General features: G+C 46.7%; 2 protein-coding genes across 5 annotated transcripts; one reads left to right on the top strand and one right to left on the bottom strand.

Annotated features, from left to right (window-relative positions):
• Positions 1–189,879: 189,879 nt before the first annotated feature.
• Positions 189,880–312,539, bottom strand: DTYMK (deoxythymidylate kinase). Of its 2 annotated transcripts, XM_086944001.1 has the most exons (5): positions 312,228–312,539; positions 263,406–263,514; positions 195,473–195,563; positions 194,820–195,017; positions 189,880–191,318 (listed from the first exon to the last, which is right to left on the bottom strand). In XM_086944001.1, exons 1-5 carry the CDS (start codon positions 312,361–312,363, stop codon positions 191,208–191,210), a joined length of 645 nt encoding a protein of 214 aa, XP_086800127.1. In that variant the 5' UTR covers positions 312,364–312,539; the 3' UTR covers positions 189,880–191,207. The 2 variants fall into 2 exon arrangements, with proteins under 2 accessions (XP_086800127.1, XP_086800128.1); XM_086944002.1 differs by lacking the exon at positions 263,406–263,514 and having other exon boundaries at positions 312,228–312,482.
• D2HGDH (D-2-hydroxyglutarate dehydrogenase) lies at positions 312,480–1,133,566 on the top strand. Of its 3 annotated transcripts, none has more exons than XM_086943998.1 (10): positions 312,480–312,608; positions 392,871–393,280; positions 565,087–565,144; positions 652,961–653,100; positions 654,139–654,332; positions 743,761–743,929; positions 794,718–794,861; positions 926,530–926,672; positions 1,070,908–1,071,073; positions 1,131,512–1,133,566. In XM_086943998.1, exons 2-10 carry the CDS (start codon positions 392,878–392,880, stop codon positions 1,131,772–1,131,774), a joined length of 1,680 nt encoding a protein of 559 aa, XP_086800124.1. In that variant the 5' UTR covers positions 312,480–312,608; positions 392,871–392,877; the 3' UTR covers positions 1,131,775–1,133,566. The 3 variants fall into 3 exon arrangements, with proteins under 3 accessions (XP_086800124.1, XP_086800125.1, XP_086800126.1); XM_086943999.1 differs by lacking the exon at positions 312,480–312,608 and adding an exon at positions 386,573–386,672; XM_086944000.1 differs by lacking the exons at positions 312,480–312,608; positions 392,871–393,280 and adding an exon at positions 564,511–564,582.
• The last annotated feature ends 19,867 nt before the right edge of the window (positions 1,133,567–1,153,433 follow it).

Here is a 1,153,433-nt window from a genome sequence, read left to right as displayed (position 1 = left end):
CCCCCCGTAGCGTCATAAACAACCCAACCACACCCGCATTCACATCAGATCCACCGCTACCACCACTGAGCCCAGTCCAAAACAGCCCCCCCCAAACCAAAAGAGCCCCAAGACGTTAAGTAGAAAAAACAGTTCTAGAACCGGAAAGAGAACAAGTACACCAAGAAAAGAAGCAGCCGGACATGACCATAAGGGTCGGGGGTAGAAGACCCGGGTAATGCCCCCCTCGAGTTCAGGGTCGGGGTAACCCTCCAGTGGAGCACGGTCCCTTAATGTACCTGAGGTGATAGAGCCCCTCCGGCCCCACGGGCCACCGTTGGGGGAGCCTAGGCTGCAGAAGAGCTGTCTATCCGGCCCGAATCAGTCACCAAAGCCACCGAGGCAAGGACCTCTCCCCTCTCATTTTGGCTCGCCGAGGGAGTCGGACCCTCCGCCACTCCAAGGCGGCCCACTCTCTGCCATGCCGGGGAACGGGAACGGCGTCGTCTTCTTGGGGAAGCGCTGGCGCCAGCCGACGCGGCCTCCTCTTCCATGCCCAGAAGTTCCCTGGCAGCCGCCAGGGATCGTATTTGCACCAGTCTGTTCTGCCATCTAAAGATGAGCCGAAAGGGGTGGCCCCAGGAGTATGACACCCCGTCGTCCCGCAGGAAAGCTGTTACCGGGCGGAAGTCCTGCCGCTTCTGCAATGTGGAGGCCGCCAAGTCCTGAAAGAGCTGGGGACTATGTCCCCGAAACTGCAGGTTGTTAATATCCCTGGCCTTTCGTAGGATCCTCTCTTTTAATTGAAAGTCGTGGACACAAACTAAGATGTCCGGCGGCGGCGAGCGCGCGCCACGTGGCAGCCCAACTCAATGCACTCTGTCCATGCGGATCTCCGAGAGGTCCGTTTCTGCTAGAATCTGCAGGAAAAGGGCCTGCACATACTCCCGCAAGCTTTCACCTTCTCCTTTCCAGGGTATAGCTCGGATTTGAATGTTATTGCGGCGGGACCGATTTTCCAAATCTTCGCAGTGGGTCTGAAGGTCTAAGTTCTGCTCTTGGAGCCTGAGCATATCCTGCTGTAACTGGTGGAAGTCGTCTGTAAGGCCTAGATCGTGCTCCTCCAGGGTCACCACCCGTTCTCCAATGCCATCCACATCTCGGCGGACGTCGCGCAGATCGGAGGCCAGCTGTGACTTCAGCTCCGTGATGTCGTCCTTAATGGATGCAAAAAGTTCGATCAGGAAGGCCTTTGTGACCGGGCCATCCCCGTCTTCCTTCGCAAGGGATTTGCTGGAGCTGGGGGGCGATACGGATGAACCCTTCCCAGGGCCGTCCTTCCCAGGCCTGTTCATGCGGTTCCTCGTCATCATGATGAGGAGCCTCGGCGAGTCCCCGCGCGCTCCGCGATCACTGGGGCGCCCCGGGATAGCAGGTCACGCTCCCTCGCACCCCCCGGGACCTCCGCTCCGCTGTCACCGGGAGGCCGGAGCTATCAGAGGGCAGCAGTCGCCGTGCACACTCAATGTCCGCTGAGTCGCCCCAGGGCTATAAGGGGTAGGATCGGATCAGCACCTTCACTCCCCCCGTCTCTCTGCGCTGTCCAGCAGCCGCCAGACAGGTCGGCGCCTCCTCGCCACCTCCGTCCAGGCGATGGGAGCCAAGATGAGCCACAGGGGGTTAGAGTAAGTTTGTGACGGCCCCAGTCAGGGGATCCTGCAGTGCGATTACTCCTCTCCGCACGTCGCTATGGCCCAGGGTCGCCCGGGTAATGGCAGCCGATGCTCTCCGTGCGATGCAGTGTAGGCCGCACTAGCGCATGTGCGTCGCCGCCTCAACACCTCGGCCAAGTCCGCCGGTCTTGGTCGTAGCTCGTCGGGAAAAGGCTCAAAAGCATTCGGGGCACCTCAGTAACCCCAATAAAGTGCGGAGAGAGGCTCACAGGCTGCCAAATGGTGTGTGATGTGCACACGCCCGCACAAATGCACTGTAGGCAATCTGCCTGGAAAAGCCTTTGGGAGCATTTTTGAAAGCCCCTACTTTATATCTCGCCAAAGCATTGCTAACGCAATGGCTTAATGCGAGACCTAAAAAACATAAAAAGGGTTTAAAGCCCACTTAATATTTAACATCGGTGGGCTTCACCTGTTCACTACAACATGGCAAAAAAAAAAAAAAGATTGACAAAGCCAATAGATCTTACTTTGGCAAGACCTGTTGGCTTTGCTAATGGTTGCTGGTTATGGCTTGCACTCTTTAGAGAGTGCATGCATCGACCATTCTTCTACTTCGTGCGCCCTTCTCTGCTCACCGTGGTTTCACCAACACTCCCCTCCCACTCTTCCAATGTCTTTCTTACCCACTCCTCCATGTTGCTTTACCTCCCTCGGCCCCTGCACTGTTTTCTTAGGTCTCGGGCCTAGCCTACACTGCTTAAGCAGTGTGGGCATAGCTCAGAGACCTTTTCTCAGGGATTTTGAAAATGGACCTTGGATTCCACAACGCTCGTTCTTGTGGATTCCCAAGGTCCATTCTCATTGGCCTTTGCGTGCGTTTAGTTTTAAAACAGAACACGCAATAGGCCATGGGTAGACGTGTAGCTCCGCCCATGGCCTATTGCTGTCTGTTACGTGCACTCAAGGCCATATATCTTGAATTATCGCGGCCGTGAAGAGAATCGCGAAAGCGATCGCTTGTTATTAAATGTTCGAAACAACGTGGTATGAGTCTGCATTTCCCTTTTTGGCATCTGTGTTTAAGTGGAAACTTCTAACGTTGTACTGCGAGTGATGCTCGTGTCGAGTAAAACATCAGCTTTCCCTGGCAGAGCAAACCTGGCACAGCTCGGGGAACCCGCGCTCCGGCAGGCCGTCTCTACACGCTGTTCCTAACAGTGCTTTTCGGGCGCCATGATGTGTGTGGGGAGGGGGCTGCGAGAGGGGAGAATATGCTATCCAGACTGTTTTTTTAAAGGTACTAAAGTTCTGCAGGGCGAGGGGCCTCAGGAAGTGAGAGTGTGCTTGCTTTTGGAGCAGGGTTGGTTGGGAGGGGTCCGGGGGCATGTTGATTAATATAATAAACAAGTGCTGATGAGGAGGGTGATGGGTGCGTGTGGGGTTGTCAGTGCAGTGACACAACCCTGGGCATGTTTCAGGGCTTAGGGACGAGTTAAGGCAGTGATGGAAGCAGGGGCATGGACTCCCTACCTCCTGGTTGTGAGTGCGGAGTGAGTGCAGAGTGTGAGTGCAGAGTGAGAGTGAGTGTAGAGTGAGTGCAGACAGTGAGTGCAGAGTGAGAGTGAGTGCAGAGTGAGGGCAGAGAGTGAGCGCAGAGTGAGAATGAATGCAGAGTGAGTGCAGAGTGTGAGTGCAGAGTGAGTGCAGAGTGTGTGCAGAGTGAGTACAGAGTGAATGCAGAGTGAGTGCAGAGTGCAGAGTGAGTGCAGAGTGCAGAGTGAGAGTGAGTGCAGGGTGAGTGCAGAGTGTGTGCAGAGTGAATACAGAGTGAGTGCAGAGTGAGTGTAGAGTGCAGAGTGAGTGCATAGTGCAGAGTGAGTGCAGAGTGAGAGTGAGTGCATAGTGAGTGCAGAGTGTGTGACTGCAGTGTGAGTGCAGAGTGAGTGCAGCGTGTGAGTGCAGAGTGAGTGCAGAGTGAGTGCAGAGTGAGAGCAGAGTGAGTGAAGAGTGAGTGTGACTGCAGTGTGAGTGCAGAGGGAATGCAGAGTGTGTGCAGAGTGAGTGCAGAGTGCGAGTGAGTGCAGAGTGAGAGTGAGTGCAGAGTGAGAGTGAGTGCAGAGTGAGTGAAGAGTGCATGCATAGTGAGATTGAGTGCAGAGTGAGTGCAGAGTGAGTGCAAGTGCAGAGTGAGTGAAGAGTGAGTGCAGAGTAAGAGTGAGTGCAGAGTGAGAGTGAGTGTGAGTGCAGAGTGTGTGCAGAGTGAGAGTGAGTGCAGAGTGAAAGTGAGTGCAGAGTGACAGTGAGTGCAGAGTGAGAGTGTGCGCAGAGTGAGTGCAGAGTGTGAGTGCAGAGTGTGAGTGCAGAGTGCAGTGTGAGTGCAGGGTGAGTGCAGGGTGAGTGCAGGGTGAGAGTGAGTGCAGAGTGAGAGTGAGTGCAGAGTAAGAGTGAGTGCAGAGTGAGAGTGAGTGCAGAGTGAGTGCAGAGTGAAGAGTGAGTGCAGAGTGAGTGCAGAGGGAGAGCAGAGTGAGTGCAGTGTGAGTGAGTGCAGAGTGAGAGTGAGTGCAGAGTGAAGAGTGAGAGCAGAGTGAGTGCAGATTGAGAGCAGAGTGAGTGCAGAGTGTGAGTGAGTGCAGAGTGAGTTCAGAGTGAGAGTGGGTGTAGAGTGAGTGCAGAGTGAGTGCAGAGTGAGTGCAGAGTGAGAGTGAGTGCAGAGTGAGTGCTGAGTGTGAGTGCAGAGTGTGAGTGCAGAGTGAGTGCAGAGTGATAGTGAGTGCAGAGTGAGAGTGAGTGCAGAGTGAGAGTGAGTGCAGAGTGAGTGAAGAGTGCATGCAGAGTGTGAGTGAGTGCAAAGTGAGTGCAGTGTGAGTGCAGAGTGTGAGTGCAGAGTTTGAGTGCAGAATGAGTGCAGAGTGTGAGTGCAGAGTGAGAGTGAGTGCAGAGTGTGAGTGCAGAGTGTGAGTGAGTGCAGAGTGAGAGTGAGTATGAGTGAGTGTAGAGTGAGTGCAGAGTGTGTGCAGAGTATGTGCAGAGTGAGAGTGAGTGCAGAGTGAGTGCAGAGTGTGAGTGCAGATTGCAGTGTGAGTGCAGCATGAGTGCAGAGTGAGTGCAGAGTGTGTACAGGATGAGCGCAGAGAGAGTGAGCTCAGAGTGAGAGTGAGTGCAGAGTGAAAAGTGAGTGCAGTGAGTGCAGAGTGAGGCAGAGTGAGTGCAGAGTGTGAGTGGGTGCAGAGTGAGTGCAGAGTAAGTCCAGAGTGAGAGTGAGTGCAGAGTGAGTGCAGAGTGAGTGCAGAGTGAGAGCAGAGTGAGTGCAGAGTGTGAGTGCAGAGTGAGTGCAGAGTGAGTGCAGAGTGAGAATGAGTGCAGAGTGAGAGTGAGTGCAGAGTGAGAGTGAGTGGAGAGTGAGTGCAGAGTGAGAGTGGGTGTGAGTGCAGAGTGAGTGCAGAGTGAAGAGTGAGTGCAGAGCAAGTGCAGAGTGAGTGCAGAGTGAGTGTGAGTGCAGAGTGAGTGCAGAGTGAGTGCAGAGTGAGTGCAGAGTGAGAGTGAGTGCAGAGTGAGAGTGAGTGCAGAGTGAGAGTGAGTGAAGAGTGAGTGCAGATTGAAGAGTGAGTGCAGAGTGAGTGCTGAGTGAGAGTAGAGTGAGTGCAGAGTGAGAGTGAGTATGAATGAGTGTAGAGTGAGTGCAGAGTGTGTGCAGAGTGAGAGTGAGTGCAGAGTGAGTGCAGAGTGTGAGTGCAGATTGCAGTGTGAGTGCAGAGTGAGTGCAGCATGAGTGCAGAGTGAGTACAGGATGAGCGCAGAGAGAGTGAGTTCAGAGTGAGAGTGAGTGCAGAGTGAAAAGTGAGTGCAGTGAGTGCAGAGTGAGAGCAGAGTGAGTGCAGAGTGTGAGTGAGTGCAGAGTGAGTGCAGAGTAAGTGCAGAGTGATAGTGAGTGCAGAGTGTGAGTGAGTGCAGAGTGAGTGCAGAGTGAGAGTGAGTGCAGAGTGAGAGTGAGTGCAGAGTGAGAGTGAGTGGAGAGTGAGTGCAGAGTGAGAGTGAGTGTGAGTGCAGAGTGAGTGCAGAGTGAAGAGTGAGTGCAGAGCGAGTGCAGAGTGAGTGCAGAGTGAGAGTGAGTGCAGAGTGAGAGTGAGTGAAGAGTGAGTGCAGATTGAAGAGTGAGTGCAGAGTGAGTGCTGATTGAGAGCAGAGTGAGTGCAGAGAGTGAGTGCAGAGTGTGAATGAGTGCAGAGTGAGTGCAGAGTGAGTGCAGAGTTAGAGTGAGAGTGAGTGCAGAGTGAGAGTGTTAGAAATGGGATCCCTGGCTGGCCAGGGCTTGCGCCAAAGTCAGTCAGAGACCACCACTCCTAAGTCAGGGCAAGGGAGTTATACGCCAAGATAACCCCTGCTCACCCTCTAGGTAACGTGGCGCGAGCAGCAAGGCTAAACTTGGAGGCTATGTGAGTTAAGTATTTGCGCACGCACCCCAGCAACAACACCCAAGGCCCACCACAAAGGAAACTCCACACAAGTTTATATATAAAAATAACCTTTGTATTATACCAAAACACATTAGATAAAACACACACTTTACAATGTGCCAACAGGCACGGGCCGAATTTACAGGGGATATGTACAAGACAGGGCCACATGGACCACTGTCAGGAATCAGCACTTTTAGAACTTAGCACTAGGTAGAATTAGTACTTAGAACATGGAATATAAATCACTGTAGCACAAAATAGAACACAAAGCACACAACCAGTAACTACTGGTAACCAGGTAAGTACCACCTACGCAACCCTAGCCACCCTAGGAACAGGTCACACAGGGAACCAGGACCTCACTAGCACCACCTGTACTAGCAAGAACAACCACCTAAGTATCACAATACATGTAGGGGTATAAGCACATAACACATGATGCATAACATACATTCAGAGGTGTAAGGAAGGAAAACACATGATGTCTAAAAACATTCAGAGGTGTATCAAAGAACACAATTGCACCAAATCACATAAAAGTCACCACCTGTGACTGTCCCTAGGCCAGCTGGCCTCGCCAGGGCTCGGACGCCCTGTGTCCCAGTGTCAGGGGTGCCTAAACGTGGCAGCTGCCCACGAAGTGCTGGGCAGCTGGGGAAAATGATGGGGCCAACGTGGGAGCTGTTGGACAGGCCACGTGACGGGCTTGCCTCCTCCCCACATGACAGGACCCGGGCCCCGGTCCTCCCGATGTTACCCACAAAAGCAACCCGCACCCCGTCCCATGCGGGACTCCTGCCGCGGACCTCCCTGTATCATGGGGCCGAATTCCTTCCCGCTCCCTCAGCCGGCCCGGCCGCCATCTTGGACTCTGCACCTCGAGGCCGCGTGGCCTCAGATCGACCCTAACCCTGGGCCTGGCCAGGCACCGACATCCCGGCACCACCATCCCCCCAGGAGGTGAACGGCCCACTTGGCAGGTTAATGGGAGAAAGAAGTATCGATGGCTCTCCCCCGCCAGGTGCCGATCGCGCCCAGCTCCCCCGGGCGCTGGCTCCACCCCCCTGCTGGGTGTCTGGACTCCCTCATCCCGGACCTCCCGACCACCAAGTGCGAGAGTCCGGACATCAAAGGGCGCCAGACCTATAACTGGGGCAGCTCCATAGCAGGAAGGCAGTTGTATCCTGGAGTCGAGAGACGCAGTGAAGAACTCATCCTTGACGGACTACTGGCGCTGCCGTAGTCCTGCCTTGCGAACTATCGTCCTGCTTGCTGGCGCTGCCGCAACCTTTCTGCAACCTTCCTCGTCGTCGGGCCCTGCTGGCGTGGCCGCGGACCGTTTGTAACCACCACCTTCATCGGGACCTGCTGGCTCCGCCGCGGACCGTCGCTACCTTCCACCATCCCGGGACCTGCTGGCTCCGCCGCGGCCCGATCATCTAGAACGCCGAGCTCGAGGATTGTGAGCTATTTCATCTACTAGATTGGTAACAAGACTGTCCCGCTACCCTTTTCCCAATCAAGAGACTAGAACCGAGGGGACCCCTGAGTCCAGACCTCCTTGTACCATTCTACCGTACTTAAAGAATTGCTTATAAAGAACGTTGAACCTTATCCTTGTGTGGTGTACATCTGTGGGGGGGAAGTTACTCGTCTGTGCGATCGTTGGAGACGGCTCTCCCCGGAGACCTCTCCCCTTATTCTCGGCCGACTCTCCCGGTCCGTCTAACATTGGTGGCCAGCGGCGCGATCCGAATCAACGCGTAATCGTACAGAGAGTAGCTCACCCCACGACAAAACCACGATGACAACCAAAGAGAGCGGATCCACCGAGAAGTTCCAGATGGAGAAATTGGAAGAGTACAGCCATCGTGAGTTGAAGCAATTCTGCATTGAACTAGGTATCGCTACCACCGGTCTGAGTACTAAGGACGATTTCAAGCACGCCATTGAGTCATGGGCAGAAACCGGGGCCGTCAGACCCCCGGACCAAAACATCACAGCAACAGAGAAAAACGCCACGGCTCCCGAGGAGCGAAGAACGGGTCTTTCGCAAAACGAAATCCAAGAGCGAGAGAAAAACAGACTACATGAACTAGAAATGGCCCGGCTCAAAATTGGATGGCGAACTCAAATTAGCCGAACAAAAACTGAACCTAGAACATCTACGGCTCCGAGAAGAAAGAGAAGAAAAACAGAGACAAAGAGAGCTCGAAGAGAAGAGACTGGCGTATGAACACGAGCGCAACCTAGCAGAGATCGAATTACGTAAGCAGAACAAAGAATTAGGGGTGCCCGAGCAACCGCGCACCCCGGGAGCAACAGAAAAAAAAGTACACATCCCCAAGGATGTCGTGCGAGAATATTTCCGAGATGACGACATACAGCAGTGGTTCAAGGCCTACGAGATCGCTATGACCTCCCACCGGATCGATAGAAGCGACTGGGGAGCCGGTCTTTGGGGGAGGTTCGTCAATGAGGGCCGCGATGCCCTGTTACAGCTCCCCGACCATCTAATGACCTCCTATGACCACATGAAAGCTACCCTCCTCACCCGCTATGGGCTCACACCCGAAATGTACCGCCAGAGGTTCCGAGACTGCACCAGGATCCCGGGTACAACTTGGGTGGAGTACGTGAACTATTTCAGCCGAGCCTTCGAGGGTTGGATCAAGGGGAGCAATGTAACGACCTATGAGCAACTCTTCAATCTCATGGTATGGGAGCATCTATCTAACAACTGCTTCGTCGAGCTCAGGCAGCACCTCCTCGACAGTAAATTGACCGATCCACGACAGCTCGCCGCCGAGGCTGACCGGTGGGAAATCACCCGAGTGGGCCGAAATGGGTCACATGAACAGCACCGGAACCCCCCAGGTCAGCACCGTCCCCGAGGAGGAGGAGGGGGCCAGGGACGAGGAAGAGACCACGCCCCGGCCACTCCCGCTGCCAACGTGCCACCCCCGGCCAACCGGGGCAACACCCCGGCGCGCCCGGGGTACAGAGCCAATGTCACGTGTCACCGATGCCAGCGAGTCGGCCACTACGCAAATGACCCGAATTGTCCACAGAGCCAGACCCCGAGACCCCGCCAGATGGCTGCCGCCGCCCTGGGGGAAGAACAAATCTCCGAAGAACAAGAGGAACGTGAGCAAGAACACCAAGAATGGGAACCAGCCGCCATGGTTCTAGCGTGCCTAGGGGGAAAAGACATGGTCCCGCGGGCCCCCCTACCCGCCAACACCCGGAAGTACAGTCAGTGGGTGAGCATTAATGGACGCCGGGCCGAAGCCCTACGTGACACCGGGGCCAGTGTGACAGCCGTCCGCTGTCACCTGGTGACCCCAGAACAGATCCTGCCGAACGTTCTCTGCCCTGTCCGTTCAGCCGACAATTCGGAGAGTCTCTGTCGGATGGCCTGCGTCCCCTTCGAGTGGGGAGGAGTCTCCGGCATGTTGAAGGTGACGGTCCGAGATGATGCCCCCGTAGACTGCCTCCTGGGAAATGATCTGGAGAGTTCCCCGTGGGCCGCCGTAGAGAGGAGAGAGCACCTGGGGATGTTGGGCCTCCCGGACTGGGCGTGCGTAACCACCCGGTCCATGGCCGCCCGTGCCATCCCCCGACCCGAAGAACCTGAATGGCCGGCACCTTCTCCCCCGGTCGCTCCAGTAGAAGACACCGTCCGTGCCGACCCTCCAGAGCAAACCCCCGAAGGTCTCACCCAGCTCCAGGACCTTCCCGACCTGGCTCAGTGGCGTCAAGAAGGGGGGCCCACCCAAGAACAGTTTTGTCAAGAGCAGAAGACCTGTCCCTCCCTCGAGGGACTCCGCCAACAAGCCCTCGCCCAGAGCGCAGGGGATACCGCCGGAACCCATTGGGTCTATTGGGACAATGACCTGTTGTACAGCGAACAGAGAATCGCGGAGTTAGGGGCCAGTCGAGTGCTAGTGGTGCCCCTCCGCTTCAGAGACTTTTTGCTAAACCTGGCCCACGATGTCCCCCTGGCTGGTCACCTGGGTCAGGACAAAACCTACAGTCGCCTGGTGACCCACTTTTTCTGGCCCAAGATGAGGAACGACGTACTCCAGCACTGCCGGTCTTGCCCCACGTGCCAGGCCAGCGGGAAGAGCGGCCGCACACTTAAAGCACCTCTGCAACCCTTCCCAGTTGTCACCACCCCGTTCGAGAGGGTGGGAATAGACATTGTGGGGCCCCTGGACCCCCGTACAGCACAAGGACATCGGTTCATCCTCGTACTGGTGGACCACGCCACCCGCTACCCCGAGGCTGTTCCCCTGCGAACCATGACAGCCCCGGTGGTTGGCCGGGCCTTGATGGGAATCTTCTCCCGGGTGGGCTTCCCCCGAGAAGTCGTCAGCGACAGAGGCACGAACTTTATTTCAAAATACATGAAATCCCTCTGGCAACAGTGTGGGGTCACCTACCGATTCACGACCCCCTATCACCCTCAAGGAAACGGCCTAGTTGAGCGGTTCAACCGCACGCTCAAAGGGATGATTGGGGGGTTGGAAGAACCCCTCCGTCGCCATTGGGATGTGCTACTGCCGTGCCTCCTCTTTGCCTATCGAGAAGTTCCCCAGAAATCCCTCGGCTTCAGCCCGTTTGAACTCTTATATGGACACCCGGTGCGAGGGCCGCTCAGCCTAGTCAGAGAAGGTTGGGAAATGCCCCCTCTGAAGAACCCTCCAGATGTTTTCAAGTACCTCCTGACCCTACACAACCAGACCAGACGGTTCAGAGAAATGGCTAAAGCGAACTTGGAGGCCAGCCAGGAGGACATGAAAAGGTGGTACGATCAAAATGCCTCCTCCATCGAATTTGAACCCGGCCAACAGGTATGGGTGATGTCTCCCACCGAACCCTGCGCCCTGCAAGACAAATGGACAGGGCCCTTCAAAGTGGTCGAGCGCAAGAGCCCTGTCACCTACCTCATCGATATGGAATCTTCACGGAACCCCCTCCGGGTCCTCCACGCCAATAGACTAAAGCCCCACTTTGTGCGCTCGGAGCTCAGCCTCCTGATGGCAACAGACAGCGGAACCGAAGAGGACTCCGAGCCACTCCCTGATCTCCTACGGACTCGAGAGAAGGACGGCTCCGTGGACGGGGTCCGACTCTCGGAGGCCCTCACCCAGGAACAGCGTCAAGGCTGCCGAGACCTCCTACTGCAGTTTGCCGCTCTGTTCTCCCTCACCCCCGGGGTCACCCCCTGGTGCTCCCACGATGTAGACACGGGAGACAGTCCCCCTGTCCGACATCGGGCCTACCGCGTACCAGATCGGGTACGGGCCTGCATCCAAGAGGAGGTGTCCAAGATGCTCACGCTCGGGGTCATCGAGCCCTCAGACAGCCCCTGGGCCAGCCCAGTGGTACTGGTCCCCAAAGCAGCCGCCCCCGGCGTCACTCCGGAGCTCCGGTTCTGCGTCGACTACCGGGGCCTCAATGCGGTCACCAGAACCGACGCACATCCCATTCCCCGAGCAGATGAACTAATCGACCGTATGGGAGCTGCCCGCTACCTCAGCATCTTCGACCTGACAGCGGGCTACTGGCAGATCGGTCTCACACCCCGAGCCCAAGAGCGATCTGCCTTCTCCACCCCTGATGCCCACTACCACTTCAAGGTCATGCCATTCGGCATGAAGAATGCTCCAGCAACATTCCAGCGGCTAGTAAATCAGGTCCTGGCGGGACTCGAAGAGTTCAGCGCCGCCTATCTGGACGATATCGCTGTGTACAGCCGCCACTGGTCCGACCACCTCAACCACCTCCGAGAGGTTCTGCAGGCCCTCCAACGAGCCGGCCTCACGATCAAGGCCAGCAAGTGTCAAATTGGCCAGGGGTCCGTGACCTACCTCGGGCACCAGGTGGGAAGCGGTCTGGTGGCCCCGCTGCAACTCAAAATCGCTGCCATCCAGTCCTGGCAGCCCCCCATCATCCAGACCGAGGTCCGCGCCATCTTGGGGCTCACAGGCTACTACAGGCGGTTCGTGAGGGACTATGGCAGCATTGTGGGGCCCCTCACGGAGCTCACCTCCAAAAACCACCCAAAGAAGGTCAACTGGACCCCAGACTGTCAAGCGGCCTTCGAGAAGCTGAAGGCCGCTATGTGCACTGCCCCTGTGCTCCAGGCCCCCGACTACAGTCGGGAATTCATCGTCCAAACGAATGCCTCCGACCATGGCATTGGGGCAGTCCTCTCCCAGTTGAACCCCGAAGGACTTGACCAACCAGTGGCCTTCATCAGCAGACGTCTCCTGGCCCGAGAACAACGCTGGAGCACCATCGAGAGGGAGGCCTTCGCCGTAGTGTGGGCCCTCAAGAAGCTCCGGCCCTATCTCTTCGGTACCCACTTCCGGGTGCAAACAGATCATCGGCCCCTGCAGTGGCTAATGCAGATGCGGGGGGAAAACCCAAAACTGTTGCGTTGGTCCATCTCCCTGCAGGGGATGGACTTCACCGTGGAACATCGACCTGGCCAAGACCACGCCAACGCAGATGGCCTGTCAAGATTTTTCCGCCTCGACGAGGAGAGTCCCCAAGAGGATGGGTGACTCTCCCCGCCTTCAGCTGGGGGGGACGCATGTTGGACAGGCCACGTGACGGGCTTGCCTCCTCCCCACATGACAGGACCCGGGCCCCGGTCCTCCCGATGTTACCCACAAAAGCAACCCGCAACCCGTCCCATGCGGGACTCCTGCCGCGGACCTCCCTGTATCATGGGGCCGAATTCCTTCCCGCTCCCTCGGCCGGCCCGGCCGCCATCTTGGACCCTGCACCACGAGGCCGCGTGGCCTCAGATCGAACCTAACCCTGGGCCTGGCCAGGCCCCGACATCCCGGCACCACCATCCCCCCAGGAGGTGAACGGCCCACTTGGCAGGTTAATGGGAGAAAGAAGTATCAATGGCTCTCCCCCGCCAGGTGCTGATCGCGCCCAGCTCCCCCGGGCGCTGGCTCCACCCCCCTGCTGGGTGTCTGGACTCCCTCATCCCGGACCTCCCGACCACCAAGTGCGAGGGTCCGGACATCAAAGGGCGCCAGACCTATAACTGGGGCAGCTCCAGAGCAGGAAGGCAGTTGTATCCTGGAGTTGAGAGACGCATTGAAGAACTCATCCTTGAAGGACTACTGGCGCTGCCGTAGTCCTGCCTTGCGAACTATCGTCCTGCTTGCTGGCGCTGCCGCAACCTTTCTGCAACCTTCCTCGTCGTCGGGACCTGCTGGCGTGGCCGCGGACCGTTTGTAACCCCCACCTTCATCGGGACCTGCTGGCTCCGCCGCGGACCGTCGCTACCTTCCACCATCCCGGGACCTGCTGGCTCCGCCGCGGCCCGATCATCTAGAACGCCGAGCTCGAGGATTGTGAGCTATTTCATCTACTAGATTGGTAACAAGACTGTCCCGCTACCCTTTTCCCAATCAAGAGACTAGAACCGAGGGGACCCCTGAGTCCAGACCTCCTTGTACCATTCCACCGTACTTAAAGAATTGCTTATAAAGAACGTTGAACCTTATCCTTGTGTGGTGTACATCTGTGGGGGGGAAGTTACTCGTCTGTACGATCGTTGGAGACGGCTCTCCCCGGAGACCTCTCCCCTTATTCTCGGCCGACCCTCCCGGTCCGTCTAACAGGAGCCTCGCAGGCTCTGTAGAAATAAAATGTCCCCCTGAGCCTCTCAGGGCTCTAAACAAATGACTGGCCCCTTTGAGCCTCGCTGGGCTCTTCGCAAACAATTGCGGGCTGTGAGCCTCGTGAGCTCTGCACAAAAAATGCCCTCAAGAGCCTCTCAACACACTGTGGGCAAGGTGGGAGCGGCCCCGGTACTGTAGGAGTCCCTCCCGGGGGACTCGCAACTGCAACAAATGCCCCCTGAGCCCCTCGTGGGCTTGAAAAGAAATAGGGCCGGTCGTGGGAGTCCTTCGTGGACTTGAAAAGTAATGCCCCTGAGCAACGTGGGAGCCCCGCTCAGAGGGCTCGAACACCAGATATGCCCCTGGGCCTCTCGGGCTCTCAATTCAAAGAAATGGCGCCACGAGCCTCTCGGGCTCTGAAAACGAATGCGGTGCCTGCCTTGAGCCTCTCGGGGCTCTACGTAAAGAAAATTGCTCCCGTGATGCTAGAGCCTCGTGGGCTCTCAAGAAGAATGTGCCCCGCCGTTGGGGCCCCCCTCTGGGGGCTCGAGAACAAGTGAGGCCCCACGGGTCTCCCAACACTCCGGACCTTGTACTAGAGGGGAGGGGCGGGCACCGGCAATGTGCCCCGACGCCCCCCTCTCTTCACTGGCACCGGGTCTCTGCTCTGGTCGCGCTGTGCTGTGGAGGCGGGGTGGGCTCCCGTCCTCCTTCCGGCTTTGGGCTTCGCTTCTGGCGCCTCTCTGGCTCAGTCTTATGCCGGACTCCTCTGCCCGACACAGGGCTCTTCACTCGAGCCCCGGCCACGCTAGTCTCTCGGCTCCATTTCGGACTTCCGGCCCTGGCCCCTAGAGCTTCCAGGTCGCCGCGAGCAGCGCAGCGGCCCTTCTCAGGCAGGCAGGCGATGACTCAACCGAGGGGTTGGCTCCCTTGAGTTGACCAGCAAACGGGGCAAATCAATGCCGGGTGGGCACCAGCCAAAGCAATCAAGGCGCCCCCAGAGCACAAATAAAGCGCTACCAGTGCTAAAAGGACATGAAAGCGCTCCCAGGCGCCTAGAAGGAAAATAGAGCGCTCTCAAGCGCTATAAGTAAAATAGAGTGCTCCCAGGCGCTGTGAGCACAGGTAAAGCGCTTCCAGGCGCTTCAGAGGCCAAAAAGTCCAGCAACAAGTCTTTGGAATGCAGGCAGGGCAGGGCAGGGGGGGGCAAGGCTGGGCAAGGGGCTGTCGTATTTTGACGATGGCTGGGTTAGCGCTTAGCTTTGCTACACGTTTCTCGCTTAAATTGGCTATACATAGAAACGCCATTTTATATGTAGCGGCGGCCATTTTAGATCATGAGCGGCCTCGTGGCCAGCGTGCCCTTTAGTCCTTTGTCCGTTCCACTGACCACTCGAGTCTGCCCAGCAACAGGCTATTTTTAGTATTGGTCAAGCTCACACATGCGCAGTTCACACTGACCAGTCACTCCTTAGGAATGTGCCGCAAACTGACCAGTGGGTTTGAAACCCTCCAATGAGCTGGCAGTGTTCCAAAACATGCCCTTATATGTACATAATGCTCTGTAACTTTGTGCCGCTTGTTCGTTTTATTACCTGTAGAATTGTATAAAAGAGGGGGTCACACCGATGTTCGGTGTGATACCTCTTGCATTACCGAAGGGTGCTGTATGAGTGTACCACCACCCCATGGGGTCTTAATAAACTTGTTCTTTGACTTTTACAGTTTCCGTGCCAACAGTTCTTCCAATGTATGTGGGTTATCGTCGGAACATGTAGGCCTTGGGAACCCGATACAACAAATTGGCGACCACGAAGGGACTCATCGGCGACTCGGATGCCCGAAGGAGAGGTCGTGACGAAGGTTTGGACACTCGCCATGGACGCGCGCTGCCACTAAGTGACCCGAGTCTTGGCACCCACAGTGTTTTTTTCCTTTCCTTCCGATCTGACCTTCCAGGTGGCGCCGGTCTCCGACTGAGTTTCGATCGTCTGTGTTGCTGGATAAAGTGCCGTTTGGCTGATTCGATTAAAAGACCTTGGCAGTTGGAATCTGGACCTTTGAGACTTTGGGTAAGATTTGTGATCGGTAAGGTAGTCTGCGGACGCTTACTGGAGTTCTATGATTTGTGATCGGTGAGGTAGTCCTCGGACGGTTGCCGAAATTCTGTGACCTATGACTTTGATTTGAGTTAGCTAACATTTGTGAACTTGTGAATTTGTGAATTTGTGAACTTTGAATCTATATGTGTAGTGCACTTCACATAGGCAGGCATGTAGAGATGTTTCTCTAACTTTGTTTTTTTTTCCTCTGAGCGGCACATTTGTGTGAAGTACTGTAAGTGCCATTTTATACGGTGTCACGCTTTCGTGATACTCTTTGAACATGCCTGTTTTCAGCACGCTTCGAGGGATGTGCTGTCTTGGAAATGGTACCACAATTAGGTTAGTGGAATCACAGCCGGCTCCCCCAGAGGGAACACCAAATCGCGAAATGTACATTAAACATGGCCTTCCCCCTATAATGTACAGTAAACTCTGGCATAAGTATACCAAGTCGGATCCTGAATTGCAATGGCCACTACATGGGTCGTTCGATTTGCAAAAAGTTCAGTTTGTGGAGCAATGTCTGTTTCAACGCAGGTCTAGACAAAACATGTTTGATTGTGTGCGAATGTGGGAGAAAGCGGTGCGTGAGCGAATGAAACGTGAAGTTGCCTTGGCGGACAAAGAGCAGCGCAAGGCTGCTCGGGATAAGGCTTTACAGCTTGAGGAAAAAGAGGCTCAGGAGAAAAGAGAGAGGGAGGAACGGGAACGTAAATTGCAAACGACGGGTCAATTCCCTATTCGTCGACCGCTTTATCCTGTCCTTAATAATGAAATTGATGATTTTTCATTGCTAGATCGGTCACCGCCTCCGTATGTTTCGCCGACGGCTCCAGCTGAAGATTCGGGTGATGATGGGCAGGATAAGTCGGAAAAGAAGGGTATAACTGCTCTCAGGTTTACCACGGAGAGGTCTGCGCATTTACGTAGTTGGGCTCGTAAAGTGAATAAGAATTGTGTTTCTCAGGCTGAGGTGGTTGCGGAGAGGAGTAGGTGGACGGATCATGAATTACTGTATTTTCTGTCTAATTTGGCGGATGAAGTTGTTGCCGCGTATCGTCAACTTTCAGATACGTTTGAACCTAAAGCTGTGTCAGTATGTCGTGAGAATTTGGATAAAGGTGTATTTGATCTTGCAGATGTTGATGACCTTTTCAAGCAACTGATCCAGCTGCGAGATGAAACAACCAGATTGCGGGAGGAGCGGAAAAGGAAGCAAAAGGAGTCCGAGTCGGAGAATAGCGAGCAGATTAAGGAGTGTTCTCTCCGGGGTTCAGATAAGAATTCTGCAATGCATGTTATGCCTATGCGTGAAGCTGCGCCTTTGTATGTTCCACCGAAAGGGGAAGGTACAGATGATGATAGAAGGTCAAAAGATGCGAAGGGGTATTTTGTATATAATTGGGTGTATACGCCTTGGAATAGAGCGGATGTTATGGCACTGAAAAATTCTTTACCTGATCTTCGTAAGAATCCGGCAGCATTCTACGAGGGGGTGGAAGGGGCTATTTCATCTTGTGTGATGACTCTGGTTGATATAGATTTGTTCTTTGGGTTAATACTTCCGCCTGATATGTGGAGACAAATTCGTAAGAATAATGATGAAACAGTGCTAGGGGGTACATGGAAAGAGATTAATGAAGCTGATTTAGAAAGGAAACCAGCATGCAAGCCTTGTCAGTTGATTTTAGACCTTCCAGCGGCTATTTTGACTAAATTAAAAACGCTCGTTCCTTCTAAAAAGATCGATTGGACTATGTTAGCTTCGTGCAAACAAAAGCCTGATGAAACGGTTTCAGATTTCTTTACACGCTTCGAGGAGGCATTCCATGATTATAGTGGTCAATCTTTAACAGACGATACGGGTCGGCATTTGTTTGTAGATAAGTATGTGACTAATCTCCTACCGGAGATTGCAAAACGATTGAAAACGAGTGAAAGTTCCTGGGCCACGGCGACCCCTGTGTCTTTGTTAACGATGGCTCAGTATTATGAGCGGCAGGAGATAGAGGCTAAAGAAAGTGTTGATAAGAAAGCGAAAGAATTGAAGACGAAGGTGATGTTGGCACAGGTCCGTGGGACTCAGTATAGAGGGAGTGATAGAGGAAGACGAGGTGGAGGTACTACGTCGTATGGTCGTACGGATATAGCGGAGGATCAGTGTGCCTACTGTAAGGAGTTTGGGCATTGGGCTGATGATTGTCCGGTACTTCGTGAGCAGCGTAGTCAGCGTGGTCGAGGAGGTGGTAGGTCGAGAGGAGGTTATACGGGAGCAAGAGGTGGCGGAAGTGATCGTGGAAGGGTTGAGGGCAGGGGCCGTGGCCAGGATGAACGGAACACGTTTGATAGACGGAATCAATATCAGATATCGGAAGGCGAGAATGTGGAACACCAGGATTATGTACATGCATAGGACTGCGTAGGATGGGGTGCGGAACCAATTGAAGTGCCTGTAGATCAGGAGGGTCCTTATGTAACAGCGGGTATTTTGGGTTCTACTGATCAATTCCTAGTTGACACCGGAGCTACCCGTAGCGCTTTGTCTAAAAGGTTGGTTCCGAGGGCTCCCCTGTCTGGCGAAATGATTACATGTGTAGGGTTTGATGGCACACCCTCCCCTAGCCCATTATCAAAACCCCTAGCGCTTTGTCTCGACAATTTTTTTTAGTTTTGGCCAATTTTTGTTATCGCCCTACACCCCAGATAATATCTTGGGCATTGATTTGCTTAAATATTTTCGAGCAACGATACGGTGCGCTCCGGAGGGAGTGCGTGTCATTCTCAATGACAATTATCCTGACCCAAATAGGTTTTATACTATACAAGACATTTCAGCTTTGGCCTCTCTCCCGCACACGTTATGGGCGACCTCAGACACGGATGTGGGAGAGATGCGTATTCCACCTATTCACATTACTGTTAAGGAAGGAGCTTCTCTGCCACGTGTGCCACAGTATAAGATTTCGAAGGAAGGAGAAATTGCCCTGACACATATTGTCCAAGATCTGATTGCGGCTGGGGTGGTAGAAGAGGTTCCTTACAATGTTTGTAATAGTCCTATTCTGCCGATTCTGAAGAGAGATACTGACGACAAAATTTATCGGTTTATTATTGACTTGAGAGAGATCAACAAAATTGTCGTTCCCCAATACCCGGTGGTGTCCGATATTACAACCTTGCTTACGATGGTACCACCAACGGCTACGACCTTTAGTGTAATTGATTTGAAGAATGCCTTCTTTTCTATTCCTGTCCATCCCGATAGTAGATACCTGTTTGGCTTTACGTTAAATAATAAATCGTATAGATTTTGTCGTGTTCCTCAAGGGTACACTGAGAGCCCGAGTATCTACAGCCAGGCTTTGAAAAGACAGCTTGACTCTTTTGAGTTGCAGTCGGGGGTTGTCCTTATCCAATATGTGGATGACCTCCTGCTTGCCGCTGATTCTTATACACAATGTGAAGAAAGTACGATTGCGCTGCTTTCTTTTCTGGCACAGAATAATCATAAAGTTTCCAAGAAAAAGCTTCAATATTGTAGACCCAAGGTGACCTACCTCGGTCATCTTTTGTCTAAGGAGGGGCGTGCATTGACATCAGATCGAATTCAGGCAATTTTAGACACACCAGTCCCCCGCACACAGAGAGATGTACGTGCCTTCATAGGGTTGACGTCCTTTTGTAGACAATGGATCATGGGTTTTTCACACATTATAAAGCCCTTGCTAGCGTTACTGTCCAAAGCTACACCAATGCCCCTTGAATGGACAGATGAATGTCAGAATGCTTTTGAACAGTTGAGACAGGCCCTTTGTTCTGCACCCGTGTTAGGCACACCAGACTACACGAAACTTTTTACATTGTACGTGCACGAGAATGATGGGTGCGCGTTGTCAGTGTTAGTGCAAATACACGGGGACAAGCAGAGACCATGTGCGTATTTCTCTGCTATTCTTGATCCTGTAGCATGAGGATTGCCTGGGTGTTTCCGAGCGGTAGCAGCAACAGCAGTAGCCATACGGCAGAGTGAGGGAATAGTGTTATCACATAAACTGCTGGTGTTAGTTCCTCACGCAGTAGATGCCCTGCTAAACCAAACAAAAACCCAATATCTCACGAGTGCACGTTTAACAGGATATGAGCTTACACTGTTGGCGCCACATATTACACTGAAAAGATGTGCTACTCTGAACCCTGCCACTTTATTGCCCTATCCGGTCGAGGAGGGTCAGGAAGAAAAACATCACGACTGTGTTTTCCTGACCGAGGAACAGACAAAGGGTCGTATCGATTTACAGGATATGCCACTTCCAGATGTGGATGGGGAACTGTGGGTCGATGGGTCGTGTTTAAGGCTGCCAGATGGCACGACTTCCGCAGCTTATGCGATCACGACACTTAAGACAGTGGTGGAAACAGCTAGAATACCACAGAAATCGGCTCAGGCAGCAGAGCTGATAGCCTTAACAAGAGCCTGCGAATTGAGCGCTGGTTTATGTGTGAACATATACACAGACAGCCGGTATGCCTTCGGAGTAGCGCATGACTTTGGGCTACTCTGGAGAGAACGTGGGTTTCTGACTTCTCATGGAGAACACATTATGCACGGAGAACTGGTGCGTGATCTCCTAAATGCGTTGCTTTGTCCAAAGAAGGTAGCGATCATAAAATGTAGCGTCCACAAGAAGATCACTTATAAAGTGGGTCAGGGAAATGCCTTTGCGGATAGCATAGCAAGACAAACGGCTATGTTTCGAACTGACTCCCCCATGTACGTGACAAAGTCCCAAGCTGAACGATGGAATGATGCTAGAGCTGAGATATTAGATATTCAGAAATCAGCTACTGAAGCTGAACTTGCGGCATGGGCAGCAGATGGGGTGCTAGACGATGAAGGGTGTTGGAGAAGCAAGGACATGGAGAAATGGAAGTTGCCTACAGCTTACTTGCATGTGATGGTCCAAATGGCACATGGGTTGGCACACGTGGGGGCTCTTGCAATCACTCGACTGTTGACACGAGTTTGGGAGCATCCGGAGATTGCTAATACTGCTAAGAGAGTAGTGCAGACCTGCTTGATATGCTTGCAGCACAACCCTGGAAAGGGGACCCATACTCCGAAAGGAGGGTTCATTCCACCTTCTGCACCATTCGAGGTACTCCACATGGATTATATCCAGCTTGAGCGCTGCAATAACCTGAAGTATGTTTTAGTGGTGGTATGTGCTTTTAGCAAATGGGTTGAGGCTTTCCCCACGAAAGACAATACTGCTTTGACAACAGCTAAGGTTTTGCTTAAAGAGTACTTCCCTCGATTTGGAATTTGCAAATATCTGTGGAGCGACAATGGGCCTCATTTTGTCGGGAAAATTGTGGAATATGTGTTGAAGGGGTTAGGGATTCAGCAGAAGTTTCATGCTGTGTTCCACCCTCAATCTGCAGGTCTTGTTGAGCGGTACAATGCCACGTTGAAATTAAAACTGGCCAAGATCGTGGCGTCCACGTCATTAAAATGGCCGGATGCCTTACCGCTAGCATTGCTCTCCCTCAGATCAATACCCCATTCTCGAACGGGCCTCACACCATATGAAGTGGTGTTCGGAAGGCCGATGAATATCTGGGGGGTGCCTAAGCCGCGATTGATACATGATGTGCCTTGTGTAATGATGAATGACTATTTGGCACGATTAACAAATGATTTGCTTTCTATTCATCAACAGGTTCGAGAAGCGCTCCCTGACAACTCTACTGGAGAGGGCCATGATCTTCGTCCTGGGGATTTTGTGATGATTCGGTCGTTTGAGAGGACGAATAGCTTGGAACCGAGGTGGCGTGGCCCCGAGCAAGTCCTCCTCGCTACTCGGACAGCTGTACGAGTGACCAACAGGAAGCGGTGGATACACTCAACCCACTGCCGTCATGTCTCTCCTGATCTGGCAAATCCTGTTGTGTTGACCGATTATAAAGAGATTTTGGAAAAGGAAAAGAGCCCAGCTGTGACGTCGGCCGAAGTTGAGGGAGCCTTCCCGGACCACACTGCTTCTGGACGAGAGCGCTACAATCTACGGCCACGATAAAGAAGAGTTTCTTTTTGTGTTTTTATGACTGGTTGGTTACCGCTCCAGGTTTGTGAAATGGAAACCGGGAATTCCAAGGGGGGGGATCAGTTCTGCCAGTGTAGCGACACCCGTCTTGGCCCGGAGAAGAAAACAACGGCTACCTCGGAGTTCAGCACCATATTTTTATTTTTTTAGGTATACACGCATGTGTATTTGAGACTTTGTGACCAATTTGAACTATTTGAGACTCTGCAAGAACTTTTCTGAACTATGGCATCATCAGCATCACGAGATAAGCGACTCTTGGGTGCCATTCTCTTTGTTTTGACTATTGTAGTGATCGCTGTAATAGCCTGGGTAGTTGAACTTGTGGTACCTGCACGCGAACATTTGCTGCCGACTACCCCGGCCCCATCTGAACATTTTCATTTCACCCTGCCCTATCACGAAGAACGGCACCGACAGACTTATCTGAACAATAGTTTTATTCAGATCCTACATCATACGCACAATATGACAAATACCTCAAATTGCTGGGTGTGTGGGATGTTGCCTGGGCACCAGAAGAAAGGGGGTACTCCACTCATTCCTCTCCCGTTTTCGCATAATGGATCTTGCAATGCATTGTACACTCTCCTCTTTACTTTGAGATGGCCCACAAAAGGGGGAGTGCTTTTCCGTTTGAATAAATTGTGTCACCATGACCGGGATGGGTATCCACAAGCTGAGGGTACTCGATTCGAATGGGAGGAATACCGTCCTGATAATGTGTCTGCTTCACGAATTTACAGCAATCAGCGAAGTATCAATGTATCGAATGCACATGTCATTAATGTTATTGCTACTAAAGCGGATCTATGTATACGCAATAAAGGTGTAATTTCTGTTGGGAAAAGTGAATGCAACACCACACTCACATTTGACAGTCCTAATGGTATATCGTTTGTGACATCCCGCAATACTTACTTCATCTGTGGAACGAAGGGTTATCATCAGCTTCCATTGGGATGGTCAGGCACTTGCTACGTGTCTTTTGTATTACCTCCTGTATTCATTGCCCCACCAATGTATCACAATAACTACATTTTATATCATGACTTTGTTTTAAACCGTGCCAAACGCTCTGTTGTTTTGGATGATATAGATCAAACTGACACTACTTTGCAGCAGTATGTGGACTTTAATTTGGGCCTGTTTTCCTTCGTTGGGGCAGCTTTGAACAGTCGAAAGATCCGACGACTGACCCGTGTTGTTGAGGCTGTGGCTAATGATACTGCAATAGCACTTGGAAATATCACTGAAGAAGTACAGATTTCTAGAATTGTTGCGCTCCAGAACCGGATGGTTCTAGATGTAGTGTTAGCTGACCGTGGGGGGGCATGTAGAATTATCGGAAGTAGCTGCTGTGTCTATATACCTGACAATTCACCATCTGTATACGATGCTATCACAAAGCTACATAAGATAGCCGCTGAAATACATCCGGATAATGGTACTTGGACTCTGTCAGGATGGTTCTGGTCAATACTCACCACCTGGGGATGGAAACTGTTAACGATTCTATGTATCATTGTGGGGATTCTGTTCTTTGTATGCTTATGTATCCAATGTGGCCCAGCTTTATGTTCTATGTGCTTATCAGTCTGTGTACCATCGAGACGAGCTCTTGCTCATGACAAAATGATGCTTCATAAAGAAGTAACACAAATAATGTTAATTGATATAGAAGATGAACACCCTGACTATGTCCACTATGAGGTAGCTTCAGCTAAACGCTAAAAGGGTCGTCTGTCGTATTTTGACGATGGCTGGGTTAGCGCTTAGCTTTGCTACACGTTTCTCGCTTAAATTGGCTATACATAGAAACGCCATTTTATATGTAGCGGCGGCCATTTTAGATCATGAGCGGCCTCGTGGCCAGCGTGCCCTTTAGTCCTTTGTCCGTTCCACTGACCACTCGAGTCTGCCCAGCAACAGGCTATTTTTAGTATTGGTCAAGCTCACACATGCGCAGTTCACACTGACCAGTCACTCCTTAGGAATGTGCCGCAAACTGACCAGTGGGTTTGAAACCCTCCAATGAGCTGGCAGTGTTCCAAAACATGCCCTTATATGTACATAATGCTCTGTAACTTTGTGCCGCTTGTTCGTTTTATTACCTGTAGAATTGTATAAAAGAGGGGGTCACACCGATGTTCGGTGTGATACCTCTTGCATTACCGAAGGGTGCTGTATGAGTGTACCACCACCCCATGGGGTCTTAATAAACTTGTTCTTTGACTTTTACAGTTTCCGTGCCAACAGTTCTTCCAATGTATGTGGGTTATCTTCGGAACATGTAGGCCTTGGGAACCCGATACAACAGGGCCAGCTCACTGGGCCCTCCAGGCAGGAAGGCAGTCCCAAGTGGTGGTTCCTCCTTGCCTCCAGCAGTAGCAGCAGCCCCCCTCAGAAGGATCCTGGAAGAGAACATTTTGTTAGGGGACACAGCCCCTTCTTATACTGTAAATTCCTTTGTCTGTAGGTGCAGGGTGGGGGAGAAACCAGTCGCAGCTGGTTTTGGAGCACCCTTGATGGCTCAACCACCCCTTTCATTCACTAGGGAGGCTAGGGTCTTAGACGCACCACAGGGGGCGGAGCCAGTATTGTGTGGGGAAAGCCCAGCCCCATTCAGAAACCAGGTGCAGCCCCTCCCTCACATCAGCCTGCTAATTTCTCCATTCACCACCGGGGCAGACCCACACAGACTTCCTGGAGCCAGGCTTACCAGCCAGCTCCAGCCAATCACACTCCAGCACTCCCACAGCACACGTACACCCATGTCTAGAAGTGGCACTTGCCTACTAGACACATACACGCCGCACATACCATTGCGCAGCATTCCCTCTCACGACTTTGCACATACCAAACTCGAGCATGCACGCCTCACGCATCAGGAACTACCAGGGACACAGACATTCCCCATGCATTCCTATGGGAGGGCAGGCCAACCTCACTCCACGCACTCAGAGTGTGCACGCACTTTCCACTGGGACACAGTGAAAGTGCGCAGAAACCAAAAATCACTACCACTGGGTCACAAACACAAAGCAAAACGTTTAGGGGTGAACCTGCCAGAAGGGCCAAGTCCAACAGAGAGTGAGTGCAGAGTGAGAGAGTGCAGAGTGAGAGTGAGTGCAGAGTGAGTGCAGAGTGAGAGTGCAGAGTGAGTGCAGTGTGTGAGTGCAGAGTGCAGAGTGTGAGTGCAGTGTGAGTGAAGAGTGAGTGCAGAGTGCAGAGTGAGTGCAGAGTGAGAGTGAGTGAGTGCAGAGTGCAGAGTGAGTGCAGAGTGAGTGCAGAGTGTGAGTGAGTACAGAGTGAGTGCAGAAAGTGAGTGCAATGAGAGCAGAGTGAGTGCAGAGTGAGAGTGAGTGCAGAGTGAGAGTGAGTGCAGAGGGAGAGTGAGAGCAGAGTGAGAGTGAGAGTGAGTGCAGAGTGAGAGTGAGTGTAAAGTGAATGCAGAGCGTGAGTGCAGAATGAGTGCAGAGTGTGAGTGCAGAGTGTGAGTGCAGAGTGAGTGCAGAGTGAGTGCAGGGTGAGTGCAGAGTGAGAGTGAGTGCAGAGTGAGAGTGAGAGTGAGTGCAGTGAGAGCAGAGTGAGTGCAGAGTGAGTGCAGAGTGCAGAGTGAGAGTGAGTGCAGAGTGAGTGCAGAGTGAGAGTGAGTGCAGAGTGAGTGCAGAGTGAGAGTGAGAGTGAGTGCAGAGTGAAGAGTGAGTGAAGAGTGAGTGAAGAGTGAGTGCAGAGTGAGAGCAGACTGAGTGCAGAGTGTGAGTGAGTGCAGAGTGAGTGCAGAGTTAGAGTGAGTGCAGAGTGAAAGTGAGTGCAGAGTGAGAGTGAGTGCAGAGTGAGTGAGAGTGAGTGTGAGTGCAGAGTGAGTGCAGAGTGTGAGTGCAGAGTGTGAGTGCAGAGTGTGAGTGCAGAGTGTGAGTGCAGAGTGTGAGTGCAGAGTGTGAGTGCAGAGTGAGTGCAGAGTGTGAGTGTAGAGTGAGTGCAGAGTGAGAGTGAGTGCAGAGTGAGTGCAGGGTGAGTGCAGAATAAGTGCAGAGTGTGAGTGCAGAGTGAGTGCAGAGTAAGTGCAGAGTGTGAGTGCAGTGAGTGAAGAGTGAGTGCAGAGTGAGTGCAGAGTGATAGTGAGTGCAGTGAGTGCAGAGTTAGTGCAGAGTGAGAGTGAGTGCAGAGTGAGAGTGAGTGCAAAGTGAGTGCAGAGTGAGAGTGAGTGTGAGTGCAGAGTGAGTGCAGAGTGAGTGAGTGTGAGTGCAGAGTGATTGCAGAGTGCATGCAGTGAGTGTGAATGCAGAGTGAGAGCAGAGTGAGTGTGAGAGCAGAGTGAGGGCAGAGTGAGTGTGAGTGCAGAGTGAGAGCAGAGTGAGTGTGAGTGCAGAGTGAGTGCAGAGTGAGAGTGACTGCAGAATGAGAGTGACTGCAGAGTGAGTGCAAAGTGAGAGTGACTGCAGAGTGAGAGCCGAGTGTGAGTGTGTGCAGAATGACTGCAGAGTGAGAGTGAGTGCAGAGTGAGTGCAGAGTGAGAGTGAGTGCAGAGTGAGAGTGAGTGCAGAGTGAGAGTGACTGCATAGTGACTGCAGAGTGACAGTGACTGCAGTGTGTGAGTGTGCAGGGTGAACAGTGTGTGAGTGTGCAGGGTTAACAGTGTGTGAGTGTGCAGGGTGAACAGTGTGTGAGTGTGTAGGGTGAGCAGTGTGTGAGTGTGTAGGGGCAGTGTGTGAGTGTGCAGGGTACGAACACTCAAACTAAGTCCACCACACACACACACATAAGACCACACACATAAGACCACACACACACACCACACACACACACCACTCTCACCACCACACTCTCACCACCACACACCACCACACACTCACCACCACACACGCAACCACACACACAACCACATACACAACCACACACATACCAGCCGTCAGTGCACGCTTTCACCAGGTATAAACACCAACAGCCGTCAGTGCACACTATCACCGGGCACTAACACCACCAGCCGTCAGTGCAGGCTTCCACCAGGCACACAACACCAGACGTCAGTGCACGCTTCCACCAAACAAACACACACCACCAACCATTAGTGCACACTTTCACCAGGCGCACACAACACCAGCCGTCAGTGCATGCTTTCACCAGGCGCACTCATTACCAGCCGTCAGTGCAGGCTTTCACCAGGCACACACACCACCAGCCGTCAGTGCACGCTTTCACCAGGCATACACACCACCAGCCGTCAGTGCAAGCTTCCACCAGGCACGCACACCTCCAACAGGCAGTGCACGCTTCCACCAAGCACACACACCACCAGCCATCAGTGAACAATTTCTACAGGCACACACACCACCAGCCATCAGTGCACACATCAATTGTTAACGCATCCACAATTAACTATTGTAGCAATCGCAGTATGGTGCACTTTACTTTTAGCTTATTTATGTTGGGTATGTTGGCCCAACGAACCATGCACTGTTCACTTGGTGCTATGCACCTAAACTTATTTTACTTGTTCAACAAAACATAAACCTGTTGTGATTTCAGTATCTTCTTTTTTATTTTTTTAAACCTCTTTTATATCTTTTGTCATATGTGTGCTTTACCACATGTTGATCTTTCAATTTTCATTAACAGTCAAAAATAACAGCCAAAATAATCTTAACATTTCTTATTCATGTTTATGATTTACAATGCCATATAATGTACATTTTATGAAAGAGCCCAATGCATTTCGGCACTACCACAGTGCCTTCATCAGGGGAGAACCTGTAAAAATAAACAGAGTAACCTTGTAAGTGATTTTATTGGGTGCCCATGTGTGTTGTTGAGTGTATATTGTAATTGTTTTACCTTGGTATGATGTACTCAATGCTCTAACCTGCGTAAACAAAATTATAATATTTATGAAAACCTGTTTCCCATTTGATCACACATCAATAATCCGTACCAATGTCAAGTCCAACTCATAAGAATCCAAAACAGTCAGCTTACCGCTAATATTGTTGCTGCAACAACTACCTGAGTAATAAACAATAGACATTGATCAAATTTAGTGACCTACTCGTTACTTATGGCAATACTTTACTGCAAACGCTTCAAGAGCGTATGGTAATATGCCTACATGATTCTCCAAAAACTCTGGCTTTCTGTAAAACAAAAACGGACAATACCGCATATTCGGTGTTTAAAATCAAACCTTATGAGCGGCTAATCAGACCTTCCCGTCTTCGGTAATAAGTATCCACATACCTGTTCAGTTCTAATCTCACGCTCTCTCTATGGAGAATAAACAAACAAAAGAAAACCATTCTCAGTATCTTGCCTTACTGTCAGTTACGAGTTCAATGCTATATTGCTCTCAATACCGCTAACTGCCAGCTTACCTGGTACAAAACTCATCCATGCCGCCTTGCTCTGACTCGCTGTTACTCCCAAGTGAAATCATGTCGCTACCCGCGTTCCCGGTTCATTAATGTATTCACCCGCCGGTCAACAACTATCAATGCCACTAAAGACAGACTTCACTATCCCTGACGCCAACTATACGAGCGCCATCTTTGAAAGGCTATCTCCACTCGAGTTATCACCCTCGACAATAAAACTCGTATCAAAACCGATGTTAAATGTATGCTTGAGGTGTGTGAATTGTGTTTGGTGCTACGTTATTTTATGGTGTTTAAGCATAGCGTCAATAATACATGTTAGGAATTGTAATTCAACCTCTTACTGTGTTTCTTCTTGTATCGTCGTTATAGAGAAGACAAAATAGTACAGTCTTTCATTGTCATACTCAATCAATTTACTGTGTTTCATGATTACAACTTCCTTATCTAATAGGATGCATTGTCATAAATATCAATTTTATATTATCCCATTACTTATTGATATTGCTCTATATTGTCACTTGTGCTTGGTATCTACGGCTTGTTCTATGTGCTATGGACAGATTGCTTCAAACCATAATTTTACCATCTAGTCGCATTGATGTGCTAAGGGATCTCCTGTTCCTGGTTTTTTATTCCTCCATACACATATGGTTAGATACAGTGTTGTATATTATCTGGTTGAATTGTTAAATGAGTTGGTGCCTTAATGTCATCTCTTTAGTGTATGTTCTTTGTTGCATACTTATAAGTAGCACAATAGGTCGTATTTATCATTAAGACCACTTGGAATTAATGTATGTAGATGTTTTATCCAGAATAATTCTCGTTGCAATAGTCTTTGTTGGTTGTTTATTCCTTGCTTCAACTGTACTTGTTCAATGATGGTAAATCGTAACTGGGAGATAGTGTGCAGATTGTCCTTCCAATGAACTGCTAAGGGTGATGTCATATTCCGGTTTCGAATTCTGCTCTTGTGTTCTGTGATTCTAACCTTTATTTTGCGTTCCGTCTTACCCACATAAAGTTTGCCGCATGGACACTTTATACCATACACTACGTTTGCTGTGTTGCAGTCACTGTTATGTCTCAAGTTTATGATTTTTCCTACGAAACCAGAATATGACATCACCCTTAGCAGTTCATTGGCAGGACAATCTGCACACTATCTCCCAGTTACGATTTACCATCATTGAACAAGTACAGTTGAAGCAAGGAATAAACAACCAACAAAGACTATTGCAACGAGAATTATTCTGGATAAAACATCTACATACATTAATTCCAAGTGGTCTTAATGATAAATACGACCTATCGTGTTACTTATAAGTATGCAACAAAGAACATACACTAAAGAGATGACATTAAGGCACCAACTCATTTAACAATTCAACCAGATAATATACAACACTGTATCTAACCATATGTGTATGGAGGAATAAAAAACCAGGTGCAGGAGATCCCTTAGCACATCAATGCGACTAGATGGTAAAATTATGGTTTGAGGCAATCTGTCCATAGCACATAGAACAAGCCGTAGATACCAAGCACAAGTGACAATATAGAGCAATATCAATAAGTAATGGGATAATATAAAATTAATATTTATGACAATGCATCCTATTAGATAAGGAAGTTGTAATCATGAAACACAGTAAATTGATTGAGTATGACAATGAAAGACTGTACTATTTTGTCTTCTCTATAACGACGATACAAGAAGAAACACAGTAAGAGGTTGAATTACAATTCCTAACATGTATTATTGACGCTATGCTTAAACACCATAAAATAACGTAGCACCAAACACAATTCACACACCTCAAGCATACATTTACCATCGGTTTTGATACGAGTTTTTATTGTCGAGGGTGATAACTCGAGTGGAGATAGCCTTTCAAAGATGGCGCTCGTATAGTTGGCGTCAGGGATAGTGAAGTCCGTCTTTAGTGGCATTGATAGTTGTTGACCGGTGGGTGAATACATTAATGAACCGGGAACGCGGGTAGCGACATGATTTCACTTGGGAGTAACAGCGAGTCAGAGCAAGGCGGCGTGGATGAGTTTTGTACCAGGTAAGCTGGCAGTTAAGCGGTATTGAGAGCAATATAGCATTGAACTCGTAACTGACAGTAAGGCAAGATACTGAGAATAGTTTTCTTTTGTTTGTTTATTCTCCATAGAGAGAGCGTGAGATTAGAACTGAACAGGTATGTGGATACTTATTACCGAAGACGGGAAGGTCTGATTAGCCACTCATAACGTTTGATTTTAAACACCGAATATGCGGTATTGTCCGTTTTTGTTTTACAGAAAGCCAGAGTTTTTGGAGAATCAGGAAGGCATATTACCATACGCTCTTGAAGCGTTTGCAGTAAAGTATTGCCATAAGTAACGAGTAGGTCACTAAATTTGATCAATGTCTATTGTTTATTACGCAGGTAGTTGTTACAGCAACAATATTAGCGGTAAGCTGACTGTTTTGGATTCTTATGAGTTGGACTTGACATTGGTACTGATTATTGATGTGTGATCAAATGGGAAACAGGTTTTCATAAATATTATAATTTTGTTTACGCAGGTTAGAGCATTGAGTACATCATACCAAGGTAAAACAATTACAATATACACTCAACAACACACATGGGCACCCAATAAAATCACTTACAAGGTTACTCTGTTTATTTTTACAGGTTCGCCCCTGATGAAGGCACTGTGGTAGTGCCGAAATGCATTGGGCTCTTTCATAAAATGTACATTATATGGCATTGTAAATCATAAACATGAATAAGAAATGTTAAGATTATTTTGGCTGTTATTTTTGACTGTTAATGAAAATTGAAAGATCAACATGTGGTAAAGCACACATATGACAAAAGATATAAAAGAGGTTTAAAAAAATAAAAAAGAAGATACTGAAATCACAACAGGTTTATGTTTTGTTGAACAAGTAAAATAAGTTTAGGTGCATAGCACCAAGTGAACAGTGCATGGTTCGTTGGGCCAACATACCCAACATAAATAAGCTATAACCACAAGGGACTGACAAACCCAGTAACCATAGCACCATAGATAAGCATAGAACAATAGGGTGAACGGAGTGCTCCCTTATCCAATAAAATAGCACTTTACTTTTAAACATATTCATCTAAAGCGCAGCATGCCACCATTGCTACAATTCTAATCCAACCCACATAATTCCACTGCACACCACATGCATACACTCCATAACACATGGCTAAAAGAATTTGATTGCCATTTACAATGCCATTAGCTCTAACTCAAATAAATCCGAGACCTTTTGCATTTCCAATGCTTGTTTAATGCACATCACCCTCCCTGTTGTTTCAGCGCTATCCTCCTTGTGGTTACACAAACCCTACCCTCTAACCCTCAATGTCTTTTACACCGTCCTCTCTCGTGTTGCTTCAACCCCCACCTTCTGGGAGAGCAGGTTTCTAGCGAGAAATGAACCGCCAGAACTCATCTGCTTTTAGCGACATGCTCCAGAAGAAAATAAAAGCTGAAAACAGGCTCACTAAATAAATCCAAATGATTAAGCAAACCGCTTTTAAATCACCAGAAGAGCCCACACTGTAACTTCAGAGCGGTGATAAATCCACTGCCCGAAGCATGTCATCTCAATACTGGTATAAACAGCTGCTGGATGGCATTCACATTATCTCCCCTCCCATAAAGCCCACTGCAGTAGATATACTGCCTGCGTTCCGAGGAAACAGCAAATCTAAGCCCTGCAGACATCACTGGACAATATAGCCAACCAATACAGACTGTGCCCCGCACTCAACTGGGCCGTGAAGTAAACAAGCATTGAACGCCCCATAATTCAACACAATGCTACACAATTCAACAACACACAAATCCACACTGCATAATTCCACTACTCACAACAAATTTCACCATCTCATAATTCTATGCCACACAATTACAGATCATTCCACTCCATGCCACATTCTTACCCTACACATACCACTCCATGCAACATAATTCCAATCCACGCAATTCCACTCCACACCATGCCACACCGTGCAACATAATTACAATCCACTTCATACCACATAAATCAAATCACTCCACACATATCCACATAGCAACACTCTACATAAATACACTCCACACCATGTCACATAATTCCACTCAACATAATTTAACTCTGTGCCACACAATTTCACACCACAGAATTCAACCCCACACAATTCCATTCCACACTACATATTTCCAAACTAAACCACATAATTCCACTACCCAACACACAATTCCACTACACACCACATATATCCAATCCATACCATGGAATTCCACATCATGCCACATAATTGACCACACCACATAATTTCACTACATGCCACTCCAAGACACAATGCCACTACACATAATTAGACTGCATGACAATTCCACTCCACATAAGTCCACTATGCTGAATACCACATAATTACTATCCACATAAGGCCACTGCACGCCATGCCACGTAATTCCACTACACATAACTGCACTCAACACCACACAATTTCACAAACAGTTCCACTGCAAACCACGCAATTCCACTCCACATAATTACAATCCCCACAATATAATTCAACATCGTAATTCCACTCCACTACATGGTACTCAATACCACTCCGCCTAAATCCACGCTATACAAGATAATTACACTCCGCACCATGCCACATATTTCAACTCCACACCACATACATCCACTCTAATTCATACTACACAACTAAAGACAACACTGATAACGCCAATAAATGGCAATAACCATAACATTTACAAAAGCCTGAAAGAAATGTAAATTACTGAGGTGCAGTGCTCCCAGATACATTTTCAATGTTGTATTTCAGCTCATGTCTCTGCTCTCCTTTACATAAAAACATGCTGCAACAGAGGAATCTTTATGCTGTTGAGTGAACCAGGTAATGGTGCCTTCAAGGGGTTCTTTTTTGGAATCAATATCATAACAAAATTTAACAAAATAAATTAACTTTAAGCCCCATGCAGTGACTTAATGCAAACAAAAATGTAGAAATGAATTAGTCCATTAATCTATGAGTCGCTCAGCAAGCTGAAATGTATTCAGTAAAGAAAACAATGATACAAAGGTGTACATTTAAAAAAAAAACTTTATAATTAAAGTTATATTATCTAAAAGGGTACAGACTAGAGTTCACAAAATGACAAAAGTAACTGAGATGAACATTTTTCTATCATGAATACTTTTGCCATAACCCATTTCACATGTTGGGAAGGAAACACTGCATAAACTTTACAATGAACTTATCCTAAAACACAAATGACAGAGAAAATGGGTTAGATTGTCAACGCTTCGGCTCATAACACACAATCCCACGCCATATAATTCCTGTTAACTCAATCCCATATTTACTATCCATATAATTCCACTACACATATCCACTCCACACAATACCACCCCTCAAAATTCTACAACTAACAATTCGAATTCCAATCCAACCCACATAATTCCACTACACATACATAATGTATTTTATTAATGGGGGACTGTATTTGATTCTCAATAGACAACCTTAACCATGAAGCTGCATTGTCCAGGACTCTTCCTTTTTTAGAACAGCCCCTGAAATGTACTTCACAGTTCATAAACAATTGAAAAAGTGGGAAAGGATTAGAATTGGGGAACCAAACTGTGGGACTCGAAGTACAGGCAGCAAGATAGAAGCCATAATTGGAGGACGAACCTACAGAATGTGGGACTGTTGGCTACCCATGATGAAGGAGCAGCTTTAGATAATGAAGTATTGTTCCACAGATTTTGTCAGTCATTAATCTACAGTAGTAAGGAGTTATCTACCCATTTTGGAGGCATTTTAATTGTTTTGTCAGTTAACTAATCTCATTTCCTAAATGCCATTGATGTCAGAGGTCGGATGACATCAGTATATGTGACAATATCAAATATGCTAATTAGTTCTTATTGATGGAGTAGTTTCTGTCCTGTAACTCCAGTTCTGTAGTAGGGGTATCTCTGTTATAGTCATAATCTAGTGAATAGTCCCGCCCATGTGCGTGGACCCCGGCAATCAAAAATAATCTCTTAAATTGTCAAAATAATGCAGAAACTGCAAAGACACTTAAGAGAGAATTTAAAGACAAATAATGCAGCCTATATCCACAGGCTACACTGTCCAGTACTTCAACTAGAAATTCCACCAAAAAACACCACATACAACACAGCCTGCCAGTTTCTACCATAGAGAAACTTGCCTCCCCAGTCAAAGACTCTGAAATGATAGAGAGGAAGGTAGGGACAGACAAGCCCCATAGGCTGCCATTATGTGGCTTAAATAGGATACTGTGCCTTTAAGAGAACTTTCCAGAACTTCTCCCAGTATCCCAGAATGCATAGCAGGTCCCTCTACTTTCAGTTCTTTTTGAAGGCGAAGCACGCCAGACCTGTCGCATTCTTGTCATGAAGAAATATCTCCACCGGGGAGGAGGACGGGCGCTTATGACTATAACAGAGATACCCCTACTACAGAACTGGAGTTACAGGACAAAAACTACTCCTTCTGCAGTAGGGGATCTCTGTGTATGGTCATAATCTAGTGAATAGAATGGCAAGCCCATCCCCACACCAAGCGGCGGTGGAGAATAAACACATAACGCCACTACTGTGCGAACAAATTCCGCAGCGAAGCCTGCCCAACCTGAGTGTCTGCCCTGGCGTCAGTATCCAGGCAGTAATGCTTAGCAAAGGTATGAACCGACTTCCAAGTGGCTGCCTTGCAGATTTCAGCAATCGGCACGTTACGGAGCAGAGCCGTCGTGGCAGATTTGCCCCTGGTGGAATGAGCCTTAGGCTTACCTCCTAAGGTCTTATTAGCCTTTTGGTAACACAATTGTATGCAGGACACAATCCACCTAGAGATGGACTGCTTAGAGGTCGCAAGACCCGTCCTGACTGATCCATAATTGATGAACAACTGGTCAGACCTACGAATATCTTTGGTTTTATCCAGATAAAATTTCAACACCCTCCTAACATCCAGGGAATGGAGAGACCTCTCCGCTGGGGATGAAGGGTTCTGAAAAAACGTAGGCAAAGTTATGGTCTGGTTGACATGAAAATCAGAAATAACCTTGGGAAGAAATTTAGGGTGAGTACGCATAACAACCTTAGCAGCATGAAATACAGTATAAGGTTCATTACAACACAACGCCTGAATTTCACTCACCCTGCGGGCCGATGTAATGGCCACGAGGAACGCCGCCTTCCAGGACAGGTGCTGCAATGAAGCCTTATGAATAGGTTCAAAAGGTTCCTTCATCAACCTGGACAGCACCACATTCAATTCCCATGAAGGCGAGGGAAGCCTGACAGGAGGGAATACTTTCTTCAATCCTTCCAGAAAGTCTTTGATCACAGGGATCTGGAAAAAGGAAGTCTGTGAAGGGCATTTCCTGTAGGCAGTCAATGCAGCCAGATGAACCTTAATGGAATGCACATTAAGGCCAGACTGCGCCAAATGTAAAAGGTAAGGAAGGATGACATCTTCCTTACAAGTCGTAGGATCATGGTTCTTAGACTGGCACCAGATACAAAACCTCTTCCACTTGTAAGCATATGAAGTCCGAGTGGAAGGTCTCTTAGACTCCTTCAGTATGTCCATGCAATCATCGGGCAGATTCAGATGGCCATATTGCACTATCTCAGGAGCCATGCCGCCAAACTCAAAGACGAGAGGTTGGGGTGTAACATCCGTCCCCCGAACTTCGTGAGAAGGTCCGGCCTGCACGGCAACCGAATATGAGGAAGGAGAGACCGGTGAAGTAGGTCCGTGAACCACCACTGCCTGGGCCACTCCGGGGCGATGAGTATCATCCGAGCCCTGGACCGGGCCAGCTTGATGAGCACCGCCGGAATCAGGGGAATGGGAGGAAAGGCGTACAGAAAGCTGTTCGTCCAGTTGATCCATAACGCATTCCCCAGCGTCCCTTGCTGGAAGTACCTGGAGGCGAAGTTTCTGCACTTGCTGTTTTCGGCGGTGGCAAACAAATCTACGTCTGGAATTCCCCACCTTGCGAAGACTTCTCCTAGTACTTCGTCGTTTATGACCCATTTGTGGTTTTCCTGAACCAGTCTGCTCAGTGCGTCTGCCTGAACATTCTGCACACCTGGTAGATGGGTGGCCGTTATCGTCGTCCTCTGGCTAGGAACCAGTGCCAGATCGTCTGCGCCTCCTGTGACAGAGTGCGTGATCTCGAGCCCCCCTGCTTGTTGAGGTAATACATTGTGGTGGTATTGTCCGTCTGTACAAGCAGAGAGTTGGTCTGGAAGGACGGAAGAAAGGCCTTCAGTGCCAAGTGAACAGCCCTGAGTTCCAGGAAATTGATGTGATACGTGGCCTCCATCGGCAACCACGTTCCTTGAATCTGTAGAGTCCCGGAGTGCGCTCCCCGTCCCAGGAGAGAAGCATCCATCACGACAGTCTGCGTGGGAATGTCCTTGTGAAAGGGAACCCCCCTGAGGAGATTCTCCGCCGAACACCACCACTTCAGAAACTGAAGCGCATGCAGCGACAGTCGAATCTTGTCGTCCCAAGATCCTTTCCTCTGATCCCACTGGTCCTCCAAGCACTCCTGCAGCGGTCTCATGTGCAGCCGTGCGTGTGGCGTCAGGAAGATACAAGAGGCCATCGATCCCAGTAGAGAAGACACCGTCCTCACTGTTGTAGATGGAGTTGTCATAAGAGCCTGAGCCTTCCGAAGGAGTGATAATCGTCGCTCTTCCGAAGGAGACACGCTTGCTGACAGCGTATTGATGGAGGCTCCCAAGTACTGTATGCATTGGACCGGAGTCGGAACAGACTTGGCCATGTTGATGTGCAGCCCCAGCTTGTTCAAGAGAACGCACGTCTTCTGGAAGTGTGCTCGCGCTTCCGAGAAGGAGGATGCCTTGATCAACCAATCGTCCAAGTACGGGTAGACGAACACCTTGTTCTTCCTCAGGTGTGCGGCTACCACCGCCATGCACTTCGAGAATGTTCTCGGCGCAGACTTCAGCCCGAATGGGAGTACTTATTGATAGTGATTGGTGCCGACTTGGAACCGCAGGAACTTCCGGTGTTTGTGTGCAATGGGCACATGGAAGTAAGCATCCTGTAGGTCTATAGCGCATAGCCAGTCTCCCCGTTGCAACTGAGGGTAAATCTGATGCAACGACAGCATGCAAAACTTTTCCCTGCGAATCCATTTGTTTGCCTGCCGCAAGTCCAGAATGGGCTGAACTCGTTCTTGTCCTTCTTGCGAACCAGAAAGAACCTGGAGTACAGTCCTCTTCCTCTCTGAGACAGAGGTACGTCTTCTATCGCCCTTTTCTTCAACAGGACATCCGCTTCCGCCTGAAGCTCGTGCAGCTGAAACTGCGAGCTGACCGGGGGAATTGCTGGAGGAGGGCTGGTGAACCGCAGACTGTATCCATTGCAAACAATATTCAGCACCCACTTGTCCTGAGTAATTTTTCTCCACTCTGCCAGAAAAAATTGAATGCTTCCCCCTACCGGAGTGGGTAACAGATCCGGGGGAAGTAGGTTCCTAGGGCCTAGACCCAGCCTGGCCCTTGGGCGCTGGGGCCGACTGCTGGCCTCCTCCGCCCTTCTGGCGCTTCTGGAACGGCTTACGGAACTGGTGTTGCTGTTGCGATTGCCCCGAAGCCTGGCCCCGTCCTCGGCCTTGCCCGCCGAACCGCCGTTGGAAAGGGTGGTACGTCTTCTTGGTCTCTTTAGGCTTCTCCAAGCCCACAGCCGTTAGCATCTCGGCCTCCGCCTTCATGCGGGCCATCTCATCGTCCGCATGCTTCCCGAAGAGGGTCTCACCGGAGAATGGTAGGTTGGCCACCCTCTGCTGTGCGTCCGGTTTCAGGGACGTAAGCCGGAGCCATGCGTGGCGTCGTTGGTTGACTCTGTGGCAAAGTCCGTGAGCAGCCAACAGGGAAGAGTCCGCTGCAGCGCTGATAATCTGGTTCGCCACCAGCATCCCCTCACTCAGCACTTCCATGAAGTCCTCACGCTTCTCCCGAGGTAAATGTTCTGCAAACCGCTCGAGGGAGTCCCAGAGGGCGCGGTCGTATCGGCCCAACAGCGCCGTGGCACTCGCAGCTTTCATGGAGGTAGCGGAGGTTCAACAGACTTTCCTCCCCGCCGAATCCATCCACCTGGACTCCTTATCCGGGGGAACCGTGGAGGACGGAGTGGTGGCATGCTGCTTGCGGGCCGCCGTCACAATGACAGAGTCAGGAGGGGGTTCCGTTCTCAGGAAGGCCGGATCCGAATCGAGAGCCCGGTACTTCTTCAGCAACCTCGATGGAGCCGCCCTCGTCACCGCAGGGGTGAGAAACAGGGCCATAGCCGGTTCCTCCAGGCCCGGCACCAGAGGCAGGAGAGGACGAGACAGGTGTTTTTGATGTAAAGTCTCAAAAATGACTGACGTCTTCGGAGTAGGCACCGTCAGGGATATGCCCAACTTCGCAGCGCCCCTTAAAAGGACGTCATGGAACGCCACCAGGTCATCTATCGGGGACACTCTCGTGTCCGGTGACCCTGATAGGGTAGGAGAATAGTCCCTGGTCCCAGAGGACCTCGTGTGTGAGCGAGATTCGCGCCTCCTATGGCGGCGTCTCGACCTCGTGGATAATCTGCGTCGCGATCTCTCCCTTCGCCTAGAGCGAGAGCGAGACCTGCCCGCCCGTGGCCGCTCCGCCGGTTTTCGTGGCGGGGTCTTCCTTGGCTCCTCACGGGGTTTCGGTTTTGGGGTCCCCTTAGGAGGAACAGGCAAAGACGGCAGGGAAGTGGACCTCGGTGGAGGAACCTTCGGCTGCGGGGCGGGCCCATGCGGAGGGACCGGAGGTGGTGGAGGGTCGCCTGAAGGAAGTGGAGGTTTGGGTGGAGGATCCTCCTTAGGAACAGGAGGAGGAGTCGGAGTCCGAGGCCGAGATGGTGTGTACACCTCTGAGTACACCGAGCCCGGTGACCCCTTAGGCGAAGGGTGCGGAGATCCAGCCCCATCAGCAGGTGACCGTTTCCTCTTGCGTCCTCCACTAGAAGCAGCGTGACTTCTGGGACTAGAATCCCTCTTACGCCTTTTTGGAGAGGCTGAACGACTCCTGGACGCCGACCGCTTACTGCTCGACGCAGAGCGTCGCTTTTCTGGCGTCGAACGACGCTTCCTGGACTCCGGCGTCAATCGCCGCCTCCGCGACGTCGACCCTCTCTTCCTCGGCGTCGAGCGTCGACTGCTCGACGTCGACCTCTTCTTCCGCGACGTCGTACGCCGCCTCCGCAACGTCGAGCGTTCCGTCTTCGACGACGAGCGTCGCCGTCTTCTTGATGCTCTCGACGTCGAGGAGCCCCTCGACGTCGACCGGTACTTCGACGGCGATCGACGGTGTCGCCTCGACGGCGATCGACGGTATCGCCTCGACGGCGAGCCTCGATGCTTGTCACTCCGCCTTCGGCGTCGATAGGAAGACCTCGACGTCGACGAAGACGATGACGTCGACGGTGGCTTCGACAGCGACTTCTCCTTGATCTTCGACGTCGAGCCGTCGCGCCGTCTCGACCCGGAGCCCTGGGGAGAAGGGGAGCACACCGCCGTCATCCCTCTCGACGTCGTCGTCAATGCAATCGACGTCGACGGAGACCGGGACCGTTTGCTGGACTTCCTGCCCCTGGGGAGCCCCCCAGAGGCCTCAGCAGAGGCAGAGGGAACCTTCCCAGCCTGCCCAGACCCACCTGCAGACGCCTCTCCTCAAGGCCAGAAAGCCTGATCTTCAGTCTGTCCCTCAGAGTCCGAGCAGAAAACTGCTGGCAGATAACACAATCCTCAGGGACATGATCCTCAGGGAGGCAGACGATGCAGACATCATGGGAATCACTCTTGGCCTTCTTCCTCCCACATGTTGGGCACTTATCAAAAAGGCCAGGCATTTTAGAGCCCTAAAACGCCTAAAACAGCACAAAAACAGAGAAAGAGAACACCAAGAAGTAAACTGAAACACTTTTAGAACTCAAAAAGTGCCAAAATATCTAATAAACCCTTGAAACAAGGGAGAGCTCAATGCCAGGGTCCTGTAAGCAGGAGCCGGAAAAAAGAACTGAAAGTAGAGGGACCTGCTATGCATTCTGGGATACTGGGAGAAGTTCTGGAAAGTTCTCTTAAAGGCACAGTATCCTATTTAAGCCGCATAATGGCAGCCTATGGGGCTTGTCTGTCCCTACCTTCCTCTCTATCATTCCAGAGTCTTTGACTGGGGGAGGCAAGTTTCTCTATGGTAGAAACTGGCAGGCTGTGTTGTATGTGGTGTTTTTTTGGTGGAATTTCTAGTTGCAGTACTGGACAGTGTAGCCTGTGGATATAGGCTGCATTATTTGTCTTTTAATTCTCTCTTAAGTGTCTTTGCAGTTTCTGCATTATTTTGACAACTTAAGAGATTATTTTTGATTGCCGGGGTCCACGCACATGGGCCGGACTATTCACTAGATTATGACTATACACAGAGATCCCCTACTACAGAAATGAATTATCACAACCTGTGATCTCTGGGCAAGTGCAGCATAGGCAGCTGCCCATGTCAACACGCCCGGTGCGGCTCTTCATCTTTTGTAGCACTCTCTTTTGGGTTGTAAGCCCATATCTGGCGCCTCCTCCCCCATATAATGTTGTTTAGACATTATTCTTAGAGAGTTATGTTATATTTTGGGGGCATGGCATGATTTCAAGGGGAGCGTGCTTTGGCAACATTATTGGCCACAAGGTTAGGGGAAGGGCAGTGCTTGTATTAAATACAGGGTAAGCTGTGTGAAGATCAGTGAGTTAATTTAGGACTCTCATTCCTTGGTTTTAACTCCAAGTGGTACCATAGCATTGGCACAGGGGAAGGGCAAGGTGCAGGGGCTGTTCTTTATTTTTAGAAGTCACACAGGGCTTAATTAGGGCAACACATTAATGGCCTGGACAGTGCCACCTACCCATATCCTTTAGGCGGTCGTAGGGAGGGCGCTTCCAAAAGAATACATACCGTTTGAAAATACAAGAGAGCAGTTTTAGCGAGGATGAGTTTAGAGCAGACAGGCCTCGAGAAATCTATTCACCCTTTTGCTATTGCGAGTGATATTTTATCAGTGCAAGCTCTTTTTAGGACCAGTCCCAATCTGGCGAGAGCTTCAGCTGGGGAAAAACAGGTGTTCTGTTAGAAAAAAAACTGATGAGCAAAAAAGACAGCCTCCAAATGTTTATCTGGTCACGTTTGCTCTTCATTCAAATACAAACTGTCAGCTTATGTTTTTCTTATATATTAAGGTTTACTTTTCTTTCTTGGGCAGCAAAGTTAGTTTTGTAAAGTGAACTGTTTGACAGCCGGGCAAGCACACAACATTTAAATAGCTTGTGAATGATATGTACAAATATTTTAACTCATATTATTAGGAAAGCACTTTTTAGAAAGTCTGAAGTGAGATGGAAACTAGTTTCAATAGGATTAAACCAAATCGGCATACTTCACTTTTAAAACATTTACTGAAGCCTGATGTCCACACATTATCATTTGTACCGTATGTAGTAGAATCAGTAAAACTGCATGTCAGTGGGAAAGTTTGTGGCAGACATGCTGAACTCATATTTTACCAAGTGCTCTTCTGTGTCACAATGAAGAACACGCATTTGCAATGCAATAGGTCTCGCATTAGGAAAGTTTGAGCTATTCGTATTGTAAATGAAACATTTTGTATTTATGTGTTGGTTTTGAAAATAGCAAAATTAATAGCATTGTCATTTACAATGCCAATAGTTTTAAGTTTCGCAAACGTGACACCTATAGCATTTGTAATGCAATGTGTGTTGTATTTACTTGGCTCAGATGTATTGATATTACAAATAACAATGGCTTTTAATTTTTTTTAATTAATACTTAAATAAAAGTTATTTTAATTTATAATGGCAATAGCTTAAACTTTTGTAAATAACTTTTGTGAAGATTATGTTCAGTTTATTTTATTGTGACGAAAATCAAAGAACAGAAGTGAAATATTAACATCTTTTTGTGACATTTGGAATACAGCTTGAAACATTGAGAGAACATATTTGAACCAGTTGTTGTTGAATGGTTGCACAGAGTGATGCTGTTGCGTTCAGTGGTGCTGATTGATGCTGTGGCGTTCAGTGGTGCTGATTGATGGTGTGGCGTTCAATGGTGCTGTGGATTTGAGCGGTGCTGAGTGAAGCTGTGGCGTTGAATGGTGCTGTAGCATTGAGTGGTGCCGTGGTGTTGAGTGGTGCTGTGGCGTTGAGTGGTGCTGTGGCGTTGAGGGGTGCTGTGGTGTTGAGGGGTGCCGTGGTGGTGAGGGGTGCTGTGGTGTTGAAGGGTGCTGTGGTGTTCAGTGGTGCTGACTGATGCTGTGGCATTGAGTGATGCTGTGGCATTGAGTGGTGTTGTGGCATTGAGTGGTGTTGTGGCATTGAGTGGTGTTGTGGCGTTGAGTGGTGCTGTGGCGTTCAGTGGTGCTGTCGCATTCAGTGGTGCTGTGGTGTTCAGTGGTGCTGTGGCGTAGAGAGGTGCTGAGTGATGCAGTGGCATTGAGTGGTGCTGTGGTGTTGAGTGGTGCTGAGTGATGCTGTGGTGTTGAGTGATGCTGTGGTGTGGAGTGATGCTGTGGCGTTCAGTGATGCTGTGGCGTAGAGTGGTGCTGAGTGATGCTGTGGCATTGAGTGGTGCTGTGGCATTGAGTGGTGCTGAGTGATGCTGTGGTGTTGAGTGATGCTGTGGTGCTGAGTGATGCTGTGTCGCTGAGTGGTGCTGTGGCGTTGAGTGGTGCTGTGGCGTTGAGTGGTGCTGTTGCGTTGAGTGGTGCTGTGGCGTTCAGTGGTGCTGAGTGATGCAGTGGTGTTGAGTGATGCAGTGGTGTTGAGTGATGCAGTGGTGTTGAGTGATCCAGTGGCGTTGAGTGATGCAGTGGTGTTGAGTGATGCTGTGGCATTGAGTGATGCTGTGGCATTGAGTGATGCTGTGGCGTTCAGTGGTGCTGATTGATGCTGTAGCTTTAAGTGGTGCTGTGGCATTGAGAGGTGCGGAGTGATGCTGTGGCGTTGAGTGGTGCTGTGGCATTGAGTGGTGCTGTGGCGTTGACTGGTGCTGTGGTGTTGAGGGGTGCCATGGCATTGAGGGGTGCCATGGCATTGAGGAGTGCTGTGGCGTTGAGGGGTGCTGTGGTGTTGAGGGGTGCTGTGGTGTTGAGGGGTGCTGTGGTGTTCAGTGGTGCTGACTGATGCTGTGGCATTGAGTGATGCTGCGCAATTGAGTAGTGTTGTGGCGTTGAGTGGTGTTGTGGCGTTGAGTGGTGCTGTGGGGTTGAGTGGTGCTGTGGCGTTGAGTGGTGCTGTGGCGTTCAGTCGTGCTGTGGCGCTCAGTGGTGCTGTGGCATTCAGTGGTGCTGTGGCATTCAGTAGTGCTGAGTGATGCTGTGGCGTTGAGTGATGCTGTGGCGTTGAGTGATTAATTGCAGGTTTATATAGCGCTAGGATCGACTCCCGGAGGAGTATCTCCGCGCTTCGACCGCTGCGAAACCCTTCCTGGCTTCCCTGAGAGATGGTCCCTTAGTGGGTATCTCCAGGGTGAGATCAGGCATCCCCGGCGGTCTGGTGGGGCCGTTAGTGAAGATGAGGCAAGCTAATGCCCAGAGTTGCCGAGTGTGATCGCTGATCAAAGTGGGCACCGAGGCGAGAGAATTATCGAGTCCGCTGACCCTGGTCCAGAAACCTGCCGCGTCGGGAATCGAACCCTGGTCCCGGGCCGTCCTCTGCTCTCGGGTCTGCCGCCTCTAACCAGTGAGCCACACTACTTCACATGTTATGGCATAGAGTGGTGCTGAGTGATGCTGTGGCGTTCAGTGGTGCTGTGGCATTGAGTAGTGCTGAGTGATGCTGTGGTGCTGAGTGATGCTGTGTTGCTGAGTGGTGCTGTAGCGTTGAGTGGTGCTGTGGCATTGAGTGGTGCTGTGGCGTTGAGTGGTGCTGTTGCGTTGAGTGGTGCTGTGGCGTTCAGTGGTGCTGAGTGATGCAGTGGCATTGAGTGATGCAGTGGTGTTGAGTGATGCAGTGGTGTTGAGTGATGCAGTGGCGGTGAGTGATGCTGTGGCGTTGAGTGGTACTGAGTGATGCTGTGGTATTCAGTGGTGCTGATTGATGCTGTATCTTTAAGTGATGCTGTGGCATTGAGTGGTGCTGTGGTGTTGAGTGGTGCTGTGGCGTTGAGTGGTGCTGTGGCATTGAGTGGTGCCGTGGCATTGAGGGGTGCTGTTGCGTTGAGGGGTGCTGTGGCATTGAGGGGTGCTGTGGTGTTCAGTGGTGCTGAGTGATGCTGTGGCATTGAGTGGTGTGGCATTGAGTGGTGTTGTGCCGTTAAGTGGTGCTGTGGCGTTGAGTGGTGCTGTGGTGTTGAGTGGCGCTGTGGCATTGAGTGACGCCACGGCGTTGAGTGGTGCCGTGGCGTTGAGGGGTGCTGTTGCGTTGAGGGGTGCTGTGGTGTTCAGTTGGGCTGAGTGATGCTGTGGCATTGAGAGATGCTGTGGCATTGAGTGGTGTTGTGGTGTTGAGTGGTGTTGTGGCGTTTAGTGGTTCTGTGGCATTGAGTGGTGCTGTGGCGTTCAGTGGTGCTGGGGCGTTCAGTGGTACTGTGGCATTCATTAGTGCTTAGTGATGCTGTGGCGTGAGTGATGCTGTGGCGTTCAGTGATGCGGTTTAGCATTGCTGTTTTTGTTCACTCGCTGCAAGGTGTCCACTTTACTGCATAATCTATGTACACAGTGTAAACGTTAAGATTCAATAGCTCTACCTATTTTGCATACCACAGACCTAGTTCTGAAGAGCAACAGAGAGATTCACAAATAGGTATAACCGATGTAGAAAGTTTTCAAACAAAAGGTGGTATTCACCGACAAGCATGGTTGATAGAGACTGCGAGTGTGAGGGGTTGGGGGGTACTCAACTTTAACTATCAAAAAAGAACTCTCCGCGAACTCGTGTCATATTTCAACACAGCTGACTCACATGTGCACAGTACACCGCACTTAATGCGCAAAATACTGCCACAAAAATGATATGGCCAATGCTTGCATTGATGCCCTCTTCTGTATACATGTCGCAACAATTACCTATGTGCCGCATTAATCTTGCATTACAGCCAAACACACTAGTGCGGAGCCTCCGTGAATCTGCCAGACGCTGGCCTCATCATCATTCCTGACCTTCAGGATGTTCCCTCGTATAACACCCACACGTCTTAACTCCTTGGCTGCTCGGCATTTTCCCCTGCTGTGCTGAGAAATCGAAAATCCCCCTTATCATGACGAGCTGGGCTCGGCATGAGCGTGTGAGCGCCCTGCTTCATGATGAGCCCAGCTCGTCATGAGCCTGGAAGGGGTTAAGGTAAATCCTCTCCATGTAGAGGCACACATATCACCTCCACCCTTTCGGGGCTCACCTGCTGCAGTTGGCTCCAGGCCCTTTGTAGCACCTTTTCGTAGCCCTCCCGGCGCAGCTCGCTGAGGCTCTCATAGTACTCCTCGGGGTCGCTGCTCTCGCTGAACAGCACCCTGGAGAGGATCATCCAACCGCAGGTGTCCAGGCCATGCCCCAGGTAGAGCTGCAGCTGGTGGCAGAGGCCCTCTACGGGCGGTGCCGACGGCTTGGGAGCCCCAAAGAGTACTGTCCACTGTCATTATCCTGCTCACCGTCGCGACGCTTCCATCAACCGCCCTCCTGTACCCACAGCGCTTCCCACCGGGCCTCCGCAGATCACCCCCAGCTGCCCCCGGGTGCGATTGCTCCGCTGGCTCCTCCTCCTGCCCTCTGTCACCAGCATCGGCCTCATTCTGAAAAACGAGGCCTGGAACGCAGGCGAGAGAGGCGGGCTCTGCTTTCATAGGCAGGAAAGTTCCTTGGAGCCTGCGAGGTTCTGAGAGATGCCCGCCTCTGTGGCAGGCTCGCAGTGACGTAGCTCGTCCGGAGCGCGGCACCTTGGAGGTAGAGGGGTGTGGGTAGTGGAGAGCCCAGAAGAAAGCAGGGATTCCGGGAGTGCTGGGGTTCCCATGGGAGAGCTGGCAAAGAGCCCAGTGAGTAGGGGGGAGTGGGTGGTGTGTGTATATGTGTGGCTGTGTGTCTGTGTGCGTGCGCGCTCGCGTCCTGATCCATGGTGACTGAAGAGCATGCCGGAATCGGAGCGCGTGCCCATCTCTTGTCTCCTTGTAAGCAGAGCCGCCCACCATAGGTCTCGCTGCGACAGGGCTTCGCCCTGTATCGCAGGTGTGAGACCTAAGAATGAGACTCGTTGAAATAAAATATTTGCCTAGGATCACACAATTTAAGACAACGTTTATTTGTCAAGCTCATTCGGTCGGCTAAATTATTCAAGGACTGGTGGAGCCTTGCAGCAGGAGCATGAACCACACTGCACTGTTGTTGGGATTTCTGTAGCTTGTCACGGCATTCTTTATAAGAATGTTCCCTGCGTGGAACACATGTTATGATTCTGTTCTCGGCAGTTACTGCCGGGGAGACGCTGTGGCTGGAAGCTCATAAACGCCTCCTACTTACTTCATGTCTGAGCTCCCATCTTTTCATTGGCGACAATCGGTGTTGGACAGGCCACGTGAGGGGCTTGCCTCCTCCCCGCATGACAGGGCCCGAGCCCCGGTCCTCCCGATGTTACCCACAGAAGCAACCCGTCCCAGGCGGGACTCCTGCCCTCGGACATCTCTGTGTCATCTGGTCGAATCCCTTCCAGCTCCCTCGGCCGGCCCGGCCGCCATCTTGGACACTGCACCACGAGGCCGCGTGGCCTCAGATCGACCCTAACCCTGGGCCTGGCCAGGCCCCGACATCCCGGCACCACCATCCACCCAGGAGATGAACGGCCCACTTGACAGGTCAATGGGAGACAGAAGTGTCGATGGCTCTCCCCCGCCAGGTGCCGATCGCACCCAGCTCCCCCGGGCGCTGGCTCCACCCCCCTGCTGGGTGTCTGGACTCCCTCATCCCGGACCCCCCGACCTCCAAGTGCGAGGGTCCGGACATCAAAGGGCGCCAGACCTATAACTGGGGCAGCTCCAGAGCAGGAAGGCAGTTGTATCCTGGAGTCGAGAGACACCGCGACGAACTCATCCCTGACGGACTACTGGCGCTGCCGTAGTCCTGCCTTGCGAACGATTATCCTGCCTGCTGGCGCTGCCGCAACCTTCTGAATCCTTCAACCTCGTCGGGACCTGCTGGCACTGCCGCGGACCGTTGTAACGACCATCTTCACCGGGACCTGCTGGCACCGCCGCGGACCGTCGTCACCTTCGATCATCTCGGGACCTGCTGGCTCCGCCGCGGCCCGACCATCTAGAACGCCGAGCTCGAGGATTGTGAGCTATCCATCGTATCATCCCATCTACCAGATTGGTAACAAGACTGTCCCGCTACCCCCTTCCCATCCAAGAGACTAAGATTCGAGGGGACCCCTGAGTCCAGACCTCCTTGTACCATTCTACCGTACTTAAAGATTGCTTATAAAGAACGTTAAATCTTATCATTGTGTGGTGTACGTCTGTGGGGGGGAAGTTACTTGTCTGTACGATCGCTGGAGACGGCTCTCCCCGGAGACCTCTCCCCTTGTCCTCGGCCGACCTTCCCGGTCCGTCTAACATTGGTGGCCAGCGGCGCGATCCGAATCAACGCATAATCGTACAGAGAGTAGCTCACCCCACGACAAAACCACAATGACAACCAAAGAAAGCGGATCCACCGAGAAATTCCAGATGGAGAAATTGGAAGAATACAGCCATCGTGAGCTGAAACAATTCTGCATTGAATTAGGCATTGCTACCACCGGTCTGAGTACTAAAGACGATTTCAAACACGCCATTGAGTCATGGGCAGAAACCGGGGCCGTCAGACCCCCGGACCAAGATGTTGCAGCATCAGAGAGGAACACCACGGCTCCCGAGGAGCGAAGAACGGGTCTCTCGCAGGAAGAGATCCAAGAGAGAGAAAAAAACAGACTTCATGAGTTAGAAATGGCCCGGCTCAAAATGGAAGGTGAACTCAAATTAGCCGAACAAAAACTGAACCTAGAACATCTGCGGCTCCGAGAAGAACGGGAAGAAAAACAGAGACAGCGAGAACTCGAAGAAAAGAGACTAGCGTATGACCACAAGCGCAAACTAGCAGAAATAGACTTACGAAAGCAGAACAAAGAACTGGGGGTGCCCGAGCAACCGCGCACCCCAGGAGCGACAGAAAAGAAAGTACACATCCCCAAGGATGTCGTTCGAGAGTATTTCCGAGATGACGACATACAACAGTGGTTCAAGGCCTACGAGATCGCCATGACCTCCCACCGGATCGATCGAAGTGACTGGGGAGCCGGTCTATGGGGGAGGTTCGTCAATGAAGGCCGCGATGCCCTGTTACAGCTTCCAGACCATCTGATGACCTCCTATGACCACATGAAGGCTGCCCTCCTCACCCGATATGGACTCACACCCGAAATGTACCGCCAGCGGTTCCAAGACTGCACCCGGATCCCGGGTACAACTTGGGTGGAATATGTAAACTATTTCAGCCGAGCCTTCGAGGGGTGGATCAAGGGAAGCCATGTAACAACATACGAGCAACTGTTTAATCTCATGGTGTGGGAACATCTCTCTAACAACTGCTTCGTCGAGCTCAGGCAGCACCTCCTCGGCAGTAAATTGACGGACCCACGGCAGCTCGCCGCCGAGGCTGACCGGTGGGAGATCACCCGAGTAGGCCGGAGCGGGCCGCACGAACAGCACCGGAACAACCAAGGTCAGCACCGTCCCCGAGGAGGAGGAGGAGGCCAGGGACGGGGAAGAGACACCGCCCCGGCCGCCCCCGCTGCCAACACACCGCCCCCGGCCAACCGGGGCAACCCCCCAGTGCGCCCGGGGTACCAAGATATGTCACGTGTCACCGATGCCAGCGAGTCGGCCACTACGCAAGTGACCCGAACTGTCCACAGTACCAGACTCCGAGACCCCGCCAGGTAGCGGCCGCCGCCCTGGGGGAAGAACAGATCTCCGAAGAACAAGAGGAATGCGAGCAAGAACAACAAGAATGGGAACCGGCCGCCATGGTGCTAGCGTGCCTAGGGGGAAGAGACATGGTCCTGCAGGTTCCCCTACCCGCCAACACCCGAAAATACAGCCAGTGGGTGAACATTAATGGGCGCAGGGCCGAAGCCCTACGTGACACAGGAGCCAGTGTGACGGCCGTCCGCTGTCACCTGGTGACACCAGAACAGATCCTGCCGAACATTCTCTGCCCCGTCCGTTCAGCCGACAATTCGGAAAGTCTCTGTCGAATGGCCTGCGTCCCCTTCGAATGGGGAGGAGTCTCCGGCATGTTGAAGGTGACGGTCCGAGATGACGCCCCCGTGGACTGTCTCCTGGGGAATGATCTTGAGAGTTCCCCGTGGGCCGCCGTAGAGAGAAGAGAGCACCTGGGGATGTTGGGCCTCCCGGACTGGGCGTGCGTAACCACCCGGACCATGGCGGCCCGTACCATCCCCCAACCCGAAGAACCCGAATGGCCAGCATCTCCTCCCCCGGTCGCTCCAGTAGAAGACACCGACCCGACCGATCCCCCAGGGCCAACTCCCGAAGAGCTTGCTCAGCCCCAGGACCTGCCCAGCCTGGCTCAGTGGCGACAGGAAGGGGGGCCCACCCAGGAACAGTTCCGTCAAGAGCAGAAGACCTGTCCCTCCCTCGAGGGACTCCGCCAGCAAGCCCTCGCCCAGAGTGCAGGGGACACCTCCGGGGCCCATTGGATCTATTGGGACAACGACCTGTTGTACAGCGAACAGAGAATCGCGGAGTTAGGGGCCAGTCGAGTACTAGTGGTGCCCCTCCGTTTTAGAGACTTCTTGCTAAACCTGGCCCACGATGTCCCCCTGGCTGGACACCTGGGTCAAGACAAAACCTACAGTCGCCTGGTGACCCACTTTTTCTGGCCCAAGATGAGAAACGACGTCCTTAACCACTGCCGTTCCTGCCCCACGTGCCAGGCCAGCGGGAAGAGCGGCCGCAAACTCAAAGCACCTCTGCAACCCTTCCCAGTTGTCACCACCCCGTTCGAGAGGGTGGGAATAGACATTGTGGGGCCCCTGGACCCCCGTACAGCACAAGGACATCGGTTCATCCTGGTACTGGTGGACCACGCCACCCGCTACCCCGAGGCTGTTCCCCTGCGAACTGTGACAGCCCCGGTGGTCGGCCGGGCCTTGATGGGGATCTTCTCCCGGGTGGGCTTCCCCCGAGAAGTCGTCAGCGACCGAGGCACAAACTTTATTTCAAAATATATGAAATCCCTCTGGCAACAGTGCGGGGTCACCTACCGATTCACGACCCCCTATCACCCTCAAGGAAACGGACTAGTTGAGCGGTTCAACCGCACGCTCAAAGGGATGATCGGGGGGTTGGAAGAGCCCCTCCGTCGCCAGTGGGACGTGCTACTACCGTGCCTCCTCTTCGCGTATCGAGAAGTCCCCCAGAAGTCCCTCGGCTTCAGCCCGTTCGAGCTCTTATACGGACACCCTGTGCGAGGGCCCCTCAGCCTAGTCAAAGAAGGTTGGGAGATGCCCCCACTAAAAACCCCTCCAGATGTCTTCAAGTACCTCCTAACCCTACGCAATCAGACCAGGCGATTCAGAGAAATGGCGAAAGCGAACCTTGAGGCCAGTCAGGAGGATATGAAGAAGTGGTACGATCAAAATGCCTCCTCCATCGAATTCGAACCTGGCCAACAAGTGTGGGTGATGTCCCCCACTGAACCCTGTGCCTTACAGGACAAGTGGACGGGGCCCTTCAAAGTGGTCGAGCGCAAGAGCCCCGTCACCTATCTCATCGATATGGAATCTGCACGGAACCCCCTCCGGGTCCTCCACGCCAATGGACTCAAACCCCACTTTGTGCGCTCGGAGCTCAGCCTCCTGATGGCTACAGACAGCGGAGCAGAAGAAGACTCTGAGCCCCTCCCTGATCTCCTAAAGACCCGGGAGAAAGATGGTTCCGTGGACGGGGTCCGACTCTCAGAAGCCCTCACCCCGGAACAGCGCCAAGGCTGCCGGGACCTCCTGCGGCAGTTTGCGACCCTGTTTTCCCTCACCCCAGGGGTCACCTCCTGGTGCCTGCACGACGTGGACACTGGGGACAGTCCCCCTATCCGACATCGGGCATACCGCGTACCAGATCGGGTACGGGCCTGCATCCAAGAGGAGGTGTCCAAGATGCTCACGCTCGGAGTCATCGAGCCCTCAAACAGCCCCTGGGCCAGCCCAGTGGTGCTGGTCCCCAAAGCTGCTGCACCCGGCACCACGCCTGAGCTCCGGTTCTGTGTGGACTACCGGGGCTTGAACGCTGTCACCAGAACCGACGCCCATCCCATCCCCGGAGCGGACAAACTGATCGACCGCATGGGAGCTGCCCGCTACCTCAGCATCTTCGACCTGACAGCGGGCTACTGGCAGATCGGTCTCACACCCCGGGCTCAAGAACGATCCGTCTTTTCCACCCCTGATGGCCACTACCACTTCAAGGTCATGCCATTCGGCATGAAGAATGCCCCAGCTACTTTTCAGCGTCTGGTGAACCAGGTCTTGGCGGGATTCGAGGAATTCAGCGCCGCCTACCTGGACGATATCACTGTGTACAGCCGCCACTGGCCCGACCACCTCCACCACCTCCGAGAGGTCCTGCAGGCCCTCCAACGGGCTGGCCTCACGATCAAGGCCAGCAAATGCCAAATTGGTCAGGGGTCCGTGACCTATCTCGGGCACCAGGTGGGAAGCGGTCTGGTGGCCCCTCTTCAGCTCAAGATCGCTGCCATCCAGTCCTGGCAGCCCCCCATCACACAGACCGAGGTCCGCGCCTTCTTGGGGCTCACAGGCTACTACCGGCGGTTCGTGAGGGACTATGGCAGCATTGTGGGGCCCCTCACGGAACTCACATCCAAAAACCACCCAAAGAAGGTCAACTGGACCCCAGACTGTCAAGCGGCCTTCGAGAAGCTGAAGGCCGCCATGTGCACTGCCCCTGTGCTCCAGGCCCCCGACTACAGTCGGGAATTCATCGTCCAAACGGATGCCTCCGACCATGGCATTGGGGCAGTCCTCTCCCAGTTGAACCCCGAAGGACTTGACCAACCAGTGGCCTTCATCAGCAGACGTCTCCTGGCCCGAGAACAACGCTGGAGCACCATCGAGAGGGAGGCCTTCGCAGTGGTGTGGGCCCTCAAAAAGCTCCGGCCTTACCTCTTCGGTACCCACTTCCGGGTGCAGACAGATCATCGGCCCCTGCAGTGGCTAATGCAGATGCGGGGGGAAAATCCAAAACTACTACGTTGGTCCATCTCCCTGCAGGGGATGGACTTCACTGTGGAACATCGACCTTGCCAAGACCACGCCAACGCAGATGGCCTGTCACGCTTTTTCCGCCTCGACGAGGAGAGTCCCCAAGAGGATGGGTGACTCTCCCCGCCTTCAGCTGGGGGGGACGCATGTTGGACAGGCCACGTGAGGGGCTTGCCTCCTCCCCGCATGACAGGGCCCGAGCCCCGGTCCTCCCGATGTTACCCACAGAAGCAACCCGCAACCCGTCCCAGGCGGGACTCCTGCCCCCGGACATCTCTGTGTCATCTGGTCGAATCCCTTCCAGCTCCCTCGGCCGGCCCGGCCGCCATCTTGGACACTGCACCACGAGGCCGCGTGGCCTCAGATCGACCCTAACCCTGGGCCTGGCCAGGCCCCGACATCCCGGCACCACCATCCACCCAGGAGATGAACGGCCCACTTGACAGGTCAATGGGAGACAGAAGTGTCGATGGCTCTCCCCCGCCAGGTGCCGATCGCACCCAGCTCCCCCGGGCGCTGGCTCCACCCCCCTGCTGGGTGTCTGGACTCCCTCATCCCGGACCCCCCGACCTCCAAGTGCGAGGGTCCGAACATCAAAGGGCGCCAGACCTATAACTGGGGCAGCTCCAGAGCAGGAAGGCAGTTGTATCCTGGAGTCGAGAGACACCGCGACGAACTCATCCCTGACGGACTACTGGCGCTGCCGTAGTCCTGCCTTGCGAACGATTATCCTGCCTGCTGGCGCTGCCGCAACCTTCTGAATCCTTCAACCTCGTCGGGACCTGCTGGCACTGCCGCGGACCGTTGTAACGACCATCTTCACCGGGACCTGCTGGCACCGCCGCGGACCGTCGTCACCTTCGATCATCTCGGGACCTGCTGGCTCCGCCGCGGCCCGACCATCTAGAACGCCGAGCTTGAGGATTGTGAGCTATCCATCGTATCATCCCATCTACCAGATTGGTAACAAGACTGTCCCGCTACCCCCTTCCCATCCAAGAGACTAAGATTCGAGGGGACCCCTGAGTCCAGACCTCCTTGTACCATTCTACTGTACTTAAAGATTGCTTATAAAGAACGTTAAATCTTATCATTGTGTGGTGTACGTCTGTGGGGGGGAAGTTACTTGTCTGTACGATCGCTGGAGACGGCTCTCCCCGGAGACCTCTCCCCTTGTCCTCGGCCGACCCTCCCGGTCCGTCTAACAATCGGTGTTCCAGCCTCCAGCCTCCCCATCATCGGAGTGATGTCCTGTTCTTCTTCCAGCGTGTACTTCCAGCCTCGGAGCCATGATCTCTCAGAAGCTGTTGATCCGTGCCGCTGGTGCTTCTTGGATTACTGCCGTTGTGTCGGAGCCATTTCCGTGCTCTGCGAGGTACTTTTGTGGTGCTGTACCTCGCATCATGGGGTGTGTTAACCCTGTTGTGTCCATGCATGCGCTGTATGGCCCACAGTCCCTGGTGATGTCACATGCTACACTCCTGCCTGCCTATGCCTGACTCGCTTCACGCAACGTAAGGACGTTGCGTGCGGCCATTTTGTGGATTCCTCGATGCCTTGGTTTCTACATACCGTGCTGATGCGCACAGCTTTACTTTAGTGCACCCGCCTCATTTATTTCGCTGGTGTGCACAGCAATATAATTCTTTGTCATTTATTCATGTGCATCACAGTAACGCTAGTTTTGTTGGCAGCGCTATTTCTTCACTGATTTGCACAGTAAATTTTTGTCTTTTATGGAATTCTGGATTCTGTCAGTAAGTGCAATTCTTATATATAGGATTTCAGTTTTCATATTCTTGTGTTTTCTTCACTATGACTGACAACTTGTTGAATCTATATAGTGGAAATTTTTCTTTTGTCTGCATACTGATTTAACTACTCTTTGAACACTTTGGTATTGTGTGGCAGCAACTCACCAACGCAATGGATCATATTTTTGCCCCTCCTCCCTTCCTGCAGACTCCTAGTACACCGCCTGTACCATGGGAACAGTGGAAGGACATTTTTGGGGCATATTTAGAAGCCATTGATGATGACACTTTCACCAACAAAAAGAAAAAAGCTCTGCTCATTTATAATCTTGGCACTGAAGGTAGGAACATTTTGAAAACCTTGACTCTTGAGGTGGTCAGCACTACTGTTAGTGGTGGCGATGCTGGTGATTCGCTTCTAATTGATGAATATGCCTCGTTGATAAAGACACTTGACAAAAGGTTTTCTCCTTAGAGGAATGTGGTGCTTGAACGTCATAAGTTTCTTCAACATGCTCAAACTCCTGGTGAATCTATTACCGATTTTGTAGCAGCTCTTCGCATACTTGCTATCAACTGTAATTATAAGGAATCTAGGGATGAAATCATACGGGATCAACCTATCGAGAGAACTTCTAATAAGATTCAAGAAAACTTCTTGCTTCTGGTGATCCTGACTTGGAGACTGCTCTTACTCTGGCCAAAAGTATAGAGCATTCTCAGTTTTGTGTTAAGGAAATGAGTTCATCCTCTTCATCTACATCTTCTTCCACGGTGGAGGTTAAACTTTTGAACTCCAAACCTCCTCCAAAATCTAAAGCAAGTATACCCTCGCCTATTGTTACTCGTCCTGCTTCTACTAATGTTTCTCCTAGAACTAGGTCTGTGCAAAATGAATTGGTATGTTTTCGTTGTGGTAGTAAGTCGCATCTGGGTTCTGCAAAGTTTTGTTTTGCCCTCAACCCAACCTGCTACAAGTGTGGGAACAAAGGTCATTATTCCCGGATGTGCAAAGCTACTTCTGCAAAAACCCCATTCACTCTGTAAAAAATATTTCTGGAGATTCTGATGAGGAGTGTTATGAATTATTGATGTTGTCTTCTTCTCAGGAGGCAGGAGTAGTTGAACTGTTTTCCTTGTCTGATCTCCGGAAAAGGAAATCTACTTCGTGTTTGATAACTGTGAATGGGGTTGTCTGCAAGTTTTTAGCAGATTCTGGTTCTCCGTTCACCTTGTTGAACTTTGCTGATTTTAGTAAACTTTCTGGTGTGCCTTTAGAACTCTCCAACATTAAGATTTTTGCTTATGGTGGAAAAAGGGTTGAAGTTTTGGGAAAATGTTCTGCAAATCTGGGTTTTCATGCTGACCATACCGCTGCTCTGGTATTCGTAGTCAAGGACGGTGGCAATTTGTTGGGGTGGGACGAGCAGGGTGATTTGAACATCATTCTGGATCCCAACCACCCTGATATGGTAATATCCTGCAGTGCACTAGGCAAATTTTATTCTTCTTCTGCAACACCAAGGGCACTGACTGTGTCCCAGGTATCAAACACCAAGTGGGCACTTATGTTTCCTGAAGTATTTAGCGGGGAGTTAGGAAAACTCAAGGGTTTTCAACACCGTATAATTTTAAAAGAAAATGCCATGCCCGTTGCTCACAAGGTACGCAAGGTGCCTCTAAGTTTACGGGCAGAGTTGAGGAAGGAATTAGTGCGTTTATGTGCTGCTGGAGTGATCGAGCCAATTGAGTGTTCTGAGTGGCTCGCTCCCATAGTTTTGGCGAGGAAATCCGACAAATGTTTGAGGATGTGTGTTGACCTGCGCGATCTCAATGCTAACATTTGGATTGATCGGCAACCACTTCCAAATATCAACGAGATGTTAGCTACTCTCGAGGGTGCTAAATTTTTCACTTCCCTCGATATTTCATCCGCATATCACCAGATTGAGCTGTGTCCAAATTCTAAGCATCTTACCTCTTTTGTAACCCCGGAGGGAGCTTATCGTTACATCCGCATGCCATTTGGTTTGGCTTCAGCCTCAGCTGTTTTTCAGAGGCTGATGAACAACCTGTTCAAGAACATTCCTGGTGTTGTCTTTTTCCAGGACGACATACTGGTCCACGGCAAGACCGAACTTGAGCATGATGAGCGTGTTAAACTAGTTTTGAGCATTTTAAGGTCCAGTTGTAGTGTAGTTCCTATTTTCCCAATAGGCCCTGCGCATTGGAATAACATAAACAGTAGTATGGACGTAGAAGTGCGGATCTTCCAGGTCTCCACTGACTATGCTAAACTTAATTGGGTTTGTTACCAACTAGCTCAGAGGTCACTGGAAGCTTTCTTGACTGAATAGGAAGTGATCAGCTTCCATGGTACAGACAAGAAGGGATTCAGTTTTCCAACAACCGCATAAACATGACAACTTTGCTCCTTAGAATAAGAGTCAATCTCTAGAATTGTGTGAAACAATAGACAGTTATTTTACTCAGTCAGTTTTGTGCAGATTACTTTCACCAATATGCAGAGAATAGAGAGGCGGGTGTTTTCAATAAAAAGGTATTAATTATTGAACAGTCTTTCTTCTCATACAAGAGAAATGAATTGCCACAATTGCAAGACTAGTTATTATAAAAAGTGCGTACAGTAAAATGAGGATTGCGAAATAATACTGTAAAAGCATTGATATGGTTTCTTAGCCATACAATGGTTAAAATGAATAAAATATATACATTCATATAAACATTAGGCTAACATACTCAACTGGTGCTTCTAACTACGCCTACGCCAGTGTACCTGACCTAAGCCTAATACTTGGGAGGGAGTAAGTAAGTAGCTTTAGTTAAGTTGGTTTTGCCAAGGTTTGCTTCAAGAATTCTCTCTAAGGGTTTAGTCAACACCATACCTATGAAATAGAATGTTGGAGGTCTTGTATCTCCTTCCAGGACTCGATATCCCAGTCACTCGCAATAGTAGGCTGGAAACGCCGGAGCTGGATTTTCTCGGCAGGAGAAAAGACAGCGTCTTTCTCAGCGCGTCGAGGAGGAGGAGGGGCAGCGTCCGTGGGCAGCTTGCATCTGCTGGGCTCTGCAGGGGACACCTGTTCTGCTCCTATGTTCACCACACCATCGCTATCATTGTTGTCGTTGAGACAGCAGCAGCGACAGTAGTAACATCAGCGTTTGCTTAAGGCAACGTCGGTAATATTTATACCTGAAAGGTGCCTTGTTTGACATAAGTTTTTGGACATAAGACGTCAATAAAGATGACACTAGGAAGTGATCGTCTCTCAGTGCTCATTAGAGTTCTATTACTAATCAAAACATAGCAAGCGGGGCTTTCCCAGGTTGCTGAGTTTTTATCTTGTTGAAGAACTCGGAGTGTAATCTAGGAATCTTAGATAGTGGCTTCTGCTGTGTCATTTGCTCTAATGAGCTTCAGAGGAAGCTGCAGAGGAAGAGATTCTGAAATGTGGCTCTGATCGTGTGAGGCCAGAGACGAGTTTCTGAAATATCACTCTTGATCGTTTATGCCATTATAGGTGAATAAATGGATTATAGCCGTATAGGGGCATAAGGTCACAGTATTGATCGGGGTCCTAGATTAGAACGCGACACCCACTCCACGAATTTATGTCCATCAATTTACTAAAAACTATAGCAAAAGATGCATGTGTAACATTACCCACCCCAAAATACATATATGCATTTGAAATGGCGTATCTGAAATACGTGGTAATTTTGGTACTGTACGTCTTTAAGCATAGAAATCATTCAAAATTATAGCATATGTAATAAATGAACGATTTTGCGAAAAAATTACACATGATTATCTCTTAATACAGAAAAGAAGGGCGAGATAATTTCATCACATATAAATGCATTCATTATAAAATGTGCTAGAGGCTAATGTAAAGTTATTATGTCTCTAGATTTATCTAAAAAATAGAAGCTTCTGTTCTTTATGAATAGGTCTACTTTAAGCAAAGAATTTTGTGCCAGAAAAAGGTAAATATTTTTTAAAAAGTGTTCAATCCCAAAAAATTCTTGTTGAACGGGGGAATAGAGTTCTAACGCTTTTCAGCAGTTTTTGTTGATCAAAACTGAAGGCCGAATTCAGAGTTCATGGGAACGCTGTGTGTCGGAATTCTTTTCAAAAGTTATTGTTTCTGTTGAGGGGAGAACATCATATCAGACAGGCTCTCAAAGAATTGGTCTACAAAATCAGGTGACAGTTCGACCAAGTTCGATAGTGCTGTAACTTGGCAGGTGTGAGAATGATTGCTATCATCAAAGTCTGGATCAGCAATGCTCACAGATGGTCGTACCTGGGTGATGTTGCTTTTGTTTCTCGCTCCACTGTCACCACCTACTCGTAGCACAGGAGTCTCAACGAATGCCGTCATCAGGATTGGTAGCCGCTGGGGACAACACAATGCGTGAGCCGTTACAGGACTTAGGAAAGTATCGATATCCATTGGTACTGCTGATGGAAGTGCAAGACAGATGTCCAACACGCACTCATCTCCGCATAGCATACATCGAAGCACAGGTAAGATGCAGGATTGCCATATAGGTCTGAATGAAAGAAACCAGGTCATGTTCAGATCTCTCAGTCTGGCCAATCCAAGGACTCTAGTTATTCTGTCCAGGTAGCGCACTGCTAGGATTGTTTCTTCCATTCCTGCCGGAGTCATGCTGAGTTTTGGCTTGCCATATCGGAGCAGGAGGGTCAAAAATAAAATACCTGCTATAAGTCCCAAAAATAGGGGTATGCCGCCAAAGACTGAATGGACAAAATTGGGAATGATTCCCAGGATTGCTTTGAATGGTGTTAGCAGTCCCGTAAAAATCGTCTTAAATATGCCTGGGATGCCTGTGGCACTAGACATGTTAAGGAGTTGGCTAAGCATTTCTGTGAAATGCACGGGGCAATTTGTTAATAAAAAGTCATGAATCTCTGATGTTGTCCTTGCAACTTGGAGTTCATACGTCTCTTTTGATGACGTGATGGGCACTGTTGTCTGTAAAAGCACAGACTTCATTTTGCTTAAAGTATCAATTCGTATAGAAGAGAAATTCAGACGAGGCCATATGGGAGTCTCTGTGTCATTGGAAACAATGCTTGCATACAACAAGTGACCATGGAAGTCACGTGTACGAGATATGTTTTCCCTGGCAAAAGGCCACAACAGCTGTAATCCGTTATCAGAATGTAACTCCCATTCGAGAGTTGCATAAAGAAAGGCTCTATCTGCGTTGCAGGTGTGACATGTTGGTGGCATGAAAGGTTGTTTGAATTTCCTTCACAGGCTCCGTGTAAATTAATACCCTGGCACAAAAGTATACCGCTTAGTGAATGTCTACAGTTTTTTCCACTAAGAAATACATTTTTGTCGCTGTCACTATAGCATGTGTGTGTTTATGGTAATTTCCAAGCTGACTTAATGTATCCTTTACCCAATCGTTCATACTGGCCAGTAGGTATGTATTCAAGGCAATGTTTAAATCGGAAAGTTGTTATCGGAATAGTGATAATTCTGTGTATTATCCATTCAATGACAGGACTTTCTGACATTGTCAAAGGTAATCTCTCAAGTTTTTTGATGCTCAGGATTGTATAGTCTGCTCCTTTCTATGCCAAGCTGATTTGTTTATTAGTAAGGTTAAAGATGGAAAACAATGACGTTGTGTTGATTACACGCCAAGGCACATAGCCTGAACGAAGATTTTGCAGCGTCCAGCCTAACTGTACAATAGAACGCAATTGCGACTGGCCATGCTGTAACATTAGCAAGTCTTTGTCTATTATATCTATGGCAGATGGTACAATATTGTTCAACGAATATATTCTGGAGGACAGAGTCGTTAACCCATTGTCCACTACAGAAAGTGATTTTTCCAAATTAATACGATCAATTTCTCGTATTTTTTCAGCCTTTTCAATTTGTGTTATTTTCCAAGCCTCGTTGTAAGCCGCATATATACTGGTCGCTATGAAAAGCTTTTGACGCTGTTTGCGTGGTCCCAGAATGAAATCGTGCAAATCAGCACCATCTTTAAGTAAAGACAAGTGTTGCTTAATTTCAGCCAGTGTGGATGAGTCTAGCCATTCAAGGCACAGCTTCCCTACACTGTATGTTGTTACTATCCCTGGATGTTGTCTCTGGGAGTATCTAGGGTCTGGTCTGGTCATTGTGAACCCCTGTGTTTTATTCAGGAATCTATCTTGACAGTTATTCGTGTCAGTAGGCCAGATTAACCACCTTTTCCAATCAGGTTTTGTTCTGTTTAGATGTAAAATTTTAGATACGTCTATCTCAATATCTGTTGTTGCATTATCAGGTATTGGCTTTGGAATAGACGGTTTGTTAAGGTCTTTGATCTTAGCTAGGCCAAGACAGGATGTTTGATGAATTGTGTCATTTAAGAACAATATTTGCTCTGGGATCATGCAGGCTCGAAATAATGCTTCTAGGCCTTGTACCTGCCACTCTTTTGTACCCCAGATGGTTTTTGTTTCAATGTTCAGTTCAAAGAAACTTTATTTCGATTGAATTATACAATCATAAAAAGTGCATAGTAAAAAACAGTTACATCAAAATTGTAAAAAAGTTATCACATGAGCAATATTAACTGAAATAACGACAAAACAATAAGGTTAGTCTTTAAAAAGAATGTCGCCTATGCAGTGTGACACGGGTTGTCAATTGGATGTAAATTGCATATAAAAGTTACAAAGCAGGGTCAGTCAGTTGTAAACGGGTTTTTAGACATGCTTTTAAAAAACAGGCTATACACTTAGCAGCAAATTGTGTGTCTAAAAACTGTAGTGCCAAGAGAACAGGTCTGCATCTTCTCAAGCCCATTTGGCGGAGAAGAGGAACTAGCCAGCGTTTACGCGGGGTCTCATAAAAGCTACAAAATAGAATTACATGCAGGGTAGACTGAGGTGCATTACCATCACAGGGGCAACTAATTAATTCACGTGACCAGTCTGAAACCCCGGGGAACGAAACGAGGCGATAAAAGGAATCAAAACGAAATCTAGTTAAAACATATCTATCGTAGTTTAACAAATAGAAGGACAGATACGGCTGCATGCCGGGTGTGGTTTGAATCGTCATTAAATGACTGTTTGTATGTTTACCAATCTCTGAACACATGCGAAGATCTCTTAGGTGGTTAACACACAAATTCTTCAGAGCCTTCCTGGATATGTCCACTAGTGAGGGAGGGTCAATAAAAAATGTTAAACAGTTCAAATCGTTCAGATAATTAAACACATAAAGTAGCCATGGTATCTTTTTCCAGTGAGTCAGGGATAGGCAATCGGTTATCAGTGACCGAGTAAGATGACATTGCTCTTTGGTCCATATTCGGTGCCAGAGGAGGATCGGTTGGTATCTAATGGTGTCAGTTAGATAATCCAAACCGAGCTCAATGTGACTGCCGTAATTTGGAGCGCTTCGAGGGAGGGCTAGTACATATTTCAAGAAGCCATTTTCGGTTGTTTGGAGCTCTCCGGCAGGAGCGTAGCCCCATACGCCCGCTCCATAAGTTGCCACACTGAGACATTTAGCTTGATAGATTTTGAGCAACTCATCGGGAGCGGGCTTGCCCAACTTCCTGGAGAAAGAGATCAGCGCCGCGGTTGTACGCTGGAATTGCATTTTTTTACTAGTGGTGGCAGGTTTCCAGGTTGTTTGATCATCTATAAGAATGCCTAGGTAAGGGTATTCCCTAGCATTTTCCAGTCTGAACTTTTCTATAAAAAGAGTTTTCTGTTTCTTAACTTTCTTGCCTATATGCATCACAAAAGTCTTGGTCTTATTTACTTTTAAACACAGGGTAAGCATGAATTGGCAGTACTTGTCCAGTTGGAGTTGAAGCTGATTTAGGGTTCTCGCCAATATGACGGAGTCATCAGCGTATAATAGGGCTGGAATGGGCCGGGCGTTTATGCAGGGGAGATCCTGGCTGCCTTCCAGCATCGCTTGCTCCAGCCCGTTTGTATAGATATTGAATAAAAACGGGGCGAGGACGCACCCCTGTCCGACGCCTTTTGCTACTCTGAATGAGTCCGATAGTTCCCCGTTAGTGCCATACCTCACACATGCTTTGGCATCAGTGTAGAGTTCTCGGAGGAATTTAAGAAGTGGAGGGCCTACCCCCAGATTACTCAGGATCTCCCACAGCTTGGAGTGTAATACGCAATCGAATGCGGAACGTAGGTCAACATACACTAAGTAGAGGTTTCCGCCTTTTGCCCTAGCATATTTGCCCATTAGGAGTGTCAGATTAAGGGCCTGTTCTACAGTGCCCAATCCCTCTCGAAACCCAAACTGGAGGTCAGTTAAGATCCTCTTCTCTGTGGCCCAATTCTGGAGACGCTCCAGAATTAATCTCCCGGCAACCTTTCCCAGTGAGTCCAAGAGGGAAATGGGTCTGTAGCAGGCTGGGTTATCGCGTTCACCCTTTTTAAAAATGGGTAAAAGCACTGATGAAGACCAAGATTCAATTAGGCCGGCCTGAGAAACTGCGGACATAACTTGTGTGACAATTGGGGACCATAAATCTAGGTTACTCACAAAAATATCGAGAGGAACTCCATAGGGGCCAGGAGCTTTCCCGGTCTTCGAGGAAGTCAGTGCAGCTGTGACCTCCACAAGATCGAAATGGAGGTCAATCGGATAAATATTATCCGTAGTAAAGACCTCCTCTACGGTCTGGGAAATTAAGGCTGCAGCGGAGGAGTCACCGAAAATCTGTGAGTAATGCGCCACCCATTTTTCAGCAGGGACCGCCACATCTAGGTGACGGACAGCTGAAGGATCTACTAAGAAGGGAGACGTAACTGTTCGCCAAAATAGCGAGCTATCCTTGCTCCTTGTACTCTCATGTAGTTTGGCCCAAAGATTATTTTTTATTTCCCGTTTCCGGGTTTGTTGGGCCAATTTGTACTTCCTTCTTAGTGTGACTATTAAAGCCATGTCCCTGTCTTGGCTATGGAGTGCACTTTTTAGCGCTGAGAGGGCTTTGCGGCAATGGGCATCGAACCACCCCCGTGAATCCTTGTCATGGGCCTTATGTTGGCGAATGAGCTCCTGCTGGATAGCTTTTAGTATATTAGCGAAGCTAGAGAGGATCATGTGAGGAGATGAGGTCTCCGCTAGACAGATGTTTATTAGGGGAAGAGTTTTTTGGATAATCTTCTTGGTAACATCGTGGGGGTTTATCTTGGACCATTTTACTGTGAAGCCGTTTGTTTTATCCATAGCCAGGGATTGCTGGTTTAGCAAACTAGTCTTGCTATGGGCTAGTGAAGCTGAATTAAGTATAAGGGTAATACTGTTAGAATAGTGATCGCTTGAAATGTCTGTACCAGTTATGAAATGTTTCAAGCGGTTTTTTAGAATTTGTGAACACAGGATGTAATCAATGGTGGTAGAAAGGCCTCTGCCGTGGAAGGTCGGCTTGAACTCAACAGGAGGATACACTGTTTCATTAGCGAACTCAAGTTCTAAAGAAAAAAGACATTCGTTCAAAGTAGTACCAATGCTAGAGTGGGTAAAGTGTGTCATAGGGGAGTCATATTCATCTTGGAGCCCACAGATACCTTTTTTATAGTTACTACACAAATAAACATTAAAATCTCCACCCCACACAACGTAACATAGTAGCTGCAGGTATTTTGCCTTCTGTTCATGAATGAATAGGGAGATTTCAGTCAGTGTCTTTGCACAATCAGCGGGGGAAGTGTTGTTATACATATTAATAATGTAGTAGATGGAACTTTTTTCGAAGGCTAACTTTAGGATTTGAACGGTTGGAGACGCAAAAGATACCTCTATGGTCGTAGGCGAAATTTTATTTGAGAAAAAAATTGCTAAGCCTCCCTTTGGTCTTCCATGCATAGACGGACTGGCAGGGACATGGAATGTTTTATAGCCCTGGATGTGGATGGGGTCGATGGCCCAGGTTTCCTGGAAGCAAACTAATTGGTGCGTGTTAATCACATCAATCCATGACTGGAGGTGGACCTTAGATCGAAGGCCCGCTACATTCCAGTAAATAACTGGGAGCTCCCATGTTAGAGGTAGGGTGGTGTTTGATTTTTGCAAGTTAGCAGAAGATGGTAAGTCTTGAGGCTGGGTATTTGGGAGGGAGGTAAGAGAAGAAGAATGTGTTACTCGTAAAGCTGATTTATTAAGTGGGTGATGGGATGAATTTGAAGTTGAAGGTTGCCTCTTGGGTAACTCTCCAGGGAGGGTTGGGTGTTCACGTTTGCGTTCTTGATCCGGAAGAACTGCCGGGTCGGGAAATAATTCCACCGGGGGGGTTGAGGGCTCTACAAGAGAGCCAGGGAAGGGTGAAGGAACTACAACTGCCGTTAATATTCCTCTGGAGATATGAGTAGTTTGAGTTTGGATAGTGTTTCTACCTTTAGGATTAGTGGAGAGAGTTGATGGTCAGTCAACCATATCAAGACATTCATATCTGTTGGTTAGGGGTTGGCCTCTCCAATTTATGGAAGGACCAGGAACTGGATTACTGTATCCATACCCTGACCAATGGCCCCGGTCTCTGCTTCCATCCCAATTCCCCACTCTTGTCCAGCTCCAAGGGGGACCGGCATTGTACCATGGAGCCGGAGGATAGAAATATGACAATCTGTGCGTGGCTATCCCTTCGGTGGATGTGTGGTCGCCCCAGGAGCAAATGTGCTCTACTGTGTTTGGATCCGCGAAATTCACTATAACGCAATCGCCCTGGATATTTTTGGGCTCAGTGCCCAGCCAGGGGACCCTGCGCACAGTGGTGACTCTGTTGTCCAGAAAAGATGGTAATGGTCTATTGGTGGAAAGCCAGTAGATTACTTTGTTTTTTAGTGACCAGACCGGTTCATCCAAATTGGGAGAGAGTTCTGGAACACCAGTCATAATCACTACATAAGGAGTGGCTTCAGGGGGAAGATGGATAGGATGGCCCCTCCTCTTTCTATTTCTCGGGATGGTATTAAAACCATCGGAGGGTTTTGGAAGGGTAGGGGCCGGGGTAGGTAGGGCGGAGGGTACTTTTGGTCGTGTTAAAGCCTGTGGCTTTGGTTGAGTGGGCAGTGGAGTGGATAGGGGCTTGAGTGGTTTAGGTGGTGCTTGAACCTTAGTTGCTATTAGTGGTGGCTGTTTTAGTTGTTTTTTCTGTGGTACCTTTAAGGTCGTAGTGGAGGGATTTGGTACAGTCGGGCCTGTCTTAGATGTTTTTACATTATGATTGAGTGACCTCCCTTGAGCTGGGTTGATATCTTTGTTGATATCTTTGTTTAACTTCAGAGCTGAGGACAGTTGAGTTAGTTGGATTTCAACCTGATGAAGTGACTGTTCTATTGGTTTTAGGTAGGTTCTAATTAAATCCCAGATTTTGCTAAGAAGTAAGTTGTTAATGCTGCAGGTGTTACTACTTGGGTTACCCTCATTAACCATACTACCTTCGCAGTCGTAGCTACTAGAGCTGAGATTTATATTGTCGGTAGTGAGGTTAGTTACTTGTGCGAGTGGGGAGGTAGGTAGCTGGTGTGCCGTTAGGATGGGGTCAATGGGCTGTATAGGGAGGGGGGAGGTGGGAAGGGTTATGGGGGCGGTTTTGGAGGGAGAGTTAGCAGATTGATGAGATTTGTTAGTTTTCCTCTTCTTTTTGGGAATTGCTCCCTCACCTAAACCCCTATCTACAGGTGGAGTGGCAGCCACACTGGTTTGGCTAGCAAAAATTGCCGGTGATTTTTCCAGTGACTGCAGCAGATGGGATTCGGAGAGGTCTAGGGATGCGGACAGATCCACTGTACATGGAACAGTGTGGATCTCCGCGAGCTCTAGCAGTGGTGGGGGTAAATCTGAGGGACGCTGAGGAGTTTTTGCAGCAGCCAGCAAGCCCATGGAGGAGCGTCTGGCAATGGCCAGGTCCTGTGAAACTCTACGTTCCAACAGGGTAATACCCTGCTCAATGGTCTCATTAGCTTTGGTAATAAATTGGTCTATCGGGCCAATAACTTGAGCGGCAGCTTGGCCCTGTTTTTTAACAATGCTTCTGGTGCTTCTGGGGGACATGATACAATTTGAATGAATACAAGAATTGCAGGTTAGATGTAATTGTTACAGGCTATGAGCAACTTTTAAAAAATACAAACAGTGACTGCAGTAAAGATGTAGAAAAAAGCAGAAGCAAATAAGGTGGCCCAGTCCAGTCTTGCCCGGTCTTGAACGGGCTTAAACGGGGCCGCCCTTGGCCCGGGCTTCGCCCCCCGCTTTGTCCCGCGCGCGTCCCGCGACGCGGGAAAGACCAGATGATATATGAGCTTACAAACGAGGGGGCGTGTCCGCCGGGGGAAGAGGCACCAGCTGTCAGCAGTGAAGGCTGCTGGGCCTCGCAGTCCCCCGGACAAGCGCCTGGTAGTTTAGGGTCTAGCGCACACTGGGAGCGTGCAGGCAATCCGCCGGGTGCGGAAATGCTCCCACCAGCGGCGCGACCACTGAAGCAAGCTGTCCCAATGGAACCCCTCCTGGGGAGCTGGAACCCTCCTAGTCAGGCAAACGGAATCAGGGCAAATGCAAAGTGAGCGGCACCCGCGGAGCGGGTGTCGCGAAAAGTAAATAGGGTCAGCGGGGGGGCGTGTCCGCCGGGGGAAGAGGCACCAGCTGTTGGCAGTGAAGGCTGCTGGGCCTCGCAGTCCCCCGGTCAAGCGCCTGGTAGTTTAGGGTCTAGCGCACACTGGGAGCGTGCAGGCAATCCGCCGGGTGCGGAAATGCTCCCACCAGCGGCGCGACCACTGAAGCAAGCTGTCCCAATGGAACCCCTCCTGAGGAGCTGGAAACCTCCTAGTCAGGCAAACGGAATCAGGGCAAATGCAAAGTGAGCGGCACCCGCCGAGCGGGTGTTGCGAAAAGTAAATAGGGTCAGCGGGGGGCGTGTCCGCCGGGGGAAGAGGCACCAGCTGTCGGCAGTGAAGGCTGCTGGGCCTCGCAGTCCCCCGGTCAAGCGCCTGGTAGTTTAGGGTCTAGCGCACACTGGGAGCGTGCAGGCAATCCGCCGAGTGCGGAAATGCTCCCACCAGCGGCGCGACCACTGAAGCAAGCTGTCCCAATGGAACCCCTCCTGGGCAGCTGGAAACCTCCTAGTCAGGCAAACGGAATCAGGGCAAATGCAAAGTGAGCGGCATTGTTTCAATGTTATTTCTCCAATAATCAAAACCAAATGTCATCATTTTTTCATAAAATGCTTCTGAATATATCAATTTAGTGTTTGTCAGCATGGTTTTCAATCCTGTTTTATCTAACAGTTTATAATAAAACGTTTCTGCATCACTGGTGTTAAACCCCGAGAAGTACTTGAATGTCTCAAAGAATGTTTTAGAACTGCTTTTAGGTGGTGTAGCACAATGTTCCCATTGGTTATACTTAAAAACATTTCTAGGTTGTGCAGATTTATGTAAGTAATGGTCTCCATAATGTGAGAAGCAATACATATTTTCATAATTAGACGAACCTTGTAAATAATCATGTTCTGTGAATTTAGCTGACATCACTAAATCAGACATCATATTATTAATACTTTCAAAATCCCAATCATCAGAAAATGTACTTGGTTTTACAAAGTCACTTAATGAAACCTTGAATTGATGAGGATACTTCAGGATTTCGACCGGACCATATATTTCATAGTCAGTTTTGTCCCATACCACCCCGCCGGGTATTGGAATGGCTGTGACATTTACTGTTGACAGTTCTCTTTTCTTCACGTGGGATGATTTGTGTGGTTTTAGGACTAAGTTGATGTTCTGACTTGCTGTGTCCATTGTACTATATTTTCCCTCAATGAATTTTCCCAAACAAAGTACCATGATGAGCCAAAGCAGGAGGAAAAATACACCTAGTCCAACCCAGAACTCTAACCATGGAGAGATAAGGTAAATTTCCTTGAGTTGATGAAAGAGTTCTGTTGCTTTTTCTTTAAAAGTCTTTTTTGTTTCTGGCATCACTTCGGGGTTGCTTTGATCCTCAGAAAAGTTATCGAAGTTGATGAAGTAGCCAGTGGCAGTTCTGTCAATAGTTGGGATTGTTCTTTCAATTTGTCTTTCGGTAGCACATTCTGATGCCACATCATTGTAGACTGGTGTTTCTTGACGAACTGTTTCAATCTGTGTTTCAAGAGGTACGAATTCCATGGCATTATTGCATAGTCCCTCTCTGTGCACTGCAGGCTTTTCGAATGTGATTAGTCTTTCAGTTTGAACCTCTTGAATTGTTGCAAGTTTGAGTATTCTGTTGTTTATCGGGAGTCCACTGGGCCTACTGTTGATTATAGGCCACATGCTTGTGGTTTTACCAGGTCGATTGATACAACTCTGTTATCCTTTTTACCAGCAAGGGGCGGTAGTACTACTGATCTTGTTCCGTTGATTGCTAAGACATGTACTGCTTTTCTGTAAGAAGGCCCAAATTCCTTCTTCACCGCTATTTTTTCTCTGACTAGATCCCCAATCTTTGGAATCCAGACAGGCCTTGCTGGGGCTGGTGGTGCCTTGTCAGTGGTAGTTGGCTGTTGCCTTAACTTTATGTTGCTTAAGGATTTTCTTGTTTCATTCAAGTCCTGTAAAACAGCCAAACGATCTTTGATGTCAAAGTCTGTTTTCTTATCTTTTACCACTGATACCTGACTATCTAAGTCCTGAATTCGCATTCTAGTCCCGAACAATAGTTCGTATGGGCTGAAACCTTTTAGAGAATTTCTTGGCAAATTGTTTAGGCTTAACTGGACACTTATTAAATGTTTGACCCACCCAGCACCTGAACCTAATACCTTCGCTGTTATAGATTGCTTTATGTCCCGGTTTTTTCTTTCTACCACACTGTTCCCTTCGGGGTGTGATGGACAAGAATCCTGCAAGCCAACGCCCATGCTGGCCATGGCCTCCTTATAAGCTCGAGAGCTGAAAGCAGGACCCTGGTCATAATGGAACATGGCAATTGCGTATGTGCCGATAAAGACTCGCAGATCTTTTATAACCGTTGTGGCGTCAGCCGAGCGCTGGGGACACATTTTTTAAGTGGATTTAGCCTTAAAAATTAATAGGACGCTGGATGGCATGTAGACAGCATTACGCTGTTTCTAATTGGTAGCCGGGCAACAGACTGGACCAGTTCACTACTGCGATCCCTGTCACAGTCGGGACAGTTCTTTACATATATTTGATGTTGCACGCTCATTCCCGGCCACCAGTATACTGATTCTAATTCAGTCAGAGGTTCCTTGATCTTTTTGTGCCTAGGACCTTCACCCATGTGTGCGTCTGCTATTAATAACTTTCTCCGGTTCATGTTTGGAATTACCCTATCCCCCACTCCAGGGATTTGAGCAAAAGGAACGGAGTTTGCATCAATTACGTTTGCATAATTGAGTGGATAGTTCACGGGTAGTGCTGCACAGTCGCCTTTTAAGGACGCTTTTACTGTCAGCATGGTTTCCCCGTCTATGTGTTTTTCTGAATGCTTTTTTGTGTCTACGGAAGCCGGTTTAGTGGCCTCCGCTGTGGCTGTATTAGCCAATGAATTCCCTGCAACGTGAACGCCATCACGTTGATGACTCAGAGTGTGTATCACGTGAGTCTTTTGTAGTTCTTTCTGTAAAAGAGCTACCTGTTTCCAAAGCATTTTATGCTTTATTGTGGCACTTGTGTCATCTTTGAAATCATTTTCAATCCAGCTCTGTAACTTGTTATTGTAAGAGTTGACGCAAAAATGCGAATCGCATACGATTAGTGTCGGGAATTCACGTTCTGCATTTTCAAGCGCCATCTGTAAACATCTGATTTCAGCTCTCGGAGCCGAACAGTTTCTAACTGATTCAGTTTTTAATATTTTCGGTCTGAATTTACCGCACAGCCAGCGACCTTTAACAATCGCGCAGGGTGCATCGTAGGATTTGTTCTCTACGTTGAAATGCTGTACAAATCTATCTGTATAGATTATACAGGCGTACTGTGGGAGAGGCAGAAGTTCGATTGGCAGAGGATATTCTTCTTCACATGTCAAATCATTCAGTTTTTCGAACTGCGGGCGAAATAGTATTTCACGTCTTCCGCTCCAAGAGAATCTATACACTGTATCTATTTCGGATCCAGTGACACTGTGGGCAGATTTACTGGGCTGAATAGCGCCTCGAAGGCGGATTCCGCTGTGAGGATATTAATCCTTTTGCCATGTGCTAGTTCCCTTTCATTAGCTAGTGCAGTTTGTACTGCTTTCACAGTATTTTCTGTGAGACTGAATGTTTTTTCTGCTTTTGTGTACAAGTGAGATTTAATTGAAATTGGTACCTTTTCTCCCTCATTAGAGGTCAGGTACGTGAATCCGCATCTTCCTGGGATGACTCGGATTACAAGATTGCGTGTGTTGTCACGTGTATCTAATTTTGTTTTTGCTAACATGTCTGTTTGCAGTGATCTCAAAATTTCTGTGTGTTTTTGAGTCCAAGTGATTGGTTTAAAATTAGGTTTAATTAGTTCGTAGAGAGGTTTAACCCTCTCCGCATAATTTAGAATGTAAGTTCTTCCGAAATTCAGGAAACCTAGAATCGATTGTAAATTCTTCAGCGTTTTTGGAGCTTGGAGTACAGCGCACTTCTCTAAGAAGTTGTCCGCTAGGCTTTTTCCTTCACTTGAAAATTCGTATCCTAAAAATAATACTGTCAGATGGGCAATTCGAGACTTTTTAAAGTTGAATTTGTAACCCTCTGCTGCGAACCCAAGTATAATGGTGTTCACTCTTTTCAAGTGAGTCTCCAAATCGTCGTCTGTGAGATAGATATCATCTACGTAAGATAATGCCCCATCATCATACATTTGTAGTAACTCTGTTACTCTGGCTGAGAATAGTCCTGGGCTGTTCTTTAATCCCTGTGGGAGCCTACAGAAATTTTTCGGTGACCCCATTACTGAGAAAGCGGTCAAGTATCTGCTTTCTGGTGCAATGTTTTGACAAAAGAAACCATTAGATATGTCTAATGTTGTTTTATATTTTTTCCTAACTATGTTATTCATTAGTGCAGCACTATGCGAATTCTGTACTGCAAATGTTTTGCAACATGCGTTAAGGTGTCTGTAGTCCAAAACTAGACGATAGGAATTGTCTGGTTTGGAGACAGGAAACAAAGGATTGTTCATTTGAGAGGTGCATGTTTCAATCACCCCCTGGTATTCAAGTTGATCTAAAATCTCCCTGACTTGTTTTTTAGCTTCTTGCTTAATGGGATACTGCCTTTGTGCAGTCGGTTGACTTTTTAACTGGATTTTGTGAGGAGGAGAGTCCTCATCCCATCCTACATGATTTTTATATAATGCTGGTGCCTGGGCTACTGCCCATTTCCTTGCATATGTATATTTTTTGTGAATCTGAATGTGATTCGAGAAGGCAGGCATAATCATTTCTTCGCCACAAGGGCACTCCCTGACAAACTCTGGGGGCCAATCTTTTTCAGCTAACAGAATGTCATAGCCTTTTGAGAGTTTATCCAAAAATAGACCCCTTATTTTCCTAGTCTTATCACCCTTTATACGCAGTGTTATTTCGTATATCTTATGGGGCTCGCTAAGTCTGGTGTCGGCAGTTTCAACCTGAATGTATTCATTCGTTTCCACTGTCTCCAGATGACTCATCAGGATCTTGCGAGCTATGGTGATTTCTGCTACACTGTCTAGCATTGTCTGTGCCCACTCCCCGTTTTTCAACTGTGTCCTCAGTATTCTCGGCATGTTAGATTACTCTAATACTGGCTACCTTCTTTTTTGGAAATTGTAACTTTTTACTTCGAGCAGGTTCCTTGTCTTTGGACTTGGTGTGCTCTCCTGGGTCTGACCGTCCTCTTCTTTCCGATTTCTGCGAAAAAGATCGAGAGGGACGTGTATCAATACTTTGATATCTATCAGGCATCTTCAAATTATCCCTATTTCTAAGGTTATATCTTTTCTCAGAGGGCTCCCTCTGGGGAGACTGGTGTTCTCGAGTCGGAGTTCTGTCTCTCCGTCATGGTGACCTTCCTCTGGACTGGAAAACTTTTTCTTTGGGAGTGGATTGTTTATTTCCATCCCAGCTCTTTTTAGGAGTGTTTGAATTATTTTTAATTAATAATTTTCAGGATTTTCGAGCAGTTGGGGCTTCACTGGTTTTCCACCCAAGCTGTCTCTACCTAGTTCTTCATAACATTTTTCTATAATTCTGGCAAGCTCAATTGGTTGATCTGTTATATCGGTTTCCTTCAACTTCTGGCGGATCGTTTTATCCTCCATTGTCAATTGAACTAACTCTCTATATGCCTTAGTTAATTCTCTTATTTTAACTAAGAGTTCTTCACTTGACATTTTATTAATGTCTGGATGTGGTGTGTAGTTGGCTAGAACCGGCCACGTTGCTCCTGGTCTACCTAGTGGACCGAGCCTGGTAATATGATCATTATGTTTTAGGGTGCCTTTAAACCAGAGCAGGTGCTCTTGGAATTTTAATGGGATTTCAATCTCCTCGAAAGGAGCGTACCCTTCCGGTGGATCCCCTATTTTGTAATAGTGGAACTCGTGTGTTGCAGCGTTTGCTGCTGGAAATTTTATCCATGAATAGAATACCTCTGTCTGCCGATATTCATGTGCCTCTATCACGAAGACGACTGTGCCACCTTGGGTGGTCAGTCCATTGTCTATAAGTTTTGACGCTATAGATTTTCTTAAATGTGCCAGGATGATTATTGCACCCGGTTCAGTAGTACCGTCGGGACCCTGCTCAGTCGCGTTTACTGCGGGTGCAGCGGTTCCGTTTTCTCCTGCCATTGTATAAATGCAAGGTTTGCAGACCAGGTCTCCAAGGAGACAAAGATTAGGTGAACAATATTTTGGAACACTGTATCCTTCAACGTTGAATAAACCAGAGCTTTACATAGGAATCTCTTTCTACTAAGGTCGGGCGTTTTCACCCACTCCAGACGTCTATTGGAGTATTTACGGGAGAAAGGGGTCTGTGTGAAAAATGCACGACTGAGTTACTCTAACGGCTTGCGTTAGTTTTATCGCCTTACCAAACGTTGGGCGCCATGTAGTGTAGTTCCTATTTTCCCAATAGGCCCTGCGCATTGGAATAACATAAACAGTAGTATGGACGTAGAAGTGCGGATCTTCCAGGTCTCCACTGACTATGCTAAACTTAATTGGGTTTGTTACCAACTAGCTCAGAGGTCACTGGAAACTTTCTTGACTGAATAGGAAGTGATCAGCTTTCCTGGTACAGACAAGAAGGGATTCAGTTTTCCAACAACCGCATAAACATGACAACTTTGCTCCTTAGAATAAGAGTCAATCTCTAGAGTTGTGTGAAACAATAGACAGTTATTTTACTCAGTCAGTTTTGTGCAGATTACTTTCACCAATATGCAGAGAATAGAGAGACGGGCGTTTTCAATTAAAAGGTATTATTTATTGAACAGTCTTTCTTCTCATACAAGAGAAATGAATTGCCACAATTGCAAGACTAGTTATTATAAAAAGTGCGTACAGTAAAATGAGGATTGCGAAAGAATACTGTAAAAGCATTGATATGGTTTCTTAGCCATACAATGGTTTAAAATGAATAAAACATATATACATTCATATATACATTAGGCTAACGTACTCAACTGGTGCTTCTAACTACGCCTACCCCAGTGTACCTGACCTAAGCCTAATACTTGGGAGGGAGTAAGTAAGTAGCTTTAGTTAAGTTGGTTTTGCCAAGGTTTGCTTCATGAATTCTCTCTAAGGGTTTAGTCAACATCATACCTATGAAATAGAATGTTGGAGGTCTTGTATCTCCTTCCAGGACTCGATATCCCAGTCACTCGCAAGAGAAGGCTGGAAACGCCGGAGCTGGATTTTCTCGGCAGGAGAAAAGACAGAGTCTTTCTCAGCGCATCGAGGAGGAGGAGGGGCAGCGTCCGTGGGCAGCTTGCATCTGCTGGGCTCTGCAGGGGACAGCTGTTCTGCTCCTATGTTCACCACACCATGGCTATCATTGTTGTCGTTGAGACAGCAGCAGCGACAGTAGTAACATCAGCGTTTGCTTAAGGCAACGTTGGTAATATTTATACCTGAAAGGTGCCTTGTTTGACGTAAGTTTTTGGACATAAGACGTCAATAAAGATGTCACTAGGAAGTGATCGTCTCTCAGTGCTCATTAGAGTTCTATTACTAATCAAAACATAGCAAGCAGGGCTTTCCCAGGTTGCTGAGTTTTTATCTTGTTGAAGAACTCGGTATGTAATCTAGGAATCTTAGATAGTGGCTTCTGCTGTGTCATTTGCTCTAATGAGCTGCAGAGGAAGCTGCAGAGGAAGAGATTCTGAAATGTGGCTCTGATCGTGTGAGGCCAGAGACGAGTTTCTGAAATATCACTTTTGATCGTTTATGCCATTATAGGGGAATAAATGGATTATAGTCGTATAGGGGCATAAGGTCACAGTATTGATCGGGGTCCTAGATTAGAACGCGACTAGTGGGCTAACTCTGAGGGAGGACAAGTGCAAATTCCTTCAAGTTGGGGTGGACTATCTTAGTCACCATATTTCCCACAATGGTGTTGAACCAAAGGTCAAAATTATTGATGCCATTCAAAATGCTCCTATTCCTGCGAACAAGGATCAGTTACGTTCATATCTTGGTCTGGTGGAGTATTACTCCAAATTTGTTAAAAACTTCTCTTCCAAAACTGCTGCTATGCGTAGCCTACTTAAAAAGAATGCTAAGTTTGTTTGGGATGATGATTGCAGTAGCAATTTCAATGTTATTAAGCAAGAAATATTGGTGCTCGCCCACTGAAATTGTTTAACATCAATGACTTATGTATTCTTTCCACCAATGCCAGTAATGTGGGTTTGGGGGCTGTTCTCATGCAGAGAAGGAGTGATGGATGTGAGGAAACCATTGCTTTTGCCTCCAGAACTTTGAGGGGTGCTGAGAGAACATATTCTACCATCAAAAAAGGAGGCTTTAGCAATGTGGTGGGGGGTATTGCATTTTAAGAATTTTCTCTGGGGCAACAGATTTATCTTGAGGACTGACCACAAGCCTTTATTTGATTTATTCACGACTAATGAGGGTGGCAGGGCAACCCCACGGATCTCCAAATGGCAGTTCAGGTTGCAAGAGTTCCAGTATCAGCTTGAGTATGTGGCTGGGGCGAAGAATTTGGTTGCTGATTGCTTATCCAGGCTACCCCTTTCCAATTGTGACGACAGTTTTGTGTGTGATGACTTGGAGGTGGTTGTGCTGTTGGTTCTTTGTGTGACTCTGTTGATTGTGCTCTTTCTGAGTGTGAGTGGTTAGAGGGGATTGCTTCAGATGCTGATATGCAGGTTGTTATTGACCTTCTCTGCAAGCCTTGGCCGTGTGAAAAAGATTGTCCTCCTGCAATTGTTCCTTACATGAGAGTTAAGGATGAATTATCCCTTGTGGATGGAATATTGAGAAGAGGGAGTTTATTGGTTGTTCCTCTTTCGATCCGTGGTAAAATTCTATGTCTCGCTCATGAAGGTCATCCCGGTATTCGTTCCATGAAACGTAGAGTGAGGCAAGACTTTTGGTGGACGTCTGTGGACTAGGATGTTGAACAATTTGTTGGCGATTACTGTGAATGTATTGTTAGCCATAAGTCACAGGTCACCCATCCTTTGCCTGTTCAACCTATCTTTGTGAAGAATGTTCCTTGGTCCAAGCTGGCTTTGGACATTGCTGGACCCTATGGTCTCGTTGGCTCAACTCCCAAGTTTATTCTGGTGTTGGTTGACTACATGACCAAGTGGCCTGAGGTTAGGTTTGTTGATTCTATCATTTCTTCTGCGGTGATTACATTTTTACGTGACACTTTCTCCAGGGAGTGTTTTCCTGAACAGATAGTTTCTGATAATGGTACGCAGTTGGTTTCGGCTGAGAGGTCTTCATTTTTCAAGGAGGTTGGTATCAAACATATTTGCACGTCACTCTATCATCCTCGTAGCAACGGTTTGGTTGAGCGTTTCAACCGGGTAGTCAAGGAGCACCTTCAACTGGCCTTGATGAATGGTTTGCATTGGCGTCAAGCGGTTAGCGACATGTTATGGGCTGTAAGGACCACTACGCACGTTTCGACTGGTGTTGCTCCTTTTACATTGTTGCGTGGAAGGGTTGCTGGTACCAAGTTAAACAAAGAATGGATGTCTAGGAAAGTTGTGGATGCCGCATGTTTAGCTGCTGTAGCTGATGTTAGAGCTTCGGTTCAGAGAAAGTATGACACTAGATCGAATGTTTTGTCTCCTTCCAAGGTGAAGGATGGTGACTGGGTGAGGATAAAGAAACCCGGTTTTCTCCGTAAGGGTGAGTCGCGGTTTTCTTCTCCCAAGAAGGTGTCTAAAGTGAAGGATTGTTTTGTGGTGTTGGAGGATGGAAGGGTTTGGAATAAGAGTAAGGTTTCTGTTGTGCCTGGTTTCATGGTTGAGAGTGTCATCAAGCGGTTAGGGGTTAGTGCTTTCCCCGCTTCTCCCAGTGTTGGTGGTAAGAGTGTTGAGCGTTCTCCTGTTTATGTCTCTAATCCACAGAGGGAAACTTCCTCCAGAGTCAGATCTGTTCCTGCGAGATTTCAGGACTATATGGTGGGGTAAACTTCCTCCAGAGTCAGATCTGTTCCTGCAAGATTTCAGGACTATATGATGGGGTAATGCAATGCTGGTTTTATATGGAGGGAGGATGATGTGTTTTTTTTTTGCTACTGTCTTTTATCTCCTTGGTTTCTTTCTTTTTCTCCTTCTATCTTTTTCTCTTTTGTTTTCTTTATGAAGAAAGGGAGGTGTGTTGGGAGTTCTGTAGCTTGTCACGGCATTCTTTATAGGAATGTTCCCTGCGTGGAACACATGTTATGATTCTGTTCTCTGCAGTTGCTGCCGTGGAGACGCTGTGGGTGGAAGCTAATAAACACCTCCTACTTACTTCATGTCTGAGCTCCCATCTTTTCAACTGTCTTCTCAGCTGACCAGAGCACATTGGACGTGAGAGAAGAGAGCTTGTGGCGGTCAAGCGGGACTTCAGTGAAAAACAACCCAATGTCCACCACGACTGTCCTGACTACTTGGGGTTTTGCAGAATTGAGATGTGGGCCATATGCAAATGCTTGTTCTTCATTCTTAGGAGGTAAAGGGGAGGTGGTGGGGGGTCGCTTAAGGTTTTGTATCCATCAAACAATGCAACTGTGGCCCTTCTCAGACACAGACTATGAGGCTCACTGGCATGAGGGGAAAACCAATGCAAATTACAAAAAAAGTATCAATAGCTGCTTTTGCAGCAGCCAAAATGATAAAAGCTTTACTTGCAGAAAGGCCAGCTTATAACAACTTTTCGTGTGGGAATAAAAAAAAATGCAAAGCATATTATTTTTATATACACTATTAGACCCACACCACTCACTTTCTATCTTTATAGTTTCTTATCATTTCATTTTGTGGTTTGGCCGTGACAGGAAGTAAGCTTTAAGATCGCACTCTACCTAAGCAAGGGATCTGTACTTCACAACCTTCTCCGAACTCACAGCTCCTGTAACCACGTCAATGACGATGACACCATCAAAATCATGAACACCATACTCTCCGGCTCACCATATTACCCCTGACCTCACCACATCTTCAACAAAGCGAGCTCCATCATCGCATCGCAACTCCGGAAGATCCTCAACACCACTAACCGCCACCTTCCCGGAGAGCTGGAAACATGCCGAGATCAACGCCCTACTCAAGAAACCCAAGGCGGACCCAAAGGACCTCAACAACTTCTGGCCCCTCTCCCTGCTCCCGTTTCCGGTGAAGGTCATCAAGAAGATTGTCAACAGGCAACTGACCTGCTTCCTCAAAGAGAACAACACCCTGGACTCGTCCCAATCCAGATTCCGCAGCAACCACAGCACCGAAACCCTCCTCATCGCCTCCACCGACGACATCAGGACCCTTCTGGACAACAGCAAAACCACGGCCCTTATTCTCCTGGACCTCTCGGCTGCCTTCAACATAGTCTGCCACCACACCCTGGCCACACGCCTCCACGACGCAGGGCCCTGGACTGGATCACCTCCTTCCTCACTGGCAGAACCCAGAGAGTCCGCCTCCCTTCATGCCGATCCGAATCACCCAAGATCACATGTGGCATACCCCAATGATCATCCCTCAGCCCAACCCTTTATAACGTCTACGTGGCACCGCTTGCCATCATCGTCCGATCACACTACCTCAACATCATCTCATAGGTCGATGACACCCAGCTGATCCTCTCCCTCACCAAAGACTCCACCACCACCAAAACCAACCTCCACGAAGGAATGAAGGCCGTTACCGAATGGATGAAGAACAGTCGCCTGAAACTGAACTCTGACAAGACGGAGGTCCTCATCCTTGGCTCCACCCCCTCCGACTGGGACGACTCCTGGTGGCCGGCCTCGCTGGGAGCCGCACCGACACCCACAGATCACGCACGTAACCTGTGGTTCATCCTGGGCTCATCACTATCAATGATCAAGCAAGTCAACACCGACTCCTCCTCTTGCTTCAACACCCTCCGCATGATCTACAGATGGATCCCCATCGGTACCAGAAGGACGGTCACCCAAGCTCTCATCAGCAGCAGGCTAGACTACAGCAACGCCCTCTACGCGGGAACCACGGACAAACGCCAGAAAAGACTTCAACGCATACAGAACGCCTCCACACGCCTCATCCTAGACATCCCCCGCCACAGCCACATCCCTGCCCACTTGAGAGACTTGCACTGGCTCCCCTTCAGCAAGAGGATCACCTTCAAGCTCCTTACCCACGCTCACAAAGCACTCCACAACGCCGGACCAACGTACCTCGACAAACGACTCACCTTCTACACCCTGAATCGCCATCTTCGCTCCACTGAGCTTGCCCTCGCCACCGTTCCACGCATCCACAGAACAACCACCGGGGGCAGATCTGTCTCCCACCTCGCCGCCAAGACATGGAATACCCTCCCCATCCACCTGTGACAGACCCAGGAACTGCTGACCTTCATGAGACTTCTCAAGACCTGGCTGTTCGATCAGTAGCAGCACCCCCCCCCCCACCCCCAGCACCTTGAGACCCTCACGGGTGAGTAGTGAGCTCTATAAATGTTTGATTGAGTGATTGGACTTGACAGACATAGACTCCCTTTCAATAACATCTTGTAGTGCGTGAAAATGTTAAAAACATCTGTTCTATGTGGCATCTTGCTCTTTTTAGATTTTGGTTTTGTGACCAGACTTGCAAAGAGTCTGTGACTAGTGAACCATGAGAAAAACAGCGTTTGTATATACCTTTCCAAGTTAATTTTCAATCTGATATTCTCTGCCTTGTCCTTTCCCACTCCCCTACAATTAACTCGGCGTCAGCTCCAGCAAGTAGCATTTGATCCAAAACACTATTATTATTATTATGTTTGCACTTGTAAAGCGCGCTGCTACCCGGACGTTTCCTGGCGCTGTGCAACGCTGGGGAACCCGTCCTGGCTTTCCCTGTGGGATGGTCCCTGCTGGGAGTCCCCAGGGTGGAGCCAGGCATCCCCGGCGTTGGGGGGGCGTTGTGGAGATTAGGCAAGCTAATGCCCAGAGTTGCCGAGTGAGACCCCAGATTAGAGTAGGCACCGAAGCGAGAATTATCGAGTCCGCTGACCCAAGTCCACGACCCTGCCGCGTCGGGAATTGAACCCTGGTCCCGGCCGACTTCTGCTCCCGGGTGTGCCGCCTCTAACTGGTGAGCCCTAGTAGACAATGGGTGTTGTTTCCTTTTGTAGACAGCTTCAAAATGATCCTCTATAAATGATGATTTCAGCCAAGAACTCTGGCCTTGGGGCCCTAGAGGCACATTAAGGTAAAATATTAAACCACCCTCTTCGACTTCAGGGCAGGTTCCCGAACTAACCTTTCTGAATCCTGATTAATTGAAGCTCTCACCTGCACCCTGCTTTTACTTGCATCAAAGGGTAAAGCATTTCTGTTGGGGTGGGAATGTCTCCTGCACTGTAACAGGGACATGTAAACCCTGCCATGATAACCCAGCTGTAATTCTGGTATCTTTACAATTTTCTTTTGGTCTAGCCTATCATATATGCACACGATGGCCCAGGCGATCCTGTAAGTTTTAAGACCTAGGGCGTGCCTCTGTGGTCTGAAAGGGTACCTCAAACATACCCTAAGCTGACATGAGACTGCTGTCCATGTCCTGGGACATGTAATGTAAGTAGGGGGAAGGTTTTTGAATCAATCCTTCACATACATTCATGATCTCATAGTAAGATAAAACATCCACATATAAGACATAAATGTTGATGAGTGTGACACGAGTATCATATAGTATACCTTGCACAATAAAGAACCAACCATCAGGATATGAGGTATTATGAGTATGTCTGAACTACAAACCTCACTCAAACGAAAAAAGCAATTCCCTCCCCTCGCATTGGGGTTACAGATTACTAAAATATGTGTGACGCTGCCTGAGGGTCAGTATAAAAGTGTTGTCTTTAAATTTGGATCATAGCTAAGCAGAGTACAGCATTATTTATTTAATGTATTCGCTGCAGTATTTGTTTTGCTGGGGTAAAAGCCCATCTTGCCTCCTGTAATGCTGAAGTGAAGTCAGGGGTAAAATGAGATGAGCATTCCTTTGATCTGCAGTTGTCTTTTTCCCCTGGATATTTTGACAATCTAATCACTGTCCTAAATTCATAATGCAAGTGATACTAGAGTGTGACAGGCCCCTAGGAGAGTATCGTGGCATCAGCATGCTCTACAATAAAGACTAGGGAAAGGTAGGTGTGATCAAAAATAGACTTTACAAGCCCTTCAACATGGTCTTCAAGCTGCTCAGTATCTGATCTGTAGATCCCAATATGCATATGAAGTTCAGATTGCTGGGCCAAGAGTACACTTCTAAATCCTCATTTATTGCTTTTACAATGTGTAGTATTTTCTCTTGTTTTGGTGTTTCTGGCAGTTGCATCATCTTCAACACCTGAGATCCATCTTTCCATTGTATGAATGCGTTCAGTAGGCTTGTCTGGCATTCCTTTCATGTGACCGAGTCTTGGTGTAAGATTGTCAAGAGTGTCTCTTTTACTGTCAATTGTGGAAAGGCCCTGCTTCATGTCAGTGTCTGAGAAGGTGATGTCTAAAGCCACTGAGTTTACAGATGGCTGTTCCAATGCTGTCTGCCCAGATTGTGTTGTCCAGTGGGCTTCAAACGCGTTTCAAATGTAGTTGTCATATCTGCTCTTGAGCCCCCCCCCGCTCCCCCATCAGGAAAGGTGGACAGTGGATGAAACACATATCTAGGATTGTACAAAGTAATCCCATGGAGACAGTGGTATCAGAACCAGGAGGTGACAGGACCGGGAGAGGTCATAGGAGGTCCCAGTACTGGGAGGGGACAAAGGCCCCAGAACCTGAAGGAGACAAAGGTCTCAGAACCACTACCGGGAGAGGAAAAAGGTGGTCCCAGGACCAAGAGGGAACAAAGGCCCCAGAACCAGGAGGTGACAGGACCAGGAGAGGACAAAGGAGGTCCCAGTACCGGGAGGGGACAAAGGCCCCAGAACCTGAAGGGGACAAAGGTTACAGAACCAGTACCGGGAGATGACAAAGGAGGTCCCAGGACCGCGAAGGGACATAGGCCCTAGAACCAGGCGGTGACAAATGTCCCAGAACCAAGAGGGGAAAAATGTCCCAGAACCAGGAGGGGAGGTCTCAGTGAGTCATGAACCGGGAAGGTGACCCCGCAATGGGATCTGAGAGCCCATAGAACTGGGACAAAGAGTCCAGAACCAGAAAATAAAATAAAATTAAAATTGGGATTGAGGGTCCAGAACCGAAAAAACAGAGGCCCACAACCAGAGCAAAAGGCCCAAGACTGAAGAAGAAGTCTAGAACTGGAGAAAGAGAACCAAAAATAACCTGTACCAGAGGGCTCAAAGGTCTCAGAACCGCAGAACCTGAGAAAGTGAACCAGATTCGACACAAAGTGAATCTCAACCAGGACTAATTGTCCATCTTTTGAAGAAAGAAAACTTCAAGATAGAATAAAAACTCCTAACATCACATGCAGTACTGCACTTGGAAATCTCGAAGAGTACCCAGGACTGTAGTACCTGTAAAGCATGGAGACATCTGTTGAACTGTTCATCTTCAACTTTGAGTGGAAAGTAATGGTGGACATGAACAGATTGAAGGAAGTGAACTTTCTCTTCCTGTTTTTTGCTGGTCAAGGACAGATTGGAGAAAGTGGACTGTCTTTTCCTATTTTTGTCAGTCTAAGGGGAGTAGGTGGTGGTGATATCTATTAGTTGTTTGGGTGATGTGTCTCACCTCACATTTCACTCTTAACACTCTTTGCCCCTAAACGCTCTTTTGCCTTCTCGAACTAAAAATAATTCAAGACGTCGTAGACCTCCTATTTGTCTTAATTATTATTGTTGTTGTCTCCCATACATTAAGCTTCATTTTTTGTGATTTGTTTATTTATTTCATTTTTCCTTACAGGAGGAAGATGTGTTGTAAATTAGTTATTCTTGTAATGTGGCTGACAGTGGTCGTTAGCCCTTCCTTTGTGTTCTTACCTCCTTTGCCTCACAGAATACTTATGTGTGATCTAACTTATTCCAGAGTATTCTACTCTTGTCAGTTGATGGTCTGGTCAGCTGGCGAGGTGTGCACTCAGCTGTGTCTTACAATAAATCTACAGGTAACTAACTAGAAGTGTATTGAGATCAATCCTCAACATATATCCTTCAGCTCGGACTGCCTGTGTGCAGAAGGCATAATTGCAACCGTTGAGGCTTCACAATGTGTGGCACCTGTGGTAGTTACAAAAAAAAAATTATAAGGTGAGATCAGACTTTGTGCAGACCTTAGAAATCACAATAGGGATGTGATTGAGGATAAACTCCCTCTGCCCAACATCACTGAGCACTGAGATGATTCGCTTGTTAGGAGATGCTAAATTCTGCACCACCTTAGACTTGACTTTGGCTTATCACCAGGATCGACTGTGAAACAAGTCTAAAGATGTAACTGCTTTTATAACACCTTTCAGTGTTTTGTGTGCTTTTTTGTTTTAACAGAACACCTTTTGATCTGGGTCATGAGTCTTTGAAAAACAGATGTTGCATTACAGACATTTTCGGGAAAGTTTCAGGTGTAAAGTTTTCCTGTTTTTTTAGGATAATGTGTGGATATTCACCAACTATTTGGAATTGCAACTAGGCAAACTCAGGGCGGTAATAATGATTTTAAGTCCCAAGGGTATTACTTTGAAAGTGTGCAAGTTTAGTCAACTAGAAATTACCTACCTAGGCCATGTAATTACAGCATGGGGCATTTAATCCATGGATGACCGTATCAGGATGATAGTTGATTTGCCTCATCCCCAAAAAAGAGCTATTCAAGTATTTTTAGGAGTGGCTGAGTTCTATAGTAGGCTTATTCCCACTTAAACATGTGTCATTCGCAGTTTACTCAGGAAGGGGGGTTCAGTTTAACTGGAATGAGTAACATCAAAAGGAATTTTCTAATACTCAGTCAAGTCTAGTCACAGCATAGTGTTTGAAAAGTTTTTTTTCTTTGTGGTTACAGATGCTAGCGATAAAGGTTTGGGGGCTATCTTGAAGCAAAGGCAAACCAATGAAGAGGCAACCATTGCATTTGCTTCAAAGTCATTGAAGGGAACAGAGATTCGCCATTCCATGGTTGAGAAAGAAGCTTTGACTGTTTATGGGGCCATACAAAAGTGCAAACAATTCTGTGGGGTGTAAGGTTCGTCATGCAAACTGATCACACGCCTCTCAGAGAAGTTTTAGCAAAAAAAAGTTAGTAAACATTTGTTCCTGCATCTGCAAGCGGTCGGTCGCTTTGCAGGGTTATCATTTTGTACTGTCATACATTTCATTAGTTGACAGTAAGTTACTAGATTGTTTATCAAGATTGGTTACAAATTGCTTATAGACAGGATAAAGATGCGTGGAGGAAAGAAGATGAGGTCAAAGTGTGTGCACTTTTTGGTAGTTGTGCATTTGAGGATGAATGGTTGGAGGAAATAGAGAAAGACAATGATCTCAAGAGAGTCAGAGAAGCCATTGATAATGGTTCTAAACATTTTGAAGGTGTTGTGGACCGGAAGAGTTTTGAATGTGTGTGGAATGATTTGCCAGTTAGCAACAACTTGCTATCAAGGGGAGGAAGGTTTGTTCCTGTGCTTGGAGTGTAGAATCTGTTGGTGCAGCTCGCACATGAGGGTCATTTGTGTATCTGCAAAACTCAGGAGTTTCTGACTGAATAACGACGTCCTCTGTTCTTGCCAGGGGTAGACTTTGTTCTGAGGCTCCACTGACAGGCGAGGCAATCAGATCACAGGATGGAATATGATAATGCCAGCGCTGGAGCCTGACCCGTATGGCAGCCTCCCTGAGAGGCTGACGATTGGGAACTGCCCCCAGGATTGCCTGGGTGGACAGCACACACCATCCTGTGAAGTAGTGTGGCTCACTGGTTAGAGGCGGCAGACCCGAGAGCAGAGGACGGCCCGGGACCAGGGTTCGATTCCCGGCGCGGCAGGTTTCTGGACCAGGGTCAGCGGACTCGATAATTCTCTCGCCTCGGTGCCCACTCTGATCAGCGATCACACTCGGCAACTCTGGGCATTAGCTTGCCTCATCTTCACTAACGGCCCCAGCAGACCGCCGGGGATGCCTGGTCTCACTCTGGAGATACCCATTAAGGGACCATCTCTCAGGGAAGCCAGGAAGGGTTTCGCAGCGGTCGAAGCGCCTTGGGACCCTACGGGTAAGTAGTGCGCTATATAAATGCCAATACATACACATACATACATACACACAGAGGAAAGGGGGGTGGAAATCTGGCCTTCCGGGGTCTCATAGGGGTACACTGACAATGCCCGGATCTGCAACGGTCCTTCCATTAGACCATCTTAGGGCAACACTTGTGGGGAGTTATGATGGTACGGGCAGCTGTCTTGCATGTTGTTTGGGCAGCTCACTAACACCCCACATTTATAAACATTGATAACCGCATACCTAACCCAGTATATACTTCATGTCGAAAAATTAAATGCTTGGGTGTTGCATAAGACTAATAAATGATGCAGGATTTTGTCTTCATATGTTACAATTTCAAATAAGAGCAATTTAAAAAAAAGTAATGGGACTCAGAAACTAAGGTCAACTTCTATAATGTGTCGTGAAATTCCTGCAGCGGTATGGTATGGGAGGAAATAGCTGTGGATATTGTGGGCATTTGAGTTCTGGTGATTTGTTTAAGTATTTGCTGATGTTATGGATATGCTATCAAGGTGACCTGAAGTAGGAGTAGTACATGAAATGACAACATTGTATGTTATCAAGTTTTTGACTGAGATGTTTTCTAGAGAAGGAAATACTCAGAGTATCCTAACTGATAATGGAGTAGCCAACTTTAAAATAAATGGAAAGATTTGAGTGAGAGGTATTCTGAACAAAAAGGTTTTCTTTGTATCAATCAAAAACCCACAGGATGGTTGAGAGGTTCAACAGAACATTGAAGAAGACAATACAAATTGCATGGTTTGGAGGGAATGATTATATTAAAAGGGTGAAGGTTACGGTGGAGGCATGTAGGTGTACTTCTCGCACCACAACAGGTGTCAGCTCTTTTGAATGGTTTAGGAAGTGTAATCCATATACAATGGTGTCTCCTCCTTGGGTTAATACCTAAAGCACGAACACCACCAATTTAGACAAATTGGCAGAAAAGAAAGATAAAGGGAACTTTGAGTGTAAGGGGAAAGGAAAAGACAATTTGACATTAGAAAGGCAATTATCCTTTAAAGGTTGGACACATAGTGAAAGTGAAATTACCAAAAGGAAACATGTAGTTCCTCTCGTTTTGGTATGCTTCGCAGTAAGGTCAAAGTGTTTAAGGTAGCTGTGAAACTTGAAGATGATAGGATTTGGAACTTGAACAGAAGTGTACATCTGTAAACCAAAAGCATAAAAAATGTGGCAGTGAACTCTAGCATTCATAAAACACTATACCATGGGGACTTCGTTTACAACAGATTTGCAAGGACATCACATGATTCACATATGCAGGGACATCACATGATTCACAAGGACGTGGCATCTGTTTACCTGCGCACCTAGTAACTAAGTAGCAGCAACACCCAGAACTAACAAATTAAAGCTGCATTGCAACTGGAACCTCAAGGTGCAAGAAAACAACACAAGCAACTAGTATGGCAGGTAAAAAAAAAATGAGCAGAGGGATAAGGAATAGCAATACGTTTACTTGACCATGAGCAAGCACAATCAAGCCGACTCATGGAAACATATCAAAAACAAAATACACCAGGATGCTACTGGGTGTAGTGTCATCGATGAAGCTATGTGGACCTTGCACGCAAACAAGCTATATGTAGTCGAAAAACCAAGAGCTTTCTCACCTGAAATCTTAGACCCCGTCGATGACCCGAAGGGCTGTGTCCCTAAGTACAAGACCAATAACATCCAAAAAGCGGTACGCAAAACAAGAACGTCAGGTGCAACTGGCCCAAATGAGCTCCCAGACAAACTGTTCAAAGAAGATTCAGCATTATGGCCTGCAATACTTTCTCCACTGTTAAGCACATGCTTCAAGTTCCCGACAGCTGGAAAGGATCAACACGGCATCCAATTTTTAAAATGGTCGACAGACAGAACCCCACCAACTATCGCCCAATTGCCTTATTGGACACTGAGGCTAAGGTCTACCCCTCAGCTATTTTAAAAGACCTTTTGTCATGGGCAACAACAAACACAATAATTCCATTTGGCCAAACAGGCTTAAGGCCTAACACCTTCACACTGGATTACATAGTTACTCCATCCTACCTCATCCACCAGGCAAACAGCCAGAAATCTTCAGCTCTTTAGGCATGCTTTGTGGATTATTTGTCGGTGTTCGACCTGGTGACAGGGGCATTCTATGGAGCAAACTCCATCTGTGTGGCATCCCAAGCAATCTGCTTAATTCCATCATACCATTGTATTCATCAAGTTGGGTGAGGGTCAAGCTGTCAGACACCGCGTCAACCAGGAAGATCAACACCTACCAAGGGCTAAAGCAAGGGTGCGTCCTAACTCCAATGCTGTTTAAGCTATACACAGTGGACAAGTCGCTGGCATTAAACAACACCAATCTTATTTCCCCCCCAAAACAGGGACAACCATCATCATGATATTGCAGTATGCAGATGAGAACGTTCTGCTTGACAACTCAAAAATAGGAATTCAGAGAGCCTTAAATGCTCTTCACACATACAAGACGGCATGATAATAGTAAACACCTCAAAAACAAATGTGATCTAATTCGGAAGGAAGCACAAGCAAACACATTCTAACTGATCTCTTGGCCCCTTAAAAGGAACAGGAGCAAATTCTTATACTATATGGGCATATGGTTATCAGCAAACGGTGCACCAGAAACACATTTGCGTCACCCAAAGGATAAGTGTTAGAAGGACCGGGAGGGTCGGCCGAGAATAAGGGGAGAGGTCTCCGGGGAGAGCCGTCTCCAGCGATCGTACAGACAAGTAACTTCCCCCCCACAGATGTACACCACACAAAGATAAGGTTTAACGTTCTTTATAAGCAATTCTTTAAGTACGGTGAAATGGTACAAGGAGGTCTGGACTCAGGGGTCCCCTCGGTTCTAGTCTCTTGATTGGGAAAAGGGTAGCGGGACAGTCTTGTTACCAATCTGGTAGATGGAATAGCTCACAATCCTCGAGCTCGGCGTTCTAGATGATCGGGCCGCGGCGGAGCCAGCAGGTCCCGGGATGGTTGAAGGTAGCGACGGTCCGCGGCGGAGCCAGCAGGTCCCGATGAAGGTGGTGGTTACAAACGGTCCGCGGCCACGCCAGCAGGTCCTGACGACGATAAAGGTTTCAGAAGGTTGCGGCAGCGCCAGCAGGCAGGACAATAGTTCGCAAGGCAGGACTACGGAAGCGCCAGTAGTCCGTCAAGGATGAGTTCTTCACTGCGTCTCTCGACTCCAGGATACAACTGTCTTCCTGCTCTGGAGCTGCCCCAGTTATAGGTCTGGCCCCCTTTGATGTCCGGACCCTCGCACTTAGAGGTCGGGAGGTCCGGGATGAGGGAGTCCAGACACCCAGCAGGGGGGTGGAGCCAGTGCCCGGGGGAGCTGGGGCGATCGGCACCTGGCGGGGGAGAGCCATCGACACCTCTTTCTCCCATTGACCTGCCAAGTAGTCCGCTCACCTCCTGGGTGGATGGTGGTGCCGGGATGTCGGGGCCTGGCCAGGCCCAGGGTTAGGGTCGATCGGAGGCCACGCGGCCTCGTGGTGCTGTGTCCAAGATGGCGCCCAAGCCGGGCGAGGGGGCCGGTAGTGATTCGGGTCCATGATGTGGAGATGTCCAGGGGCAGGGGTCCCATATGAGACGGGAAACGGGTGGTTGTTGCGTGTCACACCTGAAGAGCCGGGCTCGGGCCCGGTCGTGCGGGGAGGGAGCAAGCCCTTCACGTGGCCTGTCCAACAATAAGGCTGCACTAATTACACCAGACTTTGCGAACTGCACTCTGCCCTCCAAAGCCCCACTTCAGCCCCAATCTAACCTAATCTGCCTCAAAGCTAACTAATGCAGATCCAGACCCTACGTTTTATCACCTTTTTATTTTACTTATTTGCATTTATTAACATATCCAAACAAAAGGCCAACGGAGATCAGGTTACAGTATGAGCAGAATGAGGTTGTATCTCCGTACAAGGCCTCTAACTTCAAAGCGTAAAATTAGAAAAAAGAAACAAAGAAACATAGAAAACACTAAAGGCACTGAACAATGGCAGATAGTCTCCAGGTGGTATTCATGAGCTGATCACATCCTACTTCCCTTCAGGGTCCCTAGCAGGTTGAGTACGTCTTGAATTTTGCAACAGCTCCTTTTATGTATACATGGGAGGAGTCTGTATCCCCTTAACTATTGGCTCAAACTTGTTAGCTATGCCTGACTTGTACCGGACAGGGTATTGATCGAATGGTGGACTAGCGCGAGGAACTTAATCTTAATTATTGTGACTGTCTTGGATGGCAGGGTTGATTCATTTGGGTCTCCTTTAGAAATTCACGCAAGGGTTCCCAGATGTCATTAGGGGAAGATTTAGGCAGCACCATGTCCCAATAATCAGACAGTTGGTCGCCACCAGTTTAATTCTGGCGGGAGGCACCTCTTTCACATATCCAGGGAGGCCTGGACTCTGCGTTTTATCCCTTGATATTATCTGTCAGTTATGTCAGAGGGTATTACAAGGACTTATCCACTTTTCTTTTATTGTTCTTTGTATAACACGACTTTTAAATGTTCTATATTGCCAAGGTTTCAATTAGCCATACAATAAAAAATGTCTGATCTGACTAAGTAACCCAGCTAAATTCTGAAATATTTAAAGAAGCGAAGGCCACCTGAGGTATTCCCTTTGTGGGACAAAGCAGACAGTCATAGGCTAAATAACCAGGGCCAGCTTCAGGGAAAAGTGAGCTAATACTTCTAGACTCTAATGCAATACTTTGGCTACATGCATACAATACTGATATTACAGCAAACATACACTACAAAGCTCATAGAAATGTGCGGTCTCATCCTTAACGCAATTTAAGCATTCCAAAGGTGCACCAGAATAACCAATACGAGGCCCCCAAAGTAGACTGAACACAAAACACCATTTCTGCTGTCAATTTAATGCATGGCACATATACACTGGTTTGAATTTGGTTACCTGTTAAATCTCTCCCGTCTCACCCGACCTGTGGCTTTAGGATTTAGGACACAATGAACAGCAGGTGATTACCACGTGCAACTCTAGAAATATTGTTATTTTGTTTATGCCTTCTGGTTTTCAACTAAATCTGTCTACATGGATGTAATGACTGATTTTTCTGCTTCTTCCGGTGTTTCAGTTGATTATACAAGCAGCCATTACTTATCTAGGTCTCTTCTCAGACTTCTCTTAAGACACCTCACTTCAGAATACTCACCTGAGGAACTGACTACTAAAGATGAAAGAATTCATAGCTCTGAGGATATGTATAGCAACGTCTCCCGACGAACAACGCAAATCTACGCGAGCAACGCACCCTGGTGCGAAAATCAGCAACGTCTCCCGACTAACAACGCAAATCTACGCAAGCAACGCACCCTGGTGCGAAAATCAGCAACGTCTCCCGACGAACAACGCAAGTCTACACGAGCAATGCACCCTAGTGCGAAATCAGCAACATCTCCCGACGAACAACGCGCATCTGCACGAGCAACACACCCTGGTGTGAATCAGCAACGTCTTACGACGAACAACGCAAATCTACGTGAGCAACGCACCCTGGTGCGGAAACAGCAACGTCTCCCGACGAACAACGCGCATCTGCACGAGCAACACCTTTCGGTGAAAAATCAGTACATACCTCATACGCTATGTTGGGTTGATCTACTTATACTTTTAGCATTCTTGCTCAGGAGCCGATTTCCCTCCTGTATCAACAACTACTCGTTAGAGGGGAAATAGCCCATCCCTCTGTAAGTACTTGGTAAAAAAGGGGCCCGACCTTCCTTTACAAAGAATAAGAACCAAATTCACATTCAAAGGGTCTTTATTATATAATAATAGTGGTGGCAAGAAAGAAATAATGGTTAAACATCAACACGCATATACATATAAAACCTAAAAATGAAATGCAAAATTAGATAGAATTACATATACATGGAACATCTCACCATAATGGTGTTCATCTGTGTCTTGAAGAAGGGTCCAACTCTCTCTCTATGTCCCTCTCTGGTTAGGCAAAGACTCTCTCCTCTAGGCCCGAAAAAGAGCAAAAACATAAAGTTGTCAAAGCCTATCGGTAAGCTCTGCAAATAGGTGGAATAAGAGTCAAAACTACATCATATACTGAGATAGTGGTGGGCAATGGTGATAACCACGTCACTCAAAACCGGTATCTCAGTCACTACACTCCACCCTTGACCAATGTACAACACTGGTCATGATATGTTTGCCCATGCGATGATATGTCGCCACAGTCCTGTATGCATACAATACTGTTTTGTAAATTTTTTCACACTCACAGAAAAATTTGGCTACTCCCACTGCTAAAGCGCTGGGGTTTCAGACAATGCCGTCCTGCCATGTTATCTTTACAGATGTTAGACTCTGAATGTACTTGTTATCATGTACTCAACTTCCTAAAATGTATTATGAGGCACAGGAACAATCTTTGAAAACTGAACTATTTTAACGGACTTAATCTTTTTAACATCCTGGAATTTTGCTAAAATATTTTCATGACATACCTGACAGTTTTAGATATGTAAATGTATGAATCTTGTTGCTGCTTTTATGGTTTTGTAATCCTAAAAACCGAATAAAGAATTATTATTATTATTACAACACCACCAAAAGTATAAGGGAATCAGGTGGACGTACATCAATAGTAGAATAATATGAAGCATAGCTAACAGATCTAGTCATAACACGTGGACGAAACATAGCTAAAAGAGATGGAATACATTGTATAAAACAACAAATAATAATGAAAAAACAAATCACAAGAAATAAACCACCCAATATTGGACGAAGTAAATGCAAATTTGGTAACCACCCAAAAAGCCAATCAAACCACCCTTGATCCAAATGTTGTCGTATTTCTTGGGACAAATCATAAAATACACTAATATGGTGCTGGATGAACTTAGAGTGGTCAGAAAGATTAAAGCAGCAAAGCCCTTCAAAATCAGAACATCCATGATCATGCTTTAAAAGTAAATAATCGAGGGGCGTGGCCAAGATGGCGGGCTGAGAGGTCGCACTTGCCGAGAGCTCCCGGGCCCCTGAAACCCTGCACCGCTCGTAACCGCTGATTCCCCCCCGGATCAAGCGGTGACTGAGCCTGGAGACCCCGGTGGTGGTGCGGAGTGATCGTTGAGCCTTGATTGCCCCGCCGGAGGTGCGATTCTGACCGAGATAGCCTGGGGCGGAGCCGGCTGGGCGGCTTGTGTGCGATCCGGAGGCCGCAAGACCTCCGGGCTTGGGATCTCGACGGTGTGCTCTGCTGCCTGTGAGTGACCCGCTGAAGTGCCTGTGCCGCGGTGTCAGAGTGGGTGCCGAAGGGGACTTCGCTAGCGGAGCGGAGCCGACCGGAGGAGGTCGATGAGAACGGAGCTGAACGGAGGAGATCGACGGAGGCGGAGCCGGCATCAGGCTGCTACGCAAGTCCGGGGCTTGAGAGTACTCGCCTCGTGCGGCCGTTTCGGCCCAACCCCGGTTGTGGAGGAGTGGTGTTGCGCCCCCGGAGCAGATATTCCCCCAGGAGTGCCGGCCCCGGCTGCCCCTGCCCCGCGAGCCTGCCCTCCGGCTGTGTTTCTCGCCACTGGACTTGCGATGGGGTAGGCCTCACTCCCTGGGCGTTGGCCCATTGACTGTAACGGGTGGCCATTTTGTGAACTCCGGCCCGGCTGCTCGGCCTTGCTCGGGATCTCTGTGTGGCGGTGCTTCCTGGCCGGTGTATAGCTGCCCTGGCCCTGGTGATCTCTTCGCCGAGCGACGGCCATCGTTGCCTCCTGTGCCGCCAGGATGTCGAACGCTAGGGGACAAAGGAGGGGCGATCGGACTTTGCCGGATATGTTGGGGCGCGGTGCCCTACGCAGCGGAGGGAATCAAACCGCCACGACCTCCCCGGCCCCGTCCAGGGGCGCTGATGGAGGAGAGCCCCCGGTGACACGATCATTCCTCGAGTCGCTGTTCAGCTCCTTGCGGGAGGATTTTCAAACTTTGAAACAGGAGGTGGCCGGGGAGGTCCGCGAGGTACGGAGAGAGGTGGACTCCCTGGGGGAGCGGGTCAACACCGTGGAGGAAGCTGGTCACTCCAGAGACGAGGAGATCACCCACCTGCAGCAAGAGGTCCTGCGGCTGCGGGAGCAACAGATTGAGCTGCAGGCCCACGCCGAGGACCTCGAAAATCGGTCCAGGCGGAATAACATCAGGGTCCGTGGCGTCCCGTCCGGCGAGGAGGGTGAAGACGTGACCGCATACCTGGAGGCCCTCTTCCGTGCAATTTTAGGGGAGTCAGAAGACTTTCAAGTCCGCATCGACAGGGCGCACCGGGTGGGCCGCCCCCGCAGGGCTACAGCACCCCCCCAGACATCCTGGCCTTCTTGCCGGACTTCCCCCTGAAGGAGCGGATCCTCCGCGAGGTGCGGAGGCAGCAGCCTTTCCGATTCCGAGACCGCCCGGTGGCCCTATATCAGGATTTATCTACGGTCACACATCCTTTAAAATCGCCACAGACTTCCTCCGGGAGCAGGGGACGCAGTACTCTTGGGGGCACCCTTTCCGCCTGATTTTTAGGTGGAACGGAACATTGCACCAGCTCCGGTCCCTCCAGGATGTCTGCGCGGTGTTGGGCATCACTGCATCTGATACGGACACTCCGGCGCCGCGCCGCAGACGAAGCACTCGGGACGGTTGGCAGCAAGCTGGGGAGAGGCGATCCCCACCGCCGGAGCGACCGGACTCGCCCACGATTCGGGCGGACATGTCGGCCGCCATTCAGGAGGCCTCCAGAGCGGCGGCGACTGGTGAAGTGGCCCTGACGGCCTGAACTTACTCCGGGGGGAGTCTGCACTAGCCTTTTCTTATTGCAGGTGCGGGGGTTCTGGGGGTGGGTGGGGCAGGATGGCGAGTGCAGGTGGTGGTGGCTGGACATCCACTAGATTGACTTTCCGCGGCCTTGCCCGATAAGGACCGGACTGGGACAATGACCTCTTTGCACAGTCTGAGAAGCGGGGAGCGGGAATGGGAACAGCAGGGGGGTGTTTTGAGTTTGGGGGTTTGTAGGGGGGCTGGAAGTTGGGAGTGGTGCGGAGTCGGGTGTGTGAAGTTCCAAGGGGAGGGGGGGGTTCCTCTAGTTGTGGGGGTTTTGGGGTTTGGGGACTGTACTGTGCCGTAGGGATGTCTGTGTTTGCTGTGCACTGAGGTTTCGTGAGATGGCCTCCATGTTCGCTTGCTGGGCCCTGCCTATCTGTGTGCGTTTCAATGATTCCCCTCCTTGATGGCTCTTAAAGTTATTACTCTGAATGTGAAAGGGTTGAATAATCCGGTTAAAAGGCGGGCGGTATTGTCTCTGTTGGAGAACTCCCAGGCTGATGTATGCCTGCTACAAGAGACCCATCTGCTGGCTAAAGACTGTCCCAGAATGTGTACCCCCAAATTCCCCACGCAGCTTTTCTCCTCCAGCGCTTCTAAAACGGCAGGGGTGGCACTTCTGTTCTCCAAGGGGTTCAGGGGGGAGATCTTACATAAAGTGGCGGAACAGAAAGGGAGGCTCTTAGCATACAGGATTAGGGTAGGAGGCTTGGTGCTGACTGTAGGCTCTATCTACGGCCCCAATTACCACCAGGATCAATTCTTGCACAGGGCACTGGAGGACGTGGCGTCCACCTCTGATAGGCACATAGTGTTGGGGGGAGATTTGAATCTAGTTTTCGACGCGGCTCTGGACAGGTCTGTGCAATGGCGCCACCAGTTGGGTGAGCTCTCGGGCTCGGTTCGCTGGAGCTGGACTTGCATGACATGTGGCGCCACCTCCACCCTACCACCCGCGCATACTCCTACTTCTCACACGCACACAAGTCCTATGCGCGACTGGACCATCTACTTGTGTCGGGTCCGATGCTTGTTTTAGCCTCGAACGCTGACATGGGGGTCCTCTCTCTTTCCGATCATGCGCCGGTGGAGGGTACTTTCAATCTGCCCCCGGTGGCTCGGCCGAGGGGGGTCTGGCAGCTCCGGGACACGCTATTGCACAGACGGTCGACGGTGGACCAGATTCGCGCGGCCATTGCGGAATTCCAACACGTAAACGACAATGACGACACCTCTCGCGCGACGCAGTGGGCAGCCCTGAAGGCTGTGCTCCGGGGCAAATTTATTGCTATCTCCTCGGCGGAGAACAAGATTCGCCAGCTCAAAAGGGACGAGCTTACCCGGCAGGTGCGGGAGCTGGAGCAGGTTCATCATAGAACGGGAGCCCCCAGAGTCTGGAGGCAGCTGAAAGCCGCCAGGAAACTCTTGTCTGCCCTGGACACGGACCGGGCGGAGTACGCGATGCTTCGTCTGAAGCACAAGTATTACACCGGTGGCGACCGATGCGGGCGGCTCCTGGCCAACAAGCTCAGGGTGCAGCACCAACAGCACAGAGTGAAGGAACTGGTTGACCCGGCTGGAGGTTCTGTCACGGCAGATGAGCAAATAGCGGACGTTTTCCGTGGCTTCTACGCAGACCTCTACACTGGCGAGGCCCCCTCCGCCCAAGCGGAGGCGGAATATCTGGAGTCGGTGCCGCTCCCGTCGTTAACGCCGGATCAGGCTCAGTATCTGGAACGAGAGATCCGTATCGAGGAGGTGGTCACGGCGATCTCCCGGCTCAAACCGGGCAAGGCCCCGGGACCGGATGGCTTCATCCCTCTGTTTTATAAGACCTTCTGTCAGGAGCTGGCGCCTCTGCTGACCCGCCTTTTCAACACATTCGCGGAACCGGGTGCCATTCCCCCCGAATTTCTTCAGGCCACGGTCTCAGTGATCCCGAAACCGGGCAAGGACAGGACTGCCTGTGGGTCCTATCGTCCTATCTCGCTGCTGAACACGGACTTGAAAGTGTTCACCAGCATACTAGCAGCACGCTTGGCACTTCATCTCCCGGGCATGGTCGATTCGGATCAAGCGGGCTTTGTGCCTGGCAGGCAGACAGTGGACAACACGAAGAGAGTGACTCATATTCTTGAGAAGGCCTCCAGGATCCCCGGGGAAAGGATGCTCCTCTCCATAGACGCGGAGAAGGCGTTTGACAGGGTGCACTGGCCCTACCTAGAGAGGGTCTTGTGCAAGTTCGGGATAGGCGAGAAGTTCCGTCATCTGATTTTCAACTGCTACCGGTTCCCGTCCGCGGTGGTCCGAGTGAACGGAGGCAGCTCCCGGCCCTTTCCCATAGAACGGGGTACGCGACAAGGGTGCCCACTGTCCCCTCTGCTCTTTGCTCTTTACATGGAGCCGTTTGCTCAAAGGGTTCGGCAGAACCCCGATATCGTCGGAGTCAAGATGGGTGAATTTCATCACGCGATTAGCCTGTATGCAGATGACTTCATTCTGACGCTCGATGACCCGCGGAGGTGAAGCCGGCTTGCATTGCGGAATTGGACCTCTTCGCCGCGGTGGCGTGCTTTAAGGTGAACCTCGGGAAATCAGCTGCCCTCGACATTTCGCTCACCAGCGCCACCAGGGCGGAACTGCAGAGACTTTACCCTCTGAGCTGGTCCAGGGACCGGATTCCGTATTTAGGGATCCTGTTGGCGCCCTCCCTTCCGGCGATGGTCACGGCCAATTATGCGGCTTTGAGCACGAAAATCAGAGAGGAACTGGGTCGGTGGGATAAGGGCACGTTGTCGCTGCTAGGTAGGGTGGCCGCAGTGAAGATGACCCTCCTGCCTCAGGTATTATACCTGTTTAGGGCGTTGCCGCTCCAGCCCCCCACAGGGTGGCTCGCGGAGACTCAATCGGCCATTGCGCGGTTTGTGTGGCAGGGCCGTAGACCGCGGATTAAGAGGAACATCGCTACGCTGGCGCCCGAATCTGGGGGGCTAGGGATACCAGATTTACGGAAATACTTCCAGGCCGCCCAACTCCGCTATCTGGTGGAATGGAGCCGGTGGGAGTCAGACAAACACTGGCTGTTCCAGGACCAGGCGGTGGCGGGCAGGACGCTACAGGAGGTCCCATTCTTGAAGCGGGCTCATCGACCCCCTAACCTTTACGCATCTCTCGTGACGCGTGTCCCGCTTCGGGCGTGGGACTCAGTGGCCGCTAGGCATGAGCTTACTACTTTTCCCTCTCCCTTTACGCCGTTCATTGGCAATCCCGACTTCGGTCCGGGAACGGAGCCTGGTGCTTACGAGCGCTGGCGGGCAGCCCGCTGTTGCACTTTGTATCACCTATACGGCCCTGAGGGTGTCATCCCCTTCCAGGACTTGCATCGGGACTATGGCTTCCCAGAGACGGAGCGTATGAGGTACATGCAGGCGCGCCACTGGGCATTACAACCCCAAGTGCGCGAAAAGGCGGACCGGGAGATCACGGTGTATGAGCGTTGGTTAATCACTCGCACGTCGGACGCTAAACTAATCTCAGATTTGTATAAAATGCTGCAGCCCCCCCCCCTTTCACATTCACAACCCCGGTCGGGAGCGTTGGGAACGGGAGCTCGGACGAGTGTTGAGCCACACTGAATGGGACCATATCTCCTATCGCTCACGCCACTCGGCCTATCACACGGGGCTCACGGAGACCTTCACAAAAATTTCGACCTACTGGTACCGCACTCCGGAGAAATTACATGAGATGGATAGGTCACTACCGGGGACGTGCTGGCGTAACTGTGGCCAAACTGGCACGCTTACACACATACTGTGGGACTGCCCCCTTTTGGCTTCTTATTGGGAGGAGGTCCTGGGTGAGGTGGACAAATGTTTTGAGATAGAGCTGCCGCGGTTCCCTGCCTATGTTCTACTGGGTTTGCCGAATGGGTTGATGTATCCCCTCAGGTCTAGAAGGGGTAGACAGATTGCGATAGCTCTAGGGTCAGCGGTGCAAAACATTCTTATACACTGGCGCTCCACCACACTCCCCACGGTTGTCGGCTGGCTGCATAGATTGTGGCATGTCCTTGGCATGGAAAAGATGTCCTTAGTGGCCCTGGGGGATACAGATGCTTTTGAGGAGCTGTGGGCGCCCTTCCATAGCCTGTTGTGTTCTGAGTTTAGGGAGATCACCTGTGCTAGATATCTCAGGTTGTTACGGCTGACGCCGCCACCGGATCCGCCTGTTTGATTGGTCGGAGTTGGCATTGAGTAGCGGAGTCAACTGGAGGGTCGATATGAGGGGAGGGCAGATGGTCATTGGCACAGTACAGGGGGTGGGTTGGGGTGCGGTAGTTTGGGGGTTTTGTTGGTTAAGTAGGTTGTGGAGCAGGGTTGTTTCCCCACCCCTTTCCCCTCCCCCCCCTTCTTTTCCCCCTTTTTCCCCTCCCTTCCCCCCCTTCCCTCTTCCCCTCCCCCCCCCCTTCCTCCCCCCTCTTTTTTATCTTTAACCACAGGCGCACAAGCTGTGTTCCCAAGCCGAATGGGGCCTACTGAAGAGACGTAACTGCTTTGATGTATCTACTGTATTGTACGCATTGATTGTGGGGCACCTGTGGTTTTTCTTTTTCTTGCCCTGTTGTTTCCTACCTTACCCTGCTTCAATAAAATACTTTAAACCTAAAAGTAAATAATCAATGGCAGCTCTATTTTGCAGAATAGCGCGACGCTCATCCTGCGCATCTAAAAGAAATTCAGATAAAACAGTTGAAGTATGGTTGAGAGACTTGACCATCAGACAGGCAAGCTTACTAATAGCTCGGGAATTGTAAATTGATAGTCCAGGGATACCCACAAGGGAGGCAGCTAAAGTAATGTATTCAGTCTTGGACAAAAGATGAAGTTCAGAATCACATGTTTCAGTCAATGGGGGTGCTTCACGTACAGTCCAGGAATGCATGAAAGAGGTCGAAGAAAATACTGGTATACTTAATCGGGATAAAGCACATGGACCATCAGAAATGTTTGCAGGAATATAGGACCTCGATATGTTACCACATGAAAGCAGCCATTCAGGGGGCAGTAACACATTATAATAATGACTGGGGGTCAGAACAATACGTTTACATTTCATAGAATTTCGGACTGAAAAGCACATATCAGGGGTACGACTGAAACAAAGTATTTTTTCATGTTGAGTAAAAGTCGAAACGTTCTCCATTTTGGTCTGCACATATTTTCCAATGAGTTTGGGGCTACAAGTAAAATTGTAGCAAACATCTCCTTCAGAAACATTAATGGTAGAAATGACAAAGGTGAATGGGGAATCCGGTTCAGTTAGCACTTGGCACGAAATGCAATAGTCATAAATGCTGAAATCACTGGAAATGAAGTTGGGATTAGTATCGGTATTGTTGAAAATATGCAATAAAACAGCTGTCGGAGCAGGGACTGATACAAAGCAAGTTGATAAGAGGTCAGAAACAGACCTCATCGGCGACATGCAGAAAGCAGAGGAGTTTGTCAGTCGATGTGCCAAAGATGCCCAAATGTTGACATTAGTATCCAGCGCTGACAAGGTGCTGCGTTCTCGGACGGTCAGTTCAGTCTGGAATTTCATCATTTCTCCTAGGCCTCCGATGTACCAGGCCGACAGGAGTCCAGCGACAACACATCCTGCAGCAGCAGTCCATATAATGATCTACAAAAAAAAGGAATCAGAAACAGGCATTATTCATTCACGGAGATAACATTTATCAGCTGGGACACAGTCCCATTTGTTTTGACCAGGTCTCATGACCAGTAGGGTATTATCATTGCCAACTGCTATAATTTCGGCCTGTTCAGGGGGTTGATTGGGCGATTGCACCCACACTCTGGCTCCTGGATTTTTATCAGTTGAGCCAAAACCTCCTTCTCCACGTACAGTTAACAGTGTTGGGGCAGTTCCTTTTTGCAACACACCACTGAAGATAGGCATGATAACTAATTGAGCAATACGATCAGCAGTTCGTATAGGCAAATCTGAGTCACCGCTGTTCAGGAGAATCACCTTAATCTATCCTTGATAATCATGGTCAATTACACCTCCCAGAATCTGGAAGCCCTTTAAGGCCAAACTAGAATGGGGAGCAATCCATCCAAAATGTCCAGATGGCATTTGAATACCCAATCCGGTCTCAATGACACAAATGTCGTGGCATTTCAGTAAAACAGGTTTCAAGACATGTAAATCAAGTCCAGCAGATCCAGGTGTAGCTCTATGAGTAGCCAAAGCACCAGGAGTAATTTCCCAATACATAACAGTACTTTCAGTTGTGTGAGATTGAACATTTACAGGGGGTGAAAACATTCTCATCAAGGGAGTCTCAGAATTCAAAAGGGGCCTAATTTTCAAAATCAACAAAGCATCATTCAAATAGTCTTTCCAGTTGCGCAAGGAGCCATCCGACAGTTCGCGTAATTGTTCTTTCAGCAATCCATTCATCCGCTCAATCAGACCTGATGCCTGTGGGTAATAGGGTACATGAAAAATCCATTCAATGTTATGCTGAGCACAATATTCTTGCATCAATCTACCTTTAAAATGTGAACCGTTGTCCGATTGGACTTGTAACGGTCTTCCATAGTATAATGTAAGCAAATCTAGGGTTTTAATTGTGTTCAATTGGGTAGCACGTTTGTAAGGAGCAGCAAGTAAATAGCCTGAAAAGGTGTCCACTATTGTACAAATATATTGACAATTATCACTCATGGGCAAAGAACCTACATAATCTATTTGCCAAATCTGTGCTGGTAACTTACCTCGGTGTAACTGACCTCTCACTATTTGGGGAACTTCTCGCTGCCGAGAATGCTGGCAAATGGGGCATTGCAAAATAACAGTTTTAATAAAATCTAACGGAATACATATTCCTCTATCTGCAGCCCACCTGCTAGTAATTTTCTCTCCAAGGTGTCCTGCTTTTTGATGTGCCCACCTCGCCAGACGCATGATATTGGAATCTTGCGCATCCACCTCCGCCTCAGAGATTTTAGATTTTTCATCAGCAATAACGTTAAAAAGTCTATCAATGGAATCTATGGAAGTGTGAGCATCAATATGAAAGACTGTAACAATACTTTGAGATAGCAAACTCCAAATTTCCTTCGATAACTCCTTTCCCCACAACTCTTTCGAGTTAATTTTCCAATCATGATTATGCCATGTAGAGAGCCATACTGCCAAACCGTTTGCAATTGACCAAGAATCAGTGTAAAGATGACAAATACCTGGTAGTTCCTGTTTCAAAGCTTGATAAACAGCATATAATTCTGCAAATTGGCTACTCTTTCCTTCGCCAGTGGTACTCAACAACTTCTTTGTGACAGGGTTGTACGAGACTGCCTTCCAATGCCTCTTTGCTCCTATGTACCTCTCTGAACCATCCGTAAACCATACGTGCATTTTATCCTCCACAGAGAGATCACTAAATGGCTTACCCCACTGTACAGGAGATTCTCGTACTACAGTTAGAAAGCAATCATTTTCTGCCTCTTCGATTGGCGCCTGCGCCACCTGTTCATGTAACATCGCAGTCCCCTTAGGACCCGCGCGAGCCCGGTCCTGAATGTACCACTTCCACTTGATGATACTAGCTTCTTGTGCGTGTCCAATGCTATGAGTCTTATGGGAGCTTACCACCCACTGCATGATAGGAATCTCACATCTTAAAGCTACATCGTGCCCTAGTGTTAGCTGTTCTGCATCCACCAAAGCCCAATAACATGCAAGTAGCTGTTTCTCAAAAGGTGTATAACGCTCACCAGCATCAGGTATTTTTTTAGTCCAAAAACCCAAAGGTACTTTCATGCTGCCCTGTTTTTGTCACAAGCTCCAATTTGCATAAGAACCTTGCACAGTCACGTTCAAATCAACAGCGCCATCACGCACTGGCCACAAATCTAAAGCATGTTGAATCGCCTCTTTCGCCAGCTCAAATGCAGTCTGCTGCGCCTCACCCCTCTCAAACGCATACTTTTTACTTGTAACTTTGTACAAGGGGGCCAAAATCTGACTCAAATGGGGAACATGTTGTCTCCAAAATCCTAACGAACCAATAAACTTCTGAGTTTCTTTCTTATTCCGTGGTACAGCAAACTCTTTAATTTTTTCCTTCACTTGTGGAATCACTTCTCCGTTTCCCTCATGCCATTTATACCTAGGAATTTCACACTCTGCGATGGGCCTTGCAATTTGTCAGGATTAATTTCCCATCCTCTACTCTGCAAATGAGTGACAATTTGATCTAGCTGACATTGGACCTATTCTTGTGTTTCACCTTGAATCATATCATCAATATAATGACAAATCTGTACACCTGAGCTCAAAGGTACTTCATCTAAATGCTCCGCCACCAGCCGGTGACAGATTGTAGGACTATGTAAATAGCCCTGGAGCAAACTTCGAAATGTCATTTGTCTACCATTCCATGTAAAACTGAATTATTCCTTGCATTCGGGGGCAATAGGAATAGAAAAGAAAGCATTAGCAATGTCAATAGTTGTATACCATGTTCCTGGGTGCTTTTGAACCTTCTCTATTAAAGTAACAATGTCTGGCACAGCAACAGTCAAAGAAGGTGTGTGTTTGTTCAATTTGCGATAATCAACTGTCATACGCCAAGAATTATCACTCTTACACACGGGCAATACGGGATTGTTAAAAGCAGAAGTAATCAGAATTCCAACCCCAGCATCCATTAGATCTTGAATAGTAGCACTAATTTCATCATGTCCACCTGGGATTCAATACTGGTTCATTGAAATGACTTTGGTCACTTGGGGCAATTTCACAGGAGGAATTTTTAAATGTCCTACTCTCACAGGTTTAGTTGAAATATAATTCTGCAAGCCAAACTGATAATAACCATCACTCAAATGTAAGGTCATTCCTTTCAAAATGTCAATACCTATTATGAATTCAGAAAGGGGCACCACCAACACAGTATATTCTCGTTTTGGTATTTTCCCTATTCTCAAATGGAGATTCGTTCGCACTGCTGGGGTCTCTTTACCACCCAATCCGGTGATAGTAAAATACTGTCCTCTAAACTTCTTGGGATTTCCATATATCAAAATGGCTTCCTCTCCTGTATCTACCAATGCCCGGGCCCGTTGCACATTATGATGCTTCCAAAAAATTTCTATATCTACATATGGTCTGCAATCTTTGCGAGCCCAATTCTGTACTGGAGCTTGACCTATTTCCTAGTCAGCTTTGTTTTTGTCAGATGCCCAAGACAAATCAAGATAAAGACTCATATCGTTTGGGTAAAATCTCTTGCTCGTAAACTCTTTCATTATAAAATGGATTCTTTCCACTTCGATAGGACTGTGACCCACGATCGGGATATTTTTCTCGTTAATCTCTCATCCTTCGATCAGGAGAGTTACCTCTCTCGTCTCTGTCTCTGCATTCAATATATTCCTCTCTCTCTCTCTCTCTGTCTCGAGATGTTCTAAACCTGGGAGATGTTTCCCTCTCTCGTCTATCATGATAATCCCAGACATCATCTTTCCTCCCTCTACGGCGGCCCTCGTCACCACTCCCATCAGAATCTCTTCGATCATGGTCTTGTTTGTTAACTCTCCTACTCCCTTCCTTCCTGTCTAACCCTCGCTTTCGGAACATTTCCCATAATTTAGCAGTAGCCAACCCATCAATCTCTGCTGGATTCACCCCATCCTTCAATAGGGCAAGGAACATGTCTCGTATATTTAGTCGATTATTGTCTGTACGAACTTCAGGTCTAGATGGTTTTTCTGCCTTCATCCATTCTCCCAGCTCACCTAACTCGCGAACCGCTTCAATCACATCAGCTAATTTGTTTCCCGTTTGATTAATTAACAATGTCATCATCACCTGCTTATAAGCAGGGGGAGCAGTACGAATGATCTAATTTCTCACAGAAGTATTAAGCACTCCCTCCATTAATCGGTGTGCCATATCTAAAACAATAGAGGTTTTCATCACCTCCTCTTTCAATCTCTGTGTTGCATCTCTCAATGTATACCATGGTTTCTCATTTACCGGCCAGTCTGATTCAGTTGGATATTTATGACGACAGCCATTCACAGCCAGTTGCTACAAACTAATTTGTTCGTCATTCTCATAACGTCTGAAATGTTCTTGAACAGTTGGGTCTGTGCTTAACGTGCATAATTTCACTGCATCGCTATGATCTAACATTATGCCTGCAGCACCCAAATTAAAAATTCAAACCATCCAGGTAAGTAAACTCTCACCAGATTTCTGCCGAAATCCGTCTAAAATGTCATTGATCTCTTGTTGCGTAAAGTCCTCTATGCTATCAAGATGTACCCCATGAGGATGGTTAGGACCACCCTGCAATTTTCTTTGATGAATCGGTTGCGCCTGCACTTCCCTGCGCACTTCTGTTTTGTCTTCTCTTTGAACCTTAGCTGGCTCTGCCCTGTTATTTTCTTCCTCACCTGATCCTGAAAACTCCGAAGAGTCCCAAATGTTTCCATCCCACTCTTCAGGATTCCAATTGAGTCCTGCCTTTGCAATAGCTAGACGTACTTTTCTGGTTATAACTCTGCCTCGTCTATGTCTGTACTTGTATTTAGCGATACGCACTGCAGCTTTTTCCGCAACACTCTGGTACGTTTCCAATTTATCTGAGAGCAGTTTGTTCTGACATCTCAACAATGTATTCGCATTTTTCACTTCTACATACTGCTCTTCAAATTCTTTACACTCACGTATTTTTACATATTTTTCATGCACTATACTATAAGCATTTAACAAAATCCATCCTCTTCGTCCTAATATAGGAAGCTCGTCTCCCCTCTCTACTGGCACTTTCTGTAAACATGATACTACATGAGCCGGTTCAGCCTCGAGCAAACACGAGTTCCAATTTTTACTCAAACCCGACAAATTAGCCCACTCATGAGCCAATACTCCATATGGAGTCGATTCCCATCCAGGAATCTCTACAGGTAATTGAAATTCAGTCTTTGTTTTCCTAGAAAACATCTTGTATCTTTTCTTTAAGATTCACTCAACCTCAATTCCGCAATTGTCATGACGCCAAGATATTATCGATTTTCCCTGCACACTCTCCACCCGACGATCCTGTGAGTCACGACGCCAAGATGTAATGAATGATTTTTCTGCTTCTTCGGGTGTTTCAGTTGATTATACAAGCAGCCATTACTTATCCAGGTCTCTTCTCAGCCTTCTCTTGAGACACCTCACTTCAGAATACTCACCTGAGGAACTAACTACTAAAGATGAAAGAAATCATAGCTCTGAGGATATGTATAGCAACGTATCCCGACGAACAACGCAAATCTACGCGAGCAACGCACCCTGGTGTGAAAATCAGTATCGTCTCCCGACGAACAACGCAAATCTACGCGAGCAACGCACCCTGGTGCGAAAATCAGCAACGTCTACCGACGAACAACGCAAATCTACGTGAGCAACACACCCTAGTGCGAAATCAGCAGCATCTCCTGACGAACAACGCGCATCTGCACGAGCAACACACCCTGGTGTGAATCAGCAACGCCGTACGACGAACAACATGAATCTACGCGAGCAATGCACCCTGGTGCGGAATCAGCAACGTCTCCCGACAAACAACGCGCATCTGCACGAGCAACACCTTTTGGTGAAAAATCAGTACATACCTCATACGCTATGTTGGGTTGATCTACTTATACTTTTAGCATTTTTGCTCAGGAGCTGATTACCCTCCCGTATCAACAACTACTCGTTAGAGGGGAAAATAGCCCATCCCTCTGTAAGCACTTGGTAAAAAAGGGGCCCGACCTTCCTTTACAAAGAATAAGAACCAAATTCACATTCCAAGGGTCTTTATTATATAATAATAGTGGTGGTAAGAAAGGAATAATGGTTAAACATCAACACGCATTTACACATAAAACCTAAAAATGAAAGGCAAAATTAGATAGAATTACATATACATGGAACATCTCACCATAATGGTGTTCATCTGTATCTTGAAGAAGGGTCCAACTCTCTCTCTCTCTGTCCCTCCCTGGTTAGGCAAAGACTCTCTGCTCCACAAACACGACTGCACGTCTGCACCGTGAAGTTTCATCAGACCATCAAAGCCGCCAGGCTGTTGTCTCACAGGTCATCAATCCATCTCATCTCTCTTGGTCCCGCTTTCACTAATATAGAATCTAACCCCCTCTCGAAGCTTCTAGAAGAACCCGCGTACCGTTCTCAGAGGATTCCTGTACCGCCCCGTACCAGGCACACAACAGCAGCTGGCCAAGCGTTTTATTCTATTTTTTCATATGCAAGCGTTTGTTGCGTCTCCGGCGCGAAGAGAGCACATTCCACCGATAAGAACCGGTCCGTGCTGGTTCACTGCTAGCGAATAACATCTCAAACATAAAACATTACCCTTCACCTAGAGAAGCTCAGCAAGATGGAGTCGGGGAAGGAATATGGCTGTGCTTGAGCATAGGCCTCTAGGCCCAAAAAAGAGCAAAAACAGTGTATAAGGCAGCATAAAGTTGTCAAAGCCTATCGGTAAGCTCTGCAAATAGGTGGAGTAAGAGTCGAAACTACACCATATACTGAGATGGTGGTGGGCAATGGTCATAACCACGCCACTCAAAACCGGTATATCCGTCACTACAATGGACAAAGTATGCCATCTGTCACAATTAAAACCTTAACCGTGGCGGCAATTCCGTGCGGTGCGGGCATTCTGATGAGTGGGCGAGGCCGCGTCGCAGACGTGTGCAGCACTACGGAGCTAGTTCTCGCGACGGCCGTTGGCCGACAGGCCCAACGAAAGGGTTAATGAAATATGTTTTTCTATTCTATTTTTTCATATGCAAGTAATAACCCAGTGACACAGAAAAAGTTAGAATTTACTGCATGCCCGCTTGTCAACTGCTTAGTATGCAAAAGCTTCACTTTTTCTCTTTTCTTTTTTTAAACACACAACTCTTTAAATAGGCACCACACACATAATTGTTGGTTAGTGTAACAGGAGGGCCCCTGGCCTGAATAAAATACTGCTGTTTTCACTTGGCGTCCTTGTAGCAGTAATGTTTGTTGGTCCCTTGCCTCCTTTTGTTAGGAAGATATAAGGAAAGTGCATCAAACTTTAGAAAAAGGCTAGTAAAATCACACTAGAGACATTTCACCACTTGTGAAGGTTTTCCTTAGTGAGTATTCCCTGGAGAGCCCAGTTTATTCGACTATTGTCTTAAAGCAAGGCGAGGAGGAGCAGGCCAAATGATGAAGCATGCCACCTAGGTCAATGAGGGCCCAGCATACTTTTAAAAAAGACATTTCAGCCATCATTATCAATACCATGATCTCAGATTCAGGGGCGTAACACAGGCCGCGCAGCACCCGCGGTGCCAGGGGGCCCCCTCAGCACAGCACCCTGGCTGCAGAGCTCCTGATTGAGTCCAAACAGGGCCCCTCCACGTGCCTTGCAGGGAAGACCCCTCGAGTTTCGTTACGCCAGTGCTCAGATTATGCAACTACAGTATTCAATTCATGGCACTTGTAGAGCGCACAGCTGCCTCGGAAGAGCCGTCCCAGAGATAGTGGAAAGATCTTGAGAAAGAAGCCTAAAAAGCATTGGCCTAGAGGCCCATTAGACAGAAGCCGGAAAGCAAAGTTTTGAGATTATTTCTGAAAACAGATTCAGAGGGACTGCACTGCTAGCTGAGCAGCAGTGCATATTACAATTTGTAAACCCGGTAAATTACAGATTTACCACCTCTTTTAGTTGTGTGAATGCGAGGGACTTGGAACAGTTTGTGATTATTAGATCTCAGAGATATAGGTTGGAAGCAGGTCTTAAATCTTCTCTGCAGGTAAAGTGGACCTTTGTGAGTAAGGCCTTAACGGCAAAGGGGAGTGCCTTAAATTGGATTCTCTTGATGACAGGAAGCCAGTCAAAATGACGAATATGATGAGACACTGGAGTACACGGAGGAATCTTTAAGATTAGGCGTGCAGCAGAGTTCTTGATTGTTTGTAGCTGTCGAGTTAGAAAAGCTAGCAGACCCCAATTCAGACTTTTGGCATAATCCAACTTAGACGTGACCAAAACATGGACAATCATTTTCCGCAAGTCCTCCGGAATAAGTTGAAGCATCCTTCTGAGAGACCTAATGGTTGCAAAGCATGTGGCGGATATAGACTTGATTTAGGGCTCAAAAGTAAGATTCAAATCAATTACCCCTAGGTATCAAGCCACAAGAGCTGGCTGGGGGGCACCCAGTTCAGTCGCCCACCAGATACTAGACTCCACAGAGGTCTTGGTGCCAAAGAAGAGGATCTCCGTTCTTTTTGGGGGTCAGCAGACTTTTTAGCAGAGGGAGCAACAATGCTTGCTTCCAACTTTAAGGAATCAGTCCCAGAGAATTATTAATCAACTTATTATGGACCACAGAAGTGGCAATAATTAAAATGGCCAGAGGGAAAGAGCCCAGGGGGAAACCAAATTTACATTTTATAAGTTCCGCTGAGGATTTCTCTGGGGAAATAAAGCCAAATCTTGTAAGAAGAGGGCCTGACTGAGTAAAAAAACAAGAGGGACCTGCATAGTGAACTGCTCATAAATGTTTTTGATCTTCTTAAAAAATAAATCAAAAAGATGTGGAATTGCTCCGAGAGAGAAAGAACATTTTCTTTTGCGTTGGGAGAAACAAGGAAGTCACAATTTTAAACAGCTCACGGGGTTCATTGGCTGCCTCAGAAATGGAGGAAGCACTGAAGGTTTTTTTAGCTCTCCGGATGGCTGCAGAATAGCTTTTCAGCGCAGCCTAATACGTGGCTTTTCCCTCTTTATCATGAGCAACCCTCCATCTCCGCTCAAGCCTTTTGCATAGATTTTTTCCCACCTTAAGTGCATCCAAAAACCATGGTGCAGAAGGCTTTAATCTTTTAGAAGTTCAGATTTTTAGAGGATAAATATTATCCAACGCATCGACCAGCCAATTATTAAAGCTGGCCACGTCAGATTTCAAATCTCCGCTACAATTAATAATACAATTGTATCATCTCCACAAGCCAAGATTCAGAGACTTTATGCCAGGGTCTGGATGTTTTCCTAACCAGCCCTTTCTCCAAAAAAGGAGATGGGGAAAGAACGCTGAAAGGAACCAGAAAATGGTCAGACCAAGAGAGCTTTAACACAGGCTTAATCAGAACTGTTGTAGGGTTTGATATTAAGCAGGTCAAACTCTTGATCTTATTTTGAGAGGGCTCCATTACAAGTTGTTCCAAACTGAAACTTTCCAACGAGGTCAGGAACTGCTGCGCGAGTCTGTTATTCTAGTCATCATTATGCAGATTGAAATCTCCCAATACCACGAAATTGGCATGCAGTTGGTCTAGCACCTCATATAGTAAATGTAAGGAGTCAACAGAAGCATGGGGTGGGGGCTCTAAGTAAGCACTCCAGGCAGGGCAAAGGAGAGGGCTAAAATAAAAATAAAGGCCAAACCTTCAATATTATTATTATTTTTATTTCCATTTCATTATCTATACATTTATACAATAATCAACTACAGTCTCTTCCGTGTACAGCGATAGATTACGGAGTTTTGGGCAACGTTTACTCCACAAGGTTCAGCAATATCGTGCCAACTTCATTACCCCACAAATCACCCTCTCTCGCCTCCTCCCTCCCCCCTCATTATATTGGTGGTTCCAACCGTAGCATGTATTTCCACCCCTTTTACGGGCTACTTTCAAGGGTCAGTGCTGCACATGGTGGTTCACATACATTCCCCCGGGAAGGTCAGCACAATAGACCAAGTCTTCCGATTAACTGCGATTTATTGGAAGACTGTTTCTGTTGGCAAAGGGTCATTATATCAGGCGTTTATAGACCTGAAAACCGCCTTCGACCTTGTCCCACGCATTAAATTATGGCAGGTACTTCAGGATATGGGCTTCCCACGCTACCTCCTCGAGTTGGTTAAAAAACTGCACGATGGCACCTATGCAAGGATTAGATGGGGGAGTGAGGGTCAATTAACTGATAAAATACCAGTGAACAGGGTTGTGTGATGGTTCCCACCTTGGTCTCCCTCTTTATAAATGGGGTGGCAGGCCATTTGAGGGAGGACCCTGCGGATGCTCCCACCCTGGCAGGTGAAAAAATACCAACCCTCCTTTTCGCGGACGACACCCTCCTCATGTCCAAAACCCCCTCTGGTCTGCAAAAACTTTTGAACAGGTTTGATACTTTCTGTGAGGAACGTGGGTTAATAATCAATACCACAAAAACTAAACTAATGGTACTGTCCCAAACAAAGAGATCTAGGAAGATTAATGTGGCACTTAAGGGATGTTCACTGGAGGAGGTTGATGCATTTGATTATTTGGGAGTAAGGGTGAACCGGAGAATGAAGTGGGACTCCCACCTAGCAAAAATGCTCCTGAATCTGAAAAGGGTTACGGGAGCCATTTCCAGAGAACACCGAGCCTCCGCAAGTATGCCCATCGCCCCTGCCCTTGTCATCTACGAGGGGAAAGCATTGGCTGCAACAACATATGGGTCAGAACTATGGGGCTTTGAAAATATCCTAGAACTAACGAAAATCGAAAACAAGTTTTTAAGAGACCTGGTGGGCCTCCCAGTCTCTACCCCTTTGAAACCACTACTTCAGGACATGGGCCGTCGTGCAATTAAAGACATCGTCACCCTCCGACCATTACTATATTGGGTGCGGCTGAGAAGGACACCGGAGTTGGTACACTATGCTGCAGTTCTAGACAAACTTATCACCCTGAACAGGACGACTAAGATTGTATGGTTGGACAACTTGAGGGACTTGATCACCAACTTGGGGCTAAGTGAAACATGGTTGTCCCAATCACCACCCCCAAAAGAATCCATTAAGAAAATATATTGGGAATGGGTCCAAGCCAGGGAGCTTGAAAAATCTAATTGGGGGGTTTTAACTGATCAGTTCTTAGAGCACAAGCCGGTGAGGAAGTTGCAACCCTTCCTCGATGTTATTAAAGCACCTAGAGACAGAACCTTGTTTTTAAAATGTAGATATGGAACACTTCCATTAAACACATTTACCGTCCTCTCTGTCTAACCATTCTAGCTGCCCTGGATGTGCAAACCCTACTGAGTCCCTAGCACACTTCTTATTTGCCTGTAGAGCATACAGTGGACCCAGGAGAAGGTGGCTAAAGCCAGTATGCAGAGAACTGGGAGTCAGGCACTATGCGACGGCACTTCGTATATTGGTAACGGACACAACATCTATGATGGTCTTTTGCGGAGTTGCCAAGTTTCTGGGAAAGGCCTGGCAGATACGTTTAAGACTGATAAAATCGAGAACGGGGATGGAAACTGTGTATCATAAAGCATTCGAATATCACCGGTTCTCTGTCTTAGGGCTTTATTTTATATATCTTTTAACTGTATATTGTCTCCATTTGCTGTAGAAAGGACTTCTCTTTTTTTAAAGTTTTTACATTCCTTTTAACAATGAAACTGTATGTACTTTTATGATAAATTTTATTTTTATCGAAATAAAGTATTACAACAAGATAAAGTATTACAACAACATTCCATTTCCCCCATATTTGCGTCCACTTTTTAGGGCATCCTCAATGGGTGTAAACTGCTTTTTCAGCTACCATCCCTACGTCCATATCATTCTCCCATTGTGAGTGTGCGGGTATTACCCTCGATCCCCAGTTTCTTGCTATATTTCGTTTTGCGATAGCCATCCCCAGTGTAGCCCAGTTTAGGTCTGTTGGTTGCCATATATTTAAAATGCTGAAGACATGCCCAGCCGGGCAGAGGTCCTCAAGGTATATATTTAAAATAAAGTTTTGAAAGACAAAATAGCACCTTCAACAAATCACGTGCGTGGGGCACAAGCCTGTACCCAACCACGACAGTACATACACAAGGACAACATACAGAAAAGGCTTGCAAGGCAAAATCAACAGACTCTGTAAAGTTCCAGTTTGAACAGAGAAGTGCTTGTAGGTACCATTACAAATTGTTAGTATAGTAAATCATTAAACAAGTATATGGTACCAGGGAATCCAGTTTTGCCGACTGACCCGGCCACCCCCTGGTTCCAGGACCACAGCGCGACTCGGCGCAACCGCTAATACCCGGAACTAAGGTACAAGCAGGAACAAGTTAATTTACTGTTCCGCCCCCGGGCCAAGAACTACAACATTGAATCTAATCGCTACCCCAAGCCCTACGGAGCTCCCACTCGAATTCCTGGTCCTGTTTAATTGCGCATCCCAAGCTCGCTGTGAGCTTCATAACCTCAAGCCCCCTTGGCTAAAGAGGCTTATATTCTAAAGGCAACTAATTGTTTTGTCCTGATGATGGACCCCATCATTTAGTAAGGGGTCCGAAACGCCGTCGACGCTTTGAGTACCATATACTTGTTTAATGATTTACTATACTAACAATTTGTAATGGTACCTACAAGCACTTCTCTGTTCAAACTGGAACTTTACAGAGTCTGTTGATTTTGCCTTGCAAGCCCTTTCTGTATGTTGTCCTTGTGTATGTACTGTCGTGGTTGGGTACAGGCTTGTGCCCCACGCACGTGATTTGTTGAAGGTGCTATTTTGTCTTTCAAAACTTTATTTTAAATATATACCTTGAGGACCTCTGCCCGGCTGGGCATGTCTTCAGCAATATAGAACTGACTGAGTCTATATTTATTTCTTGATTATCTCTTGTTTCCTTGCTTGGGACCACTGTTGTTTCTATATGATAAGTTCCCCGAGGTCCCTCGCTGATACTAATTGGGGTCCCCTTGTTGTTTAAAATATATATATTTAAAATGCAGCATCTCGGGTCTGCCTGGACCTCCACCCCGCCCACTTCTGAAATCCGGTCTAGAACTTGTTCCCAATATGATTGTATCTTTGGGCAATCCCATAGTATATTGAAGTATGTGCCGGTTTGTCCACAACCACGTAGGCAATGTGAATCGGGTGCGTGCCACAGTTTGTGTATCATGGTACGGGGGTAGTATATACGATGCAGGACTTTGAGCTGTATTAATTTCAAACGAGACGGGATCGCCGCCTCCCTGGCCGATGCCAACGCATCCATCCAGTCAGAGTCTTCTATGTCCCCCAGTTCCACCTCCCATTTGCTACGTAGAACTACCGTAGGATCTGGGAGATAGATTATTTATCAATTTACGGTACGTTTGTGATATGGCTTTTTTGTCTAGGTGGTCTGTGAGGAGTCTGTCCTTGAGGGGTGAAGCATCTGCCAATTTAGTGCCCGGGGGGATAGCGCTTTGGAGTGCATGCCTGATTTGGATGTATCGGTATAATTCTGCGTCTGCCAATCCGTTCTTCTCCTGGAGTGCTGTGAATTGTATGATTTCTCCCCTTACCCACAAGTCACCAATACTTGTGACACCTATTAGGTCAAATTGTTTGAACCCCTTAGTGTTCGCCAAGATGCCCAGTCGTCATGTCTCCCAGAGTGTGGTGGCCAACGTAAGCAACCCTTCCCATCCCAGCGTTTTCTGGGCGGTGTGCCAGACTTTGATCGTGTGGGCCATGGGGCCTGTCAGTGTATGACGCCTCTTATTTGTGTAAAGGGCTCTCATCAGACGATCTAACGGTAGTACGTCCCTGTCTAGTCGGTAAGCCGGGTCATCGTGTGGTGCGTGCAGCCATTGATTGACAATCACTAGCTGTGCAGCCCAGTAGTTCAATTTGATGCTTGGTAGAGCTATGGCGCCATCATACCAACTTCGTATCAATTTGGATTGTGCTATGCGAGCAGGTTTTCCATCCCATAATAGAGTAGCTACTTCAGCATTTACGGCCTTAAAATAGGTGAGTGGGACCGGGAAAGGAGTATTCTGGAGTGCGTAGAGGAACCTAGGGAGTGCCAACATTTTAAAAAGTGCTGCCCTACCTAGTAGAGTCAGCAGGAGGGACCGCCAGTGAGAAACGTTGGATTTCAGTCTTTGTAGTGGTTTCATCAGGTTTTCTTCCATAAAGGTAGTATCTTGGGGGGTGATATATATTCCTAAATATTTAAATCCTCTGGTCACGATTTGCACGGGACAATATGGGGGAAGGGTCGGCGCTGGGCCGCGTAGCAAGTAGAGCACTGACTTCGACCAGTTGATTGTGTAGCCAGATTTCTCCCCGTACACTGTGAGGATCTCTAACAGGGCCTTCAGGGACTATGTCGGGGATGTCAAGTATATTAGCACATCGTCGGCATATAGGGAGATGCGGTCTTCCTAGCCCGTCTCCCAAGTTAGCCCCCGAAGCAGAAGTGTCGTGCCTATCCAGGCTGCCAGAGATTCTAAGATCAAGGCAAAGAGGAGCGGCAAGAGCGGGCAGCCCTGCCGCGTCCTTCTGCCCAGCGCAATCTCCCTCGATATGTGACTATTTGCGACCACATGCGCCAGGGGAGCTGTATACAGTAGCCGAATCCATCCACAGAATTTTGGGCCAAAACCCATCTTCCGTAACACTGTGAATAGGAATGGACATTCTACCTGGTCGGATGCCATCGTCGCGTCCAAAGAGAGGATGGCCGTATCGTCTTGGAGCAACGGGGTGCGGGCTAGAACCCCGTTGAGGCGCAGCAGATTAAGGGAGGTGTTGCGACTGGGCATAAAGCCCGATTGGTCCGGGTGGACCAGCGTCGTAAGGTGCGGCTGTAGACGTAGCGCCAGTGTTTTGGGCAGTAATTTTGCTTCCGCATTGATTAGTGATATTGGTCGGTAAGAAGAGGGTTGCTCCGGGGGCTTACCCAGTTTGTGTATCGTCACAATAGTAGCTAACCTCTGATCCCTGGGCAGTGTCCCCTGTATTAGGCAGTCATTGTACATTGTTATCAGATGGGGGTTATCTTGTTTGCTACCTTTTTATACAATTCCACCGGTAAACCATTGGGTGCCATAGCCTTACATGTGTGTAGTGCCCCCAGTGCCTTTCCTACCTCCTCTGCCGATAAGTCGGCTTCTAGCATTTCCATATCTTCTATCTGTAGTGTGGGTAGTGGTCTGCTGTCCAGGAACTGCCTACATTCCTCTTCTGTTGCTTCTATTCGTGGTGTGTAAACTTTCTCATAATGAGTTGCTAGCTCTTCTACAATCAGTTGAGGATCTGTTGTAAGTGTGCCGTCCTCTAGTGTCAGTTGGGCTACCCACCTACTTGTCCTCTCCTTTTTGAGCCATGCGAGCATTTTCCCGGTTTTGTCGCCTAGTTTGTATATTTTGTGCATTGTGTCTGTGTGTCTTGCTTTGGCCATCTCCTCGGCATAATCCCGAAACTCCTGAGCTGCTAGTGTCAAGGTCTGCGCTGTGGTTTAGTTGGGGTCTATAGCATGCGCCCTCTCCGCCTGAAGTGGCATCGCTTCTAAGGAGTCAATAATTCGCCTTTGTTCCCGCTTGTGCCGGGTGATAGTCGAGATTGCTTGCCCCCGGATAACCGATTTCTATGCCTCCCAGAGAGTGCACGGGGAATCTAATGTTGCTGTATTTTCAGCAAAGTAGAGGTCTGTGGGCGTCACCAGGGCTTTTTCAATTTTTCGAATCTGGAGAAAGCCAGGATATAGGAGGTAGATGCGCTGTCTTTTTGGAAGGTGAGTAGTGTAGGTAAGCTGTATCAAGGAATGGTCTGAAATCCCCCTAGCTAAGTGGTCAATCGCTGTGATTTTCTCAGGGGGTATTGCTAATGTGAGTATGTAGTCTATGCGGGAGAGACTATTATGCGCCCCCGAGTAGAATGTGAATTGCTGTTCCGTGGGGTGTTTAGGTCTCCACATATCGGCTAGGCCCACGGCTCCAAGAAAGTCCCTGAGGAGTTGGCTGGATCTATTGTCCTCTCTGGGTGGGCTCCGGTCGATGGTAGTGTCACATACTATGTTAAGATCCCCCCCTAAGATCAGTTCGCCCTCGGGTAAGTCTAGTAGAAGTTTACCAAGATCATGTAGCGATGTCTGGTGAAGTGTTGGGGGAATATATACTGAGACCATGTTATAGATGCGCCCCTCCCATTGACAAGTGAGTGCAGCAAACCTCCCATTATCATCCGTCCACGTTTTTGTGACCACTAACGGGGAGCTCTTGTGAATCAAGACACCCACCCCCCCCTGGATCCCAAGGAAAACTCTGCATGCGCGGCCATTTTGAACCCCCATCGGTTTAGTGCCTTACACGCCAGCCCTGTCAAGTGCGTTTCCTGAAGCAGTACCACTGTGGGGGCCTTCCGCTTTAGATATTGCAGGACTAGCTAGACCTCTTTTAATTTTGTGACCCAACCCGTTTACATTCCACAACACCACCATCATGGGGGGGGGGGGGGGGGGGGGTGAACATACAAGGTGCCCGGGGATCATTTCCCATCACTTCGGTGCTCTGCATAGCGTTTGTGAAGTGGAGTGTCATTTACGGTGCCTTTGTCAGTAAACCTGTCCCCTGTTCGTGCACCCGGTGCCCGTTTCCATCTTAATATCGATCCGAGGAGAGACTGTGTAACTTTAACCTGTAAACAAAATCGCACAAACTTTGCGTTACTTATAACCCGTGCCCCCCACCCTGCCTCCCTGCCCAGCGGATCCAAAACCGTCCACTTCCCCAACTGAGCAGAGTGCTTACTTTTCCCTATAACCTGCATAACTCATGAGGGTAAGACCTCGTCGACCCTAAGAGGTCCCCCATCCGGAATTAGTCCCATTATTGCATATTAGGTCCAATAACTCCTACCTCTGGCTGTCTTCATTAACTGTCCGGTTGTAGCCGCCTTACTCTGCGGCAGACTCCAGCTATTGCATTCCACCCCATCCACCCCCGTTAGAGCCTGCCCACTGGTCGCGGTCTTTATGTCTATCAATGTGACTAAGACCACTAGTTCAGATGTAGTTCCTCGTTCATGCCTCAAACTTCCATGTTGTCTGTCCTTCAGTGTCCATCCATCGTGCGCTGTCTACCCTCATCTGGCTCTCCGCGGTTGTGCCTCGATTTTTGGGGCCTCTCGCCGGCCGCCAACCCTCTAGCCAGTCCCTTGCCTCACCTGGGGATTCGAAGAACCTTGTCTTCCCTTTGGATTCTAGTCTGAGCCATGCTGGAAAGATCGAATACTTTATTTCCCTGATTCAAAATTCTTTTTTCACTTCCACGAAGCTCCTCCGTTGTTGCGCCACTGCCGCTGTGCAGTCAGGGTAGAAGGTGACTTCTGAATTCTCGAGCTTAATCGGTGGGGCAACTCGCGCGGCCTGTAAAATGGCGTCGTGGTCACGAAAGTTAAAAATTTGCGCCAGAATTGGCCGCGGTGGATTCCCTGGGCGCGGTTTCCCTCCCGGCACACGATGGACCCATTCCACCGAGAAGTAATTAGATAGGCCTCGTGGTTTTCGTTGGTTTTGAATTATGTCCTCCACGAAGAGGTCAAGGGCCGGTCCCCTGGCCGTCTCTGGTACGCCAACCAGGCCTAAATTATTGCGTCGGATCTACCTTCTAGTTCGTCCGCTTAGCCTTCAGCACTGTGTTATCTTGCACCAGCGTGCGCACTCTTATTTGCAGGTCCGCCGAGAGTCCCGTCATTGTTTTCTCCACTTCTCCCATGCGGTCCATTACTTTGGCGAGGTCTGCTCGCAGGAAGGAAATGTCTGTAGAGATTGTGCCCATAGAGGATTGCATCGATTGCAGTGTCGCCATTACATCTTTGAGGGTGATTTCCCCGGTGCCCCCGGGCTTTGTGGCAATTGGGCGGATGACTGCGACGTGTTTCCCTTCGCCGATTCCACGCTGTCTTTATTGTAGGCATATTTCTCTAGTCTGGGGGCCTGTTGCGCCCGCGTCCCCCTGCCGCTCATTGTTACTTGTCTTAAGGTACTTTCTATCAGCCAACCTGGGGTCGATGATCAGGAGTCGGGCCCTAGGCGTTTGCGTCCTCCTCTCTTCAATAACCCCCTCTTGGGATCGGAGGCGGGCAGTCTCATCTTTCGCACCCCTTTGCAGATCTCAGCCAGCCTCTTATCCACTTTTTTGGGGGGCCCCCACGGTGCCTCCTGCGTTTTTGGTCTCTGCGCCCCAACTGTTGGCCTGAGTTGTATGACTGAGATTACTGGGGGCTTACGCCGATGAGTCCTTCAGGTGTAAAGCCGGCGTCAAGTTATTATTGTGGGTGCTGGGTCCCCCTGCCGATCAGTCTTTGTGCCGGGGTGTCTCCGTTGCGCATCGGGGGGTTGTTGGTCTCATCGGGCCCGTGGCAGGTCCTCCGCGCGCCTTCTATGCTGTTTTCGGGTCCCCGGGGTATTTCCGGTCGCCCGGTCCGCTCTCACCTCACTGGCAGCATGCTCACTGCCTGCGTGGCGCTCCTGTGTGCTCTCTCGCTGGGGCGTGTTCTTCGGGGGTCCCGGCGTCTGTCCCAGGCTCCGCTGTTGCTGCCGGAAGATGATGTCTCCACCGCCGCACTTGCCCCCGGGCCTTGGACCTAATTTAGTCCCCAGCTCCGGCGGTTTGGTTGGGCCCCAATGCTCACTGCGGCAGATCTCCGTGCTGGTGGGGTTCTCGGCGATGCAAGTTGGCTCCTCTTGCAGCGGAGGAGTTCCGGTCGTCTACTTGCTGCTAAGGCGCCAGTTTAGGGCAGTATAACTAGTCTGATTTCATTGGGAGGCTCGTCGGGTCACGGAGCTCTCCTAAGCTGCGGCCATCTTGCCTGGTCGCTAGCCACGCCTCCAAACCTTCGATATTATTGATGCTCACCAATTCTGAAATGAAACAGGAGTAGGAGGAGCAATGTTTTAATTCCATCCACCCCAGTTTTTCTATCAGTCAGTGTGTTGGACTGAAAAGTCAGGAGGAATAGCCAGAGCTATGCCAGCTGACGACCAATCCTTAAGCCAAGTTTCTTAGAAACATCAGGCCCCAATGGTTCCCAGCAAGTAAGTTAAAGATACATAGAGAATGTCTGGATAGAGACTGACAGTTAATGAGACAGGCAGAGTAAAATGGGTCCAGAGTGGCAGAGGCCTTAGCATATGATCCATTAGAAGTTATGTCACCATCCCTGCCAGAGGACAAAGTGGACTTCACAAAAGCATTGGGGGAAACCCCAGACAGGGCATTTAATTTCAACCCCTCAGCCAATCAACCGGTACTAGCTCATAGAAACGACTGCAGGAGTCAATGTGGAATTTCAGCAGTTTAGCCTTTGAATATGTTTGAAGGGGGGCATTGTGGCAGGGTTTACTGGCAGCGTGGCTGGCAACGGACGCAGACTGGCTTGCCTTAGACAGGTTCGCACAATTGGGGCCTTTTGGATCAGTATAGGAATCCAACTGTTCTAATTACCTATAAATAGGCTATCTGGTTTAAGGTTTAAACTTATAATAACTGATAAAACTCACAGAAAGGAAAATAGCCATCACTGGTGTAAACATATAAACACTGAAAAAACACCTTTGCAACCATAAACTAAGTGCCATTCAAAGAAAGAAAAAAATGAGTGAAAGAGTCATTTTTATTTCTTCCTGAAGGGTCCAATACAATGTGTTATACAAGGCGGCAGCAAGAAAGTCCGGGCTAACATTACATTGCTTGAGATTTGTTGTTTAGGGATGTCACTAAAATATTGCCTCTTCTTCTTTCTGCTTTTGACAGTTTTGAGGTCTTTGGTCTAAAGATGCAGTGTTTCGAATCATGTTTTAGGTCTTATTTAGTTATTTTAAAAACTGTAGAGAATCAGGAAATATATTTGATATTTTGGCTACATTTGATTTCACTTATAGGTAAAATGGCTGGTTTCATCAGAATCTTTCCCAATATGAACCATCATATTTACCCACGGCAGAGAATGGGTGAAATCCTTCGATAAATCAGGCCCCTTTTTTAGCGAGTCATTACTGATTGTAGGTGAATTGCCAAACACCCCAGGCTTTAAACATGCAATTCAAGGTGTAGTGACAGGTTTATGTGAAAAGAATGTTGTCACTAACCATCTGAGATAGTGGTGAAAACATGACACCAGATGTTGGTAAACATGGAACGCAGGGTCACTTGGAATGCTGCTAGAAAATGTTTCTACCAAGTTCAATAAAGATGGAGTGATATTGTTTGTATTTGCAGTAATTCAGCTACATAGATGAAAAGGTTGTATGATGACCTGTCAAAATCGCTACCTGACCTGAAATGCTTCCCTGAAGGAGATCCTAGTCACTTGCTAGATGGTATGCTGAAAGCATCTTTACAATCTTCAGTTAATGAAAAATGCTATCGACTTAGTAGTCTGTTCATGTACACTGTTTTGTTATTCCCGGGAACTAAAATGCAAAGATTTCTCGCTTTGTGCTTTGTGTGGCATCAAAGAAAGAGTCATCCTAACTGTGTTATTTAGCCGGTGGTTCTCAGTCCAGGAGGCTGTGAATGCCATATTATCCATGTGGCGACCGTTCACAGAATTTTTGCTTAGTGATGATGCCAAAGGCATGAAATGTGAGGACCTTTGTCACATAATGATAGTGATGTGAAAAAAGTAGTTTACTGCATGCTTAGATTTTTACAGGAAAACATGACTGCTGTAGTGGACTTAATCAAAACACTAGAGCAGGGGTCTCCAAACCGGTCCTGGAGGGCCGGATCCATGCCAGATTTTTTGGATATCTCCATTGAGATGCATGTAGTTATTTTAAAAATCTGGCATGGATCCGGCCCTCCAGGACCGGTTTGGAGACCCCTGCACTAGAGTCTGAAAACACCCTTGTCTACCAAGTGTTTAGCGTAATTGGTGTAGATGTGAAACATCTCCTTGAGAGTAGGCTGGGCAACACTTTTAGTGACTTTGGCACTGCAACATGCTCCATGTTTGAATTCTTGCCACTTGGTAAGCAAAGAAATGTTGGGGAGCAATTCAGGAAATTTTATTTTACAGTCTATGGGAAATGGTTTGTAATGATGCATAAAAATGTCCCTTAACCAACCATGGCGTTTGAAGTTAATGAAGGTTCACTGAGGTAATCCGCACAAGTTCTAGATCCCTTCTGAATTTTCTCCAGACTTTGAAAAGTACTGCTTCATTTTTGACCGCTTCAATAATGGAGGGCATATGTGCCCAATTCAACGCATATGTTGCAGAACATGTCCTAGGTGCACCAGTATTGGCCTGGAAAGCTATGTCATTGGTCAGAGTTAGCAAATTGTGTACTGTCTGTTTTGGTGTTGCCTGTCTCAAGTGCCAATGTTGAGAGCGCCTTTCACAGATAAACATTTACATAGGAAGGAAAGAGCAAGCACGCATGACCAATGACTCACTAAAGAAGTATTGTTTGGTGTACGACAATAAGTTTGATTTGTAAAAATGTATTTGGACCTCAAAGACCCTGTACACACGCTATCTATACACATGCACTATCAGGGCAGAAAGCAAGCAATAATTAAAAGCAACGTATTCCATGAACACCGGAAAAACACTGATTCTGTTTTTAATGGTGCGAAAATGTATATCCACTGATAACCAGTTTTTTTAAGGTATTGAAAAAACGGAAATAACCCCACAAGAATTTATCAAAAATAGAAACTGAAAACAGGAAACTATAAACATGCATTATGCGTGTGTTTTGGTACTTTAATTGGGAGACTATATTGCAGGTTGCATAATGGTTTAGCCTCTTACACCTTTTAATGTTCGTTTTTATTGCCAATGGAACACTCAGCTCTTGATTTAGCTGAGTCGACAAATAATCATGTTTCATTACATTCAAAGGAACTGGCTGCAATATCAGCCCTTTCACTTCATTCAACGGACAACGTTTGAGGGCAAAGACCATGTGCATGGCTGCTGTCCCAGTTATGGCTGCTGTCCCAGTTAAACAGCTGCCTCTCTGGATATTAATTTCCCATCATTGCAACTCACAATAGTATCATTTGTTTAAACCTGCCCCTCGAACACATATCCACCTGCATTAGTTAAGATGGAGACAGACATAGAATTCACTCGTGTCAGCTGTCTTGCATGAAGGTGCTTAGTGTGATCATATCGCCTTTTAGGCTCAACATAGGAGGCTTAGGGTACAGTACTGTTTATCATACAAGGTCCCTCTATTTACGAATAGACAGTCATTTCAGGAGATAAAGTCCACCAAGTTAAGTTACTTCTTCCTCTTCATTGCAGGTCCATGTTCCGAAGCTTCCCTGCCAGTCCTTCAGGAGAGAAGTATATTGAAGGCAGGTAATTTCTCCATTTCTTTAGTAGTTGAAAACCATCACCCTCACTGTGCTTTAGTGTGGTGGCCACTTTAATGTTGGGCTCAATAATAATAGTGTGATCAAAGGGTGGAAAGAAAGCCTCTTGGAGTTCTAAAATGTATAGGGATAGGGCCTTCATAGAATACCCTTTAAGCAGGTGTATAAATATTTTTGTAGTTATAGTGTGATGAGAGGCAGAACTGCGAAACCTAAAAAATCATAAAAACATCAAAAGTGGCCACAAAAAAATAACAATTCCTGTTTAGGACCCCAATTGTTTTATATAGCACAAACCCGACCCGAAGGTATCGGAGAGCTTTACACGAGCAACAGTTGCGGTACAGACGGACACATAGAGATTAAGTGATTTGCCAAGAATCACAGGATGTGGAGCGTCCCTGCCGAGACTCAAACCCAGTTCCCCAGCTTCAAGGTCGACCGCTCTAGCCATTAGGCCACATCCTCCTACGAAATTACAAGTGACCCACGGTCTCGGTTTCCTTCCTACCACCCACTCATCTACCCCTCCACGCCCTGACCCTGTCACGCACCTGCATGAACATGTGGGGACCGTTTTCCCACCGGAGACGTTCCCCTTGGCGTTTCACACTTGTGACTCCACCCCCAATAGTGTGTCTTTTTGTACTGGTCTTGTCTGCAAGACACAAGGTCCACCTCCTCAGTTCCAGGTGAATCATCGTTAAAAAAACCACCTGGAATGGCCTGTGGATAAAAGCTTTATTTTGCTTGAACTCTAGGCAAATAGGTCTCCTGGTCACACATCCCCTCCCTGTAATTTTCCTGCTTGGGGAAACGGGATAGTCGGCGTTGCCTTGCTCGTCTTTCCGGTGCCTCACTTCAAAGTGCCAAGGTTGTAGAGACAGGAACCAACATAGAACCCAGTTGTTATTCTCCTTATTTCTTTACAACCACGTAAGAGGGGCATGGTCCATATAAGGCAGAAAGGATCACCCTTCTAAGTAGTATCAAAGTTTTGCTATGGCCCAACTATGGGAAAGACGCTTCTGCTCGATGGTAGGATATTTCTGTTCCCAGGAAATACCCTCATACTAATATAAACAGGTGGTCTTTTATTGCCTTCCTGATCGGTTTGTGATAAACAGCCCCAATACCCACATCGGATGCATTCATTTATAAAATGAAGGGTTTATCAAAACCAAGTGAAATTAATACTGTACTGGCTGTAAGAGCAGTCTTTAGCTTATGAAAGCTGAGGATGGGGGCAGAGGGGTTGCTCAAAGGTTTTGGGGATGACAGACTTAAAGAGGTCTATTAGGGGTGCTAACTATTCAAAATGTTTTGGGATAAAAAGTCCTAGCAAACACATTCTCTTCTGTTTTTTTAGAAACTGGGGTATCCGTTATAGCCTTGACTTTATCAATTGGGTTTCAATGACTCTCTCTTCCAGATTTTTCCAGGTATGTATTTGACTTTGCTATGAGCAGGTTTTGATTTCTTTGCGTTGATGTGAAGGTTAGCCCTCTATAATTCTGTGAGTATCGAATGAAAATGACAATTGCTCTTCCCATGTTTTACTATATACAACGATGATATTTAGGTAAGCTGATGAATACCCTGATGTTGTATTAGGGAATACATGAGCTTCTGGAAGGTGGCCAGGGCACCATGTAGGCCAAAGGGGAGTACGTTAAAGTGATAGCCTTCGCTACCCCTGATGGTCATTGGGATCTCAGCAAGGGATATCCATCTAGCTTCGAAATCTTGTTGATAGCCCTAAAACCAATACAGAAATGCAAGATTCTGTTTAGTTTCGGTACCAACATGTTTAGAGAACAGCACTTACTAGTGGAGGTAACAATGACTCCAATTTTCAACATTTGTTCAATTTCTGTTTGGAGTGCTTTGTGTCGAGCTTCCAGCACTCGATAATGGTGTTGTTGTTTAATTACTACTCCCTCTGGAGTATGGAAAGAATGCACAGCAAGGTGAGTCCTACCAGGCACATCTGAAAAGATGTCAGAGAACGGGTCTGTTCAGGGTAGTTTTTTCTAAATCAGTGAGAGTGTCATTGATATTGGTTTCCCCAAGGATATGATGACCTGTCTATAATGTATATGTCCTAGGGTGGTAAACCTAACCACTTTTCAGGAGATTAATATGGTATATTGGTTTCTTGTTGTGCGCTAACTGTAATTGATAAGTAACATGTCAGATTTTCTTTAATATCTTATAAGGACTTTGCCATTCAGCTTTTGTTTTGGTGCTGGAAGATGGTAAAGACTAGGACCCAATCACCTACATTGTACTATCTTCACGTCATTCCCTTATTGTAGAAATGTTTTTGTTGACTCTTTTCTAAGTTCTCAAGAGCCAGGGTTCGTAGCTTCCACAGCCTGGATTTTATTTGAGTGGTGTATTCTAGGAGGGAGTAGGTTTCTTTAAGTCTGTATCCTTTTCCTATACTTCCTTAGCAATCTCTAAAACTACAAAATTGTCTGTCAAAAATAGTTCAAAAGGGGAGAACCCTAAGCTACTTTGTACTTGCCTAAGGGGGAAAAATATGGCCATGGGTTAGTCCCACGCTTTACCATCTCGAAACAACATATTTTTAAGGATTCGTTTAAGACTACTAATGTACCTCTCGACCAAACCATCTGTCTGAGGATGGAACTCAGATGTTTTTCGTATTTAATATCCAATTGCCTACACACCGGTTTCATAAGAAATTAGTGAGAATTTCACAGGGAAAACCCATGCAGGAGAACACTTCTGAGGTGACAGGCAATGGATTTGGTGGAAATATTCCATAATGGTATAGCTTTAGGGTAACATGTTGCATAGTCTACTAAAACCAACACCTGTTGATATCCTCTGGCCATGCAGAGGTCCAATAAGCTCCATGATGATTCTTTCAAATGACTTCCCTATAATAGTCATGGTTTGTAATGGCACTCTGTGAGGTTGAATAAGGATTTTACTTCTGGCATACATGTCACTCCTTACAATACTGGTTAATTTGTGCACAGATGCCGGGCCAATAAAAGTATTTTAAGATGGCTTGACTTTTTTTCTAAGCCACTGTGACTCGCTAGACTCGGGAGACAAACCTTTACCCTTACTTGGCAGGAAGACACGTAGCGGACCCAAGCCACGCCGGACAGCACCATCTACAGCGACCGCCATCACCAGGCACGCCACCGCCGCTCCGGGACTCCAAATCCCGGCAGCCTTCGCGGCGGCGGCGCCGCGTTCCCTGACGCGCGATTAAGGCGCCAGGAGGGGCTATAAAAACAGCAAGCCCTCAGCTCCGCGGGACGCCTGGGGCTAAGCCCGGGCAAAGGGCGGGCCCTCAGAGGCACGAGGAGGCTGGGCTGGGCCACCCCCCCAAAGTCCATCAAGGCACCGCGCTCACCAGGTATTTATTTGTGACTCATTCTCCTCCACCCTTGGCCGCCGCACCCCCACCTCGTCAGACTATGAGGAAGACTGTTAATAAGGCCAAGATGCCCACGTTAAGGTCAAGCACAAAATCTAAAGTGGACCCCCCCCCCACCATTACCAACATTAATCGCAATTGATAAGATGCTTAAACAAACGATAGGGGCGGTATCTAATGCCATCGCTAACACGGAAAGAAGGCTGTCCCTACCGCCCGTGACTATTGTCCAAGACATCCAAGAAATTCTTATCAACTCATCTGCAGTTTCTCAAGACTCGGCAGATGACCCGGACATTAGCTTGGCCATTACTCACTCCTCTTTCGCCGACTTCCCTTGTGCTCAGGCACCCGCCGAAAGTAGTAGGGAGCGAACGGACCCACAAACAAAGAAAAATAGCAGTAAACTACACACCATGGAAAAAACCTTGCCCAAGGACGGCTCCAAATGCGGAGGCAAAAAAGGCCCAAGCAAAACCAGAAATCACAATCTGGTGACGCCCATAAATCCACCTACGCCAGGAATACCCTGCTGGATTACCAACATGGTGGCGGAACTCAAAACGGACCTTGAACATTCCATCACTGTGCTACTAAAACCTCGAATAGCCAAGATAGACAGACTAACATCCCTTATAAACAACAAGGGTGTTGGTCCGAAAGGCCAACCCGCTCATGAGGGCACACTAACAGAACAAAACGAAGCCATACCTAAAAGACCAACAAAAGATAAAGCCAGTCTAACATCGGACAAGGCAGCAAACAACTCTACCAGAGTCACACAAAAAACACTAAAGAAACTCAAAAGGCGGTTACTTCACCAACCGCAGGCAAAATTAATAAACAGACACTCCTCGAAACTAACAAATTACCCCCTGAACCCACTCAAACATCTCAAGGAAATAATGGGCAAACTCCCAAGGCGACATCCAAGACTAATCCGACCCTAACCGCAACTAAAGAAAACAAACCTGCAACCCGCTTCAGGACAATTAATCTCCCGCCTGAAGCTTTACCATTCGTGATTGTTTTAACAGGTGTCCCACCTCTTAGAGAGGGCAAAAGGGAGACACCAGTAGAGTTAAAAAATAAGTGTGCACAGTGGTTACAAATACACAGACCACTACCCCCTAACATTCATGGGGAGATCCTATCAGTATGAAGGGGGGAGTGGGTCGGCAATGGCACAAAGACTATAGCAGGGGACATAATTACGATAAACTTCAGAGACATTGCAGCTGTTAACTTTATCTGCAATGCGCCCCCCAATTATACCCACTCACAAATTCACCCGGTACACTTATCCTACTTTTACCCATTCGCCCTCACAGACCCCCGCAGAGCAAGAGACCACCAATGAGTAGAATGCCCCAAATGGTCCCCCAACATAGACTTCCTCATTGGCAAATGCCACAGTACGTGACTCCAATTTATGACCCTTTCCTAATGCAGCACGCACACTGGAACAGGTTTAGCGTACTCGAAGAGGTCGACTGACAGGGACGGGACACACAACCCCCCAATAAGATAAGGCTGAAGGAACAAAGTCCACCCATAATAGGAAGGAGCAAGGGGGAGGGAAACAGATTAGAACCTGCGCACAGCATAGGGGGCAGCTACAACAGAAGTAGTGGAAAAGGTGGCTCGACAAAATCCCCAATACACAGGCTGGGCATTACACAGAACACACCAGCAACTCTTTGTAGCCCACAACCCAGCTTACACTCCAGCCCGGATACACCAGATAAAGCGGGAAAACAGACAGTGTTCCCATTAGGAGATCTAACAGGAAACTTAAAGGAAAAATATTGTGAAAACTCACAAGTCGTATCCTGGAATATAGCAGGATTAGCGGCCAAATTCGAATCCCAAGATTGGCTTAGCTATATAAATAAATTTCAAATCATATGCCTGCAAGAAACATGGGTCACTGAAATAAACGACTATAGCCTAGAGGGCTACAAAAGTTTTTCTGTTCCGGCAAAAAAGGTATCATCGGGAAGAGCTAGCGGGGGACTGGTAACATATGTCAATTTAGACATCCAGGGCACCTGGGCAAACATCAACTGGGCCTCAAATAACCTCCAAGTACTAAGGTTTGACTCAAAAAGACTTAACTTTTTTCTAGTTAACTGGTACAACGCTCCTGGCATGATGGAAAAGGGAATAGCCGTAAACGAGCTTGATGCCTGTCTAGAAAATTTGAATTCCCTAAACAAGACACCAAACCGTCGAAGTTTAATACTCACGGGGGATTTTAATTGCCACCTCTGTGATAAACTCAAACCTTTTAATAAAGACTGGTCGAGATGCACAATAATGAAAGGTCCACATTTTACACACTCAAAAGAGGGATGGGACCTGGAGAGACTAACGAAAAGGCATAATCTGATTCAAACACTAGATCTTGTCGTGCTGGGAGAAAAAGGAGAATTAACCCCAACATACAAGGGAAGAGGTTGCCACTCGTACATCAACTTTATTCTAGTCTCCCCTTTATTAAAAAGAAATATCAGCAAAACTATAATAGACACTAGCATCTTTAGTGACCACAATCCGGTTATTATCACAATAGAAGGCCTTAATTTTAACCTGGGTTCAAAGAGATCTGACACCATGGAAAAAGCAGTGGACCAGGGAAGAAGAATCAAATGGGCCAGGATCGATGGGGACAGATTCTATCGAAGACTGATAGCAGGGGGTTCAGAAGTAATAAACATATGTCTTGACCCAACCATGGATGGAGTTCTGGTGGCCAGGGCATTTGAACAAATTGCATCTTATGTAAACAAACTCCTAATGTCTACTGGGGCTAGTAAAGCGCCTTCAAACCCACGCTGGTTTGACTCGACCTGTACCAAGGCGCTCAAAAAGTTGAAAAACAGCCTCCACGCAAAACCAAGGGATAAGATCCTGATCGCACAGAATAGAGCGGATTACAAAAAAGCACAGAAGATGCGCAAACAAAGCCTACAAAATCAAGCTTGGGAGGACTTAAGGGACGCTGCTGAAAGGAAAGATTCTGTGAGTTTCTGGAAAGTCATTAATTCCCCATGTTTCCAGGACCAAGATGCCCCAAAAATAACGAACATTATCCTGCCGGAGCAATGGCAGACTCATTTTCAGAGTCTATATAATCACTCAAGCCATTCAACCCAGGGGGATGTTTTAAGGAGCTTTCAGCCGGCCAAATTGGATCTTACCCTGAAAGAAGTCGAAATGGGAATAAAAGGGCTCAGCAAAAATAAAGCACCCGGCCCGGATGGAATTCCACCCGACTTATTCTTAAGCAAACCCGAGCTATGGGTCCCGCTGCTCACCAGGGTTTGGAACAAGGCTGTGGTGGCAGGGCTGCCTCGCTCCTGGTCAACTGCGACCATAGTCCCTATTTACAAAAAAGGGAACCGCGATGACCCTCAATGTTATCGACCCATTTCACTTATTGATGTGACCGCAAAAGTACTGGGGCGAGTAATTTTACAGAGGCTACAAGATTGGGCCGAGGAGCATCAGATCCTCTCGGAAATTAAATATGGTTTCAGGGAGGGCAGATCCACCACCGACCAATGCTTGAACTTATATCTTCTGATAGCCAAATATACCATAGCGGGGAAGGGGTCCATTCACATGGGGTTTATGGACCTCTCAGCGGCTTTTGACCGCGTAAACAGAAGAAAGCTTTGGGCCATGCTGTTAGACTTAGGAGTGGATCAACCGTTAGTGGATACCCTGCAAAACCTCCACTGGAACACAACCGCTAGTGTGAGGTACACACAAGAGGGAAAAAAGACCGATCCCTTTGCCTGCACCAGCGGAGTAAGGCAGGGATGTATCCTCGCGCCCTTTCTTTTTTCCATATACATTAACTCGCTGGAAAAAGATCTCCTCAAACTCAAGGTGGACTCACCCCAAATTGGTCATCGTGCAGTGCCCGTACTACTATACGCCGATGACGCGGTTTTGCTTGCAAGAACCCCTCTAGGATTACAAAAGTTGATCGACGGTTTTGTCAGGTTCATGGACAAATTGGACCTGTCGACAAACCTGGAAAAATCCTTTATTATGTCAGCAGGGAAACTGACAAAAGGGAATTTCATCTATCACATTGGGTCACACAAGATAGACCAGGTTAAGACCTTTTCATACCTGGGGGTACTATTCGACAATCACCTTAATTTTAAACCTCTGGTAGAGAAGCATTCAATGAAACTGGCAGCATCGGTAGGAGCCATTATGGGGTATGGCCAAAGACTAGGAAAATGGTCCCCAGAGCAAATAATGAATTTGTACAGGTCAATTTGCTGCGCGAAGGTATCCTATGGGGCAGAAGTGTGGGGCTTCTTGGATAACAAAGCACAGCAAATACAGACAGAAGAAAACAAATTCTTGAGAAGAATTTTGAAAGTGCCCCAGAGTGTACCGGCCTACATAATCCATGAGGAAGTGGGAGAACCCTTCATAGAAGACCGGATTAAAACCAAACCTCTTCTTGCTTGGGTCAAAATATGGACCAACCCTGAGGCGACCTTAACAAGACAAATTATATTGGATTGCCTCAAACGAGATAAGGGTCACGCCATACCCTGGCTGAAGTACGTCAAGACCTCACTTGCAGAGATTGATTGTGTAGACTTCTTTACATCTCCAGACTCTCTAACCATCGGGAGCAAAGCTCTGGTGAAAAAACTTTTTCCCGCACGGCTTCAGACATTAAGGGCAGAGAAAGAAAGCCATAAATCCACCGTTTCATCTTATAATAAACTCATAGTGAAGCGAGGAATGGAACCTTATTTGAGGGTCATGTACAATGCTCAGGACCGCTATGTCGTGACCCGGTTTAGGCTGAACATGCTCCACCATCTTCTTGCGGTCCCGGCGGGGTTCACACTTACAGTGGCAGAGAAGGGTACCTGCGGCTGCGACCACAGGTCTCCGCAGGATACCCTTCACTTTGTTTTATTGTGCCCTTTTTACACTGTACCAAGACGCAAGTTCCTGGTTGGGCTCCTGAAAGACTTAAAGTTCAAACATGCAAAACTCGCCCTGAAGTTCCTAAAGGAAGCGGAAGACGCTTACACCCTTTTCTGCACTATAAATTTCATCCGGATGGCACTACGGCTGAGAAATACCAGAGAATCTTGACTATAATATCACCTGACCCTTAGGATAATTGATTCCTGCTCCCCTAGCTTAATGAACCATGGTGTTAGAAACATTTAAACATTTTAACTTTTATGAAACTCTTTTTTAAAAAAAGGAAAAAGTATCTTTTTAACATTTTTCTGTGTGTGTACTTTGTATATGTGCTTTTATGGTGTCTTTTTAAGAACCCGAATAAAGATTATAAATTGACTCGCTAGCAGGTGAGACTGGGCAAAGAATAGTACCTGTTCTCTAAACTCCATGGCAACAAGGAGCTGAGAATCCTCATTCAAATTACCAACATGATACAACAACCCTTTTCCTCATTCTAAAATGTGGAATGATGGGTTGGCCTCATACTCTTTTGCAGCTTGCCACACATTTTGTAGAGAGGCATCATTTAACTGATCAATTCTAAATTACCTAGCTAAGGTTCTGACTTTATAAATACTGCTTCCTGGGACTCCTCTACAGTAACATTCATTCCTCTTTTCCTATTCAGATGATCTTGTAAGAGGTCTAAAAAAAAAATATTTATAGGGGTTGTCTGTTCCCAATATTATTTATTCAATAAGTGTGGGTAGTACCCAGGCTTCTACACAACTTTTTTTCCTGATTGGTTAAAACCAGCCAGGCTACTGGTTACGCTTTTGTTTCCACGTGTAAACAACTGATGCATACAGTTTTCCCTGCGGATAAATTGAGACAGAGAAACTATTAAATCTCCAACAGACTGCCTGCACCCCAAGTCTGAAAGGGCAGTTACCCACTGATCATTATTATATAGAGTCACATAATAGATGGTGCCCATCTCTTAAACATATAGAATAGACCGAGGGGCATAACTAGTGTCCAAAGGTTTTTCTTCCAGTTTCCATTTTCCTTTTACAAAATCAGCAATATGGCCCCATTCAAAATATTGTGGTCCAACGTTAGTATTGGAATCCTGGCAGGCCATTTAGTTTTTAGAGGGCTCAGGGACCGCTTTATATGGTTTCCTACCAACCTTGATTCAAGGAGGTGGGGTGGCTTTGGCTTTCTTTTCCCATTCTAGCGGTATATTGAGTGATTGTGCTCAGAAAAAGGTTGCAGCCATCTAAACTGCCTGTTCTATTGGTAAGTTTGCATGTTGTCTCACCCATCTTTGAGTTAGAGAAGGCAATGCTTTAAACTATTGCTCAAGATAGATCTTATTCACGATTTATTTAGTTTGAAGTTTTTTTTTAACAAATTTGTATTTTGTCAATTGTCACAAGCAATGCAGAGCTCTGTAACCCAGAGACAAACTGCCACATATCGCACAAAACATGTTGCATTGACATTTTACATAAACATAATACAAAACTGAAATTATAAGGAAACAAACCCCTGCACTGTCTTTACACACCACCAATATTAATACACAAACGCCCGCACATTAAATAAAAAAACACCATTCACAGGACCCAACTAGCCCAGAACCACAACTCCTACCCAGCTTAACCCTCAAGTGTCACATCCCTCACAGCAGGGGGCTTCAGATCCGAGCCCCGATACACCGCCCACCTCTTCCAGATCTTATAATGCTACATCAGGCACCCACGTGCCTGAAAGATTGGAACTTCCAGCCCCATATTAAAATCCAACCCATTCTTCCATGCCGACAGCGGGGGTGGAGCCCCAGACTTCCACATACGGTCAGTGTCCTACTTAGCCAGCATAAAGCCCAGCATCATCAAGTGGCACCAATAGATATTCCCCTCCATTACATGTAGTAGCACCAACTTTGGGAAGTAAGGGAGCTCCCACCCCAGAACTTCTGCGAGTCAAACCAGAACTCTTCACCAGAACTTTTCGATCACTGAGCATTGTCAAATTATGTGAAATAGAGTGCCGTCCCCTGAGCCGGAATGTAGGCACACCGTGGACTCAATCAGGCCAGCCCTCCACAAACACAAGTATAATATATGCGGTGGAGATAGTTGAATTGGATCAACCGGAGACGCATGGCTATCGCCGCTCCCCGAGGGGACGCAAGCCCTTCCGTCCAGTCTTCTTCATCCAAGGGACCCAGGTCATCTTCCCACCTTTCCCTGAGTTTATCTAGCGCGGTGGGACTATTCTTTACCAGGGTTTGATATATTTTAGAACTGTTATGATCCTGTAGGTCCCCCATAAATACTTTGGCTTCAACTGGGCTAAACTCGTATTTAGTTGAAGTTTGAAGCTTTAGTCTGCAGTGTCTTTCAACTTATAAAATAGGGTGCTTGAAGTGTCTGCTGGTAGTCCCCTTTCTTTACAGGATTTAATTCTCTAAATCACGTTGTCAATCCCACCAAGATCCAAAAAGACCTTCTTTATGTCAGTGTATGTAGCAGTACCATCTGCATTGGCAACTTGATAAGCAGCTTGGACTTCAGTAGACGACAGCGGTGCTAAATAAAAAAGGCCACTTTAATTGCCCATGAACTAGCACGTTCAAAAAAAAAAAAAAAGAATGCCATTAGATTTTCTCCTGCAACATTTTTATAATGGTGCTGTTAATCCTCTTCCTTGAGCTATCCCTGAGACTAGCTGTATCTGTCCTTCAGAAATGTTGGTCATATTTTCACCATGTGCCATATGGCCTTGTTAAAGACTGTACAATCTATTTCAGCCTTAGCCACATGCTTCGAGATTTTATGGGACTATGTAGGCTGCTTTATTAAAATTTCCATCTTGAATCAGAAGTCAACGATATGCTCCCCTTCTCTACCACTTATGATAATGTCACCTTTTAGGCCCAAAATATGAGGCTTAGGGTACAGTACTGTTTATCACAGAAGCTCCTTTTATTCATGAATAGACCGCCATTTCAGGAGATAAAAGTCCACCAAATTTAAGTTCTTCCTCCCTCTTCCTTGCAGGTTCGGATTCTGGAGCGTCCCTCACCAGCCCCTCGAGAGGAGAAGTCAATCAAAGGCAGGTAAGATCTCCATTTCTTTAGTAGTCAAAAACCATCACCTTCACCGTGCTCTAGTGTGTGGTAGCCCCTTAAATGTCAGGCTCAGTAATAAGAGCGTGATCAAAAGGTGTCAAGAAAGCCTCTTAGAGTTCTAAGATATATAGGGATAGAACCTTTATAGAATACCCTTAAGTATGTGTATAACACAAAAAAAATCCTGTTTAAGACCGCAAGACAGTTTAACATGCCATAATAGGCAGGGCCTTCAGTCCCTTAGGAAACCAATGATCGACACTGTTAAACTAAACCGTACAGCAGGTGATTTGTTTTCACTATTTCAAGCTCGAAATTTATCATAGCTGAACTTATATCTTCCAATCTAAGCCAAAAACCAGTAGAAAGGGTTCAACAGATGCACCTAGCATCCTCATCTCATGATCACTCCAGTGCTGTGAGAGATTCACTCGTCAAATACCACTGAAGGAAGTATAAAGTTAAAGAGAAAGTTATGCAAGTCTATCACATCATGATTCAGAAGCCAACAGTAGTGATTTTAGAAAAAACTTTAAAGAGATCAGAGAAATGAAAACTGCAAATAGACAACTGCTCAGCTAAAAGATATAATCAACTTGACAGAAGACAAACTAGCGCAATTTAAATGTGATCGAACAGAGGGCCCGATGAAGGTAATCTCAATTTACAGATTCTTAAATATCGAATTTTACCGATTCGGTATTTAGGAATCGGTAAATATGATGCAGGTAAAAAAAAAGAAAAATCGGTAAAATGTACTGATTCGGTAATATTCCTTATTACCGATTCGGTAATACCGAATCTGTAATAGTGAATACCTTCCCATTCATTCCTATGGGCCTGGAGGCCCATAGGAATGAATGGGAAGCCATTCACTATTACAGATTCGGTAAATACCGAATCGGTAATAGCGGGAGCATATTCAAGGGTGGCAGGGTGTCACATTGACACCCTGTTGCACCCCTCAATCGTGCATGTGTGCACATGTGGCGCACACACATGCCCTAAGGGCATGTATATCTGCCACATGGCAATTTGAAAAGGCAAATAATTGCTTTTTTAACCCCTTCGATGCTATTGACGGAACGGTTCCGTTATGAGCGTCGGTTGGCCTGTGCTCATGACGGAACCGTTCCGTCATGAGCCCATTGGCTCATTAGAACGTTAAGCACAGCGCAGGAATCTGCGCCGCGCTGAAGGTGTTAAAGGTATTCTGTATTTATCACCAACTTGTAGTTGGTGCAAAATAACGAATCCTTAAGGCAAAAATGCACTCACTTAAGTGCTACCTACATAAGTTTTAAGGATTCGATAATTTACTGATTTCTTAAAATAAGGAATCTGTAAAATTACCGAATCCTTACACCGAATCCTTACAATAAAGAATCGGCAAATTACTGAATCATTATTTACAGCCTCCTACATTGGAAAGGGCTAAATACCGGTCGGTAACGGGAAATTCACCGATTTTCGGCCGTTACCGTCCAGTATTTAGCTACCTACATGTAGCCCAGAGTGCATAGGGCTGTGAGTATAAGTAGATTAAAGTTAGAGATCATTCCATGCAATTAAAGAAAGATGGTGTAACTGAAAAAATTACCAGGAAGAGCTGAAAACAGCTCAAATCTGTCAATTCTACGGTTCACAGGCATCCCTAAAGATAAAGAACATAGTATACACACAGGAGTTTTTATTTAAAAATATGTTTTTCTAGACCTAAATCAAGAACTTACTATTAAGAGCACACAGACTTCCCTCATCTTAAATATCAAAGGACAAATCTATTCATTTCTTTACTTTTACTTTAGAAATCTTTATTTCAGCATTTGCCATAAAAGAAGAACAAAAGCATGTACAAAGCAAAATGCATGGACGGCAATACAATTCATTTTATTAAGATATGGTGAATTAAAACCATTACTGTAGACCACTGTCAAATTAAGACAGTAAAATGATTTGATATAAAACCGTAGAATAAAAAGTTTGCAGAGATTTCAAAAGAAAACAATGTCTTACAGAACGCTATTACTCAAAAATCATGAACTGGCAATTAAGCGCCTTCGCTTGTACCACATAGCTGACAAAAATTGGGAACAGCAAATACAATGGGTCTGGTGGGATCTGTTTTTAGTACTCTAAAAGCATGCATGCACTGTACAAAACCCAAGTTCTTGCACAGGGGTACGAGCCAGAACCTCCTGGGCCTAGAGTATGCTGGACAAAAGAAGAGAGCATGCAGATCATTTTCCATGTCAGTTACACCCAGGACAATTTTTCAGAGCAGTGGAGGACCATCGGCTAGTAAAGGCTCTCAAAGTAGGGTGCTATATCTCCACTGTACATACAGTTTCTTCGCTAAAATAGGATAGATGTCATCCATGAAATGCTCAAAGTAATAAAAGTCTTTGATTGTTAAAAAAGAATCGGTTAAAATGCCAGCATGGGGATTAGACTAAGCAGCAGTAAGTTTACGGTAAACGAATGTCCTCGTAAGTGACTTGCCTGTAAACATTTTGCAGCCTCTCTTGGGATCGGACCATAGGACAGGTACTCCTAGCCTTACACATTCATTCTTTATAAATATAAGCCAAGGAAGTTTCCCTGCCCTAGAAAAGTTAAGTATTTCTTTAAGTTTCAGCCTGTAGTTTAACAGCTCCGGTGTTACCCAGAGCCTGCGCTAGAACCTAAGAGGTTTGAGCGCTAACTCCTCATCAATAGGTCTCACCCCCAAATCAAGCCTTAAGGGAAGAAGTGGAGTACTGGAAGGTAGTGCTAACAGCTACCTTAGAATTTTTATTTTTATCTTAGTGATTTCTGCCCTGCAAGAATAACCCTATAATTCTCCGCCGTACATGATCGCACCCCTTGCTTGTGTTTTATATATCTCCAATGGCGGGCCAACAGGTTTGATCGTAGGCTTGTTGGATAGCTTGAGGATTCCACCAGCAAGTTGGCCCAATTTCAATTGTGACTTGATTTGCTGGGGGCCCCACGTCAAGGTCTCATTGATGGTGACCCCCAGGTAATCAAAAGTCGAAACCCTTTCCAGTCTGGTTATACCTAGAATGGGATTTGGCCGGGTAGTTGCGGGGGGGGGGGGGGGGGGGGGGGGGGGGGTTAAAGATCATAAATTTAGTTTTAGAACCATTTATCTCTAAACCCCGACCTCTGCAGAATTCTTCAAAGCCGTCCAAAATAAGCTGTATCACATGAGGCACAGGGTGAGACTGATTTGCATATGGCCATGTCTGAACTGGGGTGGTGTGGAGGGCAAAAAAACGATGGATTTAGGCCCAGATCTCTGTACAGGGGTGAATGTATGACATTGTTCTGCATTCTGTCCATCAACTGTGATTTTTGCATTTGTCACCCTGAGTGGGATGGGTATGCTCAGACGTGAGTCCCATGCTCTCCACACCACTGGATTCAAGCAAGCCGGGCTGAAGGCGGCTGGAATGCCAGAAACCGGTCCTCGGAAGCTTGTGTCCGGTCCAGGGAAGGCATGGCTTGGCAGTTCGGGCTGGACTGTTCCCATGAGGCACAGGGTCAGACTGATTTGCATATGGCCATGTCTGAACTGGGGTGGTGTGGAGTGCAAAAAAACGATGGATTTAGGCCCAGATCTCTGTACTGGGGTGAATGTATGACATTGTTCTGCATTCTGTCCATCAACTGTGGTTTTTGCATTTGTCACCCTGAGTGGGATGGGTATGCTCAGACGTGAGTCCCATGCTCTCCACACCACTGGATTCAAGCAAGCCGGGCTGAAGACGGCTGGAATGCCAGAAACCGGTCCTCTGAAGCTTGTTTCCGGTCCAGGGAAGGCATGGCTTGGCAGTTCGGGCTGGACTGTTCCATGAGGCACAGGGTCAGACTGATTTGCATATTGCCATGTCTGAACTGGGGTGGTGTGGAGTGCAAAAAAACGATGGATTTAGGCCCAGATCTCTGTACTGGGGTGAATGTATGACATTGTTCTGCATTCTGTACATCAACTGTGTTTTTTGCATGTATCCCTATTGGGGACTTCGACAAGAGAAGGGTGTTGTCGGCGAACATAAATCGCAGGGACCCTACTGGAGCGTTGTCGTTATGCACTTCATTCAGGTGCGCGATTACCCCGTTGACCTAGAGGCAGAACAGGGTAGGTGCGAGTACGCACCCCTGCCTTACCCCCCCTGCCAACGGGGAATCTAGATGACAATGCACCGTTTTTCCCACATCTGACCTGGGCGAAGTTCGCCTCGTGTAGCTTCATTAATATGGCTAAGAGTTGAATCGGTATACCCAACTCGAGGAGCAGACCAAAGTTTTCCCCGAGGGACTAAATCAAAAGCAGAGCGAAGGTCAACGAACACCATATAGAGGCTGCCACCCCTCTAGTCTCAACGTTTTCCAAAATAGTAGTGACAAACTGAAAATTTGGTCCATGGTGGAAGTGTTCTTCCTAAACCCTGCTTGGTACGGGCTAAGTATTCCATACTCCTCTATCCAGTCCTGAAGGTGATCTAAAATGAGTCGCACAAAGATCTTCTGCGGGACATCAATGAGGCCGATCGGCCTGTAGTTGGCTGGGAGCAGAGGAGAACCCTTCTTAAATATAGGGACTAACTCTACTCCCAGCCAAGTACAGGGGACCGTCATGCTTCTCAGGACCGCGTTAAACAGAATTTGGAAATACGGACCCCATATCTTTGGTTCATGTCTAAAGAGGTCTCCCGGAAGTTTGTCTAAGCCCGGGGTTTTTCCCACGGCAAGTTTGGAAATAGCATTACAAACTTCCTCTGTCATGAACTCTACCACAGTCGTCAAGAAGGAGGGAGGGAGATCAGTTGATCAGACGGGCACCGTTTACCACCCCAGGGGAGGGTGGAAGGTCCAGTATCAGCGTGTGCCCGTGTAGAATACACGTTTACAGCAAGAGAGGGTTGCTGAACTGTTCCTAAAGAGCATTGAAAGGAGATTGGCTTGACCGGAGGTGTGTATTTAACACCATTGGGCATCCATTTTGTTGGACATGTTTGCCTCACACACCCCGAGGGATGTCATGCTTCATCATAGGCGGTTGCTCCTCGTCGGGGAGGCGGTGCAATCCCCGATGGGCTCACCTCAAAGAGGGGCTCTTTGGCGCAGATCTTTTTGTCCAACTGCCTATAGGTGAAGTGCGGGTATGTGGGCCAGGGCAATCAGTATCCTGAAAAGAAAGGATGATTTAAAATGTAGTAGGGGGTGCCGGAAAAAACACTTTATTCTGGGGGTCCTCCTGCTGCAATTAAAAAGTGTGATTAGCTCGTTGGGTCACGGCGGATTAGGTAGCGTAACCCAAAACGAGGCTAAAGTGAGGGTCGGTCAACATGTTTCTCGCATGGGGAGTTCCCGCGATTCGTCAGGACCTAGTGATGGTGTGAATTAAAAATAAACCATGCTAGTGTCATGAGTCTCGTGTGGTTTACCTCAGGGGATAATCCTATGCCTAAAGGTCTTGGACTAATAGCCACCTGAGTAGTCGGCGGGTCGGTACAACAGGAATTGCCTATAAATCAGGCTCAAGTTACCCGTGTCCGTGCTGAGTCACCTACCCATCGCCGCCGAGCTCGAGCATGGTTTCTTTTTAATTCACACCATCACTAGGTCCTGACGAATCGCGGGAACTCCCCATGCGAGAAACATGTTGACCGACCCTCACTTTAGCCTCGTTTTGGGTTACGCTACCTAATCCGCCGTGACCCAACAAGCTAATCACACTTTTTAATTGCATTTTAAATCATCCTTTCTTTTCAGGATACTGATTGCCCTGGCCCACATACCCGCACTTCACCTATAGGCAGTTGGACAAAAAGATCTCCGCCAAAGAGCCCCTCTTTGAGGTGAGCCCGTCGGGGATTGCACCGCCTCGCCGACGAGGAGCAACCGCCTATGATGAAGCATGACATCCCTCGGGGTGTGTGAGGCAAACATGTCCAACAAAATGGATGCCCAATGGTGTTAAATACACACCTCCGGTCAAGCCAATCTCCTTTCAATGCTCTTTAGGAACAGTTCAGCAACCCTCTCTTGTTGTAAACATGAACTCTACCACCTCAGACTGTGGGATAAAAGATGGCGGTGCCGATATAATTTCTAAGATTTCCGTGTCGTCCTCAGGAGAATACCAGGCATGGAAATGGTCTTCCCAGACTTCTGCTGCTATGTTTGATTCAATGGCAGCTTTCGGTTCACCACAGCCATTATGGTCTATAGACCAGAATTTCCGGGAATCTTTTGTAGCTAAAGAGATGGATAAGCTAGCCCACCTATCGTAGTCCCACTCTTCCTTTGCACATTTAATCAGCTATTTATACTGTGCTCTCCTAGCTTGAATTTCAAGTTAATGGTTATTTATCTTTAGAGCCTGTACTAGCTCTGACTTTGCCTTTCTACAAGTTGCGTTATACCACGTGCATTTTTGAGCCCTTTTACTCTTTTTTGCCACCCGAGGATTAAATACCTCTGCCAAATTGGATACTAGATCCATGTGGAGGGCCTGCAGCTTTACATGATAATCAGGGGGCAATGGTTGAATATTTAGCACATCAACCTCTTCAAGCAGAGTAACTATCCGGCTATAAGTTCCAAAGTTGTTCCGGATGTTCCATCATTTTATGCCACCTAACTCTGCGCCTATCGTTAGATAATGTGAGCCTAACATCAGGGTCCCCAGAACTTGAAATACTGTTCTTTATTATGCCGATGGAGTAATTTCTTTAGACTACAATATTAAGGAACACATTCTGTCAAAGGTTATCGTCAACAAATCTTTTAGCGCAAATAAAGATTACAAATGTCATACCTTTTCAGTTGATAGTGGACACCGCACACAGACGCAAGGAGCTTGAAAGCATTATCTCTCAATTTTGCTCTGTATGCACACAGGAGTCTAGCATTCAACAGGCTAGAACTTAACGTTTTGCATAACTTACATTTAAAGGTCTTTAATAATCTTAGGTTATTTTATAGTCTTAGGGAAGCTCAACAATTTTAATTTTTAAAGAGAAATTGCACATTTAGGAATCATAAGGGTATTTTGCTTGCCTCAACGACCAGGTTTTCTGCCCATAATGGGTGGGGTGGAGGCAGGAGCTTCTGGAACAGGTGTTAAGCTACTGGCACAACTACCTGGTGCTAGATGGAACATCAGGAGGGACTGCTCCGCGGTCTATGCATTTGCCGGAAAGCCCTCTAGAAACAGAATTGGGAGCAGTTATGGGGCGGCAGGCTGCCTTTCGGGGTCCGACGCATTTTTCTTGTTCTTTACAGCATTCAGACCCATAGCAATTTACTTTTAATGCACTCTTGTTGGACTTGGCCCTTAAGGCAGGTTCACCCCTAATCTTTTTGCTTTAGATCTGTGATCTGTGTGGGTGATTTTCTGGTCTGTGCGCACTTTTTCCCTGTGTCTCAGAGTAAAGTGCGTGCATGTAGTTAGGCTGGCCTACTCTCCCATAGGGATGCATGGGGAATGTCTGTGTCCCTAGTAGTTCCTGATGCGTTGGGAGTGCATGCTCGAATTTGGTATGTGCGAGCTCGGGAGAATGAATGCTTCGCAATGGTGTATGTGGCATGCGTGTGTCATGTGTAGAAATGCCACTTCTAAGACTTGGCATATTAATGTAAAATATGCCTGCCGTGTGATTGGCTGGAGCTGGCTGGTGAGCCTGGCTCCAGGAAGGCTGGATGGGTCTGCCCGGTGGTGAGTGTGAGATTAGCATGTTGATGGCTTGGGAGGAGTGCACCTGGTCCCTGATGGGCCTGAACTTTCCCCACACAATGCTGGCTCCACCCCGTGTAGTGTGACTGATGTCCCTAGCCCTGCCAGTGAATGAAATGGGTGGTTGAGCTATCAAGGGTACCTCAAAACCAGCTGCGACTGGTTTTCCCCCACCCTGCACCTACAGACAAAGGGATTTTACAGTATAAGAAGGGGCTGTGTCCCCATACAATTTGTCCTTGGTTCTGCTTGTGGATCCTTGCCAGAGGGGGCTGCTGCTGCTGCTTGGGCCAGAAGGACCGCCACTTGGCTTGTCTCCCTGCCTGGAGACCCAGTGTGCTGGCTCTGGCTCTGGCCCTGCCTTGCCCCTCTGCCTTCCTCCAGACCTTGCTGGAGCTTTGCTGTGCCTGGAAGCGCTCTTATTTTGACTTATAGCGCTAGGCGCGCTTTATTTTCCTTTTAGCGCTGAGCGCGCTTCTCTTTGCGCTTGAGAGCGCTGTGCTTTCTCCCTGAGCGCTGGGGAGCGCTCGTTGTGCAGCCGGTGCCCAGCCGGCATCTGCTCGTTTGGATTTGCCGTTTTTCGATAGCGAGTGCCACCTCGCTTTATATTGTATTTAAAGGCCGGTGCCTACCAGGCATTGCCCCGTGGTATTTATGATTTACGAGCCAGTGCCCACCCGGCATTGTCCCGTTATCACCACCGCAGCCCAGGAGCGTGTGTAGCCCCCGACGGGCCGCCACGCTGCCTGCGACGACCCGGAAGTGCTCGTGTGCCCAGGCAATTGCTGCGCGGCCCGGGAGAGGCGAACCGGAAGTCCCGCCCCCGGAGCCGAGCAGCGAGGAGAAGAGCAGCTGGCCGTCCTCGAGGCTCCCGAGCGAAGGGAGAGCCCCGGCAGAGGAGAGCGCGGCCAGGAGAAGCCGGTGAGTGGGGCCGGGAAGACAAGAGAAGGGAGGAGGGCGTCGGGGCACATTGCCGGTGCCCGCCCCTCCCCTCCAGTGTGCGGTACGGGCCTGTGAGAGGCCCATTGATGTTCAAACCCCGTGAGGCTCTGGGGGCATTCGCAGATATCCTGAGTCCCCCGTGAGGGACTCCAACGACCCGCAGTTTTATTGATTGGAGCCCCGCGGCTCCTGGGGGCATATTTTGTTTATTGAGCCGCAAGAAGGCTCCCGCCCCAGCCCACATTGTTTTACGAGCCTGCGAGGCTCGAGTGCCAGCATAGTGTTCTTGGAGCCCTGAGAGAGGCTCCCCCCATATTTGTCTTACGAGGCTCGAGGGGGCATTTCCATTATTTTAGAGCGCTGAGCTCTTAAGGGCATATTTGTTCATTTAGAGTCCTGAGAGACTCTCAGGGGACACGTTTGGTTATTTAGAGCCTGCAAGGCTCCCCCATTGTGTTGCCCTCACATGTGTTCTTGAGCCCACGAGGCTCCAATGTTTGCCCAGCTGTTATTTACAACTGTCCAGCACTTAGTGGACAGTTGCTACGTTTAGGCTTTGTGGTTTGTGCTGCCTGCGCAGACCCCCTGACATTGAGACTCAGGGCATTCAGCCCCTTGCGAGGCCAGTTGGCCTGAGGGACAAGTTCGAGTGTTGTGCTATGTGCACCCTGCGCATTGTAAGTTACTGATGTATGTGATTCTTGCGCAAATGTTCTAACCTGCACCTCTGAATGTGTTTTTAATGCCTCATGTGCAATTGTTGATGTCCCATTTTATGTTTATCCCCTTTGCTAAGAGTGACCTGCTTAGAGGATTGTTGATGTCCCATTTTATGTTTATCTCCTTTGCTAAATGTGACCTGCATAGGTGATTGTTTAGGTTTCCTTCCCTTTGCCCTAAGTGACCTGCTTAGGTGATGGTATTCCTTCCTTAGGTCCTGATGATAAGGTCCTAGTTCCCTGCGTGATTTTCCTACAGTGTTTTAGGGTTGCGTAGGAGGTATTTACTCTTTACCGGTGATTACTGGTTGTGTGCTACATGTACTATTTTGGTGCTAATCATTATATGTTTATGTGCTAAGTGTATACCTACAAGTATTATTTCTAACAAGTGCCTACTCCTGACAGTGGTCCATGTGGCCCTGTCCTGTACATAATCCCTTGTAAATTCTGCCCGTGCCTGTTGGCACATTGTAAAGTTTGTGTGTTATCTATTGTGTTTTTACTATAATACAAAGGCTATTTTTATATAACCTTGTGTGGAGTTTCCTTTGTGGTGGGCCTTGGGTGTTGTTGCTGGGGTGCGTGCGCAAATACTTAACTCGTACCGCCTCCAAGTTTAGCCTTGCTGCTCGCGCCACGTTACCTAGAGGGTGAGCAGGGGTTATCTTGGCGTGTAACTCCCTTGCCCTGACTTAGGAGTGGTGGTCTCTGACTGACTTTGGCGTGAGCCCTGGCCAGCCAGGGCTCCCGTTTCTAACAACTCTTCATTGAAAGTTTAGACATTCACTGTCAAATAAAGTTAGGTGTCTCATAATAAAGTCTGATTTTTAGAGAACGGTTAATGACCTGTGAAGGTATCCAGGCGGTAGGTCTGTGCTGGGATTAGTTGAAGATGCAAGTCCTGAGTCCCTTTCTAAATTCTGGGAGGAAGGATGATGTTCAGAGGTGAAGAGAAGTTTGTTCCAGGATTTGGCAGGAAGGAAGATGCGTCCCCCCACAGTGGCTTTGGCAGATGCGGGGAATGTGGGCGAGTCAGAGCACAGGTATCTGGAGCACCAGTGGACATTCAGGCGGTGGCTGATGTATGCCAGTCTAAGGTCATGGAGGGCCTTGTAGGCATGTGTCAGTACCTTGAATTGTCATCTTTTCAGACTGGGGAGCCTGTGGAGATTCCTAAGGTGGGGTGATGTGGGTCCGTTAGGGAGGTCGAGGATGAGTTTGGCAGCTGAGTTCTGCATCATCAGGAGTTGGGTGGTGATTCCTGGGTAGAGTGCGCAGACATAGTCCAGAACGCTGGTTATTAGGGCTTGAGTGATGGTTTCCTGGTGTTGATGGGGAACCATCTGAAGATCTTTCGGAGCATGCAAAGAGTGTGGAGGCAGGCGTAGGAGACTGGGTTGATCTGGCTTTTCATGGGGAGTGTGTTGTCCAGGAAATTGCAGAGATTGCAGGTGTAGTCTGTCGATAAAGGTCACAGTTCAGAGGGCCACCGGGTGTCATTCCACAGGGAGGTGTACCCAGAAATTAGCACTGCTGTCTTGTCCGTTCTGAGCTTCAGTCAGTTGGTTTTCATCCAGTCAGCAACGCTGGTCATGCGATTGTGGAAGATGGTGGAGGAGGGCTCGTGTTTGTGAGACAGTGAGTGGATGAGCTGGGTGTCTACATAGGATATGATGTTGAGACCATTTGTTCTGACGCAGTCGGCATGGGGTGTCATAAGTGTTGTACAGGGTTGGGCCGAGGGCGGATCCTTTAGGGATGCCGCAGATGATGCTCTTGGGTTCTGAAGCGAAGGGTGGTAGGTGGATTCTCTGGGTTCGCCTTGTGAGGAAGGATGCTATCCATTTGAAGGCATCTCCATTGCTCCAGATGTGGTGGAGTCTCCTGATGAGGGTATGGTGGGGTACAGAGTCAAAAGCAGATGAGCGGTCCAGAAGGATCAGGGCTGCTTTTTAGGTTTCGACTGCAAAAAAGCAGCTTTTGCGCAGGAGAAATCTAATGAGTTACAGTATGTTGCTCGGGAATCCGCCCTCTGTTCCATTGGCTAGCTCCATAAATGGAGGCTAGCCATTGGAACAGAGAGGCGTCCGTCATGGCCGGACCAGATTCGGGGGCGTTCGAGAATTTTTGGCTTTTGGCTTCGTCATGCTACGTCAGCCAAAAGCCGGGAACGCCCCCGAATCTGGTCCGGCCGGGCCGCAAGCAAGCCGGAAGTCCCGCCGCCGCTTGTTCTATGCCAGGGGAAAAGTGCCCGGGAGAAAGGAGTGCGGCCGCCAGCGAGGCCCCGGTGCAGGAGAGCCCCGCCCGCGGCACCCGAGAAGAGAGCCCAGTCCCCGGCAGAGGAAGGACACAGCAAACGCCCCCGCCGCCTCCTGGGAGCAGTCCGGTGAGTTTTGAAGTTCTCCGTGTCCCTCCTCCCGCCGTCCCGCCTCCCGCTCTCCGTGTGGCGCTCCTTGTTAGAGCGGTTCCAGTGGCAGAGCAGAGCCCCCGTCCCCTGACATCTGAAGGCTGCTCCCGAGAGACGACAGGCTCTTCACACCGCACGCCACCACTGCTCTAGCAGAGGTATGTGCGTGGATTGTGGCCTCTGTCCGCGCCCCCCACGCACTTGCCTGTCTTGTCCCCTCACCATTCCAGTGCCACCCTTCTGTGACGGAGCGTGGCCGCTGTGGCGCGTGACAGGTGTGCCCCTAATGGGGCAGGGCTGGGCTCCGTGCTCCCTCACAGCTGCATACTTGGCACCGCCAGCAGACCCTGGAACTTCAGCAAGACTTCCGGCCTGCAGGTTTACACTGCCCACTTTATACAACATCGGATGCACTTCAAAACATTTTTCCAAGCAAATGTAATAAATTAGGTCGTGTTAGACTCGGTAATTAAGGCAAATATTCAGTTGGGGATGGTGTTGTGTTTTAGTAAATCCTCCCCAGGGAGGCAGTTTCCTCTCAGACTCACTCCATGTTGCGGTATTACTCCTTGTGTTAGTATTGTATGTTATGAGTCACCCCCTGCACGCAGCTACCAGCAGCTTAGCCACACGTGTGTACGCTGTCTTAAAAAACGTGGGTTGGTTCATTTGAAAGTAGTTGGGGTGTACCATGTTCGCCACGAGGTGCAATCAGGACTTTTATAAACCCGTCAACCTTTGGGAACCGACGAACCAGCCATTCCAACAGCATCTAACGCATAGGTCTGCACGACTCCATTCAAACTCCCGATCCAACCGCTGGACACAATGAACTTTTCTCGAGTGCAAACATTCAATACAAGCATGGTTTCCGAGGTTCGCAGATGCCCTGGTGTTGTCTCATTAAGTAAAAGTCAATACGGGATTTATTGCATTGCCACACTTAGGGTATCTGACAGGGACCCTGGTGGCGAAAAATGACTTCTTTTTATAGTGGATGGTTGGTGCTTTTATCACTAATAAACAATTCGCATTAATTGATTGTATGTTTCAAAGGCCATCTGATTGTGTTTTTGCCTACTATGTTATCTACCCAATTAACTTCATTAAATGTTTTTTTCTGCATCCGCATAATGCATTGGCAGATAAAAGTCTGGTCATTAATTGAGAAGGGCTGCAAGTAACAAGCTGTGCATGTCTGTGCCCCTACTAATTCCTGCACACTACTTCACGATAAATAGTACTCTGGGGAGACGAGGCCTTTTTTGGAATAATCAATTTCCATTTGTGTGGTATTTGCTGCGCGGAAACAAATACACACTCTGGCAAATGTAGGAATTTGTGTACATGTACGTGCACACCCATATAAACCATATGTTTGATCATAGGCAGGTAGAACATATGAATTATGTATATATGGGTTATTAGCGCTGCTGGTAGTGTGTGGTGCTAGTCTGTGAGGGGTGTGACTGCTACTCTCGGAGGGTTGTTAGCGCTGCTGGTAGTGTGTGGTGCTTGTCTGTGAGTTCTTGTGATATTGTGACTGCTACTCTGTTAGACTTTTAGTAGAGTAGGGTTGCTGGTCTTTGAGAGGTGGGAAAGTGCTATTGGTAGAGTAGAGAGAGTGCAGAGTAGAGAGAGTGCAGAGTAGAGAGAGTGCAGAGTAGAGAGAGTGCAGAGTAGAGAGAGTAGAGAGAGTGCAGAGTAGAGAGAGTGCAGAGTAGAGAGAGTGCAGAGTAGAGAGAGTGCAGAGTAGAGAGAGGGCAGAGTAGAGAGAGTAGAGAGAGTGCAGAGTGACTAGGGAGTGCTAGGGACTGCAGAGTGACTAGGGAGTGCTAGGGAGTGCAGAGTGACTAGGGAGTGCTAGGGAGTGCAGAGTGACTAGGGAGTGCAGAGTGACTGCAAAGTGACTGCTAGAGATTAAGCTAATGGCAATGTAAATGACAATGCCATTTATTTATCTGTTTTCAAAACCAACACATAAATACAAATTTTGTCATTTACAATGCCAATAGCTCTAACTTTTCCAAAGGCGAAACCATTGCATTGTAAATGCTTGTTCTCCCTGGTCTCAGAGTGTTCTGATGTCAAACTGGTGGCAATCAGGGCTGTCTAGGTGCTGTGATTGGTGCGGAAGCCGGATTGGGAGGTGTCCAGCAGATTACTGCTCTACACGTGTTCGGTGGTTGCTGGCCTTCGAGGACTTTGGTGGGGAACGGTAGCAGAGAGATGAGGCGGTAGTGTGAGTTTGTTCGGGTTGGTAGAGGGTTTATTGCGGAGGGGTCTAGCTTCTGCATTTTCCATCAGTTGGGGAAAATGACTGTGGTGATGGATGCGTTGAGAACAGAGGGGAGTTTGTGGCAGATTTCTTTGCTCCAGAGTTTGAAGAAGTGGTGGGGGCATGGGTCAGTGGGTGCTCCCAATTGGATGGAGTTTATGATGGCTGTGGTGTTCTGTGTGGTGAGAGGTTACCATTTGGTGAGCGGATGGTTGTGGGTGGCATGCATTGGTGTCACTAGGTTACAGATGTTGGTGGGTTGGGGATTCTACGTTTCTGTAGATGGTGGATATCTTGCCGTGGAAGTAGTCTGCCAGGGTGTTCCAGAGTTCCTGGAAGGGGGTTCCTGTTCTCGGTGGCTGACGGGCAAGAAAAGTCTGACTATGTTGAAAAGTTCCCTGCCAAGATTGGAGCTGGTTTCGATGCGTTCTGCCATGGCACTTCTTTTCGCATTGGTGGTTTTTGTGGAGGGCTGGCTTGAAGATGGCTCGGTCTGGGGGCTCTTTGCTGGTATGCCATCTTTCTAGCCATTTGCAGTTGTGTTTCATGGTCCTGATATCTGGTGTGTACCAGCTTTCTTGTTTGGTGGATCTAGTGGTCTTGGCAGGCTCAACAAGGATGATCCACAGATACTCTGTAGCAGAGTATCTGTGGATGGCCAAACGGCCAGGGTTGTTAAGTGGGCTAAACCTTGGAGACAGGAATCTGAAGTTTACTGCAAATTACAGCGACAAAAGCGTAAACTTCTTAGATATAAAAATCAAAGAGAGCACCGGTCATCTGGAAGTAGAATTATACACAAAAACGACCGATAAAAATACTCTCTTACAATATAAAAGCAATCACCCGAAAGCTCAGAAAAACAATATACCATTTGGGGAATTTTTACGCTTACGGCGTAACTGCACAAATCTAACTGACTTTTATAAACATGCAGAAACCATGGAAAAGAAACTCCAAGACAGGGGTTACCCCAAGAAATTAATTAAACAATCATTAAAACGTGCTAGGTTCTATGACCAGGAAAAATTATTAGACATGAACAAAGAAAAGACCAATAAAACTCAAGATAGAATAGTCTTTGTAAGTCAATATTCCAACATAAGTAATAAAATCAAAAATATAGTATATCGAAATTGGAAAATTATCAATAGTGGCCTACCTGCACCACTACCCAAACCACTTTTCTCGTTTCGCAGAAATAAAACCATCAAAAACAGTCTAGTGAGAACTTATAAAAATCCTTGTGAGACCTTTCAAACCACCTTAACAGATAATACTAAGGCAAGAGGAAACTACAAGTGTGGATCCTGTGCAATTTGCCCTAATTGCATTGTGACAAAGAAACGAACTTTCAACAATAAAACATTAATACCCAGAAGCCTAAACAATTGCAGAAGCAAGAACGTGGTGTACCTACTAGTTTGTCCCTGTGGCTTAGGCTACGTGGGAGAGACTGGCAGGGAGCTACGAACTAGACTCCTAGAACATAAATCAGCAATTAGAAATAACAAAGAAAATGCACCACTAACACAGCACTACCAGGACAAAAAACATGGCTGTGAAGAATTTACATGGTACATCCTTGAAAAAATAATTGTCAACAGACGCGGAGGTAGCATTGAGGCCAAAAGAAAGAAACGAGAGCAATGGTTCATATGCTATTTGGAAACCATTGAGAAGGGCCTGAATTCTAGGGAGGAATGGATGAAAATTATTCTGAATCTGTAAGACAAAACCTAAATAAAATTCATGACATTCCCCTAGACCAGTATACGATATTTATCTTGGTTCACTAAAACAAGGTGTCAGCCTACATGATTACCACATAGGGTCCCACTTGGTTTAACATATATATATATGGTGCGAATTATGGTGCCAGGGAATCCATACTATCAATATATCCAAGATGTGGATTTGAGAATAACATCATTTTACCTATACATATGGTGGACAGCCCAAGAACAGATAAACAGGTTTGTCCAAAGCAAAGCCCTATGTGCGCAAATGCACAAGTTACTACTTGTGTAACGATATATCTGTAAGAGACATTAGTTAGTGATAGATTCCTTACCTTAGAATATCCCCAGGCGTCAGACTGGATCCGGAAACTTTTGCGTAGCAATACCCCTGCGCGCTGGTAGGCGTCGTCTGCGGCTCCGCGTCCGTCGTCGGCGTCGTGCGCGCCGGGATGACGTCATCGGAGTACTTAGACGGCGCCCATGCGCGCTGACGTCAGTTCTGATAACACAGCTTTTCCGCGCCAGATACGCAGAGCCATGATAGAACTAACACTGGTGCCATGAAACTAGGGCCCTGAAAGGGGATGACCTTAACCCTAGATATCGGTTCGCAGAACGGGGAGGATGGGTGGGCGGTAAGGAATCTATCACTAACTAATGTCTCTTACAGATATATCGTTACACAAGTAGTAACTTGTGCATCTGAAAGAGACACGTTAGTGATAGATTCCTTACCTTAGAATAGATACCCCAGCAATACCAACCCCGGTGGTGGGTCTGCGAACCAATATCACACCAGAAAGTCCTGGAGGACGGAACGGCCAAAGAAGCCATCCCTCCGGACTTGACTGTCCAGGCAGTAGTGTCTTGCGAACGTGTGCAGCGAGGCCCACGTGGCTGCCTGACAGATGTCCTGCAGGGGGACACCGCGGCCCAGGGCAGTTGTCGTTGCCGTGGCCCGAGTGGAGTGAGCCCGCAATCCAGCCGGGGGCTCCTTCCTCGCCATGGAGTAGCATGCTTGAATACACAAGATGATCCATCTTGAGATGGTCCTCTTGTGCACAGCCTTTCCCTTCTTCGCGCCCACGTAACCAACGAAGAGTTGGTCATCCACCCGGAATTGGCGTGTGCGATCTAGGTAGTAGGAGAGCGCACGTTTTGGATCCAGACGGTGGAGCCTCTCCTCCTCTTTCGAGGGATGCGGAGGCGGAAAGAAGGTGGGCAAAGTGATGGACTGCCCGATGTGGAAGGCCGTGACAACCTTGGGCAGAAAGGAAGGCCGTGTACGTAACACCACCTTATCAGGATGAACAGACAGGAAAGGTGGAGAAGAAGAAAGAGCCTGGAGCTCACTCACCCTCCTGGCAGAGGTGATGGCAACCAGGAATGCCGTCTTTAGAGTAAGGAGACGAAGGGGGCAGTTATGAAGTGGCTCAAAGGGAGCACACATCAGATAGGTGAGAACCAGATTCAAGTCCCACTGGGGCATCACGAAGGGAACAGGAGGGAACATGTGCGTGATGCCCTTCAGAAATCTACTTACAATAGGGGACTTGAATAAAGAAGGCTGATCTGGTAGCCTTAAGAAGGCTGATAGAGCAGAAAGGTACCCTTTAAGAGTGCCCAGAGCAGAGCCCTGCTGGGCAAGGGAAAGAAGAAAGAGCAGCACTTCCGAAAGGGGTGCAGAGAGAGGATCCACAGCCTTTGCTGTGCACCATGCCACAAATCTGTTCCACCGGCAGGCGTATACCGACTTTGTGGAGGGACGCCTGGCTGCCAGAATAATATCGCAGACTTCGGGAGGCAAGTCAAATGGCCTCAACTGCCGCCGCTCAATCTCCAAGCTTGTAGGTGGAGACTGGACAGGTTCGGGTGCAGGACCGTCCCCTGCTGCTGCGACAGAAGGTCCTCCCGAAGAGGCAGACGAATCGGGGGATCAACTGACATGCTGAGTAGCTCGGGATACCAGTATCTTCGTGCCCAGTCCGGAGCCACAAGGACGACCTGGGCCCGGTCGCGCCTGATCTTCTTCAGCACTCTGGGCAGAAGTGGTATAGGCGGAAAGGCGTACAACAGACCACAGCTCCACTCGCGACGAAAAGCGTCTCCGAGCGAGTGCCGCCTTGGAAACTCCAACGCGCAGAACTGCTGACATTGCGAGTTCTCTTCTGTGGCGAATAGATCTAACCAAGGCTCTCCCCACTGTCGAAAGAGACCTTGCGCCACGTCCGAGTTCAGACGCCATTCGTGATCCATCATGCACCGGCAGCTGAGTTCGTCCGCCCTGGCATTCAGAGAGCCTGCCAGGTGTTGAACCACCAGGGTCACGCCCTGATGTTCCAGCCACTGCCAGAGGCGCAGAGCCTCCTGGCATAGGGTCCACGACCCCACACCGCCCTGTTTGTTGCAGTACCACATGGCGGTGGTGTTGTCAGTGAACACTTGCACTACGCTCCCCCTGACAGAGGGGAGGAATGCCTTCAGTGCAAGACGAATCGCCCGCAGCTCCAGAAGGTTGATGTGGAGCCGGGACTCCGCCGGAGACCAGAGGCCTCTGATCTCCGCCTCTCCCATGTGGCCACCCCAGCCCTGGAGGGAGGCGTCCGTCACAACTACGTGCTCCGGCTGGGGTAGGAAGAGGGGTCTGCCACTGACCCAGTCGTGGTCCGTGAGCCACCACTGCAGTTGCTTCGCAGTGCCCTCCGAGATCAGGACATGATCGGACAGGTTGCCCTGATGCTGGGCCCACTGAAACTTCAGGTCCCACTGCAGAGCTCGCATCCGCCACCTGGCGTGACGCACCAGAAGGATGCAGGAGGCCATCAGCCCCAGAAGCCGCAGCGTCAACCTGACCGAGACCCGGGATAACGGCCTGAATACCGGAATCAGAGCCTGAATATCCCGAACCCGCTGTTCGGGTGGGTAAACCCGAAACTGCGCCGAGTCGAGAACCGCTCCGATGAAGAGGAGCTTTTGAGAGGGACACAGGTGTGACTTCGGCACATTGATGGAGAACCCCAGCAAGTGCAGGAGGTCGGCCGTAGTCTGGAGGTGGCTGACGACTGACTGGGGCGAGCCCGCCTTCAACAACCAGTCGTCGAGGTAGGGGAAGACTGATATCCCCTGCCTGCGCAGATGGGCTGCGACCACCGCCATCACCTTCGTGAACACCCGTGGGGCGCTGGCAAGGCCGAAGGGGAGCACGGTAAACTGAAAGTGCTCTTGGCCTACCATGAACCGCAGGTAACGCCGGTGGGCCGGCAGGACGGGGATGTGGAAATAGGCGTCCTGCAAGTCCAACGCTACCATCCAGTCTCCCGGGTCCAGGGCAGCCAGGACCTGAGCCAAAGTGAGCATCTTGAACTTCTCCGTCCGGAGGAAGCCGTTGACGTTCCGCAGATCCAAGATAGGGCGTAGGCCCCCTTTGGGTACCAGAAAGTAGTGGGAGTAACAACCAAGTCCTACTTCTGGCCCAGGAACGCGCTCGATGGCCCTCTTGGCCAAGAGGGCCGAAACCTCCTCTTGCAGAAGTAGCAAGTGATCCCCCGACACACGGTGGTATTGAGGTGGCATGGATGGAGGGGAAGACTCGAAGGGGAGGGAGAAACCCCTTCGGACAATTTGCAGCACCCACCTGTCCGAAGTGACTGTATGCCAGTGGGAGAGGTGATGGCGAACCCTGCCTCCCACAGGCGTCACATGGGCCTGAAAACTCGGACTAGGAAGGTTTTGAGGCGGGGGCTGCTGAGGGAGGTGTGGACTGGCCTCGCCGTTGGCCCCGACCACCGCCACGGCGGTTCCCACGGCCGCCACCGCGTTGCTGAACATTCTGCGGCGCGTGGCTGACGGTCCGTGGTGGGGCGCCCCTTCCGTGGCCCCGAAAGGAGCGAAAGGCACCCGATTGCTGGCGTGGGGCCGTAAGACCCAAGGACTTGGCCGTGGCCCTGGAGTCCTTGAAACGTTCCAGCGCATGGTCTGCCTTGTCGCCGAAGAGGCGACGGCCATCAAACGGCATGTCCAGGAGGGTGGCCTGGACATCGGCCGAGAAGTTGGCGGACCTCAACCAGGCGTGGCGTCGAACCACCACCGTCGTTGCCATCGCCCTGCCCAGTGAGTCCGTGGTATCCAGCCCACACCGGATAGAAAAACGTGCCGCATCTCGGCCGTCCGCAAGGGTTTGGCTGAGTTTAGCCCTGACCTCCTCAGGGCATTGTGGCAGCACCTCCGCAACCGTGTCCCACAGGGTGTGGGTGTAGCGGCCCAAGAGACAGTTGGTGTTCACAGACCGTAGCCCTAGGCTCACAGACGAGAAGACCTTCTTCCCGAACTGCTCATATCTCTTGGATTCCCTGTCGGGCGGGGCCGACGGGAATGCGGTTTGGGAGGTAGAGGCCTGGATGACCAGGCTCTCGGGGGTGGGATGGGTGGACAAAAAGCATGGGTCGCCCGGTGCCGGGCGGTAGCGTCTGGCCACGTTCCTGTCCACAGGGGGGCCTGTGGCGGGCTTGGACCAAGTGCCCAGCAGAACGTCACACAAGGCCTCATTGAACGGCAGGAGGGGCTCCGCGGAGCCGGACTGCTGTTTGAGGACCTCAGTGAGGAGATTAGTCCTCACGGCCGCGACGGGGAGCTGAAGGTTTAAGGCCTTAGCTGCCTTCGTCAACACTACGCTGTAAGCAGAACCCGCCTCCGAAGCCACAGTCGGGGGCGACGTAAATCCAGTGTCTGGCGAGGTGTCAATACCACTGGCCTCCCCAAGCTCATATGTCCAGTCCTGATGCGACTGGCAATCACGTGCCAGAGGGTCCTCGGACCCCTCCCATTGCTCCTCGTCACCTGGCTCCTGGAGACCAGGATTAACAGCCAGGGCCTCCTCGTGGAGATAGAAGTCTCCAAAGGCCGACGGAATCGGCGCCCAGCGGCGCCCCTCCGACTCCTGAGCAGGACCGTAGGAAACATTGGGGTCGGCAACCACATCGGCTGCCGGGGACGACACCTGAAGGGACGGCGCCGGCAAGGTCGTAAGGTCGACCGACGAGGTTCCGGAGCCGGATCCAGCGAGGTCGCGCGGCGCCGGGACCGAAGTCGCCAGCGGCGCCGGGCCCGAAGTACCCGACGTCGTCGGGGCCGAAGCGCCCGACCCGGAAAGGACCTCCAGACGGAGCCGATCGGCCCGAAGGCGCCACGGGAACCGACTGAGGAGGGAGGGCCCTCATGGCCATGAGGTACCTCTCGACCTCCTCCTGCGACGCGCCGTGCCCAGGGACCCGAAGGTGTGGGGCAGGCGGCGACGCTTGCGACTCCCGCGGAGCCGCGTGGGTGGTGTTGCCCGAGTCCCCGGCCGCATCGAGCGAGCGTCGGGGCGGGTCGGAGGACCAATGGTGTCGCTCCGACCTCTCATGCCTCTGACCTGAGGACTTGGAACCAGACGATCGGTGTCCACTTCCGGAACGTCGATGACTCCGACCTCGCGACCTGTCCCTCGACCTCCAGTGGGACCGGGACCGGGACCGGGACCTGGACCTGGAGCGGCGCCGAGTGCCTCAGCTCGAGACGCTTGCGGGACCGCTCCCGCCTAGCCTTCGACGTCAGAGCCCGGCAGTCGACGCAGGTTCGATCGTCGTGGTCGAGGCCTAAGCACTTCAGGCACCGGCGATGGGGGTCCGTGACCGACATGAGTCGGCCGCACTTCGAACAAGGCTTCAACCCGGGCATCCCTGGCACCGATAGTCGAGACAGTCGACTAAGAGATATCAAAAAGCTATTCAGTCAAAAAGTGACTGGGGGGTAGAGCTTCTTCCGGATCTGCGCTAGCTGGCGCGGAAAAAAGAAGAACTGACGTCAGCGCGCATGGGCGCCGTCTAAGTACTCCGATGACGTCATCCCGGCGCTCACGACGCCGACGCCGGACGCGGAGCCGCAGACGACGCCTACCAGCGCGCAGGGGTATTGCTACGCAAAAGTTTCCGGATCCAGTCTGACGCCTGGGGATATTCTAAGGTAAGGAATCTATCACTAACGTGTCTCTTTCAGATATAATTAAATCAAGGCGCGCATCAGATAAATAGGTTTGTCCAAAGCAAAGCCCTAAGTGCACAAATACAATTCAAACGAGGCGCGCTTCAACCTAGAGCGAGGCTCGCAACGCGGTTATGTTCCCACCGCGCGCTCCAGACCTAAACAACTGGGACTACAAACTCACAACGAGGCTTGAAACGCGGTAGTGTCTCACCGCGCGGTCCAGACGTAAATAACATTGACCCTGTAAAATTCAGAAAAATCGTTTCAATGATATCAAAACAAGATTTGCCAGAACACAAAAAATAAAAGTTTCTTTTAATTAAAATAAGACTTGTAGGGCGAGACCTAGAACTGCCGGGATTCGAACTCATAATACATGAATCATAACCAAAACGAGGCGTGCATCAAGCCAACATGAGGCATGGAACGCGGAAGTAATTCAACCCGCGTCGCATCAGGCACTAACGCGATCCCGCCTAGACACTAATATCACACAGCTGTTTTAGATTATAGACTAGCCAATTATCTGCCAGAAACGTAGTATAAATAAAGACCTCTACCGCCAACGAGAATTAGCATTTTCTCGGAAGACGGAGAACAAGCCAGAAGTGATACGGACGGGCGGAACGAGAACAGAAACAGAGAGACAGGTAAGGTCCCATAACCCTGGGAGCCTCGAACTATAGAAGGAGAGAGCTAACTAACCACTCTCCCTATCTCCATTACCTCCAAGGCACGCCAGCTTTCCTGAGAGGGAATTAGGCACCCTGCCATTACCACCCGATCCCAAGACCCTTCACTTGTTTTTAATAGGTAAGGCAAGTTCCTCTGTAAGCTCCCCATTAAAAATTGCATGATAGTAGCGGTATCCTTACTATTATTAACATGCATTTCATGAGAGTAGCGGTATCCTTATTATTATTAACATCCATTTCAGGACATGAAGTAAATAGAGGGTGACCCCTGTTAAACAGCAAACAGGAAGCAAAAAGGAACGAAAGTACAAAGCTGAGGATAACAATTTTTCAGGTACCTTTGTGCATGTAATTTAATAGTGACCAAGAGACTCAAGAACTAAAATATAATTTACGACAACACCCTCGTACAATAATACCTATATTTGCTATGCAGTTGTGATTGTATCTATGCACCCATATCTCTCAATTCAAGAGCAAGGATGTCCAACCAGGACTAACATTTTCCGAAGGGGATACAATTTACAGGTAACCTCATCTCCTTAAATAACAACATTAACATAGGACTAAAAATAGAGTATTAGAATCCAACTTTGGCAACTTATATCTTTGCAGGCCAAAATCGTCCCTGAGCACTATCAATATCAATCATCAATATAAAATGCGTAGAGCTGTATACCTCACAAGAAAGATGATTTAAGGTAATCTACCCTTTTGCCTCACCCTCCAATATACAATGGGAGTAAACCCAGGGTCCGCCGAAGCAAGGGTCCATGCCCCCACTATTTACTAATATGACGGGCACCCAGTTTGATAGCTTTTGGATAATTTTTACAACAGAAGCCCACATAATGGTAGGACAAATAGATTGCGATATAAATATGTTTTCCAAAAGTATGTGTCTAGAAATTATTCAGGGATGTTAAAACAATAAGGTGTAGTTGATCATTGCTTTGTTAACCTTGTGGATATCACAAATGTAAAACGGTAATGGCAAATGCCGATAACATTATCTAACAAAAGTTGATCATGCCTAAAGAAACATTCATAGTGACAATAACATGTTACTTTACTTTATGCCATTTACTTACTGAAATATATTTACCAACAGGATCTATGCACAAAGGCAACCATCCAGTGCCATTGTAGGAGAGTCATAAACAAGATTACAAGTCTTGATAAAGATGGCATTCATCTAAAAAAGGCCATCGAAACGCGTCGACGCATACTAGTGCACAATTAAACTACCAAACTCACCCCAAGAACATTGAGAAGAAGTCGGGTTTTGGTTTGAGTTAGATTGGATATTTAATGTGCAAAATTCAATGACAAATTGTGACTGTCTGTGTTTGTTTAATTTCTCTCCCACCAAACATCTTTCCTTTATGTCTTTATTCAACTTGAGTAGGTCTTCCTTTTGATCAATTGTTTATTAATATTGTATATATATGTTTCATTTATGTTTTTTAATACATTGATGTGGTGATGTTTTTATAATTTCTGTATAGAGTCGTTCAACTCTATTTTTATTAAGTGTTGTGTCCATACATTTCGAAATTGTGAATTGTTTTAATAAAATATTTTATATATTTTCATACAAAGAATGTTGCCATGTTTATGATTTAACCTTCGGTTGTTTGTGTCCAAGACGAGTATTTGGGCTTCAATAACTATTGAACTGAGCCAAGGGATATCCTTGTTTACACATGGTTAAGTGGGCTAGCCATTAAGAAGGTCCCAGAAGAGCAGGGCACTGAGTGCCAGAAGCAGGGGAGAAGTTAAAAGGATCAAGAGGCGATTGGAGCAGACTTGTGTACGTATACCACAGTGAAAGAATGACAAATTTCACAGACCACATCAAATCAGTCTAATTAAGGTTTACCGAACAGCACAAGTAACTCATTTTATAAGTGGCAAGGTAATTGGACAGGGAAGACTGAGAAACAATCAGGCTATTTGGTATTTACAGACCACACAAGTGACTAACTGACATACAGCACAAAGTCAGAATATGCAGCGGAGTAAGGCAATAAAACACAGGCAAAAGAATGATACGAAGGCAGTCAGTGAGACCTGCAGTCAGCAAGGGAAGCAAATAGAGAATCATGTTAAAATATGTGACTTTTAGATGGCGGCCATCTTAACACTCTTTCAGTTCTTCATACAATATTGTTTGCGACATTCAAATCAACATCGGGTCTACAATGTATAGGGAAATAATTTCTACAGACATTGTACAATTAACAATTTATCGCCGTCTATTGGCTTCGATAATCCCCGTGGAGTAAATTCACGGTCGTCCATCAGGAAGACATTGTTATTGTGAATTTATAGCGCCGTATATCGGCACTCACCGAATACCACAAAACATTTTTGCTGTGCATTTATTGCGCCGTATATCGGCACTCACCAAATTCCACACATACCCGTCCTCGGTCCAAAATTGACCCCGGGTATCTCATGGTATTCTTCAATACTGTATACTTCACAGAGAAAAAAAAATCAACATCATGCCATGTATCGGCCAAATCTCAACTATGATTTCTCTGACCCAAAAGTGTCACTGACTAATTTGAAAGACATTATCTCCACAGTTGCAGAAGTTTAAAAACAAATTGATGTATCAAATATTCATTACAATTTACAAAGTTACACGAATTCAGCAACAGCAATATCAAAAGGAATCCAGATACTGATTAAAGAATCACCTTCCTAAGTGAACTACAGGTTCCTTCCCACTGTTTAACCCTTGTGGGGCCTTTGTCTGTAAATCGATTATGTGGCGGGATTCCAGCCTACGTAATCTTGAAACCCAATCTCCAACTCTCGGGTTTGTTGGTACATGATCAATACCAAAGTATTGAAGCAGATCCCTATTGCGTTGATGTTTTAGAGCAAAATGCCTTGCTACTGGATAATTTACATCCTTATTAGTGATTGCTCGCTGATGCTCTAGAATACGCATCTTGACATTATGTATAATGCTCCCTATGTACCTTAATCTACAGGGATACACAAGGCAATACACAACCAAGGGAGTTAGGCATGTAATACATTTCCCAATTGATTTAGGTTTCTTGAGATCTGGAATGTTCAAGGTCAAAACTAGTTTACTGATAGCACAGGCTCTGCATTTTCCACAGGGAAAAAAGCCTTTCATATCCCTGAGTGTTCCAGTCCTCTGTGCCCAAGGTGCCAGATGGCTCTGCACTAATTTGTCTTTAAGTGACCTTGACTTCCGAAAAGTAATCAGAGGTCGTAGGGGAATGTCATTCCCTATGACTGAATCAGTTTGCAGTATATGCCAGTTTCTTTTTAGCATTTTTCTCAAATGGTTAGCATGGTCTGAATAGGTTGTTATTAGACGAAACTGGCCCTCGAGATTCCCTTTGTCCACCATATTGCTCTTCATTCTCAGAAGTTCCTCCCTTGGTATTCTTTGGACCTTATTGTATGCACTGATAAGCAAATCGTGATCATAACCCCTGGCTGTAAATCTGGTTATGCAATCTTTTGCTGCGGACTGGAAATCAATGTCACAAGAACAATTCAGTTTAAGACAGAGTAATTCCCCGTATGGAATGCTCCTTATCAATTTGGGAGGATGACTACGGCAGTAGGTTTCCTGTAAAGTTCAGTTTCAAGTACCCCTTCCTTGACAAATACCCTGAGATCCAAGTAGTTCACCGAGACGCTATTCATCTCATAAGTGAACTTTAAGTTGAGATTGTTGTCATTTAGCTCAGTGATGAACTACTCAGCTTGTTTGAAAGAGCCCTTCCAAACCAGAAAGAGGTTGTCGATATATTGACGCCACACCATACTCTGCCCATTTTGCCTTGTTACCGGTGAGTGCCACCTGCTCCTTCCACCAGCTAACGAACAAGCTTGCATAGCTGGGGGCGAAGCAGGTGCCCATCGCCATCCCAGAGATCGGCCTATAGAGCTCACTTTGAAACAAAAAGATGTTATGCAAAAGACAAAATTCCAAAAACCTCAATCAGCATGATACCATGTTCCATAAACTTCAAAGATCTTTTGTTCAAGAAGTACTTAATGACCTGTATCCCTTGCGTATGCTCAATGCATGTGTAAAGACTTGTAATGTCTAAAGTGATTAACACATACGTGGAATCCCACTGCAGAATGCTGACGTGCGTTATAAAATCTTTGGTGCCCTTCACATAGGAAGTGAGTTGTGAAACAAACTGAAAAAGAAAAGAATCAATATAGGTAGACAAATTCTCAGTCAATCCCCCTTTGGAGGAAACGATAGGCCTCCCTGGTGGATCGCAGATGTCCTTATGTACTTTAGGTAATTGATAAAAAGTGGGTATCACTGGATCACTGTTTCTTAAGAATAAAAATTCATTCATGTCCAGCATAGATTTATTGTGCCACTTATTAATCAAATCATGATACAAAGAGATGCTAAGCTGATACTCCTCTTTACTGGTTCTCTCGTAGTATCTAGTGTCATTAAGTTGTCGTAATGACTCCCGGCAATATTGGTCTCTTGTCAACAGCACAATATTTCCACCCTTATCTGAGGGTTTGCAGATTGTGCCATCATCTTTACTGAGGTTCATAAGAATTTTTTTTTTATCCCTCGTGTGTCCCTGTGGATTAAGGTACATAGTGAGCACTATACATAATGTCAAGATGTGTATTCTAGAACATCAGCGAGCAATCACTTATAAGGATGTAAATTATCTAGTAGCGCGGCATTTTGCTTTAAAACATCAAAGCAATAGGGATCTGCTTCAATACTTTGGTATTGATCATGTACTAACAAACCTGAGAGGTGGAGATAGCGTTTCAAGATTACGTAGGCTGGAATTCCGCCACATAATCGATTTACAGAAAAAGGCCCCACAAGGGTTAAACAGTGGGGAGGAACTTGTAGTTCACTTAGGAAGGTGATTCTTTAATCAGTATCATGATTCCTTTTGATATTGCTGTGGCTGAATTCGTCTAACTTTGTAAATTGTAATGAATATTTGATACATCAATTTGTTTTTAAACTTCTGAAACTGCAACTGTGGAGATAATGTCTTTCAAATTAGTCGGTGACACTTTTTGGTCAGAGAAATCATGGTTGAGATTTGGTCGATACACGGCATGATGGTTTTTTGTTTCTCTGTGAAGTATACAGTATTAAAGAATACCATGGGATACCCGGGGTCAATTTTGGACCGAGGACGGGTATGTGTGGAATTTGGTAAGTGCCGATATATGGCGCAATAAATTCACAACAAAAATGTCTTGTGGTATTTGGTGAGTGCCGATATACTGCGCTATAAATTCACAATAACAACGTCTTCCTGATGGAGGACAGTGAATTTACTCCACGGGGATTATCGAAGCCGATAGACAACTCACAACACTTGCAGAACATTAAAATAACAACTAATATCAGATTGCCTGAGCATTCATCAACTGAAAAAACTTTCTGTAAAGCTTGGGGTTATCTTGCATCAGGCTACAATGACTAATCAAAGAAAGATGACGCTCTTGTTTTTACCGTCATCTGTTGTGGAACAGGTGACTAGTATGATTTAAAATGTCTCCTCGCAGTGATCTTAGTAGACACTGACGAAGGACCCAGTCCCAAACGCGTAGGTTTTGCTGTTTACTGCTGGCTAAATAAACTATCTGCCTTACATTCACCAAGTGCTCTACTTTGTCAAAAAAGGACGACGGAGTTTTGGAGCGTATATAACTCAACTTAAACCCCAACCTTTTGAAGTAATCGGATCTTAAAACAAAAACAAAAAAAGAAAAATATTGACAGATCCTTAGTGCATATTTTCCTAAACATTTTAATACTGCAGAACGCCTTGATCTTCTCTTATTATATCTTGACAAATTAGAATGATACAACCAAAATCAGTAATCCATCTCAGATCACTGAGTCATAAGAATACAATATTTGCTGAGTTTTAGTCAACCCCTACTGTCATGTGGCCCTTTAACAAAATATTACAGAATGAAAGGTGAATTTGTGGAAAATATTTTTTATAGAATTTTTTCTAAAGAAATCTAGGTATAGTGGAATTAGCCTCGCTTTGGAAGGATTTTTAAGCTACGCTTCAAGATTTTTATTTGAAGGAACAAATAGTTAATGATACAACAGTAGGCCATCAAACGAACAAGGGAAGTGAATATGTGAAGAGGATAAAAGAGGTAGAGCAAAGATTTTCTTGCATCATTTTAAATCTTCACATCAAACTCTTATAAATATGGCAGAGCATTACACCATCAAATACTAGAGATAGATTCGGAGATCAACTTCATAACACATATGGGAACTACGGAGACAGATATCTGCTCAGGACGAATCACCGGTTTAGAGTTCGGGAAGGCTTGAGGGGACTGCAGATAACCACACACATTATATGAATTGTTTTTCCATATTTAAGATCTAGCATGGAAATTCTATAATGAAATTTCTCGATGGCAGGCCTGTACCTCTCTTTACAATGATATATATATATATATATATAAATAAATAAATAAATAAAAAGAAACCAGAGGAGGTGGGTCGTATACACCCATCAGTCTGCTAAGTGAAGATAAGGAGTTGCTCACAAAAATTCTGGAATCTCACTTAGCAAACGTAGTACAGGTTCCAGGCCATCCAGACCATGGTGGCTTGATTCTTCTAGACAATTGGTGGCGAAGTTTAATAACATCCATAGATTCTTTCACTAAATGTTACTAGAGACACCCTCATATGAGACACAGAAAAAGCTTTTAGTTTGGTCCATTGGAATACAATGTTGGTCATTTTACAAGAACATGGCATCCTGTCTCAACTTACCCAAATCTCAAATTGTTCCAGTTCAAAAACCTTTATTTCGGTCATTAAGACAATAAAAGTATGTGTACAAGACAATCAGAATCTTGACAATTTAACATTTATTTTAAAAAAATCAATCCATCATCCAAAAATACATGTGCATCATATTTATGTGCCAAGATAACTATCTGCAATAACCTGTGAACAAAGCCAAGAACCTCAAGAAAGTGCATATGCATTAACCCACAAGTACTAGTGTGCTGCACATGCTCAGGAAATCCTCTGCTGCAGAGAGCAGAGATATTTCCCTTTTTTTTGCCTGGGGGGGTGGGGAAGAGCTTCCCCAACCTCCCCAGGCCCATTTTTGTATTTCATTGCAATGACGATCGCACGCATGGCGTGCCATCGTCATTACAATGAAATTGAAACTTAGTGTCAGTGCCTGTGGGGCTATCTCAGCCCCGAGCACCGATAAAGATGGGAGAGGTATTGTTGGAAAGGGGAGAATCTCCCCTATTGGAAAGGGGAGAATCTCCCCTTTCCAATGGTACCCTTCGCTAGTGGATCCCTGCTTGGGATTCACCCCAGGAGGGTGATCCCCAAGCAGGGATCCATCCACTAGCGGGGGGGCAGTAAAATGATACCTCACTTGTGTGGGTATGGCAAGTGCCTGTGACTGGGAACAGCCCAAAACATAGGTAATAAGGGTTTAGCATCAAGAATTCCAAGCGCTACATTTTTTTAAAATACATTTTTAACCAATTCTGTATTGGACACCCACTCAAGTGCGGTATAATTTTACTAAGGAGAACGCTGTGGGGTAGGACATTTGTGCCGCGATGGCGATTCCACACAACAATATGTGGTAAATGTGTTTTTTTTACCTAAATTTGAGGTTTGCAGGGGACTTCGGGTAGGGAAACATAGCGGGATCCACACAAGCCATATCTCATTAGACTCCCCAGGGTGTCTAGTTTTCAGAAATGTGTGGGTTTGGTACGTTTCCCTACATGGCGGCGATCCCGGGGCCAAAACTCCAGGTGCACCCCCCCCCCCCCCCCCCCCCCCAAACCAGGCAGTTTTGTTATAGGTAATTATTAAGTCTCAACAGTACAATATGGGCCATTTCCTGTTGCAGCCACTATGCCTACCTACACAAGTGAGGTACCATTTTAATCGGGAGACTGGGGGGGGGAACGCTGGGTGGTAGGAAATTTGTGGATCCACACAGATTCCACAACTTTCCCACACAAATTTGAGAAAAAGTGATTTTTCTTTAAGCAAAATTTGAAGTTTGCGGGGGATTCTGGGTAGGAGAATGTTGGGTGACCCACGCAAGTCATACTTTGCTGGACTCCCCAGGGAGTCTAGTTTCCAGAAATGTGTGGGTTTGGTAGGTTTCACTAGATGGCCAATGAGCTCCGGGCCAAAAACTCATTTGACCCCCCCTTGCAAAACCAGGTTGGTTTGGGATAGGTAATTTTGATGTCGCCTCAATAGGTTTTGGGCACTTGCCTGTCGTGGGTCCTTGACCCACCCATGCAAGAGAGGTCAATTTTTATCAGGAGGCCCGAGGGAACCGTGGGTGGGAGGAAATTTGTCGATCCACGCAGATACCAGAACTTTCCCACACAAATATTTGAGAAAAGTGATTTTTTTTCAGTGAAATTGGAAGTTTGCAGGGGCTCTGTAATGTTGGGGGACCCACGCAAGTCATACCTGGCTGGACTCTCCTGGGTATCTAGTTTCCAGAAATGTGTGGGTATTGTGGGTTTCCCTAGATGGCCGCCGAGCTCCAGGGCCGAAAACTCATGGGACCCCCCCTTTGCAAAACCAGGTTGGTTTGTGAGAGGTCATTTTGATGTAGCCTCAATAGGTTTTGGGCCCTTGCCTGTCGCGGGTACTGGACCCACCCAAGAAAGTAAGGTACCATTTTTCTCAAATCACTTTGGGGCACGCCGGGTGGGTGGAATTTTGTGGATCCACGCAGATTCCAGAACTTTCCACCACAGAAATGTGAGGAAAATGTGTTTTTTTTGACAATGTTTTAGATTTGTAAGGGATTTTGGGTAACAGAACCTAGTGAGAGCCAGTCAAGTCATCCTGGATTCTCCTAGGTGTCTAGTTTTCAGAAACGTACAGGTTTGCTAGGTTTCCCTAGGTGCCGCCAGAACTAGGGTTCAAAAACTACAGCTAGGCCCTTTGCAAAAAAAAAGGTCCTTTTTCACTGTGAAATTGTGGTGTGTCCATGTTGCGTTTTGCGCCGTTTCCTGTCACGGGCACTAGGCCTACCCACACAAGTGAGGTACCATTTTTATCGGGAGACGTAGGGTAATTCAGATTTGTACAGCAACTGTTATTACCGATTGACTTTCAATGCATTTCTGCCTTCCAAATGGAAGAATGTATATAAAAAAAAGTCATTTTGAAAAATGACTGATAAGCCTCATGCTAGTGCGAGTATTCCCAATTTCAGAAATGTGCAAATATCTGCAGTTTCTAAACTCTATATTTTGTTCCCATTTCAGAAATACATAGGTGTCTTTCACACCGATTTTTCCATGTATACATTTTCCCAGAATAATTGCTATATACCCGGTACATAATAAAAAACAATTGCAAGACGCTGCTCAGTTTTCGGCTCTGGGTTAGTCGGGTTCTTGGTGAACCTACAAGTCCTATATATATATATCCCCACAACCAGTAAGGTCCAGCGGATGTAACAGTATATTGCTTTCGAAGAGCTGTCATAATTAGAAAAAGTTACAGGTGAAAACGTTGACACAAATGGCTGTGTTTTTCAACTAATTTTCAATTTTTCCTATATTTAACTGTTAGTTTCTATAAAGAAACCTTGAAGGATCTACACAAATGACCCCTTGCTGAATTCAGAATTTTAGCAGCGAAGGGGTTAATAACAGAGGGGAAAAACACAGCAGGGGTCCAGTGAGCCTAATCCGTTTCACAGAGATCACAGAATCAATAGATCCAATTAAATTGGTACTACTCGCATTGAGGATAAAAAAATTACACATACGGTATGAGAATGAAAACCTAGTTCATCTCCATTATTAAAATTTAAAACAGTAAAAAGGTGAACAGGTTTTTCTCTTTTTTCTTGTTTGGGTTAGTCTGTTAAAAAGTTCATGCATTTGCATCTGGCGTTACTATTTTTAAGAGGGTCCAGCGCCTGGGCCACATTGAATTTAGAAATCAAGAAACATCAAAGACAATGTGTTTAGAGGTGTCAAACTTCAAAAACTCTAAATGCCTCCTGGCAACGCACAAACCCTAGGTTCCTGCACAACTGTAGGAGCCAGGGCTGTCTTGCAGGTTTGTAGCCTGGACAATAAAATAAAACATGGAGCTCTGTCTACTCCTGATGGTTACAGGCTGGGCACCCACGTAAGACAGTTTTAGACTATTTACAAGTAAAGGCACGAAATGGAAGGGTATCAAATCTAAATTGGAGATATAGTTTTCTTGCTGAGAAAGGTAAAATGTCATCCAAGAAGGGCTCAAATTTATACTCCTCTTTTATTGTGAGGAATTCGGCTGTCAGATAACCTGGATGACTGCAATTTCACACCCTGAACTGGTGAAAATTTACCGAGCACATAAATTGGCAGAGCACGCTTCCTCTGTATTGCTCAAGAGACTTGGTGTACCTAACCTACTGCACTCTTCCCTTGTATGAGCAAACCAAGCATAGTTTTCTACCCCCGGGAAACCCAGTAACTCTTGTTTCTGCCACTAACTTCGCTGCAACCCTTGAGGTCTGGGGATTGTGTAACTTAATTCTAATCGGGTAGTGGTCGCTGTAAATAGAACAGATGACTTCCGCTTTTAAGATAATTTCACCTAGTCTTGGACATGTGAAAATATAATCTATTGTGGAGGCATTACCATGACCTATAAAAGTGGGAGTTGTTATGTTATTTGCGCTAGTACATACAATATCCATAACATTAACTAGGTCACGGGAAGCTATATGATTTTTCAATTCTTCCCCATTTTTACATATTGGACTATGGCGATACATATGTGCATTAAAATCCCCACCGATGCAAATACCATCAAAGGGTCCGTACTTTTGCCCCCCCATAATTTCATCTATAAAATTAAACAATAATATAAAATTACCATTTGGGTGGCTAACAAAATCATTATTATAAAAATTAATAATACATAATTTCAATCTGTTAATGTACATTATAGCCGTAAAACAGCAATTTCCTGGTGTTGGGATCAATTTAGTTTGCACCCCACATTTTATTTTGGACCAGATAGATAATCCCCCACTCGGTCGCCCCATATGAGACGGGGAAGCCTTGTGATTATAACAACAAAAGCCCTCAATAGTTGGTGATGTTGTGCTCCAAGTTTCCTGTAGCAACAGTATATCACAATTATTATTAACCCAATTATGCCACTCTATGATTTTCAATTTAGATTTTAAACCTGCTATATTCCAACTGACTAAAGATAGTTCAGAGTCCAAAGGCAGATGGTCAAGGGTCTGAGGAGGTTCTCTCGGAGTACTTTTGGGCGAGGATTCAGGCACAGTCACAGGTTCGGATAACGGAGTCAAGGGTAGTTCGCCAGATATGGTCGAGGATGGTCAGCCTTGCATATCCAGATCCGAAAGGGGTGCAAATCTGTTATACATTTGAAATGGGAAATAAGGTTGTTGAAATTGCATAGATGGTGGCCTAAAGTGCATAGATGGTGGTTGAAAATGCATGGGTGGTGGATGGTAGTGCATTGATGGCAAAGGGAATTGCATCAATTGTGGGCGAGGTTGTGTGGCCAATTGTCTATAAAAGTAACTTAGGGGTAACATAGTTGCAACAGTAGAGATTGATGAATAGTTGCCATTCTTGTTAAGGAGGTTTCTGACAGTCCCCGGGTTGTTGAAGTTAAGAACTATACAGTCGCCTTCCTTGTCCTTAAGTAAAGGGCCAACCCACGATACCCTACGTGCAGATATGATCTCTCTTGAGATATCAAATCCAACTCCTTTGTGTTTAGTCAGCCAATCTATGCTCTTATTTCTCAGTTGCACCCATGATTCCCCCTGGTCCTCCCTCAGTGGTGGAACACCTGCTAAAATCAAAACAAACGGACAAGCATCTGGTGGCAAATGTAAAGCTGGTCCTTGATGTTTGAAAGATTTGGTAGACCCTTGAGAGCCAGTCCCCACAGTATTATTAGCAGCAGCAGCAGCCGCATTTGGAGCTATAGTTGGTTTAATTGGGCCTTTGTTGCTATTTGACACAGGAATATTAGGAGTAGATGGAATAACAGCTTTCCTGGGAGCAGGTATGGGAATCGATTTTGTTGAATTAACTTTATTCACGGTTAGCCCTTCTTTGGTAGTTATGGATTTAGTTGTTGATGGCGTAGGAGTTGGGGGTAAAGAAGCAGAATTGGTCAATACCCCGCCCAAGGTACTGGTGGTATCCTGTGACTTTAGTGCCAGTATATTGTTTGTATTTTCCAGTTCCTTCAAAAGGCGATCTGCTCTGACTTGGTCCAAAACAATTGACCCCTTCTTTTTTGTTTCCCCAGTCTTGACCAGATTATCTAATCTGTCCAGTCTTTTAAAAATATTATTAAACTGACTGATCATTTGTTTCTCAATCCGGTTAAAAATGGTGTCGACGATAGTTTCTATTATGTTTCCATTCTGTCTAGATAAATTGTAGTTGTCACCCATTAGTGCTGTTTGGGTCCATATGGTTTTTGAATTCCCGCACTGGTGAGTGGTAGATACATCAGAAATACTGCCCATATCAGCGGGATCTTTAACCTCTGTAGGGACAGTTAGAGCCCCTATAGGTGTATTTTTATTCCACATGCTTTGCGGTGTCGGCTGGTTTTTGTGGGATAGGGGCTGTTTCCTTTTATTAGCACTCTGTTTAGTTGTACCTCTTTTGCGTTTTTCCCTTCCTGTTTTATTACAGCTGGAATCGATGTTGTCCAGAGTAATTACATCATCCTGCGAGGCAGTTATGATGGTAGAAACATTTTCTGTCTGGAGGGAAACTGGAGATGTCACTGTCCGTATGGGATTAGATACTACTACCCCTGATGTTGTGGAGGCAGGATCTTGTGCTATGTAGGTGACAGTGTTTTCATCATCCGTAATAGTGGGCACATCAACGAAGGGATGTGATGATTTTACCACTACTATTTCCGGGTTTATGTGACCATCTCCGTTGGGACAACTGGTGATACTTGCGAGAGACATTTTATTATAAGTTGAATGGGAACCCATAGAAAACCTTCTCTCAGTCTCCACTATTTCATTAAAAGCAGAGTCTATCATTGACTCAAAGGAAGTGATGAGGGAGACAGAAGTGTCAATGACCTTATTTTCAGCATCAATAATATTACTCTCACTCATTTTGTACTCCAATGTTAATTCTCACCTTTGATACAGAAGTTAGTTCTTAGAGGGGTGGCCCGCCCGTCCACTGTAGTCCACTGACGGTCACAGACGGCCCGCCCTTTGCCCGGGCTTAGCCCCGGGCGCTCCCCGCGCGCGACTCGCGGGTCGAGAGGCGTTGCACTCTTTTTACGCGCCTCCGGGCGCTCTGCTGGTGTCACGGCCGCCGGGGCACCTGGGAATTGTAGTTTCCCTGCCCGCTCGGCGCCGTCGCTCAAGGTGTGTCCGTTCGTTGCGCCGTTTCCCTCACGGCGGTGCTGAGGCACAGTTCAGGCTGTCCCAAGGAGGTAAGTGCGGTCAGCCGTTTCCCTCACGGCGCTACTGTCTCACTCCGGAAGCTCCCAGTGCACGCTCGGCGCTGCACTCTTTTTACGCGCCTCCGGGCGCTCTGCTGGTGTCACGGCCGCCGGGGCACCTGGGAATTGTAGTTTCCCTGCCCGCTCGGCGCCGTCGCTCAAGGTGTGTCCGTTCGTTGCGCCGTTTCCCTCACGGCGGTGCTGAGGCACAGTTCAGGCTGTCCCAAGGAGGTAAGTGCGGTCAGCCGTTTCCCTCACGGCGCTACTGTCTCACTCCGGAAGCTCCCAGTGCACGCTCGGCGCTGCACTCTTTTTACGCGCCTCCGGGCGCTCTGCTGGTGTCACGGCCGCCGGGGCACCTGGGAATTGTAGTTTCCCTGCCCGCTCGGCGCCGTCGCTCAAGGTGTGTCCGTTCGTTGCGCCGTTTCCCTCACGGCGGTGCTGAGGCACAGTTCAGGCGGCCCCAAGGAGGTAAGTGCGGTCAGCCGTTTCCCTCACGGCGCTACTGTCTCACTCCGGAAGCTCCCAGTGCACGCTCGGCGCTGCACTCTTTTTACGCGCCTCCGGGCGCTCTGCTGGTGTCACGGCCGCCGGGGCACCTGGGAATTGTAGTTTCCCTGCCCGCTCGGCGCCGTCGCTCAAGGTGTGTCCGTTCGTTGCGCCGTTTCCCTCACGGCGGTGCTGAGGCACAGTTCAGGCGGCCCCAAGGAGGTAAGTGCGGTCAGCCGTTTCCCTCACGGCGCTACTGTCTCACTCCGGAAGCTCCCAGTGCACGCTCGGCGCTGCACTCTTTTTACGCGCCTCCGGGCGCTCTGCTGGTGTCACGGCCGCCGGGGCACCTGGGAATTGTAGTTTCCCTGCCCGCTCGGCGCCGTCGCTCAAGGTGTGTCCGTTCGTTGCGCCGTTTCCCTCACGGCGGTGCTGAGGCACAGTTCAGGCGGCCCCAAGGAGGTAAGTGCGGTCAGCCGTTTCCCTCACGGCGCTACTGTCTCACTCCGGAAGCTCCCCGATATTCTGCCAGTTTCGGAGTCACCCACTATCTACGCCAGAAAGTTATGGGTCTTAGACCAATCTCATCTCCAATTGGACTGATAGCTAAATCCAGCCGCAGGGAGATTAAGAGGGTGCTAGAAGGGAGACCCAAAATCTGTCTTAAGAAGCTGTTCTATACTTTACTTACATGACTACCGGAACAATGACCCCAAAGTTCTGCCCCGTACATTGTTGCATCCCTAGCTTGTGCCTTATATATTTCTATTATAGGCCCAGCAGGTTTAGAGGAGGAGTCGCTAAGTAATTATGCAATTCCTCTGGTGGTCTGGGCTAACTTGAGCTTGGCTTTAGCAATTTGTGGCCCCCACTCCATATTTTCTGTCAGGGTGACACCCAATTAGTCAAATACGGAGAGCCTTTCCAGCACAATGTCATCTAAGCGAGGATTAGGGCGTGTTGTCTTTGCTGGGTTGAAGACCATAAACTTGGTTGTCAAGGTATTTAACTCCATCCCCCTGTTACAAAAGGTGGCAAAGCTGTCCAGGACCCTCTGTATTCCCATTGGCGACTTGAACATTAAGAGGGTGTCATCCACAAACATCAATGCTGGGACCTTTGAGTTTGCTAACTTTGGGGCACCATTATCCTTAACCTCAATGAGTTGGGCAATCAATGCGTTGACAGAGGCAGAACAGGGTAGGTGGAGCACTCCTCTGTCAACTGGGAATCGTAAAGTTAATTCTCCTCCTTTCCTACATCTTACTTGGGCAAAGCTGGCTTCATGCAGCTTCATAAGCATGCTTAGGAGGTAAGAGGGGATCCCCATATCTCTAAGTACCCCCATAATTTAACTCTGGGCACCAAATCAAAGGCCGTTTTCAGGTCCACAAAAATTAGATAGAGGCTGCCACCCTCCATTCTCACCGTTTTCCAAAATATAAGTTGAGGTCTATATATATTTGATCAATGGTGGAAGTGTTCTTCCTGAATCCGGCTTGGTACGGGCTCAAAATGTCATTATTTTCTAGCCAACCCTGAAGAGGTCGAGAAGTACCTGTGCAAACAGTTTTTGCAGGACATTGATCAAACTGATCGGTCTGTAGCATGCAGGGAGAAGTGGAGAGCCCTTTTTATTAAAAACTGGGACAATTTCTGCCCCTGCCCAGGTTTCAGGGATTGGCATACCTTTTATTATGGCATTAAATAGTACCCACATGTAAGGGCACTATATTGTTGGTACTTCCCGAAAAAGATCCCCTGGAAGCATATCTAATCCCAGTGCTTTGCCGGCAGGAAGTTTCTTTATTGCATACGAGACTTCAAGAAGGGTGATCTCAGCAACTTCTTTGTGGATGTTCCTTGCTAAGGAAGTAATTGTCTCATCTGCTGGACCGGCGTCTGCATGCAAGATCCTTGGGGGAATAGTGGGTATGTCATTGTGGGAGCCGGATGCTACCTTCGTGGTATATAGCGCCTGAAAAGTCTATCCAATTTTCTGGTGCTATATTCGGCTCTATGGCTGAATTGCCTTCCTTACTGCCTGTTCTAGCTATAGCCCAGAATTCCTTCATATCTTTATTCAGTGGGGCTGATTTTATGTCATCCCATTTGTTTAGTTCCAAGACTGCTTTGCTAGACAGATAGCCGCTTTATACAAAACGCGCTTGCATTTAGTTAATAACTTGTCTTTGACTTTAATGGCTAACCGGGCCCTTTTCGCCTTTTGGCAGTTATCATTGAACCATGATGGAGTGACCCGTTCCTTTTGTCTTGGGGTACATTTTGGGGTAGAATATATCGGCCAGTTTGGATGCAAGACCTGCGTGTAGTTCTGCAACTTTGATAGCAGCTGGGTTGTCCACATCAACACTGATTTCTAGGCGGACTGGGACTACAGCTGCTTAGAGTGCACTCAACTTATCAGGCGATTGCTTTATTACCCCCCATTTTACTCTTCTTCTGTTATTGGAGAGTGTTAATCTATTCTCGGGGGGGGGGAGCTACTGGCCGTGGCATTACCCTAGTCTGGCACCTTCAATACCAAGGCCAGAGCGCTGTGGTCACTATCATGCTGCAAAAAAGCAAAATCGAAAACCCTGGGCCATGATCTAGTCTCCACTAAGATGTAATCCAGGAGAGAAGCATGGCCGATTCTATTAAATGTTGGGTTCCCTGGTGTGTCCGATATTGTGAGGCCATTACATGCTCTCAAAGAGTGGGTCAATGTAATGGCATTGATTTGGAGTGCCAATGGGGTCAGGCCTTGATTGGAGGAATGTGTGGCTCAGGGATTGACCATTGGGAGTCCTCCTCGTTGGAGATTGGATCAGGAATGCCAGGCAGGGGCTCAAATCGGCAGTTAAAATCGCCCCCAACGATCAACCTCATATCCGGGGGGGGGGGGGGCGCGAACAGCAGGAAGAAGAGAGTTCAGTAGATCAAGCGTTGGGGATTCCTTGCTCAGACTTCCAGGTCGGGAATAGACGTTAATGAGAGCAAGCTTCTGCTTAGTTGGGAAACTAAGTGTTACACATTGGATATTGCTGGACGAAGAGTTCAGCTGGCTAGCTGTACAGCCCAAGTGTGAGCCAACCCAAATACCCAAACCCCCCAGACGGTCTACCTCTATCTCTTATAGTAGTTGGGATATTGAATACATTGAATCCCACCCTTGTAAAGTCATCCCGCGCCCATGTTTCCTGGACCATGCAGATGTCCTATTGGCCCACAAAAAGCCCCCATTTTGGGCAAGACAGTTTGCTTATGAGGCCAGAAATGTTCCAGGAAAGGACCTTCAGCTTGCTTCCTGTACAGGGCATTACTTTAGGGGCATCAGGGGGCTAAGCGTCATGGTGGAGGTGCCATCTGGTTGAATCGAGGTAGGGTCGACCGATGTTGTAATGGGTTGATTTGCCCTGCAGATACTAATATTGGGAAGAGATTGCGGCATTGGAGCTATGGGTCCAGGGATATCTCGTGGCCCTACTGGCCCCTTGTGGAGTTTTTGCAACCCGGTCTTATAATTCTAGCCCTATCCCAGAATAAGTGAGCTGACTTAATTGACCACGGCCATGCTCCAATGTTCCTCCATGGATCCTTGGGGTCTCTTTCCCTGGCCTAATCCCATTAACACTACTTGTCAATCCACTTCTTCCAGACCCCGTATCTGTTTATTACAGGTAGGTTATAAAGTAGAGGTCTGGTGGAAGGATACCTGTGGCCAGTGTTCTGGTGTTCTATAGACCGCCTACTCTCATCTAAGGTGGTGTTAGCCCTAACAGGATTGTAACAGTGGGAATAAAAAGTGGTCCAGCGGAAGGGCTCTCACCTCAGTATGGGGCTCTAAGGGGCTAGATTTCTGGGTTGTTAGCCTAAGTACAGTCTGGGGAATTTGATGATCGCACAGTCCCATTGGATTGTTTTTTGCTGGATCCCACCCAAGCAACTCTCCGGACAATTAAAATTTCCCCTGCCCTTTCCTAGAGGACCTGCCTATGCCTTGCCAGCCAGAACAAGCTTTTGTTCCGAAGGTCCAGTTGGGACTCCCTCTGGCCATTATTGAGTTCTGGTACCCCAGCCAAAATGATCACGTAGGGGGGATGGGGCTGGGGCTAGGTTTATTATTGGCTGGGTCATTACTTCTGTCCTGCCCACTAGGCACTCTTGCCCCCCCCCCCAATCCTTCTCTATTTGCACTGGGACCTGCTGCGATGTTATTACTTTGATGTACACTCCGCATAGTATGGGTTGTAACATCATTCCCAGCCTCACAATTGGGTTTCCTAATAGCTAGATACGAGGTGTGATCTTGCCTCTGTAGCGCACCAAGACTCTGGAGGGGGCGATGGATACCATGGCTAGTGTTAGGGTGACTATAAGGGGCTTGGGTAATAGGTGTCACTTTGTTGACTAGGAGTGCCCGGCTTGCAAGGTCTACCCTACAGCTGAAGTCACTCCCCTCAGTGCAGTTTGTATTATGTTAGTGCTAGAGTGCGTTTGCCTTGAGTCCCCCATAGTTGTCAGGTTATGTATGCGATAGACTAGGGAGGCAACTTCTTCCTTCACAATAACATGAAGTTGGATCAACAGGTCTGCTAATAGGGTCTGAGCCCAGGATGGATAGTTCGAGTCTGTACCGGTTTTAACAGTGCGTTCTGTGGTTGCATTTGGATTGGCAATAGGTTCTGCACTTACCTTTGGCTTTCTTACTTTTGGGTGCCCCCCGCTTTCTTTCGCTTCCCATTCTTGCAAGTACCTGAAGCAACATCCCCCTTTCGGGTTACAATTGTCGGTGCATCTACTTGTTGTGGGAAGGACAGGGGCACATTCTCCATAGATGAGGGGGCTGTAGGAGTAATTTTAGGGGTAGGCTTTACTGTCAGCGGAAGAGAGATCTAGGGTTATTGACAGACTCCTTTCAGTGAGTTTTATTTCTGGTGTGACAGGGCCGATAGCCCTCTGTAGCATTCTGTCAATGGAAGTTGGGAGGTGTGGGGAGGAAAGGTTTACTTGAGGACAAGACTGTTTAGAAGCACAAGTGCGTTTCCCCATGGTTCAGCCTAGGGAGAACCCCAATAAAACCAACCTAGGCACAAGTCCAACAGAGCCTATAAGCAGTATGATTAATAAATAGACCGGAAAGGTTGATTAAGCCTGTATACATGCAGATTAAAGCTAACCCCGTATACATACAGATAAAGCTAACCGTTGATACCCACCCCTTAGGAAAGCTGTAAATGGGATGAGGCAAACACAGTCATGCAACAATTTGAGTTGGCAAAGGGGGCGCCAAAGATAGCCCAGTCCACTTATAATGGATGAATTGTCAAACTCTTCCCATGCAGTGAGGCGATTTAAGGCACTTCCCTGTTCACCAGAGCATATATTCTTACCAGGCAAAGTAGCTACGCTACAGGATGACCAGTTAGTGATGAATACAAGGAGTTTATTGCTGGACGAACTGTATGGCCACAATGCAACAACGAAAGTCTTACCCTTAGCTTACGGCGAAAGTCGAAATGAAAGGGGGTGGCCCTGCCCTGCCTCTTCCTGGCAATGACAAGCCCACCCTTGGCCAAGGTGCTTCTTGTGGGTGCTTTGGCGATCCTCCCTCCTGGGAGAGCAAGGATTCCTGGGACTTCTAGTTCCAAAACAGGCAGCAGCAAATGGAGTCCCGCTGTATTTTAAAAAGCTTGGTAGAATAGGTCACACAAGGCCTCCGGGTAAATTACAGGTCTGTACAAGTAGTAAGCTATTTAGGTAAATGTATTACTACACACTATCCTGAAAATTCCAAAATCAACTATCTTCCTATTATAAACTAAACTGAAAATTAATTTTACAGGTGGTAAGCTATGCCCCTGTCAAATTACAGTGTTGATTCTGACATGTTTTCGGTATAAGTAGAAAAACCCGGGTTCTAACTCGATATGGTGAGGAGATCAAACTTAGATGAAAAGTGCTCAATCAATCAAAGACATTTATAGAGCGCACCACTTACCCGTCGGGTCTCAGGGCGCTGGGGGGGGGGCCAAGTAGGAGAAGGACCTTCCTCCTGTTGTCGTTCTTCGGATGCGGGGGACGGCGGCGAGGGCGTGGCTGGCTGATCGGAGGTGGCGTTTGGGAGCGTAGAAGTTGATTCGGTTGTTGAGGTAGCTCGGACCTTGATCGTGCAGGGCTTTGTGTGTGTGGGTGAGGAGACGGAAGGTGATTCTTTTGTTGACGGGGAGCCAGTGCAGGTCTCTCAGGTGTCCGGAGATGTGGCTGTTACGTGGGATGTCGAGGATGAGTCTGGCTGAGGCGTTCTGGATCCGCTGAAGTCTCTTCTGGAGCTTGGCGGTGGTTCCGGCGTAGAGGGCGTTGCCGTAGTCCAGTCGGCTGGTGACGAGGGCCTGGGTGACGGTCTTCCTGGTCTCCGTGGGGATCCACCAGAAGATCTTCCGTAGCATGCGCAGGATGTTGAAGCACGCTGAGGAGACGGCGTTGACTTGCTTGGTCATGGAGAGGGAGGAGTCCAGGATGAAACCCAGGTTGCGTGCGTGGTTAGTCGGTTTGGGTGCGGTGCCCAGGGCGGGGGGCCACCAGGAGTCGTCCCAGGCAGTGGGCGTGGAGCCCAGGATGAGGACCTCCGTCTTGTCCGAGTTCAGTTTCAGGCGGCTGGTCGTCATCCACTCGGCTACCTCCTTCATCCCTTCGTGCAGGTTGGCTCTGGCGGCGGCGGGGTCGTTGGTCAGGGAGAGGATCAGCTGGGTGTCGTCGGCGTAGGAGATTATGTTGAGGTTGTGTTGGCGTGCGATGGCCGCGAGGGGGCTCATGTAGACGTTGAAGAGGTTGAAGAGGGTAGGGCTCAGTGCTGACTTACAATAAGCAAAGAATATTGAGGTTTAGCACTGTCTTACATTAAGATATATTATTTTGTTGCCTTGGGCACTTTTAATTTTTTTTTTAACCATTACGAATAGCAACATAAAAGCTAGATCTGATCATAGTATAATTCAGTTTCATGAGCGAGTGGTCAGATTGTTATCTTTTTATGAAGTATCCAAATTGTCCTAAGAAAACTAGGTATACATTTCTTCAAATTATTTAACATTGTAACAAGCATTTACAATGCAATGGTCTCGTCTTTGTTAAAGTTAGAGCTATTGGCATTGCTCATTACATTATTTTTGTTTATAAACAAATAAATGGCAGTCATTTACAATGCCAATAGCTTAATCTCTCTCAAATGCGAGACCTATTGCATTTGCACCCACACATGCAGCCACACCCACACAGAGCACCACACAGAGCGCCACTCACACACACACAGAGCGCCACTCACACACACACACAGAGCGCCACTCACACACACACACACAGAGCGCCACTCACACACACACACACACACACAGAGCGCCACTCACACACACACACACAGAGCGCCACTCACACACACACACACAGAGCGCCACTCACACACACACACACAGAGCGCCACTCACACACACACACAGAGCGCCACTCACACACACAGAGCGCCACTCACACACACAGAGCGCCACTCACACACACACACAGCGCCACCCCCACACACACACAGCGCCACCCCCACACACACACAGCGCCACCCCCACACACACACAGCGCCACCCCCACACACACACAGCGCCACCCCCACACACACACACAGCGCCACCCCCACACACACACAGCGCCACCCCAACACACACCGCCACCCACACACACACACACACAGCGCCACCCACACACACACACAGCGCCACCCACACACACACACAGCGCCACCCACACACACACTTCGTGAAACGCTCCTGAGGCGGAAGCCGGGAGATTGTGTGCTTGCAACCCTTGCATTTTAAAAAATTACCTGATTTTAATTGTGAAGTGCTTCGCGCTAGCTACTTTGTTTAAAGGGCTGATCTGCCCTAGCTCCACTGTGGTCCCTGTCCTCACGCAGCAGATTGCTTGCTGACGCCGGACTGTGGAGGGGCGGGCCGCCATCTTGGGGGAAACTGGAGGGGTACGGACTAGTTGTCATTCTTCCCACCCTCCTCACGCCCTATAAATGTGTCTATGACCTCGTCCGCGCAGCAGGCGCGCCAAAGACAAGCCCGTCTGCGCCAGTCCTGCGCCGCTCGCCAGAAATGCTGGTGAAATTAGGCCAGGTAGGCGAGCTTACTCTAGAACTGAGCTACTTAACCTACGCCCCGCCATATCTCAGGACTGTCTCCCCCCCTTTTGATCCCATGAGCAGCCCGGTCACCCATTCTTATGACCTATTTAGTCTCCCGGTCCCCACTACTACAGGACACACACACACACACAGAGCGCCACACACACACACACACACACACACACACACACACAGAGCGCCACACACACACACACAGAGTGCCACACACACACACACACACACACACACAGAGCGCCACACACACACAGAGCGCCACACACACACACACACACAGCGCCACACACACACACAGAGCGCCACACACACACACACACAGAGCGCCACACACACACACACAGAGCGCCACACACACACACACACCGAGCGCCCCACACACACACACACACACACACCGAGCGCCCCACACACACACACACACACCGAGCGCCACACACACACACCGAGCGCCACACACACACACACACACACACCGAGCGCCACACACACCGAGCGCCACACACACACACACACACACACACACACCGAGCGCCACACACACACACCCACACACACACACACCGAGCGCCACACACACACACACGAGCGCCACACACACACACACCGAGCGCCACACACACACACACACACACCGAGCGCCACACACACACACACACACACCGAGCGCCACACACACAGAGCGCCACACACACACACACACACACACACACACACACACAGCGCCACACACACACACACCGAGCGCCACACACACACACACACACACACTGAGCGCCACACACACACACCGAGCGCCACACACACACACACACACCGAGCGCCACACACACACACCGAGCGCCACACACACACACCGAGCGCCACACACACACACACCGAGCGCCACACACACACACACCGAGCGCCACACACACACACACACAGCGCCACCCCCACACACACAGCGCCACCCCCACACACACAGAGCGCCACTCACACACACACACAGAGCGCCACTCACACACACACAGAGCGCCACTCACACACACACACACAGAGCGCCACTCACACACACACACACAGAGCGCCACTCACACACAGAGCGCCACTCACACACACACACAGAGCGCCACTCACACACACACACAGAGCGCCACTCACACACACACACAGAGCGCCACTCACACACACACACACAGAGCGCCACTCACACACACACACAGAGCGCCACTCACACACACACACAGAGCGCCACTCACACACACACACAGAGCGCCACTCACACACACACACAGAGCGCCACTCACACACACACACAGAGCGCCACTCACACACACACAGAGCGCCACTCACACACACACAGAGCGCCACCCCCACACACACAGCGCGCCACTCACACACACACACAGAGCGCCACTCACACACACACACAGAGCGCCACTCACACACACACAGAGCGCCACTCACACACACACAGAGCGCCACTCACACACACACACACAGAGCGCCACTCACACACAGAGCGCCACTCACACACACACAGAGCGCCACTCACACACACACAGAGCGCCACTCACACACACAGAGCGCCACTCACACACACAGAGCGCCACTCACACACACAGAGCGCCACTCACACACACAGAGCGCCACTCACACACACAGAGCGCCACTCACACACACAGAGCGCCACTCACACACACAGAGCGCCACTCACACACACAGAGCGCCACTCACACACACAGAGCGCCACTCACACACACAGAGCGCCACTCACACACACAGAGCGCCACTCACACACACAGAGCGCCACTCACACACACAGAGCGCCACTCACACACAGAGCGCCACTCACACACAGAGCGCCACTCACACACACAGAGCGCCACTCACACACACAGAGCGCCACTCACACACACAGAGCGCCACTCACACACACAGAGCGCCACACACACAGCTGTTGCGTTTGAGCGTTACTAGCATGCACGGACCTGAAGCATGCTTGTCAACATTTGGGACCACCCAATGACAAGAATTATCTGCAGAAAAGGAGGGCGGCTGCCACCTTGCAATGAGTGAGCCATGGTTAAGCAGGAAGTTTTAAACAAGAAAAACGATCACAATCAGGGAACAGAGGCAAGAAAAACTAGCACAACCAGGGAACAGAGGCAAGAAAAAAATGATCACAACCAGGGAACAGAGGCAAGAAAAAACTAGCACAACCAGGGAACAGAGGCAAGAAAAAAAGAGCACAATCAGGGAACAGAGGCAAGAAAAAACTAGCACAACCAGGGAACAGAGGCAAGAAAAACGAGCACAACCAGAGGGCAGAGGCAAGAAAAGCGAGCACAACGAGGGAACAGAGGCAAGAAAAACAAGCACAACCAGGGAAGAGGCAAGAAAAACTAGCACAACCAGGGAACAGAGGCAAGAAAAGCGAGCACAACGAGGGAACAGAGGCAAGAAAAACAAGCACAACCAGGGAAGAGGCAAGAAAAACTAGCACAACCAGGGAACAGAGGCAAGAAAAACGAGCACAACCAGAGAACAGAGGCAAGAAAAACGAGCACGAACAGAGGCAAGAAAAACGAGCACAAACTGAGGCAAGAAAAACAAGCACAACCAGAGAACAGAGGCAAGAAAAACGAGCACAACCAGGGAACAGACAAGAAAAACGAACACAATCAGAGAAGAGGCAAGAAAAACGAGCAAACCAGAGAACAGAGGCAACTGGCGGTGGGGCGCACTAGCCCATTCTCTGAAAACACTACATGAACCGGAGGGGGGAGGTGGGGGGGCACTAGGAAAGGGTGGAACAGCTTAAAATTGTTTCCAGGGGCTCCCTCTGGAAAACTGCTAGGCCGCCCAGACTCCTTAACTTTCCAATCCTGCTGCCAACTCAGTCCGGGGTTGCACCTCAGTTTCACGCACCATCGAGGCTTCCAGGCGCCCCTTTTTCTCCCCTCATACCCCAGGGCAGCAGCAGAGAGCGTGTCCCGGGGCTCTGAGGCCCTCTCCCGGCCCGCTCCATGTTGTGGTCCCCCCAGCTCCCCCGGACTCACTTTGGCGATGGCCTTCCTGTAGCGGGTCACCGCCTGCTCGATGAGGCTGGAGACCTGTAGGGCACCACCACCCGGGTCCTCCCAAAGGGGCGCTCCTCCACACCCGGGAGCTCCAGTCGCGTCGCGGGGCTCGGGGACTGCCTCTAACACTTGTCCCAGCGCGGGGTAGCCTCCCGCCTGGGTCCAGAGGGTGTGGCTTCTTTTCCAGTCCGGCCCAGCGTGGGGTAGGCTCCCGCCTGGCTCTTCTCTCCGGAACACACCACCATCAGGTTCCCGACGTCTTTCCTCTGTCTACAGGAGCGCGGGGTGGGCTCCCGTCTGCTTCCCGTTTTCTTATAAGTACTTCCGGGTCAAGATGGGCAGCGCGGCGGTGATCTCGTCGGGGCTCTACCCGGGGTAGGCACCCGTTTCGTATTAATAAATAAAAGTCGGCAATTGCAGCAGGCAATGCGGGGTAGGCTCATGTGCCGAAATCGGTGGCTGCAAAGGGTCAAGTCGCAGGGTGGGCACTTGCGCAACAAAATTCAACAAGCGCTCACCATGTCTGTAAGCCCAGTCATTTTCAGACTGGGGGGCGTGTTTCTTTAGACTTTTTTTCTGTTGATTGACTGAAGAAGTCACAGATAAAAAACATGAAAAAAACACGCCCTTCAATCCAAAACGGACGGGGCTTAAAGTGACAGACAAAGCTCTTTTCCAATGGCTGGCCGCCGTTTAGGAAGCCAGCCAATGGAGAAGAGCTGGCTTGTTTAAGCCCCATACACGAAAACATAAAATCTCACCAGCGAGACTACGCAAGCGCAGCCTACGCTAGCCGAGACCTAAAAAAGGAAGCTTTATAGACTTACTTTACAACTGCACCGATTATAACCCTTGGAGTTGCCCATACTTCAGTCTAAAGCTAGGCGGGATCATTCACTAAAATGGGAAGAAACAAATTTCAAATCTCTGCAATTTTTCGTGGGTAATGCTAATGTTAGATGAACAATTGTTACTTACCTGTAAACAGGTGGTTCTCCAGTATTGGTGTCTTTCATAGATTCACATGCTTGAATATTCCAAGTCATCGGAGTGGGAGTCCCACAGTAAATAAAATAGCAATAATATACCAATAATATGTAAATGTAAAACATAACAAATGAAATACACATTAGAAAAAACAGGCAGTAAATGCCTAGACATAATTCATCATAGGAATCCATGAATTGAGAAAAAACACTTGTAGCCCATTCCTGTCATTATGTTGGTCCAAACTGTAGCCAATCAGGCACCAGCAGTCCTCCAGAACCTTCTCGTCAGAGCTCAACACCTCAGATTTTCATAGCACAAGAGTGACCACAGAGTATGAGGAGAAGAGAGCCTCTGAGAGGAGGAGGGTGGGTCGCATGTGAATCTATGAAAGACACCAATACTGGAGAACCACCTGTTTACAGGTAAGTAACAATTATTCTTCTCCAGTATTAGGGTGTCTTTCATAGATTCCCATGCTTGAATATAGAATAGAAAGCAGTAATATCGGAAGAAAACTTCCCAGTCATGATACACATGCATAAACTTATAAAACGAATATGCGTATAGTCATGCAAAGCAGACAGAGGCACACCTTATTGAAAAAGATTGCGAAGCACAGCCTGTCCCACTGCATTGTCTGCTTCGTTGATAGCACCCAGGCAGTAATGTTTCGTAATCGTGTGCCTGCTTGACCACGTGGCTGCTCTGCAGATCTGATGCAGCGGCACACCGGCGAACAGGGCAGTTGAAGACGACATCACTCTGGTCGAATGAGCCCTCACTGAAGACTGAAGAGGCTTGCCTGCCTGTTGATGGCAGAAAGCGATGGCCGAGGAAACCCAACGAGCAATTATAGGTTTGGTAACAGGACTCCCCCTGTGGAAACGTCCATAAGCTATGAACAGTTGATCAGCTTTACGAAAAGGGGCTGTTCTGCTGATGTAAAACTTTAGGCACCTTTTAATTTCCAAGGAGTGCACACGCTGCTCCGCTGGAGACTGTGGATTAGAAAAGAAAGTCTTTAGGAAAACAGGTTCGTTGATGTGGAAATCTGAAGGCACCTTAGGCAGGAACGTGGGATTAGTACGAACCACTACACAGTCAGGTTGAAACTGCAGAAATGGAGGATTTACAGTGAAGGCAGGTATATCACTTACGCGACGAGAAGATGTCAGCGCAAGGAGAAGAGCAACCTTCCAAGTGAGAAACTTCAAGTCTGCCTTCGAAAGGTGCTTTCATAAGTTGTGATAACATGATGTTAAGGTGCCAACTAGGAGGAGGGCGCCGAATCGGTGGGAACTTGCGAAATAATCCTTTGAAAAATTTGCGTATTATCCTGGAAGAACAGAGGGAAGTGACGCCATCCTGACGGAAGCGGGAAATTGCTGCCAGAAAAACTCTCAAAGTTGAATGAGAGAGTCCAGACTGAGCAAGTTGCAAAAAGAATGGAAGGAGCTGCGCAGGCGTGGAATGAATGGGATGGATCCCAGCAGCTGCGCACCAATGGCAGAATCTCTTCCATTTAAGTTTATAGGTTTTAACAGTTGACGGAGCTCTAGCCTGAGCGAGGATGTCTCTAAAGTCTGATGGGATGGCTAGGTGAGCAAATTCAAGGTGCTCAGGTTCCAAGCTGACAAATTCAGAGAGGAGGGGTCTGGATGGCAAATCTGACCCCGGTCCATCGTGAGAAGGTCCACACGAGGACGAAGACGGATGGGCTCGCACTGGGATAGAAGTAGCTCTGAAAACCACGCCTGACAAGGCCATCTGGGGGCGATCAGAAGAATGTGGCAAGGCTGTCTCCGCATTTTCCACAATACCCGATGGCACCAGAGGGATTGGAGGAAAAGCGTAAGCAAAGAGATTGCACCAATTCATCAAAAGGGCATTGCCCTGTGATCCTCGGTGGGGATGCCAGCTTGCATAAGATGGGCATTTCTGGTTCTGTGGTGTGGCAAAGAGATCCAGTGGTGGATGGCCCCATCTCCGAAAAACCAGTTCGATTGATGGTGCAACTCCCACTCGTGGGTCGATGACGTGGACCTGCTGAGGGAATCCGTTAGGATGTTGGAAACCCCTAGTAGATGGACTGCAGTGAGAGTGACTTGATTTAGAGCCCAGTCCCAGATCGACTGCGCCAGATGCGACAAGATTGGAGACTTTGTTCCACCCTGCTTGTTTATATAATGCGTTTATATAATGCATGCTGGTTGTGTTGTCCGTCTGAATAAGGACTGCCTCTCCTTGGATCAAGAGATAAAAAGACTTGAGCGCCAGAGAAATGGCCATTTGCTCCAGCCTGTTGATGTGCCAGGCTCTCTTGAGGCAAAGTCTACTTGCCCTTTATAGACAGGCCTTGAAGATGAGCACCCCATCCCTCCAACGAGGCATCCGTCGTCAGAGTGATGGAAAGGAACGACGACCCTGTCGAAAGATTGGATGGCTACGCCCACCATTTGAGGGCCTCTCTCAGACTATGTCGTTGAAGGAATCGGTGACCTGGCGCCACTGTCCATCCAGTTCCTCTTGGATGGGACGTGTCCGTAATCTGCAATTTGGGATCAATGCAATGCACAATGACGCCATTCCTCGAAATTATTTTAATAGTCGGACAGTAACGGACTGTCTTGCGCGCAAAAGAGAACCAATTGAAGAATCTTTTGTTGTCGTTCCTGAGATACAAAAGCTTTTGCAAGAGCTGTATTTAACGTGGCCCCTAAAAAGTTCTTGCAGGTTGTTGGATGTAATTGGGACTTGGCCACGGTGATGGATAGCAATGGCGGAATGCCCCAGAATTTATTCGAGTTCCGATTAACGATTACCCCTGATGAAGGCAAATGCCGAAATGCATTGGGATTGAATTAATGGATGTATATGATTGAGAACCCTATTTGGAGCTCATATTCTGGATGAATAATGAATTGATGAGTACAATTTAAGAACCACAATAAAATGCATTTTTGAAGACGCCGGATTATAAACTTTATTCTATATAAGTTTTGGCAGTGTGAGCTGCACATTGAGCCTGTGCCCAGGGGACACCCACACAACCCAGTGTTGGTGCAACTAGTAGCACGTTGATGGATAGACCGAGGGAGCGAAACACCTCCTGACAAAGGCGAATATCCTGAAGCAGCTGTGTACGAGACTGAGATTTTAGGAGACAGTTGTCCAGGTAAGGAAAAATCTGTACACCCTGAAGAAGTAGATAAGCTACCACAGGAGCCAACACCTTCGTAAAGACGCGAGGGGCTGAACATAGGCCGAAACGCAGTACTTTGAACTGGAAATCCCTCCGTCCCACGCGGAAACGTAAATACTTCGATGTCGCGGTAGAATAGGGACATGGAAGTAGGCGTCTTGGAGGTCGATAGTTCCCATGAAATCCCCCACTGAGAGTAGTCGTAAGATCTCCACCAGCGTTAACATGCAGAAGGATTGGCACTGGAGATATTTGTTGAGTGCTCGTAAATCCAATATCGGCCTCCAATCCAGAGTCTTCTTTATCACATGGAAAAAACGGGAATGAAATCCCATTCCCCGTTGAGACTTTGGTACCACTTCGACGGCACCCTTCTGTATCATAAGACGAACTTGATGTAATAGTTCCCCGATGGGTGCTGATGGTGGGCCGGAAGGTGGAGTGGGCGGAGGAAGTTTGACGAACTCCAGAGCATGGCCTTTCTCTACGATGTCCAGAACCCAACGGTCCGAAGTGATGGAGGACCATTGAGAACAAAACAGGGAGATTCAACCTCCAACTTTTTGGGGGTAAAGGCAAGTCATTGTCGCTTGGGAGCAGATCCCCTGTAAGAAGATCTCCCCCTATAGGGTTTAGAAGACTGTTGTCGGGAAGACTGCTGTTGGTTGTTTGAATAGCGTTGGTTGCCTTGGTTGTAGGAACGGTATGGAGTATTTCCTCCTTGAAAAGTGGACGAGGTGCCGCGTCCACGTGCACCCTGAAAGGGCTGTTTCCGAAACTTCAAAGTTCCTAGAGAGCGAGCAGTGTCTGTCTTTTTTAATGGACCGTAAAGCTTCAGCAACATGAGCCCCAAACAAAGACTCGCCGTCATACGGCATATCGAGGATCTTTGTATGTACCTCCTGTTGGAAAGATGTGGAACGCAACCAACCTTGCCTACATAGAACAGCCACTCCAGCGAGTTGCCGAAAACCAGTGCAGGCGATGTCTACGGCACAATCAATTATCTCCTCCGATTTTCTCTTCCCTTCTTGGAGATGTTGCAAAGCCTCCGCCTTTGAAGCATCCGGAATTAAGGCCACATAAGCTGTCATGTCGTCGTAACGCCCCAAAATGGCCAAAGCATTGGCCGCTCTCACTGTGGTGGAAGCCATGGTAGAAAATTTGCGGCCTATAGCATCCATGCGACGACCTTCGCGATCTGGTGGGGCAGTAACAGCCGATGCAGGATTCCGTGAACGACGCTGAGCCACTTGTGTAACCACTGAATCGGGTTTTGGCTGTCCAATGAGTGCCAACAGGTGCCTTATATTTCTTTTCCAAACTGGGCATCTGAGCCGGAAGTGTATTAGGGGTCTGCATCAATTTTATTCCTTCGGCCCAAATAAAGTCAATTATAGGCACAGTATGGACTTGTTTGAAAGGCTGGTTTTTAAAGTCAGAGAAAGCAATCCTCCTCTCTTTGGACTCTAGGCAATTTGAAGCGTTGGGCTGCCCTGTCCATCAACTGATGGAAACTCGCATTATCTACATGAGGAGAATCCCCTGGTGTGGCCAGAGATGGGGACGGTGTTTGAACTTGGTAATTATCCCACTCCGCCATATTGTCATACTCATCATCATCACGAACCTCACCATCTTCGCAGTCAGGAGAAACCTAATCTTCATCGTAGGCATACACAGTCGTGTGTATCTAAACAGATGTTTGAACTTGAGGAGCAGAAGTAGACAGAGGTGCTAAAAGAGCCGGCATAGTAACCGGTGGCAGAATAGCAGGGGCTCCAGGCACTTGTGGAGATGACGGAAAACGTCTGTTGTAGTCGTCCAACATATGTTGGAGATTAGAGATAAGCGACAAGGGTAGCGTCGCCGTAGGAGCTTGACCCAGCGTAGTTTCCTGCTGGAAATACTGGTCTTCATCATAGTTACTGTAATCCTGGCACTTGATGACCAAATCAGATGGACTACGTGCTGCTCTAAATGATTTGTGAACATCTTCTTCTGGGTCCTGCTCCGAGTCTGTGGCAAACAAAGGCGAGGGAGGCTGAGGATCACTGGAGATGGAAATCTGTTCCACAGGCACCTTGCGGCGTTGGTAAAGAGTTTCAACATCGACAGATCAAGTGGACGAGAATGGCAACATTGGCAGTGAGGCAAACGTAGAAGCAGTCGTCGTTAGAGCCACACTGGCAGCATCCGGTATAGTCGACGGTACCGTCGTCGACGGTAATGGCGTCGACGGTGCCTTTGTGACGAAGTCGACAACGAAGATGACTTCTTTTTTGTCGACGGTGCGGTCGTCGACGGTGCGGTCATAGAAGAGGCCGTCGACTAATGTGACTTCTTCACACTCTTCGTCGACGATGACTTGGTCGTCGATGGGGAAGGCTTCTTCGTCGACGACGACGATGCAATCGGAATGACAGACGTCGGAACGACTGTCGACGGTCCCGGCGACGCAGAAGCATGTTTTCTTACAAAAACATGAGCAGAAGATGCAGTAGATGCCCGAGAGCCAGGTCTCGTGGGCGTGGACGTAGTAGGTAGAGGTATAGACACCGCAGGGGCCAAAGAGAGGGACATTTTCTTTTTCTTGATGAAAGGTGAGGGCAACTCCTGCACACTACTACGTTTAGATACTGCTTGGAATCGACCAGAAGTGAAACTTTCGGCATCAGAAAGTACACCATCCTTATCCTTGAGTCTCTGAAGCCATAACAGAAGGCGGCCTTCCCTGTCCTTTAGAGTTTTTGTGGAGAAAGTTCTACAGAACTTACTTTCCCACTTCATGGTCGGGGTAAAAACAGTAAATACACTTACTGTGTGGATCCTCTGAATAAAGACGCAGCTTTCCACAAGAAGAGCAAGGTCTGAAGAGAGATTTCTTACTTGTAGACATTCTGAAAAGCACAGGAAAACCTGAAGAAACTGAGAAAACTGAGCAGAGCTCAGGGAGACTCCCTTACACACGACGTGCGGTAGAAAATCTGAGGTGTTGAGCTCTGAGGAGAAGGTTCTGGAGGACTGCTGGCGCCTGATTGGCTACAGTTTGGACCAACATAATGACAGGAATGGGCTACAAGTGTTTTTTCCCTATTCATGGATTCCTATGAGGAATTATGTCTAGGCATTTACTGCCTGTTTTTTCTAATGTGTATTTCATTTGTTATGTTTCACATTTACATATTATTGGTATATTATTGCTATTTTATTTACTGTGGGACTCCCACTTAGACGACGGGGAATATTCAAGCATGTGAATCTATGAAAGACACCCTAATATTGGAGAAAGTGGATTCATTACGCACCTAAATAGTATTCCTTGTTTTAGGTGGCAAAATATTATTGGATATTGGTGACACATACTAGGAATCAATTGGAGTTTACTTTTTTTTGGAATTCCATTTTTAAGTTGAAAAACATTACAATAGTCTGACATTTCATAAGATATGCATATAACATTTCTTGGGTTCACCATATAGTTAGACCGGCCTCTCCGAAGTAAAGATTTGTTTATATATGAAAAAAAAGCACTGTTTGAAATCGTATACTCTCACTACTAACAGCACAAACTTTTAAGGTATGCTGCTTTCCCCACTTTCGCACACGAGTACCATTAAGATAGTTGAATGTTTAATGCGACTTGTTTGCTAATCCTCATGCAAAAAAGTGCTTCCTTAATACACAATGAATACCTTGACAGTATGCGCAACAAAAGGTTTACTAATATTGTATTGACAGTTCAACATGCTTGCAGATCTGGTCATAGAACTAAAACAGTATTACACTGCAACACATTGACACTTAGATGCATTTTGCTGGTCTATCAGCAATGTACTTAAACAGATAGAGCGCTCAAAATGTGATTTTTTCATAAAACATTCTAGGTTCTCAAAAATGAAAGACCGAAACCTAATACAAATTGTATCCATGTACCAAGTGGGATGAGATATTCAACAGCCAAGAAACAACGGTCAAATTCTTGAACTCATGGTTCACTTCTAATATTAAAAAGTAGTAGAAATTGTATTGCCACAGTGCAAAGTGCCCATTTATTTGCAGTATTATGAGAGTTTCCTTGATTATCCTACAAGGACAAAAAAAACGTAGATGCATATATTTTTTACCTATTTAATGTCATAATTCGATTCGTTTTTTTTTTAAAAGCAGCCTAAAATCTACCCACGGCGGTTAACAATTTTTAGTCTGTTCTTATTCACATTCCTAGATACGACCTATTTAACACCATCTGGGTGACCGAAAACTCAAAGAAGAGTTTACAACAGTGAGTCAACTCACTTAGCAGCAACAAAATTGAGATAAGGCAAAGGTTACTGCTCCGTGCTGGGTGCAAGGGCAGTTCACAAATACATCTTCAGACAATCCCACAACAGAGGCAGTGCTGTATGTCCTATTAATTATTAATAAGGAAAAATAATCAACTTAGCATGCCACACAAAAGAGGTATATAAAAAGCATAAGAAGGACCATCACTGAGGAGGACGTAACCAGCAATATTGAAGACTTTGTTATTGGGGGTGGGGAGGGGGGTCACTGAAGGGGGTTGGTGTGAAAGTTTTCTTCAAAGGATCGCAGGCAGTTACCTTAAATGCTTAAAAGTGCTCAGATTTAAAAATAGCTAGAGGTACCCCAACAATCAGCTAATAATACTTTTGAAGTCAGGAGGCAGTGAACCAGTCTCGTGCTGCTTTAATACCAAGATGGCGAGCTCTGGGTAGGAACTGAAGCCCCAAACCGTGCTGTTGAGAACTGGATTCTGCTTATACACAATACAGCAGCGAGGCAGGGCAGTGTATGCAGCGAGACATCAACAAAAAGCAACAGCATTCATCCATGGCAGCATATGTATATAAAGTCCTTGACAGAAAAGTCAGAATCCCTAACTTGTTCCAGCAGAGGTCCAGCTTACTGTGCTACTCAAACCGAGAGGGGGCAGTGTTGCAGTGAAATAGATGGGTTACATGCAAAACACACAACGGGTCAGATATTGTGGGCTCGACGGACTAAGTGGAGTAACATCTTTATTTCCAAAGCTCTCCAATAGGCTGATGCTGGGCTTCTTTCATTGCTTCATCAGCAAGAGATCGGATTTCACCGTGCAAATCTTCAATGGTCTTGGAAGCATCAATCACCTAAATTATCCCCAAAAGAAAAGAATCGTAATCAGCATGCTGTAGTGATATGTACACACAGTAAACACCACAACGGTCTGTAAGCATTTGCTCGGTGCGGGATAAGACATGGCATCATTTCACCCTCTGAACTACATAGATTGATCTAAATGTGGTCACCCAAATGAATCACTTCAGAAAGCATAAGGCAAGGATAATTTGTCATGTCTAGATCAAGAGTGCAGTCAAGGTACTCAAATGTATCCAAGGAAGAAAATACAGCCCATTGCTACTATTAGGATAATCCACCACTGGAACGTTCTAATTCTATACCCACCTCACCTGGTTTGCTTAAGTGTGACCTGACTCACCTTGTTGATCTAACTCCTTCACTCACTGCCAGTCCCCTTCCCCTCTGGGGGGATTCTGCAATGGAAATGCTAAGCCAAAAACGTCTGTCACTAAAGCCAACCAATCATGAGTTACAAGTCAGCTGTATTGGCCAAAGACGAGAAAATATTTTTTTACGTCTCATAATTTAAACTGTATATTTTAACAAGCTAGAACACAAGACCATGGGATACATGTGGCATATTATAAAAAATTTTTACAAAAAAATGTTTTTAAACACAACAGGAATTCTATTTTTGACCCTGGGTCAATTGATCTTTTCCATCCCATTTTGCTGAGTTGTTCATATGCAATTGTTAGAAATAGGATCCCTGGCTGGCCAGGGCTTGCGCCAAAGTCAGAGACCACCACTCCCAAGTCAGGGCAAGGGAGTTACACGCCAAGATAACCCCTGCTCACCCTCTAGGTAACGTGGCGCGAGCAGCAAGGCTAAACTTGGAGGCGATGTGAGTTAAGTATTTGCGCACGCACCCCAGCAACAACACCCAAGGCCCACCACAAAGGAAACTCCACACAAGGTTATATATAAAAATAGCCTTTGTATTATACCAAAACACATCAGATAAAACACACACTTTACAATGTGCCAACAGGCACGGGCAGAATTTTCAGGGGATATGTACAAGACAGGGCCACCTGGACCACTGTCAGGAATCGGCACTTTTAGAACTTGAAATACAGTAAGAACTAGCACTTAGAACATAGAGTATAAATCACTGTAGCAAAAAATAGAACATAAAGCACACAACCAGTAACTACTGGTAAAGGTTAAGTACCACCTACGCAATCCTAACCACCTTAGGAACAGGTCACGCGGGAACCAGGACCTCACTAGCACCACCTGTACTAGCAAGAACAACCACCTAAGTATCACAATACCTGTAGGGGTATAAGCACATAACACATGATGCATAACATACATTCAGCGGTGTAAGGAAGGAAAACACATGATGCATCAACAACACATTCAGAGGTGTAAGAACAAGGCACATGACGTATAAAAACACATTCAGAGGGGCAGCAAAAGAACAATTGCGCCAAACTCACATAAGTCACCACCTGTGACTGTTCCTAGGGCAACTGTCCTTGTGGGGGCTAGGACGCCCTGTGTCCCAGTGTCAGGGGCTAAACGTTGCAGCTGCCCACGAAGTGCTGGGCAGCTGTGTAGATCATGAGGGCCAACACGTTGGAGCCTCGCAGGCTCAATAAGACTGATTGCCACCTAGAGCCTCTCTGGGCTCTTAAAACAAACGTGGCGCTGCTGAGCCTCTCTCAGGGCTCAAGAACAAAATGTGGGCTGGGAGCCTTGGGGCTCTACAACAAGGGATGCCCCCAGAACAGCTGTGCCCCCAAATCACGTTGGAGCCTCGTGGGCTCTAATACACAATGGCGCCTCTGGGCCTCTCGGGGCTCAAATTAAGAATATGCCCCGCGTTGGAGTCCCCCTCTCTGGGGACTCAAGTTTGCCAAGATGCCCCTCTGAGCCTCGCTAGGCTCTCTGTAAGAATGCGGCCACTGGTGGAGCCTTCAGGGCTCAAAACAAACAATGCCCCCCTTCTTTGGAGCGGCCCTCTGTCCACCGGGGCCGCTCTAAGACCAACAGAGGAAACTGCTCTCTCACGCGGAGAGAGCACACAGGAGGGGCGGGCACCGGCAATGTGCCCCGACGCCCCCCCTCTATTGCAAGCAACCCCGGGCTTTACTCACCGGCTTCTCCAGGTTCGCGCTGGGTCCCTGCGGAGTCTCTCCTGGGCAGTGGCTCTGCACAAGAGCTCCCGCTCCTCGGGGGCTCTCTCCACGCTTCTCCCTCTCCCTCCGGGGCTCTCCCTCGCTCTTGGGAGCCCGGGGGGGGGGGGTAGGTGGGGGGGGACCAGGTGCCGGCTCTCTTCTCACCGGAGCGCGGGGTGAGCTCCCGTCCGCTTCCGGTTGTCTCGATGTCCCGCCCCCGGACTGCCTGACTTCCGGTCTGGCAGCCAATGGCAGCGCGACCCCTTGGGCGAGCCTCCAGGCTCCGGGGCGCGCTGCTAAGGTTAACTCGGTGAATTTCGAGGGGCAATGCCGGGTGGGCACCGGCTCCGTTTAAAATAAAGAATAGATCGAGGTGGGCACTATCAGGGCGGACAACGCCGGGTGGGCACCGGCCTCAGCAAAATAAAGCGCTCTCAAGCGCTAGTCAAAATCAAGCGCTTCCAGGCGCTAAAGCAAAAGTAAAGCGCTCCCAGCACTAAAGAGATAATTACAGCGCTCCCAGCGCTATGGGACAGCACAAGTCCAGGAAAAGGTCCCTCTGCAGAACAAGGCAAGGGGGGGGGGCAAGGCTTGGCCAGGGGCCAGCTCACTGGGCCCTTCAGGCAGGAAGGCAGTCCCAAGTGGCGGTTCCTCCTGGCACCAGCAGCAGCCCCCTCAGGATCATGGCAGAACATTTTGTTAGGGGACACAGCCCCTTCTTATACTTCAAATTCCTTTGTCTGAAGGTGCAGGGTGGGGGAGAAACCAGTCGCAGCTGGTTTTGGAGCACCCTTGATGGCTCAACCACCCCTTTCATTCACTGGCAGGGCTAGGGTCATCAGTCGCACCACAGGGGGTGGAGCCAGAATTTTGTGGGGAAAACCCAGCCTCATTCAGGACACAGGTGCACTCCTCCCCTCACATCAGCATGCTAATCTCAGCACTCACCAGTGGGCAGACCCATCCAGACATCCTGGAGCCTGGCATCCCCGCCAGCTCCAGCCAATCACACTCCAGCACCCTCACAGCACACGTACAGCCATGTCTAGAAGTGGCACTTCCCCACTAGACACATACACGCCGCACATACCATTGCACAGCATTCACTCTCACGAGTTTGCACATACCAAACTTGAGCATGCACGCCTCACGCATCAGGAACTACCAGGGACACAGACATTCCCCATGCATTCCTATGGGAGGGCAGGCCAACCTCACTCCACGCACTCAGAGTGCGCATGCACTTTCCACTGGGACACAGTGAAAGTGCGCAGAAACCAAAAATCACTACCACCAGGTCACCATTAAAAGCAAAAAGTTCAGGGGTGAACCTGCCAGAAGGGCCAAGTCCAACAGCAATGTTTCTGCAAATGTAAGAATTACCTTCCAGTTCAAGGACTTGTCGTTTCTGAGCTCCTGAAATCTCTGCAAGACTTTTTTCTGGAAGGCAGTGGTCTCATAGCGCTCAGCTCCAAAACCACCCCTCTGCTCCGCTTCAGCTGTGCTCAGCTCAAGAAACAGGATCAGATCTGGCTTCGGAAGACCCACATCAGGCTGTTTACACCAGTCCAGTGAAAAGTTCTAAACAGAGAAATGAGGCTCAACACTGTACACATGAAAAACTAGCTCTCTCTAGTATTAAAGAGAATAAACAATAGCCACAAAGAGGGTCACCTATGACAGAGGACATAGAACATGATCTAACTGAGCTACAGAAGTCTTACCTATGCATTTATCACATTTCAGTCGACCAAAGATGCAGCAAGTAAAGGGAGAACCAGGAAATATCAGAAGGAAATGCACTGGAAAGGAAAACAAAGGAATTCCCTTGTGGATGAGTAGCTTTGCTACGATAACCAGCGTTATCACCTGCAACCTATTCAGTCTGTCTGTGCTATGGCCAAGCACTGCACCTATAGTACAGGAAACAACCTCACCATACCACCTATGGTAAATCGCACATATCACCACTCCCACTGGTGAATAGGAGTGAATGGCAATGTTGTACCCCTCTGAGGTGTAGGTTTGCAACTCACCTCTTTGGCGCTGGTGAAGGCCACTCCCGAGAAGGCATATCGGTCCACCACCAAGGTGATCCCACTGTGTAGCTTCTGTTTCATCCACGCTCTAAGGGAAAAAAGGAGTGGATAGGAGATGGAAGCGACCAGTAACAATAAAAAGCTGCATAGTGAAAAAAGCACCACAATCAAACTGGATTCAGAATTCAAAGGTTTGTAAAGTAGCCTTTCCTGTACTATAGGTGCAGTGAACTACTCTAACTAGATTGCACCTGATAGGCTGGTGAACACTGCCCTACAGTATTTGAGTTTCAGGTTACTGCACCATCTAGTTTAAAAGGACATAGCTTTCTATATGGACACCACCAAAGGAGGCTGCATAAACATAAGGGTGGCTTGAATATTTGTGACTGCACAAATAAATAATGGTCCATGGTCATAGGTTTGATAACTAGATTAATGTGACAGTTCAAGGATTTATCCTAGAACTTCAGATCAAATCAGACTTTCCCTTGCAGGACACTTAAAGCAAGCTTCTTACTAGTGGAAAAGGTGAGACAGTAGGATTACTTAAACCACAAAAACATATTACTGCTGTCCAACTGAGGATCTCAAAGTGTTAAATAAGGTGACATTGCAATACCAACGATTGCTGGGATCGATCTCGAAACACTGCTATGGTCCGCACAGGAGAAGGACATGTTACAACTGTATATATTTTACAATTTAGTTTGATTTCACCCATATTGAACTATGACAAGGTGCAAACCCTTGAAAAACAAAACACAGGTGCTCTTCTACAATTTCTTCATCGCATTACTTCAATTGTTCTATCCCACAATTTTATGTTCCATTTCAATACACTAGTATCAAGAAGTGATATTCTCTAGAGCAGTGCTTCCTAAACTTTAGAACCAAAACTCAATTTTCAGAACGAAAAACATTTGCAACCCACCTATCTTTAATTGACGACACATTTTCCAATGAAATTGCCACTAAGTGTGCACAGACATACAGTTTCACTGATAAAACTATATAGAATACAAATGGTGGTGTGGAAATCACATTTGTGAAGATTTTTCATTTGTGCACCACTAAGCAAAGTGTCTTGATCCAGCACACTTCAGAACTACACAAAGAGCTTCATTTTGGCTTACCCAACTGCTGAATGCATCTATGAGGTGGGGTAAGTTTTGACGCCAACTATGGCAACCCACAGTAATGCATTGTAATTTTCTATTGAAATAGCCACTACTTTTTCAGACTGTTTTATTGAGAAGACTATATAGCACACAAATAAGGAGTCAAAATCTGATTTATGTGAGTATTTCTCATTAGTGCATCGCCAAGTAAAGGGTCTTGATTTGATCCTATTAAAAAGTCAGTTTCCAGCACATTTCATAATTACAAAAAAGAAAACAATGAGCTGCATTTTTGCTTTTCTAACAGCTGAATGCATACAATTAATTTACAGATATTTACATTTTGTTGTGTGTTGCTAAAAACGACATCCTATAGCCTTCCTTTCACACTCCCTATATTCCTGCAAATCGGTTACATAATTCGCATTAAAAACGAATTTCTCTTTGGAGGGCGAGAAAGAAAAATAACAAGCACTTTCACGTATGTGAGATCTACTGGCTTCGTTATTTTTTTGGAAGGCGGAGGAGATTGGGGGTGAGGGAATGCAGACGCATGCACTCCATGCAAAAGTGTTACAACAAAAAAACCTGACCCAGATCCTGCAGCCAGTGGAAAGACACTGACCACATACAGGAAGCTGTACTTGATCCATGCTCCACAGCAGGGACGCAAAACCCAGGAGGAAGCAGAGGCGAGGACGAGGCTGACCAATAAAAAGAGCAGGGAACCTGGAGTGTTGTCTGATTAAACCAATGGTAATTAACGGGAAGGCTCCAAGCCAGTTTCAAGATTTAGTTGATGTTTCCAAGAGTTTTCTGAGGCACAACACAAGCGCTGTGCAGGCAAAATCTAAAAAAACATTCAAGGTGTATAAAAGATAAGCAGCTGTTTGTCTGAAGACATAGCCTGACGTTTGACCTCAGGATAAAACACAGATTGTAAAGGCATCTTACTTTATTGCTTGAACTTTCCCAACACACCGAAAATAGGCTCGCGATATACCGTTTTTTTCAAAACGCTGGTCTAGAGCAATAGTCCTGTAACATGCGGTCCACAATGCCTACTAAAGGGGCCACTGGGAGTTTAGACAAATAAATACTAGCCGACTAATAAAGTGCATGTACACAAGGCAAAATGTACAAATGAAAGTCAGTGTCTAGGATTAGGATACTTAAAGCTAAAAATTACGTTGGAATACTTTGCTTGATTTGTGAGAGCAGCAGAAGTACAGCAAACGAAATCTAGTATGAACTGGTGGGCTCTAATGAAGGACTTGTTTGTGCCAGCAAAAAGAGCATGCTTTAGGTGCAAAAAAGATAGTAATATGCTATAGCCGACCACATCTCTTCATCCTGTAGAACAATAAAATGGTTGTATATTTGTTTGGCTATTAAAAATATATATTTGTGCATTTTTTTATGAATACTAGTTTCTGTATTTTTGGTGCAGTGTCGAGGTTCAAATCACAGATTGCTTAGGCTGGTATCCTGTAGTGATTCAGTGGGGGTCACAGATGTCAAAAGGCCAAGAACCAGTCCTAGAGAATATTTAATTTGAGAAAAGAGATGGGGTTTTTTCTCTCACTGGTGGGAGGCCTTTTTAGGTCGAGCTGGTGTTAGCAACGCGAAGCGCTGCGTCAAGCGAAAGACCTTATGTTATCCACTTGCTGGGAATGTTGGGACAGGGGATGGGCAAGCGCGGCGATTTCATTGCGTGTACGTACAGCCACGCGCCGTGCACATCTCCTGTCCCAGTCCCACAGCAAGTCTGCCTCTCGAAATCGCACGCACACAGACACACACACACGCACGCACACAGACACACATACACACGCACAGCTACACACACAGCTACACCCACACAAGGGCACCCCCTACCCCCCACTCACGGGCTCTTACGTCTCAACTCTGTCCACAGGATGTTCTGCGAGTTGGAGGCCCTTCCTCGCTTGCACCGTTATGCCTTGCCTGCTCTCTCCCGGGAAACCCAGCACTCCTGGGCTCTCCACTACCCACACCCCTCTGCCTCCAAGGTGCTGCGCTCCGGACGAGCTACGTCACAGTGAGCCTGGCACAAAGGCGGGGCATCTCCCGGAACCTCGCAGGCTCCAAGGAACTTTCCTGCCTATTAAAGCAGAGCCCGCCTCTCTAGCCTGCGTTCCATGCCTCTTTCGTAACATACGCACGCCTTCTTGTTTTTTTTGTTGAGCTCGACATGGGAAGAGTAGCTATAAATGGAAAGCATGCCCCAGTAGAAATGGCAAATAAAAGCATAATGTCTCTGTTATGGTTGGGTCAGCAAAAGACCGTGGTTAGCGGAAGTGCCACCATGCACTCTTATGACCCTGATAATGTAACGGGTTTACCCCCTATCTCACTATTAGCTCTGATGCCGCTTTCGGTGCTCTGTTGAGGTGATAGTGGAAGATCAAGATGTGGAAAATAGAATAACTTAAACACCAGACATAGAATCCTGTTTCTGCCTCCTGGCCCTTGAAACCAGGGCTGACAAGGCCAGTGTCATGGGTGAAAAAGGGCTTGCCTGTTATGCCATTCGCGATTCGCTACCACTGATCACTGTCAATGACTATGTCATTATGTGGCTGGCTACTGCCGAGGATCTGCATAACTCTGAAAAGAGAAGGAGTTAGGTTTACATAATTTGTGACAGGTATTTGGGCAAAAGTGGATCAGTGTTCATAATTCTCATGATCTTTTATGTTGGAATATTTCTTGAGCACAAGAATTTAAAAAGTCAAATATCCACTACCTCCAAGGCCGAGGTTAAGCGATACTAGGAGGAATTGCTGTAATTCCTGTGTAAGGGTTATCTGTAATGTTTGTCACCTTTGTAAATTTACACTTTGTAAAATATTAGAGACATGTACCTCCTTGTGCAGAACCAATGCTTTCCCAAGAACAATTGCAAACGTTCACCTGGTGAGCCTTTTTATCCTGTATATGAGCCCATTTCATGAGATCACTCGCGGTACATGACTGTTCTCTGTAAGAAGGGCCTTTAATATCTACCCAATTACACTATGGTTTTTGTTGCCAACTGTGGTCCATTTTGATATATTTAAGTTTACAGTCTGTCTCTGTGGCATCAGAAGAGATTTCACAAATAGCCACCTCCTTGTCTGCCAACCTTGTGGCAGTATCAGAACATATAATCCACTGCAAAATTAGGCTTTTGCATAGATCAGCACATGCATGTGAGAGGCTTAGCCTCTTATGTGCCCACTTGCTCCACACCCATCAGTCCTTTCCTGCAGTTCCTGGTATGTAGGTCTCGTTTACAGTGAGCCACATATTTGGTTTCATTCAGCCACATGGCTCTTAAGATGGATTTAAAGACATGAAGCCTATGCCAGCTACAGCTCTAAGTAGACCCACATTGTTTGTGCCTACAGTGCTTGAAGCCCCAACATCAGTACATTTAATGTACCCTCCACGACTCTCTCTCTCCCTTTTTCATCTCTTTCGGTCTCTGAATTCCCCAGAGTCCTTCCACATTTTGATTTGCTGCTATGTGGAATCTTTAATAATTTGTAGGAAGGAAAGAGAAGAGGCCTAGTTGACTTCAGCCTTGTGGATCCTTTTTCTAGCAAGTTGCTTAAACAGGTGAGCTATTCCCAATTTGTCTGACAATCTGAGGGAAGTCTTCTAGCCAAACCTCATTGGGTCCCGGCTCCACCATTTGTTGTGGAAAACCAAATATGCATCTCTGGCCTATTACTGGCATCTGCTCTCTGGTGTCTTTTGGGTTAAACAGTTCTAGAATGTTAGCTAAGTTGCATGCTAGTCCTAAGTTTACCTTACTTTTTTCAGAGAAGCCTTTAGCACAAATATGCACCACAAGATTCCAGACAAAAGTAATCTGATTTCTGGCTCCATCTGAGTTTCCCTCGGGCCTTGGACATTCAAAGACATTTCAATAGTGTCACCACGCTTAATTCTACCTGACTGCATACTGCAGAGCCCATTGGGCCTGACCTATTAGGAACCTGTCTTAGAGTGCCTTGTGGGGAGCTCTTCTACTGGACAGCAACTTTACCATTATTAGAGGTTTTATCCAGTAGTCTTATAGCCCTATTTCAGCTGGTACCAATATTGAAACTTAGGATTCATGACCCTTCACCTCTTGCTTGAGCCACCACAGTCCCAACAAGTCATGCAGTACTTCAGGGTCAAACTCGAAACTACATTTGCACCGCCATATTTATAATTTTAATGTTCCAGAGCCCATAACATAGATTTGACACTAATCTAAGGGGTATCCAGCACCAGCCCTGCATCTAGTGTCTAATTTAAGCAACAAAATGATGCACGATTTTGGTGAAGGTTTCTTAGTGTTCAGACAAACAAAAGAAAGCTAAGAGGAAGTCCTCTTAGAAGTGCTCACAACCTATTGCTAGGCCCGGGTGATGGTCAATGGAGTGCTCTCCGAGGCCTTTCCAATTCGTAGAGGCACGCGCCAGGGGTGTCCCCTTTCACCTCTTCTATTCGCACTAGCGATGGAGCACCTGGCAGCGATTATTCGCCAGGACCCCCTTGTCCAAGGGTGGACCTGGAACGAGAGCCACATAGATAAAATAGCCCTCTACGCCGACGATGTGGTCCTGTACCTAGCAGACCCAGCGACCTCGGGCCCCAAGAGCTTGCTATCCATCGCGGCCTTCGGAAAAGTCTCCGGACTCCGGCTCAACCCACGTTGGTTTCACTACACCCATCGAGGGACTGTTACGACTGGCAGTCGGACATTCCTTTACGACGCCAATCGGTCAAATATCTAGGGATATGGGTAACCCTTCTGCCGGAGCTTGAATGGGCGCTGAATATTGCCCCCTTGGTTGCCCGAATGAAGACGGATCTTAAAAAGTGGCAGTCTCTCCCCCTCAACAGGGAGAAGAGCCCTCTTTAAAATGATGGTCCTTCTGTGCTTTCTCTATGTCCTGCAGAACACCTCCATCCCCCTCGCCCGGTTCCGTGAGCTGGACGGACTTCTGACCTGCTTCCTATGGGTGAATAGTCGCCCGCGCATATCCCTGGCACACACCCGAATTCCCCCCGACGACGGTTGACTTTGGGTGACTCATCTCTTCCTCTACTACCTTGCCTCCAAGCTCATCGTTGTCCATGACTGGTATGCGGGCGGCTCGTCCGACCCAGCATACCGGGTGGAACTTGAGGAGACTGATTTTCCCCGAATCCAAGCCTTCTTGTATGGCAGCCCTGTGCCGCAATCTATGGCACCCGTTACCAGAACGATCTTCATGGCTTGGCAGGCAGCTCTGCGCTACAGGGGCTGGAACCATAAACTTACTAGAAAAACGCCCCGGTGGTATGGCACCTGGCTCCGGGAAGTGGCGGCCTTGGACGGATTCCGTCGTTGGGATCTGGTTGGAGTCTCGGTTCTGGGGGATGTTTGGGCCGGGGATCATATCCGGGCTTTCGCGGAACTACAGCGGAACCATGCCCTCTCACATACCCAGCACTTTCGGTACCTGCAGCTGCGCCACGCCCTCCACGCACATCTCCCACTGCCAGTACCCCCCCCGGAATTCAGTCCGCTCGACGCTCAGGTGATTATGGGGAACTCGGGGAGGGGGGGTTGGAGGGGGTGTCCCGCATCTATCGCTCCCTAGTTAATAATGGCCCTGTGTCCCTGGACACACTGCGCGCTCGCTTTCCCCTGGAGGAGGCGGACTGGAGGGACGCCCTTATGGCGCCTAGAACCCTAACCACATCTGCCAAACTAAGTCTGGTCCAAATTTACTACCTGCATGCAGTCTACCTCTCCCCTGAACGACTCTTCCGTGCCCACCTGCGACCCTCCCCGGATTGCCAGAGGTGCGGCTTGGCACCAGCGGATTTCTATCACATGGTGTGGCTCTGCCCCGGGTTGGCAGGGTTCTGGAGGGGGCGGAGCGTGAGCTCACGCGGGCCCTGGGCTGGTAGGTTCCTCACGAGCCATCGCGGCGGCTGCTGGGGGTCTTTGGCGGTCTGGATGGTTCCAGATCGGACAAACGCCTGCTGGGGACGGCGGTGGCCAAAAGGGACATAGCAAGGCACTGGTCCCGAGCCGCGCCGCCCACTGTGGGGGGATGCAGGAGGGGGGGTTGATTGGTGTGGGACCCAGGAGGAGGCCCTTTTTGAAGCCAGGGTGGCAACAGAACTGTTCCATAGGATTTGGGGAAAATGGTTTAATCTACTTCCACCGTGATTGGAGATGTACTGCACGACTTATGCCTCTATACCTATTGCTACAAGATTTATATACGGACTAGAGAAAGCTGACCCGACCTATACAAATTAATGATTGTAATCTGTTGTGTGTGTTGATCGACCCGCAACCAATGATTTTTTTTGCGGTTTTAAAATACCCAATAAAGTTGATTATCAAAAAATATATATATATATTCATCATCTACCTGGATTCCTGATCATCCTTCACTACATCAATGCTAATAACGCCCTATGTTTAGACCCTGTCCACAGCCTAACCTTAGTGTCAATGTCTCTAATAGTGTTCTCTACAACCACATCTATCAGACAATGACACTTCTACGTCTTAACCTAAAGGAAAATTGGAGGGCAAGGGGAGCTCAGAACTGTCAAGAGATGTGGCTGTAGCCATCAGTAAAAAAAGTGTAGGAAGGTGGATATCGAACTATATGGTTACCCCAACTTTTTGCCTGGTGTTTAGCTGGTTTTCGACTTAGTTGGCCTGGGATCCTGCTAATCAGGGTCCCAGGCTATCTGCTCTCACTGTAAAATGGACTCCATGTACTTTAGGTGCATCTCCAATTGGATATTGGGTCACCTTATGAGCCCCTGTATAGTGTACCATAGGTACCCAGGGCATAAGTGCAACCAAGGCCTACCAGGGGCTGCAGCATGTATTATGCCACCCCTGGCTGGCCATCCACATTGACACAACTGGCTGATCACTCAGCTGGGGCAAGGTCGTGTAATCACCCCTTGCTTAGGTATAGTATCCCTATACCTACCATTACATATAGACACATATACCTAGAAGTCACTCCTATGGCAGGCCTTAACCATCCTGAAGCGGTACAAAAGGGGGTGGTGATGGACGGAGCATCTGAATCAAACACTCACACCCAGTCAAAAGATCTGGGTTTAATCCATCACCGTTCTTTAGCCCACTCTGCCACCCCAGTTCAGATATGGCTATATGCAAATCAGTCTGACCCTGTGCCTCATGGGAACAGTCCAGCCCGAACTGCCAAGCCATGTCTTCCCTGGACCGGAAACAAGCTTCTGAGGACCGGTTTCTGGCCGTCTTCAGCCCGGCTTGCTTGAATCCAGTGGCAAAGTGAGCCTAACCTTAGATGTGGTTGTAGAGAACACTATTAGAGACATTGACACTATCAGACAATGACACTTCTACGTCTTAACCTAAAGGAAAATTGGAGGGCAAGGGGAGCTCAGAACGGTCAAGAGATGTGGCTGTAGCCATCAGTAAAAAAAGTGTAGGAAGGTGGATATCGGACTATATGGTTACCCCAACTTTTTGCCTGGTGTTTAGCTGGTTTTCAACTTAGTTGGCCTAGGATCCTGCTAATCAGGGCCCCAGGCTATCTGCTCTCACTGTAAAATGGACTCCATGTAGTTTAGGTGCATCTCCAATTGGATATTGGGTCACCTTATGAGCCCATGTATAGTGTACCATAGGTACCCAGGGCACAGGTGCATCCAAGGCCTACCAGGGGCTGCAGCATGTATTATGCCACCCCTGGCTGGCCATCGACATTGACACAACTGGCTGATCACTCAGCTGGGGCAAGGTCGTGTAATCACCCCTTGCTTAGGTATAATATCCCTATACCTACCATTACATATAGACACATATACCTATAAGTCACTCCTATGGCAGGCCTTAACCATCCTGAAGGCAGAGTGCTTGGTTTTATGTGAGATGGTGCTCAAGCATGAGCTGAGCCGGTCTGCAGCTTTCAGAACCATGTCCTTACAGCTGTTCTATGATATAACCATACCATATACTCTCAAGTGCATTATAATCCTCGCGGTTAATGCTAACTTTGGTTTGGCTTTATCGAACCATGTCGTGTAAGGTGTCATACGCTTTGAAATACACCCCCTCGCCAGTTCTGGCGACAGGGGGTAGCATTCCACCCTTCTAGAGGGAGAAGACATTTAGTTGTAGCTTTACCAGATTAAAGTTAAACAGGGCCTCAGCATCACAAAATGGATGCTGCTGCCACAGACACAAGTCTGACCTCCTGCAGCTGGGAGCCCTTCCAGTGAGGGAGGCCTGGACAATAGATTTCCTGCCTTGGGAGGTGCTAGCACCTCCCCAGATAGGCTAGTGTATTGGGGCAGGTTGGGTTGAATGAAATGAGACACTGCCTGGGGCACACAAGGTGCTCCCGCATAGCCCGGTTCAAACCAGTTGCTGGGGCACTCCAGCCCCAGATCTAGCGCGAAACTGGACAAAGGGAAAGGGGTGTAACCACCCCCTTCCCTGGTCCCACTCATAGGAGGGACCTAGCAGGTAATCCAGCCCCTTTCATTCGTATAAAGTTAGGAGCTGAGTCTAGAGACTTTAGATTATCCTGAACTGACACTTCGAAACGAAACTCTGGACCTTCGACATTTTACTGCAACTAGAAGAATCTCCCTTGTGGTCAAGGAGTGACCACACTGTGCAAACAGGCACCACCTAGCGAATTGCCGGTTTGCTTGGTCGACGCTCCCGATGGATCCAGACGACCCTGCTTCACAGGACTGGACTTCCAGACTACTCCGACCCCAATCCACACCTCCAGCAAAGCTGAGACCCGTGGCGGACACAAGAGACATGGGACCGGACACCTGGCCATTTTGCTCTTTGATAAATTGTGCAGCTTCTGAGGCGTCCTCGAAGTTGTGCATTGGGACTCGAGAAGCCCCAACCCCGAGTCGTAAGTGCACCGAAGCGGAGCCCTCCACGAGTGCCACGTCGGGCCAGCTCTTGCATTTCCTCTCAACGCGTCTTCGCGGTTGCTAGCCCGCTGGCTAGTGGCCATCTTGAAGACTACATTTTGAAACAACAATGCTTGCCTGGTTGCTCTGGGCTTGCTCTTGCTTTCCTGTAAAGGGGAAGCTCCACAGACCTTGCTGGTCTGTACAAGAAGCCGATCTTTACTTTCTGCGTGGGGTGCCTTTCGACAAGGCTTGTTGACTCCAATCCGGAAGCCAACACCGCCAACAGCGAGAGCCTTCGTGGGACAGTCTGTATCCAGCGCATGGTCGTCGTCGACGCCTCCTGGATCCACGTGGCTGCAGAAACAAGCTTCACTTCTTCACCTGTATGCTTATTGAGTCACGTGCGAGTATCTCGAACTCGGACCTCATAAAGTGTGCAGAGGGGTTGTGTTAGTAATAAATACATATATATTTTAGATATACCTTGTGTGGTGTCCTTTCATCTGGTATTTAAGGGGTTATTATTGGTAAAACAATTGGCTTCACATGCTCTCTGAAGTATTAGCCTAAGACTGCTTTGTCCATGCTACCACTAGGATAGCTGGTCAATAAGGTTGACTTTACAACCATCACCATAAGGGTTGTTTGGACTGATACCGGGTGCACACTAGAATAGTGGACATCACATATCAGGCCACCTTCTCACAAAAAGGAGGAACATTTTTTTAAAAACAGGACCCGTCATAAAGGATGCATTATCACGGAAGGCGGGTGCTGATCACCTGACTACAGTGGAATTACCATCCCTTAATCTGACTAAAGTAAACGCGGACTCAGTTCTATCACACATTGACATGCTCATTGGTTCACTTGAGGACTTCTTTAAGTATGCTAAATCTGGTTTAGATTGTGTGATGGATAGGTTAATTAGAATAGAGTGCAAGCTTGTTGATTCCAGTGTGGGAAGGAGTCGGGTTCATAATGTTAATGTCGTGGGTAATAGATCAGGTAAGGCTGAGATTGGTACGAGACCACAAACAACTCATAACATGATCCCTGAAGAGGGAAGGCTACCGACTGACACCCCACGAGCCAGGTACTTTTTAACCATCACTTAAGTCACTTCAAACCCCACCCCTCACCCAATTTCATAAATACCTCACATGCACCCCACATAGTCATTGTAGTGCTCCCACGTAGTCGTAGGTAGTAGCACACCGCGTACCGTAGAGGGGTGTGAAGACCCCAATGATTAAGCATGACACTAAGGGTCCTTTTGGGGTGTGAGGGTTATTTAAAGAACACTACGTGCTCCCCACCATTGTAGGGACCACCCACCTGTGGATTCTCTATGTTTATAAAATTCTACTAAGGGAGAACATATCTACCCCGTCTCTCTCCCCTTATGTTATTTTTGTTATTGCACTGTATACTGCAGAAACCTTTTAGACATTCAAATGTGAGTATACATTTATCATTAAAATAAATGTGGAGAAATACCCATTGCAGAGTCATTTATACAGAAGGCACTAAAGAAAAATGGATAAATACAGAAAAAATGAGCTACAAATAAATATGGATAAATACAAACAAATGTTAAAAAAATAAATACCATAAAACCGGGAGCCCTAATTATAATGGCCAGACGGGTAGGATGGGTGGGAAGCCGCCCTAAAACAGAGGACGGTATAGCGATTAACTTTGATAGGACAGACGTAGCAGGCTGGCTCTTCCATGAAAGCCCTAACCGGGGTTGGGGAGGGTTCACAGTCTAACCCCTGGGTTTCTTCTATCCACGACTGGGGTAGAGATAGCAAGGGGTCGCAATGACAACCTGCAGGAAAAGGGCAATTTAGACCTATTGTTAAAACTGTGTATAATTCTGACCAATTCCTTTGTGTAAATACTATTGACCCATCTCAAGGTTATTTAAACGCCACTGCTGGAGCAAATCGAATTAAACAGAGTAGGTTTGTGACTTCAAATAGATTTGCCCCACTGAGCCAGTTGGATAGGAATGACTGAGTAGACCCTTGTTCTTCCACTGAAGGGCATAGTGGAGATGGAGATAATCACATGAATTGTATCAGCAAACTCGCACATGAAGAGAATAATTTAGGGCAGTATGGTAAGATACTAAGATGGAACATAGCAGGACCTAAAAATAAGTCAGTTGATGATAGGTGGAAAGTTTTTTTTAAGTGAGTTTGACATGATTGGGCTCCAGGAGACCAAGGGATACTGAGAATAACTAACTTCTGGATGGATGGTTATACCACATATTCGGAGCCAGACAAATCAGTAGCTGGCAAGGCAAAGGGTGGTTTATTGACCCTGATCGCCTTAAAAGTTGTAGGTAGGTAATCATTGCAAACTGGACTCAGGTTCACCGAATTGTCTAGTAGTGCAGATTACATCTACTAACGCACCTAAATTGCTTATTGTAAATTTTTATAAATCATTTGATAGAATTATCGCAAATGAACATTTGTTTAGTCTGAATAGTTTCCTTGAGTTGTATAGTGGGAAACAAACTAGCCCTTATTCGGTTATTGATTTAGGTGATTTTAATGTACATCGATGTCAATTGAACTGTCATGTTTCTGACAGTCTAGGTCCTGATAATCATTCAGAGATACATTCTGGAGCGGCGTGCCCAAGATGGCGGCGGCATAGGACGCGTTTCTTGTAGCGCCTCCCAGGATAGCACAGCACAGGCCCCTTGAGGTGCCATTTCGCTCGAGGAGTGACTGCATCCCCTGTGGGTCGTCCCGGACCCGGTCCGGACTGGTTGCTAGGGCCGAGACTGCACCGAAGAGGGATCGCCTGACCTGGCCGGGAGGCAGCCCCGGCGTCCCTGGTAAAGGAGGCCTCAACAACGCGGTGGCTAACGGCGCGAACCACCGAGGCCAGCTACCCGTCTCCCCGCTCGCCTGCATAGCCGGCATACTGTGGACCCGCCCGCTACTGAAGCCGGGTGTAGGATCGGCCCCTGGTGCGACGAAGAGGCCTAGCGCGGTTCTGGCAGAGACGGCCCACGAGTGACTGCCCAGGTGCCTGGAGAGCCTACCATTTGCCCTGCAAACCACTCCCCATCTACACCACTGCTGTTGGGCATGGGTGGAGTGCTGCCTGCTGTCTGGTCCCTGTGCCACCGGACTAGGCCGCACAGATCCCCGGCCTGCGGTTCCCCAGGAGCCCACCGCGGGGGCAAGCAATCGGGCCGCGCTCGGCACAAGCCAGCGGAGTGGAGTGGAAGGAGCATCGGAGGCCTGCTGCTGCTTTTCTGGGCAACCTCGCCGATCCAGCCCCGTTGATGTGGGCGGCTCTACGCCGGTATTGGAGGTGCACCCTGTGCGGTCTCGGAGCCTGGTGAGGCTCGTGACCAATGACCACGTGGGAAGGACTAACACGGGCCCACACTGCAGGTACTGTGGGGTCAGCGCGGAGGTGCGGAGGGCGCGGCCTTGCTCCAGGACGGCCATGCTGCGGGCACGCTCCGGTGGGGGCAGCCGAGACCAGCGACTGCGGAGGAATCTGGGACATTGTGGTTACTGTTGGGCCGCAATAGGATCTGTACCGAGGCCTACCCCTGTCCCCGGCGAGCACGGGCCCCAAGTCAGGCTGGGACTTTGCGACATGGCCTGAGGTGGGCTACATAGACAAGGGACAGTGCGGCAGGAGGGGGGACCCACACTGAAGCCCAGAGGAGGAGTGGCTGACGGCCCTGCGGCGCCCGTCGCATAGGCCTTGTGTAGGCTCCCCTGCCCAGGACCGGAGCGGTTGGTGCTGCGGCAAGGACTGTTGGGTGGGCATTGGAGGGTTGGCTTCGTGGGGTCCCCTCAGAGCTCGGCGACAGCACCTCACCCTGCGCTCCATTGCATTGGAGGCCTAAGTGGAAGGGACGTGGTCCAGCGGTGGGGGCACTCACTAGTGGTAGCCTTCGCCCTACTTCCCCTAGAGCACATACTTTGGAGCTGCCCTTGTTTATAGCCATACTGGTCCCAAGTTCTTGATGAGATTAACCTGCACCTTGAGACGTAGCTCCCACGGTTCCCTTCATACATCATTCTGTGGCTGCCCAATCCACTGACCTATCCACTTAAATCCCGGAGGGGTAGATTGATTGCGATTGCCCTACAAAATATTTGGATACACTGGCAGAGATGTGCCCGTGCCAGTCTACAACACTTAGAGCTGTGTAACTGCTGGAGGATTCATTTGCCTATGCCCTTACAGCACAGGGCCTACACAACAGACAGGAAGCACCCCTGGCCCTGAGCTGTCCGCTCACCATCGCCTCAAGCCGGAACCACTCCTCTGGGTTACTGGAACTCCGAGCGGCCCTCGTTGACTGACTCCCATCTCACTCGCACCTGTCCAGAGAGCGCTGGGGAGCATGTCCAGATCTAGAAGCACAAAGCCGAAAACCCTCAAAGACATCTTCAGCCAGACACAGAGCCAGACACAGCCCACCCTCAAGATGGCTTCCGCAGTGCCAGGAACCGGGCCTGAGAGGTCCTCTGGGGTTGCCGGAGACTAATCACAAAATCATTTCTAGAGTTACTCTTTCTTACTCTCCGAGAGGACATCCAGTTGGTGAAAACTGAATTCGCCACTGAACTCAAAGAAATCCGAAGGGATGTTGACAATGTTGGCGAACAAGAGGCCACACTGGAGGAGAAGAGCGACAAGACTGTCTCGGACCGGACTACTCTCCAGCAGGAGGTCCTTAGGCTGCGAGACCAACATATGGACATGCAGCTGCACCTGGAGGACGTTGAAAACTGCTCTCGCAGACACAACATAAGGATCAGGGGGGTTAAAGTCACGGACCACATGCGCAATATGTTTTCCTTCAACGCTGGACTATTCAAGCACATATTGGGTGATACCTCCGAGGCAGACGTCATATTGGACATGGCGCACAGGGTGGGCCCGCCCCGCGGACCCAATGTGCCACCAGCAGACCTTCTGGTGTGCGTCCAGGACTTTAAAACCAAAGAAGGTATTCTGTCAAAGGCAAGGGCGGCTCACCCTATTTCCTTTCGGGGGCACACACTTGTGCTCTATCAAGACCTGGCCCTGACCACGCTGCAACAACGTCAGCAGTTTCGTCCAGTGATGGTGTACCTTCGAGGGCTGGGAGTCTCCTACACTTGGGGTCACCCGGTCCGATTAATATTCCAGCACGGTGGCAGGTTACACCAAATCCGCTCACTGCAAGAGGCTTGCAGGCTGTTGGGGCTGACGCTACCCAGCGAGGAGGAAGGCGCTGGTGGCTCGGGCCTGGGGCTACAGTCAGGCTGGCAGCGCCAGAGCAGAAGAGGACGCTAGAGGAGGCCTGTGGCATCGGACATTGCCCGTGCCCAGCAAGAGGCTCTGTCTGTGGTGGCGGAGGCGCTTGCGGGGGAGGACTCCGGTGGCTCGTGAAAACTACATGTGTAGGCTCTGACACTCTCCCTCTAAGCTTCCTTGCTGTCCAATGGGGGGTGGTGTGAGGGGAAGATATCTACGATGACCGTACGACAGACCCCGTTTGATACCAGTTGTCCCGGGACAATGGACTTGCTCTATGGACTGTTACTTGTTCATGTTCTTTTGGGGGGGTTTTATGTTTGGGTTCCCTCGTCCACCTCCCCTAGTTCTCCCTCGAAATTACCCGTCCCTCTGGCCCGAGAGCTTGTACCCCTCCTTCCAATTACACACACATCGGCCAATTGCTCACGCTGCGCCTCATTCCCTGCCAGTTCTAAGATGCAGTCTGACCCCATTACATTATCCTCACACTCAACGTACAGGGCTTAAATAACCCCCATTAAACGCAGGGCCGTCCATCTTCTGGAACTCTCCAAGGCAGACATCTGCCTTCTCCAGGAGACTCACCTTCTCACGAAGGATCACCATAGATTAAGGTCCAAGGGATTTCCCATGCAATTATTCTCCTCTAACACTTCAAAATCGGCGGGGGTGGCTGTTCTAGTCACTCGATCCTTCCCCGGTAGGGTTTTGCAAAAAGAGGCGGAGAGCAAGGGTCGTCTACTCGCGCTCTATAAAACTTTTCAAATAAATAGTAGTGGGTTCTGTATATGCTCCTAATGAAGGGCAAATCAAGTTCCTTCTTAATGCCCACAGCGAGGCGGCCGCATCGCCTACTAGACACTTAGTGCTGGGAGGGTATCTCAACATCGTCTTTGATAACGTGGCAGACCGTTCCTGTTAAATGACGTCGCAGGTAGGGGTAATGACACCAACGGGGCAGGCACACCTTCGCCACCTGGGGCTCTTAGACCTATGGCGCCACTTACACTCATGCAGCTATACTCACTACTCAGGAGCTCACAAGACCTATGCGCGACTAGACTACTTTCTCTGCTCCACCTCCCTGTGAACACATGCAGTCTCAGACACTGGCGGATGCGCGACTCTCTGCTGCACAACCCGACAGTGGTCGACCAAGTCCGGAAGGCCATCACGGATTACATAGCTCGGAATGCTAACCCCGACATCTCTTTAGCGACCCAATGGACGGCCCTAAAAGCTGTAGTTTGTGGTGAACTCATAGCTATATCCTCTGCTCAGAATAGAGTACGGAGTCGTAAGTATGAGGAACACTGGTGGCCCTTGATCAAGACAGAGCAGAGTATGCAGCTCTCAGGCTCCGACACTACTAATACTACACTGGAAGGGACAGGTGTAGCCGCCTCCTAGCGAATAAACTACGGGAGGTCAGACAGCACCAGGGAGTATCCGGTCGTCCACGGGTGGATGCGGAGGCATTCCCCTCGACTTCTATGCAGACCTCTATAAGGGGGGCTCACTGGATAATCTTCACAGTGCGGGATATATTGCCGCAACGCAGGTGCCCACCCTATCTCAAGCGCAGGTTGACTACCTGGATAGAGCAATTCAGACGGAAGAGGTAATTTCGGCCATCTCCCGCCTCATATTAGGCAAGTCACCAGGACCAGACTGTTACACGGCTGTTTTCTATAAAACTTTTTGCAACCAAATAGCCCCGGTCCTGAAAGCTCTATTCAACACGTTTGAACAGTCTGGTAGCGTGCCGGGAGAAATGTTTGAGGCAGCGATAGTCGTGATCCCAAAGCCAGGGAAAGATAAAACCGCGTGTAGCGCCTTCAGGCCTATTTCACTCCTCAAAGTGGACATTAAGTTATACACCAGCATCCTAGCGACCAGCTTGGCACTATACATGGCCCAACTAGTAGCGCCAGATCAGGCCGGCTTTATCCCACGGAGGCAGACCAGTGACCACAATGAACGCTTTCTACAACTACTAGAAAAGGCATCCCGTACGTAGGGTGAGTACCTGCTCCTGGCTATTGACGCAGAAAAGGCCTTTGACTGGGTGCACTGGCCCTACCTGGAAATGGTACGGATGGCGGCCAGGCTTGGGGATTAATTCCGTAACCGAATCCTGAACGGCTACCGCTCTCCCATGGCAACGGTCCGAGTGAATAGTCATACCTCTTCCAGATTACCTATTGGCAGGGGCACCCGACAGGGGTGCCCTTTATCACCCCTGCTCTTCACGCTCTATATGGAGCCCCTGGTGCTTAGAGTGCGGCGGCAGCCACTCATTACCGGGATTAAATTCAGGCTCTCTTCATAGAATTAGACAGCTTTGCACAGGGCTCATGTATTAAAATCAACATGGACAAATCCATGGCTCTTAACATCTCCCTTTCCCCGCACAATCTAGATACCATTCAGGAAGAACATTCAATTCAATGGGCCACCACTGCCATCCCCTATCTAGGCATTCAATTAGCTCCACCGTTCACTCTACTATTACCGCCACCTAGGCTACTCTCTGCACTCGCATCAGTTTGGAATTGACCTGATGGAAACACTGCACGATGTCCTGGCTGGGGAGAATAAAAGCTATCAAGATGACTATTCTCCCTCAGATCCTATACCTCTTTCACACTCTTCCCCTTAGACCTCCGCCGGACTGGATCCAACGGACTCAGAGGGATCTATTACGCTTCATGTGGCATAGTCGTAAACCCCGCTTCCAACACCAGATAGCAATTCTCCCACCTGAAAAGGGAGGGGTCGGGGTGCCAGACCTCCAGCTGTACTTTCATGCCGCCCAGCTAAGGTACCTTGTGGAGTGGCAGCGGTTAGAATCTAAGAAACATTGGCTGTTTCAGGATCAGGCAGTAGCGGGCAGACCATTGCAAGGTGTCCCCTTTCTTCGTAGGCAACACCGTCCGCCCAATTTATACACCTCATATCACGGGTACTATCATGGACTCCTGGGACAGCACTAATATCTCTACTCAGCTGACCACCTTCCAGTCTCCTCTTACACCGATATTAGACAACCCAGACTTTCACCCATGCACCGACAGTAGGTCCGGCCTGGCGCGCCTCCCCATGTAGGTCCCTAGGTCATCTCTTTGATCTGGATGGAATCATTGCCTTCCCCCAGCTCAGGGAACACTATGGTTTCCCGGAGACCGAGCGTATATCATACCTTCAAATTCGGCACGGGGCTCTACACCCACAGGTTAAACCACAACCTCGTATGAGAAATGGCTAGTGATGCGCACGTTCGATAAGAAACTCATTTCCGATCTTTATAAAATGCTTCTGGCCAATACCACGCATACATATAATGCAGGCCGAGGGCGTTGGGAGCGAGATCTGGGGCAATCCTTAAGACAGAGAATGGGAAGGTATTTACCATAGAGTCAGACACTCGGCCTACCATATGTGACTCACAGAGACCCTGACAAAGATTGCCACTTATTGGTACTTCACACAAGAGCGGCTGCATAGCTTTGACCCCCGGCGTAGCGACCTTTGTTGGAGGGAGTGCGGGGAGGTGGGTACCCTAGAGCACATACTTTGGAGCTGCCCTTGTTTATAGCCATACTGGTCCCAAGTTCTTGATGAGATTGACCTGCACCTTGAGACGCAGCTCCCACGGTTCCCTTCATAGATCCTTCTGGGGCTGCCCAATCCACTGACCTATCCACTTAAATCCCGGAGGGGTAGATTGATTGCGATTGCCCTGGGGACGGCCCTACAAAATATTTTGCTACACTGGCGCACCACTCTGCTTCCTACACATACTGGCTGGCTCCAGAGGCTTTGGTTGGTGTTGGGTATGGAAAAACTCTTACACTGGCCGGTAGAGGATCAGAATTCCCTGATCTGTGGCGGCCCTTCCTCCCGCTATTGGGGTCTGAATTCTGGGTATTACTTGCCCACGGTACCTCAGATTGCTTTGCCTCTCAGACACAGAAATTCCAGATAGCGACCCCGCCAAAAATCGCATGCGGCAACGCTAGACGCCGAGCCTTTCCCTTGTCCCTTTTTCCTCACCGTTTTCCCTTTCTCGGTTACTTTCAGGTGGACGATGGGTTGGTGGGGGGGGGTTCATGTCGTTTTCACTCTTTTAGCCCGCTCCAAGCGGTTTACTTCTAGTAAAGTCATGAAAAGTGACTTCGTCTCCACCACGCTATCCTTGAGGAGCTGAGGGCGCTGGGTACATTATCTGCGAACTGCTACCCACGGGCCCGAACAATAGTACACTCGATGCCTGTAACAATGCCCCCCAAAAACATCTCCCCCTCTGCCAACCATCGCAACATTTCAAACCCCAAAAAATACAACCCCCCACCCCCACCCACAAGCAAGATGACCGCAACAACGAAACATGTTACCATGCCCTCCCCCTGCCAGTGCCAGGACATACACAGCCACCCCATCCACCCCACACAACACTCACCCACAAACAATAAAACCAGACCCACAACCCCCCCCCCCCCCAGTTCCCTATGGGACCCAAGTCTACCATGAAAGTCTCCAGGCTCAACCAGGCGGAGCAGTCCCAAGTCGAACACTGCCCCAACAGACGTACCCTCCTCCCACCATACAGACCCCATCCAGCAAGATAGAAGTCCACCGGTCAATCCCGCAGCAAAAGATCAATCACCCCGGGCCCCAGGCATCAACAGCAAGGCCAGGACCGCCTGATAGAGCTTAACAATGCTCAGGGCAAGGATCACCTCAAGACGGGACTGTCTCTGCCAGTGAGTCAGCCCCTCCGGTCTCCGGGACCACCGAGGCCGTGAAGATCATGTCCTGCACCTTAGGTTGTAAGGTATCTGGGACCAAGACATCCCCATACCCGGGTCGGCCCAGGGCCCCCGGCCCATTCTCTACTAGCAAAGGTTCCAGGAGCATAGCGCCATCCTCCCCCACCTTGATCCTGGGTTCCTCAGGAGCCGCCGACCCAGATCGGCGCCTTCGCCTGCCGTGGTGACGTTGTGAAGGGCGAGTACCCCATGTCTCTCAGGGGCCCCCCACGTTCCCCCGGTGGAAGGTAGTCGCCCACGATCTCCAGCCATTCCCACACCTCCGCCGGGGACTCAAAGAAATGTGCCTTCCCTTGCGAGAGCACCTTGAGTTTGACAAAGTACAACAACATATATTGCAACTGCATCTCCCTGAGCTTTTGCTTCACCCCCAAGAAGGATTTTCTTTGCTCCTGAACTTGTTGGGTATAGTCGGGGTAGATGGACACCCGGCTATTCTCAATGGTGAGATCTGCCGATTCCCTCGCCGCTCGCAGGATACAATCTCAATCTTTATAGTTCAGGATCTTGGCGATCAGGACGCGGCGGCGGGACCAGAGCGTGGTGGGCCCACTCGATGACGAAGACCTCCGAGAGGCCCCTTGGACACAGCGTTGTTCGGATCCAGGTCTCCAAAAACCTCCCTGCATTACCAGCCTCCAGCCGCTCCAGCACTCCTAGGACCCTTATGTTGCTGCGACGCGCCCTCCCATCTGCGTCCTCAGCTCTGCGCTCTAGGGCGTGTGTCGTGGCCGTGAGGTGCGTGACCGCCTTCTTCAGAGAGGCCACCCTGCAGTCGTGGGATATTACCCTCAGCGTCCGAGACCTTATCCGCAACTTTGCGGAGATCGGTTCGTAGTAGGTTGACGTCGATTGAAACAGTCTCAATCTGCTGCTCCAGCGCAGTATGCGAGCCCTGTATGGCCTTCAGCAGTTCCGCTCGGGAAGGTTCGCCAGAGCCTTCCGCCCCCTTGTCCTGACGCGTGATTCGCTGCGAGAGTAAGAGTTGGGTGGTATATTGTGTAATCGTGATGGGCTGCGTTGAGCGCGACATCCTGTTCTTGCGCATTGCGGGGATCCAAAGCGCCTCAACTAGCACTCCAGTGGGGTATCCAAAGCACTCCCAGCCACGTTCGCTTCAATGCGCGGCGCAGGCCGGTTCCCCAGGGCCAGCGCACTGTACGCTAGAGGTCCTCAGCCGCCCAACTGCAAGTAGCCCTGAGCAATCAGTCACCAGGCAGGGGTCGCAAACCTCAGCGGCGCGCTGTCATCCGAAGTGCTCGGATTCAGCAGGGGATATAGAGGCCACTCGCCCCTGAACCGTAGCACCACTGCTGGGGGAGGGGGGGATGGGGGGGCAAGGGGCGGCAACGCAGGAAGCCCACCGGGCAGTTCGGTCGTCCCCAGCTGGAGATCAAAGCAACGCCTCCAGGGCCAGCACTCAGTAACAAACCGCAGGGGGATCTTCAGGAGGGGAGTCCAGGCCACCGGTGCCGTCCAGAACATGTAGGGCGTCACACTCGCCGGTCTCTCTAGGGGCACCAAAGGAGCGGCCTCAGGGGCAACGCGGGGCCACAGTCAGTCCCCACTGGGGGGGCCCAGATAAGAAATGGGACCTGGTAGGCGCAATCAGCATAGACGGGCAATACAGCTCCCAGTCCACTTCCCAGCAGCGGGGTCTGGGGTGAGCAGACCGCCGCAGGGTGCAGGCTCCAAGCGTCGTTTGGCCCGCAGTGCTCCCAGGTCTACAAGCAGGAGCGGACAGTCTGACCCACAGCCACTCGCCACTATGGCCACATGCAGGGCGTCCCGGGTATCCAGGCCCTCCACCAACGAGCCTCCAGCCGGGGCGAGGCACCGCAGAGCGTCTTCAACGGACAGCAAGACCTCCAGTGAGCAGGCCCCTCGCTGCGACTAAGCCGCACCTCAGCAGGAGCGAGGCGCCGGTTCAGCATAGGGGGAAGTCGCGGACCAAGCCTCTCGTGCTCCCAGGGCCGATTACACTCAGTCCGTCATGCACTCCGCAGCGGCCCTCCAGGACTTCCCGGGCAGAGCAGCTCCCCCGCAGGCCGCGCTCACCAGCACAGAGGTGTTCCACGCCGCCAGTGAAGCGACGGCCACGGCGACATTCCTCGCAGCCTCCGGAGCAACTCACGGTAGAGAGGCCGTCAGCAGGTCCCCCAGGCAGTTCTCTGCACCCTCCAAGACGGAGCCCCAGATGGCAGCGGGCTCCATCGTCGTCAAGCAGCACTGTGTCCTCCGGAGACCGCAGGAAGGCAGGCACAACCCTCCGATTCCTCTCCAAGGTAGGCCGCAGACCTCGGCCTCACGTAGGCAGAGGCCCAATCTTCTCTGCGCCAGCTCCAACTTCTGTGATATCCACGGGGCCCCGGCTCCGCCGCTCAGGTAAGGGGTCGCTGGTGGGAGGGGAGCCCACGTCACTAGATTTGGAAGGATCAGGAGCCCAAAGAGGATATTAAAACAGGATTTCTGGGTCCACAGTCCGGGAGCTGGTGGAGCTCACGTCCTGTCGGCCATGCTGCTTTGCCACGCCCCCCATGAATGCCATATATAAATAGGATTTCTTCGCCCTCTGCATATCACCCTTTACTGATTTGTCTGGAGAATTAAATAGTTCTGGCCGTCCCAGTTTCTCTGCCAGCCTTTTAACATGGCACAGCCAAGGAATGCTACTAGCTCGATCTAGAACTAAGCAATCTCTTATAATTTCACGATTCATTTCCAATTCAGGATTTAACCAAGTTGCTATCCATTTTAGTAGAGGTGCTATTACAATTGAGTCCTCCACAAAGCCTGTCAGTCTCTTGGTGAATTATATATGTTGGCGTGGACTGTGGGACCGCTAGCAAATTTCTTAAAAATGTATTCTCAACTACTTGATTTCCTTTGCTTATCTAAAACCCCATATATCTGAACCATAAGTTGCGATGGAGGTACATTTTGCTCTATATACATTTAACAGTGCTTGCATTGGTTTTGCCCCTAACCTACGTGCAAAAACTAGAACTGCAGAAATGGATCTAGCCAATACATTTCACTGTTCATTCAGTTGTGGGATCCACGTGCCCTTATCGTCAAATAAAACCCCTAGGTAAGGAAAGTGGTAACCCTCTTAATCTCATTACCCTCGCAATAGAGTTTTGACCTTTTTAGGCTTAGAACCTATTATCATTGTATGCGATTTTGAGAAACGTACGCTTCTATCCAAAGATTTCATAAAAACAGCAACAGAAGTTAAGACATTGTAGGCCAACCGCAGCTCTTGCCAATGGGCAGCATCATCCGCTTATAGGAGTGCTGGGATTAATACCCCCTCCCCTCCCCACGCAGAATTATCTTTACCCCTAAAACTTGATCCAGGTTATTGATAAAAAGAGTAGGGGAGCCAAAATACATCCCTGCCTAACACCATTAGCGATGCATATTCCCTGGGTACAGTTCACCCTTTGATCATACCTCACTGTAGCGGTCAGATGCCTATGCAGGTCTGCAAGGAAATGGACAATATTTCCATCCACACCTAGTTTGAGAAGTATAGCCCATAACTTAGATCTATTCACTCGGTCAAAGGCAGAGGAAATATCCATGAACACCAAGTACAATGTAATGTACCCTTCTTGGCAATGGTGTACTCCAATTAGTAGGTGCCGATTCAGCCACTGTTCGGTGGTGCCCCTTCCTTTCCTAAATCCGTATTGCAGATCTGATAGGGTATTGGATTCAGTTAACCAAGCCGTGAGTTTACTAAGTACCACCCTTCCAAGCACCTTTCCAGCAGAGTCTGAGTGAAATTGGTCTGTAACAGCTTGGGTCCCCTCTATTACCCTGTTTAAAAATCGGGACAATAACTGACTCAGACCATGACCTGGGTAGACCTAATTTACATGTCATGTTTAAAACATGGGACAATAGTTTGGACCAAAGTTTTACATTAGATTTAAAAAGATCGTCTGGGACGCCATCTAGTTCACAGGCTTGGTTACTTGTCATTTGAGTTATGGCCTCCCTTACTTCTGGCTCTGTGAAAATCATAGTGTATGCCTTAACTTCAAATGCAGTACCTGAAGATCCTTGAGTCTCCTGATCACCATATATAGATTTAAAATGGTTGAACCAATCCTGCTCCTGTATATTACATTCAAAGGGACTGCCCATAGATTCTTGAACAAAGGGTTTGTTCACGATTTCCAAGAAATTAGCACTGTTGATAACAGTGAACAATAGATAGTTCCATGCTTCATATTTGATCTCTTCTTTACGTTTATTTATTACCAGTGTATATATTTTCCTTAACCCCTTCCGTGCTCCCGTCAGCCGTTGCCAATGGCCGACGCAGCCCCGCCCACCGTTTAGAACGCCCGCACCGCGGCGGTTAGGCGTTAAAGTTGCTATGGCACTTTCATCTTTTGGTTTGTTTTGAAGACGCTAGCAACTTATGGTGGGCAACTGAGCAATTTTGATCAAACTACCTCTCCCCTTTATTTTGGCGTTCACTAAAAGGGCGTTTAAGGTCAGAGGCCACCTGAGTGCAGGTTTAGGTGTATGCTGTTAGGACCTCCTTGCCCCTTAAGTTGTCATCTGAGCAGAGGTCCATCTCCCTCCCAACAGTATTCAACAGGTTCGCTTAAAAATCCACTGGCAATACAATACTCCACTTAAGTCTACGGGCCTGGTCTTCAGATCTTATGTTAGAAGTGCAAGCACATCTATTAGATTTTCGGTTATTCTTAAGAACACCCGTAAATGTCAGATGTATAGGATTGTGGTCACTAAACTGAGACCACATGGTGGTGTATCCTATCACCAGGGGTTTCAAAGCCACACTAATAAAATATAATCAATAGTGGAATGCATTCTCCTACCTTTAAGGGTAGGAATATAATCACTATCATGCGTTGTATTGGGATAGAATAAACCATGATCCGCTAAAGTGCCCTCTAAGAATCCACCCTGCATTGAGTGTTCAAAATGTATCTCTATGGTTTAAATCTTTTTATTGAATGATTAACCTGTAACGTACGCGGACTGGGCACTTGTACTAAAAGACACAGGGTCCTCTCCTTCCTCCGGCGACATGGGCTCTCCGTTGCGTGTTTGCAGGAGACTCATCTGAATGAGGAGGGTGCTCAAAAGATGTCCAAAAAATGGAGGGTCCAGATATTCCATTCCTCTTTCTCTACGTATGCCAGGGAGGTCTTGATCTGGGTGGCGCCTGGGGTTCCCTGTGCCGTCCAGTATGCTGAAGCGGACATAGAATGCAGGTACTTGCTGCTGCGGGTGAAGTTGGATGGTAGTGATTTCCTGCTCTTAAATTCGTATGCGCCTAATGTGGATGATCCTGACTTTTTCCCCATCTTCAGGAGATCCTTGTACAGGACCTTGACGCCCCCTTCCTCTAGTTCAGGGACTTTAACTGTGTGTTGGATCCGGATCTGGACCGGCACCCTCCCCGTTCTGGCACGAAGCCGCGAATGACGGCGCGACTCCGGGAAGTGGTGCATAATTTAGGAGTTGTGGATGTGTGGCGCATGGTCCACCCCGCACAGAAAATGTATACCTGTTACACCCCGACGCATAACACGCATAGTTGGCTGGATCGTATCCTAGCTGCTAATATTGATGTGTCCCTTTCCTTGACGGTTACCCACCAGGCCCGCTTTCGGTCAGACCACGCTCTGGTGACGTGCGTAGCGCAGTGGGTTGACCAGTCTGCCAGTCCCCGGACCTGGAGGATGCCGATGGACCTCTTGCAGGACCAGGTGGGGAGAGACCATGTGGCGACGGCCCTGAATAATTATATAGATCTCAACTGGGAGGATGGAGAGTTGCCCTACTCCACTAAATTGGAGGCCCTGAAAGCGGTGGTGCGTGGATGGGCCTCACCTATGGGGTCCGGAGGCAATTGCTTCGTGATTTGCAGGACGCGGAGGATAGCCTCCGGCAAAGTCAGTCTGGCGGATCCCGATGACTCAGACCGGGAGACGGAGAGGGAGGCCCAGGTGTCCGTTTATGACATTCTTACGCGTCTCGATAAGTACACCCTGGGTCAATACCGGCAGTGTCTCCACCATGAGGGGTACAAGTCTGGTCGCCTACTGGCCTGGATTCTTAAACGATAATTTGCTCCGGAGCGGATAGTTGCTTTGAAGGACTCCGCTGGGGAAGTGGTGCATTTGGAATCTGATATTCTGGAAGTCCTCCACTCCCACTTGCAGGCGGTGTATACTGCAGACCCCTCGATATCGGAGGCCTCCTACCGGCCATACCTCCGGGATTTGACGCTCCAGGCCCTCTCGAAGGAGGCAGCGGAGGAACTGGACGCGGCTTTAACGCTCCAGGAGGTCAGAGTAGCATTGGCTGCCCTACCGAGGGCTAAAGCCCCGGGCGGAGAAAGCTTCCCACCTGAATTTTACCAGTCCTTTGAGGATATCCTTGGCCCCCTCTTTTTAGTGAGGCCCTGGAATGTGGCACCCTCCCGCCTACTATGAATCAGGGGGAGGTCTGCATGTTTCTTAAACCGGGGGGAGATAGTTGCGTCCCTGCGGCGTTCCGGCCTATCACTGATTAATATGGACGTGAAAATCCTTACCAGACTACTGGCCACCCGGCTGGCAACACACATGGTGCACCTGGTGCATCAGGATCAGTGTGGATTTATCCCTGGCCGCAACACCGCAATGAACCTGTGGCGCCTAAACCATATCCTCAATGAGGTGCGTGGTAGGGAGGATCCCCAAGTCCTGGTGTCAATTGACCTGGCAAAAGCCTTCGACACTGTCAGCTGGGGGTATCTCTTGGAGGTGCTCCAAATGACGGGGCTGGGGCCAGTGTTCTGCAATTGGATCCGGATCCTGTACGGAGCACCACGCGCTAGGGTCCGGCTCGGCCCGTTCTGAGGAATGGTCTTTGGAATGGGGCACTCAACAGGGGTGCCCTCTGTCGCCGCTCCTCTTCGCCCTGGCGATAGAGCCCTTGGAGGTCTCTATTCGTACGGAAATGGAGGGGTGGGGTATCCGAGTGGGGGATACTGTGAACATTATTTCCCTCTATGCGGACGACGCTCTGTTCTATTTAACCGCAGAGAGAATTGCTGCCCGTTTTGTTGCGGTTGCTAGACCGCTTTCGTGCGGCCTCAGGATTACGTATAAACCCTGGGAAGTCTCTGATCTTTCCCCTGGCGGGATGTGATGTCGAGCCGGGAGTGAACCTTCCGTGCCTGGGGCTGAGAGGGGAGCTGGAGGCCTTCCGTTATATGGGGATCCAAGTGGCCTCATCTGACGAACAATTGTTGGCCCGCAACGCTGACCGGGGGCTCCGCTGCTTGCACCAGTCTGTGTTCTTCTGGAACACGCTCCCTCTACCTCATAGGACGGTTAGCGGTTGCTAAAATGGTGATGTTGCCCAGAATGCTGTACGTCCTGCAAAACACCCTATGCCCGCTCCCCCACGAATATTTTGCACGCTCAACAAGCTGCTCACGTCTTTGCTCTGGGCGGGAGGTCGCAGCAGAGTCGCCACGCACACCGTGGTCTGGAGCTGGGAGGAGGGAGGCCTGGAGGCTTCGAGGTTTGACCTCTATTATTATGCAGCACAGCTCCTGCCAGCCGCGAGGTGGTTCGCGGGCACGGGCAATTGGGAACTGCGGCTCCTAGCAGGTAGGGCGGACGAGACGCTGCAGGTGGCTCTGATGAAGGGACGGGGAGCGGACGAGGCCCTACCCTACGTAGTGCGCCATGCTGCAGGGGCCTGGCAGCGGTTTGTTGAGAAAATCTTGCGGCGGGCCCCCTTTCACAGGGAACTGCCGGTGTGGATTTTGTCCCCGGTGACGCTTATGGAGGAGAATAGGTCCTTCCGGGACTGGCGGCTACGAGACTCTGGCGGACCTTTACCCAGACGACTCCTTTGTGTCCTTTGAGCGAGCTATGGAAGCCTTTGATTTGAGCAGGGGGCAGTACCTGCACTATAGGGGACTCCAGGAGATGGCGAAGGTGACCTGGCCCCAGTTCCCAGAGGCACCCCCGTTGACCCACCCTCTCAACATCCTTCTTTCCTGCGGCAGGGGGAAGCGGCTGATCACCTTACTGTATTCGGCCATGCGACGGGATTCCGCCCCGCCGGTCTCGCCGTCCTGGAGGCGGACTTGGGGATCGCTTTAGAGCCGGGACAGCGCAAACGTATCGGACTCCTGACTCGGAAAGTGTCGTGCAATGCGCGGTTTAAACTGATCCACTTTAATTTTGTACATCGTACTTATATGACCCCAGTCTCCCTGAACCGGATTTCCGCTGACCCGACGGGATGACTGCCCTAGATGTGGGATGGGAAAAGCCAGATTCCTACATTTGGCCTGGGAGTGCCCGCTGGTAGGGAGCTTCTGGAAGGAGGTGGTAGAGCACATTGGCCATGCCACGGGCCTCCGGATTACCTTGAGCCCACTCCATTGTCTCTTGACCCTAGTCCCTAAGCCCAAAAAGAGGTATTTATGATATAAGCTGCTGCAGCTGCTCCTGGTGCTGGCGAGGCGACGCATGGCTATTACTTGGATGGGGCAGTTCTCCCTGCGACTTAGAGATGTTAGGGAGTGGTCCTTCGCTGAGGAAATACACATGCATCGTACACGCTGAGATGAGAGGCTCCAGGAGGATTTACTAGCCTGGAGGGTGATGTGTGCTGAGGGGTTGCCTGGCTATGACTCGGATGCCACCAGTGCTGAACTGTTTACCCCTGAGGAGTCTAGCTCCGAGGAGGATGTAGCGGGAGGCAGGGAGGGGGGACTTGTTTCAGGGTAGAGCCCTTTTGGAAGCGCACGATGGTTCCTGATTGTATTTTTTATGTGATTTGCATTGATTCCCAGAGGTTTGCCTTAAACTGTGATGTCTACACCCAATTGGGCCATGAGAAGGTATTCGAACTATCTACACATGTTTTTCTAGCGATGCCATGTTTTGTTGTTACATGTTTGAGTGTATTCTTTATACGTAAAAGGAATAAAACGGAGGATAAGAGAAACGATCAACAATAGTTGAGGGGGGTAAACAAACCTTGAAAACAGCGGATACGGTAGATACTCATTTATTTCATGCAAACGTTTATGCTATTATATATTTTTGGCACTTTCCGACTCTACGCCGCCTGGCCTCCGGGCTGTGGGCTCCATGGCTGTGTATCCTCCTGTGTGATCATTTTAGTTATGTTTCTCTATAAGTGCCTGTCGGTGGATTTGCTTGATCGTATTCTCTATACTTACCGCAATAAAACAAATTATATATATATATATATATATATATATATATATATATATATATTCAGCTCCACGGGGTGTCCATATTTCAAGCAGCACTCAGACGCGGTTCAGCTCTTCCCCTTAAAGCTTTATTTGGTATGCAGGCAGCTTTCCTCGGTATTTTAAAGCACACAACCAAAGCCTGACGCGTTTCATTATCCAACTTCTTCAGAGGCACGGTCGAAGGAAGCATAGCGGGCCACACCCCCCTCCATTTAACCATATCATGCGCTGATATGCAGCTGCGCTAGATGAGCAAACATGTAGGTTTTGTGGGAGGTGTAGTCCATTTCAGTCCACAAATGGATGCCTCGTGTGATGATGCCAGTTCAAAGCTCACCAGGAGCCCCAAGGAAAGGAGCACCGCTAAATCCAGGAACCGCCCTCCACCTTCGACCGTGCCTCTGAAGAAGTTGGATAATGAAACGCGTCAGGCTTTGGTCGTGTGCTTTAAAATACCGAGGAAAGCTGCCTGCATACCAAATAAAGCTTTAAGGGGAAGAGCTGAACCGCGTCTGAGTGCTGCTTGAAATATGGACACCCCGTGGAGCTATATATATATATATATATATATATATATATATATATATATATATATTCACTGAAAAAAACATAGGTTTTACAAACGTTATAGTTAGGAAGTAGCATTTGAAAAACCTATGAAATTCACTGAAAAAACCATAGGTTTGACACCAGTTATAGTTAGCTGGAAATTTTACTGACATAAAACCAATGAAATTCCACGTTATAGTTAGTTGGACTCACTATAACTTGCGCGTGTAATGCACTGCTGATGACATTACATATTACATCACTCATGACATGGTCAGTGACATCACTTATGACATCACTGATGACAGACCTCCTTTAAGTGTAATGTAACCCTTAAAAACACATATTGGAAAATAGAAATTAACATTTTCAAAAAAATGGAGATACCCATACCAGTTACAACAACCAATTCAGTAATTCCACCATCTATATACACATTCTCTCATTTACCAACAGTTCTATATAGTCACTCATACATATACTCACTCATCATATGTAGTGATACACCTATACATCCTGTAACACCGACAATCATCCAAAAGTTACTCACACACATACTCACACATGCAAATAAACTATTGAACATCCATTTATTTGCATATAAAACTATACACACTCAACCACCCATACAGTCCTGCACATATGGTGTCTTCTAAACACATACAAAAAGAGAGTTAGTCATTCATGCATCTATGTGATTAGTAATACCCCCATAAAACCATAGAAACACTCATACTGATACTAAAAAAACATCTAAGAACCCAAATACCTACACATGTAGGTACTCATCTATCCATGCAACCAGTTATTCACAAAGTGAAACACTGATACATATAATCAAATATTTAAACATTACTCGCTAATATATGTATTCACTAAGGTACACTTAATAAGCCAGTTATCCAATCATTTATTTTTGAAAAAAACATTCATTAAGACAATAATTTAAACATTTATTCTTCCCTCGACCTTTACATATACATATATAAAACATATTTATTTTTTAGAAAGACACACATTCACTGGATGGTGTCATAAGTGATGTCACTGACCATGTCATGAGTGATGTAATATGTAATGTCATCAGCAGTGCATTACACGCGCAAGTTATAGTGAGTCCAACTAACTATAACGTGGAATTTCATTGGTTTTATGTCAGTAAAATTTCCAGCTAACTATAACTGGTGTTAAACCTATGGTTTTTTCAGTGAATTTCATAGGTTTTTCAAATGCTACTTCCTAACTATAACGTGTGTAAAACCTATGGTTTTTTCAGTGAATTTCATAGTTTTTTTGAATGCTAGTTCCCAAGTATGTAATCACGTTCGTAACTAGATAGTGTCACCGCCTACACGTCCTGAGAAGCGCATGTAAAGTCATGTGACTTGAAAACAAAACTTCCAATTGGTTATTAGTAGTTTCTGTTCTGGAATATACACGCAGCACTCCACCCACTTTCCTCACAATCTTTTCTACTCTCAAGAGACAACAACGTCGAGCATCTTCCGGAAGACTTTGCTGAAATGGCTGCCCTACCAGATTCATCTTCCGAATCTGAAGGAAATGAGCGACCACCGTTAAGAAGAAAAAAGGAATCTTTCATTTGGCAATTTTTCACTTATCCTGAAGATCAAAAGAAAGTGAATGCGCCAAAAGTAACCTGCACGATATGCAATTCGGAGCTCTCAAGGGGAAATCCAAATAAAAAATATTCCTTTTCTGCACACACCATGCAGCAGCATGTTAAACAAAGGCATCCTGAACATTATGCAAAAGCATCGACAAGACCCCTGGCCACGCTATTACCATCAGAGGTGGCCAGCACATCTTCTGGTGTACGACCTGTATCTCCATCGAGTGCTGAGATGGACTTGAGACCATATCTTGCGAAGGTGCACATGAAATGCAACGAGTGTGGAAAAATTCTTTTGTATGAAGAGCAGAGCCTCGTTCTTATTAAACTCAAAATTGAAAGTCATAAATGCCCCAAGAAAAGATAAATTTCTTCACTTCATTTTCAAACTATTACATACTGAAAAATGTAGTAGCAACTTTAAGAAATCGAAAGCATTATAACACCTCCCCCCCCAAAAAAAAAAAAAGAAAAAAAAAAAAAGTTCTTTTCAGAACTAACTCTTTCTACCAAAACGTGCTCCAAGAGCATATTATGAGATTTTTTCGCCGCTTTATTTTAGTGCGAGACCGGGTGCGCGCACCCTCCTATCGCGTACAGGACCTGACACTCCCATGTGAAGTCATGTGACTTCCAAACAACACTTCTAATTGGTTCTTAGTAGTTTCTATTCTGGAATTTACATGCAGCACTCCACCCACTTCCATCACTTTCTTTTCTACTCTCAAGAGACAACAACGTCGAACATCTTCCCGAAGACTTCGGTACAATGGCTACCGTTCCGCATTCATCTTCCGAATATGATGAAAATGAGCGACCACCTTTGACAAGAAAAACGGAGGCCACGCTATTACCATCAGAAGTAATCAGCACATCTTCCGGTGGACGACCTGTATCTCCATTGAGTGCTAAAATGGACTTGAAACCATGTCTGGCGAAGGTGCACATAAAATGCAACAACTGTGGAGAACTTCTTGTATACGGAGAGCAAAGCTTTACTCTAATTAAACACAAAATTGAGAGTCATAAATGCTCCAAGAAAAGTTAAATTTCTTCACTTTATTTGGATAGTATGACATACTGAAAAATATCATAGCAACTTTAAGAAATCAAAATCATCATAACACTTGTTTCCAAAAAAAAAAAAAAAAAGTTCTTTTCAGAACTAACTCTTTGTACCAAAACAAGCTTGAAGAGCATATTAGCTGATATTTTCTCGCCGCTTTCTTATAGTGCGCGGCCGGGTGCGCGCACCCACCTATCGCGTCGAGACACGCATGTGCAGTCATGTGACTTTAAAACAACACTTCCAATTGGTTCTTACTAGTTTCTATTCTGCAATTTACACGGAACACTCCACCCACTTCCCTAGAAAACCAGTTTATCGTAAAACTTTTAAAGCCTCCTCTTATGAAATATTCGACATCAATCACATAGCAGAGTACTAAATAGCACTATATACACTCCGTCCCTTAATTATAAGAGACTTATTGCTATGTAAAAGCAACTTTTGTTTTCCAAGATAATGTAAAATGCTGAGCCTATTACATTTTTTTCACATATATGTTACTAGTCTCCTTCGAGTACTAACACCGTAGAAAATACCACCAATAGCGGTGATATTTTTTACACCGAGAACGGGCGATTTCTATCGCTTACAGCCCTTACAGTTATAAAGTTTTATTTCCTAAGTCTCTGATCTCCAACTGTGCAACGTAGGTCCCCTGTGTGTCGCAATAAGGTCCATAAACAAAAACTACAGAGCCAGCATTATAAACATACACAGAACCACAAAACGACAAGAGCCACCATGCTAATATATATCCTTAATATAATAAACCTCTGAGAATAAATACATATTTCCGTGGCAGCCCATAACACAAATGTGGCGTCCTCTGACTCTGCTCCATTACCAAACACCGTAACTCCCCGCCCCCCTCACTCCACCCCAGCCGAACCCCCTATTACAAACCCCCAACCTACCCTCCCTGCCCAAACCCACCATGAACCTCAAACCGCCCCTAGAAAACTTATAAGACACAGGATTACTAAAACTCAAAGAATACGCAACAGGCACATAATGTAAATAGTACATAAAGGCACATATTTTTTCCAAAATACTATTTAAAAACATGTTCTATTTTTAATAAATCTATCATGCATCTGACCCTCTAGAACTGCTTTCAAAACGTGAACTATAAACCTCTACTTTTCATTTTCAAACCATACACTTTCAATTACATTATTTTTTTTACACAATTCATGTAATGTTACAAACCTTTTCTAAAATACACCAGTCCGTATCATTTATAAGGATTTATTTTCAGTCTTCATCAGTGACACTTTCTTCACATATAATAGAAATCACTATAACTTTTTGTACGACAATGCTAACGCGGTAAAAATAACCCTTCATTTGCTTTCCTTTAAGAATGCACACTATGTACCCCACGCATGCGTTTCTTAATCTTTGTATTTGGCAGCGAATACCGACCTTGAATCGGAAGACATGAACAAGACCGCCTGTAACAAGGTCGGGAAGGGTGGCCGGGAGGACTGGTGGACACCTGATGGTATTTCCCCTTCTACTCTACAGACTGGAAGAACGAGGGATGCGTGGGAGCTTCAGGAGGAGGAGAGCGAAGAAGCGTCCACGGGCTCCTTTAAGTGGGCGTATTGCAAAGAAGAGGGATCCCCGCCTCCTGATGACGTCTCCTCTCCCGGATGGATGAATTCGGGGGAAGTCCTCTACACGGTGTGTGACGACACCGGGACAGGAAGGACCGGCGCAGGCGAGGAGAGGAGAACGGAGACGCGAGCGGAGGACGGTGAAACCGAAGGGATCGACGGTGGAGGAAAGCCAGGAGGCCAACGTTTCTACGCTCCGCCGTGCCATACTCCCGAGGGAGGAGTATGGCTTAGCCAGGTACGCCGGCGTTTGGCGGGCTGGTTGGGGAAGGGTCCCCCTGTTGCTAGCGTAAAAGATTCTTAAGTCTGTGCGCGTCCGACCGCAACTTCCCCCCCCTCTTTCCGCTTCCCGTACCTGCTACCTTATTTCCCATACCCCTGTACCTCACACGTATCCTCCCTCCTCAGAGCACGTTAGTAATTACGGGTGTCCCTGCACAAACACCGGGTTCCTTTTGGGCAAACGCGATAAGGACAGTAGTAGCTAACGGCGTCCCTCTCTCCTTCTTCTCTTTCCATGACCGGAGCCCTGAGACCTCACGGCGGTGAGAGACGATCCAGGAGGGAGACCAGTAACCCAGGACAATAGAAAGACCAAGAAGACCAACACCACGGATAACTCTGTGTTCGCGAGGGAGAGACTTACGTATAGAACACGTCGTACCATAAAAATAAAACCCAGTTTAAAGAAGTACACTGGTCAGCCTCTTACTGTTGTAACCCCTGTTCCTATACCAGAGACTGTCCCTAGCACCCCTCCCACGCTTACACCGCCATTGTCACATTTAAAACTGAACGTTGCATCTGCTCACACACATATCTTTCACTAAGCTAACATTCACAGAAAACAGCATTGATGTAAAAAAAAATTGACCTTGCTTTACAACTCCCTCCAATCACTCCCTTATTTTTTTAACGCATCCTCCAGTTAAAAAAAAGCTACTTTTTTAATAACCACTAAGCAATATATAAGTGACTAGACTCTTAGAAAATGTATCAAGTCATTCTGCTTCTCTCCACTGCATAGCCGGCGACCTAATTCTGTGGAGTTGCTATACAACCAGCGGTGCTGCGCCGTTTCCTTTACCATCTTGGGAAATTCAAAATGGATGTCCCTCCGGCCTTCGCAAACGAGCCGGGCCACTTAGAACTATTTCGCCAGAGAATGCTTGACTACTACGGCATCTTACCACTCTCGACTTTGAATGCATCATATCGATTATCATTTCGATATTCGTATTTCACCTGTGTGCAGCCTGTATTTCATTGCCTGAGCTGTGATTTCACGTGGGCCCTGGATTTATGTCTCTGCAATTTGGTACCTCCTGAACCGAATTACAATCACCTCATGAATCCGTTACTTGATCATGAACAGCTTTGTTACAACGGAGGGTTTATGGCCTTTGCAGCGATACAAGGAGTTCTGGGTCATTGGAATATATTCGCAGCGGCGCAAGATTTCCTAACAGAGAGCTACATCGAAAACCCACCGAGCTGCCCAATGATGGTAAAAGACGCTCCAATAATGACAGATCATGAATGCTCCTTTGATCTTCTCAATTGGATGGCTGACATGTTTTCAGATGATAACAGTGATTTCATGTTAGAGGCACTTGCTGCATACTTTGCCTACACAATGGACAATTAACTCTTTCCTAACAGCGAGCTACATCGAAAACCCACCGACCTGCACTCTGATGGTAAAAGAGGCTCCGATTATAAGAAATTATCAGTACTGCTTTACTCTTTTCCATTGTATAGCTGACATAATTTCAAATGATAAAACTGATTTCCTGTTACAAGCAGAAACTACCTATTTTGCCTAAACAATGCTTCAATAACTCTCAAACAACCCATTGACGTCCTCATGTCCTTTTGGTTTTCTATATTCTTCACGTTATTTTCCATATTTTCTTTTGAAGAACAGACCTATTTGCTTTACTAACAGTGGACATTATGATTTCGTGTTGTTAGACAGCTGATTCATAAAGTAATGATGTATAACCACTTGCATTTTCATATATCGTTCCTAAACTGAAAGGCCACAAACCTTCTTCCATTTATTAAAATATAATATACTTCCTTATAAGACTGTACAATGTTTTTTTCCAACTATATTCATTTTTCTTCAACTATAGCGTTTGTATTCCATGTACTATTGACAATACCAATTACTGTGTTTTTTGCAATTTCTGTACTCAGGTTACATAATGATTTGCCTTTAAAATAGTACATTTCTAAATAAACATTTCAAATATTCACGGTTTCTCTTTTAATCCATAATCTCAACTGAAATGATTTCATATTGAAAAACTATTCATGGGTTCCACATAACCTTAACTGTAGACACTGAGGACCTTATTTATGAAGACCTTCCACCGCCGGGGCCTCATTTTTTAAAATGGGAAAAAGTAACGCACCGGTGGCGCAAGGCCTTCATAAATAAAGTCCTGAATGTTTTCTTTTCTTGAACTCACTTACTGATACTAGAACCTCCAAGCCAATTACGGCCCGTGAACTCTTTCTTAGTAGGTCGCGCACCGTAAAGACAGTTATACCACTGTTAACATTTTTTTTTTTACTGTTACTAAGCACCGACACAGTTCCGCTTTACTCAGAGTTAATCACTGCTCCCACGCTTCTACAGGCCAGACGCTATGTCGTATTTCTCTCCTGATCACCCTTTCATCTCCACAATAACAAACAGTTGTCCTCCAGCCACCAGAGAACAGACTCAGATGCAGAGGCACCAAAGAGTGAACCCATCACCAACTGCCATCTCCGGCTGTTTCCATGGTTACACCTCATTCTGCACCTTGCTGAAGGCACAGGTCAAAAGTTCATCTCTCAACGTTCTACAGCTAACTAATAACACTATTTTCCCTCCAGAAACACCTGCCAATCCACAACTCTGTTACATGTCTTGTTTTTTCACACCCAATAGTACTTTTCGTTTAACATAAACATTGACCTGTTCACTCTCCACTTGTTACAATCAACCAATCATTTTTATTTTTTTAACCACACCCAGCCTCTTCCTTTTTCTTTATTTAAAATTTCAACTTTTAACTACCATTCCACTTCCAGAACCGATCGGAGGACTACTACAAATCCCTTGAAAATGAAGGTCTGGCTAATAGGACACAGTTATATTCACTGGAGTGAAAAATATGCAGTAAGCAGACGAATTTGCAACCTCAGCTTACCAAATGTACACATGACATGGATTTCCAAAAGAGGATTGAAATGTCACCAATGAATTCCATTGGTGAAAACTTTTATGCATCTCCCAGAACCAGACCTTCTAATTGTGCACTGTGGTGGGAACGATCTAGGCACAATCACTGGGGTAGGTCTGGAAATGCTTCTAAAAGACACCTTTCGACAATTGATGACACTTTTTCCTCGATCTGCCTTGGTATATTCCAATATATGCCAATGACAGAAATGGAATTGGTCCAATCACCATTGTGCACAATTTGAGAAAGCAAGGAGACATGTAAATAAATCTGTTTCTGCGTTCCTCAGAGATTATAGCATGGGTTCTATTTACCACAACAACTTGCGCTACCACATGCAAGACGTCTATAGGAGAGACGGTGTTCATTTCACGAATGAGGGAAACAGAATCTTCCTCTGCAACATCAGGCTCTGCATCGGTACTTACTTATAAATGCAGAAAACACTCAATTAACACAAGGGCTCTTTTCAGAGCCACCTTATATCTAAGCACTCAAACTTCTGATTTACCTCCATTTTCACACTCTTGTAAATAGGTGTGCGCGACCGAGTGCGCGCACCCCGTATTTTTTTTTTCGGAGAAAAATTATATCTTTTCGCGTTTAAGGGCCTTACAGCACACCCTGAGAAAACCTACGCAGGAAGACAATCTCTACCTTCTCCCCTTTCCATGTTTCAATGCTTTGAAATGAACAATATATTTACTCGCAGTGACAAAATGGCGGACAAAACTTCCTGATTTCCTTCGAATCGAACGTTAACAGACGTCACACAGCCAAAAAAAATACCGCTCACGCGCAGCCGCTTGGGTGCGCGCACGTGTGCGCGCCTATAGATATATAATTGACTTTAACTTTAATTTTCTCAACAACTACTGAACGGATTTACACCATTCCAAAAAAAGCGTAATCTGCGAGCCGGACTGTACAGTTTTGCCAAATTTCTTATAAATCCATTCACCCGTTCGACCTGTAGCCGAGTCTAAAGGTCCTATGGAAAATAACATGGAGAAAACACGTTTTGGGACCCCCCTTTTATCTCAGCCCCCACTTGACCAATCCCCCCCAAACTTTTAGGGAAGGAGCGCAGCGGACTGAGCCATCTTCTTTGAGAAATTCGCTAAGATTCTTCAACCAGGGCCAAAGTTATTCCAAATAGAATGTTGAGGATTTCCTATGGAAACTAGGTCCTAACTATAACTACCTACTGGCGACCGCCAGTAGGTAATATATATATATATATATATATATATATATATATATATATATATATGATGAAAAAGACCACTTTTGTAGAAAGTAGACCAAGAACACAGTGGGGATTCCATCGGGCACCTTTATTTCACGTTGTGGCGCTGCGTAATGCATTTCAGCTCAAAAAGCCTTTCTCAGACGCTGTACACCACCAGAATGCACCGTCTCCCTCCTCAAACATTACTTGGCCCTCCCATAAGTAACGGAGCAGCTGACCCTGTTAACCTATAGCAGCTGTGATTCAATGTGGGGCCACAGCTACCAGAATGCAGCAGAGTAGAACACCGTAACAGGGTAAGTTTTTGCTCTTCAAATGCGCGCTTGAGGTGCCTTGTGAGGGGGGGCACTGTAGAGGCAGGTGCAGTCCTTCTTGATGTGTTTGGGTGACCTCCGGTCCCTGACGTCCAAGCCACAATAGCAGTACAAGTCGGGGCGTGGAGAGCAACTACAGTGAGCACTCCCCCCGTGAAGTCACAGGCTGCCTCCTCGCAGCAGCCGCTTGCGTAGCCTGTTTTCGTGGTGGTCTCGTGAGTATCAATAACTTGATTGCACAGAGTTTGTTGCCAGCTGAAAATCCGAGACTCTTTGCTGGACGGGTCCTTGCAACGTGCTCCTGGCAGGCACTTAATTTATGAAGAAAAAGACCACTTTTGTAGAAAGTAGACCAAGGACACAGTGGGGATTCCATCGGGCACCTTTAATTCACGTTGTGGCGCTGCGTAATGCATTTCAGCTCAAAAAGCCTTCCTCAAACGCTGTACACCACCAGAATGCACCGTCTCCCTCCTCAAACATTACTTGGCCCTCCCATAAGTAACGGAGCAGCTGACCCTGTTAACCTGTAGCAGCTGTGATTCAATGTGGGGCCACAGCTATCAGAATGCAGCAGAGTAGAACACCGTAACAGGGTAAGTTTTTGCGCTTCAAATGCGCGCTTGAGGTGCCTTGTGAGGGGGGCACTGTAGAGGCAGGTGCAGTCCTTCTTGATGTGTTTGGGTGACCTCCGGTCCCTGACGTCCAAGCCACAATAGCAGTACAAGTCGGGCCGTGGAGAGCAACTACAGTGAGCACTCCCCCCCGGGAAGTCACAGGCGGCCTCCTCGCAGCAGCCGCTTGCGTAGCCTGTTTTATATATATACACACATGGCATTCATGGAAAGGGAGTTGGCAAAACCAAGGGTACATGCCCATCAATTGTTAAAACCTTCTGTGCAATTGAACCTTATTTAAACTTAGTAACCAACTCTAACCACTGCTTTCTCCTGGTAAGATTTGGGCTGAACCAGGTACATTCTCTCCTTGCCGATCCTCCGGGATTGAGAAGGGTAGAGGACCTGGGAGTTTGTTCATGTGACAATTTCTCCACCCAGGATACGTAGCACTGTTTTATTTTGCGAGCACTTTTTGCACAGTCGGAAACATTTTATCCTTCCAATTTTAAAGGACAAAGGATTTTTACAAGCAAAACCAGCACTTACATATTTACAGATGCTGTCCAATGTCTGGGAAAATTTTAGTATAGCGAGTTTCCTTACTGCAGCAGTTAGAATAAGGAGGAAAAAAAGAGAGTGCTTCCTATGACCTAGTTAACATTAATTAACTTTTAATAAATTCGGGTTTTTAGTGTCTTATTTTAAATGGTTCGTTTTTGTCTATTCTAAGTTTAGAATTAGTGCAATATTATCGTTGCTAACAAATGTTACATTAATTTTTATATTCTTTGTATAGAATGCTTTTATGATTTTAATTAACCGAATAAAGTACTTTTGACTGACTGACATCCCGTGTCATAACACAGCCCCCCCCCCCCAGCTCCAGGGGGCCCTCTCAGTACAGTACTATGGCCAGAAGACTCCAAACTGAGTCCAGAGGGGGGGGCCCTCCACATGCCTTGCAGGGCCGCCTCAAGTGTTACACCAGTGGCACTCACCACAGATGGAGCAACACTTTGCAAGAAAAAGCTCTAAAATCTGTTCCATACTCCTGAAGCTTTGGTAGAGGATACTGGGTGTGGGACAGTGCTGCCTACATGTGCTAGAACATTTCTTGTAACTACACTTCTCTGCTCCATCTCTCCACCAAGGCACTGGCCCAATGATCTGAAAAGGCAGCAACTAATGGCCTGAAAACCACAGCCTCTACTACGGATGCCATTTAAAAAACTATTAAAGATACTCACCGGTCACTCAAAGGGAAAATTGTTAAGGTTCACACGGTCATTTCCCTGCTCTACCAAGGTGTCTGCAAGAGTCGACCGAGGTATAGGGATGTTTCTGTGGCAGAAGAAAAGTCACATCCTGAAGACCACAGTCACACATGACAGTACACGAAACCTGGCAGATAGGATTGAGGACACTGAGAGGAAAGTTTGCAGCAACAATCACTATAATGAGAATCCCCAAGGGTGGGCAGTGGTTCCGAGAGGACGTGGCCTAAGCAGATCTTCTCCACTTAGCTTAAGAGGAGGATGGACCCAGAGGACAGCTCCCTCTGGTTCTTCATTGAAAGATCACATTACCTGATATCACACAACCCCTCCACTACCCCAAACTAGAGATGGTGCTCATGATCTATGGCATATGACCGCTTAGTCACTAAGTGGCTGGTACAGGACTTCTGCTCAATCCTGCAAGAACAGACCAACACCTACTTGAAACCAAATGCGGGGCATATATATGTGTTTTAAACAGGGCACAGTATGAGAAGCTTTCAAGGTAGTGCTTTAAGGAAATACAATATCATACCTCTGCAACAAGAAGTGGGACAGAACTCCCTCTATTTATAATACACCTAAAAAACTAAAGGCCCTTGCCTTGGAGCAAGCTTCCCCCACAGCTAAGTAGCCATTTTGCTTAAACTGCCTGACTCTGCCAAACTGGAGTCTAAACACTTGGCCCTTAATAAGGCACAGCTGGTCTGGGTGGCATTACAAAGACATAGGAAAAGGATCACTAGGTGCACAAACTCCTCTATTGGTTCATCATAAGGTCGCCTCCAAAATGATCTATGCAATCCGGGGTGTTGGTCTCTGGCACATTCAAGACGGCCTTCACATTCGCAGATTACTACAAATCTTTTTTGCAGCTTGCTCTTTTTCAGTGCAAGAGGTTTTTAAGCCCCCAAAGTCTCACCAACGCAGGACTTTGTGCACTTAAAGTGCAAGATGCTGAATCTCCTGACAGAGGAAACGGTCAATGCAATGGTCCATATGCAGTCTGGCAAGATGCTGGGTCCCAATGGCTTTCATCATTAAGAAGCTGCTGGCAACCTACATGGAGTATTAAATTCTGAAGTTTTAAGTATTTTAAAATGCAGGTTAACGTTTACCCAGATTTCTGCTATAAGGTCAATGCCCCACTCAAGAGACCCTAAAAGTGGATTTTTGGGCTGAAACACACTTATTGTCCTCAGGAGAGCTGCCTTATTTAAAATACTGCCGTAGGAGGGTGGGCAGGGTGTACCAGGTCTTGGCAGCGAGGAAGGAGAAGGATCTGCCGCCCGAGGTCGCTCGTTGGGTGCAGGGAACAGCGGCGAGGGCGAGGCTGGCAGAGCGGAGTTGGCGGGCGGGGGTGTAGAAGCGAAGTCTGCTGTTAAGGTAGGCTGGTCTGGTGTTGTGTAGTGCTTTGTGTGCATGGATGAGGAGTCTGAAGGTGATCCTTTTGTCGACGGGGAGCAAGTTTAGGTCTCTCAGGTGGGGGGTGATGTGGCTGTGGCAATGGATGTTGAGGATCAGACTGGCGAAGGAGTTTTGAATGAGTTTTAGTTGTCGTAGGAGTTTGGCTGAGATTCCCGCGTAGAGTGCGTTGCCGTAGTCTAGCCTGCTACTGACGAGGGCCTGTGTCACTGTTCTTCTTGTTTCGGTGGGTATCCACTTGTAGATCCTGCAGAGCATGCAGAGGGTGTTGTAGCAGGAGGAGGAGATGCCGCTTACCTGCTTAGACATGGAGAGGGAGGAGTCGAGGATGATTCCTAGGTTGCGTGCGTGGATAGTGGGTGTTAGTGCTGCTCCTAGCATGGTTGGCCACCAGGAGTCATCCCAGGCTGATGGGGCTGGTCCGAGGAGGAGGATCTCCGACTTGTCTGAGTTCAGCTTCAGTAGGCTGCTCCTCATCCATTCGGCGACGGCCTTCATACCCTTGTGGAGGTTGGTTTTGGCGGTGTGCGGGTCTTTGGTGAGGGAGAGGATGAGCTGTGTCTTCGGCGTAGGAGATGAGGTTGAGGTTGTGCTGGCGGGCCACATGTGTAAGGGGGGCCATGTAGACGTTGAACAGTGTCGGGCTGAGGGAAGAGCCTTTGGGTATGCCGCAGATGATGTCGGTGGCTTCAGAGCAGAAAGGTGGAAGGCGGAAGCGCTGGGTTCTGCCGGTGACAGGGTATCTCCAGTAAGAAAGTCTATTCCAAGGATGTTTGGATATTCACACTGAAGGATAGCCATAAACATTCTAAAGTTATATATATTACATAGCTGAGCTTTGCATGATAAAGCCAGACTGATCCAGCAGCACAGTATTGGGCATGAGGTGAAGCAGCCGCTCCCTAATATCTTTCTGCAAGAATTTGTGTCCATATTCAATAGCAAGAGTGATTGCTAAGAGGAGTACCACTAGGGATCTTGGCCCATGCTACTATTGCCTCTCACTGTTGGAAGTTCACCCTTATCAAAGGCCTCGTTGTACATTTCAAGGAGATGGGGTGCTAAAGATCTACATATCTCTTAGAATTCTATGTCAGGACTGGAGGCGAGGATTATGCCTTCTTTTTTCACTTTAATACATAGCAGCGAAGGATAACAGAAGACTTCATTTCCAATGAACCGAAGTGAAAAAATAGTCAAAACAAAACACATGGTAACAACCAATCACCAATCAGGAGACCAATGTCCAATCAGGGGCCAGCCAGCCCAACATAGTCCATCAACAGTGTCCTCTCTTCCTCTTTCTTCGCGGCTACGCAGCAAGATAAGTACTCTTCAGTTTTTTCTCAACTGTTTAGTGCTTTAGTGTCATGATTATGCTTGGGTTAGCTGCGCTGGTTTGATAATTGTTGTACCGCTTGCGTTGCCTCGCACTATTGTGCTGTAGCGCTTCCATGTTTCACTTGTATGGTTTATGTTCTTATTGGCGAGTTTCGCTTTCGCGAGCTGAGCTAGTTGTTTTTCTTTTGCTTTCATTGTAAACGTGCTGGCGGCACGTTTAATGATTCTCCCTCGGCGTGTGGACTGAGCTGTTGGGAGAGAGCCACGGGTACGGTGCTTCCGTCCCCACGTGGCTCCTGGCTGGCTTTCGCTTCAGAGAGATTCAAACGTCACACGCGCTGCATCTGAGCCTCTGATCTGAGGAGAACGCCGGTGACGGTTGTAGGGCGGCGGCGATTCCAACAACATCACGCTGCTCATCTATTGCCTCACACTCTGTGCCTAGGCCCTTTTTTGTAAGGGGCAGAGCCTGTGTTTACAGTTTATTGCTGGTGAACGCCTCGCTGAGGTCCTGTATTGCTGTTGGCACTTGTAAAGGGACATTGCCCAGATCAGTTCGCCCTGCTAAAGGGTGTATTTAATGCATCTTCCTTGCCAGCATTAGTCCCACGGGCTAGAACCCAGTTAATTGCGGTTTCATTCCGCGCTACAAGCTATAGTTTGACACCCAGCCTGGTTAAGGCCTTTCCTTGCAGGTCCAGTGGAGGGGGGAACCACTAGTTTCACTTCACGTGAATTTTGTATTACTCCTCGTGGAATATTATGATGATTGTCAAGAGGAGGAAGACCCCCTACTAACCGACATGTCCTGAGGGGACGCCTTCTATGAGGCAATAGACACCTCGATTTACCGGGCGGTGGACCAGGCCATTTCCCAGTTAGAGGATAGGCTCTCCCACCATATTCAACAGGCGTTTACCCGGCTCACGCCGCAAATTGCACCACCCCCAGGCTCCACCCACTACTCCTCATGATCCTCTTGGATCTCCATCGCCCAAGCGTCCTCGTGAGGCGGGTGTGGATGGGGATACCTTTGATCGCCTTAGGAAGGCCTTCCTGGCTAGTCGCCCTGCAGTCCCTGCTGGGGTTCCTCCCTCTCCAGCTCCAGTGCTTCCTCCGGTAGACCAAGTTCCCCCTCTTGCTGACCAAGTCCCCCAGTCTCTCCCTAGTACTTCCCAAACCCCCCCCCCCCCCCCCCTCCCCGAGCACCTCCGATATGTTGGACCCAAACGATATTGTCCACCCAAGGTCCTCAGAGTAGACACCAGCTGATAAAGTAGTGGCATACGTGGCTGCCCATATCCGGCACCCTCTTGAGAAGCTCGCAACTGCCTTCGGGCGGAGTACCCCCACCCCACCCTTGAGGGGAAGTTATCCCTTACACCCGAAATTGATCCCCAGATGGGCACCTTCCTCCAAATGTTTATCAGAGATTCCAAGAAGGGGATAGATATGGCAGAAGAGGCAAAGGAATCAGGTTCCATTACGAGACGTGATCAGGTTGGGCACAGAGAGTTGTGATATTAATGGGCAACGCCAATTGTGCCCTTTCCACGAGTGCCGCCAGTCCCTCCTTACTAAATTGATCCAAAATTAGAGGACCTGGCGGTTTCAGAGGCGGGCGCTATCACCCAAGGTGGTCTATTTGGCAAGCCCTTTGTGAAGGAGCTTGGTAAGTTTGTCAATACCTTCACATCGCTGGATCGAGCCCAGTCTACCATCAAAAAGGTGTTTCCCTGTATTTTTCACGGGGCCGGCCGAACATGGGCCGCTCGGCCGGTCGTCAGCAATGCCAAACCAATCAGAGAGGCTCCGGACAGTATGAGGACCAGTCCAGATTCAGAAACTTTTACCCCACACGTGGACAGCGGTGAAAGGATTCTGAGGAGAAGCTGCAGCCTCTAGCCTAGGTGAGAGTTCTCCCTTCTTCCCCACAAAGTATAGGGGGGCAGTTGGCAGGGTGCTTCCGGGTTTGGTTGACCATCATGCACGATGCCTGGGTACTGAAGACGGTGAGGGGCTTCCACATAAGAGTTCTAAGGGACCCCAGTGCAAAAGACCCCTCCCTATTCAGTTCTCTATACAGGATGTCCACCTGGTGGACAAAGGTGTCTTCTCTCCTCAGGAAAGGCGCTATCACCCTTACTACCCTACACCACAGGGTTTTTTTTTCGACAAGACAGATGGCGGCAAGAGACCTGTGATAAATTTGAGCGAGTTCAACCAATGGCTGGATTACCTCCATTTCAAGATGGAGTGAATCTATCTCCTCCAGGATGTTCTACTGCCCTTCAATTGGATGGCCCGTCTGGACCTCAAGGATGCCTATCTGGTGGTCATGATATTCCCGTCCCACCGTCTGTTTCTCCAATTCATCTGGGGTCACCGCATTTATGAGTTCACGTCTCGCCCCTTCGGCCTCTCGTCAGCTTCTTGGTGTTTCAGCAAGGTTCTCAGACCAGTAGTGGAATACCTATTGTCCAGGGGAGTCAGGACTATTGTGTACCTCGACGATCTACTCTTGATGGCGGCTTGCCCCCGCAGCCTGACACATCTTAAGATGGTGGTGTCTCTGCTTCAAGAACTCGGGTTGGTCATAAACGAGAAGAAATCTCTGTTGCAGCATACTCAAAGCATTACATTCTTGGGGTTCATCAGACTCCACGTCATACTCGCTCAGTCTTCAAGATCTGTAAGGATTTGCGTCGTGTTACACATAAATTGTTTAGAACTTCTGGCGGGGTCCTTAGACGTACGTTGCTGGACGAGGGATTCAGTGCAGTCTTGTGTGCTCCTGAAAATGGACAAAGTTTCGGCGGTCCGTTACGTGAATCATCGGGGGGGAGGGGTACGGGGGGGGGGTACCAGATTGAAAGCCCTCTCGAATCTGATGGAGTTTTTTCCCAGTATTGCCTCGACAATCTGGTCTCCGTCACAGCGGAGTATCTTCCGGGCCGGGACAATTTGGAAGCAGACTTCCAATCGCGCCATTTCAGGGATTCCATCCTCTGGCGCTTGGACCAGTCAGTTATCGCGAGGCTGAACAACCTTTGGGGCCCTTTCTCAGTGGACCTTTTGCGTCCAGACTGGACCACCAGATCCACGATTTTTCAGCTGGCAGCCAGACCCTCTGGAAGCAGCCACGGATGCTTTCCTCCAGAGTTGGAGTAGGGAACTGGGCTACGCGTTCCTGCCATTCGCAATGATCACAAGGGCAACAGCGCAAATTCGCAGGCAATCGGTGGATCTGGTCATGATCACCCCGCTGTGGAAGTCTCAAGTGTGGTTTCCAGTTCTACTGGAACTTTCTTGGGATTTTCCAATCCTACTCCCCCAGTTTCCGACCCTTCTCATGAGTCCGGACAGGAGTCCACATCCTGTAGTGTCCACAAACTCACTGTGGCTCATGGCGTGGCCGATTTCCGGGGTAGATGGGAAGCCCCTGGCCTTTCGCGAGAGGCTGAGACCTTTATCTCTAAAGCGTGGGCGGACAGTACTGTCATAAGGTAGTCTGCGTGGGGCAGATGGACCCATTGATGTCTGCGACGGGATTTTGATCCCTTGGTCGTGGATGTGGTCCACATAGTGAATTTTTTGGCTCAACTAGCCTCTGAGGGTTTGGCTTACTGGTCCATTAATACCTTCAGATCGGCCATTTCATCTGGCCACGTTCCGGTGGATGGAGCTCCGGTGGGTGAACACCCCCTGGTTTGTAGACTGTTGCAGGGCAACCACTTGTCTCTGCCTCGGGAGCCTCGTTATTCCGCCCTCTGGGATGTTGATCAGGTTCTTAACCTACTTTTATCTTGGCAACCGAATAGGTTCCTCTCCAGGAAGGAACTGTCAGCAAAGCTGGCCATGCTTCTAAGCCTGATATCTTGTAGACTAGTGTCAGACGTACGTGCTTTGGACATTTCCTGAGTTTTTACTCCTGATGGTGACTTTCACGTTACTCAGGACCACTAAGTGCCATTCCAGGTTGATTTACTACCCACAGTTTCCTGATTCTCCGAAACTTTGTGTGGTTCGCTGCCTCAAGGCATATGTGGAAATCACGGAAGTGTTTCACCCTCCAGAGGAGAGGCAACTCCTCATCTCGCTTCGGCAACCTTTTAACGCGGTTTCCTCACCCACCATTGCCAGATGGGTTCGCTGGGCGATACAGGAAGCGGGCATAAGCCTTACCCAGTTTGAGGCACATTCCACAAGGGGTGCTATGGCTTTGAAGGCCTTCAGCTTAGGAGCACGTTTAGAGGATATACTCAACACGGCGGATTGGTCATCAGACTCCACTTTCAAACGGTTTTATTTCAAACCGATTTTGAATATGGCTCATTTGTCTGTGGGCAAGTTTAAACAAGCATAATCCTTGCCTCCAGTCCTGACATAGAATGAAAAATTTCCTAGCTAACGTAAAGGAAAGTTTCAATACTATTAAGGACTCGGAGGCGAGGATTATCCCGCCCTTGACTCCTTGAGGAGACCTCTCCCCGTACTACAGTAAGTAATTGTTTGGTCATTCATGTTGCACTATGAGTCCAGTTATACTGCAATGTATATTATTTTTTCTTGTAAGCTTTCGCAGTTGTTCCTCTGGTAATATGTTCTTCTTGTCCTCAGGCTCGGATACACACAAGATTCCTGAAGAGCTGAAGGATGCGGTCTACGAGCTCCAAAAGAGGAGGAGAGGACACTGTTGATGGACTATGTTGGGCTGCCCCCTGATTGGACATTTGTCTCCTGATTGGTTGTTACCATGTGCTTTGCTTTGACTACCTTTTCCCTTTGGTTCATGGGAAATGTAGTCTTCTGTTATCCTTCGCTGCTATGTATTAAAGTGAAGAAAGAAGGCATAATCCTCACCTCTGAGTCCTTAATAGAATTGAAACTTTCCGTTACCTTAGCTAGGTCATTTTTCATTCCTCCTGGATTTCATTGCCCAGGAGCTCTACCAGTGGCTAAACTATGTACCAACAAGATTCCTTTTACTGATAGAGGGTCTTTTGTATCCATCTCTACCCGTGCTAAATCTATTTTACTATCTACTCCACTACCTGTGAAGTTTGGTTTGTTATTCATTTCGAACAGAACTTCGGGTAGTAATCTATGTATACCTCAAGCATTTCGTTTGGTTTGTTATACATTTCGAACAGAACTTCGGGTAGTAATCTATGTATACCTCAAGCATTTCTTCAGGGTGGGACACGATCCCCCCACCCGATCAGAACCTCCTGAATGACCAAATGAAAGGAGAACCACACAAGGAATATATAAAATATTTGTATTTATTACTAAACACTCTCTACTAACCTCTTTATGAGATTAGAGAACAAAGCACACAATATTAAATCACTAGAACAGTAAAGAGCCCAATACACAGTGGGCTAAAGGGGGTGTCCAAACAATATACTAAGAAAGTGGTATATCAACCATGACTTACCTAGACAGTGCCTAGAGCACGTAGAATTGCTGGGACCCCAAGGAACCACCCAAAGTAGTGACACAGGGGACCCACTGAGGACGGGTGCAGTGTGGGAACACAGACACAAGCTCCGTACAACTCTATGGGAAAGTCGCGGTTGGAATTTTAAAGATTAAGGACACTTTAGAGAGGAATTTGAGCAAACCCTTTTAAAACATAGAAGGTTCTAAGGCCAGCACCCTTGTGAGTACCGGAGTACCTGTGTTACCTAACCCAGGGAAGCCAGGTGCATAGGAGTCAAGTGATATCGGGAATCTTCGTCGTTTTCAATGGCGTGATGCTGAAAAGTGCTGCTGCCAGGAAGGTGAAAAGTGTCCAGTGGAATCCAAGCCTGGATTCAAGGTGAGAAGTACCTGAAAGCAGAGGGGACAGAGTCTGGGTCACTTCAGGGTGACCAGGGGTCGGTAGAAGAATGCCCACCGATGTCGGGTGCTACAGGTGAGTTGATGCAATGATGGACTCTGCAGCCACAGGGACCAGGCGACGACGACCAAAATCGGGAGCTGAGCTGTCCCACGAAGGATGTAGAGTGCTTGGGGCCGGAAAAGGGGTGGGGGGGGGGGGGGATTCAGTGTTTGGAAGGAGCACCAACAAGCATTGGCAACTGCAACCCACGCGGTCAGAGGAAATCGGCTTCGTGAGGACCAGCAAGGTCCTGGGGACTCTCCAAGCAATGGAGAGTCAGGGCACGTCTGGAGCAACCAGGAAAGCCCACGGAAAGCTTGTTACCCTCACAGGGACCCACAGGCCAGTGGACCAGGGATCGTGAAGGGACCTAGAGATGAATCACGAAATACCAGCTCGGGAAACACTGCTCGGGGTCAGGACTACAAGTAGCCCAAAGCACAGCTTCAGGGGTCGCTGAAAAGCATTTGCCCCTGCAAAACTACACAGTGCACAGGGGTTCAGGTTGCACAGTCCCCACGAGGGATATGGGCCTCAGAATAGCAGAGCGTGCAAATCAACCTCAGAGACCACGGGAACCCACCTTCTGAGTTGCAGAAATCTTCTGAGTCCTCAGGAGCTCGGGAGATGCAAATCGGTCAGATGAGTTTAAGGTGCCTGCCTTGCAGGGAAGTAACTCCTTTACTCCAAGGGAGATTCTTCAGTCATTCAGTGTAGTGTAGATCGCCGAAGTCCTTGGTTTCTGTAGCAGAGTTTAGTCCAGGTAAAATCTAAAGTCCTGTAGCCAGGGGTTCCTACTTTCTACCCAAGGAAGGAGTGGGACAAATTCTGGGGACCCACCTATGGGAGGGTCAGGACAGAGGGGTGGCTACACCCATGTCCTTTGTCCAGTTTCGCACCAGAGCAGGAGAAAATGGCTCCTGCAATCGGTTTGAGCTGGACTATGCACAGGGACACCAAATGAGCCCCTAGTGCAGACATCAAAGCACTCTCAGAGTTCACCCACCTAGCCCCAATACACTAAAGCCTGTCTTTGAGGTGGTTACACCTCCCTGTGACAGGAAGCCTATTGTCAAAGCCTTCCTCTGCCAGAGCTTCTCTTTTTAATGCAAGGTGATAATGCAGTTAAGAATATATGGTTGGCTGCATCACAAACAACCCTGGAGAATATGTTCCGAAGGCTGCAGAGGGGCTCTGCTCATGCATGGGCACCCTCTCACATAAACCCAGCACCCTGTGATCAGGATTGATAAGGCCTGCCATAGGGGTGACTGATAAAAGTGGGGGTAACTATAAGAAGCAGATCCTACTCTCCTACATATGTTTATGGTATTTCTATAATGTGACAAACACAATTAGATGGACGGAGTGCTGAAACCTTTCAACCACTCACCCCTTCACAGATCTGGGTTTAATCCCATCGTTTTATTGTTAACTATAGCACTCAGTTTGGACCCAGTCATATGCAAAACCAGACTTGACCCTGTTCCTCAATGGGAACAGTCTATCCAGGACTGTTATTAATTGGTTGGGGACGGTTAATGAATTTCGATATAGGGTTCTTTAAAGGAGGTGAGCTTTCAACACTTTCTTAAATTGGAACAACATTGTGGCTGTCCTGTTGAATAAGGGGGTCTTGTTCCGGATCCTGAGTGCCTACAGAGAAAAGGCCTGGTTTTTGCCTTTTTCTGTTTCCACACTTCTTAGTCTGCAGTCTTATGGTGTCCTGGCTGCAGGGGTGCCAAGAACCACCAAAGAAGGTGAGCTGGTTTGCAAGATGTGCAGAGTTGCTGGTCGGGTGGCTTTCTAAATTATACAGCTGATTTTGAAGAGGGCTCAAGCTGGCAACGAGAGACAATAGAGTTCCATCCGAATGGAGGTGATGTCATTTTTGCAGGATCTGTATGAAAGGTGCAGACGTGTGTAGGATGGCCTTAATTGGTACCAGTGAGGAGTCTGGCAGGCCATGTAGCAGACATTACTACCATTTAGATACCATAATACAAGAGCTTTAATAGCAGTTCTGAAATCGCTTTCTGGAAGAAACAGTTTCACATGCTTTAGAAGAGAGCTGGCACCAGGCTGTGTTTTTTGGAATATGTTCCCTGAGGGAGAAGTGGGTGTCTAGGATGAATCCAAGTGACTTGGCATTAGATTAAAGTTGGTGCTCAAAGCAGTGTTTAAAGCCATCAGTTAATGTCATTAAAGCAGGGTTGTACTACCGTGGCTTGTTTACTGTTGGCAAATGAGGAATTTTGTCTTCATGTAGTTCTGTTTCACGGAAGAGGTTGATGTCGTTGTACTTTTCTGTGGACTGAGGATTAGGTGAATCTGGCATGGGGCTCATGCAGTGCTCAATTGCATCTCACAAAGCTTTATTTCGATATAAAAAATATCTTAAAAAGCATAAAACAGTTAAAACACAGTACATGTTTTTTTAAGAACACTTCATAAATAATTAAAAAGACAGAAATAAAAGAATCATTAAACCATTTTACAGCTTTGATCGTTATTTAAAAAGACAATAGCCTTATAAAATGTATCCTAAATTTTTAAGTCTGATCACCCATGCCCAGCTAAGAAATTTAGCTACCCCACAAACCAGTGTAGTACTAGGATCTGTCTGGAGGATTCTTAATGCAGAGACATGGCTCCTAGTCTCGAGCTGCCGACAGACAGGTTTTAGCCATTTTGATCTTGGTTTATTGTAGGCGCTACACACAAAAAAAAGGTGCTGAATGGTTTCAAGTGCATCATTACAAGACGGGCAGGTGTTTGATTGGGGGGTTTCCACTTGGAAGTACGTTCCCGTACCTGTAAGGTTCCCAATCTAAACTGGATGTATAAAGCCGTCTTTGGGTTTTCTAATGAAATCCATATACGGTTCAAGAGAGTGTACTGTCTTGTGCAGACGAAACTAGTCTGTGAGTCTGCCCAGGTTGGCAGCTCTGGATTCTTGGGCATCAACCCACAACCAATAGGCTCGCTTTACCTCCAGTTTAGAAACAGATACACCGGTCTCCCACGCAACATTAAAACCAATAGCTGTTAACTTCTTAACCTTCGTTAGCCATACAATTTTATGCGACCCCTGCATGTTTATAACTTCTCTAAGGCCGTCTGCGTAACTAGCTAGCTCAGGTGTACGCCACAGGAGAGCCCAATAGAGAAGCGGTCGCAAGATAAGATCTTTAATAGATCTGCGACCAAGGTCACATTGAAGAGGTTTGTTTAATAAGTGTCAGATTGTGTTGGCTGCTTTATTGATGTTGAGACAGTACTTTACCTAAAGTGATCTGTCCGTGTATTGTGTGGATGGATTTCAGCATAATGAAGTAATCAGGAATTCAGGTTTTCTTACCATTTCTTTCCTGTCTGCAAATGGATCATTTATGGTCAGCAAAGTTTTTAGAGTAACAGGGTGCTGAAAACTATGGGTTGCACTTGCGTGCTTCAGTTGGGGCGTGGATATTCCCATAGTTGTGTAGAAGGGTGCTGGTGTCTGATATGACATCTATAGAGTGAAATAGGTTCAAACCATAGGATGTCTATGGATAATTTGTTGAAGATTCAGGAGGTTTAGCCTCTTTTGTGAGATGGCAAAGTGGTCAGTATGGGTAGTTTGCATTGACGAATTGGTAAGGTTTAGAAGGTAAGGTTGTGGGTTTGGCCTCTACTTTGTGTGAAATGTTGTATCAAGTTCAGTGTGTCTCCGAGGCTGAAGAGGGTGTCTTGTTTTGTTGTATCCCATGTTGTCTGGGAGGTTGAAGTCACCCAAAAGGATGTGCGAGTATATTGGATAGAAAAGGTGATAACGATATTGAAGTCCCGGTTCCGACTAGGAAGTCTGTTGACAAGATGGAAGGTGGTGGTCTGAGTTGCAGAGAGAGGGGAAACTTCACGCCAGCAGCTCCATGGATTTAAGTGTTTCTTGTCTAGGGTATAGGCCCAAGAGGACTAATGGATGACAGTAATGTCTACTCCCTTCCTTAAGAGTGGTCAACACACTGGATGTTGTAGACTTTTGAACATGCCCAGAATGAACTCCTTTAAAGGTGTTCAACTTTGTCAGTTCAGGATACCTACCATTCATTAATGATGAAATAGTTAACTAGGTTAAATTCCACATTTGAATACTGGGTTAAATAGTCCTGTGCTTGGAGGTCTTCATGATTGACTCTTTAGGGGGATTGGAGGGCGCATTAATATCAGCATGGTTAGGGAGTGGTGAGATAATGTTCAAGTGAGTAATACAGAGGTTTTGAGGGGTTTACTCGAACACCAACCAGCAGTCAATCCTAGTGCTCGCGCTATGGACAAATTAGCAGTATTCAGACCAAGTTACTGCAGGACGTGGAGTTCTAGAAGCATCATCCAGATGACACTTTTGCCAAATATGGAGTACAGCAAGTGGTGAATGCTGAAGTTTGAGTGAATGGCTGGATCTGTCAAATAAGCCCACCCCCTCAGGCCAAAACCAAAAAATGTTGGCGAACATTTGGGCCATAAATGTCATTAGAAGTGAACGTCTACTATTGCAATTGTCCCGTCTTAATTGCAATCTGCCTTAAGTGTCTGTGGAGCAGTCTTGTTGCACAAAATCCAACGATTTAAGGAGCATACTGGTTGTGCGCCAAGAGTTCAAAATATAGCCAAACATTTACATGAACTCTCTACCCCTCTCGCAGGGACTCAGAGCATTTGATGGTTCGCTCTCCGAACTGCAAAGAAAAATCATTCCCCATAATCAGCATTTGAACCATAAGGTGAGCTCCACACTTGAGTGCCCATAGACTGTACGGCAGGGGTTTTAGCTCATTGTTAAATCGTAAGGTTTCATATCCATGACCCACTTATCTACCATCCTACCGCAGAAGACTACAAAAAAATTCTGTAATAAGAGCTACTTCTGTTTAAGGAAAAATATACCATGCTACTAATATTGCTAGTGTGGTAATAGTGACTGCATCAGGCAAGTTTATATTAGTGATCACGCCACGCAAGATTAACAGCAGAGATCACCTCACTGCATCAGGCAGTGTTGCCAGCAGTAATGTGAAAAAGGTTTGATCAGTTTGGAATACCGTTACATGGTTAGTACATGTACATGACAACTACAGCTGCAATGCCCCTTGCACCAATGTAATAATAATCTCCACAGTTCATGATGTATCACTCAAATATAAGCGTTAAATATAATTTGAAAATCCAATATTTTTCTCTAATTACTTCCTTTGGAGTTCCGAAAATGCACACATTATAATCTTATAATCTCAAACACATACTTTTCAATTTTGGAATGAATATATTAATTCAAGCAAGCAAATGCTTCTCCTTTAGTAGACTGGGCTGCACACAGGAGGGCCACTTGCAGTTAGGTGGAGAGCTACTGGTAGTCACTCTGAGAAGCCTGTACTGCAGCTTGCGTGCACATGAGCTTATCAAAAGATATTTACTAGTTGTGTTTAAGGGTGGTGAAACAAACACGCCTAACTCAACTTCTCCAAGTTCCCACAACTTAGCTCAGTTTACTTAGAAGTGTAATATCCCCATGTACAGCATTCCAATTTTAGAATCATTTAATAACTGTGTGCACTCAAACAAGGTTGTTCTGCTAAGTCTTGAAAACATGGTTGCTTAGAGTAGAAATGCAGGGGTTTTCATTGGTCTCTATTTGGAAACATGGGCAAGTTCTGGTTTCTCTTCACAATGTTTTCATTCATTTTCAGTTAGCCCACAAGAACCCTCTGGGGATTTAGGGGTGCGGATTCCAATCCTCTCTTTCAAAGAGGACTCCACTTCCAGTGAAAAGCTTCTGGTTTCCTGTACCAGGTCCATGTAGTCTGGGGAAAAGGGAGATGGTGTCTTCCTGATGTAGTTTATCAGCTTTCGTTCTGTGGAACCAAAGGACAGTGTCTCAGTCTCTAATTTAAAAGTGTTGCGATTATAGGTAGCAGAATGGCCCAGTTCAGGGTACTTCCCAAAGATCTAGGCACACATTCCACTATGTAAACTTATGAGAACTCTACTACAACTACCTATCAGATTTGATTTGATCCAAGTTGTCATTGGACGTTGACTATCCGATATTTCTGCATAAATCTCTCCTACAGATCTTAATTTTTGGCTTGAAAGATTATTTACTCCGTCAATTTAGGGACTTTATTTGTGATCGACTAGTCCTCCTTCGCGGTAGAAAATTCTCTGCATTTTAGCAAGTGGTATGGCCGTCCATTCTGTCCTTTAATTGATCAATTCAGAGCGTTGAGTGTGTAAATGTTTCTATTTACGGTGGACATAGAGTCAATTCTCCAACTAGGGTAGCTGCATTTTTTCCCTAGGGTCTTGCACCTGCTTCGCCATGCTGGACATTTGTCAAATGTCTGCTTCCTTTGGCAGGGCTCGGCTTTAATCATGTTAGCTGCTTTCTTTTAAAGTTAGACTGCTTTAAATGCCATTGCTTTTTCTATTGTTGCATACCTCCAAGTCAACTGGGAGTGGGTGTAACTTATGTTTTTAATATTATCCTTTCTGTACACAAAGCGCTGCAGGAATTGCCCAGCACATTGTGTCTTGCTGGCCAGTTGCCCCTTACAGTTTACGCTGCATTATTTGCTGGCCCTTTATTGTATCCAGTCTACTGAGACCCTCTAATCCATGATGGAAGGAGCAACTGAAGGTTATTATTGGCGTTCTATAGCTACAGCAGGTCTTGCCTTCCTATTTGTCAGGGTCCTACAACATCCTCACTTACCAATTATGATCAATCCAGAGGTACGTATGAAGGGCGTCTGGGTGTTTGAGCCCTTTCAGCAGGAGATTTGACTGGTACCTCACCCACTCCTAAGTGCCATCAAGCATGCAGGCTCTACGCTTTTACAAGTTTCCTGGTTCAGGCCGTTACAAAGGAGAACTCCGTTCCTGCCCCTTTATCAGGAACCTACTTCTACACCTCCGCGATCGGAATGTCGTTGACCTGTCACTAATCTCTGAAGCTACAGCTTCTAGGATAGTCGGAGGGGAGTTCCCAAGCCACAACAGGGGAGTCGCTCAGGCACCGGAGTTTTGTTGATAAGTTAAATTAGTTTTATGGGTTAAGACGATAAACATGGATAAAAACATACAACACAGATAATATACATCAATAAAATCTTTAAGTGAGGTTGTCAATCATAATGAAACATTCTCACAGACAGGAATCGTTGATAGAGGTTGCTAGGCTAACAATTATGTAAGTCTAGTCTAAAGTGCGAAAAATGCTGGACTGTACTAGGAGCAGTTGTAACATAAAATTACAAAGCTACCAAACGTGGATATCGGAACCGGAAGAGCTTAAGGAAGTGTGAATTTTCTCAAGAACCTAGGGTTTAGCCAAAGAACAGGCAGGCTAACGTCATCACGTAGTTAACCTGACTGACAGGAAACCTCAATAGAAATTGTCACGCACGCCATGAACATTAGCACCTACACGAGCTTGCATTCTTCTTGCCCCACCTGTACTCGAATCTTGGCCAGGGTTTGAATAATATTCAGGAATTGCATCAGTCTAATGCTAAGCATTATGTTCTTTGGGTCTAGCGAACCCATCTGTGCTGATCTACAAGACCTGATGCCTAGGCTGTTCAATTCTTCTCAACAAACCTCTTGATCTTTCAGCAGCTTTTGATACGGTCTCCCATCAGATCTTATTGGAGAGACTAGAGAGGATTGGTGTTAGAGGATTGGCTTTACAATGGCTCACTAGCTTCCTGACAGATAGGACACAGACCGTAACTATGGGTACTTTTAAATCTACCACGACTAAAGTTACCAAAGGGGTTCCACAGGGCTCTTGTCTGAGCCCGACCCTTTTTAATATTTATGTTTCACCTTTAGCCAGGCTGATGAGAGATTTAGGCTTTACCCCCATCTTGTACGCAGACGATACTCAGCTCCTCCTGACCTTTGACAAAAAAAACCCTAACATACATCTTAGATTTTCGGATGGCATGAAAGCCATTGCTGTTTGGATGCAGACCAACTTTCTGCAACTTAATGCGGGGAAGTCAGAGATAATGCTGTTCGGAGGAGCTGAAATATGCTGGACACCTACCTGGTGGCCTGATGAATTAGGTACCGCCCCCATTCCTAAGGAGGCGGTTAAAAATTTGGGGATCAGAATTGATCGCAAACTGACTTTGGAGACACATGCCAACACCACGGCGGGGTCTTGCTATTACATTCTGGGTCTCCTACGTAGGATTTTTCCCCTTTTGCCCACTTCTACTAAGAAAACCCTGATGCAGGCCTTGGTACTCAGCAGGATTGATTACTGTAATGCCCTTTTGTTCTCAGCAAACACTTCGGCTATTAAGAGATTACAGGTCGTACAAAACACTGCTGCTCGCCTTACAGTGGATGCACCAGCTAGAACACCATCCGCACCTCTCCTAAATCAGCTACATTGGCTCCCTATCACAAAAAGAATACAGTTTAAAATAGGATGTATCATCTACAAGGCGCTCAGAGGGTTGGGACCTGTATATCTGACCTGCAAATTGACCCCCTATTCTCCTATGCGTTCTCTTAGATCTAGCTCAGAGCTACTGATTACTGTTCCAAGGATCAAAAAAGCACGTAGTGGAGCCAAAGCTTTCTCCTACAAGGCCCCTATTTTCTGGAACCACCCGCCTTTACATTTACATGCTTGCTCCAATCTGATCCTTTACAAAAATGTTAAAAACATATCTTTTTTAATCATTCACTGGCACTGTTATGATGTTTAGTCCCAAGCGCCGAGATACCCTCATGGGTGATTCAGCGCTATATAAATGAATAAACATGAACATTCTGTATGGCCATGGTGGGGCAGATACATACAATGTGCTGCAGCGTTTCAACTGTCGGATGAGATAGGTAGCATTTCTTGTCTTCCCTTTGGCCGCCTTTCATACACTTTGGGAGGAAATCTAATGATGTAACATCACCGAGTCTTGGTGTTAAACTCGCTTTTATCTTTCGCTGGTAGGTGGCTTCCAGAAGGGGTGACTTATTTGGAGCAGCCAAGATTAAAGCCTGTCACCCCTGTAACCACTTGGACACTTTCTTGATCATTCGCCCACCTTTACAATTTAATAGATTTTTTTACTGCTCTTTTAAAGGCCTGGCCAGGTATACCGGTATTCCATTAGTCACCCAGCTCAAGATCCTTAATGCTGCTTTCAAGATATTTCTTATATTCGCCGTTCCCTCATTGCAGATTAATTTCAAACTAGATTGGCCAGTGTGCGCTCAGAGGCTGACCGCAATTTGTGGCAACACTCACTATAAACACAACTCACAGGTATCCCACGTAACGTGGTGTGTAAGGAGTGCTCGCCCAAACTAGACTTTGCGTCACTGGGCACGGGAAAGGAAATACTTGCTTTTCTTTAACTAACACTCATACACTCGAATAGGGTCATGCTTCATCGGGTTCACCCCGACTCCTAAAGGTCAGGGTGGGCTCACCAATTTTCCAAGAAGCTCTTAAAAGAAAAGTACTAGAGTGCGTAACTATAGGCTAGAAATCCATCAATCACTCCAATGTATCCCTTTATTCACGGAGTGGTCGGGGATATGAAAACTAAAAATAGCAAGGGGTAAGATACAATGGTCCTATGACTCTTTGATGTCCAACATGTTTCAGCCCTACTAGGTCCGGGGCTTTTATCAAGGGCTATAACTCGCCTCTCCAGTTTAGGTTTCGCCTATTATCATTCCCTTGTAAATGTAATAGGCGAGAATTCAAGTGCTCCATCGACTCGTCAAACCACTGTGGTTTTTTCACAGTGCATGTGAGTCACGTGACCACAAAAGCGTGTCACGTGACCACACAAGCACGCGCAACTCCCTAATCCGCCTGCCACACTTCTCCTCCCCTCGCTCGCATTCCTGCCCCCCCCCCCCCCCACCAGGCTCTCCCACCCCCATCCGGCTTCCCTCCACACATCTCCCTAATCCGCCTGCCACACTTCTCCTCCCCTCGCTCGCATTCCCGCCCCCCCACAAGGCTCTCCTGCCCCCATCCGGCTTCCCTCCGGCCATTTGCCAGCATTGCGAGGCCATTTGCCAGGAGCTCTCCCCCACCCGCAGCTTGAGAATGTAAACTCCTATCGCTACAATACGTATCAGTTTGCAGTTAGTAATCTCTCTTAAACTGCCTATGCACTCCCACCCACACAGAAATAGTACTGCGACTTCCTCATTTCTATCTATGTTTGCATCTGTTTCTCACTAGAGCTAGGGGTTGCACACGCTTCCCCTGGCACAGTCGTACTCCGTTAACATATTGGATTCTACGCATGCCCGCCCAGTGAAGCCCCAGGCACCTCAGGTGTAACCCCACCCTCTCGCAGATGCGGGACTGCGGGACTCCTGATTACGGTTACTAAAGGACTTGTAATGCAGTCTGTTCTCTAGGAAAGTTTACCTTGCCATCAAGTCCAATGGAACAGTATTTGAAATGTGCGGCAGTGGCAGACTGCATCACCACATGCCGCCGGAGCTTAACGCAGGAAGTTTTAACCACAGCGGGCAGCACCTCATCGGTTTACTTGTTATGTAGTGAAATGTGCGACAAGGTGCGTGGCAAAATTAAGAGTGGGTTTGTGACAAAATCTTAATTGAGGGCGGTCGCTCTACACACATGACGCTGACATTCCAAGCATTGACTCTTGAGGCTAGAACCAAAATCGTTCATTGTGATATGAAAGTCCCGGGTTCAAATCCAGGCACGGCCATCCCACCCCTTCATCCAGTCATGGTCAACCAAAAAATAACAGGCAGTCCTGTATGAGCTCACCAGAGAGGGGAATCATGTACTCTCGATCAAAGCGCTATAGCGCGTTCCCGTTTGAGATGCTAATCAACAACCAGTCAAACATCACTGGCTCAGGTTTCATCATCGGGGCGGGCCCAGAAAGCAGGCACAATTATATTATTGACATTTCACGGGCGGGGCCTTGGAGTACGCTTTACACACTAGAACCACCACTCCCCTCCCCTACAGGAAGGCTCTGACATGCACCACACCCCCTCCCGGGAGCTTCTGCCCGGCCTGTGGTGCAGGCGAGAGGCAGTCTTGACTTCTTCGCCAGTCTCTGGGCCACTTAGATTTCTGTGGGAATCCAAAAAGGCTTTAAGCAAAACAAGCACTGGCGTTGCCAATAGGTTTCGCATTTGGAAAGTTGGAGCTATTGGTTTTGTAAATGACATTTTATATTTATATATTGTTATTGGCATTGTCAATAACAATATATAAATATAAAATGTCATTTACAAAACCAATAGCTCCAACTTTCCAAATGCGAAACCTATTGGCAACGCCAGTGCTTGTTTTTTCAGCTATTTGCGCTGCTCTGGTCGTGTGAAGAATGCAAGCTATTGCATGCATAGGCAGTAAATATACTTGCCCTTTTCTTTTTGATCCAACCTGAAATAAAGGAGCATTTTTAGGTTATGCTTGTGATATGCTATTTTGCGAGGCCTAGTGGGTGCTTCTAACCAAATCATTCGTCATGCTGTGATTTCTCTTAGCTGTAGTATGCACTAACCCATGTACGCGTTTTACCTGTGAAATGAAAGTCACGCTCACATCATGCCAATCATTCAGGGAGTGCTCAAGTGCAGTGCCACGCCCCGTTTAACCTCCTGGAGCATGCATCAACTCATCCTCTTGTGATCCGGAGGCAAGAGTTAACCGAAAACTGCATATTGTGCGTTTTCGTATATTCCGTAGATTTAGCCATTGTCTGTTCCAGACTGGTGCTATAACACTCCAAAAAGTATTTTATCAGGTATTTTGTATACCAGATTTGTTTTTTAAAAAAATCAAGAGTTCATAACATCATGCATACTTGTTTGCACCCAGTCTGTGTGGGTTTCTTAATCCTTGGGGGCGGGGCGGGGGGTGTAATGGGGTAGCCCTGTAGTCAAACCCTATGGTGGTTTAAGAGTTCGAATGGTTAGCGCGATAGTTGTGCCATTATCAGGAATGCAAAAACAATTGGACAGAATGCAGAACGATGTCATACATTCACCCCAGTACAGAGATCTGGGCCTAAATCCATCCTTTGTTTGCCCTCCACACCAACCCAGTTCAGACATGGCCATATGCAAATCAGTCTGACTCTGTGCCTCATGGGAACAGTCCAGCCCAAACTGTCAAGCCATGTCTTACCTGGACCGGAAACAAGCATCTTAGGAGTGGTTTCTGACGATCAGCCGTCGTCAGCTATCCTGGCTGAAGACGGCTGATAGCCAGAAACCGGTCCTAGGCTGCTTGATTCCGGTCCAGGGAAGACATGGCTTGGTAGTTCAGGCTGGACTGTTCCCATGAGGCACAGGGTCAAGACTGATTTGCATATGGCCATGTCTGAACTGGGGTGGCTTGGTGAGCAAAATAACGATGGATTAAAAGCAGATCTGTGACTGGGGGTGAATGTTTTGCCATTGTGCAACATTCCTTCCATCATCTTGTGTGCATTGCTTATCAGGAATACCAGCACAGTTTTTTTGGTTGAGCGAGAGCTGTAAGATAAAAGTGACTTACTTTCTCGAGGGTCCCTCCCTATCTGTGCACCTGTTCAGCTCCGCTCTCCCGGTTTGTGGCTCAGAAGTGCGGTAGCGTGGTTTTAGGTGCCTGAACGTGGTGCAGCTGAACTCAATTAAAAGCAGTGGGGCAGGAAGGAGCGTTTCCTTTTTCGCTCAATTAGTTGCACGTGTGCCTATAGTCATGCACACTTTGCACTTTCATGTCGTCCGTAGTGTCCGCCACTTGTTTAGGTGGTTGCCCACACAACCTGTCAGCAGTACTTAACTACAAAAAAAAAACAAAAAAAAAAAGTAACGGGAGTTGCGATTTTATTTTCCTGATGTTATATTCAGTGTCGTACAAACCAATCCGGCGAGGATCAATAATATTGCGGATTAATCTTTTTTCCTCGGCTGTATGCGGTGCTTGTTAAATGAATGTATGCGTAATTAAAAATGGTATGTTCAGAAAGGCTACAGAATACGTATGTATTTAGGCTGAACATACAAGTATACGACGCTTGTTTTTGTAGTATTTACAATTTCTGTACTGCGCTGAATAATCCCGCTCCGGTTTATGCTAAAAGGCAACCATTTAATACAATATAGAATATTTACCAAAAAAAGCCAGCACTATTAAGAACATGGGGGCAACACATCACTTTTTGGAAATCTTGATAAGAGCTTAACACATTCAAATACATACCCAGAGTTGGGGTCGGTTACATATGGGAAATTATCAAAAAGTATTTTCCAACTATTAAACCCTGTCAGTTTCTTCACACCGTGAACAAATCGTGCTGCAGAGGGCAGAGGCAGATTAATAGAATATTCCCTGAAAGAGCCTCATTTTAACCTTGGTGCAGTGGCAAATTGGATGCAAGCAGTGTTAATGCGGCTTTTATACTTTGCCTTCTACAAAGGAAGTCTTGCATGTTTGGGTCTTGCTACTAATATCGGAGTTGTGGTAACAGGCACAAGCGAGGTTAAAATGGCCATTAACCACTAATCTTTCAAATATTGCTAAACTAATAAACAAGTCTCCAACAAGGTTAAAAATAACATATAGCTAAAGAGATTTTGCATCAAATTCTGAACTCAACTTGGCGTAGCTCCCAATAATTTTTCCTGACCTGCATTGGTTTTGTTAGGTAACAGTACCTTTTATTGAACTCAAACAATGAGTGCAAAGCCGCCATGGGATGCTAACTTTCAATAACACACAGGTACATTCTTACGATCGGAAGAGTTGTAACTTAGCAATTGTGTCGAAATATCGCTGCACCACACAGAAAGCATGCGGTTGCCACTACTGAATTAGAAGATTTAGAATCTTGTCATCTTGCCTTCACATTGTGCTAGATTACAACATGGGAGGGGGTGCAACCTTTTTGCGGCCTTCAACTCCCCTTACTGAACAGAGGGTGGAAGGAGCTCTCAGTGCTACAACCCCAGATGTCTGATACTCAATGTACACTTGCTGACCTCTGGAACTAGAGGACCGAGCGGAGGGCTGCTCACACAGAAGCAACATTCACTTTATAGTTCTCCCGGAGGGGCTGAAAAGCCTAGACCCTCCGACATTCTTGGAAAGCTGTTTTTTTTTTTACCTTTGCCCATGCCTCTAACCTTACACCATTCTTCTTTTGAAAGAGCACACAGAGTCCTTGAGAAGTCAGACTCCAGGGGCAACCCCACGCCCGCCAAACTCCTCCACTCCAGAGGCGGCGATGACCTACTAAGATACATCAGATCCCTGAAGCTTAAATCCTCACGCTTGGATGTATTTCTTCTATTCAGCGAGCCGTGACCTACATGTTTGCCTCGGCCATGTCCTCTTCTCAACCTCCCTCCTAGATGCCATCAATAATGCTGGCTACTTGGGTCGCCTAATCGAAGACCATGAAGCACACAACGTTGATATGTGGAATGTCCTGTGCCCCCAGTACCCCTATGGCAACTCCCCAGGGATATGCCTGGGGACCCCACCATCTGAAAGTCTCAAGGCTTGCGAATCACTCGGTACTTTTCACATAGCTGAGGCACAGCATCCTCCAGAGTGACTGAATGGGATGCCTTCAAAGTGGTAATAGGAGGGCTCTCCTTACAGGAAGTAAAGAGAGTCCGTAAAGCACTTGAGCACTAAACGGATAATTCTGAATGCCAGATTACTGATCTGGCCAAAGCAATTGCCCTGAATGCCTCCAAGAGCAGTGTGTTCAGAGGGGCAATAACCTATTATGCAACACTACTGGAGCAACTGCGTTGATTCAACCTCAACCTCAAAGCTTACGCGGCTACGATGCACCCAGAGAACAAGTCTGATTGTCTCCTTGCATGGCCGGTTTGCCACGATTCCCACTCTGGGTCGATCCTAGAGATTACCTCTGTCACCAGTGTTACTCTGCATACTCGAAGTGACATCCTGGACCCCTTCTTCACCTACTTCTCCTCTACCAAAGTGGCAGGCCAATGTCTATCCGCAGAGCTAGTCTGCTCATTCCTGGCAGGGCTCCCTCTCCCGCACATCTCACCCTTGCCAGAGAAGACCTGGATGAACCTATGACCGTCCTACAGATCAAACTGGTCATCCACATCCTAGCCGGAAATTAGACTCCAGGGTTGGACGGCCTACCAATTGAGTATTACAGTGCCTTTTTTCTTGCTTCTTGCTCCTAGGCTAGATGAGAATTACAAGGCAGCTCCAAGTTAGGCGACTAGCCCCATCTTCGCAAGAGTCCCTATTGATATCCATATTGAAACTCCTGGCATCTTATAGGCTGATCACCAATTGGGCACAGACTAAGATACTGGGGAAATTCCGGGCTGAACACTATGCCCAAATCCTACCAACCTTAGTGCACTTGGACCAAAATGGCTTTGTGCCAGCACTCAGATGGAATGTGCAGGATTAGCCCAGTTTACTTGAAGGCCAGCAGCACACACAAACAATTGCAGTGTAGCGTATATATGGGGGTGAGGTCAGAGCGGATGTCGCAAACGTAGAGGTGCAGTTTGTCCGCATAGAGGCAAACTGCATCGGTCACACCACCTAAAGGTATCCCCTTCCATGCGAAGTCTAGCGGCAATTGTTTGTGTGCACTGCTGGCCTTCAAGTTAACCTGGCCAATCCTACGCATTCCCTCAGAGTGTTAGCCTGCTCCCACTCGAGGTGCGACTGGAGGGAAAGTTACTTGAATGGAAGGGCGACACCCTCCGCTGCCTCAGTTTGCTCCTTTACCACTCTCCCACAGACCTATTCGAAGGGAACCTCGGAAAGACTTCCCAGCCTTGAAATCGCAGGTACAATTTTGGAAGGTACTCCTTTTGGCTACAATTGGAAAAATTGCTCTGTCTAAAATGATAGTCCCACACCTGCTTTATTATTTCATCAACCCATCAGTTGTTTCCCCTGTTGCCCTTTTCACGAGCTGGACACAAAGCTCTAAGAACTCATCTGGGGTACTGAACGCCTTTGCACTGCGAAAACTGTAGTTACTAGTGGCCAAGGGTGGCCTTGGTATGCCCTCGTTTGAGGACTACTACATGACAACACAACTCCAGTGGGTTTTGCGATGGCTTGCAAATGTAAACTAGATAAAACATGTGCAGAGTCTGGTCCACTGCCTCTTCCGGTGCTCCAGAGTTTTTCTGCTCAGGACTATACTTCAGACACCACAGTCTCTACAGGTCACAACCGCTCGCAGGTATATCAAGAGAGTAGCTCACTTTACCTACCACGTACCACCTTATGCTCCGCTATTCCTCTACTGGCCTGCCACGCCCCCCAGATTTCCACTCCATAGTAGAATTCGTATCCTGGCTTGCCTTCTCCCAGTCAACTGTTGGAGACCTCTTTGCGGATGGTCATCTCCTCTCTATCGCCAAACTCAGACAAATACATCCTTCCCAGGGGTCAACACCAGACATACCACCAACTGAAAAACACGTTTCTTACCCTTTGGTCCCTTTTGGACAAGACCCAGACCCACACTGTACTACATACAGAAATGGATTGTCATCTAATCACATGGCTATACAAAGCTTTGCGGGAACACAGTAGTCTCGCTGACGTTGCTGAGACAAAAGGAAGGTTGACTTCAGACAGCCACTAGATGGCACTGAGTGGGACGAGGAAGTAGAGCTCCTCATAGTGTCTCCTGTAAGGCCTGCTTCAAAACTATACAGTTCACAGTCCAACACAGGTGCTACCAACAACTCCATTTGTTGTTTCCACCACCGCCATGCTGTACAGCCCAGTACTACCAAACACAGTCAGCAGATCTTAGGCATATGCTATGGTCGTGCCCAGCTCTGAGCATGTATTGGCACGGTTTACACTACACTCCGAGAAGTAACAGGACTTCCTGACATTTACACATGGGAGGCCTGTGCCTTAGGCATCTCCAAACGAGGGAAGCGCACAGCAGTGCGAGCATGCTTCGCTATCCTTGCTCTCCTCCTCGTCAATCGAACTTTCACACTATACTGGAGAGCGAGTTAGGCCCCTGCACCCGAGGCCTGGTATGGGGCACTGCGATGCTGGGGGAAGGCTGAGAGGGTGGGGTGGGGGATGTCCTACACTATGAAGAAGTCAGTCATCTCAGCATTCACCCATCTGCTCCCACTTTGATCACTTTCTACAGCTTGTTTAAAACGATGGCCTACCCCAGTGAACTCAGGCTTGTTGGCTACTCACCTGTGCCCCTCCTCCCCCCCGGTGTGCTACCACCTTGGGCTCCTCTGCCCTTCCCTGGCAACGCCAGACTCATTGAACCCCCTTGCCTCTGGTGGTCCCACAGTCACAACTCCAACTTTGGCACCTCAGTACACCTATCGAACCCTGCACACCTACACATACGTGCTCCACCTAGTAACACCCATGTCCCATATCAACCCCTCTCCTTTTTCTTTGCAGTTTATGTAAGAGCCACCAATGCTAAAAGTCTGAGCTCATACACAGTTTTTACAGACTTTACTTGTATTACGAACTATAAACACATTGGTAGCAGTGTTTTCCTATACAGGAAACAGAACAGCACCTCAATAATTCGTTCAGTATCAAAATACAAAGTAATAGTGTGAATAAATGGCAATACCCGTCAATTGGGTTTCAGGGGGCTATTATTACTCTACTACATCTACTACCAAAAGATGTAATCAACACAAAGAAAACCTCTTGTGTGTAAATTATACAGAAAAGAGCATTGGTAAGCACACCTTCAAAAAGTCAAAATATACCCAGGTATAGGAAAAGTAAGATTTGTTCTGAAACAGAAGAACAATACAAAATTCACTTAAGTGATGCTTTGTTTATAACCATATTCTATTTTGAGATCCTGGCCATACTAAACTATACAAAGTCCAAGCAATTTAGATTCTTCAATATGATGTTTCTTCAATCTTTTTGGGGTACATCCAGCATGTAAGACTGACTATGCCAACACGTATTTAGTCTTCCCTTAGACTTTATCAAGGCAATGGCAATTGCAAAAGTGATCGTGGTCCATCCAGAGTAAAACCGTGGACCCAAGATGTTTATTACTCCCGATTGAATATGTAACAGAGGCTTTTAAAGGCGTGACTGATTATCAAAACAGATGCTCACGTACAGTAGAAAGAAAAAGCACCAAGAGATATCAAACTTTCACTCCTTACACTTGCTCCCATCGATTGGCAGAAAAAAGTAGGTGCACAGTGTGATCGTCCAAATCACTCTTCTTCTCCAGATAGGAGCTGATCAGCCGGCCAATCTCAGTTGTTCGCTCTGTCAAAAGAAAGACCATTTAAACTTAAACAAAAAAGACTTTGAGAACACAGTTCCAAATGTATGAGAGATGTGACAATGGAACGTAAAGTTAAACAGGGGCTGTCTGCCTTCCACAGTCTTCTGCTATTTACACTTGATACACACATTTGCAACCCGTCTTTTCTCCTTCCCAATGAGTGGCACACATTGATCCACATCACACCATCAGTGGTGGTGATGATGTTGGTGAAAGTGGTAGAATCAATTAGTTGTTATGATGGTAGCGATGTGGTGGTAAGGATGGTTGCGGTGAAGATAGTAACTGTGGTGATAATCGTGGTATTGGAAGAGGTAGTAGTATTTGTGATGGAGATCATGAGGAGGTTAATGTAAAGATGCTGGTGGACGTAATGATGCTGGTGGACGTAATGTCGTATACTTGTAAAGCGCACAGCTGCCCCAGCAAAGGGGCGTCCCAGTGCTGTATACCGCTGGGGAACCCATCCTGGCTTTCCCTGCGAGATGGTCCCTCCTGGGCATCTCCAAGGTGAAGACAAGCATCCCCAGCGCTGATGGGGCCGTTAGTAGAGATTAAGCAAGCTATTGCCCAGAGTTGCTGAGTGGGACCCATGGTTGGAGTAGGCACCGAGGCGAGAATTATCGAGTCCGCTGACCATGGCCCTGCCGCTTCGGGAATCAAAGCCTGGTCCCGGGCCGACCTCTGCTTCCGGGTCTGCCGCCTCTAACCAGTGAGCCACACCTCTCCACAATAGTGCTGGTTATCAGGCGGGAACAGTGTAGTGCTCAAAAGGAAAGCGGGGTAAGCCAGGAGCCAGATTGCAGAGAACAAGAGCATAAGTTAATATAACATTTTACATAGGAAATGATTACTAAAATAATGGTCTCAAATGCAAGAACAAACTGATTTGGAATGGTAATATACCATCACTGATAATGGAATTACCAGGTCACAAAAAGAGTAACATCGCTTTAGGTTAAGGAGATAAGGTAACGTGACCAACAATAGATCTCAACTTACCAAAACCTGCTATGTTTCAAACCTCCTATTTACACTGTATGAACAGAAACAACCAGTTTTTTTTAGATGAAAATATATATATTTTTTATCTATATGAAGATGTTTAAACCTCTTAAAAACCATTTTGCTTTACAGATGTTTTAACACTGCACAATAAATCACAATCAATTGTACTCATCACAACATACAACAATTTCTATCACTCACTCTATACCTTCTGTTGGACAATATCAATGGACAGGAAATGTGATGGAAGGAATGCTTGCAATTTGTCTAACCACTAGGAATCATGCAGGATAGCATGCCAACCCATTCTCTTGCCCTCTAGGCCATTTGAGCTTAGACTGAGACCAATGCAAATCAGTCTTGGTCAATGGGATGGAAAGCTACTGAGGGATTGCAAGTGGTTACACTTCGCATCAGTTTTTCTACTGAGTTGGTCTTAAGTTGAATATGTGTTGGCAAGTTTACAAATCCTGTATGGTTAATTTGTTTTACTGGCAAAGCAGTTTTCTTTTGGAGGTGGGGGGGGGGGGGGGGGTAGGGGTAGGTTGATCTTTTATTTGCCATCCTGACTGAGAAGCTGATGATTTAGGACTGCTTCTGGGTTGGAAAACAAAACATGCAACGTATAACCTGAGTGGATGGGCCCACTGATTAACTGTTGCAGGTTGTTTGTGTTTAAGTATTACATGCCTATTTGGTTACAGAATATTTAGTGTAGCAAAACAGTTTAGGCCACCAAGTGCGTATGCATACCTTGACAGGGGTATGTCAAGTCTGAGCGTGGCCTCATTCTGGAGATTGTAGTAGGGGCAGGAGTGGGTGTGGAGCAACAGCCTGACAACAAAACCCACAGGCTTGGTTTTCTCTTCACTGTAGATCCAACTACCAGTATAAGAAATTCCAAAAGCAGGTTTAACCCTACACAGTCCAGAGGATACATAAATCAAAGTCATTGTGTGTGTTTAGCCTGTTTTTGTCTTCTTCCTTATGGTAGCTGGGCTTGTTCTAAGAAGGGTCTGTTGTTCTTAAAGCAGATTGCTGTGGATAAAGTGGAGGAGAGGGGGTAGGTCGAGTAGTACGAGATAAGAAATATCCAATGTTTGATATATAAAATAAAGGGCACCACAGATCAAGAGAGCACCATACAAAGGTGTCTCCCTCTCCAGGCCTCTGAATGTATGGTAGTGCTTTAGATGAATCAATTACTTGGCAGGCTGACTGCCTAATCACCAACCTTTCAGAGTCACCAGCTGGAATACAGTGAGGACAGAGTGGGCTGTTGCTGGGAAGGGGCAGTGAAGGAAAGAACAGGAACAGTGATAAGGGACAGGAGCAGTAGCGGTCAATGCTCACATGCTACAGGCAAAACATTGGCAGCAAAGTTTGCTTTCACATAAACAGACAGCAGCTGAGCAGGATTCCCTCCAACACTGATCGTATCAGGGTGGCATTCGCTGAAAGCCAGAACAGGTGCTGCATTGGCCATAACAATGCAACTTCCACTCGTACAGCAGATGTAGCAGGAGGGAAACTATTCTCACACTCGTAACAGTTTCAACAGAGCAGGCTTCCCTCAAACACAACACCAGTATGGCGCAATATGAAGATTGAATATTCACAACATAGCAATGGCAGCAGTACAGTCACACACAAACACTTAATACAAACTCTACAAAAAATACCAATAGGTAAAGCATTGACAACCGAAGTGTAAACTTCTCTCAAACAGACAAACTCCACTAAAACACATTAAAGGATATTCTTGCTTTCCTTAAGTTTTAATGTTAATATTTAATGTACACAATGAACATCATGGTTGGTAAAAAAAATTGCAAACATTTCCTTCATAGCTTATTAGCCTTAAAAAAATACAATGTTTAACATAGAAAAGTGTGATTGGGGCTTGAACGAAAATATTTTAACTCAATGGGAAATTGGTCATCTGTGAATGCATCAAGTCCTCAGGCCCACATCTTAAAAAAAAAAAAAAATCACAATTTGGGTTCCATACCCAATACAGTTGACATGAATGTCAATTAGAATTATTAGTGTCCACAATATACACTGCCCTGTCTTCAGGAGGCAATTTCATATTTAGTAAGTATACTGAAAAAACATTAACACTCTTAATTACAACCACTACTACGATTACTGCTTTAACGTCATTTTATTTATAAATTGTCCTCTCATTTTCAATTATTCTTTCTGGACTCACTCCGATTTAATATCTTAATATATTTTATGTTGCATACTCTACGCAAGTATAACGAAGTAATTTACATATGAAAGCTTTATACAAGCGTGCCATTTTTTTAATAAAGTTTATTAAACCTGCATACATTCTGCTATTTATGAAAGTTATTGAAAGTGTTCACATTTATCTACCGTAAAAAAACAAACCATAAAGGAGCCCTCGCATCCTAATGAGTTTCACATATCAAGGAAGGTGATCATACTAAAACCAGGCATCTGTGGGGTCATCAAAAATCGTGAATATATATATATTTTTTTTTTTTGACGAAGCCTGTTGGCGAAACGCCTCTGTTGTGGGGGTAGGGGCTTGAATTAAAAAATCATCATCCACGATATCGGTGTGCTGGTCATTCTTCTAGCCTGATTGGAGTGGACCGTGTGGAAATATAAATATATCTATCTATCCACAAAGGTGCAATCTTCACCACATCCGCACGAGTGAAAGAAAGATAATGCAACTCCAACATGCAGATTTGGCATAAATTCTTTTTAATCCAACAGAGCCACTAGATCAGACGCGTTTCGGGCATCCGCCCTTGCTCACAGATCGTCAGACATGGATTACTCCACAGTTTAAGTGCACATTTTTTTCTTCATTTTTTTGAAAACTCACACGTGATTAATGGACATAGAGGACACACTACAAAGTATAGGCATAGCGGTCTACTCTTCCTTATTACCAAACTGTCTTACTCCACTCTAAACCAATTTACTGATGGTAATAATTGCGATTGTGCGTTTAAAACAGTATTGAATTAATTAATGAGCTACAATGAATTAAAATTTCTGAATAAAACATTGTAAAATTCACATAAGTGCACATGTCAAGATATAATAGACATAAAAAGAGAGACTACGCGCCTGTTGGAAATAGAACATCGTCCACATTTCTGCAGAAATGCAATGGCCAACACCAATAAAAGAAATTTTTCCAAAGATTAAAAACCTCATTATGTATATATATATATATATATATATATATATATATATATATATATATATATATATATATATATATATATATATATATATCTATCTCGGATCAACAGAGTATATGTGCAAAATAATGCCGGTATTCATTTGTGCAAAATACGCTGTGCAAGTGGTTAGCAATAAAGTGCATACTTTAGATGTGCAAAATACGCATCATATGTAAACAAATACTCGTAGTGCAAATTGGACACAATACCAACAGTATAAGTAAATTCATAAAAACTGAGATATTGTATAGTGCATAAATGCATAATACATTGATTGGCCAATAATAGACGATATATGTTCATACATTACAGGCATGCGGAGTCAATTCAAAAAAATCGCAATAAACAAATAAGAGAAAAGAAAATGGAGGGATAGATCCCACAAATAGTCAATGATTAGCAGACCACCATATTTAGCCCACATTGTTTATGTCCTCATTGAGAAGTGCCCGAAAAAATGGTAGCTACTAAAAATAGTGAGAGTGGGGGGAAAAAAAACGGATTGTACAAAAGTACTGATCCATAAAAATATGAGCGGAAAAGAAAATCTTTTCTATCAGAGACTAAATGGTAAGAACAGGCAGACAGACGGGAAACTCATGACGAATAACATCCCATAGAGAGAAAAAATTAAATATTATAGAAAGACACGAAGGTCCTCAGTGGGGTTTAATCCATTAGGGAAACGGCTGTCTAACTCCAAAATGAATTGGGATTCCAGTCTTCTAAGCATTTTGTCCCTGTCACCGCCTCTTCGTGGTTTAGGGATTGAGGCGATGACAAAGTAGCTCAGGCACTGAAGGTTGTTATTATGAATGGCTTTAAAGTGCCTGGCCACGGGATACGTACCATCGTTATTAACAATGGCACGTAAATGCTGAAGAATCCTGACATGCACCTGGAGCTTCGTGCTGCCAACATTTCTGAGGCCGCAGGTACATGTCAGGACGTAGACAGCAAAATCTGTCTTGCAAGTGTGTGACCCCTTAATGGCAATCATATCAGGATTGAAGGGTGTGGGGTATTTGGTCGCATTTACCCCAAACTTGCAAGCACGACAGCTGAAGCAACGGGTAAATCCTGGCCGGGATAACCACTGTTCTTTTTTGCCCAGTTCTGGAAACTCCATAAAGATTTGTGATCCAAGACAAGGACCCTTCCTATATGTTATAATGGGCCCGTCAGATAGTCTGGGTGATAGCACCAAATCCGTCTTAAGAACAGGCCATCTTTGTTTTACGATGGACCTGATTTCTCTCGTTTGTTGAAGGTCATGATTAATCTGGGTGTAGAGTCATTGGAATCAGGAGCAGGAACAACATTAATTGAATCTTCAGGGGCTAAAAGTGATTCACGAGTTCTTTTTGTTCTTTGGACGGCATGTTTTAGTATGGATTCTTTATAACCCCTTTGGCGGAATCCATCTAATGCTTCTTCCGTGCATGCAGCCGAATCATCATCTGTCCTGCATATTCTTTTAAGTCTAAGAAGCTCCCCAAAGGGGATGTTATTGATGACGTGTCTTGGATGAGCATTGCTGGCGTGTAAAACACTATTTCCAGCAGTGCTTTTTCGGTGTAACTTGGTGGCAAGATGTGAATTGTGTATAAAAACCTTAACGCCGACGGGGCGTGGCTAGCAGCCGATCATGGCGGCAGCATAAGGGACGAGCTCCGCGGCTGAAGCGGCCTCTTCGTCGATCCGACACAAAATCCGTTACAACTTCAAGCCCCAAAGGCAGGCACCGGATCCCAGGACCGGGCGGAGTGAGCAGCGACAAGCAGCGAGAAAATCCGACGTCAGTAGCCAAAGATACGTCGAAGCCTCCGACCGGCCTGCCAACACCTCCAGAGCCGGGACCTTCCTTGGCTTTTCACCCCGCCGAAAGTGCATCCTGACCGGAGAACTTGGACCGGAAGTGCCCGCGCGGCGGTGGCCTCAACAATTCGACCAAACCTCAGGAGGTCGGAGACGGCGGCTCAGGCAAATCAAGGAAGCAGTGCCCTAGGGGGGGACCGCTGGAATCCTGACAGCATCGGAGGTTGTCTCCTAAAGTGCCGGGAGCCTGGGCATCGACAACGGGGTGAGTACCCGCCATCTTGTGACCTGATCGTCGCTACGCACTTGGCGACCTACGGAGCACCTCCTGCCCCGAAGAAGCTCGCCCGACCTGTTCGCTGCTGTATCGGACTGGTCTGGGGGCCTGCACTGATCCCTACATCCTGGCGCGTAGGGGCACGAGGAGCACAACCTTCGGCGGCATGGCGGGGAAGGGCCCTAAGGGCGGCGTCACACAGACTCGCATAGATCGCTTCACCTCCGACAAGCCCACCGGATCCCCGGCAGGGAAGGAACAGACCGGTAAAACAGCCGACTCCCCTGGGGGGAAAAAGGCCACGCTGGACGACGTCATGGTAGCATTGGCACAACTGCAAACAACTGTTGGCGGAATCTCCACGGACGTCACCCTACTTAGAGCAGACCTCCACAAAATGTCGGAGAAGGTCAAGAGTATGGAGGTGATCACAAAATCACTGGTGGAAGACGTCGCGGAACTCCAGCGAGAAATGGGGAAGATGGCGCAGGACAATAGAATGCTCAGGGAGAAGCTGGATGAGCAGGAGGGGCGTTCCAGGCGCAACAATATCCGCATTATAGGGGTGCCGGAATCGGAAGGCGTGAAGGCGATGGATCTCTTCGTAGAGAACCTGATCACCAACGAACTAAAGCCAAAGGGACTGTCCAACTTCTTTTCGGTGGAGAGGGCCCATCGAGTCCCGGGTGGCCAACCGAAGCCAGGGGCTAACCCGCGACCCATAGTGGCACGTCTGTTTAACTTCCGTGACCGGGACACAATCCTACAGGCAGCCAGGTCCTCCCCTCCCCTCAAGATCCAGAACGCCACCATTGCCATCTTCCCCGACTACACCGCGGAAGTCGCCCGTCGGCGACGCACGTTTTTCGACGTGAAAAAGGAACTGAGGTCCAGGGAATTGCCGTATTCCATGCTATTCCCCGCAAGACTACGGGTGGTAGCGGAGAACAAAACCTGGTTCTTCGACTGCCCCGAAAACGTGCAAGAATGGCTCGAGGGATGGAGACCGGGTCAGAACCACAGACGGACGAATCGCTCCAGAAAGGATCGGGCCGACGGCCATCGCAGAAACTCGCAGGCCTCCGGCGGGAGGCCGGACAACAGTGACTCTTTGGGAGCTGAGGGCGGCGTGGACGAGACTGAGGAACAATGAAAGCTTGGGGACAGTTCATTCATACTTCAGTATTGAGACTATTAAGCTGTGAAGCGCTTCCCGCCATTGGACACTGGGTGAAGGGCCTCCGGGGGTGTGAATGAGAGACTGCCGGCTGCGGAGAGTCCCTCACCCCAACGCGCAAGTACACTGGTTTGGGGATGGGATATGCACTCTGCTAAGTTGGGGGGGCGGGCAGTTTTGAGTCCGTGTAGCAGGGGGGCAGGGAGGGGGGAAGAGTTGAAAAAGTTTTTTCTATGGGACTTTTTGGTCCTACAAGTTTATGTTCTATGCACACTTAAGTATCTAGGCATGTTCTATGTAACCAAGAAATACTGGCACACTCGGGGCGCAGGGAGGTCTGATTGGGAGTCTAGCAATGGCTGCAACAGATAGCCCAACCACGAAGAACTCACTGATTGTCATGTCCTGGAACGTGAGGGGCCTGGGGGATAAGATCAAGCGAGGGCTAGTGCTACAGGGGATAAGGAGACGGGGCCCGGCTCTCATTCTCCTGCAGGAGACACACTTGTCGGGAGCGGCCACGAAGGCCCTGGATAGGAGAGGCTATCATATGGTAGTGCATGCGGAGTTCACCTCGGGGTCCCGTGGTACCGGCATCCTGCAGAAAAAATCTTCCAAGTTCATCGTCAAGTCTACAGCAACGGATGACCATGGCAGATTCGCGGCAGTGCATGGCCAGTGGGAGGGGAAGCTCTTTAATATAGTTTCTGTCTATATCCCACCAGCACTACACTCTGAGGCCTTGCCGGATCTGGGCAAATTCCTGCTAACACTCCCTGATGGGGAACTACTACTGGGTGGGGATTTCAACATGGCACTCACAAACTCAGAAGACCGCTTTCCCCCACGTGCGCACGCAGGTGGGCCCAACAGGCTCCAGACATTCTTGACTGCACAGGGGTTGGTGGATGTCTGGCGCGCTCTGCACCCTACTCAGCAACAATACACATACTACTCGGCCACACACAATAGCCTGTCCAGGATAGACTACATCTTCACTTTGATTAATGGTCACCTTACGATAGCCGAAGCCGAGATACTACCACGGGGGGTCTCCGATCACTCGCCACTCACATTGACACTCACCACTTCGACCATGGCGCGGCGCAGATTATTCCCGATTTTCCCGGGCTACCTCAAAGTGCCCCGGATTAACAGGGATCTTAAGAAGGTAACCCAACAGTACTTCGAGGAAAACCAATCCTCGGTGGCCTCCCCCTCCATACTGTGGGAGGCGTATAAAACAGTGTTCCGGGGTCAGGCCATAGCAGTGATAGCGAATCACAAAAAGACGCACAGGCGGGAGGCCCTAGAGATAGAACTAGGCCTAGAGCGGGCCAACACGGCCCATATGGCGAACCCCTCTGACGACACGCTTCACGAACTCCAGATCCACCAGCACCGCCTCACAGATCACATGCGCAGGGTCACGATGTCGGACATTGCGGCTACACAGCACAGGGTATACGATATTGGAGACAAGGCCAGTAAATTGCTGGCATGGTTAGACAAAAGACAGGGGGGGGAAGAACATCTTGCAGATTATGGACCCACAGGGCAACAACCACACCCGCCCCGATGAGATAGTAAACGTCCTCGCCGATTATTTCGCCTCAGTCTACACCCCAGAGATAGTGGTAGAGGAGGGGGAGGTGCAGACTGCCCTTGACCATGTTCCCTTGCCAGAGCTGACACCTGAGATGTCCGAGGACATAGACGCACCTCTCACGGTGGAGGAGATCCAGATGGCCATAGGCGCCCTTCATCCAGGCAAAGCGATGGGCCCCAGCGGGATACCCATTGAGTGGTTGAAAGTCATGGCCGAATCCTTAAGCACACCCCTACTCAATATGTACGAGGAATCTAGAACACAGGGAACGCTGCCGCTCGATCAGCGGATGGCTACTATTGTGGCGATACCGAAGCCAGGTAAGCCCCCCAATGAATGCACCTCATATAGGCCGATCTCCCTTTTGAACCCGGAGGCCAAAATTATTGCCAAAGTGTTGGCGAACAGGATCTTGCCAACTCTGTCACACCTGATCCACCCGGACCAGTCCGGATTCATGCCACACCGCAGCACTGCTTTAAATCTCCGCAGGGTGCATGGCGTGTTGGCGCGAGTTCCACTACTGCAAGAACCGGCTGCCATCCTCTCCTTGGACGCCAAGATGGCGTTTGATATGGTGGAATGGAGCTACCTCTTTGCAGTACTCACGCGTATGGGTTTTGGCCCGGTGTTCCTTTCCTGGATACGAATGCTGTACAAGGACCCGGTGGCGCAGGTGACGGCCAACGGCCATATTTCAAACACCTTCCCCCTAGGCAGAGGCACTCGACAGGGCTGCCCGCTTTCACCCCTGCTCTTCGCCTTAGTTTTAGAACCACTGGCGGTTACGATTCGTACCACCCAACTCCTGAAAGGGATACAATGGACCCCGTTATGGGAGGACAGAGTGTCCCTCTACGCAGACGACATGCTGATCTATCTCACAGACCTGGAAGAGAGTCTCCCTAACCTCCTGGCTCTATGTACGGCTCATGGGCGAATCTCGGGTTACACCATCAACTGGGCTAAGTCCACTATTTTTGAACTGCGAGGCCCACTCCCGCCTCTCCCGGATTCCTGCCCACTGGAACTGGCCCACACGTCATTTAAATACCTGGGGATTCATAACACCCGTAACGAGGCAGATTTCTCACGCCTCAACCTACTACCCCCCTTAGCTCGTCTCCGAGGAGACGTGCGACATTGGAAGGACCTCCCCCTAACACTCCTTGGCCGTGCAGCACTATTTAAAATGATGGCTCTGCCGCGCTTCCTATATGTGCTGGAGAACGCCCCGTATCTGGTGCCGGATGGCTACCTCCAGAAAATAACGGCGCAAATCTCGGGCCTGTTATGGGGCAATCAGCCAGCCCGCATTTCCCACACTAAACTGAACAGGGGGTGGTACGACGGGGGCATCGCCCTCCCGAATGTACAGTTGTACTACTGGGCGGCCCAACTCAAAATCCTTAACCAATGGATACATGCCCCGCAGGAAGACCCAGCGTACAAGGCCGACAGGGCACAACTGGGTGCCAACACCTTATTGGCCCCACTATATCACCGTGGAGTGGCGGCAAAACTCACGGGGCCTACGAAACACACAGTCCGCATATGGTACAAGGCGCAGGCAAAGTTGAAGTGGGATGGAGTCATAACGAAATTTACACCCCTGTGGGACACAAAGGCGTTGGGCCATTTGCGGCGCTCCAAGGGCTTCGCACAATGGGACAGCATCGGCATCTCCACGGTGGGGGACATGTGGACGAGGGAAGGAGTGGTCTCATTTGCCACTTTGCAGGACCAATATGAGTTGGGGAACACAGAGCTCTACAGATATATCCAGGTCCGACACGCACTACAGGCAGCGATCTCACCAGACGCACCCCTGCCCGAATCCTCCCCTCTGGAGGATCGGCTACTTACTGACTTCATGCAAGAAGGGGCGACATCGCTGACATACCGCAAGCTGATTAACAATATGCCTGATCCACTGGGGAAACTGAAGGACAAATGGATGGCGGAAGTGGGTAACCTGGATGACAATGACTGGAACGCAGCCATGGCATCCCCCCGTGAAGCAGGCATATCATCTAAATTTCGCCTAGTGCAGCTAAAATTTCTTCACAGAATCTACTACACCCGTACATTACTTCACAAACTGCACAGGGCGGATCATCCATATTGCCTTAGGGGCTGCGGGGCAGAAGGGACCTTCATACACACGGTGTGGGAATGTCCATTGTTAGTCGGCTACTGGCAACGGGTAATACGCACGATGGCCCAAGCTCTTCATACCACCCTCACCCTAGACGCACGGCTCTGTCTGCTAAACATCTGGGAGCCGACAGACCTCACCTTTCATGCAAGAACCTGGGTCACAGTGGGGATGGTAACAGCGAAACGGGACATAGCACAGAAGTGGGGGTCGGCTGATCTCCCCACGCTACCCCAATGGCTCCGCAACATGGACATGCTCATGTTGACTGAAAGGGCGGTGTACAAATTGAGGGGTAACCCACGTAAATGGAACGGGGTGTGGCAATCCTGGAACGCATACAGGGGGGATATCTGCGAACCATTGGAGGAAGATGATGACGGAGGGTCAGAGAGTGACGAGGAGCGTTGATTGGGTTGTAACTAGGTGAACAGGGCGAGCGCAACGGAGGTGGGTGGGTGCAGCCGTGGGAGGTGGCATGGGAGGGAGTGGGAACTAGGGGGCTATGCAACAATACACTGCTCTCTTTACAGATGGACTGTGCCACGAGTGCCGAAAGCTACTACTTCAAGTACGTGCCGGACTAAAGTGTGCTGTTTTTACTGTTTTATGTTTATTGCAAGGTGCGAACGGCAAGACTCAGACGGATAGTAGCCAACAAAACACAAAATTGCAAACTGTATTTTTTCGACACAAGTATATTCCTATTCATCACATCATCAACAAAACTCGCAATGCTATATACTACTGTGGATGTTATAAGTTTTGCCTTTGTGAATACTGTATCACCTCATTCACCTAGTAACTTATGTATGGAAATGCGATGGATGACAATGTACCTACTATCTTTGTTTTGCACCAAAAATAAAAATTTAAAAAAAAAAAAACCTTAACGCCTAGAAATTTTGCTTCATACTTATTGATGGATGACGTAAATTTCAGGTTCTCATGATTATTATTGATAGAACAAAATTCTCAGCACTATCCACATCACCTCTCCACAAAATAAAAACGTCATCGATATAGCACATCCAATGCACGTGTTCATCCAAGATAGCCCCATAGATGAGCTGTAGGACCTGCTCCTCCCACCAGCCAACGTGAAGACACGCGTAGCTGGGGGAGAAGCAGGCCCCCATTGCAGCACCCCGTTTTTGCAAATAAATATCGCAGCCAAACAAGAAGAAATTGTTGTAAAGACACCAAGTTGTTAATTCAACAATCATTTTGTTATGCTTATAACAGTTGATCGGTCTTTTTCCCAAGAAATGCCACAACGCTCTTAGACCAGTATCATGTACAATGATCGTATAGAGCGATTCTATGTCTAAGGTGATGAATATTAAATCACTAGTCCATGGAACACCCTTAATTTTCTTGAGAAAGTCACTGGTGTCTTTAATGTATGTAGGCAGCTCCTTTACAAGATCTTGCAAAAAATAGTCTAAAAAATAGTCTATGTATTCCATGAGATGTTCGGTCACTCCAGAGATTGCCAATATAATGGGCCGACCTGGCACAGGAACCACATTCTTGTGTACCTTTGGTAGTAGGTACAACTGGGGCAAAACAGCGTAATCTACCTGGAGAAACTCAAATTCCTGTTTAGATAACATGCCTTCTCTTTTCCAATTATGTAGTAATTTATTTAAAACTTCTTTAGCCTCGTTATAGCTTTTCGTAGTTGTTTTAGAATAGCAGGAATAGTCACTTAGTTGGTGCATTGCTTCCTCAATATAATCTTTCTGAGGCCATATTACTACATTGCCGCCTTTATCGGCAGTGGTGACAATGATGTTATGGTCTTTGCTGAGTTTTTCAACCAAAGAGGCATAGTCATGTTCATGCTTGCTTTTGTATCGTTTTCTAGGTCTTACCTTATGATAGAGCTGTTTTAGGTCTTCCACAATGACATCTATCTACCGTAAATAAACAAACCATAAAGGAGCCCTCGCATCCTAATGAGTTTCACATATCAAGGAAGGTGATCATACTAAAACCAGGCATCTGTGGGGTCATCTATCAAAAATCGTGATATATATATATACACACACACACACACACACACTTCAGAATTGTGTGCGTTTCCCGAGATTTTAGAGAGCCTTATTAGCCCCAAAGTCATAAGCCCTAAATTCACAAAGCAATATGGAGGTGATGCGGATTCCACTCAGCTCTTCCAGTAGCACTTTTCACGCTCTTTCCAGTCAGCACAAAACTGTTTTTCTAAAAATAACAGGCAGGAGATACTTGGTAAAGCTTTGTGGCATGACAGAAAGGCCAAACGACATATAGAAAAGGCTAAGTGTAAATAAAAAAAAAGGCTTTTGCAGCACTTGATAAAGTGGTTTGTTTTGTCAGTGAATAACTTGATAGCAAACTTTTTAATCCCAAATGCTTTGCACAAAAATAATATATGTTGCATAGCATTAAAGTTCAATTTGACGAGTAACCTAAGCTGTAGTGCATTAGGATGTTGTAATATAACATTTATTGATAACGCACACATTTACCCTGAAGAGCGTCTTAGCTCTGAAAGAACAGATATTCATCATTACCCAACTCATTTGATCAACCTCAGAAGGATAACAAGGTGTGTGGGCCCACCAAGTATTGAAGCTGTGACCGATCCTTGCAGTGGATGAATTAATCTGAGTAACCAGGCACAGTTTGTAAAAGGAAGCTGCTGTGTGATGAGAAGACAGCAGAAAGTAAACGTACATTACATATGTTCAGAAGTGAATTGAAAAGTCTTGGCCGAGTCTGTTTAGACCATTTGTACAGTTTTCCAAGTCACAGGGGTACACGACCAAGTCCAGGGCTAGTTGTATTTTATTTATCCCGCACTGATAAGCTGTTTTCACAATAAGCACAGGTATCGTGCGTAGAACTACATCTCCCTTGCCCAGTAGTTCCTTTGTCGATCCTAGTTTGACGCTTATGAACTACAATCTCCATTGTTGTAGTTCTGTCGAGATCTTGCGAGGCCTCGCGTCTCACTCGGCAAACAACAACAATACTTGGAAATCGATCACCGTGAAACAGCGTGCTAACCTTAAATGTAAGATCTAAGCATAAGTAAATGGCACAGGGGTAGTAATCTTAATGTGGCGGACATTAAACAAGATATATTCCTTGTGTGAGGTTAAACTCGACTCCGCAAGTTCAAGAGCCATGCAAAACTAAACAGCACAGGTGTAGCAATCCTAATGTGGCTGACATCAAATATGAAACTCTACTCTTAAGATTAAGTCCACGGCAAGTTGAATCTAATTTGTTAAGCTGTTCTCGCATTAGGTACAGGAATCGGACATAGAACTACATCTCCCTTGTCCAGTAGTTCTTGGATCGATCATAGTTTGACGCTCTCGAACTACAATCTCTTTAGTTGTAGTTTCGTCGAGACCTCGCGAGAACACGCGTCTCACTCAGCAAACAATAACAAACTTGGCGATCGATCACCTTGAAACAGCGTGACAGCTTTCTGTAATAAGCTAAGTAAATTGAAACAGCGTGCCCCTTCCGGAAGCACCTAGTCTAGGTGCAACCCAAACCTTTGGAAAACAGCGCGGCTACAACACTCGCGCTGATAGGGGCATCTAAATGGAGGACACACCTATATAAGACGGACTCCATTGACCTAGCGTTGCCTCCCCCAGCCTCAGACACAGCTTGGGGCAACAACGGATAGGTGAGTGTTGTGACCATGTTTAGATTCCCCAACATGGTGTGAGCTCATACCATCTTTATATTTTTGTTCCCTATACCTGTAGTGCCAGTACCTGGGGGTGAGCCCTTTTTAGATATTGATTGTGAGATTTTAAGCTAAGGATGAGTAATTTTTAGTAACTCTCAACAAGAAGGTAGGCTGTAACTTGCTTTGCTTCTTCCTGATTTGGACTACTTTCTCTTATCCTTAGAGCGTGGCCTCCCTTACTCTGAGCTTGGTCCAGGTGAGGTGAGGCAATTTCCCCTGTCAAGAAGGGTGAGTAAGGAACTTGATGTTCCTTTTAGCTAACGGTATTATATTGCTATATAACCAGCGCATTTACACCACTTTGCATTTTTCTGTTATAGGTGATTCACACACCAGCTGACATGGAGGAATAGGAACATATCCTTTAAAATATGTCACTGTATATGATTTGTGTATTGGTTTGATTTGGTTTGAACACTTGCAGTAGCAAAGGTTTTTAAGAACAGAGGCCCTGAGGAAAGCCAAGGGAGTATATCCCCTACTGGCAGAAACATGTCGGCCCTTAAGCAGTCATTTGTTTATACTGCTGTTTTTGCGCTGTTCTGGTTTTTAAATTGAAAGAGGCTCTTCAGTCATTAAAGTTCTTCACTGTGAGCCCTCTATTCCTTTTTAATTTCACTTCTTCTTTACACCTTCACTCTTTGCACTGCACCTTCTTCCAATTGGTGATCCCACGCATGGTCAGCTAGCGACTGTGGGAGTAACCCCAGTCCTGACAGGCGGTCCTGGTTGTAGTCTCAATTGATCTAGAGACACACCAGCCTAGCCCTGTGGATGACCACATGAGAAAACTAGATCACCAACAAGATTTTGATGGTAATCCATCTCTGGATATTGGATCTCACCTATAGTTGCTGGTGGTTTCATGCGTTGGTTTACTATACTCTATAAACTAGACCATTCAGTTACCGCATAGACATTTTGTTGATCTAACACTCTGTATGGTTCCAGACACACCTTTGTCTTGATGATAGACCCCCAGGTTTCTTGTATTTAGATATTAATCTGTAAGATACCATAACGTAATTTTAAGTACAACGACTTCGCTAGAACTGGTAAAATCTCATCCATGAATGGATCAAATCTACACTCCATCTTTACACTAAGAATCTTAAGAGAAAACGACCCCAAAGCAGAATTAAGTAACTTAGAATTTTGGATGAAATCCCAATATCTCTCCTCAGTTGTTTTTTACAGCTTATTGTAAGGGACTCCGGATCCGACCAGTAATGGCTTAGTCCTAAATTGACTAACCAATCCTCAATATGGTTCAGCCATACCAACTTAGTTAAATTTTTTATTTTGATAATTTCCTTTAAAGCCTCTCTGTAATCCACTAGTTCACTTGTTGACCACACGCGAATCCCATACAACAGTGGACAAAACGCCGCATGGTCATCAATACGGCGTATATTCAGATCCAACATCAAAGAAAAGAGGGGTGTGCGTTGGGGGAGTGCTAGAATATTCCTAAGAAGGATATTCTCATGTATTACGAATGCTTGCTTTCCACAATGTCCTCATAATTCTGCTCCATATAATGAAGCTGCCTGGGCTTTATATTTATATAATTCTAAAACCGGTGAAATTGCTTTAGTATAGCTACTCTTGTATTGTCTTACTATAGGAACCAAATTCTGGGTCAAAATTGTCCTGCTCTTGTTTATTTGCGATTTCCAATTAAGATTGGCGTCTAAAGTAATGCCTAGATAATTAAAACTAGAAACATACTCTATTTTTTCTTCGTTGACCAACAGTGTTTTTCTAAAACTCCTATGCGGATTAATCGCCATGTACTTTGTTTTAGACAAATTAATCTCTAGACCCTTATTCATACAGTAACTCTCAAAGGTGTCCAACAAATTTTGTAACCCTCGCGGTTTCTGAGAAATTAAAATAGTATCTGCTAAAAGCAGAGCGGGCACATGGTCTCCACCCAACTTGGGAGAGTCATGCTCGCAGCCCAAGAGGGTCTCTGGTATGTCATTTACATACAGAGAAAACAATGTAGGAGCCAGGACACACCCTTGCCTGACGCCTCTACTAATATTAATACGCTCTGTCAATTCGCCATTAGCATCCCATCTTACCCTGACATAGTTCGCCTCATGTAGTCTAACAATTTGCCCCAGAATCTCCCCAGGGACCCCCATGTCCCTCAATCGCAACCATAGGGCATTTCTGGGAACAAGATCGAAGGCCGCCCTGAGGTCAACAAATGCCACGTACAGATGCGCCCTCTTAATTCTAATATATTTCCAGATGATACATAAAAATCTAAACACCTGGTCAATTGTACTGATCTCTCTAAAAACAGCTTGGTACTTAGTGAGAGTACTAGTTTCCCCCATCCAAGTACTTGGCCTACAAAACTTGTCTCACAAATACTTTTTGAAGAACGTTCATAAGACTAATGGGTCTGGAATGGGCCGGATTCGTACGGTCCCAGTTTTAAAAATCGTAACAATCTCAGCGCCCCGCCAGGATTCTGGAATAGGGGCGCCACTTGCAATTTTATTGCAAAGACAATTAATATATGGGGCCCAGATCATGTTCTCATGTTTCCATAGGCCCCCAGGGATTCTGTCCGGTCCTGGTGCCTTGCCTGGTTTTAATGCCATAATAGCATTAATAGTATCAACCATATTAAAGCGTAGCGGTGTTGAAGTTAAATTAATTCCCAATTCATCACTGGATGGGGTTGGTTCGTTAATACTAGGCGAATATAAATCAGAAATGTGAGACCCACGGGCTAGCTTCCACAACTAGAACCTCTAGCAATCAGCCCCCAAAACATAGCCTGATCTTTCCTTTTATATGCATCCAGAAGATCAGACCATATTTTCTTGCCCCAGTTTCTCATTGCCGCACTAATTGTAGCCTTATGTTTCCTTTTCTCCCTTAGGTCTACTGAGTTATTCATTTTAGACGCCATTATGCGTTCCTTATTTGCATTGCGGCATTCTTTATCATACCATCTATTAACCTTAGCTGCAGTTCTCTGGCTATTTGAAAGTGGCTTAAGAGTTTTAGTCAGTATATCACCAAGACCCAGAGCCATATCTATATGGATCTGCTTAATCGGGATCTCTTGTACTTCAGTATCAACATGCAGAGACATCAGATCCACATAGAGATCATAGATTTTTTTTTTAACTATGATATCTTTCCCCAAGACTATTGGCCATTTAAGAGTTCTACGGTTATTAGATGTCAGAGGGTCAATGGTGGAACTGACTAGAAATTCTCAAATTCTACACTCTGGGTTAAATAACGATCCACTAAGGGTCAAGCTGAGAGGAAGGTGGTCACTTTCGACAATTATCAACAACAAGGTCACTTGCCATTGTCCATAATGAAATAGAGACTATTACATAATCTAAGTGGCTGTTGCAGGTGCCACGCTTAAAAGTTGGCTTACTTGGGCTGTCAGATGGCAAACGTCCATTACAGGCACATAAGCCATATGCTGCAGTCAAACGCAACAACTGCGCCGCCGCCATTGTGCATGGAACAGAGTAACTAGTCTCAATTCCTGGTATATTATAGGCATTGTCCTCTGATTCAAACATATTTCCCAAGCCGGTTATCGGCTCGAATTTACGGTTGAAATCCCCTCCAATAATTATCCAAGTTTTTGGATTAAGCGTGGAAATAATATTATCTAGTTGCTCAACAACTGTTGACTCTTTATTGCCTGCTTGAGGTCTACTGTAAACATTAAAGATGCACATTTTACTTTTATCTGGGCCTGTAAACTTTACTCCTAGAATATCTAGGCTACTGGAATGAATCTGCTCAAAATTGGTTCCCAGCGTAATTTTACTCCATATTATCAGGCCCCCCGACGGTCTCCCTTTATTTACAGCAATTGCAGGTATGTTATATGATCTATAACCGATCTTATGTAAATTTTCCACAGCCCAGGTCTCTTGAAATAGTATAATTTCGCAATTACCTATATAAGCCTGCCAAGCTGGGCCACAGTTTTTTTTATACCTGCTATATTCCAAGACCTTATTATAATACTCTGTTCTGTTATTTCGTAAAACAGAATGGTATTTCTAAGTGTCCTCTTAGGTTTATTCATGCATATATACTGTAAGAGGCGCTAAGCAAACCACTTCACAGGCCCAATATTTGGGGGGCATTTTCTACTGGAGAAGGGACTATCCTTACTGTTTTCTGTCCTTGCGTGCCACAATAGGGGCACATTTCGTTCAGAGCATACACAACCTGCGAATGGTGCTGTACCCAATATTTATTTCTTACTGTGCCTTTCTTGTCTAAAATTTATTGGTGATTTATAATCACAGGGGCTGGTTACTTTGAATTTTGTTCATTACTGTAAAGGGGCCATAAATTGTTCAAGAAAAGATGGTGAAGGAACATCTGCTGCACTCTGCTAACCTCGGTGAGAAGGTGTACTCTGCATGACCCTTCTACTGGGCGCCAATAATTCTGCTCCCAAGGCTACTAAAAGACCAAATGACTGAATCCTGTAGGAACTAAATACTGGCTAGGCAAGCATTTATTTACATTTCGACAGGTTCTTGTTCTTTTCTAAATTCTGCAAAATAAATCATGCCATTTAGAAAGATTGGAAAACATTGAACTCGTTTACAGTTTTGAGATACAGACAGACATTGGTAAAGCCAACAGCTTTTGCATTATGAAGGCAAGACAAGTTGGCTTTCCGAAGGTTTGTTTTTAATACACTTATGCTGTCAAAAAGCACGACATGTAGGGCAATACAGAAATCCAGTCAGTGCCTAAAGCATATGATGAACAACAATAAACAGCTTAATCTTGCTCAGAGGAAAGTCATTCAATTTAGGCCACGTTCCCAGGCAAATAGATGGCTCTTGGGTCTCCTGGTAATTCTAGCACCCCTTTCTACAAGGAAGGTGCATACATGAACAACACTGATGCCCCCAGGTGCCACAGACTAGAAGGAGGGGTTCTAAAACCACAAGATGCATAACGAATACAGGAGGACAAATGGCAGGGGGAGAAAGCAGGATATGGTCCTAAAATCATGGTAGAGAACTGATGGGGCAAGGTGGCAAAACAAAATGTTGTGTACCCTTGTGAAGTCAATGTTCCATAACATTAACATTTACTAATGGTGTGTTGTGGTGAATTACATCAACAATAGAATAAGATGCACATACATGAACACGAGGGTATACTAATTTTGCCTGCATAAAGCAAAATAAAATTAACTAATTTGTGTTATAGTGTTGTAAACTAATGCATAGTTTAGATATAAATAAATGCAATATTAATGTGCTTATTGTACACGTTATTGTGTTGAAGTCGTCTGATATGTAACTATGAAATGCATTTATGTGGCTTACCTGCTAGGTAATAATTAATAGGGAAACATTAGTATGGTGGGAGGGAAACAGAAAGGTTTCAGTACCATAATTAACATGAATTTGTGTTTGTTTCTATGATAGTTCCAAAAGTGGCCTTTGAGGCCTACGAAATCCAGTTACTCTGGCTAACTGAGAGCAAAGGCTGGACTGCGCATGCATGCCCAAAGCCTGCCAGACAGAGTGAGCTGCCTGTGCTCGGATGGGAAGTTCAAGGCTACTTTGCCCTGAAGTTAGGATGATTGCCAAAAAATGGATCGTCAAGTGTTCTGAACGTGAGAATAAAGCTCGACGTTGCAAGTCAAGGAAGTGATCATGCCAAAGACTGCCCTAAACAATAAATGCCTTATAATTTCACTGATTCACCGTGAATATGATGTTATAATGGTGAGGAGATGCTCACCCACCCCAAATTGTCCAATCAGAACCCGAATTGGTGATGTTAGATACTTTTTAGATAGATCAAGTTAGAAATTAGTGTATAAAAACCCCTGATTTTGCTTAGAGGGAGTGGCTCTTTAGATGTCCTCTAGAAGTGCTGTTGGATTGAAGATTGATTCCTGGATGTAAGATACTTTATTTTTTCTTGTTTTCTTGTTTGCTTTGCAGGATTGAAGGATAAGATGAGGGCGTTAGTTAGGGATGTTAGGAGAGAATGAATTTGGAACTATCTTTTGCTAAATTTTTAACGGACTTCTAAATAAATGACTGTTTACTGAGCTCTAAATAAAATGATCATTCTGAAATAAAGTTTAAGATGTTTACTTAATAAAGAAATAATCAATGCCTAAATGTCAGACATACTAAAGTTTTTATTTAATAAAATTAGGAAAATTGATTAAAAGCTGGTCTTGTGATTTTCCTACGCTTAATTTTCTTTCTAGCAGATCCATTGCCACTATGGTGGAGTGTCTGAATAAAATTCATGTTGGAATAAAACCATGGTAAAGTGTATAAAACTGTAGGTGTAAATAATAACTGATTAAATAGGGTTAGAAATTCCACCAAATGTTACAGCATTACTCCATTGCGTTTCACCAAATTCCTTGAAGCGAAGTTTAAGTGAATAGAGTAAAAGTGAAGTGTTAAGGGCCCCACTGACGAATGAGTGTGTGTGTGTTCAGAGGTTTCAGGGAAATGGTAAGTGCTGATCAAATGATTTTTGGAGTTCCGCTGTAGCAGAACCTCCAAGCCAGTCATCTTACAGGTGAGCAGTGAGATGCCAGAGCTTTATTGCGTATCTTAAAACTATATAGAATATGTAGACATGTACTTATACGTGCATACACATTTATACAGAGAGGCATACACACACCAGCAGGCTTCCAAGAATAAAACTATCCCCTGATGCTTGCTCGCTGTTTGGTGCATCATTCTGCCTCCCATGACGGGATTTTATTGCACTGTCTTTAGCAGCTGGCAGAGTTTTTGCTGGATTCAGAAAGCCAAATTGGAAAGCAACACATTCAACTTGGTAAATAAATGCTTATTTAAAGTACGCTGTAAATAATTATATAAATGCATCAGTTTTTGGCGGTCTAAATATTTCAATAATTTCCTTTGTTGAAAGAAATTTGCCATTAAAATGCAAAAGTATATGTGGTGCATCTGTTCGCAAGAAATTACGGCTGATAAGTGAAACTGGAACCTGCTCCCATTTACAATCGAATATTCGGACTAAAGTTATGTGTAGGTTCCAATAAGCTTTTATATATTTTTCTGAGATTAATTGAGATCTGAAACCTATATTTATGTGCTTGTTTTTCCATGAACCAATGTATTGGTATTATGTCAGGATATTCCGATACCTATCTTGCACAACGTTACGCTTTTTAACTTTTTGAATCGGTTTTAACTTTTTACCTGTATCGCTATCATGACAAAAATGTTGAATTAAGCATTCTTTGATTGCAAAAGTATACTGAAAAATATAAATTGCAAGTTGTTTACGATGCTTACATACAAAAGGAATGGCTACATCAGGCGTTTGTTTTATTTTATTATGGAGGCTATTAAAATGCCTTTCCACGAGTAAGATAGATTCACAAAGACGCATATGTATGTGCGCATCTCTGGAAGGCTGGCCATGAAACTTGACACAAGTGCCATCAAAAATGGCTTAGGCAAAAGTCTTAAAACTAAAATGTGAAAGACGAAGAAAAATTATCTAGGGACCAAACACCAATCAAGCACTTGCAATACAATAGATATCGCGTTAACTAGAGTTTAAGCTATTGACAATGCAATAGCTTGAACTCTTGAAAATGCGAGACCTATGGCATTGCAAATATTAGTTTTTGTTGTTTTTTTTTTTACTAGCCCCATGTAGCGCTTTCATATTTATGAAGGCCACGCCCCTGCCTTTAAACAGGCTGAGTCTAAAGAAAGGGGCGTGTCACATTCAAGTGAAACCGTGGCATGGGGGCTTTGCCAAAAATACACCAGTTTGTCAAGTTGACAAACAGATTTTTTTGTGTTAAGCACCCATGCTGCCTCTTCACTTTAATGTCAGCCGCGTACCTTTCTTTAAACGTGGTTTGTGTAAAGAAAGGGACGTGGCCTCTATGAATGTGATCGTGCTCCATGGACAATAGTAAAAAAAAAAAAACACCTATTAAAAAAAAACACTAAACACGCTCGCTAAATGCAGACCACGCTGCAAAAATAAATAAATAACGAGTTTGCTATAGTTAAAGCGGACCGCCATTAGTAAAAATTAAAATAACAGTGGGTGGCGTGCTGCGAGGTAATGGTGGAGTAGGGGAAGAGCATTAAATAAAATTGTGCTCAACGACTTATAAAGCAGACCATGTAACACAAGTAAAATGTCTAGTCAATATGGATGGTAACAAATGTAGACATGGCGGTACCAAGGAGGGACTAACAAGCCTAATAACGGCTCGGAAGACAGCGTTTATGAAGGACAATGACATAAGCCAGTTAAATACATGGGCAGAGTGGACGTGGCTTCAAAGCCATACTCCACTACTGCATGCCTGCTTGACCACAGACACTCACAGGCTGATTCACAAAGGGCCTCTGCACTCGTAGCAAAGGCCCCACAGTCGTGGCAGGGGCCTCTGCAATGAGTAACGGCAGTGCTGCACAAGTGCAGGGCCCCCACCACGAGTGCGGAGGACCTTTGTGAATCGGCCCCTCATACTTCACTAGACTCAAGGTACCTTGGGCGAGTAGTCAAGTGCTTCTCAGTCAGATGATGTGGGGGTCAAGAGTTCAGAACTAAACAGAAGACAAAAGAACATAACGTCTAGCCCGGTGCTTCGCTTTTGAATAAAATAAAGTACTTTAATCATACAGCATAACATAATACTACACAGCAATTACGGTAATGTGACAGACGGAAATCCTGTTTGCAACCTTGAGGCCCTATACCCTCACATCTCTAATAGAGATCCCAAGGGTCTAATCCCGGCTTCTTAATCAATGATGCTGCTGATCAAATCATTGTTGCAGTTCTGTCAGTCATTCCTAAGGAGTACATTAATCATAACAGGCGATACTTTATTTCTGCGGAATTCTTGACGTGGTGCATAATCAAAAACCTTTAGGGAGACCACTTCCACTCATGGGTCACTCCTGGTTACACTCTTGCAGTCTCTCACGCTCTCTGGCTATTAACCAACTATGGGAACAAGCTGGCCTTCTCCTACTGAACAATTCCCCTGTATGGCCAGGCACAGTCCTTCCCTCTCAGTAAGCAAGCAGGCAGGCTTCAAGGATCTAGAGCTGTACAGACCTTCAGCTGGTCCTCAGTAAGCAAGCAGGCAGGCTTCAAGGACCTAGAGCTGTACAGACCTTCAGCTGGTCCTGCAGAAAGTGCAAACTACAAATGATGCCCCTAACCTCCAAGAGAACGTCATGAAGGACTTGGAATATAGTATGGTAATTTGGATACCACTTTTATATGCATTTCCTTAGACAGGTGTTTGGAACCACTGGAAAGGTCGCAGAACTATTTACAGTTTTTTTCCTTTCAAAAGCCATTTTCTGGCTGTTCCAGAGAGCCTTTGTGGAGGAAGCTGCTCACACAGCAGGCAACAAAGATGCTGGCTACAAGCAGAATTATCCAAAACAAGGCACATCGAAGGTAGCGCAAGATCTCTGCATCTCGCCGTCATCAGCCTTCATGAAGCAATAATCGTGGACAAAAAAGGCAAAAGGTCCTGCTTATAAACATCCTCACCTTGAGCAAACACTGCTGTCCCAGCCTTCATACCTATCATTTTCCAATTGGCAGATGTCCACAAGAATTCAGAAAGTTCCAGTTGATTAAAGATCCACAACTGTAAAGACTGACTAGACTCAGAAAGTGCCATGATGCCATAATAAACGGCAGAAAAACGATATACAAATGCCCGGAAAACACATCCAAAAATCAATGCAAATACACGACAACCAATGTGCAGAGTAATCTCCTGTGGCCGAGATTAAGTCAAGAATGCATTCCATCTCTTTGGGTTTATTGCATTTAATCTAACGCAGTCATATTGTATTGTATTGTAATTGCATTCATATAGCGCTTACTAACCTTGACGAGGCGTCAAAGCGCTTTTCGGCAGGTAGCACGCTACTCCGGGACCCATAGAGGATTAGTGTTGAATCAGCATAGTGAAACATGCAAGTACATTTTAAGTGGTGGATAGGTTAGTCAGTTATTTGGATTTGGAATGATAGCAGAAGGATAGAGGAGGACAAAGGTTTGTATTGATTTATTGCTTGTTGAAGCACGCTATTCAGGAAGCCTATAAAGAATCAGTGGTGAATTATATGGTAAAATATGAGGTAATTTCAGCAGTGGATATTAGTCGGTTACTTGGAGTGAGAAGGATAGTGGAGGGATAGAAGGGGGAAGAAAGATTTGCATTCCTATAGCACTTGTTACCCCTGATGGGTGTTTAAGCTCTTTTCTGGCGAGTAGCACGCCACTCCGAAATCCATAAAGGATTAGTGTTGAAAATTAGTATAGTATAAATATGAAATAATTTGAGTAGTAGATATGTTATTCAGTTATTTGGGCATTAGATTAGTATAGGGGAATATGGAATTTCAACATTAGTTCTTTAATTTTGATTGAAAAGGATAGTGGAGGGATAAAAGAGTGAAGGATTTTTTTTATGTCTTAGTAGTGGGAAGAGGCTTTTGGATGAGTAAAAAGGAGTTTGAGAGGAGGAGTCAGAGGGGAGAGTTTAGAAAGGTTTGTTTTAGGGGATCAGTGTTGTAAAAAGGTGTCAGATGATGCAAGGAGGGGTAGAGCAGGAGAGAGTTTAGAAAGGGTTATTTTGGCGATCATAGTAGTGGTAAGGGGTTTGGGATAAATGAGAGTGGATGTAGAGGATATATTGATAGATGTATAGGATGAGAGATAGGGTAGTGCATTGGAAGGAGTAGTAGAAAGAAGTTTGAGATTTGTCAGAAGGTTGGGCTAGAATATATATTGAGCGAAGTATAGGCTGAGAAATTGGCTAGTGCATTGGAAATGCTAAATTAGAAGAAAGTGAAAAATATATAGATCCATAAGTACATTGAAAGTATATAGATACATAAAGGAAGTAAGTATATTTAGATTAAATATAGTGATAGAGGCACAGGATGAGAAATAGGGTAGTGCATTGGATATGCTTTTTCAGGAGAAAAGTAACACAGATCCAAGTACATGGAAGGTACATAGATGCACAATGGAAGTATGTACATGTAGACCAAATATGATTTTTATTTATTATTTTTTTCTTTTCTCTTAACAATTATTTTACATGTTTTATAAAGTAATACACAAAGATAGGTACATATCTATAGTGAAAACAAATGCTTATATACAGAGGGATATGCTGTAAATGTAAGTTTCCGTATAGTGCTTATGTGGGAAGAGCCAAATCTTGAGTAGTTTTCTGAAGGTAAGGTGGTTGTTGGTGGATCTTATGTTGGGGGGATAAAGAGTTCCATAGTTTGGCTGCTTGAACAGAGGATGTGCCACCTATGGTTTTTTTTCTTGTATGGTGGGATTTTGAGGCGAGATGATCCTTTAGAACGGAGGTTCCTTTGTTGAATGTGTTTGGTGATTTTATTCCTGAAGAGTGGTCATATTCCATGTATTGCTTTGTGGGTAATACAAAGCAGCTTGAACGTGGATCTTCTGGAAACCGGTAACCAATGCAGGGCTTTCAAGGCAGGGGAGATCTCGTGGTTTGGTATGCAAGAGTAATCTGGCAGCCGAGTTCTGAATCTGTTGTAGTCTTTTCATGGTCGTTAAAGGTGATCCGTGGTAGAGGCTATTGGCCTAATCTAGTTTGGATAGAACAAGGGAGATGGTAGCTTGGACCTTGTGTGGAAATCCCAAATGAGGGAAAATTCGTTGCAGCATTTTTATAGTAGTAAAGCGTGATCTTGCTAGTTTATCCACTTGGGTATTCATCAACAGTCTGGAGTCCATGGTCATTCCGAGGTTTCTTACTTCCTTCGATACTTTAGGCAGTGATCCCAGTTAATCAGGCCATGCGGCAAGCGGGATGTAATTTTTCCAATCGCACACACGTGAATATTTCAGTTTTTGAAGCATTCAATTTGAGATGGCCCCAAATAATCCACGGCTCGGAGACAGCGGAAAATTGGTGATTTTCCAATGTCTTTGGGGCATTCCAGTTGAAGGAGTATTTGCGTGTCATCTGCATAGTTGTAGCACGTGAGGTGAAATGTATTGATCAGTACTGGTAAAGACTTCATTTTTTTTTGTTTGAAATATTTTTTATTATTTTTCTACCACAACAATAGTACATGGTGACCAATTCAAATTACAAACAAGCATTTGCAATGCAATAGGTCTCGCATTAGGAAAGTTTGAGCTATTGGTCTTGTAAATGACAATTTTTTTATTTATGTGTTGGTTTTGAAAACCGCTAAATTTGTCATTTACAATGCCAATAGTTACAACTTTCGCAAATGTGACACCTATGGCATTTGAAATGCAACAGGCTTTGTATTTACGTGACTTAGATTTATTGATATTACAAATAAAATAGGCTTTTAATTTTTTTAAATAATTAATACTTAAATAAAAGTGATTGTAATTTTATAATGGCCATAGCTTATACTTTTGTAAATAATCTTCACAAAAGTTATGTTCAGTGTATTTTATTGTGACGAAAATCCAAGAACAGAAGAAGTGAAAAATTAACATCTTTTTGTGACATTTGTAATAAAGCTTGAAACATTCAGAGAACATATTAGAACCAGTTGTTGTTGAATGGTTGCACAGATTGATGCTGGGGTGGCGCCGAGTGATGCTGGGGTGGCGCCGTGTGATGCTGGGGTGGCGCCGAGTGGTAATAGTGCATTGTAAGAACGGCCTACAACAGATTGTCTTCATTCAACCCTCCCTTCCCTATTGTTCCTGGAGCTCGGAAAAGTCAGAAGCTTAGGTGTATGGAAAGCCTCATTGCGAGCAAATGAGTGACTATATTGAGTACTTGGTATGTTATCACTGTACTTCAAAGATAGCAAGGAGGATTCCTATTGTACATTTAGCATAGGCAACTGTAAAAAGACACTGAAAAGCCTTGTGCTATTAATCATGTTAAACAAAACCCGGCTTCACAGTAGTAAGGGGGCATGTTATTTTCTCCTGCCTATGCTATCTTTGCGGCCAAGTTATTATTGGCAAGTACAATCAAGTCAGGATTCTGTGTCAGAGCTCTGAAGCTGCAGCGTGTCACTCACGAGCATCTCTTGGCATTCTGGTTCAAGTAATAATGCATTATAAATGGATAATTCAAAAATACAAACGCGTTGAAACACAAATAAATAAACTACTCATTCCAGTAACAAAAAACTTGAGAACTCTGCCAAACTGAGTGAGACTAAATTGTGATTACAGAATTCTGGTGTACGTATAAATTAATATCACTTACAAATGACCATTCTCTGATTGAAAGGTGCTGCCATGATCTCAGTTGCAAACAAAACAGGTGATGGACCGAATGTGGATCAATGTCACACATTCACCCCAGTCCAAGGATCTGGGCCCAAATCCATCGTTTTTTTGCACTTGACTGGGGGAGTGTGTGACATTGATCTACATTCAGTCCATCACTTGTTGTTTTTGCAATTGCCGCCCTAAGTGCGCTGGGGATGCCCAGACGTGGGTCCCAGGCACTCCACACCACTTGGAGTCAAGCTAGCCGGGCTGATGAGGTGTTACCTCGAAACCGGTCCGGTCCTCGGATGCTTGATTCCGTTATGGGAAGGACATGGCTTTTGTAGTTCGGACTGGACTGTTCCCATGGGGCAACAGGGTCAGAGCTGATTTGCATATCGCCATTGTCTAACCCAGGGTGGTGTGGAGTGCAAAAAAACGATGGATTTGGGCCCAGATCTTTTGACTGGGGGAGTGTGTGACATTGATCCACATTCAGTCCATCACTTGTTGTTTTTGCAATTGCCGCCCTAAGTGCGCTGGGGATGCCCAGACGTGGGTCCCAGGCACTCCACACCACTTGGAGTCAAGCTAGCCGGGCTGATGAGGTGTTACCTCGAAACCGGTCCGGTCCTCGGATGCTTGATTCCGTTCTGGGAAGGACATGGCTTTTGTAGTTCGGACTGGACTGTTCCCATGGGGCAACAGGGTCAGAGCTGATTTGCATATCGCCATTGTCTAACCCAGGGTGGTGTGGAGTGCAAAAAAACGATGGATTTGGGCCCAGATCTTTTGACTGGGGGAGTGTGTGACATTGATCCACATTCAGTCCATCACTTGTTGTTTTTGCCATGATCTCAGTGACCCGCATATGCGCAACCATGCCTCCTGAGAAGTATTTAAAAGTCAACAAAAATGTACTAGCTTTGAAAAAGATAGCTCTGGGCATTGCGGGGGGCGCATTCCTTTGCAGTGTGAAGCAGGGGGCGGGTGAGCGGATGCCTTTGAAGTGAAGCTCTCGGCATTGCTGTGGCGGGTCTGATGCAATGATGAGAGGCAGGCGGCTCGGAGACCAAATGGAAAGCGCGTGCACGGGCACATGCACTCTGCGCAATCCGCCTGGTTTAGCCTTCCTGGTTCCAACTCGAATCTCGACATCTGCAATGCCAGAGGCATTTGCAGAAGTTGAGACCTAAAAACATGGACTGGATCATCTACTCACACATGGGCTTAGTAAATATCCTCCCTCTGCACCCACATAACATTTCCAATTTAAAATTGTAGTTGTAGATGGCCAGCTGCAAGTGCTTTTATTGGATCCAATTTTTATTGTAAAGAAGAATTAAACATCAGTTGGAGCAGCTGGGAGAAAAATCTAGATCTTTCAGTTTCCATCCTCAAATTGCCATTGATGCCCAATGTGCCACTGTTTTAGTTGGTATTTTCATTGTGTAACTGCGTCATATATGCAGGGCCACTGGAATTATGCAATTTTGCAGTTGCTGCAATTTCCATGTAATTTTGGAACTGCCCCTTGTGCCACGTAATCTATTATCTACTGCATGATCTGAAGATTTGAACAAAAAAAAATGTTTCTAGCTGAAACGAAGTTACTAAAAATGCGGCACCCAGTGTTGCAGCAAAGTGGAAGACCATTTGTAAAGATTGACAAGTCACCTTTTTGTTGCTTATTGTTGTATTTGGGTGATAAACTGTAACTAATACGGTGAAACATTAGCCTAGACAGTCTCAGCATATGTAAAAATTAAATAGTAAAGTTGTATGATCATTAAATGTGCTCTATTATTACACTGCATAATTCGCCTTTTTTGTCACATAATTATGTCATCCTTCTGGCATAGTTTGGTCCACCCCTTCCAGCGACCCTGCTTATATTATTTTGTCCAATGGACACGTATACTGCAAATCCCATAAACTGTATGCATTAATTGGATCAGGTCACATCCATTTGGAACAGGTAAAATAGACTTCCACACACTGCGGGTACATTTATCAGCAATGGTACCATAAATCTTACCGGTGGCTTGAGGTGTATTTAGAGCATGGTCGGGGTAATGAGGAGTAGGACAGGAGAAGAGACATGCAGAATGGGCTTATGTGCAGACTTCCGCCACGACCACCCGCAGAGGAGCAAAGGTGCCAGTGGCCCTCGCGCAAACAGGGAAAATGGACCCTGGTCCGCTTGTTGGGTAGTAAATGGCTGCCGTAGAGTTCAGTAGACCCCTTAAACCACTCTTTGATGTAATTAAAGGACTCGTTATAGTTCTTTCACAGTCCCACCATTTCAGAACTGAAGCATTTTCAATATGCTATACTAGGAAGGCATGGTTGGTGCTTATTTATCTTATGCAACTAACGCCCATTGACAAAGCCAATAGTACTGGTTTGTTGTAAGTGTAATGTTACTTGCTGTATTAGAATTCTGGATTTAATGACAGAAGCAGCAAAATACCAGTGTCATGGCACACTAAACTAAGCATAGATTTTTCGTTTATGTGCTTTTAAGCCACGCCCTAAATAACATTGCCCACGCCCTTCTGAGAAACTCTCCAGTTTTTTTTATCCCATTTAAAGCCCTGAAGAACACAATAATAATTAATTCTTGCACCTTAAATACACCATGGGAAATATGTGCGCTTTTTAGAAAGTAGTGAAGGGATACAGAATATTCTCGGATGTATGGAAAACATCATTAATGTGGTTTACCGCTTGCTGCACCCTTATTATTATTTTTTTTAAATCAAGACTATGACGTCTTTACGAAGGGTGGTGCCACGGTTTATAGTCACTCACTAACCACCAGGAATGATCTCATGTTCCTCAGCTGACACGAACTCTTCAGTTTGCAGGCAATTCTCATTTATATGATAAAATTCAAAAACATGAAGAAAAGCATAGGGAAGACGGTCTCGGTCACGTGTAAAATCAAGAGGGTGCCTTTCGGAACGGTGGGAGTGTCTCTGTGAATCTGGGGCTCCCCTGTTGCAAGAGGACCCTGCCTCGCGCGCAAGCAACCTACATCCATGCCCGGCCAAATGACTGACAGCTAAGCCACGCCCCTGAGACGTTCATGCCTTGGGCATCCTGTCACCAGGGGAGATTAATCAAACACTTTTAGTGCGTAACGCGGAGTCCTTTATGTAAACGTTTGCACTGCATATGGTTGATGTGTAAGAGGACGCATCGGTGAAATATCCATTACATTTTGTTACACTCACCGCCATGATACCAAGCTGAATGGCAGAAAGACCCACAAACAAAAATCAATATAGATGTATACCATTACAGCCCGGCTGTGTACACAGGGGAGAACAGTCACAAGAAGGGGCTGTCAACAAACCAAGTTTTACACTGATCTGTTCACACTCAGACATGTTCACCTGGTGTTATTGAATAACGTGAGATAGGACACAGAGAATGACGAAAGAAGAAGCAAATATAAGGGGGTGTAATACTAATAAGCATTGGCGCCGCAATAAAAACAACAAGTCGGATGGGGGCAGGGGAGAAGAGGAGTGACCGAGTGGGAGGGAAGCGCTGGCTCTCGCATTGCGTGGGCGGGGAGCGCATTCCTTTGAAGTGTGAAGCAGGCAGGCAGCTCGGGAAGCAAATGGAAAGCGCGTGCACGGACACACATGCACTTGGCGCAATCCGCCTGGTTTAGCTTTTCTGGTTTCAAATCAATAGTCTCGACATCTGCAATGCGCAAGCGCATTGGCAGAGGTCGAGACCTAAAAAGGTTCCGTTTGTGAGGCATACATCTCAAACTCCAGGGTATTTGAGCCAGTACCGTATGCTGAATCAAAGCCAAAATCAATAATAGGTCATCTTGTCTGGTAAAGACTTCATCTAGATGTTGAAAAGCATGGGCGAGATGATAGAATCTTGAGGGACCCCTGCTTTGTGGAGTAGAGGTTTGGACGAGAAAGGTGGGGTATGGATGACATTAGTTCTGTTTCGAAGGTAGAACGCGATCCAGTCTAGAGCAGTTCCCTCTATGCCTGCTTCATAAAATCTTTGTTTCAGAGTGTCATGGTCAACCGTGTCAAAGGCAGCTGAGAGGTCCAAGAGGAGTAGCGCAGCAACCCCGTTGCGGTCAACTGTATTCTTTAGGTCATCCCAGATGGCAAGGAGGGCAGGTTCAGTGCCTCTTCCCGGAAGGAATCCTGTTGGAAATCTAAAAGTGAGTCATTCTCTTCAATGAATTGTGACATCTGGACGAACGCTGCCCTTTCTTAAAGTTTTCCCAGGAAATGTCCATTTGTAATGGGTCTGCAAATCGCAGATCTTCATTAAACCAAATGCCCATATTCTTGGCAGGGCCCCCCTCAGTGAGAGGACGGGGGAAATCGGGAGGCCAAACCAATTCAATAAATTGGTTTGGAAAGTGACAATATAGTATAATTTCCGATTTTCCCTCGTTGCATTTAAGCCTAGCCTGTGCCAACCAAGTGAATACGGCCGTCAGACACCTTTGTGCTGCGGCCGTTTCAGATTGTGTTTTACCCCAAGTGAACAAGAGCTGGGTGCCATCGGCGTAAGCCATAATTTTTGCACCCAGCTTCTCAGCCAGGTAGATCAGAGGGGTCATATAGATGTTAAAAAGAAGTGGGCTCAATGTTGAGCCCTGTGGGACCCCCGTCTGAACTAACCTGGCCGAGGAAGAATGAGGGGGCATCCAAACTTGCTGATACCGTGAGTCCAAAAAGGACTCCAGCCAGGACCATACAGCCCCCGTGAGGCCGATGCCTGTGAGGCGAGCCAAAAGGAGTTGATGAGGGACCGTATCAAAGGCGGCAGAGAGGTCCAATAAAATTAGTACCGCTCTGCCGCCCCCGTCCGTACAATCCCCGATGGCTTCCACCACCTCGACCAAGGCTGTCTCTGTGCTAAAGGAGGACCTAAAGCCCGACTGGGCTGGGTGAAGCGCCCCAGATTCTTCAACAAAGGCGTTAAGCTGACGAAAGATCACCTTTTCACAGACTTTCGCCAGTGCCGGGAGCAAAGAAATGGGGCGATAGTTTGCTGCGACAAGAGGGTCTGCTGAAGGCTTTTTTAAGAGGGGCAGAAGTTTCGCTTGCTTCCACTGTCTGGGTACCGTTGCCGGTTGCATTGACCAGTTCACCATGGCTGTAACTTCTGTCACTACACAGTCCGCTACTCCAGCCAAAACTCTTGCCGGACAAGGGTCCGCGGGGGAACCTGTTTTGAGAGCTTTCAGCAGAGCAAGAATGTCTGTTTGGTCAGCTATAGTAAATTTGGCCAGGCAATTGCTCGGGAGAGTACCTGGCGCCTCTGCTAGCGGAAAAGTGGCCGCTCCACTTAAGGCAAATCCCTCTTCAATTAGCTTAATTTTATTAATGAAAAAGGATGAGATCTCTTCACACCAGTCTGCGGAAACCGGAATCTTTTTTTTTCTGCTAGAGGTGACAGAAAGCTTTGGACTATAGATAAGATCTCCTTATTATTCTCTGCCTTTAAAATTCTAGTTGCAAAGTAAGCGCCTTTTGCAGTCTTGATTGCAGCATAGTATTCTCTTTGGACTAGGCGGAGGTCGGCTTTGGCTTGAGGAGAGTAAGCAGCCCTCCAACGCCGCTCGGATTTTTTACATGCTCTTTTTAGCTCTCCAAGCGCTGGCGTATAACAGGGTTGAGATGGCAGACCGCGTCGGTGGTTTTGCGGGGCCGGTTTAGAGGTGGCCTCTACACCTCGGCAGATCCAGGCATTGAAGGTGTCAACTTGGCCCTCTAAATCACTAGCGAGAGCCATCTGGGGGTGCGCAAGGGTTTCAACCAACCCAGGAATATTAATTTTCCGTACTTGGGGGGGCCAACCGGAGGGGAAGAGTGGCGAGATGGTAATGTCACTACCCAGGAAAAGTGAATTACCGCATGGTCGGACCAGATAACCGGCTGGGGATCTTTAAGGGCCAGTGTAAAATTGGAACATATCAGGTCCAACATGTGTCCACGGGAGTGTGTAGGTTTGGCAACTCACTGTGTTAAGTGTGTTATGCCTAGAAGGTCTTGGAGAGCCAGCACATCTGAAGAGCCAGGTGCATCCCAGTGAATGTCAAAATCACCAAGAAGGAGAAATTTCGGAAAGCGTAAAACGCGTTCCGCTAGTAGCAATACATAACACAGTCGAAAACCTCTTATTCACTGTAAGGGCTGGGATATCATCGGGGGCACCCTTCACTGTCCCATCAGTCTGCTCATCTTTCACCCACTGGCCGATGAGCCATTAGAAAGACATTCACTTTTTTTCTCATAGACGGTTACAATTCATTGAAAAGCATCTTTACACAAAAGCAGGACATTGGGAGTAGCTAGATGTGTGGGACTATCTCTCAGAAAGGCTGTCTGTTAGCTACTCCAACATGGACTCTTCTTCTGTTGCTCCACTCCTGTTACAAAGCTTTACGGTATTGAGAAACTTGCACTTCCTTAAAGATGGGAACTATATACTACCAACAAGGATCGAGCTAAATGCCATTTAATCGAACGTATACTCTTAGAACTCCAACAAAGTAACAATTGCTTCTATTCATTTTCAACCAGAATAGGTGTCAGTCACTCACTGAAGAGTTTCTTTCCAGTCTATTGCTGAACAGGTCCACCTCTGCCGGTGTAAACAAGGGGCTTTTGCCCTTTATTGGAGGTCTACCACATGAAAATACCTCCCATTTTATCTTATGCTCTTAGCACATTCCAACTGATAAAAGGCAAGCTATACATACAAGAGAGGGAAATCTGCTTTGTAAAATGATAAAGGATAATCAAGCGGTCCAGGTCCAAGCTTTCCTCAGTCCTCTTCCAGCATAGGAAGCAGGATGCACCAAGCTCCCCAATAGCCAATCACAACAGTGTTGTGATTGGCCTGAGCACAGTGGATCGGTACTCAGCCAGAGATTAGGAGGCTGGGCATTTTCTCCATGCAGGCTGCAATGCAGCCTGCATGGAGAACATGAAAAATGTGGGAAAATGTTTGGCCGGCAAAACATTCAGGCACACTTTAGAGAGTGCAAACCACTCCACTCACCTCCCCAGCTGTGTCAGCAGAGCAGCACCCGTCCCTGCCGCAACAATGAAAAAATAAAAATGAAACAATTTTAGAGTTATTATAATTTTATTTTTCCTTCTGTGACACTGCTTAAAAGCAGTAGGGAGACGCTCTTCAGCCTTAGAGGAGCCACCACTGGCTAGAGCTATAATCAAACATAAAATGGGCGTACAATTTATTACATACCGAACCAGGAACCTGAAGGTGATGAGTGAGGTGGAAAAGCAAAATTTTGCGTACCCCTTGTGAAGTCTTACTTCAATAATGAGAACTCGTATTAATGGAATGCCATGCATGACTAACCAACATAGAAGAAATGCACCTACACGAATACACGCGGGAAATTAATCTTGCTTATGTTGAAATTATAATTAACTAATTGTGTGATTTTGTCATGTTCCAAACTAATAAGCAGCTTTAAGATAATGGAATGCGGCATAAATGTGCTTTTGTTCATGTGTTTTTGTGACAAAAAGCGAGGTTAAAGTAAGTATATCGCGTTTAAGTGTGGCTATTTGCTAGGGAACTATTAACAAGGAAAACCTTAGTAAGTGGGGGGGGGAGGTAAACAGAAGGAAAAAATGAGTTAACCCTTCATTCATTTGTGTTTGTTTCCATGATAGTTCCCATTTTGACTGGTGAGGCCTAAAAGAAAATGGAGTCACTCGATTATTGTGGCCACAAAAGAAAAATGCATGCGCGAAACTGAATGCGAGCTGCTTGTGCCTGGAGTGACTAAAGTTCAAGGACATGTTAGCATGGAAGTGCAGATGGTGCCAAAATGATGAGGCCAGTTTTTGGGAGAATAAGCAGCATGATGAGTACTCGTCGTGGGGTCTTTTTGGTCAGATGCTCCTCTCTTCACATTGAAAAAGAATCATTGGGTGGGGAGACAGACTGAAATCTGAATTAGCTGACACTGGAATCTAGAGACCTTTCTGCTAACTGCTACTGCTCAACATACTGACCAACAAGAAAAGAAGAATACATTTAGAAAGAAGGTCATTCCACAAAAGGGATCCGCAACAAGAAGAAGTCAGTTGCCAATGTGACACACCAACTGCACTCTTTATGTACAGGAAGACACTGGAAGAATCGTCCTTGATCATGAATATCAAAATGACAAAAACCAAAGTAGATGTCTCTCAGTACTGCAGTGACTGCAGTCATGGCTGAGACCAGTGAGCCCAAAATGGAATTGTCCTAGCAAACCATATCTTCACAGGAAATTCTATAAGTTATAAAAGTCAGACTCGCTTTTTGCCTTCTCTGCTTCTTCGCCCTCACTGCAGCCTAACTCGCCTTGGTGGGACAGGGGTCCTGAGGTTTCTACAACAAGCGATTTGCCATCTTAGCGCCACCAGGTTGTTGCTTCGTCTCAGGTGACTACAAGCCCCAGTAGCCCCGGCTGCTGCTGCTTGAGAGGGGAGGCACCACCACTGCGCTATTTAGAACTGCCTCTCCCCCCGCAGCGCGGGACAGACCCGGGCCAAGGGCAGGCCCGTCCACGCCCGTCAGAGCCAGGAGGAGCCAGGGAAGGGCCACCCCCTTAGCTTTGGTGAACGTGCCTGGACTTTCGTTGGTGCTTTTAAAGGTACTGTTGTGTTCAATAATTGTTTCCTGAGGACCCCTGGACCATTATTACACTGTGATTATCTTGCTTGCTATTTGTGTATTTGTGATTTCACAGAGTATTGGAGAAGTGTGTCTCAGGGGTTAGAGGCAGCAGACCCGGAAGCTGAGATCGGTCCTGGACCAGGGTTCAATTCCCTGCCTCGGCGGGTCTTGGGCTCAAAAATTCCACGGACTCGATAATTCTCGTTCCGGTGCCTACTCGACTCATGGGTTCACACTCTGCGACTCTGGGCAATAGCTTGCTTGATCGCCACTACGGCCCCTCGCGGCGGGATGCCTGGCTTTCACCTTGTGGATACCCTGTTGGGGTTATCTCACAGGGGAATACCAGGACGGGTTCCCAAGGCAAGCGCCTTGATGCCTGCGGGTGATACGTGCGCTATATAAATCGCAATACATTTACATTTACAATCCTGGACTAGGAAAGGGTTTCCCTCACTGGAGTACATATAATTTAGCTCCTGCTGCCCTGAGACCGACCTTGGGCCATGGGCAAGAGGAAAGCCCAGGACGAGAGTGGGGAGGGAACCGAGGGAGTGCTAAAGAGGAATAGCAGGAAAAAAGCAAAAAAAGACACGTAAGGCCATCACCAACTTGTGTCATTAACCGGATCGACACTTTGATTAGCGAGTGTAACGAAATCCTTGACTCAGCCCCTCTTATCCCTGCTCATAGTAAATCCTCACGCCAACGAAAGCTATAGGCGGATTGTGTGCAGCTACCTATTCCAGAAATGTTTTGTAAATCCAAAAAGAACAAGTTAACTAACATATCTAGTGAAACCAGGACTAACGTTGTGCCCCCTGATGGCATTATTGCTTCTAGTGGTGGGGGGGATAGTGCTAGCACAGACTACGATGCCCATATCAATCCTATTGTCATCTGCACTAATAGATTTACAGCACTGGGGGAAGCAAACTTATTGAGCGGGGAGAAGGTTAATGAATAAATAAGAGTCCAAGCTCAAACGCAAACTGCTAGCCTCGCCTGTGAGTGTAATTCTATTATTGGTGAACGAGAGCAACCCCTAGGAAAACTAACAGGAAGTTTCAATATTGAAGGGTGAAGTAAAGGCAATGAAGGGTTCTCTAGCTGAGATACTTATATTGGTGAGGCCTTTAACGTCCAGAGCAGATCAACAAGAGTGGCCAACTATTCAGATCTCTAAAATGCCGGGAGTTCCGACGGAAGCCATACCTAAGGACCGTGCGGGATCTCGGGCAAGTTCATGCCCCCATGTTGATGTAAATGTAGGAATGCCTAGATGTAAGGGCCCAGATAATTCAGTTAACCGAGGCCCTAATGGTTTAATTATCTAATCAGGAAGATATGCTGCTCCAAAGGAAACCTCCATCACCTCTGGCCCTTCATGTAGTCGAGACATTAGTACTCACCCCTTCCAAAGGGATAACACTTGTGTACAAAAGGGACAAAGCCTTGAAGGTCAGGGCTTGGGGCAATCTAGAGGAACAACTTGAATACATATAAGTCACCTAGAATTTACATGGTTAATGTCCCAAAATTATCACGCTATAGTGCCAACGAGAATGCCGATTCACTGACAAACAAAGCTATCCATTGGATTAGATATGTGAGGGGGTGTTGATCATTGATAAGAGAGGACATCCTGGCTGTACGAAGGATCTCGTTACGGGATCAACCTTTTGATAGTATTAAACTTACTTTGAAAAGTGTTGATCTCGCTGAAAACCTTTTCACATTGGAATTCCGCACAAGTGGCCCAGAAGAATGAAGAATACAATTTAGGCGTTCTCCTATTGGTTATGGGGTCGAGTCCAGTTAGGGATTTCAAAGACTGCAAGGATCTTCAAGCCTTGAGTCCAATGATTGACTAAACCCAACGAGCACATCAGTGGATTTAGTTAACAATTCTACCATGTTCAGCACCATGCGACCAGAGGAGAGGCTATTATCAACTAATATTTGTAATGTGGCTCCGCAAATGGTTGGTAAAGGGGGACCTGGTCGAGTAATTACTCCCAAGTCCCATCTACCCACGCCCCAGACTTTAGTTCTTAGCTATCCTGGAAGCTCCGTAAATCCATCAAAAGTATGTGGCTTTCTGAGCTGGAACATTACAGCCCTTAGCTCGAAGATATGCTTGCCTGAATGGAACACTTATTAAGTCATACGATATTTGCGCCTTTCAAGAGACCTGGGCAGAAACACCCATGTTTTGTGAAGGGTATTTGAATTTCTCAATAGCAGCTGTGAGGGAAGGGAAGGGCAGCGCCTCGGGGGGAGGGAGGGGGGGGGGGGGTTGACAATGTGGGTTCGGCAAGAGCTCAAAGTGATCATCCAGGCTATTCCAACCCAGAATAAGGATATCCAAGTCCTAAACTAACCACTAATACTCATCTATCTATTGTGTTAATTAACATCTATGTCAGAGGTATAAGGGGGAAGCGATCAAGAGTTTTAGCGGCTCTGGAAGAGCTCCTCGATACATTACCTGACTCCTCTAAGGTAATAATTATGGGTGATTTTAATACAACATTTGAACCACTTACCTTAGAGGATGCCATTTGGATTGAGGCAGAAGTATCAGGAAGTGGTCCGATGTGATTATTCAGTTAAATAGCATTTGCAAGGAACGAGGCCTCAGGGCTTTGAATGGGCGCACCTAATCAGATAGGGCAGGAGTACCAAAGTTTAATAATGGGTACTCTGCGAGTAAAATTGATTATATTCTGGTAAGTTTGAGTCTCTGGTCCTCAGTGGAGGACATGAAGATCACTGATCGGTTGGAAAGCGACCACAACCAGCTTTGTTGTTCTATGCTTCTAACTTGTCCTATATCAGACATAGATCTAAGGGACATAATTATATTGGGGAGGTTGTCCTCACCAATGACCTAAGGAGACTCAAGTGGATACAGGTAAAAGAATCCTCAACTCTGCTTCATAATATAGTGCAAAGTCTGCAACTTGCTACCAAAGAGCTTGAGGGCTGTGTATCGCAGATAGGAGTCCATGACAGAATAGGGAGTACCCACACTGCTTTTTTTAACCTTTTACGCACATATTTTGAAAAGAAGGGAAAGATGCCCAAAATGCCCACGCACTTTGAGGGTCGATGGTATAATGATGAATGCCGGACGGCACGCGAGGCCTTAGGGAAAGCTATCAAGGGGGGTGTTCCATTTAAGGTTCGTGAAACGAGAGCACTCTACAAGGCTACACAACTTAAGGCCAAGAAAGCCTGGGAAGTCCAAAGATGGCAGGATCTGAGGGAGGCGTGCGCTTCTAAGGACCCTAAACTGTTCTGGAATATTTATAAATAGCCAATTGGGGTCCAGGCTGAGCGACCCCAGAATCATGTTTCAGTAACAGCCTGGGTCAATCACTTCAAACCCCAATATGCTTCGAACCCCCTGGTGGAGGAAGTCAAAGTCATAAATTTGATGTATCAGGGGGAAACCTTCACCATGAGGGAAGTTGATCGCATTGAACTCGATCTTACCGGGGAAAGCTCCTGGGCCTGATGGCATCCCTGGTGATACCCTGCTACATGATCAACCCAGTTGGTGTTGATATATTTTTCTGCTCACTAACGCAATTGCACAAGGGGCATCGATTCCTATATCATGGAAAATGCAGAAGTTATCCCAGTCTATAAAAAAAGGGGACAAAGATTGTCCGGGGAACTATAGGCCAATTAGCCTAATTGACTGCTCCCAGAAAATAGTTGGAAGGATGGTGCTAAATAGACTCCAGGGGTGGATCGAGGAGTTCGGAATTTTATCATCTTTACAAGCCGGATTCAGAGCAGCCACAAGCACCATCGACCAGGTTTTCCGATGTATTCGAATCTACTGGAAGTTAGTAACTTTGGGCAAAGGTAGCCTTTATGCCGCCTTTGTAGATCTTAGGGCGGCATTTGATCTAGTCCCCCGCTGGAAATTATGAGTTGTCCTGAAACAGCTAGGCCTTCCACTGGACCTTTTTTTTTTTTATTTTTGTAAACCTTTATTGTGCATGAAAAAAGGGACAAATACGGGCCTACAACTGTCAGGCCGGCCACGGTACATTTGAAGCACAAAAGTGAGCAGTACAGGTTCTCAGTGACATCACGTTGCAACTAGATTCAAGAAGCGCCACACTGAAATAATCCGTGCCACCGAGAAACAGGAGCATTGAAGGTTAATTTTTTTAAGTTTTTGTTCGAAATGCAAAATAATGAAGAATAGTAGTCAAAGAGAGCTGAGTCCGCACAATAACTTAATAACATGAGCAGGCAACATCAGAGGTTGTAATAGCAGCCGGAGCCAGCACCCCCCAAACAGTATGATGGTTCAAGTATAAACAGCAGGATCGTCAGTCAGCTTTTGCGCATCATGTACATAGCTACCCACTCCCCACCTACCCCTACCACGGACCCAGAGCAGAAAGAGATAAGAAAAGCGCAGATAGAGAGAGAAAATTAAGGTCCATAGAAACTAAATAAGAAATGAAATCTAACCCCCCACCCTACACTCATGCAGAGGCTACGGCCTACCCCCCCCCAGCAGTGTGTCTGTCGCCCCATAAAGAACCCGAAATTTAGAAACAGAAAAGGAAGAAAAGAAAAAGGAATTTAATACCAATAATACCTGAAATATAGAGGGGAAGAGAAGGAATCCTAATCTAAACGCTCATAAAAAACATAAGCTCGGAGGAGGGCCAAGAACACTTAAATCCGGACTCCCAGCCCGCACCAAATCCACGCCCCAGCAATTATAACCCACAGAAGAACAAGGCACTTGCATCCGTAAATGAAGAATAATAGCACCAGTATAGTCACACAATGCATCTAAGGAGTAAGACAGTTCAGGTACAAGCCAGCAGAGCAATTAAAACACAGGGGAGACGTCTCCATCAGCACTTACCATCGGACTGCCTGTCCACAGAGTTCCCACCCCATAGATATGAACCAGCAAATGTGCCCAGCAATTACAACCTTATGTGGGAAAAATATTACACAGAGCATATTAACAATTCCAAGATATTAGTCCAGTCCGGGTCTCCGCCAGCCAAACAGACAAAGTCAGCGCAAGGAATGCCGTCAACCCTGGCCCGAGCGTCGAAAACCTTCCAGAAATGGCCACCGCTGAAAGCAAGCCGAAAGAAGAACAAAGGACCAAGATGGCCGTCCTCGATGAAGAAGAAACATAGGAGAGCGGAATGGATGCTCCCAATCATCAGTAAGTCCAATGTCAAAAAGGACCAGCTTATCGACGCATACAGGAGGAGGCACATTTTGTCGATGAAGATAAGAGGCTCCGGGGGCAGATGTAGCAGGGAGGACCAACAACCGAGGAGTCAGCGAGCGATGCAAAGGCAGCAACTGCAGAGGCAGAGTCCCAGGCTTCGGAATAAGGGGAGACAATGTAGCCGAGTCTCCATCGACGGGTAGAGCCGAGTCATTGTATCCAGGGATCGCCCGCTGTACTGGATAAGCCTGCCGAGACACAGTATCCACTTGAGGAGCATTTGTGGGCAGCAGGGGGTCTGATCGCCTCTGGCGCCCCAGCGCAAATGCCACCTCGTCAATCTTGCGACCCAACTGGCGAGTGTTCCGCTGCCATTCAGTCCGTAGGTCCGAAATGGATCCCAGGATATCGCTATAGTCCAGGGCCCGCCGCTGTCCCACACAAAGCCAGCCTTGGGTCGATGTCAACGGTCCGCCGCGATGGGCAAGGGCAGGCGGGACAGGGCATACATGGGACAGGGAAGCACTCCCATCCCCGTCCTCAGAGACCGGCGCCATCTTCGTCTCCTTAAGAGGACCCCAGTGGAGAGAGAGCGGCGACGTCCGTAGCACACAGCATCAGGCAGGGGCGTCGGTAAAAGTACGGCTCACTGTGCAGAGCGGCTCTCCAGGATTGCCCCTCTGCCGCCGGACCATCAGGCAGATCCACGGCAGAGAAGGCACCGCAAGATGGTGTCGACTCAGCCCACCCGCATCACAACAAAGGAGGCGGCGGGGGAAGGGATCCTGTCCCACCAGCACACATCGCCACCAAGGCAGGAGTCTCACCAGGTCGGGAGGGGGCCACACCGTCTCCCTCTGTAGGCAGAAGCGCCACTTCGAACACCAGCACCTCCACAATCCGTCCCCCGGACACCGGTGTAGCAGGTTCAGCAGCGCCGATCGGGGCAGGGTCCAGGGGTAGTGACGGCAGACGGCTCGCGCAGCGAGTTCACCATCAAACCAGCCAGCAGAGACCTCGGGAAAACGTGGTTCCAAGCAGCGCGTTCAATCCGTCGTGTCACCGCAAGATTTAGTCAGGATTAAACACAGGATGCCGGTGCGGGAGTAAGAAGCTCGCGGAGCCGGGAGCCTACACGTCCGTCCTGTCGGCCATCTTGGCTCCTCCCTACCCCACTGGACCTTTTAACCCTGATTCGTAGACTTCATGAAGATAACAAGGCCCAAATTAGATGGGGGGGGGGGGGGGGGCAAAGGGAAGTCGCCAAATCATTTCCCGTGGAACGTGGTGTTAGACAGGGTTGTGTGATGGCCCCTACGCTGTTCACGTTATATATCAAGGGAATAGCCGAATGCATGAGTAGAATATCGGCTGATGCCCCTATATTAGCTGGTGAAAAGGTACCCATCCTGATGTTTGCCAATGACACGTTGATTCTCTCCAAGACCCCTAGTGGACTAAAAGCACCAAAAATCTTTGAGGATTTTTGTTGTGAGAGGGGCTTGGAGGTCAACGTGTCAGACAAAATTAACGACGTTCAACACACGAAAGGCAAATATGAGAGTTTTTAACATGAAGGATGGACCACTAGAACTAGTTAATGATTTCACCTATCTAGGAGTAAACTTCCAAGGTAGTATGAAGTGGAATTGGCAAATCTACTTAGCCTCACTCAAACTTAGACAGATATTGGGGGCTCTCTTGTCAGGAGTATGATCGCTCCCAATTCAAGCCAATCAATCCAGCCCTTGAAATTTATAATCTGAAAGCGGTCAGTTCAACATTGTATGGTTCGGAGGTTTGGGGCTGTGAGAATCGTGTAGCTCTTACTATTGCTGAAAATAGGTTTTTAAGAAATATGACTTGACTTCCCCAGAGTACCCCTATGTGTCCGTTGTTACTGGACCTGGGTAAGAAACCCATAGCAGCTGTAGCCAAATTGCACCCCCACCTGTAGCGGAGGAGAATATGGTCTACTCCTGAGCTAGCTGGCTATGCCCAGGGTTTCTTAGATCTCATTAAGGCAGACACACTGCATCACATTAAATGGCTAGAGGCAGTCCGAAACCTCCTAGGGGAGCTAGGATTGATAGCATTGTAGACTGATCCTGTAAATTCTACTTTTCCATCAAAAGCCGTGTTGAAGGCTAAGTACTGGGAATTGTTTTTAGTAAAAAAAAATGCAAAACAAGTGTCTACTTCCCTTGCCAGCCGGTTTATGGATCATAAAGTAGCCCCAAGGCTGGAATCATATTTGGACGCAATCACTAAACCTAAGGATCGCAAATTGTACTTTCAGTACAGGGTGGGGACACTCCCTGTAAGATCTTTCACGATGAAATGGTCATCTCATCCGATAACTGGGTGTCCGGGATGCAGTGCCATTATTGAGTCTATTTCTTACAATGAGGAGTTAGGTCCTGGGGCATGGAGTTGGCTGGACAATCAACAAATTGTATACAAAAACAGTGGCCAACTTCACATTACTTTACGCCTCGCAATTGAGGAAAAAAAAACAAAATTACTATATAGTCTGTTTGGTACATCTACTGGATACCTTTTTATTTCATTGTTTTCAAGTATTTTTTGTTTGAAAAAGACACAAATACATAAAACACTTTCAACATAAATTCACTGAAAGAACAATTACATTCCACATTACATATATATATATACACTGTTTCAATTTTTATCAACATTGAATTTATATTCACAAAATGATCTCCGATTCTCATCTAAAACCAAAGGACAAAGTAAACATTTGAGTACTTATTGTTCAAAAAACAGCAACTTAATGCATTTCAATTTGTAAATATCATTTAATATGCTGCAATTAGATGCGTTCCTGATTTAAATTCTGACGCGTTTCAAACCCATTCTGTCACTTTATGGGTTCTCATCAGGGCTCTGTCTCTTTTGTTTGTCTACAGGATATATGTAAAACAAAAAAGGAGAATTCTATTTTAGTATTTAGTTGTATTTCTTTACTACTTCCCCCATTCGCTCCTCCATTCGCATGGGGCACAACTTGTACCTGAATTCCAGCGTGTCGCCGGTCGTCTGCTTTACAATTCACTTGCTAGCTCTTATGTTTCTTTATCTACAATGTAAAGTATATTTAGAAGGGATTTTGTTTACATTTTGTTTGAGAGCTCGGGAACTCGTTTAAAAAAGCATTGCGAAAAAGCCTACCTTTACAGATCTTTATCTTCGTGTGTGCACCATTATCAATTGTTTGTTTCGTAGTATGTTCAGTTACTATGATCAAATGGAAAAACTTTGATTTAGTATTTGTTTTCCATCTATTTAATTCATCTACACAGGTATGCCATCTCGAATGCAAACAGGGTGAAACATAAAAGTAAAACGAGTGCTCCTCGGTGATGGAATTTTTCAAACTTGCAGGAAAACACAGTGACAACCTTATAACTCAACAAGCAGAGATGTGCAGCACCCCGCGCATGAATGCACCAAACTGAGATCAGGTATGTCTAGGAAACTGCCCTAATAGGAGTATAATCAGATGAATTAAATAAATAGATATTTACAAATTGAAATGCATTAAGTTGCTGTTTTTTGAATAAGTACTCAAATGTTTACTTTGTCCTTTGGTTTTAGATGAGAATCGGAGATCATTTTGTGAATATAAATTCAATGTTGATAAAAATTGAAACAGTGTATATATATGTAATGTGGAATGTAATTGTTCGTTCAGTGAATTTATGTTGAAAGTGTTTTATGTATTAATGTGTCTTTTTCAAACAAAAAATACTTGAAAACAATGAAATAAAAAGTAAAAAGGTATCAAGTAGATATACCAAACAGACTATATAGTTTGTTTTCCTCAATTGCGAGGCGTAAAGTAATGTGAAGTTGGCAACTGTTTTTGTATACAAATGAGTCTATGGCACATATCCTTTTTGTCTGCGATACTTACGCTGCCCCACGTAGGGCCTGGTAGATACCAATCTGCAGGCTTCTAGGTACCAGGTTGGCGGAAGAGGCCGAACAAATTTTGCGTACCGATACCACACTACCCATAGCCTTAGCTATGGAGAAATTTTTAGGCTGGGCATGGATTTTGAGGGCTCGCCTAATTGCACAGTGTCCGATTAGAATTAGTAACTTTTTATGATATGGTATGTGTACATGTTTTTAAAGTTTTATTTTTTAACCTGTGGACTTAATGGTTGTTTCCTACTCATGGGGTTATGCATAAATTCATACCTTGACATCTGTTTTAAAGTGGGACTCTGTTGTATTTGCACATTGCTTTTATGATTGTAAAAATTGAATAAAGCTTTATGAACTTTCACTTGATGAGCACAGTGGTACAGAACGCGAGAAAGAAACCTGAAGTTACAACTAGGGAACAGGACTAGACCGGACTCATGTTAGAACAATGGACCCATTAGAAAACTGTGGACGGAAGTCAATTTTAATTTCGATGACGAGATGATGCTCATCCACCCCAAAATTGTCCAATCAGAACTCGCATTTAGGTTAAGAGTTACATTTTTAGATAGATGGAGCTAGTGAAAAAGGTATAAAAAGTGCTGTTTTTACTGAAGAGTATGGCTCTCTTCGATTTCGTACTGAGATGCTGCTGGAATGCTGATTTTTCCTGATATGTAAGAACCTGCCTAACTTTCTTTTTACAGGGAAATGCACTTTATCTGAGAGTCTAGTTAGGGATGTTAGGGAAATAGATGATTAGTTCGGGAACTCTCTGTCTTTTGCTAATACCTGAATTATAAAAATAATGAAATGTCTATTGTGGAGTTATTCTTGAATAACTGATGCCAGCTGTCCTGAATTAAAATCCTTATGTTTAAATGTCGATTTTTCTGAAATAAATCAAGATCAATAATCTTAGACTTGATGAAGTTGCTATTAATAAAATTTAGATAAATAGAGAATCAAGCTGGTCTTGAGTTTTCCTACGCCTAATTTTTTTTACTAGCAGATCCATTGACTTCAATGGTGGTGTGTCTAAATAAATGTTGTATTCATGAAAACCATGGTAAACGCATCTAAACTGCAGGTGTAAATAGTATAAAATATGCAAAATTAGTTTTAAATACTCCACTATGATACAGCAGCTCTTCTTTGAATTTCTCTGATCCATGAAGTAGAGTGCAAGTGGTTATTGGATGATTGACAGTGTTATGGGCCCACTGTTTGAGAACATGTTAGAAATCATACTTCAGGGAAAGGTGACATGGATTTAGAAATTATTTCCTGAGGAGCGCTGCATCAAAGGAGCTTATTAAAAATCATTACATTTAAATGAGTTGAGCCAATAAATCTTTTAACAAGAATCCCAGCATAGCAGTAGATCTTTCACACGGCACAATGGCATTTTTAAAGTCTTGGACACCTGTACTTCTGAGGTTATTTTTAAAAACCCTGGCCCCTAGAATAAGCCATGATCTCGACGTCAAGCAATGTTTCCATTTATCACAGTACACAGTCCACACATTATGAAGATACCATAGAAGAGAAGACTCAGCAAGGATACTAAGGATTCACATTAGTACACCGGGTACAACGCTGTATCATTCTAATGCAATTAGGGATTTTACCACTAAAAGCGCTTACAAAAAAACTGGAACAATTCCAATACTACAGGTTTAGGTGATCTATGTAATAGAAGTGTGCAAAACTTATTTCATGTATTGTTTGCTTGTCCAAACATAGCCTTGGTAGAGGGCAGACGCCACTATTTAAAACCCATTTGTCTCAGATACTGCACAAGGTTTAATAACGTATTTAGATCGCCACCCAATGAATACGGGAAACATCATTAACAACGAAGGCATTACCACGCGTAACGTTTACAACGAGGCACTTACCACGTAAACGTCTTTTCAACGCGTATGCCTACAACGATAGTCTTAACCACGAAAAAAAGAAACGTAGGATTAAAAAGGGGGGTTGAGGGGGGGGGGGGTACCCCCCCATAAAAAAACGATCCCGCCGTGCCATAGAAATCAGCGTCGAAAGAGAGAAAGCGGAATAAACTTCCGCTTCCTCTTTAGAACGTAACAATGACGTGGAAAAGATGATGAGGGGAAAACGAATTCCGTGGTAACGCATGCGTGGAAAAGGCATGCGTTGCACCGGAATTCGTGGTAACGACATATAACCATGAATACATCTGCCATAATTTGTTTACATTTTTAAGTGTTTTTTTTTTATTATACATACGTTGTAATTGATTTTATACAGGAAATCAAAGATGTATTTTTATTCTTTTGTTGACCTCAGAAGAGGTCTAAATCAAATAAAATCAAACTTGACTTGAAGGTTGGTTCACATTATTTCCGAAAAAAAATCGCATTTTGGCTTTTGACTCCTTAACCCATTAAGTGTTCTGTCTATTTGGGGAGCAGCAATATTGGCGGGAGGCTCTTCCTCACCTGGAAATCGCACCAACTCGGCGCTCCCTCCAGCAGAAACCAGTGCCTCTACCAACCGGCGGCACTGGGTGCTCTTGCCAGCACGGTCCACGCCTTCCAGCACAATAAGTGCACCTCGGCCGCATACTCCCGCCATTAGAAGACTGAGCGTCCCGCCACAGAAATAAAAACAGTGACGCCGACACGCGACGTCAGCGTACCAGAAGAGGGTTCACGCACAGAACGGGGGGTAGGGGTGGAACGCAGTGGTCGCTGCTTTACGAAACGACCAATTTGTGCGACTTCCCTTCTCCCCAAGTCCCCACCTCTTTCAATGGGCGTGCGCCCAACCTCATAGACTCCCTCCCTTTAGGGCGGACCTACGATCACGTTCATAAGGAGGTAAGCAAAACGACTGAAGATCGTTATTTTATTTATTTTATTTTATGCGTTTTATATAGCGAGGACTTTACCCGAAAGTGTCAGAGCGCTTCACAATAGGAACAGAACTGATACACGAGGGGAACATTACAAGTGAACAAATGACAAAAGCAAACGTTACATGAGGCAAAAGTGACAATTGTGAGCAAACAAAATACAAGAGGTAGCAAACGGTGTATTTATTACAGGAGGAAAAAGTGACGTGTGCAGGTTACCAAAGCGTAAAAGTACAAGTAGAGGTATAGTACTGCAATATATGGCAGACACTCAAACACAAGAACAAACGTTGTAGGCAGTGGTGGCACTTGTGCAAGTATCTAAAGCAAACAAAATGTAAGAGGTAGCAAACAGTGTGTTACAAGAGAAAAGTGACGTGTGCATGTTACAAAAGAGTACCAAACACAGGTAGAAGGATAATATTGCAATACATGGCAGAATACACTGGGAAGGCACTTCCAAAGTCATGGAGAAAAGGATTCTTTATAATGGAAGGGCTTCCTTCAGATAATAGAGAGGGTGTGAATTAGATTTGGTAGTGTCTTTGAAGGAGGAGAACTTTGAGGTCAGTTTTGAAGGCCTGGGAGGAGGTGGTGGTCCGGAGCTGAGGCGGAAGTGAGTCCCAGATTCTCACTGCGTTGCCTGCAAAGGATTGGGCCATCGATCTTTCCTTCTTGAAAGTGGGAGTTTCAGGCAGTACATTTTCCGCATTACATGATGGTCTAGAGCAGTGGTTCCCAAACTTTTTGGACCCGGGCTCCCTTGACCTAATTGGCAGTTGGCCGTGGCTCCCCACCATTTTTTTACCCGCGCACCGGGGTGCCGGCGCACCCTTTGGGAACCACTGGTCTACATGAAGAATCAAGCCTAGGCATGATGAAGGATTAAGAGAGTAGCCATCACTATCATAAAACTTTATTTGCAATCACAAAGATCTTACAAAGTACATCTCTATGCATACAACGCCATCATAAAGTAGTATAAAGAACTCCCACTAAAAGTAACCAGGCTAGAGAAAGGCTCAAGGAGCTCTGTGGCGTTACAAGAAGTTTACGTGAGGTGGGCTCTGATCATAGGCATCCGCAGAAATGTTTTCGGGAGGGGGCACATTTTTAACTTCATCACCATTCCCCTTTCACCCTTTTCCCCTCTGCCTTACAACCTTCTCCCCCTTCACCTTGCACCCTTCTCCCCCTCCCCCTTGTACCCTACTCCACCTCTGCCTTGCACCCTTTTCTACCTTGCACCCTTCTCCCCTCTGCCTTGCACCCTTCTCCCCTCTGCTTTGCACCCTTCTCCCCTCTGCTTTGCACCCTTCTCCCCTCTGCTTTGCACCCTTCTCCCCTCTGCCTTGCACCCTTCTGCCCTCTGCCTTGCACCTTTCTCCCCTCTGTCTTGCACCCTTCTCCCCCTCCCCGTTGCACCCTTCTCCCCTCTGCCGTGCATCCTTCTCCCCTCCGCCTTGCCCCCTTCTCTACCTTGCACCCTTCTCCCCTGCCTTGCACCCTTCTCCCCTCCGCCATGCACCCTTCTCATCTCCGCCTTGCACCCTACGTGAGGTGGGCTCTGGGGTGGCTTGGCCGCCGCCCCCTCACCGTATCCGGATCCCGAGGGCTGGCCTCTCATTTGTCGGTGCTCGTCCTCCAAACCAGGAGCCACATCTTGGGGCCTTAACAACTGTATCCTGGGCCGAGGGAGCATCATTTCAAAGTTACTGTTTGAGTCCACTGTTAGACCTACAGCCATTTAAGGGTGCGAAAATGAGTAGACACAAAATTGCCAAGGATCAGAGCGGCCAGGGAGTTGCAGGGATACTTGACGCCTTTCTTTTGAGGGCCGAGTCTGCCCTTATTCATGAAATTGAATTAACTGAACGTCGGCTTTACTCAGAAACAGCCAGTCCCTGTTGGCTATCCATTGCAAAATAGCTCTCAAGACTCCTCAGCACAGGCAATGCAGTCAACAAATATGACGCCTGACCAGGAAACTCTCATACTTTCTGAGCGAATGAATGGGCAAACTAGGCCAAATATAACTACAAGGGGCCAGAAGAGTAAAAGTAAAACGAGACGAGACTGTAGCAGTGAGCCGCTAACCAAAATAAGAAGGGGGCAGAGGGAGGTGGGGGAGGGGGCGGGGGTCTCAGAAGCAAGCTTTGGATGGAGATTAAAGGCAGTCATTTTATGCGTATCTGTGCTCCCAGAGAGAACACTGGGATACCGCCACAGGTTTATTAAGCGGTACAAAAGGGGGTGGTGATGGACGGAGCATCCGAATCAATCAAACACTCACACCCAGTCAAAAGATCTGGGTTTATTCCATCACCGTTCTTTAGCCCACTCTGCCACCCCAGTTCAGACATGGCTATATGCAAATCAGTCTGACCCTGTGCCTCATGGGAACAGTCCAGCCCGAACTGCCAAGCCATGTCTTCCCTGAACCGGAAACAAGCATCCGAGGACCGGTTTCTGGCATTCCAGCCGTCTTCAGCCCGGCTTGCTTGAATCCAGTGGCAAAGTGAGCAAGGGACTCACGTCTGAGCATACCCTGCCACACTTATGGCGGCCAAAAGCGGTACAAAAGGGGGTGGTGATGGACTGAGCATCCAAATCAATCAAACACTCACACCCAGTCAAAAGATCTGGGTTTAATCCATCACCGTTCTTTAGCCCACTCTGCCACCCCAGTTCAGACATGGCTATATGCAAATCAGTCTGACCCTGTGCCTCATGGGAACAGTCCAGCCCGAACTGCCAAGCCATGTCTTCCCTGGACCGGAAACAAGCTTCCGAGGACCGGTTTCTGGCATTCCAGCCGTCTTCAGCCCGGCTTGCTTGAAGGTTTATTAAGCAGCGCACGAAGACCCTCTCTCTCTCCCAATCATTAAATTATTTCACCATTTAAAGAATCCAAAATATATGTATTCAATAATGGGATTTTTCTGCCTGATAATAGACTTGGTACAACGTTGCGCATGAATTTGAAAAAGCCGTCATATTAGGAACGTTCGTGAATGTCATTAGACAGTTGAAACGTTTTGCCCTTTTTCTATGTTTTGGTCAGCTGGATTTTTTAAATTTTGTTTTTGCTGCAGATTTATATAGCGCGAACTCGACCCGAAGAGCACCAGTCACGTTACACAAGGATACATTCATTTATTCTGTTTTGGTAGGCGCTGGGAGATTAAGTGATTTGCCCAGAATGACACAGGATTCTAAGCTGACGTCGAGGGTCTAACACGGTACCCCAGCTCCAAAGTTGGCAGCTCGCAGTTTCACTGCATTCTGAGGATAATTATATTTTTTCTGACCCACATCCAGCGCGGCGGCGCGGCGCCCCTGGCTTCCCTTCACGGCGCACACTTTGTGAACCACAGGTACAGAGCCTCCAGAGAGTTTCAGTTTATTCGCCAGGTAGCGAGGAGAGGAGGAGTACAAGGCTTTGTTGGTGATACAGGCAGTCTTGTAGATAGATCTTGCCTCAATGGGAATCCAGCGGAGGGTGGATAGCACGAGTGTGATGTGGTTGCTTCTTTTGGCCCCATAAATGAAGCGAGCTGCTGAATGGAGAACAGATTTAAGGGAGGACAGGTGGGATTTGGGAAGGCCAGTGAGAAGAGAATTGCAGTAGTCCAGTCTGGAGAGGACCAGCGATTAGACCAGGGTTTAAAGGTTGTAGTAAATACGAACAGGAGACTAGAAGGTAAGTTCAAGGAGGATTTATTTCTGGCTCTTTAAACAGACAGTGATCCCTGCCTGCATCTTGCTCCGGAAAGAAGCGACGAATTCCCCAAAGAAGGCACAGTTGGTATTGAGCAGACTTTGCAATGGAGTTGATGTGGGAGATTTGATTGAGTTTTTTGTTGAGTATGACACCCAGGGATTTTGCATCGTCGACAATGATGGATTTATTGTTAAGTAGATTCATCTGATCCATCCATGATTGAACCGGGGGAGGAGAAAGTGAGGAGGAGAGGAGGAGGAATTCAGTTTTGGAGGAATTCAGAATCAGTTGATGTGTTGACATCCAGTTTTGAATGGAGTCCAGAGTAGAGCTTAGGACGCAGAGATCGTGAGTGGAGGCAACCTTGAGGTAGATTTGAGTGTCGTCTGCGTAGAGATGATAGTTGACCCCGGATTTACTTAATAGATTTCCCAGTGGTTCTAAATAGTGATTGAACAATGTGGGTGCGAGTATAGAGCCTTGAGAAACACCTTGACCTACCGCCAAAGGAGATGAAAGACTGTTCGCTATTTTGATCATTTGGGATCTATCCGAGAGGAAGGTAGCAAACCATTTTAGCACAGTGCCCTCTATGCCCATTCTCTGCTGAAGAGTGTTGAGGAGAGTGTTGAGATTGACAGTGTCAAAGGCTGCAGAAAGATCAAGGAGAATTAGAAGACAAGACCCTCCTGAATCAAGTATCCGCAGCGTGTCATCAATCACTTGCTGCAGGGCTGTTTCAGTGCTGCAGTTTTGGATGAAGCCGGACTGAAAATTGTCAAGAAGATGATTGTCCTTGATATGACGAGAGAGTTGTTTCGCTACACATCTTTCTGTGATCTTTAGAATTTTGGCGACTCGATTGTTGCCTCATATGACCGCCCTAGTCCATCAAGATCAGGCCGGTTTTATACCATCTAGAAACACTTCTTCCAATATAAGACTGCTCATCAGGATCATGGAGACCGCGCAACATGGCCTAGCCATGCCAGCGATCCTATCGGTCGACATTGAAAAAGCTTTCGATAGCTTGGAATGGACATATCTTGGCAGAGTGCTGAACCGGTTCCGTTTAGGTGAGCGGTTTGGGAGTTGGGTTAGAGTGTCTAACGGGGTCGGGACGGGTGGCCGGGAAGACTGGTGGACCCCTGATGATACCTCCCCTTCTGCCCTACAGTCGGACACATCGCGGGATGAGTGGAACCTGCAACAGGAATCGGATGAGGAAGCGCTCACTGGTTCCTTTAAGTGGGCGTACGACAACTACGGTGAGGCCCCGCCTACTACTGACGTAAACACCCCTGGATGGTTGAAAACGGGGGAAGCCCTATACGCGGCGTGTGACGTCACTGACGGATCGAGGGAAGGAGATTGCGAGGAGAACCGGACGGAGGAGCCACGAGAAGAAGGAGGAAACGGAGCAGCAGAGAGCGGAGGAGAGCCAGGAGGCCAACGACCCTGTGTTCCGCCGTACCACACTCCCGAGGGAGGAGTGTGGCTTGCTCAGGTACGGCGGCGTTGGGCGGCCTGGGTGGGGAGAAAGAGTGCCCTGTGCAAATAGTGTGAATATTCCCCGTACGTAGCTTTCCTCTGAGTTCATTCCGACCCGCTTCCCGTTTCCCGTGACCCTTTCCTTCCCTCTCCTCCCCTCCTCTATTCCTCACCTCGTTCCTTCCTCCCCTGAGCACCAGAAACACGAGTGTGCCTGCAATACTACACCGGTGCTCCTGCACAATCACTGGGTCCCCTTGGGTGCAGACTAGTGTCAGACTAGCGTCTAACGACCTTCCTCTGTCCGTCTTCTTTTTTCCCTTGGGTACACCATCGCTGTAATCGGGAAGACGACACCCTGACGACAACCAGCGCCCTGAGCCTCCCGGGTAGAGCACACCATCACCACGGAGAACCTGGAGTTTGCGAGGGAGAGACTTACTTACCGGACAAAGGCGTACTTTAAAAATAAAACCTAGTCTAAAGAAGCATACTGGTCAGCCTCTTACTGTTGCGACACCTGTTCCCAGCCCCCCTCCCACGTCTACAGAGTGTTATATTCTTCGGCGGTAGCAAGAGTGAGGTTGGGGACACTGATTTCCACCCAATACCCAGTACTACGGGGAACGAGGCAGGGATGTTCCCTTTCCCCACTGCTGTTTGCGCTGGCAATAGAACCGCTGGTGGTGCAGGCAGGTCGGGACTGCACTACGATGGACTGAGATATAATGCACTACCGCAACACATATCGTTGTTTGCAGATAATTTAATCTTGTATCTGGAAAATACAGAGGGGGCACTACAGGGAGCAATTACACTGCTAACAAAGTTTGGAAACCTATCGGGACTCAAGGTGAATTGGAGTAAGACATGCGTTTATACGGTGCGACCATGCGAAATGGTCCCAGCTCTCCCCAGGGGATAAAACGGGAGCCGGCGTGCCTCACGTATCTGGGGGTTCGGATCTACCATGCTGCTACCGACATCCTAGATGGTAACATAGGACGCTGTGTGAGGGCCTTGAAAGGATCCATGGCATTTTGGTCCACGCTTCCGCTGTTAGTAATGGGGAGAATAGCCTTACTTAAAATGGTGGCGTTACCGAGGCTACTTTATAACTTTAGGACACTACCGATTTGGATCCCACCATCGTTGTTTAAAGAATTGAGATCGATGGTCGTTCGTTTTCTGTGGGGAACTGGCAGGAAGCGAATAGCCTTGGGAACACTTATGCGGCCAAGATTGGAAGGGGGACTAGCGGTTCCAGATTTTGAACTTTACTATCTGGCAGCACAACTGCAGGTTCTTACACAGGAGGTGGCTGCAGAGTTTCGGGGCCCTGATCAAGGGAAAGGCACGGGGATTCAAAGACATATCCTCTCCTATATAGTCCTACAACGAGCACTTCTCCCCAGAGACCTATCGCTGGAAGAAAGCACCTTGAGATCATGCTGGAACCGTAGCCAACGTAAAGCGGGAGTCTTGCACCCATATGCTCCTGAGATCCCACTGGGAATGCTGACGGCACTTCCACATGGGGGGACTGGGCTGCTCTAGAAGAATGGGAGCACATGGGAGTCCAGATGGTAGGGGACTTGTATGATGAGGGCGAACTGTTGTCTTTTCAGGCACTACAAGAAAGATATGACCTCCCGAATGGGGACTTTTTGCTCCATGCGGCGGTAACGAGTGCAATTAGGAAACACTGGAAGAAGTGGCAATCAGAACCTCAGACTACAATGGCATGCCAATATGTGGTGATGGCGGCGGGGACCTTTAAAGCAGTCACGTGCCTCCAGTCGCGGATGCTGCACGAGGGGTTACCGCCTTTAACTGCTCTAAAATTGAAATGGGAAACAAACACAGGCCGTCCGCTGCCAGATACTACATGGGGACAGATCCTCAAGAGGGCCTGAAAGGGCACTCGAAACGCACGGCTTCAATTGATACAATTTTACATAGTGCACCGAGCCTACTTGACACCGGGAAGAATTCAGAGGCACTTCCAGGTGCAAAATGCTGCATGCCCCAGATGCTTGACCGAAGGGGTGGAACTAGAGCATATGCTGTGGGACTGCCAGAGCCTGGGGAGTTATTGGACAGAAGTGGGTACACTTTTGAATGATGTTACGGACAGGGAGTTGTCTTACGAAATGGCCACATGTGTGCTGCTTTGGTTCCCTCACACACCCAAGACGAAGATAACAAGCAAATTTATAGACCTAGTGCTTATTTTAGCGAAGAGAGAGATCACCATGCACTGGAAGTCGAGGGAGGGTCCATCACACAGGCGCTGGTGGGCGGAACTTTTGAAATGGGCAAGGAGTGAGAGTACGATCCGGATGCAACAAGCCCTACGATCGCATCAGGAGAGGGCCTTAGATCAAGCGAGGGCGTGGGAGGCCTTAGTTCAGGCTTTGATAGATCACCAACAAGAAGATGAGAGCTAGGGCACATAGGATTTCAGTGTAACGCTTAGACCTTACAACAATCAGAGACTGTACAACTGCTAACTGATTAACATGTGTTATTGAGATTTGCAAGTTACATGCCCGCACCAGCCAAGGGGGGTGGGGAGGCGTGAGGGAATGTTGGGGTATAAAAGTATTATAGACAAGACAGGAGTATAGCCCATAAACCAAGTCAGGACTGGGTAGGTAAGATACAACTAGAACACAGTGTCCTGAAAGGTGAAAGTCAGTAGACAATTATAGATAGCATGCACATAGCATTACTTGGGTGGGCAAGAAGGAGATTACTCATTTTTTAAGTCAAAAGGTAATTATTCATCTTTATGTGGTAACATTCGTTTCAAGGTCGGATATACACAGTTAAGAACAGCACTGCATAGAATGTAATGACAACCACATGGAACTTGGTGCAACAAAAGTGAATAAACAGTGCAGGTGGTGATGCAAGTGAAAGGAGAACAGCGTAGTTGGCGCACTGTGCATAAGGTGCAGACTATTTACAGTGAGTGGCTAAAACGGCGCATGTGACATTGTGATATCACAGTGGGCACAATTGATTTGATTCGAATCTAAAGCCACTAGGGAGAAGTGCGCCTATTGGTCAGGTTGTTAGGTCGACGGCGTTTTGATCCGGAGAATTTCGGATCATCATCAGGACTGGTTGTCTGAATTAGGAAGTGCTGGAAGGATCCGTGAGGATTGGAATCCCTGTAACCAACAAGAAGGGGAAGACTTAAGGCAGCCTGGTGGGTCACCGAATAATTGGAGTCTGGGCTGCTTGGAGGAGCTCGCTGGAAAACTTCAGCGCTCGTAACGGCCCGGTGAATCAGCCGTACTCGGTATGTAGATGCTGGGGAGCTCAGCGTTCTAGCCGGCCGTGTCAATCAGCCGTGCTGTATGTGCGCTGATTTGATCAGCGCGTCTATCCGGACATCTGCCTTCTCCGATGTCCGGATAGACGCGCTGATCTAATCAGCGCACATACAGCACGGCTGATTGACACGGCCGGCTAGAACGCTGAGCTCCCCAGCATCTACATACCGAGTACGGCTGATTCACCGGGCCGTTACGAGTGCTGAAGTTTTCCAGCGAGCTCCTGCAAGCAGCCCAGACTCCAATTATTCGGTGACCCACCAGGCTGCCTTAAGTCTTCCCCTTCTTGTTGGTTACAGGGATTCCAATCCTCACGGATCCTTCCAGCACTTCCTAATTCAGACAACCAGTCCTGATGATGATCCGAAATGCTCCGGATCGAAACGCCGTCGACCTAACAGCCTGACCAATAGGCGCACTTCTCCCTAGTGGCTTTAGATTCGAGTCAAATCATTTGTGCCCACTGTGATATCACAATGTCACATGTGCCGTTTTAGCCACTCACTGTAAATAGTCTGCACCTTATGCACAGTGCGCCAACTACGCTGTTCTCCTTTCACTTGCGTCACCACCTGCACTATTTATTCACGTTTGTTGCACCAAGTTCCATGTGGTTGTCATTACATTCTATGCAGTGCTGTTCTTAACTGTGTATATCCGACCTTGAAACAAATGTTACCACATAAAGATGAATAATTACCTTATGACTTAAAAAATGAGTAATCTCCTTTTTGTCCACCCAAGTAATGCTATGTGCATGCTATCTATAATTGTCTACTGACTTTCACCTTTCAGGACACTGTGTTCTAGTTGTATGGGGTATAAAAGTAGACATATTTCGTAAATGATAATGAGAGGTTGCATGTAACGTTGCATGATGATAAACCTTCAATAAAATATGTTTTCAAACAAAATCTTTCTGTGATCTTCACAAGAAAGGGTAGGTTAGTGATGGGGCGGAAGTTGTTGAGGTCATTCGCATCAGTAGTGGGTTTTTTAAGCAGAGGGGTGACCTGCCTAGTTTTGAAGGGGACAGGAAGGGAGCCTTGACAGAGGGAGAGGTTGACCATAGTGGTCCAATAGGGAAGAGAATGGGTATAGAAGTCAAGTCAAGTCAAGTCAAAACCACTTTATTAGATTAGTTAAAATCATAAAAGGTACATATAAAAACACACAATTCATAATATTCAGTTAATACGGTTAAAACAATTGTACTTCTTAAAAGATATCAGTCAGAATAAAAAAAGGGGTTATCAATGGGTAATCATATATTTCAATCCGTAAAATTTTAACAATTGTATGTTGGCACTCATATGACCACAACTAAAAAGGGAGAGATAGAAATAGTAGGGTGCACAGCTGGTCAACAAACAGCACTATTTACACATCTTTGATTCTTAATACGTACAGCTGCAACAAAGTAACTTGCAATATTAAAAATAATCCAAGGAGCTTCGAGTAGTTGTAAGTAAAGCAGGGCAGGCTCAGCCTGAACTACCCATATTCCTTTTAACAGTGGTATTATAAATTTTATCTAATATCATGATAATAACCACAGAAGAGGGTAAAGTGCATTGTGTCCTGGATAGAGCTATCATCACATTTACAAAGGGCTGGGTCAGCAGGCTTACTCCACCAGTCGTACATACCCAATACAAAATGTATTAGATTAAAACAGAATTTTGTCAACAATATGCAATGGAATGGCCTTGTGACCTGCTGCAGGTATGGCTCAATCAGCGATGTCGTTACTAACAGGTAGTGGGCCCTCACTTGTGGCTTTTTTAGTTCAATGTCCTCCTTTTCCATAGCTCTTCGAGCCCGAAAGTGTTTTTTGACCCATACAATATCACCCTTTACGATGGCACCCGGATTTTCAAATAACTCGGGTCGGCCAAGATTCTCCAGCTCATTTCTAACATAGAATAACCACTGAATTTCCTTTCTTTTATTCAGCCTAAGGCAATCTTTTAGTGTCTGCTGGTTTAAAAATAAGTCTGGGTTAAGCCAGACTTTCAACCAGTAAATAATAGGGGCCATACTGATATAATCTGCCACAAACCCCATCCCTAGTTCCTGGTGTGTGGCGAAGGTGGGCGAAGATTGTGGGATTGCCAACAGGGAGCGGAAGAATTTATTTTCTACCTTTTTGAAGGTCTTCTGCCTGTTTATAACCCCATATAGCTGATCCATACAGTGTTGCTGTCAGACATTTTGCCTTATAAATTGAGAGCACCGCTTCACAAGGCCGACCCCCTAGTCTTTGTGCAAAGCTTTGGACTGCAAGGGTAGCTCTAATTAGTGATTTTTTTTTACCAAAAGTTGGGGAGTCCAGGAGCATCGTTCATCGAACAGAACTCCCAGATAAGTAAAGGCCTTCACCCTTTTAACTTCTGCCTCCTTACAGTAAAAAGACCTTATCTTGTTCTTTCCTACCCCCATGGCCATGGTATTTGATTTAGCACTATTTACCACCAAGTCCAGGGAATCCATAAATTCCCCGAACGCAGTCAACAGCCTTTGCAGGCCAAGGAGTGTACGAGCTATCAATACCGCGTCGTCCGGGTATAGGAGAACCGGGATGGAACTGTCTCCTATACGCGGAACGTCAAGTGTGGCTATATCCAGATGTTTATCCAAAGCATTGACATATAAGGTAAATAGGAGAGGGGCCAGAATGCAACCTTGTCTGACCCCTCTACCCGATTTAAAAAAGCGTGTACATGCTCCCTCCTGGGACATCCTCACAGTAGCCTTTAAGTCCCTATGTAGGTCTGCCATATAATAAACCAAACAGGGGTCAAAACCCAGAGCCAATAAAAACGTCCACAGCTTTGATCTATTCACTAGATCAAAAGCTGTGGAGAGGTCCATGAACCCTAAGTAAATTGACCCCCTTGAGGCTTTAGTATACTTTTGGGTCAACGGATATAGATTTAGACACTGATCCTCTGTGCTTCTTCCTGCTCTAACCCATATTGGTCCCCCTTCAGGATTTTATTGTCAGAGGCCCACGCTGTTAATTTATTCAAGATGACTTTACCCAATATTTTAACAGATGAATCAATTAATGAAATGGGCCTATAGCAGAGTGGGTCCCCTCTTTGCCCCTTTTTAAATACTGGGATGATGATAGATTGGGCCCATGATTCAGGGAATCCTACTTTAACAGTGGCATTAAAACATTTACTAAAATGTTGGCCCACACTTTAGGGTTACTTTTGTATAAATCCCCAGGAAAGCCGTCTGGGTATAGAAGTCAATGGCAATGGCACTAGGGATGGGGTCAAGAGAATGGTTGGAGGGCTTTGTTTCAAGGATGCAATTGAGGAGGGCATCTTCAGAGATGGGAACAAAGTTCTGCCAAATGGCTAGTGATATGCGCTCCTCTGGAGGGGTAGGTTGAGCGACCTGATACACAAGTGATGTCACTTTTTCGTCAAAGAATACAGCAAAATCAGCTGCTTTCTTTGTAGAATCCTCCAACTTGGAGGTTGGGGGAGAGCAGTTAGTATTCTTGAGATCAAATAGTTTTTTGGGTCTATTTTTGGCTGAGTCAAGGAGGGTTCTGAAGTGCAACGCTTTCCCAAGGAAGATGTGCTTTTGGCACTTGGATCTTGCTGAACGAAGCGTAGCCAAATTATTGGTGGAGGGTGCTTGCCTCCATTCTTTATCCAGGAGTCTTAGGTGCTTCCTTTCTTCATAGAGGGATTTGTTGAACCAAGGTGCTGGGGGAATGGGCCTTTCCTTTTTGCTTTGGAGAGGAGCAACATTATTGATTTCGACTGCAAGGCATTGGGAGGTGAGTTCGTCAACATTTAGGTTCGGGTCTAGCCTTGGAAGTGACAGCAAAGCTGATTCACAGAGGGAACCAGTGTCAATATTTTTAGTGTCACAGAACCAGGAGGTAGCCCTCTTAGGTTGGCCAAGAGTTATAGTGTGGTAGGTGAAGAGAGAATGGAATGAGGAGGTGTTCAGACCAGTCTACATGAATAGGGGTAGCGATAGAAAGCATGCCTGCTTTAGAAATAGCAAGGTCCAGGATTGGGCCCTTAGAGTGTGTTGATTAGGAGTGGAACTCATTTTTAGGTCTCGCTGAGTCAGTGCATGCGCTGCTCTGCGAGACATTTTGTAGTGGACTTTTAAAAGTGCTACCCCAGGCTTCTGCTATCCTAGCGCTTGCGTTCACGCGCGCAGCCGCCAGCTTGCTCCATGTTACTCTCTAATTGTTAGTTTTCTTCCCTTACCTTCACCCACCGTGTTGCTCCCCTTCCCCCCCATGCATTTCCTGCCCTCTGTTGCTTCCGCCGCTCTCCTATTGCTCCCCTCTCTCGTGGCGTTTGTAATCCTGCCCCCTGCGTTGCCCCCTCACCCTCCACTGTGCTTGCTTTTTTTTATTTTTCTTTTCTCATGCTTGTCTCATTTTATTTCTAAGCGATCTGCATTTTAGCAGCTACTAAATGGGAGGGAATGTATGAAAAGTAATCAGCCCAACATTGCACAACGTCTATAAGTGGAAAAAACAGAGGAGGAACTACGCATTACTTTTTATAGGGTCGCAATACTTTAAAAACCGTAATGAAATGGTCTGCTGTGACTTTTATGTGCCCTCGAGCCACCTTCTACGCAGCTGTTAACCTCAAGTGGTGCAGAGGCACATCTTACCAGCTTACTGACTGCTCCTCCACCGCCTCTTCTGCACCCTCCCCACCCATCTCTCCCCAGTCCCACCTTCCCCGTGGGTGGGTTGGTATCTCCCATCAGCCTCGCTGAGCCCTGCGCGTGCAGAGGGAGTTTCTCCCACATGAATATGGAATAGGCTGCAATAGGACAGTGGCAAGTGCAGCCCCGCGCACTCCCACACTACACACTGGTACGAGATCGGAGTGGGATATGGAAGCAGACCGAGGGCACTGGCGCATGATAATTTCCAGCTTCGCTATTGGCATTGTAAATGACAATGCCTTTTATTTATGTTTTAAAACCGAAAACATGGGGGAGGTGCCGAGCGCCTGAAGAAAATGGCCGCGTGAGCACTCGGCTCTGCTGTGTTCGCCCACCGGCCCGACTATCCTGTATCCTATCCTGACCCCCGGGCCCTGGAACAGACACCAGAGGCATTGCGGGCCAATTTGAGCCGATCCAGGTGATTCTACGTGCCCCGGAACCGGAGATAGGCCCGTCCCGATTCTGCGCCTGCATCTGAGCTCCGGGAGCTCGAGTGCACAGGCCGCCCGCTTCCGAGGTGAACAACAGCCGGGACCCAACCCGGAAGTTACCGGTCGGGTCCCCTCGAGTGTGGGCTTGTGAGAGGCGGTGGCTGCGGATTACATTGGCGGCATTGCGGGACACCTGCCATTCCACCCCCCCCTCCAGACTGTGAATTGTGGCTCTGAGGGGGCCTGGAGGTCACTGAGGCTCCAGATTTCGGCGGGGCGGCTGCGGAGCGTCTTGACCTGGACGGTGGTGAGTGTGGGCTGGGGCCATGCTGTGCCCCCCCCTCCTTGCGGATAACACCAGTGGTGCTGAAGGACCCCTGCCGCCCCTCCGGGCTGTGAATTGTGCCTCTGTCGGGGCCCGGAGGTCACTGAGGCTCCAGATTTCGGCGGGGGAGGCTGCGGAGCGCCTTGACCTGGACGGGGGGGGTGTGGGCTGGGGTCACGCTGTGGCCACCCCTTGCGGATAATGCCAGCGGTGCTGCGGGACCCCTTCCCTCCCCCCCCCTCCGGAAAGCAAATTGTGGTGCTGGGGGTACCCTGAATATCAGCGAAGCTCCGGACGTTGGCGAAGCCTGGTGGGGAGCGTCTTTGGGCCCCCCCTCCTGGACTCTTCCCCTGTGAACGGTCATCGGCCAATTTTATAATGAGACCCGGCGAAACTGTGAGTCTGCCCTGTTGAGGTTTGGGACACTTGCTTCCGTGTCCAACAGTGGAGACATGGTTGGTTGCGGCCAAGTAACTCAGGAGAAGCTACTACCCCCCTGGGGAGCGGCAAAAGGATTTACGTTACATCCGAGGTTGAAGGTTGCAGTGGCCCTAGGGGGGAGTAATGGCTAAGGGGTGTGTCTTGGAGCCAGTGTCTGCCAACTGAACTAAACAGTGATTGACGCTGTGGTCCCCTACTGATAAAAGGCTTGCTTTGAGACCCTGATGGTGAGAGGGCTGTGACGGAGCGCTTGTAGTATTGGAGTCTCTGGCATTGAGTGCTCAGGCTGGTAGCTGGACGGTGTAGTGAGTGCTACAGAGCATCCTCTGTGGCACTCACTACGTCCAGACCAGATGGAGGGAGACATTCTTCCAGGGGTCCGAGGGCCCTGAAGACAGTTCAATATAATAAATTGGACAGTTACACTTTACAGAGGGACTCACCTTCCGGCTCGGGGTTCTCTGCTGTCACCACCGGTGGGCCCCCGGATCATGAGGCGGACATCACGCTACACGATGTTATGGTAGCCATAGGCAGCACTAAGTCCTCCCTGGGACAACAAATGGTGTCTTTGAACTCCAAACTGGACACAGTGTCTATTGAAGTAAATCTAATAAGAGCGGACCTTACCAGGGTTAACGAGAAGGTCAAGTCACTTGACATCAAGACGGCCAGCTTAGTAGACAACGTATCTCAGCTGCAACAAGACATGCATGCTCTTAAATCCTCACATGAACTGGCAGATCGCAAGCTGGACGAATATGAAGGAAGTGCCCGGAGAAATAACGTCTGTATCTTGGGGGTTCCTGAGAGGTCGGAGGGGCCCGCTCCGGACTTATTTGTTGAGAATCTCGTCCTCCAGTATCTCCAACCTAAAGGCCTGCGTAACTTTTTCACTATTGAGCTAGCCCACAGGGTCCCGGGGGAGATACCGAGGCCTGGGGCCCGCCGCGCCTCATGATCGCCCGAGTCCTGAATTTCAGGGACAGAGACACAATCCTGCTAGCGGCGAGGACCGGGGACCCCATGCTGTATGAGAACGCTGCCCTCTCCTTTTTCCCGGGTTTTACACCGGCCGCCAGAAGCAACATTGCAATTTTTTGGCTGTCAAGAAGGAACTTGGAGACAGGGGGCTGAAATATGCCATGATGTTCCCAGCACGTTTGCGGGTGGAAGCCAACAGGCGAGCCTGGTTTTTTGACACCCCAGACACAGTAGCCGATTGAATGGACACTCTTCCTCGAGATGGCCCAGGCACTCCTGACCGATTGGAGGAGCAGGCGACGGCGGAACAAGAATAGGACAGCTTTATTGCCTCCTGGTTTGACCGGTATTTGCTATATGTCAGTGACTGTAATGCCTCCGGGCTGCTAGATGACTCTCCGTGATATTGTCTGGGTGGCGGGTTGGGGGGCTCGGAGGGGATCTAGTTGTTTTTGATAGGGCTCGGGCGGCGGGTAGGTGAGGCCGAACTTTCTCCATTTTCTTTCTTGAATTTTTTGGGACGACAGGCACGCTACATGTTTCAGTGGGCAGTTTGGAGCCCAGTGGGCAGGGCAGCGGGGGGGGGATGTTGGGGGGAATGTTTGGTTTAATATTCAAGTGGATTGTTGGTAGCATCAGCACAATCATTTGGTTTAATAGACGAAATGCAGGGGTTTGCCGACTGTGCCGGGTAGACGATGGGTAGAGAAGTAAAGGTGCTGAGTTGGAACATTAATGGGCTGGGGGACAAAATTAAACTAAGTGTGGTACTTCAAGTTCTCAAAAGATAGACTCCATACGTGGTCCTGCTTCAGGAGACGCCTCTTGTGGTAAATTCATGCAAGCACTACACAGAATGGGATACAACTTGGTTGCACACTCAGGGTTCACGTCTGGCTCCAGAGGTGTAGGCATTCTGATTCGTAAGACATTCCCATTGGCAATCACTACCACATGGGAAGATGGGAGTGGCAGATATATTGGCGTCACAGGCACTTGGGAGGGTCAGTGCATATCCTTTTTGTCCGTCTATGTTTCCCCGGGGATGCAGGGCACAACGCTTTAGATCTGGGGACGCTTTTGCTCTCTCTCCCTGATGTGCTTTTACTCTTGGGGGGCGACTTTAATGCAGTCGCCTCGGGTATGCTGGACAGGTATCGCCCACGGGAGACGGGGCGGGCAATGCGATGGCTACCTGACTTTATCGACGCAATGGGCCTAGTTGACGCTTGGAGGTTACTCAACCCAGATCAAAAGCAATACACTTTCCACTCTGGGGCACAAAATAGTCTCTCACGGCTGGACTATTGCCTGGTTCCTGCCGCACAAGCATCCTACATCACATCGGCCTCACACTTAGCTAGAGGCATTTCAGACCACTCTCCACTGTGGATCCACATAGTTGTAACTCGTGGTTCAGCGGGTAGGGTGGCCCGATAAATCTGTGGTATTTGCGCAATCCCAAAGTGCGCAAAGATCTCATTGTAAGATTAGAGGACTACTTCGCTAACAATGTGGGATCTGTGTCCTCTTCCGGGTCCTTATGGGAGGTCTTTAAAACTGTAATCAGGGGTCAAGCTTTGTCCCTGATAGCTGGCTCGAAAAAAGAGAGACAGAAAGAGGTGGTGGAGTTGGAGACTGAAATTTGTAGATTAGAAGGTGAATTGGAACTGGGGGTAACTCAAACCAAACTCATCATCTGAGCCTGAAACAACACGACTACAAGGCATTGGTTACTGAGAGGGCTAAGGCTCTTGGTAGGGAGCAGCAGGGCAGGCTTTACGACTTGGGGGGACAAGGCAGGGAAGCTTATCTCTTGGCTTGATAAGAAAGACTGGGCCTCGCGTCTGGTCCCAGAGCTTCTAACTGAGGAAGGTGTGCAACTTACCGACCCACAAGATATAGTGGATACATTCGTTGACCACTTCCGGGCAGTTTATGCATCGGTCTCATCTCGCTCGGAAGCTGACTCCCATCAGCGACTCCAGGACATACAGCTCCCGTGTCTTTCTCCTGAAGATCGAAAGTTCGTAGATAGTGCGCTAACAACTGATGAAATAGCCCAGGCTATCCATTCCCTAAACTCTGGAAAGGCGCTGGGTCCCAAAGGGCTTCCTATTGAACTCTACAAACCCAAACCAGACAAACTAGCGCCCTATCTGAGGGACATGTTTGTGGAATCCAGAGACAGTGGTGTTCTCCCCATAGATCAGAGGGTCGCTACGATAGTGGTGATTCATAAGGAGGGCAAGATCAAAATGAGCTGTTCTTCATACAGGCCTATCTCTCTTTTAAACGCCGAACCTAAGATTCTGGCCAAGTTTCTGGTGAATAGACTGGTAAAAGTCATTAGTAACTTAATCCACCCGACCAATCGGGCTTTATGCCCCATAGGAATATGGCCTTAAACCTGCGTAGACTGCATGGGGTATTGGCCAGAGCTCATACTTTGCGGGAACCAGCCATAATTGCGTCACTTGACGCAACAATGGCCTTTGACACGATCGAATGGTCTTATTTATGGGCAGTTCTGGCCAACTTTGGGTTTGGCCCCAAATTCATTGGATGGATATGCCTGCTGTACTCAGAACCGCTCGCTCAGGTAGTTGTAAACAATAGAGCTTTGGCTCCCTTTTTGTTGGGGCGAGGCACCCGTCAAGGTTGCCCACTGTCCCCCCTTCTTTTTGCATTGGCTCTGGAACCTCTTGCCACATGGATACGCTGGGAACCCTTGATTAAAGGTCTACAGTGGTCCCCTGAATGGGAGGACCGTACATCCTTATATGCAGATGACATCCTACTCTATTTGACTTCTCCCCGTAAATCCAATCCAATCCAATCCAAAAATTCTTTATTTCGGCCATATAGACCATAAAAGATGCAGTAGAAAATACAATACATACATTTAAAATACAATTTTTTAAAAATACATTATATAGGAATCTCTTCTCATCCAGCGAGGAATAGGGAGTGGCATAACAGTACCATGGTTCAGAGGGCTATTTTCTTTCTGATTATCCATACTGCCATTAAGAATTTGGATATAGCGAACACAATGTGGCCCAGGTTTCTACAGAGCGGCGCTATCCAATATTTCCTGGGTCTGTGATAGGCAGGGCATACAAACATGATGTGGAGGTCATCTTCCTCATGGATGTTACAACATGGACACATTTTATCACCCCCCTTAGTCCATTTACAGGTAAAAATTTTAGTAGGGAGTGTGCCTAGCCTCCATTGCACAAGCAATTTCCTCGCCAGGATAGGAAAGATAAAATCCATAAAAGGTTCAAATACATAAGAATTTTTGGATTCCAGGAATCGCGCAGTAAGGGTGCCGCTGTTTTGAGCATTTATCATGAGTGAGAGGCTCCTGTCCTTGTAAATTTGGGTCAAGGCTTTGCGTGAGATCCTTTGGCATCCTCGAGCAGGATCTTCCCATAGCTCCGACAAGTTCATAGTGAGCAGTTCGTTTTTAACGAAAGCAAGCCAGGGGATTTTACTGTTGCGGTTCAGGCTCATGACATGGATAAGGTCCTGCCTGTAGTGATGTAGTTCGTTAGTGGACCATAGCCTGTGCCCAAACTTCACTGGCTTTGACACAAGCTCTTCAGCAATAGGGGGAAGACCCATGTCTAGTCTCAATGGCAGGAGTGGCGTGCCTTGCGGAAGACCTAGTAAGCGCCTTAGAAAGCTATTTTCCACTCTTGCCAAGTCTTTGCCTGCTTTATACCCCCATAGCTCACTGCCATACATGGCCGCTGCCTTAGCTTGAGTCCTATATGTTTCAAGGGCCGGGCTTATGGGCTTAAAGGTGGAAGTATTTGCCACCTTCAGAATTGCACCCGACAACTGGAACAGTTTAACCCTTGATCTAGCTATCTGGCGGTCCCATGATAGGTTTTCCTGAAGTGTTACCCCCAAATATATGAAGGTAGAAACCCTCTTGAGGCTAACAGTACCCAGGGTAGGATTGGGTCTGGTTTTGTTAGGTGGATTAAAAATCATGAACTTGGTCTTCTCTGTGTTCACCTCCAACCCGTGCTGTCGACAGAAGAGACCAAATCCGTTCAGGATCCTCTGGATCCCCATGGGGGATTTGGAAAGCAGGAGGGTATCATCAGCAAACATAATTGCCGGAACCCTCCTGCCTGCCAAATTTGGGGCGTCATTGTCCTCAACGTTATCTAGGTGTGATATAACGTTATTAATGAAAAGACAAAACCGGGTCGGTGCCAAGACACAGCCCTGCCTCACCCCTCGACGGACAGGAAACCTGGACGAAAGTTTGCCATCCCTCCCGCACCTAACCTGCGCATAGTTGTTCTCATGCAGCCTAGTTATAATACTGAGTAGCTGGGGGGGTACTCCTAACTTTTCCAGGACCTCCCAGAGTTTCCTGCGCGGGACTAGGTCAAAGGCTGACCTCAGATCCACGAAGACCATGTACAGCCTTCCCCCCTCTAACCTCACCGTCTTCCAATAAAGGAGGACGAGGCGGAAAATCTGATCCATGGTCGACGTGTTTTTTCTAAAGCCAGCCTGCAGGGGGCTCATGATATCGTTGTCCTCCACACAATCTAGCAGATGGTTTAAAATGAGGCGCGCAAAGAGCTTTTGGGGTACATCTATCAGGCTAATCGGCCTGTAATTGGCCGGGAGCAGAGGAGACCCTTTCTTGTATATCGGCACAATCTCTGCCCCCAGCCAAGAGCAGGGGACCGCCATGCCTTCTAAGATGGCGTTGAAAAGAATAAGGAGGTACGGACCCCAAATGTCAGGGTGATGCCTAAAGAGATCCCCCGGTAGCTTATCCAGCCCCGGCGCCTTTCCCAGCGCTAAGCACTCCAATACAGTCACCACCTCACCTAGGGAAAATTCCAGGGCCATATCCGAGGTACCGGGGGGCTCAGCCACCACTCCATCGGGCCATAGAATAGTATCTTGGTAGAGTGCCCCAAAATGGGCCTCCCAGACAGAGGGGGCGATGTTAGGTTCAACTGCTGATTTGAGTTCCCCCGTCCCGTTATTTACCAGGGCCCAGAATTTCCTAGAGTCTTTAGCTTTTAGGGCTTCAGACAGGTCATGCCAGTGATTCCAATCCCACTCTGCCCTTGCATTGGCCATTGCTACTTTGTACTCCCTCCTGAGGTCTCGAACCTTACCCTTATCAGAGCCCTCCTTGATGGTAGCAATTAGCTCGGATTTAATTTTCCTACAGGAGGAGGTGTACCAAGTAGGGGTACGAGTCTTTTTCCTTCGAAATTGTACCACCGGATGGAAGACCTCTGCAAGGTCCCTCACTAATCCCTGGTGAATGCTGGCTAATCTCTCGTTATAGTCCGGGGGTCTTGGTTCATTTATGAGAGCATCCACCTCCTTGAACCTGGGGAGTGCTAGGCCATATAACTTATTTATGGCATCTTCTGTGTTGAGCAACTTTCCCCATTTAACACGGCGCCTGTTTGTGGAGAGAAGCATATCCCCCTGGTCATCTCCGCAGGCATTAATGGGCGACCCTGCTGGGGGAAGTGGATGCTGGATCTCCAATTGGAGAGCATTATGGTCGCTATCTGACCTTAAAAACACCCTGAAGTCGAGGACTTTTGGCCACATGGTGATATCTAATAAAATGTAGTCCAGCCTTGACTCATGGTCCTTTCTATTGAAGGTGCACAATGAGGGGGTATCAGATGGGGTACGCCCATTGCATGCCCTCAATGCGAAGTTCAAGGTAAGGGACATGAGTTGTACTGCCAGCGGGGACCAAGCTTTGGGGTGGGGTGAAGACGAGGGTGGGACCCCCCAATAATCATCCTCGGCAGTGAGAGCACCCTCCTTTAGTCCTTCTAGGGGTTCGAAGTGGCAATTAAAGTCCCCTCCCATCACTATCTTGTGGTCACCTGACAATTGACCTAGGAAGGAGGACAGTTCATCTAAGGTGGGGGATTCATTGGGCGCGGCAACTGGTCGCGAGTAAACATTAACAATGGCCCATGATATTTTACCAGGCCATGTAAGCAGCACGCACTGGATGTCCTGCGAAAATGTGTCCATCTTTTCCGCCTGACACCCAATGTGACTCGCTACCCAGATCGCCAGGCCTCCCGAAGGCCTCCCCCTCCCTTTTGCTGGAATTTCAAAAATTTCGAACCCCCTTCTGGTCTGTGGTTCCCTCGCCCATGTCTCCTGGAAAAGGAGGATGTCGCTACCACTTAACAGGAGATCCCAATCAGGTGTACCTGCCTTATTTGTGATCCCTGCCACATTCCAGGAGAGAATTTTCAGCCCTGGACCTTGTGGTAGTGGTCCTGGCCCTACAGAGAGGAATAGCGCGGTAGCTATGAGGGGGTCAGGGTCTCGCTACCCAGATCGCCAGGCCTCCCGAAGGCCTCCCCCTCCCTTTTGCTGGAATTTCAAAAATTTCGAACCCCCTTCTGGTCTGTGGTTCCCTCGCCCATGTCTCCTGGAAAAGGAGGATGTCGCTACCACTTAACAGGAGATCCCAATCAGGTGTACCTGCCTTATTTGTGATCCCTGCCACATTCCAGGAGAGAATTTTCAGCCCTGGACCTTGTGGTAGTGGTCCTGGCCCTCCAGAGAGGAATAGTGCGGTAGCTATGAGGGGGTCAGGGTCTCGCGGGCCATTTGTAATAGCCGGAATGATGGACGATACAGCCACCTCCGCTGGTTGCAGGTTGAGACCAGTCGGGATATTATGTGGTGACCCTTCTTGACCCGAAATACTTTCCAGGGTAGCCCTTCGTTCTTTGGTGGGGTCCTGCACCCTATTGTCAGTTACGGGAACAACTCTCACTTCCCCCCTGCCTGGGACCCCGAAAGCAGATTTTTCCGGAGTCTGTTGAATATCCCCCTTTTGTGGTCAGTCCACCTGATCAAGGCAGGAAAATCTATTATGGTGGATAAAATTACCAGGAACGGGAAGTGTATAGTGCTTGGGCCTGTAACGTGAGCCATCTACAGCAAAGCCCACTCTAGTCCACCCCTGTTCCCTCCCCACCTCAGAATTACAAACATTTGGATAGAAGTGTGAGAGAGACACTAGTTCAATGGTGGACTTATCAGGCCTTACAAGCCAATTACAAATATAGGGGGCAACCTGTGGGCTTTTAAAGCTGACAATGATGCAGTCCCCCACCCTATTCTTAGGGGTAAAACCAATCCGTGGAATCCTTCTGACCATCAAAACATCGCCTTTTAAGTTCGGAGGGAGGGGCCTGTTGATATTGAGCCAACTAATTACCTTATTCCGCAGCTAGTCCTGCGGCTCCCTTGCATCACCAGTGAGCTCAGGCACTCCCACCATAATCGCCGTGTATGGCACTGCCTCGGGGGGCAGATTGACCACCCTGCGCCTAGCGTTAGGGCTAGTAGGGTGGCCAATGTGACCGTTGGCAGAGCTCTCCTCTCTCGTTTGTTGGGAGGGTGCAGGTTGCTTAGACCTTCTAGGAGCAGGAACAGGGGGCCTTGACGTTTGGGATGACGATGGGTGCGTTTGGGGGGCAGAAGCACTATTGTTGCTATACAAGTCCCCTGGCTGGACTGGTGCCACTTTTGGGACCTGGGTAGTCGTTACTGGGGTCGGAGGTCTATTCCCAGCAGTCTCCCGGGGGACTCTTTGTGCATTTGGACCCGGACAAAGACTGTTTCTTTTATGAATATTTTCTAAGGCCATCAGTCTAGCCTCTATAGAGTCCAGTTTTACAGACAGAGGGTTCAACAAGTTCTTAAAAATGTCCGTAAGTGAACTAATGAGCAAGTCTGTGTTATTAGGAGGTGCCCCACCAAATATGAATGGCCCTGAACACACTGGTAAGGCTATAGCTGGCGAAGGGCAAGAGTGTTCCGACCTATTTCCTGGGGAAATGACCTCAGGCGAGGCCGAGATGTCTGTGCTAACATCCAGGTTTTGCTTGGTTGAGTCGACTTTGGCCCTCTTTGCCCCTTTTAACTTCCTTGACCTTTTCCTTTTCGGTGGTTGTTCCCCTCTGCTACTTGCGGGTTCTGTTGGAACTACAGCCTGGCCCACATCCTGCGACTCAGTTTCCGTGCAATCCGCATTAGAGGAGGGATCTACGACCCTAGAGACGCGTGATGAATCTCTGTCCCTCTGGAGGTTTGACGGGGTCCTTAGTTGTTGTAGGACTGACTCAATAGTCTGGTCGATACTGTCCATGAGTGACAGGTGGGTGGCATCCAGAAGTAATGGGGTACTGGCATCAATTGAAGAATCCGGTGAGTCCAGTGACAAGTTTTCTAAGCCCATCTCGGGGTGAATGTCCAACACTGGTTGACCTTTGTTGGCCAGAGCACTGGCCTTGGGGAAAATTTTTTCCAATGTACTAGAACACTGTTGGGCAGCCTTACTCCTGGAGACCCTGGTAGCCATATTGCAATAGAATACACAGGGGACGCAAGCGTTAGGAGAAAAAAGTATTTTATAAGGAGCACGGCGTCAGAGCGGTGGCCCGGTCCGGTCTCTACCGGCCTCTAACGGCCTAGAACGGCCCTCCCTTTGCCCGGGCTTAGCCCGGCGGTCGCCCGCGCGCGTCCCGCGATGCGCGTGTGTGGGAATGAAGATGTAGTTGATTGGGACTAGGAGGCGTGGCCAGCCGGGAAGAGTCCCCGGTGCGGCGTCTCAGCAGCCGCTGGGATACCTGGGACTCGCAGTCCCGCTGCGCCGTTGGCAAACGTCCACGTCCCTCTTCTGGCCAAACGATATCCCCACTGGAGCCTCCTGGTCAAGCAAGTAATCCGCTGACGATTCAAGCCTTCGAGCGGCTCCCGCGGAGCGGGGGCCGCGAGGCGCGGTTTTAAGGACTCAAGGGAGAGGCGCGGCCAGCCGGGAAGAGTCCCAGGTGTGGCGTCTCAGCAGCCGCTGGGATACCTGGGACTCGCAGTCCCGCTGCGCCGTTGGCAAACGTCCACGTCCCTCTTCTGGCCAAACAATATCCCCTCTGGAGCCTCCTGGTCAAGCAAGTAATCCGCTGACGATTCAAGCCTGCGAGCGACACCCTTATTGTTATCTTCGATGTACTGGCCTCCTTTGGGAGGACTTTTGATTAAGTGGAAGAAATCCTTATTGTTTGTATTGAAGGGAGACCCTCCAGTCCCTCCGCGGCACTGTCCTATACAGTTCAACACAGAAGGGTTAAAATAACTGGGAATTTTTGTCTCCTTGGATCCCTCGGTTAGGCATTACCGAAATCTCCCCCCCCCCCTTGCAGATGCTCAAGAGTGATATTTCCAACTGGAGGAAGCTTCCCCTTTCATTGTTGGGTAGAGCAGTCCTTTTTAAAATGATGGCTCTTCCTTGGTTTCTTTATGCTCTGCAGAATACCTTGGATGTGGTGCCACCGGGATACTTCCGTGAGATTGAAAGCATGCAGCGGAGCCTATTGTGGGAGGGCAGGCCCCGAATTGCTTTACACAAATTAACATTTTCATGGTATGACGGCGGTATCGCTCTCCCAGATATCAAAAGATACTACTGGGCCTCCCAACTAGCGGCTATTAACCATGGCACATATGACTGGGTTGATGACTCTGGATATGCTATGGATAAATGGCTTCTTCCCGGGGGTAACTATAGCAGATCCTTGTACTCTTGACCTTATAAATAGGCATTAACTGGGCCAACGAAGCATTCGGTTCAGATTTGGCATGATGCCACAAGTTCCTTGGGCTGGAAAAACAAACTGACCATGGCCACCCCTCTGTGGGAATCCGAAAAACTTGGCAAGCTCTGGAAGACAAAAGGGTTCTATAAGTGGGACTTAATAGGGATTCGTACGGTTAAAGATATATGTGGAAAGGGGAAAATTAAATCATTTCAGGAAATGCAAGTGGAGTATAAGCTAGCAGATTCCGAATGCTTTCGTTATGGGCAGGTTAGTCACTCCCTTCTCTCAACACTACCCGAGGCAACAGAGCCCCTAGAGGCCTCACCGCTTGAAGATAGGATATTAGACGGACACCTTCCTGACAAAATGATCTCCCTGATATACAAAAAACTGGTTAACCACAGTTCTGACCCCCTTAAGGGACAAATGGAGGCAGGGTGGGATTGAGCTAGATGAAATGGATTGGCAGATAGCAAGGTCCTCCCCAAAAGAAGTGGCAATTCCAGCGTGATTGAGATTAGTCCAGCTTAAAATTCTACACAGAATCTACCTCACAGGACCCCGACTAATACATATGGGACTCTCAGACAAGGGATTGTGCAAACAACAGTGTTGTCTCGTTGGGACTTTTATTCATATTATCTGGGAGTGTGAGCACATCGCAACATATTGGCGCAACATATATGACATAATGCACAGAGTACTGGGGATCTCCCTACTGCTAGAGGCAAGGAGGTGCTTACTGAACATATGGGCACCCACTGACTTAAACACCTCACAAACACAATGGGCTACCCTGGGTTTTATGATTGCCAAACGAAATATAGCCCAAATGTGGGGAGCTGCACAAACTCCCACTCTGGAAGTGTGGGAAAAGAATTTAGATTGGTGTATGTTTAGGGAAAAGACTACATACCTTGCGAGGGGACGCCCCCGTAAATGGTCACTGGTATGGGGGCTTTGGAACAGTTACAGAGGTGATATTTGTACACCACCCCCAAATGCTGTTATTCATGATCCCCCCTCCCCATGAAGTTTCTTTGAAGTCGTAAGCTTTGTTAATCCTCTGACCCCCTGATGCATGCTCGGCGGATATGACAGGCCCACTGTAATGTGTTTTTAGTGATGCTTCTTTAATAAAAAGAATTGTTAAAAAATAAAAAAATAAAAGGCATTGTCATTTTTTTTAACATGTGTTTTTGGATCGTGTTTTCAGTTGCTGTGCGCTTGTGTTTTTGTTTAACATTTGTTTTTTTGCCATAACACTAGCTGTCGCTCCTCCTCCTGACTGCTGCTGTCGCAGCTTTACTTTAGCTTGCAATGTCTCCCCAAAACTATGCCAGGCTTCGCTTTTTAAAAGGGACACTTTACTGCCCTGTCCCACTTTACCTTTCCCCATGTCACTTTCCTTCGCTCCTTTTCTAGATACCTATTACATTCTGTAGGATTTCCTGTTGTGCTGCAGTCATCAGTCTCTACTCCTTTAATGGTTTAATGAGAGTGTTGCCCATTCGTCGCATGAACAGAAACTGACTGCCAAACTTTCACTTTCGTTCTGATCCTCCCTAATGGTTCAGTGCAGTCTGGGATGAGGGACATGCATTGGTAATCAGTAAGTGGCAGTATTGCTAAAGTATGACAGATTATCTGGACGCATTATGGTGTATTTTGACGAAAAGCAACAAAGAAGTTGGAAAGCGAAATTTCGTTACCTCAATTTCTTGGGTACTAAAAAGTGATTTAACCCTGGCTGCTTCATGTGTCCATAAACGTTCCCTGAAGCAAACATGTATTCCTGAATCAGACTGCATGACCCAGTGTGTAGTAATTGTATAGCTCTTCAATCCCTGGTGGCACAGTACCCAGGATAATGTGCTGCATGGCTAAAGGCTTAGAAGGTCCCAAAGGCGAGATCTATTGGCTATGCCAATGCTTGTTTCAAATGTATTAAGTCAGTAATTACTTCCACTATACCAGGTCATCATTTTTTCATGGGTGACCTCCTTATGCCAAGGAGTACATTCAATATGATAGTGTCAGAAATTTACCATGGATACTTCAGCCATAGCAATTGGTACCTTTACAAATTCCCTCCTTTATACAAGGGTAAGAATTTTGCCATTGACACCACCTATAAAACAAATACAGGTAATATTATGACAATAGTTACCTCAAATATCAGTTCCAACATTTTCTTATAGACTCTTAGGCTAAGAATTACGTGCATCATATCAGGGCCTTCGACTAGGGTGATGGCGTGTGTTCTGTGTCTCTGCCGCTGGGTATGACTGGGCTAACCGCTTTCCCATTTAGACAGTTTGAGTCCCCATAGCCAATGATGGTGTCTTAATGAAAGCTTGTTAGGGCCTGCAGTTTGCCACAGGTAATGTTGTAAACGAATCTAGGACCCTAGTGTAACTTTTCCCGATTCATGCCCTTATATAGGTATACATTATCCAATCCTTCTATAGGCATAGAAATCATTACCATATTTAGCCTGAGCCTATAAAGCCCAAATACGGCATGGCTACTTCCACTAAGTTCCAAGAATCAACAACGATTTCTTAGAAAAACCCGCCTTCAGCAGCTAGGGACTTCCCCCTGCCTGAATACTAATTTATCTAGGAAATCATGGAGTTTTCGAAGAACTGAGTTTTTAATTACGTTATTAAGTCCAAACACACTTCAAACTCGGCACCTTCAAAGTCTAAATATACCTAGATTTGCCCAGACAAACACACGGTGGTTTGGAGCAGATCGACTAACTACTTGCCCGATGCCCTGCAGCAGCAAGTGCCGAAGGAAGCCGACCCTCCAGCTGACGCACTAAGAGACGCTGTCTTTTCTCCAGACGAGAAATCCAGCTCCAGTGCTTCCAGCCTACCCTTGCGGGTTGCTGGGAAATCGAGTCCTAAGAGAGAGATACAAGACCTCCTTCATTCTAAACCAAGGTACGGAGCTGATTAGACCCTTAGAGAATTCTTGAATAGATTCTTGGCAAAAAAAGACCAAACTAAAGCTACTCCTCACCAATGTTCCCTCTAATTTTTTTCCTTTGTGTGCGGCAGAGTAAGGTCTCTGTGCGCTGCAGCCAAGGCTATGTGCGCCCAAGAACCCGACAGCACGTGTAGACCAGGGCTTTAAGTGGGATGAAAAAACGAGGGGGGTCTCTCAACGGGGCGTGGCCGATGCAATTAAGGGCATGGCTTAAAAGCATTTAAGCTAAAAATCTGTGGTAAGCATAGTGTTCCACCCGACTGATATTTTGCTTCTTCTGTCATTGCATCCAGAAATTTAATACAAGTAACATTACACCTACAAGAAGCCAGGACTATTGGTTTTATCAATGGCATAAAGTTGTATATAATATTGAAAATACTTCCGCTCTTGTGGTAGCGGTTGTGGCTTACTGCTCAAGCTGCCGAATTTGGAGACATGTTTTGAGGGGTTGGGCCAGTGAGATATTGCTGATACATCATTGACCTCACTCCTTCATTTAGAGGTGTACAATGATTTTATGCTTTGGTGCTTTCCCTGGCACTCGAGCAGGCAAACTGCCCTTTGCAACTGTCGTGTCTGCTTAGCAGCCCTACCAAAAGCGTGAAATTAGCCACCATCCAGCCGCGTGAAGCGCTACCAGATGCAAATCTCGCCAGCGCCAGGGGAGGCGTATGGCAAATTTTAATGTACTCTAAAAAAGTCAGTTTACATCAGTGCTCAAGGTGCGGCTTTACCCAGGCTAACAGTTTTTGTATAACAATGAGCCTAAATTAAAGGCTGAGAAAAACAAGAAAATGGTTTAACTCCTTCTGGAGGCTGAGAAATCCAAAATCAGTAAGGCTAGTGCCAGGGTGCCACATATGTCTCCCTCCTAGGAGGCATTGCAGGCTTTCACATTTTTTTAATGCAGAGTTTGGTCACCTCAAATGACTCATTAAGAAATGGAAAGGAAGTGACTCTAAACACGGGGCCCACAGGACCCTTCCGGGCTTGGGGGCCTGTGTTATGCCCTTCAAAAGGACTGCTTTTTATTTGCCGGTTTCCAGACCTAGGGATCAGATAGATGTAGATTTAACCTGTAAACTCTCACTTGACAATGCAACAGGGGCATTTAAAATGGTTCCAAATGAATGAAGCTGGGCATAAATAAAATATCCTCTCGTTTAATTAGGGCTCGCATAGAGCAGCGCATGCGCTGCCTCTACGAGGCATCAAGTAATTAATATTAAGGTTGAAACTCCACCCATTGTGTTTTTTTTGTTTTGTCCCTTGCCATTGGTTTAAATCTCACATTACTCTTCTTACCTCGCTCATTAATGGCTGGTGGGCCGATTCGTCACTTCCATTTTGTTCCCTTTTCTGAGGAAGCAGTATTGACCAACTACAGTTCCCTGACGCTGCAGGGCAGTATCTTTCAATGTAGGGACTACTTTGTTGTTGCCTGTTTTCTTTACTTTGTGATGGCTTCACTATGAAAGCTATGGGATTCCTGTCGTAATAATAGGTCGCTTTAAAACCCCAATGGTGCGGTTCAATTAGTTTCAGGTGCGATATTACAACACTACTAAGAGACATTTCACCTTTGGAATGGGGAATTATCCTTGGGTTACCTCACAGATTTCTGCAGCTTTTTCGACATTCTGTGCCATGTTTTTTCTCTGTCACAATTTGATTGCCTGAAAATCGCGAGGGTGCAGTATAGCTCGTGTCTCATAATCCGGAAGAAGGAAAAAACTCCCATTTCCAACTAGTTTGAGGACGCCGTCACGTGACGAATTGGGACAGACAACATTTTCTAATGTGTTCGTCTTGATAGAGACGCATGAGAACAGTTTACGTGGTGCGCAGGCATGTCTTTGTTTATACTTCACAGCTCGTGCTTTTTATTTCTTTATTCTCTTTTTTTGTTTGTACATGACATCATTGAGATGCATACTGGGCTATCTTCTGGACTGCAACCCTCCCTCTCCCTATTCGTGATCGAAGTTTAGGCGCTCTCAGGAGTGGTTGAGCAAACACACACGTGGGGATATAGTTGGAATGTATCCAGCCTTGTCCCTTAGCTCACCAAGTAACCTAGAATAATTGGACCTGAAAGATGGTCCTAGAAAGTACACCGGCCGAGAATTTAGCTTAACGTTTCCACCTCCCAACCTTTTCAGATTTCTGGTATAGATTTGATGGCACCGTGGAAATAAAAGTCTAATCCTTCCCTTCCTACTGTTCAGTTTTGGTGAGAGTGTCTCATAGCTGGAACTCCATATTTTGGCTTGAGATTTACTTTCCTATGCAAAATTGGTGTTCCTTTAGCTTTCTGCCTCTTAAAAGTCACCCCTATTTTATTTTTGTTGCATTTTTATATAGCGCGAACTCGACCCGAAGGTATTGGAGCGCTTTCCATGAGCACCGTATTTACATTACACATTCAGGCACGGGGAGATTAAGTGATTTGCCCAGAATCACAGGATGTGGACGTGACCCCGAGGTTCAAACCCTGGTTTCCAGCACCAGAGACCGCAGTTTAAGCTGACAGACCACATCCTCTCCCATATATATTATTGATACATTCAGCATCACAGGCTTCCAAATATTTCAATTCTACAAGTGTAGTTGCAGAAGTGGATAGTTCGTGCGGGATAATCACCCTCTTTGTACCTGCATTTGTTATATTTATCAATTTCTTTATTGCTCCCCTGACCTTGTTAAAATGGCATTCCTATAGGCAGTTAACCGGTGTGATCAATGGCCCTTATGATACAGTCAAAGCTGGGTGCACTTGAATTTCCAGAAAAAATAAACCAGGAATAATTTGCACACTTGTGTTTAATTATATTAAATGGTTGTTTTGTGTAAAGCGGCCCAGTTCCATTTTAAGTGAGGAATATTACAAGGGCATATAGCATTGCTTCCTGTGATGTCACACTCACTATTTTTCCTCTCACTATTTTTCGTATGACTTGTGCTGTGCTCCCAAATTAAACCCCTGCTCTCAATACATCTCCTCATTTTTACACTTACAAAAATCCCATACCCCTATTCTGCCATATAGACCATCTGATCACAAGCGGGGTGTCAAAAATAATTATAGATTTGTTTTACTTTATATAAAGCACATAAAAAAGTATAGATTTTTTTTAATAACCCAATTTTACATTAATATCGTTTTAAGACTAGTATTCAGTGATACAGCACACGTTTTCTGCATAGCAGTGTGTAATTTGGCAGCAGACGGTTAAATGAAGTGAACGATTTCTTTTGATCCTCTGAAAAGAGATTTGAAGATTGCCCCTTGGTGAGCCTTTCTCACAAATGAATACGCTGTTGCCAATTGGAAGGGGTTTTAAAAATACACTGCGGCCAGGTTATACGTATACACTGTTTGCAGGTGCAAGCAGTCAGAGTGGCTGGGGCAGAAGGTGACACCTCTTAACTTCCTTATAGCTCAGACAAGGGGAATGGAGTTACCTCTCTAAAAACCATTAGGCGGGACTCCATCCACCTGCGTCCACCACATACTCAACATATGATTAAGTGCTACTACACTGTGGTGGATGTATTACTGAAAATTATGTTTTCAAGGCCCTACTGAATGGGTAAAGTTGCAAAGATCCTCTGTATAGAATTTCATAGAAAAAAAGCTGTGATAGGCTGTGCCACATACTTTCAGATTTTAGTGGTATCAGTAAATTCTCGTTAGCTGACAGAAGAGCAACAGTCAAAAAGAATGGCTTGTATCGTACCATAGAGAGCTAATAAGCGATTATTAGAGTTTTAAATTGAATGCTAGCAGGTATTGAAAGCCAGTGAATCTTTCTTGCAGCGGCTGAAACCTGTGATGATTTGGCAAGTTGTATCCACTCCAGCTGCTACATTTTGCAAAGTTTGCAAATACTTTTTTTTTTTTTTGGTAGACCTTTATTGTACATTATACATTTACACAGCGGTGTGCCTACAACCCACTGATAGGGCCGGCCGCAATCAGAGCACCACAGAATAGACAGGGCAAACAATACATCTTGTCAGATCAGTTCAAACGCATATGCAGTGTATGCTAAGCCCATGAAGGCACCACAAATGTTCCAGAAACATTGTCCAAGGTACACTATCAATTCCGGCCGTATAGCCCTTATGTGATCTCGGTCTTTTTCCATGTTTGTAGAACTAAAGGCAACCAACATCCAACCCCAACACCCTCCCACCCTTCTCCATCCTGGTCCTAACGAAGATACCAAATCAAGTCAGTGTGTGGAACATATGTCGGCCGGTTCAACAGGGTACAGAAAGTATATGAACGAGTTGGGCATTATCCCACAGTTTCTGTTTCAACACTCACATTAGTACGGAGCAACAAAGGCCAGCAAATTCCCGACATTTCTCAGGGCAAAGGCGAGAGACCCAGAGGGTATTACTAGTCATACATCCCACATAGCAGGGACGTCCCACACAGAATGTGGCCGCATTCAAGCAGATTCCTGGACCCCCCCCCCCCGGCAACTCAACTATCTCACTCCTTTCGCTATCAGAATCGTCCAATGACAGCACATAGAGCGTAAACGGCTCCCACACATCCCTCGGGCGAGATCTCTCTGGCAGCCCCTCATAATAGCAGTGCAGTTGGTCTAAGTTTGCAAATACTTAATGCTGGATTTCAATGTGTTTACCAGGAGAGCATTCTGATAATTGATTTTAGAGACAATTACAGTTCTAACAATAGTAGCCCTTTACTCTTCAAAAAAGTTGTCAAAAATTATTAGAAGCTTACTATTCTGATTTCAGGTAGAAATCGCATTAACATCTTTTTCTTATCTAAGCAGGGGTTTGGAAATGCTCCTAGAAATGTGAACCTATCTTTAACTAGAGTCTCAGCTCCTCCAACCTGGAATAAGCAATAACTGTGGCCATGTTTTTATCGCCAATGGTAGGTGCTTGTTGTGGCTGGCTGGCTGCAGGTAATGCCTGGATGAGAGAGAAGAGCGCCCTATCCTGCTCTTGTACTGACGCCGACTGGAAAGCTGCATTTCTTATCTTAAAGGAGCGCAACTGGGGGGCGATTGTGGGCCTTTGTGAAAATATTTGTTAATTGCAGCACATGACGGTGCTGTAATTAACAAATATTTTCACAAAGGCTCACCAACAGCCTCCGGCCGCGCTCCAATAAGAAATAAATGCAGCAGGCAAGCAGCAGAAAGGAAATTAGCATTTTTCGCGCTGCTCGAATTTAAAAGCGGCAGCGTGAATGCTCTCCCGGGAAGTGCTGTGTGTGCGCGCTTCACACACAGCACTGCGCACTCGGGGGAAAGGAGGTGCGCGGGCACCGAGGGGCGCACGCTCCTGGGAACAGTGCTCCTCACTTACTTCTTCCCTTGTGCTAGGCTTAGGTCAGGTACACTGGGGTAGGCGTATTTTAGAAGCACCAGTTGATTACTTTTAGTCACTATTTTATCACTGTATGTATTTTATACGTTTTGAGCAATTTATGGCTTAGAAACCATATCATGCTTTTACAGTACTACTTTATAATACTGTTCGTATTATATACTCTGTACTTTATAACCAGTATTATGATTGTAGCAGTACATTTCTTATGCTTGAGAAAGAAGACTGTTCAATAAATGCTTTTTATTGAAAACGCTCGTCTCTCTATTTTCTCAGCACCTCTGGTGAAACGAAGCATACACGATTGACTGAGTAAAATAGCTATCTATTGTTTCCGCAACTCTAGAGATTGATTTCTTATGCTTGGGAAACAAAGTTGTCATGTTTATGCGGTTGTCAGAAACGAATCCCTTTTTGTTTATTCGAGAAAGTGACTAGTGACCTCTGAGCTAGCTGGCACTCACAATTAAGTTTAATATATATGATAGAGACCTAGTCCACCTCAGTCCTACGTCTAAACTATAGTATATGTTATTCCAATGCACAGAGCCTATTGGAAATATAGGAACTACACTACATGGCGCCCAACGTTTGGTAAGGCGATAATTTAACGCTAGATACTAGAGTAACTCAGTCGTGCTTTTCACACAGTCCCCTTTTACCCGTAAAATACTCCAATAGACGTCTGGAGTGGGTAAAAGGTTAATATCCGCCAAAACTGAGTAGGACGAACATCCTATGTATTAGTTTTTGTTTTTTCAACGTTGAAGGATACAGTGTTCCAAAATATTGTGCTCCTAATCTTGGTTTCCTTGAACCTATTCTGCAAACTTTTTCAGTCAGTAAAATAATAATGTCTAACGACGAAGTAGCTGCACCAGCAGCACAAGCAGTCTTAGATGAACGAAATAGGCCAGACAATGACCCGGATACTATAAACAACCCGGTAAATGTAAGAAAAACTATAACCTACAAACTGATAAATAATGGAGTATCAGCGAGAGATGGTAAAGTAATCTTTGACATGGAGGCACCTGAATATCGGCAAACAGAGGTATTCTGTTCATGGATTCACTTTCCTCCAGCAGATGGAGGAACACACGAGTTCCACTACTACAAAGTAGAGGAACCTCCAGAGGAATATGTTCCTTATGAGGACATAGAAATTCCATTAACTTACCAAGAGCATCAACTCTGGTTTAAAGGCGCCCTAAAACATGAAAATCACATTACCAGGCTCGGTCCACTAGGTAGACCAGGAGCTACATGGCTGGTACTAGCCAGCTATACACCACATCCTGAAATAGAAAATATGACAGGTTGAGAACTGTTAGCCCAGCTGAAACAGTTAATTAAAATACATAGACAATTGGTTCAATATGTCATGCGGACCTTAACAGTCCAACTTACTGTAAGGATTCCACAGCACACCCCTCACCAGGGGAACACATACAAAATCACACCACAGACTATACAATCAGTCATTGGTAGATTGCCTGCCAAAAGGGAACAAATTCCGTTTTGGTTAGCACAACAAATTACTCAAATAGAGGCAGTATTCCCTGATAGTACCACTTATGAGAAACACAGATTTCTGACAATCTGTTTACGAATGGGGATAGCACCACATGTGGAGGATTGTGACACTTGGGGTACAGTCTTTGCTTCAATCTACACAAAAGCATGTGGTGTACTGTCCATGGCGGTAATACCAGACGTTCTGAGACAGATTCAAAACGAATACGGCCCAGAACCGGCCTTAAATCTGGGTATGAAATTACTGAAAGATTTCAAACAGGTCTCAGCTATATTATTAGCTAACATTAAAGGTGAAGGAAACAGATATAACAGACCAACCATATGAGCTTGCAAGAATTATTGAAAAATCATGAAGAACTAGGAAGAGATAATTTTGGTGGGAAACCAGTAAAACCCGAATTAACAGAAAATCCTGAAAAAATGTTTATTAAAAATAATCTCACTACTCCTGAAAAGAAATGGGAAAACAGTAAACAGACACTTCCTAAAGAGAAACGTTCTGTCCAGAGGAAGATCTCCAAAAGGGGAGGTAGGTCTCCCCAACCGGAGCCCTCTGAAAAAAGGTATAACCTTAGAGATGGGGATACTCTAAGAAAACCTGATAGATATCATGATACTGATACTCCTTCCTCTCGTACCTTTCAGACCTCCTCGCAGAAATCCGAGAGGAGAGGACGATCAGAACAGAAAGAGGAACGCGTGAAGTCCAGAGAAGAACAGCACGTTCCAAAAAATAAGAAAACTCAATTCACCAAGAAGAAGGTAGCAAGCGTAAAGATCAGACATGCCGAGGATCTTGAGAACACAACTCAAGAACGGGGAGTGGGCTCAGACAATGCTAGACAGCGCAGCAGAAGTCACCATAGTTCGCAAGATCCTGATGGATCATCTGGAGACAGTGGACTTGAATTAATGCATTCAAGTTGAAACTGCAGACACCAGGGTTAGTGTACCCCCCAAGTTATTAGAAGTAACACTCTGGATGGAGCGGGACATAACTAGAAAAATAAGAGCACTCTTTTGGGAGAAGCTCTCTAAGGGCTATGACATTCTTCTAGCTGAACAAGACTGGTCACCTGAATTTGTCAGGGAGTGCCCACATGGCGAAGAGATAATTATGCCAGCCATCTCAAATCATATTCCAATTCACAAAAAATACACATATGCCAGAAAATGGGCTGTGGCCCAAGCTCCAGCATTATATAAAAATCATGTAGGATGGGATGAGGAATCTCCTCACCATAAAATCCAGTTAAAAAATCAACCTACTGCACAAAGGCAGTATCCAGTTAAGCAAGAAGCTAAAAAAAGTCAGGAAGATTTTAAATCCACTTGAATACCAAGGGGTGATTGAAACATGCACCTCGTCAATAAACAATCCTTTGTTTCCTGTCTCCAAACCTGACAATTCATATTGTCTAGTTTTGGATTACAGACATTTAAACTTCTGTTGCGAAACATTTGCAGTACAAAATGCACACAGTGCAGCACTGATGAATAACATTGTGCGCAAAAAATATAAAACCACATTAGATATTTCAAATGGGGTTTTCTGTCAAAATATTGCACCTGAAAGCAGGCATTTGACCGCGTTCTCAATTATGGGGACACAGCGACAAATTTGCCGTCTCCCCCAGGGATTCAGGAATAGTCCTGTCCAGGGTTATTTTCAGCCATAGTAACATAGTTACTACAAACGTACGATGATGAGGCATTATCTTATGTCGATGACATCTATCTTACAGACGATGATTTGGATGTGCACTTGAAAAGAGTGAACACCATAATGCTTGGGTTCGCATCTGAAGGGTATAAATTCAATTTTAAGAAATCAGGAATTGCCCATCTCAACGTCCTATTTCTAGGCTACGAGTTATCAAGTGAAGGCAAGAGCCTGGCAGCTAACTTTCTAGAGATATGTGCGCTGCTTCAACCTCCATAAACGCTGAAAAACTTACAATCAATTCTAGGTTTCCTGAATCTTGGAAGAACTTATGTTATAAATTATGCAGAAAGGGTTAAACCTCTCTACGATCTAATCAAACCTGATTTCAAACCAACTAATTGGACTCAAAACCATACAGAAATTTTGCGTTCAGTGCAAACAGACGTTCGCAAAAACACAGTTAGAAACACGCGACAATGTACGCAACCTTGTGATCCGATTCATCCCAGGGAGATGCAGATTCACATACCTGACCTTTAATGAAGGTAAAAAGGTACCAATTGCTTACAAATCACACTTGTACACACAAGCTGAAATAAAATTCACTTCTACAGAAATAATTCTGACGGCGGTTCAAACTGCCTGTAGCAAAGGAGAGAGCCCTCGCACAGGGTAAACACATAATGATAGTTACACCTGTACCTGCTTTAGAAGCAGTGACAAAAGCAAGCATTCCCAATGCTAAAGCTTTACATCCGAGATGGATACAATGGGTTAACTCTCTTGCTGCAACGGACGTTGATTACGTCTTTGAGCCCTATCTGAAGACACAATAATTCCTACAATACGAATACGAATGTCCTCTGCTGACCGTGATTCTGCCTCTGGAACATTACGGCTGTATAATCTATACAGACGGATCAGCACAGCCCGCAATTGGGGGTAAACAAGCCTATAGTGCTGCGTGCGCGATTGTTAAAGGTCGCTGGCGCAAAGGTAAATTTGGACCTATGGTCACTAAGACTCAGTCACTCGGAGACTGTACAGCTCAGCGAGCTGAACTACAGGCTTTCAAGATGGCGCTTGAAAATACCGATCGCGAATTCCTCACACTAACAGTGTGCGATTCGTATTTCTGCGTTGAATGTTACAACGAACACTTGCAGAGCTGGGTTAGAAATGGTTTAAAAAATTCAAAGGGTGGCACAATCAAGCATAAAATGCTTTGGGAACAAATAGTTATTTTACAGAAAGAACTACAAAAGACTCATGTGATTCATACACTGAGTCATCAGCGTGATGGCGTTCACGTTGCAGGGAATTCATTGGCTGATGAAGCCGCGTAAACAGCTATGCAAATGGCTTCCGTAGCAGCAATCACTCGGTCAAAAACAAAAATAGACAGCGAAATAATGCAAGCTGTCACTGCTTCAGTCAAGGACAGTGATAAAACACTCCCGAAAGGCTTTCCAGTAAAGTACTCCTATAAAACTGATGCAAATAACGTTCCTTTTGCTCGAATCCCTGGAGTGGGGGATAGGGCAATTCCAAACATGGAACGTAGGTTAGGACTAATCTTACGTAGGTTAGGACTAATCTTAGCAGCACATGAAGGACTCGCCTCTGCACACGCCGATGTTTCTGCCACAGTATCATTATTAAAACCGAGATATTGGTGGCCCCTCATGAGGAAACAAACTAGAAACTATGTTCTAGAATGTGAAATCTGCCAAAGAATGAAAGTTTCAACAGTGAATCGACCTACACAGACGCCCCTTCTGATTTCAGATAAACCACTAGCGTGTCTTTACCTGGACCACTGTAGTCCCTTAACAAGGGACGGCAACTATAAATATATCATGGTCGCAGTGGATTCCTGTACAAGATTTATTTGGATGTGGCCCCAGCGCTCGGCTGACGCCAAAACTGTTATAAAGGATTTGCGATTCTTTATCGGCACATACGCAGTCGGCACGCTACATTCTGACCAGGGTCCTGCGTTTAGCTCTAGAGCTTACAAGGAGGCCATGGCCAGCTTGGCGTTGCATTGCGGTATTCTAGTCCCTTCCATCCTGAGGGTAATGCGGTAGTGGAAAGAAAAAAACGTGACATAAAGCAATCCATAACAGCAAAGGTATTAGGTTCGGGTGATGGGTGGGTCAAACATCTAATAAATGTCCAACGTAGTCTTAATAATCTGCCAAGAAATTCTCTGAGGGGAATCACTCCTTATGAATCAAACTTCAGTGGTGGAACAAAAACCCTTTGATGTCAAAGATCGTTTGGCTGTTTTACAGGATTTAAATGAAACAAGAAGAAGAAGAAGAAGTCTGAGTAACACGATACAGAAGCCAATGACCACTGAAGAAAAACCACCTGTCCCAGCAAGGCCTGTCTGGATTCTAAAGATTGGGGGTCTAGTCAGGGAAAAAATCGCGGTAAAGAAGGAATTTGGGCCTTCTTACAGAAAAGCAGTACCTGTCTTGGCAATCCAAGGAACAAGATCTATAGTACTACCGCCCCTTGATGGTAAAAGGGAGAACAGAGTTGTATCCATCGACCTGGTCAAACCACAACATGTGGCCAATAATAAGTAGTAGGCCCAGTGAACTCCAAGTTGTAGCAGAGGACTAAATCTTGCTACTATCCAAGAAGTTCAAACTGAAAGACTTATCACCTTTGATAAACCTGCAGTAAGAAAAGAAGGACTATGTAACAAAGCCATGGAACTTGTGCCTCTTGAGACCCAAATAACAGTTCGTCAAGAAACACCTGTCTACAATGATGTAGCCTCTTACTATACCAATATGACAAAGGAAGAAGCAACTCCAAAGATTAATAAAAAATCCTGATGCAATTCCAACAATTGACAGAACTGCCTCTGTCTATTTTATCAACTTTGATACTTTCTCTGAGGATCCCAGTGAACCTGAAGAAACGCCAGCAAATAAAACTTTCAAAGAAAAAATAACAGAACTCTTTCATCAACTTGAGAAAAGATATCTGGTTTCACCATGGATTGGATTTTGGATTGTGTTAGGTGTACTTTTCCTCCTGCCATGGCTCATTCTGGTTTTAAGCTTGGGAAAAATGATAGATGGAAGATACAGTACAATGGACACAGCAAGTCAGAAAATCAACTTGGTCCTAAAACCTCACAAATCATCCCATCGTGAAAAAAAGAGACCTGTCATCAGTAAACATCACAGCATGGGAAAGAACTGATTATGACGTCTATTGCCCGGTGGAGCTGCTGAAGATTCCACACCAGTTCAAGGTTTCTTTTAGTGACTTTGTATCACCCAGCACATTTTCTGATGATTGGGACTTTGAGACTATTAATAATATGATGTCAGATTTAGAAATGTCTGCAAAATTTACAGAACATGATTACTTAGAAGGTTCATCAGATTATGCACAAATTTATTATTTTAATCATTATGGTCACCATTATTTGCATAAATCTGCAAGCCCTAGGAATGTTTTTACATATAATCAATGGGAACATTGTCCAACGCCGCCAAAGGGCAGTTCAAAAATATTTTATGAAAAGTTTCCATACTTCTCAGGGTTTAATGTGACAAATCCAGAAACGTTTTATTTCAAAAATGTAAATAAGACAGGAATGAAAACAATGTTGACCAATACTAAACAAATTTATTCTGCAAACTTTTATGCTCAGCTGTCTATATTAGGTTTTGACTTTTGGAAAGACAACACTAGCGGACATCCATACCATTTTTAGTGTTGCATGCTTCCTAACAGCTGCCTTCAGATTAAGGAACAAAAGAATTCCCCGGAGTGCTTTATTTTAATCTTATTTTAAATATGGTTTTATCAGTAACCAATTTTAAATATTTGTAAACATTAGGAAACCATGAGATTAATAATTTATTGTCATAATTGGTAATCAAATTCACTGATGTTTTTTAAAAATTGTTCTGTATTGTATCTTGCCTTTTATGATTTTAACAAAAATCGAATAAAGTGTATTTTGACTGACAACATTGAGACAAAAACTGTCTGGGCCACGAAAGACTGGCAGGTTTAGAAGCCCTGCTCAGAGCCTGCATTATACCACAACAAATAATGTTTTTAAATGACACTGTTCAACAAACCTCTTGTTTTGGCCTGGCTAAGATAAAAGATTTAAATAAACCATCTATACCTAAACCTACATCTGGTTTTAACGATACCACAGAAAAGGAGGTAGACGTGCCTTATATATTACAACAGAACAGAACTAATCCTGATTGGAGAAAATGGTTAATCTGGCCCACAGACACTAATAACTGTCATGATAGATTCCTGAACAAAACACAGGGGTTCAAAATGAACAGGCCAGATACAAGATATTCCCAGAGACAACATCCAGGGATAGTAACAACATACAGTGTAGAAAAACTATACCTTGAGTGGCTACAGACATCCACACTTCGGGAAATCAAATAACACTTATCTTTACTTAAAGCAAGTAATGATTTGCGAGATTTCTTAATGGGGCCTCGCAAACCACGGCAAAAACGTTTCATATACGCCTGTATATACGCTGCGTACAACGAAGCTTGGAAAATAACGCAAATAGAAACTGCAGAAAGAATACGAGAAAGTGATCGTATTAATTTGGAGAAAGCACTCTCTGTAGTGGACAATGAGTTAATGACTCTGTCCTCCAGAATATATTCTTTGGACAGCATTGTATCCTCTGCAATTGACATAATAGAGCAGGACTTGCTAATGTTACAACATGGCCAGTCTCAATTACATTCTATAATGCAGTTAGGCTGGACGTTGCAAAATCTTCGTTCAGGCTACGTGCCGTGGCATCTAATCAACACAACGTCATTATTTTCTGTCTTTAAACTTACAGATAAACAAATCTCTTTGGCAAAAAAAGGAGGAGACTATACGGTGCTGAGCATTGAAAAACTGGAAAGATTACCATTGACAGTTTCCGAGAAGCCTGTCATTGAATGGATAATACATGGCGCCATAAAAATACCAGTGACGATTTTCCAATTTCAGTATTGTCTACAGCATATACCAGCGGGCCTGTATGAAAGGTTGGGTAAAGAATACATTAAGTCAACCTGGACTTTACCTTACACACACAAATGTTGGAATAAGGGAAAGGAGGTATTCCTTAGTGGTAAAAATTGTAAGAACTCACTAAGTGGTACACTTCTGTGCCAAGGTATTAATTTACACAGAGCCTGCGAAGGATCTGCACATAACCTCTCTTGCCACCTGCACGGTACACCCTTCACAGTGATAGAACCAATTTTCAGGCAGCTATCCAATGACAGATACATTATGCTCAATGACCACAGCTGTTATGGCATGTTGCCAGAAAAACTTTATATCGTTAGTGTGTCATCCAGGGTCACTTGTTGTATGCAAGTATTGTATCCAAAGAGCAAGACAGACAGTGGGACGGCATTATGGCCTTCACTGAATATCCCTTCTAAACGAATTGATACTTTAAGCAGAATGAAAGTCATTCTTTTGCAAAAAACGGTGCCACTGACCACGTCTAAAGAAATGTATGATCTGCAAGTTGCAAGGACTTCTGCAGAGATACATACCTTATTATCAACAAACTGCCCAGTACATTTCGCAGAAATGTTAAGTCAAATCTTAAACCTGTCTGATACCAGTGGCATCGCACATGTATTTAAGACGATTTTTTCAGGACTGTTAACACCATTCAAAGCAGTCCTCGGCATTTTTTCCAAATTTCGTGCACTCTGTGTTCGGCGGCATGCCTCTCATCTTGGGACTCGTAGCAGGAATTCTATTTTTATTCCTTCTGCTCTGATATGGCAAGTCCGGCAACCAACGATAACCAGACCAACATGGAAGGGACCCTCCTTACCAAGAGGTATCGTGAGAGGATTACACAGATTCTTGACTTGGCTCGTTTAAGAGATCTGAACCTATTTTCTATCGTTCAGACCAATCTGGCAAGATTGCATCTTACCTGTTCTACGATGCCTGCTTTGCGGAGAGGAAAGCGTGTTGGACATCTGTCTTAAACTTCCATGAGTCCTGCCATCGTATGTCGACGCCTTGCTAGGTCCGGTAATGACTCATGCATTGTGTTGTCCCAAACGGCTACCAATCCTGATGACCGCATTAATTGAGGTCCCACCAGTAAGTCTAACTGAGGGTGAGATACGAGGATAAACAGGCACACAGGTACCATCTGATATGAACACTGCTAATGCGGCACCTGGGGCTGACGGCAATGCTTCTCATCTAAGCACATTTGATCTGCTAGAGCAAGTAGTTCCACTTTCACCTACTGTGGTAGACGATTTCTTTGCCAGCCTAGATGATCTGATGTTTTCTCCTGACACCGAAAATAACTTTTGATTCATGCACACAGTGTTCCCTGAACTCTGAAATTCGGCCTTCAGTTTTTCAAAACAAAGAATTCTAACTTTGTGACTCTATTTTTTCACAACCATTTGAATTTGTTTTCTCTCCAAAACATTAAACTTTTTTGGCACAGACTAATCTGCTTAAAGTAGAACTATTCTTAGAGAACAAGAAATTATTTTCCTTTTCACTGCCTAGAGAAACTATTTGGCCTTGTCCTCATTACTATAACTATTGATATGTTATGTTATGAAATGGTCTCGACTTTTTCTTTCTGTATTTAAGAGCCATTTTCATAAATGTAATTTCATGATTCATTCAGTTTGCATATTTAGATACCATACTATATGCTTAGAATGTCATCACTTCCTTAAAATGCGTACTGTAGAAATGCTCAATATTTTTTATCATGTACAACCATTTCAATTGTATTTTTTATGTATTTTGGGGTGGGATTGTAAGCACTAGCCTTAGATATGTTCAGTGCTTGCTAGGTTAGCTTTATTGAACTTAAGATCGTGGAGTGGGTGTTGTAAACGAATCTAGGACCCTAGTGTAATTTTCCCAAATCATGCCCTTATAAAGGTATACTTTATCATATCCTTATATAGGCATAGAAATCACTACCATATTTGGCCTAAGCCATACAGGCCAAATACGGCTTGGCTACTTCCACTAAGTTCCGAGAATTAACAACAATTTCTTGGGAAAAAACCCCTTCAGCAGCTAGGGACTCCCCCCTGCTTGAATATTAAGTTCTCCAAGAACTCCTGCCGTTTTCCAAAAATTTAGCCTTTGAGTGACGTTATTAAGTCCAAACATGCGTCTAACTTGGCACCTTCAAAGTATAAATATGCCTAGGTTTGCCCAGACAAACACACAGTGGTTTGGAGCAGATCGACTATCTACTTGCCCGACGCCCTGCAGCAGCAAGTGCCGAAGGAAGCTGACCCTCCAGCTGATGCACTGAGAGAGATTCTGTCTTTTCTCTTGCCGAGAAATCCAGCTGCAATGTTTTCAGCTTACCCTTGTGGGTATCTGGGAAATCGAGTCCTGAGAGAGAGATAAAAGACCTCCTTCATTCTAAAACCAAGGTACGGAGCTGATTAGACCTCTTAGAGAATTCTTGGAATTGATTCCTGGCAGAGACTGCTAAACTTAAGCTACTCCTCACTTACTTCCTCCCTAGTACTAGACTTAGGTTAGGTACACCGGGGTAGGCGTATTTTAGAAGCACCAGTTGATTACTTTTAGTCATTATTTATTACTATATGTATTTTATACATTTTATGCACTTTATGGCTTAGAAACCATATCATGCTTTTACAGTACTACTTTATAATACTGTTCGTATTATATGCATTGTACTTTATAACCAGTATTACAATTGTAGCAGTTCATTTCCTATGCTTGAGAAAGAAGACTGTTCAATAAATACTTTTATTGAAAACGCCCGTCTCTCTATTTCTCTGCATCTCTGGTGAAACGAAGCATGCACGATTGACTGAGTAAAATAGTTATCTATTGTTTCCGCGACTCTAGAGATTTGATTTCTTATTCTTGGGAAACAAAGTTGTCATGTTTTTGCGGTTGTCAGAAACGAATCCCTTCTTGTGAATTCGAGAAAGTTTCTTGTGATCTCTGAGCTAGCTGGCACTCACAATTAAGTTTAATATATACGATAGAGACCTAGTCGACTTCAATCCTACGTCTAAACTATAGTATATGTAATTCCAATGCGCAGAGCCTATTGGGAATATAGGAACTACACTACAAAACGATCTACTATCGTTGACAATCTTCGAATTTGATTTACATTGAAAGATATTCCCACTGCTGGTATCAGTGCTCCAAAAACATCACCTTTAATTTCTATAACACTCTCCCTTTTTCTACAACTAAAAGGTTTACCTATTTCATGGATACCATTAGTACCTCTATCTACATGAAAGATTTTAGGAAAGACCAAACCCACGTAGCAAGTCCCATACCAGTGGTCAGGTAATCTATAATAAGCCTTGTTTCCACAAATGAAGTAAATACCAGGAAAAACTGGATCATTTCCCCCTTTAAATCCCCAACCCTCTAGAATTCTATAAGTGTCTTTACATTGACTTGCTCCCACAAAATAATTGTCATACACAGTGTTGTCTCTCCTAATACAAAATGTCCCTAACAATGGAGTATCTATATTTATTGCTACATTCACTTTTCTTTCATCAAGATTCTCGTCATTGAATGTCCAATATTTTGATTTCTCATGCTTTACCTTTTCTTTTCGCTTATAATCAATTCGCCTTTCCTCAACCCTATCTAAAAATGTCTTTGCTTCCGCTCTCATTTTACATGTCAGATTATTTTTAAACTCATAATCATGGCTCAATTCATCTATTTCTAAAGAATATTCTCCCATAACTGTGGCATTCTTTTACTTATTCAGTACATTATCAATTTTCAATTTTGCAAAAACTTCATCTGAATTAGAATAATGGTATTCCAGTTCACCTGTTTGATAAAACAGGCTTGCAATCACACTACACATAACTCCATATGTAAGTGGAAGATGATGATATGTCACCCCCTCAGAAACAAATGCTGGTAACTTTACACACACATAACAGCCGCTAGCATCCATTGTCCTAACATACTCAGATAACAATTTTGAAAATGTATTTTTCGAGAAATCACTGATAGAACTATCTTGATGTAATTCTGGCCTACATACATGCTGCTTGTTAGACTTTGATTTCACATTTTGTTCACCTGAACTCACATTATGTTTTAACTTCACTAGGTTATCTCGGAAAGGAATAACAGTAGCTAAAATTATCCATATCAATATTAGTAATCCGGTACAAATTAAACAGGATCGACACAATTTTCTAAAAATAGAACATTTCATTTTATGCTCGTTATTAACCATTTTAAAAAAAATTATTTATTTTTACACAGCAAATTTTTCTAACAGGTTTTCTTCGACCTTGTGTCACCTACAAGCTTTTTCTTTTCTAACAAAATTTTCTACGACCTCGTGTCACCTACAAGCTTTTACTTTTCACTTACAATGTCCTCCCTTTTATCAGGATTTTAGGTTTTACCTTTACCTTATTTCTTTGGTCAATTACCACTTTCTTTGTGATTCAATCCTTTACTCACTTTTCCCATTTATCTTTGGGTAATTCAAATTTTCCTGACTGCTGTTTACCTCTTCAATTGGAGGTAGAACAATATATGTCCATTCAGGTGATTTGTACTTCTGATTTGGTCTTCTCACTCTTTCTGGCCTTTGGACAACTTCCATTTTCTTTCCCAGTTTCTCTCTTTGACTGGTTATTTCATTAACCTGCTCCTCTTGTTTTCTTTCTTTGTTAACCAGTTTGAATCTCAGTCCATCATTTCCTTTGAGCCAATTATCTCCTTTACAAAACCTTTTTGTCTTAGGCTCCGTGGTGTTATGTTCCACTCTCCAAGCCCTTTTTCTTGGACTCTTTTTCAATGAGGTTTCATCTGCACTGTCGTCTGTCTCACTTTCAGTGTCTTCGACAGTTTTATTTATGGTGACCTTTACAACGTCTTTCTCTTTCTCAGAGTCAGTTTTCTCTTTTGACAGTTCTTTCACTCTGTTAGGAACATCTCCATAGCTGGTACTTGGAATCTCATCCTTATCGTGAGTTTTCAGACTGTTCTTCAGAATTTTCTTGCTCACCAGTTTTATTTTCACTTTGCTCAGTGTCCTTGCTGGTGTCAGTCTTTACCGATTCTCTATCTTTAGATTGATCTTCAGAATTCGGTACTTCAAGAATTTCTCCTTCTCTTTCAGACGCTGAACTAGTATCTGATACTTCCAGATATCGACATTCCAGTATCTGGACTTTTCTCTGGTTCACCTTCAGAGTCAGAATCAGTTGTGCTTTCACCTTCTTCGTTTAGATTTTCAGGTTCAGGCACACAAATTGTATGTCTTGCATGCACCCCTCTTTTTACTCCGGCACATTTAACTGCAGTGGTGCTAACCAAAATGACTTGTCTTGGTCTCTGCCAACGAGGTACCAAGCAGTTTCTTCTGCGGTGTACTTTTATACGTACCCAGTCTCCAGGAACTAGATCATGAGCTGGACTTTTCTCTTTCGTGTTTGATTCAGTTCCCACCTGATGGAACACAGAAGTCACCACGTCAGACAGGATTTGGAGTAATCCAGTATGATGTCATCATTAATTGTTAACAATTTATCTACTGGCACAAATGCTTGTCTCATCACCCTGCCCATTAAGATCTCATGTGGACTCAGTCCAGTTTTCCTGTCAGGTATTTTTATCAAAAAGGCAGAAGGCGCACTCATTAAGATATAACAAAAACAATCTTCGTTAGTCCAAATAGTTCACTTCTTTATTTCGGTAATTATACCAAGCGAATCACACAGCCAACGCGTTTCGTTCCTTGACGGAACTTCGTCAGGGCATGAGCCCCACTGCGTACAATAAGCCAGTGAAGCAATGAATATAATGGAAGTCCTGCTCCAACTTGCGATGAGAGAATCAGAATAACTTATCCCAGAATTGTTCCAATGCGCGTAGATAATATATGAAGAAACATGAAAACAGCCCCTCGTAGAGTATTTAATCCCAGGAAACATACAGATCAATAGAAAAGGTGCGTGTAGTTCAGCTCCTCCTTAATGATACAGGCTGGCAATAAATTATGTCCAACGATACACATGGAACGGAGCAAGGGACGCACTTATTTCGGCTCCTTTGTGGCAGTATCGACTTAGTCCAATACGAAGTCCCCCGGCATGGTAACAGGGAGAGTGAAGTTTTCCTGTCAGGTATGCTTCTTAAGGTCATCAAAACAAGTGGCAAGGCATCGGGCCACTTTAGTCCTGTTGCTAAGCACATTTTTGCAATCCTGTTCTTAATTGTTCCATTTACTTGCTCAACCACTCCTGAAGCCTCAGGTCTGTAAGCACAATGTTGTCTCTGACGAATGTCCAGTGCTTCACATACCATTTGCATGAGTTCATTTTGAAAATGTGGGCCACGATCAGTTTCGATCGTCACTGGGAAACCGAATCTAGGGATGATTTCACGTATAAGTAACTTTGCAACAGTTAGCCCATCATTCCTCCTTGTGGGGAAAGCCTCTACCCATTGGGAGAATAAACAGATGATCACCAAAACATATCTGAGTCTGTTACATGGCGGAAGCTCAATAAAATCCAATTGCATTTGTGTAAATGGACCTCCCTCCCATCCTATGGTTCCTAAACTCACAATTGTTCTTCTGTTCGGATTGAACTGTTGGCACACTAGGCATCTCTGGCACAAACTCTCAGCTATCATCCTAAACTTGGGATTGTACCACGTCTGTCTGAATAAACGAAGCATGGCATCTCTCCCAATATGAGCTTGACCATGGTACATTTGGGCCATATTTGAGATCATGCTATGGGGAATTACTGATCTTTCATCTTTGTAAACCCAGATTTCATCTTCCTCTCTTTGTCCTCATCTTCCATCCTGCTTTTAACCAAACATTTTTCTCTTCCTCATCAGCTTCTTCCTGCATTTGCCTCACTTCCTGCCAAGTTTCAACTACAGTTGTTCGCATTAAAGGACTTGAAACATGCTCTTTCTCCCTGTCCCGATTGATAGATGCAAGATTTTTAGCACAGTATTTGGCAATTGAGTCTACATACCTGTTACCTCGAGTGATGTAGTCATCCTCCTTTTTGTGAGCTGCACATTTCACAACAGCGATCTTATTAGGCAACTGAATCGCATCTATCAACATTCTCACAAACTCTGCATTCCGTATTGGCGATCCTGCAGAAGTCATGTAACCTCTTTGGGACCACAGTTGTCCGTAATCATGGACAACTCCAAAACCATACTGACTATCAGTCACTATGGTAACCTTGATCTCTTTTCCCAATTCACATGCCCGAATCAAAGCAATCAATTCCGCTATTTGAGCAGAACAAATTTCTTTCAGACAAGATGCTTCCAATACATCTGCCACTGTACAGACAGCGTATGCTGCACTCAGAACACCTTCATCTGTTCTCAGACACGAACCATCAACAAACATCACATAGTCTGATTCAGGCAATGTCTGGTCTTGGTTTGGTACAGTATTCAAGATAATCTAGGCTTTGTGATCAACCTAATTTCTCACTTCAGTTTCCATAGTATCAGGCAATAATGTGGAAGGGTTCACATTCATACATCTAGAGATTGTCACATTTTCTGCTCCCAGAATGTTTTTTTCGTATTTCGTCACCCTATTGTTCGTCAGGTACTGTGTTTTCGTCCTAGTAGGGAGAATCTCCACAGAATGAGGTACATACACCCTCACAGGAAATCCCATCACTATTCCTTCACTTTGCTCTAGACTGACGCTTGTAGCTGCTACTGATTTCAGACAACCTGGCAATGCCTTTGCAACAGGGTCCAAAACCGCTGAGAAATACGCAATAGGCTTTCTCAGTTTTCCATGTCTCTGAATCAGTACTGACAATGCACATCCTTCTCGTTCACTGCAGTACAATTCAAACTCTTTTTCATAGTCAGGCATCCCTTAAGCTGGTGCTTCACATATGCTCGTTTTCAGTTGTTCAAATGCTTCCATTTCAGTTTTAGTCAGAACTATAGGGTCTCTGATATCTGCTCGGGTTAATCTCTGCAATGGCTTGGCAATCAGTGAGAATCCACTAATCCACTGTCTACAGTAACCCACCATTCCCAGAAACATCCTCACTTGTCTTTTGGTTTTCGGTGGCTGCAATCCTTGTATCATTTTAATCCTTTCTACAGTGACTTGTCTGATTCCTTTGGCAATCTTATGACCTAAGTATTGCACTTCCTTCTGACAAAATTGTAATTTTGACGGAGACACTTTATGTCCTTCTTCGGCAAATGATTCAACAATGCAATGGTATCTGTTACACATGCATCTTTTCTCTTCGATGCCACTAGGAGATCATCGATATATTGAACCAATAGAGACTCTCCAGGCATGCCCAAACTTTCTAATGATTTCTTTAGCAACTGATTAAAGATAGATGGACTTTCATTATACTCTTGAGGAATTCAGCACCATGCCAAAATACGATCTCCGAATCTGAAAGCAAAAATTGGCTGGCTTTCTGGGTGCAATGGAACTGTAAAGAACGCATTACACAGATCGATCACAGTGTACCAGTCTGCATCATGGGGAATTAGATATAGAATCACTGCTGGATTTGGTACAATCGGACAACATGGGACAACTATTTTATTTACCTTTCTAAGGTCTTGTACAATCCTAAATGTTCCGTTTGGCTTTTTCAATCCCATTATTGGTGAATTACAAGGACTACTCTCTATATTCCTTGCTCAATCATTTTGTTTATCACTGCAGTTATTCCTTCAATTATTTCTGCCATCATTTTATCCTGAGAATTTTCGGGTAACTCACACCTCCTTTTATAGTGACTTTTACAGGATCTACATCTTTCATCAACCCAATATCTTCTCCTGTGAAATCCCACACCTTTTCTGTCACTACCTTTTTCAATTCATCCGCTATCTTCTCTCAATCAAACACAGGAAACAATTTATTTTGTTCTGCCTCAATCATAAGCATGGTCATTTTGTATAGACTATCTTCATCTGGGGTTTGCAATTCTATGCCATCCAGTGAACAGTATATGGCACAGTTCATTTTACACAAAATGTCTCGTCCTAACAGATTTACGGGGCTACTATCACACACCACAAATCGGTGCATGTCTTTAAAATTTCCAATTTCCACCTCAACTGGTTGTGTTAAAGATGTTTAATCTGTCTATTAGTTACACCTACAACTTGGATGTAGTTTCCCGAGAGAGAAAGATTTTGGACTTCTACTGACCTAACAGTAGAACGGGTAGCACCTGTGTCCACCAGTAAAGTTATTTCTACATCATTCACTTTTCCGTTTACAAATGGACCAGACGGATCTATCTCAAGAGTGGCTCCAAGCACACACTCTTCTCCCTCTCTCAGGCACTGTCAAAAACTTTCATCCGACTCAATTCCACCCTCTTCTTGCAACCAATACTGAGGACTCACATTCACTCTAGGTGATCTGTTTACCTGCTCGACTCCGCTGAATCCTGTCTCTGCACTGTATCTCTGTTGATTTACACTGTGTGGAAGTGGCGGTTTTGGCACCTGACTTTGCTGATTAACTATCTGCTGCTGTTACGGTTGCTGTTGAATTACCTCAGCCTCCACCTGTTGATTCAATGATGTATTTTCGGGCTTAACTCTTGGTGGATACTTACATTCTTTTACATTCTTTTCTCCAATGCCCTATTCTGCCGCAATTATGACAAGGGAGCTTTTTCTTAAGCTCTTCTATATTCCCTACCAATCTTGTTTTGTTAAAATTTCCTTTAAATTTTCCTTGGCTCTCTGTATTTTTATTCTCCAATTGTGCTACTTGGTGTTCAGCCACTTTCACTTGCGCCCACATAGCTTTCTCTTTTAACTTCTTTTGTTTGGCATCAATTTCTGCACTACAATATTTGGCTTTTCTCAAAACATCGTCCACAGATCCTGACTGCCATACTATCATAGTATGCCTGATCATGTCTCCGATTTCTGGCCTTAATCCATATACGAATCGATATATAAAGTGACTCGTGTTTTTTTCACTCAACTCTTCATGTCAACTGTATTGTTTAAATACCAACAACAATCTTTCATAAAATGAATGTACGGATTCCTTTGGTTCCTGCGTAGTTCTGTCTATTTTAACCCAATCTGGTTCTTTTGGCGGAATTGTATTCTTCAAAAACACTATCACTTGTTCGTATTTTCTCATTACTTCAGGTGACGGAGCACCTGTTACTTTGTCTCGAGGATACTCTTCCCTCGGCCAATTTACAGATATTTTGCACTCAGTCCACAAGTCTGCTGGCACAACTATGTCTAATAATCCATCCAGATCAACCCATAGTACTTTTGAAACTTTTACAAATCGATCTACCTGTCGATACCACTCTAGTGGCTTTTCTCTCAATCTGGGGAAATCATTTGTAAATGATAATATGTCCTGTCTACTCCAAGGAACATGCACATATCCTCCTCCTGGTATTTCTCTCATAGGAAATTCATTCTCTGCCTGGGAATGCTAATGTAGATTTATCACTAACCTCTTCTTTCTTCTTTGCCCATTTCACTCTCCACTTATTCACATCTCCCCATTTTCTTAGCAGCACAATTAATTCTTTAAAATGAGTTATTCTTCCAGCTGTATTCATATTTTCAATGTCTTTTTCTGAAAAGTCTACTCTATACGTCTTCTGCAACGTTTTACATTTTGTGAAATCTACATTTAATTCACTGGCACATCCTTCCAGCTGATCATGTACAGATTTTGTTTTCCAAGTAATACTTTTACACATGAACATCAATTCGTCATCTTGATAGGCTTTTAATCCGTCTGTTCCAATTGTTCCAATAATTAATTCTTCCATATCGACCTTTAATCTTGCAACATCTAATACTTTGGGTTCGTTCTCTTTTAATTTCAAAGTTTTAAGCCAATCACTTAATTCTTGTTCCGCCGGACCTATCAGGGTTTGTGTTAAGTCTATTTTCTCAGTACTCTTTTCAGGTGTAGCAGAATCTGATTCTGCTCCGGTTGCATAGTTATAGGGTGAACTCTGATTAAAAGTCAAGTCAGGCGGATTAACATTACTTGCTCGTCTGATTTCTGACAAGTCTGGATAAATATTTTCTTTTACTTTTTGCAAACTTTGCAGTAAAGGGATTGTTAAACTTGGCTCTTTTATTCTTTGGTTCTCAAACACTGGAATTACAGGTCCTATTGTTACTGGAACTGTTACTGCTTCTATATTTTTCGTAAGCTCTTGTATCTTTTCTGTCAATTCATTTGTAGATCGTATATACTCAGCAGTACTAGTTTGTTCCTCCACTCGTTTTTCTTCTCTACTTACACTTCCTCTGTCATCATTCTGTTTGGGAGTACCAGTAAGTCTAGTTTCTGTCATTGAGGTATTTGGGTTATTTCTCACTTCTAGTCTCTCTGGTACATCTCTAAAATTTGAAAATTGCCTTGGGGTTTCATTAATTCTGCCTTCTACTGGCGGAGTGTTAGGTGTAGTCCATAAAGAACCTGGTTGATATGGGGGCGGTCTCCTATTTAATATCTCTTCCAGTACAGCATCCTCTGATTCACTATCACCATAACCTGTTTCCACATTTTTTTTCTTCTCTGTACATTTCCGCCCTTCATACTCATCCACTAGTCTAACTGGAAACATGCCATCACACATGTCTGCATTTCTCCATCTGCGCATTCTACTCTCATGTGTTTCTCCCCATAGATTACGAAATCTACCTCTCGGTCTGATATGTCCTTTCAATCTTTCGTTTTCTAATTCATGCATCTCATCTTCCCATTCAACTAAAGCCTCAAACTGAGTCGGTCTAGGTCTTGGGTCAAGATTCCTCATCTTTTCTCTCAAATTTCCCAAAACTGCCACATCAAAAGATCCTCCTTCCAGAAAAGCTAACACACAATCATTTCTGGTATACCTTGCCCAATTCTCTAGCCAAACACAGGTATGGTAACCATATTTTGACAACATATAGGAAGCAGGCGTTTTTGGCGGAGGAAGTAATTTTCCCTCTCTTGGGACTATCGCCTTGTCTTTCACAAACATATTTTTCAATTTCTTAAACCAGGGGTTTGAAGGTTTCTTCTTTTCCTCTTCGTAATAGTAATCCATTTTTCTGTAAATTCCCTATCTTTCAAAAGATCGGGTACTTTTCTGTTGCTGTTCCGTAACACCAATCTATCACAGCGCGGTTTACACTAGCGTACCAATTAGAACAAGATACGTCTCCTTAGTGCTTAACCAATAACTTCTCTGCTTTTCGTGATGCACCAATCAGCCCTTACTCTGTCTTGGTCACGAGAACCAATCCCAGCGCGGCACTTTTGACGTCACCAGCGCTCAGGCTTCTGCAGCGCCGACTGACACCTCCTCTACAAGGTTTATCGAGAAGCCGTATTTACAAAATATACAACTGAATCTGTTTGTAACTTACACAAAACAACTCCATTTGTCTGTTTCGCTAAAACAAAGTGATAGATTTTCAATCGTTCAAGTATTCTGTATACTACTACAGAATTTTTTAGACTCGCCGATAAAGTAGCACAACCCTCTACCTTACCCTTCTGTCAAACAATAACTAACCCGTTTCTCTAGGAATAATACATCATACAGAGACCTCAATGCTCCTTAGAGTCTAATCCAGAGTTTTACAAGAACGCATATTGCTATATCATTTACACACGTTCACACGGAAAATCACTATTCTTTCATACAATAATACTGTATTTCCAGTAGGCAGCGCTTACCTCTACCCTACCACAGAATTTCTCTATCGTTAGTAAAGCAACACACCTACTTTACCCTTCTTCCAAGCTCGGGTTAAGTCCTACTACTCTCCCAGCGATAAGTTTTAAAACAGAATACGCAATGATCCCTATACTTAAAAGCTACAATTTCATAGACTGCCCTTCGCTATACATTTATCCTTTCACACCTAAGGTCCCTAAACTTGTGATGTGCGACGACACCACTTGGGATATGCGCAAATACCACTGTAGTATACGATGATACTACCCTTTGAAACAGACTATGCGATGTGCGACTTCACTTGCCACACTTCCTCTGCCTGCAGACAGATAACCAGCTTCCCACAACCCTCGGAAGCCTTTTCAGGACTATATATAACGTAATACAAACTCAACAAATGTTAGTCATAATTCTGTACATAAACCCTACATATCACTTTGTACATAATCCTAGCTAATTCTATACAACCAATGCTCTGCTACCAAGCTAATAACTGATGCAGCGCTACTCCGGAAATAATTTCTAATACCATAACACCTTTCCCTGAAGTACAAAATCATACATATACTCGACAGTGGGGCCCATGACACCCCAAGTCACTCACAGAATACTTCAATCCTACTTCATGGATCGGTGAAATTCAAAGGAGAGCTGCTGTATCATAGTGGGGTGTCTAAACTAAAACTGGATATTTATACTATTTACACCTGCAGTTTAAATGAGCTTACCATGGTTTTCATTTAATAAACATTTTATTTAGACATGCCACCATTAAAGTTAACGGACCTGCTAGTAAAAAATTAGGCATAGGAAAACTCAAGACCAGCTTAATTTTCCATTTATCTAATTTTGTATTAAGAGCAAATCAAACATGCCTAAAGAGTTATTCACTTTATTTATTTTCTTTATTCAAAAACGACAATTAAAGGAATAAGAATTTATTTCGGACAATTAATTTAATTTATTTCAGAAATTCAGAAATAGACACAGTCAGCTTGCATTCATTCTCGCATTCATTCTCGGCTTTATTCGCACATGCGTATTTCTCTTAGGGCCACAGTAATCGAGCGACTCCATTTTCTGATAGGCCTCACGAGTCAAAAATGGGAACTATCATAGAAAAAAACACAAATGAATGTTAATTTGAGAATTTTAGCCTTTCTGTTTACCTCCTCCTTTTCTAGGGTTTTCCCTATTAGTAGTCACCTAGCAACATAGCCACATTTAAGCATAATATACTCACTTTTCTTCATGTTTTGCCACAAAATACATAAACAAAAGCACATTTATGCAGCATTCCATTATCTCAAAGCTGCTTATTAATTTAAGACATGACAAAATCACAAAATTAGTCAATTATGATTGCAACATAAGCATAATTAGTTTCCCACGTATGTCTGTGTAGGTGCAAATTTTATTCTAAGTTGGTTAGTTTCACACGTAATTCAATTAGTTCAAATTATTATTATGGAAGTGTGATTTTACAAGGGGTACACAAAAGTTTGTTTCTCCACCATGCTCCATCAAAACCAGAAACATGCTAGCTTCCATTACTGTCATGCTTCAGTTGAAAGACACGAGTTTGCGTTCCAATGATATGCAGTCATTTCACTGCTGCCTTAAAAATGGGGATTGCCTAATGTCTCTGACTCTATCGTAAGGTTTATGCTTGCCACCACATTATTTCAGCATCTTAAGAAAGCTGCTTCCTCTCATTAAATGGTCATGCAACCCCCTTAAGCTTTATTGTGGTTGCATCCTCAGCATGTTGAGCTGTCTGCTGAATTCACAGTCGTCACCAGTGTAAGATCCAGGTGAAATGAATGCTGTCCATGCCTGGTATTTATTTACAGGTAGGTCGATTCTGAAGACACCTCAGCCACAGCCTGGTAACCATTCATATTGTTCACAAAATAATAATTAACCACACTTAATGACCTGAGCATTCTGGAACCTATTACAATGGTAGCAATAGTTAAGTATTACATGCAAATACATTTTATAAACACCAAGTGGCAGTCCTGAAGTAGGTGTGCCACAAAATCAGACGCCCTCCCGCCAACAGGTGTGAACATAGCATTCACCCAAAGCTGCTGCTGATAAGCAATCACACAAGATGAGATTGAAGCACACGAAAATCAATTGTAAGATTTGATGTAGGTATGAGGCGTGAGTCCAAAAATGTAAACAAGGTGACAGGCAGTTTATTTGTTGTCGAGTATTGATTGACTGCCTATTGATTTGAAAACATAGGTTGCCAGTTTTCAGTACAGGATAACAGCCAATATGTGTTTCGTCATATGGCCTGCGTAAATACATTGAGCTGCAAGCAATATTGCCTGGTGTTTGCAAATCAATAGACTGTCAAACAACAATCTGGAACAGATAAACTGCTATTCAGCTTGTTCTTCCTTAACCCCTCCCATGCTGGTGACGAACCCCAGCCGTCACGCCCCACGGTGGGCGTGTGCTGATGACGGCTGGGGTTCGTCACGGCCCGCCCTGTTCTTTTGTTTACCACACAGCGGTAAAATCGCGCCCGCAGCGAAGGGGTTAATGTGCCTGGGAAAATAGGGATCCTGCATGTCCATCTCAGCTCATTCCAGAATTAGGCCTAGCAGCTAACCAACACACCAAGCCTCACATGTATCATCTGGAAAAAGCAGTAGACCCGACCTCGGCACCACAAGATAGCAAGATCAGGGTACATGTGGGCCACAGAACAGCTTTCTGACCCACACTGCCTCATGATAGCAACAAAGCAGATTACTCAAGACCTAGGGAAATATCCAAAAACCCAACCAATAAAGCCCAAAGTTAGCCCAAAGAAGTCTCTAGAGAAAGGGCAAAGTCGAGGTACCTGGCGCCCCAAGGGAGAGTCACGTTGCACACCACATGCCAGGAGCTGAGAGATACATGATCTTGGGGTATGTGCCCACCAACAACACACTTAAAAGCAACATACCCCTTCCTCGCACAGTCCAGCGCATTTGTAAGTTGGGAGACGCAGCCCACACCGATGCCCTCTCCATGCATACACAAAGAGAGACAAGTTCTTGGAAAATTTGGGGCACCCATAAAACCGTAGCTAAAAACTGATGCAACCCATCCATATAATCAAAACTTTTTTCACACTAACCCAAGCACCCACTTAGGAAAAAGAGAAGGTCGGTGGGTATCAACGGCTCATAAAATAGATTAATTAACCTGATTACCAATAAGCCACCTTTAAGTTTTAACCATCAAAAAGATACTATGACTGGGGCCACATTCCGGTACCCCGCTAAATAATTGTGTAAATGAAGTGTGGAAAACACACCCTTAAGGGAAGTTCAGGAACCCTGAAGGAAAAGTAAAACGTTTAAGATGTCCCATCTACAAAGTTTTCTGAATTAACCAAAACAAACCAAGTTCTTTTCCAACAGGTCTTTAATCAAACCTCCAAGTGCACCTCCTTTCAGCTGCCACATCAACACCCCATCTAAAGTGTGCAAATCAACTTCAGCGTGAACTTTGGTGGAGTTTTAAACGAGAATTCCCAATCACAAGAGGACCGCAGACACCTCCCCTGGGTCCATACGAAGACCTGCAATATATTGAATATTCATTATTGCACTTCTATGTACCCTCTGTCTATTTTGGGTGCTGCCACACCTATACACTGTTAAAGAACTGGCCAAACGAAGTCTGCTCAGAAACTATCACAGTCCTTAGTACAAGAAATTTTATTCCGGGTAGGTGTCAATAGAAGGCAGACTGAGGGGATACAAGTCATCCCGCTTGGTTTTTTCTTTCAGCCGAAGACGATGATCAATAAAAATTACATTCCCTAAAGCACTTCCCCCCCCAAATAATAGACTAAGATATCATTTGGAAGTATCAAATAGGTTCGACCCCCTTCACTCGCTAGAGGATGTGGATTGACAAACACAAGTCAGGGCGCACAGTAAAGGTGAAATTAACATCGGCCGCACCGTCCTCCAATACTCAGATGAATAGGCTCTCGTGGGTGAAAATAGGATTAGTGAACCTACGCCACCTCCCAAGGCTCCCACAGTACCACTATCTCTTTTCTTGCCTGTTGGAGGAGAAACCCCGAGTACGATTATGCCAGTGCAGGAACATAACGTTCACCTGAAAAAATCCCCGCACCCTGAATTATTATTAGTTGGAAGATCTGTGGCTAGCGATATGGCAATTGGAGAGATACGGAAGGATGAAGTTGGGCTGGGGAGGGCTGTTGTATGTGAAACCCAATCTATTTATGTCCAGGGGCGGGTGAGGGCAGCCCACTGGAACATATCTGGGCTCCAATCCAAGATCAATAACACAATTTGGAGAGGCTTTATTAGCCACTTTGACATTTTGTGTCTGCAGGAGACCTGGACATTGAAGGCAATACACCTCGACGGCTTTAAGACGTTTCATGTTCCAGCGGGCCGCTCTTGTCGTGGGAGGCATAAGGGGGGGATCTGTGTGTATATCACTAATCTTCTAGGGCATGTATGGATAAAAATGGTAAAATCGTCAAGCTTCTACCAAATTGTTGTCATCAAAGTGTCTCCATTGGTTGAATTAGTGATCATTAACATGTACAATAATCTGGACAAGGGCTCCGTTACCGATATGTCGCACGAATTAAATGAGGAACTCATGAGGTTAAGCAATACAGCAAGGAGGGATTCCATTATTATATGGGGTGGGGATTTTAACAATAACATCTGCACACAAGTCTCGTGTGGGTTCTGGGATCCGGAGGACGAGGACCTGGACCAACGGGCACACTTTAACCACTCAAGCGGGGGGACAGTTTTAATGAAGTTATGGCAACTCACAACCTAGGTTTTGCAAACATCTTGTGCTCTCCACCCGTAGAATTCAGTCCCACGTTCATAGGCGGGGGGTCATAGCACCTTGATAGACTTTATTATCCTTTCAAAGTGTTATGCGACCTGGGCAGCGGATTTTGTCACACACACAGTTGGGATTAGCGACCATCTTCCGCTTAGTATTAATATCACATTACCCTGCAATAAGGCTAGCTCTCTGGTTGAGAGACTAGCCTGGACCAAAGGGTGTGAATTGGAACGCCAAAATGGCTACTCATTACGCTGGGCAAACAGTGACCCGGAGGCCTTGAACCTGAAAATAATGACCCAAGCAAAAACTCCAATAATTAAATGCCTGAAAGAAGAGCCATCGCATATAGATATATTGGGTTCCTTTTTTGATATTACCAGGGTAATACAAAAAACTCTGACTCGCCCATGTAGGGAGCTTAAACCTTTTAAAAATGGCTGGTTTGACACTAATTGCACCTAAGCCCACACTTTGCTAGAAGCGGCACTACAAAGAACACCAAGGGATAGTGAGGAAGTCAGGTCACGAAGGACGGCATACAATTTAGCGAGAAGTAGGCGCAAGAGGGAAATTAAGGATAAGGCCTGGACCAATTTATATGAAGCCTCTCAAAGGATGGATTCCTCCCCTTTTTGGAGTACTGTCAAGGCACCATTTTTTAGGACAGGGGAAGATGCAAGACTTGCAGCAATAAAAAATAGCAAAGGAGGCAAAGCGCCGGACCCGGACGGGACCCCAATCGATCTATACAAATACTCAACCGAACTCTGGGTCCCATTACTAACTCATGTCCTTGCAGGCAGCTTGGAGAGGGGTTTTATTAGATCCTGGTCCGAGTCTAAAATCATTCCCATCTTTAAAAAAGGGGACCGGGAAAATCCTGCAAGCTACCGCCCCATATCCTTGCTCGATTCTTTTATGAAAGTCACTGGCAGGGGGATTCTTAATCGCTTACAACAATGGGCGGAAGCCAACAGTGTCCTTAGTCCATTCCAATATGGGTTTAGGGATGGGCGGGGCACTGTAGAGCAAGTATTGAATTTTTCCATCCTACATGGGAAATACACTCAGGCCAAGAGTGGTAAATTTTTTGTGGTCTTTGTCGACTTAACCGCGGCATTTGACTCTGTAGTTCACAGTCGGTTATGGCAGATTTTAGCAGACCTAAAGGTAGAGAAAGCACTTATATTATTTTTATGACAACTTTATGCAGGGTCTACTGCCACGGTGAGGATCGATTTAAAAGGGGAATGTACCGAGCCTTTCCGTGTAAGAAAAGGAGTTAGGCAAGGCTGCGTCCTTTCCCCGTTCCTATTTTCTTTATATACTAATGACTTGGAAAAGGGACTGGTGGCCAAAGTAAGAGACTCCCTGTAGATTAAAAATAACCAGATTGTTTCGCTCTTATATGCTGATGACGCCGTTTTAATGGCGAGAACCCAAATTGGTCTTCAGAGGGCCTTAGACACCTATATAGATTTTATGGATAATCGGGGACTGAAACTTAACGTCAAGAAAACTTTTGCGATGTCCTGCGTGAATGGTAAAAATAGACCTTGTCCCCTGGTTGCCGGGAGTGAAAAAATAGCTCCTACTAAAAGATTTTCTTATTTAGGTATCCTTTTAGAGGATTCAGGATCCTGGGGACCAGCTATAAAAAACAGAGCACTGCTGTTTAAAAGATCAGTAGCAGCAAAGGCCTCCTGAAATCTTATTAAAAATGTATCATGTTAAATGTATAAGTATTGCTACATTTGGAACAGGTGTCTGGGGGTTTGGTGACGCTTCACCTAGTCAACGGGTAGAAAACGCATTTTTTAAGATTTATTTTAGTCACGCCTCAAAGTACAGCTTTTTTTAACTGTCACAGCGAACTGGGGATTCGCTATATTAGTGACGTAATCAAAATGCAACCCCTACTGCTGTGGCACAGAGTCTAGACCTCAGTTGATCTAGTTTTAAACCAAGAAATAATCAAAGATTCTATGGGTTTAGACCGGGTCTCAAGGATCCCATGGTTAAATTATATTTATAACCTCACTAAAGATATGGGGAGGACCGTGTTTTATAGTAATCCAGTCTCCTTAAATACTATTACCAGGAAGGAGTTAAAGGCACTTTGTTGTTATCATTTCGAGTCACTAAGGTTAGGGGCAGAGCTAAACAAAAAAACTGTAATTCAATACCAGCTCACCCTGGTCTCAACCACAATTCAACCTTTTCTGGTCTGGTGTCAAGAGGGTTATGATCGATACATCTTGACCAGATTTAGATTCGATTTTATTTTTTGATTGATTAACTTTCCTAATATTAATGATTGGTCTAGAAATCTTTGTAAATGTCCGTGTGATAACCAATCAGAACAATCTACTGTCCACGTGATCTTTTTTGTATGTTTTACTCCTTAGAAAGGACAAAATGGATTAATCCTTTTTAAAACAGGGTTTATGGCAACAATGCAGACCGGCCCTAGTATTTTTAAAATTATTAAATGATATGTATTGTGTTGGTATAATGATAGGTTTTTAAAAAAGTATCTTGAGGAAAAGGAAAAGTTTAATCTGTTCTTAAAATGTTTTTATGGTCACATAATTGAAATGATTTGTAACTTTCTTGACTATCAATTGATGATGAACTGTCGCTTTTATGATTTTATAAACATGTGTAAAATCGAATAAAGCTTTCTACTACTTGTGTGGGGATCTCTCCCATGTAATTTACAATGACACAAACCTCAACACTAGCATTCCACATGCATTACACAGCGCTCTTTTACACAACATGTGGTATCAGCACATGGCAGCCATGGGCTTCAAGACATCAGCCAGGTTCTGCTACGTCTGTTCACTGATACCGCACACAGTAGGCACAAGCAGACTTTACTTATCCCAAGAGGCAAAATGCCTTCGCCACTTATACCTTTTCAGAAACAGGGACACAATCCAGCCCTACAAGGTAGAGCCCTACAGGGTAGTAGTGAATCTAACCTGATACAAGACCAACCCAATGGCTCTATACCTTTTCACCGACCCTAGCGATATCCAAATTGAGCTAGACAGGATGGGCACCATAGGGGAGGATACTGTTGGGCCCTGGGACTCCCCAGAAAAGAGATTTTTGGAGGTAGCAAAAACCCCAACCCAATACACAAACACATCCGCTACTGCCTCCATTGTGGTCCAAGGTTGGCCCATAGCATATCTAAGGCAGTGTTCTTTTACAACAAGTAGACCCCAGACACTGAGTTCCTGTGTAGGGCCATCCAGCGTGATGATACAAAGGGAAATGAGTTTCATAAGGGTGGGTTAAACCAAAGCATTGACCCCCATGTCATGAAATCTAGGATACTGAGGTGGGTGGATACACTTGGCTAGAAGGTAAGGGGCAACCCCTAACTGTACGGAAACTTACACTGTATTCCTTGTGCTTCAGATGTAAAGGAACGCTTAAACTAGGCACGAATTAGAACTGCGTCTTGATCGTGCACAATACAGATATACAATAGGGCATCTCCACGCTGATGGATATCTACTGGCATTGTGGCGAGCTTGCCTACACTCAGCTCGTTCTCAGACTCTGCTCCCTGGTCGCCATACACAACCCTACCTTTGTAGTTTACGTAGAAGAATTATGGGACTTGTACCAGCATCCTCTAAGGAGGAAGACGACCTAGCTGCATCCGGCTCGTGAAAAAAGAACTGTCAATTATTTTGGCTGAACTCAGTACAAAAACATTCCAAAATAATTCAGACTTGTTCTCGAACACACAAGTGTCGACGGGAGGGTCCATGCACTTCTTCACATTGCAGACGAAAGCTAATGCCCACTGGCTTCAGATAACCAGATGGGAAATGCTTGGGATGATGAACAGCACTGAGTTCGGCCTAAATTTAATCAAAGAAAAACTGAGAGCCATCTGCCTCATGGTGATGCAGCATCAGTATGTGTTAGACTTAATGACCGCGATGAAGGAAGGGGTGTGTGCCAAGATTGGTGCGTTCTCCTGCACGTTTATTCCAGGGAATGACCTAGATGATGGGACATTGGAACTTGCCATCCAAGCACCGTACCGTTTACAAAGAGACGTGTGAGAAGGGAGGTGTCCCTGAGCAAGAGTAGCTCTACAATTGGTTCTCCTGTCTCCCCCGGTGAAGTTATGGTCTGTGCTCATTGTTTTTTTAAATCTTTTTTATTGCTTTTCAAAAAATACAAACAAACGAAAATAATCATACTTCACGATATCCCCATACAAAAATAGTTATGAATGGTATCCCCACTGCAATAACAGCTAAACCCCTAATCGTCAAATTATCACAACATCAAAAAATAAAACCCCATGACACAATTGATCAATTACATATTGTTACACTGGAAGACGAGTACACCACAGTGTCATTGCACACATACTGCGACCCCAACCAGCCTTGCGTTTTACCATGCACCAACTAGTCCAGTTCACTCTGCTCTTCCGCTGTTGCTCTCTTCTGCAGAGATTGCCTCAACGGTTCCCATATATCCTTTGGCCTTGATACTGTAGGTAGTTCCTCTACAAATGTTTCCAAATTTTCTTTGCAATTCACCAAATCTTTGATCCAATGTTCTATTTTTGGGGAGAGCTTCCCGCCCCATGTAATGGCTACCCTCTGCTTAGCCATGAGCAGTGCTAGCCGCACAAATCTGCCTTTCACCCCCTTCGCATGTGGAATACAACACAACAGACATACAAGTGGGGTACACTGCAACTCCAGCCCGACATCTCCACCAAATCCTGTACCACCAGGGTGTACTCAGCCACCTTTCTACACCCCCATGCAAGATGCAAGAAATCAGCGTCATGTTTGCCACATCTCACACAACAGCTAGATTCACGTAACCCATATCAATGCAACCTTGCTGGAGTATAGTACACCTGATGTATATATTTAAAATGTATTATGCCTAAGTGTCAGGCTCCACCGTTCGATCCTCAGGATGGTGTAGATGTTGTTAAGAAGCCCACCTCTAGATCGCCCCAAATCTGGCTCGTGATACAACACAGACTTAGAGGAAATCAAGCGAGGGGCGCTGGGAGGGAAAGGGACAGCGGGGAGGGAGATCTTGTGGGAGACAAAAGAATGAAACAATCGTAAATATCACTCTGCTACTTAAAGTACAAACAATAAAAACAGTACCACAATTAAGTCCTTCCCCTCACCTGTAAAGTAAAATACGTTGTGCTGTAACCATAGAAGAGCGAAGAGTGCAGTATAAAACCGCTTCACACTCTATGAAAGTAATACCAAAAGACAATGAACACAAAATTATCCGCTGTAACTGTGTACAAGTGTCACACTTCATGTATATCTTAAGCAGAGCATGCATACCATAACAACTGAGGTGTGAGGCTTAGCCTTATCTCTCCGGGAGCACTGACCCCCCTTACTCTCTCCTGTAATATAGAAACAAAGGAAATGTTGAAGTCTCGTAACCCAAGACCACAGTGAGCAACACGAAGAATGAGTTCATAAACAAGAGCACATCCGGGGGTATGCTTATAGGTAAGTATTTAGTCTTTAGTAAATTAACACAGTTCGAAATGTAAGGTAACCAATAGATCTGGCGTTATCCCCACGTGAGAAATCTCACTAAAATGCCATAGTAGAAAATCTCTTTGCTGAAGACCTTTAAACAGTTTCTCTGCCTGAGACCGTGAGGGGGGGTCTCATCTACTAGAGGAGAGTTCCAGACCCGATTCGGCTCTGCATGAGACCGTTGGAAATCACGGTCTCCTCCAACAGAGGAATCGGTCTGGACTCGCAACAAGCACTGAAACAAAGCACCGCTCTCGGAGAACACCAAGCGGTCAACGGGAACCCCGAGTGATTTCACCCGGCTGGAAGCGATCTTAGGGATGGTGCAGGTGCACCCTTACTGCCTCTCCGATGTTCGCTAGAAAAGATGCTGGCTGGAATCCACCAACAACACCGGTCACTGTAGAATTATCGGCACTCTCTTCCTCGGGCACCGCCATGATATTGCGGTCGCGGAGATGACGCCGCTCACGTGCTAAGTGCCCCGCAAGGAGTCTGTGTAATGTAGTTCTGCCAGCTCCCGTACTCCGACGGCAAACAGTGATTGCCGGTAGCCTAAGCCTGACAGAACATCCCTCTTCCGACATTCACTCTTTGCCAGAAGGCTTGTCAGGGTGTAAGCGATGGAATTGAGCCAGATAGCGAGGAGCGTGAATAGCATCCTGGGGCTCCCACGAGTCCTCCTCCAGGCCATAGCGTTTCCAAGACACCAGGTACCAGACCTTCCCCCTCACCCTTTTGGAATCCAGAATCCCTTTCACCTCGTATTCCCTCTCATGCTGCACCCAGATAGGAACAGGAGCTTTTTTCACAGGACGGGCAGAGGGTTTCAGCAGTGACATATGGAACACTGGATGGATACGGAAGTGGGCAGGTAATCGCAGTTTGACTGACACAGGGTTGATCTGTTTGACCACTCTGTAGGGGCCAATATATTTGGGGTTGAACACGCTGTGTCTTTTAAACTTAATGTTCCTGGTGGACAACCACACCCAATCCCCCTGTTGGTTACTTATCCCCGGTCGACGGTGTTTGTCGGCTTGAGCCTTGTATCCTGCCTTAGCCTTATCTAGATTCCTACGAGCCTCAGTAAAGGTTTTGCGCATCAATAGCAATCTATTGCGCAATTCCGGGAACCTGGTCACAGAGGAAGGTAGAAGAAAAGGAAGAAAAGGTGGGTTGAAACCATAAGTACAAAAGAAGGGCGTGAGTTTAGTGGAGGAGTGAATCGCGTTGTTATATGCTATCTCTGCTGTCCATAACCAATCAACCCAGGCATCAGTGGTGGTGTCCACAAAACATCTGAAATACTGTTTGAGTGTTTGGTTCAACCTCTCGGTCTGACCGTCTGTTTGAGGATGGAAGCTTGTGGAGAGGGAAGAAGAGATCTGCAATTTAGCGCACCAAGCCCTCCAAAACCCTGCAGTAAACTGAGCGCCCCTGTCTGAAACGATGACCCTAGGGAGGCCATGGAGTCGAACAACATGGTTTAGTTGAATGTGTGCCAACTGGACTGAGGAGGGAGCTTGCTTACAGGCAACAAAATGGCCCATTTTAGTCAAATAGTCTATGACCACTACAATATCGGTCTTTCCTTGATCCTTAGGAAGCCCTACAACAAAATCCACAGAAAACCTTTCCCATGTCAATTCGGGTGTAGGCATTGGTTGTAGCAGTCCGTGTGGAGGTCTATGATCAGTTTTCATCTGCATGCAGGTGTTGCAGTCTCTTACCCAAGTGTATACGTTCAAACGTATGGATGGCCACCAAAATTGCCTTTGCATGGTTTCCAGAGTCTTAGTGGTTCCCATATGGCCTGCACATGGATGTGCATGACACCAGTTGAAAGCTTGTTTCCTTAGGGCGTTGTTGGCTAGAAGCACCTGTTTGCCTCTTATGGGAAGGCCTCTATGTATGCACCACTCCGGATGTCTCTTGATCCATTGTTTCCATTGGAAGGTTTGTGTTGTTTTGCCGCTGCAGGCGACCCAGCCGCCGCTGAGCCGCCCGCACTCTTCTTTCCCGCCGCTGCCTACCTGCGGCCCCGCCCACCGCCAGCCGATTGGCCCCCCGCTCCCGCCACGCAGCAGACCCTCCCTCCCGGCTCCCTTCTTATGACGCCCCCACGCACGCGCTGCGGTCACGCGCAGCGGGCGTGCCGATTGTGCGCCGAAGGAGCGCCAAAGGCAAGCCCGTCTACGCCCGTCCGCGCCGGGACCGCGCCCAGCGCCAGGACCCCTGGTCCCCACCGTCGATGCAAGACTACACGACAGACCTACGACGACGCCACTCTCAACGCACTCAATGCCGGCCGGAACCCTGCCTGCTACCGAGCCACCCCGAGACGCACCCACGGACCCTTCGCCTGCCAAGCCTGCCGATTCACCTGCTACTGCACCTGCACCGCCCCGCCAAGTCCAGCACCAGCAGCAACCACCTGAAGTGCATCCTGCTCAACACCCGCTCCGTCCACAGGCACGCCGTGGAACTCTGGGACCTGCTCGACGCGACAGCACCGGACGTCGCCTTCCTCACCGAAACCTGGATGAACGCCTCCTCAGCGCCCGACATCGCCATAGCCATCCCGGACGGATACAAGATCACCTGGAAGGTTCGCGTCAACCAGACGGGAGGAGGCATCGCCATCGTACACAAGAACACCATCCGCATCTCAACTAATTCCGACAAAACCTTCACCGCCGCCGAACACCTGCACTTCCAGATACACACTGACCCCAAGACCACCCTCCGAGGCACCCTCATCTACAGACCACCGGGACCACGCACACAATTCAGCGAATACATCGCAGACTTCATCAGCCCGCACGCCCTCCCCTCCGCCAACTCCATCCTCCTAGGAGACCTCAACTTCCACCTGGAGAACAACAACGACAGAAACACCACTGCCCTGCTGGACAACCTCGCCAACCTCGGACTCAAGCAACTGGTGAACACCCCCACCCACTACGCCGGCCACACGCTTGACCCCGTCTTCTCATCCAGCAAGCTCATCTTCTTCAGCCACGCCACCGGACTCCACTGGACCGACCACAGCTGCGTCCACTTCAGCTTCAGAAGAACTACGACCCACCACCACCCGCAACAGGTCCCCCGCCGAAGCTGGATCAAGATCACCGCCGAGCAGCTCACCGCCTCCCTCAGCCAGAACACTCCCACCAGCACAACGGACCCCAACAAAGCAGCCAGCAACCTCACAAAGGGGCTGACCGCCTGCGCCGATGACCTCGCACCACTAAAGAACCCTCCCAGCAGACCCGGCAGCAAGAAAACCCCCTGGTTCACCGACGAACTCAAGGAATCCAAGAAGAACTGCCGCACCCTCGAGAAAGCCTGGCGGCTCGACCAGACCACAGACAACAGGACCGCCCTCAAGCACGCCACCCGCAAACACCATCAGATGATCCGCGCCACCAAGAAGACGGCACTCAAAGAACGACTGGACAACAATGCCCACGACAGCAAGGAACTCTTCAGCATCGTCAAAGAGTTCTCCAACCCCAGCGCCGGAAACAACAACATCACTCCCTCGCAAGACCTCTGCAACTCACTCGCCTCGTTCTTCCACCGCAAGATCGCCGACATACACAACAGCTTCGACGCACAGACCACGCACCCTACCACCGAACCAACGCCCGCCACCACCACCCTCTGCAACTGGACCCCGATCAGCACCGAAGACACCACCCGCACGATGAACTCCATCCACTCCGGATCACCAACCGACCCGTGCCCACACCACGTCTTCAACAAAGCCGACGCCATCATTGCACCCCATCTCCGAGACACCATCAACTCCTCCTTCCACACCGCCATCTTCCCGGAGAGCTGGAAGCACGCCGAGCTGACCGCTCTCCTGAAGAAACCAACGGCGGGCCCCGCCGACCTCAAGAACTACCGTCCCATCTCGCTCCTTCCATTTCCGGCCAAAGTCATCGAGAAGACCGTCAACAAACAGCTTGCCGCCTTCCTCGAGACGAACGGATCCCTCGACCCCTCGCACTCCGGATTTCGGGCCAACCACAGCACCGAGACCGCCCTAATCGCAGCCACCGACGACATCAGACCCCTGATCGACAACGGGGAAACAATGGCCCTCATCCTCCTGGACCTCTCTGCGGCGTTCAACACTGTCTACTACCACACCCTAGTGAAGCGCCTCAGCAACATCGGAATCCGAGAGAAAGCGCTGGAGTGGATCATCTCGTTCCTCACCGGAAGAACCCAGAGAGTCTGCCTCCCTCCGTTCAGATCCGAGGCCACCAAAGTCATCTGCGGCGTACCACAAGGATCTTCACTCAGTCCAACCCTCTTCAACGTCTACATGAGCCCCCTCGCAGCCATCGCACGCCAACAAAACCTCAACATCATCTCCTACGCCGACGACACCCAGCTCATCCTCTCCCTCACCAACGACCCCACCACCGCCAGAGCCAACCTACACGAAGGGATGAAAGACGTCGCCGACTGGATGAGGAACAGCCGCCTTAAACTGAACTCAGACAAGACGGAAGTCCTCATCCTGGGATCATCACCCTCCGCCTGGGACGACTCCTGGTGGCCCCCGGCCCTGGGCACCGCTCCCAAACCAACGGACATCGCACGCAACCTGGGCTTCATCCTGGACTCCTCCCTGTCAATGACCAGACAAGTCAACGCCGTCTCATCCTCGGGATTCAACACCCTGCGCATGCTCCGCAAGATCTTCAGATGGATCCCCACTGAAACCAGGAAGACCGTCACCCAGGCACTCGTCACCAGCCGACTGGACTACGGGAACACCCTCTATGCTGGAACTACAGCCAAACTTCAAAAAAGACTCCAACGCATCCAGAACGCCTCCGCACGACTTATCCTGGACATCCCCCGACACAGCCACATCACCGGACACCTGAGAAACCTGCACTGGCTCCCCGTCAGCAAGAGAATCGCGTTCAGACTCCTCACCCACGCACACAAGGCTCTCCACGACCTGGGCCCCAAGTACCTCAACGACCGCATGACCTTCTACACGCCCACCCGCCAGCTACGATCGACCAGCCACGCACTCGCCACCGTACCACGGATCCGCAGAGCCACCGCCAGAGGAAGATCCTTCGCCTACCTGGCAGCCAAGACTTGGAACTCCCTCCTCACCCACCTTCAGCGAACCCAAGACTATCTCTCCTTCAGGAAGCAGTTCAAGACCTGGCTGTTCGAGCAGTAACATACCCCTCTCCCCCAGCGCCTTGAGACCCTCCCGGGTGAGTAGCGCGCTATACAAATGCTGTGATTGATTGATTGATTGATTATCCCTTTCCGTATCTTCGATAGAAAGTCTTTGGTTTGGACCACTCCTAACACCTTACTGGGTTCGATGATGGCCCTCTCTGTAGGTATTCCGCCAACACCCCCTTGCTCTTGGCGCGTGAGTGCGTCTGCTTTCTTATTATCCATTCCCGGACGGAAGGTGACAACGAAGCGGTATTCTGCGAAAAACAACATCGACCGGAGCTGCCTCGGGGTAAGGTGTCTTGCTGCCCTCATGTACTGCAGGTTCCTGTGGTCAGTAAAAACCGTAACTGGGTGCGACGCCCCCATAAGCCAATGTCTCCATTCCAAGAAAGAGTCCCTGATCGCCAATAGCTCCTTTTCTGCTATGGTATAATGCTGCTCTGATGTGTTCAGCTTCCGGGACATAAAAGCGATTGGATGGAGGTATCCTGTGGTAGCATGCCGTTGGGATAGTACAGCCCCTATTGCGATGTCGGAGGCATCCGCTTCCACGAAGAAGGGCAACTTAGGGTTGGCATGTACCAGGACAGGAGCCGAGGTGAAAGCTACTTTTAGCTGTTCAAAAGCTTCTTGTACGTCCGTTATCCATACAAACGGAGTGTTCTTCCTGGTTAACCGGGTGAGAGGAACTACGAGGTTGGAAAAATGGCCTATGAATGGCCGATAGAAATTGGCAAAGCCCAACAGGCTTTGGATATCCTTGATCGCTTTGGGGCGAGGCCAGTCCAAGATTGCTTGCACCTTCCTCTCGGCCATGACTTGACCTGTGGGGGTGAGCATCACTCCAAAGAACTCCACCGTTTGAACATGGAACTCGCATTTCGTGATTTTGCAGAAAAGATGGTGTTCTTGTAAGGCCTGCAGGACTCTTCGTACATGTGGGATGTGATCTTCTAAGGAGTCCGAGTAGATAAGAATTTCGTCTATATATACGACTACGAAGATATCCAGGAAGTCGCGCAGCGCTTCATTTAGAAAGAATTGAAAAGCGGCTGGGGCATTGCACAGCCCAAAGGGCATCACTAGATATTCGAATAGCCCGAACCAGCGTCTTAAAGGCCGTTTTCCATTCCTCCCCTTTTTGCATGCGGACGAGGTGGTAGGCCCCCCTAAGATCAAGTTTGGTGTAAATACATGCGTGACGAACCTGTTCTAGCAACACCGGTATCAATGGGAGTGGATATTGATTCTTGACAGTAATCGCATTCAACGCCCTGAAGTCGATACAGCACCTCAATTCCCCGTTGTCCTTTGAGATGAAAAAGAGGGGCGATGCTGCGGGAGACCTTGACGGGCGTATGAACCCCAACTCCAGGAGCTTATCCAAATAGCTTCTTAGATGTTGGTTCTCTGGTTGAGTCAAAGCGTATATCCTGCCGCAGGGCACCACCGCTCCCGGGACCAGGTCAATGCGGCAGTCATATTCTCTGTGAGGCGGCAGCACCTCTGCCTGGGTTTCGCTGAATACTTTGACTAAATCGTGGTAAGGTGATGGAAGTTCTACCTCCTTTTCTGCGGCCGTGGCCGTACCGATGGTAGTATGGTTTTCATATGACAGTTTGTCTGACAATAGCACGACTGCAACTGCAGGGTGTGTTCAGTCCAGTTGATCCCCGGTTCATGTTTTTTCAGCCAAGGCAATCCTAAAATAACTCCATACAGAGGGGCTTGGATGATATTAAACGAGAGCATTTCTCGGTGGTATCCTTCATAAATCAGCTCGTACTCCTGGGTATGTTGGCAGATAGGACCGGATTCTAACTCATGCCCATCGACCGCAAACACCTGTTCAGGTGTTGTCTTACACAGCAACCGTACCCCCAAACGTACAGCTTCTTTACTGTCCATAAAACATCCTGTTGCCCCTGAATCCACATTGGCACGAAGACTCTTAGTTTCTTGGTTGATACAGATCTCCATGGAGATGAAAAAATGATCAGGGTCCCGGAATTCATCGGTGTCCACAGAAGGGATGATACAAGTGCTTGAGCTGATCCCTTCAGTTCCACTCAAGCATTGGAGTTTTCCACCCCCTTCTCGACTACCGCCATCTAGCCAAGACGGACTCGACCGGTTTTGGGTTTCACTGGGCATTCCCTGAGAAAATGACCTTTTTTGCCACAGTATAAACACAGCCCCTGTTTCCTCCGATGGTCTCTTTCGCTTAATGTGAGAGAAGCCCGTACCGTTCCTACCACCATGGTTTTGGATTTTCTCTTCGATTTCTCTACTGTATGTCCCTTGTCTAGAAAGGAGGGTTCAGTTCTTTTGTGATCCCCTTTCCGTTCCCCGAATCGATGATCCAGTCGGAGGGCTAGATCAATAAGGGGCGCACACGTTTGTGGTTGAGGGTCCACTTGCGCCAGAACATCTTTCATTTCTTCCGTAAGACCTTGGTAAAATATCACGGATTGTTTAGCTTCAGGCCAATCCGTTTCGGCGACCAACCTCCGAAAGTGATTCAGGTAGGTAACCAAGTCATTAGAGCCTTATCTGAGTTTCAACAGATCTTTATCTGCAGAGAAGGTTTCAGCCCGCCGATCGAATGTTTTCTCAAAGGCAGCACAGAAGGAATGCCAGTCAAAGAGCATGGCATCTTCTCCCCTCACTATCGGAACTGCCCATTGCGCTGCCCCCCCCCCCCCCCCCCCCCCCCCCAGATAAGAAATAAGAAAAGCCACTCGGGCCTGGTTGGTTAGAAAAAGTTTGGGTTTACACGCAAAGTGGAGCATGACTTGGGTCATGAACACCTGTACCTTCTTTTTATCCCCAAAAAACCTTTCAGGAGGGGCTAGAGGGACTTAGACGGGCATTTCCACAACCACTGATGCCGGGGGAGGGGGAGCCCCTGCATCAAAGGGGTTACGTTGCATCAAATCTACCCTTGTCTGTAGAAACTCTGTTTCTTGGCGGGAGGCTGCTAGCTCTGTTTGTACCAATACTAAAGCCGCTAACACATCATCTAGGGTAGCCATTTTTAACTATCTCCACCACCGGGAGGAAATATGTTTGGTGGGCCGATAATTCTGTCAGGCTCCACCGTTCGATCCTCAAGATGGTGTAGATGTTGTTAAGAAGCCAACCTCTAGATCGCCCCAAATCTGGCTCGTGAAACAACACAGACTTAGAGGAAATCAAGCGAGGGGCGCGGGGAGGGAAGGGGACAGCGGGGAGGGAGATCTTGTGGGAGACAAAAGAATGAAACAATCTTAAATATCACTCTGCTACTTACAGTACAAACAATAACAACAGTACCACGATTAAGTCCTTCCCCTCACCTGTAAAGTAAAATACGTTGTGTTGTAACCATAGAAGAGCGAAGAGGGCAGTATAAGGCTGCTTCACACTCTATGAAAGTAATACCAAAAGACAAGGAACACAAAATTATCCGCTGTAACTGTATCAACAAAACCACCATGGGAGGTAGATCCTTCTCCTACCTAGCAGCTAAAACTTGGAACTCACTTCCCACTGACCTTCGCCTTACTCAGAACCACCTAGCATTCAGAAAACAACTCAAAACGTGGATATTCGACAAGTAACTCCCCACCCTTCTTTAAGCGCCTTGAGACCCTCTGGGTATGTAGCGCGCTATATAAATCTTTTGACTTGACTTGACTTGACTCAGGAGAGCATGCATACCATAACAACTGAGGTGCGAGGCTTAGCCTTATCTCTCCGGGAGCACTGACCCCCCTTACTCTCTCCTGTAATATAGAAACAAAGGAAATGTTGAAGTCTCGTAACCCAAGACCACAGTGAGCAACACGAAGAATGAGTTCATAAACAAGAGCACATCCGGTGGTATGCTTATAGGTAAGTATTTAGTCTTTAGTGAATTAACACAGTTCGAAATGTAAGGTAACCAATAGATCTGGCCTTATCCCCACGTGAGAAGTCTCACTAAAATGCCATCGTAGAAAATCTCTCTTTGCTGAAGACCTTTAAACAGTTTCTCTGCCTGAGACCGTGAGGGGGTCTCATCTACTAGAGGAGAGTTCCAGACCCGATTCGACTCTGCATGAGACCGTTGGAAATCACGGTCTCCTCCAACAGAGGAATCGGTCTGGACTCGCAACAAACACTGAAACAAAGCACCGCTCTCGGAGAACACCAAGTGGTCAACGGGAACCCCGAGTGATTTCACCCGGCTGGAAGCGATCTTAGGGATGGTGCAGGTGCACCCTTACCGCCTCTCCGATGTTTGCTAGAAAAGCTGCTGGCTGGAATCCGCCAACAACACCGGTCACTGTAGAATTATCGGCACTCTCTTCCTCGGGCGCCGCCATGATATTGCGGTCACGGAGATGACGCCGCTCACGTGCTACGTGCCCCTCAAGGAGTCTGGGTAATGTAGTTCTGCCAGCTCCCGTACTCCGACGGCAAACAGTGATTGCTGGTAGTCTAAGCCTGACAGTAAGTTTCCATTCATAGCAGGTGTGCCCGTTAAACTGCAGATATATTCCCAATCTTTCTCCGATATCATGGAGAGCAGACACTTATTCCATCTCACCCAGCTTCTATCTGGCTCCCTCTCATTCTCTTCCCGTATAAGTTTATATAACCTAGGAATCAGTTTCTTATTGGTGGGGTTAGTGAGCACCATCTGTAATAAGTGTAACGTGGGAGGCTCAAGGGGATAGGTGTCCTAGTGCGCTCTAATCGCATATCTAAGTCTATGCATCGCAAATCGAAACAATAGCATGGGATTACTTATGTAGTGTAGGGTGTCTGTTATGTGAAATGCCCCCTCCGGGTACAGATCTTGCATCTGCTGTAGACCTGCTTCTTTGAGAAGCCGCATCGAGCTTGTCTTGTGAGTCCCTGAGAGCGCAGCGTGGTGTTCTGTTTGCATGGCCGGTGCTTATATGGGTAGCTTATGTGCTAGACGCCCTATCGCCTGCATGCAACAACCTTTGTGTTTACCGCGTTAATTTCCGTTTTTGGGAGTCCGCGCTTCGTGTGTGTGAGAATACTATGCAGAGGGATTGGATAAGGGTCACCCTCTTCTACTGCAACATGCGGGGTAAATGTGTGCGGTCTTACCCAATAATACGCATACTGAGCATGAGCACTGAGATAGTAGTCATATAAGTCTGGAGCCCCAAACTCCCCTTTATCATAATTGCTAGTAAGAACAGACCAGCTCACTCGAGCATGTTTGCCTCCCCGGACCAGCCGAAGTAGAGTTCTGCGGAGGGTGTCAAAAAGCCCCCTCGACAGCATAACCAGGATGTTCGTGAAGAAACACAAAAACCACAGCAGGACCACCATCTTTAGCAGTGCGATACAGTCCGCCAGAGATAGTGGCAATGTCACCCAAACATCAACCTGTTGACCTAACTTGGGGCAGGCCCGGCCATAATTTTTGCATATAACTAAATCTGGATCTCGATGGATCCACACTCCAAGATATTTAATAGGTTCTGCGGACCATGCCAACAGGAACTCAACATCAAGCTGAGTTGTGGATTCCATTAGTGGGATGATGGTTGATTTTTCCCAGTTCACAGTCAAACCTGATAATGTGCCAAATCGAACATATTCCCTTAACAACTGCGCTAGATATCGAGAAGGCTCTTGAACAAACAACACCATGTCGTCCGTATACAGCAATATGGCCACTGGGCGATAGTTAAAATTAAGGGCAGTTTCCCTATGTCTCTGCCTTATGGCGCATGCCAGTGGCTCCACCGCTAGTGGGAAGAGCAACGGGGACAGGGCGCAACCTTGTCGGGTGCCCCGCTCCATGTCAAATGCGTTTGACGTCAAGTCGGCCACCCGTACACGAGCTGATAGCTGCTCGTACAATAGCATAACCCATTTTATAAAAATTAAGGGAAACCCCATACGCTGTAATACGAAGAACATATATTTCCACTCGACCAAGTTGAAGGCCTTAGCGGCATCCAACAATGCCCCATCAGCCGATAGACTCGGCTCCCACACATGGAGCATTGCGAAAATGGTCCGCAAATTGTGCGATGTAGATCGGTCAGGTATAAAACCTGACTGGTCCGGCACTATCAGGCATGGCATCAGAGGCTGTAATTTAATGGCTAGAATTTTGGCAAGTATCTTCGCATCTATATTAATCAGCGAGAGCGTCTGTAGGAGTCACACCTATCAGGAGGTTTATCCTTTTTGAGCAATGTTATAATTAGTGCTTGTCGAAGCGAGGGCGGCAGCACCCCTGAATCATGCGCTTCGGCGAATACCTCTAGTAGGTAAGGGGTAATCAAGTCTGCATATGTTTTATAAAATTCAACTGTGAGACCGTCAGGCCCTGGAGCCTTCACATTAGGTAGGGCCGAAATTGCAGCTTTGATATTGTCTGCCTCAATTGGCTGGCTGAGGTACTCCCTATGGGCATCCGACAGCCACGCGCATGCCACATCCTCTAAATAGTTCTCCATCTCAGTTGTTGTGGATCCCCCCCTAGAGGTATATAGATGAGCATAGAAGGCGCAAAACTGTTCAGTGATAGCAAGCGGATGACAATGATTTGTTCCATGGGGGTCTGTGATCTTGTCAATATGAGGTTGTTCATGGCGGTCCCTGATTTTGTTTGCCAAGTTACAACCTGCCCTCCCCCCTTCTCCATAACTACGAGCTGTGTGTCTGCGCGATATATACCGTGTCTCAGACTCAGCCAGGGTATCGTATTCCAATATGAGCTCATGCATGCGGGAAAGAGCGTCAGCCGATGGGGCAGCCGCGTAATTACGCTTCAGGTCCTGGAGTGTAGTTTCAAGTTTCGTAAGTTGGGTTTTGAAGTCCTTCAATATGCCATCAGTGGTGCCAATACACCTCCCCCGGATTGTCACTTTAAAGGCTTTCCATAAAGTGGAGGCGCTATCAACGGAACCTTTATTAATTTCAAAATATTTCTCTATCGCATCATGCACCGTAGCCTCAAATACTGGGTCTAGTAGGGCCTCCGATCGCAGCCACCACGTGAAGGGGCGATGTATTGCCATCGGGATCTTGATATCTAATTGTACCGGGTTGTGATCTGATAACGTGTGCGGTAGATTAACTACCTCTGTAACCCATTCAATCACATCCCCACCCAGCAGTCAATAATCCAGCCTAGGCCAGCTATTGTGAAGTGGTGTGGCATGTGTACCTGCTTTCACCAAGGCATTGTGCACTCTTCATACATCTAACAATCCAAATTCCAACACAGCTCTTCAAACACTTTGAGCCACCTTGGGAGTACGATTCGACAGCGGATTAGATTAATCCAGCTGAGGGTTCAGATAGGTGTTAAAATCCACCCCCCCCCCCCCCCCCCCCCCTCAAAATGTCCGCCTCCGGCCATTCTCTCAACTTGGTATACATTCTCAAAAAAGACTCAGGGTCATCTACAATAGATCCATATATGTTTACAATTGACACTAAAGAACCACCTAGTTTCCCTTGAACCATTGCACAGCACCCCTCTCCATCTACCATCTACATATGTCCGAAGTGGAGTAAACGTATGTGCTCATTGTTTATGCCAGTTTTCATTGTGTTCTTGTTTTTGTGTGGTTCCATGCAATTGTGGATTTTCTGCAGAAAAAAAACAGTCCTCACATTGGGTAGAATGCAATTAACTAGGAATGTAGTAATTTTCAAAACCGAAGAAAAACAGGCCCACAATAAAGTAACTGTCATCAATTATGGGTTAGATAGTGTAGTTGAAAATGAAACCAGAGGTAGGAATGTTAATATTGAGTCTATGTCAAAATTAATAACAATACATTCAGGTAGACAAACAAGATTGCATCTTTATTAACAGAATTGCCTGTTATGAACTTGATGTCAACCCCGACTCATGAATACATAGGCAGGTGCTGAGACCCAGGCCCGAACTCACTAATTGACAGGTCATAGGTGGGGTGGCACATAGCCGGCAGTCAAACACGCGTACAGGAAATCCCAGATAGGTGTAGCGACACCACAATGGTCCAGGTAGATTGGCCCCAGTAAAGCACACATGGCAGGAGGGGTGTGTGCGCTCCCAAAAAAACAAAGTCAAATGCCACATAAAGTTAGGAACAGATATCCATTCAGGACACAGCACACACAATACATGCGTGATCCCTTGCTCCCCATGTCGGACATCTGTACACATTACTTACTGGTCGCATTGCGTCCATGCAAGGTCAAGGCTCACCTGGATATTGTATCAGATGCATTCATTTATAACTCTACAGATGGCGGTTCGCATTCCTTACCAAAAAAGGACCAACTGAACTGTTTAAGATATTCAATGAATTGCCTATAACCTGCTCCAGAACGATTGTAAAGTTGAGACAGCCACTGACACTATGCCTGTGAGTGTGCTCCCGCTGTACTGTTTAATTAAACAAACTGTTCCTGTTTTGCCAAACACCTCCAGTCTCTTGTTTTGTCAAGGTACTTCATGTTTGAGCAAACTTTGCACTGACGTTTTAGCTCAATGGTTAAGGTTATAAATTGATGTACTACAGAAGTTTGCACAACAATTTTTTTTACTGCATCTAAAATATATTTTCCTAGATCCCACAATTGGTATTTTTAGTTTTTGAGCATATTGTGAAGTGGATGTCCCACATGGACACTAACTGCAGTGCGGCCTAGCTCCAAATGCAAAATAGATTAAGAATTATTAGAACATTGGAATGTTGGGAGTTCCATTGAAAACAATGGAGTGCTCCGGGCTTATAATGGCTGGTATAAGCCTGGAGCTCCAACATTCCAATGTTTCTTTGTTCACAGCTCCGGCTGTGAAAAAAGGCTTGAGGGAGCCTGAGGGGATTCCAATCCCCTCACACTCCCATAAGGCTTTGTTTTTTTTGTTAGAACATTCTGCCCTCAAGTGACAGAATGTTCTAATAGCCTTATAGCCCTTCCTAGCTGGGCTATACCGGCTATTAAAGTCCCTCTCCCTTGTTAAAGGCCCTCGCCTTCGGCTCTGGGCCTTTAACGCTGGAGAGGGCCTTTAATAGCTGGTATAGCCCTCTACGGCGGGCTATAAGGCTATAATATTGGGAAGATTTATCAACAAACTTAATGCAGCATACTCTCTGATATCCAGTTTCAAAGTACCATTATATACAGAGACAGAATATAGCAAAGCAGTTTTGACTTAACCTGAAATGCTTATCAAACAGGTTCTGAAGAAAGGCTGCCAGAAGACTTATAGAACAAATTTAATCTGTTACATATTGTATTAATTTTTTGATTTTAATATTTATAGTTGCTTATCACAATCTAACAAGGGAGGGAAATAAATGACTACATAATAATATTCAGAAAATTGTTCTAGTGTGGCTTCCTTTATGTTGCTCTTAAAGGTTCCCCCCCCCAATTCAGATTTGAGTAGGTTTCGTTATTATGGATAGCTAAACAATATAGTCTTTGAAGACCTACATTGATAGAGTATAATGCCCTTAGTTAACAAAAGGTTGAATAGAATGTCAATATCAGAATTTAATAAGGAGCCTAATAGTTTTCATTATGTCTGCTGGGCAGATTTTAGAAGGTAAACTTAAAGGTCTTGAGGTGGCTATGGCTGTTATGTCTTTAGTGTGGGTTATAGCTGAAAAATAGGTAATCTTATTCTGGATTTGCTGCTGTGGTTTGTAGGACATAGAGGTCATAAAGGTGTTAATGTCTAAATTGATCTGAGATTAGATTTCAGTTTGTCATGGGCATTTGGCACATTGTCTCGACGGGCCTCAGACTGCAATCTTCTTTAATGTTTTATAAGATTTTAAAATTATAATAAATGTATTTGATATTCACAGAGAGTGGACATGTCTTCTTACCCTCAAGGGCACATTGGTCCCACAATACAAGTCTAGGGGTACTGCTGTAGCCCATGCATTTCCAACTCGGGGTTTGCATATCTACTGCTGTTGCCCATGCTATACCCCCTATATGTAGGTCTTCACTGTTCAGTACTGCATTTGACACCCTAAATTTACAAGCATTTAGTCTAAAAATGTTGATATGTTATTGATGTTTATTTTTACATTTCAGGTCAGCTATGGCCAGCTTCTCTCTTTTACATCGTTGGTCTGTTTGGAACCCCTGGCCTTCATCAAAAAGGGCAATGACAAGCTGTGGTTTTAGAACATTATGTGTTAAAACAGGATTCATGAACATCCTCAGCCAGAAGACACAATTAGAGTTGGCAGCGGCCTCCAGTCGTCGATGGAACAAACTCTTGTCCCTCAGTACTCCCAGAGGGCAAGGTTTCTGCTGTACACCATCCCTACCTCCCCCAGAGCTGTCACTTACTGCCAAACATTATGGGGTGCAGAGACTACCATTCTCTGACGTGACAGATCAGGACCTGGAGTTCTTCAGTCAACTTTTGCCAGGGAGAGTTGTCACCGACCCTGATCTCCTCAAACCCTTCAATGTGGACTGGCTAAAATCAGTGCAGGGTAGGTACCATGTCCCCAACAGTTGCATGCCTCTTCTACTGTTTAACAGCTTCCAGATTTCCTCCTTTGATCTAAACAGTTGTGTTATTGACTGCTCCATCTAAGTAACAGCAGCTCAATTGAAACCTAGCCTGTGTTTTACATGTGTTACATTACTGAATATTGTCATGATTGAGTCAATATGTCAGCCCTAAGTTGGGATCACCTCCTTCCACCAGCCACATGCATCATGCAAGCGCTAATCAATTGCCAAGCTTGCTTGTAAAAAATGTCTTTCTATTGTCTGACTAATAATGATTTGGAAGTCGAATTTCCTCTAATTCATATTTTATTTAACATTTTGGACCCTGCAGGAAAGACATCAATATTAAAAAGTTCAATGAGTGAAGCTACTTTCCATTCACATGGTAGAGATATCCTACTTGCGTGAAAATTCTGAATATAAACCTTTAGAAAGAAGTTGTCAGTCTGCGGGGAGCATGCAGTCTCCTGACAGATAATTTATCTCATAATCTTCACTTTGTCAAATCAATCGAGTAGCCCATGCAGAGACTACGGACCGGAGGAGGAGGGGATGCCTGATTACATTTTTTTATAGTGTTCCCACTTCAGGAAATAGCCTGGAATAGACTTACAAATTGAAGGAGAGATCATGAAAATGGAGCTTGACACCTTGCAGAGCAAATCTAATATTAATTCAAATACATCAAATCAAGATTCCCATATAATTATAAGGCCATTGAGTTTGACAGCTAGAGTACTAGTGTGTACTTGTTTTCTGATGTGAATAGACCACAATTCCCCAGTGTAATTTGCAGTTTTATGACACGTTTTGCTTTCAGGACCTGTAGGGGTTTAGTTGTGTTCTATGACAAAAGTGAAATTTTGAGTAGGCGTGGGCCAGTGCCCAATAATCGAGCACCTGGACAGACCTCACTGGACGCAGAGCAACTGAGTACATTAATTCTTGAGGACAACTTCAAGTGTCCAAATCAGCATTTTGAAAAACCCTGTAAGTGAAAAAGAACTAGCAAACAGGACCAAATATACTGAGCAGATCTGCTTGGTGTTGAGGTGATTCAACATCCAATTAGTTGTGATGTGCGAGATGAGGAGTGAATGAACATTAGACATGTTGGGAAGTGTATATCTGCATGACTAGTTAGCATTCTTGTATTGCATCTTATCCATACAGCAGCTGGAGTCCTGATTGGTAGTACTTGATGTTGACAAAGCGACTGTGTAAGAGACCATCCTCTGGTGCTGTGTGAAAAGGCGCTATGGATACCTGACTGATTTGAAAAAGCTTGGGTAAGATGGTTAGGCGGCAGCTGACGTGAGAGATTTGCAACTGCCTGAATGGAGCCAGAGATGACGTTCACTGTCACCAATCATACCAATGAATTGGGGAGGTCTTCTTGTTTCGATTTAGACATATTCAAGCCTTTTACTAAATCTGAACATGACTACACTGGGTGTCACTGAAGTTTGAGTAGTTCTCACCAGTCAACAAAAGGATCTAGTTACAGAAATAGCAACGGGCAAATAAAATAATGTTGTAAATAAACTTCAGTTTCATGTGAATCCACAGGGAACTTCCCAAATGACAAAATATTAAAGTCTTGATGTACAACATTTACCTGTGCAGATATTATTAGAAAACATTCCCCACCTCCTTACATGAATCACACAAAACCCACTGAAAAACAAATTGCAAGTAAATAATGCAAATGGTCCAGTATGACTTCTTTGGTTGAAGCTAAACAGGCAGCTTAGCTCTCTGGTTGCAAAGGCCTATTAGGTACAACCTGCCGTTGCTTACCATTGGCTTTTTTTTTGTTGCTTGAATTTGCTTACTTTCTATTCGCTAGCTTTATTTATTTTAGCTCCTCAAGTATGTCTTTGTCCCTTCATGAGGTATAGCCTGTTATCAACTCTTTGACTGGGTCCTCCTATTCTACCACCAGTGCTCGCTTTTTCGGAGGTCATTTTTTTCATAAAGTACTGCACGAGAGTGCATGTGTTTTCCAACTGTCTTCTATCTATGTCTGTGTGGTGCTTCCTGCCCTCTAGGTTGATTCATACCCTCCCTGTCCCCCTTTCTACTTCAAATGTTGTATTCAATGCCAAGGGGCTTGAAGCTTGCACTGCTCTGTTTAAGAAACGTGTAACTAGTACGTTAAAGGAATTTGAAGAAGTTGCTCTGCATGTTACAATATTTCATCTGCAGAAGGTGGTTTAGCCAACTCTTTCTTTTTTTTTATTCAAAACGGGGTATTGAGTTTTACAGAAAAATTTATAAACAAGTAAAAGTAAAATTTCAGTCCAGTTACATGACTCGTTGTCTAACAAGTGATATCTGGTGATTGAGTTATACGTAAGTGAGAGAATACATTGGTTATCGAATCCATCATGAATAAACATATTTGCAGAATTTAAACATATATCATTGTAAGTTAATCGGTTAGAAGTATGTATACAGAAAATATGAGTTTGTCTGTAGTAAGAACCCCGGCTCCAATGTGTGCAATACAAAAGAAAAGTAGTAAATTGAAAGAAAAAGATAAGCAAGTAAAAGAAAAAGTAAAGCCATCACCATAAGTTTGATGTTATAGGTGTATGAAAGGTAGCAGATCTAGACGACAATCCAAAATAAGATGTAACTAGGGGAAAAGCATTTAAAACATCATGCCCGGAGCTCATTGTGGTTGAATCTTTTCTAAGTATTCGTCAAGTTTATTCCAAATGGAGATGTTTGCTGATATCCAAGGATATTGTTATACTGAGATTCCCTCAGGTCCTCTATGTCCTGAAGCCACTCCACCATGCATGACTGAAAGTGTTACCTAACTCTTTTCAATTGCTCAAGATTGTTTTGTGTGCTAGGGTGATCATAAGGTCTAACCGCAATAACAAACATGTTCTTAGTTTTGTACCATCCTTATCTATAGCAGGTCCCAGGACTGTATAAGTGAAATTCTCAAGAGGTGCCACTTTAAGTATGTGCTTTATGTAGGATTATATATTCTATCCCAAAACTGGTTTAGTAGTGTACAATCAAAGAACATTTGCCAAAGGGAACCAGAACTCCATTAGCTATTGTTTGTCAAGATACATATTTTTGTGAGTCATTCAGGTGTCGAAAAGGTCTTATATAAGAAGTGAAACTTGGTCTGTTCAAGACTAGGAGTACTTTTTCTAGAGAAAGTATTAGACCAAATCTTGCCCCATACTTCCTTTGTGATGGCCAGTTGTCCTGTTTGTCTTTTAACGGAGACAAGTGCATTTGTACTAGTAATTTGGAGACAATGTGCCCCCATTTTTTTAATTAATTAAGGAAATGTGGAGCGGGATTTAGGGCGGGCCGGAATAACAGGCGTGGAGGCCGTATAAAGTGCGCTATGATTAGCGAAAACTTTATTGTTCATACAAATGAAACACGGGTCACAGGACGAAAAGGTTCGGGTGGAAGTCCAGGTGGGTTGTAGAGGTGAGGTGTCCGGGAGGGTTCCGTGGGGATGTTCGCTGCTGGGCTGTGGTCGTCTTTCCGTGATGTAGGAACGGTGAGTCACTCGGAGGAAAAGAGAACGAAAACAGGGCGATTAGTTCAGGGGTAACAAAACTTGTCTCAATACTGTCACCAACACCTGGGGCCGTGTGTGGAAGGTTTGGGTAGGACGTGACGGGGTTTGGGTTGCGGGAAGAGGTAAAGGTGGGTAGAGAGTGAGCATAGGCGTGAACGGGACGGGGAAATAGTGCGCAATTCTATACAGTGTCGGTGCACGTTTTTACAGTGAAAGTGGTTCAGAGCGCTATTTACACTATGTACACATCTACCAGTGGAAACAGGGGAAAATGGTAACGAGGTACTCACATGCCCCGCCGTAACTCTCCTGTGAGTTACGGCCGCGCTCCAGCCACCTCCTGAGGACGCCACCAGTCCTCACACCAGACGTCTTCCTCGTCTGCTTCTTCTTTCCGGTCCTTCGGTTCTTCCGCTGCTGGTTCTCCGAGGTCTGCCAACTCCTGCCACGAGCTTGCTGTTGGGAACCCCGAATCGTTTGGGTCGTCGGCTTTTCTACTCTCCTGCCTGTATCCGGTCGAAGGACTTCCGGGGTTAGGTGAGTTCACTTCCGGTCCTTCACTAGCGACCCAACTTCCGGGGTCATGGAGGGACGTTTCCAATCCGTCCTGTATCGTGGTTATCGGTGGAGCCTGCGGGAAGACAGAGAGAGGAGTAGTTCCGGAGGGGTAAGAGTCCACAGCGCTCCGTCGTACCCCCGAGGTAGGGATCAACCCTTCACATTCCCTTCCCCTAGGAGTGTTTCTTGTAGGGCTGGTAGGTGGTGGATATCGGGATAGATAGTCTGCGTTGCCCTGTTCTAGGCCTTTTCGATGCAATGTTCGAAAACGAAAAGGCTGGAGGGAAAGAAACCAACGAAGCACTCGATCATTGTGTCCCCTGTTGCGAGCCATCCATTCAAGTGGAGCGTGGTCTGTATACAATATGAATTCCCTACCGTCAAGGTAGTAGCGAAGGGTTTCCACGGCCCACTTGATAGCGAGTGCTTCTTTTTCGACAATCGAATAGTTGATTTCCCTGGGAAACAGTTTTCTGCTAAGATACAGAATGGGTTTCTCTGCTCCTTCCGAATCTTTTTGGGATAGAACAGCCCCTAAACCTTGATCCGATGCGTCAGTTTGCAAAATAAAAGGCTGACTATAATCGGGGCTCATCAACACAGGTTCAGAGGTCAAGGCGTTCTTTAGAACATTGAAGGCTTGCAGAAGTACGGGAGACGGTTGTTGGAGGGTCTCCTCTGTTTTTGCTGTCTTTTTGAGGAGATCTGTTAGGGGAGCTGCTACTTGTGAAAAGTTGGGGATAAATCTCCTGTAATAACCCAACATACCCAAGAAGGCACGGAGGTCTTTTCGTGTTTTTGGGAAAGGTATCGCCTGTATTGTTTTGACTTTGCTCTCTTGGGGCCGAATGTGTCCTTCACCCAACAAATAGCCGAGATATTTAACACTCTGTGCCGCTAATGTGGTTTTAGCTGGGTTAATGGTAAACCCGTATTTGCCCAGAGAGGAGACTACTGAATATAAATGGGACAGGTGTTGCTCCCAAGTGTCACTATAAATGACGATGTCATCAAGATAGGCACCCGCATACGAAGCATGAGGGCGTAGGACTTGATTCATGGCCCTCTGAAATGTCGCCGGGGCCCCGTGTAAGCCGAAGGGCATTACTTTAAACTGAAACAAGCCTTCGGGGGTGGAGAAGGCAGTCTTGTGTTTGTCCTCAGCTTTCAGCGGAATCTGCCAATAGCCTTTGCAGAGATCAAGAGTGCTAATGTACCTTGCTTTGCCTATTCGTTCAACCATCTCGTCCACACGGGGAAGAGGATATGAATCAAAGGCGGAGATCTTATTCACCTCCCTGAAGTCAATACAAAATCGTGTAGAACCATCAGGTTTAGGGACTAAAACAATAGGCGAATTCCAGCTACTGCTCGATGGTTCGATGATATCCATTTTAAGCATTTGGTTCGTTTCTTCTTTGATTACAGCTCGACGGGCTTCCGGAATACGGTACGGTCGTTGTCTTACCGTTTTCCCTGGCTCAGTGTGGATGGCGTGTTCCACCACAGTGGTATGCCCCGGCAGAGTTGAAAAGACTGATTGTAGGGGTACCAGTGAACGACAAAGTTCTTGTTTTTGGCGTTCCATCAAACCGGTGTCGAAACAACCTTCAAACAGGAAGGGTTCGTGACCCGATAGAACAGGGCGCGGTCCCTCCCATTTCTTGAGGAGGTTGATGTGATAGATTTGATTGTTTCCCCTATTGGCATCTGTTTCCACCTCGTAAGTGACTGGAGTCACTTGCCTCACTATCGTAAACGGACCCTGCCACTGACCCAATAGCTTATGGTCTGAAGAGGGAATTAGTAGGAGTACCTGGTCTCCTGGGACAAATGTTCTGGGTTTGGTTCCCTTGTCGTACTGGTTTTTCTGAGTGGACTGTGCTGCGACAAGATTCTGTTTGACAATTTCACGGACCTCACCTAAGTGGGTTTTTAAATTTTCAATGTACTCTGGAAGAGGGCGAGTCCGGTCCGGCTCTGCCTCCCAAGCTTCACGAGCCATATCCAACAGGGTTCGGGGTGCCCTGCCATACAATAATTCATACGGCGAGTAGCCGGTACTACTTTGTACTTTACAGCGGATGGCAAAAAGAGCAAGAGGCAGCATTTCCTCCCAGCGTTTACTCTCTAGTCCCAACAATTTTTTTAGAGTGGTTTTTAGGGTGGCGTTATAACGCTCGACTAAACCGTCGGTCTGGGGTTTGGGGATGGTAAGCAGAAGTTCTTATTTGCTTGATTCCCAGGGTAGAACAGACCTGACGCATTAGCGAGGAAACAAAGGGGGTACCCTGATCGGTTAAAATCTCTCGGGGAAAACCCACTCTAGAAAAGATGGCAATAAGGGCTTTGGCTATGTTCTGTGTTGTTGGCTGTCTGAGGGGAACTGCTTCGGGAAAGCGAGTGGCGTAATCCACTAGTACTAGAGCGTACCTGCATCCACTTCTGGATGGTAAGAGGGGACCTATAAGATCCATTCCTACTCTAGAAAAAGGAACATCAATCAGTGGTAAAGGTTGGAGGGGAACCCTTGGGGGTCTATACCGACTATTCTTTTGGCACACCGGGCACTCCCTACAGTACCGTTTAATCTCTGCATACACTCCTGGCCAATAAAACTTCTCCAGAATAGCTTCCCCCGTCTTCTCGTCACTGAAGTGCCCTCCCAGTAAATGACTATGGGCCAAAAAGAGTACTTTCTCCCTAAATAGTCCTGGAATGACTAACTGGGCATTTTTCTGAGGTCCCCCTTTTCTATAGAGGAGTCCATTTTTTATGAAAAAATAAGGACCTACTTGTAATGGATCCTCGTTGGGAAGAGCCCGACCCCATGCATCTTGGAGAACCGGATCTTCCTGTTGGGCGGCTCGAAACTCTCTGTCGGTCTCCCAGGGATGGGTTTCCGTTTGTGCAGGACAGGCCAAGGAATAGTCCCTTCTCTCTTTTTTCTTTTGTGTTTTGGATTTCAAAGGTTTTGCTGACTGTTCGATAGCAGGGGAGACTCCTGAAAAAGGTGCTTCAGCCCACCATTTCTTTAGTGAATCTGTGGTATCCTGGAGGAGGTGAGGAAGACCACTGTAATCACTGCCTAATATAGCTTCTTCAGGAAGATTCGGAACCAGCCCAACAGTCAAAGAGCTAGGGGTGTTGTACATATACTTTGGCCGTTGGATAACATTTCGTGTCTCCGTGGACACACTTGATGGCTACAGTTCCTGTTACAGGTTCCGGAGAGTGAGGGAGATCTTGGGGTCGTAACACGCTATGTCTGCAGCCTGTATCAGCAAGCGCCATCATTTTGTGTCCATTGATCTGTATAGGACAGTGAAAGGGTGGGGGAGCGGAGTCAGCACTGAAACACACATAGTTTTTAGCTACACCTATTTCCATTGGCTCTTCTTTCTGGGGGCATATACGGGCGATATGTCCGTACCCTCCACAATGATAACACTGTGGACCGGGTGGTGGCGCTCTCGGCATCACTGGATACGGTATTGGAGGTATCGTCTCTGGTTTGCGAAGCACAGGTGGAGGCCTTGGTGGCCGTACATGACTGCCATGGCTCGGCCGTGGAGGATGTTCTTCTTTTGCTAGTTGAGAGTCTTGTGCTCGGTTGTACGCACTAGCAATTTCAACTGCAGTATCAAGAGTAAGTCGTGCGTGTTGCCGCACCCACTTTTGTGTGGCAGGATGTAATGAGGTGAGGAATTGCTCCAGATAAATCTTGGCCATTATCTCGTCTTTACTGGACGTGGCTGGTTTTAGCCAACGGTTAGCCAAATCTTTTATCCGGAAGGACAACGCCCGGGGATTCTCTTGCGGACCCTCCTTAGCCTGACGAAGACGAAGTCTATACGTCTCATCGTCAATTCCGAGCCGTTCTAGTATACAAGCCTTAATATCCTCGTATGTTTGCCTGTTGATACGCTGCCTGTAGTTCCCCAGTTAGTAGGGGACCAAGGTAATGACCCCACCGGTCGGCGGGCCATGCTGCGGCCTGAGCCAAACGTTCAAAGTTCGTAAAGAAAAAATCTGGGTCTTCTCCAGCTACGTATTTCTGCAGTACAACAGAGGGAAGAGAGGCCAGCGGTTTTTGTTGGCCCATGACTGTTGCAAGTTTCTCAAGTGTCTTATCCTGAGCTGTGCCCTGACCTTTTAGGACATCATACAGTTGTCCCCGGTCGTCTTCTGCGGTTTTCAGGAATTGTTCCATCAATTTTCCTAGGTGTTCCTGGCCTTCCGCTAGTTGTTTGACTGCGGCCTCCATGCTTCCGGGTGATCCCACTTCTGACACCACCTGTGGAGCGGGATTTAGGGCGGGCCGGAATAACAGGCGTGGAGGCCGTATAAAGTGCGCTATGATTAGCGAAAACTTTATTGTTCATACAAATGAAACACGGGTCACAGGACGAAAAGGTTCGGGTGGAAGTCCAGGTGGGTTGTAGAGGTGAGGTGTCCGGGAGGGTTCCGTGGGGATGTTCGCTGCTGGGCTGTGGTCGTCTTTCCGTGATGTAGGAACGGTGAGTCACTCGGAGGAAAAGAGAACGAAAACAGGGCGATTAGTTCAGGGGTAACAAAACTTGTCTCAATACTGTCACCAACACCTGGGGCCGTGTGTGGAAGGTTTGGGTAGGACGTGACGGGGTTTGGGTTGCGGGAAGAGGTAAAGGTGGGTAGAGAGTGAGCATAGGCGTGAACGGGACGGGGAAATAGTGCGCAATTCTATACAGTGTCGGTGCACGTTTTTACAGTGAAAGTGGTTCAGAGCGCTATTTACACTATGTACACATCTACCAGTGGAAACAGGGGAAAATGGTAACGAGGTACTCACATGCCCCGCCGTAACTCTCCTGTGAGTTACGGCCGCGCTCCAGCCACCTCCTGAGGACGCCACCAGTCCTCACACCAGACGTCTTCCTCGTCTGCTTCTTCTTTCCGGTCCTTCGGTTCTTCCGCTGCTGGTTCTCCGAGGTCTGCCAACTCCTGCCACGAGCTTGCTGTTGGGAACCCCGAATCGTTTGGGTCGTCGGCTTTTCTACTCTCCTGCCTGTATCCGGTCGAAGGACTTCCGGGGTTAGGCAGGGCTCGACAAATCTGAAAAATTGTACTAGTCCTGCAGGTCTAGTAACTTGGAAAATCCCCTCGACCCAACTGCAACCTACTTGACCTCTGTCTTTGAAAACAGAGCAAAAGTGACAAGTTAACAAGATTTAAAGGCATCTTTATTGCTTAGTTCCTTTGTGAGCAATAAAAATGCCTTTAAATCTTGTTATCTTGTCACTTTTGCTCCGTTTTCAAAGGCAGAGGAAAAAAGTTAGTTTGTTTCCTACTCGCCAGAAAGGGCGAGTAGGAGCTAAAAATAGCTCGCCCTCATCCATTCTCCCTCGCAAATGCGAGCGGGCGAGTGGATTTGTCGAGCCCTGTTAGGTGAGTTCACTTCCGGTCCTTCACTAGCGACCCAACTTCCGGGGTCATGGAGGGACGTTTCCAATCCGTCCTGTATCGTGGTTATCGGTGGAGCCTGCGGGAAGACAGAGAGAGGAGTAGTTCCGGAGGGGTAAGAGTCCACAGCGCTCCGCCGTACCCCCGAGGTAGGGATCAACCCTTCACAGGAAATTATAGATGGATATTTAGGAGGAAAGTGGCAGAGTTTGGAAATATTCCCCTTTTATTTGAGGAAGATCTTGAAATCAGCATTTTCACCCCATAGTTGTGGTTTTGTAAATAATCTGGGTTCTTCATTAGTATATAAGTCTCTAATATGTACTATATCTTTCCTACTCTGTTGATCAGTTAGGATTTAGGCCTGGTTGACCTTGATGCCTTTTTGATGGTATGTTGGAGCTAGAGAGGGTGATATCTTAGAACTTGAACTCCATTTTTAGTATAATTTCTCTGGTATCTGCTATCATGTTGTTTGTACTAGGGGATTGTCTTTGTTAATGGTAAGAGCGTTAGTAGTGATACATGTTTCATTAATAGCTTCTCTAAAATGACCCAAGGTGGTGAGGCATCATCTACATTCTGGAACCATTTTGTTCTTTGACTAAATAGAAAGGCCATCTTGAAATGTTTTTAAATCTGCTAAATGGACACTTCCCATGCCTTCGGGCAATCTCAATTTCTTCAATAATAGACAATGTGTTTTCTCATTCCAGAGGAATTTATTAATTTAATATTCAATGTTAGTGAAAAATTCTTCCCAAAAGGGATGAGGAGTGTGCTTAGTAAAGAGCTAACTTTCTGTGTTAGAATCATTTTGATTGATTCAACTCTGCCTCACTCGGTCAAAACGTTTGGGGACCATGTTTCAATAATTTGGTTATTTTTAGGGCTAAGTTCTCGTTGTGTGATATAGAGTCAGTCAGTCTGTCAAAATTAACTTTAGTCGGCTGATTAGAGCCATCAAAGTACAAATAACAAAACAGGACAGATCAAATCTACATTCATAAAATACATAAGTATAAAATCAGTTCAGATCCCTGTCCTGTATCCATGTAACAGACATAGAGAGTAAAAAACCACGAGGCAATCATTAATCTTTGTAGAGACCTGCTCCACTCAGTGTTCATTAACTACCACTCCCATAGAGAACAATAGAATAAAATACACTTCATCATGTAATACAACAATCCAGACGGCGATCTAGGCTTTTCTAGGTCCCTCCTTTTGGAATTCTCTCCCTTCCTCCTTCCGTCACTGCCCCTCATATGAGTTGTTCTGGAAAACATTAAAAACGTATCTCTTCAAAGCTGCCTTTGAGTAAAACCACCTGCCCTGGTCCGCTATGTCTGTTATGAGCGCCAAGAAACCGTTTCGGTGTACGTGCGCGGTATAAGCTTTTTAACATAACATAACATAACATAACATAACATCCATACAGGAATGTGCATGCCTCTCGGATCCATAGCAGACAAGATAACCACAAAAATGCCAATACAGCCCACCAACACATAATTAGGCCTGGCAGTAAATAAATAAGCTAAAATTAGCCCAACTCAGACTTATCCATCTTTACATATAAAAAAAAACAATAACAAAAATAAAATTAGATGACTTGATTCGATGCCGTATCCACAGAGGAGCTCATAAGTGACCTGTTCCTATGCCTGATTGCTCCTGTTAGAAAACTTGCTACCCCAAAGCAGACCATGGGTGGCGCTAGCGTTTGTAAGTATACCAGCGCCGGCCTAACTTGTTCAAAGTTACAACCTCTAAGCAAGGGAATGATGAATTTTCTGCGCAGTGAATTGTAATATACACAGAAGAATATTATGTGAAGAGTATTCTGGTCCGAGAAATTATCACAAGGACAAGGACTTAATGTTCCTTCTTTGAAGTACCTTTTAGGAAAAGCAAGGAGCCAGGGAACCATATTCAACCTGAATCTTGTCAAGACAAAGAGATGGTATAGTTTGTTCATATAAGATAAATATGGTTGCATTTGTCCTCCCAGGCTCAGTATAGCAAATCTTCTCACCATGGGTTTTTTCAAGTCGTTCTCCTCCCTTAGTATCCTTCGTCTATCTAAGAACTGCTGCTTGCGGTCTCTGATGGCCGATTTACCCAATGCTGTGGGGCTCAAAAATAAATTGGGGCAGCCAAGGGTTCCCATCTGGTCCTTAGTATATATAATCCACGGAATGTCTAACCCCTTTTCCAGAGTGAGACAATGTAGGACGATAAATTGGTTAAGATTTGGAGTCTGTTTTGCCCAAATTCTCAGCCAACACAATAAAGGGGCAACCACAATCTGGTCAGAAATAAAACCTGCTTCTAATTCCTCATGTATGCTAAAAATTGGCGTGCAAGCAGGGACCGAAAGCAGCCTACGCAAAAAAGTGTTTTCGGCCCCCTGGATTTCTCTGACGTCTGTATAACCCCAGATGTCGCTCCCATAAGTCGCCATAGGTAAGCACTGCTGACAACCTACCTGGAGGGTCGCTCCTGCCACGGGGATTACCGCTGGGTTCCTGACGCTGGTTGCTTCCCTCGCCGCCGTTGCTCACCACCTAGCACGGCCGCCGTGGGGGGAAACTACAGCTCCCAGCGAGCTCTGCACATAGCACCGCCCACTTCCTGGTCAGTCGCGCCCGGAGGCGCTTAAACGGAGAGAGCTCCCACAGAGGAGGGGGGACACTGCTGACAACCTACCCGGAGGGTCGCTCCTGCCACGGGGATTACCGCTGGGTTCCTGACGCTGGTTGCTTCCCTCGCCGCCGTTGCTCACCACCTAGCACGGCCGCCGTGGGGGGAAACTACAGCTCCCAGCGAGCTCTGCACATAGCACCGCCCACTTCCTGGTCAGTCGCGCCCGGAGGCGCTTAAACGGAGAGAGCTTCCTCCGCGTCGCGGACGCGCCGGGCTAAGCCCGGGCAAAGGGCGGGCCCTCTGTGGCCCTCAGAGGCACAAGGAGGACGGGACGGGCCACCACTCTTGGCACCATCACAGGAGAAGGTACAGTCAGGTTCTATCCTTTCTATCCCTACCGCTTTGAACTGTCTACTCTTGTCATCAGGATTCTGTAACCCAACTACAATGTCCATCTGGGAAGAGCTGAATGCCCTCTGTGGCACAAACTATATCCCGGATGCACCATCCCCCCACATAGTGGCCAGAGTCACTGATCAAGCAATTTGCACTCCCCAGGCATCCCCCGTTACAACCCTCCTTCCATCTAATAACTGCAGCCCCTCTGTACCTGGCCCCAATACAGCCTCATTACTATTGGATAAGGCTGAGACTCGATCCCCCCTACAATCGACCCTTCTGGCCCAAATCGAGCGTCTGCTATACACTGCTCTATCTCCACTGGTAGTAAAAATTAATGATTTGGGGGACAGACTGTGCAGGATCGAAAAAACTGTAGCACGGTCATACCCACTAACCGGAAACACTGTTACTCCCACACGCTCTACCCCCACTAACACCCAGGAAAGGTCTACGAACAATGCTCCCAGGATACTTCAAACTTGTGACTCCCCTGTTATACCACCCATTCAAAGTGGTCGCAATGAGACCCTTAATCCCGATCATGCCCCACATAGAGCTCCTGTGATCGCACTAGAAAGAAGGCATCGCATTGACTTACCCCCCGTCATCTGCCCAAAAATGTTCCGGGGGACTTGATTTTGGTTAAGTTTAAAGACAGGAACATTGCCCCCTACTTGCGATCTACCCAGCCCAAACTTTGGAGATGGCTCCATCTGTATTTGGGACCTGCATGACTTTTACCCTGGTCCCCGAGCACCGAATCACCATAACAGCGGGTGAAAAAGGGGGATTCTGTGTATTTTGGGTTATTATTTTGAATCGTTGATAGGCTAAACTATTTTAGTTGGGTTTAAATCTATTTTCTTTTAATTAGGCAATGTTATGTTGAGTTATTTTTGCATGTATGCATTTCTTTGTGTTGCTTTTATGGTCAAAAGCCGAATAAAGCTTATTTTGATGATGATGGTAAACATTTAGCATTATAGATCTTCATAAGTGCAGGGAGTGGTTTTGATCGTATTCTTTTTGCAAAGTCTAAAGTAGCCCTGATGCTCTGGTTAATACGTTCTTTTTGTGTGCACCCTGCGTGCTCCATGAGCACCCGTCATCAAAAAGTACCCCTAAATATGGAAAAGCTGGGACTTTTATTAACTCTAGTCCCTTGCAATAGAATTTTTCTAATAATAGGTGCACAAATCTTCTGTATCCTCTGCACCTTCATGAATCCCAAAAATATGTAAATTTCCACTTCTCTTTTTATCTTCCATTTCAGCTATTGTTTTGTGCATAATTTAAGACTTTGATTTTGTGTGGCTTGAGGCTTTCTTCCGCTTTTAGGAGGTGTTTTCTATTTTGCTCTCAGTTTTGTTATTGTCTCAGACATTAGTTTGAATTCTGACTGTAGACCGGCAATGTCCTGTTGCATGATGTTGTTATTAATCTTTGAGCTAGTTTTAACACTTCAGGGAGCTTTTCCAGAATACTGTCCGTAGTGTAATGGCGTTGATATCAGATTTTCTTTTCATAGGCGAGTCATTGTTTCTCTGGTAAACTTTGGTCCTTTTTAGCCCTGAATTTTGCTCTTTCTCTACCAACTTGAAGTACCAGTTTCAAATCAAATTTGTGTAAGAGAATAAGTTTAGTGTACACCTCTGAAATTGTTTGTCAGATACTGTAGAATACCTCACTTAGCGTGGTCCTTGTGTCAGACTGAGATTGTGCCTGTGCCAATATGTGATGAGCATACTATGTTGCGTGCACTACAAGTGGTATGTTAATCAAAGATGCGATTTGTAGCTCATTTGTTAGCCAGGAATCCTGATCAGTTGGGATTCTAAGGCGTAAAAAATGTGAAAGGAGCTTTATAGATGCCCATCTATTCATCTATTGCCTCAACATTGCTTACATTGTCTTCATGATACAGTACTAGAAAAGGCAATGCAGAGGAGAGGATATGGCCTAACGGCTAGAGCGGTCGACCTTGAAGCTGGGGGTTCGAGTCTCAGCAGGGACGCTCAATATCCTATGATTGTGGGAACATCATTTCATCTCCCCATACCTACCAAAATGAATGTGTCCGCCTGCAATGGAACTGGTGTTCATGTAAAGCGCTCTGATACCTTCAGGTCAAGTTTGCACTATATAAAACTAAAAACTAAAATAATAATAATCCATGTGTGCAGGAGGAGTTGTAGTGTTCTCGTCAAGCTCCCGCTTGTTCTTAAATGTTGTAACGCTACATTAATTGCACAGCAGCGACAGTGTATTTTTTAAGAAGGTGGCATTGTGAGGACAGGAAGTGCTCATGTGACAGCAGTTCTTGAATTCTGCTCTCATTGGAAGAATTGATCAGGGACTTTGATGGTACTAGGCATCCTTTGCTTTCTCTTCTCTGTTGTGAACATGTTAACTTGCCTCATTGCTGTTGCAGTAGAAATGCTAAGGCTTGTCCCCATTCCTAGGATGTCCTGACCCAGCAGTGTCAACTCCAGACTGATTTGGTCCTAAAACACTATAACAGCAAAGAATGTGTCCACATTCTGCTGCCAGGGTTTTTTTTAAATTTAATATTTTATCCAGTGGTTGTTGTTAATTGTTAGGCCTGAATCAAATACGGACTAGCACAGGAGGTATGATATGTATTCATCATCCCAGGAATAATAAGTTGTCTTGCCATGCTCCTTCTCTTACCGCATATGGGGGTCTGCTTTTCGGAGTTCCTCTTTATCTTTCTTTCGCCTCCTCTAAATCACATGCTTCACCATTATCCTATAGCTTCCACTGTCTGTTATCTATGTTTCTTACGCTTCATTTCTTTCTTTCCCATTCTACATTTTACGTTCTGTTATCGTTGTGGTCAGCATGTGGCATGTGTGCCAACGTCTTTTTCACTTCATTTGTCTCTCAATGTTTGCTTCTCTCTTTTTGGAGTTGTTTCCCACCACTTTTTTTATATATATTTTGTTTGTGGCTAGATCTCCATCTGTATCATTCTCCATACACAACCCAAAGCTTTGTTAAGGGAATGCACAGGAATCAAAAAGTTTGTTTTTTAATTACATTAGAGGCCTTTGCTTGAGCTTGTGCCCCTGGTGCCAAAAGAGGGCCAGCACTTTCAGGGGCTCTAATTTTAAGCAAACAATATGTTATGAAGGCTGACATGAAGACTGGTCATAAACGAGATCTACTTCAAACAGTGCAAGAGTCAACAGTCTCCCAATCAAAGAAGAAGTCTCTGGAGATGAATTCACATTTTCGGCCTCTAAAACCACCTTTGTATGTATGTATTAGGCACAAGATTTTGATATGTTCCAAACAAGAAAAAAACAGAACGCTCTATTTTGAGCAGGTCCCAGCCCTTAATGGGTTGAGCACCAGTTACAGAGAGTCACATGTAACCTGAAAAAAATCACATCTCCGTGAGTTGACTGCTTTTCATTCTCCTGTGATTGATAACTGTGGTACCTTATGAGGGAGGTTGTAATAACTCTTATTAAAGCATCCTGTAGATGTGATGATTATTAGGCCTGGCCTATAGGCAGCTTTTAGCTGCCAGTTTGGAAACTATTTCCTGCAAACCATACCAGTGCTTTTTTTTTTTAAACAACATTGCATCTTAAATAATCACCATACCCAGGGCCGAGCAGATCCTGGTCCAGTTGCACATGATCCTTTTGCTGTATCTGCCCCAGCGCTTCTTTTTCACAAGCAATGAATGCCCACAATAAACAACCCAACTCCCCCCAGGTCTAAGCCATCAATCAATCAGTGGATTTGTAGAGTGCGGCTAATCACCCAAGATCGTATCCAGGCACTGCAGGTTATGCTGGTTCACAATGGAATCAGTTGAACAGCCAGGTCTTGAGTGCCTTCCCGAATTCTTGGAGAGCAGTGGAGATCCGGAGTTGCTAGGGGGATGTCATTCCATGTTTTCGTCGTGAGGTAGGAGAAGGATTGTCCTCCTCTGTAGCATCAGTGGATGTGGGTGAGAGAGGGATGCAGATCGCAGTAATCTGGATGGTTGGTGGAAGTTCCTGTGGTAGTTGATGTAGGCTGGACCTTGGTTTTGCATGACCTTGTAGGTGTAGATCAGCAGCTTGAACTGGCATCTTTTATGTATGGGGAGCCAGAGGAATTTCCTGAGGTGAGGGGTAATGTGGGTTTTCCTGGGAAGGTCGAAGATGAGTCTGGAAGTGAAGTTCTGTATGGTCTTGAGTCTCTGCAGAAAGAGTGCGTTGCTGTAGTCCAGTCGGCTGGTGACTAGCGCTTCAATAGAAATTTGTCTGGTGTTGATGGGGAGCCATTTGAAGATTCTACGTAGCATGCAAAGAATGAGAAATCAGGTGGAGGAGACTGTGCAGATCTGGGATTTCATGAATAGTTTGTAGTCCACGATTATGCTGAGGTTTCTGGCACGGTCGGTTGGTCGGTTGGTTTGGGTGAGGATCCAAGTTCCGAAGGCCTCTGGGAGTCGATCTAAGAGGTGCTATTGTTGCCGAAAATCAGCACTTCCATTTTCTCTGTGTTGCGCTTCAGACAGTTGTCGCTCATCCAGTCGGCGACACTTGTCATGCACCTGCAGAAGTTGGTTCCTGTGGTGGCTGAGTTTGAGTGTGAGAGGATGAGCTGGGTGTCATCTGCATAGGAGATGATGTTTAGTTCATGGGCTCTAATGAACATGGCCAGGGGGGTCATGTAGAGTTTTAACAGTGTGGGGCTGAAGTATGATCCTGTCTCCTTGAAATCTGATATGATGTAGCCTCTTGATCAGGGTGTGGTGGGATATGGTGTCGAAAGATGCTGAGAGGTCGAGGAGGATCACTGCAGCCGTTACTCCCTGGTCCAGGAGGGTTCTTATGTCGTCTGGGCAGTAATCAGGGCAGTTTCTGTGCTGTGGTTGATGTAGTATTGGGATTGGAAGGTGTCTAGGAGATGGTTATTCTCCAGGCATTCCGTGAGTTGGCATTTGATGGCTTTTTTGAAGACCTTGGCGGGCAAGGGGAGCAGAGTGAGGGGTGGTAGTTTTGAATTTGTTGGGATCGGCAGAAGGTTTCTTGAGTAGAGGCTTGACTTCTGCGTGTTTCCAGACTTTGGGGGAAGGTAGCTGTGGTGAGGGTCCGTGTTGGCTCCTGAGTGGGCGGATTTTTTGATGGAGGTGGTGTCTTGGTCAGAGAGCTGGTCCCAAGTGATGAGTCAGTGGTCCGGGTTGTCCGGATTAGCTTCAGTGACTGCGCGGAGGTGGAGGAAGTCATAAGGTTTGGGCTGGGGTTCGTAGTTTTTGTAGATGGTGATGATCTTTTCGTGAAAAAAAAGTCAGCCAGTGTGTCACACAGTTCTAGGGAGGGGATGATGTGTTTCGTTGCTGCAGGGTTTGAGAACTCTGACGATGTTGAAGAGCTCATTGCTGTGGTTCGAGCTGGCCTTTGTGCAGTCAGCGAGGGCCTTCTTTTTCGTTTCTATCAGTAGTCGGTGGTAAAGGTAAGGGCTGTTTTGAAGGTCGTCCTATCTGCGGCAATCTTGCTTGTGCGCCATTTCCTTTCAAGTTGCTTTCAGTCGCGTTTTGTTACTATCAGTTCTTTGGTGCGCCATCTGGTCTGTTTGTTTGTATCTCTTGAGTCTGCGAGGCTTGATGGGGGCAACATTGTTGGCTCAGTTGGTAATCCAGGAGGTGACATTTCTGACAGCCTGGTCCAGGTTGGATGCGCTATCTGGGTGGGATGGGTTGAGGGCATCTGCCCATTGGCTTGATGACATTTTGCCACAGTAGCGGTGTGGGGGGGGGGGCACTGGATAGCTCGGGTGAGTCAGCGGGGGCTGGTGATGTAGGAGTGGAGGATGGCGTTGTCCGTCCAGGTAAGTTCTGTGACATGGTTGTACTTGATTTTGTTACTGGATGTGAAGTTAAGGTCTAGGGTGTGCTCCTTGATGTGCGTGGAGCTCGTGAGGTTAGCAGTCTTCTTATAGTTGAAGTCGTCAAGGGGAAAGTTTAGATCTATGAGGAAGATGTAGTCTATGGCGAGTAGGGCGATGAAGTGGGAATGGTGTTTCAGAACCTAGGGGTGTTCCCCGGTGGTCTCTAGGCAAGTGTGACCCTGGTGGTGGATTTTCTGTCTGTTTGGATTTTAAAGTTGAGGTGCTCCGTTGATGGGGTGGTGCCATCTGTAGTGTTGTTGCAGTGGATGTGTTCTTTTTGAATGATGGTGATCTCTCATTTGTTTGTTGATGCGGTCCAGGTGTGCAATCTTGTATCCACCAGGTGTTGCTGAGGTGATAACGGAATCGTACTTTGGGGTGACCCTGGTCTTGGTGGAGAATATGATGTCGGGGTGAGGATGGTGATGAGGTCCCAAGGTATGAAGGCGAGGGAGGGAAACTGCATCGGAAACAGGCGGGAAAAGGATGGACATCAAGGCATAGATTCCATAAAGGGCAAGACAAAGGAGAAAAACAGGCACAGAAGTCACAAGGGCAAGAGGCAGAAAACAAGGCAGTAAAAGCACAAAAGGAGGACCTGCTACTCAGGATTGAACAGCAAGAGGGAGCTTGGCCTGGGACCATGAAGTGCAGCAATGAAACAAATCAACTGCCAAGGAGTCCCAGTGTTGATAGTCCTTACAGGTTGGTAACCCCAGTTTTGTCGAGGTGAGGAAGCTGCTTCCATACCTCTGAGTCATAGCCCCCCAACTAGCATATCTTATTCCCTGTCATCTTCAGGAGTTGTGCCACCCCACAGGGAGCTTGCTGGCGAGGACTGTTCCGGCTCTTTCATGCTATCAAACACATTTTCCCACACTCGTGCCATAACAATGGACCCAGGTCGGTGCTTCGCCTCCCTCACCAACACACCACTCTCATATTCTGCCCACATGATAAGCTCCCTGAGCCATTTATTCACCCTAGGTCCGCAAGTGGTCTTCCAATGTAGTGCAATTTGTTGCTTAGTGAGGACCTTGGCTAAATCAATAAATCTGGAAGTGACCTTATATTTGGCCAGGCCCAGGTACCAACCCAACAACCATGTTTTGGGGGAGCAGGAAACATTATGATGAGTAACCTCATTGACACACTCGGTCACCTCTGCCCATAAGCATTAGAGGGTAGGGCAGGTCCATACCATGCGATACATCTAAGCCCTCCTCACCTCCCCACATCTAGGGAATGTTGATCCGGCAGTCCGATCAAATCTTTTAACTACACCGGGCATAAGATATGCCCTGTGAAGGAAATAAAAGTTAATTAATTTGAACTGGGCTTGTCTAGACACCCGTGGAACCTGTTCCAGAATCTTTGACCAGTCTGCCTCAGTAATCGGGGCCCCCAAATCTTCATCTCATTTCGCCTGTGACCCAGACAGTGGAGTATAAATATCCGCTCTGAGAGCCCTATAGAATCCTGTGACCACCCTTGCAAATACCTGTGGATGTACAAATAAAAGACAGCCCTTGTGTGTAGGGGGCTCCATCATCCCGGCTTTTCAGTGTTTCTTTATAGTTGCTATTACAGCCCCATATAATAAGAACTGCCCTCTCTGTAACCTAAACTCCAGCTGCAGGTCTTCAAGTGGGATCATCTCTCCCGTACGAAGCAGGTCGCCCACCTGGGTAATACCAGTGGCTGCCCACTCCGCCAGTCCTCGCCAGTTGCTTCTGTGCAGCAACACCACCAGCTGCTTCAATGGGAAATCAGGAGACTACGGGAACTGTGTGCATGTTTTCTGCAAGCAGCCCATCCAGCAGTGCCTCATAACTACTTACCTCCTGGGGAGGCATTAGAGGACGCACAGCAGATGGCTGCCTGAAACGACCGCTCCGCCGAGCAGACTTCGGTCCAACGGGATAAAACGCACTAAACAGATGCCAAACAGCATAAAAAGAGCACGGGAGAGCGTGGGAATGTAGAGAGAAGCGGAGGAGCACGTCAGATGTGCTGCTAGTGAGCGCACAGCGAAGATATAGACAGCTCGGCGGAAAACGGACTGAAGCGCAACATAGCGGCTACTAACGAGCTGGGCTCCCACGGACGGAAACACGGGTAAACGAGAGCAGCGTAAGTGGCGACAGAGATCTGTAGTGGAAAGGCACACGAAATGCGACAGGGAACAGATGTGGTACTTGCACGGGAGATTACGGACCCATTACCATAGATACAGCGGGGGTCGGGGATCGCTGGACAAGAAGACATAAAATGGCGGCGCCCGCAACCAGTACCAGTCTGCCCAACCTAACACAGTGAGAGGAATGAATGACTTTAGATGCTTGTGGATGAGCCCCCGTGTGTACACAGCTTGCCCTGGACCGGAATGAATGACTTTAGATGCTTGTGGATGAGCCCCCGTGTGTACACAGCTTGCCCTGGACCTTCCGATCAGCCACATCTGCACATCTATGGGCACTCCGGGCGCAATATAATTAGCGCGGCAGCAATGACAACAGAAGTGTGACGAAAATGGCACGAAGTGACTCTCTGATACCGCTTGCTGCGTGAGCCTGAGAAGTGCTGATACCGTTGTGGTGGCGCAATTGTTTCCCATTCTAACAGCTGGCTGTCTGATTGCGTGGCAGGGTGGAGTGGCACATAATACCCCTGAAACACTGTACGCAGCATTGTGACCTTGCTTGGAACAGAAAATACACATTTCAAGCTATAAGTTGTATAAGAAGTATCACATCCGGGCTACTTACGCCATCTGCGAGATCCTTTACAGTTGGCCGGTGTGAAGATACTTATGACGAAAACTGAAATACAGAAGGAACTGGTGCGTAGATTACATCGGCGCGCCAAAGCTGCAGTAGTAAGTAGCTTGGTGTCATCGCACGCGCCATTACTGCAAACCTATGCTATGATAGATCTGACAATCCTGCTGGGTAGCCGCGCCACTACACAGCAGAGTACTGGCCCCACATAGACTTTGCAAGGTGAATCACGAAACATGAAAGGACTGTGTGCCGATCATAAACAGCGGAAGTGGGCCTGTGGTGCTGTCTTTCATCCCCTACTTGACTCCATCTGTACTAGAGTGAAGGGTGTACTAGGTGAACACGTGGAGCGGTGTATGAAGGGGGTCATTTCTAAACCTGAACCGTAGGAACGATCCGTCATGGGATATAATGAACTTAGGAGCCTCTTGAACACATTGCTGCTCACAGCCCTTCGTCGAACGAGACTGCATACCTCTGCCTAATCTAATGAAGCACCTGATCCACTAATTGGGCGAACAAACCATACCAAAACCCTGAGACGCCACATGACTCCCCCCCCCCCCCCCCCCCCATTGAGCATTGCATACTGAACAATAGAAAGAGTGGGTGGCATTACTTGATTGGTCGGGGCGTGTGGTGTTTGACGTTGTACCACCAGCTTGCGAGTGCTCCATACCAGTACAACATGGGTAAACCGGATAAGCAACAACCTAAGCTCACTTTCGAATCCCGGAGAATACCAAGAGGCTCTACAGGGCAGTCGGAGGGGAGTCAAGACACGGACGCACATGCGGAGAGTAGTATGAAAACCATCCTAAAAGCCATCCAGACTAACTTACAAGACACTAACGGGAAGCTCGATCATCTCACATGTCGGATGGACAGCATAGCTGCGAAAATGGACAAACAAGGGGAGCGTTTGGAGACAGCTGAAAATCGGATCGAAGCGGTTGAAGACGAGGCGCAAGAAATGGCAGGCAAATGTAGCGGAATGGAAATGGTCCTCGAAGTGATCAAGGCTAAAGCCGAGGAGTTGGAAGCTCGTTCCCGCGAAATAATGTAAGGATAGCGGGGCTTCCGGAATCAACAAACACAGGCCGCATGGAAACCTACATAGAGCAGCTATGCAAAGAGGTCTTTGGAGAAGAAGTATTTTCACCGATCTTCATAATTGAGAGGGCGCATAGATCCCTTGCACCGAAACCGCCACCGGGTGCAGCGCCGAGGCCTATTGTGGCTCGTGTATTGAACTATCGGGATCGTGACAATATACTTCGACTCGCACGAGAGAAAGGCCAGATCAACTATCAAGGGAACAAGATTGAATTTTATCCGGACTATACCATCGCCGTACAACAGGCGCGTCGGGAGTTCACGGCGGCCAAAGCAAAGTTGAGAACATTACAGATAAACTACGCCATGCTTGCACGCCTCAGGGTGACATGGGAGGAAAAGCCAGTGATCCTCTCCACTCCTAAGGCGGCACAGGAATTTCTTAAAAAAATAGCGGGTAAGTGCAAGACAACGGACAGAAGAGAGCAGCAGCACGATTCCGATTAACAGCACCGTACTGGAGTGGTATCTGACTGAACCTGATGCAAAGACGTTCAGCTTTGTTGTAAGCTGACTGGATGTACCTTTCATGGGTAAGACCGTAAAGTTGTCAAATGTACGATGATGATGGGTGGGTAAATGGCCGCGGCTAATAAGACGATATGCACTCGACCGATCGATGGGCTATAAAGATGTTCTACGAACACTGGTCTATGGGGTTAATGAGCGTATGCATCACAGCCGCCACATGCACACATGACATGGAACCTGTACACTGGAACTAAGATGTTCGCTACGTGGTGTGTGATGCTGTGTTTTTCTGTTTTCCTTGTACTGATCAGTAGCGACAACCAGCGTAGCCGAACACTGGACGTAAAATTAGATGAAACATGAATATTGGGGCACAGTTTGTTCTCGATACTACAGCTGAGTTTCGGAAATGTAATGTGTCCTTTGATTCCATATGTTAAGTGCCTATAATTGCTAATGTATGTAAACTCGCAAGCACAAATGATACTGCACCAGGAGAAGATGGATGGACCATGACAATAGGGTACTGTGGGGTATTGTTATTACCGTGTTACTGTTTTACAGTTGGTGGTGCTGATATAAACCAACTCACCTGTTTGCTTTCTGAAGATTGCATCTGTATGGCTAAGCAAGGTCTGCCCCATCCATTAAGTTGGGTGGTGTAGTGTACCCTCGGTGGACGTCCACATGGGTGATCCCCATTACGGTTACAATGTCAAGGGATGTTACTTTGGGGATATGGCTTCGGCAGGATTGGGTTGCTGAAGTGGGTGGGGGTGGGTGGAGTTGGGGATTTGTTCTAGTTCAAGGACCAACACATTTGAGATGCATTGCTGAAATTCATGATGTACTAAAGTTTCGCGTTGAGGGTAAGGTACCAAAGATGATCAAATTAGTCACTGGGAGCAGACACTATTGTTGTGAGATTGTTGTGGAATTATTTAGTCATGTATGATGCCTCATAGAGAGAAGTATTTAGGTAAAACGAGGTTGAACTTCCTAACATGGAATGTTCGGGGATTCACAAACCCAAAGAAAATAAGGCAGATATTTGCTTGTTTAGATCGGTGGGGAATAGACATAACTTTACTGCAAGAGACCCACATTGCCCCGAACACGCACAAAACTATGGGCACAAGATGGGCGGAAACGATACACGCCTCTAACTACTCCTCATATTCAAGGGGGGGTCATGACACTGGTGAGGAAAGGCGTGAATTTTAAAGTGACCCGAACAATCCTGGACCCGAATGGGAGGTTTGTTATAATCACAGGGACATTGCGGGGACAGCAATTAACACTAGCTAATATATATGGTCCTACTGTGGATGCACCTGAACTGTATCAGGAAGTATGGAACTACAGGGAGGCGCTAGGGGGCGCACAGCGGAATGGCTGCCTGAACTGCAGCTCCACCGGGTGACCGCCAGCAATGAGAGATTTGACTGCTGTAACCCCCGCAAAACCACTATCCGAGCATATCCACGTGTGGGGGAAGGTGAGCAGCACTGGCCGGAGTGAAGGAATCCACAGTCAAAACGGCGAAATCTGTATTTTACCGAGCGACATGTGTGGACCGGACGCTCGCCTGACAAAATGGCCGGCGACGATTAGCGGACCCTGAACTAAAATAATGACCGCGACATGAGACCGGCCTCCTCCACCAGCGAGCTATTACAGGGGGTGAGAAGATGCCGTTTACGAAAGAACCGCTGAGATGGGTTACCTATCCCACCCATGTGCGCCCGATAGCTTCTGCGGTGGCACAGGACGAGTGCCTGACAAGATGGCCGCGCAGGGTCCCGAAGTGAGGTTGTTACTGCCATCGCGCCCATAGACACGGACTGAGCGGGACAGGACTCTCTGGCTGGCGAATAAGTAAAGGCACTGCTGCTGGAAAATAACGCTTGCGTCTGAATCACGGTGGGCACGCTTTTGACTCCTGCGGGGATAAATAAGCGGAGATCCGCCAGAACAGCGCCGGAAGCGCGTGCAGCACTGGCGACGTGGGGCTCGCAGAGACGGCCGAGAATTCATACCCTGCTACCAGCGGTGGGGACAAGACCGTAATACAGGTACTGCCTGGCCGTGTTGCGCCGCATTGCTGCAGAGGTGGCCTGACCACGAACCCCCATTAACCACAAGATCTGGCGGGAAACTATCGCGGCCCTAATCCCTGATAGAGGTGGCAGAAACGAGTGAGGTGGTTGGGCGCCCTGGGAGGTGAATCACGGCGACGGCGGTGGCGGTGAGAGTCACGAGGGCATCTGTGCCCGTTTGCAGGAAGGCGGCATCCCCATCCACAAGCATGGGGAAACCAGATAAGCAGCAGCCTAAGATCTCCTTTGACAACAGGAAAGCGGCAAAATCTACGGAGGAAGTGGTAGAAAATGGCGGCGCGGCTGACCCTATGCCTAACAGCAACATGGAGAAGATCCTACTAGCGATTCAATCAAATCTGCAGGACATCAACGGTAAGCTGGACAACCTAACTTGCAGGATGGACAGCATGGCCGCCAGGCAAGAAAAACATGGCGAGAGGTTGGATGAGGCCGAGACTAGGATTACAGCCGTTGAAGATGAAGCGCGAGCCTCCACCTCCAAATGCGCCGGCATGGAAAAACTCCTGGAAGTGATAAGAGCGAAGGAGGAGGATTTGGAAGCGCGCTCAAGGCGCAACAACGTCCGGATCACGGGCCTGCCGGAGACGACCAACACGGGGCGGATGGAGAACTACATCGAAAACCTGTGTAAGGATCTTTTTGGGGCAGAGGCCTTATCGCCAATCTTCATAGTGGAGCGGGCACATAGATCGTTGGCCCCCAGACCGCCACCTGGTGCCACACCTAGACCGATCGTGGTGAGGATCCTGAACTACCGAGACAGGGATACTATTCTCCGGCTGGCACGGGAGAAGGGTAAAATACAACATCAAGGCAACTCCCTGGAGTTCTACCCAGACCACACGGTCGCAGTTCAACAGGCCCGAAAGGAGTACACCTCAGTGAAGGCTAAACTGCGCGATTTGAACATTGTGTACTCAATGTTGTATCCAGCACGACTCCGAATGGTATGGAGGGAGAAGGCGATTGTGCTAGCTACGCCAAAGGCGGCCCAGGACTTTGTCAAAAAGGTACAGCGTGAGGCACGAGCGGACTCGCAAAATGATCAACAGAGAGACTCAGACTGATGCCATTGAAAATAGCCTCGTCGGACGGCGGTGAGTTATATTATGCTGTTGACAGATGAGTATTGCCGCATAGCCGCTAATGGTTGAACTGGGCGGGCTTGCCTGGTACCTAGATCCACAGGGTGGACAATGACGATGGTGCTGCGCTAACTATATATCTGAGGGGCTGCCACTCACTGGGGTGTAAGGATTTGCTATGCTTCTTTATATTTGTACCCTGACTGTTGCCTGTAACTGCACCCTGCGAACAGGCCCACTCTGCGGTGTATTTACACTAGATACCCAGCAGCGTAGAGATGGTTTCAGGGCACGTGGACCGATTGGTGGGATCCTGCCCCGTGAATTCGCTGATACATCATGGACTGGTAAGCGCGAGAGCGCAACAGGAGGGATAACATGTAGTACCGAGTGGGACACAGACATGTGGTACGAAACCGGGCAATTGTATACCCGCTCCTGCAAGTCTCAAATATACAAACTACTGTCAGTTACATACCGGCAATTGAGCACACTCTGAACATTGAACATGAGGTGGATAGTGCGAACGCCGCCGACGTATGAGGTTGTAGAGTTGATGTACTGCCCCTGTATCACTGCAGCTGCTTGTGTAATATTAGGATGTGCTTGGAGGGTGGAGGGGAAGGCGGTGGATGATCACATATCTTACGCATTTACACAGTTTATATAGTGTCTCCTGCACCCATCTTCCGGGTGAAGAAGTGTGCTCCTGGCGGTCCTCCATGAGGGTAATACCCAACACGAGTTCGTAATATGGGCACTGAGTTGATGGTTTTTTGTTTATGGGACTGGTGCTCTGAGGGGATATGGCTTCGGCAGGTTGGGGTTGCTGGAGTGGGCGGGACAAGGGAAGGGGGGGTATTTGTATGTTTACATAGGCCGACAGCACTGCATATAGATATGTTCTTAGTTTCTCCACCGAAACTGCCTACCATAGGTATAAATGTCCATTATGCGAAGGATGGGCGCGCATCAATTGCTCCATTGTATTGTATGAAAATGTTATGTCTTGCATTATCCGATGTTAATGGGTTCTAGGAATACAGACAGGCGAGGCTTGAACGTTCTTACCTGGAACATACGGGGGTTCTCGAGGCCTCAGAAAATCAGACAGATTTTTGCCAGTCTTACCAGATGGAATGTAGATATAGCGTTTCTGCAGGAATCACACCTTGCACCACACACTCACGCACACCTGGGAACGAGGTGGGCTGGATCTATATACAAAGCATCTTATTCATCCTACTCCCGTGGGGTGATAATATTGATTAGGAAGGGGGTCAGCTTTGAGGCGCAACAGGTCACACAGGATCCCTCTGGCAGTTACGTGTTGGTTATGGGCACACTGAGGGGCCAACGAGTAACGCTCCTTAACGTATATGGACCAAACACTGATGCTCCGGACTTCTACAGGGAAGTTTGGGACCACTTGCAAAAACATGCTAACACGCACATACTGTGCGGGGGAACTGGAATATGACACTGCAGGACGGGATAGACCGATCTTCTAATTCCTTAGAGCAACATAGGCAATCATGACAAATGGTATGCCACATGATGAAAGACTTAGCATTAGCGGATCTCTGGAGGCTACAACACACTGACGCGCCAGGCGCCACACACATAACAGCTTCTCACAATAGCTGGTCCAGACTGGATTACTGGTTAGGTTCAAGGGACTGGGCCTTATGGGTTCGTCAAATACAGGTGTTGCCCCGCACATTATCGGACCACAATCCGGTCCTGCTACAGGTGGACATTCCACAATACACCCCTCCCCCCCTTCCAGTGGCGATTGAATTCCCGGGCCCTCTCAGACACAGTGTATGTAGACACCATTAAGAAAGCGATAAAGGACTATTTTGATATCAACACACAGACAACAGACGACCCGTGCCTACTTTGGGAGGCGTTCAAAGCCACGATTAGGGGGGTCTGCATTAGCACCACCATAGGGGTACTCAAAGACATTAGAAACCAGATCCGCCGTTGCGAGCAGCAGATGAGGGACTTGGAATTGCAATATGAGACAACTCAGGATGTTTCACTACTGCCTGGATTACGTGAAGTGCATACTGAGCATGCAGACTTCCTGGAGTCTGAAATAAAATACCTGGATCGTCCTCACGTAGCTAAAACCTTTGGAGAGGGGGGAAGGCCGGGGGCACTGCTGGCTCGGAAAATTTGTGAGGGACGGGGACAAGCAGCGATACTTAGAGTTAAAACAAGGGAGGGTGTATTGCAAACACACTCTGCGGACATACTGAAATGCTTTGTAGACTCCTTCGGCTCCCTATATAAATCACAACCCACAGCACCAGCGGATGAAACGTATGACTATCTGCATGACGTAGCGATTGGGTGGCTGTCGGATGCGCATAGGGAATACTTGGCTAGGCCCATAACGGTGGAAGAGGTCACTGAGGTGATAGGCTCCTTGCCAAATGGCAAAGCACCGGGCCCTGACGGATACACCACCGAATTCTATAAACAATTTGCGGACAGTCTAGCTCCTCATTTAGTGGAAATGTATGGCGCCTCCTTTGAAAAAGCGTTGCTTCCCCCATCACTGCGAGAAGCAATGATTATTGCTCTTCTAAAACCGTCCAAAGACCCAGAGGAATGCGACTCCTACAGACCTCTGTCCCTGATTAACGTGGATTCGAAAATCCTCGCTAAACTCATGGCAGGTCGACTGTCCCCCTTGATGAACCGACTGGTCCTTCCGGATCAATCTGGGTTTGTGCCCACCAGATCCACCACACATAATACTAGGTCCTTATTTGCACTCTCGCATTACCTGCAACCCTCGGTTAAAGCGGTGGCTGTCATGCTAGACGCCGCTAAGGCATTCGATTCCATTGAATGGTGTTACATGATTACAGTCCTAAATAGAATGGGGTTTCCTAAGCGGTTTGTGCAATGGGTCTCTTTGCTTTATACACAACCGCGTGCAAGGGTCAGAATCAATGGCTATGTTTCAGACCAGTTTGATATTGAGCTTGGTACGCGGCAGGGCTGCCGCCCACTATCGCTACTGCTATTTGCGCTGGCACTGGAGCCACTAGTCTGCATAGTGCGACAGAACTATAAAGAATCGGCGCTGAAATTCGTGGCCAGACCTCTTCACATATCACTCTACGCGGACGATATGTTGCTATATGTCCGAGACCCGGAAACCCACTTGAACCCGCTGCTTAGGGAATACATCCGATTTGGCGGGCATTCGGGGCTAGCGATTAACTGGGCTAAGTCCTCAATAATACCCCTCACTGACACTACATCGTCCTTTGCAGTAGACTTCCCGTTGGAATGGCAACAAGAACCGATCCGATACCATCCGGATCATAGGGATCCGGATGAGGTCCTACGAGCGAATTATGGTGTGGTACTCTCTAAACTGGAAGACAAAATTCAACGCTGGATTCATTTGCCACTATCACTAGCTGACAGAATAGCTATCGTCAAAATGAACATGTTACCCAAGTTGTTATACTTGTTTAATAACATACCGATCACGCCACCACAAGCAATATTCCGCCGTATAAATTCCCTGGTGCGGACATTGATATGGGCGGGTAAGCAGGCTCGTATTGATTTACAGACACTTACATTACCATTTGCGCTTGGTGGGTTCAGTGTGCCGGATTTCCTCCTATATTACCTTTGTGCGCAGGCGCAATATGCGGCGTATTGGTACCACGCGGTCCCGTATCTCACGCACACGGCCATTGAAGAGGGTGATGCCTATCCTGTCCCCCTCTCTGCAATCGTCACGCACACAAGACCACCGCTACATGCAAAGGATATAAACACAGTAGACACCACGGTTAAAGCATGGCACAGGCTTGGGCAGTTGGCCCATAAGACCCCACTGTATGCACCGGCCATGCCATTGCAACATCATCAGGATTTGTCCGTCACTAGGGAAAAGGTTGGAATGTCTTTGCTGAGCCGAGCGGGGATTGACAAACTGGGTGATGTGTTTCAAGAGGGCACATTTGTAGGACTAGACCAATTACACTATATTCAAAATCAAACTCCCATGTTTCGTTTCACATACTACAGATTGACCAGGGCGTTGAGTGAACACTACCCGGCATTCCCAACAGAGCCAGAATGCCTTGCACCACTGCAGCTACTGATTACCACTAATGATCTTTCCCATATGGTGTCCAGATTATATACAGCTGCGCAATCGGAGCTGGCGGGACACACTCAGAAGGCTAAGGGGCGTTGGGATGCACTAATGGACACACCATTGACGGATGAGAAATGGAGTAGCACCTGCGCTTTAACACAGATACTGACGCCCAACGGCAATTTAAGAATTATCCATTTTAAATTTCTTCACCAAATCTACTACACACCGGCAAAACTGCTCAGGTTTGGATTGCAGGAGGAAGACAAGTGCAAGAGATGTGGTAGGGAGGGTGCGGATTTTGCACATCTGGCCTGGGACTGCGCTAGGGTGGCGAGGTACTGGGAAGAGGTCACTGACGCACTAGCGGTAATGTTGGAGGAGGAGGTGCAGTGTACACCCAAGATCTGTCTTCTGGGTATTGTGCCACAATTCAGGGCGTTAAAGCGCAAGTTCTGTGCAATTGCTTTGCTGTTGGCGAAGAGGCAGGTGGCGCAATGTTGGCACAGCCGTAAAGTGCCGACGAAGAAAACGTGGCTTCATGATATGACCATCTGCCGAGACAAACTGCAAACATATGAAGAACAACTGCCAGCAAAGTCCAGACCGAAGGACACTTGGTGTTTCTTAACAGACTACCTTACCTCACTGCAGGACAGTGAGGAGGACTAGCTCCTTTTTTTGTATAGTTCTAACAGGGGTGAGGTGTGATGCGCAAGCCCGAGGCTGATGGTGGCAACTCTTGGTGGACACGGGAACTATTGTCACAGTTGATGTCTAGGCTGTGTAGGGCGGAGCTGTGAGGTCTTAGTTGGGGTATGTTACATTTCTGTTTTCTTTTTCTATAAAATGAGAAAATGTAAGGCTCACATCATCTGTCGGCTAGGAGGCCTACGGACGATATGCGGGGTGGCTCGAATTAGAAATACTGTGCTGTTCTTCATGACACGTTCAATATATGCCAGATGATAGTACCAACGTAGCGAGCCGGCCCCAAGGTTGTAGGCTCATGCTGTGTAAATTGCTTTGTGTTAATAAAGGTCTTACACAAAAAAAAAAAAAAAAAAATATGGAACTACATGCACGAATTCCGTGATACACAAATACTATGGGGTGGAGATTTTAATATAGCTTTAAATGATCAAATTGACAGGTCAAGGGCCTCCACAGAATCACATAGGAAAGCACGGGCGAAAGTGCTGGATATAATGGCAGATCTACACATGAGGGATCTTTGGAGGGAGAGACATCCAGACACGGCAGGGGCAACACACATTAATGCGGCACATGGAAGCTGGTCTCGCATTGACTATTGGTTAGGATCAGATAACATATTACTATGGACACAGGAATTGGGAACACTACCCAGAACCCTATCAGATCACCATCCAGTCCTGTTATCCATCCAGATACCGCAATATCACCCCCCTCCATTCAGCTGGAGATTTAATGCTAAAGCGCTTACAGACACCATATATGCAGATACCATAGCAATGGCAATAAGGGATTATTTTCAGTTAAATGTGTCCACAGTTACAGATTCAGGCATTCCATGGGAGGCTTTTAAACCCACCATGAGAGGGGTCTGCATCAGCACGACGGTAGGGATATTGAGAGACATTAGGCAGCAGATCGAGCACTGTGAAGCCAGGATGAAAGAGCTGGAGACGCAATACGAGAATACGCAAAATTCAGCCTTGTTGAAGGAATTACCGCAGATACACACAGAACATCAATCTTTCATTGAGGATGAGCTCAAATATATCTTCAAAAGGTCCACTGCTAGGCGATTTGGTGAAGGGGGCAGCCCAGAGTCTTGGCATCTAAGATCTGTGAAGGGAGGGGTCCTCAAACGATTTTACAAATACGGGCGGAGGATGGCAAGTTGATTACTAGCCCAGAGGGTCTTTTACAAGGTTTTGTGAGTAACTATAGCAAGTTGTATGCATCCCAGTCCACAGTACCGCCTACGGAAATCTTTAGTTATCTAGAGGATGTAGCTATTGCATGGCTCTCGGACAATCAAAGGGAGTACCTATCGCTACCAATAACAGTGGAGGAAGTCACGGAGGTCATACAATCATTGCCAAATGGGAAAGTCCCTGGCCCGAATGGGTTCACTTGCGAATTTTACAAGCAATATGTAGATATATTGGCCCCCCCCATTTGGTGGCTATGTTTGGAAACGCTTTCGATCAAGCAGTACTCCCTCCAACGCTAAGGGAGGCGGTGATAGTGGCCCTTCTGAAACCAACTAAAGATCCGGAAATATGTGAATCATACAGACCTTTATCGTTGATTAATGTCGACTCTAAGATCCTGGCCAAGATCCTGGTAGTCCGGTTACAACCACTTATTACAGCTCTGATCCTACCGGATCAGGCTGGTTTTATACCGTCCAGAGCCAACTCACATAACACCAGAACCCTCTTCTCACTCTCCCACTATTTAGTACCTAGCACTAAGGCAGTGGCGGTTATGTTAGATGTTGCTAAGGTTTTTGATTCTATAGAATGGTCCTACCTACTAACGCTGTTGGAAAGGATGAGGTTCCCCCGATGTTCACGTAGTGGGTTAAGCTATTGTACACGGACCCGGTAGCTAGAGTGTGGATCAATGGGTATGTCTCAGATCAGTTCCCTATTGCGAGAGGGACACGGCAGGGATGCCCTTTATTGCCCCTGCTATTCGCTCTAGCGTTAGAGCCTCTGGCTTGCCTTTTTCGGCAAAAACATAGGCACTCTGCTCTACAATTCCCATCCAGACCGCTGCATATATCATTATATGCAGATGATATGCTCTTGTATGTTCGCGACCCTGAACCGAATCTAGCACCCCTGTTGAGGGAATACATCAAATTCGGTAGACACTCTGGTTTGCAAATAAATTGGACCAAATCATCAATAATCCCCCTCACAGATACTACCAAGCCGCATACAACTGAATTTCTGTTAGGCTGGCAGACTGACCCAATCAAATATTTAGGGGTCTGGTATCATAGAAATCCGGAAGTGGTCATTCGCACGAATTATGGGAGGGTGATATCCGCTTTGGAAGATGAGGTCAACCGGAGGATACAACTGCCGCTCTCTTTGGCGGACCGTATTGCGATCGTGAAAATGAACATCTTACCTAAATTTCTCTACCTATTTAATAATATTCCTATTCCCCCTCCTAGTGCTGTTTTTAAGAGTATCACGTCTTTAGTGCTTAAACTAATCTGGGCGGGTAAACAAGCACGTATAGAACTCAGAACATTAACTTTGCCTTACGACAGGGGAGGTTTTTGTGTACCAGATTTCTTGTTATACTACCTGTGTGCTCAAGCGCAATATGCCACTTACTGGTACCATAGGATACCTTACCTAACGCATACAGCAGTGGAAGAGGGATATGTGCTACCTACTCCCTTGACAGCTATAATAACACATAGGCGACCGCCCTTGCATGCAGAAGACATTAATACCATTGACGCCACAACGAACGCATGGCGAAGACTAGGACAGCTAGCTCACAAGGTACCGTTATATGCTCTGGCACTGACGGTCCTTGGATGCTTGATTCCGGTCTGGGAAAGACATGACTTGGTAGTTCGGGCTGGACTGTTCCCATGAGGCACAGGGTCAAGGCTGATTTGCATATAGCCAGTGTCTGACCTAGGGTGGTGTGGAGTGCAAAGAAACAATGGATGTAGGCCCAGATCTTTGTACTGGGGTGAATGTAAGACATTGTTCTCCATTCTGTCCTTCAACTGTGTTTTTTGCAATTTTCACCCCGAGTGGGCTGGGTATGCTCAGACGTGAGTCCCAGGCTCTCCACATCACTGGAGTCAAGCTATCCAGGCTGAAGAAGGCTGATAGCCAGAAACCGGTCCTTGGATGCTTGATTCCGGTCTGGGAAAGACATGGCTTGGTAGTTCGGGCTGGACTGTTCCCATGAGGTACAGGGTCAAGGCTGATTTGCATATAGCCAGTGTCTGACCTAGGGTGGTGTGGAGTGCAAAAAAACTATGGATTTAGGCCCAGATCTTTGCACTGGGGTGAATGTAAGACATTGTTCTGCATTCTGTCCATCAACTGTGTTTTTTGCAACTGATGTTACACCACCACCCAGAACTTTCAGTCACTGGGGAGAAGGTTGGCATGGAACTACTGCAGCAGGTAGGGATTGACAAATTTGGGGATCTATATCACGAGGGTACCTTTCGTCAGTTACACGATCTTTCCTACATTCCAAATCAAACAATGTTATTCAGCTTCACCTACTATAGGCTGCAGAGAGCCATTAAGCAGTTATATCCTGACTATCCTGCTGTACCTGCCTGCTTAAACACGCTCCAACTTATATTGATATCATCCAACACTACACATATAGTCTCACGTTTATACTCAGTGGCACAGAATGAAATTCCATATACCACTGCCAAAGCCATTACGAGGTGGAATGATGTGCTCACAGACCCACTCACTGAAAAGGAATGGAGCACGAATGTTCCTAGTATTAAACAATGGATGCGGGACATGACTTATTGTAGAGATAAAGTATTGACGTACGAGGAAGAACTTCCGGCCAGATCTAGTCCAAAAGACTATTGGCAGTAAAGTTCTTTACAGATTATGTACGTGATATTGAAGTGAATACACAGTAATGGTTAACAAAGTGTCTCTCTCCTACAACATAGAACAGGGACTATAAAGAATACCCTTGTGCTTTGATTGATTTTATGTACAGTATACACATGGATGATGAATGCAGTAATATAATGGTCAGTTTCTTGGTTAATATGGAACCTATGTTTTATGTTGATCAAACTCAATAAAAAGATTTTTTTTTAAAAACTACTTACCTCCTATGGCCTTCCCTGTTAATTTGCCTCAGGGTCAAAAGCAGCTGCAATAACTCTGGAGATGTGGGGACAAACGGGCCCACCACCCTCTCAGGGGACTCCCTCAGTGCTACCGAGTGGGTGAATCATTGCATTTGCTCCGCCAGGTAATGCGATTCAAAATCTGGGGCTGCCAAACCACCTTCTGGCGGCCTCAGGGTGCAGTAATTTAGCCAGCACTACCAGACACCCTTTCACAACCCCAGATGAAAAAAATCAGTAGTGACTCAAGCTCCCGAAACACGCCTTGAGCAATTAGCAGTGGTAAAACCGAAAAGAAGGAAAGCAGCTGGCAGCCGGGGGGAGTGTTACTATCTTAGTAATACAATATAAGGGGGACCCCCCTCTGAAATAGCAAGAAAAGGTCAGGGAGAAGAGACGAAGTACAGAAACATCAGAGCAAAAAATCTCCCTCGCGACCTACAATTATTTTACATTAACATAGTAACAGTTCTAAATGTGAGGCATCAAAAAGCTATTCAAAAACACAAATAATTCGCGAAAATATTTTATTTCTCTTTTTTAAAAATTCAACATACCCAATACTGGTTGGATGCTCTCAAGTAATAGAAGACTCGTGAAGTAAGTACCTAGTATGTGACGGGTGAGTGTCAACTATGTGAGTCTGTAGATTTTTTTTGTTGTTGTTTATCCTACATGTCATTGGTGGTGGGACTCACACATTTTGGTCTTGGTATTACTCCTTTGGCCTTGAGTAGGTAGGGGCCAAATGAGTTGGTTTATGGGGTTCTTTCTTTGGGTACTATGTAGTACATTTATTATGTCTCTATGATTTTTTGAATGTCAAAGCAATGGTAATAAATGTAAGGTGGGTGATCCTAAACTGTGTATAGATTATTATATTTTTTACTTGTTGTGGGCATCTTTTCCTATTTTTGTTTATCATATGTTTGTTTGGTTGCATCTCTTCCCCTGGTTGAGTAGACACCCCTCTTTATAAGACTCGAAATCTGGCAGGTCCTGAAGAAGGTGGCATTTCATCAGTGTTTTAGCCACCGAAACGCGTCAACCATAGCCTGCTTTATGCAGTAGCTGGATTTGGTCAACTTAACTACTGTACCATTCTGTAGCAGATCCTCCCAGACTCGTGTTATGTGTGTGAAAGTGGGTTTTGTGGTGGTGACAGTGTTTGGTATGATAGGTGTTGTGTGAATTTAGTGTGTGTCTCTCTTCTTGGGGTTGTCATTTGTCTGTATAGATTGTTTTTTTACATTGTTTTTTGTATATGTGTATTTTGACTTTGCAGAATTTGTACATTAGTGTTTTATAAATTGTCAAAAAAACTTTTATAATAAAAAAGAGAGAATAAGATGATAAAATCGCTTTTTGATAAAAGAAATGAATTAAAAAGAATAATTTTTGCAAAAGAAATAAATTCTTTAAAAAAAGAGAAATAAAATATTTTCGCGAATTATTTGTGTTTTTGAATAGCTTTTTGATGCCTCACATTTAGAATTGTTACTATGTTAATGTAAAATAATTGTAGGTCGCGAGGGAGATTTTTTGCTCTGATGAACCATCTTAGCAATAGCAATACAGTCAGCTACTGAAATCGGTAATGTCTTCCAGAACTCTACGCTAGATCTCAGGCCCGAACCGCCAACCCTGCACTACCCTCCAGTAAGTTCCAGGGGTCATGGTAGATCTTCACTCCCAGACACTTCAAGTAGGTGGTCTCCCACAGCAGCCTCCTTGGGGCCGGGATCGGCATCAACCTATCACAAACTGAGGACAAGCTAGTCTTATGCCAATTAATACATAGTCCCAACACCTCCCAAAACCAGTCCAACAGCCTGATGGCTCTAGTCCGGTCCGTCGATGCATCCTTCAAAAACATCAGCATATCATTAGCATATAAGGCACTGTGATGGACAGAACCACGTACCTTCAAGGCCCTGTAGTAAGCACCGGACCTTGCACTACAGGCCAGAGGCTCAACTGCAAGCTCAAACAGCAAATGGGATAGTGGATATCTCTGCCGGTATGCCCGCCCCTTATGGCCACCTTATATAGATAACAAGGGAATTTGTGCTCTACAACACAAAGTTGTTTTGTTTTGCTCTGCTATCACATCAACTTCTTAATGCTTTGCATCATGAAGCACTGCTTAGTGTCTCACAAGTGCCATTGCTAAATAATTGTAAATCTGGCCCCAAAATTCAGACAGGATGTGGGTCATAGCTTTGAAGTATTAATACCAACCCAACCCTTATTGCTGATGGTCTAATATTGAGCCTGACAACTCCCAATACACATGTAAACATTAACAAAAATGTAACTACTATTGCAGCATAGGTGTTAAAAGGAATGTATGGTCAAACTGCACTCAACTGACAGATCCCAAGATAGCTTTCTTGGTGACAGCAGCAATAGCAGACTTTACTCCTGACAAGGTAGAACCTCATGCTTTTTCTGGACTTACCAAAGCAAGAGAGTAAAGCACTTTGGTGGGCTTAGCCACAGAACCCCACGCTTAGCTTAGTCAGTTTTTATATTCCCTATCCATGCTTTATGAACTTTCATCGCAGAGATGTCCACATAATTCCTGTGACAAATTAATATGATGCATAATCTGTGTGTCATCAGCATATGAGCGGGGTTGGACTCGCCTATAGGGAAATCTGTTGGTGCCTAAAGGACTGGTCTGACAGGTCAGTGTGTGGGCCAAATTTCAGGTCTTGCCTAGACAGCATGTGTACTGTCTCTTCAAGACCGTTTTTTTCATCTGGAGCTTAGAGACTTCCCATTGCTTACCATTGGTTGACTTAATAGTCACTCATTTGCTTATGTCAGGGGCGCCAAACATTGAATTGCCACTAACCTTATGCCAACCAGCGGGGACGATGGTCTGAAGAAAGTCCCTCTACTCCCCTCAATGTAAACTCCCACAGAGTACTTATCACACTGCTCTGAGAGGGAACACTCCGGGGAAAAGGGAAGTGGATAAAATAACAAACGATGCTGCTCAGGCTGGTGTCTTCTTATACCTATCTCTGGCCAAGTATATTGGTATATCTTCAGAAGCCACCCAACAAGAAAGTGCTGTATACAGAAAAGAAGAGAGATATGTGAGTTGAAGTAAGGTGGACAACATACATACCAACTTAACTAGCAAGCACAGGACTGCTACACATAATCACAAACAATTGTGCAGCAAAACAGACTCGTCGTGACATAAAACGATAATCCGCTCAAATAATAGAGAGAGAGACCTTCATACATCAGAGAGACATAAGGTGACCATAGTTCTGAGGGTAATTCTCTGATAACGAAAGAAAATGTAGGTTAAGGGAACAAAGTCAGGACCATGCTCTCAGTAGCCACATCCAGGAATAGAGTAACCCACCAATACTGCAAAACCCATATAGTTGAGACCCAGTTCCCAGGGCAGTGACCTGGGGCAAGGCTCCCTCGCAGCTAGAGGCCAAGAAGCATATTAGAAATGACACGCTGTTGGTAATCGCAGTTCAAGTTATGCACTCGTCCACTGTTTTGTGAACACAGCGCAGCGAGTGCCGGTAAAATACCCACGCTCACACGCTGTTAACCTCACATCGGAGCTGGGCTTCTGAATACAGTCAAGGATGTGGGAGAAGCACTCCTGCCCTTCACTCCCTACTTCAGACAAACACAATACCTTGCAGTCACCAATGCCTATGGCAGCTTCGAGACGATCTCATCCGGAATTGCCGGCTCACCCTTCGATGATCGAGTTTCAGCGTCATGGCATCATACAGACAGGGGAAAGAGGCTCTAAGTGTTGGTGCAACTAATCCCTTGACCCCCAGCCTCCGTTGGATGATCATGACAGCTTATTTTGTATTTGTCAGTTGCCACAGGCTTCCTTCCATTTTTTCCCTCCCCTGGAGCACTTGACGCTTTACTTGTGCTCTTCCATTGCTCATTTTTGTAGGCGCTACTTTTTTTTTTACCAGCATGCATCTTTTTCAGCTGGCTCCCTTGTCTTCTTCTCTCCCTCTGCTTACTGGCTTTTGGCGCCCAACCACCCTCTCTTTGTTGTCCTTGTTGCTTGCCCCCACCTGCCTCCCTCTCTGTTTTTACCGGTGTTGCTTGCCACCACCCATCCTTCCTTCATTGTGGTCTGTATTGCTTGCCTCCACTCTTTCTCTCCATTGTTGTCAGTGTTGCTTGCCTCTACCTGTCTTCTCTCTGTTTTTGTCTGTTGCTTGTGTCCGCCCTTCCTTACTCCCTCCGTTGGTTTCCGAGTTGCTTACACCCTGCTGCTCCACTCCTTCTGTTGTCTGTTACTTGCACCCACCTGCCCCCTCCGTATTTGCCCCTCCTCCCTTTGTTCCCCTGTTGCTTTCTACCCCCACCCTCCGTTGTCTGTGTAGCTTGCCCTTCCCACTCATATTCCCTCCCTCTGTTGTCCATGTTGTCCCACCATAAACCACAAGCATTGCTAAAGAAATGCTGTAGGTCGAGACCTAAAAATCACTGTGACTTGGACACTGATGGCCACATCATAATTTCCTATTTTTCTACACCAGCAAATTCTCATTGATGCATCCGTAGTACATCAGGGTGCAGGAAGTCAAATTTTACATTACTGCGCACAAATGTGCTGTTCCAACTCTCAAGGTCTTTCCAGGTCCCATTCACCATCCTCTGATACGTGTAGGACAAACTCAAAGGAGAAGTCCAAGTGCTAACATAAACAATCCAACAGGGTCTCTCATCTGTGTGTCTCTCGCTGATGTCAGGCTCAGCACAGTTAGTTTTCAGCCACCTGAAACTGACAGTTTTGTTGCTGTCCACCCCCACTCAACAAGCGGAATTCCTTTCCCCAGCCCGTTTAGAGGGTTCCCCTTCTAGGCGTCATCCAGGACATGCAGCTTAGAAGGCCTTGCCGCCCATGCAATGAATCTGGGACAGTCGGGTTATTATCCTTATGATAAGTGAGTGGGCACTTTTTCCGCCTTGATGGTGCTGAAGCTTCTTGAGTTGGCCTTGTGCATCATCCTGGTGCGTCATGTCCGATGGCACTTACAGACTCCTCACTGAAACCTTTTCATTCAATGGACCCAGAACTGGGAGTGCTTTTCGGACCATTTCAGATGAGGTGGTACAGGACCGGCCGTGGTGGATAGTGGATAGCCACTGAAAGTAAATAGGCCAATGCCAGACCTTACACTGGTAACGTTTTTCTGCCATCTCTGGGCTTTGTGGGCCATCTGGACAATGCAGAAATCAAGGGACTTTCGCCACTGGTGAATCCGTGTCGTCATATCAGTCTTTTAGACTGACTTTTAGAGGTGCACCCCATCCAGCTGGTCCTCGAGGCTTTTATGTCTTTTTTTCAGTGGTAGGTCCGTCCTGGTCCTAAAGGACAACATGACCACCATGTGGTACTGCAACGAGCAGCACAAAGAGGTTTTTCATGTTCTCTACCTGTAGGGCATGAAGCTGTGGCACTGAATGGAGCCTCAATGAATCTCCCCGCTGGTTAATCACACAGCAGGTTACCTCAACTTCAGGGCAGACAAAGTCAGTAGGCTTACCAATTAGAAGTGAGATCTGCTTCTGGATGTAGCACTACGCATTTTCGCCCCTGTGGGAGATCCATTTACTGCCACTTGGAGCGCTCAATGACCAGTCTTTTGCATCCTGGTGTTTCCTCCCTGAGGAGCCCTAGGAGATGGATAAATTAGGCCTGAGCATAACACATTTCCTCTTCAGCCTCTGATCCCATGGGTATTGAAGGAGTTCAGGCAGGACCAGGCTCAGCTCATTCTGATAGCCCTGAACTGGGGATGGATGTTTTGATAGTCCGATTTCCTGATTCTCAATATGTGCCATCTGCGTTGACTGCCTCTTTGGGAGGGCCTGCTGTCCCAGCATCAGGGCCTGTATACAAAACTCAACAGTCTGCACTTTCATGCATGAACATTAAGCAGCATCAACTGAGTGGTTTTGATCTTCCATCGGAGGTGATGGGTGTCATTTTGGCTGCTTATGACCCTGCCTCAAAGTCCATTTTTCCAGCCACTGGTCCAAATCTGTGCTGGTGTGAGGAGAGGCAGCTTAACCCTTTAAATCTTTAAAAGGGCTTTCACTTGTTTCCCCTTTCACCCTTCATTAGACCGCAGGGGGATCTGAATTTGGTCTTTAGTTTTGTGATGCATGCTCCCTTTAAGCCTCTGCACAGTATAGCATATTTTTTCCTGACAATTTATTTCTTCTGGCATGTGCATCCTTTTTTCCAAACATGTGGTCACCTTTTCATTCAGGGCAATCCATCATGGTCCCTGCATCCTCCTCTCTACCACATCCCTCTAAAGAGGAGAGGCTTCACTGTTTAGGTTCTAAACAGGCCTTTAGATTTTACATTGCTAGTACTTAAGGTGTTCCAAGGGGATGATCAGGTCTTTGTCGGATTCACTGGTGAGAAGATAGGCAAGACGGTTCCAACATCAAATCAAAGTTCTTTTTAAACATAATTAATAAAAACCTTTGCAATCAAACACATATTACACATTCAACATGATATCTGGCTTAACTGAAAGAACAGACTCATGATAAAAATCCTATAAAGTGTAAATGTGCCAATATATAAAAAAGCATAAAATATATAGGGCCATATGTAGGTGGCCAAATACCGGTCGGTAAAGCCGAAATTCTGTAAATCTCGGCTTTACCGACCGGTATTTAGCCCTGTGCGATGTACGTATTACCGAATGCCCTCGGTAATAACAAATGGGTAAATCGTTACCGATTCCTTATTTACCGATCGGTGAACACCGAAACAAACATTACCGAATCGGTAAATAACGAATCAGTAATAATTCCGAAATGCGATGTAGCAAAATTCGGTAATACCGAATTTGACCAAAATCGGTATTAACGAATCAGTATTTACCACTGATCCTGAGCAGGTGGTAATCGGGTGCAGTGCATAAAAACAGCCACAAAATGCAACAGTGGGAACACAATGGCGGCCCTCTACCTCATAGGAAGGCGGCTACGTTTGAGAGCAGCAGGAGTGAGGTTTTGGAGACGGGAAGAGCGGGTGTACAGACTGCGTGTCACATTGTGCCAATTGACTGAACCAAAAATCCATGAGAGGTACAGGCTGCACCCACACACCATCCTTGACTTCATACAGGACCTGAAACCATATCTTGAGCATCAGACACCAAGGGCGCACGCAATACTCACCCATGTACAGGTGCTCTGTTGCCTGCACCTCCTGGCCTCAGGAAGTTACCAGGGTGTGATAGCCGCAGTAGGTGGTGTGTCACAGAGCTGCCTATCCAGATTTTTCTTCACCTTCCTGGACGCCATGATGGCCCGAATGCATCATTACATAACCTTCCCCAGTACACAGGCGGAGCTGCAGAAGACCAAGCCGGATTTCTACCAAATGGCACAGTTCCCACACATAATAGGCAGCGTCGATGGGACCCACATACCAATCTGTCCACCTGCAGCAACAGAATACATTTACCGCAACCGCAAATCTACTCACTCTATAAATGTGCAGGTGATATGTGATGCAAAGTTCATCATCACTGATATTGTGGCCTAATTCCCAGGGAGTACCCACTACTCATACATATTCAGGAACAGTGGTATCCATACACGTCTGGCTGCTGGTGAATTTGGAGAAGGATACCTACTAGGTAAATCAATGTGACACACCCTGATGTATACCTTGGCTCAACCTATTGGTGAAATACATTAATGGCACTTTCTTTTGCATTTAGGTGACAGCGCATATGCCCTCCGGTCTTACCTACTCACACCATATCTCAATCCATCCACACCAAGGGAGAGGAGATACAATGTGGCACATAAGAGCGCATGCAACGTGGTGGTGCGCACCTTTGGACTGTTTAAAAGCAGGTTCCGTTGCCTCCACAAAAGTGGAGGTGCATGTCAGTACAGCCCCATTAAATGTTGCAAAATAATTGCTACAAGTGCAATGCTACATAATCTAGCCACAAAAAAAAGGAACAGCAGTGGAACTAACTGACTCTGAGGGCGAGGACAATCCCCAGCCAGAGCCCTGCACAGCTGGTGTTGCAGTAGAACAGGATGGGAGACACAGACGGGCTGAGATAACGTGCAACTATTTCTGAGTGAGTAATGAGACAGAGCCAGTTACTGTATTTGTGTAATGGTGTTTAATCAGCACACCACCAGGATCTAAACCAGTGTCCATACAGACATGGATTACATCACCCATTCAATGAGTCCCAAATAACAGTATGAACTATTTTTTGTGCCCACGCGCTGCATGTCCACGTTCAATGGCCACACTGTCTGTGCTGCCACTATGTTCATGCGCAGTGCTGTGGCATTCGCTGTGCCTCCTGACCTCGATGGGAGAGGGCGTAATGCTACCACGGCTGGTAGCCTCCTCACTATCCCCCCCGCTTCCATAGTGTCCGACTTCACATTCTACAGTACTTCCAGTGCAGAGGTCATTGACACCATGCCCCTTGCCACCTGCCTGCTACAATGTGCCATCTCCTCCTGCATGGCGATGGACCTTCTACACATTAGGGAGGTAGCAGTGACCAGCGGTTCACTACCTTGGTATAGGCCTGGAGTCTCTGCCTCTCCCTGCGCCTACCAAGACAGTCCTGCTCCAACTGGCTGTAGAGCTTGTCCACAGAGGTCGCAATGTCTCTCATGCCCTCAGACATGTTGTCACCCATTGCAGTGATGTCCTTCTCAATTCTGTACATGTGTTTGTTGATGTGAGCCACCTCTCTATGCAATGATCGCATCTCTCTCCATTGCAGGCGCTGGACCTTCAGCATGTTGGCTTCCAGTCGAGGAAAAACACTTTCATCATGTTCTGAGCCATGAGGACTGGCTGGCCTTGGCCTGCGGCGTCTTGATGATGTGTGGGCGCGCTCAGATGGAGTCCCTGCCCTCACCATGTTGCCCTCCTCATGGACTGGAGACTGTTGGCCCCCTGTATCCTCCTCCTCCGACTCCTCCATCTGCTGGAGGGTGGCCACGGCATGCCTCCTACCTGATTGTGGTGCTGGTGGTGGTGATTGTGGCACTGGGGATTGAGTTTGAGGAGATGGCGGCGTTCTCTGGTGCTGTGGTGATGTTGGGGAAGGGGAAGTTGGTGGTGGTGGTGGTGGTGCGGAGGTTGTGTGCCCTGCAGGCAAACTCTCTTCCTCCTGTTGCCTCCCCTCTGGCCTGGCTGCCTTTGGTCTGCTCCCCTCTGCAGCACTGCGAGATGACTCGCCTGTAATGACAGAATGTACATATACTCACTTCTCTGGCTGCATTTGAATTGCATTAAACATCATGCCTACAGATCACACTGACTGTCCTCAGCTTCCTAATTTCTTTCACATGCTATTGGGTTTGCTAGGCTGACTGTCCTATACATCTGTTCCCTAGGACTACATCTCCCACAATGCATAGCAGGTAATGAGTAAGACATGTAGTGGAGTGGGAGCCCCTATGCCTCTATGGGGATTGGGGTTGGGGAGGGGTCAGCACAGCATGCTGGGCATGCATCTTACCTTGTTTCCTGGCACTCTGGCAGAGCTGTCTGCGTCTCCCACTCCACTCACACTCTCCGGCTGGAGGGTGGACTCTACCATCAGTTCCAGTGAGGTTGGTGCAGGTGCTTTGTTCTTCCCTCCACCAGTTTTGCCGACCTGCCTCTGCCTCTCAGCCATCCTTGACTTCGCCGTCTTCCTGAGGTCGTACCACCTTTTTTTGATGTCCTATATGGAACGCTGAGTGACCCCAATTGCATTAATTTTATTCTGGATCCCAGGCCAGATCTGTCTCTTCTGCGACTCAGGCACATGGAGGGACTGCTCTCCAAAAAGCTTGTCATGGTCCTGGCTCACATCTTGTATAAGTACCTCCAGCTCCTTCTCGCTGAACTTCTGCTTCCTTTTCCTTTTCCTTTCCGATCTCTTCTTCTCTCTCTCCTGGCTTGCCATTTCCGTGGTTTTTTAGGGGGAATTTGTGGATGTGTGGCTCTGTTGCTCCTGGATCCTCAGCTCACCTGCCTGCCTCACAGTCAGCTCCAGGTTCAGGACAGCTGCCTGGGTGTGGCCACTTCCTGTTTGGGAGGTAAATGGGAGGCACAGGATTGAATTACCGAATCGGTATTTACCGATTTGGTAATGGATTCAGTAATACCGATTAGGTATTGGTGTTTCGTTTTTTTTTCTAACCGATTGCTTCCGATTGGGTATTTTTTACCGATTTTTACGGGATCGGTAGATTTTACCGATTGTTTACGTACATCGGATATACCGATTTCTTAATACCGAATCTGTAAAATTCGGTATTAAGGAATCAGTATTTCAAGATACCTACATGTGGCTCATAATCAGATAAAAAAGGTCTTATTATTTCATGTCATTTCAGAGACATGTTAGGTCTCGCTGAGCCAGCGCATGTGCTGCTCTGCGAGACATTTAGTAGGTGAGTTTTCAAAGTGCTGCCCCACACTTTGGCTGGCCTTGCGCTTGCGTACACACGAGCGTGCACCCGCGCAGCCGCCATCTGTCTTTTACGGACCATTAAGTGCACCCCGCGGCCGCACGTCTTGTGGCTCCTGCCATGTCTGCTTTCGACCCTCACGCACACGCGCACCACTCGGCCGCAACTCTTGTGGCTCCTGCCATGTCTGCTTTTGAACCTCGTGTGCGCGCGCACCACTCGGCCGCACGTTTTGTTTTATAATGCCAAGGAGCATTGAGATAAAAGGTCTGACTTGTTTTGGGTGTAGGTGGATTCTTTTCTTTTATGACAGAAAACTCATACAGAGCACCACAAACACTAGTCATGTGAACCGCAGTGTGAAACAAAGTATATTGGTGCACATATTATTAGCCGTTCCCCTTATTACAAGGGCCATGCTTCTTGGAAAGGATCCTTAATTTGACTTCTTCGGTCACTCCTCTTTGAGAGAACCCTTCCCCACCTTTTTCAGCCCACTTAATGCACTTCCTGCTAGAAAACTCACCTCCGCCTATTTTACGGGGTGCGTGCACCAAGGAAGTGCTTTATGTGGGAGAATTGGGTGCTCCGTAAACGGCAGTACACATTACCGGTAAAAAGAACGGTTGTTGGCCCCTGGTTGTAACTAAGGGAGTGGAGGGTCGCAGACAGGCCCATGGTAATCCAGCCCAACTATAAACTAGTTGCCTGCAAAGGCTGCCTTGTGCTCATTTGCTGTGTAGAATCATGCCATTTTGGAACAGTGCTATTGCTGGGTTCTAGGTGCGTGCTGGAGCAAGGCCGCACCCCACACACATCATGTATTCAGCGCCCTCTCCAAAGCTTTTTGTGCAGACCACACTGCAGTGCGCACGCGGCCCCCCAAACACACTTTAAAATAATTTGTTTAACCAAGGATGCATCATTTTTTTAAAAAAGAAGTAGCTCCCGGGCGCGGGCAGTGTCATGGGGACTGTTGTGCATAGGGGCACTTATTGTCTCTACCTCTTCCAACTCATCCCACAGACAGCACAGAGTTGTGCAGGAGAGCACAGTTCCTGTCCTTCTCTCCTTCCTTTGTGAAACGTCCGACACCTGCTGTGAAAGGCCCCTCGCCAAAAAGCAGGTATTTCTCTGTTGATCGGAGTGTTTAAAGACATTCAAAATAATATATTGATTTCCCAATCGAAACTTTTAGGATCCCAGAATGTAGCAGTGACACTGACGCCCTTGTCTACAATATTGGTGTTATGAACGAGTAAGCTGATACCTGGGGGATGCTTGAGAAAAATAGGTGTGTCTTCCTCAAATAAAAAGGAAAGAGCCCTATTGTCCTGACCAACTTCTGAAAACCTGTAGCAGCATAATTCATGCCTGAGAGTAAAACACCAGTGTCACCCTCCATATAGTACCAATGTACTCTTGCTTTCTTTTACAGCATGGACCTAGGAGTACAAGAGTACTTTCAGGGCTGGATTTAGTGCTGATGGAGCCCGGTGCGACAATCACATTTAGCTCCCCCACGTCCCTTGACCTCAGCCTCGGATTCTCTCACTACCTCCTGCAAAAGTATCCCTCCTCCGTCATATCATAAGATATTGCTAAACACAGTGCCACCCTGAGGTCACAGCGCCCCCTCACAGGTCAGCGCCCTGTGCGGCCGCACCAGTCGCACTGCCCTAAAGCTGGCCCTGAGTACTTTACTCTTTAGATGTGCAGGTCCTGAGCTGGGTGATATTATCGCACTCTCTCCTCCTCTCGTTCCCTCTCCGCTTCCAGGCTGAGCTTCTCTGTCCCAAGTTGTCAGCCACTATATACAATTCATCTCAACTTTTCTTTCTCTTTTGTATCTCACTGTCCTTTCTGTTACTTGTTTGTCTCTTCCAGTCTCTCTAGTTTGCTTTCTCAAAGCTGTGGGCTCTGTTCTGTTTCTCATCTCTTCCTGTTTTCTCTTCTCCCAGACTCTGTCATTCTTTTACCACCCCTTCTCTGTTTCTCTCCATCTGTTCCACTTTCTGCCAGTTGGCTTCTACCCATGTCTTTTTCTGTCTCACTTACTACTTTTCCTTAGATTCACTGCTTCCAGTCATTCTGTAGACCTAACTTATTCTCCTCTTCGTTATCTTCGCCAATCCTTCTCTTGTTCAATATTTATTTTTCTTTTCGCCCTTGTTCAATCCTGCTTTCTGCCCTCTCCATTCTTCCCTTTCTTTCCCTTCATTTATCGTCCTGCTGCAGCCTCCTGTTCAGCTTCCTTACCTTGACCTATTTTACTATATCCCACTTCTGACACACTCATTTCTTCTTTTCCATCATAAGGGCACATAGGTGCAAAGATGAGCATCCCTTTGATGCGCCTCAGCACACCCGGTTTTTCCGCTCCCCACCCGATGTTTCTTTCTCCGCACTCGCTTTATTACAAGAACACTTTTGCGCTTTTTTTCTTTTCAAGGAGCTCTCTGCAGAGCACCATTCATTGTTGAACATTATTCAATATATTTCAGGCTTTACAGTGCCACTTCTGATGGCAACCTTTATCCATGGTTTAGTCACAAGGTGTCTTTGGCATAGAATCATTCTTTTAAGTGTGATTAATCATATTAATACTCCTGTATTTAACAAATGCCTAACACTACCCTTTGATAAGCCTAAACTGCTTGCCCATACTACCACAAACAAGCATTGGCATAGCCAATAGGTCTCGCCTTTGGGACCTTATAAGTGTTTAGCCAAGCAACAGTTGGTGTTGTTGCACCAAGGATATTGTGCTGCATAACTAAATACTTATAAGGTCCCAAAGGCGAGACCTATTGGCTATGCCAATGCTTGTTTTTAACTCATTTTGACCAACCCACAAGGCCGTACATGTAAGTCAATCAGAGCAAGAATCTATATATTGGGCCTGGCCGAGTTTGCCACTGGCAGATCTTAATTAATTCCATTTTATACGTCAAGTGTTCCGGCGCTGCTGATCTGATCTTCTGACACAGCTTGATAAATGAGCTTTGCCTAGCTATGGTCTACCGGAGAAGGCTGCGCTCCAACAGAACCTGCTCAGGAGACGTCAACTTTGGAAGATGAGGAGTATATTTATACATTTTTATCTTCAAAGCTTCTAACAATCTGGCGTCATTTCGAGCATATCACTTCGAAAAGTAAGGGACAGGTAAAACTTTTGCCTCCATAACTTGAAGCACTGAATCCATGCTAGGGCCGCAATTTATTTCCCAGGGTTTGGAAGGTAGACAGACTGGAGGGCAAGTACCTTATTTTTGATAATTCCCTTTTGCTCTTCGCCCATATGCCATGTACCTGGTTTTTTCATTCTTCTCACAAAGATGATAATTTTAGTATTTTTTAGGTACACCTCCAATTTATTTGACTTGGTAAATTCAACATGGGTGCTTATAGGCGTCTGTAAATCCACCCTTGTGAGGCTTAATAACACCTGATTGTTTCAGATTAGGCAGGCATTTATTTCTGAGTTTCGATAGTGTGAATTAACTGTGTCGCGTTTCCCCATAAGGTTAGAAAATAACAGATTAAAAAGCAGTGGCAGCAGGATGCATCCTTGCTTAAGAATTGCCTTTTCCTAAAGTGAGACAGGCCACCCATTATGCTCGTATTTGCTTTTAAACTGTTTTACTCGTTTTACCTGTCCTAAGTATAGGCGTACTTTTAACTTGCACTCTGAACTAAGGAATTATTTTAGCCAAAACTGTTATATTGGGAAACTTTAAATTTTATATTGGGAAATCTGAATTTGAATCTGATTACAAGCGTATTCAGCTTACCTGCACTCAGCATAATTGGGAGGGTGGGAGGGATCGTGACCCAGGAACTGCTGAACTGGAAGCAGTAGCATGGGGGTCAGCGGTCTAGTTGGCTAATGCCAATTACAGGCATACATAACAAGCATTGGAAATGCAATAGGTCTCGCCTTTGTTTAAGTTTAAGCTATTTGGTTTGCTAATGGTATTGTATTTTAACTATGTATTATTGAGTGTATGTATGTGATATGTTGTGGTTTTATGTTGTTCGAATGGCAATTGTTAGCTGTGTAGTAGTTTAAAGCATAGCGTTAGGGGGAGAAGAGCAGTTTGTAAGATTTGGGAAGGAGAGTGAGTAGAAGAATAGCACACATAGCCACATATAATACCATAATTAATAAAGCAAATTTATGGATTTACAAGCTCACCTTTTGTTCCCATACGTCTAGTGCACTGCTACATTTCGGGACACCCAGAAAAGCCCACATAAATAAGCGCTACTTTGCAACAAAAAAACACAACCTTTATGTGCCCCTAACTTATCTCAAGCCAATCTGTGAACTGTGGCAAAGCAGTAACTCACAAAATCTGCCTTGCCTAAATCATAACGCATGGTCCTTACCCAGCACCAGATCACCAGATGCCACAAGTTTTTGTCTCCTTAGTTATACATTTTAGGGTAGGATGCCTCCCGGTGAAGCCCTTCATAAGGAATAGGCCAAACACAAATTGCAAGACAACATGCAATTGTATGCAAGCTGGCGATTAAACACTTTTGACCCTTTATGCTGCTACGCCCTTCATTTTTGTCCACAAGGGGGCTATTTCTTCGCCTCCTCTTTAAAAAAATATAAGACAGTCTTGCAGCTACGAATATATGCATTCAAACAGTCAGTGAACTGATTTTCAATCCAGTGGACTCTTATATTTACAGAGCCTAGAAAGCCATCACGCCGTTGCTTTACACGTAAATAAACTTTTGTTCTCAATTATTGCCTGATATTTAACTTTTTTCCACAATCTAAAGTTAATTATATTATTCGCTTTGATCCAATACTCGGAGGTAACCAAAATTAGATAAAGTTATATAATCATGATGTTTTACTATAATGCATATGTTTTGTATTATATCTGAAATGTTTGCTGCATTTATACCAAAAGGGAGAAGGGTGGCGGGCAATGTTATGACTAGAAGACACTTATTCGTTTTTAAATATGTCGTATGAAATTGGCATCATTTGGTGATATAAAATAGAACAAGGAAATAACTGCTAAATGCGCTTTGCTCTTCAGGAGAAGCCATGAATGAGTTTGTCAAACATTTGCAAACACAAAGAGATGATGGACTGAGCACTGAAACTTTTCAGACACTCTCCCCCAGTCACAGATCTGATTTGCATATGGCTGGGTCTGAACTGGGGTGGTGAAGTGAGCTAATGAACGATGATGGATTCAACCCAGATCTGTGAGTCGGGGTTAGTGCCTCCTTTACAATCAGAACATACAGTTTAGCATAAAGAATGACGTAAAATTACGCACCCAATGGAAATTACGGGCGGAGACGAGACTCGACTTCTGAAAGTCTATTGATTCCAAGAAGCCCTCTCAAAGTGAGTAGCACATGTGCGCTGCAACGCCAGGCGAGACCTAAAAAAACATGTATTCACAATGAGGACGGTCCTTTTCTATAAGGCTGAGATGCGTCAAGGGGGTGTTAGGGTAGGCCATAGTGTTGTCGAATCACAACAATAAAAGTATTCAGAAAGCAGGAGGGTTTAAGGTCAGCGAGAAGGCAGGGGGGCACCCAGGCCTGACACGATGAGGCTTTTATGCGCTATAGGGAGGTGTGAATGAGGGCCTAGTAACAGGAGCGGAGGGAGAAGAAAACTAAGGAGAGGAGGAAGAGAGGAGGGAGAATACAAACCAAAAGTGGGGGGGGAAAAGAAGAAGTGGAAGAAGAAGATAAAGAAAGGGAAGACGAAAAGCGAGATAAAACAGGAGAAGGGACAAACATAAGTAGGGAAAAGCGGGACAAGCATAAAGAGGGTAAAGAGTAAAGAGGAGAATAAATGGCACGGGTAGGCGAAACATGAGGAGGAGAGGGCAGAAGATACTGAAAAATTGGACCTATGACATGGCAGGGCTGCAGGCCGCAGACAAAGGCCGGGTGTGCTCACCGGGCGGTATCCGATGTGAGAAAGGCCATAATATGAAGTGTGAGGTCCGAGCTATTCTGATGTATTGCAATGTATCTGAGTCTTAGGAAGGGCAGACGCTCGTGAGCACGTACATTCCACGTCACTCACACGGTTTCTGTGTGAGGGTTGCACGTCAGAGAGCATGGCACACGGCCACGACCCACTGCCTAAGGGTCACACAGGTCTTGCCTCCTCTCTACCAATGCTACTCTTGTGGTTGAAAGTCCAGTTGCAAATGGTTTCTAATGGATACATTTTTTTCGAAGTAGGATATACACATTTAGCTTTTTGACATAGGACTGGCTACCTACATTAAGCTGAAGAACAAAGAGTAGATTCTGCTGGTTAAGTGATTGTCATCAGACACCAAAACCCACCAGTGACCACTTCCGGGATCGAAACAGAACCGGCTGGGATTTTTTCCACTTGAGTCAGTTGCTATCCAAAAATTAACATGCCAGCCACCGGTTCCAGTCACAGTCCATTCACAACTGTTCTGATGGTGTTGACCCTAGGGCTGCCAAGTTTCGGGTCATGTGTCTTTACACTACATATATCCTGTGTTACACAGCACTGCATCAGGAAGGCACGTGAGGTTATCTAGCCACCCCCCTACCTTGTTTCCTGTTTCCCTCTAAAAAAGGGAGGGTGGCTCAGCACCACTCTTTCTCCCACCTCTTCCTGGAGAAGGGCTGTGACAGCGGAAACGATAAACTTGCTGTTGCAGAGAGGATGAGTGTCCTAGGTGTGCATATGGGTGTGGAAGGCCATGTTTTGGAAATAAAATCTAACCTGGCACGCGGCTCTCGAGAGGGGAGGCAAGGACGCGGCGCTGGACAATCATTACACCCGCAGAGTACCTCAGTCGGTTAAAGTAGCCGGTTGGAATTCAAGCAGTGCCGATGCGGCCATTTATCATTAAAAGAGTGAAGAAATGAGCACAGATGTTTTTTGACAGCGCTACGATACAACACAACTATAGCAGGAAGTGCTATCGGGTTCTGCACAAAAATAACCGGATGAATTTCCCTCGCTTCCCACTGTGCTCATATAAACCACAAACAACAAGCAATTCCAAAACCTCTTTTGACACGTGTGCTTTTAAGTCCCTCTCTGGACCACGCACAGTTTAGGAGCTGCGTTTACAAACGCTGCGAAAAACATATTTTGGGGTGACTGAGAAACTAAAAAAAAAAACTAATAATAAAGTTTGCCATTTCGCAGTTAAATATTTGTACCGACAACCTCCTGATAGAGACATATTTTATTTTCAATGTAGACATTGTTTTCCATGAAAATTTCGTAAATCGGTGGCGTTTCACGAATGTCTTTCATTGAAAGCGGTGAGATGTTTAGTTTTAAAATGATATTGTTTTCATTGCGTGTGGCGTTTTCCCTTCAACGTCCGAATGGAAATGGGTGCTTCTCTTTTGTGAAGACAGACATGCAATGTGTGTGTGCATTGCACTACACCAGCCCCCACACGCTGACTTAAAACTGGACGAATTTTGAAAATAATTGACACCTCTCCACTCCTTGGGACCAACTTGTGTCCCTTCGCCTCATTACAGGACCTCGAATCGCCGCCATTACCTGGGAAAAAAAGAAATAAAGAAACACAATGGCTACCTGGTGTGATACCTCGAAATGCACGTTCATAATACGCCAACTATTTACAAAAGCATTTTGCGTTTCGCAGTGCCGCCAACGCGTGTTACCATAATCCTCCAATATGGGACACAGTTTAGCCATCCCAGAACAATAACAAGGCACATTAAAACAAGCGCGGCCGAGGTGGCGTTTAGTTTTCCCTTTAACGTCCGAATGGAAACTGGTGCTTCTCTTTTTGTGAAGACAAACATGCAGTGTGTGTGTGCATTGCACTACAGCAGCCCCCACACGCTGAGGACTTAAAACTTGGCGAAATGTGAAAATAATTATTGCCCCATGGGACCATTAAGTTAAACATCACCCAATAGTAGTAAATGCATCCCACACGCAGACGCATGCAATTGTAAAAATAAATGCGCCGAAAGTAAATATTAAACCCACCGTCTCACGCCGCCAGTAAAACATCCAATCTCGGTCGGCGTAGGACAGGGTGGCAACCAGGAGGGACTAAAAACCATCTGGTACAATCAACGAAGTATGTTTAGAATAATCACTGATGATAAACGACGCACACCAATGAAATTGCAGGCGGAACTGAGACACTACTTCTGGAACCATATTGATTCCAAGAAGCCCTTGCATGGCGGGAGCAGCGCATGCGTGCTGCTAACGCCAGGCGAGACCAAAAAAACGGGGCCACAGGACTGAGAGCAACAAGGATTGCCTTTTCCTAAAGTGTGACAGCTCACCCATTACGCTCATATTTGCTCTTAAACTGTTTTACTCGTTTCACCTGTTTAAGTATAGGCGTACTTTTAACTTGCACTCTGAACTAAGGAATTATTTTTGCCAAAACTGTTACATTGTGAAACTTGAAATTTTATATTGTGAAATCAGAATTTGAATCTGATTACAAACGTATTCAGCTTACCTGCACTCAACCTAATTGGGAGGGCGGGAGGAACCGTAAGTCACCGGAAGCAGCAGTGGGGGGTCAGCGGTCTAATTGGCAAATGCTGATTATGGGGAGACATAAAAATCGGCCGCACAGTGGGCCACCACTGGTGCACCAAAGGCAAGCCCGTCTGCGTGGGTCCGCGCCTGAACGGGACCAGGGGCTAGACCCCTGCATCTCCCAAATCAGACCTTAATGATCGCCGTCGCTACTCCAGGTAAAGACTCATTGAACTAGCCAAATACATGCCATGTAACAAGTAGTCTTGTGCAAATGCCTCCCCAGGGAGCATGGAGGGTCATTTCTCATGCCTTAGCTGCAAATGGTGTAGCCAGGCATTGCTGGATTGGTCACACAGAATAACTGATGACCAATCTGGTCTCCTACTGAACTGCATTTATTTCAACTCGAAGTCAGTGACCATGCACTCCCTCGAGATATGACAGTTACTACCTGAGATAAAACCCGATCTTGCCTTTATTACAGAAACTTGCCTAGACGACACAACTCTCCTGATGTCGCCATTGCCCTACCCACTGGTTATAAACTACTAAAACAGGATAGACCGGGACGGACGGGTTGAGGAACAGCTATTCTTTTAAAGGACTGTTTCACCTGCCTCCCCGTATCAGTGGTGCAGCTAGTGTATCATGATATCTTAGCATCCAAATATCCAGTGGTGACCATAAAACACTTGGGGGAGCAGTTATCTATAACCCCCCTGTAAACAAACCAGATTTCAGTGCTCAATTGCTCTCTCAACTATTCCCGTCATGTCTAATACACCAACACTTTGTAGTAATAAGGGATTTCAATGACCATTTTGGAAATACCAACAACCCTGTGGCTAAGCATTTGGAAGATGACATGTAGATTCTGCAGCTATAACAGTGGGTTATAGGACCCACACACATTGCAGGGTACACTCTAGACCTTCTATTTTCTAACATAGAATCTACCAATATCTTAGCTGTCCTGCTCCTTTCCTGGACAGACCACTTCTTGATTTTCTTCACCCTTAGCCTACCGGCTAAACTTACCAGCCTACTCACATTGTCAGTGGGGGTAAAGTAAGCCGGGAGGCTTGTCACTCCTGATACACTCCAGCACAATGCACTAAAGATACTCGTGGTGCAAATATGAGTAGAACACCTCCAAGTTGAAACCTCCAGCACGCTGGACCTATGCGCCCCCTGATTAGGAAATAAATCTAACAGGAAAACACTATCTGAAAAATGGTACTCGCCCGAACTCAAAATACTAAAAAGAAATTGTAAAGCATTAGAACATAAGTGGAGACTGTCTAAGTGGGGTGACGATAGACTGTCATACAAAGCAGAGTTAAGAATTTACAACAATGCCATTAAAAGCGATAAGAAGACCTATTTCGCAAAGCGAATAAATGATAACAGTAATTCACCCAAAGAGCTCTACAAAATAGTAAAAGAACTTTATAAACCTTCAAGCATGCCCCAAATCCTGCCGCCTTCAATAAAATGCTGCGAGTAAATCGACAAATTATTTACTAATAACATTTTCAAGATTTACTCTTCGTTTAGAATTCAATCCCCCTCAAGTGATACAGACTGGGAAACCCTGGATCCTCACCCTGAGGCTTAATCCCACCGTAGCAATTTTGTCCCCTTTACAGAAGTGCAGGTTGCAAAAGCAATTGCTGAAGTTAAATCAGGATCCCCACTTGACCCGTCCCCTCACTTTATCTTCTCTCTGATCATATCGGCCTTATGCCCTCACGTAACTCAGATATTCAACAAATCCCTGGACACTGCTGTATTGTAGATCTGGAAAAAAGCCACTGTAGTCCCGTTACTAAAAAAAGGCAAGCACGGATGTCCATAATCCGGTAAACTACCGACCTATCTCTCAACTCCCATATATATATATATATAAAGTGATGGAGAAACCGGTTAACAAACCACTGTCTAACTATCTTGATACTAACGAGCTCCTGGATCCATCCCAAACTGGTTTTATAGCCACCAACAGCACAGAAGCCACCCTTCTAGCGGTCCTAGATAATTTCAGATCCTTAAATGATAAGGGCAAGGTTGCCGCCTTGATCCTTGGACCTGTCGACGGCATTCAATACGGTCTCGCTTGGCCTATTACTGAGCATCCTACATGAAAAGGGAATACATTCTAAAGCCCTCCAATGGTTCAGTTGTTTCCTATGCAACAGAACGCAACCAGTACAAATGGGACCTTTCACCTCCAACCCAAAGACCATCAACTATGGGATCGCACAGGGAACTTCCTTGAGCCCCACCCTTTTTAATGCCTATGTATTGTCTCTGGCTAAAATCAGCAAAAAATGGAGATTCAGTATCTGCTCTTATGCGGATGACACACAACTGCTGATAGCCCTTGAAGGAAGACACGAGGAAAACAGGATTAAACAAACTAACTTTCTCTCAGAAATGGCAGCTTGGATGTCTGATCACTACCTGAAATTAAATTCTGATAAATCGGAGATCCTGTTCTTTGGAGGAGGCCACCTAATTTGGGATGCAGCTTGTTGGCCCAAGTCACTAGGATCTGAACCCGCGCCCAAACAGGTTACAAAAAAAGCTCAGGTCTTGCTCGTAAGCAAACTGGATTATGGGAATGCGCTCTATGTGGGTATGGCAGACTACCTCTTCTCTCATCTGCAGGTAATCCAGAATACGGCTGCCGAGTTGGTGTGCAACAAAAGCGAGTACAGCTCGGCATCAGAATGCATGAGTGTCATGTTCTGCCTTCCGCCCTGAATGCATGTCGTATGTTTGGTCGCATCCAATCCGCGTTTTGCGACGATCTTTTCACTGAGGGCGGAACACGTCGCGCTGTGGCCTTCATGCTCCGGAAGTAATATGACACTGCAGCCTGCACTACCGGGTGAGACTGCATTTAAGCCCGTGGATCTCAGCCCGGCAGTGCTTCAAATATTGTTCAGAGTGGAGCCAGTGAAGTCCGTGACTCCGCTTTTCTAACGTATCAGACCCTCCTAGCTCGCCGTCTCACTTGTGCTGGAGCGCAGGTGAGCCTGTTCATAGATACGCTGGAGCGCTTCTCTTGCTGACATTGCTGTATCCGCGAGACGCTCTGGAGCGCGGTCTCGCTTTTTTTTATGCCACAAGACGTGCTGGAGCATGCTCTCATATTGTTGCCCCCATTGAAGCGCAGGAGCGCTCTCTTACATTGTTGCCCCACGAGACGAGCTGGAGCGTGATCTCGTATTATTGCCCCGTTGACGCGGAGGAGCGCTCTCTTACTTTGTTGCCCCACGAGACATGCTGGAGCAAGGTCTCTTAATGTTGCCCCCATTGAAGCGCAGGAGCACTCTCTTACTTTGTAGCCCCACGAGACGCGCTGGAGCGCAGTCTCGTATTGTTCCTCCCATTGAAGCGCAGGATCGCTCTCTTACTTTGTATCCCCACGAGACGCGCTTGCGCGGTCTCGTATTGTTGCCCCCACAGAAGCACTTTCCTCATTTGCTTGCCCCACGAGACGCGCTGGAGCGCAGTCTCGGAACTGATGCCGGACTAAAAATTGAGCAAAACACACAAGATGATGGACGGAATGTTGCACATTGGCAAAACATTCCCCACCAGTCACAAATCTGAGTTTAATCCATCGTTATTTTGCTCACCACGCCACCCCATTTCAGACATGGCCTTATGCAAATCAGTCTTGACCCTGTGCCTCATGGGAACAGTCCAGCCCGAACTACCAAGCTATGTCTTCCCTGGACCATAATCAAGCATCCTAGGACCGGTTTCTGGCTATCAGCCAGGATAGCTTGACTCCAGTGGCGTAGTGAACACGGGACCCACGTCTGGGCATACCCTTCCCACATAGGGCGGACAGCAAAACACACAAGATGATGGATGGAATGTTGCACATTGGCAAAACATTCACCCCCAGTCACAGATCTGGGTTTAATCCATTGTTATTTTGATCACCACGCCACCCCAGTTTAGACATGGCCATATGCAAATCAGTCTTGACCCTGTGCCTCATGGGAACAGCCCAGCCCGAACTGCCAAGCCATGTCTTCCCTGGACCTGAATCAAGCATCCTCGGACCGGTTTCTGGCTATCAGCCGTCATCAGCCAGGATAGCTTGACTCCAATGGGGTAGTGAGCAAGGGACCCACATCTGGGCATACCCTTCCCACATAGGGCGAACAGCAAAACACACAAGATGATGGACAGAATGTTGCACATTGGCAAAACATTCACCCCCAGGCACAGATCTGGGTTTAATCCATCGTTATTTTGCTCACCACGCCACCCCAGTTCAGACATGGCCATATGCAAATCAGTCTTGACCCTGTACCTCATGGGAACAGTCCAGCCCGAACTGCCAAGCCATGTTTTCCCTGGACCGGAATTACGCATCTTTATTTTGCTCACCATGCCACCCCAGTGACCGGGGGGTGAATATTTTGCCATTGTGCAACATTCCGTCCTTCATCTTGTGTGTTTTGCTGCGGTGCCACTTGTTTTCTTGCCCATAAAGAGTGCAGAAGCTCTTTCACATTGATTTCGCCACGGTATGCGCTGGAGCGCATTGCTGTCTTTCACTTCTTTACCCTGTTGCGCAGGAGCGCTTCCCTCTTGGTATAGTTCAACACACGCAGGTGTCAGTATGTTTGTTGTACGTGTGCTCCTTGGGTAGGTAGACATTCATACCTATGGTTATCAGCTGGTGATTCTGAGAGAGCATCTCTACATATATAGGAGCGTCTCATTGGGTGTTGGCGAGTATTGTCCCACTCTTCATTTTAGGATTTCTTACCCCACACCTATCCTTGCCCCGGTTTTTATACTATCCCTTACCTAGGGAAAGGTAGGGTATGGTGGAGGTTTTTCACGACATCTCTGCGAGATCACTCCACAAGTATACCAGGTAGGACTTGTGGGGCCCTGACAGTGAGGGAGCTCCATTGGCTGCCTATGCTCCAAAGGGCCAGATTCAAGCTCTTGGGCCTTACACAAATAACATTACGCTATCACGGCCCCAGAATTTTACAAGGTAAAATGTAACACTATGCTCCTACATGTAATTTTACGTCATGCAGTCAGGTATGGGCAAAAACAAAATGCATTAAGAAGTCCAGGGCAGGGGGCCGCTCTTTCTCCCATCTGGCACCAACTCACTGGAATGAACTACCTCCAGAACTTCGTCTCACAGACGACTATATGTCATTTAGAAAGAAGCTGAAAACCCATCTGTTCCCCATGGTTTGACCGTTTACACAGAGGACTCTAACTTTACCTCACCCTCACTCAGGCTTACGCTTCCCAGTACTGTGGTATCCACTTGGAAGAATTTTGCACTTATAAATAAATTAATCAGGCCTTTCATAGTACATATCTTCCTTGAGAGAAGTCTGCAATCTTCCACCTTCATTTGCAGCCAGGTTTCTCCATACAATAGCTCTGTTTCTAGTAGAAGATCCAGCAGATTGTTCTTTGCATCAAACTGTGTTACACATTGGCCAAAAAAGACCCTCCTAAAGTCCTCATTTACCATGGCAAACATCAATACTATGGCCCTGGATAATGTGTTCCTGATTTAGACATCTTTCCAGCTGCCACTTGGGCGTCTATCCATACTTTAATCATTAGGCACTTCTGTATCACCTCTAAGTTCCATAGGGAGGCTCCTGCTGGACTTCTTGCTGTTAAACCTGCGTCTCAGACCCACCTTGCTGTGGTATTAATTGGTGGGGGTGTAAGCTTGTTGGGGACACTGCAGACCTAGTCCTACCTGCGCCGGACTACGGATACCTTGCTCACCTGCTCCGCTCTCCCCCGCCGCCGCTCCTGACACCGCGGCCGCCGAGAGGGGGGAGCGAAACAAAGACCACATCTCCCAGCATCACCTGCTTCCACACGGGGACGACGACTGCTACGCAAGACTCCCGCGCCCGGAGGCGCATAAGAGCGAGCCAACCCTCCCGCGTCGCGGGACGTGCGCTGGCTGAGCCCGGGCAGAGGGCGGGCCGTCTGTGGCCGTCAGGGGTTGACAGTGGTCGGGCGGGCCACCCCACTAACCCGCTACTAAAGGTGAGCCACCCATATATTATCATGGGGAAATGGAATATTACCACCTCAACCCAGTCCAATAAAGTTCCCTCTGTTATACCTGCCTCTATTGAAAGTATGCTGGAAAATGCTTTTAACTTAGTTACCACTAAGATAGCAAACAATGAACGAAGAATGTCTATGGGACTGTCAAGCTCATATTTAGACCCCCCAGAAATCCAGCCAGTTTGTACGACCAACATCCTGCCACTTTCCCCAGTGATCACAATTATTAAAACTGTTCTGCCGGCAACTACACCCTCCGTCCTATCAGCGGAAAGTAATATTATTACCATCATTGACTCACAGCAAGATCCCACGGACCCCACTGCCATCCTCTCCTTGGCTCCTAGTGAAAAGACAGTTGGGGAGAAAAGGAAGAGAGGCCCTATCAAACCAATACCAAATAAGAGGAAACAACCAGTACGTAACACGGGGCAACCCACCCCACAGAGCATGTTGTCTGGTAGGAAAACCACACCCAGCGGGGGCCCTGTCACAGAGTCTGCACCCTTGTTAGATACTAACATTGCTACTGTTTCTTTAAGTTGTGAGCAAAACTCTGCCTGCACACAGACCGAGTCAACTATGGGAAACGCCTCACAGGACAAACCAAATGGGAATTTCATTGAAACTATTGTAGACTCAATTTTTAATCAAATGAAAAGTCAAATGGATAAACAAAAAGACTAGACAGATTAGAAAGCCTGGTGAAAAGGGAAGATGTAAAAAGGAATGGTACAATTAGTATCGACAAGCTAAGGGGAGATAGATTCCTGCAAGACATGGAAACAGTTAACAGGGGCATTATGGGGGAAATGGTCACCCGTGGTACATTGGACACTTAAGAGTGCAACTAGGGACAGTCCCACAGGGAGTAACCAGCTTTTGCCACCTTGGGTTATTACTGCGGATAAACCACCTCAGTCTGGGTTACGTGCATCAGATGGGCAGCCCCGTCTTGCCGGAGGGGTGCTTGGAGCCCCAATGGGGCCTGTCTCTGGGAATGCGAAGAAACTAGGAAACATTGCCTCCGACAATGGGTCAACTAATGTAACACGGCCCAAAAACCAATCAGGGCCAGCCCTCTATCTGCCCCCTGAAGCTTGTCCATACGTTTTATTTTAGCAGGAGTTCCCCCCTTGAAGGAGGATCAAAGAGAGTCTTGAGTTCAGCTAAAAAACAAGTCTATGGATTGGCTGTCCAGGCACAAAGGTGTGGGGATGCAGATTTCTAGCGAAATCTTGACAGTACGACGGGTAGACTGGGTTGGTCCCTCGCCTAAGAACATAATGGAGATTGTATTGTTTTACATTTCAGGTATCCCGCAACTGTAAACTACTTATTAAATAGCAACAACACCCATTTTAGTCCATCTACCGCTGTGACTCCTTTACCCTTGGGATATTTTTATAGACCCCCACTGATACCATTCAACCCAGTTACACCAATTTTCCCACTATTTAATAGATTTAGTGCCCTATCCGACTTAGAGAGCCAGGGTTGACCACCAACGGACTCCCCAGATGTAATAGAAAGGCTCATCTCCAACGATAGTGCTTTCCAGCATAATAACAAATTAAGCACCAGCATCACTGTTCCCAAGCCTTGTATAGAGATTACACCACTAGGGAAATTAAACACAATCGATCTTGCCCCCTCAGCCGTCACCACTACTGATGGTCTGACTGTACTAAGCTGGAACATCGCTGGTTTGAAAGCAAAAACTGAATCCATAGACTGGTCTGAATGGATCAATAATTTTGATATCCTAATGTTCCAGAAATGTTCCAGGAAACATGGTGCACTAGTAGCCTGCTTTTTGAAGGTTACACCTGCCATAATCATATTGTACCGGCAGTGGGACGACCCAGTGGAGGTTTATAGTTGTGGGTAAAGATCACCGCAGGTGGAAATACTAGAACTTTGGAGACTAATGATGTGAATTTTCAGGCTCTAATCTATTCCGGAAGAATTAAGCTAAGTTTAATTAATTTTTATAATAACGATTTCTCATCTCAACCCAATAATAATTTTATAAGGTTATTTGATTTTATTGATAAAATTGTGGATGGATTTACCTATGGTAAATTTGATGGGATCATCCTGGGAGGTGACTTTAACGCCCACATTCATAAGGGTAACATTAACCCAGCTGCCCCTTCCAGCCGGGTGCTACCTTGTATAGAGGGGAGGAATTAGTTAACTACATAGCAACCCGTGATTTAGTTAATGTCATGGAGATAGCCAGTCGTACCACGGGCGAAGGTCCCTTGGCTACATACATAGGGCGTGGCTGTTTTTCCACAATCGACTACGTATTTATTTCCTCTCTACTTGTGGATTGTTTAATAAAGGCTGATGTCCCTAGTACTGTATACAGTGATCACAACCCAATTTTGACTATTTTTAATTCAATTAAAAGATTGGATAAGCGAAAGGAAATAGGGGCAACTAATCTGAATGCATCAACTGATAAACTTAGAGTAATCTGGAAGGATATTGACAATAAGGGGCTTTTAGCATGTATTATCAATAAGTACCCCCAACTGATCGACACTTGTTTATCCATCGACTATCAAGGTCCCGACATTATTGCAGCCTTTGTACGGCTATGCATGGCCTTTAAAACGGAGATCTCCAAACCAGGCAAACGCTCTATCAAAGATCCCAGGTGGTTTGATAGTTCCTGTTCTAAAGCAAACCGGGAACTAAGGGAGGCTCTCTTGGTAGAACCTCGAGACCAGCCCCTGGTGAGATTATTGGGAGCACGTTATAAGCGTGCCACAAAAACCCGGGCTGAAGAAATTTTAAAAGACAAGTGGGAATCCCTTGCTCGCACAGCTGCTCTAAAAGACTCTGCCGGGTTGTTTTGGGGCGAAGTTAAATCTCTGAGGTCCATAGGATCAAATATCACCCCTATTAACTGCAACATATCAGGTAAAATGTGGGAAGATCACTTTACAAATATTTATGCAGCACCCTGCGCATCAGTTGATATTTACCCAGTTATGGCACTTAATTTTACGATAATGGAGGTGGAAGATGCCATAAATCGAAGCGCAGGTAATAAGGCACCCGGCCCTGATGGTCTATCCATCGACCAAATTAAATCAGAGCATGCATTTTGGTCACCCCTATTGTGCACTGTTTTTAACAACTTGTCTCATACCCCTACCCCGGAAACCTGGTCTAACAGTATTATCGGCCCCATCTTTAAGAAGGGTGACAGACTCAATCCTAGTTGTTATCGCCCCATATCTTTAATTGATAACACTCTGAAGATTCTAGGTAGAGACATTTTTAACAAGATCAGGGCCTGGGGGGAGGAGAATAAGATTCTACAGTGTAAACAATTGGCTAATAATCTACATAAATCAGGGAAGAAAAGTAAAAAAGACACCAAACCAATAATTAAAAAAGTATGAAATTTCATTTAATTAATCCACCCGGAATCCATATTTAAAAACAATTAATAAAATACAGAAATAGTACACAGTAAATTTGTTAAAAACAACTAACTAATGCAGTATTCAATACATCCCATGTAAAATTATTTTTGTAACATAACATCTATTTTGTGGCAAACAGGTAGTGTTGTTCGACGCGCGTTTCGGCGTTGTTTAGAACGCCTTCTTCAGGAACCACAATGTTATCAACGAGATAGGAAGTAGTAAGCGCAGAGGATATAGCCCATATCGATTAAAGTCGTGAAGAAACAGTATAAGTTTCAGGACCGTCAGAAAATGACTTTCGTAATGTGGATGGCTTCTTATGCGACTAGCCTGGATAGATGATGTATCTATCTAGCATGTAATGCCTCCATATTTAGTTTCGAAAAGAAACTGCTAGCTGTACTCTCGTAGCGTGAGTAATAAAGCCGGTAAATTAGGTGTTCATAGATAAAATGGTATATCCGTCAGACGGGATTGAAAATACAGGCTTCTTTCAGGGCGGTTCGTAATTGTTTCAATAGAAAGGGAATGCCGCTTTCGGTATGACAGAGGTGCCGATAGCACTCGGAATAGGAAGGATAATTCCAGTTCTCTCTTCACGGTATGGATATATCCGTTGACTGCAACATGCGGGACCCGCGCTGAAACAGACTGCTGGCGTCCCGTGACGCCAGCAGTCTGTTTCAGCGCGGGTCCCGCAGGTTGCAGTCAACGGATATCTCCATACCGTGAAGAGAGAACTGGAATTATCCTTCCTATTCCGAGTGCTATCGGCACCTCTGTCATACCGAAAGCGGCATTCCCTTTCTATTGAAACAATTACGAACCGCCCTGAAAGAAGCCTGTATTTTCAATCCCGTCTGACGGATATACCATTTTATCTATGAACACCTAATTTACCGGCTTTATTACTCACGCTACGAGAGTACAGCTAGCAGTTTCTTTTCGAAACTAAATATGGAGGCATTACATGCTAGATAGATACATCATCTATCCAGGCTAGTCGCATAAGAAGCCATCCACATTACGAAAGTCATTTTCTGACGGTCCTGAAACTTATACTGTTTCTTCACGACTTTAATCGATATGGGCTATATCCTCTGCGCTTACTACTTCCTATCTCGTTGATAACATTGTGGTTCCTGAAGAAGGCGTTCTAAACAACGCCGAAACGCGCGTTGAACAACACTACCTGTTTGCCACAAAATAGATGTTATGTTACAAAAATAATTTTACATGGGATGTATTGAATACTGCATTAGTTAGTTGTTTTTAACAAATTTACTGTGTACTATTTCTGTATTTTATTAATTGTTTTTAAATATGGATTCCGGGTGGATTAATTAAATGAAATTTCATACTTTTTTAATTATTGGTTTGGTGTCTTTTTTACTTTTCTTCCCTGATTTATGTAGATTATTAGCCAATTGTTTACACTGTTTATTTCCCTGTATTGTGAATTAAGTTTCTGAACAGGGGGTCCTTGTTATTTACACTGAATAAGATTCTACACCCATGCCAGTTTGGCTTTAGAAGCAATGTGGGGACTGTGGAGCAATGTCTAAATTTAAACCTAATAATGGGCAAATACATCATAGCTAAAAAAGCCCCCCTGTACTTAGGATTTATGGATTTAAGTTCAGCTTTTGATTTTGTTAATCGCTCCAAATTATGGGTGGTTCTTTTAAATTATGGGTTGGACAAGGTTCTTGTACATTTTCTGGCCCACTTGCACAGTGACTTGAAAGCTTGCGTTAGAATAAATAACGAAGGGGAGGTCTCAGAAGACATTTTAATAGGCAGGGGGGGTCAGACAAGGCTTGATGTTCTCTAACACATGTTCTTGGCAGCCCCATGTGGTTTACGGTAGGAACAAACTAGGTAAGGCTATAAATTCCATAATTAGCCTTCGACAACCTAAATGTGCTGAGATAGTAAACCCGTTACTACAAATCTACAGAACCCAATGCCTACCTACAGCAATTAATGGTGCAGAGGTATGGGGGTACTCTAATAGCACCAATATACAGACCGAAGAGAATAGATTCTGCAGAAAGGTTCTGGGGGCGTCTATCTCAGCACCCACTTATATTTGCCACAGGGAGCTGAATCTTTTTTGCGTGGAGGATTTCATTAGGACAAGACCAGCATTATTCTGGTTAAAAATATGGCGGAACCCTGCCGCCTACGGTGTAACAGGGCCAATCGCATACCTTGGTTAGGGGCAGTAAAAGTAGTTTAGCAAGCGTGGGCATGGAGTACCTATCCTCCTCCTTCCAAGCCGCTGAACGAATACAACATAAGCTAGTAAGAGGGGCACTGTATAATTTATACCAGAAAGAGAGAGAAATATCTGAGAAACATAAACCTGCCATCATAAGATATATTCCCCTCCTGGCACAGGGTAGCAGGCTTAATAACATGCCGCAAGGATCCCTTAGAAAAAATCTGGGGAGGTGGAACAGACATTTGCTCTTTTGTTTTAGGGATGGAAGTATTAGATTCTCCTTATCATTCCCTCTGGGCTTCAATAAAAACTTGGAGACCTTGCAATGCCCCTGTAATTTAGGGTGTAAGCAAACTCTGTTACACTTTTTGTTCTTCTGTGGTTTCTATGCTAGATATACAAAATTGTACTTAATCCCCTATTTTAAAGAGCACGCCGTAGTGGATTACAATCTAGCATGTAAGGAATTATTACTGTTGAGTTGCGATGAAGTAATTTTTAGAGTAAGTTGCTTCCTCCTATCAGCGACACGTTCCCGAGCAACGATGAACATGCCTTGACAGACTGAATCACTTGTATATTATTGTGGTTTGTACTAGAGTCTGAATGTTTATTTTCTGCACCTTTGCACTTTATAGTAGCCCGCACAGTAAATTTACGATATGTACATTGCCAACTAGCTTATACAATGCCTATATTTATTGAGTACCAGCATAGACCGTAAAGTGCTGTGTTTATAATGATATCATTCGATGGTTTCTACCTAATATAAATTGCCACACAACCATTGCACGATTTGATTGTATATTTTAAAATTGTTTTATACTGTTTTAATCACCTATATATGGATTGTTGTGATGATTCTGTACTTTTATGGATGTTTTTACTTATCCGAATAAAGATCCTTTGACTTGACTTGGTATTGATTAAAAAGATGAGAAATCTGCAGTTAAAAGTATCCATCTCTTGAACAAGTTACTTTCCATTGGTAATACTCTTTATGATGGATACTCTATGTAACTGTAGATTCCTCACTGCCCACCTCCTCCCCATTTTGTGGAGCTGACTTTTCGTAAGTAAGTTAAGTCATGCGTACTGTCAATATCTGCAATTTGACATTCACATTCCATGTCTGAGGGTGCAATTCTTTTTTTTTAATAACTGATGGTAGCGCATGGTGTTGGCGATTATATGCAACTTTGTGTTGTTCTGCCAGAGGCAGAATATAGCTGTTGAAGGAGTGTGACAACCGGATTTTCGGACCAGATAGAATCAGCTCACAAAACACCACCAATCCTGCCGAAACGTAACCATCTCCCTCCTCAGGACCCATTCATCCAGGCACCTGGGTACCTACCTGAGGATGGGGAATTAGCAATATACAAGCTCATATCATCAAAAACACCACTAAACCTATAGGGTTACTAGAAATACTCACTGATTACTAAGGACTACCATGCTCTACACCACACTCATACCTTATAGTCTCGCGGCAACTCAGACCCAGACTATGCTACCCTCCTACTCATAGTGAAGGGGGCAGTTCCGATAGCTTACCATTACACACTGACCACAATCAGTGCTCGCTCAAGCCACAATCCTGTGGGTATACACACTGACCACAAAAAGTGCTCTCACTATTTCCTACATACACAAGCCACAATCCTGTGGGTATACACATTGACCACAGTCAATGCGCTCGTTACACACCGTGTCCCCCCGGTGCTCTCGCAAGCCACAATCCTGTGGGTATACACATTGACCACAGTCAATGCTCTCGTTACACACCGTGTCCCCCCGGTGCTCTCGCAAGCCACAATCCTGGGGGTATACACATCGACCACGGTCAATGCTCTCTCTAACGCCGCTACACAACGACGATCACTTTCCTATGAATACCTTCAGCTCTCTCTCTCTCTGTTGGGAAGTTTCTCTATATATATCTAATATCTACTGGGGATGTCTCATATGCAATTGTTATATTTTATGTGGTACACAAGAATGGCCAAATCACAATATGCAAAGGTTATTATCAAATACAAGTGCTCCTCTACTCCCTTGCTCAGTTACCATTTACCTGGACGGGAGATGCATCCGTTCACATAACAGCATCTGACTAGAAGAAAGGTTAACCTTATTATGAATAATAACAATCGCACAACTGTTCACTAAGAACTGGGGTTCTTTTATTATTATAACATCACAATAACTAGCAATCTAGACATAGCCTGAAAAGTAAAGGGGAATAGACACATACACAGATCTGCTGGGTCTCTTTATTATAATGGAAAGCTTTATTACTAACAAATAAAAAGGGAAATGAATTATAACAGACTGCACACCGCTGAAAGGAAAAGGATTAATCAGTAGGGAATCTAGCCTAGGAAATAAAAGACAAGATTAATGTTTAAGTGTAAAGCAAACTAGTTCAGAATACCTCACCCTATAAGAAAGGAATGTTTCTCTCTCTCTCTCTGGTGGAATCAGGGCTCTCTCTCTCTCCCTCCGTCACCACGGCTTCACTCCACTGGCTCAACTGCTTCAGCTGGCAGCTCCAACTCTTCCATCTGACTGGTAACTGCTTTAATGCATTCTGATAAACTGGCAGCTCCAGCTGACAGTTCCAACTTCATTCCAAGATTCATCTGACTGCTCTCTCCAGCTCCAGCAACCATCTGAACTCTACCATTCCAAGAATCAACTGAACTGAACTGTTCCAAAGACCAACTGACACTCCGCCTCTTCTGCACTTCGCTAATATGGAATGCTCTCCCCTCATGGAAATTTCCAACAGAAACTAACTTCCACCGAATTCCTGTGCCAGCTCCAAGTCTCTCCGCGCAAACGCAGTGGCCATCTGCATGTTACGTCTGGGCCCAAGAGACAAACACATTCTTTCGATAAGATCCAGTCTCCGCTGGTTTTCCCCTAGCACACAGCAGGATTAACTATAAACATCACCTTTACCCTGCAAGCATCTCAGTCTGCAGAGACAGAAAGCAAAATGGAGTCTCTTTGGTTCTGGGACTTGTAGGCCCGAAAAGGATGAAATAGACACTTAACTCTATCAGAGTACATACACAAACCATACCAATATGTAATATAAAGTCAGAACTACAAGATCCACCCTCTACTATAGGTAGGATGATGAAAGGACACATAATTATGTCAAAGCCAATAGGCAATAGATGGATTTAGAGTCAGGAATAAGGGATCTATCATCATATAACGCAGCTATCCTCTAGTTTATGCTTCTAGGTCTGGAAAAAGGCCTAAAAGGACCAAAACAAGCTAAGAATAGGGATCCAGGATGGTAGCAAGCTTAAAATCACCATCACTCAGAAATAGAGCCAAAAACCAGGCCAGCACAAGGAGGCAGATGAAGCGCAATAGCCATTGCTGAAAGTTTTCCAGATCCAGTCCGGCTTCTGGAGTTATTCACAAGGTGAGGAATCTACAGTTAGTGTATCCACCAGAAAGAGTGTTACCAAAGTGGGCTTTGCATATTTGGAATCCTAGTGCAGGATGTGGTCATGGTCAAACCTGCCAAAATTTTGCAGGGGAAACGCTGACGGTTTTTAACGTCCCGTCCTGATTTTGAGGCTTTAAACACAAAAATCTGCATGTTATTCCCCAGAAATTCATAATAGGTGCTATTTATCACTCCTGATAAATAACTAACATTGTGGTATCGTTATATATCCAAAAACACACAAGGCAGTGGTGGTCAAAAATAGTCGCACATCAAAACAAGTTCGTTTGACACAGGTATTGTCAGATTAAGTGTCAAAAAGGTGTCATTATACACCAAAGTGTCTATTAGGTGCCAATCGGAGTAAGATCCCCCACTACCTAGGGTATCGATAATTACAAAACACCAAAGTGATATGTACAGTAATATACACAAAGCACATACCCCGGCATTCTAACAATTTATTCTATAATTTAGCAAAATCAGTCATTAGAACTAGAAGCAACACTGCAATGATGAATGAGACTTTCTATCACAGGAATTATTTCTAGAGTCAAATGTTCTTCATTTCTTACAATTGTTTATTCACAAATAAGTGTCAGAGAAAAATACTTTTTCTTTCACTAGCATCACAACCACATTCCTATAACACATTCACAAAAAACAAAAATAGATTTCCATGATTTCAGTGGTGTATTCTTTGTTCCATTCCTTAATCAGGTAGAGTAAGAAAACAGCCAACGCGCGTTTCGTCACCACCGTGACTATCTGAAGGCTGCAGAGATAAACATATATACAATAGTCAGCACTTGTGTTAGTCATTTATATACACAAATTATATTTTGTGTTGACTAAACACAGTCTATAAAGATGCCTCAAAACCATGTTTTCTCCAGTATTAGCGGTGTCTTTCATAGATTCACATGCTTGAATATTCCCCGTCGTCGAAGTGGGAGTCCCACGGTACATGAAATAGCAATAAATGCTAAAATATACATATATGTGAGAACATAACATAAGAAAAACTAGAAGTAAATACATAACTGAACCTCTAAAACAATTCCTCCATAGGAATGCATGGTAGAGAAAGAAAACACTTGTAACATATCACAGTCATTATGTTAGTCCAAACTACAGCCAATCAGGCGCCAGCACCCTCTAGAACCTTCTCCTCAGAAGCTCAAGCCCTCAGATTTTCTACCGCACGTCGTGTGAAGGGAGTCTCCCTGAGCTCTGCTCAGTTTTTTCCTCTACTGCTTCTTGTTTCCTGAACTTTCATCATGTCAAGTAAGAAGTCTTTATTCCGACCTTGCTCTTCTTGTGGGAAATTGCGTCTTTTTTAAAAAGAAAACCCACAAGAAATGTATTTATTGTCTCTACCCTGAGCATGAAGTTGGCAGCTGCAAGTTTTGTAGAACCTTTTTTAACAAGACTCTAAAGGACAGAGAGGGTCGTCTCCTCCTTTGGCTCCAACGTCTTAAAGACAAGGATTCTGTTCTGTCTGATGGTGAGAGTTTTCAATCTAGACCCTCATCTTCAGCCTCTAAGCATGGTAGTGTGCAGGATATGCCTTCTCCTTTTCTTAAAAAGAAGAAACTGGCCCTACCTTTGGCCTCTGTGGTGACCACACCAGCTCCTACTGTTGCAGGGATTCCGTGCTCAGACAGAACTGTGCATAGAGGCTTGGAACCTCAGTGAATTAGGGTATGCCAAAACTCACCTTAGTACCCAAAATCCCCTACCAGACTAGCTATCAGTGTCTCATTGGTCATCACAAACTCCCAATGCTTAGACAACCCAGAACATGAACTTAGTACACCTCAGGTAACGTGGAACACATGAATACTCTTTCGCTATACAATCATTTCAATCCAGAATAAGGAGTAAAAGATGACACGTGCATATTTGAAATGTTTATTTACTAATGCCGTGCACTCAAGAGCAGTATCTTAGCCAATACAAGCAAACATATTATAAGAAACAAAGTAATCAGCATAGTCACTAGTCCATAAAACACAAACGGTGCAAGCATAGTATTATGCTAAAATGAATAGGGTTTAACAAAACCTAATTCTCACCCTCCCTAGCTAGTATATTATATTATATCTAAGAAGGTCTCTTGTGGGTTTTAGCAGAGGGGCCCCATACCTCAAGATCTTAGTGGTAAGGGATCACATCATCAGCAACCAGCTCTCTGCATTCGAAGCACCATCAAGTGTGTGTTATGCTCTTGTGCAAAGCAATATAAACGCGCCTAAAGCCAGAACTTGGCTGCAGCTGCATGTATGTTATGTCTAGGGACGTGCGAAGGTCAGTGCTCATAACAACTACTGTGTTGAGATATCCTTGAAGGTTTCAGCACTCACTGTACAGACCAGACACAGCTCCTCAAGCAAGGCTGATATCAGTGTAACAACATATTATTCTCGTATGAACCGAAAACGTTTTACTAGGCTCAAAGCTAAAGCAGCGGATGTGTGTCGTGTGCAAGCAGCAGAAAGGAAAAATGGCGTTTAAACTCACAAAAAGCTCATGCTAACTTAACACATTAATCAGGCGACATCTATCCATATATCACCCTCTCCTGATCCAAACACGTATCAGATAAGATAAGATAAGAAAAGGGACTCAATTGTTGAAAGTAGAGTTCAATAAAATGCTCAGTTCGAAATCGAGTAGGTGAGGAAAAAATTTTGTCCGCATAAAAATCCAAAATCTCACCAGCATGACATTGTAATGTCTACTTTTAGTAAAGCCAATAGGTCTGTATTTTTTTTTAAAATGTCCATAAGAATTTGGAAAAATTTTGAGAGAAGAAAAAAGCATGACATCAATGGCTTCAATAGGAGTCAGCCTAAAACTGAGTAGGAGAAATAAGCAGCAACCGCTTCCAAAAGGAAGTCACTGTTATCATCCGAAAACAACTCAGCCATCCAATTTAATAGAGAGAAAGAACATACATGCTCTTCAATTACCGGAGCCTCTAGTACCATCAGAGGACAACTCGGTGGGTTCTCAATGAAGCTGTGTGCCAAGAAATCTTGCACCGCTGCAAATATATTCCAACGACCCAGAACTCTATGCATCGCTTCAAAGGCCATAATACCTCCGTCAGAACAAAGCAATTCATGAGCAACTAAGGGACTTATGAGATGATCATAATTCACTTCAGGAGACACCAAATTGCAGAGACACAAATCCAGGGCCCACATGAAATCACAGCTCAGGCAATGAAATACAGGCTGGACACAGGTGAAATAGGAAAATCGAAACGATAATCCATATGAAGCACTCAAAGTGGCAAGTGGCAGCACACCATAGTATTCAAGCATCCTGTTGCGAAACAGTACTAACTGCTCCCGCTCGATAGCGAAGACAGGACGGACATCCATTTTGCAATAAACAAAATAGCAACAAAAAACCAGCAGCCAGTGCCAGCAAAACAGTTAGTCAACCAAATAGACCGGAGAATATCGAGTGAAGGAAAGCAGGAATGACTCCAAATATTTTCTGGCAAGAAGTCACTAAGCCACCGCTTACTACTTTAAAAAAATGAGCCAGCCCCGAAGTGGAGGATGGGATGCGTTAAAGATTGTGTGAATCAGCTCACCAAAATGTAAAGGAAGGTCAGTATTTAAAAAGGCATGCGCTTCTGTGCGGTTGTTAGCTACGTGAAGGACAAATGTTTCGCGAGCAGATGTCAGGGAAACTTCTTTTTGTGACAATAAGGCTCTTATTCTGCTCATCTTATTGAACTCTGACTTCAAGGATGGAATTCTCGGCCAGATGGAAACATCCAGGTTCCCATGCGGGGGTGGATAAAGCACATTCTTACAGCAAACGACACGCTCACTCACTGTTACAACGTAAGCTATGCCTTTCAATAACCCACAACAATCTTCATTGTTTAAAAGTAAATAACTCCCGTTAACTAATAAGGTAAAAGTCGGGACTATAGCAGGCACCGGTGTACCTTTTAAAACGCATGCTAAATTAGGGCGGTTCTTGTTACATGAACCATGCAATTGGATGTGCCTACACATCAACGAGAGATCTGGTGTTTCTGTACACTCATCTCCATTCAGATATACCTCTTTTCCGTCCCTAAGGCATCTATAAGTAAAAGGGAGCGACCAGGCTTCATGTAAGTAGGAGGTACCGAGCCGCTTGTATCTGCCTATCGCAAAATACTTCATGCAATTTGAAAACTGGAAAAGCGCAAAAGGTAACGGAATCAATCCGTGGATTAGCCACGTTGCAGCCGTGGCCTCTGCCACTGAAAAGGGTAAAGACTCTAAGCGTTCAATGTGTAACATTAAAAAAGAAGCATCTCTCATGGAAAGCAAACGTTGTTTTTCAGTCAAATTAAAAGGTGCAAACAGAGATGGGACATTAACACAGGTCCATGGCACTTTACCACTTTTCAGCGTCTGTAAGGTCCACGCAAACTGCATAACAGAACGCAATTGATTTTGACCATGGTACAAAACAGACACTTCATCATGTACAATTTCAACAACAGATGAAACAATATTATCTAATGTGTAAATTCGGGAGGAAAGGGTATTAATGCTGTTGTCCACAACTGCGAGCACTTTTTCTAAATTAGCTTGGTCAATAGCCCTAAGGCGGGTAGCCGCCTCAATCTGGGATGTTTTCCAGAGTTCATTATAAATGGCATAGATCCATCTTTTAGATCAACCGTTCGCCGGGCCCTTTATGAAATCATTTAAGTCAACCTCGTCAGTCAAATTAGACAAATGTAATTTTACTGACTCCAATGTAGAGTGTTTGAGCCAATTCTGACACAATTTGCCTACTGAATAAGTGGTTACAGAATGGTCACTCTCAAAACGGGGATCTACTTTGACCTGAGTAAAACCCTCAGCCAGGCCCAAAAAGCGATGTTGGCACAAATCTGCACTTTTGTGCCACATCAACCAACCCTTGGGATCCAAACTGGATATGTTAAAGGATGAATTTAGCAAAAGGGTCTGCAACTCTCTAATTGAAAATTTAGTTGAATTTTCCCAACCCGAATATTCTTTCAAATCGGGGAAGGAAGGGGTATTTAATTTTTTAGAAGTAGCCAATCCAAAGCATGTTGTCTGTGAGATGCTAGAATTCAAAAACAACATATGATTTGGGATGAGACATGCACGGTGCAAAGTCTCTATGCCTTGTACTTGCCAACTTTTAGAACTCCAAACTGATTTAAGGTTAATAGTTTCCTCCCATAACTCATAGCCACCAACAGCCAGTTGGTCTAGAAAGGACTTCGAATACAGTAACTTAGTATCGGTAAGTCTAACTTTGGAATTGGATTTGTCTGTCATTCTAAAATAAAACGACGCGGGATTGGACTGATTAAAATCAGTAAAATATGTATACTTTTTCAAAAATGTGTCTGAGCTCCCTCTCAAAAGAGCTGGGCAATGTTCCCACTGAGTATAATTCACAGTACCCCTCCTAGAATTAGTTTTGTGCAAGTAGTGATTACCAAAATGTTGGTAACAAAACAAATCACCATATTTAGCAGATCCTAAATATAAATCCTCAGCATCAAAGGCAGCATAATATTTCAAATCAGCAAACAACGGCCCGAACTTCCCAATCATCAGAACGTATATTTTGTTGAACTACATCCCCCATATTAACTCTAAGTACAATAGGAACATTAACAACTTCAGTCGGGCCATGGATTTGAAATTTAACTGTATCCCAGACTATTCCATCCAGGACAGGCCACGCGGTGATGTTAACAAAGGCCAAGTCTCTCTTCAACCTGTGTGCTGAATGTGATGAGGAGTGGGGAGCAAAAGTTCCATTCAGATGTTTAATGCATGTTCTCTCCTCGACATAATGTCCATTGACAAATCGAAAAAAATAAAACACAAAACCAATTGACAAAAAGCCCCAGCCAAATGTAAGTCCAAGGGGGTATCAAAAAATGTTTTTTAAACAAAGTCGCATAGGCTCTCAGCCTTGTGGGCTTCTCTGATGTACGTGAAACAGTGTCAAATGAAAATCTGGATTCTGTGGCTAAACGAGTTTGCAAATCAGGCATTGATAAGTCAGTTGGGTAGATGTAATCTGTATCATCAAGGTGAGCACCAGGCAAAGCACTCAATAAAGGACTGGAAACTGCAGGCATCTTGAGTACCACCTCCGGTGCACAATCCGAAGCAGTGGCCAAAACAGAATTTCTCACCATCGAAGGACATGAGACTGCCGGTGTCATGCTAAGAAGAATCGGCCACTCTGTGTATTTTGACATTGTCAATGGAGATATGCCTGTTTTCTTTACGACCTGGAAGTGGTGGTAAAATGACTGTTCTTGTGCCCTTCACTCCAAGCACGGGAACCGGAGCACGGTATGAGGGACCAAATTCCTTTTTGTTATCGATCTTCTCCCAAACTAGTTCTCCAACTTGGGGTAGTCAGCCAACTACCGGGATCTGCAAGGCATCATCCGAGGTAGAGGGCAAGTGTTCCTTTGCGAGAGTATCTCTGGTCTCTTGTAGAGTCTGTAAAACATTGCAATGTTCATCTACGTCAAAGGAGACAGCCGAACCGACCGCGTCTAGACGGTCAAGGTCCGGGACATACATCTTGATACCAAAGAGCATTTCATATGGGGTCCGCCCACCCAGAGACCTTCTAGGGAGATTATTAAGGGCACGCTGCATGCTATTAAGATGGGCCAACCAGTTTCTGCCAGTGCCTATAACTCGAGCTGTCAGTGATTGCTTTAAGTCACGGTTCACTCGTTCCACAACACTATTACCCTCAGGCCGGTATGGAGACGAAAACTTGACTTGGACCCCATCGAAGCTATGGCATCCCTATACACCTTAGAGGCGAAAGCAGGACCCTGATCCGAATGGAAGGTACCACAGGCAAAAAACCCTACAAAGATACGCAAATCCCTGATGACAGTCTGTGAATCAGCGCTGCGATGAGGCCAGACCCAAACAAAGCGTGTGCATGAATCAACTGCTACCAAGATGTACTTGTACGCAGTATCAGAAGAAAAAGGACCGCAGTGATCTAAATAAACACAACCAAAGGGTTTATTAGAAATGAACACAACTGTGTTTGGAGCGGACGGGAAGCAGTTGAAGGCTTAATCTGCTGGCAGATATCACATTGAAGGACATAGTCCGCGTCTGTTTGTACAGTCCCCGCCACCAAAAACGTAGTTGTAACTGAGTCACAGTAGCCGAAATGCCTGCATGCGCAGACGCAACGCCCTCATGTGCTGCCGTGATCAGTGAATGTCTGCGATCAGAGTTGGGAATCAATCTCTCACTAACCTCAGGTATTTTCACATAAGGAACTTTATCGGGACTTCAGTGGTATGTGTACTTCGAAGGGAACCCCTGAGGATATTTATCTCCCTTCTCAGTAGCAGCAATTGCCGCCAAGATATCATCATCAATCTTACTTTTGGACCGTGTGACTGCTGCAACCAAATATGTCAATACCGCTGATTTCGCTGCTTCATCAGCAAGCGAGTTGCCAACAGCGTGGACTCCCACGCGCTGGTGACCGAGAGTTTGAATTACAAACACGAGTGACAATTGCTCTTTAAGCTCAGCCACTCGGACCCAGATAATTTTATGTTTTATTGTACTACCCTTGGAATCACGAAAATCATTCTGAATCCAAAAGAACAAGTTTTCATTGTAAGACTGGACACAGTAGTAAGAATCACTTACGATAAGCGTAGTTACACACAGATCAGCGTACTCCAATGCAAGCATCAGAGCACGAAGCTCTGCAAATTGTGCGGTGCAGTCCCCTAGAGTCTGCATGTGCACGACCCTGGACTTGAACTCATCGTTCACCATGGCACCTACCACAATGGCGCAAGCGGAAACGTAGGCGTGTTTAGAACCATGCGCAACCTGCGCCGAACCATCAGTGTATATGATGCAATGGAAATCCTCCAAAGGCCGCATAGCCAAAGGAGCAGGATGAACAAACTCATACTGCAAAAACTCCTGCGAGCGTAAGGACGCATCAAAAATGAACGTGACATCCGGAGACGTCAATGACACTGCCCATTGTATCCACAGAGGGTGCAAAGCCTTAGAATTAGGTACACTGGCTTTCGTAAAAGCTTCCAAAGCAGGACACGGGGTTACAACCAACATGCGCTTTCCCTGTCACAGAGCGCGTTCCTTCAGAATCGCCATCTGCACAGCCGTCAAAACTTTCTCCACAGTGGAAAATCGCATTTCAGCCGAAGTGTACAAGTGTGACTTGTAAGCAATAGGTACTGTATCTCCTTCGTTAAAAGTAAGGTATGTGAAACCCACCGTCCCAGGGATGATTCTTATCACCAGGTTGGTGTGATTATCACGAGCCAATAAGTTTTTAGAAGCGAGCAGGTCAGCTTGCAATGACTGCAGTATAGCTGAATGCTCAGTCAGGTAGTTCGATTTTGTAAAATCTGGTTGTATCAATGCATACAATGGCTTGATACGCTGAGCGTGTATGTCCTTCCGAAATTCAAAAAGCCCAGCAAGGACTGTAATTTTTTCAGAGTTGTTGGAGCGCGCAATTGTGCGCATTTCTCCAAGAAGTGAGGAGCCAATCCTCAACCTTCATTGTTGAGCTCGTAGCCCAGAAACAACACTGTGTACTCTGCAATGTGCGATTTTGAAAAGTTGAATTTGTAACCGAAGTCCGCAAAGCTACAAATTAAGCGGTCAACCTGACAAAGATGCTCCCAAAGTTCATCATCCGTGAGATAAATGTCATCCACATATGAACAAGCATCCAGGTCAACCCTCTCTAAGAGGGAGATTATGCGAGCAGCAAACACTCTAGGACTATTCTTGTAGCCCATCGGTAAACGTTTGAAATGTTTTTGGACACTGCCGCAAGTAAAGGAGGTCCATTGGGAACTAAGACCATCCAAATGGTGGGCATAAAAACCGTTGGAAATGTCAAGCGTGGTTTTAAACCGCTTACGCACGAGAATATCCACTAAAGCAGAGCCGTGTGTATTCTGCACTGCACAAGTACGGCAATGCAAGTTTAAATGCCGGTAATCCAATACCAAACGATACGAACCGTCAGGCTTGGTTACAGTAAAAAGAGGGTTATTCATTGGTGACACACAGGTTTCAATAACACCCTGATATTCCAATTGTTCAAGGATTTCCGCAACAGAAGCCTTCGCTTCACGCTTTAAGGGATATTGGGGTTGAGGCTGAGGCATAGACCGCAAAGGAATCTCGTGGGGAGGGGAAATGTATCCCATCCACAGTGAGTACAGTACAGAGCCGGCGCAAGGGCCTTAGCCCACACTTCTGCAAAATTCAGCGCATGCTCCTTCGAGACTGTGTGCGCGAAACTAGGGAGGATTACCTCCTTCCCTCTCGGAGGTGCGAGCACAAAAGGTGGGGGCCAATCAGCCTCCGCTAACAAAATATCATAGGTAGTCGTAAGATTCTCCCAAAATACCCCTTCTATAGTGCGTTGAATGTCACCCTCAATGATTGAGACAATTTCATAGATACTGTCAGGGGGAGCTACTCTAGTGTCAGCTGTCTCTACAACAACATAACGGTCAGTCGCTGTCACCTTCAGTAGTGGATGCAGGGCCTCTCGCAGTATGGTAATCTCCGCTGCGCTGTCCAGCAAGGTCAGAGCCCACATCTGATTCCGAAGCTGGGTTCTCACTATCTGTGGCATATCTGTGAGCAGTTAAAGCAGCGACTTTCTTTTTCTGAAACTGGGGTCTCTTCGGTGTAAAATCGTCCTGCTTGCCTTTGCCTTCTTTCGGGCGGGGCTGGTCGCGTCCTTGCTGGCCACCACGACCCTTGCCGCCTCCTCCTCCACCACCGGTTATAAAAGCTGATGAGTCCTGTAAAGAACGAGGAGAGCATTGATCAGAAACCTGAAAACGATCAGGTGATTTTATCGTCGCTCGATCGCGCAAGTCATAAACACGTTCTGTGGGCGCAGGCAATGGAGACACAGGACGGGACTCCTGTTTCTGTTGTAGCTGTTGTTTTCCCTGTTTCTGTTTTTTAGGCCAATTTTGTTTTTTGGACTTGGGCTGATCGTCGCTTTCCGACTTCTGCCCTTGGGGTTGTTTTTTCTCTTTAGTAGAAAAGGGCTTGAGACCCCTACTATTGCGGCCCATGGTTTTATAAGCTGCCACAATAATTTTCGCCAACTGCCGGGGTTTATCGTCATCGGGAACCACCTGCAAAGCATTGGTAACCTGAAAGTTCACCGCATCCCCCTTGACATTAGCAAGGATGAGATCGTAAACCACAAAGGTGCCACAGAGGCGCATACCCAATTCAACCGCAGCCTCTGGTCCGTGGTCATCCTGAACACGTTTAAGGACCGCCGGCAGGACAGTCATATACGGAGTGCCGTAACACCTTGCGTAGACTGCCGCAAATGTTTTTCCCCAGGTCTCACAGTCACCGATTTCGGGGGTCAAGTCCTTAGGTAAGCTAATTGTCAGAATCCTGTGTTTTTCACCAGGAGGCGTGTTAGGAAATACTGCTTCCAGCTGGTCAAACTTCTCGGCAATCCAGAAAGGAAAATCATCCTGTTCTTGGGGACGCCTGCCCATCACAGCGTTGACCATAATGGGACTGAGCTTCATACCGCTCTGTCCGGCGGGAAGCGCCGCACCACCCGGGCCCCCCCTGGGAGATTGCGGGTAATGTATTGCACTAACAACCTGATCACGCTAATTGAGACTACATGTAGTCGTCTTAACTCAGCTACTGAACATGCTCCATGTTGAGGATGAGGGGTAAACCCAGCCAAAACAGGCCAAGTAGCGCCTGGAATGGACAAAGGACCCAACCTCGAGCTGCTAATGGATGGGGTAGGGCGCCATTAAACCAAACTCGATGCTGCCAAGTATCAATAGGAACCTCCTGTGCCCGATAGGAAGTATATTCATTTGGCACAACAGAGTAGCATGCCTTGGGGTGTACGTATGGAACACACCAGAAGTTCCGTCCACAGCAGGGAAGGTCACCCACGAATAAAAAAATTTGTATGGGTAAGCCACTTCCGCACTCACCACCATTATGACCGCCATGCCATCCACGGGAACATTATAAATTTGCAAATGATTGCGCACCGCAATGCGACAATGCTGCGGAATGTCCACCGCGGCCATAGCGACACAGAAAGGTAAAGGTACAAAGTCAACCCTGTAGCACAACAGGGTAGCAATTCAAGGAAACCATTTAGAAAGATTCAAGCTTGAAAAGACCTATATTGATATAGGTAAGTTTATCTGACACCATCGTTAACTGGAAACAGTAATGAAGGTGTTAAGGACTGAAATGATGTACTACTCAAGTATCATGCTATAAGACCAACAACGATTGGGCGGCATGTCGCAGGGATTCCGTGCTCAGACAGAACTGTGCATAGAGGCTTGGAACCTCAGTGAATTAGGGTGTGCCAAAACTCACCTTAGTACCCAAAATCCCCTACCAGACTAGCTATCGGTGTCTCATTGGTCATCACAAACTCCCAATGCTTAGACAAACCAGAACATGAACTTAGTACACCTCAGGTAATGTGGAACACATGAAAACTCTTTCGATATACAATCATTTCAATCCAGAACAAGGAGTAAAAGAGGACACGTGCATATTTGAAATGTTTATTCACTAATGCCGTGCTCTCAAGCGCAGTATCTTAGCCAATACAAGCAAACATATTATAAGAAACAAAGTAATCAGCATAGTCACTAGTCCATAGAACACAAGCGGTGCAAGCATAGTATTATGCTAAAATGAATAGGATTTAACAAAACCTCACCCTCCCTAGATAGTATATTATATTATATCTAAGAAGGTCTCTTGTGGGTTTTAGCAGAGCGGCCCCATACCTCAATATCCTAGTGGTAAGGGATCACATCATCAGCAACCAGCTCTCTGCATGCGAAGCACCATCAACTGTGTGTTATGCTCTTGTGCAAAGCAATATAAAACGCGCCTAAAGCCAGAATTTGGCTGCAGCTGCATGTATGTTAGGTCTAGGGACATGCGAAGATCAGTGCTCATAACAACTACTGTGTTGAGATATCCTTGAAGGTTTCAGCACTCACTGTACAGACACAGCTCGTCAAGCTAGGCTGATATCAGTGTAACAACATATTATTCTCGTATGAACCGAAAACATTTTACTAGGCTCAAAGCTAAAGCAGCAGATGTGTGTCGTGTGCAAAAAGCAGCAGAAAGGAAAAATGGCGTTTAGACTCACAAAATGCTCATGCTAACTTAACACAGTAATCAGGCATATATGACTACTACGGCTGCGCCCACGAGACCTGGCTCTCAGGCGTCTTCTGCTGCCTCACAGTGTGTTTCTACACCTAAACATGCTTCGTCGTCGACGGGAGCGTCTACGAGCGTTCCGACGACGAGATTTGCAGTCTATACATCGTCGACGACGACGTCAGCTTTTAGCTCGTCAACGACGAGCTCGTCGACGGCCTCTACATCGACGAGAGATTCTTTGGCTTTTCAGACTGTCTCGTCGACAATTCCTATCACCTCGTCGACGAAGAAACCAACATCGTCGACGAAATCCATCAAAAAGTCTTCGTGATCGACGAAGACATCGTCGGCGAAGATTCCGTCGACTAAACCATCGTCGACGGGGGCGTCGACTACTTCGTTGGCGGTTTTGACAACTAAGAAAGTTTGTCTACGAGCCTACCGTTGATGCTGGATTCATCATAGTCATTTTTGACGACGGCCATTTCAGCACCGTCAACGATAACGTCGACGACACCGTCGACGGTGGCACCATCTTCTTTTGCCTCGTTGCCCCTTGTGCCTCTATCTACATCAGTTTCTGCATCCGTTGGCTCTGATTCGTCACACCATCGCCGTCCACTGTCGTGCCACCAGTTGTCTGCTCCAGATCTGCAGCCTCCATCACCTATGTTTGCCACTACCTCTGAGCCTGACTCGGACTCTGGTAATGATGTGGATGACACTTTCGGGGCGGCTCACAATCCGTCTGATCTCATCACCAAATGTCAAGATTCCGGCAGTGATGACGAACGCGATGACCAGGAGTCTCACGCTGAAGACCAGTTCGTCCAAGTTCCAATGGCTACTTTGCCTTTGATTTCGAATCTCCAGCATATGCTGGACGACTACAAACGTTCTTTTCCGCCAACGCCTCAAGGTACTCCTAGACCGTTACCTGCTCCGACTGCGACAGCTCTGCCAACTGCTCCGCCGCCTTTGCCGCCGACGCCTTCTCCTCAGGTTAAAACGTCGGTTAAGATTCACACTACTGTGTATCCTCAGGATGCGGATGATGAGGCAAATCCAGAACGGGAGGACGGAGAGGTCCACGATGACACAGATAATGATGATGCCTCAACCGGCATGGTAGAGTGGGACAACTACCAAATGCAGACGCCCTCTCCTCAACCAGGAGAATCTGGAGATTCCCCTCCAGTCGATATTGCCAGTTTTCATCTTTTGATGGATCGAGCGGCCCAGCGCTTTAAATTGCTGAGGACACAGAGAGAGGAGGACTGTTTCCTCTACGACTTCAAAAATCAGCCTTTCAAACAAGTCCACACGATTCCAATAATCGATTTCATATGGAAGGAGGGAGTTAAGCTCATGCAGGCTCCGAACTCGTTACCTGCCCAAGTACCGCGCCTTGAAAAGAAATATAAGGCCCCAACTGGTTCACAAGCATGCCTGGTTTCTCACCCTAAGCCGGATTCGGTTGTACCTCAAGCGGCACAGCTCCGGGCCCGTAATCCAGCGTCTCCAATCACCGCGCCTCCAGATAGAGAGGGTCGGCACCTAGACGCCATTGGAAGGAAATTCTCAACCATGGCTTCCACTACAATGCCTTAGCCATCTTGGGCCGCTACGACCGGCAGATGTGGTCGGACATATCTGCGCTGGTCAACCTCATCCTGGACGCTTCCAAGGCTGACGCTCTGCAACTCATCCAGGACGGACAAAGAGCATCTGAAGAGATGATTGACTGCGCAGTCGATATTGCGGGCACTGGTTTCCGCCAGCTTGCTAGTGCGGCTGCCTTACGACGCCAGGGTTGGTTGAAGTCCACCTCTTTCCGGAAGGAAGTCCAGTCCAAGATCCTGGATATGCCTTATGATGGTGAATCGCTATTTGGTTCCCACATTGACGACGCTTTGGAGTCCATTAAAAAGGACACTGATACGGCTAAATCACTTGGCACTTTACAATTTCGGAAACAGTCCATTCGAGGTGCACGAGGACGCAGCACTTCTTCAACTTTTCGAGGAAGACAATCTCAATATCGCTCCTACAATCAGAGCAAGCAACGTTACTCTTCCAATCAACAGCAATCCAATCGACAGCAGTCCTCAAAGCCTTATAGGGGAAAGTCCTCCTATCGAGGATCAACCCCCAAACGCCAATGACTTTTGCCATCCCCAAACTGTTGGAGGTCGAATCTCTCTGTTTTATTCTCAGTGGTCCTCCATCACCACAGACCGCTGGATTTTGGACATTGTGATGAAAGGTCATACCTTAGAGTTCGTCAAGATTCCTCCTCATACCCCACCGTCTGGCCCGCCTCCTCCCCATCTCGAGGAGCTTTACCATCAAGTCTGTCTTCTTGTTCAGAAAGGTGCAGTCTGAGTGGTTCCAGTGTCTCAGAGAGGAGAGGTTTTTACTCTCGATTCTTCCTCATACTCAAGAAGACAGGAGATTGGCATCCAATTCTGGATTTGAGAGCTCTCAACAGATACCTAAAGAGTCAATCTTTCCGCATGCTGACACTACTGGAGATTCTGCATCTTCTGGCCAGCGGGGATTTTATGACCACAATAGATCTTCAAGACGCATATTTTCATGTCCCAATTCTCCAACAGCATCGCAGGTGCCTGCGCTTCAAGGTGGGGCAGACACATTATCAGTTCAAGGTGTTGCCTTTCGGACTCCGCTCCGCCCCTCGTGTGTTCACGAAGGTGTTGGCTCCTGTGGTGGTAATGCAGAAAATTTGGGAGCGGAACTCTGCCCCCATCCGGGAGCACAGCCTCAATTCTTCATGCATAATAAAAACATGGGTTTGACAAGGAGGTGGGGCAGCACAATGCAGATAACGGGTATTTGTTAGAGAGAAGAAGGGGAGAAAGTTTATAAAGCAGGGATACTCATTAAAAATGGCAACATTAGGTTGCATCATTTAGCGGGAAAATGTGATTTGGGTAAACAGTAAAAACCTTATGTGTGACTATTAGTGAATGTTACTGGGTCAGATATAGAGTTTAACAGATGTGTTTTCATTTATAGATACTTAAACCCCTGACGAAGAGCCAGAGTAAAGGCTCGAAATGCATTGGGAAATGAAAAGTGACGCTCGTGAATTAATTTAGGCACATCGTCATGTTGCAGGAGAAGGCCTGGATTGGCATTCCTGTTCCATTAGGAATGAAATGAAGGCATAAGCGTCTTTTTTGTGACATGGATAAAATTTGAAATAATGATTAACTTTGGATTACAACCATACAAATAAACAACTGGGAAAACATGTAAAGTTTGCAGCATTTTATTATGCATGAAGAATTGAGGCTGTGCTCCCGGATGGGGGCAGAGTTCCGCTCCCAAATTTTCTGCATTTTTACCTAGCGTGGCAAAGGGCTGACCACGTGTTCCGGGAAGCACGCAGACTTATGTAAAACATCGACAAAAAAAAGGGAATGAACTTAAACTGATTGAAGCAGGTGTGCACATCGTCGCCTTGTTTAAAATGAAGGCTCCTGTGGTGGCTCACCTACGTCTCCGAGGCGTCCAAATTTTTCCATACTTGGACGATTGCCTCCTCAAGTCTCAATCACGCCATCAACTAATCCAAGACACTTGTCTTTGTCAGGAGGTGTTTCAATCCCTCGGCTTGGCCATCAATGTTGACAAGTCACAGTTTGCACCAGCGCAAACCAGGATTTTCTTGGGAGCGATCTTGGACACTATGCTTTCAAAGGCGTTTGTTTCCCACGAACGACAACAGAAAATCCTCCGCCTAGTGTCTCTCATTCAATCAAAGCAGTCCGTTTCTGTCCGGACATTAAAGTCATTTCTGGGGATGGCATCATCTTGTATTGTACTGATCCCACATTGCAGACTGCGGACCTGTCCCATTCAAGAGGAACTGGACGTACAGTGGCGTCAGGTCTCCGGATCTTTCAACGACCAAGTGGCTGTTACAGCTCGCATGAGAAAGGGCCTGTACTGGTGGGCACAGTCGACCAACCTGGCGACTGGATCATCCTTCCTTGTGAACGTGCCAGATCTCACGCTCACAACGGACGCCTCTCTGGACGGCTGGGGTGCTCATCCTCACGGTCTTTCCATCAAGGGCAAAAGGTCTCCACCCCAACGCTCTTGGCATATCAACAGGCTAGAGCTGATGGCGATCTTTCTGGGACTCAAGTCGTTCCTTCCTGTAATTCAAGGGGAGTCAGTGCTTATTCAAAAGGACAATACCACCAGCATGCACTACGTGAACAAGCAGGGAGGGACCAAGTCTCAACGCTTGTCTCGGCTGGCTCAGTCGATTTGGGATTGGGCTCTACGTCATCAGATCACCTTGACGACAGTGCACCTGCCGGGCGTTTCAAACATCCTGCCAGACTCCCTCAGCAGGTCCACATCGTCGACACACGAATGGGAGCTGCATCAGCCGACTCTGGATCTTGTGTTTCATCGATGGGGTCGCCCACCGCTAGACCTCTTTGCGACACCAGAGAATCGGAAATGCCCGTCTTACGCAAGTTGGCATCCCCACGTGCGGGAATGCCCTTTTGATCGACTGGTGCGATCTATTCACTTACGCCTTTCCGCCGATCCCGTTAGTACCACGGGTGCCCTGGAAGATGCGGAGGCAGCCCTGCCACATTCTATTGATCGCCCCTCGATGGCCCAGACAGGCGTGGTTCTCGGAGTTGCTCCTTCTGTCCCAGTGCGAGCCCATCCCTCTTCGTCCTCTTCCAGACCTCCTGACGATGGACAAGGGCCAGGTTTGCCATCCGGATCCATCCACTCTACAATTGTCGGCATGGAACCTGAGCACCTTGAGTTCGCCAACTTAAATATCTCGCAAGACTGCAGAGAGATCCTTGCTCATGCTAGGGCTCCATCTACCATCAAAACTTACAAACTCAAGTGGAAAAAGTTTTGTCATTGGTGCATGTCAGCAAATATCCTTCCAGTCCACTCTACCCCGGAGCAGCTTCTTCCGTTCTTTTTGAGTCTCGCTCAATTGGGACTCTCGCATGCTACCTTGAGGGTTTTCCTAGCTGCAAACATTCGCTTCCGGCAGGATGGCTCCTCCTCCCTCTGCTCGTCCAGAATTATCCGCCAGTTTTTCAAAAGGCTTTTCCGGATGTTCCCGCCTAATCGACGCCCTCCTCCATCGTGGCATCTCAATGTTCTGTCGCAGCTTATGAACTCACCATTTGAGCCCATCCATAGGGCGGACATTAAGTTCCTTACCTGGAAGGTTGCTCTTCTTCTTGCTCTGACTTCATCTCGGCATGTGAGTGACCTCCACGCCTTTACTATTAAACCGCCTTATCTTCAATTCAAACCTGACGGCGTGGTGCTTCGCACCAATTCATCTTTCCTACCCAAGGTGCCTACGGACTTTCATTTAAACGAACCTGTATTCTTGAACACTTTCTTCGCTGAGCCGAAGTCTCCGGCTGAGCAGCGATTACATTCCTTGGACATCAAACGATGCCTTAAATTTTACATTAGCAGAACTGCCTCCTTCCGCAGGTCCGACCAACTATTCATTGCTTATGGACGACTGCGACAGGGGCACCCAGTCACCAAACCAACGATTGCCCGTTGGATCTCTTCGGCCATTGCTTACTGCCATCAACAGGCTGGCAAGCCCTGACCTTCGGAGAGGGCTCATTCTACGAGGGCTATGTCTTCATCCACCGCCCTGTTTGCTGGTATGCCACTCCATCAGATCTGCCGTGCAGCGACATGGTCCAGCAGGCACACCTTCACCAAGCATTACTGCTTGGACGCCATCAAGGAGGCGGATACCGCAGTGGGACAGGCAGTACTTAGTCATCTTTTCAAATAAGGTGAGCCTCTGTTCCCTCCATATATATATATATATATATATATATATATATATATATATATATATATATATATATATATATATATATATATATTCACAGAAAAAACCATAGGTTTTAGGCCATATATAGTTAGGGATTTGCATTTACAAAACCTTATTTTACTCGCATATAACCATTGAAATTCGCATATATAGTTAGATGCGCTAACTATATATCGCGCACCCGCAATCCACTGCTGATGATGTCACATATTACATCATTCATGACATGGTCAGTGACATCACTGATGACATCACTGATTACATCATCCAGTGACTGTATGTTTCTGTAAAGTTAAAATATGTCTTACATATTGAAGAATGAGTGGATGTATAAGTGTCTGGATGAAGGATATAGTAGGTGCATGACTGACTGTATGAGAGAGTGATTAAATGTGTCTCACTGAGTGCATGGGTTAGTGACTAAACTATCTTAATTTGTGCATCATTATATCTGTTGTTCTATGAACTGCTGCATGTGTTGATCAGTAGCTATATGAGTAACTGTATGGGTTATTGATTGGTTGCCCAAGTATTTGTATGGAAGAGTGAGTGTGTGTGTGGGGGTGGCTGGGAGGTGTGTGACTGTGCATACATGTGTGAACAGTTTATTTACTAGATCTATGGGTTCAAAACTGCATGTGGAAACAGCTGTATGGGTGGTTGACTGTGTACGAGTGTATTGGTGAGTGAATGGATATCTCAGTGCTACATGTCAAAGTAAGTACATATGTAAAACATAGTACATGTGAAAGTTCACATATATAAATTACTGTGTATAAGAGCCAGTGAATGTGTGAGTGGCTGTATGGATCATTGTGAACTTGTATCAGGGATTGTATAAAAGAGTAAATATGTGTTAGTATATGTTTGAATAAGTAAGGTGTGTATAACTGTATAGTTGAGGATATGGAGGTGTGATTGATTCAGTGCATGACTGACTAGGTGTGTGAGTAACTCCATGGATGAGTGACAGTCTGTGAGTGTCTGTTTACTCTGAGTGTATCTAAGGTTATATTAGAGTCTGAAGAGGTTGATCGTATTATCACATGATTGATGTCATCAGTGATGTTGTCAGTGATGTCATTTGAGTTGTCATCAGTGATGTCATTTGAGTTGTCATCAGTGATGTCATCAGTGATGTCACTGACCATGTCATGAATGATGTAATATGTGACATCATCAGCAGTGGATTGCGGGTGCGCGATATATAGTTAGCGCATCTAACTATATATGCGAATTTCAATGGTTTTATGCGAGTAAAATAAGGTTTTGTAAATGCAAATCCCTAACTATATATGGCCTAAAACCTATGAGTTTTTCTGTGAATTTCAATGGTTTTTTAATACCAAATATCAAATGCTGTCAAATGTCAAGTACATGATGGGTAAAAACATTTTCGTGTTTATGCACGCTGATGTGCTTTGAACGCTGCCCCCCCCCTCCCCCCTCTTTTCTCTTAGCAGTACTCTCTCTTTGCAGATAGTGAAGGGTAGTTAACGCAGGCCTTTGCCCCCGTTGTAATCCGTCGTGCCTGCTTCTCTCTCTATTTGATTGATTGCTATCCAAGCATTTACTGTTTTAGAATTGGTTCTCTTTGGTTCATTCTGTATTTACAAACAAGCACAGAGTCGCAATACTCTGTTTAGTCTTTGCAGATAGTGAAAAATAGTTTGAAAAAACAAAAGGAATCGAGCAAAATCAGTAGGCTACTAATGGGATCTGTTTTTGACCTCGCTAAAATAGAAACATTAAGAACAACCCCTCATGAGAAATACGAAACTAGTAAGATGAACTTAGCTCCACACCATGATGGCTGCAAGACAGCTCGACTCCGCCGCCCACCCCACCCCACCCAAAATAACGACAAACCCTATGCAAATATTATAAATATATACAACACACCAGCAAAGTAACAGGGTAAAACGTTTTATTAAATAACTATATACATGACAGCCTGCTGCAACATCGATCCAAATGCCTTTTGGTGACTCTTCCATTGTGAACATTGTCCCACAATCCGTTTGACCTGAAACGATTACACAAATAAAACATTTGTGAGTTTTAAATTTCCGGAGAAGTATAATTCACCAATAGTTTTCTCTGTAGATCTTTTTCCATTAACAATCCCAGTTCCATCACCCGCTCAGGATATCACTACTGTTAGTTGTCATTGTTGCTTCTGTTTTAATAAAAAATGTTTTAAGGTGTTTACTGTTTTTGTTGCGATGTATATATTTATAAGTTATTAAAGTGTTATAATCCTACTATTTTTTTTATCGATTATTGCTGTTTGAGATATTCCCTATCTACAAACAGAGAAGAATAGAAATATTCTGTCTCCCTTTGCAGATAGTGAAGGATAGGTAATGCGGACTTTTGTCCCCCGTTGTAATCCGTCATGCTTGATTGAATGATTGGCTGGAAATTTATTGTTCAAGGAATAGTTCTTTCGAGGTACTCTGTTTGCAAATAACGTGGAATAGAAATATTCTGTCTAGTCTTTGCAAGTAGTGAAAGGTGGGTAATGCGGACCTTTGTCCCCCGTTGTAATCTGTCACTCCCCACTGAATGAGAAACTACTTCCACCCGAACCATTTATTAGAGGTACATCATCTGACTCAACCGGAGAGAACCCCTAATAAAGAAGACATATGTAAAATACGAAGTAATCCCTGTATCCTGTTAAACAGAAACTTTAGCATGAAACACACTTGAAAAGGAAAGGAAAGAAATCGAACAAAATCAGTAGGCCTCTGATGAGTTTTTGACTTCGCTAGAAATAAGAAACATGAAAATGGTGAAAGAAGCCAAGCTTGACGTTACGGCAGCCACAAGGTAGCTAGGCTCCGCCACCCCCCCACTGCTCCAAGCATGTCTGTCCCACCGCCCGCCACGCCCAATAACGGTAACATAAAATAAATACAAATCAGCAGATACCTACCCCCATTCCGGAAACTCCCGAAGTGCAACAGGTCCACGGTTACGCCCATCCGGAAGATGAGGCCTCGACACGTGCAGGGCGGGGCCCGACTAGCCGCCATCAGCCGGAGAAGTCGTGGGATGGTCGGCCCGGAATGTACTGGTCTTCCCATTCTCTTTTGGCGCCCTGCAGGCCATGGGGGGGATGTCTTGCCTCTGCCTCCGACCCCCCCCCCCCCTCTTATCGCCTGGTCCGGACATCACGGATATCAACGCCAGGTGTCAGCGTGGGGTGCGCTGGGAGGGAGAGGCGGCGCGAACGAGCCTCTCCCACCCCCCCAGGTGGGGGCCCCTCAGCTGCACCCCCCACGCTCCACTCACCCAACAAAAGGGTTCGTCCACTCTTGCGATACAGCGACGCTCCACTCGCCCAACAGAAGGGTTCGTCCACTCTTGCGACGCTGCACTCACCCAACAATAGGGTTCCTCCACTCTTGCGATGCAGCGACGCTGCACTCACCCGACAAAAGGTCTCATCCACTATTGCAAGGCAATGATGCTCCGCTCACCCAGCGGGGGTCTCGTCCACTGTTGCGGTGCAACGGCGTTTCTGAGTTCAACTAGAAAATTAGTCCTGCATCCAGAAACGTTCTCCTCAACTTTGAAGATTCTATAAGAGCCACGGGGGCCCCCGACCCCCGATGGGGAATGACTGCCATGATCACCCACGGAACGACCACGACGCGCCGGCCTCAGTCTTGAAATCACCAAAATCCTGCAAGACTACCAACTTGATCAGTTCCGGTGGGACACCAGTATGACCCGGTAGGAGAGATTTTTGCCTCCCACCCCTCTTTGACTGATGGTTCATGTCGCCAGTCCCCTCTACTACCCTTCAACGAAAACTTTTGGACTGCCGAAAGAGGTCCCGGTTCAACCACAAGTTGGTGGAGACATTTTGACTATACTTGGACCTGCCTGACCTCACCCAAAATGGCGCCGGTACAAATGAAACTCTCAACTCCTTGTTGTGCCCCGATTGCTCAGCCTTGATATCATGAGATATGTATGCAGTTTTTAGCACATGAATTGATATGGGATAAGACTGATTATATGTTCGGACAATGAATTGATCCGGGATGGGCATTGATTATACGTTCGAACAATGAATTGACATGGGACTTGTACTGATTACACATTCGGACAATGAATTGATATTAAGTTCTAATGCATCATTGATTACTGTATTTATTGAAGGTTAGAATTGTCGACACTTTTGGTACTTGCTCACAATGAATTATCGATATGATTTTGTCGCACTTGTCGCACTTTTTACTGATTATATGTTCGGACAATGAATTGATCCGGGATGGGTATTGATTATACGTTCGAACAATGAATTGACATGGGACAGGTACTGATTACACGTTCGGAAAATGAATTGATATTAAGTTCTAATGCATCATTGATTACTGTATTTATTGAAGAAATACTGATCTCTCCGCATGAAATTAATTTTCCACATGCTACACAAGTCAATCTCATCTGCCCAAAGTTCTTTTCCAGATTTGGGACCGTTTCCCTTGCCTCTGACTCACTTATTGCTAAGTCATTGGTGGATGTTTTTGCCGGTCGGGGGTTATCCCCCAAATCTCGAAGTTGTGCTTTAGAATAATTAAGAGGCTGCCACCTCTCCATGTGCCGATGCATGGTATGATTACCATAGCGCTATTTTTTTTCGGTCCCTCTCGACAGTTTTTTTTTTGCAGATGACGCAGGTAACGAACCTGGCTTTAACTTTCTTTTCATGAGAAGGAAAAGAAAAAAATTGCCAAATAAAATTCACTTTCACATGGGACGTTCTTGGCATTTCTTTTAGTTTTTTAATGTACATGTTCATAAAACGATTATACAAATGAAACATTTGTGAGTTTAAAATTTCCGGAGAAGTATAATTTACCAATAGTTTTCTCTGTAGATGTTTTTCCATTAAAAAACCCAGTTCCATCACCCGCCCAGGATATCACTACTGTTCCCCATGTCATAAACCATTGTTGCTTCTGTTTTAATAAAAAATGTTTTAAGGTGTTTACTGTTTTTGTTGCGATGTATTTATTTATAAGTTATTAAAGTGTTATTTTCCTTCTACTTTTTTTTTAATGTGACACATAATTGTGAAGACTTTGATGTACAAAAAGGCATCCCTGGAATCTTCCGCTTCAGGCTCGGTCCCACACACCCTCACAGTGAGAATCCCCTCTCCAATCACAATACAGGATGGTTATCAGATTGCAGGAACGCGTGTAGTGTGACGGATCTCATCGGGTGGGGGCCTTGATCTACTGTAACTTCTTTGAAGAGGGGTGATTCTTTACAGCTGGGGCCATAAACTACATCCGCAGGGCTAGGTGATAGCCTGGGACAGGCCTAGACAATCGGACACAGAGGAAGAGGAGTGTCAGAGGGTGCAGTAGTGAATAGGGTGAAAGGCAGGTGTCGGGCGGGCACAGGGTGTGATTCTCAGAGAAGAACAGCGCAGATGGGAGGAGGTTTCTAGCCCATACATGAAAAAGAGAGCGGGAGTGACCAGTGCGTGGGGGAGATGCTTGCGAGGGTGCAGATAGTGGGTCTGGTCAAGGCATCTAAAATGGCTGCTGTCCTCGACAAAAGTGTGGCATTGCAAAAAAGGCAAGATGGCGCAGACAATGTTTATCAATAATGATTTATTTATAACAAATAAAATATTTACTCGCAGTGACAAAATGGCGGTCAACACTTCCTGATTTCCATCAAATCGAACGTTAACAGACGTCACGCAGCAAAAAAAATAAAACGCTCACGCACAACCGCTGGAAGACATGTATCAACATATATGAGCCTCCTCAGCCACCCTCAAAAAACATAAGGGATCAGGATACGTCTCCCGTACCCCCTTATACCCTGTAATTTAATTAAATCGAAACACAAAATGGCGAATTCCCGTTTCGCTACCAGTTTGCGGCCCGGTTCGCGATCCGGGAAGCGCTTCTACCGTGAAAAATCAATTTTTTTTTATTTTCCCCACGGGACCCTTTAATAACCCCAACATCATTCCTAGGGGGTCAAGAGGGGTCTACCTTGCCCCCTTTCATTAAATTCCCCCTTCGTTTTTCACCTCTTCTTGTCTCTCGATCCTACCGAGAGACAAGATGGCGGCCGCACCGGACTGTTTAGAATGTTGACAGACGCCGGAGAGCCAATCAGCTTCGCTACGCAAAGCTCCGTGACGCAAAAAGTACGCGATCTGGAGCGCTATCTGGGACGCTGTCACAGATATATAAATTTTTTTAAACGTTAATTTCTCAAAATCCACTGGAGCACATATATTGAGACCCAGCAAAGGCACATCGGGCTAACAGTCCCTACAATTTTGCCAAGTTTCGTGCAAATCCATTCAGCCGTTCGAGCTAAAAGTGAGGCCAAACGCCTTATGGAAATTAACATGGGAAAAACGCGTTTTGGGACCCCCCTTTTTTCTCGGCCCCCCCTTAACGAAACCCCCCCAAATTTTCAGGGGCTGCTCAGAAACAAAATGTGCCATTTTCCTGAAAATTTCAGCCGATTCCGTCCACAAACGCCAAAGTTATTAGACATAGAATTTTCAAAAGTCCCATAGAGAAAAAATCCTAACTATATATACCTACTGGCGATAGCCAGTAGGTAATATATATATATATATATATATATATATATATATATATATATATATATATATATATATATAGGAGTGGGGTGAGTTAAACTTGGACGCATCAATGAATCTAGTTAAAGTCCTCATAAAATATGCGGTTATAGATCGTGAAAAGCTGCTGGAGGAAATCAAGGGCTTGAATGAGCAGCTGGATGCCATTATCGATCCTGATACCAAACTGCTGATAATGACTTCTCGCAAGGAGATTAGCGAGAGATTGCACAAACATGAAGAACGTATCAAAATAAGAAAAGTGCACAAGTTCGCAAGGGATTTAAAAGATTATGAGACCGGGCAGATTTACACATTCGCCCGCAAATATGACAGAGCCAAGCAAGTCAAGCTAACCAAGCAAGCAGCGAGTGGAGGCGGCAGCGTGGTTAGAAGTAATCAGCCGGAAGAGTTGAATGAAAACTCTGACAATGAAACAATTTCGCTGGCCAGTACATCCAGCACATCCCTTTCGGAAATCAGCAATGTAGATGGTCAAGCAGGAAGAATTTTGGATCTCGGCGAAGAGATTGATTTTTTAGTGGAGGACCGGCTGCAAACATTGCGTCCCAGACTGAAAAAGAATCAAAACGCAAAAGGCGCAATGCAAGACGCCACGCAAGACGCAAAAAAAGAAAAGCAACAGCAGCCGCAACAGCAGCAAAAAAAGAAGAAGCAATGGTTCAACAAAAAGAAACAATGAAGGATTGCACCATTACTAATCTTTCCGATATTACCTTAACAACAGCGGAGGAACAATTACTAGCTTTAGGACTAAATTTTTGTCCTGAAAGCTCATTTAATTACACCAACACCAGAGCGGATGTGTTCAAGTTTATTCGCAAATTAAAACTAAAAAAGTTTTTTTCTGCAAAGACTTTATCCAAACAAAAGGAAAGCAATACTAAACGGAATACAAAGACCGCGACCAGCGTTACAGCCCCAGCAGCACGGGATGCCAGGCTGCTACTTACCCTGTGTGATCTAGGGGAGGCTGTTGATTCAACATCAAGTGATGGAGTTGTTCCGAACACTCAGAGAGAACTGATGAACGTGGATATATGCCAAAAAGGAGCTGGAGAAAGTCCTTTCAAGCCGGTAAGCACGTTTATGCCTGTTATGCCAAAAGACGCGGTAGATATATACCACAAATGTGTCACGGAAGATCTTAAAAAGTTAAACCGCATTGTGCAGGCTCAAACATATAAAGACAATGCCAGGGTTAATCAATACAATACACTAATGAAAAAATTGAGTCAAAATCAGGAAGTGGTAATAAATAAATCTGACAAAGGTGGGAACATTGTCTTGTGGAAGAAGGATGAATACACGGCAGAAGCCATGAGACAGTTAAATGACCCCAATTGTTACGAAAGATCAAATGGGATGGCATATAAGAGAGCCAAAGATGAATTGAAAAAAATGCTTATCTCTTTTAAAAGAAACAATTTGATCTCACAAACTGAATTTGACTATCTCCACATTGAACATCCAGTGATACCTATCTTGTATTTGATCCCTAAAATACACAAACAGAAAACTCCTACACCTGGCCGACCCATCATAGCGGCCATCAATAGTGTCGGAGAAAATATCTCACGATATATTGATTATTTTCTGCAGGACATTGTGAAAGACTTACCTAGCTATCTTAAAGATACAGGGGACTTTTTAAACAAATTGAACTCCATTCAGTGGCAAGAAAATTGGTGTTTATTAACCCTAGACATCGAGTCATTATACACTTCAATAGATCACTCTAAGGGCTTGGATGCTATCAAACACTATCTTGGTCTACGATCGTGTGAATACTATGCGCACAACAAAATGTTATGTGAATTAGTGCATTGGTGCCGTCATAATAACTACTTCATGTTTGCTAAAAATGTATGGAGACAAGTCCGGGGTGTGGCGATGGGATCGTGCTTCTCCCCCAGTTATGCGTGTTTACACGTAGGCTGGTGGGAGGAGCGCGGTCTCACCGACACACCGGGACTTCAACATGTTCAATACTGGAAACGGTTTATTGATGACGTGTTCTGCATATGGGAGGGGGATGAGGAAAGTGCTCGTTCCTTTGTTGATGCACTTAATACGAACAATGATAATCTTTTCTTTACGGCCAACATCAGTAAAGTGCAGGCAGACTTCCTAGACGTCCATGTAACCGTAGACAACAATACTGTTATTACATCATTATACCGTAAACCTACGGCAGGTAACAGTATACTTCACGCCAGTAGCAAACACCCTCAGCATGTTATTGCGAACATTCCATACGGTGAGTTGCTGCGTGTTAAAAGGATCAGCAGCACTCCTGAGATATTTGAGCGAGAGGCCCAAAATACCATCAGCAGACTCAGAGCGAGGGGCTACAAGGACAATATTCTAAATAGTGCCCTTAGACGTAGCCGAGATAAACCTAGGGATGCTCTATTGAGATCTGCAACAGCAGAGTCGGAATCTGACAACTCTGCTCCCCGCCTGATTCTGACCTATAGCAAACAGGAGAGACAAATCAGGTCTATTGTTAGGAAGCATTGGTCTATCCTCAAGACGGATAGTTTCCTGAGTGACATACTTCCCAGTGCCCCCACCATAACCTACAAAAGGGCCCCCAGTATGCACAACTGTCTGGTTAAAAGTAGCCCTGAGCTGGGCAGTGGCAGTGCCTGGCTCAAACAGAAAGGTTTCTTCAAATGTTCCTCTTGTAGGGCGTGCAAATTCGGTGTTAACACCTCTCATTATCATACACCGTTTCAGTTTCAACAACTTTTATTCGGTTATAAAATTCAATAACCATAAAAAGTATAGTTTGTTTTTAAAAGATTACAGATACAGGGAATACAGAATCAACAAAAATCATACGGGGATTTAGAAAAGGAACAATTTTTTAAAACAGTAAAAAACATTCTTATAGTTATGGCTTTATCCTTTTAACTGAGAATGTTACGACGCGTAGTTATAACTGACTTAAGGAAGGTCGCTGTACATTTGGCTTCATGAGGCGTTTTTAAGGATTGTAGATAGAAGAGCGCTGGGTAAGACTGCCTTAGTCCACTGGAACGAAGAATCGGAATAATCCAAGTCTTTCTTGCTAATTTATAGTATTTACAGAAAAGGACGACGTGAATCGTACTTTGTATCGAGACTCCGTCGCAGGGACACCTCGTCATGGTAGGGGACCAGTTCTGTGTCTCCGGAAAAGACACCAGCCGAAAAAATACATCGAAACGTAGTCTTGTGAGAAGATACCTTTCATAGTTGGATAGAAAGTATGTCAAGTAGGGCTGTATGGTTTTTCCCTGCTGTTGAACGCTTAGTTTTTCATTTTGCGTTTTGGTGATTTCTGCCTGGTTGCGGAGGTCTCTCAAATGGCCCAGACACATTTGCTTTAATTTTTTCCTGGAGATGTCTTCAACTGAAGGTGGCTCGGCGAAGTACTGCTCGCACTCCATATCTTTAAAGAAATTGCATACGTAGTTTAACCACGGGATTTTCCGCCAGTTTGTCAGGCCTAGACAGTCATTGATGAGGGAGCGGGTTAAGTGGCATTCAGGATTGCACCATATCCGGTGCCACAATAAGATTGGCTGGCACCGTATGGTGTCGACGATATAGTCCATGCCAAGCTCTCGATGTGAGGCAAATATCGGGGAGCTTCGTGGGAGGGCTAAAATATATTTAATGAAGGCATTTTCAGTGACCTGGAGCTGGTCGATACGTCCATAGCCCCAGATTCCAGCTCCATACGTAGCCACACTGTGGCATTTTGCGTAATATATAGTTAAAAGTTCAGAAGGTGCTGGTTTCCCCATTTTTCTCGAGAAGGAGGTTAATGCAGATGACGCTCGACGAAAATGTAGGTTTCTGGCTTCAATTGCCTTTTGCCAGTTCATTTCATCATCCACTAGGATGCCCAGGTAAGGATATATCGAGGTTTTTTCAAGTCTGTTATTATTGACCATTATGGGTTTAGTCATTTTTGTCCTTGGGCCAATTGACATTGTAAATGTCTTTTTGATGTTGATTTTAAGATCAAGTGAGTCCATGAATAAGATATATTTATCAAGTTGCAACTGAAGTTGGTTTAGGGTACGCGCTAGGATTACTGAGTCGTCGGCGTATAAGAGGGTGGGTATCGGCCGACGATTTATCTGTGGGAGGTCCTGGCACCCTTTCAACATTGCCTGCTCAAGCCCGTTTGTGTATAGGTTGAACAGGAATGGAGCCAGTACGCATCCCTGTCTTACTCCCTTCCTTATTTGAAAGGGTCGTGACAGTTCTCCACTGGTGCCAAATCGAACTCGACCCTCCGCCATGGAGTAGAGTTCTCTTAGGAAAATTAGTATAGGAGGGTCCACGCCAAGATCTGATAATAGTTGCCAGAGCTTCGCGTGCTGGACACAGTCAAATGCCGCACTTAGGTCGACATAAACAAGGAAAATATTTCCTCCTTTGGCGCGGGCATACTTTCCAGCCAAAAGGACAAGGTTAAGGGCCTGCTCCACGGTTCCAAGCCCCTTCTGGAAGCCATATTGCAGGTCGGTTATGATGTTTTTTTCCCGGGCCCAAGATTGCAGTCGGTCCAGGAGTAGTCGACCTGCAATCTTACCCAAGGAGTCCAGAAGGGAAATCGGTCGGTAGCATGCGGGATCATTACGGTCGCCTTTTTTAAAAATTGGTAGTAGGATTGAGGTAGACCAAGATTGGAAAAGGCCAATTGAGGCTGCTGCCGACATGACTCGTAAGATTATTTTCGACCAGAAGTCCACGTCGTAAAGAAATAGATCCATTGGGACCCCGTCGGGTCCTGGAGCCTTTCCGGTTTTTGATGCCTTGATTGCTTTTGTAATTTCGTAGAGGGAAAAACTAATATTTATCGGGTAAGTATCATTTTGCTCCACACGGAAGTCATTGATTGGTATGCTTGGTGATGCATCATGAGAGTTTCCAAAGATTTTGGAAAAATGGAGAACCCATTCGGCCTCCGTTATTGCCACATCAAGATGGTCGTGATCGGTACTGTTGGCCATAAATGGGGATCTCACAACTTCCCACAATGTAGTGCTGTCTTTCCTTTGGGCACTGTCATGCAAGCGTAGCCAGAGGTCTCGTTTAATCTGGTTTTTCCGTTCTTTCCGAGCAGAATTATAGTTTTTCCTCAGTTGAGAAATTTCGTCCACGTCTCTCGTGGGCTTGTGCAAGGCTTCATACACCGTTTAGTTCCACCAGGAAAAATATCCGGGGATATTACAATTGTCATAGTGAGTATGCAATATATGTCCTGACGTGCACCTGCGGCCTTCGTTATGTGGGCAGCACCAAACTTCAGGTGCACGTCAGGATCTTGCAGCACTTACGAGCGATAGTAAATAATGACAATACCTACCCGGTAGCACGCCACTTCAAGTCCACACACAACAATGACTTGTCTAATTTAACATACTATGTCATTGATGTGGTAGCACCCCTCACACGAGGAGGTGACAGAGAAAGACTGCTAAGGAAAAAAGAAACTGAGTATATAACGGAGCTGGACAGCAAGTACCCTAACGGGTTAAATACAACGGAAGATTTGCATCATTTGTTGTGATAATGCATATTATTACCATCATGTGCTATGCTATCTGATCATATTTCTCTTATTAGATCTAGAGAGTATTCACACGTGGTTTTTTCATATTTATTCTTTTCAAGGTCCTGCTGAATCTAAGAACTGGTACTTGTAAAGAAAACTCTAACTGCGCTGAAGTTGCACCACGTTGAAATCTAATCAAGATTCTTTAATTTTGTAGATCTTGAGTTGAATAGTTCCCTGTAACTATATGTCTCTTGTACAAACTTTGTGTATATACTGTTGATATGTGAGTTAATTGATATTAACAAGGATTTTCTTTGCTTTCACTAAATCACTTCATTACTTATTTTCAAGAATCACGTTGGGTCTTGGTATATGAGTTGAGGCACTTATAATGTACTTTTTTAAATCCTAGTCATGATGATATCATACACAAATGAATTGTGAGTCTAGGAGAGGTACCTTACATGATGGTACAGGTTTATCGAGTCATGATTTGTGAATATGTATATAGTATTGTAAATAGATAGAGGGTATGTATATATATATTTTTGTACATAGGAAATGAGTATATATAGATATTATATTTTTCTATATGTTTATACTTTATTTCGTATTTAAGTTGGATCCTTCTTTTTTTCTAACACATCCGATATGAACATGACTGTATACCAATTATGTACATGAAGTTACAGTCATAAGTTTTTGCATTCATGCAGCTATTTTGTCTTCAGTGCCCTTCTCACTGTTTTATATTTGTTTGATGGTGTGCACTTATATGAAACTACTATAGTGTGTTTTTTATGTCTATACACCATGTGACTCACTGAATAGGTGGAGCATCACGCAAAAAAAAATGTGTATAAATTTGATGCTGACCAGGTGCGCGGTGTGTGACCAAGAGCACAAGTTGCTCGAAACGCGTAACCTGAGAGGTTTTGATTAAAATCTCCCTTACTGCAGCCTACGTGGTCCGTGTCTTCATTTTACGGCGGGAGTGTGCTGTTTGAAGAGTTTGTTTGCATATATATATATATATATATATATATATATATATATATATATATATGGTTACTGCTCTCTATTCTATTCAAGCATGTGAATCTATGAAAGACACCCCTAATACTGGAGAAGAACAATTGTTACTTACCTGTAAACAGGTGGTTCTCCAGTATTGGTGTCTTTCATAGATTCACATGCGACCAGCCCTCCTCCCCTCAGAGGCTCTCTTCTCCTCATGCACTCTGGGTCTCTTTGGTGCTACGAAAATCTGAGGGCTTGAGCTTCTGAGGAGAAGGTTCTAGAGGGTGCTGGCGCCTGATTGGCTGTAGTTGGACTAACATAATGAAAGTGATATGTTACAAGTGTTTTCTTTCTCTACCATGCATTCCCATGGAGGAATTGTTTTAGAGGTTCAGTCATGTATTTACTTCTAGTTTTTCTTATGTTATGTTCTCACATATATGTATATTTTAGCATTTATTGCTATTTTATGTACCGTGGGACTCCCACTTCGACGATGGGGAATATTCAGGCATGTGAATCTATGAAAGACACCAATACTGGAGAACCACCTGTTTACAGGTAAGTAACAATTGTTCATAATAGTGATTATGAAGAAAGAAAGAACAAGAAAAGAAAGTTCCAGCCAGAAATAAATGCCAAAAATAATATTCAACAAGTGTATTGTGTCAAAAATACGAACATAATTATGTGTAACAGTACTTGTATAAACAAGTACTGTTATAGAGAGATTGTTTCAGTAAAAGTACCAAAATATCAAGAATGAAGGCGAAAGAAGAGAAAAACAGAAACCATCTGTGAGTCAGAAAAGAATAATCCTCATAGTATAGTGCACCCCAAAAAGGAAAATACAGCACGAAAAACAAAAATATAATATTTAAGGTTATTAACCTTATGGTGTATAATCTGCGAGCCCTAATGTCAACTTGCTAGGCTCTGATATTCCTGAGTTTGTTTGGGGGTCTTGATCCCGATTCGCAAATAAGCAAGGGAGGATGAAACTGTAACAGAAGAACAATATAAAATACCAAATAAGATCAGAGTAAAGAGTTAGTGTCCAAAGACCCTATCTCATACGCGTTCAAGATTTAATATATATTCCGAGAAACCTCACTTGTAGTGGCTAATAAGTATTCCCACGTCAGGCCTGATTAGCTGGCGGGGTTGTGTCACACTGTGTATGCATGCTAGGAGATTGTGACCCAGTTAAAGTAGTGGGAAAGAGGTGGCCGGTACCCCTCCAAGAGTGACAATATCGCACTACATCTCGCACTGATTTTGTTTTCATACTAGATTTACAGGTGCTACCCTGGATCAGGGGATATTATGGATGAAAAGAGTGGACCTTGTGTAGATTATTGCATTATAGTTGTATGGACCATCAGCAGGAATTCCAGAGTTGACGTGTGCATTTGAAGTGGAGGTGTAGAGAGGATGTCATCTAGTCCTAGTTATTAAGGTTTAAATATGACCAATACTCACTATTTTTCACCTTCTATTTTGCATTTTGTAATGAGGCATCAGCAAGGGCTAATTTTCTCCTATATGGACGCGGAGGAGCAGGGCGCGGTGGCTGATATACTGGACTAGCATCGCTATAGACTCACAATAATCGAGCTACCTACGCCCCTGCGTGTACACTACGCTTCCTTAAGTAAAAGTGATTTATGTTATTTGATTGTGATTCTATGTTAGATGATTGGGATGATGGGGGGAGGGAGGGGAGTGAGTCGACAGGGTATTCAGGGGATAGTTGGGATGGGAGGCGGGGAGGGGGAGTGCCCAGAGGCAGTTGATGATTCTTTACAGGGTTGGGGGGGGACTGGAAGGGTGGGAAGTTGAACGCGGGTCGCGGCCAGGTTGAGGTTAGGCATGCGTGGGTGGGTAGTTGGGCACAGCAACAGGGTGTTTTTTCACAGTTGTTCATGCAAATGTTTGTCTTTGATGTTATGTTTGATATGACTGAGAGTCTTATTGGCAGGGATGCTGACATATACTTGACATGTTATTCTACAATGGGCAAGGCACTTTTTTACATATTACTACACTACCCTAGACCTGGCACAGCACTTAAGCAGAGATGAGATTAACCCTCTGTGCCCCCCATCCCCCATCAGGACACAGCAATCGCAAGACCCTTCCTCCATTACTTTATTGACCTAGAATGTCCGTGGTCTCAATGACCACAGAAAGCTTTGGCGGGTGATTCAGTACCTTTCGAGACACAAGGTCGATATTGCATTATTTCAAGAGACCCATTTACGCCCTGACAGTCCGACGCTACGTTATAGAGGGTTACACAATCACATCCACGCTGCTGGTTTTACATCGAGTGCAAGGGGGGTGCTTACCTGGTTCAACCCAAAGTCCGCTTTGACATACACACCTATTGATGCTGACCCCGAAGGACGTTATGTGATCACGAAATGTACTGGTAAGGGTATGACCTTGACTGCCCCTCGTTTTACATGACGCTTGCCCGTAAAATTAGAACTCTGGGCGAAGTCCAGGTCCTGTGGGGTGGAGACCTAAATTTGACGAGACACCCGGCTTTGGACCGATCAGACGGACCTAGTAGGCGGACTTCTGCCTTCTCCCGCACCCTGGACACAGAAATGACACGGATGGGATTACAAGACGTGTGGCGAGTTAAACACCCAACACAAGGGGGATACACACACTATTCGTCGCAATATGACATCCACACTCGTATCGATTATTGGCTACTTTCTGAGCGTCTCCTTCCCAGAATACAGGCTATTGGGACGATGCCACGTACATACTCTGATCACTCCCCAGTAATGATTACTCTCTGCGCCCCAGCGCGCCGACCTCCTCCTTTTGCATGGAGATTACCCCCTTATTCATTGTTGGATGATGCATTCCGAGAGGAACTGGCCACTGCCATTGAAGAATTCTTTAACAGGAACGAGGGTACAGTAGACTCCTTCCTAACGGTATGGGAGTCCTTTAAAGCGTACATCCGTGGAGTCATTATCTCCAAACATGCATGTGTCCTCAGGTCCATACGGGGACGTCTGACGTTCTTAGAGACCAGACTAAAAGATATAGAGGTGCAACGTTTGAACTCGCCAAACGAGGATGTGACACAGGAACTAGCCCAAACGATTAGAGAGTATCACGAGGAGGCAGATGCTGAGGTGAAGCATCTCGGGAAATATGCCATTGCCGGATCGTACGGGGTGGGTGAACGACCAGGTGCGGTCCTAGCCAGGATGGCCAAACGGTGCAGGCAAACTGTGACGCTGCCAGCTATTAGATTACCAAACTCGGGGGATAAGCTGGACGAAGTTCAGGTAGCGGCCAGGTTTCGAGAATATTATGTCAACCTATATGCCTCTAGAGGGCCGATATTGGACGAACGTATTATGGAATATTTAACTCATATCCAGTTACCTTGGCTCACTAACACTCACTGTGAGTTTTTAGCGCGTCCGTTTGAGCGTGAAGAAATAGTTTTGGCGTTGTCATCCATGAGGGCAGGCAGCGCGCCGGGTAGCGATGGATTCCCAGCCTCCTTCTACAAGGCTTTCCCTGACCTGCTTATTCCTAAGCTTTTGAGACTTGTAGAACAGATCGCGGAAGATGGGCAGATGCCACCAACAATGCGTGAAGCCGTCATAATAGCGCTTCTCAAGCCTGGCAAGCCCCCTGAGGACTGTACCTCCTACCGGCCATTATCGCTTATAAATGTTGACGCGAAGATTTTTGCGAAAATCATCGCCAACCGTATCAGCCCTCTGATACCGACGACACTGGTGGCCCCTGAACAGGCAGGATTTGTCCCCTACCGCACCTTGACCTATAATTTACGCACAGTATTTGCAGCATTTCAGCACACGCGGCAGGAGGTCTCGGCGGTTGCGGTCTTCCTTGATATGGAAAAGGCGTTTGATTCAGTCGAATGGCCTTTTCTACGCGCAGTATTACTGCGTATGGGGGTAGGAGAACTTTTTCTACAATTGTTAAACATACTTTACACTTCTCCGACGGCACGAGTCCGCATAGGTGCGTTCCGGACAGAGCCCTTCTGTGTCAGACGTGGGACTAGGCAGGGGTGTCCCCTTTCTCCCCTGCTCTACGCCTTAGTGGCGGAACCCCTTGCGTATGCCCTACGGAAGTATCATGGGCACCGCGGTATTCGCTTCCCAGGTTACAATCTGATAGTGTCCACATACGCAGATGACACGCTACTTTACGTGCGAGACCCGGAGGCTAACCTCTCACGAGTGCTGAGAGAGGTTGTATTGTTTGCTTCGCTCTCTGGTATCGGAGTGAACTGGAATAAAACAGTAATGTTCCCACTCACCCCAGCCACGAGTAGGGTGGACTCGGACTACCCTATACAATGGACCAATGACTCGGTCAGATATCTGGACAAAGGGCTCCACACGGACGCGGAGGTGGTCCTACGTGAGAATTATGTAGTGGCCGTCTCCAAACTTGAAGATGATGTAGAGAAATGGATTACTCTTCCTTTCTCAGTGATGGGTCGCATATCACTGCTAAAAATGATCATACTCCCCCGTTTTCTGTTTCTGTTTAGCAAGATCCCCATGGTATTGTCTAGTTCGGTTTTCAGGCAGTTACACACACTGGTGTTGAAGCTGGTATGGGCTGGTAAGCACCCAAGAGTGGCATGGAATATCCTTATACGACCTTACGAGGACGGGGGCCTGCAAGCCCCGGACCTGGAATTATATTATCGCGCCGCACAGGGCGCACACGCGTATGGATGGATGTCCTTCCAACGCCCGTCACATACTCAAAGAGTGTATAGTCGCTGATCCTACTCCATTGCCAGCACTCATGGATCGACCCCGAGATAGACGTACGGGATTACTTGACTCACTGAATGCTGTAACACAAGCCTGGCACTATCTGAAAGATGCACAGGCATGCTCGCTGCCGTATGCACCAGAGGCCTGACTGGAATGGTGCTCGTAGCTGGGACCTTGCAAAGAAAAGGGTGTCCTGTCATCACTTGCGAAACTAAACATAACAACTATGGGTGATCTGTTTCTTAACGGAGCGGTTCGCACATGGGAAGAAGTGGTTACAGAAGATAGTCCGAGCGCACCGCCGCTGGCATGATTCCAGTTCCAACCGGTAAGATTGGTCCTTCGGGCACTATTGGGAGAGGACATGGCGGAACCACCTACGATCCTTACATATGAATATGTGGCCACAATTAAGACTTCAGCTCATTTAATATCGCGGCTATGTAGTATCACACTGGGGGAGAAAACGACGCATTATGCAAAACCCAGATTAGAGTGGCAGACGGACATAGGGACTGAACTTTTTGAGGACAAATGGAAATATTGCTGCGCTAACGTCAAAAGAGTCTCCCTTAACGGCCGACATCGACTCTTGAATTTTAAATTCCTCAACAGGGTGTATTACACACCCGAACGACTGTTCCGATATGGACTACGAGACGCTCCAAACTGCGAAAGGTGCCCGGAGCAAACTGCAACTTCTTTGCATCTAGCCTGGCTGTGCCCGAAGATTGCAGATTTCTGGCACAAAGTTTACACGGAGGTGAATAGGGTTACTGATTTGTCCTTATCTCCCTCACCGATGCTTGCATTAATAGGCTACTCTAAAGACGTTGCCCCAGAGCTTCGCAGGCTGGTGGATATAGCTTTCCTGGTAGCTAGACACTGCATAGCGATCACCTGGATGAAGGGACCTACCCCGACACTGGCCAGATGGTCCAGGGATATGCTATATTGTTGTACCCCAACAGGACTGTATAGTGAGTTACTCCCCCCTCGTAACCGTCCAAAGAAGTACTGACAAAGGGGCAGGGTTTTTATTCTCAGGGACTACTTGCGCTCCGCTATGTTCCTGATTAATGCCTGTCGGGCTGAGTAGTTTCAGTTGGTGGTTCTACAGAAAAGGGGAAACCTTCCCAACCCCTCAAGAGATGTTGCGACACAACACCTATACTTTGAAAACAATTTCCTATGCACACACAATTACATTTAAACACTGGGTGAAACAGTTGTTAGTCAGGTCAAAACACCAATAAAAATTACTGTCCACTTCTTCTTGTATGAGCAATTCTTTCTTTATTGCTCGAGCTACACCGCGCCAGCCGACACGTGTTTCGTCAGAGTATGGGTCGCTCTGGCTCTTCAGGGCTGGAATTGAAACAAAATATATACAGTACTGAATATTCTGTCCAGAATGTCCAGTGCACCATCCATCTATACATGGAGGAATGATGCTGTCCAATTTACTAAATTGCATGTCTTTAACGATTTCAAATATTGGGCGAAATATCTGCCCATGATGAAAGGCTTGAGGAACACGTGGACCATCATTGTCCATAACAAAAATGCTCATTCATCACATTGTGTTTTCTGTTAAGGAAACACTCTACTCATAATGTTACCGCACTCTTCACTCGTGTGTATTACATGCACATGCATGGGAAAGGTGGCTATGCGACATAACAGATGGTAACGGCGAGCTATTTGATGTAAACGCTACAGTCAGATGTATTCACGTAATATCCTACACAAAGACACCCTTACCGGGTTGGAATTATCACCGGTCAAGTGGTAAGTGGGCACATTAGATGACTTTCTTCACCTTTTGGTGATTATAATCAATCATAATATGAGCCACAGTCTCATTATGACACCAATTTATTGTCATTATCTTAAATAGGAAATACAACGTACGCCTAGAATAGAAGCAAGGTATTTTTTGCATGCCCATTTAAAAATTACAACTCACACCAACACGATAACACAGGTGCAGGGTCTTTCCTTTCTCTCTTCCCGACCGTGATAAGCTCATAGCTCTTTTGCCTTTTCTCACCATTCTGTGCACAATATTTCTGCACGTAGATTCAGTTCACCCATGTACATGAATGACTCCAAGCGAATTTCGTTTTTTTCTTCTGTAAATGTGTAGGATATTACGTGAATACATCTGACTGTAGCGTTTACATCAAATAGCTCGCCGTTACCATCTGTTATGTCGCATAGCCACCTTTCCCATGCATGTGCATGTAATACACACGAGTGAAGAGTGTGGTAACATTATGAGTAGAGTGTTTCCTTAACAGAAAACACAATGTGATGAATGAGCATTTTTGTTATGGACAATGATGGTCCACGTGTTCCTCAAGCCTTTTTTCATGGGCAGATATTTCGCCCAATATTTGAAATCGTTAAAGACATGCAATTTAGTAAATTGGACAGCATCATTCCTCCATGTATAGATGGATGGTGCACTGGACATTCTGGACAGAATATTCAGTACTGTATATATTTTGTTTCAATTCCAGCCCTGAAGAGTCAGAGCGACCCATACTCTGACGAAACACGTGTCGGCTGGCGCGGTGTAGCTCGAGCAATAAAGAAAGAATTGCTCATACAAGAAGAAGTGGACAATAATTTTTATTGGTGTTTTGACCTGACTAACAACTGTATCACCCAGTGTTTAAATTTATATGTGTGTGCATAGGAAATTGTTTTCAAACCGCCCAAAGAACTATTGGGCATTATATTTGGAAAGATGTCTGTGGCGGACAACGGCGATTCTGGTGACAGGCTCAGACCAGAACTGGATGATATGCGAGAGCACATGATGCAACAGGGTGGAAATGTGGCAGAATAGATATAATGAACGGACTGTCTGTGGTGGTGGACATGGGTGTCGGAATATTGCTGATAATTGTAAATTGCTGTAGTGTTAATGAATGATGGGGTGGGGGGAGGGCGGCAATGATGGAGGGAAATACACTGTAGACGAACACGATGCCTTTATTGTGGGGTTTCGACCTGCGTGTGACTGTGATTTGTGCCAAATGACCACTGTTGATGATATTATGAGTAGTACACGAATGACAAACTGTATCATTGTTATTCTTATGACATGATGCCAGAGTTTCTGCCAATTGTATGTGTATGACTAGAAATGCCCAAAAAATTGTTTAAAAAAAAAAAGTATTCCCACGTCTTTTGATATTTTCAGGTATCGATAGCATGGGTTGCACATCTATCTCCAGCACCGGAAAAGCCTAATAACTAATTTGCCGTCACAAAGCTTGTATGGTAACAACACCATAGTCTCTAGAACAGAGGTCTTCAAACTTTTGGATGCCGGGACCCCACCAGTCAAAAATTTCAGGCGTAAGGACCCCCTCCTGACAAACAATTCTAAACCTATAGGCAGAGCTACTGGAATTATGAGGCAGGTGAGGACCAAATTATGCGGCAGGCTCGACTAAATTGTATGATAAGAAAAAATAAATAATGCTATGTGATGCCGCATATTTTGGGACAGTATTGCTTCATTATTTTGACATTTTTTACACAGAATAACACTGAGGAAAGATTTCATCTCATCAGTACCAGTTTATAATGAAAATACATCAATAAACAACAGAAATATGTCTAGTCAACCTTTGTGAAGGGCCTTCCACTCCACAGAAATAAGTGCTGCCACATTGAAAGCTCACCTGGCACAGGCCGGGAGCAGCAAGGGCCCCTTAAAACCCGGGCAGCCTTATGCAGAGTTAAGAAGTTTACCCATGCCACTTTCCTCTCACGCCCTCCCTTCCATCCCTCTCTCCTCTTCCAACCCTGGATCCCTCTCTCACTTTGCAAGCCCTTTTTACAACTTCTGAACTCTCCCCATTCAACCTTTCACTTCATGTTTAATCACCTCTTGCCATTCTGTCTGTTCACTGCCCTCCTCTCTCGAATTTATCTCACGGCCTCTCTGGACACATCACCTCTCTCCCCCCTCAGCACCTCAAGTCTCTTCCTACAAATTTCTTGTATCTTACACCTCTCCAGTCCACCATTCATCTTTCACATCTCGTCTTTGTTCTTCCACACCTTCTTGAACCAACGTCCCTCTCCCCTATTACCTCAGCACCCACCTCAGTACTCCCTCTCTTCCTTCAACCCTGTTGTCCCTCACCCACGTCGCACCAAATTATCTTTTAATGTCACAGATCATCACTCAGCTAGCTTCTCTCACCATTTAACAGTATCCCTTCTCTGTGCCCTCACCTTTCGCGCACAGTCACTTCTCCTCTTGCGTTTCTGCACTTCTTCAGCACTTCACATTTCTCCTCATCCATGACCTCTTAAATCTATTTCTCTCACTCCCATGCTGTCCTCTCTCATCCCATCTACTCTCACCCTCTCATCTCTCCACACTGGGCACACCCGTAGGCTCCTCTCGGTCAGTGACAATCTTTATTGTTGTTCCCTAATTCAAAAAAACATGAATAGTCGGCCTCACTGTTTTGGTGCGGGATGCACAGTTATGGAACTTTCACCTACCTTTGCTTCGCTCCACCATTAATCTATTATCCTTTAGGAAGCTATAAACACCTGGCCCGTATACCCTGTAGGTTAACCCATTTGGCTGGTTCTCCTTCCCCTTCTGTGTGTTTCTTATTTGCCATTCAACCGGCAGATGGCTATTAGCCCCAGGACACCTTTTTGGAAATAATAATAATAGACAGAAGTGTGACCTGGAATGTGGGACCCACTTTCTATCACTCCACGACCCCCCTGGGGGTCGGGCCCCACAGTTTGAAGACCCCTGCTCTAGAATATTAGTTTTCTTATATTACAACAACTTACACAGGTCCCAGTCAAAACCTCTTGGCCCGGCCGGCGTCAACACAGAGTATATATGCAACTGCAAGGAGTCGTTTGGACAGAAATTCTGGTCGATAAAATATCTGAAAATATACAAAATGTCAAATATAGAAAATAATTGGTTCGAGGCATGTGGGCTGCTGAATTCATATCTGTGCATAGATCGCCGCCTAGTGTTGGGTCCGGATGATTGCACATTGTTGTCCTGGAAGAGTCTTCGAAGTATCACGAGATAGGTGGCTCCTCCCCTGGACTACAGTGCGCATGGGCATCCTCTCCATCCCCAGATTGTTTTTTTCCGCCTTTGGGTTCGGATGTACTTTCTCGACTCCAGTTCAGAAACTTTGTTATAACTCTTTACTCAGGCCAAAAGGCCTTTGGGGCGTCGGTATTGTCTCGTTCAGTGCCTGTGTTTCTCCAGTTCTTCGAACCGGACGTCGAAGGCAACTTTTGACTTTCGACACCAAAGGCCCAAACTACGATGACGATGGAACGGAGCCCGTTCAAACGATGCCCCGTCTGCAATTCAAAATACCCTCACATTGATGTGCAATAAATGTTTATCCCCGGACCACGACGAGGCCAGCTGTATGGCCTGCTCGAAGTTCCGGTCCAAGAAGACGCTTCGAGTTCGACGCGCAGCAAGACAGTCAGCGCAGAAGTCGGCGCCCGAGCCGGTCAACATCTTTGAGGCCGGTGACGAAGAAGGCGCCGACGAAGAAGATCCTGACGAGCAGTCGGACCCAGCGTCGGAGCATGACTCCAACTTCGATGTGGACGAAGAGGATGAGGACTACGTCCATGAAGAAGACGTCGTCGAGGTAGGGGACGACGAAGAGGCCATCGGGGCCGTCGATGACGACTCCAGTGATGAGCCAGGCCCAACCACAGAAGCGGGGCCTAATACTGACAATACGCTCCCTACGGCTCAGGTCGAGGCATCGCCGGAAGGCCTTAGCCAAGATCTTACTCCACATTCTATAGTCCCGCGTCCAGGCCCGGCTAAGAATACTTCAAAGGAGCCATCGGTCGATCTTTCAAAATCGAAACCGAAACCTACAGAGCCAAAACCGAAGCCGAAACTACTAAAGGTGGTCATCGGATCGACGCCATCAGACACGTTGACGCCAGTCAAGTCGAAGACTGTCGGCAACCCTTCGGGGTCGAAAGGCCGGGGCGCCGAAGCCAGGCTCTACAGTCAAGCACGTCACCTCGACGCAGTCGGCGTCGACGTCGACGCACAAGCATGGCGACAAAACCAAAGGTCTCCAGACCAAAACGGCTGTCGAGCCGAAGATTTCAGCGTTCAAGCCGCTACTGGGCAAAGCTCTCGAGTCGAAGACCAAAACCGACCCGAAGCAGCATATTGCATCGACGCCCAAGGCCGTACATGCTACGCACCGTGAGCTCGAGTCGATGCAAGGAATAAAGCATGCTAGTGAGTCGCCGAAGCAGCTCGGATCGAACACTACGGCAAGCTTTAAGAAGGTCGGCCCGTCCACAGGTCACCCTCCAATTAAATACGGTCTCCCGCCGACGGCTCGAGCCAAACATCTCGAGCACCACAAGGGCACCGACCCATCCAAAACAGTGTCCCCGCCTTCGAAGTCCACTCCTGAGGGGGTTGTGTTCCAAGAACCCTCGTATGACAACCAGTCGAAACTCTTCATCGACTCGGAATCTGGCAGGCTCACCATCCATAAAAGGAAGATCGCACCTGAACATCCCTTGGAGGCGTATAAAATCCCTCTTAAACGGAAGAAAGACTCGACCACCTCACCAGTTCTCTTTGAACATGTTGAGAGCTATTCACAACAAATGGCATATTCTCCAGCGCAAAGCGAGGAGGACGTGGGTGATTAATACGGTCAGACGGCGTTCACTTATCATACTGACACTGATCAGGAGGAACCTCAGCAATGGACTGATGCGGTAGACCCTGATGATCCACAAGCTGCACCGGACGTTCAGTCTTACAATATCAAAACCTCGCCTACTGAAGACACGGCGGCGTTTAACGCTTTGATAGAAAGGGCAGCCCTCAACCATGACGTGGAAATGCACGCAGAACCTGTGGAAGAAGATTTCTTATTTGATACTTTCTCCACCTCTGAAAGATCGGCAAAGACATTGCCTATGCTAAAAGGAGTCCTCAAACATGCTGCGGACATTTTCAAAGAGCCCACAAAGGCAAGGGTTATCAACCCTAGGATTGAAAAAAAGTATAGGCCTGCGGACCCTACCTACATCAAAGGCCAGCTCCCATTGGACTCCCTCGTAGTGGCCAATGCTCGCAAGAGGGCGAACTCGCAAACTAGTTGTGATGCTCCTCCTCCGGACAAAGAATCCAAGATCTTGGAGGCGTCAGGAAAGCGGGTGGCAGCAGAGGCTGCTAATATTTGGAGGATTTCAAATACACAGGCCCTATTGGCTAGATACGATAGGGCTCACTACGACACGTTAGAACAGCTGTTGCAACACCTGCCTGATGCTTACAAGGAGGGGGCAGAAATGATCATACAGGAGGGGAAGTTGATTTCTAACGCATCCATCAAATGTGCATTGGATGCGGCAGACACAGCAGCTAGGGCCATAAACACTAGTGTAATGCTGAGACGTCACGCCTGGCTCCGCATCTCTGGGTTTAAACCGAAGATTCAAACAACTTTGCTCAACCAGCCAGTTAACCCTGACTTCCTTTTTGGTCCTGAGGTAGACACAACCCTCGAAAAAATTAAAAAGGACACTGAGACGGCAAAATCTATGGGGGCTCTGCAGTCACAGCAGTTTCGGGGCAGTTCCTTTCGTCGCTCCGGTAATAGGGGAGCCTCTAGAGGACAAGCTTTACAGCAAGCCCAGTACAGCAAAGGGAGCACGCAAACCACCTATACAAAAAATAACAGGGGTGGATATTGTAGGAACAGCGCCAAGGGCAGAGGACGTGGAAATAACAATGCCAGATCCTCCGCTCCCAACAAACAGTGACGCCTTGTTACTGCCCCCCGACCATTTAACACCTGTCGGGGGAAGACTCCAGCAGTTCCTGCCAGTCTGGGAAGGCATTACCACAGACAGGTGGGTGAGACAACTTATCCAATACGGCTATTGTCTAGAACTAACCTCCACTCCCCCCAACCTACCCCAAGGCACCGTCCTATGTCCGCAGAGCACATGCACTTATTGCAGCAAGAAGTACTCTCCATGCTGCAAAAAGGGGCAATAGAGCTTGTGCCTGCAAAAGAGCAAGGTACAGGGGTATACTCTCTGTACTTCTTAATCCCAAAAAAGGACGGTTCCCTGCGGCCCATTCTAGAGCTCAGACCCCTCAACCGATACATACTGTCAGAACACTTTCATATGTTAACCTTACAGCAGGTCCTACCATTGCTCAGTCAGGGCGACTTCCTAGCAACCCTGGACCTCAAGGACGCATATTTCCACATTCCCATTCACCCAAGTCACAGGAAATATCTCAGGTTCACCATCAACAATCAGCATTACCAATTCAAGGTCCTGCCTTTCGGGGTCACCACTGCCCCCAGTGTGTTCACCAAGTGCTTAGCAACCGTGGCTGCGCACCTTCGGAGACAACATATCCATGTCTATCCCTACCTGGACGACTGGCTTGTTCAAGCGAAGTCGGCCCAGCAGTGTGCCAGCCATATGTCACTCACAATTCACCTCCTACACAGTCTAGGATTCTCACTAAACTACCAAAAGTCGCACCTTCCGCCCGCTCATGTGCAACAGTACCTAGGGGCAACATTAAACACTCTAACGGCAACAGCACAGCCAAACTCTGCCAGAGTCAACGGCATGCAGCTGCTAATTCAGATGTTCAGGCCTCAACAATCGCTCCCAGCGCAAGTATTCATGCAGCTGATCGGTATGATGGCCTCTTGCATATTCATAGTCCCGCACGCGAGGCTGCACATGCGTCCCCTTCAAGAATTCTTAGCACGACAGTGGAACCAGGCTCATGGGCATCTAAAAGACCTAGTGTTGGTGACCGGTCGTGCTTACAACTCTCTGCATTGGTGGAATCCACAAAACCTTTGCAGGGGACGACCGTTCCAAGAGCCTGTCCCACAGATAGTGCTGACGACGGACGCATCTCTCCAGGGCTGGGGAGCGCATGTCCTCCATTACACTGTGCAAGGACTATGGACGGCACAGCAGCAAAAGATGCATATCAATCTTTTGGAGCTGATAGCAATCTTCATGGCACTGAAGGCGTTCAAGTTGCACCTGTGCAACAAGGTCGTGTTGATCCGGACGGACAACATGACTGCCATGTATTACATCCAGAAACAGGGAGGCACACACTCCCCGCAACTATCTCACCTAGCCCAGAGCATGTGGAAATGGGCCATCCAAAGGAACATCTTCCTCATGGCGGAACATCTCCCGGGCAAAGACAACCAGATGGCGGACCTACTCAGCAGGCACAGTCATCAGATGCACGAGTGGGAGATTCACCTCAGTGCTCCAACCATATTTCCAGCAGTGGGGCATCCAGAGATCGACCTCTTCGCCTCAAAAGAGAACTCAAAATGCCAAAACTACGCCGCCAGGTTCCCACACCCGCAGTCTCAGGGCAATGCGATATGGATGAACTGGTCAGGCAGATTTGCGTACGCTTTTCCCCCAGCCCCACTCATACCGCTAGTGGCGCGCAAACTGCGGCAGCACTCCATGACGCTCATCCTGGTTGCTCCAACGTGGGCACGGCAGACTTGGTACACCACGTTCCTGGAACTTTCAGTGGTGCCTCACCAACGGCTGCGCCTCACACCCAGTCTCCTCACTCAGAGCCATGGAGACATTCAGCACCCAGATCCGCAACAGTTGAGCCTTGCGATTTGGCTCCTGAGGTCATAGAGTTTGGCTACCTCAACTTGCCCCCTGACTGTATGAACATCATCAAGGAGGCAAGGCGACTGACAACTAGGGCGTGCTATGCAGCCAAATGGAAACGTTTTGTCATCTACTGTTCCAACAATGACATTAATCCGCTAGATGCATCCACGCAAAACATCATATGTTACTTGCTGCATCTATATCGATGCCATCTAGCGTATAGTTCCATTAGGATACATTTGGCCGCCATGGCAGCTTATCTTCAAAACAGGCAGCATCTTTCCCTCTTCAAAGTGCCTGCCATTAAAGCCTTCTTGGAAGGCCTCAAAAGAGTGATCCCTCGCCTGTCTGGAATCTTGTTGGTTGATTGCTTTATTTCGATATGCATATATCATAAAAGCAGTACAAAAGATAAAAACAGCATGTCGAAAAAAGTATGACTGTACATTAGGAAAAAGAGTAAAACACATTTGATCAGCATAAATTAGTTAAAAAAGAATTAAATTGCTTTGGACAGTCTTCTAAGTCTAATCAACCAAGCCCATTTTAAAAACTTGGAAACGGCACATACAATGGGAGGGGCTGTGTTGGTTAAAAGAATCCGAAGGGCAACAGAATACTGACGGGTGCCCAATTCTCTGCAAATAGGTCCAAGCCAGCGTGATCTGGGGCGTCCATAGTCTGGGCATTCAAAGAGAAAGTGTGGCACCGTCTCTGGTTTATCAGGACAAAGGGCACAGTGGCGTGCTGAGGGCTGGGATTTATTCCACCTGGAGCAGAGGTCGGCCAAGGGTAGGGTTCCTAGCCGGAATTTGATATACAAGGACCGGTCCATGGCGATTGTTATTAAGTCCATGTAAGGCTCGTAGGCAACGACATCTTTTATCAGCAGAAAGGCTGCGGTGGTTTTGCAGTGCTGCTGATTGCTGATGCGCTTCACACGAACCCACTCCCAATAAAGTTTTTTTAGGGACTCCTTTGAAGGAGCAGAGTGGCTAAGCCAACAGGAATCCAGGCCAAGGTCCCCTAAAAGTTGTTTAATTTCCTTCAGCCATTTAATGCTTTGCCAACCGTCGGAGTGCATCACCTCTGCTAGACCATCAGCATAGGGTTTTAGCTCCGGAACCCTCCACAGGCGAGCCCAGAGCAAGAGGGGTCGAAGACGGGCCTGGTCCCCTATTGCTTTGCAGCCAGCATCCATAAGGACTGGGATTGTCGGGCTGCTCAACGGAATGGCAAGGAGGTCTTTAATGAATTTATTCTCAGCCTTGCTCAGTAAGTCCACTTTGCCTAGGCCCCACAGTTCAGCTCCGTAAAGAGACGCGGAGACCGCACGTGCTTTATATATATCTATTAGAGGGGCGACACAATGTTTGGTTGAGTTATTAAACTCCTTGAGGAGGGCCCCCCCCCACCCTTTTGTGAGCCATTGTCATTTTGTTAATGTGGGCGGTCCAGCTCATCGTATCACTTAAACGAATTCCCAAGTAATCAAATTCTGCCACTCTTTCAAGGGGTGTGGAGTTCAAGATGGGAGGACGACCAAGTTTACGAGGTGGGTGCATAACTAAATACTTGGTTTTTTCCACATTGATGACAAGTCCTCTGGTGATGCAAAAGTCCTGGAAGCGGTTCAGTAGTATCTGGAGACCTTGGGGGGTTTTAGAGATGAGAAGGGTGTCATCGGCGAACAGCAAAGTTGGAATTTTTACGCCTCCCAGAGTGGGAGCGTCTGCTGGTTCGCAGAGTAGGTGTTCTACCACCCCATTAATGTAAAGGGAGAATAAGGTGGGAGCCAGGACACAACCCTGCCTTACTCCCCTCTCGACCCTGATCTTGTCGGTCTTTTCCCCATTCAACCCCCATCTGACCTGGGCATAGGTGTTGTTATGCAGTTTGATGAGGAGGTTTAGTAGGTACGGAGGCATCCCTAATCCATGTAACACCCTCCAAAGTTCCTCCCTAGGAACCAGGTCAAAGGCAGTCTTTAGGTCAATAAAAGCCAAGAAAAGACTGCCTTTGCCTAGCTCCACCACCTTCCAGTACAATAACAGGAGCCTAAAGACCTGTTCGATAGTTCCGGTGCCTGAACGGAACCCGGCTTGCATGTCAGACAGAATGTGGTTTTCATCCACCCATTGTGAAATCCTCCCCAAAATGGCTTTCCCCGCCAGTTTCTGGCTCGAGTCTATTAGGCTTATGGGCCTATAGTTCCCAGGTAGGTCCCGGCTGCCCTTTTTATAAATGGGGACTACCTCAGCACCTCTCCAGGAGTCTGGCACAGGACCTCCCTCAATGATTGCATTAAGAAGTGCAGAGATTAATACCCCCCAGTCTTCAGGATAGGCTCGGAGGATGTCGCCTGGGAGGCCATCCGGACCAGCTGCTTTTAATGGTACCAAAGTTTTAATCTGCTTTGTAACATCCAAAACAGAAAACAGTTCCAGGTCTCGAACTAAGGTATAGGGAGGGAGAATGAAGGGGTCGTTTAGTGGGCCTTGAGCGGCAGAATAGAGTTTTTGGAAGTGGGAGAACCATGTCTGAGCATTGATACTACAGGTTCTCAGTGTGTCGTCGGGACGGTTCCTATTACCCACCAAATCCCAAAAACCTTTGGCGTCTTTCCCACGACTGGCAGCCAGGAGGTCCTGCCAGAAATTATCCTCCCACTCCATCTTAGCGTTTTTTTGGCAGAGTGAGTAGTGCCTCCTTGCCACCCTAGTCCTAGATGGTATTTTGGACTTAACCGCTTCAATAAGAAGCGACTTCGCCTCCCTGCACTTCTGGTTGAACCAGCCCTGTCTAGCCCGTGAACACGGTTTCCTTCTGTTAGTATTAGCTGGAACTACGAAGAGGTCACTGTTAGCCTGGGTTGTGATGCAGAACCTAGAGGCCACTTCCAGCAACCCATCCTCTTGGGAGTCAAGATTATCTAGGGCTGAGGCAAGAAGCTGCCTAATGGCAGAAGTTTTCTCCTCTGAAAGTGCCAGCTTCGCCCACTTTAACCGCCGTCCACAGTTAGAAACTGCTGACAGGTCCGGGGCGGGGTTACGAGTAGTTCTGGTCGCAGTGCTAGTTAACCACCTATGAGACAAGGTGAGTGAGAGGAGATTGTGATCACTCTCTACAGATGGTATAATCACCATGTCCTTTACCATACTCCACAGGTGTACGTCAAGAAGGAAGTAATCAATTCGTGACGTGTGCCCTGGCCTGTTGTAAGTATGGACCCCTGCTTTATCAGAACCAGTCCTGCCATTGCCAGCCCTCAGACCAAACTCCATAGATATGGAGTTGATCTGAAGGGCCACTTCTGTCCACTTTTTGATAGGGCTAAGTTCTAGGGGCGGTATCCCCCACCTGGTATCATATTCCTCTTGATCTTTTAGGATTTCGAGGTCCAGGGGCTCAAAGGTGCAATTGAGATCGCCCGCCACCAGAGTGCAAAACCTATAAGGTGACGAGCGAAGCTGAGCTTCTAGGCAAGTTATTACGGGGGATTCTCTACCCCCCTTTGTGCCTCGGGCGTAAATGTTAAAAATGTTTAGGATGACTCGGCCCTGGGGGTTTTTCAACAATATGTTAAGGAGGTCCGGGCATTTAGTATCCCGCTCCACCACCCTGCAATTAAGTTCAGAGGCCACCCAGATGAGGAGGCCACCAGAAGGGCGACCCCTGCCAGATCCCGCATGGACTGCTGGTACAAAATGGGTGGAGTATCCTGCCTTATGTAGGGGCTCCTTACTCCAGGTTTCCTGGAACAGGCATATGGAGTATTGCTCCACAAGCGAATTCCAGTCTGGCAACGCTAGCTTCCTCTCGAGGCCTGCTACATTCCAGCTGAAAACCCTAAGAGGTGGGTCCGTCACAGCCGCAATGCTACAGTTCTCGATAGGAGCCAGCGTGTCCACAACGCCCACAATAGAGAAGCTAACTAGTGGGTCAGGAGATACCCTCACCCCCCCTTGGCCCTTTGCAATCTCGGCAGTGACCTGGCATTGTGGTGTAGTCAAAGGGCTACGGATTTTGGAAAAAGGGGTAGGCTTGACGACGGGACTCCAAGCCACAGGGACCTCCCCAGAAACGTCACAGAGTCAACAGCCCCTGGAACCCCAATTCCGCATTAGTGGAACTGGATGTGACTGCTGTAGGAAAATTCCCGGGGAAAGCTGACCATGGACGATGTTTTGAGACAGGGGCCCAGGAAGGGAGAAAGGGGTAGTCGGGGCCGGCCGCGGGTAGAAGAAAGTTAGGTCGACAGCATCAACTCCCGGACCGGCCGTTCGCCCTTGGGAGCATATTGAGTGGGCGGCTCTTATGTCTTGAAAGTTGACCACCACGCAGTCTCCCTCAAAAGGTTTTTTCCCATGTCCGATCCAGCCCACCCTACGCACCCCAAGAATCAGGCCATCTACACCCAGTGGAAGGGGTCTATTGGTTTTCATCCAGTGGATGACTTTGTTTTTTAACGCCTGGTGAGTTTCCTGCTGCGTTTCTTTTAGAGGGTAAACTTTGGTGAGAACAACAACATACGGGTGGCATTCGGGTGGGAGATTTACCGGGGGACACTTACGTGGCGGAATCTGCTGAGTGGCCACTGGGGGGGGATTTTTAGGCAAGGAGGGATTTTTGGGCAAGGAGGGATTTTTAGACGAAGAGGTGGGAGGGATAACCTTAGAGGTTGTTGCTACTCCGTTGGTTTTAACCAGCGCAGCGGACGCCGAATGCACATTTGGACCAACCCCTCTCTTCTGTGAATTCTTATGGGCAGGGTTCGGCGCAGATACTATCACTGCTGGGGGGGGAGTGCCGTGCACCTGGGCTACATGAATGGAATCACTCGGCCTTACCTGCTTCGCGTTGGCCTGGGAGGCTGAGGTTGGCGCTTTCCCAGTGGCCAATGTTTTGGCCAGCAATGTCGACTGGTCTCTGGATAGTTGGCTCACTAGGACCTCTTTAGCAACATTCCTGTCTGAGTTGATCTCACTAGGCTTAGGTTGTAATTTCAACAAAGTTTTCAGGGAGAAAAAATTGTCCCTGGTGGCCTGTTCGAAGTTGTCCAGTCTATCCCCCAGGCTCTTAACTTGGTCAAATAATGGAATGAGCAGAGACTTTACCAGTTTCTCGAAAGGCTCGAGAGAGGTACCCTGTTTTGATGGGACAAGTACTGCTGGAACCAAGGGCGGAGGTATCAGGGAATCAGCTGCGTGCAGGGGGGGGCTAGGATTCCTGGGGGATTCGAGCTCTCCGGCGTCTATGTATGAGGTACCCCTGTGGAGCTGTGTCCTAGAGCGCTTGTAGAGCATGGAGTGGCTTCCCTTCCGAATATTAGTCCCCCTTTTCCTTTTCCTGTGTACCCGTGAAGGTCTAATCTGGGGCAGTGGTTGTGGGTCAGGTGTGGGAACAGTAGAATCAGTTTGAGACCTATTACCAGGTAAGCTAGCTATAAAGTGAGAAGGACCAGAAACTATAACCTCAATACAGCGACTGCTTGGGGAAGGGGCTGATATGAGGCTTTCTATCCTATCTATTCCTGCCTCTAGCGCTACAATGTGTTGCTCATCAGGTGGGGGCCCAGGCGGAGGTGCAGTTGGAATGGAAGTGGGTGGAGACAAGACATGTGCCGCAGCTCCCAAGGATGAACGCTTGGATGGAAGAAGGTCAAGTGAGAGGCGGCGTTCCGTCATTGCGATCTCCTTTTCAATGACGTTGGCCACCCTGGTGATGAATTTGTCCATAGTGCCAATCATCGTGGAGCCCCCCCAAAGCACTTACTCCACCGCCCCTCAAGGCTTTGCCGGAGCGAGTAGACATGATGAATGCGGGTCCCGCAGTTGAACTCCAAGGGCTTGGACCCGTGGCAGAAGATGTAAGATTTAAGGGGGGTGGCCCAGCCCAGCCTCAGCCAGCCCCTGACGGCCACAGACGGCCCGCCCTCTGCCCGGGCTCCGCCCGGCGTCGCCCGCGCGCGTCCCGCGACGCGGAGGGGAAGGCTCTGCTTTGTAGCGCCTCCGGGCGCGAAGACAGCGGGGCACAGGAAGTCAGCGCAAAGCCCACTGGGAGCTGTAGTCTCCAGCCGCTCCCGGATGTCGATGGCGGCGAGACCTACAGCATTGGCAACCCAGGGGCAGAAGCTGTGTGCTGGCGTCTGGTCCGGTAGGTGCGTGCGCTATGGATTGGCCCCCGCTCCACCGAGGGGAAGGCTCTGCTTTGTAGCGCCTCCGGGCGCGAAGACAGCGGGGCACAGGAAGTCAGCGCAAAGCCCACTGGGAGCTGTAGTCTCCAGCCGCTCCCGGATGTCGATGGCGGCGAGACCTACAGCGTTGGCAACCCAGGGGCAGAAGCTGTGTGCTGGCCTCTGGTCCGGTAGGTGCGTGCGCTATGGATTGGCCCCCGCTCCACCGAGGGGAAGGCTCTGCTTTGTAGCGCCACCGGGCGCGAAGACAGCGGGGCACAGGAAGTCAGCGCAAAGCCCACTGGGAGCTGTAGTCTCCAGCCGCTCCTGGATGTCGATGGCGGCGAGACCTACAGCGTTGGCAACCCAGGGGCAGAAGCTGTGTGCTGGCGTCTGGTCCGGTAGGTGCGTGCACTATGGATTGGCCCCAGTCTGGAATCTAAACATCATTCTCACCAGGCTCATGGGACCACCCTTTGAGTCTCTTCATTCTTGTGAGATACAGTTTCTTACATGGAAAGTGGCTTTTCTGATAGCCAGCACATCGCTACGAAGAGTCAGTGAGCTTCAAGCCCTGATAATTCAAGAGCCCTTCCTACAAATTCATGCTAATAGGGTAGTGCTGCGCACCAACCCCAAATTCATGCCTAAGGTAATCTCGCAGTTCCACATTAATCAAACTATAGAACTGCCAGTTTTCTTTCCAAACCCAGATTCAGTGGCAGACCGGGCACTGCACACCTTAGATGTCAAAAGAGCTCTCCTGTATTACATCGACAGGACAAAAGACTTTAGAAAGACTAAACAACTGTTTGTTGCCTTCTCTCCACAACACAAAGGCAAGCCTATTTCCAAATCAGGTATAGCCAGATGGATTGTTAAATGCATACAAATCTGTTATCAAAAGGCTAAACGCACTTTAACAGTTCCCCCAAGAGCGCATTCCACACGCAAGCTAGGGGCATCCATGGCTTTCCTAGGTAACATTCCTCTAGAGGATATATGTAGAGCAGCCACATGGTCCACCATACATACATTTACCAAACACTACTGCGTAGATGTACACTCCAAACAGCAAGCCGCTGTAGGACAAGCTGTTCTCAGAACTCTCTTTCAGACTGCTGCAGCTGGCACGGGCAACCGCCGCTAAGGAGGTAACTGCTATTTATTCTATGCACAGATATGAATTCAGCAGCCCACATGCCTCGAACGGAATATGCTACTTACCAGTATGCATCTGTTCTTGGCATGTAGGGCTGCTGACATTCATATCGGAAATACACTCAATACACAATAGGAGTGGGTCTACCAAAAGACATAATGGTGCTTGTTTAGCTGCTATTTGTGTTTAAAAAACGAAAATGTATATACTGAAGGTTGTAATAGCCTCCATCGCAGGTATTACATCAGGTATAATTGAGACCGAACATCCGGAAACAAAACGTCTGATATATTCAAACACAATATAACATTATTAAGCCATTGATAAGTCCCACATGATTAAAACTATGTGGTCTGAAGTTCTAAGACAACTTGTCGGAAGGCACGTTAACTGATGTGTTTAATCTGGGCACGTCAGTTTCAATGAGAAATGTGCAATATTAAGCATAAAATCCTACGTTTTGAAGTAACTAATATAGTTCTTAACATCCATAACTCCTATGAGATAACGTGACCCATCCCATCATACTAACCTGTCAAAATGAGTGGCAGCGTCTCCCACAAATCAGTTACGTCTCGTTTCTGCGAGCCGAGTCTGTTACTCTTCGCTGCAAACTAAGTACTAAACACTGACCCGGAAGTGTTGTCGAGGTCACAGCCAAAATGGCATTGAAACAAAAGATGGACTACTCCCGCACTCTAAATCAAGGCGGCCATTTTAAAGTGGTGTTTTTAGTTGTTATATTGCTGCATTGGGACTAGATAATCGCAGGTGATGTCATTTTGTTGCACATATAGGGCCAGATGTAGGTGGCCTATTACCGGTCGGTAATGGCCGAAATCTGCCGTTACCGATCGGTTGTAGACTTTTCCTATGTAGGGGCATATTTACCGATTCGGTAAATAACGAATCGGTATTTACCAATTTGGTATTTACCGAATCATCGTTTACCGATTCTCTATTTAACAAATCGATAAATGAAATGTAGTAAGCACTTCAAACAGTGCTTCTGGGCTTAAAGGATTCCTTATTTACCACCAACTATTAGTTGGTGTTAAATAACGAATTCCTATGTAAATGCAAATATGTGCATTTACACCTGTGCCATGTGATAGACATACATGCCCTTAGGGCATGTATGTGTGCCACATGTGCACACAAGCACTAATCAGGGGTGCAATAGGGTGTCAAAGTGACACCCTGCCACCCTTGACTTTTTCCCCATTTTACTCCAGGCCCATAGGAATGAATGGCAAATACCGAATCGGTAATTACCGATTCGGTAAATACCGAATCTTAACGATTCGGTATTTTTTACCGAATAATTACCTACATTGCATTTACTGATTCGAAAATACTGAATAGGTCAAATTCGGTATTTTCGAATCGGTAAGTCTAGATTACCTACATCTAGCCCATAGTTACCAGTTGTCATAGACAGTTAAAAAATGTGGCCCTTGGAAAAAATCCATATGTAGTAAAGAAAAGAACAGCAGCACGAAAATTTAGAAAACAGAAAGAGAAAAAGAGAAGGAAAGCGTCCATATTAAAAATACATGTAAAAGTTTCCAAACCATGTCAAATTATTTGCTCCATTTCTGAGTTTGATGATTAACATTCATTCATAGTGTTTCAATACATCACATTTTTACATGTAAAGTCGACAGAATTTAAAAAGTTTGGACATATATTGTTCGCAATGATGGTATTTGCTTCATAACATTTCCAAATCCCAATGTTGCTCTACTTCCAGATTCATTGTATTATAAAAAAATTTGAAAAACATATTAGCAAAGAATCAATTTTTCTCCACTGTAAACAATAGGTCATGCATATCAGAATGACAGACTATGATGTATAATTAATTTCACGAGAACGATCCTTATCATGTATTCATTTTGACAACATACAGATTACAAGTATAGTTGAAAAATGTAGGGGTGCTCGTTGTTAACAAACCCAAATATATATCCAGATCTCCAAGTTCATAAATTGTGCATAGGTGCCCCCATTCTGTACATCATGACCTTCTATCTCAAGGTTGGAATTCACACCAATACAGATTTAAGGACACGTGTTCATACATACTATTCTGAAAAGAAAACATGTAGTTCCCTGCCCGAATTGAGTCCCTGTTCGACTGCTCTCAATCTAATAATCCATTGTGTCTCTGTCCTACGTAGATTGAGAAGTCCGTCGGTCGAGTATAGCCCCACTCTTCATTTTAGGATTTCTTCCCACACACCTATCCTTGCCCCGTTTTTTATACTATCCCTTACTAGGGAAAGGTAGGGTATGGTGGAGGTTTTTCACGACGTCTCTGCGAGATCACTCTGCAAGTATACCAGGTAGGACTTGTCGGGCCCTGACAGTGAGGGAGTTCCATTGGCTGCCTAGTTCAAGTTCAAGTTCAAGGATTTATATAGCGCACTACTCACCCAGAGGGTCTCAAGGCGCTTGGGGAGGGGGTTCATAATTTATCGAATAGCCAGGTTTTGAGTTCTTTTCTGAAGGAGATGTGGTTCTGTGTGAGGCGGAGGTGAGTGGGGAGTGAGTTCCAGGTTTTGGCCGCCAAGTAGGAGAAGGATCTACCTCCCATCGTGGATCTTTGGATACGCGGAACTGCGGCGAGGCCTTGATTGGAGGATCTTCGTTGGCGGGTGGGTGTGTAGAAGGATAGTCGAGTGTTGAGGCATTCGGGCCCTAGTTCGTAGAGGGCCTTGTGCGCGTGGTTGAGGAGACGGAATGTTATTCTCTTGTTGACAGGAAGCCAGTGGAGGTCTTTCAGGTGTCTGGTAATGTGATCTTGGCGAGGGATGTCCAAAATGAGTCTCGCCGATGAGTTTTGGATGCGTTGGAGTTTTTTCTGTAATTTGGCTGTGATTCCGGCGTAGAGGGTGTTTCCGTAGTCTAGTCGACTCGTGACCAGTGCGTGGGTGACGGTCTTTCTTGTCTTGGTGGGGATCCAATGGAAGATTTTTTTGAGCATACGAAGTACGTTGAAGCAGGAGGATGAGACGGCGTTGACTTGTCTGGTCATCGAGAGGGAGGAGTCTAGGATGAAGCCTAGGTTACGTGCGTGGTCTGTGGGTATGGGTGCTGAACCCAGATCCGAAGGCCACCATGAGTCGTCCCAGGCAGAGGGGGATGATCCTAGGATGAGCACTTCCGTTTTGTCGGAGTTAAGTTTTAGGCTGCTGTTTTTCATCCATACGGCTACTTCTTTCATGCCTTCGTGAAGGTTGGTTTTGGCGGTGTTGGGGTCTTTGGTGAGGGAAAGGATCAGCTGGGTGTCAGCGTAGGAGATGATGTTAAGGTTGTGTTGACGCGCGATGGAAGCGAGTGGACTCATGTAAACGTTGAAAAGGGTGGGACTGAGTGATGATCCTTGTGGTACACCGCAGATGACTTCGGTGGCCTCTGATTTGAATGGGGGAAGTCGGACTCTCTGAGTTCTCCCGGCAAGGAACGAGATGATCCAGTCCAAGGCTTTTCCTTTTATGCCGATGTTGCTGAGGCGTTGTATGAGGGTGCTGTGGCAGACAGTGTCGAAGGCGGCAGAGAGGTCGAGTAGAATGAGGGCCACTGTTTCTCCGTTGTCCAGTAGTGTTCGGATGTCGTCTGTTGCTGCGATGAGGGCGGTTTCGGTGCTGTGTTTGGCTCGAAAGCCGGACTGTGAGGGATCGAGGGAGTTGTTGGATTCGAGGAAGGCGGCGAGTTGGCTATTGACGGCTTTCTCGATGACTTTGGCAGGGAATGGGAGGAGGGATATGGGGCGGTAGTTTTTAAGTTCAGAGTTGTCTGCTGTGGGCTTCTTCATGAGGGCGCTGACTTCGGCATGTTTCCAGGTTTCTGGGAAGGTAGCAGAGTTGAAGGAGCAGTTGATGACATCACGGAGATGGGGTGCGATGATGGAGTCTGCTTTGTTGAAGATGTGGTGAGGACATGGGTCGGTTGGCGAGCCAGAGTGGATGGAATGCATTAGGCGGATGGTGTCTTCAGTGGTGATTGGGTTCCAGGCGCTGAGGTTGTTAGAGGGTGGTTTGGGTTCTGAGGGGGGTGGAGAGGATTGTTCGTCGGAACTGTTTTCGAAGCTGTTATGTATGTCGGCAATTTTGTTGTAGAAGAAGGAGGATAACGAATCGCAGAGGTCTTGGGAGGGAGTGATGTCGTTTGAGGCTGCGGTGGGGTTGGTGAATTCTTTGATGATGTTGAATAGTTCCTTGCTGTTGTGGGCGTTGTTGTCGAGTCAGTTCTTGAATGCTGATTTCTTGGTGGATCGAATCAGCTGGTTGTGTTTGCGGGTGGCTGCCTTGAAGGTGGTCATGTTGTCGGTGGTTGGGTTTTTTCTCCATGTTTTCTCGAGAGTGCGGCATAGCTTCTTGGATTTCTTGAGGTCATCGTTGAACCAGGGGGCCTTTTTGCTGTCTTGTGTGGTGTGATGGTTTTTCAAGGGTGCTAATTCGTCAGCGCTGTGAGTGATCCATTGTTTGAATTTGATGGCAGCTTGGTTTGGGTCCGATGAGAGGGCGGGTGGGTTTTGGTTGAGCGATGAGAGGAGTTGGTCGGTGGTGATTTTGTTCCATTTTCTTCGAGGAATAGGTTGTGGGGGGTTGTGGGTTGAGGTGGTTTTGTAGCTGAAATGAACACAACTGTGGTCCGTCCAATGGAGAGCTGTGGTGCGATCGAAGGAGATGTGTTTGCTGGAGGTGAAGATTGGGTCGAGCGTGTGTCCGGCTACATGGGTGGGGGTGTCGACAAGTTGTTTGAGGCCGAGATTGGCCAGGTTGTCAAGGAGGGTGGTGGTGTTGCTGTCGTTTTTCTTTTCCAGGTGGAAGTTGATGTCTCCTAGTAGAATGTAGTTCTCGGAGGCGAGGGCATGTGGACTGATGAAGTCAGTGATGTCTTCGCTGAATTGTTTACGGGTTCCTGGAGGCCTGTAGATGAGGGTGCCTCTGAGTGTGGTCCTGGGGTCGGTGTGGATCTGGAAATGGAGGTGTTCGGCGGTTGTGAGGTTATCGTCGGAGCTGGTCGTGATTTTGATGGTGTTCTTATGGACGATGGCGATGCCTCCTCCTGTTTGGTTGGTGCTGTCTTTTCGGATGATCTTGTAATTGTCCGGGATGGCTATGGCGATGTCGGGTGTTGATGATGCGTTCATCCATGTTTCAGTAAGGAAGGCGACGTCCGGTGATGTAGTGTCGAGTAGATCCCAGAGTTCGGTGGCGTGTCTGTGGACCGAGCGGGTGTTCAGCAGGATGCACTTCAGGTGGTTAGAGTCGGGCTGTTTTTGGGGTTAGTGGATGTGGTATGGGTCTTGATGCTGGTAAATTTGCAGGAGTGGCTGGCGAAGGGACCGTGGGTACGTCCCGGGGCAGCTTCGTAGCATTGAGGTTTGCGTCCGGGGTTAAGGGCTAGGAGGGTGGCGGCGTCAAACGTTATGCGGGAGGAGTGCGGTTTGTGGGGGCCAGGGGGTCTGGCGCTGGGCGCGGTCCAGGCGCGGACGGGAACAGACGGGCTTACGCAAGGGGCGCGTCCGCTGCGCGTAGGTGTATCTGACATAAGTGGATAGTGGGGGGGGGGGCGGAGCGTGGGAGGGGCAGCTGGGAGGCGGGAGCGGGGAGGAGACACGGGCCAAGAGTGAAGACAGAATCAAAATGGTAGTAGAGAAAGCGAAACTGGGGCACAATATCAGGAAACAATAATGAGGCTTAAATGAAATTACAGCAATGCAGCGCAACTGGGCTCTGCTATAATTATAATAAAACGATACAGGCTTAATTTAAATCACAGCAATGCAGCACAACTGGGCTATAATATAATTAAGAAAAATGATACCAAGCGCTATGTAAGCGTTGAAGCGCTCTCGAGTTGCAGGCGATGTCACAGGCAATGCAATTCAGCAGAGGAAGAAGGGAGGTGAGGCAGAGGAGCGTGGGGGAGCGACCGCTACGGAGCAAGTCCAGCTGGTCACAGCCTTGTGTTGGTAGGAGCGCGCTTACTCTACCAGTGGGTGGGAGGGGCAGCTGGGAGGCGGGAGCGGGGAGGAGACACGGGCCAAGAGTGAAGACAGAATCAAAATGGTAGTAGAGAAAGCGAAACTGGGGCACAATATCAGGAAACAATAATGAGGCTTAAATGAAATTACAGCAATGCAGCGCAACTGGGCTCTGCTATAATTATAATAAAACGATACAGGCTTAATTTAAATCACCGCAATGCAGCGCAACTGGGCTATAATATAATTATAAGAAAAATGATACCAAGCGCTATGTAAGCGTTGAAGCGCTCTCGAGTTGCAGGCGATGTCACAGGCAATGCAATTCAGCAGAGGAAGAAGGGAGGTGAGGCAGAGGAGCGTGGGGGAGCGACCGAAGGGCCAGATTCAAGCTCTTGGGCCATACACAAATAACACTACGCTATCACGGCCCCAGAATTCTACAAGGTAAAATGTAATACTATGCTCCTACATGTAATTTAACGTCATGCAGTCAGGCATGGGCTAAACCAAAATGCATTAAGAAGTCCAGGGCAGGGGGCTGCTCTTTCTCCCATCTGGCAGGAACTCACTGGAATGAACTACCTCCAGAACTTCGACTATATGCCATTTAGAAAGAAGCTGAAACCCCAGCTGTTCCCCATGGTTTGACTATTTACACAGAGGACTCTAACTTCACCTCACCCTCACTCAGGTTTACGCTCTCCCCAGCGCTGTGGTATCCACTTGGAAGAATGTTGCGCTTATAAATAAATTAATCAGGCCTTTCATAGTACATATCTTCCTTGAGAGAAGGCTGCCATCTTCTACCTTCATATGCAGCCAGGTTTCTCCATACAATAGCTCTGTTTCTCGTATAAGATCCAGCAGATTGTTCTTTGCATCAAACTGCGTTACACATTGGCCAAAAAGATCATCCTAAAGCCCTCATTCACCATGCAAAGGTCAATACTATGGCCCTGGATAATGTGTTCCTGATTTAGACATCTTTCCAGCTGCCACTTGGGCGTCGATCCATACTTTCATCGTTAGGCACTTCTGTATTACCTCCAAGTTCCATAGGGAGGCTCCTTCTGGACTTCTTGAATTTGAATTTAAAAGCATTTGTTTAGCGCGCTTATACTCAGCGGTTTCATGGCGCTGAAGGAGCTATTACCAGCAACAGCAACAACAGGGACAGATTAGGCATCAAAAGCTCTGGAAAAGAGGAAGGTTTTGAGATTCTTCCGGAACTCCAAATAGGAGGTTGCGGATCTAAGGGTCATAGGGAGGGAGTTCCAGAAGACAGGTGCGAGGACCGCAAATTTCGCCCCGCCTGCTTTCTTTTTCTTAAAGCGAGGGGTGGCCAGGAGTGCCATGTGGGTAGAGCGGAGTTCTCTGCCCGGAAGGTAAGATTTGATGGCCGAGCACATAAACTCGGGGGCAGTGCCCATTCTAGCCTGGAAGGTGAGGCAACCTAGTTTAAATAAGGCCCGCTCCCTCACAGGTAGCCAGTGCAATGATTTCAGCAGTGGGGTTGCTCGATGGTATTTGGGCAGCCCATGGATCAGGCGGGCAGCCTGATTTTGCACTAGCTGCAATCGGTGTATGGCATAGGCCGGTGCGCCGTTGTAGATTATGTTCCCATAATCGAGGCGCGAGAGCACCATTGCCATCACAATTATTTTCAGTGCCGGAAGGGAAAAGAAGCGGGATATCTTTCTAATTATCCGGAGGGGAAAGATGCAGGAGGAGACCACTGAGCTCACCTGGGGGTTTACAGATAATTTATTTATTTATTTATTTATTTATTTATTTGGGGATTGAGAAAGATACCAAGGGTTTTAACTTTAGGGACCGGGAGGGGGGGGACACCAAGTGAAGGGGGCCAGAACGAAGGGGACCAGGGACTGCAACCACCTCCTGTCAAGACCAACTCTGTCTTGTCAGGGTTGAGTTTGAGGTGGTTGCTGTTCATCCAATCTTGGATGAATAACATGACGGTTTGAAAGTTTTGAACAGAGGAAGCAGAGTGAGAGAGATTAAAGATAAGCTGGAGGTCATCGGCGTAATTAAACACCGTGACCTCAAGCTGCTGTAGTGAAGAGATAAGGGGGTAGATATATAAATTAAACAAAAGGGGGGATAAGGAGGAACCCTGAGGGACGCCACACTCCACCTTTCGTGAGGAGGCAGTAAAACCAGTGAGATGAACAGCCTGTGCCCTGTCACACAGGACTTCTTGCTGTTAAACCTCCTTCTCAGACCCACCTTGCTGTGGTATTGATTAAAAAGATGAGAAATATGCAGTTAAAAGTATCCATCTGTTGAACAAGTTACTTTCCATTTGTAATACTCTTTATGGTGGATACTCTATTTAACTGTAGATTTCTCACTGCCTACCTCCTCCCCATTTTGTGGAGCTGACTTTTCGTAAGTAAGTTAAGTCATGCATACTGTCAATATCTGCAATTTGACATTCACTTTCCATGTCTGAGGGTGTAAACATTTTTTTTGAATAAACTGGTGTTAGCGCATGGTGTTGGCGATTATATGCAGCTTTTGGTTGTTCTGTCCAGAGGCAGAATAGAGCTGTTGAAGGAGGCAGATGAAGCACAATAGCCATTGCTGAAAGTTTTCCAGATCCAGTCCGGCTTCTGGAGTTATTCACAAGGTGAGGAATCTACAGTTAGTGTATCCACCAGAAAGCGTGTTACCAAAGTGGGTTTTGCATGTTTGGAATCCTAGTGCAGGATGTGGTCATGGTCAAACCTGCCAAAATTTATCAGGGGAAAAGTTGACCGTTTTTAATGTACTGTCCTGATTTTGATGCTTTAAACACAAAAATCTGCATGTTATTCTCCAGAAATTCATAATAGGTGCTATTTATCACTCCTGATAAATAACTAGCATTGTGGTATCGTTACATACCAAGCTCAATTAATAGCACCTATACTTGAAATTAGGGCCTTTGTGTTGTATAGTTCCTTGGGAAGACCTGTTCTCTGTGAATAGTTTGTGGTTCTTGCAACCTGATTTCTGAGGCTGATCACAGATGACTCCGAAACAAGCATCCTGGATGATGCCCCAAAACCAGGCCCAGGATGCTTGTGTACGATCCAGGGAGGAACTGGCTAGGCAGTCAGGGTTGGACTATTCCCATGAGGAGTAAGGTCAAGACTTTTTGCATATGGCTGGATCCAAACAGCAGTGGCGCTGTGGCCAAAAAAACAATGGATTAAACCCAAATCTATTGAATGGGGGTGAATGTTTGCATTGTTAAGCATTCTGTCCATCATCTGTTCTTTTTGCATTTGTTGCCCTAAGTGGAAAGTGTATGCCGAGACGTAGGTCAGGATGGAATGTTGCCATGAGGAGCAGGGTCAGGACGGATTTGTATATGGCTGGGTCCAAACTGGGGTGGCTTGTTGGGCAAAAAACTATAGATTAAACCCAGATCTGTTGACTGGGGGTAAACGTTTGCATTGTCCATCATCTGTTCTTTTTGCATAAGTAAGTTTAGTAGCCAGTCAGTCAAACAAGCTTTATTCGATGGTTAGTCATAAAAGCGAAATACAAAACATATCACTGAAAAGATAATTCATTATTTATGTGCAAAGAAGCTGAACATTGTTGCCGAACTTTGAAGAAATGTACTTGGATCATCATAACATTTTTTTTTAATAAAACCATAAAATAGCGTTAAAAGACCGTTACTAGCTGTCACTAAAAACAACCACTAAAAGCAAGCACCATTAAAAATCACTTCTATGAGGTTTTAAGCTACGATCCTAACATGTGAGGCCAGCAATACAAAGCTTGATGTATCTTGGCCAATATGTAGTGTTGGATCTCCAAATACAGGTACAAAATAGCATATGTTAGGTGGAGAGGGAGTGTGACCTTATGGCCCATGACTAACCTAAACATTTTGCTACAGCTACAATGATTGGGATAGAAGTATTTGAACGTAAAATTCTTCCCGCTTCTTCACTCCTTCTGGTTCCAAGTGATTTACAAATTGGCATGAGCCATGCCTGCCGAGGGGCGGTATAGGCTGGGCAGACAAACAGCAAATGTGCCACTGACTCCTCTTGGGTCTGGCATAAGGGACAGATATTGTCGCATGATTTGGACCACCTAGCTGTAAAAGCTCTAGTCGGCAATGAGCCCACCCTAAACTGAAAATAAAATTTTCTGTCATGTGGTTTAGCTATTATGTCCCAATATGGTTCCAGACTCTGAGTCAATTTGACTTCAAAAAGTTTCCAGTGAGTGCCGATGACACACTATTTCTTAATGTTTTATCCGTGATCATCCCCCAATATTTTTCTTTCAGGATCTTTTTAGAAGGAAAGCAGGCTGAGTCTGGATCTTCCCATAGGGGTCTCATAACTATTCTTATTAGGGCATCTCTAATTTCTCTCAACCATCTTATTTTGTGAAATGTGTCAGCAGCATAGTCATTCATCATCAATATAGTTTTATTCGACAGTATGTCATAAAAGCATAATCCATTACATAAAACACCCAATAAAACAGATTAAAAAAAATGAGTAGAATCTCTCGATTCGATTCAAAGAGCTTTATTCGGTTTAGATAAAACAACCATAAAAGCACATTTAAAACAATGTTAAAAAACCAGTACAATTCATTAAAATAATGGAATAGTCATAATTAAATTATTTGGAAAAAGACGTGCACACCGGGTTATGTGTACTAATAGTTCATGAGTAACTTAGACAAGTAAATTATAATAACAAATCATTCTCAACCCATGGAATTCTGATCAAGGTTATTTATTTTTTGTATATATTTTATATTTAGTCGTTGTTACTTTTATTTTATTTTCCTTTCTTTTGTACTTTTTTTCTCTTTTTTCTTTTTTATATATACTCTTACTTATTTTGTTACAATAAACATGCTATACATACAAAACATTTCAGATGGTTTCACATTAAAACACTTTTTTTTAAAACATCATCATCACTATTTGGGATTTCATATAAATGCAGAATTAATTCCTTCAACGCGTTTCGGCCCGTTGCCTTCCTCAGGAAATCTGCCTTGTTCGCTGTTATGATAACCGTAGCTGTTTTATATGGGTATTGGAGCGCCGCAACCTTTAATAGATAGATTTCTACACTTGTGTCCGGACTTGCGGGGGACCCGTTCTTTGTATCTTAGATGATGGTTATCTTTGACAGTGCTTAGTTGTCTGTCCGTCTTTATCCCCAGATGGCAAGTTTGATACTTTTAGATAAAAGCCTCCATAACTGATATAAATGCTTATACCTGCAGATTGTCAATATGCTCCGCTAGGCTTGCCAGTTGACCAAGTTGTTTTAGTTTTTGTAGTGTGTACCCTTGATAGCTGTTGCTTGTGACCTGAAGCAAATCTTCAGAGTATTTTACTTTTACTCTTATTGTCGACTCCTAAGTGCGACTCCTTTCTAACCTCCTGGTAGTTCTTCTTTGCGTATATCCATGCATCTGATGTGTCCTCTGCGGTGCCCTTGCGATATGCCTCTCGTTCTGGTCATAATTAAACACACAAGATAAAAGGTCAAGGCACCCTAGACCTGCACTGGTTTTGCTAATATTCTAGGTTGTATGAATAGGAAAATGGTAGTGCACGAACTGGGAACCTGACCTCCCTAGCTCCCCTGATATTTTGGAAAACCAAAATTAGTACTATAGACAAAAAGTGCTCAGCACATACCAGTACGTTTTGAGTATCAGAGGATAAAGTAGTACAGTTTTAGAAAATGCAATATGATATCAAGCACATAAAAATATATACTCCCAAAGCCCAATGAGTTTGCTGAAGACTTCGTTTTTTCAAAAAACCTTTATTATTTCTTTATTTTGATAGATAATATTTTCATTTAATCATTAAAAACATGATCATAGCCGACGCGGCGCGTTTCGTCTCCACGAGACTTCTTCAAGGCTATAAAAATATACAATAATAAATCTAATGTTATACAATATATATACACACATAATTTTATATTTACAATGTAAGCAGCAAATTAGTTCCTATAGTTTAAACAGTTAAAAAACAGCAGAATTATTGATATCATCTGTAGAAGTTTTTATCCATCAACAAAATACGAGAGCCATGGGATAATGGGAACATAATAGGTAGATCTATAGGTAAAAAGCATTGTTCTCTATACAAACAATCATTTGTTTAGTTCATCAAAATTAGTCTAAACAAGTAAAAGGGGATTCGATCTAAAATGACGTTCCATAAGCAAATAAATGGGTGATTCACCTCAAAGAATTTTATTGGAAATTGTAATGACCTAAAAAGTCACCCCAAAATCTGGCACTTTGGAATAACCTTTTTTATAAAAGAAACTGTACATCCAGGAACATTGAAATTTCACATTGATATAGATGCAGAGAGTTTTCATTTTGATTTCTCATGATAAGAAATAATATTCACCTATTATGGACTCCTAATAATCATATGTCTTATAAAGAAATAACTGCAAAGAAATGAGGTCAATTGGGACAAACTTAGTCCAAAATACAAGCTAACAGATCTTAAATACCTTTATTTGTAATCCTTCGTGCATATTTTTTTTTAAATGTCTTGCGCAAAGGAGCGCCCAATAGTTTAGTTGACCTGTTCTTATCACGTGTTAGAACTGAAACAGATTGAAATCATTTTTATTGTTCCTCTCTGTTGTTACAATAGCTATCGTCTCTCTCGCCTTTGACAAGTAACTATGCCTGTGATATCACCAAGCTACATACTGTGCCTGACAAGGAGCGAATATAAATGTTCTTCAGAATAGAGCAATGTTAGCTTCAACGTATTCCTCAATAATATCTTTCTGTCTCAATCCGTTATGAAACAGAAAATAATATAATAATATGAGTACTCTGCTCTCATCGGTTGACAGTGATCCCGGTGAGGGCACTAGCTCAGCTACCTCTAATTCACCATCTATTTTTTACGCGAAGTTCAGCGCTATCGACTTGGGAACAAAAAACGAAATCCCATAGAAGAACAAGGCGGGTGGCCAGAAACACTAGAGCAGGCACCAAGGCAAGGACAGAGGGCCAACAGAACAAGAAGTAGCAGAGATTGTGTGCCCTAGTGTGGACAGTAATGCTTGTGACTCCTCTAATGCTCTCAGTATTGTGAATTTATCATCCAGAATGTGTACAGAAGAAGAAATATCTGTTTTGCACAAATCTGTTTTGTATGACAAATAGAATTAAAAAAATATTTTGCAGACCATCCATCTGTGCATTATTCTGTACCGAATACTGTTCATGATTCTGAGTTCACTATTTCAGATTTAAATGTTTCATATTTGATTTCTACACTTGACAATGCTGATGTGGGTGGAGACCTTAATGAATTTGCACAAGATCTAGACATATATGAGGACTTAAACAATGACAGTGGCTTACGCCATAACTCCAAGTTTATTCTGCCTTCAATGACTAATTCTGTGATTGATGAATTTTCCAACAGGGTTACTATTGATTTATATAAACTAGAGGATGATCATAATTTGAACAATAAATGCCTCCATCAACATAATATCTCTAAGCAAGATAAAGACTTCCTACAGAGTATTAGAGAGGATGAGACACTTGTCGTGCGAGAGGCCGACAAGGGTGGCAATATTGTTTTAATGGACCGTGTGGACTATCTAGCAGAGATTGACAGGCAACTTGGACATAGTGAGTGTTATGAGAAACTAAAAAGCAAAAACGAAGTCGTCAGCAAACTTATTGGGCTTTGAGAGTATATATTTTTATGTGCTTGATATCATATTGCATTTTCTAAAACTGTACTACTTTATCCTCTGATACTCGAAACTTATTGTTATGTGCTGAGCACTTTTTGTCTAGTCATAATTAATAATACCTTTGACCTTTGAAATCACACGCCTACAATCGAGCAGCAGGAGCCCTTCAAGCGGAGACCGGACACAGCGCCAGTAACTCGCCGGACCCGCTTCGCGGGTCCCGCAGCGCAGCTGCCCAGGAGGGGGCCACTGTTCTTCCTGTAAGGGGCTGCAAGGGGCTGGTGTCCCACGACCGGCAGGGCTGCGAGCACAGGCAGGGACTCCGTGGACCAGGAGTCCCTGCGCGCCCAATCACCATCAGCTGGGCTGCTCTCCCTGCCGGCCACGCCCACCCGCCCAGGGATAAAGGTGTCCTTTGCCTTCCACCTAGCGGGACATTTGAAATCACACGCCTACAATCGAGCAGCAGGAGCCCTTCAAGCGGAGACCGGACACAGCGCCAGTAACTCGCCGGACCCGCTTCGCGGGTCCCTCAGCGCGGCTGCCCAGGAGGGGGCCACTGTTCTTCCTGTAAGGGGCTGCAAGGGGCTGGTGTCCCACGACCGGCAGGGCTGCGAGCACAGGCAGGGACTTCTTGGACCAGGAGTCCCTGCGCGCCCAATCAACATCAGCTGGGCTGCTCTCCCTGCCGGCCACGCCCACCCGCCCACGGATAAAGGTGTCCTTTGCCTTCCACCTAGCGGGACCTTTGAAATCACACGCCTACAATCGAGCAGCAGGAGCCCTTCAAGCGGAGACCGGACACAGCGCCAGTAACTCGCCGGACCCGCTTCGCGGGTCCCGCAGCGCGGCTGCCCAGGAGGGGGCCACTGTTCTTCCTGTAAGGGGCTGCAAGGGGCTGGTGTCCCACGACCGGCAGGGCTGCGAGCACAGGCAGGGACTCCGTGGACCAGGAGTCCCTGCGCGCCCAATCAACATCAGCTGGGCTGCTCTCCCTGCCGGCCACGCCCACCCGCCCACGGATAAAGGTGTCCTTTGCCTTCCACCTAGCGGGACCTTTGAAATCACACGCCTACAATCGAGCAGCAGGAGCCCTTCAAGCGGAGACCGGACACAGCGCCAGTAACTCGCCGGACCCGCTTCGCGGGTCCCGCAGCGCGGCTGCCCAGGAGGGGGCCACTGTTCTTCCTGTAAGGGGCTGCAAGGGGCTGGTGTCCCACGACCGGCAGGGCTGCGAGCACAGGCAGGGACTCCGTGGACCAGGAGTCCCTGCGCGCCCAATCAACATCAGCTGGGCTGCTCTCCCTGCCGGCCACGCCCACCCGCCAACCACGCCACCTGTAATAAAAGCTCGCTCTGCATCCGCAGCGCGGGAGCGCGCCGGGAGAAGCCCGTGACAAGGGCGGGACCGTCTAAGGCCGTCCAAGGTCGAACAAGGACGGGACGGGCTACCCCCTTAACGCTCACTCCTTGGCAACCGACCTTTCTTTTTCCAGCCACTACCTCCAAGGATCCCTCTACTAATTCTACTAACCTGAACCAGGATTGGATATCGCCTCTTGTCAAACAGATCCCTGAACAGTCATGCCTTCGGACCTCGCAAAACCCAGGAATATCACCGTAAACACATCGAGGGGGCCAGTAACAGGAACCATCGACCAATTTTTCAAGAGAGTCACAATTGTCCTAGAAAAAGAAATAGCGGACACTGAAAAGCGACTATCGATGGACCTGCTAACCGGTAAGCGCTCCTCCTTAGGCCTGATAGGGAATGCCCGCTCTCCGCATCTGATCGACTCTGATTCTCAGTCCTCCATCATTCCCTCCTCTAACATTAACTCACCTACACTTTTGGGAAACGATGCAAGGGATACAATCACTCACCCACTCAGAAATGAACTAGAAACAGAGCAAGAACCTGTTCATGAAATAATTCTAGTCAGTCCTAACGCATCTAGATTATCCTGCTCCCCAAATCTCTCCATTTCCCCCCCACCTCCTTCAGATCAAACCAACAATCATATCAAGAAACGAAAGCGACAATCTTCTTCTACTGTTTCCAATACAATCACTACTTTGACTACAACCCCTCCTCCGTCAGTACCCCTCCTCCTTACTAGCACGGCGCAGAATACCCGCACCACGACAGGATTACTCCCTGAAATGGAAGCAGAACTTCTCTCCAGAATCGAGGTAATAGTGAAGGCTCTCATGCTCCCTCTTCTGGAGAGAACAAGACTAATGAGCTCCCACATAGAAAAACTGGGTAAACAACTAGATGAAAACACTGCGGCCATTCTCAAATTATCCTCACAACCACACAAACACCCATCAAATAACCCAACAGGCCAAAACGCACCTCTACCGGCCCAACCATCGACCAGCAGTGCGTCCCTGAAACCGGGAACCACGCTAGGGAAAAAAGCGGTAGCAAAAACCGTAAAAGAAACAACAAAAAAAGATAGCCCAAAACCACTGAATAATAACCTAGTAAAAGATGGGACAAAATCAACCGCAGAGGGCAAAAACATGATAGGGAAGAAATCTACAGAAAGCACCCTCCCTGTTTCTAACACCAACTCTAACCCCCCAACGATCCCAAAAACAACTACAGAGTTGGGCGAACAGTTATCACAGCGCCCCCAGAGACCTAGACGCAGGATAGTGGATTTACCCCCGGAATCTGCACCTTACACAATTGTAATGGCAGGAGTCCCAGAACTAGCAGAAGGGGATAGAGAATCATACCACGCGTTAAAAAATAAAACCATCTACTGGTTAACGCAGAACAGACCCCTCCCAGCTCATGTCAACGGGGTAATTCTATCGGTCAGGCGGGCTGTTTGGGTGGGGTCCAGGCCGAAAGACAAAAGAGGGGACGTCATAATCATCAACTTCAAGGATCACAGGGCAGTAAGAACCATAGGTGATTGGTATGAGAGTACAGGTGGGGACAACATCACAACACATTACGTTAGCTACTTCTACCCTCGGGAATTAACCTCTTGGCTGCTAATGACAAGGGTAACTCGTCATGCCCCTCCCATTCATTTAAATGGAAATCCCATTATAAAGCTTTCAAAGCCTTAGCATCCAAGTGGTTAATTAACAAGCCACCTCAGCGTCGCACCAGTAGGCAGCACCCTGAGTGGAGAGAACTAGGCTATCAATTCACCCAGAATCAGTTCTTAAATCAACATCAACCCCCACTTTATCACCATCCCTACCAAAATAATCTGTTCAATAACAATTACCATCTGATCCCCTCAGGCTACAACATACCTACATTTAACCCCTTCTCAGCCCTGAGCGGCCTAGATGGAATAGATTGACTCGCCAGCAACCAATCCTCACCCGCAGAACCCCTCATGACAAAAGAGAATACCACCCTTACAGCTCTTGACACTCCAATTGAAACTTGCAGTAACATAAGCCAACTTCAATCTACCCTATCGTATGGAATAAGTCCGAGGGAGCATAAAGACTCTATCACACAAACAGAAACAAATGTGAGGCCCATCAGAATAAACAGGGAATCTATTCCAGAGTCAGACACGGTCACAATCCAAACGGAAGTTGGATCAAATAAAGGACAGATCCTCACCAGGAGAACAGAAAATCTCCAGATAATGTTCTGGAATGTTGCGGGCCTCCGCGAAAAAATAGTGGATGGAACTTTACTAGACTTTGTCAAAGACTGTCAAGTAGTGGCCCTTCAGGAAACATGGCTTACGAAGGAAATGCACCTTGTAGGATACAAAACCTATTCCTCGGCAGGGATCGCAGGAACGCATGGAAGAGCCAAAGGAGGGTTGGTAACTTACATATCTAACACCATACCAGGCTTGGAAGCGACTGTACTTTGCTCAGAACCCAACTTCCAAATCTTAAAGCTGGTTTTTAAGACAAAGAGGACTGTAATCTTTGTTAACCTATATGATAATGCAGGGGAAAATGACAGGCTAAAAATGCTGGGGGCCCTTTCCAAGAAACTATCTAGGGGCACGAGACTAAGACCAGGACTGGAACCCGCAAGCATCATATGGGGAGGTGACTTTAATCACCATCCATGTACGATGTCAAATTGCGAACTCTGCGGGACCGGAGGTGAATCAGAAGGCCAGATAATCCACTTTAGTCATTCAGTGGTGGGCGATTTATTAAATGAAACACTGTCGAGGTTGGACCTACTAGTATTAAATAAAATTGACCCCTTAACCGGGAAACTGGATCCCACTTACCTTGGCAGGGGTCACGAAACAACTGTCGACTACATCCTTACGACAGCATCGCTAGTAAATAGGACTGCAAATTTTAAAACTAAAATTAACACCCTGAGTGACCACTCGGCCTTAGTTTTCGACCTATCCTTAGATCAAGTTCAACCAATAGTCCAGACTATAATGCCCACCCTCGCTCAAAATAACTTACAGCTTAAAAAAACTAATAGCTATACCTTGGGGTGGGGAAAGATTGACCCAATTGAGCTGACATATAAAGTGGTAACCGAAGCAGAATCTGCCATATCTAACTGCTTGGATCTTGAGGCCAGTGATGAGAAAGTAATATCCCACTTTAAAGACATATTAGCTAAAGTAAATGAATGCCTTACCAAGGAACAAAAGGGGCCTAAGCAAATAAAGAAAAAGGGTTGGTTTAGCCCAGGTTGCACAGCCGCCCATAAACAACTAAAGAGAGCCCTGTCAAGGACAACAAGAAACCAGGAGGAGATTAGGATCCTGAGGAAGCAATACAGGCTAGCGTGTAGAGCACGTAAAGAGGAATTAAAAAATGCCCTATGGGATCAGCTGCACGAAAGTTCACTCAATAGAGACAGCGACCTGTTTTGGAAGGTGGTAAAAGCACCGTTCCTGAATGACATAGGTGACCATCCTAGCATAGCTGTAGCCATTGAGGGACAAACCTAGGTCAATCACTTCGCTAAGATCTTTGGACAAATCCAGCCTGTAGTATCTATAGACAAAAGACACCGCCTAAATCAGGATGAAGTATATCCAATCCCACTGGAAATCCAATTATATGAATTTATCATGGCACTAAATACTAGCAAGAGCGGGAAAGCACCTGGCCCTGACGGGGTTCCGGTCGATTTCTTTAAATTTAAAATAGACCTGTGGGCGCCCATTATAACTAGGCTCTTTAATGCAACAATGCATCAAGGTTTACTTAACTCTTGGTCACAATCTATACTAGTACCCATCTTTAAAAAGGGTAATAGAGAGGAGGTGACTTGCTATCGGCCTATTTCCCTCCTCGATTCACTGGGGAAAGTGTTGGGAAGAGTAATACTCCAGCGTCTGCAGGATTGGGCAGAGGATACCGGGGCCCTCTCGGACGTCCAGTACGGCTTCCGAGAGGGACTTGGAACAACGGAGCAAGCCCTGAACCTGGCCCTTTTGCTGGGAAAATACGTGTCGGCAAAACGCGGGAAGGTCTACATGGTTTATGTTGACCTTTCCGCGGCTTTCGACTGCGTATCCCATGCAAAACTGTGGGTGTTGCTGTCTGATATGGGAATAGAGGAACCCCTGGTGACTTTTCTTAGGGAACTCTACTCAAACGCCTCCTCCCGGGTGCGTTTCGGAGCAAGGGGCGAACTGACGGAACCATTTTCTGTGGAGCGTGGGGTCAGGCAGGGGTGCGTTCTCGCCCCCTTCCTCTTCTCCCTCTACACAAATGGTCTCGAGGCGGAAATGCTGAGGGGGGGTCTGGACCTGCCTCGAGTGAACAAGAGACTGGTGCCCGCGCTCCTGTACGCGGATGATGCGGTGCTATTAGCACGCACCCCACGAGAGCTTCAAAAATCCCTGAACACCTATGCTACATTTATGAGCGACCTAGACCTCCACATAAATATAAAAAAAACCTAGGTGATGGTGGCGGGACAAGCCAGGAAACAGGGAAAAGCTATCTTCCTAAATAATGAAAAGCTGGAAACCACCTCCCAGTACCCCTATTTGGGAATTGTGATAGATGAGAAGCTCACCTGGAAAGCAGCCATAGAAGCGCGCAAACACCAACTACTGCGCTCTATCGCTGCCCTAATGAAATTTTCCCAAAAATTGGGGAAAAAACCGCCGGTAGAACTACTGAAGATGTATAGAGCCATGTGCCACTCCATTGCTCTATACGGGGCGGGCCTATGGGGACACAAAAACGTAAATGCCCTGCAGGTAGCAGAAAACACTTTCCTGAGATTCTTGCTCGCGGTCCCAAAAAGAGCCTCCACCTATGCTTGTCATGCAGAACTGGGTCTCCCATATATTGAAGATCTGGCCAAAGTTGAACCAGTACTTCTTTGGCGCAGAATATGGATCTGTACCAAAAACACACTTACCAAAGCTATAATCAGGGACTCTATGATCCTAGACAGGGCCGAAAAAATACCCTGGCTCATATATGTTAAGAAACTTTTTGCAGACCTGGGAATGCCAGAGTACTATCACAATCCCGAAACTATCGCCGAAATAGCAAAAAAAGAACTAAAGGTAAAAGCACTGAGCTATTTCGAAGAGCTTCGCATTACTGTGGAGATCAGAAAACAATCGGTACAGCACTCCGTAGCAGTTATGTCCACCCTGGAAATGGAACCCTATCTGACATACGTAAACTCGCAGTTTGAACGTTTTTTATTAACGAGATTCAGGTTGAACATTTTCCACAGGGTGGTAGCATTCCCTAAAAGAAACAGCTGGGATGAATGCTTAACTCTTTGCCCTTGCGACGAATTATCAGAACAGTCAACAATGCACACTGTTTTGTTTTGTAATTTCTATTCCGCTCATCGCAAACTTTGGTTACTTCCTCTGCTTCGATCATCGCACCTTAGAAGATGTCGCCCTGCTATGCTTTGGCTACAATTCTTAAACTCACCGTATGTGTGTAAAGTTGTTAGCACCTTCTTAAAATGCATTTTTAAGCATAGGTTGAACCTTGAAGATAATAACCTTTAAAGTCATTCGATAAGGCAATAATGATTTCTTACCAAACTGAATTTTTTAATGTGTATTTGAAAAATTTTCTAAAAAATGTTTGTACACTTTTATGGTTCTCTTTGTAAAAATGAAACCGAATAAAGATTTTATAATAATACAACTTAAAACAACATACTTTTCCTTGCATGAATTGATCTCAGAATGAACGTTGCAGTATAAAAACAAATATCAGGCTCTTGCATTGTAAACAACAAACTCATAGCAACGTCCGTAGTTAATGTACAATATTTTTTAAACAAGGGCTTTAGAAAAGCAATACGGAGGTTCAGATACAAATCACATATAAGGAGAAAGTGCAATGTGCTTGTTTTGGTAAGTCCATCACAAGGGCAAGGGGAAACAGGATACTTTTTTACACAAGGAAATGCTACCAAGTGATGGACGAGGCCTAATCTCATTCCTGTAAGGACAAAACGGTGCGACGATCTAGTTGCCTGGCTCAAATAGGTTTGGAATCCCTCACTTTCTAGTTGTGAGTAATAGAACTGGCAAGTTGTTAACTGCCCTATGCTTTTTTGACCTGCATACTTTCTCTCCCACAGAAACGTAGTTTTCACTTCTATTTTAGGCAGTTCTATTACTCTGTTGAGGTTTTCCTGAATGTTTATTTTGAATAGATCCTTAAAAGTGTGTACTATATAATTAAGCCATGGGATCTTGAGGCAATTATCTAGTCGGAGACAGTCTTTAATAATCATTCTATTGAATGTGGTCTCTTCCTTCCGCCATATTGATCTCCAGATCAATAATGGTCTGAGCCCAATTAGGTCCGTCAGATAATTAATCTCCACTTCGGTGTGTATTAATTCAGTGGACGCCAAAGTGGGTAAACAGAGCAGCTTTTTGAGAAACATGTTTTCATCTGTTAGCAAATCACCATAATAATGATGGCCCCATACCCCAGCACCGTAAAGTGCGATAGAGGTACATCTCGATTGGTAAATGTGCATCATATCTTTAATGCGACGGTCCCCGTAATTTTGGGGCAAACCTAAAAACTCCATGTACACTTTTTACCATTTTAGCCCGGACATTCATCATCTCTTGCGACCATTTACCATCGCTGGAGAAAGTTATCCCTAGGTAACAGAACTTGTCCACAGTTTGTATTTTGTGCCCTTCTACAAAAAATTATTTAGTTCTCCCGGGCCTCGAGCCGTAGAATCTCTCAATTATAAAACATCTGTGTAAAAAGTTATAAAAACACCATGACTAAAATCAGTAATCACTCATAAATCCCAGCTCATAATGGCCTTAGAGATTTAGGGGCCATTATCGTATATAAATTCATATATATACAAGACTTTATAAGATTTAGAAATATATACACGATATACATTGATCACGATGCCGCAATTGCTTTAGCTCCTATAATCCATGACCAACCTAATTACTTGGTGTTAGCAGGTCAGAGGCAGGCTCAGAGACTATGGGTAGTGTTACTGCTGTTTTTATTGGTTTTACCAATTTTTTTCGTCTGGGGCTAAGTCTGTAGTAAGGTAAAGAGGTTTCTTGTTCCTTGTCCAGAGATATCCGCCCTCTCAATAGTGGTTTTCCTCTCTTCTTCTACTCCAGGGTGCTCACAGGACCAGCCACCGGTCAAGGGTATGTGGACAAAAGGAAACAAAGACTTGGTTTCAGTCGGGTGTTTCAATGCGTCTGATGACGTAGGGACGGGGAGTGAGGAGATCACACTGTGCTCGTAACATAAAACACTAAAGAAACGAGAGAGCAGCTTAGTACTCTGTGCTGGTAGTGCTAGGGAAGGGCAGTGACTGGGTTTACGCCGGTTTGATTACAGAGGTTTACAGCCCTTCCTCCTTGCCCAACCCGAGATACGAGCCTGTACCTGAGTGAGCCAGGCGTCTCTGTGAGCGTGGCTGGGCGATGCGGCGTGTCGTTGGCCTCCTGGCTCTGCTACCCTTCGGTCCGTATGTTCCTCTCCGGCTTCCTCCTTTGATTCTCTCCTCGCGTTCTTCTCAGCAGTGTCTTCGTTCTCGTTCTCGCTCTTCCTTTCAGGTATAGGACACACCTCCTTGTCCGCACTTCCTTGTTTTACGCGGTTGGCATCGGTAACGCTGTCCCAGGGGGTGGGCCTTCTGTAAACTCGGCCCAGTTAAAGTAACAGGATCCCGTTTCCTCATCCGGGTGGAAGAGTGGTGTCTCTGCACTGTTATGATTTTCTGGTTGCTGTGGTAAAAGAGGTGAGACCTGTGTTTCTCCTGGGTTTAGGCGTATGTCGTCCCCCTTTCCAGTTCCGGATGGACCTCCTTCGCTACACCTGGCTACGGCGATGTTAAGTGGCAACCACGCTTCGGTGCGAATCAATCTTAAAGCCTCATCACATTTCCTTGTCCCCTGCACTCGGCAAATGGGGGCCATCCATATTCGCCTTGGAACTACATAGGCGGGGCAGGCAAATAGAAAGTGAGCCAGAGACTGAGGGCTTTCATTGCAACTACGGCAAATAGTATCCATTGATGCCTCCCACCTTGCAGAAAACAGTTTGACTGGAAGCGTCCCTACTCTTAGTTGAAACAGGAGCTTTCTATCTTGTTGCTTTGTAATAGCCTCCCTGTAAGGTTCTAATTTTTAGACTGGTTTAGCCATGAAGAATTAGCCCGTCCTTGTCAAAGTGTCACTATTCCTAAATGTATTGGCATCCACCCATCCCCAGTACATTTCCTTCATTTGCTCTCTAGACGGGAACCGGGCATTCTCAGGGTTCTCCCACAAGGCCAACAGACCAATATTTAACAAAAGCGATCTAACCTGCTGTAACCAAGAAATCTTTTTAAAACAATCACAGCGTATCAGATCTTTAAAGCCCTCAGCATAGTGTGCCACTTCTGGGGTCGTCCAGATTCTTCACCAGTACCACGGGGGTCGTAGTCTAGCACCATCCGCTAATGCCTTCCTTCCTAGATCATAAAGCAGGGGCTTTACCGGGGTGCTTTGCGGGAGGTTCACAATTTTTCTGAAGAAACTATTCTCCACTACAGCCAGTTTAACAGATTGTTAAAGCCCCAAAGTTCCGCCCCATATAGGACTGCACTAACAACTTTCATGTTATAGATGGACAGAGGAGGACTCACTGGCTTAGTAAAAGATGCATTAAGTTCAGAAAGTATGGCACCCGCTAACTGGCGATGTTTTAATGTGGCCATGTCCAGATGCTTACCCCAATTCATGTTATCCTGAATAATAACGCCTAAGTATGTGAAATCTTTCACTTCCAGCGGGCGCTTATTCAATAACATTACTCCTCATAAGGATCTTTGTGGGTTGAATGTCATATATTTCGTTTTTGAGACATTTATCTCCAGACCCCGCGTGTGACAAAATTCCTCAAAGAGTGTTAATGCTCGCTGTAAACCACTCTGAGTTTTTGCTATTAAGAGGGTATCATCGGCGAACATAAGAATTTGGAATCTTACGCCCGCCAATTTAGGTGCATCTGTTGGGGTATCCTCCAAGAATTTTGCAACGCCATTTATAAAAATAGCGAACAACGTTGGGGCCATGACGCAGCCTTGTCTCACCCCCCTGTCCACTCTAAATGCAGAAGTAACCTGGTCCTGGCTTCCCCACCTAATCTTCACACAAGTGTCCTCGTGAAGTCTAGCGAAAAGAGATAGTAAATCAAGGGGCATCTTTAAATCAGATAAGACTCGCCACAATCTGCTTCGAGAAACAAGGTCAAATGCTGCCCTTAGATCTACAAAGGCAGCAAACAAGCTACACTTTTCCAAGACCACCTTTTTCCAATAAAGGAGAGTGAAGCGAAATGTCTGATCGATAGTGCTTATGCCCGAACGAAAGCCTGCTTGAAGGGGAGATAGAATGTCCTGCTCAATAAGCCAATGCTGGATTTTATCTAATACAAGGTGTCCCATAGTTTTTTTAGTTGAATCGATTAGACTTATGGGTCTATAGTTCCCCGGATTGGACTTATCCGACTTTTTAGGTCTCCGCCTGCCAAGGCTGCGATTGCGCAGTCTTGCAGGGGAGATCTTATGTTTTTCAGTAAGGGGCTTAAACTCGCCCCTCTTCTCCATTGGCTGGCTTCCTAAACGGAGGCCAGCCATTGGAGGAGAGGGGCGTCACTCCGTTGAAGCCCTGTCTTTTTGGGATTTGGGGGTGTGTTTTTTGCGTTCTTTCTCTTTTCTTTCTATCCTCTTCCCATTGGCTGGAATATTACCTTCCGGCTAATGGGAAGAGGAGAGAAAGAAAACCACGCCAGAGTCCAAAAATAACTATGCTTTCTCCGAGGCATTTCTGCTTCGCCTCGGAGAAAGATGGTGGTGTCATGGCGTTGTCTGGCCGCCCAACAGATAGAGATTCCCCCCCTTCTGAGCAGGTAAGTTTTTTGGAGTCTGTTCCCTCGTTTTGCATCTGTTCCCTCGTGCTTTCCACCCTCCCCTGTTGTGTTTGCTTTCTGCCCCCCCCTCGTTGTGCTTGCTTTACGCCACACACGCCCCCCCCTCGTTGTGGGTTAGTTACCGGTGGCACCGGGCGGACATCAGCTGTTCACAGCTTCAAAGCCCAGCCCATCTGATTACGTTTTCTGGTCTGGTCGCACAACTTTGTTGTTGAAGACCTGGAAGAGAAACCTCAGCTTCATGGAGAGCGCTTGTTTTTAAACAGCAGTTTGCTAAATACTCTAGAAAGAATCTCAGTCATGCATCAAGCACCTAACTCCTCCGAAGCACCAAACACTCAACAGGGGCACCTATACACCAGCTGGGTGGCACAATGTAGGCTGCGCAGCAGGCTCCCCCTCCTCACCTCAGAGCCGCCCCCTGCAGTAGAGAGGTAAACACACCTCTCCTCTATCGGCACGGGCGACCATGAGTTGCTGCACGTGCCATGGGCTGTAGTGTGTTCTTGACTCGCTCTGTGCAACAGATGACTGAGGTGTCATCTGAGCTCCTGTTTAAAGGAAACCTTTGTCCTCCTCCTCCTCCACTTTGCTTCATCTTACGGAGCATCCATGAGCTGGCTAAGATATTTCCTGCCTCGCTGCTGATTCCCGTTCTGGCAGATTAACAACATCCGTTCGAGCACAGTTCTAAAGGCTCTCGAGTGACTGATTCGGGCATTAGATATGATCGTGTTAGACTGAGCTCCCCGATGCCAGCCGTCAGATGAGTGTGCGCCCTTTTCAGGTTGTCTCACTCTAGCGCTTTCTACAGGCTCAGGGCGGACGGAGGGTGTCCCTTCATAAAGTTTCATCTAGCTCGTCTCACTCGAGCGCTTGTTTTTCAAGCTCAGGAAAAAACCACAGTTGGCTCCTTCTGATCTGGCAGTCCGTGGCCGTACTAATGTGATTGCAGCTTCCTTGTTTGTGAGGAAAAGGTGCAAACGTTGTTGCTACGTCCTTTTACCTTCCAACGAGGAGCCTGTCATTTTCCACTCCCTGTTTCTTCCGGTTTGAAGGTTAAGAAACCCTGCGCTAACAGGCAGCAGCTTGTGCGTTATACCTACCTTAATTGCTTCAATAAGGAAAGGGGCATGAAAGACGTTGGATTGTGAACTAAAGCCATCCATATCTCTCCCAAAGTTCAAGTTGACCGGTGCATTGTTTAGTCATTTAAATGAAAAAAATGTTGTGTTTTAATTTTCAGTTTTTACCTTCTTAAATGTATTTTTTCGATTTGGTTCACTGAGGTGGGTCAATAGATACCAGCTGCAGGCTCTGCAACATTTAAGATTTAATTCTCTCATTTCTACCCGCAGTGCCACAGCTTAAAATAAAAAGATCCCTTGCAAAATATTCTGAGGTGTCCCTAAGATTCCCGTATGTCACTTACTTAGGTCTTGCGTACACAGCAACATTTGAAAGCAGGGAACTGTAATATTTTGAAAAAAATAATTGGGGGTGGGGCAATTGACTTGTATTGAAGTGTGTGTGTGTGTGTGGGTGAGGGGGAAGCTTCAATTTGAATCTGCCAGTCTTCATGTATAATCTTAGTTTGGGTGAGGGCTGTCAGGGCCTTTGTTATACATCTGCTTGTTCAGAATCACTTCTCATCCACCACCACATCCACCACCACCACATCCACCAAAACCACCACATCCACCACCACCACCACATCCACCACCATATCATCCACCACCACCACCACATCCACCACCACCCCATCCACCACCACATCCACCACCACCACATCCACCACCACCCCATCCACCACCACCACCACATCCACCACCACCACCACATCCACCACCACCACCACCACATCCACCTCCACCACCACATCCACCACCACATCCACCACATCCACCAGATCCACCACCACCACATCCACCACATCTATGTGTGTGTGTGTGTGTGGCTATGTGTGTGTGTGTGGCTCTCTGTGTGTGTGTGTGTGGGTGCAAATGCAATAGGTCTCGCATTTGCGAGAGATGAAACTATTGGCATTGTAAATGACAATGCCATTTATTTATCTGTTTTCAAAACCAACACATAAATAAAAAAATTGTCATTTACAATGCTAATATCTCTAACTTTTGAAAAGGCGAGACCGTTGCATTGTAAATGCTTGTTAAATATTGGGCTGATCACAGCACCTTTCCAGGACTCAAGAATTGGCGCACCCTTGGCAATTTTGTTCATTAAAAGTAAAATTTTGTGCGGCTCCATTTGGTTCTATCATGGAGAAAAATATCAGCTGGGATGCTATCAGGGCCTGACGCTTTGCCTCCCTGCAAGGTGCCCAATGCAGTGTCAAGATCCGCTTTGCTAAAGGCAGAACCGTCATAGTAGACACATGGGGGATCAGATTGTTCCTCCTCATTATTACTGCACTCATATTGTAATTGAAAGTGCTTTACTCATTGCTCTTGGCTTACATATTTGATTGGTTCAGCATGGGTCCCGCCTCTGCCCCATTTTACTACGTCCCAGAATAATTTCTGGTTTTTATTTTCACAGGCGCTTTTAAGTTCCTGCCACCTCTTATCATCCCAGGATTTCTTTGCCACTTCCTGGGCTTTCTTATATCTCTGCCTAGCATACCGAACCAAGGGCATGTCGCCACACTTTATCGCTTTCCCCAAAGAGCTACAGGCCTCCTTACATTCCTCATTAAACCAGCCACTTCCCTTCTTCTGGTTGGTACCCTTATTTTTAACAGTCTTAAAAAAGTAGGTGTGAAGCTGTCTAAAGAACTCCGCATGAAATCCAATAACCTCCTCGGACGAGGCCCTATTAAACAAAAGTTTCTCCAAGTCTGAGGTTAAATTGATTGCATCTACTGCCAACATTGCTAAGACTTCGGGATTAACTAGCAAGTTTGCCCATTTCAGATGCCTCATATTATTTGATGGAATAAAATCAAGGGTTATTAGGTCACCTTCAGAGTGGGATGTAGCTCTGTCTGCTCTAATTTCGAAAACCACAGCCAATGGAGTGTGATCACTTTCGAGCATAGTGATTCAATTCTGGTGTGGTCCAAAGTCTGCGCCAATATAGTAAGGGGTGTAGTTTAGCGACCTCAACCAGAGGCTTTCTAACTAAATCATACACTAGGGGACACACTAGTGTACTTTGAGGGAGGGTTGTGATATTACGCATAAACTTATTTTCAGCGATCGTCAGGTCGAACAGATTTTCATACCCCCACAGCTCTGCTCCATAAAGTGCAGAATTGTCCACCTTCATATGATATACCTGGAGCGCTGGGCTAATTGGTTTGGTCAGTGAAGTATTAAACTCCTGAATTAACATTCTAGACAGTTGTTGATGCTTGAGCGTTGCCAGGTCAATTTGCTGCTTCCATTTTAGGTCACTTTGGATATTGACCCCCAGGTAAGTAAATGCTTTTACTTGCTCCAATGGGCGGTTGTACATTTATATTTTACGTTTAAAAGTTCTGTGAGGGTTAAAAGACATGAATTTATTTTTCGACACGTTGACTTCCAGACCGCTAGTGGTACAGAAATCTTCAAAAATTATTAGGGCCCTCTGTAGACCACTTGGGGTCTTTGATATAATCAACGTGTCGGCCATGAACATTACAATCGTTTTTTTATTGCCAGCAAGTGAGGGGGCATCAGTGGACTCTACTTCCATGTGATTTACAAATACCATTGATGAACATGGAGAATAGGGTCGGCGCGAGCACACAACACTGACGTACACCGCTCTCTACTTGGAAGGGGCTAGAAACCATGCCCTGGGAACCCCAACGAATTTTTGCATAGTTTTCTTGATGCAATCTCATAACTAGTTTGAGTAGATTAGGAGGAATCCCCATTTCACAAAGGATTGCCCATAATTTGTAACGGTGAACAAGATCAAATACTGATTTTAAATCAACAAAAGCAGCGTACAGGCTGCCATTGGCCAGGGTCACAGTTTTCCAGCACCACTGTGTGAATTGAAATACCTGGTCAATGGTGCTGGTGTATGCCCAAAAGCCTGCCTGCAGGGGGGATAAAATGCTATTCTCGTCAATCCACTCCTGAATCTTGTTAAGGATTAACCTACCCATTATCTTTTGTAGGGAGTCTACCAGGCTAATGGGCCTATAGTTGCCTGGTTGTGTTTTATCTTCCTTTTTGTAATTGGGGATTATTTCTGCCCATTTCCAAGAATCTGGTATGGGGGCTCCTTTCGCAACAGAGTTGGCCAGCAGCAAGATCTACCTGCTCCATCTTGATTTGTTGTATAGGAACATGTCTGCAGGGACTCCATCGGGGCCAGGCGCCCTCCCCCCTACTACAGTTCCCAACGCTACAGTGACATCAGTGCCATGAATGGGATCCTTTGAATTTGGTTCACTAACAGTGCGGACATACTGTGGTTTAAAAAATTTGACCCAATCATCCTGTGCTTTGTGGTTGTGTGGGTGTTCGGGCTGGCCTCCTCTATACCATTTTACTATGCTCCAAAACATTTTACTATTGTTCCGTGAGCACGCCTCCCTGAGGTCCTGCCTTCTTTCCTCGTCTCATGTTTTTGTAGCCTTTTTCTGGGTGGTCTTATAAACTTGTCTGCCTACTCAGACTCCCCCTTTTTAATTGCCTCCCCAAGTGATTCTCTAGCCTGCCTACATTCCTTGTTGAACCAGGAGCAGGCTTTCCTCTTTATTGGTTTGTTTGGCTTACAACTCTTGGAAAAATGTGAGCGCAGCAGGGTTAAGAATTTGTTATGGATCTCAGTGGTAAGCTCTAGAGCTGCGTTCGTAGCCGTGGTCGACTCTAGCTCTAACAAGGCATTGTCTAAATCCTTGGTGATGTTAGCCATGAATTCGGACTTTTTTACTAGTCTTGTCCACTTTAGGCACCTCATGTCATTGGTGGGGATTACATCACCAGGATGAGGGTCACACCTGTTCTGTGTGGGTATCTGCTGGTGCCACAAGTCCAGGGTTGCACACAAGGGGTTGTGGTCACTCTCCGACCGATCCTTGACTACCATGTCACCAAGTAAATGCAATAGGTTTAGACAAATCAATATTTAGTCAATACGGCTAGCCATAGATCCATTTCTCAAGGTATTTGCCCCTTATCTATCTAGTGGGGTCCTGCCATTTGCAGCACAAAGGCTCTTTCCTAGGCAGATGGAGTTAATCTGTATGGCCACGTAAGCCCACTTTTTTATGGGAGCGAGCTCCAACTTCGGTATGGCCCACTGCACATCTTCTTCCTCAAGGAGATTATTTTCTCCGTTATCAAGGGGCTGAAAAGTAGTGTTAAAATCACCCGCAGTGATAACAGTAATGTCTGCTACGTATTTATCGAGAAGGTCGGCGATTGCCGCTATAACATCCGACTTCCTCCCTCTAGTTCCTCTCACATATACATTGTAAATGTCTACGTGCTCCATGGGGTCGAGTTTCAGGCGTAAGGCCTGGATGTCACTGTTCCTAGTCAGGAGCTCCTCTACAGTGATGCCTACTTCTTGTCGCACCCATATTGTCGAACCCCCTAAGGGGCGACCTTTGTTACCTCTCACGGCTGGAATGTGGTAGTTTAGATATCCTATACAGAATTGTTGAGCCGTGAGCACGGTTTCTTGAAAAAGGCAAACATCATAACATTCAATAAAGGTATGCCACTCGGGGGAAAGTAACTTTGAACCCAGCCCTGCTATGTTCCACGATAAAAGTGTGCCCAGTTTGAAATTATTGCAAGGCGGCGATCGACCGCTAGGTCCACAGGGTGTGTACAGCTGGATTCCCTGCATCTCTCCTTTGGGGATGGAGATGTGGTTATCATTCCTGAGAGCCCAGCGCGTCCATCGTCAGTACCAAGAAGGTAAGTAGTTGGCGGTCCACCCCTTTTTTTTAGTGAGTCTCCAGTGTCACCTACACTTGTTAAAAAAGAACCTCCCAGTCAATCAATGTTCTCCAATGTGGAACAACCCACCCATGTTGATGGCAACTGTCCCATGGGCTCCCTGAGCTGACTATCCCGAGGAGCCTGTTGGATGAATTCGGGAAACAAGGACGGAACTCTAGGGCAAAGAGATTGTCTACAAAGTCCTTCCTGCTGAGGGTGAGTTCAATACAATATGTCAGTTGGTTGGGAAAAGAAAGTCTGTGCGCCTTGACAATATCCTCCTTAATCACAGAGCGGCAGCCCCTGTCGTGCCTAGCCCAATGTATGGCTTTATTTGTTAGCAAATCCGAATGTTCTATACTTCTGCTGGTATCTAGCTTGGAAACATTTACCATGTAGATTCTGTGCATGCTATGTGCTTTGTCTGCATTCTGTCCCCCCCACCCCATGTGGGTGCTATTCTGCTGATTTTGAAACTGGAGTGGTTGAGTCCCTCTACTTCCCAGAGGATGGACTTTTGGATTTCCTGTGATATTTGAGTTTACAGGAGGTAGGCAGTGTCAATTATGTTAGTATTATGCGCCCGTTTGGAGGTGGAAAATAATGGTGCCGTTTTTTTGGGCTTTGCCACCTCAGAATACAACTGGTCACCTGTGTTCGTGCCATCATTTTGAGGCTTAACAGTTTCTCTCTCTACGTCAGACGTTTGGCTAGGTGGTAAGGGATTTTTAGATCGAGTGTTAGTAAAGAAGGGTTCTTTTCTATTAAAAGTCTAACCATTGTGGAAAGATCCTAAATCGCCACTTTCTTAACCCCTATTTCAGCCCTTAATAATTGCACCAGCTCAGTTGGCTCCTGGGGGTCAGCAGTGTGAATCTCAACAATCCGTGCCGTGTTTACAAGGAGTGCCTCAGGTATCTGGGGCGTCACTTCCTCAGTGGTGTTAGATAACACTGTGTACCTATTTGTACATATGATTAGTGGGTCAATGTATTGGGGATTAGTATCTTTCAATATGATAGGAGGGCTGGAGAACTTCTACTGTAGTCGGAATGCTGGGTGAGGACTTGCTGGTAGATGGATCACCTATTTTTCCCTGATTCTGTTCTACTTTGCCATTTTTTGGAGTGGGCCATTTTTGTGTGTTGTAAGTAACATTGCCGGGATGGCAAAATGTTGGTTTGGGCATCCGCCGATAATTTGAGTTGGTCTAGAAGGGTTTTTTTTCCTACCTGCTCTCACGCTTGGTTCAACTGATCATATATCCTCGCACTCCTCTATGAGCGTGTCAATTTGTACCATTACACAGTTGTTACCAGCTTGTTTGGATACCATTCTAGCTTTTCTTCCCTTACGCTGTCTACCACTATTGCCCTCTTCTCCACAACCCCCACTGCCTTCCATGGACTTTCTTTTACCCATGATTCGAGATGTGTAACAACGAAGAAAAAGCAATAGAAAGTATAAACAGATGGAAGCAGGTACCAAGGCTAGGACAAAGTCTAACACCACAAGCTGGCCAATATCTAGTACATTAGACCATGAGCCCACATTTCCATACATTGCTTAGCAGTTCGTAAGGATAACGTCCGGTTTCAACAATCAGAATCCTGCTCAGTCCATCACACAGATGTAAAAGAGGGGAAACAGTACCTTTACAGTAGGAGGGGTATCACCCCTGCTGTCCAAAATCAAGGGGCAGGAGACAGAGGGGTGGCCCAGCCCGGTCTCTTCCGAACATTGACGGGCAAGGATGGGCCCGCCCTTTTACTGGGCGCCGCCCGCGCTTGTCCCACGCTGCGGGATGCCAGAAGCGCTTATGTTGGGGCTCCAGGCTCTTAGGTGACGTTGGTGCGCAGGCCCGGGCCGTTGGGTAATTTAGTTCCTGGGTGGTGAGTTGAGGCAAAGCCGTTCCCCTCACGGCGATGTCGGAGCCATTCCCCTCACGGCAATAACAGAGCTTATGAGGCCGTTCCCCTCACGGCGATGTGGGTTAAATCAGAGCCCTTCCCCTCACGGCGATGTCGGAGCCGTTCCCCTCACAGCAAGTGAAAGCACGTCCCACGCTGCGGGATGCCAACAGCGCTTGTGTTGGGGCTCCAGGCGCTTAGGTGATGTTGGTGCACCGGCCCTGGGCTGCTGGTAATCCATCACCATTCTTTAGCTCACTCCGCCAACCCAGTTCAGACATGGCTATATGCAAATCAGTCTGACCCTGTGCCTCATGGGAACAGTCCAGCCCGAACTGCCAAAGCCATGTCTTCCCTGGAACCGAAACAAGCATCCTGGGACCGGTTTCTGGCATTTCAGCCGTCATCAGCCAGGCTAGCTTGAATCCAGTGGCAAAGTGAGCAAGGGACTCATGTCTGAGCATACCCTGCCAACTTAGGGCGAACAAAGCGATACAAAAGGGGATGATGGACGGAGCGTTTGAGCAAATCAAACACTCACCCCAGTCAACTGATCTGGGTTTAATCCATCACCCTTCTTTAGCTCACTCCGCCACCCCAGTTCAGACATGGCCATTTGCAAATCAGTCTGACCCTGTGCCTCATGGGAACAGTCCAGCCCGAACTGCCAAAGCCATGTCTTCCCTGGAATGGAACCAAGCATCCCGGGACCGGTTTCTGGCATTTCAGCCGTCATCAGCCAGGCTAGCTTGAATCCAGTGGCGAAGTGAGCAAGGGACTAACGTCTGAGCATACCCTGCCAGCTTAGGGTGAACAAAAGCGATACAAAAGGGGATGATGGACGGAGTGCTTCAGCAAATCAAACACTCACCCCCAGTCAGCTGATCTGGGTTTAATCTATCACCATTCTGTAGCTCACTCTGCCACCCCAGTTCAGACATGGCCATATGCAAATCAGTTTGACCCTGTGCCTCATGGGAACAGTGCAGCCCAAACTGCCAAAGCCATGTCTACCCTTGACCAGAAACAAGCATCCTGGGACCTGTTTCTGGCATTTCAGCCGTCATCAGCCAGGCTAGCGTGAATCCAGTGGCAAAGTGAGCAAGGGACTCACGTCTGAGCATACCCTGCCAACTTTGAGCGAACACAGCGATACAAAAGGGGATGATGGACGGAGCGCTTGAGCAAATCAAACACTTATCCCCAGTCAACTGATCTGGGTTTAATCCATCACCATTCTTTAGCTCACTCCCCCACCCCAGTTCAGACATGGCCATATGCAAATCAGTCGGACCCTGTGCCTCATGGGAACAGTCCAGCCCGAACTGCCAAAGACATGTCTTCCCTGGACCGGAAACAAGTATCCTGGGACCGGTTTCTGGCATTTCAGCCGTCATCAGCCAGGCTAGCTTGAATCCAGTGGCAAAGTGAGCAAGGGACTCATGTCTGAGCATACCCTGCCAACTTAGGGCAAACGAAGCGATACAAAAGGGGATGATGGACGGAGCGCTTCAGCAAATCAAACACTCACCCCCAGTCAACTGATCTGGGTTTAATCCATCACCATTTTTTAGCTCACTCCGCCACCCCAGTTCAGACATGGCCATATGCAAATCAGTCTGACCCTGTGCCTCATGGGAACAGCCCAGCCTGAACGGCCAAAGCCATGTCTTCCCTGGACCGGAAACAAGCATCCTGGGACCGGTTTCTTGCATTTCAGCCGTCATCAGCCAGGCTAGCTTGAATCCAGTGGCAAAGTGAGCAAGGGACTCACGTCTGAGCATACCCTGCCAACTTAGGGCGAACAAAGCGATACAAAAGGGGATGATGGACGAGGCACTTGAGCAAATCAAACATTCATCCCCCGGTCAACTGATCTGGGTTTAGTCCATCACCATTCTTTATCTCACTCCGCCACCCCAGTTCAGACATGGCCATATGCAAATCAGTCTGACCATGTGCCTCATGGGAACCTTCCAGCCCGAACTGCCAAAGCCATGTCTTCCCTGGACCGGAAACAAGCATCCTGGGACCGGTTTTTGGCATTTCAGCCGTCATCAGCCAGGCTAGCTTGAATCCAGTGGCAAAGTGAGCAAGGGACTCATATCTGAGCATACCCTGCCAACTTAGGGCGAACAAAGCAATACAAAAGGGGATGATGGACGGAGCGCTTGAGCAAATCAAACACTCACCCCCAGTCAACTGATCTGGGTTTAATCCATCACCATTCTTTAGCTCACGCCGCCACCCCAGTTCAGACATGGCCATATGCAAATCAGTCTGAGCCTGTGCCTCATGGGAACAGTCCTGCCCAAACTGCCAAAGCCCTGTCTTCCCTGGACCGAAAACAAGCATCCTGGGGCCGGTTTCTGGCATTTCAGCCATCAACAGCCAGGCTAGCTTGAATCCAGTGGCAAAGTGAGCAATGGACTCACATCGGAGCATACCCTGAGAGCTTAGGGCGAACAAAAGCAATACAAAAGGGGATGATAGACGGAGCGCTTCAGCAAATCAAACACTTACCCCCAGTCAACTGAGCTGGGTTTAATCCATCACCATTCTTTAGCTCACTCCGCCACCCCATTTCAGACATGGTCATATGCAAATCAGTCTGACCCTGTGCCTCATGGGAACAGTCCAGCCCGAACTGCCAAAGCCATGTCTTCCCTGGACCGGAAATAAGCATCCTGGAACCGGTTTCTGGCATTTCAGCCATCATCAGCCAGGCTAGCTTGAATCCAGTGGCAAAGTGAGCAAGGGACTCACGTCTGAGCATACCTTGCCAACTTAGGGCGAACAAAGCGATACAAAAGGGGATGATGGACGGAGCGCTTGAGCAGATCAAACACTCACCCCCAGTCATCTGATCTGGGTTTAACCCATCACCATTCTTTAGCTCACTCCGCCACCCCAGTGCAGACATGGCCATATGCAAATCAGTCTGACCATGTGGCTCATGGGAACAGTCCAGCCCGAACTGCCAAAGCCATGTCTTCCCTGGACCGGAAACAAGCATCATGGGACCGGTTTCTGGCATTTCAACCGTCATCAGCCAGGCTAGCTTGAATCCAGTGGCAAAGTGAGCAAGGGACTCACGTCTGAGCATACCCTGCCAACTTAGGGCAGGGCATGTCCAGAACTGTGTTGTCCATGCCCTTGACAGAGATTATCCTGGCTAAGTTCTTGCAATCCGTGTCTATGAGCCAAGCCAGAGACACTTCATCGAGGAAGCTTGCTTACATGTTATTTTATGTTATATTGTGTTATACAGATTTGATGAGCTCACTATTACCCAGGAGAATATCCTTCTTTATGTTATAATCAGTCCTAAAGCGATCGTTTGAAATATCCAGTGGCAATAATAATAATAATAATAATAATAAGCATTTATTAAGCGCCTGGCTGCACAAAACTGTGTGTCCCCGCGCTGACTGCAAATGCTAACCATCAAGAAGACCAAGGGTCAGGCGAACGGAATTAAGTTTTAGGAAATAAATGAGTTTTGAGTCTAGCTCTGAACCTTGTTTCGGATGGCTCCATCCGCAACTGGATTGGCAAGGCATTCCAGAGCTTGGTGGCTAAATAGCGGAAGGATTTTCCTCCCATTTTAGCTTTAGAGATGCGGGGGATTTTAAATAGCATTGTGCCTGCTGATCTAAGATCTTTAATCGGCCTATGGATGGTGATGAGGCTTCTCAGATAGCTAGGGCCTTTATTTTGGGCAATGCGATGTGCGTAGCAGAGAGTTTTAAATATAATTCTCTCTTTTACAGGGAGCCAGTGAAGCTTGGCAAGCGCATTTTTCGTGGATGCTCTCCGAGGGAGACCGAGCACCAGTCTTGCTGCAGAGTTCTGTATGCATTGTAACTGATGCAGACTCTTTTGATTAAGGCCAAGTAGGAGAGCATTACCATAGTCCAGGTGGGGAGATATTAGGGCATGGACTATGGTCTTTCTTGCTTCTGTCGGAAGAAGGTCTAAAACTTTACGCAGTATTTTTAGGGTGCTGTAGCATTTGCTTGTCACTTTGTTTACCTGGGCTCTACCTGAGAGATCGGCGTCAAGCATGACTCCGAGGTTCTTCACCTTCTCTACAGGCACAGGTAGTTCACCCAACTCACTAGGCCACCATGCATGTGACCAGACAGAAGTATTCTTCCCCACTATCAGAACCTCTGTTTTATCTCCGTTTAGACGGAGGCAGTTGGCATTCATCCACGTCGCTATGCTTAGCATACAGTTGGAGAAGTTGGAGGCTAGGTCTCTACTGTCTGGCTTTATTTTGAACACCAACTGGGTGTCGTCAGCATAGCTGACAATGCCCACCCCAAATTCCTCCACAATGTGTGCCAGGGGTTCCATGTAGATGTTGAATAAAGTAGGGCTCAGACTAGAGCCCTGTGGAACCCCATGGCTAACACTGCGAGGAGATGACTTGAAGGGTGGGCAATGAAGTTGGAAAGTTCTGTCAGTGAGGTATGACTGAAACCAGGTGAGAGCAGAGTCTTTTACTCCCATGTCTGAGAGTCGAGACAGCAGCGTAGAGTGCAGCACGGTATCAAATGCTGCACTTAGGTCCAATAGGACCAGTGCTGCTGTCTCTCCTTCATCCACCATTTTCCGTATCTGTTCGGTGGAATACAGAACGGCTGATTCTGTAGAATGGCCTGATCTAAACCCTGATTGGGAAGGGTGGAGGAGTGATTCTTTCTCCAGAAACTCCATGAGTTGGAGATTGGCCACCTTTTCTATGATCTTAGCACAGAAAGGGAGAAGAGAGATTGGCCGCAGATTTTGGAGCTGAGTAATTGGAATGTTCGGTTTCTTTTTTAGTGGTATTACCTGGGCAGATTTCCAGTTTCTCAGGACATTGCCTTCCCGGAAAGAAGTTGTGATCATGTTGCTTATGTGATCCAATAATAAGCTTTCCATGACCGCTTTGTACTGTTCCGGTGGGCAGGCATCCATAGGGGAGCCTGAAGAAATACTGTTTATAATTTTAGCTAGTTCCTGTTTATTGGGGGTCCTAAGGTTGGTTAACTGGGGTTTATTGGGACAGGAGGCTAGGCTCTCTACCTTATTATTATCTGGCCTGGAACCGCTGGAAAACGTAGCATGAATTTTTTCTACCTTCTCCACAAAGAAGTCGGCTATCTGGTCGCATATCTCTGTGGAGTAGGTATCTTTAGTATCCAGGCGAGATAGTGTGGTAATTTCTCTATAGATACCGAAAAGTTCTTTGGTAGGGTTTTTGGCTTCCACAATTCTGCTTTTGTAGTATAGACTCTTCTCTAATCGTACCAATTTTTGGTAGTTTTTCAGCTCTGTTTTATAGTTTTCTTTGAGTTCTGGAGTATAATTTTTCCTCCACTTTCGTTCGATGGATTTACATATGGCTTTAGCCTTTTTCAGTTTTTCAGAGAACCAGGGGGCGTTTTTAGTTAGTCGGGCTGGGGGTTTGGTCGTCCAAGGAGCAATCTTGTCTAACGCTTTAATTAGCCATGATTCAAAATTATCCCATACCTCCTGTAGAGAATCGCCTGTAGCCATGGGATGTGCGGTAAGTTCTTGCAGCAGCAATTCAGGGGTGCACTTTTTAAAATTACGACGTCTGTAGGGAAGAGTTCTTGGATGTGACTTGGTGATACTGTTTTTGGCTATTCTAAATAACACCATACTATGGTCAGACCATATTAGTGGAACAGGAGGTAAGGTTCTCACGCCTTCCCAGTTCGTAAATATGGGATCTAATAGATGCCCATGTTGATGCGTGGGCAGGGTGGATAGAAGTTTGAGATCGATCGCATTGAGAGCATTTTTTTTTTTTTTTTTTTTTTTTTTTTTTGCGTAAGACCTTTATTAACATAAAGTAGAATACACCGCATGAGCCCACAACCCTGAGGCCGGCTCGCTATTGCATCTTGTTAGATCAGTACAATCAAAAAATGAATATGCAGCGTAATCTGTTAACGGTAAATAGAACCAACCGGTATTCTCCAGTCAGGGCACGCATTGTACAATCGACATGAGTCTTACATTTTGTGATTTTGTCAACCAAACTCTAACTTCCCCAACTTAAGACCTGCTATTGCCTCCAGTTACATCCTATACAGTGAGCTAAACAGTGTTACATAATTCTCTTCCAGTAGTCTTCAGGGGCCATAACCACCCGACATTCACTCATCTCACGGTGTCACCCACACATCAACTAGTCCTCCCCATTCTCCTGCAAAGAGTTCAAATAGTCCGTCAAAAAGCCCCACACATCCTTGGGCCTAGATTTAGCAGGTAAGTCCTCTTCATACGTTTGTAGTTTATCCCTACAAGTAGACATGCTATGCATCCACACCTTCACAGTCGGTACCTTACGGCTGTGCCAACATTGTGCCACCTGTCTTTTGGCTAACAGCAGTGCGATAGCACAGAATTTGCGCTTCAGCGCTCTGAATTGGGGTATAATACCGAGCAGACAGACCTGTGGTGTGCAGTGCACCTCGTCCTCCAACATGCTCGACAACGCGGTTGTGACCTCCTCCCAGTAAGTCGCCACCCGCTCGCACTTCCATGCCAAATGTACAAAGTCTGCCCCATCTCTGTTGCAGCGCTTACATTTGTCTTCCTCTTGAAGCCCATATCTGCGCATTTTCACCGGTGTGTAATAGCTTTGGTGTATGAACTTGAAATGAATAATCCGCAGATTCCCGTTCGGTGTAAGTATCTGAGTCAGTGCGCATGAGCTATACCATTCCACCTCTGTCAGTGGAGCCTCCAGTAGCGTATCCCATCTTTCCTTGGCTTTAAGTGTGTGACCTGCTATGTCCGATTGTGCGGCAGTGTAAAGTCTGGATACCAAATGAGACAGATCGCTCGTGGTGATCAGCATCTGTAATGGCGCTAGTGTTTCCGGCTCATCTGGGAATGATGGGTAATGTCCCTTCAGTGCCCTAGTCAGCCTGTAATATGAGAAGCGGAACATAAGAGTCTGATTTTGTATGTAATCTAGTTTATCGAGTTCTATGAATGTGCCCCCCTGAAATACGTCGCACATTTTGTCGATCCCTGCTCTGGACAGTAGTGACATCCCCACTTTCTCGCTAGTGACTGATAAGGCCTGATGGTGCTGTAATGGCATGTTCGGTGCATATAATGGTGTCTTGTGAGCCAATTGTCCTAGTTTATTCCATGCCTTGATCGTGGTGTCTACCGTGTTGATGTCTTTTGAATGAAGCGGGGGTCTAGTGTGTGATAATATTGCCGATAGTGGGACCGGATGGGCATCTCCTTCTTCAATGGCCACGTGTGTAACGTAGGGGACTTCGTGATACCAGTATGCGGCGTACTGAGCCTGGGCACAGAGATAGTATAGGAGAAAATCGGGAACCCCGAACCCACCCTTTGCCACCGGGAGCGTTAGGGTCTGTAGTTCAATGCGAGCCTGTTTACCCGCCCAGATTAAGGTTAGGACTAGTGATTTGATGCGCCGAAAGACCTCCCGTGTTGGTGTGATTGGGATGTTGTTGAAGAGATACAACAACTTAGGTAAGATGTTCATTTTGACGATCGCTATTCGATCAGCTATGGACAATGGCAAGTGGATCCAGCGATTGACCTTATCTTCCAGTTTGGCTATGACCACTCCGTAATTCGCACGCATGACTTCGTCGGGGTCCCTGTGAAACATGACACCCAGATAGCGTATCGGGTCGCGCTGCCACTCTAGTGGATAATCTATTGCAAAGGATTCCGTGGTATCGGTGAGGGGTATTAGCGAGGATTTGGTCCAGTTTATCGCCAACCCAGAATGACCCCCAAAGCGGATGTACTCCCTAAGGAGTGGGTTCAAATGTGTTTCTGGATCGCGAACATAAAGCAACATGTCGTCCGCATATAGCGATATGTGCAGTGGTCTGGACACAAATTGCAACGCCGATTCCCTGTAATTCTGACGCACGATGCACGCCAGTGGTTCCAGCGCTAGCGCGAAGAGTAGGGGCGACAGGGGGCAGCCTTGTCTCGTACCCCGACCAATATCGAATGGCGCCGAGACGTACCCATTTATCCGGACCCTCGCACACGGTTTGGTATACAACAAGGAGATCCACTGAACAAATCTTTTAGGAAAACCCATCCTATTGAGGACTGTCAACATGTATCTCCATTCGATTGAATCAAACGCTTTGGCAGCGTCTAGTAGTACAGCCACTGCTTTAACTGAGGGTTTTAGATAGTGCGCCAGTGCAAACAGGGACCTCGTGTTATGTGAGGTGGATCTCGTGGGGACAAACCCTGCTTGGTCCGGGAGCACTAGGCGAGTCATCAGGGGGGACAGTCTGACAGCTAGCAACTTTGCAAGTATTTTTGAGTCCACATTTATTAGGGATAGGGGCCTGTAGGAGTCACAGTAGTCCGGGTCTTTAGCCGGTTTGAGGAGTGCAATAATCATAGCTTCACGCAGAGTGGGGGGGAGCAGTGAACCTTCAAAGGAGGTGCCGTACATGTCCACCAAATATGGGGCTATGATATCGACAAATTTCTTGTAAAATTCGGACGTGAATCCATCCGGGCCCGGCGCTTTACCGTTTGGGAGCGATGCAATCACGTCAGTGACCTCCTCTACCGTGATCGGCCGAGCCAGATATTCTCGATGGGCATCAGACAGCCAGCCAATCGCCACATCATGGAGGTATTCGTAAGTTTCTTCCGCTGTAGCCGTTGGTTGAGATTGGTATAGTGTGCAGTAGGAGTCCGCAAAACATTTGACTATGTCCGCCGAATGTGTGTGAACAACACCCGCCTCAGATTTGATCCGAAGGATCGCCGAATGCCCCCGCCCTTCACAAATTTTCCGCGCCAGTACTCGCCCTGGCCTGCCCCCCTCCCCAAAAGCCCTGGCGGAGTGTTTGCGATCTAGATATTTGATTTCTGACGCTAGGAAGTCGGCATGTTCTGTGTGTAAGTCTCGTAGTTGGGACAATAGCTGTATGTCCCGTGTATTTTCATATTGCAGTTCCAAATCCCTCATCTGATTTTCGCAGCGGCGGATCTGGCTCCTAATGTCTTTGAGGACACCTATAGTGGTGCTAATGCAGACGCCCCTTATCGTGGGCTTAAAGGCCTCCCAGAGTAGACATGGGTCGTCCGTAGTGTTAGAGTTATTAGTGAAGTAGTCTTTGATCGCCTTAGTCAGGGTGTCAACATATACGGGGTCTGTGAGGGCCTGGGAGTTAAAACGCCAGTGAAAGGGGGGAGGTGTGTAGTGCGGAATGTCTAGCTGCAATACTACCGGATTGTGGTCCGATAATGTGCGTGGAAGCACCCTTACCGTACGAGCCCATAGTGCAATATCCCTGGATCCTAACCAATAGTCCAGTCTGGACCAACTATTGTGTGATGCTGTAATGTGAGTAGCGCCTGGATCGTCGGTATGTTGTAGTCTCCAGATATCCGCTAATGCTAAATCGCTCATCATGTGGTCTATCATAAGCCTCGCCTGTTTGTGTTGTTCCACTGATTGGGAAGATCGATCTAGCCCGTCTCGTAGCGTTACGTTCCAGTCCCCCCCACATAAAATGTGTGTGCCAGTGTGGTCCTGCAAGTGTCCCCAGATTTCCCGATAAAAGTCGGGTGCGTCGATGTTCGGTCCATATATGTTGAGGAGTGTAAGGTGTTGCCCCCTGATCTTGCCGGACACCAGCACGTATCTACCAGCTGGGTCGTGAGTCACATGTCTCTCTTCGAAGTGTACCCCTTTCTTGACCAAGATGACCACCCCCCGGGAATAGGAGGAATATGAGGCTCTGTAGGACGATCCCGCCCATCTCGACCCCAATGTAGCGTGTGTATGCGGAGCCAAGTGCGTTTCCTGCAGGAATGCAATGTCAATATTCCACCTGGTGAGACTGGCAAACACTTGTCTAATTTTCTGTGGGCGTGAGAACCCACGTATATTCCACGTAAGGACGTTCAGTCCGTGCCTGTTACCAGTATTGGAACCTGGCGTACCCATTGAACACAGTACCATTCAATCCTAAGCACGCAAGCAGTCCGCCCCCATCCCCTCTCCATCCAGCTCTCTGAACACCACCTGCAGACACAAGCCCTAGCAGGGCTAACCCATAACATGCGCTGGTTTGCAATACCTTTGGTCTTATTAAACAGTTAAACATCCCTCTTCCCCAGATCCCTCCCACTCCAGCAACCCCAACCTGCCGAAGCCTCACCCTTCCAGAGCACAACTCCCCCAACAGTGTAACCAATAACTTGGTGCTCATAGCAAAACTCGAGTAGGGTTGTACCCTCATGGAGGACCGCTAGTGGCGCAGTACGTCACCCGACAGACAGGTGCGGGCGACGTTAACAGGAATCTAATTGAAACGCGTAATATGTGTCCATTAAACCACATGCCCACATTCCCAGTACCACCCCTGCGCTTGGTGTAGGCAATGATGCCGCCCTAGAGGATGCACATCTCTCGACGTGGGATGAAGCATAATGTCCATTAGTTGGCTACGATATAGGCTGTCCCCCTTCCAGTTCTGAGGGCTCGTGAGCACAGAGTGCATATAAGGACCTGATCCATTGCCCCAAGGTGCCCCAGGCGCAGGCGTTTCACGGCCGTTGGCTCTGAGCTCCCATGAGGGAGGCCTGGTAGGTCAGTTCGAACATGAGTGTCTGCGCCAGGTCAGGGCAGGACAGGGCTATAGTCACAGTTAGTTCAGCCGCTTCCCACCTCCTCACCGCCCAATGCACAAACCAATAATAAAGCGCCAGTAGCTCACCTCAATCAGATGTTCATCAACAAACCTTATATAGACAGCTTAAAATGACAGTTTGGCAGAACCTCGTGGCAGTCCGTGCAGCATTCTCCACCGCTCTGTAAAGTTTGAGTGGATTAGTCGCCTCAGTCCGATTCCCTGTTCTGGTCTCGTCGAGCTTCCGATCTCGCCTCTTGCTGAATTTTCTTGACAAGTTCGAGGGCCGCCTTAGGTGTCGGTAGCACTAATGTTTGTTCCTTCCACACCACTCGCAGCCGGGCAGGATACAACATGGAATATCCAACGTTTAATTCTCGCAATTTGGCCTTGACCGCAGTGTATTCCCTGCGTGCTTGCTGCACAGCGACCGTATGATCGGGGTAAAATTCCAGAGTGTTGCCCTGGTGAACGATTTTGCCTTTCTCCCTTGCAAGCCTTAGGATCACGTCTCTGTCTCTGTAGTTTAGGATCCTCGCAACTATCGGCCGGGGCGTGGCACCTGGTGGCGGTTTGGGGCCTAGCGATCTATGGGCCCGTTCCACAATGAAGATCTGCGATAAGGCTTCCGGTCCAAAAATATCCCTGCAGAGCCCTTCAACATACTGTTCCATGCGGCCCGTGTTGGTGGATTCTGGCAGGCCCGCTATTCGCACGTTATTGCGCCTTGAGCGCGCTTCCAAATCCTCCTCCTTTGCTTTTATTACCTCCAGGATGCGCTCGATTCCCGCGCATTTTGTGGTGGACGTGTGCGCCTCATCCTCGACCGCAGAGATCCTGGTTTCGGCTTCGTCCAATCGTTCTCCGTGCTGTTCTTGTCGGGCAGCCATGCCATCCATCCTGCACGTTAGATTGTCCAACTTTCCGTTGATGTCCTGAAGATTTGTTTGGATCGTTAGTAGTATCTTCTCCATGTTAGTGGACAGTGGTGAGGCCGAAGACCCGCCGGCCTCCGCTGCGTCATCCACCTGCTTTGACCCCTTCCTATTTTCAAAGGACAGTTTTGGTTGCTGTTTGTCTGGCTTGCCCATGGTGGCGGGTGGTGATGTCGCCTTATTCAGCTGGGGTCTAGCCGCCCTCGTCACTCTGATCGACGTCGCCGTGTTTCCGTCTTGGTGGCGGGCAGTAGATGTATGCAATGGCTAGATCGTTCCCAAGGTGGCCTCCTCCCGTTGTAGCAGCCCTGCCGTGTTGGTAAAGCGAAGTGCACCTTCCAGTGCTGCAAAGTCGAGGGTCAAGAGTGGAGGTTGCGCACGTGCTTTTTCAGATAGGGCGCCCTGTTGTGAATCCATCCAGGGCCACCGCCCCCTGTGCGTGTGGTTCGCTGCCCCCAATGTCTGACCTTCCTCCAGACTCCTGCTCCGTGATCCACGAGTCAGCGGACGCCAGAAGGCCCCCAACGCGTTGTGCCCAGATGCTATGGCCGCTGTAGTGTGCCCAGAACCGCTATGAGCCGGTCCGCTGTTGGGGCGCCGCGTTATACGAGCAGGGATCCGATGGTGTTAGGCCGTTACCGGAGGGGGTGCCGCCATCTTGTCAGGCAACAGGCGGAGTGGTGGCGGACTACGCCGCTATCGCTCAGAGTCACAGCGAGTTGCTTAAGTTCTCCGGCCCCGGCGGTGCGTGTGAGAGGATGGGCGCTGATGCTGGGGTTAGGCGGCTCTCTCGCTCCCGCTCGCGCCCTGCTCGCAACGTACCTCCAGGCGGCCGCCGGCCATGTTGTCAGGCAGTCCGGAGCAGGTCACCGCGATCTCGGTGTTTCTCCGCGATGAAGGGGAAGCGGTCGCCTCAGCACACATCCAGCTGTGCTCCATGTTATCCCATACTAGTACGTGGTCTTGCAGGGTGGATCGGTGGGGTATTAATGGCAATGAATCACATCGTGTGATATCGCCCGGCGGAGCTGCAGTTCAGGCAGCCATTCCGCTGTGCGCCCCCTAGCGCCTCCCGCATTGAGAGCATTTAGAAGGAGTTGCGCTTCCTTGGAGTGGCTATCCTCTAGATGGATGTTAAGGTCGCCAAGTATGATCATATTTTTGTGTCTAATTGCTAGCTGAGTAGCCAGTTCAATGAGTTGGCTACAGAAGGGTAGGGCTGCTCCAGGAGGTCTGTATATTAGTAATCCCGTGATTGTATTGGTGGTATCTAATTTGATGGTAAATCTACCGCACTCACTATCCGTAATTTTTTGTTCGATTAAAGTGCACTCAAGATCATTTTTGAAGATCATTGCCAGTCCTCCCCCCCGTTGTTTCTGACGGTCTATTCTCAGGATGCAATAATTGCTCGGTATCGCCTCTAAGATCTCCGGGGAGGAGGCTTCATCTAACCATGTTTCGGTTAGAAACATGATGTCCAGATCTCCATTGATCAGCAGGTCGTGAATTTCAATTTTATGCTTAGGCATAGACCTACAGTTAAGTAGTGTCATGTTAAAGTTTAGCGTTTTATCCGAAATTGAATTACTGTTGGGGAGTAATTGATGGCATATATTACACTGTGCAGGTAAAGATAACGGGTCTGTAACATGCAGACAGTGAGATGAAAGTGGCTTACCAAGTTTCATCAGATTAGCTTTGTTGTAATAATAGCGAGGACTCTGATTGATATGTGGCTTCGAAGGTGATGGGGAACCGGATCTGTGGAGTCCTGCCCCGAGCCCCGTCCGGTCGCGGACGGGCGCAGACGGGCAGGACTCTGGCTTGACTCCGGCGCGCGATCGGCGCGCCCGCAATGCGCGTCCGCTGCGCGGAGCCATGGACGTATGTATTTATGACGTCGTCCGCGCGACGTTCTCAGCGAGCCCACACTAATCTGGGCGCTGTTGTAATCACCCAGTCCCAGCAGGTGACGGCCCTTTAATCGGCCACACCCACCGACAGAGTCCGAGCAAATAGGCTGCTCTGGCTGGGAGAACGGAGCGAATCTCCGAGTCCCACGCACCTTTCCTCACAGGGTATAATGTGTGCGTATCTAAGGGCGATGTTTGTAACTTTTGGAATCACAAGCGGCAAGATCGCGTCTAGCGCTTCAGAGCGATGGGGAGCAATATTTGTAGCTTTTGAAATCACAAGCGGCGAGATCGCGTCTAGCGCTTCAGAGCGATGGGGGGGAAGGGCACATAGGGAGAATTCAACAGGTCATAGTTTCACAAATTAAAAGTATTTTAAAAGTATTTTAAAAAAAGCATAACCTCCCGGCTCAAGCCTCAGGAGGGAAAGCAGCAGTCTACCAGCTTGTGGTCTGACCTGTATTTATGACGTCGTCCGCGCGACGTTCTCAGCGAGCCCACACTAATCTGGGCGCTGTTGTAATCACCCAGTCCCAGCAGGTGACGGCCCTTTAATCGGCCACACCCACCGACAGAGTCCGAGCAAATAGGCTGCTCTGGCTGGGAGAACGGAGCGAATCTCCGAGTCCCACGCACCTTTCCTCACAGGGTATAATGTGTGCGTATCTAAGGGCGATGTTTGTAACTTTTGGAATCACAAGCGGCAAGATCGCGTCTAGCGCTTCAGAGCGATGGGGAGCAATATTTGTAGCTTTTGAAATCACAAGCGGCGAGATCGCGTCTAGCGCTTCAGAGCGATGGGGGGGAAGGGCACATAGGGAGAATTCAACAGGTCATAGTTTCACAAATTAAAAGTATTTTAAAAGTATTTTAAAAAAAGCATAACCTCCCGGCTCAAGCCTCAGGAGGGAAAGCAGCAGTCTACCAGCTTGTGGTCTGACCTGTATTTATGACGTCGTCCGCGCGACGTTCTCAGCGAGCCCACACTAATCTGGGCGCTGTTGTAATCACCCAGTCCCAGCAGGTGACGGCCCTTTAATCGGCCACACCCACCGACAGAGTCCGAGCAAATAGGCTGCTCTGGCTGGGAGAACGGAGCGAATCTCCGAGTCCCACGCACCTTTCCTCACAGGGTATAATGTGTGCGTATCTAAGGGCGATGTTTGTAACTTTTGGAATCACAAGCGGCAAGATCGCGTCTAGCGCTTCAGAGCGATGGGGAGCAATATTTGTAGCTTTTGAAATCACAAGCGGCGAGATCGCGTCTAGCGCTTCAGAGCGATGGGGGGGAAGGGCACATAGGGAGAATTCAACAGGTCATAGTTTCACAAATTAAAAGTATTTTAAAAGTATTTTAAAAAAAGCATAACCTCCCGGCTCAAGCCTCAGGAGGGAAAGCAGCAGTCTACCAGCTTGTGGTCTGACCTGTATTTATGACGTCGTCCGCGCGACGTTCTCAGCGAGCCCACACTAATCTGGGCGCTGTTGTAATCACCCAGTCCCAGCAGGTGACGGCCCTTTAATCGGCCACACCCACCGACAGAGTCCGAGCAAATAGGCTGCTCTGGCTGGGAGAACGGAGCGAATCTCCGAGTCCCACGCACCTTTCCTCACAGGGTATAATGTGTGCGTATCTAAGGGCGATGTTTGTAACTTTTGGAATCACAAGCGGCAAGATCGCGTCTAGCGCTTCAGAGCGATGGGGAGCAATATTTGTAGCTTTTGAAATCACAAGCGGCGAGATCGCGTCTAGCGCTTCAGAGCGATGGGGGGGAAGGGCACATAGGGAGAATTCAACAGGTCATAGTTTCACAAATTAAAAGTATTTTAAAAGTATTTTAAAAAAAGCATAACCTCCCGGCTCAAGCCTCAGGAGGGAAAGCAGCAGTCTACCAGCTTGTGGTCTGACCTGTATTTATGACGTCGTCCGCGCGACGTTCTCAGCGAGCCCACACTAATCTGGGCGCTGTTGTAATCACCCAGTCCCAGCAGGTGACGGCCCTTTAATCGGCCACACCCACCGACAGAGTCCGAGCAAATAGGCTGTTCTGGCTGGGAGAACGGAGCGAATCTCCGAGTCCCACGCACCTTTCCTCACAGGGTATAATGTGTGCGTATCTAAGGGCGATGTTTGTAACTTTTGGAATCACAAGCGGCAAGATCGCGTCTAGCGCTTCAGAGCGATGGGGAGCAATATTTGTGGCTTTTGAAATCACAAGCGGCGAGATCGCGTCTAGCGCTTCAGAGCGATGGGGGGGAAGGGCACATAGGGAGAATTCAACAGGTCATAGTTTCACAAATTAAAAGTATTTTAAAAGTATTTTAAAAAAAGCATAACCTCCCGGCTCAAGCCTCAGGAGGGAAAGCAGCACAATAATGTATCCAAGGTAAAATTAATGGATTGACTGCTTTAATGCGAAGAGCAGGAGCTTGCCTGAAAAATCAGCCTTTCCAGTACTTTGATGCCATCCTGTTTTGTAAACAGTATTTGTTGACAGTTTTAACAATGTTATTATAATTAATTTTGAGCGTTTCACTGTAACAATGAATAAAATAGTCTGTTGGCTCATTAGTGCTATAAAATGAAAAGTAAAATGTCCTATTTTTATTGCAGGCTATAGCAAGGTATTATTAAGACCACGAACTGCAGGAGAGATATCCGAGATCCTCAGGTAAACCTGTTTTTTTTAGTAAAGTTAAACAATTTCAATCTTTGTATTTCATATATTGAATTTTTAGACAATATTTTCACCTAGTCATGGAAATTATACAAAAGAAATCACATACAAGCTCTCTTATATTTACATGCGTTTTTTAGAGCCTTGTCTTCCTGTAGACCAATTGTAGCAGAAAAGACGATGGTTTGGCAGTACACAGACAAACACTGTTGGGAGGGGGCATTTCCCCTCCATGATTTGGGAGTATGCATCCTTCACCTGAGTTTCCCCTAGGCGAAGGTCTGTTGTATTTTCGATCTTTTTAGGCATCAGTGGGCATGAGCATTTATGTATATACACGGAGGGCTCGTTTTATTTTAGTGACATTGAGTTCCATTGCCTTTGCTTCTGGTCGCCGGATTTGTGATGACTAACAGAGTTGTCCGCCTGTAATCAGTAGGAGTGGGACAGGCCTTTTTCCCTGGGCCTGCTGATGGGCGAGTAACCTACTGGCCTGATCTGTGTCCCAATCCAGTTTGTTTCCTGTCACCCCCACCAAGACTTGAAGTGATCTTCGGATTTTGAGGATATCAGTACTCCCACACCTGGATGACTGGCTAATAAAGTCCGGCTTACCATAGTCATTTGTGTATCCCCTCCGGACAATGTCTTACCGCAACATTGTTGGAGTTCACTGTTAACTGGCTAAAGTCCCACCTGACTACTTCATAGAGGCTACCATTAATTAAATCAATCTTGGACACAGTAGAGTTGAAGGCTTTCACTCTGTCACAACACGTCTAGGGCAAATGGGCTATGATCCAGATGTTGCAGGTACGTCAAACGTAATATAGTATTGATATAAAGATGTTTCGAAAACAAGGTTAAACCGATAATGGAGCATTAATCGTGCTACATTGAGCGTTTCTCAGATTAATTAATTTTGATAATGCTGCACGCTCTCCGGATAAGGGAATTCTCCTCACGCTGTGATTGTACATACCTGCAACCTACATCTCTGCAATTGGTGCACAATCTATCAAGTTTACAAAGATTACAGTTTTAAGCAGAGATTGCACTGTACAAACGACAGATACTACTTGGTGACCACTATCGTAAAAATAGGATATCATTGTTGACTGATTGTGGCCTTTCCTGACGAATAACTAACACCACTGGGTTTGGGCTCCCAACAGTAAAGCCAAGCCACTGACCAAATAGAAAACTAAACAATTGCCAGTACTGTTCAAATCAATCCTGCTCTTTCAACTACGGCACATTGGATTTAAACACAACGTGGGTGTAAGACTTACAGTTCAGTCTGAATCAATCAATATATTTATTTTTCCTTGAATACATTTGTTGGTTAAATTTCACCAATTTTACATTTTAGACATCTACAGTGAACAAACAAAACAATTTTCACTTTTGATAAAAAATTAAACTGTACATATTCATAATCATTCAATACTCACAGTCACTCACCATATCAAACATTCCACCACTTCACACTCACAGACACAACCAACATACACTATTTACAATTGAATCCTAAATGCAATAATATACAAGAGCCATAGAGGATAATTTTGTCAAATCACATCAATTTGCAGCTATGTTAGAAATTTGAAGATCTTATGGCTGGACGAAAATGGTCTACGCGTTTCGAACTCCTATTTGGTAGGGAGTTCTCATCAGGACCCAAATGGCTGTGGAGAAGAATAAAAAACATTCTTAATCCCCATGGTTCTTATTTGATCTAGAAATTGCTGTGTGCTCCCACTCTATGTTTCTGCCGCTTACCTTTAATGAAGAAAACCTGGCTCTGCTATACCCGACTCTCAGCACTGCAGTGGGAAAAACATACCCTATAGTCACTGCTTTCAGACATGTTACTGGCCACAATAAGAATCCCCATTCACTGCAAATACTTACATCAAGCAGGCAACAACCATACACCTCTGACTCCCTAATTAATGTCAGGGACCTGGAAGAAAAAAATGGCATAACGACGGATTGCCTACAACCATGCTGGCTTTTACAACTAACCATTAGACCAGGGAGACTTACTTATTTATGAGACTCTTCACACCTAATCACATTTGTAGATGGAAGCACTCGAGAAAACCTACGGAGAGGGCTGAAGCATGGTTTAGTAAAGATCTTTACAAGGCAGGAAGCGCGTGGCGCTGGTAGCGGCGCGATTGCGGGCAGTAACTCACCTCTGAGTGTAACTATGGAGAGTTAAACAGTTCAGATGGCATATTCATTCGATGGCGACCAGAATGCATGCAAAGCGCCATTGACGGTTCATATTAAAACCCTTCCTGGTCTCGAGGATCATGGGAGTGGAAGTTTATTGTGCATGTCGAATGGCTGCTTTAATTCGACAATATTAAAAAAGAACATGAAACAAGTAATGTTTACAATTGAAACTTAAACACAAGGTTAAAAACAATTTCAAAAAGAAAGATTCTTTCGGTAGTAGAGAGCGACCGGTCGTGTGTACTGCTCATGGGAACACAGGTGATTGTGTTTTGCATATCTAGGTTTCTATATAACGTTTTCTTAATCAGGAAGAAGGCTGGGCTCAAATTATAGTGCAATTGAACTTGCTATTTAACTTCTGCTTGTAAATATTAAGTGCTGCTAATATATTTTAAACTGGCTTTTAAACACATTTTATTACATTTATGAAGTAAATTAAATGTTTTTAGGGCATAATTTATACAGCTGATAAATTGTATATCCTCTTTCCCCAAAATTTTTGTAAATGGACTATGGAGTTATTAACAATATATGCTAATCAAAGGAGAAAGGATCACTTGTCCTGCACAACCTTAGGTATGCAGGAAGAACGGAGGATGTCCCTGTATAAAAGACCCTCATGCATGTGATGGGTATGGTGGTATCTGAAGCGGTATATCTTGGTTCTCCGCTTATGAATCACGTGTGTGCATAATCATTAGGTCGATCAGGTTATGCAGCCTCCACCAGGAGGTTCTTACCCAAGGTTGATGCAGTAGTGAGCCAGTGATGGGGGATTTAAAAAACCGCAAAAGCCAGAAACTCGAAATTTCTATTTTGTCTCGTTTTGGGTCTAGTAAACTCTATGATAGTGCATCTTACAAACTGGTTTATGAGTAATAGGTGCACTGAGAGTATTGAAAAATCAAGGGTAGTGGGGGTGGTTAAAAATTGGTCGACATGTTTCTGCTACAGTCGCCTGGGTTTAGGACTTACGGGCATTCATCAGGACCGTTAGTGAGTTTGGAAAGTACAAGAGAGAGTTGACATTGCCATATTTGTTAACCGGTCTTCTAAAGTATTGCCATTTTTTAGTTGTTTAAAAATCTATCAATGGATAGATGTGTGAAGCAGATTTCTGCTTGGTGTGTGTCCCCCCAAGACCCCCCTCCCTGTGTGTGTGTTGCAAACCTTTGTGCTTACTCATTACAGGTACTATAAGACCTCCAATACAGAGAAACAGGTCAATAACCCTATTTCTTTCACTTTTTAAGAGCACGTTATTTATACTTTTTCACGTTATTTCACTAACGGTCCTGATGAATGCCCGTAAGTCCTAAACCCAGGTGACTGTGGCAGAAACATGTCGACCAATTTTTAGCTACCCTTGATTTTTCAATACTCTCAGTGCACCTATTACTCATAAACCAGTTCGTAAGATGCACTATCATAGAGTTTACTAGACCCAAAACCAGACAAAATAAAAATTTCGAGTTTCTGGCTTTTGCGGTTTTTTAAATCCCCCATCACTGGCTCACTACTGCATCAACCTTGGGTAAGAACCTCCTGGTGGAGGCTGCATAACCTGATCGACCTAATGATTATGCACACACGTGATTCATAAGCGGAGAACCAAGATATACCGCTTCAGATACCACCATACCCATCACGTGCATGAGGGTCTTTTATACAGGGACATCCTCCGTTCTTCCTGCATACCTAAGGTTGTGCAGGACAAGTGATCCTTTCTCCTTTGATTAGCATATGTAAAATTGGAAACTGAATGGATCAACGTTCCATCTCCCCCACCCTTGATTAGAAGGTTATTAACAATATGTAATGTTTTTTTATCTTGTGCTTTTATGGCTAATGTTAGCCGAAATAAAGTTGAAACTGAAACGAAACGAAACTGTAGTTTTATGGTGCAATGATGCCTTCATAGTTCAAGGTGCCTGTCCACTGAGACCTCGTATCTTCCGAAAGGGCCCGAATTCCAACTATGTATCAATTTATTGACCTTGCACCATTTGCGAATGGAAAATCTTTTAGTATGGTCAAAAGATGGTGGCCCTACTGCCAGTGGTAGGTGGATGGTGCTCATGGGAATCGTAGTTTTCTAATTCAATAATACCATCATGGTTCGAGACTCATGTCCAGTAGGACGTCGTATTTTTTGTTTGATAAAAGAGGGGGGGTGTTTGGACTGGCATGGTTTCTATAATTAAATGCAGTTGGCCTTGGAATGTCACCATTGGGTTTTTTGTTGGCACAAAATTCGTCAGGTCTCTCCTAGTCTGGAATTATAAAGGACCATCAACACAGGGTACACATGTGGTTCAAAGCTGGTTCTATAATTGAACTTGATGTACTCCACTTCTCGCATGATTTCCAGACGAAGGCACCCCTCCAGTGCCGAAACGTGTGTAGAATACAACAGTCAAATATTATTGTGTCACTCTGTCTATAAAAATTAACACTAAGGGCCATATGTTGGTAGCTAAATACTGGTCGGTAACGGCCGAAATTCAGTAAATTTGCCGTTACCGACCGGTATTTAGGCATTTGAGATGTAAGAGGCCAAAAGTAAGGTTTCGGTAATTATTATGAATCGGTGAATACCGATTCATCATTACCGAATCTGAATTACCGAATCTCTATTTACTGAATCAGTAAATAAGAAACTGTAAAAATGAGAATAGAGATGTAGGTAACTTCGAAAATACCGATGTTCATGAAATTCTGTATTTAAGAGTTGGTAATTACCATGAATTGATACCAGGTGGTACCAGGTGCAGGCCATAAAACAGGCCCCAAAATGCAACAGTTTGAACAGAATGGCAGCTTTCTATGTGATAGCAAGGCGGCTACGGCTACAGGCAGCAGGAAAGAGGATCTGGAGACGGGAGGAGCAAGACTACAGACCACGGATGACACTCTTCCAACTTACTGAGGCAGAGATCCATGAAAGGCACAGGCTACACCCCAACACCATCCAGGACTTGATAAGGGACCTGCACCCAACACCAAGGGCGCACGCCATACCACCACATGTGCAGGTGCTCCGTAGCCTACACCTGCTTGCATCTGGCAGTTACCAGGGGGTGATTGCTACGATAGGTGGGGTGTCCCAGAGCTGCCTGTCCCGATTCTACAGGAAGTTCCTGGAGGCCATGATGTAGGGAATGCATCATTACATCAGCTTCCCTGACACACATGCGGAACTGCAGAAGACCAAGACTGACTTTTACCAAATGGCACAGTTCCCACATGTCATCCGCTGTATTGATGGCACACACATCCCAATCTGCCCACCTGCAGCCACTGAGTACATCTACAGGAACAGAAAATCCACCTACTCCATAAATGTGCAGGTAATCTGTGATGCTACCAACATAATCACAGACATCGTGGGCAAATTCCCTGGAAGTACCCACGACTCCTACATCTTCCAGAACAGTGGGATCTACACACGCCTGGCAGCGGGGGAATTCGGAGAAGGATACCTGCTAGGTAAAACACTGTTACACACCCTGATAGATACTGCTGATATAGGTATTGTTATGCATGTGATTAATGGCTCTCTCTTTTCCACATAGACGATAGCGCATATGCCGTTCGCTTGTTCATCCTGACACCCTACCTGAACCCATCAAACCAGAGTGAGAGACGATGCAACGTGGCACACAGATCTACACACAACATTGTGGAGCGCACCTTTGGGCTGTTAAAAGCAGGTTCCGCTGCCTCCACAAAAGCGGAGGCGCACGTCAGTATTCACGCCTCATCTGCTGTAAAATCATTGCAACTTACGCAATGCTGCACAACCTTGCCACTAGGAAAGGAACAGCAGTAGAATTAACAGATATTGAGGATAATGATGATAATGCTGCTCCTGCTGGTGGTCTCATCACTCTCCCCCACACCTAGAGCACCAGCGTTGGCTGACTGGGTGGTCAGCAGCACTTCCAGTGCGGATGTCACCTTCCCCATCCTCCTGGAGACATCAGTGCAGCAGTGCACAAGCCCCTCATGCATTGCCACGGAGCGCCTGCAGAGGGAAGTGGCAGTTGCCAGGCGGTTCACTGCTCTGGTGTGCTGCTCCATTTTCTGCCTTTCCCTGTGCCTTGTTGCCCTGTCCTCGTCCAGTTTGTCAAACAGCACCAACACAGACTGGGACATGTCCCGCATGCCCTCAGCTATCTCCTTGATGCCTTCCACCATAGAGCCGATGCCCCTGTCAATGTTAACCATGTTCTGGTTTAGGTGCCGTACTTGCCTCTGTACTGACTGAATCGCCTTCCCCTGCAGGCGCTGCACCTTTACCATACTGGCTTCCAGCCCTCCGAAAACCCCATCACCCTGCTGAGTTGTGCTGTGCTCCCGGGACCTGCGGCGTCTCGCACCTGTGTGCGCACCCTCGGAGATGGACTGCAGCCCAGCATTTGTTTCCTCCAGTGGACAAGTTGGTGTGTTACCCTCCTTGTGTCCTCAGAGGACGTCTCCATGACATGAAGAGTGGCAACAGCATGCCTCCTGGGCCTTACCGCTACAGGTGATATTGCTGCTGGTGAGGCTGAGAGTTGTGGTGAGGCTTGCTGTGGTGGTGAGTCAATCAGCAGTGGCAATGCTGGCTCTGGTGTTGTGGCTGGCTCTGTTGGTGCAGCTGCCTGTGGTGTTGATACCGGTGGTGGTGGAGTGCTGTGACCTGCACTTGTGCTGGCATCCTCTCTTCTTCCCTTCCGGCGTGCCCTTCCCTCCTTCTCTTGCGCAGTCCTGCGCGATGACTCTCCTGTGGACAGATATGGACATCAGCTCAGTGGTCCTGCAGCTCTACATTTCAATATTAAATTACATTCCTGTCACACTATCTCAATGTCCTCTGCTGTTTCTGCTGTTTCTAACTGATGTGTGTGGCATGCCTTGTTGTTTAGTGTGATGACTGTCATGATGGGTGTTTCACTGACTACCTCTCCCATAATGCATTGCTGGTGTATACTAAAACCTGTACTGGAGTGTGAGTCACACAGCCACATTGGGGAATGGGGATAGGGAAAGGGGGGGAGGATTGCTGTGCATGCTTCTTACCTTGTTCTGTGGCAGCTCTGGCTGTGCTGTCTGCATCCCCGATTCCAGACACACTCTTGGGTTCCAACCAGCTGCTCCAGATCAGCGAGGGTAGGTGCCCTGCTCCTTCCTCCCCCTGTGAGACTGGCCTGTTTCCTCTGTGCAGCCAGCTTCCTCTTGGTGATGATCCGTAGGTCATACCACCTTTTCTTGAGGTCATCGATGTCCCGTGGGCTCACCCCAATAGCATTTACTTGCGCCTGGGTTGTCAGCCAGATCTTCCCTTTTAGTGCTTCTGCTACCTGCAGGGACTGCTTTCCAAAAAGCTTTTTGTGGTGTTTCACCACCGCCTTCACAAGGACCTGAAGTTCACTTGCACTGAACTTCATTTTCCTTTTCCTTTCTGCTCCTTCCCTCTCAGATTCATTGGATGCCATCCTGCAGTTTCCCTCAGCAATGTTCAGCCAGTGGCTCAGTGGCTCTCCTCTGCACTCCCAGCTCTCCAGAAGGTTCTGATTGTCTGCACCTGCATGGGTGTGGCCACTTCCTGGTTGTGGGGTGGGGTGGATGCACAGGATTGGTTGATTCCTCAATTGCTTGTTTTTTTAATCTCCGATTCGGCATTTACCGATTCGGTATGTACCGATTCGGTATTTACCGATTCGGTACACATTTTCCGAATTTTTCAGAATCTGTAATTGTTACAGATTTTTTTTACCTAGATCTCATTTACCGAATCCTAAATACCGAATCGGTAAAATTCGGTATTTAGGAATCTGTAAATATAATTTACCTACATATGGCCCTAAATGTCCATCTTTATGAACAATCCTTTGTCATCAGAATGTTGTTTTTAAATTGAGTGTAGACTGTATGAGATGAGTGATTGTAGACACGATTGGAACAGTATGATTGGGTTTTCTTAATATTGAAATGATTGCTAATAAAATATATTTTGTACTTTTTGAAGATAAATAGTTTTGTTTGTTCTTTCTTCAAATCAATCCTTCTGGTTTTTATTGATCACTTAAATTTTTACTGTTCTGTATTATTATTGTTGCCTTAAATATTTACTCTGAAATGCAGAGTTCCCGCCAGGCCGGCTCGCTCCCTCCTCTGTTATGTTAATCGGTCAAATCAGACCACCCTCCTGGGCGCAGTCATTGTTCGTGCTTCTGAGATGAGGCCTCCTTTGTCCCCTGTCAGCGTGTCACTCCGTCAATGAGTTTAAAAAACACAAGGAAGTTATCCTAATTCAGAGAAAAAGGATGGGGTATATGTAAAAACAACACTAAGTGAACAAGCCCAGTCTTCGGCTCCCATCAGGTTATCCCCGGTTTCCCCTGGGTCGACACTTCTCCATTGTCAGATACTTAACGGACTGTCTGACCTTGCTGCAGCGTCTGTGCGGACGCAGGTGCTGGCATCTAGCCTGGGGTTTGCTTCTCTCCCCTTTTCCCTGATGCACATGGGAGCGGCCCACTCACAGGAACTTGCTGGGTAACTCCACATTCTCCTGGGGTTGGCCGTCTCGTCTCCGGTGACCCGAGTGGTTCACGGCTGCAATAAGTTATTATGATCTCTTTCCAACTGCACCAACCCTTATAAACCTTCTCATGAAGCAATGTACAAAATCTGCCCTGAAAAAACCATTACAGACACATGGTCAGCGGTTATTGAACTGAACTGCCTCACTGCACTTCCATTAATTGCAAATAGTTTCTCTGGGACCCGGTTAGAAGCATTAGGCAATGCAGTTGTTAACGGCAAAGAAAAAGGTTTAAAAGGTGACAAAAAAAACAACCCAAGAAGAATGAACGTTGTCCAGCTGGATTTTGGAATAGGCTGGAAACAAAATGGAGAACTTCTAAGTTCACTGCAGCTACACCTTAGAATTGGGATCTATTAGTCTATTTTGATTTAAACTAGTATTTGTGTTTAACCAGTACAAATTCCCTTCTTAATTAAATACATTCTTTATTTTATACATTTTGTGTTTATCATATGTACAATAATACTCAATAAACGACTGATAGGATATATATGGATCCAGTTTAAACCACTTCATAACGGTTCAAGTATAACCATTTATAAGTGTTCAAGTAGAATTTTCACCACAGTCAGTCACCTGACCACAAACTAACAATTTAAAGCTTAACAAAGGTTGGTTCTAAACAAGTTCTGACAATTCACAGAACTACTTATGAAATAATAGAGTATTTGTTTATTGTGGTGCCAACTCTGGCATGGCATACAGCACACAAGGTCTGACCGCCCCCCTACCCAAGGAAATCCACACAAAGTAGTGAGCCATCAGCCACACATAGGGTGAATTTCAAGAGTCTTTCAAGCCTAGCCTATAAAGCAACTCAAAGTCATTCCCTTCTACCTCGCCGAACGGGTAGTGGCTTTGAACACCCACATTCTTTCCACCACTAGCCCAGTCCTTAAATTTAAGTATGTATATATAGTATATAACAGTAAGTGCGTTATCATTATTCGTATGCATGGACGTGCAATGCTGCAACGCCTCATAACATTTTTGTTTATTACTAGCAGTTATGAAAATAACTATCCTTAGCTTTAAAACTAAATAAAGTGAAAACGCTATACAAAAATAAACACGTGGCCGGCATTGCCAAAGCCGTCCGGGGGAGCGCAAAACAACCACTGGCTTCGAAGCTGGCGTCCCACAAGTCTATTTAAAGTAAGTGGCAGACATTATTAAAGCGAAAGCGCACATGGCGCACTGCTTCAAATACAAACAAGAAGGGTGCTATTTCTATGCGCTCTAACGTTCCTGCTTCTGCAAGAAGAGAATTAAGTAAATAGTGCTTCAAACCTCTTAATGAAAGGTAGAGTGCAGGGACACATGAAAGAGGGGCAGTCCTGATGGTAGGTAACAACAGGAGACAGGGAGGTACTAAGGAGGGACTAATAAGCCAATTAACAAATCAGAGCTCAACATATACAAAGGACAGTCACAACAGCCAATACAAAATAGGGGCGGAGAGTGGCTGCAGCTTCAAATCTATACCTCAATACAGCATGTCTTGAAGAGACAGCGCAATCGCTTCCTACCCAAAACCTAAAAATGACTGTAGAAAACATTTAATAGCTTATCAGCTGTTTTCCTTATTTTATTTTATAAAATGTGTAATGCTGCTCTGTCTGTGTTCAGGGATGTGGTCTTTTCAAAAATACTATTTACCTTTCTTTTTTAAGGATGTGAAATTAAAAAAAGCAGCCCTAGGTGTATAGTTCTGTGACACCCAAGCACCTGCGCCACTTGTGTACCCCATCCAGAGTGGGACTGTGAAAACAAATAGGCCCAGGCACCAAGACAGGACTAGGATAATGGGCATCGGGTGGGAGGCAAGAGACTGGAGGGTTGAGAGACTGGTTTTGTTCTGGGGGCTGGAAAACCGTCCCTCTGTAACCAAGCATTGGAAATGCAATAGGTCTCGGATTTATTTGAGTTAGAGCTAATGGCATTGTAAATGGCAATGTCTTTTAGCCATGTGTTATGGAGTGTATGCATGTGGTGTGTAGTGGAATTATGTGGGTTTGTATTGGAATTGTAGCAATGGTGGCATGCTGCGCTTTAGATGAATATGTTTAAAAGTAAAGTGCACCATACTGCGATTGCTACAATAGTTAATTGTGGATGCGTTAACAATTGATGTGTGCACTGATGGCTGGTGGTGTGTGTGCCTGTAGAAATTGTCCACTGATGGCTGGTGGTGTGTGTGCTTGGTGGAAGCGTGCACTGCCGGCTGGAGGTGTGTGTGCCTGGTGGCAGGGTGCACTGACGGCTGGTGGTGTGTGTGCCTGGCAAAAGCGTGCACAGACGGCTGGTGGTGTGTGTGCCTGGTGAAAGCGTGCACTGACGGCTGGTGGTGAGTGCGCCTAGTGAAAGCATGCACTGACGGCTGGTGTTGTGTGTGCTTGGTGAAAGTGTGCACTGATGGCTGGTGGTGTGTGTGTGTTTGGTGAAAGCGTGCACTGACGTCTGGTGTTGTGTGCCTGGTGGAAGCCTGCACTGACGACTGGTGGTGTTTGTGCCCGGTGAAAGCGTGCACTGACGGCTGGTGGTGTTTGTGCCCGGTGAAAGCGTGCACTGACGGCTGGTGGTGTGTGTGTGTGTGGTTGTGTGTGTGGTTGTGTGTGTGGTGGTGAGTGTGTGGTGGTGTGTGTGGTGGTGAGAGTGTGGTGGTGAGTGTGGTGGTGACAGTGTGGTGTGTGTGTGGTGTGTGTGGTGTGTGTGTGGTCTTATGTGTGTGGTCTTATGTGTGTGTGTGTGGTGGACTTAGTTCGAGTGTTCGTACCCTGCACACTCACACACTGCCCCTACACACTCACACACTGCTCACCCTACACACTCACACAATGTTTACCCTGCACACACACACACTGCTCACCCTGCACACTCACACACTGTTCACCCTGCACACTCACACACTGTTCACCCTGCAAACTCACACACTGTTCACACTGCACACTCACACACTGTTCACACTGCACACTCACACACTGCAGTCACTATCACTCTGCAGTCACTCTGCAGTCACTCTGCAGTCACACTCACTCTGCAGTCACACTCACTCTGCACTCACTCTGCACCCACTCTGCACCCACTCTGCACCCACTCTGCACCCACTCTCACTCTGCACCCACACTCACTCAGCACCCACACTCACTCTGCACCCACACTCACTCTGCACCCACTCTCACTCTGCACCCACTCTGCACTCACACTCACGCTGCACTCACACTCACTCTGCACTCACTCTGCACTCACTCTCACTCTGCACTCACGCTGCTCTCACTCTGCACCCACTCTGCACCCACGCTGCACCCACGCTGCACCCACGCTGCATATACTCTGCACCCACTCTGCACCCACTCTGCACCCACACTCACTCTGCACTCACACTCACTCTGCACTCACACTCACTCTGCACTCACACTCACTCTGCACTCACACTCACTCTGCACTCTGCACTCACTCTCACTCTGCACTCACACTCACTCTGCACTCACACTCACTCTGCACTCACACTCACTCTGCACTCACACTGCACTCACACTCACTCTACACTCACACTCACTCTGCACTCACACTCACTCTGCACTCACACTCACTCTGCACTCACACTCACTCTGCACTCACGCTGCACTCACACTCACTCTGCACTCACACTGCACTCACACTCACTCTGCACTCACACTCACTCTGCACTCACACTCACTCTGCACTCACACTCACGCTGCACTCACACTCACGCTGCACTCACTCTGCACCCACTCTGCACCCACTCTGCACCCACTCTGCACCCACTCTGCACCCACTCTGCACTCACTCTGCACTCACTCTGCACTCACTCTCACTCTCACTCTGCACTCACTCTCACTCTGCACTCACTCTCACTCTGCACTCACTCTCACTCTGCACTCACTCTCACTCTGCACTCACTCTCACTCTGCACTCACACTTACTCTGCACTCACACTCACTCTGCACTCACACTCACTCTGCACTCTGCACCCACTCTCACTCTGCACTCACTCTCACTCTGCACTCACTCTCACTCTGCACTCACTCTCACTCTGCACTCACTCTCACTCTGCACTCACTCTCACTCTGCACTCACTCTGCACTCACTCTGCACTCACTCTGCACTCGCTCTCACTCTGCACTCGCTCTCACTCTGCACTCGCTCTCACTCTGCACTCGCCCTGCACTCACTCTGCACTCACTCTCACTCTGCACTCACTCTGCACTCACTCTGCACTCACTCTCACTCTCTGCACTCACTCTCACTCTGCACTCTGCACTCACTGCACTCACTCTGCACTCACACTCACTCTGCACTCACACTCACTCTGCACTCGCTCTCACTCTGCACTCAGTCTCACTCTGCACTCACTCTGCACTCTGCACTCAGTCTCACTCTGCACTCACTCTGCACTCACTCCGCACTCACTCTGCACTCACTCTACACTCACTCTCACTCTGCACTCACTCTCACTCTCTGCACTCACTCCCACTCTGCACTCACTCTGCACTCTGCACTCACTCTGCACTCACACTGCACTCACACTCTGCACTCACATTCACACTGCACTCACTCTCACTCTGCACTCACTCTGCACTCACACTCACTCTGCACTCACACTCACTCTGCACTCGTGGCTGGTGACGTAGTGGTTCCGTCACCAGCAAAGCCAATAGCTCTCACCTATGCGAGCCCTATTGGCTTTGCCAATACTTGTTGCCCTGGCAGCTGACTTCATCAGGCACTATGGGCCTTAGCAATCAACGCATTTCCCCACAAAGAATGTGAAAAATCATGAGTAGCAGACTTTCCATTGCTGTCAAGCTTCTCGTATTTGCTGTGCAGTTTTCTGACATCTCTGACAGAGAGCAGGTGGAGGTTAGCATTGTTCGCACTCGACCAGCCTACAGGGCCCTGCGGGTGGGTGACTCGGCTCAGTCTCCCCTGGGTGGGCTTCTCGAGTGTGTATTGGGCCGCAATTGTTCTCTGATCGAGGGAAGTCGAGGTGTTCGATAGTCCGCTGATGGCATTCGGTGCGGTGGGCGAAGGCCTGTGGGGGGTGGCTGTTTCCGGCCAAGGAGAACATAGTGCTCGCGAGCCCCCGTCTGACTAGAACTGGGTAACTCCCACTTAATCGTTGTGCAGGGGTTCCTTGGTATAGTGTTTGAGTGTGAGTTGGGGCAGTCTGTTAGTCGAGTGCTAACACTCAAATACAGTGACATGAGCATGTATGGAACGTTACGCAAGCCACAAAAGGGCGTCGCCTCTGCGCCCTCTGCTGCAAGGATGTTGTAATGCAACCCTTTTGCAGCTGGGTGCTGATCTGTGATTCCTCTAACAGAGAGGGACGGGTAGATAGTGTAGATAGTGCAATTAGAGAGGTATTAAGGATGCACGCGGAGGAGGGGCGCAGGGTCTTCGCAATACACGTGTTCTCGTCGGGGGGCGCCGACCCCTAATCTATGTGCATTATCCTCGTCTTTAGAAGCTTGTGTCTAATTAAATAATTAAATTCTCCAGTTACGCCCTCAACCCCTGCTGTTCTCCAAACTCAGACACTTGCATTGATCACAAGGCCTCTCATTTCCGAAGGATTCGCCTAACGCCGAGGCGCTAATTCAACACTGATTAGTGCCTGTAAATAGCATAGGATTAAAACTGGGGGTGCCCCTGTCTCTTAAAACATGATGTGCTTGGAAGTGTCGGCCACGTGGTGCTCCGTGTGTGACTGGCTCTCCCCAGCCCTGAAACCCCTGTTGAATAACATATCTGCCATGTGACGTTCTCTGCTCCAACCCTTCCGACATTATTTGCAGAGGTACTTGTCTGACATGTGACTGAATCTTCCCCAGACGCATTCGCTTGGCATGGGACTGACTACTCAACTACCCAAAGCCACCACTTTTCCCAGAGACGGTCTCACGTGCTACTGCCCCGGGTTCACTGGCATTTAAGTCACTGCCAAGCACGCGACCGACTCTACCAAAGCCGCATGTGTCTTCCATATCTCGTCAGAAGTTTTGAGGCACTACATTAACAACTGGCTGACGTGTCCCCAGTCCTCTGAGCTGTTCAGAGGGCCTCGTACAAATAGTGACTGACTCTACCCCTTTCGAACAGCCTTCCAGCAGAACTAACCTTATACGTATACTGGCTCCCCAAACCTCGATGATTTTCTTAAAGCAACTCCTCATTATCGGAATAGTCAATCACCGTTGGACAGTAGCAAAATAACGTTTATGTGTCAATGTGTTTTTATAGTGCTTTATGTAGTCCTCACTATCTCGTGGCCCTGCAAACCAGGCAGAGACAAAGTGACATATCAATGTTTGACCTTACAGGAACCCGCTACGACAAAGCGCTTTGGGACGGGTTGCCTTTCTGGTATTCTTCTATTTATAGATTAAGCTGGGCCCCACGAAGTGCAATGCACAGGCCACATCACTCTGTGCTTAGAAGACGGCAGTGAGGGAGGGCAGCGCCCGGGGAGATGCTACTGACCGGGGCGTAAACCTTGGCGTCCGTTCCTTGTACTCATGCAACAACCGCTTGTGTAACTTCAGTAGTCGCCGCTGTGCCCGTCTCCCTGGCAGTGCCCACGACGTGCTCAAAGGTGATTGTTGTATTTAACTACAGTGTGGACGAGCATGTATGAGTCATCTTCTGTGAGCCTCGCCTGCTGCCTCTCGTCATTTTACATTGAACGCGCTCACCGCTCAGAACATCTGGATTGCATTACACGGGCACTACAGTGTGGACGAGCATTTATGAGTCATCTTCTGTGAGCCTCGCCTGCTGCCTCTCGTCATTTTACATTGAACGCGCTCACCGCTGTGCGCTCGCATCATCTGGATTGCATTACACGGGCACTCTGACAGCTCCTAATTACGATTAATCACTCTCCCGTGCTCGTTCGCGCACAGAAAATGCCAACTCGGGCACGCGTACATTGCATACAGCCTATCACGTCAACGCTACTGAATACACAGCACAGCGAAGACGAATCACTAGGCAGATGCCATAAAAATCTAAGGAATGTCCCAGCCGGAGTCCTTTCTGAAACTTTTTTTTCTAAATACTAAAGAGCTTGCAAGCTCCGCCTACACTTCGTGTAGGGGAGGCCCGAGCCCTAAAAAACCAGCAGGACTGTCCAGCAAAATGACTCACTTCTCACTCTCAAAAATTGATTCACGTCACATCCAGGTGTTTATAACTGGGCACAATTGGTTTGTAGCTGAAGGCAGTGCAAGTTTATCTCAGTGGGGCCGAAAGGTGTTCGGGGGAGAGATGTAGCACTATGGCCAGAGCCACCAAATTTGAAACTGGGGAACCAGGATCAGGCTTCATGACCAGACTACTCTCCTGAGGGAGCACATTCCCCTACTAGACCATAGAAGGCCTCGTTAGGCCATAGAAGCCCTAGACTCTTAGCACCAGCAGGTAAACCCTTCCAGTGGCCAGGGTGGGTTAACCTTGAAGCCCTGTCCACCACAATCCATACTGAAGTTCACCTCCAGTTTTGCCGGCAAGCCTGCGAAGCAGCACACCCTAGATAAACAGAGACTTTGTCACTGAGTTCACAGGACCCTTGAGGCCAGTCCGTCTCACCCATTGGTGCCTCCATTGTCTTTGTTCCAGCAGTAGTAGTGAAACTCAGCAGGGATCGGCAATGCAGGATTTGCAGGCACATGAAACTAAGGGGCAAATTTACGAGGACCATTCATCATGTTTGCACTACGGAACGTGGTAAATGCATGACGCGAATCTCCAAGTCATATTTATGAAGCCATTCATAGCAACTTTGCATGGCTTTGAATGGTTTCATAAATATGGAGTAATGCGACACAGCGCAAATCGCCGCTTTGCCTTCCTCTGCACAAGGGACGCTTTGTGGTGGGTGTTCCCATGCTACTCCCATGGTTTTTAATGCATTCCTAGATTTGCAAGGACTTGTAAACCCGGGAATGAATGAAACTCTTACGCCTCCCCAAGGAGGCACAACATGGAGAAATATCTTTATTTCTCCCTGTTTTTTTCTCTTTCTATATGTGCATCGCATGTGGTGGTCTGCACTCCTGATTCTTCAGCGTTTTAATTCGTGTCATTTTTTTCTCAATGTTTCTGTAGTGCGTGCAAAACCGGGTAGTGCTCTGCCCAGAGTGCACCATAATTATATAATGCATGTGGGGAGCGTGATTAGCGCTCCACTCCCGGTTGCACTGCATGAATGGATACTAGATCCTTAACCTTCATTTTTTAACCTTAGTCCTTTAACCTTTTTACTCAAACTCGTCCAATATATTTCACCAAATTCATCATGTTTCCAAGTCATTTTTCGAAAATCCACACAAAACTTTAAGTGCTTTTTTGTTCAGCTTCTCATTATCACGTGTGCCCATCCGAGCCTCTTCGCAAATACCGATCACAAAAATGCACGAATTTTGTTCCAAGCAGTCTTCTTTATTAACCCAATGCATTTCGGGCATATGAAAGCCCTTCTTCAGGGTTTACTGTGAATTAACAAATATATATATATTACATTTTGGCCATTTTATTCATTGAATTAAACTAAGTAACGTTCTATGTTCAAAAATCTATATATTGTGGCTTCCCACCCCTTCATTCGGCGTACGAAATACCCTTGCAGGAAGAAGACTTGTAGCCCATAAGTAACAAATAGCGGAAAACGGCTGCATCGGACATTGAGGTGGGCCATGACTAATAGTCGTTTCCCATGCGCGTCCGGGGGGGGGGCACTTAGCCCGTTAGATGGGGAGATCGCTGCAGTGAACTACGAAGGCAGCCGCACCGCGTTGCCAAGCATCGGAAAAAGATTAAAGCCTACCGAGACCTGCTGCAAGCTGAGCCTCCAGGCCGGTAAGCGCTGTGGGGCATACCTGTGTGTGTCGGAGTCCACGCCGCGGCCTGCACGGACGGGCTGGTGGCTGTTTCAGCCCAGTGCTGCTGTGGCCTTGAATGTGATTTTGGTTATGGCGGAGGACTCGATAGCTGGTGTGTGGATGCCCGGCCTGCCCCAGATGACTTTTCTGGGCTCGTGGGGCGCACCGCCTCTGAATCATGAGTGCGCAGCTGGATTGCTGTCTCCTCTACTGGGCGCAATAAACTTTTCTTACTTACTTACTGGGCGCGAGTGGACTATTTGTCAGGTGCTGCGGCTGCCATATTGGCGCATGGTCAAAGGCTGCATAATAGCGTTGAGGAAGCTGCAGACACCGATTGGAGGTGCGAGGAGCCGTAGGGGGTCTTGAATAAGACCTGATTATGAAAATGAACGAAAATGAACGAAAAGCACTGGGGTCGAGGCAGGCTATACCCTACTAGCCGGCATAGCAATACATGAACTAACAGTAGGCATATGTGCAAAGGCTGGATATTACTAGGCAGCAGGAGTCTCCAGTGGCAATAAAATCCAGCGCTGCCAAGGGAGTTTACGAGTAGGCCATTACTGAACACACCGTGAGCCAAGTACAACAGCAAATCTGACAAGACACAAAGCCAACAGTGCTCCCTAGCCAGAAATCCGCCATCTTTGCGCTGTTAGCTCCACCTATACCCCCTTTTTAGACGATATGGGTAATCATGACGCTAAGCAACCAAAACTTGCCTTCGAAAACACGAGACTCACCCATCAGCTAGATGTTGAACCGGATGCTGACCTGGAGTTAAACAAGCAGGAAGGGGCTGTGGGAGAAAACGAGGACCTCCGTTCCCTGTTGCTAGAGATGAAAACCAGCCTGAAAACCATAGACAATAAGCTTTACCTTGTTGCCTCTCAAATGGATTAGGTCAAGAAGCAAGTTGATACTCATGGAAACCGATTAGATTTACTAGATAACCAAACAACAGAAGCGCATAAATTTCAAATAGAAACTAAAGGACAGCTGCCACACATGGAGAACTACTTGATATCATCAGGGTCAAGAACGATGATCTAGAAGCGAGATCGGGTAGAATTTCCCTCACCATTCCAGGTATTCCAGAAACTACAGCGATCTCCAAGATGGAATCATTAGTTGAAGATCTGCTACGCGAACTGTTCGGCCCGTGGCTCTCCACAATGTTCATAGTAGAGAGGGCCCACAGAATACTGGGACCGAAACCTCAGATCAGAGCCACATCAAGTCCAATTCTGGTGCGCCTACTGAACTATTGTGACTTAATCCTACGCCTGGCCAGAGAAAGAGGAACCATTAATTACAAAGGAAATAATATATCCATATTCCCAGACTTTTCTCCAGCAGTCCAGGTGGCCAGGAGGGAGTTAGTGCCTGTTAAATGGATCCTGAGACAAGCAGAGATGCCCTATGCACTTCTGTATTCTGCCAAACTAATGATAAGGATAACCCTTTGAACGTCTGTTTGTCCACTCTGTAAGGAGACTACTCTCTCTTGTGTGGGAAGGATGGGAGAGACCCCAAAGCAATATGTGGTGGACAATGCATAAACCATCAAATACCTTGAGGCCAGCCCGGAGATCCAGAAACTCTGGTATGGCCAAAAAGCTGCACTGGTAGAATTCCAAACAAGAGCAAGGAACCAGAATAGAGAAGGCCTACTGGGGAAAACAGAGAGAGCCCCACAGGAAGACCTAATAACGTGTGTGACCACCTACAGCGTTGCGTCGAACAACATAAAGAAAATCATAAACAAAAACTGGCGGATCCTTATTCTGCGACAATAACCTGGCCAAAACCTAGATTTGCGGACAAAAGGACTCGTAACTTAAAAGATATACTTGTCCATACTAGACCTCCACCAGAAAAACAAAAACAGAATGTCGGCCTGTGGCACCATCCACAAGTGACAGGACATTTCCCTTGTGGCTCGTGCTCGGTCTGTAAACTAACGAAAACAACAAAAGAAATACAACTGCTACCAAATCTGAAATGGACAATGAGAAGTCATACGAATTGTAATGCAAGCCATGTAATATACATGATTACCTGTCCATGTGACGTGTACTACATAGGAATGACCTGCAGAGAGGTAAAACAGAGAATCTGCGAGCATTGCAGCAACATAAAATGCAGAAAGATTACAACAAAAATGTCCAATCATTTTTTGGAGGCAGGCCACACAGTTGATGACTTGAAATGGATTGTTTTGGAAACACTGCTTAACAAAGACCACAATGCGGAGCGTACCCTGTTTGAAAAGGAACAGAGATGGGTTCACAGATTGAAAACAGACCAAATGGGATTGAACGATAATATCCCGGGGTTGAGCCTGAACAGGTAGTCTTGTATTAATCTCTGCAATTTAGAATCATGAAGGTTCACCAGTTATTGATTGACATAATTCCTTTATGTCCAAAAGACTATTGCATCATTAATCTCATAAAACCCATCAATCAGATCAAGGATTTATTGGTTTTTATAGCCAAAATTTCCTTAAAGCGTTAAAAAACGCCACCATAACTGCTGTATACAATTATTCAAAGTGCTGAAAAAAGAAGAGAAGCTATTTAACATGCAAGGACTCCCCTTTTACAAATCTTACTTGTGCCTAACAACATCGTATGTTTACAATGTCATTTCCAATCGCCGAAAAATGGGAGATTTTTATTGCTGATTTACTTGACACAAGGAAAAGATTCTCAGCATAGTCTTTCTTTCATTCTTCACGTCACAAGAATATTGGTTTAAAACACGGCCCCGGAAAGCATTCCTTTATCCGGGTCCAGAAAGGCAGTGTCAGCACAAGTTGTGCTTGAGGACTTAGCCGCAGGTAGCAGGAACGCGATGATCCACGTAACAACAAACCGTAATGTATTACCAATCCTTGACTTGTAATGTATTATTATCGCTTACAGTAGGCTTTCCTGACCCCTTGGCACCTGTTGAAGCGTGAACCAACGCAAAAGAGGTATGTGTAAAATCGCCATCATAATGGGGTTATCTTTTAACCCCAAAACCAGTGGCACAGCCTATACTGCATTTGCAAATGTTCTTTTTCCTTTTGACTTTTTACTCATATTCACTCTTTCAATTCCATGTTTAATTCGCTTTTCCCCTGTGATTATTTCATCCTCATGCAAGTATCTGCAATTTCCCGAAGTTTCTCATGTTAAAGTTGGCCATCCGAACCTCTTCTTCAATAACACGTACAAAAGCAATTTTCATCAGAAGCAGTTCTATTGGTATCCAATGCATTTCAAGCCTTGAGGGCCCTTCATCACGGATAACTGAAATTCACAACGAGATGTACATTAAAATCTAAAAAATGCGCAATTTCATTATGTTCTATAAACGTGCTGAATGCACTCCACCTCGTAAATGTAAACAAATATTCACCAGAATTGACAGTTTACTCTCAATTTATATGCATGTCACCTCTACGTTTGATCAAAAACTCCCAAATCCAGTACCTCATTCTCATATTAAAACCCAAACTATGCCGCCTCACATGTTCCATGAACCTGCGGTATAATCCTCCCGGTCTCATCCATATACCTCACCTTGTATACCAAACTTTTCTTTTAACTTCCCTGGTTTATCTTCCCTTCGTGCATTATACCACCCACTTCCTTCCTTCTTAGCCCCCCGTTCTTTTCCTCCCTGCTCCTCATTCATTACGTCTCCTTTCTACGCACTTGCTCCTGTCCCCTCTCCCTACTCTCGAAGTCAACCCTCTGTAAACCACACCTAAGCTGTAGTTAAATAATCCACTTCTTCTTTGTAACCCACTCATAAAAACTCGTCCTCCTCACATCATACACCGGAAGATTAACTGGGCGTTTTCCCCTCCTCGATTTAAACGGAGGCTCTACTCCTCCCCTTACTGTCACGTGATGTTATCTCTCCTGGACCAACGGTAATCACCTAACCTTTCTACAACACTCCAAATCCCATAATACACTTCACCTGCTTACTCTAACTGTTGCTGTGTAATTAATGAGTGTTCCATACATATTCAAAACGCAACCCATGCATCTTTTCTGTGCTGTTTACAGAATTCTAAAAATGATAAACCTAATAAAACATGTTCGTAAGATGTCCAAAAATAATTTCTGTGATTTCAGTGTTCATAAACTCTCGTAAACTCAACATAATCTTGCTTGATGAAAACACAATGTTTTATCTTGGGACATACACAAACATCACCTGTATACCCAGGTTATGCAGGACAAGTGATCCTGCCCTAAGTGATTTTTGAGAATTCTAAACAGGGCAACAGGTGTGGGGTTTGGAGCCAGTGGTGCCAAGGGCCCTCCAGGACAAATGAAGTGGCTCTTACCCTATTATAGAAAAAAATAGTGGGGTCACCTACTTGGTAGACCTGGGCACAAGCTGGACCTTCAATAGGGTGATACACATGAACCACCTCAAACTCTATTGTTTGTGACAGTGCTGATGTAACCATGCTGATGGTTACTGATGAGGATCAGGAGATAGAGAGTGAACATCTCCCTAACCTCCTCTGGTACAGCCCCCAAGATGGGTCAGTGGATGGAATTGTCTACTCAGATACCCTCTCTGCCCAACAGCAAGCTAATTCCAGGTCCTGCAACAGTATGCACAGCTCTTTTCCTTGACCCCTGGTCAGACACCCTGGTGTACTCATGATGTGGACACAGGAGACAGCTTGCCTGTCAAAACTAAAATCTATCGCCAGTCTGACCAAGTCCAGGAAAGCATCAAAGTTGAAGTCAGCAAGATGCTGGAGTTGAGGTTCATTGAGCCTTCTGAGAGTCCCTGGGCCAGCGCATTGGTCCTAGTCCCCAAACCTCATCCACAGGGTGGTAAGAGGTAAATGAGGTTTTGTGTCTACTACAGAGGCCTCAATGCTATCACCAAGACAGATGCACACCCCATCCCCAGGGCTGATGAATTAATAGATAAGGTGGGGGCTGCCAAATACTTAAGTACCTTTGACTTGACTGCAGGGTACTGGCAGGTTGGCATGCCCCCTGGAGCAAAAGAAAGAGAATTCTCTACACCTGGCAGACACTTCCAGTTCACTGTGTTGACCTTTCCAAGGTTGATGAATCAAGTTCTTGCTGGGTTGAAAGGCTTTAGTGACGCTTATCTTGATGATATTGCTGTGTTTAGCTCTTCCTGGCAGGATTACCTGATGCACCTGGAGATGTTTTTACAGGCTCTGCAAGCTGCAGGTCTAACTATCAAGGCATCCAAGTGCCAGATAGGACAGGGAACTGTTGTATAGTTGGGCCACCTTGTAGGTAGATGCCAAGACCAAACCCTTCAACCCCAAATCCAGACCATTCTGGATTGGGAAGCTCCAACAACCCAGACCCAAGTCAGGGCAATCCTTGGCTTGATTGGGTATTATGGAAGGTTTGTGAAGGGATATGGGTTCATTGTGACTCCCCTCACAGAACTCACCTCCAACAAGATGACCAAGATAGTGAACTGGACAGTTGGCTGCCAAAAGGATTTTGACACCCTAAAAGAGGCAATGTGCTCAGCACCTATTCTCAAGGCTTCAGATTATTCCAAACAGTTCATAGTGCAGACTGATGCATCTGAGCTGTGGATAGCGGTCCTATACCAGACAAGTGATGATGGACAAGACCAACCTGTTGCTTTCATAACCAGAATACTACTCCACAGGGAGAAGTGTTGGTGTGCCATTGAGAGGGAGGCCTTTGCTGTGGTTTCGTCCCTGAAGAAACTGAGACCATACCTGTTTGGTACTCACTTCCTAGTTTACACTGACCACAGACCTCTCAGATGGCTAATGCAGATGAAAGGAGAAAACCCATCATGTTTGAGGTGGTCGATATCTCTACAGGGTATGGACTTTACAGTGGAACATAGACCTGGGACTGCCCATGCCAATGCAGATGGCCTTTCCAGTTTTGTCCATGTAGACAATGAAGATTCTCTTGGGAAAGGTTAGTCTCATCCTCTTTTGTTTGGGCGGTAGGGGGCTGTTGTGTAGGAAAGTGCTCTTTTTTGCATGGTTACTGTAGTGTTTTGTTCTAGTCTTTCTGGAACAAACAGTGGAGCAATTCGAGCAATTCACCTTCTGTTGCTAATGTTTCTGATTACATTCAAAATGATACTTCTAGTTTTCAGGATGATCTAAGAGATATGGTTGCGATTGTGGGGGTTAGTGAAGCCGATTCCGAGGTGGAATGTGTGGACCCATACACAGACATCGGCATTGGTGATAAAGTTGTCTGTTTGTTGGTAGACTCAGGGGCGAGAGTAACCATGCTGACCCAAGAGCTGTTTGAGGAGGTGTGGGGTGACATCAAACTTTTTCCTCCTGACAGGTCCCCAGTCAATTATGAAGGGAGGAGGATAGAACTCAAGGGGTATTTTGAAGATTCTCTTGAGTTTAGAGGGCGGAAGATCTTTGGTAAAATGTATGTATCTATCAAAGGATTAAACATTCTCGGATGGTTTCATCAGGGTTTGTTTAAAATGGTTCTCCATCCCGGCACTAAGGACCCTATCTCTTTCGTACCGGGAGATGATTTTGTTAGCAAATTGGATGAGAAATTTCCTACGGTTTTTAGCAACAGATTAGGGGAGGTGAAGGGGTTCAAACACACCATTAGAGTTAAAGACAATGTTATCCCTATTAAACATAGGTTGAGAAATGTCCCATTTAGTGTAAGAGAACAACTGGAAGCAGAATTGAATGGCCTTTGTAAAAAAGGGATAATAGAACCCATTAAATCTTCCCTTTGGCTTTCCCCATTGGTTGTCGCCAAGAAGAAGAATGGAGAACTTCGCGTCTGTGTTGATTTACGCAGTGTGAACAAGAACATTTGGATGGATTCCTTTCCTCTCCCTAAAATCCCTGACATGTTGTCACTCATAAATGGGTCTAAGTGGTTTAGTAAGCTGGATTTAGCCTCCGCATACCACCAGGTCGTTTTAGATCCTGCATCTTGGCATTTCACTGCTTTTGTGTCCCCTGTGGATTCTTTTCAGTACTGTCGCATGCCATTTGGATTGGCCTCTGCGGCAGCTGTGTTTCAAAGGACCATGTCCAATATATTAAAAGGCATTGAGGGCGTGGTTGTCTTCCAGGACGACGTTTTGATTCACGGGAGCACCTGTGAGATTCATGATAAGAACCTGAGTAGTGTGCTAGAAGCCTTATCCAATGCTGGCGTTGTTTTGAAGAAAGAAAAGTGTGTGTTCAGGGAACGTAAGGTAGAATACCTTGGTCATGTGTTGTCAGAGAACGGTGTGGAGCCAAGACCGGGGTTGGTGATAGCCATAGTAGACAGTTCACCAACTAAGGATAAGAGTGGATTGAAATCGTTTATTGGTTTGTGTGAATTTTATTCTCGGTTTATACCAGACTATGCTACTAAGGTGCAACCTTTGACGAACATGCTAAAAAGAGATGTTCCTTTTGTGTGGGATGTTTGTTGTGAAGAGGTCTTTTCCTGGATTAAACAACAGTTAGTGAGCTCTAAAGTGTTGAAGCCTTTTAATCCCAATGTACTATTACGGTGGATGCTAGTGGGTTAGGTTTGGGTGCCGTCCTAACTCAGGAAGTAGATGGAGTTGAACGAACTTTGGGCTCTGCTTCTAGGGTTCTTCGTGGTTCAGAATCCAATTTTGCTGTGATTGAGAAAAAACTATTAGCATGCTGATGGGCTATAAGGAAGTTCAATCCATACATCTGGGGTAAGCATTTCCAGTTAAGAACCGATCACAGTCCTTTAGTTTCTATTCTTTCTGGTGTTAGAGTGAAAGAACATTCCCCAAGGATAGCCAGACTGTCAACTAAATTACTCCAGTATGACTTTGATGTGACATATATTCCTGGGAGCAAGAACACCAGAGCCGATTATTTATCAAGAAATCCTATTGTTACTGATGGTGAGGGTGAGTGTGAGGAGGACTATGATGAGGAAGATTTTTTGTTGCTTCGATTGGTATGGATGATATATTTCCATAAGTGAAGCTGAATGGAGGGAACACCTTTCCAAGGATATCCTTCTTATTGAAGTCATCAGCTATGTGAAGGGGGTTTGGCCGAGAGAGAAAAATTTTCATTTTTCTTTGCAAACTTTTGTTAAGGTTTCTAATGAACTCTCTATTGAAGGAGGGTTGCTAATGCGTGGTGATAGATTAATCCCTCCCAATGAACTCAGGAACAGAATTGTCAAGGGAGCGCACGAGGGACATCTTGGCAAGACTTTAACTAAGAGGAGGGTCAGGGAACACTTGTGGTGGCCACAGATGGATCAGGATATTGATGGGATTGTTGAGGAGTGTGTGATTTGTTCTAGCGCTGAAAAGAGTTTGAAGGTACGTTCTCCCCCTTTGCAACCTATTGCCTTTCTAGACAGACCCTGGGAGAAAATTGGTATTGATTTTGTTGGGCCTTTTTATTTACTTCCTTCCTCTTCTAGATTTGCCATAGTCGCCGTTGACTATTATTCCAAATGGCCGGAGGTGCGTTTTGTTGGTGAGCCCAATTCTAAAAATGTCATTGACTTTTAAAAAGATCTTTTCTTACGGGAGGGTTTCCCTTCCACTATTGTCAGCGATAACGGTGTCCAGTTTGTTAGTCAAGAGTTTAACTCTTTTTTGTGCCAAAGTGGGATCAATCATTTGAAGAGCGCCCTCTATCACCCTCAAACAAACGGCCTGGTGGAGTGCTTGAACAGAGTCTTAAATAACTGTATTCATTGGCTATTTCTCAACGTTCCCAATGCAGTTAGGTCCATGTTGTGGTTCTATCGTACCACTCCCCATTCCTCTACCAAGTTATCTCCGTATGAATTGTTACGTGGAAGAAAACCTTGTTATAAGGTTTGTCCTGGGTGGATGTCACGTTGGGTGAAGTTGAATTCCTTGTGTAATGTGGATGAGATTGTTAGGCATAATGTTACGAATGCTCAGTCCAAACAGAAACTGCATTTTGACTCTAGGAGAAAAGTTGTGGCTCAACAGTTTTCTGTTGGAGATAGAATACGTATTAAGTTGCCTGTACATAACACCAAAGGGAGTGAGAAATTCTCTGAACCTCTCGTTATTGATAAAGTTTGTGCACAAGGTCTGTTAAGCCTTTATTGTATTCACTCAATCAAGACTGATGTCAGACACTCAGAGACAGATTCCAGACCAATTGGGTAAGTATTAAAAAAAAAAGTATATTTAATTTCTATCCCTAGATACTACACCTTAGGATCTCACAATACAAGGTAAGTATGACATTTTATACTTTGCAATTTAGTTCTAGGCCCAAAAATCTCTTAACATCCTATGGGATAAAAAGTGTTCGCGTTTTTTCCGGTAAATGCACAACTTAAGAGTGGGATTTTTGGGGGTTAGGACCAAGGTTCCCCAAGGTCTAGATGGGCAATCGAGTTGCACCATCAGCGGCACAGGGGCAGTCGGGTGAAGAGTGCCCAATATTAGCCAATGGGGCTAAGGAGGGCCTTCGGCTAGGGACTGCTTATGAGCAGGCCAGTCGAGTGTGGGAGCAAAGATCCTGAGGTTAAGGTCAGCACTGCAGGGGCCAAAGACCAGTACAGGAGCTGCTCCACCAGCTGCACTGAGGTGGCAGGGGTCAGGGTGCAAAACAGACGTCTTCAATAACACGTACAAAAGCAATTTTCATCAGAAGCAGTTCTATTGGTATCCAATGCATTTCAAGCCTCGAGGGCCCTTCATCAGGGACAACTGAAATTCACAACGAGATGTACATTAAAATCTTGAAAATGCGCAATTTCATTATGTTCTATAAACGTGCTGAATGCACTCCACCTCGTAAATGTAAACAAATATTCACCAGACTGTGACAGTTTACTCTCAATTTATATGCATGTCACCTCTACGTTTGATCAAAAACTCCCAAATCCAGTACCTCATTCTCATATTAAACCTCAAACTATGCCGCCTCACATGTTCCATGAACCTGCGGTATAATCCTCCCGGTCTCATCCATATACCTCACCGTGTATACCAAACTTTTCTTTTAACTTCCCTGGTTTATCTTCCCTTCGTGCATTATACCACCCACTTCCTTCCTTCTTAGCCCCCCGTTCTTTTCCTCCCTGCTCCTCATTCATTATGTCTCCTTTCTACGCACTTGCTCTTGTCCCCTCTCCCTACTCTCGAAGTCAACCCTCTGTAAACCACACCTAAGCTGTAGTTGAATAATCCACTTCTTCTTTGTAACCTACTCATAAAAACTCGTCCTCCTCACATCATACACCGGAAGATTAACTGGGCGTTTTCCCCTCCTCGATTTAAACGGAAGCTCTACTCCTCCCCTTACTGTCACGTGATGTTATCTCTCCTGGACCAACGGTAATCACCTAACCTTTCTACAACACTCCAAATCCCATAATACACTTCACCTGCTTACTCTAACTGTTGCTGTGTAATTAATGAGTGTTCCATACATATTCAAAACGCAACCCATGCATCTTTTCTGTGCTGTTTACAGAATTCTAAAAATGATAAACCTAATAAAACATGTTCGTAAGATGTCCAAAAATAATTTCTGTGATTTCAGTGTTCATAAACTCTCGTAAACTCAACATAATCTTGCTTGATGAAAACACAATGTTTTATCTTGGGACATACACAAACATCACCTGTATACCCAGGTTATGCAGGACAAGTGATCCTTCCCTACGTGATTTATGAGAATTCTAAACAGGGCAACAGGTGTGGGGTTTGGAGCCAGTGGTGCCAAGGGCCCTCCAGGACAAATGAAGTGGCTCTTACCCTATTATAGAAAAAAATAGTGGGGTCACCTACTTGGTAGACCTGGGCACAAGCTGGACCTTCAAAAGGGTGATACACATGAACCACCTCAAACTCTATTGTTTGTGACAGTGCTGATGTAACCATGCTGATGGTTACTGATGAGGATCAGGAGATAGAGAGTGAACATCTCCCTAACCTCCTCTGGTACAGCCCCCAAGATGGGTCAGTGGATGGAATTGTCTACTCGGACACCCTCTCTGCCCAACAGCAAGCTAATTCCAGGTCCTGCAACAGTATGCACGGCTCTTTTCCTTGACCCCTGGTCAGACACCCTGGTGTACTCATGATGTGGACACAGGAGACAGCTTGCCTGTCAAAACTAAAATCTATCGCCAGTCTGACCAAGTCCAGGAAAGCATCAAAGTTGAAGTCAGCAAGATGCTGGAGTTGAGGGTCATTGAGCCTTCGGAGAGTCCCTGGGCCAGCGCATTGGTCCTAGTCCCCAAACCTCATCCACAGGGTGGTAAGAGGTAAATGAGGTTTTGTGTCTACTACAGAGGCCTCAATGCTATCACCAAGACAGATGCACACCCCATCCCCAGGGCTGATGAATTGATAGATAAGGTGGGGGCTGCCAAATACTTAAGTACCTTTGACTTGACTGCAGGGTACTGGCAGGTTGGCATGGCCCCTGGAGCAAAAGAAAGAGAATTCTCTACACCTGACAGACACTTCCAGTTCACTGTGTTGACCTTTCCAAGGTTGGTGAATCAAGTTCTTGCTGGGTTGAAAGGCTTTAGTGACGCTTATCTTGATGATATTGCTGTGTTTAGCTCTTCCTGGCAGGATTACCTGATGCACCTGGGGATGTTTTTGCAGGCCCTGCAAGCTGCAGGTCTAACTATCAAGGCATCCAAGTGCCAGATAGGACAGGGAACTGTTGTATAGTTGGGCCACCTTGTAGGTAGATGCCAAGACCAAACCCTTCAACCCCAAAACCAGACCATTCTGGATTGGGAAGCTCCAACAACCCAGACCCAAGTCAGGGCATTCCTTGGCTTGATTGGGTATTATGGAAGGTTTGTGAAGGGATATGGGTTCATTGTGACTCCCCTCACAGAACTCACCTCCAACAAGATGACCAAGATAGTGAACTGGACAGTTGGCTCCCAAAAGGATTTTGACACCCTAAAAGAGGCAATGTGCTCAGCACCTATTCTCAAGGCTTCAGATTATTCCAAACAGTTCATAGTGCAGACTGATGCATCTGAGCTGTGGATAGCGGTCCTATACCAGACAAGTGATGATGGAGAAGACCAACCTGTTGCTTTCATAACCAGAATACTACTCCACAGGGAGAAGTGTTGGAGTGCCTTTGAGAGGGAGGCCTTTGCTGTGGTTTCGTCCCTGAAGAAACTGAGACCATACCTGTTTGGTACTCACTTCCTAGTTTAAACTGACCACAGACCTCTCAGATGGCTAATGCAGATGAAAGGAGAAAACCCATCATGTTTGAGGTGGTCGATATCTCTACAGGGTATGGACTTTACAGTGGAACATAGACCTGGGACTGCCCATGCCAATGCAGATGGCCTTTCCAGTGTTGTCCATGTAGACAATGAAGATTCTCTTGGGAAAGGTTAGTCTCATCCTCTTTTGTTTGGGCGGTAGGGGGCTGTTGTGTAGGAAAGTGCTCTTTTTTGCATGGTTACTGTAGTGTTTTGTTCTAGTCTTTCTGGAACAAACAGTGGAGCAATTCGAGCAATTCACCTTCTGTTGCTAATGTTTCTGATTACATTCAAGATGTTACTTCTAGTTTTCAGGATGATCTAAGAGATATGGTTGCGATTGTGGGGGTTAGTGAAGCCGATTCCGAGGTGGAATGTGTGGACCCATACACAGACATCGGCATTGGTGATAAAGTTGTCTGTTTGTTGGTAGACTCAGGGGCAAGAGTAACCATGCTGACCCAAGAGCTGTTTGAGGAGGTGTGGGGTGACCGTAAACTTTTTCCTCCTGACAGGTCCCCAGTCAATTATGAAGGGAGGAGGATAGAACTCAAGGGGTATTTTGAAGATTCTCTTGAGTTTAGAGGGCGGAAGATCTTTGGTAAAATTTATGTATCTATCAAAGGATTAAACATTCTCGGATGGTTTCATCAGCGTTTGTTTAAAATGGTTCTCCGTCCCGGCACTAAGGACCCTATCTCTGTCGTACCAGGAGATGATTTTGTTAGCAAATTGGATGAGAAATTTCCTACGGTTTTTAGCAACAGATTAGGGGAGGTGAAGGGGTTCAAACACACCATTAGCGTTAAAGACAATGTTATCCCTATTAAACATAGGTTGAGAAATGTCCCATTTAGTGTAAGAGAACAACTGGAAGCAGAATTGAATGGCCTTTGTAAAAAAGGGATAATAGAACCCATTGAATTTTCCCTTTGGCTTTCCCCATTGGTTGTCGCCAAGAAGAAGAATGGAGAACTTCGCGTCTGTGTTGATTTACGCAGTGTGAACAAGAACATTTGGATAGATTCCTTTCCTCTCCCTAAAATCCCTGACATGTTGTCACTCATAAATGGGTCTAAGTGGTTTAGTAAGCTGGATTTAGCCTCCGCATACCACCAGGTCCTTTTAGATCCTGCATCTCGGCATTGCACTGCTTTTGTGTCCCCTGTGGATTCTTTTCAGTACTGTCGCATGCCATTTGGATTGGCCTCTGCGGCAGCTGTTTTTCAAAGGATCATGTCCAATATATTAAAAGGCATTGAGGGCGTGGTTGTCTTCCAGGACGACGTTTTGATTCACGGGAGCACCTGTGAGATTCATGATAAGAACCTGAGTAGTGTGCTAGAAGCCTTATCCAATGCTGGCGTTGTTTTGAAGAAAGAAAAGTGTGTGTTCAGGGAACGTAAGGTAGAATACCTTGGTCATGTGTTGTCAGAGAACGGTGTGGAGCCAAGACCGGGGTTGGTGAAAGCCATAGTAGACAGTTCACCACCTAAGGATAAGAGTGGATTGAAATCGTTTATTGGTTTGTGTGAATTTTATTCTCGGTTTATACCAGACTATGCTACTAAGGTGCAACCTTTGACGAACATGCTAAAAAGAGATGTTCCTTTTGTGTGGGATGTGTGTTGTGAAGAGGTCTTTTCCTGGATTAAACAACAGTTAGTGAACTCTAAAGTGTTGAAGCCTTTTAATCCCAATGTACTATTACGGTGGATGCTAGTGGGTTAGGTTTGGGTGCCGTCCTAACTCAGGAAGTAGATGGAGTTGAACGAACTTTGGGCTATGCTTCTAGGGTTCTTCGTGGTTCAGAATCCAATTTTGTTGTGATTGAGAAAGAACTATTAGCATGCTGGTGGGCTATAAGGAAGTTCAATCCATACATCTGGGGTAAGCATTTCCAGTTAAGAACCGATCACAGTCCTTTAGTTTCTATTCTTTCTGGTGTTAGAGTGAAAGAACATTCCCCAAGGATAGCCAGACTGTCAACTAAATTACTCCAGTATGACTTTGATGTGACATATATTCCTGGGAGCAAGAACACCAGAGCCGATTATTTATCAAGAAATCCTATTGTTACTGATGGTGAGGGTGAGTGTGAGGAGGACTATGATGAGGAAGATTGTTTTGTTGCTTCGATTGGTATGGATGATATGTTTTCCATAAGTGAAGCTGAATGGAGGGAACACCTTTCCAAGGATATCCTTCTTAATGAAGTCATCAGCTATGTGAAGGGGGTTTGTCCGAGAGAGAAAAATGTTCATTTTTCTTTGCAAACTTTGTTAAGGTTTCTAATGAACTCTCTATTGAAGGAGGGTTGCTAATGCGTGGTGATAGATTAATCCCTCCCAATGAACTCAGGAACAGAATTGTCAAGGGAGCGCACGAGGGACATCTTGGCAAGACTTTAACTAAGAGGAGGGTCAGGGAACACTTCTGGTGGCCACAGATGGATCAGGATATTGATGGAATTGTTGAGGAGTGTGTGATTTGTTCTAGCGCTGAAAAGAGTTTGAAGGTACGTTCTCCCCCTTCGCAAGCTATTGCCTTTCCAGACAGACCCTGGGAGAAAATTGGTATTGATTTTGTTGGGCCTTTTTATTTACTTCCTTCCTCTTCTAGATTTGCCATAGTCGCCGTTGACTATTATTCCAAATGGCCGGAGGTGCGTTTTGTTGGTGAGCCCAATTCTAAAAATGTCATTGACTTTTAAAAAGATCTTTTCTTACGGGAGGGTTTCCCTTCCACTATTGTCAGCGATAACGGTGTCCAGTTTGTTCGTCAAGAGTTTAACTCTTTTTTGTGCCAAAGTGGGATCAATCATTTGAAGAGCGCCCTCTATCATCCTCAAACAAACGGCCTGGTGGAGTGCTTGAACAGAGTCTTAAATAACTGTATTCATTGGCTATTTCTCAACGTTCCCAATGCAGTCAGGTCCATGTTGTGGTTCTATCGTACCACTCCCCATTCCTCTACCAAGTTATCTCCGTATGAATTGTTGCGTGGAAGAAAACCTTGTTCTAAGGTTTGTCCTGGGTGGATGTCACGTTGGGTGAAGTTGAATTCCTTGTGTAATGTGGATGAGATTGTTAGGCATAATGTTACGAATGCTCAGTCCAAACAGAAACTTCATTTTGACTCTAGGAGAAAAGTTGTGGCTCAACAGTTTTCTGTTGGAGATAGAATATGTATTAAGTTGCCTGTACATACCACCAAAGGGAGTGAGAAATTCTCTGAACCTCTCGTTATTGATAAAGTTTGTGGTAATGCTGTGATTGTGAACATGAAGAATTGGTGGGATGTGGCCAGAGTTGTCAAAGCAAATGTTTGTGTCAAAAGGATTACCCAGTCACCTGCAAGCTCCACTACAGGTGGATGCATTTCTTCGTCTTCAGATACTGTGTGCTCAAAAGACTCTTCTCCTTCCTACTCACCTCATATCGAGGGTGTTCGAAGGAGTGGCCGTCTTCGTTCCATTCCTGTTAGGTTTAGTTAGTTTATTATTCTTTTATTCTGGTTTTTTTCTTTTCCCTTTTATTCCTTCTAACCTGTATGTTTTATTCCTTTTTAAATTGTTTGATATTGAGGAAGAGAGGATAATGTAGTGTTTTGTTCTAGTCTTTCTGGAACCCTTCTAAAGTGTTCCATTCACATGTTCTATTTAGAATGCCCTTGAGATGTAACTGTCATTTTATGCTGTACTCTACAAGCTGAGATGCTGCGGAGCACCTGTTGTCATTAAAGGCTTTCAAATCATATTCTGTTTACGAGCGTATCACTACAGTTACCCCCCACCTTTTGCCTGACATCTGATGCAACCTGACTTGATGGCCCCTGGGTCCCTGCCAATCAGGTTCGAAAAGCCTATGTTTTTTCCCAAGATTGTACCTTTGTACCCACAATTCACTAATCTTTTGCCACAGGTAAACCCCTTGTAAAAGGTACCAAGGGCACTGTGACCAGGGAAGGATTCTAAGGACTGCAGCACCTATTGATCCCCCCTTAGAGGCCCTGCACCTTAACAACCACACACTGCTACTGCAGGCTGCTTGTTTTGGTGCAGAGAAAAGTAAAGAGTCTATATGGCACGCATCCCTGTGTGCTATACCTACAACCCACTGCCTGAGGCCTAGGTAAGTCAACCCTCTAGCAGGATGCACTAGCCCTCAGGTGAGGGCACAGCGGCATGAGCCTTGTGCCCCTTCAGTGTCTATGTCCATTCTTATACACTGTAAGTGCAATAAAGTCATAAAGAGTATAGGGTCTGGGAGTTGGTCAATACGAACTCCAGAGCTCCATAATGGCTTTACTAAAAACTGGGAAGTTTGGTAGCAAACCTCTCCGCACCTTAAACCCACGCTGATACCAGTGTGGGATTTAATGTAAACTGCACTCAGAGGGCGTCTTAGTGATGCCCCCTGAAAATCGAATAGCCCTGGTGTGGTTCCTGAATGGCTGCACACCATTTTCTATCACCAGACAGGTTTCTGGACCTTTGGGTAGAGCACGTCTGTTCTCTGGATCCAGAAACAGAGCCCACCCTGGGCAGAGGTGTCAAGCCTGTCGCCTTTGGAAGCTGTCCCTGCCTTTTGCTGCCCCCAGCAACTGGCTACCACTGGTTCTGGCCACCACTTTGGGCAGGAGAATTGGTGGGAAAACCAAGCTAGGAAGAGAGGTGTGCCTACCTTTGCCAACTCCACCCCTCAGGTGGTGGAGGCGAGGTGAAACACACATCTCAGTCCCCTCCATTTTGAAAATGGGGGGAATCAAGCCAATTAGGAAGAGGCTCATGCTCCCTCCCACTGGAGAGTGGCATAGTAGGGGGTGTACCCACCTCAATGAAGGGACCTGCACACCCCTTTAACGCCCCTAAATCTAGTATTCAGGGGTTCAGGGGCAACCATGAACCTTGCCTCCTCAGATTAGAGGATGAAAGAAGGACTGAAGAGCCGAGCTGACCCAGGAAGAAGAGGGCACCTACTACTTTGGCCCCAGTCCTACCGGCCTGTCCCAAAACCAACCTGCCTACAGAGAAGAATCAAGCGTGTCTAGTAGCCAGCAGCCCCCCAAAGCCCCCAGGACCTGGCCTGCACTTAACCTTACAGACTCTGTCTCTTCTGTTCACCGGATTTGCTCAAGCAAAGACTTCTAGACCAGAATCTGGATTCAGGGGGCTCCGCGATCCTGCACTCGCGCCCATGGCCCGAGTTCGAGTGGTCCAACACCACGAGGGGGTCTCCCTATTAATCCTGACCTGGGATATGGTGATCTCCGTCCTCCCTCAGTACTCAAGACGTCGCCTGCAGCCTCAACGTAAAGGTAAGAAAACCGGACGTCACGGGGCAACCCTGCACCCGACGCCCACAGCCTTGGGTGGCCCAACCGACGGTGTCCAGGTAACCCCCGAGATCCCAACTTACCTCTCCTGCATGAGTCTGCAGCAACTTCACAGAACCAAAGGTCTCCATTGAAAAGCACAGGTTCCCCGACGTCTGTTTTGCACCCTGCACCCTGCCACCTCAGTGCAGCTGGTGGTGCAGCTCCTGTACTGGTCTTTGGCCCCTGCAGTGCTGACCTTAACCTCAGGATCTTTGCTCCCACACTCGACTGGCCTGCTCATAAGCAGTCCCTAGCCGAAGACCCTCCTTAGCCCCATTGGCTATTATTGGGCACTCTTCACCCGACTGCCCCAGTGCCGCTGATGGTGCAACTCGATTGCCCATCTAGATCTTGGGGAACCTTGGTCCTAACCCCCAAAACTCCCACTCTTAAGTTGTGCATTTACCGAAAAAAACGCTAACACTTTTTATCCCATAGGAACCCATGTTAAGAGATTTTTGGGCCTAGAACTAAATTGCAAAGTATAAAAAGTCATACTTACCTTGTATTGTGAGATCCTAAGGTGTAGTATCTAGGGATAGAAATTAAATATACTTTTTTTTTTTTAATACTTACCCAATTGGTCTAGAATCTGTCTCTGAGTGTCTGACATCAGTCTTGATTGAGTGAATACAATAAAGGCTTAACAGACCTTGTGCATAAGCCGAACTGTTCGCCCACTCTATCACAAAGAGAGCTGTTAGTACTTACCTAACCTAGCCTCTGCTATACCTCTGGGGACTCCCTGGACTCTGTGCACACTATACCTCACTTTGGTATAGGATAGAAGAGCCAGCTTCCTTCAATAGTCCACTCTCCTTTTAGAGACTCCACACTTTTTCATCCCACTTATGTGTGGCCTGTGTTCTTACATATTTTACATATGAGGTTTTGGATGTAGTATTGGCGCACCCTCTGTAGCGTCATACCTTGCACCGCTTGTGTTCAGGCACAGGATGGCATACAGCTAATAAGGAGGAGTGCGAATGGAGCTATCGTCCAGCCCTCGTAACTGACACTTGGCAAGTAGGTGTAACGAGGAAAGAGGTGACAGCTAGCACTGCGAGAGGACGACAAACTCACAGACATGAAAGGCAGACACTTTTAAAATCAGCCCATCACAGCTTGCTTTAAACTCCAGGACTACGGAGCAGGGCACTGCCTTGAGCCAGTGGAGAGAGGTGAGAGCTGCAAATCTGAAAGGGGGTAAACTGAGAGACTTGTGAACTGTTTTTAAAGAGCAAGAACTTTATCGTTCTGCCTCTAAGTGCACAACAGAGACATTTGCAGTACTCTGGGATACCTTTCGTCTACCACTACGCCAGTTTTGCTTTAAAAAGAGAAACAATGATGAGTATTCACTCCATGCTTAAAAGAATCGACAGACTATTAGCACATCAAAACAATAAAACAAAGAGGCGGCATAATGTTTTCAGATTGACAAAGGCATTTTCTTGCCGAAACGCGTTTCTAAGGGACCAGTTTTTAAATAAAAGTTACTGCTTAACCCTCTGTAGTGTGCAAGGACTCTTTTGCAAATAAAGGAGGTTTCTGGTGTGTGTGTGTGTGTGTGTGTATATATATATATATATATATATATATATATATATATATATATATATATACATATATATATATATATATATATAATATTTGCGACAGTCACAATGGACACAAGAACAAGCACAAGAGGGACTCGTTTCAGCAGCCTTTTTCGACCTGCAATGCACCATGTTGGTTCGCATTTTAAAGCCATTATATATATAGCAGCGATTAAGGCGACTGGGATCGCCGAAACGCGTTTGGTTTGAGCACGGCAATGCACTTATGAAAATGAAAAAATAAAACTTCAGCGGCTGCTGAATAGAAGAAAGAGTCCGTCTCTCTTGTGTTTTTTGGGTGCATACAAACTGCGCTGAGGGTGGAAACTGGATATATATATATATATATATATATATATATATATATATATATATATATATATATCCTACTGGCGGTCGCCAGTAGGTAGTTATAGTTAGGACCTAGTTTCCATAGGAAACTCGTTTTTTGTTTTCGCAATAACTTTGGAGCCGGTTGAAGAATCTTCGTGAAATTTTCAAAACTATATTCAAAACTATAATGCAAATTTGGGGGTCGGTTATGGAGCCCCGGGGACCACCACCACCTCTAGGCTCTGCATTGGTTGGGAGGGGGCAGCGCGGCCCCTCCCTCATGGAGCCAGATATGGCCCTGGGGACCGCACCCCCCAGGGATGGCTCCTGCCGTGCCCCGGGGTGCCCACCCCCTGGACACTGCTGATTGCTATGGCAGGGCGGGAGCCGTCATAGCAAACACTGGTTTGGATTTTGGACCTGCTCTTTCTTCCAAAATCCAAACCAGATTTCTTTTCCACGCTGGGAGCTGCATGTTAGCAGCTCCCCATGTGAAACACTATTGACTTTCAACTAAATAGTAGTGTAGAATATATGGCGTGATGAGTTTTCTGGGATATTGACAGACCTCCTTGCTCGGTTTCAATTTTCAGATATCTATGATGGTTCCACAGAACGCAGGCTGATATTGCCTGGTTTTTACCAATATTTACATACTAAGGAAGACAGTGACCATTTGGACAGTTGAAAGACTTATTAAGTGGTAAGAGAGTCTAATCAACTAGTTGAATTTTGTGATTGCCTTAGAATCAATTATTTAAAACGATATACAAATATAAATGACTTGGACCATTTCTTAATTTTTTATAGAGAATTATATGACTAATGTCCTTGATATGAGCCTGATTATATGATGCCAAGAGGGAGAACATATTCTAGGGTGAGTTGTTGTTTATTTTATGTGAGATATAGGTATTCAACACTTGGGTTTTGTAATATACAACCAAATCTCACCTCCTTAGCCATCTCATTATTTACACTTAATGATCTGATTATAATTGATAACTTTGGATTGATTTCCTTATCTGGTCGTTTGTGACTCTCTTCTCTTTTATCACGGTGTATCTCTTATATTGGCACGTTTTGGGCGTTCACCTATAATCTAGTCAAGTCAAGTCAAGAGATTTATATAGCGCGCTACATACCCATAGGGTCTCAAGGCGCTAGAGGAAGGGTGGGGAATTACTTGTCGAATATCCAAGTTTTAAGTTGCTTTCTGAATGCTATGTGGTTCTGAGTAAGGCGAAGGTGAGTGGGAAGTGAGTTCCAGGTTTTAGCTGCCAGGTAGGAGAAGGATCTACCTCCCATGGTGGTTTTGTTGATGCGTGGTACAGTGGCAAGGGCTTGGTTGGAGGATCGCAGCTGACGGGAGGGGGTGTAGAAGGACAATCGTGTGTTGAGGCATTCGGGTCCAAGTTCGTAAAGTGCTTTGTGTGCGTGGGTTAGGAGGCGGAAAGTAATCCTCTTATTTACGGGGAGCCAGTGGAGGTTTTTCAGGTGACCAGAGATGTGTTCTTTACGCAGGATGTCTAGTATGAGCCTGGCTGAAGCGTTCTGGATGCGTTGGAGTTTTTTCTGGAGTTTTGCGGTGGTACCAGCGTATAGCGTGTTTCCGTAATCCAGGCGGCTCGTGACCAGTGCGTGGGTGACCGTTTTTCTAGTTTCGGTGGGGATCCAGCGAAATGTTTTTTTGAGCCTGCGAAGAATGTTGAAGCAAGATGATGAAACGGCGTTGACTTGTCTGGTCATCGAGAGTGAGGAGTCCAGGATGACGCCCAGGTTCCGTGCGTGGTCCGTCGGGATGGGTGCTTTTCCAAGGGCTTCTGGCCACCAAGAGTCATCCCAGGCGGAAGGGGAGGTGCCTAAGATGAGGACTTCTGTTTTGTCTGAGTTCAGTTTCAGACGGCTGTTCTTCATCCACTCGGCTACTTCTTTCATTCCTTCGTGTAAGTTGGTTTTGGCGGTGTTAGGATCTTTGGTGAGTGATAGGATCAGTTGAGTGTCATCCGCGTAGGAGATGATGTTGAGATTGTGTTGGCGAGCGATGGCCGCAAGGGGGCTCATGTATACGTTGAAGAGGGTGGGGCTGAGTGACGATCCTTGTGGTACGCCGCAGATGACTGCAGAGGCCTCTGACTTGAATGGTGGGAGGCGGACTCTCTGTGTTCTTCCGGTGAGGAACGAGGTGATCCATTCCAGTGCTTTTCCTTGGATTCCTACGTCTCTGAGGCGCTGTAGAAGGGTGCTATGACAGACTGTGTCGAAGGCAGCGGAGAGGTCGAGGAGGATGAGGGCGACTGTGTCTCCATTGTCCAGTAGAGTTCGAATGTCGTCTGTTGCTGCGATGAGGGCGGTTTCAGTGCTGTGTTTGGCTCGGAAGCCGGACTGTGAGGAGTCGAGGGATTTGTTGGCTTCGAGGAAGGCGGCGAGCTGGTTGTTGACAGCTTTCTCAATGACTTTGGCCGGGAATGGAAGAAGCGAGATGGGGCGGTAGTTTTTGAGTTCGGTGGGGTCAGCTGTGGGTTTTTTCAGAAGGGCGCTGAGTTCTGCGTGTTTCCAGCTTTCCGGGAAGGTGGCGGAGTTGAGGGAGCAGTTGATGACATCTCGGAGGTGTGGTGCTATGATGGAGTCTGCTTTGTTGAAGATGTGGTGAGGGCATGGGTCCGTTGGGGATCCTGAGTGGATGGAGTTCATCAGGCGGATGGTGTCCTCAGTGGAGATTGGGTTCCAGTCGTTAAGGATGTTCAAGGGGGGTGAAGGTCCTGCAGAAGGTTGGGTGGGTTGGTCTTCGGGTCGGTTGTCGAAGCTGTTGTGGATGTCTGCGATTTTGTTGTGGAAGAAGGATGCTAGGGAGTCGCAGAGGGCTTGGGAGGGGGTGATGTCGTTGGAGTTGGCTGATGGGTTGGTAAATTCTTTGACGATGTTGAATAATTCCTTGCTGTTGTGGGCGTTGTTATCTAGACGGTCTTTGAATGCGGCTTTCTTGGCAGACTGGATTAGTTGGTGGTGTATGCGGGTGGCGTTTTTGAAGGCGTCCCTGGTGCTGGTGTTTGGGTCTTTTTTCCAGGCCTTCTCGAGGGAGCGACAGTGTTTCTTCGATTTCTTAAGGTCATCGTTGAACCAGGAGGCGTTTTTGCTGCCTAGTTTGCTTTGGCGTTTTTTCAACGGTGCTAGGATGTCGGCGCTGTTGGATAGCCATTGGGTGAGGTTAATGGCTGCTTGGTCGGGGTTTGAGGAGTGGGCGGGGGAGTTTTGAAGAAGCGATGAAGAGATCTGGTTGATGGTGATTTTGTTCCAGTTTCTTCGTAGAGTAGGTTGAGGATGGTTGTGAGTTGTGGTCTTATTGTAGATAAAGTGTACGCAGCTGTGGTCCGTCCAATGGAGAGTTGTGGTGTGACTGAAGGACACATGTTTGCTGGAGGTGAAGATAGGGTCGAGTGTGTGACCTGCGATGTGGGTGGGCGTAGAGACAAGTTGTTTGAGTCCGAGGTTGGCGAGATTGTCCAGAAGGGTGGTGGCGCTGCTGTCATTGCTCTTTTCCAGGTGATAATTGAGGTCTCCCAATAGAATGTAGTCCTTGGAGGGGAGGGCGTGTGGGGTGATAAAGTCAGTGATGTCGTCACTGAATTGTGCACGGGGTCCTGGAGGTCGGTAGAGGAGGGTGCCTCTGAGTGTGGTCTTGGGGTCGGTGTGGATCTGGAAGTGGAGGTGTTCGGCGCTGGCAAGGTTGACGTCTGAACTGGTTGAGATGTGGATGGAGTTCTTATGGACGATAGCGATGCCTCCTCCTGTTTGCTTGATGCGGTCCTTGCGGATGATCTTGTATCCTTCCGGGATGGCAATGGTGATGTCTGGGGCTGAAGAGGCATTCATCCACGTTTCTGTTAGGAAGGCGACGTCCGGTGAGATGGTGTCTAGTAGATTCCAGAGGTCGATGGCGTGCCTGTGGACCGAGCGGGTGTTGAGCAGGATGCATTGTAGGTGGTTGGTGTCAGATATCTGGTAGGTGTTAGTGGATGAGGAGTTGTTCTTGGTGCCGTCGAACTTGCAGGAGTAGCATGTGAAGGGTCCATGGGTGTGTCCAGGAGCGGCTTGGGCGCAGTTGGAGAGTCGGCCGGGGTTAAGGGCTAGGAGGGTGGCGGCGTCGTATGTGATGCGGGAGGGCTGGGCATTGCGTGGACCAGGGGGTCTGGCGCTGGGCGCGGTCCAGGCGCGGACGGGCGTAGACGGGCTTACCTTTGGCGCACCTTCGGCGCGGCCGTAGCGCGTGGACGCTGCGCGTTGGGACATCTGGCATTTAATGGATAGTGGAGGGGGCGGAGCGTGGGAGGGTCAGCAGCTGGGAGGCGGTAGCGGGGAGGAGGGGCGTGCCTGGGAACAACAACAACAGAATACAAAATGGAGGTCAAAGGGGAGGCGAGGCAGGGGCATCAAATCGCGTGAGTCACCGAGAGTGAAATCGATATAATTGCAGGTGCTGGCAGAAGTAAGCATACACAGACAATTACAAAGCAGGGCGGGCGGCGCTACAATTACATGCGCTATGAGAGCCGGTCAATTACAATGCGGAGCCAACGTTATATTGAGCAGCTTCTAAAATAACACTACGCTAATGTAACTAAGCGCAGGCGATACCGTGGTGTCCAGTTAGGGGTGCGATGATCACCAGGCAGGCAGCAGCAGTAATGGGAGAGGAGCGAGGAGGGAGCAACCGGTCAGGAACGAGTCCGGGCGGTCACAAGGGTTGAGAGGAGGTGGCGAGCTCTATGAACGTGGGTGGGAGGGTCAGCAGCTGGGAGGCGGTAGCGGGGAGGAGGGGCGTGCCTGGGAACAACAACAACAGAATACAAAATGGAGGTCAAAGGGGAGGCGAGGCAGGGGCAGCAAATCGCCTGAGTCACCGAGAGTGAAATCGATATAATTGCAGTTGCTGGCAGAAGTAAGCATACACAGACAATTACAAAGCAGGGCGGGCGGCGCTACAATTACATGCGCTATGAGAGCCGGTCAATTACAATGCGGAGCCAACGTTATATTGAGCAGCTTCTAAAATAACACTACGCTAATGTAACTAAGCGCAGGCGATACCGTGGTGTCCAGTTAGGGGTGCGATGATCACCAGGCAGGCAGCAGCAGTAATGGGAGAGGAGCGAGGAGGGAGCAACCGGTCAGGAACGAGTCCGGGCGGTCACAAGGGTTGAGAAGAGGTGGCGAGCTCTATGAACGTGGGTGGGAGGGTCAGCAGCTGGGAGGCGGTAGCGGGGAGGAGGGGCGTGCCTGGGAACAACAACAACAGAATACAAAATGGAGGTCAAAGGGGAGGCGAGGCAGGGGCAGCAAATCGCCTGAGTCACCGAGAGTGAAATCGATATAATTGCAGTTGCTGGCAGAAGTAAGCATACACAGACAATTACAAAGCAGGGTGGGCGGCTCTACAATTACATGCGCTATGAGAGCCGGTCAATTACAATGCGGAGCCAACGTTATATTGAGCAGCTTCTAAAATAACACTACGCTAATGTAACTAAGCGCAGGCGATACCGTGGTGTCCAGTTAGGGGTGTGATTTTTTGGTGGAGGTATTGTGCGTTGTGACTTGGCTCCCCACTGTATGGGGATTATAATTGGGTATAAATTTATTGTTACAGCCCTGAAGAAGTCATTGGGTAATGTCCCTTGACGAAACACGTGTTGGCGTTGTGGCTGTTGTGTTCTGCATCAAGACTGTACTGCTGTACCCACAAGTCTTCATGAACATCTATGGACTGTGAAAATAAAAATAAGGACTTTTCATACTTTGGATGAACAGATATGGACACTGATTTTTTTAACAGATATTATCTGTAATATTCACAGATATATGTACTTTTGTGCTCAGGGAATCCTACATGTTTGTAACATTATTGTGTGGTCTGGTCTAAATCTGCTTGGGAGTTCAGTACCATCCCTGGAACGATTTAAATAGAAATAATGTAATTCTAAATTCTATGTCAGGACCAGAGGCTTCAGATTATGCTTTTCTCTCTTCGCTGTTTATTCTAACAAAACACATAGCAGCCAGAAAAGCATTAAATGTGAAAAGTTTCTTACATATCCCAACACCAGGTTATTAAGAACAATATCAGAAGCAAAAACCACATTAGAAAACTACATATTCCATCAGTCCATGACATTAGTCCTTCTATAGTGTCCACAATCCTAAGGTAGGGCATCCATCTTGTGTTCCCTTCCTCTTTCTTCGCTGCTTCGCAGCCAGTTAAGTGCTTTTCCTTAATGCTCTCACTTGTTCTGTTATTGTGGGGGTGTTTGAGGTTTTTTGGCATTTGTTTTCAGTATTGTGGTTACTTGGGGCTCTTTGCGGTACATTGTGGTCATTTATGGCGTAATTTCTTTGCCTTTCAGAGCCCTAATTGTCGCGGGGACGTTTCGTCCCTGACTCGACTGTCCCCAGTGTTGCAGCGGTGTGTCCTTACCGCTAGAGGGAGCCGTCGCGTCTCATTCTCCTCAGCGCGGTTTTTCCTTTGGTGTCGGGAGCCGCGCAGAGGAGAGGAGCCGCGCCGGAGCTTTTGCCTGCCGCCTCACCGTGACGCCCTTACAGGGTCGTATTGCCCCTTGTTTTGTACCACGTCCCAACGGGGTCTGTATTAGCTGATTTTTACTGAGTTGTACGCCTACGGACTGTATCTGTGCCAGCACCTTCAGCGGGGTCTACCGCTTTTCAGCATTACTTTCTAGCCTAAAGCACGCAGGGGGGCGGCATAGACCCGGTCTTGTAGAAGAGGGTCAGCGCGCTGCGAGGGGGTGCTGCCTCAATATTCTGGTGCACCAGTACATAAAAGCCTTGCTAGCCTTAGGTTAGCCCATAGCTCTGGTCCTTGGTGCCATTATGTCGAGGAGGAGGAGACACACCAGTATTTGGGGGACGAGGAATTCTATGCGGCGGTAGATCAGTCTATCTACAGGTGTGTCCAAGAGATAGTGGGGCATGTGGAGGATAGACTCTCGGCCCGCATAGTGGAAGAGTGCGCGAAGTTGGCACCAGCGCTACTAGGATCCCCTGCTGTTAGCCCAACTCCCTTGGAGGGGACTCCGCCCGCGCCTAAAAAGGTTTGTAGGGACGGGGGCTCTGGGGGTGCGCGGGGTGTAGACAAGGACGCCTTTTAACACCTAAGAAATGCATTTTTGGCCAAGGCAACCGAACCTGCCCCTGCGCCGCTCCCGGCCCGGGACCTTCGGTGCAGACCGGGACAGCCCCTTCCTCCCCGGGAGGGTTCTCCCCTGCGGACACTGACGACGACGAGAACTCTGTGTGGTCGTGGCACCCGTCCGGCTCCGCGGCTGAGTGGCCCCAGGATGCTTCAGGCATGTTCGACCCGGACGAAATTATTCACCCGAGGTCAGCTGTTTGGGCGCCGGGAGACAAAGTGGCGAAGTTCTTGACGGGGTGCCTCCGCAAGCCTTTAGAGAAAGAGGCGCGTAGCTGCCTGAGGGGAGAATGTCCGCTCCCTTGAGCACTACCCCCTCCCTCTCCTTCTTCCCCCCTTGGGGCTTGCTAATTACAAATTTAATTCATATATTGTCACCGGCAATCAAGCAGTGGTTGGTAATAAATCACATATACCAATCGAAAACTTGCCTTTCTAATTTTGCTTTACTGGTTGTTTTATTTTGTTTCCAGTGTATGTTATTCACAATACACTCTCTTTACGGGGACCCCTTTACATATGTACCACATAGCGCCCAGGTCCCCGTGACTGCATGGGTTCAACCCCCTCTTCTGTAACGCGTGGTTCAATAAAGAGCTGGTGGATGCCAAAGCAGCGTGCAAACGTATTGAACGCAGCTGGCGTAAAAACTATGACTTAAAGTGCAAACAGCAATACTAGGATAGTCTGAAAAAATATCACAGACTTATAAAAGCAGTGAAAGGTGCATTCTTGAAGGAGAGGATAGAATCCGCGGATAATCCTTCTAAGGAGCTGTTTTCTATCTACAAAGAACATACGGCCCCAACCAGGATAACAGCCCAAGACATCTTTTCCGAAGAGATCTGCGAATCAATTGCGGACCACTTCGTGAATAAAGTGGAGATAATACACGCCTCCTTTCCGGCTGAGAATGTGCGGCTCACAGACCAAACCAACATAAGTACGATACCTGTTAAAGGAAAGTATTTAAAGTGCTTTACAGTACCCCCCAGACAGGAAATGCTGAGACTTACAAATAGTATCCAGTCAGGGTCTCCGAGTGATGCTGCTCCACCTAAATGTTTTACGAACCAGCTAGAGGTGGTAATTGATCACATTAGCAACATGACCGCTCTTTCATTCAAGGAATGTCACGTGTTGGATGACTGGAAGAGGGCTCAGGTGATCCCCCTGAAAAAGAAAGCTAACCTCCCTATTACTCAGCTTGCGAATCTCCGCCCTATTTCTCTTCTTCCGTTCTGTATGAAAACAGTGGAAAAAGTCGCCAACATTCAGCTCATGGAATTTGTGGAAGAGGGTCAACATCTACACCCGTCTCAGTCTGGGTTCAGGGCTAGTTATTCAACCGAGACAGCCCTTCTCTTTTCCACCGAGAGGCTTAGACAAATAGTAGACGAGGGTCAGACAGCAGCATTGGTACTATTAGACCTGAGTGCGGCGTTTGACACTGTATCTCATGCCAGGCTGCTGACCCGTCTTACAGAAATGGGAGTGGTAGGACCGACCCATGATTGGCTGCGATCCTTCTTAAAAGATAGAACTTTTCAAGTTCACTGTCCTCCGTTTAAATCCTCCCCCAGATGGTTAAAACATGGTGTTCCACAGGGCTCAAGCCTGAGCCTGACACTATTTAACATATATATGGAACCCCTGGCTAGAATCGTGGCACCGTATAGAGTGGACATTGTAACGTATGCTGATGATACGCAACTGATGATCACCCTAGCCCAAGGCCAGAATGAGGCAGCAGCAAACTTTGCTGCATGTCTTAAGGAGGTATCTGTGTGGATGAATGACCACTGTCTACGCCTCAATGGCAATAAAACGGAGTTACTGGTGATTGGCAGAGCTCCTACAATCTGGTCATCAGCCTGGTGACCATCTGAGTTAGGGCCTACTCCTACCCCCTCAGAGACAGTTAAGAACCTAGGTGTCCTTTTGGATTCCAGCCTATCCTATGGAAAGCACATTGGAAGGCTAGTAGGTAAATGCTATGGAGTACTTAAGACCATACGTAAAATACTACATTACTTACCTATTGACACCAGGAAATCTTTAATACATGCATTGGTCACCCCCCACCTAGATTACGGAAACTCCTTGTTTATAGGACTGAGTAAGAAAGGGTTACAGCAGTTGCAGCGTGTACAAAACTCAGCTGCCAGATTGGTCCTGAAGCTATCTAAAAGAGCCTCAGGGAAACAAGCTCTTAAGACTCTCCACTGGTTGCCCATGCAGGAACGTATTCTGTTTAAAGCACACAGTGTAGCCCAGGGGAAAGGGCCTAGTTACCTTCAAAAGCTCATAACGATCCATCGTCCTAGTCGTAACTTGAGATCATCAGGGAGCATGCTGTTTCAGGTCCCTCGCATCTTTAAAGCGCGAATGGGAGGCCGCTCGTTCAGGTACTTAGCTTGCAAAAAATGAAACGAGCTCCCGTTGGAACTCCGTATGGAACCGTCGGAGGCAGATTCCGACTTAAATTGAAAACTTACCTATTTCCTCGAACCCAGGGCACTTACTAGTTTCCTCTTCTCCCTCTGTGTTGCTAAGAACAGAAGGTCTTGCTGGCTGGATGGACTGCTTCATAGCCCGGGGACACACTGTTATAGTGTAACCATGCGCTCTACAAATGGTTTTATTATTATTATTATTATTGCTATGTCTTCCAGTAAACCATCACTTCCCTAATGTGGATGCTGACATTATGCCACCAATGAATTTTTTAATATATATTAGTGTCAGATTTGAGCTGTTTGTGGGCACATAACCAGTTCTGTACCATCACTTGAATGAAAGGGTTTGACGTCAGGGAAGCATGGATCTGTGTTTATAGAGCAGTTGCAAGCTGGGCTGATTATGGAAATTTTCTGTTCAGTGGTAACCCACAAAGGGGTGGGTCTGTTCTGTGAGGGCTGGTCTCATGAGGGCAAGTTGCAGCAGGTGCAAGGATGTGTGACCGAGTTCTCCTGATGGTTGACCAAGGCCTCTGAATTTCCTGTGGACTCTCAGTTTTGAAGCATTAGTATCGCTCTCATCGTGTCCCACATGAATATCTTGATGTCTCTGTTTTATTCATCTCAAGAGTGATGTGCCAGAAGAGGTAACAGACCCAGGATGTAACCCTACCCTTTTTACTGCTTGTGCCCTACCCCAATCAATCAATCAATCATAGCATTTGTATAGCGCACTACTCACTCGGAAGTGTCTCAAGGCGCTTGGGGGAATGGGTCAGCTATTGCTCGAACAGCCAGGTCTTGAGTTGTCTCCTGAAGGCGAGATGGTCCTGGGTCAGCCGAAGGTGGGTGGGGAGGGAGTTCCATGTCTTGGCCGCCAGGTAGGAGAAGGATCTTCCTCCGGCGGTGGCTCTTCGGATGCGTGGTACGGCGGCGAGGGCGAGGCTTGTCGAACGTAGCTGGCGAGTGGGCGTGTAGAAGGTCAGGCGGTCGTTGAGGTACTTGGGGCCCAGGTCGTGGAGGGACTTGTGTACGTGGGTGAGGAGTCTGAACGTGATTCTCTTGCTGACGGGGAGCCAGTGCAGGTCCCTCAGGTGGCCGGAGATGTGGCTGCGTCGGGGATGTCCAGGATGAGTCGGGCGGAGGCGTTCTGGATGCGTTGGAGTCTTTTCCGTAGCTTGGCTGTGGTTCCGGTGTAGAGGGTGTTTCCGTAGTCCAGTCGGCTTGTGACAAGTGCCTCGGTGACCGTCTTCCTGGTTTTGGTCAGGATCCATCGGAAGATCTTGCGGAGCATGCGTAGGGTATTGAAGCATGATGAGGAGACAGCATTGGCTTGTCTGCTCATCGAGAGGGAGGAGTCCAGGATGAAGCCCAGGTTTCGTGCGTGGTCTGTTGGCTTGGGAGTGATGCCCAGGGCGGGGGGCCACCAGGAGTCGTCCCAGGCGGAGGGCGATGGTCCCAGGATGAAGACATCCGTCTTGTCTGAGTTCAGTTTCAGGCGGCTGTTCTTCATCCACTCGGCGACGTCTTTCATCCCTTCGTGTAGGCTTGTTCTGGCGGTGGCGGGGTCTCTGGTGAGGGAGAGGATCAGTTGGGTGTCGTCGGCGTAGGAGATGATGTTGAGGTTGTGTTGGCGTGCTATGGCTGCAAGGGGTCTCATGTAGACGTTGAAGAGGGTGGGGCTGAGTGATGATCCTTGCGGTACGCCACAGATGACTTCGGTGGCCTCGGATCAAAACGAGGGGAGGCGGACTCTCTGTGTTCTTCCGGCGAGGAACGAGATGATCCATTCCAGTGCCTTCTCTTGGACACCTGTGTTGCTGAGGCGTTGGACTACGGTGCGGTGGCAGACAGTGTGGAACGCTGCGGAGAGGTCCAGGAGGATGAGGGCCGCTGTTTCCCCGTTGTCGAACAGGGTTCTGATGTCGTCGGTGGCTGCGATAAGGGCGGTCTCGGTGCTGTGGTTGGCTCGGAAACCGGACTGCGAGGGGTCGAGGGATCCGTTCGTCTCGAGGAAGGCGGCAAGCTGTCTGTTGACGGTCTTCTCGATGACTTTGGCAGGAAAAGGGAGGAGCGAGATGGGGCGGAAGTTCTTAAGGTCGGTGGGGTCCGCTGTTGGTTTCTTCAGTAGGGCGCTGAGCTCGGCATGCTTCCAGCTCTCCGGGAAGGTGGTGGTGTTGAAGGAGATGTTGATGATGTCCCAGAGTTGGGGTGCGATGATGGAGTCGGCCTTGTTGAAGACGTGGTGGGGACAGGGGTCGGTTGGAGATCCGGAGTGGATGGTGTTCATCGTGCGGGCTGTGTCTTCGGTGGTCACCGTGGTCCATGTGCGGAGGGTGGCGGTGGGAGGCGTTGGTTTGACGATTGGGTGCGTGGATGGTGCGCCGAAGCTGTTGTGGATGTTGGCGATCTTGCGGTGGAAGAACGAGGCGAGAGAGTCACAGAGGTCTTGTGAAGGAGTGATGTTGTTGTTGCCGGTGCTGGGGTTGGAGAACTCCTTGACGATGCTGAAGAGTTCCTTGCTGTCGTGGGCGTTGTTGTCCAGTCGTTCCTTCAGTCATTTCTTCTTGGTGGTGCGGATGAGCTGGTGGTGCTTGCGGGTGGCTTGTTTGAGAGTGGTCATGTTGTCTGTGGTCTGGTCGAGGAGCCAGGCTTTCTCAAGGGTGCAGCAGTTCTTCTTGGAGTCCTTGAGTTCGTCGGTGAACCAGGTGGCTTTCTTGCTTCTGGGTCTGCTGGGAGGGTTCTTCAGTGGCGCGAGGTCGTCTGCGCAGGCGGTCAGCCACTGTGTAAAGTTGCGGGCTGCTTCGTTGGGGTCCGTTGTGCTGGCGGGCGGGTTCTGGCTGAGGGAGGTGGTGAGCTGCACGGCGGTGATCTTGCTCCAGCTCCTGTAAGGAACCTGTTGCGGGTGGTGGTGGGTCGTTGTTCTTCTGAAGCTGAAGTGGACGCAGCTGTGGTCGGTCCAGTGAAGTCCGGTGGAGTGGCTGAAGTGATGTGCTTGCTGGATGAGAAGACAGGATCAAGCGTGTGGCCGGCGTAGTGGGTGGGGGTGTTGACCAGTTGCTTGAGTCCGAGGTTTGCGAGGTTGTCCAGCAGGGCGGCGATGTTGCTGTCCTTGTTGTTCTCCAGGTGGAAGTTGAGGTCCCCTAGGAGGCTGTAGTCAGCGGAGGGGAGGGCGTGCGGGCTGTTGAAGTCCGTGATGTCTTCGCTGAATTGTGTGCGTGGTCCCGAGGGTCTGTAGACGAGTGTGCCTCTGAGGGTCGTCTTTGGGTCGGTGTGTATCTGGAAGTGGAGGTGTTCAGCGGCGGAGAAGGTGTCGCTGGAGTCGGTCGTGATGGGGATGGTGTTCTTGTGTACGATGGCGATGCCTCCTCCAGTCTGGTTGGTGCGGTCCCTCCGGGTGATCTTGTATCAGTCTGGGATGGCGATGGCGATGTCGGGTGCAGAGGAGGCGTTCATCCGGTTTCTGTGAGGAAGGCGACGTCTGGTGAGGTTGTGTCGAGCAGGTTCCAAAGTTCGATGGCGTGTCTGTGGACGGAGCGGGTGTTGAGCAGGATGCACTTGAGGTGGTTGCTGCTGGTGCTCGGCTTGGCGGGGATAACCGCAGCTCTGACCATTTTCCGTATTCAGCTTTGGCTCTTGGTATAAAGCGAACAACATTTTCAGAAATCAAGACTTTCTAGCCTATCTATATAGAGACCTAAATATATGAGGAGGTCCATGTTCATTTGAACTGGTAAACTTATATGCACAACTTTGCAGTACCCCCGGACATGGACAGTACCTCACTTTTTCCCCAGTTGACTTATACCCCGATATTGTTGCAACATCATTAATATTTGTTAGGAGGGATTTTTGTAGGCCAGTGAGTGTTAGCAGGTTTTGAAAAATCCTAAAAATGTTACTAAACCTGCAGGTCTAGTGATTTAAATATTCTGCTTGACCTAATCGTAATGCTCTTTACCTATAAACTGGTTTCAAATGGTTTGATCCTGCGCAAATATTTTAATTCACTAAGTCGCCATTTTAAGGTCTCGCCTAAGCCAGCGCATGCGTTGCTCTGCAAGACATTTAGTAGGGGCTTTAAAAAGTGCTGCCCCTTGCTTTTGCTGGCTTAGCGCTTGCTGTTTCACGCGCCACTGCACGCGCGCAGCCGCCAGCTTTCAGCACCCGATCAGGCGCCATTTGTCTTGCCTCTCGATTGCTCTCTGAACGCTCCACCGCCCCTCCCTCGCCACGACGCACCACTCGTGTGCTTGTTTTATTTTTTTTTAGAGCGTGCACACAACTCCCAGGCTTGTTGTTGCCTGTCTGGGAGTAAAAAACCCTTCCATTGCCTCTCTGATTGTCTTATCGTTTCAGCCCCTATGGGCAGCTGGCACATGGCCTCCGGATGCAGGCATTCTGAGAGCTGCCCCGCGCGCACCACTCGCGTGCTTATTGTATTTTCTTTTAACGCGTGCGCGCACACAACTCCCGGGCTTGTTGTTGCATGTCTGGGAGTAAAAATCCTTCCATCGCCTCTCTGATTGTCTTATCGCTTCAGCCCCTATGGGCAGCTGGCACGCCGCCTCCGGATGTAGGCACTCTGAGAGCTGCCCATCACTTTGAGGCTGCCCCACTGTGGCCGAGTCTGCTGCAGCCAGACAAACTCATGGGCGTTCATGAGACCAAAAAACTGAACCATTCCATGAGTACAGTGCGGGCGTGAGAGCAGCCTGACAAACCTTTCCCGACACGTGAAGACATGCTGCAGCTCCTGTTACACTGGATGGTTATTAAGTAAATGGCCAAGGGCGATCCTTTAAAAAAGAACTGCATACCATGCAAGCAGCACATTTTTAACTTTCTACTACAGAAGGAAGGAAAAAACACACCTTCGTCTTTATAAAACGAATAGTTGTGCAGCGTAGTTTTGTATGGTTAGTTTCCAAAGGAAAACATTTAAAAAAATCCACATGGCCAAACACATGTGATAAAAATGTGCCGAAGTAACATTTCCCCAAGTCTCTACGGTTGTGACACAGATAAAGTTGCATCAAGCATGAACAACTTAGAAGCACAGGCTCAGGCACCCAGCCACTGCAAGCAAGACATCACGTGACCAGCAGCATACACTAGTCAGCACTGTTCCTCCAGAAGGTGGTTCAGGGGCTGCTGACACGAGACAGCACTGTGGCAGGCAAGCCATCCAGGGAAAGCAGAGCGGTCAAATTTGTAGAAGTCAAATCTAATGAGCATATTTGATGACATCACAGGAACTGATGTCATACAGACAGACATAAATGATAACAAGAGGATTGGTCAATTAAATAATAAAAAATAGACCGAAAACCTTATAAAGTAGACATGGGCTTTCAAAAGTAGGGATTGCAGCACTCTGATGTGTCCAAAGCGGCTTCTTACTTTAACTGAAGGGGCCTACATGAGCGTTTTTTTTCTGGTGAAACTGCCTCATGAAGAGTTTTCACCTCCCAGGAACTGCTCTTCACACAACAGAGCTTTGAAATGAGAAATGTTTATTGCTCAAGCTCTAACACTTCTTACCAGGTGTGACATTTAGCCTGTTGTGAGAGAAACCCCAGCGTGAGCTCCAAATGTGTGTCTCACTCGCAATGAATGAGACTAATGCTACAATAATCAACACAGGGGCCATAAAGAAAGTCTTTCAGATTCCTTTCTGACGGTGACCGTCCTGACGCTTTCAGAAGCGGTCGCTCCCCACGCTCCTTGGTCTCCTGTGGTATCGTTGGGCTGCGCTCACATTGCTTAGCGCTTTACAGAACTGCTGCCTGCTTAATTTGAATAGCGCTTCAACCCTAACTTTTACATTACTCGTTTTTTCCAGTATTAATTTACTTTGATCTGTGCATTGCTCGCACTGTGCCGCTCGCATTGCTTAGCGCTTTACAGAACTGCTGCCTGCTTAATTTGAATAGCGCTTTAACGCTGAGTTTAACATAGCTCGTTTTTCCAGTATTAATTTACTTTGATCATCTGTGCATTGCTCGCTTTGTGCCCCAACCTGTTTCGGTTTTGATATTGCTGCCATCTTGTTTGTTGTTGTGCCTCGGAGCCCGTCCTCTCCACCCCGCTCCTGCCTCCCAGCTGCTCCTCCCTCCCTCCGCCCCCCCCCCCCACTATCCACATATGTCAGATGCATTTGCGCGCAGCGTTCACGCGCAGCGGTCGCGCCCCATGCCCGCCGAAGGTGCGCCAAAGGTAACCCCGTCTACGCCTGTCCGCGCCTGGCCCGCGCCCAGCGCCAGTCACCCTGGCCCCCGCAAAATCCCCTCCACCCGCATAACGTACGATTCCGCTACCCTCTCAGCACTCAAATTCATCCGCCTCCCAGACTGCTCCAGAGCCGCTCCGGGACACAGCCATGAACCCTTCACCTGCCACTCCTGCAAGTTCGACTGCATCAGGACCTACCCCAAATCCACAGACTCCAAACAGAGCTCCGACACTAACCACCTGAAGTGCATCCTGCTCAACACCCGCTCGATCCACAGACACGCCATTGAACTTTGGAACCTACTCGACACCACATCGCCGGACGTCGCCTTCCTCACAGAAACCTGGATGAACGCCTCATAAGCTCCCGACATCGCCATAGCCATCCCGGACGGCTACAAAATCATCCGAAAGGACCACATCAACCAAACAGGAGGAGGCATTGCCATCGTTCATAAGAACTCCATCCGCATCACGACCACTTCAGACAATAACCTCGCTACCGCCGAACACCTTCACTTCCAGATCCACACCGACCCCAAGACCACACTCAGAGGCACCCTCATCTACAGGCCACCAGGAGCCCGCACACAATTCAGCGAAGACATCACTGACTTCATCAGCCCGCACGCCCTCACCTCCGAGGACTACATTCTACTGGGAGACCTCAACTTCCACCTGGAAAAGAAAAACGACAGCAACACCACCACCCTTCTGGACAACCTGGCCAACCTAGGACTCGAACAACTTGTTGACACCCCCACCCACTATGCCGGGCACACGCTCGACCCAATCTTCACCTCCAGCAAGCACATCTCCTTCAACCACACCACAGCTCTCCACTGGTCGGACCACAGCTGCGTTCACTTCAACTACAAAAAGACCACGACCCACAACCTCCCACAACCAATCCCCCGAAGAACCTGGAACAAAATTACCACCGACCAGCTCTTCACGTCGCTTCACCAAAACCCTCCTGCCAAATCATCGGACCCAAACCAAGCAGCCACCAACCTCACACAATGGATCACCCACAGCGCCAACAAACTAGCACCCTTGAAATACCATCAAATCAAACAAGGTAGCAAAAAAGCGCCCTGGTTCAACAATGACCTCAAGAAATCAAAGAAGTTATGTCGCACCCTCGAGAAAGCCTGAAGAAAAAACCCAACCACTGACAACCTGCCCACCTTCAAGAACGCCACCCGCAAACACCACCAACTGATCCGATCCATCAAGAAATCAGCACTCAAGGATCGACTTGACAACAACGCCCACAACAGCAAGGAACTATTCAACATCGTCAAAGAATTTACCAACCCCACCGCCGGCACCAACGACATCACTCCCTCCCAAGACCTCTGCGACTCCCTAGCTTCATTCTTCCACAACAAAATCGCCGACATACATAGCAGCTTTGAAGACCAGTCCGGAGACCAGTCCATCCCACCCACCTCCGAACCTAATCCCTCCTCTAACAACATTTGCGCCTGGAACCCAATCACCACTGAAGACACCATCCGCCTGATGAACTCCATCCACTCAGGATCGCCAACCGACCCATGTCCCCACCACATTTTCAACAAAGCAGACTCCATTATCGCACCCCATCTCCGAGACGTCATCAACTGCTCCCTCAACTCCGCTACCTTCCCGGAAAGCTGGAAACATGCCGAACTCAGCGCCCTCTTGAAGAAAGCTACAGCAGACCCCACTGAACTTAAGAACTACCGCCCCATCTCGCTCCTCCCATTTCCTGCCAAAGTCATTGAGAAAGCCGTCAACAGTCAGCTCGCCGCCTTCCTCGAATCCAACAAATCCCTCGACCCCTCACAGTCCGGCTTCCGAGCCAAACACAGCACCGAAACCGCCCTCATCGCAGCAACAGACGACATTCGAACACTACTGGACAACGGAGAAACAGTTGCCCTCATCCTACTTGACCTCTCCGCAGCCTTCGACACAGTCTGTCATAGCACCCTCATACAACGCCTCAGCAACGTCGGAATACAAGGAAAAGCATTGGACTGGATCATCTCGTTCCTCGCCGGAAGAACCCAGAGAGTCCGCCTCCCCCCTTTCAGATCGGAGGCCACTGAAGTCATCTGCGGCGTACCACAAGGATCTTCACTTAGTCCCACCCTCTTCAACATATACATGAGTCCCCTCGCATCCATCGCGCGCCAACACAACCTCAACATCATCTCCTACGCAGACGACACCCAGCTGATACTCTCCTTCACCAAAGACCCAAACACAGCCAAAACCAACTTACACGAAGGAATGAAAGATGTAGCCGAGTGGATGAAGAACAGCCGCTTAAAACTGAACTCGGACAAAACAGAAGTCCTCATCTTAGGCTCTTCCCCCTCCGCTTGGGACGACTCATGGTGGCCACCGGTCCTGGGAACAGCACCCATACAAACGGACCACGCAGGTAACCTTGGCTTCATCCTGGACTCCTCCCTCTCGATGACCAGACAAGTCAACGCCGTCTCATCATCGTGCTTCAACATCCTACACATGCTCAAAAAAATATTCCGTTGGATCCCCACCGAATCAAGAAAAACGGTCATCCACGCACTGGTCACAAGCCGACTGGACTACGGAAACACCCTTTACGCCGGAACAACAGCCAAACTACAGAAAAAACTCCAACGCATCCAAAACGCCTCAGCCAGACTCATACTAGACATCCCCCGCCAAGCTCACATTTCCTGTCACCTGAAAGACCTCCACTGGCTCCCCGTCAACAAGAGAATAACGTTCCGACTCCTCACCCACGCACACAAAGCCCTCTACGACCTAGGACCCGAATGCCTCAACACGCGCCTGTCCTTTTACACCCCCACCCGCCAACTACGATCGTCCAATCAAGCCCTCGCCGCAATCCCGCGCATCCATAGATCCACCATGGGGGGAAGATCCTTCCCCTACTTAGCGGCCAAAACCTAGAATTCTCTCCACACCCACCTCCGCCTTACACAGAACCACCTCTCCTTCAGAAAGCAACTAAAAACCTGGATATTCGATAAGTAAAGCACCCCCCCCCCCCCCCCCCCTCCCTCAAGCGCCTTGAGACCCTCTGGGTGAGTAGTGCGCTATACAAATTTTTGAACTTGAACTCTCAAGTACTCCCAAAAAGGGATCTGACTCGCAAAATGCCGAAATACTCATTCATACTAAATGCAACATCCTTACATGCATTTCAGACTGACAGCAATGTTCGTGTACAGTTAATTCAAACCAATTACAATACCTATACACTTTGCCTTCATATGTTTGACAGAGTACATTCATATTTCATTCACATGGATAGCATGCTTCACTTACAGGAACGTCTATGCACATCTTTCACACAGATAGCAAAATATGTACACATCACACTGAATGTCCATGAACAATCCCTTCACATTGATAGACATGCCCGTGCATTTCTCCCAAACTGACATATTGTTTCGAGCACATTTTTTTTCATAATAGCAAAGCCTGTGCACATTTATTTTGGGCTGGCAGCAATGTCCATGCGCATTTCTTTCACATCGATAGCAATGTCCCATACATTTCATTCATATCGACTAGTATCCATACATGCAATTTGAAAGTATTTTTATACTGATTGTAGTGTCCATGCACAGTACTCCCATCCTTATGGTAAAGTTCATGCACCTTACTTTCATAATGATGGCAATATCAATGCACAGTTCTCGCATCATGGCAACGTCCTTGCACATTACTTTCATAATAGCAATGTCAATGTCAATGCACAGTACTCTCGTCCTCATGGTAATGTCCCTGCACATTACTTTAATCGTGATGGAAATACTGATGCCCAGTCTTGTCATCTACTGGCAATACTCGTGCACATTACTATCACACTCCTAGCACTTGCAGTTAAACATGCAGAATTAGGTTTTGGCTAAAAGGTGTCTCTTGTGGGAAAAAAAAACATGCTGTGGTTAGGAGCACTAGAATAACAGAAAAATCGGCAGAGCTTCTGCCTTATCACGTTTTATTCTTTCATTTCTGATACTTTGTCTACATGTCCTGTAAACTGAAAATGAAATGAAGAGGTGAAGGGGAGGAGAATTAAAGGTTTATGAAACAACTGAAAATACCATGACAGCATGTAGATGTACGTCACTCTCCAGTGCAATGCTAAAATCCTTCTTCAGTGTAACTGTGGTATCTCCCCAGACAAGCCTAGAGCAATGCCAGAGCATTTCCCCAATGCATCAACAGGACATCACGCTGGTGCACATTTAAAACATCTCCTGATGCAGTGTAACACATCTTCCCAGTGCAAGGGTGAATTTTTGGTTTTGGGAATATGGCATGGAACTAGATCTGAGAAACAGAGGAATGCTTACCAAAGAATATCACTACGTCAAAAATATCTCAAACACCATGATTTGCTGAGACAAGATGGTGGGGACTTGTATCAGGGATGGTAAAAGGCTGCACACTGTATAGTTCAACGCTAACACTGCACATACATTTCAAGTTTTTGGCACTGGGAGATGAAGCAATTTGCTGGAAACAGACATACTTTAGTCAAGTCCTGAGGACTCCGTTGGAACCGGAGGTATCCGTGTTTCAAATCAATCAGAGTACTTGTAGAGCGCGTTACTTACCCTTGAGGGTCCCAAGGTGCTGGGGGGGGTGGGGGGTGCTGCTACTGCTCGAAGAGCCAGGTGTTGAGGAGTCTTCTGAAGCCGAGTAGGTCTTGGGTCTGTCGTATGTGGGTAGGGAGGGTGTTCCAGGTCTTGGCGGCGAGGTAGGAGAAGGATCTACCGCCGGAGGTCATTCGTTGGATGAGGGGGACAGCGGCGAGTGCAAGGCTGGTGGAGCGGAGCTGGTGGGTGGGGGTGTAGAAGCTGAGTCTGCTGTTCGGGTAGGCTGGTCCGGCATTGTGGAGTGCTTTGTGTGTGTGTGTGTGTGTGTGAGAAGCTTAAAGGTGATCCTCTTGTCGACGGGGAGCCAGTGTAGGTCTCTCAGGTGGGGTGTGATGTGGCTGCGGCGGGGGACGTTGACGATCAGTCGGGCGGAGGCGTTTTGGATGCGTTGTAGTCGTCGTAGGTGTTTGGCTGGGATTCCTGCATAGAGTGCATTGCCGTATTCCAGTCTGCTGCTGACGAGGACCTGTGTAACCGTTTTTCTTGTTTCTGTCGGGATCCACTTGTAGATCCTGCGGAGCATGGGAAGGTTGTTGTAGCAGGAGGAGGAGATGGCATTGACCTGCTTGGACATGGAGAGGGAGGAGTTGAGGATGACTCCTAGGTTGCGTGCGTGGTCGGTGGGTGTTGGTGCTGTTCCCAGTGTGGTCGGCCAACAGGAGTCATCCCAGGCTGAGGGAGTGGGTCCGAGGAGGAGGACCTCCGTCTTGCCCGAGTTCAGCTTCAGACGGCTGCTCCTCATCCAGTCGGCGATGGCCTTCATTCCTTCGTGAAGGTTGATTTTGGCGGTGTGTGGGTCCTTGTTGAGGGAGAGGATGAGCTGGGTGTCGTCGGCGTAGAAGATGATGTTGAGGCCGTGATGGCGGTCCACTTGTGCGAGTGGAGCCATGTAGATGTTGAACAGAGTCGGGCTGAGGGATGAACCCTGGGGTACGTTGTAGATGATGTCGGTGGCTTCGGATTGGAAGGGTGGGAGGCAGACGCTCTGGGTTCTGCAGGAGAGGAACGGCGTGGTCCAGTCAGGGGCCTTCTCTTGCATTCCGGCTTCTAGGAGTGCGATGGCAGACCGTGTCGAAGGCGGCCGACAGGTCCAGGAGGATGAGGGCTGATGTTTAGCAGTTGTCTAGTTGGTGCCTGATGTCGTCTGTGGCGGTGATGAGGGCTGTCTCGGTGCTGTGGTTTCGTCTGTATCCGGATTGGGATGGGTCCAGGACGTTGTTGTCTTCCAGGTGGTGGGCCAGTTGCTTGTTGATGATTTGTTCGATGACCTTTGCCGGGAACGGGAGCAGGGAGATGGGCTGGAAGTTCTTGAGGTCCTTGGGGTCCGCCTTGGGATTCTTGAGGAGGGCGTTGATTTCGGCTTGCTTCCAGCTTTCCAGGAATGTCGCTGTTTCGAAGGAGATGTTGATGACCTTCCGTAGTTGGGGTGCGATGGCTGCGTCTGCTTTGTTGAATACGTGGTGTGGGCATGGGTCTGAGTGGATGGAGTTCAAGACCTTGCGTGTCTCGTTGACGTTGAACCAGGAGGTCAGGCGGATGGTCCTGGTGGTGTTCACAGGGGAGGTGGAGTCTGACGTAGTCGGGTGGTCGTGGTGTTGAAGCTGTCATGGATGTCAGCGATCTTGCGATGGAAGAAGATGGCTAGTGAGTCACACAGTTCTTGCAAGGGCGGGATGTCGTTGGTGTTGGCGCTGGGGTTGGAGAGTTCCTTTACGATGCTGAAGAGCTCTTTGCTGTTGTGTGCATTGTTATCCAGGCGGTCTTTGAAGGAGGATCTCTTGGCTAGTCTGATGAGGTGGTGAAGTCTGTGGGTGGCGTCCTTGTGGGCTGTGTGGTTGACCGGTGTGCGTTCGTGGAGCCATATTTCCTCCAGTTTCTGGCATGCGCGTTTGGAGGTCTGGAGTTCGTCCGTGAACCAGGTGGCTCTCTTGCTGGCTTGGCTGTTCGAGGGTTTCTTGAGCGGGGCGAGGATGTTGGCGCTGTCGTCGATCCACTGTCTGAGGTTGTGGGCTGGGGTGTCTGGGTTGGTGGGGTCAGTGGGTGGGTTCTGGGCGAGGGTGGTGATCAGCTGGTCTTCGGTTTTGGGAGCGGTGGTGCGTGGTTAGTTTCTTTTTTTTTTTTTTTAATTAATTTGTGCAGCACAAAAAACAAACAACAAGCATGTCATTATCGAGCAGCACTCCCACATCCCCAACCTCCCACCCTCCCCTCCCCTCCCATGTTCTAGGACACTGTTTCTTGTTTCCAAATGTTCTCCCATAAACATCTCCCCAGTCCACATTAGTAATCGCTCAGGGTCCTGTAGCCCCATCTCCTCAATGTCGACCATACGTACATGTCTCTGTGTCCCATCAAAGCCCTCCATCCAATCCATGGTAATGACGCCATTTGCCCCACACCCTGCCAAACTTCCTTGGGCACCCTCTCGCTTTGTATGTGACCCTTTCGGCCGCCATGTATAAATTCATACCCTTTCTCCACTCCTCCAATTGTGGTATGTCTGGCGCCCCCCACTTCCTGGCCACGTCCCTCTTGGCCACTACCAGGGATAGCCGTGGTTGGTTTCTTGAAGGTGAAATGGATGCAGTGGTGGTCGGTCCAGTGGAGTTCGGTGGTGTGGTCGAAGGCGACGTGGATGCTTGTGGAGAAGACGGGGTCCAGCGTGTGGCCGGCGGCGTGGGTGGGTGCGGTGACGAGTTGTCTGAGGCCGAGGTTGCGAGGTTGTCGATCAGAGTGGCGGAGTAAGTGTTGTTGTTGTTCTCGAGGTGAAAGTTCAGGTCCCCGAGAAGGATGTAGTCCGTGGAGGCGAGTGCGTGGGAGCTGGCGAGGTCGGTGATGGAGTCGCTGAACTGAGCAGAACCTAGGCCTCTAAACTGAATCTGTTTCCTTCAGGGCATTTATCTGATACAGTGCAAAAAGCAGCTGTCTATGTCGGAGTATTTCAGCCTAGTAGCACAGCATCTCTCCAGCCCAATGACATAGCATAGCTCAGGTACAATACACGTCTCGGGGCAATAAACAAAAGAGCATGTCGCTGCTACTTTGTCAAAGCATCTTCAAGTGCAAAACCACAGCATGTCTTCAATAAAATGTCTAACTATCTCTCCATCTATGTCTTCAGCGTTTTCAAAGAGCATCTCAATCACGCATTTTAAGAGGATCTCTCTGGCCAGGGCAACAGGGCGTCATCTCTTCAGTGAAATGCCGGATTACCTCTCCAGCTGTCTGGGTCAAGGGATTTCCCATGTAATTTAACAGCATCTCACTCGTGCATTGCAAGAGGATCTCTCTCACCACAGCAACGGTGCAGCAACTTTTCAGTGTAGCTAACAGAGTTTTTCACATAATCCGCCACAGGATGCTGAAAACTTTGAACCCTCACTTACCTTTAACATGTTCCAACAAGCATTGGCATAGCCAATAGGTCTCACCTTTGGGACGTTATAAGTGTTTAGCCATGCAACAGTTGATGTTGTTGCACCAAGGATATTGTGCTGTATAACTAAATACTTATAAGGTCCCAAAAGCGAGACCTATTGGCTATGCCAATGCTTGTTTTAATTATCACATATGAGAGCACATTCAAATGTGCGAGTTCAACATGTCTGTTATACAAAAACACTTTTGCTTGATTTAATAGGCTAAACCTTTGCTCCATAATACAAATCTAGCCACTTATAGGATACCCATGACCCCTGACTTGCAACCAAAGTTCATCAACAACATTGTCATCAGAGTGGGGGGGCAGGCATGTTTCCCAGATCATGTTAAAATATTTTCACTTTTAATAAATACATAGCAAAAGCATGACATGGTAGCACACTGTCATTTCCAAACAACTGATTTTACATTTAAATGGCTACAACATTTCTTACTGCACCGGTTTTACTGATAAAGCTATATAATGTACAAACAAAAATGTTTGGAAATTGAGTTTCTGTAAATATTTCTCATTTGCACATCACCAAGTACAGTGTTCTAATATGTTTAGCTCCTTTTTAAACCTTTGTTTCCATCACACGTCTCATTTACAAAAAAAAGTGCCTTTGTAATTCCTGATATATTTTGAAATGTTTGTACTACTAATTTGCAAACTGTTTAAATGTTAGGTTACAAACAACTGACATCTTACAGTCTTTTGTTTCACAATGATTGCCAGACTGCTAACTGGACAAAAACCTCTAACTGTAGTTAGAGAAAGAAATATAAACACAATTTTCCAAGCAGCAATTAGTAAAAAGGCAAACCGACGTTTAACCTCTTTCCTTGAACAGACACAAAATGTGTCAAGATAAAAACTAGATTTAAGGGCATCTTTATTGCTCATTCACTTTCTGAATGAACAGAGCACCTGTTCTTTTCCAGATTATGTGCACTTACTGGACCAGTAAGTGATTAAAAATAGGTCAATTTTATCAAATCTAACTCGCCATGGCGAGAGGGCGAGTAGATTTTTCGAGGCTTAGTTACTAATGTCATCTCCATATGGTAATGTGGATGAAGAGCCTCCCGTTGTGGGGGTATGCCTGCAGTCCACTTTGATTGCTGTATAGGAGATGCGTAGGGTTCTAGTACTAATAGGAACAGAAGAGGTGTATACCTCTGTCGTGTCTCCCGCTTTATGTTAAAAATGTCCGAGAGGAATCCTCCGCAGTCAACCTTGGCAGTCGGAGACTCATACAGCCATTTGACTTTGGCAAAATAATCCTCACCCAGTCCCAATTTGCGAAGTGTATGAAAAAGGTATTCCCCATTCTGGTGATCCCAGAATGACTTTCAGGGGCAAAGCACACCCGTGTGTGATGGATGAGGGTGGGTATCACATGTTTTAGGCGGGCGGGCGGGCGGGCGGCCGATATCTCTGCCAGGATTTTAATATCTCCATTATGGGGGAAGATTGGTGATAACTACTCCATGATAAGGGGTCTTTTTCTGCTATCCGGAGTATGGTTATCAAAGGCCTATTGGATAATGCCAATAGGCCACCGGTCTGTTCAACCTCTTTATTAGTGGTATACAAAGAATCTGTTATTTCAGTTTTGGTCGACTTATAAAATTCATCTGGAAACCTTCTGCCCGGGGGCTTTATTGTAAGGGAGGTTAGTAATAGCCTGGGCTATTTCTTATTTAGATACTTTTCCCTCTAGTACAGATCTATCTTTCTCATCAAGACAGGATAGCTTGTGTCATCAAACAACTGGTCCGTTCAGTCGCTATCTGCCATGAACACTAGCGTGTATAGGTCTTTGTTATATGTGGCAAATGTAGCTGCTATCTCTTGTAGGTTTCTGACAGTGTGCCTGTTCAGTCTCTGATGGCTGGGATAGCCATCAATGACTCCCTTTGGTGGAGCTGTTCTGAGTTAAACCTGCCCACCTTCTCAGCCTGTTCATAATAGCATGCTCTGACCCTACAGAGCATGTATTCCACCCTGAGCATAGAGGTTGCTGAGTTCTGTTTTTGCCTTTTCCGATGGCATCTGTTTTAGTCATTGGGTCTTGCAGTGGATGTACAGTTTGTGTTTAATGTCTACTTCCAGGGCAGTTTGTTGTGTCACTTTTTGACTGATTTTGAGGGTGGTATCCTTAATCAGTTCTCCTCTAAAAGTGACTTTGACTGCTGCCCATAGTGTCTGTGCCGATGATACGGAGCCTTTATTGTTAGCTAGGTACGTGTTCACATGGGGCTTCAAAAGCGCTTTCTTCTTTGTGCATCTTATAGTGGGATGTATTTAAGCTCTAAAGTTTACTGGTAGGTTTTGTCAGTCAAGTGTCCACTGGTAACTAAATCTGCGAATAGTCAGACATGTATTTTCCTGGATTGTGTTGCCTACAATCAGTGCTGTTAGGTGGTGGGAGATTAGAAAGTAATCCAGTCCAGAAGTGGTGCCATGGGCACTAGAGAGATGGGGAATTTTCTTTGTCAGAGGGATGAAGAAGCTGCCATATGTCCAGTAGGCCTTGGTAGGCCAGTATATCTCTCATAACTACCCTATCTCCAATATTGTTCAAATCTATTGGCCCAGTGCGCACCATGACAGCATGCAGAGTCAAGCTCCAGTCACCCTCTGTGACAATAAGTGTGGCACCTGTTTCCGGGATAATACATTTGAGCCTAAGGAGGAAGGTCACTTTAGCCCCAGTTGGCGCATAAACAGAGCCCACACTGAGTATCCTCTTACCTATGCCGAGCTTGGCAAAGACATAGCATCCCTCTGTTTTTGCTCATGTCTGGATCATTGTGCATGGTAGTGATTTTTACACCAATATAGCTACTCCTCTCTTCCTGTGAGTAGGAGTCCCTTCAAATTCTGATTGGGGTGTGGGGCAGCTGTATATAAGCTTTCCCACCAGGCCCTCTTGAGTTTCACTGATTCGATCTGTGTGAGGTGGGTCTCCAGGAGTAACGTGATGTCCATTTGTTTGGAGGCTAAGTAAGTAAGGGACTTCTTGTGTTTTATGTAATGGGTCAGCCTATTAACGTTTCAAGAGATCATGTTTAGGGGTTTGGACGTCATAACTCCAGTGGGGCAGATGGAAATGTACAAGATAATGGTGTACATGTGTGTATCTTGGAATGTGTGTTAGCTAGCTATGTGGTATGGGGTGGGAGCGAGGATTTGAATGTTTGATGCAAGTGCTGTATAAGCTTCTGCATCTAGTTATGCTGGGTGGAGGGAAAAGGAATGGTGTGGAGGGGAAGTATGGACATGTTAGTTCAGAGTGGTGGTTGAGGTGAGGGAGATACAGTAGAATGAACATCGGAATAAGAAGTAAGATTCCAGTATTAGGCAACGTGGGTGAGAGTCCCAATGTGGATCAATGGGCGCAGTGCCCTCTCCTCGTGCTGTCCTGTCCCAACGCAACGACAAGGAATGATGTTGTAGCTGGATCGGGCTGAGCCCTAATGGCTGAATAGTTCACATGGGGGATAATCTGTAGCGGATAGCGACGTCCTGGTTAGGGGTCGACTAGTATCCTAGAGTGATACTAGGTAGGATGTTAATGTGTGTGTGTGTAGCTTTAGTCAGTGGATTTAGACTTCTGCTTTCCCATATGCCTGCGGAGTCCCTAGGATGGGGACTCAGTGTTGCCACCTGCATGTCCATGTGGCGTGCTGAGGCCAAAACATCTATGATTATGTAATTAGTGATAAAGAAGACGGGGAAAAGGAGTACTTGCCATATCCTTGTTATAGCATGACAATGAGACCCAGCAACTCAGGTCATCGCCGTGTGTTTCGCAGTGAGGATTACAATGAGGTACAGATGGGTGTATTTGGATACAATGAGATATCGTGTGGTGTGGATAGGAAACTGTGGTTCAGTTGAGAGTGTCCTTACTGTGAGAGGTTAAGGGCCTGCTAAAGAGTGGGCTCTAGCATCTGTTTATGTGTCTGTTGCACACACAATCAGCTGCTGAGATGATCCGTAATAGGTACAAAATGTTAGTTTGTCCCCTTCCATTGTCTGTTCGCCTTTCAGTGGGGAGCGAGATTTGTTGCAACCCCTTTCTTTCTGAATTTTTCTCACTGGTGCAGGGACACCCTTTAGTCTACGAGTTCACAAAATGAGGATCAACACTGGAGTGGAACAAAACACAGGTTTATTATATCTCATGAGATGAGTAGCATCACTCAGTCACTGCAAGTGCCGGAGGGAGGGGGCTAACCAGTACATGGCATGTATACTTTGCGATGCCTCGTGAAACACATTGAAACCACTCCGTCATTGTTACAGAATGCTTATACAACCCCTTTGTATAATGCTTACATGCTGAACTGTTGAATCCTGACAAATCCCTACCCACGTTATCTTTGTAGATAGGCAAGGGAAGTTACAGGCATTGGTGGGCTAACAGACCAGACATCTGTGCAGGTAGGCCCTTTGGTAGGGCAGGGCTGCTTACACTGACATGCAACACATGATCAATACCATTCATTATCAAGATACTATTAGACATTTGTATCACCACATTTAGAAAAAACTTGTAAACTGTAGTCTTCAAACGTTGACTTGATGCTTGTTTTATTTAGAGTTCATGGAAGTTGTTAAAGGTTTCACAATTTCCAAATGTATACAGGTTCTGTAGACATTGTGATATAAATTAAAAATCCCAATGCATTTCGGGCATTAACATTTGCCCTTCTTCAGGGGAGTCTGTTGAGAACAATAGTGTACAATATAATGTTTTTATTCCTCATGCAGCGAAAAAAAACTAAGAATTTAGAACAGAGATGCTGGAAGGCATATAATCTACTTAGAATCAAATAAACTGGCGATCATGGTAAACAGCTAATTAGACTTGAAGAGAAACAACCATTTGCAATGCAATAGGTCTCGCTTTAGGAAAGTTTGAGCTATTGGTCTTGTAAATGACAATTTTTTTTATTTATGTGTTGGTTTTGAAAATAGCTAAATTAATAGCTTTGTCATTTACAATGCCAATAGTTATAACTTTCGCAAATGTGGCACCTATAGCATTTGTAATGCAACATGTTTTGTATTTACGTGACTTAGATGTATTGATATTACAAATTACAGTGGCTTTTAATTTTTTTAAATAATTAATACTTAAATAAGAAGTGATTGTAATTTATAATGGCAATAGCTTAAACTTTTGTAAATAACTTTTGTGAAGATTATGTTCAGTGTATTTTATTGTGACGAAAATCCAAGAACAGAAGTGAAATATTAACATATTTTTGTGACAATTGTAATAAAGCTTGAAACATTGAGAGAACATATTTGAACCAGTTGTTGTTGAATGGTTGGGCAGATTGATGCTGGGTTGGCGCTGAGATATGCTGTGGTGGTGCTGAGTGGTGCTGGGGTGGTGCTGAGGGGTGCTGTGGTGCTGCTGAGTGATGCTGTGGTGGTGCTGAGTGATGCTGGGATGGTGCTAAGTGATGCTGGGGTGGTGCTAAGTGGTGCTGTGGTATTGCTGAGGGTATTGCACCGTTACAACGCAACTTTTACAACGCACTACCATTACATCACAACTTTTACAATGCAGGATCCATTACAATGCATGCCTTTACAACGCATGTCATTACATAGCAGATGCTATTACAACGCATGCCATTACAACGTAAGTATAGGTAAGTATATCATTTTTTTTAATTTTATTTAATATTATTTAATTAATTTGATTAATATTAAATGTACATAAATATATTTATTTTTAGGTTTTAGGGCTGGGTTTGGTTTTTGGGGTACAGGGGTATTTTTAGGTTTTAGGGCTAGGTTTGGTTTTTGGGGTACAGGGGTATTTTTAGGTTTTAGGGCTGGGTTTGGTTTTTGGAGTACAGGGGTATTTCTAGGTTTTAGGGCTGGGTTTGGTTTTTGGGGTACAGGGGTATTTTTAGGTTTTAGGGCTGGGTTTGGTTTTTGGGGTACAGGGGTATTTTTAGGTTTTAGGGCTGGGTTTGGTTTTTGGGGTACAGGGGTATTTTTAGGTTTTAGGGCTGGGTTTGGTTTTTGGGGTACATGGGTATTTTTAGGTTTTAGGGCTAGGTTTGGTTTTTGGGGTACAGGGGTATTTTTAGGTTTTAGGGCTGGGTTTGGTTTTTGGGGTACAGGGGTATTTTTAGGTTTAAGGGCTGGGTTTGGTTTTTGGGGTACAGGGGTATTTTTAGGTTTTAGGGCTGGGTTTGGTTTTTGGGGTACAGGGGTATTTTTAGGTTTTAGGGCTGGGTTTGGTTTTTGGGGTACAGGGGTATTTACGAATTTAAATAAATTAAATTAATTAAATTAAAATAAATTAATTATATTATTTACAATTTTTAAATTAATTAAATTACATTAATTAAATTAAATTAATTATTAATTTATATTTATTAAAATTAAATTAATTATATTAAATAAATTATATTATTTTCAATTTGTAATTTATTTAAATTACATTAATTAAATTAAATTAAATACATTAAATTAATTACAATTTTAATATTAATTATATTTCATTACTTAAATTAAATTAATTACTTTTTTAAAATTAATAAAATTACATTTAATTAAATTAAATTAATTAAATTAACTTAATTACATTTTTTTTTAAAAGATATACTTACCTATACTTACGTTGTAATGGCATGCGTTGTAATAGTATCTGCTATGTAATGACATGCGTTGTAAAGGCATGCATTGTAATGGATCCTGCGTTGTAAAAATTGCGATGTAACGGTCTGCGTTGTAAAATAACGCGTTGTAACATCATAGATCCGTTGCTGAGTGATGCTGTGGTGGTGCTGAGTGGTGCTGTGGTGCTGCTGTGGTGCTGCTGAGTGGTGCTGTTGTGGTGCTGTGGTGTTGCTGAGTGGTGCTGTGGTGTTGCTGAGTGATGCTGTGGTGGTGCTGAGTGATGCTGTGGTGCTGCTGAGTGGTGCTGTGGTGGTGCTGAGTGGTGCTGAGTGATGCTGAGTGATGCTGTGGTGGTGCTGAGTGATGCGGTGGTGGTGCTGAGTGGTGCTGTGGCGGTGCTGAGTGGTGCTGTGGCGGGGCTGAGTGATAATGTGGTGGTGCTGAGTGATGCTGTGGTGGCGCTGAGTGGTGCTGTGGTGGCGCTGAGTGGTGCTGTGGTGGCGCTGAGTGGTGCTGTGGTGGTGCGGAGTGATGCTGTGGTGGTGCTGTGGTGAAGCTGAGTGGTGCTGTGGTGGTGCTGAGTGATGCTGTGGTTGTGCTGAGTGATGCTAGGGTGGTGCTAAGTGGTGCTGTGGTGTTGCTGAGTGATGCTGTGGTGGTGCTGAGTGATGCTGTGGTGGTGCTGAGTGATGCTGGGGTGGTGCTAAGTGGTGCTGTGGTATTGCTGAGGAGTGATGCTGTGGTGGTGCTGAGTGATGCTGTGGTGCTGCTGAGTGGTGCTGTGGTGGTGCTGAGTGGTGCTGAGTGATGCCGAGTGATGCTGTGGTGATGCTGAGTGATGCTGTGGTGGTGCTGAGTGGTGCTGTGGCGGTGCTGAGTGGTGCTGAGTGGTGCTGTGGTGGTGCTGAGTGATAATGTGGTGGTGCTGAGTGATGCTGTGGTGACGCTGAGTGAAGATGTGGTGATGCAGAGGGCAGAAAGACACAAAAAACGAGTCTAACAGAGGGCATAAGTGTTCTTGCGGCACCCTGGAGTATTGCCACAAGAACGGGCAGTGACGCACACACAGTCCTTACACACAGCTGTTCACCCTGCCTTTTCATTTCCAGCGCGAGTGAAAACAGGTCTTTAAATCTTGTCAGGTGGCCACTTTCATATTTCACCATTGCGCCTTTTGTTTGCTCAGCATGGCACCATACAGCAGTTCCCTTAGCCAGTGGAGACCGATTGTAGTGTGTCTTCTGCATTTCTTCGCTCCGATGGAGCGTGCACTGTACAGTGCCCCCAGGGCACAAGCAGGGACTGACTAGAGTGCTCCTTTATCAGCACACACGCAGCATCCACGCCAGTGCAACTTTTTTTGTTGGGAAAACCCATTTGCTCAGAGGTTTCCCAGAGACTGGCTTCTCTCCAGCACCCCCGCTGCACGGATGGCGCAGTGGCCTGATGAATGTATGGTGATACCAACTTTAATCTGATAACAGAAACACCCTAGACTCAGTACACTGCATGTACAGTGGATCTGTGTTGTCTGACCGGGCAGTATAATGCATATCCACAGGTTAGTGTGTAAGAAGCATTCGCACAGAGTGTGAGCAGAAGTTGTGTGTGTGACGAGTGTGTATGGCCTGTGCACATGCTCAGTTGTCGCTCAGTGTCGTCATTTATGCGTGTGCTCTCTTGCAAACCTGCTTCAAGTGGCAGCAAGTACTTTGGAGGCTCTGGGGGAGGTGGGTTAGGGCGCCCAGCCCTGGTAGTCCATTCTCTGCTTTGTTGTCTGCCAGAAAGGGGCAAGAAGTGCTCATATCCCTCCGGCTTTGTTACACCTCCCACTGAACCCTGGAACCTGCAATGAGAGTGTGGGAGATGGACCTTAGTAGGGACGCGAACCGTGACCTGGGAGAGACCAGTGCTGTAGAGTGGAGAAAGGGATGCATATTGAGCAGTGAGTATCTGGCTGGCATCCCTTTCTCAGTGACCGCTTGAGGCACTAAAAAGCACGATGGCGAAATGATGCACACACACACAAAGTCACGTAACCACTTCACAATATATTACGTTATAAGGAACAACTAAGGTGTTGTACACCTAACACACACTTACGTCTCAAAGAGACACCCCTCCATACAAGCAGACAGACTCAAAACACAAACACAGAGGTACAGAGAGATACAGAAATACTAACATTCATCCTTGTAGCGCCTACCAGGCATCAAGCTTCCGGCTTCAGTCAAGTTATCCTGTTGATCAGGGAGAGGAATGCGTGTCATCATGTAACGATGTAAGCAGTGTGTGCGTCACCGGGATTCTCAAAGGCACCCAGGTGTGAAAGGCTGAGATTGTACAGGGTAGCACATGCAGATGTAAGAAGTGCGTAAAGTACAGGGATTATGAAATGCACTATGATGTGCAGGCAGAGTGTAAGGTGTAGTACATGTCGGTCTGCAGTAGCCTGCTGACTGCATGGTGATACCATCTTTAAACTGATAACAGAAGTGGAATGGCAGGCGATTCCCAGAAAAGGGGTCATAAAGAGAAGCTGCTATGATTAAAAGACATGCAGTGATGTGCGGTAATGTACTGCATTGGGCAGAAAGGCACAAAAACCGAGTCTAACAGAGGGCAGAAAAGCACAAACAAGCATTGGCGGCCCCTTTGAAGTGAAGCTCACGGCCTCGCTGCCGTGAAAGGGAAAGCGGGTGATACTGGAGAGTGTGAAATAAGAGCAGTTACTTTGTGAAAAACGGTGGAGGGTGGTCCGTAGAGAATTTGAGGATTATTGATAGAATGGCGGCGGCCCCAGATGTTCTTGTTCTGCTTACAGTATTGTGGACGCTCAAATAGCCGGAAATACGTGAATTATTCACTGCAGCTGCGGCGGTGTTGTTTTTGTCATTATGCTGCGCTGCGGGAACTTGGCAAGAGGAAACAAAGCGTCATTAACGCCTAGATTAAAATCGAATTATTTATATTTTCTCATCCTGAGTGAATATGCATATGTTTCCTAAGGTCTCAGTCTTTGTAAGTGTCTCAATACTTGGTTCCCTATCTGGGGGTCATGTGCTTACATAATAATTCACGATACCAGCATTACTTGAAATGTTCATTGTGAAAAGTACAATTCACAAACGTCGGCATTCAAGGCTTTCTTCACTCACAGTCGCCAGAGAGTTGCCTCGCTATTCGCCTGCATTCCTTTCATTTTCAATTCAGAGCAGCTACCTTCATGAACACTTCATTTGTGTGAATGATTCTAGTTCTGCTGCATGTGCAGGTATTTTCGTGAGGCCCGGGCTGTGACAAACCAAGAGGGTGAAAAGTGGCCTTGAAACGGACAATAACATCACAGGACTTGTGACAAAAAGAAACCCGCGGTAATTAGTAAGCAATAAAGCTTTGATTCTGAACATATTAGTCTAAAACTGAGTACTTCAAGCAAGAAACTCTCATCTTCATGTAGGCAAATTGAACAGCTGCTGATGTATTCAACATTAACTACTTAAAATGATAGCTACTAAAATAAGGCAGAGAGTGGGGACGGAAGGAAAAGCCAATGGCGAGGGAGGGCAGGTCCAGCAGAGGAAGAGGCGGAAGGTGGGAGGGCAGGGGAGATAGCGAAAGGGTAAGAGAAGAGGCATGGGGGCGGGGGAGAGCATTCCTTTGAAGTGTCAAGCTCTCGGCATTGCTGTGGCGGGTCTGAAACGCGTGCACGGGCACATGAACTGCATGTAATCCGAATCCGCGCTTGGTTCAAAGACTTTGTTTCAGCTACAATAGATCGACATCTGCAATGCGCAAGCGCATTGGCAGAGGTTGACCTAAAAATGAAAAGGGAGTTAAAGAAAGCATTTGTGTTGAAAAAGAAGAAACCAAGCCCCCAGGTGAATAGTAAATGAGAATGCAGGTGATTTGACACCCGAGTGAGTTGAGTCGAGAGTTATGGCACGTAGCAAGGAATTAAGTGAATCCTTACCCAGTTAGGTCAAAGACGCAAAAAAGCAGAAGGTGAAGGGTAAACTTCACGAGGAACCAGAGCCGCCTAAGGGCTAATCTCTGTGGATAAGTGTCTGTAAAAAAGATTAACACAAGCTATTGTGACTATTTAAAAGCTGTTAAATTAGGTGGAAAATCTAATAGTGCATAACTGACTTACCAACCGGGGTTTAGAATTGGGGTTTAGAATTGGTTGTAGCATCGTGTTCTAAATGTCGATGTAATGGCCGGATTTTCCGCTTAGATGGGATCAGCCCCTAGGGGCCCCTATAACCCAGCCAAAACGTACTCACCTCCCTCCTTAGAAAGTACTCACAATGGATATGGATATATATATATACATATATATATGTATATACAGGTCGTACCTAAGGATGGGGAAATAGCAATAAACATGCATAGATTTTCTACTATATCCTATTCACATCAGTTAGTCTTGCGGCCACTCCGACCCAGACTGATCTACCCCAGGGCAGATATGACACACAATCCGGTGCGTCTACACATGGGCCTGCAGAACCCAATGCTCTCTTTTCCAAACGGTTTACAATCCGGCAAACCTACACGCCAGTCATCCCCCCTGACGCTCTCACTTACACAAGCCACAATCCTGTGGGTATACACGCTGGTAATCCAACCCAGCGTTCTCACTAACGCCGCATATCAACGACGACCACATTCCTATGAGCACTTATCGGAACAATTTCTCCTTTGTCTACTTGGGATAAAACTATAATAATAGAATTTAGTACGGTTTCCAAATAGTTTAATGTGCCTACTATCCTTGGCATCGAAGGTCCACTTTACTCCCTATTTATGTGATCACCACTTACCTGATTGGGATTACTCGTCCATTCATATAAACGAAAATCACCTAGAAGCACTGTTTACCAAGATTGAACAAGAATACACGGCACATATTAGTTCACTAGGAACTAGGATATTTATTATCATTAACATATATAACACAATACTATGCAACACAAATTATGCAAAGAAAAGGAAAAGGTAAATGTTAGAATGCGCGCTTATCGTAAAGAGGGCGGATGTCACCTTATTAACGTGAAGTCGGGACTCGGCAGTCATCTAGGTTCCCTTCTCGTCTCTGTGTCCTGGCTCGTCTCGCAGTCACACCCCAGCCGTCACAAGTACACGTCTGCACCGCTAGGCTCAAGCTCGTCTGCTTCCCTCCAGGCCACTGGAACCTTGCTGGTTATTAACTACCGGCTCTCTCTCTCTCTCTGTTTCAGTGCGCTCCGCGCTAATTCTCCTTCAGTCTTTCTCAGAGAGTTTCGGTCTTAAATCTTTCTCGGACTTCAAAGATGGCGACTGTCCGCCATGGAATAATTAATGGCAGAGATGCTAACGGCTAAATGCCGCCTACGAACTGACTCTCGGCTAACTAACACCTTCGCTAATATCAAAGCCTGTTCCTTCATGGAAAGCTACGGCCAGCAACCTGCCGCCCACCAAATTCTTGTACCTCCCCGTACCAAGGACACGTTCCCAGCCGGCCGGCCTGAAGTTGTGTCTTCGGAGTGGAGAAAAATACATTCCTTCGATAAGGGCCAGCCTGAGATGGTTCTCTCCAAGCGAACAACAGCTTGAAACTAAAACATTACACTTGACCTAGAGGGCCTCTCGAGCTACCAGGCAGAGAGCAAGATGGAGTCTGTCTCGTTTAAGGCCTACAGGGCCCGCAATATGCGTAACTCCAAGGAAAATATCCTAACACGTTAGCAAATGGGCAAATCATGATTAATACTTATGTATCTATCCCCTAGCTTAAATTCATAAACCCTACTCTAAGAAAAGGGACACGAAAATACTCTACTATATAAAAGGCAGGGATCCTATCTATAGTCCTAATCCCTATGCTATAGGGGTGATAGGCTGGAGTCACTCTCCATCATTCTCCCTCTCGCCATTACATTACACCCCTTGACTCCAGTCTATTAACCACAAACTAAATAGAACTCATATCAGTAGAAGAATAATAGGAAACAAAATTAACTGACCTATGTCTCTTGCTAAGTCTACAAAATTGGAGTAGGGAAGGAATGCACTGAATAAAGCAACAAACAGCTACTAAAACACAAATGGCAACGATAACTCCCCCTAAAATCTGTCGTAAAGAATGCAAGTCAGGTAACCAATTAAAGAGCCAGTCAAAGAAACCCTGATCAATGTGTTGTCTAATTTCTGCAGTCAAGTCGTGGAGTTTGTCAATATGGGCTTGGATTGATTTAGAATGGTCGGACAAATTAAAACAGCATAGGCCCTCAAAATCAGAACATTCATGTCCATGTTTTAACAAAAGATAATCAATAGCAGCGCGATTTTGTAGAATAGCTCTACGTTCACCCTGGGCATCTAATAACAGATCAGATAAAACAGTAGAGGTTTGATTGATGGATTTAACCATCCAGCAGGCCATCTTGCCGATTGTTTTGGCATTGTAAACGGCCAACGCAGGGACTCCAATAATAGAAAAAGCTAAACCAAGATATTCCGATGTAGAGTAAAGATGGACAGAGGAATCACAGTCCTCATGTAATGACATTGAATCACGAACCATACGGGAATGTGAATTAGGATGTGAGGAAAACATTAATAAACTCAATCTAGTGATAGCACATGGACCACCAGAAATATTTGCGGGAATATATGGCCAAGACGAATTCCCGCAAGAAAAGAGCCAGCCAGAAGGTAATAACATAGAACGATAATAACTAGGGGCAACTAATAAACGTTTACATGTCATATTATTCTTAACAGAGATACACGAATTCGGAAGTCTCTTTAAACACAGCAATCGTTGATGAGCTGAAAAAGAAGTAGCAGCCTGTATCTTCAACCTAATGCATTCGGTGATAGCTTTTGGATCACATGTCATCATAAAGCATAAATCACCAGGGGTAATGTTGAAAGTAGTAATTCGGGAATGAATAGGGATATCGAGGTCAGGAAGAGCAGTACATAAGGGACAAAATTCATGGGCCGCGAAATCGCCCAGAATAACATTTGGTCGGGCATTCGAAATGTTAAAAATATGTCGCAAAGTCTCAGTAGATGCTGGGACGGCAACCAGGCAGGTCGCCAAAATGTCAGTCACAGACCTCATGGGGGTAAGACAGAAATGTGGAGAGTTCGTCACTCTCTTAGCCAAAGTGATCCAAAAGTTGGATGACGTACTCCATGCGGAACGCGGAACTCGGGATTTCCCATCAACCGAAGTCGGTGGATCCTCTCCTCTCCCGGCGTAGCAGGCCAAAAGGAGTCCAACGCCGACACATCCTGCAGCAGCAGTCCAGAGAATGATCTGAAAAAATACAAACACAAGCCTTAATCATTCTCGTAAGTAACATTTATCAGCTGGGACAGCTTCCCAGCCATCTTTCCCTGGCTTCATCACCAAAACGGTGTTGTCATGACCGGTCGCAATAATATCAGCCTGTTCAGGGGGATTTTTAGGCGATTGCACCCATATTTTAGCTCCAGGCAGATCAGACGATCCGAAGCCTTTTTGTCCTCGCACAGTTAGCAACGTTGGGGCAGAGCCTTTCTTGAGCTCACCACTGAAGACAGGCATAATCAGTAACTGAGCAACACGGTCAGACTTTTTGATCAATAAGTCAGTCTCACTGCTATTAAGCAAGAGAACCTTAATCTCTCCCTGATAGTCACTGTCAATCACTCCTCCGAGCACTTGAATACCTTTCAGGGCAAGGCCCGATCTGGGGGCAATTAATCCAAAACTACCGGCAGGTATACAGACACCAATGCCAGTTTCAACAATGATTCGGTCTTTTCCTGGTAAGTTTGCATCATTTAAAGCATGCAGGTCTAGACCTGCGGAACCTGGGGTCGCTCTACATGGAGCTAGAGCACCGGGGGTAATTTCCCAATACATGACAGTGTTGGATAGAGAATTAGGCTTTACATCCACATTTGGAGGAAACAAACGCATCAAAGGGGATTCAGCATGTAATAAAGGACGATTATTTAAAATCAATAATGCTTGAAACAAAACATCCCTCCAATTCTTGTAATGATCGTCCGTCAATTTACGTAATTGTTCTTTTAGTAAACCATTCATTCTCTCAATCAATCCCGAAGCTTGTGGATAATATGGAATGTGAAACACCCAATCAATGTTATTTTCCACACAAAATTCCTGTACTAATCTTCCACGAAAGTGGGATGCATTATCAGATTGAATTTGGAATGGGACACCATAGTACAGAATAAGCAGCTCCAAGGTCTTAATGGTATTCACTTGAGTAGCGTTCTTGCAAGGGAAAGCGACCAGAAGGCCACTATAAGTGTCAACAACTGTACAAACATACTGACAATTCCTGCTCATAGGGAGCGGACCAATATAGTCAATCTGCCAAATTTGAGCGGGCAATTTTCCTCGATGTAACTGGCCTCGAACAATTTGAGGCACCTCCTTCTTTCTAGAATGTTGGCAAATGGGACAATGCAGAATAACATCTTTAATCAAAGAAAAAGGAATATGAATTCCCCTATCGGCAGCCCACCTGCTAGTTGCCTTTTCTCCAAAATGTCCCGCCTTCTGGTGGGCCCATTTCGCCAATCCCGCCAAATCAGAATCTTGCATGTCCACTACTGCCTCAGCAATTTTAGATTTCTCATCTGCAATGTTATGAAAGAATTTATCAAGGGAGTCAATTGGAGTGTGAGCATCCACGTGAAAGATTGTTACAGTACTCTGCGGGAGCAACTCCCAAATTTCTTGCCATAATTCTTTTCCCCACAATTCTTTTGAATGCAATTCCCAATTATGAGAATGCCATGTTGGTAACCATACCGCCAGTCCATTAGCAGTGGACCAGGAATCAGTGAAAATATGACATGTGCCAGGCAATTCTTGTTTCAAAACTTGGTAAACTGCATAAAGTTCAGCATATTGACTACTCTTACCATCACCAGTTGTACTCAATAATTTTTGTGTGATTGGATTATAGGAAACAGCTTTCCAATGTCTTTTCTCACCGATGAACTTCGCTGAACCATCCGTAAACCACACATGTTTTCTATCCTCCGCGGACAGATCATCAAATGATTTACCCCACTTAACGGGAGATTCCTGCACTACGGGTACGGAACAATCACTGTCAGTCTCAGAGGAGGGCGCCTGCGCCACTCGCTCATGTAAAACTGCCACACCTTTCGGACCCACACGTGCCCTGTCCTGAATGTACCATTTCCATTTAATCACGCTCGCCTCTTGAGCATGTCCAATTCGATGAGATTTCGGTGAACTCAAAACCCACTGCATAATGGGAATTTCAGGCCTCAAAACCACAGCATGGCCTAGGGTCAATTGCTCGGTATCCACCAGAGCCCAGTAACAAGCAAGTAATTGTTTCTCAAAGGGTGAGTAACGCTCACCAGCCTCAGGTAACTTTTTAGTCCAAAAACCTAATGGCACTTTTTGTCTGCCCTGCTTTTGCCACAAACTCCAATTGGCATACAGACCTTCCACGGACACATTCAAGTCCACATCACCTTCACCCACCGGCCACAAATCCAAAGCATACTGAATAGCTTCTTTCGCCAAATTAAAAGCATTCTGTTGAGACTCACCCCATTCAAACGCATTCTTCTTGCGAGTGACTCGATATAACGGAGCCAAAATCTGACTCAGATGGGGAATATGCTGACGCCAAAAGCCAAACAAACCAATGAAACATTGAGCCTCTTTCCTGTTCCTTGGGACTGCAAAATCAAGGATTTTTCGCTTCACCTGTGGGATCACCTCTCTGTGACCTTCATGCCAATTAATTCCTAAAAATGTCACATTTTGGGATGGACCTTGTAATTTATCAGGATTAATTTCCCAACCTTTTGCTCGCAAACAGTCAAGAATCTGATCTAAATGGGACTGTACCTGATCCTGCGTCTCACCTTGAATCAAAATGTCATCAATATAATGACACACCTGAACTTGTGGATTCGTGGGCACTTCAGACAAATGCTCTGCCACCAGCCGGTGACAGATCATGGGACTGTGTACATAGCCTTGAGGAAGACTCCGGAACGTCATTTGACGTCCATTCCACGTAAAACTGAATTGTTCCTGACACTCGGGGGCAATCGGAATTGAAAAGAAAGCATTAGCAATATCAATAGAAGCATACCATGTACCTGGATGCTTTTGAATTCTCTGAATCAAAGTGACAATGTCTGGTACTGCAACAGCCAATTTAGGTGTGTGTTTATTCAATTCTCGATAATCAACAGCCATGCGCCAAGAATTATCACTTTTGCGCACGGGCCAAACGGGATTATTCCAAGCAGACGTGACCGGAGTAATAACTCCCGCGTCAACTAAATCCTGAATTGTAGCATTAATTTCTTCATGACCACCTGGGATACGATATTGCTTCTGAGAAACCACTTTCGTGGCTAAAGGAATTTTAATAGGGGGCATTCGCAAACGGCCAACCCGTACGGGTCTGGTCGAAATGTACTGTCTAGATCCAAATTGATAACAACCATCATCCAAATGCAAAGTCATTCCTTTTAAAATGTCAATTCCAATTATATATTCCAAAAGTGGTACAACCAACACAGAATATTCTCTACGAGGAATCCTACCAATTTTAATTTCAAGTGCAGTTTGTACTGCGGGGGTTTCTTTTCCACCCAAACCAGTAATTGTGAAAAACTGTCCTTTAAATTTCTTTGATTTTCCGTGAATTAAAGTGGCCTCCGCCCCAGTATCAACTAATGCTCGGACCCTTTGGATATTACGATGTTTCCAAAAAATCTCAATATCTACATAGGGTCTGTTGTCTCTGTGAGCCCACTTGTGTACCTGAGCTTGACCTATTTCCTAGTCATTTTTCCTGCGTTCTGTCAACCAAGACAAATCAGGGTAAATGCTCTCTGTTTTCTTCGGTATCAGAATGTCTTGTTCATATCCGTTTCCAGTACGAAACGGATTATTGTCATTATCAAAAAATTGTGAATGACGGTCAGAAAGTCTGTTACGATCCTCCCGTCTTCGTATTTCAGGGGAATAACTCCTCTCATCTCTATGTCTGTTGGAACCACGATCATCTCTCCCTCTTTCATATTCACCCTCTCTCCCCCTCTCGCCATTACGATGAGGGGATACGTCACGTTCATAACGCCGATCATCACGGCGATCAGAATTCACACGTCGTCTCTCATCACCACTGCCATCCGAACCACGGTCATACTCATTCTTTCGCACACGACGGGCACCCTCTTCCCGATCCAAACCACGCTTACGAAACATGTCCCATAAGCGATTGTTAGGTTCACCGTCAATGTCCTCACTTTTGACACCATCAGCAATAAGAGCAAGAAACATGTCACGTCTAGAGAACTTATAGTCCCCACCAGTACGACCCTCAGGTCGAGATTGTCTTTCAGGTTTAAACCACTCACCCAGCTCACCAAGCTGACGAACAGATTCAAGCACAGCAGACAAAGGATTGCCAGTTTGATTAATCAACAAAGTCATCATGACCTGCTTGTAAGCAACAGGCGAAGAACGGATAATGCGATTACGCACAGAAGATGTTAAAAGACCATCCAGCAATCTGTCAGAAGTACTAAGAAAGATAGCAGTTTTCATGACTTCCTCCTTCAAACGTTGCGACGCATCGCGCAAAGTGTACCATGGCTTGTCATTAACAGGCCAATCAGATTCAGTAGGGTATTTGTGGTTACAGCCGTCAGATGCAAGCTGGAGCAAAGTAATTTGACCAGCACCATTATAGTTCCGAAAATGATCTTGAATAGTGGAATCAGAACTCAAAGAGCAAAACCGTAAGCAATCAACAGCATCAAGCATAATACCGGCAGCGCCCAGTTCATAAAGGCGCACCATCCAGGTAAGCAAGGCCTCACCAGGCCGTTGTCGAAATCGTTGTAAAATGTCACTAACCTCCTGTTGAGTAAAGTCTTCAATACAATCCAAAGCAATACCAGCTGGATTACCAGGGGCTTGTTGTAATTTGCGACGAAACACGGGGTGAGCAGAAACCTCAGGAAGAGCTTCCGAGGAAGCCTGCATCTTAGATTTAGAAGAACAATCGGGGCAAGATACGTCATCCGAATGGGAAGAACGAGCACGGTCGCTGTGAGGAACCGTATCAGTATAAGAAGCAGATTTACAATCACGTCCGGAGCGAGAAGATTCACGCTTATCACCCTCCTCAGCCGAGGAGTCTGAAGCATTTGAATCCCAGATATTACCATCCCACTCATCAGGGTTCCAATCCATTCCGGCTTTTGCTACAACCAGACGCACTTTCCGTGTAGATACACGACCACGACGATGTTTGTACTTATATCGTGCAATGCGGACCGCAGCTCTTTCGGCTATGGTCTGATATGTTTCAAGTTTGTCGGCAAGCAATTTATTTTGACAACGCAAAAGAGTATGCGCGTTTTGCAACTCAACACACTGTCCTTCCATGTCCTTAAACTGCCTTTGCAGCTGGACAAACCTCTCATGAAGAATTCTGTATGCATTAAGAACAATCCAACCTCTGCGTCCTAAAATAGGAAGCTCATCACCCTTCACTACTGGCGCTTTCTGTAGGCATGATACCACATCGGCAGGCTCCGCCTGCTCCAAACAAGAAGACCAATTTTCACTCAAACCAGTAGAATCAGCCCACTCACGGGCCAAAGCCTCGTAAGGCGTATGCTCCCAGCCGGGAATCTGAATAGGTAACTTGAAAACCGACGGTGATTTTTCGCAAACATATTGACACACACAAATTATATACACAATTATACAGAAAATATTATACGTACGAGCCGAGCGCAAACCAACAAGATCAAAACAATACAGCGCACACAGGCTTCGTAAACAGTTCGTGACGCCAGATGTAATGGCCGGATTTTCCGCTTAGATGGGATCAGCCCCTAGGGGCCCCTATAACCCAGCCAAAACGTACTCACCTCCCTCCTTAGAACGTATTCACAATGGATATGGATATATATATATATATATATATATATATATATATATATATATATATACAGGTCGTACCTAAAGATGGGGAAATAGCAATAAACATGCATAGATTTTCTACTATATCCTATTCACATCAGTTAGTCTCGCGGCCACTCCGACCCAGACTGATCTACCCCAGGGCAGATATGACACACAATCCGGTGCGTCTACACATGGGCCTGCAGAACCCAATGCTCTCTTTTCCAAACGGTTTACAATCCGGCAAACCTACACGCCAGTCATCCCCCCTGACGCTCTCACTTACACAAGCCACAATCCTGTGGGTATACACGCTGGTAATCCAACCCAGCGTTCTCACTAACGCCGCATATCAACGACGACCACATTCCTATGAGCACTTATCGGAACAATTTCTCCTTTGTCTACTTGGGATAAAACTATAATAATAGAATTTAGTACGGTTTCCAAATAGTTTAATGTGCCTACTATCCTTGGCATCGAAGGTCCACTTTACTCCCTATTTATGTGATCACCACTTACCTGATTGGGATTACTCGTCCATTCATATAAACGAAAATCACCTAGAAGCACTGTTTACCAAGATTGAACAAGAATACACGGCACATATTAGTTCACTAGGAACTAGGATATTTATTATCATTAACATATATAACACAATACTATGCAACACAAATTATGCAAAGAAAAGGAAAAGGTAAATGTTAGAATGCGCGCTTATCGTAAAGAGGGCGGATGTCACCTTATTAACGTGAAGTCGGGACTCGGCAGTCATCTAGGTTCCCTTCTCGTCTCTGTGTCCTGGCTCGTCTCGCAGTCACACCCCAGCCGTCACAAGTACACGTCTGCACCGCTAGGCTCAAGCTCGTCTGCTTCCCTCCAGGCCACTGGAACCTTGCTGGTTATTAACTACCGGCTCTCTCTCTCTCTCTGTTTCAGTGCGCTCCGCGCTAATTCTCCTTCAGTCTTTCTCAGAGAGTTTCGGTCTTAAATCTTTCTCGGACTTCAAAGATGGCGACTGTCCGCCATGGAATAATTAATGGCAGAGATGCTAACGGCTAAATGCCGCCTACGAACTGACTCTCGGCTAACTAACACCTTCGCTAATATCAAAGCCTGTTCCTTCATGGAAAGCTACGGCCAGCAACCTGCCGCCCACCAAATTCTTGTACCTCCCCGTACCAAGGACACGTTCCCAGCCGGCCGGCCTGAAGTTGTGTCTTCGGAGTGGAGAAAAATACATTCCTTCGATAAGGGCCAGCCTGAGCTGGTTCTCTCCAAGCGAACAACAGCTTGAAACTAAAACATTACACTTGACCTAGAGGGCCTCTCGAGCTACCAGGCAGAGAGCAAGATGGAGTCTGTCTCGTTTAAGGCCTACAGGGCCCGCAATATGCGTAACTCCATGGAAAATATCCTAACACTTTAGCAAATGGGCAAATCATGATTAATACTTATGTATCTATCCCCTAACTTAAATTCATAAACCCTACTCTAAGAAAAGGGACACGAAAATACTCTACTATATAAAAGGCAGGGATCCTATCTATAGTCCTAATCCCTATGCTATAGGGGTGATAGGCTGGAGTCACTCTCCATCATTCTCCCTCTTAAAGGAGCCAGAAAAGATCAGCCATTACAGTCGCATAGGTGGAGAGCACCATTAAGGTAAGGCGGGACGCTTTGATTAATTCAAAAATACGGGACGCTCTGTGCGATTAAAAAAAAACACACAAAGCGCTATAAGTGAGAGTGCAAAAACACAATAGAAATTAGAAAAAAGGTAGTGTACATGCGTTACTCACCAAGACGTGAAGAGTACTCAAGAGGGAGCATTCAGCAGAGCCGGCAATGCGAAAGTAGTCCCCGGAAGACGCGAGTGAGTCAGGCTACTATTCGATATAACAGAGTTTACTAGATAGTAAAGACGGACTAAGCTGAGAGGATTAGTGGCAGCCATCTTAATAAGAGTAAGAAAAGGTAAACTTAACAAATGAAAAATAGTGACGATCGCTACTTTGAACTTTAGTAGTAAAGTACACATTCACATCAGGTTTGGTCCAGCAGTTCAAAACAAGTTAAACAAGAGTACATAAAAAGCAGAACAGTACACAAAATATCCAGCATAATAAGAATAGTACAGTTAATCGTGCTAATAACAGTAACATTAGAGGTGGCAACATTGGTAAATTCCCTTTCACAATGCCCATGGAGACCTACATAAAAGAAAAAATGTCTATGAGATCATAAAAAGCATGCTAGTTCGAATTTGTCATTGAGCCCTAGTGGGGTCAATGATTGCATGAACCATATCCAATGAGTCTCACGCTGAGATAAGAATTTGCTCATGTCACGATCCTGGCGATGCTTAACTACTTCAAGCACTCCGCATTTTAGTTGGGTAATGTTGTGTCTCATATTCCGCCAGTGTTGAGCAATGGGAGAAGTTGCTCAACACTGGCGGAATATGAGACACAACATTGCGCCCACTGATCCAGCATTATCGGTACAACCAGCTTTCAGTGAACATGTAACTTCTGACATTATGAAAGTCCCAGCAGAAACATAAAAATGGGGACTGGTAGACAAAATGGAAGAGGAGTAGAGGCTAACTTAACAGAATATGTTTTTTTCAGTTCAACAGCCTTATCTTTCTCTATCTCGCTGCTTTTGGAATAGAATATCCTGCTGTTGTGCTGATTGTAGTGATTTCTGATTCTCCCTGGGTATGATTCTATCAGTCATGAGAGGCAGTCCGTAGTGTCCGTGCTGGTGGCATGCAATCCGTCCTGGAATGGCTTAAGTTCTTTCATGTTTATAAATCATTAGATTTCCGATCTAACGTGTTCATCATCCATGCTGGATCCAGACGGCCATATTTGATATCCCATTTGCGAAGTTCTGGTCATAGGGAGATGAAGGATTTACGTTTTGCATTTGTTTCCCTGGAAAAGTCAGCTGAGAATTGGATCTTATTCCTTGCATTGTCCTAGGGCCATGTTTGTACACCAGCACGATTATTTTCTGGTTATGCTCATGCGATAAAAAACAGGCGATGATTGGTCTGTCACTCTCACTAACTCTGCATGGGTGTATTCTGTGTGCTCGTTGAACTTTCAGGGACATTAAAAAAATTATACCTAGGAGATGTGGCAATAAGTTGATCAAGGATTCCTTGTTTTCATCCTGTTCAACCCTTTTTAGGTAAACTGGCCGGTACCTTTCTTCTTGAGGTGTCATATTTCCATATTCCATGATACCAAGTGGTTTGTTCAATTTTAAGTATGGATGTTCATTTAGCTATATTTTCCAGCTTATCCTGAAAGGGTCCTACGTTTGAATAGATTTCATGTCTGTGGAATGGTCGTTAATTTTCACTTCAATAGCCTCAAATCTTTGCCCCACCTTAATGATTTCTTTTAGGATCAAGTCTATTGTTATTTCTTGTGGTCCAGTGGCAGTTGCTGCATGGGCTGTTTTATTGTGTGCTGACAAATCTGTAAAGAGGAGTTGTCAGGAAGGTTTGCCAGCAGCCAGGTCTTGAGGAGAGGAGTTTGGAGAGCTATCCCAAAGTGGGTCGATTCTGGTTAGTCCAGGACTGTGGTGCAACCGCATTACTTATGGTTTCTGACTCAATGCCCTAATCCAGTTAGTTCTCAGCAGCTGTTTTAAATAAACTGGCACCCCTTGGTCACCCTTTTTATGAATGGTCAGGATCAGAATCTGGCCCACAATCCAGCCTGGAGTGCGTGTGTTAAGTGTATTCAGGTGTGCAGTATCCCTTTTTGCACCTGGGTGCAACAGGGGACCTGCATGTCAATGGGCCAGCATCCAGCATTGAGCAAATGACCTGGGTAAAGGTATGTGCTTGTAGGTTTGGCCTTTAGGACCCCCTTTATGTCAGTCCCTGTGACGTGTGGTTTTGTGCAAGGGCTTTGTTGTTATGGCTGAAAACAGCTTCTGTGGTGTAGCAGTCAGTATTCCCTAGACACAGGGGTGCCTGAAGTGAAAGGATGCATGTCCGGGTCCATGTGTGGAGCGCCCACTGACTCACAGTTGCTGAATGTCCCTGTAGGGCTTGTGCCTTGGAGTGTAGAAGATTCAGAGGGTGTTGTTCCCTAGGCTTTGATGCAGAGTAAGGGGTATGTGGCCTGGGATCCAGAGGGCCATGTGTTGCTTTTGGCAGCTAGGGGCATATTCCAAATGGTGTAGTCGGGTGCTGGCCCAAGATCTTGAAAGCTCCTAGTCTATGACATAACGCAGTGCGGTACCCGGTGAATTAGAACGAAAGAAGGACCTATGGTGCAGACCTGCGCCTCATAGCCAGCTCATTTGGGACAGCCCTGCTGCAGTCAGCTCCCTTAGCAGCAGTAGGACTTACTGGGCTGTGTGTGGCGATTACCCTCCAACCTCTAAACTCCGCTGCATTGATCCGCGCTCTCTCTCTCTCTCTCTAAGTCCGGTGTGCATTTGGGAGTCACCCCTCTCTACCCCAGCAGACGTCTGTGCACCTTGTCGCTGCACACTTCTCCTCCGTGCCAGGCCGGGAACCTCTGGCATGGTGGTTCACTGGCAGTGATTTATTTGGTATTGTGAGCCTTGCCTGTTACCATGCTTTGGGAATCTGGGGTGAAGAGGGACGTCCACTTGTCCCTGGGCGTCGCCTCTTTTATGCCATCTTGTCTACTGATCCGCACCAGCGTATTCCACAACTATACCTTCCCCGACTCTGCTGCCCCCGGAGTATTACAGTAAGGTGGCTATTTTCATTGGTAGCCAGACGCCACACCAAGAAATCACGCTTTGAATTAACAGGTGTGTTGCAACTGTTGTAACAATTGTTTAAAAAAATAAAACATTAAAAAAGGGATAAAAATAATAAAAAGTTAAACATGATTCATATTAACTTCCTGTATATTTCCCATGTTGTCTGGTGCCTACTCGATTTCCTGGGAGTGTGTTGCAGTACTTGTGAGTGGCCATGTGTGGTGCTTGACTTACTCCAAGACTTGGTTGGAGTACATTTGCTATTTTTATTGGTCCTTTCTGGGTGCAGTAACTTTAGAAGTACAGTTTGTGAATAACAATTGTCTTAGTCTTGTGTAGGTGGGTGTTTGCATCTGCATATCACTTCCTAAATCTATCATACCCCTTCTAAAATCCCGCCCTTATCTCCTCCCATTTGGTAGCAAGTATCCCCCGTTTTCAGCCACTCCCTAGGTTCCTCTACCATTTACTATTAAAATGTATATTAAGGTGTATGAAGATTTCTGCAAGCGGAGTAGAGACCTCTGCATAGAACAAGCATTTACAATTCGATAAGTCTCGCCTTTTGGTACCTTATAAGCAGCATATAGCCTGGGTGCTGAAACATCTACTGTTCTTTAACAGGGAGGGAAAGTAAACACCAGACTGTGTGACACGCCAGGTATGGGAAAACATGGAGAGAAATATTGCCATTCAGCTGGAAATGGTATAGTCTGAAGCTCTGTTTTTAATATAAAATCATAGCCTTCGATGGTCATATCACTGAAAATACAAGATTTGAAAAGAATATTATTGTCTACTGGTGCTCGTGGTCAATTTCTATGAACTGGAATCTAGAGAATGCTAAAGTGATTCTGGTATTTAACTGACCTCTGCTTGTCGTTTTCTATCAAGAAAGTGAAATAGAGGCAGTTGCCGGAAAAATAAAAAAAAAGAAAGTCCCTCAGCAGAAAGAAATTCTGGTATTAGACTGACCTCTGCTGGTTGTTTTCTATCAAGACAGTTAATTAAAGGCAGTTGAACAGAAAAAAAGTCCCTAAGCGGAAGCAGACAAGTCCTAGGGCTGATCTCCAGAGCCCACAAAGTACATACACATGTAAGTATATAATAAGTATATACAAGAGGTCTCGAATGCTCAACCTAAAAATAGGGGAGGCAGAGGTTTCTGCACATTGGCTTGTGAATAGTATTTTGTAGTCCTTGAGTAGTACTACTGTAGTACTGCTGATTGAAAGTACAGTTTGTGAATAGGCCTCATTGTCCCTGGGTAGTCCCAGTGCCCCAGGTGCATTGCATTTATTAAAAACTTTGGCCCGTGGAGCTCCAGGACTCCAGGGAACATGGCGCTACCTGTGAACCCCCACTGAAACATCCCCCACACACACAAATGGAGAAGGCGGCAGGTATAGGAATTGCTCGCTCTGAACCCTCTGTTCAAAAGGTACACTAACCTGCTTGTCCTACTCAATGGAGGTCTTCTCCTCTGCCCAGGTCTCTCGCGCATCCCCGCCGTGCCTCCCACCAGCAGGAAAATCATCCATTTTTCATGCTGCTCATGTTTTTAAATCAGCGGCTGACAAAGGTCCCTCTTGTGATGTGTGCAATAATGTGCGTGCTTCGCAAACGAGTCTGCATGCTGAGGAAATTAACACACACATATCTCTGCAGTACCTTTGCTTGCTCACTCAATATACCCCACCCACCCAGCGATTGACCAGTAATATCAAATCTGTAATTTCCAAGTGACCCAGAACACTGTAGCAAGACTGGCTACTTTGATAAAGCCCTGGGATGTTATCTAACCCGCCATATCAGCCTAATCACCTTAAAAACACCCTTTTCACTCACAAATGTACTCATGGCAGGACTTTTTCTATTCTTCTCAATTGAAAACATTTTCCTGATCCAGTAATTTTGCAAGAAAGATGTGAGTTCACAGAATGTAGCAGGAAGCTCAGCGGGTTACATGAGGTGGTACTTGAGCATGTTCGATATGCAGAACCTACACATAAATTAACATTATTGCATTAATATCTTTCAGGTACTGTAATCGGAGAAACCTGGCAATAAACCCTCAGGGAGGTAACACTGGACTGGTTGGAGGGAGTGTGCCAGTCTTCGATGAGATTATTCTCTCCACAGCGCTAATGAACCAGATCATCAGCTTGGACACCATTTCTGGTGAGAAATATGTCTTTTTATGTCTGGATAACTCCGCCCAGTGAACGCCCCCCTGGCTTTAAGTAAGTAACCTGTAAGTAGTAAGATGGTTCTGGCACCCTAATTCACCTCACGGTGTATGAGTGGGAGTTCTATAAAGTTTTATTACTGAGGAGGAATTTACGCTCTCTGTTCCGGCCTGGTCGTTTTCTGTTTTAAAGTTAAGGTGGATGATGCTCCTTTGCAAATGTGGTCTTGTGATGATAACCTAATCGAGATTCCAACGGAATACCCAGTGGTTCTGAAAATCGCATCATAAATTGAGAAACAGGTGTCTTAAATCTGTATTGCTTGTGTGTAGTACATGTCACTGTGGACCCAGGATTTGTATGTATTATTAACCCAAGACAAAATTAAAATGCATTTGATTTGACAACTTAATGTTTAGACCTTAAGTATTAGAGGGATGTTTTTAATAATTTGTATTTGTATAATTGATTATTGCTACAGATTGCAATGTTATGGGCTGGTTGACATTCTTAGTGAAAGTTTTAAGAAATTGAGGAAAACCTATCTATCAGAGGTTTAACTGACCTTTTAATTTTTTTTATTTATGTAAAGAGTTTTTACCTCCTTAGCTGTGAAATGTTGATACAGTATACTATGCAGTACTCTGTCTTCTGCATTGTTTCATTTTTATTGTACCAAGCTTATGATTAATTACAGGTGATTAATATCTGGTTAGAAGAACAGTTAGTTACGGGAAAGTTAGTGGTGACCATTCTTTTAACAGATGAAGCTAAGAATAGGAGGAGGAGAAGGGTCCCTCTATAAAGTCATGTTGTGTAAAGAGGCCTTCTTGGCTTAAATTTCGTAGCATAAAATATATGAGTTTCCTGGCACTCAGGCGCAGGGCTCTTGGCATGTAGTAGCAGGATTAATTGGGCCTTGGGTGTACTCTTGGTGAATAATGTATCCCTAGTATATCAAAGTCACAACACCTACAGAATGGTATAGATCTACCTTTAGATTTGTTATTGTACAGCTTTATATTTTCAGGCATCCTGGTTTGCCAGGCAGGCTGCATCCTTGAAAACCTAAACCAGTACCTGGAGGAGAGAGGTTTCATCATGCCACTTGACCTTGGAGCAAAAGGCAGCTGCCACATTGGGGGTAATGTCGCAACCAATGCAGGTGGCGTGCGTTTACTGAGGTACGGCTCTCTACGTGGCACCGTTCTGGGACTGGAAGTGGTAAGAAAAGATGCTACTGTTAAGATTTTCCGTCTCATTAACCCAGTTTTAGATTACTTTCATCCATAGATGCCTCTGTTGAAACGTCCAAAACTAAAAAGCAGAGATCCGTACCAATTGGCTGCATTCATCTTCTTTCCGACCTTTGAAACTGTTAACCACTAAGCGTTTCTCTCTACACTCGGGTTGCACTGTGTACTCAGGGATGCAGGGTCCATAATCTAGGATGGCATGAAAGTTCTCTGTTGTCCATTTCAATTTACCCTAGTAGTGTCACGGACAATACAACGTTTATATTTGTATAACAGCAGTAGTATTATTGCATACCTTAATGTGCATTATCATGGTTTGTGCGTGTGCATTGGGTTATATTTTAAGTGTACTCGCTAAACATCACTTCATAAGACCTGAAATTCCGGCCTCACGAGACGTGACGCTTCTTGCTCCTTTTAGTGGAAAGTAGCTGCACGTTTTGAGTGTGTACATTTTACACAAGGCTCATGGTCTTAATTGCTTCAGCTAAAGAGGAACTTTTCATTGTCCTTGCTGAACGCTAACAGTAGCTGCGGTTGCTTAGTAAAAACGTCTCCAAGCTACCGTGTAACAAACTTCAGTTCCGTGGTAAGGGAGTGCAACATGTAACAAGGTCTAATAGTGCTGCACTTCCGAAATGCTTCAAATCAAATAATTTTTCTCAGTTTGGTGTTGTCACACGTGGACCTCCAAGCAAGTAGAAGCCCACCTGTTCCATAGAAGTTCTTGAAAATTGAAAGTTTATAATGTCTTCCTAATTAGAGGCGCAGCAAGAGACATCGGTTACCGTGAGACTTGCTTTCTCTCGGGACACTCGATTCAGCACCTTGTGGTCTGCAGTTATTTGGGAGTTTTATGACTCTGAAGCAAATAAAACTATAGTCTGATGCATCTAGGGAAATAGAGAGTTTTTAGACGGTTAGGGCTGTGTGATGAACATTTGTTGGGGTCTCTATGTTATTCACCCTAATAATATGCATAATTCCTGAGGTATTATTTATTATAATAATTCTTATTTACTTGATTAGTACATAAGAAGTACAGCCTAAACCACCCACTCACTAGGCTTGCATTTAGAATGTGAAAGGAGGGCCAATAGGGATACAAACTTTGCGCCAGTAGAGCATCAAAATGCTCACTTACTGAGATTTATTTCATGGAACATTGGGGGCATTAGATCTAGAATATGAGATGAGGCCTGGCTACAATATGTTGAGACATTTGATATCATTTGCACCCAGGAAACATGGTGCAGGGATAATGTTGTTATTGATGGTTTCTGTTCACTTAACGTTCATGCAATGCCATCAACTGCAGGGAGGTCAAAAGGAGGTTTAGTGACCTTAATCTCTGTTAAATATGGATCAATAAAGATAGAGACCTTAGTGGATTCCCTCTTGTACCAGATAATTTTGATCTCTAACGTGATTGATGTCTCAATACTACTGATTAACTGGTACTACAATATTTTTGATCAAAATGTTTGTGGGGTCATTAATACTCTCAAAGAGGAAATTGATAAGGCTGCGGGTAAATGTTTTCCTGTGTGTATAATCTGGGGGGGGTGATTTTAATTGTACCTTATGTCAGTATAGTACGCATATGGTATGTGGGGTTCTAGACACTGAAAACCAACCGCTTTCCTACTTTAAACATACTCCGCAGGGTGAAGCGTTAAACACCATCATTGTAGTTAACGACCTATGCTTTGTTGATACTTTAGTCTGTACCCCACCCATACAGTGTCCAACATTCTTGGGTGGCGGCAGGGCAAGTACTATCAACTTCATGCTGATATCTAGAAAATTCTCCCACCTGGTAGACAGTTTCGCGGTAGAATCGCACCCCATTAGTGATCACAATCCTCTTGTTGCTAGCTTGCATATAATGGCATTAAAGGATAACGGTAATGAATACCCATTGAAATATAATCCCAACCACGGGGTGAGACTAAAATGGAGCAAAATAAATGCTGTACAATTTGAGGAGAACATTGTGAAATCTAATTTTGGCCAAGTTGTGACATGCTCATCTGATGATTCTACCCCGGAGGCGGTCATACAGTGTTTCAAAGAAATCAGTAAAGATGTGGGCAATAATTTGACAAGATCAGTAAGAAAAAATGAACCACATGTAACGAGATGGTTTAATCCTGAGTGCTCCAGGGCTCAAAAAGATCTTAAAAATGACTTGCACATGGATTTAATTAGTACTGCGAGACAAACCTATAACCAAGCAATTGAGCATAGGAAGGACAAATTAAGAAGACTTGCCTGGGAAGATTTGGAGAGAGCTAGCACTCTCAAGTATTCTAAGAGATTCTGGGAAGTCATAAGTCGTCCCCTTTTCACAAATGATATAAGGAACATGGAATCGACAATAACAGGGGAAGCTTGGGTAGCTCATTTTTCGGACATATTCAACCCAAAAAGTGCATCACCGCAAGATCAAGTGGAGTCACTGATCTCCCTTGCCAACTGTTCTTTCATTAGTAATTTGTATTTTACATTGGAGGAGGTGGAAAAGGCGCTTAATAAAAGCAAGGGCGCAAAGGCGCCTGGGCCGGATGGGGTCCCCATAGACCTTTTTAAGAGTATCCCAGCCCTGTGGGCGCCCCTTTTGGTTCAGGTGCTCAATGCTAGCTGTGTTGCTGAATTCTTGCCCACATGGGTGGAATCTGTAATTGTTCCAATTTATAAAAAGGGAAATAGGATCCTGCCTGTTATAGGCCTATTTCTCTATTGGATTCCTTTACAAAAATAGCGGGCAGAATTATGCAGACCGACTACTGGAATGGGCGGAGGAGAACTCTGTCCTGTCCGATCTCCAGTATGGCTTTCGCCCAGGTCTGGGGACAGTAGAGCAGGGTTTGAATTTGCTCTTGTTGATTGGGATATATACGAGGGCAAAACAAGGAAACTTGTTTTTGACCTTTGTGGATCTCTTGTCCGCCTTTAATTGTGTGGTACATTCCAAACTATGGTCTATACTGGAACATCTTGGGGTTGAATCAAATATTATTTATTATCTTAAATGTTTTTATAGTAATGCTACGGCCCGAGTACGTTTTGGTCTAAATGGAGAACGCACTGACACAATACCCATTAGGAGCGGGGTCAGGCAGGGTTGTGTCCTGGCCCCCTTCCTTTTTAATTTATATATTAACGGGTTGGAAGGTGTCTTGTGCAAAGACAGTTCAGATCCCCCCCTTCGTAGGCGGCCACCCAATACCAGCACTTTTATACGCTGACGATGCTGTACTTATGTCACGTACACAGGTGGGCCTACAGCGTGTGGTCGATAGTTTCTGCCGTTTCATGAAGGAGTTGGGTCTGAAAGTCAACACATCAAAAACCTTTACTATGTATTGTGGTAAACAAAATATATCCAAGAGACCAATTTTTATAGCAGGGCAGAAATTGGAATTTGCTAACCATTTTTCCTACCTCGGGATACATTTTACTCAAAATGAGACGTGGTCTCAAGCTATTTCTGTTAAAAAGCTTGAGCTTTCAAGATCTACTGCCGCTCTCAAAATCTTTTCTAGCAAGTTAGGAACAAGACCCCCCCGTGGAATTGATTAAAATCTACAAAGCTAAGTGTGTAGCCGGCACTATTTATGGCAGTGGGGTGTGGGGTCTTGCTAACCCCGCACCCATCCAGGTGCCTGAAAATACCTTTTTAAAATACATACCGGCAGTTCCTAAAAGCTCTTCCAATTTCAATTGCCACTCAGAACTTGGCCTATCTTACATTACTGATCTTATTAAAATAGAGCCAGTTCTACTATGGCACAGAGTCTGGACCCAAGAAGCGACACATTTAAACAGAGATGCCCTGACAGATATACTGAAATTGGATGGTACCATAAAAATCCCATGGGTTAAGTATGTACATAACTTTCTTAAAGATATCGGGAGAGAAGAATACTTACAGAATCCCTCTGATATCTCAGCAATTTCTCGAAACAACTTGAAGAAAGAGTGTCTAGCACTTTTGGATTCCAATAGGACTGCTGCGGAGGTCCTAAAATCCTCTATTCAGCAGCATCAACTGGTTTTAGCAACTTTTAAGATTCAGCCCTATTTAATATATGTAACAAGCACTTATGAGCGATTTCTGCTCACACGTTTCAGATTTAACATCTTCCATAGATTGGTTAGCTTTCCCACGATCAACAACTGGACACATGAGCTACCACTCTGTCCCTGTGATAACACCTCTCCTCAGAGTACGATTCATGTATTTCTTTTTTGTAAATTTTATGACGAAATGAGGAAAATTGTTTTACTACCTTTATTAAGAGAGCTAGGACTTCGCCATTGTCGTGTGGCGGTGATTAGCATTCAAGCTCTAGACAATCATGTATCTGTATCAAGAACAACTTTGTTCCTAAAAAATGTTATAACTATCAGGAAACGTAGGGACACTTAATCTGCACTTTATAAATGAAATTGTTTTTATCTTCTTAATTAACTGGTTTTAAATGAATATAATGAAATTATGTATTTTTATGTAACTATGTATTTACAATATTTTTATCTGTACTTTTATGATTGTATCAAACAATCGACTAAAGATATTTTGAATTTGAGGAGAACATTGTGAAATCTAATTTTGGCCAAGTTGTGACATGCTTATCCGATGATTCTACCCCGGAGGCGGTCATACAGTGTTTCGAAGAAATCAGTAAAGATGTGGGCAATAATTTGACACGATCAGTAAGAAAAAATGAACCACATGTAAAGAGATGGTTTAATTCTGAGTGCTCCAGGGCTCAAAAAGATCTTAAAAAAGCCTTGCACATGGTCCCCCGTGATAAGGATTTAATTAGGACTGCAAGACAAACCTATAACCAAGCAATTGAACATAGGAAGGACAAATTAAGAAGACTTGCCTGGGAAGATTTGGAGAGAGCTAGCACTCTCAAGTATTCTAAGAGATTCTGGGAAGTCATAAGTCGTCCCCTTTTCACAAATGATATAAGGAACATGGAATCAACAATAACAGGGGAAGCTTGGGTAGCTCATTTTTCGGACATATTCAACCCAAAAAGTGCATCACCGCAAGATCAAGGAGATAAAACAGTTATTAGTTCGGTAGCTGTGAACCAACTTATTATCTATCTCCTTGGGGAGGTTGAAGACGCAATGACAAGGGGTATTCCTGCAAAAACCCCAGAGCCAGATGGGGTGCCCCTGGATATGTTCAAAGGCATCCCCCAATTATGGGCATCGTTGATGGTAAATGTTTTTAAAGTGATAATAGTGGGTTGCATCCCTAGTTCATGGAAAGAGGCAGTGGTGGTACCGATATATAAGAAAGATAGCAGTAATAATCCTGTATGCTACAGGCCTATTTCCCTAATTGATGCTACGTGCAAAGTCCTGGGAGGGTAATTCTTGCTCACCTGGAATCGTGGGCCAATGACTCTGGTCTTATATCCCACACACAATACGGTTTCAGGAGGGGAATGGGACCGAACAAACAATGTCTTAATCTGTCCCTCGTCATGGGTAAGTACATGAAGACCAAGGGTGGATCAGGCCACCTGGCCTTCATGGACTTATCCAGTGCTTTCGACACAGTCAACAGGGGGAAGCTGTGGTCACTTATGTAAAAAATGGGCTCTGAGAAAGCCCTTATTACCCTGTTGCGTAGGTTGCATGCATCAACCACTGTCTCTATAGGTTATGGACCAGGAGGAGAGAAGACCAGACTTATTGCGTCTACAGAGGGCATACAACAGGGATGTTATATGGCCCCTTTTTTATTTCTTTTATATACAAATGGGGTGGGTAAATGTTTACTAGAACAGCAGCTGGATTATCCGAATATAGAAGGTAAGCTGGTTCCCTTATTGTCATATGCCGATGACACACTTTTGAAGGCTCTAACAGCCAATAGCCTTCAGAAAAGCTCTGATTGCTTTTACTGATTTTATGACTGAACTGGACCTAAAAGTAAATTTTAGTAAGTCTTTTATCATGGTTTGTAGCCAAAACAGACAAAAACGAGAACATTTGTGGTAAAAGAAAAGATTATTGATAAGGTACCTAATTTCACATATTTGGGGAATATTTTGAACAACAAACTGAATTGGGACCATTTGATTGCAGCCAGGGTTCAACACACCAGTAGAATCATAGAGGGTCTGTTCCACTTTGCGTGCAAGCTGGGACATAAGCCGGTGGCAGAAATGCTAACTCTATATAAATCAAAATGCCTGTCAGTAGCAACCTATGGGGCAGGAGTATAGGGCAATAAAAAAAGCAGCCAGATACAAATTCTGGAAAATATATTCTTAAACAGATTGCTGATGGTTCCCATTAGTTCTCCCACAAAATTCTGTCACTCTGAAGTGGAATTGGACTATGTAAAGATAGAGTAAACATTGCCCCATTAATTCTGTGTGGGAAAGTGTGGACTTCGGAGGAGTTATCATTCACCAGGGCGATTATTAGAGATTGTATGAGCCTGGAAAGGGCCCTGTCTATTCCCTGGCTCTGTTATGTCAAAGATAATTTTAATAAGAGTGGCTTGGGAAACTACTATGATAACCCTGATGGCATACAATCTAACATGAAATTAATTAACTTAAAAAAAAAATCATATTATAATGAATTAAGAATGTCCAATTGGGACAATGAGATACTAACTTACGGGCCGTCATGCTATCAGCAATTTTATTTGTCTTTTACTATTCATACACCATCACGTTTCCTCTTGCCCAGGTTTCGTCTTTGCACATTACACTTTCTTGTGGCTTTTCCTAAACAGGTAAGTTGGTGTGAGCGACTGACTTCCTGTCCCTGCAATAATTTAACCCTACAAAGCAAAATTCACTTTATGTTGTTTTGCACGTGTAATGACTGAGATACCGGTTTTGATTGGCATGGTTATGACCATTGCCCACCACCATCTCAGTATATGATGTAGTTTCGACTCTTACTCCACCTATTTGCAGAGCTTACCGATAGACTTTTGTGGTAGCAAGCCCCAGCCAGGCCTACTAGTGCAAGGGATTTGCTCTTCTCTGCTTAGAGTCCTTAGACCAATGGTAAGAAGTTGGCACAGAAACTGGAATAGAAAAGACAGAATTTATTTAACCTCTTGAGGTGGAACTACAATCACACAACACCCTTCAGTATAGTATGAGGTAGCACACTGACTGGAAGGAGTTTGGTCCTTTTATACCCACACAGGGGCTGAAATGAAGGTGGTACAAGGCACAGACTATTGGTTTCAAATACATATAAGGTCATACAGAGAGTGTGCTAGCAACAAGTGGGAAGGGCTGACAGTAACCTAATTCTGGTGGACATCTCTTGACAGTTACAAGTTAGGGAAAGCTGTAAGCTTTACTGGGCATGTGTAAAGCAAAGGAGATTAAACATATCTTTTCTCTAGGCAGATTTCAAGAGCAGTTGACAGGAAGGTAGGACAGAGCACATGGCATATAAAATGGCCGACAGAAATACAAAATGGATTCCGTAAAACAGGCAAGATAGTCTCAAAATACTGAATGTCTTCTGCTAATGCTTAATCTAATCGCTGTTAATTTACTACACTTTGACAACCTTATGCTGTCTCATACACTGTTTTTGCTCCTTTCCGGGCCTAAGGGCCTGTGCTCGAGCGAAGCCATGTTCTTTCCTGACACCATCTTGCTCCAACATTGGGTGGTTTATTTCTAGTAGTTTGTTTTCTCATTGTTATTTGTTGTTTTATTCAATGTATTCCATCTCATTTAGTTATGCTTCGTCCACGTGTTATGACTAGATCTGTTAGCTATGCTTCGTATTATTCTACTATTGATCTACGTCCAATCTGATTTCCTTATACTTTCAATGGTGTTGTACATTGGTCAAGGGTGGAATGTAATGACTGAGATACCGGTTTTGATTGGCGTGGTTATGACCATTGCCCACCACCATCTCAGTATATGATGTAGTTTTGACTCTTACTCCACCTATTTGCAGAGCTTACCGATAGACTTTGACAACCTTATTCTGTCTTATAAACTGTTTTTGCTCCTTTTCGGGCCTAAGGGCCTGTGCTCGAGCGAAGCCATGTTCTTTCCTGACACCATCTTGCTGAGCCTCTCTAGGTGAAGGGTAATGTTTTATGTTTGAGGTGTTATTCGCTAGCAGTGAACCAGCACAGACCGGTTCTTATCGGTGGAATGTGCTCTCTTCGCACCGGAGACACAACAAACGCTTGGCCAGCTGCTGTTGTGTGCCTGGTATGAGGCGGTACAGGAATCCTGTGAGAACGGTAGGCGGGTTCTTCTAGAAGCTTCGAGAAAGGGTTAGATTCTATATTAGTGAAAGCGGGTACAAGCGAAGGGAGATGAATTGATGGTCTGTGAGACGACAGTCTGGCGGCTTTGATGGTCTGATGAAACTTCACGGTGCAGTCGTGTTTGTGGAGCAGAGAGTCTTGGCCTGACCAGAGAAGGACAGGGAGAGAGAGTTGGACCCTTCTTCGATATACAGATGTTCAATATGGTGAGATGTTCCATGTATATCTAACTCTATCTAATTTTGCCTTTCATTTTTAGGTTTTATGTGTATATGTGTGTTGATGTTTAACCTTTATTATTTCTTTCTTGCCACCACTATTATCATGTAATAAAGACCCTTGGAATGTGAATTTGGTTCTTATTCTTTGTAAAGGAAGGTCGGGCCCCTTTTTTACCAAGTGCTTACAGAGGGATGGGCTATTTCCCCTCTAACGAGTAGTTGTTGATACGGGAGGGAAATTGGCTCCTAAGCAAGAATACAAAAAGTATAAGTAGATCAACCCAACATAGCGTATGAGGGATGTACTGATTTTTCACCGTAAGGTGTTGCTCGTGCAGATGCGCGTTGTTCGTCTGGAGACGTTGCTGATTTCGCACCAGGGTGCGTTGCTCGCATAGATTCGCGTTGTTCGTCGTAAGGCGTTGCAGATTCACATCAGGGTGTGTTACTCCCGTAGATTTGCGTTGTGCGTCGGGTGACGTTGCTGAATTCGCACTAGGGTGCGTTGCTCGCGTAGGTACGCGTTGTTCGTCGGGAGACGTTGCTATACATACCCTCAGAGCTATGACTTCTTTCATCTTTAGTAGTTAGTTCTATTCCTTCTTCCAGGTGAGTATTCTGAAGTGAGATGTCCTGAGAGAAATCTGGGAAGGGACTCGGATAAGTAATGACTGCTTGTATAACTACTGATACACCCGAAGAAGCGGAAAAATCAGTCATTACAGCACGCTATATAAAGACATAAGAGTACGTGCTTTATTAAGCCTATCTTGAAGGAAATTTGTCCTTGTTCTTATCAAGAAGGTTTTAATTATTTATGATCTTTGTCCACTGCTGCTATTTGCAGCGCTGTGATCAACTTCATTAGACATGCTCTATTAATTAGGAAACAATATTGATTGTGATAGGGAAACTGGGCCTCGAGTGATTTTAGGTTTTAAATTTGTTCTGTAAACCTGTGATAGACAGAAAATATTGAATACTATAAAAATCTGTCTTAACATTATAAACTTCGAAACAATATATGTACTCATCCCAATTGCTGTATAGAAAGTTTTAAGTCTTGTTGAACTATTTTATGTATGAATGACATACTTTTATGATACACGTGGATCGAATAAAGTTATTTAAACTTGACATAAGAATTACTCATTATTATAAATGGCAGAGTTCAAGTGTGTGCTGATTCTGAGGACTCGAGGTAGGGTCCTTATATATACTCTTAAAGAGTAAGATATTCTCTGACTGGTCTGCCAGATATAAATAATCCTTCATTCCTGTTAGTAGAGCTCAGCGGAGTGAATGTAAAATACCTTTTTATTTTCATTTTCTCTGGAGATGAAGAAAACACCTTTGGGGGCTACAAAAATCTGAGGGTGTCACCCTCGACCCTAAAAAGTGGTTGTGCATAACAGTGGAGTGTACCACATAGCTAGGAACTGCCTAGTGGCTAATGAAACTTTTAGTTGTTTTTTTTGCCCCATAATTTAAACGCCATATCTCCACAGAGGGTATGTCAACTTCTTTCAAATACAGCTATTACTAATTTTCCAGGTAGCAAGAGGTGATCTATCAGAGTTATTTTCATAGTTGTCACTCACCCTAATTCCCATTATGAGTTCCCTCTCATATTCTTATCTAAAGTGAGTCCTGAACATCTAGGTGAGTGATCTGGCGATGGTGTAGGTGTTGTGACATGTCTTCTTGACAGCCACATTGGATCATTTAGAGCTCTTCTCCTCACCACGTGGTTCATATTGTCCTAATGCTTGCATGACTACCAGTGAGTCCATGCCGCTCCACCAATATACACAGTTTTGCTGCTTTATAATTAGGGCTCCCGGTTTTATGGTATTTATTTTTTTTGCCATTTCTGTCTGTATTTAGCCATATTTATTTTTTAGGCATTTTTTCTGTATTTATCCACATTTTTTTTGCCACGAGTAAAATGCGATGCTATAGCTAGTATTTTTTCACATTTATTTAAATTGAGAATGCACACATGCGCTCACTTAAACTAGCAATTTGTTGTGGCTTTAGCAGTGCTTTAAATGGTCCTTCTTGCTTATGGCAAATTTGTTACACCACTCACTGCATATTCCTGGCCTTAGTGTTTATTCTACATACATGCGCAAGGGCATGCTATGGAAGTTAATAGCAACTGATTGGAAGTATTTAACTACATACTCTGACTATAATACATTTGCAGCTCATCTTGACTTAAGGAGATGCTTTTGGGATATTCACAATTTAAGATTTTTTTAAAGAAGAATATCCATTTTGATGGTAAATATTTTAGTGACAATTGTAGGGCTCGTTACTGATATCAAACAACTTTTACCTTTAATATTGCTACAATGATGACACTTGCTGCATTGCCACTCTCTTGCTGTCTCGCATTCATGCGCTGTTGAATTTCAAACCAGTCTGTCGCCATGTGTAAAGTCATGAGAAGAATTCGGAGTTGCACTTTATGCAAAAATAAACACGTGGTCTTGGGGGAACATAAATCATTGGTAACTTAAATGTGACCATTTGTTTCTTTTCTCTATTTTGGCAAGTTTTGTTTTCTCAAGTTTGTGTAGTGCTTTTCACTGTCCTTTTGAGCACGATGAAAGGAATGCATTAGATACTTTGGCTTTCCAATGCTTTCACAATGTAAATGCACAATTACAGAACCCATCTTTGCAACAGAGACATTAACCACTAGAGCAGTCCGTCTGAGCGGCAAGTTAAGTTGGGCGCAATTAGGCTTCAGTCCAGCTCTTCATGCTACAAAGGTCGATAAAACGAGAGCTGCTCAATATGGAGTGTTCATAAAATTAGACCCATGTCCTGTTTGTAGTTGAAACGTGTAAATAAGCGCTGTTGAATTTCAAATCAGTCTCTCACCATGTGTAAATTCATGAGAAGAATTCGGAGTTGCACTTTATGCAAAAATAAACACGTGGTCTTGCGGGAAAATAAATCATTGGTAACTTAAATGTGACCATTTGTTTCTTTTCTCTATTTTGGCAAGTTTTGTTTTCTCAAGTTTGTGTAACGTTTTTCACTGTCCTGTTGAGCACGATGAAAGGAATGTGTAGGAAGGTGGATACCTGACTATGGTTACCCCAGATTTTGTTTGCCTTGTGTTTAGCTGGTTTTTGACTTAGTTGGCCGGGTTCCCTGCTAATCAGGGCCCCAGGCTATCTGCTCTCTCTGTAAAATGGATTCCATGTACCCTAGGTGCATAACTGAATTGGCTTGGGTCACCTTATCAGCCCCTGTACAGAGCACTATAGGTGCCCAGGGCATAGGTGCATCCAAGGCCTACCAGGGGCTGCAGCATATCTTTTGCCACCCCTGGTTGGCTATCCAAAATTGACACAACTGGCTGATCACTCAGCTGGGGCAAGGTGGTGTAATCACCCCTTGCTTAGATATAGTATGCCTATATCTAAACCTATCTGGACACATATAAACCTATAAGCCACTCCTATGGCAGGCCTTAACAATCCTGGAGGCAGAGTGCGTGGTTTTATGTGAGATGATGCTCTAGCATGAGCTGAGCCTATCTGCAGCTGTCGGGACCAATTCCCTTAGCTGTTCCGGGATATTGCCATACCATATACTATTAAGGGCATTATAATCCTCGCGGTTATATGTTAACTTTGGTTTGGCTTTATCAAAACATGTCGTGTAAGGTGTCATACGATTTGGAATACTATCCCCTCGACAGTCCTGTCGACGGGAATAGCATTCCACCCCTCTAGAGGGAGACGGCATGCTACTTTGCTAAAACGCGGTTGATTTTAAAAGGAGCCTCAGCACCACAAAATGGATGCTTCTTCCACAGACACGAATCTGACCTTCTGCAGCTGACCGAAACTCAGCCAAGGAGGCCTGGACAAAGGGGTTCCTGTCACAGGGAGGTGTCACACCACCCCAGACAGGAGATAGTGGATTGTAGCAGGGAGGTTTAAAAGAAACCAGACAGTGCCTGGGGAGCACAAGGCTTCCCCTTGCATAATCCGGTCAAACCGGTTCTGGGGCACACCAGCCCCAGTCCCAGTGTGACCTGGACAAAGGGAAAGGGGTGTAACCACCCCCTTCCTGGGTCCCACCCATAGGAGGGGACCTAGCAGGTAATCCAGCCCCCTAGATTGGTATAAGAATGGGAGCAGTGCCAAAGCACTCAGATTATCCTGATGAAACATAAGAAACGAAACTCTGGACCCTTCGACATCCTACTCGACGTAGAAGACTGAAGAATCTCCCTTTTGGTCAAGGAGTGACCACCCTGTGCAAACAGGCACCATCCAGCACCTCGACCCTTGCTTTGTTGCAGTTCCCGCCGGAACTCGAGCGACAGAGTTCGACAAGACCAAGCGTGCCTGCCTTCTAACAGCCCGATCCACAGTCCCTGCAGAGCTGAGACCCGTGGAGGCGACCTGAAGCGTGGGGCCCGCCATCTTGGAAAGTCCGCGAGACGCTGACCGTGCAGCCCACGAGTGACCCTCGAAGCTGTACATCGGGGTTTGAGAAGCCCCAGCCCTGAGCCTCTTTTGCACCGAAGCTCACCCCTCTACACTCTCCGAGTGCTGCGTGGGGCCCTTCTGCTTCTTTTGGCTCAACGCGTTGGCCCGGTTACTTGCCCGTTGGCTTGTGGCCCCTGTGCCGACGAACTACGAAATCTAACTTGTGATTCTGGTTGCTCCAGACTTGCACCCGCTCCTCTGAAAAGGAGCACCCGCTCTGACCCTCCTGGTCCGAGTGCAACGCCATCTTCGAATCCTGCGTGGGTTGCCCTTGCCAAGGTTTGTTTGCTCCAATCCTGAAGCCGACACCGCCGACAGCGAGGGCCTGCGTGGGACAGCTCGTGATCCACTCATGGACATCCTCGGTGCCCCAGAGTCCACGTGGCAGCGGAGAGAAGCGACCCGTCAGCGACCTGAAAGCGCCCGACATTGCCTGGTTCCTTCTGGTTCCACCCTGGTCACTGCAAAGTGACCCAGACTCTGTCCCCTCTGCTTTCAGATCATCTTTAACTTCGATCCACCCTTGGATCACACGGACACTTCTCGTCTCGACGCCTGCAGCATCTTCAGCTCCAAGCACCAGCAACCTGCGTGACAAAACCCGACGCTACTTCGCACCTGTGCTCCCGCTTCCAGTGGGTGAGGTAACTCAGCAACGCCGGTGTTCCCACACTGGTACACACCTCTAGTGTATGTGTCTTAAGTTTTGTCCTTCTAGGTTGAGCGGAAGTATTCTTAAACAGTAACTTTATAACTTTTACGCACCATTGACTTTGCATTGGTGCATGCCTGCGCTTTAAGCGCTGCACCCGAATCCCACGGGCTTTTTCCGACTTCAGCATTGCTAGTCCCGACTGCTCCCAGCGATTCCCTAGACCCTAGGCCTAACCACTGTTCGATTGGTATCTCTTATACCACTTTCTTAATATATGGTTTGAGTGGCCACCCGCCCTCATCCATAATTGTGCAACTTTCATATGTTTAACTGTGCTTTTGTTTAAATGCTTGTGCCTCTGCACTCATAAAGAGTACAGAGGATTATTCTAGTAATAAATACATATATTTTTATAATATATACTTGTGTGGTGTCCTTTCATTTGATATTACAGGATTGTTATTGGTAAAACAGCTTGCTTAACACGACCTCTAGAGTTAAGCCTTTAAGGCTGCTTAGTCCATGCTACCATTAGGATAGCTTGTCTATAAGGTTGACTTACAACCAGACACCATAAGGGATTGTTTGGACTGATACAAAGTGGTTCCAGAATTGGAAACATCATATATCAGGCCAACTTCTCACATTGGTGTGCAGCGGTGCGAATTTGAGCTTGCTGTTGTTTTACCATTGCAATCTTTTTATCAAATTGAAAGATCACATTAAGTACCTTAGGTACATATAAACGAAAGCTTAGCATATTTAAGTTCTACTGAACTTAGTAGTTGTAGATCAAAGGGATTAGCACACCCTGCCTACAACTCACTAGCAAGGTACAGTAGGAAAACACTTAGTGTAGGTAAGTGCACCACTTGCACCTCACTAGCAGTCATGTCTGGCACAGGAGGAGCTTCAGGCTCTTCACCTGTGAAGGTTGACCTTACCAAGACAACCTCCAGCTATGACAAACTTAGCCATAAAGTCTTGAGTGCTTTATGCATGGCAAGAGGACTAAAAAGGGGTCACAACCCCACCATTCCTTCCCTGATAGCCATCCTGGAAAAGGATGACTTAGCTAAGGCGAGTGCAGTTCCCTTAGATGCAGGAGATGGAGTAGATCCCCCAGAGAATGAGAACACCCCAGAGAATGAGGTGGACCCAGAATCAGATGGTAATGTGTCAGATCATGATCAAGGGGATACCCAGGTCCCAGTGGGGAGGCTTAGCCGAGCCAACTTGGACCTACATAGGGATGGAGAGGGCCAGCACCTCCCCAGACACACTAACCTAGTTCCCTCAGGCAATAGAAGGATGAGATCTCCCTCAGTGGATTCTCATATTTCTAGTGTCTCAAGAAACTGTCAAAGGGGAATGACTTCCCCCCAGAGAAGAGAGCTTAAGGCCAGGATGAGAGCTGTAGAACTCCAGATAGAGAGGGAAGAGTTAGCCCTGGCCCAAGCTAAACTTGCTTTCGCAAGGGAACAGAAAATGTGTGGCTTAGATGCCACTGGTGGCAGCAACAATATTCCTAGAGAGAAAGACAGGTCCTATAATACTAGAAACCTGACAAAGACTGTGCCCCCCTACACAGAAGGGGATGACATCCATAAGTGGATAACTGCTCTTGAGAGAGCCTGCATGGTACAGCAGGTTCCTGAAGAACAGTGGGCAGCAATCTTATGGTACTCCTTTTCTGAGAAAGGGAGAGATAAGCTCCTCACTGTCAGACATGAGGATGCTAAAAGCTACAAAGTCCTGAAGAGTGCTCTAATAGATGGGTTTGGCTTAACCACTGAACAAAACAGGTTAAGGTTCAGAGACACCCAGAAGACATAGACCCAGGACTGGACTGATTTTGTAGATTGTGCTACTAAGGCTCTGGGGGGTTGGCTACATGGCAGCAAAGTACATGACTTTACAGGATTGTATAATTTGATTATGAGGGAGCAGATCCTAAGTAATTGTCAGAACCAGCTCTTACACCAGCACCTGGTGGACTCAGATTTGACCTCCCCCCAAGAATTGGGAAAGAGGGCAGATAAATGGGTCAGGACCAGGTTTAGGCCTAAGAATCAGGGCAATGACCAGAAGAAGAAGTTTACCAAGCCTCAACATAAGGGTGGGGATAAAAATAAAGAAAAGATTTCCCCAGGGCCCCAACACTCTCTAAGGATGGGGGGGGGGGTCCCAAGACACTTCATCTGTTCAGAAAAAGCCATACTGCCATGAGACTGGCATGGGGTTTGCCAACTTCTCTGATTGCCCAAATACCTTGAGCAAATATAGACAGGAACCCATCATCAATGGTTTGAAAGTTGAGGCCTTTAGAGACACAGGGGCTAGCATCACCATGGTGGCTGACTGTATAGTCCCCTCTAAGCAACTTTTACCTGGTGCCACATACCAGGTGACAAACATTGATGGAATACAAACCAATCATCCCATGGCAGTAGTAAGTCTCAGCTGGGGAGGTGTCACTGGCCCAAAGAGAGTGGCAGTGTCACCAAACTTGCCTGTAGACTGCCTACTAGGTAATGATTTGGAAATCTCAGCCTGGGCTGAGGTTGAACAGAAAATCCATTCTAGAATGGTAAATGCCAATGGAAAGGTTAGTGGGGCTTTAATGGCTACAGCCCCAATTCAAGATGTCCTTCCTGAAAAAGTTGGTAGGGCTGGGCAAGACTCAGCCCCATCTTTAGCTAACTCCCTTCCTGAAAAGAATAGCAGAGCTGTTATGATAACAGCCCATACCCAAACTGAGTCTCCTCCTGAAAAGGTTGGTGGGGCCGTGATGGCCACAGCCCAAACTCAAACTAATACCTGTGTTGTGAAGCCTGAAATGATGGAGCACTCCACACAAACAGAGAGCATGGAGGAGGAAGAGAAATCTCCCCCTCACCAGACATTAGGACAGGATCAGCCTCCTCAGGGAACTGATCTTACCCCTGATGAAGGAACTGTCCCAGAGATTGTTAGGCCTGGCCTGACAGAGCCTCTGATGGCAGTGGACTCTTCTCAGGTGGGACCCAGTCTGGAGCAGGTAACCTGCCCCTCTCTGCCTTGCCTTAGTCAGCCCAGGGCTGCAGAGGATAAGAAGGACAGTGAGCCTGTTAGACGGACCGGGAGGGTCGGCCGAGGATAAAGGGAGAGGTCTCCGGGGAGAGCCGCCTCCGGTGATCGTACAGACAAGTAACTTCCCCCCCACAGACGTACGCCACACAAGGTTAAGGTTCAACGATACTTTATAGGCAATTCTTCAAGTACGGTAAAATGATACAAGGAGGTCTGGACTCAGGGGTCCCCTCGATTCTGGTCTCTGGATTGGGAAAAGGGTAGCGGGACAGTCTTGTTACCAATGGATGAAATAGCTCTCAATCCTCGAGCTCGGCGTTCTAGATGGTCGGGCCGCGGCGGAGCCAGCAGGTCCCGAGGTGGATGAAGGAAGCGACGGTCCGCGGCGGAGCCAGCAGGTCCCGATGAAGATGGTAGTTACAAACGGTCCGCGGCCACGCCAGCAGGTCCCGACGACGATGAAGGTTACGAAGGTTGCGGCAGCGCCAGCAGGCAGGACGATAGTTCGCAAGGCAGGGCTACGGCAGCGCCAGTAGTCCGTCAAGGATGAGTTCTTCTCTGCGTCTCTCGACTCCAGGATACAACTGCCTTCCTGCTCTGGAGCTGCCCCAGTTATAGGGCTGATGCCCTTTGATGTCCGGACCCTCGCACTTGGAGGTCGGGAGGTCCGGGATGAGGGAGTTCAGACACCCAGCAGGGGGGTGGAGCCAGCGCCCGGGGAGGTTGGGGGCGAGCGTTACCTGGCGGGGGAGAGCCATCGACACCTCTTTCTCCCATTGACCTGCCAAGTAGTCCGCTCACCTCCTGGGTGGATGGTGGTGCCGGGATGTCGGAGGCCTGGCCAGGCCCAGGGTTAGGGTCGATCGGAGGCCACGCGGCCTCGTGGTGTAGTGTCCAAGATGGCGCCCAGGTTGGGCGTGCGGGCCAGTAGTGGATCAGGCCCACGAGGTCGATATGTTCAGAGGCAGGGGTCCCGGAGGGGACGGCAAACGTGAAGTGGTGGTGTGTGACACTTGAGGGACCGGGCTCGGGCCTGGTCGGGCAGAGGGGGAGCGGGCCCTTTATGTGGCCTGTCCAACATGCGTCCCCCCCAGCTGAAGGCGGGGAGAGTCACCCATCCTCTTGGGGACTCTCCTCGTCGAGGCGGAAAAAGCGGGACAGGCCATCCGCGTTGGCGTGATCTGGCCCAGGCCGATGTTCTACAGTGAAGTCCATCCCTTGTAGGGAGATGGACCAACGTAGTAGTTTTGGGTTCTCCCCCCGCATCTGCATCAGCCACTGCAGGGGTCGATGATCGGTCTGTACCCGGAAGTGTGTGCCGAAGAGATAGGGCCGGAGCTTTTTGAGGGCCCATACCACGGCGAAGGCCTCCCTCTCGATGGTGCTCCAGCGTTGTTCTCGAGGTAGGAGTCGCCTGCTGATGAAGGCCACTGGCTGATCAAGGCCTTCGGGGTTCAATTGAGACAGGACCGCCCCAATGCCGTGGTCGGAGGCATCCGTCTGGACGACGAATTCCCGGCTGTAGTCGGGGGCCTGGAGCACAGGGGCGGAGCACATGGCGGCCTTCAGTTGTTCGAAGGCTGTTTGACAATCTGGGGTCCAGTTGACCTTCTTTGGTTGATTTTTGGACGTGAGTTCTGTGAGGGGCCCCACTATGGTACCATAGTCCTTCACGAACCGTCGGTAATAGCCCGTGAGTCCCAGAAAGGTGCGTACCTCGGTCTGGGTGATGGGGGGCTGCCAGGACTGGATGGCGGCGATCTTGAGCTGCAGAGGGGCCACCAGGCCGCTTCCCACCTGGTGTCCGAGGTAGGTTACGGACCCCTGCCCAATCTGGCATTTGCTGGCCTTGACCGTGAGGCCAGCTCGCTGAAGGGCCTGTAGCACCGCTCGGAGGTGGTGGAGGTGGTCGGACCAGTGGTGGCTGTATACAGCGATGTCGTCTAGGTAGGCGGCGCTGAATCCTTCGAGCCCGGCCAAGACCTGATTAGCGAGTCGCTGAAACGTTGCTGGGGCATTCTTCATGCCGAAGGGCATGACCTTGAAATGATAATGGCCGTCAGGAGTGGAAAATGCAGATCGTTCTTGGGCCCGGGTTGTGAGGCCGATCTGCCAGTAGCCCGCCGTCAGGTCGAAAATGCTGAGGTAGCGGGCAGCTCCCATGCGGTCGATTAGTTCGTCTGCTCGGGGGATGGGGTGTGCGTCTGTTCTGGTGACCGCATTCAAGCCCCGGTAGTCGACGCAGAACCGGAGTTCCGGTGTGATGCCGGGGGCGGCCGCTTTGGGGACCAGTACTACTGGGCTGGCCCAGGGGCTGTCTGAGGGCTCAATGACCCCGAGCGTGAGCATCTTGGTTACTTCTTTCTGGATGCAGGCCCGTACCCGATCTGGTACGCGGTAGGCCCGGTGGCGGATAGGGGGGCTGTCCCCCGTGTCCACGTCGTGCACACACCAGGAGGTGACACCTGGGGTGAGGGAAAACAGGCTGGCGAACTGCAACAGAAGGTCTCGACATTCTTGGCGTTGTCCCAGGGTGAGGGCCTCCGAGAGTCGGACCCCGTCCACGGAGCCGTCTTTCTCCCGAGTCCGTAGGAGGTCAGGGAGGGGTTCGGAGTCTTCTTCGGCTCCATTGTCTGTGGCCATCAGGAGGCTGAGTTCTGAACGCACGAAATGGGGTTTCAGCCTGTTAGCGTGGAGGACCCGGAGGGGGTTCCGTGAAGATTCCATGTCGATGAGATAGGTGACAGGGCCCTTGCGCTCGACTACTTTGAAGGGCCCCGTCCACTTGTCTTGCAGGGCGCAGGGTTCGGTGGGGGACATCACCCATACTTGTTGGCCGGGTTCGAATTCGATGGAGGAGGCATTTTGGTCATACCACTTTTTCATGTCCTCTTGACTGGCCTCCAAGTTTGCTTTTGCCAGCTCTCTGAACCGTCGGGTCTGGTTGCGGAGGGTTAGGAGGTATTTGAAGACATCTGGAGGGTTTTTTAGAGGGGGCATTTCCCAGCCTTCCTTGACTAGACTGAGCGGCCCCCGTACTGGGTGTCCATACAATAGTTCAAACGGGCTGAAGCCGAGGGACTTCTGGGGGACCTCTCGATATGCGAAGAGGAGGCACGGCAGCAGCACATCCCACTGGCGACGGAGGGGCTCTTCCAACCCCCCAATCATCCCTTTGAGCGTGCGGTTGAACCGCTCAACGAGTCCGTTTCCTTGAGGGTGATAGGGGGTCGTGAATCGGTAGGCGACCCCACACTGTTGCCAGAGGGACTTCATATATTTGGAAATAAAGTTCGTGCCTCTGTCGCTGACGACTTCTCGGGGGAAGCCCACACGGGAGAAGATCCCCATCAGGGCCCGGCTGACTACCGGGGCTGTCACAGTTCGCAGGGGAACAGCCTCGGGGTAGCGGGTGGCGTGGTCCACCAGTACCAGGATGAACCGATGTCCTTGTGCTGTACGGGGGTCCAGGGGCCCCACAATGTCTATCCCGACCCTCTCGAACGGGGTGGTGACCACTGGAAATGGTTGCAGGGGGGCTTTTAGTTTGCGGCCGCTCTTTCCACTGGCTTGGCACGTGGGGCAAGATCGGCAATGCTGGAGTACATCATTCCTCATTTTAGGCCAGAAGAAGTGGGTCACTAGGCGGCTGTAAGTTTTATCCTGACCCAGGTGTCCAGCCAGGGGGACATCGTGGGCCAGATTTAGTAAGAAGTCTCTAAAACGGAGGGGCACCACTAGTACTCGACTGGCCCCCAACTCCGCGATCCTTTGTTCACTGTATAGCAGATCATTGTCCCAATAGATCCAAAGTGTTCCGGAGGTATCCCCTGCGCTCTGGGCGAGGGCTTGTTGGCGGAGTCCCTCGAGGGAGGGACAGGTCTTCTGCTCTTGGCGAAACTGCTCCTGTGTGGGCCCCCCCTCTTGATGCCACTGGTCGAGGCCAGCGAGGTCCGGAGGTTGAGCTGGTTCCGGGGGGACGGCACGGTCGGTGTCTTCGACTGGAGCGACCGGGGGAGGAGGCGCCGGCCATTCGGGTTCCTTGGGTCGGGGATTGGCACGGGCGGCCATGGACCGGGTGGTGACGCACGCCCAGTCCGGGATGCCTAACATCCCTAGGTGTTCTCTTCGTTCTACGGCTGCCCACGGAGAGCTTTCAAGGTCATTTCCCAGGAGGCAGTCTACGGGGGCATCATCTCGGACCGTCACCTTCAACATGCCGGAGACCCCTCCCCATTCGAAAGGGACGCATGCCATCCGGCACAGACTCTCCGAGTTATCGGCTGAACGGACAGGGCAGAGAATGTTTGGTAGGAACTGTTCTGGGGTCACCAGGTGACAGCGGACGGCTGTTACACTGGCCCCGGTGTCACGGAGGGCTTCGGCCTGGCGTCCATTGATGCTCACCCATTGGCTGTACTTCCGGGTGTTAGCGGGTAGGGGGACCCGCGGGACCATGTCTTTCCCCCCTAAGCATGCTAGAGCCATGGCGGCTGGCTCCCATTCTTGATGCTCTTGCTCATATTCTTCCTGCTCTTCGGAGATCTGTTCTTCCCCCAGGGCAGCAGCAGCCACCTGGCGGGGTCTTGGGCTCTGGTACTGTGGGCAATTTGGGTCGTTTGCATAGTGGCCGACTCGTTGGCATCGGTGACACGTGACATTGGCTCTGTATCCCGGTCGTGCCGGGGTGCTGCCCCGGTTGGCCGGGGGGGTGGTGCTGGTAGCGGGGGCGGCCGGAGCGTTGTCTCTTCCTCGTCCTTGGCCCCCTCCTCCTCCTCGGGGACGGTGCTGACCGTGGTTGTTCCGGTTCTGTTCATAGGATCCATTTCGGCCCACTCTAGTGATTTCCCACCGGTCAGCCTCGGCTGCGAGCTGCCGTGGATCAGTCAATTTGCTGTCGAGGAGGTGCTGCCGGAGCTCAATGAAGCAATTGTTTGATAGATGCTCCCACACCATGAGATTGAAGAGTTGTTCGTAAGTTGTGACATTGCTTCCTTTGATCCAGCCTTCGAAGGCTCGGCTAAAATAGTTCACGTAGTCCACCCAAGTTGTACCCGGGATGCGGGTGCAGTCTCGGAACCTCTGACGGTACATCTCGGGTGTGAGCCCATAGCGGGTGAGGAGGGCAGCTTTCATGTGGTCATAGGAGGTCATCAGATGGTCGGGGAGCTGTAGCAGGGCATCGCGGCCCTCATTGAGGAATCTCCCCCATAGACCGGCTCCCCAGTCGCTTCGATCGATCCGGTGAGCGGTCATAGCGATTTCGTAGGCCTTGAACCATTGCTGGATGTCGTCCTCTCTGAAGTACTCTCGTACGACATCCTTGGGGATGTGTACCTTCTTATCGGTTGTCCCTGGGGTGCGGGGTTGCTCGGGCACCCCTAATTCTTTGTTCTGTTTGCGTAAGTCTATCTCAGCTAATTTGCGCTCGTGTTCATATGCCAGTCTTTTTTCCTCAAGCTCCCTTTGTCTCTGTTTTTCCTCTCTTTCTTCCCGGAGACGCATATGTTCTAAGCTCAGTTTTTGTTCGGCCAACTTAAGTTCACCATCCATTTGGAGCCGGGCCATTTCTAGTTCATGTAGTCGTGTTCTTTCTCGTTCCTGGATCTCGTTTTGCGAGAGACCCGTTCTTCGCTCCTCGGGGGCCGTGGTGTCTTTTTCTACTGCTGCGGTATTTTGGTCCGGGGGTCTGACGGCCCCGGTTTCTGCCCAGGACTCCAGGGCATGCTTGAAATCATCTTTGGTACTTAGACCGGTGGTAGCGATACCTAGTTCAATGCAGAATTGTTTTAATTCACGATGGCTGTATTCTTCCAATTTCTCCATCTGAAATTTCTCGGTGGGTCCGCTTTCTTTGGTTGTCATCGTGATTTCGTCGTGGGGTGAGCTACTCTCTGTACGATTATGCGGTGATTCGGATCCCACCGCTGCCACCAATGTTAGACGGACCGGGAGGGTCGGCCGAGGATAAGGGGAGAGGTCTCCGGGGAGAGCCGCCTCCAGCGATCGTACAGACAAGTAACTTCCCCCCCACAGACGTACGCCACACAAGGTTAAGGTTCAACGATACTTTATAGGCAATTCTTCAAGTACGGTAAAATGATACAAGGAGGTCTGGACTCAGGGGTCCCCTCGATTCTGGTCTCTGGATTGGGAAAAGGGTAGCGGGACAGTCTTGTTACCAATGGATGAAATAGCTCTCAATCCTCGAGCTCGGCGTTCTAGATGGTCGGGCCGCGGCGGAGCCAGCAGGTCCCGAGGTGGATGAAGGAAGCGACGGTCCGCGGCGGAGCCAGCAGGTCCCGATGAAGATGGTAGTTACAAACGGTCCGCGGCCACGCCAGCAGGTCCCGACGACGATGAAGGTTACGAAGGTTGCGGCAGCGCCAGCAGGCAGGACGATAGTTCGCAAGGCAGGGCTACGGCAGCGCCAGTAGTCCGTCAAGGATGAGTTCTTCTCTGCGTCTCTCGACTCCAGGATACAACTGCCTTCCTGCTCTGGAGCTGCCCCAGTTATAGGGCTGATGCCCTTTGATGTCCGGACCCTCGCACTTGGAGGTCGGGAGGTCCGGGATGAGGGAGTTCAGACACCCAGCAGGGGGGTGGAGCCAGCGCCCGGGGAGGTTGGGGGCGAGCGTTACCTGGCGGGGGAGAGCCATCGACACCTCTTTCTCCCATTGACCTGCCAAGTAGTCCGCTCACCTCCTGGGTGGATTGTGGTGCCGGGATGTCGGAGGCCTGGCCAGGCCCAGGGTTAGGGTCGATCGGAGGCCACGCGGCCTCGTGGTGTAGTGTCCAAGATGGCGCCCAGGTTGGGCGTGCGGGCCAGTAGTGGATCAGGCCCACGAGGTCGATATGTTCAGAGGCAGGGGTCCCGGAGGGGACGGCAAACGTGAAGTGGTGGTGTGTGACACTTGAGGGACCGGGCTCGGGCCTGGTCGGGCAGAGGGGGAGCGGGCCCTTTATGTGGCCTGTCCAACAGAGCCCCAAAGGGCCCCCTGTCAAATAAAGCACCCCCATCAACAGATTAGGGGCACCGAAACTAGTAGCCCTAGTAAGGTAAAAACTTAAAAAACTCCTGAGTGAGCCCCCTTAAAAGTAGTTAGGGACCTCCCACAGATGGATTCTGTTGGGCACAGCCAAACCTGGGACCCAAAGGGCCAAAACCTGAACTGTCCCTCCAGTAAGCCAAAACAAGGGACCCAGCCTCCAGCTTTAGGCAGCCAGAGGTTGACCCTGAGAGCACAGTGCAACTCAGTTGAAGAAAGAAAGGCACACATGGTGGAAGATAATTGGAGGAAGCTGAGCCCTACATTAGTGGAGCCTCACTTCAATACTCCATATCCAAACCAGCCTTTTACTTTGCATAAACACACCCAAGGTAGTGATTCCCTATGGTGGAGACCCTCTAATACCCCAAGGGTGAGGAACTGCTAGTGGACCATGAGACAGGGGGTACCCATGCTACTACAGGTACTTCCTTATATGGCCACTCAGGCAATATAGGCTTATCTGGTCAAGGATAGCCTTATCTCCTTTCGTTTGGGGGGGGGGGGGGGGTTGTGTAGGAAGGTGGATACCTGACTATGGTTACCCCAGATTTTTTGCCTCGTATTTAGCTGGTTTTCGACTTAGCTGGCCTGGTTCCCTGCTAATCAGGGCCCCAGGCTATCTGCTCTCTCTGTAAAATGGGTTCCATGTACCCTAGGTGCATAACTGAATTGGCTTGGGTCACCATCTTGCCTCCAACGCGAGTGGTCGCTCCCCCCGCTTCCTCCCTCACCTGTGGTATCATAGCGCCTACATCTGCTTGCTGACTGGGCACTGTGATTGTACTTGCTAGCGCGCACTGTTGTTCATTTATTTGCATAGCGCTTTGGCTGATTGTTAACTGCTATCGCTTTCACCGTGCAGAACCTGTAATTATTGTAGCTGCGCATTGTCCGCATTGAATTGGCTGTGTTCTTATTTAAAGTGTGTCACGATCTCCACTGTCTCCGCGCACGAACTCGCATCTTTTTGGCCCTCATAGCGCTCCATTGATCCTTGTTGTTGTTGTTGGTCGGCCATTTCCCAGGTTGACCCGAGCCCTCCCTCAACCTCGCCCCCGCCTCCCTGCTGACCCTCCCACCCACGAGAGCTACAGGAGCCGCCCTCTCCCACACAGTGAGCTGTGACCATCTTGCCTCCAACGCGAGTGGTCGCTCCCCCCGCTTCCTCCCTCACCTGTGGTATCGTAGCGCCTACATCTGCTTGCTGACTGGGCACTGTGATTGTACTTGGAGAAGTGTGGCTTAGGTGTTAGAGGCGGCAGACCTGGAGCTTGAGTTCGGTCCTGGACCAGGGTTCAATTCCCCGCCTCGGCGGGTTTTGGGCTCAATAATTCCACGGACTCGATAATTCTCGCTCCGGTGCCTTCTCGACTCACGGGTTCACACTCTGCGACTCTGGGCAGTAGCTTGCTTAATCTCCACATCGGCCCCTCGCGGTGGGATGCCTGGCTTTCACCTTGTGGATACCTTGCCAGGGTTATCTCACAGGGGAATACCAGGACGGCTTCCCTAAGCAAGCGCGGAGATGCCCCAGGGTAAGTCATGCGCTATATAAGCTTCATACATTTACATTTACTTGCTAGCGCGCACTGTTGTTCATTTATTTGCATAGCGCTTTGGCTGATTGTTAACTGCTATCTCTTTCACCATGCAGAACCTGTAATTATTGTAGCTGCGCATTGTCCGCATTGAATTGGCTGTGTTCTTATTTAAAGTGTGTCACGATCTCCACTGTCTCCGCGCACGAACTCGCATCTTTTTGGCCCTCATAGTGCTCCATTAATCCTTGTTGTTGTTGTTGGTCGGCCATTTCCCAGTTTGACCCGAGCCCTCCCTCAACCTCGCCCCCGCCTCCCTGCTGACCCTCCCACCCACGAGAGCTACAGCAGCCGCCCTCTCCCACACAGTGAGCTGTGACCATCTTGCCTCCAACGCGAGTGGTCGCTCCCCCCGCTTCCTCCCTCACCTGTGGTATCGTAGCGCCTACATCTGCTTGCTGACTGGGCACTGTGATTGTACTTGCTAGCGCGCACTGTTGTTCATTTATTTGCATAGTGCTTTGGCTGATTGTTAACTGCTATCGCTTTCACCGTGCAGAACCTGTAATTATTGTAGCTGCGGATTGTCCGCATTGAATTGGCTGTGTTCTTATTTAAAGTGTGTCACGATCTCCACTGTCTCCGCGCACGAACTCACATCTTTTTGGCCCTCATAGCGCTCCATTGATCCTTGTTGTTGTTGTTGGTCGGCCATTTCCCAGGTTGACCCGAGCCCTCCCTCAACCTCGCCCCCGCCTCCCTGCTGACCCTCCCACGCTCCGCCCCCTCCACTCTCCATTTATGTCAGATGTACCAACGCGCAGCGTCCACGCGCTACGTCCACGCCGAAGGTGCGCCAAAGGTAAGCCCGTCTACGCCAGTCCGCGCCTGGACCGCGCCCAGCGCCAGACCCCCTGGTCCTCGTAATGTCCACCCCTCCCGCATTACTTATGATGCCACCACCCTCCTAGCCCTCAACTCCGGCCGTTCCCTCAACTGCGTTCAAGCCTCCCCTGGACACACCCATGGACCCTTTTCCTGCAACTCCTGCAAGTTCGACGGCACCAAGAACAACTCCTCATCTACGATCACACAACAGATATCCGACCCCAACCACCTACAATGCATCCTGCTCAACACCCGATCGGCCCACAGGCACGCCATTGACCTCTGGAATCTACTAGACACCATCTCTCCGGACGTCGCCTTCCTAACAGAAACATGGATGAACGCCACATCAGCCCCAGACATCACCATTGCCATCCCGGAAGACTATAAGATCATACGCAAGGACCGTACCGACCACACAGGAGGAGGTATCGCTATCGTCCATAAGAAATCCATCCGCATCTCAACCAGCTCAGACGTCAATCTCGCCAACTCTGAACACCTTCACTTCCAGATCCACATCGACCCCAAAACCACACTCAGAGGCACCCTCCTTTACTGGCCACCAGGACCCCGCGCACAGTTTAGTGAAGAGATCGCGGACTTCATCACTCCACACGCGCTCCCCTCCAAGGATTACATCCTTTTGGGAGACCTCAACTTTCACCTTGAAAAGAACAACGACCGCAACACCACCACCCTTTTGGACAACCTCGCCAACCTCGGACTTAAACAACTTGTCACCACCTCCACCCACATCGCAGGTCACACACTCGACCCTATCTTCACCTCCAGCAAACAGGTCTCCTTCAGCCACACCACAGCTCTCCTTTGGACTGACCACAGCTGCGTTCACTTCACCTACAACAAGCCCACCTCCAACAACCACCCCCAACCCACTCTGCAAAGAAACTGGAACAAAATCACCATCGACCAGATCTCCTCATCGCTTCTTCAAAACCCCCCAGCCCACTCCTCAAACCCAGACCAAGCAGCCACCAACCTCACCCAATGGTTATCCAACAGCGCCGACATCTTAGCACCACTGAAAAAACGACAAATCAAACTAGGCAGCAAGAAGGCCTCCTGGTTCAACGATGATCTTAAGAAATCCAAGAAACTCTGCCGCTCCCTTGAGAAGGCCTGGAAAAAAGACCCAACCACCAGCACCAAGGAAGCCTTCAAAAACGCCACCCGCATACACCACCAACTGATCCGGAATGCCAAGAAAGCCGCTCTCAAGGACCGACTAGATAACAACCCACAACAGCAAGGAACTATTCAACATCGTCAAGGAATTTACCAACCCCTCGGCCAACTCCAACGACATCACCCCCTCTCAAGCCCTCTGCGACTCCCTAGCCTCATTCTTCCACAACAAAATTGCAGACATCCACAACAGCTTCGACAACCGACCCGAAGACCAACCCACCCAACCCCCTACAGGACCCCCACCCCCCCTGAACATCCTCAATGACTGGAAGCCAATCTCCACCGAGGACACCATCCGTCTGATGAACTCTATCCACTCAGGATCCCCCACAGACCCATGCCCTCACCACATCTTTAACAAAGCAGACTCCATTATAGCACCGCACCTCCGAGACGTCATCAACTGCTCCCTCAACTCCGCAACCTTCCCGGAAAGCTGGAAACATGCCGAACTCAGCGCCCTCCTGAAGAAACCCACAGCTGACCCCACCGAACTCAAAAACTACCGCCCTATCTCACTCCTTCCATTCCCGGCCAAAGTCATCGAGAAAGCGGTCAACAACCAGCTCGCCGCATTCCTCGAAACCAACAAATCCCTCGACTCCTCACAATCCGGCTTCCGAGCCAAGCACAGCACTGAAACCGCCCTCATCGCAGCAACAGACGACATTCGAACTCTACTGGACAATGGAGACACAGTCGCCCTCATCCTCCTCGACCTCTCCGCAGCCTTCGACACGGTCTGTCATAGCACCCTTTTACAACGCCTCAGAAACGTCGGAATCCATGGAAAAGCACTGGAATGGATCACCTCGTTCCTCACCGGAAGAACCCAGAGAGTCCGCCTCCCACCATTCAAGTCAGAGGCCACTGAAGTCATCTGCGGCGTACCCCAAGGGTCCTCACTCAGCCCCACCCTCTTCAACGTATACATGAGCCCCCTCGCGGCCATCGCACGCCAACACAACCTCAACATCATCTCCTACGCCGACGACACTCAACTGATCCTATCACTCACCAAAGACCCGAACACGGCCAAAACCAACCTGCATGAAGGAATGAAAGAAGTAGCCGAATGGATGAAGCACAGCCGTCTGAAACTGAACTCAGACAAAACAGAAGTCCTCATCCTAGGCACCTCCCCCTCCGCCTGGGATGACTCTTGGTGGCCAGAGGCCCTTGGAAAAGCACCTATCCCGACGGACCACGCACGCAACCTGGGCATCATCCTGGATTCCTCACTCTCGATGAACAGACAAGTCAACGCCGTTTCTTCATCTTGCTTCAACATTCTTCGCATGCTCAAAAAAACATTTCGCTGGATCCCCACCGAAACTAGAAAAACAGTCACTCACGCTCTGGTCACGAGCCGACTGGACTACGGAAACACGCTCTACGCCGGTACCACCGCAAAAATCCAGAAAAAACTCCAACGCATCCAGAACGCTTCAGCCAGGCTCATATTAGACATACCGCGTAAAGAACACATCTCTGGCCACCTGAAAAACCTCCACTGGCTCCCCGTCAATAAGAGGATTACTTTCCGGCTCCTAACCCACACACACAAAGCACTCTACGAAATCGGACCCGAATGCCTCAACACACGACCTTCTACACCCCCTCCCGCCAGCTACGATCCTCCAACCAAGCCCTCGCCACTGTACCTCGCATCAACAAAACCACCATGGGAGGTAGATCCTTCTCCTACCTGGCAGCTAAAACCTGGAACTCACTTCCCACTCATCTTCGCCTTACTCAGAACCACCTAGCATTCAGAAAGCAACTTAAAACGTGGATATTTGACAAGTAATTCACCACCCTTCCTCAAGCGCCTTGAGACCCTCTGGGTATGTAGCGCGCTATATAAATTTATTGACTTGACTTGACTTGACCTTATCAGCCGCTGTACAGAGCACTATAGGTGCGCAGGGCATAGGTGCATCCAAGTCCTACCAGGGGCTGCAGCATATCTTTTGCCACCCCTGGCTGGCTATCCAAAATTGACACAACTGGCTGATCACTCAGCTGGGGCAAGGTGGTGTAATCACCCCTTGCTTAGATATAGTATGCCTATATCTAAACCTATCTGGACACATATAAACCTATAAGCCACTCCTATGGCAGGCCGTAACAATCCTGGAGGCAGAGTGTGTGGTTTTATGTGAGATGGTGCTCTAGCATGAGCTGAGCCTATCTGCAGCTGTCGGGACCAATTCCCTTAGCTGTTCCGGGATATTGCCATACCATATACTATTAAGTGCATTATAATCCTCGCGGTTATATGTTAACTTTGGTTTGGCTTTATCAGAACATGTCGTGTAAGGTGTCATACGATTTGGAATACTATCCCCTCGACAGTCCTGTCGACGGGGATAGCATTCCACCCCTCTAGAGGGAGACGACATGCTACTTTGCTAAAACGCGGTTGATTTTAAAAGGAGCCTCAGCACCACAAAATGGATGCTTCTTCCACAGACACGAATCTGACCTCCTGCAGCTGACCGAAACTCAGCCAAGGAGGCCTGGACAAATGGTTTCCTGTCACAGGGAGGTGTCCCACCACCCCAGACAGGAGATAGTGGATTGTAGCAGGGAGGTTTAAAAGAAACCAGACAGTGCCTGGGGAGCACAAGGCTTCCCCTTGCATAATCCGGTCAAACCGGTTCTGGGGCACACCAGCCCCAGTCCCAGTGCGACCTGGACAAAGGGAAAGGGGTGTAACCACTCCCTTCCTGGGTCCCACCCATAGGAGGGGACCTAGCAGGTAATCCAGCCCCCTAGATTGGTATAAGAATGGGAGCAGTGCCAAAGCACTCAGATTATCCTGATGAAACATAAGAAACGAAACTCTGGACCCTTCGACATCCTACTCGACGTAGAAGACTGAAGAATCTCCCTTGTGGTCAAGGAGTGACCACCCTGTGCAAACAGGCACCATCCAGCACCTCGACCCTTGCTTTGTTGCAGTTCCCGCTGGAACTCGAGCGACAGAGTTCGACAAGACAAAGCGTGCCTGCCTTCTAACAGCCCGATCCACAGTCCCTGCAGAGCTGAGACGTGTGGAGGCGACCTGAAGCGTGGGGCCCGCCATCTTGGAAAGTCCACGAGACGCTGACAGTGCAGCCCACGAGTGACCCTCGAAGCTGTACATTGGGGTTTGAGAAGCCCCAGCCCTGAGCCTCTTTTGCACTGAAGCTCACCCCTCTACACTCACCGAGTGCTGCGTGGGGCCCTTCTGCTTCTTTTGGCTCAACGCGTTGGCCCGGTCACTTGCCCGTTGGCTTGTGGCCCCTGTGCCGACGAACTACGAAATCTAACTTGTGATTCTGGTTGCTCGAGACTTGCACCCGCTCCTCTGAAAAGGAGCACCCGCTCTGACCTTCCTGGTCCGAGTGCAACGCCATCTTCGAATCCTGCGTGGGTTGCCCTTGCCAAGGTTTGTTTGCTCCAATCCTGAAGCCGACACCGCCGACAGCGAGGGCCTGTGTGGGACAGATCGTGATCCACTCCTGGACATCCACGGTGCCCCAGAGTCCACGTGGCAGCGGAGAGAAACGACCCATCAGCGACCTGAAAGCGCCCGACATTGCCTGGTTCCTTCTGGTTCCACCCTGGTCACTGCAAAGTGACCCAGACTCTGTCCCCTCTGCTTTCAGATCATCTTTAACTTCAATCCACCCTTGGATCACACCGGACACTTCTCGTCTCGACGCCTGCAGCATCTTCAGCTCCAAGCACCAGCAACCTGCGTGACAAAACCCGACACTACTTCGCACCTGTGCACCCGCTTCCTGTGGGTGAGGTAACTCAGCAACGCCGGTGTTCCCACACTGGTACACACCTCTAGTGTATGTGTCTTAAGTTTTGTCCTTCTAGGTTGAGCGGAAGTATTCTTAAAAAGTAACTTTATAACTTTTACGCACCATTCACTTTGCATTGGTGCATGCCTGCGCTTTAAGCGCTGCACCCGAATCCCGCTGGCTTTTCCCGACTTCAGCATTGCTAGTCCCGACTGCTCCCAGCGATTCCCTAGGCCCTAGGCCTAACCACTGTTTGATTGGTATCTCTTATACCACTTTCTTAATATATGGTTTGAGTGTCCACCCGCCCTCATCCATAATTGTGCAACTTTCATATGTTTAACTGTGCTTTTGTTTAAACGCTTGTGCCTCTGCACTCAGAAAGAGTACAGAGGATTATTCTAGTAATAAATAAATATATTTTTATAATATATACTTGTGTGGTGTCCTTTTATTTGATATTACAGGATTGTTATTGGTAAAACAGCTTGCTTAACACGACCTCTAGAGTTAAGCCTTTAAGGCTGCTTAGTCCATGCTACCATTAGGATAGCTTGTCTATAAGGTTGACTTACAACCAGACACCATAAGGGATTGTTTAGACTGATACAAGGTGGTTCCAGAATTGGAAACATCATATATCATGCCAACTTCTCACAGAATGCATTAGATACTTTGGCTTTTCAATGCTTTCACAATGTAAATGCACAATTACAGAATCCACCTTTGCAACAGAGACATTAAAAACTAAAGCAGTCCGTCTGAGCGGCAAGTTATGTTGGGCGCAGTTAGGCTTCAGTCCAGCTTTTCATGCTACAAAGGTCGATGAAACGAGAGCAGCTCAATATGGCGTGTTCATAAAATTTGACCTATGTCCTGTTTGTAGCTGAAACGTGTAAATAAGCGCTATACAGAACAAGTTTGTAACTGCTATACAGCACAAGTTATCGATTTCTTGTCATTTCAGTCCAGCCCCAGCCTTGGCCGGGTAGTGTGGGTAGGTTTAACGCTACCAAGGTGTAGTTTTATCATGGTCGAAGCAGGTGCCCTCTACACCCAACAACAGCCAGTCCCCACCACTGTTGCTAAAACCAGGCATTGGCAGATCATGTGGCGCATTTCTGTTGGGCGTCGGTCCCAAACGAAACCAATCCTTGGCCTCTGTCTGGATTTGGTCTGCGACCAAAACTCAGGACCAATGCAATGAGCTTGCGGAATTCTTCCACAATAAAGTCTTGAAAATCTACTCCAACTTCCCAACAGTAGCCACAACCCCTGATGCGACTGACCTACCCCCCTCCAGACCTCCCCTTTCCCCAGACCAGCCAACTCTTGAGCACTTTCCTCCTCTGGACCTTGACACCCTTGGCAAAGTGGCACGCCAAGTTAAGTCGGGCTCCCCACGCGACCCAGCTCCACCGGAAGTCCTGATGCAGGCATGCCAAGCCACCCTGCCTGTAATCTTGGAGCTTCTAAACTCCTCCATATCCGCATGCACAGTCCCCTCAGCTTGGAAGCAAGCCATGGTGCGGGCGCTGTTGAAAAAACCCAACCTGGACCCCGACGATCACTCCAGTTACCGCCCCATCTCACTCCTCCCATGGGCAAGCAAGGTGCTGGAGAAATATATAAATGCCCAGCTGGTCCAGTTCCTAGAGAACTACTCTCTATTACATACGTCCCAGACAGGCTTCAGACCGAAGCATGGCACTGAAACCGCCTTGTTAGCGGTCACCGAAGAGTCTCGAAGGGTACTGGATCAGGGAGGATCAGTGGCAGTGATCCTCCTTGATCTAAGTGCTGCCTTCGATACGGTCAGCTATGCCACCTTGCTGAACCGTCTCTATGACATCGGAGTATCAGGTGACGCATTAAGGTGGTTCGACTCTTTCCTGTCCGATAGATCTTTTCAGATCTTCGACGGTGACACAGTGTCATCCAGCAAACCACTTAGCTGCGGAGTACCGCAGGGCTCCTCCCTGAGCCCTGCGCTATTTAATGTATATATGAGACCGCTGGCTGGGGAGAGGCGTGGCTTGGGCGCCGATGGCGATGGTCGCCTGAGAGCTCGGCTCCGGGACTGAGCCCGGGATTATCCTGTTAATCGGAGGCCGCGGGGCACCCTAGCCCCCGCAAATCGTCGCTCGGCCCAACTGGACCCCACTGAGACGCCCGGCGCGGCCTGGACGAGGGGTGATCTGCCCGAAACACGAAGTTTGAGGTCCCGGGGAGAGCGACCCAATATGGCGTCCGGACCCCTTTGTCCCCTTGGACGGGGCCATTAGCCTGGATGAACGCTGGTCATAACGTGCCCTCCGCTCTTGTGTTTTCCAGGAGAGTGAGAAGCTGGACTCTGCCCTGCTGAGACCCTGACATTGAGGAATGCGCCCGGGCGATCGGAAGCTCCTACCATAGTAAACCCCGGCACGCGGACGCCTGGAGGTCCCGGCGGTGGTGACGACCCCCGACGCGGCGCTTGGCTGCATCCCCCGATCGTCCCGATCCCATGGGAAGCATAACCCCCTGGTGCCACAAAGTCTCTGGAGGTGTGGGTGGCCCTCGTTCCGGATCCTCGTCAACCAGACGGACCTGCCCGGCCTGGCGCCGAGTGTCTCCGCCTCCTCCTCAGCGCTCTCAGACGACACGGTGGTGGCGCGAGCCGAACCTGTGGAGATCCACCTGGCCCTGGAGAAGAGGATCACCGGCCTTTATCCCGAGGGCCACCATTCGGGAGAGTTATAGTCGGCGCCCGCACTCGGTGGCACCTTTATCTGAGCCCACACTGTGCGCTTCCCGCGATATGGGGAAGCCGAGAGGGGCCAAGGGGCCCACCCCGGCCGCCTCTGACTCGGAGACCCCAGACAAGGAGGGCAGCGGCAACCCGGGGGACACTGGTGGCGCACCGCTGCAGCAACAGTTTGATCGCGTCCTGGAAGCGATTGCGACCACACGCTCGGCCCTTCAGCAGGACATTGCCCAGGTGGCGACGAGTCTGGGCCTCCTCAGGGCGGATCATGGCAAGCTATCGGACAGGGTCAAAGAAGTAGAAGGCTCGGTGAAAACCTTGGAGCCGGCGCAGCGAACCCTGGCCGCGGCAATGAAAGATGCTCTAACCCGGATTTCTGCCCTGGAACAGCGAGCGGAGGATGCGGAAGGCCGTAACAGGCGCAACAACATCCGAGTGGTAGGCCTTCCGGAGAGGATCGAGGATGGCGACATGGTGGCCTACTTGGAGGCCTGGCTCCGAGACACGGTAGCCCCGGAGGGCCTATCCTCTTTCTACACCCTTGAACGGGCTCATAGAGTCCCAGCACGGCCACCGCAACTGGGCCGGGCGCCGCGCCCGGTGGTGGCGCGCCTCCTACATTTTCGCGACAGGGACCTCATCCTCAATGCCGCTAGACATAATGGCCCTTTCAAGGTGGAGAACAGCCAGGTGAACATCTTCCCGGACTACACCTATGAAACCCAACGTAGGCGGTACTCATTCTTGGCGATCAAGCGCGAGCTCCGGAGCGAGGGCATTCAATACTCGCTCCTATTTCCTGCAAGGCTCCGCGTCATTGTAGATGACAAGACTCAGTTTTTTGATACCCCGGAGGATGCCTGTAACTGGCTTGAACTTTATAGAGCTGGGAAAGATGGCTTCGCCTCCACATCTCAGACAACTGCGGAGCCGGGACAGCGACGGCGGTCCACGAGGGTGCGGAGTCGCCGGGGCCGTTCAGGCGGCCCTACTACTGCAGAGACATCGACGGAGCGGAAAGGTGTATTGGAGGTGTTGTCTGCCCTGTCTGGGTCACGAGAGGATGCCATCGCAGAAGAAGAGAACCCTGGTGACGAGGGGGCATCGACGGACTCGGAGAACTCGGTGACAGATAGTACCGGCACACCGGTGATTACACCAAAATCGGTTGAGGACCTTCTTGATGGACAGGGTTGACGGGGTGAGCTGTATCCTTTTGGGTGGGGGCCCGTAGCGGGGGTGGAGGGAGCCGATGGTTCAACATGATCACAGGAGAAGCGGGGGGTGGGGTGCCCTGCCTTTGCCCCGAGGGTTTCCGTTACTGTTTAGGGCTTGCTTTAGTCCTGGCAGCTAGGGCATCGAGGGCCCACTGCCACCGCCCAGCCCGCACCTGGCCCTTAAGGCCTTCCTACGGTGGCGACTGTAGGATTAGTTTGGGACGAGGGGGTTTCTTGAGGGCATGGTTTGGATGGGAACTAGATGGAGTTATTTGGGTCCTGTTCTGGGGAGGGTGGGCAGGGGTTTGGGTAACGTAAGATTTGTTGAGTTTTGGTTGGGGGATATGGCCGCCATCAGTGTTGGGGGGATTGTTGTTTGCCTATTGTTGAGACCCAGATGGGGAGACTTTGCACGCACAGTATGGGACAATGGCTGACGTTGCTAATGTGAAGTGTATTACTTGGAACGTGCGGGGGCTTCATACCATGTCTAGGCGGCACAAAGTCCACGCTTATTTAGTGCGTAGGGGAATACAAATGGCGCTACTGCAGGAGACCCATCTGAACAAGGCGGAAGGGGCGGCGCTACAGCGTAGATGGAGGGGACAGGTCTTCTACACGTCGTACTCAGCGTATGCCAGGGGGGCGCTAATCTGGATCCGGGCTGGGGTTCCCTTCCAGGTCACAAACTCAGTGGTAGATCCCGAGGGGCGTTACGTGGCCATCTCTGGTACTCTGGGGGGGAGGGACCTGAACGTTTGCTGTGTTTACGCACCTAACATGGACCAGATTGCCTTCCTTTCTAGGTTATCGGGCTCACTAGCCCACTTTTTCACGGGGCCCCTCCTGCTCGGTGGGGACTTCAATTCAGTGGTGGATGTGGAGACCGATCGCTCGCACCCGCCCCTCCCTGATTCTCCGGTCCGCCGCGTGGCCAAGGGCCGTAGAGACTGGCAGACACGGTGGGGTTTGACGGATATTTGGAGAGCGCAACACCCCGACACTAGAGATTACTCCTATTTTTCGGGCCTTCACGAGTTGCACGTTCGGCTGGACGGGTTTCTTGGCTCGACTGAACTGGTTTCAGCGGCCATCCGTTCCGAATACTTGACTAGGACCATCTCGGACCATAACCCCCTCCTGCTGGCCCTTCGCTGGTTTCCGGGGGCGCCGGCGGTGCCCACCTGGAAGTTACGCCCTGAGATACTCGAGGACATTGTCTTCAGAGCGGACTTAGGTGATAAGATCGAGGAGTATTTCGCGTCCAACGGGGGCTCTGCGAGCTCGAGAGCGCTGGAATGGGACGCTTTTAAGGTGGTGGTGAGGGGTTATTGCATCACCAAGAAGGTAGGTATGAGGCGGGTTATCCTCGATGACTTGGAGGTGGCCGATCGGAAGCTTCGGGAGTTGGAACTCCGCCGCCCCGGGCACCCTGAACTCCAGGGACGCACGGCGGAGGCGAAGGAGGCGGTGGCGGCTGAGGTCGAGCGGCTGCGCTGCTTCGACTACAAGGCCTATACGGTTCGGTCCCTTGCAGAAGGGGATAAATCGAGTGCATTGCTGGCATGGCTGGCTAACCCTACGCGCCAGACCTCACTGACGACATCCATGCGTATGGCGAATGGGACCATGGTGCACACTCAACCGGAGATTCTAGGCTGCTACCGGCACTACTACGATCAGTTGTATCGCAGTCGTGCTGCCAAAGACCCCGACCTTCCTGAGGACTATTTGGGACCCCTAGAGCTCCCGGTGGTGGAGCCTGATGTGGCGAAAGCCCTAGGTTCCGATATCGAACTGGGGGAGATCCGCAGCGCCATCAAAAGGATGGCGCGGAACAAGACCCCAGGACTAGACGGTCTTCCTGTGGAATTTTATGCGACCTATGCCGACCTTCTGGCTCCGAGACTGGTGATTGTTTATAGAGAGGCGAAGAGGCTTGGCCGACTGCCTGGCTCGATGCGTGAGGCCCTGGTGGTTCCCCTCCTCAAGCCGGGGCGAGACTCAACCGATCCGGCATCCTACCGGCCCTTATCGATGCTGACGGTCGATTATAAGATTCTGAGCAGCATCCTGGCCTCGAGACTAGTTGGCCACATGGCCTCCCTAGTGCATGAGGACCAGGCCGGGTTCATCCCCAAGCGCAATACAACAATGAACATCCGTAGGTTGTTCCGCTTGCTGGGTGAGCCGCTAATGGATGCTCCGTGCCCAGTGGTCCTGTCGGTGGACTTAGAGAAGGCGTTTGATAGCCTGGAATGGGACTACCTACACACGGTGTTGCGACGGTTTGGCCTCGGTGAGGGCTTCATCAGATGGACCGCGGTCTTGTACGCCTCCGTGTCGGCCAGGGTTCGGGCGGGCCCATTAATTTCCTCACAGTACCCAGTAGAGAGGGGCACGAGACAGGGCTGTTCGTTATCCCCACTTCTCTTTGCGCTGGCGGTGGAGCCCCTCGCAGTGCTACTCCGGTCGGGGGCGCATTACAGTGGTTTCTGGACCCCTTCGGGCCCGCACCATGTTTCGTTATATGCCGACGACCTATTACTCTTCCTTGAGGACCCAGTCGAGGCCCTACATGGAGCTAAGACGGCGCTCACGGCGTTCGGGGCGGTCTCGGGCCTACAGGTAAATTGGACCAAGACATGCCTCTTCCCGGTCCGTAGAGGCACCCCTAGTCCAGTCCTCAATGGAGGACTTAGATGGGAACCTGACTGTTTCAGATATCTGGGGGTGTACATTTATCATGATCCATCTGACCTCCTGGACGGAAACATCGCCAGATGCAGTCGAGCTCTACGGGGGAATATGGACTTCTGGGCTACACTGCCGCTTTCGTTGGCGGGGCGGGTCGCCCTCCTCAAAATGGTGGCTCTCCCCCGACTGCTATACTATTTCCGGGCGCTGCCAGTTTGGATCCCGCCAGCCACGTTTAGGCTCCTACGGTCGACGATGACCGGATTCCTTTGGGGCTCGAGCCGCCGTAGAGTGGCCCTTAAGACCCTGATGAGGCCGAAAGCCGAGGGTGGACTTGCGGTGCCGGATTTCGAGAAATACTATCTGGCGGCGCAGCTCCAGACCTTCACCCAGGAGGTTGCCAGGGAATTCCGAGGCCCGGAGGACAGGAGAGGTACAGGGATGGCCAGGCATGTCCTATCTTTCATAGCTCTACGCCAACGTTTGACCCTACAGGACCTGACGTTGGAGGAAAAGACCATTCGCCTGTGTTGGAACCGGGCTCACGCCAGGGGCCAACTCCGAATACCGTATGCGCCGGAAATACCATTGGGGATGCTGACGGCGTTGCCCCATGGCGGGGATTGGTCACGATTGGCGGACTGGGAGGACGCGGGGTTGCAGTTGGTGGGGGATCTTTATGAGGCCGGGGTACTCTTGCCTTTCCAGGAGCTCATTGACCGCTTCGAGATTCCCCCAGGGGACTTCCTGTTGCACTCGGCCCTGGTCCGGGCGATCCAGGCGCATTGGAAAGGCGGACAGGAGGAACCTCCTACGTCTCCGGTGTGCCAATACGTCATGATGTCTGCGGGCACGGTGAAGGCGGTCACCTGCCTCTACGGTAGATTGATCAATGAAGGGTTGACCCCCCTTACGACCCTCAAGGCCCGTTGGGAGGCAGACATAGGCAAGGAAATCCCGGAAGCGACCTGGTCTCAGCTCGTGCGGCGAGCTTGGAAGGGGACGCGTCACGCCCGTTTTCAGTTGGTCCACTATTATGTACTCCATCGGGCATACCTGACCCCGGCGAAAATCCAACAATATTTCGCTACGAGCTCGGCAGCCTGCCCCAGATGCCCGGCGCCAGAGGCAGACCTCCTCCATATGTTGTGGGCCTGCCCGGGTCTATCCTCCTACTGGGTGGAGGTGGAGAAGACCCTGACGGAGGTGACGGGGAGACCCCTATCGGTTGATGCGGCGGTGGGTCTGTTGCATTGGTTTCCACATACCCCCAAAAACAAAATTTCCAGTAAATTTATTGATTTAGGGCTTCTCTTGGCCAAACGAGAGGTGACCAGGAACTGGAAGGCACGAGCTGGTCCGACCGGGGGCAGATGGCATAGCGAACTATTGAAGTGGGCGGCGGGGGAAAGCACGCTGAGATATCAACTGGCTGGGAGACAACGTAACGAACGAGCACAGGAGACAGCGCTGGAATGGGAGACACTAGTGCAGGCCCTCAGAGACTATTGCGCCCCCAGCGACTCTGATAGTGAGATAGCAGCGCGCCCTGAGTCCCGATAGGCGATGGTGTTTTCTGTTACTGATACGCTCATCTTGGGTCCTCTCACGAATCCTATTGCGGTTGCTACCATACACTGATGGCGGGGTTGGGTGGGGGAGGGATTTCTTTGCAAGTTAGTGTTTTGTGGGTGGGACTTTCTTTTGGGTTTGGGGGCTTGTTTAGAAAAGCAGATGACGGACAGTGGATTATCCGGACCAGCCTTTCGCTCCTGCTGAACCCCCACTGGATTTTATTGCCCGACTTTTGAACTGTGGGCTGGATGATAATGTATAAAAACGTGCTGCGGGGGGTGGACGGGATGCAGTCGATTGATTTCAGTGTATTTTTGATGCTGGTCATATTTGTAACAGTTTCCTGATTCCTGCAATAAAAATATATTTAAAAAAAAAAAAAAAAAAAAATGAGACCGCTGGCTGGGGTCGTCGAACCGTAAGGCATTAAAATCGTGTCGTACGCCGACGACACTCAGCTAGTGGTTTCATTGGCCCAAGAGAACAACAGGCAATCCCCGGTAGGTCTGCTGAAATGCTTAGAGGACGTCAAGGAGTGGATGACCAACTCCTCCCTCAAATTGAACGGAGAAAAAACAGAGCTCATGCTTCTTGGCCCAGCCTCGCCAGTGCCTTTCACTTCCTTGTGGCCTCGCGGTTTGGGCTCTCCCCCCACCCCTAAGGAAAATGTAAAGAGCCTAGGAGTGTGGCTGGACAAAAAGCTCTCCTTCTCCACCCAGGCCACCAAGTTGTCCGCCACATGCTTCGGCCTACTCAGAACCTTGAGGAAGGTCCTCCCGCTTTTACCTCTGGAAGCCAAAAAGGTGGCAGTACAAGGCCTCATCCAGTCCCGCCTGGACTCAAATAATGCCCTATACGTAGGGGCCCCTGAGATGACTCTCCGGAAGCTGCAGGTGGTACAAAACTGCGCAGCACGTACCCTGCTACAGATTCCGCGAACCCAGTCAGCCAGACCTGGACTAAAAAGTCTGCACTGGCTACCAGTGAGGCAGAGAGTGGCATTTAAGGCGCTATGCATTGCGCATCGGGCCTTCTGGAAGACAGGCCCAGCAATCAATGACAACCTGGTCATCCCCTACCACCCTAACAGGAACCTCCGGTCCGCGGAGGCTTTCTTGGCAGTTGTTCCTAGAGTAAAGAGAGCCAGGACCGGGGTAGGTTGTTCTCCTTGAACACCGCTAAGCTTTGGAATGCTCTCCCCCTCCCACTTCGGTCCAACCCAGATCTGCTCTCGTTCCGTAAAAAGCTTAAAACACTACTGTTTGCCAAATCCTCCGAGTTCTAACTCCTCTGCTCCGTCACATCTCTGCTTCAACTCAGCGCTTGGACGCCCGTGGGCAGCAACCGCGCTTAACAAATTTATTTACAATTATTTACAATTGCTTCTCACAGGCCGGTGGGTTGGGACTGTGTCAGACAGAGGTGCAGTCCTGAGGCTGATCTTCAGAGTTTGAGTAAAATGTAGCACTTCGAAGCACCCAACATGAAGCACTAAGAGCTGCACAATAAGGAAGTTACTCCTAGGGACGGTGTACACCGTGGATGGAGTTTGTGAGGTCCCTTTAAGGGCGTCTTGGGTCCGGCAGTAGTAACATTAATTAACGGACTAGACTTAAAACCCACAAAGTGCTGTATTCTGTAACGATTCACAGGTTCATACATAGAACAGTTCCTGATAGGATTAAGGAATCCATCAGGTGATGGGCCTTAGGGGACCACGGTTGTACCTCAAACACTTTAGTGGTGTTTAGCCGCTGGGTGAGACTACCTCTTGAAGGGCTCATAACATTTGAGCATGACCAATGTACTTCTATTTCTTGTACAGCGAATAAGAAATCGATTCGTTTTAAGCTGTGTGCCAGGATGCGCAGCTTCAGCACTGTGAATTTAAGTGCTTAAAAATTGCGCTGTATGGGGCCTGGTACAGGGAGTCCGGGGCGTTAGGAGAGGCTACGGCATGGGGTGCAAGAAAGAACAATAAAGCCTCGTTAACAAGTAAATGGTCTATGAAAAGACCTGTGAAGTACTCTGGTGCGGCTGTGTGTGTGTTTGCCAGGGAAGAAATTTCCAGCAGCAGGAAGGGGGCCTGGCGAGAACTCTGGATTCGAGCGTGGCAACATTTTCTAGTATTTTACAGTTTCTAAATATAATTACAGACAAAGGAAATATAGATTTCCGTCTGTATTTATATGTAAAAATCTGTAAAAACTGAAAACCGGGAGCCCTATTTATAATTGGCCTGAATGTTTGGGGACAGTAGGGCTCTTTTACTGCATTATGAAGAGGAGTCACTAGCATTCGCCTCTTGGCTGCCACACACATGCCAGGAGGTTTTTCTGTAGGTCCACAAAACTTTCTTCTAATTGTAGGGGAGGGCCAAAAATATATCATAAATATAGGACGATATTTAACATAGTTCAAATCAAACAAATGGAGGGAGAAAGAAGCAGAGGTTCATTCAGCTCCCAAGCGATATTTGTAATCAATCAAAGAAGGGGAGAATGAACTAGGTAGGTCTCAATACCAGAGTCTCAGGGTTAGTGTTTCATAAATCCTCAACCACACATTCACAATCTGCGGTGTACCTAATCTCCGCTTAGCGGGGTTTGATGGATAGGGTCATCATAGGGTCTGTCACTTGAGTACCCCATTCTCCAAGTGAAATCCAACCTCAACCAGGAGGGAGATTGTCTGGATGTCGACAGTGATTGGTGAATTTGAATTACCTCCTATTCTGTAGGAAAATCTTTATTAGGGGAAAACTAGGATAGGAATAAGACTAAAAATGAACCGGTGTTAAGTGGATGAGCCACTGAGCCACTACACTTAGTGAACAGCTCGATATGTTTCGGCCTGGCACAGCCCTTGCAGGTCGATGGCCTTCTACAGGACCAGAGATGTCAAAGCCTTACACTTTGGGGCTATCCAGGGATAATACATGGGTGAACTCACTCATCCGTCTTCGTCAGAGAGCAAACTTTGCTCGAGACAGAATGTAGTAATAGGCACTGTCTTATGGTCTATAACTTAAGCAAATATTTCAATTTCACCGTGGTATGGAGGATTATAGGACAAACTTTATGGCTTGGCTCAGAACCATAGGACACACAATTGATGGACGGAATGCAGAACAAATCAAAACATTCACCCCCAGTCAAGAGATCTGGGTTAAATCCATCATTCTTTTGCTCACCATGCCACCCCAGTTTAGACCTGGCGATATGCAAATTAGTATTGACTCTGTGCCTCATGGGAACAGTCCAGCCCGAACTGCCAAGCCAGGTCCTCCCTGGACCGGAAACAAGCATCCTAGGACTGGTTTTGGGGTTTCACCCTTCTTCAGACAGGATAGCTTGGTTCCAGTGGCACAGTGAGCCCAGGACCCACGTCTGGGCATACCTGCGGCACTTACGTGCGAGAAAGCAAAAGACACATAATTGATGGACGGAATGCAGAACAAATCAAAACATTCACCCCCAGTCAATGGTTCTCTTTGCATTTGTCACCCGAGTGGGACAGGCATGCCCAGACGTGGGTCCCTTGCTCTCCATGCCACTGGAGTCAAGCTATCCTGGTTGATGAGGGCTGAAAGCCCGAATCGGTCCTAGGATGCTTGTTGACAGTCCGGGGAAGCCCTGGCCTGGCAGTTCGGGCTGGACTGTACCCATCGGACCCAGGATCTGATAGAGAATACTAGCTGCAGATTCCTTAACGTAGAATTATCCCCAGGCGTGACACTGGATCCGGAAAATGTTCTTTGCCACAGCATCTCTGCGTTGGGGGGGTGGTACCACGTGACTCCGCCCTGACGTCATCCATGGGCGTGACGTCAGCAAGGTCACATACGCCCCACCCCGGCGTGCCAACGTCAGTTTTTTATCTTTTCGCATTGCAACGCGGATACGGATCGTGTCCTGGCCTGTTTTCAGGCCTCCTTTTCACTCTTTGCTTCGAGGGACAGTGTGCGAATGCCTTCGGGCTTCAAGATGTGTACTGATTGTGCAGGTCAGATGTCGGCGACTGACCCTCATCTGATATGTATGTGGTGTTTGGGCGAGCACCATGACTCTACGGACTGCGAGGCTTGTCAGCACCTCAACCCGATGTTCCGGCGGGAGTGCCGGATGAAATTGCTGTCGGCCCACTTGTCCAGGTCTGTGTCGTCCCAGCGTCCGTCCTTTACCTCGGAGGCTAGGAACCGCCGATTCTGCCTGCGGCATCGCCCTACACCATGGCCCCAAGGGCGTTGCTCGCCAGCTGGTAGGTCCAGTAGCTTGTCTCCGAGGTCTTGTCCTCGTTCAGCGGAAGGGGCGGGTTCCCCTCCGGGCGTGAACCCCGACAGTCTACAACCTACCTGCCGTTTCCCGGCGTTGGGGCGACTAGGGCCCACGCTGCGGTGCGACTATGCTGCGGCTCTGCAGGCGTCTTTGGCCCCTCCTCCACCTCCTGAGACATCCGCGGATCCCTTGCCTCGCCCTGGGCGATCCGGGGAGTCGCCGGGAGCTTCGGCCCCGGTGCCGAATGTTTCGGCTTCAGGTTGTAGGAGGGTGGTGTCGTCGAGGGGTAGTCTTTTGGGGCTCCACTCTTCGACCTGTGGCATCCCTGCCACGCTGCAAATCTCTACGGGGCTCCCTCTGGTGTCGCAGGAGGTCGCTGGGACTCAGGGCTTGTCCCCGAGTCCCCCTCGGCCCTCTGGGAAGGTAGCTGCCTCACCAGAGGCCTAGCAGGCGCCGTTTCGGTGCAGAAGACTTTCCTCCCAGGCCCTGGCAGTGCTGCAGGTAGAGGCCAGGGCCAGGGGTGCTTTCCCGAGTCCCTCTCGGCCCTCTACGCGGGCGGCTGCCCTGAATGAGGTCGAGCCGGTGCCTTTTCGGCGCAGTTCCTTAGCCGAACCGGCTCCGACCCCGCCCCATTCTCCTAGGGAGCACGTGGTGGTGGAGGTCGACTCAGCACCGCCGATGCCTACTCCGGCGCCTGTGGCAGACTCCACGGCGCCGTGCCGGCGTCGGGTCCTTGATTCATCTCCTGAGGCACCTTCCTCTCTGGAGGTTTTTCATCTGTTGGTCTCTTCCTCTCTGGAGACGGGAGGCCGCCTTGTTACCTTTTCACCGGTGTCTTCCAGGGAGGGCTTCTCACCGTCCCGCGGTCTAAATCCTCGGACCCTCTTTTCCGCAGCTCGGGTTTGGTTCCTCCACCGGCTTCTCCGCCTTCCCCAGGGGCCCCTCAGGTCCCCCATTTGTCCGGGGATCCCCCACCATTCCTGGGCTGACCACTTTCCCCTATAGCTGGACTTGGGGACGGACGGCTCAGTTTGCAGCCGTCACCCACTGAGGAATTGCTTTCTCCCCCGCGGCACCCTACGAAGGCCAGTGTTTCCTTTGTTCGGTCTATTTCCACGGCCGCTGGCATTTTGCAGATGGGTGAACTTGTCACCCCATTCCCTACTGATAACCTCTTGGAAGTCCTCCACCAGGGCTCTGGTGGACGGGAGCTGTTCCTTCCTTTTGAAGCGTCGCTCCACAATTCTCTTCTGAGGGCTTGGGGGCGTCCTGCCACGGGTGATCCGGTGCCTCAGCTGCTCCTGCATCGCCACGGCCTGCTCCGCACGACCCTGTCTGCCTTTCCTTCCACCCTTCTACTCAAGGCTCTCTTCTGCGGACTGCCTTTCCGTCCTTGCCTGTGGGGTTGTTTCCTCCATCTCGGGAGGTCTGGTGGTTGGATTCATGGGGGCGTAACATCTTCGCTTCATCCAGTGCTGCCTTGCGGGTGCTAAACACTGTGTGTGTGTTGGCTAGGGCTACTTCCAGTCTGTGGGATTCTGTGGAGTCCCTTCTTTCTCATGTACCCCATGAGGGTGCCCGTGCTGATCTACGGCACCATGTGTTAGATGGTAGGGAGTTGGCCGCGTTTATTCTCCGTGCGGCCTTGGATGTTGCCGATGCTGTCGGCCGTGCCAAGGCCACTTCTGTGGCTCTCCGTCGTCATGCTTGGCTGCTGAATGCTGTTTTCCTGAGAATATTAGAGAGCGTCTAGTTGACCTGCCCTATGATGGGGTCCTTTTGTTTAACACTCATGCGGACTCCACCATTCAGCGTCTCCTTGCGGGGCTCCGTCCTCCTCCCCCTCCGTAGACTGGCTTGTTGATCATCCGGGGCTTGATGGGAGATGTTATCCCAGCTGCTCCTGGGCTCTGGTGTTTTGAGCGGCCCATTTATATGTTTTGTGTGGTTTGACTTGCCTTTGGGGTCTCTTGGTTGGTCCCTCTCTTCTGTTGGCTGCTGGTTCAGCCCTTTTGGCAAGTGTGTATTTTTTGGCTGATTGCTAAGCCGTCTGTGGTTCCTACCGCAGGTCTTATGTTCCTGTCCTCTGACGCAAGATTTTTCCCTAAGAGTAGTTCCCATGTTTTCTTTGGGACATATCCCTTAAGTGGGGTACTTGTAGCTATTGTATAGCTCTGTCCTACGCTGGGGGGTGTGGACTCCCCTTGTGGGCTCCTCTCCTTTCTGGCATCGCGGTATACCGCTGATGCGGTTCTTTGTTCTTGTCGGGCTGTAGCTTGCACTGCTCCAAGGTCTGTCGTTTCAGTATCTGCTGCATCGCTGGACCAGTTTTGGCATGCGGTTTGCGGAATTGTGTCGTGGTGTCCGTCCTTTTTGTCCGGCGTTTGGGCCTGGTAGTCTGTCTGGTGTTCCAGGGGGGACAGGTTTCCTGGTATTTTCCTGGGAATTGGTGGACGGCTTTGTCCGTCCTACGGTTTTCTCTTTCACTTCTCTTTTGAATGGTTCCATTTTTCGTGGGTCGGTTTACGTCCGGAACGATCTCCCTTTTGGGGTTGTTCTGGATTTCCCTTGCCCTTGCCTTCGTCTTGCGCTCGGCTTGGTCCGGGCTCTCTGCTTCAAAGTACTTGCCAGCTGCCGACTGCGCCCCCCTGCTCTTTCTGGTCCACGGCCGGGCAGCCTTGGAGTGGGCCCTTGTGCTCCTGCCTCTTGTTCTGCTTGAGCTTTGCGAGACTACGTCTTTCTTCTCACGCATGCCTTTCTTGACTGTGGAGCTGTTTCTGTCTTGTTAGCTGACTCGAGGCTGTGGCCTGTTCAGCTGTCCCCTTCACTGTGTGTGTTGTCCTGTGGAAGGCTTTGTCTCTATTTCTAACTCTTCTCCTTGGAGTCTTGGGGTGATTCTTTCTTCCTCGGTTCTCCTCTGCCGTTGTCTGTCCTTCCGGGGATTTCTGGCAGATGTTCCTGGTACCTTGGCTGGGCGTGGGAGTGTCCTGGCCTCCCCTTGCCTCGCCCATGCTTCCTTCGGCTTGGTGGGAGGGCTGAGCCGCCCTTCTTACCCCTTTACACATTCCCTGCTGTGGCCCTGTGTTCTTCCTACTAGGAGGCTCTCTCGCAGGCCCTCCTCTCTTCTGGGTATGGCTAGGGTATCTATTCTACATAAAGGAATATGTGGCTAGTAGTCTCTATCAGATGTACGAGTTACTTACTTTCAGTAACAATGTATCTGGTAGAGACTATTCTAGCCACAGATTCCTTCACGGCCTGCCCTTCCTCCCCGTTCTGCGAGAACCTTCAGCTTGGACTTCTGCCCTCGCCTGTCTACGGGTGCTTGTCTTCTACGAGTTCCCTCTTTTACTTCCTCCCTAGTGGGATGCTTTGTTCTGTTTGTTTGATCCACTCCTTCCTTTCTGGTGGTTGGTTGATGAGTTCATGGGTACTTATGCATCCCTACACCCTGGTCTTCCAGTGTGAGGCCTACTCATGCTCTCTCCCTCTTCATTGCTTAATATTTCTGACTCCTCTGCAGTCCTCTGAGTTGAGGTCTTTTGGCTGTGCCTCTGCCTTTAGCTCCTACAGGGGATGCGCCTCTCCTTGCTGGTTTTGGCTTGCGGTAAATTATTGTTACTCTTCTGTTCTGGCCTTGTTGTCCTTCCCTGTTTATGGTCTGTGGTTGCAGGCTTCTTCGTCTGCTGTAGCATTTTTCACATGCTTTTCTGTCCCCAGGCCGGATGGAGTATTTGCTTGCAGGGTTGCTTAGTAGTAGCTGTGCTCTGCTCTTCCCTTCTATGACTATTAGGTGCCACAGTGCCTGGCACTCTTCCGAATGGTGCTGTTCCTCACCATTTGCTTTTCCTTTCTGTTTATCTGATTTTTTCGCACACTTTTCCTATATTCTCACAGTTTTTGTTTATTATGGCTCCGCGTTGTGGCGCGGAAAAGTTCTCCGGAGAAAACTGACGTTGGCGCTGGGTTGAGGCTTATGTGACCTTGCTGATGTCACGCCCGCGAACGATTTCAGGGCGGAGTCACGTGCTCCCGCCCCCCGGCGCGCAGAGATGCGGTTGCAAAGAAAATTTTCCGGATCCAGTCTTTTGCCTGGGGATAATTCTACGTTAAAGAATCTGCGGCTAGAATCGTCTCTACCAGATACATCGTTACCGAAGATAACTCCTACGTCAAGACTGATTTGCATGTGGCTGGGTTCAAACTGGAATGGCATGGTGAGCAAAAAAATGATGGATTTAGGCCCAGATCTCTGTACTGGGGTGAATGTATGATATTGTTGTGCATTCTGTCCATCAATTGTTCTTTTTGCATTTGTCGCCCTGAGTGGGACGAGTATGCCCAGACGTGGATCCCTTGCTCTCCATGCTACTGGAGTCAAGCTATCCTGGCTGATGAGGGCTGAAAGCCCAAAACCGGTCCTAGGATGCATGTTTCCAATCTGGGGAGGACCTGGCCTGGCAGTTCGGGGTGGACTGTTCCCATTGGGTGCAGGGTCAAGACGGATTTGCATATGGCTGGGTCCGAACTGGAATGTCATGGTGAGCAAAAAAACGATGGATTTAGGCCCAGATCTCTGTACTGGGGTGAATGTATGACATTGTTCTGCATTCTGTCCATGTGGAAGGGGAGTGCCTCTCACCTCGACCGGGCGGCGCCCGAGCAGGGACTCCATACACGCTAACCCTCCTGCGTCCCTGACGACCAGGACTTCTCCTTTCTTTTTCCCCCTGCAGGAAACCAACAGACCAGCAGGGTCGTGCACTGACCCGGAAACGGCTCCCTGCGACCCTAGAGGACCCGGAAGTCCGGAACCGTAAGTGACCTCCTGTGTACCCGGAAGTCCCGCCCCCAAGAGCAGCCCGAGACACAGAAAAGACGGACACAACAGGAGGGAAGTCTCTCAAGCAGCGGACTCGTGGCAGGAGACAGCGCGTAGTGAACCGGAGGCGAAAAGCGGAAGGAGCGTGAGAAGCGAAGAGGAGGAAGCTGAGGACGTCTGGACTGAGGAGTGCTGGAGTCCTCAGGAGGTGGCTGGAGAGCGGCCGTGACTCACTGGAGAGTTGCGGCGGGGCACGTGAGTACACTGTCACCTTTTCTCCGTGCCCCTCTGTAGATAGTTGTAAATATCTGTAAAATAGTAGAATCGCACTGATATAGCACTGAAGCATTGTATTATAGTTAGTAGTGTCATTTCACCTCACTTTGTACCATAGAGCCCATCACCCCTCACCCGCCTCGACACTTTCTCCCCCCCCCTTCTCGTGCTTTCCCATTCCTTTGATTCCATCCTTACCGTCCCCGCCCTCACGTTCTGCTATATTCCATCACGACCCGGGTGTTGGTGTTGGTACTCCAACAGTCCATGCCTAAGGACTAACTGCCCTATCTCTCACTTCCCTCCGAGGCTACACCGGATCCACCTGGTGACCAGAGGACGCCCGAAGACCTCCTAACCAGCGGCCGTTCAAGAGGGTTCAACAACGACCAGTCTCTTAATCCCTTTTACTATCCGGATCAAAACTTTGAATAAAAACAGCTACCATAGCGAAATACATACGGCCTCCACGCCTGTTATTCCGGTCCGCACCTAACCCCAGTCCACAGTCCATCAATTGTTCTTTTTGCATTTGTCACCCGAGGGGGACGGGTATGCCCAGACGTGGGTCCCTTGCTCTCCATGCCACTTAGTCAAGCTATCCTGTCTGATGAGGGTGAAAGCCCTAAACCGGCCCTAGGATACTTGTTTCCAGTCCAGGGAGGACCTGGCTTGGCAGTTCGGGCTGGACTGTTCCCATTGAGCGCAGGTTCAAGACTGATTTGCATATGGCTGGGTCCAAACTGGAATGGCATGGTGAGTAAAAAAACTATGGATTTAGGCCAAGATCTCTGTACTCGGGTGAATGTATGACATTGTTCTGCATTCTGTCCATCTATTGTTCTTTTTTGCATTTGGCTCAGAACCATCCCACGCAGTACTGCTGCTTGTTTCTCTCCATCCAAATGATTCCATGCTTGGTGCAATTGAAATATCTGCTTAAGTTATATTCCAAAGTCGGAAACATATAGCCACGTTCCGTCTCAAGAAAAGTGTGCTCTCTGACTAAGATGGGTGAGTGAGTCCGTCCATGTATATAACCTCTGATAGCCCTAAAGTGTAAGACCTCCACATCTCTGGCCCTGACAAAGGCCATAGAGCCACACAGGCTATTCCAGGCCAATGTCGACCCGATTACTAGGTGTGGTGGATCAGTGACTCATCCACGTAACACTGTTTTGTTTTTAGTCTTATCCCTATCCTATTTATTTCCCCCAATAAAGATTTTCCTACAGGATGGCAAGTAAGTTTAACTCACCAACTACTGTTGACATCCAGACAGTCTCCCTCCTGGTGGAGGTTATGATGTCACTTAGAACGGGACACTCAAGTGACAAATCCTATGATGACACTATCGACGAACCACACTAAGCAGAGATTATATACACCGCATATTGTGAACATGTGGTTGAGGGTTTTTGAGACGCTATCTCTGAGACTCTGGTAGTGAGACCTACATGGTCCTTTCTCCCCCTTCTTTTGATTGATGATAATAAACGTAAACACAGGTTTTAGCACTACATAGCTTTTTCATTTTTTTTATTCCCTAATTGAAATAGGGTTTTCAATTTTTAACATGAACCAACCAAAAAACAACAAAAACTATGTAGGTAGAAGCGTAATGTACAAGAGATCATCTCATGTATACATAACAGTAATCATTGCTGACAACTTCTATGCTTAGCACTCTGATGCAATATTCAGCATATAGACTTAAAGATACATTGCTATCACTATTGTATGCTCAAACAACACAGTCAAAGCAAAAAAATAAGCATTGGCTTAGCCAATAGGTCTCGCTTTTGGGACCTTATAAGTATTTAGTTATGCAGCATAATATCCTTGGTGCATCAACATTAACTGTTGGATGGTTAAACACTTATAAGTTCCCAAAGGCGAGACCTATTGGCTATGCCAATGCTTGTTGCTCTTTCTTAGCCCAACAGCAGCAAATAGGAAGCAAGAAATGGTGGCACAAGGTATCAATCAGGTGATGTCACGAAGGAGGTAAAAGGGTACATGATGTCACTTCCGCTACCGCTGACCTTCTGCTCAAATGACATACAGAAGAGCTCCTGCTGAAGTGTTCTGTTACATTCCACTAACGTACAGCTGGCATTTAGAGTAGCCCAGTCGTTGCCAGAGAGAAACTGCTGTGAGTCAATTAAGTGAAAAACAAACAACTGAGTTTGCTAACAGTCCAGAGGACAGTATCACAGAGGAGTGGACATGGCTTAAGTCAATTCTCATCTCCTGCTTTAAATCAGTCGGCAAACACCCTTGGAGAATATCAAGGCCAGATCTGAAAGGTTGATTTTAGACGTACTGATCGCATTACGACATAAAGATCTCTGTGGCACAATTAAAACAGTCGGGTCACTTTAAAAGGCTGACTCAACAGACCCCACAGAGACAAACAAAGCTCTATATCCAGTCAACATGCACCACCTTGTAGGGACAGTGGGTCGAAAAGATTGTTTACAGACGGCAATTTTGTGAGCAGATGGGCATCACTTACTCTGTCACAACTCAGTATCACGTCAAATACGTCAAATGTGTGTTTGCGTGTAGATGAGAACAATATGTTAGAAGGGCTCGTTAAGATCGGGCACGAGAACATGTTTTCAAAACTATTTATTACAAAATCCCTTGAGAAAAATTGGGCAGAAAGTTTCAAACTATGAGATATTACATGGCTTTTCAAAAGCAATACTTTAGCTCAATTAACCCCTCCCCTGCTGGTGACAGAACCACTCCGTCATCAGCCGCGGTCGCGCTGTGCTGATGACGGAACGGTTTTGTCACGGCCCGCTCGGAACGCCTGCGCGGTGCGGATTCCGCGCCTGCGCTGAACGTTCCATTGAGCGGGCGGGGCCGTGACGGAACAGCTCCGTCATGAGCACAGCGCAACCGCGGCTGGTGACGGAGCGGTTCCGTCACCAGCATGCGCGCGGCCGCCCCCGCCCCCTTAGCACTGCAGCGGAATAGCCGCCGCAGTGAAGGGGTTAGTACATCCCGATCAATCAAAAGAGAGAGAGAAACAGTTCAAAGAAAGAGTGTCTATAAACGGTCAAAACGGCTCTTTACATATCTGGAACCTGACAATGGAAGATAGCGCAGAGTACGGCGTGGAATTATACAACAAGGAATGCGCGTGAGAGAGAGGGGGAGCATGAGGTGAGCCCGGGAGTGGTGCGTGCGCGCACAGTCTTCTAATTTTCAAGCACTGCACTCGTGCTTGTGACGCTCCCCTGCTCGCTCCCGCAAGGTGGATGCCACCACAAGCATGAGTGTGCCATAAAAGTACAAACATATCTATTAAAATATACAAACACTTAAAATATATTCCATCGAAAATCGTTCACATGAAGCACAATGTTATGGAATAGACATAATCACAGTACTACGTTAAAACCTTTCATATTTTGATAGGTCATCCATTTCAGAAAAAGGCGCAGTCTCTAAATGGCATACAGTTTTCTTATTTTTAGGTCCCCCGGAATGGAGCTAACAACTGCACAGCAAATTGGATACATTTCTAATTGCTGTAAAAATTGCAACCCTACCTTATAATACCTAAAATTTCACTCCCGTAAAATTGGAGTCAAAAAGTGCACTCTTGAGTAACTATACAGCTTACAAAATAACATAATATGTGCCGTAGACTGGGATGCTATATTGCATAAGGCCAGCAAAGCATGAGCCAGGCTGAGGAATAGCTGTTAAAAAGTGCACAGTGCATAGTTTAAAATGAATAAGAGAAAATCCATATTCAGCTGTAACTATCTAGATAAGATCCCAAATATGATGTAGTTAATAATCAGGGGTGTAGCTTCAGGGGTGTATTTGGGGAGTTACACCCCCAATAAATGTATTTTCTGGTTAATAGTAGGGTACAGGTGCTTTCAGTTGGGTATAATGAGGTGTCTGGATGATTTCACTTGGAATTTTTAAATTAACACAGACAAAAACTCACAATATGTCCCTCTCTGCTTTAAATAACTTTCATAAACTTGGTTATTTGGCGTTGGTGCGGGTGGAGGGGGCACTTTCTTCGTCCTTTTATATTAGATGGGGCTCGCAGCAGGGCTGCCCCCTGTCCCCATACTTATTTGCGCTAGCTATGGAGCCTCTGGCTGCATGGGTGCACATTGAAGCTCAGATCCGGGGATTTGAATGGGTGCAGGGTCTGTCTGATAGGCTTGCTTTATATGCAGACAATGTTCTTTTCTTTCCCCTAGCTATGGATAGGACGGGGCCACGCCTATTGAGCATTCTGCACATTTTTGGGGAAACCTCAGGACTCTATATGAACCCCAGAAGTAAACACTATGAGTTCTAGGGGATTGAACGGTAGTCGGATCATGGGCTTCCTCGGTCCAGCTGGCGGCGGGTTGGCTGAAATACCTTGGTGTGTTTCTATCAGATATACCTGCAGTTTCCTCGAAACACAATCTGGTCCCAGTGTGGGAACTGACTCGAGAAGATCTTCAGTCCTGCCTGGTCCCGTATGCCTCTGTCCCTATATGGCAGATTGGCGATTTTTAAGATGGTGGCGCTTCCCCGGCTCCTCTACCAAGCACAGAATCATCCATACCAGATCCCACCCCAATGGTTTAGACAAGTGAACGCAGCACTGTGACAGTTCCTGTGGGAGGGGGGAAAGGTGTGGATGGCCTTGCGCACATGTTTCCTGTCCACCTTCTGCAGGGGGCTGGCGTCCTCAGATGTCCTCTCGTATTATCAAGCTTCACACTTACTGGTTCTTAACAAGTGGTGGTACGGTGACAGGGGAGACCCGGCATACGCAGTTGAGCAGCAACTCATGGGGTGTCATTCCCTGCATACAATATTATATTCGGTGCGGCTGCGGGGGTCGCTGCCTTCGGCCACACGGGTGGTGTTTCTGATTTGGAGGCAGGCTCTACGCCGAATGGGGTGGTGGAACACTTTGACCCGTGAGACCACACCCCTCTGGGACAACGGGCGTCTGCCTAAGCTAGCGGCCCTACAGGGTTTCCGAGGTTGCGACGCGAAAGGTATCTCGGTCCTTGGCGATGTCATGAAGGGCCGGACGCTCAAATCTTTTCAAGACCTGCAGAAAGAATACTTGATGCCGCAATCCCAGTTTTACCGGTACCTACAATTTAGACATGCCCTGTCCCCTAGCTTAGAGGGCCTGGAGTCACTGCCGGAATTCAGCCCATTAGAGGCGAAGGTCTTCATGGGTGACCTAACTGACCGGAAAATCTCTCAAATCTATCAATCCCTGATCACTCACTGCTCCCCCATGCTACAGAGGCTTTGGAGGGCTTAGGAGGAGGATGTGGGCACACTGGAGGAGGAGGATTGGACTGAGGCCTTAGCAGCCCCGCGGGGGGTGGCCATAGCGATGCGCCTTCGCCTTGTGCAGTTCAAGTATTTACACAGGGTCTTTTTTACCAGAGTGCGCTTGTGGAAGGTAGGGCTGATCGCCTCCTCTGTGTGCCTTCGCTGTAATCGGGAGGAGGATACATTTATTCACACTGGAGCTGTCCGTCTCTTGGTGGCTTTTGGAGTGGGATATATTCCTGTCTTTCGGAAGTTCTGGGGTGGGAGCTCTCCTGCACGCCGCAGCTGGCCTTACTGCATGTTATGGAGGAGGTAGGGGGTAGCATCTATAAGCAACACATCGTGCAATTGGGCTTTTCACTGGCGAAAAGGGAAATTGCCAGGGCATGGAAGGCACCAAGGGCCCCATCGGTGGCCGCATGGAAGAATGGGCTGGACTTCTGCATGGGGCTAGAACAACCAATTTTTGTTGCTAGGGGGTGCCCGCGCAAACACTACAAGATTTGGAAACGGTGGGCAGATTATCGGGGTCTGTTGTTGGACCCGCCACCGGTGGTAGAGGTCCATTTGTCGGGATAATACCTACACTTACTTTTAGACTGTGGGGGCATGTTGCGGGAGTGCTCGGAGGGGCTCACCTTTCCGTATCTCTAAGTGGTGGACAGGTCTATGTGGAACTGGCGCGATCAGGGGGGAGGGGGAGGTGGGAGGTGTTGTTAATATGTGTTTGGATTTTAATTGCAAAAGTCAAAGTCATTATAACTGTATAGTTAAATTAAGCAGTTGTCTCTGGGGTGCAGAGCCCTGCAATATATGTGCAACTTGACAAATAAAATTTGTTTAAAAAAAAAAAACTTGGTTATTTTACCAAAATACTGTGTTTTATCTCACTCAGCACCTCTACCAATCCGCATTCATCTCCCTTTTCACAGCCCTCCTAGCCCCTCTCATGTGACTTGCTTGTCGTATATTTAATTTTAACATTATTTACCAGTCGGAAAATCTCAAGCTCACACCCCCCTATCTTACCGACCAAACTACACCCCTGTTAATTACTTAAAATGTGTAATCACAGTATCCATATCTAAAGCACACACCCCTCTTACGTCCTGTCTGTAGCTAAAAACACAGATCTTTAACTAGGACTTTAGACTTGGAATCAATGGTTTAAGGAGAAGAGAAAAGCTTACCTTCTGTAGGTCTGAAAAAGCATGTTTAACATATGATAGCCAGGGCATCTAATCCTATTTTAACTTAATCCTCCAATATCAGGAGAGAAAATTTAGCTTCAAGTGTATTCCAAATCTTTAACCACAGTAATAAGGGGGCAACACAGAGTAGATCTTCAATCTAGGATAATCCCAATTCTGAATTTGCAGTGTAATTCGAGGTACTTTGTGAGATGGACAACAATCTGCGCAATAATTTATTTTCTAGAATTTGTAATGTCCCGGGATTAAAACAACCCCATGCTCCTGCCCCATAGGAGGCAATTGAAGACTTTTGCTTTTATTAATATCAATAATTTCCTTATTAGGCTTCTGAGCTAGCTTTTCTGAAAAAGTGGTTTCAACTATCCCTGAAAAAGTTTGTGCTCTCTGATTTAAAAGGTCTCCCTACTTTGAGTGGAATTAAGAAGAATACCTAGGTAATTAACATTTTTAACCTTGGTAATCGGTGACCCATCTAGCACATCGTTTTTTGTCCTTGTGGTCTAGGGATCACATATCATTAAAAAAGATTTTTGTGCCGGGGCGTGGTCTAGCAGCCGATGGAGTAGGACGTGCACAACAGGAGCTCCTGGCTGCTGCCAGTAATTTAAGCTTATATCAGCAGCCAAAAAGCAGTGGGAGAAGCCCCGGAGGAATTTCCTGAGCGGTGGTGACGCCTGGACGACAGAGCTGTAGGTTGCAGACCCTTCCTTCCAGTCAGACACGGCGCGAACGGACCCGGCGGTGAGGCTCTCTGATCCGCGGGAAGCTGGGCGCCATCTTGAGCCTCTGACAGTCGGGTGTGAGTGGACGAGCCTGTCTCTCTACCCCTTTGACATGAGCGCGCCTGCCAGTGGAGGTGCAGGAGCTGCCGCGCTCTACAGGCCTCCCAGGTGAGATCCTGCCCGAGCCCGATAGCTGATGGTGGTGAGAGCGACTCCAGCGGAGAGGCGCATGGCCCGCGGGACGTTGGGTGTCATTTAAAGGACTGCAGCTGCTGCAAGTCGGGTGCAGGCGGAACGTGTATGCCATTCTACCCCCTCGGCCTGGAGGACATTGATGGCCCACCAGAGTAGCTGAGAGGTGACAGCGGAGGCTGCGGCAGGCGGCGTCCATTCCTGAAAGGCTGCCTGAGCTTGAACCTGCATGCGGGGGGGGGGTGCCATGACCAGTGGAGTCCTGTTCGCCATTGTGCCCCTGGTGCCCGCCGGGGCATTGCAGTGGCTGCTTCTACCTGATACACTGCGCCCTCTGACTGGCGGTAAGTGCAGGGCTGCTGGCGGAGGCGAGAGGGAGCAGCTGACTACGAGGGGCCCGGACAGTGGCCCTAAGAGACACCAGGCTACTAGAGCGCCCTTGCTGACGGATTCTTGGCGCCATTTTAAGGCGGACGGCTGCCTGGGCCTTGGAGCGCTGAGACCTCTCTGCTGTCCTCCACCTTCTGCCTGGCGGGAGGTGGTGAGCTGTTGACGGGGGCGAGAGGGGGCTACTGGACGCGCAACGCCCTGAGATCGGCCCCGGGAGGTGCCCAGCTTGCTGCGAAGGTGCCTTGGTTTGCGGGATCCTGGCTCTATTTTGCTACCTGTGGCCGTCAGGGTCCAGAAGCAGCAAGACATTGTAGATGCCCAGCGCTCTCGGTCTGGGGCCATGGAGCGCGCTGCAGGTGACGGTGAGAGGGCAGTGCGGAGACCGTGGGGCCTTGAGGACAACCCCCTGCCTGCTGCCGCCCTGTTTGAGGACTATCTGAAGACTCCCACTGCACGGCCTAGAAGCTGAATCTGATTGGTGGAGCGGGCGCACGGACTGCGACGGTGACCCTGGTAGGAGTGTGGGGGCAGAGCTGGCGGGAGGGAGCCCAGAGACTATGAAGGTGTGAACGTCATATTGGCTTCTGTTACATAGGGGGGCACGGGCGCTGACATTGACTTGGCCCATCTCCCTAGCGCTTACTTGTTTTTTGTTTTTTTTTTTTTAATTTTTTTTTTTTTTAAATTTTTGCAAACCTTTATTGTGCATAATCAGAAGAACAAATACGGGCTACAACCGTCAGGCCGGCCACGAAACATCATCAGCACAAGTGTAGGCAATACGGTCCCCCCAGCATCTGCAATGGGACTAGCAAGCATTGAACTTTGCATCAGAGATAGTCATATCGCCGGGGGAGAGGAGGAGTGAAGGTTAATTTTTAAAATTTTTCAAGCGTTTTCACCAAAAGATACAGTGAAGAAAAAATAATAAAAGGATTCGAGTCCGCACAGTGTCTCCACGCTACGGGCAGGCGACGTTACATTCTGAAAACATCAACGAAGGTTAAACGCCAGGTATATCGTGGCGGTGCAAAACAGTGGCGGCAATTTACTAATAGTCATGCACCCCAAACATCGTCGCTCCAACCCTACCAACCCCAACCCAATCCCGGAAACGAACCAGAGTCTAAAGCACAGAAATAGAAAGAAAAGGCCCATAGAACCAAGAGTACAGCAAATCACCCCACCCACCCTGCAACATTGTGGAGGCTACGGCCTGCCCCCCCCCCACAGAGTGCCTGTCGCCCCAGAAAACCCGAAATATAGGCGAGAAAGAATAAGGAAGAAATGAAAAGAGAGAAAAAAAAAAAAAAGACATTAATACCTTTAATATAGGGAACTAGAGAGAGAAAATCAATCAACATTCCCAGAAAGAAAATGGCGGGGAGGAGCCACTCGATACTAAACACCCGTATATCCCGGCCCTCCCGAGATCCACAGTTGAAACATCAGCCTTCAGTAAAGTATAGTACATTATCCAGCAGTCCTACAATGGGAGTGAGGAAAAACATCGTACGATATGCGCCCATCATAAACGCTAATCAGATCCAACCCCATCCCCTACAGCCAGCAAAATCAGTCCGCAGTGAGAGAGCAGCTTAGCCCTGGCCCGAGCGCGGGCGAAGGTTCACGCCAACTACATCAGGAGAGCCCCTCCCCCCGTGCACCTCAGGATAGAATGGCTGCCTGTGAGAAGAAGCAGGATCCCAAAATGGCCGCCGGCCATCAATACAAGGTCCTTTGTCCTCCATGAGTAGGTCCGTCAGGGCATCAATAAAGTACAGATTCGGCGGGAGGAGAAGTGAGGGCCCCCAGTCGGTAGTCAACAAACAGGATAAGAGTTGCTCAGCAGAGTCTCCCAGTGAACTCGGCGGTGCAGGCAACATGAAGCCAGTCCCAGGGGGAAGGGGAAACAATGTAGCAGTCACGGAACCAAGGGGCTGCCAGTCGCCGGCTCCGGTTGATACATCCACAAGGCTAACTTCAGAGCAGGCACCGGGAAACATTGTATCATCGTAGGGAGGCAAGGGCAAACATTCACGCAGCTGGGGGCAAGCGCTACGTTCGCGTGCCACTGTAGACATCATGGCTTCCAGCTGGTCACCCAGTGCTTGGAAGCCAACAACTATCTCCGAACGGAGATCACGGAGGGCAGTCAGGATAATGCCGTAAGAGAGTGCAGGTTGGCGTTTTCGTAGGGCGGGTGCCAGCGCTGGTTCTCGCAGGCCGGTGTACCGCTCCGGCAGGGCTCGGCTGTCTATAGGCAGGGGTGTGGTAGCTCTCCCCAGCCGAGGAAGAACAAAGGGAATCATGGCGCCAGCAACACAGTTGCGGATCTGGAAGGGCGCAATAGTAGCGAGTATCGCTAAGGAGCTCCGAGACTCCCAGCGGCAAAGTCAGAGCAGGCACACCTCCCACAAGACGTCTCTCACCCGGTTAAGCTGCGGAAAGAGAGCAATCGTCCACGCTGATGTGGGTCGCCAGTCCCCTTGCATCGCTCACCTTCCCTGCGGAGCGTAGAAACATCACCGACGGGTTCCTCAAAGGCGGCCGTTCCGATACAAACGTGGTCCGCGAGGAGCTTCAGCAGCAGTGCGGTGGCGATTGCCGCGGATGGGATGGCGCCTCCGCTGAGTCATCCGCGCTGTCCAACCGAGCCGACCCCATACAAGCATCCAGGCGCCGCCGACGAGCGGCCATGTAGGCGGGGGGCTGGGGCAGGAGATCTAAAACCAGTTTCTTCAACACCCGATAGTGCTGGAAAGTCGAAAGAGGAACGGTGCACACAGCTCGTCCTCGCACGCATTTCGCCGCCGGATTCAGCCAGGGAGAGTATCAGGATATTGTTGCGGAGCTCAAGGGCCGGCGGAGCCGGACGACTACACGTCCGCTCCGGTCGCCATCTTGGCTCCTCCCGCTTACTTGTTTTTTGTTGTTTTTTTTACTGCCTCACTTGTGGGCCTTGCGACGGGGGTGGGGGGCTGAGGTGGATTGCGGGGGCCCTGCTCGACGGTTTCCCGCCTGACTGCCGCTGAAGGGTGGCCCTAAGGGGACACAACATTGGACCTGGGCTTACTGGCTTGGTGGGCCTACTTGGAACAACAGCGGGCCTCTACGACTTTGCAGCCCGGACCCCAGGGCCCACGCGGCACCCTTCATTGGCCCCTTGACCGGAGCGCGGGTGACCGGCCATCTTGGCCCGAGTGTGTTTGAAGTGGAGAATTGTGACCCTTGGGGGGCTCCCGGGGTTGGTACAGAGACATTACTGTAACGCAGACTTTTGCTGAGGTACTAAGCCTGGGTCAGGACTTGTTGCGCGGATTCCTGCTCGCCTCCTGGGATCTTGGCGGAGCGGGTGGAAGACGCCCTGCTATGCAGGTGACGTAGACCTGTTGAATGCGCCCCCTCTCTCACTGTGGCATTGCACCTGGGCTGTGTTTCCCTGCAGGAGTGGAGTGGTCTGCCCTTGCTCTGATCATTGCGTTTTTTGTCTACACGAGACACCTCGCCCCGGTGGGGGACCGGGCGCCGGACACTGAAGACGCAGTGACACTACCTGGTGCTCCCTGCATTTTAAGCTTGATAGACTCCCCGGGCACCGCACACCACTGCGAGCACTGGTGTGAATTATAGCCGCCCCAGGGCATCAGCACACCGAGGGGTACCTCTCCTTTCGCGATGACGTGCTCCAAAGGGAGTAAGGATGCTCAGGGGGCGATCCCCAAAGATAACACTGTCACAGCAATGTGGAGCAGGGCGCGGGTGTCCTCCCCGGCCGATGTGGACCCGCCGCCTGAAGGGGATTAGCCGCCGGTGACACAGGCGTTCATGGCCTCCTTTATGGCTGAGTTAAAGACAGAGATCGGCTGCCTGAGTTCTGAGGTGCACTCCTGTGTCGGAGAACTCTGAAAAGAGGTGACGGATCTGGGCGAACAGGTGGACGGACTGGAAAGGACGGTCGACGCCTGCACGGAAGATCAGGAGCAATTATGGCAGCGCTTGGCCACCCTGGAGGTACAGCACATAGAACTGCAAATTAAGCAGGAGGACCTGGATAACCGGAGCTGCCGGAACAACCTCCGAATCCAGGGGGTTCCTCTTGGAGCAGAGGGAAAGGACATCCTGACATATGTGACTCAACTCTTGCACGAGGTGTGGGGTGACGACGATGCCTCTCCACCGATCCTGGACCGGGCCCATCGGGTGTCTGGACCTGCGGGGAGGCCGGGAGTGCTGCCGGACATCCACACCAGAGTTCACTTCTTTACCGAAAAAGAAGCCATTCTTAAGGTGGCGGGCAGTAAGCAGGACCTCACATATGGCCTTGGCTCCTAACACTCTGAGGAGACGGCGTGCCTTCAAGCCAGTAACGGACCAGCTGTGTACTCTGGACGTTTCTTATCAATGGGGACACCCGTTTGCTCTAATTTTTGAGTGGGAATCCAAGCGCAGGGTGCTGCGGTTCTAAAGAGAAACGGCTTAACTACTCCAGCGCCCGACTACTCTGCCTGCTAGCCCCACCCGTCCCCAGCCTCTGACACAGGTACCTGCCAAACCATCAGGGTCCACTGTGCAACGCCGACGCCGCTCTTCTCCTCTAGACGAGCGATCATCCTCGCAGACCAAAAAGGACATTATAGAGCATATTAGGTCCCTGGAAGGGGACACAGGAGGAGCCACTCAGCGTTCCCCAACCCCTTGACAACGACACCATGCTCCCCTGACAGATTGAGCTGCGTGTTCCAGGACTCACCCCTCTCTCCGCTGGGGTGGAGAACTGGGTTAATGCCCACACATTGCTATGGCCACCTGAATGCAGCGTAGGTGGTTCCGGAGCTACCTGCCGAGCTACCTGCCTGGATAAATCTGAACGCAGCTGCAGACTTACCCCATCTGCAGTTGTGAGAGTTACATCTCTGGGACTATCCAAACCTTGGGGTGTAGGATGTCCCATCCCTGGAACAGGACACTGTGGCCCGATTGGCCATTGTTGGTTTATTCTCTGTTTTCTCTTTCTCTTCTTTTCATTCCCACTTTTCTACTCTATCTTCTCTTGACTACTAGTTATGGGTGCAGCGTGACTCCCGAGCGGTTTGACATAGGCCTCTCTGCGCGTTTACCCCTACCCTGAGCTTGCTTCAACAGTGGCAGGAAGGACTAACTTGGGTTTAGACATGACTGGGACCCTCCCGAGACCCTTAAAAGTAATATTGCTTAACGTTAAGGGTCTCAATTCTCCTAATAAGCGGCGGCAAACATGGCGATATCTTCTCCAATACAATCCTGATATTATCTTTCTCCAAGAAACTCACCTCCTTAAAGCTGATGTACCTCACATGGCGCACCCTAAATATCCCCTCCAATTCTGGGCTGCAGCGGACACCAAAACAGCGGAAGTGGCGATTTTGGGCAGAAGTGGCATTAGGCGGGGGAGGCTAAACCTTTCCGGAGCGCAGACGGACGCTTCAAAAGGACGAGTGTTGGGATTGAGAGGCACCTATTCACACTGTGTAATGTGTATGCGCCCAACCAGATGCAGTACCCTTACCTCCGGACGCTCCTACTGGAGCACGTCCCGCAGGATGACCCCTCGGTGGATCTGGGGGGGGTTTAACTTGGTGTGGGACCCTGGGGTAGATCACAGCGAAGCTTCCTTGAATGAGGCGGGGGCCGGGGCCCTCAAGTCTGCGGAAGCAGATTACAGATCTTGGCCTCCTAGATACGTGGCGATATCAATCTCCGGGGATGCGGGATTATTCGTATTACTCTCATGTCCACCGTTCATACTAGCGCATCGACTACCTGTTTGTATCCCATGCCCTGGTGCGGGACATGCTGGCGGCGTCGATGTCGGCCATATCGCTCTCTGACCATGCACATGTCGAGCCGCTCCTGCAGGACCTGGCCGCCTGCCCCACCCGTATCCCGCGGTGGCGCTTGCCGCCGGGTATCCTCCAGGTCCCAGCCGACATGGATAGCATTTGTGCCGCCATTCACTCTTACTTTGCAAGTAATGATATCCCGGAAACGCCTTTACCCGTGGTGTGGGATGCCTTCAAGGCCACGATACGCAGGCACATCACCTCTCTCTCGATTGCGCGGGTGCGGGAGGTTCGGCATCTTGTAGACACTCTCTCAAAGAACATTAAATTGGCTGAAAAACAGGATCAGGAGCAACCCTCACATACATTCCGGTGGCGGCTGGCAAACCTCCGGGGACAGCTCCGCCTCTTGCGCACTAATAAAGCGGAAACCTCCCTACTAGCACTGAAGCAGAGGTACTTCAAAGGGGAAGATAAGGGGGGCAGTTTACTGGCGAAACGTTTGAGAGAGCGGGCGGCCACGGCTCATATAGCTAATATACAGTTACCGAATGGAACGAGGGTGACCACTGAGCGGGCTAAATGCGAAGCTTTCCGGGCATACTATGCTGCCCTCTACACGGTGGAGGCACAGTCGCCGGATCTCATAACAGAAGTGCTGGATACATGCGCCTGGACCCCGATACACCCCTACCATGCTAGAACACTGGAAGGCCCTCTCTCTGCTGATGAATTAATGGCAGCCCTAAAAGATCTCCCACTGGAAAGACGCCGGGCCCAGACGGCCTACCCCTATCCTTTTATCGCATGTTTCAAGCGCAACTTCAGCCTTATCTCTTAAGGCTGTAAAATTCCTTCTCCGACACGGAAGGGAGAACATCCTCTATGGGTATGGCAGAGATAGCACTTATCCCTAAGATGGGGAAGGACCCCATGCTCTGTGCCTCCTGCCGTCCCATAGCACTGTTAAATTCAGACTTGAAAATGTATACCAAAGTGCTTGCAAAACGTTTAGATCCCCACATGCCTAGTCTGGTGGATCCAGACCAAGTTGGCTTCATCCGCAATCGCCATGGGGCAGATAATGTACGACGAATCGCGCTTTTGATGGGGAAAGCACACCACTGGAATACCCCGGCCTGCCTCCTATCACTTGACGCGGAGAAGGCATTCGACCGGGTGGACTGGGCCTTCCTCCGGGCGGTGCTGCAGAGAGTTGGGCTAGGGAAGAACATGGTGTCCATGATCATGGCACCATACCATGCCCCACAGGTGAGGATTAGAGTAAATGGGCAACTAACAGAACCTTTCCCTATACATCGGGGTATCCGACAGGGTTGTCCCCTGTCCCCTCTGTTATTCGCCCTAGTGGTGGAACCTCTGGCGGAGCTAATCTGGCAGGAAACAGATATAAATGGCATCTCTCTTGGGGGCCGGCAGAACAAGGTGGCGCTCTTTGCAGACGACCTCATCTTCACGCTCTCACGCCCTCTGGAGTCTCTCCCAGCCCTACACTATTTGTTGCCGACCTTTGAGCGGGCCTCCGGTCTCAAAATTAATCATGACAAATCCTAGGCGCTCAATCTTACGATTCCACAGGAGGAGATACCACTTCTGGAGACTCTCGCCCCTTATCAATGGGCCACTGGTCACGTTCGGTATCTGGGTCTTCAGCTCACTCCCTCCCTGGACACGTGGTCCCAGGTGAATTGGAGAGAATGTAGGAGGGCTGTTCTCAAGGAACTGAGGGGATGAAAACCCTTGGTGATGTTGTGGCTGGGCAGACTTAATGCCATTAAGATGTCTGTACTCCTCAAAATCTTATATTTTATTCCAATGCCTTCCCACTCCTATTCCTCAGCAGCAGATACAAGGCCTTCAACGCAAACTTACCACATTCATATGGGGAGGGCGTAGACCGCGGTTTTCTCACAAGATTCTCATGCTACCGCGGGACAGAGGGGAACTGGCCTGTCCCGATCTCATGGATTATTACTGGGCTTCCCATCTCCTCTTTGCGACGGAATGGACAACAACTGAGAGTGAAAAGGTCTGGATACACATGGATAGAATGGTAACTGGGCGTACCATTTGGGACCTCGCATGGTTCCACCGAGCGGCGTGCTCCCGAAGTGCCTATATGGCGTGCCCACCAAAACGGTCTTGGATATCTGGGACAGGGTGGCGGTGCTCAGAGGCCTCACAACATTCCCCTCCCTACACACACCCATTGAAGGGAATCCATTATTCCCTCCGGCATATCGCACGCTAGCTTTTACCAAGTGGGCGCAAGGGGGATGCAGAGTGATTGGCGATCTATATGAGGGAGGCACTCTCAAATCGTTCGCTCAGTTTAGTCTTCCAGTGGAAGCAGGACTGCAGTACGCGCAGCTGCGGCATTGGGTCTCCTCGACAAAGATGCATCAGGCAGCTACCCGCCCATTCACTCCCTTTGAGCGGCTGCTCCGCTCCTTTGATGAATCAAAGGGCCTGGTATCTCGGATCTATCAGATTCTGCAACATCCCCTGAAAACGCCTTCCCACCCACCCACCCATACCACCATCAGTGGCAGTTGACGTCCGCCACAGAAATCACACCTCCACAGTGGAGTCGCTTATGGCGAGATATCCCCAAGGTCTATCGCAGCATCCCACAGCAAGAGAATGCTTATAAAGTCATTACGCAATGGTACTATACACCCACATGATTACACAAGATCGTCCCTGCGGCTTCTCCCCTGTGTTGGAGGTGTTCTACTGTGTCTGGAGATTTCATACATATTTGGTGGGCCTGCCCGCTATTGACCCTGTTTTGGAAGGAGGTCCTCAGCCATATAAAGGGGGTGTTGGGATTCCCCCTGCCTGAAGCCACAAGCACGATTCTTTTGGGCATTACACCTGCCAACCTGAAGGCACTCACCCGCAGTGATTGGATTCTATCACTTCAAATGCTCGGAGCTGCCAAGCAGCTCATAGAGCTATACTGGAAGAAAGCAGAAGCCCCTCCGAATACTGCTTTGTATGTGCGCTTATGGCATGTTCTAACTATGGAACTCTTTACAGTGCGGCTGCAAGCGTGAGACACTCGTTTTAAAGCTGTCTGGCAACCTCTGATTAAATACCCTTGCGCGATAGAGCGTGCGCGTTACATGCCCACTTAGCTTAGAGCGCTGCGACTCTTTGAAGATGCTATACTCCTGCCTGCTCCTGGCAGATTGCTCCCACAAGCAGACTACATAGCAGCGTAATCCCCCCTGCAAGGGGCTGTAACGCTGTATTCCCTCCACCTGCCCGCACATGCCACTCCTTTTCTTCTGACTCCTACCTCCTTCTTTTCTCGCCTATCTACTCTTCCTCTGACGCCTCTTGATCTTTGTTTGTTTTTTTGGGGCCTCCTGCCCCTGAATCCAAGTTCTGGTTCCTCAGAGGTTGTGTCCATCCCTGCTTCATTTCGAGATAGCACAATCTAATGCATACGCGGCTGGCCCCACAGGGGTTGTAGGCGACATGCTGTGTTAATCCTTGCTCCTTGCCTTTCTGTGTAACAAATGAACCGTTTGCAAACGCGGTCGGCCCTGTATAGGGTTGTAGGCTTAATGCTGTGTACATTTAGACCTGTGCCCTGTTCCCCCTTAGCTTTATTTTTATTTTTCCCCTAAAGTTGAAAATAAAAAACAATTTGAACAAAAAAGATTTTTGTGATTAACTTTCAAACAACGATTATTCCTAACATTTTAAAAAGAGCTTACTAAAATTTGAAGGCCATTTGCCGTACGTGCAATAAGTATTAGTTCATTATCTAGACCATTTATGTAAAATAAAAATAAACAAGCATTTACAATGCATTAGGGTTTGCATTTGCGAGACTTCGTGCTATTGGAGTTGTAAACATAAAAGCGGCTCCATGCTGAAACATAAAGCACAGCGCCCGTGTTGTAAATATGAAAGCGGACGCCGTGCTGAAACATAAAGTGTGGCACCTGTGTACATATATTTTATGCACATGGCATCTGTGAAGCGGGCTCTATGGTGATAAAAAGTAATCATGAAATCTGGACCTGTGCTAAAACATGAAGTACAACACCTGTGTTGTAAACATGAAAGCGGGTACTGTGCTGAAAGAAAGCGCAGCGGGTATCTACATAAAAGTAATGCGCATGGCGGCCTGTGAAGCAGGCAACGTGGTGATAAAATATATCACTAGCAGGGAATGAAAGAAGTAGTTTTTAAAGGAACACATAAACACCTACAATGTAAGTAAACTGTAGTTGGCTGGTGCTCCTCAGCATAAAACAGAAGTGATGTTTTTGGAGTGCCAAAGCATATGGTGCCAGGAAAGAAGAGCAACACAGGAGTTTACCAATGGCAAGCAGAAAATGGGAATACACTTCGTATAGTGATTACAGCAGGTCTTGCAGATAGCGCATGTGTGCTGCCTATGCTCGACCTTACAAATCATGTGGCAGCTTTGTAGATAATACCTGTTTGTCTCAAGGAATGCAACCTTTGTGCTATAATCATACAGAATGATTTATCTATGTATTTCCTATGAAATAGTGTTATCTGAGTGCTTACGCCCATTTTGCACACAGGTCTTTCACTGTATTGATTTGCTTCATGCTTTCATATGGTTTAAAAGAGCACATTTAGCACAGATTTATAGGTTAAATTTGTCACATTGCAATAGTGGTCTCTTTCATGTTGGTTATCACCGTGCTGACAGCAGTACCAACCATCATAAAAAAATTACAATCCCTGTGCCACTACATCTGCTGCACTATTCATAGCTATACCTGTGAGCCCGACTCCTTTCACTTACCTGCAATTCTGAAGACGAGTCCGCCTTCCAATGACCGGAGCCTAGATTGCACCTGTAGGAAAAGAAACGGGATACTTGTTATTCCTCTTATTGTACCCACATGCTGCGTGTTGAAGCAGAAGGACGGAGATTCAACCGGACAGAAACCAGGAAGAAAATCGACAGGACACCGGAAGAGAAAAGGAGGATAAAGAAAGGAAAGGACCACACCGGAAGAGAAGACACACCCACCACTCGCCTGGAACAGTTAGAGGACACGGCCGAGATCCCGCCAGCCAGACAGACCGATCCTGACATAGCGGAGAAACCCTGGAAATTGCAGAGATCAAAGAAGCTCCAGAGAGATGGAGTGAGGAATGGTGGAGCCCGCCTAAGAAAGCTGAAGTGCAGTTGCCACTCAGGATAGTTGCGGCAGATCAGGTAAGTCATTTTGGGATGGGTGGCTAGTATCTAGGAGGGAAGGGCACAGTGGCGGATGGGAGCACAGATCCTTTTAAAAGAACCCCCCTTTCCATATCAAATCTTTAAAAAAAAATAGCACATTGATTTAATGAAAGATGCCCCTTATGGGAAAACGTAGCAACAGTGTGAAGAACACCGAAAGTGGAGATTATTCATATTTTATTTGAGAATTAACTGAGGAAACGTGGAAAGTAGAGATTAATTATATTTTATTTTGAGGATTACCTTAATCTCCGTCAAGTGAGAAAAACCTGAGCGATACAAGAAAGAAAACGAAAGAAATTATAAATCTTACTCACAGGTGATTGTGATCGTCCCTTGGGCTACTCAAGAATATAGGAAAAGGAGCAGATCTGACTACCTGAGCCACTCCTATTCTGACCGGGTTTTTCTTGTTTATTTCTTTACAAAACTCTCTGTTGTGGTAAGCTGTGTCAAAAAAACATTAGTTTTTTTTAAAAGACCCCTCACACACCAACCACGTAAGGGGAGTGGGCATGGGGGTGCATGGTGTTATCTCCAACAGTCCTTCTCGGTTCTGATTGCACGCGCATTTCTTTGTTTTCTCTGTTATTCTCTTGGAATGCTTACCTGAGATTTGATAAGTGGCACCATTGAAAGATTTCATTTTATTTTGCATTTTTAAATGTTGTGTTTTGTCTTTATCTCTTCACAGGTTTTTTAATTAAGTGTCCGTAAGTATACCGACAGCTTCGAGCACTACCACACACCTTAGTGCGTCTGTAGGTTAATCATATACACGTGGTGTGATTTTTGCCACTCACACTTCATTCACCCGGTCCTGACGAAGGCCCATTCAAACTTTTTTTCCTGGGCTGAAACATGTGTGACCAGTACTTGACAACCTAGGAGCAAATCTCTCCACTGGTTGCGCCATTTGTTTTTAACTATATCCGGGGCCGTCATTAATAAATATAACAGGCAAGGATATCCCACACTATCTCACATAAATACACCACACCCGCTCCGCTGTAATCAGGCGTTGTAGCACAACCGGGGGGCATTCGGCCACCTGATTGGGACCCCAATGATGAAGCATGACACCAACTAGGTTGGTGTGTGAGGGGTCTTATAAGAAAACCTAATGGTTTTTTGATACCGCTTACCGCAGCAGTGAGTTTTGTAAGTTTTTCTTACAGTGGGTTCGTCCACATTGTTTAACTAGTTCGAAGACTTGGGATAGGGATGCACCCCAATACTTCCTCCCTAATTTCCTTGGTTTACATTTATTTATTCAAATTTTCATCCCTCTAAGACCCTCCCACAGTTTGCAAAGATGTGGTGATGGGTAGATAAAAACCCCTAAAAAGAGGAAGAATATATATACATACCACTCCTTTATGTCTTCTTCTGTTAGCCTCTGGGAGGTGCCAGTGGAGGGAAGATGACTCTATAAGAGAAGAAGGAAAAGAAAAGGAGACCTTAACAGACTGGAAGAGTTGTGCTGGGGCTTGAAGATTTAAATGTTACTTCTTTGGAGTAATTCCAATCAATCGCATTAGTTTGTGCAAAATGTATTTATTGGCACATCAAGTGAACAGCCAACACGTGTTTCACCCCTAAATGGCCAGCAGGCCTGGGGCTTCTTCAGGGCAGTATTAATATGATTTTATAGTCCCGGCTCTTGGCGTGGTCAGGATGTATAACAGCTTGATCTATTAGTCACAGCGTAATGCCTGGTCTATCCAGCTCCAGGTCGGGTAGCTTGTCCCGACCCGGAGCTGGATAGACCAGGCATTACGCCGTGACTAATAGATCAAACTGTTATACATCCTGACCACGCCAAGAGCCGGGACTATAAAATCATATTAATACTGCCCTGAAGAAGCCCAAGGCCTGCATGCCATTTAGGGGTGAAATACGTTTTGACTGTTCACTTGATGTGCCAATAAATACGTTTTGCACAAAATAATGCGATTGATTGGAATTACTCCAAAGAAGTAACATTGAAATCTTCAAGCCCCAGCACAACTCTTATATTCTATGTCAGGACCGGAGGCTTCAGATTATGCTATATCTTCCTTCGCTTTATTAAAATAAAGACTCCACAGCAGCTTAGGAAAAGATATATAATAGTAACAAAAATGCTTTCAGACATAAAGCATAGATGGAACGTTCAACAAATCAAACAACAACTCCCGAGAGTCTCTTTGTATACCGACAGTCCATAGTCCTTCCACACTGTCCATCACCGCTATAAATCCGGTCTTCTCTTCCTCTTCCTTCTCTTTCTTCGCTGCTCCCGCAGCCAGATAAGTGCTTTTCATGTTTTTTCCTTCAATGTTTACTTGATTGTATTGTGTGTACGATCGTTGGGGGACTCATTGCATGGTTTATTCCCTTACAGAGTCCCCGGTCGCGGGAACGCTCTATCGTTCCTACGCGATCTTCTTTCCCACTTGTGTACGGTGCGTAAGTAGGCCGCCGGGGGGCACCCTGACATCTCGCCGGCCCTCCGACGCGCCTCCGCAGTAGCAGAGGCCGCGCCGTGGAGTCTGCTTGCGCAGGAGCCAGCCCTCGCGTACCCCTCTGACACCTGGTGCTCCGGGTCTGTACATCCCTACTCCTGACGCCCCGTTGGGGTCTGTATTGCGGCTCCGACCGCGTGAAACACCTCCGGGTGAACTTTGTGCACCTTTTTGGATAAGAAGTGTGGCTTAGCGCGCTTGAAGGGTGCGGAGACCCGGTCCCGGCGAGGAGGGTCGACGCGCTGGGGGATCGGTGCAACCCACCTGCCAGTCCAGTTGGCACAAAAAAGTGATCGCAGCCGGTTGGCCTGCCCATATCCGAGATTTATCTCGCTTGCCGCCCTACAGGGTGCCCGGTTTTACCCCTGTACTTCGTGATGGAAGGGGAATACGAGGAGGAACCCTACTCCTACCTGCAAGACGACGAGTTCTACCAGGCGGTGGACAATTCCATTTACCGCTGCGTGACGGAGGTGGTAGGCCCTATGGAGGATCGCCTCTCCGCCCGCATCGTGGAAGAGTGCGCGAAGCTGGCATCGGCGCACGTGCCTCCGAGCCCCGACCTCCCGGGGACGTCCGGCGGGTTGCCACCCGCCCCGAAGAGGCCTTGTAAGGAAGGGCCGTCGTCGGAGGCCCAAGGAGTGGACAGGGGCGCCTTTGAGCGCCTTCGGGACGCCTTCCTGGCAAAAGCGACAGCGGTGCCCCCTACCCCCTTGGCGGATCCTGGGGCCTCGGGAGACGTGTCGACAGCCCCCGCTTCCCCCGTGTACGACTCTCCAGACACCGACAACGACGGGGAGTCGACCCGATCTTGGCTTCCGGCGTCCTCTGCCAAGGAGATGCCGAAGGATGAGTCGGGCATGCTGGATCCGGACGAGATCGTCCACCCCCGCTCCGCGGCTTGGACGCCAGGAGAGACGGTGGCTAAATTCGTGGCGGGCAGGCTGCGCAAACCCTTGGAGAAGGAGGCGCCGGGTTGCCTGCATGGGGAGTGCCCTAGGCCAACCCTGGACGGCAAGGTGGCCATGACGCCGGAACTGGATCCCAAGATGGCCACCTTCCTGGCAAAGTTTATGAAGGATCCCAGGAAAGGCATCGATCGCTCCTGGCGGGCCTGCCAGGATAAGCTGCTGGATGCGGTTGGACCTGCCACAAAGATCCTCGATATGGCGGAGGAGGCGAAGGCGAATGGCACCGTCATTTCCCCTGAGGTGCTTTCGAATTGGGCCCAGAGGGTGATAGTGTTCCTGGGCAACGCCAACTGCGCGCTTTCTATGGAGAGGCGGCGCTCACTCCTGATCAAATTGGACCCGAAATTGGGAGACCTGGCCTCGTCGGAGGCGGGTGTGGTGGCCCAAGGAGGCCTTTTTGGCGAACCCTTCATCAGGGAACTGGGCAAGTTCGTGAACACGTTCACGTCGCTGGATAAGGCCCAATCCAGCATGAAGCGGGTGTTCCACCAGCGTTTCTCCGGAGGGGCCGGTCGCGGTAGGGGCCGCGCGATCGGCCGTGGCCAGCAGACCACCAATAAGGGACAAGGCTCCGGAAGAGGACAATACCAGACCTCTGCCAACTATAACAACTTCTACCCCACAAGAGGGCAGCGCTTCGGCGGCAGAGGGTTCAGAAAGAACTCCGGTCAAGGAAATGCCCCCGGTAAGTGTACTTTGTTTGGATCAAGTTCCAATTGGGGGGAGGCTGGCAACCTTTTACGGGGAGTGGGAATTGCTCACTGCCGACGCTTGGGTATTGCAAACTGTACGTGGTTTCCACATAGAGTTCTACGACCAGCCCGCGCAAGCGGTGCCCCCGCGCCCTATGGTCTTTTCGGAGTCCGACGCGCGGTTGATAGACGGGGAGGTCTCGGACTTGCTCCGCAAAGGGGCCATCCGCCTATCAACGCGCCACCCGCACGGGTTCCTCAGCAACGTCTTCTTGGTGGACAAGACCGATGGGGGCAAGAGACCTGTGATCAATCTCGGGGAATTCAATGGGTGGTTGGTCTACCGACATTTCAAGATGGAGGGTATACACCTCCTTCGAGACGTACTTCTTCCCCGGGACTGGATGGTGAGACTGGATCTCAAGGATGCCTATTTAGTCGTCCCCATCCATCCCCAGCATCGTCGTTTTCTTCAGTTTCTGTGGAACGGCAGGGTGTTCGAGTTCACCGCGCTGCCGTTCGGTCTATCATCGGCCCCGTGGTGCTTCACGAAAGTTCTCCATCCGGTAGTGGAGTTCCTCAGAAGTCAGGGGGTCAGAATGTTGGTGTACTTAGACGACATCCTCCTCATGGGGCAGTGCCCGGAGGTGTTGGCGGGCCAGCTTCGGCAGGCCGTAAACCTTCTCCAGCGGCTGGGGTTAGTGATCAACGGCTCCAAGTCGGTTTTGGTTCCTACTCAGGAGATCACCTTCTTGGGTTTCGTGGTAGACTCGGTGCAGGCGGTCTTGAGCCTGCCGGGTCGGAAGGTCGCGAAGATTCGACACCTGCTTCGGCAGACGATCGCAAAAGATCGCACTTCCTTGCGCCATATAGCCAAGGTGGTAGGCCTCCTGTCGTCCTCCATCCAAGCGATTTTCCCGGGGCCCCTGCATTACAGGGCGCTTCAATGCCTGAAAGCGCAGCACTTGCGTCGTGGGATGAGTTACGATCAGTGGGTTCCCCTCACGAACGAAGTGAAGGAGGGAATGTCCTGGTGGCTGTCTCACATGGAGGCATGGAATGATCGGGCGATCTTCGGTTCGGCTCCGGACCTGGTCATAGAGTCCGACGCCAGCAGGTCGGGCTGGGGCGCCCGGTGCGGGGATTTTTCCACCGGCGGCGCCTGGTCTTCAGACGAACAACGGTTGCATATCAATTGTTTGGAGCTCCTGGCGGGCTCCTTCGCAGTCCGTTGTTGGACCAAGGATTCGGTCAAGGCCTGTGTCCTTTTACGGATGTACAACATTTCGGCGGTTCGCTATGTGAACCATTTAGGGGGTCCACGGTCCCGCGCTCTAGCGGACTTGGCAAAGGACTTCTGGGACTATTGCCTGTCGCGTCACATTGCGGTGACGGCGGAATACCTACCGGGCCAGTCCAACCAAGTGGCGGATTGGCACTCCCGGCACCTCAGGGACGCCAGCCAGTGGAAGCTGGATCCGGAGGTCTTCCGGTGGGTCCAAACTCTCTGGGGTCCCTTTTCAGTGGACCTGTTTGCGTCCCGTCTCGACCACCAGCTGCCGCGTTTTTTCAGCTGGAGGCCGGACCCTCTGGCGGAGGCCACGGACGCTTTTCTGCAGGATTGGAGTCGGGAACGGCCGTTTGCGTTTCCCCCGTTCTCCATGATAATGCGAGCGGCAGCCCAACTACGCCGCCAGGGAGCGTAGTTGGTGTTGGTTACACCGCTCTGGAGGTCTCAAGTGTGGTTTCCGGTTCTTCTGGAACTTTCTTGGGATTTTCCAATCCTACTCCCCCTGTTTCCTCTGCTCCTGGCAAATCCGGATCGGGAACCGCATCCTCTCATCACGCAGGGCTCTCTCCGCCTCGTGGCATGGAGGCTCTCAGGAGACGCTGGTCGCTCCCAGGCCTTTCGGGGTCTGCTGAGCACTTGCTCTCCAAAGCATGGGCCGATAGTACGACGAAGCGCTACAGATCCGCTTGGCTTAAGTGGATGCGTTGGTGTCTTCGAAGGGATTTGGATCCCTTGGTCGCAGGCCTCGTTCCCGTGCTGAATTTCCTAGCTCACTTAGCCGATAAAGGCTTGGCCTATAGGACGATCAATGCTATTCGATCGGCGATTTCGGCAGGCCACGATAACATCGATGGTCACCCGGTAGGGGAACATCCTTTCGTTTGTCGGCTTCTGCGGGCTATTCGCCTCGCGTTGCCCCCTGAGCCCAGGTACTCCGTCCTTTGGGACGTCAATTTGGTTCTGAACTTGTTCTTGTCCTGGCCGGCCAACTCTTATCTGTCTCTTAAGGAGCTGTCGGCGAAGTTGGCCATGTTGCTATGTTTGGTTTCTTGCAGGCGCGTCTCTGATGTGCGCGCGCTGGATGTCTCTGCACGCATTTTTTCCCCGGATGGGGTTACCTTTACCGTGGGCCGACGCACTAAGACGTCGTCGCGATCCATTTCCTATCCAGCTTTTCTTGACACTCCTAAGTTGTGTGTTGTGCAATGCCTCAAAGCATATGAAGATATGACCTTGGAGTTGCGCCCTCCGGGCGAGCGTCAATTGCTGATTGCCCTGCGAAAGCCACACAAAGCTGTCTCCTCTCCCACTATTGCTCGGTGGGTGCGGTGGGTCATGCAGGAAGCGGGCATCAATACTTCTCTCTTTGGAGCACACTCCGCCAGGGGGGCCATGGCCTCTAAGGTGGGTGCTCGCTTGGAGGACCTAATGCGAGCGGCGGATTGGTCCTCGGATTCCACCTTTAAGAGGTTTTATTTTAAGCCGGTGGTGGATTTGGCCCAGTTGGTGGTAAGTAAGCTTTGAACTAGCATAATCTGAAGCCTCCGGTCCTGACATAGAATCGAAATTTGCCTAACTTACGTAACGGTAAGTTTCAATTCTATTAAGGACACGGAGGCGAGGATTATCCCACCCAGGCTACAGTGGTGTCTCTACCCACCCGTATGGCAGTAAGTAAAGCATTTTCCTTTACATTGTCGGTACTGTACTAGTCAGTGAATGCTCCTCGCCTTATTGTTGCATTTCTGGGCTACCTCGCTGATGCTGTTCTTTTTTCGACAGGCTGCGAGGGCGCTAAACAGGATCAATGAGGTTCAAGCGTGATCTGCGCGAAGAAAGAGGAGGAAGAGGAAGAGAAGACCGGATTTATAGCGGTGATGGACAGTGTGGAAGGACTATGGACTGTCGTTATACAAAGAGACTCTCAGGAGTTGTTGTTTGATTTGTTGAACGTTGAATTTTTGTTACTATTATATATCTTTTCCTAAGCTGCTGTGGAGTCTTTATGTTAATAAAGCGAAGGAAGATATAGCATAATCCTCGCCTCCGTGTCCTTAATAGAATTGAAACTTACCGTTACGTAAGTTAGGCAAATTTCGATTCTCTACTCAAACAAGGGGGTGAGGGGTGTCCCCCTGCTGAGGGCGGAAGCGTAAACAGATTGGAAGCTCATTAAACTGGCTAGTAAGGGTTTGTGATCTTGTTACCCCTTCAACCTGTGCGACCTTAACAGACTGATATAAAATTTCTGTTTACCATACATTCAGTAAACCTTCATCATTAAGAAATACATTCAGCCTTCACATTTGTTTATCTCGCTTGCCCTCCCACAGTGCCCCAGCACACATATTGCACGAAGATCTTATCAATGTCAGCGTGCACTTTGGTGCTGCATGTCTCGTTCACGCATCATTGTTTTGTCGTCCGCAGTCCCTACTAGGTGCTGCGTAGCTCTGATACATGAAAATTCTGCAGCACCCTAGAGTGCAGCACACTCTGAGCGCTTCCCTACACATTGCTTACCAGCACTTTCAAGTGCTGCACGAGGTCCTCACAAAATAACTCTCTGTAGAGTGGCACAAGTGTTACATTTGAAACTGTCAGTATGGAAATCGCAAGCAGCGATGATGCTAAAATACTTTACAATAGGGGGCGTGGCTTGGCCGGCAACAATGGCGGTCGTGCCATAGGCTCGCTCCGTCCAGCCCACAAATATCCTGCCAGAATGTCCTGCCTCGAGCGCCTAAAATTTCCGACTGGCTACCGGAGGCGCTGAAGTATTGTCTGGTGATCCTCCGAAATCACTGGGGGACTGCGGAGTGTGGCGGCGCGGTCTACGGGGGAGGGGCGGCCTGGAGAGTGACGTGCAGGTGGCGCCGGGGCCTCGCGTGGCGCGCCTTGCCAGAGGCGTGGATCCTGAGGCCTGCGCTGAGACGCTGGTGTGGAGGTGCGGCACGGCGCTTCGCCCGTTCACAGCTGGGGGCGGCCCGCATTACGGAGGTGCGCCTGGCTACAGATTGTCCCGCCGGGTGCTGCTGCGGGCCCCAGGACAAGCGGGTCTGCAGTGGCTGACAGGGAGACACCTCGTCCCGGGCCGGTGGCCCTGTAGGAGGCGGTGGCCATTTCCTTTGTCCCGGGCCGGAGTCCCGATAACTGCACCATAAAGGGGACCTCCTCCTCCCCGCTGCCAGTACTACTGGGGAGTTGAGCAGCGCTACAAAGAGACACTCAGTGAGGCTGCTGGCCGGCTGGGTCGGCGTGCACAGACCCGGAGATCGGGGGATAGGCGGCGGCTGCCGCACATACCCTACATTGAACCGCAGTGGGTCCCCTTCTCTGGCAGTGGGGGCGTCCCTCTCCCTCTATCTGGAGGCGGTGTGGAGGGACATGAAGTGACGCCGCCTGGGGACCCCCAGAGGAGTTAGTAGCGGGGGCGGTTGACAGAGCCATCTTGCCTGGTTTGGGTGCCACGGACACTGTGGCAGTGGTGAGTCTGATCCATCCTGGTGTTGGGCTGGGGGCGTCCCCTCCCCCCCCCCACTTCTGGACATACATCTGTGAGGTGGTGGTGGCCCTGATCTGACGTGCTCGGCGGCCCTGTCGGTCCGCGGTGGTGTGGATGTGGTGGCGGTGGCACTGTGGTGCGGCGATGTTTGTGACCTGGCCCTGGTGAAGTCCCTTGGATGGTGATGACCCCATAGCGGCGTCAAGGAGGGCCGCAGGTGTGAGTCGGCGGTCAGTGCGGGCCGCGGAGCAGGGGGTCGGGCGGTACCTCCTGGTGGTAAGATAGAGCTGCCCTCCACGTGGCCCGAATATCTGGAGACAGTGGCGGCCTACCTGAGGCCCACAACAGGGACTCTGCTGTTCCTGGAGGCGCCCGCTTGTCCCCGGTGCAGTGGTGTGCGATTGCCCCTGGGATTGATCCTCCCTTCATCAGTCAGGACGGGATACCGCGAGATGACCCGCGACAAGGGAGGAAGTGGTAGTGCCAAGCAGGGCACTTTGGACAAATTTACTGGTGCTGGGGCTACTGGCGGGTCTGCGGGCTCGCAGAGTCAAATGCCTGATAATGCGGCGCTCATGGCGGCTATCACTCAATCCCGAGACTTCCTTGACGCCAAGATCGGATCTGTCGGGTCCGACGTTACCCTGCTGCGACAAGACCTGCGGAATGCTGTGGAGCGCATTACTGAAACAGAGACTCGCATGTCGGAGGTGGAAGACGATGTCAAGGTCCTGAAGAAGAAAGTGGCGGCCATGGAAAAGGTACAAAAGGGCCTGGCCCTATGGGTCGAAGATGCAGAAGGGCGTGCTGGGCGGAACAATCTACGCTTTGTAGGATTTCCGGAGGGATGCGAGGGGGACAACATGGAGCGCTTCCTGACCCTGTGGCTGGAGGGATGGCTCCCACCTGATGAACTCTCCTGTTGTTTTGTCATTGAACGGGCCCACCGCGCCCTCATGCAGATGCCCCCCATTGGCACTCGCCCGAGACCAATTATAGCTAAATTTCTTAACTATATGGATCGAGACACCGTCCTGCGACAGGCCAGGGCTCAGTCCTTCATCACCCACGATAATGCCTCTATACTTATCTTTCCGGACTACACTCGCATGGTGCAGCAACAGTGACAGTCCTTCCTGGCAGCCAAAGCGCGCCTTCGAGATCTTAAGCTTCAATATGCGCTGCTGTACCCCACCAGGCTGAGGGTCATTTATCGGTCCGGCACGGTATTCTTTGATTCCCCGGAAGAAGTTTTTAAATAGACTGATGAAACTGTGCGGCTACGTCCCCATACGCCACCGAGCATTGACTCCGAATCCTCTTCCAGCGAAGCGGCTCGTGGGGGCCTCAGGCCAAAGGGGTGGAAATAGGAGGTCCCGCTCCTGACGTCGATCCAGGTCCGGCTCTGTCCTCCGTCAGAAGGGCGCGTCACCAGAGAAGTGACTTTGTGACATTATTGTTTAGGCATTCAGTTGGGCCTATTTGATCTGGGCTGGATCCCGCTCACGTAGTCGTGGACGGGATGAGGGGTGGTCTTTTCCCCCCCAAAAGTTATGGGTGTTTCATTGGGGATCCATTGGAGGGGATAGTGTTTGTCCCCCCTTTGGGGACTGGATCTTGCTCTGACCGCGACAGGTACCTCCACGTTTGGGAGGTATGGGGTGGTGGGGGGGGGGGTAGGGGGAGTTCGAGGGGGTGGGGTGTTAGGGGGTTTGTTTGATATTGTATGGATGCTCTATGTTCGACATAATTCAGGTGCGCAGAGCTGTGGAGGCACTGGTGGGAGGGACGGGTACTCGTTAGTATGTCTGACACCGGGGGTGGAGGGCGGATAGCCCCAGGTTCCCTGCGCGTAGTTAGCTGGAATGTGCGCGGGGCGCTCAATAAAGTGAAGAGAGGGGCCTTTCTACAGTTTGCTAAGAGAGCTGGGGCTGATATACTATTGCTCCATGAAATACACTTACCTGGTACTAAGGCTCTTTGTTTACAGCGGTATGGATTTAATCAAGTCTATCATTCTGGGTTTACAAGGGGCTCACGGGGTTCTGCAATTTTGATACATCGTAGGGTCTCCTACACACACGAGAAGATATGGACTGACACCCAAGGTAGATATGTAGTTATACAGGGCACAATTTGGGGGGACCGGTTTATGATTAGCAGTGTATATGCTCCGCTGCCACTACAGTGGTCTTCGGTGGAACGACTACTGACGCTGTGGGGATCCATGCCAGATACTATATCCATAGTGGGTGAGGACTGGAATGACGTGATGGAGCCCGAGCTTGATAGGTGGAGAAGCGGGGGGATTCCCTCGGAGAGGGGACCATCTACCAAACTTCGATCCTTGGTAATGGGGCTTGATTGGGTAGTTGTGTGGCGCCACCTGCATGGACCTCGTAGGGAGTACACCTATTTTTCCGTAGAGCATGAGTCCTTCTCTAGGTTGGACTATATCTTTGTCCCCAGGGGACTTGCATACAGGGTATTGTCGGCTGATATATTGCCTAGGGCCCTGCCCGATCATTCGGCTGTAGCGCTCACGCTCCAGCTGGGCCCAGGGCGGCAGCCGCTTCGGTGGCGTATGTTGGGGTGGCGCCTACAAGGTGAGCAGTACAGGGCACATTTAACCAGAGTCATAGCTGACTGCTTTGTGACTAATGCGGGGTCCGTGGACTCTCCTGCGGTTCTTTGGGAGGCCCTGAAACCGACGTTGCGGGGTGTGGATATCTCCCCTGCGTGCGTGGCGGCAAGGAGGGAGCGGCAGAGAGACTTGGTACGCCGAGAGGCGGACATTGTGGAGTTAGATCGTAGAGGCCGGGAAGCCGATGGAGGTTTGGCGAGGAGACAATTATTTATACAATACTCTGGTATGGGGTTTGCCTGGTTCAGTTCGCACATCCGATTCTTGTCCTTGTCCTCTTAGAAAACTAGTCAATATTATAGGCAACTCAGGCCTAGGTGCTCTACAAGGTGTGTGACACCTACCCACCAAAATGTCAATATGTCCTCGGATTCAACTGAACCCTAGTCACCAACTTGATTACTTTACACCTGAGCACACATTATCATTATTTCTATGATCCAGTGTATCATTGTATTGCTCTTCAAATAGTACCGCAGTGTCTCTATAGTCTATTGTCCAAAGTTCATAATTTCTCAAAAAAGGATGCAGTAGTCCAATCACAGTCTTCTTTCGATGAATGCTTTTAATTTCAAATACACATTGAGTAGCACCACAGCAGCCAACGCGCGTTTCGCCCACAGGGCTTTTTCAAGGCTTTATTGATTTTCTTGTGAGCTCATATTTTAGTAACTCAGGAAAGGAACCCGTCCTTCTTTTACGTTAGTATTAGCCCGGTCAATGGCGGCCGCAATTTCAAGCAGAAATAGGTAGTGACGCCTTGGAAAGTTCCTTAAAGGTATCTTGTGGCAAAAGCAATGTTAGGTTTTTTGGCGTCGAATTTTCATGTCCCTCCAGGCAGTAACTATTCCAATTTATTTCTCCTTGTTTATATTTACGGGTCATGATAAGTCCCTACTCCTTCACGCACTCTCTCGTGGTGCGCTCCGGCAAGTACCCTCGTGGGTGTCTCTGTTTACTCTAAACTGCTTAGAGTAAACAGAGGCACCCACGAGGGTACTTGCCGGAGCGCACCACGAGAGAGTACTCCCTTATGTGCCCCATGGAACCCTCTAGTAGCTTCTAAGAACACTCGTATAACAAAGCTGATGCTGAATTTCTAATAGCAATTTATATAGTAATCCTTTTGTACAGATTACTAGGTGCTGGGTTAAAGTTTTTTTTTTAATGCATAGTTTTTTTATTAGCATTTTCATAATCTTATTGAGAAAACACAATTTTTTTCAACAAAGAAAATCACTTGTAATCCTACCTTTCCATGCCCTCTGGCTCTAACAAAATCACATTGCAATGTCTGAGTACTAAATAATGTTGAATGTTCCCCAAGACACGAAAAAATAGAAATTTGAGTATAACCATTTCCTGGAGTTCAGTAGAAGTCAACCTACAATATCCTTCTTGTCCATGCAGTCCCTGCATTCTCAGCGACACATGCATCTAAGGGGATAACTCGTCCTGGGGATCCAGCAGTTCATTGAGCTTCGCTGCCCAGGCCTACAGGTCATCCGCAAGTTTATTGTCCCTACACGTTTTGAGCATTTGATACTCTTCAGAATTCGCCCATTTGGCCATATTTCTCAGCCAATCAGTTAGTTTCGGTGCAAGTGGGGACAACCACCATATGACTATTCTGCTCTTGGGCACCACAAGTTTCAGTAGAGGAAACCATCTGCTTAATTCTTCTTTTTCTTAATGGGGATCCCCCAGCAGACACTGTTCTACATCTCTAGGAATGGAGACAAGAGCTGTTTCAAAACACGTGCAGGAAATCCGCTCCCTACCCCATGCAGCTGGGGCACATGAAGGAGCGATCCGGATATATAGCATTGAGCTTACTAGGGATAAGATAATCCTGATGCACCACATTATTGAAATAGTTTAAACCACGCATTGGTGGGCATGGACTTCACCCCCTCATGGATTCCCACACAGTTTTTTGCAGAGAGTGGCACCTCCAAGACCTGCTGCCATTTGTCTTGCACTGATAGCTCAGCCAGAGGATTATCCTTCCTCAGAGCAGTGTATACGTGTGAGATCAATCTCCTACCGTCTGCCATAGCCAACAGTGTTTCCAAGGTATAGGACATCTGTGGGACCACCATAAAAGACTGCTATATCCTGTGTGCATTCAATGCTATTTGTGCGAGGTATAAGAATTACCCGTTCTGAGTTGAAACATGTCAATGAAGTCAGCAAGGGTAATCTTGAAGAAAAAGAAAATGTTTCCTTTCACTTCCAACTGTCGCCATTTCTTCAGTTTACCATTATGTTTAACATGACTTGTGGTGCTGGTTTGTTTATACACCTGTTGCTTGGAATTACTAATAGCAGAATGTTCTCGCCATGGCAGGTTTTAATGGGATCTTAACTGAAGAAGTGGTGACAGTTGGAAGTAAAAGGAAACTTTTTCTTTTTCTTCAAGATCACAACCCCGCAAGAGTCTCCCATTTCCTTGAAGGGATGCCCAAGATCTATTTGAGAATCCTGTCACAGGCCTGAAGAGACCCCCCGAAATTAGAGTGGGATTGAAAACGCGTTGGCTCTTTTATTACCATCAGGGGAAGAATTTAAATAAGAATATATAGCAACTTAGGGAAATATATGTATATAATGCTGTAACCCTTTGTTACCCGAAATGTTTTTTACCCCCGTTGAGTGGTAACCTCAGTGTTTCTTAAAAATTTGATCTGTGGGTTACCTGTTTATTCTGTTTTTGGACTGGAAACTATTTCAAGTTATTGTTATTTGTTATTTGTCACTATGTCTTAATTTTGTTTTGGCTTGATGTAATGTGAACGTTATGTGTACCTGACTTCTGACTTGAAGGTTCCGTAAAATTAATTGATTAAAAATGAATAATTAAGTGTAATAGACCAACTGATTTGTGAATTTGGTCTGAGCCTGCCTAAAAGTTAGCAGCCTGCAAATGGTCAGCTAGATGTTTTGACTTTTTAGCATTTACTGGCCCAATCTAGCTGTGTGGTATAAAGCCCACCCCTTGCTTTACTTACTTTCTAAAAGTGTCATTTTCAGTATTGTGATTAAAAAAATCTGAATTTACGATTAAAGAGGGCTTTTAATTGCAGTTCTTCAGACACAAAACCCGACCTGTCTACCTGCTCCCAATTGGAAGTTACAGCGCATTAAATGTAATACAAGGTATCTCTAATGTTATCCTATGGGAGAGGCAAGCCTTGCAGTAGTGAAAAACGAATTTTTGAGTTTTTCACAACCAGGATATGTAAAACGTGAAAGTAAATGTACTTTTTAAAACACTGCATCTTGCGCACTCGGCTGTTCAGGGTCTACCATAGGAGTGACATATCTGTTTTGAAAAGGAAGGTTTTGGTCAGGCAAAAGGCTTAATTTGCCAGGTTGAAATGACTGTTTAAAACTGCACACACCGGCTGCAATGGCAAGCCTGAAACATGTTTAAAAGGCTACTTAAGTGAGTGGCACAATCAGTGCTCCAGCCCCACTAGTAACATTTTGGGGCAGATGTACAACGATTTTTTGTGGTCACAAACAGGAATTTGTCCCGTTTGCGACCGCAAAAAAGGGCAGCCCCATGTAGAAACCATTTTTTGTGAGTCACTAACCTGTTCCCAATGGGGTGGCAAATTGTGACAGCCCCATGAATATTAATGAGGCATGCAACTTGCGACACCATTGGGAATCTCAAACAGTGTCTGAGACACTGTTGTATATACATTTTTGCAAGTCGCAAATTGCAAGTCGAAATTTGATGCAATTTATGACTCGCAAAAATGAATGCTAGTACATCTGGCCCTAAATCTATTGTCTCTGGGCACACGCAGTGTCACTTTGCTAGGGACATTCAAGTACATTAAATAGGCCAATTGAGTGTAAGCCAATTACACCATGTTTTAAAGAGAGAACACAAGCACTTTAGCACTGGTTAGTAGTGGTAAAGTGCGCAGTCCTAAAGCCAGCAAAAACTACGCCAGCAAAACAGGAGGGTTGAATGCAAAAGGTTAGGAGAAAACCATGCCAGTGATGTGAGGTCTAAGAGTGAAACTGTGAAAAATGTAATTGTAGGGCGCATTGTTTTTGTAAAAGCGAATGCCAGCTGCCACCAAGCCACTTTCGCGGTGCAACATTAAATAGGAAAATAATAAATATAGTGCTTCATGTTGGTGTTCAAACTTTTTCTAAGGATACCATTATTGTGACTATAGGTTAGTGGGTTAATGTACCTAGTGTAGTGTTAACATACCACTTGGTTTTCAAAGCATAGTTAATGTTAACTGATGAGCAGTTAGATGCTCACATTTGCAATTGAACGGCATTCTCTGCCTTCTCACCCACTGGGCTGTTTAAAACAGGAATGCCAATAAGGCAAGAAGCAAAAACAACAGTTGATGGACAGAATGCAGAACAATGTCATACATTCACCCCAGTACAGAGATCTGGGCCTAAATTCATCGTTTTTTTGCACTCCACACCACCCCAGTTCACCCCATATGCAACTCAGCCTTGACCCTGTGCCTCTTGGGAACAGTCAAACCCGAACTGCCAAGCCATGTCTTTCCTGGACCGGAATCAAGCATCCTAGGACCGGTTTCTGGTTATCAGCTGTCTTCAGCCAGGATAGCTTGACTCCAGTGGTGTGGAAAGCATGGGACTCACGTCGGAGCATACCCATCCCACTCGGGGTGACAAATGCAAAAACAACAGTTGATGGACAGAATGCAGAACAATGTCATACATTCACCCCAGTACAGAGATCTGGGTCTAAATCCATCGTTTTTTTGCACTCCACACCACTCCAGTTCAGACATGGCCATATGCAAATCAGCCTTGACCCTGTGCCTCATGGGAACAGTCCAGCCCGAACTGCCAAGCCATGTCTTTCCTGGACCGGAATCAAGCATCCTAGGACCGTCCATCACTACCCCCTTTTGTACCGCTTTTTTTGCCATAAGTATGGCAGGGTTTGCTCAGACGTGAGTCCCTTGCTCACTTTGGCACTGGATTCAAGCAAGCCTGGCTGAAGATGGCTGTAATGCCAGAAACCGGTCCTAGGAAGCTTGTTTCCGGTCCAGGGAATGCATGGCTTGGCAGTTCGGGCTGGACTGTTCCCATGAGGCACAGGGTCAGACTGATTTGCATATGGCCATGTCTGAACTGGGATGGTAGAGTGGGCTTTAGAACGGTGATGGATTAAACCCAGATCTGTTGACTGGGTGTGAGTGTTTGATTGGTTCAGATGCTCCGTCCTTCACCACCCCCTTTTGTACCGCTTTTTTCGCCATAAGTGTGGCAGGGTATGCTCAGACGTGAGTCCCTTGCTCACTTTGCCACTGGATTCAAGCAAGCCTGGCTGAAGACGGCTCTAATGCCAGAAACCGGTCCTAGGAAGCTTGTTTCCGGTCCAGGGAAGGCATGGCTTGGCAGTTCGGGCTGGACTGTTCCCATGAGAGCATTAAGGGATTTGCTAGCCCCCACGAAAATAATTGTATCAAGAATTATTCAAAACAGCACAAACAAAGCAAATCTTCAGCTTGTGCAGGTATTTTATTTAAACCTGTTGAAATTTTTTTATCAAATTTGTGTTTTCATGGAAGAGAAAGGTACTTATGAACCACATTTATACATATTTACAACATTTAAACGACAAACATATATACAAATGTTACACAATCTTCTTTTACCAAAGCTACGTATTCACAAATATTTACTCTTTGTGAAATATTTCTCTGCCTTTATGAAATATTTCTCACTTTTGATTACCAGAAATGAAAACAAAAGAAAGCAACCCATTCATTACAAGGGAAAAAGTCAAAAACAATTGGTAATGCGATCAACAATAAATTTCTAATTTCTTTCTTTGAGTGCCGACGCGTTTCGAATCTGAAGATGAATGACAGATTCTCATCAGGGCTCTTTCATTGAGGGTAATCTTGATCTATGGGCAACGCGGTCCCGCGGGTCCAATATGTGTAACGGAGCTAATAGCTTCTAGGGTCCTGTTTCTGTAACTGTAGACCTCTATTGCTGTTTGTAACATGGAGGTTTCTTTTTGATTGGGAATTCTGAGGTTGTAGGAGATATCCTCCGTACTCACACGGTGGTTCCACACTCCTGTGCTGTTTTCTTTCGCTGCACAGAGAGTTTTACTCTTCGCGGGCCTCGTGTTTCTCCACTATATTTATGTAGCCGATTAGGACCTTCGTTCGGTGTCCTTTCTCGGTAGAAAAGGCAGCGTTTCAAATCGCGCTGTGCGTCTTCCTCTCAGTCTGAATTCCTATCGTTCTGAACCATCCTCCAGGGTATTGGAGGATGGTTCAGAACGATAGGAATTCAGACTGAGAGGAAGACGCACAGCGCGATTTGAAACGCTGCCTTTTCTACCGAGAAAGGACACCGAACGAAGGTCCTAATCGGCTACATAAATATAGTAGAGAAACACGAGGCCCGCGAAGAGTAAAACTCTCTGTGCAGCGAAAGAAAACAGCACAGGAGTGTGGAACCACCTTGTGAGTACGGAGGATATCTCCTACAACCTCAGAATTCCCAATCAAAAAGAAACCTCCATGTTACAAACAGCAATAGAGGTCTACAGTTACACAAACAGGACCCTAGAAGCTATTAGCTCCGTTACACATATTGGACCCGCGGGACCGCGTTGCCCATAGATCAAGATTACCCTCAATGAAAGAGCCCTGATGAGAATATGTCATTCATCTTCAGATTCGAAACGCGTCGGCACTCAAAGAAAGAAATTAGAAATTTATTGTTGATCGCATTACCAATTGTTTTTGGCTTTTTCCCTTGTAATGAATGGGTTGCTTTCTTTTGTTTTCATTTCTGGTAATCAAAAGTGAGAAATATTTCATAAAGGCAGAGAAATATTTCACAAAGAGTAAATATTTGTGAATACGTAGCTTTGGTAAAAGAAGATTGTGTAACATTTGTATATATGTTTGTCGTTTAAATGTTGTAAATATGTATAAATGTGGTTCATAAGTACTTTTCTCTTCCATGAAAACACAAATTTGATAAAAAAATTTCAACAGGTTTAAATAAAATACCTGCACAAGCTGAAGATTTGCTTTGTTTGTGCTGTTTTGAATAATTCTTGATACAATTATTTTCGTGGGGGCTAGCAAATTCCTTAATGCTCACATTTAACTGGTCCAGCTTCCCCTGCATCCCAGGACCACACTCCCTTTCTCTACAAAGGACTGTTCCCATGAGGCACAGGGTCAGACTGATTTGGATATGGCCATGTCTGAACTGGGGTGGCAGAGTAGGCTAAAGAACGGTGATGGATTAAAACCAGATCTGTTGACTGGGTGTGAGTGTTTGATTGGTTCAGATGCTCCGTCAATTACCACCCCCTTTTGTACCGTGTATATGGAAAGAAAGCAGAACGTCAGAAACTACATTTTATTTTGCATTTAACAAGTCAGCCAAGTTGCACTGTGACATATGATACAGTTGAGCATTTCTGGCTTTTCAGCCTACATCGTGGTGCGTGTTGTGGGCTTGTAGTTTTACTTTTTACTCTTCAAATATGGGCTCAAAAACTCCACATTCTACGTTTTGTTGGCTAAAATGCTGGAATTGGCATAAGGTGTTATACATGGCACAGTACCACTCAACAGCCATGTTGTAATTAATACTTTGCAAAATAGTCTAGTTCATTTCAAAGACTGTTTGTTTCACTGTAAAACTATAAGTAAACTCTGCTCATTTATTTTGTGAGGGGTCATGCTTTCATTCTTACTGTGCATTAACTCATGCATTGGCAATACCAATTATTTTGTCTTTTGAATGGAGACAAGTTTTATACTATACGTCACAACATAAAAATAAATATAAACAACGAAACAATACAGAAAGCAGCAGCAAAGCTTTCCCTACCACAATGTATAGGTGAAGTACAGGTGACAGGAACAGGAGAAATATCACATCATTTTCTCACACATACAAGGTGGCTACAACACAGAAAGCTAATGCGCTTGAGATGGACTGAGGGGAGTTAAAGGCCTGTTGTATGCTCTCCCTGTAAACAGAGAACATCTACGCAATACAAACACCTTGAAAAAACTAAAAACCTCTTATGGAATTAACATACATTAATGTACTCATATAGGATGATAAACCATCACCTACTTGTGTGGTATGCAGTTGAGCAGCAAACCCTGTTTATATTCCCAGATGTCATGATTCAGCAATTGAATTTTGTCCCTAAATGGGGAGGCACCTCCCTTAGAACTTAGGTATCTCATTTCTAATTTTGTACAAAAACCTCTTTCATAGGGCATTTTATGAAAGTCCTTTCAATAGATATATCCCTTGAGCAGAACAGTGGGACATTCCCACCTTCAGTGGACAGATACAACTTAGGCAGAATCAGCACAAGCTTTTTAATTACAAGACAAAAATTGGGCAGCAACTGTGCAGGCTTGGCTTCCTCACAGCATAGGTGCAGCATGGCACATACAAAAGCAAGCGTCCCACTCTCACAGAGGCAGCAAGTGCAATCTTTCATTCCCAGCAAAACAGATCCACCAGGGCAGACAAACTTTCATCACTCACAGAAAATGTACAGTAAGTCATAACTGAGATGTAGATTACAGGTGTATCTCTGCAGCGAGTGTTTATCTTCTATGAAAGGAATGTACGCACAACTTATGAAACTCAAATATTTAATGTTTACACATTATTTACTTCCATCCTCAATGGCTTAGGATGAGCTGGCAGGGTTCTTTGCCATGTTGTTTCAGATGCAGGTTACTTAGTGGGTCTCTCTTTCACGATTTCTGGGACTGTCCAGTGATTGCAGTCTACTGGGAAACAATATTATCAATCGTGACAAAGATCCTGAGGAGAATTATTGACCGATCTTCATTGATGGTCCTACTTGGGATATTGGAACACATTAGGGGAACACAACGCGGTGAGTGCACCTTAGTCGGTGTTGGCACCATGACTGCCAAAAGGGACATAGCCAAACATTGGGCATCTGGGACAACACCACCTTTAATAAGAATGGCTATGAGCATTGGACAATGGTGCAAAAATAGAGGCTGTCACACTTAAAGCTATGGGCGGCCCCTGTAAAGACAAGAGCATGTGGGGCCTTAGAGTGGTACCTTTTTGGAATTCCACAAGATACAAATGAAAAAGAGTCTGATTTCATGGCCAATATGTGTACCTACACCCCAACGAGTATTAACAAATCTGGTGTACTCTATGTACATGCTTGTAACTTTCTTTTAAATCAGCACAATATTTGCCATACAATACGTTTTCAGAAGGACTAGAAACATGGCTATTAGGCTTCATGACCGTGATCATCTTCACTTATTTTGTACTTTAAACCCGTAGGCACCTAAACACTTTATAATTACCTAAATAGGTAAGTCTTCAAAATTTCTCTGAGAGGCAATAGATTTTCTGTTGTATGGCATTAATAAGTTAGGAACCCCAAAGGTGCCACTCGTAAAACCTGAAGGCTTTCCTTCATTGAGGACTTTTCAGTTGTTTTCTGAGGAGTCTCCATTTATGTTTTACTGGTTGTCAGAGCCCTGTTTTAGCATAGATATTGTGATGCATAATTGAAATATAATGGGCAAGTCATTATTGATATATCCAATGTATTAGTCCTGTGATTCATCTACTTTAATTTATCCCTTTCTTTGAACATTTTCATGCTAATTTATTTTAATCTGACTTAAAAATGGTCTTTAGAGTGGTTTCATTAGAACCCTTCTCAAGAAAAAGCTGCAGCGTTCAAATGATAAGCCATTTGACTGTCTTTCTAAAGTAGAGAATCCTGTTTTGGAACTTGCTTTCTTTTGAGATTGTGCGATTTTAGACAGCCTTTAATATTATTTCTATCTAGCTGTAGCCAGTACATGCTAGCTTCAATTGTGCACAGTGTGCGCCCCTTCTCTTGTAGGTGAACATCATGGTGCATAATTGTTTCTCTTTCATTGATTCCTAGGTCCTAGCTGATGGCACATTGCTCAATTGCCTTACCTCCCTAAGGAAAGATAACACAGGCTACGACCTCAAACAACTGTTCATAGGTTCTGAAGGAACCTTGGGAGTCATCACCGCTGTGTCGATATTGTGCCCACGAAAACCAGCCTCTGTGAAGGTAGCATTTTTAGGTAATTTAATTCTGCTTCACCATCTTTATTTTAGGAAATTACCTGGGAGTAAGTTGTATTTTTTCCTGACTATCATCTTAAGTTTAGTTTATTGACTCACATGGATGTAAAAGAAGCATGCGTATAGGAAGCTCACTGTTTTGCTCCATCCTTTCTTTGAGAAGGTAGTTGTATCTGTATGTGTGAGACCCACAGTAAGGGCCCTGGTACAACTCTCGTAGCCAAAGATTTGCATGGCAGTGAGCATTTGACCTTCAATAGACTACCATGGCTTTGAGTGCAATATCTACTCTCCTTCTAACACATGGTTCAGAGCGGGAACCCCTCTCTCCAGCTTCTTACGTTTGCAAATGTTAGAAATGGGTTTTCTGGTTTGCTGGGGTATGTACCTAAGCCAGGCAGGATCCACCACTCTAATGAAGATCAGGGGATTACACATCTAAAATAACCCCTGCTCACCCCCTTGGTAGCTTGGCATGAGCAGTCAGGCTTATCTCAAGGGCAGTGTGTAAAGCATATGCATATAACAAACAGTAATGCAGTGAAAACACTACAAAAGAACACCACATCAGTTTTTGAAACTGTATAAAACAAGACCAAAACAATAAAAATCCAACATACAGTAATCCACAATACCAATAAAGCAAAAATAGACTTTATATACATTTCCTTGAAGTTGCTAGCTCCATGGGGGGCTATCACAGCTTGTGAACAAACAAATCCAACAGTTCCGGCCAGTCGCGGCGTTGCAGGCCAGCTATGGTGTCAGGGAGACCCATAAAACAGTACCTTTGGAGATGCAGGGTGTCAGACCTTGTGGTGAGCTCTGGAGGAACGCGTCGGCAGGCATCCGTTCAGGAAAGTGGTGAAGGAGTCGTTGGACCCGTGAAGTCACATATTTTGCAGGTCAGATTTCTTGAGTTTGAAGTCAGGAGCGCCAGCGTAGGGCTATGGTGTGAACAACATTGGTGTGACGTGTAGTGCCCGCAGGCCATGATGCAGGCAGCAGCTCGGTGACGGCGGTCCAACGGCTTCGGTGAGACCAGGGCTGCGGTGCAAAGTGGGGGGGCGGTGCTCGTTACGGTGCTGACCCATCATGATGCAGGCAACGTCGTTGTCATTGCTGAAGCGATGTCATTGATAAGCCCAAGTCTGTGGTGCGAGGCGGGGAAATGCTGCGTGCGGTTCCTTGTAGGTTGCATTGTAAGCAGCGGTGTTGGTTGACGGACTTGAGTCGATGGCACCAGCATCGGTGGGCCAAGACTGCGGTGTGGAATGGGGCGGTGCTTTGTGCAACTTACGAGCTGTGCCCCCCAAACACTGCTGTGCAAGCAGCAGCTTAGATGTCAGCTTTGAGCACAGTCATCGGTGAGACCGGGGCTACGGTGCGAAGAGGAACGGTGCTCCGGTTCTCCGCGAGCTGGGTCCACAGGTCACAGTGATGGTAGCGGTGTCCGTGATGACGGAGCAGCTTCGTCTGGGGATACCAGGCAGCGGTGTGAAGCGAGGCAGTGCAAAGTGCAGTGTCCACAGGTCACGGTGCAAGCAGCGGCTCGGTGGCAGGGGCTGCGTTGGTGAGACTAGTATTGCAGTGTAAAGTGCGGCGGTCGCCTCTGCGGTGCCTTCAGGTCACAGAGACGGCAGCAGCATCTTTGATGGTGTCAGCGTACCTTTTCCCTCTGTGGCAACTGAAACAAGTTCCAGAAGCGGGTACCAAGAAGAGGTTAAAGTCTTTGATTTCCCTGAGACTTACAACAGGAGGCAAGCTCTACATTAAGCCCTTGGAGATACTTAAAATGCAGAAAGAATATTCCAGTCCTTTCCCTTCCCAAGACAGGAGCAGCAACTGAGGGCCAAATCCAGCAAAGCAAACAGCAAAGTGACAGTCTCTCCTCACAGCTCTTCCACCCTTCGTTCTGGCAGGTTCCTTAGTCCAGCGGTAATCTAAAGTTCTGGGATCAGGACCCCAGTATTTATACCACGTTTCCCTTTGAAGTTGGTACAAACAAAGTTCCTCTGGCAGACATAAACCAGTTCAGCCCGGCTCAGGCCAGGTTGACCACAGAAAGTGGAGACAGCTTTGTGAGAGACAGCCACAGTCCATTCAGGTGCAAGCAACAACTCCTCCCACTAATCTAAATGCAGCTAGGACTATTCAGCCTGGCTACGCGTCACTCAGAAAGGCAAGGCACTCCTCAACCCCCCCTTGTGTCTGTGTAGTGTGAATGCATAACCCTGCTCCAGCCCCTCTGAACCCAGACTGAATACTCAAAAGGCAGAGGCACACAGGAAATGCCCACTTTCTAAAACTAGGAAAATAGAGAGTGGTTTGGATGTGCGTTAATGATTGATGCATTAATAAATAACCACTTTAAATTCTGAAGTGTTTATGGTGCTTTTATTCCACCTTTTCTTATTTCATTTCAATACAAACATGGTCGACATTTGATTCATGTCATAAAGAAAGATACTACACAATACAATTCAACACAAAAATAATAACGACATATTGGACATTTCACCAAAACATCAGAGACCATTCGTGTCTCCATTCAGCGAGGAGGTTACCTACCTCAAAGGCTCGGGCCTGGTATCCCGGCTGCATGCCCCCTCTCCTGTGTGGCTGCGTCGCCCCACTTCATCCCTCTAGATTGGCAAAGACAGGCAGGGTGGGGCCGGCCATAAACAGGGCACCATCAACCAATTTACCACATCTGCTGGGGGTGCCACGAGCAGAGACTGGAGTTGCTCAGCTCCTGATAATGCGGTCTTCCTTGCAGCGATGAATAGTGCCCAGGACACGCTGAATGCAAAGATCGGCGCAGTAGGGTCCGAAGTCTCCTTTTTGTGCCAGGACCTCCGCAAGGCAGTTGACTGAATCACTGAGGCGGGAACGAGGGTCTCGACGGTGGAGGATACTGTTACCTCAACAAAAAGGATACTACTGGTCTAACACAAGAGGTAATAAACGGCAAAATCAGAATCTGTAACTACTTAACCTGTGCTAATCTGGAAAGGATTCCCATCAGCCCACCAAATGGCAGAACTTCATCATCTGGGATTTGGAAAGACCAGTATTTGATAGCACAGCTCACCTTGTAGAATCGAGAGCTGTCCTAAAACAAACCACCAGTGATGGATCAAGCCATGATTGTAGGAAATGTGGTGCTGAAAAACAGTTTTTGCAGTGATACTAGATGTAAAGAAAATCAAAAATGCAGTTTAAAATTGCCTACCATGATAACAAAGATAACTTTATTAGGTGCTTATCACAGTATCAAGACTAAAAACAGAGTGTAGATAGTTTGTCAAAATAACTATCATCAGTTGGTTAAACAAGTCTACATGTTTCAGCCATTCTAGGTGACAATAAACCTCTGGCTTTCTTCTGGACCGGAGACTACACTACTTCAAAAACAGCAAACAAACTGTGTAGTGAAAAAATTAATGAAGTTAATAGTAGTGATACATCCTACCATACTTTATGTTTCCATTGTGTAGGATGAATATCCACAAAAATCCTAGATTCTTTTCCATTATTTCATGGGAGTAATCCTCACCTCTCCTGGCAACTGCTCAGGTGATGAGGCCCGCTCTGTCCGTCTGTACCTCAGGCTAATCCTAAGCCGAAGGGGAGGTGGATACTGTTACCTCCCCTCAAAAGAAAGTAAACAAGCTCACAGTGGTGTCACAGGAACTGGCATCTAGGGTGAAAGATGCGGAGGGCTGTGCCCGACGGAACAATCTACTATTCAGGGCTGCAGAGGGGTTTCCATGACCGGCTTCATTGCTAAGTGGCTCACGGATCTCCTACCGAACGATCTCCTCTCCTCAGCCTTCGTCGTGGAGTGCGCACACAGAGCCCCGACACAGAAGATCCCTTTGTGCGCGGCCCCCAAGCCTGTCATTGCAAAGATCCTGAATTATGCCGACTGTGACGCTATTCTATGGTTTTCCAGGACGCATAAAGACAGTTTTAGACATGAATCCCGATCTATCATGGTATTTCCGGATTACACCGCCTGGTCCAACAACAATGCCAATCCTTCATGGCTGAGAAGCGCAGACTCAGAGAATTGAATGTGCAATATATGCTGCTATATCCAGCCAGGATGCGTGTAATCTATAATTCCAAGTCATTTTTCTTCGACACCCCTGATGCTGTCTTTATCTGGACCAATGAACGCCCACAACTCAGGTCAAACTCTCCATCCGCTAAAGACTCAGACTCCTCTTGTGGCTCCCGAAGTCAACGGCCGCGACGCAATAAGTCCCAAAAGCGGCAAGGTTCGGGATCGGACAGGATGTCAGCAAGCCCGGAGCGACCGCCCTAAATGTTTCGGGGCCCTACCGGCGAACAAACAGCAAGTTATTGGGCACTGTAATTGTATTCAAATTATATTTGTATTGTTTCTCTGGGCTGGCATGGTAGCTAGGTCATGGACTGCTAAGCTAGGGACTTCTTGCACCCCATGTTAATAGTGTTATAGGGTGGTAAGGGTACCTTTGGTGCGGAAGCTGGTGGTCCCCCGTTGGGGGTCTCCCGTTCTATGCACCGCAACTGATGATCCTTGTTTTTGGCAGTGTGGGTGGGGGCTGGGGAGGGTCTTTTTGAGGAAAGTATTTTTATTGTGTTAATGTGTTTCAGTTACATGCAGACAGATCTTTACGATGGAGATCTCCTCGATCTATTCATTTCTATCTTAGAACTTAATGTTACCCAGTGATGTGACTCCCCTTGGTGACCTAACAGTGGTCTCATGAAATGTTCGGGGTCTATTAAATAAAGGGAAACAGGGTGCAGTTTTACGTCAGGCGAAGAGGTACGGGCGGATATCTTGCTTTTACAAGTGACCCATTTATTGAGTACAAAAGTCCCTTGCCTTGCCCGGTTTGGCTTTTATCATGTTTATCATGCAGGGTTTACTACAGTTCCAGGGGTTTGTCTGTTCTTATTCACCGCAGGGTTCACTTTCAACATACAGCACATAGGACAGATCCAGGGGGCCGTTTTCTCTTTGTCATGGGACCGAGGTATGGGGAACAGGTTACCTTCGTCAGTTTTTATGCTCCACCCCCATTAGGGATTACATTTATCGATAAACTCTTGGGTGTATGGGAAATATTCCTACAGGCCTGACCCTTCTAGGGGGCAACTTGAACGACACTATGGGGTCCTTAAACCGACAACGCAACCTAGACAGTCCACAATCATCGGGCCCAACTAAACTATATACGTTAGCTTCGACCTTGGTATGGGCTGACATATGGTGCGAATTTCACCCCACAGAGCGTAATTACACATATCTATAGGCCGTCCATGGATCACAGTCCCGACTAGATTTTTTTGTCCCTCAGGTATTTCTACATAGATTCTCACAGGTAATACACCAACCCCGTGGACTCTCAGACCATTCCCCGGTCACCATGCCATTTCATACATGCTCCCACAAGCCCCCATTCCGTTGGTGGATGTCTCCTTGGCATCTTCGCAGCCCTGCTTATCAAGACATCCTCACTACGGCGATCACTGCCTATTTAGCAGACAATTGTCCCTCTGCCCCTTCTTGTAGTATCCTTTGGGAGGCCCTTAAGCCGACCATCCCCTGCACCGAAATCAGCTACCGCAGCAAAGGGAAACACGCACACCGAGAGCAGCTTGAGGTCCTGGAGGCTTGTCAGATGACCCTATCTTCCCAACTCAGCTCAAACCCTAGCCCCATTCTTCTTCGTAATCTGATACTTGCACAGCAGGAGCTGTGTCAGTACCTACTAAGTGAAGCCAAAGAGATCTGGGAGGCGTCACAACATCAGATATATCAGTGGGGTGATAAATCCAGCAAAATGCTCCACAGATTGTGCCAAGCAGATAGCTCCCGGCTGTTGCACCCGCTATTCGGGGTCCAGATGGATCCCTGTACACGACACCGGAGGGTGTTTCTGGAGGGTTTGTGAGGCACTTCACATCCCTGTATGCCTGAAAAGAGCAGATCTCAGCGGAACTCATTGCGGAGTTCCTGGTGGACATTCTGCCTAGACAGCTTCCTGACTCTCTCTGGGAACAATTAGAGACTCCAATCACGTTGGATGAATTGACTGGGGCCCTCAATGCGCTGCACCCTGACCGTGCCCCGGGCCCCAATGGGTTCCCTATGGAATTCCTCCGACTGCACATGCACCTCCTTGGGCCTCATTTATTGGCGACCATCACGCTCTTTCCCAATCCAGAGAAGTAGCCTACAGGGCTGCCCTCTGTCCCCATTGCTGTTCGCCCTCGCGGTCGAGCCTCTGGTGGCCAGGGTCAGAAGCGACCCGGTGCTTAGGGGGTTCGATTGGTCTCGGTCACAGTCGGATCGCAATGCGTTATATGCAGATGACGTTCTCTCTTTCATGACAGACCCTTGGTACTCAAGACCCCGTATACTGCAAATACTTAGGGTGTTTGGAGGCACCACGGGCCTCCACGCCAATCCCGCTAAATCCATCTTATTCCCAGTGTGTGGTCACCAAGGCCACGATTCATGGGCTCCACCGCTCTCCCGAGCTACAGATGGGTTGTAGAGGAGGTCGCTCCCCACGCTCCCCGCTATCGCAGTGCTGGTCTTCTACATTGCATGCTCTATTCTCAAGGCAGATTGGTATCGTAGTCCTGCGCCGGACACTGATTGCATTTAAATTGTGCCGAATTATTATCGTAGTACTGCGCAGAACTGTTTACATTGCCTGCATACAAATTGTTCAGAAAAGGGGGTGGTGATGGACAGAGTATCTGAATTAAACAGAACACTCATACCCAGTCAACAGATCAGGGCTTGATCCATCACCGTTTATTAGCTCACTGCACCATCCCAGCTCAGAACCTGGCTACATGCAAAGTAGTCTGTCCCTGGCCCAGTGCATCATGGGAACAGGGCAGACCAAACTACCAAGCCAATTCTTATACTGGGAAGGAAACAAGCTTCCAGGGACCGGTTTCTGGCATTAAAGCCGTCTTCGGCCCGGCTTGCTTGAATCCTGATGGTGCAATGAGCAAGGGACTCACATCTGAGTATACCCTTCCACGCTTATGGTGGACAAAACGATTCAGAAAAGGGGGTGGTGATGGACAGAGTATCTGAATTAAACAGAGCACTCATACCCAGTCAACAGATCAAGGCTTGATCCATCACCGTTTTTTAGCTCACTGCACCATCCCAGCGCAGAACCTGGCTACATGCAAATTAGTCTGTCCCTGGCCCAGTGCATCATGGGAACAGGGCAGACCAAACTACCAAGCCAATTCTTATACTGGGAAGGAAACAAGCTTCCAGGGACCGGTTTCTGGCATTACAGCCGTCTTCGGCCCGGCTTGCTTGAATCCTGATGGTGCAATGAGCAAGGGACTCACATCTGAGTATACCCTTCCACGCTTATGGTGGACAAAACGATTCAGAAAAGGGGGTGGTGATGGACAGAGTATCTTAATTAAACAGAACACTCATACCCAGTCAACAGATCAGGGCTTGATCCATCACCGTTTTTTAGCTCACTGCACCATCCCAGCTCAGAACCTGGCTACATGCAAATTAGTCTGTCCCTGGCCCAGTGCATCATGGGAACAGGGCAGACCAAACTACCAAGCCAATTCTTATACTGGGAAGGAAACAAGCTTCCAGGGACCGGTTTCTGGCATTACAGCCGTCTTCGGCCCAGCTTGCTTGAATTCTGATGGTGCAATGAGCAAGGGACTCACATCTGAGTATACCCTTCCACGCTTATGGTGGACAAAACGATTCAGAAAAGGGGGTGGTGATGGACAGAGTATCTGAATTAAACAGAACACTCATACCCATTCAACAGATCAGGGCTTGATCCATCACCGTTTTTTAGCTCACTGCACCATCCCAGCTTAGAACCTTGCTACATGCAAATTAGTCTGTCCCTGGCCCAGTGCATCATGAGAACAGGGCAGACCAAACTACCAAGCCAATTCTTATACTGGGAAGGAAACAAGCTTCCAGGGGCCGGTTTCTGGCATTACAGCCGTCTTCGGCCCGGCTTGCTTGAATCCTGATGGTGCAATGAGTAAGGGACTCACATCTGAGTATACCCTTCCACGCTTATGGTGGACAAAACGATTCAGAGTTGCATACAAATTGTGCCAAGTTGATATCGTAGCACTGCGCTGGACTGCTTCATTAGCTGCATTTAAACTGTGCCACATCGTAGCGCTATATCGTAGCGCTACATCGCATTGCCTGAGTGATTTGCCTGGTTTCGCTTTTGTTTCAGCCATTTTGTTGTTTGTTTGCCTCCCAGCCCGTCCCTCCACCCCGCTCCCGCCTCCCAGCTGCTCCTCCCTCCCACAGATAGCATAGGAATCGCCCTGCCTGCACTCGTGCTGTGACCATCCTGACTCCTGTAGAGGAGGTCACTCCCCACGCTCCCCGCTATCGCAGTGCTGGTCTTCTACATTGCGTGCTCTATTCTGAAGGCAGATTGGTATTGTAGCGCTGCGCCGGACACTGATTGCATTTAAATTGTGCCGAATTATTATCGTAGTACTGCGCAGAACTGTTTACATTGCCTGCATACATATTGTGCCAAATTGATATTGTAGCACTGCGCTGGACTGCTTTATTAGCTGCATTTAAACTGTGCCACATGGTAGCGCTATATCGTAGCGCTACATCGCATTGCCTGAGTGATTCGCCTGGTTTCGCTTTTGTTTCAGCCATTTTGTTGTTTGTTTGCCTCCCAGCCCGTCCCTCCACCCCACTCCCACCTCCCAGCTGCTCCTCCCTCCCACAGATGCCCTGCCTGCACTCGCGCTGTGACCATCCTGACTCCTGTAGAGGAGGTCGCTCCCCACGCTCCCCGCTATCGCAGTGCTGGTCTTCTACATTGCGTGCTCTATTCTCAAGGCAGATTGGTATCGTAGCGCTGCGCCGGACACTGATTGCATTTAAATTGTGCCGAATTATTATCGTAGTACTGCGCAGAACTGTTTACATTGCCTGCATACATATTGTGCCAAATTGTAGCTCTGCGCTGGACTCCTTCATTAGCTGCACTTAAACTGTGCCACATCGTAGCGCTATATCGTAGCGCTACATCGCATTGCCTGAGTGATTCGCCTGGTTTTGCTTTTGTTTCAGCCATTTTGTTGTTTTTTTGCCTTCCAGCCCGTCCCTCCACCCGGCTCCCGCCTCCCAGCTGCTCCTCCCTCGCCCCACCCCCCTCCACTATCCACTTATGACAGATGCTTCCGCGTGCAGCGGTTGCGCCCTATGCGCGCCGAAGGTGCGCCAAAGGTAAGCCCGTCTGCGCCCGTCCGCGCCTGGAACGCGCCCAGCGCCAGACCCCCTGGCCCACGGAAAACCCACTCCACCTGCATAACGTACGACGCCGCATCCCTCTCAGCACTTAACCCCGGCCGACTCCCAAACTGCTACCAAGCCGCCCCAGGACACACCCATGGACCCTTCACCTGCCACTCCTGCAAGTTCGACTGCATCAGGACCCACACCAAATCCACTAACTCCAAACAGAGCTCCGACACTAACCACCTAAAGTGCATCCTGCTCAACACCCGCTCGGTCCACAGACACTCCATCGAACTTTGGAACCTACTCGACACCACAGCGCCGGACATCGCCTTCCTTACGGAAACCTGGATGAACGCCTCATCAGAGCCCGACATCGCCATAGCTATCCCGGACGGCTACAAGATCATTCGAAAGGACCGCATCAACCAAACTAGAGGAGGCATAGCCATCGACCATAAGAACACCATCCGCATCACGACCAGTTCCGACGATAACCTCGCTACCGCCGAACACCTTCACTTCCAGATCCACACCGACCCCAAGACCACACTCAGGGGCACCCTCATCTACAGACCTCCAGGACCCCGCACACAATTCAGCGAAGACATCACTGACTTCATCAGCCCAGATGCCCTCCCCTCCGAAAACTACATCCTACTGGGAGACCTCAACTTCCACCTGGAAAAGAATAACGACAACAACACCACCACCCTTCTGGACAACCTGGCCAATCTCGGACTCAAACAACTTGTTGACACCCCCACCCACCTTGCCGGGCACACGCTCGACCCAATCTTCACCTCCAGCAAACACATCTCCTTCGATCACACCACAGCTCTCTAGGACGAACCACAGCTGCGTTCACTTCAACTACAAAAAGACCACGACCCACAACCCCCCACAACCTATTCCCCGAAGAAATTGGAACAAAATCACCACCGCCCAGCTCTCCTCTTCGCTTCACCTAAACCTTCCTGCCAAATCATCGGACCCAAACCAAGCAGCCACCAACCTCACACAATGGATCGCCCTCAGCGCCGATGAACTAGCACCCTTGAAAAACCATAAAATCAAGCAAGGCACCAAAAAAGCCCCCTGGTTTAATGATGACCTTAAGAAATCCAAGAAGTTCTGCCGCACCCTCGAGAAAACCTGGAGAAAAAACCCAACCACTGACAACCTGGCCACCTTCAAGAACGCCACCCGCAAACACCACCAACTGATCCGCTCCACCAAGAAATCAGCATTCAAAGATCGACTCGACAACAACGCCCAAAACAGCAAGGAACTATTCAACATCGTCAAAGAATTTACCAACCCCACCACCGGCACCAACGACATCACTCTCTCCCAAGACCTCTGCGACTCTTTATCCTCATTCTTCCACAACAAAATCGCCGACATACACAACAGCTTTGAAAACCAGTCCGAAGACCAGTTCACTCCACCCACCTCCGAACCAAAACAGCACTCTAACTACCTTTGCGCCTGGAACCCAATCACTACTGAAGACACCATCCGCCTGATGAACTCCATCACTCAGGATCGCCAACCGACCCATGCCCCCACCACATTTTCAACAAAGCAGACTCCATCATCGCACCCCATCTCCGCGATGTCATCAACTGTTCTTTCAACTCCGCTACCTTCCCGGAAATCTGGAAACATGCCGAACTCAGCGCCCTTCTGAAGAAATCCACAGCAGACCCCTCTGAACTTAAGAACTACTGCCCCATCTCGCTCCTCCCATTCCCTGCCAAAGTCATTGAGAGAGCCGTCAACAATCAGCTCGCCGCCTTCCTTGAATCCAACAAATCCCTCGACCCCTCACAGTCCGGCTTCCGAGCCAAACACAGCACTGAAACCGCCCTCATCGCAGCTACAGACGACATCCGAACGCTACTGGACAACGGTGAAACAGATGCCCTCATCCTACTTGACCTCTCCGCCGCCTTCGACACAGTCTGTCATAGCACCCTCATACAACGCCTCAGCAACGTCGGAATACAAGGAAAAGCTTTGGACTGGATCATCTCGTTCCTCACCGGAAGAACCCAGAGAGTCCGCCTCCCCCCATTCAAATCAAAGGCCACCGAAGTCATCTGCGGCGTACCACAAGGATCATCACTTAGTCCCACCCTCTTCAACATTTACATGAGTCCCCTCGCATCCATCGCGAGACAACACAACCTCAACATCATCTCCTACGCAGACGACACCCAACTGATCCTCTCCCTCACCAAAGACCCAAACACCGCCAAAACCAATCTACACGAAGGAATGAAAGAAGTAGCCGAAAGGATGAAGAACAGCCGTTTAAAACTAAACTCGGACAAAACGGAAGTCCTCATCTTAGGATCATCCCCCTCTGCCTTGGACGACTCATGGTGGCCACCGGCCCTGGGTACAGCACCCATACCTACAGATCACGCACGTAACCTGGGCTTCATCCTAGACTCCTCCCTCTCGATGACCAGACAAGTCAACGCCGTCTCATCATCATGCTTCAACATCCTACACATGCTCAAAAAATCTTCAGTTGGATCCCCACCGAAACAAGAAAGACAGTCACCCACGCACTGGTCACAAGCCGACTGGATTACGGAAATACCCTTTACGCCGGAACCACAGCCAAACTACAGAAAAAAAACTCCAACGCATCCAAAACGCCTCAGCCAGGCTCATACTGGACATTCCCTGTCAAGCTCACATTTCGGATCACCTGAAAGACCTCCACTGGCTCCCCGTCAACAAGAGAATAACGTTCCGTCTCCTCACCCACGCACACAAGGCCCTCTACGACCTTGGACCCGAATGCCTCAGCACACGACTGTCCTTCTACACACCCACCCGCCAACTACGATCGTCCAATCAAGCCCTCGCCGCAATTCCGCAGATCCATAGATCCACCATGGGGGGAAGATCCTTCTCCTACTTAGCGGCCAAAACCTGGAATTCTCTCCCCACCCACCTCCGCCTTAAACAGAACCACCTCTTCTCCAGAAAACAGCTAAAAACCTGGCTATTCGATAAGTAAAGCACCCACCCTCCCACAAGCGCCTTGAGACCCTCTGGGTGAGTAGTGCGCTATACAAATTCCTGAACTTGAACTTGAACTATCTATGTCTCCCCGTGCCCCAAGGTTTCCTGGGCGCACAATATCACGCTACTGTTAACAGGCCTTAAGAGTGAAACAGCGATATGGTCCTTTCTTCCCCTCTCCCTATACGGGCGTTCGGCCAGGTTCAAGATGGTTTCTCTGCCTCGGATCCTATACCGCTTCCAAAATGTTACATTTCCTCTCCCTCGCGCATGGTTTGCGCAAGTCAATGCCATACAAAACAAATTCCTCTGGAGCAGCAGGCAGTTCGTGTGGCACTCCGCACCTGTGCACAATCCAAGTACTGTGCCATAGAGCACTCCGTAATGTAGCAGGTCCCTCTTCTTCACTTATTATATAGTTCCACACGTTTAGAGCATTTACCGTCGGCAGGCAGAGTGGTCATACAGTCATACAGATGTGGAGGGACAAGACCAGACAGATGGGGTGGGAGGGGAAACTCACTCAGCAAACTCCCCTGTGGCAGAGTATAAACCTTTGATCAGCGACCGCCTTGGGCGGGTTCCGGGAATGGGACCTGGTGGTGATCTCGACCCTTGGGGATGTGCTACGGGGTACCACACTAAAATCATTCCAACAACTACAGGCTGACTTCGACCTCCATAAGTCACAATTCTACAAATGTCTTCAGCTTCTCCACACACTGACCCCCCAGATCCGCAATCTAGAGACTCTCCCCGAGTTCCAGCCCTTGGTGGGCTGCCTGCTAATGGGTGATCTTGGTCTACACAAGATTAGACAAATATATCAGACACTGACGACACACACACCCACCACCCCTGACAAGACCCGACTTGCCTGGCAGGCTGACATTCCAGAACTAACCGACAACGAATGGGCCAAATCGATTACCAGCCAGAGGGGTGCTGCAGTCTCAACACACTACCAGCTCATCCAGTTCAAATATCCACATAGAGTATACTACACTAGGGTGCAGCTATGGCGGATGGGTATCATCCAGTCCCCTACCTGTCTGAGATGTGGCAGGGAGGAAGGGTCATTCCTACACACAATTTGGAGCTGCACAGCTGTGCAGCCCTTTTGGAGTAGGGTTCGGTCATGTCTTAATGAAGTGCTGGCATGGGTGCTTCCACTTGACCCACAGCTTTTCTTATTACATTCTACTGATGATATTGGGGGAACCAGTATAAACAGCATTTGTTGTTCTTGGCCCTTACTATCGCCAAAAGTGATGTTGCGCAGGGGTAGAAGGCGGCATCTCCCCCGACCATAGGTAAATGGAAGACTAAGCTAGATAAATGTATGGGAGCCGAGATTGCTGTCTTTGAGGCCAGGGGCTGCCCCATGAAACATTGTAAGATTTGTACCCGGTGGGCGACATATTGAGTAATTGACCTGCCTCCCCTGTCGGAGGTGGATCCATAAGTGGCACCCCTTGATCCCTGATTTGTATCACCCTATGTTGTATCGTTATGTATTACTGCTGCTCTGCTATGATGTATATTTTGAATCCAGTATATCATGTGTCTTACTGGGGAGATCGAAAACTGTCTGGATAATGTCCGTATTGTTTTACCTGCATGTTTGGCAGGTATTGTTTATTATCATAAATGTGGTTACCGATGCAAATATTAACCTTTCCTCCATACAGGTCACCGCAGGGCTTGTGCCCCTCATAATGTAAAATAACCCAATAAAATGTGTTATTAAAAAAAAAAACATCAGGGACAAACAAATGTTACAAATAACACAGTATGAACAGAGGACAACAGACCAGTCCTTATTTGTAAGGCAGTGCATGTGATTTTTGTTTTTCAAGAATGCGACATGCCATGTACAGCTAGACCACACAATGATTACAACAAACTAAATGTCCTGTTTTTATGCAGTGTTATTCCAAGGACTAGTAGTGGCTACTGCTAGCTGGAGGGGGTTTACGCGTTTCAGAATCCTATTCAATTTCAGGGTTGTCCTCAGGACCAGGACGTGGTCAAACATAGTTATGGTAGAGGAATCCGTGTACGACTTGTAGGCGGAAAATACAGAATGAAGTCAGGATTAGAAAGGTTTTCTCGTGTGTGTAGTTTTCTTGCGCTCAACGGTGGTTAATGATTTCTTATCCAAGTGATGCTGCAAGTGTTCTAATGTGCATACTTGTGGCAAATCGATTGTCAGTAGGATGCCATGCTATAAAAACTCAGAGTTTTTTTCTTTAATGAGCCGATTCGGTCAACATATTTTCATGAACTGCAGCGGCAACATATTTGTGTGCCTTCTGTTGTTCTCAGTAAATCGGATTCCACTTCTTAGTCTGCAGGTTAGTCTCCAGCGTTTCTCACTCGCCTCGTCTTTCCGACATCACAGGAATGCGGCTCATTAAAGAAAAAATCCTGAGTTTTTATACTCAGCATGGTGTCCTACTGACGACCGATTTGCCACAAGTACGCACATTTGAACACTCGCCGCATCACTTCGAAGAGAAATCATTAACCGCCATTGAGCGCAAAAATACTACACACACGAGAAAATCTTTCAGGTACACTAATCTCCAATTTTCTATCCTTTCTCATTGGTGAGTTATGCATGTAAAATGTTACAAGGCAGCTCCCATGTGAAGCCCATGGGACAGTTAGCCTTTCAATAGTGAAAAACGCAATACACAGTATTTCACTATGATCACATATAACATACCCCCAGTACATGTCTTACCATTCACATACACTGCACCCTGCCCATGAGGGTACCTTGGGCTTACCTTATGGGTGCCTTACATGTAAGAAAAGGGAAAGTTTGGGCTGGGCAAGTGGGTGCACCTGCCAGGTCGATATGGCAGTTAAAAACTGCACCTATACACTTTAGTGGCAGGCCTGAGACCCCCTTTGAAATGTTATTGGTCTGGGTGGCATAACCAGTGCTGCAGGCCCACTAGTAGCATTTGATTCACAGGCCCGGGCACACATGTGCACATTACTAGGGACTTAGTAGTAAATCAGTTAAGCCAGTCATGGCAACACCAATCCATACACAATTTACTTGGAGAGCATATGCACTTTAGCACTGAATAGCAGTAGCAAAGTGCCCACTGTCCTAAAACCTACACAAACAAGCTTAAAAACAGGAGGCCAAAAAGTCTGGAGGTACACCTGCTGAAAAAGCCATGTCTAACAGCGAGCAATACAAAAAACACATCCTTATGGACTCAGTGGCAGTGGGAGTATGGCCCCCCATATTATTAACTTTTTTTTAGCTGTGAGCAAAACCACTTTCTTTTGCTGGACTCAGGACAACTGAAAGTGCACCTCCACTCCCTTGATTTGCATGGAGGCGAAGTTGGAAACCTTTGTTCTATTCAGATGGCTACAAGTGTACCCCTCCGCCCCTGAGTTATATGACTTTGAGCGTTGTGCTCCGTCTTTGGATTCCAATGCTGTGATTACTCCAGTATTGGAACTTTCATAGATTCACATGCTTGAACCACTCACCGTCGTCGAGATGGGAGTCTCCGGTACACAAAAATAGCAATGGAAAGCTATTAAAAACTAGAAACCAGGGTAGGCCCATTCCAGTTTTGTAACATATCCACCTCTTTTTGTAAAAGAGACCAAATAAAATCAACAACCAATCACATCATCCTCACCCTCTAGAACCCTCCTGAGAGAACCTCAGACCTTCACATTTTCTACCGCACGTTGTGCTAGGGAGTCTCCACTGAGCTCTACTCAGTTATTCTTTATTCTACTACTATTGATAGAATTCTTCAACTTTATATTTGCCAGACTACTCTACAATCTTGGTCTGTTCTCTATTCATCATGGCAGGCAAGGAGAAAAAGGGCCTTTTTAGAGCTTGTGCCACCTGCTCTAAAAAGAGGCTTTATGTGGATGACCCTCATAAGGATTGTATATACTGCTTGTACCCTGACCACAAAGCCAGGGATTGCAAGGTATGTTGTACCTTTTCAACTAAAACCTTGAGGGAGAGTGAGGGACGTCTCCTTACCTGGCTCCAGAAGCTAAAGTCCAGGAGAGAACCAGTCTTTAGCGACAACAGTGATGAGGCCTCATCTGCTTTGTCTTTTAGAAAAAGTGGGAAGATCAGACCCTACTTCTTCAGAGGAGCGGCCTCAAAAAGCCTCTTAAAAGACCTGTCATAGGTCTGACAGGCTCAGTCCAACTAAATCTCCTCACCGAGGTGAAAAGGAAAGGAAAGGACTCAAAACAGGAGAAAGTGGAGTGAGGAAGGCGTGCTCTGTTCCTCTTTCTTCCCCTCCTGAAGGAAGAAAAATTTTCAAGAAACCTTCCTCTGTTCCATTTGAGGAAAAACAGGCAAAGAAGTTACCATCGTCGACGAAGCAGTCGACGACACCGTTGACGAAGAAACCGTCATCAACATCGTCGAAGCGGAGTGACAAGGGCCTGTCTCCTCAGCTTACACTAGTTCTGACGACGGCATTGTCCCCAAGAGCTTCTCTGGCATCGACGGCCACGGTTCCGCATCCATCAACGACGGAGGCGACGACGGAGCCTTGACAGCAGTAACGACGAAGCATTCGTGCCCGATACCGTCGACTACGAAGATGACTTCGGTGACGAACTACGGCAGCGACGATTTCGATGGCTTTGGCGTCAATGATAATGACGACGGTATTGACGACAGCACTGTCGATGGCAATATATGGCATCGGAGAAAAAGTCAGGAAGCGTCAGGTAACTCCTGAACTCACTTCTCCTTGCAAGGTGATCCCCCTACTTTCTTCTTACCTCCTAGAAGAGGAAGATTCGGACTTGCAGTATATGCTGTTGGATTACAAGAGAAGGTTTTCAACTCTATCCAACTCCATCTTCGATTCTGGAGCAGGGGTCAGTTCCTACAAGGCCACCCTCAGTGCCGTCCCCCCCTCGGGTGCTGCCACCACCGCTGCAAATAGTAGAAGGTACTCCACCAACTCCGCCTTTTATCCAACACCAAGATACCTCGGTTGATGATTAGGGGGAAACTGATCTTCCAGACCCGCATAGGGAGTGGGATGATTATATTATCCCCCTCCTTCCTTCCCTTCAGCAGTTTCTGTGGATTCTCCGCCGGGGGACATAGGTGTCTTCCACAATCGGCTGGAAAGGGCGGCCAAGAAGTTTTATCTACCTTTGCCTTCGTCACCGACAGAATGTTTCTTATATGACTTTAAGGAGCCCTTTAAGAAGACAGTGCGGGCCATTCCCATTGCCAATCATGTATGGGAGGAGGGTCTTAAAGTCATGAAGACCCCGGCCACGGTGGCTAGCCCTGCTTACCTGGTGAAGCATCCGAAACAGGACTCAGTTATATCACAGGCAGCGCAATGGAAGTCGAAGAATCCAGCAGCTCCTCTCACCACGCCTCCGGTAAAGAAGGCAGACGCCTGAACAATCCAGGTAAGAGCTTTTCCTCTATGTGAGGTTTACTGGTCAAAGCGGCTAACGCTTTAGCTATTCTGGGCCGCTACAACCAGCAGATGTGGTGTGATGTATCTCCTTACCTAGACCAACTGCTAAGGACAGTAAAACCGAAGCAAAAAAGATCCTCCAAGAAGGGGAGAGGGCCTCTACGGAGATCATTGATTGTGCAATGGACATTACTACAACAGCTTTTCGATCCATAGCTGGAGCAGCGTTCCTACGTTGCCAGGGTTGGCTTCGAGCAACCTCGTTCAGACCTGAGGTCCAAAACAAGATACTGGATCTACCATTCGATTGAGAAGCTCTCTTCGGAAAGCATGTGGGTGATGCTCTCCAAGACATAAAAAAGGACACAGACACGGTAAAGTCATTGAGGTCGCTTCAATACCGCAAAGTTCCTTTTTGAGGCGCAAGGAGTAGAAGTCTTCCTTCATACAGAGGAGGATACCAACAATATAGACACTCCTCTTATACACCTGCTGCATAGTCTTTTCGTCCGCAGTACAATCAGCAACAAGGTCAATCTGCAGCCTATTCTAAATCAGCGCACAGAGGCAGAGCAGGACGTCAGGGAAAAGATTCTTCAAGAAGTCAATAGCGGCTTGCAGGCTCTGACTACTGTTCCATCTCAAAATCCATTCACCTGTAGGGGGAAGGATTTCTCTGTGTTTCCAAAATTGGCAACTAATAACAACAGATCGATGGGTGCGCAACATAGCTCAATTTGGCCATAGGTTGGAAGTTTTTCATCCTCCTCCAAACACCCCTCCTCACAGTCACATGACAAAATATCTACGTCTCCTTAGCTTAGAAGTCTAAAAAATTTTACAGAAGGGAGCAATAGAACCGGTCTTGTTATCTCAAAGAGGAAGGGGATTCTACTCCTGGTTCTTTCTGATTCGAAAGACTGTCGAAAAGTGGCGCCCCATCCTAGATCTGAACCAACAGCCAGGAATTTGGTGACGGCCTGTACAACGTTGTTCAAGGGTCTAGGTCTTACCTTCAACAGGGAAAAGTCAAACTTGCGTCCTTCCAAGAACGCCATGTTTCTAGGGGCCAAATTGGACACGTCCCGAAACAGAGCATTTCCATCACTAGAAAGACAAGCCAAGCTGATGTCAATGGCTCATCTGCTTCTAAAAAGAAGGCCCCTTTCAGTTCGCTTTTACAAGTCCCTTCTGGGATCCATTTCGTCCTACATTACTCTGATACCCCACTGCAGGCTACGAATGCGTGCTCTTCAGGATCAACTGGACTTATAAGGGCGTCAGGTCGAAGGATCTTTCGAAGACATGATCACTGTAACTTCGCCAATGAGACAAGCTGCTTCATGGTGGATTTACAAGAAGAACATTTCACGGGGTCTCTCCACTCTGGTCACCCCAGCTCCTCGGATAATTACTACATATGCATCTCTAGAGGGTTGGGGAGCGGTCTGGCAGGAACTCCACATCATTGATTGATGGCAACAGCGTCAGCGTCTTCTACACATCAATCTACTGGAGCTAAGAGTGATTTGTCAAGCCCTGCAAGCTTTTCTCCCAATTTGTCAGTTCTTATCAGAACAGACAACATCACAGCCAGGCATTACGCAACAAACAGGGCGACACGAGATCCAGTCTGTTGTCTGGGGAAGCTCAAAGTATCTGGGAATGGCTGATCCTACATAGGGTTTCGCTGAAAGCCGAGGATCTTCCAGGGAATCTCAGCAATACAGCAGACACACTAAGCAGACTAGTCAGTTTGCCATGAGTGGGAGATGGATCAGAGGACACTGGACGACATCTTCCAGCGATGGGGCACACCGTCCATATATCTATTTGCGACACCGGAGAACAAGAAAGGCCAGTGCTTTGCAAGCTCACGATACAGAACAGGGGAACCCTACACACAACAGAACCAGGGTACTGGTTAAATATAAGGACACAGTGGTTCCTGTAGGCAAATGAAGTTGACTTAAGCAATAAATGTGCACAATGGCAATAAAAAGGACTTGGTAATGTCAGAAGACAAGAAAACCTCTACACAGTTTACTCAATATAGTATATTTTATAAAAAACAGTACATTATATATACACTTCTTTTAATCAAAAGCGCAATTCTTTGTGCATTGTGTCCCCAGGTAAAAGTGACTATACAGGGTGAATGACTTTGTATGCGGTTTCCATAAGTTGTAAGAAGCAGCCATTCATATACACTTTTTCAACAGCATAAGTACACAAGGATCCAAGCTGGGTAATGGTCCGTTCTTTGTTCTTGTCAATGGCGTTTAGACCCTTCAATCAATGGGGGGTCTCCTCAGGGCTAACTGTGTAGGGACATCAAAAATAAATTAAAGAAAGCATAAGGCCCATGTACCGGCGCAAATGCGAGAAACTATTGAAAAGGATTTTTTTTTAAAAGAGAGGGGGGTTACCTGGTAGTTAATAAGCGCAGCCTTAGTGAAGGTGGTGTGCCAAGGTGAAAAGTGAAGGTAAGGACTCACGTGAGGACCCAGCCGTGTTCTTCAGTATTGGGACAAGAAAGGACAATTAGTCACTGCTCACAATTAGAGAGTATTAGATGCAGGTCGTGTGAGGCGAAGCACTAGCTTTGTAAATTAATTCAAATAGTTAGAAAATAATGAATAATATAATAATTTCCTCAGAGGGAGGCAAGGCAGGCACTTATGGATGTAAGCAGGCCGGCAGACTCTTCATTAAATTTGCTAAAGCCGTATCGATACCCTTATCCCTGTGTGGTGTTGTGTTCAATAACACTTGTCTTCCGGATGCTCTGCCCGATGGCAGCGCACTGTTAGAAGCTGCAGAAAAAGGGGGGGTAGACAGAGAATTAATCTCTGGTAGCTAAAGAGGAGGGAGGCGGGGGTTAGGGAAGGTGGGGTGTTGCGGGTACTGTTCCTTGCCTAGGGACTTACTTCTGAATGTAGAAAACGGGCAGATCTCCGTGTTGGTAACGGCAGCCACGTCAATCCGCTGCAACCTGGCCTCGCTGCTAGGCTCTGGGTACAATGACTCCGAGTGTTTGCAGCGCGCACTGTTTTATGTCACGTACTTTGCAAGCTGGCATCACCATCCAGGAATGTGTTTTCGTTGGCATGGTCAGGCACCTTTGTCTACGCTTTTCCCAATCCCTCTTTTCCCGAGGTTTCTCAGTAAGATAAAAACTGAACCCTGCATAATGATCCTCATAGCACCGTCCTGGCCTCACCAGTACTAATACACTGAGCTTCTTCTTCTGTCGGTGGAACAACAGATTCCCTTGGATCCTTTCCCATCATTGCTGACGATGTCCCAGGCCAAGTTCTGCATCCAGATCCCAAATCCCTTCAATTATCGGCATGGCTCCTGAGCACAGAGAGTTTCTCGACCTGAATTTGTCCACGGAGTGTAGAGACATCCTTTCCCAGGCTCGTGCTCAGATTACGAACAAGACATACCGAATAAAGTGGAAAAGGTTGAGCAGGGTTTGGGCATGCACCAAGTAATGCAGTCCAAAGAATCAGAGTTAGTGTTTTAAAGAGAATATTTATTTTCAATTGTTTTTTTCTCAAAGAGTTGTAGTGTTCTAGTCAGCCAACGTGTTTCGTTCTCATGAAGAGAACTTCATCAGGGCTGAAATTGATACAAAGTTACATTTTAATTTAACAAAATATTACATAGTGCATGGGAAGAAAAAACGGCTTAAAAGACACAAAATCGTGATACCAGAATAACACCATAATTACAGACACCGGAGACAGCGATCTGTCATTGCAATTAATACAAAGCTTCATACTAAGTAAAAGATAGGAGATCAATATTACAATATACCACCCGAAGACAGTGATACGTGAGGACAATTCAACGACGATATACACAACAGGAAACAACAAACTCGTGAAAATCCAGTACATACAAGCCCAATTAGTGATATGCCAGCTCAACAAGTGCTAGTGGTGGGCATGGGCTATGAGTTCTAAGATCACAAGTGGGAAATAGTGTACGGCGGGAGGGTAGCCTATGATCAAAGTTAGGGGGCACAATTGGCAGGAAAACGTAGATTAGCGCACCTTCTTACCTATTTAAGATAGGGTCGGTGCTACACACGGTAGCTTGAAAAATTTGCGTTCTACAAGCTGGTGGCGTGCGTAGTGTGGAGTAAGCAGAGGCCAAGGACAGCCTGTTCCCAATGAAGTCTGCAAAACACACAATGGTAAGGAGTAAGGTCCCATCCGGAAGATTAGTAAGTGCTGCTGCGGGGTAGGACAGATTGCAGGTGTAAATCTCACCTGTCTGCAGCACGATTGCGCCACCACAGTCTGGTGTGCAAATGCCTAGTGTGCTATGGCCCGCAGTTGCCTGAGTGGGAAGTCTGAAATTAAAAGGAGGGCGTTGCATATCAGGTAAAGGCAGAAAGCACGGGGGCAGAGCATGGATACACCCCAGATTCTCACCTTAGATATATGAGGTGACTGCTACCAGGTAGCTGGATATGGAGAGTGTACAGTATGCTTCAAGCGAAAGCAGTGTGTAAACCACTAAGTCCAGGAAAGGCCTGATACCTGTGTTGTCTGAAAGAAAGAGATGGGGAAGGTGAGCGGTTGGTCCGAAGCACGCGTAGGAAAGTTCGCATGGAGAGGGTGAACAAGCATATCATGTCTCACCTATAATTTAACACATAGAAGAACACGAAGATGAGTGTGGTGGTTACAGGTAGTAACACTGGAAACCTGCTGGAGAGAATTCAAAACAACTGCTTGATGAGCCTTGGAAAAAGAATAAGGGTGCCACTAGGGCTGTTTAAAACTTACACGGTGTGATCCCTAGTTGTGTAACCCCTCAATTTACTTTCCTATCCTTGGCCTAGTTAGACAGGCAGGCAGCTCCTTTTTTAACTGTATGTCCGCCTGTCTCTTTGTACCCAATAGAAAGGACTGGTTCCTAATGTGAATGTCTCGTTAGGTATTTTAATTTTTGCTTTTGGTGTTGCCTGTATGAACTGTTAGTATTGATTTTGAGCACTTGTACAGCACTTGTATATTATTGCACATTGCACTTGTTCTTATGTATTTTTCACTGTTTGCTGACGGTCTATTTGATGACATATTTAAATGAAACAATTGAATGTTTTTCTAAAAATATAAAAAAACCTAAAATAAAATAGACGACCCTCCAGAACTAATTGGCTGGGTGGGATCAGAAATGCTAAATAAATCTGTCTGGCCCCCTTGTTTGTTCAGTATATTATAGTGGTCCAAGCCAGTGCAGATACAGGACCCAAACCTTTGTTCTTGCCCGGAGAGTCCCCAGGCCAGGGTGGGTCCCAAGTTCTGGAAAAGTAAAATGGATAAAACACAGAGCGAAGTCAATCTGGGCGTGTGAGCGGCTTCAAGACACTGGGGGGAGAGTCAATCTTATAGGATAAATAAAGGGGGATCAAAAGTGAGTCTCAAAGAAGGAAGTGGCTATCAGGCTGGCATAAATTAAAGGCCGGCCGGTCCGGAAGTTGGGCCGAAAAATATGGGGCTACTTATGATCTGCTCCACAGAGGCACCACTTGACCGCTGGTGGCAGGGCTCACTGCGCAAGGACTTTTGACTTGTTGGAAACTAGTGTGAAGTGCCATCATACTCCCCCCCCCCCCCCCCCCCCACTTGAGCATACGTGCTGGAGTATAATACAAATTTAAAACAGTTTTGAAGAATTTCACTTTCAAATTGGCAGAAAGTAAAACTTCCCTAGATCTTATAATAGCGTTCTCTATAGGTATATTGTCTTCCCCCATTATCATAGACCATTTGGAATTATGTTTTTCTAAATCATCCGTTCTATAAGATAATTATATCTTATATGGCACCCTGGTTTTCTCCTGTCACCTGACAGCCACAACAAGTAAATTAGGTGCAACTAAGAAATTGTTCCGACATAAAAAATCCTGAATTTGAAGAAATTAAAAAAACAGAGATTTAGACAAATTATACTGTCTCACTAAATTTTCATAAGACATAAGTGGTCCGCCAGTAACAAAAAAGTCCCCTAATTGAAGAACACCTTTGCTCCTCCAACCAAGTGCAACCCTATCCCAAAAAATAGGGGGAAGACTCTTCACTGCATTCGTGGGGGTATATTGAGAAAGTCTCTCCAATAAACATAATTTACGTATTCTCTTCCATACGTTAAAAGCAGCTTCCAATTCTTTAAACCTAATCCGCTTAAAATAACTGCCATCAATTTCTTTGAAAAAATATTGTCGTGCCTCGGACCCCAATAGAATCTGAAAAATCGAAGGAGCGTCTGAGATATTAGCAAAAGTTCACCTTTCAGCCATCTCTCATTTCAGACTGACATCTTCAGGCCCTTCTCTATGGTCAGCAAGGATAATAAAACTATTCATGAGGGTCTGTTTCGAAATTTTTCCTCTGATCAAACCTCCTCCTCCACACTCGCACCTTAATGTGGTTTTGGCTCAGCCAATGAAACATCTTTTCTAACCTATCCATAATGCGGAGTTAAATTTCCTTTCGTGGAAGGTGGCTCTTCTTTTGGCGCTAATATCTGCAAGAAGGGTTAGCGAATTGCAAGCGTTCACTATTCAGAAGCCTTTTTCTTCAGTTCAAAAATTATACAGTGGTTCTTCGTACTAACCCCAAATTCATCCCTACGGTGCCTTCGGACTTTCATATGAATGAACCTCTGGTTCTTAGGACTTTTTTCCCTCAAGCTACTACACCAGCTGAGAAATCACTTCATCTGTGGACATTCAGCGTTGTGTAAAATTCTACCTCCAAAGAACTAAACACTTTCGAAAGTCACCTCAGCTCTTTGTGGCTTTTAGTGCTCCTCGTAAGGGTTTCCCCTATCTGAAAGAGACACATTAGTGATAGATTCCTTACCTTAGAATATCCCCAGGTGTCAGACTGGATCCGGAAACTTTTGCGTAGCAGTACCCTTGCGCGTCAGTAGGCGTTGTCTGCGGCTCCGCGTCCGTCGTCGGCGTTGTGGGCGCCGTGATGACGTCATCGGAGTACTTAGACACCGCCTCCGCGTGCTGACGTCAGTTCGTCTTTTTTCCGCGCCAGCCAGCGCAGATCTGGAAAAAGCAGTAACCCTAGTCAATTTTTGACTAACTTTTTGGGATCATCTTTGATCATTCCTCGAAGTCTTACGACTCCGATCGGTGCCGTAGGGATGCCTGGTTTCAAGCACTGCGAGGATTGCGACCGCACGATGTCGGTCACGGATCCTCACCACCTGTGCCTAACTTGTCTAGGCGTCGACCACGACGACAAGGCCTGCTCCGACTGCCGGGCCCTCTATTTGAAAGCCAGGCAGGAGCGGTCCCGCAGGCGACTCGAACTCCGGCAGTCGAGGGACAGGTTGCGGGGACGCAGCCACCACAGCTCCGGGAGTCGGCACCACTCCTCCGGATCGAAGTCGTCGTCAGGTAAGAAGCACAAGAAGTCGAAGAGGCGTCATCGCTCTTCTGACTCCCCCCGACGCTCGCGCGATGCTGCCGGGGGTTCGGGTGACACCGCCCACGCGGCTCCTTCGGAGTCGCGGGAGTCGCAACCCGCCCCACACCCTCCGGTCCCTGGGCGAGACGCGACGCCAGAGGAGATCGAGCCGCTTCCTCATGGCCATAAGGTCCCTTTCTCCTCCGACGGGCTCCGCGGCGGCTTCGGGCCCAGCGGACCCATCTGGGGCCCCTAGCGGGTCGGGGGCTTTGGCCCGACGCCGTCGGGTGCTTAGGCCCCGACGCCGCCGGCGCCTTCGGGCCCGGCGCCGCAAGGTCTAGCGGTCCCGCCGGCGCCTTCGGGCCCGGTGTCGCGGGACCCCACTGGACCTTCGTCGGGCTCTGGATCGTCACCGGTGGACCTTACGACCCCCCCTCCCGGCATCGGTCCGTATGGTGTTACCCCCGGCTCCGTCCTCAGGCGGCGCCGGCCCCCATGCCTCCCTCGCTCCTGTTCCGGCGCCGGAACGGCGCCGCTGGGTGCCGCTTTCGACGCCGTATGGAGATTTCCACTTCTACGAACAGGCCCCATTGATTGACAACCCTAAGTATCAGGAGATGGGTGATGAGGAGGATTGGGAGGGGTCTGAGGACCCTCTGACCAAGGAGTGCCAGTCTTATGAGGACTGGGCAGGAGACCTTGGGGAAGCCAGTGGCCTGGACACCTCTCCAGACACTGGTCTTGTCTCCCTTCCTACCGTGGCTTCGGAGGAGGGGGCAACGTATAGTGTGGTGTTGACGAGGGCTGCCAAGGCCTTGGGCCTTGAGCTCCCCGTCGCAGCCGTGAGGACTAACCTCCTCACTGAGGTCCTTAAACCGCAGTCAAGCTCGGCCGAGCCTCTGCTGCCCTTTAATGAGGCCTTGACGGACGTTCTTTTGGGCACTTGGTCCAGGCCCGCTACGGGTTCGCCCGTAGATAAGAACGTGGCCAGACGCCACCGCCCGGCCCCGGGCGACCCATGTTTCCTGTCCGCCCACCCCACCCCCGAGAGTCTGGTCATCCAGGCCTTAAATTCCCAGACCGCATTCCCGTCGGCTCCGCCGGACAGGGAATCCAAGAGGTATGAGAATTATGGAAAGAAAATATTCTCCTCCCTTAGTTTGGGACTGCGGTCTTCCAACACCACATGCCTCTTGGGCCGCTACACCCACTCTCTGTGGGAGACGGTGGCAGAAGTGCTGCCAGAGTGCCCGTTGGAGGTACGGGCCAAACTCGGCCAAGCCCTTGTGGAGGGCCGAGACGCAGCCAAATATTCTATACGTTGTGGGCTGGATACCACCGACTCGCTAGGCAGAGCGATGGCAAGGACGGTGGCGGTGAGACGCCACGCCTGGCTGAGGTCCACCAACTTTTCGGCAGATGTCCAGAACACTCTAATGGACATGCCGTTTGATGGCCGTCGCCTTTTTGGCGACAAGGCAGACCATGCGCTTGAGCGCTTTAAGGACTCCAGGGCTACGGCCAAGTCCTTGGGCCTCTCGGCCCGCTCCAGCAAATGGGTGCTTTTTGCTCCTTTCGTGGCCAAGGAAGGGGCGCCCCCACACGGGCTGCCACACGCCGCAGACTAACATCCAGCGCGGTGGCGGCCGTGGAAATCGCCGTGGAGGCGGTCGGGGACAATGGCGAGGCCAGTCCACAACTTCCCCTGCAGCATCCGCCTCTAAACCCTCCTAGTCCGTGCTTCTCGGCCCATGTGACGCCAGTGGGGGGCAGGGTTCGCCATCACCACTCTCACTGGCGCACTGTCACTTCGGACAGGTGGGTGCAGCAGATCGTCCGGAGGGGCTACTCCCTCCCCTTCGAGACAACCCCTCAAGCCATGCCACCGCAATACCACCGCGTATCGGGGGATCACTTGCGGCTTCTGCAGGAGGAAGTTTCGGCCCTCTTGGCCAAGGGGGCCATCAAGCGCGTTTCTAGGCCAGAAGTAGGACGTGGTTGCTACTCCCACTATTTTCTGGTACCCAAGAAGGGCAAAGGGGGCCTACTCCCTATCTTGGACCTGCAGAACGTCAACGGCTTCCTCCGGAAGGAGAAGTTCAAGATGCTGACTCTGGCTCAGATCTTAGCTGCCCTGGACCCAGGAGACTGGATGGTAGCGTTGGACTTGCAGGACGCCTATTTCCACATCCCCGTCCTGCCGGCCCACCGGCGTTGGTTCACGGTAGGCCACGAGCACTTTCAGTTTACTGTGCTCCCCTTCGGCCTTACGAGCGCCCCACGGGTGTTCACGAAAGTGATGGCGGTGGTCGCAGCTCATCTGCGCAGGTTAGGGGTTTCAGTCTTCCCCTACCTCGACGACTGGTTGTTGAAGGCGGGCTCGCCCCAGACAGTCGTCAGCCACCTCCAGACGACAGCGGACCTCTTGCACCCACTGGGGTTCGACATCGATGTGCCGAAGTCACACCTGTGCCCCTCTCAGAAGCTCCTTTTCATCGGAGCGGTTCTCGACTCTGCGCAATATCGGGTTTACCCACCCGAGCAGCGGGTTCGGGATATACAGGCTCTGATTCCAATCTTCCAGCCTTTATCCCGGGTTTCGGTCAGGTTGACGCTGCAGCTTCTGGGGCTGATGGCTTCCTGCATCCTTCTGGTGCATCACGCCTGGTGGCGGATGCGGGCTCTGCAGTGGGACCTGAAGTTTCAGTGGGTCCAGCATCAGGGCAACCTGTCCGACCATGTCCTGATCTCGGAGGGCTCTGCGAGACAGCTGCAGTGGTGGATCACGGACCGAGATTGGGTCAGCGGCAGATCCCTCTCCCTTCCCCAACCGGAGCACGTAGTTGTGACGGACGCGTCCCTCCAGGGCTAGGGAGGCCACATGGGAGAAGCGGAGATCAGAGGCCTCTGATCTCCGGCGGAGTCCCGGCTCCATATCAACTTTTTGGAGCTGCGGGCGATTCGTCTAGCACTGAAGGCATTCCTCCCCTCTGTCCGGGGGAGTGTAGTGCAGGTGTTCACGGACAACACCACCGCCATGTGGTACTGCAACAAACAGGGCGGGGTGGGGTCGTGGACCCTCTGCCAGGAGGCTCTGCGCCTCTGGCAATGGATGGAACATCAGGGCGTGACTCTGGTGGTTCAACACCTGGCAGGTTCTCTGAACACCAGGGCGGACAAACTCAGCCGCCGGTGCATGATGGATCACGAATGGCGTCTGAACTCGGACGTGGCGCAAGGTCTCTTTCAGCAGTGGGGAGAGCCTTGGTTAGATCTATTCGCCACCGAAAAAAACGCGCAATGTCATCAGTTCTGCGCGTTGGAATTTCCAAGGCGGCACTTGCTCGGAGACGCTTTTCGTCGCGAGTGGAGTTGCGGTCTGTTGTACGCCTTTCCGCCTATACCACTTCTGCCCAGAGTGCTGAAGAAGATCAGGCGCGACCGGGCACAAGTCATCCTTGTGGCCCCGGACTGGGCACAAAGGTACTGGTATCCCGAGCTACTCAGTATGTCAGTCGATCCCCCGGTTCGTCTGCCTCTTCAGGAGGACCATCTGTCGCAGCAGCAGGGGATGGTCCTCCACCCGAACCTGTCCAGTCTCCACCTCCATGCTTGGACATTGAGCGGCGACAGTTGAGGCCATTTGACTTGCCTCCTGAAGTTTGTAACATCATTCTGGCAGCCAGGTGTCCCGCCACAAAGTCGGTATACGCCTGTAGGTGGAACAGATTTATGGCATGGTGCACAGCAAAGGCTGTGGATCCCCTCAATGCCCCTCTTTCTGAGATTCTTCTCTTTCTTCTCTCTCTTGCCCAGCAGGGCTTTGCTCTGGGCACTATCAAGGGCTACCTTTCTTCTCTTTCAGCCTTTTTGAGGCTGCCTGATCAACCTTCTTTGTTCAAGTCCCCTATCGTTAATCGATTCCTGAAAGGCATCACGCATACGTATCCTCCTGTGCCCTTTGTGATGCCTCAGTGGGACTTGAACTTGGTTCTTACATTTCTGATGTGCGCTCCCTTTGAGCCACTCCACAACTGTCCTCTTCGCCTTCTAACTTTGAAGACTGCCTTCCTGGTAGCCATCACCTCTGCCAGGAGAGTGAGTGAGCTCCAGGCTCTATCTTGTAAACCTCCCTTCCTTTCAGTCCATCCGGACAAGGTTGTGTTACGGACAAGGCCCTCCTTCCTACCCAAGGTAGTCACAGCCTTCCACATTGGGCAATTTATCACCCTGCTCACCTTCTTTCCGCCTCTGCATCCCTCGAGAGAGGAAGAGAGGCTCCACCGTCTGGACCCAAAACGTGCACTCTCATTTTACTTGGATCGCACACGCCAGTTCCGGGTGGATGACCAACTCTTTGTTGGTTACGTGGGCGCCAAGAAAGGGAAAGCGGTGCACAAGTGGACCATCTCGCGGTGGATCATCTTGTGTATCCAGGCGTGTTACTCCTTGGCTAAGAAGGAACCCCCTGTGGGGCTGAGGGCTCATTCCACTCAAGCCACAGTGACTACAACTGCCTTGGGCCGAGGTGTGCCCTTGCAGGACATTTGCCAGGCGGCTACGTGGGCCTCACTGCACACGTTTGCACAACATTATTGCCTGGACAGTCAAGTCCGGAGGGATGGCTTCTTTGGCCGTTCCGTCCTCCAGGACTTTCTGTTGTGATTATTGGTTCGCAGACCCACCACCACAGGGTTGGTATTGCTGGGGTATCTATTCTAAGATAAGGAATCTATCACTAACGTGTCTCTTTCAGATGCACAAGTTACTACTTGTATAACGATATATCTGTAAGAGACATTAGTTAGTGATAGATTCCTTACCGACCCACCCATCCTCCCCGTTCTGCGAACCGATATCTAGGGTTAAGGTCATCCCCTTTCAGGGCCCTAGTTTCATTGCACCAGTGTTGGTTTTTGGCATAGCTCTGCGTTTCTGGCGCGGAAAAGCTGTGTCTAAGAACTGACGTCAGCACGCGGAGGCTGCGTCTAAGTACTCCAACGACGTCATCATGGCGCGCACGACGCCGACGACGGACGCGGAGCCGCAGACGACGCCTACCGACGCGCAAGGGTACTGCTACGCAAAAGTTTCCGGATCCAGTCTGACGCCTGGGGATATTCTAAGGTAAGGAATCTATCACTAACTAATGTCTCTTACAGATACATCGTTACACAAGTAGTAACTTGTGCATCTAAGCAAGGCATTGCACGTTGGATTTCCAGTTCTATCCAGTACTGTCATCAATTGGCTGGGAAACCCCTCCAAGGAAGAGTGCGTGCTCACTCTACGAGGGCAGTCTCTTCATCTACGGCCCTCTTTGTGGGGGTACCTATCCGGGATATCTGCAGAGTGGCTACCAGGAAGAGCATCCATACTTTTACCAGACATTACAACTTGGATTCTTCGATCCGCAGTGATACTGCAGTGGGCCAAGCAGTCCTGAGGAACCTGTTTCAGTAGCAGTGAGTTTTCCCTCTCATCCCTCCTTCCTTTTTCTTTCCTAAGGTCCTCGCATATTCTTTGATAAATGTATTGTTTCTCAATATATTTTCTATGTATATAAGCTTTGATGGTGCCTTTTTCTTTTTCTTACTGCTTCTTTTAACTTTCCATTGGATTAGGCTTAATATGGTCTTGATATTTTAAGAACTCTAAATTGAGGAAATGTTTTTCTTTTCTCTAATCTTTTTCTGTGCATTATTTACGGTTGTTCAACATGATAAGAACAAAAAATTTACTTGTGACTGCTAGCTACTCTGATTCAATCATGTGAATCTATGAAAGTTCCAATACTGGAGTGAGAAAACAAGTTACTTACCTCTAACTTTAGTTCTCCAGTATTGGAATCTTTCATAGATTCACATGCGACTCACCTTTCTCCCCTGGGAAAGCTCGAACTTCTACATCTTTATGGTTATCCTATGGCACTACGGCTATGAAAATCTGAAGGTCTGAGGTTCTCTCAGGAGGGTTCTAGAGGGTGAGGCTGATCTGATTGGTTGTTGGTTTTATTTGGTCTCTTTTACAAAAAGCGGTGGATATGTTACAAAACTGGAATGGGCCTAGCCTGGTTTCTAGTTTGTAATAGCTTTGCATTGCTATTTTTATGTACCAGGGACTCCCATCTCGATGATGGGGACTGGTTCGAGCATGTGAATCTATGAAAGCTTCCAATACTGAAGAACTAAAGTTACAGGTAAGTAACTTGTTTTCTTGTACCACGTTCTCTTTCTATGGTGTTACCCCTTTTACTTAGATCTGTGGTCATGAGTGTAATATTTAGTTATTTTGAATGCAGATGTTTTATGTGGAAGCTTCTCTTAAGCAATGTACCGGAGTGTTATTGGACTTGTGTTGCTGTAGGTGTGGACTCCTCTTCCCTAAGTCATCATTCCGAAGCAGTGAGGATGTATTTAATTAGATTGACATTTCTTAGGGAGAAATCTATTTGCCCTAAATTATAGATTTGATATTTAATTTGCATTCTTTCTCTTTATCCAAAGAAACTTGTTTTTTTTGCTAAGTCTTTTCAACAGTAGTGCAATCACTAGGACGCTATTCTCTTCCTGACACTCCTCACAACACTTCACCCGATACTCCCCTGCGTACACTAGTGCTTTGCCGCTCAATGGTCTGGGCACAGTTCTTGTCTTGGATGGTGAGACTGACTACAATTGTGCGTGATCTTTTTGGTCTTAAATGACTGTCAGAGAATAGCCTTCTTCCTCTGCACCTAGGATGCAGCCTTCACTAAAATTGTCCACTTTTCCTGTGAACTGTTAGGTTGTTGTTGTTTTTCAACAAAAATATACATTTATTTGAGGGAATGCAAGACCCTTTAGAGCCACTTCATGTAGGTGCTACTGCTGTGAATGTTAGCAGTTCCTTGGATACCTCTTCTCATTTTCTAGTACTGGCGTTAAATAAACATTTTAATTTTCACAAACATTTCTGAATTCAAATATACATACTTACATGCATAGAGGGGTTTTCAGTCAGCCATCTTCGTTGGTCTTCTTTTATGTCATTCACTTTTTGGTTCTGCCCACCACAGCTTGCCAAATGGGGCACTGGGTCAGCCTACTTCATCCATTGTCTCTCTTCACTGTGCACAACTATTTTTTACCTGTGCACAGCTGCATTTTGCCTGTGTACATATGCACAACCACACAAAAATGAACTGATGTTGGTGCCAGAGTAAGTGACAAAGGGGGGATGTTATTTACAAAGCACCACTCTGAATACTGAGAGTTTCCATTTCTTTTTGTAAAACGTATGTTTATTGGCATTTTTCAGTAAACATTCATTGCTTTACAATAACAGGAGCATCAGTGTTATATAGTACAGAACAACATAGTACATGAAATCAAGACGGAGGACCACATTCCGTATGCTGCTGTGTTCAATTGTGGAAGGAGGACAATTTATAATGATTAGTACAGTTTCAAACAGTTTAGGGGCTTAATGAGTCCTTTCCTCCACCATGCAGTTTCACATTCCCTAGCGTCGTGCCCTTTTGACGCTCCATCCTTCCAACCAGGAAGGTCCTCCGAAGGAAAAACAGAAACCGTAAAATGATAAACCCAAAAATCCCCCTAAGCCCTACCCCCTCCCACTAACAAGGTGTGTGGTGACGACTCTACAGATGAAGGCTGGGTGTACGTCTGGGCAGAAATGTAGGATGTTAGAACTGAAAGAGGTACATATCTCTAATAGTCGGGAGCACACTGCCAGTGGCAGGCCCTGCGTAAGGAAGGCAACCAAAGGACCCCATTTATATTGAAAGCTTTTATATTAATCGCGGAATATGTCCAGCATTCGTTCTATATAAAGGAAACAGCGGTTCCTGTGGGCTGATGCAAACGATTCAAGAAATACAAACAATGGCGATATAAAAGGTACAGTAATGTCAGAGGGCAAGAAACCCTTTACACAGAAGGTCACTATAACATGTTTTATGGTTTTATGTACATTTTCTACAATTCAAAATAAAGTAACATTTGTGCATTGTGTCCCGTGTGAAAAATGGAACCTAAATGTGAATTACAATGTGACCTATTATATACAAGGTTTCCATGAGTTCTAAGAACAACCATTCATAAATTGTTTTTATTTTGCAGCATTAGCATACAATGATACACGCTGGGTAGTGGCTTGTTCTTTGTGCTTGTCAACGGTGTTTCGACCCTTCTATTGATGGGGGTCTCCTCAGGACTAGAGATGCAGGGACATCTGGATCTGTATATGTGCAGCCTTGGTGAATGTAATGTGCCACAGTGGAGAGTGAAGAAAAAAAAATAAAGTGACTTACATGAGGACCCAGACAGGTTCTCTATGCGAGGCAAGGCGTGCACTGCTGATGTTAATGATCCAAATGCTCCTCCAATAACACGCTACTGCCGTAGCGGTGTATGTGCTCCCTGGTAATGTTCAGTATTGATATACTGTGGTGCCCGGCGAGCTTCTATCCTGCCGCATCAGTCAGCTTCATGAAGCTGAATGATGCGGCAGGATAGAAGCTGACACACGCGGCTTCCTTCCACAGATACAGCGATCGCTCCGGCATTATTACAATCCGGACACTAACCCAACTTCATATGGCACAGTTTGCGATATCCTCTGTTGCTGCACAAGCAACATACTTAACAAGCATTAGAAATGCAATAGGTCTCGCAGCATTAGAGTTAGTGCTTTTAGAATTGTTTATGGGTTTTTTTGTAAATCTTTAGCATGAGGTTGAGGGTGAGTGAGGGTGAGTGAGGGTGAGGGGTTGAGGGTGAGTGAGGGTGAGGCTGAGGTGTTGAGGGTGAGGGTGAGTGAGGGTGAGTGAGGGGTTGAGGGTGAGGGGTTGAGGGTGAGTGAGGGTGAGTGAGGGTGAGTGAGGGTGAGTGAGGGTGAGTGAGGGTGAGTGAGGGTGAGGGGGTGAGGGGTTGAGGGTGAGTGAGGGTGAGGTTTGAGGGGGAGTGTTCGAGGTTGAGGGTGAGGGGGTGAGGGGTTGAGGGTGAGTGAGGGTGAGGTGTTGAGGGTGAGTGAGGGTGAGTTTTTGAGGGTGGGTGAGGGTGAGGCTGAGGGGTTGAGGGTGAGTGAGGGTGATTGAGGGGTTGGGGTTGAGGGTGAGTGAGGGTGAGTGAGGGTGAGTGAGGGTGAGTGAGGGTGAGTGAGGGTGAGTGAGGGTGAGTGAGTGAGGGTGAGTGAGTGAGGGTGAGTGAGGGTGAGTGAGGGTGAGTGAGTGAGGGTGAGTGAGGGTGAGTGAGGGTGAGTGAGGGTGAGTGAGGGTGAGTGAGGGTGAGTGAGGGTGAGTGAGTGAGGGTGAGTGAGTGAGGGTGAGTGAGGGTGAGTGAGTGAGGGTGAGTGAGTGAGGGTGAGTGAGGGTGAGTGAGGGTGAGTGAGTGAGGGTGAGTGAGGGTGAGTGAGGGTGAGTGAGGGTGAGTGAGGGTGAGTGAGGGTGAGTGAGGGTGAGTGAGTGAGGGTGAGGGGGTGAGGGGTTGGGGGTGGGTGAGGGTGAGGGGTTGAGGGTGAGTGAGGGTGAGGTGTGCAGTTGTTTTCAGCACTTTAACAGACACCGCATCAAAAAAGGGTAGACTTTTAACAGAGAGGCTAACTGGTACCAAATTTACCTCATTTTGATGTAAACGATACGTAGATAAAACCAAGCATTCCTGTTCAAATGATTCCAAATAGTTGCCCTCCGACGCAGAAGCATGTAAGGCAGTAGATGAATGACAGGTGGGATGAACCAGAGGAGGACTCTTGAGCTGGGGTGGGGGAGAGGGTGGAACATGGGACAATGACTGTCAGAGGCTAAGCCTGAAATCTAGAGAGGAGTTGGGAAAACGTGTTTTGTGAACAAAGTGCATGGATTAGCATTTATGGCCAGAAGTAGTGATCACATAATGCTCCACTTGAACGAAAGGCTGCCCTGGTAATCGGCAGCAGCTATGGCCTATAATACACTGGCAACTCTACCTTTAAGAGCACAAGATACAAAGCATTCGCTAAGCTAATAGGTCTAACCTTGGAGACCAATTGGCTTTGTCAATGGATTTTAGCCAGGCTGAACGGCACCATGAAATGTGCAGCATGGCTAAATAAAAAAAAATACCTTGATGTGACCAGTTGCTGTGCCCGCACACTTGCATGCCTACAAAATGACGCAGATAGTTTCAGGTTTTTTTTTCCGTTGTTCTTTTTATTACTGATCCGAGCTGGATCAACAAGTTAAAAGAAAATACGTATGCAAGTGTTTTGTGATTTTTTGAAGTGCAGGTGGCGGGAGCTGGTGTGGCAACACAGAGTGCAGGTGAGGGGAAGCAATGGGGGGTGGGCAAGAGAAGCAACAAGTGACAACAAAGGAGGGCAAGGTGGGGAAGCAACATGAAGGGCCGGGTGACAAACACAGAAAGCCGTGGTGGGAAAGAGAAGCAGGGGGCAAGTAAGCAATGTGGAGTAGATGGGGGAGAAGCACACGAGCAAAAGCTCAACGGGGAGGACACAAGAGTGTGTGCAAAAACATGGAGGCGGGGCAGGGAGAAGCACACAGGTAACAGATAACTACAAAGACTGCAGAGGGATAGAGGTACATGACGGAGACAGGTGGAAAACACGTACACTCTCATGGAGTGCTCAACCAAAAAGAAAAAAATAGTGCTTGAAAAGCAATTGGGGTGGGGGCAAAAAATCCAATCAAAAGAGATGGTAAAGAGACTTGGCTTCATGAGAGGGACAAAGACACAAATGACAAGCTGGGACACAAAGACGCTGAAAAACGAGGGTGACAGGAATGCCAACAAGTGGTAACCAACGGGCAGGCTTCAATCCGATATGTATTTTCATAGCAAACCAACAATAAGTCTTTTGCAACCAGAAAGCTACGATGTCTGGCAGGCACGACCAAAAACCGGAATATGATTGGAAAAAAAATAAAATAAATAAGTCTGTAACAAATGCAATACCGGTTGCTCATTTGCAACGGGCCATGGGGAAACTGGTCGGGTTTCGACATTCAAGGTGCTTAGGAAAAGAGCAGCCAGGGAACATAGAACCATCTCAATTCTTTCGCGCTCACAAACAGGCAGAGAAACACACGCAGAACCGGAGCTTGGCCCGTCTCAGCATTTATCACACAACTGCAGCAAACGGTATCAACTTCTTGTCATAGACGGAATAACAGAGAGTTACCAGAAGCCAGAAGGTACACATGATTGGTGGAAATGTTGGAGCCCGTTTCGGCCGCCGTCCTCGGATGGAGTACCGCGAGCTAGTGGGATCTCCGTCTGTCCTTCTCCAAATAGACACGGAAGCGGAGAAGGACACAGAGAGAAGGCAGGTGGTGACGGAGGAAAGCGCCAGGGTGGACAAGAGGAATGGAACGAGATGGGGCACACGGAAGAGGAGAGGGAGAAGATTAGCAGGAAAAAGAAAGGGGCAGAGTATTAAACACTGAAAGTAGCAAGAGAAAGAGGAAGGAAGGGCAAAGAAAACAAGTAGTGAGGGGGCGGAGCTGGGGGAGGGTGCGAGAGAGTAGGCAAGGCTAGCGGCAGGCAGGGGAGGAGAGGAGGAGGGGGGAGGTGGGGGAGGGCGGGTTTGGAATGACGAGCTCGCGAGGCGGTGTTGGCGGGGAGGGGGCGGAGCGGGGGAGAGGGTGTGTGTGAAACGAGACGGAGGGGAGAGAGGGGAGGGGGAGGAGAAAGAGAAATGCGACACGGCGGGAGGGGGCGGAGCGGGGGAGAGGGTGTGTGTGTGTTGTTAGGAGACGGACGTGCACGCGCACGCGCTTTTAAGGTCAATGCGCATGCGCATAAGCTCAATGCGCATGCGCATTGACCTTAAAAGTCACGGGCACTGCAAGGAATCGCCACGATTCCTTGCAAGTTAGAAAAGAGTCGATGAGCCCCTATAGTCTCGCTTGCTCGATGCGCATGCGCATCGACAGGCGAGACCTAAAAATGATGGGCTTATGAGGCGGTATTACCGCTCTATTAACAGCTCAAATCAACAGAAAAACCTTTCAAACGCGGGCCCTTAGTTGTGAAATAGCCAAGAAGTCAGAGACGTTGCTGGCCTGTCTTGGCCGGGTCGTCTTCTACTTTGTATGCTTAATATATGGAGCCATACATCAATACATCATGCTTTTACGGACAAATATTCTTAGTAATCCGTACTTACCCCTGGCTGTTTATGCAGATGAAGTATTCATATTTTTTTTTTGTAAAATTCAGTATTAATATTTTCACATTGTGCTGATCCTATAATTGGAATTGTAAAAAAAAAAAAACAACCATAGATTTTTTAATCTATTTCGGGCTACAAATTAAATGCTCACAAAACTCAATTCATTCTGGCTTGTGGAGCCACTAGCTGCGACTCCCGAGTGACATCCAGAACCAAGTACTTATTCTTGCTCCGACTACCAAACTGTGATATGTATATAAATGTATTTCTTAATTACGACACTTTAGGGCACCATTGGACAGTTGGGTGCATCTGTCTGTTTCCTTAATTGGCTAAATGAATCTAATTAAGATCAGTATTCTGCCCAAACTTCTGTATTTTTTCCATGCGCTACCCTTATACATCCCCTACAAATACTTTAAGCAACTAGATTCTATTGTAACTAAATTCAATTGGAAGGGGAAGAAAGAGAGAGATCCCTGAAATTTCTAAAACTCTTAATAATTAAGGGCGGTGGTCTCTTCTGCATTGGCACCTCTGTTATAGGGCTAATCAGATCTGAATGCTATATGATTTCTATCCAGATAATTGGCTTTTTGCGATCTCAGCTATGAAAAATCTCTGCATCATTAGGAGTATATTTAACAGAGAGAGATTTTTGAAGAAAGGTATAATAAAGACTACTGTAGCCCTTGTAAATATTTGGCCAGTGTTAGGAGGTTTCTGGGAATTTCGCCACTTCATGCGCATACTCTTCTTTTGAACAATCCCAAATTACCCAATGCTTCACTTCTTCATATTTTGGTACCTCGAGCCTGGCGAATGTCAAGTAGCTAAGTGATTTGGTAGATTATTTTGGGGTTAAGCCTTTCTTAGATTTACAGGTGAAATTTTCTCTACTTCGCAATGATTTTTCCAAATACTTACGAAGTCGAGCCTCTTTATGGAGTAGAACCAGTAGTGTCACAACTCCACTAACTCAGAATTCGCAGAAATGATATTTGGTAATCGCCCATCTAATATTTCTGATAGCTATAGATGCTTAACTCAATACTCTCAAAGCGATTTAGGACTATGGGCCGACAGGTAGTCCGTTAGTGTTGACGAGCTGGTTAAGGAGCAAGAGCTGTATAGTATCCTTGCACTTTTCTCTAGGTTGATTACTTCCACTAGGCTGCATGGTCAGGTTTACCGCACTCTCTTTGATTTTTATATCATACCCTTCTAAACTTTCCAAGTGGTATAACGGACTCTATATTTGCACATGCTGCTTACTGGCAGTGGCATATAACATTCTTATGCTTGTTACATGCTTCAAAATTATGCCATTTTGGTTTTCTGTCCTTATGCAGATAACAACTGTGCAACCTATTAGGTCCACAATTACTCCAAAAATGCTGCTACTAGGCTACGAGGTTACAGACCTGGTCTTTCATGCATTAACCATTGCTAGACAGATGATTGCTAGGAAAAGGAAGTCTGACTCTTCGCCCAAGTATGAGGAATGGTGGAAGGAAATTATGTCAGCATACAAATTGGAACTCCAAATAGCTAAATTTACAGGATCAACTGCTAAATTCCATCCTATATTGGGGGACTATGAGAGAGTATCTGGCATCTAGCTTTATGTGATGAATTTATACTCGGACAATGCATTTGCTAATGGTATTTGTATTGATTTATATAATGAATTTATGTTGTCTTGATGTATTCAATATGCTGTTTTTTAGGTCGAGCCTAGCGCAGCACGCATGCGCTGCTCTAGGACAAGGCCTCTTGGAATCACTTTAGACTTTCTGCAAAGTCGTGCATGTGGTGTTCGATTTTCCGCACATGCTATCGGCCTTTGCGTGTGGCTTTCAAAAATGAAAGCACGCAATTATCCAAAAGCGGGTGCATTTACTACCTTTACTGAAAATGTTTACTCCCACAGCGTTTAGCTGTCGGGAGCGAGCAGCACCGTGCAGCGTGCCATCTGTTGTGGATCTTGTTTCATTTCAAGACCTTGCAGCTTTTCTTACATGGCACGTCCCCGGCACGTCCCCTCCACCCTGGCCAAGGGAGAGACTGCACCGCCACAAGAGTGCGCACTTCTTTTCCAGCACTCGCATTCATGACAATAAAATACTAACAAGGAGCGTCCCCTCCACCCCGGCCAAGGGACAGACCCCCCCGCCACAAGAGTGCACGCTTCGTTTTCCAGCACTCGCATTTCATGTATGTCAGCACTCTCTTCCGCACTGTTATCTTTGTATTAGTATGTTATTCTCAAGACATTTGCTGTACTCTGTAGTTGGCCTCTATAGTCGCCTCTTTTTCGGTACCATCTTAAAAATATAACGCACCTTTAATCATTAACGTTTGTTCATCAGCACGGTGCACGCTTCCTTTCACACCTCTGCGCAGCTGTGCTATGTGCTACCCTTGCTGGGGGCTTTATTTGAGCCGGTGTCTGCTGGTGCACACAGTGCACTTAATTATCAGCACTTGCTTTTTGTGCGTGCTTGCTGCCACTGGCTGCTAAACAAGGCCTCTGCTTAGCTGTGGTGCGTGCTACCTTTCACATCCCTGCACAGTGTACAGCTGTGGCGCGTGCTTCCTTTTCCCCCATTGCACAGTACACAGCTTAAAAACTGACTGCGCCTTTCAACCTTCAGGTTTTTTCAGCACCGTGGTGCAACCTTCCTTTCACACCTCTGAGCAGCTGTGATGCGTGCTACCTTTGACATCTCTGCACAGTGCACAGCTGTGATGCGTGCTTCCTTCCCCCCCATTGCACAGTACACAGCTTAAAAATGGACCGCACCTTTTAACATTCGTGTTTTTTCATCACTGTGGTGCATGCTTCCTTTCACATCTCTGCGCAGCTGTGGTGGGTGCTACCTTTGACATCTCTGCACAGTGCACAGCTGTGGTGAGTGCTTCCTTTAACCCCACTGCACAGTAGTGGGCGTGCTTTCTTTCACAACACATGAGGGAAAAACAGGATGCTGACCCTACAATTACTTTCTTCAGGCTCTTAAATTCGAGCGACAAATCAGGCTTATTTCCAGATTTTTTTTACAAAAGAAACGGGCGACGTAGGGTGTACCTTGGTGCACTCTGAGGGATAGTGTGGTCAAAATATCTTTTTTGTTGCACTCCTACCAGCTACTAGGGTACCGTCCAACCCTAAACTATCCTAATATATACTCTAAGAATGAGCTGGGAGTACAAAATTCTTTAAGGGTGAGACAGTACAAATATTTAATCACAATTGGTCACAGAAAAATCCATAATTGTCAAGCAACAGTTAATCAAGGAAACAAAAATAATTCATATTTTCTTGGTATATTTCTCTTTAAACTCCCAACAGCCGACGCGTTTCGTCCTGGAGATAGGACGTCATCAGGGCTGTGAATGTAAACATAAAATGCATATGTATAAGTGACACATTCCTTTATATGAAAAACAAAAAGAATTTATACATTTGTTATTTCAACACCGTACCATCTGGTGCCAATAAGGTAATAATATTGACACGGAAATATTATAGTATTCCCTTACAAACCCATGGGATTTAACAGGATTTTTTACATGCAAAACCTGTCTATACATTTCTTTAATTGCATAGGTTAAACAAACCGGGATAATATAGGCAACCTGTTCAAAATTCAACTAAAGTGGCATATATGATGCCATGTAAGAGATGTTGACTAGTAACCCAAATTTGGGGCTCACCTTGAATTATTGTTAGTGCAATGCTTCCAGTATCTGCAAGGTATTCAACGCTTTAGGTGTAGGAGACTCCAAGTTCAATCATATATCTTCATTAATCTAAAAGTGTAATGCCATTTCTTAGTATTTCAATCCAAAAAATTCAATCAAAAAGACGTGTACCAAATTCCTCGCTCCTAATACCTGCCACAGCATGTTTCATCAAGGAAAGTGCTGGATATGTGTGAACCATATTTACTCCAATATCTGTTAATCTGTTCCTAAACATACATAAGGATTCAAGTAAAACCATGAACGTTGTTTCTGTAATTACTACCAGTACTATGACAGTTTGTTAAATCAAGGAAAGTGCTGGGTGTATTAAAACCCTACATATTCCCATTTCTGTTGTTCTGTTACATGACAACTACAAGAGCACAAATGAGCCATAGCCAGTTTTTTATTATTCCTGCAAATACCTCTCAATTTCTAAATTAATTACCCACAACAATATACCTGTGAGTCAGTGAGCTGATATTGTCCACTCCAAATCTGCCCCTCCGTTCAACTTCTCTATTCTTCCAATGAACTTCTCCAATTATTTCTTCTATTATAATTTAAACAATACACACTGTAAACTCCTTACTTATTCGTTTATACCAAGGCAAATGCCTTAAGTAGACCTTCTATATGTAAAGGCAACATTACTCACCCAAATATCTAGAAAACTCCTGCCTTCAAAATGCCTGTTTCTGACCTCATCTTTTTCCTGCACGAGTCATAGTCTATAGGGATAAAAAAGACAAGAGCGCCACCCTATTAATCTACTTAGACTTAACTCAGTCTAAGAAAATCTGTGCTTTAGTTATAATTAACTCACCGTGAAAATAGAAGCCTCGCTTCTCTCCAATCGCCCGGGTACGATAAATCCCGATAGCGATCTCACCATAGTTTCAGTGCAATATAAGTAGCCCCGTGTCCAATCACAGTGCGCAAAAAATTTCCAGGGCAAAGTTAAATAAGTTGCACCTGTGTGCTCGGACCTGTTTCCAATCCGGTCCGACATCCGTATCATATCCGGTTTTGGTTCCTAGGACATCCGCTTCCGCCTGTGTCTCCCAACACAGTTCTCATTGCGGTCCGACTGATAAATAACATCCGATCCTATGCCTACGTACTTCCGTTTACGGTCCGCTGTAAGGACCGTGTCAATATAGCAGACCTGATATTAGTAAACAACGACGGTATTCTCTGTTCCCATTTGTGAGCCCTTGGCTGATAGGCCCTGCTCCCGTTACCATTCGAGTGTATCTTTCTCTTCCCCACAAAGTAAACAACGGCAACTATTAACCGAATCTAACCATTAATCACATAATGATACGTATTGTGTTTCTCCAGTGATCATGAGTTACATTTTACAATATCGGAGGAATCTCGTAACCTTACGATAATGGTTCGGATTAAAGCGGGTCCCAAGAACCAATGAAACCCCGTTAGAATCTTTGAATATAATCCGGTTGCCTAGTATTTATCCCGATGTGTGTACAAAAATATTCTGCATATTAATGATACATTTTAGAATTTCTATAACCAGTATTGCATTTTACCTTAATAGAATGAAAGTTACATGTTTAAATAAGGTTTGGATTTCACGGGTCCAAAAATTAGTAATAATACTTAAATATGTTTTATCTATATATCCGCTTGCCTGATATTTATCTCAATAAATGTTCAAAATATGTTTCATATTAACTCTGAAGAAATGTTTAGGCTTTCACCAGTATTAACAGAGGAACTGAAATAAATACCATGAACTATTTAGACATAATATAGAATCTTAACAAATAACCAGTTAATGGCCTGGATGTTACATTTGTAGGCCTATATGTTACATATTAGAATCATACATTATCACAGGAAATGATGTAACTCTGAATCAATATTGAGACCATATTTCATAGTTCGACATTTGATAATCCATCGTGCCTCTGTCTGGCGAATTTGTAGCTCCCAATCCCCACCTCTGACATGTTGTGTTATCTTCTGAATCCAATGGAATTTGAAATTTTTATTGGAACTATGTTCCTTTTCCATGTGTACAAATAGTGGGGATTTTACGTCACCATTTATGATTGCCCGCCTGTGTTCATGAATCCTAGTTTTTAGGGCTCTCTTTGTGCTTCCAATATATACTTTAGTGCAATTGCATATGATGGCATAAACCACCCCTGTGCTATTACAATTTATAAATTCATTGATCCAAAATTGTCTATTGCTATTATACTTAAAGGTTTTGGTTTTGTTCATGCCATGTGCGCATATTATGCACGTACCACAAATATAAAAGCCTTTTGGTTGTGGTGGCAACCAGTCTTGTGTCCTTAAGATCATCGGACGAATATAATTTGTCGAGATCTTGTCCCTGATTGTTGGGCATTTTTTGAAAATTAATCGTGGCTTGTCGTCTAATTCAGTCGCCAAACCTGGCACACCTTTCAGTAATGCCCAATTTCTGCCCAAAGCATGTCTAATTTTATCTTTTTGTATACAATATGTGGTTACAAAGGCAGATCTCTGTTTAGTCACTTGTTTCTTATTGGGAATTAGAGAAGTTTCTCTGTTGATTTTTAACACCTTATCTCTGGCCCGTGTTAAATCCTTTTTAGCAAAGCCTCTCCTACCCAGTCTTTCTTGCAGTTTATCCAGTTCCCTGGTGTAATCTTCCTCACGACTACAATTCCTTCTCACCCGAACCATTTCACCATAAGGTATGCCTGAGATGACAGCTTGGGGGTGAAAACTGTCTGCCCGTAGGATAGAGTTGGTGGCAGTCTCTTTTCTGAACAATTTACTTTTTATGTGAACTCCTTCTACCATAAGTGTCACATCTAAGTATTCTATACTTGATGAGCTCTGATTCATCGTCAGTCTTACATTAAAATTATTATCATTAAAATAATTCAGATAGTCTCTCAGCTCATCGGAAGTGCCTCTCCATATTAGTAAAATGTCATCGATGAATCTGGCCCAAAATACCACCAGGTCCATCCACTTGCTTGCTCTGCGACTCCAGGCATGCTCCCTCTCATACCAACCCATGAATAGGTTGGCATAAGAGGAAGCAAACCTAGAACCCATCGCCGTGCCCCTGATTTGATGAAACCATTCATCTTCAAATAAAAAATAGTTATTAGTCAAAATTAATAGGCTCATTTCTATCAACATGCTGGAGTGGTGCCTTAGACTCGCACTTCTACTGCTGAGGAAATGTTCCAACGCTTCTATTAGTTTGTCTGTGTGAATGCAAGTATATAGGCCAACCACGTCTAACGTGGCCAGAATCATACCCTCTTCCCACTTGAAATCATTTAATTTATTTAGAATGTCGGTAGTGTCTCTCACATAAGAGGGTAAATTCACTACCAAAGGTTTCAGGAAACCCTCTACGAATTCTGAAGGATGTTCTGTAGCACTGCCAATGCTAGAGACTATAGGCCTTCCCGGGGGGTTCTCCCTGCATTCATGAATTTTAGGTAATGTGTATAGAAAAGGGAAGGTAGGGTGAGTAACATTTAAATACTTGTGCTCCAACGCATCTATCAGTCCCTCTTCCTTCCAAACATAAAGGTGTTCTGATATAATCTTTGTGACTTCTTTCATTGGATTGCCTCTTATTTTTTAGTAACAATGAATGTCACTCAATTGATTACGTATTTCAGATACATAATTTGATTTATTCATGACGACAATATTTCCACCCTTGTCGGCTTCCCTAATTATAATTAGGGCTCCCGGTTTTCCGTTTAAACGGATTTTTACATATAAATACAGACGGAAAATTATTTTTCCGTTGTCTGTATTTATATGTAAAAATGGGAAAATACTAGTAAATTTTACCGCGCTGCTGGGCTTAAGCCCAGAGTTGCTACGCCCCTGTTCCTTTTCTTGCTGCCCCAGCCCTTCTTTTGAATTTGTCATCTCCAGGGCTCCGCTGCTCGAGTGAGCTCTGCGCCAGCCCGTCGCTATTTCTCAAGTTAAGTGTATTTCTGTGGCCTCAGGGGAGATTAATGATGGCCTCACAGCGACCCAGGACACTACACCTTGAATGCCGCTCCGGATAATGTCTGTCCCGCTGCAGCCTCGGACTCTGGCTCCGGCCCCCCACCCCGTATGAACCAGCAGCACCAGGGGGTTAGTATTGTTTTTTTGTTTGTTTAGAACAGCAATTAACGTTCAGTGAAGTGACTAATTAGGAGAACTGCAGCTCAGGGATTGTACATTGTTTTGCGAGCTGTGCTTTAAAATAGTCCAGATGACACATGTATTAATTGTGTTAATGTGGCACTTAAAATAACGCTCAGTGCACATCCTGCCTGTTTTGGTCACCATTACTACCTAATCATTAAAGTGCATGGCTATTAATGCTTCCTCAGACACCAGGCGTCCAGAGTTCGTGAAACGAACAGGGCCTCGTTGCCAAGGAAATACCAGATAGCAGGATTAAGAAATGACAACTCCATGACCTTTAATTCACCAGAGTGAACTAATGATCCAATGTTTCTGAGGGAAGGTGCTGGTTGATAGCTTTTGTTCTGTTCGTTAAAAGTCCAGAGGCCTTGTTTGTTGGTATACTGGCTGTGCAATACACCTGTAAACCGACACTTTGTGTGGGATATCGTCTCACCAAAAAGGGGCTTAAAAGCTCGAAATTACATCAGTAAATTGTAAGCAACATTGAACGCTGGTTGCCACGGGCAGTACTTTTGTCTTTTTTCATGTCAGACAATTTGCCCACAGAAGAAAGGAATGCATGGGCACCACCAGTCATAGGTGTTCGAAAGGCAAAGGGTAGCCATAGCTAGATGGTTGCAGTGCAAGCTTCAGTAACACAGACACAACAAATGCAGTAGCGCTTTTAAGCCTCAAACCCCCCAAATAATTACCTCTTTCATTTAATCACATGGTAAATTATATTCACTGTTTGAAGCCATGTCTGAAGTGTTGTATAAATGAATGAATAGTTGAATGGTCAGTCGATCCCTGGTGAATACACAGTTGACAAACCCTCAGCTCGTGTCCGTGTACAAGCAGTTGCACATGTGTTTTTTGGGACTGAAATAAGTGTGGAAAAATACTAGCTATAGCGTCGATTTTACTTGTCGCAAAAATAAATGTGGATAAATACAGAAAAAATGCCCAAAAAATAAATATGGATAAATACAGACGGAAATGGCAAAAAAATAAATACCATAAAACCGGGAGCCCTAATTATAATTGATGTATCATTCTTGAGGTCTGATAGGACTGTTCTTTCCAACTGGGACAGGTTGTCTTTGTTGTTACCTTTTTGGAACGGTTTGTCTTCTAATCTATGAAACTCTTCTAGAGTTCTTTCCATAAATAAATCAATAGCTGCAAACTGGCTGCCATGGGGAATAAACTTGGATTTACAAAGTAACCCACTCGTACAATGATAGTCCGTTTCTATATTACAGAGACTAGCTACATCATCCAAATTCAAATCCAATTCACCTGATAAAGTCTTCAATAAATGAATATTCCGTAATTCTGCTGTAGTCATTTCTGAATTTTTATTAAGTATTTTCCTCTGTGTATTTGCATCCAAAAGTGAAAAGAAACTTTTAAGTTTTAAATTTCTACAAAACTTAAACAAATCAATTTCAAGATTAGTTTAATCACAATTACTGACAGGACAGTACTTCAAGCCTTTTCTTAATACAGATACTTCATGTTCATTCAAGTGTCTATCTGACGGATTGATGACTTCTAATTCTCCCCTGGTAGCCTGGTCTGAGTCTAATTCTTGGGTCTGTTTTGACTCCTGGTACCTATCCTGGTATTTGTGGGATTTCCTCCTCCCCCGTCTGATGCTCCTGTAAATAAAAACGTAATGTCTATATGTACATGTACATATAGACATTAAGTTTTTATTTCTTTTGTACCTAATTTGCAGACTTCAAGAGATAAAGCCCTGATGAGAACTCGCCAAATGAATTAGCGAGTTTGAAACGCGTCAGCAATAAAGGAGGCAATTGATTCTTAATAGGAAGGAACAAACCAAATGATTGGACTGACTAGAATTTTGATTAACTCACATAGTCTGAGACTTATTCTTTTCACAGAATTTTTTGTCATTCACTTTGTTTCTACCTCCTTTTGAAAGCGACTTTATCCTTTACAAACATTGTGGAAATATGATTTGTTGAATCACAATGCGAAGTTTTTGAATTTGCTGCATAGCAATGGTGCAATATGTATATATGTGTATATAACGAATTGTTGTGTTAATGTCTTAATTGTAAATGTTAATGTGGTATCTTTTTCATACAATTGGATTTGTTTGATAAAATAACAAAGTAAAGAGAAAGTAAAAGGTATAAATAAACGATACCGTACAAATCTGGAAATAAGCCTGATTTGTCGCTCGAATTTAAGAGCCTGAAGAAAGTAATTATAGGGCCAGCACCCTGTTTTTCCCTCAAGTATTATATGGTCCAGCTGACCCTACGTCCCAGGACCTATCTCCCCATCTCTACAAAATTCTTTCACAACACTGCACAGTGCAGATATGTGTTGTGTGCCTCCTTTCACCCCAGTGCACAGCTGTTGTGCGTGCTTCCTTTCACCTTAATGCACATTGCACAGCTGTGGTGCGTGTTTCCTTTCACCCCACTACACAGTGCACAGCTGTGGTGCATGTTTCCTTCACCCCTCTGCACTTGCCCCCTCCATCACACCCATGTGATTCTCTCGTTTTCAGATTAATAAACACATTTCACACACAGATGCCCAGGTTTCCGAAGCATCACTAAGCAGCACCTCTGCATCACTCAGCACCACCGAAGCACTAGCACAGCACCACCTAAGCACCTTATCACCACATAACAATATTAGCATCAACACAGTAACACCTCCTCATCAGTGCACCACCACCACCAGTGCAGAAACAAGTCACCATCAGCACAGCACTACCCCAGATGCACTGCAGCAACACCTCCTTATCAACACAGCACCATCTCAGCATTAGCACAGCACCGCTGCCACATCAGTACACCACCATCAGTGCAGCACCAGCACAGCACCTGCACAGCCCCACACCAGCAGCAATTCAGAACCAACGCAACAACACTTCAGCATCAATACGGCAACACCGCAACACAGAACAAAAACACTTTGCACCACATAAGCACCAGTTCAGCTACACAACATCGGCATAACTCATCCACACAACATCACTCAGCCCCACCTCAGCATCACTTAGTACCACCTACGTATCATTCAGTATCACAGAAGCATCACCTCGGAACAAGCGCACCACCACTTCAGCATCACCTCAATATCATTCCGGATCACCTGAGCATCACCTCCGCCACTACTCACAACCACCTCAGCATCACTCCACACCACTTCAGTTTGGCATAAAAATTTGACATCTATTAATTCTCCACAAATAACTCTCCACTTCTCCTATCTAATTGAAATACTATTTCACAACATCCACCCTCCCGTTGTTTATATCCCACACCTAACAATAACAACTATAATAAAAGTTAATTACAACAAGAAGGAAAAACTGACAGCATTGCATAAACAAATAAACTAGAACACATTTGTTGTATTAATTTTGGTTTTTAGTACAATACTTCAGTTGTATATAATATTTTTTCGGTTAGAAATAAGGTGACAAGGTGACAGAAATAGTTATAAAACTTTTTTTATTATAACTAATACATTTTCAACCTGCTGCACAACATTCACAATACTCTATAAGACATAAAAAATGTTAACAAAGCCATTAGCTCTGTCTAAACACTTATAAAGCCCCAAAGGCGAGGCCGATTGGTTATGCCAATGCTTGTTGATCTACTGCATTCACTCGCAATAAAACATTTTAAAATAAAAAACTGAAAAAACAGGGTCTGATGGCTCAGTGGACTAATATATTGACTGCAGAAATGCGTCTTAGACCTCATGGTTACTGGTCCGACTACCTGTGAGTCCACATAGTCTTTCATCCTTCTTAGGCCAGTAAAATGAGTACTTTTGAAATGTATAAGAATACATTTACGATAATCAGTGTAGTGCACCTTTTCTATTGTCTTCTTAATGGTTTATGAAGTACCACTAGCAAAGGCAATAGGTCTGGTGCTAACATGTGCAAACAGGAATGCATGTTAAAGGTAGCATTGTTGGCTTTTCCAGAGGTATTTCACAAACCATAAAACTATAATAGCGAATCTAGGTCACACACATTGTATCTTTATTTTAACATAATGTGTATTTGTAATGCTAATGTTCACAGCTCGGGGCTTCCTCGTTCTGAATAACCAATATGTATTGCTGTCTAACAAATCTTTTTTACCTCAGAAGAACAAATACTGAGTAGACCAGCTAAGATTGACTTTGACTTTAAGATTGACTTTGACCTAGGGCGGGCATCTTAGAATTATTTTGCCTAAAGTATAACAAGAACCCTTCAAAGATGGCTGCAGTGTGCTTTTTGGCACCTGCCATCTTAGAATGTTGTTGCCCTACTTTATCATTCCTTACTCAAAAGGCTGATACTTTCAGAACATGTTGCCCATCAAGGGTTACCTACATAAGACTGAGACTCAGGCCTCATCCCTTCTCATGACTTCTTTCTTATCTCAGGTTCCTCCAGTTCTCAATTGACTTGCCCTCACCTTAACAGTCGCACCAACGTTACAATTATAACCAAACATAATAGCCATATCAATTGAGTGCACGTACACCCTAAGGCGGTGATCTTGTGGCTCTTTTGACAGATAGCAGATATGCACTACACTAATCAATGGTATTCATTTTATCAACCTTGTAAGAAGGAAAAGCTGAGGGAACTTGCTGAGATTCAAAACATATGACTGTGGGATTAGACGTACATCCCTGTTGTGAATGGAGTATTCCACTGAACCACCAAGACCCCCAGGTGCTTTAGCTCTGACTGGCTTGCAACATTCTGCACAGAAGCACACATAACATCTGTCATACAGAGACATGAACCTAGGCTACCAAACTGAATCACCGCCTAGTGTATGAGCAACACTTCTGCTGAACAGTCACTGATATGTAAGCACTAGATATGTCAACGTCATATACATTCATAGACTTCCTCAGGCTGTGATTTTAGCATTAGCAGCATTCCTATCTCATCTAATGACTGAGAATATAAGTGCTGAGACAGATGAAGTGAAAACAAATAATGAAATCTCCTGTACGAGCTTATTGAACAGAGGCGTAGTGCATTAACCTGAATATACTTGTCTGTTGTTTAAAGACTTGTCATTTGTAAGCCTAACATAATCTCCCTACTTGCTCTGTCCATCTAAGCAAATGAATGTGTCTTGGTGTATATGGCCTTCCTTGTTATGTCTATTTTGCTTTTCTTCTATCACCATTTTTCTCTCTGCCCCTTTGCTCTTTCCATTTCTAATTTTTCACATTCCTGTTCTTTCCTCTTTCTGTATCTGTTCCCCCTTCCTCTCAGTTTGGTTGTGTTGCATCTTTGTATTGTTTCAAAAATAGGCATGCACCTCCCTAAAAGATGGCTTCAAGAATGAGGATATGCTTCGGCAGTTGACATGTTGATTATAATATTATCTCTTTATTTTGTTGACAGGTTGTGAGACCTTCCAACAGGTTCTTGAAACCTTCAGCCTCTGTAAGGATTCGCTGGGTGAGATCCTGTCTGCTTTTGAGTTCCTCGATAGTGATTGCATGAAGCTCGTGCAGAAGTACTTGCATCATACTAACCCAATAACAGGTAACAACTGTGAGTATATGGATAGAGCATAACTCTACAGAGCCTGAGACCAGAGCAACGTTTGACTAATGCGGTCTCAAAAGCTGTATGCAGGGCTATTTCAGAGAAAAACTAAAACACCTCATTGTCCCATCACACAACAGCTAGATGTTGACAATATGGAATATACTTGAAGGATGGATTGGGCACAATGTCCCGCACTTACAAAATGTGGAGACCAAGCTACAGCTGCAAAAATCAAATTGCTGCTTAAGTCAGATTGCAAACATCATATTCCAGACTTTCACAATTTTGAATGCCAACATATTCACCTCTTATTAGGTTGAATGATTTGGCCTCTTCTTCATGCAAACCTTGAACTTCCCATGATGTGTAATTTTGTTAAGCTTTATTTAAGCTTTATGTAATAGAACAGAAGGACACCAGCTTCAGCAATACAGCATGCAATCAGATTGATAAAAAAGGCCAGGCACCTGTCCTCCCATTTTTACTCAGTGGCGTTTTCCCCACTACTCAGCATATATTCAAATATCATCTTATCTTTCTGTACAAATTTAAGAGAATGACACTTGCTTTCTTGAGCAAACAGGTACAGAAACCTGTATATCTTTGTAATTAATTGTCATTTAGTTGTAATTTCGAGGAGTATCATCAGAAAGCTAGGGGACTCCAACATCCTCTTCTACTCGTTTTTTGGACTCCCCTCTACTTTCATATGTTATTGAAAAGCTTCATCTGCCAGTCAGTCAGTCAAATACACTTTTCGTTAAAATCATAAAAGGCATGAAAATTACAAGCATGCATAAAAACAAACAATTCATATATTTACAAAATAGTGCAAAACCCTTGTAGATAGAAGCCATGCATTTAGTCAGGAATGAGGTGACGTAAGAAATACGATTGATTAAGATAGAGCATTTGGTGGCACAGTTTTTATCTTAATTCTACATGCCGCCGCTAAAAAACTGGCCACGCAATAGATATTGCGGGTATTACTCAACAACTGCAGATAAATAAGTGCGGGCCTGACTTGGCGAAAGCCGGCCTCTCGCAGAATTGGAAACAAATATTTTTTTCTTATGTCCGTGTATAACCCACAAAACATAATAAAATGCATTGTATCTTGTTGAGAGAAGTTGTCGCAGCTACAGGGTGGGCCATGTTCTGGTTTGGCCCATGGTTGGTAGTTACCCAAGGTAAAATGGATCAAATAAAATCTGAATTTGGACAATAAAAATCTATGAAAGGGTTTGGTTACAATACTAAGGTATGGCTCAAGAGAAGTGGAAATTGTTAACATGAGGTGCAATCTAACTGTAGGTTTCACCAATTCCTGCTCCTCACGAGCCAGTCTTGCCCTATCTAAAAAATGAATTTTGATCCAGTTAACATCCTCCCTCCTAATACTAGATGGTAACAGAAAGAGCTCCGGGCGACCCAACTGCGTAAAGGCATTTCTCAAATAATCAAGCCAAGGTATATTTTTGGCGTAATCCAGCGCCATTACATCAGTCAGGATAGCATGGTATATCTTTGTAATTATTTGTCATTTCATCATCATCATCAAACTATATTTCGGTTTTTATAAACCATAAAAGTACACAATAAAAGTACATCACAATACAGTTTTAAAATCAACGTCACAGCAAGTTAAAAAAAAAATTGATAACTGGACCCAATATCATGGATGGGGGAGAGCTTTACACAATTCATCAGAAGTTTTTAAAATCATATTAAAAAGAATAAAATATTTACAGCAATAAAATGTAAGTTAAAGGGGATATACAAAATATTTAGTTCATACATACCAATAAGATTAAGGCTGTTAATATTCAATCGACATATAATAAATCTGCATATTATTCCAGTACCTGCTTGCATTATGTTCTAATAGAGTTACAATTTCAAACCATTTTTGTTTCTATAGAACATAACACACATAAGAAATCTGGAGACCCAAAAGACTATCAATGGTGCAGTATCTGATAGGAAAATTCGTTCTGCCTGTCTAAAGTGCCTTAGTTTGAGGGTATTACATAGGGGTTTAATCCATCTTTCCCTCGGAGATTTATACGCCGGGCAGAAAAATAAAATGTGTATAACATTTTCCTTAACCAATATAACGTTTTTACAAAAACTGCATTTATCTGAGTCTTTATCATGAGTCTTATTGCCCCATTTAGATTTTTTTATCGTTGGTCTGAAGGACCCCATACCTAAATTTAAGATATAGTGACTTTGCCACCGAGGGATAAACCTCGTCTAAAAAAGTTTCACATTTGGGGACGTCTTTGAACTGGAGGAACCTTGTGGTTAGAGATCCTAAACTGGCATCCTGTAGTAAAGCATCGCGTTGGTAATCCCAAATAGACCCTTTACTATTTTACTACAAGATTTCGTTAACTCCTCTGGTTTTTCCCAGTAAGTTGATAGTCCTATTTTTTTAAACCAGGTGGCAATGTTTTAAACCAGGGAATATCCTTTGTGATACCGAAGGGCATTACCACCAGAAGTCCAAGTTTGTAATGGATAAGCTCTTCCGTGGTCTAGATTCTTATCCAGTACATAAGGGGACGTAGCGCAGCTAGGCTATCAATGCGCTTTAGATTAATATCCAAAAAAATAGGTACCAGTGGGGTTCTTGTTGGCAAGGATAATAGACTTCGTACAAAATTATTTTCACCCACTTCGAAGTTGTGTTTACAATGCGGCCCCCAAAGTTCTTCCCCATAGAGGGCTGCAGATTGTGCCTTGCATTTATAAACCTCGTTGGCAGGTGATACAGCCTTCGAGATGCTCCCTCTGTCTTTCTTTAATATAGGCATAGAGTTTTGGAGCAAGATTAATTTAGTTTTTTCTAATTGGGGTTTCCACAACATTTTAGAATCTAGCGTGATACCTAAATAGTTAAAACTATTCACGTACTCCAATCTTTCTCCTTGGAGTTCCAGCTTTTTTTTTAACGTTTTCCTTGGATTAATGGACATATATTTTGTTTTACTCGGGTTAATCTCAAGTCTCTTTTTAATGCAGTATAGGTGGAAAGTATTTATCAAATTTTGGAGCCCACCAGGAGTTTGAGAAATTAGAATAGTGTCGTCTGCAAAAAGTAGAACAGGAATTGCCTCCTCCCCTAGCTTGGGAGGATCGCTCTTACTTCCTTCAAGGAAGGAGGGGATGTCATTTACGTAAAGGGAGAACAAGGTTGGTGCAAGCATGCAACCTAACCTTGTCGCACCCCACGCTTCACTGGGATTTCTCTAGTGAGTTCTCCTCGAGGCCCCCACCTTACTCTTGCAAAGTTATTTTCATGTAATCTTATTATTTGTACTAGTAGTTCGATGGGCATTCCAAGGTTTCTCAAGTGGATCCAGGGACTGCTTCTAGGAATAAATCGAAAGCAGCTCTTAGGTCCACGAATGCTACTTACAGTGTGCTATGTCTAACCATAATATATTTCCAACACAGGCACAAAAAACTAAAGATCTGGTCGATCATACTAATCTTTTTTCTGAACCCTGCTTGGTATTTTGTTAGCAAGTCCACTTCTTCGACAAAAGACGCAGCAATATATGTCTAGCGAATATTTTCTGTGGAATGTCTATAAGACTGATCAGACGATAATTTGCCGGATCCAGTCTATTCCCCTTTTTAAAAATTGTGACAATCTCCGCTCCCCGTCATGTTTTCGTTATTGGGTCAAAGCTTGCTATAGGGTTACATAAATCATTCATATAAGGAACCCAGGTTGACAAATCGTGTTTTAGGAGGTCACTAAGGGCCCGATGTAGGTAATATTTTTTTACCACTTCTTAAATACCGAATGATACCGAATCGGTATTTAAGAAGTGGTAAAATAGAGGGGGGGGGGATGTAGGTAATTCAGACTCGGTAAATACCGAATCGTTAAGATTCGGTATTTACCGATTCTGTAAATACCGAATCGGTAATGCCCATTGATTCCTATGGGCATTGAAGCCCATAGGAATCAATGGGCATTACCGAATCGGTATTTACCGATTCGGTAAATACCGATTTCAGCAAGGGTGCAGGGGGTGTCACTTTGACACCCTCTAGCACCCCAATTCCGGACTTGTGTGCCATGTGGCACACATACATGCCCTAAGGGCATGTCTGTATGTCACATTGCATAGGTGTGCATGCACAGATGTGCATGCACACCTGATTTCGGTATTTTACCACCCAATAGGATTGGGTGGTAAAATACCGATTCTGTAGGGCCTGTGGCACTCTTAGGAGTGCCACCTACATGTGGATTCACCGAATCGGTAAATATACCGAATCGGTATTTTACCGATTCTGTAAATTTACAGATTTGGTAAATTTACAGAATCGGTAAAACATAGGCCCTCTACATCTGAAAACCCATTTACCGGCCGGTAAATGGCCACCTACATCGGGCGCCAGGTATTTTATCTATTCCCGGAGCTTTCCCAGATTTTAGTGTTCCAAAAACATAGTTTCTTTCTTTCAATGTGAAATGTAAATTAGCTGCCTTCGCTGACTCAATCATTTCTCCCGTCAATTCTAAATTTTCAGAATTAGATTCCTTTTTTGATTCAGAGTAGAGCATGGAGAAATGATTGACCCAGGTATCCTCCTCCAGAAATAAATCTCTCTGTTTGCTACCAGCCCTGTTACCTTTTGTCATTAAATTCCAAAAACCTGCTTGGTCCTTTGTTTTGGCTGCTCTGATAAGACCTTCCCATATATCCTCATCCCAAGCTTTTTTGGCAACATCTAGTATTTGGTTGTATGACCGTCTTAGAATCCTTGTTTTGAGTAAATCCTTTCTTTTTATTGCTGCTATTAACTCCGACTTTGCTATGCGACAGTCCTTAGAGAACCAGGGTTTACCATGACTGGCTCTTTCAGTTATCTTTCCCCTCTTACTATTTGTTGTTTTACTTAATATAGGACAGAGAGCATCTACCAACCTGCCATGTAGGTCAGTCATTGTAATTGGTGCTACGTTGCTCTCAATATACGTAGACAGAGTCTCTATAAAAACTAAATAAATATTAGTCAATAACCTTTTATCCCCCAAAATATTGGGCCATTTTATAGCACGGTCACTCCTGGTTAACATTATTTGGTCATCTAGGGTACCATGGTTAGCTTTTGCAGAGATCACTATAGAAAAGAGTTCTGGAGAAGCCCTCAGGCTCAGGGGTAGATGATCGCTCTCTGTTCTAGGAATCATATTAAGGTCACGCAGGAAGCACCAACAATTTAGTGACACCATTATATAATCTATGTGACTTTGCGAATTCATTCTGCAGAACGTGTGGACTTTAGGTCTGTCGGAAGGGAGGCGACTGTTACAGGATCTAAGATTATGAGCCAGGGTTAGGCCTAAGAGCTGAATCACAGCTGCGGTACACTTGGCCACTTTTTCACTAGCCAGGGATGGAATGTTGTATGCTTGATCTTGTAACTCCATCAAATCCCCAAAACCATGGACCGGCTCAAAGTTACAGTTAAAATCTCCGGCAATGAATACCCTTGGGCTATGGCCTAGTGTATCTAGAGCACAGTCAAGTTGGTTAATAACATTCGATTCAGCCTGTGAAGGCGATGGTCTGTTATAAACATTAAAAAGATATGTAGTTTTGTTATCTTTGTCCCTGAACCTTAAACCCAGTATGTCTTGGGAGTTGATTTCTAGGGAAGTAATCTCGATTTGCAAAGACACACAAACCCAAATGATAGGTCCTCCAGAGGGTCTTCCTTTTGCTGAACGTGTTGCCCCCACCCATGGGTACGTTTTGTATCCTACCCTGTGGTGACTTTCTAACATCCAGGTCTCCTGCAGGAGTATGATATTGTACGTTTCGATGAATGAGTGCCATATAGTATCCACCAAATTTCTATTTAGCCCTGCGATATTCCAAGAGACGATAGATAGGTCTGAGCAATTATTGAGCTTTCTATCGCAGCAAGATCGATTCCTCAGAGTTTCCTCAATCGAATTTACCTTTGTAACTTGTCCTATAACAGGTAGGATACCGGGAGAAATTATTTGGTTCACCGCCATACGCCTGTCCTTATTGATGTTGTTTACCTCTCCTGTGCAACTAGATGTCTCTATCACATTATACCCTTTAACTCTCCCCTCTGGGCTGAGGCTGGGAGAGGCTCGTACTCCCCCATGAACTTGTCACTCCCAGTTGTTGGTCAATCTACCCCCTCCAACCCCATGAAAGAGGAAAATCTGTTGGAAGTGGGGATGTTGAACATAGGTGGCATAGTGGGACGGGAGGTCTGATTTCCATATCTCCATGGGTTACCCACTAGAGTTATCGGGTAAAAGTAACTAAAGGTTCTTGCGGTTATACCTCCCTCGTAGCCCTCACAGTACCACTCACGAATGTGATTTGTCACTCTGCGATCCCGGAAATTTACTATCATTATATCTCCAGTGACGTCCTTTGGTCTCCTTCCTACCCATCCCGTCCTTATAACATTTATGATTTCACCATCCAGGTGTGGAGGTAGTGGTCTATTTACTCTTAGCCAGTGCATGGCTTTATTCTTGAGGGTCTGGTAGCTCTCAAATTTCCCTACTGGTAGTGGAGGCACCCCAGTTAGTACAATTACAAGGGGTTCTGCCTCTGGTGATAGATCAATGCAAATAACGGGCCCCATTGTCTGCTTGTCCTTATTGGGAGACCTCTGCTTTTTATCCTCACTTTCTATATCATTTATGTTAGGAGGCCTATTTTCTGCTATTTCCTTTGGTCTAGTAATTTCCCGCACCGTGTTCGAATTCTGCATGCTGGATGTATTGTCTTGGTCGTTTAGGTTTGGCTTACTACTAGTTTTACTAATGGGTAGAGAGGATGCCATTCTTACCTCTGGGACAATCGTGGGGAGTTGCCTAGATAACAACTCTTTGAGGGAGTTAGAGTTGGCAATTCGAATGTCGGTGATGGACCCCATTTGCTCATTAATACGCTTGATTCTCTCCACTATAGGTAACAACATAGATTTGAACAGATGTTCAATGTTACTCATTAATCTTTGCTCAAGGATTATTATCAGATTCTCTTGATCATTCCCACTTGAAGCTGAGCCTATGCTTTTCTTTGGAGTGTTGGTGGGCTTACAAATTTTGGCTCTGCTTCCCCTATGCTTCACACCCCCCTCTTTCTTTTTTTGGAAGTGCCCACTCCTGAATGTTTATCGTTTGAGGATTTCTTGGAAGTGACATTTCTTGGGGATTCTAACAATGGATCTTCTGATAACGTTTCCAGTAGCGAATCTAAGGTAGTGTCAGAGATAATTGGGTCCCTGTGGATCGCTAGTCGGACTGGGGAATCTTGTAACAGCAGTGGGATGTCTGTATCTATCAATTGATTTTTGTTATTGGTAATATGTGTTGGGGTTTTTGCTAGATGTAAATCCCCCAGGGACGAACGTTTATTTTGCCATTCAGTAGATATTAGTCTCTCAGTTAAAACTATTTCTTTTTCCAGTACTGAGACTGCCCTAGTAATAAAGGCGTCCAGTGTCCCTCTAACAGACCCTCCTATTGATGATTTCCGACCCAGACTCGGGATGTTATTCATATTTTGTGCACTATATGTAACACAATTAACAATACAAGTAAAATAAAACCAATTAGTGCACAAAACCTTACTAGAAGGTCCAAGAGATCGGTGAGTCAAAGGGGCTGGCCCTGCCCGGCCCCGTACGGTCACGGACAGCCACAGACGGCCCGCCCTCTGCCCAGGCTCAGCCCGGCGAGCCCGCGCGCGTCCCACGAGGCGGGAGAAGGTGCGTCTTTTTGAAGCGCTTCCGGGCGCGTATGTGGGCGTGGAGTTAATGAGGGCTCCTGGGGCTAGCAGTTCGTGGCCTCCCCCACTCTGCGGCCGCGCCCGATGACCAACGGCGCTGGCAGCGGGGGAAGGCGTCAGGAGGGCAAGAGTCCAACAGGTGTGAGCCCCGAGCTCTGCGAGGTGCAGCCAGGTACGGTGTTGCAGTTTTTCAAAAAGGAACCCGCTCGACCGGAGAAGGTGCGTCTTTTTGAAGCGCCTCCGGGCGCGTATGTGGGCGTGGAGTTAATGAGGGCTCCTAGGGCTAGTAGTTCGTGGCCTCCCCCACTCTGCGGCCGCGCCCGATGACCAGCGGCGCCGGCGGCAGGGGGAAGCGTCAGGAGGGCAAGAGTCGAACAGGTGTGAGCCCCGAGCTCTGCGAGGTGCAGCCAGGTACGGTGTTGCAGTTTTTCAAAAAGGAACCCGCTCGACCGGAGAAGGTGCGTCTTTTTGTAGCGCCTCCGGGCGCGTATGTGGGCATGGAGTTAATGAGGGCTCCTGGGGCTAGTAGTTCGTGGCCTCCCCCACTCTGCGGCCGCGCCCGATGACCAACGGCGCCGGCGGCGGGGGGAAGCGTCAGGAGGGCAAGAGTCCAACAGGTGTGAGCCTCGAGCTCTGCGAGGTGCAGCTAGGTACGGTGTTGCAGTTTTTCAAAAAGGAATTTGTCATTTAGTTGTAATTTGAGGAGTATCATCAGAAAGCTAGGGGACTCCAACATCCTCTTCTACTCGTTTTTTGGACTCCCCTCTACTTTCATATGTTATTGAAAAGCTTCCTCTGCCAGTCTGTTGTTTGTCCTTGTACATACCATCAGTAGTTATTCTGCAGATTCCCATTCCTGGACATCTCTGAGCCAACGCCACCTGCAGATGCATCCAGTGGATCACTATCCTCCTTTCTGTTAGTTTCACATGCTGTAGCACAAACGTACATCTTATTTTGCCTCTCTTCAGTTGCATTATTAAGTCTTTCAGGCAATGTCTTTGGTATCAGTGTCACTAAATGGTACATTAGTATATTCCAACATTGTCTTTCACTATCCAGTATGATTGTCCTGTAAACAATACAAAACGCAAACACCTAACATCCCCTTTGACTTCAGTCATCAAGAATACTAAAACCATATAGGGCACCCAGATTCCGAAAGTCCTTTGTGACGCGTGAAAATGGTGGGAATGCACTATACCAATGCTCATAACATAACTGTAGGAATCGGTTTTTATTATGGTAGTGAAAACAGTCTCATACCACCTTAAATAAATTCCAAACGCTCAAACGCTCCTCCATGAGAACATATTTCTCAAACCTAATTCAACAGGCGCAGAACTCGTCCAAAACCCTCTTCACGATTGTGAAGGATTTTGTTAACCCTTTGGCCGTCAAATCCCAATTCATTCCTACCCAAGATCTGTGCGACGGACTTTCTGACTTTTTTCAGGACAAAATTACTAAACTCGCCTCCTCTTTTGTCTCTGCCTCTCCTAACCCACTTCCAGATCCTTCTCACCCCACACACTGCTCTTTTAATTCCTTTAGCGAATTACCCTTTGACTCTGCCCTATCACTACTTCATCAAGTCAAGTCTGGCTCACCCTTAGACCCAGTACCTGCTAAAGTGATGGGCAATCTTGCCTCTGTCTTAATTTATCCCCTCCTCTCCATCTGGAACTCCTCCCTGACCCAGGGTCATTTTCCTTCGGTTTGGAAACAGGCTAGGCTACTCCCCATCCTCAAGAAACGCAACGCTGATCCCTCTCTATTCTGCAGTTACCGACCCATCTCGCTCCTGCCTAAGCCCGCTAAGGTGCTGGAGAAAGTGGTTCAGAAACAACTGGCCCAGTTTTTGGAAACAAACAAACTATTACACGATTCTCAATCCGGCTTTCGAACCGGTTACAGCACCGAGACAGCGTTGCTGGAAGTTTCCGAGACAATCAGGGAATCAGTGGATAGGGGTGAGGAGGCCATGTTGGTCCTCCTCGACCTATCCACTGCATTTGACACGGTTTCCCATGTCATTCTTATATCTCGACTACAACAGCTGGGGATCGATGGTACGGCCCTAGCATGGATCAAATCCTTTCTGTCCGGACGGACCCAAAGGGTATTGTTACATCCATTTTAATCCGAAGACAAACCCCTCTTGTGTGGTGTGCCCCAGGGTTCAGCCTTGAGCCCTTTATTGTTCAATGTTTATCTGGCCCCTCTGGCCAGGGTAGTTGAGTCTTGGGGAGTCAGGGTGGTCTCTTATGCTGATGATACTCAGCTTGTTTTTTCATTTAGAGACCATTCTGACTCCCTCTTTTCCAACTTTCGAAACTGCCTTGGTAACATTTGCACCTGGATGGCTGCTAACCATCTCGCCCTCAACACTGAAAAAACTGAGGTTCTCTTTTTCAGCCAGAAATCTACTCCCCCTGCAACTTTATGGTGGCCCACCGTTCGTTCTTAACCCACCTCCTATACCAGTGCAATCAGCCCGTAACCTGGGCTTCATATTTGATAACACCTTGTCCGGAAAAACCCAGGTCAATAAAGTAGCGGCGGCTTGTTTCAATAAACTGCGTATGATCAGGAAGATTTTTCCCTATCTCCCCCAGTCTTCCCGTAAAACAGTGGTCCAGGCACTCATCACTGCACACCTTGATTATGCCAACAGCCTTTATGCTGGTGCCCCCCAATATCTCATTGACCGACTCCAAACTATACAAAACGCGGCAGCAAGGCTCATTGGTAACATCCCCCCCCCCGCAACTCGGTCAGAGCATACCGGGAGGAGCTACATTGGCTTCCCATAGCCCGTCGCATTGACTTCAAGGTTCTGATCCTTGCCTTCAGGGCAATTAATGGCACTGGCCCTGGCTACCTGAGCAAAAGGCTTAAGATATCCTCTTCAGTAAGGCATTTGAGATCCAATAGTCTACGCCTGCTGATCGTCCCTCGATTCAGACTCACGCGTACTGGTGGCAGAACTTTTACTGTTACGGCCGCCAAGCTTTGGAACAGCCTACCCATAGATCTCAGGTTCTCCGAATCTGAACAAGTCTTCCGTCGCAAATTGAAAACATGGCTGTTTTCTAAGCACTAGCCAGCAAATCCCTTGCCGACCTGCTCTTCTGACAGATAGTCATGAACTAGGCAACCCTCTCTGTGATAAACAAGTAGTCTTAGCGCCGGGACACCCCCGCTGGAGGTAGCCATGCGCTCTATAAGCTTCTTAAATAAATAAATAAATAAATAATAATCTATCATCCCATTTAGCAGTCACTGGTGCTCTGAGAGGTCAGTGGTTCTGTAATATGTTTGCAATATTGACAGCAACTACAACCTAGTTCTAGAATTCCAAAACCCTCTGGAAAGTTCTGGTTGGAGCCATTTTTCCATTATGAGCTAAGAAACTATACGGTCAGTTAACCACAAACCTCCTGCGAGTTATATGAGGATGGCACATGTAGAGGAACGATTAGTCCTGGGAGACTACATAATTATTTTATTAGTGAGTTCCATATCCTCTTTTCCCCTTGATGAATACACACAAGAATTCTAGACTTTGTATTTAAAAAGGAAATTCTTTAAAACAAATGCCCTTATCTAGTACAGAGCATGAAACAAAAATGAAGAAAGCACACTACACAATGAGAATAATCATCAATCAATCAATCATCAATAATATTCCATCCAACATACTTGAGAACAAAGAACCGAAAAAGTGCAAGATGGTTTCAAAAATACAGTCTGAAAGAGACTTTTAGCCACAGATTCCTTTCATAGGAAAATACCCAAGTGTCAGACATTATCGGGAAATTTATGAGCAAACCCCCCTGAGTGCAGGTAAGTGGCGTCATTCAGCTCCACATGGTGGTGTTGCCATCATCTGTGCCGGAAATGACATGTGCGGTACCTATAAAGGCGCCACATGTAAGAACGCTGACCTCAGTTCCTCCTTGTCAGATACTTCAGCCTGGATCTGAATCGAGCTCCCCTCGTTAATGTTTTGACTGGCTTCTTTCAACCTTTTGTCGAAATCTAGTGTGCCTTCATTTTATCCAACTTTTTTCGGAGATGTTGTAGTGATTTCCCTTCTGGGCCCTCTTTGGTTCTCCCTTAGTTTGACATTTCTGGTCTCTGCTCTGCATGGCCACATATAATATACTTGTTTTCGTGACATTGTTCTGGGAATACACTGTACATGTTGCTTGTTATTTGAGGACTTTTCTTGGGATTTAGTCTGCACATATTGTACAAGGTATCTCCGAATATATAACAACATACTGTACTGTTTTTCTCTGTTTGATCAGCAACAGCTCCCAATGTTGAACACAACACGTTTGCACTGCTACATCCTGTCAATACAGTAGTTTTATAAGATAAACTGTGCCTCGTTCCCTTGGGGGCTAGAGAGGAGGATTCCGGCAGACAGGATTGTTCACAAGGACAAAAGTGACTGACATGCAGCTCTTCTTGAACTAAGTTTACACTCATGATGCAGACCACCAAACCACATACACTAGGTATTGGATCTTAGTTCAGTCCCAGAGATCACAAATATATCCCTGTTCTCACACAGTAAGGGTAGGCTTAGCCGGATAGAAATGTTGCCATAGTTGGGATGTTTGTACTTAACACCCTGTTAGTAATGCTAATTACTTTTTGGTTGCATCTGCTTAATGATCGCAGCACATTTTCTTCATAATAGACTATGATATTTTCAACAAATATATTGTAAACTTCCTTTGTGCCTTTCTTGTATTTACCACAAGCATGCATCTGTGAGTAAGTAACAAAAGGGGAGGATCTTTTTCCATGATTTTTTTGGGGACTAGAGGTTCGAGGTTGCTAAATTTACCTGCTACTTTGGGAAGGTTAGGACTTCAGGTGAGGCACTGTGAGTTAGCCAGGGTTTGGCTTGAGAGGTACTGACGTTGTAGAGTGACTCAGTCCCTACATTCTTAAAGTCCTGTCATCACAACACCCAGTTTTGCTTCACCAGCATAATCCTTGCAACAGTGTTACATATTGGTGACGGACCCTATTTGGTATGTCTTTGGTGGCTTGAGAGGAATTATGACGCTGCGTCATGTGCAGAATGTAAGACCATGAACCCGAAAGTGATCCGCAAGCAGGCCATGAAGTTCTTGCACGCTCATCATTAAACTATGCACCTGTTCCAGGTCCCGTTCTCATGGGAGGTCTCGGGACCACTCCTGGAGTTGCTCACTTCGGTCATCATCCCACTCCAGGACTTCTTCTGGTAAGTCTTGGAAGAAGAGGTACGAGAAGTTGAAGCTCTCTTCAACTTCACTGCGTCGTTCCCATTCTTCGGACGATGCAAGGCAACAGCTCCATAAGTCCCACCTTCCTCTGCAGCCGACGTTGAACACTGGGTCTGACCCACACTTTTCTTGGAGCCAGAGTGAGCCCGCATCCAACTTCGAGAGTATTATAAGACAATGAGCCTCATGTTTGGGCGGTTGAACACCTCTGGAGCACCTTAAGGTCCTACGGGTTTAGGACGGTCATTAACAGGGGCTCTTTTGGCCGGTTTGTGCACAGCGCACTTCTGTGCCAGAGCAACCAGCCTTCGGGATCCAAACTGGATATGTTAAAGGAGGAATTCAACAATATAGTTTGTAACTCTCTCATGGAAAATTTAGTAGTATTACTCCAACCGGAATATTCCTCTAAATCAGGAAAAGAAAGAGCATTTAATGTTTTAGGAGTAGCCAATCCAAAGCATATTGTCTGTGAAATTGTAGAATTTAAAAACAACATATGGTTCGGGATGACGCATGCATGGTGCAAAACCTCAGTGCCTTGCACTTGCCAGCTTTTAGAACCCCAAACTGATTTAAGGTCAATTGCATCCTTCCACAACTCGTAGCCCCCAACAGCCAACTGGTCTAGAAAGGACTTTGAATACAATAATTTAGTATCGTTAAGTCTAATTTTGGATGTGGACTTTTCACCCATTTTAAAATAAAAGTAATTGAGATTAGATTGATTGAAATCTGTAAAGTAAGTGAACCTTTTCAAAAAGGTAGCAGAACTGCCTTGTATAGGAGCTGGACAGTGTTCCCACTCGGTGTAATTCACAGTGAGTCTCCTGGTATTAGTTTTATGCAGGTAGTGATTGCCAAAATGTTGATAACAATACAAATCACCGTAATTAGCAGACTCGAAGTATAAATCTTCAGCATCAAAGGCAGCATAATATTTCAAATCAGAAAACAATGATTCAACGGCCTGAACATCCCAATCATCAGAATGTATACTTTGTTTAACTATATCCCCCATAGACACTCTAAGCACATTAGGGACATTTATAACCTCAGTCGGCCCATGAATTTGAAACCGAACAGCATCCCATACAATCCCATCCAAGACAGGCCAAGCAGTGATATTAACTAAGGCCAAGTCTCTCTTCAATCTGTGTGATGAGGAGTGGGGAGCCAATGTTCCATTGATATGTCGAATGCATGTTCTCTCCTCGACATAATGTCCATTGACGAGACGGAAAAAATAAAACAAAAAAACAATTGACATAAAAAGGTAAATCGAAAAAAGCACCATCCAAATATAAGTCCAAGGGGGAATCAAAAAATGTTTTTTAAACAGTCTTGCCAAAACAGAAATCTTCAAAGGCTTTTTTGATGTGTGGGAAACAGTGTCAAATGAAAATCTGGATTCTGTAGCTAAACGAGTTTGCAACTCAGGCATCGATAAGTCAGTAGGATAAGTATAGTGAGTTTCATCATGTTGAGTACCAGGCAGTATACTCAATAAAGGACTGGAAATTGCAAGCAACTGGAGAGCAACATCAGGCACAGGATTGGAAACCGGGGCCAAAACAGAATTTCTCAAAATCGAAGGCCATGAAACTGCCGGTGTCATACTAAGAAGAATCAGCCACTCTGTGTATCCTGACATTGTCAATGGAGATATACCTGTTCTCCTTACGACCTGGAAGATGTGGTAAAATGACTGTTCTTGTGCCCTTCACTCCAAGCACTGGAACTGGAGCTCGATAAGAGGGACCAAATTGTTTCTTGTTCTCGATCTTCTCACGAACCAGTTCTCCAACTTGGGGTAGCCAGCCAACAACCGGGATCTGCAACGCATCCTCCGAGGTGGAGGGCAAATGTTCCTTTGCAAGACTAGCGCTGGTCTTTTGTAGATCCTGTAAAACATTGTAATGTTCAGCTACGTCAAAGGAGGCAGCTTGAGCCACCGAGTCTAGACCGTCAAGGTCCGGGACATATATCTTGATACCAAAGAGCATCTCTTTTGGGGTCCGCCCACCCAGAGACCTTCTAGGGAGATTATTAAGAGCATGCTGCGTGCTATTGAGATGGGCCAGCCAGTTCCTGCCAGTGCCTATAACTCTGCTCGAGACTGCTTTAAATCTCGGTTCATCCGTTCCACAACACTATTACCCTCAGGTCTGTATGGAGACGAAAACTTGACTAGGACCCCCAACGAAGTCATGGCATCCTTATACACCTTAGAGGCGAAAGCCGGACCCTGATTTGAATGGAAGATACCACAGGCAAAAATCCCTACAAAGATACGCAAGTCTCTTATGACAGCCCGTAAATTAGCGCTGCGGTGAGGCCAGACCCACACAAAGCGTGCGCATGAATTAACTGCTACTAAGATGTACTTATACGCAGTATCAGAAGAAAAAGGACCGCAGTGATCTAAATAAACACACCCAAGGGGTTTATTAGAAATGTACAACTGTGTATGGGGCTGACGCGCAGCAGTCAAAGGCTTAATCTGCTGGTAAATGTCACATTGAAGGACATAATCACGTGTCTGTTTGTACAGTCCCCGCCACCAGAAACGTTGTTGTAACTGAGCTACAGTAGCCGAAGCGCCCGCATGCGCAGATGCAACACCTTCATGGGCTGCGGTAATCAGTGTAGGCCTGCAGTCCGCGTTGGGAAGTTACCTCTCACCAACGCCAGGTATTTTCACATAAGGAACTTTATCAGGACTTAAGTGGTATGAATACTTCGAAGGGAATCCTTTTGGATATTTACCTCCCTTCTCAGTTGCAGCAACGGCTGCCAAGATATCGTCATCAATCTTACTTTTGGAAGGTGTAACTGCTGCAACCAAATATGTCGATACCGCTGATTTTGCTGCCTCATCGGCAAGCGAATTGCCAACAGCGTGGACTCCCACGCGCTGATGACCGAGAGTATGAATCACAAACACGAGGGGCAACTGCTCTTTAAGCTCAGCCACTCAGACCCATATCATTTTATGTTTTTTTGTGCTACCCTTGGAATCAGGAAAATCATTCTGAATCCAAAAGAAATTTTTTTCATTGTAAGACTGGACATAGTAGTAAGAATCACTCACAATAAGAGTCGTCACACCAGGATCAGCGTACTCCAATGCAAGAATCATAGCACAAAGCTCTGCTAATTGTGCGGTGCAGTCCCCTAGAGTCTGCGTGTGCACGACTCTGGACTTTAACTCATCATTCACCATGGTACCTACCACAATAGCGCAAGCGGAAACGTATGCGTGCTTAGACCCATGCGCATCCTGCGCTGAACCATCAGTGTTTATGATGCAATAGATGTCCTCCAAAGGCCGCATAGCCAAAGGGGCAGGATGAACAAACTCATACTGCAAAAACTCCTGCGACTGTAAGGAGACATCAAAAATAAACGTGACATCCGGAGACGTCAATGATGATGCCCATTGTATCCACCGAGGGTGCAAAGCTTTAGAATTTGGTACACTGCCTTTCGTCACTGCCTCTAATGCAGGAAACAGGGTCACAATCCAACATGAGTTTTCCCTGCGACAGTGCACGTTCCTTGAGAATCGCCATGTGCACTGCTGTCAAAACTTTTTCCACAGAGGAAAACCGCATTTCAGCCGAAGTGTACAAGTGTGACTTGTAAGCAATAGGTACTGTGTCTCCTTCGTTAAAAGTAAGATACTTGAAACCCACCGCCCCAGGGATGATTCTTATCACCAGGTTGGTGTGGTTATCACGAGTCAGTAAGAATTTAGATTCTAGAAGCTCAGCCTGCAAAGATTGCAAAATAGCTGAATGTTCTGGCAGCCAGCAAGATTTGGTAAAAGTTGGTTGTATCAAAGCCTACAAAGGCTTGATACGCTGGGCATATTCGGTAATATAAGTACGCCCGAAATAAAAAAATTCCAGCAAGGACTGTAATTTTTTCTGAATTGTAGGAGTGCGCAGTTGTGCGCATTTCTCCAAGAAGTGAGGCGCCAATCCTCTACCTTCATTGTTGAGCTCGTAGCCCAGTAACAACACTGTGCACTCTGCAATGTAAGACTTTGCAAAGTTGAATTTGTAACCAAAGTCCGCAAAGTTACAAATTATGCGATCAACGCGGCACAGATGCGCCCAGAGCTCGTTGTCTGAGATAAATGTCATCCACATACGAACACGCATCAGTGTCTATCCTCTCTAAGAGAGAGACTATACGGGCAGCAAACACGCCCAGACTATTCTTATAGCCCATCGGTAATCTTTTATACTGGCGCTGTTTGCCGCCACAGGTAAAACTGGTCCACTGGGAACTCATTCCGTCCAAATTGTGGGCAAAAAAAATGTTGGATACGTCAAGCGTGGTTTTAAACCGCTTACGCACAAGACCATCCGCAAAAGCAGAGCCGTGTGTATTCTGTACTGCACAGGTATGGCAATGCGAATTCAAATGCCGGTAATCGAATACTAAACGGTACGAGCCGTCAGGCTTGGTCACAGTAAAAAGAGGGTTATTCATCGGTGACACACAAGTTTCAATCACAGCTTGATATTCCAATTGTTCAAGGATTTCCGCGACGGAAGCCTTAGCTTCACGTCGGATGGGATATTGAGGCTGAGGCTGTGGCATAGACCGTAAAGGAATTTCGTGGTGTGGGGAAAATTTATCCCAACCACACTGTGTACGGTACAGAGCCGGCGCAAGAGCCTTAGCCCTTTCTTCTGCAAAATTCAGCGCATGCTCTTTCGAGACCGTGTGCGTGAAACTTGAAGGATCACCTCCTCCCCTCTCGGAGCTGCGAGCACAAAAGGTGGGGGCCAGTCAGCCTCCGCTAACAAAATGTCATATTTAGTTGTTAAGATTTTCCCAAAATACCCCTTTGATGGTACGGTATATGTCACCTTCAATTAAAAGGACTATGTTATAAAGTCTATCAGGGGAAGCTACTCTAGTATCAGCTGTCTCCACAACAACATATCGATCAGTCGCTGTCACCTTCAGTAGCAGACGCTGGGCCTCTCGCACTATGGCAATCTCCTCCGCGCTGTCCAGCAAGGTCAGAGCCCATGTCGGATTCCGAAGCTGCGTTCTCACTATCTGTGGCATATCTCGCTGTTAAAGCAGCAACTTTCTTTTTCTGAAACTGGGGTCTCTTCGATGTTGAATCATCTTGCTTGCCTTTACTGTCTTTCGGTCGGGACTGGTTGCGTCCCTCCTGGCCACCCCGACCTCTGCCGCCTCCTCCACCACCGGTCGATGAGGCAAATGATTCCTGAAAAGAACGAGGAGAGCGTTGTTCAGAAACCTGAAAACGATCAGGTGATTTTATCTTCGCGCGATCGCGCAAGTCATAAATACGTTCTGTAGGCGCAGGCACTGGTGATGCAGGACGAGACTACTGTTTCTGCTGATGTTGTTTACCCTGTTTTAGTTTTTTCGGCCAATTCTGTTTTTTGGTCTTGAGCTGTTCGTCAGTCTCTGACTTCGGCCCTTGGGGTTGCTTTTTCTCTTCAGTAGAAAATGGCTTGACTCCCAAACTATTGCGGCCTGCGGTCTTATGAGCCGCCACAATAATTCTCTGTAACTGACGGGGTTTGTCGGCATCGGGCACAGCCTGCAAAGCATTAGACATCTCAAAGCTCACAGCATCTCCCTTGACATTCGCAAGAACGAGATCGGAAACTACGTCAAAACTGCCGCAGAGGCGCATACCCAATTCAACCGCTTCCTCAGGTCCGTGCTCATCTTGAACACGCTTAACGACCGTCGGAAGGACAGGCATTGACGGTGTGCCGAAGCACCTCGTATACATTGCCGCAAAGATCTTTCCCCATGACTCACAGTCACCAGCTTCTGGGATCAAGTCTTTAGGCATGCTAATTGTCAGAATCCTGTGTTTTTCTCCAGGAGTCGTGTTAGGAAACACCGCTTCCAGCTGGTCAATTCTCGGCAAGCCAGAAAGGAAAGTCATCCTTATTCCGGGGGGCGCTTGCCCATCACTACGTTGACCATTACAGGACTAAGTTTCATTCCTCCCTGTCCGGCTGGAAGCGCCGCACCACCTGGGGCCCCGCCCTGGAGATTGCAGGTAATGTATTGCACTAACGACCTAATTACGCTAATTGCGACTACATGTAGTTGTCTTAACTCAGCAACGGTACATGCCCCGTGCTGAGGATGAGGTGTAAATCCAGCAAAAACAGGCCAAGTCGCGCCCGGAATGGACAAAGGACCTAACCTCGGAGTTGTCAAAGTGTGGGGTAGGACGGCGTTAAACCAAATTCGGTGCTGCCAAGCGTTAATCGGAACTTCCTGTGTCCTATAGGGAGCATATTCCAGAGGCACGGCAGTGGGAGTGTATGTGTCGAACACATTAGTATTTGTGTTCACAGCCAGGAAGGTCACCCACGAATAAAAAGTTTTGTATGGGTAAGCCACTTCCACGCTCACTACCATGATCACAGCCATACCATCCAAAGTGACATTATAATCCTGCAAGTGATTGCGCACCGCAATGCAACTATGTTGCGGAATGTCTACCGCGGCCATAGCGACACAGAAAGGAAAAGGTTCAATAAAAAGTACGTAGCACAACTGGGTAGTAATCCAAGGAAACCGTTTTGAAAGAATCAAGCTTGAAAAGACCTATATAAGTATAGGTAGGTTTGACTGACACCACTGTTTTCCGGAAACAATAGCGAAGGTTGTTAAGGACCAATATAAGTGCTACTCAAGTGTCATGTAATAAGACCACCAACGATCGGGCGCCATGTAGCAGGGATTCTGCTCCTACACATAACTGTGCAAAGAGACTTAGAACCTCAGTGAATTAGGGTGTGCCAAAACTCACCTTAGTATCCAAAATCCCCTACCAAACTAGCAATCAGTGTCTCATTGGTTCTTACCGACCCCCAATGATTTAGACAACCCAGAACATGGACTTAGAACACCTCAGGTAACGTGGAACACATGAGCACTCTTTCGTTATACTAACATATCAATCCAGAACCAGGAGTAAATGAGGACACGTGCGAGTTTGAAATGTTTATTTCTAATGCAGTGTTCTCAAACGCAGTATCTTAGCTAATACAAGCAAACATATTATAAGGAACAAGGTTAACAGCCTGGTTACTATTCCATAGAATACAAAAGGCGAAAGCATGGTAAAATGCTAAAGGTAAAAGGTCCAAATAAAACCTCTGTTTACCCTCCCTAGCTAGTATATTATATTATATCTACAGAAGGTCTCTTCGGGTTTAGAAGGGCGGCCCATACCTTTGGGTTCAGCAGAAATGGATCACATCATCTCCTGCACCAACTCTCTGCATACAGATATTAATCAAGTGTGTAACTCATGCTCTGTGCAGTGCATTATTAATCGCGCCTAAACCCAAAGTTGGCCACAGCTGCATATCTATTATGTCTACTCAGTGCGCTGATCAATCCAAACAACAAGCCCTGTGTTGAAATAACCTAGAAGGCCTCGGCACTCACTGTACAGACATAGCTTACCAAGCAAGGCTGATATTATAAGCAAACATGTTATTCTCGTGTGAAGCAAAATATCCAACTAGGCAAAAAGCTTTAATAACAAAATGTGTCGTGTACAGATGTAGCAGAAAAGGAAAATGGCGTTTAAACTTCTAAGAAGCTCGTGCTAACATAACACAGTGCAAAGGTGAAACCAAAACACAAGACAATAGATCATGATTCGATCTCTTAGGACGAGAACCTCATTGGGGAATGGTATAGATTTCAACCCCTGATTTGATATATGTGGGACATGGAGTGTATTATTTGAGCCATGTGAGAGCCACAGATCAGAAGCAATGGACGTGAGTCTCTGGAGATCCTCATTAAGATGGCATAAGCTACGATCGATCTCGTAGAATCTCATTTCCCAATAATCATTTTTACGGGTAGTAGTGGGATGGGGGGGGAGTCAGGGGACAGAGAGAAGTAATATGCGGAGACCATTCTGAGGGTGGGGGTCTTTAATGGTTGTCTGGCAGCATGTGCATCTGGACAATATTGTTGAGGATATGCTTGAGGAGAATTAGATGTGATGGGAGGAGGTGTAGCAAGAGTGGTTGTGATATGGTCAGTGGATCTGGGTGAACTTTGGTTGGTTTGGCAATGTGATATAGGATTCTGGGCACTTCTCTGTTCCATGTGTATGGGAGCGTTGTGGGAGTGCTTGGAAGGCACTCGCTGGAGAGCCCTGAGTAGGTAAGAGGGGGTGTATGGGGAGCAAGAAGTTCGATGAGGTCTGGGTCTGTATTAGTTTGGGTTTTATGGGGGTGGACCAAAAAGTAGGATCTACTATTCTCAAGCTCTGGAGTGGGAGTGGTGGTATCAAAATTCAGGTGGTCATTGCTTGTGACCGGAAGTGGTTGATAGAAATTAGAATAGCCAAATGCGTTGAAGAGGGTGAAAGTATTTCATCAAGAATGTTAGGGCGGTTATGAGTGGAAAGATTGAGCTTGGTGAAAATCACCTTTTTAAGAGTAGGGAAGATATTGTCAATTAGGGTCAGATTTTCATTTGAGGGGTGTATTAGAATGATCCCATGGTTGAATATGGATATGGTAATATTCACCCTGCAGAAGGAAGAGGGGTATACAGATAGTCTAAGTCCGTGAGGTGTTTTCCTAGTGCCTGTGATACGTAACATGAAGAATAAGATATTTCTCCATTGGCCTTTCCTTTTTGTATGAAATATAAGGTCATTAGTTAGAGTTGTTCCCTTATTGGTGCGTTTGTAGGGGTCTGAGATAAGGGTTTCAGGGTGTGTTTTGAGAAATTGGTGTTTTACATTTTTTGATGTATTTTTGGAGAGGTTAGGGGGGTATTTGACAGTGTAGGCATTATGACCCAAGGGTTCTTGTTGTTATCCGCTTTTTATTGCTAAAAAGGAACCTTTAAGGTGGTGAGAGGTCGTGGGTGGAGATTCTGATTAATCTGTTAAGACTGGAAGGAAGTTAAGAAATACGCAATATGTAGAGGCTAAATTATTTGTCATGAATCTTAGTTGGTAGTAAAGTTGGATTGAGGAGAATAGAGTAATTCTTCTGATTGGGATTTCATTCCAAGGGTGCTTACGTCAATCATAGTAGTTTGAGAGATAATATAAACCATTGTCTGATGAGCATTTAAAGACGGCTGCCAGTTTTGCGGGGTTTTCGTACTAAGGGGTGAAGTAGTCCTATTTTTGTTTCTAGGAAAGAGTGTTTTTTTTTTATCGATTCAGGCAATGGGGAGCGCCATCTTTGTAAGCTTTCTGCTTTACTATGTGATGCCAAGTAAAAATGGTGGGTCAATTCACAATATTCGTAACACCAAGGCAGCTAGCAGAGTTAGCCCTGTGTTATTGAATAAACAATCTCCTTGATTAGGGACCCGTCCTCAGGAAAAACTTAAGGTAGTAGTTACAAAGAAAGTTCACTGGCTCCTAAATCCTCAATGGGCCCTCGTGAGTAGAGGCGAGAGGAAGTACTCGTCCTCTTTGAGATCTGCTCGTGAGCGGGTCCTTCTGCAACTGAGCCCTTTGAGCGTGTCAGCACGGGACACGAGGGGAGGGGGAGAGGATGCACTCACCCGGCCCTCACAAATTTCCTCTCAGGCGGCTCAGAGGGCTTTAGAAGTGCTCCCTTGAACCGTCTGTTAGATCCAGGGGAGTATGCAAGTCTCGACCTCCTGCATCACTCCACCGACGATCCGTCCTGAGACTGCGGTCTCTCCATGAATGGTGGTGATGCCACAGAGTGAAGAACCATGAAAACTGCGTATAGTTCCTCAGGTGAGCAACATGGGAGCATCTTTTCACTTCTTTTCTCTTCATTTCTCTTGCCTGTCTATCCTCTAATCTTTTGTTAATTAACGCGTTTCGATGGGTGCAGATAGCCAGGCTAATGTGGGGTAGTTTCCGACAGAAATCCCCAAAACCCAGGAGCTGCTGTCGCAAACTCCTATCCGGTGGCATCTTCCCTTCTACTTGATTTCTCTGATGTGGTTACTGCAGAATGTCTTGTATTATCAATAAAAAGAATTTATAAAAATTAAAAAATCAAGGCGGGGTGGGGTTGTGAACCCTTTGTCAAGAGACCCTGCACCTCTGGACATGGCTGGAACATCAGGGCATTTCCGTGGCGGTTCAACATGTGGCAGGCTGTCTGAACGCCAAAGCAGAAGAACTCAGGATCACGAATTGCGTCCTCATCCAGAGGTGGTGCAAGGTCTTTTCTGACATTGGGGAGAGCCTTGGATAGATCTGTTTGCCACTGCTTAGAATGCGTAATGTCAGCAGTTTGCGCACAGGAGTTTCCAAGGAGGCTCTCGCTTGTAGACTTATTTTGTCTCAAGTTGAGCTCAGAACTCCTGATAATCTTCCAGCTGATACCACTCTTGTTCAGAGTTCTCAAGAAGTTTAAGAACGACCAGGCCCAGGTCATCTTAGTGGCTCCGGACAGGGCATGGAGAGAGTATGGTATCCCAAACTCTTGAGCAAGATCATCTGGCCTCCAGTCAGGTTGCTCATGTGTGAGGATCATCTGTCACAACAACAGGGCAATGTATTGCACCTGAACCGGTCCACTCTCCATTTTCATGCATGGAGAGTGAGTGTTGACAGTTGAGGGTGTTTGACCTCCCAAAGTATGTAAAGTCTCTCTGGCAGCCAGGTGTTCTTCTATTAAAGCCATCTACGCCTGCTGATGGGACACGTTTGCGGCTCAGTGTACATCCAAATCGGTTGATCCTTTGTCTACACCCTTGTCTGAAGTTCTCTTTTTCATTCTTGCTCTGACCTAACAAAGCTTTGCTCTGGGCACAGTAAAAGGATATATGTCCACCATTTCCACTTGCCTACAGTTGCCGAATTAGCCTTCCCTGTTTAAGTCACCTGTTGTGACTAGATTCTTTAAAGGTTTACAGCCTATGTTTCTTCCTACGCCCATCATTATATACCTCAATGGAACCTTCCTCATGTGCTTGTCTTTTGAGCCGATGTACAGCTGCCTTCCACTGCTCCTAACACTCAAAACTGTCTTCCTTGTGGGGATACCATCTGCCAGGAGGGTTAGCGAATTGCAAGCGCTGCATGTAAACCCCCCAATGCATTTCTCCTCTCCCAGACCTGCTGATTCTTAAAACCCCGGCTTTCCATTTGCCAAATGTGGTCACACCTTTTCACGTCAGGCAAAGCATCACCCTGCCTACATTTCCCCCCTACCCCCCCCACCCCCCGGTTTTATCCTTCGAAAGAAGAGGCGAGACTCCACCATCCGGATCCAAAATTAGCATAATCGAACTCTATTGATCATACCAAAGAATTCCAGGTGGGCGATTATCTCTTTGTTGGATTTGCGGTGGCAAAGAAAGGGAAGGCAATTCAAAAGTGAACCATCCCTCGTTGGATTCTGCTTTGTATTATTATCTGCTGTGTAGTGGCCAAGAAATAGCCCCTTGAAAGCTTAAGAGCACACTCCGCCAGAGCTACTACTGCATTAGCTAGAAGAGTCCCAGTCCTAGACACCTGTCAAGCAGCTCAGTGGGCATCACTGCAACTGTTTGCTAAACACTATTGCCTCAACAGTCAGCTCTGGAGAGATGGACTCTTGGCTCTTTGGCCATTCGGTCCTCCAGAACTTCTTAGTTTAAGATAGTCCACAGACCCACCTCTGGGGAGAGAATGTTTTGGTATCTATTCTAAGGTATGGAATCTGTGGCTAGAAGTTGCTATCAGATGAACAAGTAACTTATCACGGGAACCCTTTATGTGGTAGAGAGTGTATCTAGCCCCAGATTTCTGACAAACCCCCCACCACCCTATCCTCTCCGTTCTGTGAACTGTTACCCTTAAGGACTTCACATGCACACTAGCTATTCCACCTCAGATTGGCTCTGCGCATCTGGTGTGGAAAAAACGGAAAAAACAGAGATCAGCGCACTGGGGTGGGATGCCTATATAGGCACCGGGTACGTGATTTCTGTTGCGGACAACGCCACACAGAGCCGAGCGACACACCCTACCAGTGCACACAGGGTATGGCTCCAAAATCTCCTGATCCATTCTGACACCTGGGAATATTCTAAGGTATGGCATCTGTGACTAGATGGAGTCGCTACCAGCTAAAGTGTTGCCGAAGGTAAGTAGCTTGTTAGTTAAAGCCAGCCTTAAGCTACATCCAATAGTTTTAAAAATGTGCACTGTGCTAGGGAAACATAAAGCACAATGTGAAGCCGGTCAACAAAATTAGTGGGAACAAAGTGTGAAGAAGCCTTTAAATCTCAGAGCAGAAAGGGATATATGAAGAGCTAATGTTCCTGCTGCTGTTAGACTTGACTAAAACGATGGATTTTGGCCCAGATCTCTGTACTGAGGTGAATGTATGACATTGTTATGCATTCTGTTTATTAATTGTTCTTTTTGCATTTGTCACCCCGAATGGAACGGGTATGCCCAGACGTGGGTCCCGTGCTCTCCGTGCCACTGGAGTCAAGCGATCCTGGCTGATGAGGGCTGAAAGCCCGAAACCGGTCCTAGGATGCTTGTTTCCAGTCCAGGGTGGACCTGGCCTGGTAGTTTGGGCTGGACTGTTCCCATTGGGCGCAGGGTCAAGACTGATTTGCATATGACTGGGTCCAAAGTGGAATGGCATGGTGAGCAATAAAACAATGGATTTAGGGCCAGATCGCTGTACTGAGGTGAATGTGTGACATTGTTCTGCATTCTGTTTATCAATTCTTCTTTTTGCATTTGTCACCCCGAGTGGGACAGGTATGCCCAGACTTGGGTCCCGTGCTCTCCATGCATTGTTCTGCATTCTGTTTATCAATTGTTCTTTTTGCATTTGTCACCCCGATTGGGACGGGTATGCCCAGATATGGGTCCTATGCTCTCCATGCCACTGGAGTCAAGCTATCCTGGCTGATGAGGGCTGAAAGCCCAAACCGGTCCTAGGATGCTTGTTTCCAGTCCAGGGAGGACCTGGCCTGGCAGTTTGGGCTGTACTGTTCCCATTGGGCGCAGGGTCAAGAGTGATTTCCATATGGCTGGGTCCAAACTGGAATGGCATGGTGAGCAAGAAAACAATGGATTTACGCCCAGATCTCTGTACTGGGGTGAATGTATGACATTGTTCTGCATTCTGTTTATAAATTGTTCTTTTTGCATTTGTCACCCCGAGTGGGACGGGTATGCTCAGACGTGGGTCCCGTGACCTCCATGCCATTGGAGTCAAGATATCCTGGCTGTTGAGGGCTGAAAGCCCGAAACCGGTCCTAGGATGCTTGTTTCCAGTCCAGGCAGGACCTGGCCTGGCAGTTCGGGCTGGACTGGTCCCATTGGGCGCAGGGTCAAGACTGATTTGCATATGGATGGGTCCAAACCAAACTTTAATGGCATGGTGAGCAAAGAAACAATGGATTTAGGCCTAGATCTCTGTACTGGGGTGAATGTATGACATTGTTCTGCATTCTGTTTATCAATTGTTCGTTTTGCATTTGTCACCCCGAGTGGGACGGGTGTGCCCAGACGTGGGCCCCCTGCTCTCCATGCCACTGGAGTCAAGCTATCCTGGCTGATGAGGGCTGAAAGCCAGAAACCGATCTTAGAATGCTTGTTTCCAGTCTAGGGAGGACCTGGCCTGGCAGTTCGGGCTGTACTGTTCCCATTGGTCGCAGGGTCAAGACTGATTTGCATATGACTGGGTCCAAACTGGAATGGCATGGTGAGCAATAAAACAATGGATTTTGGCCCAGATTGCTGTACTGAGGTGAATGTATGACATTGTTCTGCATTCTGTTTATCAATTCTTCTTTTTGCATTTGTCACCCCGATTGGGACAGGTATGCCCAGACGTGGGTCCCGTGCTCTCCATGCCATTGGAGTCAAGCTATCCTGGCTGATGAGGGCTGAAAGCCAGAAACTGGTCCTAGGATGCTTGTTTCCAGTCCAGGGAGGACCTGGCCTGGCAGTTCGGGCTGGACTGCTCCCATTGGGCGCAGGGTCAAGACTGATTGGCCCAGATCTCTATACTGGGGTGAATGTATGACATTGTTCTGCATTCTGTTAATCAATTGTTCTTTTTGCATTTGTCACCCCGATTGGGACGGGTATGCCCAGACATGGGTCCGATGCTCTCTATGCCACTGGAGTCAAGCTATCCTGGCTGATGAGGGCTGAAAGCCCAAACCGGTCCTAGGAGGCTTGTTTCCAGTCCAGGGAGGACCTGGCCTGGCAGTTTAGACTGTACTGTTCCCATTGGGCGCAGGGTCAAGAGTGATTTCCATATGGCTGGGTCCAAACTGGAATGGCATGGTGAGCAAGAAAACAATGGATTTAGGGCCAGATCTCTGTACTGGGGTGAATGTATGACATTGTTCTGCATTCTGTTTATCAATTGTTCTTTTTGCATTTGTCAACCCGAGTGGAACGGGTATGCTCAGACGTGGGTCCCGTGAGCTCCATGCCATTGGAGTCAAGATATCCTGGCTGATGAGGGCTGAAAGCCCGAACCCGGTCCTAGGATGCTTGTTTCCAATCCAGGCAGGACCTGGCCGGGCAGTTCGGGCTGGACTGGTCCCATTGGGCGCAGGGTCAAGACTGATTTGCATATGGATGGGTCCAAACCAAACTTTAATGGCATGGTGAGCAAAGAAACAATGGATTTACGCCCAGATCTCTGTACTGGGGTGAATGTATGACCTTGTTCTGCATTCTGTTTATCAATTGTTCGTTTTGCATTTGTCACCCCGAGTGGGACGGGTATGCCCAGACGTGGGTTCCCTGCTCTCCATGCCACTGGAGTCAAGCTATCTTGGCTGATGAGGGCTGAAAGCCAGAAACTGATCCTAGGATGCTTGTTTCCAGTCCAGGGAGGACCTGGCCTGGCAGTTCGGGCTGTACTGTTCCCATTGGTCGCAGGGTCAAGACTGATTTGCATATGGCTGGGTCCAAACCGGGAATGGCATGGTGAGCAAAAAAACGATGGATTTAGGACCAGATCTCTGTACTGGGGTGAATGTATGACCTTGTTCTGCATTCTGTTTATCAATTGTTCTTTTTGCATTTGTCACCCCGAGTGAGACGGTGTACCGACCAGATTTTTTGGACCAGATGGAACCAGCTCCTAGGAGCTCCTCTAACCCAGCCGGAACGTAAACAACTCCCTCCTTAGAACGTATTTACAATGGACATGGATATATGTATGTACATCTCGTACCTAAGGATGGGGAAAGTAGCAATAAACATGCATTGGTTTTCTACAATATCCTATTCACACCTATTAGTCTCGCGGCCACGTAGGCCCAGACTAGTCTACCCTAGGGCAGGTCTGATAATGTACCATTACGCACTGATCACCATCAGTGTTTACTCAACACGCAATCCGGCGCGCCTACACACATGGGCCTGCAGTCCCAGTGTCCTCATTTATACCCGGTCTGCAATCCGGCAGACCTACACACCCCTCTATCTTGGGTGCTCTCACTTACACACGGCCCGCAATCCGGCAGGCCTTCACACCGTGTCCCTCCGGTGCTCTCATTCACACACGGTCCACAATCCGGCGGACCTACACACCATCTACCTTAGGTGCTCTCATTAACGCCGTATACCAACGACGATCACTTTCCTATGAACACTTAGGGATGAAGTCTGTGGTTATCTATTCAGGATAGAACTACGACAATAGAAATTGGTATGGTTTTCCGAATTACAATATGTACCTTCTGCTCTTGGCATCAAATGTTCCTTATCTCCCTACTTATTCAGTCACTCCTTACCTGATCGGGATTCACATCCGTTCATGCAAACAACGTCTGACTAGAAGATTTAGATTACCCTGATTGAACAAGAATACAAGACACATGTCGGTTCACTAAGAACTGGGGTATTTATTACAATAAAAATAAACACAATACTACACAATATATATATATGCTGCAAAGAAAAGTAAAGGTTAAGATGCGCGCTTCACAAGGAAAGGGCAGAGATCACCTGGTTAATATGAAGTCGGGGCTCGGCAGTCATCTAGGTTCCCGTCTCGTCTCTGTGTCTTGGCTCGTCTCGGACTCACACCTCAGCAGTCACGGGTACACGTCTGCACCGCTATGCTCAATCTCCTCTGCTTCCCTCCAAGTCACTGGAACCTTGCTCGCTATTAGCTACCGCCTCTGTCTCTCTCTGTCTCCTCCTTCAGTCTTTCTCAGAGAGTCTCGGTTTCGGAATCTTTCTCGGACTTCAAAATGGCGATTGTCTGCCTTGAAAAATAATTAATGGCATAGATGCTAATGGCTAGCTGCCACCTACAGACTGACTGACTCATTGCCTAACACTTTCGCTAATATGGAAGCTGTCCCTTCATGGAAAGTTACGGCCAGTAACCTGCCGCCCACCAAATTCTTGTACCTCCCCGTACCAAGGACACGTTCCCAGCCGGCCGGCCTGAAGTTGTGTCTTCGGAGTGGAGAAAAATACAGTCTTTCGATAAGGGCCAGCCTGAACCGGTTCTCTCCAAGCGAACAACACCTTAAAACTAAAACATTACACTTGACCTAGAAAGCCTCTCAAGCTACCAGGCAGAGGGCAAGATGGAGTCTGTCCCGTTTAAGGCCTACAAGGCCCAAAATATGCATAACTCCATAGAAGATATACTAATACTCTTGCAAAAGGACGGATCATCACTAATACTTATATATCTATCCCCTAGCTTAAGTTTATAAGCCCTGATCTAAGGAAAAGGGTACGAAAATGCACTACTGTGCCTTATGGATAGGTCCTACTTATAGTCCTAATCCCTATACTGCAAGGGTAATAGGCTGGAGTCATCTTCCATCATCCTCCCTCTAAAAGAGGGTCGAAAAAGTCGGCTATTACAGACGGGTATGCACCGACGTGGGACCCGTGCTCTCTATGCCATTGGAGTCAAGCTATCCTGGCTGATGAGGGCTGAATGCCCGAAACCGGTCCTAGGCTGCTTGTTTCCAGTGGCCTGGCAGTTCGGGCTGTACTGTTCCCATTGGGCGCAGGGTCAAGAGTGATTTGCATATGGCTGGATCTAAACTGGAATGGCATGGTGAGCAAGAAAACAATGGATTTTGGCCCAAATCTCTGTACTGGGGTGAATGTATGACATTGTTCTGCATTCTGTTTATCAATTGTTCTTTACAAGCTTATTTAATTTATTGAGGCTCTTTTTTATCATGTTTTTGGGCCAATAAATACATTCAGAAGCCTTTACATGAGAGGATACAATTCTGCTACATTTACTGTTTTCTCAACATTCAATAAATACATCTAACCTGAAACTAACCCCTACAGAAAGATTTGTTTGCTCGAATCATATAGCTTATATTATTTTTTTTAACCATATAAACCCAATATATATTGAATTTACATAAGCAAAGAAACATTGCAGTCCCAGACATTTCAGTCACTATGAATATATTTAATGTTGTGTAGTGCTGCCCTCAATTTACATGAATACATTGCGATTCCCACCACCATCTTCCTTCACCTGATTTATCCCTTGAGTCACCCTCATTAGTTCGCCAAGGAGACCATCACACAGCTAGCAGTGGAGAAAGAAACACACACAATCCTCAGTTTAAGTAATCCCGCTTATCAATCACCAAATTTAAATAAAGGATGGTGCTACAACATACTACACTCCTGCTACCACAATGTGCAACTAGGGTGATTCCCTCACATAATCCCAGCAATGTAAATCCCAAATTGCCTGAAGCACACAACAACCAAAGGTAAAGAGTAGTATGTATGTAGTTCATAAAAAATGAAAGATTTAATGTAGAAACACATTGGCATTATTATGCCACATCAAGAGTACATGACATGACATACAATATACATAGGCCCTGTTTACTAATTGAGGTGCTATTTATAGCACCTGGTAAATAGCGATACCACAGGGTTTGTTATTAACCTGGTGGGATAAATTGAACCTATTACAGGTTTCTAGGGAATAGCATGAAGATTATCCCCCAGATGCATCAAGAACTCATTTTGCTATTCCTTAATAGCGAAAAATAACGATTCGCTATTAAGGAATAGCAAAATGCAACGCATGAAGAAATCACTAAAAAAATAGCGATTTCTTAAAATTCCTCAATTGCGACTCGCAAAGAGGCCCATAGGAATGAATGGGAAGACATTCTCAATTTGCGAATCGCAATTAGCGTATCACAAATTGAGAATGCGATTTTAAGGGTGCAGGGGTGTCCAAAGGACACCTTGTTGCACCCCCTGAAATTGATCTGTGCACATATGTTGCGCACACACATGCCCTTAGGGAATGTGTGTGCGCAACATGAAACTTTGAAAAATTCACTTTAGTGCATTTTTCAAAGTTTTTGCAAATTACCATGAAGTTCAACTTCATGGTACTTTGCGAGCACTATTAGCAAAATCGCTATTTTTTAAACTTTAATGCATTGCTTTTAAGGAATCTCAATTTGAGATTCCTTAAAGGCAATAGCAATTTAAATAATCGCTATTTTGCGATTTCTTAAATTGCGATTTTTGCATTTGGGATGATGCATCCCAAATGTAAAATTACCGGTCGCAAAGGGGCAGATTCTGAGAATCTGCCCCTTTGCGAGCTGATTTTTGCTTGATGAATCTATGCCATACCCCCAGATTCATGAAGAACACATTTTGTGATTCCTTAATAGCGAAAAATACTGATTCGCTATTAAGGAATAGCAAACTGCTATTCATCAAGAAATCCATTCAAAAAAAGCGATTTCTAATAATTCCTTATTTGCGAATCGCAAATTGCGAGTCGCAATTAAGGAATATCTCCCCATTCATTCCTATGGGCCTAGAGGACCATAGGAATGAATGGGAAGACCATCTCAATTTGCTAATCGCAATTAGCGATTCGCAAATTGAATTTGCGATTTCAAGGGTGCAGGGGTGTCCAAAGGACACCCTGTTGCACCCCTCAAATTGATGTGTGCACATATGTTGCGCACACACATGCCCTTAGGGCATGTGTGTGCGCAACATGAAACTTTGAAAAATGCACTTTAGTGCATTTTTCAAAGTTTTTGCTATTTACCACGTAGTTTAACTTCTTGGTAAATAGCGGCCCCAGATTGCGAATTCGCAATTTTTACATGGTTCATGAATTGCATTTAAGGAATCTCAAATTAAGATTCCTTAAATGCAATTCATCGCAATTTAGCGATTTCTATAATTACGATTTTTGCATTTGGGATGATGAATCCCAAATGCAAAAATAGCGCTCGCAAAGGGCAAGATTCTCAGAATCTGACCCTTTGCGAGCCGAATTTACTTTGATGAATCTGGCTGTAGGTGCTTTGTCCCAGATCAAGCACAATGTTTCGAGTGCCGTAACCGTTACTGTAGTCAGAACATTTTACTCGGTCTGGTGGCACAGGAACCTGTCCCATTATGCATGTATGTTGTGTTTTTTGAATACAGCACATCCTAGCCTTAGTAGTGCTGGGGAATCTAACACTTCGGTTGTGGGACAGAGCACCAAGAGGTCATTAGGTGTTCATACTATATTAGCAATCTCCTTTTTCAGAAACTCTTTGGAGGAGGAGTCATTGACTCTGTAACTAATGACAGACTGGGATCTTTTATTTGAAATTTGATGAATTGGTGTGATATCAATGCATGATTGGAAGGCTAGAATATTCCAGCTCCGGAGAGTACCATTAATAACAGTAGTCAAGCTATCTGTAATACTCTTGCAAGGCCAACCTGGAGGCCCTTTTTAACATCTTTGTCAACAGTAAACACCATACACCAGGATCTCAGGCCAAAAGCGAAGTATCTACCAGCCCTGAAATCTTGTGATACCGTTTTCTTACTTAGTACGGAGCTGCTTCTAAACCTGCTTAAGTCCACTAAGTCAGGATCCCCCCGGACCCCTGTCCACCAAAAATCGTAAATCTTGCCCCGAAAATTGTATGTGCCCATTTGACTGTAAATGTTTATGAGATAATTAAATAAGGAATTTTTCCACAAGAATGGAAGAAAGCTTCTATTCTTCCTCTCCTAAAAAAAAAATCCACAAGAGCCAATTCGCTATAGGCCGATTTCCTGGTTATCGTTTCAATCAAAAGTTTTAGAAAAGGCTCTGAATTTGGAACTTGCATCTTTCATAGATGCTAACCAGCTTCTAGGTTATACACAGTTTGGATTTAGAGGTGCTCACAGCACCAAGGCGGCTCTGATTGTCGCTGCAGAAGAGTTAAGGTGGATACTTGATAGAAGTGTCAAGACCACTGATTTTATTGGAACTCTCTGCGGCATTCAATACTGTCAATCATGACTTACTGGTTGACTGACTTTTTAAGCTTGGCATAAGAGGCTCTGTCCTTAGTTTGCTGAAATAATTTCTTTCAGAGAGGGAACAGCGTGTTGTTACGGGAGAATTAAACTCTGATATGTTTCACTTGCCCTGTGTTGTGCCCTACTCTTTTTATTCTTTATGTCACCACCTTGGCAAAACTCATCAGATCGTTTGGTTTTTCTGTTGTCTCATATGCTGTCGAATAAATAGTGGTCTCGGTTTTTACAACAGCAATTAAATTTAACATCTATATTAGATAATTGGATAAAAGTAGATTGTCTAAAACTAAACTCTAGGAAAATGGAGGTTCTACTTTGCGACTATAAAAAAGATACACAATTGATGGACGGAATGCAGAACAAATCAAAACATTCACCCCCAGTCAAGAGATCTGGGTTAAATCCATCTTTCTTTTCCCCCTAAGTGGGATGGGTATGCCCAGATGTGGGTCCCTTGCTCACTGTGCCACTAGATTCAAGCTAGCCTGGCTCTGGTCAATCAGCTCCCAAATGGTTCCTAGCCACTCATTCTTGCCACCTCTTTCAGTCACCATGTTCAGTATAGGTGTATTATTAGTCATCTGCAGCCTGATAGTTCTGTCAACTGTTGCACAGTGATATGTTCTTGTGGTTTGTCAGTCAATGTGATCCTAATCATCCTGGCAGTGTGCTCTGATCTAGCACAGTGCCGAAACTGTCCCAGTCCAATGCTGAATTGCCCCTGTGCTTGTTTAAATTATATAAATCTGTTAGTAAGGAAAACGTTTTGTGTGCACTTGTAACCCTGCACATGCTGCATAGGATATGTCTTCTTGCTTATTGTAAACTGGGCTCAGTACCCACAGGGGTGTGATGTCCATGAAGGAGGACCTGCATAGTATTTGTCGACCACTCTTGGCTATACATCGGCCATCAACAGTATCAAATACGGGAAGTCTTCTGGGACTTCATTTCACAGAACAAACACCTAAGGGTGGATGAAAGGGTAATGCAGGCCTGCCAATACCGATTTTTCCATTTGGGGCCCCCATCAAACCAACTGAAACATGTTGCAGTTGCGATGCAGCATAGTATAGAAACAGTGAGGCGATCCCAATCATCTCTTCAACTACAGGAACTTCAAGATTCCGGTCTCACCTGCTCCTTTTCCTAGCTCACGCTAAAGTACATAACTTAACCAGACTGGTAAACATAGTGACTGGGATCAGCCTTATCACATTCTGCAACACATACAAACAGGGCGTGCGGGGGACCATTTTGGCCAGGGAAACCCTTCTTATTACATAAAGCGGAGGTTTTTTCCAGAAATCCACATAATTGTGCAATTCATTCAGCAGCCCTTCTATATTAACACCGTATTGACCCACTGGGCATAGTTTTACCCATATTCTCAGGTACCGAAATCTATCTCTCTCCCATTGTAGTCCCAACTCCGACAGCAGAGTCATATCAACTTATCCCAGTCTACTCAGTGGAAATAATTTGGATTTAGCTCTGTTTCTATGTAGCCGAGAAAATTCAGAGAACCTATTCAGTTATTCCAACAAGAGGGGACAGACCTCTTTGGGACTTAAAAGATACACCAAATTGTGATCTGCATACATTGATACCGCATGGCATATGCCCCCAAGCTGGATGCATAACTGCCCAAGCCCGGATCTGAGTCGCCAGGCCAGTAGCTCAATGACAATTGTGAATAGCACTGGGGAAAGAGGATATCTCTGTTGAATTCCTCTACCCAGCTACAAGGGAACCAAGACAATGCCCCAGTACGCCCTCTGGCCACAGGGTCTGTATATACTATCTGGACCCACTTAATAAAGCTAGGGCCAAAGCCCATATGGTGGAGGACCGCCCACATATAATACCATCCAACCGTGTTGAAGGCTCACTCTAGATCGAAGGTGGCCAGCACTAACTCCTCCGCGGACGAGAGTCTGTGCATAATGTGGTCCAGCCTTCAAAAGATATACATTCTGCTCCTCCCAGGGATAAAACCTTTCTGATCTAGGTGTTCGAGCATGGGAATCACCCACAGCAGTCAGGTGGCCAGTACCTTACACAACAGGTTAATATCTGAATTCACAACCGGGCGCCGCAGAAGGACGACAGGTCCAAGGAGGAACCAGATCGAGAGTTTCGGTCTTTTTCTCTGCCAGGCGACCCAAGGAGGCTTTGAACAGCAAAATACTGTCAAAGCGAGAGGGAATCCCCTTCTCACCCATATAGCACCTTAGTGCGTGCCACACATAAAATCTAAAACACTCACTGTAAATTAATTTTATAACCCCACACATACTCACTTGGTCCTGAGGAAAGCCTGTTTCAAATTAAGAAAGGCCAGGCTGAAACATGTAGACCACACAGGACACTGGAGGTCATAATCCATACTCCACCGTGTCCGTCTGCCTTTTAATGTGCCAACAGATACCCAGTTTTATTAAAATATTTTTTACCCTCGGGTGCTGGGATTTTTGTATGGCTTTTTAATCTTCACCTTCACACTCACCACACTGCACACTCAGTAATTATACCAGCTCCGCAGTAATCTGGCGTCGAAGCACACCCGGGGCACGTTAGGTGCCACTGTGGTGGGCCCGATGATGAAGCATGCCACCAACTAGGTTGGTGGGTGAGGGCTTTCAAAAAAAACCCACTGGTTTTCCTTGACATACGTACTCCATTGAGTCTTACCTGTAAAAAACCTAGCTAGTCTTTCTTGATTTTTGATATATAAAAGCGGGGATTCAGACTAGCTTACCTAGTCCTCCCTCTCTCCTTTGATTCAGTGATAATATCTGAATTCATCATTGAGAACTCACTATAAGAAGGGAGGTAAGTTGGATCCCTAATCTTCTTAGATATCAGCACCATCACCACTTCTCTTATTGATGGTGGGAGGACTCTCTCCCTTCTCGCTTTCATGAAGGCACCCATCAATTGCTCCATTATTGCGGAGTGCAGGGTTTGGAATAACTCAGCCTGGAAAACATCCGCTCCCGCTATTATGCTGCACATCGTTTCCACCAGTGCCTCTTTCAGCACCTCCAGCTCAAGTGAACTGTTAAGTCGCAGCAAATATGTCGCCTGAAGGTACTGTTTTAGGGCCTCCTCAGGTATAGCATGTGGTTGGACAAATCCCATCTGCAGGTATCCCATACAAGCCTAATTTATTTTATCTTTGGCAATAATATTTGGCCTACATGTTTTACAAAGTGACTGTATTTCTGCATCTTGGTTTGTCTCTTTTTAGCAACCAGTCCAGCATTGCCCAAGATTTGTCTCCCTCCCAAAATAGTCTCCGCCTGTATTGTGTGTGTATGTTCTTTTCCTGCCTGGGACAAGTATCCTTAATCTGCCATTTTATATTGATGAGCCGTCAATACACATCAGGTGGGCTATATACTTCATGCACCTGTGAGTGACAGGACTGTGGATTTTCTTTCGGATTATGGTTTCGCCATACCTCCAGCAACTGTAGGTGATCTATCACTCCCTTCAGTGCCATCTCCATGTTGGGCTTTAGGCCCGTCCTTACGGGAAATGTGCTCATTTGTCAGTCCAATACTCAATTATAGTCAACCCCATATAATCTGTGGGTAACAAATTTGGGACAATTAACCTCATAACTTCAGGAAAGAAGAGTCCATCATCTAAATTCGGTGTGTAAGTATTTACAAGGCAAGCGTGAAACCTATCCAGCACTCCAACAATGATCGGAGACCGCTAGTGTCAGAATTTACTATTCGTTATGCTAAGGACACCCAAGCTGCCCTCCATGTCACCACTTCTCTTGCGTAATTAGTGTCTGTAGCTGCAAACATTTTCCCTCTCAATTTCTTAACCAGTTTGTCCACTTCAGCTTTGAGGAAGTTGGTTTCCTGTAACATTGCAATTTGTACATTATATCTTCAGAGACAGGAATAGACTTGCTATGTTGCCTGGAGTAGCTGTTAAGATCCTGAAAACTCAAGATTATCAACACCCTAACCTTAGCTGCTGTTGGTGTTGACATAGAGCTGCATTTCAGATCAGACCTTCATGGCAGCCCTTACCTCTGCTGTCAAGCAAAGTCTGCAGTCTTCGCTTCCACTCCCAGTAATCCTCCATAGACCATGTGGTTGCTCATGAACATAAAAACAAAACCTATTTCCCTTCAGAAAAAAATAAAACAACTATCCCCTTTGAGGTTCTTTAATTTTGACTCCATCTTACATTTGTCATCAATTTGTGTTGCCTTTACACAGACTGCTCTATTTATGAAGTGTTTCTGCCCTTTGGACTGCAACGTGTAGAAAAAACCCCTCTGTCCTTGCTTTGAAAGCAATCTCAGACACTAGCTGGCCTAACTGCATACAGACATGTTCTGCAAATATTTAGAAAAAAGGGGACCCCTATATATTACTGTTGCACCTGCTATACATAGGGAACAAACTGAGTTAAGGAAGGTCTATAGCCAAGTGACAAAATCAAAATATGTTTATATGGAGATCATGGTTGATATAGCTTACATATGAGATTGAGAATGGAAAGTCCAACTATATATAGATAATCTCAAACAATGAAATATTCTCATTTGATTTTATTGGTATATTATATATATATTTATCAATTCTTTTAAGATTTACATATTTTATATTCTTTTTGTGTTTTTCTCTTCTGTTTTATTTTCTTTTCTTATAGTTGTTTTTCAATATAACAAAAGTCAGTTAAAAGCATACTAGAAAAAATATACATAACCAATAGACATGAGACTGAACAAAATGTTGAAGGCAAAGCGGTAGATGTCACAACGCGCGTTTCGGCTCTTGAGCCTTCTTCAGGTTACCGTCTATTGCTCTATAAATTGTGAAAAAACATATATCAATAAATGAACATGACAGACATATTATATACAGTGGACTTAAATACATACACATAATATATACACTTATTCAGCTTTGTGTCTTCATATGAGCAGCAAGGTAAGAGCATTATTTAACGAGTATGTCTTTCAAATATAGATCTATTGCATCAACATTGAATTTTAGCACCATTTTGAATATTGTTTTTCTATTTACATATTCACATGATTACATAATCTGTATATCAAAAAATGAATAGACATTTATCAGATATGACAATTGCAGTAGCACCTGAACTCATATTCTCAAAATTGAGTATTGGATGACATTCTCTAATTGTAACATACTTGTACCAGACAAATACTTTCTCAATTCATAAGAGAAACATATCAGTAAATTAGGAGAACGTCACTTGACTTGATCACTTTCACAAGCATATTCTATATAGTGACATTGGCGAATGACGTTATCTAATATACATAACAATTTTGCTAAACCCCGAAATGATTTATTCAAGAAGAAATGAGAGAAACATGTTAGTCAATTCTGAGAACATCCATAACTTGATCAATGTCCCGAACATATTCTGTATAGTGACCGTAGAAAATAACATTCTTTAATCGTGGCAAAGCTATAAGACAAAAGCAAGCTGCTTCTCACTTAAGCTGAGATGAATATGTTGGGAAACTCCACGGACATCACATGACAAGATCTGAAAATGATAGTATGACTAAAAGCTAAATAGTACCAAGCCTAGATAAGCATGAACCTGTAAGATTTTTGCAACAACATATATTGTGATTATAGAGTAATAGTGTGGCTAAGTTCCTAGCAACAGCATTTGAAGATAAAGAGATCCATAATATACCAGCTCTCTAGTGATCATGTGAGATTGCTCTACTATACTTACAACAATTGATCTTGACCCATACTTACAAAAATTTGTGCGAACTCAAACCTAATTCTTGGCTAGGATGTGACAGGTCAGTCGATGTTTAGGGTTTCTTGATATCTGTAGATGTAGGATAACAGAGCATTAATTGATATTATGGCTTTAAACATTTAGAATGTGGATAAAGTTACAAATTGGAAATTAGGGACAACCAGATCTCTAAGAAGCCATTCTTCTTGTGCCACAATAGAGTAGTTAATCATAAATTGTTATACCTTCAAATGCAGGTAGATGAAAGCGAAGAACATATATGTTGTAGCTGTCAACGGATGGGGGTGATATCTATTAAATAATAAGCACGTATTACTGATTCATGTTCCCATAAATGATATATGATAAAGAGATCAAAAGGGAGATGTCATACAGTTACCTAGGAGTCACTAGATCAGTTCCTGTCCGTTATCTACAGTTTATTGGCACTGGGGGTAGTATAGGAATGAACTTGCTGGACATGAAAATAAAAGATGTCTATGACGTTTCTGCCCGAAAAGAAAAGAAGGTGATAATTAATTACTCTGTTGGTTTTAAATACATATGACCGATGTTGGATACAGTCTTAAATGTATATACCTTCACACTTAAGTTATGAGGCAAATGGATGACAAGGATAAACAATAATAGCATCAAAGGAATTGTTCATTATCTAGCCGAAAGACATATATACAGAAATATATTTAGCCGATTTGTTAAGAATGCGATGACTGTGTATATGTTACGTACGCTTATCGTATAAAATAGAAAAGGTTACAGGTTACCTGGGGATAGCCAGAGAATTGCTTCCCGGGAGTTGGGATCCGTGTAATAATTAACGTTCATATTGCCATATCTGTAGATAGAGGGTATATATGAAATGCAATGAACTACACGCTTTTTCAAAAGTCCATGAAACAGATATATGTATACAGCATAGTGCGTGCCACGTGAATGGAGATGTGCTTGTATCATTATAAGCTCCAATTCATATAATATTGGCTACTCCTAGCTCAAATTGAGAGCTTCGTGGTGGCTAAATAAGTTTAAAAATGCCCTCGTATATTTAAACAAATTGATGTTTGCACATCCCAATTAGAGCGAAAAAATACAATGTGGATGAGTATAAGGTTATAAATTAAAATGGCAGGCACAAACGGATAAACCGACAGATCGGGCGAGAAAAGAGAGGGGAACGCCGTAGGCATTTTATCTCACCTGCTGAGAATGGCTGAAGGTTTCTAACTCCCGGTATTTAGAAGAAACGACCGCCTGTGACTGAGGACGCTGGATACAAACTGCCGCCTCATGGGAGTGAGCCGCTTTATATACTACAGGTGTCATCAATTAAGAAGATGAAGGAAATAGACATAAAAAGAGGGCTGATACTGTGTTTCGAAAGTGGTAGATGCAGTGACCAGAATAGGGAATAGAAATAGACGGAGGACTAATGGATGAAAATAGAGAAAATAAACAAGGGACTAGTAGGAGTGTTTAGGACGGTACACAGACAAAATATCGATTTTTAAATATCGATATACAATTATATCGAAGTTTAAATATCGATGGGACAAAATATCGAAGGTAAGTAATATCGACAGTCTTAATATCGATATTAGTATGATATCAGTAATATCGAAGTTTTAAATATCGATGTCAATAATATCGAAATAAATAACTTCGATGTTACTAATATCAATTTTTAAATAAATTTAGTGCATATTATATTGTATTTATTATGTTTTATTATTTATTTTTAATGTAATTTAATTAAATATTGTCTTTTACTACTGTAGCGGGTTGTGGGTTTATAGGGGAATAGGGTGGGAAGTAATTTAATTATGTTAAATTAATTATTACTTGGTAGGAATTATTAATTAATTAATTGAGAATTAATTTTTATTTAATTTTAATTAATTGATTAATTGATAAATATGTTCTGTAGCGGGTTATGGGTTTATAGGGGAATAGGGTGGGAAGTAATTTAATAAATAATTAATTAATATATGTTTGTAAATATTTTAATTAATAATTAATTGGTAATTAAGTTATATTAATTAGTTAATTAATTAATATAATTTTGTACATATTTTGAATTATTAATTAGTTGGTAATTAATTAATATTAATTAGTTAATTACATTAGAGTAATTTTTTTATATATAATTTTTTGTTATTCTTAATTAATTAATTGGGAAAAATAATATTAATTATTAAATTAAATTAATTACTGCTAATGTGCTAATATATTTACTTTATTGTTAATTAATAATTAATTGGTAATTAAATAATATTAATTAATTTTGGATAAAGGAGTATTTTCAGGGTTCAGGGTCAGTTTTCAGTTTTTGGGTAAAGGGGTATTTTTAGGGTTCAGGGTTAGTTTTCAGTTCTTGGGTAAAGGGGTATTTTTAGGGTTCAGGGTCAGTTTTCAGTTTTTGGGTAAAGGGGTATTTTTAGGTTTCAGGGTCAGTTTTCAGTTTTTAGGTAAAGGGGTATTTTTAGGGTTCAGGGTCAGTTTTCAGTTTTTGGGTAAAGGGGTATTTTTAGGGTTCAGGGTCAGTTTTCAGTCCTTGGGTAAAGGGGTATTTTTAGGGTCAGGGTCAGTTTTCAGTTTTTGGGTAAAGGGGTATTTTTAGGGTTCAGGGTCAGTTTTCAGTTTTTGGTTAAAGGGGTATTTTTAGGGTTCAGGGTCAGTTTTGGGTTTTTGGGGTACAGGGATATTTTTAGGGTTCAGGGTCAGTTTTGGGTTTTTGGGGTACAGGGATATTTTAAGGGTTCAGGGTCAGTTTGGGGTTTTTGGGGTACAGGCGTACAGGGTAAAAATAAAAATAATTTACATTAAATCAATTAAATGAAATTAAAAAAAGAACATTACATTAAATTATTAAGTGTTTTATTTATTTTAAATGTATATGTATTAGTTTTAGTTTTTTAAAAATATTTTTATTTAATATTTGTAAAATTATATGTATTTTAAAATTATTTTTACATTATTATTAATACATTTAAAAAAACGATATTTTTAACTTCGATATTTTTGTACTACGATATTATTTTTTCAATATTTTTGTACTTACCTTTATGAAGATATGACTTCGATATTTTTGATGTCGATATTTTTGTGCCGATATTTTTGTATTTCGATATTCTGTCTGTCGATATTATGTCAGACATTCGTTTAGGACATGTCAGGTAGAATACTGATATATAATGTTATTGAATCGATCGGGTTTAGACCAATCAACTATATCCCTACTATCAGAGGGACTATCTTTTTTCCCTCATGCCGGGATAAACAAATTTGAACTTTTTACAGATCTCATGACATTCTTGCGTAAAGTGAGACTAAAGTTTTTCTTCAAGATAACCATACCAGCAATCATGAGAACAACAAATCAGGACTAGCTCCCAGATCTGTGTTCACCCCAACACTAGATCAGGTACCACCTGAGGTGGGCATATTTGAAAAAGTGGTATACAACAACTTCTTACATGCCACCAAATACATACCTAAAACACCGTTCAACATCACACATGACGAACATCTAGCTATGGATACCTTAAAAAACAACACCAATATGACTGTTAAATGTTGTGACAAAGGTGGAGGGATAGCTATCCTGGACACTGATAACTACATTGATAAAATTGAGAGTATGCTTAGTGATACAAGATTCTACACCAAAATCACTAGAAATACAACTGGCGTTATCAAATCCAAAATTGGACGTTTAACTACCCAAGCAGATCTTGTATGTCCATATTAGGTATTTTGTATGCTTGCAGAAGCTAGGACTGCCCCTTTCTTTGATGCTGAGTTTGTAACTCTAAGCATATAAAAGGCCTCTGTGTTTTGTACTCTTTAGACTACCTCATTCAGTTGCATATTAAATTTAATAAAGATGTCTTTTCATATTTCAGCTTCTGTGCCAAGTTCTTTATTGATATTAGGAAGACCCCTGAGAATGAAGATTTTTCAGTTCTTCACCTTCTCCTCCTCTGACCAGACTCTGAACCCTCACCAACTAATGGTCCACCCAGGTGCATCACTAATTCACCCTGAATAATAAACAAATGCATACTAAACCTCCTACCCTCCACGCTCAATTATTTAAATCTTTAATTGAACGTAATCCCCTCAGCTATTAGGGACATGAGAGGAAAGAAGAGTACACTTGCTGGCAGCAATCGACTTTCCAAGGGCTAATCCACTCATGGTACTCTCAGCCGGTACGAGTGTGCCAGCACTAATTCCCTAGTGGGGAGGTATAGCGGGCCATGAGATAGTCTCTGCTCCCACTAGTGGCGGGGGTGCAAAGGCTAAAGTAAGTTGCTCTTAGCTCACAGTCTTTTACAAGCAATAACACCAGTCACATAGAACTGCCCTTCTGGATGTACCAGTATCCAGAATGGCAGTTCTCCCTGCCTTGCACATATAGTCCATTGCATTGTCTTGCAGTAGTTTATCGCCAGTCAGGGCAGCTCCAGTATCCGCGAGATCCAGTAAATTCTCAAGGTGGGGTGAGTACCATATCCATGTTACCAGTATCTAGCCCCTCTGCTGTTTCAGGGCAGTCAACATGGGCTTTAGGGTCTTCAAATAAAGATTCTTCCACTCTCTCCATTGTGCCATCCTCCTAGATTGTTATCCGTAGGGTGTGACAGGGGCAAGTCGCACAGGCACTAAGCTTCCGCCTGCTTCTCCATTGTTCCTCCCTGCAATTCGACCCCTTATGTGGAGAGCAAAAGGCTTCAAGAGGTTGTGGTCCTGCTTTATACCACATTTCCAACCAGGCCCACACATTTTCAGGTTGTTGAAGAAATAGCTCTTGCCCTGGTCTATACCTTTCAAGCATGCAGAAAAGAGTGGCCTGTATTGGAGACCCATACTCATAAGTTTTTGCTTTACTTCTGCATAATATTTCCTCTGTTTTTGGAACTTCTTAGTGTAATCAGGGTAAATTCATATGATGTGATTTTCAATGGTATGCTGTGTCACCACTCTAGCAGCTTTCAGTTTGCAGTCTCAATATTTACAATTGAGAATGTGCCCTATCTCCCCGTGGGGTCCATGCCAACAGCTTAACATGTCTGATAGACCCTCATGGCATGAGCTCTTGTCGGATCCAATGTTCCAGAAAGGATTCTGAATTACTGCCTTCTGTCTGCTCAAGAAACCCCAAAAATGTAGATTGTTACAACAGGACTGATTTTCCTCATCTAATATCTTTGTTGTAGCCAGCTCAGCCGTTTGCTGTTTGGAACTCCATCACAGTTCCTTCAACTAAATGTAACCTCTCTACCACAGCAGATTCTCATCTATAGAGACGGTCTCTATTTTTCCTTTAAGGGCTGTCAGTGAAACATGAATCACTGTCAACAGTTCTGCTCTAGAGGGTTCCTCGAGCGTTGTCTCCCACCTCTGCAACCGCCTTTTAAAAAAAACATGATAGCACTGGGAGATGCTGTGCACTCAAGGTGTGTTTTTCATAAGCAGGTCTCCAGGCGTCTCTCCAGCCCACCAAATCACAAGTAAACTCCACCTGCTCTAAGCAGCCAAGGCATGGTTATACTCAGTACAACTGCCATAAGCAAATGTCAGTGCTCCCCCTGAGCAATTTTGAACAGGGTAAAGTACACTGCTCAAGATAAGGTGGCTCCGCCAGACCCCACGCGCTATCTCAAGGTCAAGCCACACCAGGCCAGATGTTACCATTGGGGGACCCTGGATCCAAGCACTCATGTGGCTCTATCTTTGCACCTTTTCAACACTCTTGCTTTATGTTTCAGAGATCAGTGCGGGCCGCAGAGAGACGTGTCACCCTCAAGTCTATGAGGCCTGCAGCTGTCAGCGATCTCCTGCTGTCACTCCTGGGGGGGGAGGGGGCTGCAAGTATCCCCCAGCCTGCTGGTTAAAGGGGGATGCAGTCCTTCCACGACCATATCCGCCGTACACAACACTCCTCGGGCTTAGATATAGCCCCCAAGATTGGCAGGGTTGGCTCTCCCCAGTTCCACCACTCCAACTTTTGAACATCAGTGCAGGTCCTCCTCGGCCAGTCCAGGGCTCTGGTATCCGAAGCCAGGTCATTGCCAGGATTGCCACGGGTCTGTTACGCACAGCAGTTATCGCACTCCATTGGTCTGTTGTCGGGCTGCAGCTGCACCACAGAGTTGCAGAATTGAAGCTCTCAGGCCTGGGAGATACCTAACAATCCTGTAGGTAAGTTATTAAGTGCTTGCTGAGCCCTCTGAATGCTATGAAAAATGAATCCTATACCTAAGCAGTCAGTGCTGGCTTTGACATTCTTTTGGCTCGCTCGACCACACATTTCGATTAAAGACAGAAGGGATGTGTGAATTGTAGTCATATTCCCAGAGCAGACATAGTATTCATTGATGGCTTAGCTGCAAAAGCAGGGCCATTGTTTGACTGAGAAGTATGAGCTGCTCCCATCTCTACCATGCTCTGCAAGCCCTTTACGACTGATTGAGCATTGTCAGTCTTTTATGGTCACACCCAAAAGAATCTAGAGCAAAAATCAACCACAACCAATGTATATTTTGCGAGATACCAAGTCCGACTCAGCCCCTGTTGTGCACTGGCCGTCCCAATGGGCCCACCCCTCCTGCTCTCCGCAGGATGCTGTGCTTATTGCGGACCATCTCAACGTTCCGGTGGGGCACCTTTTTCTGTCTCTTCTCCAGGCCACTGCAGGTGTGGGGCCCAAGGTAGTGGGGGCAAACACCAATTATCCTTCCTCCACAATGTTCAATTGAAGCGAGGAGACCCAGATGTTGATCCTCCTACGGACTTCCCTGGATGCTGATTAGTCTGGGGGGGCTCCCATGCTCTCACACCCTTGTCTGAGTGCCACAGTAGCTCCCCGGCTCTGCACGGCACCCCCCTCTCACTGGTAGTTGACTCTCAGGCTCAGGGTGGGATGAGCTATATTCCCTGCTGAGGCCTGCGACCTCCTTAGTCCAGCCTCTGCTTACAGCAGTGTGCTACGTGGCCCAACCCCAACAGGGCATGCTTTCACTATCTTGCTGCCTGTGTCCAAGTCTGTAGAGGGGGCTCCCCTCCACATTAGCCCTCCTCAACCTCCATCCAAATCTAGGGTGCCCTCCACATGGGCCGCGGGCAGAATACAGCCTCTGCGGGCCGGATCCTCTCCTGCTGCATGGTCTGCGGGTCCCTGGTGCCACTGCTTGCATTCCCTGTCTCGGGCGCAGGTCGACAATATCTCTCGTCTCCACCCTGCTGCGCCTGCCACAATCGGGCTGTCACAGCCTTCAACAAGTGGCCCAGAAAGGGTTTCCCTGCCCCCGCAATCATAGGAGCCGCTCACACCCACTCAGCTTTTTTTTGAGGCTGGGCCGGCAGCCTCCATTACCGGCATCATCCTCTACTGGGGCTGCTCCCTGTTTCCACCACCCTCACACCGCAATCCGGTCCCGGAAGCCGCTGTTGCAGTCCACCTTTCATGCGGCCACTCTCAATCAATCAATCAATCAATCAGGGAAGTTTTAAGCTCGCTACTCACCCTTGAGGGTCTCAAGGCACTGGGGAAGGAACAGCTCCGGTCTGGGGTTCGTGGAAGTAGATTCTGTTGTGGAGATATTGGGGTTCGGTGTTGTGTGGGGCATTTTTAGGTGTGGGTGAGTATCTTAAAAGCTACTCTTTTCTCGACTAGGAGCCAGTGGAGGTTACACAGGTGCTGGGTGATGTGTTCGTGTCGAGGGATGCCGAGGACGAGTCTAGCTGCGGTGGTCTGTATGGTCTGGAGTTTGCGGAGCAGAGACTTGTTGGTCCCGGCATAGAGGGCGTTTCCGTAGTCCAGTCTGCTGGTTATGAGTGCGGGAGTGACTGTCTTCCTTGATTCGGGGGAATCCATTTGAAGGTGTTTCGGAGGATGCAGAGGGTGTTGAAGCAGGTGAAGCAGGTGGAGGTTACGGCGTTGACCTGTCGGGTCATGGAGAGGGAGGAGTAGGATACAATGCCGAGGTTTCGGGTGTGATCCGTGGGGTTGGGGGGCGCCGAGGGCGGTGAGCCACCAGGTATTGTCCAGTGCAGAGGGAAGGGTCCAAGGACGAGGATCTCTGTCTTCTTCGAGTTGAGCTTCAGGCAGCTGCTGCTCATCCAGAACGCAACGTCTTTCATTCCTTCCTGGAAGGTAAGTCTGGTGTTGATGGGGTCCTTGGAGAGGGAGAGGATGAGCTTGGTGTCCTCGGCGTAGGAAACTATGCTGAGTCTGTGATGTCTAACGATGGCCGCGAGGGGGGCCATGTAGATGTTGAAGAGCATGGGGCTGAGCGACAATCCTTGGGGTACTCCGCGGTTGATTTGCGTGGGATCGGAAAGGTAGGGTGGAAGTCTGATTCTTTGGGTTCTGCCGGCGGAGAAGGAGCGGAGCCAGTCTTGGGCGGTTCCCAGTATGCCGGCTTTGTGGAGTCTGGCAGTGAGTGTGCGGTGGGAGACATGTCGAAGGCTGCAGAAAGGTCAAGTAGGATCAGGGCTGCGGTGTGTCCATGGTCGAGGATGGTGCGTATGTCATCTGTGGCGGTGAGCAGAGCGGTCTACGTGCTGTGGTTGCTGCGGAATCCGGATTGGGAGGGGTCAAGGATGGAGTTTTCTTCAATGAATTTCGTTAGTTGGATGTTGACGGTCATTTTGGTGACTTTTGCCGCGAAGGGGAGGAGGGAGATGAGTCAGTAGTTCTTGAGGTCCTTGAGATCTGCTGAGGGCTTCTAGGGTTCGGACTTCTGTGTGTTTCCAGTCAGATGTCGGTTTCGAAGGTGACGTTGATGGTGCGTCGTAGTTCCGTAGCGATGGCGGCGGCTCTGGGGAAAATGTGCGGAAAGCAGGGGTCCGTGGGGGCTCCTGAGTGGATGCCTTTCATGGTCAATGCAGTGTCTTCGGTGGTGACTGGGTTCCAGGAATAGATGGTAGGCCAGCTGGTGTTGCTGTAGAAGGGAGTGGTTTCGGAGTCAGGTGTCTGGTCGTTGAAGATGTCATAATGGCCCTTGATTTTCAGATGGAATTTTGAGCCCAGCTTGTTGCAGAGGTCCTGGGAGGGAGGGGATATGTCTGTGGTTTCTCTGGGGGGTTTGGTGAATTCCTTGATGATGCTGAAGAGTTCCTTGGAGTTGCTGGAGTTGGCGAGGATCTTGTTCAGGATTAAGGTCCTTTTAGTGGATTTGATGCGTTGGTGGTATTCTGTCACAGTGTTTTTATAGGTGCTGCGGTCTTCAGAGGATTTGCTGTTTCTCCAGTTCTTATCGAGACAGTTTCAGGTGCGTCTGGATTCTTGGAGGTCCGCAGTGAACCAGGTGGCCTTCGTGGGGTACTGTCTGTCGGGATCACGTAGGGGTGCGAGCTCGTCTGCGCAGTTGAAGATGCATCTGTGGAGTTCTTTGGTTGCGAGGTTGGCGTCGATCGAGGTGGTGGGGGTGTGGCGCTTGAGGGTGGAGTTGAGCTGTTCCTCTGTGATCTTGCTCCAGTTTCCTCATGGAGGGCGGATTACAGGTTTGGGTCCCGTGGGTTTGCCGGCTTGGAAGTGTACGCAGTGGTGGTCCATCCATGGGGGTTGCGTGGTGTGGCTGAAGTGGACGTTGTAACCTCCTACGAGGATGGGGTCAAGGGTGTGTCCTGCCTTGTGGGTGGGGGTGGTGACGAGTTGTTTCAGTCAGAGGTTGTCCAGCAGGGTGGTGGATTTGGGTTCGGTGAGGTTGTCGAGGTGGAAGTTGAATTCTCTGATGAGTATGTAGTCCATGGAGGCGATGGCGTGAGGCGCGATGAGGTCGGTGATGGTAGTGGTGAATGCAGTTCGAGGTCCGGGAGGTCCGTAGGCAAGGGTGCCTCTTAGGGTCGTTCTGGGGCTGGTCTGTATCTGGAAAGGGAGGTGTTCGGTGGTGGGCGAGCTGTCACTCAAACTGGAGGTCATGAGTCGGAAGGAGCTCTTGTGCGTGATGGCAAGTCCTTCTCCTGGGCAGTTGGGGCGGTCCTTCCTCTGGATCTTGTATCCGTCGGGGATGTCGGTGGGGATGTCGGTGGTGGAGGTGTAGTTGGTCCAATTTTCTGTGAAGAAGGCGACGTCTGGCGAGAGGTTGTCGAGGAGATCCCAGATCTCAACAGCGTGTCTGTGCAGGGAGTGCACGTTGAGGAGGATGCATCTCAGGGCTCCGGTGGTGCTGGTGTTCACGTGGGGCAGTGGCCTCCTGACAGCAGGGACAGCAGGGACAGCAAGGCACTGGGGAGAAATAGGATAATCGCACCAGGTGGCCCCTGGCACTGGAGCTCAGAAATTATGCATCCAACTCAATTGCTGCTGTGGTCACAGTTTCTCAAATTGTATCCACCCCTCCTGTGCAGGAGATCAATTACTAGTTTTCTGTTTAGCTATCTGCTTTTTTCTTGGTTCCTGGAGCTTTCTCCTTCACCAAACCCTCAATCATTTATTGTTTTGAGTTGCGGTTTGGAAGCACATGTACCTAAGGTATCTTGACTTACAGAGGTATATACTTCCGAAATAATGTCAGGTAGGTCGTGTTCACAATCAACAAACTCTAGTGCACATTATTATAATTCACACTGATACATATGTGATAGCAATTGATGCACTGTTAGCCTATTGCACTTTTAACCTATAACAAAGCAATGTTATATGATACACAAGTGTAATAATACTAATTGAGGCACATATTTATAAAGGTGAACTGTGCACACGAATACATAAATAAGTTAAATGTAACTGGGGAGCACCTAAGCAAAAAATGCAAAGCATAGATCAGTCCCCTAAGACTGCCCACCACCCCCTCCCTCTGGTAGGATCAGCTAGAATACTAGGCGTCTTGAGATAATGCATATGAAAGTTACAGAGAGTACCAAAACAACACTTCAATAGAAGTGGGGCCAGCCAGCACTGAGTTGCCAACCGTCGCTGGATCTCCAGGGGTGGCTCCTATTGACAGGTGGCAGGGAGGCTTCATGAGTCATCCCATGTGAAGCACTCAGGGCACCCAGACTAGTAGACTGGCCATCCATATGGGGTGCAGTCCTATTTCTTGGGGAACCCTTCATTCAACATAGAAAGGAAAGTTTCTGTTCCCCTTTGCTTTCTGGCTCAGAAGCTGCAAGATGGCCACACAACTTACTACAGCATGTGGAGGTGCTGATGTACAGCCCTCTGCCTCAGCTGTCAACCTGAGGAATCCTAGAGCAGAATGCTGTTGTGGAAGCAGGAGGATTCTTGTTTGTAGGAGCAGACTACTTCCCATACTTGGACCGTGGATCTCCATGAAGAGTGGGTGAGTCATTGGAGCTGCTATCAGTAGACCCTGGACCTTGCAGTGGTGCTACACCAGTGGGTTTGGAGGTTACAAAAGTAACCCTGAAAAAAAAAATCTGCAGAAAGCAGTCAGAGACTCCATTTATATTGTTATCCCAAAACTGCTAAAGGAGCCCAGAGAGAGCCAGACAAAGATAAAGTGCCAGTGGAACTAATGTTTTCTCCAGGGGAGAAACTGACTTCTTTCTGCAGTTAATTAGTTACAACACGTTATCTTTCACATTGGGAGTACGAATTCTGCATTTGAATGAGTACTGGAGGAAGTGAAAGGTAGTTTCACTTGATGAGATAGCAGTAGCCCAAATAGGCGAGCAGGTATCAACTCCGGAATCTAAGAGGGTCAGCAATAAATCAGATTCCGCCCTTAGGGATCAGTATTATCAGTGCTTTGTCACAGCTATTGCAAGGCTGGAAATTGATGTGTAAGCTTTGAAGAACGTGGGCCTACAGCTTCTCGCTTTAGAATCCTAGGTGCATCTCTTCCTTCTGATGATATGGATCTGAACAATGAAGTGCTATATTTTCTCCATACGGAAGTGTAGAATTCTGACTCTCCTACCAGACTACCCACAAAAGGCGCCACCAGCAATGACCTCAAGGACTGGTGTTGGTGGTAGTTCTGCTCAGGGGAAGGCAGTGACCAGCCTGGCAACAGGTACTTCCAACCTTTGCCTGCTGGTGGTGAAAGTCCACGTTGTCCTGGACCACAGCATGAAAACTCTCCAGCAAAAGCAAACGCTGCTAGTAATTTAAATAAGAGCTGTCCAGAAGATTATAACCCTCATTTATGTTCTTAGTGAGACTGAGGCTGAAAGGTGAAGGTAAAGATTACAGCGTCGCACAACATAAGGCGCCTTATGCCATTTTTAGTGTTCCATACTCCTGAATGTGAGGAGCCTGAAAATGGAGTTGATTAAAGATGCTTGTTTTGTTCCTGTGTAGGGTATACATGGCCAATCCATTGGTCTGATGTTCTTTTCCACTTCCTAGGTAATTGTTGGCCACATTTGGTAATCGTCCAAGTGTGTTATGTAGCCATTTTTTATGTTGACACTTGTTTAGGCTCCATTTCTCCCCCACCCCCAGTTTTGGGCTTGGATGAATTCATCTTTTAAACTTGCATTGAAGCGGTGCAAGGTGGGGTTTGCTTACAGATGTATTAAAAGTTAAATGAAAGGGTACAATGGTTTTTGTTCATTGCCGCAACTGCATTGTAGTTTGGTTCCTTCACAGATTTGAAAACGAAAATGGTGTGCTTCATGTAATCTGATTAAAAGTTATTGAAACCCAAACAATGCTTAAATCAAGACACTGCTCAGTAAAGCTCACAAACCAATTTAGTAAAATGAAAAAGTATTGTATAGTTAAAAGGAGACCAAGATGACAAAAAATGGATCTTCAATTCTGAAGAATTGAATTTTTGAGTTCTTGTTCTAAAGTTTACTTCACCTTGAATTCAGGATGGAAGTTAACACACTTTGTCTGGCGAACCTGCGATTTCTGCCACTGCTAACAGGGCAAACCATGGATTTTCTGAAGATACAATATATGCTTAATGAAACACTACATTATTACAGTGGTGAGAGGTTCTTTTGCCACTGTAGTATTATTTTTTAAACATATTTTTATTGGTTTTAAGAAATATTGGCATTACATTAATAGAAACATTGGCATTAATACATGTATACTCCAACATGTCACATCAACATGAATCAGTATTTCAACAATTTGTGGAGCAACATGGTCAATAGATCTTTATTCCCGATGGGCGTATCTGGAGCGAATATTGTTCTTACTCTATAAGCTTGACCTTCAGTACACAACGCTGCACATCCATTTAGGAAATCCAAAAATATTACATCTACAATCTACTTATGTGTGGGAACTTTTAAAGCATATCATTTAACTAGTACTGATAAATAATATGAAGATGTGTGTGGGAATACATCCGTATATATCTGTACACACTTCCAGGGCTCTCTAACCATCACTGTGTGGGTCATCTTCATCTTCCTGTATGGGTACCACACAGCCATCTCTGTCTAATGTGGGGCAAGCCACTAAAAGTCTGCCAGGTGCATACCTTTTTTTACCTGGGACCAGAGTGCATGTCCCTTGCTCTCCGCCCATGCAGTGAGTGCTGTTACCTATTTCCTAATATCAGGCTCCTCTGGGATTTTTCCAATCCAGATATATCTGCCTTTTGGTTGGGAATAAGGCTGGATCTATACATTTAGTGGTTATCTTCACCTCCTTAGGCCTCTGTATAGGCCCAACATGCACACAGTTGGGCTAGTGGGGAATTCCCTGTCAATAACCAGGTGAATACACTGTGTTACTCTCTCCCAATAATGGTGGAGCTGAGGACAACCCATTTGCTGCACTCTGGAAATTTGGCCTTGGTGACGACTTTGTCTGCAGAGTGAGATGGCTTTATGATTCCCCCTCTGCACAGGTCAATTGCTGGGCTTTTCTTTCTTTCTTTCGGATCCCTTCCCGGTCTGCAGGGGTACCCGCTAGGATTGCCCTCTTCACCCCCTAAAATTTCTCCTTGCGATGGAGCCTTTAGTGGTGTCCCTACGACAATCAGACCAGATCATAGGTATCCCCACGCGGGGAGGTCCCTCAACACTGTCTTTATATGCAGATGACATTTTAGTCATCCTATCAGTCTTTCCGTCCTCCATTCCGATGGTGCTAGAGATCATTGATTGAAAAGTCTATGGGTCGCACACTTCTGACCTCACCAGCGGGTGTAACCCTCGAGCATCATGGTAAATGCAGTCTTTAGGCGTGTGCGCCTTTCGTAGCTCTGGACGTGTAACAAGCAAAGTTGCAGCACCAACTCTGTACACCGGTGTTTCGGAATTGTTGTTCTTCATCAGCAGAGTGTAGGTTTCTTCAGGGATTACTGGATAGGTCGCCAAAGTATTAACAGGTTTGGTACCCCTCGTGGCACGAAGATGCGGTGTCCGAGCTCGTCAGCTCCAAGGGAACCATATAAAGTGAAAAGTCTATGGGTCGCACACTTCTGACCTCACCAGCGGGTGTAAACCTCGAGCATCATGGTAAATGCAGTCTTTAGGCGTGTGCTCCTTTCGTAGCTCTGGACGTGTAACAAGCAAAGTTGCAGCACCAACTCTGTACACCGGTGTTTCGGAATTGTTGTTCCTCATCAGCAGAGTGTAGGTTTCTTCAAGGATTACTGGATAGGTCGCCAAAGTATTAACAGGTTTGGTACCCCTCGTGGCGCGAAGATGCGGTGTCCGAGCTCGTCAGCTCCAAGGTTCAAGGGAACCATATAAAGTGAAAAGTCTATGGGTCTCACACTTCTGACCTCACCAGCGGGTGTAACCCTCGAGCATCATGGTAAATGCAGTCTTTAGGCGTGTGCGCCTTTCGTAGCTCTGGACGTGTAACAAGCAAAGTTGCAGCACCAACTCTGTACACCGGTGTTTCGGAATTGTTGTTCCTCATCAGCAGAGTGTAGGTTTCTTCAGGGATTACTGGATAGGTCGCCAAAGTATTAACAGGTTTGGTACCCCTCGTGGCGCTAAGATGCGGTGTCCTAGCTTGTCAGCTTCAAGGTTCAAGGGAACCATATAAAGTGAAAAGTCTATGGGTCGCACACTTCTGACCTCACCAGCGGGTGTAACCCTCGAGCATCATGGTAAATGCATCGCTGTCTAATGTGGGGCAAGCCACTAAAAGTCTGCCAGGTGCATACCTTTTTTTACCTGGGACCAGAGTGCATGTCCCTTGCTCTCCGCCCATGCAGTGAGTGCTGTTACCTATTTCCTAATATCGGGCTCCTCTGGGATTTTTCCAATCCAGATATATCTGCCTTTTGGTTGGGAATAAGGCTGGATCTATACATTTAGTGGTTATCTTTACCTCCTTAGGCCTCTGTATAGGCCCAACATGCACACAGTTGGGCTAGTGGGGAATTCCCTGTCAATAACCAGGTGAATACACTGTGTTACTCTCTCCCAATAATGGTGGAGCTGAGGACAACCCATTTGTTGCACTCTGGAAATTTGGCCTTGGTGACGACTTTGTCTGCAGAGTGAGATGGCTTTATGATTCCCCCTCTGCACAGGTCAATTGCTGGGCTTTTCTTTCTTTCTTTCGGATCCCTTCCCGGTCTGCAGGGGTACCCGCTAGGATTGCCCTCTTCACCCCCTACAATTTCTCCTTGCGATGGAGCCTTTAGTGGTGTCCCTACGACAATCAGACCAGATCATAGGTATCCCCAAGCGGGGAGGTCCCTCAACACTGTCTTTATATGCAGATGACATTTTATTCATCCTATCAGTCTTTCCTTCCTCCATTCGCATGGTGCTAGAGATCATTGATGTTTTTGCTGCAGTATCCTGCTTCAAGGTGAGCTGAGGAAAGAGCGAGGTCTTGCCGTTGTCGCAAATCATCATGTTCGAGGCATGTGGGCTGCTGAATTTATATCTGTGCATAGATCGCCGCCTAGTGTTGGGTCCGGATGATTCCACATTGTTGTCCTGGAAGAGTCTTCGAAGTATCACGAGATAGGTGGCTCCTCCCCTGGACTACAGTGCGCATGGGCATCGACTCCATCCTCAGATTGTTTTTTTCCGCCATTGGGTTCGGATGCATATTTGTTAACTCAAGTTCGGAATCGATAAAAAACTTTCTTGTTGGCCAAAATGCCTTTAGTTACCGTCGGTATTGTCTTGCGATCGGTGCCCAGTTCTGTTCCAGCTCAGTTCCCGAGCCGGACATCCAGAGGCCTTATCGACGAACCATCATGGAACGGAGCCCGTTCAAGAAATGTCCCGTGTGCAACTCAAAATATCCTCACATCGACGTCCACCCGGTGTGCAACAAGTGCCTGTCGCCGGATCACGATGAAGCCAACTGTATGGCTTGTTCTCGTTGCCGCTCTAAGAAGACGATTCGACTTCAACGCGCAGCGCGCAAGGAGGCCCAGCAGGCGGCACCTGACCCGGTGAACACTTTCGATACCGAGGAGGATGAGGGAGTCGAGCAGGAAGTTCAGGGGAACCTGTCTGATCCTGCATCGGAGATCGACTCCAACTACGACGCTGATATTGAAATGGTCGATAATGAAGACGTCTTCGACAAGGTAGGAGACGACGATGGGGCCTTTGGGGCCATGGAAGATAGCTCGAGCGAGGAGCTAGGCCCGACCGTTGGTACGGGCGCCGAAACCGAGACACTTAATAAGGCTCAGGTCGAGGGATCGCCACATGGCCTTACCCAAGATCTTACACTTGGTTCTACAGCCTCGCCTCAAGGCCCGGCTTCGGACAATTCTAAGGAGCCACAGGTTGACCGATCGAAACTGAAAGTAAAAGCATCGGTGTCTACGCAACCGAAAGCACTGGAGGCGAAATCGAAACCAAAAGTGCGTATTGCTTTGGTCGGCTCGAAGTCCTCTGAACTATCGGCACCGACGAAGCATAAAGGTGTTATCGACCCGGTGAGGTCGCTAAAGGCTGTCGAGCCGAAGACTGGGACACCGAAAAAACTGGTCAAGGACGTCGACCCGAAAAAATCGGCGCCGAAAGCCGTCAACACAGACAAAGGACTCGGAGCTCAGAAGGTTCCCGATCCTCCGCGTCTACCACACAAGTCTAAAAGCGGTACGAACCTCGAGTCCACGCCTGGCGGTGCCTCTAAGGAACCCGTCGAGTCGACGTAGCCGTCCGCCTCCTTTTCGAAGCAGGTGTCGGAATCGCTGAAACGAATTAAGGAGAAGGCTTTAACTGTCGGACCGAAGGATACTCCACCAGCAAAGCCTACCAGTAAACCACAAAAATCGTCGGCGCCCATCCAGTTCACGCTGCCGCCGAAAGTGGTACCTAAGGCCTTCGCCCCTAAAACGGCCGTCGAAGCGTCCAAGAAGGTGTCCACGGGGCCGAAGCCCACAACTGCGGTGGTGGTCACTAAGCATCGACAACCTCCGCTTGAAGAGCAGTCGGAACAATTCATTGACGCAGACACGGGTAGACTTTCAATTTACAAACGAAAGATCGCCCCGGAACAGCCTATGGAGTCATACAAAATTCCATTAAAGAAGAAGAAGGATTTGACTACATCACCCAGTCTTGTCGAACCTATATCACCACATGGACAGGACACTGCTCCTTTCTCGCCCACTTACTCAGATGTGGAGACAGGGGAAGATGACAATGAGGAGTACAATTATCCTATAGACACTGATCCTGAAGATCACAATGAACCCTGGGCCGATGCTGCTGACCCAGGAGATCCACACACTGCCCCAGACAGTCATGCGTATGCTGTAAAAACCTCGCCTACTGAAGACTCTGCGGCATTTAATGCACTTATTGAAAGGGCAGCCAAAAATCATGATGTCCAGCTCCATGTTGATCCTATTGAAGTTGATTTTCTGTTTGACACCTTTTCCACCTCAGAAAAAACTGTCAAGCAGTATGGTGAGCGCCACCCTTCGTCTACCCGTATGCAGGAGAAGATCTATCAGAATTCGGTCCCTTTCCTGGAACAACCACACAGTTATTTGTTTAGGTAGGGAGGGAAAAAGTACAACAGTCCAGGGAGAAGGAATATCTTGACTGAAGCTATCTTCTCCATCACTGAAATGTGTAGTGTGTGGCAGAATTTAATAACTGTCAGAGTGCCTACAGGGTCACAGTAATATTCCCTTCTAACAGGTCGTTTTACGTTTGGAATATATGCACTTCCAGATACTTTATAGTACTGGATTCCCAATGGATGTTAGTCCCTACTCTAAAGGCCGCCCACACCCCCATATGTTGTGAACAGAATATCCAGAGGCCTTCCTCAAGTTACTTGTAACACAGATACTGCTCCAAAGTTTCCGAATGTTTGAATCGCCCCCTGGACGTCTGAACTCCCTGTAATGATGAGAAGTCCACAAGTGAAGTAGTAATTAAGTGATGCTTTAATCCAAGATGTACAGAGAGACCCCACCAGGAGCATCCAGCATGGTGCTCAGCCCAGCCAACTGTAATCTGTCAGGCAGATCACCAACATTCTGATAGATGCATCACATGAACATTCCAATAGAGGTAGAGAGGGATAGCATAGAGAATACCAAGATACTACATTATCCTCTCTCCTTAAACAGAAAACAAAAAGCTAAAAACAGCAACGGAGAACAGGAGACAATGAAAGCAAGTAAATTGAGCAAAAGCGGAAAAAAGAACAGTAAAGAGGAAACACCCTTAAAAAGAGAACAAGAGAGAAGAATGGAAAAAACGTATAAACCATCCACCCTTCTTACACCATATAAACCATCCTCTCTTCTTACAGAACTTTGAAAGGAAGGAAACAATGGAAAGCAATAAGAAAAGAGACAGAACAAAAGAAACCTTCATTTCAAGAACAAGGAAGATGAGGAAGAGTAGAGGTGAAACCTCATCTAAACACCATTACCTCTAAGCAAAATACAATTACGTAACGCAAGAGATAACAGTGCAAGAAGTTGCAATAAAAATACGTCAAATCTAAACATACTTAGCATAGAAAGCATAAAAGCACATAAATAGAGAAACATAAGCTAAATATGTGGATGTAAAACTTTTAAAACCTAAATGTGAATAAAAACACAATAATGCTATAGGACTATAACCCTAGCATAACTCCTCTGAAGGAGACTAAAACATGCACACCCAACAGGGCACAAAACACTGACGTGGTGCCAGGTGGGACTAAAACCCACTACAGTAAAATGGGACTTGAAACCCAAAGCAAAAAACATTTAAATAAAGTAGATGGGACTAAAACCCACTACAAACAAATGGGACTGTAACCCATCGCAAATACATAGAAATTGCACAAGTGGGACTAAAACCCACTGCAAGCAAATGGGACTTGAACCCCATAGCAAAAACATTTAAATAAAGTAGATGGGACTAAAACCCACTACAAACAAACGGGACTGGAACCCATAGCAAATTAAACAGGTAGGACTGAAACCCACAGTAAGCAAATGGGACTGGGACCCACCGCAAAAGACATTTAAATTAAACAGATGGGACTGAAACCCACAGCAAGTAAATGGGACTAGGACCCATCACAAACATTTAAATTACACAGGTGGGACTCAAACCCACTGCATAGAAATGGGACTAAGGAACCCATTGCAAGAACATCTAAAATAAAGCAGATGGGACTAAAACCCACTGCAAGTAAATGAAAACGGGACCCAACCCAAAAACATTTAACTTAAACAAATGATCAGTAGAGCAGCTGGGACTAAAACCCACTGCAAGTGCAAAAGACAAAACACAGTCGAGCACTAATAGGAAACATGACATGTATGAGTGTTGTGTGCAAAACAAAACAATGTGGCATTAAACATGAACCCATCACAAAAAACACAGCACACAGGTCACTAAATAGTTCGCATAAAGGCATTGAATTAAATCTAGACACCGGAGCACGATCCTTGCCCCCGAAAAATATCCTTATTTAAAATGATGTGACACAAGGATTCAAGATAGCTTTTTGTAAAACTCCGTTGTTTTCATGAAGAAAAATGCACAGTACCTTAGTTTCATGACGGAGGTCCGTTTTAAATGAGGGAAAGATCTTACTAGTCTTGATGTCAACTGCAACACCAAACCATCGTGGCACACGCTTTACAAAACAACATGTTGCAGGTACGTATATCACCGTGAAAGTAGCATCGGGACACACGCTTTCCAAAGAAGCAAGATGATCACTTCTCATGCATGAAGAAAAGCTCTTCCAGAAGCAGATAAGCTCTTTAGAATTCCAAAGGACGTTGCGCTGTTTACGTTGAGGAAAATAACACACGAAAGTAAACATGAAGAATTCCCAATGTAAACATGGCGGCACGCACAGTGACGCAAAGCAGGGTGGCTCACGGCGCTTCTACACAGCAAACCACATCGGGAGATCCGGCGGAGAGGACGGCACGTCACAGAAGCTCCACTGAAGGCAGAAGGTGAGAGCGTGCACAATGAAAGACACGCGCTGCTAATTTAAACGGGGAAAAGGCAGTTGAAGTGACGATGGCTTCAATGGCTCGATTTTCGTCCAAAAACACAGCAAATAATGTTTAAAAAAAATAAATCTCCACAAAAAAAAATTAATCTTTGGCATATAATGGTGAAACAAGCAGAAATCACCAAACCACATGTATTGTTCACTCAAAACATGGACCCAACTAGTGATTAAGTGATGCTTTAATCCAAGATGTACAGAGAGACCCCACCAGGAGCATCCAGCATGGTGCTCAGCCCAGCCAACTTTAATCTGTCAGGCAGATCACCAACATTCTGATAGATGCATCACATGAACTTTCCAATAGAGGTAGAGAGGGATAGCATAGAGAATACCAAGATACTACACTCCCCCCACATAGATACAGCAACATGTCATCCTCGTACAGCAAAATACAGAGCGGGAGGTCATTGATCTGTAACCCCTGAAATCATTGTCCCTGCAGTTCCACTGCAGTCGCAAATAGGGTGGGCAAAGGGGGCAGCTTGTCCACATTCTGGTGTTGGGATAAGTGTATAACAACCTAGTCCAGATTAACAATCCCAATAGGCTTCCATACTAGGCATAACAGTAAACAGGAAATCCCCTCTCAAAGAATTGAAGGCCTTCTCTATGTCAATTGACAGAACTAAGGCTTTGGGGTGGGTACCTGCCAGAGCGTCTAGCACCTGTATCAATTTCCTAATGTTGGTCATGGTGTTTTGAGTGGAATAAACCCATTTTGATCAGGGTGCCTAAGACCCTCCCCATTAGGGAGACATTTACTTGCCAGTATCTTGCTTAAAATCTTAATCTACATTGAGCATCAATAGTGGGCGATATGAACATGCCCAGGTCAGGTCCCTGTCTTTTTTAGGAGGGAGACCACAATAACCTCCCTCCGAGTGGGGGGTGCGGAGCTCTGTGCTCTAGCTGCATTATAAGCTTCGGTAAGTCTTGAGCAAGTAAGTCTATAAATGTTGTATTAAACTCCACGGGGAGTCCACCTGATCAGGGACTTAACTTAACTGCAGTGCGGATCTCTGGCACCTGTATCTCAGCCTTCAAAGAGAGCATAGCTAGAGCACCATCGTACCGACCCTCATTGTAGGTTTTAAAAACCTTGTTGATCTCAGAGTGGATATATGCCAGCTGGCAAGTCTCATTATAGATTTGCAATACAGGGGAAGGCCTCCTATCCTGATTGATTAGCTACGCCAGTAAACGGCCCTCCTTATCCCATACGGCATGTGCCATCGAGAGTCAACTTTTATAGTCATACATCTGCAGGCAATCCACTAAGTGCAGTAGCTTTTCCTTCTCTTCGCTGAGCAGTGACCACCCAGAGGGGTCTCGCAGAGCCAGTCTATCCAATTCAACTAGCAGTTGTTTCTTACCTGTGATTTCTGCAAGTAAGTGTGCTCGAAATCCCACTCTAGAAAATATGCAATGCATGCGTACTATGGTTTTGAAAGCCTTCCACTCCCTAAGCACTGATCAAGCTGTGCCTGCATTAGCAGTAAAATAATTGTTAATTATGTCTCTCAGTGTGCCCTTTAAGGCCTGGCCCTCCACGAAGTTCATACTCAGTCTCCAGGTATGTATTGTTGTTCTAGGCGTGTCCCATCAAATTGCAATGAGCAATTATGGTCGGAAAATGTTTTGCCAGGTATTCCATTTGCATGACCCTACCTTGTCCATCCCGGTACAAAAGAACCTGTCCAACCAAACGTGGAGATCATGCATACTGGAGTAATAGGAATATGCTCTATGGGAGGAATTATGAATCCTCCAAGAGTTAACTACCACCCAGTGTTGTGACCAAGTGGTGAATTCATTAACAATTCTGTGTGTGTGCAGTGTAGGTGAGACCTATCTAGTTCCGTGTTTACAATACAATCAAATTCCCTTCCTATTACCCAGGGATAGTGTATAGTTTTGGTCAAATGTGGTGCTAGGCTTTCCAGGGAAATGTGCGTGTCTATTTTAGGGGCATTGAACAACATTATATCGCTCCCCTTCAGTCTGCCTGCCACTATCCTGTATTACTCCCATTGCCCATTATTCCTAGTAATGGCTGAAAATGGGTACCTACCCTGATCTAGATCAAGACCCCACGTGCGAAGGCTGAGTAGGAAGTGTAATAACACGTGCCCCGCCATCATCTCTGAAGGGCCCACCCACCTGTGTGCATGATATGAGTTTCCTGGAGAAATGCTATGTGTATCTTCAGTCTCTTAATGTAATCCTGCACATTATAATGTTTAGTCGTGGTATTGAGGCCCGCACATCCCATATCAGTATCTTAACTGTGCCACGCTCATATTGTTTCATCATACTGGATTATCTTTACCTCCCCGCTGTGTAACAAGTGGCACCATCCCACCAGTACTACTGCATAGTCAGAACTGCGTGCTCTGTCCCAGTAGAAACCTATAACAATGAACATGCAAGCAAAGTAAGCATGCGATACCCAATTCATCCAAACTGAGGACAGCAGCGTTGCAACGTACCATCCAAACTTCATAAACTGTTCTGTAACTGCACTACCAGTGGCCTTTTCTAACTGGCCACACAAGTGAGTGCTCTTGGGGAATAGAAAGAGAGGGCAGCATCACTGTGCTCCTCACCTGCCAGACTGAGTCATGGTAAAGATTATCGGGGAGGGTCACCAGCAGCCTAGAATGTGTTCAACCAGTTCACCAGTCCCCCACAGTTGCTAACCTTGTAACATTTTATATCAAGTTGTCTGCCATGCCAGGAGTCGCCTTGGGAAGATTATCTCTGCAGTCAGTTTTAGTCATACTTTCTGTGTGGAGCCAGAGTCCGCTGAAACAGACCCCAGACAATCTCTCTCCATTAGGTTTGTTCCACCCGGTGCATGAATCTGCCTGTTGCCATGAAGGACGAGACCTCAACCTTGGCATGATCTCTTGTGCCTGGAGGGCATTGTAGGAATTAGTGTATCAGGTGCGACGATACCCCCCACCAACAACCCGGGCTCCATTATAAACAAGGATCTGCCTTCCATCTGTATCAGCAACTTTTCCAAAACAGGAGGGCTTAGAAGATACCAAGCTCCCTGAGCCATTTTTAAGTCGTGATGAAGGATGCCCTCTGTCTCTGCACTGCAGATGTACAATCTGGGAAAATTGAACCCTGCACATTCTCCACTAATAATGATTCTCTGGAACGTGCTTACCACAGGTTAAAGTCTTGCAGCCTGATTCATCAAGCTCAATAGCGCTCGCAAAGGGCCAGATTCTGAGAATCTGGCCCTTAGCGAGTGCGATTTTTGCATTTGGGATTCATCATCCCAAATGCAAAAATCGGTAATAGCGATATCGCAAATTTGCGATGAATTACATTTAAGGAATCTCTATTTGAGATTCCTTAAATGCAATTCATCATCCATTTTCAAATTGCGAAATCGCAATTTCGGGCCGCTATTTACCGCGAGGTCAAACCTCGTGGTAAATAGCGAAAACTCAGAAAAATGCTTTTAAAAGCATTTTTCTGGGGGGCGTGGCTTAGCGGGCGAAGATGGCGGTCGCAGCCTTGTAGAGCTCCCGCCGGCCCGGACACAATTTGCTTATTTATCCTGGCCCCCGAGCCCGCTGGTTGTACCACTTGTGTGGCGAGCATCTCTGGCGGCGCCCAGACCTCTCCGGTGTGCTGCTCGGTCCTCCAGGGCGATCCAGTGAGCCGGGATCGTCTGCGGTGCAGTGTGGCCTAGTGCCCGTTGGCGGAGCCGGGGCCTCGATTTTCAGGTGGCCGAGCGGAGGTCAGTGGACAGCGGCCGGTGGACGGACCGGCAGGGAGACACCCCGGCCTGGGATTGCGACACCGGGGATCTGCGGAGCCGTGGCGGTGCCCTGTGGTGCCGGCCTGCACTGCGGAGAGGCGCCCAAAAGCGACATAAAGACATTGAGGCCTAGGCGGCCCTCGTGCAGCCGGGGCCTCGAGTTTCGCAACCCAGGGGCTGGCCTGACCCGGACTACGGTGGATCGGCGCAGGTGGTGCCAGAGGCTGGGGGGGCTGTAGCTGTGCCCCGAGTGGCCATCTGGCGCGTGAAGGAGGTGCCTGGGGCGACGAGGCAGCGCGGTGGCCTGTTTGACCAGCGGGCGGCCGGGGCCTCGATTTCTGCGCCCGTGGGCTGGCCCCGGATCTGCATGTGGAGCAGACCGGCGGCGGGAGCTGTATGACCGAGGCCCTACGGGGGAACGGCGAGGCCTGTTGGTGCGGCTGTGGAGGGGCCCCCCCCCCTGGGGCGCCCGGTGGGCCGAGGAGAGACTGACAACAGAAGTGCTGCCCAGAAACCCACCGCAAACTGTGAGTGTTTCACCTGGAACTTGCTGCTCGATTGGAGCCAGCTGTGAGGCAGTGGGGGCCATGTGCTGGAGTGGGCCACGGGACCGGACACACGTGGTGGCCGGCGCAGTGGGGGCGAATCTAGACCGGCTCCGACTTCTCTTGTGACACATTGACTGACTCGGCGGGGGGGCCGCCTGCCGTCGGAATCTGTAGAGCCACGGCCGCCTTCCCCCGGGGGTCGGGAAAGCCCCCAGTGCTGATCGGGGTTGAACACCTTTGGCTACCTGAGGACCTCGCGCAGCCGCAGATACCGGTGGTGTGGTGGACGTGGGACTGCACGCAGCGATGACCAGGGGAGGTGGTGTTCCGCCCAAGCAGGGTCCCATTGACAAGTTTACAGGGCCCAGTGGAGGGCCCGGCGCGTCCAGTGGCAGCAATGGAGCGGGGCCGGACAACCCGGCGCTCATGGCGGCAATCACCCAATCCAGGGACATGCTAGACGCCAAGATTGGAGCAGTGGGCGCGGATGTAACTCTATTGCGCCAGGACCTGCGGAATGCGGTAGCGCGGATCACGGAGACGGAATCCAGGATCTCGGTAGTTGAAGATGACGTTGGGACTCTGAAAAAGAAACTGGAGGCGATGGAGCACGTCCAAAAGAATCTCGCGTCTCGAGTGGAGGATGCTGAAGGGCGCGCACGCAGGAATAACCTCCGCTTTATAGGATTTCCAGAGAGATGTGAGAAGGACGATATGGAGCAGTTCCTGTCCCGGTGGCTGGAGAGCTGGCTGCCACCGGGGGTTCTATCTAATTGCTTCGTGATTGAGCGTGCGCATCGAGCCCTGACACAGAGGCCGCTGGAGGGTGAGCGTCCTAGACCAGTCATTGCCAGACTTTTGAATTATCATGACCGTGATCCTATCTTGCGAGAGGCGAGGACCAGAGGCTCCATCTCCTATGAAAATCAGAAGATTATGATTTTCCCCGACTACACAAAGCTGGTACACCAGCAACGGCAATCCTTTGTGGCTGCCAAAGCCAAGTTGCGGGGCCTGAAACTCCAGTACTCCTTGTTATACCCGGCTCGTCTGCGGGTGGTGTACCAGTCCCGAACCCATTTCTTCGACTCCCCGGAGGACGTCTTCAAGTGGACGGACGAAACTGTGCGGATCAGGCCGCATGCCCAGCCGGGTCTGGACCCGGGCGGATCGAGGGGATCGTCGCAGGAGCGGGCAGACCGGCCGGCCTGGAAAGGACGACATCGGAGGTCCCGATCACGCAAGAGATCCGCCTCTGCCAGTGCGACGCAGACCAGTGGAACAATGGAGTCCGAGCATTCTGATAATGGTCATTGAACCCTGGGGGGGATCTGCCTCTCTCTACAGGACTGCTGCCTTGACCTGCTGGGGGTCCCACGGCAGGAATGCACATTGGGGGGTGCCGCTGTTACGGAGCTGCCTGCTCTGAGAAGTGCCTTGAACATATGTGGTATCACAGCTGGGGTTCGGGAGGCGACTTAATAGGGGCCACCAACCTCCACAAGCTGTGGGAGTTGACATGGGGGGGGGCGGGTGACCTTGCGGTCTACGGGGTGTTGGGATCCATTGGCATGGCTGGTCCTGGGTCCTCGGTTCTGGGTCCGGGGCTGTCCATGCCGCGACAGGTACTTCAGTGTTCTATGAGGTATAGGGGTGGGGGGAGTTGGGGACAGGGGGGGTGAGAGGGGGATTGTTGAGGGTGGCTCGGGACTGGGGTCGGGCGGGGGTGGATGTTGCTGTTTGGGGGTTCTGGGGTTGGTGGGGGGAATCGCACGTGCTGCTTTCTGATGTTCTGAGTAGGGTGTGGGGGTGGCGCAGGGGGCCTGATTGGGGCGATCACATTGACTATGGCTGAACGGACCACTACGCTCCCTAACAAGTCCCTGCGTGTAGTAACCTGGAATGTCAGGGGGATGCTTGATAAGATTAAACGTGGGGCGGTACTGCGCTGGGGGAAAAGGGAGACGGTTGATGTACTCTTGCTTCAAGAAACACATATTTTGGGTTCCAAAGTACTTGGCCTGCAGAGATTCGGCTTCCAACAGGTCTATCATGCCGGATTTACTAGAGGGTCCAGAGGAGTTGCTATTTTGGTGCATCGCAGGGTGGCTTATGTGCATGAGAAGCAGTGGGCAGACCCACAGGGTCGGTACATATTTGTCAAAGGAATGGTGGGTGCTGAACCAGTGGTCTTTGGAAGTGTGTATGCCCCTCCCCCTCTGCAATGGGTCTTGTCAGAGAGGCTGTTTGCAATATGGGAAGATATCCCAGAGTCCTTGACGGTGGTTGGGGGGGACTGGAATGAGGTGATGGATGCCTGTGTGGACCGTCAGCAGAGACAAGATGTGGCTGCGAATGCTCCCCCCTCCGTCCCACGTTCCCGGCTGCGTGCAATGGTAGAGAGTATGGGCTGGGTGGATGTGTGGCGCCATATGCACCCTGTGGCGCGCGAGTTCACGTTTGTATCTGCAGTGCATGGTTCCTTCTCGCGGTTGGATTATGTGTTCATGCCCGGTGCCTGCCTGAGTAGAGTGCGGGAGGCTGCAATATTGCCGAGAGGGCTCTCTGATCACTCCCCAGTCTCCATCAATATAGAGCTTCATACAAAACGACAGCCGTTCCATTGGAGGATGTCTTCGTGGCACCTACAACAACCTGAGTATGTCCACCATGTGCGAGAGGCGATTGATCATTACTGGCGGGACAATCTTGTAGACGATGTCGACGCTGTGGTGGTTTGGGAAGCAATGAAGCCCACTATAAGAGGGGTCGATATTGCTTGGTGTTCGGCCGCCCGCCGGAGGCACCGGGAAGCCATTACCGCTGCAGCTGCACAGGTCGAGGCCCTAGAACAGCGTAGCCGGGGAGGGGGCGACGAGACTGTGATACGGTTGCTCCTGCAGGCACAACAGTCATATGCTTCTGTCTACATGACGAGGCTAAGCAAGCGTGGCTTGCCACGCGGAGTAGAATCTACCAGTGGGGAGATAAGTCTTGCACGATGCTCCATCGGCTATGTCAATGTAATCTTCAGCCAGTTACACTGCCAGGCCTCACTGCGGATGACGGGTCGGTGATGACGGACCCGGCTGAATTGGCGGCTAGTTTCGCCCGATACTTCAAGGAGTGTCTGGAAGCAGATGAGGTAGCCAAATTCCTCGATGACCGGCCACCGACCGCGGTCTCGGATGAGGCCAGGATGGCGCTCGACGCTCCGCTTACTGCTGAGGAACTCGGGAGGCTCTGGGGCAGCTTAACACCGGGAAGGCACCTGGGCCGAGTGGCTACCCATGTGAGTTTTGTAAGAAATTCCACCTTTTGTTAGGGTCTCACTACCGACGTGCGCTCGAGGCGGCCCGGACCCGAGGCAAGCTACCTCCTGATTGGCGCCATGCGGAAATTGTAGTGTTTCCAAAGCCGGGTAGGCCCCCTGACAGGCATGACTCGTACCTCCCCATATCCCTGCTAGACATCGAGGCCAAAATCCTAGCGAAAGCTCTAGCGAATCGCCTACTTCCGTATATCACGGAACTGGTCCACCCTGACCAGGCCGGGTTCATGCCTCATAGGGCGACACGCCATAACATCCGGCGGGCACAGGCAGCGGTGGACACCATGGGGGCCTTGGGTGAACAAGCGGCTTTGCTGTTAGCAGACATGGACAAAGCCTTCGACTCTGTTAGTTGGGCATACCTTTTTGCACTCCTGCCCCGTCTCAACCTGGGCCCGGTGTTTTTGTCGTACCTCAAGCTACTGTATACTGACATCACGGCCTCGGTACGGGTCGCTGGGGCTATCTCCGAACGGTTTCAGATTGGTCGGGGCACCAGGCAGGGATGCCCATTGTCCCCATACCTGTTCGCCCTGGCCATGGAACCCCTGGCCTCCTGGGTACGCATGGATGCGCAGGTGCGTGGGTTTGTGTGGAATGGGGATCTAGCGGACAGAATTGCGTTGTATGCTGACGACGTCCTCTTCTTCCTTACGGACTTGCGACGCTCTGGGCCCCGGGTACTGGAAATTATGCGTATCTTTGGAGAGGTCTCCGGCCTTCGGCTGAACCTATATAAGTCTACTCTGTGGGTGCTGGGAGGTGGAGCCATGACGGACCCCTGGGCGGCAGGCCTTCGGGTGGCGTCCGACGGGCTGAAAAACCTTGGGGTGTTTCTGTCGGAATCGGCGACCGTTGCTTGGGAACGCAATATCGTGCCTGTATGGGAGCGAGTTCAGGCTGACACCAAAACGTGGTCCAGAATGCCTTTAACCATATTCGGCAGGTCCGCAATCTTCAAGATGGTGGCGCTTCCACGCCTGCTATATCAGTTGCAAAACTACCCCTACCCGGTCAGCCCGCAGTGGTTCCGACAAGTCAACTCGGTGTTGGGCCGCTTCCTATGGGCTGGAGGTGCGGCCAGGGTGGCGCTACGGACATGCTTCTTGTCCACCTATTGTGGGGGCCTGGCCACCTCCGATCTGCTGTCTTATTACCAGGCCTCTCAGCTGCTTATTCTTAATGAATGGTGGTATGGTGACAGGGGGGACCCGGCCTATGCTTTGGAGCGCTCGCTCATGGGGGAAAATACGCTACACACAATCTTATACTCAGCCCGACTGCGGCGGATGCTACCGTCTGTCACGAAAGTGGTCTTTACTGTCTGGAGACAGGCGCTGCGCCGAATGGACTGGTGGGGCAAACTGACAGCAGAAACGCCGCTGTGGAACAATGGCCTGCTCCCGGAGCTTTCTACTCTGGCCGGGTTTGAGGGATGGGAGGCCATTGGGATCTCGTTGCTGGGCCAAGTAATGTCAGGAACTACCCTCAAATCGTTTCAAGAGCTCAGTGCGGAGTTCCACATGCCTTGATCCCAGTTCTTCCACTATCTACAACTGCGCCATGCGCTTACCCCCAGTATCGCTCACTTGGAGTCTCTCCCTGAGTTCAGTCCGGTCGAGGCGAAAGTCCTCATGGGAGACCTGGGGGACAAGAAGGTCTCCCGCATCTATCAGACACTGGTTACTCATTGCTCCTCTACACTACTTCCCCTCCGGGCAGCATGGGAGGTGGATGTGGGTCCCCTAGACGAGGATGATTGGAGGGAGGCCCTGGAGTCCCCGCGAGGGGCTTCTATCGCCTTGCAGCTTCGGCTAATTCAATTTAAATACCTCCATAGAGCCTATTACACCCGAGAGCGTCTGTGGAAGGCGGGACTGATTGGGTCTCCGGAGTGTCTGCGCTGTGGGGCTGCACTGTGTACGCTGCTGCATACGGTGTGGTCATGTGCTCGACTATCTGGCTTTTGGAGAGGTGTATGGGGCTGCCTGTCTGAAGTCCTAGGTTGAGATCTCCCTGCACTCATCGGCTGGGGTTGCTCCATGTCATGGAGGGTATCGGTGGGAACATTTACAAACGCCACCTGCTGTTGCTGGGACTTGTTGTGGCTAAGAGGGACCTGGCCCGGGCATGGAAGGGAGAGAGACCCCCCCCTTGTCGGCATGGAAGGCTGGACTGGATTACTACATGGGGCTTGAGAGACCGGTGTTTGAGGCAAGGGGATGCCCCCGTAAGCATTTCATAATCTGGAAGAGGTGGGCTGATTATAGAGGGTTGTCTTTGGATCCCCCAGCAGAAAGAGAGGAAGACATATGAATGAGATGTGTTGTAATGGCCTAAGTCCTGTGGCATACCTGTCACACCGCACCCGAGACTTGCTGGCAGCATTTTGCACATGTGCGTGGGGGGTGGGAAAGGGGGGGGGTTGGGGGGTCGTGGGGTAGTGGGAGTTGGTAGGGCAAGGGTGGGTTGCGGGGTTATTCTTATTGAGCTTTTCACTCTTTATTGATAGGACAATTGTGCATGTGTAATAATCTGTGCCATGACTGTTGGTGGCGATCTCCTGATTGTGGGGAGCCACACTTTCCCTTGCTTTAACTGCTCAATAAAATCTGTTGTGAAAAAAAAAAGCATTTTTCTGAGTTGCATGTTGCACACACACATGTCTTTTGGACATGTGTGTGTGCAACCCCTATTTATATTAGCATTTAAGGGGTGCTACAGGGTGTCCTCTGGACACCCCTGGCACCCTTTAAATCGCTATCTTATTTGCGATTAGCTAATTGCTAATCGCAAATAAGGAATACTCCCCATTCATTCCTATGGGCCTTTTGGCCCATAGGAATGAATGGGGAGTTATTCCTTATTTGCGATTAGCAATTTGCTAATCGCAAATAAGGCATAAGTAGGAATCACATTTTTTTGGGCTATTCCTACATGAATCCCGTTTTGCGAGCCTGTAATAGCGATTCCTTATGAATCGCTATTAGAGACTCGCAAAACGGGTATTTCATGAATCAGGCTGTTGGTCTCTAAGTGCAATAATGTTACCAACACTGATCTAGAGGGCGCCCATGGGGGAGAAGGTCTCACAGGGACCCTGTGCGCTCTTTCTAATACATAACATTTGGATAGACCCTCAGACGCACCAACCTCCTGCCTGCGTACAGACCTTCGGCACCACATCCGGTTGGAGGGCGGTGGTGAAACATGCAGGCCAGTCTCTTCTTGAACCTCTGTCATCAAGGGCAGAGTACCATCATGGCATGTCTGCCATTGGCGGCCCGCTTTCTACCCGTAGTAAAGGTGTCCCCCGGGGCAGCTCATCTGCAGGTCCTAGCACTGAGAGCTCCCGAGACGCCAGTAATCATGCACAGTCAGGGCCTAACACGAAGTTCCGGTTGCGGCCACCATCTTGTCCTTGGCCATGCTGGGCTTCTCCCAGGAAACGGAGCACTCTCAGGATGTAGTCGCTGATGGCATCTGACTCTGCTCTTCGTCCCCACGGGGTAGCTCTGTCTCTGCGTTGTTTTCCAGTGTGAGCCTATCCCCATGTGGCTGGATATAGCCAGATAGGCCTGCAGCGGACGGGGAGCTCACAACAGCATGCTCCTCACTTAATGGTAGCTAACTCCGTCTCCTTAATTTTTTGCCACCGTAGTAAACAGTTTTGTACAGTTTGCTGCACCCTATCCACAATTTCAGTCTGAAATAATTGTAACTCTTTGCACTGCCTTGTTATATGTATATGGTCTCATCTCCTTCCCTAAATCTGGCACATTTTGGTAGAGACTTCTAGTTATAGATTCCTCACCTTTCGAATATTCCCCAGGCATTAGACTGGTTTAAAAAACCTTTCAGTAGTACCTCGGCATGCTGGTACTTGGCACCGTGCAGCTCTGCACTGACGCCATTGTGCTCTGAAAATTACGTTTGGAGCCTATATAGGCATCACTCCTATCTGCTGACATCAATTCTTTTCTTTCCGCACCACCAAACTTGGATTCCGAGATTCCTCAAGTCTCTTTGAGACCCTTACCTCATCAAAAATTGTCATACAGTGTGCAAGAGAAATGTCACCTCCCAAAACAACAGGTTGTAAGCCCAGTAAGGACTGTTGCAAACAAATGTCTGTGGTAGATCCCCACCAAATCATCCTGGGGTCAAGCCATGACTAAGGCCTGCAGTGTCTGTGCGTGGATTGACCTGAAGCTCATACGAGACCGCAAGGCAAAATTCTACGTCGCCAAGCACTGGAAGACTGGTGACAAGACCAGTCCAACTCGAAAGTTTGGTCCTGTTCGAGATCCAGAAGTCACTGGAGTAATTCCAGGGGTAGGTCTTCCCCTTCATCCCAATCCTTAGTCAGGTAGAAGAAAAAACACAAGACACTAAGGGGCCAATTTCGATTCCGGTCGGAAGGGCTCCGAACCATGTTCGGAGCCCTGCCGACCGAATCGGAACGTGTCGGCCGGATTCCTTTCCGACCGAGCCATTCCAATGGGCTCGGTCGGAATGGAATCCGACGCGGATTCCCGGATGGCCTACGACGGGCTCAGAGAGCCCGTCTGCCATCCAGAAATCCGCCAGTACTCCCCCGGTCGCCTCTTTACGACCAAGGGAGTACGATAGCAGTCACTGCCTTTTCGTGCCGGTGTGTCTGGCACGAAAAGGCAGTTGGAAACTGTCTCTGGGGGCCCCCATGGGTGTGAGACCGCAGAATGGCGGCCTGGGGGCACCTATGGTGCTCCTTCGTTGATCCCTGCACCCGGTGACCGGCACCTTGGGGTGCTGGCCACAGGGTGCAGGGATGAACTGCACCCCTGCATTTCACAATGGAGGCATGCATTCCGCCCGGAATGCATGCTCCCATTGTGAAGCATACGAGTGCGACCGAACAGGGTTCGGACGCATCGTACTTGCAGGGCCGTAACCGACCACAGCAGGTAGTCGGTTACGTCACCTGACCAATGTCGGACGGACTCAGGTCCGTCCGACATCAGAATAGGCCCCTAAGCTGGACATGGCTCCTTGCCGCCACTCACATTCCCCATAGATATACATCTCAATCTCACTCCCAGAGCCGTTCAACTTCAGAGCCGATCCCCAACTTGTTCCAGCAAAACCTGACTTTCTGGGCCATCTGTCACTCCTACGCAGATTGAAGAATTCAGCAATGCCTAGCTCTTACTCTATGGATCCTTGTTGACTCCTACTGGCATGCCTCCAGCCCCCATGTAGCCGAGAGGTTATCCACCTGGGATACTGCTGGCCGGTTCATCCTCGCCGTCAGCTGGACCCTCAGACCCCTTCACAGGGCTGCCTCAAGCTCTACTTTCATCACCACCTCTGGCACCATGGTACACACCAGTTTCTGGCACATTGTCATGGATGCAGGCTCCAGCAATGCCTGTAGATGAGGCCCCAATGATCCTCCCTGATGTCGAGTCTGCGCCAGTTCGACCTGAAATGAATTTGCGTAGTGGAGGCTCCATTTGCCTTTACAACAACAAACGAACGCCATGCATATTTGAAGGAGCGAGTAATATCATTTATTGTATGAACTAGCGGCTGCTTGTTCCACAATTGGTCACCGTTTGGTGAAGTTGTCTCCTAGTTTGACTTTGTCCCAAGTTATTTTTGGATATTGATTCATTCATCAGATTGCAAATGTACTAAGATATACTGTTTGCTTGTATTAAGTATTGTATTTAGGATTTATGTTTTGTATTTATTTGCTTATTAGTAATGCTGTGTATTATTTATTTGTGTTTGTAAAGTTTGTTGTATATAAGTGTAAATAGCGCTGAATGTATAATTGTTCCTTTTTCATACACAAATGTGGTAAAAAGAATCTATAAAAAAGAATTTAAAAAGTCAAAGGGTATAAATAAAAGTACACGGACAAACTAAAAGGATTTTTTGGTTTGATTCTTAAGTTGATTGTTTGAAAACAAGTTTGGTGTGGGCACTTTTCGTATTTCTCTGATTAATAAGGTCCAGCCCACTCCATGTCCCAGGGCCTACCTCCTTAGCATTGCAAAATGCATTTACTGTTGGGCACAAATTCGGATAATGCTTACGATGCGGGTGATGAAATTTGTCAACCTTATCATAAGGTGAATTGGTATGAAGACCTGCAGAAGGCCAGTCGCCTTGATACTTATCCTGGGTCCGGTCTCTTCTCTCTCCCTGGCCCTGCCAGTGAGGACAGTTCTTCCTACACCATGGATATGCGCAGGGCGGCCGAAACCCTTGGACTCTAGCTCCCCACCCTGGAGAGCAAGACCAAGGTACTTACAAGGGTTTTTTCAGGTGATGTCCCGTCGTCCCTCATGTATATCCCGTTTGATGGGACTAACCTGTTTGGGGGCAAGGCAGACTCTTTTCTTGAGTCGTTCAAGGAGAGCAGGGCCTCAGCACACTCTGTGGGCTTATCTTCCCACCTCTCTAACCGCATCTGCCCTATCATTCCTTTCATTGCTTTGACGATTGTACCATATATTGTTAGCCAATCCAAACCTAGCAGGGTGGCCAGCAGTTTTGCGGACGCGGTGCCTAGCGCCCTTGTGGTCAACGTCAACAGGCTACCACGTCCACTGCTTCAGTCCCACCTGCTGAGCCCCTTTAGCGTGCCCTTAGTGGAGCACAGCCACTTGGCAGGAGCCATGATCTCAGGATTCTTTCCTCATTGCCAGGCCATGGCATCAAACAGGTAAGACCTTCCCTTCCATTCCTTTCTTCACTGCTGCACCTTCCACCGTCCCCCCCAGAGACTGATGGAGGACCATCTTTTCTTTCTGCAGCAGGAAGTGAAAGCTCTTTTGGCTAAAGGGCTATTAAAAGGGTGTCCATGGCAGAAGTAGGAGTTGTTATTCCCACTACTTTTTGGTGCCAAGGAAGGACGGTTTTGAACCTGTGCCCTCTCAGTGTCATTCCCGGAAGGAAAAATTGAGAATGCTCACACTTGCCCAGGTCTTGTCTGTCCTCAACCCTGGAGACTGGATGATGGTTTTGGCCCTGCCGGATGTCTATGTCCATTTACCTGTCCTGCAAGCCCATTGGCACTACCTGCGGTTTGGGGTGGGACAGGAGCATTTGCATTTTGCTGTTCTTTAATCTAACCAGTGCCCCTCACTGGCATCACAAAAGGGATGGTGGTGGTGGCAGCACATCTTCAGGTCAGGCGTGCCAATCTTCCTACCTCAGTCACTGGTTGTTGAAGGCGGGCTCAACCCAGGCAGTTGTCAACGACCTCTCGATTATGGTGAGCCTTCTGTCATATTTGGGTTCACATCAATGTGGCGAATTTGTAGCTGACTCCTTCTCAAACGCTCCGCATCATTGGAGCCTTTCTGGACACTGTTCAGTTTCATGCCTTTGCCACAGGAAAGAGATTGAAAGAGAAGTTGTAACCTGGTCTACATAAGTATTTCATCATCAAGAATCATTAAACATCCATTAGACTGTTGATGCTTTGTTTAATTAGTTTATTCTTCTCAAACACAATTGTCCAACATGTGTTTTGTGACCAATTCGGGACTTCGCAAACTCCACCTTCATGCTTGGAGATAGCTGAAGACCTTTGACTTTCTACCATAGGTGGTTGATGTCATGTTGGCAATCAGAAATTCCTTGCCTGTGCTTGGGACAAGTTTGTCACTTGGTGCGGTACTTGGCCTATAGACCCCCTTCTGGCAAAGTTGTCTTAGGTTTTGTTGTTTGTGTTGTCGCTAGCCCAGCAAGACCTGTCTCTTGGCACAATTAAAGAGTACCTTTTTTTCGTTTTCAGTCTTTTTGCGGGTGCTGAATCAGTCTTTTTAGGTCGAGCTTCAGCGCGCATGCGCTGTCTGCAAGACCTGTTGTAATAAAAAAATATTTTTTCCCTGCCTCCTACTGGTTCACTCCAGTGTCCCTCTTCTCTGCTGCCTCCTAACTAGTTTGTTTTGCCGATACGTCACTTCTACTCAAGGCTGGGGCGCACCGGAAAAATGTACAGTTTAATTGCGCTTTCCTTCCTTATCTGTCCTGTGGGAGAACTAGTTTTTTAAAATTTGTTTCCTGCTCCTCGCACGCTCTATGGTCATGCTCTACAGTCAACAACACTGGCAGCTGGCCCACAAGAGGTATTTTTCTATTTATTTACCATGGGCCGCCACACGCATACGTTTTCATATAGACGGGCACCGTTCTTTGTTTCACCACATCGCCCGTCTTCATGTTTAGAGGAGGCTTCACCACTAGAGAAACCAGAGCACCAGGAGTTAAATCCATCCCAGAACCATCCCTCTGTTTTATTAATATGGCTAACAGGCATCCTTTCTTCTAATGCTCTCATCTCACAGCCCCGGACGTTTTTCTGCGTGCTGACCTATTCGCTCCACACACTACCCCGTCCTCCAATCATTAAGTGTACTCGACCTTTGTAGGAAAACTGGTGAACACATGAGCCCAAGAACAGAAATTATTTGGCAGGTAAGAGTGAAGATGCTTAACAGTTACCATCCACTCGGGAAAACAGTATATTTTCAAAATGCATCGAAACAACAGAATAAAAGAGACTGAATAACCAAACTCGTTTTATAGGTCTATATATGTTATTAAACCTCAAATTAAGTGCCCTTTTAGAAAATTCAATTTGAAATATTAACTCAAGTTTTCGAAGCGGGTTAATTTTCAACACAACAGACACAGTAATCCTTACACACCCATTGATAAGCAAGCGTCCATTTCTGTGCAGCCTTTAAATGAACTGGTTACACAAGACACAAGTCGGGGGTACACATGGGTTGACATTGTCCACCCACTATTTTCACAGGGTAGACGCTGTTCGCCCTGCCAAGAAGTTGAGCCCCACTGAAAAATGTGCTGAACTTGTCCCAGTGTTATTTTCAAACTCTGGGACACATTCTGCAGGGCCTGCACATTGTCAGCTTTTGATCCGCAACAATGTCCAGGCTAGAGGGGGCTCTGTAGTTTCAGACTCCAGCAGGGCCTTAACAAAGGCCAAATCTGAGCGGTCATCAGGCATCCTTTTATGTGAGTCTCCTGTCTGGGAGCAGTCAGGAGACTCACACCTAGATGCATATGCTGCCAAAGGGAAAAAAGGCTCACACCTTCTTAACACTTTGCACATACTTAAGAGAGGCAGCTTTCCATTTTGTTCAGTCCCTGTTTAGGAGATACACTTGTATTGTAAGAATGTCAGATGTGTTGGACTTTCCTAGTATTTACACAAAATAAATTGCATTTATATAGCGCTTAATACTCGTGAGGAGGCATTGAAATAATTTAAATCCACTATTTATTCTTGCATAGCGCTACTCTTCCCAATGCAGGAGTCAGAGCGCTTTACATCACATGTACATTTTTGTATACAATAATCATAAGTTTGTAAATCAATGTACAAGATGTGTTACATAAAACAGTGAGGTAATACAAAGTATAGAAGTCGCATCTTTCATAGTGCACTGTGCTATATCAGAAGGAATACAATGCAACTGCAAGTAACATAAGGATCTCTTTGTTCAAAGCAGTAACCTACTTACTTATCTACACAAAATAAGATGTCATCTGCATGTTACATGATGTGCTTTGCAGGAGACACATTAACTCTCTATGTTACTTTGAGTCACAACAGGGGCTGGACAAAACTGAGATCTTTCCAGTAAGCGCATTAACCTCCAGGGTTACATTACCATTATTATTTACTCAGATTTACTGGAAACATCAGATCTCTGCAGCAAGTGCCTTAACCCCATAAGAGATTTTAAAATAATGTCTTTGCAACTAACTAAGCAGAACAGATTTACTGTCAGGTTTCTCCTTGTTGCCACTTTCTTTGTGGCAGAGTTAAAAAAAAAAAAATTATAAGTTGAGGCCCAGATTTTGTATTAGGGTTGAGTCACTTTTCTGACGTAAAATCTATTTTGGGATTTAAAGTACCACACATATCCCGTTTGTGTGGGTTTGTAAAAAAAGAAAAGCTTATGTTACGTCAGGAAGGCATTACATGATTAGTGCTAGGGCGTTATTGTGCATCCATTGATGTATTTTGATGCAACCCCATCTTTACAAAGACTTGTAAGCGTAGGGTTGCACCAAACTGGTGAGTCTACCTGAAGCTGGAGTAACAAGGAGAAATATATCAATTTCTCCTAGTTGTTTCCTCTTTGCATGCATACAAATAAGAAATAGCCTCATAGGCTAGTTTTTGCTTGGTTTTGGGAAAGGAAAAAACCTGCAAAATACACAAGGCCGCCCATTGCTCTGCCTTGCGTTACTGTCCGTCCAGTAGGTTTTACATTGGTTGTACATGGCGTTCCCGTACATCCACCCACGTACTTTGTGTGTAAATAATATACGCAGTCTTCTAAAGGCAGGCACACTAGTTTTCCTTAAATCAGCTCTCAAGTTCCAATGTCCTGTAAATGGATCGAGGGTATTCACAAATTTACGGAGGTAGCATTCCAGCTTGGCCCCGCTGGTGAGTTTAAGTCTTAGAAGCTCCATGATGACTTCGAGAAAGTCAAAGTGCCTCCCCGCTGTAGTGTGTCAATCAGAGCAAGCACAGTGTTGGTGACCCAGTATTCCGTCTTACCCGCTAGTGCTGGAGTGGCGGTTCTGAGTGCCCTGGCACCTGTCTGTGGTGCGGCGGTGACCAGAAGACTGGATGCTATGGTTGAGGCTGCAGGTGTCCTCACACTCCTCCTATGTGGAAAGCCTTGCTGAATCCGGTAGCAGGTCTTGGGTCCTCCGTGATTGTTGGTTAGTTGAATCGTGCTCTTCCTCTGCAAGTAATGGCTTGCTTCTCCTTCCAAGCTGCACGCTTCTCCAGTCGACAGCCTTCTCACTTCACCATGGTCCCCATCCTGGCATACATGGTTTGAGACAGCGCACACAGTCAAAAGGTCCCTTCATGGCACAGCATTGCACAGTGGGATGGCCCTCTTCTCGACAGAGCAGTGCAATAGGGCGACAGCCATCAGTCATCACCGTGGCCCCCACATGGCCTATGGAGGTGTTGGCCAGCGCACAGGTTTTCTGCACTCAATGTGTGCAATTCAGCCAGTAAATAGACATCTCTTTATTTCACCTATTTCAAATTAGATGTCAATGTTTTGTCTTTAATTCTTCGTGCAGGAGGTTAGAGTGTGGCTGGCAGGTAGAAGCCACATGAAAGTCAAGTGTCAAAAGCATTATATATGTGGCTTAGATTCTTATTACTATATTTCAAGAAGGAGCGAGTCAGAAGTGAGAAAGGGTTTGCCCACCTTCCCAAACACCAAACCATAGAAAAACAGCAGAAGCGATCCCCTACCATGCTTAGGCTATCTCTCCATACCAGTCCAGGAGGATCACTCTGTGGTCTTAAAACAGCTCTCACCCACTGGAATTCCAAGTGGCTTGCTTCATCATATAGTCCTCGTCAGATACCTAATGTATATTAGCACAAAAACTCAATGGGTATGGGGCAAATATGACTGCACCTATCCCCTAATTGGGTTACGGCAATTTGTTTGGGTGGCACAAACCTGAGATTCAATACCCCTACATCCCCATTGAAATTCCACAAAAACAATTATGAACAAACAATGATCCGGCACTCCACTCAGTAATGCATATGTTATAAGGTACACATTTTTCAGAAACAAATCAGCAGGTCGTTGTATAACTTCTTTATTCAAAATTCTTCTTTAAAAATGACACTAAGTAGCCGACGCGTTTCGTCCATACCGACTTCTTCAGGGCAAATATATTCTTGTTGTGTCCGGCTCAGAACTTTTTTTGGGAATTTTTCGAACACAAAGGGAAGTAAAGATTGCGGTATGTCACTTGCTTCCAATAACTTCCTCAGTTTAAATAAGTATGAAGTCGAGTCCCGAGCACTATAGTGGTGAATTTAGTGTCATCATACATCAGTGATGAAAGTATGGTATTCAGAACTATCGTAACTTTTAAAACGAAACCATTTCGGTCCTTGGTTGCAAACGCCCTGGCCATATTTCGCATTAAGAAGTCCGTATGGACGAAACGCGTTGGCTACTTCATGTCATTTTTAAAAGAAGAATTTTGAATAAAGAAGTTATACAACGACCTGCTGATTTGTTTCTGAAAAATTTGTACCTTATAACATATGTATTACTGAGTGGAGTGCCGGATCATTGTTTGTTCATAGATACCGAATGTATCTGGGTGTGCTCAACTTTGGTTGCCAAGGAAGCTCTTTGGTTATTGGGTGGGATCCTAGAATTAAAATAGGGTGTCCTGAGTGTTAATTTTATTTTCAACGGGCGCCCTGACAAAGTTATACATAGGTGGTGATGCACTAGGGAAACTGGTATCTCTGTAACCCTGGGTCAACATGTTTCAGCCATTACACCAATGCCTCACCCAGCTAGTTGCTTACATCAGGACCTCACAAGGATCCTATTAGTATCCTATTTGTTTGTAAAACTTCCATTCACCATACTTGCCATACATACTGACCCATTTGGTCGCTATGTTAGTATTTCTTTAGTAGCCTCTTATTTAGAGCACCTTGAGGGTAAGAAGGCAGGTGGACCTTGTAGTCAAACTTTCATCAAATATCTCTTCCCGGCCATGAACCTATTTGGTTCCTCCTTCCCCTCATACTAGATTCTTATTATACATGGTACAACATTACAGCCTATTTAATTAAACACAAGAGATTTGCCTATGGTCACAAAATGTGGTCAAGCTGGGAAGCCGGGATTTATCCCAGATTTTCTGCTTTCACATTGTGTATTTCAGCAATTAGATGCACGTATTCTAATTTCCTCTGTTTTACATCAAAGGTAAATGCTTTGTCTTTAATTCTTGGAAAATTAAGTTGAAGCGTGGGCGACAGGCAGATGCTGAAACTGTGCAATTTGCACTTCAAATAAGGACTGCCTTGCATAATCCTGCTTGCTCCTCCATGACCCAAATATTTCAGTTTTGTGCAGAAGTATCTATGGGCCAGATGTATGTCCACTCTAACTTGCGATTCGCAATTTGCGCTCGATTGCGAGTCGCAAATTGTGAGTCGCAATTTAGAATGTACAACAGTGTTAGAGACACTGTTGGTGATTCCCAATGGGGTTGCAAAATGGGAGGCTCATGAATATTAATGAGCCACTCGCAATTTGCAACAGCATTGGGAATGGAAGGCCCTCCCAGGGATGGTGCCCTGCTAGGGTCAGCAGGCCTCTATGTCTGGGACTGCTTTTCAATAAAGCAAGTGTTTTTTTTAAATGCAGCCCGTTTTCCTTAAAGGAAAACGGCTGCATTTAAAAAACATTTATGAAACGTTTTCGTTTTATTTTTTACGGGCAGGTAGTGGTTCCTGGGACCACTGCCTGCCCTTCAAAAAATATTTATGGAGCCAGTCACAAAGGGGAAGGGGTCCCCTGGAGACCCCTTCCCATTTGCAACTCCATTACTACCCTCTTGAAGAGAGCGGTAATTTGTGAGTTTTTTGAGACCGTAATTGCGGTCGCAAAAAACATTCTTACAAAGGGTAGAGACTCGCTATTAGGAAGGGACGCCCTTGTCACGCCCCTTCCTAATAGTGACTCGCAATTCATAATTAGCTGATCCCAAATAAGTTGCGAATCACTAATTAGTAATTGTACATGGCCCTGTAACATTTTGCATGCTAAACTAGTCGCAAACCTGTTTGCACATACAATTTTGGGTCGTACATCCGTCAAACCTCAATAAAAATGATTTCCAAACGTTTTGAACTGTGTGCTTTTTTTAACAGTTTCATTCACTAAATGTTGAAGAGCTGTTTACCCCAAAGCAAAAGTAGCATTTTTGTAACTATGGAAATATGACTGTGTTAGATTTAGCTAAGTTTTACCCTGTTGAGATATGGGTGTTTTTGTTTTTTGCCCATCTCACATCTACCTACTGCAGTGATGTTGCAAAGTGTCAGGACCGCCGGGCGCGCGGGAGGACGGAAACTACAAAAATGGCTGACTTCCTCATTGACGCATGCGCGGGAGTCAGCCAGGAGAATAAATAGGTCCTGATCCCAGCCGCTGACGATTCGCGTTCCCGCTTTGACGATCGGGCAGCGTAGTTCCGCGCCACTTACCTGTTCCGCAGTTGGTAGTGACCCTCTCCGACGACTCTACGCAGGGCGCTGCTAAATTTCGAAATGGCCTGGTGGCAGTCGCGGAGTGGATGTCCACCAACTGCCTTCAGCTCAACGCCAATAAGTCCGAGGTGTTGTTGGTGGGGAGAGATCAGGGACTATGGAGCGAGCCTTGGTGTCCCAAGACCCTGGGCTGTGCGCCCACTCCAAAGTTGGCAGTAAAAAATCTTGGGGTTTGGATGGATGCCACTCTCAGCTTTCAGGAGCATACCAAGAAGCTAGCATGTACCTGCTTCGGCGTACTTCGTGGATTGAGACCGTTTTTGGGGTTATTTGATCCATCTACCCATCAGACGATAGTACAGGCGACCATTTTGTCCCGATTGGATTATGCAAACTCGCTCCTGTTAGGGGCAAATAAGGCAGAACGATTTGTTTGCAGCATGTTCAGAACGCAGCAGCTCGTGTCCTGCTGAGGCTTCCTAGAACTTGTTTGGCGACTGGGGCGATTTGTCGCCTTCATTGGCTACCTTTGATCAAAAGGATTGAATTTAAAACCCTGTGCCTGACTTTTAAAATCTTAACATTTTCTTCCTCTGACACTTTGTCCAATCTACTGGTACCCTACGTACCCACGCACCAACTATGATCAGATGGGCACTTCTAGCTATGGTCCCTCGAGTGAAGTGTCTCCGAACTGGCGGACGATCTTTTTGCTGTTTGACGGCTAAATTGTGGAATTCCTTGCCGATGCAGATGCTTTGTCTGGATAGCTTGTCATCTTTCCGTAAGGCTGCCAAGACCTTTCTCTTTCCCACTGCCTAATCCAGGTTCTCTTCATTTCACTGCTATCAGCGCCAGGACGCCTTTTTGCTGAGGCAGCTGCACGTTATATAAAAGATTTTAACATAACATAACATAATTTCCGGATATCCTTCGACGGCGTCGACTTTCCACGCGGTTGCGGCGCTCTCATCGTCGGGATCCTGATTTCGGAATTTCCTCGCTACTCTGCGGTTCTCGTCCTCGTGGTCAGCATGGCTAGTCCCCTGCAATAAACAAGAAAAAGGCAAGCAAAAGCTACATTACTGATACATTTGATAACAGTGCTTGTTCGCTGTATACTTGGACATTACTATTGAAAGAATCTGTATACTTATCTGATTAGTGTCAGGTTTTATTTTTTGTCCAAGGGGGTTTAGTTCTTCCTACATATGACTTGCAGCAGCAGGCGTTAGAGTGGTGTCACACCCATCCTCTCTCTGGACACCCAGGATATACAAAAAAACATGGAAATCCTGAGGAGATACTTTTGGTGGCCTGGTATGGGGAGGGACATCAACCAATACATTCAAACATGTCAAGTGTGTGCACAGGGGAAAGCGTCCCATCAGGCCCCTGAAGGGTTATTATTACCATTACCCACTCCACCTAGCCCTTGGCATACAATTTCTCTTGATTCCAAAGACTGCTCAAGAGAACACCAAACTCCTTGTAGTGGTTGATTTATTAACTAAAATGGCACACTTCACTGTCAGTGTTTATATTCTTCCTCAGACTTAGACTTTGTAAACCACCTGCAGCATATTCACAAAACAACAAAAATTAATCTAGACAAAGCTAAGGCAGGGTACAAAGAAAGAGCTGATCACCATAGACACCAGGGACCTAAGTATACTGAAGGAGATGAAGTGTGGCTATCCACCCAGAACATTACACTGAAAGGGTTTTGTAAATTCAAGCCTCATTGTATAGGTCCTTACAAGATTTGTAAGGTTATAAACCTTGTTGAATGAAAATTAAACCTTCCGGCTGCGCTGAAAGTACATCCAGTTTTCCATGTCTCTCTCTTAAAACCTGTTGTACCCGGTACTCGTGTTGCTAATACCCCAGCTCCATTGTTGATTAAAGATGAAGCAGAATATGAAGTTGAAGCTATCATTGACTCACGGAGAGTCAGGCACAAACTCCAATATTTAGTGCAATGGAAAGGTTATGGTGTTGAGGAACGTATGTGGGAACCTGCTGGTCATACACATGCCCCTCGTCTGTTAGGTCGTCCCATTGTCGGTATCTCGATTAACCCAGACCGCTGGGAGGGTTTCTAGGGGGGGTGTACTGTCAGGACTGCTGGGAGTGCTGGAGGACGGAAACTACAAAAATGGCTGACTCCTGCATTGACGCATGCGCGGGAGTCAGCCAGGAGAATAAGTACGTCCCGATCCTGCCCGCAGACGCTTCGCATTCCAGCTTTGGGATCGGGCAGCGTAGTTCTGCGTCACTTTCCTGAACTTCCGGATATCCTTTGACGGCGTCAGCTTTCCTCGCGGTTGCGGTGTCATCATCGTCAGGATCCGGATTTTGGAGTTTCCTCGCTTCTCTTCGGTTCTCGTCCTCCTGGTCAGCACGGCTAGTCCCCTGCAATAAACAGAGAAAAAGACAAGCAAAAGCTACATTACTAAGACATTTGATAAAAGCGCTTGTTCGCTGTATACTTGGACGTTACTATTTAAAGAATCTGTATACTTATCTGATTAGTGTCCCGCGTTGAGGAAATCAGCTCCTTCTTTTTTTTTTTTCATTTCTTCCTGAAATTAAGGAGACGTGTTACTTTTGAATACTGAGAAATACATTTTCCTGAAGTCAATTACATTGAGAAGATCATTCTGAGTCCCAGATATATATACATTTAGGTGGGTTTCTCACATTACATTTACTGCAATTTTTCTTCATCTCCCAAAGACACACATTTACTTACCTTATTGTTATTTCTCTTTAGATGTTTATGCTCTTCCCTCACCCCACTGATCGTTATACATGGAAGAAGGGAATTAACCAGGTAGACATACATGCAAATAGAAAGATTTAGGGCCAGATGTAGGTGAGGGACATTTACCGATTCTAAAATACCGAATTTTACCGATTCAGTATTTTAGAATCGGTAAATGCTATGTAGGGAAAAATTCGGTAAGTATTACCGAATCGTTAATGTTCGGTATTTACCGAATCGGTATTTACCGATTCGGTATTCCCCATTCATTCCTATGGGCTTGTAGGCCCATAGGAATGAATGGGAATTACCGAATCGGTATTTACCGATTTGGTATTCCCCATTCATTCCTATGGGCCTAGAGGCCTAGAGGCCCATAGGAATGAATGGGAATTACTGACTCAGTAAAAGGGAAAAAACATTGAAGGGTGGCAGGGTGTCACTTTGACACCCTGTTGCACCCCTCAATTGTGTATGAGTGCACATGTGGCACAAATACATGCCCTAAGGGCATGTATGTCTGCCACATGGCACTGAAATAATTTGCATGAAATTTCTTTTTTGGGGGTTTTCGTTATTTACCACCAACTTGTAGTTGGTGGTAAATAACAAATCCCAACATGGGAAAAGCACTCATTTAAGTGCTCCCTACATTAGGAATTCGGTAATTTACCGAATCGGTATTTAAGAATTCGGTAATTTACCGATTCCTTATATTACCGATTCGGTAAATTACCGAATCCTTAGATTATGCCCCTGCATCAGAAAAGCCTAATACTGGTGATGTAGTGTGGCTCACTGGTTAGAGGCGGCAGACCCGAGAGCAGAGGACGGCCCGGGACCAGGGTTCGATTCCCAATGCGGCAGGTTTCTGGACCAGGGTCAGCGGACTCGATAATTCTCTCGCCTCGGTGCCCACTCTGATCAGCGATCACACTCGGCAACTCTGGGCATTAGCTTGCCTCATCTTCACTAACGGCCCCAACAGACCGCCGGGGATGCCTGGTCTCACCCTGGAGATACCCATTAAGGGACCATCTCTCAGGGAAGCCAGGAAGGGTTTCGCAGCGGTCGAAGCGCCTTGGGACCCTCCGGGTAAGTAGTGCGCTATATAAATGCCTATACATACATACATACATACATAACGGCCGAAATTCGGTAATTTCGTCCGTTACCGACCGGTATTAGGCTTCCTACATCTGGCCCATAGTTTTTTCACAGAGAGAATCTATATATACTTTCCTCTTCTATTCCTTTTAACAGACTTGCGTTTTGATCCACCAATCCTGATACAGACTGGGGTACGACGAGGGACCCTCTCTATTCCTTGTTTTCTTTCCCTTCTTCCCCAAGTTGCTATTAATACTTTTTTTTTTTTGTAAAATTTTTATTTAAGGTATGCAAGGTGAAAAATAGAAAGGGGAGGGGAATAGTGCAAGGGGAGTGAAAAAAAGAGAAAGGAGAGAAAGAAACAGGCGACATTCCGCCACATAACCCCACACAGGGGGTGCTAAAAAATTATTCTCGCAAATGAAAGGGCAATAGGGATCCAGAGCCTGCATCAAAAGGGGGCGGCAACCAGTGTAAGGCAGCAAAAGTCCAAACGATAAGGCCTGCCCATCACAAAGTCCAAAGTGTGCCTGGAAGATCCCACAATCAGTGCAATGTTCTCGGCCCGGAAAGAGCAACCCAAGCCCCTCTACAATCATAGCGTACTGTTTTGGAAGCACAGCAAGTCGCAACAAGAGAAAAACAACTTCCCCAACTACCCCCCCTCCGCCCCTCCCCATCACCCATCCCCCACCCAGTGGTGGCGACCAGCATCCATACAATCAGCAACAGTCATACCGGTAATCAAATTTGGAAGAGATGAAGCGCCCACAGCGCCGATGGGCACACAGCTGAAGGCAGGCCTCGGGACAGAAACCTCACCAAGGGGCCCCAATTAAACATAAAGTTTTTACATTTCCCCAGGAAAATATCTGAGAGCCGCTCCATACTCAAAAGGCGCCACAGCCGTGCATGCCACAGCGAGACGGCAGGGGCTGACGGGCTTTTCCAAGCAGCTGCCAAAGTCAGCTTGGCCGCCCCCAAGCATAGCCACATAATGCGCTTATCAGCCCTGGTTTGGTGTTCAAGCAATGGGTCTCTAAGGCCTAGCAAAACAAAGTCCATGGAGTTCGGAAGTGGGTAACCCAGCACCTCTTTAACGTGGGAGAGAATTTCTGCCCAGAATGGTCGGATGGTTGGACAGTCCCGCCATATATGGCTGAAGTCTCCCAACATCCCGCAGCCCCGCCAGCACCTGTCTGAGGTAGTTGGAAATATTCGTTGTAGTTTAGACGGATACAAGTACCAGTCGAACAGAAGCTTCATATGGGCCTCCCTGAGGTCGGTGGAATGGTTATGTGCTGTCACGTCCCGCCACAAGCCCTTCCACTCGCTGTCGGAAATGTCCCTCCCCAGTGTATGCTCCCAGTGATCTTGATACCGAGGCCGGGGGGATATCGTAGTTTCTAAGAGCAGCTTGTACAGAAAGGAGATCGCCCCCCTTCATGGTGGATGCGTGAAGGATCAAATTTTCGCCATCCACCACTCCAGGCGATGTCGCCCAATGCAAGAGTTGGAGGTGTCGAAAGCGTTCCGTCGGCAGAACCCCATAATCCCTCATACAATTATGGAATGTGAGGGGTTCGGCACTATGGAACAGGTGGGTGAGGGCCCTACTGCCACCTTCCCTCCAGGTCTCAAAGGGACCCTCCGTCAACGCCGGAGGGAAGGCCGGATTGAAGTGGATCGGGGTGAACGGGGACGGGAACGTGGTCCACCGGTCATTGCTATTAACCGTGTCCCAGACCTTTAGCACCGTGCTGGTAGGATTGCTAATGTACGCGTTTCTGGGCCGGTCCACCTTAGGCTTCCAAGCCAGGTCCCAGATGGAACGACCTGCAACGCTCCGATCCATGTGGAGCCAGTGCTTCTCCGAGAGCTGTTGGGACCACTCCACGAGGACTCTCAATTGGGCAGCCTTGTAATACAAATGCATGTCCGGAAAGCCCACTCCCCCCTCCAACCGCGGGCGTCGGAGAACCGTAAACGGAAGCCGCGCCCGACCGCCTTGCCAGACATACTTCAGCATCAGGGTTTTAAGCCGACGGAAGTAATCTAGGCCTATCGGGATAGGCAAGGCCTGGAAGAGGTAAAGGAGCTTGGGCAGGAGAACCATTTTGAGTGCATGAATCCTACCCAGCCATGAGATAAATTTGGGCTTCCACCTGTCCAGCTCCGAACGAATCGACGTCAGCAGCGGGAGGAAATTAGCCTGGAACAAGGCGCCTATGGTAGGGGTCAGCCGCACGCCCAGGTAGAGCAAGGAGGAAGACGTCCACGAGAGCGGAGTAAGCAACTGGATCTGTTGCACCTCCCCCTGTGACAGGGTCAAATTCAAGATGTAGGACTTGTCGAAGTTCACCTTGAATCCCGCCACCGTTTCATACTCGGAGAGCACCGAGTGAACATGGGGTAGTGACAGCGCCGGGTCCCGGAGGGACAACAGGACGTCATCGGCGAAAAGTGAGATCTTATGCTGCTCACCCGTAAAGGGGAGTCCCAAGATCCGCTCATTCTCCCGGATCACCAGCGCCAACGGTTCTATGCTAAGGGCAAAGAGAAGGGGCGAGAGTGGGCAGCCCTGGCGCGTCCCTCGGGAATGACGAAAACTCCCAGACCTATGGCCGTTAACCAGCACTCGAGAGGCAGCGTTATTGTAGTTGGCCTCAAGCATTCTAATAAATTGGTCCGAGAACCCGAAGGCCACCAGCGTTCGATGCAGGAACCCCCAATCAACGCGGTCAAAGGCCTTCTCCGTGTCAAGCCCTACCAACACTGTCGGTATGCGGAACCGCTCTGCTTTTTCGATTAAATGGACGACACGCCGCAGGTTGTCATGGGTTTGTCTACCTTTAATGAATCCAGATTGATCTGGGTGGATCAGAGCAGGCATCAAGTCTTGCAGTCTGCCCGCCAGGATGGAGGAGTACAATTTGGCGTCCAGGTTAAGGAGTGCTATCGGACGATATGATGCACAGTAGGTAGGGTCCTTACCCGCCTTGGGGAGAATAGTAATCATGGCCTCGGCCATGGTGTCCGAGGTCCTACCTTTAGTGGCCATCGCATTGAAGAGGGAGACTAAGTAGTCGCAGATGTCAGACGCAAACGTCTTGTAAAATAAGGCCGTATAGCCGTCAGGCCCGGGGGCCTTATGCAGTTTCAAGGCCTTGATGGCGTCTAATACCTCCTCCCTAGAGATGGGGGAGGACAACAAATCATTCCATTCTCTGGAAACTTTCGGAAGAGGCAGACCACCCAAGAATTCGGACTGAGCCTCCGGATTGAGAGCCTCGCCCGAATAGAGCTCCTCGTAGAAGCGACCGAATATGGCCGCTTTGTCTGCGTCTTTGTGCTGAACAGAGCCCGTATGGTCTCTCACACCTCTGACGTAATCCCTCTCCCGCTTGTCACGAAGTTGCCGAGCAAGGTGACGCCCAACCTTATTGCCCTGGGAATAGGAGATACGACGAAGGCGCAACAGGGTGAATTCCGCCCTGTTGTTATAATGGGCCTTCAGTTTCCCTCGCACCGCCGTCAGGGGGCGCAGGGTCACCCTGGAGGGATTCGCCTTGTGTGCTTGCTCCAAAGTGGCAAGCTCCGTCTCCAGAGCCTCCCTCTCTTCCCGCCGAAGTTTATTACGGCTCGCGTTAAGGGCGAGGCACGTGCCCCGCAAGGAGGCCTTGCATGCATCCCACGTGTTATACACCGACGTGTCAGAAGGCGGATTGAGGACAAAAAAGTCACCAATAGCCTTCCTCAGCGCCCTGCAGGACACCTCATCTCGTACCAGCGCGGCCGGGAAGTACCACCTTCACCAGCCGTCTCCCCCCGCAGCCCAATGCAACCCCAGTACCACCAAACTATGGTCCGACAGCGAGAGCGGGAAGACATCAGTCATACGAATATCCCCCCTGAGGGCTTGGCTAACTAAGATGTAGTCTATGCGGGAGTACGAGCGATGGACGTGAGAGAAGAAAGTATAGTCCCTGGCCTGCGCGTGGACAAAGCGCCAGCTATCCACCAGCCCCAGCTCACCCACTTGCCGCCGTGTTTCCTCCGAGAAGACCCCCGTGTCAGACCTGCGCGCCCCAGAACTATCCAAGTCCCTGTCCCACACCATATTGAAATCCCCCAGCAGTATCAAGTGTCCATCCACAAAGTCTCCCACCTTATCCATCAAACATTGCAGGAAGCCATTTTGACCCGCATTCGGAGCATACACCACAACAAAGGTACACAAACGGCCATACAGCGTCCCCTTCACCATTAGCCAACGACCCTCCCTATCAGCGCTCACCCCCAGGGGTTGAAAGTGGAGGGAGGCCCGGAAGAGGAGGGCCACTCCTCTATGCTTCGTGGGCGCGGACGCCCTGTAGATAAGGGGGAAGTGCCTATGGCGAAGTCTCATTTCGTCCCTCCTAGCCAGGTGGGTCTCCTGAAGAGCAACCACATCTAAGTGATGGTCCGAAATGTACTTCCAAAGCTTCTGCCGCTTATGTGGTGAATTTTAGGCCTTTCACGTTCCAGGTGCCTATACTAACAGGCATAATGGGGACTTAAGAATCCACGCCATGTATGTGCCAAAACATCCACACTCCAACCTCAGGCCCTCGCCGCATGCCGGAACCCAATCACATCGAGGACAATCACGCATAGATAACCAAGGGAAGGTCCCCAGCCACATCCGTACCGGAGGTACCACAAGCACTTCCCCCCAGCACCCCAGAAGGGTCTCCCCCCCCCATAAAGCACAAGGGCCGAAGGAACACCACTATAGAGCAAAGGAAAAAATGCAAAGAATGACCGCACCAAGGACAACAGCAGAACACATGCACCACACAAGTTCGCCACCACACTACCCCACCCCCCCAACCCCAACCCCAACCTCCCTACAACAAAAACCACATTCAAAGCACCCCCTGTCCCCCCCCCCTTCAACAACCCGAGAAACAAGAAAACAGAGCACAAGGCCCGTAACCTGAACCAAGCACTCAGCAGTTCCAATGGGCCACAGGTCACAAGGTCCACATCAGACTGGAATCGGGGTGGGGGCTCCAGTTCGGGGGCCCCCAGGGCCACGGCCCGGGGTGTCTTCTCCAAAAGTACCATAATACCCCAGGGCCATAGGGACAGAGACTCCCGGCGCCCGACCATCGAAGAAGTCAGGGATCATGCCGCTCCAGAGCTCTGCTGAGTGTCCGCAAGCGTGGCCGAGGCCACCGACGCCACTGCCGAACCTCTCTCCTGCAGGCTAACAGAGTGGTCCGGACGCAGCCGATCCGGGGAAGAGCCAACCCGGTGCCATGAAGAAGATCGACGCCGTTGTCGTGATGGTGAGGATTGTGCCGCCTGGGAGGATGGATCGTCCTCTAGCCCCAACAGCTCCTTCGCGGCCTGCAGGGAGCGGATCTGAGCTAGCCTGTTCTGCCACCGGAATATGATACGGAAGGGGTGCCCCCAGGAGTACGAAATGTTGCGCTCTTTCAGAAAAGCAGTCACAGGCCGGAATTCTCTCCTCTTTTGAAGCGTGGACGCCGCCAGATCCTGGAACAGCTGCGGCCGATGGCCTCGGAATTGCAAGGCGGTGATAGCCCTAGCTTTCCGCAGGATGCGTTCCTTCGTCTGAAAGTCATGTACACACGCGAGTATGTCCGGGGGGGGGGGCCCTCCTCGCCTAGGCAGGCCAACTCTGTGCACCCTGTCCATCCTGATCTCCCGAACGTCCTCCTCATCCAGCACTTGCAGGAATAAGGCCTGCACGTATTCTCTCAAGTCCCCAGCCTCACCATCCCAAGGTACCGCTCTGATACGGATGTTATTTCTCCTGGAGCGGTTTTCCAGGTCCTCAGCGTAAGCTTGCAGGTTCAGGTTCTGATCGGTAAGGCGAAGAACATCTTGTTGCAACTGGTGAACATCGTTCACCATACTTAAGTCATGATCTTCTAAGGTGGCCACCCGCTCACCAATGCCGTCCACATCCCTCCGGACCTCGCGGAGGTCCGACACCAGCTGGGCGCGAAGCTCGGAGATATCCTCCTTGATAGAAGCAAACAGCTCCGTCATGAATGCCTTGGTGGCGGGCGCCTCCTCGTCTGATTGCCTAGTCGAACCACTAGCTCCGGGGGAAGATGGCGGCTGCGACATTTTAGATGCTCCGTCTTTCACCGTCCTCCCCTTGCGTGGTAAATTCGACATCGCGGTGAAGCCGTAGAGTCAAGGCTATTGGGGACGAAGGCCACTCCGATGTTCCTGCGGCACGGGCGGTTGCTGCCCAAATAGATGGCGGCGTAGGAGCTTCCCGCTAGAGCCAAAGGCCAGACCCGGGTGCTCCGCGCAAGGCCAGCAAGTCCGAGGCGCACTCGGCGCAGGGCACGGGTCCACACCAGGTAGCAAGTCGCACCCAGGGGCGATGAAGACCCTCCGTGTCAGCAGTGGGTGCCGAGGTTCGGCGTCGCGTTTCCAGAAGCAGTCGCGAGCAGGTCACACGGCCCCGCTAAGGATCCGGGGTCCACCCTCCACGTGGTCGGCCGTCCGCCGAGCTCCTTGGTCCTGTACAGCAAAGTGCACACACTCAAGCCAGTGTCCCGGTGGAGAGGAGGGATCACAGTAGCGAAGAGAGGCAGAGGGCGACTGCCGCACCTCGATGCCACGCCCAGCCGGCGCCGAGTCGCTGCACTCCAAGGCGGCTGCTCCCTTACGCAAGGTCGGTGCGTAACAGGCCCAATGGCGAAGTGCACCCAGCGGCGTTGCACGGTCACTCAGGGACTTGCCGGGGACACCAGACCACTCCGCTTGATGCCGCTGGCCCCTACAATCGTTTCAGAGCCGTTTGGCACCCTGAGATCGTCGCAGTACAATGCTTAGCAGGTCAGGCGCCGGAGCGACTCGAAAGCACGTCTTACTCGGACGCCATCTTGGCCACGCCCCCCTGCTATTAATACTTTGACATTGTTGGGTGAGATATGCATACTGGGGAAGTAGTGGACCTTTCTTCATTACGTGACGTTCCTGCAGAAATGTGAGTACAAGAAAGGAACTTGTTAATTCTGACAGAACGCGAAGCCTAACAAATAAAATGTGTTTTCTGCCCGGACGTTACAGAATGAGTCAAGTAACACTTGCAGACCTAGCTCACATGCTGGGTAATCTACAAAAAGAAATCCAGGCCCTCTCAGCATGGGTGGACACTCTTCAAGGTGCATGGGAACTGAATCTAGTTTGGGTAGTAGGACTAGGACACAGTAACCCTCTTCTCAGCCTTCTAGTGCTAACGTTCCAGTCATACAAGTAACCACACCACAGCCAATTCCCCTGGCTCCCCGAGTACTGTATAAAAATACAATAATACGGGTTACCTTTTTGTTATGATGCTCCTAGGTCTGGGAGTCTGATGTAATTCAGAGTTATGCTATCCATGAAATAAAAGATCATGTGTCCTTACCTAGGGCTGGCCCCTTTAGGACGAGGTTACAATGAATAGGTCAGCCCACAGGTCAGTGTTACTGTAAACAAGTAGGCCATCTATGGTGCACCATGTTGGCAGTGTAACATGTCTAGAATATGCAGAGGGTTTATTAGCACACATAGTCTAGTATAGATTCTGATTACTGGCGATTGTGGTTTTCTCTCGCTGTTCCTACATCTAGTAGTTTTCTATGCAAACGAGTCATATTTCCTTTGGAAGGCCATTATTTTCTTGAAAGTGCTAGCTCGGACTGGAATTGCATGTGCCTTTTTCTTGTGAGTTACCTTTGTCACCATTTTCTTCTCATCCTTGGATACTGTGCGGCGTACACCTAATTTTTTTTGGGGCTGATTCCTCCTACTTTGAATTGTATTGTCCATTCTTTGTGTGGGTATTCTGGTGGTACTGATTCAAGGGTGAGCTGTCAGGTTGCGCTGGGGAATGTGAGGGAGGTTTAGATATAGTTATGACAGCAATAAAAACATGTGAGAAGTCGGCTGCTAAATGTGGAGGTGGCATTTTGGGGGGCAGTGTGTAATTTATAAAAACATAAATGCAGAGCCCCAAACTTTTTCTTAGGGTCCTATTGCTGAATGCCAATGTTGCCATAAACAATTTCTGTCCCTACCCTCAAATTGCTTATTCTTGCAGGTTCTTCCTTTCATCACCTTTTCTGCATTCAACATTTTTTTCTTATTTCTCTACTTTATTCCCTTTCTGTATTTCACTCTTGCCTTTGGGTCACGGTCTGTTGGCAAAAAAAGGAGCTCCAATCTCCCAAAATGAGTGCCGGTGTGTACGGCTGAGTAAGAATACTTCACATAAGGATGGTCTCTTTTCTGGAGAGCGCAGGCAGCTAAGGCAATCACATCTACATGGAAATGTGCTGCATATGGAATATTATGCCTGGTTGAGTAGGCTGGCGGTAGAGGTAGTTTGTTCAGTCCCTGGATAAAGGAAGCTTTACGCTAACAAAAGGCAACGTTGTTTTATGTGTAGCTTACGAAAGAGTGACTCCTCTATCTAAATCAGGAGGGTTTGCATGTATACTCTAAATGTGGTCAATTGTACTCATGATAGACCGGTTAAAAATATATGAAAGTGCTTAAGTTCTGATATCACTTCTTGTGATGCCACTTCCTGTGGTGTCAATTCCTGTGATGAGATGTGCACTGTCATGCGCCTGTGATGTCAGGTGCCATGTCACTTACATACCGCCTTATAAGGTTAGTCCCCGCACTTCTTTTTCAGGACTTGTGCGCTGGGGTTGCATTTACTCTTCTTTTGTCGTCTGTATTACCTCTCACTTGATTTCAAGCATATTAGTTCAAACATATGCAACTACAGGGCAAACAACGGAAAAGTTAATGCTGTTAGGGGCTGGGATGTAACTTTTTATTCCCTTGCTTCGACCTCAAGAGCGTGCAGTCTTTACAATCACAAGCTGGCATGCTTTAATAATATTTCTGTGCACATGCCACTGCATTCATTCTGCAGGAATAAAACCAAAACAGTCGGATTGACTAATGCTTTTTTTAACAAAAAAAAGAATTTCACACAAACTTTATTGTTTTTCTTTTTCATATCCAGTGCATCCATTAGGAAAATTTGAAAATTACGGGCCAGATGTAGGTAATCCCAATTTACCTATTCTTAAATACCGAATTTTACCGATTCGGTATTTAAGAATAGGTAAATGGGATGTAGATAAATTTTCGGTAAAAATTACTGAATCCAGGCCCATAGGAATGAATGGCAATTACCGAATCGGTAAATACCGATTCGGTAAAATGGGGGAAACACTCAAGGGTGCCAGGGTGTCACTTTGACACCCTGTTGCACCCCGGAATCGTGCTTGTGTGCAGATGTGGCACACATACATGCCCTAAGGGCATGTATGTCTGCCACATGGCACAGTTGAAAAGGCACAGATTTGCATTTTCAAAGGTATTCCTTATTTACCACCAACTTATAGTTGGTGGTAAATAACAAATCCTAAAATGGGAAAAGCACTCATTTGAGTGCTCCCTACATTGCAAATTCGGTAATTTACTGATTCAGTATTTTAAGGAATCGGTAATTTACCGATTCCTTAAAATACCAAATCAGTAAATTACTGAATTCGCAATTTAGGCCCCCTACATCCCAAATGCCCAATACCGGTCGGTAACGGCCAAAAATCGGTAATTTCGGCCGTTACCGACCGGTATTGGGCCACCTACAACTGGCCCTACATCTTTTTCCGTTCCGGTATTTACAGTATATGGTTGCGTGTACCACATAGCCAGCAGTTACATCAGTATGAGTATCATTGCATCAATCATATGCAACGTATGTCTCTGTGGTTGTACAAACTGTAGCGTTTAGATTCGCATTTATTTGGTAGCAACAGCCCTTACTCCCTCCCCCCTGTCCTGGCCTGACTTATCCCTGTACTGATATAAGTCTACATCCTAGAATATCTTGTTCTATGCTCATGTCGCTGGTGAGTATGTGACCTGGTTAGGCCTACTTTGGATTGTAGGTCTTGGTGCTATGGATAGTCTCTGTGTATCTACTGTGCATTCGGGGTGTCTGATAAAGGATGAGGGTCCATGGCTTTAAAGGCTTCTAAAATAACATCCCACTCCATTGAGATCTGGTTTTCACACAGTCCTCGGGCCTCCTCCCGTCTTATGGCTGCATTTTCAGCTCCACCCCAGCTTACTACTACACTGTGCCAAGTATAGATTTCAGGGTTTTTTATTGATTTCCATCTCATGTGTATGCACAGTTTGGCTAGGATGAGGGCCACATTACTCCTACAAATAACGGCTGAGAGCTATCTTATGGTTGGCTGGTCATCCTGTTTGAGTGGAGAACCATGGCTTATTTAACCTAACAGACCATGAATAACTTACTAAAGAACAATACTGGTGGTAAAGTACGCCAGATGGGGATGTGCATTACGTTTCTAGTTTGTGGCAAAGAAGAAATTACTCGCTGCTCAGATTTATATCTGTTTATTCAATGACATTTATTAGGGAAGTGTTCTATTTTCAACAACTTTATAAATTCCAGGTGCTTAAACCTTAAATTAACAGTCCAAGTGCTGCTGAAAGTTAATATTAGGAAACAAGGAGACCACTTGTGCTGGGTTCCAACGCAATTTGTATTTTTAAAACACGACATAAATATACATGGAGATCAGCTCTGCTTTAGGTAGGAGAACTGGTTTCTACTCCTTCATGATCTGTCTTTAAGATGCTTCTCACGTGGCACAGTACTTTACACAGCGGAGCTGCGAGCTGCTGCAGTGCATTATGGACATATTTTCAAACCACACCACATACTTCTACACCAAAACATAATTCAGTTCAGCAACACAATTACACAACACACCACATACATCCAAACCATACAATTACTCATCATGCCATAACATTTAACAGCACACCACCTAATTAAACTCCAGTACATAACACTCCACAACACAACACAAACCACCGTTCCACACAATTACACTACTTAACACAATCCCACTCCATATATTACCAGTACACTCAATACCACATCTTCACTATCCACATAATTCCACTGCATACCATCCCACATAATTCCACTACAAAATGCACTCCACTCCACACAATTCCATGCCACACTATTCCACAATTAACAATTCCAATCCAACTTACATAATTCCACTACACACCACATACATATACTCCATAACTCATGGGTAAAATACTATCATTTACAACGCCAATAGCTCCAAGTCAAGCAAATGCGAGACCTGTTGCATTCCCAATGCTTGTTTGTCTCCAGTTGGTGTGTGCTTTTGGAAAGGTTTGCAGCATTTGTTTTTTCCTTCTCTCTTCATCATGCCACAGTGGGACCTTAACTTAGTTCTCACATTTCTGACGTGCATTCCACTTAAGCTGCTTTACAGCTGTCCCTTGCGGTACCTCACCCTCAAGGCAGTGTTCCTCAGCGCTGTAGCATCATCGCGGTGTGTGATTGAGCTTCAAGCTCTTTGTGTCAATCTGCTGTACACCTACAAAAAAAACAGTTGATGGACAGAATGCAGAACAATGTCAAAGATGCAACCCAGTACAGAGATCTGGGCCTATATCCATCGTTTTTCTCCCCATGCCATTACAGTTTCAACCCAGCCATATGCAAATCAGTCTTGACCCTGTGCCCCATGGGAACAGTCCAGCGCCAACTGCCAAGCCAGGTCCTCCCTGGACTGGAAACAAGGATCCTAGGACAAGTTTCGGGCTTTCAGCCCTCCTCAGCCGTGATAGCTTGATTCCAGTGGCATGGAGAGCACGGGACTCACGTCTGAGCATACCCGTCTCACTCGGGGTGACAAATGCAAAAACAACAGTTGAGGGACAGAATGCAGAACAATGTCATACATTCACTCCAGTACAGAGATCTGGGCCTAAATACATTGTTTTTGTGCTCACCATGCCATTCCAGTTTGAACCCAGCCATATGCAAATCAGTCTTGACCCTGAGCCCCATGGGTCCAACCTGAACTGCCAAACCAGGTCCTCCCTGGACTGGAAACAAGCATCCTAGGACCGGGTTCGGGCTTTCAGCCTTCATCAGCCAGGATAGCTTGATTCCAGTGGCATAGAGAGCACAGGACACACGTCTGAGCATACCCGTCCCACTCGGGGTGATAAATGCAAAAACAACAGTTGATGGACAGAATGCAGAACAATGTCATACATTCTGTTGACTGGGGGTGAGTGCTTGCAATGTTCAACACTCCCCTTTGGTTGTGCTTTGTTCGCCCTAAGTTGGCAGGGTATGCCCAGACGTATGTTCCTTGCTCACTTTGCCACTGGATTCAAGCTAGCCTAGCTGATGACGGCTGATTAGCCAGAAACAGGTCCCAGGATGCTTGTTTCCGGTCCAGGGAAGACATTGCTTGGCAGTTAGGGCTGGACTGTTCCCATAAGGCATAGGGTCAGACTGATTTGCATATGGCCGTGTCTGAACTTGGGTGGCAGAGTGAGCTAAAGAATGATGATGGATTAAACCCAGATCAGTTGACTGGGGTGAGTGCTTGCAATGTTCCACACTCCGTCCATCATCCCCTTTGGTTTTAATCTGGCGTACACCACCATCTTCCCTACAAGCTCGTTTTGCTGACATGAGCATTCTTTTTGCCTAAAGTTGTGACGCGTTAAATGGCAGTCAAAACATCACCTTGCCAGCATTATATGCTCTGCCTGAGGAGGAAGAGAGACTCCGTCGCTTGGACCCCAATAGAGCACTTTGCATTCACATGAATCGTACTAAAGAACACCAGGGGGACAACCAGCTTTTTGTGAGGTTCTCTGGAGCAAAGAAACTCAAGGACCTGCAGAAGAAAACCATCTCTCTCTGGATCGTCCTTTGCATTAAGATCTGCTATGCATTGACTGAAAAGCAGTCTCTGGAAGGACTGCATGCTCATTCTACCAGGAACAGAGCTGCTACCACTGTGTTAGCATGCGTAGACCCTATCTTAGACACTTGTCAGACTGCTACATGGACGTCTCTGTATACGTTCATAGAGCACTATTGTCTGGATAGTATGGTTTGTCCAGATGAGCATATTGCCGATTGATCATGCAGGACTTTTATGTATTGAGTCCATCCACTAACCCACCTCCAAATAAGTATTGCTTTGGTAACTATTGAGAAAGTAAGTAATCTGCGGCTAGAAATCTCTTATTGACAAGTTACTGCCCTTTGGTAACGTTCTTTCTGGTAGAGGCAATATCTAGACACATTCCTCACCGATCCTCCCCGTTCTTTGGTTGGACTCTATTCATTAATAAGATTCCAAGTCTAGGAATCTGCTCACTGGTCACAGCAATTTGCTTTTGGGGTGCGGCGTTTGGGTGCTGGACGGTCTCGAAAGCAACAGACCTCAGTATACAGGGGTGGCGCCTATCTGGCTCCTCAATTCATTCCTGAAGTGGAAGAGTCATTCTAGATTTGCATGGTGCCACCTACCGATGCACAAAGGTACTTAGAAGTTTCCTGGTCCAGTCTGATGCCTGGAGAATTTTCAAAAGGGAGGAATATGTGTCTAGATAGTCTTTACCAGAAAGAGCATTCCTAAAGGTAAGAAGCTTGTTCTTAGGAATCACATTTGGGGTATATTTCATGAAGTAGTTTAGAGGCAAGATAATTCTTGTGCAAGTTTTATTCTTGAAATACTAGACATTTTTATGACATTTTCCCAAGCTGTAGCCCATTCTGTGGATCAGTTTACTTTCTACGCCATGTACTGCGGTTTGCCATAGACCACCGTGGTTTAACATTTGAAAGCATTATAGATTGAGTCAAGATTGATCTACCCCCTCCATAAGTGCAAGCACATAAATTGGTCTACCTCCTTGGTTAGTGTTTGCATCTGAGTTAGCTTTGCAGTCTCTTTCGGCTCTTGTGGGAATGACTACCAGATCCCCCTAGTTAGACTGTAAAGGATATATGATTTGTTTAAAATGTGTCTGTGTATACTTAAAAGAGAGACATTTGCCTCCAGAAAAACTGGTAGTTCGTTGCAAGTTGGCCATCTTCCCTCCATCTGACCACAACCATGCTGCTCTTAATTTTTTTGAAAAGTTAACATGCCCCACAAACTTGTAACTCAAGGATACCGTTATTAGACCTGAGCCACCTGTGCCTCCTTAGTCGTACAACGTATGAGGCATCCGCTGTCATCTTGTTACCCTTCTGCAGCAGTTTCTTAAGACTGTCAGGAACAAGCTTCCACTAATAAAGATCTTTCTCCGTTTGTTGTCCATCTGTTTACCAGCCACTATCTGTAGCAGCTTTAAAGAAATAATATCTACGTCAGGCAGGCCTAGACCCAACTTTTTATATAGATGTTTTAGAACATCCAATTTAACTGTGCTATATTTTTACACGTACACCAAGGGTAGCGTGTCCTGTAGAGCAGCCACTTTTCCCCAAAGCTGTTTTGCGTTTATTGGTTTACCCTTTGAATCTCTGAATCTGTTCAGGTGCCAATGTAGTTGATTTATGTTCTAATCTTGTACAAAGAATACAGAGTCCAACACAAATAGTGTGAGAGCTGATGCATCAGCTTTCTGAAGGGCAAGTAGGAGCCCATTTACTTAGTCTATTTGTACATTGGAATCGCCTAAAGCTTTAGTGTGAGTAGGTAGCACTCTGAAGTCACCATCTTCCACAACGTCCTTCCCTGCAGCACAACCCACAACATATTTCTGCTTGGTGTCAGTTGCAGGCTCTGCAGAGCTGTCTTTATTGAACACTTTCTTATAGTCATGTATGGGAAATGTATGTGGAGTTTGTGAAACTGCTTAGTGATACTGTAGAAATTCCTGCATCCTAAGTGTTGGGTTATGTTCAAATTTGTCAATTGAATTTTGAATCGAGGTCCATAGCACCTAGTGCAGGTGTAATGCGTACAAATCAGGAATTCTTGCGTTAGTAGCCAGCTGGACTGTAGGCATAGGAGAAACTAAAGTAAAGTGCTTTCCTTCTGCCAGAGGACGCTCTTTCAAAATGACTAACTAAAATTCTGATACGATTTTCTCAATTAGAGTGAATCTAAATGCTATATTTTTCTGCCCAGGCCATTTTTAATCAGCAGTTCCTTAAAAGACGTTTTTGGAAGTAGCTACGTCAAAACTTGCAGGACATATAAACATCTGGGCAACAGGACTTTTTCCACTAGAGCCATCACTCTCAGGTTTTTGTAGTTGCATCCAGTTCAATGGGCCACACCAATTTGGCTTCCTTTCTCTAAGTAGTCTGCAGCTAACAGTATATATGGGAAACATCCGTTACAACGCGGATGTTTCAACGCGGTGCTGTTACGATGCGTCCGTAACAACGCAAGTCGTTACCACGACTTGCGCTGGAGGGCGCTAGAAGATTAAAAATAGTAAATGTACTATTCCAACACCTTCCCTAGTGTCCACGGGGACTGGTGTTAGAATAGTAAATTATACTATTCGATATCCGCGCCCCCAACGCAAGTCGTGGTAACGACTTGCGTTGTAAGGGACGCGTTGTAACAGCACGCGTTGTGACGGTACGCATTGTACCGTCACCAATCCGTATATATACAGTGTGTAGCTCAGTGTGGTTATACTTGTTCAGTGTTGGGAGCAATACCTCCCCGAGACGGCCCAGAGGGACGCCCGGAGTACCGACGGTCAGAGCGGTGCTCTGTTTACCTGCGACGCAGCCAGGTGAGGCGGAGCTTTTTTCTCCTACCAAATAGCTAGGAGAATGATTACACCTAGGATACCCAGGTGATATCTTTTATTTTACTTTGTTTATTACCAATTTTTAAGCAGTAGCGATACCCGGTCCTGAAGAATGCAGGGGGCACCTACTTGGGCCTATAAGACTGCAGAAACATGTTGACCTATTGTTACACATAGTAGCTATTTGTTTAAACTACTATACTTTCGCGCTGATTTTATTGATTTGGAAGCTGAGAGGTACTTATTAAATTCATTTTCCTCTTTTCTCTCCAATTTTAGCGCTGTTTGCACCTTTTTCACCCTCACTTTATTCACGCCATGCTTTTCAGTTATCAGTACACGCTTACATACCCATAGCCCACTGGAGCACCCACATTTTGATCTTACTCAAGTGGCTGTTGTGTCTACCCTTCCTGGTGTGAAGGGTCCCAGATGATGACAAGGGTGGTATCGGTCGATAACTGATGGGTATTTTTCACATCTGGAAAGTATTCATCTGGCCATGTATTAAATTCTTAGATACATTTTTCCTTTTTCTCCTTTTGTGTTAGATTCATAACTAGTCGATAAGATTGTGTTTGACCTACAGTTACATTCTGTTAGCTTATACTGTCTTTATTTGGGGGGTGAAGCTGTGTTAGGTCGGTAAATTTCCCCTTGGACCCTTCCCTCCCTGTTGTGTTCATTCACAAGCAATATGCACCACCAGATTCCAGTGTTGTATTTCAATGCCAAGGGAATATTAATCTCCCATGGTGATCTCCAACCATGAAGTCAAAGGTAGTAATCAAGAACTTTTGAGACGGGGGTAGATATGGCAATGCCTAGCCTCATTCTGTTGTGATCTCATCCAATTAAATGTGTCTATCCAGAAATTCTGTGGTGAAATTTCACCATTCTGTCTCTCTACCAGACCTTGTACCAGTTCCTCTCATATCTTAGCTTCCTCTCTATCTGTGATTCCATTTTCATGTCTACGTTCCACAACACACGTTTTAGATTCTCCCAGTTTACAACTACCTTTTGCCATTTGCTGACAATGGCGGCTCTTGGTGCTTTACTTGTTTATGCGCCACTTCCTTATGCAAAAAACAACACTACGCCCATACATAAAGGGTAGATTTTCCTTTTCTTTGGTCTTGAGAACAGGTCTGGAGAACAGGCTTTGTAGACAATATTCAGGTGAAAGCAGTGTAGAGCATCTCATTACTTCTTCTTATACTGTTGAAATTTCTGGTGCTTATTACGACGTCAATCCGTTCTCACCATAACTGGGTGCTGCCTCATTCAGCTGGATCTTTTTTTATCAGTTTAGGAGTGAGCTAGGTTCCATGTACTTTAATGAAATGCAGACATTTAAACCTAGCATTTCTTTAGGCTTTAGGCGTGTAACCTAATGTTAATTTCCACTCTCCCTCTTCTGTAGTAGTACTTAATTTGGTTGCCATGAACCATCAAAGTATACACACATGGTACAGTCACAATATGTAAACGTTTACAATTTTACATAAAACAGCAAATACCCTAATCAATTTTAAAACATCGGCTCAACCATAAAGTAAGATCTATGCCAGTACAATTCCATTCCGATGTACAATTTGTGCAATTTGCAACCCTAGGTAAAGTGCAACATAGCAAGAGAACAACAGCAATTTCTTCATAGATTTTTTAGAATTTAAAAAAAGTTAAAAAGGGACATTGTGGCTTTTTTAAGACAATTGGAAAATTTAAAAAAAGATAAACATAGTCACTAAACTTCTTCTGGTGTAATCTTACTTCTCTTGTACTGGACAGCCTGTAAGAATTTACTCACAGCAAAAACAGTTAAGAGGGACGTGTCACTTTTTAAAAATGTGTAGGCTACAAGATATCTGGTTATTCCCAGGTCTCCACATATTGGGCGGATCCATTTATGGCGAGATCCATGATACTGTGGGCAAAAAACCATTATGTGTATCTCGTTTTCCCTCCTAAGACCGCATGCTGGGCAGATACTAGAAGCTGGGTTCTTGTTCCATTCATAGGTAAATGATCTTAGTTGGCTTTACGAATTGCAATTGGTTCTGCCCAAAGCCTTTGTAATTCCATCTTCCTCAACCAGTCATAAACAAATTTAACCCATGGTCTTGTCGTAACACCTGAGAGGTTTAATAAGTCTGTAAGAGATTCTCTATAATCTATTGGCTCGGGTTTGAACCAAGGCGAACCCAATGCGCTAGTGGTTTTAAAACAGCCAAATCTGCAATTCTTTTTAAACCCAGATCAAAATATAATGGAGTAAAAGGAGGAACTAGTTGGAACTGAGAATAACTTCCTGACAAATTTATTTTCACTTATAGATAGGGAACGAACTTTGACCCAGCCCCAGATCTCAGCAACCATAAAGCGCAGCACCTTGTGCCTTAGCACAATAGACCTCTAGGGCCGGTGATACCTTACTTGAAGACGTTTGCTTGTGCATTCTGATGATAACATTTGGTCTATGTTCGATTAGCAAAGTGGTCTTGCTAAGTTGTCCTGACCATTTGAAGTTCTCCATTATTTAACCCTTAGGTAGTTAAAACTGTGCACCCTCTCTAGGGCTTCACTGCCAACATAGATAATGGAGTTTTTGGTCACTCCCTTTCCAAGCACCATATATTAAGTCTTATTTACATTGAGCTCCAAGCCCCTAGATATACAAACACCTAGGAATTTGCCGATTAGGTGCTGGAGCCCCATGGGCGTCTTGGAAATAAGGAGGGAGCCATAGGTGAATAAAAGAATGGCAACCTTTCTGTTGTTCAGAGCAGGGAAATCATTTCTGCATTTTGCCAGTATGTCCACAACATCGTTCATGTATAGGGAGAAGAGCGTGGGCGCAAGAACGCACCTTTGGCGCAAACCACGCTCAATAGGGTTACGTTCAATCAATTTGCCCTTATGACCACAACAAACTTGGGCACTATTTTTTTGTGAAGTGTAATTATAAGCTGTATCATATTACCATGTTTAACAAAGCACACCACAAGTTGGTGCATGGAATAAGGTCAATGCAGCTCTGAGATCTACAAATGCCACATAGAGCTTCTAGTACTGTAATAGGACATATTTGAAGTATAAAATAAAGAGTCTAAAAATCTGGTCGGCGGTGCCGACCTTTGGTCGGAAGCCAGCTTTAAAAGAGGATATAATTTTGTTAAAGTCCACCAATTTTAGCAGTTTTTCTAAAACGTGTCTTGCAAAGATCTTCTGTGCATTATAAATTAATCGGTCTGTAATTTTAGGGGTCACATGCATCACCCTTTTTAGGTTTCGCTGGGGGACGGAGCCGTTAGGCTCCGCCTCCAGAGAAATCTGTAGTTTCTAGTATGGGTGACTTGAACACGCCCCTCTGCTTCATTGGCTAGCTCCATAAATGGAGGCTAGCCATTGGAACAGAGAGGCGTCCGTCATGGCCGGAGGAGACACGGGGGCGTTCCCGAGATTCTTTGGCTTTTGCCGACGTCACGCGACGCCGGGAACGCCCCCGAATCCATCGACACGTGTTTGGTGCAGACTGAAGGTTTGTGAGCCTTCCCCGAGCAGAGCGCACTAAAATAACCTGTGTGCAGCTTCACCACCGCGACCCGGGATCAGTAAACCCCCGACGAAAGGCCCCGTACCTTGCTGGTACCAACGCGACCGAAAACGAGCCCGCTGCTCTCCGATTGGACGGGAGAGCCGAGCCCCCTTACCAAACGCCGCGACGGGATTGGCCCGTGCGGCGTAGCGTCACCACTGTTGCCGTGTGGTGATTGGCTAGGGCGAGGAGCGTCATCGCAGGCTTGACCCGGGAGCCGCACTGCCATAGGCTGACTCCCGGGTGCTTTGGAGGCTCGCCCGTTCTGCCGTGTCTGGATTGGCCCGCTCGACTGGAGGAGCCGAGAATTCACCGCGATCACCGCCGGGCCCGGGGAAGACTGACCTGACCTCGCCGAGGGACCTGAAAGAGTGCTCCAGCCCCCGGCCTGCCGTCTCTGCCCCCCCGCTGCTCCCTGGAGAACAGAGAGCGGGCGGAGGAGCGTCCTGAGACCGGCCGGGCTGGAGCGTAATAAAGAGTTCAGTCCCCGGTGCCAAGGTATGCATTGCATCGTCTAACGCTAGACAGTCAAGTGCTGTGAAGCGAGTCAACCTAACCAGAGCTCATTTCGAACGCGAGACCTGCGAGGGGTAGAAAGAGTTAATATTAAAGGGGAGAGAGCGAAAAAAAAAGAAAAGAGAAAAAAAAAATCTTGGAGTTGTCAACTTAAAAGGAGGGTCTTTGATCCCCTGCCGTCTCATTGGCTTTAAACATCTCCTTCGAAAAGTTTTTTTCCTCGCTCTCTCCCCTTACCTCCCACCCAGCCAGCCTCCTCCCGGGAGCCAAGAAGGGAGGGCGCGAGGGGGGCCTGGGAGCCGCGCAGAGAATAGCGATCAAAAATAAACCTCTTATGTGAAAGGGAAAGAGGGGGGAAGAACGTGTGTATATATACGGAGGCCGGCAGTGTGCGGGGACCGGGCACAGGCGAGGGGCAGGGTTGGGAGGCAGGCAGGGCACTCACAACGACGGGCTCACTCAGCTCAAGTTATCATAGTTTTTTAATATAATTTATTAACGGGGTGTTTCCGCTTCTTTTTCCTGATCCTGTTTTGACTTGATTTTGGGAAACGCGCAGCCTCTGGAGACAACAACGTACTTTTTAAGAGGCAAGGGGGCGCCGGTATTTGTCCCACTTTTAAAATATAATGTATTTATTGAAAAAAGGGTCAGGTTAAGCGTACGATATTTGACTTTGAGCAAACTCTATATTTATTTACAACTTGGGCTGCAGCAAATCAGCCTGCACTGTAGTTTTCTGTTCGTCGTGTTGCTTTTGGCGTCTAGTTCAAGGGTAGTTAATATATTTATTTGTTTTTTTTTAAATTTGGCACGCGCACACTTTCTGCACTTTCCCCTTGACGTTCAAGAGTGCGGGGAGGTTAGATACCCCAACTCTTGCTTTTGCACTTTCTCCTGCGGTGTCGCTATGGCACCTTATGCCCCTCTGCACCGGGCACTGGCGCGCGGCGGCTCTTTGGTGTTGACGGGTTTGCTTCTTTTGGTGTCAAACACCCAGGCAGGGCCCACTGGCCGTCTGCACGGGAAGGTGCAGGGTATCACCCGGGGCCACCCACAGCAGCAGCAGCAGTACACGGTACCAGTCAGGGTGCAGGGGAGTCCGGGGCAGGTGTACTTTCGCCTCTCTGCCTTTGGGAGGGTCTTCGTGCTGCGCCTGGCACCTGACGCCAGCTTCCTGGCGCCGGGTCTGCGGGTGGAGTACCTGCGGGACGGGAGGGGCGGGGGCACGGCTGGCAGCAGGGAGGTCAGCGACGGGCTCAGGGGGTGCTTCTATTCGGGCACCGTCAACGGGCGCAGAGAGTCACTGGCTGCGGTCAGCTTGTGCCAAGGGGTCCGCGGATCCTTCGTTGTGGACGGTGAAGAGTACCTCATCCAACCGGCTGCCCACGGGAAGCACCATCTGACAGGGGCACTGTTGGGGAGGCGCCCTGGGCAGGCAGAGAGGGCGTGGGGGTCGGGGAGAATGGAGAACCACCTGGCGCCTCACCTTCTCCGGCGACGAGGGCGCCCCAGCCCTGGGGGGCACCCCGATCCAGACATTGGCACCCTAAGAGCGGACATACACGCGCCAGGTCCCGTGGACAGCGCCACCGAGGAGGACTGGGCGCCCACGGCGGGGACTCACTCAGAACCGGCCCGTCGGCGGAGGTTCGTGTCCGAAGCCCGCTCCGTGGAGACTCTGCTGGTGGCCGACGCCTCCATGGTCCGCTTCTACGGGAAGGAGCTACAGGTAAGGAGGCCCTCCTGGCGTCCGGGAGAATGACTTTTAAAGAGCGTTTTGAATGTTTTTAAACACTTCTCTGTTGTACAATACTGACTACATGCTGAAACGACCAAGTATACAGGGTCAGTATCTGTCTTTAGGCCAGGGGTGTCCAATATAGACCCAGGAAGGTCAGATATATATACGCCAGATTTTCAGAATAAGCAGCTAAAATACATGTACAGTCTAGATTCAAACAATTGCCTTTGTATTGATGGAATTCGGTACTTTTCATTACAACATATTTTAGCACTGCAGCCATTTAGCCCTATTGCAGATCGCCTGATTCCCTCAAACCAACCTGCCTCTTAAAGCAGATTGTACCTGGGAACACGCCAGGCATGTTAAAATAGGTTCTCCACAAACTCACTTAGATACTGCCAAACACGATTCAAAATTTGGGGTAATCCTACATTGTGACTGACATTAATTTGATAAATTGTATTTGCCTTGATGTAGAAAGAGTATGTAAACGTGTGCGGGGTTTTTGAGAGCCGTTAATCCCGATCCTATGCAGTTTCTTTCTCGGCGCATTCTTTTTTACAGAAAAAGGAAATAGAGGCACAGGGAGAGAACGGAGCCTGCCGAGGATCACACCAGTTGGTTGAGTGAGTGATGAGGCGGGCCAGAACTTAGATCGAAGCGCTCCGAACCACAATGCACACACGACACACCCCATCCCCTAAACGAAAGATGGAAAACTAGGAAATAGAAAAATGATTCATCAGCCGAAAGCCACTGATAGAGGAAGAAAGCAGCCGTATTTCTTTATTTAGTTTTTTTTGTTTTGTTTAGCGCGAACTCGACCCGAAGGTATCAGGGCTCATTATGAGCACCAGTTGCATTATAGACTGACGCATTATTTTTTAGGCACGGGGAGACTGAGTGATTTGCCCAGAGTCACCAGCTTCAAGGTCGGCCTTGGATCAGAAGGATGCAGAAACTTCCGCTATAACATACTACTGTGCCCAGCCCTCCCCATTCTACCCTCCAGGGAGCCCAAGAGACAGCGCTACCTTCAGTTGTCATTTACTTCCAGGGTCGTGCTCCTGTGGCATGTTGTACTCCCGGAACGCCGTACCCCTGCATGCCACATGAGCTCGCATGCACAGTTCCAGCCACGCGAGCTGCCGCTGCCTCTGTCTTGCCCCAGCGCTGCTTTGGTCAAACGCCTTCAACACAACAGACGGCCTTTGTCGTCTCCGACCACCCACAGCACAGCGAGTTAAACACCGTCATGCCACAGTTCAGGACACAGCGTCTCAAAGAGACTGCACAAGGAGTTTGCATTTAGTGTACTGGGGTGTAACTGTGATTTAGTGGTTACATAATTGATTGTGGAACTCGAGGCCTGGGGCTGCTGTAACCCTGGGATACCCTCTGACTCAAACATTCTAGTCACGGGACTCGCTCTTCTCTCCGTGAAGCCCAGGTCCATTCCGTGCGGACCTGGGGGCGCTCAGTGACACGCGCACACCACGACAGTCGCTATGACCTCTAGGTGGGGTACTAAGCCTCTGACTTTGTACGCACACTTTACCAGCAAGAGGTCTCAGGGCGCTGCTTCTCATAACCCTTGGCTTCATTAGGAGCTTTAGCACGTGACACTTGCGTTCATTAATGGAACCAAGAACAGGGTACTTAAGAAGTTCACTCTGCCCTGTCTCTCCTGTCTTTGCATTTCCCTGTCGTGTTGCAATTATAACGGGAGATAGGGGTGGGGTGGGGGTGGTGTGCATGCCTGTCACGGGATGTACCACTTCCATACATTTCACGGGGCAGCGTGAGATCTTCCGACCGACATAGCTGTGCATCCAATTCACGCTCTGCACCGAGCGTCTAACTATAGGGGGGAGGAGACAGAAGAAGGTGCTATTATGGGGCATAACACTGGATGTAGCCTGCAGGATGTAAGTTTGCACCCCAGCGGGGTCAACTCAGTCTTTCATCATTCCAGGGTCGTAAAAAAAAGAATGCCATTGAGGTAGGTTTTATAAACATATCCTATGGATAGCAAGGCAAAGCTCCAAAACGGTGTCAGTAGGTGCGACATAAAATGAATATATTATTCCCCCCTGAACCAGCTGCCAGCGGTATGGAGCGTTTAAAGGATTACCAATAAAAAGAAGTAAAGTATTGCTGGATACGGGGTAAGGATTTTGATTCAAGTATATAAAGAAGAACCTATTTTATATATATCTTTATACGGCATAGTGTGCTTCTTCTAAGCGCTCTAAATGCATGGTGCTATCGAAGCCCGGTTCAATGATACTAAATTGAAAGGTACGTAATGAGACGACCTGGGAAGGATGAAGGCTGGATTGCCATTGCTGTCTATTAAAGACTTGGTCTCCGGCTCAGAGCAGAGATCACTTGAGATCGTTTAACTCGTGTTTATAACATTATAACATTTAACTGCCATATTCAGAAGGAATACACCGTTTACTAACATATTGTCAATCAAATATATTCCCATCTCACCGACTGAATTGAGTCCTGCCACTTTCATGATGACCCGGTAGTCATGTCATGGGCTTCGGTTGCTTAGGCGGGTGTTCAGTAGAAGGGCGCAGAGCTGCAGAGTGCGTGCTTTCACGGCAGGTGTGAGGCGGGTCGAGAGAGTCCAGTCGGAAGGAAGGTGGGACTGGGAGTCCCTGGAGAGGATTTCTGACCCGTCACCGCCATTAGCGTAACCTTGAAGACACCAAGAGGAGCTGTTTGAAGTGAAGGGGTGAAGGTATCTTCTGGGATTCAAGGCTTTCCAGAGTTAAGAAGATCCGGGGCCTGCCATTATAAGGGCGCCGTCCAGTGTAGAGAAGGGAGCGGGTCTCTTCACCCAGCGCTGCATCTAGTCACATTTGTATGACATCGTTCACCAAATGTCTCCTTTAAGGCGCGTTAAGGGGTCAGATGGAAGTTGACTGGACTTAATTTCTGGCTGGAGAATGAAAGGCAGAGCCAGCCCTGCCCGGACTCACATCCGTGAATTACAACATACAGCTCTTTACAGTGGGCTCTGAGCTCACCGACCACCTACCAGACAAGGCTTTTGTTTTATAGGCTGGCCTCACGGGTGCACATTTGTTTCAAATGTTGCTCTTGGCTTTAAGGAGGCAGTCGCGGTAGGGCTGATGTGGCTCTGGGGTTGACTTATTTGTCCCCCTCTTCCCCATCCTTGTTCCCTGCCTCCTTCACGCTCCAAAATCTGTGTGTGTGTTCAGGGGTAAATCCTGCATCGCCCACACTCCCTACGCCATGATCCTGATTGCATCTTATGCCTCTTTTTACCATCATCCTACACTACATCTATCTCACTGCTGAAGGCTCTTCTTCAACACTGCTCGCGTCTTTGCCACTGTTTTCTTACCTTCCCCTTCCTCCTCCTCCTCCTCACTCTCCTGTATTCTCACTTTGCCTGACGAGCGGAAGATGAAGACCAGGCCTCCCTCCAAAATGATTATTGGTGGACATAACTGCAACCACCAGCACAAGTTAAGCTCTGGGTCATCCTCTTCGTTATGAAGTGCTTAATTTGTGCCGTTGGTTGCAGGTGCTTGGCACAGACACTTAGTTGTCAGCACCGGCTCGAGTGACAGTCCATCACATGGTGGCGCTGTCTCTTTTAATTTTGAGATGAGCACAACAACCCTGTGTATTAGGTCAGTACATTGAATCTTTTTACCATCATCCTACACTACATTTATCTCACTGCTGAAGGCTCTTCTTCAACACTGCTCGCGTCTTTGCCACTGTTTTCTTACCTTCCCCTTCCTCCTCCTCCTCCTCACTCTCCTGTATTCTCACTTTGCCTGACGAGCGGAAGATGAAGACCAGGCCTCCCTCCAAAGTTCAATGTCCAATGTATGGCCCACCATGCAATGAAAAGGCCCCATTCTTATTCAAAGACTACTCTGCCATTACACACCTAAAAGATCGCTACATTCTTAGAACTCCTTTTTGTTGACTGTTCCTAAGGTCAAAAAGGCTACATGTGGTGGCTGTTCCTTTGCCGTTCTGACTGCAAATTTGTGGAATTCCCTCCCTGCCAATTTAAGGCCAGGGCCAGCCACAAACTTCTTTTAGGAAATTCCTAAAGACTCATCTATTTTAATTCCGGCATGGCTTACCAATGCCTTGCAGGCGCACCTGTCTCAGTGCCAGGAGTCCTTTCGGGGGTATCTGAGTGCTATACAACTCATCTTGAATACAATATTCACCACTGTTTAAGCTTTGTTGCCTAGAGGGCAGGACACGTGGTAATCAAAAGTAGGACAGGTAGAAATTTAATTTTAACAAGTCTTTACAGTGACTTGCAGCAGAAAACAATTTTTCACTGTGCCAGACCTAGCTATTCAATGTAGAAAATCAGAATTCAGAATAAAATCCCAATTCAGTGTTTTAGGAATAGGACTAGCTAAAAAAATAATTAAACAACTGTTTATAATAATTATGATAGACTCAATTCAATTGTAAAATTATATTTTTAACAAATCTTGAGGAAAAGTAACTTTTTGAAAGTTTCTTTTTGCCTGCCTAAAGTTCCTGTAGGCTAATTTGCATTTCCTCTTCAACTTCCCCAGCCAGTGATTAGCATGTGAATAGGTGTGAAATTCCTCACAGGAGCTACACAACAGGCCGGCTGTGACTGACAAAGTCAGCCCAAATGAGCAGAGATGGCTCCCCTGAATTTCATAGACTATTCAGGGGGAGGTCTGTGAGCATCTTTTTTGACATTCATTTGTCAAATACTGCTTGAGTGTGAAGTCCTGCTTGACACGTCTGCCGGGTTTTACATACACCACTTAAGGCGCACTTCAGAGGGCAAAAACAGGGTGCCAAGACCATTCTTGTGTGTCCACTGTTTGGTTATTGGAAGCCCTTGGTTTTGTCTTACTAATTTTGAATGTATTTATTTATTGTTTTAACTATCAGCCTTAAAATAATTTAAAACAGAGATTAAAGAACACTTTTTGTCTTACCAGAATTCTGTCTCTGGATTTAACGTAAGACACTTGGGGAGCTAGGGAGTGCAGAGTGACTGCAGAGTGCTAGGGAGTGCAGAGTGACTGCAGAGTGCTAGGGAGTGCTAAGGAGTGCAGAGTGACTGTAGAGTGCTAGGGAGTGCTAGGGAGTGCAGAGTGACTGCAGAGTGCTACGGAGTGCTAGGGAGTGTAGAGAGACTAGGGAGTGTAGAGTGACTGCAGAGTGCTAGGGAGTGCAGAGTGACTAGGGAGTGTAGAGTGACTGCAGAGTGCTAGGGAGTGCAGAGTGACTGCAGAGTGTTAGGGAGTGCTAGGGAGTGCAGAGTGACTGCAGAGTGTTAGGGATTGCAGAGTGACTGCAGAGTGCTAGGGAGTGCAGAGTGACTGCAGAGTGCTAGGGAGTGCAGAGTGACTGCAGAGTGCTAGGGAGTGCAGAGTGACTGCAGAGTGCTAGGGAGTGCAGAGTGACTGCAGAGTGCTAGGGAGTGCAGAGTGACTGCAGAGTGCTAGGGAGTGATAGGGACTGCAGAGTGACTGCAGAGTGACTGCAGAGTGACTGTAGAGTGCAGAGTGACTGCAGAGTGCTAGGGAGTGCAGAGTGACTGCAGAGTGCTAGGGAGTGCAGAGTGACTGCAGAGTGCTAGGGACTGCAGAGTGACTGCAGAGTGCTAGGGAGTGCAGAGTGACTGCAGAGTGCTAGGGAGTGCTAGGGAGTGCAGAGTGACTAGGGAGTGCAGAGTGACTAGGGAGTGCTAGGGAGTGCAGAGTGACTAGGGAGTGCAGAGTGACTAGGGAGTGCAGAGTGACTAGGGAGTGCAGAGTGACTAGGGAGCGCTAGGGAGTGCAGAGTGGCTAGGGAGTGCAGAGTGACTAGGGAGTGCTAGGGAGTGCTAGGGAGTGCAGAGTGACTAGGGAGTGCTATGGAGTGCTAGGGACTGCAGAGTTACTGCAGAGATTAAGCTAATGGCAATGTAAATGACAATGCCATTTATTTATCTGTTTTCAAAACCAACACAAATACAAATTTTGTCATTTACAATGCCAATAGCTCTAACTTTTCCAAAGGCGAAACCATTGCATTGTAAATGCTTGTTATATATTGTAATGATTTCTGCTCCTCTCATAGATTCTGGTGTCTCCCCACTATCGCAATTACATTTGATAGTAGGTTTAAATAACTTGTCCAAGCTTGGGGCTCTGATTTTTACAAATCTCCAGGAATTTATCTGGGCCTGGCACCTTGGTAGATTTTTAAAATTCAGTGGCTCTAGCTGTGTCTTCAGGACTAAAGACAACAGGGGCGACAACTTCTATGCCATCTATAGAGAGTGTCTCTGCGACGGATACCTGATAACTGTTCAGCATCTGTTCGTTAGGATCTTTTACAACGTAGAGGTCAGTAAAGGGCAACACCCATTTTTCTGGTGGAATGTGGTAGTGGTACGTTTTGACTCTTTCTGGACTGGATTGGGCTACTATTTGCCAGAAGATCCGGTTATCATTTGTTTTACCAGCAGCTAGCATGTCTTGCCACATTTTTCTGTCCCAGTTCCCTTTTGCTAAGGTCAATGAAGCCTTATTGGCATGCCTGGCTGCAGCAATTAAAGTCCTATCGCCCTCTAAGACGGCTAGTCTCAACAAACTATTAGCCTGATCAAACCACTTTATTTCTTCGCCCCAATCTGGTTTTGTATGGACACATCTTTGTTAAAAATCTTTTGCCTCTTTTTGAACTGGCTGGGACACTTAGGATAGGAATGTCTACTTCGCTTAATCCTACATATTCCAATAAAAAGGCAACAAACAACCCATATATCTGAGAGGAAAATGTTTGGTTTGACAAAACATTAGGCCATGTGATATAGCGACGCTTGTTAGCTAAGATTTGTTCTGGTACTATTGTATGGCAAGGATTTTGTTTCCATTTGAAAAGTTTCCCAGTTAATGTTAACTTCAGGCAATGGTGGTCACTGTCAGAGGGCGGATCCTCTTCCATATCGGCCAAAAGTGGCCATAGACTCACATCTATAAGGATGTAGTTGATGACGCTAGTGTAAGTTCCTCTTTTAAAAGTAGGTGCTCTATCATAGTCAGAAATAGTACTTCTGTTGCAAGCCCTTATTCCTCTACCAACTGGTAGGGAGGCAAATTTAAGTGCAGAGGTAGAGATTTTTTTCTTGGTTTCCCTGTCAACGATGGAATACCCCAATTTTCATCTTCCTTGCCGATAATCTCGATTATATATATTATGGTCGTATGACCTAAATAAAATCTTTGATGATAATGTATGGGGAGGGTTCATAGGAAATATTAAAATCTCCTGATACTGTTATTTCTGTATTCAATTGTAGGGAATCTAGAACCTCTTCCAAAAGGGATAGAGTGGATAATTTGTTGCTTGCTGTTGTCGTTCTTTCATAAATATTTATAAGGGCCAAGCAAAGTCCTGTAGAAAGACACAAAGTAATCCCCATCAAATCAGGACAATCTGTCTGCAATAGAGTATGTGAGCTACAACCATCATTCCTAGTTAAAATCATAAGACCCCAATTGCCCTCCCCAAAGCGCACGGCTGGTTTTGCTTCCACGCTAAAAGTGGTAAACACATCTATAAACACTGTCTCAATAGCCCATGTTTCTTGGAATATACATACATCATGCTCCTCTATGTAGGACACCCATAATCTTTACCTAGGTTTACTACCCATTTCGCGCTCAGTTCTTCAAAGTCACCATTATACTTCCCAAGAAGTGTTTTATAAAGTTTTGTAATTACCCTTTTCCCATTCCCAGGAGAGAATACCTTCTATATAAGACTGTGTTTGTGAAGGGGATCTGTGATGTCCGTTCGTATAGTTGTAGTAGTTTTCCCTTAATGCTTCCATAAATTCAGAAGTGAGTTGTCAGTATATCTTAAATTTTCACCAGATGTTGATATTTAAGAGTGTTTCCATTATCTATAAATCATGCAGCTATTTAAGGCCCGCTTCCCTCCATGCCTGCAAGTATTACCTTTCTGGCAGCATCACTTTGGCTGGCAAGTGCTTTATTAGGTGCGTATGTCAGTGGGTCTTTGATTTTTATAAAACATCTAAGCCAACAGTTTCTGGCAGTCCGTAACAGTTGGTTTAACTTTCTGATGTTGAGCTGTTTTCAGAGAAATATGTTCAATATTCCTGGCCTTGGTATATATTTAGAGACAGAGACAGGGTTTGAGAAACAGAGATTGAGTACCCTCTCTGCCAAAGTCTTAATCCGCCCGCCCAGTTGAATACACTGACATGTTTGTGCCATCAGAATACGATTTACTCAGGCTGTATAAACCTTTTGCTGGTGACTCCTATTCTGTCGCGTCATGAGAGGGAGCGCATAACACCGTGGACAGCATTGTGGTTTTTTTCCTGACCCTCACTGCCACATGAAACCTGGCAGTGAAGGACAGGAAAAATACATTATTGAACGAACACACACACACCCACTAACACCACCACCTCCTCCTCCTCTACCACCTCCTCCTCCTCCACCACCTCCTCCTCTACCACCACCACCTCCTCCCCCTGCTCCTCCTCCTGGACAATTAGTTGTTTATTTTACAAAAACAAGCTTTTGGAGAAGTTTGACAGTGCCCGTCATGTTTGATGGTGCCACCTGTCAAACATTTTTATTTCCAACATTGATTGGAACCGCCATGACAGTTATTCCTATCAATGTATAGAGATGTCCATAGGGCTTGTGAACATCTCTCAATTTGCAGGGCGCAGTAAAAGCAGAACTTAAAGCCTTTACTCCATATGAAAAAGCCTAAATTAGGCCCATAGTCCACCTCAGGTGAAGGTACTTCAGCAAGCTACCTAGTCAGCCACTTTAACTGTGGCGCTATATAGCAGAGTTTATGTTCCGGTAGGCCCAGTCCCTCTTCATTTGTTGGGAGTCTAAGCTTGCAAAAGGCAACTCTGTCTGTCAGCATTGCACACCAGTGAAGAGAAAATGCTCCCTAGGTTTCAAAACATCTCACCTGCATTCTTATGGGGCTGTTCTCAAAATGTCTCAGTTACACCTTGTGGCAGCCAGCTAGAAGCTCTGCAAGATGCAAACAACTCCATTCATCACATGATGATGCCAACTAGCCTTGCCACGGATGACACTGGGTATGTCATGAATAATTAGCATCCCCAGTTATCTAGCTTAGTCTAGTCTGCCTTCCATGTCATTGCCGGGTTTGAGATGGTAAGACTAACTCTTCCTACCATGCTTCCAATGAGAAAGTGTCAACTTTTTCTAATGAGTGCATAAACATGAGAGTGTAATGAAACTATCCGACTCTCATTATGGAGAGGGATAGATTTTTATGGATCTCTAAGGTATAACAGAAGGTCATCTGCATTCATTGACACTGTTGATGTGAGGTCTAATTTCAGTGCACCAGTCTGGAAGACATTTTTGCAGTCTACTCATCATTGTTCCCATTATGATGTTGTGAGAGGGGATGTCCCTAACGGGTGTCCCTTTTCAGTACCAAGCTACCAGACACTACACCTTGAGTCCAGACACTGGGTTTGTGCTCTGCATAATGTAGGTGGGTCCAGCCCATTGAAGAAAATCTGAAATTCATACTCTCCAGTGCAGTCATTATGCATTGGCACCCAACTCTAACACTCTGTGTCATGTGGAGCTACTGCATAGTGCCCCTCCTTCAATTACAGCTGGTGCTAGGCATGCCTTCAGATAGATCTATGTCGACAGATATGTGTCTGAGGAGCACCATTTCAAAGAGCAGTCACCGTCGGAAACATGTCACAACTTACTGTGTTTTTTTTACCACATTAGCAAATATTTTACTCATCAGACTTGTAACACCATAACTGACATAAATTCAAACCATCAAACTATAAAAGAAAAAATATTGATAATCACTGGACATTGTTAAATCGCTTGAAATTATTCTCTAATCGAAATATTGGTGGTCTCTTGAGGAGTTGATAGTGTTCTTGGGAATTTTCAAGGTTCCCCAATGAGTTCAGGGTGGTATTTAATGTGGCAGAAAGTCAATTAATTTTTGGTGCATTAGCTTTGATCGCCCAGACCCCTAATCCCAGAATAATAAACATAGACATTACTAATGAAGATTTCCTTCCTTTCAGTTAGATACTCAACGTTTGTGACAAAGATCACTTTCTTGAGGCTTAGGGTGGCTTTCCTCACCATCCAAGCTTCTCTTATAACTTGTTGTAATCACCACAAATTTGCTTTTCGTCTCTGATGTAAGACGATGCACATACAAGTGTTCTCATTTTAAATTGGAGTTTCTGACAGAGACGTCTGACCGCAGATTCCTCACCTTGTGAATTTTCCTCCAGCACCAGACTGGATCCAGAAATGTTGGTTGCCGTTTCCTTGTGCGTCGACAGGTAGCATTGTATGGCTCTGCAACAGTTTTGTCCAAACCCAGACTTGACGTCAGCACCCCTATATCTGTGCAACCACTGCATGCTGATGTCAGTTCCTTTCTTTCCGCTCCTGTTCATGCAGATCTGGAGCTCAAATCCTGTCAAACATATTTTCCCAAATTGTTTCTCTAGTCTGTAGATAATGACACCATCGAAGACTATAGGTTTCTGATAGAGACTCTAACTGCAGGTTGCTCTCATTTTTAATATTTCCCCAGGGGTCAGACTTGATCCAGAAACGTTGAAGCAGCATCTCTGCGTGCCACCATGTTGTGCTGTGTGGCTCCCCACTGTCACCGTTCTGCTCTGGAAATGATGCACAAAGCAAATATAGGCACCTGATGTCTGTTCCTTTCTGTGCCATCACACAAGGATTTGGAGCTACCACTTGTCTCTTTTCGAGACCATTTACCTCAAAATTCTAACTCCAGTGTGTAAGAAAAATGTCACCTCCCAAAACGACAGGATTTAAAACTTCCAGGGGCTATCGCAAGCAAATGCCTGTGATGGATCCCCATCAGGTTTGGCTGTGTGCAGGGGTCAACTACAACTCTTAGGTCTGCAGTAACTGCATATCGATGAATCTGAAGGCCATTCGAGACTGCAACTCTATGTTGCCAGTCATCGGAAGACACTGCGTCATGACAGGTCCAGGTCCAAAGATCGGTCTCTGTCCTGGTCCGGATGCTGATCCCAAGGTTGTTCGTCATTCCACTCCAAATCCTAAAGTAAGTCGAAAAATAAAACTAAGGTATCCAAGTGGAAATCTGTCCCCTTTACCCAATTCTCGTTCACCAAAGAAGGTGCGAGGGTTTCATCATGCATCTTGATCTCGTTCCTGAAGTCAATCGACCTGGAAACTAACCACAAAGCTTGTCCCGGCATAACCTGAGTTTCCAGGGCCGTCTGTGATGCCTGGGCAGATCTAGGAGTTCTGCCAGGCGTGCTGCAACTCTATGGTTTCCAAGTGAATCGCCAGATTGCACTGCACCATTGTCCTGCTCCCAACTACCTTGTTTTTTTTTACTGTGCACCCTTCCCCCGAGAACTTGATGGTGCAAGCTGCCATCAGAAAGATGAACCTGAATGCCTTCTCCACTACTCCCCTGGATAGGGAGTCTAGAGGCCTTTGGGATGAGGGTATTTTCTTCCACAAGTTTGGCTTTCCAGGGGGTCGATGACAGTTGCCTTTTGGGCCTATATTCCCCTGCTTTCTTGGACTCTGTAGCTCGTTCTTCTTGGTGTCCATGAAGACCTTTGCTCTGACCGAAGCCATAAAAGATGGCTGTGACGCTGCCAGACTTACTATCTGTTGTGAACAGATACCAGGGATTCCATTGGCACTAGCTCTGCTATCCATTGACATGCCTGAATGAGAAAAACGGGTTTCTCCAGTGATGTTCAGTCGTCTCATATGGACATGCCCTTTGATATGATTCACCTTTTTGGGGACAAAGCAGATTATTCTGAAGCTTTGTAAAGAAAGCAGTGCCACAGCAAGCTCTTTAGGCTTGTCTTCTCTGCCATGCCGCCTGCTTCAGCCTTTTCGATCTTTCCTGAGCTCTGGCAGGGGTACAAAATACAGACGGACACTTCAGCTGGGTTCTCTCTTGTTTATGTGGCCGAGGTTGTGACACACATCAATCTTGCGGTCAGAGGCAGTGTGTCAGCCAGTCTACTGCCCCCTCCCACGTCCCCACCTGTAAAACCCTGTTTGAGGCATATGAGCTGTAGATCACATGCTTTAGCATAGATCGCCATCTGGTGTTGGGTTCCGGATGTTTGCACTTTGTTTTTATTTGAAGAAGTCTTCGCAGTCACAAGGTAGGTGACTCCTCCTTTTGGTGATAGTGCGCATGGGCATCGACTCCATTCCCAGATTGTTTTTTTCTGCCATCGGGTTCGGATGTGTATTGCTGCGCTCCAGTTCGGTATTGTTTTCGAACCCCTTCGACGCGCAATCCTCTACCCTCAACAGTATTGTCTACCGATCGCGGTTTCCTATTCAGCGTGCATCGTGTAAATCTGAAAACCTTCGATCGGGAACTTCGAGGTGGACCGTGCCGACCGTGCCAGCAGTCGATGGAACGGACTCCATTCAAGCTATGTCCCGGGTGTCGTGCTAAGTTTCCACGCACAGACTTGCATGAGGTCTGCAACCTCTGCTTATCCCCAGAACACGAAGAAAATAACTATGAATTGATCATTAAAATCGAAGAAGACCATTTGTGATCATCGGGCTCAACGGCACAAGATGCACCGTAGCAGCGGCTCCGTCGTCCCCACCTGTAAAACCCCTTTAGCGTGCCCTTAGTGGATCACCCGGTTGTAGGCACTGTCCAAGCATTTTTTACCGGGTGTACAGGCCATAACATTGGACAGCTAATTGTCCAGAAGGGGTACAACCTACTCTTCTTTCCACCATCCTCAGAAAGACTGACAGAGGCCCACTTTTCTATCTTAGCGCTGGAAGTTCAAGCCCAAAGGGTGTGTGGATGGGGTGCCTGAATCCTAAGTAGGTCATGGTTGTTACTTCTGCTACTTTTTGGTGCCAAAGAAGTATGGATGCCTTTGTCCTATTTTAGACCTACACCTTCTCAATGCCTTCCTCCGGAAGGATAAATTCAAGATGCTCACCCTGGTCCAGGTCTTCTCTATCCTCGACCCTGGAGACTGGAGACTGGATGCTAGTGTTGGAGCTGCAGGATGCTTATTTTCACAACCCTGTCTCGCAGGCCCACATGCGCTATTTGCAGTTCATGGTGGAACAGGAGCGTTTTCAGTTCACTCTGCTTCACTTTGGTCTCACAACGCACATCAGACATTCATGAAAGTGATTCTGTTGGTGGCAGCACATCTTCTGAGGTCAGGGATCCCAATCTTCCCCTACCTCGATGAATGGCTGTTAAAGGCAGACTCACCATAGACAATGATTACCCACCTTTACACTACATCAAACCTCCTGACATCTTTGAGGTTCACTATCAATGTGCCGAAGTCACATTTAACTCCTGTCACATTTAACTCCTTCAAAGATGCTCCCTTTCATCTGAGTCATTCTGAACAAAGTTCGGTTTCATGCATCTTCCCTGTAAAAGAAGAGTCATGTACATTTGGGCTATGATCTTGATCTTTTAGCCTTGGTGCTGGATCTCAGTGAGGTCGACTCTGAGTCTGCTGGCACTATTAGCCTCCTCCATCTTGCTGGTGAAATATGCCAAGTGCCTATGCAGGCTCTACAATGGAATCTGAAGTCTCAGTGGGCCCAACATCAAGGGGCCTCTTCAATCATGGCCAGGTTTCGGAGGAGGCTGCAAAAGACCTGAAGTGGTGGTTGCTAGAACGCAATTGGGTCAGCTGTACACCCCTCTCCCTACCCCACCCAGAACTGACAGTGGTAATAGATGAATTGCTTCGGGGCTAAGATGGCCACCTGGGAGAAGTGGAGATCATAAGACTTTTGTCTCCATTCGTGGCTTGGCTCCACATCAACCTTCTAGAAGTGCAAACCATCCTCTTGGCATTGAAAGCCTTTCTGCTGTCCATCAAGGGAAGGCTGATGTAGGTGCTTGCTGATAACACCACCACCAGCTGGTACTTCAACCAACAAGGTGGGGTGGGGTCCTGGACCCTGCATTAGAAGCTGCTGTGCCTCTGGAAACGCTGGACCTACAGGGAGTCTTCCAGTTGATGAACTGCCTAGTGGGATCTTTGAACACAAGGGCGGGCCTAGTCAGCCATTGACACCTAGTGGATAATGAGTGACAGTTACACCAGGAGGTAATGCAAGGTCTCTACCGCACATGCTCAATCTCCTCTCCTCAACAAGCAATGTCAACAGTTCTGCAGGCTTAAGTTCCCAAGGTGTCTCTCTTTCTTTCTCTCTCACTCTCTCTCTCTCTCTCTCTCTATCTCTCTCTCCCTCGCTCTCTCTCTCTGAGACAAGTTCCACATACAGTGGGTCTCTGGACTCCTCTGTGCGTTCCCGCAGATTTTAAGAAGATCTGGAACAACACAGAAACGTGGCAGGGTCTTACACCCGGCCCTCTGCAATCTGTTTGGAGATTCCGCAGCGACAGCTGAACACTTTTGACTTTTCCCTGGAGGTGGTTGATATCATCTTGGCCATGCGACCCTTGACAAAAACTGTATAGCCCTGTTGTTGGGACACATTTCTGGTTTGGTGTGGCACACAGCAGATATCTTGGCCAAATGATCGGATGTTTACTTGTTTTTGCATTTAGTTTTTATCTTTGGGCACAGTTAAAGGGTGCCTCTCAGCTATTTTGGACTTCTTATGGTTTCCAAACCAGCCCTAATTATTTAAACCACCTGTTGTAATGCTTTTTTGATAGGACTCCAGCATTTGTTTCCTACTTCTCCCTTGATAATGCCACAGTGGGATTTTAACCTTGTCCTCACATATTTGATGTGCACTCTCTTTGAGCCACTGCACAGGTCTTCGTTGCAGCTTTCCACCCTCAAGACAGTGTTCTTTGTTGCCATAACATTGGCCCAGCGGGTGAGCAAGCTCCTAGCTGTTTGTGTCAACTTGCTGTATACACCCTTCTTCACAGACAAACTAGTTCTGGAAACTTGGGCATCCTTCCTTCCAAAAGTAGTGACGCCATTCCATGTCTGTCAAACCATCACTTTGCCGGTGTTCTATGCTCCATCTCACCCTCTAAGTAGTAGGAGAGATTCTATCTACTAGACCCCAAAAGACCTTTCATCAATCGTACCAGAAACACTGAGTGGATGGTCTGCCCTTTTTAGGATTCACTGTAGAAGAAAAGAACAATCTCTTCCCGAAGCTTACTCAGCTTTAGGATCTCATGTGCCAGAAAGCAGCCTAGGAAGCGTTACAGGCTCATTCCACCAGAACCAAGACTGCTACCATCGTGTTGACATGCATAGTTTCTGTCTTGGAGATGTGTCAGGCAGCTACGTGGGGCATCTCTTCATACATTCGCAAAGCACTGTTATCTGGACAGCCAGGTTTGCTCGGTCGTACAAGATTTATTTGTTTGAGCCAATTTGCAGACACTCCTCAGAATAGGTACTCCTTTGGTATCTATTCAAAAGGTCAGAATTCTGCAGTTAGAAGTCTCTGACAGAAGAAATAGGTTATTTACCTTCAGCAATGCTCTGTCTAGTAGACACTCTAACTGCAGGTTCCTTACTAACCCTCCTATCCTCCCCGTTCTGTGAATTGAACTCTTTCCTTTAAAAAGATCCCAAATCTAGGAATCTGCACACTGGTCTGCGCCCAAATTGCTGTTGGGGCTCTATGTCTGGGGGCGTGGACAGTCTCGTAAGTAACTGACGTCAGCGCACAGGAGTGGCACCTAAATTGGTTTCATACATAATTTCTGGCACCACCCCGGACCCTCGCAGTGGCACCTGGCAGCGTACAACGGTACTGCTCTAAAGTTTTCGGCTCCAGTCTGACACCTGGGGAAATGTTCAAAAGGTGAAGAATCTGCTGTTAGAGTCTATACCAGAAAGACTGTTACCGAAGGTAAGTACTAGCCAACAAATATCAGTGATGGACACCCATAATGTATGCCTCTGCTCCAAACTGGACTTGGTGATTTCTTCATGTTGCGCTAACATGAATGAGAAGGCCATATGTGCCTGCGAGTCCAAGCTCACTGTCGCTGATCTTGGTCATTCAAAGTAGCACTCACGATCGAAGTTGAGGGCACAACGATCCCAGTTGAGGGTGCAGACGCACTCCTGCTCACAAAGCTGCTTCTGTGATGAAGGCCTCATGGCTCAAGTAAGTCCAGAAACTCACAGACAAAACATAAGAATCAAAGCATAGGCCTCCTTCATCCCGCCACTCCCACCACTTGGAGTCACAAGTCGCTCCAGGGCCACGGAGTCATTCCCCCACACAGACTCTCTCCTGACACTTGCCCTGCTTCAGCACCTTCACTAATGGATGCTGCAGCAAATAAAGGTAGCCATGGAAGAAAATGTGTGTGCCACTACGGATCCCTCTGGAGCACCTCCAGGACCCATGGACCCAAAGGGGCTCCGAGTTTGGATACCATAGTCGAAACCCTCTTTGATATCAACTCTGCCCCTCGATCCTACACAAAGGTCGACCCCTTCCCTGGTGTCAGCCCTGCAGCTCATGATTCCACCCATAGCACCAGGTTCGATACAGCTCTCAACATCTCAACCGATACCACCGGGTCAAGTATCAACGCGGATGCTGACATCACCAACGTCGATACAGCTGTATACAGCGCTGATAGTGAGCCAGGACCTATATCCCAGAACTTAGCAATAAGTTGAACCAAACACTTATTCTCCACAGTATGACTCTAGCGATACTGACTATGTTAAGGACAACCAGTATGAGCATGGTGGTAATGTATTTAATGATCTTCAAGACGCCAGTGGTCTGGACACGTCGACATACATTGTCCTGTCTTCACCTAATCCTATCTATACTGAGGAGTCCACTTCCTTAGCAACAGTAATTTAGAAAATGGCTGGGATACCCACTCAAGGGTTCAAAACCAACATACAACTAGAAGTCCTCACCCTTCACAGTCCAGCTAGAAGCCTCTGCTCCCCTTTAATGGTGCCCTGATTGATATTCTGCTGGGCACCTGAGCCTAACTAGGATCTTGCTGATCAGTCACTAGACAAGTGGGGAGGAGGAAGATGCCTTCTCCTGGAGAACCAGACTTTCTTCTGTATCAACCCACTCCAGAGAGCTTGATAGTGCAGGCATCTACCAGCCCCCTGAACCCCAGCTCTCTCTCAACCTCCCCACCTAACATGGCAACAAAAGCTTGGAGGCATTTGTAAAACAAATGTTATCTGCCGGCCTCACCCAATACTCTTGACATAACATGCCCTCTGGGCATGGATTGTTGGACGGAGTGGCGGACATCTTGCCAGCTGTCAAGGGGGAACTCCGTCCAAGCTTGCAGAAACTTATTTTGGGGGGGGCAGGATGCTGCGAAATAATCGATTAGATCCGGTCTGGGTAGGGCAGTTGGCACCAAGATGGTACTTTGGCGCCACACATGGATTTGTTCCACGGACTTCTCATCTGCTATCTAGCTGCTCCTTATGGATATGCCTTCAATGGCTCTAGACTGTTTTGAGCGAAGTGGATTTGGCTCTGGAAAGGTGCAAAGAGAGAAAGGGCACTGCCCACTCTCTATGCTTAGCTTCGCCAGTTCAGCAGTTCCTCTAACAGCAGTACCCCTTTTGAGGCTTTGGTAGGGGGTACAAGCAGAGGCAGAGTCAATATGTACTCATGAACAACAGGCATCCCACTATTTTGGAGAACGAAGCCAGGGTTCAGGCTGACGGCATCCAGTCCCTGTGGGGCAATTAGCTACACAAACCTGCTTTAATTTCTCATTGGCGGCACACGATTGGCCGGTACAAGGTTATATCCCTTTCCACCTTCTCAGCTGGAGAAACATCACATCTGATCAGAGGGTGCTCTAGATAATGCAGAATGGATACTCCCTACCCTTTCTGTCATACACTCCCGACATGCTACTTGAATCACAATACCTCCCAGAGGACCACTTGTCCATACTTCCTGAGAACTTCAAGCTCTCTTGGCCGAGCGAGCAATACAGAGGGGGCTAGTATCAGAGATCGGGGCTTGCTGCAGCTCCTGGTACTTTCTATTGCCAAAGTACGGAGGACTCCGCCCCATCTAAGACCTTCGCCCTCTGAACAACTTCTTCCAGAAGACAAGTTGAAAATGCTCACCCTGTACCAAGTTCTAACTGGCCTGGATCAAGGCGACTGAATGAATGATTGAATGAAAGTGTCTTGTAAAGCGATCAGCTGCTCTTAGGAGTGCCGCTGTGCAAGAAGTTTAATAGTACAGAGAGAAGACAATTGTCCCTGAGCAAAAAGCCAAGTTTTAATCGTTTTCCTAAAGGAAGACTCCGAAGATAATGATCGAAGCTCAAACGAGAGCTTATTCCTGCATGAGCAGCTAGAAAACAGATGGAGGGGCCACCCCTTCTAACCTGCCTCACCCTCCGCACCACAGCAGAGGAATCTTATGCAGAGTTTAAAGCTCTTGCAGGAAAGTAATGTTGCAATCTAGCTTCCAGATATTGTAGGCCAGTCAAGAAAACAGTCCTGCGGGCCTGCACCAGAGATTTGTAGTGAATGCGCTTCTTAATGGGCAGCCACTGCAAGGAGCTCAGATAAGGCGAGAACGATGTCCGATAAGAGAATTTGCGATTGAGCAGATCAGCAGCAGTGTGAACAATCTGAAGTCGCCTAATCAAATAATCCAGAAGGCCAAAATATACCACATTAGCATAGTTAAGCCTGAATGTAATTAGTGCATGGACTACCTTTTTCCTGGATGACAGAGATGAAAGCAGACAACATTTCTTTAAAGAGCGAAGCAATCCAAAACAGGCTCCAACCACTGTGGACACCTGCTGTTGGAGCCAGAATTCTATCATGCCAACAGTTAATCCACCAGTCAGCTTGAAACATCCCAAATAAAAGGACCTCTGTCTTGTCCATATTTCACATAAGATGATTCTGAATCAGCCATTTAAAAACAGCAGAAAGGCATAACTTAAGAGAGGCACAGTCCACATCCACCCCCTCCCCAAAGGAGAATTGAAGGGGAGTGTCGTCAGCGTACGAAATCACCTTAGCGCCAAATGATTCACCTAAATAGGTAAGAAGAGCCAAATAAACATTAAAAAGAGTTGGCTCAGGGAGGAGTATCCAGAACATAAGAGGGACCCTGAACCTAAAAAGGATAAGGGGAACAACCCACCAGGGAAGTAATGAATAAGAACAACATGAAAGGGCAGTTCCCAGCAATGAAAAGAACTAAGGAGTTCCAAAAAAATATAAAATGCCAAGTGCCCACAAACAAGCTAGTGATATTTAAATTATTTTATTTTCATTTATATTATTAGAAAAATCTGTCAAAAGTGCATAGTACAAAAAATACATAAATCATTAAATGAGGACTACTAATAATTCATCTAACATGAGCCCAGGAGCAATAGGAATAAAAAACGGCACATACATCCCTCAGTCATACTACCAACAACATACTCACTCTCAAACCATACATAAAGACTCAAACATCTAATGCAATTCCGCTAAACAACCAGACAACAGAAGCGCCGACGCGCGTTTCGGAATAGTGCCACAGTATGGAATTCCTTCATCAGGGCGCAATTCATCACAGTCATTTCAGCAGGGCATAAAATTCCAGGGTATCCAAGTCAATATAGAAGGTTCCTGTTCAAAATTTCTGGGCAGGCAAGAGCATATCAGGCCGAGGAGTCCTCAGTACGTAGTAACAAAGAGTGGACACACAATCTTGAGGTGATCAATCTCGAGTATACAAGGGACGTTCAGATAATTCTGAATAGTCACAGAAGAGTAGTCAAAGGTTTTTATAGTTATTTCAATAATATCGGAGGTGTAGGTACGTATTTTCGGCGATCCACAAAATAGATAAGATTTGCACAGTAGATACTTAAAAACGGGCAGCCGGAGTGTATTCAAATTTCTTAGGTGCCTCACAGCTCTAGGCTACCAATGTCGAAGAGGCCGCCGCAGTCGGGGAAAATAGATAGGAAACATGATCCTCGCCGTCAGAGTCAAAGAGTCTTCACCTCCACACCGCACGGGTATATCAAACGCGCTTACACAGGGGGAGGAGCCCTGAGGCACTTCCACAGATAGGGATTTCAACCTGGAGCGGAAGGGGGCAAGTCCAACGAGATTGTCCTCTGTTCTCAAGAAAAGATTTAAACCATCCTTAGACTGATTAGCCCCCAATCCCACGGAATGCAGGCATTGAAGAAGTAACTTGTACAACCCTGTGTTAGAAGCCACAGAGAGATCTGATAAAAGCACCTTCCCACCCTGGTCCAGAGGCAGTTTGATAAATTCGGACACCTCAAGTAAATCAGTAAAACCCGAACTACAACGCACCATCAACACCACCTTCAAAACAGGCACCTTCCCAGACGACTGGAAGCGCGCAGAAGTCAGACCCCTGCTCAAGAAGCCCACAGCTGACCCCACGGACCTCAAGAACTATCGGCCCATCTCGCTCCTCCCCTTTGCAGCCAAAGTTGCAGAGAAAACAGTCAACAGGAAACTGACACGATTCATTGAAGAGAACGGCATCCTCGACCAATCCCAATCCTGATCCCTTATCAACCACAGCACAGGGACCACCCAACTCGCTGCCACAGACGACATCCGCACCCTCCTGGACCAAGGCCACTCCGCACCCCTCATCCTACTCGACTTATCAGTGGCCTTTGACACCGTCTTCCACCGCACACTAGTCACCAGACTACACGACGCAGGCATACAAGGAACAGCCTTGGACTGGATCCGATCATTACACCAGAAGAAGCCAAAGGATCAGACTCCCACCCTTCCTCTCCGACCCCACCAAAATCACCTGCGGAGTCCCACAGGGTTCATCACTGAGCCCCACCCTCTTCAACATCTACATGGCCCCCCCGCGCAGCCATCGTCCAACAACACGGCCTCAACATCGTATCCTACGCCGACGACACCCAGCTCATCCTCTCCCTCACCAAAGACCCCACCACTGCCAAATTCAACTTCCAGAAAGGAATGCAAGCCGTCGCAGTATGGATAACCAACAGCTGCCTGAAGCTTAGCGCCGAGAAGACAGAAGGACTGGTCCTCGATACCACCCCTTCTGCATGGGACAGCATCTGGTGGCCAACCTCCCTCAGAAGCCCACCTACCTCCTTGGACCAAGCCAAGAACCTCGCCAACGTACTCGACTCATCACTCACCATGAACCAACAGTTCAACGCTGTTACCTCCAGCTGCTTCAACACCCTCCTCATCCTCCGCAAGACCTTCAAGTGTATCCCCCCTGAGTAAAGGAAGACAGTCACCCATGCACTCATCACCAGCAGACTGGACTATGGAAACGCACTCTACTACTGCATCAACAAGTTCCTACTCCGCAAACTCCAGACAATACAGAACACCACCGCCAGACTCATCCTCTACATTCCCCGACATGCACATCAGCCAACACCTACGATGTCTCCACTGGCTCCCTGTGGAGAAAAGAGTCCGTTTCAAAAGCCTCACTCACGCCTACAAATGCCTACACAACAACGGACCCAAATTCCTCAATGACAGAATCAACTTCCATGTACCCAAAAGAAACCTCCGATCTTCCAACCTCACACTGCCCAAAACCCTGCGCATCCACAGACCCAAAGCAGGCAGAAGATCCTTCCCTCACATTGTAGCCAAGACCTGGAACGAGCTACCAGCAGACATCAGATCACCCTCCCCCCCACCACCCACCTGAACACCTTCAGGAAGACCCTCAAGACCTGGCTCTTCGGCTAAACAGATCTGCGGACCCTCCCAGCCTCAGCGCCTTGAGAATAACATACATATTAGAAATAATAATAATATTATACATTATTATTATTTCTAATATGTATGTTATTCTTCTTTTTTTTCCCAATTTTCCTCCCGTATTTATCCTTGAATGTCATGTTCATGTAATGTAATTTGTATTTTGGTTCTGTTCATATATGTTGGGCAACTACCATTTTAAGCATGCATTTATAAGTCCTGATGATGATCCCATACTAAACAGGGATCGAATCGTCGTCAATATACACTTGATGATTTATATAATGCATTGAAAAGATCACAAAAAGTGTATTTTTATCATCGTCTGTTACAAATTTTGAAGTATTTACAGACTGCCCTTTCTTTTGCCTTATATGTATGTCATATGTTTTCACATATGTGATAGCTGGACACAGGCTGTGTCCCCCTTGGTAATTGCTTTACAACTTGGATATATATAACTATTTATGCTATTAAAATCTGTCCGACTGGGCAGCAAAATATAGATTTCAATTTTGGTCTATATTTATTCGGATTGTCCTTTCCTTGCTAATGTTTGGGACCACTGTCTTCTGAAACATTATACTCCCAAAGGTCCCAGACCAATTGCTACTTTTGGGTCCCCTTGTTCCTTGTAACAAACCCTCAGAGATCCTGGCATAGGATCTTGAAAGTGTAGTCTTGTGGTTATGTGGACACCAAAAGAACTTTGAGAACTTTTTCAATACGTTTGCTCCAGATCTTCGAAGGAGTCAACTGCGAAAAGATCCAACCAGCAGTTCCATGGCATCGGATTACATTTCCTCCAAAAAATGAAAGTCCCTTATAGATTAAGATTTAGAAACGTTTTCGAACTTCCCTACTTCCAGGCGTAGCAGGACCAAGCTACTTAGTGTATCCAACTTGTGCTGCATTTCGGTAGTCCTCAAATGCTCCTAGGTCCTAGTCTTTGTTGGCAGTATTTTCAATTAAAACTTCAAAATTCATACCTCCAGTTTCTCCTTATTGGATTTTTGTCGTTTTTGTGTCAGTTTGCTTATTAACATTTTCCAGATTTTTATAAATTGGAGTGAGCTTTTTTTATTGTGTTTTGTTTCAGTCCTTATAACTGTTATCGTACTTCTAAATGCTTTACACAGTTTGTTAAGTTAAGCCTGTGTGCTCTGTAACATAGCTACCAGGGTTTAAGCTCCGGTTAAATTACTGAAACTTTAGACTGGATCTATCAAGTTCGTGACTTTGAAACTTGTGACAGACTCTCATCTACCCTACTTATTATTCTACTTCCTCACACCACTATAGTGGTTTGAACAGGCAGTATGGTATTTAGGCATCAAGTGACACTGGGATGCACAGATAATAAGCACTAAATTGTGGTCCTAGGATCCCTAAAATGAAAGATGCTGTGGATCAGTGGCAGGCCCTCCCGTTGACACTGTAAGGGAGAGTAGCAGTTATTAAAATTATGTTCTTTCCTAAATTACTGTAACTGTTTCCTAATACCAATTCCCTTAAATACATATCTATATTTGTTTAATTAAGAACGATATTTTTCATGTTTATATGAGCTGGTACAAGGACTCTTCCCTATGCCTGGATTTGAGCAGTACTGTTTGTTAGCATATGCAAAGCATGCATTCATTTAGTCCCAAGTGGACATCTGCCCCACATGCTGGGGTCAAGGCTGATATAGCAGACCCCATTCTGCTGAATACTGTAGCGGCCAGGATCCTCCTGAGGCCAAAATAATGAACACAGTAGCATTTACGATGTTGGCTTGGCTTAAAATGACCGCTCTTGTTGGGATAGTTAATACATACTTACCAGAGATTTCCTCAGTTGCATCTTGTTAGGTTAGGTGGTCTCTACCCAAAGTGTAGCTTCATGACTGTGGAAGGAGAGGGGAAATCTCCCCGTTGGATATTTTAATTTAGCATATACATAACGGTACTCCACTTTTCCAGTGAACCACCTACATTCGCAGCAGTGGCCCGCGTGATCATGCCCAACACACAGGGTGGCCTCGCAGGCACATTCCTACCTCTTGAGCAAAATAATAATTGGCAAAAAGACCCAGACAGAAATATAACAGGTAAACGGTAGTTCCGCAGCTCTGTTAAGGATGGGACTAGACGTTTATCCTAGGTGTTAACATGCAGCTACCATAAGGCAGGCTACATGTGCTTGGCGTGGACGGTGGACATGGCAAGATATTGGGAACAGGGAAGTTAAATATTAACTGCATGACAGGAAATACAATGAAATCCTCCCACCTCCTTGCATTGTTGGGATATGTAAAGGGGATGCCTGAGGGAGTCAGAAAGTATGCTGCCGTGGCATTATTACTCGGTAAATAGGGGGGAGCCATGGGCTGGAGTAAAGACTCATTCCCTCAATAAAGGATCGGCAACCATAGCTTATATATTGCAGAGACACATCAGACATACAGCGTCACTCTGTGAAGTACATCGCGACCTAGAGGCATATGGGAACCACTTAGACTGTATCTGACCAGTGATGAGGCAGCTGATAGGCTAACTCGATGAGAATGGAGGTGCCTTAGCAATTAGTACTGACAATAATGAAGTGCAATGCACATCCTGTGCTTCCACGCTGTATATGACGTATGCAATTTGATCTAATTCGCTGGATTAATGTTGATGATTGTTCTGCTGTACCAGAGGCTTTCAAAATGTTATTAATCTCATCTATTTCTTTTGCTTATTTGATGAAATGTCAATATATATTTTTTAAATACCCTGTTCATCTGTTTTCGATTAGGAAAGCTATGGACCACTTACATAGCAATGACAAGAGGTGATATATAGAGATAAAAGAAGTATATTCTAAAATAGCGAGAGCATACTGATATGAAATTGCCTGAAATATTTTTGGTTGTGAGTGCATACAGTTGTGAAAAGATAACAATGTAAGTCTGCCAATGGCTATTGGCACCTTTTATATCCGTGTTTAATCTCCGCTCCTGTTTCAGAAAGTCCATTTTACGTGTTAATAGAAACATCCGGGTCCAGTGTTCATCACGATGAAGAAAAATTGAATAATTTTTTAGAAAAGGTCATGGCATTGGGCTTCGTTACTGATGGGACCGTGGCCACTGACGACAAGAAGATAAAAGTAAGCTGATGTACCTTGCTTAGTCACTTTCCCCTGCTTCTCCGCACCTTTAATTTATCCTTTAAAATTCAAAATAAAATGTTCTTATCACAGAATAAAAGGGGCATTACTTCACAAAAAAATTACAACAGGCATAAGTTGTTTCTGCAATAAATTCTATTTTTGCTGCATGAATCTATTCTAGATTTGCATGCTGTGCATAATTGTCAATCGCGTTGTTAGGCTAAAAATAGGTGTCTCAACTACTGTTGAGCAGGGGCGGCTGGTGACATTTGAAAGTGGTGGGGCGTAAACTGATTTGCATACTGCACCGTAGCGAGCGAGCGCAGCAAGCGTGCCTGAACCCCATAAGGGGGGTTTGGGGGGCCTCTTTTGCCTGGAGCACGACCACGACCCCAAGTCGTGCTCCAACTGTCAGTTGTTGACCCCGAAGACTTTGAGGGAGCAGTCTCAAAAGCTGCTTGAATGGCGACAGTCGGCTCCGCGCCGTTCGGGGTCCCAGTCGAGAGGGAGGTCGAGGGACCGGTTGCGGAGCCACCACCATTCCGGTCCGAAATCATCTAAGTTTGAGTTTAAAAATTCTTATATAGCGCTCTTACACCAGCGGTTTCATGGCACTGTAACTGGCAGATCTCCACCATAGACAAGGAAAGGAGGTCTGGTGACAAAGGACTAAATGAAGGTTTTGCTGAAGAAATAAGCTTTAAGTTTCTTTCGAAACTGGGAATATGGGGTTAGGGATCTGAGATCTAGGGGTAATGAGTTCCAGAGGGTTGGGGCAAGGGTCGCAAATTTTGAGCCCCCCCACTTTTTCCGGCGAAACCGGGGAACTGTCAGGAGGGATTGGGAAGAAGATCGGAGCTCCCTAGTTGGCAAGTAGGGGATAATCTCCAAAGAAATGAATGCAGGGGCCGTGCCCAATCGAGCCTGGTAAGTGATAGATGCAAGCTTGAATTGGATACGTTCCCGAACCGGGAGCCAATGTAAAAGTTTCAGAAGGGGGGTGACATGTGAGGATTTAGGAAGGTTAAAGACCAACCGAGCCGCCTGGTTTTGGATCATCTGCAACCGCCTGAGACTATATGCAGGTATACCTGCATATAGGGCGTTGCCATAATCCAGGCGGGAGATGACCATCGCAAGGACGATCAGTTTCAAGGCCTCAAAGGTGAAAAATCGAGAGACCTTGCGGATGGTACGAAGAGAAAGAAAAGAGGAAGAAACCACAGAACTAACCTGGGAGTGAAGGGTAAGGTGAGAGTTGAGTTTAATACCAAGGGTTTTGACCGAAGTAGAGGGGACCGGAGAGGGACCAAGGGAAGGGGGCCAAAAAAGTGAAGACCAGGGACTGGAACAACCACCCGTCAACACCAACTCGGTCTTATCAGGGTTGAGTTTCAGGTGGTTGAAATCCATCCAGTCCCTGATGAAAATCATAGTGGACTGAAAATTAGAGATAGAGGCAGAAGAAGAGGACAGATTGAAGACAAGTTGGAGGTCATCCGCATAGTTATATACGGCGACCTCCTTTTGTTCTAAAGAAAAGATGAGGGGAGAAATGTAAAGATTAAACAGAAGAGGTGAAAGGGAGGAGCCTTGGGGGACCCCGCACGGAACCATCTAAGTCTTCGCACTCGGTGTCTGGTAAGTCAAAGCATAAGAAAAATTGAAGAAGCATCGTCGCTCTTCTCCTCGTCGGTCGACTGATCCGACGAGGCACACGGGTGGTGCCACTCCCGCGGCTCTGCACACGGAGCCCGAAGGGTCGACTCCGAGCTTCTCTCCCTTTCCGGGACCCGAAGCAACTCCCGCCCATCTTCATACGTTCTACGAAGCAATGTACGCCATCTTTGGGCAGACCGACCCCGCCGGTGCGCCTTCAGGCCCCACTGTCTCAGTTGGGGGGCCCTAGGTCTTCGCTGCAGGCAGGCCCTCCTTGGATCCAGGCCTTTATCCAGATCAGCTACGGTTGACCTCATTACACCCCCACCGGCACCGCTTCCTACGGCACCATTACCGCTTTCGGCGCCGGTCGGCTCCCCGGCCGGCGTCGACCCCCAGCCTCCTTCTCGACATGGACACGGAGCCGGACCAGCGTCATCCGAAGCCAAATCCGGCGCCGGGTGGGGTTTTCATGCCCCTGTTCACTTCTGGGGTCTCTTTCCAATAACAGTGGCACCCAGAGGATGATGAGGAGGACTGGGAGGGGTCAGTTGACCCTTTAACTGACCAGCTAGATACTGAGCAGGACTGGAGAGAGGAACTGGGGGATGCCAGTGGTCTTGACACTTCACCCGACCTTGGCATATTGTCTCTTCCTACCGTGGCTAGGGAGGAAGGAGTGTCATACGCTGTGGTGTTGCCTAGGGCGGCCAAGGCTCTCAACCTCGAGCTTCCTATGGTGGGGGCAGGACTAACCTCTCGACTGAGGTGCTTCAACCGGCGGCAAGCTCTTCGGAGCCCTTGTTGCCGTTTATTAAGGCTCTAACCAACGTCCTTTTCGGCACGTGGTCCAGGCCCAACACGGGGACTCCCGTAGACAGGATGATCGCCCAACGTCACCGCCCAGCTCCGGGCGACCCCACTTTCCTCTCCCAACACCCCACCCCAAGAGCTACCGCTCCACCGGAAAGGGAATCCAAAAAGCTGGACTATCTTGGCAAGAAATGTTTCTCTTCCACCAGCTTAGGACTGCGGTCCGTAAACACCGCATGTCTCTTGGGCCGCCGGGAGAGATGCAGCAAAGTTTACAATCCGTTGTGGGCTGGACACCGCCGACTCCCTGTGCAGGACCATTTCAACGTCGGTAGCGCTTTGCCGCTACACTTGGATGAGGTCCACTGGCTTTTCAGGGGTTGTCCAGGACACCTTGATGGACATACCCTTTGATGGCCGTCGCCTTTTTGGCGACAAATCAGACAACGCCCTAGAGCGCTTCAAGGACTCACAGGCTAAAGCCAAGTCCTTGGGCCTCTCCTCCCGTCCGGCGCACTGCTTTTTACCCCTTTCGTAGCTATGGAAGTGGTGCCCTGATATGTCCCACCCAGGGCCACAGGCCGCAGCAAGTTACCCAACCTTTGCGCAGCCGGGGACGTGGAAACAACCAGCGAGGTTCCGGGGGCCAGTCCACCAACCCCCTCTCTGCAGCAGCCTCCAAACCCTCCTAGTCTGACCTTTCAGGCCCATTGACCGCCAGTGGGTGGAAGGATTCGCCATCACCTCCCCCACTGGCGCACCATCACTTCGGACAGGTGGGTTTTGCAAATAGTCCAAAGGGGCTACTCCCTCCCCTTCGAGACTACCTCTCCAGCCATGCCACCGTGATACCACTGCATGTCGGAGGATCATCTGGCTTTTCTCCAGCAGGAAGTTACGACTCTCTTGGCCAAGGGAGCCATTGAGCGCGTTCCTGTCCCAGTAGTAGGTCGTGGTTGTTACTCCCACTACTTTCTGGTTCCCATGAAGGACAAGGGCCTGGGTCCTATCTTGGACCTCAGGGACGTCAATCACTTCCTCCGGGAAGGAGAAGTTCAAGATGTTGACGCTTGCTCAGGTCTTGTCTGCCCTCGACCCGCAAGACTGGATGGTAGCGATGGACTTGCAGGACACACCGGTGTTACCTGCGGGGTTCACGGTAGGCCACAAGCACTTTCAGTACACCGTGCTCCCCTTTGGCCTTACCAGCGCCCCTCAGGTGTTCACGAAAGTGATGGTGGTGGTCGCAGCTCATCTGCGTAGATCAGGGGTTTCAGTCTTCCCCTATCTCGATGACTGGCTGTTGATGGCAGGCTCGCCCAGGCAGTCATCTTCCACCTCCAGACTTAGGCTGACCTCCTGCATTCGCTGGGGTTCTCCATCAATGTGCCGAAGTCGCACCTGATTCCCTCTCAGAAGCTCCTCTTCATCAGAGCGGTCCCGGACATGACGCGGTTTCGGGTCTATCCTCCTGAACAGCGAGTCCGGGATATTCTGGCTATGATTCCGAACTTTCAGCCTTTATCCTGGGTTTCGGTCAGAGTGATCCCGAGGCTGCTGGGCCTCATGGCCTCCTGCTTCCTGCGGGACGATCATGCCAGTTGGCATATGCTGGCTATGCAGTGGGACCTGAAGTTCCAGTGGGCGCAGCATCAGGGGAATCTGTCCGATTGCGTCCAGATCTCAGAAGGCACTGCTCGACAACTGCAGTGGTGGCTTATGAACCAGGAGTGAGTCAATGGCAGATCCCTCTCCCTTCCCCAACCAGAACGGCAGTCTGGGCTTCACATCAACCTTCTGGAGCTCTTGGTGATTCATCTTGCACTAAAGGCATTCCTTCCCTCTATCTGGGGAAGAGTAGTGCAGTTGTTCACGGACAACACCACCACCGTGTGGTATTGCAACAAACAGGGCGGGTTGGGGTTGTGGACCCTATGTCAGGAGGCCCTCCGCCTCTGGACATGGCTGGAACATCAAGGTATTTCCTTGGTGGTTCAACACCTGGCAGGTTCTCTGAACGCCAGGGCAGATGAACTCAGCCGCAGGTGCATGATGGAACACGAATGGTGTCTTCACTCGGAGGTGGTGCAAGGTCTCTATCAAAAGTGGGGAGAGCCTTGGCTAGATCTATTCGCCACCAAAGAGAACGTGCAATGTCATAAATTTTGCACGTTGCAGTTTCCACGGCACCACTCGCTCGACAACGCTTTTCTGTTGTATGTCTTTCCGCCTCTACCACTTCTGCCCAGAGTGCTGAAGAAGACCAGGTGCGACCGGGCCCAAGTTATTCTTGTGGCTCCGGATACGGCACGAAGAGTCTGGTATCCCGAGCTGCTCAACATGGCCATCGATCCTCCGATCAGACCGCCTCTTCGGGAGGATCTTCTATTGCAGCAGCAGGGGAGGGTCCTCCACCCAAAAACGTCCAGTCTCCACCTCCTTACAATGATATTGAGTGGCGGCAGTTGACGTCTTTTGACCTGCCTCCTGAAGATTGTGACATAATCTTGGTAGCCAGGCGTCCCGCCACAAAGTCGGTATACACCTGCAGGTGGAACACATTTGTGGCATGGTGCACAGCAAAGGCTGTGGATAACCTTTCTGCCCCTCTTTCTGAAGTACTCTTGTTCCTTCTTTCTTTAGCCCAGCAGGGATCTGCTCTGGGCACTATCAAGGGCTAGCTTTCAGCCATCTCTGCCTTCCTTCGGCTGCCGGATCAGCCTTCTCTTTTCAAGTCCCCAGTAGTTAACCGAAAGGCTTAACACATGGGGGCGCTAGAGGGCGCACAAGCGGAATGGCTGCCTAGTCGAGTAGCTCCTGCTCCTTGGCAAGTTATCCGTACATTATCCTTCACCACAGGGTGAGAAAACATCGGATTCACCCCCCATTTGCTGTAGGGGGGGTGCCCTTTACACTCGACCTGACTTTGAGGCCGTTGTGTGGTCCGGAGTCAGCAGTAGCGCCGATCGAAGATTTGCCGCAAGCACGCGCGGAGCCCGTGAGCAGGGGAGGCCGGCTGCACCAGACTACGCGACCCAGAGGCTGGCCACGAGGAGAGAGGCCTCGATCGCGAGTGAAGGTACGGGGGCCCGAGCAACTTCTGCGGGGGACCTTGGAGCCGGAGTGCGGAAGCATTATCCTCCGGAACACCTCGCCCCCGGATGAGGAATTAACTTGAGGCTGCCTGGCTGGAAGTGGGACGCTGTGCGGTGTGAGTGGGTTCGAGGCGGCGTGATGACCCCTGGAGCTGCGTTGAGAAGCCGGGCTTAATCTGCACCCACCGCTGGATAGCGTGAGGTGAGAGGCGCCCGCACCGGGCAGAGGAGGTTGCATCTGCGATCCCCACGGGCGGTGGGGGGGCCGGGCGCAGCAGAGTTTACCAGCCCACCGGACTGCAGGAGGGCCTTCCGACGGCCCTGTGTTTACATGCTCCCTGTCCGCCCGCGCCAGAGGTGGCGCTGACCCCCTGGGTACTCATCCAGAGTTACCTCACCCCCGCCGGAGGGCTGCGGGGCCTGACCGTGTCCAGCGCTTGGGCCGCGGAGGGTTTTCTGACACTATCCTGAACGCAGCGAGCGCTGCCTCCCACAATTTACCACGATCTGGCAGCCAGTGCACCCACCTTCACAAAACGGGGCTAAATTAGAGGCCTGCTTTCCTCACAAAACGACTGTAGCTTTACCACTACTGCCACTGGGCCCTGTACCCCATCTCCACCGGAGGGACTAGGGGCGCGTGGAGTGATGGATGGCCTATACACCCCCCGAGCAATGAACGCTGTGCATTAGAGGCGCCTCATCCAGCTCATACCGCGCGGAGTTATACCTGCACACTTGCACGCTCCTTGTTGAGATTGTATCGCCACCCCCAAAGCTGCGGATCACACACCAGGGGAAACAACGTTTCTTCATGAACCCTCAAAAAGTGGAAGATTTCCTAAAGTCGATACGTAAGGCACGTAGGGAGGACCGAACGCGGCAGCGGATCTAGAGGACAAGGACCCATCTTCGGCAGCGGATGAACACTGATCGCTTGCATCTACTGAACTGTTTGGTTCACCTGCATTGTCATACACTGACTCTAACTTTGTGTGCACGACAAGAGACGACCATTCACGATGGAACCACGCTGCCTGATCACTCCTGTGGTAATTTAATCCAAGGACCACTCTCTGACCCTAGCCTCCACCAAGGGCGGTACAGACTCGGAGGCCGGGGGCGGACGAAGTGGCTGTGCGTACTTTATGCCATATCCCTAAAGGGTGTTCTCCATGCGAATCTTTATACTGTTGACGTTGTTACAGAATTTGGGGGGGAGGGGGAGGGACGATGGGTGGGGAAAGGTGGCTACTGGCATGATTGGGATGCTGGGGTGGGAGGCGGGGGGTTTGTTCCGGGAGAGGCACCTATCGCTCGGAATGTCTGCTCGAATTATGCACTGTGATGATTACCTATATTGGCTGTTTAGAGTGGGCTCAATATCATCGCATAGGCTAGGACTGATCAAATTGCAATACTTTTATCTATGGCTGCTTTGAATGCTAATACACAATTGAACTGTATGTCATGGGATGTTCGAGGGCTCAATGATGCTAGAAAATGTCGGAATGTTATCGCTTATCTCAATAGACACCGTGTCCAGGTGGCCATGTTGCAGAAAACCCATCTGTCACCGCAGGGAGGGAACACCTTTGCGAGTAGGTGGGCTGGAGTCTGCACCTTCTCCTCTTATTCCACCTATGCGAGAGGAGTTACCATCCTTATTGCTCGTAGTGTACCGTTCCATAAATGCGGTGATCTGGTGGATAGTGAGGGGCGCTTTGTCCTTTTGTGGGGCAGACTGGGTCGGGACACATACACATTTGTCGTCAGCTATGCTCCTAACGTGGATACACACGCTTTCTTTACCACATTATGGGGCAAAGTCATGGATGTTGGCTCTCGCCACGTTGTCTGGGGGGGTGACTTCAATTTAGCGTTGATACCACATCTGGATAGGGCGGATGGGGTGAGCAGCTATAAACCCAGGGCACGTGAGGCGCTTGAGGGGATGATTGCAGAGGGCGAACTTGTGGACATATGGAGGCACTTACACCGCCATGGGAGGGAAGGCACACACTTTACCTCACACGCGGGAACATGGGCGCGATTGGACTATTTTCTTCTTACCAGGGGGGTTGCCACAGAGGTGTTGGGGGTGACACATTTATCAAGAACATACTCTGATCACAGTCCCGTGCTGCTACACCTCCACGTTCCTGGGTCGGATAGCCCCAGACCACATTGGGGCTCCGGCCTGAGATCCTGTTGGATAGTCTTTTCCGAATCGAGTTGGGTGAAGAGATAGCTGCCTTTTTCCCCAGAAATAAGGGGTCAGTGGATTCGGTCGAACACATCTGGGAGGCCTTTAAGGTGACCATTAGAGGATACTGCATTTCCAAAAGCTTTGGGGTCCTGCGAGATATTCAAAACACTATTCACACACTGGAAAGGGAGCTGCGAACATTAGAACTCCGCATGGTGGCGGACGGCAGCCCTGATATACACGCTGCTTTTAGAGACACGTTATCAAAGTATGAGGAGGAGGCTGCTAGGGAGGCTAAGTTCTGTGGGAAACACTGGCAGGCCAGAAAGTACTGTGAGGGAGACAGGCCGGGCAAGGTTCTCGCGAAACTCACAAGGGCCTCACGTGAACGCAATACCATACTTGAACTTACTGACACACATGGGACCACGGTCAGGGACTCGGACGAGCTCCTTGCTACCTTTACATCTCACTACCACACACTTTATACTTCTGACACAGTATCCGATACATCTTATGCTGACTATCTGAGAGATGTGGCGCTCTGCTGGCTCAGCGACGGAGACAGGGCGTTTCTGGTGGCCCCCTTCGAGCTGGATGAAATCTGCGAGGCCATTATGCCCCTTAAGAACGGCAAGGCCCCCGGCCTCGATGGCATCCCTGCTGAATTCTATAGATATTATGGCTCCTGTCCTCCGTGAAGTCTACGAGGAATCGCTGGGCGACGGAGTTCTCCCTGGCTCTATGCGGGAAGTGGTTATTACTTCCCTCTTGAAGCCCGATAAGGATCCCAGCTCCTGCAACTCTCACCGCCCGCTTTCCCTCCTAAATTGGGATGTCAAGATACTCACTAAGGTCCTGGCTACTCGTCTGTTGCTACTCATGTCCAGGATCGTATTGCCCGATCAATCTGGGTTTGTGGCAGGTCGCTCTACTTCACATAACCTCCGCACTTTATTCTCCCTACTCCGCACAGTACACCCCGACATGCCGGTAGCAGCCGTCTTCCTCGATGCCTCCAAGGCATTCGACTCGGTCGAATGGCCTTACTTATTTTCCGTATTAGCCAGTATGGGATTCCCGAAACTCTTCATATCCTGGGTCCGCCTGCTCTATACTCGGCCCACCGCGAGAGTACTCATCAATGGTCATCTTTCGCACCCTATTGACATTACTAGAGGCACACGCCAGGGATGCCCCCTATCTCCCCTCTTGTTTGCTATAGCTGTTGAACCTCTTGCCTGTCGCCTACGCCAATTGCATCGGGAAGGGGCGATTCAATGTTTGCAGCGGCAAATTGATGTGTCCCTTTATGCTGATGACATCACGCTCTATGTTAAAAACCCTGAAGTGCATCTCAACCCTCTACTCCAAGAATTTGTTGTGTTTGGCAGAATGTCAGGTATACACAATAATTGGTCCAAGTCGCAATTTTTCCCTCTAACGGAGACGGTTACCGATTTTCCCCTTGACTATCCGCTGGAATGGTGTCGGACCGATCTTCGATACCTGGGGATACAAATTTCCCGAGATAGGAGCGAAACATTACGGTCCAACTATGGTGTAGCAATCACTAAATTAACAGCCACAATAGACCGTTGGATAACCTTGCCGCTATCCATGGCCGGAAGGGCATCCTTCATAAAAATGGTGATCCTCCCCCGTTTCCTCTATCTCTTCCTTAACATCCCCTATTTCCCTGGCGCTTTTTTCTTTAAAACACTGAAGACGGAGCTGCGTCGGTTATTCTGGGGAGGTAAGAACCCGAGGTTGAAATGGTCCACGCTCATCCTTCCGTATGACAGGGGAGGCTTTGATATCCCTGACTTTGAAGCCTACTATCAATGTGCACAGGCGCAATTTGCCTACCACTGGCTGCCCCCTACCCCCTTTATGCCTCACATTGCGATGGAAGATTGGATTGTACATCCGATTCTGCTTAATGGGCTGCTCCACTGCCCAGAATCATCCATACCTACGTCGAACACCTCAGTATCACGTACACTTGACGCATGGCGTCGTATTGCCAAGAGTTTGTCCTGCCGCCTGCCATATTCCCCCAAGCTACCGCTGACTTTTCATCCGGACCTCGCTCTGTTGCAGGAACAGGGTTTTCGCACGCCATGTGCGAAGATACGAGTTGCTTGTTGGGGCGACCAATTCTCGGGCGGTCAGTTTAAGTCTGCAGAGATGTTCTTCGCATCTCATAGCCGCACACCGCTTGAAGTCTTCTATTACATACGCCTGCGCGCGGGGATGAGGGACATCCTGCCTGATTTCCCTGATGAACCTGAAATCCTGCCTCCGCTTCATTTCCTACTCTGCTCACAGGACGGGACACATCTGGTCTCTGGCCTTTACCGTCAGCTTAGGGCTGCAGCTCCGATACCTGAGGCTGGTGCCCGGGGACATTGGATTACTGAGCTAACTGCTGACCTCACTGATGAGCAATGGCAATACTGCTGTACCCTCACGTCTCGTATCTCCGCAAGTAGTAGACTGAAAATCATCCATTACAAATTCCTACAGCGAATGTATTATACACCAGTGCGGAAACACAGATTCGGCCTAGCGGACGATGATCGTTGCGGGCGCTGCCATGCCGAACATGCAGACTTCCTACACTTGGTGTGGGGATGCCCTCCAGTACTGCGTTACTGGCAACAGGTGACGGACGCCCTCACAGCGATGACGAAGTGCGCCGTGCCTATGGACCCATTGATGGCACTTCTTGGGCATACCCCGAATATTCCTAAATCTTGTCGGAAATTTGTCGATACTGCATTGCTATTGGCTAAAAGGCGGGTAGTGTGCAGATGGGGCCGAGGCAGAGTGCCTAAATTTAAGGATTGGCTAGCAGACTTGACATACTGTCAGGAACAGCATACTACCTTCGCTGAATTGTTACCGGTAATGAGTCGGCCTAAAGATACTTGGGGGCCCCTAGTGAGCTATTTACTCACACAGAGGGATACTGACGTTACACCTGAAAGGAACCATGCTGGTAGTTAGCGACGCTGCTGGGACTTACAGTGGGATTACAATTCACGTCAATACATATGCATTCCATCTCCTTTCAGATGAGGGATGTCTCCCTGTTCCCAAGCCATGGGTCTTCGACCTACCTAGCACACCCCATATGTTGTTCATAACCATAGATCTCTCTCTTGGAGACGCCAGCCCCCTTGCTCTATCCAGAGACCTTCCATGCCACCTGTGACATATACTCACCCCCCTCATGTCCAATGACACTCCGTGACACCATACATGATGCCTACTATAGCGTTGATTATATGCCGCCAAGACTCTTGTTCTACGACCATTAAGATGAGTCTGATTTTGCCTATCTGATCGCCCTATCGGCTCGGGCCTTTATGTTCGAGCGTGTCTATAACGCCTCTCAGTTTGTTGAATGTTGGGAAGTTTTTTTCAACCTGAAAAATAATAACTGAAAACGCTGTTCTGCTGCAGTACATCCTAAGATGCCTGGCAATGCCGGATGCGCTACTACTATCACTTGATCCTGTGCTACGCTGCCGGGCCTCCGGGATGCCGGTCACAAGGCTGTGTTATAACTGACTATCACGCTGCCGGCCTCCGGGTTGTAGGCGCAAGAAGCTGTGTATTGTTTTTCCTATGCAATAAAGCAGTTTTGAACACACAAAAAAAAAAACACATCTTTTTCCTCCTATCCCTTTTGTTATGCCTCAGGGGGACTTGAATCTTGTGCTAACTTATTCAATGTGCCCTCCCTTTGAGCCGCTTCATAATTGTCCTTTACGTCTCTTGACTCTTAAGACTGCTTTCCTGGTAGCCATCACTTCTGCTAGAAGGGTGAGTGAGCTCCAGGCTCTTTAATCAAAACCTCCTTTCTTGTCTGTTCATCCGGACAAGGTAGCTCTCAGGATCCGTCCATCCTTTCCTCCTAAGGTGGTCACTGCCATCCACATCGGGCAGACGATTACTTTGCCCACCTTCTTTCCGCCTCCGCATAGTTCAAAGGAAGAAGAGAGGCTCCACCCTCTGGACCTAAAACATACACTCTCCTTCTATCTGGATCGTACGAAGCAGTTCCAGGTGGATGATCAACTTTTAGTTGGTTACGTGGGTGCAAAGAAGGGACAGGCCGTACACAAACGCACCTTTTCTCGATTGGTGTGTTGTGTATTAAAGCTTGCTACACTCTAGCTAAAAAGGAGCCTTCACTCGGGCTATGCGCTCACTTCACCAGGGCGACGACAGCCACTACTGTTGTTATATTTCATATCGGTACCCTGATATAGGTCTAGGGAGCATCGTACGCTTTCCTACATCGTCTCCTCGTCATTTCATATGAACGAGCCTCGTAAGGACATAACTTCAAATAAGGACAGACTTCCTTGTATTGACATAACGCCTTATAAGGACTAAATCTTTCACCTAGTTCCATGCCGAGGGTGGGTTTTTCCCAATAGATATTGCCGAGACATCATCCTTATCACATATGAATAATTTATGAGTACACTCTACAGGAGGTGGTCCACTTCACCTCTCCCATTGACCCACAAGGTTTAATCCCCAACGTCATCCTCATACTAAACAATGGGGAACATACGCACATAGACTGTATAAATACAGCACCTTTTGCTATCAGTAAGCAGGAGGGAACCGAGACTTCAAGGCCGACACACTGACCAGAGACGGTGCAGCTCCGACATGCCATCGCTCCAGCTGACAGTGGTCTGACGATCCCTGGCGGGGTATCCAGCTCAAGTTCAGGATGAAGTCTCACACTCTCACTATTCAGGTATGGGGGTTTGACTAAATCCTAGTGGGATTCCTGCCTCTTAGACTTAGGCTCCTAAACTTAGGTTCTTAGACTTAGGCTCTTTCGCACCTACTCACATGCTAGGTACACTTAGGTACATCTAGACAGGCATCTTATGAAAGACAAAGAGACTCTTTCATATAGCGAAGATTACATTGCCAGATTAATACAAGATCAAGGAGCATCCAATTTCCTGCTAGGGGCAGACCACACCTCGGTCGATGCCACATTGAATGAAAAATTATTGAAGATAGAACGACTAGAAAAGAAACTTATCAGGTCACGCCTTCATGGACACATTCTAACTAAATACCTTACTGCCAACATAATACCAAAAGGCTTACAGGTCAGAAATGAGCCTGCCATATTCATTGATGTGCCTAAGTTTAGAGAAGGCTTCAGTTTTGTGGCCAAAACTGCTCTAGGCATTGGATGGGGCTTGGGGTGGAAACGGCCATAGAATACGTTAAAAAACTGACACAAGAGATCGCTGACTTGAAGAGAGAAATCCTAGAAGACAGTGCACTAACCAACGCCAAAGAGGCCCTGGAAAGGGCAGAGAAAGCACTACTGGAGTTCAACACTGTGACCCTTAACAGAAAATTTGACAAACTTGCCAAGGATATCAGAAATTACGATAAAAAGGTTACATATCCATACTTAGCTGACGAATATTACCAGCAAGCCCAACAGGGATTCTTTACAAATAAGAGCAGACAAGGACCAAGGCGCTTCAACACCTTCTCAGATTCCTCGGCTGGCAGTGGCTCCGAATCCGAGCAAGAAGGCCCCTCCACAAGCAGACAAGGCTTTCAGGCACCACCACAACAGCAGCATTTTTTAGATCAAGGCTACCGCCAATCCAACCGGGGTGGATCGGCCGAGCAAGGTTGGGATCAGCAGCGAAGATGGAACAGAGGAAGAGGATCACAGAGAGGGAATGCACGTGTGAAGTTCTTGCCGTCGGAGGAACACTGGGAGATTTCCACACAGCGACAAACATACAGATGGTAACGGAAGCAACAACATCAACGTCAACTGAAGCAGCATGGAAGGTTTTCGCCCAGGAAGTGATCCCAGGTGTCCCTGACACGAAGACACGTGTATTGTCAACAACAGTGGAAACAGAGGCAGCCACAATCAACAGATTGGTATACTGGAAGCAACCGAAGCTGGGCGCGAGGTCCACCATACCGGAGACCTCCAGGGTGTTCTCAACACGGAGCCAAACGCTTCACTGGTGACAGAAGCAACAACACCATTGCCAGTAGAAGTATCAACTACGGATACCCTTTCAACCAATACACCTCAAGCAATATACCAACAGCCCATGGCGAATGGAGCCACGGTCACCACACTGCATCAAGAACACAACAGGATTCTTAGGGACCCCATCATGAACCTTTCGGATTATACAATAACGGAGGCAGAGAGAGTAGTGCTCAGCAAAGGTCTCTCCTTTGTCCCAACCAACAGACCAGGCTCCTTTACCACCAAACTGGAGGTACAAAAATTATTTCGTAAGAAAAGACTTAAATACTACTTTAGTAGGAACACATACACGCCCAGAACAGAGGCAACACCTTTCAAACCACCGTCTACATTCACGCCCGGTTCATACAGTATGAGTCAACGCATACTGGCATTCGAACAAGTGGTCACACAAGAAGTGATGGCATCACTGGACCAGAGACAATACATAAACACAATGTAACTAAGGAAGAAAAACTTGCATGAAGAGGCTACGTGAGAACCCATCCATCGTCGTGAAAGCCGCAGACAAGGGTGGAGCAGTCTTGGTACAAAATTCCTGTGAGTGCATAGATGAAATTGAATAACAACTCAGTGTACGAGAGAGTTACCTAGCGACACCAAGGGATCCCACACTTAGTATCAAGTCACTGATAGAAAGACTCGCAGAGGAGGGTGTCAATGAAGGATTTTTGAGCACACCAGAAAAGGAATTCTTGATCAATAAGGAACCACGTATCTCTACCATCTATACCCGGGGTCTCCAACCGGTCGATCGCGAGCTACCGGTACCTCGCGGAGAACCCGGCAGTAGCTTGTGTAGCCCTTCATGGTCTATTTACTTTTCCGGCTGCATTTGCCCGCCCTCACCCAAACCAGCAGCTCGGATTGGAGCTTAGCTGAGGGTGGAGGCGGGTGAAGAGGATGATGCTCCTCTCCTGGAGCTGCAGACTCTTCTCGTGAGAGTCTGACTCCTGTGACGTCATCGAGGGCAGAACGGCACGAAAAACAAGGTAAACAGAGGACAGAAGGGCACGAAAAACAAGTGGAAAACGAGTGAAACAGAGGGCAGAAGGGCACGAAAAACGAGGGAAACAGAGGGCAGAAGGGCACGAAAAACAAGGGGAAAACGAGTGAAACAGAGGGCAGGGCACGAAAAACTAGGGAAACAGGGGGCAGAAGGGCACGAAAAACAAGGGGAAAACGAGTGAAACAGAGGCAAGAAGGGCACGAAAAACAAAAGGAAAACGAGTGAAACAGAGGGCAGAAGGGCACGAAAAACAAGTGAAACAGAGGGCAGAAGGGCACGAAAAATGAGGGAAACAGAGGAGAGGGCAAAGGGCATGAAAAACGAGGGAAACAGAGGGCAGAAGGGCACGAAAAACAAGTGGAAATCGAGGGCAGAAGGGCACGAAAAACGAGGGAAACAGAGGGCAGAAGGGCACGAAAAACACGTGGAAAACAAGTGAAACAGAGAGCAGAAGGCCACATAAAACGAGGGAAACATAGGGCAGAAGGGCACAAAAAACAAGGGTAACAGAGGGCAGAAGGGCACAGAAACGATGGAAACAGAGGGCAGAAGGCCAAATAAAACGAATGAAACAGAGGGCAGAAGGCCACAAAAAACGAGTGAAACAGAGGGCAGAAGGGCACAAAAAACGAGGGAAACAGAGGGCAGAAGGGCACAAAAAACAAGTGGAAAACGAGTGAAACAAAGGGCAAAAGGGCATGAAAAACGAGGGAAACAGAGGGCAGAAGGGCACAAAAAACAAGTGGAAAACGAGGGAAAATGAGGGCAGAAGGTCACAAAAAATGAGGGAAACAGAGGGCAGAAGGGCACGAAAAATGAGGGAAACAGAGTGCAGAAGGGCACGACATGAAAAACGAGGGAAACAGAGGGCAGAAGGGCACGAAAAACTAGTGGAAAACGGGGCAGAAGGGCACGAAAAACGAGGGAAACAGAGGTCAGAAGGGCACGAAAAACAAGTGGAAAACGAGGGCAGAAGGGCACGAAAAACGAGGGAAACAGAGGGCAGAAGGGCACGAAAAACACGTGGAAAACAAATGAAACAGAGAGCAGAAGGCCACATAAAACGAGGGAAACAGAGGGCAGAAGGGCACAAAAAACAAGGGTAACAGAGGGCAGAAGGGCACAAAAACGATGGAAACAGAGGGCAGAAGGCCAAATAAAACGAGTGAAACAGAGGGCAGAGGCCACAAAAAACGAGTGAAACAGAGGGCAGAAGGGCAGAAAAACGAGGGAAACAGAGGGCAGAAGGGCACAAAAAACAAGTGGAAAACGAGTGAAACAAAGGGCAAAAGGGCATGAAAAACGAGGGAAACAGAGGGGAGAAGGGCACGAAAAACAAGTGGAAAACGAGTGAAACTGAGGGCAGAAGGTCACAAAAAACGAGGGAAACAGAGGGCAGAAGGGCACGAAAAATGAGGGAAACAGAGGGCAGAAGGGCACGACATGAAAAACGAGGGAAACAGGGCAGAAGGGCACGAAAAAAACTAGTGGAAAACGGGGCAGAAGGGCACGAAAAACGAGGGAAACAGAGGTCAGAAGGGCACGAAAAACAAGTGGAAAACGAGTGAAACAGAGGGCAGAAGGCCACAAAAAACAAGGGAACAGAGGCCAGAAGGGCACGAAAAACAAGGGGAAAACGAGTGAAACCGAGGGCAGAGGGCACGAAAAACAAGTGGAAAACGAGGGCAGAAGGGCACGAAAAACGAGGGAAACAGGGCAGAAGGGCACGAAAAACAAGGGAAACGAGGGCAGAAGGGCACGACACGAAAAACGAGGGAAACAGAGGGCAGAAGGGCACAAAAAAATAGTGGAAAACGAGGGCAGAAGGGCACGAAAAACGAGTGAAACAGAGGGCAGAAGGGCACGAAAAACAAGGGAAACAAGAGGGCAGAAGGGCACGACACGAAAAACGAGGGAAACAGAGGGCAGAAGGGCACGAAAAACGAGGGAAACAGAGGGCAGAAGGGCTTGAAAAACAAGTGGAAAACAAGTAAAACAGAGGGCAGAAGGCCACAAAAAACAAGGGAAACAGAGGGCGTAAGGGCACGAAAAATTAGGGAAACAGAGAGCAGAAGGGCACGAAAAACGAGGGAAACAGGGCAGAAGGGCACGGAAAACGAGTGAAACAGAGGGCAGAAGGCCACAATAATCAAGGGAAACAGAGGGCAGAAGGGCACGAAAAACAAGGGGAAAACGGGTGAAACAGAGGGCAGAAGGCCACGAAAAACAAGTGGAAAACGAGTGAAACAGAGGGCAGAAGGCCACAAAAAATAAGGGAAACAGGGCAGAAGGGCACGAAAAACAAGTGGAAAACGAGGGCAGAAGGGCACGAAAAACGAGTGAAACAGAGGGCAGAAGGGCACGAAAAACGTGGGAAACAGGGCACAAGGGCACGAAAAACAAGAGGAAAACGAGGGCAGACGGGCACGAAAAACGAGTGAAACAGACGGCAGAAGGGCACGAAAAAACGAGGGAAACAGAGGGCAGAAGGGCACGACACAAAAAACATGAGAAACAGAGGGCAGAAGGGCACGAAAAACGAGGGAAACAGAGGGCAGAAGGGCACGAAAAACAAGTGGAAAACAAGTGAAACAGAGGGCAGAAGGCCAGAAAAAACAAGGGAAACAGAGGACAGAAGGGCACGAAAAACAAGGGGAAAACGAGTGAAACAGGGCAGGCCACAAAAAGCGAGGGAAACAGAGGGCAGAAGGGCACAAAAGCAAGGGGAAAACGAGTGGAACAGAGGGCAGAAGGGCACAAAAACAAGGGGAAAACGGGTGGAACAGAAGGCAGAAAGCCACATAAAACGAGGGAAACATAGGGCAGAAGGGCTCAAAAAACAAGGGGAAAACGAGTGAAACAGAGGGCAGAAGGGCACAAAAAACAAGGGGAAAATGAGTGAAACAGAGAGCAGAAGGCCACAAAAAACGAGTGAAACAGGGCAGAAGGCCACAAAAAACAAGGGGAAAACAAGTGAAACAGAGGGCAGAAGGCACAAAAAATTAGTGAAACAGAGGGCAGAAATGCACAGTATGGGCTCTGATGAAATTAGGCTTAAAGTCAATGAAACTGGGCGTGGGGGGGTTTCTCGGAAAAATGCGCGAGTTGCTTGCATATTATACAATTGCTAGAGAACCAGCCCTACGATAAATCTACTCAATTCATGGTAACATTGGATGTCAGTTCACTCTACACTTCCATACCACAGACCAAAGCAATAGAAGACATTGGTGCCACACTAGACAGACGTCCAGCACCACAATGGATCCCGACCCACTTCCTGATTATTCTTCTAGAAATTGCTATGAAACAGAACTATTTCGTTTTCAGAAAACAATTCTACATCCAATGTAAGGAAGTAGCCATGGGCGCAACATATGTACCTAGCTTGGCCAATATCTATATGGACAGCTATGAGGAAGAACATCTCTATACACATGAGAACCCTTTTATCGATTCCATAGCTGTTTGGAAGCGATAGATAGATGATGTGATCATTATTTGGTCAGGTTCTGAATCCCATCTAAAAAGTTTCTTCAGGTGGTTCAATGAAAGGAGCAGCGATATACAATTCACGATCAACTACAACAGGCACACTATAGACTTCCTGGATCCAACATTCATGTAGACAATGGCCTGATCTACTGTGACCTCTACAGAAAACCGACAGAGAGGAACATCTGTTAAAATACGAATCACATCACCCTAGGAACCTGCGTGACAACGTACCCTACGGACAGTACTTAAGAATAAGGAGAAATTGCACCAAAAAGGAAGATTTCTTTAAAGAAGCAGACGTCCTGACTAAACGTTTACGAGAACGTGGTTACCCTTTGGGTCTTCTGAAACGTGCCAAAAAGAGGGCGTGGTATTGCCCTAGAGACCATCTACTGACACCCAAGGAAAAGAAACCAGCCACTGACAACTTGGTGTGTGTGACCACCTTCCACTCCAAGAGCAACAGCATAAAGAAAATTGTCATGAAGTATTGGAATCCTGTCGCGCCAGATCTGAACACAGAAGAAAACCCCCTCTTCGCTTTGAAAAGAGGACGAAATGTTAAAAACTGGGTTGTCAAGGCCTACCTTGAACCTCCAAAACCACCAGACTTATGTGACCTGTTGGGACTGCCACTTATTTTGGGACACTTCAAGTGTGGCACATGTAAAGCCTGTCCACTCTGCATGGAGGGCCAAACCATAGTGCACCAGAACAAAACTTACAAAATACCCTCATTGACGAACTGCAACACAACAAATGTCACAATGCCCATGCAACAAACCGTATGTCGAACAGACTACCAAAAAAGTCAAAATGGAAGTGTTGCAACATATGAGCAAGATCAGATGTAAAGTCCAGGGAGCACCACTGGTGGAACATTTTGTAAGTCTCAATCACACTCCAGAAAGTCTGAGATGGAGGGTGTTAGAGAAAATCAATGCAAACCCAAGGGGTGGCTCAATAGCGTTTGCCTTAAATCGAAAAGAATGCAAATGGATACACACTCTCGACTCAGTGTCCAACGGGCTAAATGAACACGAGGAGATAGCAAAACAAATGGGTTTGTTGTGAGGGATCCATCTCCTCTCCTACTGTAACCTCTACCACATACCCCACACCTCAACATCATTGCTTGTCTCACATGGTACACACACACTGTATCTGACCATGTGCTCTTGTACTGTAACAGCAGATGCTCGTTAGTTTATTAAATTGCGCTAACCTAGTGGACACAGCATATTTAACGCTTGGCGATCGCAGTTTATCCATATCCTTATATCACAACATTACATGATTTTAATCCTGCTCAATTGTACAAATCGGCATGTTGGGTCCTTCCTCTTCACAGCTGTTAGTAGGACATGTTTTATTCTTGCCCAAACAGTTTGGAAATGTTTAAACTCCAGTGAATTGCCCTCTTGAATCATGCAATTCATTTGTCAATTGTTATTTCATTGCTAACTGTTTGGAAATATTTAAACACACGTGTATTGGCCTCCTGAATTGCACTATTCATTGACATGTTTTATTCTTGCCCAAATAGTTTGGAAATGTTTAAATATTAGTGAATTGGCCTCCTGAATCGCACAATTCATTTGTCAATTGTTATTTCATTGCTAATAGTTTGGAAACGTTTAAACACCCATGTATTGTCCTCCTGAATCGCACTATTCATTCTCCAATTGTTATTTCATTACAGTCTAAAGAGTTTGTACATATCTTAATACTGGTCATATCTTGATCTAACTGTCAATTGTCCTGGACCGTGCTTAGATACTGCATGTTTTCGCTACATGAGAAGCATACGATGGACTCATTCGTAAATATATTGTGCTTTTGACACCTTGCCATTACCTTCTTGAACTGCGTAAACTCTATGCACCGACACACTCTTATCAACGTAGGCTCACTTTTCACATTCGACTTGCACGAGATTCACCTGGTAGACCTGCAAACCCATCTACTTCTCTGTGATCTCACGCGCGCTGCGTACTACAGTAAACCAATGCTCCACGACATGCACGTGTCCACGCGGGAGCGTCCGTGCACTCCACTTAATAAGCACATTTCCAACGAGCCGGGAGCTTCCACCATTCCTTGGAAGACGGATGGGACTTTGAACCACCGCCTGCTCCTCTAATCGGATTGACTAAAATCACGGGTAAGCACGGGTAAGCACGTTTTAGCATGGCACTCTCCTGCTAGTTTCACTGCCGTTATTACTTTCGGCACGAAGACCGCTACGGCAATCGGGGTTAAACTTAAGGAGCCATGACACCCCCATCCCGCTAGTATCACTGAGGCGGTATTTTACTCTAATCAGCACCCGACCGTTTCATTTTCTGTTTCTACGCAAGCAGCCACACTGGTGGCTGATCATGGTGGTGGCAGCACTCTGAAACGCTGCTGGAGAAAGACGGGCAGACTGCGAGTTTAACTCTTCTGCTCACTCGTTTCCCTGCACTATAGCTGTAGCGCTATTTTAAAAATCGTTTTTTCTCATTTACACTCAATTGAATGATGAATTGTGTTGTATGTATTTTTAATTGCACCCGCTTTTAAATCCTGCACTGTTTCCCGGTTCCCCTGTGCCCTGTTCCACCGCGGCTGTTCTGTGCCGATTGTAGTGGAGGGCCAGGTCGGGCGGCGCCATCTTGAGTGAGGCCCGGTCCCTGGCTGGTCGGGAGGTAGCGGTCCAGCTCGGGGAGGGGCTTGGGTGCTAAATAATGGTCCCCCATAGGGCGCGCAGCGGTCGCGCGCAGCGGGCGCGCCGTCTGAGCGCCAAAGGAGGGCCCGTCTGTGCCCGTCCGTGCCTCGGACGGGCCCAGGGCCAGCCATGCTGCTCAGCGACCTTCTGGGATGCCCCCAATAGAGAAACGCAGGTACTCGCGTAGCGATTTGTGGAGTCTGGCTCCCCCTGCTAAGGATTTACCCTGCCCACGGGTAGTTCCTGACTGTGCTCTGGCTATTTGCCCCCACTGCGGCTTCTTCCCCCAACCCTCCCTTTCATCTCATTTAGTCAATAACGTCCCTGTTCCTAATATCAGGGCGGGTTTGATTAATGCCAGATCTGCGGTGAGGCATGCCGCTGATATATTTGAATTACTGGGAGATGGCCAGCTGGAGGTATTGTTCCTCACGGAGACGTGGATGACTAACACCTCCGCTCCCAGTGTGGAACTCGCTGTCCCCAGGGGTTTTAAGATAGTTAGGGTTGATCGCCCCCTGGGTAGAGGGGGGGGGGGGTAGCAGTTGTTTTTAAGGAGGGGTGGAGCTTCACCTCTGAGCCTCCGATTGCGGATGCCGGGGCAGAGGTTCTTCATTTTTCGATAAAAACTTCTCCTCACTTTACCTTGGGTGGATCTCTGATTTATAGGCCACCGGGCCAGCCTAACCATTTTCTGGATTCCTTAGAAGAATACATAGTGCCGCGGGCCCTAGGCTTTCCCAAGTTTCTGCTGGTTGGCGACTTAAATATTCATATGGATGTTCCGGACGCCCCGGAAGCCCGAAGACTTGGTGAAATCCTTGAGCTTGCTCAACTTAATCAATGGGTTACTGGTTCAACGCATGCGGGTGGTCATTTGCTTGACCTGGTTTGTTCTAATTTTCCCATTCAGTCGGTCACTGTGAAAAAGACTACATGGTCCGATCATGATTTGGTCAGATTCATGTGGGAAATGCCCGAACCCAGCCTTTCACCTCCCATCAGTCACCCCCAAAAGATTAATGTTCTCGAGTTTAGACAGGCTTTGTCCAGTACCCGTCCTAAACTTAACACATGCTTGGACGTAGCAGTCTGTGAGTTTAATGAGTGGGCTCGAGAGGCGACTATCGCCTCTACTAAGCAAAGTACGGTGTGTAGAGCTAGGCGCTCTCCCTCCCAACCCTGGTTCTCTCCTGAATTGAGAGAGCTGAAACTGGGGTGCAAAAAATTAGAACGAGCGTGGAGATGTGGATATAGCTCTGAGGCTAAATCCGCTCTACGGCTCGCCCAGAAAGACTATTATACAGCCATCAAGGTAGCTAAGGGGAATTTTTATGCAGGGCGCATTGCCAAGGCAGACAACAATAGCAGAGAGATCTTTGCTATTGTTAAAAGTTTTATGTCACCTGTGGCCGACGCTATTCCACTCCCGTCCTCTGCGCAATGGTGCGAGGAGCTGTCCTCCTTTTTCATTTCGAAAATAACGAGGATCCGGCAGGACCTTCTAGCAGCTCTTCCAGCCGATCACCTAGCTGCTGATTTGGGCCCTTCACTATGGCCAAATCCAGGACAGCAGTTTACGAACTTTGCGCAAATTGCGGAGTGTACCGTTCTCCCTCTTCTTCAGTCCCTGAAGTCTGGCTCCCCAGCCGATCCGTGCCCGGCCCGGGTGCTGTCGGAGGTGGCGGAAACAGTCTGCGCTGAGATCACGCAGATAGTCAACCTTTCCTTGGCCACTGGGGTGGTGCCGCCAGTTTGGAAGCAGGCCAAGTTGCTGCCGCTTCTGAAGAAGCCTGGATTGGATGCGTCGGTTCCCGGGAACTACCGTCCTATTTCCCTTCTTCCGGCACTTCCGAAAATTTGTGAGAAGGTAGTTCTGCAACAACTGGAGAGCTTTGTCGACACCTCTAATGCCCTCCATCCCGCTCAATCAGGCTTCAGGCCTGCTTAAAGCACTGAGACGGCGCTGGTGGAGATGACTGAGTCAATTCGGGAATGTCTGGACGGAGGTGGCAGAGCGGTCCTAATTTTATTAGACCTCTCTGCCGCATTCGATAACGTCCCCTATGAGCTCCTTCTCCGCCGGCTGTCGGCCATTGGCATTGAGGGGGTTGTCCTTGACTGGCTATCCTCTTTTCTGTCCGACAGGACTCAGCAGGTCTGGATGCCTCCTCACGCCTCTGAGCCTAAACCACTGCTTACAGGGGTTCCGCAGGGGTCTACTCTTAGCCCCCTGCTGTTCAATGTCTATATAACCCCCCTGGTTTTTTTGGCTGAACAGTTTGGGGCTAAGATAATAGGGTATGCAGATGATACCCAACTGCTGTTTACTTGGCCGGATGACAATCTCGACACATCGGCAGTTCATCTGTGCTTGTCCACTGTATTTCGCTGGCTAACGCAGGCCCAGTTGAAATGCAACAAGGAAAAATCCGAAGTACTTTTTTATGGTTCCTTCCCCTCCTCGTTCAAGAATACACTGTGGCCTCCAAATATTCCCTGCCCGAAAGAGATGGGGAGACCTGCTAAAAACCTCGGCATCTGGTTCACAGAGGATCTCAGATTCGAGGTTCATATTAAAAAACTTACAGGCACTTGTTTTGCTACCCTGAAAATGCTCCGCAAATTCTTCCCTCTGCTCCCTAGGGATGCTAAGGAGACGGTTGCTAGAGCACTTATACTGGCTAGGCTGGATTATGCGAATGCATTGTTTAGTGGCATCCCGGCCTATCTGGTGAAACGCCTTCAAATTATCCAGAATGCGGCAGTCCGACTCCTATTCAACATCCCGAGATGGAAGAGCGTTCGCCCTGAGATGCGCACGCTCCATTGGCTTCCGGTTGCCCAACGCATTCTGTTTAAATCATTGGTGCTTGCGTTTCGTGCCTCCCATGATCTAGGCCCCTTGTATCTGAGGAAGAGATTTACCAGCTACGTCCCTGTACGTACCCTCAGATCCTCCACCCTGTACAAGTTGTATCTTCCCCGCTTCAAACGAGCAAGACTTGGCGGCCAATCGATCTCAGTGATCGCTGCCCGGGCCTGGAATGCTCTTCCTCTCCAGCTACGCTCTATGTCTTCAGTGGCTGATTTTAAAAAACATCTGAAAACACATCTGTTTAAGAGTGTAAGTTAAGTTTCCCTCGTGTGTATTACCGTCTGTCTCTCCTGTACCCGCGCCAGGATACTCTCTAGTAACAGAGCGCGCTATAAAATGGTTTATACATACATACATACATACATACATACGCTCCGTGACACAGAGCACCCGCATGGCACCCATGAATGCCATTGAGCCCCACCACAGAGTGCCACAAATGCAAGCAACACGCGCTTTGTAAGTCAACTTAGAGATTTGAGTTTAGTACAATTAACTGGTCACACTGCATATTACATTTATGTGGTTGCTCGAACTTCACAAGAGAGCAAACGCGATCGCTCCGGTTCTTTTACCTATTTCCTAGTCACCTAGTTGCGACATAATCACTTTTAAGGCTATGTTTTCACACAAAGTCTTGGCTTTTCCTTTGCATATAATATGTGAAGGTCGTGATCCAGATTCTCCTCCTCCACAGATACCCTGGCCATTGTGCCCTGCAGTTTAAGGCTGAGGTTTGCCTGGCCACCATTATGCGAGTATCTCCACTCCCCTTGTTTTTGAGGCGACACGCTCGTGCCCTCATAGCATCTCTGACACACATCCCATTATCTATTTCAGACTGTCCAGCCACATTATGTCTTTGTCTTGAGAAAGACCTGCCGTGACCACCCATTGGGGCTCATCAGGGTCGAAACGTCAACGCTATTCATAGGTCCAGTACCACCAGGATTCCATTAAGAAAAATAGGAAACTTTGGCTTCAAATCGGTGTCTGGCCATCAGAAAAACACTTGTGTATATATCTATATATAGGAAATTGTTCGCACTGTATATATTCATCACTCGTTGAGCACTTTCTTCACAGATATCACTGAACTGCACTTTAAGATTGCGACAGTCTATCAATGCTATGTATGTGAACACTGAATTAAGTAATTCTACTATAAATACATAGCACAATCCCTTGACTTCATGACTTATTTGTTTAGTATCTATGTCTAGAGCTGTGCTTTTGGGGAGTACGTTAGTCTTGGATTGCATTATTAGCATGGTTAAATCATTTTGTTTTACCCAACAGAACCATCTCTTCATAAATCATCTTAGGAGTACGCACTTTATTTTATAAATTATTTTCCTATTCATGTATGTTTTCATGACTATTGCAAAATGGTAGAACAATACTATTTCTTCCTATTCACTGTACTTCTGGTTTTATATCTCTGCTACCGTGTTACAGTTGTAGCAGCACACTTATTTTACATGAGAAGAACTACGGTACAATAAATTCTTATTGTAAATACGCTCAATTGTTTCTTCTGTGTATCTCTCGGAGAGCAAAACAAGCAAGCATGAGTGACTGGGTGAAAAGTAGTATATTGTTTCCATGAGTCTGAGGTTATTATGTTCTGAAGTTGCACAAACTATTCTCTCTGATAACAGGAGATTCTAGTAGCACTGCAAGCTAATGCGAAACAGGCTGACATATTCGGTGGGGGTATACAGACTCAGTTTGCCACCAAGCCCACAGTATATGTTATCCGTAAACAGTATAGGTCCTGCATGAAAGGGTACTATCGGAACTACACTACATGGCGCCCAACACGGTCTAGTGGCACCCAACGTGTAAAACATGGTTTGCCCAACGTGGTAAATACATGACGCACTTACTCAACAGTAGATTCTGAGTAACTCAGTTGTGCTTATTCTCAGAGACTCTACTTACAAAACCCAGAGACATCTGAAGTAGGTGGGAATTAACTCTGCCACAGCTGAGTAGGTGAGATATCCTATGTATTGGCTGTTGGTTAATCAAGCTTGAAGGAATATTCCCAAAATTGTGCCTAAAACATATGCAAAAAACCTTTCATAAACTTCCTTGGAAAGTTAGTCTGCGTTCTAAACACAATGGTTGTACACGAGGAATATTTAAATCATCTAGCCCAGGGACTTAATCGGTCTGGTGAGGAAGATGCAGATGTAATATATATTGGACCCAAAGTAAGAGAAACTCTTACAGCTAAACTACTCAAACATGGGTTACCACCCAGAGGAGGTGTAATAATATTCGTGATAGAGGCACACGCAGATTTCAAAACAGAGGTATTCTATTCATGCTTTACATTCCCAGAAGCAGAAGCTGTAACAAAACTTTTTCATTATTGCACACATGAAGTTGTTCCAGCGGCTTATACGTTTGAAGAGATTGAGATTCTGCTTACTTTCCAGGAACATATTTTCTGGTTTAATGACGCCTTACCCCACACAAGAACAATAGCAAGGTTTGGTCCTTTAGGAAGACCAGGAGCAACATGGCCGATATTAGCGACCTATGCACCACAACCAGACATTGACACAATGCCAGTTGATGAATTACTTGTTCAAATCAAAGAATTGATAAAACCCTCCAGAAACATGACACACTTTGTCTTAAGGACAGTAGCGGTCCAACCTACAGTAATTACACCAAATCCAGCTCCTACACAGAGCTCGGGAACTAAAATGACTCCACAAACATTACACGGGGTAATGGGCAAAGTTCCCACAAAACGTGAACAAATTACTTTCTGGCTAGCTCAGAAAATAACCCAGTTAGAAGCAGTATTCCCAAATACAACACCATTTGAAAAACACAGAATCTTAACAATCTGTTTGCCCATGGGCATTACAACACAGTTAGAGGATTGCAACTCTTGTTGTACAGTCTTTGCTGCCATATATACCAGAACTCATGGCATTCCTTCATTAGCAGTAATACCAGATGTATTAAGACAAATACAAAATGACTATGGAGCAGAACCTGCCCTAAACTTAGGGATGAAGTTATTAAATAACTACGACCAGGTATCAGCCATAATACTAGCTAATATTAAAGGGGAAGCAGTATCAGTGGCAATCTGCCAACGCCTAAGGGAGGTCGGCCCGTTATTACAGGGGGCTGAACTACCCAAAATAATTGAAACTGCATATGAAGAATTAGGCTGGGGTAGTTTGGGGGGTAAAGCCTTAAAACCTCAACTACAGGTCAGTCTAGAGAAGGACACTTCTAAACAAACACCTACTTCTTCTTAAAAGAAGTGCGATAATAAAAAAGAAAATTCTAAAGACAAGAGATCTCAATCCCGAGGTAGGTCTCTCCACAGGAGCCCTCTGAAAAGAGGTATAACCTTTGGAACAGGGATGACCATGGCAATGCAGATGGTCTCTCCAGGTATTTCCACTTAGAACATGAAGACTTATCTGGTCAAGGTTACGTTTAATGTCCCTGCGTCTGGGGGGGGGGGGGGGTTATGTAGGAGAGTAGGGTCTGCTTTCCTATGGTCACCCCATTTTTTCCTTTTTGCTTCACTGGTTTTCGACTTAATGTGGCTGTGGGCCTGCTAATCAGACCCACAGCCTGCTGTTCTCTCTCTAAATTCACAACCATGTACTTTAGGTACATTACCAATTGGACAGTGGGTCACCTTATCAGCCCCTGTACAGTGTACTATAGGTACCCAGGGCATAGGTGCATCCAAGGCCTACCAGGGCTGCAGCATAACTTTTGCCACCCCTGGCTGGCTATCCAATCTGACACAACTTGCTGATCACTCAGCTGGGGCAAGGTGGTGTACTCACCCCCTTGCTTAGATATAGTATACCTATATCTAAACCTATATCTGGACACATATACACCTATAAGTCACTCCTATGGCAGGCCTTAACAGTCCTGGAGGCAGAGTGCTTGGTTTTATGTGAGATGGTTCTCTTGCATGAGCTGAGCCTGTCTGCAGCTTTCGGAACCAAGTCCCTTAGCTGTTCTGGGCTATTGCCATACCATATACTCTTAAGTGCATTATAATCCTCGCGGTTACTTGCTAACTTTGATTTGGCTTTATCAAAACATGTCGTGTAAGGTGTCATACGCTTTGGAATACTACCCCCTCGCCAGTCCTGGCGACGGGGTAGCATTTCACCCTTCTAGAGGGAGAAGACATGTTACTTTGCTTAAACGCGGTTAAATCTAACCAGAGCCTCAGCATCACAAAATGGATGCTGGTGCCACAGACACAAGTCTGGCCTCCTGCTGCTGACCGAAACTCCGGCAGGGGAGGCCTGGACAAATGGTATCCTGTCACAGGGAGGTGTTACACCACCCCAGACAGGAGATAGTGGATTGGGGCAGGGAGGGCTGAATAAAACTAGACACTGCCTGGGGCGCACAAGGCGTCCCATGCATTGTCCAGTTCAAACCAGTGCTGGGGCACTCCAGCCCCAGCTCTGGCGCGAAACTGAACAAAGGGAAAGGGTTGTAACCACCCCCTTCCTGGGTCCCACCCATAGGAGGGACCTAGCAGGTGATCCAGCCCCTTGATTTGGAATAAAGGTAGGAGCTGTGCCAATGCAAACTAGATCATCCTGACTGAAACTTTGAAACAAAACTCTGGACCCTTCGACATCCTACTCAATGTAGAAGACTGAAGAATCTCCCTTGTGGTCAAGGAGTGACCACCCTGTGCAAACAGTCACCATCAGCGCATCGAGACTTCCTTTGCCATTGCTCCTGCCGGAGCTTGAGCGACAGAGACCGACAAGACATGGACTCCCAGACTTCCAACAGCCCGATCCACAGTCCTAGCAAAGCTTAGTCCCGTGGAGGCGACGTGAGACGTGGGACCGGCCATCTTGAAAAGTCGACAAAGTGCTTACTGTGCAGCTCCTGAGGCTCCCTCGACGCTGTGCTTTGGGGTTTGAGAAGCCCCAGCCCCGAGCAGCCTGTGCTCCAAAGATCACCTCTCCACACTCTCCGAGTGCTGCGTGGGGCCCTTTTGCACTTTTCCTGCTCGACGCGTTGTCCAGACGCTTGCCCATTTGCTAGTGGCCTCTGTGACGACGATCCATCGAAACTACACTGCTGGTCTGGTTGCTTCAGACTCGCCATAGCTCCCCTGAAAAGGAGCCATCGATCTGACCTTCCCGGTCCAATCAAGAAGACATCTTCGAGTCCTGCGTGGGTTACATTTGCCAAGGCTTGGTGACTCCGATTCGAGAACCGACAGCGAGAGCCTTCGTGGGACAGCCCGTGTTCAACTCCTTATCGATGTCGATACTTCCTGGTCCACGTGGCAGCGGAGACAAACTACTCAACAGCACCTGATCGCAACCCGACATTGCCTGGTTCCGTCCTGGTTCCATCCTGGTCACTGGCTAGTGACCCAGACTCTGTCCCCTCTGCTTTCAGGCACTCTACATCTTCGATCCACCCTAGGATCCAACCGGACTCTTCTCTCCTGGTCGCCTGCAGCATCTTCATCTCCAAGCTCCATAGAACTTCACGACCAAACCCGACACACTTTGGCACCTGTGCACCCGCTTCCTGTGGGTGAGGTAACGATATAACTCTGGTGCTCCTATAGTGGTTTACACCTCTAGTGTCCTAGTTTCAAGTGGCTACGTTCTAGTCCAGTCGGAAGTCTCCGAAACCTATAACTTTCTGATTTTTACGCATCCTTGACTTGCATGGTAAACGCGGTTGCCTATAGACACTGCACCCGCATCCTGTGGGCCTCCTATGTCCTAACCTTCGTTAGTCCAGTGTAGGCCCAGCGATTCCCAAGGCCCTAGGCCTGTTCATTGTTCGTGACGTGGTACTTATACCACATTCTTAATATATGGTTTGAGTGGCCACCCGGCCTATCCATAATTGTGCAGCTTATTGTATGTTATTCTGTGAACTTTGTTTAACGCTTGTGCTTCTGTGCTCATAAAGAGTATAGGGGATATTCTGGAAATAATTACAAATATTTTGTAATATATAACTTGTGTGGTGTCCTTTCATTTGGTATTTAAAAGGATTGCATATGGTAAAACAGCTGGCTTCACATGCCCTCTTGAGTTTAGCCTAAGACTGCTTTTATCCATGCTACCCCTAGGATAGCTGGTCTATAAGGTTGACTTACAACCAATCACCATAAGGGCCGTTTGGACTGGTGCAAGGTGCTCACTAGAATAGTGATCACCATATACCAGGCCAACTTCTCACACATATGCGCAGTAGTGGGCAGTAGCCAAGCTGCAGCATTGTACAAAAATCACGTAGGGTAAGCTGAGAACTCAGCCTACCACGTGATCCCGTTAAAAGTTTCACCTAATGCTCAGAGGCAATATCTGATAAAGCAAGAAGCTAAAAAACATGTCAGGGAGATCTTAGATCAACTTGAATTCAGGTGGTCATTGAAAAATGTACCTCTCTAATGAACAATCCTTTGTTTCCTGTCGCTAAACCCGACACTACATATCGTCTAGTTTTAGATTACAGACATTTGAACTCATGCACAAAGACATTTGTTTTCCAAAATGCACATAGAGCCGCATTAATGAATAACATTGTGCCAACAAATACAAAACCACACTTGATATCTCAAATGGATTTTTCTGTCAAAATATAGCTCCTGAAAGCAGGTAACGGACCGCATTCAGTGCGTTAGGTGTCCAACGACAATTCTGTCATCTAGCACAAGGGTATAAAAGCAGCCCGGGTGTATTTTCAGCAAGAGTAACAGAGTTACTTAAAAAAAATTAATGAAAAGGGTTGTCCTATGTGGATGATATTTATCTGACAGACTACGACTTAGAGAGGAACTTGACCAGAGTAAGCACCATTATTATGGGATTTGACGCAGAAGGCTACAAATTCAGCTTTAAAAAATCAAATATAGCCCACCTTAATGTCCTATTTTTGGGATATGAGCTGTCAAGTGAAGGCAAAAGTCTGGCAGCTAACTTTTTAGAAAAGTGTGCGCTGCTCCAGCCTCCAAAATCTTTAAAAGATTTACAATCAGTACTAGGATTCCTACATTTCGGCAGGACATACATTTTAGATTACGCACACAGGGTAAAACCTTTCTATGACTTAATTAAACCTACCTTTTCAGCCAGAGATTGGACACAAGAACATACTAATATTCTTAGTTTACTCCAGGAAGACATGATCACTTCCAAACACACGTAAACGTATGCCATTTAGTGATCCGAATAATTGCGAGTCAATGCAGGTACCCTTATTTAACCTTTAATGAAGGAAAAACTGTACCAATCGCTTACAAATCACACCTGTACACAAATGCAGAAATGCGTTTCACTTCAACAGAAAAAATCCTGACAGCAGTCCAGACTGCTGTAGAAAAAGAAAGAGCACTTGCTCAGGGGAAATGCATAATTGTCGTAACTCCGGTACCAGCTTTAGAAGCTGTTACAAAGGCCAGCATCCCAAATATGAAATCGTTACATCCAAGATGGATACAATGGGCTAATTCTTTTACTGCACAGACGTTGAATACAGATTTGATCCAAGTTTAAAAACACAAGCATTCCTGCAATATGAACAAGAATATCCTCTACCAAATGAAATCTTGCCTCTAGATCAGTATGAATATATTATTTATACTGGCATATCTGCGCAACCGCCTATAGGAAGTAAGCAGCAATATTTTTCGGCGTGTGCTATTGTTAAAGGTCACATGCTTGATGGCAAGTTCCATCCTATCTGCACAAAAGCGCAATCTCTAGAAGACTGCACTGCTCAGTTGGCAAAATTAAAAGCACTTATACTGGCACTTGTAAATACTGATTGAGAATTCCCCACACTAATCGTGTGTGATTCTTTTTACTGTATCCCGTCATACAATGAATACTTACAGAATTGAGAACAAAACGGGTTTAAAGACGCAAAAGGTGGCCCAATTAAACACAAAGGGCCAGATGTAGGAGACCAAATACCGGTCGGTAACGGCCGATTTCGGCCGTTACCGACCGGTATTTGGTGTTTGACATGTAGGGGGCTTGAGATTTACAGAATCTGTAAATTTACCGATTCTGAAAATCCAGATGTAGGTGGCACAGTAAACAGTGCCCCAGGCCCTTAAGAATTCGTTATTTACCATGTAATATTATTGCATGGTAAATAACGAATTCCTGTGTACATGCACATCTGTGCATGTACACCTGTGCCATGTGGCACACAGACATTCCCTAAGGGCATGTATGTGTGTCACATGGCACACAAGCCTGAATCAGGGGTGCAACAGGGTGTCAAAGGGACACCCTGTCCCCCTTGTCAATTCGGTAATTTTACCGAATCGGTATTTACCGATTCGGTAATTGCCATTGGTTCCTATGGGCCTCAAGGCCCATAGGAATCAATGGCAATTACCGAATCAGTAAATACCGATTCGGTAATTACCGAATTCTACAGATTCGGTAAATGAATCAGTAAAAATACCTACATAGCATTTACAGATTTGTAAATACCGAATCAGTAAAATTCGGTATTTACAAATCGGTAAATGCCATTTACCTACATCTGGCCCAAAATGTTATCGAAATATGTAGCGGAATTGAAATCCAAACTACTGAGTACTCACATGATCCATACACTGAGTCATCAACATGATGGCGTTCACGTTGAAGGGAATTCATTAGCTGATGAAGCTGCAAAGGGGTGTGTTTGCACGGCTTCCGTAGCTGTGCTGGCTCGTTCAAAAACAAGAATAGACGGAGAAATAATGATAGTTGTCATCGCATCAAGCAAGGGCAGCACAGCAGTACCTAAAATATTTCCACTCTAAAATAGTCCTACAAGTTCGATGCACAAAACATTCCATATGCTCAGATTACTGGAGTGGGGAATAGAGTAATACCAAATATGGATCGTAGGCAAGGTTTATTATTAGCTGCACACGAGGGTTTGTGCTCTGCGCACACAGGCGTAACAGCGACTATTTCTTTACTGAAACAGCGCTATTGGTGGCCAGGGTTAACTAAGCAAACTAAAGACTATGTCTTGAAATGCAACATCTGCCAGCAGATGAAATGCTCCACCGTTGCACGCCCGGCCCAGACGCCTTTACTGAAGTCAGACAAACCGCTCGCATGTGTGTACTTGGACCACTGCGGCCCCTTACAAACGGATGGGGCTTACAGATCTATCATAGTAGCAGTAGATTCATGCTCGAGATTCCTAGGGTATGGCCTCAACGTTCTGCTGACGCTCGAACTGTGATAAAAGATTTGCAACTCTTTATCGGTACAAACGCAGTTAGCATTTTACATTCTGACCTTGGGCCTGCGTTTAGCTCTCGGGCTTGTAAAGATGCCATGGAAGGAATGGGCGTAGCATTGCGGTTCTCATCTCCATACAATCCAGAGGGGAATTTGGATGTGGAGAGAAAAAAACGGGACTTAAAGCAATCTTTAACAGCTAGGGTATTAGGCAAGGGCTGTCGTTGGGTAACACACCTATATGGGGTACAGAGGGCATTAAAACAACCAGTCAAGAAGCTCTCTAGGGGGTGTCACTCCATATGAGGTCCTCTTTGGGACACAAATGTGGGTACCTGATCTTGATTGTGAAGGCGCAGTGGTGGATGAAAAACCATTTGATATCCATGATCATCTGGCTATTTTATAGGATCTAAATGAATCCAGGACAAAACAAAGCAATGTCCATCTAAAGCAGACCGCCACTGAGGAAGTCAAGGTAGTCACGGCAAGACCTGACTGGATCCCAAAAGTCGGGGATCTTGTCAGAGAGAAAATTGCGGATCAATAGGAATTTGAACCCTCTTACAGAAAACCTGTTCCAGTCCTTGTAGTACACGGGACAAGAACTGTACTACTCCCGCCTCTTGCCGGAAAAAAAGGAGAAAAGATTTGTCTCAATCGACTTAATCAAACCCCACTAGGTGGTCGATACTAAACAGTAGGCCTAATGGACTCCGTGGTAGAGGAGAAGTTCAAACAGAAAGACTCATCACGTTTGAAGAGCCACCTGTAAGGAATGAAGGACTAAGCAACCATGCTATGGAACTTGTTCCACTTGAAACAGACATTCAAATTCAAAATGAAAATCAGAATAATTCACAAGTTGCAATTAGACAGAATACAGATGTCTAGATCAACATATCTCGTTGAGAGGAAAATAACATTTCAACTAATCCCGATACAATTCCTACAATTGAACGAACAGCTGCTGGCTATTTCATTAACTTTAATAAGTTTTCTTTGGATCCAAGCCAGCCGGAAACGACGCCAGCCAAAACACCATTCAAGAAAGAATTAAAGAACTTTCTTCTCTTTCTTCAAAAGACATACCTGGTATCACCTTGTATTGAACTCTGGGTAATTTCTGGGGTATTGTTTTTTCTTTTCTGGCTAAGTTTAATATTGACTTTTAGTATGCTTATCAATGGACACTTTCTTCAACAAGGTTCAATAGCGCAAAAGGTCAGCATCCTACTGAAGCCACATCCATCATCACATCGTGAACAAAGAGACTTGTCATCAGTGAACATTACAGCTGTTCCTATACTTGATGGTATAGTATGGGACCAGATTGATTTCAACATTCGTACCAACCAAACTTTTAAAATGTAATCATGTATTTAAAAGCTCATTAAGTGATTTCATTACCTCCAGTACATTTTTCGATGATTGGGACACTGAAAATGTAAATAACATGTTGTCTGATTTAGAGAAAACTGCTGTATTTTCTCACAATGAAATGTTAGAGGATTCATCAGACTATGACAAATTGTACTGTTATCAAGCTTTTGGTCATCATTTCCTGCACAAAAATCAATTTCACCTAGCAGTGTATTTCAGTACAATCAGTGGGAACATTGCCCAACACCACGTAAAATTGGTTCACAAATGTTTGCACAGAAATTTGCATACTTTTCAGGATTTAACACCACCGACCCAGCCTCATTTTATTATATGGTTGCACCAAAATCAGCTCTGAAAATTATGTTGACAAACACCAAACAGATTTACTCTGCTTCCTTTATGACCCAATTGTCTGAACAGGGTTTCAACCTATGGAAAGACGAAAAGGCTCTCAAAATCGTTTTGGGGTTCCAGAAGCTGGCAAGTCCAGGGTACAGAGGTACTATTTAGAGCATGCCTCGTTCCACAGCAGATTCTCTTTTTAAATGATACTGTGCAACAGACATCCTGTCTTGGAACAGCCAAGATAAAGGACCTGAACACTCCACAGTTTCCTACACCATCACAGGGGTAGCAGAATTCTTCTTCACAGAAAGGGGCAACAATTGATGACATACTAGTACAATAGAACAGACCCAAATTGGAAGTAGTGGGTGGTTTGGCCCTTAGACACAAACACATTTCATAAATGGTTCCTGCACATCACCAAGGGACCCAGTATGCATAGGCCAGATCCCCGATATGTACAGAGAAAAAATCCAGGGGTAGTGACATCCTATAGTGTTGGGAAGTTGTGCCTAGAATGGCTAGAAACCTCAACACTTGCAGGAGTGAACCAACACTTATCTTTACTCTCACAAGACATGGATCTTAGGGACTTTTTACTAGGGCCTAGGAAACAACGTCAAAAACGTTGCATATATGCAGGCATTTATGCTGCCTATAATGAAATCTGGAAGATTTCCAAACAGGAAGCCGCAGAGAGAATACAGGAAATAAACCGTATAAACTTAGAAAAAGCTTTAGCTGTGGTGGATAATGGGTTAACAACTTTGACCCCCAGAGTATATTCATTGGGCAACATTGTATCTTCTAGAACATACTGGAACAGGATTTAGCCATATTACAACATGGCCAATCACAGTTACGTTCTATTATGTTATTGAGCTGGGCGCTACAATCTTTGCGTGCAGGCTGTGTGCCTTGGCTTTTTATACAGAGTACGTCTCTGTTTTCAGAATACAATCAAACTGAAACATAGATAGGAATGGCACAAACGGGAGCTAAATATACAATGCTGCAAATTGAAAAACTGGACATGTTTCCATTCACAGTGGCTGAGTCTCCATCCACAGAGTGGCTAATCCACAGCCAAATCACTCAAACGGTCACAACCTTTCAGTTTCACTATTACCTTGAACAGAGACAGGCAGGCAAATATGAAAAATTGGGCAAAGAACACATTAAGAAATCCTGGTATTTACCATATAGATTTCGATGCCGGAGTGGGGATCAGGAAGTGTTTCTTAGTGGTACTAACTGCAAGAGCGCTTTAAGGGCTTCACTCATGTTCCAAGGTATCGCTTTGCACGGGGCCTGTAATGGTTCAGTTTCGAATGTGTCTTGCCACATATAAGGAACTATAGCTGCCGTGATCGCGTCAGTGTTCAAGTTACTTTTGAATGGGAGTTACTTGATGCTGAACGATCAAGGTTGTTGTGGGATGCTCCCGGGCATTGCCTATCTGGTCACCGTGAACACCAGGGTAACTTGCTGGATACAAGTATTGGTTCCTCTGACAAATACAGTCAGGGTGGCGCCAGTATGGCCTTCATTAAATGTTTCTTTTATACAGTTTGATGCTTTGAGCAGAATGCAAGCCATGCTTTTACAGCAAACCATGCCTTTGACCTCTGCATGAGAAACCTTTGAACTTAAAGTTGCGAGGACCTCGACAGAGATACAGGCGCAAATCCTTACAAACTGCCCCAGACATTTAGCAGAAATGGTGGGTCGTATTGTAAATATGTCAGATACGAGCGGCATTGTACACCTATTTAGAACCCTAGAGTCGGGATTCCTTAACATCTTCCAGACCATCCTCAGTCTTGTTCCTAACTTTATACACTCTGTATTCGGAAGCATTTTCGGAGGTCTACCTCTGGTCCTGCGTGCTATTGCTGGAATCCTGATTGTCGTTTACCAGCTTCGCAATGGACGGACCATCCACCAGCGAGATTGCAAAGGCTCTTCTGTAAAGATATTACAGTGAGCGCATGGTACAACATCTGGGTGCGCCTCGCCTTAGAGAACTAAGTGCTTCTTGATCCTGTCATTCAGACCAGTCTACGAAGACGGCATCGTACCTGTTTTCCGATGCCTGTTCTGCGGAGGAGAATGCTAGTTAGACATCTGTCTGACACCTCTAACGGATACACCAGCAGACTTAGACTCCAGACTGGAAACACTGAGGTCCCATGCTCGACTCTGTCTCCAGCGTATTCCCATCTTAACGCATGCATTCCTCGAGGATCCGCAGGTACCCTTGACCGAGTTGGATTTCAGCTCCACCCTTGGCACAGAGGTATTGAATACAGCAGCAGCTGCTTCACCAACAACTGTTGGCTGCACTGAGGAGTTTCATCTATGCACACTTGGCATGCTATGCGAGGTACTACAATGTTTGTCCCCTACAACAGGACATGTAATCAGAATCTGGCTCACTGTGTCTTGAGAATAATTTCTGTTTTTTATTCCCCTTCCTTTTTTTCAAAAGAACTTTTTTCAAATGACAATTATTACACAAAAGCATGGCCTTCTAAGTACGCTTACAGTAGTTCAACTAGTGTGATCGATCTCATTTAAAACTGTGATTTGTGGAACTTTACTACAGATGTCATACTTTGCCCCAAAAAATCATTTATTTCCTCTTTTTAACCTGTTTTTAAATGAAATTTTAACGTTTTTAGAAACATTTTAAAAGACTGCTTGATAATTTTATGCACTGACACCGTTATAAATGTGTATGTAAAATGTGTATTATCATTGTTAAGTATAAGGTAGAGTGGGTGTTATATTTCATATCAGTACCCTGATGTAGGTCTAGGGAACATCGTATACTTTCCCTACACCGTCTCCCTGTCATTTCATATGAACGAGCCTTATGAGGACATAACTCCAAATAAGGACAGACTGCCTTGTATGGACTTAACGCCTTATAAGGACTGTAGTCTTTTATGAACTAAATCTTTCACCTAGTTCCATGCTGTGGGTCGGTATTTCCCAATCGATATTTTGTACCTAAACTGTACGACTTGCAACAAGCATGCTAAGTATTTCACATTTGATGTCTATCATGCTCTGTATGGCTACTGCATTGCCAAACCAGTCATTGTGCCACATTGAACTTTGCAGTAAACAATGAGACATAATTGCGGTAATGCCAACAGGTACACAGTGACTCGCCTATGACCTTTGTTGTGTTTATCGATATAATGTTCCCTGTATACTATTCAATCATTTGTCATATTTTCTATTCCGTGATGCCTGCCGTTCAAGCCTACACTTCAGCTATTGCTCACACCCCCTGCGTGATACTTGACTGAACAACACGTCGTTGCCTAGCAACATACTGTCTGCTAGCAACGTGCATGCCAGCAAGGCAGGTCAACGCTGCCTTTTTTATGGACCCGGACTTGAGTTTATTCGCCCTGACTCTACGCAGCAGGCAGATAGTACCCCGGCCAGTCTGTCGCATCTCTTCGACAGAATTTTCCCGTTCCACAGGTGAGCGTTTTGGCAGGAATCCCAACCCCTCAGCAAATCCTTTCTCTTGAGTAGTTCACCAGCCTCTGCATTCTTACTGAGTTTTTTTAAATGCACCATGAGAGTCAGTGCTTATGTACCAGCTACAGAATTCACTCAACCACTTCACGCCGCATTTCACTGTGACCAATTATTGTTACGGCGCCGTCGGCATTTTCTTCTGAGTGTTTTAAATGCACCTCGAAAGTCAGTGCCTCTACACCGGCAATATAATTCTCCTAACCACTCTATGCCGCCTTTCACTGTAACATTTTATTGAGTGTTTTAATGCACCACGAGAGTCATTGCCTCTATACCGGCTGTATAATTCACTTTACTACTCCACGCCGCCTTTCATTGTAACAATTTTATTGAACCAGCCAAGTTAGGGCGGTTACAGTACCGTTTCCTTTACACTCCTACTTGACTTCGATACCAATCGAGCGGGGCGTTTACACTTTATTTAAACCAGCACTACTAATCTAACCACACCACACCACAGTTCATTCACCGCGCCCAATCGTGTAAAGTTTTAACCGCACTGCAAGAGCAGTTTTATTGAACCACCCAAGTTAGCGCAGTTATAGTACTGTATCCCACCGGACTTCTATACCACTCGAGCAGGTCGTTTATACTGTATTCAAACCGGCACTACAAATCTAACCGCATCACAGTTCATTCACCGCGCCCAATCGTGCAAAGCTTGTGTTAACCGCACTGCGAGAGCAAATGGTTTCACACCGGCTGTATATATCTCTTCCTCATCATATCACGCGAGTTAGCACAAGGGTTGTTATGGTCCCACTCTCACTCGTAGTTCTACTGGACTTAGCAGCTTTACCACATCCTCTAGCGCTGAACACCCAGTTACAACAAGGCCTCCTGTAATTCAGTGGCCTCACATTGCATGCACTGACAGGTAATCACAATGCACCGTTAGCACCACTTTCTCGCGTGCACATCTGTCTGGCCTTTACCGCACCTAGCATGTTTGATCTCGGCCCCGGGATCTTACCTACTCCACCCACGCCGGGCCAGGCGTCAAGTAGACACTTAACTATAAGACCACCTCCCACTTGCACCATTATCATCGAGGGGAGTCTTCACCCAGCATACGGGCACCTGATTGCTCTTCCACAGCCAAGAACCACCATCACAAGGCTATGCACCATTCGGAGTAGTCAGGGCCCACCACCCAGCACACTATATCCCTCCCCCCCCTTCTGCTTGGTGGATTGATTCCTGAACCAATGATTTTACCCATTTTTAGAGCATTACAAGCTTGGACTCGCAATTGAAATCTCCTTGAGTGTCCCCCTTCCCTGACTGCAACTCATCCGGCCTGCCTGGGGTGAGTAATGTTTCCCGTCGCCCACTGTGCATCGTCTTCGAGCACATCAGCAACCTCACCACTCACACACGCCTCCTTTCCCCATTGTAGGCTGTCACCTTGTCCTGATGAAGACCCGTCGTGACCACCAACCGGGGCACCTTTAGGGTTGAAACGTCGACGCTTACTTAAGGTCCAGACTAACCAAGACTCCACATAACGCAAGACAGGATTCGCTGGTTTGAAAGCATTACCTGGCCTAAACCTCACTTGTACATAGAAACTACAACCACATTGTATATACTGCACACTTGTATAGCACTGAGCACTTATGTCACAAAATCACCCCTTACTCATGTAAATTACTTCATGTTGACAGCTTTTGTTTACTGTAATTATCTATGAATGCATCAATTCCGATAAAAAGAGTTAGTACAAAGCATTTCTCTCTGTTTCAATTCCTTCAAAGTGTATTGTTTTCTATCCACAAGCGTTTTTCAGAGGTTGCTAACTATTTTATATAAGCACTATGAGCAACATTAAGTAACGGACTTTCTACCCGACAGAACCACTTGTTGTTTAATTTAAGACGTCAACCTTAGCACATATGAATAATTTATGAGTACACTCTACAGGAGGTCCACTTCTCCTCTCCCATCGACGGACAAGGTTTAATCCCCAATGTCATCCTCATACAAGACAATGGAGAATATACGCACGTAGACTGTATAAATACAGCGCATCTTGCTATCAGTAAGCAGGAGGGAACCGAGACTTCAAGGCCGACACACTGACCAGAGACGGTGCAGCTCCGACATGCCATCTCTCCAGCTGACAGTGGTCTGACGATCCCTTGCGGGGTGTCCAGGAGTGTGCAACGAAGTCCCACACTCTCACTATTCAAGTATGGGAGTTCGACTAAATCCTAGTGGGATTCTTGCCTCTTAAACTTCAGGCTCTTAGACTTAGGTTGTTAGACTTAGGCTCTTTCGCACCAACTCACATGTTAGGTAAACTTAGGTACATCTAGACAGGCCTCTTAGGAGTACACACTTTATTTTATAAATGCATTTCATATTCATGTATGTGTTCATGACTATTGCAGAATGGCAGAACAATACTATTTCTTCCTATTCACTGTGCTGCTGGTTCTATATCTCTGCTACGGTGTTTCAGTTGTAGCAGCGCCATTATTTTACATGAGAAGAACTATGGTACAATAAATTATTATTGTAAACATGCGCAACAGTTTCTTCTGTGTATCTCTCTGAGAGCAAAACAAGCAAGCACAAGTGACTGGGTGAAAAGTAGTATATTGTTTCCATGAGTCTGAGGTTATTATGTTCTGAATCTCTCTGATAACAGGAGATTCTAGTAGCACTGTGAGCTAGCAAATGCGAAAACATAGGCTAACATATTCGATGGGGGTGTACAGACTCAGTTTGCCACCAAGCCCATAGTATATATTATCCGTAAACAGCGTAGGTCCTGCATGAAAGGGTGCTATCAGAACTACACTACACTGCCTTGGGAAGGGGAGTGCCTCTGAATGACATCTGTCAGGCAGCTACATTGGCATCACTGCACACGTTCACCAAACACTACAGCCTGGACACCAAGTCCGGAGTTATGGCTTCTTTGGCGGTTCAGTCCTCCAGGATTTTCTGGTGTGATCTTGGTTCGCAGACCCACCACTGTGGTTGGTATTGCTGGGGTATCTATTCTAAGGTAAGGAATCTATAACTAACGTGTTTCTTTCAGATGCACAAGTTACTTACCCTCGCTACCGATATATCTGTAAGAAACATTAGTTAGTTATAGATTCCTTACCGCCCCACCCATCCTACTTGTTCTGCAAACTGATTTCTAGGGTTAAGGACATCCTTTTAGGGCCCTAGTTTTGTGCACCAATGGTCAGTGTCTTGCATGGCTCTGCGTTCCTGGCGCGGAAAGTCGTGTACAGAACTGATGTCAGCGTACGACGGGGGCGTCTAAGCAGCTGCTGCGACGTCATCCCGGCGACAGACGCGGACCCGACCAATGCCACCATCCAACGTGCAGAGGTACTGCTGACGAAAAAACTTTCCGGATCCAGTCTGACGCCTGGGGGAAATTCTAAGGTAAGGAATCTATAACTAATTAATGTTTCTTACAGATATATTGTTACCCAAGGTAGGTAACGTGTACTTTATTTCCTTTACCCTCCCTTACCCATGCTTCTCTCCCTCCGAGCCGCCTCTGTTCTCTCACCTTGCACGTTACCTCTGCTTTTTGTTTCTCTTGTGCAGTTTGTTCTTGTGCCGCTCCGTCTTCACAGCAAGTAGCAGCAATGAAACATGTTTGCCTTACATCTGTTTGTTTTTGCAGGAGGGAGCTTTGCAGTGCCCTTTGTTGGTGGGTTTCGTTGGTCTGTTTCTGCAGTATGAAGACACGTGACTTCTTTGTTGTTGTTTTTGTGTAGCAGGAAGATGTCCTGTCACTTGCTATGGCCTGTTTAAGAAGTGGGGATGTCTTGTGTTTCTTGGTTGATATCTTGGTGAAATGGGGATATGTATTGTGCCCTTTGTCTATCTGTTTGTACAGTAAGGAGGTGTGATGTGACCTGGTTACTTTGTTTGTGAAGTCGTAAGATGTGTTGTGCAGTTCCGGTGCATCCTCTGGGCAATGTCAGTCCGTTAAGTGTGTCAAGCAATCAGCAGCAGGTTATAACTGCGGCCTGCAAAACAGCCCTGCTGTAGGGAGGTGTGAATTTAGCAAAAACTCATTTTGCTTGTAAGGCCCAAACAGTCTGTGTGTTCCTATTTGGGCTGAGTCACTGCAATGCTGCAAACTCATGTCCCTAATGCTTCACTTGGGCAGTGGTTGCAGGGTGTTGGCACTGGAACTTATTCTTGGGGACAGGGACTTTATAAATTTTTTATCATCAGACGTTGATTCTGGGCAAGAAAGAGAAAGGGTGAAAAGGAAGACAAGGAAGGAAGAGAAATGCAGGATGGCTGCAGCTTAGTGAGAAAACTGGTATAAAATACAAACTGCACAAGTGTGGTAAAGTGACAGGAAGTATAGAGTGAGCCAAGGACGAGCCATGAGGTGGAATCAAAGCAAGGCAGCCTTAGTATTTAATCCCAACATGTGCTAGTTACATGTTATGTAGACAATAATGCCCTCAACATAAAATGTGGCTGCTTGAATGGCATACCTGCTCTGTTCTTGAGAGAGAGTGACTTAGAAGGGAGCGAGATAAAGGATGCCTTAAACTTCTTTCCAGAGTTAATGTGTGAGTGAATCAGTATGAGTGCCTAGATATGAAACAGTCAATGGCACCACTTGAGATACTTATGCTCTTGAATAAAGTATATTCAATGCCGTTCTTTTCTGATGAACCATTTCTACCGGTTGAGATGGGAGTCTGCCCTCCATTGCACCTATGTCCTGTAATCAGGATATGGGCATGAAACTCCGTCTACTTTCTGCCCATCTTTTAATTGGCTGCTTTTATTGCCCTTTGCAAATGGTGGCTTTTTGTTGTTCAATAGGCTTAGTAGTCCTCCCATGAGGACTACTACAGAAACAGAAACTGTTTTATGTCTTCATACTCTAGATGTATTAATTACAGCCTCGGAGCACTATTTTCTTAAATCACTTTCTCCTGCCTGCTGTTGCAGGAAGGACTCTCTTTCCCCTAACACCTTTTTTTTCCAGCACGGAATGCCTAACCAGCAATAATGATGGCCCGGCCTGTCTTTACTCATTTGTTTACTTTTTTTAGCAATGGCAGCACTCATGCTTTAAGTTTTAAACATCTTAAGCTACAGCGCAGGTGCCATGATTGCGTCCAAAGTAAATAAATACATTTAAAAAATGCAGCTGCACACCTTTTTTTTCTATTTCTTTTCTTTGGAAGCAATTGCGGCACCCGTGCTTTAGCTCAAGATGTTTAAAGCTAAAGCACCGGTCCCGCTATTGCTACCAAAGTAAACAAATAGGAAAAGAAAGCCGTGACTGCACGCCTTTTAAAAAAAATATCTTTACTTTTATATCCGTCGTGGAACTCACGCTTTAGCTTTAAACTTCTTCAGCTAAGGCGCTGGTGCTGCGATTGCTTCAAAAGTAAATATATAAAAAAAAGGCATGCAGCCTCCATTTGTTTACTTTTGTAGCAATGGTGGCACCCACGCTTCAGCTTTAAACATCTAAAGCTAAAGCGCAGGTACCGCAATTGCTTTCAAGTCAATAAATAGATAAAAGAAATGCAGCCACACACGTTTTTTCTATTTCTTTACGTTTGTTACAATCGCAGCACCCGCGATTTTGCTTTAAAAATATTAAGCTAAAGCGCGGGTGCAGTGATTGTGTTACATTTCTCTTTCTGTCTTTTCACACTGTACCTTTAAGATTTTGTTGTTTTTCCTTAAGTGTTCTTTAGAACACTACTGACTTCTCACATCAGGTCAGTTACACTGTTCCTGTTGGACTAGAAGCTGCATTCCCTGTTGCTGTGCTGCACATTAAACCTACTTGAAACCTCAAGCTGTTCCTGTGAAATCTGTAACAAAATTTGGCGACGAGGGTGACTATCTTCACAGTGAAGCAGCACAGGTGTGGAGTCATTTACAAGATTTTTCGATTTTATAGAAAAATGCTTTGAATTAATAGACTGGACCTTTCTACAACCATTTAAAAGCTTTAACGAAGAAATTTCTTTATTGAAGAAGAAATTCCCGTTTTGAAGACTCCTGCCAACATGGAATGAGTATTTTACAACAAATTCATAGTATTTTGGAAGTGTTTACCTCTGAAATAAGGATACTGGCTGGTGCATCGTAATCAAGACGCGAGACTCAACGCGTGGCTGACGTCCGTCATTTCTTTGTTTCTAAACGTCACCACAAGAAGAACGCGACTCCTCCTTGCAGTTCCATTCAGGTGTCACGAAAAGAAACAGCGTGAGGATCACTCGAACACGCTCAGCGCGTAATGATGCAATTACGCTACGTGATATAGCGTGGCGGCCATTTTGCGTATGTTATATTGGTTCCCATAGCAACAGTTCACCGCGGATCGGTGATTTTGATTTTCAAAGAGTTTTGAACATTTCTGAAGGAAAAACCATAGAAGGAAGTACTTATTTATTGCATTTCTGAAGAAAAAAAAACGTAGAAGGAGGTACTTATTTATTGAATACTGGTATACGATCTGGAAGAAGACTTTTATCTCATTTTAAAAAATACTATTTATTTTGAGTCATATTTAATACATGTTTACATGTTTCTGGGATCTATTTACAATTGTAGTAAGGAAGTTAACTTACTCTCATTTTAACAGGTGTATACTTTATACTTGTGGGATTTCTGTCTAGTTTAACATACTTCCTGCTTTAAAGTTAAAACATGCAATTTGATCCACCTGAAAATGTTTTACAAAACAAAGGGGATCCCCCAATTCCTTGGACACGGTGGAAAGAAGAATTTTTCAACTACATGAAAGCCATAGATGGAGAACGCATGGGTGCGGAGAGGAAGAAAGTATTCTTTTATACTGCCTAGGTTCTGAGGGACAAATGGTTTTTAGAGCTTTACCTTCCATTCCACCTGAGCTTGGTGAAGGTGAAGGTACTAATGTCTATAAAGAAGCGCTTCTTAGAATTGAAAAAAGGTTTAAACCTGTTTCAAATATAGCTCTTAATAGATATAAGTTCTACACTTGTGCGCAACAAGAAACAGAATCGTTTGATGAATTCATGACTGCTTTAAGATCGTTATCCATTCATTGCAATTTTGGAAGTATGTGCTGTGGTAAATATTTGATTTACCGTCTTAATTTCTATGCAGGTAAGTACTTAAACAAAAATAACTCAATCGGAAAGAAAGAGGCAGAGTCCGTGGTGTTAGAGTTCTTAGGGGTTTTATTCCTTAAAAAGGAATGGGTCAGGTAACGGATATCGGGTTCCTGCCACCACAGGGGTGCAGGAAGGGATAGAGCATAGTTTATTGACATTACATTACTTTTATACTTAATATACACAATAGAAGTCAATGCAGAAGGCGTAACAGCTGAGAGAGACAAGATAAAGATGCACACGTGTAGGCAATACGTAATCAGAAGGCGTGAACTAAGGCGTGCACAGAGGTGTGTTCTAGAAACGTCACATGTAAGTGTCAGAAGTGGGTGGCTCTATGACAGAATAGTGCAGAGTCAGCAGGAATCGTTAGCTAGGATGCGCGCGCAGCTGCATGACGTGAGACTGACGTAAAGTTGGAGGGTGCAGGGGACTTGACATTTACACTAGAGGAAAGAGACAGAAGTCTGGCATGTCAGATCAACTCGTTCCTATATCATATCTGGTATCTGATGTTTGGGAACCATATTATCTAGAAGGAAAAGGTCTCTCGAACAGAGGCTATTCTATACTGACTGTGAGTGCGTGTATAAGCGTCTAAGTGTCTGCATGAGATGCGAGGGGGCATGGGCCAACCATGGTAACAGAGACTATGAATTACTTGGACGGAGACAGTGAGGCCGGGCCCTTTGCTCTGCAGCTGGAAGGATGTTTACTTAAACTAGTAGGCAGGAATGTATTTTCGAGGAGCGGAACAGATAATTCGAAGGTTGAATACAGTCTTGGCAGGCAGCAGGCTGAGCTAAGCGCCGTGAGCCGCGCAGGAGTAAGGCAGAGGTCACGGGTACAGGGGCCGGCTCAGGCTGAGGCATTTCAGAGTCTGAAGGCAGGAAAAGGCTTGATGGCAGAATTCAGGGCCTACTTCGCCTGGGCTGGAAAACGTGTAAAGTACACCACAAAAAGACATTGGCAAGGCATACTTAGAAACGGACTATTCAACCCGTTCAGGGTGGGTCTGAAAGAGGACATGTTAACGTTGGACGCAAATGTGTTTGCGTCTTCATAGCTGGCACAGGAGGGAAGTTACATGCACTTTAAGTTCGTACATGGAGACGGTGGGGTACGTTAGGGAACATTTCTTGACCATAAAATTTATATTTCCTCATTCCCTCCTTGTTCCCTACGGACCCTTCATGATATATCGATCCTCATGAACCGATCAGTCTGTTCACGTAACATCATTTGCTCTTCTTTCTTCTTTTCGCGTTTTGCATGAGAACTGGAATGCGGAATACATGATGTGGCGCACAGACCGCAAATCGCTGGCCCACATTGTAGACATAAGCAACAACTGAATACTATGAGAAGGGCAATGCCTAGGAAGGATAGGATCTTCCATCCCCAAGCAGTCAATGTTGTCCAGAACCAACCGGACCAAGTCCAGGTGCCTGGATTCTGATGTATCAGACTTGCAATTTTATGAAGACGTGTGATAGCTTTATATACAGTTGGCGCGTTTTCTGGAATGAAAACACAGCAACTTGACCCGATGACCTTACAAGCTCCGCCTCTATCTGCCAAGATGACGTCAATAACGAGACGATTCTGAAGAACAACAACCCGCATGGCGGACTGCTCTTCTGTTAAGTTGCCTAGAGCGGAGGTAGTTTCATTCACTACTGCTTCGAGGGTTCTAGTTAATTTGCGTATCAGTTTACTATTGAAAACAGCACCTAAGTAGGGAAAGAAACCTTTATTAAAGTCTGTGTATTGCTCCCATGCCGTTTCAGTATAGTCGACAATCGGGAGATCTCTTCTGAGTCTACTGTTTACTAGATTTGTATTTCTGTGATAATCAGGAGGAGCTAGGAAAACAGGGGGCAGAAGAAAGGCAATGTAACCGGTACCATCCCAATCTAGAGGTAAGCGTATGTATGCGGTATGGCCACAAACAAAGTAGGAATGACGAGTAGCTCTAAATGTAGACCTGCCTTGATCACTGAATTCGATCACAGTGGTACATTTACTATGACCTAAGTGTACTGAACCCTTCTTTCTGAGACATAAATCACCAGTGACTGGTAATACCGACATAGCAGGGAGAACTGGGGCAGCTTCGGATTCAACAGTAAGAATCATGAGGTTAATTGTGTAATTACCTAAACCATATACTTCATTTTCTAGATCAGTTCCCGTCCTAGTGGGAAGTCCCTTCTTGTCAGGGTAGCAGGCGTTAAGCAGAACTAAGTTCAGGTTTCCCCAAACCCAATTCCCTTCGAAAATAGCAATATCAGAATCTAAAGAATTAATTAATCTGAACCATGCACCACAGGAGCCATTGTGAGTGAACGGGTACGGAAAAAGAGGCAGAACTCCCTTGTATTTCTGGTAGGGAGGGAGTCGGCCACATATCCAACAGTTGGTAGCATTGTTAGTCTGATGGGAGTGATGTAACATACTAATGAATGTATTGTTGCGCAGCGCAAGTCTGTAAGATAACTCATGTAATGGTAATTCACTAAAAGAATGTTCGGCAGAGACATTGTAAGCAGATTGTGTATGCTTGAAGATAGGGTAATATACAGGCAGCAATATACTAGCAACGATAATCAGAAGGCTCAGAAAAAACAAAATCAATAATGTCACTATACAGCGACTACGGAGTGATTTACAATATGCACGTTTCTTGAATTGTCTCTCTCTCTCTCTATCTCGATCTAGGGGATACATGTCAGAAACTAATTTAACCGATTCACCTAGGGGAGGACTTAAACAATGAAACTGTCTGACTTGCTAGATCGTAATTTAGTTCTGTACTCTTCTTGCGGAGTTTTCTCTCTTTTGGGTACTTTAAAGTCACTAGAGTCTAGGCAGTCCTTTGAGGGGGTGGACGAGTCAGTTTCGGGTAAAAGTTCGTTACATTTTTTTATATGACTCGTGTGGATCCACCCCTTGCGGCCTTCAACCTTGATAGCGGTCCTCGTGGTCAGAAGGACGAGCTTCGGCTCCTGCCAGCGGGGCTCCAGCGGACTCCTCCTGTCGAAGTTGCGGATCAACACCGTGTCCCCTGGACGGACATTGTGTGGCTTTACATCAGTGTTGTCGGGAAAGGCTGCAGCAACCTGTGAACGACATGATTGGAGTGCAGACATCAAGGAGGCAAGGTAATCTGTCAGCATATTGCAATCAACATCAGTTATTTTCTTAGGCATGGGCGTCCCCCACATATTTGGTGGCCTGCCAAAAACCACCTCATACGGGGATAGCCCTGATCTCGAATGAGGAACCATCCTCATGTAGAATAATGCAACTGGCAGGGCGACTATCCAGTCGACCCCTTTCTCTTTACAAACTTTAGCAAGACGGGTCTTTAATGTCTGATTATGCCTTTCTACAAGGCCAGCTGCCTCGGGATGTCGGACGCAATGGAATTTCCACTGATATCCTAGTAGGAGTGAAACCTGCTTCATGAGCTCGGACGAGAAGGGCTGTCCGTTATCTGAGTACACGATACGAGGCAAGCCGTACCGTGGGAAGAATTCTCGAACCAACTGTCTGGCAGTGGTCGGAGCAGTGTAGTCTGGGACTGGATATGCTTCGGTCCAACGGGAAAGTGCACAAACAACTACGAGGACGTACTTAAATCCTCGACATCGGTCCATCTGGATATAATCCATCTGGAGGACTTCAAAAGGGTGATCGGGAGGATGAAATCCACCTTGCTCTACAGGGACGCTTTTACCTGGATTGAACTGACAACAGATCATGCAAGTACGCACTTTCTGTTTTGCTGCTGCTCGTAAATGTTTGTTGTACCAGAGATTCTGTAAACTGTCTAACATGGCTTTTTCTCCCAGGTGAGCCGGACTATGTGCGGTATTTATTATGACTTGAACCATAGAATCGGGGAGAAACCATGTAGATTTTCCCTTCGTCATCCATCCCTGATCTGTCTGGATCCCTCCTAGTTCAGTCCATTTCTTGATTTCATCTGGAGTGGCATGTGTCTGAATATCGATTACATCTAGTGTGGGATCCTTAACGGTCATACAATGTGTCGGTACTATAATCTTGGTCACATCAGTTGTCTGGGTGTGAGTCAATGCTGTATGTTTTGCTGTTTGATCTGCCAGGTCATTACCCTGGGAAACAGAGTCTGTAACTTTAGTATGTGCTTTACACTTCATGATGGATATGCCCGAAGGCAGATGTATTGCTTCTAACAGTGCTTGAATGAGGAGGCCGTGTTGAATCTTGGCTCCGTGGGAAGTCAAGAAACCTCGTTCTTGCCATAACATTCCGAAGTCGTGTACGACTCCGAAAGCATAACGAGAATCAGTGTATATGTTAACATTTCTGTTCTTGGCTAGTATACAGGCTCGGGTCAGAGCGATGAGCTCTGCTGCTTGAGCGGACAGTGTGTCAATACGATGTGTTTCTTTGACTTCGGTTTCAGTGGTTACTGCGTATGCTGCCACTAACTCTCCTGTACTTGTTCTCATGCATGAACCGTCCACATAAAGTGTCAGGTCTGGGTTGGTCAGTGGAACATCTGTTAAGTCTCGTCTGGGCTTTGTTACTGCATTAATAATCTCTATACAATCATGCGGGGCTGAATCTGTTATAATCGAGGGTAACAATGTGGCAGGATTTAGAATGTTACAGCGTCTGATTTCTATGTGAGGCTGGAATAGTGTCAATTCATAACCTGTCAACCGTGCTATGGTCATTTGTTGTGTCTGGGTTCGGTTTAGAAGGACCTCTACAGAATGTGGAACTTGTACTGTCAATGGGTGTCCTAATACAATTGAGTCGCTCTGTCTGATTGCTAAGGCTGTCGCTGCAACTGACTTTAAGCACGCAGGGAGTGCCTGGGCTACTGAATCCAATGTACTCGAAAAATAAGCGCAAGGCTTATGTGAACCTGCTTGGTCTTGAGTGAGGACAGACAACGCTGTACCATCACGTTCTGTAACAAAAAGTGTAAAAGGTTTGCTGTAACATGGTGTCGCTAGAACTGGTGCCTGACATAAAGCTTTCTTTAATTCCTCAAAAGCCTGTGTATGTTCCTGAGTCCAAGGAAGGGCAGTCGAAGTCGCTGCCTCCTGTGTTGTCAACTGAATGAGTGGTTTAGCTAAAAATGCATACTGGGGAATCCATTGTCTGCAGTACGAGGTGAGGCCTATAAAGGCCCGCACTTCCTTTTGTGTCTGGGGTTGTGGCATATTTACAATTAACTGGATGCAGTCAGGAATGAGCTGTCTCCCCACTTTGGACAGCAAGTGACCCAAGTACACAACTTGTTGAACACAGAATTGTAGCTTCGAAGGAGACACCTTGTGTCCCTTGTCGGCCAGAAAATTTAAAACTGTCAATGATGCTTGTTCACATTCGAGTTCACTTCGTGCGGTGATCAGCAGATCATCGACGTACTGTAGTAAGGCAGTGTTAACTGGCATTTGGATACAATCAAGTTGTCTTTTCAATGCTTGGCTATAGATGCTGGGGCTTTCTGTGAATCCTTGAGGTGCGCGTGAAAATTTGAAACTTTGTCCATTTAAACTGAATCCGAAGAGATATTGGCTCTCCGGATCGATGGGTACACTGAAGAAGGCGTTCTTGAGGTCAATTACAGTAAAGAACGTCGCTTCTGAATCAATAGCAGTCAATAAGGATGAGATGTCGGGAACCACAGGGTACTGTGGAACAATGCATTTATTCAGTTCTCGTAAATCAATCACCAGCCGATATACTGGCGGTGCATTGGGATCAGTACGTTTAAGAATCGGAATGATAGGGGAATTACAGATATTGGAGTTGGTCTCTACGACCACTCCTTGGGCAATAAGCTCTTCAATGATTTCCAGTAAAGCCACTACAGCATCGGGTGGTAACTTGTATTGTCTGATTCGGGGTAAAACAACTCCTGGTTTGAGTGTAACACGGTATGGTGTAATGTGCATGCAACCTACATCGGTTGGGCCTTGTGCCCACAGGTGTTCCGGTACATTTTTCAATCTGACATCAAAATCTCGTAATACATAGTGACCCTTAAAGTCACGCAGGAAAAGTCTAACTCCTTCCGGAGAACAACATATCACGGCTCCTAGAGCCTTCAGCGTCTTTATTCCTAACAAGTTTTCTGGACATGATTTCGTGAGTAACAAGTCTGTAACACGTGATAATGGACCTACTGCTAGGGGGACGGGTTCTGATACTTCATTTACAATAGGCTTTCCTGAAAAACCAAGGGAAACATTCTGTGAGCCTGAGAGGGGTGCCCCTGGGACTTCATCATGGCTGATTGTTGTGCGGCTTGCCCCTGTGTCAATTAAAAACTTTCTGTCTTTTCCCAATACCTGGCTATGTACGTAAGGACCCTCTTGATCTACAGGAATCTCGATAAGGGGCAAGCCAACCTCCCTCTCTAGGCTGTTTCATGTGCATCGCTGATAATCGAGATAATCAGATTGGGCATACTGGTACATTTGCTGTGAAACTTGCTGAGTCGCGGCAATGGGCTGTGGCTGTGATACCGCTACGGTCTGGGCGGTGTGTGATGAAGCATGCATAGGCTGCGTGCTCTGTGAAGTCTGTGGCTGGACCTGGTCTTGTCTAGGCTGACGCGGTCTTTCTTTAGTTTTACCTGTCGCTATATTATGTTTCAGGACTGGACATTCATTTACGTAGTGGCCTGGCTGCTTGCAATAGCTGCATGTCCCTTTAACGGGAGCTGCTGAGTTACTTGTCTGCGTCCCACCCTTTTTCTGACCGTCAGCTGGGACTGTCTGGGCGACTAGTATTTTCATTTTTGTGTCTTTCATACGTCTTTGTTCATGTTCTTGTTCTTCTCTAATTCTGTTCTGATGATATTGTAACATTTGTAACATCTGGGATGGCGTATTTGCTTGCCATGTACTTTCGACTTTATATACTCGATTCTTAACCTGCGTTAGGGAATTCTCTACTAATTTACTTACAAAAAGGTGTGGGTATGACTCGCTACTTGGTTTCAGGCCACTATTAATAATGAAACATTTCTCGAATCTTGAATAGAAGTCACTAGTATCTTCGTCGTGTTTCTGTTTACAGGCTGAGATCGCGTCCCAGTCTTCCTTTTTAGTTGTCAATAATCTTGGCAAAACCTGTACTATCAAACCTGGTAATGCTTTAGCTTTCTCCCCAAGGCCTAGCCCTGGAGTACGAATTTTTTCCTCGTCTTCTATTTCAGTCCATATAATCTTTTTCTCTCCCACCTCCCATTCTTTTTCTTTGAGTTTCTCGTAAATGCCAGTAGGCAACAGTACTTTTAACAATTTCATAATATCCGTATATGTGTAGTCTCCCATGAGTAACATATCCTTAAGTTCTCGGTGAAAACCTGCAGGGTCTTTATCGTGACAGGGTACTAGTTTCTTCATTTCTAACAATTCTAACTTTGTCAAAGGTGTGTACACATACACGCGTTTCAGAGTATTATCTGTACCCATGACTGGGTGTACTTCTCGTAAAGGATTTTGTCTGTCCAAATGCTCCATATGAAACATTTTTCTTTCTGGGGGCGGAGCTGAAACATGTTGAGGGCCTAAGAAAGCGTTATATCTGTGTCGTTGCTCTAGAATTATTTGAATCAATTTGGTACTTAGGCCTCTCCATCTATTTATAAGTAGTGCTTCTAATGAATCAGGTAAAGGACCTGGGTCCGAATGTTCGTTTCTGTATAACGTGAGAAGGTGCTGAATCATGTATACACTCGCTAATTTCTGCTCGTCTGGGGAAAGGTTCAGAAATGTCTGTGCTACGGTATCATCATTGTATATGCTAGGATTGTCAGCCCATAGTACTGCTGACCGGGCTAGTTCTTGTTCATCCATAGAATTGAGTACATGGTACCCCATTCGTTCTTGAAGCATTTTATCGGTATCTTGAAACAGATATTCAGAAGAATTTGGTTTTGATATACTAGACATAAAAACTCTCTTGCTTTCTGGGCGAATACCTTTCCTGAGATAATTTCCCTTACCTACATACGCTATCGTTTCTTTAGGTTGTTGTTCGGGTTCCTCTCGGTCTTCCTCCCCGGAGGAATCAAGCCGGTTGCTATCTGCTTCACTTTCTTGTTTCTTTCTTTCGTGTATCTCTATTACTTCTTTCCTGATCTTTTTGTACATACTTGCTATACAATTCTGTTTATCGTGTTTTCCTTCGGCTATGTTCTGGCCCCACTTGTTTAGTGCATCCAATTCGTCCTGGTCTACCCCAGGCCTGTCTCGTTCTCTTATTAAACAGTTTATTAAGAACCGTAATATACAACCTTGAGTGTCAACTTTCTGGTAAGCCAGGGCCTCTTTAATACAGTCAGGATCTTCCCCAGTCTGGATAAAATGGTATATTCTGTCTAGATGATCAGTCATTCCTGGGAATAACATTAACCCCTTCAGCGCTAATGACAAGGGTAACTCGTCATGGAGTTTCCATTGATTTCAATGGAAATTACATTGAAGCAGCAGAAGAAGCATAGCATCCAAGTGGTTAAGTAATCTGTGACTTTTCATAAGCGTAGAGATGCTAATAACATCCTATCGTCTTTTCCGGGTACTGGATCGTATCTGCAAACTGGGAGGGGTTCTTTAAGCATGTCGAAATTTGAAGTTCGGGGTGTACGGTTCTTTAATATGTCCCTTATGTTTAACCTATGTTGTGGTGGCGGGGTCTGGTGACCTCCTGTCGCACCTCCAGAGGCGGATGCTTGAGTATGACTTGTCTGTGGGGACTGCGTAAGTAACTGAGCTGGTGTTCTTCCAGGGTCAGGCCTAAACGGATTCAGAGTATCCATCTTAGGTGTAGGAAGTGGTGGAGGAACAGGTGGAGCAGGATTCCGGACGGGTGAACTTTGTTGTGGTAAGGGCGGGATATGGTCTTGGGGTGGGTTGCCACCTCCGTCACCATCAGTAGGTGGTACCTGGGCAGGTGGATTGGTGTAAGCGGGAGCTACATCATCTAGATAGGAGGCAAGGAATATGTCCTTTGTAGTCCTGTGATTTACTTTAGTTGGAACTAATGGCGGTGGCAGATCTTTCGGTATTTCTGAAGTGGCTTCAGACGAACCCTCGGTCACTAAGTACATACCATTTACAAGGTTATTTCGCATACGGTCTACTTGTTCTGCCTTTACTCGAATCCCCTCATTAACTAATTCGTTTTCTCGGGCTTTATCCGACTCTTCTCTATGTCTGTCTTCTCTTCGGAGTGCTTTTTCGGCACTTTTATGTGATTCTTTACGCCAAAATTCTATGGCATCTTTCTGAGATTGTCTGGCTTTCTTTTTCCATAGCGCTTCTTCTACTTTCAGGATGCACTCGGCATCCCATGTTCCTGTAACGGGCCATCTGTGTCTTTCTTCTAGATGCTTGGTATAATCGGCCCATAAATCTAGGTACAGTATGGCATCTAAGCCATGCTTATGGTACATAAAATTTCCAGGAGTGTCCCTAGGGGGGATAGGAATTTCTTCCTCTAGCATCCCTTTCCTAGTTCCTATCTGTGTTAACTTATTGAAAAGCGGCATCTTGTTACTTAGTACTGGATACTCGATACTTGTTACTTACTTCTGGACACAGCTAGTTACACAAAAACACAGTAATGTACACAAAACAGTCACTCATACCACGACATTAATCACATAAAACATTTTGAACACATATGACTACCCTTTACACTAGATGTACTGCTAAACAGCACAGATACACTATTGGGAAACAGTGCAAGAACTTGTATGCTAGATGTACTGCTAAACAGCACAGATACACTGTCTAAAACAGTGCAGACCGCGTTTGCGTACCCAAACCCGTCTTTACCGGATACATAATAATGCACCCGTCTAGATGCGTCCCCAGCAACGGTACTCACCGGGAAGCACGGAACAGAAGGCCTCGGAAAACTCGACTGGACTGGACCGGACTGGACTGGACTCGACTCGATACGTGAATACTTCGGAACTTCGGAACTGGTGGGCCTCTTGACACCTCGGACCTTGCTTCTTTCGGCTAGGCTCTGGTCGGGATCCTCCGCACTCCTCACCGCTGGGTGCTGATCGCAGTCTCCGTCACCTCCGTAGGCCTGAGGGAGATACAGGAAATCCTGCGGGTACGCGTAGTGTCCGTCACGACTGTGGCAGGGGACCAAAGCTGCAACGCACCAACCGGCGCGTGGGGTGGGGGAGGGGTCCCTATTCGGGCGCCAGAATAATGTGGTAAATATTTGATTTACCGTCTTAATTTCTATGCAGGTAAGTACTTAAACAAAAATAACTCAATCGGAAAGAAAGAGGCAGAGTCTGTGGTGTTAGAGTTCTTAGGGGTTTTATTCCTTAAAAAGGAATGGGTCAGGTAACGGATATCGGGTTCCTGCCACCACAGGGGTGCAGGAAGGGATAGAGCATAGTTTATTGACATTACATTACTTTTATACTTAATATACACAATAGAAGTCAATGCAGAAGGCGTAACAGCTGAGAGAGACAAGATAAAGATGCACACGTGTAGGCAATACGTAATCAGAAGGCGTGAACTAAGACGTGCACAGAGGTGTGTTCTAGAAACGTCACATGTAAGTGTCAGAAGTGGGTGGCTCTATGACAGAATAGTGCAGAGTCAGCAGGAATCGTTAGCTAGGATGCGCGCGCAGCTGCATGACGTGAGACTGACGTAAAGTTGGAGGGTGCAGGGGACTTGACATTTACACTAGAGGAAAGAGACAGAAGTCTGGCATGTCAGATCAACTCGTTCCTATATCATATCTGGTATCTGATGTTTGGGAACCATATTATCTAGAAGGAAAAGGTCTCTCGAACAGAGGCTATTCTATACTGACTGTGAGTGCGTGTATAAGCGTCTAAGTGTCTGCATGAGATGCGAGGGGGCATGGGCCTACCATGGTAACAGAGACTATGAATTACTTGGACGGAGACAGTGAGGCCGGGCCCTTTGCTCTGCAGCTGGAAGGATGTTTACTTAAACTAGTAGGCAGGAATGTATTTTCGAGGAGCGGAACAGATAATTCGAAGGTTGAATACAGTCTTGGCAGGCAGCAGGCTGAGCTAAGCGCCGTGAGCCGCGCAGGAGTAAGGCAGAGGTCACGGGTACAGGGGCCGGCTCAGGCTGAGGCATTTCAGAGTCTGAAGGCAGGAAAAGGCTTGATGGCAGAATTCAGGGCCTACTTCGCCTGGGCTGGAAAACGTGTAAAGTACACCACAAAAAGACATTGGCAAGGCATACTTAGAAACGGACTATTCAACCCGTTCAGGGTGGGTCTGAAAGAGGACATGTTAACGTTGGACGCAAATGTGTTTGCGTCTTCATAGCTGGCACAGGAGGGAAGTTACATGCACTTTAAGTTCGTACATGGAGACGGTGGGGTACGTTAGGGAACATTTCTTGACCATAAAATTTATATTTCCTCAGTGCGATGAAATGTTGAGAGATCAAATTATTGTTCATGTTAAGAACAAAAAAACACAAGAACGTCTGTGAGAACTTGGAGATCCGAAGTTAACTGAGGCAATTGCCATTGCAAAATCTTTAGAGCAGTCTGAAAAATGGATGCTTACTGTTCAAAAACATACTGTTAATAAGTCAGATTCTCATGATGAAGTTTGTTTGGTCAAACATAGAGATGGGCATGTTAATGATAAGGCACACTCCAGCTTTAATGCCAACAGATTTAGCAATCCTGGAAATTTTAAGAAGTTTGATAAATCTGTAATATGTTACAAATGTGGTAGTAGGATGCATGTTGCTTCTTATGCTGGTTGTCCAGCTATAAATAAAGAATGCAGGAAGTGTGGAAGATTAGGACATTTTTCTACTGTGTGTAGAGATGTTAGGAAATTTGTTCAAATTCCTAAAGGTAAAGTGGCTGTTGTTACTGATGAGCTATCAAAAACTTGCAGTTGTGTTTGTGAGAGTGCAGGGAATTGTGTTACACAAAATAAAGGTTTTGTAGTTTATCTGGCTGAAGAGATTTCTATGGTTGATTCTGATTGTCTAATTATTAAGAAACCTATTTGTGAAATGTTTGTGTTGGGTGTTAGTCTTAACCTTATGGCTGACTCAGGTTCAGCTTGGACTATAATTACTAAGGAGTATTTTGATGAGCGTTTAGGATAAGTGTTACATTTTAGAGACATTCTTCCATCTGAAATTTGTGCAGTTAGTTTCAATGGTTCAAGGGTAGAGATGTTAGGTTATTTTGTTAAAATTACTTTCAAATCCAGATGTGTAGAGGTTAAACTGTATGTTGCAGTTAAAGGCGTGAATGTTATTGGTTGGAAGGATCAATGGAGATTTGGCATAATACTTAATCCCCGTGCCAAGGATCCTGTTATGCTTGGTGAGATTTTTGAAAGTGAGAATATTTCTTCAATGGCACTTGGAAGAGAAACTGAGGTAATTAAATCTGAATTTAAGGATGTTTTTACTGACAAGTTAGGTATGCTTCGGAATTTTTCCCATAAAATTAATCTCAAATCTGGAGTAGTTCCTGTTAAGCAAAAGTTGAGAGGGGTACCCATTAATGTTAGGGCGGATCTTAAAAAAACTTTAGATGATTTGGTTTTGGAACAAATCATTGAACCCATTGACTCTGCGGAATGGGTTTCTCCGATTGTTTTGGTTAGGAAACCTGATAAATCGTTGAGGATGTGTGTGGACCTCAGGGCTCTAAATTTAGCTATAATTGTGGATTGTCATCCCCTGCCCAATATTAATGAGGTTGTCTCTATGCCAGAAGGTGCCAAAGTGTTTTCCACTTTAGATTTGAGATCGGCTTATCACCAAATTACTCTCACCGATGATTCAAAATGCCTCACAGCCTTTATTACCCCTCAAGGTCTTTTTCAGTACACAAGAATGCCATTTGGTTTGGCTTTGGCTGCTTCAGTATTTCAAAGAGTCATGTATAATATTTTTAGAGATGTAGATCACTTTGTGGAGTGTTTTCAGGACAATATTTTAATTTTTTCTAGCAATAATGAAGAACATCTTGTCCATTTACATTGTGTTTGTGAAAAGTTGAGAGAGAGCGGTTTGACTTTGAAGGCTAGTAAGTGCAAATTGTTTCAATCTTCAGTTGAATATCTGGGTCACATATTATCAGGGGATGGTGTGGTACCTAAAAAGTCTAATGTAGATGGCATTAGTAAAGCTCCCCCTCCTGTTAATAGAGACCAGTTACTGTCCTTTGCGGGTATGTGCGAATATTATAGCAAGTTTGTCAACAATTTTGCTAATAAGATGGAGCCCCTCAGGAAGCTTTTGAGACATGAGAATGTCTTTGTGTGGGATAAAGAGCAACAGGTAGCATTTGATCTCATCAAATCAGAGATTTTGCATGCCCCCACCCTTAGACCATTCTGTTTGAATAAAATGTGTATTATCACGGTTGATGCCAGTATGTATGGTGTTGGTTCAGTCTTGTCCCAAAAGTCAGGCAAAGAAGAGTGGAATGTATGTTTCGCATCTCGCACACTAAATGAAACTGAGCGCAGATATGCTGTCATAGAGAAGGAGCTTTTGGCTTGTGTTTGGGTAATTGAGAACTTCAGGAATTTCATTTGGGGAAGTAAGTTTGTGTTGAGAACAGATCATAAGCCATTAGTTAATATTCTTTCGCCTGGTGGTGGGTGGAATGCCACGGCACACATTTCAAGGTTAACTTCTAGACTTCAGGAATATTCTTTCACTCCAGAATATGTTCCAGGGAAAAAAAATGTTGCAGACTTTATGTCTCGTCACCCATGTTTAATTTCAGAGGACAATAATATGGGCGACACTGAAGTTGTTACTTGTTTACAGGATGTTTTGTCTACTTCTTTTGGTGAAATCTCTGAGGAAATGTGGGAAACCTCTGATAACCAAGATCTTACTTTACAGTCTATCAAGAAGTATATTGTAGAAGGGTGGCCTGATAAAAAACTTCTGGAAGAGGATTTTATGCCATTCTTTAATGTTTCCAGTGAATTGGAATGTGAGAACAATCTAGTTTTCAAGTCTTGTAAGTGTGTACCACCTTTTACCATACAAAATTTGATTTTGGATGTTGCACATAAATCTCATCCAGGTATGTCAGCCATGAAAAGGTTGATAAGGAACTGTTTCTGGTGGCCGGCTTTGGATCGATTGGTTGAGCACAAAGTAAGAGAGTGTACTGTTTGCCTGGGAAATGATAAAATGTTAAAGGTCAATGTTCCTCCTTTGAAGACAACTACTTGGCCTACTTCACCATGGAAAAAAATAGCTTTTGATATATCTGGTCCATTTATGTGTCTTCCATCTGATTCTCGTTATGCTTTTGTACTTGTAGACTACCATTCAAAATGGTCAGAAGTCAAGTTCGTTTCATCTGCCTCTACCAATATGGTGGTAGAATTTTTGAAAGAAGTGTTTTTCAGAGAAGGTTGTCCTTCTATCTTAGTCACTGATAATGGGGTTCAACTTACCTCATTGGAAATGGAAAATTTCCTTAAGTTACATTCCATTAAACATCATACTGTTTCTTTTTATGAACCACACGAAAATGGATTAGTGGAACGTTTTAATAGGGTTTTAAAGGGGTTCATTGCTGATGTGTCCAGTCTGTTTCTGACTGGAAACCCCTTTTAAGAGAAAAACTTTGGCTTTATAGAATTACTCCCCATTCAACTACAGAGGTTAGTCCGTTCCGCTTGCTCAAGGGATGTGATCCTGCTTCAACCATTTGTCCTTGGTGGTTCAGGGACAAATGTTCTAATAAATCCTTTTCAAAGGAATTGGTTGAACAAGCTGCTCAGAAAGTTGAAAATAAGCAGAACAAAACAAAGCTATGGTATGACAATAAGTGGAATGTCAGATCTCCAAATTTTGCTGTGGGGGATATTGTTCGGATTAAAAGACCTGGTCTTATTACTAAATGTTCTGATAGGTTTGGTAAACCAGTGAAAGTCGTGAAAGTGTTTAGTAATAGTGTTATCACTCAAGATGGAAGGTTGTGGAACATGAAACGTGTTGCTAAATGTCCCATTGTTCAGCAATCTTTATTTCCTTGTACTCAACAAGCTACAAATGGTTCAATTTCCTCAAGAGTCAAGTCTTCTGTTCGTCCAAGATTGATTCCCAGGAAATTTGATGATTATGATTCATAACTTAGTTTTGTTCTTTCTTTTTTTTCATTGAAGGGAGATGTGTTACATTTCTCTTTCTGTGTTTTCACACTGTACCTTTAAGACTTTGTTGTTTTTCCTTAAGTGTTCTTTAGAACACTACTGGCTTCTCACATCAGGTCAGTTACACTGTTCCTGTTGGACTAGAAGCTGCATTCCATGTTGCTGTGCTGCACATTAAACCTACTTGAAACCTCAAGCTGTTCCTGTGAAATCTGTAACAGATTGCCTCAAAATTCACAAAATAGAAAAATACAATAGGTCTAACATTACTAAAAGTTTGAGCTATTGCCGTTGCATTATTATTTAAACTCACACTTTGGATCTAGGGGAGAAAAACCCAGGAGAGAGAGTACCACTCCCTATCTGTGTATTGAACTCACAAAAGGATACTTTCTCAAACTAAAACAGGGGGAGGGTGTTTAATGGAAAATGATTTATTTAAGGACGAGAACCCTCACTCACCCGTAGGTGACATGCTTCATTATAGGACTCCCTCCTCACACAGGGCCCGCAAGGTTCCCGGTGTGGGCCACAATTCTTCACCTAAAGGAAGTAGTGGAGAGAAGCTGAGGTGTTTTCAATGGGGGAGGCCTATTAGGTGAGTGAGTAAGAGACAGAGTGCAAAAGAAATATGTGAAAGGGTTAAAAATGTCTCAAGGGGCCTAATAACTTTATTCAGTGGTACCCAAGACAGAGTTAAAAAACAAAAGGACTAGGGGTTAAGACCAAATATACTCCTACTAGAGGTCAACCTGTTTCTGCCCTCATTCGGCTTCAGCCAGAGTTCATTAGCATTCTTCTGGACCAATATACATATAAGTCACTCTGCAATTAGTGGTGAAACAAATCAGATGATTTACTGGCCGTTAGTGTTACAAGCCATGTAAAAGGCTGGTTATTATTACACCGTCTTGACCTGAAAGAGAATAAAAGAAATAGAATAACCTTTGTAAGTCTAATTGCTCACAAGGTAGTCATGAAGTATATCCCTATTAAACCCCCAAATAATGTATCAAAGGAAGTGTAGAGCTAAGACAAAAGTTACCTGATAAAGTTGATCTCTCTTCAGCCATATCGTACCCCACAGCAGTCTCTGCTAAAACAAGAAATATTAAAGGGAAACGTATGATAATGATGTATAAGCAGTTGACCATTCAGTTGTAAATTATTATAGTCACATAGGGCAGGGGGAATACAATGAGTAATATGGACTCCATCCAAACCTATAGGGCAGGAGGAGAGTTGATCCTAAATCAGGGGATAGTGTGCCCAAATACTCTTAACCCAAAAAAATGTTCGGGCAATATTCAACAGAACCCACCTCAGTCCTGCCTGACGGTCATTCACCCTACAAGGAAAGGGGTTGTATATCTATAATCAGTGAATGTGTTGGGGTGCACGTAACTAACACTCCATAAGCAAAAGCGCCTTCACCCCCCTAGAGAGCGGGAAACCATCAGGGCAAAAAGCTTAGTAGATTCAGTGCTCGATATCTTGTAATTGTTAAGAATTATCAAGTCATGAAAACGGGACTAGATATGACCACCATCGGCTTTGGGAGTAACCAGGCCAGTTGCGGTAGCTAGCTTGCACGGGAAACCGAGTCAGATCGAATACATGCAACTAAGCTCACTCACCCATTTCTGTTCAGGAGTCACCTCACTCTAGCGGGGTCCTGGCAAGAAGTTGACAACAAGAAACCGGGGGTTTGTAAAGAGAGATAAGCGGAAGTGACGTCAGACGTTAAGAATGTCATCTACGCTAATGATCATGGGTAATATAGTCTTTCATCTACCCCGCTGTCAATCACGACTCCGGTTTTATTGAAAAAAAGTTGTCTGCAAAGCAATCACATAATTGTCTATGTGTAGGTAAAAATAGCAAGATTTCCACCATTTTCCAGCTGCCATAACAAAAATGGGTGATCGACCAGCGATACAAGAGAAAATTACGTACATTGTCACCAATGTCATTCTCGCTAAGAATCATAGGTAATGTAGTTCCTTGTCTAGCAAAGTATTAACTGAGGTTCAGATTAGAAAATTTGTGGATGAAAAGACAACTCGCATATTAGTCTCTGTGTTATTTACAGTAAGGGAGCCATAGCCAGTATTTAGCAAACATAGAGGTCTACTTTAAAGGCATAACCTGATTTAGTTGAAGATAATCAATAAGAGCAACCAAGAATCATCAGGAAAGGTTTCGGATGGCAACACCTGTGACAAGTGTATGCTTAAGTGTACAATGTTACAAGGACCGTCCTTCCACACTAGCCGAAGTTGCTGTCTTGCTAGTGCACCTCCATAGCAAGCAGTCTACTCACTATGAATGGGTACAGAGCTGGTGGATGAATCATCTCCCAAGACTAGTTTTAGGGATGCCAGTGTCAGAACGGAGTCTATAGTTCCATCTCTGTTCCTTGTGGAACAGGACAGACTCACAGGTACACATCTCTCTGATGTATTTGGGTTTGTCAGTAATCATCCAGTGGATATTGTCTTCTGTATGTCCTGCATTGAGGAAGTGCTGTGTTAGTTTGGTATTGTCTTTCTTACATCTGATGGAACAACGATGCTCCCTATCCTCTTATTCAACTTCCGTGTAGTCATGCCTATGTAAAATTGATTGCATGGGCAGCGCAAGAGATAAATCACACCTTCAGTGTTGCAATGTGCCAAATAGTGTAGGACCCACAGAGTCTTAAGTCCTGAATCCACAGATTGTGTTTTTGAGGTAAAGGGGCAGACAGAACACGTACCACAAGGATAATGTCCCTTTTCTGGTGTAGTTGACCATAGTATGTTCTGTCTAGAGTGAAATGATAAACTCTGCGGACATGTATGTACTAACATGTCTTTGATGTTTCTACTACATTTTGACACAAACAGAAGTTTAAGAAATTGATTAGAGCCACTGTTCAAAATGTGCCAACTCTTATTGATTGACTTCTTCACCACATCTGTCAGATGGCTATAAGTACTGACACACATGAGACAATGAAACAGGCTCTTAGTAACAGTTTCTAGCAGAGCTTCCTGATTATTATTTGTTAGACTTGGCTGTCTCTAGTTGGCAGAGGTATACACTTCTGACAAATAGGGACTCACCTCCTCTAGTCAGGGCAAGGGGATCACACACTTAGATAACCTTTGCTCACCCCCTTGGTAGCTTGGCAAAGCAGACAGGCTTATCTCAGAGGCAGTGCGTTAAGCATTTATGACCATATACACTACAAATAGACACGACACAGTAGTATTATAAAAATAAGGATGTTTATATCAGGCTTAGCACAAGACCAAATAACGACAAAAATATACCACAATCTTAATAAATACTCTTGGAAGGAAAAAATAATAGTTCAAGTGTAGTTTCTTCTTAGCACAAAGTCTTTAGTAACAAAAGCAACTCTTCTTCTTTAAATCACAGTTCTTGGCAACAATGTAACCCCCACAGGAGTCACACGACGTCGAGGCAAAGTTAATCCAAAGGTTCGGCGTCGACCGCGAGGAGCGCTACGTCGAGCCCGGAGTAGAAACAGACCCTCACAACACAGTACCTTGGAAAACGAAGAAAAGATGATCTATTTCACCTTTCCCACTCCCCTGAGTCCACCCACAATTTTCAATCGGTCATGATTTTCATCAGGGACCGGATGAACTTCAACCACCTTAAACTTAATCCAGATAAAACTGAGGTGGTTCTCACTGGTGGTACATCCAGTCCCGGGACCCCACGTTTTGGCCCCCCTCACTTGGTGCCCCTCCCCTACCTTCTCACTCAGTTAAAACCCTTGGGATAATGCTGAACCAACATCTTACCCTGCACTCCCATATTAGTATGGTGGTATCATCTTGTTTCTTTACCCTTCGCACCATCAGGAAAATTTCCAGATTCTTTTCTCCCTCTAATTACACCCCGGTCAGACAACTCCGTTCCACCACCCAGTCCCTCCTCTCCGTACCACGTTTCAGGAAAAAAAGGATGGGGGGTGAAATTCGTTGTACTTGGTCCCACTTTCTGGAATTCCCTTCCCCTCACCATCAGATCTACACCCTTGTACTCTGACTTCCGCAAGGCGCTTAAAACTCATCTTTTCCTGCAAGCCTTTCCACCTTAACCTTCTGCACCCCTTTCTCTAGGTTCCACTGCATCCTCAGCGGCAAGAAACAGCTAGGTATATGTGGGCTTAATAAATGCTTTAAATTCAAATTCATTACGGCGTCGAGTTGTCCCGGCGTCGGGTCTTCGGCATCGATCGGGCCTCGGAGTCGGGGCGATCTGCAGCGCCGTCGACAGATGTCAGGCAGGAGCAGCGCTCACGAGGTGAAGCAGGATACGGCGTCGTCGCCGTTGTCGATGTTGCAAGAGTGAGCAGCGCTCACGGCGTCGAGAGGGCTCGGTGTCGAGGCATCGGCAGCGACTTCGCTACTAGCGTCGATCGGGCCCGGCAGCCGGCGTCGAAGATGTGGGTCACGGGAGCCGCACTCACGATGTCGAGCTGGATTCGGCGGCGTCCGTCGGCGGCGGGATTGCTGGATTTCTTCAGAGGTGCTGGACTTTCAGGTTCCAGCAACAAGCACTTTCAGCAAATGGTGAAGTCCTTTAGCCCTGTGACTTCAACAGGAGGCTGGCACTCTTCCAGCCCTTGGAGATTTCCTTGGTAAAGTTTGAGAGTACACACTTAGTTCCTCTCTCCTGGTTCCTTGGCAAAAACAAAGAAGTGACTGCAGGATTCCCCCGAGCAAACAGCACTCTGGTAGAAGGGGTAGGCAAGTCCTTGGATCAGCAGGCTTCTTGTCCTTGGTTCAGGGTTCCTTGTCAGAATTGATCTAAATTCTTTGGTTCAGGGGTCCTTCTCTTATACCCCTTTTCTGCTTTGATTCCTTTGTCCATGCAGGGAAATTCCCCTCATCCTGGGTTTGTTGTGGGTGTAGCCAGGCCGAGGCACCTGGCCTATTCACTGTGCAGGGCAGGGTCCTCAGCCGCCCAGCAGGAGGTGGAGCCAGTATTGTCCCTGGCAGGCACAGAGCCATCTGTCGCCCGGCAGGAGGTGGAGCCAGCATTGTGTCAGGCAGGGCAGGCTATCAGGAACTACTCTTCCCCTACTCTCAATGCAAATGCCTCACTCACCCCCCACTGACTCATTCAGACCTCTGGAGCCACCCAGCTCCTGTCACACACACACCAACCCAGCAGAGACCGGTAATAGTCAGACAAGAAAATAGCCACTTTCTAAAATTGCTATTTTCAAACCCAGAGTCCAAAAACCATCCACCCAAACGGGTGCATTATTAAACCCTGAGTGCAGGGATACCAAACTCGACATTGTACCATGCTCCCCGAGCCAGCTAGGATTATAGCTCTTAATAACCCTGGCAGCCCATTCTAACTTATGGAGAGCAGGTAACCTTACAATAGTGAAAAACGAATATGGCTGTAATTCACTATTAGGACATGCCACACACATCAGGGCTTGTCCTACCTTATGCTTACAATGCACCCTGCCCTTGGGCCTACCATAGGGGTGACTAACATGAAGTTAAGGGAAGGTTTGGGGACTGGCAAGTAGGTGTACCTGCGCAGTCCGCGTGACAGTACCAGACTGCACGTAGGTCTAGCAATGGCAGACCTTTAGACACATTTTACCAGGCTGCTTCTGTGGGTGGCACAATACGTGCTGCAAGCCCACTAGCAGTATTTGTATTTACAAGCCCTGGCACTCCTGGTGCACTATACTAGGGACTGACAGTAAACCAAATAAGCCAAACATGGAATCCAATCAATATTAATTTAACATAGGGAGCACTTGCACTGTGGCACTGATCAGCAGTTGCACAGAGCCCAGAGCAATATACCAGCAAAAACATCGTAAACAGAGGAGGCAAACAGGAAAAATGGAGGAGAGACTCAGGTCAATGATGTCAGGTCTAACATTATTTCTTGCTCTTTTACAGGCAGTCCGTACTACTTTAGTAGGGTAAGCACGTTGTGTCAGATGAGAACTGAGCGTGTGTGCACGTTGTTTGAATCTCTCTACTTCTGTACAATTACTGCGTAACCTTAAAAATGTCCCACTGGAACAATTGCGGCACCAGTGTTTTTGCTTTACAAATATTAACCTAAAGCGTGGGTGCAGTGATTGACTCAAAAGTAAAAAACTAGAAAAATAAGCATTTGCAATCCAATAAGTTCTAGCATTACTAAAGTTTTAAGCTATTGCTGTTGCATTATTATTAGCAACGCCAATAGCTCACACTTTCAGTGATGCGAGACCTATTGCATTGCAAATGCTTGTTAGTTTTGTATGTTTCTTACAAAACACATACCATTTGATTTACAAGTTAACAATCTATTAACATTTACAGAAGGCTAACGCACAGCATAACACTAATGATATAATCTTTCTCTCTATCAGGTAATTGAAAAACCTGATAGCGACTTCTAGCCGTGTATTCCTTATCTTAGAATTAACTCCAGGCATCAGACTGGATCCAGAAATTCACTGTTCACAGTATGTCACCAGCACTTTTAGTTCACCATGCTGCCCTTTGGGCTTACCAGCTCCCCATGGGTGTTCACCAAGGTGATGGCGGTGGTTGCAGCTCATCTGCAGAGATTAGGGGTGCCAGTCTTCCCCTATCTCAATAACTCGCTTTAGGCGGGCTCGCCCTAGGCTGTTGTCTCCCACCTCAAGATTACGATGGATCTCCTGCAATCGCTGGGGTTCCCTATTAACATGACTCCCTCTCAGCCACTCCCTTTCATTCGAGCTATTCTGGTCATGGTGCAATTGCAGACTTATCCTTCCGAACAGTGAGTCCAGAATATTCAGTCTATGATACCGAATTTTCAGTCTCTATCCTGGATTTCAGTGAGTCTGACTCTGAGGCTGCTGGAACTCATGGTCTCTTGCATCCTGTTGGTGACACATGCCCGTTGGCTTATGCCGGCTGTGCAATGAGACCAGACGTTCCAGTGGGCGCAGCAGCAGGGGAAGTTCTCCACCATGGTCCAGATCTCGGGGGAAACTGCAAAGGACCTGCAGTGGTGGCTAACGAACCACGATTGGGTCAACGGCAGACTCCTCTACCTTCTCCAACCAGATCTGACAGTTGTGACAGATTTTTTTTATTTTTTTTATTTATTGATCGTGATGCAGTCATTTAGCTCAGTACAATACATCTTGCAAGGCATCAGAAGTCAAACGATAGTAGTCGTGAAGTAATGTACACAGCCGTTCAGCCCACATCCCGGGGGACGGGCGGCAATATATGTTCATGGCATCGGATTCCTGTGTTATGGTAGCATACCAAGCAAGCTTTGATTACAGTTAATTTAGAAATTGTCATCACATTTTACCTTTTTTTTATGAACAAACAAGTAAACCGAAACAACAAAAACCACGACCCTTGCACAGCAGCATTCATCCCCCCAGCAGTGTACGTCAGTATTACACAACCGCCACCGATTATATGTCTAGAAACGAATGCATGTCTGTTAATCTAGCTGATGTGATTGCAGGTAATCTACAAGGTACATCCAATAGTCCTTTGGTCGTGACCGGGCTGGAAGCTCCTCCTCATATGTTAACAGAGTGTCCTTACAGTAAATGAGATCCTTAATCCAATGTTTCGTGCTCGGAGAGCTAGTTCCATTCCAACTTATAGACACTCTGCGTTTAGCCATTAGAAGCGCTATGACACAAAAATTGCGTTTCTGTGCTCTTAATGTAGGCACCAATCCTAGTAAACATGTGCGTATATTATGTTCAAGTGGGGTGTCAAGCATACCACTCAGCATTTGGATCACTTTTGTCCAGAAGCTTGCCACAGGTGGACAATACCATGCGAGATGGAGAAATCCAGCGTCATCAGCGTGGCATCTCTTACATAAGGAATCGCCACTAAGGCCATATTTATAGAGGCGCCTGGGCGTGTAATACATGTGGTGTAGATATTTATAATGGATTATTCGTAGGTTATTGTTGGGTGTTAAGAGACTAGTTAATGAGCACGTAGTGGTCCATTCCTCTGGTGTCAGCGGGGATGTCAATTCTACATTCCACCTCAGCATTGCTTTGTTAGCGTTACCGTCAATATCCCCCTGCACTCTATTGTAGAGTTTGGATACCATGTTCTGCGCTGTGGGAGTCGTTAATAGATATTGCAAAGAGGACAATTGCAGTGGTTCTTCAGGGTACGTGGGATAGAGTTTCCTGATCGCCCTTTGGAGCCGGTAATATGTAAAAATAAAAAGTGGCGTCGGATTTCTGATATATGTCAGAGTGTCTAGTGTCCTAAATCTTCCCTCCTGGAACAAGTCACCCATTTTGTCTATTCCAGCTTGCCTTAGGAGGTTCATGCCCACTTTTTCCTGTGTAACAGATAACGCAGGATGGTGTTGCAGAGGAAGTGCCGGCGCATACTGTGGCAGCTTGTTCGCCTTTTTACCTATTAGATACCAGGCTTCATTAGTGGTGTCTATCGTGTTAATGTCACAGGCGTGCAGTGAAGGTCTCTTGTGGGGTAGTATGGCTTGCAGTGGTATAGGGAGTGCATCCCCTTCCTCTATCGCCACATGTGACATAAACGGTATTTCATGGTACCAATAGTGAGCGAAATGCGCTTGCGCGCTTAAATAGTAGAGCAGAAAATCCGGCACTTTAAACCCCCCCTGAGCATACGGCAGAGTTAGTGTCTGTAGATCGAGTCTAGCATGTTTTCCCGCCCATATTAGATTCAGGGTCAATTTTTTTATGTTGTGAAAAACTTCCATTTGGGGTTTGATGGGGACGTTGTTAAATAAATAAAGGAATTTGGGGAGAAGCACCATTTTCACTATAGCTATCCTATCCGCCAGTGATAGCAGTAGCTGGTTCCATCTTTTGATTTTGTCTTCCATGGAACTAATTACCTTACCATAATTGGTGCGTATGACTACGTCAGGGTCTCTATGGAACCATACGCCCAAATATCTTGTGAGTTCCTCACTCCACTCCAGCGGGTAGTCCATAGGAAACGGAACAGTACTGTCAGTCAGTGGGATAATTTGAGACTTGGACCAGTTGATTTGGAGGCCAGAATGTTGTCCAAATTTTATATATTCATGAATTAGCGGGTTGAGATGGTGGGCAGGTTCACGGACATATACCACCATGTCATCTGCATAAAGTGAGATGTGTAGTGGGCGTTGTGGAAATTGTAGTGCTGAGTAATGATGGTGCTGTCTAATCTTACAGGCAAGGGGTTCCAGTCCCAGCGCAAATAGCAAGGGAGACAGGGGGCAGCCCTGTCTTGTTCCCCTTGTAATTCCGATAGGAGCCGAAATATATTTGTTTATGTTGATACGAGCAGTCAAGTTCGTGTAAAGCATCGATATCCACTGCTGGAACATAGTGGGGAATCCCATCCGTTGTAGGACAGCATGTAAGTATGGCCATTCAATTGTGTCAAACGCTTTTGCTGCGTCCAGTAGGACCGCAGCAGCTTTAGTGTCGGGGGACGAATAATGCGCTAATGCAAATAGCATCCTTGTGTTGTGCGTCGTAGATCTATTGGGGATGAACCCTGCTAGGTCAGGTCTAACCATTAGCGGCATCAAAGGTTTAAGGCGCGCCGCTAATAGACTAGTTATGATCTTGGTGTCCACATTAATCAAAGACAGTGAGTGGCCTATACGAGTCACAATATTCTGGATTTTTATCAGGCTTGAGTAGGGCAATTAGCATGGCTTCCCGTAGGCGGGAGAGTCTGTTGTTCATGTGCTGCTCCTTACATTCTCACCATGTGCGGGGCCAGGAGATCTACAAACGCTTTATAAAATTCTCCTGTAAACCCATCTGGGCCCGGCGCCTTATCATTTGGTAACCCTTTGATTACAGCTGTGAGTTCTTCCACTGTTACGGGTTGGTACAAATATTCCCTATGAGCGTCAGAGAGCCACGCTATCTCCACATCCGCCAAATAATCCATAATGTCATCTACCGTGGCTGTGGGACGCGACATATATAATTGCCCATACGTGGTCATAAATTCAGACAGTATGCCTTCCATATCGCGCTTGGGAATATCTGCAGTGTCTCTGATTGTTTGGATCAGTTGTGGGGTACGGCCGGTGCATATTCTGTGTGACAGATTTTTCTCCGGACGGCCTCCCTCCCCATAAGCTCTAGCTGTGTGTCTCTTCGAGAGATATTGAACCTCATCATTAGCAAAGGTTTGATGTTCCAGTAGTACTGTTTTTATGTCGCTTAGTAATGCAGAGTCTTGTGTGTTGGCATATTGTTGCTCTAAGTGTCTCAGCTTGTGTTCCCTTGTGGCTAATTGCTGTCTGATATCTTTGAGGATACCCGCAGTAGTACTGATGCATGTACCTCTAATCGTGGCTTTAAAAGCCTCCCATAAGAGTCCCGGATCCGCAGTGGTCGGTGCGTTGTTGTCAAAAAAATCCACAATTGCTGTGTGTATAGTGTCAGTGTAAACTGAGTCCGATAGTGCTGATATATTAAATCTCCACGTGAAAGGCGGTGGGGAGAAGTGCGGTATCTGTAATGTTAAGAGTACTGGGCAGTGTTCAGACAGGGTATGTGGTAGGTGCTTAATGGCTGTGGTCCACAGTGAGATGTCGCCCGTTCCTAGCCAGTAGTCAATGCGTGACCAGCTATTATACGCAGCAGTGACATGACTAGCTTCTGTGCTATTAGGGTGTCTCACCCTCCACAGGTCTGTCAATTGGAGGTCCAATATAGCGTTGTGTAGCGTGTCTAGCGCATGTTTGTGCGGTTCTACATTATTTCCCGATCTGTCCAGGTCATTCTGCAATGTGACATTAAAATTGCCACCTCACAACAAATGTGTGTCCCTTAAGTCCAAGAGGACCCGCCATATTTTGGCATAAAAAGCCGGGTCATCGACATTAGGGGCATATGTGTTTACCAACGCCAGCCTCTGATTCCGTATCGTGCCCCTCACTATAACATACCGGCCCTCATCATCTTTCAGTATTTGGTCAATATTAAAATGAACACCTTTCTTTACCAGAATAAGCACTCCTCTAGAATACGTAGAGTAGTTTGATGCATGTGCAGATTCCGCCCATCTACGACCTATTTTAGTTGTTGAGGTAGCTGCAATATGTGTCTCCTGGAATATCGCTATATCAATATGTTGCCTGTCTAAGTAGGCAAAAATTTGTCGAATTTTTCTCGGGTCTTTCAGTCCTCGTATATTCCAGGAGAGAAAGTTTAAGTTTTTAGCATGTAATGTGGCAGCGAATTAAAACAATAGCAACCTATTATTACAATCAACAGCAGCATGCAAAACCTATTAAATGTTGAACTTTCACATTTGGGTTCACATTTGGGTTGTGTCACATACAGTAAGTTCGTATCGTATCAGGAGTCCGCAATGTTTCTCATGTGCTCAGGTCTTAGTCTAACAGTCCCAATTCCCCCCCCCCCCCCCCCCCTTTCCCCCACCCACTTTAGCATCCCAACCTTGCCAAAGCCAAGAGTCCCTCTGTCTGCAAGCAGTCAATAAGATCGGTGCGTGAGCCTCGCTACCACAGTGCACCCACGTTAGTGTACTTTTGCGTCCAGCAGCAGGAGGTCAGACTTGTGTCTGTGGCAGCAGCATCCATTTTGTGATGCTGAGGCTCTGTTTAACTTTAACTAATTAAAGCTACAACTGCATGTCTTCTCCCTCTAGAAGGATGGAATGCTACCCCCGTTGCAAGAACTGGCGAGGGGGTAGTATTCCAAAGCGTATGACACCTTACACGACATGTTTCGATAAAGCCAAACCAAAGTTAGCATGAACCACGAGGATTATAATGCACTTAAGAGTATATGGTATGGCTATATCATAGAACAGCTATAAGGACATGGTTCCGAAAGCTGCAGACAGGCTCAGCTCATGCTAGAGCACCATCTCACATAAAACCAAACACTCTGCCTTCAGGATGGTTAAGGCCTGCCATAGGATTGACTTATAGGTATATATGTGTCTATGTGTAATGGTAGGTATAGGGATACTATACCTAAGCAAGGGGTGATTACACGACCTTGCCCCAGCTGAGTTATCAGCCAGTTGTGTCAATGTGGATGGCCAGCCAGGGGTGGCATAATACATGCCGCAGCCCCTGGTAGGCCTTGGATGCACCTATGCCCTGGGTACCTATGGTACACTATACAGGGGCTCATAAGGTGACCCAATATCCAATTGGAGATGTACCTAAAGTACATGGAGTCCATTTTACAGTGAGAGCAGATAGCCTATGGCCCTGATTAGGATCCCAGGCCAACTAAGTCGAAAGCCAGCTAAACACTAGGCAGAAAGTTGGGGTGACCATATAGTCAGATATCCACCTTCCTACAGTTACCATAACAACCCAATACAAGGGTTCAACGTGATATCAAAGGCGGAACCGGCGTGTCAAGAAAGCAAACAGCAGATCGAGATTGAACCAGTCAGCAATTTCATCTAACAGCAGGCAGAGATTTATTTGTTCAATACGAGGAGTAATAAGAAGACTGAGCCTACTGTGTGCAACTTCCAGGACTACTACAGACTCCTACGTAGACTATGGTGACTACATCGATTTTGTTAGGTTTTTTTTTCCCTTTCTCTTTCAGGTGTTCCTAAATCAGGAATATTATTTATTGTGTCACCAGAACACTGACAGCGTGCATAACTATTAATTGGAACATTATTTATTGTGTTATTGGAGCTAACAGTGTGTACAACAGTTGATTGGAAATACCTTCAAGTCACAGGCACTATTTACATGTCGCAGTCAGGTAGCGTCCTCAGCATTAACATGTCTTCCATCATAGCTCAGCCCACATTTTTAGAAAGTTCTGCAGAACCCACTTTACAATGGGTAGATTGGATAGAGTCATTTTGAGACCTATATAGAGACCGTTTATGGGAAAGATTTGATAGCTTCCCGAAAGGTGGCACTACTCAAGCACAACTTAGGGATAGAGGGCAGAAAAGTTTTTAAAACCCTACCTATAAATTTAGATAAGAGACAAGTCATTCTATTTTTTTTTTAAATAACATTTATTGAAATAAAAAACAGAGCAGAATCAGCAATTCAATAGCATAATGACATACAGAGAATACTACGATATACAGTACAGTCACAAATATCAAATATCCTCATGCGTCTCGGTGTAAGGGTCTAGTTCTATCCATGGCCATGTCAGCAGTAGGAGAGCTGCAAATCTCGCCCCTATAAGCATTCCAGTGCCCCCACTTTTTGTCCCATTTTTTGGGGCAACCTCTAAGTTTATAAATGGTCTTCTCAGCAATCATAGATCTATCCATTTCTGCTACCCATCCCACTATCAGCAGATGTTCAGGAGCGCCCCAGTGCATCGAGCGTTTAATGAGAAGACATCCCAGGGCCAGCCATTGATGCTCTCTCTCCGTCAGATCTGTCGCCCCCCCAGACATTGAGGATCCCCCCCTTGGGTGACAATGGGATTGGTTTCCCCAGCGCCTCCATCAGTTTCTTGGTCGCCCCCGTCCATAGCAGTTGAATTACAGGACCCTCCCATAGGGTATGATAAAAGGTGCCATTCAGGCCACATCCTCTTAGACACAGGTCATCCGGGCGTCCGCCTATCTTAGCCAATAGGGGACCAGACATATACGTCCTGTGTAAATTTTTCAGCTGTATCAGGCGGAAGCGATGATTTATCGCTGTTTCCCTGGGGAACATCAGCGCCGTTAGCCAGTCTTCGTCCTCTAGGTGTCCTACGTCACCTTGCCATTTGTCACGTAGGGTTTGAAAAGAATCAGGTAGACTATTGCATAGTTTACGATATGTACATGATATTCCCTTTGTCAAAAGAGGTTCGGAGAGTAGTCTGTCCTCGAGGGGTGAGGCCTCTGGGAGGGAGGAGAGGTCAGGTATGTTCGTGAGAATGGCATGTTTAATTTGCAGGTACCGAAAGGCTTCTCCCTGAGTGAGCGCGTGTTTCTTCTGGAGGCCGGAGAAAGTTAAAAGTTTTCCTCTATGTATTAAGTCTCCCAGTGTGGATATGCCTATGGTGTCCCATTTGTCAAAGCCCAGTTGGAAGTAAAGGAAGCCGAGGTTCTGTGAGGACCATAGTGGCGTGGCCTTGGTGAATTTGTTAGACCAAACCAGGCTCTTAGTAGCTCGATGCCATATGGCTATTGTCTGTGCCATTGGACCCACGTTTTGATTTCGAGTAGGTTTACTATATAGAGCCCCTAAGTAGCCCTCTTGTCCCGTTTGATAGCGTTCCAGATGAAATGCCGGATTTGTGGGTGATCCATGAATCCAGTAATTTGTGGCCACCAGTTGGGACGCCCAATAATATAGGCGCATGTCGGGTAGGGCAATGCCACCGTCATACCATCCCTTGGTGAGCTTACGGGGGGCGATACAAGGTGCCTTCCCATCCCACTATAAGAGACGCAGATCTCCGTCCAACGCATTAAAATAGGAGTCTGCGATGGGAAACAGGCAGTTCTGGAGAGCGTATAGAAATCGGGGGAGTAGCAACATTTTGAATAGGGCTGCCCTACTGGGGAGGGACAGAGGCAGATATCTCCAATGGGAGATATCATCATGCAATCTTTGCAATGGGCCCATAAGATTACGTCAAATAATTAAGTTATAGGACTCGCACCGCAATATATGGCAAACAAAGTGTTCTATGTGCGAAGTTGTAGCGTGCAAGGCTGGGGCTTCACTTCCTGGGCAATCCAGCGTCAACTAATCATCAATAAGCAACCCTCATTGAGGGTTGTCCCCCTGCGCACCGCTTCAATGTTACCAATTAGGTATTTCAATCAATAATCCAATAGGCTCAATTAAAGTTTGTTAAAGTTTTTCTTTATGGATTACACAAGTTCTGTTTTTCTTCATGGAATTGCAAATTTCATTCCAATGAACATTGTTTTTTATTCCAATCCAAACATTTATCATTCCACATGATCAATTCCAATGCATTTCGGACTGTGGTAGTCCTTCGTCAAGGGAATAATCTAAACAAAAAGGAAATGTAAGGTCTGAATTATGGGGGCACGTCATACTTTCATCCAAAGTAAACAAACAACTGTTATTCAACACCTTCCAGTGTGACTGGATCAAATCACTAATCATGCACATTTCTCCAGGGTAGACGAAAAGTCAGGGAATCCGTGAACTAAGTGTCAGTCAACAAGAATGAATAACCAAACCTTCACCTCAAAGTGAGAAAGCAGTGAAACGAAGTGTAGTTATATAAAGAAAGCACCCAGTGTGACGCGCAATGTGTACACTCGAACGTGATCTAGGTGACAAACATTTAAAAATAATAACGCGCGGTGTTGGGATCATGTTTCCAAAGCAATCCTACACAAAATGGTATCTAAGCATGTTTCATTTTTCACACAGGAAGATGGCCATGGGGTTTCATTTAAGTATTTACTTGCGGCATACGAACCTCGCTAGTGTAGAGATCGTAATTGGGGAGTGATCGTTCCAGTAATAGTACAAAAACATGCACAAAGTAGAGAAAGTTGAAGCGGCGGTTAAACTTACATGAAACCGCTGCTCGCACCACGCGAACCTCGCGTGTGTTCAAACGCTGGTTCGGTACAGAGCGGCTAGAGATTAATAAAGTTAACTGGTGGTGATGTGTGGTCATTGAAAAAGGACTACGTAATCAAGTAAAATGGTGGGGGCCATCTTGGAACAGGTTACCAACGTGAGGAATTACCAAAAAGGTGAATCGGCATACACTTAAACATAAAACGAGAAGAGAATGAGGGATATGTCATAATACATCCTGATAAAACTGTGGTACACATGATAATAAAAAATAAAAAATATGACAATATAGAGACCATCCAAATATGTAAAATGTGAAATGCACGAACAAAGCATCCTGAAAGAAAAAGTAGACAAGAAACATATACATCTGGTGACATTATAGGTAGCATACGAATTCCATCCGATCATTTAACCCTGTCGGTTGCATAGAGCACAGGTAACGAATCCAAAAATTCTCTCTTTGCAGGAGTTTGTTCTTGTGGTTAACCCCTTGGGTGTGTGCTACATTTTCCAGCACCGTGAACTGTAGTTGGGCTACAATATGTCTGTATTTCAGAAAGTGACTGGCTACGGTGGATTTACTGTTGTGTGTCCGAATGTTACTCTTGTGCTCCAAGATCCTAGTACGAATTTTTCTATCTGTGTGTCCAACATAAGTAAGACCACAAGGACATTTGAGTAGGTAAATGACACTTTCAGTGTTACAGGTTACATTGACTTTCAATCGGATTTTATTGCCTTTCATCGGATGATACAGAATGTTTCCTTTCATTACATTATTACAGTTGCTACAGTTGTAGCAGGGCTGTAAACCTTTGAATGTCATAGTTTTGGTTTCTCCAGTAGAACGGGTCAAGAGTTCTTTGATGTTAGGTCCTCGTGTATACGCGAACATAGGTGGTTGCTCAAATAATCCTCTGAAGTCTGGTTCTTTGCTTAGAAGGTGCCAATGTCTCATGATCATTTGTCGATATTTGTTACTCAAGGTAGAATATTTAGAGATCACAATAGCTCGTTTATTAGGTTCTTTAGGTTTGGAGACCAGCATGTCTTCTCTTTTCATTGAGTTACATTTGTCTTGAGCTGTCTTAATGACCTCCAAAGGGTAACCACGTTCTTGAAATCTTCGACATTCTGCTTCTAGATGTTTTTTGCAATCTTCAGGGTCAGAGACGATGCGTTTAATCCTCATTAGTTGAGATAATGGTAAGTTATTTTTCAAATTCAGTCTGTGAAAGCTGGTATACTGAAGGATACTGTTCCGATCTGTTTCTTTCCGATATAAGGCCGTAATGATTTTATTGTTCTCTAATTTCACCTGTACATCCAAAAAAGTAACCATTTTGTCATTCACATTCCAAGTGAATTGTATTCGGTCATTGATGGTGTTAAGGTAAGATAGAAATTTAGACAATTTATTGAGAGGACCTGACCACAAGATGAAAATGTCATCAATATAGCGGGTGTATAATTTCCCACAGTCCATCCAATCTGATTGATTGAGTATGTTTTGTTGTTCAAAGTAATGCATGAATAAATTTGCATATGCTGGGGTCAGCACAATTGCCCATAGATGTTCCATTGAGCTGGAGATAGCAGGTGTCATCCCAAACAAAATAGCTCTGATAAAGTGTGAAAACCAATAGTTCCATCAAAAAGGTTTGGAGGTTCATATCAATTTCGGAGTTAAGCAGAGAATTTTCGATGGCTTCCAAGCCAAGGTCATGTGGAATGGAAGTGTATAGTGACTTTACGACCACTGTACATAGCCAATATTCCTCGGAATAAGAGACGGTAAAACATACCTAAAACCAAACAGGGGTCAGATGTTCATATTGAAGGTGCACCCCTAGTAGATCACTACAGAAGGGCTGGTCACACAGTAGATGCGCTAAAATGGGTGGTGCTAGAAAAAGTTTCTTTGGGACCACGGGGAGGTAGTATTGTTTCCATCCTCAATATAAGGGAAAGCAAATGGATGAGTTGTTTGGATACTGTACTTCATGGGTTAAACGAGCAGGATAACAGGCAGGATGAAAGGCAATAAAATCCGATTGAAAGTCAATGCAACCTGTAACACTGAAAGTGTCATTTACCTACTCAAATGTCCTTGTGGTCTTACTTATGTGGGACACACAGATAGAAAAATTCGTACTAGGATCTTGGAGCACAAGAGTAACATTCGGACACACAACAGTAAATTCACCGTAGCCAGTCACTTTCTGGAATACAGACATAATGTAGCCCAACTACAGTTCACGGTGCTGGAAAATGTAGCACACACCCAAGGGGTTAACCACAAGAACAAACTCCTGCAAAGAGAGAATTTTTGGATTCGTTACCTGTGCTCTATGCAACCGACAGGGTTAAATGATCGGATGGAGTAAGAGTGGTCTGCTTAATTCAGACACTCTGTTCATCACCACCCCCTTTTCTGAATCATTTTTGTCCACCATAAGCGTGGAAGGGTATACTCAGATGTGAGTCCCTAGCTCATTGCACCATCAGGATTCAAGCAAGCCGGGCCGAAGACGGCTGAAATGCCAGAAACCGGTCCCCGGTAGCTTGTTTCCTTCCCAGTACAAGAATTGGCTTGGTAGTTTGGTCTTCCCTGTTCCCATGATGCACTGGGCCAGGGTCAGACTAATTTGCATATAGCCAAGTTCTGAGCTGGGATGGCGCAGTGAGCTAAAAAACGGTGATGGATAAAGCCCTGATCTTTGGACTGGGTAAGAGTGGTCTGCTTAATTCAGACCATCTGTTCATCACCACCCCCTTTTCTGAATCATTTTTGTCCACCATAAGCGTGGAAGGGTATACTCAGATGTGAGTCCCTAGCTCATTGCACCATCAGGATTCAAGCAAGCCGGGCCGAAGACGGCTGAAATGCCAGAAACCGGTCCCCGGTAGCTTGTTTCCTTCCCAGTATAAGAATTGGCTTGGTAGTTTGGTCTGCCCTGTTCCCATAATGCACTGGGCCAGGGTCAGACTAATTTGCATATAGCCAAGTTCTGAGCTGGGATGGTGCAGTGAGCTAAAAAAACGGTGATGGATAAAGCCCTGATCTTTGGACTGGGTAAGAGTGGTCTGCTTAATTCAGACACTCTGTTCATCACCACCCCCTTTTCTGTACCTATAATGTCACCAGATGTATATGTTTCTTGTCTACTTTTTCTTTCAGGATGCTTTGTTCGTGCATTTCACATTTTACATATTTGGATGGTCTCTATATTGTCATATTTTTTATTTTTTCTTATCATGTGTACCACAGTTTTATCAGGATGTATTATGACATATCCCTCATTCTCTTCTCGTTTTATGTTTATGTGTATGCCGATTCACCTTTTTGGTAATTCCTCACGTTGGTAACCTGTCCAAGATGGCCCCTACCATTTTACTTGATTACGTAGTCCTTTTTCTATGACCACACATCACCACCAGTTAACTTTATTAATCTCTAGCCGCTCTGTACCGAGCCCGGAGTTTGAAAACACGCGATGTTCGCGGGGTCGAGCAGCGGTTTCATGTAAGTTTAACCGCCGCTTCAACTTTCTCTACTTTGTGCATGTTGTTGTACTATTACTGGTACGATCACTCCCCAATTACGATCTCTACACTAGCGAGGTGTCAGGTACGCTCCACGGGATCCGGATGATGAATATAAAGCCCACCTCCAAACGTCACAAACACTCTGATAATGTCAACAGAGGATTTGAGCCATTAGGTGAGGGGTAAATGGAAAATAATTAACAGGGAAGGGAAGGAAGGGGTCTGCTGGGAAAGGGAAGTACCTGAAACGACAGAACATACAGAGGTAAGAACACCGTACAACCAACACAGCTAATATCCAACTCCTACCCCAAGAAACTAGATACCTGTGAGATAATGCAGGACTTGGTAAAATGGTGTTCTCTGATCTGATGAAATACGCTTGAGTCCTATAGGGAATATGCATAAATTAAGAACCAATCTCATATATGAGGCCAACACAAATGAACCAGAATAGACCCTTCCTTATACCTGAGCAAGAGCTTGAGCTATCCGAAATAAGGAGTTTCGGATAAAGCAGTTCAAAAGAATAACTGAACACAGGGGAGAGAATGTTTAGAAGCTGCAGTGTTGACCAACAGACACGGTAATGCGTGGGAAGCAAAAACCACAGCACTCCGCTCTGCTTGGTATTATCACACGAAGTCTCATAAGGAATCACAGGCACGAGAAATAAGAAAACTCCACAATCATAGCAGGTTGTTGAACAGTAAAAGAATGTCTAAATACTGTAAGAGCACAACCTCCTCTGGACATGAATATGTGCTTACACGGCAACACGCAGTTGCGACCACCACCGTGCTCCGCAAGCGTTACTGTAAACAATAGTTCCACACTTGCAAGCGCTTGTACTGGATACACGGAGCAGCTGCTGCCACCGTGCACCTCCTACCCAAGGTAGTAAGAACCAAAATGGAAATGCCAGAAAAGACGGCAGCGCGTGGCTCCTTCTACCACTACGCTCCGCTCTTTAGTCCAAAACAAATATCACACTAGTAAAACAAAGGTGCGATCAGCTTGCCCAACGGCAGCGTGTAGCGGAAAACCACTGCGCTCCGCTGCAGTCTTTAAATTAGTTTAACAGGCGCCGCAGTTTCTTCACTGCGCGCTGCGGACACGGCAACTCGTGGGAGCCCCCACAGCGCTCCGCTCAATGGCGGTCTTGGAAGGGCGGGGAACCGCTCCTACCTGAATGCGGAACCCTTCGCCTCGGCAGCTTCCTTCTCGGTGAAGAGGGACACCCGAGACGAACCTCCTTCCTTCTCTCTGCATCAGGAAACAGAATAACACGCAACAGGAAGCGTGTCACAGGGACTAAAGTAGCCTCCGCCGAGACTTCTGGGTAATGTAGTTTGTTCTACGCCCGACTTTCAATTACTGTTATATCATCCTCTTGGCACAGTAATGCAGGCGCGTGGACGGGCCCTGACAGTATGTCCTCCTCTTAGCGCCTACTAGGCCCAGGCCGCGTAGGAAACCTTCGATGGAAGGATCGGATAGCCTCAGTGGCGTGGATGTTGGACACCGGTTCCCAGGAGTCGTCCTCAACTGAATACCCCTTCCACGACACCAGGTACCACAACACACCCCTTCTGTACTTGGAATCCTTGATGCTCCGCACCACGTATTCAAAGCCCCCATCACACAACACAGGAGGGGGAGCCCTGCGTCTGTCCGAAAATGCAGGTTTCAACAGGCTACAATGAAAGACAGGGTGAATGCGAAGGGAACCAGGCAGTTTCAATTTATAGGCTACCGGATTGATCTTCTTTAACACCACATAGGGCCCTATGAACTTGGGGTGAAAGATGCTGCGGAGTTTAAATTTGATGTTCCTAGTTGAAAGCCATACTTTATCCCCCACGGCATACGTTGGTCCCTGTTTCCTGTGTCGATCTTCATATGTCTTGTACTCTCTCTTAGCCTTAGCTAGGTGAACACTGATTTTCTTGTGTAGGGCTTGCACTTTACGCATCTGACCCAAAACCGTAGGCTGATTGGCTACTACTTCAGGGATGGAAATGGGAAGAATCTTAGCATCATACCCGTATGTAGCACAAAACGGAGACACACCCAGGGAACAGTGCCAGGCGTTATTATAGGCCACCTCCGCCATCCATAATAACGAAACCCATGAGTCATGGGCTTCTGCAGCGTAGCACCTGAGATACTGCTTCAGGGTTTGGTTCAACCTTTCCGTTTGTCCGTCCGTCTGCGGATGGAAGCTGGTTGAAAGGGAGGAACGAATACCTAAGGCCTGACACCAAAACTTCCAAAATCTGGCAATGAACTGTGGACCCCTATCTGAAATAATGACCTCGGGTACCCCGTGTAGCCTGATGATGTTGGACAACAGCAGTTGTGCTGTCTGTCCTGCCGTAGGCAGATTCACGCAGGGAACGAAATGACCCAATTTTGTAAGACTATCAATCACCACTAAGATGGCGGTCATTCCTTGATCCGGAGGTAACCCGGTGACAAAATCTAGGCTAATGGTCTGCCAAGGTTTTTTAGGAGTTGGTAGTGGAAGCAACAAACCTTTCCTTTTCCCGGTCTCATTCTTGGCCATGGCACATTCGCTACACGATCTCACCCATGCGACAACGTCTCTCTTGACTGTGTCCCACCAAAAGTACCTTTGCATCAACTGCACCGTCTTGCACACCCCTTGGTGTCCTGCCAACTGAGAATCGTGACACCAGTCAAAAGCAGTCTTTTTTGTAGCATCATCTGGGAGAAACATATTGGTGTTTTGAAAAGGAAGTCCTTTCTTTATCGTGCGACCTCTCCCCTGGGTGGCCCACACCACCCACTCCCCCGGAGTCTTCGCTCGACTGATGCGATCCAAGAATGAATCAGCGTGTATCACACACACAACCTTGTCTGGATTCACAATGGACTCAAGCCTAGTTATTTCTGCTGAGTCCTCCCCCTGATGTTGTCTGGATAGGGTATCAGCCTTTCTATTGTCAGCCCCAGGACGAAAGGTGATAAAGAAGTCGTACTCGGAGAAAAACAGCATCCACCTCATTTGTCTCTGAGAGAGATTGCGTGCTGTTTTCATATACTGTAAATTTCGGTGGTCGGAGTAAACAGTAACAGGAAACGCAGCCCCCCACAAATATTGACGCCATTCCTGAAATGCCTTTTTGATGGCTAGCAGTTCCTTTTCCGCTATAGTTTAGTTCTTTTCTGCCAGGCTGAGTTTCTTTGAGAGGTACGCTACGGGATGTAACTGCCCCGTGAGGTGATCCCTTTGAGACAAAATAGCCCCTACCGCTTCATCCGAAGCATCAGCTTCGACTATGAATGGATGCTCCGGCTTAGGGTGTGCCAGGATCGGTGCCGTAGTAAAAGCAGTTTTTAGGGTCTGGAAGGCTTCCTCAGTAACATCTGTCCAGAGGAAAGGAACCCCTTTTCTTAATAATCGAGACAGAGGGGCAGCCACCTGAGAGAACTGTACTATGAATCTACGGTAGTAGTTTGAGAACCCTAGAAATCTTTGTACGTCCTTAACACTTGCCGGGACTGGCCATTCCTGTACTGCCTTCACCTTTCTCTCAGACATCTGCAAACCCGAATGACTCAACACCACTCCAAGGAATTCCACTTCATACACATCAAACTCGCACTTGGATAGTTTGCAAAACAGTCTGTTCTCCCCTAGTCTCTGCAAAACTTGAGACACCTGAGCATGGTGTTGTGTGGTGTTGTCAGAATAAATAAGGATGTCGTCTATATAGACAACCGCACAAACATCAACAAACTCCTTCAGGACATCATTTAGGAAATACTGAAATGCCGCAGGGGCGTTACACAACCCAAACGGCATGACGGTATACTCAAAAAGACCGTAACGGGTCTTGAAGGCAGTCTTCCATTCATCGCCTTCCTTTACCCGGACCAGGTGGTAAGCACCTCTCAAGTCTAGCCGAGTGTATATTCTTGCATCCTTCACCTGATCCAACAGAACTGATATTAGGGGCAAAGGGTATCGGTTTCTAACAGTATTCTTATTTAACACCCTGTAATCGACACACGCTCTCAACTCCCCATTGGCTTTTTTGATAAAAAACAAAGGAGAAGCAGCTGGGGATCTCGAGGGGCGAATAAACCCAATATCCACGTAATGGTCAAGATATTCCCTCAAGTGCGCTGTCTCAGGGACCGAGAGTGCATATACACGACAAGAAGGTAGTGTAGCCCCATCAACTAGATCTATTCGGCAATCGTAGGGACGATGAGGAGGCAGTTGTTCCGCCAAACTTTCACTGAATACCTCCTCAAAGCCCTTATACTGTGGGGGCAAGACCACCATTTTCTCAGCAGCAGTGGCTACTAACAATGGTAGAAAGGACACAGCAGCGGTCGTTCCATGAGAGGAAACCAAATGCTCTCTGCATTCCTCAGATTCAAACCGGACCTCCTTCGACCTCCAGTCAATCGTGGGGTTATGGTGACTCAACCAGGGCATTCCCAAAATAACCTCGTATTGAGGCTCCTCAATTATATTCAGAGTCAGTTCCTCTCTGTGAAGACCTTCGGGTATTTCCACGGACAACACTAGCGTGTCTGTTTGTTCCGTGATTTTTCCTGACTTCAACGGCTTCCCATCCACTGCTAGTACGTCCTCAGGAATGTCTCTTGGCACTCGTACTAAGGACAGAGCAGTTACCAGCCCGTTATCAATAAAATTCCCAGTGGCTCCTGAGTCGATCATCACTCTCACCTGATGGTTTTGTGACTGGCTCTCCAGACACATGGGAAGGAGTATGTGAGTTTCTGTTTCTAGCAGAGTCAGCACAGACAACGATGGGATCTGATACTGGGGGGCCCTGAATTCTAAAGCAGTGTCTACCTTTTCTTCTTCTTCCTTAGATCCCCTTACAGTAATGGCCAACCTTTTGTTGCGATTCCATACTCCACTCGTCTTGGGTTTGGTAGGGCAATCCCTAACATAGTGACCCTTTTTCCCGCAATAAAGACACAAACCCAAGGCTCGACGATGTTCCTTCTCTTCTTTGCACAAAGGGGTTTTGACGGCCCCTAACTCCATAGGTTCAGAACTTGACTCAGTGGACGTTAGCGCCCTGCGTGGACTGGAGTCGGACCCAGAATACCCCCTGTCCCAACGTCTCCTGTCACCCCCTCTGTCACTCATCCTACCATCCAGACGTAAGGTCAGGTTAATCATGTCTTTACAGGTAGCTGGCTGAGGATCTATCTGAGCTATGATGTCCTTAAGCCCGTCCCTCAATCCTTTATAAAAAAGGGACATTCTCTTTTCCTCTGGCCAAGCCGTTTCGGCTATCAGCCTATTGAAGTCCGTTAGATAGGATATCAAATCTCTTTTTCCTTGTCTAAGCGTAAGTAGTTCCCTGTCTGCACTGAAGGTAGTGGCTCGTCGATCAAACACACGTTCAAATTCAGCCCAAAACGCAGTCCAGTTGCTTAATACCGGGTCATCATTGCGTACCAATGGAACTGCCCAATTAGCCGCATCACCAATTAAATAGGAAATGGCAAAAGCCACTCTGGAGTGGTTGGTCGGGAAGGAGGCCGGTTTGCACGAAAAATGCATCAATACTTGTGTCAGGAACACCTGTGTTTTTGCTGGATCCCCTGAATATCTTTCTGGACTGGCAAGGGGTATGGGAGGTGGTACAGTGACCTGGATTTGTGAGGGAGAGGCATCGAAGGGGTTCCTACTTAACCTATCCACCTTTTCTTTTAGAGCAGTGGCCTCGGCCTTGGAAGCAACAAGTTCCTGTTGCACCAACACCAAGGCCTGAAGCACATCCTCCAAGGTAGCCATATAGTCCCCACCCGGATCGGGTGTAGCTATTATTCGTGGGCGTGTTATTCTGTCAGGTACGCTCCACGGGATCCGGATGATGAATATAAAGCCCACCTCCAAACGTCACAAACACTCTGATAATGTCAACAGAGGATTTGAGCCATTAGGTGAGGGGTAAATGCAAAATAATAAACAGGGAAGGGAAGGAAGGGGTCTGCTGGGAAAGGGAAGTACCTGAAACAACAGAACATACAGAGGTAAGAACACCGTACAACCAACACAGCTAATATCCAACTCCTACCCCAAGAAACTAGATACCTGTGAGATAATGCAGGACTTGGTAAAATGGTGTTCTCTGATCTGATGAAATACGCTTGAGCCCTATAGGGAATATGCATAAATTAAGAACCAATCTCATATATGAGGCCAACACAAATGAACCAGAATAGACCCTTCCTTATACCTGAGCAAGAGCTTGAGCTATCCGAAATAAGGAGTTCCGGATAAAGCAGTTCAAAAGAATAACTGAACACAGGGGAGAGAATGTTTAGAAGCTGCAGTGTTGACCAACAGACACGGTAATGCGTGGGAAGCAAAAACCACAGCACTCCGCTCTGCTTGGTATTATCACACGAAGTCTCATAAGGAATCACAGGCACGAGAAATAAGAAAACTCCACAATCATAGCAGGTTGTTGAACAGTAAAAGAATGTCTAAATACTGTAAGAGCACAACCTCCTCTGGACATGAATATGTGCTTACACGGCAACACGCAGTTGCGACCACCACCGTGCTCCGCAAGCGTTACTGTAAACAATAGTTCCACACTTACAAGCGCTTGTACTGGATACACGGAGCAGCTGCTGCCACCGTGCACCTCCTACCCAAGGTAGTAAGAACCAAAATGGAAATGCCAGAAAAGACGGCAGCGCGTGGCTCCTTCTACCACTACGCTCCGCTCTTTAGTCCAAAACAAATATCACACTAGTAAAACAAAGGTGCGATCAGCTTGCCCAACGGCAGCGTGTAGCGGAAAACCACTGCGCTCCGCTGCAGTCTTTAAATTAGTTTAACAGGCGCCGCAGTTTCTTCACTGCGCGCTGCGGACACGGCAACGCGTGGGAGCCCCCACAGCGCTCCGCTCAATGGCGGTCTTGGAAGGGCGGGGAACCGCTCCTACCTGAATGCGGAACCCTTCGCCTCGGCAGCTTCCTTCTCGGTGAAGAGGGACACCCGAGACGAACCTCCTTCCTTCTCTCTGCATCAGGAAACAGAATAACACGCAACAGGAAGCGTGTCACAGGGACTAAAGTAGCCTCCGCCGAGACTTCTGGGTAATGTAGTTTGTTCTACGCCCGACTTTCAATTACTGTTATATCATCCTCTTGGCACAGTAATGCAGGCGCGTGGATGGGCCCTGACACGAGGTGCTTATGCCGCGAGTAAATACTTAAATGAAACCCCATGGCCATCTTCCTGTGTGAAAAATGAAACATGCTTAGATACCATTTTGTGTAGGATTGCTTTGGAAACATGATCCCAACACCGCGCGTTATTATTTTTAAATGTTTGTCACCTAGATCACGTTCGAGTGTACACATTGCGCGTCACACTGGGTGCTTTCTTTATATAACTACACTTCGTTTCAGCGCTTTCTCACTTTGAGGTGAAGGTTTGTTTATTCATTCTTGTTGACTGACACTTAGTTCACGGATTCCCTGACTTTTGGTCTACCCTGGAGAAATGTGCATGATTAGTGATTTGATCCAGTCACAATGGAAGGTGTTGAATAACAGTTGTTTGTTTACTTTGGATGAAATTATGACGTGCCCCCATAATTCAGACCTTACATTTCCTTTTTGTTTAGATTATTCCCCTGACGAAGGACTACCACAGTCCGAAATGCATTGGGATTGATCATGTGGAATGATAAATGTTTGGATTGGAATAAAAAACAATGTTCATTGGAATGAAATTTGCAGTTCCATGAAGAAAAACAGAACTTGTGTAAATCCATAAAGAAAACTTTAACAAACTTTAATTGAGCCTATTGGATTATTGATTGAAATACCTAATTGGTAACATTGAAGCGGTGCGCAGGGGGACAACCCTCAATGAGGGTTGCTTATTGACCCATAAGATTACGCTCATAGAAAAGTTTAGGATCTGAAGTGATGAAGATGCCGAGATATTTAAAACCGTCGAGGGCCAGGGTAATGGAATAACCTCAGGGCAGGGTGGGCGGGGGGACGTACAATACATATAACACTGATTTAGACCAATTGATGGAATAGCGAGAATATTTCCCGAAATTTGTAATGACATGGAGTAAGCTGTTCATGGAAGTTCTGGGGGAGGCCACGTAGACTAAAATATCGTCCGCATAGAGGGAGATCTTATCGGTCATATCATCACTCCACTTTTGACCCAGAATAGAGGCGTCAGTGCGAATCCAATGGACCAGTGGTTCCAGGGTCAGTGCGAATAGTAGTGGTGATAGGGGGCAGCCCTGTCTGGTCCCCCTGTGCAGCGGAAATTGACGGGATGTGTGGTTATTGACCCGCACTTGTCCCAATAGGTCCGTATACAACAGCCTGATCCACTGGATAAAATTAGACCCAAACCGAATCTCGTTAGAACCTCAAAGAGATAAGACCACTCGATCGAGTCGAACGCCATTGTGGCGTCAAGAGAAAGGATTGCGGCCGCCTCCTGTATACAGGACTTTCTCCCCAAGACATTATTTCCCCTTCGGAGATTCAAGGCTGTGTTGCGACCCGGGAGGAATCCTGATTAGTCATCATGAATCAGCGACGGGAGGACCGTGAGAAGTCTAGTCGCCAAATTTCGCCAGTACCTTGGCTTCCGTACTGATTAAAGAGATCGACCTATACGATCCGCAATCTGTGACCAGTTTTTTTGGTTTATGAATAACAACTATGGAGGCCAACCTCTGATCGAGTGGTAGAGTACCTCTCTCCCGGCTCTCCTCAAACATATTTTTTAGGTGAGGGGTTATACCAAGAGCCATGCCCTTCAAGAATTCAATGGGGATTCCATTAGGTCCCATGGCCTTACCCAATTTGATGGCAAAGATAGCGTTATTAACCTCTTCCGACGTGATGTCTGCCTCCAGGGTATCTCTATCTGTCTCGGAGAGAGTGGGCAGAGACAAGTCATTCTAGGAGAGAATGCAAGTGAAGGTGAATGTAAAGAAGTGGTTGAGGAGGAGAATATACATTACGACGAAATAATGCCCATCGATGAGTATGCTGAGGTAGTCAGAGCACTAGAAGAAAATTATGGCAAAAAGGTCAGCATTGTAGTAGAAAGGCACAAGTCTTTCTCTCGATCCCAGCTACCCGGGGAGTCTGTAGAGCAGTATATTTCTGTATTGAGAACCCTTGCTGCCACCTGCAAATTCAGAGACCTACACGAGGAGATTATAAGGGATCAATTTATAAATAGAACAAGCAATATTAAAATTCAAGAAAGATTACTAAATTTGAAAGATCCCTCCCTACAAAAAACTATAGAAGTAGAAAGGCGGGTCGAGAATACTTCAAAATAAATCAAAGAGCTAAGCTCGGAGAAGGCTGTCATAGCCAATGTGTGTGTGTTGGAGAAGAATTCCTCTAAAAAGAAGGAAGGTAACACTAAAACCACTATACCCAAAACTAATAATGTGTGCTGCAGATGTGGCAGTATGAGACACACTGTGGATTCCGACAAATGTTTTGCATTTAAAGCAAAATGCTATAAATGCAAAAAAGATTGGTCACTCAGCATGGTTGTATAGGGCCGGATCTTTAACCGTCCCAGAATGGAAGCGCCCAGTCAATGCCATCAGAGAGAATTCTGAGGAGGACAATTCTGACAAAGAAGGGGAAGTAGAAGTAATGGTTATTTGTGACAATGTTATTAATGATGTATCGGAGGGATACAACCCACCCAAATGTGGTTCAGGCATCAATGGTACTAAAATAACTGTTTGGGCAGACTCTTGCTCCCCTTATACCATCATAGATAAGAACACATGTGAGAAGGTAGGGAGTCACCAGTTGGACACACCAGATGTTGAACCTGTAGGGTATTGTGGAGTTAAGCTCCCATTGTTAGTTTTTAATAAGTGTTCTTTGTCTCACAAGGGTAAGGTAGCTTCAAGCAAAGTATATGTGGTGGAAAAAGGTAGAGCATTGCTGGGCTGGTGCGTACAAAAAATGTTGGGCATCACATTGGACCCGAACCACCCACAACGGCTGACAACTGAAGATACTGAGAAAACCAAATGGGGCACCAAATTTCCTAAATTATTTGGGGAAAAGCTGTGGTGTTTAGAAAAATGTGAACACCACATTTACTAAAGTCCAACAATGTCCCGTGTGTGCATAAGGCGTGAAGCGTACCATTTACCCCTAGAGATAAGTTGAAGTTAGAGTTACAAAGGTAATGTGATGCACACGTTATTGAGCCCATTCCGCCTCAGTCCGTTTTTTTTAGCACGCAAACCCAACGATAATCTACTACGCATCTGCATAGATTTGAGAGATCTTAATCGTAACATTCTAGTTGACCGATACCCATTACCCCACATCACTGAAATGGTGGGAGGCATTCAGTGCTTTATTTGAATCTTGGAGACCGAGGCAGCAGCTTTTGGGATTACGGTCCGTAGGTGAACCACTCACCCCCCACAGAGTAAAGACATTATTCCTCGCATTTCCCGCTTCGCGGGAAACGCTCGCATCTTTTGGGACCCGGCGAGGAGGCAAGTGGACCTCACTGGCCAGAAGGCAACGGGACAGAGTCACACCCTCCTGCAAGCGCCCAGCCCAGCCCAGCCCAGGTGCATAAAATCAGCACCAGAACGGCGTTTCGTGGGAGGCATTCAGTGCTTTATCTGAATCTTGGAGACTGAGGCAGCAGCTTTTGGGGTTCCGGTCCTGAGGTGAACCACGCACCCCCCGCAGAGTAAAGACATTATTCCTCGCGTTTCCCGCTTCGCAGGAAACGCTCGCATCTTTTGGGATCCGGCGAGGAGGCAAGCGGACTACACTGGCAAGTAGGCAACGGGAGAGAATCATACCCTCCTGCAAGGGCCCAGCCCAGCTCAGGTGCATAAAATCAGAACCGCGTTCCGCGGGACGCACGCGGGACGAGCCGGGCGAAGCCAGGGCAAAGGGCGGGCCGTCTGTGGCCGTCCGGGGCCGAGATGGGCTGGGCTGGGCCAACCCCCTAAGAACTGTTGCCTGGTGGCCTTAGGTTTGTGGACTGCTGTCTCTTATCATCTTGTTAGCCCTATTGGTTGCACTAGTATACATATATTTCTATTCTTAGGTCCTTTTTCTTAAGTCGATGTCAACACGCTCTGGAAAAAGCTTGAGGGGGGGAGATGGTTCCGTGACTGGAACCATGGACCAGTTCATTACTCGTGCATTTTCGATTGTAGAGAAAGAGATTGCCCTGACGGAGCGCTGTCTCTCTCGAGAATCTCTTGCACATAAACGTTCTTCATTGGGGCCCTTGGCTCTGGTTCCCTCCCCTGTACATGTTGTTGATCCCTTGCTTAATGTTTCCACTGGCAGTGATAACCTAAGGGCAAATGCCATTAGGGTTAGTGTGGATAGGCTATCTTCTATAGCCCAGGGTGGGACCGGGACCACCCTGCCAGCTCTAGACCCAAGACCGATTGAGCTCCCTGCTCCTCTAGACACCTTGTCTTCCTCTCCTAGCAATGAGGCCCTTATTTCCCAGCCTGTGCTAGTATCTCAGGCAGCAGATGGAGTTGCTCGTATTAAAAGGAAACGTATTGTTAGTCCCTGCAAGGGTAGTTGCTCCAAACCCTATAAAAAGTTGAGGAAGAACTGCAATAAGGGGGGGTGGACCATGAAGGGTTCGGTGGCTGGAGTCAAACATCCTCAAGGTTGTGTGGGTGGAGTGATGTCTGGTACCCTGTGTGTGCGGTCGAATGTAGATCTGCAAGCTGCACCCATTACAGGACCCCCACCTGAAACCCCACTGATTATCCAGATCGACCACTTATTGAGATCTTTGATCCTCCAGTAGTGGAGCGAGTAAAAGGGTTGTCTGAGAGGCGGGATAGGTTTGAACAGGCTTCCCTGGACAACTTCTTCTCCTTGAAATCTTTAATCAAATTGCATACTAAAATTAGGGAGGATGGGTTGGCAGGGAACCCAGCCCCTAGGGTGACAGTCCCTGAGGATAACTCTCCGCCTAATCAAGTGGGGATAGTGCAGGGGATTACTGAGGCAAATGTAACCATATTGCACCCAGTGGTCTCCTCTGGGGATCTGTCAAATACAGGGATTGCTGCTGTAGATGCTTTAGTGCATCCTGAAGCACCTGGGAAAAACAAAAAAGCAGTAAAGAAGACCACAGAACCTGCACATTCTGGTTCTGGGTGCTTAACTAAGAATAAGATCCCTGTTAGCAACAAGAGAGACAAAGAGACTGGGTCTGGCAACCAGATCCTAGTCTCACAAGTCCAGAAAGATGGCGAGAAGGGAGCAACCACCGCTTGTCATGTTAATTTACCTCCTGATTGCCAGCCCTTCGTAGCTGTTCTTACTGGGGCTCCTTTGCTTAAACCAGGCAAACAGGAGTCATATATTGAACTCAAAAACAAAACAATATTTTGGCTCAGGGAAAATAGACCTCTACCAAATATTTTTGATGGCCAGGTCATCCATATGAGACGGGTTAGCTGGGTAAGCACTAGGCCTAAAGATCTAGGGGGTGATTGCATCCTAGTTAACTTTAAAGACCCCAGGGTTGCTAGATTCATCTGCAGCCAGGAACATAATGGGGGTACCTCTGGCATTAGCATTCGAGACCTTAGCTATTTCATTCAGAATCCAGCAACCTCATGGCTTAGTGGTCCCGTGTATGGGGAGGGAAGGGGAAGTAGGTATCTCCTCTATGATTCACCACCCCTTAGCCTGATGTGTCAGAACATAGGCCCTAGCTCTTATTGGCCATGGTGGGGCTGTTGACGTGATGGTTACAAACCTACTAGAAAACCGCCTGTTGTCCCTGTAGTACCTATGAGTTGTGGTACGAGCAGTCATGAGGACAAGGGGCCTCTCTGTCCTCTTAGATCTCCTACTTCTCTCTCCTCTAGTTTACAACACACGATTGTACCTGGCGGCTCAAGTTCGACTGCCTCCAGTGCACTGGTAGGGGTGGAGAGTGTAGCAAAGGAGTCTGGCTCTGAGTCAAGTCCGGGCCCGCAGCGATCCCTAGCCGAGCAAGTGACAATTGATCACGATTTGAAAATTGTCAGCTGGAATATAGCAGGCATTTCCCGAAACTTAGAAATACCTGAATGGAATATCGTCATCGAGTCTTTTGGGATATGCATTTTCCAGGAGACATGGTGTAAGGAACCACGACATAAGGTCGGTTATAGGACCTACTTTGTCCCTGCTATTGCCTCACCCACAGGGAGGGGTCGTCCATCTGGTGGCTTGCTTGTTTGGGCTAGTATCTCACTTGGTTGTCAAATTACACACATAGCAATAAAGTCTCCTGACCTACAGAGGCTCTCAGTGAGAGGGCCCCTCAGAGGGCAGTCCCTAGAGATCTTCAACATCTATGTTAGAGGCCCCAATGGGGGCCTGTCTTCACCGACCCTAGGGGCACTCGAAGACAAACTTAAAACATGTAGTCCCAATGCCTACCTTCTGCTTGCCGGTGATTTTATTTGCTCTTATGAGCCTCTGGCAGCAGATGACATTTTGGGTACCATAGACGAGGATACTAGGAGAGGCATTCCCCCTCTGACTGTAGCACCCATCAAGCGATGGTCCCAACGAGCGGTACAACTAAATGCCCTCACATTGGAATATGGGCTAAGGGTAGCAAATGGGCGAACAATCTCTGACCCCTGTGGTGCTCACACGTTCAACAGGATTGGCCATTCGTCCAGAATCGATTACATCTTGCTGGACTTTAAGCTTTGGGCCTACCTGTTGGACATGGCAGTTTTACCATCTACGGATAGTGACCACAACCCACTCATTCTGTCCCTATCTCCCATATGGAAAATGGATAAAGCTTCTCGGGCGCCTCATGTGTCAAGGTTGAAAGGCGAAGTCTGTCCCCCGCATTGCGGGAGACGCCTGAAATGGGACAAGGTTGTCATCAATGAGGGGAAGGTGTTAGAAATAGGGTCAATTCTGTCCAAAACTTTAACTAGGCTGAAGTCTATTAGCATGAACACCCAGGAGGTATCTTCTCTCTTTTGCCACACTATCAAAACCCTGGTAGATCTCTTTATTATAGCCAGTCGAGATGGCAAAACAGGCGAACGGGCCATCCCAAGGGCAATCCAGGATGGTATTCTTACACTTGTCGGAGAGCAAAAAGGGAATTAATTAACGCAGTCAAAACAAAAGAAATAGGGCTGATTAGTTCTGCAGGGAAGAGGTATAGCGGTACAAAAGGGGGTGGTGATGGAAGAGGTATAGGGATGCTATTAGTGAGGCAAAGAAGGGATGGGAGAATCAGTTTTGGTGTGACCTGAAAGCGGCCAGCCTAGGGAGGGATTCTAGGGACTTTTGGGACCTAGTGAGATCAAGAAATAGGCCTACGGACTTGCTTATTACATGTAATATTCCTGAGGTATCATGGTTTGAGCACCTTTATACTTCCACTGTGGAAGATGGGTTGGACCCCTTTTCACTACCTAGATAAACAACAATAAGGGAGTTGAACCTTATGAGTAAGTCCCAGCCTCAGTAGAGGGAAGGAAGGTAAGTTTGTTAACCACAAATCAAGAGGACGTCCTTTGTCCTTGAGAAGACACTACGGAGCACCCGCTAGGACGGCATAGGCACTAACGGCGCCTGTCTCTCCCGCCACAAATCGTAGCGAGGATTTGGCCAGTCGGGGTTGCTCATGGAGCCGTAAATATTAGCGCTCCCAGTTTTTTTTTCTAGGAATCACAGGAAGAAACCTACGTTTTTGATTGGAGACTCATTTTGAGACTCTACATTTGTTTCCTACGAGGATAGGGTGCGCCTTAGCGTGCGCACACCGTCCCGCAGGTACTCCACTTGGTCCTGACGAAAACCTGTAAATTTACACATAGGTTGAAACATGTAGACCTTTTTAACTAACTTCCCTTTAGTTTTTACACCGACAGCCCACCTAACAGGGCAACAGGTGCCTCTTATTTTAATAGTACCCGAGACACTCCAGAATAAACTCAGTGAGTGGGTAGTATCGGATACTTTTTAATACACACTTTTTCCCTCTTTGCACATATAAAAGAATCAAACCAGCTCAACTGTAATCAGGTGTCGCAGCACACCTGGATGGCATTCGGCTATCCGGGTGGGACCCTGATAATGAAGTATGTCACCAACTAGGTTGGTGAGTGAGGGGTCTTCTCAAGGACAAAGGACGTCCTCTTGATTTGTGGTTAACAAACGTACCTTCCTTCCCTCTACTGAGGCTGGGACTTACTCATAAGGTTCAACTCCCTTATTGTTGTTTATCTATATATTTAGGGGACAGGGAGTCCCAATCCTGCCTGTACTGGATAATACCCTTTCTCTCTCTATTTATTACCCCCTTTTCACTACCACCATTAGACACCCCAGGGCTGAGGGAGGATTTAGCATTTACTGTTAATGAAGTGGAGAAAGCCTTCAAATCTCTTGTACCCAATAAAGCCGCAGGGCCGGATGGTATACCGGGGATCTGCTTCGCCTTAACTTACCGGATTGGGGGCTTCTTATTGCATCATTGCTTAATGCAACTTATCATGGTGCCACACTCCCAGAATCCTGGATGGGTGCTGAGGTTGTCCCAATCTTTAAAAAAGGGGAACGGGACGACCCAGCAAACTACCGGCCCATAAGCCTAATTGATTCATCACAAAAAGTCGCAGGGAAGGTAGTCCTTGGGAGGGTACTCCAGTGGGCAGAAGAAAATAAGATCCTGTCTGACTTCCAAGCAGGCTTTAGGTTGGGCACCGGGACCATTGAGCAGTTGTTTCGACTTCTGATGTTATACTGGAAGGTGGTTGTCCTGGAGAAAGGCAGTCTGTATCTCGCGTTTATCGATTTGCGGACTGCCTTCGACCTAGTCCCTCGGGGGCGCTTATGGTATGGAGGGTATTGTTTGATTTGGGAATGCCCCCATATTTACTGTCACTAATAATGAAGCTCCACACTGAGAATTTTGCGCAGGTCCGGTGGGGCAACCAGGGCCAAAACACCGCTCGAATAACAGTAAATAGAGGTGTCCACCAGGGGTGCGTCCTTGCCCCCACTCAGTTCTCATTATATGTGAACGGAGTAGTGGAGCATCTTTTAAGAAATCCTGCAAATGCCTCTTCCCTGGCGGGGAGGAGAATACCCACTTTATTATTTGCAGATGACACAATTTTGATTTCTAAATCCCCGGTTGGTTTGCAGAGCCTCCTAGACAGCTTTCAATCTTTTTGTGAGATTCGGGGCCTAAAGATCAATACTGAAAAACAAAATATTTGGTCCTGAACCCTCCCAAATAACTTGGGCGACCGCCAGTGCTAAACACGGTAGCCCTAGAAAGAGTTAAGGAGTTTGACTACCTAGGTATCCGCCTCTCTGACACCATGAGATGGACGAGTCATCTCCAAAAAATGCTATTAAATCATAAAAGGGTGGTGGGGGCGCTCCTTAAGGAACAGAGATTATCCATTTTTAAACCTATTGCCCCGTTGCTAGATATTTATGTGGCAATAGGCGTTAGTGCTGCGCTGTATGGGGCACAGCTTTGGGGAGCACAGAATGTAGACCAGCTATCCTCCTCAGAAAATAAATTTTTGAAGGATTTGATGTGTCTCTCCAATAGTACCCCTACTCTCCCACTGCTTCTGGACATCGGCTGTCGTTCCATTAAAGACCAGGCTAGACTGAGACCCCTTCTTCTTTGGGCCCGCAATTGGAGGGTCCTTGAACTTGACTGCTATGCAGAAGGGTTGAAGGAAATACTATCTATGTCTGGCTGGTCAAAAATAAGGTGGTTAATGGATGTAAAGCATTTGTTAGAGGAGTTGGGTCTTGGAGAGGCTTGGCTGTCCAGATGTGCCCCCCCAAGTCAGCCCTGAAAAGAGTGTATTGGAATTGGGTAATGACCAGGAGAAATATTAATCCCAATCTATGCAAATCCGCTAGCGAATTTCTATTAGTGAAGGATGTACCCCTTCGGGAACCCTATCTTGATACTATTTTAATACCTAGAGACAGGGCCTTATATTTTAAATTTAGAATAGGCATGCCCCCCGTGGGAGAACTGGCTGCACGCTGGAAGATCCCGGCACAAACTGTATCTTCCTGCCCTTTTTGTCCCTCTAGGACTGAGTCGGTCCCCCACCTTTTATTTGAATGCCCTGCCTATAAAGCTCCTCGCACCAGGTGGTTAAAACCCTTGTGTAAAAAATTGGGTACTAGACAATATAGTGTGGCTCTACGAATTTTGAAGTCTGATACACGGCCCCTATTTGTCTGTGGTATAGTGACATTTTTAGCATGGGCATGGCTGATTAGGTCAAAAAGGCTTATGTATATTGTTAAATCAAGGTCATTTTGTCAGACCATTTTATGTAATTTATTGCCACCATTTGTATTGTATTTTATGGCTAGGCTTTTATCTTTTTATCTCACTGTAATGTATATGTACTGCTTTTTAAGATATTTTTATATCGAAATTAAGCCAATTTGACTGACTGGCCTTAGAGATAAGTTGAAGTTAGAGTTACAAAGGGTATGTGATGCACACGTTATTGAGCCCATTCCGGCTCAGTCCGTTTTTTTTAGCCCGCAAACCCGACGATCATCTACTACGCATCTGCATAGATTTGAGAGATCTTAATCGTAACATTCTAGTTGACCGATACCCATTACCCCACATCACTGAAATGGTGTCCTCTGTAACCAATGCCACCTACTTTTCACCGATTGACCTGTCCAATGCATACCACCAGATCAAATTGCATCCCACTTCAAGGCATCTCATCTCATTCATTACACCAGAAGGAGCCTTCCAGTTTATCAGAATGACCTTCGGCCTGGCATCCGCCTCAGTGTTTTTTTCAAAGAGTAATGTCTAAAGCATTGGTAGGGTTACCCAAGGTATTCGTTTTCCAAGATGATGTGTTGGTGTGCAGGTCCAATCGTGTTGAACATGACCTTATACTGACAAAAACACTACACAGGTTGCAAAATGTGTGTTTAACGGTAGGTGTCAAGAAATGCAGATTTGGGGGCGTGGCCGAGGCGGCGAACATGGCGGACGCAGCCTGAGAGAGCTCCGTCCCGCCACGATCCTGCAGATATCCTCTGGTTCCCCCGCCCGAAACAGCCCGGACCGACGGATTTGCCCACAGGACCCGGCGGCGGAGCCGCGGTGACAGATTGAGGGCTGCGGAGGCTTGCTGCGCGGTGTCTTGGGCCCCGGCGTGGAGGGGCCTGTGACCACGAGTGAGGCCGGGGCTCTCTTCCGCTAACAGCGGACCGGAAGTGGGACGCGGCCGGCGAGCCGCAGAGGAAGGAGCCGGTCCCTGTCACCACGACCACGGAGGCGGCGGCGGAGGAGATACCCGGGTCGCGTTTCGGGGGGGGGGGGCCGTGGACGATGTACTGGAGGCCCCCGCCCCACGCTATCAACTGGCTCACGGGCCGGATCGGCTGCTGGGCGGGCTGCCGCGGGGCTGCGGCAGCCGCTCTGTGAGGCGGTGGAGTGCCCCCTCCCTCCTCCCCTGGAGACGCGATTTGCCTTCCCCCCCTGTGTGCCTTCTCCTGCAGCAGAGTGGAGTCCTGTAGAGCTGCTCGAGTGGGGGGGGTGTGTGACACTTGGCAGAAGGGCGTAGAACCGGCGTTCCCCCCCGTGGTGCACTGTACTTTCAGCCCCCCGGGCACGGACCTGCTGCGGGGCCACTGGACGGATCCCGCTACACGGTGGGGGAGACGAGGGCCTAGCGGCTTACTACCTTGCGGTGGATTGGTCCCGAGGGGCTATAGCCTGTCTTGGTGGAGTGGGCCTGCGGGTCAGTGGTGCCCTGCGGAGCGACACACGTGGCCTTGATCCTGGCGTGGGCCCACCAGCTGGCTGTTGGAGAGAGACAAACCTGGTGACGGTACGGCCGGAACGCAGGGGTGTGGTGCCCAAGGCAGTGGCGAGCCTCGGCCAAGGAGGGGCCTCCTGCATCTTGTTGGCCCTACAGTTAGCATCTTGGACCTCACCTTCGCATTTCTTGGCAGCCATGACGAGGGGAGGCAACAGCGGCCACACCTCCAAACAGGGCACCATAGACAAATTTACAGGCCCGCCGGGGGGGGCCGGGGCGGCTGGGAGTCCCCCTACGCCGGTCCCTGACAATGCTGCCCTCATGGCGGCGATAACGCAATCCCAGGACATGTTGGATGCAAAAATTGGGGCGGTTGGAGCGGACATAACGCTGCTGCGCCAGGACCTGCGCAATGCGGTGGCCCGCATCTCGGAGACCGAAACGAGGATCACTGGGGTGGAGGATGATGTCGCGACCCTAAAGAAGAAGGTGGCTAATATGGAGGGCATCCAGAGGGGCCTTACTCTGAGGGCAGAGGATGCGGAAGGGCGCGCCCGACGGAATAACCTACGGTTTGTGGGTTTTCCAGAAGATTGCGAGAAGGGTGACATGGAGGCCTTCCTGACCACTTGGATAGAAAGTTGGATGCCGCCAGAATCCCTATCGCGCTGCTTCATCGTCGAACGGGCACACAGGGCGCTGACACAGAAGCCACCGATGGGAGAACGCCCTCGGCCTGTGATAGCCAAGCTCCTTAACTATCACGACCGTGACACGATTCTGCGCCAAGCCCGTCTGAAGGACCCTCTGCTCTATGACAACCATAAGATCCTGATTTTTCCGGACTACACTAAGCTAGTGCAGAAGCAGCGCCAATCCTTCACTGAAGCTAAAGCGAAGCTGCGGGGTCTGAACATCCAATACGCCCTGCTCTATCCAGCCCGCCTGCGGGTGGTGTTTCAATCCAGGACTCTGTTCTTCAATACTCCAGAGGAGGTCTTCGCCTGGACTGACGAGACAGTCCGCATTCGAGTGCACACCCCCCCGGGTCGGGATTCGGACTCCTCCACGACCGGGCCCCCTCGGACTCCGCAGAGGTCGCGCAGCAGAAGTAATTGGAGGTCCCGCTCAAAGAAAAACTCTTCCGCAGGGGATTTGGCAGCGGAAACTACTGGGGCTCCAGGCTCTCAGGATCCGGCGTCTTAGCTTCCACAACGCCAGGCGATGGCTCCATTGCGATTAATGGGGAGTTGACTTGCTCCCCCCTGTTGTGAACAGCTGTGGCGGATCGAAGCAAAGGACATCATTGTACAAGTAACTTTACGGTTTCGGGACTCGGGTGGGGGGACAGCTTAAAGAGGGCGGACTTGGCCCCTCTGTTGGTTTAGTTGTTAAGGGGTTCTGAGTTGCGATGGGGGTCCATTGGTGAGGTAGGCGGTCTGTCCCACGTTGGGGGCGGGAGCTGAGCTTCACCGCGACAGGTACTTCATTGTTCATTGAGGTATGGGGTGGGGGCGGGGGGGGGGGGAGTTGTGGGATGTTGATTGCAGTTGGGGTAGGGGGGTCGGGGCCTGAGGGAGGTGGGGGGGAGGGTGGTCCTGCTCACGATTGTCTCGAAAGATGCTGCTGTGGTGTTCACGTTTGCTGAGCCTCTTGCCTGCTGTATGAATTCACCGGCGCTTAGATGGGGGCTAAAAACCCTAGGCGGGCGCAACTAGGTGCCCTCATGAGAGTGATGAGCTGGAATGTGAGGGGTGTGCTAGACAAGATTACGCGGGGCGGTGTTGCGGCAGGGAAGAAAGAGAATGTTGATGTCATGATGCTGCAAGAAACACACCTCATGGGTAACAAAGCACTGAGCCTACAGAGATATGGTTATGACCAGGTTTACCATGCGGGCTTCGGGAGGGGTTCCAGGGGGGTGGCTTTGCTGATACATTGTAGACTGGCTTTTTCACACACCAAACACTGGATAGACCCCCAGGGCCGATATGTTTTTGTACATGGGATGGTGGGCTCAGACTCCGTGGTCCTAGGGAGTGTCTATGCTCCACCCCCGCTGCAGTGGGCCCTTATCGAAAAACTCTTCACAGTGTGGGCAGAGATCCCTGAGAGCCTTGCGGTGATTGGGGGAGACTGGAACGATGTCATGCAGTGTCGGCTTGATCGCCTCAGACTTAGGGGAGATCCCGCTGTTGATACCCCCACTAAATTGTACGACATGGTAAATAGTTTGAACTGGGTAGACTCATGGCGATATCTCCATCCGCACGAGAGAGAATATACTTACGTCTCAGCGGTCCACCGCTCCTTTTCGCGACTAGATTACGTTTTTGTTCCTGCGGCGGTCATCTCCAGGGTGGTCTTGCGGCTATTCGGCCGCGAGGACTGTCAGATCACTCCCCTGTGGTTGTTGAGGTCGCCCTCGACAGGGCGAGGCGCCCATTCCGGTGGAGACTCTCTGCCTGGCATTTGAAGCAAGAGGCATATCAACAACATTTAGAGGTGGCTATTGCCCAGTACCTGGAGGAAAATCTGGGCTCGGTCTCCGATCCACGGGCGGTTTGGGAGGCTATGAAGCCCACGCTGCGCCGGATGGACATAACATGGTGTGCAGCAGCACGGCGCAAACGACGGGAGGAATTGGTGCGGGCGGCGGCGGAGGTGGAGCGGTTAGAAACTCAATGTGGGGTGGCGAACCGCATGGAAGACGTAGGGCAACTTTTGCTGGTGCAACAGACATACGCCTCTCTCCAGCTAGACGAGGCCCGCCAGATCTGGCTGGCGACCAGGAGTAGGATTTATCAATGGGGCGACAATTCCAGCACCATGCTTCATAGGCTCTGCCAGAGGGTGTTTCAGGCACAGGACCTGCCGGGTCTTCGAGATGACACCGGGGCCTCCATTACGGCTCCCAAGGTGCTTGCGGACAGCTTCGCTGGCTACTTTTCAGCGCAGTGCGCCTCGAGGGACCCTCTCTCGGCCCTTGACGTTGATAAATTTATAGCTGATCTCCCGCCCGGGCGCTCTCTGATGAAGTGCGGGAGCTCCTTGAGGGCCGGCTTTCGGCAGATGAATTGGGCACAGCATTGGGGGAACTTAATGCTGGTAAGGCTCCCGGGCCCAACGGTTTCTTTAAACGCTACCATCTACAGTTGGGAACACACTACAAAGCCGCCCTGGAGGCGGCGCGAGAGGAGGGCCTACTGCCGGCGGACTGGAGGCATGCAGAGATTGTTGTCTTCTGTAAACCCGGCCAACCCCCGGAGCGCCACGAGTCCTATCGGCCAATCTCACTCCTAAACATAGAGGCCAAAATACTTGCTAAAGCACTCGCGAATCGCCTTCTTCCCTATATATCAGAGTTGGTCCATCCGGACCAAGCCGGATTCATGCCCCGCAGGGCGACGCGGCACAATATTAGACGAGCCCATGTAGCTGTGGAAGCGATGAGTAGGACCGGGAGCCAAGTGGCGCTGCTGCTAGCCGATATCGACAGAGCCTTCGATTCCCTGAGCTGGACCTACTTATTTGCCCTCCTTCCGCGCCTCAACTTGGGGCCCCACTTTCTGTCTTATGTCAAGCTTCTCTATACCTGTCTGACGGCCTCTGTGAGGGTGGCGGGGGAGGTGTCGGCCGCCTTCCCCCTTCCCGATAGGACGTGGCACCCGGCAGGGATGCCCCCTCTCGCCTTACTTGTTTGCTCTGGCAATGGAGCCGCTGGCGGCGTGGGTCCGGATTGATGCACAGCTGACGGGGTTTGAGTGGCAGGCGGTACCGTCGGACAGAATCGCGCTATATGCTGATAATGTCCTGTTCTTCCTTACCAATGTGAATCGCTCTGGGCCGCGGGTCCTAGACATTATGAGAATCTTTGGCGAGGTCTCCGGGCTCAACTTGAAACCGCAGAAGTCCACTTTAGGGACTTTGGGTAATCACTTCGAGGTCGGGTCGTGGGCCTCGACATTGCAGCGAGCGGTCGGGGGCCTCAAATATTTGGGAGTGTTCCTGACAACTGTGCCAACTATAGCCTGGGAGCGCAACGTGGTTCCTGTGTGGGACAAAGTGCAACAGGAAATGAAATGCTGGTCCCGCATGTTTCTCAATATTTATGGTTTCTCAATATTTTCTCAATATTATGGTCAGCCATCTTCAAGATGGTGGCCCTTCCCAGATTGGTATATCAACTACAAAACCACCCGTTCCCGGTTCCACCGCAGTGGTTCCGGCTGGTCAACTCAGCTCTTGGTCGCTTTTTGTGGGCCGGTGGCGCGGCAAGAGTAGCGCTGCGAACCTGCTTACTATCCACATATTGCGGGGGATTGGCGACCTCGGATATTCTGTCGTATTACCATGCCTCGCATCTGGTGGTCCTGAATGACTTGTGGTACTGCGACGGGGGGGACCCGGCGTATGCCCTGGAGCGCTTCCTGATGGAGCCTGATTCCCTCCACACGGTCTTATACTCACCCCAGCTGCGAAAGAGACTGCCTAGAGCAACGCAAGTGGTGTTCCAGATATGGCGACAGGCGCTGCGCTCCATGGGATGGTGGGGGAGGGTTGACTGGGGAGACCCCACTCTGGCATAACGGGCAACTGCCAGCTCTGATGTCCCTTTCTGGATTCAAGAGCTGGGACTTGATAGGAATTTCCACACTGGGCCAGGTCCTTAGAGGCACCACGCTTAAGACCTTTCGGGATCTTAGTGCAGAATTTGATATGCCCCGCACCCAGTTTTGGCCACGCTACCCGAATTCAGCCCGATAGAAGCAAAAGTCTTTATGGGGGACTTGGTGGACCGTAAAATTTCCAAAATATACCAAACATTAGTGACACACTGCTCCTCGGACCTACAGCCTCTAAGAGATCGATGGGAGCGAGACGTGGGAGAACTGGAGGAAGAGGACTGGCGGGAGGCTCTTGAGTCCCCCAGGGGTGCAGCAATAGCAATCCGTCTACGGCTAATACAACTCAAATACTTGCACCGTACATACTACACCAGAGAGAGATTGTGGAAGGCTGGGTTGATTGAGTCCCCTGCGTGCTTGCGATGCGGTCATGAGCTTGGTACCCTGTTGCATACAGTGTGGGAATGTGGTGGCCTGGCACGGTTCTGGAAGGGTGTGTGGGATTGTTGGTCGGAGGTGCTGGGGTGGGAGCTCCCTCGCACGGCGAAATTAGGATTGCTCCATGTGCTTGAAGGGGTAGGTGGGAATGTGTACAAGCGGCACTTGTTATTATTGGGACTCACGCTGGCCAAACGTGATATGGCTCAGGCCTGGAAGGAACCTGGGGCTCCTAAGGTGATCGGGTGGAAGAAAGGCCTGGACTTCTGCAAGGGACTGGAGAGGCCGGTGTTCGAGGCCAGGGGCTGTCCCACAAAACACTATAAGATATGGAAGAGGTGGGCGGACTATAGGGGATTGTGGCTGGAGCCGCCGCCACGGAGCGAGGAGGGGCAGATGTAGAGGGCATATTGAGGCTCGACTCTTTTCATATTTGATTGTATGCTCTTCATAGCAGTGTTGGGAGACGGAGTGTTGCAGGACCGGGGGGGGGGGGCTGGGTAGTTAGGGGGGGGTGGAGGGGAAGGGCAATTTTTCATTAAATGTATCGCACAACATGACCCATGATTGTAGTCACAGTCCCTCCGGGGCTCGGAGCTCTGTGGAAAGAAATTCAGATTTGGTGTGAAGCAAATTGATTATCTAGGGCACACTTTATCCAGTGAAGGGCTTACACCCAAGAAGAAGTTATTTGACGCTATTACCAATGCACCTGCACCCCATGACAAGGACCAATTGCGCTCATTTCTAGGCCTTGCAGAATTTTATTCCAAGTTTGTTCTACATTTTGCTGACAAAGTCCACACACTCAGAATAATAATGGAAACAGGCGTCAAATTTGAATGGAGAGATGAATGTCAACAAGCTTTTATTTCCATCAAAGAACAAATTGTCAAGGCGGTTGCGTTGAAACCATTTAATCCATCACATCACAGTATAATTGTAGTGGATGCTAGTGCATATGGTCTAGGAGCAATGTTCATGCAAAAACATTTGGGGCATGAATGAGTAGTGGCCTTGGCATCTCGTACTCTCAAGGGTGCGGAGGCTACATACTCTGTCATTGAAAAGGAGGCACTTGCATGCTGGTGGGGGGGTGAACTACTTCAAAAATTACATCTGGGGGACCCATTTTGAAATAAGGTCTGACCACAAACCACTCACAGAGTTGTTCACCACCAGGGGAGCTGCAAAGGCTACCCCCAGGATTGCCAAATGGATGTACAGGCTCCAAGGGTATGACTTTTCTCTACTGTACGTTCCTGGCATTCGCAATGTCATTGCCGATTGCTTATCCCGTTTAGCATTGGAATGTAATGACGATGATGATGTCGACTTTAATGATGATTGGGTGATAGCAAGTGTAGCTGAATTTTGTGAGGGTGCCATATCCATTGATGAGTGGAAAGATGCTGTGATGAATGATCCGACTTTCAAGGAGCTTATGAGTATATTGTCCAATCCATTTGGTCCCAGTTTTATCCTCAAGAAAAAGTTTGGAGAATTTTGGACAATCTGGACAGAACTTTCAGTGGTGGATGGTGTGATGCGCAGAAGCGGTAGACTAGTGGTTCAGGCAACTTGCAGTCTAGACTACTAAAATTACTGCATGAGGGGGGGCGGAGCTAGCTGCGACTCGAGATGGCCGCGCTTTGAGCGAGCTCCTCATGAGGCTGAAATAATCATCCCTATCCTGCACCGAAATGGAGGACTACGTCCCAAAAAACTACTGAAGAAGCAACAGGAACCTATATAGCACACTCGTTGTAACTCTGGAGACCCTAAATCGCCGTGTGCCAAAGTTATGACTGAGCGAACTGCAGAGGCCTACTGACGAACGCAGCGGAGACGCACCGGTCTGTAGTACCAGCAGAGACCGAGACGTACAGCACGCACGTCGGATCGCGGAGGCCACTGTGACCACTAACTGAAGGTGAGGCCTCGAAATGTTGGATCCAACCCGCGGACCCTGCGCCCCGCACCCTCTCTCCTCCAACGCTACCACTGTGAGTTTGTTGGCGGACAACTGGGGGAAAACGTCCTATGCCCAAATCCCGACGGAGACTTAGTGGAGACTGAGCCGAGGGCTGGCGGGCGAGTGGAGCAACATAGAGGCAGGGGCACGGGACGGCACAGAGAGGCGGCGGATCTCACAGGGGGCCACGTGTGAGACAGCCATGATATAGGGACACGACCTGGGCAGGACAGGCGACTGCAAATAAGCCACAGCAGGCACCCCGGTATTACTCAGGCCAAACTACTGAAATAAAGAACCACATGGGTGCAGACAACACGCTGGGCTATGAAAGTGCCATGTTCTAAGCCTGATTGGTAGACGCCCACAGGGCCAACACGAGCAGGTACCCCATCAGCACTGCAACGCTATATAAGGAAGGCCTAAATAGGTGAGAAGCACACAAATCTAAACACAAGACGGACGCACCGGAGACACGACCGGGAGTAGACAGCCGACCACAAGGGCGAGGGAGCAACGTAGATATCTGGCACTGCCGACATTGGGATAGCAGGCAACCACACCACGGCCTAGTGAGGCAAGAGACCCCGAGAAGAGAAACGGCCCAAGAACATATAGACGGCACAGTCCGCACGAGTGGGAAGGGCGGCGATCTCAAGCGATCAGCATAGTAGATGTAGCCAGAAGTTCACCTGAGACAAACGGGAGATCACTGTAGAACTAGTTTAACGGCTTCAGGAAGTGTGAAGAATACGTGGCTTCGCGGATTCAAGAATAGACGGATTGCAGTCGAACGCAGACATTGGTAAACCAGATAAAAACCAACCCAAAAGAAACTTTGATTCTACCAAAAAAGTCTCAGAGCAAGTCGCAATGGACCAGCAGGTGGTCTCACAGGCGGCATCACACATGGGTGGGGCGCCAGTGGAGAATATCCAAGCAATGTTCTTCACGATACAAACCGCACTGAGAAATATCGATGGTAAAATTGACTCTCTCACTCATAGAGTGGACCGCATGTCTGAAAGATTAGACCGCCACACTGAACGTATTGATATGGCAGAACGCTGAATCTCAGATGTAGAGGACACTCAAAATCAGATGACAAATAAACAATCTGGAGTGGATAAACAATTAGCTGCGCTTGTAGCAAAAACCGAGGATTTGGAAGCCAGGTCTCGTAGGAGCAACATCCGCCTTATGGTAATTGCGGAAACCACAAACAGAGGCCCAAAGGAAAAATACGTGGAACAACTCCTGATCACTCTGTTGGGGAGAGACACTTTTTCAGACGTTTTTCTCATCGAGAGGGCCCACAGATCCCTGGCCCCCAAACCTCTTGTGGGTACTAGACCGAGACCCATTATTGCTAAAATATTAAACTACCGTGATAGAGACGCAGCATTGAGAAAAGCTGGAGAATTGGGGACACTGCACCATGAATGCACGGACATAGCTCTATACCCTGATTTCACCCAATCGGTCCAGGAAGCAAGGAAAAAATATAGCTTGGCGAAACAGAAACTTCGGGATCTGCAAATACAGTATGCACTGCTACACCCCGCGAGACTGAAAATAACGGATGATGGCGCAACAAAAATCTTCAATGAATCCAAGGACGTTTTGAAATACCTGCAGCTGAGAAAGCCAAAAGGAGAGCGTAGGAGATCGCCACGTGACAGACCGCAAGAGAGGGAAGCTCTATCAGATGTTGAATAAAAACTGGTGGTAACTAATGCGACCCTCCGACTGCAATGATTATTACATGAAAAAGGGGACAAAAATGATAGTGAGAAACAAGGTGGTGGATAAGCTACCACTGGACAGGCTGCCGAAAACCCGGACACTGATGGATGTCATAGCCCAGTGATAAGCAAGAGCTGGTTTGTAGACATGAGGACGTAAAAGTGTCCAGATGCTCAGATAAGTGAATACTGGAGTGTCAGTGACATTCAGCCGATGGTCAGCGCTGATGTCGGTGACATATATATTACAAATAAGAATAAGTTTAGGTTTGAAATATGCCACCTAGAAGGTTGGGAAAGTTATGTGGTTCACGTGTTTGGTGCTAATGTATGTTTTCTATATGCCCCCCCCCCCCCCCCCCCTGATTTCGAAATATTGAGGGGTAAATTCCTGGCCGCTCCTTCCCTCTAGTGTACTTCACACCTGATATTGTTTGGTAAAGGTTGGGTAGTATATGCGGGGGGAAGGGGGGCTGTTGTAAGGTAATGCACAGGGGATTGTCTTCGTTGGAGGGAACACGACGAAGTGGGAGGGGGGTGGACAGGGGGGCAAACATGAAATTCACCAGGTAGCTATCATGGATTGCAGCAACATTATACATTGCTATATGTGTGCTAAAATTATGCAGGAATACAGTATTGAGGATCAGTTGAGTGATAACAATGTTAACTACATTGCGACAGGTTAGGAAACTAACATTCTTAACGTGGAATATGAGGGGACTGCAGGATCCTAGAAAAATCAGGAAAGTGTTTGCATATCTGGATAGACATTAAGTAGACGTGGCCTGTCTACAAGAAACTTATATTACACCACACCGGGAGAATACGAAGGGCTATAGATGGGCATAGGCCCAAGTGGCGTCATCATATTCAAACTACGCCAGAGGGGTACTAATACTGATTAGACGCAATGTCCCTTTTACTCTCATAGACACACTGGTTGATGACCAGGGCAGGTATGCTATTTTGCGTGGAAATTTTGGGGGTACGGATATCACAATAGTCTCCGTATATTGGCGAAATAATGATGATCCGCAATTTTATGAGAACATATGTGCCAAGTTGAGAAACATACGACCGACAGCTATAGTGTGGGGGGGAGATTTTAATATATGCATTGACCCCGTTCTGGATAGATCGGCTGGTACCGAGAGACAAAGTAAAAAGGCAACCAGGACATTACTAGATGGCATGGAGGAGTGGCTTCTGGTGGACGTTTGGCGGCTGCGCCACCCGTGGTGTAGAGAAGGTACATGCACTTCATTGACATACAACACCTGGTCGAGACTAGACTACTGGCTGACCACACAGGAGGTCAGCACCTGGGTGACTGCAGTGGAGATTCTGCCCAGGACACTCTCGGACCTCTCCCCAGTACGAATGGAAGTAGCGATTCCTACACACACCCCGAAACAATTCACCTGGCGACTCCAGCAGTCGGCATTGAAAGATCAAATATTCACTAGTGACTTGCGCCAAGCCATTATTGACTTCTTCCAGACCAATGAGGGCTCAGTGGATAGCGCTAGGTCGCTATGGGAGGCGTTTAAGGGTACCATAAGGGGACACTGCATAGGTAAACACGCGGGAATACTCAGAAATATTAGACAACAACTTACAATGATAGAGAGGGATATTTAAGAGCTGGAAACTGACTATGCAGCCACAATGCAGGATTCTATATTAGCAGACATACACCGTAAAATGGACCTATATCACGAAATAAAATATCTATCAAAGAATTCCAAGGCTAGAGCATGCGGAGAAGGGGGTAGACCAGGAAGAGTGCTGTCACACAAGATGAAACCCATGCGCCAGAGTACATTAATAATACACATATTGAATGAGCATGAGGAACTAGTTTATGATACCCCTTCTATATTAGACAGCTTCCGGACGTTCTATTCGAATCTATACACCACACAGATGACAAAAACAAGCCACGATGTCCATGAATATTTGGATGATGTAGGGCTAGCATGGCTCTCTGATACACACAGAGAATTCTTAGGGCACCATCTGATGGAAGATGAATTCAGGGATGCCATTAATTCACTGCCTAACAACAAGGCACCGGGGCTGGATGGCCTGTCGGGCGAATTCTATAAGGAATTCAAAGACCTTCTCCTACCACACTTAGCCCAAATGTTCGAAGAGGCATATGAGGAGGGTGCTCTACCAGAATCACTGCGAGAAGCGTTATTGATAGCTCTACCGAAGCCTGGCAAGGATCTCAGGACATGTGAGTCCTACAGACCACTTTCACTCATAAACATAGATGTCAAAATCCTTGCAAAAATATTAGCCACTAGAATACAGCTACTGCTGAGGTCTCTGGTACTACCAGACCAGTCAGGCTTTATCCCCACAAGATCCACCACACAAAACCTACGCACCATATTCACAATGTTCCAAAGTCTGAATCCTGAATTGCCGGCGGCAGCGGCGCTGCTAGACGCAGCAAAAGCATTTGACTCGGTGGAGTGGAAGTTCATGTTCACTGTACTGGTGAGAATGGGATTTCCGCCACCTTTCATAAAGTGGATAGCATTACTGTACAAGAAACCTAGAGCTAGAGGTCAGATAAATGGCGCCATATCGAGTCACATGGACATCAGACGTGGAACAAGACAGGGATGTCCATTGTCCCCCATATTATTCGCGCTAACGCTAGAACCACTAGCCTGCAAAATTAGACAGAAGCACCCGGAAACAGCGTTACAATTTAGCCTTCGCCTTATAGGAATATCACTCTATGCGGATGACATGATGTTGTATGCACGTCACCCAGATGTCAATTTGAACCCGTTGATAAGAGAATACATTAGATATGAACAATACTCAGGCCTAAGTATAAATTGGGATAAATCGGTGGTGATACCCCTGACGGTAGAGACCCCAAGGCCCATGCTGGAGGATCCACTGAAATGGGACACGGGTCCAGCGAAATATTTAGGGATCTGGGTGCACAGGGATCCAGAAGTGGTAATCAGAGAGAACTATGGGGTGGCACTGACCAAACTGGAGGAAACAGTAGAAAAATGGATTAAATTGCCATTATCGTTAGCAGATAGAATTGCCTTACAGAAAATGGTAGTGTTACCTCGTTTCTTATACCTGTTCTGGAATATACCGATCTGGCTCACACACGCTTTCTTCACACGGCTGCGCACTGTACTACAAAGGCTTACATGGGCAGGTAAGCAACCACGGATAACATGGAGGACACTCGCAAAACCCTATCACATGGCAGGGTTTGCAGCTCCGGATCTACAGTTATACTACTACTGTGCACAAGCACAGCATGCTCAATATTGGTTACAACCCCACGCACATATAATTCACATAGCCGTGGAAACGGACAGTGTTCATCCAAACCGTCTAACGCAATACATTGCAGATCCTGTTAGATATTATGCAAATGACAAGATACAGCCGGTAAAATGCACATCCAGGGCCTGGCACACTTTGGCATCACGAGCAGACAAAATACCGTTATATGCGCCGGCACTTCCACTGGCGAATCACCCTAAACTCTCAGTCACAAATGAACTGAAAATGAGAACTGTACTGGGAGACATGGGAATGTTGACGATGGGTTTGGTGTTTCCACACAATGTATTTATCTCACTTCAAAGCCTGTCACTCTGTACCCACAAAACACACGGTCAGTAAAAGTCCTGGAGCAAAAACATTGGTTTCAGTCCAATGATGTTTCCAGATAGAGTTTGTGAATTATAAAGGCCCTCAGTGTAAAAGCATTGTTTCTGTTTCCCCCACGGAGAAGAAAAAATAGACCATAACACCGGAAGCTTGCTCATTGGGTAACTCGTGGACGGGATTTTCTCTTTCAGTGGGCATTCCTGTCCTTACAATCCCGTTATCTTTACTCACACAATTATTCCTCTTTTGTTTGCTGAAACTTGGTTTGTTTTATGCCATAATGGCTTTTTGAAAGTGGAACATTGTAAAGTGATTCTGTAAGCTAACACTAAAATTACAAGTAAAGATCATCAGCTTCTTAGAAATATGTATTCTTCACCTAAGATCAAGCTGACCCTTTCCAATTCCATCTTCCAGAAAGACGAACATATGGAGAGGGGTTAATGCAAAAATGCAATATGTTTAGAACTGTATCATTCCAGTTTTTACATTCCCAACAAGTATTCCTTTTTTAAAAACTTTTTATTTGAAATCAGACATAATACAGTAGAATATTTGTTAACAAAGAAATATAGCATAGAGCACAAAAGCTTCAAGGGCAGAAAAAAACAGCCAAAGAAGAAGGAAAAAAATAAAAACAAAAACAAAAATCACAAAGGCATAAAAAAGCAATAAGCATATCCCACCCCTGGAACTCATCCTACTCAGTCATATATCTTACTATTAAATCTGCACTTCATTTAACTTTGTTCTTCCTATTCTCCAGAGCTTTTATCAAAATTTCCACAATTCAATTTCAATATCACTGTTTACAGGCATGTGATCTATTCCACTAAACCAACAACTTGTCTATTTTGCTCCTCCATCCAGACAATAAGTGGCTTCCAGATATTCATACCTTTTTTCCTAGTTTTTAAACCTTTACACTTATACAGAGCGATTTCTTGCCTCCCAATAAATATTAGCCTATGCAACCACTGTTGGAATGTAGGTGGTTCCTGATTCTTCCATACAGTGGCGATCAGGAGACGTGCTATTGATATAATTAAAAACACAGAATCCCTCTGTATCACATCAAATTGCAGCCTTGAATCAAAGCCCGATAACATCAATGTGGAGGAAATCTTTGTATTTCTCCCCAATGTTTGTAGCATAAAAGACTCACGCCCTTCTTTTAAGTTATCTAGCTTTGCTCAGGAATAAAACATGTGTACCATATCAGCTGGTCCAATTTGACATCTAGGGCAAACTTCCGATTCCTTTTTTCCCCATTTAAAAAGTTTTGATGGTGTGTAGTAGAGATTATACATCGTTTTGTATTGTTGAGCCTTTAGGTTGGATGACTTAAAAACATTTTTTCCCATCTCCAACACCTTGTCTATATCAATCCCCATCACTTAATTTACTCGTCCAATTTGCTTCTATTTTTTCAACATCATCGGGTATAAATTTTAACAGCTCTTAATAGAAATCTTTAATTATATTCCTAGGATTGCTCATAAGCTTCAGGATTGGTATCAGCCCCAAATTAATACTCTCTTTTGAGATTCTTCTTATGCAATTACGAATTTGAAGATATTTAAAACACAAGTCCCCCTGCAGGACGAACCTTTGTGCGATTTCAATAAACACCACCATTTCCTGGATTGAATAGAATTCTGCCAAAGTAACAATCCCCATTTGTTCCCATTTTCTGGCCATACCATCATATATAATTGGGCGTAAAAGATCAGAATGCCAAAGTGATGAGTACTTAGTAAACCTGCTTATCCTACACATTTTCTCTACCCTTTTCCAAATTTTCACAGCACACTCAATACATTTGTAGCCTTTCTTTTGATATTTTTTCATGACATCTTGACGTTGAAATATCCCACCTGCAGCTTCCCTTATCGCCAATTGATAGATACTTGGCATTTTAGCCATATCATTTTGCACATTCTCATAATAATAGAGAGTACCTAAATGTTGCAGGGCCGTAGCCCAATAATGCAACTGGATATTGGGAGCATTCCAGCCCCTCCGATCGATTGGCTGAGTCAGATATTTATACGCACGTCAAGTTTTATGATAGCTCCAAATAAAATTAGAGAACATCCCCTCCATTTTCCTTATTTTATTTACCGCTAGCGCTAGTGGAATGGCCCGGATTAAGTATAACATTTTTGCAAAAAGTTTCATTTTAATTAAATGTATCCTTCCTATTATTGTAAGGTGTAGATGGTCTAACCGTTTCAGCTCCCTATTAATTGAACCCATCAACGGATCTATGTTTAATGCCCATAGAGCAGTCATTTTAGATGTTATATGACTCCTAAATATGTTGCCGACTCCATCACTTCGAGAATCTTGTAATAAACAATGAGAAGAGCAAATAATTTGTGTCTTTGAGCTGTTTAAAAGATATCCTGGACTGGCAGGGGGGCGTGGCCAAGATGGAGGAGTGAACGGACGTGTTCCTCCTGAGCTCCCGCGTCCGCCTAGGCCCTGAGCCCTGAATTTACGCCTTTCTCCCCCCTACTCGGCCCGGAGGTCCGGGTGCGATCGGGAGAGCGTTGGAGCGCAGCTGTGTGGTGCTCCGATTCCTTTGCCGATCGCGGAGTCGGATGCGGTGGACCCGACTGCGGGTGCCCCGAGCAGCGGTGACGGAGCGGCCCCGCCTGGAGACCCGGCTGTTGGCACCGCAAACCCTGGGGGCAGCGGAGGGAGATCTACTGCGACGGTGTCGCCCGCGGAGGACCCGAAGGTGCCGGTGGCCCGGGACCGCGGTGATCGGAGCGGTCCGTGGACGGTGAGGCGGGCTCCGGACACGCCCCCAGGGCTAATCGAGGCCGCGGCTGCGGCCGGACCGGGAGAAGACACAGGCCGGGACCACTGGTGAGACGGCACAACTGCGGGCGCTGGCGGATGCTCGGAAGGGGCGCCGGGGAACTTTGGCGACCCGCAGTGTGCCTGGACAAGATCGCTGACCGGCCCCCCGGTGGTGAGGGAGGCTCGGCACCGGCCCGGGAACTACGCGAGGCCGCGGCCTAGCAGGAGACGCCCGAAGGCGGAGGGCGCCAGCGGAGTAGCGAGCCCTATCGGGCTAATCACCGACAAACGACGGCCTGCCCCGAGCACTGCAGTGGTCCTGGCCGGGGGCAACGAGGCTTACCCCCCAGGAGTTCCCACCCCCCGCAATCTAGCAGAAGCGCCCCGAGGTGACAAGGGGAGTACAAAGCGACCAGGGGCATTGCGGATAGCCCGCAAGAGGAACCAGGGCTTACGGAGCACGACACCGGCATGGAGCTGGCACCGCTGTGACACTGGGCCTACAGACCGAGCCTGAACAGGGGCGCTGTGCAGGAGAGCAGTGCGGAGCTGGGATAGGCCCCTCTCGTGTGGTCGGCTGCCGGCAGCAGGGGATCCTCGGCGCCCAGCGGGTCACGCCTGGGGGCCGGAGGGGTGCAGGTTGGAGCATTGGAATCGGGCTGCTTGGAGCCAGGCCCTGGACGGAGCTTTCCCCCTTTCCCCGCGGATTCGACGGACGAGGTGAGGTGTGGGCTGGGTGAGTGCATTGGGAAGCGGAGCCCCCAGAGGAGCTACAGACTGCCCTAAGTAGAGCGCGAAGTCCGCACCAGGGTGGCCTGGAGACACGACAGCACCCGAGACCCGGTGCACGTCAGGGAAGGGGGAGTGCCCTGGGGACAGCAACTGAGTGACACTGGGCTCCGAAGGAGTGGACGAAAGCCGGGGGCCCGACCTTGAGTCCAGGAAGCCATCAGGGACAGGCCTATGTAGCGGGGGCTCTCGAGGGCTCACGCCGGGGATTGGAGCCTGATCGGGGGCAGAATTGGCCGGGGCCTGCGACAGTTTATTCACGAGCTGCAGAGCAAAGAGGAGGATGGCTGGGCAGAAGGGAGGCAAGGGCAGCAACCGCACGCTCACGGACATGCTCAATAAACCACCAGGCAAAGGGGACAAGACCTCAACGCAGTCGGGAGGCGCTTGCGGATCTCAGGGGGGGAGCAGCGGAGAACCCCCGGTCACCAGATCCTTTTTAGAATCCCTCTTCGGGACACTGAGAGACGACTTCCAAGAGTTGAAAAAGGAAGTGGCAGGTGAGGTACGAGAACTGCGCAGAGAGGTGGATGGTCTCGGAGAGAGGGTGGGAGCGGTTGAGAGCTCAACGCAAAGACAGGACGAGGAGATTACGCACTTGCAGCAGGAGGTACTCCGCCTCCGGGACCAACACATAGACCTTCAACTGCATAATGAGGATCTGGAAAACAGATCAAGACGGAACAACATCAGGGTCCGGGGAGTGCCATCCACAGAAGAGACCTCCGGCATAGTGGCCTATCTGCAGGAACTGTTCCGCACTGTCCTTGGCGAACCTGCGGATTTCCCCGTTAAGATTGATAGGGCCCACAGAGTAGGCCCGCAGCGGCGTGCAAATGGACCCCCACCGGACGTGCTGGCTTACCTTCCTGACTTCCCGCTGAAAGAGCGGATTATGTACGAGGCGAGAAAGAAACAGACGATAGCATTTAGAGGTCGTCAAGTCGCGCTGTATCAAGACCTCGCTGCGACCACGCTCCAGAAGCGCAGGGCGTTCAAGATTGCAACGGACTTCCTGAGGCAACACGACACGCCCTACTCCTGGGGGCACCCTTTTCGCCTCATATTCCGTTGGAATGGAGAGTCCCACCAGCTGCGGTCTCTTCAAGATGTCTGCGAAGTGCTAGGGATCACAGCAGAGGAGGAGGAATCGTCCACTCCACGGAGGAGGAGGGATTCTACTGATGGAGGCTGGCGGAGAGTCTCGAGACACAGGACACAGAGAGCCTCGCAGAGACCGGCTTCGCCCACAATCAGATCTGGGATGGCGGACGCGATTCGATCAGCAGCCGAGTCCTCGGCGGTTGAGGGAGAAGTGGCACTAACCGCATAACATGTCTCTGGGGGGAGATTGACACTGCATTACTGATGAAGCTGGCTTTGGGGGGGGGGGTGGACGCGGGAAGGCGAGGGAGGGGTGCTGGAGGCAAGTCGCCCACGAAGGTAATTCACCACAGACTTGTCCGAGAGGGGCAGGCCTGGGACTAATTGGACTACGACCGGTTGGTAAGGATGGGTTGGGAGGTTCAAGTTGGGGTTGGGGGGGGGGACTGCGGGGATCCGGGAGTTGGGGTTCGGGGGCCTTGGGATCCGAGGGGGGGGGAGTTCGGGGAAGCGCTGTCCGGTGCTGCTGTTATGTTCGCTCAGCTTAGCCAAACCTCATGGGCCGATCCGAAGGCAGAATTGGCACTTGCTGCCTTTGCTTGTCAGGTGCTGGAAGGTTGCATTAATCTGGTATGGCAGGATTGAAGGTTGTGACCTTGAATGTGAAAGGGCTAAACAATCCCACAAAACGTAGGGCGGTTCTCTCCTTGTTGGAAGCCTCACGGGCAGACATTTGTCTGCTGCAAGAGACGCACTTGCTGGTTGGTGACTGTCATAGATTACGGTCCCGTTCCTTCCCCACACAGTTCTTCTCCTCCAACACCACTAAAACGGCAGGTGTGGCTATATTGGTCTCTAATTCCTTTAGGGGGGAGGTGATACACAAGTTAGCTGAGCAAAGGGGGAGACTGCTGGCATACAGATTTAAGTTGGGGCCTTTGCACTTCACGGTGGGGTCGGTTTACTGCCCAAACGAGCGTCAGGAACATTTCCTCCACAATACACTGGTGGATGTCACAGCATCTCCCGACAGGCACCTCATTCTGGGGGGGGACCTGAACCTGGTGTTTGACTCCTCACTAGATAGATCAGCGCAGCGCTTTCCACAGACCGGGGAATTGTCGCCCACTATGAAACACATTTAGCTGACCTCGATATGCACGATCTCTGGAGAGGATTTCACCCCACAGATAGGGACTATTCTTATTTCTCACACGCACATAAAACATATGCACGGCTGGATTATCTGCTCGTCTCTGGCCCGGTTCGGGACATGGCCTCTGCCTCTGAGGTGGGGGTCATCTCTCTATCAGATCACGCACCGGTCTCGGGGACCTTTCTGGCCCCGTCGACCCCGGTTCGGCGCGGAGTCTGGCGTCTGCGAGACACCCTTCTACACAAAAAAGTGGTGGTGCAGCGTATTACTGAGGCAGTGACTGAATTTCAACTGCATAACTCTAACCCCGACACCACATTGGCGACTCAATGGGGAGCACTTAAGGCGGTTCTGAGGGGAGAATTCATAACAATATCGGCAGCCGAAAATAAGGAGAGGAAAGTTAAACGGGAAGAACTTACGCACAAGGTCAGGGAATTAGAACAGGTGCATCGACGAACGGGGGCCCCTAGGATTTGGAAACAGCTAAAGGCGGCGAGGAAACTCCTGTCGTCTCTGGACCTCGACAGGGCTGAATATGCGGCTCTTCGTCTGAAACACGCATACTACACGGGAGGGGATCGCTGTGGCAGGTTATTAGCAGCTAAGCTCAGAATCGCACACCAATGCCGTCGAGTCAAGGAACTTGCGGTGCCAGGTGAGCGCACAGTCACTGAAGACGTCGAAATAGCCGAAGCTTTTCGACAGTTCTACTCGGAGCTCTATGCGGAGGACGGCGCAACGACTGGGGACCCTGATGAATATCTGGACTCAGTGACTCTCCCGTCCCTAGCCCAAATTCAAACTGACTACCTAGATCGAGAGATTAGGATAGAAGAGGTTGTTACGGCGATCGCTAGGCTGAAACTCGGGAAGGCTCCGGGACCAGACGGATACACCACCCTCTTCTATAGGACGTTCTGCACTACCTTGGCTCCAATACTGACCAAGCTGTTTAATTCTTTCGACTGCCCCGGTGCTATCCCGCCGGATCTTCTGCGCGCCACGGTATCAGTCATACCGAAACCAGGGAAGGACAGGGCTCAATGTGGCTCGTACAGGCCGATTTCCCTCCTAAACGTTGACCTTAAAATCTATACGGGGATCCTGGCTGCGAGGCTGGCACAGTATCTCCCTGGGCTGATTGAACCGGACCAGTCCGGCTTTGTACCAGGTAGGCAAACGGTGGATAATACCAAGCGGTTGGTGCACGTACTGGAGAAGGCTTCGCGGGTCCCTGGGGAAAGGATGCTCCTCTCAGTCGACGCCGAGAAAGCGTTTGACCGGGTGCACTGGCCGTATCTTGAGCGGGTGATGGCTCGGATGGGCATAGGGGAGAAATTTAGGTGCATGGTCTTTAATTGTTATAAGTTCCCGTCGGCGACGGTGCGTGTCAATGGCTGTGGATCGAAGCGCTTTTATATTGAACGCGGCACGAGGCAGGGATGCCCGTTGTCTCCTTTACTCTTCGCTCTCTACATGGAGCCTTTTGCCCAGAGAGTGAGACAAAATCCAGATGCTACGGGAGTGCGGATGGGAGGTTATACCCACACGGTCAGCTTATATGCAGACGATGTCATCTTTGCGCTGGAGGATCCGCAGAGGGCTTTACCCGCGTGTATGGGAGAGCTTGGGGCCTTCGCGAGAACGGCCGGATTTAAGATGAATCTGGGGAAATCCACGGCATTAGATATCTCCCTGACACCTGAGACGAGACAAGATTTGCAGAGGCGTTACCCACTAAGATGGTCACGGGAACACGTGCCGTATTTAGGTATCCTGCTGGCTCCCACACTGTCAGCGATGGTGGCGGTTAATTACGAGACATTAGGCCAGAAGGTGAAAGAGGAACTAGGGAGGTGGAATAAGGGGACGATATCGTGGCTAGGCAGGATAGCGGCGCTGAAGATGACAGTGCTACCACAGATCCTATATCTCTTCCGGGCTCTTCCGCTGCAGCCCCCTAAGGGCTGGATACGGATGATGCAGACTGCTCTATCCCAATTCGTCTGGCAAGGCCGTAAACCCCGAATGAAGAGAGCACTGACGACTCTAGCGCCGGAGGCGGGTGGACTGGGAGTCCCTGACCTTCAAAAATACTTCCAGGCGTCACAGTTGAGGTACTTAGTGGAATGGAGCAGATGGGAGTCGGACAAGCACTGGCTCTTCCAGGATCAGGCAGTGGCGGGCCAGCCATTGCAAGAAATACCGTTCCTACGCAGACAACACAGACCCCCAAATCTCTACGCCTCCTATGTTACTAGGGTGCCGCTGAGGGTGTGGGATGCCACTAGCGAACTATTCGAGCTTACTTCGTTCCCTTCTCCGTTCACTCCTATTGTGAACAATCCGGACTTCACGCCTGGGATGGAACCGGGTGCCTTTGCGCACTGGCGTGAGAAAGGCTGCAGAGCGCTTTTTCATGTGTACGGGAGGGATGGGATCCTCCCCTTTGAAGACCTTAAAGAGAATTACCAGCTGGCCGAGGCGGATAGGATGCGATATTGGCAAGTCAGACATTGGGCACTACAATCGCAGGTGCGGGACGCGGCGGACAGGGACCTGCTCCCTTATGAGCGATGGATGGCGACGCGTACATCGGATGTAAAACTCATATCGGATCTGTATAAAATGCTACAGCCTCCGCCCACACACATCTATAATCCTGGTAGGGAGAGATGGAACAGGGAACTGGGGAGAACGCTCAGCCACAAGGAGTGGGAACAAATCTCATACCGAGCACGACACTCTGCATATCACGTGGGGCTCACAGAAACCTTCACCAAGGTGTCAACGTACTGGTATCGCACTCCCGAACGTTTGCACGAAATGAACAGGCTCATAGACACTACATGTTGGCGCGCTTGTGGGCACAATGGGACACTGACGCATATCTTATGGGATTGCCCACTGATACAGGACTATTGGAAGGAAGTGATCGATGAAATTGATACATGTTTTGGGATAGAGTTGCCTCGTTTCCCGGCCTATACGTTACTGGGCCTGCCTAATGCCTTAATGTTCCCATTGAAATCCCGGAGAGGGAGACACATAGCCATCGCTTTGGGCTCAGCTGTGCAGAACATTCTAATACACTGGCGCACTTCCACTGTTCCCTCGATCACGGGCTGGCTGCACAGGCTGTGGCACGTACTGGGCATGGAGAAACTTTCGCTTACACTGGCTGGGGAGGCAGACCAATTCACTGAGTTGTGGCAACCATTCCATGCTCTACTAGCTACTGAATTCAGGGAGCTTACGTGCCCCAGATACCTGAGACTCCTTAGGCTTACACCGCCGATCACTTGAACGGCCAATAGGGATCGGGAGGGTCGGGTACGCATGCTGAGTAAATAACAGGAGAGGACTTGTGAGTTTCTGAGATCTTTCTTGCAGAACACCGGACGGGGAGTTGGGGGATGGGGGAGAGGGTGGGTATGAGGGACAGTTGGGGTAGTTTGTTACATTGAATATGAGGTACAGAGGGATTGTTATTTGCTTTCTGATTGACATTCGAATGCAACGCTCGAGGACGCCGCCCAGGGCGGCTCTTACCTAGCACAGACTGTAGTACTCGGTAGGTGGCGGTGAGCTCTGGAGAAAGCATTGATTTTTCACGCTGGGAACTGTCTATTATTGCATAAAAAGAAATTTTTTTTTTTCTTCTTGTTTTACATTGCTGTACCACTGTACTTCCTTAATAAAATACTTAAACCTAAAAGATATCCTGATCTCCTCCCAAATTATTCTGCAAGCTTTTCTACTTCCGTAATTGCCTCCTGTGGAGCTGATGTTAGCAAGGCAATATCATTAGCATATGCTAAAAATGTTGTCTCATATCTATGAGAAACTACAGGTTTAATGAAAGGATTATTTAATATTAAGGAGATATATGGGTCTAAATAAAAAGCAAACAGGATTGGGGAACAAGGGCAGCCTTGAATGGTACCCCTTTCTATCTTCAGCCTCCTAGATTTTACCCAATTATTTTAATTTTGGCATGAGGATTGTAATAACTAGCCTGTATTGCCCGAATAAATCCTAGACTGAAACCTCTCTCGGCCAATTTATCCCCCAGATAACCCCAGGCCACCCGATCAAAGGCTTTCTCTATGTCCAGGACGATCACAGCCACCGCTCTTTTCACTACCTCCACTATGTCGAGTATCAATATTACTCGCCGCGTGTGGTCTGTGGTCCCCCGGCCAGGAACAAAGCCATGTTGCCATGGTGAAATAATTGCATCTATGTTCTTTTGTAGTCGGTGGCCATATTTTGGAATATATTTTTGAGTCCGTATTCATAAGAGAAATCGGGCGATATGACGAGGGGAGTTCTGGAGGTTTAACTTTCTTTAGGAACACTGTAACGTCTGTATCCTGCCAAGACATTGGAGGTATTCCACGATAGTGAATATATAAAAATAAGTCTTGCATAAGGGGTACTATTTGTGCTGCAAGCATTTTATACATCTCAATGGGGATTTTGTCTGGCCTGCCCGCCTTGCCTGATGAGAGAGACGCCAGTGCCACCTGCATCTCTTCTATCGTAATTTCCTGCTCTAATTCTTGAGAGGTTTCATCATTTATCCTGGGAAGTGATATAGCACTGTTATCAATATCTTCCAAATCCTCTTACTCCCCTTGGACCCCTGTCAAAGATTCTGCTTGATATAGTCTATTATAAAATTCCTCGAAGATTCCAGGGGCGGTGGGTGACATTTGAAAGTGGTGGGGCGCAAACTGATTTGCATACAGCACCGTAGCGAGTGAGCGGAGCGAGCGACTCCGAACCCCAAAAGGGGGGTTTGGGGGCATTAACCCCCCCAAGAAAATTTTGAAAAAAAAGAAGAAAAATCGTGCATTTTCAAGCAAATTTGAGAAAGCAGGAAGGTTAATAAAGCAATTGTGAAAGTGCAGTTATTACATTAATAGATGGCATAACATAGGTAGCTGCTTATTCAGTATAACCACAGAGCTTCATACATTCCGTCCTATTACGCTCAGGCGCTGAATTCAGACTATAAGACTTTCATGAAAATCTCAGCTCTAAGAGTAGAAGAGGTTGCAAAGCAATTGTGAAAGTGCAGTTATTACATTAATAGATGGCATAACATAGGTAGCTGCTTATACAGTATAACCACAGAGCTTCATACATTCCGACCTATTACGCTGCTGAATTCAGACTATAAGACTTGCATGAAAATCTCAGACAGCCCTTCAGACAGTATTCTAGAAAGCCCTTCAGACACTGTTCTAGACATCCCTTCACACAGTGTTCTTGACAGCCCTTCAGAAAGTATTCTACACAGCCCTTCAGACACTGTTCTAGACATCCCTTCACACAGTATTCTAGACAGCCCTTCAAACACTGTTCTAGAGAGCCCTTCAGACAGAATTCTAGATGAAATCACGCCCAACAAACCGTCGCCGGCACAGCACAATACCAGAAATCTAAAATAAAAGCGGAAACACACACTGAGTTGCAGCTTCAGCGTAAGTAGAGGACCTGCAAAGAAAATTATGTCAGCCTGACGAAAACGAACAATTTTTATTTTATAGAAATTACTCCTGTCTTTTCACGGATAAAGCACAAACTCTGCGCACATATGTTTCTGGCTGCAATCATGCAAGGACAGAGCACCCTTCACCAGGCCGTGCTGGGGAGAGACAGGGTGAACCACAAGACTGCTGAGAAAGGACACGGCGTCGACATTCCGTCTTTGGAAATATATATATATATATATACACATATACACATACATACATACACACACATACATACATACACACACATATATACACACACCTACACAGTTGAGGGTAAAGATTAGAACATCATTTTTTAATAATTAGTATTACTTAGCTGCAATGTAATGCTCCATACAGGGACTCTTGTTGCAATGGTAGAAAACTTACCAGAGAAGTAGTGGCTCTAGTGTAGTGGCTGTGTTGGCGATGTAAAGATCTCAATGTAGTGGTGGTGGTGTAACCCCATGATGTCCCCTCCAGACAACTCCCAGTCTTTTTCCACTCCACAGCCCGCTTCCTTTCTCAGTATGCACCCCCCTTTTCTATACATTTCCATATAGCAATATAGAGATAGTCCTGGTGGGAATATAATCAGCTAAAACTCAGCATGCACCCCAGGACACTTATTTAGAAGAAAGATATGTGAAAGTACCATAATGTTATAGCTGTGGAAGTATCCTCATCACATCCTTAGACCTTCTGTCCCCTGATGGTCTACAACCTCCCTTTCATCCATTCCTCCTAGAAAGGCCTGCCAGGAGCAGTTTCCATCCGTCTGAACCCCTTCCAAGGTCTCCCAGCGTGGTATAGCTACATTCTCTGTCCCACTCCCTGAAGGCAGGCTGGTAAGCTACACGGTCGATGTTCTCATCCCATACGTCCGAGGCAGTGTCAGATGGGCCTTCCATCACCGCCACAAACCTGCATTAATGTACCCACTCAGGCATAAAACCCATTCTTCCACCACCTTTCAAGGACAGGAATGTTCTCCTCATGTACATAAGAGGGAAGATGGTGGAGGTGCAATATATCCGGTGCAAAGTTATAGTAAAAAAAAAAAAAAAGTGGAACAATGCGAAAAAGAAGTGGCCCATAATAGTAATATAAAAAAAACATTTGTTGAAAAAGAGAATAAAATAAACCCAAAAAATTCTTACGTACATGACACTGAAAAAAAGTAAGCCAGGCAAGATGAAAAAATGTATGCGATTGTGCCACTGTGGCGTGTTGGTCTACATGTGGCTGAGAGTTTATTATATAGCCTGTGGATATGTAGCAGAGTGTGGCCTTAGGCCAGGGGATGCAAGGTACTGACTGAGTCAGAGGGTACGTAGAGCTTAGCTGACTGGTTATAAGAAGTGGCTTTACGTGAAGTAGAGATCCAGTGGACAGGAAGTGCAGGAGGGGTGCACGGAGGAGGGGATGGGCCCTGGGGGAAGAGGGTGGCGGGGGCAAATGAGTGCATGGATTAGTAGAGCAAGACTGAGGGCTTGAAGAACACTTAAAGAGTTTACAGTGCATGGCCCAGTGAGCAGGGCGGAGCTGAAGGTCAGCTTGGTTGGCTTTAGACCGTGCCAGGTTCAGTCAGGATGCTATTTTGAAATAATAAGATGGGTGGCTGCTTAATGCTAATACAGGTTCCTAGGAATCCAACTGTCTACAGACCTTTGGTGTACTAGAAAATCTCATTTTCTGACACGGAGTGCTGCACATCTCTGTGGCTTTGGGGTACATTGGAAAACCAGAATGGTGCATGCAAAAGTTACATGATCATCAAAAACATGGCAAAAGCAGGAAACAAGGCTGCTGAAAAGATAAAGTAAATGAAGAACACATCCAGAATACGGGAAAGAATGAGCTAAAGAAAATGCACTTCAAGGGGACAGTAGCATTCCAGACATTGACAAAGAAAGGACAAACCACATTTAAACAGGAGAAGAGAGCACATTGAGAAATTGGCATGGGTAAAGCCAATAGGTCTTCCTATTCTTGAAAAAAGCAATTGTATTCCCATTGTCACGCCCTTCAAAATATGTAATCAGCACTCTCCAAATGCAGCCTGTATTAGCTCAGGCCATCACTAGGGATCCCTTATACATAACCTGTCCCTGGATCACAGAACTGCCATCTGATGTTAGGCCTATGATATATGCACTCCAGAACAAATAAAAGGGCCTCTTTCAACTATACAACAGTAGGCAGAGGGAAACTACAACCCTCGCTCATCCTTACATTGGGCACTACATAAACTAAGAAAATGAGTCTCTTGCACCCCTCCAGCAAGAACTCAGGCAGTAGGCTAAGTGCATCTACAACCCTTGCAGTCCCTAAAACGACAGAACACTACATCAATTTATAACCACTCATCCCAATTTAAGTTACCTTCTCACTACAACTGTAAACAACCAGGGACAGGCACGCACACACACACACACACACACAAACATATATTATATACATCATACGCAATTTCAAAAACTACAAATTACTCACAGCAACAGACATTATCAGTAACCTCAGCATAGCCTTACACAACTTGCCACCCCTATATAAACAATCATGTGGAACTCGGTAATGACATGTTTGAGCTACTTGCACTGAGCAGACTAAATATGTGTTTTTATGATTACATTTGCAGTTAATGCACATTTGTTTCTTGGTGCTGTTGCTCATCCAGCCTCAAAGCACAAAGTGTTTCACATTTGCAGTCAGCTATAAGAGGGTTGATGGTTTGAAGTTTTCTGTTCCCCAGACAGGGTATTAGAACATAACCCTTTCTGGCCCATTCTCGCAAATAATAAAATGGATGCTGCCCAGCATATGGCGTTTTCAAATGTAAGCCGCAGCGGTCCTGGGGCTCAGCTGCCCTCCAATCGTTTAGCATGAGGTGGGGTTAAACACACCCTGATAAACATACTCACAGTGGTGGCATGCATGCAAAGAAACAATATCCTTGCCCATCGAGTGTTTTGCCTCCTATACTCACTGTCAGTACAATTTTACTTGCTGCACGATAGATAGCATAAGCATACACTTTAAAATCACGCAGGTAAATGCCCTCTTGCCACCAGTTCATTCCCTCACGGCATGTACTGCCAGTGCCACACAATGAAATGCTGAATATGCCAAGTTCCCCTGTGTTGGCACACAGGTCCTGGAGAATCTAAAAACACGGCACAGTCGCTACTCGCTTCACAAATAAAAAAACAAAAACATTATTTATCAGGTGCTGGCTCGGTAGGACAGAGTCAGGCTACTTACCTGAACGGGTCCACTGCTTCTGGTCTGGTCCTGGGCTGGCTGGGGTCCTGTGTTCTGCAGCTGCCTGAGCTCCCTAAAAGTCAAAAACTTTCATAAACCGCGTCCAATAGCCCCTTCATATTTGGATAAACTGTCAGCAGTGAAGAGGCGCTGCAAACAATCTGAAAATCAATGTCCTTTTATGTCAAACACTGACAAAGCCTTATAAAACTGAGCTGCGCTCCTCTAAAAAGCTGGTCAAAAACGCAAGAGTTAAACTTTACCATAAGTAAATTTGATCAGCTAGCACCCTCCAGAAAATCTTTTTGATATAGAACGCCCTCGGTCATCGTGTCGCTGCCACTATGGTTATTTCGTCATCCCAGCAGCTGTACTTTGACTTTTTCAGGATAAAATCACTCGGTTCTTTCACTACCGTCCGAATTGTTGCATTTCAATTATATGTGATAGCAATTCGTTTTCTGACTGGTCACCATTTACTCCTGCGCACTCAAATTAAATGCTTGCTAAGATACTCTGGTCTTTCCCCATGAATCTTCTCTCCATCCCTGCGGATAAAGATAGTTCGACCTGCTGCTTCCCCCTTCATGCCGTTCATGGCTTCTCTCTGCAATACTTTTCTTAAAAACATGGTGCCCGCAGTCGTTAAGAAAGCCTTGGTTATCCTTCTCCGCCACCCTCGGAGGCAAAGCCACACCATGCCACAGACATAAGAAGCAGACACACGCATCCCGGTGAAATGGCTAATCACTGCATGGCTTCACTGTGTGAAGCCATGCAGTGATTCAGGGATTGGCCATTTACCTGTGGCTGAGGCAGTGTGTGCCACCCCCACGCGGGGCATCCAATGATGGATGCTGCGCGGTGGACCAGCCAATCCTGGCGCTGCATGCAGCGCCAGGATTGGCTAGGGGGGCACATTTGCTTCTCGCCCTGTCGCCCATTGTAAACTCGGGCTACGGCAGGCTGAGAAGTACCCCCCTGGGTCCTGCTGGGGAACTGTAGTGTGCATGCTTGGGAAAGTTGGATCCCAACTTACACTTGCGCACTGCGGACTGTCTGCTGCAGCCTGAGTGTACTGTCACTCAAGCTGCAGCAGGCGCCACCCCCTGTGCATTCCGAAATCGCCGGGTGTGTCCCGGCGGCTGACTCGCAATCCTTACAATAAATTACTCTGTACAACACACTTGTACAGAGTAATTTATTGTAAGGATTGCAGCCGCGATGCGGGTCCATGTGGCTGGTGGGGCTACGCCCCTACGCCCCAATGGACGCATTGCGGCTGGAAGATTCTAATAATCTTTTCTGGGTCTGATACTGATGCACCATTTGCATCTGGCATTTTTGATATATTATTTCTAACACTTTTTTTGTCTTGTTCTTAGGGCCAGTAATCTCCCAGTTGTCTCTCTGTATTCATACAGTTCTTTACGATACATCTGAAATTTCTGGGCCACCTTCTCTTGAAAATATTGAATCATTTCAGGTTCAACCAGTGCTATTCTACATAAATGTTGTGATAATACATTTTCTACAGCTCCATTGTTGATTATTTGAATATGTTCTACTCAAGTTTACCTAGTTTATTGATCAGTGTATCCATCTGTAGTTTGCGCTTCCTCCGTGTGTGAGCTACATACCCTATTACTTCTCCCCTCAAGACTGCCTTATATGTATCCCAAACCACCGCTCGGGATGCACTGTACCTATTGCAATCAAAGAATGCTCTAGTCCAGTATTTTATATGGGTCCAGAACTCATTGTCCAGTAGTAATTTTTTGTCAAAAGACCAAGTAGTTTGCCTGTTCAAACCCTGAACCTCCTTAATTTCTAAAATTAATGGATTATGATCCGAATATAGCTGTGGGAGTTTTATTATATCCACATTATCCAACCATTTTGTAGGGGCAAGGAAGTAATCTAAGCGAACACATTTTTTATGGGGATATGAGTAGTATGTAAAACCAGGGTCATTTTGTTGTTTCTCTAACCAGACATCACCTAGCCCATGGCTATTTTTAAGTGAACAAAGTGCTTTGAATACTTTAAGCTTCCTTCCTGAAAATAGGCTTACAGCACTACCGCCATCCAAATGTAAATTGAAATCGCCACAAATAATCAAGAAACATGACCAGTGTGCTAGCTTAACCTCTACCTCTTCCCAAATATGAGGATCATCCAAGTTTGACCCGTATATATTTACCACGGTAAAACCCAGGGATAGCTCCGTTATGGCCCATCGACCCCATTTATCTGACTTTGTTCAAAGGGCCGTACCGCTAGGATGTTAAATATATATAGCCACTCCTCTCGTTGTTGTTTGAGCGGAGCACACAGCTAAATTATAGCCTCTGACCTCGAGAAGTGTTTTGTTACCCCATGCATTGTGTGTCTCCTATAGGCACAGGACCTCCGGATTCAGCATAGTGATTATCTCGAACACCTTGGCCCTTTCTGTCTTATCGTTCAGGCCTCCGACGTTTGATGAACAGATCATATATTTAACCTTATTTTCCTAGTAGAGATACCTTAGATAGCCATTGCCAATAGTTTTGAAGTCTCTTCATAATGCGGTAAGTTCCATTACATATCCAACTGCATGTATCTGATTTCTGGTTTTTGCTCTTGTTACCCCCCACCCCCTGCCCCAGCTTCCCCTAATACCCTCCCTCCCTTCCGTGACCCCAACACTCACCTCCCCCTCCACCCCCTATGACTTCCCTCCCCTTCTCCTTCCCACCCTCCACCTTACATCGAAGGAAAAAGGGCTTAGGGCCCTAGCGATGGGGAGAGACTTCACTCCAGTCTCCGCTCTGCTCGCGGGCCAACATTTTAATCCTTGATTGCCGCTTTTGAATGACAACATATTATCATATCATATTAATGTTCCATCTTCTGCATTTGCTCATTATTTTACCTAAGCTAGGCATATGAACAGCCCTATTCTAAATTCATACTAAACTCTTATTTTGAACATTACTGTTTTAAATACATTGGAATTCCGCATTTCAAAGAGTGTTCAGATATTCCTGAGCTTGTTTCTCCGATATAAAGAAGCGTATACGCCCCTTATACAGCACTTTCAGAGTTGCCGGGTTCAGCAGAATGGCCTGTGCACCTTTGTTTTGAAAGGGGGTGATTAGTTATCTTAAGTGCCACCTCCTCTCCACTGTGTGGTGGCAAAAGTCTGGCCTTACAAAAGATTGAAATTCTTTGCTCTGTCGTTTCCTATCTGGTCTTGCCAGATCATATAGTGTCTCCCGAGCTAAAAGATTATTCTAATTGATCAAAATTGGTCTGGGACGATTTCCTGCTGAACCATTTTTCCTCGCAGGCAGTTTAAATGGAAATCTATGGGCCCTCTGTATCTCATTAGCCCAATTCCACATTGTTAGCTCCGGGAAGGCTTCGAGAAAAAGTTCCTGTACAAACTTACGGACATTCGTCCCTTCCACCCCCTCCGGTATTCCTAGTATCCTAAGATTATCTCGCCGAAGCCGATTTTCTAAGTCAACTATCTTTAGTTGCATATCCTCCCGATTGGATGAAATCATATCTATATCGGCTGTTTGTACCACCATTTGATCCTCTATGGCTGATATCCGCCCTTCTGCTACGTTTATTCTTTCGAAGAATTCACTGCAAGTCTTTGTAATTCTCCTAACTGAATTCTGCAGTTTACGGCAGGCCTCATGTGTTTTCTGGCTTTCAGAGCGTGTCTCCGCTCGTTGCCCCACCATTAGCTGATAAATTGCGGTCAGTGACATCTCATCTGTATTATTGGGTGATATTGTTGCTCCTGCTGTGACTCCTGCTGTTGTTCCCGGGGTAAATTCCTCATCAGCTTGATCTTCTGGTGAGGGTTGCGGTGAGAGAGATATTTCCCACGTTAAGCTCTTGCCTGTCCCGGGTTGCGATATGTCTGTGGTGGGAGCCTTTTGTACCACAGATTTATTGCAAGCCATAGTGGCATTTGGAGTCCTCTCCTTTGATGTAGAATCCATAATTGAGTCATTATGTTCGCTTACCAGGCTAGTTAAAGACCCTTCTAAGGACTCCTCTTTCTGTCCTTCATCCTGCTCCTCATCCGAGATGTCTGAGCGATCTGATAATGAGAGGAAGGGTTCACTTGAGTCGCTCTCGCCACTGGGTATTGACCTCTTTACTAGACTCAGGCCAGATTCTGAGGTCTGGCTGCTACGAAAATCTTTGGATTTCAGTAGTTTCTCCAGCACCCCGAAGGCATGCTTCCTTGGTCCCGGTCAGTAAAAGTCCTGGAGCAACAACATTGGTTTCAGTCCAATGATGTTTCCAGATAGAGTTTGTGAATTATAAAGGCCCTCAGTGTAAAAGCATTGTTGCTGTTTCCCCCACGGAGAAGAAAAAATAGACCATAACACCGGAAGCTTGCTCATTGGGTAACTCGTGGATGGAATGTACTCTTTCAGTGGGTATTCCTTTCCTGACAATCCTGTTATCTTTGCTCACACAATTATTCCTCTTTTGTTTGCTGAAACTTGTTTTTTTTTATGCCATAATGGCTTTTTGAAAGTGGTACATTGTAAAGTGATTCTGTAAGCTAACACTAAAATTACAAGTAAAGATCATCAGCTTCTTAGAAATATGTGTTCTTCACCTAAGATCAAGCTGACCCTTTCCAATTCCATCTTCCAGAAAGACGAAAATATGGAGAGGGGATAATGCAAAAATGCAATATGTTTAGAACTGTATCATTCCAGTTTTCACATTCCCAACAAGTATTTCTTTTTTTTAAACTTTTTATTTTAAATCAGACATAATACAGTAGGATATTTGTTAAAAAAGAAATATAGTTTAGAGCACAAAAGCGTCCAGGGCAGAAATAACAGCCAAAGAAGAAGGAAAAAAATAAAAACAAAAATCACAAAGGCATAAAAAAAGAGCAAAAAACCAATAAGCATATCCCACCCCTGGAACTCATCCTACTCAGTCATATATCTTACTATTAAATCTGCACTTGATTTAACTTTGTTCTTCCTACATCCAGACAATAAGTGGCTTTCAGACATTCATACCTTTTTTCCTAGTTTTTAACCCTTTACACTTATACAGAGCGATTTCTTGCCTCCCAATAAATATTAGCCTATGCAACCACTGATGGAATGTAGGTGGTTCCTGATCCTTCCATACAGTGGCGATCAGGAGACGTGCTATTGATATAATTAAAAACACAGAATCTCTCTGTATTGCATCAAATTGCAGCCTTGAATCAAAGCCCAATAACATCAATGTGGAGGAAATCTTTATATTTCTCCCCAATGTTTGTAGCATAAAAGACTCAAGCCCTTCTTTTAAGGTATCTAGCTTTGCACAGGAATAAAACATGTGTACCATATCAGCTGGTCCAATTTGACATCTAGGGCAAACATCCGATTCCTTTATTCCCCATTTAAAAAGTTTCGATGGTGTGGTAGAGATTATACATCGTTTTGTATTGTTGAGCCTTTAGGTCGGATAACATAAAAACATTTTTTCCCACCTCCAACACCTTGTCTATATCAATCCCCCATCACTTAATTTACTCGTCCAATTTGCTTCTATTTTTTCAACATCATCGGGTATAGATTTTAACAGCTCTTGATAGAAATCTTTAATTATATTCCTAGGATTGCTCATAAGCTTCAGGATTGGTATCTGCCCCAAATGAATACTCTCTTTTGAGATTCTTCTTATGCAATTACAAAAACAAAAACAAAACACAAGTCCCCCTGCAGGACGAACCTTTGTGCGATTTCAATAAACATAGACTCAGGCCAGATTCTGAGGTCTGGCTGCTACGAAAATCCAGAGCTTGAGCTTCAGCAGGTTGTGCTATTGGTCTTGTCATCTGACCCCCCGTTCCTGCTTGATTTCCAGATTGATCCTTCTCTATTAAGTTTATAGCATTCATTTGATTTGTTCGTTCCGGTAAGAATTTTTGTTGACTCTCCATATTTTGCGTCGCTTTGATTTTATCTTTCCTAGTTGAAAACATTTGTGGGACTTTCTTGTTTCTTCCCTCATTCAAATCACTTTTAGTATTCGGGCAGTTCAGCTCTCCGACTGCACCTTTCAATGCTCTTTTTTTGCTGCTGCCTCCTATCGGGGGATCTTGAAGTCGACTGCCCAGCGGGGTATCTGACATTCCTCTGCTTTTTCCACCCGTGCTGTTTTTGGAGGCATCTCCAAAAATGTAGCAGCTCCAATGTCTAAAGCATTAATAGTATATAGCAGTTTAAAATGGGGTCATAGAATGCCTAATCATAACGTTTTGTATATCGGTCTCAGTCCCAATCCTTGAGGAAAATGCCGCATTCAGCGGCATTCAATATTTAGTGCTCAATGAAGATATAGCAAATCAGCGTGTCAAATCAACATGTCAACCTTTTAAGCACAGCCCTCAGCAATGGAGTAGCAAGAAAACCAGTTACCCACCGCATGGTCCTTTGTGGCGCTCTTTACAATTCCAGTGCCTCGCTATGCCTGCTGTATCTTCTGTTATCGGGTCCCGTACCCCTTCTGTCAGTCTCACGCCTGCGATACGCCTAACGCTGCTCCTGGTGCCGTGGCTTCGTCACACTGTGAAGCAGGGCGTCAGAACAGCTCACCGCGGTATCCTCCGTTATCGTACCCTTGGCTCACTTCAGCTATCATGCCAGCGATTGTAGTCCAGCGCCTCCATGGGACCACAATGCATCAGAACGCATCAGTGGAGTCCGTCATGACACTCCGTCGGCTCCAAAGGTTCCCTCAGCACTCAATCCAGCTCTTTCAGCATCCGCCTCAAACAAGAATAGACGTACGGTAAGGATTCATTATAGTCTTCTCAATACGTCATCTTCTGATTTTGATTTTTTTTGTCGTGCAGAGAGGAGTCATAGCGGAGCTAACCTCTCACACGTCCATCACGGACGCTGATTCTGTGCCTTTTTTTCCTCCTTCTGTCCCATTCGCTGCCCCCGTGATTCTGTGCTTTTTTCTCCTTCTGTCCCCTTCACTGCCCCCGTGACTCTGTGCCTTTGTCTCCTTCTGTCCCCTCCGTTGCCCCCGGGATTCTGTGCCCTTGCTTCCGTTCCCGCCGCTGCGTCCCCTGCCGCCCCACCCCCCTGACTGCCCATTCTCTGCCCCTGCCTCCCGCCTCCGCCTCCCAGCTGCTCCTCCCTCCCACCTCCCCATATATGGTGACCGCTGCGCGGTGAGGGCAGCGACCCTTGACCCCTCAAGGTAGGTCGCTCCCCCTCAGCACAGCACCGCCTGTGCCTCCATGCCCCAGTTGCCACTGCTGAGGAAGTTCGAGGCCCTCCACCACCTGCAGGCTAACACCTGTGCCTCATCCCTGGTGACCAGTGGTAGGCCTTAGGTTTGTTTGTCATTTGTCATTCCATTGTATTGCACTCTCTTGCTGTCCTTGACTGCTGTTGTCTGTCTCCCCTTTGTTGTCCCTGTCATTCTGTGCCTTTTTTCTCCTGTCCCCTTCGCTGCCCCCGTGATTCTGTGCCTTTTTTCTGCTTCTGTCCCCGTGATTCTGTGCCTTTTTTCTCCTGTCCCCTTCGCTGCCCCCGTGATTCTGTGCCTTTTTTTCTCCTTCTGTCCCCTTCGCTTCCCCCAGTAATTCTGTGCCTTTTTTCTCCTTCTGCCTGTTCGCTGCCCCCGTGGTTCTGTGCCTTTTTCTCCTTCTGTCCCATTTGCTGCCCCGTGACTCTGTGCCTTTTTCTCCCTCTGCCCCCTTTGCTGCCCCTGTGATTCTGTGCCTTTGTCTCCTTCTGTCCCCTCCGTGGCCCCCGGGATTCTGTGCCCTTGCTTCTGTCCCGCCGCTGCGTCCCCCGCGACCCCACCCCCCTGACTGCCCATTTGCTGCCCCCGCCACCCGCCTGCTCCTCCCTCCCACCTACCCATATATGGCAGCTGCTGCACATCCGCGCCGCTGGCGCGCCGGACTGTGCCCAGCGCCAGAACCCCTGTCCCCTGCGCCTACCACGACGACAGCTGCCGCTACGATTCCAGCACACTGCACGCCCTCAACCCCGGACGGACCCACAACTGCTTCAAGGCCGCACCGAAATGCACACATGGTCCCTTCACCTGCAGGAAATGCAGCTACACAAGCCTCAGAGCCGCCGAACCACCCGGCAGGAAAAACCTCACACACCTCCGATGCATCCTACTGAACACCCGCTCCGCAAGCAAGCACGCCGTTAAGCTCTGGGACCTGCTCGACACATCATGCCCGGACGTCGCCTTCCTGACAGAGACCTGGATGAACGACTCCTCCGCACCCGACATCGCCATAGCCATCCCAGACGGCTACAAGATCACCCGCAGAGACCGTACCAATGGAGTCGGAGGAGGAATCGCCATCGTCCACAAGAACAGCGTCAGGGTCTCGACCAACACCGACGACACTCTCAGCACCGCCAAACATATGCACTTCCAGATCCGCACAGACCCCAACACCACCCTCAGAGGTCCCTCATCTACAGACCCCCTGTACTCCGACCCCAATTCAGCGACTCCATCGCAGACTTCATCAGCATGCACGCCCTGAGCTCCACCGACTACATCCTCCTCGGAGACCTGAACTTTCACCTTGAGAATAACAACGACAGCAACTCCACCACCCTGATCGCCAACCACGGATTGAGGCAGCTTGTCACAACGCCTACCCATTCTGCCGGCCACATGCTCTACCCCATCTTCTCATCAAGCTCCCACGTCTCCTTCAGCCACACCACCGAACTCCTCTGGACCGACCACCTCCGCTTCCACTTCACCTTCCAGAAACCCACCACACACCACCGCACCCAACAGATCCCTCGCCGCTGCTGGAGCAAAGTCAACGAAGACCAACTACACGCAAACCTCGCTCTCAGCCCACCCACGACACTTCCAACATCGACGATGCCGCCTGCAACCTCAGACGCTAGATCAACGACTGCACCAATACCCTCGCCCCGCTGAAGAAACCCACCCACAGAGACACCAGCAAGAGAGCTAGCTGGTTCACCCCAGAACTCCTAGCCTCCAAGCAAACCTGCCGGAAACTAGAGAAGAAACGGCACAATGAAAAGACACCACACAGCCTCACAGCTCACAAAGACGCAATCCGCAAACACCATCAATTCATCAGGTCTGCCAAGAGGACCTCCTTCAAAGTCCGCCTCAACAACAACGCACACAACAGCAAGAAGCTCTTCAACATCGTAAAGGAACTCTCCAACCTCAGCTCCAACACCAATGACATCCCACCAGTGCAAGCCCTGTGCGACTCCCTCGCCACCTTCCTGCACCGGAAGATCGCTGACATCCACAACAGCTTCAACGCCCAGACAGCCCCAACAGACAGCAACACAACAGACCCTCCGCACACCATGGACCACTACCCCCTGCCAGCCTGGGCCAACGTGAACATAGATGACACCATCAAGACCATGAGCACAATCCACCCGGCTTCCCGTCAGACCCACTCCCGCACCACATCTTCAAGAAAGCCAGTAGCTCCATCACACCCCACCTGCGCAACGTCTTCAATCTCTCCTTCGAGACCGCGACCACCCCAGAGAACTGGAAACACACCGAGATCAACGCCCTACTCAAAAAACCCAAGGCAGACCCAAGAGACCTCAAGAACTTCCGGCCCATCTCCCTGCTTCCGTTCCCAGCCAAGGTCATCGAGAAAATCGTCAACAGACAGCTAACCCGATACCTCGAAGAAAACAGCATCCTGGACTCATCCCAGTCAGGGTTCCGCAGCAACCATAGCACCGAGACTGCCCTCATCGCTGCCACCGACGACATCAGGACCCTGCTAGACAACGGTGAGACCGCGGCCCTCATCCTCCTGGACCTCTCCGCCGCCTTCGACACCGTCTGCCACTGCACACTACGCACACACCTCCACAACGCAGGGATCCGAGACAAGGCCCTGGAATGGACCACCTCCTTCCTCTCCGGCAGACCCGAGAGCTTCCGCCTCCCCCCATTCCGAACCAAAGCCTCAAGATCATCTGCGGCGTACCCCAGGGATCATCCCTCAGCCCGACACTGTTCAACATCACTCGCACAAGTCGCCCGACAGCACGACCTCAACATAATCTCCTACGCCGACGACACTCAACTGATCCTCTCCCTCACTAAGGACCCCCTCACCGCCAAATTCAACCTCCATGAAGGAATGAAGGCCGTCCCCGACTAGATGAAGATCAGCCGACTGAAGCTAAACTCGGACAAGACGGAGGTCCTGATCCTCGGCTCCAACCCTTCAGCCTGGGATGACTCCTGGTGGCCTACGGCACTCGGAGCAGCCCCGACACCCACCAACCACGCACGCAACCTGGGAGTCATCCTCGACTCAACACTCTCCATGACCAAGCAAGTCAATGCAGTCTCCTCCTCCTGCTTCAACACCCTCTGCATGCTCCGCAAGATCTACAGGTGGATCCCGACAGACACAAAAAGAACAGTCACCCAGGCCCTTGTCACTAGCAGATTCGACTATGGAAACGTCCTCTACACAGGAACCCCGACCAAGCTCATCAAACGACTGCAACGCATTCAAAACGCCTCTGCAAGCCTGATCCTCGACGTACCACGCTACAGCCACATCACCCCCCACCTGAGAAACCTGCACTGGCTCCCCGTCAACAAGAGGATCTCCTTCAAGCTCCTCATCCACGCACACAAGGCACTTCACAAGACCGGTCCAGCCTACCTCAACAGACGACTCTTCTTCTACATCCCCAACCGCCAGCTCCGTTCCCCCGACCTCGCCCTCGCATCCGAAGAACAACAACCGGCGGCAGATCGTTCTCCCACCTCGCCGCCAAGACCTGGAACACCCTCCCACTGAGCCTATGACAGACCCAAGATCTGCTGACCTTCAGGAGGCTACTCAAGTCCTGGCTGTTCGACGAGTAGCCCCCCCCTTTTTTCCCCAGCGCCTTGAGACCCTCAGGGGTACGTAGTGCGCTCAACAAATTCTTGATTGATTGATTGATTGGTAAAATCTTAATCCTCTATCTGGACAGCCCCCACATCCCAGTTAGCTAAAGACAAGAAGAAAAAAATAATTTATCATAAAATAAAGATCGTATGGCTGGGTCAGGATCTTTGGAATTCACTTCAGAAAAACGTACGCTTTGATTGACTGAGAGAACTATCACTTAGGAGGGTCTTGGGGCGGGTTCAGGGATCTAGATGCCAAATCATATGATTGTTTTTCAGTAAATGCACACTGTTTCATTCTTCTCCACTTCACATTCAACAACATTGAAAAAAGCAAAAAGAAAACTATAATTCAGATTAACATGGATTAAGATGGATAATTGGAGGACAGGGTAGGCAAGGAGAAGGGAAACATTTGGCAGGAAATGGATAATCTCACTATAGCACACATTTATTTCACTTTATTTTAGTGCTCAAACAACAGTTTATGTTGGGACAGCTCATGTGTTAGAATAATCAGTATGAATATTTACACATACAGGCTCACTGCATTGTGCTGGTGTCACACTTTTTCTTACGCTCTTAATTCATCATGCAACTGTGATGATTCACCTTCTGCAGATATGTGTTTCAGTGTGCAGGTCAGACTTCATGGTAGAGGGGCTTCTACTGCCTTGGCTCATGCTCAAGGATTGTAACTAGGTAGTATTTTTTATTTTTATTTTGTTCAACAGATTTGGTGGCTAGGTCAGTATATGTTTAACCTCTCATTAACCAAACTAAATCTGGTTCTCCCACTGACCTGATACCAGCTAAATTTATCTCCCCGCTAATCGAGATACTGGGTCCTCATATTCAGAACCTACTTAACCTGTCTTTTGCCAAGAGCCAACTCCCATCTACCTGGAAGGAAGCGGTAGTGAACCCTATTCGCAAAAATTCCACCTTGCCCTGGTCTACACTCTCCAACCTTCGCCCGATTTCTCTCCTTCCTTTCATCAGCAAACTGGCAGAGAAGCACGTCAACACCACCCTCTCCAACTTCATCGAAGCGACAGGGGGCCTGGACCAATCTCAATCTGGATTCAGGCCCAACCACAGCACTGAATCAGCCCTCCTCTCTGTGACAGATCAGATTAAAATGTCACAAGATAGAGGGGGCTCCATGATTCTAGTGCTGTTGGACCTGTCCGCAGCCTTCGATACCGTGTCTCATAACACCCTACTGAACCGGTTGCAAGGAGTAGGAATCGGAGGCGTAGCACTATCTTGGTTGGAGAGTTTCCTCGCCGGGAGATCACAATCTATCAGCCTGGGCCCCTTTCGTTCCATCTCAAGGGGGCTCACGAAGGGGGTGCCACAGGGCTCATGCCTTAGCCCTACATTGTTCAATGTCTATGTGGCCCCCCTTGCTGAGATTGTGCGGAAATACGGGTTCATACCGGTCTCCTACGCTGACGACACTCAGCTCCTCTACCCTTTCAGCTCCCTTGACCCTAAAATCAAGGGGAATTTTGCTGAGGGTATGAGAGCGGTGTCACACTGGATGGCGAGGAACTGCCTCCAGTGTAATGTAACAAAGACTGAGGTCTTGCTCTTTGGCAAAGCAAGTATTCTTTGGACCCCTGACTGGTGGCCACTCGACCTTGGCCCAGTACCTGTACCCAAATCACATGTTAAAAATCTTGGATTAAAGTTGGATCAAAAACTGACCATGAAAGAACACACCAACTACATCGCGGGTCTATGTTTTCACACCATTGGTCTACTCAGGCGTGTCTTCCCTTTTCTTCCTGCCACATGTAGAAAGACACTTGTACAGGCCTTGGTAACCAGCCGCCTGGACTACTGTAACGGCCTGCTGACATTAGCCAATACGGATGCAGTAGGCCGTTTACAGGTGGTCCAGAATACGGCAGCCAGACTGGTCATGGGTGCACCTGCCAGGACTCCTTCTAAGCCCTTGCTGAAAGAACTGCACTGGCTTCCCATACGACAGCGCATCCACTTCAAGATCTGTTGCACGGTACATAAATGTCTGTATGGAGCAAGTCCTAAATATCTAGCCCAGTCTCTTGATTTGTACCAGCCCAGCAGGTCCCTCCGTTCCTGCAACCAAGCCCTGTTAAAACCTCCCAACACAAAGAAGATTAGGCATGGAGACCGTGCCTTCTCCGCTGTTGGCCCTGCCCTCTGGAACAATCTTCCCATTACCTAAGAACCACCATAAATCACTTGTCCTTCAGAAAGGCATTAAAAACCCTTCTTTTCCTAGAAGCATTTCCATCCATATAAACCGTAGGCTGCTCTACCTAATACCTTCTTAGTTGGCAAAGCGCGGAGATACCCTTACGGGATTGATTCCTGCGCTATAGAAGAAATTAAAATAAATAAATAAATATGTCAATGAGGGTTGGGCAAGATGAGCGCAAAAGTCTCCCACTCATCCCCCTAGCACCTTCTAATTTCTTTGCTCCTCAAGTATTCCCAGTGACCCGCTTTCAATAGTGGAAACGCCACTATGGCCTAGTTCACACTCTATTGCAGACCTTTTTTGATTTCTTAAATCCAAAATATCAGAACGCATCAGACCCATGAGATCTGGAAGCCAAGGATAAGACAGCCATTGAACATGCAACAATACTAGCATTTGCCCCCTCTTCATTTGAAAGAGTAGGTAACAGACCACTAACCTATTAATGGCTGTTCCCAACTAAAGGACTTGCTATGAGATCTGTGCATCTGTAACTGAGCAGGTACATTCTCTGTCAATGTGCTTTTCAGCCATAACACCCAACAGATTATATTAGGCTGACCATCTCACACATATCCAAAGTTGAACAGATACATCTAAGTAAATACATCTGTGGCGTACACCAGTTAAAGAGACTTCCAGAGCTTATACCTTAAATCTACTTGTATTTTATAATTGTCGCACTTGCCCAATTAAGCACAAGGAATGGCATCTTAGCCATGCAGTTGGTTGAACTTTGTTACTTTAACAGCAAATATACATCAAGATTTAATCATACCTTGCGCCATAACAACAGAACACACTAGGCACATCCTCGGTACCACTGATGCATAGCATGGCAACAAAACGTCATGATTGGCTAAGCGCCAACAGTATACCACTTAAGTTGTTCACAGTGGATTGCCCTAAAAACTCAGACTGAAAGCAGCCCAACACCCAAAAAAATCAGAGTAGATTAAAAATGTCCCTTGCATCTAACTTGGCACATACAGGTCTAATCAGATACCCTGACAATAGTCGACCCTGATCAGTGATGAACTCCTATAATGCATATCATAGTAGACCAAAAGTATACATTAGACACAGATCCCGATAGAGCCATACTGACAACCCAGCTCTCTCTCTCTGGGTTTGTCTTCTGATTTGGGTAGCTTTCCTATTTGATATAACAGAAGTGTCAGTGGATATTGATGAGAGATATATCGAAGTTCCGTCCTAGAGATATTAAGAGATACTGAACTTATACCAACCATCGAGGATCGACTTAACTTGTACCAATAGGCACTCTACTTATCCTTACATTCTCCAGCCATTGAAATTCACTTTGACAGCTGTTGAGGCTAATAGCTAAGCCAACAGTGTGGCGGCTGGTCCTTGGGATTCTAAATTCAACAGCACGTATGACAATAGATGAGCGACCAATAAGGATTTAGAGGTAGAGACTGATGGCAGGATAGGAGAAAAGCTGGGCTTAAAAGATTTCCATATCACAATGAATGTGGCTGCTGTACATGGCGTGGAAACAAAATTAAAAAGATAACTGCTTTGGATGGTTCGGCTGACAAATGTTCTGGGGTTGATCCAACATACAGAACTATGAAGCATAGCTGGCGGATGGAGAAGAGGTGGAACAAAATAGATCAGTAAGGGTGCAGGATTTAAAAGTAGGTAGCTGAGTACACATGAAGGCAAATGCAGGAGAATGAACAAAAGAAAGACAGCAATGAAAAGCAAGTGAGATCGGAGGTGAAATAGGAACAGGTGGGCTAGAGTGGGTTGGAAAAACAGCCCACCCAGGACAAGAAAACGTGACTGCAGGTGAAGTGGGTGTAGATGGGCTGGGGAAGCGTGGGAGCCTCCACCTTTCAAAATGAAAAGAGGATGATGAATAGGGTTAAAGATAAAGGTTGCAGATACATTTACCCACTCAGTTATTTTGCAACTTAGGAAGTCAATGTTACTTAGATACTGAAAGTAGTAGAGTCTTTTTATGTTGTAGACATTCTGAACTGATTTGAGGGTGTTTTTATTTGTGCATGGTGTCGTTTTTTTTACAGTTTTCAGAGAAGTCGCCTCTTTCCGTATCTTTTCTGTCGAACTTGCATTATGTTTGTTGTGTGTGTTTTTTCTAAGAGGGTTACAACACTTGTTTTTTAACTTTGTCATGTAACAGTGGGGCCTTACCTTGGTCCTTACATTTCTCATGTGCTCTCCATTAGAGCCGCTTTACAGCTGCCCTTTACGACTTCTGACACTCAAGACAGTTTTCCTCGTTGCCATTACATTAACGTGGTGGGTGAGTGAGCTTCAAGCTCCCTGTGTCAGCCCACCATACACCACCTTCTTCCCAGACACGCCGGTTCTGCAGACGTGAGCATCCTTCTTACCAAAAGTTGTGACGCTGTTCTACGTGTGTCAAACCATCATCCTGCCAGCGTTCTATGCTCCACCTTGCCCCCTTAAGGAGGAGGAGAGACTCCATCACTTGGACCCCAAGACAGCGCTGAGTTTCATACAGATCATACTACAGAACACTGGGTGTACGATCTGCTCTTTGTGGAGTTCTCTTGAGATAAAAAGGCAGGGCAGTGCAGAAGAAAACCATCTCCCAGTGGATTGTGCTTTGCCTCTAGAAGGACTTTATGCTCATTCTACTAGGGCCAAAGCTGCTACCACTGTGTTGGCACCTTTTTAACCTCATTTTTGTCCACTACTGATGCATATCTCAAATTGTTTGTAATTAAGAATATCCAATTGTTTAAACTGAATTGTTTAGACTGACAATAGACTTGTAAATTTGTTATTTTGTGGTGTGGGACTCCAAGAATTGACTATACTCACAGGTTACCATAAAATACGGCTTAACAGAGGGACTATTTACATTGTCATATCTGTTACTCAAAACCAGGAAAAGGGATTTTCTGATATTTGTTGACCACAAACCCATTCCCTTTTTCTTCAAAAAGGGTGTCTTCCAATATATTGTTAGAGATTCTAGCTAGCCGCAGATTCCTAACCGACCTTTCCTACCTCCTCGTTCTGTGGTTAGACTCTATCCAGTAATAAGATCCCAAGTCTAGGAATCGGACCACCGGTCACACCAATTTGCTAATGAGGCTCTGCATCTGGGGCTCTGGGCAGTCTCAAAAGTAACTGACGTCTATGCACATGAGTGTCCCTAATAATGGCTCCGCACATCATTTCTGGAACGGAACACCATCTGTGTCGAACCACACAGCATTACCTACTAGTGTGCAGATTTATTCCTGAAAAGTTTCACGATCTAGTCTGACTCCTGGACAGAATTCAAAAGGTGAAGAATCTGCAGTGAGATACAGTCCCCACCAGAAAGAGCGTTATCGAAGGTAAGTAATTAATTCAATTTGTTGATGTTGTCTATTTGCACATACACTTGTTGTATTGTTTGGCTGACCATGAGTGCCTGACTGATTATTTCCTGAGCGTGCCTGTAAATTTGGAGTGGGTGCCTATCTGGGCTTTAAGTGGGCCGGTTCTCAAGGGGTCTGAGCACCGGATGTTTTTTAAAGGGGGCCTCGAAACGGGTCTCTATCGGGCTCTGTTTTGAGCCCTGGCACAGGTGGTCCATATTTTTTTCCTGACTGTAGTGACAGTAGTTTGCTGTCACTGCAGTTTGGAAAAAAGTGCCAGGGTGTAAAACAGTGAGATAGAGACCCATTTCGAGACAACAGGCACATCGATGTGCGCTGCCCACACTGCTCACTTCTCACTAGTGGACAAGTTACGGCATGACGTCATGCCAGGTGAACTTTGTGGGGAAAGGGAAATCTTTTAAAGAGTCATTTTATTTCTGGATTTCCCTTCTCTTTCGGAAACGCAAGAGCAGCAACATTGTGGTAGGGTCACCAGGGCTTTAATTGGAAGCTTTTTCAATATTATATGTAACAAGCCATAGTTGCAGCTTATTTATCTTACGCAAATAATAACCATTGATCAAGCCAATAGTCCTTACTTGTTGTAGGTATGATGTTACTTGTTGTGTCACTATCTGGATGCATGACAGAAACAGCAAATACAAGTCGGGTGGCCCACTATGCTAAACACAGAATTTTAGCGTAAGTCTTTTAAAGCCACACCCCTAATTACACTGGCCACGCCCCTTTGAGGGACCCCCCCCCCCAGTTTTTTCATCCAACTTAAAGCCCTGGTGCCTATCAATATGTATTCTATGCATACCTTTCAGTGTGATTGTCTGTGTGTAACCTTTACAAAAAACAGGTCTGTTGTCTTTGTCTGTTTTAAATACATTTAGAGGAAGCCAGGTCCAAACTGCTTGAAGCAGAAAATCTAAATATTTAGTGGGTCACCTTACATCTATTGAGTGACTTTCTTAATCATAGATAAATGTACAGCATTCATGTTTTTTCTTAAGGGGGGGGGGGGGCGATAAACATTCGAAAAGAATTAAAAAGTAAAGTAAAGTTGAACTGTAATATTTTTTATGTGAATCACTTTGACTTCCATCTTGGTACTGCAACTACATATTTGATTATTTTTTAATAACGAATGAGCTGCTTCGTATATCTGGTGCCGATGACAGATTTAATACTGTCCGTGAGAAAGACAGGGTTATTAATGAAACATTCGGGATCAAGATATTCATATTGTTTTTGGGAACATGAGCAGCTTAAAATAAAAAAATATTTTTTTTCTATTTGGGGCCTATTTTGGCACGTATGAAGATGGTATGAGAGAAACATTCCTAAATTAATACATATATTATGTTTTTCTCAATAGTGCTTGGGTTATTCATCGTGAGGATGAAGAACTGAGTCAGCATTGGTCGTAGTCTAAACCATGACTTGCAGATTATTTCAACACATGGTCAACTCTCAGAGCTATTTCAGCAACACAAGGGTATATTCTAGCACAGCTAAAGTCCTGCACCCTCTCATAACACCTTAAAGCACCAATACGCAGACCATCTGTTTGGTACAAATATGTGCTATTTCTGTGCCATATGTGCAATATAATGTCACTTTTTTATTCTTAATATATTTTGGAAATGTATTCCATTTTGACGTGCATTCTTCATGTATTCCAATCTTTCTTCCCAGGCTCTTTGGGCTCTAAGAGAGCACATCACAGAAGCACTTACACATGATGGCTATGTCTACAAGTATGATATATCGCTTCCTGTCCAGCAGCTCTATCAGTTAGTTGTGGACGTCCGGGCAAGGCTGGGAATGGGTGCAAAGAATGTGGTTGGCTACGGACACTTAGGTGAGTAGCACTAAGGGATCTGTCAGCAGCACACACAGCAAGGTAAACTTGCAAAGTTTCAAGTGAACGAAGGTGGTTGCAGAAGATTGGATGATCAGAATCTTGCCAGTCTTTCCAACTCTTGATTTAATTCTTGTGGGATCTCCAAGGAGGCACAAGAACCAATCAAATAGGTCTCACTGTCCTACTGTCTTACCCATTATATTTGTTTACAGGCCTACACTTTTCCAATGCAATTTTCCTAGCCATGTCTTATGGTTGACTTTTTTCGTCAAGGTGCTGGCTGCTTCTCCCACTTATAATGAAATACACTTCTTACTTTATAGAAAAGCAGCAACATATATGACCACTGCCTCTTGTTCAGCACTCTTCTTCATGTTTAATATTAAAGTCCAGCAGAGTGTGGGGTAGGTCCTCCGACATCTCACGGAGAAGACACGACACTGCACCTTTCAGTGTCAACACCTGCCGGAACACTTTGACACGAGCCATTGACCCCAGTGGGGGTGACCGCCTACATTTACAGGTACCACAATTAGGGTGCTGTGTGTGTTATGTCACTCTCATTACACTGGCCCACCATTGACAGCGTAGATAGAACTTGTTTTTGGTCCTGATGAATTGCTGTCTATTTGACATTTAGGCAAGAAACATGTTAACCTTGGAGCACAGTACCCTGCAACATTACAGCAGGGGTGTGCCACACTTAGTTTTAATCAGGATAGGGGCCACATTAAAATAGTTTTGACTGGACCTCTACCTCCTGTTTTAGACTCACAGGCACTGCACCTAACGGCAAGGAATAAAATATCTCTGCTAAAGAGCCCCTTCTAGGGTGCCCGTCGGGTATTGTAGAGCCGACCTGACGAGGTGCAGTCCCTAAAATGAAGCAGGACACCTAGCTGGCCTAATTCCAAAAGGTAGAATTCCCCTCCTCCATCTAGCCATTAAGTGAGCTCAGTTTCACTTAAGTAACCTGTTCGGTCCTATTCTGTCAGTACCTTCCTACCCTTCTGTATTGATTAATATTAAAGTGGCTCACTTAAAATACACAAGCAGTGGATACGGAAGGGCAGGTTACATATCTTCGTTCAGCACTAGAAACTGTCTCATTTGCCTTGGCTTTTGGCTTAAGTTACGTACTCATGCATACAGAGCTTTCATGTTACTTACCTTTGTAATTTACTAGCAGCCCGTCCCGACGTTGTCCGGGTATGAATTGCTGCCGGCCAGTAGTATATTGTTTCGTAGGATTTCGTTTTGATAGCATTTCTTATCTGTGACAGGCCTGTGAAACGCTTCGATTCACAGTGCACTGCTGATGCACTTAAGAGTGCGCGTTCAGTAGTGTGTGAACTCGAGTTTCCCTACTTTATTTTCCTTGCAATATTATATAGCGCAAACTCGACAACATGGCATGAGCACAATTTACATTACAGAAGAACACATTCATTTGTGGTAGGCACGGGGAGACAAAGCGGTTTGTCTGGAATCACAGGATGTTGAGCTGATGCCGAGATTCGAACGTAGCTCCCCATCTCTAAAGTTCGTAATTCTAGAACTTGTGGTGGGAGGCGTGTCTAAAAGTGTATGTCGGTGCTGGACATCAATGAGAGAGACCTGTGCATTTTTTCAATCGGTGGTGAAAAAATATGAGTATGTTGCTGGAGATGTGGGCCGCCGTGCCACCAATGTACTTACGGGGGAGGGTAAACACCCATTATTCCGCAACTTTCTTTCCGCATACCATCAGTCCGCATACTTACAAAAGTACCATGACTCCGCAATGCCATTATAACGCGTGGCATTACATTTTATATGCTTTTACCACGCATACATTTACAACAAAATTCGTTGTAAATGCATGAATGATAAAAGCATGTTTTTTTAAAATGTTTGGATAAGGCAAGTATGGGTATAGGGGTATATGTTTTGGGGTACTAAGGTATATGTTTTGGGGTGTTTGGGTATTTTAGGGTTCAGATATAGTTTTGGGTTCTGGGGTACAGGGGTATTTTTAGGGTTCAGGGCTAGGTTTGGGTTTTTGGGTATAGGGGTATTTTTAGGGTTCAGGGGTAGGTTTGGGTTTTGGGGTACAGGGGTACAGGGGTATTTTAAGGGTTCAGGGCTAGGTTTGGGGTACAGGGGTATTTTCTAGGGTTCAGGGCTAGGTTTAGGTTTTGGGATACAGGGGTATTTTAGGGTTCTGAGTTAGGTTTGGGTTTTGGGGTACAGGGGTATTTTTAGGGTTCATGGGTAGGTTTGGGTTTTGGGGTACAGGGGTATTTTAAGGCTTATGGGCTAGGTTTGGGTTTTGGGGTACAGTGGTATTTTAGGGTTCAGGGGTAGGTTTGGGTGTTGGGGTACAGGGGTAGTTTTAGGGTTCAGGGGTAGGTTTGGGTTTTGAGGTACAGGGGTATTTATAGGGTTTAGGGATAGGTTTGGGTTTTGGGGTAGAGGGTATATTTATAGGGTTAAGATGGGTTAGTGTTTAAGGGTGTTGGGGTATTTTATAGAGTAAGGGTGGGTTGTGATTATGGGGTGCAGGGGTATTTAAAGTAGGGGTGGGCGGAATTGGCGCAAACTTGGTACAATAAATCCGCAATATTTAGTTCCGTCATATTTCCAATTATTAAAACAGAAACCTCATATATCTATACTAATATAATAAAGAGAGAGCTCAAACCTTTGAGGCGGGTAATCTCAGGAACCACAGCACCAATCACAACACCCAATACAGCGTTGGAACGGGCAGTTGCAGCAGATGGACATAGGCTATGCAGACGCCCACCATATACATTTAAAAGGTAAAAGAACCATGCCAGCAAAGTAGTCCCTTGTGGGCGTGTCTGCATTGTGCTGTGGGTGTGTGCTGGGGGCGTGACAATCGCTGGGGGCATTCCGTCACGAGTGGTTTTTTTTCTTCCCAGGTTCTATACGTTCCTGCTCCCTTTAAATAGTAAATAACAAGTATTTCTACATGCTAAAATGCATATAGTCATTTCACAAAAGTGAAATTAGCTTCCAGCAAGCAGTGGGAGAGGTGATGATTTTGAGATCAAGCCCCTGCAAAGCATTATGGGACGAGATTAGCAGTGGGAAGTGTATATTATAGTATCCAAATAATTCTACAAAGAGCTGCAGTTCACCTGTCGTCCCCAGTTGTCCCTGATGAGGCAAATGCAATAGCATTTAAAATATTATACATCAAGCTGCAGTTCACCTGTGGTCCCTAGATGTCCCTGATGAGGCAAATGCAATAGCATTTAAAATATTACACATCAAGCTGCAGTTCACCTCTTCGTCCCTAGATGACCCTGTTGAGGCAAAGGCAATAGCATTTAAAATATTATACATCAAGCTGCAGTTCACCTCGCCGTCCCTAGATGTCCCTGATGAGGCAAATGCAATAGCATTTAAAATATTATACATCAAGCTGCAGTTCACCTCGTCGTCCCAAGATGTCCCTGATGAGTAAAGTTCAAAAACATTGAAACCCTTTCATGAATGCTAAAATTTATGCTAATCTTATCCCATAATGCTTTGCAGGGCCTTTTAGTTGTATTTTTGCCCATAACTGTGCTTGGGGTGGTTCTAAGAGAATGGGACCTCCACTGAATTACTATTTAAAGGGGACAGGAATGTATAGAACCTGGGAAGAAAAAACAACACTCGTGAGGGAAGGCCTCCAGTGATTGTCACGCCCCCCAGCACACACCCACAGCACAATGCAGACACGCCCACAAGGGACTACTTTGCTGGCACGGTTCTTTTACCTTTTAAATGTATATGGTGGGCGTCTGCATAGCCCATGTCCTTCTGCTGCAACTGCCCTTTCCAACGCTGTATTGGGTGTTGTGATTGGTGCTGTTGTTCCAGAGTTTACCTGGCCAAAAGGTGCAAGTTCTCTCTTTATAATAGTAGTATAGATTTTGCAAATCATTAAGAGATTGCTTTAATGCTAGAGTTACAGACTGTTTGATGCCACCCTCTCATTAAGCTTGGGTAATAAATACATTTGAACAGGAGTCATGTAGCATCACCAACTATTTGTTCAATCTGAATTCAGGGTATATTGGCACCAGTGCCAGAAAAAAAAAAATAATTCCGTACAGATTTAAATTTTTTTCTGTATTTTTAACATTTTATTTAGGTAGATCGCCCTGAGGCGTGTTCCTGTTTCTCAAGGAATAGTTTATGTCGGTCTATAGAATACTGTACAAGCGGTCAATCATTGCTCTTAGCTGACATGTCACAATGATTTTCTTGATTCTAAGGGCCCCAATCCGCCGGCCATCCTAATGGGCCCCTTAATGTTCCGAAACAAATATTGGTGTAAGCCTTAGCTACTTTGAGTCTGCAATCCATTTGTGGGTGTGATTATTGTTGTTTGAAAAGATTGGTAGAAATGTGGTTTTATCTGGATTTAATTCTTGGAAGTTTTTGCAATCTATATTTGAGTTACTTAAGGTTGCATTACACTCTCTAAACTTTTGTTCTTTTGGTCAGCTGTCCTAGCATATATCTGGTCATCATGTATCTCCTTTGACTTCCTTAAACAAAATGTATATACATTTTTGGAATCAGTAGCTGCGGATTCCAGTCCAGATGTCATCCGTTAAGTACTTAATGCGCCAAAAGTTGTCACAAATGTGGTTAACTCCTTAGAGTCTGGTACTAGTGCTCCTGTAGGTGTGCTGCTATTAGATCTATTGGTGTGATTGATTTGGCAACCCCCAAGAAGGAGGACATTTCCTGTAATTTAAGGCAGCAGATGATGCTTAACAATGTTCTTGTTGAGAAAGTGCGAATTGCACACATTTTGCTGTGCCCTCTTATTCTTTTTGCAGCCATCACAGCCAAAAATCCCATTCCACTGCATTAACAATCTCAGTAATCTTTCGGTAACACATGCTGTCCAGTACCCTCTCATCTCACTCCTGATGCTTAGTGACACACTCCTCACTTCATGTGCGACAGGACTAGCCTTTTTATTCAGGGCAATATTGTGTTCAGATTTTTCACACATCTAATTTTATTCTCAGGTATTTCACTGAAACTGCCTAAAATCTCACTCCCACTCAAATCAATTAGCTTCACCAACATCACTGTCTATGTTTATGTGGCTTTAACATAAAGCCTAGTCATGTACAGTCTGATAAATATGCATATATTTTTTAAATTTGAAGCTATCTTCAAAGTAGCCTCTCATTTTAATCGTATGCTTAGCAAAAGCCTTCACTTTGATAACTGAAGGATTTAGATATGCACTCCCTCAAAATTTCTTAAAAGTACAATCTGATGAAATGTTTATAGTTGAACCCAAATTGGCCACGAGTATTAAATACATAGTACGCTACATAAAACTATATAAATAAAAAAATAAAAAAATCTGTCTGCAGTGGGACCTAAACTGATGTTTGTTCTAGTTGATTCAATGCCCATTAGATTCCTAATGTTAGACTAATGTTCTGATTTGTTACCTTTGCCTCAAATTGTAAAGTGCTCTGATATCCTTCGGGATCAAGCTCGCGCTATATAAAACTTTATAAATAAATAGTAACATAGATTTGAAGGGGAACAGAGGAAAGCAATCAGGCACACATATTTTCTGTGTGTAGTTTAAACATGCTACAATTATCACTTGTGAGACAAATGTATGTCAACTCCACTCTCCAAAAACAATCATAAGAACATATCAATGAGCTGTAGAATTTGTTATAGTGATAATTTAATTAAAGAAGAGTAGTAGAACTGTGTCAAAGCACTTCTGATTGTTTTTGAGAGTGAAGTTGACTTTCATTTGTGACAGCCCCTTCAGGTTACCACACTGCACAGGGTGACTGCCCTCTTGTCCATACAGCGGTGTTCCAAGGCAACCAACCATAATCTCCGCAGCCCTCACCTGACATACAGGGGTCAAGTGCCATACACTTATGGGAGAGCCCTGTTCAGATCCTAACACTGCACAGGGCGACGGCCCTATCTTCCTCACAGCGCTCCACGAGGGTGACAGTCTTTTAAATTCAGCGCAGCCCCATTATACAGGGTTGCAAACAATGCACACTTTTTGACAAACTGATTGGTATGGTGGTCCTAACGGACCAGAGTCTCACACCCAGCTCTAGTATCCAGGTGGCAGGATCCTCTCTGGACCTTGCTTCCTCCAGCCAGTCTCCTTCTCTTCAAAGGGTCCTCTATTCTCGGGTTAGGCAGAAGTTGATGCCCCAGGCTCCAGGGTGAGCAGTCTTGATTATCACTGGTAATACCTCCTCACCCAGTAGGCAAACTGGCAGACTCGCAGTCCCCTAGTCCTTGTCACAACAGGCAGACTTTGTAACGAGCATCTCTGTGCTGATGTACAACTTTAGTTTGACGATCTTGGGAGACTCAAGCTCCCCTTTTATAATCGGTTTCCAGACATAAATGTAATTTAGCTTTTGCTGAGTCTTTGAAGTTTGTGTTATGGGAGTTGCATACTCTGAAATGCCCACTCCTCTGTCTTATCCTTAATGCGGAGAGCAGTCTATTAAAAGAGAAGTGTCGCCAGACTTGATAGCCCCAAAACCCAGGCCATGGGAGTGACTAGAGACTCACACCTAGATGTTTGCCTCACTGATACATGTTTATCAAAAGGTTACAAAGACTCCCAGCACTACTCTTTATGGTGTAATTATCAACCCTATCTCCTTCATAAGATGTGTCCAGGCCCCTTTGACCATTACCTCTTTCAGAATCAAAGATGTGTACTGAAAAACTTTCTTCCTCAATTGTCTGTGTGTCCCACCCAGATCTTCTGGATATGCCACAATCCAGAAATCTTTCTGAGAGGCTCCTCCACCTTCACATGCTTCTCCACAGGCCCAGGGTCTCCAAAAATAGAAACCAGAACTTCCATGTTGTATGCCCTTCACAAGCACACATTTATCCCTGCGTACAAACACACATGCGCAGGCTCCCATGTATGGTACCACGTCACAGACACAAATACATCCCAGGGCGTAAAAGCAGACACTTGCTTTCTTCTGTGTATTGCACCTTTCACAGGTACACATACATTCCAGCGCATGTACACAGACAAGCTGAATTCCCAGTATTGTGCCATTCACAGGTACACATATGCCCCAGTGCACAGACATGGGTGCACTGTGCGGTGCTACATCTGTCCTAATTTAGGCTAAGTGTGAGTAAAGCACACCGCAGCAGAACATAACGTGAGTGGGCCAGTAGGACCCATTTAAGGGACACAGGTAATAAGGCCTGGTCACTCTACTGATCATTAGGACTTAAAAAACTATACACAGTAGCCTTCCACCAGATGAGGGTAGCGCTTTTGGCACTCCTCCAGGTCTAAGCAAGAATGCAATCTATGAACAGTCGTAGGTCATGGCCTACATGCAGGATTTATGTTCACCCATGACCAAATATCAGCACCAGGAATCCAGAAATCACTGTAGCTGGGGCACTCGGGGCAGCTTTAGGTGTTCATTACCAGCTGAGGTACTTTTCTGTCCAAACACCAATAAATACAGGGAACCCATACACAATGGGCCAGATGTACGACTGCTTTTAGCATTCGCAAAAGGAGAATTGGGCCATTTGCGACAGCAAAAACGGCTTCTGGCATGTGCTAATGGTATTTTGCGCGTTGGTAATGTATTACCGATTCGCAAAATAAGGTTTGTGAGTTGCTGTTAGGAAAGGATGTTGCAAGGGCATCCCTTCCTGATAGCGAATCGCAGGGTCATGTATGAATGTGTTGCGACCGGAATGCGGTCGCAAAACATTCATACTTTGCCTACTCCGTGAAGGGGGTGGTAAGCTATTTGCAGACAGTAAGAGGTCCCCTTTGTGAATGTGGGCGCCAACATTTTTTAAGAACAGGCAGTGGGCCCTTAACCTTTGCATTTTTCTTTTTTAAATGCATCCTGTTTTCCTTTAAGGAAAATGGGATGTATTAAAAAAACGAAATGGCTTCAGTTAGAAAGCAGTCGCATGCGTACAAGCATTCATGCGCCAGCTCCCATGTATGGCACCAGGTCAGAGACACGCATACATCCCGGGGCATAAAAGCACACACTCGCTTTCTTCTATGTATTGCACCTCTCACAGGTACACATACATTCCACTGCGTGCACACAGACAAGCTGACTTCCCAATATCGTGCCATTCACAGGTACACATATGTCCCAGTGCGCAGACATGGGTGCACTGTGCGGAGCTACATCCGTCCTAATTTAGGCAGCGGTCCCACAAACTTTGCATTTTTTTTAAGTGCATCCCGTTTTCCTTTAAGGAAAATGGGATGCATTTAAAACACTAAATTGCTTTATTTAAAAGCAGTCGCAGACATGGTGGTCTGCTGCCCTAGCAGGCCAACATCCCTGTGAGTGCAGGCCATTCCCAATGGGTCACAAATTGCGACCTGCTTTATGAAAATTGATGAGGCAGGTCTTTTACAACCCCATTGAGAATCGCTAAATGTGTCTGAGAAACATTAGTGCATGTCATTTTTCAAGCCTCTAATTATGAGTCACAAAAAATATCAATTAGAGACTTGCAAAATGAAATGGTTGTACATCTGGCCCTATTTTTCTGTACAGGCTTAAGAATATCAAAAGGAAGGCCCATTCTTAAAGAATGTCTCAAAGGTACACCTCACAAGTCTATAACCTTGCATGAATGCAGAATTACGACTTTCAGGCATTCACAAACATTTACAGGAAATATGCAACAATCACATTTCCAGACATGCTTCAAGCAAAATATTGTGAATCCAGGGTTTGCATGAGCAAATATGTGTGTTGGTGTGCTTTTGCCAAAATCTGCCAAACCTTTGTTTCTTTTTCTCCATGATGAAACCTTTTCTTCCTATGGTAAATCCCCTTTCCCTTACATATCCACTTTTCTAAGGTGTGTTCTTTTCCCACCCTCAAAAAAGATTGAACCCTGCCCTTGTTGGGAGTAGATTTCCCATCTTTTCCAGGATCGAACAGGATTGGATGACCATGTGTCCATAAACATGCCTTAGAGTGTGCACATCTCACAGGGCATCCCAGGCTTGGAACAACCACTTCCTAGCTGCCACTTTCACTCCTCTAAGTAGATATACTCAAATGACAATCTTCAAGTGAGTAAATTATTTTACGAGTGCCAAACCCGCTTTTGTGTATTTAAGCCGAATGTACAAGTGTAAAAAGCGTTGAGATTTACGGACATATACGATTTTGACTCTAACAAGACCTTGCAGAGTTCACTTAGTTGTAAAGTGTAAATATCATCAAGTTATTAATATAGCGCCTCGTATATTCTCATATTTTTGGCAACAAGGGACGGATTAGTGAGAAGAAGTGATTTCCAAAAAAATTACACAGTGTGTTCAGGTGGATGTATCATACTGTCAGTGGTTTCATTAACCCTCAGTTGACAACTCTGGCACAACTATGATCTGGGTTTGTTTACAGTAACAATTTTTAACATCAACTTAATGTTCTACATTAAATAGGCTTTAGCAAATCAGAAGATATTTCCTGTGAAACGTAAGTCAGAAAGAGTAGTGGAGTATTTAGATCAGTGATTAATCAATAACTCCACTTTAATAAAGTGCTGGCATATCTAGAGCTTTAGCATGATCAGAAACCTTGCCTAAATACAGCCCATACATAACTAGACCTTCTGCAAACACAGTGCTTTTAAATATTCAAAGATTTGACACTAATAGAGCCCTGATATATTCAGATTCCAGTATTATGTTCAAATCTTTTTTATTGTGGCCCCGCAAGTGGGGTTATCTTAATAGTGACATAAACACAGCGATAAGCCTACAACCCTGCTCGGGCCGGCCGCGTCATGAGGAGTGCATATAAACATAGTAGGGACGCATAATATGGCAGTCAGTCTTCAAGTATACTGGAATGCCTACAACCCAAAAGGGCCGGCTGCGCATTTCTTCGCTGTCTGCTCTATCTGCACGCTTAACAGTCACTGGCATTGATCGCTCAGCCCCAAGGGCCAGATACAAACTAGGAACAAGAACTGGTGAATTCTTAGGACCAAACGGGCCCAAACAATAGTGCAATGCCGATAGAGGAATCAGCAGTTAATAGTCAAAGAAAGGGAGGGAGGAAAGAGGAAAGATCAAAGGGTGAGCAAAGAGTAGAAGTAGCAGGGCCCAAGGGGGTAAGGTCAGCTCGTTTCATTGCAGGGTAGATCTACAGTCTCCAACACGCTCACATCACACTCTCTGGGTGCATTATGAAGGGAGCAGAGTATCCTCTACCAGACGCAGGGTTCGCAACCTAGGGGGCACATGGCGCTCATGCTCTACTTTGCATAAATATTTCACCAGAGGCTGCCCCACTTTGCCAAAGCGCGTATCGCGGGCCTGCAGTCTAGCCGTGAGGAGCTCCATTGTTAAAACATGCCAGAGGCGTACAAACCATGCCGCCACTGGTGGTGCTTCTGTTCTTTTCCAGTAAAGGGCAATGAGCTGTCTGGCTGCCCCCAACATTTGAGCGCTATCATCCAGTCATTACGGGTGAGCGCCATAAGCCCAGGTGGTTTGACCCCAAGTAGAATTGTGCTAGTGGCATCAGGCAGAGGAAACCCCAAGACCCTCCTGATATGGCTCAGGACCTCCTTTCAGAAGAGGGTTAGCGATGGGCAGGTCCACCAGATATGTAAGAAGTCCCCAGTCGTGGACCGACACCTCCAACACACAGGACAGGAGGCCGGGAACATCCTGTGAAGGCGCTGCGGTGTATAATACCACTGAGTCATCATTTTGTAGGCGTTTTCTTGCTGCGGGATGCTACGGTAGATTTTGGGTATGTCGCGCCACAACCGCAGCCACTGTGTTGGCGTGATGTCGGTACCCGAAAGGGACTGCCATCGAGTCTGGTAACCATGGGAAGGCGGCGTCTGGGGGTGCTGCAGGATATGATAGATTTTCGAAACCAAGCATTTTGAATCAGTGAAGTAGCGAGCCAATTTCTCGAACGAGGTAAAGGCGCGAGTGGCCGCCCGATAAGTCTCATCTCCCATTACCCAGTGCCTTAGTTGGATATACTGCATTTCGGCTTCAGGTGGTAATCGGAAATCCTCCCTACAGTGTGCAAAGGATTTTAAGGTGCCCCCATCAAAGAGGTCCGCAAGCACCCTGGAATTGCCTTGAGACCATCTACGAAAAGCTCTGGTGCAAAGGGCTGGTGGGAACCACGGATTCCCCTCAATTGGAGTGTGTGGTGAGGGAGAGGTGGTGAGGCCCCGGCGCACCTTCACCCGATCCCAAATGCCCAGCACCGTTTTTGTTGGTACCGCTATGTAGGCGCTCGGAGAGCGCCCCGCCCTATGATTCCACGCCAAATCCCATATGGTATGTCCAGTCACGGCTCTATCCATGTGCAGCCACCCCTTCTAGCTTTCTGTGGTACCCCACTTGACTATGTAGCGAAGATGGGCAGCCCAATAGTACTCCACCAGATTAGGACACCCCAGTCCTCCTCGGTCCCGGGGCGCTAGGAGGAGTGCCTGCGAGAAGCGGGGCCTCCTACCTCCCCAAACAAAATTGGTTAATTCCCTTTGCAAGGTTCTTATATTGTGCAGTGGGATGGAGGTAGGTAGGCATTGAAACAAGTATAGTATTTTGGGTAGAATGGACATCTTTATGGCATTTATTCTGCCCAGCCAGGATGGCACAAGTGTCTTCCAATTCCGCAGGTCCTCCAGCACCGCTCGTCTATAATCACTCCAATTAACATGCGTCCAGCCCTCGAGCGAGGGAGTCAACTGCAAGCCAATGTACCGGATGTGCTGTGCTGTCCAGCAGTAGGGCGCTATCTGCTCTAGGTGAGGAATTTCTGTCTTCGGGATGGTGAGATTAAGCGCCCAGGACTTGTCATGATTGATTTTCAAGCCAGAGACGCGTTCAAATAGGCCAAGCGAGGAATGCAGCGCCGGGAGGGACTCTCGGGGGTCTTGTGAGTGTTAAGATGAGGTCATCTGCAAAGAGCGCTACTTTATGATCAAGACCTCCTAACGGGATACCATGGATGTCAGGGGCCCGACGAATCATATCAGCCAATGGTTCTATCGCCAAGGCAAATAGTAGAGGCGAGAGCGGGCACCCTTGCCTGGTTCCTCTGCCTATGGCGAATGGCTCAGTGAGTTGTCCGTTCACTCTAATCCTGGCCCGTGGCGCGATGTAGTGTGCCATAATTCTAGCGACCATCTTTGGACCGAGTCCAATCTTATGGAGGACTGCCCTGAGAAAGGACCAGTCCACGCGGTCGAACGCCTTCTCGGCGTCCAAGGAGAGGAGACAGGCCGGGATCTGCCAATGGTGGGCCTTGCCCACAAGATGTGCCACTTTTCGTACATTGTCAGCCCCCTGCCTTCCTCGGATAAAACCCACCTGGTCGGGGTCAATCAAGCCCGGCATGTGGGGGTCCAGACGTTTCGCCAGTATCTTCGTGTAGATTTTAAAGTCGGTATTTAATAAGGCAATCGGGCGGTAGGACGAGCACATGGCCGGGTCCTTCCCAGTCTTCAGTATCAGAGCAATCTCAGCCATCCCCATGTCCAGGAACGAGCCCCGTTAGTTGCCCGTGGTTGTCCGCGGAAGCACTATAAAATATAGAAGAGGTGAGCGGACTATAGAGGATTGTGGCTGGATCCCCCGGGTGAGTCGAATGATCCCTCTGGTGATTGATGTGAGAGGGGCTGTCTGTAGAGTCAGGTCCTGCTTGGCATGTGTGCTCCCGAGAGGTGCGGGCCAGGGGAGGACTCTGTTCCGGGTCCTCCTCTGTATGGCTGTGGCTTGCTACATATGATTCATTGATATCCCATGCGTTGAGCTAGGTGGTCATAAGCGCAATCTGGGGTGGGTGGGCGGGGAGGGGGGGTGTAGGTTAATTTGCTCGCCGGACTCAGTTCTCTGGTGAGGAACCTGTTTCTCTGTTAAGCCCAAGGCCCGCTTGAGCTTCATATATTGCTGTGGCAGTGGCCTCTGAAGTGCAGAGCCCTGCGCCATTAGATGGGGGCCTTGAACGATATTTTTATTGGACAGGAATGTATTTCATTTATTTGGGTGCTGTACGTAGATGCGCACAGAGAAATAAGGTCGACACTGCTACATGTTTTGTTATACATTTATAAGTAGGATGAGCCAAGGGGGTGGGGTTTTGTTTGCCTTTTAGGTTCCTTATATGTTACTTGAGAACTGATATATAGTCACAATACAGCTGGACGATATGTCTGATTTATGCATGATGTGCTGCCCTCAAATTCAATAATAAAGAGAACAATAAATATAGACAAAATCCGTACTATATTCTGAGTGACATGTCCAGCCGGACAGAGGTCTTTAAGTTTACTAAATGAACAATTAAATTCAAACAGAATACCTTCAACTGATCACCCGTGTGGTACACAAGCCTGTGCCCAACAGTGACAGGTCTTAATACAGAAGGTAGATTTACAGAAAGGAAGGCTTTTTAAGGCAAACGGTGTTAGAAGGTCGACGGCGTTTCGGTCCCCCTATATGTTATAAAACTGAGTCAGTCACTCACTGTTTGCCGACTCATCCGGCAGTATCCTGGCGCCGTTGGAATAGGTTTAAATACCGCGACGCACATAGCACTTGTGGGCTGCTGTATTCACTTTAATACCTCTCGCCGGCCACCTACCAGTGCCCGGGTAATTAGAGGCTTACTACGTTAAGGCATGATTTCAATGCCCTGATGATGGTCCCTATAACATATAGGGGGACCGAAACGCCGTCGACCTTGTAACACCGTATACAAAACGTGATTGCTATGTGTTGTAATGGTGGTCTTTTGATTTTTCTGTATAACAGTATCTAGTACACAGAAAACGTGTGTTTGCCTTAAAAAGCCTTCCTTTCTGTAAATCTACCTTCTGTATTAAGACCTGTCAGTGTTGGGCACAGGCTTGTGTACCACACGGGTGATCAGTTGAAGGTATTCTGTTTGAATTTAATTGTTCATTTAGTAAACTTAAAGACCTCTGTCCGGCTGGACATGTCACTCAGAATATAGTACGGATTTTGTCTATATTTATTGTTCTCTTTATTAATGAATGCATGGGACCGTTGTTGTCTGAAAGAATTTAGCTCCACGAGGTCCTTTGTTGACTTGATTGGGGCCCCTTGTTGTTACAAATATAGCCCTCAAATTCAAGGTACGGAAATGTAATTCATGGCTAGGTCTCCTTCTTTTTTCTAAGGTCACTGCAACCTGGAAGATACCTATATATTTGTGAGATCAGTATTTACAATGCTTTTTTCTCCTTCTAGGTCTTTATAATATGCCAATTGGGCGAAAAGAGACTACAGACCATTTTGAACTATGATTTAGGTACATACACCTTATAGTTCACCCCCTATTTTTGTATAATACACTTTTACATTCATGTGAGTAAGGTGGGGATTTTTGTGCATAACCCCGTCCTGAAGAAGGAGTTTTCAAACTCCGAAACATGTTCATGTAGACGCACATATGAGGTTGATGTACATAATTATAACAACCTCTCACCACACCCCTTTTAAGGATACCAGCCCGGGGGCTAAATAAAAGTTTTTTCACCCCACGAGCCAGGTATTTTTTAACTATCACTTATCACTACCGAACCCCACTACTCACGTACAATCATTACCTCACACACACCACACATGGTCCAAAATCAGTGCTCCCACGTAGTCGTCGGTCGTAGCACGCCGCATCCCGTAGAGGGGTGCGAAGACCCCGATGATGAAGCATGACACCAAGGGGCCTGTTGGAGTATGAGGGGTATTTAAACAACATTGAGTGCTCCCCACCACAGTAGGGATCACTGTCACTATCTGAGTGGATTCCACTTTGTTTATGACATAATCCTCTTATTCCAGTTATTAAAGGCCACAAAAAGCTTAGGAGAGCAGATATCTAGAAAATTAGATCATGTGGGAAAATGCCTGGCAAGTAACAAGAGAATGATAGGATGGAATCAAATAGATTCTAAAGAGTTTATTCAAAGGCTGAGAACTTTTTGTAGAGATGATTTTGGTGATTCGCTAGAACTGGGTGCAAGGTGTTGCATCTGTTTTGAATAATATGACCAATTAAATGTACAGAATGCAGAGCTGCTTAGTATGAAGATCAAAGGGATAGAGATAGTGTACTGTGCACATGAATAGTTTAACAATCATTAATGAAAAGCTAAAAAGGAGCTTTGGAAGGCTGTAAATCTGTCTGGCGAAATCAGGCATTACTTAATACCATAAGGAAAAGACTAGAAATAGAAACTAGAAAATGCAACAACAATACCTCCATTGGAGCTCCGGGGATCGCTCGAAGGAAGCTTGCCTCTCGTTTTTGGAAAGTGGTGAAAGGGTAGTTTGAATGGAGACCCACTCCTTTCATCCTTGAATGCAGACACTATGGGAGGGTACGCGACTGCCTGAGTAAGCAAAACTGCAGGGCTTCAAGGACATGGTCACTTAAGTCAATTGAGTCAGGTCAAACATGGATCCAATGTATCAAAATCACTCTCCCGCCTGACCCTATTTCAGGACAACAGGATACCCAAGAGTGTCGGTCACTGGTCATATGCAATATCTATATACAGCCGGCATCAAAGAGCAAATTAGAGAAAATTCTGACCCTTAAAGCACTTCTCAAATCCTTGCAAGCCACTTACCCACAGGCTGGTTTGGTGGTTTCTGGTGACCTGAACATGTTCCTACTACAAACAGATCCCGCCTATGATATCCAACGAACTAAGCTGTACGGGAAATCAATCCCCCAACAATAACAAACCATCGAAAAAAAGACAAATATGGCAACATGTGCGCCCAGATGTTAGCCGAAATCGGACTGATTACTTTGAACTGCCGATTCTCGCATAACCAGCCAGCATCCTCGACCAGAATTGTCAAAAAGGCTCAATCAATTCTGTATTATACTATGGTGGACTTTGAGGTATTCCAAATAGTAGTCACCTACAGAATAATCCATAAACTGGAGAGTGATCACAGTCTACAAGTAATAGAGATCAGATTACAACACCCAAGGGCCCCAGCAACCAAAGATCTGACTGTAACCCCGACCCTTTACAATCTTAACCGGTTAGCTTGGAACAGAAAGAATGTCGGTGAAATCATGGTTCATGTGAAAACCACTTCGACAGAAGATGATGAAAAAAAAACATTAGCATACCAGGACAACTGGGAAAAAATTATCGCAATCCTAACTGACAAATTTGGTCAACAAAATCAGACTAACAAAAGAAAACCTTCTAAGGTACACCAAGCGCACCTGGGTGCCATAGGGAATAAAAAAAGGATTTTCAATCAGGAAATCAGAAAACTTAAAGGGAAAGACATAAAGAGGGGTGACGACATCAAGCAGCAAATACATACCCTAAGGCAAACATACAAAAAAGAAGTATGGACTGTAAAGAAAAAACACCAAACAGAAATCTGGCTACAATTATTAGAAGCCAGAAAATCCAACAACAAAAGGAAATTTTGGGCAGAAATTAACAAAGTAGTCAATGGAGCAGCCCTCAATTTTAATGTAAATATACTACAGGAAGACTGGATCCACCACCTAGAGCAAACTCAAATGACCAATGCGCATGTAAGGAACCAACATCTCCTCACCCACCCGCTGAATGAAAAGCATGAAGAAGATCAAATCTCTGGTGCAAACTGGATTACGCAATGCCAAGTCCAAATGGTCTTGAAAAAATTGAGGTCAAAAGGTGCGCCGGGTCCGAACGGCTTGCCCAATGGGCTTTTCAAACATGATCAATCGTTTTGGGCAGAATACCTCACCCCATTGTATAATCACGCATTTCAATCAGGAAGTATTCCCTCTTCATGGAGAGGGAGCATTTTGCACCCAATCTTCGAAGCAGACGCGCGCACCCATCCAGCGAATTACAGACTGATTGCGCTTATTGACGTAGAGGCCAAGGCATATGCATCAAATCTCCTGAAAGCATTGGAAGATTGGGTTAGCCGTAACAACATCCTCCCAATCACCCAGACAGGGTTCAGGCCTGGAACCAACACGCTGGCAGCGCTGAATCTTCTTGTAGACAAAGCAATGGCCAAATCAAAGAAACTGTACACCTGTTTTGTCGATCTAAAAGCGGTGTTCGACACAGTACCAAGGGAGATCCTATGGGAAAAGATGACCAGCTGGGGCACACCTCCGAAGTTGCTACGGGCCATTATAAATCTGTACTCATCCACCTCGGTTAAGATAAAACTAGGCAACGGGGACAGAACAACATCAAAAATCCCCACCCACATCGGCCTCAAACAGGGATGTGTATTGGCCCCCACCCTCTTCAACATCTTCACTGCGGACCTCGACAAGAGCATCTCAGAGATCCAAAGTGACCCTTCAATTTAGCCCAACACAAAATAAGGAGTATGCAGTATGCTGACGATATAGTCCTTTGCAGCCAGACCCCACTGAGTCTCCAACGCGCTATACCAAGGTTGCACAAATACATCTGTAAGCATGGGCTGCAATTCAACTACAAAAAAACGAAAGTGGTCTGCTTTGCGTCTCAGCCAGGGCAGCAAACATTCAGATGGTACATCGCTGGAAACAACATAGAGCAAAGTACCACCTATAAGTATCTGGGAGTACTGGTTGATTCAAGATGGTCATTAAGAGAACACACCCTGCACAGAAAAGCCCAGGCAAATAAATTGTGGTTCGCCTTAAACATACTAAAAACAAAATTAAAATGCCCATCTAATGAATACCTGCTGAAAGTGATTGCTGCTAAATTTTTACCCTCCCTCACGTACGGCTCCGACCTATATAGAGACAAAGACGCAAATTTCCTGAACCTCCAACAGTCAGCGTTGTTTAAACACCTTTACCAAATCCCGCTGTTTGCATCACAGGTGCAGGTACACCTCGAATTCGGGTTACTAAATCAGCACCAAGCCAGACAAGCCGCCATAATAAAAACGTGCTGGAAATTAAGAGCAGCTCAACAGGACACGCTGATGGGTCACTGTTGGTCCGAAATTAACAATCAAACAAAAGGAAAAAAGGCATGGAAAACAATACTGGAAGAAGCATTGAAAAACCTAGATATGCAAGAGACGTGGAACACCAAACATACCTTCGCGGCCTTCAAAAAAGCAGCCAATGGTGCGGCAAAACACAAATCCTGGATTGCTGACAAAGCAGCATTGGCTAAGAAAAAACAAGGCTGGATGGTATTGGCTACGTATGAGAGATGCGACCCGCAACCGTATTTAGTTAACCACATAACACCATCCACGCAACAAATGTTACTACGACTGCGGCTGGGAACCTATACCTCAAAAGATCATATCCCGGCATGGCGGCAAACATGGCCAACAGCATTGTGCAGACTTTGTGGTCTCTCTGAAGAAACTTTAATTCACGTCCTGTGCATCTGTCCCTCTCTGTGCAACTTGAGACGGTATTATCTCCTTCAAATATTCCGCCTTTTCCAAATCAGAACATGTCGGTCGGCAGTCATGTTAGTACTGAACAGCCAACAGCTGCAGACGGCCTGCAGGGCCACCACATTTTTTCAGAAAGCGAGCCTCCTACTGCTGAAAAACGAAAAAGAGGTGATCAATGGGACAAAACCCAAAGTCTTAGTGAAACAAAAGACTTTGAAGTTAGACAATGAAAGATAGACTTTTTTACTTCGAAATGGACATCAGTCTGCAGATGCATTTTTAAAATGTATTTTATGGAATAAGTTCTTTTGAAATTTACTCTTTTTGTAAAGGTTTTAACTAACCATACACAATAAAAAAATTTACTTATATTTACTTACTTAATTGGGATCACAACGATAGGGGACATAATACGGAAAGGAGACACCATAACCTTTCCAGAGATCCAAAAGGAGTACAGCTTGTCCAACAAGCAAAAATACAGAGACATTCAACTCCACCATGCCTGGAGAGCGCAAAAACCTGATATAACAGACATCCCTTAATATGCACCATTAGAAGGCTGACTGTTGCAGGAAGAATTACCGGAGAAGGCAGTGTCCTGGACATACAAAACGATAATTAACAATATTCCTGATACACTATCTACACTTAGAAGCAAATGGGAGGTAACCACTGGTACACTAGAAGACATCGACTGGGAAATGGCCTTAATTCATCCCAGAGAGGTAGCAATCAAGCTCAGGCTACGCCTGGTACAGTTCAAAATCCTACATATAATATATTACAACAGAGCGAGACTTCACGCCATAGGCAGAGCAGAGACCGCAGAGTTTCTACGTTGCAGAAAGGTTATAGGTCCCTTTATCCATACTCTGTGGGAGTGTTAATTAATCCAAAGGTATTGGATACGGATAGTGAAAGAGGTTAACTATATATGCGAAACACAGATCCCAAATAAATCCTTCTAGCAAAACATACAGAGGTTGATCTTCCCAAATACAAACTACTACTGAGTAACCTAGGCCTCATAGTTGCTAAGAGAGATAGTTCCAAATACTGGGGTAGTGCAGTCTTACCCACCATGACGGAATGGCGGGCAAACATGGACTTCTATATGGGTGCTGAAAAAACGGTATACACAGCAAGGGATGCCCCAGGAAGATATTGCAGCCCTGGCTGAGTTATTATGGCTTAGAGTTGATGGACAAGGGTCTGACGGAGACGCATTTTAGTACACAGGGGTCTAAACAAGTGGGGCAACTTACTCTTGCTTCACCACGGGGGCACAGTAAATAAAACCTATATGTCGTGGAGGATGGGATTGTTGGGATGAAATGTCAAAAGAAATGTTTTTATGATTTGGTATGCATTTCTTCAAAGAATGGTTACTAATTACAATCCTACGTTTGTAACGTATGTGACACACCTGCTGCTGTTTTGGCTGATTCTTTGAAAACGGAATCAAAACAGTTTAAAAAAACAAAAAATACTAGCAAAAACCCTCAAACGAATCAGAAAATGGTGCAAGCACCCTTCCGGTACTGGGAAAAGATCACAACGAATTTCTGCAGCACTTCCAGAGGCCTCGTAACTGGAAAATCCCACCTCGATGTCTGAAGCCCTTTAAATACTTCCTGGTTGAATATGCAAATCTCGAAGAAGTTCCACTTCCTGGTTCAAGAGGAAGCAGTGGAATAATAGGAATTGTAGTCTTCATCCCCATGTATACCTCCCTTTACATGTAATTCCATGCTTCGTGCAGTTGAAGGAACAGCAAAACCTCCCTGGTGAGTTTGCATGGCGGTTCTGATGTCGCCCTTTCCTTAGCAAGCATATTAGTCGCACTAAAATTCTGTCTGATTCCCTTAAAACTCTAAATAAAAGCCCTCCATTGCAGGTTTACGCTGCTGATGCAGTACTAATTTCGTCAATGTCATTCAAACACTGAAGAAATTTCTCGAACAGTGTGGGATTAAAACCAGCGTAGGAATATCATAGTTATTGACAGTGGCAAACCTGTACAAAGAAGCAAGATATGTATATAAACAATTTGAAATTAGAATGAGTTAGTACTTGTATCTACCATGGGATAACAACGAATCAGCACGAGGAATCACTCTTATTTAAAAGAACCCTCACTCACCAACCTAGTTGGTGACATGCTTCGTCATTGGGTTCCCACCAGAGAGGCCAAATGCCTCCCTGGTGTGCTACGACGCCTGAATTACAGCGGAGCGGGTATTCGTGATGTGGTGACAGTGCAACTGTGAAATAGTGCAAGTTAAAAGATGCTGTGGTTTATTCCCAGAATCATTTTAATGGTGGAAAACCAGGTATCATTAAAAACAGATGAGAGGGACGATATTTATCTGGCTAAATTGACCAGGCACATACAAATTAAACTAGTTGTAGTAGGTGGTCAACATGTTTCAGCTTAAAAAGTGTAATTTGCAAAGCATTCGTCAGGACCGAACCTCTGCGGCGGTATACGCACGCTAAGGTGCACCCTAACCAATGGTGGGATGTAATGGGTAAACTCCCAGTTTTACCATGGGCCTTCTGGAGTTCCAAAAAGCTGATAAATGCTGAAGGAGAGAACACATATAAAACAGACACAACAATTCAGTGAGTACAAGAGTACCTCCTGACAAGTAATCAAAAGGTTGTGTGTGTTCACAACCTCATGCAGTCAAGTACCAACCATTGCTTAAAGGTATAAAAGCGAACACCTCAATTTTAGGCACTCATGTCAGTCAGGGTGAAAATCGTACTGCCGCTCCGTGTTTCCATTTGCATACGGAGGGGTCGTTGTTAAGGGTAGCACCCAATACCCAATGGTAAGCTATTTAATAAGCGCGGATTATGCTTTATCTGTAATGCATTCGGGTTTAGTAACAATGACTAGCCCGTGAACGCCCGGATGACAGATAAACACTGTTTTTACATAGAATTGGCAGTGAAAAATAAAGCATGGGAAAAAGTAGGGCTTACGTGAAGTATCAACTGACTTCACGTCATGGGTCCAGGTGGGGGCTAGAGCCGCTATTAGGATCTAAGCGGGACAAAGGAAAATCTGTCAGGACAGGAGAAAACCTGAAGTAGGTTTCCGCACTAGAACAAACCCCGCAGCCAACTTACTTCCAAAACGTGCTCGCACGCACACTACCTATCGGTTCCAATCCTTAGACCCAGATGTTACTGCGGTGTTAGAGTTTTAAAATAAAATGTAATCCATTAGCTTGCTGCTAGATATCTCGAGACACAGTTAAGCCTTCCTCTTTTCACATTGTAGCAAATATCTATACCAATCACCAACTTTCCTCCTCTGTGTGATGCTACTTAAATTTCCAGCTAGCTCCCTTTTTCCGCCTATAGCTTTGGGGTCTATAAACTGCAGTTGACCCTAAATAACTATACGAACAAGGAGCTAGCTTTTATTTCTGGTGATGGAGGCTTTGACTTCCTCCCAAGTTTTCCATTTGTCACAGGCCAGGAAATCATCTAATCTTACAAACTCATTCATTTGCCAGCTTTTGTAAGTTGCTTCATCCATAACTCTCCCATTTCCCCAATCGATGTGCCTGATTATCGACTCAGAATTTTTAAATGGAAGACTATATTATTTTCTTAAATTGCACTTTCCATCTAAAATACCATTGGAGAGTCTTGTACCTTACGTTTTTTTAGTAGATTTGGACAAGTGTAAGGGATCAACAATTAGGTTCTCTGCAGCCATTATGTCAGTCAGTTAATTATATAATTTGTTAAGTGGCGAGCAAGATTTTCTAAATCTAAAAGCAAACTGTGTAAAGTGAGCAAAATAATAAGATCTCAAATTAGGAAGGCCACCTCCCTTCCCCTGTACTCCTATATAAAATCTCTCAATATATATTCTTGGATTGCCTCTAGTGCATAGAAATGAAGAGAATCCACTTTCTTTAAAAATCGGGAGTACAGAATGCAGGGGGCAGTGGCAAACATGAATTAAATAAGGAAAGCACTGCCATCTTTATAAGAGCCACCCTACCAAACAGTGTAAGAGGTAAAAGCATCCACCTATCTAGCAATGCTTTCACCTTTTTCAGAATGGGCGGGTAATTCATATTGTACAACCCACTTAAATCTTCTGAAAAAAAATATCCAAATAGTATTTTGGTCGAGCATTTGCTCCAGCTCTAAACTCAGACAGCAATTTCTCCCTTGAAAAGCTGCAAGGAATAATCTCAGTTTGGATTTTATTCACCATATAACCCCCCTAAGGTGTTAAAAGCTTTGAAGATCTCAAACACTCTTTTCTGAACTGAACTCTTAGGTGCCAGTATTAACATTACGTCATCCGCATATAGTTTAATTTTGGACATTCCAGGCAAAGGTGCCTTAATGTCGGCATCTTCTCTAATAGCCTGATCTAGAGGCCCAATAAAATTGGTAAAAAGAACAGTCGAAAGGGGGGCAACCTTTTTTGGTGCCTCGAAGCACGTTAAAAACACTACTTGCTGATGCATTCAAAATTAGGCTAGATTCAATGTTAAAATTAATTCTTTTTATAAATCCTGTGATCTAAGGAGAAAAATCGAATCGCTCGAGAATCCGGAAGAGCGTTTCTCAGACCACAAGGTTAAACACCTTTTCAGCATCTAAAAGGAAAATAGCTTCCGGGATCTGCTTGGTAACAAACATATCGATAGACTCAATTAAATATTATTCAGCCTATTCGCAAATAATTTAATAACAATTTTATAGTCTGCATTAAGCGGTGTAGTAGGGCAATAAGAATTAAGATCTAGAGCGTCTTTGTTTTTTTTTGTTTTTTTACAAAAGCTCTCAACATTACCCTGGTTGTAAGGGGGGGTGACACGCCCATCAATATAAAGTTAGTCACCTCCAATAACAATGGGTTTAAAAGATCCCCAAATTAAATGACTTATAGAACTCAGTGGAAAATCCATTATAACCCCCACTTTACCCCCAGGTATGTTCTTAACTACTTCTTCTAGTTCGTTGAGAGTCAATAAATTATCCATAAAAATTCAACCTCATATAAAACTGGAAGTGAAATATCCTCTAAAAACATCCAGCTCCCTCTGCTCAATGTCACTAGAGAAGCAATATGTATCTTTAAAATGCTTCCTAATCTCCCCCTCCGCTGAAATCATGGCACCTGTCCTAGGGTACTTTACCAAATTATATTATTGCAGCACTTTGCCAAGCCAGAATCTCCCTGCATAATCACTTTCTTCATAAATTTGCTTCAGAAAAGTAGAATTCTGCGCACAATGTTTAGCATAATATTACTCTTGGACTGCTGATTTGGCGTCATCAAGAGACTTTTTATTTTTCCTGGACCTTACCCATTTTTCATACTCCTTTTTAATTTGATTTTCCAAACAGGCTTTTTCTGCTTGAATTATTCAAACTAAATATGCCCATGGCGATCCGGGGGGCCTGCAGAGAGGCTTTTTATGACACCCATACCATAGTGATTGGAGCGGTGCCTATGTTGAGCTCTAAAATAAATTAGTTTTGACTCTGTAGGAACACAACCAGCTCTCATCCTCTAGATAAGTCTTATTAAAAACCCTCCTTTGTGATTTGGATTTTGGATCCCTTCCCCATAGTTCCATTCTAGTGCTGAATGATCTGAAGATCCATTTGGAAGCATGTTCAGCCATTTGAACTTAACTGCAGCGGAGAACAAGAAAAAATCAATGCGTGACGTGTAGTTATATCGGTTTGAAAAGCAAGTGAACACTTTTTTATCGGGAAGGCCATTCGCCATGGGTCTGATAATTTGAACAAGCTAGAATAGGTTTTAAGAATCGTTGCAGTTTGAGGTTTGTGCTGTCTCTTATTTCTAGTTGAAGAGTCTAGACCTGGAGTTTGAAGGAAATCAAATTCACCCCCTAAAATAATCTCACTTTCTATTGACTCTAAAGATTGAAAGAGTTTGCTTAGTGGACCAGGATTGTCTTCCACAGGCGCACACAGACAAATCAATGTTAATAAAAAAGAACTTATTGAGCAATTGAACCAGCACCATCTAGCCTCGTGCATAACAATTAACATCAAATATCGATCAATCAATACATTTTATTTGATCGATAGCGATAGACCATAAAAGTACAAACAGGAAGAAAAGAACAATACTGTACAAAAGAAAGAAGTGAATTCCAATACATTAAAAAGATGATTAAAATTTGTGTGTTTCCTAATAAAATCTTAGAAAATGGGTGAAAGGAAAAAAGACTCAATTTACAATCTTGCGTGCATTTTCGATCCACCCAGTTCTCTCTACAGATACCCCACATCATTAAAAAGCAATGTACAACGAGCACAACAATAAAAAACAGAAGTATGATTAATTAAGAACCTCATGATGTACATTTAACAATACTGTTTCAAAACACCAGCCAGCCCGCTAGGTTGAAAAACATGAAGAACAGGCTATGGCCCTGGCCGGGGCAATCGTATAAAGCGGTCGCCGGCTACCTTTAAGGATACTAGTGGATAATTTAATTAGTCGCAGCTAGCCCTAATCCTAATTGCGGACCTCAAAAAGCTAAGGGCAAATAACACAGATTCACTAGTAAGCATTTGCAGAAAAATAAACGCAGGTCTAACCTGTCTAAAATTGCACTTCTTTAAAATGGGAATAAGATAGGATTTTTTAGGTACCTCATAGGAGCTACAAAACTTAAGAAAATGCATCATGTCCTTCGGAGACTTCCTGTCGCAGCCGCAGGGAGGAAGACTCTGACCCGTAAGTGCTGCCCCCAGGTGAGCCATGAGATGATGGACAAGGTGCAAACGAAACCTAGTCAATAAAAATCAATTGTGGGGATTTTTAGTCCAGAGGAGATGGGACCCAGTTGATGGCGCGGTTTTCAGAGGGAATTATCCACGCACACTTGGCTTCATCAGTTCCTCAGATTCCCTATCCAGCTGCTGTTTTCTAAAAAAGTTCTCCTTCACCCAACGCATGTCTTTTTTACACATATTCTCTTAGTGAATGAATAATTCAACCCTCCCAGGTCCGCAAAACTGACCATACATACTTAAGCTAGCGAATACAATGGTAATGATCCAGGGAGAGACAATCAGTTAAAATATCCTTGCTAAGGGCAATTTCCTCCCTGAGCCACAGGTTCATCCACAATGTTAGGGGGTGGTAAGACAACCGGTCAGAGAGAAAAGCCAATCCAAGTTCTTGATGGACTATAAAAGAGAGAATACCCTGCGGTACACATAGGAGACGTTTAAAAAAGGAGTTTTCAACAACTTGAAGTTCCTCATGCCCCATATAGCCCAAATCTTGCTGCCGTAAGTTACCTTGGTAATACACTTGGTCTTGTAGATCTTTAAGAGGGCCCTAACAAAGTCCCCTGTTTTCCTCTTAATAAGGGGACCCCAAGTCATAGCGGCATCAAAGACTGCTCCCAAATATGAGAATATATCAGATTTTGGAACTTGCCACTATCCTACCACAAACGTATAGGGTTTGTTGGGTCGTGCACCTACTTGCATTACAAAGGATTTATTGTTGTTCACTCGCAAGTCCAGCTCCTCCATAAAGTTTACAAATGAGTTCAAAAGGGTTTGCAACCCCCTGGCTGTTCTGGCCACGAGGACGGCGTCATCAGCATACAATAATACTGGGAGAATCCGCCTGCCCACATAATGGCAGTCGGTGTTTGTCTCAACTAGGGTTTGCTCCAGGTTGTTGATAAACTAGTTATATACAAGTTAAAGAGAAAAGGGGCCACAATGCACCTCTGTCGGACCGCGCTCTCAATAGTGAGCTGGCGGGTGACTCTCAGATCCTATGTATATCGGACCACCGCCTTGGTATCACTTTGCAAGTCCCTCAAGAAGTGTACGATGTCTGGGCTAACTCCTGTGGACAACATGGTCTGCCAGAGCTTCGATCGGTTGACAAGATTGAATGCTGAGGACAGATCCATGAAGGCTAAATGAACAGTGCCAGCACTCACGACGATGTACTTGTTAAATACCAAGTGCAAATTTAGGCTTTGGTCCACTGTGGATCAACCCTGGCGAAAACCATATTGGGCATCGGACAGAATTTTGTTATCCTCAGCCCATGTGGAAAGTCTGTTGAGAACTATGCTGCCTACCACCTTTACCACTGAATCAAGTGATGAGATAGGCCTATAACAATTTGTGCTATCCCTATCTCCCTTTTCAAAAACCGGTAAAGTTATAGATAAAGCCCAAGAGGCCGTCAACAGTTGCTGCATTGATAACCGCAGATACGATCGGTAACCCGATATCCATTTTTGTGATGTAAAGGTCCGGGGGTATCCCATCAGGGCCAGGGGGCTTCTTTTTTGTTAGCCCTGCTAACCTCTCTGTGTTAGCCCTGCTAAACCCTCTCTGACTTCCTCCAAGATTAAGTCCTACCTCTGCAGTAGAAGGGGAGAGAAACATAGCCTCAAAATGCCGTACCCTTTCCTCTTCAGTATTGTGCAGGTCCAAGAGGGTTGTATCATCTCTACCCCAAATGAGGTTGTTAATTATACTCCAAAACTTGGAACTATTGGTCAGGGTACTGGCTTCAATAAGGTTTTCCCAGGCTTCGTCCTTCAATGCGGATTTACAGGTAACCAAGGCTACTTTATAAAATCTACGACAGACCTTAATAACAAAGGGGTCTCTTTTTTTCATACCAAGGGCTACTCCCAAGTTCCTAGAGGCTTGAGAGCATTCAGAATCAAACCTTCTCGGAGCTATAGATGGTTGCTGCGCCACCGGGGTGTTTCATAAGCTAGCAATTCCACATGAGATAGCATCAAAGGCCTCTAAAATGATCGGTGGCTCGGCCAGGCTATCTGCACAGGGTGCAAACTCATTTTGGCAGTGGGTGAGCAGAGATTCATAAAAAGTATCTGGGGGAATCTGTACCCACTGCAATCTCCTCCCATCGTCCGTTGCTGACAACAACCCCCTAGGTGGCCCCCTATTAGATTGGACCACACAAGACCAACCTGTAGACATACACACAGGGTTATGATCACTATGCTCGCTCGCCTGAATGGAAAAGTCCTAAATGTGTGCAAAAAAAGAGGTAGAAGCAAAAGTAAATTCAATAAATGATTTGCACCCTCTACCAGTAAAAGTGGGAATAATATAATTAAGCTCTGGAGGCAACCTATTCATGGATGGCGTTAGGTCATACTTATTTACAATAGCATTAAGTAGGTCACCCTGTAGCATGTGTTCCATATGCAAACTGGACAGCCGTGACCATCCCATATGTTTGATCCCTCCTCTCCTCAAGCCCCACACAAGTGAATGTTAAAATCTCCTGCAATCACAAGATTGTGGCTCTGATTTTTCAAACGCGGGTTTCTCAGGAAGGAGCCCAACCGAGAGATGTTACAGCCTTAGATGAGAGAGGGTACAGCGTTGTAGATGTTCATAACCAGCAACTTGATGGACCCTCTAGAAAGCTTCAAAGCCTGCAAGGTGGAATGGTCTGTGGGTACTGCTACCAAGCTGCTACAAACGGCCAAGGAGACAAAACTGACCAATCCCCCCTCCAAAAAGAAATTGTTAGCAGTGGCCCACATTTCCTGCAAACATATTACGTTGTGTGGTTTTATAAAAAAGTATCCAGCTAGGATCGTTAAACTTGCTTGCCAGCCCAGCAATGTTCAAGGAGATGACTTTGCATTCAGCAAAGGCCTCAAGGATGTCGCGTTCTAATCTAGGACCCTAATCGATACTGTGACCGTATGCCCCTATACGGCTATAATCCCTTTATACCCCTATATTGGCATAACCAATCAAATGCCATATTCAGAAACTCATCTCTGGCCTCACACGAACAGAGCCACATTTCAGAATCGCTTCCTCTGCAACTTCCTTTGCAGCTCATTAGTGCAAATGACACAGCAGAAGCTACTATCTAAGATTCCTAGATTACACTCCGAGTTCTTCAACAAGATAAAAACTCAGCAACCTGGGAAAGCTCCACTTGCTATGTTTTGATTAGTAATAGAACTCTAATGAGCACTGAGAGACAATCACTTCCTAGTGACATCTTTATTGACGTCTTATGTCCAAAAACTTACGTCAAACAAGGCACCTTTCAGGTATAAATATTACCAACGTTGCCTTAAGCAAACGCTGTCTCGCTGAAGCTGATGATACCATCGTTGACTATCGCTACTGCTATCGCTGCTAACGAGCGAACAATGGTGTGGTGCACATAGGAGCTGAACAGCTGTCCCCCTGCAAGAGCTCAGCAGATGCAAGCTGCCCGCGGACGCTGCCCCTCCTCCTCCTCTTTGACGCGCTGAGAAAGACGCTGTCTTTTCTCCTGCCGAGAAAATCCAGCTCCCGCGTTTCCAGCCTACTCTTGCGAGTGACTGGGATATCGAGTCCTGAAGGAGATACAAGCCCTCCAACATTCTATTCCAGAGGTATGGTGTTGACTAAACCCTTAGAGAGAATTCTTGAAACAACCCTTGGCAAAACCAACTTAACTAAAACTGCTACTTACTTACTCCCTTTCAAGTATTAGGCTTAGGTCAGGTACACTGGGGTAGGCGTAGTTAGAAGCACCAGTTGAGTACATTAGCTAAATGTATATATGAATGTATATATGTTTTATTCATTTTAAACCATTGTATGGCTAAGAAACCATATCAATGCTTTTACAGTATTATTTCGCAATACTCATTTTACTGTATGCACTTTTTATAATAACAAGTCTTGCAATTGTGGCAATTCGTTTCTCTTGTATGAGAAGAAAGACTGTTCAATAAATAATACCTTTTATTGAAAACGCCCGTCTCTCTATTCTCTACATATTGTGAAAGTAATCTGCACAACAACTGACTGAGTAAAATAACTGTCTATTGTTTCACACGACTCTAGAGATTGACTCTTATCTGAGGAGCAAAGTTGTCATGTTGCACGGTTGTTGGAAAACTGAATCCCTTCTTGGCTGTGCCAGGGAAGATGATCACTTCCTATTCAGTCAAGAAAGTTTCCAGTGACCTCTGAGCTAGTTGGTAACAAACCCAATTAAGTTTAGCATAGTCAGTAGAGGCCTGGAAGATCCGCACTTCTACGTCGATACTACTGTTTATGTTATTCCAATGCGCAGGGCCTATTGGGAAAATAGGAACTACACTACATGGCGCCCAACGTTTGGTAAGGCGATAAACTAACGCAAGACGTTAGAGTAACTCAGTCGTGCATGTTTCACACAGACCCCTTTCTCCCGTAAATACTCCAATAGACGTCTGGAGTGGGTGAAAGGTTAAAATCTGCCCGACCTTAGTAGGAAGAGATTCCTATGTAAAGCTCTGGTTTATTCAACGTTGAAGGATACAGTGTTCCAAAATATTGTGCACCTAATCTTTGTCTCCTTGAAGACCTGCTCTGCAAAACCTGCATTTATAAAATGTCAGTAGAAAACAACGGAGCTGATGCTGCAGTAAATGCGACTCAGCAGGGTCCCAATAGTACAGGGACTACTGAACCGGGTGCAATAATCATCCCGGCACATTTAAGAAAATCTATAACGTCAAAACTTATAGAAAATGGACTGACCACACAAGGTGGCACAGTCGTCTTCGTGATAGAGGCACACGAATATCGGCAGACAGAGGTATTCTATTCATGGATAAAATGTCCAGCGGCAAACGCCGCAACACATGAGTTCCACTATTATAAAATAGAGGATCCACCGGGAGAGTACGCTCCTTTCGAGGAGATTGAAATCCCATTAAAATTCCAAGAGCACCTGCTCTGGTTTAATGGCGCCCTAAAACACAATGATCATATTACCAGGCTCGGTCCACTAGGTAGACCAGGAGCAACGTGGCCGGTTCTAGCCAGCTACACACCCGGACATTGATAAAATGTCAAGTGAAGAACTCTTAGTTAAAATAAGAGAATTAACAAAGGCATATAGAGAGTTAGTAAAATTATTTATTAAAAATAATTCAAACACTCCTAAAAAGAGCTGGGATGGAAATAAACAATCCACTCCCAAGGAAAAAGTTTTCCAGTCCAGAGGAAGGTCTCCTCGACGGAGGGAAAGAACTCCGACTCGAGAACACCAGTCTCCCCAGAGGGAGCCCTCTGAGAAAAGATATAACCTTAGAAATAGGGATAATTTGAAGAAGCCTGATAGATATCAAAGTATTGATACACGTCCCTCTCGATCTTTTTCGCAGAAATCTGAAAGAAGAGGACGGTCAGACCCAGGAGAGCACACCAAGTCCAAAGACAAGGAACCTGCTCAGAGTAAAAAATCTCAATCTCCATAAAAGAAGGTAGCCAGTATTAGAGTAATCGAACATGCCGAGAATACTGAGGACACAGTTGAAAAACGGGGAGTGGGCACAGACAATGCTAGACAGTGCAGCAGAAATCAGTATAGCCCGCAAGATCCTGATGAGTCATCTGGAGACAGTGGACACGAATGAATACATTCAGGTTGAAACTGCCGACACCAGAGTTAGCGAGCCCCATAAGATATACGAAATAACATTGCGTATAGAGGGTGATAAGACTAGGAAAATAAAGGGTCTATTTTGGGATAAACTCTCAAAAGGCTATGATATTCTGTTAGCTGAAAAAGATTGGCCCCCAGAGTTTGTCAGGGAGTGCCCTCGTGGCGAAGAAATGATTATGCCTGCCTTTTCGAATCATATTCCGATTCACAAAAAATATACTTATGCAAGAAAATGGGCAGTGGCCCAGGCACCGGCATTATATAAAAATCATGTAGGATGGGATGAGGACTCTCCTCCTCACAAAATCCAGTTAAAAAGTCAACCAACTGCACAAAGGCAGTATCCCATTAAGCAAGAAGCTAAAAAACAAGTCAGGGAGATTTTAGATCAACTTGAATACCAGGGGGTGATTGAAACATGCACCTCTCAAATGAACAATCCTTTGTTTCCTGTCTCCAAACCAGACAATTCATATTGTCTAGTTTTGGACTACAGACACCTTAATGCATGTTGCAAAACATTTGCAGTACAAAATTCACATAGTGCTGCACTAATGAATGATATAGTTCGAAAAAAATATAAAACGACATTAGACATATCAAATGGTTTCTTTTGTCAAAACATTGCACCAGAAAGCAGATACTTGACCGCTTTCTCAGTAATGGGGTCTCAGAAAAATTTCTGTAGGCTCCCACAGGGATTCAAGAACAGCCCAGGACTATTCTCAGCTAGAGTAACAGAGTTACTACAAAAATATGATGATGAGGCATTAGCTTACATAGATGATATCTATCTCACAGACGACGACTTGGATACTCACTTGAAAAGAGTGAACACCATAATACTTGGGTTCGCTGCAGAAGGTTACAAATTCAACTTTAAAAAGTCCTGAATTGCCCATCTGTGTGATATATCAAGGGCCCCCTGGTTCAGATAAAGTTCCTGGGTCAGGGAAAAAGTTCAAATGCGAAAGTATATACCTAGGCTCACTTGCAAAGAAAAAACACTAGCTATGTTCAAAAGGATATTTATCCTAAATTCTGCATAAACTATAACACAACAAAGTTATTGATATCAAAAAGGTTTTAATTATTTAAAAAGAAGAATTGATTAAACATTTATATCTTATGTACATGATCAATTGATGCAATAGAGAAGATATTTTCATAGATAAAACATTTGGTTTATAAAAAATAAACAGACATTTCTTTATACATAGACTAGTGTTTGGATTATACTTCGATGTATAATCCAAACACTAGTCTATGTATAAAGAAATGTCTGTTTATTTAAAGGAATGAAAGAATATCTGAAATCAAATTGCACGCTCTCTTTGATAAGCACTAAAACACTTCTCTTTTAATGTGAACACGAACTAAAAATGTCCTGTTCTTTTTAGAAAAATTGGCTGCAAAACATATTGTCCTGACGAAGACACCACGACGTGTCGAAACGTGTTGACCGACTACAGCCACAGCAATATATAGGACAACTTTACTGTCCTTTTTATTTTTTATAAACCAAATGTTTTATCTATGAAAATATCTTCTCTATTGCATCAATTGATCATGTACATAAGATATAAATGTTTAATCAATTCTTCTTTTTAAATAATTAAAACCTTTTTGATATCAATAACTTTGTTGTGTTATAGTTTATGCAGAATTTAGGATAAATATCCTTTTGAACATAGCTAGTGTTTTTTCTTTGCAAGTGAGCCTGGGTATATAGTTTCGCATCTGAATTGCCCATCTGACAGTATTATTTTTAGGATACAAATTATCAAGTGAAGGAAAAAGCCTAGCGGACAACTTCTTAGAGAAGTGCGCTGTACTCCAAGCTCCAAAAACGCTGAAGAACTTACAATCGATTCTAGGCTTCCTGAATTTCGGTAGAACTTACATTCTAAATTACGCGGAGAGGGTTAAACCTCTCTACGAACTAATTAAACCTGATTTTAAACCAATCACCTGGACTCAAAAACACACAGAAATTTTGAGATCACTGCAAACAGACATGTTAGCAAAAACAAAATTAGATACACGTGACAACACACGCAATCTTGTAATCTGAGTCATCCCCAGGAAGATGCGGATTCACGTACCTGACCTCTAATGAGGGAGAAAAGGTACCAATTTCAATCAAATCTCACTTGTACACACAAGCAGAAAAAACATTCAGTCTCACAGAAAATACTGTGAAAGCAGTAGAAACTGCATTAGCGAATGAACGAGAACTAGCACATGGTAGAAGGATTAATATCCTCACAGCGGAATCCGCCTTCGAGGCGCTATTCAGCCCAGTAAACCTGCCTACAGTGTCACTGGATCCGAAATGGATACAGTATGTAGATTCTCTTGGAGCGGAAGATGTGAAATACTATTTCGCCCCGCAATTCAAATAACTGAATGATTTAGAATATGAAGAAGAATATCCTCTGCCAATCGAACTTCTGCCTCTCCCACAGTACGCCTGTATAATCTATACAGATATGAAGTAATTCGGGGTTCTCAAGGCCTACACGCTCCAAAGATAACCCACTCACATTCAAGAACTGTTGGCACGGAAGCTGTAAAAGGCAAAGAACAAGTTTATTAAGACCCCATGGGGTGGTGGTACACTCAAACAGCACCCTTCGGTAATGCAAGAGGTATCACACCGAACATCGGTGTGACCCCGTTTATATACAGTTTTGGGGCAATAAAAGATAGGCGGCACAAGTTTAGGACACATTTAAGGCCATATATGGTGATGTTTTGGAATACTGCCAGCTCATTGGAGGGGGCACAACTCCGCTGGTCAGTTTGATACACATTCCAGAAGGTTTACGGGTCAGTGGGAACTGCGCATGTGCGACTTAACCAGTACTAAAAATAGCTTGTTGCTGGGCAAAAAGGAGTGGTCAGCGGAACGGACAACGGACTAAAGGGCACGTCGGCCACGAGGCCGCTCATGATCTAAGATGGCCGCTGCAACATTCAAAATGGCGTTTTCATATATAGCCAAGTTAAGGAGGACAATGTGTAGGTTCAGCTAATCGCTAACGCGGCCGGGCCAATTACAACAGACGACCCTTTTAGCGGTTAGCTGAATCTACCTCATAGTGAACATAGTCAGGATGTTCGTCCTCGATGTCTATTAACATTATTTGTGTTACCTCCTTGTGAAGCATCATTTTGTCATGGGCAAGAGCTCGTCTAGATGGTATACAAGCTGATAAACACATTGAACATAAAGCTGGACCACATTGAATACATAAACATATGGAAAACATTGCTCCCACAAGTATACAGAGAATTGTCAACAGTTTCCAGCCCCAAGTTGCAATCATAGACCAGAACCATCCTGAAAGTGTCCAAGTTCCATTGTCCGGGTGGATTTCAGCAGCTATTTTATGAAGCTTGGAGATAGCATCATACACAGATGGAGAATTGTCCGGGACATATACGCAACAGCTGCTTCCGATAATTCTACATGCCCCCCCACGATCAGCCAAAACAACGTCCAACACCATCCTGTTTTGGAGGGTGACAATTCTGGAAATCTGTAGTTCCTCGGTAATATTCCCAAGAGCAGCGGCAGTGTCATTCGCAACAGCCTCGACAACGCGTGTCAGTCGTCTGATTTTCCGGCTGTTCAATGCAGCCCCCACAAAGGAGAATAGTCCCAGATTAAAATCCACATATTGCTGTAATGCAGTGTCCGTTTGATCAATGTCCTCTAGGGCAACAGTTCGTTTAACCCTGTTCAGAACAAAATCGTGATATAACGTGTAATCGTTGTGGTACATTGGAGGGGCAATGAATACAGGAGGTAGCACAAACGATACATAGCACGTGCCCAACCACCCCACTGGGAGCTGATGGTACCCCTTCGTTCCACAGATAAAATATGTGTTTCGGGATGCAACAAATGAAATGCCATTCGGGCTATCAAACGTGAGGGTAATGTTACATTCACTCTTCCCCACTGCGATCGTGCCCTTATTTCTAATACATAAATCGGCTTTGGTAGCAATAACATTTATAACATGAGCACTAGATACATTCACGTTTCGCTGATTGCTATATACAAGTGGGGCAGATACATTGTCAGGCCTGTACTCTTCCCATTCAAAACGTGTGCCCTCAGCCCGGGGAAACCCATCTTTGTCATGTAAACATATTCTATTCAAACGGAAAAGCACCCCTCCTTTAGTTGGCCATCTCAGAGTAAAAAGGAGGGTGTACCAGGCGTTGCATGACCCATTGTGTGAAAACGGAAGTGGAATAAGTGGGGTGCCCCCTCTTTTCTGGTGCCCAGGCAACATTCCACACACCCAACAATTAGAAGTATTGGTCATATTATGCGTGTGGTGAAGAATCTGAATGAAGCTGTTATTCAAATATGTTTGGCGATGGCGCTCTTCATGGAATGGCAATGTAAAATGAAAATGTTCAGACGGTGCCGGGGTAGTCGGCAGCAAATGTTCACGTACAGGCACCACAAGTTCGACTACCCAGGCTATAACAGCTATCACCACAATAGTCAAAACAAAGAGAAAGGCACCCAATATTTTCTTATCACAAGATGCCGTTAATGCCATAGTTCAAGAAAGTTAGTGCAAAGTCACAAGTGGCACAAATTGTTCACAAATTGTCCCAGATACACGCACGTGTATACCTAACAAAAAAAAAAAAAATGCGGTGCTGAACTCCGAGGTAGCCGTTGTTTTCTTCTCCGGGCCAAGACGGGTGTCGCTACTCTGGCAGAACTGATCCCCCCCCTTTGGAATTCCCGGTTTCCGTTTCACAAACCTGGAGCGGTAACCAACCAGTCATTTAAAAAAGGACACAAAAATCTTCTTATCGTGGGCGTAGGTTGTAGCGCTCTCTCCCAATCGTAGTTTGGTCCGGGAAGGCTCCCTCCACTTCGGCCGACGTCACAGCTGGGCTCTTTTCTTTCTCCAAAATCTCCTTGTAATCAGTCAACACAGCAGGAGTCACCAGATCCGGAGAGACACGGCGACAATGTGTCGAATGCACCCACCGCTTCCTGTTTGTTACTCGTACTGCGGTGCGGGTCGCCAGGAGGACCTGCTCAGGACCCTTCCACCTGGGCTCCAAACTGCTTGCTCTCTCAAACGAGCGGACCATCACGTGGTCACCAGGACGAAGATCATGGCCTTCTCCAGTAGAGTTGTCAGGGAGCGCTTCTCGAACCTGTTGATGAATAGAGAGCAAATCATTTGTTAATCGTGCCAAATAATCATTCATCATAACACAAGGCACATCATGTATTAATCGCGGCTTGGGCACCCCCCAAATGTTCATAGGGCGGCCAAACACCACCTCATAGGGCGTAAGGCCGGTTCGTGAGTGGGGTACTGATCTAAGAGATAGTAGTGCCAGCGGCAACGCATCTGGCCACTTCAATGATGTAGACGCCACAATTTTGGCCAGCTTAAGCTTCAACGTGGCATTGTACCGCTCGACCAAACCTGCTGACTGAGGGTGGAATACAGCGTGGAATTTTTGCTGAATCCCTAACCCCTTCAGTACATATTCCACAATCTTTCCAACGAAATGGGGCCCATTATCGCTCCACAAAAATTTACAAACTCCAAAGCGAGGAAAAAATTCCTTAAGCAACACCTTAGCTGTTGTCAAAGCTGTATTGTCTTTCGTGGGGTAGGCCTCAACCCATTTGCTAAAAGCACACACCACCACTAAGACGTACTTCAGGTGGTTGCATCGCTCAAGCTGGATGTAGTCCATTTGAAGCACTTCAAATGGTGCTGAAGGTGGAACGAAACCTCCTTTCGGAGTATAGGTCCCCTTTCCAGGATTGTGTTGCAAACACACCAGGCAGGTCTGCACTACTCTCGTTGCAGTATTAGCAATCTCGGGATGTTCCCAAACTCGTGTTAAAAGCCGAGTGATTGCAAGAGCTCCGACATGAGCCAGTCCATGTGTCATCTGGACCATCGCCTGTAAGTAAGCCGCAGGCAATTTCCACTTCTCCATGTCTTTGCTTCTCCAACACCCCTCGTCATCTAGTACCCCATCTGCTGCCCAAGCCGCAACTTCAGATTCTGTGGCTGATTTTTGGATATCCCGTATCTCTGCTCTAGCATCACTCCATCGCTCAGCCTGTGATTGTACCACGTACATGGGGGAGCTAGTTCGGGACATAGCCGTTTGCCTTGCTATACTGTCTGCAAAGGCATTTCCTTGACCCACTCTATCCGTAATCTTTTTATGGGCACTGCACTTTACTATCGCTACTTTCTTAGGGCCATGCAACGCATTTAGGAGATCACGCACTAGCTCTCCATGCATAATGTGCTCTCCGTGTGATGTCAGAAACCCCCGTTCTCTCCAAAGAAGCCCGAAGTCGTGGGCCACTCCAAAGGCATACCGGCTGTCCGTGTATATGTTCACACATAATCCGGCACTCAATTCACAGGCTCTTGTTAAGGCTATCAGCTCTGCTGCCTGAGCTGATTTTTGTGGTATCCTAGCTGTTTCTACCACTGTCTTAAGTGTCGTGATCGCATATGCTGCGGAAGTCGTGCCATCTGGCAGCCTTAGGCACGATCCATCAACCCACAGTTCCCCATCCACATCTGGAAGTGGCACATCCTGCAAGTCAACACGACCCTTTGTCTGTTCCTCGGTCAGGAAAACACAGTCATGATGTTTTTCTTCCTGACCCTCCTCGGCCGGATAGGGCAATAAAGTGGCAGGGTTCAAAGTAGCGCATCTTTTCAATGTAATATGTGGCGCCAAGAGTGTCAGCTCGTATCCTGTTAGCCGTGCACTCATGAGATATTGGGTCTTGGTTTGGTTTAACAGGGCGTCTACTGCGTGAGGAACTAATACCAACAATTTGTGTGATAACACTATTCCCTCACTCTGTCGTATGGCTACTGCAGTTGCTGCTACCGCTCGAAAACACCCTGGCAACCCTCGTGCTACAGGGTCCAAAATTGCAGAGAAATATGCACATGGTCTCTGCTTATCCCCGTGTAATTGCACTAACACTGACAACGCGCACCCATCATTCTCGTGCACGTACAATGTAAAAAGTTTCGTATAGTCTGGTGTACCTAACACGGGTGCGGAGCAAAGGGCCTGCCTCAACTGCTCAAAAGCTTTCTGACATTCGTCTGTCCACTCAAGAGGCATTGGTGTGGCTTTGGACAGTAATGCTAGCAATGGTTTTATGATATGCGAAAAACCCATGATCCATTGCCTACAAAAAGATGTCAACCCTATAAAGGCACGTACATCTCTCTGGGTGCGGGGGACTGGTGTGTCTAAAATTGCTTGAATTCGATCAGATGTTAATGCACGCCCCTCCTTAGACAACAGATGACCAAGGTATGTCACCTGGGGTCTACAGTATTGGAGCTTCTTCTTCGAAACCTTGTGATTGTTTTGCGCCAAAAAGGAAAGCAACGCAAGTGTACTCTGTTCACATTGTGCATAGGAGTCAGCGGCAAGCAGAAGGTCATCCACATACTGGATGAGCGCTACGCCGGACTGTAATTTAAACGAATCTAGCTGCCTTTTCAAAGCCTGGCTATAGATGCTAGGACTTTCAGTATATCCTTGGGGAACACGGCAAAATCTATACGATTTATTATTGAGCGTAAACCCAAACAGATATCTGCTATCAGGATGAACAGGGATGGAAAAGAACGCATTCTTTAAGTCAATAACGGTAAAGGTGGTGGCTGTCGGTGGAACTAAGGTAAGCAAAGTCGTAATATCAGACACCACCGGATATTGGGGAATGACAATTTTATTAATCTCACGCAAATCGATAATAAATCGATAGATCTTGCCATCAGTGTCTCTCTTAAGAATCGGTAGAATAGGGCTGTTACAAACATTATAAGGGACCTCCTCCACCACCCCCGCAGAAATCAAATCCTGAACAATATGACTCAGTGCAATTTCACCTTCTCTCGAAATCTTATACTGTGGCACTCGTGGTAGAGGAGCCCCCTCCTTAACAGTAATGTGTATTGGTGGAATGCGCATCTCTCCCACATCCGTATCTGAGGTCGCCCACAACGTGTGCGGCAGGGAGGCCAAAGCGGGGATGTCTAAAATGGCATAAAATCTGTCAGGGTCAGGGCAATCATCAGGGTCAGGGTAATTGTCGTTCAGAATAACCCGCACTCCCTCTGGAGCGCAGCGTATTGTCGCTCGAAAATATTTAAGCAAATCAATCCCCAGGATATTGTCTGGGGTATGGGGTGATAACAAAAATTGACCAAAGCTAAAATATTTGTCAATGCATAGTGCAAGGGGCTTGGACAATGGGCTGGGGGAGGGTGTGCCATCAAACCCTACACACGTAATCATTTCGCCAGACAGGGGAGCCCTCGGAACCAAGTTTTTCGACAGAGCGCTACGAGTAGCTCCTGTGTCGACTAGAAATTGATCAGTAGAACCCAAAATACCCGCTGTTACATATGGACCTTGCTGATATACCGGCACTTCAACTGATTCCTTACCCCATCCTACGCAATCCTATGCATGCACATAATCCTGGTGCTCCACATTCGCTCCTTCCAAAATCTGATATTGATTCCGTCTATCAAACGTATTTCGTTCGTCCTGGCCACGGCCCCTCTCCTCAATCTGTCTACGATCACCTCCGCTACCCCTCGCTCCAGTATAACCTCCTCTCGACCTTCCACTTCCTCGACCACGCTGACTACGCTGTTCACGGAGTACCGGACAATCTTCGGCCCAATGCCCAAACTCCTTACAATAAGCACACTGATCCTCCGCAATGTCCGTACGACCATACGATGCGTTTCCTCCACCCCGTCTACCTCTCTCATTCCCTCTACCCTGTGTTCCCCGAACCTGCGCCAACATCACCTTCGTTTTCAATTCCTTCGCCTTTTTCTCTACACTTTCTTTAGCCTCCACTTCCTGCCGCTCATAATACTGAGCCATAGTCAATAAAGACGCAGGGGTCGCCGTGGCCCAGGAACTTTCACTCGACTTCAATCGCTTTGCAATCTCTGGAAGGAGATTAGCTACATACTTATCTACAAACAAATGCCGACCCGTATCATCTGTTAAAGATTGACCACTGTAATCATGAAAAGCTTCCTCGAAGCGTGTAAAGAAATCTGAAACCGTTTCATCGGATTTCTGCTTGCACGATGTTAGCATAGTCCAATCAATCTTTTTGGAGGGAACAAGCGTTTTTAATTTATTCAAGATAGCTGCCGGCAGATCTAGAATCAACTGGCAAGGCTTACAGGCTGGTTCTCTGTCTAAATCCGCGGCATTTATTTCCTTCCACGTCCCCCCCAGTACCGTTTCATCATTATTTTTGCAAATCTGCCTCCACATATCGGGTGGTAATATCAGCCCAAAAAACAAGTCTATATCCACTAGAGTCATCACACAAGACGATATAGCCCCCTCTACTCCCTCATAAAATGCCGCCGGATTCTTTCGAAGATCAGGTAACGAATTTTTCAATGCCATAACGTCTGCTCTATTCCATGGCGTATATACCCAATTATACACAAAATACCCTTTCGCATCCTTGGACAATTTATCATCATCCGTACCTTCCCCTTTTGGCGGAACATATAAAGGTGCGGCTTCCCGCATAGGCATAACATGCAACGCAGAACTCTTATCTGAACCACGGAGAGAACACTCCTTAGCCCGCCCATTATTCTCCGATTCGGACTCCTTTTGCCTCCGCTTCCGTTCCTCCCGCAATTGGGTTGTCTCATCCCGCAGCTTGATCAATTGCTTGAACAGGTCGTCAACATCTGAAAGATCAAAATCACCTTTAGCTAAATTCTCACGATGCACCGACAACACTTTAGGCTCTAACGTATCAGAAAGGTCACGATATGCAGTTACAACTTCATCCGCCAGACTGGACAGAAAATACATTAATTCAAGATCCGACCACCCTTTCTTTTCTGTTAACAACTGCTCCTGAGTAACACAATGCTTATTCACTTTACGGGCCCAACTACGTAAATGAGCGGACCTCTCCGCAGTAAACCTGAGAGCCGATACCCCCTTCTTGCTCAACGAATCCCGTCCATCACCCTCGGGATCTGCAGCCGGAGCCGTCGGCGGAACGTACGGAGGCGGTGACCGATCTAACAAAGAAAAATCATCAATTTCATTATTAAGGACAGGATAGAGTGGTCGACGAATAGGAAATTGACCAGTCGTTTGCAAGTTACGTTCCCGTTCCTCCCTTTCTTTCTTCTCCTGAGCCTCCTTTTCCTCAAGCTGTAAAGCCTTATCCCGAGCAGCCTTGCGCTGCTCTTTGTCCGCCAAGGCAACCTCACGCTTCATTCGCTCACGCGCCGCTTTCTCCCCCATTCGCACACAATCAAACATGTTTTGTCTAGACCTACGTTGAAACATACATTGCTCTACAAATTGTATTTTACTCAAATCATACGACCCGTGTAGAGGCCATTGCAATTCAGAATCGGCCTTGGTGTATTTATGCCATAATTTACTGTACATAATAGGGGGAAGGCCAAACTTTATATACATGTCCCTATTTGGAGTTCCCTCTGGGGGAGCCGGCTGTGATTCCGCTAACCTAATTGAGGTACCCTCACCAAAACAACACATTCCTCGGAGTGTGCTGAAAACAGGCATGTTCAAAAAGTATCACGAAAGCGTGACACCAGACAAAATGGCACTTACAGTTCTCCACACGATTGTGCCGCTCAAAGGAAAAAAACAAAGTTAGAGAAACATCTCTACATGCCTGCCTATGTGAAGTGCACTACACATATAAGTTCAAAGATCACAAATTCACAATGTTAGCTAACTCAAATCAAAGATCATAGGACTTTGGCAAGCGTCCGAGGACTACCTTACCAATCACAAAGCACAGATTTTCAGTAAGCGTCCGAAGACTACCTTACCGAACACAAATCGCAGAACTTCAGTAAGCGTCCGAAGACTACCTTACCGAACACAAAGCTTACCCAAATTCCCAAATGTCCAGATTCCAACTGCCAAGGTCTTGTAAGCCAAATCAGCCAAACGGCACTCTCTCGGCGATGCAGACACTTCGGAAACTCAGTCGGAGACCGGCGACACCTGGAAGGTCAGATCGGAAGGAAAGGAAAAAACACCGTGGCAGCCAAGACTCGGGTCACTCGTGGCAGCGCGCGTCCATGGCGAGTTTCCAAGCCTTCGTCACGACCTCTCCTTCGGGCATCCGAGTCGCCGATGAGTCCCTTCGTGGTCGCCAATTGAAGTAATTCGGGGTTCTCAAGGCCTACACGCTCCAAAGATAACCCACTCACATTCAAGAACTGTTGGCACGGAAGCTGTAAAAGGCAAAGAACAAGTTTATTAAGACCCCATGGCGTGGTGGTACACTCAAACAGCACCCTTCGGTAATGCAAGAGGTATCACACCGAACATCGGTGTGACCCCGTTTATATACAGTTTTGGGGCAATAAAAGATAGGCGGCACAAGTTTAGGACACATTTAAGGCCATATATGGTGATGTTTTGGAATACTGCCAGCTCATTGGAGGGGGCACAACTCCGCTGGTCAGTTTGATACACATTCCAGAAGGTTTACGGGTCAGTGGGAACTGCGCATGTGCGACTTAACCAGTACTAAAAATAGCTTGTTGCTGGGCAAAAAGGAGTGGTCAGCGGAACGGACAACGGACTATAGGGCACGTCGGGCACGAGGCCGCTCATGATCTAAGATGGCCGCTGCAACATTCAAAATGGCGTTTTCATATATAGCCAAGTTAAGGAGGACAATGTGTAGGTTCAGCTAATCGCTAACGCGGCCGGGCCAATTACAACAGATAGATTTGTACAGCATTTCAACGTAGAGAACAAATCCTACGATGCAGCCTGTGCGATTGTTAAAGGTCGTTGGCTGTGCGGTAAATTCAGACCGAAAATAACAAAAACTGAATCAGTAAGAAACTGTTCGGCTCAGAGAGCTGAAATCAGATGTTTAAAGATGGAGCTTGAAAATGCAGAACGTGAATTCCCGACACTAATCGTGTGCGATTCTCATTTTTGCGTCAACTCTTACAATAATAAGTTGCAGAGCTGGATTGAAAACGATTACAAAGATAACACAGGTGCCACAATAAAGCATAAAATGCTTTGGAAACAGGTAGCTCTTTTACAGAAAGAACTACGAAAGACTCACATGATACACACTCTGAGTCATCAACGTGATGGCGTTCACGTTGCAGGGAATTCATTGGCTAATACAGCCACAGCGGAAGCAACTAAACCGGCTTCCGTAGCCACAAAAAAAGTGTGCAGAAAAACACATAGACGGGGAAACTATGCTGGCAGTCAAAACGTCCGTAAAAGGCGACTGTGCAGCACTACCTGTGAACTATCCACTCAATTATGCATACGTAATCTATGCAAACTCCGTTCCTTTTGCTCGAATCCCTGGAGTGGGGGATAGGGTAATTCCAAACATGAACAGGAGAATATTTTTAATAGCAGACGCACACATGGGATTGGGTCCTAGGCACAATAAGATCAAGGAATCTCTGACTGAATTACAATCAGTATACTGGTGGCCAGGAATGAGCGTGCAGCATCAAATATATGTGAAGAACTGTCCCAATTGTGACAGAGATCGCAGTAGTGAACTGGTCCAGTCTGTTGCCCGGCTACCCATTAGAAACAGCGTAATGCTGTCTACATGCCATCCTGCGTCCTATTAATCATTAAGGCTAAACACACTTAAAAAATGTGGCCCCAGCGCTCGGCTGATGCCAGAACGGTTATAAAAGATCTGCAAGTCTTTATCGGCACATACGCAATGGCCATGTTCCATTCTGACCAGGGTCCTGCTTTTTAGCTCTCTAGCTTATAAGGAGGCCATGGCCAGCATGGGAGTTGGGTTGCGGTATTCTTGTCCGTCACACCCCGAAGGGAACAGTGTGGTAGAAAGAAAAAACCGGGACATAAAGCAATCTATAACAGCGAAGGTATTCGGTTCGGGTGCTGGGTGGGTCAAACATTTAATAAGTGTCCAGTTAAGTCTTAACAACTTGCCAAGAAATTCTCTAAAAGGTTTCAGCCCATACGAACTATTGTTCGGAACTAGAATGCAAATTCAGGACTTAAATAGTCAGGTATCAGTGTTTGACGATAAGAAAACAGACTTTGACTTCAAAGACCGTTTGGCTGTTTTACAGGACTTGAATGAAACAACAAAATCCTTAAGCAACATAAAGTTAAAGCAACAGCCAGCTACCACTGACGAGGCACCACCAGCACCAGCCTCAGCAAGGCCTGTCTGGATTCCAAAGATTGGGGATCTAGTCAGAGAAAAAATAGCGGTGAAGAAGGAATTTGGGCCTTCTTACAGAAAAGCAGTACCTGTCTTAGTAATCAACGGAACAAGATCAGTAGTACTACCGCCCCTTGCTGGTAAAAAGGAGAACAGAGTTGTATCAATCGACCTTGTAAAACCACAAGCATGTGGCCTATAATCAACAGTAGGCCCAGTGGACTCCCAAGAAACAACAGAATACCCAAACTTGCAACAATCCAAGAGGTTCAAACTGAAGACTAATCACATTCGATCAGCCTGCAGTGCACAGAGAGGGACTATGCAATAATGCCATGGAACTCGTGCCTCTTGAAACACAGATTGAAACAGTTCGTCAAGAAACACCAGTCTACAATGATGTGGCATCAGAATGTGCTACCGAAAGACAAATTGAAAGAACAATCCCAACAATTGACAGAACTGCCTCTGGCTACTTCATCAACTTCGACAACTTTTCCGAGGATCAAAGCAACTCCGAAGTGATGCCAGAAACAAAAAAGACTTTTAAAGAAAAAGCAACAGAACTCTTTCATCAACTGAAGGAAATTTACCTTATTTCTCCATGGTTAGAGTTCTGGTTCGGTCTAGGTGTATTTTTCCTCCTGCTTTGGCTCATCATGGTACTTTGTTTGGGAATATTCATTGAGGGAAAATATAGTACAATGGACACAGCAAGTCAGAACATCAACTTAGTCCTCAAACCACACAGATCATCCCACGTGAAGAAAAGAGAACTGTCAACAGTAAATGTCACAGCCATTCCAATACCCGATGGGGTAGTATGGGAAAAAACTGACTATGAAATCTATGGTCCGGTCGAAATCCTGAAGTATCCTCATCAATTCAAGGTTTCCTTAAGTGACTTTGTAAAACCTAGTACATTCTCTGATGATTGGGACTTTGAAAGTATTAATAATATGATGTCTGATTTAGTAATGTCAGCTAGATTCACAGAACATGATTATTTACAAGGTTCGTCTAGTTATGAACAGATGTTCTGCTTCACACACTATGGTGACCATTACTTGCATAAATCTGCACAGCCTAGAAATGTTTTTAAGTATAACCAATGGGAACATTGTGCTACACCACCTAAAAGCAGTTCTAAAACATTCTTTTAGAAATTCAAGTACTTCTCAGGGTTTAACACCAGTGATGCAGAAACGTTTTATTATAAACTGTTAGATAAAACAGGATTGAAAACAATGCTGACAAATACTAAATTGATATATTCAGAAGCATTTTATGAAAAAATGATGACATTTGGTTTTGATTATTGGAAAAATAACATTGAAACAAAAATCATCTGGGGTACAAAAGAGTGGCAGGTACAAGGCCTAGAAGCATTATTCAGAGCCTGCATGATCCCAGAACAAATGATGTTTTTAAATGACACAATTCACCAAACATCCTGTCTTGGCCTAGCTAAAATTAAAGACCTTAACAAACCGTCTATTCCAAAGCCAATACCTGAGAATACAACAACAGATATTGAGATAGACATATCTAAAATTTTACATTTAAACAGAACACATCCTGATTGGAAAAAGTGGTTAATCTGGCCTACTGACACAAACAACTGTCAAGATAGATTCCTGAATAAAACACAGGGGTTAGAAATGACCAGACAAGACCCAAGATACTCCCAGAGACAACATCCAGGGATAGTAACAACATACAGTGTAGGGAAACTCTGCCTTGAATGGCTAGGATCATCCACACTGGCAGAAATTAAGCAACACTTATCTTTACTTAAAGATGGTGCTGATTTGCGCGATTTCATTCTGGGACCACGCAAACAGCGTCAAAAGCGTTTCATAGCGACCAGTATATATGCGGTATACAACGAGGCTTGGAAAGTCACACAAATTGAAACAGCTGAAAAAATACGAGAAATTGATCGTATTAATTTGGAAAAATCACTTTCCGTAGTGGACAATGGGTTAATGACTCTGTCCTCCAGAATATATTCACTGGACAGTATTGTACCATCTGCCATAGATATAATAGACAGAGACTTGCTAATGTTACAGCATGGCCAGTCACAATTGCGTTCTATTGTACAGTTAGGCTGGACGCTGCAAAATCTTCGTTCTGGCTATGTGCCTTGGCGTTTAATCAACACAACGTCATTGTTTTCCATCTTTAACCTTACTGATAAACAAATCAGCTTGGCACAAAAAGGAGCAGACTATACAATCCTGAGCATCGAAAAACTTGAGAGATTACCTTTGACAATGTCAGAAAGTCCTGTCATTGAATGGATAATACACGGGATTATCACAATTCCGATAACAACTTTCCGATTTAAAAATTGCCTTGTGTACATACCTACTGGCCAGTATGAACGATTGGGTAAAGGATACATTAAGTCAGCATGGAAATTACCATACACACACACATGCTATAGTGACAGCAACAAAAATGTATTTCTTAGTGGTGAAAACTGTAAACGTTCACTAAGCGGTATACTTTTGTGCCAGGGTATTAATTTACACGGAGCCTGTGAAGGAAATTCTAACAACCTTTCATGCCACCAACTTGTCACACCTGCAACTCAGATAGAGCCTTTCTTTATGCAACTCGCAAATGGGAGTTACATTCTAATAACGGATCACAGCTGTTGTGGCCTTTTGCCAGGAAAAGCCTATCTCGTAAGCGTAACTTCCATAGTCAAATGCTGTATGCAAGCATTGTTTCCGAGTGGCCCTGGAGACATTGAGACTCCCATCTGGCCTCGTTTGAATTTCTCTTCTATACGAATTGATACTTTAAGCAAAATGAAGTCTGTGCTTTTACAGACAACAGTGCCCATCACGTCATCAAAAGAGACGTATGATCTCCTAGTTGCAAGGACGGCTACGGAGATACATGACCTTTTATCAACAAATTGCCCCGTATATTTCACAGAAATGCTTAGCCAACTCCTTAACATGTCTAGTGCCACAGGCATCCCAGGCATATTTAAGACGATTTTTACGGGACTGCTAACACCATTCAAAGCAATTCTGGGAATCATTCCTAATTTTGTCCATTCAGTCTTTGGCGGCATTCCCCTATTTTTGGGACTTGTAGCAGGCATTTTATTTTTGACCCTCCTGCTCCGATATGGCAAGCCAAAGCTCAGACATGACTCTTACGAGGATGGAAGAAACAATCCTAGCAATACGCTACCGGGACAGAATAACTAGAGTCCTTGGATTGGCCAGGCTGAGAGATCTAAACATGACCTGGTTTCTTTCATTCAGACCTATATGGCAAACCTGCATCTTACCTGTGCTACGATGTATGCTATGCGGAGATGAATGCGTGTTGGACACCTGTCTTGCACTTCCATCAGCAGTACCAATGGATATCGATGCTTTGCTCAGTCCTGTAACGGCTCACACATTGTGTTGTCCCCAGCGGCTACCAATCCTGATGACGGCATTCGTTGAAACTCCTGTACTACGACTAGGTGGTAACAGTGGAGCGAAAAATAAAAGCAACATCACCCAGGTATGACCTTCTGTGAGCATTGCTGATCCAGACTTTGATGATAGCAATCATTCTCACACCTGCCAAGTTACAGCACTATCGTACTTGGTCGAACTGTCACCTGATTTTGTAGACCAATTTTTTGAGAGCCTGTCTGATATGATGTTCTCCCCTGAACAGAAACAATAACTTTTGAAAAGCATTCCGACACACAGCGTTCCCATGAACTCTGAATTCGGCCTTCAGTGTTGATCAACAAAAACTGCTGAAAAGCGTTGGAACTCTATTCCCCCGTTCAACAAGAATTTTTTGGAATTGAACACTTTATAAAAAATATTCACCTTTTTCTGGCACGAAAATTCTTTGCTTAAAGTAAACCTATTCATAAAGAACAGAAGCTTCTACTTCTATTTTTAGGTAAATCTAGAGACATAATAACTTTACACCAGCCTCTAGCACATTTTACGGCAATGCATTTATATGTGATGAAATTATCTCGCCTTTTCTTTTCTGTATTAAGAGATATTTCATGTGTAATTTTTTCGCAAAATCGTTCATTGATTACATATGCTATAATTTTGAATGATTTCTATGCTTAAAGACGTACAGTACCAAAATTGCCACGTATTTCAGATACGCCATTTCAAATGCATATATGTATTTTGGGGTGGGTAATGTTACACATGCATCTTTTGCTATAGTTTTAGTAAATTGATGGACATAAATTCGTGGAGTGGGTGTCGCGTTCTAATCTAGGACCCTGATCAATACTGTGACCTTATGCCCCTATACAGCTATAATCCCTTTATACCCCTATATTGGCATAACCGATCAAATGCAATATTCAGAAACTCGTCTCTGGCCTCACACGAACAGAGCCACATTTCAGAATCGCTTCCTCTCCAACTTCCTTTGCAGCTCATTAGTGCAAATGACACAGCAGAAGCTACTATCTAAGATTCCTAGATTACACTCCGAGTTCTTCAACAAGATAAAAACTCAGCAACCTGGGAAAGCCCCGCTTGCTATGTTTTGATTGGTAATAGAACTCTAATGAGCACTGAGAGACGATCACTTCCTAGTGACATCTTTATTGACGTCTTATGTCCAAAAACTTACGTCAAACAAGGCACCTTTCAGGTATAAATATTACCAACGTTGCCTTAAGCAAACGCTGTCTCGCTGAAGCTGATGATACCATTGCTGACTATCGCTACTGCTATCGCTGCTAACGAGTGAACGATGGTGTGGTGCACATAGGAGCTGAACAGCTGTCCCCCTGCAAGAGCTCAGCAGATGCAAGCTGCCCGCGGACGCTGCCCCTCCTCCTCCTCTTTGACGCGCTGAGAAAGACGTTGTCTTCTCTCCTGCCGAGAAAATCCAGCTCCGGTGTTTCCAGCCTACTCTTGCGAGTGACTGGGATATCGAGTCCTGAAGGAGATACAAGCCCTCCAACATTCTATTCCAGAGGTATGGTGTTGACTAAACCCTTAGAGAGAATTCTTGAAACAAACCTTGGCAAAACCAACTTAACTAAAACTGCTACTTACTTACTCCCTTCCAAGTATTAGGCTTAGGTCAGGTACACTGGGGTAGGCGTAGTTAGAAGCACCAGTTGAGTACGTTACCTAAATGTATATATGAATGTATATATGTTTTATTCATTTTAAACCATTGTATGGCTAAGAAACCATATCAATGCTTTTACAGTATTATTTCGCAATACTCATTTTACTGTACGCACTTTTTATAATAACAAGTCTTGCAATTGTGGCAATTCATTTCTCTTGTATGACAAGAAAGATTGTTCAATAAATAATACCTTTTATTGAAAACGCCCGTCTCTCTATTCTCTACATATTGTGAAAGTAATCTGCACAACAACTGACTGAGTAAAATAACTGTCTATTGTTTCACACGACTCTAGAGATTGACTCTTATCTGAGGAGCAAAGTTGTCATGTTGCATGGTTGTTGGAAAACTGAATCCCTTCTTGGCTGTGCCAGGGAAGCTGATCACTTCCTATTCAGTCAAGAAAGTTTCCAGTGACCTCTGAGCTAGTTGGTAACAAACCCAATTAAGTTTAGCATAGTCAGTAGAGGCCTGGAAGATCCGCACTTCTACGTCGATACTACTGTTTATGTTATTCCAATGCGCAGGGCCTATTGGGAAAATAGGAACTACACTACAATGACTTGACCCAAGGGCCCGGGTGTTAGCTAAATCGGATCAGATGATATGCCAGCAGGCAGTCAATCACAAAGTCAAGCGATCCATGTGGTGAAAACCTATTGAATATATTAATGTCAGAGGCAGTCACCTGACGTGTCCCCCACTCAAAGGCATTGAGGCCACCCTAGGTCCTGGCTCTGGGGAGTGGCGAATTAATTATTGGTCTATAAAAATAATCCAGGGGGAGTGCCATGATGGTCGAGGTGGGTCCGACACTGGTGGGCTGCAAGGCTGAGGCCAGTGTTCTACCCACAACCTGGCATTTATTAAAGTTTTTTTTTTAACAAAGTTTTATTAGCAGTTTTACATCATACACAACACAATTTCTATTTTGAGTTAGACATTTGGGATGTTACCGTCTGCATTGTGGTTATAGTATTTGTGACATTTGTAACATATCTGTTGTGCATCTTAAGAGTGCCACTAGCGTTTGTACATACTATCCGCACCTCTCGTGAACAATTCGCACTAGCAATAACAAATATACCTATAACAGCATCCAGTAATTCATGACTACCCTGTCGTGTATGCATTTTTCATCCCATTGTGTCATAGTCTGCAATAATAAACATAACTTCCCTAACCAAATTCCCCTCCTGCCTCCCTTCTGTCCTTTATCTACATGAAAATAACATCTTAGGGCGGCTGGACACACAGAGCCCGGCTGGCATCTTCACTGTCAAACCAAAAACAATTCTGAAGCGACATGTCGCACTAATCAGCCTTAGTCGGTGAATTATAGTCTTGCGAGTATTAGTAACATGTGAAGAGAAATTGCATACTTGAGAACTTTTATCCACGCACAGAAATATACATTTGAAATGAAACAATAGAGATCGTTTTTAATTATATGGTCCACTCAATCAAACTTGTTAAAGGTTAAGCACAGTATTTATTGGTTTTAACGATGGTTCTTATATGTATTTTTGTAATATTTATAATAATTGTAAACAAAAAACTTGACTTGACTTGACTTGACAGTCCTTAAGTAGTAGCACCCTACAATCGTCAGCCAAACAGCCCATCTGTTGTTTGACGGGTTACTGAGGGAAACAGAGCCACGCTACCCTCAGAGTCCGACTTGTTCAAATCTTCCTCGGAAGAGGCTGAGTCTTCTATGAGCGTAGGCTATCGAAATGTAGCAGCTGCAATAAGTGCCTGCTCCTTGCTCTGTTGCTGTTGTTGTGACGTCAGATTAGGCTGTTGGGAGTTTACACGTATTCGTCTGCTTTGGCGGACGCATCTCTGTTCCGTTCGAGTTGAGCTGTGTTGAGTGCTTTGGGAAGGGTTATCTCCGGTTCCCGTGGGATCCATTACCTCTAACCATTCTTCGGCGTCTCCTTGGCTTTCAAAGAAATGTGCCTTGCGCTCATAGATGACTTTTAATAGGGCCGGGAAGAGTAGGGCATATTTGAGATTCAAGTCTCCCAATTTCCTTTTAATGGCTATGAAAGAAGAGCGCTGCTTCTGCACCATAAGTGTGTAGTCCGTGTACAGTGACACTCGCGTATTCTCAAAGTTTATCTGATCCAACTCCTGTGCTTTTTGCAGTAGTGTGTCTCTGTTCCTATAATTTAACAGCAGGACAATGAGGGGTCACGTCGGGGTGCCCGGTCTGGGCTGACCCATGGGTATTTTCTGCGCACGTTCCACACAGTATTGGGCAGAAAGGCCCTCCAAGGTAACATAGTCGCAGAACCACTGCTCCATATACGTGGCCGGGTCCCGTCTTTTGCAACGCTTCGGCAGTCCAATAACGTGGCCGTTGTTCCGTCGTGTCCTTCCCTCTGCATCTTCCACACGGTCCAGCAGGGTGTTAACTTGCTTCTGTAGTTGCTGTAAATGGGTCGTGTTCTGAGCCTGTTGCGGGGACAGGTCTGCTAGCGCCATGGTATGACCTTTCACCTTGTCCGCCAGTTTAGCGTGGTCCGCCTTGAGTAGTGTGAGACCGGCTGTAAGGGCACCAATTTGATGTTCAATGGCCCACCTAGAATTCCTGACCCCCAGCAGGATGAGGTCTAGGTTGTACACAGGTTCTGTTTCAGCTGTAGGTGGGATGCAGCTGGGCAGCTGCGACGCCCCGCTGAGGTCCACCTGCACCATTACGGGGTCTGCGCTGGGCCCGGCGTCTTACTGCTTTCCTCTATTGCGGCCCATCACCGTCGGTCCGGTTGCGTGGGGCACACAGTGCGCCCCCGCACTGGGGAGGAAGAGCGGGCGGAAAGTCTGGGGTACTGTAGCATAGCAAGGACGGTCCCAGAATCACTAGAGTGCAGACCTCAGGTAGGCCTCACGTAGCGCCGTAAACAACATTGGTTGCGGCGTGCCACAGTTCAGGACTCCGTGGAACCCCTTGCCCGCTCCAGCATTTCGCCGACAGCGCAATATGCCCGGGTGTAGGTGATCCACCGGGGTCGATATCAGGGCCATCCAGGCACAGTGGAGAAGTGTGGCTCAGGGGTTAGAGGCGGCAGACCCGGAAGCTGAGATCGGCCCTGGACCAGGGTTCAATTCCCCGCCTCGGCGGGTCTTGGGCTCAAAATTCCATGGACTCGATAATTCTCGCTCTGGTGCCTTCTCGACTCACGGGTTCACACTCTGCGACTCTGGGCAATAGCTTGCTTAATCTCCACAACGGCCCCTCGCGGCGGGATGCCTGGCTTTCGCCTTGTGGATACCCTGCTGGGGTTATCTCACAGGGGAATACCAGGACGGGTTCCCTAAGCAAGCGCCGGGAAACCCTTTGTGGGTAGCTGGGCGCTATATAAGCTCAAATACATTTACATTTACATTACATTTACAGTAGCACTTACATTTCTACCACCTCTTGAGTGGGACAAAGTAGGCATGCGGTAGGCCCCCTACTTTCAAAGTCAGATACTTGCCACAGATGTAATGAGCATCCTTCCACCCCCTCAGTTGCAACAGGGTGTCCAGATCATCGCGCTATGGCGTCGGCCTCCAGCCATCCTGTATCCCCAGCACTGTGCCCGTAACGCAGTGCGTGCTCCCCCAGGAGGTCCCAACGCTGATGTACAGATCTCAAAAACCACAGTTGATGGACAGAATGCAGAACAATGTCATACATTCACCCCAGTACAGAGATCTGGGCCTAAATCCATCGTTTTTTTGCACTCCACAACACCCCATTTCAGACATGGCCATATGCAAATCAGTCTGACCATGTGCCTCATGGGAACAGTCCAGCCCGAACTACCAAGCCATGTCTTTCCTAGACCGGAAACAAGCTTCCGAGGACCGGTTTCTGGCATTCCTGCCGTCTTCAGCCCGGCTTGCGTGAATCCAGTGTTGTGTAGAGCATGGGACTCACGTCTGAGCATACCCATTCCACTCGGGGTGACAAATGCAAAAACCACAGTTGATGGACAGAATGCAGAACAATGTCATACATTCACCCCAGTACAGAGATCTGGGCCTAAATCTTGCGATGGATTAGGCCCAGGATTGCAGAGGATTGCATCATCTTGTCACTTAAAGAGGCTGAGGATTGAAACGATTTTCAAACCCTGTAACAGCGCAGCAAGCCAGACTAAAGAACGCGCCCAAAGCACTTCGGACCTTACAAAGGACTTTTTAATAATGCTTTATTTAAACAGATGAGAACGGAACCCTCTTAGGAATAATTTTATGTCTTCCTTTGGATACTATATATCCCAGCATGCAACATTATTGTCACGCGCTCAGCGCAGCCAAACAAGGGCTGTAACAACCAATGACAACCATGCTTTGATTTAAATAAAAAGGGAAGCGATCCAAACCACACCTGTTTGCAGTTGCCTATGATTAAGAGGTGCGATGCCTCGAAACGCGTCAGGCTGTGATGTTCGCCGAGATGTGAGGGCGCGTAGTCAAATTTAGGCCGGATAGTGGGCTCCCTGCTGTGTGCATCCTTGCAGCTTCAGGGCACTTTGTGTATATATATATATATATATATATGTACACGCACGCACAAAGGAAAGCCTTGCGAGATCTTATGGGGGACAGTAAGATTGTGATAAAGCCCTCTGATAAGGGGGGCAACGTGGTACTGTTAACTAGTGAATATTACCAACAGGAGGCCATGAGACAGTTATCAGACCACAAGTACTACTCTCCAACTACCAGCAAGATCTACGAGGAGAGCATCGCCAACTATGATGATCTGATTCGGAAGTGGTATAATCTACAAATGCTGGGGAAGGACGAACATTTATTCCTACGGAGCAATAACCCCATGCTTCCGACGTTCTACCATCTTCCTAAGCTCCACAAGAACGCAATATCACCGCCAGGACGCCCTATTGTTGCGTCAATTTATGGACTAACTGAAAACATGTCCAAGTTCGTGGACTCTGTTCTTTTCCCCCTTGTTACTATCCTGGATTCTTATATCCAGGATACAAAAGACTTTTTGAACATAATTGAAGGTATGAGCTGGGAATCCAACTATCTACTTATGGTGATGGATATCACCAGTCTCTACACTAACATTGACCACCAACAAGGCCTGAATGCTGTCAGACATTTTTTGGAAAAGCGCCAATTGCGCTTCACACAGCACAACCTTATGATTCTCGAGTTTGTACAGTTTTGCTTAAATAATAACATATTTCTATTTGGTGAGCAATTGTACAGGCAAATCTCTGGTACGGCGATGGGCACCTGCTTTGCCCCCAGCTATGCGAACTTGTTCGTTGGCTGGTGGGAGGAGCAGGTGCCCAGGAGCTGGAAGAAGGGACAAGAGCATGGCAGGGTGGTACATTGGTACCGGTACATAGACGATCTTTTTATCGTGTGGCAGGGTACAACTGCCAGTGCAGAAATGTACATTGAAGATCTGAATAACAACTGCTACAATCTGCACCTCTCAGGAACAATTAGCCGAGTGGCAGTCGACTACTTGGACCTGAGGGTGTATATTGATGAGGGCCGGGTACATACTTCCCTGTACAGGAAAGAAACGGCAGGGAACTCCATTCTATTTGCTAAAAGCAGCCACCCTCCCAAGCTTATCAGAAGCATCCCTTATGGGGAACTCCTCAGACTCCGCAGAAACAGCACACAAGAACGTGAGTTTGAGAAGGCAGCCCACGAATGTCTGGAATGTTTCAGACTAAGGGGCTATGATGATTCCCTACTACAGAGTACACTTAAGAGAGTCAGAAAAACCCCTAGGAGTGAATTGTTGAAAAAGAAACAAACAGAAAATGATCTGCAGACTAAGACCACCAACACAGAGGACAGTAAATTCAGGATGATAACACCTTACTCCTCTGGAGCCAATCACCTTAAGGCCATGATGAGAAAAAACTGGCACATCCTGCGTACAGACAGTATACTGAGGGAAGATCTGTCCCCCCATCCTCTAGTAACCTTCAGTAAGTGCAGGTCGTTGGGGGATATGTTGACACATAGCCATTTCAAGAAACCCATCAACAAACCGAACACACTGAAGGACATGAGTGGGTTCTACCCTTGTGGCCGCTGTAAAGCGTGTGCCGCAAGCAAAAGAGTCCTCCGGTATGAAAATCAGATGACAGGTAGATCCATGGCTATACAGAAATTCTTGACCTGCAGTACTGTCTATGCGGTTTATTGCTTGGTATGCCCGTGTGGCCTCCGCTACATCGGGAGTACCATCAACCAATTGAAATTGAGGGTGCTAGAGCATCTCAGAGCCATTGATAAGGTTGATCCTTCCTACCCAGTAGCGCGCCATTTTTCTGAGTTTCACAATAAGGATCGCAGCAAACTAACATACTTTGGGCTGGATTACGTACCTAATAACATCAGGGGTGGAGACAGGTTAAGACGACTCAGAAGATTAGAATCGAGATATATCATCGATTTAGCGACCAAACATCCGGGAGGCCTTAACAGCGGGGAGGAGATGGCCGTTCACCTAGGTAAATGATCTGCCTAGGGAGGATATGAGCTTTTAGCTGATATTCTGTTCTGTAGTCATTGTTAGATAAAATAGAAAAAAGTCTGAAGTACGATCTCAGAGTAGAAGTGTTTAAGATTCATGATTCTAGAAAATGAATATATCAGAAGAATATGAAAGTAAGAAATGACTCTTTGGATTTTCACTATTTGTTTGTCCAGCCTATTCATTAACTTGTATATATATGTATATACTCCCTGAAACTTGGAAATAATATGAAGCCAAGACATATGAGATTAGGTAAGCTATCATGTGTATATATATATATATTTTTCCTGCATAACCCTTCAGGTGTAATGTATATATGTGTATATATGTATATGTTTATTAATGTGTTTGCTCTTTGATTTTCATGTCGACATAAGCCTCATTCTTATAACAGCAGACCAATAATGTAAGGACACATTATATAATTTGTATAATTGTTACTTTTGGCATTGACCACTTGTTTTTCTAACCGATACACGGTTTGATTACTTTGGAAGGGTAATTGTATGTGCTAATATTATCCATTACAAGATGGCGCCCATATTAGATCTAGGGTTTGTCCTTCACCTATGTCTGCTACCATGAGGGAGGTTTAAAATATCATGTGCTTAGTGTCATTGACACTGACGAAGGCTGACGCCGAAACGCGTTTGTTGTTGACTTTCATCTAAATAAACTAAGACCGCTGTGAAATTCATCACCCCCGGAGTGCTGTCGTTCCTTTGAGTGAATGGACCTTTGAGCGTTTATATATATATATGTACACGCACGCACATACACACACACACACTATATCATTAGCAAAATAGGAACGTTTAAGGCTCTTATGACAGCTCAGATAATTTTTTGTTTTGTGGTGATTGTCAGGCAGGCTGATCCAGAGCTTAGGAACCAAGTCCAGAAAAGAGCACCTTCCAGTTTTTTTTTACACATGCTACGAAGGTAGACTGAGAGTAGCACAGCACAGGGCGGAATATATATACAAGGGAAAGCTACAACATTTCATTAGCACAGACAAATGTATGTTAACTACTGTATACTCCAACTAGTTTTAAGTAAATGATTAAATGTAAGCAATTAGTAAATGATTAAATGTGCTGCATAGCGTGGCGTGTGTTTCCATCTCTTGTATCTACATGTGTGTCACTTTCCATGTCTCTCTCTGTTGGATACCTTCCTCTGCCTCTTCCTGCTTCTATCACACTGCCTCTTCAGGTTTTTCTTTTTCGGTCTCATCCTTTTTTTTTTCTTACACTGTTGTTCTCTTTTCATCTTACAGTCTGTTTCTCCCAAATTAACCTGTATTTCTCTGCTTTTGCTGTGTTTCTTACTATTCCTTTTTGTCTTTCCCTGTCTCATCTGGTCTTTCTGGATGATTTAATTCCTCTCTTTGTCAGCCTTTCTATGTCTCTCCGTTTCTTTTGCCTCTAAGTCACACCTGAGTATGTCTATTTATCTAATGCTGTTTCACATTGCAATGCACATCAAGGGCAGCTTTGAAGTGATTTAATTTAAAGTTGCTCGTTTTTTCCCCTTCACATACATCGGAGCTGCCAGGTCCAATGGAATAGGGCAGTGTTATGTTTATGGTGGTATCATGCACAAAATCTTATCGTTTATGTATAACACACGGGCTGCACTCTCAATCGCACTCTCTTCCTCCATAAACAAGCATTGGCATAGCCAATAGGTGTCGCTTTTGGGCCCTTATAAGTAGTTCGTTCTGCAGCACAATATCCTTTTTCTGTAGTGAGGTCAGTCTGCTGAGGTAACCCTGGCTTATTGTAATTCCTGGCCTCAACCACGGCAGTTGCTTGTGCTCTGGCTCTCTTGATTTATATTTTAAATAATCAAATATGATTGGCTATTTTTTAGGCCTGTATGCTAAGGCAGCGTTTTAGGGATGAGGTTCTGCCTCAGCTTCAGGCCTAGTGTGAGACATCAGTGCCTTATCTTGTTCTATGGTACAAACCTCTTCATTCCCACTTGTTTGGGAGTGACACAATGATCGGAGAAATTGCGCAGCAACTCAAGCTTTAAAATATGACGTCCTTGTATGATTGGTCCTAAAACCTGGGAATGGTTTTGTTCTCTAGTTCAACAGATTGCAAATCTTTTTGCAGGAAGATGTGCTGGCAGAGACCATGAAAATATGCCAGAAAGTTTACGGAGCTCAAGCGTTTCAAATTAAGAATAAAGACATTAAAAAAGCATTTGAAATGTAGGGTACCTCACCTGTATGTCGTTTTGTTTGACAACCTCCAGACAAAAGTGGAAAATAAGCTGCACTTGGTAGAAGAAAAATTGTGGGTCTTTTTGTGATAGCATCCCTGAATAAAGTAGCAATATTCTTAGGTGGCCTTAGTATTATATCACATCTGTTTACTTTTAATATGTACATACAGTATCTGTGGGGCAAATCAAAGGATATATACAGATGAGGGATTCACAAGCAGATCTCCCTCTCCAAAAGCACAAAACGTTACTTACTCAAATGTCTGGGGCAGATTTCCTCCGATTTATTTCTGTTGCTGATGGATGACGCTTACTATGTAGCTAGAAGAGTGGCATTGGGGCATTAGAACTCAGGAATGCATGGTTGAGTTCAGTGTGCTTGATCTCATGAAAGATGCACGGCCTCTACCTGTCATAGTGTTTTCTTTTATTTTCTGAGAGCTTCTTAATAAAATTCAGAATTCAGAATCACAGGTGATGTGTGTTTACAAGCTCCACACTAAACCCCCTCATTCAAAGCTGTTGGAGCCAGGCAATTTTGCTTGTCAAATCCTGATAGATCTGCCTGCAGCAAGAGATTCCGTCAGCCGATATCTGCCGATGGATATTTCCCTTCTGCAGTATGCAAACAAAATAGGCAGAACTATGCCCCACTTGCAAAACATCAAAGATTTCCTGTGTTAGTGGGAGAGTATCTTTGCATGGCATAGACAGGACCAGTGGATTCTACCAACATCTGGGTGTTGTTTTCGCCACACCCCTTTCTGTCCATTGCCCCTCACCCATTTTCTTGAATATAATTATCATTAAGGAATTACTGAACTTGGATTTGAATTAATGGAACTTGGGCCATTGAACCGGTTTCTCACCCACGTCAACTAGATTTTCTGTTCAAGCTTCGTCACAGTCCGCGCAAAAACTGGAAATTGATGTACAATCTTAGGCCTCAAGCCTTTCAGCTTCATTTTGCCATTGTAGGCCCACTAGATATTCATTTTGATTCTGTTTCAGGCAACTCCGGAGACAGTAGATGGGTTTTCTGGTTTAGATCACAGAAGCCCTTTACTGTTTCCGCCCTATGCCTTATTATCTGGTTCAGAACAGAGTACATTATACTAAGGATGATTCCATGTGGTCAGATTGGGACAAATACTTTTCCATACAAAAAGAGTAGTTGAGTGGCTCATTTCATGGTTCAGTGGGTACAAGGTGCCTTGTGAAGCAAACTCTGCGTCTTAATGGAAGTGCTCCTACCACAGCTTCGGTGGCACACCACTGACACTACATAAACGTTGAAAAATATAAAGAATTGGGCTGCTGGTGTTAGAACTTAAGTTGGACTACATTTTCCGCACCCCATTGCCATTCATGTTACCTAAAATATGACCATGAGCGCCCCACATTTTGGCATTGCTTGCGAATCAGAAAGCATGCAGCTCCTTAGGTGTCTTCTGGAAAGAAGAGATGATGCCATAGAAATCCTGCAATATTTATAGCAGGATGTTTTAAGAGAAGGTTAGTGGGTATTGAGCCTGGTTTGATTGGTAGAACATATGATAAACCTTGACATCAGATGAAAAACTATTGAGGTCAACCAAAGACACTTCCAATCTGAACCCAGCAGTACTATAAAGATCTGTGTATGTTCCAGACTGGTGAAATTGGTGGAGGGTTCACATGGCTCATCATCAGCCAATGGGTAGTGGCATACCTTACCATATCTCCTTAGGAACTACCTGACAATCAAATATCGCTGAAGTATTTACCTCAGTTATCCCAATGCCTACCCTCGAGTCAGGCTCGGGATAGCTGGGATTTACAGAAAAAAGCCATAGAGGACTCATCACGCATCTAGAGCAAAACCTAGCTGCCTTCTCTCTACAACCGCCTGAACCATCCCCTCCCAATAACAACAGATTCCTCTTCCACCATAATAACTAGTTCCACGCCTTCGTTATGACTGGTCTGTACTCAAAGAACTGAAGGGGGGGAATATATATGAGAAGTATTTCATACAAAGACATGTAGCCATTCCAGCAATCGTTTATGTATAACCCACTAACCACAAACAACAAAAATAAATAGTATTTGTAGCCAGAAGGTGACATTCCAGTGAAATAGAAAATATACAAATAGTGAAATATCGTTTTCTAAGCACACTTATTTCTTACGTAAAACAACATATAGGATTTTGCCTAGTGGTCTGCACCTTCTCTTCTCCATACTCACTGCTGCCTCATACTTCTTTCTTTCCACAGGGGATGGAAACCTGCACTTAAACGTGACATCTTCGACATTTGACAACACTCTGCTTGCATCTATTGAGCCATTTGTGTATGAGTGGGCAGCAAGGCATCGTGGAAGCATAAGTGCTGAACACGGGTTGGGGTTGAAGAAGAAGCAGCACATCCACTACAGCAAGACAAAGGAGGCGATCCTCCTCATGCACCAGCTCAAGGATCAGCTGGACCCGAGAGGCATCCTGAATCCATACAAAGTCCTGGCAGACCGCTCTGCCTAGCAGTGACCATAGATCTCATCTGATACTGCTGGCATAGCCGGTTGAAGCTAGCTACGCCTATAGGCATCACATGATCTCCATCTCTTAGGGGAGGTGAAGCTTAGGATTGTAAGTGTGGTCAGCGAGTGACGGTTGAGGTGGATCACATGAGCTATGTCAGCTTTGTAACTGAAATTGAGCAGAGCTTGCAAGATCAAAAAATATTGTAAAGCACGTTTGACCTGCTCACTGACCTAACTGACTTGAATGTGCTCAATAGTGGCTCTGAGATTAAAGAACTTTTCTGCAACTAATTACTTTATTCTGCACAATCTATTTCATGAAATGTATCATATAGAACGTTCCAATTTCAAAACTAGCCTTAAGAAAACCAAGACAACAAGATTTAAACTGCAGTAATTTCTGTACTCACTTCCACTTTCGGATCTTGTGTACTTTTCAGGTCTCGGCTGCGTTGCGCTGCTCGCTGGCGAGAAATTTTGTGAGAGGGATTTCAGAAAGAGCTTTAAGCCCCGCCCCTCATTTCCATTGGCTGGCGTCACTGTTTATGCTGAACGGTGGCCTACCATTGGAAATGAGGTTTTTTTTGTGGACGCCCTTTAGCCTCTGATCCGACTGGGTTGCATGCTTTGCTGTTGTTGCAAAGCACTTTCTTATCTTTATGGGGCCATGTTTTTCTAATTCACGCTAATTAGAAACACATGGCCCCATAAAGCTAAGAGATTGATGCTTGTTTTTAACTTGGATTTCTGAAAGTTAACTGTTTGAAGCTGTAGAACAACGGAGGATAAGTAAGGGTTTCTCATGAACTTTGCTAGTTCTTGGGGTTTTCCATCAATCCTCTGATTACTTTATAAATTGCCTTTTAGGATGTGATGCTGAGTTACTCCGACTGCAGTCTGATATCCGGAGATAAGGCTGTGCAAGAAGCGTTCCCATGCTGCGTATACAAGCTGTCCACATGCATCTCCGGCAATGCTGGCCTGTCCTTGGGCTCAGGGTGCCAGATATTATTTCACCATACTTCGTGGACCTTGTCTGCGGACCAACGCTTGCATCAGAGCACACGCAGCAAAGCTCGTCTTCTGCTGTTGCTATGGACTGCTTTCAAACACGGCTTGGCAGGCTTGTCCTTTTATGCAAACAGCAATAGAATTGCTTTTGAACCTGCATCCCAGGGTACTTGATATGCATTAGACCGTATACTGTTCAGTTAGCTTAAGATGACTTGTGGCATTTGTGAGGTAGCCGTGCTGCCAAGTGGCCCCACATTACATATATTGCCTTGAGTCACAGGGCATTTTTTCTTTTCTTTTTCAAATAGTAGTTTGCATGCTGGGCTTTTAATCTCAGGCTTAAAATGCTAAACACGTATTGGTAAATTCAATAGATATGGGCTTTGTTAGGCATTTTCTATTCTTCGTAGTATTATTTGTTGTGTGTTTGGTGCAGTGGTAGTGTGTGAGGTGGTTATGATCAGGGCAACTGAAATTATGCAATTTTTGCCGCTGCTGTATTTTCCGCCTAATTATGAATTCACTACACAATTCATCGTCTGCTGTTTGATCTGCAGATTTTAATTTTTTTAAATTTAATTCTAGTGCAAATGGGCCAACAGTTACTAAAATGTTACAGTGCAGTGGAAGGACTTTTGTAAATGTTGGCTGGTCCCCTTTCTTTTGCTTATTGCTATATTTTGGCGTTAAACTGGTACCAATGGAGTGAGGCCTTTGCTCACAAAGTGTTAAACCTGTGTAAAAATGGAAAATAATAAAGTAATACTATCACAAAATATGCCGCATAATACCACATCATTTGCCTCTTATTGCTGCATAATTTGGTGAACCATGCTGCACGTTTCTGATCCTCTCCTGCATAATTCCAGTGGCCTTGGTTATGATATAACGAGACCACCAGTCAGAGGAAAGGACTATGTAGAAGGGAAGCCGAACAAATAATGTTGGTAGACAGTCCAGCTAACGCTCCCAGTAGTGGGGATTGGCGGTGCATGAAGTAAACCGAGACAGCTAGTGAGTGGGGATGTCAGGCAGTGACACCTATTGACAGGGCTTATGGGGTGGAGTGGGAGTGCAAGGGCAGAAAGAGAACGACAGTAGATCACTAGAAATTCGCATTAATGGAGCATGGGTAATTAAAGGACAGGTGGTACAGAAGGGCACACAGATGCTGTCAAACACAGCGAGTGACAAAGATTGAGGCAGCAGGAGGAGGCATCAGGACTAAGAGATGTGTAGGTCACCCGGAGGCCTGCAGGGGGAGCCATTGGAAAGAAGTGGGTTAGTAGTGAATGGCCCCGAGGAAGCTGGATGAGGAGAAAGAGAGTGAGATAATCGGGATGGAGACATCACCAGATAAGATAGTCAGTGACGGGCAGGACCGATGATGTCACTTGAAGTGAGCAGAAGGTTAATTTAAAACGTTTTAAATTTTTTGTCATAAACGAGAACTGTGGAAAATGTGTGGAAAAACTCATGCTCTGCCTCTACCATGTACACTTATACTAGGAACACCTCCCCTGTGTGCTGCACAAATAAAACATTGTTGCACCAGAAACTAATGGGGAAGAAAAACACACACGTCCAAGAAATACGCAGCATATGAGCTGCTTACACCAGAAGCACACAGGATGCACATTACTATGACAACTAAAATTGAGAACTTACCAGACGTTATTTCATTCGAGACTTAAGCCCTAATTTATTTTTAGTCTATACTCGCTAGACTTAGTTGTTTCTAATTCTCCGTTGGTGCTTCTGTGGTGGAAATACTATTTTCCTGCCACCTTTCGTCTTGTTAACAGTAGGTAATGTTTTAATTCTGTAATGTGTTCACAGTTCCAAAAGTTTAGTAAATTAGAAAGGCAGGATTCTGCTGTCGGGGTTTATAATGTGCAGATTTTTCTGCATTTATTTAATGCAAAGAAGCATTATTTAATCACTATTTCTATTAGTAATAGGCATACATTCTGCTTGAGGTGGAGCGGTAAGGACAGCTGTGCAGAGAAAGTATAGCACATCGTTTGCTCCAGTAGCGGTCTAAACTTTAAGGGGGGAGGGGGCGCTTGGATACCATTCACAGACAGCGCCCATGCTTCAGTGGTCACACACCTAAGAGCCCATAGAAGACACGCCTGATATTCAAACTGACCTGGCTCCCAGGTCCAAACACACGTTTGCCATTGTCTGTTGTGCTGATTGTCGCACTGAGACCTGTCTAGCCAATAAGTGAGCAGGAAGCTTCTACAATACTACCATTAGACTTCCTGCAGGAGGCTGCTCTTGCTTTCACACCTGTCTGCTACACGTCATTCCTACTGTCAGCTTATGTCAGCACGCAGTCATGGGCTCAGGCATCAGTGTGCATGCTCTGAAAGAGCAGCCTTTCATGGAGCTACCCTTTGTGCAAGAGATGGGGCTGAAGGAGAGCCATATGTTATACTCTACTCCACCCCTAGCGCTCCGTCCATCATCTCCGTGTGTTTGCTTTTCCACCCTAAGTTGGCAGGGTATATATACCCAGACATGGGTCCCTTCTTTACTTTGCCACTGGATTCAAGCTAGCCTAGCTGATGGGGATGGTGCCCTCATCAGCTAGGCTTGTTTCCAGTTGAGTGAAGACTTGTCAGTTCGGACTGGACTGTTCCCATGAGGCACAGGGTCAAGACTGATTTGCATATAGCTGTTTCTGAATTGGGGTGGCGAAGTGAGCTAAAGAATGATGATGGATTCAACCCAGATCTGTGACTTGGGGTGAATGTATGAAAAGTTTCAGCGCTCTGTCCATCATCTCTTTGTGTTTGCTTTGTTCGCCCTGAGTTGGCAGGGTATGCCCAGACATGGGTTCCTTGCTCACTTTGCCACTGGATTCAAGCTAGCCTAGCTGATGAGGGGTGTTACCCCAAAACCGGTCCCAGGACTTGTTTCCGTCTCAGGGAAGACCTGGCTTGGCAGTTTAGTCTGGACTTTTCCCATGAGGAAGAGGGTCAAGACTGATTTGCATGTTGCTGGGTCTGAACTGAGGTGGCAAAGTGAGCTAAAGAACAATGATGGATTCAATCCAGATCTGTGACTGGGGGTGAGTGTCTGAAAATTTTCAGTGCTCCGTCCATCATTTCCATGTGTTTCCTATGAGCCACCAGAATGCTACAGAATTGTGCCCGTGCAATTTATATTTTTAACGGGGCTACGAGAGACCACAATGCAAGATGGCTTTCTAGGTGTTCCACTTTTGTCCCCAGGATGGATTTGTTAATTAGATAAATCTGATGCAGGATGTTACATGTGAGGGAAATTTCAATCGGTTTTGACTTGTGTTTCAGAGGTCTACCGTTTCAGAGGTCTACCATTCTTAAGGCTATGCATCTGTCTATGTCTCCTCTCAAAGCGCTGATTAGACATGTAAGTAGACACGTAGGTTGTTTTGAGCTGGTTCTTCAACTTATTGGCTGGCCACAACTTTTGAGGTAGTTGTAGGAGAGTAGGGTCTGCAATCCTATGATCACCCAGATTTTTTGCTTTTGTTTCACTGGTTTACGACTTTCTCTGGCGGTGGGCCTGCTAATCAGACCCACAGCCTAGCTGTTCTCTCACTAAATTGACACCTGTACCTTAGGTGCATCATCCAATTGGTACTGGGCCACCTTATCAGACCCTGTAACTCAGGGCATAGGTGTACCCAGGGCCTACCAGTGGCTGAAGCATGTATTATGCCACCCCTGGATGGCCATCTAAATCTGACACAACTGGCTGCACGACAGCTGGGGCAAGGTGGTGTAATCACCCTTTGCTTTAGATATAGTATACCTATATCTAACCCTAAAAATGGACACACAGATTCCTATCAGTCACTCCTATGGCAGGCCTTGACAATCCTGAAGGCAGAGTGCTTGGAATCGTGTGAGATGGTGCTCTGGCATGAGCTGAGCCCGTTTGCAGCTTGCGGAACCAAGTCCTAATAGCTGTTCCATGATAACGCATACCATATACTCTTAAGTGCATTATAATCCTCGCGGTTAAATGCTATCTCTGGTATCGCTTTATCAAAACATGTCGAGTAAGGTGTCATACGAATTGGAATACTAACCCCTCGCCAATTCTGGCGACGGGGTTAGCATTCCACCCTTCTAGAGGGACACCACATGTATGTAACTGTGAACCCCGGTTAAAGTTAACTCGAGCCTCAGCATCAAAAAATGGATGCTGCCACCACAGACACGAGTCTGACCCCCTGCAGCTGGGAGTCCTTCCAGCGAGGGGAGCTTGGACAAAGGGTTTCCTGTAAGGGGCGGTGCTAGCACCATCCCAGACAGGGTTTTGTGTATCCTGGGTAGGCAGGGCTTTACAGGAAGGTGACTGCAAGTGGCACCCCGGTGCTCACTACGCATCTGCCGGCTAGAACCAGTTCCAGGGGCACACCAGCCCCTGGCCTGAGGAAAGTCCGGCATGGGAGAGGGGTGTAACCACCCCCCTTCCTGGTCCCACCCCTAGGGCAGGACCTAGTCGCGTACCCACCCCTTTCTTTAGGATAAAGGCAGGAGCGGGGACCCTTCCAAATTAGATCATCTTTGAATCAAGAAACTACTTTCTACGAAAGGAACTCTCGACTTCTTCTTAAGATTTCTCCCTTGTGGCCAAGGAGTAGTCACCCTGCACCCGCAGGCACCATCAAGAACTCTGCGGTTTGCTGCACATCCTTCCTCCGGAATCCGACTGACCAGCTCGACGAGACCCGGCTTCCCTGGCACCTCTGACCTCTACCTACCTCTACAGCTAAGCTGAGAACCGTAGGTGCGACGAGACCTTGAGGGACCGGCCATCATCAGAACTGCACGACTTCTATCCAGCACGACCGCCGAGGGATCCTCTGGTGAGTGCTTTGGGGTCCGAGAAGCACCGACCATGAGCAGCTCCAGCACCGAAGTCCAGCCCCCCAGCATCCACGAGATCTGCGTGGGGCCCTTCTGCTTTTTGCTGCTCACCGCGTTGTCTGGCTACTAGCCCGCTGGCTTGTGGCCTTCCCGACGACGCCCGACGATATCACCACTGCTGGTTTGGTTGCTCCAGACTGGCCCTTGCTCCCTTCCAAAAGAGGAGCACCCCGAACCCTCCTGGTCCACTCCAGACACCATTTTAGGTCCACCGCGTGGGCTTGAATTTGCCAAGACTTGTTGCCCCAATCCTGTGTCCAGCGACGTCGACAGCATCAACCATCGTGGGACAACTCGCACCTCCATCCTGGTCGCCGACAACGCCTCCTGGTCCGTGAGACTGCAGAGCCCAGCGTCGCCCACTCACCTGGTCGAGGTGACTACCATCCGGTGCCATCCTGGTCCCCATCTGATCACTCGCTAGTGATTAAGAACTTGGTCCACTCTGCTTTCAGGTGTCATCCATCTTCGATCCAGGCTTGGATCACTTCGAACAATCTTCACTGGTCGCCTGCCAGCAACTCTTTCTTCAGGCTCCTGGTTCGTCAACGAGGATTCCCGACATCTTTCCAGACCTATGCAGCCGCAGCCCCTGGGCTAGGTAACTTCGGCATTTCGGTGCCCCAGCATAGCCTCACTATCCAAGGGTCCAGATCCACTGTCGTTTTCGACCTACCTTATCGGGTTCGCCCGAGAACACTAACTTTGCTTTTACTAGCTCCCATAGACTTTGTCCCGCGTGAGAGTGCACACTCTGCACCCAAGTCCCCTAGGCCTCCTACTAGTAATCTGAAGGTTCAGTAACGTAGTCCTAGCGATTCCAAAGCCTATTAGTCCAGTACTTACCTGCTAGTAATTTCGCATTCCACTTCCATAGTATATGGTTTTCCGTGCCCCTCGGGCATTTGTGTAAATTGTGCAACTTAAAGTATTTTCGTAAGAGTTTTGTTGTGTGCTTAGTACCCTGTCCTCATAAAGAGTACAGGGCTGTTGTGATCTAAATAAATACACTGATTATTTTCATAACACTTGTGTGGTGTCCTTTCACTTGGTGTTCAAGGGGTATATGTGATGGTATAACAGCTGGCTTAACACGCCCTCTAGAGTTTAGCCCGAAGACTGCTCGTATCCATGCTACTAGGATAGCTGGTCTATAAGGTTGACTTACAACCAATCACCATAAGGGTTGTTTGGACTGATACATAGTGATCACTAGAATAGTGAACACTGAATATCAGGCCAACTTCTCACAGTAGTCAGGAGAATTAGTTCATCCCTAATGTGACCAATTCACTGATCCCACTCTCTTCCTGGCCGTTGAGAGAATGCATGACTGGGCAACTAAATTAGAGGTGGCCTCTGGGACAGCAGGCATAGACGGGTGCCTGAGAAGGTGGGACATCTTATGCAAATCTGCATATTGTAGCCTCTCCATTGAAGATCCTGCCACCTTGGAATTGTAATTCATGTATTACCTCTCAGCCCACCTAGGGGGTCCTCCTTTAAGGCTCTAACCCTGAGCCAGCTGTATACGCATCAGCTTGGGACGAACGATACCATTGATTAGGCTGTGAACTATCTGGCATTTATGTCGATGTAGGCTGGGTGGGTGGTGGTGCTCAGCACAAGAATGTGATACAAATGCTATTCTTTTAGGAGGGGCGTCCTATCCTGTATTTGCTTCATTGCTAGAAGAGACCAATACGAAGAAGTGTATCCCCTTCAACACCAAGTTCCTTCCACCTGCTCTGTGCGTGTGAGGCAGGGAGATGAGTATGAAGGCACACATAGCCCCCTCCCCCACCTAGTGACGGTATGAAGGATCAATTTTTCCAAGTTTTCATCCTAAATTTATGTCAACTGAGTATTTGTGAATGTTCATCACCCCTGGTCTTCCACTAACAAGGATGTTTCTACAGTGGTGCTGATGCTCTCCGCTTTCTCCAAACTCACCACATGTGCTGAACACGACTTCCTTGAAGGTCGGTGTGTGGTAGTGTGGTTCCAGAACTGCTTCGCACTTTAAATTCCTATGTGGATTTTGACATAATGTGCTAAATACCCTCACTCAATACACCCCAATCATAAAATGGGAATCCTGCAATATGATCCAAAATGAAAACGGCTCCTACAACGGAACAATGGTTGATAGGGGCTAACTTGTTTCTATATAGTGATTAATACCATAGTCTGTCATTTCTAAGTATTCTAAAAGCAAAAATGGAAGTCCCAGGCTGTAATATAGCATTTACTCACATACATTTTTTTTGTATTTTATGTGAGTAAATGCTTATAATGAGTTTTTGTGATAAAAATTTTTTTTAATAAATATTTTAATTACATTTGTTTGGATTTATCTTATGTTATGATCTAGCTCATGTGCATAACACTATGTATTGGGGATATTATTGATTCAAGATAGGTGTCATTGTTTACAAATTATACTAATGCTTTGAGCTTCATACACAGAAAGGAAATTTCTTTGTTTTTGCACAATATTTCGGAACACTGTATCCTTCAACGTTGAACAAACCAAACAGCTAATACATAGGATTTTCGTCCTACTCAGCAATAACCGATATTATCCCTACCCACTCCAGACGTCTTATAGAGTATTATGAGTAGGGGTCTCTGACAAAAGCACAAGTTACTTCAGTATCTAGCGTTAAATTCGTGCCTTACCAAACCATTGGGCGCCATGTAGTGTAATACCTATTTCCCTTATAGGCTCTGCGCATTGTAATAATATACACTATCTTTTTTGCATAGGACTGAGGTCAGTATGCCTCTATTGAGTATATTAAACTTAATTACTTGTGTGCCAGCTAACTCAGAGGTCACTAGAAACTTCTCAAATAAACAAGAAGGGAATAGTTTCTGACAACGGCATAAACATGACAACTTTGTTTCCGTTAGAATCGGAACAGTTCTCAAAATCGTGGAAAAAGTATATAACAGTTTCACTTAGTCAATTGTGCATGCTTAGTTTCTTCAGAGTTACACAGAAGTAGTTAGAAGGGCGTAATAAAAGGATTTATTGAACAGTCTTATTTCTCGTGCAAGAGATATGAGCTGTTACAATTGCAAGACACTATGCGAAATATAACACGTAATGCATGAGCAGTAAGAAGAAATAATACTGCAATAGCATGGTCTTTTAGCTATGACATATATTCATATAAACATACATAAATAACACAGGCTAAAATGTGAATTCTCATCTTGTGCTTCTAAATAGTTCTACCCCAGACTACCTAACCTAATTGTAGTACGAGGTAAGAAGTAGGTGCTGGTTTCTATAGTATAGTTAGCTATAGTTTTGTATTGCGTTTGTATGGCAAGAGTTCCTCTAGGTTCTAGTCTGCTCCGTACCTTAGAATGAGAGGGGTGGGAATCTCTTTCTGGACCTCAATCTCTAACACCCCGGGAAGGGAGTCAGGACACTGGATGCTGGATTCTCTGCGAGCAGGATGACAGCGTCTGGTGAGTGCGTCAGGCAGGGACTAGAGTTCCTTCCGAGCTTGCCATGGCGAGCCGTATCGAGCTATGTAGCCGAGCCAAGCCGTGGTTTGCCATGGTAAGTGAAGGTATATTTATACCTGGAAGGTGCCTAGGAATGCTAGCATTGACGTAAAGTCAGGCAGAGGAAGACATCATGAATGAACCCCTAAGGAATAGTTGTTCATGCATAATAAATGAGGTCTTGGAGAAATCAATAATCCAAGCAAGGAAAGTCCCAACAGCTTAGGGGTCTAGTTTCTAAGAACTAGTTGTGACGTGGGATGGACGGATGTAGGTGACCATGCCTGTATTTGGATAGCATGGCTGATGCCTAATAAGGACTGGGATTCTATGCCTAAATAAGGGCAATATGAGTTTTGCCTATATAAGAACATGATTCAGGAAACCTATGTACGGGTATCTAAATCGAAACACAACAGTACCTGTAGCAGAGATCTGTATGAAACCTAAAGGGTCGCTTCTATGGTAATGCAATATTTAAATGGTCTTGGCTATCAATAGCTTGCTGTATTGATTCAGCCATAAATTGGTAGTACTCTCCAGAAGGGGTCCACAATTACCATGAAGTATAATATGCTATTGAAAATTAATATGGACAATTAAATGTATACACAGCTCAATCATCTATTTATTATCTTTGTTGAGGGAGGAGAGGAACATCGTGGCCCAATGGAGGTTTCGCCTTTCAGGAGTCATGGCCTCTCCCCACAGTTAACAATAGTAACAAATAGCACATTGCACTCTGTATGTGTGTGCATTTGAATATGATGAATATTGTATCCAGCTAGATGAAGAGATCCTATTTGGATCTACAATGGGCTCTCTAATGATGAAATAGATGTTTTGTGAAGGATTGCGCCACCTAATTTACCACACAATGTGACTGAAGAGGATCGACTCCCTATAATTGCACGTTGCTTCCTTTCTAAAAAATACGCTCCAGATAGTCTGACTTACTGATAATAGGTCCAAGCACGATGTGAGGTCCTTGAATCGAATTGAAGCAGTACTACTTTAAACTTTGCGTTTTTATTCGTTTTAAGACTTACTTTTTCATAGTGTTATGCTAACCACTGACAAAGATAAACACCTTTACTTGATCTAGTATTGGTGCGGTAGGTGCCATCTGCCAGCTGTCAAATCCAGTGACAGGCTTTAGAAGGAATGACTCATGGTTTCAAGGAGTTCTTCTCCTGCCACATTTTAAGAGTTCTCATTTTCAGCTGTCAGATTCTTGCTTCCTTTCTAGCTTGAAGGACTGAGGCACTAAAGCTACCAATTGTTACTTGCCAGGGCTTCCAGATGCTTGGCTACAAGCACCACACAAAACAGCCTTGGAACTCCAATGATGAGGCAGAGCTATTAGTAGGTCAAAGAACAAGCAGTCCAGTATACAAATTTAGTTCCATTCCTATATGGACTCTTAGCAGAGTGAAATCTCTTCAGCTGGCACAGGGTGTGAACCCCCTCAAAATATTAAGCGATTTAAGCTAAGTCGAGGCATTATAGGGGAATTCTTAAAGCTAATGTGTATGCTTTTTAGTCTCTTAAGTACCCAATGGAAATCTTTCATGACTTGACCACCATTCTACTTTTACAACTTAGAAAGAAGGCATGGAAAACATCCCTTCCTCGAAAACCTCAGGGATCACTGCCAGGCTATAACTAATTACAATCTAAACAAGCATTTGCAATGCAATAGGTCTCACATTTACGCGAGTTTGAGCTATTGACATTGCAAGTAACAATGTCTTTTATTGGTGTTTTCGTTTTTAAAACATAAATAAAAGGCATTGTCATTTACAATACCAATAGCTTAAGCTCTCTTAAATGTGAGACCTATTGCATTGCAAATGCTTGTTTAAAGTCTAATCTGGTTGGGCGCTCTCAGAAGGGTTTTGGCTTAGTCGGGACGCCAGGCACTTGTTACAGGTAGCAAAGAGAAGGTATAAAAGGCCTTGATGGCATAATTCTGTTGGCCTGCTGGGGTTTGCTACAATCTGCACAAATAGACCTTTTTGTGCTGCCCCACTGTTGTATCTGTGTTGCAGCATTTTACGCTGGTCCATCTTTTTCTGCCACTCATTTCACTAAATAGCATTTTATGCACTTCTGCGACATTGTGCACCACCTTTCCTGTTCTGCGGTAAGTCTGAAATGTTCCACTACTGCATTGTGCAATTTTGACACTGTTTTGCACCATTTTCTGAACTTTCTACGGGTTTCCAACTCATTCTGCAGTATATATGAAATTCTATATTGAATCTTTGTTATCTATTGGCTGTTCACTGCTGCCAGATTTTTCACCATCTACCATGTTTGGCAGTCTGTTTCTCCTGATGCCGCATGAATCATAATGCTGTAGTAACATTTTGTACTATATGCTGTTCCACTTTCTACAGAGGGGGAGAAAGGGGAGGGAAGAGAGTGTGATAGAGTGGTGAAAAGTGAGGGGGAACCGGTGCATGCTCAAAAACAGCAGTATCCAAAGCTCTTCTCCAGTCTCTGCTCATCCGCATGAGTTATATTGTATCTGAGTTGTTTATCGTGAGACGGAGTAATGGTAAATACAATGGGCAGGAAAGTTCCTGAAAGGTGGTGGACAAAATAATTATAACAGGGGCCCTAAGTCTTTTCAGAGGTGGGAATAGTATGTTCCACATTGGAAGATAGCTTTTCCATGCTGAGTAAATCCCAGAGCTTGTGTAGCCAATCAGTGTGGGTGGGTATGATGTCTGTGCCCCATATTGATAGCAAGACTTGTTTAGCTGTACAGAGTGCCAGAGTAATAGCTCTACCTGCATGGATTGCATGGGGTATGTTAGGGTTTGGGCGGCCTAAAAGAATATTGCTAGGAAAGTGGTGGACTTCAGTATGAAACTTCTGGTCAATATCCACAAAAACATTCTCCCCGTAGCAGTGCAGTTTGGGGCAGTGCCACAACAGGTGAGTCAAAGTGTCTGAAGCATCACAGCTACACCAGCAGCTATGGTTAGATCCCGCTTTCCACCTCGCGATGCATGGGGGTGTATAATACCAATAGTGGGTACTCTTATTTATTTATTTATTTATTTATATAAAGAGTTTTATATTGAGCTGGCTAGACCCGAAGGTATCAGAGCGCTTTACATGGGAATCAACAATATAACAGAAAATCAACAATGTAAAAGAAAAAGTTCAACAATTACACAATAAATCCCCAAAAAATAGGCAATACAATTAGGAGAGGAGAGAAAGGAGAGAGATAAGTAGTGGAGGGGGCAGGGGAGGTGAGAAAGGGAGGATAAGGGAAGAGACAATACGGAGAGACGAAAAGAAGTCTGTCTAAAGACCGACTGGGTATGTGATGACCAAGGAGGGAATCCTCGGCCCATCTCCCCTATAGCTAAACCAGGTAGCTCCATCGGGCATCAGACAAAAAAGTTCAGTCTCAATACATTGAGAGAAGGGAGAAGGGAGAAGGAGAGACATAAATAGAGGGAGGATGCGGGAGGAGATGACAGGAGGGACGAAAAGAAGTTCAGCGATGTGGTTTAACAGTATAACAGAAAAAGATCAACAATTACACATTACATCAAACAATCAGCAATACATTAGGAGAGGAGAGAAAGCAGAGAGAAAAGAAGTGGGGGGTAGGGTAGGTGAGAAAGTGAGGATAAGGGAAGAGACAACCGTAGAGACGAGAGGAAGTCTGTCGAAAGACCGACTGGGTAGGTGACGACCAAGGAGGGAATCCACGGTCCATCTCCCGTATAGCTAAACCAGGTAGCTTCATCGGGCATCAGACAAAGTAGTTTGGTCTCAAGTGTCGAGGGAAGAGTTTCGCAGAAAAACAGGATGGGAGGGAGATACGGCAGAAAGACGAAGGAAAGTCTGCCCAAAGACCTACTAGGTAGGTGAAGGTCGGGGGGGAAGTCCCAAAACCCATCTCCTCTATAGCTATCAGGTAGCTCCACCGGGCTTTGGCCAAATAGCTATGCCTCAATGGGAAACATTTAAATAACATGGAGGGCAAAATAAATGGAGCGTAGAGGGGAGGAAACAGGAAAGGTGAGAAAGGGAGGATAGGGGAAGAGACAACAAGCTTTCCATGCCAGAAGCACTTCAAGTGGCTGTGCGGGTCCTCTGCAAGATATCAGACCATTCTTTGTCAGAGAATTTATGCTCACATTCTGTTTCACATCGTGCTCTTGTGGGGTAGAGCTTGTGTTAAGGAAGGCGTAAATGTCAGAAAGGAGACATCTGCCATTGCTCCGAAAAGAGAGCCATCTTTCATAGGGGGTAAGAGGTCTTCTCGCATGAAGGCGTACTAATGGGTGGGTCACCCAATGTCGAATCTCAATGTAGTGCCAGTATTCTGTCACGGGTAGCCCAAAAGCTTCTTGTAGCTGAGGTAAATACAGGAAGTCCTGAATATCAAAGAGACCTGCCATCCTCTTGCAGTTGGCTTCTTGCTAACAGTAGAAGGACGTGCTGTAGAGCGCCTGGGGAAACTCGCATTTCCCACAATTGCGTGAGTGGGGAGATGGGGGTTGAAAGTTGCTTGGACCCGCTAAGTTTATCCCACCACACGATTGTCGGACCACTGGAGAAATATACACCCCTGACGAACGGTGGCTCCATAGTAATCACAGAATTTTTCAAAGATGTACACCTTCCACTGCCTGGTCTAAAAAGCACCAGTGTTTCTCCCTGGTCTGGCACTGCCATTCCATGAGAAAACGCAGGTTTGCTTCCTGATAATATATCAGCAGGTGTGGGATGCCCAGTGCCCCCTTCACCACTGGTAAAGTGGAGCGCACCTTGGCTATTCTGGGACACTAGCCCCTCCAGTCAAAGGCCTCTATGAGGTGTTGCAATTTTTGTAAGATCTATGTGTAGGCTGAAGTTGCAGTGTTTGCACAAGGTACAAGATCTTGGGAAGGAGAGACATTTTAATAGCAGCTATCCGACCAGTTTATGATATAGGACTCCAATGCCAAGATTGAATCATCAAGCTGGCTGGCTCCAACAGGAACTCCGAGTTATTGGTCATGATACTGGCCTGGGTGGGAAGAGCCAGATACCCAAATACGGGATTCCCTGTGGCGCCCAAGAGGATGGAAAGAGGGCCACTAACTGGGCTTGCTCAACCTGTGAGATATTTAGGCTGAGGGCCCGGATTTGCATGGGTTCACATTGAATCAAGAGGTTTCGCTAAACTGTTCGAGTCCCTCCGACAGCGGGGGCAACGAGGAGCGAGGCTTTGTAATCGCTAGGAGCAAGTTGTTGGCATACACGCCACTTTGTGCGATTGGCCCCCCATATAAACATCCTCTATAAGGGGGTGTCGCCTCAGTCTCTCTGTCATGGTCTTCATATATAGAGCAAAAAGAAGTGGTGACAGAGGGCACCTTTGTCGTGCCCCTCTAGAGATAGGGAAGGTGTAGGACAATAATCCATGAACTCTCACTGACGCCACTGGGTCCGAGTAGTTAGACCAAAGCCAATTGCTTCCAGCCCCAATATCTGATCTGTCACTGTTTACTGCTATTGTGGACTAGACACTCTGCCATTATGTACAGTGACATACTTTTGCCTTCTGTTTATGCTACAATATTCTGTAGAAGCCAGTATATTCTTGGATTTTGTAGGAATCATAATACACGCTATTTTTCTCTGACATGTTCTGCACTCTAAGGTTTTTGTTGGCTAATTTTGTCTGTCCTGGCTTCTTTGATCTGCTACACTGTTTCAGTTGCACCAAGTGAGCTCTCTCCCTTGAAAGTGTAATTAGCTCCAGGTTTGGGGACATTATTGCCTACGTTGAAGATTTTAGGCTGTGCCTGACATATTGAGTTAGATGTGAGATTACAGAGGTTATATATCCAGGTTTCGAGATAGTTTTCTATTTTAACAATTGACTTTTCAAAACGGCTAATGAAGGAATCATAATCTGCTTTTGAGGATTGTGATGCTTTTTAGGTCTCGCAGACCTGCGTTGCAGCGCATAAGCGCTGCTCGCTCTGCGAGGCTTCTTGTAATCGAGCAGCTTTCAAAAGGATGCTTTAAGCCCGCCCCTTCTTCCCAATCGCTTGCGTCATAGTTAATGCTAAATGCTGGTTTTCTATTGTGAACGAGGTTTTTAAGTCCCTCCTTTTTACCACCCTGTCTCTTTTTGGCCATACCCACCCGGACTGGATCGTTTACTCACAGCATTATCCAGTACCCTTTAATTATTGGGTAGGCAATTTTGTTGCTTGTTACATTGGTGTCCCAGACAGTGGTAGCAGCAGGAAAGGGGCATGTGAACCACCGCTTCCTCGTTTTTCCAGCAGTCTGCAGTGACTTCTTCTGTAGCCAGGCTGTCAGAGAAAAACAATATTGGCCTTTCTCTCAGACACATCCCCACGCACATGTGTCACTTCAGGATACAGTGAGAATGTGCCGGAGTCCGTAGTCACAGAGAACTCTTCTTTTCAGATTTTTTACTATTTTGCTCTTTCTAATTGCCTGGGGCTGGCAGGCGAGCAATGGTTACACAACACAAAACATTGTGTTACTTAACAAAAAAGACAAGGGCGTTCGTCTCCGCGCAGCGCATATGGTGTGACAAGCATTGTTCCCACCGTTCAGAATTGTGTCTTAAAAAAGAAGAAAAACCTGCTTAAAAATACACATTGCAAACATTGCGAGCCACACAGCGTTCATGTTAGACTTTATTTTTTTTTCAGTTTTACTTCATTTTTTTCAGTTTTACATAGTGCGGATTTGACTTGAAGATCGCTTTACAAGAGCACAAGTTACATTACACAAGGTCATGTTCATTTCTATGTTTCTTGAAGCTCGGGGGAATTGAGAACTAGAACTCACAATCCTACAGAGGGCAGCTCTAGCTGTCTTGCTACATACTCTACCAGAATAATTTCGGGCTCAGGCACATGGAGCAGGCAGCAACGTTCTCAGACTGGTATGATAATAACACGCAGTATTGAATAAAAATAAAAAAACAAGCATCTGCAATCCAACAGGTCTCACGTTTGTGAGACTTTGAGCTACTGGCATTGTGAATGAGAAACCTTTCATCTATGTGTTGGTTTTGAAAACATATAAATAAAAGGCATTGTCATTTACAATTCCATTAGCTTAAAATTTCGCAAATGCAAGACCAATTGCATTTCAAATGCTTGTTCCTGACTGCTGTCAAGGGATGAACTGTTCCTGTTTGCCCAGTCGCGGTTCTTTCATTGGGCCCCACCCAGCAATGACCTGCCTTCGGCAACCCCCAAAAAAGGAAACCAGGTGCTTCTGCATCAGTGATAGTCAGGGATGTGTTCCACTGTACATGGTGGACTCGACTATCGTTTTCTGGGTTTTCTTTGCGCACCTCTTTATTAAGAAAACAACATCTCAGTTTCAGTTAGGTTGGACTCACATGAGAATATGTGTCACATAAAAATTGTATTGTGTTGCATTTAACTGAAAACCACTTTAACTTGCTTTGCTGGAGATATTCACTCAATTAAACATGTTCTACAAATAAAGTCAAACAAAAAACAGCATTTTTGAATTAATGCCAGCACACCGCTTGGCACTAAATATACTTCTAGTAGATAAGCATAAGATGAGGAATCTCGTAAGAATATGTATCAACCAGGAATATCATTAACCAAGGTAATCACCTGTTTCCTTTAGCCCTAGGAATTCAAAGGCTAAAGGATAGCAGACATCATGTATACTCCCCAGTAAACACCAATGTACCAGGACCCAAAGAGTAGGTCTCATATCCTCTCCACAAAATCTTGAGACAACCTTGCTTTTTCTGTTTAAAAAAAATAGCCCTAGGGCAGAACTATGACACAGTCCAAAATGGTTGTGCTTCTCTAGCGTGCCACAATCTGAAACCATGGGGCCCACTAAATGCTGTACTCAACCACTATAAATAGATAGAAATTATTTGCAGTAGCTGGTTTGACCCGGGAGACCCTGTGATGCTGACCGTCAGTCATAAGAGAGCTGCTGACTTGAAGACCCTGTGTCTAAGATGGTGTCACACTTAACAAATCTATTGAGACTGGTAGGCTCCAATGGTACAGTTGAATGCAGAATCACTGGAACACTCTGCGGCTTATAACTTTTAGCAGCAAGGTGAGCAATAGGAGCCCCCCTGTGGATTCCGGGCAGCAAAGCGCCTATGCTCCTCAAGACACCATGGGTGGAGCCAGAGGCTTGATAAAAAGAAGCCTGCATGCGGTGCCATGTCGCCTGGAGGGGAGGTCACAGTTGAAGAGAGGACGAGCAGCATGATGCTGGTGAAAGGTGGCCAGACTAAAGCATATAATGTAGACTAGCAACAAGGAAAGCTCCTCTTTTTCCAGAGCGCCGCGAAACATGCAAATCCGCAGCAGGAAGAATATTTATACCCAGACTGACCCCGCCTCACAGGCACCCTTTCCTCAAAGCTTTCTGTTGAACACTCCAAGGTTTTTTCTTTTTTTTTTATTATAAACAGGTTTTATTTTGTATGCTGAGTTGTACACAGCCCGTTGTGCCATATCCCGGAGGCCGGCGGCGTGTGCGGAATTATGTATTGTCACACAGCTGTATTGGCCAACAACTCTTTGGGCAGGCAGCGCTAACACATCTAGTTGTCATATCTATTAGCAAAAGAACTCAGCAATATTAACTATACTATAATAATGACAAAAAATTAAGTAAAGAAGCCATCCCCTCCCCCAACCTCCATTCAGTTAGAAATAGTCATCACAAGACATCCTCTCGTGCTATAATGTTACGAGATATATCAGTAGAATATGTGTAATTGGCACCTTTTGGCGTCAGACCTGAATATACATCTTTTGCGCAGCAACTCTGTTCCCAACGTCAACCGACGAAACTAATCCTCACATGTATTGCCTCACGTGTGCTCCCCATTCTTAAGTCCCCCTCGCCTGCCCTCAGCCAGCTCTTGAAGGGTTCTCAAATGTCAGTCGGACGGGAGCTATTTGGCATCAATTCCCAAAAGTTGGAGAATTGATCTCTACAGTAAATGACTGCTTTAATCCATCCAGCAACCGTGGGAAGCGCTGGTTTCTTCCAATGTATGGCTATCTGTCGTTTTGTAAAGTTTACAGGAGTGGAACCCATTGACCAGTTCAGGACTGGGTAAGTAAAGTGCATTCAAAAACAATGTCCTGATCAGTAACAATACGTAGGCAATTAATTATGTATGCATACAGCATTACTCATAGGGAAAGAAGGAGAAACCACTTCAATTTAGAAAAAGATAGTTAATCATCTTTATATTGTAACATCAGTTATGGTCGCAGAGTATACAGTTAGAAGCAGCACTGCACAAATAAATTGAAGACAACCATAAAACACTTGGTGCATGAAGGTGATTGTGATGGAAGTGGCGGCGCAAGTGAAAAAGTGAACAGTGGGAACGGCGCACTGTGATGTGGTGCAAATAATTTACAGTGAGTGGCTCCAAGTTAAGTGACAACGTGATATCACAATACACAAAAAAAAATGTCATTGGTTGTTGAGCCACAAGAGAGGAGTACGCCTGTTAATACGCTGTTAGGTCAACGGCGTTTCGATCCAAGTGAGTTTGGATCGTCATCAGGACTGGGTTGTCTGATTTAGGGCGTGCTTGGTATCATTCCGTTCTGGTTGGTTTGGAGATGTGGGGTAGCCCATGAAGATTTCTGGTTCCCCAAGACAAGATGGTCCAAGTTTCGCAATTTGGCACTCTGACTTGGGCGATGTCCGACCCGGCCGCAAGCGATGAGCCGGTTTGTCAGCACGCCTGAATCAATCGGCGTGCTGTTTCTGGAGTGGATCACAGTGTAGTAATCACCTTCATGCACCAAGTGTTTTATGGTTGTCTTCAATTTATTTATGCAGTGCTGCTTCTAACTGTATACTCTGCGACCATAACTGATGTTACAATATAAAGATGATTAACTATCTTTTTCTAAATTGAAGTGGTTTCTCCTTCTTTCCCTATGAGTAATGCTGTATGCATACATAATTAATTGCCTACGTATTGTTACCGATCAGGACATTGTATCTGTCGTTTTGCCATTAACAGCAACATTGCCACTAGCTTACGATTCCCTTTCGGGATGTCCCTAACATATCCCAGTAGTACTACCAATGGTGTTTCTGGCGCAGCTATTTGCGCTATATTGCCTATGTGTTTAACTATGTCAGTCCAGTATGCTGCTATTGTCCCGCAGGCCCATGCAAGGTGAACAAATGTAGCATCCTGCGCCCCACATCTCCAACAATTGGAATCTAGCTGCAGGCCCACGCGGTGTAGCTGTGTCGGTGTGCGGTACAATCTGTGTAGAAAATTAAAATGAATCAAGCGTAGCCTATAGTTCGGCGATAGCTGTTCCATCTGAGAACAACAGAATTGCATTTGTTCCTCCATTATAGTCAGGTCTGCTTCTCTTTCCCAGTCCTCCCCAGACGATGTTTTCACTATGGGGTAGTCCCTTTGCGTTGTTCTATATATGTGTGTAATCGATTTACTGGCCGACGGGTTATCTAATACATTCTCCAAGGCTGACAAGGCGGGGGTTCAGCAGGGAACCCAGGAAATCTGCCCCTACACGCTGCTCTGATCTGATAATATAACAACATATCAGAGGCAGTGGGCGGCTGTTCACCACACATTTGTGACAAAGATAGAAATTCTCCATTTGGGTATAGATCGCTTCCTTTCTCTAGTTTGTGCGTTCGCGCTCTCAGACGAATAGCCTTGTCCATTAAGGGCCCTAACAATGGGTTACCTCCTATGGGCATAGACTGTGCGTATAGTACATCTAGATGTGCTCTTTTAGCTTTACCGCTCCACGCCCACCTCATTGTCTCCACTGTGTCTATTTCTTCACGAGGCCGTTTGTACGGAGCATACACCGCCGTATTCAGTGGCAAGGGTGCTGTCCTATCTATTTCTATGGGGATTACATGGGGCTGAAATGGCGTGGTGTGATGCCAAAAATGAAGGAATTGCGCTTGAGCACTATAGGCGTATAATTCAAAGTCCAGCGCGCCTAGCCCTCCCTATACAAATGGTAATGTCAGTATCTTCCAAGACACCCTGGGTTGTTTTCCCGCTCATAGTAATTCTAGCAGTGCAGATTTTAATCATTTAAAAAATTGCGTGGTGAGTGGCATGGGTATATTTACAAATAAATAAAGTAAGTTGGGTGGTACGACCATTTTTGCGATAGCTATTCGCCCCATCAATGAGAGCGGCAGGCCTTTCCATCTTTGTACCTTGCCCTCCAGCCAGTCCATTACTCGGCCATAATTTGCTAGCCACAAGTCCTACATAGATCTGCTTATTCAGATCCCCAAATATCTCGTCACCTCTTCCGCCCATTGAATCGGAAATTCAGTGTCAAAAGGAATAGTCTCATCAGTTAGTGGCACGAGTACAGACTAAGACCAATTTATCTGTTTCCCAGCTGGACCCTCATATCTCACCAGTTTCCTCATTACCACATCAAAGTTGTCTCCAGGATTAATCACGTACATCGTCATATCATCTGAGTACATTGAAACTAAATGTCCCCTTGTCGTAAACCCTATACTCCATTGCGTATGGTGCTGCCGAAGCTTAGCTGCCAACGGCTCAGTGGCTATGGCAAACAGCACCGGCGACAGCGGGCAGCCCTGCCTTGTCCAACACTCCAAGGTTGAACCTGACCCACTAGACAGGTCACTGACTAGATAGATCCCATACCAACTAACTGGATTACTAACTAGATTTTTTTAAATTATGGTGTAAGGAGGTACCAATAGCGGGGGGATCTATAAACATTTTTTGGCCACTGCTGTACCAGCATACTCATTGATGCCTCTCCAGTAAGCCTTGCAGTCACTACCGGTGTCACCAGCAGTGACGAGCTTAATTAACAGCATCCTGCAGAACAACACGAGGCGCCATACCCCGTTGGAACACAAATTTATCCCATGTCACCTAAAACTAAGACTTAGATTAAGGTCACCAGATTCTTTGAGACAAGTAAGTCACGGCGGGCAGAGGGACCTCACCCAAATCAAGACAGACACCGCATAGACTAACCCACAGCAATGGCACAAGCAAAAACTAATCTCTTGGAGAGCCTCCAGATGTTCAAATCTGGGCTTGGAGAGGAAGTAAAAGCAGACATCACTAGAGAACTTTAGCATG

Source organism: Lissotriton vulgaris, chromosome 11, assembly GCF_964263255.1.
Source record: "Lissotriton vulgaris chromosome 11, aLisVul1.2, whole genome shotgun sequence".
NCBI lineage: Eukaryota > Metazoa > Chordata > Amphibia > Caudata > Salamandridae > Lissotriton > Lissotriton vulgaris.
This window is presented reverse-complemented; position numbering and strand designations above follow the sequence as displayed.

Excerpts from the sequence above, each read along its gene's own strand:
- DTYMK (XM_086944001.1), bottom strand. The coding sequence starts at position 312,363 with ATGGCGGGAGTATGCGGCCGAGGTGCACTTATTGTGCTGGAAGGCGTG. Across the intron at positions 263,515-312,227 it reads CGAGTTGGTGCGATTTCCAG|AGCGAACAACTGAGATTGGC; the intron begins GTGAGGAAGAGC and ends TTCTTTTGACAG. Across the intron at positions 191,319-194,819 it reads ACAAGTCCTTGAACTGGAAG|GTGATTGATGCTTCCAAGAC; the intron begins GTAATTCTTACA and ends GGGATAATTTAG.
- D2HGDH (XM_086943998.1), top strand. The coding sequence starts at position 392,878 with ATGGCCAGCTTCTCTCTTTTACATCGTTGGTCTGTTTGGAACCCCTGG. Across the intron at positions 654,333-743,760 it reads CCGTTCTGGGACTGGAAGTG|GTCCTAGCTGATGGCACATT; the intron begins GTAAGAAAAGAT and ends ATTGATTCCTAG. Across the intron at positions 1,071,074-1,131,511 it reads GGTTGGCTACGGACACTTAG|GGGATGGAAACCTGCACTTA; the intron begins GTGAGTAGCACT and ends TTCTTTCCACAG.